Source organism: Pteronotus mesoamericanus, unplaced genomic scaffold, assembly GCF_021234165.1.
Source record: "Pteronotus mesoamericanus isolate MK-2021 breed Mesoamerican mustached bat unplaced genomic scaffold, CSHL_Meso_final contig_56, whole genome shotgun sequence".
NCBI lineage: Eukaryota > Metazoa > Chordata > Mammalia > Chiroptera > Mormoopidae > Pteronotus > Pteronotus mesoamericanus.
Window position 1 is genome coordinate 18,343,071 of NW_026555201.1, and position 1,153,433 is coordinate 19,496,503.

At 35.9% G+C, this 1,153,433-nt stretch overlaps 4 protein-coding genes, 1 long non-coding RNA gene and 2 pseudogenes across 12 annotated transcripts; 4 read left to right on the plus strand and 3 right to left on the minus strand.

The window, feature by feature from the left end:
* The first annotated feature begins 85,099 nt into the window (after positions 1–85,099).
* LOC129076006 (mitochondrial import inner membrane translocase subunit TIM14-like) lies at positions 85,100–85,385 on the plus strand (annotated as a pseudogene).
* Positions 85,386–109,093: 23,708 nt separating this feature from the next.
* On the plus strand, positions 109,094–110,379 carry LOC129076007 (spermine synthase-like). Its single transcript, XM_054580239.1, is given in 3 exon segments — positions 109,094–109,489; positions 109,491–109,550; positions 109,552–110,379. Coding segments are annotated over 3 exon segments (1,272 nt in total). The 3' UTR covers positions 110,368–110,379.
* A 122,417-nt stretch (positions 110,380–232,796) lies between these two features.
* SYT1 (synaptotagmin 1) lies at positions 232,797–762,019 on the plus strand. Of its 2 annotated transcripts, none has more exons than XM_054580146.1 (11): positions 232,797–233,173; positions 340,523–340,645; positions 407,336–407,396; positions 567,140–567,322; positions 615,114–615,298; positions 621,219–621,341; positions 625,085–625,252; positions 628,607–628,774; positions 663,890–664,007; positions 754,106–754,239; positions 758,935–762,019. In XM_054580146.1, exons 4-11 carry the CDS (start codon positions 567,157–567,159, stop codon positions 759,139–759,141), a joined length of 1,269 nt encoding a protein of 422 aa, XP_054436121.1. In that variant the 5' UTR covers positions 232,797–233,173; positions 340,523–340,645; positions 407,336–407,396; positions 567,140–567,156; the 3' UTR covers positions 759,142–762,019. The 2 variants fall into 2 exon arrangements, with proteins under 2 accessions (XP_054436121.1, XP_054436122.1); XM_054580147.1 differs by having other exon boundaries at positions 621,228–621,341.
* LOC129075910 (60S ribosomal protein L35a-like) lies at positions 757,816–758,438 on the plus strand (annotated as a pseudogene).
* Positions 762,020–776,749: 14,730 nt separating the features above from the next.
* On the minus strand, positions 776,750–798,945 carry LOC129075702 (uncharacterized). Its single transcript, XR_008529676.1, has 3 exons — positions 798,787–798,945; positions 778,642–778,757; positions 776,750–777,326 (listed from the first exon to the last, which is right to left on the minus strand). It is a non-coding gene; the product is annotated as an uncharacterized LOC129075702 (long non-coding RNA).
* A 36,267-nt stretch (positions 798,946–835,212) lies between these two features.
* On the minus strand, positions 835,213–951,978 carry PAWR (pro-apoptotic WT1 regulator). The gene is made up of 7 exons (XM_054580148.1): positions 951,883–951,978; positions 950,745–951,418; positions 872,869–873,000; positions 862,761–862,795; positions 842,056–842,203; positions 840,181–840,285; positions 835,213–838,089 (listed from the first exon to the last, which is right to left on the minus strand). The coding sequence occupies exons 2-7, from the start codon at positions 951,270–951,272 to the stop codon at positions 838,003–838,005; spliced, it is 1,035 nt and encodes a 344-aa protein (XP_054436123.1). The 5' UTR covers positions 951,273–951,418; positions 951,883–951,978; the 3' UTR covers positions 835,213–838,002.
* A 57,339-nt stretch (positions 951,979–1,009,317) lies between these two features.
* On the minus strand, positions 1,009,318–1,145,539 carry PPP1R12A (protein phosphatase 1 regulatory subunit 12A). Of its 7 annotated transcripts, none has more exons than XM_054580150.1 (27): positions 1,145,056–1,145,539; positions 1,103,409–1,103,539; positions 1,084,076–1,084,194; positions 1,068,492–1,068,651; positions 1,064,491–1,064,635; positions 1,057,636–1,057,710; positions 1,056,503–1,056,591; positions 1,056,191–1,056,348; positions 1,050,483–1,050,607; positions 1,044,334–1,044,450; positions 1,043,732–1,043,947; positions 1,042,428–1,042,522; positions 1,041,543–1,041,647; positions 1,040,309–1,040,440; positions 1,039,735–1,039,911; positions 1,035,325–1,035,415; positions 1,034,163–1,034,363; positions 1,033,756–1,033,924; positions 1,031,828–1,031,949; positions 1,029,047–1,029,112; positions 1,024,076–1,024,092; positions 1,022,882–1,023,017; positions 1,020,725–1,020,829; positions 1,016,965–1,017,012; positions 1,014,029–1,014,079; positions 1,013,035–1,013,204; positions 1,011,424–1,011,473 (listed from the first exon to the last, which is right to left on the minus strand). In XM_054580150.1, exons 1-26 carry the CDS (start codon positions 1,145,290–1,145,292, stop codon positions 1,013,070–1,013,072), a joined length of 3,222 nt encoding a protein of 1,073 aa, XP_054436125.1. In that variant the 5' UTR covers positions 1,145,293–1,145,539; the 3' UTR covers positions 1,011,424–1,011,473; positions 1,013,035–1,013,069. The 7 variants fall into 7 exon arrangements, with proteins under 7 accessions (XP_054436126.1, XP_054436128.1, XP_054436130.1 ...); XM_054580149.1 differs by having other exon boundaries at positions 1,040,309–1,040,476; XM_054580151.1 differs by lacking the exon at positions 1,013,035–1,013,204 and having other exon boundaries at positions 1,009,318–1,011,473; positions 1,040,309–1,040,476.
* Between the last annotated feature and the right edge of the window lie 7,894 nt (positions 1,145,540–1,153,433).

The following is a 1,153,433-nucleotide window of genomic DNA, read 5'->3' on the forward strand; positions in this document are numbered from 1 at the left end:
GAGGCCTGTTAGGATAGCAAAGTGTAATGTTTTGGTGAGTATGGTAGCTGTAGAAATGTTCCCCTTTATAGTATTAGGCTATCGACCCCCTGCTGCCAGCATAATCTTTTTCAAGCACCATTTTCATTACGTTCTCCCTGCTCAGGGACCCTTAGGCGGGAGCACCCTGGTGTCTGCCATGTTAAATCCAGGCCCTTCAGCCTGGCATGCCCAGTGGTCCTTTCCAGCGGGTCCTTGCCTCTATTGTACCAGCAAACAGGCTCTCTTCAGTCCATTTAAATAGCCTGACTTGCTTTTCTCTGTGTAATTTTGATAGAAACTGGATTTAAGGTTTTGCTCCTCGTTCTCCCCCAGCCTCAAATGTTTTTCGCATCCCCAAAGCTAGACATTCTCAGGTCTACTTCTGTTCCATGCCTGCTGAATTCTTTAAGAAGAGCTTTGAAACTGGCTTCCCTCAGGAAGTCTCCCCTGACTGCCCGTACTCCTATTGTATTAATTTTGATCCAGTATCCCCATGTTCAATGCATACTTTGTACTATTTTTAAATAAATATTCTACGCTGTGACTTTCACTTCTGTAAGTTTGGTACCCCAAACTAGAGTCAAAATATAACAATGCTAGTATGGTATATTTTGTTTGTTTTTCCCACTGATTTGATTATCATTCATTCTTTTTATTTTTTCAATAAATGTTTATTACTTAATTATACAGTAAATGTTTATTACTGTATATCAGGAACATTGCTAAATTCTGAGCCCAAGAATGGACAATAAAGTATTCCAGTTTAGAGGAGTCCTTAAATTCTAGTTGTTTAAAGATCAAAGTGTTATGTGAGTACAGAAGTTCAGCTGGTTTTCCAAAAGAAGCAGCTTCATCTCAATCTGTTGTACATGTGATTACAGTAGGAATAAACTTGGGATTTCTGGGAAGGAGGAAGTAAGATTGATAATCTCATTGATATAAAGTAATAATAAAAATTATGGGAAGTTAGAATATAAATATGGTTCTTAAAAACCTCAACTTTAACTTCATGTTAGCACGTTTTTTCTCTGTTAATGGGCAGATATATGGAGTGTAGGTTTATTTCAAAAATTTGATGCCTCTAAATAAATGCCATGCTAAGGATTACATGTTACAGAATTATTTATAATTTACCAGGTAGTCTCCAAAACTAAATAAGTATTATGACCCTCCATAGGTAATTAAATTTAGACACATAATCACCCACGATGACCTTTATTTATTATCCTCAACCTTTCAACATCATTTGTGACTATTAATCACTTCTTCATTAAATTCTCTCTTGCTCCAATGCACAATGTTTCTGGTCCGTCTCTTTCCTCTCTGGGAACTTAATGTCTTCTCCCAACCCCCATCATTTCTTGTGAATATGATGAATTTTCATGTTTTAGTACTTGCTCATTGCTTTCCTCTTTATATTCTCACCCATGTATGTTCCATAGAAGAAGATACTTTTTCCTCTCCTAGCTCATCCTCAAGAGAGGAGAAACTGTTTTGTGTAACTAGCAAGAATTTGAGGCATTGAGTGGGTCACCCCACATACTGCTTTCTCTTTTGTGCTGCTGACTGCCAGCCTGTGTGGGCTGAGGAGCACTGGGAGGTTTGGACCTTGAAGGCAGATATCCATCCTTGCACATTGTTACCTCTCCCTCCTCTGTGAATGGAAGAGGGTGAATAGATTAATCCAACATCCGCTGTTCAGATTCAGCCATCTTGCTTCCCAGTGCTTCTGTGACCTTTATCTTCTTCATTACCTAGATTTCTGCTGATGCTGTCTTCAACTGAAGGAGGTCTTTGCCTCTTTCTTTCTTTTGTTCTTTGTGGCATGCTAACACCACCAGGTTAGGACCAGATTCATAGACCGGGTAGTATATAATACAATCCTGATGTGCAGTTGCTATTAGTACCATATTATTGCAAACATATTTAGGACAAGAAAAGTGTTACCTTGAAAAGTTAGTATATAGTCCTTTTAGTCTATATGGATGGATAGACTTATTTTCATTAAATAGTTTTATTCTTGTATTATTTTTATCCCTTAATTTGTTTTGTCAGCATCAGGCCAACTTTGAAAGTAGTTAAGTCTCATATGAGCTACAGAGTGTAAATATATGAAATTTTTGGCTTAAATGTTAGTTTTGGATATTTAAGTTGATAGCCCCATCTTGGAAACTCTATTTGATACTGGTCAGATTTCTCCAGAGAAGCAGAATCAATAGATCCAATAGATGTGTGTGTCTATGTGTGTGCCCAAAATCTACAGGATGGTCTAGCAGGCTGGAGGCCTAAGGAAGGACCAATATAAAGTTTTAAGTCCAAAGACAGTCTGCTGGAAGAATTCTTCTTATTGGGGGAAGATCAGTCTTTGTTCTGTTACAGTTTTCAGCTGATTGGATGAGCCCCATTTGTACAATGGAGGGCAGTCTGCTTCATTAAGAGTCACCACTTTAAATGTTAATTTCATCAAAAAAAATCTCACAGAAAAATCTAGAAAAAATTTTGATCAAATATCTGGGCACTGTGGCCCACCCAAGAGGACACATAAAATCAATCATCATAGAAGCCAGAAGTTTCTTTGTCTTACTTTAGACCTCGTTAAAAGTTAAGGAGACACCTGTCCAAGGCTCACCTTTTGAAAGCACATGACTTAAACCATGGACTCATAAAAAATAGTCGCCCTATCACTGCCAACCCATCACAACCACCATATACTCTAACATTGGTTCTGTATTCTTCACTAATGTATTCTTAATTCTGATTAATCAACAAACAGAACAATTTGAGTGTCCATTGATGGATGAGTGAGTAAAGAAAATGGTAGGTGAAAAAGAATGAAATCTTGCCATTTGTGACAATGTAACAGACCTTGAAAGTATTATGTTAAGTGAAACAAGTCAGAGAAAGTCAAATACCTTATGATCTCACTCATATATGGAATCTAAAAAAACGAAAAAAAAACAAAAAAACGAGATGAATTCAGAGATATGGAGAACAGATCAGTGGTAGCTAGAGGTGAAGGGAGGTGAAATTGATAAACAATGTCAACAGGTACAAATTTTCAGTTATAAAATAAAAAGACCTGAGGATATAATGTATAACATGCTGAATATGGTTAATAATAATTTATTGTACATTTGAAAGTGGCTAAAAGAGTAGATCTTAAAAGTCTCAATTATAAGAAAAAATTCTAACTGTGTTGTGATGGATATTAACTAGACTTATCGTAGTGGTCATTTTGTAATATATACATACATTAAATCATATACACTTAAAACTAATATGTTATATATCAGTTATATCTCAATAATCAACAACAATAACCAATATAGATATGGATTGCTTATTAGATTTCATGTACTATTCCATGTACTGGCCATAGCCTATTTTTGTGGAGCTTTCATCCTATTGAGGACCACAGACAACAATAAGTAAGTGGACATAAAATAAGATAAAGTAGTAATAGCTACTATGAAGAAAAATAAAGCAGGGTAGCCCTGGCCAGTGTGGCTCAATTGGTTGGAGCATCATCCTATAATCAAAAGGTTGAGGACTCAATTCCCATTTGGGGCACGTACTTCGGTTGAGGGTTTGATTCCCAGTCCAGGTGCATACAATCCCCAGTCTGGGCATGTACAGGAGGCAAACAACCAATGTTTCTCTCTCGCATTGATGTTTCTCTCTCTCCCTCTCTCTCTCTAAAAGCAATGAAAAAAATACCCTTGGGTTAGGATTTTTTTTAAAAAAAGCAGGGTATTGGAATAGATAATACTATAAGAGAACTATTTATTTAAAAATATTACCTTTGTTGCATCAGAGTTACCTTAAGAAAAGTAATTCTATGTTGTACTCCACTACTTATAAATAGATTTAAATGAGAAGTATCACTTTATGATCTTTTGCTTATAAATATAAAAATAAAGACAACAACGTGACAGTCATATTTCTCTTCAAGACAACCCTTCCATCTGTGTTTTTGGCAGTTGGGGGAGGGGCAAGCTTCTCTGTGCCCCCCTGGTGTTTCTCCAGCTCTAGCAAAGATGTTTTCTGTAACTGGTTTTCCACATTTGCCAAGAGCCTGTTTCCTCTTAACATTCAACATGTTTAACAGAAGTCTTGTAATAGTTCCAAAAATAATAAAATTGGTCCAAAGCATAAAAATGATACATATACAAAACATTGGTTTTGCATCATGGCTTTGGTTTCATTAAGTTCTGTTAAATAATTATTATTGTCAAATCATGTGGTAGAAATAAAATGTTTTCTTCACAGTAAGAAAACCCACTGAAGACACGCAGTCAATGACTGTGCAGTGGGTGAGAATGGTCTTCACAGAGGCCAGCCCAGGGGAGCATGGCCATCTCCCTGTCCAAGACTTCCCGTCAGCGCTAAGTGGGACATTGGATTAAAGTGAGTGCTGTATCCACAGAAGGACCAAAGCTTATTCAGGTGTATGCTCCTGATACAGTATCTGTAAGGTTGCTCTTAATCTGATGAAACTCGCTTCCATTTTTTCAAAGAAGAATAATCTTTGTTCCTTGGAAACACATGTGTAAAAACATATCAATAAGATTAAAAGCTTCAGAACACATGTATCTGTACACAGTGCATACAGTGAGCATCAGGACATCTGCTAAAATGTGTTATAACTATAAACACACCTCTGTGGGGAGTATATACGTGATACACTTTCCGCTGCGCAGGGTGGGCAGCTGACTCCCTTCTGGATATATTTTGGGGGGTAACCAAAAAAGGATCAGATTTTAGGAATAGAATATCTCAAGGAATGTCAATACACATGGCCAAATATTAACATGAAAAAGCAGTGCTAGCTGAAACTTTTCTAACTGCCACATTACTCCTAAGACAGTAGTTAAAATGGCCCAACAATCAATTTCTCTGCTTAAATAATTAGATGTTTTACAAGTGAAAACATTTAGACTTCCTTTTAAGTTGGTATTTAATTTAAATATTATTAACATTTTGATATTATAATTATGATGATTAAAACATCTTTTTTCTTTAATTTTGTATTTTCCAATTACAGTTAACATATACTATTATATTAGTTTTAGTTCTACAGCTGTGATTAGAGATTGTATGATTTACTAAATGATCACCCTGATAAATCTAGCACCCATCTGACACTATATATAATTATTACAATATTATTGACCAAATTTCCTATGCTGTACTCTACATCCCCATGACTATTCCATAACTACCAGTTTGTACTCCTTTAATCCCTTCACCTTTTTCACCCTTTCCATCAACCCCACACCATTTTTCAGGAGGGCCTGAATTTAAATTCTGGTTTGGTGATGATGAACTCCTTTAGCTTTGTCTTGTCTGGGAAACCCTTATCTGTCCTTCCATTCTAAATTATAGCTTTGCTGGGTGGATTAACCTTGGCTGTAGGTCCTTGCTTTTCATCACTTTGAATATTTCTTGCCGATTCCTTCTGCTCTGCAAAATTCCTGTTGGAAAATCCGCTTAATATCTTATCAGAACTCCCTTGTAGATGACTAACTGCTTTTCTCTTGCTGCTTTTAATATTCTCTTTGTCTTTAACCTTTGGCATTTTAATTATGATGTGTCTTGTGTGAGCCTTTTTGGGTACATCTTATTTAGAACTCTTTATACTTCCTGGCCTTGTGTATCTATTTTCTTCACCAGGTAAGTTTTTCATCATTATTTTTTTCACATAGGTTTTCAACTCCTTTCCCTCTCCCCTCCCTCTGGCACCCCCATGATGTGAATGGTGGTATGCTTGAAGTTGTCCCAGAGGTTCCTTATACTGTCCTCATTTGGGGGCGGGGGGGACTCTTTTTTCTTTTTGCTGTTCTGACTGGGTGTTTTATGCTTCCTTATCTTCCAAATCTCTAATTTGATCCTCTGCTTCATCTACTCTACTGTTGATTCCCTGTAATTCATTTCAGTTAGTGTATTCTTCATTTTTCACTGGTTCTTTTTTATGTTTTCTGTCTCCATTTTTATGTTTCCTATCTCTTTGTTGAAGTTTTCCTTAAGTTCGCTGAGCATACCTAAAACCATTTTTTTTAACTCTGCATCTAGTAAATTGCCTTACATTTTGTTAGTTCTTTTTCTGGAGTTTTGTTCTCCCCCTTCATTTGGGACATGTTCTTTGTCTCATTTTGGTTGCTTTCCTGTATTTGTTTTTATGTAATTGGTAGAGCTACTACATTTCCCAGTCCTGGTAAAGTGGCTTTATGTATTAGGTGTCCTGTAGAGTCCAGTGGCACAGACTCCTCAGTCACCTAAACTGGGAACTCTAGGTTTACCACCCCTTACCACCCTCTGTGGGTTGTGTGCCCTACTGTTGTAGTTGAACCTTGATTGCTATTGGCATATCAATGGTGAGGATTTACCCCCAAGCAAATCAGCTGTGAGGACTGGCTGGAACCACCTACCCTGGAGGATTAGCTATGCAGGGGCTGACTCCACAGAGCCAAGATGGGGCTGCCGTTGTCTCACTGAGAAGTCAGAATAGGGGGCCTTGGAGACAGGTTCGGGGGGCTATCCCAGGAAGAGCTTCCACTGGCCATTGCTCCTCTGGTTGCAAGTTTCATGGGGGCTGTTAGAGTTTAGGAGATGCATGCCTGTCGGGGAAGAAGAGAGGGAGAGGAAGGAGTAGGCATGTTTCTGAAAGGGAGAACATACCAGAATCACTGATATTCTTTAAAAATCTCATACCTCCACTGAACAAAAACCTAAAAGTGTGATAGATGCTGAAAACAAGTATGATTTTAATATAACATTGCCTTTTTGAACTAGTTTGAGTTCTTTTCACAGGTAACACACAAATTTTGGTTAAACAAATCCATAGATAAATGTACTTCTAAAAATATTAAATGAAGGATCTGAAAAAAAGCTAATTTCATGTTTGTTTCCATGTATTTGGTAGAGCTGCTATATCTCCTGGCCTTGGCAGAGCGGCCTTATGAGTAGATGCCCTGTAGGGTCCAGTGACAAAGCCTCCCCATTATTCGAGCTGGGCACTCCTGATGCTACCCCCATGTGGGCTGTGTATACCCTACTGTTGTAGTTGAAAACTGATTGATATTGGTGCCTAAATGGGAGTGATCACAGACTGATTAAATACAAGGACTGACTGTGACCACTGTGGAGGATTAGTTGTGTAGGGCTGACCCCACGGAGCAGGATTTACTTCAATGGGGCTCTGTTGCCCACTGAGTCCACCCCTTGAGTACGTTCTTCATAGAGGAGGTTGGGTGGTACTTCAACATAGTCTGAAGCTGATCAAATGGGTGTACTTGCTCTGGGATGTCCTAGGAGGTGTAGGCCAAGGTCAGCCACTATCTGTGTCCTGCCCAGGGCTACCTGGCATGAGCTACAAAGTGATCTGTACATGGCTGCTACTTGTGCTAGGCATGTAGGTACCCAGTAGAAGCCAACCTTGAACCAAGGCCAGTTTCCACTAGTGTCAGCCCTGGGGATTCTTAGTGAGATATATGGGGCATGCTGAGGCCAGATGTTGCTTTTTTAGGAATTTTAGGAATGTCCAATGCATGAACCAAGGAAGGCCATTTGTATGGAAAAGCCACTGGAAAAAGCTTGGTTGGGGCCATAATTTGGGTGGAGAATCACCAGGGTAGGGCAAACATAGTGAGCCAGGTTGATGGAATCTCAGATATGGTGTCTGCCTGCCAGTTCTGTGGAGGGATGGCCCAGGAAAGGAATAATGGCCTCTGCCAGCACTTCTGTCTGGGCATAACCTATCCCTACAACTCTTGCCCTGATGCCAGACAACTCAATTTCTCCCTGTAAATCTCTGGTGTCTTTCAAGCTGCTGCCCGCACTGTGGAACTCAGAGTGAGTAAGTCCAAGTAAGTCCATGCAAAGGCCCTTTAAGAAGAATGCCTTTTTCTTAAAGACATTCTTTTTCACTCAGCCACATTCTAAGCTGATTTTTAAAGCCAGAAGTTGGTGGGGGGGAGGCAGAGACAAAAGTATTTAAAAATAAAGAATGAAAGAAAAAAAATAAAGCCAGAAGTTATGAGGACTTCTCTTCCCAGCACCAGAACCCTGGGCTGAGGGGTCTGGAGTGAGGATGGGCACCCCCTGCTCAGGGGGTCCTCCACAACTGACATGTCTCTCCTGATTTTCATCCACTCTATGTGGGTGTGGAACCAGTCCAATTTGAGTCTCCGTCCCTCCTACCAGTCTCAACATTTTTTTTATGTCCTTACATATAGGACTTCTGTTTAGTTTCAAGCAGTTCTAAATGATTGTTGTGCTGTAGTTTTAGTTGTAATTTTGATGCAGTTGTAGGTGGAGGCAAGTATGGCATTTACCTACACTGCCATCTTGACTGGAACCGCTGAGAGAACTATTTTATTTTATTATTTTTAAAGACTTTACTTATTTATTTCCAGAGAAAGGGAGGGAGAAAGAGAGGATGAGAAACATCAATGTGTGGTTGCATCTCACATGCCCTCAACCAGGATCCTGGCCCACAACCCAGGCATGTGCCCTGACTGGGAATCGAACCAGTGACCCTTTGGTTCACAGACTGGCACTCAATCCATTGAGCCACATCAGCCAGGAGAGAACTGTTTTAAATAGTGTGGTTAGAGAATCTTCTCTGTGAAGGTGATGCTTCTGTTTCAGCATGAACCCAAAGATGTGTAGGGGGAAAAAAAGCGTTGGAGCAAACTAGGTATATATTTGAGAGAAATGTGTTCTCTTCAGAGGAGCTAGCAATTGAGATGTCCTGAGATAGTTCTCACATTCTGTGTCCAAGGAATAGTAGAGGCCAATGTGGAAGGAGCTGAGTGAAAGACAGAGGAGAGATAAGAAATAAGCCCAGTTGTAGCCAGGAACAGATTGTGGTTGGGGATTTCAGGAATCCAAGCTATATATTTAAGTACATTGCTATGGTGATCTTATTAGTGAATAGAGATAAAAGTGATTTTGGATCTTACTTTATAGGACCAAGTTTTCAAAGTAAATGCATAGCTGGGCTGGCCTCTCAAGGAAAATGTGTGAGACATGGTGGTGGACCTCGGGTGACCTGGAGGGTAAAGGTCTTGTCAAGGGGGGTTACAGGTTCCAAGCTCTGGCTAGTCACCATCACAAATGGAATTCAGCTTACAAATTATAAATTTGAGACTTCTGATAAAATAGTGTGGTATATCAATCATTATGTGCATTAGGGGGAAGACCGTGCATTTATTACCTCTCTTCTCTATGCTAGGCATTTCAGAAATAGCTTTCACATATATCATTTCATTACATCCTCACAATTATGTCATAGGTACTTTTCCAAGAAGAATATAGCCCTGTCAAAAGGTAGTTTCTGACTTACAAAATCACCAGCAGCCCTGGCAAGAAGTTGGAGGTCTGGATTGATGTATGTCCTGTCACACAGTGAGGTCAGTGAAATGGTGTGTTTAAATGAGACCCATCCAGTTTTGTATGAGCCACCATAGTTTGATAGCTGTCATTTTCCAGAAACAGATCATTAAATATCTTTTAAAATTGTTTCCCAAGAACTTGTTAAATACCCTTAGGTCCTCACATGTACCAAGGTTATAACAAAATTGAGAGTAAGAGAGTTCCTTTTTTGGTGGGGTTGGAGGCGGTGGGGAAATAAAGATTCCCTTCTTGTAAGCTCTGCTTGAGTCCAGCTCCTGGAAGGATAAGGGGTAGGGCTATCGCCCTGTCAACCAAAAGCCGAGGAATAAAGGACAGCTACTATAGGATTAATTCAGGAAACATTTGTTTCCTGAATCCCATTTGGAAAATTCAAAAACCAGTGATAGCTGACGTGATGGTACAAGCTATGTAAAAGTTGCTGCTGCATTATAATCAGGTTGCAGAAAATAATACATAGTTATATAATATATAGTTAAATACATAGTTGTAGTTATATAAGTAAGCACAGCAGCATAGACTATGTTTGCTCCTGGACAAAGAGGAAGAAACATAACTGTGCTAGATATCTACTGACTATAGAAGGACTAAAAAATGAGCTGATAGAATGTCACTTGTATCAAGAGAAATTCAGATAAGATGGCTCCAGCAAAGGGGCGTTTCTGAATCACATACAAAAATATCTCATATGAAAAGTTATTTTACCCTGGCAGGTGTGGCTCAGTGGACTGAGCTCTGGACTGTGAACCAAGGGATCACTGGCTCGATTCCAAGTCTAGGACACATACCTGGGTTGCAGGCCAGGTTCCCAGTAGGAGGCTCATGAGAGTCAACCACACATTGATATTTCTCTCCCTCTCTCCTTTCCTTCCCCTTTCTAAAAATAAATAAATAAAATCTTTAAAAAACAGCTTTAAAAAAAAGGAAAAGTCATTTTAAACGCTGGCCCAGATCATAAAACTTCATACTAACTTATAATATTAGCAGTCAAGTAGTAATTTCACTGACCCTTTATAAGCCCCCCTTTCTATTTCCCAACCTGGAAAAGTGTAAACTTCCTTCATGATCATAATATTGATTGGTAGAACACTAAAAACTGATTTTTGTTTGTTTATTTATTTATTTTTATTGATATGAGAGAGAGAGACTAAAACATCAGTTTGTTGTTCCATTTATTTATGCATTCGCTGGTTGATTCTTGTATATGCCCTGATCAGGAATTGAACTTGCAACCTTGGTGTATCAGGATGACACTCTAACCACCGGAGCTACCCGGCCAGGACAACACTGTGTGTGAGATTTTGGTGGGTTTTTTTTCCCCCAAACAATAATAACATCAAGAAATGTAATGGTTATCTAATCATTCTGAATTCAACCAGTGCAGTTTAACTCCTTCATATATAGCTTATCTTTGCCTAAAGGTAAAAATTCTCCCACACTCTTCTATAGACATTTTTTTAAGCCAGAAGTTGGCAATCCTTTTTCTGTAAAGAGCTAAATAATAACTATTTTATAGTTTGCAAGCCAGATGGTCTCTGTCATAGCTTTTCAACTTTGCCATTTTAGTATAAATGCCTCAAGAGACAATGCCTAAATGAATGGAGGTGGCTATGTTCCAATCAACCTTTATTTACAAAAACAGGCAACAGTTTGAACTTGTCTCATGCCTGTTTGCATTGGCAAACTATGGAAACCATTTTATCCCTCAAGTTTGAGTATTCTCATTATATTATCCTTAAAACAATGAGTAGTCCAATTGCTGAGACAACCAAAAGCCATTACTACTTACTGTAGCAGTAACTAAAGGCTTAATTCTCCTCGTCTCAACTGCATTTTTTGACTCATTATTTCAAGTGCAAGATTTCAAGCTTTCTATAGTCATTTAATTATTTTGCCTTTTCTGTGTAATATTTTGGTGGCTCATGCTGCTTTCTGTGATTTTATTTACTTGACTTTTTTTTACTAATTAAATGATTTTGTTTCCTCCCCCAATAAAATTGATTTCCATTTGAATCAATAACACACCTCTAGATCAATGGACATTTAGATTTATAATATAAACAATCCTAGTGAATCAGTTGATAGTCAAATATAATACCCCTATCCATGTTTATGATCTGGTAAGTAGATGGAATGCTGGAAAATGTCACCGTAAATTTTACTGAAAAAGATTACTTTAAATTTTACTGTCCAGTAAAATCTTTTCATGCCTGAAGTGTAGAAGTTTCACTTCAAGCACTTCATCACATTGAATAAAGTATCTAAAATCAAGGACGTAAACAGTAGTTGTATCAGTGGTCTTTAAAAATATTAGCATAAGAATTAAATTTAATTCATGAATTTGTAACATTGCTTGTCTTAGTTTATTAGTTTATTAGTATTCAGTATAAAAATCTAATGAGGCATTTGATGTATTGATTTTCAAGATGTGACTCAAATCTATGTGTCACATGTCTTGGTGGATGCAAAATTATCCCAGAAATATGACAAGCAGCTTAAAGCAATTAGAAATCAATTATTGATATAATATGTAAGCAAATTATCAGAGAAGGTTATTTCCTTAGAAAGTAAATTTATAATGTGCTAATAGGACAATATAACATGTTCATCATCACTAAGTCCTTATTATATGAAATGTCAAAGGGACTTATCTAAGAAAAAGATGAAGATCAAAAACCATGAACAGTAAAACAGAGGGGAAGGGGAGAAGGAAGGATAGGGGAAAAGGTACAGGAAATAAGCAGCATAAATAGTAGGTACAAAATAGGCAGGGGGAGGTTAAGAATAGTATAGGAAAATGGAGAGGCCAAATAACTTATATGTACAACCCATGGACATGAATTAAGGACAGAGGGGAATGCTGAGAGGTAGGGTGGTATAGGGTGGAAGGGAATGAAAGAGAGAAAAAAATGGGACAACTGTAATAGCATAATCAATAAAATATATATTTAAAAAATAAAGTAAAAATAAAAACTTTAAAATTCACTAATTAATATTTATCATTAATGATAAAAATAATACAATAGTAAAATTATGTAACATTGGGAAAAGATTGTAAATCCTTTACTGTGATAAAGGAAAACATCTTAAAATTGAAGTGTTACTGCCAAACTTTATAAGAATTTCCTTTAAAGTCAAAAGTAGGGCAGTGAGGTTTGTTGTCACTTTAATTCTACCAGGGACTGAAAGCTCTAGTGAACACAAAAATGAAAGTGGATTCAAGAAGGGGAATAAAGATCATAAGAGAAGAAAAATATAATCATTTACAAATTATTTGTTATTCACATGAAAAGTTCAAAGCAATCTAGAAATAATATTAGAAAAACAGTAATAAAGCAAGGTAGCTGGATATAAGGGTGATAATGAAGAATCAATGTCTTTTCTGGACGATCTTTTAGAAAAAATTTTTAAGGATCACTTACAAAGTTAACAAAAATATAAAATAATTATTTACAAATGCAAATGATGCTTGAGGTCTGTATGTAAAAAGTAACACTTTATTTAAAGTCATTAATAATACCTTTTAAAAGTAGAGATATGTCACATTAGTGGGTAGCAGAAACTCATTATCTTAGAAATGACAATTATTTCCTCATTGCATTACATATAATCCTGAGCTGGTTTTTCATGACCTTGGTAGGCTCAATTTTTAAAATATATTTTAATGATTATGCTATTACAGTTGTCCAACTTTCCCCACTTTGCCCCCTCCACCCAGTACCGCCCATTCCCTCAAGCAATCCCCCCCTTAGTTCATGTTCATGGGTCATGTTCATGAACTAATTTAGTTCATGTTCACATATTAATTTTTCAGCTACTCCATTTCCTATGCTGCTCGCAACCTCCCCGTGTCTATTCTGTACCTACCAATTTATACTTCTTAATCCCTGTATCTTTTCCCCCATTCTGCCCCTTCCTCCTCCCAACTGATAACCCTCCAAATGATCTTCCTATCTATGATTCTGTTTTTGTTATGCTTGTTTGCTTAGTTTGTTTTTTAGACTGAGTTGTTGGTAGTTATGAATTTATTTCCATTTTAATGTTCATAATCTTGATCTTCTTCTTTTTCTTAAATAAGTCCCTTTAACATTTCACATAGTAATGGCTTGGTGATGATGAACTCCTTTAGCTTTACTTTGGAAGCACTTTATCTGCCCTTCAATTCTAAATGATAGCTTTACTGGATAGGGTAATCCAGATTGTAGGTCCTTGCTTTGCATCACTTTGAGTATTTCTTGCCGGTCCCTTCTAGTCTGCAAAGTTTCTTTTGAGAAATCAGCTGATAGGCTTATGGGAAATCCTTTGTAGGTAACTCTCTGCTTTTCTCTTGCTACTTTTAAGATTCTCTTTATCTTTAACCATTGGCATTTTAATTATGATGTGTTTTGGTGTGGTCCTCTTTGTATCTATCTTGTTTGGGATTCTCTGTGCTTCCTGGACTTGTATGTTTATTTCCTTCACCAAATAATGGAAGTTTTCTTTCATTATTTTTGCAAATAAATTTTCAATTTCTTGCTCTTTCTCTTTTACTTCCAGCACCCCTATGATTTGACTGTTGGTACATTTCAAATTGTCCCAGAGGCTCCTTAACCTATTGGATTCTTTTTTTCTTCTTGCTATTCTGATTGAATGTTTTTTTCTTCCTTATGTTCCAAATCATTGATTTGATTTTCAGCTTCATCCACTCCACTGTTGATTCCTTGTAAATTTTCTTCATTTCACTTAGTGTAACCTTCATTTCTGCCTGGGTTTTTTTTTTTTTTTTTGTTTGTTTTTTTATGCTGTTGAAATACCCAATGCATTTCTTGAGCATCTTAGTAACCAGTGGTTTGAACTCTGCATCTGATAGATTGCTTATCTCCATTTTGTTTACTTCTCTTTTGGGAGTTCTTTCATTTGAGCCTCCCCGTGTTTGTTTCTGTATATTAGGTAAAGATGCTTTGACTCTCTGTCTTAGTAGTGTGGCCTATTATAGAAAAGTGCAAATTTACCGAAATTGAATGGGGTGGCACCATTGGTAATTATCAGGGTAGGGCAACCCATGTGAACCAGGTTGATGGAATCTCTGATACGCTGTTGCCACTCTGTGGCTCTGTGTGGGAGAGGGCTCAGAAAGGGGACAGTGTTGCTGTCTGGCCTCTGGATTTTTGTCTGAGAGAAAGCTGTCCCCTAGCACTCATCCTGATGCCAGATATTTCAGTTTCTGCCTGTATGCCACTGGTGCCCTTCCAGCTGCTGCCCTGGTGTTAGAGCCCAGAGGTAATGAATCTGGGTAAGTCCTAAGTCCATTGCAGACCTTTTAAGTGGAGACTCCTGAGAATACCACAGTTTCTTCCATTGCCCCAACCCCCACTGGTTTTTACAGTCAGAGGTTACGAGTACTTAACTTCCTGGCACTGGAACCCTGGTCTCTATGGTCTGGTGTGGGATAGTATCCCTTGCTCCTGACGTATCTCTCCTGCTATTTATTCACCACACATGGGTGTGGGACCAACTGTTCCATGTCTCCATGGCTGCAACCCTCCTACACATCTCTATAAATGTGACTTCTTTAATTCCTTGGTCATTAGACTTCTATACAGCTCAATTTTCTGACAAATTTGGGTGACAGTTGTTTTGTATTTTAGTTGTAAATTTTTACTGTGGTTGTGCAAGAAGGTGAGCCATGTTTATCTACACCTCTATTTTGACTGAAGTCTGCTAAGGTAAAAAAATAACACAACTTTTTTTGGAAGAGTAGGTGGCCAAGAATAGACAACTCAGTCTTGGAAAAGAATAAAACATAATGAGATTTTCCAGTTACCAAGATTTGCTATTATATATGTATTATAAGATAAGAAAATTTATTATAAGTATAAATTGTAGTTGGTCAACCTTGACTTAACTAAAGGAATTCCAAGACAATAAACTATAACACTATTTACCTTCAGAAAAAATAAGAAAACAGTTTTTGAAATGTCATTACTCAAATTTTTTTACTATAAAAGTATGCAATATTTTAAATGGTAAATTGTAATTACCTTTTTTCTAGTATAGAGATTTGTTATATGCCAAAAAAAGAAAAAAGATTTGTTATAAGTAAATCATACCCATGTATCTATGAAAATTTGATTGATGTTAGCAGAAGCACTACAAGTTAAAAAGAAAGGTTGAACCCTTAAGGAAAAGGAATGTTTAGTCCATTGGTTAATCAGATGGGAAATAAGAAAGAGTTGCTTCCTACCTTGAAAAATGCTTGCTCTCTCTCTCTCTCTCTCTCTCTCTCTCACACACACACACACACACACACACAAACTGATTAAAAATATATATATGAAAACTAAAATTTTTAGAAATATATTGTAATGACTTTTGTTAGGAAAGGATTTATTATGAAACAAAAGGCAGTAACCAGGAAAGAAAAGACAGTTAAATTTTCTTGCATTAACATAAAAAATTTCTGTTCATGAAATGTGACAAATGCAAGATAAATAGGGAAAAATGTTGCGATGCCTGTAACTGAAAAAGATTAGTACATAAACTATATGAAGACCATTTCCAAATTAATAACAAAAAGATAAAATCTAGTGGCAATGTGGACAAAAGATATGCTTTGATGGAAGAGATAACCCCAATCCCCAAAATATTATGAGAAAATTATTAATTGTACTAACAATAAAGGAATCCAAAATGAAACCACAATCACATATAATTTTACAGCAAATTGGACCCCAAAATACTAGTCTAATGATTCCAAAAGGTAGAAAAATGAATACTCCACTGATAATAGGAATATATTTAGTATAGCTTTCTTTGAGAGACTATATACAACCTGGTAAATAAAAATGAATGTAGACTATGAAATTCCACTTTTAAGTGTATAGTTTAGAGGAACAATTTTCAATTTTGTGTGCCACAAGAATTTTTAAAACATGCAGAATCAGACTAGGTATTGCATGATTATATTTCTTTTCACTTATAATCTTTATTCTCCTTAAACCCACTTTTATTTTTGTGTTAACTAGAGTTTTTTGTCCCAGGTAGAATTAAAGTAGCGACAACAGACCTCACTGCCCTCTTTTCCCTTAGATTGTCAAACAAAAAAATGACAACTACCAACCCAACAATGGCTGTCCAATGAGTGTGAATCAAAATTATATCTATTTTTTGTAAGGTCAGCAAAAACTATGTTTTTTGGTGTGCCACAGAATTTTAGTAATTTGTTCGTGTGTGCCATGAGATGAAAAATGTTGAAAATTGCTGGCTTAGAGCAACTCTTTGCACAAGGGGGCATGCAGAGTAGCAATGTTACAATAACCAAAAGTAAGTGTGGCACATTAATATTACATAATACTATATATCAGTGCCAATACGTGACTTAAAGCCACATATATTAATGTGGATGAATTTCACAAGCTATACTGAATAAAAACATTGTTACTTAAGGATAGTAGGAGAATAAAGAGTGCCCAAGAATTACAAATAAAAGATTTAGGTTGGCTTTCTTTCTGAAGAAGAAAGGAGTATACAGTATACATAAATTGGCTGGTATGTTGACTATATTGCTTATATATTTTCTCTTGTCTAAAATTTTCAGAGTAAAATGTATAAAAAAAGAAAAAACTGCTTAAATATTTTAATCTTCTTTTATTTATTATGATATGGCCTACCAGTCTAAGACACCTTTTTTCTTAATCCTCCCAAAATTTTGATCACTCTTTTGGAGCAGTTACTCTACTACATGGATGTTCATCTGTCTCTATCTTTACTTTCTAATTCTTATGTTGTTGTAGATTCACAATGTGTCTTGAACAAATAGTGTGAAAGAGAAAATGTAGCATTTGCTGTACAATAAAATAAACAACACTATTAAAATCTCTCAATTATGTACTTATGTTTCAAAAAGTGTTTGATATCAAGAAAGGTCTGGGCCTGCAGCTGGGGAAGCAATTTGTCTGTTTAGGGAAATGCTCTAAAGCCCAGCATTCCATGAACACAGAATTAGTGAAGAGCTGTTTAATCTTTCTCTGTTTTTTAAGCAAACTAAAGCATGCGTGTACCACGTTTCCTGCCATATTTAATTGAGGGCAATAAGTATATCCAGTGATGTAAACAAGGAATGAAATTTTGTTAGTGCAGGGGTTTATGAAACATGGTATTATTTCTTTGTAAAATATGTATGTAAAAAATTCAAGCAACCACAAATCATAAAAGTAGGAATAGGACATATATAAGCTAAACTGAGAAATTTGGTGTTGATATTTTTACTAGCAAAAAGGGCAGTAAATGTTGCCACATAAGAAAAGTGATTTATTGTTATTAAAAAAATAGAAAGAAGAAATCTTAAACCAGTGTCTTTGACAGACTAGGCACCAAACTACAGATGTAATGATGAGGAAATTATCTGTAGTGTGTGACTCTTAGGGGACACTGATAAAATTTCTCCTTCGAAACACAACTTTCAAAGGAATTGTAAGGCTTTATTTTTACAATAAAATAGTAAAATAGGGCTCAGCCTGTGATTAAAGAATCAGTGTATAATCACTGCATTGGTACTTGACACAACTCTACTGTGCAGTGTGAGTACAGGGGCTAGATTGTCATAAAATTGTCAAATACTGTGACATACAAGGTCTGTCTGGAAAAAGTCCAGCCATTGTTAGCATAATGAGAAAGGTTTGCCCAACATCGATGTAACCTGGCAGTCAAGGAGAGTGGACTGGAATGCACATGCATGGACAATGACAACTTCACTCTACTAGTCAGTGGTGGTGGTAGAGTGAGCATGTATACTATGTGGCCATCTCTTTCATGACTGAGCAAGTAGGGCAACAAATCTGCATCAAATTTAGTGTTAAGCTTGAGTATTCCTCCAAGGAAATTATTTGGATTCAGAAGGCCGCCAGCTATGGGCAACTGGTGATTGGCAGCTTCTTCACAACAAGGTGCCTGCTCACGCATCATGTATCGTGCAGAATTTTTTGGTGAAACATCCAATAGCCCAGATGACTCAGCCCCCTTACAGCCCAGATTTGGTGCCCTATGGCTTCTGGCTTTTCCTAAGACTAAAATCACCTTTGAGAGGGAAAAGATTTCAGACCGTCAATGAGATTCAGGAAAATACAAAAGGGCAGCTGATGGGTATTGGGAGAACTGTGTGAGGTCCCAAGGTGCCTACTTTGAAGGGGACTGAGACGCCATTGTCCTATGTATAATGTTTCTCGTATCTTCTTTAATACATGTCCCTATTTTTCATACTACATGGCTGGATACCTTTCTGGACAGAGCTTGTATGAAGTGATACATCTTCCTGCTTGAGAGGCAGAAGCAAAGACAGGATAAAGCGTGCTGTTGTGCATGGTAGCAGGATGGGGCAGAGTGGCAGGGTTACTAAGAAGAGCAAACCAACCAGCCTGCTTCTAGTGATACAAAATGAAGTTGGTCACATTATGGGACAAAGAGGCAAAGATAAAAGCAGTGATAGGTTCCATAAACCAGAAGCAGCTGTGACCCATGTCCAATCTTAATGGTAGAACATTCCAAAGGAATATTTTATGGCATTTTAACTCAGGGACAAGAAATCATGCACTACATTAATTCTGAGGGAGGGCTCCAAGGAGGCTACTTAAGCTGGGTCCTGAATGAAGTGAGGGAATGATCTTGAGCAAAAAAACATCCTGGGAAATAATACAAAGGCACTGAGCCAGAAGCATTCCTGGTGTGGAGAGCCACAACCCACAAGAGAATATTAAAAGCTCTGACAAGTCCTGCTTTTAAGAATCTTTATTAAAAAGTTGTTAGTATTTCTCCAATTTTTTCCTATTTCAAAATGTGTTTGTTACTGTTAGGGCTGTTTTTCCTTAATCACTTACTGGTGGGGTATGTTAGATATTTCATGTCAAAGTCCCAATCATTGAGCAGGTTTTATCTTTATTTGTAAGATAATACACGTGAATGCAAGTAAAAATGTCACTGCTTAGCATATTCCCTAGTTCATAATAGCAAATTTGCATTAAGCAAATGAAATGCCAGGTGTTAGGATTAGTCCTTTAGACTCAGTCAGTGATACATATTTTTCAGTTCCACCGACATTGCCGCCACACCATTTCATTCCCAGTCATTCCCAGCTCACCTTGCAACCACCTTCCCACTCAGTCCTACTCTCTTCTGCCACCTTCTGGGTTCACAGCTTTATACCATCCCAGCTGGAATAATCACCTTGAAAAGCAGTTTCATCTAGTTGCATCTCTGATCAATAACTGGTTCTATGTTGGTTACAGAATAAAGTTCAAGCTTACCTGATATTCAAGGCTCTTTCCAATTTCACCCAAATCTGCTTTTGAAATTCTTATCTCCATCATTAGCCCAGCTTGAAATTTCCTACCCATTACCCATGCTCAGTGTTCTGTACTACTTAATATTCCCCTCCCCAAATATAAATCTAATCTGTTACTCATATTTCAAAGTTCATTTCAAAGCTTATTTTTATGGACCTTTTATTACCAATCACATGGCTCACATTTCTCTTTCTTCCTTACCAATTTCAATGACATTCGTTGTCTGTAGTACTAATGCAGTATATACATGTATGAAAATTACATCACAAGTTTCTGAAAGGCAAGAATGAATTTATCTCTTTTATCCTTATTAATACCAGAATGGTTGTCAGCTCATAGCAAATACTCAACATATATGTTGATTAATTAAACACATACATATAAATTACTATAAACAAATGCAATTCATGAATTTTCTAATATAGTTGCTCTTATTCCATCATTAGTCAGTTTGTCTTGTTTCATAATACTTTTCCATTTCTCCCTCTTCCCACACATATTTCATAAATTGTGTTCTGTATATATTCACTTTTTCTTTTTCTCTACATATACATCTATACACATACACATTTGTACATACTTATAAGACATATATATAACACATGCAGATTCTATACGTAACATATGAAATACAGATGATTATACAGTGTCGGCATGATAATATAAGGTCACATTTACTATGATATGAGTTATCATTAACTTTCATTCCTGAAAATTAAATAAACCAAGGGTTGGCAAATCTGACCCATTACTTATTTTTGTAAATGAAGTTCATTGGAACACAGCCATGCCTATTTATTTAGGCATCACCTGTAGTTGCTTTCCCTCTAAAAGGAAAGTTGAGTAGTTTCATCATGGAGCACATGGCCCAGGAAGCCTAAAATATTTACAATGGCCCTTTATAAAAAAATGTTGCTGACACCTGATACAAGATAAAAAGTGTAATGCTTTTTGTTTGCATAGTTCTTGAGACCCAACTGTTGTAGATGGATTGATATTCTTCTTTTGGACTTCTCTCTTTATTCACTTATAATAGGAGTCTGATACCAGTCACATTCACCCAAAGGGACATTATTTGCAAATCATCCTTTTGTTGTTTGAGACATTATGTTTCAGATATGCTGGTCTTAAAAAATGTGGAAAATGTTATAAGGAGATCTCAGAACATGTAGAAGTTGAGCTTAATGGAGAATTATTTTCTTCCAAAGTTTCTTTGATTATGCAAGGCCTGATTAACAACCTATATCATAACATGAAGAATGTGTTTGGTTTACAAAATCAAATCAATTGCCCAATTTATGTTCTCTGCAGCTGCTACTGCTCATTTTTAAAAAAGCAGATCTATTCCAGCTGTGGATATGTGTAGCTCTGCCTCATAGATAATGGAGATGTTTAATACTCATCAATACAGATGCCAACAATCAAAGCTTTTAAACTAATTTCCTCTTTTTTTTTACAGAGGCCAGTGTTCTGGAACTAAAATTTGACTACAATTTAATGTATTATAGGTGTTTAGCAAGCCTGTGGAAATAAAGTGATATATACTATTTCATAATAACGTTAATTTCAAGGTTTATTCTATTAACTTTGATTTGAATGATATTAATATATTTATACATCCCAAACTGACAGATCCAAGCACTAATTTATTACAAATTCTGAAAATATAACATTGAAGAATAGTATTTTTATTCCTTAATAACATAACCTTAAAAAACTTAAAAAGAGGATATACTGCATTTTAAAGAGACAACTGATCTCTTGTTAATGATTAACAAATGAACTCAATTTAATTCAATAAGTGTCATTGACCATATCACATTCATGCATACATCTGTGCAATATCTGAAGTATGGGCTTTGACTCAACCTTTTCTCATCAGTGTCTGTTTTGCTTAATAAATCTCTGGCAATTAGTCATATTCTTATTTTTTTGGTTTTATCAACCATTTCTTTTTATTAGTATGCCATTCATTATGGAATATAGCACAAACAGTGGTATTAAACAACCTCAGAATTGTAAGAATATGACTTCTTGCCAAGCAAAATCATTATACAAAAACTACATGTAGTGAAATGTCAGTGGAATCACACCATAGGTTGGATAATAAGTGTAATATATCTCCGTTCACAGAGGAAGATCGTGAAATCACTCTCATTAACATTTCCTGTGTGTTGAAAAGTTAGAGGAAAGCTGAGATTTTAGCCAAAATTATTTTTCATACATTAGCACAAGAACATTCTGCCTTTTTAATTGTTATAAATTTACTAATTTGTACCTCATATTTTTAAATTTCCACTTTTACTGTGATATGGGTATACTTTAAGGATGTCACACATTGATTCTGAAAAGGACAAAGAAATAAAAGAACATAATTCACTATAATAACAATATTATTTGAAAGTCTAAGATATTTGAATTTGTACATAGCATAAAATTTTTGTTTGTGCACGTGACAATTACTTTTGAGCCCACATATTCATTTAAAACTTAATTTAAGAACATATTCATGTGGTATGTCTTACCATACCATTAGTACCAGTTGAGAAAATGTTCCTGAGCATCTCTCAGTATCGGAGTCTTGCAGGAAGAGTTGTATATATGAACAAGAGAAACATTTGATAAAGATATCTTGGAGTAGGGAAAATTCAATGGTATTGATTCATATTTTATAAAGTGCATTTCTACAGGGGGCATGGAGAGAATATACTCTGTGGAAGAAAGGGAGAAGGTGGCCCAAATTTCACATCCTAAGTGACATTTGCTCTCAAATAATTTAATAACAAATTATGAAAATAATTTAATAATAAATAAAATAATTTAACAGAAATGTTTCACTCCATCAACAATGGATTAGGAAAGCTCTTGGCCTAGCACACAGCCAAACCATCAAGGCAGATCACAAACCACCAGGAAGAGCTCTGTCAGATCACTGTAATGTCTATGTTTAGCTATTGCCATGAGCAGTAATGGCTCCTAGTTTGGTCATTCAGCAAACTTTTGGAGAATTTACTATGTCCAAGGCATATTTGTTAAGTACTAAGCATATAATTGTGAATAAGACACAAATGTAAGGTTGTTAATATTCTAACAGTATAATGCAAAAAAATGTAAATAGGCTATTTAAGTAAGCATTTTAAAAATGAAGGTAGGCAAAACGCTGCCTGATTTGAGAAGTCAGTTTATTGTGTTTACGAAGAGTTTACTGTGCTTAATAGTGGTGAACAAAACATTCTGGTCATTGCCCTCTGGAATTTACAGTCACAGATAGACTTAAAATTTTCTTTTAATCATCACTCGAGGACATTTTTTCATTGCTTTTGGAGAGAGAGAGAATCATCAATGTGAGAGAGAAACATTGATTGGTTGCCACCCATATGTGTCCGGGTCAATGATCATATACTCCAGGGCCAGGGCTTGAACCCACAACCTAGGTTTGTGCCCTGATCGGGAATTGAACCATGCAACCTTTCACCTACAGGATGGTGCTCCAACCAGCTGAGCCACACTAACCAGGGCATGGAGAGACTTTGGTGAGGCTCTGATTCCAGTTGTATGTGTGTGCATGTATAGGTATATACATGTGTCTGTATGTGTATAAATATATGTATAAAATAGAATTACCTCTTTTGTAAAATAATCTCACAGTGAGTCTCAGTTGCTATATTGGGAGTAGTTCAGCTTCCAGACTGAAAGATGAATTATTGTAAATGAACAATGCACGTTATTCACATGAATCCAGACACTCATGCATTACAAGCTCTCTGGCTAATATCTCTAGTTTGTTCACTCTTGGAGAGTTTTTTTCAATGTGCCATTTATGTTTTGGATATTTTTGGTATTACTAAATCCTTTTATTAGGCATAAAAATGCCATAGGTAGACAGACAGAATTGCTGTATGTTATTGTCTCCTTTTTCTTTAAAATGTGGCATGTAGGACTTGTGATTCAATTTTTAATAACACATTTTACTTTTCTCTACTTTTCTCTACTTTTCTCTACTTTTTTCATAAGTAAAATCTAGATACCTATCATGAGGTAAATGCAGCCTCTGCTGGTAAGCTGCATAGTTAAGTAAGGTAATATTTTAAATGGCATATTTGTCTTTATATATATGAAGCATTTGTCAGTACTACATATGATATCTATTTATACTTGTATATCTCAGTAATATACATATGGAAAAGTCTGGAAAAAATTTAAATACAGCACATAAACACATACATAAACACATAATATTTCTTAGGATGAAACACTATTTCCTCTGGAAGCAGAGACAGTTCAGAATGAATCTATTAAGATTGAGTACATGCTTGTAAAAATTTGTCTTATAAACTATGACTCATTTATTTCTTGATTCTTAACATGATGAAACTTCTCTGGGAGTTTCATTGCTGCTGCATAATTACATGCTATCTCAGTTGTGGGGAACCTCACTCTTAAAGGTTACAGAAACATCTTGCCACATGGTGCAATGCATGCTCTCAGATAGCAGAGGCATCCTGCGTAGGTGTTAACAAGGGCAGAAGGTCACGCATCGTCCCATGTGAAGTTCTTAGCAGCAAATGTGGCTGGTTAGTCTGCCCTCCCTTCCCCCACTTCCACGTACACACTGCCGTTGAAGCAGAAATCAGAAATCCTGTCTTACCTTTTTGCATTTATTTAAAGAAAAATAAATGAGAATTTATTTTTTTTAATTTTAAAATGTTTTAAAATTACAGTTTACATTCAATATTATTTTGTATTAGTTTCAGCAGTACAGCATAGTGCTTAGACAATCATATACTTTGCAAATTGTTCCCCCTCATCTTTCCAGTACCCACCTGGCACCATACATAGTTATTATAATCATTATTGAATATGCATATATTTCTTATGCTGTACTTTACATCCCCATGACTATTTCAGAACTGCCAGTCTGTACTTCTCAATCCCTTTACCTCTCTCATCCAGATGATAATTTCTTAATAATCAACTGCTAATTAACAAAAGAGCCCAAGCCCTGGCCCACATGTCTCAGTTGCTTGGGCATCATCCTGCAAACCAAAGGGCTGCTGGTTTGAATCTGGGTAGGGCACATGCCTGGCTTGTGGGTTCAGTCCCCAGTTGGGGCACATGCAAGAGGCAACTGATCGATGATTCTCTCCCACATCGGTGTTTCTCTCCCTCTATTTTCCCTCCCTTCCTCTCTCTCTAGAATCAATAAAAGAAAAACAATTAAAGAAATAAAACAGCTCAATATAGCAATGGCATTCAAATGTTACTATTCCACTAATAGGAGTTTATCTGATACATCTTGAGTTATTTTACTACTTTATATTTTAGTGGAAACAAGGAAAGCAATTTCTACAATAAATCTAAATGGGAATCTTGGGAGGAAGTAATTTATCACAAGGTGGAATCATTGAAAATAAAGGAAGGAAATTTGATAAATTTTTTTTGTGACACTGTATACTTTCAAGTGTTTAGAGCTTTCAGTACTCCATATACATATTCCACATTACATGCATGGGAAATGTAAAGCTGAAAATGCCTGAGCAGTTGGAGACAGCTTTGCCACACTACAAACTTAATCTTCTCAAAAAGTCTGCTTCTTTATCTTTGTGCTTTTTTTTTATATTAAGATACTTTTGTTACTTGCTTCACAAAGTGGAGACCATCCTCTCAAGCTCCTTTCATCACATTCCTGCAGACAGTTTTCTTACAAGATGCAAGGATTCGTCCTGAACACCTGAGACATAGCTCCAGAGCAGCTGTTTCTTGTTAAATCTCTTGTTTTCTGATGATTAAATTTCAAAGTTAAAAAATGCCTGTTGCATCTATAAGCAATATTCTGGTAACACATTCACAAGCACATACACAGAATTGTAGACTTCAGTTTCCATCAGGCTTTAACTGATCTATTTTAGTACTCACTGTGATCTCAACCAGGGTCGCTGAAGAATGGTTCGTAACACTTAGCTGTATGCTACTGGGTCCCTCAGAGGAAATGGCTACATCATTTTGAAACTTATAATAGCAAAAAGATAGCTAGAAATGTGCCTTAAACTTTAGCAATAAAATGTTTTGACAAAAGTTTTCATAATTCTTCTGCCTGGATAATCCTAAAAGAAGCATCGTTCAAGAGGTATCAGATGATCAATGAAATTTTGGCTCTACAATTACAAATATTTTCAATGAGGAAGAACTGGGCAGTTAGCCCAACAAACTAAAATGAAATTCACAGATAAATTAAAATTTTCAAATAGATGTGTACAAACAAGTTAGTGTATATAGAATAGTAGTTAAGACCTGCAGTAGTTAAATCTTTTGAATTTTGGTTTGAAATTTTTTCTCTCACCATGTCTGTAACATGGGGCAAGTTACTTAAGTAATCTAACATCTGCTTCCTCATCTGTAAATGGGAAGAATAACAGTTACCTATCTCAAAGGGCTTTGATGATTAAATTAGGTGATATTTATAAAATAATTACCTTTATGCCTACTTAATAAGTATTCGGTATTTATTTTTTAAGAGCCTGCTTCCTTATTTTTGTGAGAGGCCACATGATTCAACCGAAAGAAACTTCTACCTAAAGAAGATAAATATAAAATTTAACACGAATAAAATGAGGAAAATTAAAGCACCCAAATGGTGAAATGTAGAAAAATATTTTGAAGAAAATAAAAGGTCTATAACCTTATTACACTCTACAGGTCATTGTTCAAGTTTCACCTTCTTAGGGCGGCCTTCCCTCTCTACCGGGTTTAAGCTGTTGAGTTCCCACCCCGATCCCTACACCCCCTATCTCACCACCCCTCTTTTTTTCTTTTCCCATCAAGTACCTAGACCAGTTCTTGCCCCATAGTAGGTGCTTGCAGTTGTTGAAAAAATGAGTGAATTATAGATTAAGTAGAATAAAGAAGTAAATGAATTACTTAGGGAACATGATATAAATGTAACAGATAACAGAATAAAAGCACACCACTCATCTTCACATTCATCTTCTTCCATAATGCGAAACTTTTCAAAATAAAAGAGAAAAAGCACATATTAAAAAAGAAATAAGTTTTCACGTCAGGATAGTCCAATCTATGCTGAAGTCAAAACAAGCCCCCAGTTGTATAGTCTACCATAGGTCCAGTGCTCTTCTTGGAAGGGGTCACTTTTACAGGCTCTTTCTGCCTTGTGCTGTTGATATTTAACTACATGGTGCCTAAGTTCACTGCAGAAAGGAAGAGAGGGAAATTATACAAGGGTTTTATGGCCAGAGTTGTAAGATACAGGTAGGTGGATAGGCAGATACGATAGATAGGTGATAGATTGATAGATCGATAGATAGATAGATAGATATCCCTTCATATCTTGCTGGTCAAAACTCAGTCACGTGGTTCAACCATAATTGCAAGGGAGGTTGGGAAATGTCCTCCAGTGCAAGAGGAATTGGTTTGGGGAGAACATTAGACAGTCTTTGACACAACACTTGAAGTAGATAGCCACTGTAAGTGAATTCAAGTCCCCTCCCCAAATTAATTGATTACCATATGTAAGGAATTTACACGTTTAATTGTAGAATCAGTAAGAATAATTATAGTTTTGAAAAAAAAGAAGTGATGCAAAAAGAATTGAGGTGGATAATGGTTTTTTCTAATTTTGTTTTTAACATGCTGAAAAAGACAAATTCTAAAAGAATTAAACAGGCAAATATATAAATTATCTGTAAAACACTAGAAGAGATGATTAAACAGATGGTTTATGAGCCCCCAAAAGCAAGTGGTGATAGCTAGGAGCGAACATGAGTTCATTAGTAAGTCAGCGTAGTTGGCATAATTATCAAATAAGTTCATGACCCAAGAAGGCTGAGGTAGGCAGAAATGTAGTGGATAAAATTATTAAGCTTGAAGAATCTTTTAATAAGCTGGGACAAGAAGACAAAATTATTATCCAAGATGCATATGAAAAGAAAATGGGGATGTTAGTAGATTCTATACTCAATGTAAGTCAACAATGTAAAAAATATGATGAAGAACTTAATCTATTCTTAGACTACACAGTGATAATAGGTCAAATTCAGGAGTAGTTAGTTGTGTACAAGGCCTGTACTGTCAAAGTCTGATTCTACTCATTTTTTTGACACTCAACAAAATTCAAACAAACTGAATTTATTTTCCTCCTCTTATAACCAATTTCTTCTGTAATTTCTAGCCTGAGTAATGACTCCACTAGCTGTCTAGTTACACAGCTTGAAATATGGAGTTGTTCTTGATTCATGCCTCTGTTTCACCTTCTATATTTTATGAGAGATTTATGTAGAACATATCTTTTATATTTTATCCTCCATGTTTTATATTTTTATTTATTCTATATTTTGTCACTGTGTTTTTTGATCACTATATTTCCTGTTTCCTGCTCCCCAGGCTTTATCTTCTTCTACGGCACTACAATAGTCCCTTAAGTAGGTTGTTACTTCCCGTGCCAGCTCTCTCCAATTTAACCTCCACACTGTTGGGATGGTGTTTCTAAAACATAAAATCTGATTAGGTTATTACATTATTAAAAGCCCTTCCTTTATTGCAATGTTTTTTAGCTCCATCTATGACTGGCAGTGTCTAGTACTTTTGGGGGCATTGCTTTCCTCTGTCACTCATCTTTTACTGCACAACAAGCAATAATCTCAGTGACATACAACCAAAGCACTTGTTTCTCACTCATGCATTACATGCTAACTGGGACTCAGCCAGACTTGGCTTGAGGCCATGTGTCACGTTTAGGTCTTTTCCACATGGCTCACATTTTTCTGGGACAACGGGATACCTGGTACATACACATTCTAGGCAGGTTCCAAGCCTTTGCTATATGATGTCCTCTAACATCCCACTGGCCACAGCAAGTCACATGGCCAAGTCCAAAGTCAAGAGTCTAAGAAATACACTTTTTCTTTTTAACCAAGAGACTAGGGCAAGGGTGTGAATGTCCAACGTAATTATAAGGGAATGGAGGAGCGAGAGTGTAATACAGTCTGTCACATAACCTAAGCACACATTTCATTATTTAAAAAAATTTGTAATTGTATTTTTTCCATTACCATTTAGACTCCTTATACCCTCTCACCCCCCACAATCACCACGCTGAGCACACATTTCTATGGCTGAACCTTGGCTGAGCCTTAACTCGTTTTGTTACTGATGGAGAGTGCTTCTTCAGTCTTCCTATTGATTTGGTGGACCTGCATGAACATTTCATCAGTGATACTTCCATTTACATGACATCATATGGGCACTTGGGAGAGCATTTGGGTGCGACATCCCATGACATCAGGAGGCAACGGCCTACCCTATACTTCATAAATCCAAATCCTGATTCATAAATCTTTTTCATGATACACTCTCCTGTCAAATATTTTGTTATAGGAAACATTGGTCATTATATAGGATATGATTTTTTGAGATGTATAATTTAAAAATAATATATATCATCTTTATTAGGATATGCTATATCAGTTATTTTCATTCCAAATTCCTGGTTTATAATATACTTTAAACCGAGATTTTCACCAAAATATTCACTTTCAGAAATATGAATTGAAAGTAATGACATCTATTATTTCTAATTGCTTTTTTTTCCTATCTGAAACCAAATTTTACGTGGGGGGGCCAGATGTCTCCAAATACATAAGAATGAAATAATTGAAATTCAATCAGCAGTGATTATTTTTTCCACAAATGTAATATTTATCTGTATTACTAAATATGTAATTGGCACTTAATTAATATCACTGTTAATCAGTATTAAGGCTTAATATTTAAAAGAGTATTTCTTTACTTGAGGGCAGACAACATATATTAGACAGCAAAAGATTGCTAGTTAACAATGAAATTTGGAAACCAAAGCCAGAAATGGAGAAAATTTCCATTATATAAGGGAAAAACAAGTAAGCCTGATGATCAGTCGGTGTGAATTATCCTCAGTGCTCTCCCTTATGGTTAGAAATGTGAGCATGCAGAGTAATGCACCTGCACATCTGTGACTGCTAGAGGGAATTGAGTGAAAGCACTAAGGTCTATCCAAAAAGAAAATAGTGTTTTAAAATACCTTGTAATGCAAGATAATGAGCTGATATGATTACAAGCTAATACTCCATTACGTACATAGTACCACTCTGGCGTCAGTTCGATAGTTCTCTTCTCTTATTCCAGATTCCACTCTGCTACTATTTTCTCTCCTCTTTCCTGTCAGTGTGCAGGCTTACTGCTACTTTGTATGTTTAATTTGTTCTAAAAAGAAAAGAACTTGGTAACTGCTCATCTAAGTTGATATCAGGTATCTGAAAAGTAAATAAAAAATCAATGCTTTGTAAACTCCAGCAAAGAATATCAACTAATTAGGACAGAGATGCCTCATTGTGAGACATAGTCAGTGGACTACACTCGTCACCAGTTGCAACAAGACAGAATTATAGCTTCTTTAAACTGTAATTCTTTTTCCTTAAAGAAGTAATGCCCTGTGGCAGATTAGATGAGCCACTGAAGCTGTGTCAGTTAATCAGTTGAGTTTAGCTGAATATAACAGAAAATCTAAATATAGCGGATTTTTAAAAGATGGGGTTTATTTTTATTTTTTATTTATTTCTGTCAGGAAAGACAGGTTGGGGAGTAGACCCTCTAAACTTTCCCTATCATTATCCAGAATTCTCATTGTCCAGAATTTGGCCACCTGGCCAATGCTACTGCAATGCGTTTTGTTTTGTTTTTAAATTGGAAATACTCCCACACTCAACTTCATGGTAACGAAGAAAAGATGAAGGAGCTATATATATGATATTAGCACACTTAATCACAAATCTAATCCAAATACAAGAGTCCTGAAAACTAATGGTAAAAGAATACCTTATGTTAAGAAAGGCAAACACAACCAGGAATTAGAATATAATTTCATTTAATAAGAACAGTACAGTACTCCAGGTGACTGTGGGAGTAGAGCATTTTGAACTTTCAAGGAATAATTATACCATACAGAGTTACACAGAGAAGAAAGACTATTGAAGAGAATTGCAGTAGGAGGAAGAAATAGAACTAAACTCGGCTGAAACAAAAGGTGGACCAGGTTTTAAGCACTGCATGAGCTAATGGAAAAGTACAGGAAGGCATTAGTTGAGGGGAGGTTGGTCAATGTGAGTGTGCCATCTGTGCTTGCCAATTGGCATTCAGCGAGATTAGGCTCCAACCTTCCTACAGAGACTGGGAGATACAAGCCCTGTCTTTCTTGACTATTATGTTTCAAAGTCATGACTCCTAAGTTCTTGCGAAAGACATTTCTGGGTTGCAAAAATGACAAGAGGCTAAGAGAAGATTTATATCTCAAAGAGGAGAAACTCCAAAAAAAGAGAGTTCAGGGGCCTGTAGCCAGGAGGAAACTTGTCTAAAATTCAGTCAAGCTGAGGGGAACATTAAGAGCCTCTTGGTCATTCTCAGTGATGTTGTTCAGAAACACTATTTTATCTCTGCTGATGATAAAATGGTTACTTTTAAGTTCGTTTTGAAAAATGGGTTTTAAATTCTCTGGAGTCAATATACTCCCTTATTGCAGGCACTTCAGGGCAGACGACTCTCACTACCAACTATGTCCTATTGCAGGTGAGATTGATTTAATGGACTAGTCAATAGCAGTTTTAAGTGTGTGTTTAATATTCTGAAAGACACATATGAAGCCATGGTGGTCACTAAAATGAACAAGAAATTACAAAGCAAAAGCGCATAGAAATGAAACAAGAATAAGTGTATATGAAGAAGCAGTAAGACATATTGGAAATAAAAATTATATTCATTGATATAAATTTTCCATCAGACTCAATACTAGAGAATTAGTGAAGAGTTATAGTACCAGACACTTACCACAAAGGGACAGAAAACTTAAGTGGTTTGAGAAATTGCTTGAAAAGCTCAAACAAATAGCTAACAGGAATTCCTGAATAAAAGAATGGAGGACAGTAGAGAAGCAATATTTAAGTGGCTAAATCCTGCAAATTTTACCAAATGAAAAATACAGATTTCCAGATATAAAGATTGACTGTATCTAAGTACCAAGCAGGATTAGTAAAGATAAAGATAAAGCCACATCTAAACCTGTTGTACTGAAGCCTGTAAACATCAGCGAAAGAGAAACAAATCTTATAAAAGTAACAAAGTTCATTTTTCCAACAAACAGAAAGTACTAGACCTTAAACAGATAGCTCATTGGAGGTAAAAATGAAACATTACCTTAAAGGAGTAAAAGGTGATAATTGTTGGAAAAAATATGGTAGCATTAAACTTATTTATTAAAATTAATATTCAGCTGTACTTAGATTGTGTTCATAACAAAGTCCAGGAGTATTTTTATAAATATTAAAAGTAAAAGTTCAGCAAGATATTTTTAAGATGGAAAAATTGTAACAGAACATAAGAATGAATGATCTTTTCTATATGCTTACAAGAGCAAAATTGGAAAATATAATTGAAAAATACTGTTTACAGAATAAGTTATGTAGAAATAAATCTCATAATATATGCAATATCATAATGGTAAACATTTTTAAACATTAGAAACTAAAAGAAACTTACTGGATACAGTAAGTGGAAATTATAAAGTGTTTATAAATAGAAAGACTCAGTACCTTGAATATGTCAGATTGTCCTCAATTAATCTATAAATTCTTAGCAATTCTAATCAAAATTGCAAGAAGACTTCTCATGGAGCAAGACGAGCTGGCATAATAAAAGCATAGATATGTACAAAAAATAGCTAAGTTTATTTTGAAAAATGACAATATTTTCTGCAAAATAGCAAATAATACTATCACAATGTCACAGTAATTAAGACACTTTGGTTTAGAGAAACATAATGAAGGAGCACAAAAGTGAGCCCTGAAACAGAGTCTCAAGTACCATATATGAAAAGTTGAAGTATGAATAAAATACAGTTCAGTTTGGAAAGAAGGGATCACTCAAAAACAGCACCACGTTAATTGATTATCCAGATAGGAAAAACATTAAAATAGATTCAGACCTTGTAACACACATACCATACACACTTTCTAATTGTATTAAAAACTTTGAAAAACTTGAACATTTTAGGAAAAAAGAACACAATTACGATTTCAATATAAAGTTTTCATTTTTTAGAAAATGCTCCAACAGTATACAAACATTTAAATCTGTACATGCTACTTCATTAAAATGACTTTTGTAGCACACACGCACATACACACAAACAGGAATAAAGAGTTTAAAAAAGCTATAAAAGTGGGAAGATATTTGAAATACAAAAAATAAAAATAAAACTATAATATCCAGAGTGAATATAGAACACAAATTATAACCACATGAATAAATTTAAAAAACATAACATTGAACAAAAGACACAATGTGATTAGTATAATGTAACGTCTATATGAAAATTGAGAATATATCCTGTTTATGGATCCATTCATATATAAAATAATATAAAATACTGTAAAAGATTTTAAAAATTCAGGTGGAAGGGGTAAACATCATTCAAGAAAGATTAAAAGGTTTCAAGGATATTTGTCACTGTTATGTGTTTCACTTTGTTCCCCCCAAATTTATATGTTGAAGTCCTAACCCCCTAGTACTCCAGAATGTGACTTTATTTGGAAGCAGGGTTGCTGGAAAGGCAATTAGTTAAGTTAAAATGAGGTTGTACTGAATGGGTGGTCCTTTATGCAATATAACTAGAGTTTATAAGGGAAGCAAAAGGGAAGAATTGGGGACACACACACACACACACACACACACACACACACACACCCCACCCTGTGAAGACTACAGTTACGCTGCTACGAGCCAAGAAAATATCAGGAGGTATCAGGAGGTAGGAGGCTGGGAACAGCTGCTTCCCTAGCATCTTCAGAGAGACTGTGGCTCTGTTGACACCTTAGTTCCCAGCTTCTGGCTCCCAGAACTGTGAGATGACAAATTTCTATTGTTTAAGGCACTCAGTTTGTGGTATCTTGTGAGTCAACCCTTGCAAACTAATTCAGTAATTTTTTTTAGTTAAAAATTATCTACAGCAATTACTGCAAAAAATTTAAAATTGATAAAACTGAATGATAATCACATGTAGGCTGCCATGTTATTCTCTTTGCTATCTCCAAACTTGAAAATGACATTAGTTTAAAAAATAAAAGAGAATTCCAATCATCAAAGACATAATAAAATAGAAAAGATATTCAACGAAGAAAGCTAGAGTGTGAGTATTAAAAAAAAAAATGAGCCTCATGAACAGGAAGAAGAAAGTCCTAAACAATAGTTAAACATTAATTAGTACACTAATACTCAATACAATTCATAAAATTATTCTTTAAACTTAAAACACAAAACTGAAAAATCAATTCAGTATAAAGATTTATGAGCAGAAAGTATGTAAAGATATGGATTATGTCAACATATACGGAGACTTTTTTAAAAGACTGATACAATTAACATACATGGAGATCATTTTTAAAAGACTGATACAATTAACAAAGCTATATACTAATCTATTTAAATATCTTAGAAGAAGAATGACTTTTTAAAAAACCATAAATCACCAGATACCCATGTAGGAGAAAATTCTAAAGTCTCATTCTATAAACGTGGAAAGTATATCTCTATTTATAAAAGAGCAAATATATAATTTAAAAAACAATCACAGTTATACATCACATAAATTAAAGGTAAATGATGAAATATATTGTCATCTACCACTCTCTGCTTCAAAGAAATCCAAACGTATGTAGGCATGGAGAGTTATCCGTAGTCAGGTGCACCACTACACGGAAATGAGAGATGACAGAGGATTTTGATGCTCAAAAAATAGAAATATCACTGAAAAAGCCCTCTGTACCTTGTACTTTGTTTTGTATGTATCTCTTTACCTATCTCTCCCACTTGACTGAAAGCATCTTGAAGGCAAGGAATTGGGAGTTTTATGCTTTTATATTCTTTGGCACTTTAGAAAAAAGTAAACTCACATATGAGAGAATGCATAGTGCTTACAAAGTTGAAGGTAAAAGTAAATTTGTTACACATTTGGGGAAAATGGGCATTGGAAAAACTCTGAGGAAAATGATTTTGCAATATTTATCAACAATCTTTACTTTCTTATTGCAATCAATCCATTTCTTAAAATCCAGTCTAAAGGAATAATCAGAAATTCAAACAAAGATTTTTGTCAAATATTGTCATTGTCTCTAATTGTAAAAACCTAGGAACCTAAATATCCAACAACTGTGAAATTACTATGTAAATTATAGTGCAGCATATTATATAATCTTTTAAATAAACTTATTTTTATTTATTTTTAATTTTTAACTTTTTAATTGTTCCAGTACAGTTGTCTCCATTTTCCCATCACCACTTTCCCCCACCTGACCCACCCCCACCTCCCACCTTCTATTCCTCCCCCCTGTGGCTTTGTCCATGGGTCTTCTATACTGTTCCTGATGACCCTTCCCCTTCTTTCCCCTATTATGTCCCTCCCCCCCCGCTCTGGTTACTGTCAGTTTGTTCTTTATTTCATTAACTTTGGTTATGTTTTTCATGCTTGTTTCTTTTGTGGATTAGGTTCCCCTTATAAGTGAGATCATATGGTATTTGCCTTTCACTGCCTGGCTTATTTCACTTAGCATAATGCTCACCATTTCCATCCATGCTGTTGCAAAGATTAGGAGCCTTCGTTGTTTCTTCTGTGTAGTATCCCATTGTGTACATGTACCATAGTTTTTTGATCCACTCATTTATTGACGGGCACTTAGGTTGTTTGCAGCATTTGGCTATTGTAAATTGTGCTGCTATAAACATTGGGGTGCATAGGTTGTTTTGAGTTGATGTTTTGAAGCTCTTAGGGTATAATCCCAACAGTGGAATTGATGGGTCAAAAGGCAGTTCTATTTTTTACTTTTTGAGGAAATTCCATACTGTTTTCCACAGTGGCTGCACCAGTCTACATTCCCACCAACAGTGCACTAGGGTTCCCTTTTTTCCACAGCCTTGACAGCGCTTGTTTGTTGATTTGTTTATGATGGCCATTCTGACTGGTGTTAAGTGATACCTCATTGTGGTTTTAATTGGCATCCCTCTGATGGCTAGTGAAGCCGAGCATCCTTTCATATGTCTCTGGGCCCTCTGTATGTCCTCCTTGGAGGAGTGTCTGTTAAGGTCCTTTGCCCATTTTTTAGTTGGATTGTTTGTCTTCCTGGAGTGGAGTCATGTGAGTTCTTTATATATTTTGGAGATAAAACTCTTATCTGAGGTGTCATTGGCAAATATATTTTCCCATATGATTGTTTCCCTTTCATTTTGCTGATATTTTCTTTAGCTATTCAGAAGCTTATTATTTTGATGAAGTCCCATTTGTTTATTCTTTTCTTTATGTCCTTTGCTCTAGAGGACATATCGATGAAAATATTGCTGCATGGCATATCTGAGATTTTCCTGCCTATGTTCTCCTCTAGGGTTTTTATGGTGTTGCAACTTATATTTAAGTCTTTTATCCATCTTGAGTTTATTTTTGTGTATGTTGTAAATTGGTAGTCGAGTTTCATTTTTTTGCATGTAGCTGTCCAGCTCTCCCAACACTATTTGTTGAAGAGGCTATTTTTACTCTGTTTTATGCTTCTGCAACTTTTTTGAATATTAATTGACCATAGAGACATGGGTTTATTTCTGGGCTCTCTATTCTGTTCCATTGATCTATGTGTCTGTTCTTATGCCAGTACCAGAATGTTTTGATTACAGTGGCCATGTAATATAGTTTGATGTCAGGTATTGTGATCCCTCCTACTTTGTTCTTCTTTCTCAAAATTGCTGTGGCTATTCAGGGTCATTTGTGGTTCCATATACATTTTTGAAGTGTTTGTTCTATATCTGTGAAATATGTCGTTGGTATTTTAATAGAGATTGCATTGAATCTATAAATTGCTTTGGGTATTATGAATATTTTGATGATTTTAATTCTTCCAATCCATGAACACAGTATATGTTTCCATTTATTTGTGTCTTCCTTAACTGCTTTACAAGCCAGAATGGAATGGCAAGAAATAGTTTAAGTATATAAACTTTCTTTTAAATAAACTTATGAATAAGGCTGCTATGAACAGTCACATACAAATATTTTCTGTGCACATGTGTGTTTATTTCTCTTATCTATATACCTAAAAATGGAATGACCATTTTCCATTCCTATCAGCAATGTTTGAGGGCTTGAATTCTTCCACCTCCTCACCAAAACTTTGCTTTTTGATTATAGCCATCCTAGAGGGCATCTCACTGTGGTTTTGATAGCCATTTCCTTAATGACTAATGATGTTGAACATCTTTTTCATGTGCTTATTGGCCATTTGCTTATCTTTGAGGTAATGTCTATTTCAAATCCTTTGTCCATTTTAAAATTGAGTTTTTATTTTAATTGTTGAACTGTAATAGTTCTTTATATAGTCTTCATTCTAGACCCTTCCTTCCTCTCTCAGTTGTTTTTTCACATTCTTAATAGTGTCTTTGTGAAGCCCAAAGTTTTTAACTTAAGTATAGTTTATCCATTTTATCTTTGATTGCTTACAGATTTGGTGTCATATTTAAGAAATTGTCTAATTCAAAGTTATGAATATTTGCACCTAAGCTTCCATCTAAGAGTGTTATATATTTAGTTTTTATATGTAGGCAGATGTACTTATGCATTCGAAGTGGACTTGGCATTCTGGATGTAGGTACTCAACTCACTTCACTTCTTGTCAGTACAGTACTCCTACCCTTAACTGTGCCTGACTGTCCCTCCTCTGAAGAATACTTGTTTTACTCTGTTTCGAAAACAAATCCTGCCTCCTCTGCCAGGATTGGAGATGGAAAGGCATCAGGCTGCATGAAGTAAGGGGTGGGATTGAGACACTAACAGCTTCCTGAGCAATTTTTAATGAGTGATCCTCTTTGTAGCCCCACCTCCACTGCGTCCTCTGAGGTACCAGGTGCTACTAATGCTTGATTATGATTATCAGGTGTCAATGTCTCTGTTATGAATTGGGCTATTTCTGAGTTTTCCCCGCAACTGCTTTGGGACCCAGCACCTTAAGGTCTGGTAAGCTGGTTTTTTCCTATGTATGTTTCAGTTTTTTAAAAATTATGCTGCTGTTTTATTCTTTTCTTCCTTTTGGTCTTCTTTATTTGGTCTTAAATAAAACCCATCCTTGTAGTTTCAGTAAGAATTCAGGAAGGAACAAAAGTAAATGCCTGTTTGTATTCTGCCATCTTTATCCAGAAATTGGGAGAAGCGTCTTTTTTCAAGTTATCTAGATCTTGTGTCAAAAAATCCAGAAATGGCAACATTTAAGCCACCAAATTAATAAATAATATTTATTTAGGGTTTATTGTGCATATAAGAACAGTTTGTGAACTGAGAGTCTAGGAAAATAAAAACTGACATGATCCTCAAGGGCATGAAGTTATAAAATGGATTGCAAAGTGAAAATGGAGAAGCTGTTTAATCTTGAAAGTGTTTGGTTACTACAATGGCAATTTTGAGACAGTAGAGGATTGGTTAAAAATGATGGTTATGTTTATAGAACAAGGTAGATTTAATTTTGCTTATATGGCTTAAAAGGTTCTATCTGCACAGAAAATTCTCAAGTGTGGTGTGCATTTTGTATTTAATTTTAATCTTGGAAGCAAAGTCAAGCCTGTGTTGTATGAGTTTTTTCTACTTTAGTTCTATCTACTTAATAATTAATGTTACTTCCTTTCATATACTGTAATGTTTTCTGACAAACTTGGTTTTCAAAATTATGAATTTTTTAAAAAATTCTCTTTATGCATATCTTAGTAATAGATTGAGAGAAATTGTATTAGAATCTTCTTGTCAGAGACCATTTTGAATTAGAAACTTAATTTTTTTAGAAAATTGTGTGACATGATTGGAAAAAAAACTAGAATCGGTAATGCTGACTTTTGATATTTTATTTAAGAGGAAAAAAAATCCTTTTACCACATTTTCGAAAATGGCTTTTCTCATCACCTGAGGCCCATTTTGTTATATCCAGGCCATCATGCATCACAGGCCTTCAGTGGGTATGGTTAGGCCACTGCTCTTCTGAGAGCTTCTCTTGCAGTAAAACTCTTTAAAAGAGTCACCTTGTACCCATGTTGTCATGCTCACTCACTGGGTAATATCATTCAATTTCATGCCTCTAACATGCCACCAATAAGATGATGGGTTCAAACTTACAGCTGTTTCTGACCAGCATCTTGAATTTGAACTCATTTAACTCACTGCCACTTAGATGCCTAATGACATCTTAGACAAGGCCTAATTACGTCCTCCTGCCTCTTTCTTCCCAGGTTGTTTCTGTCTCAGCAAATGACTCTACCACTTACCTTGTTGCTCAAAACCAAATCCTAAGAGGAGTTTTTTTAAAGTTGAGGTATTGACCTATTTTATTAGTTTTAGGTATATAACATCATAATTGAATGTTTGTACATGTTGTGAACTGATCAGCATAGTAAATCTAGGTAACATCCATCACCATACATAGGAAATGAGCCTCTTTCACATAAAATCTGGATACTTTTCACATGGCTATTTCAGCCCTGGGCCCTGGGCCAAGTGAGTCTACCAGTAAGGTTTTGAGAGGCTTTTCTCAGTTCCCCACAGCCCCGTGGGCCTGTCTCTTGGGCATGATCCCGTTGGTTTTCAAGCCAGATGCTTTAGGGACCCATCTCTCAAGAGCAGGTCTTAAAAGCTGGGGTGCTTAATGTGCGTGGGATATGGATTCTTAGCTTCTCAGGGAGAAGCTGTGGATGTTGACTTTTCTCTCGACGTAGATCACCACACTGGTGTGGAGAGGGCTCTTAATGGCATGACTGTGTCTCAGCCTTTTCTAGCTACTTGGATGTAGTTTTATTTTCATTTGCCTAGTACAAACGAGTTGCTTTACTAGTTTGGGTTCCTCCCACCCCAGAGGAAATTGTTCCTTATGTTGCTGTAGAGTCAGTGTTTTCTTTGGAGGAGGTGAGTTTGGGATCTTTCTATGTCACCATCTTGACCTGGAACCCAAGGCAATCATTTTAAAAAGAAAATTTGATAATTTCCTATCATGTGTGTTTGCTGCTTGAGAATGAGACTCTCCCACGATTATCCATGATCTACTTACAAAACTGCATCCTAATTTTGTGTATTTCTGTGGGTAAAAGTTAACAATGATGTTCCTAATTCTCATCTCTTCCTATGTAATTTTATTGACCATTGTCATCCCAATAAATTTAATTAAAAAATGTTTCTCTTGTAAAATGGTTACAATTACATACAAATGTTGTCAAATAATTTACAAATATTATTTGCTAAATTTCATTTTTGCATAAATGAAATTATTAAATGGCAGCAGTGTTATTTTAATCTGAAAAAATTCTGATTATTCAAAAAGTATCATTTTCGCCATTCTTCCATCTGTGCCTTTGATCCAGATGAACTGATGAGTATTTTATCCTCTATAAATTAATCTCCAGTTGAAAGCTGCTCCTGGGAATGTGCTGATAATTTTAATCAGGGACATGAAATAGCTGATTTCACTTAGTACTTAAATGTGGTAGAATTTCATAAACTCTCAAATATGTCTTTTAAAAATAAAACTTAACAAAAAACAACGGGGTGTTACTTTCAAGGTAACTCAAGCAGGAATATCTTCTCTATGCACATTTTCATGCCATCCTTGAAAATTAAATGCTTAGATCTCTTGTAGTGGAATAGACACTCTAGTCTATTTTTTTCTTATTTTTTTATAGAAGAACTGTATCATTTTAAAAAGGAAATACACTGAAAAACTAGTATTAGTGTTTAAAAAAACAAAAAATGCAATGGAAAACCTAATTCTACACATATAGACTACACAACTCGTAATTTGTGCCAAAGTTTCTAAAATAATAAATATATAAAAAGAGAAAGGTAGAAAGAGAGAATTTCCTTCTGAATTGTGCAGTATATGTATTCCCAGTTACATGGAAAATTGTCTTAGAGTGGAAGCTACTTCTACAAGCACAAAGACTCCTGCTTAAACGCCAAAAGGCTCTGCCAATCTCCCCACAGTGGTGGGGTGAGCTGACAAACAGATGTTAAACAAAGCTCTCTCATTCTGTGACTTCCTGTTGATGTGCTTCATAAACACCTTTCTTCCTAAAACAAAAGGCAGAGAATAACCTGGAAGACTGCAATTCAAATATGATAATGATGCCAGTCCTAATGCAGCTCCTTCAGGGCATTTGTCTTTCAACTATCAAACTATACAATACCCTGTTTAATTATAGTTCTTTTGCTTCCACACATGCAAGTCACTGGTGATTCGGTAGATTAGATAATTCCCTATATTTTGAGAAAAATTGTAGAAACATAAACTGAAGATTTCTATAGCAAGATCACATTTGAAAAATGAGACCTAAGGCAAAACAATCCTCATTCATGATTTTGATTAAACCTCTAATCATCTATTTTCTTTTATATTTTAAAAATTTAGTTTTTTATTATTTCAATTTATTGGGGTGGCATTGCTTAATAAAATTATATATGTTTTTAGTATGCAATTCTATGATATATAATCTGTATACCAATTGCATTGTGTGCCCACCTAAGTTGTCTTCTAACATCAACACATTTTTTACCTCCTTTACCCTTTACTACTCTCCAGCCCCCTTCCCTTTGCTAACCACCGTACTGTTGTATACATGTCTGAGTTTTTGTTTGCAACAACATGGTTGGACCTTAAGAATATCATGCTAAGTGATGTAAGTCTGAAAAAGACAAGAACCATATGATTTCACTTGTATGTGGGATATAAAACTGAAAGCAACAAAAGAACAAACGAGAAACAAGAACAAAAATCCATCTATTAATTCTCATTGTGAAGTGAAGAGATAGATGTCCAGAAGTGGAAACTTTTCTTTTTTTTTTTTTTTTAATATATCATTTAATTTTTAGAGAGAGGGTAAAGAAGGGAGAAAGAGAAGAGGAGAAATATCAGTGTGTGAGAGAAAAATGGATTGGTTGCTTCCTATATGCACCCAACCTGGGACCTGGCCCATAACCTAGGCATATGCCCTGACTGGAAATTGAACCAGAGACCTCTCAGTTTGCAGGCCAGTGCTCAACCCACAGAGCCACACCAGCCAGGGAAAAAACTATTTTTTTTTAATTGAGGTATAATTGGCATAAAATATTATATTATTTTCAGGGATACAACATGGTTATATGTTTGTATATACTGAGAAATGATCACCATAATAAATCTAGTTAATACCCATAAACATAGTTAAAATTCTTTTTCTTATAAAAAGAACTTTTAAGATTTATTCTCTTAGCAGCTTTCAAATATGCAACACAGCATTAGGAACCATTACATCTCCATGAGTTAATTTGTTTTATAACTAGAAGTTTGTATCTTTGATCCCCTATATCCATTTTACCCACCCCCTTCCCTATGCCTCTGGCAACAACCAATCTGTTCTCTGTATCCGTGAGCTCAGATTGTTTGTGTTTTAAATTCCACGTGCAAGTGAGATCATGTGGTATTGTGTCTTTTCCTGTCTGACTTACTATACTTAGCATAATGCCCTCAAGCTCTGTCATGGTGTCACATATGGCAAGTGGATACACTGTTTAATTCTTTTTTATCACTAAAATAATATCCCACTGTACACATATACAAGATTTTCTTTATCCATTCATCTGAACACCTAGGTTGCTTCCATATCTTGGCTATTGTAAACAACGCTACAATAAGCAGACAGGTGCATATATTTTTTTTTTCCCCACATGTGAGCCCATTTATCATAACTAATTTTCTTTTTTTGCATTTTCTTTTTTTATTTTTTTCAATTATAATTTATATTCAATATTACTTTGTATTAGTTCCAGGTGTACAGCATACTGCATATATCTTTTTAAATTACTGGCTTTTATTTTCTTTTATTAAATACCCAGAAATGGAGTTACTGGATCGTATATAGTTCTATCTTTAATTTTTGAGCAACCTCCATACTGTTTTCCATAATGGTTGCACCAATTTACATTTAAACCAAGAGTGTGCGAGGGTTCCCCTTTCTCCATATCCTCGCCAGAACCTGTTATTTCTTGTCTTGTTGATAATAGTCATTCTAATAGGTGTGCAGTCATATCTCATTGGCATTTTGATTCACATTTCCCTGATGATTAGTGCTGTTGAGCATGTTTTCATGTATTTGTTGACCTTGTGGGTGTTTTCTTTGGAGAAATGTTTTTTCAGATCCTCTGCCCATTATTTTAATTGGATTTTCTCCCATTGTTGTATGAGTTCTTCATATATCAAAAACTGTTCTTCTAAGTACTGTGGCACTGACATTTATGAGAGATTTCTGTGAGCTCTAGTCTATACTGATACCTTCAGTTTCCCATCACAAATGGTCCTCTCAGGAATATCCAATAGACTCAGTGTTCAATGGGCCTCTGCTTTGAAAGTGATGTCACAGGACAGCCAAGGGACTATCTCCCTCCTACCTTACCCGGAGAGGTAACGCTCTATAACGTATCCTACGTTTAGACAAGTGCAAAGGATAAATGATTTCTCTCTACATCACAAGGAAGCCATCTGGATGGCAGAAGTGAAGAGGGAAGCTGCACTGGCTTCCTTATAGGGTTTGGGGCCCGGTGCCCTGAGGCTTCTAAGAAGGTTCCTGATGTTTCACTCACCTCACACACATCCCCAAATGTTTGTCTTATTTTTTTAATTTATATAGCAGATATTTTTCATTTTAATTTTCAAGAAGTGAAGTTTTAAAGGTCAACTATGTTGGAGAGAATATAAAGGTTCTTGGGTAGCTGCTTTTTGCTAGAAGATAAATAGTCTAGTATTTTTGTCATTGAAAATATATTTCATTAATTTCTCTTAAATCTTTTACTTATACATCTCAAAGCTGCTTGTCTTCTCAGCAAACTTAAAACTAATAGGGGCCAAACAAATTAAACATTAGAATGTGTAAAGTAATTTTGCTTTCATTATTTTGTATTGCTGATTTTATTAGCAAATGCCCTAAATTTCTAATAGAGAAAAATAACAATAGAAGAAAGTTTCCACAGTAAATTTTCTGCAACTAATCCTATAAAATTCCCTATATGGTGAAAGACTTGTTGGTACGATTTCTATTTGAAAAATTGGGGATGGGGGGGTCTTAGAACTGGAAAAATAAATAAAATATTTTAGTAAAGTCAGAGGTATTGTATTTCATAACTATGGGAAGCAGGATTTAAAAGACTGGAGTTGCAGCACTATATACAATAGCCAAGTGCTGGGAACATCCTGAGTGTCCATCAGCAGATGAATGGATTAAAAAACTGTGATACATTTATGCAATGGAAAATACTACACAGCAGAAAGAAAGAAGGAAATCCTACCTTTTGTGACAGCATAGTTGGAACTGAAGAGCATTATGCTAAGTTCCATAAACTAGTCAGTGAAAGACAAATACCATATCTCACTTAGAAGAGGAATCTAATGAACAAAATAAACTAAACAAGCAAGCAAAACAGAACCAGAGACCTGGAAACATGGAACAGAATGAAAGCTGCCAGAGGGGAAAGGGAGGAGGGAATGGTGGAAAGAAGGGGAAGGAGTTAGTCAAAGAAAATGTATAAATGACACATGGACATTGATAACAGGGTTGGGAAAGACTGTATAAGTGGGGGATGGGCTAGGCAGAGGAGGTCAAAGGGGTAAAATTGGGACAACTGTAATAGAAAAAACAAGAATTTAAAAAAAAGGACTGGAATTGAGGGTGAAATAATCCATATTTTTGAGATACCACTATGAATATTTACCAAATGTCTTAATGTTCCAAAAGACTACACTGACTCTTTTCCTCAGAAAATTTCAGATTGTCTCATTACCAAGAAGACTGAAATGACAAGCTCACAGTAATGCAAAGACCAGACTATTCTTCTCCCTTCATAAACTGCCCCAAATCTTAAGTGAATGCCTACTCTTACTGCAGTCACTCTCTGCTTAGCCACAAGCTCTCCTTATAATTTTATAACCTGAACTTCTCTGTCGCCGTGAGGGCTCTAAGGACACTGCTTTCTGCAGGTTAGCAGTGCCTTCCTAAATTGTCCACTCAGAGTCTTATCCTAGAAAAAACAAAACTTCCAGAATCAGAGCAGGTTTGCAGTCCCCCCACATGGTTCAAGGGGAGTGGAGAATCTAAGTCAGTTAAGGCAAGTTGAGAGAAGCAGCCCTTTCCATCCCATCCTTTTCATAGAACCTCAAAGAAAAGTGGTCATCACTAGGAACCAAGAACTTGACATTTTATTAGCAGTTATGCTAATTGGTTGAGCTGTGTGAGCAATGGGGTAAAAAGTCCTGTGCATATGAGGGTGCTCTCTCCTCTGTCTTCTCTGATAAAATTGCTAAGTAGGTGGTGAAGAAATAAAATGAGGATAGAGGGTGTTGATTTTCCTTTGATAAGTCTAGCTTTTTTGTTGTTTACCTCTTCTCTCCTCCTTAACTCCCATACTGCTTCCAAAATAGAATGGCTCTTGGAAGTTCTCTCTAGGTTTTGGAAAGGAATATTCTATCTAATTAACAAGTTCACTTGGGCAAGTCTGTTTCATTAGGGAATTGCCTTGAAACTTGAACAGAGAGCCTCAGTTTGGAATAAACACCATTCTGTGCGTACTTTCTCATGAGTGGTTTTCCTTGGGAACCTCATGTAGATGTGTGGTTGATCCAGAACAAGTATAAATAATATAACTTAATTTTAATTTTAGCTTTCACAGGATGATATTTGTACTTGACACTTATTTTGAGCTACTTTTAATTTGCTATTGTTTATAAGCATTATTCCAATACATCAACATTATTTGACTATAGGAACAAAATACTGAATTAGGGTCTGAGAGAAAATAAACTAATCTTTCCCATAATGAAATTATAATCTCTTTGGGCAGCCTAAACATACAGACAAGTAAATTAAAATAAAATAGTATTAATAAGTAGCACAGGACTAGAAAACAAAACCTAAAAGTCAATCTGAGGAGACTTTTTTCTCTTTTTGAGTTATTAAGGAACTTTTCCTAGAAAACTCTAAGCAGGATCTTGATGAATTATTACTGGTTATTCTTTGTGCTAAGAATGTCAGAAGAAAGGCAGGAAGAATTGAAAATGATGGATATACTCAAACACTGGAGTCTTTTAAGTTTGTCTGAGAATACTTAATACAATGGTAGGAATTATAACTCAAAACTTGAAATGGGATCAGATCATGAAGAACTTGAGTACTAACCTGAGGTCTTTGCAATTTAATATGAAGGAAATGAGGGTCTACTCATGGTTTTAGAACAGAGTACCAATTAAAGAGACAGAATGGTTCATCTGATGATGATAAGGTTGCTACTTCTTCCCAGACCAATCCTGTGTCTTCTCTGTCCATGAAAAGAGCTGCCTTGCTTGCCCTTCAATCTGTTTATTTAACATCCAGAGTGGTTGCAGCATGACATACAATGAGCCATGATTGTCCTTACCCTTCAATGGCTCTTCAGTGGTTGTGGGATAAAGGAGACGTGATTTCCTGTGACTTCCCAGACCCTCCATGCCTGGGAGTCTGCCTCCTCTTCAGTGTAATGTTCTATCATTCTCCACATGAAAAGTGAATGATATATTTCCATGAGAATCTGAAAAGAATTTTAAAATGTGAGAATTGGTTTAAGTAACTGTAATATAAAGAAGGGATATTGCAGTTGGCTTTATCCTCATATCCTTAGTAACTTATAAACTTGTGCTAATCATTTAAAAAGCTAAACAAGAGGAAAGACAAGTAGATTAGTTAGAGAAGTAAGAGAATGGTTTTGCATTTCTTCTTGTTGAATATGAGGAGCTTTCACAATTATCTGGTAAAAACTTCCCATATGCAGTTGGTAGATGGGGCCCAGAACTGAGCTGTAAGTAAAAGTAGATCTAGAAATTCAACTCTGACACTTTTAGCCATAATGGTGAGAGTGGAAGCCATATACACTATTGAAACTGACAAGGAAACTATGTGGAAAGAAACATAGCAAAGATCCAGTGAACATTTTATAATGTGCACAATTAGTAGATGGGTGTAAGGGGCACCCGGGACAAGACACCTTACCAGAGAGTACCGTTCATGACAGCAGAGACTTTGTTTCATTTTTACTGCGTTTCTGCTCCAAGAATAGTGTTTAGCACATGGAAGGATTTTAATAGGTCTTTGTTAAAATAGCTGAATAAAAATGAAGGTGTAAACCCACTTGATACTGAGACATTTTCTAGCAAAACTGAGCACTTCAGTATTTAGGAATAAAGAAAACAAGTGATTCACTTAGGGTCACTTATCAGGGTTCTGGATAAAGGAATTCTTATGAGCTATCAGAATTGTTGTTAAAAAGAAAGGCCAAGAAGTCCAACTAAGAGGCAAGTAAGTCTAGAGGGGATTATAGGCTTAGGAAAAAAAAAAAGGAGAGTATACATTAATGATTTGCAAGCATAAAGAAATAAAAGAGGAGACTGTGAAAGTTGTAGTAAGAGGCAAGAAATGTTAAATTCATAATCCTTCATTAGCTCATTTTTCTCTCTCTTTCAATAATTTATTTTTTATCCACTCCTAGGACTTCAGTTGTCATCTGAAAGAAACACATTGAGTGTTTGGCTCTAAAGAATTCAATCAAAGTTAGCTATCATCCTTTTTGTATTATTATTTGCTTATATGCAAAGGCCTCCCACACAAGTTTCTGACTTCACTACATTATCCTAGATTCGCTCTTCTAATGCTGGCTTCAAGCATCTCAGATTTAACCCATTCCCAATAGAATTTATCAATTCTTTATAAGAAAAAGCTTTTTCCTTTTCCTGTGCCACAGTAAATTACATCATATACTTAGTCTTGCAAGTTAAAACGTTAGAGTCATCAATTACCATTCCCTTTCGGTCACAGTCACATTCAGTCACCATATCCTGCCAATTTCCACTTAGAAATGTCTTTAAAACATGATCTTCAATTATCCCAGTTGCAGCCTCTCCAGTTTAGGCGCCCACCATTACTCTCCTTACCTATTAGTGCAGCCTTCAGTGCCACTCATCAGCTGTTTAGTCATCTAAGCCATTCTCCACATTTTTGTCACAGCTCTTTTTCTAAAACTATAATCATGTCACCAACATTCAAGATATCTGATGGCTCCTAATTAATCACAGGGTAAAACCATTCATTTATTCATTATGCACTGCTCATTGTGCCAGATTCCTGGGGTACAATGCTGAACAAGGCGGTTGTGATCCCCTTCCTATCTGGGCTCTCCCTTACTTCTTCGTGCTCATCTATAGGCATTTCCTTGCCGAGCTCTCTCTTTTCTCCACATTGGGTTATTAGCATCCAGGAGTGGTCTGGCCCTTTTCGCAATGTATTTTCTTTGTACACGCTGACCCCACTATGTAGAACATATTACCTACCAACACCCAAACCAGAAACTTCTCAAATGCCAGTCCCTCTGTGAAATGTGTGTATGTCCATGGTCAGAATATATCCTCTTACCTGTCCTAGGACTCTGCTTGTGTTTCTATTATGATACATATCATTTTTATCTTTCTCTTTTCCCTTTATTGTGACTTCCTGTAAAAATTTGCATACCTAAAGCATAATACACTGCCTGACATTTCGTATACACTGAATGAATGGGAAACAGTGCTGGGAAATACTTGAGTACTCTGGAGGCTGGATAAAGTCAACAGAAGGTTACGAGCACAAATTTTGGAAGGAAACACGCCTAATTTGAATTAAATTACTGGTTTTTTGTGGGCAGAACTTAAACAAGTCATTTAATATTTTTTTATTATAAATTTTCAAGTATATATAAAATCAAAGAGAATGGAATCATGAACACCCCCCCTGCACGGAGTTATCACCCATTGCCAGTTACTCTCAACATATGTCTGATCTCGCTTAATCTTTGTCCTGTGTACTTTTCCTCTCTCCTTCTGAACTATTTTGAAGCAAATCCCGAACTTTATCACTTAAATTCATAAATACATTATCAGGTATCATTAAAGACAAGGACTCTATTTTTATAAGACCTTATAACATCTCAAAAATTAATAACTGCTTAATATCAAATATCCAGTTCAAATTTTCCCAATTATCTGCAGCTGAATAAGCATCAGTATTGTCTGAGCAGCTAGTTTGTGCAAATCACTACCCCAATAATTTCCACATATCATGTGTTGATAGTTATTTTAAGTATATTTTAATGTTTCCTCTTTCTCTTTTTATCTCTTCCCTGCTTTTTCGCTGTTGAAGAAACCAATTTTCTGTTGCTTGTAGAGCAGTGTTTCTGAAATATTAATGAACCTATGAATCACCTGAAAATCTTGTTTAAGTTGCAGATTCTCGGTTAGTTGGTATTGGCTGAGGCCTGAGAGTCTGCATTTCTAATAAATTGCCACCTGCTGTCGAAGCTGCTGGTCCATGGGTCACACTAGAAACAAGAGCGGCGTTCCTTACATTCCGGGTTTGCTAATTTCATCTGCCATGTTCCTCTGCATTTGATGATATTCTGTAAACTGATAGTTATATTAATATCTAGAATTATGCTTCCCAGCCTCGCCTACACCATAGCATCACAGAGGACCTTCCTAAAGTCTTCAGGTCCAAGCCATACTCCAGACAAGATTTTCAGGATAAACTCCTTGATTCTTTACCTTTACGATTGTTTAGAAAAATGAATTATTTCTCTAACATCTTCTGATTTTATTTAAATGCATTTACTTAAATATATTAATACATTATTATCTATTTTTCTATTTGTCCTCACATATAAAATAACCAGAATTATTAATAGAAAAGGAATTATATATTTTGCAACATATGTATTGATGAGCCAGCTAAATGTCCAAGAGCAGTAAGTTCACCTTGACACTTGGCACTGCCGTCTCTGCCAAGGCCTGGCCTTCTGCCTTTCCAGCTGCAAGTATGAGCCAGTCCCCTCTGCACCCTGGGGGCTCCAGGGCAGTGTCACAGCAGGAGTGAGGGGCGAGGAAATTCTGTTCTATGTTCCTATAGCTCCCCACGTGCCTCTCCCTCGACTGAGTGTAGGATTTTTGCGGAGACAGGAAGATTCTTTGTCTTCTAAAACAGGGCTGATCTCAGCTCTGCAAAATTCCTCAAGGCAAGGAAATAATGGGCCTCCTTCGCTGGCTAGGGATAGAGAGCAGGGAAAGATATGGAGAACAAAAACTAAAATAAATAAATAAGTAAATAAATAAAAAATAAAACCACTTTCCTTTTGCTTATAGTTGTCATTGAGAGGACTCCCTAGTCTACTTGCTCATTTTCATATGTAACTTCAAAGAGAACATTTACACTAAAAATCCAGGATTAAATTTACCTTATAGGAACATAACTGGAGATTTTATGGATGTGGATGGTTAAAAATACATGTAGGCCACTGAAAACTTACAGTTAATCTGAAAATTTTCAGAAAATATCTTCTTGCATTTGCCTATAGAAGGGTTAAAGATTTCATTCTGCATTCTGTCTAGTAATCAGGTAATATTTAAGCAGTGAACTTCAAATAAAAATAAACCCTTTGAATATAATAAATTTCTAGCATGTTTTCTTTTTTTGTAGCTTATAGTGGGATTTTAAAAATAAAACATATACAGGATCAGAGTACTTTTGGAACATTTGTGTAAAGTAGCTCTGATTTTTCAAACCCAGAGGCTTAAAATATGATGAAAACTAAAAATATTGCCAGAAAAATAAACCAAACTATATAGTTGGATAGAGGCTAATTTTTTTCAAAGGCTCCTGTTGCTTTATATCTGTTATTCTTTCACTGTAATATCATATAATATGTTGAGGAGTGGGTTCTTTCAAAGTTTAAGTGGTAATATAGTTATTATGATTAGCATAGCACTTCATAAATTATAAAATATAGTGAATATATATATATGCTTATATACCAACTCAAAAGTCATTCAATCCTTAAAATACCCCCATGAGACAGGTACTATTATGATATTTTAGTGAGGTGGGAATTGAAGCTCAGAAGAATAAGGGCTCATAGACAGAAATCAATCTATTGGAAACTAGAACTCAGTTTTTCTGATTACAGATCCTGGTGGGTTTTTGTTTGTTTGTTTGTTTGTTTATTTTGCATGGACTAGATTCAGATATAATTTGGAATAAGAGACGTAATTATGTTTAGGACTAGTCATATCTCTGATTAAATAGTCAAGGAAAATGATTTGTTAACAAACTGTGCATTTGTATATCACATAAAAAATTTAAGGTACTGTTACTGCTTTATTCTCATTTTAGCTTTCTAAGAAGAGTGTGAGTTTATATTTCAACACCTAACTGACAAGTGAGTAAACAGAGGCCTAGTAAAGTTATAGCACTCATCCAAAATTACTGACTTGCATTGTGACAAAGCTAGAAAATATTCCATCTTTCTGACTCACCAAAGTGACCCTTACCACTAGAACTAATTCACTTATAAATATGTGCCTAGCCTAAAACTTACCAACAAAATCAGATTTAGTGACCTCTACCCATTTTAGGACTACAAAGCTATTTAAACTTCTGTGGGGAAAAGTGAATTTTTTTTTTAAATAAAAGCAAAATCCCAGCTATGTTAGTGATTTGTAATTATACAAACCTACTAGGCTGTTTTATATATCACACTACTACCCTTTACCCTACTCATTGGTTTAATCTTTTAGCCCAATATTTATCCATAAAGTGAATTATAAAGTAAACATTTGGTACAAATGAGGACAGACATAATTTGTTTTCAAAGGTAAAGATATTGACCTGCTTACAAATTACCCTTAGAGAAACATCCTACATCATTAAGACTTTGACTCTTATAAACATTATACTTTCAGAATTTTCAGTTTCTAGGATGAACTTGGTTACAGAGAAACTGAACATATTGTACAGTTGAGTCCCCGGGGCCTCCCAAGCCTGCACAGTGGTGAAAAGTGCTCATCTTAATATGAGTTGGGCTGAAGTAGAAAGGTTTATTTAAGCTGGGATATGAGATGATCCAGGAGGGAAGCGGTTTTCAGGCTGATTGCCGCCAGATGAGCTGGGAAATCTGTCTTGATACTTCTATCTAAAGGAAGAATATTTGGATATCTGTACTGTATGGAAATTGGAGAGGTGGGCTCTGATAGTTAAAAAGCAAAATATTCAACTCAGTTTCACACTAAAATTTTAGGTTTTCCTGGTGGAAGAAGAAAGTGGCTCCAGAGTAACACCAAAGATTCAATGTGAATCAAGTGTATTTTGATGATTTTGCAAGTCTACTGGGAGTTTCAGGCAGCCCACCAGCAAGCTAGCCATCTGACTATACAGAGGCGACTTCAGAACTGCCGGTTTCCCAACCAGGGAAGCTTTCCAAAGAGCCACGTGCTACCGGAAATATGCCTGCCACAATTTAGCATTTGAGCCTAATGCTTGCTTTCCAGCTTAAAGAAATGGTGAAACGGTTCAGTTTCCTACTGTAATTCATTCTTGCATTCAATTACATTATGTTATTTAGTGGCCAAAGAGTACAATGACTAGCTACAGATATAAAAAATTACAAGTCACTAGGAACCAGATCCTAAATTTCAGATGCAAACAACATTGTGAAAATATAACAGTGTTATGGTACTAAACACTTCCCTGTCCCTTCAGGGTCTTGATTCCTGAATAAGGAAAGCCAGGCAAAGGAAAAGTTACTGAAAATATCACGCATACAGTTATGATATAAGTACATCTATGCTCCCAGGGCTTTTGCATGTTAATAGAGACCAAGAAACCTTAAATAAAAATAATGACACTCTGGGGAATTACCTTCAGGCACCAGTGAGCGGGAGAAGTGTTTTTCAGGTCACTGGTCCCTGTTCAACATCTAAAAAATAATCATCAACATGAACAGAAGATGTACTCCAGCTATGTGTAAGTTTGGTCCCAAAACTGAGACTATATTGGTCTGGTTGCCTATAAAGCAACAATTTACTTCATCCCAGTAATAAAAAATAACAGCAATGAAAAATATTATTAACATTGTATATTACTTACTAATACATTAGTTTACTCTTGACAACCTTGAATTAGGCAAAGCACTTATTTTTCTACCTTTTTCAGAATAGGCAAGACAGACTCGGGGGATTCGGGTTCCTGAATGGAGAGTGAGGATAGTAGCCATAGCGACACGGGGCGGCGCTAGGAGCATGACATGGAGGAAGAAGCAGGTACGGAGACTGGGGGGAAATGACCACAGGAAAGGAATTAATAAAACTAAAGGAAGTGACAAAAGGACTGAAAAACAAAAGGAAATAATAAAAATATCCCCAGTAATTCTAATATGCTTTTATTGTTATAAAGTAGAGAAATTAATTGATTTTTGTATTTAAAAATGTTTTCTGACCTCCTCTCAATGAGATATAGACTTTATATTGGGAATATGATGAGTCATCCAAAAATAAACACATTCTTCACCAAAACACCTTGTAAGCTATTGCCGAATAATGAGATGAGATAGAGACACAGGAGAGACAGGCAGAGAGTCACCCACAAAGCAGTTTCTCCATGGATGCACTTATTTTCTGCTCAAGGATCAAGCCTGTCTATTTGATTACCTCCATTTTACAATATATTCTGATATTGCCCATCATTGAGATATCCACCTATTCAAACAACTTTGGGGGAAGAGAGGAATACTCAAGAGAGTGAGACAAAGCACTTGAAGCAAGGATTAAAAATAAAATATTGAGCAGGGTAAATAAAGAGTTGAAGTACTTCAAAAGTCTGTATTTTTTGATATCCCACTTCCTAACTAATAATATACTATATTCCTAATATTTATATCCTGTATCTCTTCCATATTTAAATGTAAAATGTTAAAATAAGTCATATTTTAAGTCTTAATAATAATATAATATTGTAGAGGAGAAATTAAAACAAGGGAGGTTCCTATTCCATTTTTTCAATGTGGTTTTACAAGAGCTCAAGTATGGAAAATAATTAGGGTTTATAGCAATATGCTTCATGAAGACTAAACAAATTCATCTAGACATGAGTAAAAAGATACATTAGGAAACTGTATCATATTAAGATGAAATCCTTCAGTATTACCTCCACACACATGTAAGAGTTTGGGTAAACTTCAGGCCTCCATTAAATGATAACCAAATTGGTTAACACAGTTATTGATATTGCTCATGCTCTGTTGCTCATGCCAGACTCTTAAGGGAATAAGATTAGTTTAAGACAGAAAAATAAAAGGAGTTCTGAAGGTTAATGAAACCAAGGATAGCAAAGAAGGAAGACGTTAGTTCTGGTGCACCATCTGCGTATTTCAAGTACAAGAGCATCTGTCTCCTGTCTGAAGGCCTATTACTATTAAATTTGTCAAAGCAGCAACCCCTAATGGTGCTTAATTTTTTTCTCCAGTGGAAGGGCATTTCTTTGACAAAGTTGAAAGAGGATTCTTCAGTTCACAGAAAATTCCTACTTCAAAAAAACTAGTTTCCTTTATACATTCTGACCTTAGACTTTATTGCCTTTATCAAATCTGGCCAGACAATCCTGAAAAAAATCTGAGTATAGGTGTCCAGGGCAAACCCATTGAGAATAGCACCTGTAAGGGGCTGCTCAAATAGAGAAGCAGCAGGAGCCCAATATAAACAGACTGTAAGATAACTGAGGGTTGATGAAAGATGGCAGAGCCAGAGGGAGAATCTCAATCACAGGCAGTGAGGAAGCCAAATATGCTGGCCACAGAGGAAAAGCTGAACATCAGGACCCAGTACCCGAGTAGCCTTCGCAATATAGAAACAAGCCTCCATCGACACGGGAACACAATCCTGTGCCCTTCAGCACTGGCAATGCTATGCTAGGACAGGCTAGCTGCCTTGGCAATTATTCCCCTCCATTACTGACTTGCTGATTAAAATCCCAGTGCATACACTGTATACTGCTTAAATTTAGCACTACTTAGGAAAGAAATAAATCCTGTTGTATTAGAGGCTTACCCTGATAGCCATGGTGGAAGTTGTTATCTGTAAATGAAGTGCTAGTCTCCTTCCTTGGAGCAGAGTAGTTGCTGAGAAGCAATTCTCTAGGCAAGAGCTTTATTTTAAGCCGTGTGGAATCAAGGCAGAAGGTGTATGAGTTCTGACCTATGGAATATTGGAGAAGAGATCTATCACACTACTGGGCCTGCCCCCTAAAAAACAACCAACCTACCTCATGTGCGCAATGTGCTCTCCATCTTCTCTCCTCAACAACTTGGCAAGGTCCAGGGAAAATGGAAACCATCTATAGAAGATGGGAAACTGTTTTCAGCTGAACTTCTGATTAAGTGGAGTAGAAATCCCCACCTTAGCCACTTGCAACATTTGAAATTCATGAAGTTTATAAACTGGCCAATTCTCGATGTACTGTTTTTGTCTAATGTTTGCTAAATTCAGCATATGGCAGTTTCTAAGATTCTACTTCCATTCTCTTTTCGAAGAGTTACAGACAGGGGGTAGTCTTCCTTCGAGTCTGCGTGTGACAATTTAACCCAGTGAGTTTCCATTACATAACAGGGATCATCAGCTTTCCAAATACCAATATCAATTATCTTGTAACCTGCTACCCAACTACAAAGCTAATGCATACATTTTAGTTTAGTATTTTCTAATGACACCGCACTACTTCTGATGTCATTTTCTCTATTAGTATAAATAAACCCTAGAAGAGTAACAGATAAATCCTGGAGTCTGAAGGTTAAGATAGTAATATGGTTTCTTATCCAAGTAAAAGCCAAGTGGCAGCAGAGAAGGAAAGAGTTATAAACAAAATAAATTAGCCTTCCTGTATTGTTAGGAAAAATGCTGTCTCATTTTACTGACACAAATTTAAATGAAAATATTTTAGAAAGTAATTATTTTCACCTGATTATTTTTAGGAAGTTTTTAAAAGCTATAAAATTTAAGGAAAGAAAAAGCACTAAGTACATGATGTTTTCTAGCTTTATTTATACAAATGAAAGATAAAAGGAAACAAATGTTTAGCAATACCAAATGGATAAACATCCTCAGTATAATCACACAAACTGTAAAAATTGATGTTCATAGTCATTCAAAATACTGTAATACAATATAATTTAACCTAATTTGTCCTGCTTATGTTGCTATGACAAAATAGTATACTGTATTTTGTACAATATAAATATAACTCTTTATATAACAAATTAAAAAAAAGTATAGAAAACTATGCTATGCATCAATTATTAATCATGGTTATTATATGTGATTGGAAATTGTTGCTTTTGTATTTATTTCTTTAATTGGGTTGTTTCTTTTCCTCACAATCTCTTGCATGGATGGAGTTTATGATAAAAAAAAAACAAACCCTGACCTTTTATTTTAATGAGTGCAGGAGAGAATTATATTTGTAAAAGTAAGAGTGATTAATGCAATTATCATCTGCAATCAGCACTCTGGGTATAACACTTTCCATGACCTACTCAATAAATGCACAATCATGAATGTCTATGACATGTTAAGTAGCACCTTAGTGTAGCTCTGTGCGTTTAATCTAAAACTAGTTCTGCTACTTTTTCCTATAGAGAAAAGTTCTGAGCTTTTAAATTATAGTAAGACATTATCATTACCATCATCATCATCCTTGTTGTTATTATCTCATTTTAAATATTTAACGTACCCCCAAAACCTATATATGTTGTTCCAGGCTAGCCTCCTGAAAAATTCAAAGACTTCTGATATGCTTTTCTATGTGATGAACTATCATTGATAATTTTTCCTGAGCAGTCTTATCCAGATCTTTGACCAGCTTATTTTAAAGGAAGGGCAGAATATTTTGTTCAAAGCAAAGTATGTGCCTATTCAAAGGACTGCAACACCATTACTCATTTTAATAATCCTTATCCCATGAGCCACGATGCATTAACATCTGCTTTTGTTATTTTATAACTATTAACTACCACGTCCATCCTGGAAAAGCCTTGATAAGAGGCTAATTTCAAAGTATGCTATGGGATCCTAACCATTTGGCCCCAATATTTTCCATTTCCACCATCTCTTAAATAAATTATTATAGATCATGTTCCTAATTCTTGTTTTAGTCAAACCCTTTTTTGTTCAGCCCTCTTATCAAGAGAAGAGCAAGACAGATTCTCTCTAATAATGGAATTATATTGTTATTCGGCATAACAAAAGTTGAACTATGATCTTTTCTACTGTTAACAGAGGTTAATTTCACCTATCTACCAAAAATGCACATTTATTTAATTGCATTTTTCCACAAAAGAAATGTCTCAAGTACTACCTCTTTATAGAAGTCTTCCCTGAACCTGCAGGCTGGGTGAGCTGCCCCTTGCCTGTGTTCTTGCGACCCCCCACTGCTTCTCCCAGTCAGGGAGAAACTCCACCAAAAGATAAATTAACACATGATTAAAATGCTGGCCACTCTTCCCTGGCTGGTGTGACTCAGTGGATTGAGTACTGGCCTGCAAACCAAAGGGTCACTTGTTCAAGTCCCAGTCGGGGCACATGGCTGGGTTGCAGGCCAGGTCCCCAGTAGGGGGTGTGCAAGGGACAATCACACATTGATATTTCTCTCCCTCTATTTCTCCCTCCCTTCCTCTCTCTAAAATAAACAAACTCTTTAAAGAAAAAAAAATGCTGGCCACCCAACATGGCTTCTACCTAAACTATTATTGACTAACACTTAAGTGACATACACAGGAAAGTGGCCATTACGTTAGATTCATGAAAGCCTCAGCATCGAAGGTCATGTCTAGCTATATGATCTTCTGAAAAATGGCTAAAACCACATAACCAATTTCTCATGCCTGTCCTCATTGAGCAAACAATCAATCCCAAGGCCTTTAAGCTTTAAATGTCTGGTGCTCAATAGGATATTTCCCTTATTTCCTTATTAAGTTTATCAAACATGACTAATCACTTTTATACACGGAAACCGTATAGTCTTAATCTCAGGCCATATAAATTATACATATAAAACATACAAACCGTAGGATCATGGAACATGAGACAATAGATGGAATGAAAAAGGTTAAGATGCAAAAACAACCTTGGTTGATTCCTTTGGCCTTTGTTGAGTTTAACTATTATTAGGTTTCTAGTCCACACCCTTTCCTGTTCAAAGAAGATGATCCGGAAGAGGAGGAAGGTCCTAAGGCTAAATTCTGGCTTCAGTTCCCTGAAAGAATGGTCCTCTGGGGGATGCAATGTCCAGTGAGGAAAGGATGGCTAAATATCAGCTATTTAGACTTTTGCATCTCTATAAATTTTAACAATATAAGAACCACAATCAAGGGCTGCATTCTCTGGGTTTGTTTACCGTAATTATTAAGGAACTAACCCTGAAAATATTCTGTCTGGCACAAATAGTGGTAAAATTCCTTTGCCGTGAAGTATATCACAGAGAAGAGGGGCCACTGAGTCATCCAGACACTCTGAGGAGTCTTTCAATGTTCCCTAATACTCCTCTCAGGGAGCTAGCCAGAACATTGCATTTTCTGTCAGAATCTCTAACCCACTTAGCACTCTGTGTCCAGGCCTGGCCTTTTGTTTGTTTGCCTTAAGCCTGGACCTGATTTAGTTAGACAAGCAGCCCCAGCCAGATTCTTGTCATTCAAAATAACTTCCTGACTCTTTATTTTATTAATACCAGTAGTCTGTTTGTGACACCCTGGAAAGACTGTCAATTATCATGTTCTTCATACATAAACACTTAAATTTCAAAATAAATTTAAATAAGGCACTTCAAATTGGATTTTATAATATTCAAATACATTAAAAGGTCACGTGACAAGCTTGCAATTTAAAAGAAATGCACGGAGAGAGTCCTTGTATAAGACAAAGAAGCCCGAAAGAAAAGAGGGAGGAATAGGGGTTGGAATAAGCATTGGGCAGGGAGTTAGAGAGTCTGGGCCCCAGCTCTCACAAAAGCTTGTTGTGTGATCTCAGGCAAATAAATCATCTAACCTTTCCATTTTGATTTCTTGTCCTTCCCAGGAGGACAACTAATCTCCATGTTTTCATTAGCTTTAAAATTTTACTGAATCATGTTTTAAACCACCACGTGAATTATGAGCACCAAGCCTCTACATAATTGTCAACACCAATGACCCATTACATACAGAAGTCTCCAATTCCCCTTGTGAACTCTGCCTCTCCCCATCCATGCCCCCTTCTCAAAAGTTGTAGGCTCTTACTCTGAATGGAGACAATTGTAGCTCATGTTTAATTAGACATTGGTTAGTTTTCCAGACTTCTGCTTTACACACATTCCTTATCTTTAAAAGGTAGAATAATTGTGCCTTTTTCCCCCCACAGAATTGTTAATGATTCAGTAAGATAATACATATTCTGGTGCTAGTATTTCTGAGGAGAAAAAAATAAGTGTGCTGCTGACATTTAGATAGAATTGCCTACAAGCCATTAGCTGTTCTGGTCTAAAACATGAGCAACATTTAACTAGATATCAAATTGTTGTTAGTCAAACAATTTCTGTCTTCTTCATTTCCCTCCACTCTCCACTATCCCTAACTAGGCCGTAAATTAATCTGTAGCAGAGCCCTTGCTAATAATTGCATTTGTGTAGTATCTATGTGCTTGGCATGGTATTTAGCACATTGTAGTCCTCATATTTGGTGGAAGTCATGGGATTTGGGGCCTACCCAAGAAAGAATAAGTTCAGAAAAATTCAGGGCAGCCAGTTAGAAGACTATCATAGAAATATAATGGAAGTGTTTATAACTTAGAAAATATTATTAGCAGGGAATGTAGAATGATGTGGATGCACTTGAGATACATTTACAAGGTAGAATCAGCAATACTAGTGTATGTGACAGGAAGGGAAAGACAGGAGTCTGCCAGATTTTTAGCTTGAATTAGGTAGAAGATGGTGTCATTTACAGAGTGAGTAGAGGTTTTGTACATATTAAATCTGTGAGCTATCCAAATGTCAAACAGATGGTTGGATATAAGAACCTTAAAATCTGAAGCTATGTGAGAACTCTAGAAAGACAGCATTCAGATTATAAGGAAAGTCATGGAAGTGCATGACATTTCTTAGATAAAAGAATACAGAATGAGAAGAGAATCTAGAAAAGGATCCTGACATTTTCTAACATATCATGGTATGCTTCAGAAGGAAGAACCAATAATAAGGCCAATGAATAGATGACAGAGGTGCTGAAACAAAATCAGGGGAGGTGTCATCATGAGAGCCAATGGTAGAAAGTAGCATTTCTAGTAAAAGGGAGTTATCTACTGTATCAAATGCAACTAAGCTATGAAAATGACAAGTCCTTAGAAACATCCATTTGATTTAGTAACAGGGAGCTAGGTCATTGGTGTACTCAGTAAGAACAGTTCCTGTGCAATGGGAGGGAAAACAGAATTAGCCCCTAATGAGAAGTGAAGATGCTGACAAGCTAGGCAGGAACTTTTTTTTTTTTGGATTATTGCCAAGTTTGACTCTTCATGAGAAGATGGAGCAGTGAATGAAAAGACCATGGTGATAAATAAGGATTATTCTTTTTTGGCCTGCTTCTTTGTTTTCAAATACAGGTGAAATGTGATAGGATTGGAAGGAGCTTATAGAAAAATCAGGTTTGAAAATATAAGAAAGAGGTGAGGGACACAACAAAGTTTTTGAAAAGACAAAACAATGGCATTCCAAATAAAGGTAGAAGAGTTCTTATTTCTCCCATTTTAAATAGAAAGAGGTAGAAAAATTATAACTATAGTGCAAGAAAGGTTTAATAATCACAAGTTGAGGTGTAATTCCCATTTAGTGGCATCAGCTGAGAGTAAGGGTGAGAGGGGGGAAGGAAGGGAGAATTCAGAAATTTGAGGAGAGCAGAGAAGTGTAGAACAACCATGGGACAGAATAAGAATATTGCAGAAGAAAAAAAATAGTAAAAACAGGAACAACAAAAAATTAAGAGTGGAAAGCAAAGCAAGGAAGTCATTGAAGAAAATAGATCTGGTTGGCGGGCAGAAACAAAGTGCAGATCACTCTAACCATTTCCCCAAATGCTGTGCCATTAACAGGTCATTGAATTCCTGCAGGAGTTTTCCACAGCTCCCCCTCCCCCGCCTTTTCTAACTTCTCCAGTTACTGCCAGGAAATACTTTACTCTTTCTTTGTTCCATTCCTCAGCCTAAATTGTACTTTAGTTATGATTTGTGAGCAGTGTATCATGCTAGTAAAAGTACCTACTTCAAGGAAGACTACAAGTATATATGTTGAAATGAAATAGGCATAATATGAAGATATGAGATATTAAAGATATGAAAACCTTAAAAAAAGAAAAAGAAATAGGCATAATAAATCATGACTGTCCACCAGTTCCAAGTAGATTATAGCCTCAACCTCCCAGCTATCTCATTATGTTTTTACTTGAGTCTGCTTTATTTTAGGCTCCAGTGAGTCAGAATTTTAAAATTTTTAACATATTGATAACATTTTCTTACATATTTTGAGATCAGCCCCTTTTTATATATATGGCTTATTAATATTTTTTTCATTCTGTACATATTAGTACCCTCATGTTCACTGAAGTACTGTTCACTGTAGCCAAGATGTAGAAACAACCTAAATGTCCATCGTCAAGAGAATGGATAAAAACACATGGTATATGCATGCAATGGAATACTGTTCAGCCTTTATAAATAATGAAATGTTGCAACATGTGACAATATGGATGAACCTTGAGGACATCATGCTAAGTAAAATAAGCCAGTCATAGAAAGAGAAATTCTATATGATTCCACTTATATGAGATATCTAAAATAGTCAAATTCACAGAACCAAGAAGTAGAATGGTGATTGCTAGGAGTAGGGGGAAATGGGAAATTATCAATGGGCATAAAGTTTCAGTTTAGTAAAATGCATAACCGTTTGAGATCTTTTGAGATCTCCTGTTCAGCATTGTACTACAGTTAACAATAATGTATTGAACACAAAAGAATTTAAGAGGGTACATGCCATGTGAAGTATTTTTAAGAAGAATAAATTCCAAAAGTCAAGTAAAATTTAAAATATTCAACTTTCATATTAATAGCATTACAAATAGTTTGCAAACTACTGAAAATAAAAAAATAAATAAAAATCACTCGTGGTCCCATCATTCTGAGATTATCCTAGATAACTTGCTACCTAGCCTACTGGTGTTTGTTTGGCAGCACATCCTGATATTTTAAATATCACAATCAGAGCAATATAGTTTGATTTATTTTTCTTAAAAATAACATTACTACAGCTATATTTGGCATAAAATTACATCATTGTAAATTTGTTTTAGACACCATAGATACAAAGGTATATATGTATGTGTGTGTGTATATATATAAACAAATTGGTATAGTATGATTAAAAAAATAAGAGGTATGAATAAAATAATGGAAAAACAAATGATTAATTCAGAAGAAACATCATAGAGAGGAAAGTATCCTTCTGAGGTCTTCATAGGGATTGACAATCCTGTGAAAGAAGCCTAATTATTTCCCTAATTTTATAGATAATTAAACTGAGACAGAGATGATTAATAACTTGTCTGAAGTCACACAGCTAATATGTGATGTGACCAGGATTTAAAGCCTAGCAGCCTGACAGCAAAGCCTATGCTCTTTTAATCATCAGGGGATGCTATTTCCTTTCACCAGCAGGTTTTTATTTAACAAAAGGTATGAACAAAGGCAGGGCAGTAAAAGTTGTGATATACGCAAGGAAGAGTCAGTTATTTTCTCTAGTTGTGGTAGAGGACTGATGTCAGGCAATGAAAGTGATGACACTGGAAGAGTAGTTTGCATATAGAGTAAACAACATTTAATGCCACGTGAAGGAATTTGAACCTCATTCCATAGGCAAAGGGATTTATGCAGGAGGCAGACATGGTTTCTATGCAGACTTCCAACTGGTAGAATTGGCATCTCCAATTTGAAAATTAGAAATCTCACTGGTTAATTGTTTTTTTTTCACATCATTATATTTTTAACTTGTTTTTAGAGTGACAAAGATATCAAAAACAGTCACATTAGATGAAGCATGAAAACCTGGGTTTAATTCTACAGGGAAGTTAGGAAAATGTTAGGATAGGTACCATGCGTCTTTATGTAGGTATAATGGCTTCAGAGATTTTGCCATCAGTTGGAAGGGCCTTCTTCTTCCTGTCTCTTGTGTTTCCCAGGTAGCGTTAGTCATACTGTAGAAACTGAAGAAGGCACACAAGGAGACACTAGCTTTAAAGATTAAGTGGATATGGCTGATTAAGTGTAGGAGTGTAAATTTACTATTGGAGATAATACCTCTGATGAAGGACTTTCTTTTGTGGTTACTGTGCTATAGTCATTTTTTACCCCTTCATGACTACAAGTAGAATGCATTCTTTGACTTCATCTTAGCTCCCTGAGGAATACACAATGATTTTACTATAAAATATAATAGAATTGCAATTCAAGGATATAATTTATCATTTCCCAATCCTGAAAAATGCTGTATATCTACTTGGAAAACTGTCTTTCAGTTTTTCATCATATTAACTATCATATAGAACAAGCATTTTTGGAGATGTATCACAGTCTTATTTTAAAGTGTTATTGTACTTTCTCCCTTAAAAAAAAAAACAAACAGAAAAACAAAACCCTTTTCCTAGATCTATGAAGTGAGAAAAAGAGTTGGTTGAAACTTCAGACCTTGATTTTTTTCCCTTAGTTCCACTTAGGAGTGCCAGAGTAAACCAAAATGACTAAAAGATGTGAAGGAAAAAGGCACAAAGGATAAAGCTGAGTCATTTCAGAACACTGGTGTTAATAGGATTTGTTCATGCTCTATTTTAGCAGATACACACTAAAGGGACAGATCGTGTTTTCTTATTTAGCAAGTTAGACGATTTTCTTTCTTAGTTAACTATTAACAACCAGCCAAACTTTATAAGCTTCCTTTTATTTGCAGATGAAATTTGTAGATCTATGGACTCTGCTCTTCTGCTTCCTAGAGACCAAAGATAATTAGTCACAGTTTGCCGAAATCCAGTCTCCAAAGCAGAATATTGAATTACAGTGAATAAATATGTCCACCCCCTCTCCCCCTAGTAAGGAAACCTAAGCAGCAGAACAGATCTTTTTTTTATTATTTATTTTTTTATTGTTCAAGCACAGTTGTCTCCATTTTCCTGGCACCATTTTCCCTGGCCGCGCCCACCCCCGCCCCCCACCCTCCACCCTCAATCCTTCCCCTCTTTGGCTTTAAAAGGGGAAAGAAGTAGTGCTCTATTGGGTAGACTAGATTAAGAGCTACAATTGAGGATTGAATTCTAGGGCAGAGCTCTGCCACTCCCTTCTAATTTGTTTTTGAGAACCTCTGTTTAGGCCAGAAATGCCCTAGGCCAACATCTCACCTTATTTATCTCTTCATTTTATCCCTCTCTTTCTTGTGTTTGTTCTACACACCACCCACTCCATCACCAGCTGCCTCTTTTTAATCTAATTCCCATAAAGGTAAAGTGAATTGATATTGCTAGATGATGTCTGGAACAAGCACAGCTTATCCTAAAGGAGCAAGTCTCCAATGATGAACTTCAGGCAGTGTAACATCTCAATCACTATACTTTATTTATTTATTTTTTTTAACTTTTAAATGATAGTTAGCATACTATATTAGTTTCAGGTGTACAACATAGTGAGTCAACATTTATGTTCCTCACAATATATCTGTCACAGTACATAGTTATTATAGTATAGTCCATAAACTATTTTGAGTCCAGTGAGGGCAGTTGATTCTCTTAGGTCTCACTGAATCTTAATTCTGCAGCATGATTTTTGCTCTTCAGAGTATAGTCACTGGAACTAGACTGTCTGAACTCAAATCCCAGGTTCACTGCATATTGGATGGGCCAAAAAATTCATTTGGTTTTGTCCGTAAGATGGCTCTAGTAGCACTTAGTTGTCTTGAACTTCATTTGAGATAATTTTGTCAGATTGTATTGTGACAGCTGTCATATCAGTGTGCATTTAAAAAAAAACATCAAAATTGGTGAATTTTTGTGCATCCATTTTAATATTGAAGATGGATGAAGATACACAACATTTTTGGTGAATTATGCTTATTATTTCAAGAAAGGTAAAAACACAACTGAAACCCAAGAAAAGATTTGTGCAGTATATGGAGAAGGTGCTGTGACTGACTGAACGTGTCAAAAGTGGTTTGTGAAGTTTCTTGGTACTATTGACATTTTGGTCAAATAATTCTTTGCCTGTGGGGCTGTCTTATGCATTGGAAGATGTTTAACGGCACCCCTGGCCTCTACCCACTAGAAGCCAATAGCAGGAGATGGCTGACATAATCAAATATCCAAATCAATGAAGTTATTGGTGAAAATGAAAAATGTGTCTTTTATTTTACAGAAAAAAATGTAACAGACCTTTTGGCCAACCAAGTACTGGAGCACAGTACTTCATTACTGGTTTTATTCCCCTCATCTCTACAGCTAAAATGATAGTGACGATGTCTACCTTATAGCATCATTGGGGGATTATAGGACTTAAGCACGTAAAGTACTTAAAACTATTTTGACCACAACAAGTATTCAGTAATTTTTAGCTGTTACTTATTTATATGTTATCTTGGTTTTTTTAAAGAAAAAAGAGGGATGCTTGGCATTAATTTTGGTATCAGTTCCCAAGGCTCATTATTAAATTATGAAGAAAAATATATGTTGGTTTTTACTTATGATTTGTGGGTTCAATTATTTGCAATTTCATCTGCTTTGCTGGTGGTAGAGGCAGGAGAGATGCTATGTCAGGATATAATAGAAAAAAGCTTGGACTTACAAGACTTATTTTAAATCCTTGCCTGGCCACTTAAATTTCTCTGAGTGTAACTTAGTCCTCTGTGAAATAGAGGTAAGAATTGCCTATTTTGTCAGATCATGGTTGGTTATGGAGGATAACACTTATCCATACTTAACAAAAGGGAATATTAAAGACTGAGAAAGAAGGTGGCTTGCAGTGGGATAAGGGTCAGCATGGTAAGAATTATGTATATCTCCATTTCTGCTTCCTACCAAATAGCAGTTCCTACCAAGCGATCCATTAATGTTGGTCACTGCTTTCCTAATGCCCCTTGCTAAAGACAATCAGCCAGTGTGCTGCAATTAACATTCTCTGCATGCTGTCTCTTAAACGGATTTTATAACATTTCTGATTTTCCTCCTACTTTATTGGCTGTGTTTTCTAGGATGGCTATTGTGGGCCTATCTCTTTTTAACTCCTCCATTTAAAAGTTCACATTATGTAGCGTTCTTTCCATGTCCCACTGCTGTCCATACCTATATTCCTCTTGAATGATCTCAGTAGCATCAGTTACCATTTATAAGCTGATTACCCCAGAGCACACCTGTCTCCAAGGCAGCCCTTTCTGCTGTACTTTGGACTAAGTACTTGTGTAAACCTCCAGGGGATATCCTATAATCATCTGAAACTCAATAGTTCAATACTGAACACTGACCCCAGGTAAGAAATGTTTTCATACATTCTTAAAAAAATATCACTGGTACCCACCCAGTCTTTCAAACTGGAAACCTGAGAAACAACTTAGAAAATTGCTTTGTATGTAACCTCCATTCTGACCTCATATATAATATATATTCTTCTTCCTTAGTATTTCTCATTTCTCCATACTTCTCTCTTGTTTTAAACTGTGGCTTCTTGATTAAGCAGAATTGTTTTAAAGTGGTCTCCCTATGTATAATGTTTTATCCTCCAGTCTTTTCTCAAATTGTGATCATAGTGATTTCTCTTAAGGCAAAACTGAACTTGTCTTTCTTCTGCTTAAAAACGACAATTGATAATGGCCTTATTCCCTCTCCCGACCATCCAGGTTATAATGACTTCCCCTAGTTTTTAGGGTAAAACTTAAAATATATAGACTAGTTCATGGGCATTTCACACTCTGTCTTTGCCTCTTTGTCTCATCATTGGGATGTGCATGCAGTATTCATATTTATCACCCTGAGGTTACTTACTGGACAGCTTCTGGCAGGGATTTCAAGAACTGCAGAGGGATTCAGGCAGTACAAAGAATTACCTTTGAGACACTTCCTCCATCACACAAAATTACTTTCCGAAACAAAGGAACAAAGTAGAACTGGTTTCCCATTGTTTGGGAGTTGTTGATTGTGGATCCAGGAGATCTGGTGACACCCTGTTTAAATAATGTTAGGTGGGAATCTGCAAGCTGGTGTGTGCTGGGTGGAGTAGAGGATATCTTGGTTAATTAATGGTGTGTTTTTTAAACTTTATAATCTGGTATAGATATCACATAATGGACTTTCTATATCTTGTGTTTAATATAATATCCAGCACATATTAAGCACTAATTAAATGATCATTTAGGGAATACAAAGAAAAGCAAGGGGGAGGACTCTATGAGCATGTATGTATTTGACCCTACATTCACTTATCCTTTATGATAGTATTCAGTGTAGGGGAAGATGAAAAGAAAAGAGATTAACCAGAAATTTAAAATATTTTTATTGAGGTAGAATTTACATACAGTCAATTAACACTTCTTAATCGTATAGTCTGTGTTTTGACAAATATAGACACCAGTAAAAACGTTGTCCCAATCAAGATACAGAAAATTTCCATCTTCCTAGTTTTTCATACTCCCTTGCAGACAATCCCTCGCTCCCATCTAAACAGCCACTTGCTTATTTCCAACATCATGAATTAGGTTGCCCGTTCTTGAGCTTCATGTAATTGGAATCATGTGATGTACAAATTTTTGTGTTTGGCTTCTTTTGCTCATCATGTTTTTAAGATTCATGGAGTAGCTTTTCATTGGATGAATATAAACACAGCAACTTGCATTTATGTATTTACGTGTCAATGGACAGTTCCCCTCTCCCATTCTTACGTTTTTGGCTGTTACAAATAAACATGCTGTGAAAATTCTTTTACATATCTCTCCATGGACATGTCTTTTATTTCTCATGGGTAGAAACAGGTGCATGGCTTGCTCATAAATAGTAAGTATATGTTTGAGTTTATAAGAAATTGCCAAAATGTTTTCCAAAATAGTCGTAAGATTTTATACCTCTAACAGCAGCATGTACGAGTTACAGTTGTTCCACATTTTCATAACACTTGGAATTGAAAATGTTGTAATTTTAGCCATCTTAGTGAGTTTTAATTTATGGTTTTAATTTGATTTTCACTGATTACTAGTGATGATGAGCAGCTTCTTAGGTGCTTATTTCCATTATGTAATTTTTTTTTTGTGGAGTGTCTGTTCAAATATTTTGCCCGTTTCTTTGAGTTGTTTGTAACTTTATGAGTTATAAGTCAGGCAACTATTCTTATATAATTCTATAGTAAATATATATTATATATTTTTTTCTGAGTCTGTGGCTTATGTTTTTATTTCTTTAATATTGTCTTTTAAAGAGTAGAAGTTTTTAAATTTGATGAAATCCAATTTATCATTATTTTATACTTTTTTTCTTCTAAGAAATCTTTGCCTAGCCAAGATCTTAAATGCATTCTTCCCTTCTATCCTATTGATTTTGAAATTTCTTGCATATATGAGATATGAGGTAGGATTCATCAATTTCCATGTGGATATCCAGTTTACCAGATAATTTGTTGAAAATTTCCTTTCCCCATTGAATTGATTTATCATTTTGTAAAAAACCCATTAACAGGGGTTGTCTATTTCTAACCCTTTCTTTCATTGATACACTTATTCATTCCTACACATATGTTACCTTTTTGATTGCTCTGGCTTAATAGTAATTTGTAAAATTAATGAGTTTGCTCTTTGAAGACTATTTTGGTTATTTGATATCCTTTGCATTTAATAATTTCATATATGTTTTAGAATCAGCTTATTTTATTTTTACTAGAGGAAGAAAAGAGGGAAAAGAGAAAAAGGAGGAGGGAGGAAACTTGCTGAGATTTTGACTTGAATTGATTTATTTTAGTAGAATTAACATCTTAATAAGGTTGAACCATCCAATTAATACACTGGCATGTTTCTCAGTTTAATTTTTCTTTAGTTTCTCTCAGCACCATTTTATCATTTTTCAGTGTAGTGATCTTAAGTAAATTTTACTAAATATATCCTCTTTTTTATGGCATTATAAATGATCTTGGTTTCTAATTTTCATGATCCAACTGTGCCTAGTTTATAAAAATGCAATAAATGTTTGGGTATTGTCCTTGTGAACTACAGCCTGGAGAAGTTACTTAGTAATTCTACTATTTTGCTTCTTTTCAGAGGGAAGTAGATTTTTAAAATTTACTATGAGCAAAGTTATGTTGTCCATGAAAAAAACATATTTCACATTTCCTTTCAATCTTTACTATTTTTATTTCTTTTACTTACCTTATGGCATGGATGGAAACTCTGTTATAGCATTGTTAGAAGTGGTGGGGACTGAGAAGCCTGCCTGGCTGTCTTAGAAAGCATTTGGTCATTAAGTATGAAGCTAACTGTAGATATTTTTTCATAGATGTCCTTTATCAGGTTGAAGAATTCCCTCATAGTCCTATTTTGTTGAGAATTTTTGTTTTTATCATAAATGAGTCTAGAACTTGATCAAATGCTATTTTTGTACCTATTGAAAGGTCTATACAAATCTTTACCTGTTTCATGGAATTCACCAGTGAAGTCATTTGGGCCAAATGTTTTATTTATAGAAAAGTTTTAAATTGTGAATTTAAATTATTTAATTGGTATAAGGCTATTCAAGATCTCTATTTGTTATTAGATTCATTTTGATAACGTGTTTTAAAAGGAATTTGTTTATATTTTCTGAGTTGTCAAATTTATTAGCATAAAATTATTCCTAATATTTGCTAATAACTCAAAGAATGCCTGTAGTAATTCTTCCTTTTTATTTCTGATATTGACTATTGGCATTTTCTTTCTTTTGTTGTTGCTGCTCTTTATCATAGCTAGAGTTTTATCACTTTTGTTTCTCTTTTCCAAAGATCGGCTTTTAGTTTCCTTGATTTTTTCTATTTTCTATTTTCTCCTTAATAATTTTCTATTCTCATTTAAAAATTTTATCTCTTCTTACTTTGGGTTTAATTTGTTTTTTGTTTTTTGGGGGTTTTTTTTGTTTGTTTTTTGGGTTTTTTTTTTGTTTTTGTTTTTTTTTTTAGCTTCTAAAGGTGGGAACTTGGAGTAAAGATTTTAGACTTTTTTTCTGACCCTATACATTTTCTCTAGGGATCATGTAGAAGCCGTCACTATTCTGCTCAATTATGAAAGCTGCTTTCTCTTTGGGAAGCTGTTCATCAAGTTTGTTTTTTGTTTTTCACAAATGCTACTTTTTCCTAATCCAGCAAAGAAGTGTGATTTTCATTTTGTTTTGATTTCATGGGAGGAAAAGTCTTTGAAACCCTCTGCACCTTTTCTGGTAGTGGAAATCTGTTTAATGGCTTTTTAGAGTAGATATCCTGAACATACTGAGGTTCTACTAATGTGCAGTACAAAAACATTCATATGTTTTTCGCATCTTTCTCCATTATCCTAAATTACCCCTAAGGAAAGTCCTGGCATACTAAATCTGAAAACTTTCAGAAAAAAATTACTTTAAAAAGCAAACTGGTAAATATAAGATATTTAGCATTTAAAGGCAAGAAAACAACTAACCATTTTAATTCTTTTCTTTAAATGAGTTGCTAAGTCATTAAATTCCAAGGAAGGTTATACTATGTCTCTTTCACATTTAAAAAATTTCTGTTTAGAGAAGTTTTTAAATTTTTCTTTAAAAAGTTGAAGAATGAAGGAACATTTTATTCTATCCTTACACTTATTTATCAGATATTACACCTTTTAGTTAAAAAAAAAAATCTTTTCATGAATAACAGCTATTACTTCTAGAACATGTATATTTCAACACATAAAAATTGCCATGGACTACCAAAGGACCACCTTTATTACTGCAGATTAATCATGTCAGATCATCCTGCTGAGAGAAGCTAAAGTCATGCCTGCTTGATGATTTTATTTCAACAGATTTCATTTTCTCTTTCTGACTGCCACTTTACTCCCTGGCAGCATTAGAAAAGGCATGGTAAAGCAGTCCCATTGTGAAGAGAACCAGGTAAAAGCTTTGCTTTGAGGCAAGGCAAGAGCTAATTCACTATTCTGTAGGGACTGATATTCATCTCTCCTTCAATAAAAGATAATGGCTCAATAGGCCCAATGCACTCAGCTATTCAAGAAAGAAGTTGATACTTGGGAACTAGGATTCCATCAAGGATCAATCATAAGTGCTATTACTGCATAGAAAAATATACTTACACCTGCTTGATATAAAATATGACTAAATTTAAAAAACTAATCAATTGGCTTTAGCTTTGTTAATATCACACAGATATTTGAAAATGTGATGGTTTTTGGATGAGGTGCCACTGAATATCACTTTGGGCATTACAGCACATGATATCTGCTGAAAAGAAGATAAATAAATCTCTGGCCTGGAAATCAGCCTTGTATCCCCAAGCTTCTATGGAGAATTAGAAACATTTAAGTGATGTCATTTAAGTAACTCAATGAGTGCTCTTGACTATTTAGTATTCAGACATCCTAATTACACAAAATAAACTTTACCATGTAAGGTGCTTTTCCCAAACACTCCCAAGAGTAAGAGGAATTTCTTTTTTATATGAGTTGTGTGTTAGCTAAAGGCACTGCCATCCTATGTACATCAAGCCGTGCAAACAGAGAGAAAATCATGAGTAGAAAGCAAATGAAATAGCATAAAATTAGGGATAATTAAAGTTCTTGTTAGAGGTAAAGAGCATAGTGGCTTTTGTAAGATTCAATGTGTCAGTTGGGGGTAGTATGCTGTCAGTATGAGTAATGAGTGATCAGTGCAAAAAAGCCCCTAAAATACCTCTCTTCATGTAATTACATACTATTTCTTTAGATGATTCATTTTAGTTAGTTAAAACAGAAATCATAATGTTAAATTGCTTGCAATTTCATGAAGATATAGAAGTTTGAAAATAATTTTGATTTACCAAATACTCTTAATATAAAAATCATATGCTACTGTTTTTATCATTTCAACCCAACAGTATCCACTTTCAGTGGGATGATGTTCTGAATCTAAATGCAAAAAGTTAATTTGTAAAACTGATGAACTGTCTTTATGATGTGATAAATGTAACCATGTTTATAAGGAAGCATGTGGGGTTTTATGTAAAGCTCGTGCATTCAGTAGATACGTATTCATTTAACATCCTATTCCCAAATATTTGACTACTATCTACCATTTAAGTGTTGTAATATATGTTGAATTTTTAAGACTCTACTTGCCCTGAAACAATTTTAGCTTTGGACTAAGCAAATTGAAAGTGCACCATTATGTTTTTCTTCTTTTAAGTCATATGAGTTGTATTACATCTTAAACATCCTTTATGAAAGGTCTCTACCAGGGCTTCAATTGATCAAGAGAAAAATGAGGAGCTTAACCTACATGGTCTCTTATACACCTAGTAGAGTTAATATCCTACGATTGTGTGATAGTAGTCATTGCTCATTACATAGGGTAGAATTAGACATAGTTTCTTTATCTAAGAAAGGTCTCTCCAAAAGTTCTCAGTTTTGCTAGTTTTGTCTCTAGGCATTTATAATCTTTGAGGGATTTAGGAGAATCAGGGACAATTTTATTTTGAAAGATTAAAAATACATTACTCATTCCTTGTAAAGAATGAATTTTGACATTCTGTATAGGATTATTCATTTGAAAAGAGAATCTAAAACCAAGTGGTTTGAAAATGGTAGCTATCAGGCTTCGAGACACATCTTTACTTGTTTGTGAATCCAAGAATAAAGCTAAGCAACTTCACAATTGATTAACAATATCTAATATTTGCCAAGCACAAAATATGTGCCAAGAATTCTAAATGTTTTAATATATGAATTTATGTAATCCTCACAACAATTCTTTGAGGCAGGTATTATAATTATTTTATATCCATTTTACAGATGATTCACAAGAGGTTAAATAACTTGTACAAGCAACTAGTGAGAGATTAAGCTGAAGATTCAGCCCATGGGTTATGGCTCCACAACCTGCATTTATAAACACTATAGTGTTTTTATGGAATTGAACATGTTGAATTGAATACATTGTCAACAATAGTTCAAGGTCATTGACTTTATTTTTTATCACCAAATTCGGTAACATGGACCATACTAGTGGTCTGTGGCAGCTGAGTTCTCTGCTTTAGAAGGTCCTGAGGTAAAATTACCAGGGTATTTCTTTTCCAGGCTCTGATTTATTTATGTACTCATTCAACTATTGACTTTCTGTAATGGGCCACTGGCTGAGTGGACTTGGGCTGCTGTAACAAAAAAACATTGACTTGATGGCTTAAACAATAGATATTTATTGTTCCACAGTTCTGGAGGTTAGAAGTTTAAAATCAAGGTGCCAGGATGGCTGTGTCTGGTGAGAGTCCTCTTCTGACTTGTAGATGGCTGCCTTTTCTCTGTATGCTCATGTGGCAAAGAGATGAAGTTCTGGCACATCTTCCCTCCTTATAAGAGCACTAATCCCATACAAGGGCTCCAACCTCATGTCCTCTTCTAAACTTAATTACTTCCCAAAGGCCTCAACTCCTAATACGATCACATTGAGGTTAAGGGCCTCAACATATGAATTTGGAGGGATTCAGACATTTCATCCATAACAGCCAGACAGTGCTCTAGTCACTGGGGATACAGTAGTGAACCAAGCAGACAAAAAGCCTTGTGCACGTGTAATTTATAGTCTCATGGGGAAGATAGATAATAAGCAAGATTTTAAAAAGTAAAATAAATAGTAAATGCTAAGGGAGCTAAAACACAGGAAAGCTAGAATGTATAGGGTGTTAAAATTTCAAATAGGATGGTTGAGAAAGTCTTCTGAGAAGTTGACTCTATCTTAACAGCCCAAGCTGGGGGTGGGGGGTGGGTGGGGAAGCCCATCCAAAGGGATTGAAGTGGAGCATAGCTGGCCTGTGCAAGACAACAAAGCAGAGAGCCTCAGCTTGGGTGAATTTGAAAGTGCGAGAGGTGAGGTTAGAGAAGTAAAGGAGGCCCAGTTCATGAACATCCTTGTAATTTATCATATTGACCTCAGATTTTATTTGGAATGAAATGAAAGCTATTGGAGGGTTTTGGTGTGGAAAAGTGCCATGATCTCACTTTCATTTTAACAGAATAATTCTGGTTGCTCTGCTGAAAATAAACTGAAGAGGGGAACAAGAGCTAAAGCAGAGAGACCAGTAAGGAGGCTATTACCTGTCAAATTATTAAAAGAGATTAGGCAAATGGGTGCTAATCATGTCTCATCTGAATTGATCAAATGTTTTGTTTACTGCACAGAGAAAAACTGAATGTGATTTTAATGCCAATTTGGGAAGACTTCCAAGAATGTCGGCAAAATGCACAATGCATTAATCTCTTTCAAACTCTTTCAAAGTAGAAAAACAACCCAAATTAGATATAAACTATAAATATACCTAAACTAAACAGTGGCAACAAGGCCATACTTCAAATTCTAAAAGTTATTTGTTCAATAATATACAATTTATGCCTAGCTGAATCACTCCTCAACTCAAACAATATTACCTAATATCCTAATATGACCAAGTTTGGAAGACAGTTGGGAACATCCTGAAGAGTACTAATAAATTCTCTAGCTTTGGGGTCAGTAGTGGGTGATGTTTGTGGACTCAGTCTCATTGCATAGAATAGGAAAGGATCTTATCAACACACAAGGTAAGCATGATCTGTAGTTTAACAAGAAAGGGGGCATGTTGTAGCTATAGGTAGGTCAAAGAAACAAGGGAACCATAGTGTAGAAACATTTGGGATCAAAAAAGGCATCTTTGTCTAGGCTCAATAGCAAAATCCTATGAGCCATAGAGAGTCACATGGGATGAAACTTTTTTAAAGGGGGTATTTGCTTCTGGAAGCCTAGAAATAAAGATCTCATTATGACCTCATATCTATTTACCTAGACCTGCCAAGAGGGAAAGGAAATCAATAAATCTGTAGGAAAAGCTGACAAGAAATTGGCTGCCTAATGCCCTGTTTCCCTTTGTAACCACCCCTTCAAACAGCTGAATGAGCTGAACAATTGGACAAAGGATAAAATCATTAATAACATTGAGCTTTCCAATTTAATATATTGAAGCAATGCCATTTTAAGAGGTAGGAAAGTCAAAGAGAATCTCTGCACAATATTTAGGGGCACATATTGGCCTCAGTAAGCTATTTATATTGAAGGCAAAATTAAAAATACATGCAGCACTAAGCTGATATGCAAGCACTCCATCAAAATGAAAGATGATAATATTCTGCGCAAACCCAGATAGATAAGTATGGGTTTTGGAATTTTCAAAAAGAATTGCTTTACACTCTCAGGAAAAGACATCATAGGTAAGATACAAAATATGAAGTAAATTATCATTTGGAAAAAGAGCTACCAGAATTAATAAAATAGATAATTTCAAAAAACATATTGAAAAAATACAAAATTATACTATTAGAATTCATTCCATGGCATGCCAGACAGACTTCAGGAATATGAGTAAGTACTGAGAAAAAGAGAAAAGAAATGAAGAATATCATCAAAGCAAAAATTGTATTAGACAAACAGGACTTTATTAAAAGCTGTTACCATAGGGAAGAAAGATCAAAATAAAGTCTGAACTGAACTCTGCTGAAAAAACGGATCAGGAGAGTTTTTAAGTGTTTGAAAATGAGGATCAGGAGAGTTGAAGTGTGGAGGGATCATAAAACTCCTTTTTTCATATCTTCATGACAAAAGATAGTTTTACATCTAGGAGTGAGGCAAATAAGGCCCTTCCCTTCCCACAGAAACTAAGAGATACAGTAGTTGCTCCCTTGATGGTTACATTGCAAAGGGATGGCTCTCCAGGTTCTGGGGAAAAATAGTCCTAGCTTATAAACCAGCAAAAAGATTTAAATCTCAAAAGAAAAGAGAAACAACTTATGTTGATAACTTTTCTAAATTAAGTGCTCTCAGGAAAAGGAGGGGAGGGACCTTTGGGGTTAGGTCATTTGGATTTTGTAAGGCAGGTGAGAGGGAGGTCAGAAGAAGGGAAAAGCCTGCCTAAAGTTTAGTCAGACTGAGGAAAAGGTTAAAGTTGTCTTGGTCAATGGAGATTATAATATGGTTGATAGAGAAGGCCAGGCAATGAAGAGCCAATCCACAGGTAAGTACAGGGTGCGGCAAGAGAAGGTTTACTGTTGTTGGTACAGAAAATCATACAAATAAATAACAAATAATAATGTGAGAATAAACTGTATTTTTCATCCTCACAACTGTAAAGCTTCTTTTGTCTTACCATACATAGAAAATACTTTCAAAGATATAGGAAAGGAAAAAAAGGTTTATTTCTGAAATAAATCAACACCTGGATCAATACATATTCAGATCATTTTCTAGAACAATTTAATACCTAGGCTTATCTTGATGAAATAAATCAACTATGAGGATAAAAAAAAAATCTCCTAAGTTCCAGGGGGGTAAAACCATAACACAATTTCAAAGGGGGAGAGGTATTTAGCCAGACTACCTTTAGACTTCAGGGATGAACAAGTTTGATCCAATGTCATTTGAGTATTTTCAGAGACTGGTCAGATTGCAGAGAGCAATAAATTTTAAGCTAAGAAACTTTGTCTTTATTTTAGTTGATCTTTTGCAGCTTATTGAGGTAAAATGATATCCAAAGGACTGCACGTATTGTTATGTGATCAATTTATATATATATAATCTCCACGAAACGATCACCATAGTTAAAATAACAAACATTTCTGCAAATTCCTAGGGTTCCCTAGTGCTCTTCTTTAATATGGCACTTCCACCACCCCAGCCCCAAACAACCACTGACCTACCTTCTGTCATTATATGTTAATTTGAATTTTCTATAATTTTACATAAATGGAATTATACTTTATACACATTTGTATGGGGGAAGAGAATGTGGCTTTTTTTTCACTTAACATATTTGCTTTGAAATCTTATATGAATCAATTTTTTTAAAAAAATTACTGAGGAATATCCTATTGTGTGATTCTACCACTGTTTGATTTATCTATTCATTGTCATTTGGGTTGTTTCTAGTTTTTAGTTAAAAGCTTTGAACTTTTAATAAAGAGTTCCAAACAAATAAGTCTCCTATGAACATTTAGGTACAAGCAAGTCTTCGTATGGAAAGACTTTAATTTCTTTACAGTAAATACCTAGAAGTGGAAATGCATTGTCATAAGGTAGTTTTAAGTTTAAATTTGAAAGACTGTTCGCAACAGCAGTCTCTGAGAGTTCCAGTTGCTCTATATCCACAAATACAAACACCTGTGACACTATTCTTTTTAATTCTAGCAATACACGAGGGTGTTCAATGGTATCACATTGTGCTGGAAATTGCACTTCACTGATGACTAATGGTCTTAAACATTTTTCTTGTGCTTTCTTGCCATTTGTAAATTTTCTTTGACGAAGTGTCCAAATCTTCTGTCTATTTATTTTTAAAATTGGAATGTGTGTCTATTTATTGAGTTGTAGGAGTTCTTTTAATATTCTGAATTCAAATTCTTCACCAGTTATATGCTTGTCACTATCTTCTCATTGTCTGAATTATTGCCTTTTATTTGTCTTAACAATGGGTAGTGAAGAGTTAGGAGTTTGTAATTTTGAAAAAGTCCCATTTTTCAGTCGCTTATGACTTATTTTAATGTTTTCTTTTAAGAAAACTTTTCTTAATATAAAACTACAAAATTTTTCTCCAGTGTTTTCCAACAGAAGCATTATAGTGTTAACATTTATATTTAGATCTATGTATGACCCATTTCAAATAAATTATTACATATGGTATAAGGTAAAGGCCCAAGTTTATTATTTTGTATATAGATGATCAGTTGTTCCAGTTCTGTTTTTTGAAAAGATTATTCTTTATTGAAGATTGTCTTTGCACTTTGTCAAAATCAATTGGCAATGTATAGAAGGATCTTTTTCTAGACTCTCCATTCTGTTTTGTTGTTTTCTTATCAATTTTTATGTACCAGTTCTATGTTGTCTAGATTACTGTGGCTTAATAGTGAATCTTGAGAACTGGTAATATAACTCCTCAAACTCTGTTCTTCTCTTTGAAAACTGTTTGTTCCAGGACATTTGCATTGCCACAAAAATGTTAGAATCAGCATTCTATTGACTTCTATCCAAAATAACCTTCTGATATTCTGATGGGGATTGTGTTCAAATGTACATTAAATGGTGGAGAATCAACCTCACAAAAATAATGGGTCTTTCTTTCTGGGGTAATGGTATGTGCCTGCAATTTTAGTATTTTAAATTCTCTCAGTAATGTTTTATATTTTTATTATAAGAGAAATACAAAATTTTATCAAACTTATCCATTAGTATTTGATTTTAATGCTATTAGTTATATATTTTTTTAAGATTTTATTCATTTATCTTTAGGGAGAGGGAAAGGAAGAGAGAAAGAGAGGGAGAAAAACATCAACGTGTGGTTGCCTCTTGCATGTCGCTGACCCACAACCCAAGTATGTGCCCTGACTGGGAATCAAACCAGTGACCCTTTGGTTCACAGGCCGTCACTCAATCCACTGAGTTACACTAGCCAGGGCACTATTAGTTATATTTTAATTACATTAGTTGTAAAATTTAAATTATCAATTTTTTGTTATTAATACATATAAAGAAAACAAATGTTTTATATTGACTTATACCTCATAACTTTGTTTTTTAATAAATTTCTTATACATTCCTTTTTCTAGCTTTATTGAAGTATAGTTGACACTTAAAAATTGTATGTATTTAAGTTGTATAACTTGATGATTTGATTTATGTGTACATTTTGAAATGTTCACCACAATCTGTCTTTATTTTATGTCAGCTTGTCCCAAACAGATATTCCAAACTCAATGCTACATACTCTCTCACCCCCACTTTGAAGATTCATTTTACATATTAGCACATGAAAGTATTAAGAAGTTTCACACAAACATGTAGCTTTTTAAAACATTTCCTATACATATTTGACTGCAAAAACTTATTTAAGGAACAACTTTTAATGTTGCCCAAACTATAGTAATAGTCCCTAAAATTGCCGCCTTAAGTCATTTGATCAAAAGATTGGCATCAATAAACAGGTGCTTGGGGGAGATGAACACAGTTGCTGTGAATAGAATGGTTTGGAAGCCAGGAGAGCTTACCAACTAGAAGGCCATTGAAACAGTGATTGCAGTGAGCCCGACAGGAGGCGATGAGAGCCCAGAGAGTTGTAAAGAAAGAATTGATGAAATGCCATGCTGACTTTCCTTGGCCTGAAATGCCCTGTTATCTCCTTCTAACATGGATTCTAAAGAATTGCTTTTGTTTGAATAACTACAATAGCAAGGAGAATACGGTGTTTATATTTATTTACTACTTGATAAATTATAATCATTGTTTTCCCCTTGTTTCTGAAATCTTCTCACCTTCCTTACTTGGGTTGATACGCAACTTATTACCAATAGATTACCTACTTAAAATGGGTATAATTTATGAATGAAAATCAGTGTTGTAAGCTTCACTTCTATATACCATCCCTAAAAAAAAATTAGTTTGTTTTATAACCTGGGCAAATCCCACTCCTCACAAAAAATTCATAAACCATGCCCTCCTATATTAACTCTCTAATCTCTCAATTAATTTGGAATTTTTTTAATTATAGTTCTCTAATATATCCTATCTTAATTTGTCATATATATGTGACAAATTAATGATAAAAGAATGAATATATATATATATATATATATATTCATCTTCCTACTCATCTTTATTGTAACTGTATTCCATGGAAGGAATCTTCTCTTAGATGATGGCTTGGCACCCCCTTAGTACCACCTGTGGACCTATTGCACTAGGTACAAGATAAGTAGTAATTGATTAGTTTTTAATATTCTACTTTCCTTGATTTTCTATTTGATAATGAAGCTATAAATTTCTAATAAAATGTTTTGTGTATAAGGAAAGAAATGGAATGGAATAGAATACTTTCTTATGGAAAGGTAAACTTTTTAGTGTCTAAAAATGTAAACTTTAAAGGGAATATATGCGTACAGTTAAATTAGTAGGAAATTATATTTGTGAACTTCTTTTAAATTCATTATATCTTAATGTCAAATAAGATAACAGAGAATAGCCCTGGCTTGGTAGCTCAGTTAATTGGAGCATCATCTTGTACACCAAAAAGGTGTGGATTTGATTCTGGTCAGGGCACATGCCTAGGTTGTGGGTTCAGTCCCCAGTTGGGGCATATACAGGAGGCAAATGATAAATGTTTATCTCTTAAATCAATAATGTTTCTCTCTTTCTCTGTCTCTCTTTAAAATCAATAAACATATCCTTGGGTGAAACTTAAAAAAAAAAAAGATAACTGAGAAAATAGACAAAGCTATTCAGCAATAGAGCTTGTTTAGAGGTGAAAGGTTTATATACTTCATTTTCTTCAAGCAGGCAGAAGTCAATTCAAACCAAGAATTTAAGTTGCCTGCCTACACTTTAAAAAAATCAGTTGCTATGGGAAAGGTACAGGTTCTAATAGCATTTTATTAGATTTTTACTTATAAAGAGTAGATTGAAATGAAAATATCTCATTGGTTTAGTGATGGGATATTAGCTCCGGAGTCAATGGAGTCAGTGAAACTTGGTTTGAATCACAGCTTTTGTTTTGCTAATGATCTTAGGAAAATCATTCTATAACTGTCTATGAATGTCTTCATTTTTTATAATAATAACGTTTTCCCAGAAGGATTGCTCTGAGGCCTATGAGAAAACAGTTGTAAGTCATTATAAACTGTAAAGCCAATAGATTTCTTTCTTTTTTTTTTTTTTTTTTGTATAATTCATTGTAAGGTATTGGGGGATGTTGAAGCAAAATTACTTTTGGTAAGCAGAAATAGAACATCTAAATTAATTTCAGGACCATTAGTTTTAGATATATTTAAGACAATAAAATTTCAACTTCGCTGAATTGTTTACTTCATGTTGAGAGGAAATATCATAGGCCCCATAATGACTTTAATTGAATTTTCGGGGGGGGGGGAGGGGAAGTGTTTTGCATAGTCCAAAGCCACAAAATTTCCTCCCTATGTTTTTTTTGGAAATTTTAAAGATCTAGGTTTTACATTTAGGTCTCTATTCCATCTTGAGGAATATAGATGCAAGATGTGGATTGAAATTCATTCTATTGCATATAAATAATCAGCTGTTCCAATGTGATTTATTGAAACAGCCATCTCATCTCCACTGAATTGATTTTGTACCTTTATTGACAACTGATGGCCCATATATATGAGGGACTATTCCTGACCTTCCATTTTGTTTCATGAATCTATTTATCTTTACCCAAATATCACATTGTCTTTTTTATTGTATTTTTACAAAAAGGTCAGGTTAGTACTCCAATTATTTCAAACTTGCTTGCTATTTATTTTATGAATTTCTTTCTTTGTTCTTTGAATTTCTATATAATTTTTAAAATTATATAACTTTAAAATGAATCCAAATATTACCTCTTCAGTTTTTATTAGTGTTGAGATCAGTTTAGGGAGAAGTGGCATCTTTAAAGTACTGAATCATTTTTTCAAAATTAAATTTATTGGGGTGACACTGGTTAATAAAATTACATAGGTTTCAAGTGTACACTTCTGTGATACATGATCTGTATACTGCATTGTGTGCCCCCCAAATAAAGCCAAATCATCTTTCGTCACCATATATTTGTCCCCCTTTACCATTTACTAAGCCCCTCAGCCCCCTTCCCTCTGGTAACCACTATACCATTGTCTGTGTCTATGAATTTCAGTTTTATGTCCCAATATGAGTGAAATCATATAGTTCTTAGCATTTTCGCACTAACTTACTCGTTTTAGCATGATATTCTTAAGGTTCATCCATGTTGTCACAACTGACACTGTTTCATCTCTTCTTATGGCTGAGTAGTATTCCATAGTATATATGTACTATATATTCTTTATCCTGTCCTTTAGCGAAGGACACTTTGGTTATTTCCATATCTTGGCCACTGTGAATAATGCTGATGGACACAGGGATGCATATATCTTTGTGAATAAATCTTTTCAAGTTTTTCTAATAGATACTCAAGAGAGCTGTTTTTGGGTTATATGGTAACTGTAGTCTTATTTTTTGAGGAACCTCCATGCTGTTTTCTGTAGTGGCTATACTAGTTTATATTCCCATCACCAGTGAATGAGAGTTCCTTTTTCTCCACACCCTCTCCAACACTTGTTATTATTGTCTTGTTTATAATAGACATTCTTACAGGTATGAGGTGGTATCTCATTGTAGTTTTGATTTGCATTTCCCTTATAGCTAGTGAAGTTGAACATCTTTTCATATACCTGTTGGCCATTTGTATGTCTTGGGAGAAGTGTCTGTTCAGGTCACCTGCCCATTTTTTTTTTTTTATTGTTTGATGTTGAGTTGAATGAGATCTTTATATATTTTGGATAGTAATCCCTTGTTGGAGCTGTTCGCAAATATCCCACCTCTTCTCCTGGGGTTCTGCTGAGATGACTGATTAAATCCTTAAGTAGCATCCATGATTTCTTTATCAAATGATTTTCCAGCCACATCCTAGTTTTTCTCTCCAGAACACACTTCCCCCTGGGAAATATTTCAATCTTCAAGTTCTTATTCCTTTTTCCTTAATAATTCCTTCCATTTATTTCTCGCCTCTCACATTTTACTATGTTCAGGAAAGAAATCAGGCTGCAGTTTAACACTGTACTTAGAAATATCCTCAGCTACATATCCAAGAAGTTAAAAGTATATCATGTGTATCATTTTAACTCCTTTTCACAAAACACTGAACATTTCAGCCAAGTACTTTCCTACTTTTAAACAAGGATTGGTTTTCCTTCAGTATCTGATAATTTGTTCTTCATTTTCATCTGAGTCATCACATATTCCTACCAATATTCTTTAAAGCGATCTAGGCTTTTTTCAACATGCACTTCAAAACTCTTCCAACCTCTGCCCATTACCCAGTTCCAAAGACCCATTCACATTTTTAGATATTTTTTCCAGAAGTGCCCAACTGTTTGTTACTCAAATCTGTATTAGTCAGGGTTCTCATGTGTGCACGCAAAAAAAGAGATTTAGTACAAGGAATCATAGAGGCTGGCAAGTCAAAATTCTGCATTTAAGCTGATAGATTCACTCAAGCCCCAAGAAAACTAATGGTGGAGATGGAGTCTGAAGGCCGTCTGCTGAATTCAGTCTTGCTCAGAGAGCTTAGTCTTTTGTTCTCATCAAGGCCTTCAAGTGATTGAACAAGACCCACCCACATTATAGAGAGCAATCTGCTTTACCTAAGATTCATCAATTTAAATGTTAACCTCATCCAAAATTCCCTCAGTCTGACACACAAAGTTACCATCTCAAGGTGAGATTAGTTCGGTATCTTGATTGTAGTTATACTGCCACGGGTATATACAAATGTCATAACTTACCAAATGGTATACTTTAAATATTTGCAGTGTATGTTATGTCAAATATACTCAATAAAGCTATTAAAATGTTACTGAGAAAAAAAAAGATAAGACTACTTTTATATGCATATGTAACAATCATATAATGTATTGATCAAGGTCTATCTCAGGTGATTCTTGTTTTTGGGAAAGCAATCAAATACTCTGATGGCAAGCAAAATTAATCAGAAACAGGTGTATAATAAGTTTCCATATCATCAACAAACAGAGCCACCTAACGAGCAGGAGCATAATACAAGAGAAGGTCAGCATGTTTGCATCTAGCTTTGTATTCACTTTTTGTCAAATGGCATTATTATCAAAAGAAACATCTGAAATCCAACCAACAAAATTAAGAAATGGTAAACTATTAGCTCATAGTGGTAGGTCTTTAATTAAACCTGTGAGTTCATTTACTATGCTAATCCAAAGTCTTGCAAAATTGTGTTTTGTGTCTGGATAGTTTTTATTTAGTTTGCACAACTGGTGATTTTATATAATAACTTTCTAACAAGAGGTAGCAAAATAAATATGGAGAGAAGGTAACATCAAGTACCACAGATCAAAATACAATGCAAAATAGAGTCAGTGAATATCTTTGAGAATGTAGTTGTCATTTTCTGTGATATTTTAAAAATTCACAAATGGCATTTTTTCCCAAGCTGTTTTACATAGGAGCTCCTCCTGTGGTTTATTACTCAACTTAGCCATATACTTCCCAACTGTTAGGAAGCCTTTGATTTTCCTCAAATGGCAGATCAGAATTATATAGTGCAATAAATAGTCAGGACGCACTGATATATTCTTAAGGATTCAATTAATAAATGAAATAAATTTAGAAAATAATTCATAATTTGGGGAGCTCTCTGCATCTGACTCCAAACAATAAATGTGATTTCCTATACATGCTCTAATCTTTTCTTTCAACAGTCTATTTTTAGATCTAAGGTAAGACTGTAAACGTGTTAGTATTTAAGTCACACACCTTCCTGGTAAGGGAAATAAGGGATTATACTGTTCTTTATAAACAGAAGCTGTCATTCGTATAGAAAAGCAAAAAATAATGTGAAGGAGATATAATGCATTTTATTAATAAAGAAGCACAAAACACTTAGCCTCCTCTTCTTTTGTAGACTCTACCTACTTTGCTTTTAAAATGTCATCTGTATTTATCAGAACACATGGTTCTTGACATTTAAGCTTTTCTTAAAAAATCGAATTGTAATTGAAGCTTTGACAACAGGAACTAATTATCGAGGAACTGAAGAGTAACTTTTTTTTTCCAAGCAGCAGGCTATAGTAAAAGTGAGAATTATTGGTTATTCGTAATATTCTGTAGCTAAGAACTTTTATCATGATGTAGTTAAGTCTTTCTTAAAGCACTTATTAGTTCTTAGAAGTTTCCAAGGAAAGTTTCAGGAATTAAGCTAAACTTATTAGACAAGTTATTCTGTTTTTCTGTCTTTCCAAGTCATCTATTTACATCGTACTGAGAAATCATTTAAAAAATCTTTTATAAAATAAAAAGCCTCTAGGGTGCCTGTGTCTTTCATCCCTGACAGTGGTAGCAGCCTTGCTTTCTGGAGGAGGCGTGGAGCTGGTTGCCGGGCCCTGGGCTGGGATGAGCTGTGTTCTCAGCAGAGGCAGGGGAGCTGAGCCGGAGTAATGGCAGTTATGTGTTGCAAGCCATGAAGCATATGTAGCCTCAAGTCAAACAAGCTTTTCAAAGTCTACCAAAATCTGCCTTTAGTGTTGGTTATGACAGAGGTAGGTTTGAACCCAAAATGACAAAATGGGAAGCAGCATTAATACTAGGTCCCTACTGACAATAAAGGAAAAATATGAGATTCTCATTGATGAATTATGCTTTTAAATCACCCAGACAAGAGAGGACCTCCTCATATAGCAGCCAAAACCAATGAAGCTAAAGATTTACTAGAGGGTCAAGCTAAAAAAAATGAAGTAAGTGTATGATGAATTTCAAGTTCTTATTAGTTATGTATACAAGTACCAGCTTTTTATAAAATGTCCCAAAGCTACAAATTTTAAAAATGATTTAGCACAAACTAAGTAAAAGCCTTGATGTATTTGTTTAAATTGGAGGATTTTAAGTCAGATTATAGAATGTTTAGTGATAACTGCTCAATAGTTACAGATAAATACATATCATTTGAATAGGAATATTATTCATTACTTGTTTAGCACATAACTTGGTACCTTCTTCATAGCAAAGTAAACAGGAAAGTCTCTGCACTCAAGGAACCCCAGTCTGATGGTACACGGATAAACTAGGAATGACAATACACTATGATATCCCTAACTGGTGTGCTGCGGTTGGGCGTCATCCAGCAAACTGAAAAGTCACCGGTTGGATTCCCAGTCAGAGCACGTGCCTGGGTGGTGGGACAGGTTCCCAGATGGGTGTGTGGGAGAAGCAACCCATCAATGTTTCTCTTACACATCGAGGTTTTGCTCCCTCTCTTTCTCCCTCCCCCCTCCAAAAATAAATTAAAAAATATTTAAAAAAAATACTATGTGATAAAAAATATTATGATGGAATTAGCGTATGTTGTTATAGCAGACCCACTTTTATTAAAAGCAAACTTTTAATAAAAAATAATGGATTTATCAAGAATCATGAAGACTCTGAGATTTTATCCTCCTTCAAGGTAACAAGGTAGCCTACCAGTTTTATAAACATGTATGTATAAGACAGAAGACAATTTACTTCTCATAACAATAGCAGGAGATGGTATAATTTTTTAACATTATATTTCATTGACTACGCCATTACAGTTGTCCTGATTTTCCCCGCTTTGCCCTCTTCCACCCGGTGCCCCCCACTCCCTCAGGCAGTCCCCTCACAATTTTTCATGTCCATGGGTCATGAATATAAGTTCTTGGGCTATTCCATTTCCTGTACTGTACTTTACATCCCCATGGCTATTCTGTAACTACTTATTTATACTTCTTAATCCTCTTACCTCTTCTCCCATTCTCCCCCTACCCCCTCTTTCTGGCAACCTTAGGAAACTAACTTCTTTTCTCTTGCTTATGAGATTCTCTCTTTATCTTTAACCTTTGGCCTTTTAATAATGATGTGTCTTGGAGGGGGCCTCTTTGCATCCGTCATGATATCATTATTTTTTCAGATAGATTTCCAATTTATTTCTCTTTCTCTTCTCCTTCTGGCATCCCTATGAGGCGAATGTTGGACCTCTTAAAGTTGTCCCAGAGGCTACTTACACGATGCTCATTTCTTTGGATTCTTTTTTCATCTTGTTGTTCTGATTGCTTGTTTTTTCCTTCCATATATTCCAAATCATAGATTTGATTCTCAGCTTCATCCATTCTACTGTTGTTTCCTTGTAAACTGTTCTTTATTTTACTTAGTTTTTCCTTTGTTTCTGACTGGGTCTTTTTTATGCTCTTGAGGTCCTCACTAAGTTCCTTGAGCATCCTTATCACAGTGTTTTGAACTCTGCAGCAGATGAATTGCTTATCTCCATTTTTTTAGTTCTTTTTCTGGAGTTTTGATCTGTTCTTTCATTTGGGCCATGTTTCTTTATCTGCTCATTTTGGTAGTTGCCCTGTGTTTGTTTCTATGTATATTAGGTAGGGCTTCCACAGCTCTCTGTCTTGGTAGTGTGACCTAATGCAGTAAGTGTCCTATATGGTCCAGTGGCACAGCCTCCCCTATCACCCAAGCTGGGTACTTGAGGTGAGCCCTTTGTGTGGGCTGCGTACACCCTCCTCTTGAAGTTGAGCCTTGGTTGCTGTTAGCAGATCAATGGGAGGGATTTACCCAGGTCAGTCAGCTATAAGGACCGGCTGTGACCAGTGACCACCAACCTCTGCCCTCCATGGAGGATCAGCTGTGCAGGGTCAGGGTGGATGGAGGTGCTCTGATATGGTCTGTAGCTGTCCACTGGGTGAGCAGGCCTAGGGTTTTCCCCAGATGGTGCAGGCCAAGGTCAGCACCCCTGTGTTTTACATGGGGCCACCCTGCATGGGCTATGCAGCCATCTGAGGTGGCTGCTACTTGGACTGGGCTTGAAGTTTCCCAGATGAAGCCAAGCTGTAATTCTAATCTGGCTCCTGCTAGGGCTCCCTGAAGCCAGCTGTTGCTTGTTTGATAGGATTTAGGAGCAAAGACCAGCCATTCTTATGGAAAAAGCAGCTTGGGTTGGTCTGTAAATTGGATTGGGTAGAGCTTCTGTAGATCTCCAAGGTGGGTCATGTTAGCCAGGTTGATGGAGTCTCAGATGTGGCAGTAGCCTACAGGCTCTGTGAGGGGAGAGTTCAACAAAGGTACAATGGCCTCTGCTTGCCCAGATGACACTTCATTTCTTCCCTGTGCACTACCGGTGACCCCCAAGCTGCCACCCTGGCACTGGAGCTCAGAGGGAGCAAGTCTGTGTACGTGAGTCCATGTGTGGTTTCCCCATGAGAAACTGCTTAGGGCTCCAGCAGCCTCCTCCACCAACTCAATCTCCATTGGTTTTTATAGCCAGGAGTTGTGGGGACTTATCTTCCCATGACTGGAATCCTAGGCTGGGGGGCCTGGTGTGGGTCTGGGGTTCAGCGCTCTCAGGATATCCCTCCTGAATTTTTATCCATGTGGGTGTGGGGCCACCCCATTCTGCATCTGTGCCTCCCCTACCAGTCTGGATGGATGCAGTTGCTTCAACTCCGTAGTTGTTAGACTTCCGCTGTACTTGATTTCACAGTTGTCAGACTTCCATTCAACTTAGTTTCTGATGTTCCTAAGTAATGGTGGTTCTATATTTTAGCTGTAATTTTGATGTGGTTGTGCAAAAAGGCGAGCCATGTCTGCTTGTGTCACCATTTGACTGGAAACCCCAGAGTATAATTTTCACTTTGGTTACCTAAGCCTTGGTTTTCACTGGGTAACATGAAGAGGGTTGTTGCCTGCATACATAATGGGTTGAATGACAGAAAAGGACCTGTGAGCTTGGGGAACTCAAATACTTTGTGATGGGCAGTAAGTGTGCCTGACCTTTGCTCTGCAAGGAGAAACTATTTTATCTTTTAAGGTTGTTTGTTACTCTGGAAAAGATAGTGCAAAAAAAGGGTGGGGTCAGTGCCTTTGATCTCAAGACATGCAAAAACATGAAAAAACCATGGGCAGTTGTCTTCCGGTACTATTTCTTATGCAGGTATCTTTCCTCTAAACAGTAAACTCCTCTAATGGGTATTGATCATATGACTGACATGAACTTTTTTTTAAAAGGCTCAGTTTATAGCGGCCTATGAAGTTAAACTAATTTATTTACCATTATTTAAGCATTTTATATAAAAACCTTCTTATTCCTACCGCAAGGAAAATTCTATTGGCCTGAACAGTACATAATCTGGTAATCTATCTTTGGTTTAATAATTCTGGTTTCTATTACAAAGTTTATTTCTTAAGAAATCCAGTTAATTTCTTTCTCATTGAAATTCTTATTAATGCTCATTTTTGTGTTGGAATGCTGAGATTCTAAGATTAAAAGTGGTTAGCTGTAGTTACAACATCGTATGGAAAAGGATCCATTAAAATAATCTACAATCATTTATCCCTCTGTTGATGAACTGCACTTCTTAAAGGATCTGCTAAAATACTTTAAGCTGATTAAGGTATCTTAAAATTAGACCTTCAGGAGAATATTTTATTATTTTTACAATAAAGCTGAGCAGCAGCTATACACTGAGAAAATACGTAATGAAAAAAGGATATAGTAAAACCAAGCACCTTTTAATGTACAGTAACCACCCCTGCTTATCTGCAGGGTTTATGTTCCAAGACCCCCAGTGAATGCCTGAAACTGTGGATAGTACAAATCCTGTATATATTACATTTTTCTCCTGTACATACATACCTATGATAAAGTTTAACTGATAAATTAGGAAAGGTAAGAGATTAATAATAGAAACTAATAACAAACTAGAACAATTATAACAGTATACTGTAATAAAAGTTATGTGAATGGCTTTGAGTCCAAAGATGACATGAACACAAGCACTGCAGTACCAGGACCGTCATTCCCATAACTGAGACAGCTGCTAACTGACTGACGAGTGCATAACATAATAGCGCAGAAATGCTAGGCAAAGGGATGAGTCACTTCCCCAGGTGGAAGAGATCGGGACAGCATGATGGTTCATCACACTACTCTAGAATGGCAAGCAATTTAAAACTTATCAATTGTTTATTTCTGCATTTTTTCACTTACTATTTTTGGACTGCTATTGACTGTATGTAACAGAAACTATGGAAAGCAAAAGCATGAATAAGGACGGACTAGTGTAAATACAAATAAAAAGGTGTGAGTAAAAGCTAAACTAGTCCTGGCTGGTGTGGCTCAGTGGATTGAAGGCCAGACTGCTAAACCAAAGGGTCAGCTGTTCAATTCCCAGTCAGGGCACATGCCTCGGTTGCAGGACAGGTCCCCAGTAGGGGGCGCGCAAGAGGCAACCGCACACTGATGTTTCTCTCCCTCTTTTTCTCCCTCCCTTCCCCTCTCTAAAAATAAATAAATAAAGTCTTTTTTTTTTTTTAATCTAAACTAGACAAAAGGTGAAAACAAGCAGCCAATATTTGGTATTTTGGGACACTCACATAGTATGATTTAACACCATGCTAAGGATGAGGCAGTTAGCCTTTGTTTTAGATAGCTACATGATATCTTGCTTCTAAACTATGGATAGATGTCATTCTTTTCCTAAGTTTTGTGGTCTAATACTCAGTGTTCTCCTGCCTTAGTCTTTTCCATGGAAAATGGGATCAGTCACTAAGAATCATCAGGAATTTTAGCCCTAAGATATAACGTTATCATTAGGGAGTGGTTCCAAGCCAAGCACTCCAATGGGCAGGTGAGTATCAGGGGAACAACTTCCTATGGGATGCTTGTTCAGATCCTCTGCCCAGTTAGTACGGTCTTTATTGGATGGACTTAAAATGACTCAGTTGCATATGCTGTTGTGATTTTCAAATGAGATACACACAAAGATTTAAATAGCAGATATGTGACTCTGAGGGGAATGAACATGATTTGGTCATTTGAGTTGTTATTTACCTTGAATCAGAGCAAAGACATTTTATTTCTTTTCTTCTGAGGCTAGTACACATGTAAGTCATGGAAACTGCAATGGGATCCTGTGACCATATATACATCTGCTGAGGCGGCTTCCCACGCTTGCTTACTTCTCCTTGCATTGATGGAATGAATACTTGTTACCTAAAATGAAATGAGTACATATCTTCCCTCCAAGAGAAAAGTTTCCCTGGTAAACAAAGGATTGATTACACCTGAAGTATGTAGTTTAATAGATGGTTAGCTTAATGACAATTATACACAAAATTGCATATGCTATGCAATGTAAATCTATTGTAATTTCCAACCCCTTCTTTGTAGGATTACTGAAATTTTATGTGCGTATGACTAAGATAAATTGTGTCCCTATTGGTCATTACTTTTAGCATCCAGGTTTCCTTCTGTATTTACATCATTTCTCTAGAAAAATATTTAACATCTATTTGAAGGGATTTGATCTGAAGTTACTCAAAGTCTAATTTTATTGAGAGAACCCTTATAGATTCAATTTTTGTAAGTCTGGGTAACTCTGTTTTTAATTATGTTTTAATTGCCCAAAAGATAAAAATAGCTTTTCCCCGATTTACATTGTTTTCAAATGTCAATGCCAATTTGCCCTGCCTACACCCCAAAAAAGTTTTGTGGGACATTTCACAGGTCAGTATACCCTTCTATTCTTATTCTCTCTAGGAATACTTTGCTTATATTTGCAAAATCATTGCAGCACATGTTTTTTTTCAGATTTGTGAATATATTTGTAATAAAAAGCATTGTTTAAAAAAGTTAAACCACCAATAGATATATCCATGGTAGATTATATTGAGGGTATCCTAGAATGTTACAAATGTGTAGTCATTTGACTCTGAAGCACAGCCTGCTTTCTGACATGTTGATTTTTTGAATAGTTCACTATTTTGTTGTATATTTCCTTCTACCATTTATGCCCCCATACTCTCTTCTACCTCCAACCACACCCTTCACCCGCAGTCACCACAGTCGTCCATATCCATGAGTTTTTTCTTTTTTTCTTGATCCTTCCACCTCTGTCCCTCAGAGCTGTCCACCTGCTCTCTCTCAATGAGTCTGTCCCTATTTTGCTTGTTAGTTCAGTTTGTTCATAGATGCCACATATGAAGGAGATCATGTGGTATTTGTCTGTCTCTGACTGGCTTGTTTCACTTAGCATAATGTTCTCCAGGTCTATCCATGCTGTTGCAAATGCTAAAATTTTATTCTTTTTATGGCCAAGTAGTATTCTATTGTGTAAATGTACCAGGCTGTTTTATCCACTCATCTACTGTTGGACACTTGGGCTGCTTCCATATCTTGGTTATTGTAAATAACACTGCAATGAACACAAGGGTGCATATACTTTTTCAAATTAGTGTTTTGGGTTTCTTTGGATAAGTTTCCAGAAGTATCCAGATATCAGTTGCATTTTTTATATGCCAATAATGAAGTATCAGAAACGGAAATTAAGAAAACAATGCTGTTCACAATTGCTTCACAAAGAATAAAATACCTAGGAATAAATTTGACCAAGAATGTAAAAAGATCTGTACTTGTAAAATTGTAAGACACTGAAAGAAGAAATTGAACAAGACACAAATAAGTAAAAGCATACGCCATGTTCATGGATAGGCAGAATTAATGTTATTAAAATGTCCATACTACCCAAAGCAATCTGTACATTCAACATAATTCCTATCAAGATACTAATGACTTATTTCATAGAACTACAACAAATATTCCAAAAATTTATAGAGAACCACAAAAGACCCTGAATAGCAACAGCAATCTTGAGAAAGAAGAACAATGTTGGAGGAATCATGCTTTCTAATATCAATTTATACTACAAAGCCAAAGTAATCAAAACAGCATGGTACTGGCAAAAATACAGAAATATAGGGCAATGGGACAGAGAAGTGAGCCCTGAAATAAACCCATGCCCTTATAGTCAATTAATATTGACAGAGGAGGCCAAATAAAACCACATACCAATAAAGATAGTTTATTCAATAAATGCTATTGGGAAAATTGGACAAATATGTGCAAAAAGAAAAAAAAAACAAAAGAAACTAGACCACTGTCTTACACCACACACAAGAATAAACTCAAAAATGGATTAAAGACATAAATATTAGACTCAAACCCATAAAAATCCTAGAAGAACACATAGGCAATAAAATCTCAGACATTTCTCTTAGCAATATTTTTTCTAATAGATCTATTCAGGCAAGGGAAACAAAAGAATAAAACAAATGGGACATCAAACTAAAAGGTTTTTGCACAGCAAAGGAAACCATGAACAAAACGAAAAGACAGCCCACTGAATGAGAGAGTATATTTGTTGATACATCTGATAAGGGGTTAATATCCCAAACTGATAAAAAACTTTTAAACTTCAACAGCAAAAAAGCCCAAACAATGCAATTACAAAATGGGCAAAGGACCTGAATAGACACTTCTCCAAAGAAGACAAAGAGATGGCCAATAGACATATGAAAATATGTTCAACATCACTAATCAGAGAAATGCAAATTAAAACAATGAGATATCATCTCATACCTGTCCAAATGGCTACCATCAATAAATCAACAAACAAGTGTTAACATGGTATGGAGAAAGGGGAACCCTTGTACACTGTTGGTGGGAATGTAGATTGGTGCAGCCACTATTGAGAGCAGTATGAAATTGACGGGGGTACCCTATTTCCTGCAGAGTCCCCCCCACAAGCCGCCACAGATGGGGAAATAAGTTGTTCCAGAACTCTCGATCTGCCAGGAAAAGGGGGTGGCCATTCCCTTTAGCGGAGAAGGCCCCAAGCCCTTCTCTTGAAGTGGCTTTTATTAAGAACAAAATGCGTGCAGGGGTATACAGCATGCATGCAAAGCCTATCACTTTACTTCAGAGGGCTATAGACAATGAATTGAGGAAATACAGAGGTTTGTATTAAATCAAGGTCTGTTAGACAAGTTGGCGCCAGATGCTCATTAAGGCACAGTTTTCAGGGCTCAGAAATTATCTCCTTGTGGTGAAGTAAAACAGTAGGTGCGAGGCAGAGCAAGCTTCAGCGGATACAATGCATTCTTTTGCGGGCTACAGTCCCCGATACACAAAGTGGTCCTCAAGATAAAGTTACCTAAAAAAATTAAAAATGGAGGAGCAAATCTGTCCCTCTAAATCTGTAATCCAGCAATTCACACAAGATGGGGGAGGGGTGTAAAGATGGGAGGGTGGATTTTTCTTCTCTAGATATTTTTAAGGAGGAGAGATAATCTCATACAGGCCCAGCTTGAAAATTCTCATTATGTGCACAGAACTTTGATTTCCTGTGTATCACCATATTTTACATTTCTTCTAATTTTAGCAACGTCTCCTCACCTTCATAGCACTGGTTTTATTGTTTAATTATTTCAAGATGTCTGATGTGTAGGCTATAATTTCTTTTTTTTTTTTGAGTTAGCTCATTCAGGTAAAATTTTAGCTATAAAACTGCTCTGTAGATTTGATACAAAAAGGAGAAATAAGCACAAATTTGCCAGTGACAGAAATTACTTTGCTATATTTAAGATGAAAGTGAAGGTGTGATTTTAATGTTAGCACTCTATGTACTTGATACTTCTCAGCTGAAGATTACCTAATGCAAATTTCGTACATGTTTTTACCCTTGACCTAATTTGTTAATTTTTAATATTTTTCTAATCATTTCTTTTAAAATTAGAAGGGAAGTGGTAATATTTTAATGAAGACAGTATGGGCTTAGGAATTAGACAATTTGAAACTCAAAATATGGTTCTCTTCTTGTTATGTATATAAACTTGAGAAATTAATCATGCACACTCCAAGCCTCAGTTTTATCATCAGTAATTTAAGATTAATTATACATAGTTTGTAGGGGCTTTTGAGATTCTGCTATTATGTGTGAAAAATACTAGGTCATTATTTGCTCTCAATAAATAGTTTAAAAATTAAGTTTGATATAAGAATGGAATATTTGCCAGTTTCATGCATATTGTACATTTTTTCCTTTTAATATCTGCTAATCAGGCTCAATAACTCAAGTTAACTTTAGTATAAATAAAGGAATAATATCACTATTTGCACCCAGATTTTGTTTTTTTTTTCTCTCGAACATGTTAATTTTATTCATGCTCCCATTAAGTTTCCACAATAATTTGCTTGGATAACTCTGTCTGTGCACACATACACAATATCTGGATAAAAGACCCAGCAGGTGATAAAAGTTGCTTTCTCTAGGGACTAGCACAGCAGCAGGAAGAAGGGATGCAGGTATCTTAACTGTAGACTCTTTTGTGTACAGTATGTGTTTTTTATAATATGACATACCAACGGAATATATCATACTGTATTATTAAAATGATATTTAAGCTAACAGAAATACTAGTTTTACTTGTCTTTTACTTCTTGACTTTGAAAACATTAAATTTCTTAATTCCAACCGTCTTTAAATTCATGCAATGATCTCCTTTGCTGTCCTCTAAAACCTCTACACTATCTTTTAACTCAGGACACCAAATCACGTGACATTACTTTAAGTTACTATGTTATGCCTCTTTATGTTTCCATTGAAGTATTGATTTTATACCTCTCACCAGGAAGACTGTTATTAAAAAAAGAAAAAGAAAACATGATATTCAGTCTATAGTGGATAATGAAGTTTATCATAGTAGTAGCCAGTGTTACACTGCAATGATTTTTCTTTATTTAGATTGCATGTTAGTCATAAACAAATAATCGATCCCTAGCCTGCTTGTAGTTCCTATGATACCAAAGAGACATTGTAAACTAGCTACTATGGAAAAAAAAATTTAAGGTGCAATGTGTGTCTCATAACATATTGCAGTTTTGTGATCTCCAGGAGCCTTTAAAAATAGATTTTTTCATAGAAGCTTACCTATGCAATATATTTTTATTGTTTCCTTCTTCCTCTTTTTCAAAGCTTTCAAAAGCAGCAACACTTGAGTTTACAAAACAGTGTATTGTTACTCTTTATTATATAAATTATTTTATAAATAAGCTTTTTATTCCCATATTTTATGACTAAATAATATGTGCTCAAAATAAGACTGCTATTCAGCCCATATGCACATTTTTTCAACATTCAAACATGCCAGAGTTCCAGATATTTAAATATATGGATGTTTCTGATCTGGTTAAAAAAAAAAAAAACAAAAAGCAACACCCCCAAGTAAAAGTTACTCTTCAATCTACTAAAATAAAAAAATCTTTCTGCAAAAAATAAAATATTAATTACCAAATGACCTTTTTTAAAAAAATAAAATGTACTAATAGGATAGTGTTGCAAAACTTCATTACAATTCAGTCTTCAAAATTGCCCTCCTTCTCTGCTGTTCCTTAAAAGAAGTGAAAGTATTTGGTGAATTGTTTGCATTGCACATAGTCAGACATAGCAACAATCAAAATTACTATTTACTTAATGCCATACAAGAAAATATAATTCCTTGATTCCCTACAGCACTCCTTAACAGTAGCTATCATTACTCCTGTTTTATAGATAAGGGCACAGGTTAACAGAAAGGCTAAATAACTTTTCTGAGATTACAGGACTAATAAATTATTGTAGATACATCCCAAAATCCATGCTCAGATTATAGAGCCATTGGTAAAATTGTTCAGTGAATAAATACCCACTACGAGGTTTGACTGGAAAGACCTATGGTGATTCCTCTTCAGTATATTTTCATAACCTTAGGCTGCATTTTTTATATGATTATTTTAAAACCTGAAGCTCCTTTTATGCCCCCAAATTAACTCTTCTGTTGCAACTATATATTTAGTAGCTATAGAAGGTGTTTATTAACATGATCATATTTTGTACTTTCAGTAATATATTTTTAGACTTAATTAGCTGAGGGGTTATAGGCACCAGTTACACTCATCAGCCTTAGCACCAAATCATTTTTTCTTAAGTTGTCTTGCATTCACAAGAAAAAAACCTCGTAGCACCTTTTTAAGTTTTGACTGTGAGAATGATTTAAAGTAGATTTTGTAATCTCAAGATAGCCTTTCATTAAACTGATCTAAAACCTTGAAAGAGGAACAGAATATTTTAATTTCAAAGTACAAAAACTAATCACATCTAATATAGATAACATTCCTGTTTTGATAGGTTTAAAATAAGAAACACCCACAAATACAAACTACTTTAAATTAACATTACTAATAGGTTAAATATATTCAATATTGAACAACTCATTGATAAAGTTGTGACAATTCATCTAATGCTCACCTGTCTCTAACATCTATAGTTATTTATCTATCTTGCTTTGCTTTATTTTCCGTACTATCCTTACTCATTTCTGCAATTCTTCTTTGCCTCCACGTTTCTGAGTGCCTAATGGTGCTCTATGCTAACTAATGCTCTGTTCTATCTTTGGAATAATCTTGACAACTGAGGGATTTCTGATGATGCTGAAAATAATTCATCTCTCTGTGATAAATATAAGATTTAATTAGAAGCAAGAGAATACATCTAAAGGGAAAAGATTTGAATGTCAAGGTGAAAATTATTTTTTTTTCTGATTCTGAGGCTTAGGTTTTTAAAAATCCAAGAAACAGTAAAAGGAGAGATGCAGTGTGTTATACAAATTAATTTACCATTTGATTTGAGTTTGATTTCCAGACAAAAAGAGAATTAAATCAAGTAATTAAATCAAATGTAAATCCAATGTTTGAGCTGATCTGTTAATGCTGCATATTCTTTACAAATAACCAGCATATTATACCTATTTTTGTTATGAGGGGTAAAATTATATGATTTCTTCTCTAGTTTAATGTGAATATTTAGTACATCATTCATGAATGATAACTATTCATGGAAACAGTCCACCTTGTGAAACAGAGCAGCTTCCCAAATTGAGACTATTAATTGTCGCTTCAGAAAAACTCATCTCCAAAAAAATGTTTATTGGTTTGCAACTGTATAATTTTCCCAATAAATTTTGGTGCTGCAATCACTTAAATATCTGGAATATTTTGCTTTTTGAAGATAAAACATTATCTCAATTTTCAAAGTGCAGCTTTATGCCAAGACAGTAAAATGCTAAACTTAAATACCATTCTCATATTAAACAAGTTAAACAAAACACTCTGACCTCAGGGATCACTGAGAAAAGTGCCTGAACAAAAGTATGTGCCATGTTAATCAGTAAATCCTTGAAAAGCCGTGACCAAAGACCAATCATCTTGTAGTATTTTAATACATGGTGGGATTTTTTCCACATTACCTAAACTGGATTAAAAAGGGTTTGAAGTATAGGTGTCTTTATTCACTAGTTTATCTATGACAACCACCAGTGGAAGGCTTATACATCTTTGTAAAACTTACCTCTTTACAGACCTTCAAGATGGTACAAATTTAGGCTACCTACACAGATTATAAGGCGCAGAAATCTCTGATTTGGCTTGGCTGCACTATGGAGGGGTCACTCCTGTAGCTCCTCAGACAGTCCTCCTTGGCTCGACTAGCAACAGTGTGTCCACGGCAATGCAATCAGCACAGAGCTCTTTGAGATTAGGGGCCAAGAAACAGGCTATGTTGCTTTAATGTTCTTTGTACTAGGCAGTCTCTCTCTCTGTAATCTCATGTTTGAGAATCAATGGGTAGAACTAAGTTATCAAATAGCCTCAAATAATTTACAATCATGCCAGTTTCATTAGTCTGTCCTGACAGGGGCTTAATCTCAAACTGAGTGGTACTCAACTTCAGGTCAATTGAATGGAATTTGGGAGAAACAGGCTAAGAAGTATGCTATCATTTGTTCTGAAATTCTCAAAATTTATTCTCATGATAAATAAATGAGACAGTAATTTGTTTTATTTTGGTCTATGAAAGATATAAAAATGACCCATTATATAAAATTTTTATTTCTGGCATCCTTTATAAATCATCTTTTTTATTTTTTGAGAGCATTGTTCAGTAATTTGGTCACTGTTCTTAGAGGCAGGATTGAATAGCAGAAATTTTAGTAAAATGTAGAATAAGAAAATTTAGATTCCCATCTTGGCTTTGATACATACAAGTGCTGTAACTTTGTATAAGGCACTTAATCCCATTGGGCCTCAGTTATCTCATTTGAAAAATAGCAGGTTGGATTAGGTGGTTCCAATCACCCTTCCTAGCTCCAAATCTTTGTAGATTTCAAATTTCATTTCCTCAGATATAAGGTGATAGTGTATGTCTGTCATTTATCTATTTTCTCTCAGCTCCAAAATCACCTCTCTGTACCCTTGCTTTGTTTTGCTCAGAACCAGGACTTCAAACCACCTTTCTCTTTTGCTACCTGATTACCTGTTAGATTCTGACTATAGCAAAGGCACGCAAGGGGTGTCCAACCTGTAGCCTGTGGACTGCATGCAGCTCAGGATGACTAAGAATATGGCCCAACACAAAATCATAAATTTACTTAAAACAGTATGAGTTTTTTGGCAATTATGTGTCTCAATGTATTTAACACGTGGTGTGTAGCTCAAGACAACTCTTCTTCCAGTGTAACCCACAGACACCAAAAGGTTGGACAGACCTGTTTGACTAGAGGGAGATTCAAAGGCTGAAGGAGCAATGTAGGACTGACCCTTTCCAGGTGATTGTTTGTTGTTTGTTGTTGTTGTTGTTGTTCCATGAACAATGTCTAGCAATCACACTTCGACCTGGCAGTTGGTTCCAGATTGTTTCAAACTCCCTCTTGTTCAGCCCTCTATGTTTAGCTCTTTCTCTATATTAAATTCCTTACTATAGTTTCCAATGTTTTGTCTGGACCTAGACTAGCATTTAGACCATGGTGCAACAGATAGAGCCATTCAGTATCAAGGTGACAGGAGCCATATCTATCTTTTTTACTTTATTCACTGCTGCACTCACGGCCTGAGACAGAGGAAATTCTCAATATACATAGTGGCAGAGGGAATATGAACTTTTAGAAACAGTTGAACTTGATGCCTTACCACTTAAAGATTCTGTGATCCTGGGAAAATTTTCTAACACTCCTGAACCTCAACTAATTAAAGAAAAAAACAGAAAAGTAGACATTGTTTTTAGTCATTACTGGTTACTTGCAAAAAACAGGCTCACAGGACTAGTTTTTCTTGTATACGTTAGTGTACCCAACATCCAGCAGATTGTCTGGCTTAATGAATGATGAGTAAAGGATAATTCATTAATTAAATGAAAAACAATGAAAAAAAGGAACTTTTGTAATTAGCCAGACATGGTAGGCATTTGAAAATTTTGACTATACTATCTTACTATTTTTTTAACAGCCAATTACCCCATAGAATAGGAAGTATGTGGCTAAGTACCATATTTTTCATAGCTCTCTCCACGTGTAGCATAGCACCAGGCATATTGATATTTTGAATAGCTGAATGAAGCATATTGCTAATAGAGTTCACTACAGTAAGTGCCCCATCTTGCTCCTGGTTACAGTCATCTCTAGTATTTATTACCCTCCCTGACCTCTGTAAGGACATGGTAAACGTGCACTTAAGAGATTAGGCTGCTGAGGTTCAAAACCTACTTCCACAAATTACTAGCAGTTAACCTCTCTGTTCCACAGCTTTTTCATATGCAAATTGAGATCATAAGAGTACCTATTTCATAGAGCTGCTTTGAGGATTAAATAAGTTACTATATTAAAAGCCACTATGGTCCTTCAGAGCTCTCTCACTGAGAGACTTTACCACCGTGTTGCTGGGCGACTTTACCTAGACACATAAGCCCCCTATCTGATTACCCTCTTCCCACAGAGTTTGCTTGTTCCCTCTGCTAGGTGGTGGCCCCCTGAGGTTCACGAGATTCTGGACGGTCTCTTGTAGTGAGGGGCTTTTTGCCTCCTGCGACTCTGTCCAAGTGCCTTTCAATAAACCTTGCCATGTTACTGTATCTCACAATTATATTTTTCTTGATTAGCACCTGAATCTCTCTTTTTTCTTGTCTTTTTTTTAACAACTCTGGGATCCACTATGCATTTTGCACCCTGGCCACAATTGCTGTGGTTCAAGACTCATCATCTTTAGCCTCAGCTTTTAAAATTGGCTTGTGGCTGGTCACTCCACTTTCAGTTTTCCCTTCCACACAATTGTCAGAATGACCTTCTCAAACATAAACCTGATCATGTTATGTGCTGCTCAATAGTTTTCATGGGTTCAATTATAATGCTGTGGCTTTGTTGAATTTAAGTGGGCAATGTGAATGCCTGATTCTAAAATTTTAAAGTAAGTAACCTCTATGTATAAATATGAATAATTTAAAAAAACATAGTAAGTTATAAATTATGTGAAAAAGACAGGACTATGCTAAAGGGAGGCAAATTATTAATTACTAGACTGGGACATGTAAAAACTTCCAAAGAAATCTTCAAAGATGCTTTTAAACATTTCATTAGATTTAAAATTATTTAAAGTATATTACAGTGATTCCCAAATGGGTCTGTGTTATTCTCATGTTCATAAAGAATACTGTCACTTATACAAAAGAGCTCAAAAGGCACAGGATTTTAAAGGTAGTAGAAAAGAACAAAAACAGCAATCAATCTTCCAATTGTGCAAATTTACATGCCCATTCTAGTGAAATTTGTTTGAGTCAGGTTGGATTCATTTGTCATTTAAGAATTCATAAATCAATCCCAGAAAAAAAAATCTAGAAAAGTCCTTTCATGAAATTCTTAATCCTTTTTTTTTCACCGCACTGCTTTTTAATATCTGGAATGTTTTATATCTTATAAAGGTCAAATTCCAAAGCTATCCTCCAATATTTGTTGAGTTATTTAACATCAAATGTTTGAGTCCATGTTATCTATCAAAGTTTGTGCTTGGTGCTCATATAAAAACAAATAGAAAATATCCCTGATCTATTACATTGTTAATATTTTTGTACAGGAAAAAATATAAACAATTCTATGAGTTAAACTGACTATAAGAGTTTTGTTTATACAAGATACAGGTATGGTTTAAAGGAGTCATAATTAATCCCCTTTAGGTGAGTAGAGCAAATGTTTGCAAAAAATAAATCTTAGGTCGAAATTTTCAAACAAAGAGAAGTTTTATTTTATTTTATTTTATTACTTTATTTTATTAATTGAATTTATTGGAGTGACACTGGTTAATAAAATTATATTGGTTTCAGGTGTGCAATTCTATAATACGCCATCTCTATATTGTATTGTGTTTACCACCCCACATCTCCCTCCATCACCATTTATCGCTTCTTTTCCTTCTTCTGCCTTCCCCCACCCTCCTTTCCTTCCTGTAATCACCATATTATTGTCTGTGTCTATGAAGTTTTCTGTTTGTTTAATCTCTTTACTTCAAACACGCCCCCCCCCCCAACCTTGCCCCTCTGACAGCTGTCAGTCTGTTCAAAGACAAGTTCCTTAAAAGACAAGGAGACTGACTGGCTGATCACTGCAAACTAGGGACTAGCCTTTTCCAGGATTCTAAATCTTGATAGCCTGATATATAGTATAAATGTTATTATAAAGCAATATATTCTATGTAATAACATTTCTCTGGCATGAGCTTTCAAGTTTAGCTAAGTCTATCACTAGAAACATAGAGATTTTTAAAAAAAATACAAATATATCTAGTCATTTTACCTATATATTGATCTTTGGGGTAGTGTTCTTAAAATTACCTCAGATAGGTTTTTGCCATTGTAATTCACCACTAAATAACATGTAAAATTCTCACAGTTTGCAGTGTAAAGTAGAAAATGTATGCACTTTACAGGTTAAATATAATAGAAAACAAACCATCTATGCCTCAGTTTTTTCATCTATAAAATAGGAGTATAAAAACCACATACCCACATACAACATAGGATTATGGAAAAGATTATAATCTATGTGGAGTACTTACAAGAATGCCTGTCACACAGTAAATCTAGATAATGTTATTTATCATAATCATGTTCATTATTATCACAATATACTGAACACTAATATGTATTTTTTTCAATGACTCTTTAAGTGAGACAGAATGGACAGTATGTTTCATGTTATGTTACTTTTATTATATTTCTTGTATTCTTAAGATAGAAGTAATGCTTATTTACCATAAATAGCCGATAAGTTGATTTGTAACATATTACTTATGGGTTAATATAAGGTGGCCTGAGATGCTTTAAAACCAACCTGTTACATCCTGTGTGAAAAGCCAAAGGTGTCAGAATAAAAATGGCTCCTGTGACTTTTAGCCCTGGTAGTGTGTGGAGCGTAGAGAAATATGGATTGAAAGATGCTAGTCTGTGAAAGGTCCTAATCTTCCCGTTCATGCAGGAAAGAAACTTGACAAATGTTTCCCAAATTAGAAGGTGATTCTAAATATTTATATGATACTGCCAGTTATGGATTATAAATCTAAAACAATCATTTCTAGACTATCAATAAAAAGATTGAATCTATTCTTATAGAAGAACTAGTTTTGTTTATTCTCTCTATGGAAAATGATTTACAAAGTTACTATTATAGGAAATGCAATTAAGAACTTTGTAGCCAACATTAGTAGGAAAGAAGCATTATAAAAGGACATGGCAGTTAATGAATACAAATATGCTTTATTTCCTCATTTTTGTGATAGCTGTGATCTCAATAGGCTTTTAATAAGTTATACTTTATTTCAATTCTCATTCTCCATAGATAACCGTTCTACACCAATTTTTATTCTCAATTTTGTATTTTTTTAAACAGTGCCCCGCGAATCATCTTAAGTTAGGGTCTTTCCTTGCATTCTGTTGTTATATTAGATTTATAGTAGAGAAAACTGAGTCACAAGGCCAAAGCCACACAGCTAGCTCATGAGAGCAGAATCAATGTGGTAGAGGTGATGAGAAAAGCAAGGGTTACAATTATGTATAAGGAATCTACGGAAGACAGATCAATGTCAAATATGATAGAGAAAAATAAAAGAAAAATAAGTTATACATATTTGCAGCCCAAAGAGTCATGTCTTTGTGTATTCAGGAGCTTGAGGAGTAGGAGGAGACCGGCAGAAGGGGAGAGATTAGTGAGGAGATGCTCTGAGAACAGTTTGGGAAGAGGCGGGTGGAAGTGAATCAAAGAAAGAGAGAAGAGAATAGGGATAAAGGGAGAGAAAGAGTGAGAAAAAAAATAAAGATTGTGGTTTGACAGAGTAAGCTGTTTGGGTTCTGCCTGCAAAGAATAGACGCCTACCTGAAAGTTTGTTTTTGAGTAATATTGTATGAGGAACATATGTGAAGTATCTAGTGAAAATTTATTATTTGGCTCCCATAGTGTTAGCTTACAGTTAAAAAAAAAAAAGGAGAAAAACTTGAATACAAAGAAGGATGAAATAAAAATAACAGTTATTCCAGGTCTCAGTAAAAATTATGTATAATTACTTAAAACAGTGAAATAACATCATGATAACCGAATAGAAATTTAAATTAAAACTCACAAGTCTTGTAGAAACTACATTAAGATGACTAAAAATAGATTTAAATAATGAAAAGTATTCTAATCAATTATATTGCTACATGGCACCACCGAAACAAAGATAATCTGATGACATAAAGTATATTATCTAGATTGTTTAAATATATGTTCAAGTATTTCTTTTCTTTTTTTCACCCTAAATGAATTAATATAAAATATCTGTTTTAGTCAAAGGCTGAGCCATGAGCCATAAAGCTGTTTATAATATTGACAATTATTTCTTTATTTAGTCGCTCATTCATTCAAAAAATATTCAACACCAACTTCCAATCAAGATGGAGGAGGCATTAGGTAGACACACTTGACCTCCTCACAAGACCATAGAAGGGATTACAACCAGATCTCAAAAACAAATAACACTGAGAACCATAAGAAAATTAAGCTGTATGGAAGTCTGATAATCAAGGATTTAAAGAAGTCACATTCATCTAGACAGGTAGGAGGGGTGGAGTCATGCAGCTGGGGTAGAGAGGACACAGTGCAGCATAGAGAGGTGGCAATGGCAGCAGCAGCAGAAAGGATGTCCCATATTCATGTGTGGTGGATAAAAATGAGGAGGGATACTTTGGGAGCTAGTGATACCAATCTCAGGTCAGACTGCACAGCCCTGGGTTCTACCACCAGCAAGATAAACTTTACCTCTGGCTGTAAAAATCAGTGGTGATTGGGGCAGCAGAAAAAACTGCTGGATTGTCAATGCTTAAAGGGCCTGCATGGGCTTAGAATGTACACAAACCCCATGGCAACTAGAAGGGCGCCGATCACATATGGGAGGTGGGTGAAGTGACTGGAAGCAAAATGAGTGCCTGGCAGGCCTCTAGAAGCCAGACAGCGGCAATGAACCCTCTCCAGGACCTCCCAGCTCCACACACACAGCTACAAAGCAGTGAAGCGGGTTGCCCCACCCTGGCAGTTACCTAAGGCAACATTCCACACAATTTACAGGTGCGTTTTCTACATAGGCCATGCTACTAAGAGAGGGAGTAAAAGCAGCCTTACCTAATACACAGAACCAAATATAGGGAGGCTGCCAAATTGAGGAGGCAAAGAAATAAGGCTCAAATGAAAGAACAGAAGAAAACCCCAGAAGAAGAACTAAGTAAATGGAGACAGACCACCAATCAGATGCAGAGTTCAAAATGCTGATGATCAGGGTGCTCAGAGAAATCATTGAGTATGGCCACAAAAGAAAGTAAGAAATGAAGGATACACAAAGTGAAATAAAGAAAATTATAAAGGGAACCAACAGTGAAGGGAAGGAAGCTGGGATTCAAATCAATGATTTAGAACAAAAGGAAGAAATAAACACGCAACCAGAACAGAAAGAAGAAATGAGAATTCAAAAAAAAAAAAAACCCCAAAAATAAAACAAGGAGAGGCTTAGGAACCTATGAAACAACTTTAAATGTAGCAACATCTAAATCATAGGGGTACCAGAAAGAGAAGAGCAAAAGCAAGAAATTGAAAACTCTTTTGGAGAAAATAATGAAAGAAAACTTCCCAATCTAGTAAAGGAAATAGACATACAAGTCCAGGAAGCACAGAGAGTCCTAAAGATGTTGGACCCAAAAAGGACAAACCAAGGTACATCATAGTTAAAATGCCAAAGATTAAAGATAAGGAGAGAATCTTAAAAGCAGCAAGAGAAAAGCAGAGGGTTACCTACAAAGGAGTTCCCATAAGACTATCAGCTGATTTCTCAAAAGAAACTTTGCAGGCAAGAAGGGACTGGCAAGAAATATTCAAAGTGATGAAAATCAAAGGCCTACAATAAAGATTATTCTGTCCAGCAAAGCTATCATTTAGAATGGAAGGGCAGATACACTGCTTCTCAGACAAGGTAAAGCTAAAGGAGTTCATCATCACTGAGCCATTATTACATGAAATGTTAGAGCCTTATTTAAGAAGAAGATCAAAATATGAACATTAAAATGTTAATAAATTCACAACTATCAACAACTAAATCTAAAAAACAAAAACAAATTAAGCAAGCAACAAGAACAGGAACAGAATCATAGATATGGAGATCATTTGGAAACATATCAGCTGGGATGGGGAAGGAAGAGAGTGGGGGGAAAAGTTCAGTGATTAAGAAGCATAATTGGTAGGTACAAAAAGGACAGAGGGATGTTAAGGATTGTATAGGAAATGGAAAAGCCAAAGAACTTATATGCACGACCCATGAACATGAACTAAGCGGGAGGATAGCTGAAGGGAAAGGGGGTACTGGGCAGAAAAGGGGCAAAGGGGGAAAAATTGGGGCAGCAGTAGTAGCCTAATCAGTAAAATATACTAAAAAAATATTCAATACCTGTTGTGCTCCAAGCACTGTGCTTTATGCTGGAGAAGCAGTAGCTAGCAAAATCAGGGACCATGACTGCTGTCAGGAGAAATGGGCATTAACCAAATATTATAATTACATATAAGGATGAGTGAACACATACATTGTAAGATAAATACTATAAAAGGAAATTATAGAATAAAAAGACATTCCTGGAAAGGTATTTATGTGGAGCATAAGTGGTAGAAAGAATATTTTAGTAGAGGGAATCAGTCAGTTAAGGTCACTGTAGCTTTGCCTAAGAACAAAGAAAGTAATTTAAAGATGGAAAATGGTTTAAAGAGGGGAAAGTGTGAATGAAGAAAAAGTTATAGGTGATGAGTAAAGTAGGGCGGAAGACAGTTTGGATTAGGTAGTAATACTGGAGATTGGTAGAAAGGGAAGTATTCAAGAAGTAGTTAAGAGATGAAATATAAAAGATTAGACATAAGTTGGATATGGAAGGGATGGTGAAAGGAAAAGCAGTGTCAGTAATAATTTAGATTTTTGTTTAATTAGTAAATGTTTCCATTTACCAGATAGGAAACACCAGAATGGTGGGGGAGAAAGATGGTGAAGATGAGAGAGGTTATCTTATCAGGATTACCCTGGCCTCTTCCAAAGAGTCACTGCTAATGCAACTTTACTCTGGGACTCAAATCTCTACACTAATCCACAATTATGTCTAATGATAAATGGCCATATAACCATAAATCACTTAATAATGAGCAATATTTCATCATCTTCACAGATAATTCTATAATAAACTGAAGAAGTATAACAGCACAGGTTACATTCTGTTCTCTAATTAGATAGTTTCTTCTGGCTCATATAATTATTAATTTGGTACCAGAATGGAAACAGGATATGTAAACATGTATGCAAGAACAGAGTTGGCCTTTTAAAAATTTATGCTAAATGTGTTTTTCTTTACATTCTTCCCAAGTAGCCTTCCTGGAAATTGTGTCAGCTGACTAATCAGCTTCTTGATATCATCTCCCATCATAATTTTAACCAGAGTAAGACATTTCCACTTAAAAAAAACTAAAATCTAACCAGTCCTCATACTTTGCTACAAAGTTCTTTCTTTCTAAAGAGAGCCATGATAGTCCTGGTCAATTGGTTCAATTGGTTGGAGCATCCAAACCAGATGCTCCAAAAGGTTGAGGGTCCAGTCCCCAGTCAGGGCGTGTACAAGAGGCAACTGATCCATGTTTCTCTCTCACATTAATGTCTCTCTCTCTCTCTCCCTCTCTCTTTCTCTTTCCTCCACTGCTCCCCCTTCCTTCCTCTCTCTTAAATTAGTGAACATATCCTCAGGTAAAGATAAACAAACAAAAAAGGACCATGATAAGGAAAATATCCTTGCATATTCCAAACTGCATTTTTGTACAATTTTCATTTTTCTTCTTTTTTGATGATTAATGGTATCTAAAACAGATGAGAATTATTTTTTCTATTCAATATTCAATAGACTTCAGCTTCTGTCAGAAGATAATGTGTTTGTTAATATGTTCTGAATATAACGCTATTATAGCCCCATGTCTTTCCACATTTATTTTAGTTCTTTAAGTGTGGATTCTAAGAACAGATGTTGAAAACATGTCAGATTTTGATTCAATCATCTTATCCCCCACAGTGTTAAAAATGCATTAGCTCATGAAATTTTCAAAATTAGAGCTAATTTAGATGAGAAAATCCAGGCCCAGGGAGCTGAAGGCAGACTCTCACAGTTACAGAGGAAGTTTCGGCGCAGAGTGGGGCGGGCAGCCCCTGCGTGGGTCCTGCACTCCACTCCACTCCTCTACTCATGTGGCTCCTAAAGCCTTTTTATTCAGCACGTATTATATGCTACATAAATTCCCTGATAGTGTTTCCCCGTGTTCGGTCACCTCCTATCATCTCACTTTTACAGATGAAGAACCTGAGGCATAGTTAATACTTTGCCCCAGTAAAGGGTAGACCTGTATACCAACCCATGAAGTTTGACTTCTGCCTCAGTGCAATTAACCAATGCACTATGCTGCCTTTTTAGAAAAGCGCTCAAAACAGCTGAACCTGAAAATGCTGTCCTCTTTCTAATTATTTATATTTGTGTGCATTAATTTTATTTCATATAAAAATATGCATACTTTATTTCATTCATGAAAATCATTTACTTTAAACATTTTCAAGGCTATTTTTATTGTTAGAATGTGAGAAATTATCAAGAAACTTTAGTCACAACATCCCCAAGCTTAACATATTTATCTCCAAATAGGCTAACATTTTTTATGTTCTTCAGAGGAATTCTCATTGCTATGACTATTAAGCCAAGTATAAAGTCAGCAAAGAATTCCCTAAAAGGCTTTAGAACTTTAGAAGTAAAATAATTTAATAACAGGTCCAGTCTGGTTATTTTCCTTCTTTTTAATAGTGAGGAAGTGCTAAAGTAATATAGTCCAAAATGGCCTCATTGCAAGTTTATCATTATATATATTTTTTCCAACCACATTCTGCCCTGGGCTTTTTTTCAGCCTTTCATTTAAACATATTTTTATTGTTGCAGATGTGCATGGAAAAGAATATTGAATGAACTGAATTAAAAACAGTTGATGTTTTGAGTTTTCCTACATGATATTCTCTACACACATTGAAGTTCTATTAGAAGTATGGAGGGGTGGGGTAAAGGAGGAGAAATACCTAAGTGCTAGGTATTCGCACATAAATTATCTTTTTTTTTTTTTTTTAATCAAAGCTCTAAGATATGTATATATTTTCTTTACTTTACAAATGAGGAAGCTAGCGGCCTCCACGCCACGTCGCAGTCCCCGCCGGCCACTCGGTCCCCCATTTCCCGCCTCCCCCTCCCGCAGGCGCGGCCCAGGGCCTCGGCCCCGCGCGGCGGCAGCACGGCGCAGCACGCTCCGCTCCACGCTCCGCACCAAGGCTGACGGCGAAACCGTCCTAAAAGGCCTCCAGTCCATCTTCCAGGAGCAGGCAATGACCGAGTCGGTGCGCACCTGGCAGGACCGTGGCTGTTTAGCGCCCTACACAAACAAAAACGGCAGCTTTGCCAATGTGAGAATTTACCCACATGGATTGGTGTTGCTGGACCTTCAGAGTTACGACGGTGATGCGGAAGGCAAAGAAGTTGAAAGTCTTTTGAACAAAGTAGAAGAAAGAGTTGAAAGCATTGAGTCAGGGCAGTACGGGACGGGTGAAGCGGTTACCACCCGTAGTTCCAGGAGGGGGCCATGGATAGGTACTGGCCCACTGCTGACGGCCGCCTGGTTGAATATGATATAGATGAAGTGGTGTGTGATGAAGATTCACCTTGTCAGAACATTAAAATTCTGCACTCGAAGCAGTTTGGAAATATTCTCATCCTTAGTGGGGATGTTAATCTGGCGGAGAGTGATTTGGCATACACCTGGGCCATCGTGGGCAGTGGCAAAGAAGATTACACTGGCAAAGACGTGCTGATTCGGGGAGGCGGAGATGGGGGCCTTTTATGTGAAATAGTCAAACTGAAACCAAAGATGGTCACTATGGTCAAGATTGACCGAATGGTGATTGATGGATGTAAGAAGTACATGCGGAAAAGGTGTGGTGACGTCTTAGACAATCTTAAAGAAGGCTGCTATCAGGTTCTTGTGGAGGACTGTACTCCAGTACTGAAGAGGTACGCCAAAGAAGGGGGAGAGTTTGATTATGGGATTAATGATTTGACAACCGTTCCAATCTCTACATCTCCGGAAGAAGATTCCGCATGGGAGGTCCTCAGACTGATTCTTGACCTCTCCATGAAAGTACTGAAACAGGACGGGAACTATTTTACACAGAGGGACTGTGTCAATTTGACAGAGGCCCTGTCCCTCTGTGAAGAACAGCTCGGGCACCTGTATTGTTCTGTGGAATTCTCAAAGGAGATCGTCTGTGTCCCTTCATACTTGGAATTGTGGGTATTTTACACTGTTTGGAAGAAAGCTAACCCTTGGAGATCAGTACCCCCTAACCATGTGTGCTTACAAATAGCCTTCCTGACCATCATATGCTGTACATGACAACAAAACAAGTCAGGCAATTGATTGAGAATTCCTCCCAAGTCTTCTTTTTTAATTATTATTTTTAATTTAAAAAAGCAAATGGAAAATGTATATTTTGATCAACTAGGGTGTTTTTTTGAAAGTCAGCTGAAGGATGATTAGATAGCATAGCAAAGGCTGCTAAATGCACTGAACCCCTAGAATGTGATTTTCATTACTTTTTTCCTCCCCCGTGTGGGCTGTTCTTATTTTTATTTTGGTAGACTTGGAATTTGATTGTTTGGAAGAATGAACATCGTTGTTTTTTTCTGGAGGGGAGTTCTTGATGGTGTTTCTTTCCCCCAAAATTCATTGACTTAGATGGTTAAAATTTGGTGCTTACATGAAAGTTAAAAAAATAATTAGGAATGCATTGATTAAAATTACTAGTGAGGAAAAAAATTGAGGAAACTAAGGCACAAAGAGGGAAAATTTTATGCCCTGCTAATGACAGGCAAATACCAGACCCCTATCCAGGAATGTTTGATAGCTGAAACTTTCACCACTGCTTTGTGCTAAGTGTTGTGCAAGAGCCTACATAGCATCTAATAATTTCGAAGGAGAGAGAGGCAAGGGAGAATTTTTTAAAGGAATCAGTAGCGTTTTGCAGGGGTATGTGTAGAAGGGTAACAGGTAATGTGGAGAATAATATGGGTGGAAGAGAAGAACAGAGGAGAAGAGAAGAAGGTGATAAAGAAAGAGAGACCTTACAGTGGGGAAGATGGGGAATGTGAAGAAGATAGATTGAGATGCCAGAAGGACAGGAGAGGAAAAAAATGTTTTCCTGGAGTTATTGAATGGGATAGGTAAGAGATACGAATAGAGAGAGAGTATCAAATGATGACATGTTAAAAAAAATGTCATCACAATTGACTTCTGAATATTTTTAAAGCCTGAGTAGTTTTAATTTTTTTGTGTGTCAATTTTGTGATGGAAGGTTATTTTAAATGTAATTTTATATAATCTCTGGACCATGTGGGACCTCAATTTTATTAGTGTTACACTTTAACAATCAATAAATTTATTCATGGATATTCCTTCATATTACTCCCTGTGTTTTCTCTTTGTTTCTTCTTACTATGAGGGAAAGGCAGAGAAGAAAATGAAAGACTATCCTAGACTTATATATGTGTATAAGTACTTTTTTACACTATAAGAATCAATGCAAATACAACATATTAGCATTTTGGCTGAATTAAAGACAGTTGAGTTTTGGACATTTGAAATGTATAATTTAAACAATTATAACCAAAAATGTATTAGCTACTACTGTGCACCTGGATGGACAGGGAAAATATGAGGTCTGTCCAGATAAAGTCCAACCACTTTTAATATAAGAACTGTTTGCTTAACATCCATGCAATCTGGCAGCCAAGGAGAATGGACTGGAATACACATGCACAAAAAATGTCAACTTCACTTTACTAGTCAGTGGGGGCAGTAGATGCCATTAAGTGAGCATTTGTACTGGGTGGTCATCACATTCAAAATGACAGAGCAAGTAGAGCAATGAATCTGCATCCAATTTTATGTTAAACTTGAACGTTCCTCTGTAGAAATTATTCAGATGATTCAGAAGGCCACAGGTATGGACAACTGGTAGCTTCATCATGGCAACACACTCCCTCATATATCACATCTTGTGTAGAGTTTTTGGCAAAACATCAAATCACCCAGGTGACTCAGCCCCACTCCAGCCCAGATTTGACACCCTGCAACTTCTGGCTTTTCCCAAAACTAAAGTCACTTTTGAAAGGGAAGAGATTTCAGACCATTAGTGAAATTCAGGAACACAGGACTGGGCAGCTGATGGTGACTGCGAGAACTGTGTGAGGTCCCAAGGTGTGTACTTTGAAGGGGACTGAGGCATCATTGTCTATGTACAATGTCTCTTGTATCTTGTATCTTCTTGAAGAAATGTCTCTATTTTTCATAGTACCTGTCTGGATACTTTCAAGACAGAGCTTGTACGCTTCTCTAATTCCCCCAGCTTTCTTTTCAAACACCCTAGACTACTATTTCTTTTTCTTAACGTTCAGATAGTCTTCATTTATTTACTTGTATATCTATTGTTGGTCCAAAAATTCCCTGATTTTATTCATCTATCACTTACCAAAAGGGATAGACACCTACTATCTGCCAAATTCCCCATGAAGCATTGCTCTTACTCCTATCCATTACCTATGCTGCTATATTGGCAGGTTTTCCTGGAATTGCCAACAGAGTAAATATAATTACAATGGATCTTAGAGTCCCTTTCCTCTCCTAATGCAGAACTACCTACTATGTTATCATAGAGAGATGGTCAAATAGCTTTAGTCCAGGAAGATATGTTCTGTCTTTAAGCAGAAAATATGAAATAGCTTTTAGAAACATTTCCTTAGAAACCTATAGCTTTTAGAAACAGCATCTCTAGCCTAAGGCTTAAGATTGGCTTAGAAATTTGAGAAGAGCTTTTAGTATAAAAAAAAATGTAGAAGATCGAGCTACCCTTCTCAAATTGCGGATTATATGGGGGATTAGAACTATTTGGGTAATGAGTTCTGTAAATGATTGTAGTTTGCCATTGGCCACTTCTTATTAGTGTGCCAGGGAACAAAATACAAATCCTCCCCACTCTCCTTGGAAGATGACTCAGGATACTAAGAGCCATTTGTTAGAAAGTGGGATTTTTTTTTAATAATAGCTGCTGACAATTGTAGACACCCTCAGGAAAAATCTGAAAGAATAATAGCACCTTTTAAATGAGATAATTTAAAATGAGTATTTTGATATACTACTATAATTTTGAAAATATATCAATAAAATATTTAACATTGCAGTTACAGAGATTAAATATAATCTTTTCAAATGTTCATAGAGCTTTTTTTTAAAGGTTGATGCAACCATTAAAAACAAGATCTCATACTAAGCTAGAAATAACAGTTTAGAAAATTCCCCAAAGTAGAAATTTGACAAGCTGCATTGTCTGACCATAGTAACATAACAGTTGGGTACAATTTTTAAATTTAACTAAACTGTAATTACAAAAACTTTAAAAAAAAGACTTAATTTTTGGTTGCTGAAAAAAATTCAAATTACACTGACAGACTATTCATAATTTAGTTTTAAAACACTGCATATGAAAATTTATGAGATGTGATTATGATTATCTATTGGGACAATGGTAGACATGAAGTGTAATAGTGAAATTTTAAAATATATGATTCTATTCAGTTGAACTTTCTGCAATAATGGACCATTCTCTTCATTGTTCAAGGTGGTAGCCAGTAGCCACATGTTGCTATTAAGGATTTGAAATATGACTAATGTACCTAAAAATTTTGAATTTAATGAGGAAAGTTCATAGTAAAAAATACTTACATTATTAAACATGAAAGACTAGAAACAAATAAACTAAGCACTCAGCTCCAAAACCTGAAAAAAGACATGAGTGTTCTCTACACCATCCAATACGGTAGCCAGATATGACAATTGATCAGTTGAAATAAAACTAATGAAATTGCAGAACTCAATTTTTAATTTTATTTAATTTTTACCAATTTAAATATAAATTTAAATACTACATGTAGTTGGTGGCAACTATAATAGAAATTGCAATCCCAGACACAAATCTCTTAAATTCATAAATGTATTTCTGAAGTTTCAACTAAATACCATAAACTGTGCTATGTTCTGAGGACACAGGAGTGGTTAAACATACTTCACCTCTTCCAATATGACACAAACATTCAGTCTATCTCAACATTATTATTAAGAATACTCATAAATCTTGTTTTGCCATGTTGATCTTCTGAAAAAATATGTGAAATTTAAATAGAAAAAAATCTAAATATAAATTTACTAACTTTTATATAAATAAAATTTTACTAGAATGAAAGCTGCTTGTACTTGGGACTGTTTTTGTTTACCACTATATGACCTTGCTTAAAAAGGGGTATGACATACAGTAGACATTCATTATATCTTTGATGAGAGAGAGAAAAAAAAGAATAGGATGAGAAGGAGGAAGGAAAGAGGGCAGAGAGATGGAGAATTATATGGTTTTTCTTTCATACCACATGATGTTGGATTATGGTATTGATATTAAATTATATGATTATACTGATAAGATAATAAGGTAAGAACAAATATAGTAAGATTTCCTTTCCCCTGATTTACATATAAGGCTATATCTGTTAGGCCCACACAAGATTGCTCCAGACATTTAATAAGGTATGCTGGAGATGTTAAAAAATCTTTTAACTTTTTTACAAAAGCAAATGTATTTCAGGACTATATATTTTTGTTAATTATCAATTTTACGTTATTCTAGGTAATGTGACTTGCAAGTCAGAGGGAATTATAAGATGTTAAATATTATTATTGTTAGAATTGAGAGAGTTTTATGTTCCTCAATGTCACTAAATACTGAATTGGAAAAGAAAAGAATGAAGGGAAGGCAAAATTGACAAGTTAGTTGAAGGAGTTGATCATCCCTGGAGACACCATGAAGGTCAAAGTGAGTGCAGGTCCATGATCCTTAAGACATAGGATAAGTTCTTTACATATTTTGGAGATTAAACCCTTGTCCAAGGTGTCATCGGCAAATATGTTCTCCCATACAGCTGGTTCCCTTTTCATTTTGATGGCTTTTTAGCCATGCAGAAGCTTTTTAATTTGGTGTAGTCCCATTTGTTTATTTTTCCTTTATTTCTCTTGCCCTAGGAAATATATTGGCAAAGATATTGCTACGTGGGATATCTGAAATTTCCCTGCCTATGTTTTCCTCTAGGACTTCTATGGTGTCACGGCTTATATTTAAGTCTTTTATACATTTTGAGTTTATTCTGGTGTATGGTATAGTTTCATTTTTTTGCATGTACCAGTATGGTTTTCCCAGCACCATTTATTAAAGAGGTGCCTTCATTCCATTGTATGCTTCTGCCCCCTTTGTCAAATATTAATTTACCGTACAGAAATGGGTTTACTTCTGGCCTCTCTTTTCTCTTCCATTAATCTATGTGCCTGTTCTTATATCATTACCAGACTGTTTTGATTACAGTGTTCTTGTAGCAGAGTTTGATATCAGATACTATGAGCCCTCCTACTTTGTTCTTCTTTCTCAAGATTGCTGAGGCTATTCAGGGTCCTTTTTTTGGTTCCATATAAATTTTTGAAATATTTGTTCTGCATCTGTGAAATGTGCCATTGGTATTTTAATAGGAATTGCATTGAACCTATAGATTGCTTTGGGTACTATGGACATTTTAATGATGTTAATTCTTCCAATCCATGAACATGGTATATACTTCTACACCAGGAAGTCAAACAATCCAATTAAAAAGGGGCAAAGGACCTAAATAAATACTTCTCCAAGGATTACATAGAGATGGCTCATAGATATATGAAAGGATGCACAACATCACTACCTATCAGAGAGTTCCAAATTAAAATCACAATGAGATATCATCTCATACCTGTCAGAATGCCATCATTAATAAATCCGCAAACAACAAGTGCTGACAAGGATGCAGAGGAAAGGGAACTCCAGTGCACTGTTAGTGGGAATGCAGACTGGTGCAGCTCCTGTGGAAAAAAGTATGGAATTTCCTCAAAAAACTAAAAATGAAAATGCCTTTTGACCTGGCAATTCCACTGCTGGGATTATACTCAAACAACCCCGAAACACCAATTCAAAAGAACTTATGCACACATGTGTTTCATAGAAGTGCCATTTACAATAGTCAAATGTTGGAAACAGCATAAGTGCTCGTCAGTAAATGAGTGGGTGAAAAAACTGTGGTGCATTTACACAACAGAATACTACACAGCAGAAAGAAAGAAGAAACTCCTACCTTTTGTGACAACATTGATGAAACTGGAGAATATTATGTTAAGTGAAGTAAGCCAGGCAGTGAAAGACAACTACTATATGATCCCACCTATAAGAGGAAACTAATGAAAAAAATAAACTAATAAGCAAAGTAGAACCGGTGGCATGGAAACAAGGAACAGGCTGACCGTGACCAGAGGGGAGGAGGGAGGGAAATAAGGATGGAAAGAAGGGGAAAAGCCTAGTCAAGTAACATGTATGAATGACCCACGGACATGGACAACATGGTGAAGAATTACTGTGGGAGCAGGGGTGGGCTGGGTGGAGAAGGGCAAAGGGGGAATAATTGGGAAAACTGTAATAGAATAAAAATAAAATATTTTTTAAAAAGCCATAGTATAAGGAAAGAGGATATGCTTTAGAGTTAGGTTAATCTGGATTCTAATTATTTTTATGACCCTTAGATTCATCATATGTAACTTTTCATGATGATAATACTTTACCATAATTGTAGGCTGTTAAATAAAATATCAATGTAAAACACTGGCATTGAGTCTAACACATTGTCAGCACTTAATAAATACAAATTATAACATAGATACCATCTTTGCCTGACTAGTATCTCCCTACAGTTTTCAAAAAATGACTTATCCCATGTTCATATATGATTTTGCATTACTGCACCGGGACAATTTCTTTTTCACATATACCCCAGCTTTCACCATTCATTGAAAACAGTGTAAATTATCACAGGAACATCATTTTTGCTAACATATGTGTTTGTCTTTTCAGTACCATAGAATCTTTTGTTATAAAAAGTTCTTTTCTTGAAACTCTAGCCAATGAAAGTGGGAATGTTTCTTGCCCTCCAAAGACGTTGTGGATAAATTACAAACAAAATCATATGTAGTTTGATAGAAATTTTTCAGCCTAATCAAAGGAAGTCTTTCCATGTAACCCACATCTTCTGACCTTCCATGAAATAAAGGAACTATATCCATTCCTAAATGTTATTTATTGGCAACGTTCTATTTATACTGAATCCTTTTGAAGAATTTTCATTTTGACCTTGACTGACTTGGGTATTATTCCTACACAGACCTTGATTGATCACAGAGAAAAGTAGGTTGGGGACGGAAAAATGAAAGATGAAGTAGTACTAGGAGAACATTTCAACCCAATCATTATTTACACTCCTGCCTTTCATAAGTGGAGTGAAAAATGTGAAATTCGAGTGATTCATTTTCAATAGATTTTAATGGAATAAGGAAATCATTGTATGGTAACTTTTTACTAAGATGTAAAGAAAGTAAACTTGAATATTAAGAGTGATATGGGGTGGTCCCTTATAAACTCTTTTAGTGGTCTCTTTCTCTCTGAGATTTTCAGGAGAGGAAAAATATAGGATATTTTCTATATTTGATGCTGAGATGCTCTGTTTCATTCTAGACTCAGTTTTATTTTAAAATTGAAAATACAGCTTAGCTTCCCTGTGTATTTCTTCCCAAAGCATTATACTGAAACAACATTGCAGTATTGATTCATTCTACATGGTTGATAGTGTGATTGTATAATTAGAAGAACTGTGAAGAAAGCTTTCACACCTCTGCCCTGGTTGAAGAAATAAACAGCTCCATTCATGCAGCCCCTGATAACTTGGGTCACATTTATCATTCCCTTATGCAGAATAATACTTGTATGAACAATCCTTTTCTTGGAGAAAGGTAGATTTATGTATTTCTTGACTTGCTATAGCTGATAGGAAAAATTGATGAATATTAAAAACAATAGTTCTTAAAATGTAGTATATATGTAAATCATGTGAAGATCTTACATAATTTGTATTCCCAGGCCCTACTCCCTATGTTCAGTTTTAACACGCAAGATTTGGACCAAGGCACGTGTATTCTGAATAAATCCCCACCTTATTTTGTTACAGATGGTCTTAGGACTGCATTTTGAGAAACACTGGCTGGAGTATAACAGTCTTCCTATTAACCCATTCAGGGAAGAGATGTACATCTGTAACTCGTCTATAATGGGCATAAATCTTTGTCTTTACATCATAAGAGACAACTTATAAATCCACCTAGATTTAAATGATACCTCCAATGACATATAGTAAACAGCTCCTCAAATAATGGGCCTTTTGCTTGTTTATTTGTTTTTTGTTGTTCTTTTCAGTACTGGGAAACCACCTAACGACAGACCATTGAGTCCACAAAATTATTTCATGAACAGAAACATGAAAATTGAGAGTTTAATCAGAAACCCAGGGAAGATGAAATAAGGAGCTAACAAGAGAAAAGAAGATACAGCATCTGTTATTTCTATCTCTAGAAATTTCCAGGATGAATTAGACATATTTCTGTTTTTTAAACAGGTCAGTATAATGGGGGAGAAAGAATAAAAAATTAAATACATTTGGACAGAATGCACAAATCATTTCAGAACTATAGGGTAAATCATCCAGCCTAAAGGCCAAAGAATGTTCTTGTTACATGCCTTTTCTGACCTGAAAAACAAGTTTGAGCATGTATTTAGGCTCCAGAAGCAGGCAAGAAGACTGTGAGAGGTAAGGACAAACACTGTAGAAAGAATATGAGAAATGAGAAAAGAAACAAAATGGAATATGTGAGGGGCTATGTGTGTTTACTTCAGGAGAAGCAGGAATGTTAGGAGATAAAACAGGATAGCCATGTTACGGAACTTTTAATTTTTTTACAATGAGGATATTGCATGGGTTTTAAGGTGGAAAAAGATGCAATCAGATTTAAAAGTGAGAAATCTAGCCTTCTCCTTGAGAATCGCAAGGCCTCAGAAATCAAGATTTTCTTCACCAGACATGCATTGCCTTTAGTCCTTGAAGAAATCCAGAGTTTAGGGATAAAGAAATAAATTCTTGACATCCCAGCAATGCCAAGGAGAGATACCAAGGGCTCAGGGAAAAATAAATACGGTGAGAGTTTTTTCTTCCTCTTTTATAGAAGTTGGGACTGTGAATTCTGAGTTCTGAGGCTGGTTTTAGAAATACCTATTTTAACTACTGGAACATTGAGAGAGCAAGAGAATCTCTTTAACAGGTTGGCATGTATGGGAAGAGCTATTTTGTGTACTCTGCCTAATCTGGCCCCAATCACTTACGTGGTCACAAGGAAAGAATAAGCATAATTGAAATTAACCTTTTGGTTTCTTCTTGTTAAAATGTGCCTTTTATTTGGCATTATAAAATGGCACTTGAAATAATACGTGAAAGCATTTTCTTTTGATGTTGCTACAGTGATCACAGGAAAATATAACTTTCCTCATCGTGAACTAAATGAAGCAAGTTACAGCAAGGGCTGCAAAGAAGGAAATTACATGTTGTCATCAATTTAGGCAGTAGAATAATAATTTTAATAAAAACTTTCCCTATTAATTTTGTCAGTCACTTACCTCCTGTGTGTTACTGTTGGATGACTAACTATCCCAACAATCTAGACAGGCTAAGTTTAAAAGTTTTGTTCCTGGACAAAAGTTTTCTAAGAGCTTGCATAGTCCTTAATGTTCTCACTCATTTGCCAAACACCTATAATGAAAGTGACACATAATAAACTCAAAGTTGTTGAGAAGAGACATAATTTGACAAAATCTGACAGTGCACTGGATCTCAGATTTGATGTGCCACAGAATCACCTATTAAAGTAGTTTAACATAAAAATGTTCCAGGCTCCAGCTCTGTGGGTCTCAAGAGGCAAAGAAGCATCTACACTTCTAACAACCGCCCCAGACATTTCTGGTGTATGCAAAGTCTGAGAATCAGGGTTAGCACATAACAAAAACCTGCACCCATATGGAAAACTGACTTGAAAATTATGTAGGAAGACCAAGAATGCCTCTTTCTTGCATGCTTAAACATATAAATTTCTAAAATGTTAAATTCTCTGTTCAAGTATGCATATCATCTAGAACATAGGTATTTACAAAGATAAACAGAGAGCAACTAAGATATTTAAAAGACTCACTACAATAAGAGCGAAGTTAATGAAAAGTGAAAATTACCATTGTCTTATATGAGAATGCCAAGTACAAATCAAAGTATGCTTGTTGTGAGGAAAATGAGATAATAGCTATGCAAATGCTCTGAAAATAGTTAAGTGTATATTAAAAAAGAAGTATGTATATATTTAAGTAATATATTCAGCCAGTATCTAAAAAGAAAAGGTATCAAAAATCATGTGAATGGAAAAAGAAAGAAAACCCTGAAAACTGCCTCTAAAACCAGACTTCGATTTTCTGGAACCAGTGGTAATTTCTCTTTTTCTTTACATTTGTAAAACATAAAAGAAACAAATCTATCTAAATCAAGCACATAATTCAAGCTTTGGATGTTGGTCAAAAAAGGAAAAACATCAGTGTCTGTGCAATATAGACATTTAACTTTGATTATATATGTAATCCAGTGTTTATGGAGAAAGGGTTCTGTCTCCTTATTTAACATTTTCTTGATCATGCTATGAAATTCCCACCTGTCTCCTCAGTAATAGTCCACAAAATTAAAAAAGGAAAGTGTGCAGTAATTTGTGGCAGCTGGTTTGCTTGAAGGCCCCAGAAATGCCATGAGCCTATCACTTTAAACTGATGAGGTTTATATGATCCTAGGTGAACCTCCAGGGCATTGCAGAATAAAAGGGGGATGAGGGAATAGAAACCAAGTGTTCCACAGCTAACTACTGCTCAGCTTCAAAAGTCAGTCTCCTGTCAAACTTTTGTAGAGATGGACCTCCCTGGGGCTATTGCAAACTGCTAGCCTCTGCTCTTAGATTCAGTTGTGCAATTCTCAAACAAATACAGTGGATAACTTTTTTGAGGGCATGGAAACAAAATATGGAGTCTGAAACTTGACAAAAATCTAAAAATGTCAGAATGATTTACCCCAGGCCTGCAAATTCTATCACTCTTTGCTTTAGTGAAATGCAACCAGCAGTATGTTCACGTGGGAGGGACCAGTAGAAAAATTCACTGGACGGTGTGTTTGAGACGGCTAAGACAGGGAGCCCGTGGGTCAAGCATCAGTTCCATGTTAGAAAGGGTTCAGTTTCTGACTCTAATATTCATTCTCTATGTGACCTTAGTTACTCTCTATAAGCCTTTTTCCTCACCTGAAATGACAATATGTGTCTTGATGGATTCTTGTGATGGCTGTGGTAATTTATACAACATACCTGAAAATTGTAGAGGAACAGTATCTATGAGAAAACAATAATGTAGCCAGAATTAGTCATTGCAGATATGTTCACTGATCTCCTTTGTGTAGCAGGGATGGGAAAGTATATCAAAATTGTTTGTGAGCACCTGTAAACATTTGAGAAATGTTTTAGAGGGGCATAGAGATCCTGTAATTTGTATTTAGGTATAATTGAATAGTAAGTGATCAGATAGGGAGCCTAACTGTTTCATATACAAAGATTTCCAAGTAATTTTGAGGGACTTTACATTTACAGTAGCAAAAGATGATGTAATTAAGTCACTTTTTCAACTGTAATGAGAATCCCAAAGAAAATTAGTATGATAGAATGTTAGAATTGTTCAGAATTAGAGTATTGTTTGACTTGTTTTTCCAGTCAGGTATAAAATATCAAAATAAGCAAAATCAGTGATGGTGTTGCAAGAGTGTAGTTGAAGTCACACACACACACACACACACACACACACACACACACACCTTAAGAGAGTGAAATATCAGAGTTTACAATTTGAAGGTATAACTGTTGAGGAAAATGAGTAATTGCCAATATTTGACCATGGGTGTGGATGACTCCAGTAAAGAAAATTTTCAAGGTAACGGAAGACTTGGTATTTATCCATATAGATGTCCAAGTCACTCAAGACTGGGCTGAGGCTGGAGGTGCAAGGACACACTGTGGACCAGCCTGCTACAACCTACTATATAAATAGCCATAGATTTAACCAGGTTGGTAAATAATGGTGTCAAACAGAGATGACAAGGTTACAATGGATGTATATTATTAACAGACAAGAAAAGATACTCTATTAAGTAAACTGTGAAATAGTTATGTAGGGAAGTTTGTTCATCATGAGAGGGCCACTCCAGAAGGAAGAGTTCGGAGGAAAGGGAACAGTGAAAAAATGGAATTAGAGAGAAGCTACACAGAAAAGAATGGGGAAAAGATCAAAAGAGAAGATAGGCATTAGGAAAGGAGGCATTTGACATCCAGTGATGAGGTATATGGCTATGGCTGGCTGCATCGATCTCCAGTATCCCAAAAGAATTCAGGTTTAATTTTTTAATTTTCGGTGTTTCTGAAGTTCTAGTGGTTCAAGTGCCTTGCTTTTTGGAAGGAAGCACAGTGTATTAGATGTGAGGATTGGGGAGTCAAATCACGTAGTTACAGATCTTACTGCAGTGTTTGCTGTCTATGCAACTTTAATAACCTACTTAATCTTCCTAAGACTTGATTTCATTATCTATGAAACAATCGATGTAATACATCCATCAGGAAGTTGTAGGATTGAATGAGACAATGTGTAAAGTATGGAGATTTGAACATGGCACAAAATAAACACTCACTAAATGTGTATTGCTTTCACTATTATTTAGTATGTACAAGAAGATGACAGCTTTTATTTAAAATTTAAAACAGAACATTTAGTAAAAAGTTCTAATTTCTCACTCAAAGACTGATTTTAATTAGTTTTTAGAACTCTCACTTCAAAGTAGAAGAATGAGGAGATTGCACAGAGTGAGAGGCGTCAGACCCTTTGTGGAGCCCATCTTGGTGCGGACCAGCCTCGCTTGCCTAGGAAAGCAACTTGGTGAGGGAGAGGGAGGGGGTACAAAGGAGAATTATGAGTTTCCAAGATTGTCCCCTCTATCTATTGCTGCAAAACAAACCACCCTAAATGTGGCATTAAAAACAACATTAAAAAAAATAGCCTCTATCATAGTTCTGTCTCAGGCTTCTCTCCCTAGGGTCCCCCAAGGAACTGAGGTCAGACAGTGACTGGAACTGGTGTCATCTGAAAGGCTATTTTTTTAAAGTCATTTTTTGTTTCATAACTGTTTTATATGTACAAAAGATAGTAGAAAATTTCCATATGCCTCATACTCAGTTTCTATAGTTATTAATATCATATATTAGTATGGTGCATTTGTCACAATAAATGAACTAATAATGATATAAATTATTAACTATAATGCATAATTTATTTAAATGTTCTCATTTTTACCCTAATATCTTTTTTTTCTTTTGTTCCAAGATTTTATCCTGGATAACGTTATACTGTCTATATGGTCATGTCTCTTAAACTCTTCTTGGCTGCAAGTTTCTCAAACTTTCTGTGCTTTTGATGACCTGGTCAGTTTTAAGGATTGTTGGTCAGGTGTTTTCTATAATGTACCTCATTTGGGATTTGTTTGATGTCTTTCTCATGATTATAATCAGGATGATGAAGTTATTAATTTTTTTCCCTTTCCATAATATACTCTCTGGAACAAAATTACTATGCAAAGTCCACACTTAAGGAGTGGGAATTGATACTACAACTTTATAGGGCATAGTATCTACATAGGTTATTTGGAAGTTTTTCTTTATTTTCTCCCATGTATTATTCATAATTGTTTATCACTGTGGACTTTTAGATGTTTATTTTATATTTTGGATCATAATTATACTACTTAGTTTACTTTGTTTCTCAAGTGTTTCCAACTTGGCTATTGGGAGATTTTCCAGGTGACTCCTGTATCCTTTTGACAATCCTTTTGACATATCCTCATAACTATGTGCCTTTATTTGCTTATATATGTATGTATGTATTTATAGCACTTTCTTATTTTTGGCAATACAGGATGCGCCAGGCTTTTATATACACAGATGGGCAAAAGTGGTTCATATGGAAAATAATATAATAATCAATAAATATCAATACAAGAATAAAGAATAAGAGTGCTCATGTACTCACAACTGTAAACTTACTTTTGCCAACCCCATATGCTTCCTGCTCCATTCCAAGAATCAGCCATTTCTTGAAGGAGCTCTCGTTTCTTCTATTCTAGTTCAAAATCTGGGTGCTAAGTGTGCTTGTTGTTATTAGGGTGTCATTGCTTCTCGGGTCTCCCAGGTGACAAGGCATGAAGGGATAGATGTGTACACTAACCTATGCATGTGCAGGTATTTACAAATATTTTTATATTTAGCCACCTATATCTATATTAAGCTGAGTTGATACTGATGTCTCCAAGACTAATCAGTTACTACATGGTTTGATCATTCTAGTTTCCTAACTTTGCTTCCCACTTCAACCTTGAGAAACACTCATACCCACCCCTTCCATTCCCTTAATTGTTTCAGTCCGGTAATACATATAAATAGGTTCAAAAATGTTAACCCATATGACATGGAAAATAACTTCATCAACTATAGTTCAGAACTTGTATACAGGTCCTACTGCTTTTAGTCCTATTGCTTTTACACTCCATTCACTTCCAAACTTACTTAGGTCAGCAACTTGTTCTCCCACCCCATCCAGTGAGGTGGTTTTATATATTTGTAACACAGTTAGACTTTTTGGTCACATTTAACATTTTATCCTGTGATTACCCTGAACCCTTGCATAATTTCACAAACATTTGTGTTGAGGTTTGCTGTTTGTGCTGTAAAGTTCTATGTGTATTGACAAATGTTTAATGTCCTGTATTCACATTAGAGAGTCAGACACAATGCTTACAGACCCTTAAAAATTTCCTGTACTTCACCTATTTTAACCCCTACCCTTGAACTCCTAACAATCAATGATATGTTGACTCTCTCTAGTTTTGCCTTTTCATAATGTTATATAATTTATATAATACAGTATGTAGTTTTCTCAGGCTGGTTTATTTAATTAGCAATATACAACAAAGATTCATCTATATTTTTGTATGGTTTGACAGCTCATTTATTTTTATTGCTAAATAATATTATGTTGTGTAGATATACCACAGCTTGTTTATCCATTAACTTATTGTAGGACATCTTGGCTGCTTCCAGTTTTGGAAATTATGAATAAATTTACTATAAACATTAATCTTCAGGTTTTTGTGTTGGCATAGGTCTTCAGAGCAATTGGGTAAATACACAGCAGTATACTGCAAGATTGAATAAGTGTGCTATGACTATGTTCACCTTTGTGAGAAACTGTCAAATCATCGTCTGAATTCATTATATCATTTTGTAACCCCACCAGTAATAAGTGAGAGTTCCTGTTCTATGTCTTTGAAAGTATTGGTGTTGTCAATAGTTTTAGATTTTAGCCATTCTAATATATGTGTAGCATTACCTCACTGCTGTTTTAATTTGTGGTTCCCTAATGGCAAGCGATGTTAAGCCTTTTTTTAATATATTTACACTGCCATTTTAATATCTTCTTTTATGAGGTGTCTGTTCAGCCTTTTGCCCATTTTTAAATTGAGTCATCTGTTTTCTTATTGTTAAGTTTTTATAGCTCTTTTTATATTTTGGATACAAGTCCTTTGCCATATATATGTTTTGCAAATATTTTCCATTCTGTGGCTTGTCTTTTCATTCTGTTAAAAGTGTCATTTGCAGAGGAGTAGTTTGTTTGCTTTTTTATTTTAATGAAGTACAATTTTTAATGTTTATTTCATGGCTCATGCTATTGATATTTATTTATTTATAATATATAATCTTTATTATATTTTTACCATTACCATTTCGTCCCCTTATACCTCCCTTCCCTCAGCAATTACAACCCTGTTGTCCATGTCCATGAGTCCTTTTTCTTTTTTGTCAACTCAAGATTATGTAGATTTTGTTTTATATTTCCATCAGAAATTTCATTGCTTATAATTTCACATTAATGTCTGTGATCCACTTTGAATTTGTGTGAGGTGTAAGGTCTGTGTTTAGGTAAAATTTTTTGCATATGGACGTTCATTTGCTCCAGCATCATTTGTTCAATAAGACCTTTATAATTCCAGTGAATTGCACTTGCACCTTTATCAAAGATCAGTTGACTATATTTCTGTATATCTATTTCAGGATCCTCTACCTGGTCCATTGACCATGCCATCTTGATTACCATAGCTTTATAATAGGTCTTGAAGCTGAGTAGTATCAGTCCTTCAACTTTGTTCTTCTTTGGTATTGTGTAAGTTAACACAGGTCCTTTTCCTTTCCATATATACTTTAGAATAAGTGTGCTGCTATCTAAGATATTGCTTGCTGGGAATTTAACTGTGATTGCATTGAATCTACAGATAATGTTGTGAATAAATGATGTCTTAACCACCTGTATTATCTAGTAATTCCAGCAATCCAGGGGTAATAGAAAACGTCCTTGCATTGTTCCAGCCCTAGGGGACAATGTTCAGGCTCTTAGCAATAAGTGTGATATTAGCTATATGGTTTTTCTATGTATTCATTTTGTAAGGAATATAAATGAGGAAGTTGTCTTCTATTGTATTTATAGTTTGTCATGGGCTTTTTTTTTTTTAACATGTCTGCAGGTTGATAATTGTTGACTGAGATCTCAGCCAGGGATTGTCAAAGGAGCATCTATGTGTGACCTCTTCTTGTGGCTTGGACTTTCTCACATTTCGGTAGCTGGTTTATGAGAACAAGCTCTCTAAACAAGAGAGCCTTGTGGAAGCCGTCTCAACCTTTATGGCTTAGCCTCAGAGGGCATGCACTGTTACTTCCACTGTGTTCAGTTTATTAGAAGCAAGTGACTAACATCAGTTTATAACCCAGGGAAAGGGATTGAATTTCATCCGTTGATATAAAAGCTTCAAAGATTCTGTGAAAATGTTTTTAAAATGTCCACAATGATTCACACCTACTCATACTCTACCCACTCACTTATTTTCATTGTGATCAACTTAAATATGTGAAAAGAGAAATCTTAAAAGTACAATCCTATGAATTTGGACTGATGTATATAGAACCACACAACTAATACCCCAAACAGGGTATATAATATTTCCATCATCTTGATTGGTTCACTGTTACTACCTTTCCAGTATATGTCTCTCTATATCCTGAGTTTTACCACCAGAGATAATATTGCCTATTCTTAAATTTGATATAAATCATATATAGTATATATATTTTCACATCTCATTTATTTTACCCAAATATTGTTTCTGAGATGCATTTATTTATTATTATGCATTAGGTCATATTTTTTATTATTGAAAAATATTTCATGAATATAAATATTTTTATCTATTATTCTGATAAAGCATTTTTTAGTTATTTCCAAGTTTTGGCTATTAACACTTTTTGTTGTTATATGATTTTACCATTTTACTTGCAATATATGAGTGTTCCCTTGTTCCACATCCATGCCAACTTTTGGGATGGGCAGTCATTTTATTTTAATGATGGTATAAAACATATAACAAAATTTACCGTAAGTGGCGTTTAGTACATTCACAGTGTTATGCGGCCATCACTACTATAGCTCCAGAATATTTTCATCATTTCTGAAGGAAACCCTAAACACACTGAGCAGCCACTTCCCATTCTTTGCCTCCCCACAAAATGCCTTTTTCTGTTCCAATATCTCTCTGTTCTCTTTCTTGGACTCCAAGCACATAGTGATAGACTATCTGGCCTTTTCTTAAAAAAGCCAATGAGGCTGCATTCCTGTTTTTCAATCTTTATTTTCTTTTTTTGGATCTTCTGATATAATTATTTTTAATAATTTGTATAAGACCCTTTATTATTTAATCTCTAATCTGCTGTTGAGCTTATTTAGTACTTAAAATTTTTTCATATATTATAATGATCAGTACTAGGATTTTCACTTGATTCTTATTTATATTATTCCTCAGCTGAGATTTCCTATTAATTTACTAATTATACTTATCTTTTAATGTTTAAGTTCTTGAATATTTATTATAGTTATATTAGAGACTTAGCCTGCTAATTCCCATATCTAGGTCACCTTGAAAATCTTTCTGTTAACTGCTTTTATCTTTATTTTTTAGTTCTTTACCATTCTATATTTTTTAGGTTTTTTTTAAATTTAATTTTCTTTATTTTTTCAAATAAAGGTTTTTATTTGAAAGGTCTCTGCCTTCCCCCCACCACTTTCCCCTGCCTCCTCCCCCATTCCCTCCCTCAATCCTTCCCCTTTGGTTTTGTCCATGAGACCTTGCTACACATTCCCCAGCCCTCCCCTTCCCTTCCTTTTCCCCCATACCCCCCTCCCTCCATCCCTCTTGTCTCTGTTGATTTCTTTTCCTTTCAGTGTTGCTGGTCTTATTTTCCTTGCATCTTTGTATTGTTGGTTAGGTTCCGCTTATAGGTGAGATCATATGGTATTTGTCTTTCACCGCCTGGCTTATTTCACTTAGCAAATTGCTCTCTAGTTCATCCATGCTGTCGTGAAGTGCAGTAGTTCTTTTTTTCTTTCTGCTGCGTAGTATTCCATTGTGTAAATGTACCATCGTTTTTTGATCCAATCATCTACTGATGGACATTCAGATTGCTTCCAACACTTGGCTGTTGTAAATTTTGCTGCTATGAACATTGGAGTGCATAGGATCTTTTGAATTGGTGTTTTGGGATTCTTAGGGTACAGTCCCAGCAGGGGAATCACTGGATCAAAAGGCAGTTCCATTTTCAGCTTTTTGAGGAAATTCCACACTGCTTTCCACAGTGGCTGCACCAGTCTGCATTCCCACCAACAGTGTACTAGTGTTCCCTTTTCTCCACAGCCTCACCAGCACCTGTTGTTTGTGGATCTGTTTACGATGGCCATTCTGACCAGTGTGAGGTGGTACCCATTGTAGTTTTGATCTGCATTTCTCTGATGGCTAGTGGTGCCGAGCATCCTTTCAAATATCTCTGGGCCTTCTGCATCTCTTCCTTGGAAAAGCGTCTGCCCAGGTCCTTTGCCCATTTTTTGATTCTTTATCATTCTAAAATTATATTGGGACATTATGGTTGAAGCTTAGGAATTCTGAATGTTGTTTCTCTTGAAGGGTATCAGATTTTATTTAGTCAGGCAAATCAATTACTCCCAGATAATTAATTTTAACTCAACAGAGCATGTGTGTTTATGTGTGCAAGTTGTTTTTACACATCTGTACATAGGTTCTACAGCTGTCAGCCAGGGATGCTTGGGGAACCGCGATAGTGAGTTCTGTGTGTGCCCTCTCTGTGCAGCTTTGTCCTGTCGGTGGACTGCAGCATCTCTGGACTCTGCCTAATGAGCTTAGCAAGACTTGTGTGCTCTGCTGGGACTCCATCTTTCTGTAGCGTAGTCCAGAAGGAGACCACAGGCAGAAGACAAGGGTGAATGCACAGTTCACTTGGCCTGTCTCCCTTCTCTTAGAAATCAGTTAAGTCCTGCCTGTGTCTGATACTGTAGTAGTATTCTCAAATAGTCTGTTGAGTTTAATAGCTGTTTGCAGAGGAAGGGCAATTCTAGTATGAATTACAGATAATGAGTAAGAGAGGTCTTGATTAGGAGTCTTTTATCATTTAATAATTGCACTGTATTATAAAATGATAATTGATATATAAAAATACTGTTTTCTCTATCCTTGCAATATTTTTGTTCAAGTGTGATACATACACATTTTAAGCTTTGTTGTATAATTTTCATATTTTTCTATGCAGCATGTTGCTGGTTAAAAATCAATTTAGAAAGTAACTTAGAAACCCCTTGAAGGGTAGTAATTATATTCAGTAGCAATAAAATCATAACAAGGTATTAAATATTGGAGTGATAAGTTAAAAAATGGATGATCACAGTGGAAATAATGTCAATGGAAATGATACAAAGCAAACCCACTGAGGAGGACACTAAAGTATGGAGGCTACTGCAAGGTCTAAATAACATAATGATGTGGGAATAGTGAAAATTAAAGGGTAAGAGACAGGAAAGCTCTGCTGGCTCAATGCGTTTATTTGTTTACTTACTACACTTCATTTCAAAAACCTCTTTTACATAAAGGTTATGGACATGTGAACACTGGCATAGAATAAAAATAGACTACTATATCAAGACTAAGGAAAAATAAAAGTGAAGTCAAAATGCTGAAAATCCAAGAACATGTTAAAGGATCCACAGATTTGACTGTGAGATTCCTAGTAAACAAGGGAAGAAAGAAACTTGAACATAGTATTTGTTATACTGAAAGAATATATAGAATTTTAGGAAAACATTGTTAGTTAACCAGTTAGTTAATAGTTTGGTCCCAACTGTGAAGAGACTTCTCTGATGGATTCTTACAGAGGCAGCACATGTTCTCTGATAGCACCATGATGTTAAAAACAAGGATACAGTTTCAAGTAACATAATTACATCTCTTGATGTTTAGGCAGTGTTTCCTTTTCTTTATACTGCTCATTCATTCTAGCAAATATGTTGATAGATATATTTATTAAAATATTCAGTATTTTGTCTTAACATTATCTGTTAATACCCTTCAGATTTTTTTTTTTTTGCATATTCAGCCATATTCACTTTTGTTTCTATGTTTGCATATTCAGTCATGAGGATATTTGACTGGTTGACTGAGTGGAAGGATGAATAGTTTAGGAGGAAGAAAAACACCCAAATCTTAAAAAATAACTTCCTATGTTGGATAAAAATCTATTTCTTACAATGACAAATATTCACTTACCAGTATTCCAATTGGCCAAATGGGAGATTTAAGAGCAGTTATCTTCCAGAAAAATACTGTCTCAAGGCTTATAATTGACCTTTTTGATATTTATTATAGTTCAGTCTTCTCACTTCCTAGCTTTCTTTACACTCTGAAATGTTGGGACTATGCTAATCTCAACAGGAACTTTATAGCTTTAGCCTTCCTAGGTATGAGAGCATATTTGCATAGCATGAACTTTATGGTGAATCCTATAATTCCTCAGGTGTGTTTGATATATTTAAAAATGAATAAAATCCATCTCAAAAAACTGAGATGGAAAATAAAAGAAAAATTTGATTTTCACTAATTCTACACTTAAAAATCATTGCCTTGGTAGAGCAAGAAAAGTTTTAAAACTTCTCACTCACTTATTTCTTGATCATGCTCCCTAAGTGGGTAATTTTACATTTGGAAATAGTAATGAATATTGATTTTAATTATTTTATTTGTCCATGCATATCCCTATTTCTTCTATCTATCACATATGATTATAAACTAGTGTAGATTATGAGGGAAAATTAAATGACAAACTGAGTTAGAAACACTATAATCAGGTGAAAAGGAAATGGAAAATTTTTTTTTCATTTTATCCTCACCCAAGGACATGCTTATTGATTTTAGAGACAGGGGGAGGGAGGGAGAAAGAGATGGAGAGAAACATCAATGTGGGAGAGAAACATCAATTGGTTGCCTTTTGTATATGTCCCTACTAGGGACCACAACTCAGGTGTGTGCCCTGACCAGGAATCAAACCTGTGACCTGGACTGAAGGACAATGTCCAACCAACTGAGCCACGCTGGCCTGGGCAGAGATGGAGAATTTCAGTAACTGAAGAAAAGTTTTAATTAACGTTTTCATATACAACTTTCTATCTGAATGTGCTCCAAATGATCTCATGCTTATAATTCTAGAAACTAGATATAAACTTTATCAAAGAAAACTATTGGGTTGGCCAAAACGTTCATTTGCTTTTTTTCATAAGATGGCTCTAGTAGTGCTTGGTTGTTTTTAACTTCATTTGAAACAATTTTGTTAGATTGTATAGTGACAGCTGACACACCAGTGTGCATTTAAAAAAAATCAAAATTGGTAAATTTTTGTGTAACCATTTTAGTGTTCAAGATATTTAATATTGAAATATCAACTGAATTGTATATTGTTAGGTATATACATTTGTCTCTAGAATGCTCATTATATTTCATTGATCTACTTGATTATTTCTGTGCTGGTGTCATGTTGGTTTAATTGCTGAGACTTTATAATTGGTTTTAAAAGTTTTTAATATTTTATAATTAACTTTGACATTTAAAAAAAGAAATAAAATCAATCTGCATTTAAGAAAGAAGGAAAGAACGAAAGAAAGAGAGAGAGAGAGAATGAACTCCTACCTTATACAATAACATGGATGGAACTGGAGAATATTAAGCTAAGTGAAATAAGCCAGTTGATGAAAAACAAATACCATATGATCTCATCTCTAAGTGGACTCTATTCAACAAAATAAACTAAGAACAAAATAAACCACAGGCACGGAAACATGGAGCAGACTGAAAGCGACCAGAGGGGATGGGGAAAGAGGACAGTGGTGGAAAGGGGAAGGGACTAGACAAAGAACATGTATGAATGACCCATGGACATGGACAGCAGAGTGGGAATTGGCTGTGGGAGCCAGGGATGAGGGTGGGATGGGTGGAAGAGGGTTAAGGGGTAAACATTGAGACGTCTGTGATAAAATAAACATGACTTATAAATTAAAAAAATAAAAATGTTAAAAAACAAAAAAGTAATTAAAAAACATCAAAATTGGTAAATTTTTGTGTAGCCATTTTAATATTGAAGATGGAAGAAAATATGCAACATTTTCAGCATAGTATGTTTTATTTTTTTATTTTTTTTAAATTTTTCAATTACAGTTAACATATAATAGTGTATTAGTTTCAGGTATACAACATAGTGATTAGAAATTTATACAACTTAGGAAGTGATCACTCCAATAAACCTAGTACCCATCTGACATCATACATGGTTCATGCATTATTATTGACTATTTTACTTGTGAATTACTTTACATCCCTGTGACTATTCTCTAACTTTCCTTGCACTTCTTAATCCTTTTCCCCTTTTCATTCATCCCCTAGCCCCACTCCTATCTGGCAAAAGTCAAAATGTTCTTCATATCCATGACTTTGTTTATTTGTTTGTTCATATATTTTGTTTTCCAGATTCCACATATAAGTGAAATCATATGGTATCTGTCCTTCCAGTATGACTTATTTCACTTAGCATAGCTCCCTCTAGGCCTATCCATGTTGTTGCAGATGGCAAGATTCCATTCTTTTAATGGCTAAGTAATATTCCATTATATACATGCATCACATCTTTATCCATTCATTTATTTTTTTTCTTTTTTTTATTTCTTTCTTTATTTATTTTTAAATACATTTGTCTCTGACTCCCCCCCACCACTTTCCCTTGCCCCCTCCCTCATTCCCTCCCTCAGCTCTTCCCCTTTGGTTTTGTCCATGAGTCCTTGCTATATGTTCCTTGACTTTCCCCTTTCCTTCCCTTTCCCTGCCCGCCCCTCCCTCCTTCCCTTTTGTCTCTGTTGATTTCTTTTCCTTTCAGTGTTGCTGGTCATATTTTCCTTGCATCTTTGTATTGTTGGTTAGGTTCCGCTTATAGGTGAGATCATATGGTATTTGTCTTTCACCGCCTGGCTTATTTCACTTAGCAAAATGCTCTCCAGTTCCATCCATGCTGTTGCGAAGTTTAGTAGTTCTTTTTTCCTTTCTGCTGCGTAGTATTCCATTGTGTATATGTACCATGGTTTTTTGATCCAATCATCTACTGATGGACACTTAGGTTGCTTCCAACACTTGGCTATTGTAAATTGTGCTGCTATGAACATTGGGGTGCATAGGTTCTTTTGTATTGGCATTTTGGTGTTCTTAGGGTATAGTCCCAGCAGGGGAATCACTGGATCAAAAGGCAGTTCCATTTTCAGCTTTTTGAGGAAACTCCACACCGCCTTCCACAGTGGCTGCACCAGTCTGCATTCCCACCAACAGTGGACTAGGGTTCCCTTTTCTCCACAGCCTCGCCAGCACCTGTTGTTTGTGGATCTGTTTATGATGGCCATTCTGACCGGTGTGAGGTGGTACCTCATGGTGGTTTTGATCTGCATTTCTCTGATGGCTAGTGATGCCGAGCATCCTTTCAAATGCCTCTGGGCCCTCTGTATCTCCTCCTTGGAAAAGCGTCTGACCAGCTCCTTTGCCCATTTTTTGATTGGATCATTTGCCTTCTTGGAGTGGAAGCAAGTGAGTTCTTTATGTATCTTGGAGATCAAACCTCTATCTGATGTATCATTAGCGAATATATTTTCCCATATGATTGGCTCCCTTTTCATTTTGCTGATGTTTTCTTTAGCCGTGCAGAAGCTTCTTATTTTGATGAGGTCCCACTTGTTTATTCTTTCCTTTATGTCCCTTGCTTTAGGAGACGTATCGGTGAAAAAATTGCTGTGGGATATCTGAGCGTTTCCTGCCAATATTCTCCTCTAGGACTTTGATGGTGTTGCGGCTTATATTTAAGCCTTTTATCCATCTTGACTTTATTTTTGTGTATGGTGTCAGCTGATGATCCAATTTCCATTTTTTGCATGTAGCCGTCCAGCTCTCCCAACACCATTTGTTGAAGAGGCTATTATGGCTCCATTTTATGCTTCTGCCCCCTTTGTCAAATATTAGATGCCCATAGAGACCTGAGCTGATTTCTGGGCTTTCTATTCATATGTTCCACTGGTCTATGGGTCTGTTCTTGTGCCAGTACCAAATTGTTTTGAATATAGTGGCTTTGTAGTAGAGTTTGATGTCTGGTATTGTGATCCCTCCTACTTTGTGTTTCTTTCTCAAAATTGCTGAGGCTATTCGGGGTCGTTTATGGTTCCATATAAATTTTTGAAATGTCTGTTCTATTTCTGTGAAATACGTCATTGGTATCTTAATAGGGATTGCGTTGAATCTATAAATTGCTTTGGGTAGTATGGACATTTTGATGCTATTAATTCTTCCAATCCATGAGCATGGTATATGCTTCCATTTACTTGTGTCTTCCTTAATTTCTTTTTTCAATGTTGTATAGTTCTCTGTGTACAGGTCTTTTACGTCTTTGGTTAAATTTATGCCTAGGTACTTTATTTTTCTTCTTGCTATATCGAGTGGTATTTTTTCTCTGATTTCTTCTTCTTCTATTGCATTGCTGGTGTACAAAAATGCCTTTGATTTCTGAATATTGACTTTGTATCCTGCTGTTTTGCCAAATTCACTTATAAGGTTGAGTAGTTTTTTGGTAGAGTCTACAGGGTTCTCTATGTACACTATCATGTCATCGGCAAACAATGATAGCTTTACTTTCTCCTTTCCTATTTGGATGCCTTTTATCTCTTTCTCTTGTCTGACCGCTGTGGCTAGGACTTCCAATACGATGTTGAAAAGAAGCGGTGAGAGCGGACATCCTTGTTGTGTTCCCGATCTTAGTGGGAAAGCTTTCAGTTTTTGCCCGTTGAGTATGATATTGGCTGTAGGTTTTTCATATATGGCCTTTATTACGTTGAGGAATGCCCCATTGATTCCCATTTTGCTGAGTGTTTTGATCCTAAATGGGTGCTGTACCTTGTCAAATGCTTTTTCTGCATCTATCGAGATGGTCATGTGGTTTTTGTCTTTTCTTGTATTTATGTGATGTATCACGTTTACTGATTTCTGTATATTGAACCATCCCTGCATCCCTGGGATGAATCCCACTTGATCGTGGTGGATAATCTTTTGAATGTATTGCTGGATGTGGTTTGCCAATATTTTGTTGAGGCTTTTAGCATCTCTGTTCATCAGCGAAATTGGCCTGTAGTTTTCTTTCTTTGTAGGGTTTTTATCTGGTTTTGGGATCAGGGTGATGCTGGCCTCATAGAAAGAGTCTGGGAGTCTTCCCTCCTCTTGGATTTTTTGGAATAGTCTGAGAAGGACAGGGGTTAGCTCTTCCTTAAATGTTTTGTAAAATTCTCCTGTGAAACCGTCCCGCCCTGGCTTTTGTGTGCTGGGAGTTTCTTGATTACTGCTTCAATTTCCCCAGCTGTTATCGGTCTGTTCAAGCTTTCTGTTTCTTCCTCCTTCAGTGTTGGAGGATTATACTTTTCTAAAAATTTGTCCATTTCATCAAGATTTTCAAATTTCTTGACATATAATTGTTCATAATAGTTTCTGATGATCATTGTATTTCTGTGGTATCAGTTGTTATTTCTCCTCTTTCATTTCTGATATTATTGATTTGGGTCCTCTCCCTTTTTGTCTTGATGAGTCTGCTTAAAGGCTTGTCAATTTTGTTTATCTTTTCAAAGAACCAGCTTCTGGATTGGTTGATCCTCTGAATTGTTCTTTTTGTCTCTATGTCATTCAGTTCTGCTCTAATCTTGACTATTTCCTTCCTTCCACTTGCTCTGGGATTTATTTGTTGTTGTTTCTCCAGTTCTTGAAGTTGTAGTGTTAGGTCTTTTATTTGAAATGTTTCTATCTTTTTTAGGTAGGCCTGTATTGCTATGAACTTCCCTCTCAGGACCATCTTGGCTGTGTCCCATAGGTTTTGGACAGTTGTCTGTTCATTTTCATTTGTTTCCAGAAATTTTTTGATTTCTTCTCTTATCTCATTATTGACCCATTCATTGTTTAATAGTCTACTGTTCAGTCTCCATGAGTTTGCAAGTTTTTGAAGTTTCTCTTGGAGGTTGATTTCCAGTTTCAAGGCCTTGTGGTCCGAGAAAAAGTTTGGTATTATTTCAATTTTCCTGAATTTGCTGAGGCTTGCTTTGTGTCCGATCAGGTGGTCTATCTTTGAAAAACTGCCATGAGCACTTGAAAAGAATGTGTATTTTTCTTCTTTGGGATGTAAGGTTCTATATATGTCAGTTAAGTCTCTTTGATTCAGTGTGTCATTCAGCGCCACAATATCTTTATTAATATTTTGTTTGGAAGATCTGTCCATTTTTGACAGTGGGGTGTTGAAATCCCCTACTATCAGTGTGTTGCTATCTATATCTTTTTTGAAGTCATCCCACAATTTCATTACAAACTTGGGGCCCCTATATTGGGAGCATATAAGTTTACAATGTTGATGTCTTCTTGATAGTTTCTTCCTTTAAGTATTATAAAGTGCCCCTCTGGGTCTCTTTTTATGGTCTTTGTTTTGAAATCTACTTTGTCTGATACAAGTATGGCAACCCCGGCCTTTTTCTCTTGCCCATTTGCTTGGAATATTTTTTTCCATCCCTTTACTTTCAATATGTGTAGGTCTCTTGCTCTGAGGTGGGTCTCTTGTAGGCAGCATATGTGTGGGTCATGTTTTCTTATCCATTCAGCTACCCTGTGTCTTTTGATTGGGGCATTTAGTCCATTCACATTGAGAGATATTACTGATAGAAACTTACTCATCTTTTCTCTTTGTACCTGTGTTCCTCTCTATCTCATTCTTTTCCTTCATCTGCTTAAACCAGTCCCCTTAGCATATCTTGGAGTGCTGGTTTGGTAGAGATGTATTCTTTTAGTCTTCTCTTGTCTGGAAAACTCCATATTTCCCTGTCTATTTTAATGGAGAGCCTAGCTGGGTAGAGCAGCCTTGGTTGTAGGCCCTTGCTTTTCATGGCTTGGAGTATTTGTTGCCATTCTCTTCTGGCTTATAGTGTTTCTGTTGAGACGTCAGCTCCTAGGCGTATCGGGGCCCCCTTGTATGTTACTTTCTCCTTCTCCCTTGCTGCCTTGAGGATTCTCTCTTTGCCTTTGACATTTGCCATTTTAATGATGATGTGTCTTGGAGTGGACCTCTTTGAGTCCCTCTTGAGTGGGGTCCTCTGTGCCTCCTGGATCCATGAGAGCCTTTCTCTCCTCAAATTAGCGAAATTTTCCATCTTTACTTTTTCGAGGAGGTTCTCTATCCCTTGCTCCTCTTCTTCTCCTTCTGGGATCCCTATAATACGGATATTATTGCATTTCAGGTTGTCCTGCATTTCCCTAAATACCTCTTCATTCTGTTTGAGCCATTTTTCCATTTCTTGTTCTTTCTGGGAGCTTCTTTCTACCTTGTCCTTCATCTCACTGATTCGATCCTCAGCTTCATCCAGCCTGCTTTGGATTCCTTCTACTGTGTTCTTCAATTCAGAAATGGTATTCTTCATATCCTCTTGTGTCTTCTTGATAGTTTCTATGTCCTTTTCCAGGCTGATATAGTTTGCTGTAAGATCCTGATAGTTTCTCTGCAGTTTCTCCTAGTTATCTTTGAGCTGGCTGAGCTCATTGAGCTTCCTTAGAACCATTGTTTTGAATTCCATATCTGATAGTTCCCTTGCCTCTATTTCATTTAGCTCTCTCTGTGGGGAGTCCCCTTTTCCACTCATTTGGGGGTAACTTCTTTTTCTTCCCTTTTTAGTGAGAGTCAGTTGAGTATTTTTTCCTTTACTTTTCTTTCTGGGCCTGCCTCTGATGATGTCAGTTGTGGACCCTATAGGATCTTGGGTTGTTTGTTTGAGCCTTCCAGGAGTGTTTTTGGGGGTGTCTATAGTATGTTTTATTATTTCAAGAAGGGTAAAGACACAACTGAAACATAAAAAAGTGATTTGTGCAGTGTATGGAGAAGGTGTTGTGATTGATCAAATGTGTCAAAAGTGGGGAAGTTCTGTGTTAGAAATTTCTTGCTGGATGATGCTCTATGGTCAGGTAGGCCAGTTGAAGTTGATAGCGATCAAATCAAGACATTAATTGAGAACAGTTAATGTTATATCATGAGGGAGGCAGCTGACATACTCAAAATATCCAAATCAATAAAGTTATTGGTGAAAATGAAGATGTTCCTTTTAATTTACGGGAAAAAACATGGAATTTTTGGCCAACCCAGTACAAAGCAGCCATGATAAAGTGACTACACAAGAAACATGGGGGAGAGAGAGGAGTTATAATCTGACATTGCAGTTGATATTTTTCCTGGTTGGATTAAATCAATGTGATTGTTGAACATTTTTTCCTCTGACTCATTGACAGGATGACTTATTTGATTACATTTCATAAGACATAAGCAATATTTGACTATATGATAAATAACCATTGTCAATTATTTTTTTTTACTGTTCTCTTGGATGTTTAATTAGTATTGAATATCTCTAAAGAGATAAATAGATTTTGGTCTTTTGATAGATTTTTATATCACTGATAAGCAAGAGTCCTAAAATTAACTGGGAAACAGCCTATATTTTCTATTTCCTGGGATATTGTATGGACTTAATATCATTTAAAAAAGTTATTCATTAAATGATATGTGGACATTGCCTACTTTGTAATTCTTTAACATGCTTTTAATTTATTCTATTATTATTGGTTAATTTTATTTTGTTTCTTATTCAAGTTTGATCATGTATGTTTTTCTAGAAAATTACCAATTCAATACATTTTTAAAATGTGTATCAGCATAAATAGTATTCCTAAAAGTGAGTTTTTAAAGATACTGGATTCATGAATTAACTGATAGGATAAGAAATAAATGTCTACTTTAATAAAGCAAATTGGCATATTATAACAGGTAAATTAAAAGTCAGCAATAGGCATTAATCTATCTTATGAAAAATTCCAGAGTCAAAATATCTCCTTATTTTTGTATAACCTGATATTTCCCAAAACACATTGACACTTCTGCCACCACATAAAAACTGGCCTATAAATATACCATAAAACAACACTTTGTAGCACAATGGTTTGGAAACACTAGCATACAGACATGAAAAGTGATCCCCTTAATTCATCTCTGTATTTCTTTATATAATATATGCTTTTGTAATTACAAAACAATGAGTAAACATTGCAAAATATATATAAACATGAAAGTGAATAAATTTTGTGAGAGTCTTCATTTCTCTCTCTCCATTTGTGCTTCTTTTTGATGGAAGTTATTCACTTATTTTTTATCTTAACTATTAAGTAATACATTAATTCAAACATACCAATTAGCTCCTAACTGCAGAATTTACTGCATCATTTGTATTTTTTATTTAAAATTTTTTCAAATTCTTTATTTAAAAAAATAATAATTTGTGACATTTCTTAATTTGATAGTGAATGAAGATTTCTTATTTCGACTCTTTTCATTAATATCCAATCTGGTGCACTATAACTGGAGGTTATACCTGTATCAGTCTGACTTTTGAAGCTTACTGAAGTATTCTATGTAGCCTAGTATATAATCAGGTTTATAAATGTTTGCGAAAATATTAACCTTTCCTTGGAAAGTAAAATATTCCATATGAATCATTTTATTATATGAATAAATTATTCATTACACAACATTCATCCAAAAAAAGCACATGAAAATGCCAAGGTTGTAGTTGTTCCAAGTTACTATGTTAGAAGAGAGAGGCATGCAAGAATTAAAGAACTTGCAAAGGAATATCATCATTGTTAATAATTACATTATTTTAAACTTTCATTGACTTATGTATTTTGCCTGATTAGTCTGCCTAAAGTTTGACTGTTTATTTTAAGTAATTCAGCTACAGTCACTTCTTCTTCAATTTTTGTTGAAAATAACTATTTTCACTTTAGATTGAGTAATTCATTCAACAAATATTTCCTATCATATACCTTGCATTTTTATGGGTACTCTGGATATATTAGTTAATTATAAAAAAAAAAACAACAAAAAAAACCCCGCAGCGCTGACTGGTATGGCTTAGTTGGTTGGGCATGGTCTCACAAGGCGGAAGGTTACCAGCTCGGTTCCTGATCAGCACACATGCCTCAATTGCTGATTCTGTCCCCAGTCCAGGATCATATGAAAGAGGCAACTGATTGATGTTCCTTTCCCTCTTTTTCTCCCTCCCTGCTGCTCCCTCTAAAAATCAATAAAATCTCTCTCTCTCTCTCTCTCTCTCTCTCTCTCTCTCTCTCTCTCCCCCCCCCACCCCCGAAAGTCCCTGTCCTTATTGAGTTCATTTTTAGTATCCTGGTACCATCTTTGAGACTCTGATATTTCACACTAAAAGATAGTGAAAGATATGCATTCATTGTTAGCTTGTCCTTTTATTAGTATACTTATTAAGTATAAGTTGTGAATTGTTAATTTTTGCACTTCTGCTTCCTTAAGGTGTACTGCCTGGCAAAATTTTACTTATACATTGATTGCTTACTTCTTTCTTTCATTCCTTTGTCATTTATCTCATTTATAGAGAATATGCCATTATTTTATACCCCTGAATGTTATTATTTGTTTTATTTTTCTCTGTTTATTGTTCAGTTACTGTTTACTAGTGCAGAGCCTAGAGCAGGAAGTTTTCTAATTTCTGGGTATGGAGCCTTGGGAAATACATCCAAGGTTCCCAATTCCCTGGAATTTTCCTTCAAGTGTGGAGAGGCAGATCCCATTTTAGTTATTAGTAAGTGCTAAGACAATAAAGCAATTGCATGAGATAAAGGGGGTGTAAGATATTCTAGATAAGTAAGCAGTGAAGATTTCTCTCAGTAGGTGGTATTTGCTGATTTCCAAATGAAGATCCAGTCATGGAAGGATTTAAGAGAATAGTGTTCTGGGGAGAAGAAAGAAGATGTGCATAAAGTGTAGGGATTGAAAGATAATGTAGCTGTACTGCATGGAGCAAGCAGGAATCAGATTAGTGGGCATCCAGTAGCCAGGCTTTTGGTTTTGTACGGTGAGTAGGTAATGATGTTAAAATAAGACTGCTCCCATTGTCACGTCTGCCCTTAAATCCAGGAACAACCAGTGCAACGTAACTTGTCATTTTAGGTAATAGAACTTTCATGCAGGATATGCAAAGGTAACCAGAACTAGTTCTACCATGGTTTACCCATCTCCCACCACAGTGTTAGCTGAACCAAAGCTAAGAATTTCTTAGGGCAATTTGTATGAAAAGAATAAGGGATTTTATGAAGAGAGCCTGGGTTTCCTCTTTCCTCTTCAGAGGCATGGACCTCACCCCCTCCCAAGCCCTGAGAAAAAGCTTACAACCTCCTGTTCAGAAAGACTGACAAGGATGCTGGGATTGGAAAGGTACTGCAGCTGGTGCCTGGGTCAAGCCTGAAAGGCACCTGAAGGTCAGAGGCTGGCTGGAGGGGCCAGCATGGCAGAGGTGAGCGAGAGAGGTTCTGGAAACAGGCAAGGTTCAGACTTGGGCACGTAAGGATCCTGCGGGGGCTTCCCTGTGGAACACATCTGAGGAAGTTAGCTCGGTGAGAGTCAGCTTGATGGGGAAGACAGCTCAGGGGATTGGGTCTGGGTGGCAAGGGCCTTCTGAAGGCAGGACAGAGGGAGGGCCAATATGGCCACAAGAGGAATGACTGCCAGCACCAGGGAAATGCAGGTGAGAGACTCCAGTGACAGGCCACCCCCAGGAGCCTACACAGGCACCTCACAGGCGGAAACGACAAAGGGACATTTACATATTTGAAGCAGAGATGATCCTGGTTGCTGGACTACAATAGCACCTGCCACCTGAGGTTGAGCACTCTGGTAATTTTTGACTCCTGCTGCGGCTGCCGTGGTTTGAAGGAGGGAGCAGAGCTTGGAACCCATCCCTTTTCCTCTTGGTAGGTTGTACCAGGCAGCAGGGATGGAGGAAGGAAAGAAGCTTTGAAAGGAGAGAGAAAGTCAACTTGTTTATAAATTTGGATTTGATACATTAGAAAATGAGGCATTTCATCAATATCTGAGAGGGACCAAAAGTCTATGAGTTCTAGATTCTGTGAAAAAAGTCTATTGCATTCCAACAAGTTTATTTTGTTCAATAAACTGACTGCCAGAACTTTAATATACATGCATATGTTTTTAAATCTAGGTCTATTTATTTTAATAAATGACAGGTTTGATGTTATTTTCTGCATATATTTTGTCTCTGTATTTGTTGATGTTACCTGAAAAGTAAGTACATCATATTCCTATTTGTAAATTATTTATCTTCCTAGTAGGGATAATGTTTAATGTTTAAATTCTTTGTAGCCACAGGAATTAATTTTTAAACTGAATGGTTCTATGTCTCAAATCCTTTTAAAATCATGATCTCTTTGTTCTTCCTTTCTTCATGTCATATATCTCTTAGTCACCTTTGATTGGAGTATCCCTTTGATTAATATTTTAAAGAAAGCATATTGGCCTCCAAGTCTGAGAATGACTTTGCATTAATTTTGTTTAGGATGACAACTGGGTTAGATAAATATTTTCTGATTGTTCAGTTGTTTTACCTTTAAATCTTTTCTTTTTTCTCATACTCAGTATTGCACAGATGTCTACTGAAAATCTAATTTTGGTTCTAAGGGTATTTGTACAGTTTTACTTTGTTTACCTTCATCTTTTTTATTACCAGACTTTGTCTGGAATTAGGTCTCTTTTCTTTAGTTAAAATTGCTTTACAAAGTTCAGGAACTTTTTTTTCATGGTAAAATATTTTCCGCTTGCATTTATTTGATCACTGCTTCTAATTCATCCATTCTGTTTATCTTTCCGAGAGCTGTATTATACTCGTTTGAAGTCCTTATATCTTCCATGAGCTGGTCCAAAGAACCAGGGCCCCCGGCCTCAAGTTTGTCATGGTGATGTTACCAATGTCTTTCCTACTTGCATTTCACTCTTGTGTAAAAGGCTCCTTCTGCCTGAAACACAAGGCTAACAGATTCATCAAAGCTTCAGAAAGCTGGTGACTCTTTTCCTAGTTTATAGCGCTCATACAGGTTTTTCCTCCACTATTTCTTCTCTTTGGCCATTTGTGTGAAAATCTGGGAGGGAGTTATGTCCATCTGTATTCTAATAACAAGCTTATCCAGACACCCAAAGAATTTAATTCTAAGCAATACTCATGTTGATGAATGTGATGTCTAAGATAAGTTTATATAAGTAGAATTATTGGCTCAAAATTATGACCAATGAAATCCATTGATGCATATTATTGAAATATTTTCCAAAAATGTACTGTCAAATGATAAGTTCTCTATTAATAGATAGTATTTTGAATTATCTATTCATATGTATGAAGTGTCTATTCATACATATTCCCAGAAATGTATTGTCAAATGAAAGTTCCTTGTCATTCCCTGGACATGACTTTTTAAGTCAGCACGTTTCTTTCCTTGAGAGAATACATTTCTGAATAACATGCATAAATGTCTTTTTTTATCTCAAAGATATTATTGTAGTAAAACTTCAATTATAATTGTAAAAGCCTAAAGAATTAGAATTTAATAATTAAAGGTTACAATTTTAATAAAATAATATTTAGAAATTTACAAATAAAAAAAATAGAAAGTTCGCTTTCCTTTTTCATTGTAATAGGCCACAAAGCATATCTCAATATTTGAGTAAACTTGAGTTTTCTTCCAATGAAGTTAAAGATGATTTGATAAAATACCTGGTGTTATTTGTCTTTTATTTTTTAAAAAGTGGTTTTCAATAGGTCACATAACTTTAAATAGTTCTTTGCATATTAAGTATTCTCATGTCAGATTATATTACAGTAACTAATAGAGTTGCTGTATTAATAACACACATTAACTAATATTTATCACAAGGGCCTATAGTGAATAGGCCCTTAAAGGAATACTCTTTTATTCCTATGCCAGTTTGTAGTTTACACGACTGAAATTATTTCATATATATGATATTAACAACTGTCAACAGGAATATTTACAGGTTTTATCTTTGTAAAAGATTCCCTTTTTGGAGAGGACAAATAATATAAATTTTGTTTAGTGTTTTTTTCAGCACAATACTTTTAAGTAGTTTTATAAAATATGAAAGAAATTTCATGTAAATTGTAGGACTAAGGATGTGGTTCAAAAATCAAATTTTCCCTTAGAATAAAAATTCAGTACCAAAGTTTATCCAATCCACATGAGAAAATCTTAACAAATCACATGAATTTCCAAAGTCATAAATGATATTCTGTTAAAACTTAAAAAGTTTTTTTTTTAGTATGCAAGTTCTTTAAAAGTTATTTTCTTTTAGTGTGAAAGTTGTATGTATTAGGTTATGATTTTCCTTGCATTTTTTCCTCTATGAAACTCCATGAAGACAGGGTATACTTCTTTTTTAACTATCAACTTACCCCAATATTTGGCAGAATATCTGACTCATAATATTAAAATATTTGTTAACTATACCACAAAAATATTAAATTTTATGTGAGTATATGCTGTATGTTTATATTTGTACAAATATAAAAATATAAAGTGGGAAAATTAAAATATTAGTGAAACAGTGTAAATCATGTCAGCTAACTTTGTATAGTTATTTGTAGGTAAATTTAAAAACATGGATGAAATATATAACTTTATTAAAAGTTATAATTATCAAAATAACACATGTAGGGACAAAAATTGAAACAGTAATATCATAGGAAACATTGAGAAAGCAACCAAAGAACTCCTTTGCAAAACAAACAAAACAGCATTAGCAATTAAACAGGAAAAAAATAAGACTGGAAAAAAATAATCATGTCACAGGGTATGTCTGCGAGAACTTTAAAATATCTATTCATCTAAATGTTACTTATACATTATAAAAAATAGAGAAGGGATATTATTAAAATCTAAACCTATATTGATTGCACAAGTTGAAAAGAAGAAAGTAATCTTATTTCTAAAAACTGGTGGTAAAATCTTAAAATATCAATAAATAAAATTCAGCAGCACATTGATAAAATAGTAAGTCCTGACAAAATGTGGTTCATTTCAAGAATGCATGAATTGTTCTACAGCAAAGATTAATATAATTATATTATTCATATGTTAATATTTAAAAAATTGTTTTCTATATATATGCCCCAAAATGTGTTGTACAAAATTCAACATTCATTATAATTAATTTTTTTCAATAAAACAGGAGTTGATGGATATACTTTTAGCATAGCTATGGTACACTTTTATTTAAACAATTTCTTTTTCCCCCCAGAGCAAGATTTGCCTATAGGATGAATATGATTCCCTTTTCCATTTATTTGAGACTTGACCATACAACTTGATTTGACCACTGAAATAAAGTTAAAAAAACATTTTTCAGTTCTAAACAGATGCTTCAAAAAAGACATTACATGCTCACACTCTTCCTTCTTGAGCTCCTAACCTTTATGATGAAAACAATATGTTTCCAATTAGTGGTTGTTTCTTTAACCTGGATTCTGACATGAGAAGAGACATGAACAGACCTGAACTCAACCTACTGCCGAGAGCTAAGCCAACCTACTGCCTAGAGCTAAACCAGCAGAGTGACAGTCAATCCTTCAATCTGAGAAGAAAAAAATGTTTATTATGAAGGCCATTTAATTTTGTGGTTATATGTAGAAAAACTTGACTGATATATTGAAAAACTAGTGCATTGTGAGTATATTAAGACATTTATTCAAAGTCTGAGACAAGTATGCCACTATATCATTATTTAACATAATACTGAGCTGTTAGACAATAAAATCATATAAAAGAATTCAATTAGAGAAATAAAAACAAAAATTGAAAATAGTTTTACAGATAAAGTGATTTTATATCTGGCAAACCCAAAAGAATTAGTGGAAAAACTACTACAAACAATAAAAGGCTATGTACAGAAATAAACATACGGAAATCAATACAATGGGTAACCAGTTGCATGATCTATCAGAGAAAATCCTGTTTTCCATAGTGACAATAATAACAACAACAGCAACAACAATAAAAAACAAACAAGAAAAATACCTAGGTAATATTTACTTGTTAAAGTGCAAAAGCTATATGAAGGAAAGTTTAAAATCCCAAAAGGACACATAAACAAATGAAAGACACATGTAAGCAAATGAAAAACAAAAACATACTGCTCTTGAATATAAAAACTCAATATCATAAAAATACAACCACTTCTCTTCAAGTTGTAAATCTGCATTTTTATACAAATATCAACACATTCATTATAAAATCCATCTAGAAAAAAATAAATGAGAATTAACATGAAGCCCCACTAAATAAAATGATTATTGGGAGATATAACCCTACCAGATATTTTAAAGTATTTTTAAAGCTTTACAATTACAACTCTTCATTATTGGTACAGAACTGCCAGTCGAAGAGGTTCTGGAATCCATGAGTAGATACAAACACATGTGAAAATGCAGCCCATAAGGAATGAGACATCTCAAATAGTGAAGAGAGAACTTTTGCTAAAAATCGTTGTGACGTCACTTGAAAGCAATAAAATTGGATCCATATCTTACACTATACTGCCCAATAAATTTATGCAGTACTTAAAGAAAGCATAGGTCAGTTGTTTTATTCTGGAGAAAGTGAAAAACTTAATTATAACTTCTTAAATTAAGCCCTTCTTAACTATAACTCAGAATATCACTAGATTTGAATAAACTAAACATTGCATTTGTGAAACACTATAGAAAATAAAATTATAATTACATATTGACTGAGAAATAACATTCAAGACATATGATACACACAAAAGACTAATTGTTCTAAGAACAGACTGTTCAAGAAGAAGTGAAATGGCCCTTCAACAGGTGAAGAGACAGTCAACCTACCTAACTCATAATAATGAGTATAGAAATAGATAATAAATATTTTAATATGTAATAATATATACTTTTAATAATAAAATAGATACCTTTAGGATAGAGGGCTTGGTGAGAAAAAAAATCACATAATATATTTACTATTCAAAACTTACTTTTGTTACAAATCTTACATTTCTGGAGTAAGCATAAGGTCACTAGAGAAAATAAGCAAGAAGCACCTACACTATCTTCAAGGTGAAAATGTTCCCATCCTTTTTAGGTCACAGTATCAATTTATTTGTATTGAATTTTTATTGACTTTGTAATTATTGGTAATTCTTCACATACTCTGATAGTAGATTAACTATGAGTCTTACTTTTTTAATATGATTAATTTTACTTTTAGTCCTTCGAGGCCATTTTAAAGAAAACAAAATGGAACTTAACATTATATGGCTCACAAAAATCTATATACTAATTAAATGATAAAAATCTTAATTATTTTATCTTTATGATGTATTTCTAAGTTCTGACAAGATAAATATTACTATTTCCATTTGTAAATAGTTAGGCCAACCCCGTTTATCTATTTCATTTAGTTAATATTCCAAGTCACAATGCAAAAATAGAAATCCTTTTCATTTGAGGTTTTATTTAAAATTGCTTAAACCTATAATTATTAGAGAATATGTTGGAAACTTATATTTTAATCTCATGTAGAGTTTCATGGTATTCCTCTTCATTTACTGAGATTTATATCATATAGTTTAATATTTTTTTCATAATTTTAAAATAGTTTCTTCATATTTATGGTTAAACTTTTCTGAATATTTGTATTTTTGTACCCATTGTTATATAGGAGAGCTATTTATTTGGCTATACTTATTTTATACCCAAGCACTTTGCTTTCTTGTTAGTTCTAATAGATACAAAAGCATGTTGTCTGCAAATACTTATAACTATGATTTCAGGTTTCCAAAAGTCCTAATCAATATATCTGATTTGTGGATTACTGATTTAATATAATATCAGACTGGTAATTCTGCTTTTCTTAAACCAAATTATGATGAGAATACTTTCCGATTTGCATTTAAATATAAACCCAACTCTTCTTCAGAGTAATCTATCTATTCTTAGTTTACTATTGGGGATTTACTCTGGTATCCTATTATTAGTACCCACTTTAAAAAGTGGGAATTCTGACAGATCTCTTAGGAACTCATTCCAATAATTAATAACCATCATTATCAGGAAATATCTTTATACCTCACTTGAATCCCTAGTGCTTCATTTCCAATGAACTACTTATACTATCCCTCATGAACTGTGGTAGTTCATTATCAACATTTTCTTATAGCTCTGTGTTCATTTTTGTTCTGTGAAAAGTATTATTCTTGTTTCAATTATTCTCATATATGCTTCAAAATATTCAATGACTTTATGATCTCAACAAATATATCAGGAGATAAATTTCAATTACTGTTATTACTTCCAATTCCCTTTTATGACTATATTTATCAAGCCTGAATAGGTTTCAAGTGGCCCTTGGCCTGATGCTTTCAATTATTTAGTCATAATTTTTAACTTTATTACCCAGAAAAAAAGTCAATCAAGAGATTATTCTCATTCTATTCTAAACAATTATTAGGTAAAAAGAAGTTCTTAGGAAATTAGATTTTTGATAAAAGTAAATATCCTTAGAAAACTGGTTTAACTATAGAGAATTATTTTTTTTAAGCATTCTGCATTGAAGATTATATTTTCCAACCATCAGTTTTTATGGAAGTTAGATAATTGACTAGTAAATGCTATTAGGTGACTAGTCAAAGGTAAATACGAATACTGGAAACTACATACGAATATGAAGGCACTTTGTCAAATACATAATGTCAATCATTAAATTCATAGCAAGGCAATGAAAATACCAGTAATATAAAAGACTTTTCAACTTATATCCAACACTATATGGTTTGAAAATTTGACTTTGGATAATAAAAGGAAAAGTTTTTGTTTAAATTTTTAAAAAACATTATTTTTCTAGACAAAAATTAGATAGCCCAAGGGACAATAAAAATAAGAAATACATTGATATTATTATATATACATATGTGGGAAATTGCTTTTAGAAATAATCCTTGATACTTGAGATAACAATGTACTTTTGTTTTAATTGATTCCTAGCTTTACTGTGGTATAATAGATTATATGTAAAAGTTTGTTCAGTTAAAGAAGAAATATATCCCTTACTAAAATCAGCTCAGTATTTTTATGAGAGACATTTCTGAAGCAAAGTATCAGTGGAAGATTTAGTTTCATATTAATTCATTGTTTATTTCAAAATTGATTGATTTGTTTCTTGAAGAACTACAAATTATGAATACCTGGATTATATAATCTAACTATAATTTTCAGTTACATTCAATGGAAATGAAACTGAGTTTTTCTCTTTATAGTGCTCCAGCTATGTCCATTTTGTTTCAAGAACTATCTTTATCGGTGGAAATATATACTCTCATCCGATACTAACATAACTCTTCCCTGGGTGTTGGTCTGTAGAGGACAACTATTTCTTCTTCACAGATTGCCAATTACCTAAGGTTTTGAATTTCTAAACATTGAGTCTGTGATTACCCATCATGATTAAAATAAAAAATCTTTCACTAATTTAAATAGGGCTTTTGTTATTTTATAAAACCTAACAGACCATTCAGAATGACTGCGTTAACTTTTTTCCCTTACCATTGCAGCAGTGGTTATTATAAAATAATTCTCCCTATGTTCCTGTGGCCTAACCAAAACTGAGCTGATATATAAAGGGTGATATGGATATTGTTGGTAGAAACCAGAAAGAGATATTTTATTCATTACTTTTTCTTTTTCTTTTTCTAATTAGCTTGGGCTTTTCAATGAAAATGGGTTGTAGCACCATCGTTAGTGAGTTTGGTATGCAATGTTATTGGAAAATTCAATACAACTGATGGTTGACTGTGCTTTGAGATTCAAAAGCATCTTCACAAATACTGTGCCATTTCATTTTTGGAACAAGCAAGTCAGTAAATATATTTATAAGTAGTGAAATCTGATCATCAGAGAGGAGAAATGTATGGTTTTTCTGATTCTCAAAACAAAGAGCTTATTCTCCAAGCCTTACCTACTTCTGGCAATAGAAAGGAAGAAAGAGGTAAATGGCTTTTATCTGGTACATACATATTTTATTCAGGCTCTGTATATTCATTTGTTCAATACAAAGTTCTTGAGTTCCTATTATGTAATAACTCCTGATGACAGGTTTAGGATACAGAAATGACCGACAAAGATAAACTCCTTGATCCCATTGGGGCTTATACCCTAGAAAAAGAAAGAACATTAACAAACATTTAAACTAGAAAAAGTGCTATGTAAACAGATTTCTAAATTTGGCTTAAAATTTGATTTAAAAATGGGGTAGCTTGTAACATATAAATTATCCACCAGAAAATAAACAGAGAAGCCTTTTTTAAAAAATGTTTAAAAAAATTATAGGCATTGGAGAACTACCGAGAACTTGGACATATCCCTGTGAAAAAGTAGTTGTAAGGTTAAGGAAGCCAACATTTTAGAACTACTTTTTTCCCCCTCAGAATTCTAAACACAGGGAAGGAGACTAATGAACATAGATAGCATGGACCCAGAGAAAAGACCCCTACTAATAGAAAAACAGGATAGATTTTGGCAGCCATGGGGATAGAAAGACAAAATATAAAAACATAAGGGGCGAGAATTCCAGTAAGATAGGTTGTACAGAGAACTGATACCAATATTATGTCAGTTTTATTCAAGATATTTGCCACATTTTAAGTGTGCACAGGGTACAAGATTAATAAAATAGGCACTAACTCTGAAAAAAAGTCAAACTTTTTTAGTTGTCTTCTTGTGTTGAGACCAGGACTACGGTTTGTCATTACCAGTGAACGCCCCAGATGTAGCTGGAGGGCTATGGCCAAAAACTGTGGATAAATCAAAAGTAGACAAAGCCTCAATAATCCTGACATCCAGCCTTAAACAGACTTCTGACTGAATCATCGTAACAGTCCATACTCTCAATGTCTAGCAATAGAAAGTGTAAATACTTTTTGGAGGACCTTCAGATATACCATATTTTTTCATTATGCTTTAAAAAGACAAATTCAGCCAATCCAAAGAGAAAAGTTAGATAACAGAAACAGACCAATGAAACACATTGATTTTGGAATTAGCTTACTGTACATAAAATAGAAGAAAATAGAGGAAATGTTTGAAAAAGTTCTCTTGAGATTTTTGGAATTTATAAAGGTAAATTAAAGTGACATTCTAGAACTGAAATATAGTCAAGAATTGATACTTCCAAAGTAGTCATTAATTGAATTCTTTGTGCTTTTCAAAAATGACTGGTAACTCCATTGGGAACTGTTTAAGTTGGCGACTCGTTTTGTTTTGTTTTGCTTCTGCTATACACACATGAGGTCAAAAAAATCACACTTTGTGACATTTTATTAGTTCTGCATCAAACAGAGATGCATGTGGATGTACCTGGATTGATATCCAAAGAAGGAAAAATAGGGAAAAGGAAACAAGCAGAAGATGAAAGGAAATGAACTCCATATAGGCCCCTGCAACTAAAGAATAAGGAATCAAGATAACGAAGGCTACAGGGCACTGGGCTCCTATCTTTGTATTTCAGAAATGTGAAGTTTTTTTGCAAAATTTCTTCTGGTCACTCATTTATTATTTTTAATTAAAATATAATGACATATTAGTTTCAGGTACATAAGGTAATGATTTAATATTTGTATAGACTGTGAAATGATTGCCATACGTCTACTTAATATCCTTCATTGTAGAGTTACAAAATTTTCTTCTGATAAGAACTTTCAAGAATGACTGTCTTAGCAACTTTCAAATATACAATGAGTATTTTTTAACCATAGTCACCATGATGTGTATTATATCCCCATGACTTATTTTAATGGGGGTTGTAGCTTTTGACCCCTTCACCCATTTTGTCCCTCCAACTCCACCTTGCTGTCTCTGGTGGCCACTAACCTGTTCTGTGCATACATATTCTTGTGGGAGGGGTGTTTAGTTTTGCTTTAGACTCCATGTCTAAATGAGATTAAACAGTATTTGTCTTTTTGACTTATTTTAGTCAGCACAGTGTCATCAAGGACTATCCAAATTTCTGTAAAGGTCAAGATTTTATTCTTTATTTATAGCTAAATATTTCAGAGTACATGTGTACATAGTATGTGTGTCTCACATTTTCTTAATCCATTCATCCATCAGTGGACATTTAGGCTTTTTCTATGTCTTGGCTATGATAAATAAAGCTGCAATGACCATGAGGGTGCAAATATCATACTAAGTTAGTGTTTGTGTTTTTGTTTTTTTTTAACACTCAACTTGATTTTTGTTATTACCATACACTAGCAAATCTAAATAATGTCAATAATAAAATACTCCTCCCCCAAAACGCTGGTCTAAACAATTGCTGGGTTTACTATTGAGTTATGTTTTGTTCTTCTGTTTTGTTTTGTTTTGTTTTTTTGATGTATAGCAGGATTTTAACAAAAATTTTGAGGATAACAGAGGAGGACTAAAGAGGAATAAAGCAAAGGCTAAAAACTAAAGTTAAAAAGAGATGCCAATTTTTTAAAAAATGTGTTTGTTATTTTTTGCCACATTATCAAAGACAGGTTTGTTTTTTTTTCAGTTTATATTTATTTTTTATTATTTTTTTTCAAATACATTTGTCTCTGCTTTCCCCCCACCACTTTCCCCTGCCCCCTCTCCCCACCCTCCCTCATGCTTCACCTTTGGTTTTGTCCATGAAACCTTGCTACACGTTCCCCGACCCTCCCCTACCCTTCCTTTTCCCCGTCCCCCCTCCCTCCATCCCTCTTGTCTCTGTTGATTTCTTTTCCTTCCAGTGTTGCTGATCTTATTTTTCTTGCATCTTTGTATTGTTGGTTAGGTTCCGCTTATAGGTGAGGTCATATGGTATTTCTCTTTCACCGCCTAGCTTATTTCGCTTACCATAATGCTCTCTAGTTCCATCCATGCTGTCGCGAAGTGCAGTAGTTCTTCTCTTCTTTCTGCTGCATAGTATTCCATTGTGTAAATGTACCATGGTTTTTTGATGCAATCATCTACTGATGGACATTTAGGTTGCTTCCAACATTTGGCTATTGTAAATTGTGCTGCTATGAACATTGGGGTGCATAGGTTCTTTTGAATTGGCGTTTTGGGATTCTTAGGGTATAGTCCCAGCAGGGGAATCACTGGATCAAAAGGCAGTTCCATTTTCAGCTTTTTGAGGAAATTCCACACTGCTTTCCACAGTGGCTGCACCAGTCTGCATTCCCACCAACAGTGGACTAGGGTTCCCTTTTCTCCACAGCCTCGCCAGCACCTGTTGTTTGTGGATCTGTTTATGATGGCCATTCTGACCGGTGTGAGGTGGTACCTCATGGTGGTTTTGATCTGCGTTTCTCTGATGGCTAGTGATGCCAAGCATCCTTTCAAATGTCTCTGGACCCTCTGTACTTCTTCCTTGGAAAAGTGTCTGCCCAGCTCCTTTGCCCATTTTTTGATTGGATCGTTTGTCTTCTTGGAGTGGAGTCGAGTGAGTTCTTTATATATCTTGGAGATCAAACCTCTATCTGATGTATCATTAGCGAATATATTTTCCCATATGATTGGCTCCCTTTTCATTTTGCTGATGTTTTCTTTAGCCGTGCAGAACCTTCTTATTTTGATGAGGTCCCACTTGTTTATTCTTTCCTTTATGTCCCTTGCTTTAGGAGACGTATCGGTGAAAAAATTGCTGCGTGGGATATCTGAGAGTTTCCTGCCAATGTTCTCCTCTAGGACTCTGATGGTGTTGTGACTTATATTTAAGTCTTTTATCCATCTTGACTTTATTTTTGTGTATGGTGTCAGCTGATGATCCAATTTCAATTTTTTGCATGTAGCCGTCCAGCTCTCCCAACACCATTTGTTGAAGAGGCTATTATGGCTCCATTTTATGCTTCTGCCCCCTTTGTCAAATATTATTTGTCCATATAGACTTGGGCTTATTTCTGGGCTTTCTATTCTGTTCCACTGGTCTATGGGTCTGTTCTTGTGCCAGTACCAGATTGTTTTGAGTATAGTGGCTTTGTAGTAGAGTTTGTTGTCTGGTATTGTGATCCCTCCTACTTTGTGTTTCTTTCTCAATATTGCTGTGGTGATTCGGGGTCATTTATACTTCCATATAAATTTTTGAAATGTCTGTTCTATTTCTGTGAAATACGTCATTGGTATCTTAATAGGGATTGCATTGAATCTATAAATTGCTTTGGGTAGTATGGACATTTTGATGATATTAATTCTTCCAATCCATGAGCACGGTATATGCTTCCATTTATTTGTGTCTTCCTTAATTTCTTTCTTCAATGTTGTATAGTTTTCTGCTTACAGGTCTTTTACCTCCTTGGTTAAATTTTTCCTAGGTACTTTATTTTTCTTGTTGCTATATTGAATGGTATTTTTTTTTCTGATTTCTTCTTCTTCTACTTCATTCCTGGTGTACAAAAATGCCTTTGCTTTCTGAGTATTGACTTTGTATCCTGCTGTTTTGCCAAATTCACTTATTAGTTGAGTAGTTTTTTGGTGGAGTCTACAGGGTTTTCTATGTACACTATCATGTCATCTGCAAACAATGATAGTTATACTTCCTCCTTTCCTATTTGGATGCCTTTTATTTCTTTTTCTTGTCTGACTGCTGTGGCTAGGACTTCCAATACAATGTTGAAAAGAAGCAGTGAGAACGGACATCTTTGTCATGTTCCCGATCTTAGTGGGAAAGCTTTTAGTTTTTGCCAATTGAGTATGATATTGGCTGTGGGTTTTTCATATATGGCCTTTATTACGTTGAGGAATGCCCCATTTATTCCCATTTTGCTGAGTGTTTTGATCCTAAATGGGTGCTGTACCTTGTCAAATGCTTTTTCTGCATCTATCGAGATGATCATGTGGTTTTTGTCTTTTCTTTTATTTATGTGATGTATTACGTTTATTGACTTGCGTATATTGAACCATCCCTGCATCCCTGGGAGGAATCCCACTTGTCAGGGTGGATAATCCTTTTAATGTATTGCTGGATGCAGTTTGCCAATATTCTGTTGAGGATTTTAGCATCTATGTTCATCAGCGAAATTGGCCTTTAGTTTTCTTTCTTTGTAGGGTCTTTATCTGGTTTTGGGATTAGGGTGATGCTGGCCTCATAAAAAGAGTCTGGGAGTCTTCCCTCCCCTTGGATTTTTTGGAATAGTCTGAGAAGGACAGGGGTTAGCTCTTCCTTAAATGTTTTGTAAAATTCTCCTGTGAAACTGTCCAGCCCTGGGCTTTTGTGTGCTGGCAGTTTCTTGATTACTGCTTCAATTTCCCCAGCTGTTATCGGTCTGTTCAAACTTTCTGTTTCTTCCTCCTACAGTGTTGGAAGATTATACTTTTCTAGAAATTTGTCCATTTCATCAGGGTTTTCAAATTTCTTGGCATATAATTGTTCATAGTAGTTTCTTACATCCTTTGTATTTCTGTGGTATCAGTTGTTATTTCTCCTCTTTCATTTCTGATATTATTAATTTGGGTCCTCTCCCTTTTTTTCTTGATGAGTCTGCCTAAAGACTTGTCAATTTTATTAATCTTTTCAAAAAACCAACTCCTGGATTGGTTGATCCGTTGAATTGTTCTTTTTGTCTCTATGTCATTCAGTTCTGCTCTAATCTTGACTATTTCCTTCCTTCCATTTGCTCTGGAATTTATTTGTTCTTGTTTCTCCAGTTCTTGAAGTTGTAGGTTAGGTCTTTTATTTGAAATGTTTCTATCTTTTTTAGGTAAGCCTGTATTGCTATGAACTTCCCTCTCAGGACCGCCTTTGCTGTGTCCCATAGGTTTTGGACAGTTGTCTGCTCATTTTCATTTGTTTCCAGAAGTTTTTTTATTTCTTCTCTTATCTCATTATTGACCCATTCATTGTTTAATAGTCTACTGTTCAGTCTCCATGAGTTTGCAAGTTTTTGAAGTTTCTCTTGGAGGTTGATTTCGAGTTTCAAGGCCTTGTGGTCTGAGAAAAAGTTTGGTATTATTTCAATTTTCCTGAATTTGCTGAGGCTTGCTTTGTGTCCTATCAGGTGGTCTATCTTTGAAAAACTGCCATGAGCATTCGAAAAGAATGTGTATTTTTCTTCTTTGGGATGTAAGGTTCTATATATGTCAGTTAAGTCTCTTTGATTCAGTGTGTCATTCAGCACCACAATATCTTTATTAATATTTTGTTTGGAAGATCTGTCCATTTTTGACAGTGGGGTGTTGAAATCCCCTACTATCAGTGTGTTGCTATCTATATCTTTTTTGAAGTCATCCAACAATTTCCTTATATACTTTGGGGCTCCTATATTGGGAGCATATAAGTTTACAATGTTTATGTCTCCTTGATAGATACTTCCTTTAAGTATTATAAAGTGCCACTCTGGGTCTCTTTTTATGGCCTTTGTTTTGAAATTTATTTTGTCTGATATAAGTATTGCAACTCCTGCCTTCTTCTCTTGCCCATTTGCTTGGAATATTTTTTCCAACCTTTTACTTTCAATCTGTGTAAGTCTTTTGCTCTGAGGTGGGTCTCTTGTAGGCAGCATATGTGTGGGCCATGTTTTCTTATCCATTCAGCTATCCTGTGTCTTTTGATTGGGGCATTTAGCGTATTTACATTGAGGGTTATTACTGATAGAAACCTATTCATTTTTTCTCTTCGTACCTGTGTTTTTCTCTTTCTCACTCTTTTCTTTCATCTTCATAAACCAGTCCCTTGAGAATATCTTGGAGTGCTGGTTTGGTAGAGATGTATTCTTTTAGCCTTCTTTTGTCTGGGAAACTTCTTATTTCCCCTTCTATTTTAATGGAGAGCCTTGCTGGGTAGAGCAGCCTTGGTTGTAGGCCCTTGCTTTTCATGGCTTGGAATATTTGTTGCCATTCCCTTCTGACTTGTAGTGTTTCTGTTGAGAAGTCAGCTCCTAGGCGTATCGGGGCCCCCTTGTATGTTACTTTCTCCTTCTCCCTTGCTGCCTTGAGGATTCTCTCTTTGCCTTTGACATTTGCCATTTTAATGATGATGTGTCTTGGAGTGGACCTCCTTGGGTCCCTCTTGAGTGAGGCCCTCTGTGCCTCCTGGATCCATGAGACCTTTTCTCTCCTCAAATTGGCGAAATTTTCCATCAGTACTTTTTCAAAGAGGTTCTCTATTCCTTGCTCTTCTTCTTCTCCTTCTGGTATCCCTATTATGCGGATATTATTGCGTTTTAGGTTGTCTTGCATTTCCCTAAATGCCTCTTCGTTCTTTTTGAATCTTCTTTCCATTTCTAGTTCTTTCTGGGAGCTTTTTTCTACCTTATCCTCCATCTCACTGATTTGATCCTCAGCTTCATCCAGCCTGCTTTTGATTCCTTCTACTGTGTTCTTCAATTCAGAAATGGTATTCTTCATATCCTCTTGTGTCTTCTTGATAGTTTCTATGTCCTTTTCCAGGCTGATATAGTTTGCTATAAGATCCTGATAGTTTCTCTGTAGTTTCTCATAGTTATCCTTGAACTGGCTGAGCTCATTGAGCTTCCTTAGAACCATTGTTTTGAATTCAATATCTGGTAGTTCCCTTGCCTCTATTTAATTTAGCTCTCTCTGTGGGGATTCCCCTTTTCCACTCATTTGGGGGGGGGGGACTTCTTTTTCTTCCCATTTTTGTGAGAGTCTATGAAGTAATTATTTATTTATTTATTTATTTTTGCTTCTGCTTCAATTGATCCGTCTAGATTTCCTGACTTTGTGGATTAAACTTCTATGGTAGTAGGCGGGTCTTTTTATTTATTTACTCTTTTTTTTTTCTTTGCTTTTCTTTCTGTGCCTGCCTCTGATGATGTCAGTTGTTGACCCCATATGACCTTGCGTCATCTGTTCGAGCCTTCCAGGAGTCTACTGTCTGTGTCTGACTCCCTCTTTGAGCAGCTCTGTGACCCCTTCGGCCAGGGATCCACTATTTCTGTGGATCGCTCTGCACTCTCATGCTGGCTCCTTAAGCACACTCCCCACCCCAGCAGAATCCCAGCTGAGGGCCTTATTCGTGACCTCACGCACTCATCTGCACCGCCCCCAGCCCAGTGGGCACCCTGGCACTGATCAGTTTAGGGTCTTCCATTGTGTGCTTTCCCTGTTTTGGGCTCTTTGGGTGCGTTGCTTGCCCTCGCCAAATGGAGACTACGGAAATGGGAGGAAGTCAGCTCCAGGACTCTCAGGTTAATCCTGTCTCCAGTCTCTCCTCCAGGGACTCAGGGGCTCTGTGACCCCTTCGGCCCGGGATCCACTATTTCTGTGGACCGCTCTGCACTTGCGGACCCTTGTGGGCTGGTTTACACCTGCCCTAGCCGATCTGTGCACTCCCTCGCAGGCCCCGATGGCACCAACCTGTGGGAGCCCTTGCCAGCCCACGTGGGTCCACACACGCTTGCCAACCCTTGCCGGCCACTGGGCGCAAGTGTGAGCACCTGCACTGGGTGGTTTGGGGCTGTCTATTGTGGGCTTTTCAGCTTTTGGCTCTTTGGGGGTTTGGCCTCTTCCCGCACAATGGAGACTATGGAAAGGAGGAGTTGGAACTCCCCGGTTGCTCCTCCCATTCTTTCCCCAACACCTCTGTCTCTAGTCTCTCCTCACGGGTCTCTGGGCAGTTATGTAACCCCTTCGGTCAGGGATCCACTATTTCTGCAGAGCACGATGTAATCGCTGGCCGTCTGGCTCACCTGCGCCCTGCTTCTGCCTCTTTGGGGGCGCTTCCTCCCAGCTCAAAATGGAGACTACCGAATGGGGAGGGAGTCAGGACCCCCCGGTTCCTCTTCCCGTTCTTTCCCCAATGCCTCCATCTCTAGTCTCTCCTCAAGGCTCTCTGTGTATGACCCCTTCAGCCAGGGATCCTCTGTTTCTTCCAGCCAGTCTGCACTCAGTCCCCCAGCTCACAGGCGCACAAGCTGTGTGCGGAGTGCACAAAAGGCACGTTAACTGATTACCTTATACCTGAGTGAGATGGTAGCTGCAGAGTGGGAGGTGCGTTATGACCCAGGCTCCACCGGCCTCCATCTCAGTTATCTTCACAAAGTCTTCCTCACCAGTGCTGCCGACTCTACCCAGAGATCAAGGAGGGTGGCTGCCACTGCAATGTTTGCGTTAGCCCTTTAAATGTCTCTTTGCATCCTCACCACCTGCCTCTGACAGAGAGTGCCCCTGAGCTTTTCGGGGTTGCGTTTTGTCTGTGCATTTTCCTAGTTTCAGCTGCTGTAGTCTAGGGGTCCCTGTTTATGGTTCAGACCCTGTTCTTCTCAGGGGGATTCAACTGGCCGTTTCAATGTCCCTCTGGTGCTGGTGCCCGTGGGCACCCAGCCCACCCTCTCGAGCCTCCACCGCACTTCTCACCCATTGGGATGTGTGAGAGTTGAATCCACTGTCTGTTCGCAGCTCCAAGGCTCCTCTCCCTCTATCGTTCCATTGTTTTCCAAGTGATTTCTCCACTATTTAGTCGCAATTCCAGTTTGGTCTTGGGAGGAGGTCAGTGTGACTCCCATTCACTCCTCTGCCATCTTCCAGGTTTTTCTCTTACTATTCAGTTTTAATAGTGACCTGTAAACTTCAAATTAGCTATTTTTGAAAGATTTTATTTATTTATTTTTAGAGAGAGGGAAAGGGAAGGAGAAAGAGAGAGAGAGAAACATCAATGTGTGGTTGCCTCTCATGCATCCCTCACCAGGGATTTCGCCTGCAACCCATGCCTGTCCCCTGACTAAAATCAAACTGCTGACCTTTTGGTTCTCAGGACAGCACTCGAACCACTGAGCCATACCAACCAGGGCAAATTAGTAATTTTTATTATTTATCTTTTAGTAAACATTGTATTCTACATAGAAGGTAATTCACAGAACTTCCACTTATGCAATGAGGCCCCACATACTCAACCTTAGCTGTATGCTTTCATTTTTAAAGTTAGTTAGTTCTTTTTGTGTTTTTTGTTTGTTTTGTTGGTTTTTTTCTTTTTTTTCCACTTTATTCCCCTCTTCCACCATCCCCAGTTCCACCAGCATTCCCCCCACCTTTAATTCATGTCCATGGGCCATACATATATGTTCTTTGGTTTCTCCATTTCCTATATTATTCTTAACCTCCCCCTGTCTATTTTGTACTTGTCATTTATGCTTCTTATTCCCTCTAACTTTTCCTCCCTTCTCTCCTCCCCCTCCCACTGATAACCCTCATGTGATCTTCATTTCTGTGATTCTGTTCCTGTTCTAGTTGTTTGCTTAGTTTGTTTTTGTTTTTGTTTTAGGTTCAGTTGTTGATAGTTGTGAGTTTGTTGTCATTTTACTGTTCATAGTTTTGCTCTCCTTCTTTTTTCTTCAATAAGTCCCTTTAACATTTCATATAATAAGGGCTTGGCAATGATGAACTTCTTTAACTTGACCTTATCTGAGAAGCATTTTATCTGCCTTTCCATTCTAAATGATAGCTTTGCTGGATAGAGTAATCTTGGATGTAGGTCCTTGCCTTTCCTGACCTTGAATACTTCTTTCCAACCCCTTCTTTCCTGGAATGTTTCTTTTGAAAAGTCAGCTGATAATCTTATGGGAATTCCTTTGTAGGTAACTCCCTCCTTTTCTCTTGCTGCTTTTAAGATCCTCTCCTTATCATTAACTTTGCATAACTGAATTTGATGTGCCTTGGTGTGTGCTTCCTCGGGTCCAACTTCTTTGGGACTCTCTGAGCTTCCTGGATCTCCTGGAAGTCTATTTCCTTGGCCAGATTGGGGAAGTTCTCCTTCATTATTTTTTCAATTAGGTTTTCAATTTCTTGCTCTTCCTCTTCTTCTGGCACCCCTATGATTAGGATGTTGGAATGTTTAAAGTTGTCATAGAGGTTCCTAATCCTCTCCTCACTTTTTTGAATTCTTGTTTCTTCATTCTGTTCTAGTAGAATGTTTATTTCTTCCTTCTGCTCCAAATCATTGATTTGAGTCCTGGTTTTCTTCCCTTCACTGTTAGTTCCCTGTATATTTTTCTTTATTTCACTTTGCATAGCCTTCACTTTTTCCTCTATTTTGTGACCATACTTAACTATTTCTATGAGCATCCTGATTATCAGTGTTTTGAACTGTGCATCTGATAGGTTGGCTATCTCTTTGTCACTTAGTTCATTTTTTAGAGTTTTGATTTGTTCTTTCATTTGAACCATATTTCTTTTGTCTTGGTGCAACTGTTATGTTGTAAGGGGTAGAGCCTTAGGAATTGCCAGTGCAGGTAAACTCACATTGCTGCGTTGTGATGCTGTATGTGGGGGAGGTGTCAGAGAGGGAACAATGGCTCTTGCTTGGCTTTCAGCCAGATTTCAATCAGTTCCCCTGCTACCCACAAGCAAATTGGGCCCTTCTGGTGCTGATTCCTGGCTGAGTGGGTTTGTATACATTTTAGGATCCTGCTGGTCTCTCCAATGAACACTCCTGTGAGGCTGGAAGTTTCTCCTGTCACCCCAACTCCAACAGGTTTTTACAGCCAGAGGTTTTGAGGCTTCGTTTCCCACACTGGAACCCTGGATTATGGGGTCTGTCTCACTCCCCTGTTGCTCCTCCCAGTTTATTCACATGCAGAGTGGGACCACCAGTCACTGTCTCACCTGCCCAGTCCAGCTACCACCTTGCCACGCCTCCTCTCTACCCCAGCTGCCTGTTTCCACCCTTCCTGCCAGTCCAGATTAATGTTTTTTCTTTAACTCCTTGGTTTTTGGACTTCCATAGAGTTTGATTTTCTGGCAGTTCTGGTTGTTTTTTGTTTTTAAATTTGTTGTTGTTCTCTTGGTTGTATGATGATGCAAAGTGTATCTACCTACGCCTTCATCTTGGCTGGAAATCTCAAGTTAGTGTTTTGTTTTCTTTGAATAAATACACAGAAGTGGAGTTGCTGGAACATATGGTGATTTTATTTTTCATTTTTTGGGGAACCTCCATACTATTTTTCATAGTGGATACACCAATTAATTCCTACCAGCAATGCACAAGGGTTTGTTTTTCTGCATATCCTTGCCAACATTTATTTGTCTTTTTGGATGATAGCCATGCTAACAGGCATAAGTGATATCTCATTGTGATTTTGATTTTCATTTCCCTGGTGATTAGTGCTGTCAAGCATATTATTATGTAGTTGTTGGCCATCTTTATGTCATCTTTTTATTAGTCTTCACTGGAGGGTATGTTCACTGATTTTAAAGAGAAAAAAGAGGAGGGGGGAGGGGAAGACACTCAAGGGAAAGGGGAAAGGTGAGGGGAAAATCGGGGGAGAGAGAGAGAGATGGATATAAGAGAAACATCCTCAGGAGGCAACTGGATCAGGGGTTAAACCTGCATCCTATGTTTGTGCCCGGACTAGGGATTGAACCCACAACCTTTTTGTATATGGGATGATGTTCCATCCTACAGAGCCACCTGGCCAGGGCTTTTTGTCTTCTGAAAAAATGTCTATTCAGATCCCCTGTGGCCTTTTCCTTAATTGATTATTTGGTTTTTCTCACTATTGAGTTATAGGTGTTTTTTTTTTAAATCTTTGTTGTTATTTTTTCTATTACCATTTAATCCCCTTCTATCCCCTGCCCCCAGCAATCAACACATTGGTGTCCGTGTCCATGACTCCCTTTTACTTTTTGCTCAATCCCTACACCCACTAACATCCCCCACCACTAGCCATCATCTGTTCTCCATCTATGAGTCTGTCTCTGTTTAGCCTGTTAGTTGAGTTTATTCATTAGATTCCACATATGAGTTGTGTTTCTTTGACTGGCTTATTTCACTTAGCATAATGTTCTCCAGGTCCATCCATACTGTCACAAAGGGTAAAATTTTTTTCTTTTTTATGGCCAAGTAGTATTCCATTGCATAAATGTCCCATAGTTGTTTTTTCCACTCATCTATTGAGGGATATTTGGGCTGCTACCATATCTTAGTGATTGTAAATAATGCTTCAATGAACATAAGGGTGCTTATGTTTTTTTGACTTAGTGTTTTGGGTTCCTTCAGATAAATTTTCCAGAAATGGGATTGCTGGTTCAAAAGGCAGTTCCATTTTAAATTTTTTGAGGTATCTCCAAACTGCTTTCCACAGTGACTGCACCAATCTACATTCCCACCAACAGTACCAAATGGTTCCCCTATATCCATGTCCTCTTTAGCACTTGCTATTTGTTGATTTATTGATGATAGCCATTCTGACAGGTATGAGATGGCATCTCATTGTGGTTTTAATTTGCATTTCTCTGATGATTAGTGACATTGAGCATATTTTCATATGTATATTGGCTACCTGTATGTCCTCTTTGGAGAAGTGTCTTGCTGTCTTTTGAAAAAATGTCTATTCAGATGGTCTGCTCTTTTTTTAATCAGTTGTTTTTTCTCGCTATTGGGATATATATGTTTTTAATATATTTTTGATGGCTTTGTAGTTTGATGTAGTTTCACTTCTTTATTTTTGCTTCTTATTGCCTTTTCTTTTGGTTTCAAATACAAAAAATCATCACCGAGACTGATGTCAAGGAGCTTACCATCTAAGATTTTCTTCTAGTATTTTTATGGTTTCAGATCCTACATTCAAGTCTTTAATCCATTGTGATTTCATTTTTGTGTACAGTGTAAGATAGTGGTCCAGTTTTATTTTTTTTAACGTGGCTGTCTACTTTTCCCATACTATTTTTTAAAGAGACTCTACTTCCCATTATATAGTCTTGGCTTCTTTGTTATAAATTAATTGACTGTATATGTATGGCTTTATTTGTGGGCTCTTTGTTCTGTTGCATTGATATATGTGTCTGTTCTTATGCCAATACCATATGGTTTGGATTACTATAGCTTTTTAATACAGTTTGAGATGAGGAAGTGTGATGCCTTCAGTTTTGTTCTGTTTTTCTCAAGATTGCTTTGTTTATTTCTAGGTCTTTTGTAGTTCCATACAAATTTTAGGAATTTTTTTCTGTTTTTATGAATAGTACTATTGGAATTTCAAAAGGGATTGTGTTGAATCTGTAGACCGCCTTGAATTGGTTCTTAGAACCAGACTGCACTGGTTTTAGACAAAACAATGACATTCATTTTACTTGACTATTATAGAACAAATTCATATTCATTAGAAAGACATTGAATTATTATGTGTTCCATCATTTTACTTATGTCTTTTAATTTTCATGAAAATCTTCTAAGAAGCATCAACAGGGTTAAAATTCAGGTCTGCTTGCCTATAGAGCACAGGGAGTTTTGTCAGATAAAATATGAAGTATTGTGTAGGTGGTTACCCCAATAGGATATAAGGTAGATCCCCATAAAACATTAAGTTCTGTTTTGTTTGCCTAAGAGAAAAGGTGGAAGAAACCTTGTTAAATGCCAAAATGTATGCATAAAAAATTTACAAACATACTATTCCCATTTTGTGGAGGATAAATATGATAGCAAGTGTGCCAAGGTCACAAAGTATTTAAGAGGTAGATTCAAAATCCATACCTAGATTTTTGTTTCCCAGTGCAAACATTAGGTGTAGAAGATAAACTTGCTATATTAATATTCAGGTTTTGGGCTCTGAGGGTGACTGGGATTGTTTCTGAAGTCTCAGGTGATGCAATTGCTGCTAATTATGTTCCACACTTTGAGTAGCAGAATCCAAAATTCTGAATCTGAGGTATTGAAAGGGTGATAAATGCAAGATTAGCCTATTTGAACACTTGAAATCATTAAAAAGGGAGAATTAAGTGCTGTTTGTTTTTTTCTACTATAAAATGTCAAGTATTATATGCAGCAAATACCTTTATTATGCTTTTCCTAATACTAACAATCACTGGTCAAAAGGGAGAAAAACAATGAACTATACTATATTGTATGCCCATGAGGGCATCAGAAGAGTGGGTTGCCAAAGGCTTTTGCATGTGGTTACTATGATGATTCAAGTAGAGGTTGACTACGTCTTTTCCCCATCAAGATGCCATACTAGTTACTGAGCAGAAAGATACAACCCAAAGAAATAATCCATTTTCTTATTTCCTGGAAAAAAAAAACTGACCATGATTGAGAGTCATGTTGATCCTGATGTTGAGCTAAGTGAATGCTTTTGATATTCACCTAGATCATACTCCCTTGGCCACACATACCTGCTTAGTAAGTGTCAACTGGGTGCTTATGAGAAAAGACAGATCAGATACAAAAAAAATAAATAATTTACTTTTCCCCTACATATCTGAGATATTCTGTGAGTTAAATTTTTGTAACTTTAGTGTATAAACATTAGGAATATAACCCATTCATGACTTACTACTTGTGCTTTAAAATTTTTGTCAAATTATTTTTGCCTACTTTGAAGGCTATTCATGTGATAATAGTAGTGATACAGTAGTTTAGCATGTTCTTTAGAACAAGTCACTACTAATTTTTATGAGACATTACATATTATATTGGTACTTCAGTAAACATGGCTTCTAAAAATTGTGTTCAGTTGCCTTCAATGATTAGTTAATAATAAACATAATTAAGGTTTTTAAGAAGCATATATAAATTTGAAAAAATTTGTAAGGAAAGAAACTAAACAACTAATGTTTGGAATTTTTAAAAAATGAAGGACCTTACTTATAACTGTTCTGATTGAATTATTCACATACAATTGAAAAATAAAATTTTATTTTCCTTTACTGATTATTATAGTCAAAATCACAAAGCCATTATTTTGTTTTTAATCATAGTCTTTTCAGTTCTCTGCATTCTATTTCTTATGAAATATAAACAGTCCACTATGTCAGTTTTCACCCCAGGGTGACAGTTTCATTTTCTGAAACTTCTCAAAAGTCATGAACTATACTTCCTCATGAGTTTTTGAAACATAATTTTCTTTTGACCTGTCATGTGAAAATATTGGAAGTTAGTAATAATAATAAGCCCATTTCTATGGAAATGGTCTAGATATTATTTAATCAGTCTTGCTAGATGCTGAACAATTCATGAACTGCTTGTTGAATTTCAATAAGCAGTTCATGAATACTTGAATTGAGAGATTCTGTTTTTAAAAAGAAATCAGAAACTGTTAAGTTCCATCAGTGACAAATGCTATCCCATCAAATTCAAACTGGTTCTGAAACATCTCAGTTTCAAAACTCATCCTGAATAGACAAGTTGTGACCACAAGGTAACACAATTCATTTTCTTGAGTGGTTTGTCAAATGTGTTCTCTGAATCCAATTCCAGAAGAATTCCAAAAATGTTTCAAGCCCTGAGAGCATAACTGCGGTCAACCTGAGGTCTCCCAGAGCGATTTCTTAGAAGGTCAACATTCGTTGTGGTATTTGTTAGTAATTGTCCTTGTTGTTTTGTCACAAGTTTGTCAGTGTGAGGTACTTTACAACTGAAAGAATGCCCTTCTTTTTTAAATTTCTATTGAATTTATTGGGGCGACATTGGTTAATAAAGTGATATAGGTTTCAGGCATACAATTCTATAATACATCATTCGAAGGCCCTTGGAGAGAGAGCAAGGAGCTTCTTTCCTATCTGAAAAGTGCTGGAAAAGAATATAAATCACATCTGTTGTTCTATCAGGGTACATCCTTATCCTACCGCAGATACATTTTTAATAGCTCTCCTTAAAAGCTTGATCCAGAGACTTAGATGTAAACAGCTCTTTACCATTATCCTGTTCCGAGTGAACAGCCTCTCAATCCTGCCCTGATTTTCAGAAAGGAAAAAAGAAAGCATTTAGAAATTGTTCTGAAAAACAGTTTCTACAAAGGTTTTCCTAAGGGTGATCTTACTACCCATTAAACATTTGTAATCACACAGAGCTTAAAATATGGAACTGCAAACATGTTAGCACAGTGTGTAATCTCAGCGCTCAGAATGTATCCAGCACTCACAGTGAGCTGATTTCCAGAACTGTGGCTCCACCAGCCCTCCAGGGAGCTGAAGCTGCCAGCCTACCGCTGATCTCCTACCGCTTATCTATATTCTCTTGGAGGAGAATAGGTGGCAGCAACAATCCATGTGGGCGGAAACTGAGGAAATGGAAGACTGAAGTAGAGGAGGAGGGGAAGGGGGCACACACAAGGCAGTGATGGGATAAATGACACAGCTTGAATTCTACGGTGCTTCTGTTTCTGTTTTTACACTGATGATGTGTATAGCTTTTTGCCCCTCCTTTTTTAAATTAGCAAACATAATCCTTACTAAGCACCCGGCTGCCTTGCTCCTAGACCACATCAGTGTCTGTCTCCTTTCATCTGCCATTTCAATGCAAAATGTGAATGCAGTTTCACTGCTTTAAGAGATTCACTGGGAGCCTACTGATACTCTTCCAAGGACAAGAACACTTAAAAATACATCTTTTCATTAGAATTTTAAGCACTGGAATAAGAAAAGAGTGATGACAAGAATAAGCACAAGTTTTAGGGAAAATCAATCTACTTTCTCAAAGTAACAGTTTTAATAATTGTATTGTTAGCACAGGTCATGATTAAATTGTTAAATAATTAAAATGAAACAACAGATTATCATAACTAAAAGTTATGCTTTCAGTTTTTCTCTTTTTTTTCTCCAAAGGCAGGGAAAGATACTGGTTACAGCATGATTTGAGATCACATGAATAGCCCAATTACACATATATTTTTCTGTTGGTTTGGGTCAGTCTTGAAACTTTTGTCATATAATATATCAGCATGCCTACCCACCCCCCAACAATACAGATGTTTAAATTTTCTTTGGCTTCTCATGTGAATTCATCCCCCACACAGTTCTGTATCTAGTTGCAGTTAGCCGTAAACACACAAATCCCAAGGTAGACGAAGGCTGAGTGGAAAGGCTGTCCTTATTTCTTAGAAACAATCAGATAGGTTATTGCTTATATCAAGGACTATGTGCCCTCCCACACAGGAATGCATACAGCAGCACCAATTTCTGACTCTAACTATATTCCTCGTAGGGTAGTCCATTATTCTTAGTCATTGCTTTTGTAGAGTCTATACATGAAGTAAGATGAAAAGATGTGAAAACTTGAAAGGTTCCAGTTCTTTTGGGACCTGAAGACAGTGTCAGAGCAGCAGCTCAACGAGGGCTGTCTGTCACCCATACCATGAATCAGAACCACCATTTCATATACCTACTTCCACTTCGTTATATGTGAAGGCATATATACACACACATATGTGTGTAAATACATATATGTGTGTATACACACATATGACTTCACATGTATATATTTATATAGGTAAAGTATATGTAAAATATATATACATACATACATGTTTTTGCTGTGTATAATGCACACTTTTTGCCAAAATTTTTGAGGGAAAAATAAGGATGCACATTATACATGGGAATTAGCACTAAAACATGGGTGTGCGTTATATATGGGAGAGTATTATACGTGGCAAAATAAGGTGTGTGTGTGTACATATATAGGCAATAACTACAGAGAAAAGAGGTCATGCAAATATAAACATAAAAAATTGTTAAGTATAGACCTCATTCTTCTAGGATACTTTGCTATGGAAAAAAACAGAGTGTGAAATTGATGGAATTAAAAAATAATTACGCATGGGAGAAAATGTCCAACTATGTAGACATTTCAAAATGCTTTTGGGAATTCTCCATTACCAGTATGGGTGTAGACAATACTCTATTTTATTTTTGCTAAGTCTTTTTACACGTTCCACATCTGAAGTGTGGTCCAAAGTCTTTGCCATAGACCTAATGTGAAAATAGCCTAATTCTAAAATTATACTCCTGTTGCGATTACTACATATATCTACTTTTGAAAATAATTAGACTGCTTATTATCTTGAAAACTTATGTTGAGAAATATCATGAATAAAACATTCACCAGGATTTCCATTTGACAACGTGTGAATTAATGGATCACAGGACCATATTTATGTTATAAAATTGTAGTTTCACACTTGACAAAGAATTTTTTTAAGTACAACTAAAGAACTTTGGCATACCTCATTATTTTAACTGTATTGACCATCACAAAATTATCATAGATTCTGAAATAAGTTGACTTAGTTTAAGATCTGGCCCTTAAAGATTGTAGTTGATCTAAATTCTCAAAAACTCTTGATGGATTACCTCTAAAAATATATTTCAGTTTTCAGAGAAGTTTGCTATTTCAAAGACAATCTAAAAATTTCACAGATTTCGTTCAGTAGGAATTTCTGTGAAGTAAGCAGCACATACTGTTGGTTAGTATCCTGGGATATGGATTAAAGCTGACCTGAATTTCATACTAGTGCCTATCATTTAACTTGCTTTTTGTGCCTGGACAAGCCTTATAAAGTCAAAAAGTCTTGTTTTTTAAAATTTATTAAATGAAGACTATAAAAATTTATTTATAGGAATTTTGTGAAGATTTAGATAATATCAATAGTTTTTGACAGTGTCAGGTACATGTGAAATGCTGCTATCATTAAAAATCAAAAATAAAGTTAAAGTTACAAAGGATTAAATTGCAATATAAGTAGAGAACATCAGATTATTTTCAAACTAAGTATAGAATATCATTGTACTATGTTGGGAAATTAGTATATGCCTCTTAATAACCTGTGGCCAAATTTTTAGAGTGGCCAGGTATCGTCATTATTAAACCTTGAAGGCACAGATTTAGCTGACAATTACATGACTTGAACTACCATATTTTGCTGTGTATAATGTGCTCCCATGTAAAATGAACACTCATGTTTTTAACCTAAACTATCAGGAAAAAAATATTTCCTGAAATAGTTTAAGTTTTTAATTCCTTTTTTATTATTTTTAGAAACAAAAATGATTATCATATTTGGGGTATTATTTTGTATATAGATATCATTATTGCTTTCTAGAGTTACACTTTTAATGCATAAGCATAAATAATAGAATTTAAAACATTCATATAAATATGGAATTAGTACTACCAATGGATAACACGCATCCTTGTTTTTCCCTCAAAAATGTGGGCAAAAACGTAAGCGTTATACATGACAAAATACAGTAATTGTTCTCTAGTTTAACTGTGGTATTGACATAAAATCAGGAAGTTTAGACAGTTTATATTCAAAGTAGAAATTAAGGCCATCTAAAATATAAGAAAAAACAAGTGAGAAAAAATAATCTTATTTTCATGAATGAAAATAATGTCACAGGTATTTGAGATGTCTTACTTTCACCAATAAAGAAAGAGATAAAGAGAAAAGGAGAGACTAAGTATTAACATGATTCGGCAATTCATACTGGGAGTTTTCATTCGTCAGTAGGTCAACTATGATCTCAGGGAGTACAAAAGACTCTAAATATACTGGTTGTTTCTGCTGTGGAAATGAGTATAATTAAGGCTCCATCCCGCCCAGGTTCACACCAGACTCCAACGGCTCACCCAGGAGTGAATGAGTCCCAGCCTGGAGGCGATGATTGCCCTGGGCAGAGCTAAAGCAATGATTAAATAGCTCAAAGCTTTGGAGTTGGAGGGAACCTCTGCATTAATTCTCCTTCGTGCTTAAATTAAGGCTGATTCTGGAGGATATCCAGTGATTGCTGGGGATTTAGGCGGATGGTCTTCTGCAAACCCCCCACCGGAACTGCAGCCAACAGGCTCTCCACTGAGCAGATGAAGTGCAGGCTGGGGAGCTCTTGAGCTAATCATTTGTTTTTCCTATACGATATATGTTTTCAGATATAAATCATTAATTGTACTTTAAAAGTTGACTCGATAAAATTAATTTTCAGTTAACTTACACTCTAAATGGTTTGCAACAAATGAGCAACTAAAGATACAAAAACATTTCTTTATTCAAATGACTAAGTTACTCCTTTGAATAAAACACTACTTTTTTCCCCTGGAATCTATATTATAATACTTAACTCTTATTTTGCCACAAGAGTTAAATACTTAATTCTTATTTAAATTGCTTTATTATATGATCCCAAAGAATCATTTCTAACTGCTCAAAACAGTGTTATGTGAATTGTCCCAGAAAACATAGTAGATGCTGGTTAGTGTCACTGATTGACCATGATGATGCTGTCAGAGTAACTAGCTTAAGTTTTGTGTATAATGTCATCATAGATTATCCATGCGTTGTGTTTCCAGGTTATCCATACCTGTCCCTGTATTGCATATACAACTGTGCATTGAGAAATACTCAGTTTCATACTCAAAGTTTTTATACAGTTTCACAACTGATATTAATTTAAAGTATCTACCATACTGTATGTCTGTGGAGGATTTCATGAAACCCCTCACCACTGTTCATTGCTCAGGGAAAATATGTTTGGAGGAGTTCACCTCCAAACAAAATGAATTTCTGTACAAAGTGACTCAGATGCATAGATTTGATTGTGCTTAAAACTAAGGATAGAATGAACTGACAGATGTGCAGAGTATATATTACAATTATTTTTGGTAAATTCATTAAAATGTGTTTGAAGAAGTTGGGATTTATTTTCAGTTATAAGGTAACTGGAAATGCTTTTCTAGGATAAAGATGAGCACAATAAGAAAAAGAGTTTATCATACTTAAAACCTCCCAGTCTGAGGCTCTACTTCTCCCTTACATTCATGGTTTCTCTTTTTTCTGGTTTGATTCAAGGGACCTTAAACAGTGAACTCAGTAATGAGAGCTATGGATTTGAATTCAGATTTGATTCATACTCTGGAATTTACATTTTAATTGTCTCATTTGGGGCAAATGTTTAACTCCTCTGAGACTTCTTTTTTTCATTTAGTAAATCAGCTTGTAAAAATAAGTTTATAAAGTATTTCAAGATAGAAATTAAAAGTATTTCCTGAGTTCCTTCATCAAGCATAGCAAAGTCAAACACCAAGTGAGTACTCTTTGGAAAACCACATTATTATTTTTTCTTTTTCTACTGAGGTATAATTGACTTGTAATATTGTTAGTTTCAAGTGTACAAAATTATAACTCAATGTTTGCATATATTGCAAAGTGATCACAATAATGTCTAGTGAACATCTGTCACTTTTCATAGTTACAAAAAATATTTCGGTATTTATTCTCTTGGCAACTTTTAAATATACAATAGAGTATTATCAGCTATACTCCTCATGCTGTATATTACATTACCATGACTTATTTGTAGTTAGAAACTTGTACCCTTTGACCTTTTTCACCTATTTTGGCCTATCCCATACATCCTGCCTCAGACAACCACTAATCTGTTCTCTGTATCTGTGAATTTGAATTTGTCTGTTTAGATTTCACATATAATGAGATTGTAAGATATTTGTCTTTCTATGTCTGACTTATTTCACTTAGCATAATGCCCTCATGGTCCATCCATGTTGTCACAAATAGTGAGATCTTATTCTTTTTTTTGGCTGAATAATATTTAATTGTATATATACACACCATATTTTCTTTATCCTTTCATCCTTTAAGAGATCTTAAAGTTGTTTGTCTTACCTTGGCTATTGTAAAAAGTGTTGCAGTGAGCATGGGGTACATATATCTTTTCAAGTTGTGTTTCATATTCTTCAAATAAATACCAAGAAGTTGAATTGCCAGATGATATGATAGTCCTATTTTTAATATTTTTGAGGAAGCTCCACTCTTTTTCTCATTCTTACTGTATGTATATCCCCACTAACAGTGTACAATGTTTTCCCTTTTCTCCACATCTTTTGGCAGCACCTGTTATTTCTTGTCTTTTTGATAATAGCCATTCTAACATGTGTAAAGTGATATCTCATTGTCATTTTGATTTATATTTCCCTGATGATTAGTGATATTGAGCCATTTTAATATAGACTTCTTGGCCATCTGTATGTGTTTTTTGAAAAGATGTCTATTCATATCTTCTGCTTATTTTTTAATTGGATTTTTTTGTTGTTATTGAACTGTATGAGTTTTTATCTATTTTTGGATATTAACTCCCAATCAGATATATGATTTGTAGATATTTTCTCTCATCTCCTTTGTTGTACAGAAGCTTTTTAGTTTGATGTAGTTTTACTTCATTACTTTTGCTTTTTGTAGCCTTTGCTTTTGGTGTCAAATACAAATTATATATATATTCCCAAGACAAGATGTCAAGGATCTTATCACCTATGATTTCTTCTAGGGGTTTTATGGTTTCAGCTCTTACATTCAAGTTTTTAATCCATTTTGATTTGCCTTTTGTGTATGGTGTAAAATAGTGGTCCAGTTTCACTCTGCATGTAGCTGTCCAATTTTCCAATGCTATTTATTGAAGAGACTGTGTTTCCTATTGTATATTCTTGGCTGCTTTGTTATAAATTCATTGCCCATATATGCATGGCTTTATTTCTGTATTCTCTATTTTGTTGCATTGATCCAGAAGGCCTGTGGAAAAAGTCCAGCCACTGTTAATATAATGAGAACAGTTTGTGTGATATTGATGCAACCTGTCAGCCAAGGAGAGTCAACTGGAATGTGCATGTATGAAAAATGATGACTTCACTATACTAGTCAGTGGGGGCAGTAAATGTAATTGTGTGAGCATGTATATTGTGTGGCGATTGCATTCAAATGACTGAGTGACTAGAGCAAAAAATCTGCATCAAATTTTGCATTAAGTTTGAACATTCTTCTGCAGATACTATGTCAATGATTCAGAAGAAGACAGCTCTGGTCAACTGGTGATTGGCAGCTTCATCCTGAGAACATGCCCACTCATGTACATGTCTTGTGCAGAGTTTTTTGGTGAAATATCAAATCACCTGTGTAATTCATCCCCCTGCAGCCCAGATTTGGCACCCTGCAACTTCTGGCTTTCCCCAAAATTTAAATAACTTTGAAAAAGAGAAATTTCAGATTGTTGATGAGGTTCAGAAAAATACAACAGGGAGCTGATGGCAATTGGGAGAACTGTATGAAGTCCCAAGGTGCCTACTTTGAAGGGGACTGGGGCATCATTGTCCAATGTACAATGTTTCTTGTGTCTTGTATCTTCTTCAATACATGTTTCTATTTTTCATATTACATGGCTGGATATCTTCTGGATAGACTTTGTGTATGTCTGTGTTTATGCCAATGCCATACTGTTTTGATTCCTATTGTTTTGTAATATAGTTGAAACCAGGGACCATGATTTTCAGCTTTGTTCTTCTTTCTTTAGATTACTTTGAGGTATTTTGTGCTTCCTTACAAATTTCAGGATTCTTTATTCTATTTCTGTGAAAAGTGCCATTGAAATTTTACAGAGATTTCACTGAACCTTTATATTGCTTTGGATAAAATGGACATTTTAACAATATTAAACCTCCTACTCATAAGCACAAAATATCTTTTCATTTATTTTTATCTTATTGAATTTCTTTCATCAATGTCTTATACTTTTCAATGTATAGGCCTTTGACCTTCTTGATTAAATTTATTTCTGATACAATTACAAATGGGATACTTTTCTTAATTCATGTTTCCAATAGTTTTGAAAATTTGTTATTAGCATATAGAAATATAACAGATTTTTAAAATTGATTTTGTATTCTGCAGTCTTACAGAATTTGTTGATTACCAGGGCTTTATTTTTTTGTGAAGTCTTTAGGATTTTCTATATCTGGTATCATCACATATGCAAAAAGTGACAGTTTTACTTCTTCATTTCCAATTTGTATGCCTTTTATTTCTTTTTCTTGCCTAATTGCTCTGGCCAGGACTTCCATAGTCTTTACTGAAGTATATTGAGGTATGTTCCCTCAATACCCACTTTGTCGAGACCTTTTATCATAAATGTGTGTTGAATTTTGTCATATGCTTTTTTCTACATCTATTCAGGTGATCATATGATTTTATTCTCCATTTTGTTAATATGCTATATCACATTTATTGATTTGGCATCATGAACCATTTATTTTATTCCTGTGATAATTTCTACTTCATCATGGTGAATGGTCTTTTAAATGTATTGTCAAATGCAGTTTGCTAATATTTTGTTTAGGGTTTTTTCATCTATGTTAATCAGAGATATTGACCTGTAGTTTTCTTTTTTTGGTAGTGTACTTGTCTGGTATTTGTATCAGGGTAATGATGACCTAATAAAATGAATTTGCAAGTGCTTCCTCCTTTTTTTCTTTTTTTTGGAAGAGTTTGAAAAGTGTTGGTATTAAGAGTTTTCTTAGATTTTTTGGTATAATTCACCAATTAAATCATCTGGTCCAGTACTTTCATTTGTAGGGAGTTTTTTGATTACTTATTCAATCTCATTACTAGTATGTCTATTTGAATTTTCTCTTCCTTTATGATCAATCTTGGTAGGTTGTATGTTTCTATGTATTTATCCATTTCTTCTAGGTTGTCCTATTTTTGTGTATAATTGTTCATAGTACTCTCTTATGATCCTTTGTATTTCTGTGTTATCAGCTGAAATTTCTCCTCTTTCATTTCTGATTTTATCTACTTGAGCCTCTTTTCTTTTTGTTGGTGAGTCTAGCTAATGGTTGCTAAATTTTATTTACCTTTTCACCATCTGTTTCATGATCTTATCTACTGTCTTTTTAGTCTTTATTTATTTCTACTCTGGTCTTTATTATTTTTTTACTAACTTTTGGCTTTCTTTGTTCTTCTCTATTTAGTTTTTTGAGGTATAAACTTTGAGATTTTTCTTGGCTCTTGAGGTAGGCATTTACTGTGGTGAATTTCCTTCTTGGACTTGCTTTGCTGCATCCCCTAAATTGTGTCATGTTGCAGTTCCCTTTTCATTTGTCTCAAGATACTTTAATGTTTTTCTTTAATTTTTCCTTTTTTGTTGACCCATTGGTTGTTCATTAGCATGAAGTTTAATGACATATTTGTGAATTCTCCAGTCTTCTTCTTGTAATTGATTTCTTGTTTCAGTCTATTGTTTGGAACAGGTGCTTGCCATGATTCCAATCTTCTTAAATATATTAAGATCTCTTTTGTGGTCTTACATATGATCTATCCTGGAAAATGCACTTGTGAGTTATGTGTGCTGTGCTGCTTTTAGATGAAATATTTGGTATATATCTGTTAAAACTATCAGATATGTGTCACTTAAAGCCAATGTTCCATTTTGACTTTGTTAGATTGTTTATCTATAGATATAAGTGGGGTTATTTATTTTTACTATATTCAGCTACATATTTAAATTTTAAAAGTAACTCTATTACTTGTGGTTACCTTTAAAAAATAAAAAATGTATGTTAACTAGTTAACATGAAGTTTACAGGATATAATAATATCAGTAAAAAAGCTTAAAGGAACACCAAGGGTTAATGGAAATTATGGAAATTTTTCATCTGGTGTATTTATACGAAGCTTTAAAAATTTTGTAAATACTATTGTACTTTTGTGACTGGTACATTTACAACTCCAAACCATAAAAATTAAGAATTAGGGTGCAAGGAAATTGTCCATAAAATTCACAAACAGGTTTTCTTCTCTACTCTTTATGTCATTCAGTACCAGATTAATTTCTCTTCCATCACATGCAGCTATATTGCAAATCAACTTTATAAGTGCATTCGCATGTTTTAGATCAAATACTATTTCTGTCTCCTTATTTAACTGAAAAGGCAATGTTAATTGGTAGAAATTTATTTAATAAAAGGATTTTTAATTTTTTTCCTAAAATTTTTTACTCTTTTATAAGAGCTACAAATTTGGAAAGAGAACTTTTCTATTTATGTCTAGTCAGATAGTATAATGTGTAAATAATGTTATTTTGCACATCACATCTGGACTATAATATAAATTATATACTCAAATGTAAGATTTATCATTTAAATTAAAATATACTATTAACTAAAATATTGCAGGTATGTATCTATGGCTTACATAGTAAATCATTTATTTTGGGACATAAAAAGAATACAAAAAGTGAATTTAAACTCAGTTCAGTAAAATAACATGATATTAATGCATTAATATCACAAATTTGGTATTTCTATATTTATCTTTGTAGTCACTATTCATTTGTATTTCTTGCTTTTATCTCTTATATTATTTGTTCATATGTATGACTCTTCAACAAAATCCATGTCTTCCTCAACTGGTATTCCCATCTAGCACACTATTCTGCGATTTACATAGTAGAGGAGAATCATGTTTATAAAAATAAATTGAGTTAAAATAAATAATGACACAGATATATCATAGACTATTATCTAAATATTAAATAACATAATGAAATATATTTTAAATAATCCAAAAAGACCACAATCAGGATATACAATTTATTTAATCACAATTTCAATTTTATAAAGGAATACACACACACACACACACACACACACACACTCTGGGAGTTAATACAACAAAAAAAGAAATTTCAATATGCTGAGGGTTTTGGGAGCTAGAACGTAAGATTAGAGATAATATTGCTTTACTTCCTTGTATAGTTATTTATTTTCTAAAATCTCTACAGTGAATATGTATTTTATAATTAATATGTATTTAAGCAGTTTTAAAATACATTTTTAATAATAGATTTTTCAGAAAAAAACTAAGTTTTAGGGTACAAATTGGAAGGTCATTGTTTTACTTTAATTCATTCCCAGCCTGATTTTCTTTCCAGAGACAATAATGTGCTTTAATTATTCTACCAAAGAGGGAAAGTTCAGCTAAGTTCCTTGTTTAGTACTACAAATTGAGGGACAATTAATTACTCTATCCTTTTTTGATTAATATCCAATTTAAAAATAATGTAAATATTTTTATAACACATAGAAAAAATATATATGAAAAAAGGACCAGCCTGTCAACTTTAGAGTATTTCAATATGAAAGGAATGTCAATAAAATTTTATCTTAGAGTTACTGGTTTCATTTCTCTAGCCAAAAAAAAATTGTTTTTGTTGTTGTTTTAAACAAGGTTGAGAGAGTACAGGGTAGAATAGCATTTTGCTATTGTCTTTTGAACTTTAGTGGGGGATTTAATTCAGTGCACAGAACTTTTTCAATTTTTTTATATATTTTTTTCCTTTTTTAAAGTAATACATGTTGAAAGGTTCTGTAAAATACAAGTGCCGCTTGAGAACGTTGATAACACAAAGCCACAAAGAGCATATTGCACAGACAAGACCCAATTGAGCATGAGCTTTAACTGCAATCTTAGCTGACATTTATCTAAAATTTTCTCTTACTTTGTCATTACGCTATTACAGGTACAAGTTTGAGTGGCCCATAAATCAGAGGTTCTCTAATTCTGTCTCAAAAATCAAAACTGATTTATTCAAATTTATCTGAAATCCCAAGGCCGTTAGAAAATGGATTATTAAAGAGAGATGTATGGCTCTGTGCAAGGTAGCTGGCATTGCTCTATGGTCTATAAAAGCTCTATATTTTCTCTAATCTTTTAACATATCATGGTTCTCTATTTCAGGATAGAAGTAGAAAAAAATTATCTTGACTTTATTGAAAAGCTTCAACCATCTTGTTTTACTCCTGTAAAATTTCTCATGAACTGGCCTTGAAGAGATTTCTTGGAGAATGGTAATTATTTGTTTAATGAAGTCTGTCATTCAAAAATTCTACCCTGGAGGTTTAGAGACAGTTTTATCTTTGTAGCGTACATGGAAATTCTAAATATTTAGGGACATTTTCTAGTCCATTTTATGGATTAGTGCCAGATCCCTGTCTTCCAATTTACCACCATAATAGTATTTTCTCATTCACTATGCATGGATGTAAGAGGAAAATGACATATATTTACATATATTAAATTACTGCCATCCTTTATTATATTTATACCTCTAAGTGTTTGATTTTCAAAACAAAAGACTTAAACCCTCTAAATAGCATCAGAAGCAAACCAATGATCACAGAACACTAATTTTTTCTTAAGAATTCAAAAGCAAATCTGAGATTAAAGAATGATATGATTTTATGACTAATATACTCTTATTTTAAATTTTGATCCAAATTTAAAATTGTTTGTTATACAAACTTTTTTTTAATTCTTACCTGATAATATGTTTATTGATTTTTTAGAGAGAGAAACATTGATGTGAGAGAAACCTTGATTGGTTATTCTCATACACACCCTCCAACTATGTGTTGAACCAGAAACCTAGGTATGTGCCCTGACCAGGAACCCAACCCATAACCTTTTGGTGTAGGGACAATATTCCAACCAACTGGGCCACTTGGCCAGGGCTTGTTACACAAACTTTTATATGAAGAGTAAATGCAGTTGCCTTGCAGTTGATTTAGTGCCTTGGTAAAATAAAATTTGACTTTAGAGTCTCCAGAAAGCATTGTTTTTTTCGTACCTCTAATTGTACTTTAAAAAATTCAGTCCATAAAGTATTCTTTTGAGAGAAAATTCAATTTAAAACTTACTGGGAAAAGGAAGAGAAGGGTCAAGGAATATGTATAAACGACCCATGGACAAAGCCAAAGTGGGGAAGGATTGAGGGAGGGAGGTGGGGGAGGGGGACAGGGGAAAGTGGTGGTAGGAAGGTAGAGACAAATGTGTTTGAATAATAAAAAAATAAAACAATTTAAAAAAGCTTATTTACCAAGATTCCTGACTAAAGCATATATGTTGGTGAAATAAACACTTTTTAAAATTTGAAATCATCTGAAAGGTGATATTTCCAAAACTTATAAGATTTACCTCTATAATGAATTTCTATTATTAAACTAAATCCTATTAAGTTGTTCTATACAAGTTTCAAAATTTTGTTAGTTGCTGGAATCCTTCATAAATGTTACCGGGACTTAATGTCTTCACTTTGTAAGAGCACTATTTTAGTGCTTACACTTTGGCTGGCTCTTTCCTGAAAGATTAATGTGGTGTAGTTAATGGAAAACAACCACAAGGGTGAAAATTTAAGATTTTTAAAAGCCTCTAGGGTTCTGTTTTGAACTAATTTGTTCATTTTGTGTTGAGGTGTTGAATGGGAGAGCAGGAAATAGAATTTTTGGCTTGGGACAAGGCAATGCTGCAGAATGATAAAACTGAAAAACAAAACAACAACAAAACCCTTGGGATTGTGTTCTTGCTTCTTCCTGGCACCACTTTGGGGCAAACGGTGCCTGCAGGACCCTGGAAGTGATTTAGAGCACTGGTCAGGAATTTGTCAGAAATAAAATCTGAAATCCTATTCTTTTAAGAATCCAATTAAAATAGGTGAAAATCACTTAATTTTAGGCAGTCTTCCCCATCCATTTTTTTCCAAATTTACTGGCTTGATACATTTTAATCTAAAGAAGTTCTCCTCCTAATGCTGTTTTATTAGTGGGGAGGGTGAGCATAAAGACTTTGCTGAGTCTTTGTAATAAAGAATGAACTGTCCATGACTTTCTGGCGATTCTGTAATTTCATCCTAGGGCTCCCTCACTCTCTGTTCCCTCAGCTCTTGGGATCTGTCATGGTCTCCCTACATTGTCTGATGAATAACTCATGTAGTAAGAGCAAATGAGTTTACTGGGTTATATAAAATAAAAAATAAACCTCCCTCAACACACCATTTATTAAATGAACTTTCCTTCATTCTGGAAAAGGTAATTTTGAACTAAATAGACTAAATCACCCAAACTCTTATATCTTCCATCCAGAGCATAATCTATTATTGCTGGTCCAGAAAATTAATATAACATTTATCAACAACAGTAAAAGGAGTTCATCATTCATAAAAAAGCTACTCTGAGAACAAAAGATAAAGTAAAATCATAACTTTCCAGACAAAGAAATACTTTAAGTCATGAAACAAAGACAAATTAGTATATAACATCAGTATAAATTAAACTAATTAAATAATTGTTGCAGATAAATTAGACAACAATGAATTAGAAACTTAAAAACTGAAAGTAGTACTGGAAAACGTCATGATTCAGAAATTTATTTAAAAAATAGAAAATCAACTCAGAAATAAATATTAAGATCAGAATGCCAAAGGTAGAATAAATACAACTGAAGGTACAGTAATAGATACAGAGAATTTTAAAAAGTAAAAGAAAAAAATTTTTAAATAGATTAAATATAAAAATAGAAAAAACAGGCACACGAGATCCAACATACATACAACTGGGATTGGAAGGCCTAAAACAAAACAAAGCAATACAACAAAGCTAAATATTTTAAATTTCCTGAAATAAAAGCAGATCTGATTTTTCTGCTGAAAGTGTCTATCTTTGCATCTAGAAAAATTAACCTGGATGGGTCAAGGAAAAAATATATCAAAGTAAAATTATTAGAAAATCGGTGATTCCAGTACAAAACAACAACAATAACAAAAAAATAACTAAGTCATGTATAAAAGGAAGATATTGGTTTGAATAAAACATCTATGAGTTTTCTTTTCAAAACTTTTTCTATTGTTTAAAGTAAGGTGGTTCTCTTCTTATTGAGTTATGAGTTCTTTGTACATTCTATATTATTTTATCACATACATGTTTTCAAATATTTTCTTCTGTATCATAGCCCCCATTTTCGCATGTGACTATTAATCACTTAAAATGTTGCAATTATAACTAAGGAATTGAATTTTAAAATATTATTTAAGTTTAAATTTAAATGCAAATAAATAAAAGATATATAATTGCCCGATCAGTACATAAAAATGTGTTCAGCACTGTCAATCATTTGAGAAATGCAAATTAAACTACATTTAGATCCTACTACTATAAACACACTAGTATGGCTAAAATGAAAGAAATTGGCAATATCAAGTGTCTGTGAGAACATAAAATAACAAAATTTCATATATTGTTGGTATGAATTTCACATGAGAATATACTTTGTCAGTTCTCATGAACCAGTGATTCCACTTCTGGGTATATACCCAAAGAAACCCAAAACACTAATTTAAAAGAATAAATGTACCCGTATGTTCATTGCAGTGTTATTCAGAATGGCCAAGATATGGAAGCAGCCCATCAACAGACAAATGGATAAAAAAGCTGTGGTGCGTATAGACAATGAAATATTACTTGCATATAAAAATTAACAAAATATAATCATTTGTGATAGCATGGAGAGACTTAAATGATATTACACTAAATGAAATCAGTCAGTCAGAGAACAACAAATGCCATATTATTTTACTTATATGTAGACTTTAAAGAACAATATAAATGGATAAATAAAACAGAAACATACTCTTAGATACAGAGCAAGACTGATGGCTGCCAGAGAGGAGAGGGGTTGAGAGACTGGGTGAAAAGGTAAAGGGACTGAGAAGTACAGGTTGGTAGTTATAAAATAGTCTTGAGGATGTAAATAAAGTACAGCATAGCAAACACAGTCAATAATATTATAATAACTATATACAGTGCCAAGTGGTACTGGAAATATCAGGGGGAACACTTTGAATATGATTCTCTAACCATGATACTATACACCTGAAATAAATACAAAATAATATTAAATGTAAACTGTAATTGAAATAAATTTTTAAAATAAAATGTTTAGAAGTAGAATATACTTTGGCAGCTTCTTATAAAGGAAAATGCCACTTACCATACAACTCAGCCATCTTACTTTCAAATATTTTCCCTAAAGAAAACTTATGTCTACTTAATGACTTGTACATGAATAATTAAGTTTTATTCACATCTATAAACTGTAAAGCCAAATGTTCATCAACTGGCAAATGGATAAACAAGTGTGGCAAATCTAAAAAAAGGGAACAAATTGTTTCTTCACAACAATAAGGATGAATGTTAAAAGTGTTACACTATATAAAAGAAGCCTAAAACTGAAATAATACACTACATAATTTCACTTACATAAAGTTCCACAAAGGGGATTTTAATAATAATCATCAGTGTTGTACTGGGTATGTAGCAGGGATTTACTGCAAAAGGTCATGATATAACTTTTGGGGATGATGGAAGTAATCTTAATCTTGGTTGTGATGGGACATTATATAAATAAATAGATTCAGGACATATCTTGCAGTTTACTTAAAATTAATCAGTTTCACTGTATGTATAGTACACCTCAATTAAGCTGATTATAATATTTCTGGAAAAGAATGATTATGAAAATAGTACTTACAAAACCTGTAGTATTCAGGAAAACCCATGTCTTGTTTTTGTTAATATCTTAAAGCCTTTAATATTTATATGAGAAAGGTAGGTACTATCAAAATGAGTAAGTTCAATGTGCATATAAAAATGTTAAAAATTACTATAGAATGTACCCAAAAGAAGTGGAACAAAAGAGATAATAAAAGAAAAACAAAAATCATGATATAAAAACAAATAAAATATGACATTAAAACAGCTAAAACCTTGGCAATACAAATCAGGTTTTCAGTGGTGAATTTGTTAGTGTTTACTATGTTATTAAATTTACTAAAATTATCTAATAAGTAAACAAAAGTTTGTCAAGTACTGACAATGATGAATAAGTCCAGTGATCAGGACTTATTATTTGTCTAATTCTGGGCACCAGCCTTGATGCTTTTCCTTAACAAACTCAAATAATAATAACAATTACCTAATATTATTCTTTACATAGGTATGTATTTCAAGATGATATTACATATTTGAATTTTCTGTTTTAAACTTTCCAAAATTTTACATTTTTAAGAGAATATATTTTTAGGGGAATATTAAAATTAATAATAATATTTAATTTTTAACACCTTGAATTTTTGAAATATGAAGATGAAACAACATGATATATTAGTTTGTCCAAAAAGTCCATTTAGTTTTTTTCCTATAAAATAGAAGACACGTTTTTAATTTTCACCAATAACCTTATTGATTTGGATATTTTGAGTATGTCAGCTATCTCACTTACAGTATAACATTGAGTGTTCTCAATTAATGTCTCTATTTGACCATTATCAACTTCAACTGGTCTACTCAACAGTAGAGCACCATCCAGCGATAAAGCTCAAGCACAAAACTTTGCAAACTACTTTTGACATGTTCCATCTGTCACAGCACCTTCTCCGTACACTGTAAAAACTTTTGTTTCAGTTGTGTTTTTACCGTTCTTGAAATATAAATCATAATATGCCAAAAATGTTGCCAATTTTCTTCCATCCTCAATATTAAAATGGTTACACAAAAATTCACCAATTTTTGTAAGTTTTTTTTAGTGCATGCTGATAGGACAGCTGTCATGATACAATCTGACAAAATTGTTTCTAATGAAATTAATGACAACCAAGCACTACTAGAGCCATCTTATGGGAAAAAACAAACTTTTTGGTCACCCCAATGTATTTTTGTATGAATACAAATAAGTACTGTGAAGTATTTCTGCCCACAGAAGTGTCTTGTAGCATATAAACATATTTACATACATCTATATGTGTTATATTTTACAGTATATACAATATTGCATATAAATGTACATATATTTTATACATTCAGTGCTCAGTGTAATAGTAGAAAATAAATTTTAAAAATGACTAATATGAGTATTCATCTCTACCACTGTCAGAAAAATATGGCATATACAGACCTGGTACAGTTTATGAAGAAACATAGACTAAAATATTTATAAGGTAAAATCATTGAAGAACGTTAGTGTTAACCCATTTGTTTTTTCAATCATATAATTACAAAACCAGAAACATAATCTTATTGCATCCTTTATTCTTTAAGAAATGAAATTAAAGCTCTTTTTTTATTGGCAGACATTTATCAACAGTTTCATGAGAGTTGACAAGAGCCAAACAAAACAACAGCAAAAAGTAAACCTTAAAGTCCTATACTGGCTGGCACTTATTGCATAGAAATTATGCTTTGAAACTTCTTGGTTATCAATTAGTCACAGAGTAGCAAATCTGACGAGTAACTATTTTCATACTTAAAATTACATTTTTGCCCTCATTTTTTAAATGAAAATCAGTTTTCTCTCTCATCTAGCCTCTTCCTAAAAATGCACCTGCATGAATTTCCATTGGAATAGTCACTTTGGGTACTTAAATATTCAGATTCCAGGAATAAGAATACCAAATGAGATGTAATGCAACACTGTGGAAACAAATCCATCAACAGTATTTTAGTGACTCAAGGTTAAGGGAAGTTTATTTCTTGTTCACTTATCAGATCAAGAGGTAGATCCTGATATTGGGGCTGCTCTTCTTGAAGTCCTAATTAGGAGACCCAACATCATCTATCAGTGGCCCTGCTATACTGTAAATTCTCATTATCATTTGCATTCAGCCATTGAAAAAGAAAAACAGCAACAACAAAGGCTGGAAATGGCCTGTCCATCTTTTTAACCCATGTTCTGATATGGCACATAGCAAGCACTTCCACTTTACCCCTGTTGGCTAGAACTCAACTATATATTCACACCTAACTGCAAGAAAGGCTAAGGCATGTAGTCAATGTGTGCACCCAGGAAGAAGAGCACATAGATTTCATGAAGTAACAGTCTCTGATAGAGAAATTAATTCTATGCTGTATATGTATTATCATCTGAATGCTGATATGTAAGAAAGTGGATTTCAAATGGTTGAAAATATATAGCATGGTGTCATAAAGAGGAAATGAACGAAGATTGTTATATTTGTGCCACGTGGCACATAGGGGAGCGCTGCAGGTTGCTGCTCCTCCCAGTCAGGTCAACGACTGCCGATTGGGGGGACGGCAGGGCTCCTGAATCTGAGGGTTACTGTCCGGGGCCAGCTGAGATGGGACCGGGGACTCTAAATCCCGCAGAGCCCATTCTGGAGGTGTCACGGATGGGGAGAATAAACACATGTCACAGCAAACACTTCTCTGTTTGCCAGGAGAGGGGACATGGCTCTTCCCTCTAGTGGGGAAGGCCCAGAGCCCCTTATTGAAAAGTTATCAGTGGGGCTAGGTAACAGGAATGCACAGGTTATCTCCTTACATCAGTATGTTAATGTTTACAGAGAACATATGATGTTTTGAAGAAAACAAATGGCAAGAACACACCTATTTACATGGGTTTACATGGATCCGAGAGGAGACTAGTACCAGAGAGATGACTAAACATGAGAGCATAGTAAACACAAGAGTGCCCAAGGGTATAGAGTTAGTGTCTGTGAATAATGTAAATTTCCTTCCCAGCATGAGCTGGCTATAGCTTCTGAGGGAAAAACAAAGCACGCTTTAAAGAATTTATTTTTAGGCCTGATTTCCCTGGGAACTGCCAGATCCAGTTTAGGACTGTCTCTGGTATTGTTTCAAGCCTGAGCCAGGTGTGGGGAGGGAGCCGCCAAGAGACAAGGAGACTTCTTTCAGGTGGAATGAGGACTCTGGCCAAGTCCAAGCCAAGCCGAGGGGTGCGGGCCTTTTTGCCCTTTCTCCGTGTCCCCCATGCCCATGTCTGCTGCTCACACCAGCCAATGTCTGTCTTAGGTCATTTTTCCTTCCTGAGAAAAACTTACCCGTCATCAACAAGCGACCATCACAGAGCCACGCAAGGTGATGCAAGGGAGGTAGGGACTGCACCTCAGCCAGGGGGGAGACAGGTTACATCTCCTCAGGGGCCTGTTTTTCCAAGCCCTCCCTGATTATTTCCAGCTGTGGGGCACTCCCGCCTTTAGGTGGGGTTACGGTTCCTGAAACCAGACAGGGAATTTCCCAACATACTTGGGCACAATGCTGTCTCACCTTTAACTACTGAGCAAATCAAATCACTAAGCCTCAGTGAAATTCCATTTTGAGTTTTGTGACTGGATTATCTCTAAGATTAGCTACAGCTCCAAAATGCTATAATTATACTTTGACAGTTTCTGATAAGTTGAGTGCAAATTAAATGTATGAAATTCTAGAAGATTAAAAGAAGGCGAAGAATACGTTCGGAAATGAATATTAAGGTTCATATGGATTTGAGTTAAGCTGTTTTTCTAAAAATTAAGGTGGAACTCAATAACTATATTCCATACCAATTGATTTTAGTCATATTTTTAAGTTACATATTTTTTCACTATTGTGTGCTGACACCATTATTTCTGATACATTGTAGGTTCTCAATAAATATCTGCTGAATGAATAAATGTGTGACTAAGTGAATGACATAAATTAAAATGAAATTTGACTCTGATAGCCTGAATTGGTGTCAAAATATTTCTTAATCTATAGATCATTTCCATGGGTTATTGAAAAAAAATGCATAAATAAAACATGCATAAGAAAAGGCTCCTGTAACACTTAATATTATACTTAAATGCAATGCTGTTTTTCTTCAGCTCATGTTGTAAATGAAATTTGGATTGGTCTAATAATTAAAACTAACTCTAGAAAAAATATAAAAAATGTAATCCCACAACAGGGACTGATAAGTACATAGATATTATATAGTTCAAATGAAAAAAACTGCATTTTCCATAACGTTTTATACCGGAGTTGGTATTTTGGAAGGAATTTCCACAGGGAAAGAACTAGGGAAGGAGTGTAACGAAGGAAATGTGAAAGGATTTAGGTTCTGGAGCTGGCAGAAAACCCCCAAACACTGGGGTAATCGACACATTCAGTCCTTTCATGTTCTTGAATACAACTCTCATCCCACTCCCCCACCAACTTAGAGGAAAATTTTCCTTTCTCCAGTGCTTATGAGAGAGAAAATTTTATTTATATTCAGATAAATGCCACATTTTCTTTATGCATTCATCTGTTGGTGGATATAGGTTGTTTCTAGATTTTTCTTATTGTAAATAATGCTGCAGTGAATGCAAGAGTACAGATATTTTTTCAAATTAGTATTTTTGTTTTCTTCAAAGAAATATCCATAAGTGGGACTGCTGGATCATATGGTAGTTCTATTTTTAGTTTTTTGAAAAAAACTCTATACTGTTTTCCATAGTGGTTGCACCACTTTGCATTCCCACCAGCAGTGCTTAAGCATTCCCCTTTCTCCTCATCTTCTCCAATTATTTATATCTTTTTGATGAATTGTATGAGTTTTTTTTTTCTTTTTGGATACTAGTCTCTGGCTATATGTATGATTTGCAAATATCTTCTGTCATTCAGTAGGTTGACATTTTATATGTTAAGGATTTTCTTTGCTATGCAAAACCTTTTTTGTTTGATGAAGTCCCACTTGTTTATTTTTATTTCTGTTGCTTTTACTTTGGTGTCAAATGCAAAAAATCATTGCCAAGACCTATGTCAAGGAGATTACCATCTATATGTGTTCTTTTAGCAGTTTTATCGTTTTGGGTCTTACATTCAAGTCTTTTTTTTTAAACTATATTTTATTGATTATGCTATTACAGTTGTCCCAATTTTCAAGCCTTTAATCCATTTTGAGTTAATTTTTTGTGCATGGCGTAAGATAGTGGTTCAGTTTCATTCTCTTGCATGTGGCTTTCCATTTTCTCTCACAAAACTGGTTTATGAAACTATCTTTTCCCCATTGTATATTATTGGCTGCTTTGTCATAAGTTAACTGACCATATACATGGATTTATTTCTGCACTCTCTAGTCTGTGTGTTTTTATGCCAATACCATACAGTTTTGATTACTATGGCTTTGTAATAGTTTGAAATGCGGAACTGTGATGACTCCAGCACTGTTCTTCTTTCTTTAGATTACCCTGGATATTTGGGTTTTTCATGGTTCCATCTTCAACTAATATTTATCAAGCATTTTCGTGGGTAAAGCATTGGTGTAATGCTCTATAGTCTCAGTGTGTACTAGTGAGATAAAAACAGATAGGGTCTCCCCTCATGCAGTGTATAATCTCTCAAAATAAATCCCACATTTACAGTATTGGATTGGGTAGAAGGAGTAAATACTTTGTCATTCATTAATTACAGAAAGGCAAAACAGTAGAAAATTTAAATTACTGTAAAGAGGAGATTAGTTTCATGTAAAAAATAAGTGAAGTAATGGAAGTTTAAACCATATTTTCTCTGCCTTTTATTGTCCAAAATGCTGTGGATATGCTCAAAAACAATATGACAGATATAAAAACAGAAATAAAGCTAATTTGGAAAGGAGATATTGTGAACTCCATTCATTTATTTATTCTGCAAATATTTATTGAGTTCTTACTATAAGCCCAACATACAAAGATGATAAGATTCTCTAGGTAAGGAATAAATAATTACAATACAATGTAATAGAACTATAAAAAGTATCACAATGCTATAAGGAATATATAAGGGCCACTTAATACAGGTGAGCATATGTCCTCGTTGGAGAGAACCTGTACATGTAAGAGGAAGTTTCCGGGAGTTCATTGTTTAAAACAGAATGGAACAGAAAAGCGTTATATTTTAACTGAAGATTCAAACCTGGCAGCTCACTGTGTGAACTTGGCCGCATGACATCAACTCTCTCATCCTCAATTGCCTCATACATGTCAAGGATTGTTCTAAAGATTTAAAATATGGGCAAAGGATCTAGTGCATAGAAGATCTTCTATAAATGGAAGGTGGTGATAGGATTATTTATGGAGTCTTAAATTCAATAAGAGTAGTCAAGGATGTTCCAGAGAAATAAAAACACAAGTAGCATAGGCTAGGATAGTAGAATGACTTTATATTAGGTCTCCAGATAACAGTTGAGAAGCTGTTAGGAAGTGGACTGAATAGAGAAAGATTAGTAGAGAATGAGTCCAGAGAGGTAAAGTGGTAGAAGTTAGATAATGAAGTAGTTGCATGATATAGTAAGAAATGATATATAATCAGATTTTTGTTACAGAAAAATATTCTGGTGGCAACAGGAGGGTAAATTGGAGCAATACTGCAGTAAGAGAGATCATGCACAAAGCAGGTAGAGGCATGCATCCATTCTTCCTATGCGCCAAACACAATGATAGGTAACAGTGATTTATAAATGAAGAGATACCTACTTTTAAATCCAGGAGAGAAATCATGAGGCTTGACATAGTGGAAGCAGAGGGAATGAGTGAACAATAGGTTTGGGAGGACTTTGAAGGTATAACTGACAAGAATATGTGACCAAATGGAGGTAGGATATGAGAGGCAGATAAGGGTCTGGATGACGCTCAGGTTTCCGACTGAAGCTCCTGGGTAGGCTGGAGGCAGGACAGCACTGGCTGGAGAGCCTGGTCTCTGGAGAAAAGTCTGCCTGTGTCCAAATCCAAGCTTCATTTTGTAGCTGACAAAGCACGTGAGTAGTAATGTCACTTACTTAAGCAATATGCCTAGGGTAGAACAGGGGGGACTTGAAGCTCATTGAAGTGGAGAAATATTCCTAGAGTAAAGCTTTCTATGACATATTAAAAGCTTGAGGTTGAAATACAAACAAGGTATGTGATTAATGGTTTGGCTGCTGCACTGCCCAGTGCAGTAGCCACAAACTACTGTACCTGTGGCTATTTCTACATAAAGGAAAGTTTAAAAATTTAGCTCTTTAGTCATGTTTATTTTAAGTGCTCAGAAGTTCCTTGTGTCCAGTGGCCACCACATCAGACAGTAATTGTAAACAACATTTTCATTATCACAGAAAGATCAATTGGACAGTGCTGAACTCCTCCATCCCTTAAGAGAGTCTTCAGGGAAGAAGGACGCTTCCGGACTTTTTAGATTAGGCCTAGAATGAAGTAATACTTAGTCCTATGTGAGTGCTTAATAAAAGCCCCTCTTTGCTGAAGAGAAACTTAATCAAGGACACCAATTCACTTGGTATTTGCATATCTTTCAGGCTCATTCTAGTTACTAAACCAAAGTGGTCATTTGATAGGAACACTCTTCATCAGTTCAATGCCACACACAGTTCTCCACTCAGTCAGTGCTGACCTTGCTTTACCACACACAAGAAACCAAATATTCCAGTAACAAGCACCGTCCCTGAGTCCCCGGTTCAATAAAACAGCACAAAGGGTGCATCTCATTAGATATCTCACCTGGTATTATGCTGATGGCATTGGACGTTATTATGGAAGACAATTTTGAGACTCAGATTTATTTTTTCTGCTCTTAATTTTATAGTAGCGCAAACATTCATGGACTTGCTAAAAGCCTTGTCCACCTTCCTGAGATGATATCATTGCTCCAAAGAAAATGTGTCATGGAAAAAGTAAAATTTAAGATTATGATTCATTGGTCTTATCAGTTAACTGAGTATTAAAAAGAAAGCTGGTATTATAGAATGGTTAAATTTCTATTAGAAATTAATTTATCCAGCACAAGGAGTCAAGTAACTTCTAGGTTCGGGCACTTTGATACTTTTTTACACCTACAGGATGTGGTAATTGGTCTCTATATGTAGCCTTTCTCTCATAGGTAAATCTTATGTGTCAGGTCTCCTAGTGTAGAGTTTTACATGATGCCTGCTTTCAGGAACCAAATGATTCAATTTTTAAAAATGTAACTGAAACAATATCTACACCAATTAAAAGCTGATACTGCTATTTGGACGCTTCTGGTTCTTCATGGATAAGAAGAGTTAGTGAACAATCTCAAACTGAAAATTACAGGGTTACCATGTCCCATGGACCTGTTTTAAGGAATCCTTGGTTATAATGTCCCCACTCCACGAATTCCAACCATCCTTATGCTACTCTACATATTCTCTCTTTCACACTTATTACATTTTATAATTATATAAAATATACTTATGTTTAATGTTTACTATATATTACATCATGCTTGAATATAAGTGACTCAAGGACAGAGATATCTGTTTTGTTCACCAATGTATCCCAGTGTATAGAAGAGCACCTAGAATACAGGATCCAGCACAAATAACACCCCTTTTTATTACAAAATCATAAGCATGTAATTCTATAACATAACAATACTTCACTCAAGCACATCATATGGCATTTTAGGTAAAATGTTCAAATTAAAACTATGACTTATTACACCAATATTATTACCCTACCAACCACACTCAAGCAGGCATTACTTCTGCCAGACTCTGTATATCTGTTATTTACAAATATATATTGAGTGAATTGAAGCACAAAGGGAACCAGAGACTCCCCTAATACTACCTGGTCAGTAATCATAGATAGTAGAAGACTGTTACAGTAAAATGACCATATGGCTCTGATTCCACAAGAATATTCTGAGACATCCTTCCAAGTTGAAACAAACAAAGCAAACATAGTCAAGGTTCTGGTTAAAAACAAAAGTAATAATGAATCGACAATACAGTTCAAAGTCATAAATATCAACTATGGCTTCATGACAAAAGGGGACTATGCCTGAAGAAAAAGAGGACAATTGTTTGTGCTTATATTTTTCCCCTCTTTCTTCCACTATCATTTATAGATTATTTATTAATAGTAGACTTAAGGAAATAAAAGATTTCACCTAGAAGTTTTAGGCTTAAACACCTAGACTCTTGCAGCTATCTGCAATAACCAATATGATTTTGGGTTGTTTGTCTTTGTTAAGTAAATTAGATATGTTTGCAGTTTTAAGGTTGGTTATGTTATTATGGTGGAATGTAATTTTTAGAAATGTAGTATAGATGTAGAATGATATGAGGAAATCATAGGCATCCAAAGGAGTAATTGTGTAAACATTTTATGGTCTGGGGTACTATTAACCTTGAACCCTCCTTCTACAGGCAAAAGAGGAAACAACATGCATAATATTTGTTCCATTTCTCACTATAGAAACTGAGAGAAATGGTACCTTGCTGCCTAATTAAATGGCAGCAAGGGTACACCAAGTATCAAAAGCTCAGCCTTGAGTGCTGTATCTGAAAATGAATGGTGTAAAGGCAATGAAACTGTTGATATTTATTAAAGTTAGCTCTGTGTCCAGACAATGAAATATCCTGGCTATTTATTTTATTATTTAAGAAGAGCACATATAGGTCTTACTATGTGTGAAGTCCAGCCCCAAGTGTTTTACAAATATTAAAACTCATTTTGAAACTTCCATTAGTCATTGATGCTCTTTGCCAAATGTTCTGGACTGATAGTAGGGTTGGACTCCTTGATGTCCTTCTGGTTGGTGTACTCAAGTGATCAGTTTTGACCAGTGAATCATAAATAGAAATCATTTGTGTCACTTTTAGTCCTACTAACTAGTCGCCAGGATGATACCCTTTGGCCCTCTTTCACCTTTGTTATTGCCATTGGCAATATTCCAGAGAATGGCTCCTCCTTCAGCCTGGACATAGGAGTGAGCATGACAACAACGTAGAGCTGTTATTCAGCCAGCCCATACCGATCATGTACCATGAACATAAAATGAACCTACATTTTAAAAGTAGTGAGATTTGGGGAATTGTTCATTACCAAATCATAGATACCCCTAATCTGTAATATAAAACCCTATGAAGTAGGTATGTTATTTCCATGTACAAAGGAATCTGACCCACAGAGATGTCAAGTAACTTACACAAGGTTATGCAGTAGAAGTGACAAACCCAGGATTCAAAAACCACTTAATTTGGCTTCACAGGTCATACTTATCACTGATTGACTATGCTGCCTCTATAGACTGTCACTAATAAAGGATCACTTCTGTCCTTTCTGATTTTTGTACCTCCAGACTTACTTTGTTCCTATGTATTTTCCAAGATTCTCCATTAACTACCCATTGTTAGTATAGGTTGTCCAATAAAATAGCCAGAGCTGTTTTGGTATTTATAACTAAGAACCCTGAAAGAAACATATATAAATGCATACATAATTTTTTTATCTTAAAAGCAATAAGTATTCACTAAAGTAATTCAGGCAAAAAGGAATTATGTGATCCAATTGTGTTAAAATTTCAAATAGCTTTTTTTCTCATAAAATTGGACATATATTTTATAAATTATAAATATATTAAAACAAAATGATTAAAATAGGTATATTCATAGAATATCATTAAATGACTTGAGTCATAAATCTCAGGAAAATTTTAAATATTAAAAATGCAATACAGTGATATTGTATTCTCATTATGATGCTAACCTCAAATAAATCCCAACACAGATATAATACGCTCTTCTCAGTCTTTAGAAATAACCTCTGTAATGGTATGACTAAGGAAATATATTCTGAAAGTCCCACAGAGTTACTTTGCTACTCTATTGATTTTAAGGTGTTTGTAAAAATTCTGGTTAAACATTTCAAACTTTATTTTAAAGGTAACAAAAGAAGTTCTGAAAAACTAAGCCTGGATTTAATGTTTAATAAAACTTCCAATTGCTTTTCAATTTCGTAGTTGAAAAATATTTAGACAATAAATTGAAAATTTTTATACCTATCATTGAAAAATGATATTTGCCTCCAGAATGCCTAAGATGGTAATATGTGGTCATTCAGAGGCCAAAGAACATTTTTATTTACAATGGCTCAAATTCAATACCTATTTCCTAGAAGTGAGACAATACATATTGCCAATTTTGTCCTTCATTCTTTCTATAGTTTCCAGACTCAACTCAAATTTTTAAAATCTGAAAATAATCAAAGAAAAATAACAGCTTCACACATTGCATTTGAAAATTACAGAGGAATTTTCTTACTATTTGTATACATTGAGCCCTTCCTCGAGAATATTGGACTACAGGTTATCACACAAAACCAACTATAATATTTAGTTTTTTTAGGCTTCACAAGATAAAAAAAGAAAGACTGATAGAATACAAAAAAATTACAAGTAAGGTAATTTTATTAGAACATATCAAAGACAAAGCTTATTTCATCTTTTTGTCCCCCTTTTTTATAGAAGAGTGGGTGTATTCATTTATGTGTGTGTGTTTGTTGTGATTGACTATTATAGATTTTTAAAAATAATCCCAATTGCAATGATTCTCCTTTCCATGTGAACACAGAATATTAATAAATGTAGGGCCATTGTTTTTAAGTAAGATTTGCCAGAAGGTCAATGCATTCTTTTCTGTAAAAATACCTAATGCAAATCCCATGACTTAAAAAAAAATTAGATCTTGAGGCATGACCCTATCATCTTAATCTTCTTAAAGTGAAGTGTGTTCCTTTGCTTAAGGTCTAATAAGATTGCTAAGCAAGAACCTTAGCCTATCAAGTACTGTTAGGAATAAAATCCAGGGATGCTGTGAATAAATTTTTGTCTTTAACTTTGACTTGTCATGCTCTATATTTTTATCATAATCTCTCTCCAGTGATGATGAAGAATGGTCTGAAATTTGCCTGTTGGCTAGAGGCTATCTCAGTTTGTCCCAGTATAAAACAGACTGGACAGCCTAGATGCCCAGGATCATGTAAACCTTGAAGGTATCAGCTCTCAGATAGGCACAAAAGTCATCGTGGAAGAGTTAGGTATTGTCTGGATATTACTTTTAGCAGAAAATGAAATGGACTTGGCCTGACTTAAAGAGCAGAGTCTCATAGAATTTGGAGGCTCCAAAACAATAAATTGAAAGCGTCCATTGAGAACCCAGGGAAAAGCACCTGAAATATGACAAATTAGGATGATTTTAATACTTGTGCACAATATTTTTCCAATAATGAATATGAAAGCACTGGGCTTTTCTTGTTCATTTTCTGAATCTGACTCATTAATCTCATTATCTGTCTAAATACTTGTGATTACTATCTGGACAAGAATGTAACAATGAAAATAGTAAGCATTAATCCTAAAGGAAGGTCATCTATGAAGTCTGTCAGTTGAACATTTTATTAGTCAATACATGAAGAGAGAATTTGACTTATAACTATACTACTTATTCACTTGAAAGAACAGGAAGATCTAAACATATGGTTGAAAATCACAATTAGATGGTTCCTTGCAGAGAGCTCAGTAATCCGAGATAATTTGACACAAACTGACATTTGGCTAAGCCTGTGACAAGGAAAAAAGCAAATGTCCTTTGGAAAATAAGTGAATAATCTCCTAGGATCCTGAGACTGGGAAAAATAGGAAATGCAGGCTAAAATTTAAGTCTTTCTGCCTGAATATGAGCTCATAGGTATTGTAGCACTTTCTCCACCTTTTCAGCAAGCCCAAAATTCACAGCAGCCCCTTAGGTCGCTTTCTTTGTGCCCTGTGCACTTGTTTATTTTTCTTGAAAACTCCCCAGTGACTGCAGACATTTTTCTTAAAAGGTAATTTTTCAATGAAATGTCATTTTGGCTTTGTGAGTATCCTTAGTGGCATGTACCAAATGACTCATTTCATTTGTGACCAGTGCCAAATTCGAATTTAATTTTCCAGAGGAGACAAGTTAATGTTTAACCTATTGTGCCACCTGGCATCCTAAATTAAATTTCCTGAACTGTTTTCACTGAAGACAGAATCAGGTATATTGTTTAGTAAAGACATTTTCAACTGTCAGCTGTGACTTCAATCATTTTTATAGTTATATAATTAACCCATTTATTATAATTCATAACTAATAAATATTCAGGATTCTCAATTTTGAAAGTGACAATTGGGTTATTTAGTTCTATGGCACTGCGATAGCTTATATTCTAAACATTAAGGAACTATTAAAACCTCTTACTTGAACTTCCATTATGTATCATATATTGGTTATTGTGCTCCATGAGTACTACCACAGAGTGAAATGTTGATTTGCAATTCAAACCCAAACCAATTCAACGTTGAAGCACATGTTCTCTCTACCACATAGTGGTAGAGTTATAGATGTTCCATAAATTTTTATGGAAAGCATGAATATTATAAACTTAAAGATAGGAAGAACTGTCAGCCACTTTAAAATGGTATCTAGACACAATGCCCTAATACTCTATATAAACATATCTCTATAAAAAGTAAGAATTGATAAGGGTTCTGTATATACAAATTTCTGAGTTATTAAGGTCAATTTCTGTCCAGAGTATCCTGGCATGTCACCCAAAATTTATAATACATGTTCCTGTAACTCACCGATTTATATTTAGCAGAAACTTGCCCATTTATGTCCAAATATTCAGGATTGCTCTATATATTTGGCTAATCCTAAAATGAGCCACATTAAATAGTAAACAACACATTTTACACTACTTTGTTTCAAAAATCTGAATTTATGGATGGAACTATATTTTCTCCTTTATTATTATTTCAGAAACAGTTATTCCCTTTCTTATTTTTAAATCAGAAGTTAAGAGTACAAACCCTGAATCAGACAAGACTTCAAATATCATTCCACTACTTCTTAGCTGGCTAACTTTGGAAAGTAGTATAACCTCTCTGGGCTATATCTGTACAATGGGAATAATAAAAAAATAATAATGACCTCATTCAGTAATTTGGAGAATTATGTAATTTAATTTATGTAAAGTATCTCAAACAATATCTGAACAGTTGAGTACTCAAAAACATCATGTACTATATTAGTTACTAAATTCTTCATATTTACAGTATATTATCAGCATGATAGCTGATCTCTCTATAATAATCACTACTGCATTTCATTCTTCCTTTACTTCCTTGTAGCATCATTTCTTCTGAACACAGATATTAGATAATAATTGCAAAATATTTAGGAACAAATTAAATACATGATGTCTCCATCCAAGCACCTCATGGACTAAAGATATTTGGGGGTATTTTCTTACTTTTTTTCCTTAGGTATATATATGTGTGCATATGTATACACACACATATATATATATACACACACACACATATTTTATACATATATAGGTTATATATAGGTATATATGCATATATATAGTATATATAACTATATACTCTTATGGTCATATTGCATATATATATATATATAATTCTAGGTCTTGCTTAATTCACATGTCACAACAAAAAAGTCTCTTTACTGTGAAATAGGCATTATTTTAATGGTTTAAGTTACTAGGTTATTCCACAACTTTTCTGTTACAGATCATTGAGTTTACTTTCATCTCTCTCTGTTTTAATCGTTATAGCAAATGCTATGATTTATTCATTCACCAAGTAAAAGTCATGTCTGGCCAGAGGATACAGTAGGGAACAAAAGCGGCAGAATCCCTACCTTTGTGGAGCTAACATCTAGTTGGGAAGGAGCAATAAACAGATAACCTCTACATACATATAAAGAAATGATGTGCTATAAAGAACACTAAAGCAAGATATGGGATTAAAAGGTGAGAGGGAAGCTCTTTTAGACAAGCTGGATTTGGGAAGACTGTCTGAGGAAGAGACTTTTGAACACGACACATGAATAAAATGATAAAATCACAAAATTTTATTGCATTGAGCTTATTACAAATCTTTTTTAATATTTGTATGTCTAGACATGGGTGAAAATTAATCAAATGCAAAAAGCCTAAACAATTTTATGTCATATTCCAATGTGACTCCCCAGCAAACATTTAGTATTTAAAAATAACATTATACCTTATTAACAGTAGCAAAATAATCATATGTGAGGAGCTTAAAATATGGCTGACATGATTACTCAGGCTAATTTTTGTGTCTGGTAGGTTGGAGGTCATGGTTTCTGAAAACCAACTGTGGCTTTATATGTACCATAAAAATCCTCATCCTCTGTAGAAGAAAATAAAATCAACATCTATGGGTATGATTTGAACAGGCTCATCTCTTTGGATTCAAATTACTGACATCAGCATACCTATGTATTTTATACTTTTTAAAACAATTCAAAGTATCCTGTGTAATCACAATAAACAGAAAACTGTTATATTTAGCCATATGTAACCTGCAAAGGATTTCTGATAGTTACAGTGCATGACAGAGGTTGCCTTTGCTTAGAAGTTTATGTAATCATTTACAGTCAGCCTTCCTGGAGAAGTTCCCGCATTCAGCATTACAGCCCTTTGATCATAATGTAGTAGGACAAATGTCAGGAAATACTTTCCCATAAAGTGAAATAGTCCTAAAGAATCTTTAACTCAGAAATGACTATAAACATTACCATCATGTCAATTTCACTCATATGCATATTTTCAGCTTCCGTAAGAGGAACAGTGAATGACAATTAGGTAGCAGTGGTGCTTTTAATTGAGGACAAGAACAAACCTTACCTATTAGATTCTCATGTACGCAAGGGGATCACTTTGGTCTGTTTGCTACAGTAAAGTCATGACACTATGACCTCAAAGCATTTGAGAGTTGTTTAATTTTCTCTGACTAAGAGAAAAAATAGAATGGAATTTGGTGAGTTGTCTTGATAAGAAAAAATTATATAATAATTATATCTGTTCTTTTATTGTATATTTAAATATTTAGAGATAAAAGAGTATTTTTCTTTCATTTTCTTTTTTTATAATATAACAATATAGGTTCCTATTTCACATAGATTGGAAATTGCAGAATTTTAAAAACCTAAACAAAGAATTAGGTGCATGTACATGAGTGAAATTGGAGACACATTAAATTTAAGAGTGGAAATGATGAGTAAGTAAAAGAAGAGCAAAATGAAAACAGATCTAGAAATTATAGGAGAGAATTACAATAAGAATGGGAAGGTACAGGTCAAACCTAGCATGAGAAAGAAAAGGCAGATAGAGGAATAGAAAAAGAGCCATAAAGCCTGGATAAAAATAAAGATACAAAAGAGAGAGGAAGATAAAATGTGAGAGAGGATTATGTCAGGACTCCAAAGCGGGGGGAGTGCGGTGGGGGGAGACCAGAAATGGCAGAGGAGTAGTAAAGAAAATATAGAGAAAGTGTCAAAAGAAAGAAATTCCAAGTCAAGATTCTTTTGACTGGAAGTTAAACAACCCCACTACAACTAGATTGCAATTAATTAATTAAGAAGAAAATATCTCATGAGAATACACAAGTATCTCAGAGAATCAGCCATGAAAGTTCAACTGCCCTCCCAAGGACTAGCACTAGGACTGGAAAGCTGACAATGTCAAAGACTTGTTTCTAATCTTAATGTATTTAGTGTTCCCTTTTGCAGACTGGCTTCTGGTTGGAAGTTTGGTTTTCTTACAGTTGCCAGTTTTTCATCTACTTGGTACAGTCAATATGAGAGACTGACTAGGATTTCTGAATTTTTTAAACTTTTTTCTTTCTCCTGCCCCACCCACCCCCAACTCCCACCCTCAATCCTTCCCCACTTTTGATTTGTCCATGGGTCCTTTATACATGTTCCTTGATTTGACCCTCCCCCTTCTTTTCCCCGTTACCCCTTCCCTCCTTCCCTTTTGTTACTGTTGGTTTGTTTTTTTCTTTCAATGTTGTTGGTTATATTTTTCTTGCTTGTTTGTTTTGTTGATTAGGTTCCACTTATAGGTGAGACCATATGGTATTTGTCTTTCAACCCCTGGCTTATTTTGTTTAGCATAATGTTCTCCAGTTCCATCCATGCTTTCACAAAGGATAGTAGCTCGCTCTTTCTGTTGCATAGTATATATTGTGTACCATAGTTTTTTGATCCATTCATTTATTAACGGGCACTTAGGTTGCTTCTAGCACTTGGCTATTGTAAATTGTGCTGCTATGAACATTGCAGTGCATAGGTTCCTTTGAATTGGTTTTTCGAGATTCTTGGGGTATAATCCCAGCGGTAGAATTGCTAGGTCAAAAGGCAGTTCCATTTTTAGCTTTTTGAGGAAATTCCAAAATGTTTCCCACAGTGGCTGGCACCAGTCTTCATTCCCACCAGCAGTGCACTAGTGTTCCCTCTACTCCAGAACCTCACCAGCGCTTGTTGTTTGTTGATTTGTTTATGATGGCCATTCTGACTGGTGAGAAGTGGTATCTCATTGTGATTTTAATTTGCATTTCTCTGATGGCTAGTAATGCTGAGCATCCTTTCATATGTCTCTGGGCCCTCTGTATGTCCTCCTTGGAGAAGTGTCTGTTCAGGTCCTTTGCCTATTTTTCAGTTGGATTGTTTGGCTTCCTGGAGAGGAGTCATGTGAGTTGTTTTTATATTTTGGAGATCAAACCCCTGTAGGAGGTATCATTGACAAATATATTTTCACATGTGGTTGGTTCCCTTTTCGTTTTGCTGATGTTTTCTTTAGCCATGTAGAAGCTTCTTATTTTGATGACGTCCCATTTGTTTATTCTTTTCTTTATGTCCCTTGCTCTAGGGGACATATCTGTGAAAATATTGCTGTGTGGAATATCTGAGAGTTACATGCCTATGTTCTCTTCTAGGACTTTTATGGTGTCACAACTTATATTTAAGTCTTTTATCCACCCTGAGTTTATTTTTGTGTATGGTGTAAGCTGGTGGTCGAATTTAATTTTTTTGCATGTAGTTGTCCAGCTCTCCCAACACCATTTGTTGAAGAGGCTATTTTTACTCCATTTTATGCTTCTGCCCCCGTTGGCAAATATTAATTGACCATAGAGACATAGGTTTATTTCTGGGCTCTCTATTCTGTTCCATTGATCTGTGTCTGTTCTTATGCCGGTACCAGACTGCTTTGATTATAGTGGACTTGTAGTATAGCTTTATATCAGGTATTGTGATCCTTCCTACTTTGTTCTTCTTTCTCAAAATTGCCGCAGCTTTAGGGGTCATTTATGGTTCCATATAAGTTTTTGAAATGTTTGTTCTATATCTATGAAATATCTCATTTGGTATGTTAACAGGGATTGCATTGAACCATAAATTGCTTTGAGTAGTATGGACATTTTGATGATGTTAATTTTTCCAATCCATGAACACAGTATCTGCTTCCACTTATTTGTGTCTTCCTTAATTTCTTTCTTCAGTGTGGTGTAGTTTTCTGAGTACAGACTTTTACCTCCTTGGTTAAGTTTATTCCTAGGTACTTTATTTTTCTTGTTGCTATAGCAAATGGAATTTTTTTTCCTGATTTTTGATTCTGATATTTCATTGTTCGTGTACAAAAATGCCTTTGATTTCTGAATATTGATTTTGTATCCCGCTGTTTTGCTGAATTCACTTCTTAGGTCGACTAGTGTTTTGATGGAGTCTATGTGGTTTTCTATGTACACTATCGTGTCATCTGCAAACAATGATAGTTTTACTTCCTCCTTTCCAATTTGGATGCCTTTTATTACTTTTTCTTCTCTGATCACTGTGGTCAGGACTTCCAACAGTATGCTGATAAAGTGGTGAAAGCAGACAACCTTGTTTAGTTCCTGACCTTGGTGGGAAAGCTTTTAGTTTTTGCCTGTTGAGCATGATGGTGGGTGTAGGTTTTTCATATATGGCCTTTATTATGTTGAGGGATGCCCCCTTTATTCTGACTTTGCTGAGTGCTTTTATCATAAATGGATGCTGTACCTTATCAAATGCTTTTTCCACATCTATGATATGATCATGTGGTTTTTGTCTTTCCTTTTCTTTATGTCATGTAGCACGTTTATTGACTTTTGATATTGAACCATCCTTGCATCCTTGGGATGATTCCCACTTGATTATGGTGGGTGATCCTTTTAATGTATTGCTGGATGCAGTTTGCCAATATTTTGTTGAGGATTTTAATGTCTATGTTCATCAGCTATATTGGCTTGTAGTTTTCTTTTTGTTGTGTCTTTATCTGATTTTGGGATTAGGATGAGGCTGGCCTCATAAAACGAGTTTTGGGATTTTCTCTTCTTGGAATTTTTGGAATAGTCTGAGAAGGACAGGGGTTAGCTCTTCCTTAAATGTTTCATAAAATTCGCCTGTCTGGTGAAACTGTCTGGTCCAGGGCTTTTGTGTGCTAGGAGTTCTTTGATTACTGCTTCAATTTCACCAGCTGTTATCAGTCTATTCAGGCTTTCTGATTTTCTTTGTTCAGTGTTCAAAGGTTATATTTTTCTGGATATTTGTCTATTTCACCCAGGTTTTCAAATTTCTTGGCATGTAATTGTTCATAGTAACATATAATCCTTTGTATTTCTGTGGTATCAGTTACTTCTCCTCTTTCATTTCTGATATTATTTATTTGGGTCCTCCCTTTTTTCCTTGATGAGTCAGCTTAAAGGCTTGTTGTTTTGTTTTTCTTTCCAAAGAACCAACTCCTGGATTGGTTGATCCTTTGAATTGTTATTTTAGTCCCTATATCATTCAATTGTGCTCTAATATTATTTCCTTCCTTCTCCTCACTCTGGGGTTTTGTTGTTGTTGTTTCTCCAGTTCTTGAAGCTGTAGGGTTAGGTCATTTATTTGAAATGTTTCTATCTTTTTTAGGTAGGCCTGTATTGCTATGAACTTCTCTCTCAGAACTGCCTTTACTATGTCCCATAGGTTTTGAACTGTTGTGTGTTCATTTTCATTTCTTTCCAGAAAGTTTTTGATTTCTTCTCTTATCTCATTGTTGACCCATTCATTGTTTAAAAGCGTGCTGTTCAATCTCCATGAGTTTGAATGTTTTTGAGTTTTTTCTTTGAGGTGGCTTTCAAGTTTCAAGCCCTTGTGGTTTGAGAAATGCTTGTGATGATTTCAATTTTCTTGAATTTGTTGAGGCTTGTTTTGTGTCTTATGATGTGGTCTATCTTTGAAACTGTTCCATGTGCATTTGAAAAGAATGTGTATTTTGCTTCTTTGGGATAAAAGGTTCTATATATGTCAGTTAAGTCCATTTGATCTAATGCCTCGTTCAGTCCCACAATATCCTTGTTGATGTGTTTTTTTTTGGAAGATCTATCCATTGTTGACAGTGGGGTATTAAAATCCCCTACTACCCATGTGTTGCTATCTATATCTTTCTTGAAGTCCTCCAAGATTTTTCTTACATATTTGGGTGCTCCTATGTTGGGCACATATAGGTTTACAATGTTTATTTCTTCTTGATGGATTCTTTGAGTATTATGACTTGTCCTACTGGGTCTCTTTTTATGGCTTTCATTTTAAAATCTATTTTGTCTGATATAAGTATTGCTACTCTTGCTTTTTTTCCTGTCCATTTGCTTGGAATATTTTTTCCCATCCCTTTACTTTCAGTCTGTGTAGGTCCTTTGTTCTGAGGTGGGTCTCTTGTAGGCAGCATATGTGTGGGTCATGTTTCCTTCTCCATTCAGCTACCCTATGTCTTTTGATTGAAGCATTTAATCCATTTACATTTAAGGTTATTATCAATAGGTACTTATGCATTTTTTCCCTTTGTACTTCTGTTCCTCTCTGGATTTCTGAATTTTAATCACTAATTATCAAAGGAGTTTGTTTGATCTGGTTGGATAAAGGATTCACCCATGGTAGTAGGTTTAATCAGACTTCACCAGGAAGTGATAATTAAGATTAGTCTTTAACTTATGAATTGTGGGACATTTCTCAGGAAAGGAAGTCATGGAATAGATGGAAAGTAAACAAGTAAAGAAGATTAATTAATGAGAGTAATGAGAGAAGTAAAGCCTGTAGGTAAGTAAAATAAAAAGATTGTTGGGTGGTGGGGAACAAGAGAGAACACAGTAGAACAAATGGTATGTTAATGAGGAATGTACCCACTTTCAACATCATGCTTCATATTGACATCTGTGCTTGTAAAAACTCCATAGCACCACAAAAATTGGTTTCTAGCTCTACATTTTTAGAGAGAATAAGATATCTGCTCATGAATTCATATAAACTTAATCCTCTACAACTGACATCTCATAGGCCAAAGACTGAGTGAATGTGTGTGAAGGATAATTAATATGAGATCTACCCTCTTAACTGATTTTTATAAGTACGATACAGTACTAGTAACTGTAGACACAGTGTTGTACAGTGGTTCTTTGGAACTTATTTATCTTGAATAACTGAAACTGTATTCTGCTTGATTAGCAACTCCCAGTTCTTCCTCCCATAAGCCCCTGGAAGCCACCATTCTACTCTCTGTTTTTATAAGTTTGACTATTTTAGATACCTCATACAAATGGAATCATGCAGTATTTGTCCTTCTGTGACTGGTTAATTTCACTTACCATGATATCTTTAAGGATTATCTATGGTGTTACATATTGCAGGAATTTAAGGCTAAATCATATTACATTATATGTATTCATACCATACTTTCTTACCTATTTATACATGGTGGACATTTGGGTTGTTTCCACATGATTGCTCTTATAAACAGTACTTCAATAAACATGGGATTGTTCATATCTCTTCAGGATTCTGATCTCAATAATTTTACAGTAATACCCAGAGGTATAATTGCTGTATCATATAGTAGTTTTATTTTTAAGTTCCTGAGGAACTCCCATGCTTTCTTCTATAGAGGCTACACCAATTGAATTCCTATCAACAGTGTAGAAGTGTTCTAATTTCTCCCCATCCTCATCAACATTTGTTCATTTGTCTTTTTTTTTATAATAGCCATTCCAATAGATGTGAGGTAGTATCTCATCATGATTTTTACATTTTCCTGATAATTAGTGATGTTGAAAATCTTTTTGATATACCTATTGGATATTTGCATGTCTTCTATGGAGAAGTATCTATTCAAGTCCTTAGTCTATTTTTTAGATCAGGTTATTGGAGGTTATTTTGCTATTGAGTTGTAGGAAGCCATTACATTTTGGAACTTAATCCCTTACTAAATTCATGGTTTGCATATATATTTTCTCCTATTCTATAGGTGGCCTTTCTTTCTTTTTGTTAATTGTTTCATTTGCTCTGCAAATACTTTTAATTTGATGTAATCCTAATAGTTTATTTTGCTTTTGTTGCCTATACTTTTGGTGTCATATCAAAGAAATCATTGCCAAGACCAATGTCATGAAGGTTTTCTTCTGTGGCTTCTTCTAGGAATTTCATAGTTTCAAGTCATATATGTAAGTCTTTGAGTTCATTCTCATGTATGGTATAAGATATAGGTACAATTTCATTCTTTTGCATGTAGCTGTTCAGTTTTCCTAATAACATTTATTGAAGACTGTCCTTTTCCATTTTGTATTTTCAGTACTTTTGTCAAAAATCAGTTTATTGTAACCACATGGATTTATTTCTGGGATCTATATTCTGTTCTATTAATCTTTATATTTGCCTTTATGCCAGTACTTTACCAATTAGTTGCTGTAGTGTTGTATTACAATTTGAAATCAGTAAGTGAGAAGCCCCCAGATTTTTTCTTCATTCTCAAGGATGTTTTGGCCATTAGGTTTCTTTGTGATTGCATATGAACTTAATATACTTTTTTCTATTTATATTTTTAAAAAGTCATTAGGATTTTGATGGTTGCATTGGATCTGCAGATCCCTTTGAGTAGTATGGACCTTTTAAAAAGATTAAGTCTTCCAATCCATTAACACAAGATGTATTTCCACTTGTTTTTATCTTCTTTAAGTTCTTTAATCAATATTTTATAGTTTTCAGTATTTAAGTCATTCACCTCCTTAGTTGATTTCTAAGTATTTTATTATTCTTGGTGCTATTGTAAATGATATTGTTTTTCTAATTTTATTTTCAAATAGTTCCTTTTTAATGTGTGGAAACACAACTGATTTTTTATGTTGATTTTGTATCCTGCAACTGTAAATGAATACTTTTATTATTTCTAAGAAATTTGCTGTGAAGTCCAGGATTTTATTGTATAAGATCATGTCTTCTGCAAATAGAAACAATTTTACTTTTTCCTATCCACTTGTGATGTCTTTTATTTCCTCTTCTTGCCTAATTGCTCTGGATAGGACTTCTAGTACCATATTCCATAGAAGTGTCTAGAGTGGCACACTTGCCTTCTGCCTGATTTTGGAGGAAAACCACTGAGTATAATACTAAATGTGAGCCACTTTTTTTTTTTTTTAAGAGAGAGGGGAAAGAAGGTGGAAAGATAGAGAGAGAAACACTGATGTGAGAGAGAAACCCATTGGTTGCTTCTCGCATGCCCCTAAAGAGCCACAACTCTGGCATGTGCTGTAAATGGAAATCAAACTGGCAACATTTTTTGTTTGCAGAATGATGGCCAACCCACTGAGCCACATCAGTCAGGGCAATGTGGGCTTTTTATATATGACCTTTATTATATTGAGGTAATATCATTATAGCTCCAGTTTGTTGATATTTTTATGATTAAAGAGAGTTGAATTTTATCAAATCCTTTTCTGCATCTATGAGGATGACCTTGTAATTTTAATGCTTTAAATTATTATGATATATAGTATTAATCAATATTTATATGTAGAACCACCCATGAAGTTTACATGCAGTATGATTGCATCTCTTGCTTCTTAGCATTTTGTATATAGTCATGGTATCCCTTGGTCATGGCGTATGAAACTTTCAATGTTCTGTTACTTTGGATTGCCACAATTTTGTTGAGGATTTTTGCATGTGTGTTCATCAGGGATATTAGCCTGTAGTTTTCTTGTGGTGTCCTTATCTGGCTTTTGATATCAGTGTAATGCTGGCCTCAGAATATGGGTTTGGAAGTGTTCTCGCTTCTTTGATTTTTTGGAAAAGTTTGAGAAGTATTAGCATTAATTCTGTCTTAAATGATTGAATTCCCCAGTGAAGTTATCTAGACTTGGACTTTTTTTGTTGGGATGTTTCTGATAGCTGATTGGATCTTCTTCCTATTTGTAGGTCTGTTCATACTTTCTATTTCTTCATGGTAAGTTTTCATACATTGCATTTTTCTAGGAATTTACACATTTCTTCTAAATTATCCAATTTATTGGTGTTTTATTATTCATAGTAGTTTATAACCCTTTTTATTTCTGTAAATTTGTTACATTTCTCCTGTTTAATTTCTGGTTTTATTTTTCAAATCTTCTTTCTCTTTTCTTGGATAGTCCGGCGAAATTTTGTCAGTTTTTTTATCTTTTTTAAAAATAAATTGTTTCTTTGATTCTTTTCTACGTGTGTTTAGTCTCTATTTTTTTTTATTCCTGCTCTAATCTTTATTATTTCCTTCCTTCTGCTAATTTTGGGCTTAGTTTGTTTTTACTTTGCTAGTTCCTTGAGATATAAAGTTCGAATGTTTATTTAAAATATTTTTTTCATTTTTGTGCTTTCTTTTTTTAATGTTTATTACTAAAACCTTCTCTCTAGAACTCTTTTGCTACATCCCATACATTTTAATATGTTATGATTTCACTTCTGTTTCTTCAAGATATTTTCCAATATACCTTTTGATTTATTCGTTGACCCTTTGGTTGTTCAGAATGTGTTGTTTAATTTTAACATATATTTGAACTTATTTTTTCCAGTATTAATTTCTAGTTTTATTCTATTTTGTTTCAAAAAAGTACTTGGTATTATTTTGATCTCCTTAAATTTGATAAGACTTGTGACATAATGTGTGATCTATCCTGAAAAATGTGCCCTGTGTGCCCAAGATTGTCATTCTGTGGCTTTTAGTGGAATGTCATGTATATGACTGTTAAGTTAATTTGATCTATAGTGCTGTCAAGGCTTCTATTTTTGTTATTCGGGTCTGCTATTTCTCTTACATATTTCATTTTATTTATTTTATTTTTAATTGTATTTTTTCCATTACCATTTATTCTCCTTATTCCCTCATCCCTTCCCTCCTGCATTCACCACACTGTAGCCAATGTCCATGATTCCTTTTCCCTTATTATTCAATCCTTCCACACCCAACCTAACTCCAAAGCTGTCATCCTACTATCTGTGAGTCTATCTCTATTTTGCTTGTTAGTTCAGCTTGTTCATTAGATTCTACATATGAGTTAAATCACATTGTATTTATCTTTCTCTGACTGGCTTATTTCACTTACCATAATGTTCTGTAGGTCCATTCATGCCTTCGCAAACTGTAACATTTTCTTCTCTTTTATGGCCTACTAGTATTTCACTGTAAATGTCCCATAGTTGTTTTATCCACTCATCTACTGATAGATACTTGGACTGCTTCCATATCTTGGAGATCATAAATAGTGGTTCAATGAACATAGCAATGCGTATCTTCTTTTGAATTAATGTTTTGGGTTCCTTTGGATATATTTCCAGAAGTGAGATGGCTGGATTGAAAGACAGATCCATTAGTAATTTTTTGAGATACCTCCATACTGCTTTCCCAACAGTATCTGGACCAATCTGCATTCCCAAGAACAGTGCAAAAGGGAAACCCTTTCTCCACATTCTTGTTGTTTGTTGTTTTATTGATGGTAGCCATTTTGACCTGTGTGAAGTGATATCTCACTGTGGGTTTAATTTGCATTCCTCTGATGATTAGTGATATTGAACATCTTTTCATACATCTATTGGCCATCCGTATGTCCTCTTTGGAAATGTGTCTATTCAGGTCCTTTGCCCATTTTTTAATTGGATTGTTGTGTTTTTTTGCTGTTGAGTCTTCTAAGTTCTTTATAAATTTTGGATATTAACCCCTTATCAGGTATATTGGTGAATATGTTCTTTCACCCCATGGGTTGTCTTTTTATTTTGTTGATGGTTTCCTCAAGTCTCCTACTTCTCTGTTGATTTTCTTTATAGCCGTTCTACCCATTCTTGAGAGTACAATATTTAATTTTACTATTTCTTTATTATACTGTAGGTCTTCCTTTAATTCTGTCAGGGTTTGCTTTACATACAGGGTTAGCAAAAGTAGGTTTACAATTGTTCATATGGAAAAGAACACAATAATTAATAAATAATAATACAAGAATAAACTGTGTTTCATATACTCACAACTGTAAACCTACTTTTGCCCCACCCTGTATTTAGGTGCTCTGATGTTGGGTGAATTATATTTATACTTGTTATATCATTCTGTTGAATTGCCCTTTTTACTATTATTTAATATACTTTGTCTCTTATGATGGTTTTTGACTAAAGTCTCTTTTGTGTGATATTAGGGTAGTCACTCCTGCTCTCTTTTAGGTACAATTTACATGGAATACTTTTTCTACTCTTTCACTTTCAGTCTATATGTGTTCATAAACCTGGAGAGAGTCTCTTGTAGCCAGTATATTGTTGCATGCTCAGCTACTCTATGTTTTTTGATGGGAGAGTTTAATTCATTCACATTTAAGTAATCTGTAGTAAGAACATAAAGCAATTTAAAAATGCTATTTTTAATTGTATTCTGTTTTATCATATAGTTCTTTTGTCATTACTTTCTTCTCTTACTATCTTTCTTTGTGTTTCATTGCTATATTTATATTAATATCTTTTCTCTTGGGTAAATTCTATAGGTATTTTATTTGCGTTAACCATGGGACTCACATAAAATATCCTATAACAGTATATTTTACTGAGAACAACTTCAATCTTATACAAAAACTCTACACCTGTATTTTCCCCATGTAAACCTTTTTATTGATATTATAGTTTACATATATTTTTATTGTATACCAGTTATATTTTAGTTATAGATATTTAATATTTTGTTTTTAACATTTATACTAGGATTCAAAATATTGTACTTATTTCCATTAAAATAGTTTAGTATTCTATATTTGTCTACATGGCTGTCTTTACCAATGAGTTTTATACTTTATGTTATTGTGTTGCTGTTTAGCTTTTTTATTTGTTTCAATATGAAGAAGTCCTTATAGCATTTTCATGTAAGGTAGACCAGGTGGAAATAAACTCTTTTAGCTTTTGTTTATCTGATAAAGTTTTTATCTCTTCTTTATTTTTGATGGAGTGTTTTTTGCCAGTATAGTATTTTGGGTTGTCAATCTTTTTTTTTTTTTCAGCACTTTGAAAAAATCATTCCATTCCCTTCTGCCCTACAAGATTTCTGCATAAAAATCTGATAATCTTATGTATAAGACAAGTCACTTTTCTCTTGCTGCTTTAAAAATTCTCTGTCTTTGACTTTTAATAATTCAATTATAGAGGTCACCTCAGCTTATATTGCTGGCTATATTTTCATAAACCCATCATAGTTGAATATAAGTCAAAATGTATTTAATATACTTTAATAAATATACTTTATTAATATACTTTATTAAAGTGTAAAATACACTTTATTTAACACAGTATATTATAGAATATCAGTTGTCTATTCTTGTGTTTGCATGTTTGATTTGAAGCTGTGACTCACTGCTACTGTCCAGCATCATGAAAGAATATTATACAACATTTTGCTACCCCAGGGAAGGCCAAAAATTCAAAATACAGTTTGTAAAAAAAGGCATATCACATTTTCACTATCATAAAGTAGAAAACTATGAGTTATAACTTGAACCAAAATAAGTCAGAGACCATCTGTAGTGTGTCTCTATGGAATTCTCTGGGTTCATCTTATTTGAGATCCTTTGGGTATCCTGAATCTAGATGTCCATTTCCTTTTCTAGATTTGGGTACTTTTAGTCGTTGTTTCTTTGAATATTCTTTTGGTCCTTTTTCTATTTATTGTTCCTCCAGGATTATTTTATATATATATATGTCTATTTATATATATATGTTTATATTTATATTTATATATATTTATTGTTGTTGTTGATATCCTGTTAAGTCCCTTAAGCTTTTTGTAATTCTTTCATTCTATCATTGTTTTCCTTTTGTCTTCTGACTGGATAATTTCAAATTTGTCTTTTGTTTTTGCTAATTTTATTCCTGCTTGCTGTAATCTTCTGTTGAACTCCTTTTTGAATTATTTAGTTCAGTTATTTTATCCTTCAACTCCAATATCAGTATTTGTTTCTTTTTGAAGAATTTATGTTTCTGTTGAAATTCTCACTTTGTTCATGCATTACCTCCTAAGCATAACTAGCACTTTTATAAGTTACTTTTAATTTTACTATTCTTTTTTATTTTTATTTATTTTTAATTTTATTGTATATTTTCAATTACCATTTATCCCCATATACCTCCTTTCCCCCCTGCAACCACCACATTCTTGTCCACGTCCATGATAATTTTTTAAGGTAATTTATTTATCTCTATTTTATTAGGGTCCATTTCTGGAGTGTTATTTCTTTGTTTAGATCACGTTTCCATGATTCTTCATTTCCCCTGACTCTTGTTTTAGTATCTACACATTTTAAAAAATGCCACCACTCAGTCTTCAAAGGTTGGTCTTAAATAGGAGATGAAATTCATCAATCGAGCTAGCCAAACTCCTTTAGGCCTTTCAAACATTTTTGCTAGTCTAGACCACTATTTTTATTCTTAGTAGCCCCTATTATGAAAGACAGAAGCAAATCTTTTAAGTAACAACATTAATGTGCAGTCCAAATCTTTTCCTCCCTAGGGAAATGTTTGGAGCTGAAGTTTTTCTCTGGCTTACTTTTTGCTAGACTGGAAAGAAGAGATGTAGTGGGTGTGTGATAGCTCAAACTACTGTCTTCATTCTCAGTAGCCCCAGGTATCCAAAATATGCCAGGTCCTTCCAGTGCTCTGATTCAGGCAAGATAAACTAATATGGGGCAATCCCCAGAAGTTGAAACTTTTGATACACAATTCAATTAATTCCCTCCCCCAACAAAAGCTGCGAGCAGGATTTTTTGCTTGCTTGTTCCACGTTGAGCCAAAGGGATGAGCTGTAACAAGTAGCCACGCACTAGTTTGATCCATTGTCTTTGTTTTCTGCACTTCCCTGGGGTCGAGCATACACTCAGTACTCTGAGACAAGATAAAAGCCAGTCTCTCAGGTTGCTCTCAGAGAATTTATAGTAATTCCAATTTATTATATATTCCTTTCATTTTTTTCTTCAACTTCCTGTAGTATTTGTATTCATTTAGAAAGTATGAAATTAATGCACATAAAATATTCTTAATATATTAGTGAACATATACATAAATATCTGAAGGAAAAGAAAACACACTCATATAAATGTATCTGAATGGTTATTAGTTAAAATATTAATAGTGTTAATATTTAAGTTCTAGCTTACAAGAACAATCTTCCTAAATTCCTTTTTATCTTTATATGTATATTCAATTTTTAATGGCAATTTATATAAGCAATGAAAATAAAAAATATGATACAATTTGCTTTGCTTGCACTGAATACCCAGTGTTTATGGTCAATGACAGCAGGATGGAAACATAATGTAAGCCTTCCTGCCACTACAGCAATGTAAACTGTTTAAGTAGTGCCCAGTTAATTTAAAGATGATTTAGTCAGTGTTCCCAGAGTAAGCACTTTTTCATTCTGTTACCACAGCTGCAAGAAGAACAACTCTCGCAGACGTTCATTTACAATATACCTAGTAGAATCTCAGCATTCAGCATAGTAGCTTTCTTTAAAGATGATTCTAGGAGTCTTGATGTGTGTTTCCACAAATCAAATAGAAAAAGCCACCCACTGAAAATACAGGTTTAAAGAATTCTGAAAAAGTGCCATTTGGAAATTAGATTAAGTTAAACTTATTATTTACCTTTGTAGGTGATCTGAGACATTACATTCATAATATAGATAGATGTCCCATCTATTACTCTTTTAATTACAAATGAAATCCCATGTCTTTGATCAGTATTTTATTTTACTATAAGAAATCATAGAGCTGGAGAATCACAATGAAATAAAATAAAATTTTAGATTAGCTAATTAAATAGTTTATTTTTAATGCATTAAATCTAATGTAGTATATATTCACTTTGCCACATTTTTTGCTAGCAGTAGAGAAATACAAAGTCTGTCCCGAAAGTATCAGCCAAATACTATGAAAAATAAAGATACTTATTGAACCTAAGATATAAAAAACATTGTACCTAGAGACATTGTCCTCTTCAAAGTAGGCACCTTGGGACCTCATATAGTTCTCCCAACTGCTATCAGCTCCCCATGATATTTTCCTGAATCTCATCGATGGTCTGAAATCTCTTCCCTTTCAAAGGTGATTTCTGTTTTGTGAAAAGCCAGAAGTCCCAGGGTGCCAAATCTGGGCTGTAGGGAGCTGAGTCACCTGGGCGATTTGATGTTTCACCAAAAAACTCTGCATGAGATGTCATGCATGAGCAGGCACGTGGCAGCGATGAAGCTGCCTATAGCAGTGGACTTCTAATCCTCATCCACACAGTTCCCATGGAGGAATGTTCAAACTTGATGCAAAATTTGATGCAGATTTTTTGCTCTACTTGCTCAGTCATATTGAATGTGATGGCCACAGAGTAAACATGCTCATTCAATGGCATCTACCACGCCCACCGACTAGTACAGTGAGGTTATCATTGTTCATGTATGTCCATGCCAGTCTACTCTCCTTCGCTGCCAGGTTACATCGATATCATGAAACTATTCTCATTATATTAACAATGGCTGGATTTTTCTGGACAGACCTCATAGATATTTTTCAATTTAAAAACTTTTAAATTACATTTATTATGATTGTAAAGAAAACTATGAACAAACACAAAAGAGAGTCAGAACTCCTTGGCATCAAGAGATGCTATTACTTAAACTTGCAATGAAGAAAAAAAAAGGAGTTGTCCAATTTGTCACATTTTTGTTTACATTTTATTATTCATTGTAGTCTCTTGTGACTTTGCATTTCTGTAATAACCGTTGTAATGTATCCTCTTTCATTTCTGGTTTTATTTATGTGGGTACTCTCTTTTTTGTAGGTGAGTGTGGTTAAAGGTTTTCCTATTTTGTTTATATCATTAAAATAAAACATATTAAGTTTCATTGATCTTTTCTATTTACAAGTTCAAGACTTGTTTGTTTCACTTCTTTCCACTGATATTTATGTCCTCCCTATTACTAACTTTGGATTTTGTTCTTCTTATTCTAGTTCCTTGAGGTGTGAACCTATGCAGTTTATTTGAGATCATTTTTTTAATATAGGTATATATTGCTATGACTGTCCCTCTTAGAACTGCTTTAGTGGCCTCCAATAAGTTTTGGTATATTTTATTTCCCATTTCTTTACTCTCAAGGTATTTCTTTTAATATCTTCATGGATCCATTGATTATTTAGCAGCATGTTGTTTAATCTCCACATATTTGTAGATTTTCCAGTTTAAATTTTGTGGCATTTCTAGTTTCATACTGTTGTGTTTGAAAAAGATGTTTAACATAATTTTAGTCTTATTTTATGTTATGAACTAACATTTTATTTAGCTCCTTGCTTATTTTAATTCCAGATAATTTTAGAAAATTACTTGCAGTTGTGACTTTTTTCTGAACTACCTCATGAAGAATTATTAAACTTAATAAAAATCACAATATTGAGTACAGAATTATATTCCTGAAAAATTAACATCTTATTTTGTTAATACAGCCTGAAAACTTTGTTGACATGCAAGAGTCTTAATTTTAGTTTCTTTTAGGATTGCTTTTATGACCACAGGAGTGGTTTTTATCATCTACAAGTGAATTCCTCATTTTAAACTTAGAGAAAAACAAGCCTTGATTTCATGAGGAATTATCTTGTTTGATGATTTATACAATTCCTAAATGATTAAACAGCCTAAATAGCTTTTTCATAAAAGTTTTAAAATAACAAATATTACATGAGGAAAAATTAGTTATTCCAATTGCTATATGCAGTTATTAATTTTTTGTTTCCCCACAATGAGTCCATTTATCTTTTATTGAAATGCTAAGACTATAGTACCCTAAAAACCTACTATTCAACTGAAATGTTTCTGCTGGTACTCTTTTTCTTGAAAATGCTTTTTTTCCCATTTGAATACTTCACTGCTTTGCCCATTTTGCATACAACTTAACCAGTATCTCTTCTCTTAAATAGAATAACATGTGAATCAAGGGTTTTTTATGCTGTCACAATGCAGATTTCTCCAATTAATATCAATTCCTTAAATTTATATATATTTTAAATATAAGGGAATAGTTTTCCTTTTCAAGTAAAAGCATGTATTCAAAGACCATGGCTTTATTACTCTATTTTTATAATTATTAAGAAATTAGGTATATCAATCTATTCCACTTTAGGTCATACTGATATTTAATTTTGTAAGATACCACTATAAAATAATTTTATAATTTTATAATTTTAATTTTTGGTATCTTACAAAATTAAATATCAGTATGACCTAAAGTGGAATAGTAAATTATTTTATAGTGATATTTTATTAAGTAAAATAAAGTATTAAATGTGCATAGTATTATCACTTAAGATGCTCATTAAGTCATAATTTGGCTCTTGCATCTAGATGATCAAATAGTGGAGGTTTGTTTATTTGGGAGCCTAAATAAAAAATGCACAGTTTAAAGTACTATAATCATGCCTAATTTTATATTTTTTGAATGAGAGGGATATATAAGTTAATCATATCATTTATACCACTTTTAAACTCTGAAAAATATGACATTTTTATGATATGTACAATAAAGAAATGAAATGAAATCAATCAATGTTTTTAACAACTGAAGGCTTTCTAATGTATAAAACTAAACTTGTTAAAGAACATGCCTGAAGATCTTACAGTAGAAAATGCTTTCATATTCATTTTTAGTCAATAAAAAAACCACTCCCCACAATCCATTGAATTATAAGCAAAAGAACTGAACTCCTGCAGTGTTTTATGTTTGAGAGCAATGAAATCTCTTCAGTACAAGCAGTAATATACATTCCGAAAGACTATATAAGGGCACAGTATTAGCATGCTTTAAAAATGAGCTTGTTACACAGTGAAATTGGCATATGTGTGTTGCTCCATCTTTTCCTGTATCTCACCTAATATAAAATACCCCATCTGTATAATCCTGGAAAGCTGGAACATGTAAACCCAGAGTGTGGTAATTGTTTGAGTTAAAAATAACATTTAAATTGCCCAGAAGTGAATGTTCTAAACTCTGACTTGGATTTAAGCTACTTAGCTATAGTCAGAGCTTGCACAGTTGATAGACATTACAATTTTTAAAGCACTTAGAAAATTTAGAGGTCTTATGATGATTAAAGGATTATAAGAGAGGCTAAAGGAACAGGGTTATAATGTTCAGAAAGAAGGAAGGGAAGAAGGAAGGAAAAAGAAAAGAATGCAAGTATAAAGAAAAAACCCAGATTAAAAATGGTCTTGAAGTTCTCCCTCAGACTTGATTTTTCTAATGTTGTAGGAACTGAGGGAATAAAGAGATATGTTATAGAGTAGGTGCATTTGTATTGTGGTGTTCTGAAAACATCTCAGATTTAACTAGAAGGTCAGAAAAGTTAGATTCAGCATAAAAATGGTTCAACTATTTCACGTGCAGACGCTAGACTGTAAACAGCTCCCTTAAAGAAGAAATTTCAGTCCTGCACCTCATCCACATTCAATTAGAGTACATATTCCAATAGTCTCATAACTATTCTTTTGATTCCTCTTAACCATACTACATATGGCCATCAACATTGATATTCTTAACATATAAAACATATAATGCTATTCCATTGTCCCACTCTCGCCTACTGAGCACATTGTTTTCTAAATTTCCTTTTGGGATTGTTTATTGATAATGTATAAACATACAAGGAATATTTGGGCCTTGATCTTGTATTTTATAGCTATTTTTGATTTTTTTTTCCCTCTAATAGTCATATTGTGAATGCTTTAGGATTTTACATGTATAATATCCTGTCATCTAGAAATAAATATTGTTTTAGTTTTTCCATTATAATTAGGCAACCTTTTGTGTGTTTTCCTTTTCTTGTTGAATATTTTTTTATCATGACATGGTATTTATTTTGTGAAATGTTTTACTGCATCTAGTAAAATGATCATTTTTTTGGTACCTTCCTTCCATAGCGTGGCAAATTATATTGATTTTTATGTTTAACCACTCTTACATTCCTGGAATAAATCCTACTTGGTCATGGTGTATAATTCTTCTTTGTTTTTTATTGTTTAGTTGCAGTTGTCCCAATCCCCCCGCCTTGCTCTCCCCTGCCTGCCCACCCTCCACAGTCAATCCCTGCCCGTTGTCCACATCCATGGATCCTTTATACGTATTCCTTAACTTGCCCCTTCCCCTTCTTTCTCTGTTACCTCCTTTCCCCCACCCCTCTGGTCACTATCAGTTTGTTCCTTGTTTCCCTGTATCTGGTTCTATTTTGCTTGTTCCTTTGTTTTGTTAATTAGGCTCCACTCCTAGGTGAGGTCATGTGGTATTCATCTTTCACCCCCTGGCTTATTTCACTTAGCATAATGCTCTCCAGTTCCCTCTATGCTGTTGTGAAGGGTAGGAGTTCCTCCTTTCCTTCTGCTGCGCAGTATTCCATTGTGTAAATGTACCACAGGTTTTTGTATAATTTTTTAAATACATTACTACATTCAGTTTCCATCTATGTTTTTAAGGATATTGGTGCATAGTTTTCTTGTGATACCTTTGGCTTACCAGGGGACTCTCACAGAATGTGTGAAGAAAGTGTTTTTTCTTCTCCTAGTTTTCAAAAGAATTTGAGGAGGATTTGAGTTAACTGTTTTGCAAAAGTTTGGTAGAATTAATCAGTAAAGGGATCTGCTCTTTCGTTTCTCTTTCTTGAGAGGTTTTGCAGGGGTATTTCATGTGGTTTTCATTCACAATTTTCTAAACACTGATGGTTTAAGCACTTCTTTATGCACTTATTAGCCATTCATACATTTTCTTACCTGAAGTGTCTTTTGGAACTCTCCCCGATTTTTAATTGTTTAGCTGTCTATTATTGTGTTACAGGAGTTGTTAATCTATCCTGGATATTGTTCTCTCTAACCTTGACCTAATTTCCAGACCTAAGTATAACTTACCAAAGTGTCATCACCACACCTCCTTTCATAGGCAACTTAAGCTCTAACTCCCACATTGAACTCAAATACTTTTAACAAATATACTTTTTCTATATTTGCTCCCTTAGTCAATGACTTTAATAATTATTCCATTAACCAACTGTGAAATCTGGTATTCTGCCTAGAGTTCTCCTTCTCCATTACCTCTGACCTCAAACCTGGAAAAATTTCAAATATGTCTTTTAAACATCTCCCAAATGTGTTATCTTAAGCATTTTATTATTACTGACTTCATTCAGGCCCACATACTTGCCCTAAGCCAGGAGTCAGTAAACTCACTTTGTAGAGACTCCTTAGCAAATATTTTAGGCTATGTAGGTCACACAACCTGGATAAGTACCAACTGCTTATGCCTGCTATTGTAGTGTGAAATCAGCATGGACAAAGGAAAAACAAGGGTGTGGCTGGATTCCAGTAACATTTATTTACAAAAACAAGCCATCAGACCTTAGTTTGTGGATAAAGATAAACCTTAAAAAGAACGAATTGGATCTAGAAGAACTGCATCTTCATGCCAAAATAAAATTCAGCTCGCTTTAAAAGAAGACAATATTCAGACATTTGTCAATGTAATGTTAACAAAAGAACATACCAGATAGAAGCAAGGGATTAAGCTAAAACAAACAAAAACAAAACAAAACAAAACTTCATAGACAAAGACAATAGTATGGTGATTACCAGAGGGAAAGGGGGGCTGAGGGAGGTAGAACCAGGTAAAGGGGAATAAATGGTGATGGAAAGACACTTGACTTGGGGTGGTGAAGACACAGTACAATATACAGATAATGTATTATAGAACTGTACAACTGAAACCTGTATGATTGTATTAATCAATGTCACTCCAATAAATTCAATAAAAAAAGCAGGAAATTTTGACACATAATCAGGAAGAAAATCAATCCTTTGAACAAAAAATAATAGATAATAGAATTGACAGATTTTTAAAAAGCTATTATAAATTCAAGTGTTTAAAGGGAACTATAAACATAACAGAGGAAGAAATAGATGATATAAAACAAATAAACATTCTGAAGGTGAAAGCACAATATTTGAAATGAAAATAGATAGGGTAAATAACAGATGAGATGCCAAGAAGAAAGAGCAGTGTATCAGTATAGAAGTAGACAGAGTAAAAGTGAGGGGAAAGCCCCATGTTTTGAATACCTGTGGAACAATAGTGAGCAGTCTAACATCTGTAAAAGTGAAATCCTGGAAAAAAACGGAGGGAAGATAGAATAAACAGAAGAAATATTTTAAAGACTAATGGCCCGAATATTTCCAAATTTGATCAGAACTCTAAATCTACAGATTAAGTAAGCTCAATGATCCTAAGCAATATAAACAAAAAGAAAATTACACCTAAACAAATCAGTGAAATTGTTAAAAAACAAACAATAAATAGAAATCCTAAAAACAGTAAGAGAAAATGAACACATTTTACATAGGCTGAGAGAGAAAAGAAGTATCACTCAATTCTCAATCCAATCCAAACGAGAAGCCAATCCAAACAAGAAGATACTGAGATGGAGTTTCTAAGTCCTAGAAAAAACACACATATTATCAGCCTAAAATTCTGTGTTCATTGAAAGCAGCCTTCAAAACTTAAAGACATTTTTAAACAGGCTAAAGCTCAGATAATTTGTGACTAGCCAACATATACTACAGCAAATATGTTTTTTTAGGCTAAAGGAAAATAAACCAAGATAAAAACATAGAACTGCAAGAAACAATGAAGAACAAAACTTTGTGGGTAAACATAGAAGAATACTGTACCAAACTCAAGATTATAATGTAGAGTTAAAATATTTGGGTAATTAAAATGAATGGACAGAATTATGCTAATGATAGCATGGGAATAGGAGGATTTAAGTGTTCCTAACTTAGAGCATTACTGACATACTGGTGAATATAACAATGTGTACTTGATTTTTTTAATATATATTTTATTGATTATGGATTACAGTTGCCCAATTTTTTTCTTCCCTTTTTCCCCTCCACCCAATACAACCCCACTGCCCAGTATTCCCCCACCCCACCCCCTGCCTTAGTTCATGTCCATGGGTTGTACATAAAGTTCTTTGGCTTCTCCATTTCCTATACCATTCTTAATCTCCTCCTTCCTATTTTTTACCTACTATTTATTCTGCTTATGCCCTTATGCCCTGTACCTTTTCCCCCACAGTGTCCCCCTCCCTTCTTCCCTCTATTTTACTGTTCATAGTTTTTGATCTTCTTTTTCTTAATTAAGTCCCTTTAACATTTCATATAATAAGGGCTTGGTGATGGTGAACTCCTTTAACTTGATCTTATCTGGGAAGCACTTTATCTGCCCTTCTATTTTATTTTTTTAAATTTTCTTTTAAAATCATGTTTATTCTATTACAGTTGTCTCAATTTTTCCCCCTTTGCCTTCCTCCACCCATCCTGCGCCACCTCCCTCTCCCACAGTCAATTCCCACTCTATTGTCCATGTCCATGGGTCATTCATAAATGTCCTTTATTTAGTTCCGTCTCCTTTTTTCCACCATTGTCTTCCTTTCCTATCCCCTCTGGTCACTTTCAGTCTGCTCCACATTTCCTTGCCAGTGGTTTATTTTGTTCATTAGTTTATTTTGTTGAATAGATTCCACTAATAGGTGAGATCATATGGTATTTGTCTTTCACCAACTGGCTTATTTCACTTAGCATCATATTCTCCAGTTCCATTCACATTTTTGCAAAAGGCAGAAGTTCCTTTCTTCTTTCTTTTTTTCACCTAAATGCAGATTGATTTTATTTATATATTTTTTAAATGTCAAAATCCATTATAAAATATTAAAAATTTTAAATGCATTATAAAGTCTCAGCAATCATGACACCTGCACAGAAATAATCAAGTAGATCAATGAAATAAAATGAGTATTCTAGAAACAAACATATATATCTTTCTAACAATGTAATATATAATTAAATTGATATTTCAAATCAATGGGGTAAATAAGGCTTATTCAACAGATAAGGTGTGTGAATCACTATTACTTGAAATAAAACAAATATAGAGCACTATTTCACATGTCATACAACAAATATTTAGGTGAGTTAAAAATGAATATGTAAAATCTAAGGAGTTTTAGGAGGTAATACAAAATAATATTTTTCTTACCCTAACATAACATATTCAAACCCAGGTACTATAAAGTAAGATATTGACAATATGACTATATTAAACATTTAAGACTATATAGTAATATTCATGTAAAAAAAGTTAATGGACAAATAATGGAATAGGAAAGTACAACACATCTATAAAAGGGTTAATAGTTTTGTTTTGTTTTTTCTAGGGAAAAAATTCTACAAACATTTAATCAAAAAAATGGAAAAAGAATAACAGAAAGTCATTTAAAGCTTTTTTAAAAAATGATAGAAATAGGCAAGAAATACACAAAAACAGGTTTAGTTTCAACAAATAATGAACAACTAAAATAACACATCATTGTCACAATCAGATTAATAAGTATTAAAAATATTGGTAATATCAAGTATTGGTGTCCGTGAAAGGAACTGGGTATTCATAGGCTCTTTTTCTTCATCTTCTTAAAGCAGTCCCTTTAGCATATTTTGCAATGCTGGTTTGGTGGAGATGTATTCATTTAGTCTTCTTTTGTCTGGGAAACTCCTTATGTTGCCTTCCATTTTAATTGAGAGCCTTGCTGGGTAGAGCAGTCTTGGTTGCAAGCCTTTGCTTTTCATTACTTGGAATATTTCTTGCCATTCCCTTCTGGCTTTCAGTGTTTCTGTTGAGAAGTCAGCTGCTAGCCGTATCTCGGCTCCCTTATATGTTACTACCTCTTTCTTCCTTGCTTTCTTTAGGATTCTCTGTTTGTCTTTGATATTTGCCATTTTAATGATGATGTGTCTTGGAGTGGGCCTCATTGGGTTCCTCTTGAATGGGACCTCTGTGCTTCCTGGACTTGCATGGTTTTTTCTCTCCTCAAATTAGGGAAGTTTTTCATCATTACTTTTTCAAACAGGTTCTCTATCCCTTGCTTCTTTTCTTCTCCTTCTGGTATCCCTATTATACGGATATTATTACATTTCAGGTTGTCCTAAATTGCCCTCAATGCCTCTTCATTCTTTTTGAGTCCTTTTCCATTTTCTTGCTCTTTCTGGGAGCTTTTTTTACTTTATCCTCCAACTTGCTTATACGTTCCTCTGCTTCATCTAGCCTGCTTTTGATTCCTTCTACTGTGTTCTTCAACTCAGAAAGTGTATTCTTCATTTCCTCTTGCTTCTTGTTGATAGTTTCTAAGTCCTTTTTCATGCTGATATAGTTTGCAGTGAGTTCCTCATAGTTTCCCTATAGTTTTTGGTAATTCTCTCTGAGCTCAATGAGCTTCCTTAGAACCATTGTTTGGAACTTAATATCTGATTGTTTACTTGCCTCTATTTCATTTATTTCTCTTCTGGGGATTCCTCCTTTCCCTTCGACTGGGGAGTGTTTCTTTGTCTTCCCATTATTTGTGAGACTTTTTTTGTTTGTTTGTTTTTTGCTTCTGCTTCTTAAATTGATCTGTCTTGATTTCCTGACTTTGTGGTGTGAACTTCTGTGGTAGGAGACCACTGTTTTTTTCTTTCTGGATCTACCTGATGATGTCAGATGTTGACCCTGTCTGACCTCAGGCAGTCTCTTCAAGACTTCCAGGAATCTACTGTCTGTGGCTGTCTCCTTCAGCTATTAATCTAGTCACTCTGCACTCAGCAGTTAGGCTTAGAGATACCACAGGGCAGGGCAGAGTCCCTCCTGGGGGTGGGGTTATTGGGTCCCCTCACTTTGCTTCCGCTCAGGGAAGTGGTCTGCCTGAGCAAGATGGCTGCTGCTGCATGGGGGATGAGTCAGCACTAGGATCCTACCAGCTACTCTCTCATTCTCTCCTCAGGCGTCTCTAGCCCACTCTGCCCCCACATTTGCCAGAGCCCAGGGTAAGTGGCTGCAAATAAAAATTTATGCGTTGGCCCTTTAAACGGCTTTTTGCTTCACTAGCCGCCTGTCTGTGGCAGAGAGCAACCCTGCCGCTTTTCACAGCGGGCTGTTATCTGTGTATTTTTTGGTCTCTGGTGCTGTAGGCTGGGGAGCCCCACTTTATGGTTTAGACCCCGCTCTTATCAGGGGGATCCAACTAGCTGTTTCAATATCCTTCTAGGGCTGCCTCCCGTGGGCCCCCCACCTGCCTTCTCGAGTCTCTACCACACTCCTTACTAGTTAGGTTGTGCTAAAACTGATTCTTCTGCCTGTCCAATGTTAAAGGCTCCTCTCTTGTTCAGTTGCTCATCCCCGGTGATTTCTCCACAATTTAGTTGTAATTCCAGGTTTGTTCCCGGGAGGAGGTCAGTGTGACTTCCACTCATGCTTCTGCCATCTTGATTCTCTCCTGCCCTTCCATTCTAAATGGGAACTTTGCTGGATAGAGTAATCTTGGATGTAGGTCCTTGCTTTTCATGGCTTTGAAAACTTGCCAGCCCTTTCTTGCTTGCAAGGTTTCTTTTGAGAAATCAGCTGATAGTCTTATGGGAACTCCTTTGTAGGTAACTGTCTCCTTTTCTCCTGCTGCTTTTAAGATCCTCACCTTATCTTTAAACTTGCGTAACTTAACTATGATGTGCCCTGGTGTGTGCTTCCTTGGATCCAATTTCTTTGGGACTCTCTGAGCTTCCTGGAATTCCTGGAAGTCTATTACCTTGGCCAGATTGGGGAAGTTCTCCTTCATTATTTTTTCAAATAAGTTTTCAATATCTTGCTCTTCCTCTTCTCCTTCTGATTCGGATGTTGTAATGCTTAGTTTTCCCCCAAAAGGTTATTTTTTTGTTTTAAAATTTATTGTTGTCCTTCTTTTGGTTGTATAAGGAGGCAAAGTGTATCTACCTATGCCTCCATCTTGGCTGGAAGTCTAATGTGTATTTGATTGCAGTAAGTAAAGGATGCATGTTTTGTAAAGCAATCACTAAGAGAATAGTAAAAATAATGCATTTAATTAACTAGATATCCATATGGAAAAAAATGAATCTTGACCCCCGACTTCACATCATACATAAAAATCAATTCCAGATAGATTGCCTATTTAAATGTTAAAAGTAACAAGCAAAACTTTTAGACTAAAACATAAGAAATTTTCATTATAACTTTGGAGTACCCAAAGATTTCTTATGCAGGACATAAACCTAGTTATCCATAAGGGAAAGATGTAAAAAGTTGTGCTACACAGAAAAAGAAACACAGGACCAATATATATTATTTGATGGTACAGTAACCTTGATCTCAAAATGATCAAGTAAAGCTCAAGAGGAAAATTTTGGTAGTTACTCAACAATAGGAATGCATTGACCTGAATCCAGCAATGTATTTTTAAAGTATATTATGTTAGAGTTAATTTATATGAAAAGTACAAGGTTAATTTAATATTGAAATATGTATTAATATAAATCACCGCATTAACAAATTAAGAGAAAACTGCTCTCAGTAGATGCAAAAAAATAAATAAAAGCCATAGAAAAAATTTAACCTCCATACCTAATTAAAAAATATAATTAAAAAATAAAAAAATGAACCAGAAATAAGAGATAACTTCCTTGCCCTAATAAAAGTCTTCATCGCGAACTCTATAGTAAACAGTATACTTATTGGTGACATATTAAAAGTGTTTTTTAAAGTAAAAATAATAAAGATTTTTACTTTACATAGACATTCTACCCAATGTAACAATGAAGCAAAAAAAAAAAAAAAATAGGATGATAGCTTTTGGGAAAAGTAAAAGTCATTATTCATAGTTTGTATGTTTGTCTCCAGAGAAAACATAAAGAATCTGCAAGTTATCATTATTAATCAAATAGTTTAGCAGGATTGCTACAAAAGTTAATTTCATTTTTATGAAGAAATGTGAATTTTAAAATGGTAAAACTTACCTCAACAATAAAAACTGGTACTTAAATCTAAAGAATAATCTACGATGCCTTTGAGAGAGTCAAAATCATAATGATGCCAATTTTTAAATCCCAAAATTAAATTTAAAAATATAATAAATATCAATAATAATATTAACAGAGTTTTTGCAGGAAATATACAAGGGAATTCTAAATTATACGTGAGCATGCAAAAGATGAAAAGCAGATATATGGGGAGTTCAAAAAGGAAGAAGCAGTGCAGGAGGAGTTGGGAATACTTTTTCACATATCAAAATCTATTATAAAGTTACATAATTAAAACAGTGTACTGTTGATGCAGGGATAGATAAAGAGGCCAGTGGAATAAAATGGAGATTTCTGAAAAAGTACCTGGATATATGAAAAATGACCTGGACAGACCTAGCTTTGCAGATTGATTGGGGGAAGGACAGGCTCTCAGTAACTATGCTAAAACAACTGGTTATTTGTGTAGGAAAAAAAGGAACTAAATTCTATCTGAAAGCATACACAAACACAAAAACTAATTTTAGATACATTAAGAGCTCAAACATAAAAGGATGAATTTTATTAATTTTATAAATATCTGAAATGCAAAGTAAAAGATGATAAGTTTGAATTATACTAAAATTAATAAGTTTTTTTCATAAAAACAATAAATTTAAAACATAAGCCACAAGCTGAGGAAAGAAATCTGCAATACATATAGCCAACAAAGTACTAAGATAATGAATATAGAGAGAACTCCAATGAATCAAAAGACCAAAAATAAATAACATAGAGGCAAAAGACTTGTGAACATATGATATTACTCTAAACTTTTTCAGTTATCAGAAAAATACAAATTAACAACAAAAATATATCACTGATACCCAGCAAACTAAGAAAAAATATTAAATTTTATTATTACAATTTTGGGGGAAGTCTTTTCTTATTCTAAAAATATCCATACTTACATTCCTAATTTGGGCTGCGTTTTAAAAATAAAATTCTTAAATTGTTAAAAATTTAGATCTACAAAACTCAGATATATGTCTTACCCTGTGGGTACACTCAAGGAAAACTTAGGCACATGCAGAACAAAAGCCATATATGAGAATGATCATAGCAGTACTATATGTAATAGCTGATAATCAAAAACAGTGCAAATATCTACAGACAGAAGAATGGGTAAAACCAATGATATATTTATACAGTTGAATATAAGTTTTAATGAATAAACTTCAGCCACATGGATAAATCATAGAACTTCTTAAACTAAGAAAGTGAGTTGGAGATATACCTATATCTATATCTATATCTATATCTATATCTATATCTATATAACAGCACAATTATATTTATAAAAATTTCAAAACCAGGAAAAGCTGAAAATAACATTTTAAGAGACATATACATATGTGGTAAAACTATGAAGAACATCAAGATATTGGTAAACACAAAAACCAGAATAATGTTTACCTTGGTGGTACAGGTAGGAAGGTACATCAGATTGGGGAAAGTGAATGGGTGATGACAAAGGTAATTTTTCATATTTAATCTTTAAACTGCATGGTGGCTATTTTTGTGGCTTTATTAATGGCCTTTAAACCAGTCATACTATTTCATAATGAATATTTCTAAGAGGTCTAAATCCAACAACTAAAATTCAGTAATTTCATTCATTAAGAAAAGTGTCTGGCAAAATAACCCTGTTCTGGTTCCATGCGTTTCCCTTGGTGATGATGAGACAGTTATATTAATATTAAGATTGTCAAGTCTTACGAGTTCAAGAAAGGTGAAGTACTCACCTGCTGTATGAAATGGAAGTTTTTTAACATTTCTTCTGTTTCTCAAAAATGTTTGTTTTTACTTATATACCATTTACTTCCTGAAACCCAATCTATTCTATCTCTGCTTACGATAGATAACGGGACACACATAAAGGACAACCCTGCCCTAGAAGATGTCATTATTAATTTATCCACAATCTGCTACAACTAGCTGGAGCAGAAGCATGCTCACAGACCAAGAGACCAATCATTCAGACCGCTGCCACCTTTGTCTGAAGTCTTGAATATCCAAAAGAGAAACATGAGATCCAAGAGAGGCTTCTATGCTAGGGCTAGATGTAGAGAACTTGATGTCCTTGTCTTTCCTTTTGGTTCAGTATCCAATCAGGGAATTTCTTTCTTTTAAAAGTCTAATTTCTGATGTTTGATATAATATTAAGTGAATTAGGGACAAGTGGACCAGGATCCATATAAATTATTGAGGCAAATGCATATAATCCATTCTGCAAAAAGCCTTCCATGAATGCCCTAGAATGAATCAGACCTAGCTGTCCTGTTCTTGCCCACAATCAGAACACTAAGGACTATTCCAGAATCGAATTTTGAGGTGGTAGTCTCTAGTGTCTGCCATGCCTTTCTCCCAAATGATATTATTAGAACATTTTAGCTCCTTGAAAACAGAGAATACTCTTCCTCCCCATTCCATTCTAGCTTAACTATCTCTCTGCCTTTCAGTAAGTGAATTAATCTCTCTGGAAACACTGTTTTCCACCTATGTTGAGTAAAGCAGTTGAACTATGATTCTCTCTATGTTCAGCTAAAAAGAAATCCTCCCTCTGATTTCATAGGGAATTAACATAAAATTTAATGTTGTTCTTGCTTTATTAGCAGTCTTGTTTCACCATGGTATATTCCTTGTACAATAGAGTATTTGAAAGATACATCATTTGTTTTCTTCCTAAGACCTTTGGCCAACATTAGCTCAAACTACTTTTATTTTGCCCTTGAGATAGATTCACCTAAATAATATTTTCCTTGCTAACCTCAACTGCCTGACACAGTATATTACTTTTTGAGTCACTGCCCTCCTTTTCATTTCCAATATTTTCTTAGCCATAACTTTAAGGAAAGGCTTTTTGTAAAGCCGCATTGAATACTGCTGGCTCTTTATTTTCTTTTCTTTGAAAATGGTAAAGTATTATAGTTCAATTATGGGGCTCTTACTCTCTGCCCCAGAGACTTGACTCCCATATGTATTTATTGTCTTTTTTCTTCCTCTCTCAATTCTAGATTCTCTTCAGTTTATAGTGTGGTTGTTCAGTTTAAAAGTTCATGTGTTTAATTTCTCTTTATCTGATACCAAGAGCCCTGGTTTTTTTCCTTATCAGTTGGCTATAAAATGATTAGCACTTCCAGACAAAGGATCTTGAGAGAAAGAAGTGTAAGGGAAACCAAATGGATAGCTCCACTGTCTTTAAATGTCTTTAAAACAAGTGGAGGGCTCCACTTGTTTGTTAGAAAACAAAAATATCAGTGTTCATGAGTTTTCGGCAGTGTAATTAGATTTTTCTTAATGTTAAAAAGTAATAGAAGCTAAATTTTACTGGAAAAAATATTTAAGTACAAATTCTCTAAAATATCAAATTATTCATCCCCTAGAAGATCACAGTCTAAGACCAACACACATGCAAGATAGATGACTATTGGCATTTTATGTATGAGTTCTTACAACATGGGTTAATGCTCTTCTAACTTCAATGCTCATAGGTTAAGAATACATTGTGAGTACACCTCAATATTAGCTTAAATGAATTAGATCAAAGGAAGAAATCTAATCTCCTAGAAACATGAAAAAAAAATATTAGTAGCAGCAGTAGTTATAATCATAAAATAATAATGGATAATATTCCTTGTTATGTGCTTAGAACCAGCGCTTCTGTACAGCTTAATCCTCACCAAAAACAAACAAACAAACAAAAAACACCCTAAGGATATACATTGTGTCCGTATGTATTCAGTACAGATGGAAAAAGCTGAAGGGGTACTGCATACTTTTTAAAATCACATAGACAATTAGTGGTGAAGCTAGAGTTTTATCCAGATTTTTACCCCAGAGAACAATCAATCCTCTGTCTAAAGGCTGTATCTTGAAAAGCAATGGCAAAAAAACCTAGATTTTTTTTTTAAAAGACATGAATCTATACGAATAAGAAAAATTTAGAAAAGTTCATTATTGTTTTTATGTTTTCACAGCCCTGGCAAGGATACTTATGAGTAGTTTTTACTGGACTAGAGAGGTTATTAAAGATGTAAAGTTTAATGATGTATGACAGTCTTGATTAAATGGAACTCTTTAGTACCATTGATCAACTAGAATATGCAAACTTTTTCACCAACACACAGAATTTTCTTGGTACCACTCTCATGAACTCTTTCTGTGGTCTACAGAAAACCTTGGCTAAATTTGCACTTAATGAATTTCTTGATTTTAAAGTCTCTAATTCCCACTCTTGCCATAAGACACACTTTTCTCCTCAGTGTCCCAATCCAATTTAGTTTCTATTCTAATCCTGTAGCCTAAAATAGATGGCAAAGGGAACATTAAAATTGTAAATAGATGATTCCATTGAAAAAGGAATAAAGAAAATGATGACAATGGGACCTCAATCAGACCAAAAATGTGACTGAAAAACATAACACATGTGTTTTTTGAAGCAAAAGATGAGGAAGCAAAACATTAAACAAACAAAAAAAAAGATGAAAATGGTTCTGGAAATGCTAAGTAATCTTTTAAAAATACCATGCAACCAAGGAATGAGTTAAATCTCCATAGCATGAGACATAGAGATTATAGATTAAAAGTATTTGAGAAATGAGATAAAGGGAGAGAAAGGACAATTGATCTGATCTTTCTTTTAATTGAGATAAGTCTGCTATCAAGGGCAGAGAGGTGATATCCATTCTCTAAAATATAACAGTATGATATATTAACTCAGTAGGACTAGGTGGAGATATTGAGCCCATTCCTTGAACTTGGGGAGCACACCGCATATGGGAGAGAATAACAATCTTAGGTCTGCAAAAACTAGAGTATTTCTACATCCGGTATATAAGTAGAGTCTTCTTAATATTCATGAAATGAAATGTAAATACATTTCTTGTGTTAGCCAGATGTCTGTCTCACTCAAGTAACTTTGGGATATGACCATCTAACACCATTTATGTTGCCTAGGATTTTGACTGAGAGAGAATGATTGTTGGGTAGGAGGTGAGGTAGATAGGAAAAGAAATTGGCTAAAATATTGATGATAGGATCACAGTCTGGAACAGAGATAACTAATCTGGGATTCATATTTTACTTATTTCTTCTAAAATAAATTTGTTTCTACATGCAGCCACTGGATGTAGCTCTTAAAAACATACAATTTTTAACTTTTGGAATTTAGAGAGTGTACTAGAAGTATATTTAGAATAAAGATGTCTATTAGGTGGACATTATAATAATCCTCTCATACAAAAACATTTATTGGAAAACAATATTAGAGAAGTAATTGATTCTCCTCCTTCAACTCCTTTCTTCCTTTTTCTTCATCACATACTTAAAGCTGATTCTAAACTAACATCTCTTATCTCTTTTCTCCAACTATGAAACTATTCTAAGATAAGATTTGTGGAATATGTTCGGAAATGAAAGATAAATATTTACAGAAGGTTACATTTTTGGTGAATACACAATTATTTGTCATTAAAAGGATTAATTTACAGTTAGGGTTGTCGCCTTTTTCCCCTATACTTAGTATAAGGATCTTAATCTTAAACATTACGTAAATAGGAGAGATTTAATTAAAACTTGAAGAAATGTGTTACTGTTAATTGAATTCTTGCCACAGTTACCTTTGCAAACCAGTGTTAATGAAACTCCAGTTCAAAGTGGATGGGTTCGGGGAATTGAGATAGCTATTTATTTCCTTACCTGAGATGCCATGATAATCTTCTCAGTAAAATAAAGAACCCAATTAAGAGACTTCTCATTTGTAGCGATTGGTCAAGTTTACATAAACTGCTAGGATTTCTAAGCAAAACAAATCAGAGTTTCAAAGGCTATTAAACAAGGCCAGTGAGTGAGAAAGGGAAACACTTCGTTGCAGTTCGAAAGCCTTTCACCTGTGGAGCAGGGACTGGACTTGCTGCTCCCGGAGCTAGGTTCCGCTCCGCCCCTGCCTAGCTCGCAGTCCCTGCCCCCACCCGTCGAACCTCCCAGCTTTGTATGGCTCCCTATTACCAAGCTATAAATTGCCCTAGAGCTTAGAGACAATCAGGTCAGCACCGCTCTCACAAGGGAAAAGCTTCTTACTTCCCAGCAGAACGTTCAGGGGAAAGAGGGGAAGGAGGAGGGAACCCACGCTTTAGTCGTCACTGTGCAGGCAGTGCTTGGAGAGAGATGGGGCGGGGGGGGGGGGGCTGGGGTGGAGGAGGAGGGGAGGCTGTCAGAAACTGCATCCCCAGCGACGTCGCACTTGACCCAAGTCTACAAACTTATTAGTCGCTGCAGTGGAAACTCCCAGGGCACTCTCTGCTGCCTGGCAGCCTCCGCGGCTGGGTGGAGTCGCGCTCCTCGGCCCCACCTATGGGACGCAGCTTCCCCTGCATCTCTGGACAACAGCAACCTCCACGAAAAGTCTCCAGGCACCTAGCAAGGCTCAGATGAATCTACCCTCTCCCCCATCCCCGGACCCCGGCAGAATTCTATTATTAACCTCCGATAGCCCAGAGGGCCACTCCCTGTGGCTCAGTTTGTAGACACTCGTGTGGAATCCTTTCACATCCCCGCCCTGCTCTGCTTTCACAACTCCGTTGGGTCAAACGGCCAAAGACAAACTTCTGTCTCTTCTTTCCTGATCTCACCGTTTCAAAACCCCACAGCCTGAGAACCCACACACGTCGGAACTCCTAGGGCGCTGTTGCAGTCTGGGCATGCTCAGTATCAGGGCAGGTTTTGATTGAAAGTAAAGAAAAAAAGAAAAGAAAGAAAAATAGCTTTTTATTATGCTGTCTCCTATGCTTAGGGCTTGCTGAACAGGTTGCGGGTCATCCCTGCGCGTACCCAAAGGGTTTATCAGATGCCCTTGATTGCATCTCCTTGGGATCTGTCCCCCTCCTAGTTACCGCCCTCCCGCCACCCTCCTCAACCCCCCTCTTCAGGTCCCTGTCCGCTATGGGGATGGAGAGACACTAACAGAACTGGGATGGGCGATGTTGGCTGAGCGGATCCACCTATTATTAGGGCTCCCGGATTGGCTCCCTGGCGTAGCGTACCGGAGGTGGAACCAATCAGGTGGCCGGGGCTGGGAGATGATGGGCGGCCGCCTCCTCACTGGAGGGATTCCTGGAGAAGCTGCAGTGTTGGGGATGCTCTAGACCGAGTGCTGCCCCCAGTGTCTTTCCACCTCCTCCTTCTGCAGCGGCAGCAGCCAGCAGTACTTAGCAGTGGCAACTTGAGGCTGCAGCCGGGCAAGCCCCCCAGGGTGGTGCTCAGCTGAGAAGGGGGCTCAGCGCCCCGAAGGGGTGTGTGTAGGGTGGGGGCGGCCAGCTGGGACCAGCTGGTGGCCCTGGAAAACCTCCCACACACCCACACCTACACACCCCTTTTGTGTTGCAGGCTGCCCCTCCAACAACAGCGGCAGCGAGAGGACGCGTGAGCCTTCGAACCGGTCCACCCAGGGAGAGCAGTGGGGACGGAAACCGGCACCACCTTCTGGTCTAACCTGCAGGTAGGGCAGAGGGACTGGCGGTGCAGCCACCTCGGTGGTGCCTATTTGCTTGAATCTCTCTCCAAGATTTTGTTCTTAGTACCTTTGGGTGTTGATGGTGGGCGATGAGACCTGGGGAGGGAGCCCGGGTGGCCTATTGTGAGAAATGTAATGAGACCACATGTGCATCTGCTGGAAAAGCACTTTGCACAGCGCCCGTGATTTAGAGCCTGGAGTTGATGTTGGGCATCCCCCATCTTCTTGTTCCCTCTTTCCTCATCTCATTCTCTCCCCTTCATCCCCCGCCCCAATCTCCATCTCTCACCTCCACCCGCCCCTCTCTCATTCTCTTTTTCATCTTCACCCTCCTGCCATCCTGAGCACGCACAGGGTTTCTTTCTCCTCCTGGAGAGGACTGCCTGTTCTCAGAGGAAAGAAGGGGATAGTGAAGAAAGGAGAAAGATTTCTTTTTGCAGGGGCAAAAGAGCAAGATAGAATACAACCTCTGTGAAAATTAAAGTACAGAAAGCAATTAAACTGAATAAAACGAGTAGACAAGCCATCCGGCCCGGCTGTCAGAGAGAGGAAGCATCAAGTTTGACTCGATCTCCTCTTTGCAAGAGGCTATGTCTCTCACTTGATTCGTTCCAATGGAACAAAAATAGAGCACTGATCCAACCCACATTCAACTGCCTATTTTGTTTTTAAGTGCTACCCATCTGACTTTTCCTGTTTCCATCTGTCCCGTAGGGCTATTTGGTATTTGCCCATCAGTGGTAATGTCTGAACTTTGAGGTGTTTCTTGTGTAAAGAAAAATAATTAAAAACAGATTATTACTTTGCTGAGGTTCTCTGGTTATGGCCTTTATGGGGGGGGCAAAAAATGTAAAGTTTCAAACATTCATGACACCAGTGTTATCAGGAGGCTTGGGTTTCTGCTTTGAGAAAGCTAATCTAGTTAGCTTTACATAAATGCTCATTTTCACTTTTTTGAATATTAACCCTTTGTGAAATAAAGCAACCATTTAACTTTTCTGTTAAAGCTACATTTGTGTATCAATTGCCGTTTCATTCTACCTTTCTATAATCTGTTTCCATTTTATTGCCTGAATATCAAATTCATGCATTGCTTTATTTTCTTATAATAAGAGTATTTAATAGATGTAAACATGTTTATAAAATTTCTTTGCTCCAGTTAAAAGGCATATGGAAGCCCCGTTGGCCAAGAAGTCTCTTGTACTGGAACAAAGTTTAGAAAGTAATGGTAGGAAGGTAGCTTCAAATTGTAAAAATTTTAAAGGGGAAATGTCTTGCTCTCAAGAAAGAAAAAGGTATCAAAACAGCTATGTGACCTGGCTGCCTGCATAATAGGTCAAGTAAAAGGTACTTGTTGAACAAGACATTGGCGGCAGCTTCAGCAATTTCTAATTCCATCATCGATGATATAAGCTTTCCTTTCCTGTTATAGATCAGAGACAGCTAAGTGATTTCTGTCAGATGGGAGGAGGTAGAATTGCCTAGCTGACTGTAATAGGAAAGCATTCCAAGTGGGTCCTACACGAGTGCAGAGGAGCCAGCAGATGCTAGTGTCCAGATAAATCCTTTCCTTTGATTTATCAGGGGACATGCCTAGTCTTACATTTTTTTCCTACATGTCCACTTGGGATAAAAAAAAGGAATCTTCTTTCTCAACTCTGGCTGATCTTCCACACTAATCTGTGCACCCCAGAAAGTGTTTTTGTCACCACATATCTTAGTGTATAAGTTCATACTCCAACTTAGTTCATTTTCCATCAATGTAATGAATATTATTTTCTAGAAAATTTTTCATTTGAGACACCTCTTCTATCTAAGTAGAATTACCTCCAGTCACAAGAACATTTTCTTTCTAGGGTTTTGACACAAATACCTTTTTTTCTTTCTAAGGTAGTATTTCTGTTGAAAGCTAATTTTTAGAGGTGCCACCTTTTGGTTACAAGGACACAAGGACAATCGCTTAGTTGCCTCATGTATATACAATTGAATTAACAAGTTTAGACTTGAAAAGATGTATAAAAAAGAAACCAACTGTTTTCCATGTGAGCAAAATGAGATTTTCTTTGCTTATTTCTCCACTGAGGAAAGGTGAAAGTTTAGGCTTCTAGGTTTGTGACAAGTTGACTTTTATGACTCTTTACAAATGTTAATTATAGCAATAACATGTAAAAGTGGTGCATCTGAGTATTTAGTTTTTAACATACTTCTGAAAAACTAAGTCTTCATAGATACTGGAAGTCAGAACTAATTCCAATATGTAGCAAGTGGATTGAGGAGGGACTTCAGATTATTACCTGTCATCCCACAAAATGTTCTAATGTAACAATTTCATACAGTCTTCATCTTTTTTTCAGTTTAAAATAATATTTTTAAATCTTATTAATATTTCAGAGAAAATATGCTAATTAGATTTTTAAGATATTTTTATCAAAAAATATTACTTATAAGGAGAAATCCTAAAATACTGATTCCAGAAAATGCCACACAATAAAGAGTTGTTCCAGACTAGTTTTGAATTTCACTTTGTGATGAAGAATATTTGTTATTCTCTCAGGTCAAATTATCAGATAGTTCTAATTAAGAAATATGAAAATGATAACATGGTATTTACATTATAAGATATGCATATGAGATGGTGCTAACTTAAAACTAGGATATAGTAGCTTGTATTAGTTATATTTGCAAAACAAACTGGAAGGTTAATAGATGCAGAATGTGTTAGAAATGTAATTTGAACTTCCTGTTAACCTGATGACACCATGGACATAATATCACTTATCCCTTTTGAGGTCAGTATTTTAAATCAATTTAGAGTGAATCCTCCAAACAGGTTTTTGGAGCCATCTGATCTGAAGGCGTGCACACTTAAGACAGACATTTATATGCGTCTGCAGTACTTGTAGCTCTTATGATTTCCAGTTTGTGGAAGAGCCAGGAAGACATATCATTAATTCCAAATTGAAACACAATATTTCTTTTCTTCATGGTAGTGATTAAATAATTTTGGGGTGGGAAAGTAAATATAAAACAGTTTGATTACATAACAGAGCAACTTCTGTCCAGTATTACAGAAAACCAAGGCCAAAGTTAGACTTTCTGCCATTGAGTAATGTTGGTGTGGGTCTTGCAAACATTTTGCTAAACACACAATGCTTTTTAAAACTAAATACCTATTCACCTGTGATAGAAAAAAAATAGTGATTTGCTTGTCATAAATAGATCTGTATCAAAAGTTTAAGTTATGAGATGCTTTCTAGCTGAATTTGTTTTGCGTAGAAATTCACCAAAGCTATTTAAACAGGGATTAAGTATGTGGCAGTCTGAATAAAGTAATTATTTTTCAACTAACATTTAAGGATATATACATATGTGGGTATATATATATATGTGTGTGTATATATTAAAATTATGAAAATTTTCTAAAAGGATAATAGACTAATGGACAGTAGTATATAATCGGCTGAAACTAAGGGGTTCTCCTCTAAAAAAAATGCCATTCAAAGAAAGATGACAGTGTCTTGTGGTTGCTTTTAATAGTTTTTGGTTGAAAGGCTAGGAATACCCAGAGGCAAAATTGATGGGTGTCTGAAGAACACTTCTGTGGCTTTAGGAAGAAGTAATTTTTATTTGAATCATGGATGAAGAAAACCTCTCAGTAACAGAAAATGCACTTTTATATACAACAAATAAGATGAAATTATATGTTGACATGATTTGGACATAATGGGATGATAAAGTTTGTGTTCCTAAAGCTTTTATCAGGTGTTTCTTTCAGTGTTTGCATAAAGGTAAAGTTGATTTTAATCTTTTACATAATTGAATGATATGATTATCATTGCTTTTTTAGGTAAGAGGGTGTGGATTGGTGTCTTTAATAATTCAAATTTAATCTTTCCAATTTGAAGAAAACAAGTTTTCCTTCAACTGTCATTTTAAGAGAGTTCATGAAGAGCTACTTTTATATTGACTATAAGATAAACTGTGGTAGCAGGGTATATGAACATTATTCTAGTCATGTGATAATAATAGAAAAATAAGTTTATTTTGAAATATATTGTCAATATATTCATGCTCTCTATTGCAAGTAAGGTGCATGTTGTCCTTTCTTATATATGTGAATAAAAATGTAAACTTTTTTGTTTTATTTTAAAACAAAAACTTTTAAAGTGTACAGTGAGGAATATTGCTATATTGTAGAAAGAACAAGCAACCAGAGGAGCTATTCCTATTGTTTTAAATATGACTTTAGAAGTCCTATTGCAAAAGAAATCTCCTTTTAAAAAACCTGTTTCCTTAATTTAAAAACAATATTTAAGAGAGTTTTAAATTAGATTTAAAATAAATTGAAACCTAATTTAGAATAAAATAACACATTTTTGATAGTGTTAGAAATAATTTTTTGCCATGTCTTCAAAAAAGGCAAAGCAGATTTTAAAAATGTTCTGTGATTTTTATCATTTTAATATTTGTTAAACTACAGGTTCTAATTGTTGAGAACCAGTTCTGAGTCTGAGTTTGTTTCATCTCTACAAGCACACTCAGTGCTTGGTATGTATGTAGTACATTGGCTTCCGTTATTTTGCCAGTAATGTAAATGAGGAGAGGTCAAGATTTATCTTTCTTGGTTGCTGCTATTGTGGAGATACAAAGAAAAAAATCTGGTAATTTCTATATCTGTCTCACATATAGTATGTTGAAAAAGAAGTCATTTTGTTGAAGAGGAGCTTTGGAAAATAGTAAAGCAGATGAAGATAATAAACACTTCTATTTCTTAGTTATTTGTCCAAAATAGGAGCTGGAAAATTTTCGTGTAGAATGAGAATGGCTTTTTTCAGCTAGTATAAAAATTGGGTGAAACTATTTGGTTAAGATATAATTTCCTCACAGCCCAGTCAAATATTTCTTCACACATACCAGATGGCAACCCTGCCACAGCAACCCCAAACACTGTGCCTAGGACAGTTAGCTAAGTGTCTCCATCAGGAATTCATTTTTGGTTAAAATACCTAATTAATCAAATTTAGATATGGTCCTGGAATTTGGTCTTACCTTAGCCCAGTGAACCTGCTTCTCCATTTGTGGAATGTAGTTTTGCTTACAATTCTAATGTGCTTAGAGTTTATATAATTTTTTTTTTTTTGCCAAAGGGTATTATATAAGTAAAAGGAGTTGTGTGTTGTTTTCTGTAATAGATAAATGTGGTTTTTCTTTTTTTTCTCTAAATAATTCAAAGATAAAGATAAACTGCACATAGGCACTTAAACACAAATAGAATCAGAGGGCTATTTGAACGTGAAACATTCTTGCACTGCAATTGTGTAAATGAGATATATTATCTCTTGTCATCTTCTCACATCCTCCCAGATTTCAACCATCTTTTCAGTCACATAGCAACAGAGGGGAAATCAGGCAATCCCACCTCACACCTCTGCTGAGAGTTGCCTGGGTGTGGCCTCCAGGGGACAGCCTTCTGTTTTTTGTCAGGTCCATTTCCTTTTTGGGTCAGCCTCCTTGTTTATCACCCTAGGCCTCACTCCAGCTTGGAAGCAGATAATTGGGTTTACTAATTGCTACAGTTGAGACTCATTGGCATATTTTCATCACCAAGAAGGCAAAAAGCACATGAAAATACTCAAATGTAAATACTAATGTACTCATGTAAGTACTAATACTTACAAAATGGGATGTTGAATCTTCCATAAGTTTTAGGATAATGACAAAATAACTTCCCTTTCATGAAAAATTTTTTTGATTACTCATAAGTGATCCAAGAAAGCTTGAAGTTGTTCAGCCATGAATCAGTCTAACTTTTTTTTTTTTTTTTTACTAATTTACACTAAGGAAAAAACTGAAATAATTGTTAAAGAGAATTTCAAATCCTTGGTTTGGCTTTAGTACCTTCCCAAAACCACCTGTGTCTTGTTATGAAGACCCTTAAACATTGCTATTTCTCATCCCCGTCATCACAGATCACTGAGAACTGGATTGGATGGAATCTTTGGATATCATTGTGAAACATCACATAAGGTTACTTTGAGGATGGATTACTAACAGTCTATTTTCAAACATAATTTTATGTGAGAGTTACTGTACATGTAAAGAACAAGGTAGCATCACAGCAGTAGGCTACACTCACTAAAATGTCAATTTAGAATTATTTGCTCTTAAGAATGAGAAATAGCCAACTGAGCATATATTTTTCCTCATGATATCCTGCACCTCAGTATTCTATGCAATCTAACCAGTGGATAGGTCCTTGTTCACCACCTATTAAATATTGAAACTGCTTACTTATGAGGAAAAAATCATCAACACATTTTTTTTAAAACAAATAACTCAATAGCCTTTGAAACAAGGACATGGGTATAACAGGTTACTGTGGCCTAGCTGAGCATCTCTAGCAATCACACTTTGAGTTAGGAAGATTATTAAGAAAAGTTGACACAATTTCTCAGGAAAAAGACAAGGTAGCAAAACATTGACTCTGTTCTGACTTGGAGTATGTGCCAGACTCTGGTTTACAAACTGGCTTTCTGCCTAATCCATGGCATTTTCATCAGATTTGAGGAATGAACAAAGTGTGAACTATTGAGCATTTGAGACTATTTCTAGAGTACCAGGATCTCTTCTATAAACATAATAACATCACCATCCTATTGCCACCAATGTCCAAAATCAAGGCCATAGGTTTTATATTAAAATATATTAATATATAAACCAGAACATCATATGCCTAAAAGTGCTTAAGATTTTTCTGCTTGTGTTTAGGAAACTTTTATGTTAAAAGCTTAGATAACAATGTGATGTTACAAGTAACACATCTATTTTTAATATTTTTGTTGTTATAATGTTAAATTTAAAAAGCCACGCAATCACCTTGAGATACATCTGAGTTTAATCATTCAAGGAAGTGACATTTCAACAAAAAGCTAACCTATTCCTAAATTAACCAAAACGGCTTTACTTTTAAATTGCTGAGGAAAAAACAAAAAAGTACTTGATACACAAATTTTCAATTATTTTTTTTCCAAGGGAATCATAGATACTTTCTGAAACACTCCTAGAAACCACAAAATAAATATTGATGATGGGAAAGAGCCAACTCCTTCAGGAAGAAGTGGAACAGACAAGTTCTGTTAAGCCTCTGAGAATCAGTTTCATCATTTATATATCAAATACAAAACAACGGTGTTATTTCTCTTGACTTCTGGACTTTCAGATGTGTATGCACTGAAGCATATTACTACTCACTGCCAGAGCAGAGTTGTTCAGCTCTCCTGCTAAAAGAGTAATATAGTAATTTTCTTGCATTCCTTTCTTTTCTTGCATTTTCTTCCTTTCCAACCCTCTCCTATTCTTCCTTTTATTCTTTCCCTATTTTAAAAAAAAAATCTTAATAAGTTATCTTCCTCTAATCACTAACTGGGTGCTTAGTATTCCAGGCCCTCTACTAATCTCTACTGGCTGGATTATTACTTTTGTTTTTTCATCAACAACCAAGAAATTTCATTCTTAGTTTTTATACATTTTAGGTTAGCTTTACAAAACACACGTATAGATAAACAAGGAAGCAGCTTCTTAATATGTTTATATAATTGGTCCACTTAAAGGGAATGTGGCATGATTTAAATGTTTTTGAGTTTTTAAATATAAGGACTGGCCTACTTGTCATTTCTAAAACAAAATTGATTGCAGTGAGATAGTGCAATAAAGTTTAAAAGTCCAAGTATATGGCATGTACTGTTAGGTACCTTTTATTTTCTATTTTGCTCTTCCAATGATTTTTAACTCATTTTCATGGCAGTTGTATAGCAATATATTTTTTAAATTAAATTCCTTTATTTGATTTTGAAAATGAAGAGATACTACATTTTACAGATGCAATAAAGGAGACAGCAGTTAAGTTACCTGCCTACAATTATGCACTTAGGAAGCCATTTATAATTTTCACGTGCAGAATCATAGTGCCTCAGCATTTAGTAATTGGTAAAAAAAAAAAAAAGTATGTCTTTCAATTCTCTCAATATATAAAAACTGGCTTGCTATTTCTTATCAAAATAAAAATAAAAATCTAACATTACTGAATATTGAGTCTATAGTCTTTATTCTCATTGAAAAAATTAGAAAATTTTAGTATACTGTCATTACTTCTGTTACTCTGACTTTGAAATAAATTATATTTTTATTTTAAAATTATTCAAGAAACAGTGTTCCAATCTATAAAATAAGTCACTAAGCCTGAGTCACTAGGCTTAGTTGCCTTCAGCTGTTGCTATATCACTGTGATCTTAGATGACATCTCATTGGTTTCCTTATTTATAAACTACTTGATCCTAAGCCACTTCCTTGAGTACACAAAGCCATGATTAGGATAATGTGTTGTAGCTTTACCACATTATTTTTCTCATTGGTACTCACATACATAATTTCTCACTGTTTCCTAAACCTAATATTTCTAGAATTTGTCAAATCTACTGATGCTTTTTCTCTTCTATTCCAAGGTAGAAGGGATAAGCAGGGAATATATCCAAGCTCCAGATATTATTCAGCCTTAATGTATGAAGTCCATCCATTGACAGTTCTTTGTGTTAAGACTCAAACACAATCGGGAGTGACTGCCAATAGCCATATACATTGCAATGTGGATTAACATAATTGACTTTCTAACTCATCTGATATAAGGAAATAGGAGTTTTAAATGGGCAAGTGTTATAGAAAGAATGCAAGAGTAATCAGAGCATAAACTAGGTATTTATGGTGATTTCTGGACAAACACAGGGTACATTGTATTCTTGCATTCTTAATACATGCCAGGCACCTTTCTGTGTACTTTCCATGTTTCACTTCATTAATATTTTCAATGGCCTTATCAGATCAATACTAATTTACCTATAACTTTTAAGTGAGAAAATCATTGCAAAAAAGTAACTTGCCAGCGTTACACAAGTATTATGTAGTTGGACGTGGTTTCAAACCCAAGCAGTCCATATTTATAAAACCAATACCCAACCAAACATAATCATGTTAAGCTCGTCACCAGCAAGAGAAGAGGAAGAGGTGGTGTTAAAGAGGTAGAGGCGACCTAAAGAGATTGTAGAGTCATAGGCAACCTTAATCTACTTCATACTCTGAGTCAATATGACCATCATGGAAATATGATCAAAACATTAAACTTGGAATCTTAGAGACCTGAATATAAATACCTACTCTGTTATCGTAGGCTTCAGTAAGATAGTTCGCTACTAAAAGTTTTGTTTCATCAGTAAGAGAAATGTAGTAATGTTGGCAAATCGGTTCTGTGTTATTAAATGGCAGATCTTACTATTCTTGTCTTCCCCATTCCCTTTTTTTATTGGTCAGGAACTCTTTCATTTGTAAAAATGTCACCTAATTCAAAATTGTTGAAGCAAAAAAGAGAGATTTTAGAAGTCAGTTTATCATAAAGTTCAGGAATATTTGTATTTGGTCATTCCTGGAAATGAGAAATCAAACTGTTTGATTTGAACCTGGCCTATTGTTTTCTATGTCGCCTCATTCCCACCTCCCGTCGGCTCCTACCCTTCTGTCAGCAATGAGCTTAATGGTTATATGAATACTTATGGTTGAATATTTGTAAATATAGACCGTTTGGGTTTGAACCCATAGTCTATTACAATTTAGTTCTACTTTTCTCTGCCATTGCTTTCTTTAGAGCCATGTTCTTTACAGTGGTGAAAGTTTCCAGCGACTATAGACTTATATATAAGAAATCATGTACAGTGAGCATCTTTTTTCCCCTGAAAATTTCCAGGATAAGTTTGATTGGAACAATTTAGATCACTTGCCATGGACCCATCACTATGGTGATGGCAATGAAATTATATTCTTCTAAGCCCGGCCTTGTGTAGTCTCTGGATTTGAAAGCTGGACATGGTATTATTAGACTACATAGAAAGAGAGTTTGCTGTTACATGAAGGAAAATGATTACATTTAGGACAGGCAAAAACAACAAATGCCTACTAATTCATAAGGAACGAGGACTTACCCATCAGAAAGGATGCTGGGTAGCATTAATGCTAGAGCAGGATGGCTCAGGGAGTTTCAGGGAATTCTGGGGAAATGTCCATAATAGTTGAGGATGTGGAGAAAAGTGACACTAAGAGAGTTTGAAGCAGTGGCTGTTTACAAACAGGTGTAGAAGCATTCAATAATTTAACAACTGATATGACTATTCCAATGTGAAAAGGCTGAGTATCAGCATGAGGGCCAAGTTGAGTGCTATTTCATTCTAGGTCAGTCCTTACCTGATTCCTTTGGCCTTTTTTTTTTTTAATACAGAGGGAAGATACTTATAGGGCTTGAGGACTTTCAGATTCTCAGCTCAGTAGAGCTGAGAGCAACAAACTGAAGATATGTATAGGGACACCTGTATATATGTCAGTACTTCAAATTCTCATTAGTTTTGTGTAGAAAGTGTTATTTCAAAGAGTTTATAAAGTTTTACTTTATAATTGTCCTAACTACATATACATTGCTATAGATGCAACAGAATACATTTACACAAAAATGCCATTTATTGTCTCTTTGCTATGTCCCAACCTGAAAAAGAATACGTAGGAACAATGTATTTCCTCAGTAACTGTCATGATGTGCCTATTATATGATAGGCACTGTTTCTAATGCTGGGAATACAGAAGCAAACATAGCAGAAAAGTTTATTGCTTTTATGGAGCTTGTGTTCTAGGACTGGAAACATAATTAAAAACAACAACAAAACCTGACTAAGGCAGAGTCAAAGATTGAGATATCCTATAAAATAACAAAACAGGCGCCCCGGCTGGTGTGGCTCAGTAGATTGAGTACCGGCCTGAGAAAGCAAAGGGCCTCCAGTTTGATTCCCAATCAGGTCCTCAATATGGGATATGTGAGAGGCAAACACACATTGATGTTTCTCCCACTCTTTCTCCCTCCCTTCCCCTCTCTCTAAAAATAAACAAAATCTTTTAAAAAAATAACAAAACTGGCTAATAAATGAAACAAAGAAATCCTAGGGACTCTGGTCAACCAATAATATATAAGTTGAGACATAAAAGGAAAAGAAGCCAGCTCTGTGAATAGCAGGGGGAATATCAGAAGCAGAGGAACCCTCCCGTGTGGAAACTCTGCGGAGGGAGTGAGTTTGGTCTACAGTGATCCCCCTCCCAATCCATAGTCTTGGTTTGTGTGGTTTCAGTTACTCAAGATCAATTGCAGTCCTAAAATGCTAACTGTTAAAATTCCAGAAATAAACAATTCATAAATTTTAAATTGCATGCCATCCTGTGTAACATAATGAGATCTCATGCTGTCCTGCTTCCTCTCGCCCAGGACGTGAATCCTCCCACTGTCCAGCGTATCCACACTGGGTACGATTTCCGCCTCTGCCTTACGTAGGAGCCGTCTAGGTTACCAGATCTACTGCTGAGGTATCACAATGCTTGCATTCAAGTAACAATTATTTTATTTAATGATGGCCCCAAAGCACAAGAGCAGTGATGCTGGCAGTTCAGATATGTCAAAGAGAAGCCGAGAAGTGCTTCCTTTAAATAAAAATGTGTGTATGTGTAGGAAAAAAAAACATAGTATATATTGGATTTGGTGCTATCCTTGGTTTTAGGTATCCACTGGGTGGTCTGGAAATGTACCCCCACATTGATGAGAGAGGACTACTGTTCTTAGAGAAGAGACAAAGGCCAACTATAGCTGAGTGTAAAGATACTGGTTTCATGAGTTTAACCCTGTTTGAATATATTAATTATAAACAATCTACAATCATTATTAAGGAAAATTTCAAAACAATGTGATCTTATATAACCTCAACATTATTTAAATATATCTGGTGTCTCATTTCTGCATAATGCATTTTCAGTTTGTTCATAGGCTTACTTTTTTTTTTATGGTTGCAATCACGGAACACATACTATTTCTACCCTGACTTTCAAAATGTATCCTCAGGTGTCTTAAATGTGTAATTTTTCATCTTCCATTTTCATCTTTAGAAGAGAAATTCCTTTTCTTTTATGGTATATATTCCATAGACTTTTATTGTTTACTTTTTGTTAAATCTTAATAACCTTTCTCCTTTTACCCTCATTCCTAAAGGAGTAGAACACACAGCCTACCCCCAATTTTATTATTCCTCTGAATTAAGTGAGGTCCTTGGCTTTTTATCACAGTAGTGTTTTTTTTCCAGTGTAATTTCCTTTTGAGTATATATTTGATAATATCCTACAGAACTCTAATTTAGATTTCGAAACAAAAGTAAATAAACACTGAAAACATAATGAAACAAATCATTTTGTGTCGATTATCATTTAGACAACACAGGTCTTAGAGCATTAACCGGAAATTATTTTTCCTCTATCTAGTTTCATATCCTGGTTTCAAGAACTTAATAACCCAAGTCTACCTAGGTCACTCTGTGATAGTAAACTAGGTGCTGACAGAGGCGTATTCACTTTTGTGAGGCTGCAGTACCACTCAGTACGCTGCAGCAGTAATGAAGCGGTAATTAAAGCATCAACCCTGAATGGCCCTCTTTTTTATACCCTAAGAATCCCATAGGCATCATATGCTGATGATAATGTATTTTGAAAATGGAGTTTTCTTTGCTGAGTTCACACAAAACCACCTATACGTGAACATACCAAGAATATAATGCTGGACTATTCTGGTCAATAGTGGTAGGCTCTATGTTTTCCTTATCTGTGGAAACTTTTCTATCCTAAATAGCTTATGGTTTAGGACATATATACATATATCTGCATATATAGCATATTTGAATTTTTAATGTATCTGATTACTTCATTAAATGCAAGCTTAATGGATTTCGCAATGTTATTTTTTATCATCTCTGACTCTCTAGTGCCAGACAGGTAGTAGGAAGAGAGCATTCTTTAGGATGTTTATTGAATGAGCAAATGAATACACTAAGTCTATATTTTCTAATGTTTTTTAATGACATCCAAATGCATTACACAGTCAAACACACATAGATGCAAAATGAACCAAAGTTCTATAAAATATTTCTTACTACTGTTGTATCTTGATATTATTTTTCCCTTTTTTATGTAATTCGTCAAAACATATTGGTCAAGACCAACCAAGTTAATGTAACAACCTATTAATAGATAACAATCTGTAGTTTTAAAAATACTTCCTAAAGAGTATTACCAGTTTTTAAAGAATTGCAGTACATTTAAAATCCCATGTAAGTATAACTCAGTGGATGCACAGGAACTTGCAGGGGCTTGTTTTGAATATGTGGTGTTATCTTACTGTAAATGCATGAAATTTAATAGAATTTTTTTACCAAAATTATAATTTGCTTGCTATATTTACATATAATTGGTTTTGTGTGAATTTGCAGTGGATATTTTCTTTAAAGCCCACAATGAATCTGGCACCAGTACTGTTACTGGCCATTCTCAGCCAAGTAGATTCATGCTGGTCTGCTACCTTCTGAGGAATTCAGTTAAAAGCTATCAGTTATTATAACTATCAGTTAAAAGATATTACACTTTCTTTTTGTTGAAATGATGTCAATACATTGTAGTTCTTTTTTGGTTATGGGTAAGCTTTCTTGTAGAGCAGAGAAATATACACAGATATGATAGATTATCTTTCTAACCTTTAAAATAGTGACTGAGTCTATGGAACCAATAAACATTGAAAACTGAGCATAAGTATTTAGGGTTTTGTGTTCAAATTAAAAAACAAATAATACAAAACCCCTCAACCTGTCACTAACTTCATGATGTAGAGATTTTACTAGATGATATCTCTAATACTGTTCTGTGCTAACATGTAAAGATCTGTAACTGACCGTGGCATTTTCCTGAAAGGTAATTGGACATACAAGAGACCCAGCACAAAAACACTGTTGACTTCCCTACTGTCCATGTGAGTTTTCTTACAATGGTGGATAAAGTTGGAGATTTTGTCTTCAGTCTTTCTGTCCTCATTAACCTGCTCAAAAATATTTAAAGTGTAAAACTCCCAGACATTATCAACCACCTATAAAAGAATAAAGTATAATTCAGTTAAAAGAGACACCGTAAGCAAGTAATGACAATACACTCAGATGTGAGCAGTGAGATAGTCAGGACAGGGTAGGATATGCTGTGGTAACAAACAGTACTACAACCCCAGTGGATTCAACACTTAAGCCTTACTTCTTTCTCATAGAACGTAGCCATTGTGGATTATTGTGTGTGCATGCGGAGGTAGGGAGAGGTCTTCTGATTCACACAGTCATTCAGGGACCCAGACTGATGAAGGCTTCAAGGACTTATAACATTGTCATCTCAACATAATGTTTGAGGATTCATTGCAGTAGGAAGGAAAGCACTGGAAGTTTTCTTATCAGCAATGAACTGCTTTGACCCTGATCACAGACCATTAATCAGACCTTGTTTACATGGCCTGTGACTACAAGGGCATAGGAAGCATAACACTCTTCACCCAACCCCAGCCTTGGAAAGACAGGATATTACCAAGTTCTTGAAGCCTCTTCTGTAAATCGCAAGAGGAAAGTGCAAAGCTTTTTGAAAGTACATGCAAGTGAATGATCAATTAGTCAAGACAGTGACGGCTTCTCAGAGGAGGTGATTCATGAGCTGCACTCTGAAGGACCTTTGTCTTATTATAAGTAATGCTTAGTTCAGTTTCTAATGAAAACCTCTCTTTTCCTTACCTGAATCTCAAACAATGTATATGTATTTGATTAGGAATGCTAGCACTCCTGGGAAATTTAGATGGTGAACTAAATCATTTGTGTTTTACTAGGAATTCTAACATGCAATACAACTGCCAGTTTAATAGATTTGTTTGGATATCTTAAAGATACCTCAAATCTATCACATCCAAAACTGAATTCATTCTCTTCACCAGCAAATCTAGTCCTTCCCCATTATCTTTGATACTGATGAGTGATTCTGCCATTCGTCAAGCTGTGTAACTTAGAAACCTAGGAGTCATTTTTGTTTTCACATTTCTATCCTTAACCCCAAATTCAAAATATATAATGTCATAATCATTTTCTGCTCATAAATATCTTTTAAATGTCTAATTTTGTCTACCTCCATTACCACACCATAATCAAACCAACTTGCCTTCTTAATTCTGCTTTTCTTAATTCGACACTCAAGTCCATGCAATATTGGCTCCTCCTAGTCATTGGCCTAATTTCTCATTGGTGCTCTCATTCATATGTTCTGGCCACATTGACCTTCTTTCAAGTTTTTAATATTCCAAACGTCTTCCTGCCCCAGGGCTCTAGCACAATGTGCTCCCTGTGCTTGGAGTGCCATGGAATATATACCCTACTGGCTGACACTAACATTGTAAATTCAGTAATGTAATATGGCTGGCTATTTTAAAAGAAATTTTTATTATTTATGTCTTAGAGTAGATGTTCAGTTTCTCCATACAATAGGAGTATGAATATGTCACTTTTGAATTTCGCCAGAACTGTCAAGAATTAGCAAACTGTTTGTACTAGGGAGAGATTTGAATAGTAATTGAGACATTTTTTATATTTTTGGAAACCCTAAGCAGAGTTTAAATTTGAAGATGTTGAATACTTAACTGTTTTTTAAGAAGAAATTTATGTATATATTCATAACTTAGTGTTGAGAATAATGATGAGGCTAAATTGAAGGAAATCTTATGAAGGATGTAGAGAAGTGCTTTAACTGTATATTGCTGGATTTTTAACCTTAGGATTTTTTTCCAATTATTTTGGCAATGCGTTTCCTCAGAATCATGGCATCATAGATTTTAGTTGTTGTTTCTTTTCCTTGTAATGGGAACACTCTGTGATCTTGCATCCTCTGGGTGTGAAAACACATTTTCAAAAAATGTCTGAAAAAAAGGCAGTGAAAAATAAATCTTCTAGCTAAAGCTAAAATAGTGAGATTGTAATAGAAATACAGGCTGATGTTTTTAAAAATCTGATGACTGATTGCTAATTTGAGAATTACCTGTGTCGAAAAAATCTCTGAGATTGATGTTTTTATACTCAAACAACATGCATTAAATTATAAAATTATAGCAATGGAGAATTAATGTTTGTCTTTATGTTGTGAAAAATCAGATTAAACTTAAGTGCTCCATGAGTGCAGGAATCATTTCTGTATTGTTTCCAATTACGTCCACAGTGTCAACGGACCTGGTAATGCTAAGCACTTACTAAGCAAGCACTTAAAAATATTTGGTGGATATTGCTGGATGAATCATCCTTAGTTTTGGTTTCGTTTTTTTTTTTTTCACTCATTTCTCTCTCATTTCTATTTTTCTTCAAACAAATATAGTAACTTAGTGTGTGGCCTTGATAATGAGACTTCATGAACTGGAAATTAGTCATGATTGACTCGCATTTTCATACAAGGTAAAATACAAAATCCTTTTATTAGTCTTCAGTTCTCTAGAATAAATTGGTCAGGTAGCTCACTATTAACTTCCAAATGAATGTGTGCTAATTTAAATGTTCATTTTGTGATAATTAAAAGTAAAAGCATGTTATGTAACAATATATTCCAATTCCACTTTAGTAAGACCACTGTTTTGTTTTATTTGGGTTATTTCTCTCTAGCTTTAAAACAGATAATCATTCTATTACATTACCCTTTCCCTTTTATCTACTCTCTACCTTTTTTACTTTCTTCCCTGTTTTTAACTTTTTCCTCAATTATGTCATAAATCTCTATTACATTCAAAGCACAGAAGTGTTCCATTACTGAAGAATAAAGATAATATCTCTGTATAGATTTGATTTTCAGTATATGTTTAATATTCTACATTGGAAACTGGTAGTTTTAATAAAAATATGGTTTATTGCTATAAAGAACAGTATTTTAAAGAAGTGTTTTAACTTGATTTTTGAATGAAAATGTATTTCATAAAAATATTTAAAATATTCAGATAATCGAAATAAGTGTGCATTGAAAAGTAAGTCTTCTTTCAGATCCCTTATTGTCTTCCTAGAGGCAACTACTCTTAATAGCCTCTAATACCCTCAAACAGAAATATTATAAGCATATGCAAAGATGCATCACATGTAAAATTACTGCTCCATTATATACACAATGTTCTGCATATTTCAAGTTATTAGATGATTTGATTTATATTGGATAACTTATTATATAAAAGGTAATTATTTTATAGTGTATATATACTATATATTAGGATGAATTATATTACTTTTAGTTAATGGTAAAATAATTTTATAAAATATATTAGTTGTAAGCAATTGTTTACTTTAAATTTTAACTAATTTAGTTTTATGATTTTCAGTATTTTCCTGTGTTGCTTGTGATGATTGGGACAATATACACATTAAAATATTAATATTAATATATATTAAATTAGTTTATTGACTTGAACATGTATGAGGATTTTTATAAAGTTTCATTTTAATTGCAATCTCATGTTAACAGAGGTTATTATAGTATCTTATTTAAAATAATATTTTCATCAATAATTATTATTAGAGATCATAATAGTTTATAGTATTTTTAAATTTTGAGTTTCTATGTAAGTTCAGACACAGTTATAAATAAAAAATTATAATCATATTTAATATGTATTTGGTTTGGAGCAGCAATATGCTAATTTTAAGGATTTTAAAATATTTCAAAATGTAAAATTGTTAAGAATACTCTTGCACATTTAAGCTACATAATTTTCTTTTTACCTTCTCCGAGGGTCATGATTATTGATTTTGGAGAGAGGGGGGAAGGGGAGAGAGAGAGAGAGGGAGAGAAACATCGAGGAGAGAGAAACATTGATAGGTTACCTCTTGTACACACCCGGGCTGGGACAGAACCTGCAATGCAGGCATGTGCCCTGACCAGAAATCAAACCCTTGATTTTTGGGTTTACAGGATGATACTCCGGCCACTGAGCCACACTGGCCAGGGCTACATAACAAATATTTTAGAAGCAAAATAAAGGATATGAACGCTGTGTGAAGAATGTGAAGACTTAGGGTCTTTACAAAGTTTGTTAATAACAGCTAACATGTAGGGAGCTTTAATTATATGTCAGATACTATTCTAAGTATTTTCGTGCATTACTCATTTAACTCTACTTCAGGTGGAAGGTTTGTAATCATGTTCATTTTTGGAAAAAAAACTACCAGTCAGAGAAATGGTGCTATTTGCTTACACTCCTATAGTTATTAAGTGTTACAACTGGGTCTCAATGAAGAGGCTGGAGAGAGTGAGTGGGGGTTGATTGGTTTTAGAGCTAATAGAATCTAGATCATTTATTGTTTCTCAATTCAAAAACTGAGCATTAGTTCAAAATGACTCACTAGCACTAATTTCCAGACCTCAAAGAACTTACCTTTTAGTGGGGACAGTAAAGGAGTAGAGAAAAGGAGAAAAGGAAGGAGAGAGAGAAGAGAGGAAGGAAGGAAGGGGAAGACACTTTGCTGATGGTATGTTTTATCTTGGTAAATACTATCAAAAAAGTCAAAATTTAAAAAAAAAACAAGGAGAGAACGTATAAAGTTCTAGGTTGGAGGGGGGCAGGAATGGATGTAGAATACATCTTTAAATAAGGCAGTTTAATGAAGATCGCATTTGAATACAGATTTGAAGGCAGTGAGAAATTGAGCTTTGGTGAGAGGTGGGACTATGCCTGGTGATTTGAGGAAAGCAAAGAAGCCCTTGTGACCCGGTGGAGGGATTGAGAGAGCACCAAAAGCTTTTCTGGAGCAGTAACACAAGAAGAAATGGTGCAGGGCACTGAGAGGACTTTGGCTTTTATTTTGAATGAGATGGGAAACCATTGGAGTGTTTTGAGCAAGAGGATAACATGTTCCACCTTAGAGTTTCTGAAGGGTCATTTAAAATAGAACGTTCTTGTTGGAATAGACTGAATGGGGCTAGGGTGGAAATAAGAAAAATGTTGTTCTTTGTAGGTTTAAATTAAACAAACCTCTCTCTGTATTTCCTAAATTTTTGTGGCCTCTCTGTAAATTAAGAGAGCAGTGGAAATCTCAGGAATATGTTACCATAGAAAGTTTATAAAAAAATGGATTTGACTTCCACCATACATGCTAGAGCTTATCATAACACTGATTTTATTTTATATTTTTAGCAGTTTACACATACATTTATTTCCCAGCCACCTTGCCAGGTAATGCATTGTCTTGGAGCAAACAGATAAAAGTTGGGCTGACTTCAAGGCATTCGGGAAAGTAGCAGAGAAAATTTTTCTTTTTTTCTTTCTATGCTTGAAAGACTTACTAATGCACCTCCAAATGTCAGAGGGAAAGAAGCATTAAGGTTCATGAATATAGAGTGAGTACAATTGGTTCTAACAGCCATCCTCCATAAAATACCTGGGTTGGCATTGCTTTTCAAGAAACTTGTTTTTGGACAAAATTCTTTTACTTTTCAGTATTTTACACTTAGTTTCATTTTAAACAAAAATATATCAGTGTCAACATTCCAAATGATACGCACTCAGTTGAAGGCTCATTTTGAGTTATAAAACATTTGTTGTAATTCTTAAAATTAACCATTACCTAAATGTTGTTTGTCGTGGTCAAATGCATAGCAATAATTTAAGAATTAAGATATTTATAGCTCTTATGGCTATGATAATCAATATTTTAGTCAGTACATACACCTGATGTTTTAGGTACCCAGTCAGCAAATACTTTTTTTATTACTTATCTGAGATGAGCATTCAGATAGCCTAGATTTTTTTTAAAGGCTTTGTTTTTCCAAAAAGAATATAGTTAAAAAGCTAAGAAAGGCCCACAAAATACTTTCAATGAAAAGTATAAGAGTGTATTATTTGTTACTAAAGTAAAGTAAATAGATTATTTAAATAAAAGGCTGGTTGGATAAATAGATAAAAGCTGTTTAAGATTAAGTTTTCCGATAAGATTTTATGTCCTATAAGTGCTATTCAATTATGTGATCTGGGGGCCTCACAAGTCAGGAGGATGGAATGCCAGTAGGTGGAATTAAAATGATTTCCTGTGACACTTGCACTTTCTACCTTATAATATGGCTGTTTGTGTTTATTTTTACCTTCCCTATTACAACGTGACCTCCTTGAGAGTAGGGAGGTTGCCTCAATTGTCTTCATATCCCTTATAGTTGATATTCAATGAATATGTATTGATTGAATGAAGTATGTGCTTTCTGCTATAATGGAAAAAAATTTCATCATCTAGAACTTTTGTTAGGAGAAATAGGTTGTTATTATTACTTGTTTGAGGGTACTGGTTATATTTCTTAAATGTGATATTCTTATATTTATTGAAAGAATGATCAACTTATCAGGTAGAGATATTTAAAACTAACTAAACTTTATTTCCAAAGAGGATTGCTCAAGTTTTGTACCTGAAACTATTATTAATGCCTTTAAACTATGTTGAGACTATAGTTAGCAGACTTAATACATAATAAAAGTGAAATGTTAATTAGCATCAGTAGTAGTAATAATGAAAAAAGTAAATTAGTAGAACCTCACATATAAAAGTATGTGTTCAATCATTTTTAAAATAGTTTTTATTTTCAACTTTTGTGATTTGGGAAGATTAAATATTGCCCTTGCATCTAGAAGACTACACATTTGACTGTTTAGCAGGTGTAAATAAATGGTTCATTTCATGTTTTAGTTCCCCTTCCTGGATATACTGTGTACAATACCCTGGGTAGATGGGTAGAATCATCTCCATTTTTTAAACTTTTATATAATATATTTAAGCTGCTGAGATTAAAAAAACCATATTCAACCTACTGAGAGATAATGCATGTAAGTACAATGATTAGTATAAGCTTGACATAGAAGTGTTCAATAAATGATAATTATGTCTGTTATTATTCTTGCTAATTTTGTTGGAGTTGTTGATTTTTTTTGAAATGCATCAGAGATTCCTTTTCCCAGCTACCTTCTGAGCTCTGCTTTACATGGTTCAGCACACCTCTCCCCGTGATTGGTTAATGTCTTTGGTGGCTTCTGAGTCATGCTTCATCAGGAAACCAAGGGTGTGATTTGCATTCCAGCATATCCTCCTCCTCCCTTCTGCTCACTGTCACCTTCTATTTTTACTTTGGAGACCAAGGTTCTTTAAGGTATCTTGTATTCTGAGGCTTCCAGCATCCACAGATTTACTACCTACTTTTCAGTAAGAAATGCGTACTTGGCAACAAATCTTTACTAGAAAAAGGCAGCTATAGCTAGATTAATACCTAAGGCCAAAGCTTTAATTTTCTCCTAAATCCCCTACTTTTTGTCCTCCTTGGACTCTTACCAATTTTCTGTTCTAGTTCTCTCAGAGTACTTGATCCAGTGTATTTTGTTAAACAGTTCAAAAATAATTTGAGTACCTATTATTAATCTATTAACAAGCAGGTACTGAATCTCTACTTTATCCAGAGATGTTTGTTAAACACTAATGAAGAGCATTTTATCCTGGCATCCATATTGCTTCAAGGATATGAGAATATTTTATCAGAAATTATATACAAAATGGGGTATGTATGTTTGCATACCCATTTTCTGGGGAATGAGCTCATAGCTACCATTACATTGTCAAAGGGTGAAGACTCCAAAGAGATCATCACCCACTTGGGAGGCAAAAATTCATACAACATATTCCTCTGGCTGAGGAGCTTGGAATAGAAGTAAGATACATACAGTAAATGGCAGTATAAAAATAAGGGTCAAGTGGTGTACTATACAATAGGTAAGAAGAACAGAATCACTTAGTAACAAATTGAAGGGAAAAACTTGGACTTGATCTGGGTTTAAAAAAAGTTACTTATTAAGGTTTCATGGGACTTACATCAATTGGTGAAGAGAGCATGAGAAAGTCCTTGGGATTAGAATTGGTTAAAGTGCTTGGGAAGATAATGAAGAGGCTGTGTCTTGAACAAAATTGGTTTATTAAAAAAAAGTTATTGAGTACATGATATATTAATGAAGTTCATGGTTTACAATGTTGAATAGTAAAAAGATGCACGGTAGAGTATCTTTTAGCTAATCTTCTCTAAGTTTAAAGAGTTTTCAATTCTGAAAACCTTAATTATTCTTTAAGAATTTTTTAGTAAAATAACTCAATAGCAATGATCAACATGCTATATCATTAAGAAAGATACCGTGGTTCATTTCATGAAGACACCAAGTATAGCTCTTCAATAGTTAATTACATTATAGCAACTTATGCTGACCCAGACTGAATATTTATATTTCAGTTTTCTTAGATGTATCAGAACATTTTGTCGCTAAGCTTCTGTCCAATTATGCAGAAAAAATGTTCAAATTTCATGGCTTAGAGAGTAGGCATCTCCACTTAATATCACAGTGTATTCATAAAGTTACTATATCTTAAATTGGACTGTTTATGACCATCTCCTTTTTTCTACTTACATTATTGTCCTTTTCCTTCTTTTCCAAGCTTCATAGTTTCTATCAATTTACTATCAGTTGTTCTTTCTCCAATTCATTCTTCATAAAATTGATACCTTCTTCCTGGAAATCTTTCTTCATCTTCTGCTTATACCGTAATTTTTAGTCTTTACTTCCCACTCAACTTGCATTTCCATTACTTTGATGTCCTATCCTGAGCCAGGCTCCCCTTCCTTTCCATCAATTTAAATACTGCCCTACCTTCAAGCTTAGCTGAAAAATCATTAGCTACAGCAATATCTAAACAAGAACTAAACAGTAGTAATCATGCTGTAAACATGAATACCTCTAGGTTTTCAGAAATGTAGGTAGTACCCTATATTATACTCTCTTTTTCTTATGGATTTCTTTAGAATTGATCCTACTTATTTTTTCATGTATAAATACATATGTTACTTATCTTCCCCCTGAACTCTAATCTTTCTACAGTCAGGATCAAGCCTCTTACAGTTGATTTTTGTTTGCTGTGTTTCGTTTTTATCTATCAGATTAAGCACAAAATGGGCTCTTGCTATGTAGTTGTATGGTAAAACATTGGCAAGCTGTCAGGAGGCGAATGACACAAAATCAATACCAACATACATTTTAATTTACAGTGTACAAAGCATTTTAACATGCTGCTTCTCATTCACTATTGATAACAGTGTTATTATACATCTTTCCTTTTATTTTGTATGTAAGGTAACAGACTTGGTCACATACAGAAAAGTAGGAAATGGCTAACCTTAACATTGATCTCTTACTTTCCCCCCATACCCAGCTTTCCATGTCGTCCCTGCCTTCTGATGTTGCATTTTATATGAGAAAGCTAAAGACTGGATAATTTTTAATATCTGTTTGATCAAAGGGAAGTGAATCTGGAACAAATTTGTCAAGATAGCTAGCAGAAGTTCTAGATGTTACTGAATTTTAAAGTACCTACCATGAAATGACAGTTAATTGGTACTTATTTAAGGAAGAAGGCCTTTTCAGTAGTGTTTTAAAGTGCAAAACTTAAAGGTACAGTAGACCTCCCTTATCTACAGTTTTATGGTCTTCAGTTACAAATGGTCAGCCACAGTCTGAAAATATTAAGTGGAAAGTTCCAGAAATAAAATCTTCAATAAACAATTCATAAAATTTTTTAAAAGAGTTTATTTATGTATTTTTAGAGAGGGGAAGGGAGGGAGAAAGACAGGGAGAGAAGCATCAATGTGTGGTTGCATCTCACGCGCCCCCTACTGGGGACCAGGCCTGCAACCCAGGCATGTGCCCTCCACTGGGAATCTAGCCGGCAACCCTTCGGTTCACAGGCCAGCGCTCAATCTGTTCTGAGTGGCGTGATGAAATACACAATATTATATACACATGATGTATTGTTGAATTGTATACGTTGAAACCTATATAATTTTATTAACAAATGTCACCCCAATAAATTCAATTACAATTAAATAAATAAGAAATCTCACCCAGTCCCATTCCGTCCCTGTATACTGTCCTCGCCCATTAGTCACTTAGTAGCCATCTGGATTGTCAGATCCACTGTCACTGTACCAGAGTGCTTATGTTCAAGTAACTTTTATTTTACTTATTGATCGCCCCAAAGCCCAAGAGCAATGATGCTGGCAATTCAGATATGCCAAAGAGAAGCCTTTAAAGTTCCTCCTTTGACTGAAAAGGTGAAATTTCTAGGTTTAATCAGGAAAGACAAAAATTGTATGCTGAGGTTACTAAGATCTATATAGTAAGAATGAATCTTTGATCCATGAAATTGTGAAGAAAAAGAAATTGTGTTGTTTTGCTATTATACTTCAAACCACAAAAGTTATGGCCCCAGTGCATAGTAAGTGTTTAGATAGGATAGAGAAGGCATTGAATTTGTGGGTGGAAGACATGAACAGAAAATGTGTTCCGATTGTTGGCAACATGTTGTGCCAGAAAGTATTGAGCCTTTAGGAAGACTTCAGCAAGTGATACCCTGAAACTTGTGACCACATTCACATAACTTTTATTTATTATAGTATATTGTTATAATTGTTCTTAGTTATTGTTAACCTCTTATTCTGACTAATTATAAATTAAACTTAATATATAGAGGGAAAAACAGAGTATATGCAGGATTCAGTACTATCCGTAGGTTTATTTTTTTTAAGATACAAATGTACTTTATTTTTTTATTCTTTTTATTGTTCAAAGACTTTTTTTTACATTCTTTTTCTTTCTTTTTTCTTTCATTTAATTTATTTTCTTTTTTTTCAAGTACATTTGTCTCTGCCTTTCCGCCACCACCTTCCCCTGCCCTGCTCCCCTCAATTCTTCCCCTTTGGTTTTGTCCATTAGGTTTAGTCATCCACTGGGGGTCTTGGAACATATCCCACATGGATAAGGAGGGACTACCGTGCCTCAGAACATGTAGAACGAAAGGAAACGTGATCAAAAATATCCCTAGAAACCTATGACAATTTGAGTTGTGCTCAGGAGGAAAGTCACAAATCACTGCTTTAGTGATATCCGTTAAGGATCTTTCCTCTCTTTAAAGGCTAACTATTATGTACCAAAATAAACAAACCTCAAGATGACATGCATCCCCTGTCATGGATGTCTTAGATCCACAAAGCCAGTGCTGTTAAGCTTAAGTGCTGAGAATTATTCACATCTTCTATGTGTGACCAATTTTTAAGAGATAATAGTTCTAATACAAATATAAACAAGTTGATATCATAACTTTATACATTAGTTTTTTATTCTATTCCTCATGATGTATACTACTTTTGTCTTAGTGCTTATAAATGAAGGGTTGAGGTCTGTCAGGTATTTTTCCTTGCCCTGTATGATGAGCTCTAGAGCTGGTGAATCTTTACTGAGCTTGAACTATGCTAAGTGGTTTAAATAGAGCAGTACTTCGCATGGTTTGATTAAAAACCAGATGGATTCCTTAACTTCTTGAATTTGCTAATATGGGAAACACCACCTTTCAGTTTTATTTAACAGGAAAACTACCTACCTACTGCCTAAAACTAATTTTAAAAATAATAACTATCATTTCTCAAATTATATTACATTTTGTGTTCCACACATATTCCTCAGACATTTTCTTAGTCACATACAAACAAGGGATCAGTAACTGCGATTAAAAGTGTTGAAAAAAGGTATTAAACTGTTCTTCAATAATATAAAAATCGGGAAAATATTTTAGCAATACAAAAACCTCACCAGCATGAAACCTTCTCACTACCTCCCAGCACACACACTTTAAGTGCCAAAAAAACTTTTTAGATTTTAATAGAAAACATAGATCTGCCATAGAAAATAATGTTTATTTCATTATTCTGGAGGCCTGATTTAGAATTCAATATTGGAATAAATGAATACTAAGAAAATAGGCAAAAGAAAATCAATGTCAACTTGATATTTATAGTATATGTAATTATGATTTTTTTAATTGTTAAATTTATTTTTTAATTAAAGTTGACATACAGTAATACATGAATTTCAGGTATGCTATATAGTGATTAGAAATTTATATACTTTACAAAGTGTCACCCTGATAAGCCCAGTAGCCATCATCATATGTAGTTATTATAATGTTATTGACTATATTCTCAATTCTGTATTTATGTCCCCCTCATTGTTTTAATAATGAGCAAATGTTCATTATAGCATTATGTACAATAGCCAAGATATGGAAGCAACCTAAGTTTCCATTGATAGATGAATGGATAAAGAAGATCTGGTAACATATATACAATGGAACACTACTTATGAATCTAGAAAACAAAATAAATGAACAGATATGTATTTGATTTAGCAATATATTTTATCTCCCAAAAATATGACCCCCAAAAAGTTTGATGACAAACAATAAGGAGAAGAGTTATTTTTGAGAATTCTATAATATTTTAGCGATAAGTAGATATAAATCCTAGTTTGAGAAGAGTTACTTTAGCAGAGGAAATAAAGACAAGCCAGTCAGATTCTACAACTGAAAAATAGCATACATAAGTTTTATTGTAATTATCTTATCATTATTTGTGTTTACTCATGACTAAATGTCCCAACTAAGTTGATCTGCTGGTGTGTTTCCCCAGCTCTCCTTAGGATTGTGTAAATGGATAACTGCCATTATTGAAATCAGTATAAATGCACTGAGCAAGACCATGCAAATGAAAAATGATTCCTGATTATTTGTAGGAAATTGCAACAGGAAAAGCAAGAGTGATTAATGATGACAAGTTACTTTTTCAAATCTACTAATAATGATTCTTGCCTTCAGTTCTTTTGGGAGAGCTATTAGCTGTTTTATTAGCATATAGGGTTGGACAACAGTAGGTTTGCAATTGTGAGTATGCAAAATACAGAATTTATTCTTATGTTATTATTTATTAATTATTATGTCATTTTCCATACACATCTGTAAACCTACTTTTGCCATTCTTTGTTTATAGATTTTAACATAGTATTGTGCATCTAGACCAATAATATTATTTTTGAATATAATATACATATTTCTAAAGTAAACTTTTGTGGAGTCTGCAAGATTTTGCAAGATTTGATTTCAATGTTAAGCACAATTTTCAAACCAGCTCATCCATTTCTTTTCATCTTTACTGAAGGAGAAGGAATTCTAAGTAGCAACATTTACTGAATACTCAAAAAGTAAAATACCTAAAAACTCAGATATTCGTGAAATCTAAGCTGTAAGAGAGTATTATGAAAAAGTCGAATCAAAGATATTAAGCCTACTACTTGAATAAAATTTAATATACTATGAGTTCTGCTAAAACCAGGCCTGAGTATGAGGATATGTTACTGAAAACAAAGCTTAAGTGAAATTAAAACCTAAGCCTAAAGGTACATTAAAGACTAGATTTATCTCCTGCTATAGATATAACTAAATGAATAAATAAAAACCATGATGCATTAAGTTAATAAATATGAGTATAATGCATACAGTTTATATATATATTCTTGATATAACAACAGCAAAGATAACAAATCTTAATAAATTGTCTTCTGTGTTTCCCCTGAAGATTTTTATTTTCGTGTCCCTTTATGCACACAGGCCCTTTCAAGGTCCTGGTGGAATAGGGGGGCTAGTGTAGATATGGGTGGTGGTTTTTTTGGAAGGGGAGCTAAAATTTTAAAAAATAAGATATCTTAATCATAATTAGTGAGATAACTGTATTCATATTATTATTTTTTCTTCAAAAAGGCCTTCGCAATTGTACAAGTGTCAGGAAACCTAACGCCTTAGAAATGATCTTATATATTTTCCCTCTGCCTAGATCTCTCCCCCTCCATCCTTGTGTGTTAAAGTGCTACCTAATGTTCAAGGTATATCCCAAATACCACTTCTTCTATGCAAGTGTTCTAATTTGTTTATAGCACTTTGATCATATCTATTTTCAGTGTTAATCTTATCCAGTGATAATTTATGGTATATAGTTTTTCTTGTTCCTTGCCACCAGCATGACCTACTAACAGTTGGCTCCAGCCTAGTAATTAGACTCACAGAGAATCCCTCCCAAGCCTCATAACTTCCTCCTTGTGTGACATCAGGCAAGTCACTTACTCTCTTATTCCCTCTGAGCCACATCCCCTCACTATCAAATGGACATTAAAATAACAGTACTCCCTCCATAGACTTGTTGTAAGGAATGAGATGATGTATTGTTATGAAGTGGTTATGAGAAAGTTTGGACAATAGTAAAAACTCATGAGTTCTGAAAATTATGACGATCTAAGTCAGAATTTATGATGTACCTTCCTTTTAGGTTTCAATAATATCCTGTAAAATATGTTGAAAATAAATATGTACTCAAATGAATTAGTCATGAAGGAATTGATTATTTCAAGACATAAGATTTTTTTTATAAATAATGTAATTTACTATACAGGAATGGGCAAGAGTAGGTTTATTTTTTTTTAATTTATTTTTTCAAATACATTTGTCTCTGCCTCCCCCCACCACTTTCCCCTGCCTCCTCCCTCCTTCCCTCCCTCAGCTCGATTATTTTGAAATGCAAAATGAGACATGAAAAAAATACTTCCTCATAAAACTAATGTATGACATTTAGGATTATAGGATTAAGTAACACTTTAAATAAAATAATAAAACAATTTAGTATAATTTATTCTGTTAAATTCTTAATGTAAAATAATATTTGTTTTAGCTATTATGAAAGAGTTGGCATTTATGTGCTTCCCACATAATAGACTCTAAAAAAACACATTTGGTGGTTTGAGCTATATGGCATTTTCATCTGAAAAACAAAATATGTTATCATAGAAATCTCATTTCTCTGTGACTAAGATTTATTTAAAAATATTTTTGAAGGTGTTATATAAAAACACTCCTTTTGCTGTTGGTCCATTTTTTTTCTAAATCCAAATAGTTTAAGTAAGTACATATATTTGAGGTCAAAGGACATAATAATGAATGATTGTAATATGTGCAAAATATTTGAATAATAAAAACTAATTCTAGACTACTAAGGACAATAAAAGATGCAAAAGTAATAGTAACTGTGGCAAATACTTTCTTAAGTTTGTTCATTTGGATCTATGGACAACATTACAGTTTATAGCCTTTCTAACTATTCAGAGTTCCAGCCTAGAGAAATCTGGCCTCCCACTATACCAGGGACCTTATGAAAAATATAATGGTGTGGGAGAAAGAAAATGCACAAAGTAACTTAAGGACAGGAGGCAAGTGCAACAACTTAGTTACCATGCATTGGGCAGTTACTTTACCTTTGAGTCTTTTCCTCATATGTAAAATGGGAGTAGTTATGCATATACCAACGTGAAAGGTGGTGCATTCAGCACCTAGGTCTATTTCTGACATGTAGTTTGTGACTTTGCTATATGAGTAAATAGATAAAAGAATTTGTTTCTGGAAATCCAGTTCTACGTATCATAAAATCCCTTTATTCTCTTTTTCTAAGCATTTAGTTTAATTTGGAACTGCATTTATTCTTTCCTACTAACAAATTGCTATGCCATGTTTGAATAAAGAACTGGTTACTTCTACAGTTGTGCTAAATAATGAGTAGTATCTTCACAGAAATTATAGGAAAATGTACTTGATAGAAAGCAGATATGGAAATGTATGATAAAGAAATAGCTAGGAAAATGCCTTAGGGTTAATTATGAAGGAGAACATTTCAGCTACCATTTTCTGTTGAACAAATAAGAAAATTTGGTTACTGGAACAAGTATAAATCTCCTAGAAAAAGAAATTTATCTGAGAAACCCAAAATTTTATCTGAAAGTTGTTCTTAATATGAGAGAGAACAAACATTCTGAACATAAAGTGAGCTTAATTTGAAATGAAAAGCACCGTCCCTCACCCAGGGGGAAACATCCCTAAGCTATACATCCTCGTGTGAACAGGCTTTGCAGTATTTAGGTCAGTGGCATTTTTCTATTAATTGTTTATAATCCAAATACCGAAGCCATTTAATTCTGTTTTTTAAAACAGTAAAATGTATAATATACATTCAGATGCTAAAAATTATGTGAAAAGAAGCTATGTTTGAATTAGCTTTAGTTCTCCTTGAGGAATACAAAAAGATAAAAATAAGTAATTTTATGTACTTATTTTTAAGTATACAAAGAATGACATGAATTTTAAAGTTCAACACCTAAAAAAATTATTTTCTACAGAAAAATTGGATTAGTTTCAACTGACAAATAAGAATAATTAGAAAATTTACCTTCTTAAAATCTGAGAGCCCCACAATATTGAACTTAAATTCTTTTGACCTATCTGAAGTATCCAAGTAGATTTATGACAATGTCTGCAGTCAACTAAAAGACATGTTTAAAGTCTTATTTTATATTTTTATGTACTTTCTTAGATTTTTACACGTAGACTATAGAAGCAATGAACCATGTATTTTAATACATATGCCTTCATATTAGTTAAAATAAAATGAACAATGGAGTAGCTTTTATACTTTGTTTTTTTGAAATATCATCTAAACAGTATTCGAGCTAATTTTATGATATGTAAAATATACAATTATATGTTACATGAAATTATATAAGTAATCATATGCCCAATATTAGGATATTATTTGTGATTTCTGAGTTTAACATGAAAGCTACCTTTCTTTCTCTGTAATTCAATGGTATCAACATAGAAATATTACCTAATAATGTATCCTTAGAATGCTTTGGGTAGGACTGAATGTTTGCTGACCGGAAGTTAACTGTTTTGTTGCTGTTGTTTTTGTTTTGTTTTGGTTTGGTTTTAATTAGACCAGGGCTTGGAGGCGGGCCAGATCCTGGAGGTGAATAATCGTTATTGCATAAAATTCTGTAACCTGAACCATGGCAGTCCCAGGCTGTTGTGAAGGGACGTGTGCAGCAGTTTGTCCTGATCCTTCAAAAGGGTGGACAGATGAGGCTTTGGCGCTGACTCAAATTAGATCCATCTATTAACATGCTCTATACAGCTAATAAGGGTTTATATAATTTATTAAGTGCTATGGGGCAGACCCTATGCTAGGGCTCTCACAAAGATCATACTTGACCTGTTGATACAGGTGTACTAAAAATGTTTTAATTTAGCAGGAGTGAGAGTAATTTTCTCACTGGTTTTGGACTATTATCTTGATCAGGCACTACTGTGCCAAGGCTCTGGCATTCTCAATGGTTTTTATTTTATGGAGTTAGTCTACATATGACTTCTGCCTGGGCAAAGCTGAAATTCCCAAGAGAGGAAATAAACCAAATATAAAGGCCTATTTGGAGATTGTGTGGAGGCGTCCTTCCATAAGTTCCCAAAGGTATAGAACAGCTTAGATCAGCAATTTTCAATCTTTTTCATCTCATGGCACATATAAACTGATTACCAAAATTCTGTGGCACACCAAAAAATATATTTTTTGCCAATCTGACCAAAAAAACATAATTTTGACTCATTCACACTGGATGGCTAGTGTTGTGTTGGCTGCTGCTGTTGTTTAATTTGCAATCCAAAGGAAAGAAGGTGACTATTTATGGTCAGGTGTTGCATGTTTTGGAAATTCTTGCCACACACCTGTGTGTCATGGCACACAGTTGAAAATTGCTGCCTTAGGCCAAAAAACATTACTAACCAAAACTTCTAACCTTTCTAACCAAAAATTTCTTAAGACATTCATGAATGCTTGAATGTCAGTGATTACAGTTTCTAAATCTTTTACCTTTATCTATGCGGTTGGATTATCTGGAGTCAGATTCTTACACTAATAGTGCACTTAATAACTGGACAACCCTGAGCAAATTACTTCATCTTGCTGTCTCATATTTACATATTTCTTTATGTAAAATTGGAATAAGAATAGTACTACCTCATAGACTTGTTTGGATGATTCAAGTGACTTAATAAAAGGCAATGGTCTTGGAACAATACCTGAGAAAAACTAACAATAAATGGGTAATTATCATCATTGTTATTGAGGGGTATTTTTGGTATGTTTCTCATATATAGGTTTCCTACACCAAGCTCAGTCAACTTGAGAAAGGAAATAATCAGTCAAAATAATGAGTTGGTGCCAGAACATTTACTTCTCTATTAGGTTGTTTTATCATTGTGTTAAAGACTAACAAAGAGCATAACCTCTGTTCTCAAATTTTCCTCAGTCCTGTAATCTTCCCAGAGTCCAAGAAAGTAGGATTTCAATGGCTTTCATCTAGTTTGTCTTGGTAATATACCCACAGTCCATCAAGAAACAAATGCCATTCTACGGCCCTAGTTAAACAGAATTCATGATTGTGTTTTCCCCCAGGACTGCATTGCAACCACAGATGACAATGGCACACAGCCAGCAGGCCCTGCCAGCTGGCTCACCGCTGCACTCTGGGTTTTAGAGAACAGAAGCACAGATATTTTTGATCCTGTAGGCCAACTCAAGCACAATTTACAATGAGGAAGAAAGTCTTCACCAGAAATTTCACGTATAGTGAAATTATGTCCTTAACATTTATAAAAAATGCAATTTTTGGATATATACATATGCAAAATGGATACCGGTAAATTATCAGCTAAAATGGACATTGATTAAAAAGCATATTTTCTAACAGTTAATTACCTGTCCAGTAATGACACAAAATGATGTAATGTAACTGTTGATAATATGTTTCATTCATCTGTTCTTTCACTCATCTCTTCAATATATTGTGCCTACTATGTGCCCAGCACTTAGCATGAGATTGTGCTCATTTCATATCAATAAACAGCTATGAGTTGGCAAATTCTGCTGTGATATTGTTACTTATCCTAGACAAACAACTAGAAAATAATGCTCACTAAATATCACAATTTTTAAATAAAATTTGAGATAGGTTCTCATTTAGCTTTCTTAATATTTGAGGTTATTGAATTCTTCATGAGTATCTCTAGTACAAGACTTTACCTTGACCTCCAGTGTATTTCTGGAGTTAGAACAGCCTGGCACAAATAAAAAAGTACAATGCAATAAATAAATGAATGAATAAATATGGAAATCTAAGTAATATAGAACATCAATTAGGGTAATTAAGCAATGAGGAAAAGCAGTAAAGCCTGGAAAAATGTTTTTATTTTAAAAGCCATGTGATATTCTCCAGATATAATTTTATGGTTATAATATATTTTATTCATTATACATATATAAATGTACATATGGCAAAAATGTGTCTATAAGTGTGGATAGATACAATACACCATTTAAATTTTTTAAAATATACTTGTGAAATATTAACATTATCCCCAAAGATGGATTTTTTATTTTGTTTCTTATCCAAGATTTTTCTCTTTGAAATTCAATTTAGCTTCTAAAAATGTTCTGTTTTCTGTTTAATCTGCAAACTTAGAATGATTGGATTTTTTGAAATTGGCTCTTAAAATTCTATGAACACTTTTTTCCTAATATATTTAATTCAATATCCTTTATAATTTTTATCAATGCTTTTTAATGAAACTCTAGAATAATTTTATGGCTAGATTATTTTATAGGTAAAACAGAATATTCTTCCAATTTGAAGACTTTTTTTTGAAGGAAGCCATTAATTTTGTTATATAATTGAATTTAGCTCCTAGTTTTTTTATCTAACATACCTTTAAGAAACACAAATTATGAAACTCATATGAATAGATAAAATCCTTATCTAAACTAAAAATATCATTATCTTGTAATTGTAATATAGTAAGACCAAACACAAATGTGACAAAGCAAGTTAATTGACTACATGGTCATTGCAAGTTGCTGGAAGACCCATTTATGGTGATTAAGAGAGGCAGTAGATAAAGATAGCTATATTTCTGTAGTTTTCTAGTAAAATAACTGTTTTTGATGGAAAGAGAATTACTGAAAAGATGTTTATTTACTTATTTTATTCTTTCATTCAACGAATATTAATTTGGACATTTTGTCTGCCATGCTTGTATTTATTATTAGGGCTAGATTGGTGAACAAGCTATAAAACTTACTGTTTTCATGGAACTGACATTCAGAAATAGAAGCCAGATTAATAAGTACATAAGCAAATAAGTATGATGAAATCAGATGGATGTAATTGTAAGAAGAAAATAAAACAGGCTGGAGAGTAACTGTGGAGTATCTAATTTTGATTGAATAGTCAGGGAAGTTGAGTTTGAACTGAGACTTAAACAACAAAACTATACCAGCCATTGGAAGATCTATGTCAGGTACTCATCTAGACAAAGAAAGAGCTAAAGGCCCCAAGGGAGACGCTTGAGCTTGGCATGTTTGAGAGATGGCAAAAAGGCGCATTTGACTGGAGCATGTAGAACTAGGGAAAGGAGGGGAGAGGAGGCTAGAGATAGTATAAATAACACCTGTAGAATCTAGTGGTCCATGGAAACAGTTGGACTGTATTCCAAGTGCAATGAAGGATTATAAAAAGCATAGTGTCAGTCTCTTATTTATAATTTAAGAAGTCTCTTATGTGACAGAATATTGTTTTCTATACATGGGCTAGGGTCCCTTTGGGGGATACATTCTTGTTTCTTAGTTTAAATACTCAACACTGTCAAAATGCATGTAATTTTTAATGTAATGTGGTTTGTCAGAACCCTGGAAGACAATTAAAACCATTTAGCATATTTTCCTTTTCATGTATTTGCACAAATGTGTTTTTAAGTTCTTTACAATAACATATTTCAAGCAAACTATATTCAATCCATTTATTTAGTAATATTTCCCCTACATAAAATCTTCACACATTATTTTTAAATGTGTGTGTGTGTGTGTGTGTGTGTGTATCTGGCTGGCTTCATACTAATCCATTGCTTCTCTAACTAGCAAGAACAGTGATGAAAAACGTTTTTCAGTTCAGCCACTTAATCATCAGCATTTTTTAATGAAGATGAAATTACATATTTTCCAGAAACATAAACTTTGAATTGATTTTGGGCATCTTAAAATAATTTATTCTAAAAAGAAAAATTTTTTTTCTTCCTTGATTAATGAAGATTAGAACTGGTTAGGAGTGTTTGCAATTTTATTTTGGTGTGGTGTTTTTCCTTTTTTTCTTTTTTTTTAATTTCCTAGACATGAATATCTGCCAAGCAGTAAGTGCTATATTTAAACCCCTGATAAGTTCAAAAGGTTTTGGAGACAACAAAAGGAGTTCTTTTATATTTCATTATCCACCGTAATTAACATTTCTGTGTCAGTATTAAAGCTTTCGCCTGCTTCAGGTTTTCATTTTAGTGGTTGGGGCCATTATTATTGTGCTAAAGGACAATCTAGCTGTTAAAAGTAACATAAGTGAAAATTATAGAGTAATTGGAAGAGATAATTTTCTGTTATTAACCATGTCCAAATATTTGTTCTTATAGTTGTCTACAAAAGGTGATCATCAGGCCAAACCAATGTTTCTTTGCAGGCACCATTGGATGTTGTTGAGTGTTTGGTCTTCACGATCTGCAAATGATTGCATACCTTCATACATGCTTGAGACAGAATCTTTAAAAGAGAATATTCTTAATAAATGTGGATGCCGTTTCTTTTCCTCTGCATCTTAAAAAGTATTCTAGCTATATGCTTTAACTGATTAACTCTGCTCACATAAAGACACTTAATCTTAACATTCAATGCATATCTGTGCCCATTGTCTCTTGGAAAAAGAAATTTATTTTCTTATATAGATTTTTTTAAGGCCCTAACTTAAGGCACACTTGACCTGTAACAGTAATCATAACATAGGGGGTACTTTAGAGACATCTCTGTACCCTCTTTATCAGGCAGATAGTTTATGACTTTATGTAAAGCCATCTTCCAGAGTGTTACTTATTTATAAACTATGAAGCAAAATGGCATAGGTAATATAAGCTGGCAGACAAACAAGTTATGGAATGGTAAAAAAATTATCCGTTATAATACTGGTTACTTATTGAAATTTAGCCATTTTATTAATGAATATTGATATTATTTTTTTCCTAGGAATATTCTGGTTTTTCAGAAGGCAGAAGATTGTGAGCTTGTTAACAATCAAATAAACATCATTGGACATATATAGTGAATAAAGTTAAATATAAAATTAAATTTTTTTCATTTATGTAGGTGCATATACCTTAACCATAAAGAAAAAGTGATAGTTGATTGTTTCCATTGTAATTATTTGTTTTGCTTGATCTTGACTCTTCAGAAAAATACTATTTTTTTCTCTAATGGTCATGAATATCATAGCCTGCTCTGAAAAACTCTTATCATAAGAAACTATTGCCAATTTGAAGTCTCAAATAAACACTAGATGTAACCACATACAATATTTGGTATATCCAGTTTCCTAGAAGTAATTTGTGGTATTATGCTATAAAACAAGGACCTTGAAATTTAGATTTTACTATTTAAACACTAGTAACATTTTCTGGGAGGCAAATTGATGTTAAAATAATCAATCAACTGAATTTAACCACAATGGTACAGAAATCCACTGTAAACTCAGAGAACTTACAATAGTCATTTATATTATACCTACTATTATAGTAGTATGGTAGTTCAAAACTAGAAGTAATATATAAAATTGTTAAATCTCAAATTTATCTTTTAAGACAAACATGGATATATTTTTTGATTTTATATAAAAAAGAGGAAAATTTCAAATGTTTAATATGTTATAATATTTTATGTAATAATATAACAATGTATATAAATAATATATGTATATAATAATGTATACATATAATAATGTATATAATAATAATGTATATAAAATATAGTAGATTTTTAATTCTTTCTACACACATTAAATTTTTATATTGGTTAAAGACATACACATATGTAACAATTTCAGAAATTGCTGAGGGAAAATGATATTTTGACATATTCTGAACACTTAGATTACAGATATGTAATTATGTATACATATCTATATATAAATTTTTCATAATCTTGAGTGATAAATAGCCCCTCATTTCATATGTTTTTCATTTAATTAAAAATACATAACAAATAAAACTTAAATTTGTATATAAATATGTCAAAAAAATTTTAGTCTCCTAAACATATTCTATAGAACTAATTCTTTGCACTTTTTAAGACAGGAGGCAATAATGATACCCCCTTTATCTTTTTTCCCATAAAAGAATCACAAAATGTGTTATATCTTCTAAATCTATATGACATAAAACTTGATCTATCTGAATAATAGAACCAAATACCTATTGTAGTCAGTAAAAATTAATTTAAAGAGCTATGTCTGAGTATCAGAATTCCAATTAATTAAAATTTTGTTTTAAATCAAATTTATATTTATTTTCATAAAATTACAATTTGAAAAGCAAACTGTAAATACTAGCATGTATTAAATCTTAGTTAATCTGAGAGAACTTTGCCTATAAATATTGTAAGATTTTATATATGTGACTGAGTTCTTAAGGTAATTGTGTATTAATTCACATTTGTGATTCATCCTCTAGAAAGTAAATGCAAAATTGAAATGCACTGTAGCACTGGACAGTGTGGCTCAGTTGTTTGGAACTTCATCCAGTAGACCAAAAGGTCACAGGTTAAATTCCTGGTCAGGGCATGTGCCTAGGCTATGGGTCTGGTCCCCGGTCAGGCCACATGTGGGAGGTAACCTATCAATGTTTCTCTCTCAGATTGATGTTTCTCTCCTTCTCTCTCCCTCCCTTCCCCTTCTCTTCTCTCTAAAATCAATAGGCATGTCCTTGGATGAGAATTAAAAAAAATGCATTGTAGAGAGCCACCATTAATTCCATAAAAATACATTTTACTTGTTTATTAAGTATTTCATGCACATCTGTTCAGGGCACATCAATGTATTGCATCTATGGTAAAGAGAATAATGAATCATTGGTGTGCTACAGTTATTTAGCTGTATGCATTGTTCTACAGATATGTGATGAAAAGAGGCAGTGTGAAATCTTATAAGCAACTAGAAATACTCAATTTTAATTCTCATATTAAAAGCTTACAGATATATATAAATATTTCAGGGATGAGAACAGAAGAAAGGAGTTCTGACTGTAATAAAACTATAGTTTAATTATTTTCTATTTAATGTAAACAAGATAATATCAGTATTTAAAAATTTACATTCTTAAACTTGGAAAGGTTAATAAATCATTTTTTTCATCTTTCTGTAAGTTCTCTGAACACTAATGAAATCTTGCAAAGTATGGTATATGAGGTCTGTCCAGAAAAAGTCCAACCATTGTTAACATAAGAAAAACAGTTGGCATCTCATCCATGTAACCTGGCAGCCAAGGAGAGTGGATAGGAATGTGCACATGTGAACAATGATGACTTCACTGTACTAGTCAGTGGGAGCAGTAGATGCCCGTTGAGTGAGCATGTGTACTGTATGACCGTCACATTCAAAATGACCAAGAGAGTAGAGCAATGAACCTGTATCCAGTTTTGAGTTAAGATTGAACATTCCTGCACAGAAGCTATTCGGATGATCCAGAAGGCCACAGCTATGGGTAAATGGTGAATGGCAGCTTTGTCACAGCAATGTACTGGCATGTACATCACATCTCATGCAGAGATTTTTGGCAAAACATCAAATCACCCAGGTGACTCAGTCCCCCTACAGACCAGATTTGGTGCCCTGCAACTTCTGGCTTTTCCCAAAACTATAATCACCTTCAAAAGGGAAGAGATTTCAGATTGTTAATGAGATTCAGAAAAATACAATGCGCAGCTAGTGGCAATTGGGACAACTGTGTGAGGTCGCATGGTGCCTACTTTGAAGGGGACTGAGGTGTCATTGTCTATGTACAATGTTTCTTGTATCTTGTATCTTCTTCAATAAATGTCTCTTTTTACATGGATAGATACTTTCTGGACAGACCTCACTCATATAGTTTGTCAAGAGGAGATGACAGGCTATTCAGATTTTTTATATTATTAAAATTAATAATTAAAGGATCAATTTTTAAAATATGTATTATTGATTATGGTATTTGTTGTCCCAGTTTTTCCCCTTTTGCACCCTTCTGTCCAGTACCTCCATTCCCTCCAGCAGTACCCCCCAACCTGAGCTCATGTCCATGGGTCATGCATGCTATTCCACTTCCTATACTGTTCTTAACATCCCCTTATTTTGTACCTACCAATTTGTACTTCTTAACCCTCCATCTTTCCCCCATTATTTTCCTTCCCCCTCCCAGCTCATAACCCTCCAAATGATCTCCTTATCTGTGATTCTCTTCCTGTGTTTCTTATTTGCTTAGTTTGTTTTCTAGATTCAGTTGTTGATGGTTGTGAATTTGTTGCCATTTTAATGTTCATAGTTTTGATCTTCTTTTTCTTATTATTTCCCTTTAACATTTCATATAATAATGACTTGGTGCTGATGAATTCCTTTAGTTGTACCTTGTCTAGGAAGCAGTTTATCTGCCCTTCCACTCTAAATGATAACTTTTCCAGATAGAATAACCTAGGTTGTAGGTTCTTGCTTTTCATCACTTTAAATATTTTTTGCAGTCCCTTCTAGCCTGCAAAGTTTCTTTTGAGAAATCAGCTGACAGTCTTATGGGAACACCTTTGTAGACAACTATCTGCTTTTTTCTTGCTGCTTTTAAGATTCTCTCTTTATCTTCAACCTTTGGTATTTTAATTATGATGTGTCTTGTTGTGGTCCTCATTGCGTCCAATTTATTTGGGATTCTCTATGCTTCCTTGGCTTGTATATCTATTTCCTTTACCATATTAGGGGAGTTTTCTTTCATTATTTTTTTCAAATAACTTTTCAATTTCTTACTCTTCCTCGTTTCTTATGGCACCCCTATGATTCAGATGTTGCTATATTTGGAGATGTCCCAGAGGCTTCTTATTCTATCCTCGGGTTTGTTTTTTTTTAAATTCTTTTTTCTTCTTGCTGTTCTGATTGAAAGTATTTTTCTTCCTTATGTTCCAAATTGTTAATTTGATTCTAGGCTTCATCCCCTCCACTATTGGTTCCCTGTATATTTTTCTTTATTTCACTTCATTTCTGCCTGTGTCTTTTTTATGTTGTTGCAGTACCCAATGAGTTCCTTTAGCACCTTAATAACCAGTGTTTTGAACTCTGCATCTGATAGGTTGCTTATCTCCATTTCATTTAGTTCTTTTTCTGGAGTTTTATTCTGTTCTTTTATTTGGGCCCTATTTCTTTGTCTCCTCAGTTTGGCAGCCCCCATGTGTTTGTTTCTGTGTATTAGGCAGAGTTGCTTTGACTCCTGGTCTTAGTAGTGAGGCCTGTTGTAGAAAAGGCACCTGTAAATTGTGTGAGGCAAAGCCTTAGGTAATTGCCAGGGCGGGATAATCTGTTTCTCTGCTTTGTGGTTCTTTGTGGGTGAGGACTCAGAGGGGGGCCAATGCCACTGCTTGGCATCTGGAGATTTCCCTGGGAGGAAGCTGTTTCCTGGCACTTGCCCTGTTGCCAGTCACATCACTTTCTTCCCATATGCCACTTGTGCCCTTTCAACTGTTGCCCTGGTGCCGAATCCTAGGGGGGTTGTGTCTGTATAAGTCCTGAGACCTTTGCAGGCCTTTCAAGCAAGTTCTCCTGTGAATCCTGCAGTTTCTTCCACCACTCCATCCCCCACTGGTTTTTACAGCTAGAAGTTATGGGGACTCATCTTCTGGTGCTGGAACCCCGGGGCTTGGTTGTCTGGTCTGGGGCTAGGGTCTCTCACTCCTGAGGTGTCCCACAATTTCTATCCACCACAGATAAATGTAGGACCACCCATTCTGCCGCCTCTCTGTGCCACTCGTTCCTTGCCCCTTTTACCATCTGGGTGAATGTGGCTTCTTTAAATCCTTGGTTGCTAGGCTTCCATGCTGCTTGATTTTCTGATGAATCTAAGTAATATTTGTTTTGTAGTTGTAAATTTTTCTGTAGTTGTGCAAGGAGGCGAAGTGGGTTTACCTATACCTCCATCTTGACCAGAAGTCAATCAATTTTTGTTTTATTTTTCTAAAACCCCTTGGATCTTAATGAGACATTGTATAATATAATACAGTAAGTAACATAGCAAAATGAGGTTAAAAATCATAGAAAGGCAATGGTAGTTTTCTTATTTCTTTTCCAAGTGATTATTTTAAGAACTATAATACAGGAAGAAACTGTCTATTTTCAATTGTAAAACAGACTAAACAGTGTTAATTATAGTAATAATATAATAATTGAAAGTGTTTTGAGTTCTTAAAGATATAATATAATGGAGGTTTTCAAAAAAAATTTTATATTACTCACTTGTAGTAATTTAGGATTAGCATGACCTTAAATCTATTAGCTAGATATTAAATTTTTTTCTGTCTTTTGAACTCCATGAGAACTTTAAGCTTTAGTGCATGTAAAATATGAACTATAGTTTTATCAAAGACAATTACTTTTTAAGTATCCCAAAGTGTTGCTTATCTTCTCTTGGGGAACTGGAGTCATCATTCAGGGTTCCCTACTTCTCAAAATTTCAAAAAAAGTCAAATTTTAGCTGATAAAGTTGAAAGTGTTAGGTGCATTGTGTTTTAACATAAAATATTGTACAAGCAACTTTTTTTATGAGGTAATAAATTCTGTAACCATTATATGGCCTCTGGAAAACTGCTCAGCTTTTAGCCTCAAGTGTTTTGAAAGTTATAATTGACACAAAATAAATTATATCTGTGTCATGAATTTTACTAATATAGAAAGCACATGCCCTGGCCGAGAGGCTCAGTTGGTTGGAGTGTCATTCTGTACCTCAAAGATTGTTGCTTCAATCCCTGATCAGGGCACACACCTAGGTTGCAAGTTTGATTGTAGATCAGGACACATACAAGAGGCAGCTGATTGATATTTCTCTCTCTCTCTCTTTCTCTCTCCTTCTTCTTCCTTCCTTTCCTCTCTCCTCCCTTCCTCTCTCCCTAAAATCAATAAACATATTCTCATGTGAGGATTAAAAAAATACAAGATCTATTATGTTTGCTTAAAACATGCTTTTTGAGTAGCACAGGATAAACCTCATATATAATTAGTTTTTTTCTATTTTTTTAAATTTACTGGGGTGACATTGGTTAATAAAATTATATAGGTTTCAGGTGTACAATTCTATAATACATATACTGTATATTGTATTATATGTTAACCACCCTAAGTCAAGTCTCCTTCCATCGTCATTTGTCCCCCATTTTTTACCTCCCCTCAACTCCCTTTCCCTCTGGTAATCAGCAGGCTATTGTCTGTGTCTATGAGTTTTTTGTTTTTTGTTTTGATTTTGTTGTTTGTTTTTTGCTTGATCCTTTCACCTTTGCCACCCAGCCCTGTAACTCCCCTTCCCTCTGACAATTGTCAGTCTGTTCTCTATCTATGAGTTTTCTATATTGTTTGTTAGTTATTTTATTCATTAGGTTCCACATATGAGTGAAATCATATGATACTTGTCTTTCTCTGACTGGCTTATTTCACTTAGCATAATGTTTTTCAGGTCCATCCATGCCATCACAAAGGGTAAGATTTCCTTCTTTTTTACAGAGAAGTAGTATTCCACTGTGTAAATGTACCACAGATTTTTTGTCCACTCATCTACTGATGGGCACTTGGGCTGCTTCCAAATCTTGGCTATTGTAAATAATGCTGCAATGAACATAGGGGTCCTTATTTTCTTTTGAATTAGTGTTTTGGGTTTCTTCGATTAAATTCCCAGAAGTGGAGTCACTGGGTCATAAGGCAGTTTCATTTTCAATTTTTTGAGTATCTCCATACTACTTTCCACAGTGGCTGCATCAATCTGCATTCCCACCAACAGTGCACAAGGGTTCCCTTTTCTCCACATCCTCACCACCACCTGTTGTTTGTCGATTTATTGATGATAGCCATTCCTACATGTATGAGATGATATCTATCTCATTGTGGTTTTAATTTGCATTTATTTCTCTGATGATTACTGACATTGAACATCTTCATATGGCTACTGACCATCTGTATGTCCTTTTTGGAGAAGTGTCTATTCAGGTCCTTCGCCCATTTTTTAAATTGGATTGTTTTTGGTTCTTTTATGATGAGTTTTGTAAGTTCTCTATAAATTTTGGATGTCAACCCATGATCAGTTGTGTCATTGGCAAATATCTTCTCCCATTTAGTAGGTTGGCGTTTTGCTTTGATGATGATTTCCTTTGCTGTGCAAAGACTTTAGTTTGGTATAGTCCCTTTGGTATTTTTTTTCTTTTGTTTTCCTTGCCTGAGGAGATATATCAGAAAAAATATTGCTACAAGAAATGTCTGAGATTTTACTGCCCATGCTTTCCTCTAGGATTTTTATGGTTTGAGGCCTGAAATTTAAGTCTTTAATCCATTTTCAGTTTATTCTTATGTGTGGTATAAGAAAGTGGTTAGTTTCATTCTTTTTACTTTGCATATGTCTGTGCAATTTTCCCAACACAATTTATTAAATAGACTATCTGTACCTCCTTGCATGTTTTTGCCTTCTTTGTCAAATATTAATTGACTCTAAAGGTATAGATTTATTTCTACCCTCTCTATTCTGTTCCATTGATCTATGTGTCTCTACCATGCTGTTTCGATTGCTAAGACCTTTTAGTATAGTTTGGTTCAGGTAGTGTGGTTCCTCCTACTCTATTTTTCTTTCTCAAGATTGCTGTGGCTATTCAGGGTCTTTTGTAGTTCCATACAAATTTTTGTTAACTTTGTTCTAGTTTTGTGAAATACATCAGTTGTTTCTTATAGTTTTATTATTTATATGTATTTCCTCAGGTGGCATTTTTATCTAGAATGAAATCTAAAGTAACTTAACTTTTACTAAGCCTACAATATGGTTTACAAAGAATTTGTTTAATTCAGAAAATAAAGCCTGAGCTGCCATTGTACTGTAGTAGATGCTTTGCTCCAGAAGAGCTGCCTTGATAACAATAGGCTAGCGTTAGGAAGCGGAACGTCTCTGATGGAAGATCAGTTGTGGGTTCCCAAAGTGAACCTGTTGTGCTCACAGAAAATATATATTTCTAAGTGAACATAAAATTCTTTAAAAGAAAAAGAACAACTTCTCCAGTGCAGGGAATTTAGTTAGACTGATGGCATCTCTAAAATATCAGCTGAGAACACTATAAAATTAGATACCCATCCTGGAGACATAAAAGTTGAAGAAACATAATAAATATTTAGAAAAGATTTAAGATCATGAGGAGTGGCTAGACATGTTATTCACTTCCATCCCATAATTTATAGGCAAATGGAGAAATTATATTTTCTATAAGTAAATGGTTAAGCTATAATGTTGTCCCAACACACAAAAAGACTGAAAGTGTACATTGGACTTCAAAGTTTGTATTTCAAATGAGCTATTAAACTATAGTCACTGTGCTATACATTCCATTTTCAGGACTCATTTATCTTATATCTGGAAATTTCTACTTTTTTGGTCTCTTTAATCCATTTCACCTGCCCCCAGCCTATGGCAACAACCAAACTGTTCTCTGTATCCATGAGTTCAATAGTTTTATATTGTACATATAAGTGGGATTATATGCTATTTCTCTTTCTCTGTATAATTTCATTTACTATAATCCCCTCAAGGTCCAGCCATGTTGTCACAATGTTAGTAATTCCTTCACTTTTATGACTGAATAGTAGTCCATCATGTTTGTGTGTGTGAGTGTGTATGTATACATTCTTTTTTTATCCATTCACTCATCAATGGACACCTAGGTTGTTTCCATGTCTTGGCAATTGTCAATAATGCTGCAGTGATCGTGGGGATACAGATACCTTTTCTTTTTTTTATTGAGGTACAATTGACATCAACATTCTATTAGTTCCAGATGTAAAACATAATGATTCAATATTTTTACATATTATGAAATGATCACCACAGTAAGTATTCCTTTTTATGAGAAGTGACCTTGGAAAAGGAAAACTAGAATTCTTCACCTATTTATTTTATTTAAAAATTTTTTTTTATTGTTCAAATACATTTTTCTCCATTTTCCTGCCAACACTTTCACCTGTCCTACCCACCCCACCTCCCACCCTCAATCCTTCTTCTCCACTTTGGCTTTGTCCATGGGTCCTATATACATGTTCCTTGATTTGACCCTTCCCTTTCCTTTCTCCATTAATCCCCTCCCTCCTTCCCTCATACCACTGCTGGTTTCTTTTTTCTTTCAATGTTGTTGGTTATATTTCCCTTGCTTGTCTTTTTTGTTGATTAGGTTCCACTTATAGGTGAGATCATAAGGTATTTGTCTTTTGCCCCCTGGCTTATTTCACTTAACATAATGCTTTCCAGTTCCATCCATGCTGTCTCAAAGGGTAGTAGCTCTTTCTTTCTCTCTGCTGTGTAGTATTCCATTGTGTAAATGAACCACGGTTTTTTGATCCACTCATTTACTGCTGAGCACTTAGGTTGCTTCCAGCACTTGGCTATTGTAAATTGTGCTGCTATGAACATTGCTGTGCATAGGTTTATCTGAATTGGTGTTTTGGAATTCTTAGGATATAATCCCAGCAGTGGAATCACTGGGTCAAAAGACAGTTCCATTTTTTAGCTTTTTGAGGAAATTCCAAACTGTTTTCCACAGTGACTGCACCAGTCTGCATTCCCACCAACAGTGGACTAGGGTTTCCTTTTCTCCACAACCTCACCAGCACCCATTTGCTGATTTGTTTATGATGGCCATTCTGACTGGTGTGAAGTGGTATCTCATTGTGGTTTTAATTTGCATTTCTCTGATGGCTAGTGATGCTGAGCATCCTTTTATATGTTTCTGGGCCCTCTGTATCTTCTCCTTGGAGAAGTGTCTGTTCAGGTTCTTTGTCCATTTTTCAGTTGGATTGTTAGTCTTCCTGGAGTGGATTCATGTGAGTTTTCTATATATTTTGGAGATCAAACCCCTGTCCGAAGTATCACTGGAAAATATATTTTCTCATGTGGTTGGTTCTCTTTTCATTTTGCTGATGTTTTCTTTAGCCGTGCAGAAGCTTTTTATTTTGATGGAGTCCTGTTTGTTTATTCTTTTCTTTATGTCCCATGGTCTAGGGGACGTATAGGTAAAAATATTACTGCGTGGGATATCTGAGAGTTTCCTGCTTATGTTCTCCTCTAGGACTTTCATGGTGTCGTAACTTATACTTAAGTCTTTTTTCCATCTTGAATTTATTTTTGTGTATGGCATAAGTTGGTGGTTGAATTTCAATTTTTTGCATGTAGCTGTCCAGATTTCCCAACACCATTTGTTGAAGAGGCTATTTTTACTCCATTTTATGCTTCTGCCCCCTTTGGCAAATATTAATTGACCATAGAAACATGGATTTATTTCTGGGCTCTCTATTCTGTTCCATCAATATCTGTGTCTGTTCTTATGCCAGTACCAGACTGTTTTGATTACAGTGGCCTTATAATATAGTTTGACACCAAGTATTGTGATCCTTCCTACTTTGTTCTTCTTTTTCAAAATTGCTGCAGCTTTCGGAGTAGTTCATGGTTCTGTATAAATTTTTGAAATGTTTGTTCTATATCCGTGAAATATGTCATTAGTATGTTAACAAAGATTGTATTGAATCTATAAATTGCTTTGGGTAGTATGGACATTTTGATGATGATAATTCCTCCAATCCATGAACACAGTATATGCTTCCATTTATTTGTGTCTTCCTAAATTTCTTTCTTCAGTGTTGTATAGTTTTCTGTGTAGAGGTCTTTTACCTCCTTGGTTAAGTTTATTTCTAGGTACTTTATTTTTCTTGTTTCTATAGCAGATATGTTTTTGTTTTTTGTTTTTTTTTTGCTGATTTCTGATTGTGATATTTCATTGTCTGATCTTCACCTATTTAAACAATATAAAATTTACAGCTATTAAAATGTTGAAAATAATGTAAAGCCTAGTTAAATCTCTAATATGGAGAAAAATAGTTCAAATTATATGTGCTGTAGCATCACAAAAGTATTTTTTCAGAGATAGTTCTCATATTTTATAAACACTGATGAATTCTTTTTCCCTGAAATAAGATAAAAAGCATTTGCAATTTAAGAGGATTCTTCCTACCCTCGTTGGTGTGGCTCAGGGGATTGAGTGCCAGCTTGCAAACTAAAGGGTCACTGGTTTGATTCCCAGTCAGGGCACATGCCTGGGTTGTGGGCCATGTCCCCAGGATGGGGCACTCAAGAGACAATGACACATTTATATTTCTCTCCCTCTCTTTCTTCTTCCCTTCCCCTTCCTAAAAATAAATAAATAAAATCTTTAAAAATAAAAAAGAGAACTCTTCCTTGTTATGCATTTCAAAAAATCTGAAGAAATCAAAAGATTATTTTTAGCATACTTCCAATCAAGTCAGTGAATAAAAATATGAATTAAAGGAATTTGTATTTTTAATAAGTGCAGTTATAGATATTTCTTTTAATAAAAGAGGATAATTAAATTATTTTCAATAACATTAATAAAGTCATTTAAAATCTAGAGAACAAACAAAAAATTATCATATCAAGTGCTGATTGATTTTATTCTAGGCATTTATGCATATATCCAAAAATGGCAATAAATTATAATGTAAAAATGTGTTTCTTGATGATAGGTAAAGTTCTTTCAAACATTCAACAAATAGCTGAGTACTTACCAAGTGCCAGACTGCTAGAAGTGCTAAAGATATAGCAGTGAACAAAACAGATAAAAAGATCTACCCTCATGAAGTTTATATTTTAATGGGGGGAGGCAGATAGATAGAGCAAAAAGTAAAATATTTAGCATTTCAGATGGTAAAAGCACAATGGAGAAAGGAAAAGGGCAAAGGGCGTGCTACCAGCAGGAGTGTGAGTTGTCCCTGGCCACTCATCCGCAGTGATTAGCATCTAAGAGGGATGACTTAGAAGAAGTGAAACGAGAGCAGAGACTCAGCTCTGCCTGTCTTGATGCAGGTAATGATCAGACTGGGAGTGTCCTGGCTGAAGAACTGATACGAGTCCTGCCGGGACAAAGCAGTGTTCTGGACTCCACCTTCACTCTGCCGAAGCACACAATTTCCCTAGGCTATATTTTATTTTATCCCCTCACTAAAACACCAGTGTTAGAGTTACTACTATGCCAGGCATTATGCTAGATCTTCTGGATACAAAGATGATTAAGACTTTATAGCTGCACATGAAAAGCTTAAGTTCTGGCATTTTAATAATACCTACTGGGATAATTATTTGATGAAACTATTTAATGATTAGATTTTCGTGTTTTGATTCATTAAAGCATACATTATGATGAAGCGCTATCAGAAAGGGATTTTACATTTATTGAGGGCCTTCTCTTATTCAGGTTCAGGGTAGGGCTTCATATACATTACTTCATAAAAATCGAGAAAATATTCCCAGGACTTGGGTATTATGGTCCTTATTTTATGATAAGAGGAAAAGAAGTATCCAGTTTTATGGAGTAGGTAAGTAACAGAGCAGAGAGTTGTATCCAAGTCTTCGTTTTTTTTGTTTTGTCAAAACATGATGTATACAAAAAAACACCACATAAAAGAGATTTGTTATGTAGCTCGATGATGTAATCACTATTGCAAGGACAATATGGAACAATTATTAAATTACATGCAAATGTGTTATATAAAAATAGTAAATATATATACACACACAAAATTATGCGTCTCTGTGTCAACAAGGAGATGAGAGAAACAAAAATTCAAATAAGATTGTAATGTTGACTATGCACACATTCAGAGCAACACTTCTCTAATGAAGGACCAAGAGCTCAAGCTCCTCCAAGCAAACTAATCAAGTTATAGGCGTAGAGATTTACAGTCCTATAGGTGTAGAGATTTACAGTCCTTGAAGCAGTTCTTCTTTTCAGGAGTTTCCTACTTATTAGAGCATTAACTACTAAATTCTCCTTTTATGTACTGATGGAAGTCTTGAGAGATGAGCTGTCTGAAGCCAAAATATAAAATGTAATGTGCAGTTAGGTCGGACAGTCTGATCTGCATCCCAGTTATTACTGTCACAAAGCTACTTTTTATTTTGTCAAATAAAAATGTGAGTTTATGCCTTACACCCAGAAAAACACCATCAAAACCACAAATTCTTGGGACTTAACAGTAGCAAAATGATCAAGATGGCTGCTTATATGAAACATTGGTCCAAACCTTGCTTTCTGGTTTAAAGGGAAGGAGTAATTTAAATTACCTGTTAGGTATAGAGGGAAGAAAGTGTTTCCCTAGCCATTTTTAGAGTCCATGCTATCAGAAATGGCTTAGTCAGCAGCCAGGTTCCTGCATGGAAAAAATGCAAATCACACTTTATATGCAAAAGGTATAAACAATTGGGTTTATTAGAAACAGAAAATTTCAGACAACACTGTAGTCTATTAGTTGTTGTTGTCGTTGTTTTATCTCCTCGATTATTCAAACACATGCTTTTTTATGTCACTCTTTCTCATACATATATGAAGTCATTATACCCTGGCAAGTGACAGAAAGAAGGAATTTTCAGAAACTGAAAGGAAAGGAAAAGAATCCATCAGAGATTCTCTGAACTTAACAAATAAGCTGGAGCAAATCACTTCAGCTCAGCCTCCATCTCCTTATATTCACAGTCTCCAAAGCTCTGTAAAAATTCTATTTACTCATTCAACTAATATTCATGGAATTTATAATTTCCAGACCCATGAGATCTTTCTTATTCCATTATTCTAGCTGAAATACTATATTTAAATTTGTAGAATCTGACAATTGATGAAGTAGTGTTTTGTTTATTTTTTCACTACTGGTAAATATAATTTCTAAATATAATGCTACCTTAAGGGCACGTGGTACAAGTTCAGATACCACAGACTTGGACAGTTTTGATAATTAAGTAACTCAACAATATATAACTGAGCAGAACTCAACAATTCACTCTTAGACCAGAATCTTTGCCAATTATTCTGTTCTACTGATCAGAAGCCATGATATTTTCCCCTAATCACTAAAGCACAATTGTAACATGTCCCTGTAGTTCTTTAATAATGTTTCTAGTTTACCCTGTGTTGTAACACTCCTTATTTCTGTAAATAAAATAGGCTCAAGAAAATGTTGCAATTAAAATGGGTAAAGAAGGATGCATGGACAGGTTGAGAGCTAAGACCACGATCTTGGCCCTTTGAAGAATTTTTACTTGTCTAGGTTGAACCTCCTACCTGGAATTTCCAAAAAATCAATATCTTTACTTCATTTAGGATGATCAGGTTCTGAGACACTTATCTATATTATACATTTTCACAAACAATTGATTTAAAAATGAGAACACAATGTATTAATGTATAACTAGGCCATTTCAGTCAACCAAAAGATTTATGATCTCTGCAGAACAAAGAGGACTTTTTTATGGCACACTCCATGTTCCTCCTCCATGTGGGTACAGAATGATTGTTTCCATTTAGAAAGGCTATATTATTGTTATCATACTCAATAAATACATATATACTTCATTTATTTAGCTTTTATGCATATTCCATGATCTCATTCTCATTTTCATTAACTCGTAAATATTTCCAAAGTGAGTGACTATTTTATGTAAATATGTGATTGGTTTCGTGACTTTCTAGGATTAGAATATGCCATTATTTCTTATCAGCTACTCATTTACAAAATACCTCTCAGTGTGAGTTACCTCTAAATTGTTTTGTTTCATCTATTTGTTTCCTCATTTTTCAAGTAGAAAAGTTTTTGGGTTTTTTTTTTTTTTACATTGTCTTCAAATTTTTCCAGGATATGTAATTGCTTTCTACTCTTATGGTTCTATTTAAACTCTGACTGAGACAAAAATCACAAATACAAGAGCTTAGGTTTTACACATAGGAAAAAACATTCTGGGTTATACATACATATTTCATTCTTTTATCCCCAGAGAATTGTTACAAAAACCATCTAACCAGATTTGTTTGCTGCCATATTTTCTTTATAGTTAAACCTTGGCCCTTTTGAAATTTAAGCCAATTAGAAGTAGTTATACAGAGAGATGATATAGATAGATTAGATATAGACATATAGATATAGATGATATAGATATAGATAGAGATAGGTATAGAAGTAGATATAGATGTAGATGTAGATATAGATATGTAGGTATAGATAGATTTGCTCTTCATTGTCCTCCATGGGGGAAAAATAGAGATAATGACTGTAATGAATATAATACTTATTTGTTTTCTTAAATATTGTTATCAACAAATTGGCAATTAAATAATTAACACCTACCTCAGTAGAATTCCTTTTACTTTCGATTTTCCTATAATCTGATCTTATGTCATTCAAATTTACTAGTATTTAAAGTGTTGAATATCACATACAATAGGTTGCTATTTTAGTTTTTAATAAGTATTTATTAACATTTTAATAAATATTATTAACTCTTGCCCTTGCTGGTGTGGCTCAGTGGATTGAGCACCGACCTGGGAATCAAAGGGTAGCTGGTTCGATCCCCAGTGCAGGGTGCATGCCTGGGTTGCGGGCCAGGTCCCCAGTAGGGGGCACTCAAGAGGCAACCACACATTGATGTTCCTCTCTCTCTCCCTCCTTTCCCCTCTCTAAAAATAAATAAATAAAATCTTTAAAAAAATAAAAAGTAAATTTGTTGTCTCTTCAAATCATAGTCATTCATAAAGTCATCAAGTACTACTGAAACTAGGACTGTCTCCAGTGTCGTTTGGTTGGCCCCTCTTTTTTCTGCTAGCGATTATCAGCCTTTAGTCTGTTACTTTCTGCTTTTGTCATGTGCATCTGAGATCATTGCAGTTCTGATCTAGAAATAGATTATAAGCTCCGTTTTCACCATTAGGCTGTCCTCAGAGCTGTTTATTTACTAGACTGAATGCTTCCTAAGGACAAGCTTCGTATTATTATCTTAGCCTTAATGCTTAATGTAGTCCACAGCACATAGTGGGTATTTAATCAATGTTTTTTTAAAGTAAATAGATGAACAACTTATTGAATAAACAAAACATTGACCTCCCTTTCTAGTGCTTGCTAGTTCCTTTAGAGTATCAATTCCCGAACATCCAATCTCTGCCCAAAGCCTTACATTAGCCCTGGATAAATTTTCTTAGACTCTAGATGTCAAATAGTGGCTAAGTCCTCATGGATTTTTTTTCTGCTCCTCTTATTCATTCCCTATCCCAACTTAAATCCCTGAATATTTATTCCTGTGTAGTTCAGGCCACAAACATTCATTTGTTCATTCAATTGGTGTTTATTGATTCCTCCTATGTGCTGGGCATTTTAGATACAAAAAGGAGGAAACAAATGCAGTCTTTGCCTTCATGAAACCTAGAGTCTAGAGAAACAGAAAGCGGGTAGTGATCATGACGGCAAAAAATGTAGTTACAATTCTGTAAAATGCTATGAAAGAGAGTAAGATGTTCTGAGAGCTAATAATAAGGAAATTTTACCTTATTGGGCAAGTGAGGCTTTCCTCAATAAAATACACATGAGCTGATATCTGAAGGACAAATTAGAATTACATGATGAATATGGAAGAGAGAATCCAGGCAAATTCTTGAGCAGACAAAAGACTGAAAAAGCCACTATGCTAAAGTATAGGGAAGCCAGAAAAGTGTACTATAAGGAAAAGTTTTAACAGTAGGGACAGTCAGATCATGTACAATTTTTAGGTCATGTCGAGATTTATCTAAGGGTGATGAGAGGTCGCTAAAAAGTATTGAACAAGGGAGGGAAGTGATTGGATTTTCATAAATGATCATCAAAGCTTCAGTGTGATGAGTGAACTAAAGAGGCATTGAGGTGGATGTGGATAGATTAGTTTGTCATCAAGATGAGTTTTCTAGCTTGTACAACTAGATGGATGTGGGTGTTATTCATCGAGATAGAAAACATGCTGAGCATGTGGGAAGATCATGAATTTGATTTTGGACATGAATGTGTGTTTGGAAATAAATCCTAGGAGAGATGTCTTATAGGAAATTGAATATATTGGCTTAGCGCTCAGAAGAAATCATTTGTGTTTGGATAGTAATTCAAGCTGTGGATGTGGAAAAGAATACCAAATAAAAAGAGAGAAAGCCTAAGTATGAACTTTGAGTGACTCCACTGTTCTGTGTCTATGTACATAAGAATGATCCTGCCAGTGACAACGAGCTGGTACAGAGGAAGGAGAATATAATACAGCAGATGTGTGACAGATGACAGGGAAGAATATGTTTTGAGCAGAGAGAAGACATTGTCTGTGTCCAAAAAAAAAAAAAAAACCCTACTGGGATATCCCCTGAAATCTGAAAAATGTTTATTAGATTTAGCCACATAGAAATCGTTAGGAATCTCAACAAGAACGGTTTCAATGCACTCATGAGACCAGAAACCAGAATACTAAGGGAGGAGTGAGTGAAAGTTAAAATGGAGATGAATATAGACAGCTGTAGCCTCTGGAAGGCTCTGGCATTAATGATGGCGACTCCCTGAGAAAGTGAAGTGACTTAATTCCTGGGAAACCCTCTTGCAATCACCTTATTTCTTGTTCTTTATTTATTCTGAACAACCTAGTAATGGAATCATAGAGTGTCTCCTCACTGGGACAGGGCACTTTGTTAGATTATTGAACATAATGAATATTTGCTCACTATACTGCCCTATTGTATTAATAGAATCAGAAAGTCTTCAATAAGGCTCCAAGTACAAGGTAATTGATGATATCTGTCTGACTTCCTATTTCCATGACATCCTGAGTGGGTTTCTGTGATATTTCTATGTTTCCTCTGTAGCATTTATGAAATGGAATTCAGAATTGGGGTACATAAGAAAGGTAGTATCAGGGAGGGAATATTAGGTACGGGGCAGTTGTGAGAGCTCAGAAAATGAAAATGGATTTATTATTATACCTTCAGTCAATTTCTTTCCTCCCTCTCAACCTTCTCTCCCACCCTTCCATTTTCACTACTTTCCTTCCTTCCTTCTTCCCTTTAAAAAATGAACACCTAATGATTATGCTATACAAGTCACTAGCTGATTAATAAAAAAGATAAATGAAAAGATAATGATAAACTTATACTGCTAAAACAAGGTCTATGTCAATATAAACAAAGATTAATAAAAAAGATTGATGAGAATGAATGTGATAGGTACTTTTGATGTAAAGCTACATGCAATGTGGTGATGAATAGGGCACTGTTAAGAAAATATAATTTAACAGAGATTATCCTGGAAGTTCTGCACAGGCCTAAAAACAGGGACATTGGTTATTGTAATAATCTAGAATTCAATTTGGAGGATTGAGTATAAATAAGAGGCATTCAGTAATAGGAGTATTCTCAAGACTCAGTAATTATTGGGAACATGTCAAAACAAAAGGCAGTCAGTTTGGGGTGAAAAGAAGTTTATATGCAAGATACAAGATACTTTTATAAAAGAGATAATTTAATGAGTTATAGTAATATTTTTGGTTTTTAAGCCTTGTGTTGGTAGAACATCCATGAGTACATATACAAAGGCAATAGAAAATTAAAAAACATTTAGATTACTGGACAGCTATTTACACATTTTCTGAAATTCTTCCTGGGAGGTCCCACTCAGTAACCCACATTTTCTAACATATGCCCTAGACTGATAAAGACAAGTGAGAAAATCCATTGACTGAAAATATGTTACAAATTTAATTAATTGTATTTACTTACATCAGACTAGAGAGTTAATTTTACTATTAATTGTAAGTAAAGTCATTTAAAGTTCATTATTTCTAGTATTTGTTATAGAGTCTGTTGTTCTTAGATAACGTAAGTGAAATGTCTCATCTTTGTCTTAAGAAAATGTACACAATACTCTTTACTTCTCATATAAAGCTCTTCTGAGGAAGGCCAATTTTTAAGGAACCAAATTTTATTTTTTATATTTTAAAGATGTTTGAGATCTTTATCATTTTTCTTTTTAAAAAATACTTTTAAGGATATGGATCAATCTACCCTTACTAAAAGATCTAACAGTGACCAAAAATTATTATGTAATATTAATATGAGCCAAATACATTCTTTTTTTCCATGTTGCATAAATACTTGAGTAGAAACTTAAAGATAGAAGAACAATATTTCTTCAAAAAATTATTAAATTTCTATTTAACATAATATTAGATCCTACACTGATATTTAAAGAACTTTACATAATTTTCTCTAGATCTCATAATGGCTTAAAATTCATACATGCTTGAAAAATGTGTTATAATGATCATTTTCTGGATTGTTTATCTGAAAAATATCCTGTTATGATAGCAGTTAAGATGTTCATAAAATTCAGAATTTCTTCTTCATTCCTTGCTCTGAACAATTCTTTAAGTAGATTTTCTTAAAATGCGAGTTGTTAGGTTTCTTTTGTTGTTGTTTGGTTATTGTTTTGTTTAGTTTTTTTTCTTTTTAGTTTGCTTAATCTAGTAAAATGTATGATTCACTTGACTCACAATGATGTATACAGGAAATGATTAAACTCAATAATTGAAGTGTAATTATTAACCAGTGGCCTAGAAGATGAGCAAATTAGCCTTATGCATCACTAGTCACATATATGAAAAGATTGAAAAGGTATAATGGTATTTTCCTACCTAAAATATTGATTGTGTCTGTAAGAGTCCCCTCCAAAAATATCTTCAGTTAAATCATGTGCTTTGGAAAGGGCACTGAAATACACTTGCCTTGGGAAAATCAATTAATCTTACTTAGCTTTTTCATTTGCAAAATACATGTAATTTTTACTTATCACACAGATGTTCTGACTCTTTTTTTTAACCCCTCCTGCCTGCAATCACAACACTATTGTCTACGTCCACGAGTCCTTTTTCCTTTATGCTCAATCCCTCTAGTCCCTCGCCTCCCCACCCACTGGCTGCCATCCTGCTCTCCACCTATGAGTCTGTCTCTCTTTTGCTTGTTAGTTCAGTTGTTCATTAGATTCCACATATAAATGAAATCATATGGTACTTGTCTTTCTCTGACTGGCTTATTTCATTTAGCATAGTGTTATCCAGGTCCATCCATACTCTCATAAAGGGTAAATATTCTTTTTAACAGTCGAGTAATATTCCACTATGTAAATGTCCATAGTTGTTTTATCCACTCATCATCTACTGATGGATGCTTGGGCTGCTTCCATACCTTGGCAATTATAAATAACGCTGCAATGAACATATGGGTGCTTATGTTCATTCAAATTGGTGTTTTGGATTTCTTCAGATATAGTCCCAAGAAGTAAGATAATATATGTGACTTTTTTGAACTAGTAAGATGGCATTCACCTTTATTTAATTATTCTTTAGATCACCTATCAAATTGATTTCAGTAAAATTCGGAGAAAATAGCTATACAAAATTAAGTTTTCAAAGGGTTTTCAGGAAAATAATGGTGGGACTTTGATGCTGGAAAAACAGAGATTGTGGTAAAGATGCCCTGAAAAGCATGTCTGTGGGTGAAAGAAGGGGAGCGTTGTGCTAATACTAAAGAGTGAGTTGCATAACCGGGGACTAGAAAAGCAATGAAAAGAAACTTCTGTTTCCTGGTTTTGCCCCTAGAATCTTTTCTCATAATAGCCTATGACCTTTGGCAGCAGATGTTTTCATGTCTTAACCATCAAGTACTTTAATGAGTTTTGCCTACTTTAACAGCAACAAATTATAGAGTAATTTGTTTTCTTTTATTGATGCACATGCTATATATATGTTTCCACTTTAATGTTCTCATTTACATAAGTTTAAATAGGCATACGGATTACAGCTCTGAGGCTGGTGTGCAATAGTTTATGGGTCTCTACACATTGTGATGTCTGCTTAAAGACACGCAAAGCTCAAACGCTATATGAGAAACATTTCTTATTTTTCTCCTTATAAAAATCTCTGAATTTAATATCAAATCAAGAATGCTATTTTGTTTTCTATGTCTTTTTATATTAATTCATACAAATGAATATCTACTTTTATGACCTATGATGTAGTATGCAGTTTGATTTGTACCTCTCCTCAATTTACATGCAAACTAATGCAAAAAATAAAACATGTACACATACTTAAATACACATTGAAGGTTTTTAAGTACCATGTGGGTAATGCAGAGCATATGGGGGTCCAATTTAAGGAGTGATGACTGTTATCACAGGGAGTGAAAGTGAGCATCTTGGAGGAAGTGTCTTTTGAGCTCTACCCTTAAAGATGACTAACATTTTTTTAATTTAAAAAATATTTTTTAAATTACAGTTTACATTCAATATTATGTTGCATTAGTTCCAGGTATAAACATAGTAGTTAGCCATATACTTTACAAAGTGTTCCCCCTGATAATTCCAGTACCCAACTGGCACCATACATAGTTATTATAATATTGAGTGGAGATAAATTATGCACTACTGAAAATTTTAGAGTTGGAAGGCAATATCATTAGAGAGAGGCTTTAAAAAGATTGAAGTGGTGGCTTGAGCTAGATTGATTAGAAAGCAAGGGATGATTCTGCAGATAAAATGTTAGGGTATTATTTTCGTAATAGGTCAATGGTTCCTAAGCACCAGGCCCCCCGCAACAGAAGCAACAGAAGCGTCTGCAGAGGTATTTTTAAACAACAAATGTCCAAGTTCTTCCTGAGCCTCTGACTCAGGGGGTCTACGGGACACAGAAACCACATTGAAAACCTTCCAAGTGATTTAGATTTTTAGGCAAGGTTACAAAACACAGGTTGCAATAATAAAGCTTCTGGACTCATTAGTAGAAATTGGAATTAGGATAAGATAATGGGGTAATAAAGAAAGAATTGTAGGAATGACATAGAAGGTATTATAGTTGCTGTTTATCGCCCAAAAGGCAAAATGACAATTTTTCCTATTTTCATTCTGTAAAAGGCACTTATGAAGAGTTTTCTGTCGTGTTTAAATGCTGTATTTGTAGTGTGTCTAAAATCTATTTCCCTGCCACTTTTTATAATTTGACATCACAACAAATTTTGTCAAAATAAGTTCCCAAAGTGTGTTTCTCTTCTATTGATTCTACTCTATCTACCCACACAGGTTACTGATTATAATTCTGAAGTCATTTTAAGATGCTAAGACCTTTCACAATTATATTGAATATTTAAAATTACATATTGTCATAGTTTTCTTAAGGAAGAAGCTGATTTTGAAAGAAAACCATTATGTGTGAAACAGGTTCAGGACTTTCGTTATCAACTTTGCACCCCGAATTCAATGTATTTTTATTAAAATTCCAAAAGACATAAAAATAGAAACTGTGATTTAGTTTTCTTTATTTTTATTGTTGACACTATTACAGATGCCCCCATCCCCACCTGTGGCCCTCCTCGACCCCCTTGCCTCTGGCTGTCAGCTCGTCATTGCCTGTGTCTATGGGTTATGCATACATGTTCTTTGGCTAATCCCTTCCCTTCTTTCATCCAACCTCCCTCCCCCTCCCCCTCCCCCTTCCCCTCCCCCTTACCCTGGACAGCTGTTAGTCTGTTCCATGTATCCGTGCCTCTGTTTCAGGATAGAAACTATGATTTATTTTTAAATGTACATTTAACATATTGGTATTTAATTATGCTATGTTTATAGGGATGCTTCATTCTAGAGTTTAATCAGATGTTTCTGGGTCTAAATAAAATCCAGTATTATTTTAATGAAATGATAAACCATGCCAAAAATTATGAGCAAAGAAAACAAAAAAGGAACCCTGATGGAAGAGTCAGTTTTCAGTTTTTGATTTTGTAAGTGTAAAGTTACTCAGCTTTCTATGAGCTAGCCAGACAAGATTTGAAATCGTGTATAGGACACATCTTTTCAGCCAGAATTTTCTCTTAACTTTATTGAAATGTCTGAAGAAATCACTTAGTCAAAAGTATGTTTTTGTATTCAATATTATTAGAATTGTGGCAAAACCCAAATTTTTATGTGATATAAATGATAATAAAGGAAATGGTAAATAAGATTTTTCAAACCTTTTTTTGAAAAAATAAAGAATCTTGAGGAGAGCTCAGATTTGGTTATTGAAATCAACACTCCCTTTATGACATTTTTTCTTTTTTTATTCTGAAGTTCAGCCTAGTAAAATCCATTTATTTCTCTTTTATCTTAACATTTTGTTTACTGGCAACTAAATATATTTAGTTTATTTCTTATTATTTGTCTGTTCTCTTGAACTATTTTTATTTATCTATTGATGTACATAGAAAATGAGTTTATTTTTTATAATGACCTGGGTTAATTGTACCAATGAAACTATGAAAATCCTCTTTTAATTACATTTAGAATTCGTTTCTCTGTCCAGGTCTCTAGGCTTAATATTTATGTAACCATCACTTTCAATTAATGTTTTGCTACCCCATTTCTTTTCAAGAAATATGAACTTAAAAATCTTTCTTTTCACAATCTCAGTATAAGTTCTGAAAGCAGTTACAACGGACCCTGTGCTTTATTAGAAAGTTCTTTCCTGTGTTGAGTTGAAATGTTATCCTATATTTCCTCATATAGCTCAATCCCTTGTGCCTATACAAAAGAAATCTTATTCCCCACAACAGTCTTTTAGGTATTTGAAGATGGTTGTATTCATATTTGTGCATCATCTCTGCTCTGGGCAGTTTTCCATGAGTCATGGCTTGGATTTCTTTACTGTCCTCTCTTCTGGGTATAATTCCAATTAGTCTACATACCCAGAATTTGCTGCAGGACCATCTGAACAGCACAGAATAGAGTAGGACCCACACAAATCTTGTTCGTAAGCATATATTTCCAATAATACCCCCTCGCCACCCAGCCACACATATGCCATCCTGATTAGATTAGCTTTTAAGATGATTGCTTCATAATGTTGGCTTATATTACATTCAAAGTTAACTAGAATTTTAGTCTGAGATAGAAGTCAGGCATCAGTAATTGGATAGACAAAAAAAAAAGAGTTAATTCTTAAGGACACGTGTTTATGGTAAACAAATCTTTTAGGAATTTTTAAAGCTATATATTGTTAGAGTTTTAGGTTTTTTGTAAGGTGTTTAAGTACACATTTCCTAGCCTATGTAAAATAATTGAGCCCAGAACCATACAAGTAATAATAACACAGACTTTTTTTTCTAAATAAGACAGTGTACCCATACATGCTGTGATTGGCTTTGATTCCTGCAGAGAAGAGACCAGGAAAGCATTGATGTGAGCAGAGCCTTTCCCTTGCTTTTTTCTCCTTTCCAAGTAGGTGGCCTGCCAGAGTCCCATCCCTGCCTTTAAATCTGCCAGCACCGGTTCAGCAGTATGCATGTGTAATTTGCTTTGCTGGGAGCTATATTAGGGAAGGGTGGACTGATTGAAAGTTGAAAGCTACAGGCTCTGGGACAAAAGGGCTGCCCTGTGGGCATATGAGCTAGTTACATTTTGGTCCCTTTTCAAGCCAGGGAGATGGAACTCCGGGTGCGCACAGGAAAGGCTGTGCGGCTGCACGGCTGGGGCTGTCCCGACCCGGCAAATGACCCTCCTCACAGGCGCATCATTCACTGGGCGGCTTCCATCAGGGCACCGCCTAGACAAAACAGACAAACAATATACAGAGAGGAGCTGGAGTCAAATTTTATAGAAAGGATAATCTTCATAGAATTATTTATAAAAGGAAGAAAAAAAGCATATAGTCTTAATGACCTGCAATTACAGTATTAATTATAGTACAACGATACAAGGAAACATGCGTCCATGTGTGATGTTGCTAACGATAAGTTTTCAATATTTCCATAGACTAGCGATGAAATACTAAATAAATCAAATTTCAGTGTAGTATGTCTAGTGGCATCTCATTGTTAATACATGTAAGTAATACATTTAGAGAAAGAAAGATAGCAATTGAGGCTGAGATGTGGAGACAGGAGAAATGAAATGTTAAAAACAAAATTTTAAAAGATGTATTAATAGATGGTAGAGTTACTATTGATGACTTACTATTTTAATTTCTGCATTTATGCTTATATGTGTGATGCAAACATTATACAGGCAATAAAGTTACTACTTCTGTAATAAAAGCATATATAATTAAAATATTTAAAATGATTATGGTAAGTTCAAAAGTAATGTTTCCAGGTCATAAACAACAGAAACCAGCTCTAGGGAACCTGAGCAAAAAAAGGAATATGGCGGAAGACTATTAACAGTTCCCCAAATCTGCTGCATCCAAGCTTGTGAAACAAGTCAAGGGAAGCTGGATACCAAGGAAGTCGGGATAGCCAAACACAGAGTTGGATCAGACAGAACAAGAGAATGGTCTGCTTAAAATATCCACTGTTATCTGTGTCACTGGACAGTCAACCTGTGCCACAGCCACTTGGCACATCTAGTCCCATGCCCAGAATAATCACTTGCCCTCCTTAATCTGCTTCACTTTGAGATACAAAAGTCCAAGGGGACGGTGTATATTATTGGCCCATAACCCATAGCACATGTCTATGCCCACACTTCCAGGGCCCTGAACAACTAGTCTCTGCTTCCCCTGGCTTCAGATGGAGGCACACCTATTTTGAGATTCCTATCATCTCTCTTCAACAGAGGGGATTTGGGATGCTAAATCATGGCACATATCTGTATAGCAAAGATTGGAATGGGATAGTAAAATATTGTGTTAATACCTCTCTAAAGATCCTTAAATGGGATCCTTAAAATATTTTTTTTTCTGTACAAGAAAGTTTATTTGCATATGCCACAATTTCTAAAACTCTGGAATATTTTAATAATGTGTATTATGTAGCTCAGACAATAGAAATTCACTCTCCTGGAGACCAACACCTGAACTGATTTATGCACGCGCGCCAGCCTCAGAACCATATATTAGGGTTACTGTATTCTACAGCAGGAATTTTCAACCTTTTTCATCTCACAGCACACTTAAACTAATTACTGAAGTTCTGTGGCCCACCCAAAAATATATATGTCTTTGCCGTTCCGACAAAAAAATAGGTATAATTTTGATTTATTCACACCAGACGGCTGCTGTCGTATAAGCTGTTGTCCTTTTTTCATTTAACACCCTAAGACAAAAGAGGTCAGTGCCCCTGACTAGTCAGGTATTGTATGTTTTTTAAATTCTTGTGGCACACTGCTTAAAAATTGTAGTTCTGGTTAGCAATTATGAGGATGAATTGCTAAACTAACTGCCAAAATTCAAATTAGAAAATATTTTTATTTTTTGAGTGATATGTAGGAAGCTGTCTTTTTATTAATAGATTTGAAAGAAAAATGTAAGCTAAAGTCATGGAAAGCCAAGATTAGGTTCATAACCTAGTGGCAAATCCTTCCTATCGAAATAACATTTAATATGGGTGTTCCCTGCACTTTCATAAGATGGTTTATAAGATCACATAGAAAGTTATTGATGTAGTTACTGCCACTGCCTTGTTTTAAGAGTTAATAGATGACATTCAACGAATGAAAGTGAAAAGACATGGTACACATTATAGATAAGTATATATCTATATTATTTATAGATGTGTGCTAAGAGATACTGGAATGGCTTTAACACACTGAGGTTCATCTTATACAAATTAAAGAAGCAATTGAGTTTTCAGTTCACATGTTTTCATTTCTTGATTTTATCCATTCAGGTGCATTTTAGTAAATTTTGTAACCAAAAGATCTCTAAATAAGCATATTTTATTAAAAATCTTACATATATACATTGAGTATATTTTCATCAAGAAAGAGGGGAAAGACCTTTAAATATTATTTCACTTTTTATGAATTAAGTCTCAAAAGGCATTTCAAAGTCTTCTATAATTTGTTCAGTTGAAATTAATTCCCTTTCTTTCCCTTCGTGTTTCCCTTGAACTTTACTTTTCCCTGTATTACCTCACTCAAGTTCATATCATATAATGATATTAATGATGATAATAATGAACATTTAGTAATTAGGATATCAGAGTTTAGACAGATTAGCTGATTTATCTAAGGTCATGTAGCTTATAAATAAAGTACTAAGATTTCATCTTGAGCAGTTTGACTATAAAGCCCATATTTTTAACCCCTAAACTATTAATAGATTATATCTTTTCTGTATCATTAATTTTTAGAGGTAAAGGTGTCCATCTTATTTAGCAATATAACCTCCATAATCCTTAAGATCATGAGGACCTCAAAATAAATAAAATTAAAAGGTAAACCACAATGATCAATATAGTGTCTCTATAGTATGATTATAGGTAACTAATTTCATCATCTTACTATTTTAATATGTTTCCTTAATATTCTTATAGTGAATAGAAGTCAAAATAAGGGATAGTTGAGAATATGAGATATGGTTAAACATACCTATTTTCAAATTAATTCTCCCTTACTTTATGACTATAATAGGTTATTTAAAGCTTCAGCTCTCAAATCCATAAAATAAGAATATTATAAAAGAAATTACATTTAGGATTGTTGTAACAATTAAAAGTACACTTTTATTCTATCTGGTAGAAATTAATCAATAGATGTTAGCTAATATTTTTAACCTAATATTTAAGGAGAGAATGCTAATAGCATATAATTAATAAAAAGAGCATCCTTTTTAATTTTATAACTGTCTAGAGTCATATCAGCACAGTCCAATAGGTTTCCTGAGATGAAGGAAATGGTCTGTATCTATCCAGTCCAATATGATAGCTAATAGCCACATTTAGCTTTTGAGCACATGATATGTGGCTAGTGTGATTAAGGAACCAACTTTTTAATGTTCATCCTTTAAATTTAAATGGGTGCATGTGGTAGTGGATACATAGTCACCACTTATTGAACAACTCAGTTTTAGGTTCCAGATCAGTGCTTCTCAATTTTTTCCCTAGGTATATTGACAGTTAGCATTTCTATGTGGGACACTCTTCCATAGGTGGAGACTGACAGGACAGAACAAAGTAGTGACTGAGAGTTTAGAGGCTGAAATTAAGCAGACTTAAGCTCAAATCTTGGCTGTAGTGCTTAGTGTATGACTCCGAGTGTAAAGCTGCCTTACCCATATATTGGGATAGTAATTGAATTACGTTACAGAGCTTTTACAACACTTTTTATTTTACATAATTTCAGAGTCAAAGAAAACATGCAATAGTACAAAGAACTCTTGTATACTCTTCATTTGGAATCCCTATAGGTTAATTTTCTTCTCTTTGCTCTCTCTCTGTATTTCTGTGTGTTGTGATAATTTCCTTGAACCATTTGAGCGTAAGTTATGATTCCCCTTCCCTTTACTAAACACTTAAGTATATATATTTTTTAAAATAAAGACATCATCTAACACAAATCAGGAAATTAATATTTACTAGTCGTAATTCTATTATCTTGTCTACAGACCTTATTCAGAAGCCAGCATTCATCCCAATAATGTCTTTTATACCAAAATGCTTTGCATTTGATTTTCATATCTCTTTAGTGTCCTTTATTCTGAAACAGTTCCTCAATCTTGATTTTGTTTCATGACATAGACATTTTTTAAATGCTGTAGGCCAGTTAGTTTGCAGACTATTTCTCAATTGTTTACACATAATTGTTTACTTTGTGCACTTTCAGTAGGAATAACAAAGTGATGATGTGTCTTCGTTTCCTCATAATTAGATTTACTTTTTGTACTTTTATTTGGAATAACAAAGTATTGATGTCTCCTTTGCAGTGTGTCATATCAGGAGGCACATGGTGTCCATTTGTCCCATTATGATGATGTTATCTTTGATCACTTTATTATTTTAAGTTGCTGTCTACCAGTAGGAGTTTGCTAGTTAAGCTTATATAATTATTTATTGTGATGCCCGAATTGTCCCAAATCTGAGCAGAGGGAACCCCCTCAAACTGGCCCCTATATCCTTTTAATGTGATTCCATCATTATATGAGTATCTCCCTAATTTCTGGCACAAGAAGTGGTTTCAAACTCATTTATTACTTTCCCTGACTAGCTCTGGTATCAGTAATTTCATCAAAATGCCTAGATTTCATTTAGCAAAAGAAAGGTATTTTGAAAGCAAGATCTTAGAGCCAGTTATATGTCTTATTGTTTACTGCAAGTCAGCATTTCTAGGCCCTCTCAGCATACGGAATTGAAATTTATACATACATATACACACACAGGCATACAAGTATGTATAGAAAGATATAAGTGTATATACTACCATATATAATACATACATGCATCTATAGCTTAGAAATCACAAATTCAAACTGAACCTCCAATTCCAACTAACCCCCTTTCTTATTTTGTAACACCCTTCTCGGACAATACCAAACCTCACTCCCATTATCTACAATATATATATTTTGTTGTTCAATCCTAGGATTCATAGAAAATAGTTTCAAAATTAACTCACGAATCTTAAAAAAAGAATGCATAATTTGTAGAATTTGGTATTTGTTTAGAGTTCTTTGAGTCTTCAGATAGAGAATACATAGTCCAAATATTCAAAGTCCAAGTAGTTTCAAACTTACCTGAATTCTTCTCCTTACCCCTCACCCCGTGTGGCTATGTTATTCATTTGAACTGTGACTTCATTGATGTTTCTATTTAGATTTTTAAACCCCCCCCCCAATTCATCTATTTTCACGTTTAAATGTGTACAACATTAAAATTTTCAAAAAATCAGAAATCCCTTGCTTCACAGAACTATTTTCAGGAGTAAATAAGATGATAAGTCTTTAGATTTTACACATTACATGACACTTATATAAGTTCAAGGAAGACTCATCTAGCTATTCATTTAATAGTGTTGCTTTATCTATATTCAATTACACACTCCCTTAACAGTTCATACCTTTTCCTCGCATCTGTGAAACCAGGTTGGAATACAAATGTGTGAATAAAATTCATCTTTGACTTTTATATTTTAAGTCATATTTGTACTCTTGTCACAAAACAGTATTGCATTGAGTTTCCAGTTAAGACTCACTGACCTATTTCATTCCTTAAAGGTAGGAATGTGGTTCCTGTGTGTGGGATCAGCATAATTTTACTTCAGGAGGAATACAGAAGACACATCAGAGTTAGACCTCATTTTAATAGTGCTTTGAATGGGAAAAAATAGTTGTGATTCTGTATGAAGGTTTTAACTATTAGGTTGAAGTGAAACAGAATCTTGAGGCCTGTCTGAGGAAAGGAGTGGATTATGTGCTTAACTAATTCAGAGAGACAAGGTTTAGAGACTAAGTCATGCTCCACAAAGCGACGGGGAAGGAAGCTTACATCATTAGAATTGCTTTTATTTTAATGTATTCTTTTAAGGAAAAGCTTTGTTACTGGAAACATCTAATATTGCTGCATATTCCTCATGAATGTTTCTGTGCATACTTAACTAGTAACTGTAATGTGTATACTTTACCAGTGATAGTCAATGAATAAGTCAGAGAACAGATATCTTCTCACGGTTAAATGTTTGCAATAACATTTATGGATCAAATTTAGGAATTTCTTTTATTGGGAGAAACATATATATGTAATAAAACCCTTTTACTTATTTTTATGATCATGTATAAAAGTTATTGAATTTCATTAAAAAATTTTAAAACATTTAACTTTACTATCACATCATAACTAAGCAATGGAAGAAACAAAAAAGAAAAGTATGTTTATAGAGGGCTCAAAATGACAAAATAACTATAAATCTTAATCTTAAATATTTATTAGAAGCAAACAGAGATGACATATTAGGATCAAAATGTAATAACCATGTGGGTGTCAGCAATGTAACAATCTGCCTGCGATGGTTACTTTTAAATATACCTTCTATATTCATGAGAGTATATAGAAATACATGTTCTTGTCCACAACGTAATAGCGGTAGGAACTTAGAGTTGTTAAAAGTGCAAGCTTACACCTTCACAATGTTAGTTGTAACACAATTTTAGTAAATATCGTAGCTCAGCTTGACAGAAAAATTTAACATATGATCCCTATTGCACAAATATGTTAGAAAATGCTTACTCATACGTTGAGAAACTTTAATATATTGCCAGTTTCACCAGGAATTTTTAAAAGTAATACACAGATACTTCCTGCTTGTGTAGCACTCACCTTCCGGACAGGTGAGCACGCAGCCGTCCCCCAGCCGCCCTCAGAACCCGAGTCTTCTCCACACCGTGGCGGGGGCTTCAGAACCTCACCGCCCCTCCGGAAGATTTCTGACCTCTCACGCATCCTTTTATGTCCACCTCTGTCCTTGCTGCTAGTGAGGTAAGGAGACTTTCCAACTCTCAGCAGCAGGAAATATTGGGGTTCTAGCTGCATATTGAACCCCACCCCGAATTTGGGATGCTTTGGAAATGCAATTTTTATTGTAAGTTTATTTTTATGAGATATTGAGTTGTATTCAAAGCAGTACAACTAAAAACTTTACTGTAAGCCTACTGAGGGTCATGATTTTTTAAAATTTGTTATCTCCCATATATTGTGTGATATCTCCCATTTTATAATTCTGACCCTGGGGATTATGCCTTAATTTTCGTGGCCCTTTTGAAATGGTCTTCCCAAATGTTTAGAGTATGTTTCTAACTTGTTACTATTTTTCTCCTAGTTATTGGTCTGAACTAAGCATTTATGTGAAATTACCCTAATAACTTTGTTTTATTTCTCAGGTGAAATTGTCAGCATGACAAGGAATAATATTTGTCAACATTTCCACTTATATTACATTTATATTTGTAGATATCATTAAAAATCAAGGCCACCATTGCTACAGAAGTTTGCCTTTCTCTCACTTGATGTTATAATTATCATTAGGAACAGAGCCTCTACAGCCTTCAACCTACCTGGCATCTATAGCACAAAACATCCCCTTTAACAGGATGCTTCTGTCTGCATTTCTGTTTGTTTATTCTAATACTGTTCTGTATGATTCCACTCAAAATCTATGGATCCTTCAATACCTTCTTTTTTCAGTATTTCAACCCAATTTCCCCTGCTGGAATTTGAAAGTATGCATTTAAACTTGAATAAAATAATACTCATTCACACAAAATTTAAAAAAAATATTCTAAGATGTGGGCAAAATGATACCTTAGAAAGAAGTTACTTATACTAGCAATAAAGAGTTTTTGGACATTTTCTTTTCTCAGCTGATCTCCTTAGTAAGTACTGGAGTCATTTGACACTCCATTTTAAAGGATAAATACTTGACTCATGTTCAAATGGAAATAATTTATGTAAGATATATCATGTAGTATTTTACCTCTGGGCATAAATCATGACCTCTACATTTAATCATTTTTAAAAGATGATATAAGATAAGAATATAAATGATTTGCATTTATTTCTAGGCTTATTTTACCCTTCGATAAATTAAATAATTTAATGTACTTACCACTTAATACAGCTTTTTAAAAAGTAAAATAAAAGTCACAAAGAAAAACTATGGCCGTAGAAAAGTTAGTGACTTCAAAACAAAACCTAATAATTATTATTAATAAGAATAATAATAATACAGAAAACATAAGTTTCAACCACTTCTGAATTTTTGAGACAGCAGTGATACAACAAATAGGGCAATCTCAGGAAATCTCAGAATGTCCAAAGACATGTCATGTTATTGTTGATAGTTATGCTAAATTATCAATGTGTATAGTGAATTCTAACACATTCTGAACCATGAACCCAATCACATAGGGTTATCTAATAAAAATTATCTTAATCTAGCACACATTTCCAATTTGAAAACATTGACTATATAAAATCCAGTGTTTATTTTCTCTTATGATGATCTGGAAATATTGTGAATAGTTTTCATATTGTGAATAGCAAAATCCAAAATTTCCTATTTAAGAAAGAATAATAATGAAGCTGAAGACCAAATACTATCAGCATGAACCAGGGACCTACATAAAACAGATGATGTCCTTCAGAACCCCAGAGTTATTAAGTCCTGCCCTTTAGGGAGAAGAATAAAACAAAATGTTACCATGTGGGCTCTGTCCAATAATCTGGTGTTATTTTAGCATAATAGTTCTAACTGAATTTTCCATAATCTGAACACTGTAGCTTCACTGTCACACCGCCTTTTATGCCCACATAAGGGGCCAACCGAGATTGACCATTCACGCTTTTACCCCAATCTATCTCTAATTCAGTTCTATTCTGAACACAATTTAAGTGAATATCTACTAGTTACAGGGTTGCTTTAAGGTGGAAATTAAATTGTTAACTAAAAAAAAAAAGTTGGAGAAATTATATAGTTTTATCCTATGTCTGAAATAATTATAGTAATAAATCAGGGGATTTATTATTAGCAATTATGGGAAAGTTATATAACAATTATTTGGGGGAAGATAAGAATATTCAGTAATTTTGGTTTCTTATTTAACAACATTATGGTGTTTGAATGATCATTAATTAGCACTTATTACCTATCTGATTCAGAAATGATAGTTTTTCAAAAGATAGATTTTAGATAAAAATGTAATGCTGTAAGGTAAAATCATAGAACTTAATGTCTGAAAACACAGCAACTACCTAGTCGTGTGACTTAGGACATGTCATGCATTCTTTCTGAACCTCAATATTTTCTGTAAAAGATGATTGATAATAAAATTACCAAGCTAAGAGGTTTTTGAGATCAATATGCAGTATATGAGAAATACTTTATAAGCTGAAAATAGCAAAATGCATTTGTTAGTAATATATGTACAATTTTATACTACCATATAGGTACATTTTGACAATTCAGAAAGAGAAAAGAGAGATTGGGTAAACCTATTTTTTTAAAGTAAAATCCTTTAAAGAAAGCTGATCCTGACAAACCAAAGCAGAGGTGGAATGAAAAATAAATTGGAAATGTATCAGAATACATTTTCAAACAAAACATAATAGCTATGCAATACTGGGAGTAGGGAGGAGAGAAATTAAAGAAAAATTAACATAGTAAACAAAAAAGTCAGAAATTAGGGGGAGAGTAGAGCTAATGACAAGAGACTTAGGAATAGCCCTGAGTTGTGAAACCTAAAAACGGTTATTGGATTTGGGAAGGATGACTGTGGCATTACTAGCTGATAATGACTAAATAAGAAAAGGAAAATGTTTTCTATGACTGTCAATATATGAGCTCTATAGCTATAGGTTGGAGAGTCATCAGACCTTAAACATGATTAAATTATTTAACCAATATTTGATCTACCGAACACAATTTATCTTTTCAATGGCTGTAGGCTAAAATGAGCAACAGCTAAAGCCAAGGCATACATTCAAAGTGAGGTAGACTGAAGCCTGCATTCCAGTTCTACCACTTCCACAGCTATGTGACCTTGCGAGAATTACTTACCTTTTTTCAGTCTCATGTCTCCCATCTGTTAAATGAGGATAAAAATAATATCTGTCTTATAAGGCTGTCAGAGGGAAAAATGGGTTGCAATATTTCAGACCGAATAGAAGCTTACTAAATGGTTAGGAAGTTAAGTATTCAGAGAGCTTGCTTCTGTCCATAGAACTGAGACACTCAATTCACATCCTAAGAATTCAAATTAGGTACTTAGAAATGAGAGAGCACGTGTGTGGGCATGATGTAGATCTATTTTTCTCTTAGGGTTTACTTTCACAATTTTCTGTTAAGAATTCTAACAGGCTTTCTGTAGCTTTCCTACCAGTCTCAATTTTCCTGTGTCTCTAGCAGGCAACTTCTTTCTGTCAATAGAGATGGGACCGTTTATTTGATGTTGCCTTTGTAAGAGAGAGAGGCCTCTAGGGTGTAGGGTGTGCCTGTCATGCAGATTACTTCCCTAATCTAATAAGGGAAAGGACTGAGCAGTCAGGAGAACAAGTAGCGTTGGTAAAAGCAGAGTCTGTTTTCTGTCCACACCTCTCTCATTCCTGTAGGAATTGCTAGCACCCGAGCCACACTCCACAAGAATTCCCAATATTTGAGCTGAGTTGCGAAGGATGCCTCTCACACACGTTATTATGTCTGCGTCTATGCATAGCTAAGTTGTCAGTGTATTTGGAGAACCACTTTCTCTCACTGTGAAGTGTGTTTCCTTTTGTTCTAGGTGGTAGTTTGGTTTATGACATCTACCCTTGTTTGTGAAATTGTGAGAGGTTAAATTTGGTTCTTCTTCCAAATACATATCTTCGGAATATAGTCTGGATATACAGATTTAGGTTTTGGTTGGGTCTTGTTTCATCAATCATTCATTACCATAATGGGTTCCCTAAAGAGAAAGTACTTGCAGCTTACACACTACTGGCCTGGTAGTGGCAAGTAGAAGAATGCGTACCTGCGGCCTTAATGTGTTCCCTATCTCCGCTCCCTCATATATGTGTGTCAGTAGGAGGTATGTTAGTATTTTTCACTTGTCTCATAGGATTCTATTGAATGTCAGTTATATTATCTTTAAAGTGTCTACAAAGCTATTTGTTTCTCTAAAATTATCTCATTTTGCAAAAATACTAATTTTAAAAGAATCTCTATGGTAATAAGACTTCATTAGATTTAGTCCGTTTAAAATATTTTGATTTTAATTTTTTTAAAAAAGTAAAGCTCACTTCAGTTTGTTTATTTTGTGAAATTTTTAAAATTTGTGTAAATATTACCATCACATAGAAATCACATTTTGTTCCATTTTATGGCCGTCGTTTATTTTTTATCCGACTGTCCTTGTAATTTTCATTTCAGTTGCCTTTAGGGAACAATATGAGAACTCTTCTAGAGCTAATTTAACTCCTATCAATTCTTACCAATAAAAGTCAAAGATTATAAAAATTTATATAAACATTTTATTCACTCGGATACGAGGCAGTCCGTTCAATTGCTAAATCGGTTCTTATATTAAAACGATTATTCATTTTATTTCATCACTTCAATTATAGGCTAATAAACTCTTACAGCCTTACAGATAAGCTAAAAACTCAAAAAGTCTTATTCATCTAAGACTTACTTTCTCAGTATAAGAAACATTTAAAAAGTTCTCCTTGAAGCAAATCTCTGTCACATCAAGATGTCCAAAATTATAACAGTTGTCAGGCATCACTTCTGGTATCCTTAGAAATTATTTGTTTGATTTTGAGAAAAGCCTGTAAGCAGTCAAGCTGAGTAATATTTTTAACTTCATTTCCTCTGCTTTAAAGGGGTGCACCTATGAAGAAATATCTAGGTCACAGATAATATACTCATCTCTCATCTTGTTTTTTACTCTGTGGGTTGGGATGCATGTGGTTAGATGAATTTGTGTGACTAATATTAGAGCAGTCTTGGCCCCAGTATATCAGCTTCTATGAGCCTGGCTATTTGCGAAACAAATTTATTGGCTGAAGTATTGAGTCTCTAAGAAACCCTAACCTGAAGAAGAAAGATTAAATTGAAGAGGTAAAATGAAAATACCTATAACTTGCTAAATAAAAGTTTGTCGTGTATTATCAAGAGTAGTTGAGGAAAATCATTCTTGTGACATCTAAGTCCTTGACAAGCGATATAAAAATTTTAAATTTTGATATAAATTTAAATGTCTTGGTTCTTACATTTCTTTCTAACCACAACTACTTGTCAAGTTCAGACCATGAGAAATAATACTAGCATTTTTGTAATGTTTTAGATTTCTGCGGAGACAATCCATCTTAGGAATAGTTTAATATTTTCTGAACACTTGTAATAAACTTCTATGACAGATGTTAACAAAAAAAATCTACAGGGAAAATTTTCTTTATATATCCTTGTTTTGCCTCTTCAAGAGAGAAAAGGAAAGAGAGAGAGAGAGAAGAGAGATGGAGTAGAATCCCATAACATTTAGATTTAATGAAACATGCCTGGTCTGTGTATTTGGTTGTTCCCAGACATATAGAACATTTATTAGATGTTTAAGTGAAAATCTAAAGAGCTAAATATGTAGATTAAAATTCAGAAATGAGCTGTTTTCAGAAAAAACACAGTGAGACTCACTGCAGAAAGAAGCTGGTATATAACCCCTGTCTTTAGAGAGTAGTGTGAGCACAGGGTGCAGCTGCAGGGCCCTCAGATTCTCTGGCAGTACATGGTTTCTCCAGTCTGTGGATTCAGCAAGTCATGCCAGCATCCTACATGCTGGTAGTTGAAGTGTGGTAAACCAAAGGACCATACTCCAGCTTGTACTCCACAGAGATCATGCCTTGCCTAGGAAGTTTAAATTTGGTTGGATTCATTTCCAATGAATGAAGGTCAAAAGCCTAAAAAAAACGAAAATTGAATCTCAGATCATTTAAAAAATTTAAGTTTCAAAATGGTACTTTCTAGGCCTAGATAATTTGGAATCTGCCTTTGACAGAAGGGCAACCAGGGGGAACAATAGGCCTCTTGTAATGACATCAAAGATATCTCATCCCCTGGGGGGGCACTGATCACATTTCTCTAAAGCCTACTCTGCTAATAAGGTTCGGGAAAGCAAGTTTTGGATGACATAGATTTACTGAATTATTTATTCAATTAACATATTTCTGAGCTCTTGCCATGAACCAGTCAGCATGCTAGGCCATGTAGCTACAACATAAGCGTGTCTCAGGTTTTGTGCAACCTAAATTTTATTGTTCTGGTAAAGATAACATTACTCATAGGATGGAATGCTAAATATTATAGAAAAGAACAGTACAGAAATAGGACCTATCCATACAAGGAAGAAAGTACACAAGAATGGAAATTGAAATGTGGTTTCAGGTTGGATAAATTAAAATATGAGATTAATTACTCCCATGTTAAGATTTAAGGTGGAAGGTCACCTCCACCATGTTAATCCTTTCTAATACTAACATGCCTGTATACTGTTTTAAGTTTGTAATTTGCCAGTGAGTACTTTTAGATAGCAGTTAAGAGAAATCTGTATAAACCATAAAAAAGAGGCGATCCTTCCTAGTATACGAAATTATTAGAGCTAAGAACTAAGAAATTTACTCTAAAGTCATTTGAAAGTGGTGTACTCATCTGTATCCATTTTGATCTTATCATCTAGAAAACAGTATTTTAGTAGCCTCATAAAATATTTCGAAGTATAAAGACTCAAATTTCCTTTGAAGTGAATAAAGAAAGATATAGGAAACAGTTAAAAAAAAAAGTTGGAAGAAAAAAAGTTATAAAAAAATCATTTCATTATATCAAAATCAATTATTGAGTTCTGTATTTATGTCACTTTTTTAAAAATTCTGTAGTTAGGAGAAAATTTAATCTTTGTCTTCAAAGAATGTACAAATTATAATAAAAGGAAAGTTTCAACAAAGAAAAATCATGAATAAAACATGTTCTATTCTGAAATATTTACTTAGATAATGATACAGTATTCATGCTTCTTTTTCTGTAATGATAGTCGAGTCAGCATTATCTCTAAGTTTGCTGGTAACTTGAACACTATGAGTTGAACTTGAACCCTAAGGAATCAAGTTCAAATCGTGACTTGTGTGCTTGCTGTTACGTATTTGAAAAATTAGACCTTGGCTATTTCTGGCTTCTTAAATCATTACATATATGTTACACCTTTTGAACAGCTTTCAGTACAGTTCTTATGAATTGGCTTTGCAGGTATGCCTGCTTTTTATTTTTCTCTCTATTTAAATATAGTATTTATAGCTATCTTTAGAAGATGTTTAATTATGTATATTTTTTCTTATAAAGAAGCCAAACTTTCATGGTCATTAGTTTATGTAGAATAATAATTTTCTCTGACTGTAACTTAGTCTGGCAACTATACATAAACAAGCAAGGAGGCCTCGATTTACGGCTTCTGCAAGAGGAGAAAGAGGCCAGAACTCAATCTAAGCTCAACTCCCCTGAAACTGAGGACAGGAGAATTTTAAGAGGTGGAGAGGAGCCCTTTCATGCCTTCTGTTTGCCAATTGGCTTTACTCAGAGGATAATGGAAACTTCCTCATATCTTCAAGACTAGAAAAAGTTTCACAACTTGGAGCAAGCAACTTTGATGTACCCATCAACGTTAGGCATACACGGACATTGAAAAATAGGGGTGCTATCTTCCATGATGTTTGTATGTCAAAGGGATGGCTCCCAGGTCCTTGAGAAAGACATTTTGGGGTTGTAACATTGGCAAGAAGCTTTTTCAGAGATTTACATTTCAAAGGAGCAAAGAAAGATTTCACAATTAACAAGTTTAACAAGTTTTCTAAAGTCAATGCTATAAGAAAAGAGAAATCAAGGGCCTGGGGTTGGGAAGAAGACTGTCGGAAGCTTAGCCAAGCTGGGGAGCGTGGTCTTGATAAATCTATCATGCTGTAATTACATTATAATTTGGACATTTTCTCCAACGTTCTTTGACTATGGATCTCTGTGGGGGATGACTCATTTGGACCTTTAAAAAGAGGGACATAGGAATAATGCTTTTGGTGTTCTTTATTCTCTGTTACCTACTATGTATTTATTGGGAAGTTGCCTTTGTGAACTTTAAATCATTTAAGTTGAAAAGAAATTAGATATTTATCCTAGTAACAAACAAACATGAAATTTTCTCTTAGGTTATTAGAATTGCACAGAGGAGGATTACTGTAGAAACACAATTAGTACTAGTATTTTTAGTATTTTTATTGAGCATATCATGATGTATAAAAAGGGGTGTGGTAATATAATAAAGATAAATTAAGTCATGCTGAACAATTATTCACATAGATGCCCATATTTTTATACTAGCAGCTTTCTATATTCAAACTTCAATTTTAAAAAGTGTTTATATGTCATCTTGTTAAGATGACAGCAATAATTATAAATTTTCTTCCCTCTTTAGGAATCTTTTAAACAAAAGGGCCTTACTTTCTGGAAAATTGTGTAGTGCTATAATGCTGAAACATTATTCAGAATAAAATACGTAATAAAAATGTTGATGATATATACCCAGATAATTCTTAATCTCTGAAAGCCTCTATTATCTTTTTTTTTTTTAATGCTGTTGAGGGTAATTAAGCATTGTTTTCCAGTTACTTGGAGAAGAGCAGATATGACTGGTGTTTCTGAGATCACAGTTTCATGTGCTAATATGATGCTGATTGTACAAGGGAATGTGATAACAGTTGATGTAAAGATTTGGTACTGGGAACCTTTAAAGTATATTGGAGAGATTTATGACAAGGGCTGAAATTAATTTTATTTTTGCATTCCTCTTTCTCTTCTTCTTTGTTTCTTTCCACTGTTCCTATACATGTGAATTCTTGGGTTCTCTTTCCAACCTTTCCTTCTGTTTCTTCTTTAACACTGCTCTTCTCTAGGAAAATAGGACACTGAAAAAAATATGTAATTTCAGTCAGCCATTGGGGAGTAAGTCCTAATCATTCTAGTACTCAGTAAGCCATGTCTGAAGACTCAACCTTTCCTCTGGGTTTAATAGGATAAAGTGAGTGTTGGAATAGGAATTGAGAAATGAGGCTGTACTGATAAGGAAAGTTTCCCAAAAAGTTCAAATTAGCAGAAGTTCACCAGATTTACTTCCAGAGTGTTTCATTGCTCTTATAGTGCCTTTTTTATCCTTTGGCTTCGATGGACGTAGCACCTAGGACAATGACCCTCCATCTATTTGCACAGGTGCAAGAAAAAAAGGCCCGAAAATGTACACACAGACTCACACATACACATAAGCATGCCAAAAGAATCATTCATCAATAAAGTAAATGTTATGAAGTCCTGTGACTCATCATTCACGATTTACTCACTGCACAAATTAAAAGGTAATTTTGAAGTAAGTTGACAGATTGGACCAGAAGCATAAATTGGAGCCTTCCCGGAAGTGTAACTCTACACAGTAACATTATGGGAACAGCTGCTCTCTTGGTGTCGCTCCCACATAGGTTGTCTTATAGACACTAATGATGACAAAACCAATTAGCAGGTTAGAAATTGCCAGAAATCAGGGGTGCCTTGCTTAAGAATCAATAAAAAGGAATAGTATTTTGGATAATGATATTCTTTGTTCACTGAAGGTTTATAGACAAAGAGTCCTTTGCATGTGAACGTCTGCTGTTTCAGGAGGGCGCCCATCACTCAGCTGCCAAGTGGCATAGGCACTGGGGCACTTGGTGCGTCTGGGAGGATGGCGAGGTCTGTGGAGCTGCTGAGTTTCCACCTGTGGGCCAAAACTTTTAATCAGGTTTTTCTTTTCTTTTAAATAAAATAAACCTTGTTTCATAAAATGAATTGTCAAATACTTTAATGTAAAAGAAAGCCTTTCAAGTGATATTTCTTTAAATGTAAATGTGGACTATGAGTTATGAAAGAGAATGTGGCTTTTTATATTCTTGTTTTGCTAACACCTCAGATCAAAGTCACCTCTGAACTTGCAAAGTAAGCTTCTAAACTTAAATCTTACTTTGGGATTTAATTTCTTTATTTTCACTGCTAGAAGTCAAATGCCACCTAGAGCTTTATCTGCAGCATAATTGCCCTGTAAAGACAGGTGCGCTGAATTAAAAGACGAAAGAGGAGGACTCTGGAACATTTAGGTCATGGCTTTGGAACACGAACTCTCAGCAGTTTCATGCTTTGTGGGTAATTAAAATCGATACAAAATAATTACACCGAAGGATCTCCAGATACTTAATCCAGTCCCTTGTCTCGAAGAGAAACTAGCTCTACTCTAAACTAACCTCCTCGTGGGCACCCAGGTTATATAAAAGAAATGGGAACCCTAGATTCACTTTCCACACTAAGAACTTTGGTGCAAATGTGTCTTGGTAACTAACAGTTATTCATAAAGAGATTATTGTTTTCATAAACATGATGTAAACATCATACAATGGTCTTCTACATTCCCAAGATTAGCAATGGGAGAAGTGAGGGCCAAAATGGCACTTATTTTTCATATTACGCTGACAGAGATTTTAGGATTTCTGACAATGTCCCACCTGCTAAGTGGTTTTGTTATTTTTAGTGTTTCTTATGAGATCATATCTTAAAAGACCATATCAAATGAAACATCATTACTTTCAGTACCCATTAATTATTTTATTTTGGTTCCTTTATTTAGTAAAGCTTTAGGATATATACATAACTCTATAATAATAGATATAAATTACATATAAAGTAACATTTGCCATCTTTCCACCTTGAAAAGTCCCCTAGAGCCCATCACAGCATTTCTACTTAGTCATTAATCAGCAAATATCAGTTCATACTATTTTTTTTCTAAATATGGTTGAAACTAATTTTCTTTATTGTTCTGTCCAAAAGAGAGATGAGGACTATTATGAGAAGTGTTGAGTCTCCTGGCTGATTTCAATTCTCTATTCCAACATTATATATTATTTTGATCTATTCTATTTTTAAGCTCCTTTTTATTTTGCAGAAGTCAAATGTTATAAGAAAAAAGTGAAACAAATATTTCTAAGGTCCATTAATTTTCCACTTTCTTCCAGTAAAATTTAATATGGCAAAATTAGTGTACAACAAAAGATTTTGGATGGTCCTTTGGAATTCAATTTTACTTTTTAGAAATACTTTTCCTAAAGAAAAGGGCAATGATTCTTTAAGTTTTTGTAAAGCAGGAGAACTCAAAAACCCTGAAGTAATGTGTTAAGTTAGATTGGTGGATTAATCCAAGGATATTTAAAAGTATTAGGCAAACTTTCTTTGGGAAAAAAAAGAGAGTGAGAACTTTTAGTTAATATTCAACATTGGACTACCATACATAACTGCATCCTATTCAGACCCATAATATTTTCTTTAATCCTGTCATCTGTGACTACTAGTCAAAATATAAGATTTCTATTAGAGGGAATATTTTCAGTTAAATGTTATCTACCATTGACTGCCTTCACAATCTCTTTTCTATATTCTGTAACTTGCATCCTATGTTTCTTTCAAAATGATTCCTTCTTTCTCCTTGAGCTAATAAACACCCAGTTGCTTCACTTGACTAGAAAGAGAGGCACCCTAAGTGGATGCTGTTCACTCCATTACACCTGGAGGGGAGGGGAGCAATGGAAGGGGATGGCTGCCAGCGGGGATGACACTCTACGTTTCCATGGCCACTTGAAGTCTATCTCTTTCCTCTCATGAAAAACTCTTCCTCAGCACACACATCTGTTCACTGTCTGTTAATCATTGAAGACACTGGAATCTGGCTTATTATGTTACTTTTGATCCCATTTTCAAGCTTCCATTTGTACCACTTCAGCATCTTTATAGAGGACCCGCCATTTATCCCAACACTCTTCACCGACACTCCACGCAACAGATATCATCAAAGCTTAGGTCCAAAGAGAAGAATTTCCATTTGAGTCCTTATTAGAATCTTTCTCTCCTTTCAGTATTCGTTCCATTCAATCCTACACTTATTAATTTGATCTTTGCAAAACACTACATGAATTTGTACAGTCATGATTCCCACTGTTACATATCCAGCCTTCTTATCCTTGTATTCTAAGACCATCAAAATTGGTTCTTAATCTATGTCCCTAGACATTTTGTATTACTTGTACAGATATAATTAATCTAACAGTTCTCCAAATATGCCTAGTTTTCCAGATACTTTCATGGTCTCCCTTCTCCCCGCCTTGCCCAACACTCTCCTTTAGGAGTCACATTATGAGATATTCTATGACCTCTAAATGTGAAAGTTTCCGTGTTCATCTAAGAAGTTACACAGAATTATAAGTATTTGAAACCATCTCTTTGTTTTGTGGTTAACTGTATACTTTATCTAAGTCACCTTAACTAAGTAGTAGTTGGAACCAGCTTACTCTGTTAATAAATTAGAATATTATTTGTTCAGTGACTGCCTCTAATTAACTCTAAATTTTATTTTGCTGAAATACAGTTGTATAATATGTGATATGGGAATGCTGGTTAAAGTGTTGTCTTAAATTTTGTATGCATTCTATGAAATTTTCAGAAAATATGACCAGGGTTATCTATGTTTATTTTTCCACATTATTCTTTGTATAGTGGACTAAAAATAGTAGATATTCAGTAAGTATTCATTGAGTAAAAAAGAGGTGAAAACTTACTAAATATTTTAGAGAGGGTTTACTCTCTTTTGTACAGAGCACAATGATTTTTAAGGAGTTAATAATCCACATCAGGATATAGTTCTCAGTCATCTTCCACTTTTTTTCCTCGTATCTGTGATTGGATTTCCCAATGAGCTCTATCTTCAGGTCACGTTTTTAGCCTGTGGCAAATATTAAAACTAGTATAAAAAGCATGCCATGCCAGGTTTGGAAAAACACACTTTTTAACCTTTAGAGACAAGTTATACAGTGTTACAACGCAACAGTTTCTTTGAAAGGATTTCGCAAAACCTTTCCATTACACCTCATCATCATGGTTCTTACCTTCTTGGATTCTCTTTAATGTAACTGTGTAAAATTACCCTTGTATTCACCAATAACAAAAGCCCATCACATGGTTTATCTTGTTTGAACCTCATAGTAAATCAGACATTATGACTTCTTCCTATTGAATTGGTTGCCTATGCGATTTTGAATAATTACATAAACTTTTCTTCACATGATGGTATCTTGTAAACATGGTAAGTTACATCTTGCAGAACCCCATATCTTTTTGGGTTTCTACATCAATAAGAAACATATAAAAACATAGTTTTTTTATTTTTACAGAATTGATTTTTACAGAGAGTTCATAATTTTAAGAACTTCTGAAAAACAATGTCTGTCAATAGATGGCTAATTTTGAGCATAGCCCAAATATATTCTATACCCAGATAACATTTTTTAACAAATATTTAAATGTTATCTTACCAAATGCCATCTCCCCACCCCCAGCCTCCACCCGCAAGGTATGTAGTGCAGGAATGCTTTTGTTTGGGATAAAAGGGATTCATTTCATTTGTCTTTAAAGAATAAGTAAAATTAATATTTATAATAAATAAGTTATTACAAACAGTATAGTTTCTATTTAAAAAGTTAAAGTTAGCTACTAAGTCAGCCTCGGGACTTTAATTTTATTTGTGTACCATGTATTGTTTGTAAGTAAACTTCACTTCAGGCTTTTTTATCTTGGGAGGTCAGAATGCAAATATAACAACAAAATTCCTGAAAACATTTTACCTGATCCAAACCCCCTTAACGAATTTTCTTAAAGATAAGTTGTTTTCTTTACTGCAATAAATGAAATAAAAGATTATTGTTGATTTAAATATGAGGGAAATGAAGTTAATTTGTACTCAATACACAAAGAAAATAAAATTAACTTGTAATAAATGTCAAAACAGAAATCTTCCTTATTTATAATGAGCTTACTTTATTTATCCCAGTATTTGTGTTTTTTAACTATAATTTTGGATAAATTGTGATTTTAGCTAAAATTTTATTTTAATAAATACACACATACGTTGGTGACAGTGTAGCCCCCATCATAACTGAGATTAATGTCCAGTGTGCAGCGTTTGAGATTAAAATCGAATAATTTTGAAGCAAAGTGGGATTTTTTTCCCCCCTTAGATTTGGGACATGATTCAGCATTTGAAACTTAAAATTTCTCACAAGACATTGCAAAGTCAAGTTATACTCAAATTTAAAATACAATTTTCAGAGCAGTTTCTGTGTGTAGATGCAAAGTCCGGAAACGAGGGCGGAAAGCGACTTCACTCACCTCACCTCACGTTACTTCTCATCCCTTGATAATTTCTCAGTAAAGCAAGTTAAAACGAATGTTAGCTACAGATATGTGTGGAACAGAAATAATTTGGAAATGACACTGTTTAGCTGTTGGGGTTGTTTCAGAATAAGGGACTATTTCGTATATATGCCTATATTATCTATATTGATATGTATAGATAATATACATATGTATTTATACATACCTAACATCTATATTATCTGTACGTTCTCCTTCTTTGCAGGATTGCACAATTTCTGGTAATTCAATGACATACTTAGGTAAATGCTACCAAGCCAAACCTCTCTGCTCCGCTCGGGAAATGAGATCAGCAGTGCTGATGGGAAGCACTCTCCGAATCATAAGTCTTTGGTGCTAATACAGTCACATTAGCGTTGTGCTTCACTAATACTGTGCGTTTGGGCAGTGTAAGTCAAATAACACAGCTCTAACAATATTAATGGCAAATCGCTTCTGTTTAGTATAGAGACAGTGAAGGGTGGATAATCGTGCTCTTCCTGCTCTTACTCAGCCCTCTGTGCACCCTGTCACAGCCAGAATGCCTCCCATGTGCTACCTAAAACTGAAGGCAGCACTGCTTGGCTTTACTATTGCACTGTTCTTAACGTTCCTTAGCCTTGTAGAAAAAGACCAGAGGAGGAATAAAAGAAGTTCAAACTATGCAGTTTCCTCTTTAACATCACTATCTTCTTAACATTGTTCAGAGAAAAAACTCAGATCCTTTTTTTCTAAATAGTAATATCCATTAGAAAGCTTACACTATAACTGAAGTAGATAATTGTGTTACAGAAGATTTACATGTATATAGTAAAGAATTCTATATATTTATATGTTAAAGAATGCTAATATTAAAACCCTTTCATTTTTATTTCAGGAAAATGTTCTTTTAAAAATATTTAAAATCTGAAAAAAATTTTTTTCCAAGATCATCTCTCTTACAAGGAGAAAAAAAATTTATTCATTCTATAAGAACTTTCTGGGTATCTGGTATATGCCAAGCCATCTCTTAACTGGAGATACAGCAGGAAACAAGAGAGGCACAGTTTCTGCTCTCAGGAGTTTATAATCCAGTAATTCCTGATGGATTAAAGCATGTATTTATCAACCAGGAACTACCGAGAACCATTAGACTCACACTCTATAGTGCCCATAACATCTTACATTGAATACATAATAAATACTTGTCTGGTGATATATTTTGTCACCAAATGGGAAGGCCAATGAAGGTAAATTTTACCTAAAATATCTCAGCTTTGGAGTGAACAAAAGTAAACAAAAGCACTGAACTTAATCATAATGCAGCATGGAAATATTTGTTATGAGCCTGCCTCTCAGTATAAAGGACTTACAAATTATTTTACATCTACATTAAAAAAAAAACAAGTTTACAAGTTTTGTTTTCCAAGATTTTTAATGACATTTAAAATAAGAATGACATTATTAAATAAGAATGGTTTGTTAATGCATTTGATGGAGTCTCACCTAAAGCCTTTTGGATTTTATTTTACTCTTCCCAAAAGACTTGCAGCCACTCCCCCTGCCCCCCCCCCCCCTTCTTTTCCTTCCCTGGAGCCTGTGTATCCTGGCAAACAGGCAGACTGCTGTGGATTTAGGAATTAACCTGCATGACGGTGCTGTAGATGGTAGTGTCCTTGTGTACTAATGACTTCTTTAGCCTCTTGTTGGGCACAGCTGGGCCAAGTGAAAACAGACCAGAAGATAAAAACAGGGAGGGTATATTTGCATCGGAAACTTTTCACTGGTGAAGCCCTCTTCTTGAAAGAACCATCACTCACATTTAGGCCAGATTATACCTCATCACCTGGAATTGGAAACCCAATGGCTGGTGAATTGGGGCTTTTCTGAAAGAGAAGCCCAACAACTGAAGTTCGGAGTCATGGACTCTTCACAGAGACAGGTATCAGATTCAACCCAATGAAACAGTGTCTGATAACAGTTTGAATCTAGAAAAGAAAAGTAGATTCCCTTAGGAGAAATGGCTGATAAGAGATTTTAAACAATAAATATGTATTAAAACTGCTGCTTTCATGCTAATATTCTCAGTGTGACACACCACATAAAGGCTGGAAGTGTGTGGCTTTGGAAGATGACAAGGATTTTATTTGTTTGGCTCTGATTCTATGGTTTATTCAAACTATTGATGTTCTTTATAGAACCGCTTGGGTTGTTTTTATTGGTTAAAAAAACTTGGGCCTGCTCCAAAGGGTACTAATATAAAGAAATGATAGAATTTAAAGAAATTGAGTCTCTGTAATATCTAAGTTTGGGTGAGTCTTTTATATAAACCAGTCTCTTAAAAATATTAATACTTTATTTTAATCAAATAAGATGTCCCCATTGTCCAGTAATGTTTTAAAATATCAGCTCTGAATTTTCAAGTTTATTTTTTTCAGATTAAAGAACCATAAAAATAGTGTATGTAAAAACTTGGATAAATTTAACTGTGGTGATAGAAAATGACACAAATAAAATATCTAAAGTATACAGCAGATTATTTTAACCGTTTAATTAAAAATACAGAGAGTGCCATTTCTGAAATGACTTTCTAAAGTCAATATTAGTATAACTCATGATATTAAAAGCTCTCAGAATGATAGATTTAGTCATGGAGTAACATTTTTGACAATTAATGACATTTAGTTTTCTTATTTAGTCATATATCTATCTTTACTCCTAATCAAAATATAATTTAGAGAAGGTATTATTTCATCTAGAAATTAACAGCTGGTTTGTAAGAAACACTTGTGTCAAGTTAATTATTGCCTTTTTAAATTTTATAATATACAGTGACAGCAAGTTAATGATGCTCATGGTATTTAGTATAGTTCATAACCTATATTTTAATGAAAATATACTGTTATGAATGATACATATTCTACAGAGATACACCAATTTCTGGCCATTTTATGTCTGTTTATATAAGTCTGTAAAATAAAGCCAGATTCATTCTGTTTATTAATTTAGGCATCAAGGAGTAATATGTGCATTCACTATATTCATGTGTATATAGGATTACATGAATTTAATCAACCCAAGGTATGACAAGTGGTGTTTGACTTCCAGTTTCTCAAGATTCTAATCTGGTCAAGACTTCATTTTCCTTTCATCTTATCACAGGTATATGAGCATCTTTAATTAGATTGAACATGTTTGCATTTTAAGTAGTATCCATTCCCTTCATGCTCACTGTGCCAGAAGTGAAATAAATACTTGCATGTCGTCCATGGAACGATGCTACCAGAGCATGCACTGATAGTAAATGCGTGATATCTGCAGCTCTTGTGTCTCAAATGTAAGTTTGCTTAAAATCCCTTCTTACTGTAGTAAAAAGCAAGTTCTCTTACATTATATTACCTCAGTTGTAAAATCTTAAATTCTCAAATAGTGCTACCTCTTTCTTTCCTCAGTCCCATTGAATTCAGTGGTTATCTTTATACCAGTGGCTAGTGATGGGCTATAGGACTTCTCCAAACCAAGGACTGCAGTAATAGGAAAGACATGGTATATCCCTGACCTAACAATGAAACAGTTATTTTTGGAACCATAGATATAAAATACTAAAAAGATTGTCATAATAGTTTTATTGTAGAAGATACTTTTAGAAATATGAACGTTCTATAGAATATTTGCAGAAATATTGAAAAAATACTAGATAAATATTGATAAATATTATTCATATAACAATATGAATAGTCAAGATGTCTGCATTAATAACTAACGTGAATGAAGTTCATTATTTTTATAAAGTAATACCAACTAATATCTGCAGAGCTCTGATAATGAGTAAAATGTGTCCACTGGTTTCAAGATAATTCTGAGTTTAGGAGGTATAAGGTGTCACAAATTAATATAGCTGAGTTTTACAAACCTTAAATAATATCCAGTTTGAGAAACTTCAATCACAGCACCATTTCATTTGTAAAACACTTTTAAGTGTCTGTGTTCTAGAAACTGATTGACAGTGGTGGGTGTTTCTGGGTCATGGCTAGAGAAAATATCTAAGATAGTATATAGCCCGAAGAGTTTCTCTAAAAGAAGAGAATTAATAGAAGCCAGCTTTGGAAAGTCATTTCTGAGTGAGAAAATAAAACAGACTTTCAAATCTCACTTTTTGGCATATACCTCACATTGAAAAGGAAGCACGTGATAAAAACAGAAGAGCTAGAGAGAATAGTAAGGTAGTTTGCTCTGATTAGCCCAAGAGGACAAAGGTGAAACTAGGCAACTTAAATTACATTGAATTAAGTGAACTATAAAAACCCTTGGGATATGAATTTGGATGTAATTTAATAGGAACAGAGTAGATGTAAACTAATATTATAATCAACGTTTGTACATAGCAGCAAAATATTTTTCTTCAAAAGTTATAAATATTTTAGCATTTTTCTGTAGCAGCATAATTCTCAAAAAAAAAATTCAAAAATGAAGAAAATTAGAGCCTTCCTGGAATTGTACCTCCTAAAAGTAACTATAATTTCAGTTTGTTGTGACTCCTTTAAGACTGTTGATAGTATATAAATATATACCTTTACATTAGTGGATTTTCCTGTAATATCATTATAAAGATTACTTTTTTTACTCAATCATATAAAATGTAAAATAATATATCAATATATATGAACCTAGTTTATATTTTTGTCACTACATTGTTTCATTAAATGGATATATCATAACTGTTTTAAGCAATTCCTTCCTGAAGTATAGTCTTAATGTGATAATATAAACAATCATGTAATACACATACTTCTAGTAGAACTTACATTTTGACAGTTTCTGATAAGCTCCAGTGATGAGAAGGGACTAAACTCACTGGCGTACACCCATATATATACAAGGTACCAGACACTTTTTAACACAGTAATCACAATCCCATTTGGAAGTAGAAATTGTGGACATCCTTTTACAGCACAGGCTAATGTGTTTCAGAGAGGTTAAAGTGTTCATGGAAAGACACATAGCTAGTAAATGACAAAGCTCATTCAAAAACGGTGATGTTTGAATGATTCCTTGTCCTTGTCATGCCAACAAACTGTGAGAAAGGTACTTCAGGTGTTTCCATGGTTTAATTAGATCCACCCTTTTAATCATATGGTTTGACTCTCAAATTGTTCTCTTTAACTACAAACTCCTGATTTCATTTTTAAGAGAAGTGTTGAGTAAAAGTTTGCCATTCATTATTTCCCCTGACTTCCATAATAGGAAACTTGGTTGCTCAGACCAAAATGGAGTGGCCATTGCACTATCACCAAAGTACCAACTTACAGATGGTTTCGGGAGGAATGAGGGTTTCTATATCTTTACATTTTAAATACGAACCAACATCATACCACATGGATACCAACAGATAACATTTTTATGTCCAATAAAACTATATTATTTCAGAGGTGTTTGGTTTACATGGAAAATGAGGTAATTCTCTATGTAAATGGACAACATACTTCCTCTGGTATAATAGTTAAGTCCAGGCTCTCAGTATATGAATGAACTCTTTCCCCTAGTTTAGTATAATCCCACTGTTTTCATAGTAAAGCCACACATCTACCTTTTCAAAAACCAGAGATTTTTATTTTGAATAAAAAGTTTCACTCTCCTATTAACGTACATGTCAGTCTATATGGGACCAGGAGCTTCATTCATTTATTTATTAAGCAAAAATTTATTAAACAATTATTATTTACTGGATTTATGCTGAAATCAAAAAATATAAAAACAAATTTTAAAAAAATAGGACCTATGTCTTCCAGGAGCTACCAATGTAGCAGATAAGAAAGGTACATGAGCAGGGAATTAATAGAAAATATAATACAAGGTTAAAATGACAGCCTAGTGAAAATTTTGTGTTTTAATAAGGAAGACATGAGAAATGCTGTTATTTATGTTTTCAGGACAACAATAATATGGAATTTAATAATATAAAGATTTTAGAGTAACTACAATACTACAAAGGAGGGAAACGCTAGTTTAAAATGTATTAATAGGTGACAACAGTTTATAACTCTATAAGCAAATAAAATGTACGGTTAACATTAAAAAAAAGACTCAGTCTGTACAAATCAGTGCAATGATCAAGTTAGTCAACCCACCAATTAGCGTCATGGTTTAAAAGGCAGATGAATTAACAGATTTTTGTTCACCTGAGTGGATGCTCTGCTGTAGCCTAGTCACAACCGCCATGCAGCTCCTAGTGATTTGGCTATGAGAGTGCTTTGCTGAAGCTTATGTGTCATTCAGCATGTCTCTAGCCTCTGCACTTCTGTCTGTTCTAATGACCGCACTCAGCAAGCCCCGGCTTTCGAAGGAGACTCCACTAATTAGCTTAGTCGATAGAGCATCTGGTAACTGGTTGGTGGGATAAACAAAAAAGACTCCTGAAGTGAAGGATGGAAAAATGAATTCTCCAGGCCGCAGAGACCAAAATGAAATTACCAGCATACAACCCAAAGCCATGAGAAGCCTCATCACTTACATTAGCCGTGTCTTTAACATTGCCTGGCACCGAATCCTGGGCCCAAATGCAGATAATTGGAATTACATAATGCTCAGTGCTTCAGTTTGGCATGAGTTTCATAATATAATAAAACTTATGATTTGTAAGCCTGTCCGATTTTTTTTTTAAAGACCAAGAACAATTTGATCTGTCTTGCTACAGCAGGCTTGGATGCAGGTGGTTTAAAAACAAAGCATTTAATCAGGCAGGGTTTTACTTACACTACTTGATGATTCATCATCCAGCCTCTGCTCATTGTCACTTGTGCCTCTCTGAGCTATTCTTTATAGAATATTTAAAGAGCTTGGGCTACATGTGCCTCTGTCTTGGGTTCTATTGTACTATAAATTATAGCTGCAATTTGTTTTAAATTTGGCATGGATTGTCAGCATGCCGTGACTCATGCTCTGTTCGGATGAATACTGTATAGTAATTATACCAAAAAGCACTGTTGTCACTACTAGTTTATTGGTAATTCTGGAATATTCCTAGACTACAATTTTGTCAGGTTTTAGTACCATGAAATCATACTCCTACGTTTTCTTATGTTCTTTTTTTCTTTTCTTTTTTAATCAGGGTAAATTCAGTCAATGGCTTAATAACATTGTAGTTTCCAGAGAATTACATAAGGGGTCTCTTTCATAAGGGACTGAATCCCATGGCGTGGGTTCCATTTTTCATGATTAAATCACCCACCCAAAGTAGCCTTCGCTGTCTGAGGTTGCTCAGGATGACACAACATTTTCTCCATCATGAAAAGAGGCCAATACTCATGGTATTCCCTAAGTAGAGACTGCATGTATTTCTTATATCACATTCTATATTCTGAGGTATTCTTTTCTTAATCCGACTATTAAAAAGCAAAGTAAATCATATTAGATTAAAGAAGGAAAAGTTAACCTCAAATGCCAAAACCATGAGAACAGAACTTTTTACTTGTTATACTTAGCACCTAATAATTATAATTAAATAGATATTTAATTTAATACATAGGCTTCCTGAAAGCAAAATAGTCTGTCCTCATCACTGTACCCTTAGCATTTCACTATGCGGTAGTAGAGACATCTTTAGATTGCAGGAGGAATTGATGCATATACATGAATGAATGGCTCTGGAAGACAGATTATGTGGCTAGGTGGTCTGGAGGCTGGACATAGTCAGAAGAACTAGTAAAGTATGGGAATAGGGCTGACTAATACAGGGACAAGCTGAAGAGGTTATAGATATATTCAGCTTAAAATTCTACCTCTATCTTAGTCTATTTGAGCCATTAAAAAAAATCAATAACAAATCACCAAATGGCCAGCTTTCTCACTCTGTTCTCACATCTTGGATAGGCCAGGGAACTCTCTGGGGTCCCTTTCATAAGGGAACGAATCCCGTTGGTGTAGATTCCACTTTCATGACCTAATCACCTATCCAAAATCCCCGCCTCCTAATACCATCATATTGGTGTTCATGTACTCAGAATATGAATTCGGGGGGGCAGAGACATTCACTCTATAGCAACTTTAAAATGAACATCCCTTAAAGCACATATTGCTCATGTACTCCTGTTGCACCCAGTACATTTATTTGTTAATAGCTCCTTGGAGTACTTCGATGGAATTTGTTCTTTTCATTTTGAGCACAGAGTGTGGTACATTAATAAGTACCCAGAGAGCATTTATGGATGGACTGAACCAGTACATACACAGTATCATCATCATTAAATCCTAAAGTCTTGTCTGGTTTAAAGACTGTTGAGGTGTTGTGCTGAGAATTTATGCAAGTTGTATAATCCACCAGAAGAAATGTCTCAGGGAATTTAGACACCCAGCAAATGTTAATAAAGTTGAAAATTCAAACCACAGTATGAGGTTAAGAAAATACAAATATACTTTGCCACAGGGAAAAGATTTTGAATTTTTTCATAAAAAAAATTTAGACTACAGCGGGGCATAGAGAAGGCGAGTAAGAAGTAACGACATGGGGGAGGGACTGGGAAGAGTGAAGACAGTATATCAGAGTTTACACTAGCTTAGCCTGGTTGCTTTAGGCTGCTAGCTAGGGATGGTTTTTTTTAACTCTTCAAATTTCAAAAACAATCCTTAAAGACATTTTAATGTCCATTAATATTTTAGACAGTTATATTTTAGGGTCAGTAATATGCAGGAGAATTTTTCATATGTGTATGGCAAACTAAGGCATTTAAGAGAATTTTTCAACTTTGTAGAGAATCAGAGAGCGATTTCCTCTAGCTACTTCCTTTGTGGCTTTAGAGAAATAATGCATTCATCTGCAATTAGATCATGTCATCTTTCAAGATGTTTAGTTAAGGTGAAACATATAATTAGACATTTTAAATTGCATGTCACCTCCACCCACAGGGTTGACACATGTTGTTTTCTCTTTGGTACAGTTCTGTATAAGGATTCACTCAGTAAATCTAGAAGTCACCTTGACCATGAAAATAAGGCTGTTGCAAATGACAGCTTCAGAATGAACTCAAACACTATCTTCCATTATTTGTATACTCTAATGTGAATGCATTTGATGAAGTTTTTCCTTTTACTTAACATAAATTTTATATTTAAAGACACCATCATAATTAAATTTTTGAAATAATTAGCAGATAATGAATGCTATATGTACCCTGTCCATCCTTCATTATGGTAGGACTATACATGGAAATAGATAACAGGCAGGCAGACAGAGAGATGTATGTTTAAAACAAAAAACAAACCTTCTTAATATTGAGCTCAATTTGCTTTAATCAGTTTGTTGTACATGTAAATTTTGCCCTAGAATATTTTTTCAATAATGGCATGTTTGTTATTGTAAATACTTTTAAATATGTATTTTTCATTGGGCATTTTGTTAAATATTAGCATGTGAGGGAAAAATAAAGTATGCAGTTCACCTATGTGTATGTAATAATAAACACTATATATTAAAGATGTATTGGCTAAAATGCACTAAAACAAATGCAAAATTACCTGTATTATAGTTCTCCACTCTTCACTGCAATGTCAATCAGGAACATAAAGTCTATTTTGGGCATGGTATCCTGAGCACTATATGAAAAAGAAGTGATGATGGAATTTTTATTTTAGCATTAACAGTTTTCAAGGGAGTTAATTAAAATCTTTATCTGAACCTTGAAGATGGGAAAATGGTGTGAATGCATGTGCCAAGTTCATATGCCTTTTGTGATTTTTCTTTTCAATTTTATAATTTCACATTTCTAGTTTTTTATCCATTCTCCTATAAAAGCAGTACTTCTTGATAACTTTAAATGCTGCTTCAATTTAAAGTGACACTTAAACAGTTTCTAAGACATTTTGTAATAGATCAAGAGGCAAAAACATTTTTTGAGGATTTAACAAAAATTTAAATGTTCTGTTTAGCCTTGTCAGGCTGCTATATGACATGTGATTTTAAGGTGGTATCTGATTATTAGCAGAATAAGAATTCAAAAGATGAGAAAAATGTTGCTTGATTAATTCCCAAATATACTATTTAGGTTTTGTCAGTATATCTTGCGCGGGAAAACTGGTGGGATAGCAGAAAATATTAAGTGCTTATTTGTCATACAGGTGTTTAAGCTGGCCTCATTGATAGCCTTATTGTCCTTGAACTACACCTTTATAATGTCCTGGAAGAAATTAATCTTTCTTTACCCTTTACCTAACAATTTTATGGGACTATACATTTTATTTTCTGTGAAGATATTATGCTGTTATGTGTGTATACATAGATAAAATAGGGAACATGTGTGTGTGTGTGTGTGTGTGTGTGTGTGAGAGAGAGAGAGAGAGAGACAGACAGACAGAGACAGAGACAGAGTCTCAAATGTAGTGTCTATTTGCTAGAGTCATCTAGCTGATCAATTGCATTTTCTTGTGTTTCAAAACTTCAAGGTCAAACTTATATTTTCTTTGGCTGAAAATAAATGAATTTTTCAGTGTAGAATGGGGTGATGTAAGGTCAAGGTGCGTGGGTAAGGATAGAGACTCCTGTATATTAGAAATTACAATAAAATAAGGTTATTTTTCTCTATATTGAGCTGAGCTGTTATTTTTCTAAATGAAATCATGGTGTGTAGTGACTTGGGAGGGCATACCTTAGTAATTGTGGAGTACTAACATTGCTAAAATGAGAGGTTTTGTATTTATGTGTGTTTATTAAATTTATCACACAAGTGAAATAACATTCTAAGAAATATCTGGAACAATTTAACATTTTATATGTATATATACAAAGTCCACAAAGAAAGTGGAGGCACACCACCTGAGTCTGAATTCTGACTCCTCTACCTATTATATCTTTGATGGGCAATTTATTTAATCTCCTCATGTCTTAGTTTTCTTGTCTGTATAATTTGGGATAATATCATCTCCATCATTAGATTGTTTTGAGGATTAAGTGAGTTAATATCCCTCTCCCGTCCTTTGTTAGAAAAGAAACTTCAGGAAGTTTTTATGTTGTTTTAGAGTATGTATCCTAAATCCCTGAAACAATGGTGGCAATCACTTAAAATACTCATCTAAATTGAGAAAATTATTTCTTATCATAATTAACTACTGAAAAGAACATTATGTATGGGCTCTGTGTTTTAGTAACAGTTTACCCCAAGATTGCTCTGTTATTTACTGGGATTTGACCTTCTATAGAGTTGAAAAATTAATCAGTAAAGAATAATTACAGAATTATCATCCTAATTAAAGTTTGCCTATTATGGTGAATTCCCTTTTGCTTTCATAGAGAAAATATTAATTTTTGAAAATGGAGTTGGAACTCTATCTTAGCATCACAGTTTACTGGTTAAGAAAGTTGGAGAGTTTGACTTTGTTTTGCTTTGTTTTTTAATGACAGACAAAAGATTTTGTTGTTTGGGACCATGAAGTCCATTATAGTACACATTTAATCATTTCTTGAATAATGTTTTGCTAAATACTACTGATTGTGTAAGTAAGCTTAATAGGCAAACTTTTCACCTGTGTAACATTTGAATCATTACTCTCCTACTAGTAGTAAATTATTTTGTACTTTGTATCTCTTATCAAATTTTCCTAATCAAATTCTATCTTTGTTCTCTTGTCACGTGCTTATAGACCAGCAGATCTTTCTTCATAGCTGTACCTTTAAAACTAGCACAGTGCCTGACATATACTAGCTCTCAATAAATGGTAGGTGGATGAACATGGTAATGAATTAAAATGTTAGTACATTTTAACTTATTTATACTATATTATGCTTAGTTAATTTTAAGGAGTAATAAAGTTAATATTAAGACTTTCATTAAAGGTAAATGGTGGGAAACATAGGAGCTACAGTATGGTTGAAGAGTTAAAAAGCAATGGAGGACAGTCATCACTTAGACATGGTTCAGCTCTGTGGAAATGGGCAGCTATTGCAGAGAATTATGCATTATTGTCATTTAGTTACAAATGGCAGATACGATATCAAATTAATCATCAATCAGGTTTCTACCCTGCTCAAAATCACTGCTGACTGACAACTTCATTTACAGTTAAATTAGGAAACTAAAAGAATAGGTAAAAAAACAGCTAAAATAAAGTTAGGAAATCAAAAGTATAAATGAAATAAAATAAGTGACAAGTGAGAAAAAAACACATTTTGCAGTAGACTGTGTATGAGATAACTATATATTTGAAGATATATTGAATTTCTACTTAAGAGTGTACCACCTTTCATAGATGACTTGGTATTCAAATATAAGAATCCTAGAATTATGGCGTTATTCTGAAATCCATTCTGCATATCCAATTTTACTCTTGACAAGTGTGTCCCTGTTCCTGTCTGCCTGGCCTACCTCTATTCCCAGTCTATTCTATGGCTTTTTATTCAACTGTGTTAGCAGGCCTCCTTTCTCTTGGACACATTTAGTCCATTTTAAAAAGCATGTCTGAAAACCCATCTGAGCCCCAAAGCCTTTCCGAGCTAGAAAGAGAAAAATCAAATAAGAGACCCAGATCAGTGATTTTCAATGAAAATGTCCATTAGAGTGAAAATGAATTCTGCCCCCGGGCCACTATCTCAGAGGACTGGGGAGAAAATAGTAATGTCAGGAAAAACTTGCTCCTGAAAACTTCCTATGCTCAATTCCACCAGGTAGCCACTGACCAAGGGAAACCAGTGGATGAACATTTACTTTATCTATTGCTTGTTAATTTAATGGAGAATGTGTTTAATTGGGAAGAATACCTAATAAGTATTTGTGGGGTTTTTTTTTCTATTTTACTTTTTTTAAGCATCACCCAAGGACATTTTTTCATTGCTTTTAGAGAGAGAGGAAGTTAAGAGGGGGTGAGGGTGGTGGGAGAGGGAGAGAGGGAGAAACATCAAAGTGAGAGAGAAACATCGATTGGTTGCCTCTCAAGGGTCCAGCTCCCAACCTAGGTATGTACTTGGACCGGGGTCACCAGCAACCTTTTGATTTAGGGAAGGATGGGATGCTCCAACAGGGCACCCAGCCTGGGCTCTTTTCCATTTAAATGAAAATGTTTTCTAACTGTCCTAGAACAAATTCTCGCTTGCTAAAGCATTTACTATATTCAAGTATTGAGCTTTACTCTTATTTCAGTGAATACAAAAACTCTGTGGGGATAATTTTATGGATTGTATTTTGCAACTAAAGGGATTCACAAAGACTAAATACTTTGCTCGTGTTCATATAGCCAGTAGGTACGTAGAAATATACCAGAATTGGGTATATTTCTAAATGAAAAGCCTGTATTTTTTGCTTTTCTTTGGGAGTCCAAATACTGGACTTAAGGCACTACACTTTTTATTCGACTAAAATGAACTTGCAGGGTCACATGTACATTTAAAAAAATAACAAAACACGAAATATCTTAATCTCATAAGCGATCTTCAAATAATATCTCCCAAATAAATACAAAAACCCTGCAAAATGTGGAAGAGCAGTGACATTATAGCATATTATGTGCTTAAGAAATCATTTATGATTCTAAAATCAATTTACTTAGCCTGAATTTTTATTTACATTCTAACATTCAGATCATTTTTAAATATCATTAGAAATTTTATTTCCCTCAATTTCCTCACTTATCCCCTAAATCCTAAATCATTACATAGCTTCATTAGAAATCATAGCCTCTATCGTTCTGTTTAAATTGTAATTTTTAAGGAGAATAAGGCCATTTTAAGTGTACTTTTCATCTTTCCTTGTGAGGAAAGTTTTAGCTAGAGATAAAGGTTTATTTGCCTTCTTCAAGTGTCCTCTAATAAGTGCATTATGCTTCTCAGACCCAGTTGGTTCCAAACCACAACAAAAATACTGCACATAAGAGCTATCACTTAGAAGCTGAGGAATTGATAGATACTTCAAATTTTTCTTTTTAATTTATATCACAAATCCAAACACAGAAGTTTGTTGATCACCTCCTTGCCATATTTTTTTTCCTGATTATATATTCCAATTTTATAATTCTTACCTAGTCTCTGCCAGGCAAGTTTAGGCACACACCAAAGATCATTCAGAAGAGTATGTATTATTATTTCTAGTGATTGATTTTTATTACTTGAAGCTATAATTTAAGTAAAGGAAAGTGCACTATGCCTTAATCTCATTCGATATTTATTGTGCAAGGGTTAAAAATATTCAAGATCAATTTAATATCAATTTAGAAGAATATTTATAGGACATAAGGGGTAGCTGTATACAATATATATGAAACTAATTTGTATGTAAATACTTATTTTTATAATATGCCAATTTTAAACTTTGTCTCAATTTTTTTTCAGCAAAATTTAGTTTATTTAGTTACCTTTTTAATAAACTGATAGGAAGCTATATGTATTAACTAGTATGAGCTCTATTTTGTGGAACTTAGGCATTGTTCCAGAGTATTAAATCAGCTGGAAGAAAGATTTCTTATTAAATATATAGACTATAAACTTATTTAGAATAAACTTATATGTAACTTCAAATGCAATATTTTAAGATATTTGCTTAGAGTTATTGGAATTATAATCTTATTTAAGAGTACTTATAATCAAAAAGCTTTCTTTCATAAAATATTGGTTTTATTTTTTTATTGTGTTTCAAATGACCTCTAATCGTCTGCACCCAGCTGTTATTACAGACATATTCTTTATGAATTGAAGCTGCTACCTTAAAATGAAAATGAGGGTGTATTCCACTAGAGAGTTTTTCTATATAAACCCAAAAGAGTTGCAATAATTCTGATAGATGATTCCTACAAGAGGCACCTAAAAAGAAATACTCCATCAAGTATATAGGTTTAATTCCTACTACAGAACAATAAATGTCAGGGCTTCTTAAAAAAAATATGTGCCCATCACAAAATGCTGCTGAGTTCTACCCTGTTTTAAACTAATAAAAACGCGGTTGCACTGCCAGCTATATAAACTAGGGAGGAGCTCAGTGGAAAAGTGAGAGAACAGTTGGAAATCTTTTCATGTCCTTTGGAACATTAAGTGTATTTGAATATTATGCTGTGATCAGGGGGGCCACTTGGAGTGATTTTATTTTTGAGGAATGGAGTTCTAAAGAGTTTGAACTACAAGATTTTAAACAAAGAAATACTACTGGTGATTCTGAAAAACAATCTAAAGCCCAAGTTGGGAAGAACGGCATTCCAGAGCAGTTTTTAAAAGGTCACATGACTTCAAAGTAATTTAATTTAAGGATAAAACTCTTTTATACACTTTATTTTACAGTCTTAATAGTCAGTATGTTAGTAAAGTAACAATACCACTTGCATACATTGTTGGAAATTTTTCTTAAAAGGTGAAAAAAGGAAATCTTGTTGATTCGTGTTTTAACCCAGTTCAAATCCATTCCTTTAGATTTCTTTCTAACCTTTAGCCTTTCTAGATTTTCTCTTTTAGGTAATGACATTTTGAGTAATGGCATGAATTTTAGGAATATAAAATAGATTTTCTGTTATAATTTAAATATATACAGAGCCTGGCAGTACAATGTTTTGCAAAGTCAATGTTCATTTCTCGAATGTTAATATATTTAATAGTATGGAAAATATTATAGAAACACTTTTCTGAATCAATTTTTCTCACTTAGTTTTTCATCAGAAAAAGAAGAGGAGAGACCTATGGCAAGAAATGTAACCATTTGATGAGCTAGGAATAATAGACACGTGTCCCCTGCCTCAGGGACATCAGAGCCCATTGGAAAATAACAGCAAGCGGAGACGCCAGTGGTGCTAGAGTCACATTAACAGAGGAAATGGGATGCTCTGTGGTACAAAGCAATGGTCCTCACTCTCATGAATAGGGTTAGGGATGGCTTCTGGGAGATGTGAACTGCAACAAGGAACACTTTTGAAGAATTTCAATTGGTGAGAAGCAGTCTAACTAAAAGTTTTAGAGAAGGACCTGCCACAGAACTGAAAATATTAGTTTATAATCGAACTAGGGAACACAAAATACAAAAAAACTCTGAGGGAGGTGTGCTACATTTTATTTAAAGTTTGTGAATTTAATATGCCAGCAGGTAATCTATAAGTAGATAGCCATCAGGAGGAAATTGGGGTCTAGAGTATCGTAAAGAGGCCAGTGTTAAAGATGTAGTGTTAGGAATAATCTGTATGGCAGTCATATTGATACTATTAGAGGACACGGAAGAATACAGAAACAGAGAGCTGAGGCTAAAACCTTGGGGGTTCAAATGCAGATATGATAAAGGAAGAATAATCAGAAAAAGATACTAAAATAAAATACAGAACTACAAAAACCATGAAGCATAAATATTGAAACACAACCAAAGTTTTGAGACAGTGGAGGGGTGCTTAACAATCACATGAATATAGAGAAGTTGCAAATTGTGTTTTAGGTGTTGGGTTTGACAGCCCCGAGGTCCATGATGATTTTAGTAGAATGATTTAATACCTACATTGAAGTAAATGCAAAAAAGTTTACTATGAAACTTTCATAGTAAGAAGGAGAAAGGTCAGTATAGATTTAAAGGGTAGGTAATGTGGAATGAATATTTTGGCTTAGTATGGAGAAAATTGAACTTGTTTCTAAACTGTTAGAGAACAGAAATAGGTAAGGAAAAGAGTAAGGATTCTTTTTTGTGTGTATGTAGTTTATAAAAGGTGTACTTTATTTTTTTTTAACCCTTTTTGTTTTATTTTATTTTTTTTGCTGGTTATTGCATTTTTTCTTCTTTTTTTTAATTTATTTTTTCAAATACATTTGTCTCTGCCTCCCCTCTACCACTTTCCCTTGCCCCTTCCCTCCTTCCCTCCCTCAGCTCTTCCCCTTTGGTTTTGTCCATGAGTCCTTGCTATATGTTCCTTGACTTGCCCCTTCCCTTCCTTTCCCCCGACCCCCTCCCTCCTTCCCTCTTGTCTCTGTTGATTTCTTTTCCTTTCAGTGTTGCTGGTCTTATTTTCCTTGCATCTTTGTATTGTTGCTTAGGTTCCACTTATAGGTGAGATCATATGGTATTTGTCTTTTGCCCGCTGGCTTATTTCGCTTAGCATAAAGCTCTTGAGTTCCATCCATGCTGCCGCGAAGTTTAGTAGTTCTTTTTTTCTTTCTGCTGCATAGTATTCCATTGTGTATATGTACCATAATTTTTTGATCCAGTCATCTACTGATGGTCATTTAGGTTGCTCCCAACACTTGGCTATTGTAAATTGTGCTGCTATGAACATTGGGGTGCATAGGTTCTTTTGTATTGGCGTTTTAACCAAAGTCCATAGTGTAGGAGTCCATTTTGAGTTTCAGGTTATTTTTGATTTCTTAAAAGCATAAACAATATATTTAATATATGTGAATTTTGACTGAGTCATGAGATTCTCATAAGAATTCATACTCTTCACTGAGACCCCCCCAAAAAAGAAAGTTTAGGCTCTCTGAAATATACAAATGGAACATTTTATGAGCAATGACCCAGGAAACAGAATGAAATTAATTTGAGAAGACATATATTTTATACCATTTCATTGAAAAGTTCATCTGTGAATCTTAACGTGTTCCATGTATATTAATAAGCAAGCTGAAAAGAACAACTCATACCATCTCTTAATTTACTCTGAAGAAAAATAGACCTAAAAGGATCTTTACTGCATGCATAATTCAATACACGATTACTGAATGCTTTGACCGGTCTGTGCCTGCATAGTGCAGGGTCCTCAGACAATTAGGCAGGACACCTAATCCAGGCTTTAAAGGAATTATGTCAATATGATTCTAATAATGGAACTTGTTATATACTTAAGTATTTTAGGAAAATTAATCTGATATTAGTGTATAGGATGGATTAGAGGCAGAAGATTTCTCCAGAGATTGTTGCTTTAATTTAGGTATAACGTAATAAAGATCTGAGTCAGTGGTCTTAATGCATTAATGGTGGAAATGGAGAAAAAGAGGCAAGTTCCTCTTAGATACATTAAAAAGAAAGAATTGATAGGATTGTTTCTGATTACACAAAGAGGCAAGGAAGATGACTTCGTATGATGTTCATGACCAACGTAACTATCATTTGTGTTTGTTTTTAGTCCATTGTAAACCTCCAAAAAAACCTAATTAAACGAATAAATAAATGAACACATGACCAAATGAGAAAGAGAGGAAACAATGTGGGGATGGTGGCAGGGGAGCGAGGAGGTAGTTTTAGGTATTTTGAGCTTAAAAAGAAAATGCAAAGATCTTTGCCTAAATTAAAACAAATCATCAGCACACTATGTCTGCATCCTATACTACTGTAGCAGTATTACAAAAGTAAAACAGTTTTGTTAGGTTCACCGGTCTTGTAGCCACCCACTAAGAAATACAACAGAATGTTACCTAAATGAGTGTGAGTGAGCCTGAAAGACTGATAGTTAAGGTTCAAATCTCAGCTTAATTTGCACCACTAGTGGGAACTTGAGATTCCTAATCTGTAAAATGGGGACAATAGTATCATCCTCCTTGTAGGGTAGTCAGGATTTGATAAATTATCTACAAAACACTAACCTTGAAAAATACACTAGAAATATGAGGTTTGCAAATTGAAGACATCAGTAGATAAGTTAATTATCCAACATTCTCTGCCAGGAGATACTGATTGTTTATCTCTTTGTACAAGACAGTTTGTTGAGTACAATGTCTTCAGTCTGAAATAAGTATAATTCTAATATAGTAGGTTTAGAAAAATACATTTTCTTGCCTTGAAGTGCCTAATATTCCAAGAGTTTTCAAAGTAAACGTATTTTAATCATTTATATGTACATATTTTTTAAATGTGAAAATAATTAAAGTGGCTTGATTTTTAAAAGTTTTACAAATTCTAAAATTTCTTCTCTATATCATAAATAAATCAGTCATCAACTGGGCTTTGTTTTAAACTTTATAAAATTTCTAACTTATTTTTTTAGTTCACTATTCTTTTATAAATATAAAATAATCCTAGGGGAAAAAAAATATCCTAGTCTCCCGTTCTCCAGTTAAATTAATGAACTCAAGATGTTAGTGATTCTTCAGTAGTTTTAATCATTGTAAATCATGTGTTTTACATCTGATTTGAGAAACTGGTAAATGTTGAATTGCTCAACTGAGATCGATAGTGTTGTCTTCTACTTATATTTTTATTGTCCAAATAATTCATAGAAGAGATGTCATTTTAAAAAATAGATAATTTATGTAGTTTAAGACAAAAGTTTGTGGTTACTATCACATGAAAAGCTATTTCAATAGAGGATTTCTTTTTATATTGGGTTGTACCTGCTATGTCTGAATTTTCTCATATATGGGTTTTTCTGACATGGGCAGTGTGACATAAAAATGTAGGATATGCTAAATATTTTTTCAAGATAAGCTTATTCCATAAAGTGAAGATTAAAAAGATTTATAATTTACTACATTTATTTGTTTATTGATATATTCTTTTCTCATCAAAATGTATAATCCCTTCCTGTAAAGTATAAGAATTTTTATTGTGCCTTACCTGTAATCTTGTTTATTTGTTATTTACATGAAAAAAGCATGACTTTATTTGTTTGATAATAATACATTGCCGTTCAACCAATGTCAGTACACTCTGACTTTATTATCGTAGTTAGTTTTTCATTATTTTGTTGTCTTTTTATGAGAGTCTTTATCTTTTACAGTTTCTAGCATTTTAAATATATTTTCTGAAATATTTACTATGTATATATTTGTTCGTGTCTTTATTTTTCTATTTGGTACTTCAGCAGTGGTATCAGTATTGAATTTAGCAAATAGAGAGTTTTCACTGAACTTCACAAAAACTTAAGCAACATGACGACAAAGAGTTTGTCTTGTTTGCCCCTCTAACTTCAGACCTACAAAAGTACTTGCCATGTAGTTACTCAATAAAAATATATTGCTATAGAATATATATTCTCTCCTATAGAAGGAGAGAAGAAAGAAGTCAAGAAAAAGTGAAAGACAAATTAGTTTGGAATTTCTGGCTCTCAAGAATCTAGAAGCAAGATAAGGAAATGCAAAATGTGCATGAAAAACTATGAATAACAATTAGTTCAGTGATGTGATGTACACTCCATTATACCATAATTATATCTGCTTTCAGCATCTGAGAATGGGAACCTCTAGGCTATAGTATTTTTTAATTTAAATTGGTGTTAGCTTTATATTAAAAATAATTATATCAATAATAGTAGCACTAACAATAGCCAACACAATTGGGTTATTATGTATTATGTTGTAATTTAATCAATTTATCCAATGTTCATAACAGCACTATTGAAGAATGATTACATTCAGGTTTTGTTTTTTTTTAATTTATTATTTTTATTGGGTTTTTTTTTTTAGATGAGGAGATTGAGGATTCTAGCTAGGAAGTGCTGGAGCCTGGATTTGAATTCAGACTATCTGAAGACAGAACGCACTGACAACGAGAACTTAAGTCTTTGAAAGATCAATTCAATTCTTTACTGTAAATGTCACTCAGCAATATTTTTATACTAGATTCTATTCTGCAGTTAAATAGTAATAGCTACATATAATCATAATATGAACATTATTTCAAACTATTTAAAAGTAAATTTATTAAACACTATAAATATTAATAAATTTGCTTTACTGAAAAATTTATTAAAAGAGTATATTTTGAAACAACTAAAAAAAATAGTGCCATCAAATTACTTACTTTGGCTTTAGTCTCCCCAAATGCAATATATATGCTTATGTGCTTTGCCTAAACCTGTGCTCCCAAGAATTTTCACCTGCACTTCAGATCACAGTTCATGTAAATTCCCACAGTGGTCGCTCTTGCTAGAGCTGCTTTTATCTGTTATCTAGGAATTAATATAGCAATAACAATGGTTAATAGGTAATGTGCACATAATAGATTATGTGCATAGTAATGGTCAAAAAGTTATGTGTATGATAGCTAGTTTTAACAAATCTCTAGACTAGATGTCTTTTCTAACTAAATTTATCTCATAAAGAAGTCTAAGCCTCTTTTGAATAATTTAAAGCTAAACTTGAAAATAAATTTATAAAAGAAAACAGAAATATATTCTTTTGTCCTAACAAAGGAATAGAGAAACTGAAGACAATCAGTTGAACAAAAGCAGACTGTTAAAATTCACAGTGTATTCTACGCTGAGATTTGAGAAATAAAACAAAAGAGATGAAAGTAGATGCTTTGTTTGTGGATTAAATCAGACAAGGGAGTCAAGCTTTTCAAACTCACTTTTTCTGATCACTTCACAAAGAGAAATTATATGAAATTCCTATGGCTTTCATCTCACATTGACTAACTATGGTAAAGGATTTCTCCCTGGCATTTTCTTTTTAAATCCAAACTAATCTTATTCAAATAACAATGGAAAAACTTGATCTTTCTGAGCATTTTATATTTTATTATTGTGTACTTAGAAGTAAAGGGCTATGTTGGTTCGACTTGGACCACGCACTACAGCAAGGAGCTAGGAAGTCTATGATGAAAATGGCACATTTCACTCAGTGGAGTGAGAATCAAGATATGAATGTTGGAACTTGGGCAAGTGAATTATTTTTGAATATTTAATGAAGGAAGGAATTATTGGTTCCTTTTGAGAATCTGGTGAAGATGCGTAAGTACAATTCCAGATAACATTGTAGACTTCTTGGAGCTACAGTTTCCACCAATAGGTAATGAAACCAAAAACTAGATAATTCCTAAAGGACTTCTGCATTCATTGCTTCTAATACCATTTGGAAGCATTTTGTCCTAAATTATTCTTTTAATTGTGAAAACAATCACAATTGCTTACAACATTAAAACAATGTTGTAAGTAAAAGCCTAGTCCTACTACTTGCTCCCCCACTTTTTGCCTTTGCCCCTTGCAAGCAAGATTCTTCTTATGCAGACATCCTTCAGGGCTTCTTGGCACAAGGACTGTTCTAATGTAATTACTCTTTAAATATTCATGTCCTGGTTAATTTGCTGTTATATCATCTGATATGCTTATACATAAGGTCAAAAACCTGAGGTAATTCATCATAAACTAATCATTTACATTTTCTTTATGAAGGTTCACTGAATCTTTTAACCTACATTGATTACTATGAAGTTAGTTTTCCATATTTGAGCAATACTCAAATGAGCCTCTTAAAAATCACACAAAAAATGAAGATATATAAGAAAAAATGCATAAAGCATTGTAAGTAAATAACCCTTGGGAGTTTTTTCTTGGAAAACTGCATCTTAAGCACATTCTTCTAGATTACTTAAGCTGTTTGATATATTAAAACAATTTATATGTAACCCAATAAAATTTATAATACATATGTTCAATGGAAGAAAAAAATGATGAATTAGAAACATCTCACTCTGAGGAGACAGTACAATAAAGATTCTTACACATTTTTTTTTGGCTATAAGCTTTTATGAATTTAAATATGTGCCATAAAATATCATCATTTAATATTACAATATTTGAAATACATACATTTGGTTTTGATATATTCCTTTAAGTTCCCTGTCAAAGGGTTCCGAGAGTCCTGTGCCTGTATCCAACTCTATATTGATAATAACAAAAGGATCAAGAATTTATGAAAACCATCAAGAATATTTGCTGAAAAATGATTGAATCTTATTCTATAATGATTGAGCCCAAATTCTGAAAGAACTATGTTAGTTAGGACAAAATGTATTTTGCTTTCCTCTTTTGTTTATTGTACATTTGCTTTGCCCAAATTGGTTTAGGTATGCCTTCTCCATAAGCTGCAATTCTAACTACTGTTTTTCATGACAAATCAGCAGGAACACATTTTATTAGTCTAGTTTGCTATATTTTACCATGCAAAGTTGACCTCTCATGAAAGTAACTGGGGGAAGCAGAATAACATGAAGTGATTGCTAGCATTCAGGAGACCATATTTTAAATTATCCATTTACTTATACTTTAAAGATGTATTTGTTGTGCTACTACTATTCTGTGCCAAATAATGTTCTAGGCCCTACTTATGCATCACTGAATCAAATTTAAAAACCTTAGCTTTTAGAGGTCTTTGAAGAGATGGTGCTAGAGAGAAGAGGAAACAAACAAACATAAATGTAGCACAATGAAAAGTACTATGAAGAAAAGTTCAACGTATTTATAAGTTAAATCAACTGACTAAACATCAGGTGCCACAAAATTGATTTATAAATCAATATGATAATTTTTACTCCCCAGAAATAAGTAAAAGATTTTTTTTTTGAATCATGGTAAATGTCCCCACCCACCTCCAAACCCAATCCATCATTCCAAAAGTACCTGAAGGGACTAGATCCTTCAGTGTCTTCCCATGGTTCTCTCGCCTAGAGCCCTCAGCAGAGGCCAGCGCTGCGTCCACCCTTGACATGCGACTTGTTTCTCCATATTCACTGTATTACAACCACAGTGACCATTTCTGTTGTTGTCTCTCATACACACAAACCTTCTTTCTGCCTCATGACTTCACACACATATTGTTCCATATTGAATCTATCCCTTTACCCACCCCCAGCACCCAATACACCCTCAAACCCAACTAATTTGTAAATGCGATTTCTACATGGAAGCCAATTCTGGATGAGGGTCCTGCTCTTGCTTTCCTAGTGTCTTTACCTGTCTTTTTTGGAACTTAGTACAATTTAAATTATACAATCACATATGCTCTTTGTGTGTGTATTTATTACCTATCTCTATCTGTCATTAGCCTGCAGGCTCCTTGGGGTAAAAGGAGGGGGTGCTGAGGTAGCTGTTGCTTTCCTTTGCAAATGAACTTTCAGTGGCTTGCACCCTGCCTGACACAAAATAAGCATTTAGAAAATTGTTTCTGAGAGAAAGAATGAATTTGCGTCAAAAAAAAGTCTTCAGTTTACAACACGTGCTTTTATGTAACTCATGGCAAAGTGGGTTCTGGTGGGAGCTGGTAATAGCCTTTAAACCATGTGACTAAGCAAATGAGTCTAGTTGAAGCTTGTGTTTTTAAATCTGTGTTACACACTGTTCCTGCCCCAGACTCTGCTGGAAGTCTGCTGCTTGCTTGTGGGCTCATAGTCCCAATGACAGATGGTTTTTAATCTTCGCTATTTGGCTTCCAGAATGGGAGTATATTTCTCACTCATGTATTCTTTCCAAATGTAGAAAATGACTCTGGTTGGCTGTGCTTCCTCAGTAATCAAATACTTTTTGGGACCTGTAGCCATGGGAAAAGGTTTTAAATGTTTTCTGGCGGGAAAAGCCACTTTATACTTGGAATTGTTGAAAAAAATCCGATTGTGAAAAGCCACAACTGTGTAAACCATTAAATAATTTCAGGGCTTTATTTAATCACATCATGCCCAATACTCTGAAGGACATACATACACATATGCACATAGGCACATAGTGTCAATGATGTTTTCTACTTTCAAAATGAGAAATCACAATTCTTCTTGAGAAGAGGAAGAATCCTTCTTCAATGCCTAGCATATCCTAAATCTCCTCTATGGTACTTACCAATTTGTAGTAATATTCTATTTTTATTTCTATATCTCTCTCCCCAATTCATATTTTCGGAAGCAAGATATTATCTTTCTCTTTTTTACCCCCAAGCACTAGCCAAAAAGAAAAGGAAAGGAAAGAAAAACGTCCATAGACATTCAATATTCATTCACTGGATCACAGATAATAAATAAGTACTCATAATGGCAACAGGCTGAGTGGAAGTCAGCCATTCCTTGCCTATATCAGCCAGGCAAAGTGGCGCTCAGAAGCCACTTTGGGAACAATGCTCTCTTATGCTGCACCTATTTCTTTAAACCAACAAGTAAGGATTTTTTTGAAAACTAGTAAACCCTCAGATTTTCCTATGTGGATTTATGCCATAATGATTCTGGTCCATTAGTTGGCAAATAGGACTCCTTAATAACGGCAGAAAAACTATAAAATTCTACTCAAAATATAATGAAAGCTGCAGCGGATTGTGTGTGCATTTATCTTATAGCAGGAACACTTGAATCCTCAGATAGGGTGTTGCTATGTCAGCTCCCTCTGGAGATTTGAAACCGAAACTGTAAAAGGGCAGAATGGTCTGATTAGTGTAAGAGCCACTGGAAGATGCAGAGCCTCCATTCTTAATTGGGGCTAAAAGATTCAGCTGTTAACATAAATCTCCCTGCCTATGTGTCTACATTGGTAAAGGAATCATGCCACACTGTACTTAGAGTTTTGGGAATATATGTTCTAAAATCATTATTCAGAACTGCAAATCTGAGAAAGTAGTTTGCTCTATATCAAAAAGTAGGTAAATGGAATAAGGACTGCATTAAAGAAAATGGAATGAAAGGAAGAAGGAAAGAAAAAAATGGAAAAAAGAGGAAAGAGGGACAAAGGGAGAAAGGACAGAAGAAGCAAGCAAGGAAGGAAGCTATTAAAATATTCGATAGAGCTCCTCCACCCCTCCGGTGCTTTTGTGTGTGCCATATTTCCATGTCCTTCTCAGGTAAATATTTAGCAATACCTTTCCTTTAATTGGCACTACGGTACCTGCCGTTGCTTACAAAGAGACTCACAAGTCAAAGTACACTCAGTCAGCTTTTCAATAACTAAAAGGTGGGAGAATATTGCCAGAGAAGGATAGCATTTCAGTATCCTAACAAGGAGTCTTGTTAGCAAAACAAAGTGTGAATTGCTTAGAGATAATTCCCTACGGTGGGTAATTCCACCGGGTACCTTCTGTGGCAGCACATGCTATTTCTTCTTTGTAGCCCAATGCCATTGAGCAGGATATGTCAGAAGAAATGTAAAAAACTCGCTTTTTGGAAATGTTTTTTCTTCTAGGTTTTTCTTTAAGTCAGCATGATTGCACATATTGATTATTAGCCTGGAGCACCTAGCACACCAGGAATTAAGGAGGCTAGAGCAGAATCTGCATAATGAATGAGCTGCATAAGCAGAACTCTTTATGCCCAGTTAGTAGTAAAGGAAAGTGCAGACAGTAGCAGACCAGCGTTGTGATGGCTTATTTTGTTTTTATTCTCTCTCAGGGGAAAACAGGAAAACAAGAACTAACAAGATCTTGAGTGACAAAAGCCTGGATTCAGATCAGAAGACTGTTCATTTGCCTATCACTTCATTTCTGGAAATTGTACTGCGACTCTTTGATTAAGGTATTTGGAAAAAAACAGAAACTTTGATAGGTTTTCTTGATGATCATCCCCCCCCATCCATATACATATTTTGTGATATGTGAAGTGGGGGAAGCATTTGTACAGAAGATTAGAGGTTTGTATCTCTTACTTTAAAAGTGGTTTTATGATATTAAATATCTTTTGTAATTATTACTAGTATTAATGCCCTTGAAGTGTTAGTTTAGGTGAGGGGCACTGGGCATTTATATAACATTTTTGCTTTCTCCTACTTTCATTTTATACTTCATCACATCCAAAGTTGTCATGGTTCATTATCTGTAGATGACCTTGAGCAGCCTTGCATTCTAAAAGAATATGCCATGACATCTGCCTCTGTGCTTTTGTGCCCTGTTGTACAGAGGATATTTGGGTAAGGGGGTGGGAGAGCAGGCAGAATTTGTCTCAGGCTGATGTTTCTTTGCACCATATTATGTCTTATTCTCGTATATGCCTAATTCAACAATGAAGTACATGTATCACATTGTGACGATTACATGTTAGAGTCCATAATTGGGGTTGTAAAGTATCTGCTTCAATGTCTTAACTAATGAATTTCATCAAATTCGGTTATCATTTTTAGACTCTTCATTAACCAATCAAATTGCTTCTTTGGTCTAAGTCGTTTCTAACATACTTTCACTAGACATAAACACTATTCTGTCAAGTAAATTGGAGGTTATTAAATTATCTCACTGATCATTATTTGAAGTCAAGTGGTATTGAGATTTTGGATTTCTAAAGAATTGCCTTTCACATTATGCTCATTGTACACAAGAGAAACAACATTACAGTAGGAGACTATGTCTCAAAGACTTTATTTCATTATTTGAATCTTAGGCCTTTTACTTTTTCCTGAGGAAGTCAGCTACAATTGGTCTCTAATACTAAAATCATTTAGAACAAAACCAACTATACACCTGTAAATTCACCAACTTATTAAATAAATCTGTCCAGTAGGCCTGTGTTATATTACAAGCTCTTCACCCTTTGGGAGTAGGCTCTAGAACCAGCATTTTAAAATGCATATCAGGTAATTCCAATGTACTTCAAGTTTAAGAACCACTACACTGTGAGAGCAAGGAAACAGCTAAGAGGAGAACATTGTAAAATTATAGACACATAACTGATATTAAACATAAAAATATTGAAATTAAATTTGGATTTGGATTTTTTCCTATATATTTCTCAGAACTGTACAAACAATTTAAGATCATTTATTTTATTTCTTCTTTCACGTTAAATATTTTGAAATTAAAAATTCAATATAAGGATACCAAGGATATGAATGTCTATTAAATTGTTTCCCAGAGTTACCAAATAATATAAATGATCTCTAGCATAGTAGAAGGTATTAAATTCATAGTTTGTATAATTATTATTTTCACATTTGAATCTTTAGTTTTACAAAGTTTTCTAAGTAATAAGCCACTCTTTCCACATTAGATATATCTAAAAAGCACCACTTCTTTAAGAATTCCAAGCTGTATTTTGGTTATGGTTTTCACTGAGACAACTCCAATGGGTATTGAGTTTTTAAAAGATATTTTCTTGATACAAATAAGTTAACTCTTTGGGGCTTATGGTTTTCCATTATTCATAAATGAATAATTCCATGCTGTCTAATTTAATAAAATATTTTCTCATAGCTTTATTTTTAGTGCAAACAAGTTATACATCATTTGCTAACTTTATTATGGCACATTCTAAACTAAGTATACATTTAAACGAGAGTTAGGGAACAAAGAACTGCCTTCTGAACTTTGAAAAGACAGTGTTGTGATTACCTTTGGCACTAGATGAAAGCAAAAAGCAACATTAGATCTAGTAGGAAAACTGCAGAGAATGTTTGTAGAACTAAGAGAATCTGTAAATTTAATTCTTGCTTCGTACAAGGTATACCCCACTGAGACAGGGGTCTAAAAAGGAAAAAAGGTAAAAAGTTTTTGGTTTTCAGGTATACTTACTTTATGAAATAACTGAAATGTCCTGAAATGATTGGAGAAATTTAAATTGTTTTTTAAATCCATAAAAATTCTTTTAGAAACTAAAAAATCCTTGATTTTCAGCTGGTTTTAAAGATCATATTTATAATATTGTATTGCAAGGAACAAATACATACACATTTAAACCCACTACAATATTGGTCATCCCGTAACTCTAATCCTATTCTTCACTAACTTTTTTTCCTCCAAGTTTTATTTAGTCGCCAGTGAACCTACTCTTCATTTTAATCTCATTGATTATTACTGTTGTCAACCTTGCACTAAAGTCAATTCGATCCATTTATTTTAACTTTTTTTTAGGCTTTCATCTTCTTAAAGGGGAAGGACAAGGTATGCATAGATTTACATATTAGATAAGGCTGAACTGCCTGTGAAATCTAATACATGTAGCCAGGCCGAAGTAATGGAGTGAGGGGGGCGCGGGGGGTGGGGCTGGGGAGGCTACACTATGGCCATTGCAGAATCAATGCCCGCAACCCAGGGCTCAAAAGACGTCTCTTCTGATCATGAGAGTTTTCTTAATTACATTTTCCAGTGACTGAGAGTCCTATTCTGGGACACATCAGAATAAATCTTTTGTTCTTTTGCTTTGCCTGTCTGGCAAAGTAACTTTGGTATGGATTAGTCAGATTAGCTACTCCTAAATTCAATAAGGCAGGTATCTAGTCAAGATAAAGAAAACAATCATTGTAGTGACAGGGAGGAAATTATATCATTGAAGATACTGGCTATAAAGCAGAAAATAGACGAAACTAAAAGTTAGCAGAAAAATATATAGCAACTTAAAGTTTATTTAGTATTGAATGATTTTTTTATTTTATTTTTTGCCAATTGTTAGGCACTTAAAAGATTCTTCATTTCCATACACCTAACCCATTAAGTTGTATGTAGCTAACCATATATATATATATACCCTTGAACATATACCCAGGAGAGAAAATAAGGTTCACATGAACAAGGAGGAAAAGTTGATATAATCCTATAGAGAAACAGAGACAAAGTTGAAAAATAGATATAATAAATGAAAGAATGTTTTTTAAAAAACCAGTAAGAATGTGAGGCAACAAAGGAATATGTTGAAGGACAGAACATTATTTTCAGTACTGTAGTAATGAATTCTGGAAAGCCATCCCTTTTCCTAACATTCTAAAGTTCACACTGAGCCACTTGAAATATAGTCTAAACTCACTGACTGCATCTAGTTTAATCACTAATTACTAATTTGTTTCATGTCAGCAATTCTGGTGGACTGAGAAGGGGCACTCAACCATCTCCCATTTGTGTGTGTATGTATATATATATATTTATATCTATAGCTACACATACATATTTATAATAATATTACTATACCTGTATACATGTATAGTTCAGCAATGAATATATAGATCAGCAACAAATAAAAATTGAAAATACTCAAGGTTCATGCCCTTCCTTTTGGTATTCATTTGTTTATGATAATTACTTACATGAATTCTACTAGGTTTTTTTCTAGACCCTGGAAATCTCTCTTCAGGGACATGTCATTGTTCTTGTCTCTCCTGACTGCAAGTCATGTGAGGAGGCTTGAAGACCAAGGCTAACTGTCCACCTTGCTTATCTTACTGAAGTCACACACAGCCGGGCAACTGCAGGTGTGCCATGAAACAGGTGATTGGGAGTCCCCCAGGCCTCACATTTGTACCCACTTCATAGTAACAGAGATTTCATACCTGACATTTCATTTAAGCCTCACAGAGTAGACTAGGGATAAGTCACTGCCCTTATTTTGTACAGAAGATAAAGGCATAGAAAATTTAGGCAACTTGTTCAAAGTTTCATGACTAGTAGAGATTTAAAATGAGGACTTGGACCTATCCAAGGAGATATCTATGGTATCAGGCCGCTTGGTCCCCTGTGGGGAATAGGAATTCAGTCTATTTCATCAATGAATCTCTTCCTTCTCCCTTAGATAGATGAGTGACTATAAATCAATTGCAAGCAGAATATCTTCCTGGGTTGAAGGGAAGAGAGGAGGCTTTGGGTGCTTTGCACTTGATTTTGCCTTATCTCTAGATTATCAGATGTCATGTGGTCTTGGGAATCTGCTTTATACCCTAAACCACCCCAAAAGACAACCAAAAGTAATATATTAATGTAGCCCAGTGGGGAGTTTACAAACTGAGTCTGGTCACCAGCCAGGAATTTTAGGGATATTCAGGGGAACCTCAGAAACCACTGTCTTCATCTGACAAATAAGGAAACTGTGGCCCAGGGATGGGACATGCCTTGTTAAAGCCCTTGCACTTAGTGACCAAGCCCAACTGGAAGGCAGGCACCATGGCTCCGAGGCTGGCGTTCTTTGTAGTGCACCAAAGGCTAGACTACATAGAGTTGTTCACTGAGTACCTACTGTGCGCCAAAGATAGTGTATATGCATGTAGTTCCAAATCTCCCAACACCTTGTAGTGAAGAGGACTTAAAGAGCAAAGGTCATTAATTATCTAGGTGATTGAACTACTGTCATTTTTAATTTCTCCATATTTTTCAACTGCCTAAGGCTGTGTCTGTATTATTGGTGAGATAAACCATTTATGTAAGCAAGTTCTACTCAGACTGTGTCTGCCGTGGCTAATGGCAGTCACGACCATTGAGGAGAACTATTTGCTCTGTTAAAATGATGCCTTGCGATGGAGATTTCTACAAAGACTTCAATAAATATTAATGTAAAATGGTAGTTTAAACACACACACACACACACACACACACACACACACACACACACACACAAAAGAAAATACTCAAGGTTCAGAAAAGAACTCAAAAGCAGAGGAGAAAGACTCAGAGCTAATGTCATAACGACACAGGAGAAGCCAATCTCTAACAAGTCTCTCATAGGACTAAGGGACTTGAGTCGTATCAAGTTAGAGATCTGGAACTGAAAATCTCAGACAAATTCATGACCCTGGAAAAGCTGCTTCCTCCTTGATGAAGGAGCAAGATAATGGTTCCCGCATATCCAGGGAAGTTACTCGAGCTTTCTAGGAATCCAGATGAAATGGAAAAATATAGCTCTATGGTAACAATTCAAAACTCTAGACCTTGGCAAATACCAGTGTGGGGCTTAAATTTATACTATTCCCAGTACCTGAAGCCCCCAAAATATAATTTATGTAAAATCATGAAAACCTACCATTCTTACAGAAATCGGTCTTAGCCAGGGCACTCAGGACCATTGAAGAAAAAAAAAGAAAAGTCTGAAAATGATTTTTCAATTAAATAATGATAAACTCCTACATGAGAATTATCCAAAATGATAAAGAATAAGCAAGCAGGATTATTAATCCTCAAAATTTGAGATAATGTAACAATATGGAAAAAGCGTAAACTAATCACATTTAAACTAATCACTAAGAACAAAAATGAATACAGACTAACAGTAGGATACTATGAAAACAGATTAGCATATTTGAAAAAGAATCAAATAATAATCTCAGAAAAGAAAAATATAGTATACAAATTTAAGAATTCAATAAAAACTTTTAGGAAGAAAAGAGAAATGGCCTTAAAGATTATTAATAGAGTATTAATTATATCTGTAGAAACTTTACAGAATGAGCACAGAGTGTTAAGGGATGGAAAATGTAAGAGACATGGAAGAATAAAATGAGAAATTATACCAAATGTCTACTAAGAATTCCAGATGGTTAGCGTTAAAAGATAATAGCTGGAAATTTTCCATACATGAAGGAAGATGTGAGGACCATAGAGAGAATCATTCCTAGCCACAAACCAGCCAAATAAAACAAACTGGGGTACGTAGACATTGTAACAAAGCCATAAAACTCCAACTACAATGCAAAGATCTTAATTAAGCAGATACAACAGACAACATGTTATATAAAGAAACAAGTAAGATGTTTATCACCCAAAATTGACAAGATTAACAAATGGAAAAAATAATTTCAGGTGTTGAAGGAAAGTAACTAGCAAACTCAAGTTCCATACTTACATCAACTACTTTTCAAGAATGAGAGTAAAGTAAGTGTGGTTTCTTTTTCAGAAAATGACTAAAGTTCAGACTCCTAAATAATTTTGAGCAACAAAATATATATTCTCAGTGGTTTCATGAAACCCTGGTTGTAAATGTTTTTCAGCCTTGAAAACTTGGTGTTTCTAGAATTCACTAAATTAAAAATACATTATCGTCAATAGAGTATTGTTAAAGACCAAATTTATGGCTGACATATCTTTACATATCAAATGTTTGAAATTTTAAAGGCATCAGAGAGGTGCCCTTTTGACAGCTAGTAAGGTGGCCTGAAGGAGAAATTGTGCACTGTCCTGATCATTTACTTACTCAGTTTTGGAGTTTTGTAAGTTACAACATTGCCATTCTTCTTAACAACAGCTTCAAATATGAAATCTTTATTTTCTCCCAAGATTATCCTCCCGGTTCTTCAACTGTCAGTGAGAAGATGTAGCCTATTGCATTTCAGAATGCATGTCCAGATGTCTAGATGTGTGGAACATGTAAATGCCTATCTTGTTCAAATACTCTGGAATGGTGTGAAAAAATGTGTAAATAATTCAGTGACCAAACCTTCATACTATTTTTCTGACATGCACACTTAGGAAATAGAGAATAACTAAAGATACAGGAAAAGGTTGTTGGGGTGATTGGAGTAAGTTCTTGACAGACAGCTCCTGATCATTAACAACTGCTCCATACTGAAAAGTGATTCTGTGCAAAGCAGAAGGGCACTAGAAAATGCTAATATAGGGACAGAACTACGGATGGCTGAGTGGCTTATCAAGAGTGTGCCTTTACACAGAACAGAAACTTAAGAGCTGCTAGAGACAGGCAAATTATTAAGGAAATGACTTCCTGTCAAGATGGCAGTTGAGCACAGAGAATGACCAGATACATCCTTTGGGTGTAGTTGTTGTTTAATGTTATATAGAAGAATTATCATAAAAGGCATTCGAGAAAGCACTCCTCTTGGGATAGAATAAAATTCCTGCTTCCTACCTCTCACAGATTCCCTCCATATGAACCGGCACATTCTAGGTACATAACATGATACTGAACTCTTTATGTTTTGTAGGGCTTTTAATTATAAACATATTGGAGGTTTTTAAATCTATGTTTTTCATTTCTGAGTATAAATGTAAGGGGATTCTGTTTTATAATTGAGACTCTTTAATAAGATTTTATAAAATCATGCTTCAAGTTTATTTTGGATACAAAAAGATCTCCTTATAGAATCTACTGAAATCAACAAAGGGGATAATTTCAGAAAGTATTCACCAGTAAAAATTCTCGGCAGCTAGAAAGTTTATATTAAGCTATTTTTACTCACCAACATCCTTGTCCTTTTCTTTATAAAAGCACTTTGGAGGATGGAGGAAAATTAAAGGAAAACTAAAGGGAGAAAAATTATATAGAACTTTAAGAATTATATTTAATTTACCTGCTTTTCAGGTAGCATAGTGTCCAATACGTACCTGGTCTTCTCTGATTCCTTATGTTGTGAACAGGCAGGGTAGTGTTTTCCTACCAGTATCTTCTATATGGGCAAGAGCTTTCAAACCAAACATCTAAATTTGTGGGAGTTTTAATTGAAAGACATATCTCTGATGACTAGCAAAGATGATTTGTGCAAATACGTACCTGATCTTATAAAAATAATCTTTGTGTTCATCATAAAGTTGAATTTATATTACTTGCAATCATTATTTAGTTTCTTTTTGTATAGTGAGTGTTGAGTGTTATAGAGATTGAAAACTAAATGATATATCTCTAACCCTAATACCTTAGAACGTATAACAGTTTAAATAAATCTATTGTTTTCCAAAAAAAAGTTTTTAGTAGTTTTCTTCTTTGTTTAATGAAACATAAACAATTTCTTCCATGGTTATGATAATTTTTGCAAAGTTTTAGCTAACATAATGTAATGACTGAAAATTGCTTTTGCCTATTTATTATTCAGAAAGTAGAAGCTATATTTTAACAATAATATCTGTAGAGTAAAGGTTATTTGGTTTCTTATACTAACAATTCCTGTTTATATGTAATAAAATACAGATTGCTTCTAACGGGGAAATAATTATTCTTCCACATTAAAAAAGCCTTTTCATTCATGCCCTGAAACTACATTTATTTTTTTTAGCTTCTGGAATATAAAGTAACCATTCATTCCACATGGACAGTGAAATTTAGTTCGTGAAACAGAATACATATCTGTTTATATGTGTCTCTATAAATAGGAATTTGGACTGAGATGAGTGGTTTTCCATATATACACGAAGGATTAGATACATATTTTTTCTTTCAAAAAATGCTATCAGTACTGTCAGTCTCTGAATATAGGTGGAAAACTACCTCAGTGTATCTGATACTTTTTATTAAAACATAGTTACAATGTAGAATGAAGAAATAATAAAATTTTATGAAGCATGACCAAGAAATAACAACACTCCCTTAAAAAATAAAGCTCATATACTGGAAACTTATGTCCAATCAGTGTTGCCCTTCACTGTGCTCACCTTGGATTTTCAGAAATGCTGCCATTGTTCAAAATATTTTAACACATTTTTTGGACCTGTCTTTAGAGCCAGTTTATATACCAGAAAACATTTCTCAACAAACACCAGAAAGATATTGCATGGTTATGACCAGTCAAAATGTGAAGGTGGCCTTTTTAAAACATTTCTTTTAGTGATTAATGTTTTCAAATGATATATGTACCAACTAAATATATTTTTATTTTACACAGTACTTTCCTAGACAGAAAGATACATCTGTCATGAAAAAGGAGGGCTTTTAGGCTAATGGGCTCCTGAGGTCACATGTTGAGTAAATGACTTTATAGATTATGCCCAAAATTGTACATTAGGCTCTTTCAAAATCTTAAAAACAAAACAGGAAACACAAAGTTTCAGGCAGGATCAATGACTGTTGGTTTACTGTTTTACTCGCCTTACTAGAACCCACAAAACTATATATGACCTGCCCCTGCTATCCTTTACAATCTCATCCCGAAGATAGAAGCAGAGGAAATATTCTCTAATTGACTTTATAAGGCCAGAATTACCCTAATAAAAAAACTTCAACTAAGACTTTTTCAAGAAATTTGTAGATTGATAGGTCTCAGTAACACAGATGCAAAAACCCTCAACAAGGGGCAGACCGTAAGCTATCATGCCAAGTGAAAAAGGTGATGGTGCTGTGGAGGGATGCTCTGCCTTCGATCAGCTGCTCATTTTTTTTCAACCAACATTCATTGTTTTGAGCAGTATTCTATGTCAAGAGGTTAGGCCCTCACTTATCCAGTCACCTATTAATTAAGTCATCCAACAAATATTCCTTGAACATGAATAATGTGTCAGACATTATACCTGGTACCTGCGAATATAGCAGTGAGCAAAATAGGCCAAATACCTGCCCTTGTGGATATTATTTTTTACTGGGTAAACAGACAACAAAGAAGATATACATGTAAAATATATAATGTCTTAGTGATACTCTAAGAAGGAAATAAGAATTTAATGTGTACATGGGAGTGAAAGTTACATAGGTTGTCCAGAGGCGGCTTCCTTGAGAAGGTAACTTTATGTAACATCCTAAAGACTATGGAGGATAGGATCTTGACAGTGCCTCCTGGAAAAGAGGAGGGAGAAAGAACAAGCAGACACCGTAACTAAGAGGCCGGTGATGAGTGAGAAAAGGGGAGTGCTCAGAGATAGAGCTGACTAGTGACGTGGCAAACAAATCATGCAGAGCCTTGAGGAAAATGGTTAGGAGTTTAGATTTTGTACTAGTGTAATAGAAAGCCACTGAAGGGTTTTCAATAGGGGAAATGCCATATAAATGATTGATTTACAAAAATTTATTCTAGTTTCTGTGGAGGAGATGTATTTCAGTGTCAAAAGTACAGGCAGAGAGACCAGTAGGAAGTTGTTGCGGCAGTGAGGGAAGGTTAATAGCTTTGATGAGGCTCAAGGTGGTATATGGGTGAAAAGTAAAGAGACTTGAGATATGGAAGTAGAACCTGTATGATCTATTGATGGATTAGTCATGGGGAATAAGGAAGAAAAAAATAATCAAGAATTATCCTAGGTTTAGCCCTAAACAATTTGGTGAAGCCATGTACTGTGTTATGGAAGATTCAAGCAGGAAGAGGTAAAGGAGGAAAAACCAACTTTTGTTTTTTACATAGTAGGTTTGAGATTTTCTTTGGACTTCCAAGAGATGTCAAATAGGCAGATATAGGAGGCTGGACCCCACCTTACTAAAAGTTGCTTAAATATTAATGACATTTTTTATGTTATTTTATAATGTGTATATTTAATAAGTCTAACTTTACAGAGTACCAAGGTTAATTTGACAGATAATTGATATGAAAAACCTAAGTCTGCCTCTATGAGATTCTCTTGGCCTACTGTAGGTTGGCGGTATTGCTACAGTTGTCCAAGCACCGTGTCCTCATGTCCCTACATGGCAACAGAAAGCAAGGCAGCTGAGAGGAGAGTGTGTAACAGAAAGAGGGTTTTTATTTTTTTAAAGTTAGCTCTCTCTTTTGATCAGGGAGCAAAACCTTTTCCAGAAAATTACTAACAGATTTCTCCAGTGAGTTTTTGTCCAAAGCATATCAAATGTTTATCCCAATGTTTTCCTTTGCAAAAGGAAAGAGTATTATGTAAGTTTATTAAGACAAGTATGAGTCATTTCTTATGGTTGAGATTCTATCATTTATGAAAAGGCCAGGATGTATTGGGAAGGTGGCCATCCATGTCTGCTACAGGAGGCATTGGCTTATAGGTGGCGTTTAAAATCAGGACAGGAAGATGATTCTCAAAATATAGCCACTGTATACTCAAAGTATCTTCAGTGTCTCTCTATAATACCCATTTTATATGGCTACTGGAGAACAAAAATTTATTTTCACCTAGTTCAGAGTATCACCTACAAGTAAGTTACTTGCTTCTAGAAGTGAAAGAAAACCACAACCCAACATCTTAAGCTTCCAATAAAGAGGAATCTCTCTCTCCTTCTGTGTCTCTTTCTCACCTTGATTTCTAGTAACTTCATGTTTTTAAGGCAGCTGAAGGAAAAGCCCAACCTAGAATATCATAATCTGAAATAAATATATTGTGAACTTAACTTCAGCAGATCTGCACAATTGTCATTCTATCTTTCCTAGCCACAGTTTTTTCACTTTCAAAATGCCTCAGGGCTTTTACCCTTGCTGTGCGTTCTGCCTGGAATTTCCTTCCCTTAGATATTCACATGGTCAACCAGATCTCTTTACTCAGATCTCACCTTAAATGTCATTTTCTTAGAGCTCCTTACCTTGACCACTTTACTTGGAGCAGCCACACCTGTATCAAGTCACCCTATATTTTATACTTATTTAAAGTATTGCTTTTGAGGCATAGAAGTTATCACTGACTAAAAAAATGTGTGTATTTTTGCCTAGACCTACACATTGTGTCCTTCCCACTCTCACTTAGTTCATGGACTTCTATTTTCTTCTCCGTGGGCTCCCAGCACCTATGACACCCTGTGCTATGCAGTAGATAGTCAATACTTATTTATTCTTCTGTAAATAAGGAGGCTTTGAAAGATCTGGTCTGTATGATCTATCAGAATATTTACAGCACTTAAATTATGTGATTACTGGTAAGCATCATTTTTTCATGATGTTCATTGGAATTTTTTGATTGGGGCAATAATTTACATGTAGAAATCATTCCTAGATCACTATTTTAGACTTAGCTGTCCTCTTTTACTTTAGGGAATTTTTTTCTTTTTAATCCATACTTTTTACTACAAAATATAAAATGAATAATGAAACCACATGACTATGCTTTTCTGGCCATACTTGTTGGTCTAAGGATGCACACTAAATGCAAGCCAACTCTGTTATGAAACTTTTTTCATGTGGTTGTTATGATTTCATGTGCACATATATTTTTATATTTGTGGGCTCTTAACCTATGTCTTCCACTGTCCTTTAATTTAGAAATGGAATGATATGACAATGGCCTGCAGTTTTATACCATGTTTTTATAACTGAAACTAATCATTTGCCTGTGAACCAAAATATAAATAAAAATCTGTCTTGTGAAAAATATATTTTTGAGCTTAAGGGTCTAAAGGATATAAGTTGAAGTCTGGACAGGAAGTATAGCTAATATCACAAGGATTATTTTAATTGGTTTCTCAACTTGCCTGCCTACAAAACATTCTTTTTATATTTACTAATACCAATACCCTTATTCAAAACAATTACAATTATGGAATATATACATCATTTGCCTATTGACCATATTAAGGAAAGAATAAATTTGAGATGCATTTGCTAAGTGACAGGAACTGAATTAAACATTAGAGTTTTTCAGAGGAATAAAACGGGATGACTACATTTGAGTGTTCCAAAGTCTAACTGCAGACTGTAGGTAGTGTGTGGGATGAAATAAACAGAAAAGAGGAACGAGAAGTACGTAGGATAAATGCAACCCACAGAGAGAAAGATTTTTGAGAAAGAAAAAAGAAAGTTCAGAAGTAAACACATCTGATCTGGGGACAGTGCTGGGAAGTTTATGAAATCATTAAGAAACAGTAAGAAACAGAGATTAAATCAGCCTGAAAGGTGGGGGTGGGGGCAGTATGTGTGGATAGACAGGCCTGTTAAAGAATCAGAAGTGGGCCAATAAGAAATAATAGAAGAAGGACTTAGAAAGTTCACAGGAGAATGGAAGAAACTAAATTCCAGAAAGTAAGTTTCTGAGTTTGTGCATTTTTAGTAGAAGGGTCATAGTATTTGAACATGAACTAGTGTATGGGAATGTGTTAGGTGGCCTGTGAAGGTTGCCATTTATGGGCAATCTCTGTGAGTGGGGTTCATAGGTATTAACTATTTGTTAAATGAAAATCTCCTATATGCCAAATTGTGCAGCAAAAGCAAATGAAAGAGAGAGGCCTCTGTCCTCACAAAGGTCGTAATTTCTGATGGGAAGAGGAGTAAATAAGCAATGTGATAAAATATGTTTGCCACAGCTCTCCTATTTTTGCAATTTTTTCCAGTTTTAAAAATTAAGCTAAGCAACCCACCTGCATTTAAATCATAGTTATCTGGTTTACACTGTCCTTCCATTCAATTACTTCGTTCTCTTTGCTCTATGACAGAGAAAACAATGTGAGTTGATATCTGCATATGTTTTTAAGTACAAATTCTTATCTGTGTCTGCCATATCACACTGTATTGGAAAAGGTCCAGAATTTAGGTTCCTTCTTAAATTTAATTATCTGGTACTTCTCCTACAACAGTCTGTCTTCTATTGACATGTCAGATTTCATTTTGTTCGCCTATCTTTTTTGTGTGTTTCCTTGATAATGATAACAGTGACTGGTGTAAGAGCTTATCTGTTTTTGATTCTGAAAATGTATTAAAGAAGAAAAATACAAAGTAACAGCTACATGTACTAGTTATTCAAGCATCCATTCAGCTTCTGTATCAATATTGGAGGAATAGGATATGCAGCTGCAACTCAGCCTACATGGTACCAAAGGCAAACACCAATGGCAAGAGATAGCACTTCTTGGACAAATACATAAGGAATAAATTGTTGAAGCAAAACAAGCTTTGCTTTATGTTTAAGGTGCAATAATTTCATGAATGTGGCCCTTTGTATTTTATTATGATTTTTTTTATTTTTTACTTTGGAATAGTACCACTCTTTCTTGCCTAACAATTTATAACTAGAAATAATGTGAAAATTAGGAGAGATTTTATCTTTATTTTTGTTTTAGCTCCATTTACTCCATTTGAATAGGGATATTTGGGAGAAACATAATATTAAAGAAATTCTAAGGAATTATGTAGTTCCTGTCTGACCCTGACAGATTTTTAATTTGTAAAGGCCTTCTAAAAATGGAAACTTATAATATATGTTATAGAAACTCTTTCTTATAACTAACACAATTTCTTTGTAGTTTATAATAACCACGTGATTTTTTTCTTACAACCTTTATAATAGACTATTCGGCATATAGTCAATGCCAAAAGCATTACAATGCCAAAAGCAATTGATGAAGACATTTAAAAATGGTAGGCCCCCATCCTGGCTGGTGTGGCTCACTTGGTTGGAGTGTTGTCCTGTAGACCAAATGGTCATGGGTTCAGCTCCTGGTAAGGGCACATACCCAGGTTGTGTATTTAATCCCTAGTCAGGCTGCATAGGAGAAGGAAACCAACCAATTTATCTCTCTCTCTCCCCGCCCCCATCCCCTCTCTAAAAAGCAATGAAAAAACATCATCAGGTAAAGATTAAAAAAAGAGATTGTAGGAGACAAGATGATTTTGTTTTCTTTGGACTTCATAAATAAAAGTAAAATTAGACTTGTCACTAAAAGAAGGGACGAATTAGTCATATGGAATCATTTTATATATAAAAAAAGATTTTTTTCACCATTGATCTAAAACCACAAATCAGACACTTTATCCAAAAAATTCTAGAGGAATTATATTGATTTTCAAATGTGATTAGAAACACTGAGACATTCAGCCTTGCCCTTTCTATGAGCTCTTTCTTAGGTCCACAGGTTTTCTTGATCTTAACATTTTTAATGCGATTTATAAAATTTAGAGTTGTATATAAGTGCAGACTTTATTTATAGATATTTTAAACTGCTGCTGAATTGTTCTGTGGATAAGTATTTTTGTGCTTAGATAATTTGGTACTATATTTGATTTGTGTGGACTACTATTAAAGCTGGTTAATTTTGTAGTGACAGTCATTATATGAAGAACCATTATTCCCTCGAACCTTTATTTTGGGGCCACAGAATGTAGACTGGAGGCACTGGACAAGTTGAGGACCTGGCCATTTACCAAGATCATTGCTCACATCATTACCCTTTCCCCAACTCAGAGTCACCCTAATAAAAAGGAAGATTGATTCATAGGGGAAAAAGAAGAAGGGGAGGATTAGCTCCTTCTTTATCTATTCCCTGAGAGCCACAAACAACAAAAGCCACCTGGAAGTCACCTTGGAAGAATGGAATATTCAAGAGTTTTAGAAATTGTTATAACTGAACTTGAATTCTATCTCTACCAGCAACCTTGGGTTACTCTGGGCAAGGAGACTGACCTATTCAGCATATTGGTTAATTTAAAAGGGTCCTCCCCAAGATAGAAAGAAAAGCTCCCAGAAAGAGGAAGAAAATGAAAAAAACACCAAAAGAATGAAGAGATGTTAAGGGAAGTGCAGGACAATATAAAATGTAATTAATATCTGTATAATAGGAATATCAGAAAATACAGGAGCAAAGGATAGAAACCCTGTTTGAAAAAGTGATGATGGAAAACTTCCCTAATTTGAGGAGAGAAAAAGTCACACAAGTCCAGCAAGCACAGAGAGTCCCATTCAAGAGGAACCCAATGAGGCCCACTCCAAGACACATCATCATTAAAATGGCAAATATCAAAGACAAACAGAGAATCCCATAGGCAGCAAGGGAAAAACGGGTAGTAACTACAAGGGAGCTCTGATATCGCTAGCAGCTGATTTCTCCACAGAAACACTACAAGCCAGAAGGGAATGGCAAGATATATTTCAAGTAATGAAAAACAAAGGCCTGCAATCAAGACTACTCTACCCAGCAAGGCTCTCAATTAAAATGGAAGGCAAAATAAGGAGTTTCCTAGACAAAAGAAGACTAAAAGAATACACCTCCACCAAACCAGCACTGCATGATATGCTAAAAGGACTGCTTTAAGAAGATGACAAAAAAGTGTAAGAAAGAGTGGAACATGGGTACAAAGGGAAAAATGAGTAAGTACCTATCAATAATAACCTTAAATGTAAATGGAATAAATGCTCCAATCAAAAGACATAGGGTAGCTGAATGGGTAAGAAAACATGATGCACATATATGTTGCCAACAGAAGACCCACCTCTGAACAAAGGACCTCTACATACTGAAAGTAAAGGGATGGAAAAAATACTCCATCCATAATGGTTGGAATTCGACCATAAAAAAATGGACAGAGAAAAAAGCAAGGATAGCATACTTATATCAGACAAAATACATTTCAAGACAAAGGCCATAAAAAGAGACCCAATAGGACAAATCATAATACTCAAAGGAAGAATCCATCAGGAAGACATAAACATTGTAAACCTATATACACCCAATATAGGAGCACCCAAATATATAAGGAAAATCTTGGGGGACTTCAAGAAAGATATAGACAGCAACGCACTGATAGTAGGGGATTTTAACACCCCACTATCAAAAATGGATAGATCTTCCAAACAAAATATCAACAAGGACATGTGGAACTGAATGATGCATTAGATCAAATGGACTTAACTGACATACATAGAACCTTTCATCCCAAAGAAGCAAAATACACATTCTTTTCAAATGCACATGAAACTGTTTCAAAGATAGACCACATGGTAAGACACAAAACAAGCCTCACAAATTCAAGAAAATTGAAATCATCACAAGCATTTTCTCAGACTACAAGGGCTTGAAACTAGAAAGCAACCTCAGAGAAAAAACTCAAAAACATTCAAACTCATGGAGACTGAATAGCACACTATTAAACAATGAATGGGTCAATAATGAGATCAAAGAAGAAATCAAAAAGTTTCTGAAAACAAATGAAAATGAATACACAACAGTCCAAAGCCTATGGGACACAGCAAAGGCAGTCCTGAGAGGGAAGTTCATAGCAATACAGGCATTCCTAAAACAGATAGAGACATTTCAAATAAACAAGTTAACCCTACATCTTCAAGAACTGGAGAAACAACAAACAAAGCCCAAAGTGAGTAGAAGGAAGGAAATAGTCAAGATCAGAGCAAAACTGAATAACATTGAGACTAAAAGAACAACTCAAAGGATCAACAAATCCGGGAGCTGGTTCTTTGAAAAGATAAAACTGACAACCTCTAAGCAGACTCATCAAGAAAAAAAGGGAGAGGACCCAAATAAATAATATCAGAAATGAAAGAAGAGAAATTACAACAGATATCACAGAAATACAAAGGATTGTAAGAAATTACTATGAACAATTATATGCCAATAAATTTGAAAACCTCGATGAAATGGACACATTTCTAGATAAGTATTACCTTCCAAAACCAAATGAAGAAGAAGCAGAAAGCCTGAACAGACCATTAACAACTGGTGAAATTGAAGCAGTAATCAAAGAACTTCCAGCACACAAAAGCCCTCACTGGATGGTTTCACAGGATAATTTTACAAAACATTTAAGGAGGAGCTAACCCCTGTCCTTCTCAGACTATTCCAAAAAAATCCAAGAAGAGAAGAGATCTCCAACATCTTTTTTTGAGGCCAGCATCATCTTAATGCCAAGACCAAATAAAGACACAACAAAGAAAGAAAACTACAGGCCAATATTGCTGATGAACATAGATGCTAAAATCCTCAACAAAATATTGGCAAACTGCATCCAGCAATATACTAAAAAGATCATCCACTATGATCAAGTGGGATTCATCCCAGAAATGCAAGGATGGTTCAGTATTTGCAAATCAATAAACATACTACATCACATCAACAAAAAGAAGGGAAAAAAATCACATGATCATATCAATACATGCAGAAAGAGCATTTGATAAGGTATAGCACCGATTTATGATAAAAACACTCAGCAAATTGGGAGTAAAGGAGGCATACCTCAACATAATAAAGGCCATATATGAAAACCTACAACCAACATCATACTCAATAGGCAAAACTAAAACCTTTCCCACTAATATTGGAAACAAAACAAAGATGTCAACTTTTGCCACTTCTATTCTACATGGTATTGGAAGTCCTAGCCACAGTTATCAGACAAGAAATAAAAGAAATATGAGACATTCAAATTGGAAGGGAGGAAGTAAAACTGTCATTGTTTGCAGATGACATGGTAGTGTACATAGAAAACCCTACAGACTCCACCAAAAAACTACTCCACCTAATAATTGAATTTGGTAAAACAGTGGGATACAAAGTCAATATTCAGAAATCAAAGGCATTTTTGTACACCAACAATGAAATATCAGAAGCAGAAATGAGCAAAAAAAAAATCCCATTGCTATAGCAACAAGAAAAACAAAGTACCTAGGAATAAACTTAACCAAGGAGGTAAAAGACCTCTATGCAGAAAACTATACAACACTAAAGAAAGAAATTATAGGAAGACACAAATAAGTGGAAGCATATGCTGTGTTCATGGACTGGAAGAATTAACATCATCAAAATGTCCATACTACCTAAAGCAATTTATAGATTCAACACAATCTCTATTAAAATACCATTGACATATTTCACAGATGTAGGAAAAACATTTCAAAAATGTATATGAAACCACAAATGACCCCAAATAGCTGCAGCACTTTTGAGAAAGAAGAACAAAGCAGGAAGGATCACAATACCTGACATCAAACTATATTAGAAGGACACTGTAATCAAAACAGTCTGGTACTGGCATAAGAACAGACACAGATCAATGGAACAGAATAGAGAGCCCAGAAATAACCCCATGTCTCTATGGTCAACTAATATTTGCCAAAGGGTGCGGAAGCATAAAATGGAGTAAAAATAGCCTCTTCAACAAATGGTGTTGGGAAATCTGGACAGCTACATGCAAAATATTGAAATTTGACCACAAACTTACACCATACACAAAAATACACTCAAGATGGATAAAAGACTTAAGTTGCGACACCATGAAAGTCCTAGAGGAGAACATAGGCAGGAAACTCTCAGATATTCCATGCAGCAATATTTTTACCAATATTTCCCCCCTAGAGCAAGGGACATAAAGGAAGGAATAAATAAATGGGACTTCATCAAAATAAGAAACTTCTGCACAACTAAAGAAAACATCAGCAAAATGAAAAGGGAACCAATCATATGAGAAAATATATTTGCCAATGTTACCTCAGACAAGGGTTTGATCTCCAAAATATATAAAGAACTTACACAACTCCACTCCAGGAAGACCAACAAATCCAATTAAAAAAAATGGGCAAAGGACTTGAACACACACCTCCATAGAGGACATACAGAGGGCCCAGAGACATATGAAAGGATGCTCAGCATGACTAGCCATTAGAGTGATGCAAATTAAAACCACAGTGAGATACCACTTCACATCAGTCAGAATGGTCATCATAAACAAATCAACAAACAGCAAGTGCTGGCGAGGTTGTGGAGAAAAGGGAACCCTAGTCCACTATTGGTGGGAATGCAGACTGGTGCAGCCACTGTGGAAAACAGTAAGGAATTTCCTCAAAAAGCTGAAAATGGAACTGCATATTGACCCAGCAATTACACTGCTGGGATTATACCCTAAGAATCCCAAAATACCAATTCAAAAGAAGTTATGCAACCCAATGTTCATAGCAGCACAGTTTACAATAGTCAAGTATTGCAAGTTACCTAAGTGCCCATCAGTAAATGACTGGACCAAAAAAATATGGTACATTTACAGAATGGAATACTATGTAGCAGAAAGAAGGAAAGAGCTACTACCCTTCACGACAGCATGGATGGAACTGGAGAGCATTATGCTAAGTGAAGTAAGCCAGGCAGTGAAAGAGAAATACCCTATGACCTCACCTATAAGGGAAACCTAATTAACAAGACGGACTAGCATGCAAAATATAACTAGCAACATTGAAAGAAAAAACAAACCAATAGTAACGAGATGGGAGGAAGGAGGAGGGTGATGAGGTAAAGAAGGGGAAGAGTCATGTCAAGGAACATGTATAAAGGACCCATGGACAAAGCCAAGGTGGGGAAGGATTGAGGGTGGGAGGTGGGATGGGTGGGGCAGGGGAAAGTGGTGGTGGGAAAATGGAGACGACTACACTTGAACAATAAAAAAAAAATATTTTAAAGTAAGTAAATAAATAAAGGAATGAATAAATAAAAGGATCTCCCAACATCATCTCAAAGAGAAGACATGAAGGTAGATATGGTTTGCTAATCTATTTTGACTTCTAATTTATCGGTAGCATGAGGTTCTGTTGAGATATAACTTAAAATAGTATTTGCTAAAATATAGTGTGTAGTTGCCTACTAATGGGCATGTAATCAAACTAGTTGTTTGTGATTGGCATTTTTAAATGGAATAAAATAGAATGAAATTTTTTTTAAAAAAATGACAAATTAAATGAGGATTAGAATTGCTTTGTGAAACTTTTGTTTGCATTGTGTGTACCTAATTGTGTTACTGATGTTATTACATTAAGTAATTACTTTATGTTCCTGTATAAGCGTTATATAGAAATTCACAGTGTCCATTCAGTTGGACACATGTGGGGGAAAAAAGCAAATAGTGCATTGTTATTTGGTTTAAGAGCTGCTTTTAGGTATCTTTCTTCAAAATGCATATGCTAAGACTATTGCAGAAAGAATTCTCTCTTCATTTCGTCTACACACTTTGGTGTTTGTTCTCTGATGCTTTTTGTGAGCAACAAGATGGCCACTTTATGCAAATAAAATCCTTGTGCATCCACCCACAACTTACTGATTCTGATAGTTCTATATCTAATGACTTAAGGCCTATATTATATTTCTCTATTTTCTACAACTGATTAGAAAACTGTCAGATTTAAATTATCCCAAATCCCAATCTCTGAAAGCACACATAATCATAGGAAAAGTATATTCCTTATCAGAACAAGCAGATGTGCTCAAAATATTGACTGAGCTGCATACGTTTTTGAGCATAGTGCTGCAAGGCAGTACAGTAATGTTCAAATGCTTGTCTTTTTATTTACTGTGAGTTTGGTATTTTCCCTTCAGAATAATTATTTTCCACATTCTTGTTGAAATCAGGTTGATGCATCAAATCAACCACCCCTGAATATGTGAAGCCTTTGACATTGGGCTCTGTACGGCTGTCTTACATGCTGCTTACTGACAGGGTGCCCAGCCAGAAGCTCGGCCGTTCCGCTGGGACCCGCTTTTCTTTTTCTGAGAGCAGTTGCCCATCTATAACATCCAGCTTGCAAAACAAAAAGATGTCAAACTAAACAGAATGTGCTTATTTGTTGTAAATCACAATTTTTTGAACCATTGCTCTTTGATTCCTTTTGACCTAGAAAGATGGCAATTTCATATAGTTCAATTTATTATTACTTTTGAGAAAGACAGTATCCTATATGCAATATACATTTCCTCTCAAATATCCAGACTACCTGAGTTCAGGCAGGATTAGATGTGATCTAATGCTTTTCTTCATTCTTGTATTTAACAAATATTTCCTTAGTTCCTCCTTTGTTCAGAGGACCAGGCATGAGGTAAAGACAAAAATAAAGCTGAAAGACACTTATGAATCATGTAATATTTATTCTAATTGATAATAGCCTGGTGGATAAACAAAGTTAAATGCTTCTTTTCACTTACAAAGTGAAATTTGATACAAAATGTGATAACCTATTAGTTTTTTTCTTAACTATTGCCTCAGTTTGGTATTACTATCCTCAAATTTCTTCCTCTATTTTCCCTAGATATACTTTCTCCTGAGTAGATACTCTGCAATCAGCCTGTCAGGGGAACTTAGTCCCTCCCAGGTGCTGTTCCCCAATCCTTAATGTTGATGGTCTACTGTAAGAGTGTAACCGCCTGAAGCCTCCCAGTGTCTTGAAGCATTGATGAAGCAGCACATTAAGTTTTTAACATTTTCATTCTACCAGCTACAATCTAAAAGCTAACGTAGTTGTTTACATGGTATTGTTTCTTCAGTTTTGAGGTGAGAACAGAGTAGATGTCTATGTAGTTTGCCACTTCATGAGATCGTGACTGATGGCCTCTCTGCTGCTATTTCTAGGTCTTTCACATTTACTTTAGAAGTCACATCGTTTCTGTTTTGTTTATAGGGAGTCCTTTATTTCTGTGGTTGATATTTTTGAAACTAATATTTCCACCATCCGTATCCAGTGCTGCAGGCTCCCATTTTCTTCAGAGAGGCCCCATTCTGTTCCTTCGGACTGGCTCTCCCTCGTGCAGTTGTGGCCCGGGTGCTGCCCAGGCCGCAGACTAAGCGCAACAGGGCAAGGCAGCAAAGCCAGTGATCCTCAGCCTTGGCCTCACACGGGAATCACCAGCGGAGTAGAAATACTAATGCCTGGGTTTTGCTCTTGAAATTCTGATTTAATGGGTCCAAACTGAAGCCTGGGCATTGAGATTTTCAGCTCCTATAAAGCAACTCTTATGCACAGTGAAGTCTGGGAATGACTGATGGAAGTTTCCACAAGAATTCCCAAGCCTATAGTTGTGTGTTTTTGGTCTTATGGAAGCCAGACCCAACGCTGGTACAGGCTAAGAGCTAATGTCTATATCCACTATAGTAATCCATTATGGTGATTAGCTGGCTACCATTTATAAAGTTCTTGCCATTTGCCCTGAATTCATCAGGGTGGAATTCAGATCTCAACAAGGGTGAGAAACAATAGCCATAATAGCCTGCAAGTCACTCTTTGGTATGCCCTGCAAGATTATTCTACTCACCTGATGATTTGGGTGGCTTTCTCCTGAGAGCAATTAACGTCTGTATGAAGGTGTAGCCACCAGAGCAGCTATGTAAGCAGCGGCCATCTCAGGGGCTTTCATTTCTAGCAGCAAAGAAATTGTATTACAACAGCATTTCCACCCCCCCCCACCCCGCTTATTTTAGAGCATCCGTGCAATCTGTATTAGAATGAAGCTTTGTAAGAGCGAATAAGAGAAAGAGATTAATTTCTATTAAACATCTCTATCTATTGATTTTCCAAAGTAGATTAGGCTGGGAAAGGCTAATGAAGTACATTGCCCAGTCACCTTTGACTCTGGGCACAGTTCCTACAGTTGCTGCTGAGGTTCACCAGGAAGAAGAAAAGAAATTAAGAAGTAGCCCCAAACATGTAACCAATCCCCAAATTAACTGCCGTTTGAATGAACTGTGTTGTTATTTGGGTTCAGTCTTAATTTACGTTGACAATGACATTCTTTGGTCTAAAAAGAAAGATTTCTTTTACTTTGTAACATTATACACTTTTAGAGTCAAACACTTGCCTGAAGTTTCTGAACTGAACTTACTGTTATTTTCTATGTCAGTTTCAGTAATCATCCCGGTTTATCTCCATTCATTATTGTTACAGTAAAGTCTACGAATATAATTATGGGTATAATTTTACCTTTTTCTTTTCACCTTCACGCCATTTAGATTAAGAAAATTAAAAGATCTTTGTCAGCTCTTGCTGTAACTTTTGTCTCAGTGCCTTGGTGCATCCATTAAATTATAAAAATAGGCATTGATAGTAATTTTCAATTAATATAATAACATTTCTGTTTCATATCAAAGTGCAGCTGCTCTCAAGAAATCCCTCCATCACCTATACAGCCATGATTTTGGCTTGGAAAGATGTTAATAAGCACTGATTTTCAACTAAGGGAATGGATGATTACAGGATTTTATAGGAAAATCCTGCAGAAACACCTATCTCTTTAACTAAAAGCTACACTCTATTGATACCAATTAAGAGGAAAGCATGATGTGGGAACTCTTCTAGGTTCTTGAAAGTTATGTTTTACTAGAACTTGGTTAAAGCCCTGGGGAAGGGCTTTAAACTTCCCTTAGTGGTTATTTTTTACACTAATAGTAAAAGGTATTCTTGGAGGTCCTTAGAAGTCAGACAGACCACATTGATCCTCTTAGATGGTCAAGAGATTGGTTTTTAGATACCATGTTATATTAAGCAGCATATGTAAGAATGACCCCAAATTACAGCAAGACTTTAGGATGCTATACAGTCCTATATCATACTACACTGTCATCTACCTGCTTGACTCTACCCACCCCAATCCAGTTTGGCAAAATACAGAAAATGGATAAATTAATCAGAAAGATAAAGAAGAAAGATAAACTCCCAAAAGTGGCCTTAGAAATGCAATGCTTACAAGAAACTCAGAGAAATAAGAAACAGATCATTCACAGCATAAACAAAGGCCTGGTCACAGTGTTAAGTAAGACCCTTAGAGTGGCAAGTCATAGAAACTGTTTCAGTGATATTATCAGAAATTTCACTGATATTATCAGAAATTTCAGTGATATCAGAAAAACAGTGGGGTGCCTACAGAATCCAAGGCAACTTTAAACTTTCACTCCTCAGGGTAAGTGGGATCCAGTGCAGCTGCAGAGGTCTAAGAGATAGGAATACGTTCTTCAGGCTTCTAGAATACTCCTAGAGGGCCAGCAACTTAACTCCCTATATCTCTCAGTTCAGATTCCAAGTAGCAGTAAAGTAATTTGATTTTCCCATTTAGGGTGAAGGGGCCACCTCATATGAGTTAGAAATAGCCAGATTCACAGCTGTCATGGGGAAGGGATTGGGGGACTGGCTGAAAAAGAGAAAGGGATTAAGCAAAAACAAAACAAAACACAGAAACTCCTAGACAGACAACAGCATGGTGATTACCAGAGGCAAAGAGGGTGGGGGAAGGTAGAAGACGGTAAAGGGGGGATAAATGGTGATGGAAGGAGGCTTGACATGAGGTGGTGAACACAGAATGCAATATACAGATGATGTGTTCTAGAACTGTACACCTGAAAACTATACAGTGTTATTAACCAATGTCACACCAATAAATTCAATAAAAATAAATTTAAAAACAAAAAAGAAAGAAAGAACCAGGAACTCTGTTCTTGGAACAAAATCATGACTCTTGGGGGTCACACCTATGGACTGTGGGGCAGTTCTCAACTAGGAAGACCGAGACAGATAGTCTGGTAGGACTCTATTACGGATATTGTCATGGGGTCCAGAAAACAAAAAGGGGACATAATGAAAATACAGGGACATTTATGGGTCATGTTATTCCCAAAGCCTGGGGCTTGTTTTGCCTAAAATGTCTTATATTCTTAACTGCTAGCTGTTAAGTGTGCATTGAAAGGAGGTGGCAACATTTTGCTTCTTAAACAAAGGAGTATGAACAATCTTGAGACTAGTCAGCTGTTCCTTTTCTGAAGAGAGAAGCAAAGGTTTACGGGCTCTCAGATTCTGTTGCTGAGTGAGCGCTGCCGGGGAGTGGGCCCTGCGGTGCCCGCTTCCTTCCCAGAAGCTAACTTTCACCCTAACTCTGTCTCTTCCCAGTTGCCATTCTTCTCTTTCCCTCTTGGGGGAAGGGAAGTGGAGAAGGAAATAAAGCAGAGTTAGCATGTGTGGGAAGAAAGAGAAAGAGAATGAGGACAGAAGAAAGAATGAGGAAGGAATGACTGCGTGGAGGAGAAGAGTGCTTCTCGGGGAACACGGTGTTCAGATAGCGTATTCCCTGACCCAGTAACCGGAGGGCAGTTAGAGAGAGTAACTGCTTCAAGGAATAATTATAGACAATTGAGGCTGGCCCTTACAGTTGCCTCTGTCTTGCCCTCTGTGCCTTTAATTCCTCAGATGACCTTCCAAGAGCTTGAAGCCTTCATAAGGAGGACCCAGTTGATTTAAATTCAAAACAAGCTTCAAAATGACTCCTATGAAATCTTTGCCCAAGACCAAGTTTTTACAGACTTGGACAGAAACGGAACAGAAGAATGGATTATAATAACCCTAAAGGAAAAGGAGAAAAGAACAGTATCTGAGAACCCTCACCCCCCAAACCCTTGCTCTCTTCAGTTTCCCTGGCACTATCCTTCATTAGAAGTCATTTTATTTCATTTGCCTATGAAAAATGAAAATACTTAAATTAAGACCAAGCGTGAAGATAATTACTATGGAATAGACACTGACTTTCAAATCAGCTGATGGGAGAGTTAGGAGGGCAAGAGCACAGGGTCAGGATTTCACTAAGAAATAAATTTCATTCACTCTCCTTGGAAGGTGACCCTAAATGTGTGAATTCAATCCAACCCTTATCCTTTTTCTGAACTCTCATCTTTTCACAGGGAAACGTGCTGTGTGCTTTGTCCATGCCCCTGGACTGTAACGTAAACTCCGCAGGGAAAGCGGCCATGTCTTCTGTGTAAAAACTGAATACACAGCACCTAGCATAGGGTCTGCACTTGAAGGCACTGAGTAACATTTGCTGAAAGGATATTAAATCACGGAGCAGTGTCTAAACAACAATGTGACCTTTAGGAAATGTGAGGAGGCAGTATAGAATTGGCCCAGTGTTTAGGAGAGTAGGCCCTCGGTTAGGCTGAATTGATTGAAATCATGACTGCCATTTTCTAGCTCTGTGATCTCTGAACTTGGTTTTCTTCTCTGCAAAACTGGAGTAATAATATGAGCTTCCTCATGAAGTAGTTCTTAAAAATAAATCAGCATTCGGGGATAAAGCATTTAACATATCTCCTGCCATACAGTGAGCACACAGAAAGAAATATTAAGCATAGCAAGTTGTCATGCAGAGTTATATGCAAAATTTTTAAGTGCCTTGTGTTTTGGTATTGGTAGAAGTTTTCGCTCTATAATATATCAAGAAATTGACAGAGTGAATGAGGTAAAAAGTCCTGTTTTTGTACAATAACATTGCAGTTCCAGAGCAGCGATACTCGGTGACTACGTGACCGAACAAGGCTTTTTAGAGTTCTCTGGTCTGTCAACCAGCCAAAACATAAATTATAAAGTACCTGCAAAGGAAGCTCTTATCTACCAAGTATTTTTGGAAATTCGTATTTGCTGTTTTTCCTCTAACATTAGCATCATTTGAGAACATTAACATGTGAGTATTTGGGGGCCTCCATTTGTAATGCCCTCTCTCTCTCAGAAGGGCAGCAAGTGATTTAAAGGCAACATGATAGTGTGATTGCTAAAGAGCAATTCTTTTGTGTATCTATAGTTTCTTTTTGTGGGGGTTATTTTTTAAAAGTCCAGATCTTTGATTGTTTTTATTTATTTTTTGTCTAAAAATGGGAGATTAATGTTGCTGATCAGAACCAGGATAACCATGGTGTAAACTGAGCCGACAGCCCTTCTAATGACAAGTTCAATTCTGAATTTTAATACCCTTCCTTTTCTAATCCCTTCTGCCTGGCAGGAATAGTTTATCTTGGATTAAATTTATGTCTGTCAGAACATATGTGCTTAATGGCAACTAGAATTAAGATATTCCCCTACTCAAAATATGAACGTGTTACAGAGAGGAAAGATAATGTGCAATGGAGGGTCCAGTGCATTACTTTTGTCCACTGTATTAGATTTAATGCGGGAATCGGTCACTGTCAGTAGTTAATATATTCAGGTTAGTGGGGGGAGATCATCAGTGAAATGTGGAAGCTACAAAGAGTTCATTAACTTCAGCAAGATGTGATTTGAGAGAAAAGGCCCTAATCACCACACACACACATTTTAAATAAGCACTTACACATAATAGGTGCCGGGGTTTTGATTATACAGCTGGGTATTTCATACTGAGAAATGCTGACTATTTTAAATGTACCAGTGAGGTTAGTGGAAACATACAAAGTGTTCGGAATGTGAAATAAATGCATTACTGCTGTTAGATAAGATTGTATTAAATTGGATTAGGATATGTTAAAATATAGGACAGAGTGTATTTCAAAGTAATTCAAATCTAATTCACCATTGCTAAAATATAATTCAGATGCAAGCAAAATGGAATGTAGAGTGCTATTTTTATTTTTCAGGTAAGCAGTAGAAAGATTAAAAATGTAAACTTACTCCTTGGAAACAAAATTCCTTCCTTGCTTTTAAACATAAATGTTAGAAATGATCTCTTTTTAGAACTGCCCTAACCAATTCTTCATTTTGAATATATAAAGGTGTCTATCCTGAAAGGAAAATTATATACTTTGTCTCTACAATTGAAGTTATCAAGGATGACATTGGAGTTATATATCCTGGGGCCAAAAGACTTGAATCGCTATTTGGTTTATTTTGTTTTCCACAAATAACTGTTTTATCATCATCTTTTCATAAACTGAATATTGTTGATGGACCAAGTATTTTACCCATTCCTATCGATCTCCACAGGTCGAATGTCAATATACTGAGACACATCAAGAAACGCCAACTTAAATTCCCAAAGATGTCTTTACATGAAAATAATATGCAAACAGAAAAATCATCTTAACCAAATTGGCAACATGAATTGCTTCAAGTGAATTAAATAAATAACTGTACATTAGTTTTTAAAGAATTCTGGAAGTTCAGACTCCCCAGGTATTTGCCTATGGGATACTTTTTCTCTAGGCAGAGCACCACCATTGTGCACACCTTAATTCATATACTGTTCTAGTGTAAAAATCACAGTAGGTTTAAGAGGCTCTAGAGTAATTCCCATTTAATCTTTGCAATAGCTAAAAACTGCAAGTATGATCATCAGTGCCTCTGTATCACATGTTATATTTGAAAGATTAAATGGTGATATTTTGTAAGTTCTTTGCACATTATAAAGTTCACTTAAGTAAAAAATAACAAAAAAAAAAAAACCCTCCAAAAAACCAGAAGTCCCCAGAGTCACTGAGGAAGCCACTGCTAGAGTGATGCTAAACATTCTGGAGTTTCATTACTTACATATAATTTAGAGGACATCAACTGTACATCCTATGATTAATTGGAATTTAAAAATCAATGTTTAAGGGTTCTTTAAGTAAAAATATTAACTCTAAGCTATTCTACAAGTAAGAAGACTGTCTAAATGCAATATTTACAGGGATAATGTGATTAAGGCTGAGATGACAAAATGTGACATTGCTCTCCCTACAATCCAGTGTAGTGGGTGGAAAGATTGGGTGCTATTAGTGACTACAGAAAGGCTGCGTGAAGTGAGCACAGCACCATTATCTGGCTAATTGCTTTGTGAAATGCTTTTAGAAAAACTGGAACTGAAAGGCACTACCAATTTATGGTCTATTCTTAGTGGTGTTGATGCCCAAGATAACAGCACATTGTAAAGGAGGCTTTCCAGATGAAAATATTTTTATCAAAGTGATGTGGATTTTAACATACTCTCTTACTGAAAGGTGCAAAGTGATCATCTGCTTTTCACAGGAAGTTCATTGCTTGTGTGTTCACTTTCGCTTCACCTTTCTTTCTTTATCCAAATAGACTTACTTTGGGGAGGACACTGACAAATTTAAAAGAAGAAGAAGAGAATATACAGATGAATTTCAGTGATTGGATTGAGAGGTTTCATTTTGGGTAACTTCAAGGTCTTATGATTCTGTTTTAAGTGTGTTCTCTGCTTTAATCATATGCGTGGAAAATGAGTGAAATATTTAAGAGACAAACTGCTGTTGCAGGATGCGAAGAAATGTTTGCATTCCTTTTAAAAAATAGAAATATACCTGCTGTTTCTCAAATACTTTTCAAAAAAATGAAATCAACTGCACTTTAATTTTTACTATAATCTCTTGCCTGGTTAAAAAGAATGGCAGAATTGCGCGGACAAAGTAAATTTAAGGGAGGCGGAAGCACATCAGTGAAGTGTGCTCCCTCACTGGCCAGAATAGATTAAGACTCATCATGTTGCATACTTACTGCTCCTTTATTACAATCTTCGTATATGAACAACTTACTTGCTCTTAGCTTAAATTTCCTTGGTAAGAGGGAACAACAATGCCTTTGTGACTGCAAGATGAAATATTCATTGTTTGGCTTTTCTTCTCATTGTTATGTTGTTTTTAATTATGAGGAGAAATTTCACACACAATAATGTTGTCTCATCATTTCACGGTTTGAAAAGTTTTCTCTAGTAAATGAAATTGGGCTTTTAAGCCACAAGTTCGACATCCAGGTAGCAAAGAAGCTGGAAAGAAAGTGTTTTCGTGCTGTGTTTACTGAGACGCCCTGAACTCTTGCCCTCAGCTTGTTTCATTTATATTCCATATCTGTTCAAACTGTGGGTTTAGTTTAGCATCACTAAACACAATTCATCTGCTTAATGACTGTGTATTCCTTGAATCTCAAATTCACTCACTGAGTCCTTCCTTTGGGATCCTTCTATTGTTAAAGTAGGCAAGAAGGTAAAGTAAGGCAAAATGAGAAGGATGGAAGCAAAGGGGGTGAGAAGCTTGTACTCTTTTCACTTTATTTGGCAAATGATTTTATGAAGCCTATGGTATTGGGCTTTTATATATATATCTCTGTACTCTGATGATCAGTATGTAGCTTTCATTTAAAATGAGTAGCCGGCTCTTACATTTACGCAGCACCTTTTACTTCCTTAAGGAGTGGATTACAAACTATATAAAGAACACAGAAATCACTTTACCCTCCACTGGAGTGGAACACAGCAGTTGTTTAATAGAGCACAATAATGCTGCAAAATCATTTTAAAAGAGGAATTGAATGAGAGTACAGTCTCCAAAAGAAACAACAGGGGGCATTTAAGATGAGCAGACTATAATCTCTCAACTTGGAATTTGGCCAGGACTTTCAGGCCAAATAGTACACTCCATTTCAATTTTTCCCTTAACCATGGTAGCGCCTTTGACCCAATGATCAGTGTCTTCACATTTTAGTGTGCCTATCTCATGACATCTTCTGGACCTAGTCCATTGACAATTACTGGTCTAGAACTGACACAGAAAGAAAAATTCCATTTACTGAGTATTCACTTTTCACTCCTGTGATGCACCTAGGTTCTCGTCTTCATGTCTCCTTGCCAAATGACACCAATTAATATTGCAATGCAGACGTTATTCAAAATCCCAAGGGGCAAAGTGGTAGGTTATAAGATAGATAATTTTGAAAAGACACATGCTTAAGACATCACTGCAAAATTAGAAAGATTTTGAGAAAGTCAGTGAAGTCAAGTGAATAATGCACTAGGGAAATGGATCTGATACATGTCACTGAGGGATTGTTGCTTCTTTGTTTCTGTCTGCTTTAATTTGCATTATACAGTAGATCATTCCAAAGTCCTGAATGACAGTGATTACTCTACAGGCAAATTTACATTAAAAATATGTATGCCTGTTTCATTTTCCTTGTGAAGAAACATACAGTTTCAAAATTTTTACAACCTACTTGTATTTAATTCTTTTGTAATAATAGCCTATCTTCCAATTCACAGGTATGTTGGACAGTTCTCTTTCATTTTTTCATAATTCTATAGTAACTCTTTCTACAAAGAAAAATGTAGGCTTTGAAGTCAGATTAGAGCTTCTTTTTTTTTTCATCTTTTAGGTTTGAATCATCACTCCCTCTAAAAGTATTAATTTCTTTTGTTCCAATTTTAAAGTTACAATTGCCAGCACCTTGAAAAGCTTCATTCATTATGTAGAAAAAAATGGCATGAGCAGAAAACGTAATAAAATAGTTTACCTTCATCTTTAGAGTAACTATGACACTACTAAGAATTCAGTTTTCCCTGTTTTCAAATATCTAATAAGCCTGCCTTTTTTTTTTAACTTAATACTCTGATCAAGAAAAGATAGTCACGTAAAGTTTATGTAGTTAATTATGTAGTACAAGGGGGAACCCCCCAAAATGAAATTTTTTAATTAAAAATTGTGTATTTATTCTTACATGTTTAAACTTAAGTCACCTTCAAAGTATTCTGCATTTGATGCAATACACCCATTGAGACTTTGCCACTGCTCAAAACACTTTTTGAACTCGTTGATTTTGATGCTTTTTAGTGCTCCTGCCATTTTTTGCTTCACCTCTTTCACATCGGCAAATCATTTCCCTTTAAGGACTTTTTTCATCTGGAGAAACAGAAAAAGTTGTTCAGGGCAAGATTAGGTGAATAAGGAGGGTGGGGCACAGGGGTCATGCCATTTCTGGTCAAAAACTCCTAAACACTCAGCACAGTGTGGGCAGGTGCGCTCACTTGTATTATCCATTGTGAAATGGGCAGATGGATGGAAAGAGTCTTAAAAAAATTCACTGAAGTTGAGTGCGGCCTCTCACAACAACGCCAGCTGGTACACTGCCACAGAAGGGTTCCTAGAACACTGACCTAGTGGGGGAAGCCTATACTACAAGGGGCCCACCCTCCAGAAGGGAATTCTGGGGGATTTGGGGGGGTCCTCCCTCATATATACACAAGATGAAGAAAACGTTTATATCCATTAATTTTTTTAATTTACGTTATTAGTGGTAAAAGTTACCAGTTTTCTAAATTTCATAAAGTAATATATTTTGACATTTAAAAATGTTACATTTTTACTGAAAATAAATAAATTGGATCATACATACTAAGTAATGACAATTATCATTTCTCTCAAATAATTATGGCATGTAACTAATTCAGCTAATTCTTACTGACTTATCTTAAGTGCCTAATAAATTCTATGATTTGGATTTAATGTACTTGGAACAGTGCTGGGATATATTGAGCTCCATGTAAGTTTTACCATTACTGTTTTCAGTTAGCTTAAGTAGTTGTATTTCAACACAATTTTAATAATATCTTATGTTTAAACTAGTTCATTTTGTTGGCTTGGGGCTAAAGGTAAGGATACTTGGTATTGCTGTTGGTTTGGGGTATTTCAATAGTGTAGTTTTAATTGTTAATACATATAGGACACAAATGAAAATGCAATTTGGATATGATGTGGGAGTTTTTCAAGTATGCAGTATGTCCCAATTTCCTTTAACTACCTCTTCTCGTTTTATTTCACAACAACATTATGAGGGAAATATTATTATTTCCATGTTTGCATAAAGAAAATGTAGCAGAAAGAGGCTCAGTAATTTAGGCCACATGGTTGTAAGTGATGGATAAATGTAGCTGACCCTAAAACTCTTTCCACTCAACAGTGACACTGGGCTGGTGAATAAAATGTTCATATAACTTCAAACTTTCAAAGGGGAACTTACACATAACATGAAGCTTAACTCCACATGTATAATACCTCCATGAAAAGAAAGGTTCCCTGGCATATAACTTGAAAACCGTGAAAGATGACATCTCAGAGCCTGGGATTCTTACTGTGTGGGCACAATGAAGCTTTTTGGTAGCCCTATGTATCTTAGCAAATACCAAGCCTCCTGTATGACTATTCTTATTTTGCTTGCCTTAGGGATAGTCCCCAGTGAGGCCAGCAGCAACAATACCTTGTTTCTAGGGTACAACCAATACTGTGTGTCATAGGCCAACTACACACTTTTGGAAGGGAGCGTGAATGAGCTCACAATATAGCTGAACCCATTTCATAGTAATGTTCAACATGCCCATATTCTATTCCTATCATAAAATCTATCAAACAAATGATAATAGATAAAATGTACATGGAGATAAAGAACATGGACTTCAAGGTTATACAAACCTAGGTTGCAATCCCAGTTTTCCTTTTACCGGCTCTCTATAGGGCAAGTCATTTCAACTCACTAATGCCCAGTTTCTTTCTAGCAAAAATAGGACTAATAGTAGTGTCTCTCTCATAGGGCTGTTGTACATCAATCATGTATTAAATGAGATCATACATCTAAAACACAGGGTCTCTGACCTATAGAAGCACTTCAGAAATGATTATTTTGTTCCTATACTAGTATTATTATTAATATATCAGAGCATGCAAGATCCCTAAGTTCAAATAGATGTGGCCCCCACACAGTCATAGAGGTTATGAACTGAAAAGGGAGGCAGTAAAACAAGCATGGCCATTCACTTTACTAATTACTGTGTTAGAAGAGGATTAAAATTGTAAGGAGTTCCACAGGGAATATAGTCAATAATATTGTAATAACTATTATGGCATCAGATGGGTACTAGACTTAACAGGGTGATCACTTTGTCAATTACATAAATATCTAAGCACTTTGTTTTACACCTTAAACTAATATAATATTGTATATCAACTGTAATTGAAAATTTAAAAATTATTTTTAAAAGGAGTTCCAAAAGCTTTCACTTAGGCTAAAAAGCCATTTCAGATTGAGAACTGGTTCAACTGAAGGTATGAATTTCATGGTGCTCCTGATCCAATCGCACATTGTCAGGTCATCCTCACCAGCACAGAACGCCTGAGCTCTTGTGGATTAGTGTCAGACACCTAGAGGAGTAACGCGATTTGGATGGGTGCTACCTTTCTTTTTTCTCGTATTGGTTTGTGTTGAAGGGTAATGGTATGCATTTAGGGATGCCGAAAGGCACGTATCTTAGTCATGTGGGTAAAAAAACCTAGAAGCATTTTTTGACATAAAGTTCTCTTTTAGGGAAGACCAAAATCTTGAAATGACTGGAAATACCCATTTCCATTTTAGCTTGGAGAGGAAGTGGTGACATTCACTACTTTTGGATTTTCTATTTGGGGCATGTCTGCTTGTGACCATGTATGAAGATCGCTTATGTAAGGCACGGGAATTAAACTATTAGATTTTGTGTCACCAAGGGAGTACTTGGTTAGGACTGGCCAAGGAAGCAGCCTGCTAGCATCTGGCGCCTGTGTGACCAAAGCTGCCGAGGCCAAAGGGCAGCTATTAGGCAAGGACTGGATTCCGTAATAAATTGTACTACAAGGGAAAAAGGGAAGGCAGTGGCACTACCCATGAAAGAGCCCCAGGCAACAGATGCTCTTTTAAGAAAACTGGTCCTGTTACTAAGAATAATGACATTGCAGGTTTTGATATTTGGCTTTTTTGGTCTTTTTTGCAGTGAGTAAGGATGACTAGTTGGTGCCATCTTCTGAGAGTCCCTGAGATGACCTCTGTCCTACCTGGTTTATTTGTTTCTGTGTTTTTCCCTTTTGTTGTGTTTTTGGTTATCTAAAATGTACAATGTAGGATTATTAGCTATTCACAGAAAGCTATTCTTAGAAAGCGTCAGAGCTTTGCTTAGTTTGCTTATGGTGCAGGGTTGGAGGGGGCTCCTGCAACATGCTTCCCACTTTCTCCGTGATGAGCCATGTTAAAGTCTATGGCAAAACACATTATTATCTTGATTAATTTCTTTGAAGTACAGTTTAGTTGCAAGTGATTAAAATGATTTGTATTGGTTACTGATTTCTTTTTTTTAATGACTAAATGCTTTTTTTAAAGATTTTATTTATTTTTAGAGAGGCAGAAAGAAGAGAGAAAGAGAGAGAAACATCAATGTGTGGGTTGCCTCTCACGCGCCCCCTATTGGGCATCTGGCCCGCAACTCAGGCGCATGTCCTGACTGGGAATTGAACCCACAACCCTTTGGTTTGCAGGCCGGCGCTCAGTCCACTGAGCTACACCAGCCAGGGCTGGTTACTGATTTCAATTAATACATACCTTCTGTTATTTTGTTGTTTTGCACATTTTTAAAGCTGCTAGGAAAAATCTAAAGGAAAATATTTGCATCAGCACAAATATATTCCTGCGGTGCTCTACCCATTAACATTTCAGTCTGTGGAGGTTTTAAGCCTCAAATTTCACAGTTACCTTGCTGGCCATGTTTTTCAGCAAAAGGGCCGCTGCTGTTGACAGCTATGGCAGCTCGCCAGGAGAAGCTGGACAGAGAGAAGATGCAAACTTCCCCTCAGAATTAGGTGAGGGGAAATTATGTGACTAAGTATAGCAGCTATTTAAATCCAACCCTAATTCAAGGCCCATCTCAAGTTCCGGCTCTCCCTACATAATTTTTCTTTTCTCACTCCAGGCCAGGATGACCTTCCTGTCCTCTGGACCTCTACAGCTCCCCGTTTATTCAGGAGATTTTAAAATTAAGGTGTATTTTGTAAGCTTAAGTGTAAGTTAGTCATTTGGCACATGAAACTATTTTCCCGGAGGGGGGGGGAATATGTTTTATGTGATGTTTTATATATGTCATTATTTTAGTCAGCTTTATTACCATTATTGGAGGGAATTATTGCCTGGATCTGTTCCCAGAGCCACTACCCATCACACAGCAGTGACAATAATGTTGGGACTTGATGTCCTAAGGAATACTCTGTTCCAATATCTAAAGTTTTTTTCCTCTTAAATTGATGGATCATCTCAACTAAGAAGGCAAAGGAAGGTCAAGTTGGGAGTGGAGGGGAGGCACTAGATAATACTTACACCACTTTTGTTCATTACCTAGGAGTTTCAGGGAAAAGGCTTTGGGAGCAGAAGGTGAATAGAAGACTTAGGGTGTTGATTCTCATCAGAAAGGCAATGAAAGATTTTCAGTGCCTAATCTCATTAAAGACAATAGAATTCTGAGAGTAGATGGCTTGAGAGATAGGAAAGGTATCTGGATGTGAGATATTGGTAACAGCCCCCTTCCTCCATTCAACATTCCTCTAACAAATGCTTACTACATATCAGGCACTGGTTTTAGGAGGCAATTTAGGATACAGCAATAAATATGTTAACCAGGATCCCTGCCATGAAGAAATTTACACGCTAGTGGAATAAAAAGGAAATAAGCCCACATACATATAGTTACACTGTGGAGAGGGGAAGAAACTGTAAAGACATAAATGGAATAACGAGTAAGGAGTTAAGAGTAGAAGGCCACAGGCCTCTCTAAAACTAACCTTTGAGTTGAATCTAAGGAGTAACAACTATCCTGGAATATCTGGAGGAGATGGATTCCAAGCACGTGTTTCAGCATATGCAAGAGCCCTGACACAGGAATGGCCTTGGTTTGTTCTAGGAGCAGAGAGAATGAGAGCATGAGTTTAGTGCAAGGCAAAGGAAGGTGTTGGATCACGTAGACACGTACAAGACATGCAGGTTGTATAAGCCATGAGAAACGGTTAGATTTCATTCTAATTGTGATGGGGAGCTACTAATATATTTTTTAAGATGTTATTTATTTATTTTTAGAGAGAAAGAAAAGGAGGGAGAAAAAGAGGGAGAGAAACATCAATGTGCAAGAGAAATATTGATTGGTTGCCTCTCGCACTCCTCCAACTGGGGACCTGGCCCACGGCCTTTCAGTTTGCCCTGGCAGGCATTTTAACCCCGAGCCTTTCAGTTTGCAGGCCAGCACTCAACCCACTGAGCCACAGCAGCCAGGCTCACTGATATGTTTTATGCACAGAAATACTATGACCAAATTTATATTTGAGGAGCTCACTGAGACTGTCGGGTAGAACACTGGCTGTAAGTAGGAAAGAATGGAGTTAAGAGAATAAAGCATTTATTTAAGGAAAAGATGGTGTTTTGGACTATAATATTGACTGTAGGAGCAGTGAGTGGTGATCAGAGCTGAATCATTTTGTAGAGGTAGAATATGCAGGTTTCAATAGTATGGAGATTCAGGGAATGAAAGGAATCACAAGATTCCGAGGATCCTGGTCTCAGCAACAGGTTGGATGCTTAAGGTGCTCGAAACTATTCCTGCATCGTCTCTTACTGTTCACTGTTGTTTCGTTTTGTTTTTTTAGCCTTATTTCCGCAACTGATGTCTTCATGGACAAGTGCCCCATTGTCTTCTGTGTCCATAGTGTCTCTAACAGTTCTGAGTATGCAGCAAGGGTTCTATAAAAGTCCATCAACTTATTTTTTTCTACTGTTTAAACAAGAAAATTCATGAACAGTTTTTTCCCAAAGGAAAAGCACTTCAGTGAAATTTTTAGAAACTTCCACTTTTCTGTAAATATATTTATGCTTCCAAGATTACGTAGACCATTATTACTCTATTTAAAAGCCTTGCATGAAATTTTAAATCAGAGTTGTTCGCTTTCTTTAAATGTTATATTGAACAAAGATAACTCTTTTTTGTTACCGTGTCACAACTTCTATTGTAGTTGTGAAATAGCAGGTGATATTTTAAAAGCTCTATAAGTTTTTAGAACTTTCCATAAGAAAAAAAAAAACTATCAACATCTGTGTATTCCTATAGCAATATTTTTCATCTTGGTGGCTTTATCTTTCTCATTTAGATAATGATCACTTGGATTTTCTTTTTCTTTTTTTTTCTTCTGTTTTCTTTTGTTTTGGGCTTCCAAAGTTTTGTGCAAGGTCAGTCACTCTGTGGCGTGTCTAAAACAGCAGGTAACTAACTCTACTTTCAGTCTCCCCCTGACACCCACAATAATCTTTGGTTGTCTTTACACTTTATTATTGATTACTGTTACCAAAAGGCATCAAAGCAAATCATAGCTACTAATACTAAATTACATGTATGAAGTTCTTACTTGCTTCCTGGCACCATGATGAACACTGTTCATTTAATCAATGTAAACATCCTATGAAGTAAATAGCAAATTCATCCCCAGTTTACTGATAAAAACTCAGGCTGAGAAAGGTTAACACAGTGCCTAAGATCACGCAACTGTCAATCAGAAGAACGGAAATAAATACACATCTACAACTCAAACTTAACTGTAAGGTAAATTGTTTATGACTTTAGAAAGTCAACCCAGCTCATACTTTGGTTATTTTAAAATTCGGTTGATGTTAAGTATTTAGATTTTTCAACGTTGTGAATTTCCATAGGTTTAGTCTGTGGTGCTTCTTTGTTTCCCCACCAATAATAATTCTGTCGTCTCGCCAGCCTCTTATCCTTTTTTTCACTCTCATCTTATCTCCCTAATCCAGACTTGGCACTTACTCCATAGGCACTTAACGCTCATCCCAGAGAAGGCATTCTCTGTATTTCATGATATTTTGCTCTCGTTGCTGTTACAATCCTCTCTCCTGGGTTCATAGTACTGAACTCTGTTAATATTTCCAAAATTTTTGAACTTGCTTTTTTTAGTGTCTGTGAATGGAATACTGCTGTTGGGAGCCTGTGGTCTGCATCAGAGGTTTGATGAGTTTCTTTTTATTGCTAGATAAATACTATGGCATTCCTATTACTGTAAGTTAATTTTTTTATCCTATCATTTTAATATTTTTCTAGTACAGTGGAGAAAGAAGTTGAAAAAACAATAGAATTAGGATTGAAAAGAGACCATGACAAGATGAAAATTGGACAGAAACAAACTGAATTATTTTTTCCCCAGTTTAAGTTCAAGATTAGATTATATATCTGTAGCTTTTCTCAGAAGATGAAAGGTAGGGAATATCTCACACATATTAATCTTATGTCCTGTCTTCACTTTGGTTGCCATCCATGGAATCCTCCTTTTGATTCTGAACAAATTTTCTTCTCAAAATGATGTCTCCTTATCTGCTCATAATAGGGACCAAATTGTCTGTAAGAACATATTTTCCATCGCCTTCTTTCATTAACATCATACCTTGTGCTATTCCTCTTGATATGAAAGTGAGGAGGGGAGGCATTCATATTTGAACCCCCATTTACCAAGCCCACTAAATTATTTTTACTACATGAACTTCCTTATTAAATCTGGATTCTTGATTGACAATTTCAGTGTCTCCTACAATGACTCCAGATACTCAGATCCTGATCTTTTTTACTCTCACCCATACTTCCTCCATGCCTGTACTAGAAACTCATGAAGTCCTGTTCTGCTATCAGTTTTTAGGTTACCCCTGTGGATGCTCAGATTTCTTTCTGGATCTCGTCCTAAACATTTTATCTTTTTATCTATATTTTCATTTAAATCTTAAACTTTAATTTTGAAGACGATTTCCTTCTAAAGCTAAATCTTCTAAATGTACTTTTTATTTAATACCCTTCTAATTCCTGAACAATCTTGCTCTGATGAGGTTGCCTTCATTCTCCAAGTCTATTTGGAAAATGAATATTTTCCATCTTTCAAGGGAAGGATAAAGGCATTTTTGGACTAGGGTCAGGGCTGCAGAGATTGTGAGAGGTGTCCAGACTTGAGCCATGATGCCAATCATTGTTGAAAAGTTCTACCAGAATTTGATGTCAATTTCTTAATAGTTGCCTAAAAGTTGCTTTAGGATTTAATAAGAAACCTTAAATGAAATAATACCTTTTCACTAGTGAACAGGAGGTCAAAAGAGATCAGTCTACAAGTAATAGAAATATTTGTTTAATGTTTACTGCATATTTTTTTCATTCAATAAGCATTTATTAAGTGCCAGGTACTCTGCTTGATATTAGCAATTCTACTGAACACAAAATAAATGACATGTCTCAGAATTTAAAACTAACCTACAAGAAAGATAATTTGTTGGTTTATTTCAAAGAATGTGAAGAGTGGTTTGAGAAATTACAGAGAGATATGTGAGTCTGGAGCAGGAGTAGCCCATCTAATCTGAAAAGAAATGACATTTCATCTAACATCCAAAGAATGGCAAGAGTTAACCCTATCCTGGTGCTGAGGAGATAAAAATTGAAAAAAGTTAGTGCCCCTGACTTCAATGAGCTTACAGTGCAGGAGTGTATGTGCTTTCTGAGAGATCTTACTGGAGAGAGTTCAGATACACTAGGATGAACATTTAAACCAATGTCCCTTTGCACTTAGAATTCACCTGAGCTATATAAACAAACAAACAAACAAACAAATAAGTAAATAAATCTTATGTTTAGGTATTTATTAAAAATCTCCTGAATTAAAGTTTGTGGTTGTGGACCCCACTCCCCCCACCCCAGGAGTCCATATTTTATAAGATCCCCAGTGACTTCTATATATTACATATGAGTGCTTGGGAATCATTGCCTAAGGTTTAGACACAGGTTTTCTTGAGAATCACCTGTGGATGCTTTCCTTCTGCAGATTCTCAGGGCAGACCTTGGAACCCAAAAGATCTAGAACTAAGAGACCCAGAATCTTCATCTTTAGGAACCAATCCAGTTGATTCTAGTTCAAGGTTAGGCAGACCACAGATGGATAATCTGTACTCTCAAGTTTTACAACTATGTGTCTGTTAGAGAAGATGACTATAGTCTAGATGTTTATTAAGTTTTAGAGAAAGGTTAGATCCAATCACCTGCATGGTGTCTTAACTTCCTGGCCACATCTAGCCGAAGCTGTCTTCCACTCAAGTATAACTGAGCACGTGATACTCCAATATGCAAATAGCAAATGACATTTCTTTGTTCATAAAACTGCAAGCATATGCAGAGATTTCAATATGAAAGGAAAACACTTGGGCTTTTCCAATTCCCTTATTTTTTTATTACAACACTTCTGAGGTCTATATGATCAGTCACCATCATATAGCTCTTACTTTCAGAAACAGCTGAGAAAAAAATTTAATGATATCCCCTGGTTCTTTGTGAAGTATCTAGGCAAAAACTGACAACTTTCTGTAGACAAGTCTTCTATTCTTCAACACATAGTATAGTGCACCTTGTAGCTGCTCCCGATGGCTTTTCCCAAACTGGAACTACCCTGCAGCCAGAAGGGTAATTTTTCCTTCAGTGGTTCTTCCTCACTCTTTATGATGAAGTCATCTCCTTAATGAGGCCACCATGCTTTATACACAGAATGTGCCCCAGTTCACCTCCAGACCCATCTCCCTCTTTCTTTTCTTCACTAAATAAGTCCCTTTCTATTGCAGGGCCCCTTTTTCTATGCACCCTCCTCTACCTGGTGATCTTTGTCACCTTTGCTTTGCTTCCACGTAAGACCAACTAACACTCACCTTTCACATGTCAGCTCAGAGGTCACTTACTTCAAAGGAGAATCTTGCCTTGATTGCTAGTCAAAGTCAGATCAGTTAACATGATTTCTGTCTTGTATTTTCTGTGTGTTATTATGTACTCTTTTATGAGTTGGTTTGTTTGATGTCTCCCTAAGTAGACTGAAAGCAGACTATGTCTTTTTATTTACCGTATTGTCTACACATAGTAGGTGCTTAATAAATATTGAAGAGGTGAATAAAGACATTAAAATACTCTAAGGGAGTCAGGTCTATGATTTCAATCCACTCGATGGGTTCATCAAATATTTACTCAATATTTTCTATGTGCGGAACCTAGTAGTAATAGGCCCAGGGATACAGAGACGAATTAACTGTTTGTTAGCTGTAAACAACATGCACTCTCAGCTTTAGCCAACTTTCTTGCAAATAGATGTGTTCCTATCATCTGTTTGTATAAGGAGTAACCCTTTCTCACTAATTCACCTTCCCAATTTATCTGCAAGCAATCTGAGCATATTTTTCCCATGCAACCCCTAGCTCAGTTCCAGGAGGTCTAAAAAAAACATGCAATCAAGCCTAATTCTAGAAAACAAACCAAAACCTTAGATCATTTTTTGCTTTAGTATATAAAAAGCTTTTTCCCCCCAGATAATTATAGAACATAAAAGCTGACAAAAAATATTAGATTAAATAGTCAATTTCTTTCTTCTATAATAAGAATAAAATTCCACCATTATATCAATATTCTTAAAAAGTTAATCTAGAGTATTTTTGACAACTTCTGGTGCAAAAACAATTCAAATATTTTTATCAGTAATGATTCTCATAGTAAGTGTAATTTATTTTTTTCTTAAATCTAACTTAAAAATCTGCAATCACATATTACATTGCTTTTTAAATACTTGATACCATTTAGAATAGTGTTTAAAAATCTTCTGCTTTTAAATATTCCTTATTTTTATTTGGTGCAAATATTTCTTCTCCTTGAAAATATATTCCAAATCTTTATAGCAAATTTAAGTTAAAAGCTTCACAGCTGAAGTTATACTTTAATATTACATAGACTTGGCTCCATTTCAAATGTTTGCAATATTGTCCCTTTATTTTAAATAACAATAAGCAATCAACTTTTCATTTGCTTTTCTTATTTTTGGTTTAGCCGTGACCTCAACCTACACCACCAGATATCACCTTTTTTGGCAAATTTTCTATCTGATTATCATTCTTGCTGCCTCTGTCACTTACTACCTGGCTAATGGTTTGGCCTACAACAGACAAAGACTAAAGAGGCAAAAGAATAAAAGTGTATGAATTAAATAACCTTAGCCAAAAAAGATTATGTTATTCTAGTTTTATGCAGCCATCAGATCTAAGTCTAATGAACTGCTAAGTAAATATTGCAGCACCAGTTTGTTTAAATGAATTCAAAGACAGAGTTATCGGAAACAGTGCTATAGGAAAGCAATTTGTTCAGAGACTTGCCAGTGATGATAATAATCTTATTCCACCATGGATTGTATCAATAATTTTCCACATCCATGCCTATCGAATATATGGTACTAGTGTTTATTTTGCCAACCAAGATGGGCCAAGATTAGTGACACTTTACAAATGAAAAGAGATAAAGAGAGGTTAAATGACTTTGCCAAGGTCACACAGTAAGTACACAACAGATCTGAGATGCAAACGAAGTGCAGTGAGCCGTGGTACCTCCCTTCCTGGGAAATCATTTATCAAGCACTTATCCTAAATCAAGATTAATTGGGTCAAATGATAGGTCTTACCTCACTAAAGCACATTCAGCTAATACAGCTGAGATCTGTTATTTGTGTGTTACCATGCTAAAGAGTGTGTAATGAAAAAAAAACTACAAGGTGAAAAACAGCAGTTCTTTTTCTCTAATTAACATCAAAGATTTCATACCCTTTCTGTGAAGTTGGGCATTTATTGTGTATTTTTTCACCTATTATGTCCAGATAAAAGCTAAACAGAATGGTTTATGGCTCTTTGATGCTCTAATCTCATACTTGTTCTTTCTAGAATTAAGGCCACATCACATGTGTTTCCATAGTATTATGTTTTCCTTTCAAGTCACACTGTTCCTGTTTAAACAGCTGTCCTCGGTTCTGCTGCTGTCACATTGGCCATAATTATATTTCAACTAAAAACCATTGTTGCCTTTTTATTTATCATTTGGCAAAGGAGAGGAACCTACACAACATGGTGGTCATTTTTTCAGAACTGGGATCAAGTAAATTATTCAATAAGTGCACTGGTGTCAGAAATATTATCCTGTGGTAGAGTTATAAATTTAAAAGAGAAAATCTTGATTACAAAATCCGTGTGCTTTCAATGGGAAGAAATGCTTTCTGCAACTTAACTTAAAATGGACATTTAAACAGAGGAAAAGTTGTTTTTAATCATGTCATTGGAGGAGGCAGTGATTATGTTAAGTTCCTGTGTATGCTTAGGATTTAAATTTGTATTTGATATTCTATTCAGTTTGTAACAATTTAATAAATAATTCACAACTGGGCATAATTTGAAAAAAAAAATTTGGTTTTATTTAGAAGGATAATATGATGGATAAAGGCCATCACAGATCCAAATTGCACCATATACTAGGTAAAATCACTTTGGACATTTGAAGAGACAAAGCACTAGTCTGTAATTATCTACTCCTAGATATGGACAAAGGGCTTATTGTGTTTATATTAGTTCACTTATTTCCATCACCCACTTTTTAAGTTTCCACTTCTGAAGATTTGTTGACCTACTGGAATCAGGGGAAAGTTTAGTGAGTCTATAATATTTCACAAGATTTCCAAAGGAGCTGTTAAAGAAGACAACCTCAAGAGAGCTAGCTGAGACCTGGGAAGTGTTACGCTTTATATAAGCAGATATTTACATTTAAGGAAAATACAACTTTAGATTGAGAGATAAGAATAATAGAGATAATAGTAGTATGCATATGTTACAGTTGTGTGTGTTAGGCACTTATTTTGTGCCAGGCACTGTGCTAAATGTTAAAAATAGAGAACTAATCATATAGCCCTTGTCTTCAAGGAGCTCACAATCTAATGAAGTAATCAGTCATGTAAGTAAGTAACCACAATGGAGTAGTAAAGTCTCTAACTGAGGCATGTTGGTAAAACAAGAAATATCAAGTAGGATAGTTTGAAAAATATAGTAAAAGTTTTACTAAAGAGATAATGATTTAATGGTTTTTTGAAGTATTTTTTTTTTTTTAATTACAGAACTAATAGTTGAACAGGGGTTGTGAGCAATGTTGTGGGACACAGTTGGGAAATATAAAAGAGCATGAGCCCGGACCTGACCAGTGTGGCTCACTTGGTTGGAGCCTCATCCTGTAAACAAAAGGTTGCAGGTTTGATTCCAGGTCAGGGCACTTGACTGGGTTGTGGGTTTGGTCCCCAGTCTGGACATGTATGGGAGGCAACCAACCGGTGCTTCTTTCTTGCATTGATGTGTCTCTCTCTCTCCTTTCCTCTCTCTCTAAAAAGCAATGAAAAACTGTCCTTCAATGAGGATTTTAAAAAGATGACATGCTTTGGGAAGGGGACTTCAACATGGAACATGTTGTGAGAGTAGGGGGCCAGCATTGGAAGAAGAGGTTGAAAATGTAGAAAGAGATTAGGTTGCTGAAGGCCCTGTAAACTCTGCTAAGGATTTTCAGATTCTTGAAAAATTTTAACCTCAAATTGACATGAGTAGATTGTCCTTTGATAAAATAAACTGTTGGCAAAGTAATAAATGGAGAGAAAAGGTAACCATGAGGCGTTAAAAAGTAGTGGCAGGAGCCTAGTAAGGAAGTCATGGTGATGGTCCAGGCAGAGGTGTGAAGAAGTGTGTGGGAATGGTTAGAAAGGCATTGATTTGAAAGAAGATTGTTTTTATTAGAATGATAGTGTAACATGGGTGGCTACGGTTAATGAGGGAAGGAGAAGTTTAGGGCAAAATATATGGCTTTTCAAAGTTTTATGTATCCATTAAATCCTTTATTTCATATGATAGAAATTTTAAGTGAAAGCCACGTGCTAGAGATGAGAGAAGTTCTAGAAATCGATTTCCCTTGTTGGATAGGGCCAGCCAAAGTCATACAAAGGCCTAGAGAAAAACACGTACTGTTTGGGAGTGGGGAATGTCTAGTGCTGGGCAGGAAGACTTTCGTGAAAGAAAAGGGGCTTCTTATGGGTATTATCGTTTGGTAAATAAGTGAGACCCAACACTGGGTTCTTTGATAATTTAAGATTTTCTTTTGCTTAATTGGGAAAAGATACATGTTAATCCCAGTTCCGTGAATGAGTAGATAGATGACCTTATGCGAGTCTCTTAGACTCTTCTTGATACTTACTCAATTTTATTTTCCTTAAAATGGGAGACTAATACATGCTTCATAAAGTATGTCTAGGATTAAATGAGGTAATATAAATAAGGTGTTTTATGTTTTCATTGGCACATAATAAGCACTTTGTAAATGGTAGCTATTCATCAAATTCTTGTTGAAAGTAGGACATATATCAGTTAAATTAAGGAGTTCCTATATCTCAATTTTATATTTCTTTAAATCTTGTTTCACTTCTTTACTATTAAGAAAGTAGTTTTTGAGCATCTTGTCTGTATCCAAACACATGGATGTACAGAGTTGTTGGTTATGGTCTGACGGTCTAACAGGAAGAGATATTCAGGCAAATGACAGTACAGTGTGATCTCATAGCTTTTAAGTATATAAGCATCATATTCCATTAATGTATATTCTGTTAATGCCCTTCTGAAAATAACTTACCTTGCTGGGAGTGGTTCTTAAAAACTACTGCAGAGGTTTGAAGCTCAAATGAATTATAATAATAATTATTATAATAATTTTTATCAGCAGTCCTAGAATTATATTTCAAAACTTACAAAGGATATAGTTACATAAATCAATTAATACAGTGATGATTAATGGTATAATTATAATAAATGGAAATATTATAACTTGAAATGTCTAACTAACTTAGTTGGTACCTGTATAAATGAAATGATCAAGAATATCATTACATGCCAAGATGAGAGACTTTTTTTCCATGATTCATCTGCCACATTCGTACTACACTTGTTGCTTTTAACTTTGTGAGGCAAAATGCCATTTTGGTTTTTGTTTCTTAGTTTTTAGAAGTGGGGAAAACAACCTACAGCATTTTTTCCTACTAAACTCTTTCAATGTCAAAGAAAAACTGTTAACCAGAGAAACCAGAGCAAAATTTGCAAGTAAAGACAAACAAAATACTGATCAATTCTTGTAATGTGTATTAAAATGCTTTCATTTCTATATTCCACTTAACAAGTAGGTGTTCCTGTGATGCAAAAATACATTAACATTTTTCTTTCAACACGTTTACAAATTGCCTCTGTGTAATATACTGCACCATAGGATGCCTACCCTGAGAGCTGATGCAAAACCTCATTTTGAGAAACAAAAGCGGTGTCAATTTAGATGGCAAGAGAATGACTACTACATTCCAAGTTGATATAGGGTTTAACGCTTTAAATCTAAAATAAATTATTTGGAAAACCCACTATCTCTTTTCCCTGATCTTGTATTAACAGCATTTGTGACCTTGAATGTAAATGAAGTGCAATACTGAGGATGTTCCTCATCAGTATGAATTAGCAGTTTTTTTAATGCATGTTTCTGCAATCATCAGTTTATTTCCCAATGTGTAATTTCTATCTTCCTAAATCAATTTAACCAGTAGCATGTTGCGAATGTGACTCATTTTATCCGTGCCTGTGGTTCACATTATGTTGCTGCAATAAGACCACTGGACAGATTTGGAGCCTCAGAAGATGTCCATTTCAATTAACAGGACACCCAGGACATTTCCCTGTCAGGATAATAAAAGTGTGCTCTGATTTGCCTCCTCTCTGAAAAAGAAGAAAATACTACATACTGCTAATATTGAGTCAAGTTTCTTTTTTCTTTCGGAATATAACAGAGTCTTAGCAGGAGATGAACACCTAAAAACAGAATGTAACACTTATATGCTGGAACTGAGAGAAGTGTGATTTCTTGTGTTTTTTCCAGATTATAGTGTATGTGTCAGGAATGCCTTTATTAATTCTTCTACTCCTGTGCAAACATAGATGGACATATTCATGGCTCTATATTACTGATGTTAACTGCTGTTACCTGTCTGTAACAATAGGCCTGGGTTTCCTGTGCTTTGGAAAGGAAAAGCTCTGAAGAAAATGTATCATTTTTACTATTTTAGAATTGTTTACTCATGAACCTTTTGAAGAAACCAGCAGTGTTTAATTCCTCCTGGGTCAGTGCTAAGCAAGGCTACCCAATAGGTGACAAAGTAAAAACAGTGTGATGAGGACTCCAGGTGGCTTCATGAAGAACTGAGGCAGCTTTTCAGTGATACTTCAAAGAGATGAGAACTCTGACATTGTTTGGCACTTAGTCAACATTGGTGCATGCTGAACTTTCCATATAATTACACATTATATGGAAATACATGGTAAGCCATAGCTTTTGTTGTCCAATTCAATTTCTCTATATTCTGTTCTTGATGTATCTTTTTCTGTTAATAGTTTTTATAAGCCTCCATCAGAAAAGGAAAAAAAAAAAAAGGAAAACCAACAGAAACAAAGTGTCTTTCAACTGAAAGAACATCCCTGCAAATATATGCTGGCAGTCTTTAGATACATCATTTTGTATGGCTAAGCTTCACAAACTCGCCTCTGCAGCAGGCTTCCTACTTAGCTAGGAGACAACTGGGTTATAAAATTGGTTTTGGACTATTGAGAAAAGAAATGGAGCTAAAGGATAGAGATTCTATCATGAACCCATAAAATAGCAACTTTTCTTTTCTGGTAAATTTCTCTTTCTAATACTGATTGATTTTCCTTTATATAGAGAACCGTCCTTGTCCAGATACCTCCTACTTCTTCTCTATGCTCAGTGACTGTTAATTAAAATTGCACATGTGTGTGTCATGCTGATGTGAGCCTAACACCCTGGAAAACAAACAAACAAACAAAATAAACCTCCTTTCCTAAAAAAAAGGAATGATTTTTACATTCCAGTAAAAGAATAATAGCGTTATACAATTTGGGAGCTGAAAAGATGAGTGCCTAACCCCCCCCCCAAAAAAGTCACATTAAACATGAAAACTACTGACCAAAGAGGTTGATTTGCGCCAAATCTGAAAGTCGCCTCGCGATGGAGGTGCAGAGCGCCCTCGTCTGCCCCAGCACGTTTCACCCTTCAATGTTCTGCGTAACCTGACAGTAGAATCAGGGATTTAGAAAATTAATAATGCCTATACCTAGGCTTTTAAGGAAATAATTTACCATAACTCATACTTTAATTTATCTTTCTAAGAGTTGAAATTTGATCTAAGTAGCTAATACTTATGAACATTTTTATTCTGTTGTCAAAATAAGCAGATTTGTTATATATTAATGTCCCTTTTACTTTTTAAAAATATCTTATAATCTATCAATATATTTCACCAGCGCAGCTAACCTATAAGGAAGCTGTCCATATCTGTATTTTATTTTGGGGTTTCCTCCTCACTGAGGACAGTGAGGGTGGGGGTGGGGGGGAAGGAGATAAAATATAACCTTACCTAGTTCACAAAGCAATTCATACGGACTCTGACAAAATTTTAATTACGAGTGCCAATGAATTTGCAAAAGGAAAAAAGGGAAAACTTACTTCTTCCAACTACCAAATGAGTTGTGTTCAACTATTTGGAGGAGCTGTATATAGGTTATTTCATTTAATTCTCTATGAAGAAGCATTACTTTATTTTCCTCAATGATACAATGTGTCTCAGTCAGGGTAACTACTTTAGCAAAGGCCTTAAAACCACTTAGAGGCAACATTGGAATTCAAACCCAGGATTGTCATCCCCAGACAAATGCTAAGCCTTCTTGATCTGTGGTTCTTAAAGTGCGGTCTGGGGACCCTGACGCCCAAAGACCTTTCCAGGAAGTCTGTGAGACCCAAACCATTTTCATAATAATTCATTTTTTTAAAAAAATTACATTGTCTAACGATTGTACAATGGAATTCTCCAGAGGTTACATGATGCATGATAACGCAACAAATTGACTAAATTGCCTAAAGAAGCAGAAATTAGAGTTCAGCTCCCTTCCATTAAATCAGACATTTAAAAAATATTTGCAAATAGGTTAAACAATGACACTCTCCTCACTTATTTCTTTTTGGGGGGGAGATAAAGTTATTTTTATAACATGTTAATTATATTAACATATTATAGGTTCATTGTTATTTTAATAAATTAGTACTATTTTACATGTGTCATTTTAATTTCTAATAGGTTATATATCTGCAGATGAAATCATACCCAGAAGTTCTCTTGAAATCCTCAATTAGAACTGTAAAGGAGCTGTAAGACCAAAAACCTTTAAGAACTACTATGCTAGATAGAGTTTCCTCACTGAGTAAAACTGGAAACTGCAGCACGTAGCAAAACAGCCTAGGATCTATCTTTCATATGACAAGAATATCTATGTGTACATCAGTCTTAGTGCTAGAAATGACCTTTAGATAAAATGTTGCCGCCATGTTGTTTTTTAAATTTAACTTATCCTAGAAAGAAATCAGTAATTATTGTTCTTCTTCTTTTTGAAGGTCATGAGCTATGAATTGTCACTATAACCAAGTATTTTACTCTAAGGCTTTTGGCTTAGTTTCAGCAAAGATCTCACAGACCAAGAAGGAAATGATAAATGATAAAACCCACACAGTCCCACATAGGGGGTTGGAATTACATAGATCTTTCAAAGGCAATTTTTAAAATTGGCTTGACAATACCTCTCTTACTTGGATGAAATGAAATAAAAGGGTAGAAGTAGGAGAAGCCAGGTTGTTGGAAATTGAATAATTGCTTTAAGTATGCTTGTCAGTATGCTCTGAATCTAAGAGGGAGACACGAAGAAAGCTTCCCTCCTCGTTGAAACATAGAGAACTGGCTTTAGAGCGACCCTCTAGAAATTCCCATCTCTGACAGACAGTCTCTGGGGCCCCACAGCTGATGCCTGGCCCAAAGCAGGAAAAACCAAAAAGCAGGACACTGTGACTGGCTCAGCGCTCAGATAGGGGAGCGTGTAAAGGAGGCATGTTGACAGCTCTCTGGACCCCGAGTGTTTGGCAGGGCCAAGTGCTGGGTGAGCATTTCCTCTGGAACCAGATACTGAAGAAACAGCCCAAAGTTGTTGTTCTTTTTGGTAACTCTTAATTTTTCTGTTTTCTATTGTATAATTCCTAATACATTTATTTTTATATAATTATGTTCTTTTGTTCCTACAGAAAATTTACAAGGAGAGTGAAAAGAACTCCCACATACTTTTTGCCAAGATTCACCAATTGTTAATATGTTGTCCCATATGCTCTATCATCCCCCTTCTCTATCTCTATCAGTCTCTCTCTATCTCTCCATGAATACAAGCTTTTTTCCTGAACCGTTTGTCTGTAGACTGGAGTCGTCATGTCTCTTTACCCCTAAATACTTCACTGTGTGTTTCCCAAAAATAAGTGCAGCCATCAATATCAGGAAATTTTTTATTGATAACATAGTATTACCTAATCGAGCTCGGATTATGTCAAATTCTTCCCAAGAAGACTTTCTGGAAGGGCATCCTCACCCCACATAGCAAGGAAACCACCGATTTCCCAGAGGTGGAGAGAGGAAGTATGAATGGTGAGCAGGTGAAAACAGGGACCTCTCTAACCCAGTCTTAGGTTAACGAGCAAGGATTCTAGGACATTGGTGTTGGGCACAGAAAGGACTCATTCACTGAAGAACAATTTGGGAACTTATTTGCTGCAAAATGGGTTTGAAAGGGGTATGCAGCCAGCAAGGCAAATTCAAGGATGCATTGGAAAGCACCTATCTATCCCAGGCTCCTGCTTGTGCCTCTGCCTCATATCAGAATCAATTGCAGAGCCCAAGGCTGTGCTGCTTCAACATGGAGAAACCATTCATGCCAAGATTAGCTGCTATATTATTATCCAAAAGCAGACTTTTGCTTGACAGTATATTAATGTAGTTTGTAAGATATCTTTATCATTCTTGAGCTTAGAGGCATTTATTCATTTAATAATCAAATATTAACTGAATGTCTACATGTAAAGTCCTAGGCTAGGAATAAATTCCTAAAAAGTCTCTTTGTCCACTCATTCATTCATTCACTCAATAAATATTTACTGAGAAAAAATATAATGTACCCTACTTTCTAGATGCTAAGAGAACAGTATTTAACTAAAATGGGCAAGACCCCCGCTCTCCTGAGAGTTGCTTTCTAGGGTACAGTCTCTTGTCCTTGTTGCACTTGGCCATGATCTGTGCAAAGGGGATGCTGCAATGATGTTCTGTTGCCACACACCAGAGCTTTCATATTGCAGTGATTAAGGAAGGACTTGGGTCAGAGAATGAAGCTAAAGGAGAATTTAGTCTAGCTCTGCTCCCTGTAATGATTTGGTGTCTTCTTGAAGTCTTTCTAGTTATCTACATATTTTATTTTTTAGTAGTTCCAGGATATGGAGTACTTAATCCTACATTTATTGTAACTTTTTGGTTATCAATTGCAAAGCAAAACACACTTATTTAAAGTATACTTATAAAATGCTTCTTTAAGCAGGTAGAATTCATACATTCAGAAGCTAAAGCCCATAGATATGTGCACTAATTACTATGGATAGCAAATGTGAGTGTTGATTTTCTGACTAAACTTCTATGCATGGTTTACCATCTCTGTAGTTCTGATTTGTTCAGAAGCATTTTGGCGTGATATATGTATTAAATACTCAAGCCTGAATCAGAGTAATTTTCTCCTGGAGGCCAAAAATATTATCTGAACCATCATTACTTTTACTTCAATGTGAATCATGAGCCTCATCACCATGATTCCATTTCCTCTAAGTTGAATTTGAAAACTCTTAAACTCAAAGCCAAAATATAATGGTATTTGCTTGATAAGCTTTATAGAAGCGTTGGGAAGCCTGGAAATGATACTTAAATTATATTGAAACTTGAAGTTTCTAATATCTATTTTTAAAACCACCAGAAACTAAGTATAATAGCTTGCTTTGGGAATGTCATCCTAGACTCACAAATCTAGAGAGAAAAATCAGAGGTACACTTTGTGTCAGAGTTCCAGCTGTTATTTTACACTGTGGAATAAAATTGTTTGATTCTTGATTCTAAGTCAAAAATATGTGTGTGTGTATATATTTATTTGTGTATACATGCATAGATATGTATTATATACGTGTACATAGACTTGTATTTTATTCACTGTATACACCGTATACATATACATGTGTGTGCAGGTGTGTGTGATAGCTTCTTCGTGATAGAAAGTGATAAAGACTGCCTGTCTGACTCAAGAGCTTTTATCTATCTATTTATCTATCTATCTATCACCACACGCTATATTCATATAAGTGACCTTTGAAAATGTTCACAATTTTGACACACATGTACATGCTGGGAAGTTTATTTTGATTTTGCTAAAGAGAAGTAATTTATGTCTTTATATGAGTATACAACTATTTCAAACCGAATCTTCCCCTTAGTGCTAGATATGAGATACTGAGAAAAGATATTTAAAAAGATCCTTGAAATATAAATGCTTTAACCATAATATAGTCAAGAATTATATTTTACTGCTTCATTGGTTAATTTAATGCATCACTTATTTTAGATTCTCATGATTTTTAAGGAAGTACTGCTATTCAAATGTTTCAGATTGCTGCCTTTTCTAATTCTAAGTTGATATGTTGACTACAGCAGTTTATGCTTATGTTGGAATACTTTCAAGAAAAAAGTAACTTAACCCATTGATGATGAGAATTATGTCTGTTCCATAAATATATTCCAAGTACACAGAATTATTATTGTTTCCTGATTAAAGTTGCTGGTTGTAGAAATAAGTAAGCAAAGACTCAAATAAGTGGTTGTATTCTGTAGGTGTTTAATGTATTTGTGTGTTTATCACTGAAACAAAAATTGCCCATTCTCATCTATTTAATATGTTCTTTCCTAAAAAGAAAATATCATTCTGCAGTTAGGAAAAACAAAAGGCATATTAAATAAATCACAGTGCTTTTATTGAATAGTTTGGTTTATTTACTTGCTTATTTGTTCTTAACTATTAGAATACATTTAGAGCTGTTTGAAAATCCACACAGCATTAAATACTTATTTGTTCCTTTTACATATTTTTATAGACCCCTTGAAATTATTCACAAAATAATTTAACCTTAATATTCAGGAAATGCTTTACTGTGTTAAAGGAACTTACTCATACATTCTTGCTGTTTTGCTCTTTCCTGAGTAAAACCAGCTTTCCCCTGCTTCAGGCCATTGTGCTTCCAGTTCTCTTCGCCTGGGAGGTTCTTACCTGGATCCTCACGCAGCTATCTTCCTCAGTTTCCTCTGATCTCTATTCCAATATAATCCCACCTAAAATAGCCTCTCCTGCCTGCTTCCTGCTTAATTCTTTTATGAAGTACCTGTCCATATTTTTCTTCATAGTATTTGTTACTTACTTCCTGGAGTTTATCATAAATTCCATGAAGATAAGGACCTTGTAGGCTATATTCACCTCTATTAACAGTACCTATCCTATTGAGGAGGCTCAGTTTTTTTTAAGCAAAATAAAAAATATAAGTAGATAATAAGTAGATATAGAGATATACATATGCATATATACAGATAAGCTATGTAGATATATCAAGTTCCTGTTGAATGAGTACAGAAGGCAAGTTGAAAACCAAAAGCTTTAGGCATATGATAACCCCACTCACTTAAAGCCGACTTATGACTAAGTAATATCACACCATGCTTCTGAACAAACAAACTCCTTTTTTGTCAGAAGTGGTCAAACTAAAACATAATATGCTATAGATATTTTAACTTGGAATAATAGAAATCAATTATTTAAAAGCATAAATAATAAGCTTTATTAAGATAAATTTTATTTGCAACACTTAATTTAAGAGCATAGTGTCACATCAGTATTTTGTATTTGCTTTAAATAAATAGAGATCAGGTTGGCAATGGAATTCACATCAACGATTTGCTGCATATTTTTGGTCAGCTGCTCATCAGTGGATGGATAGGTTCTGTCTCCAGACATTTGAACTTGCTCATTTCTTTGTGTAGGCATAGTATGAATTGATAAAAATCTGGGTATTTCATCAGGATAAAAGAATAAAAGAGGCATATTGAATGTCACCAAATCCATAAGATGAAATTGTTGCTTCCTTATTCAAGTACTATTGTAGAAGTACATGGTTACTTTTATCATCTCAAATATGTCTCCATGAAAAAATTTGTCAGAAACCTTCAGAAAAATAACTCACACTTTGTTTACAAGCCACCAAATTTCCTTCTGTATGGTTATTAGTGTTCTGCTAGTCCTGTTGGACCTTATCAGATATTTCTTAACTCCAGTAGAAAAATATACTTTAAACATAATTTTCTCATATTATTGTTCTTCTACAATTTTAAGTGTAAATGCTGTAATGTAATGTATGTTGTTAGCCAACCTAAGGCTTTAGAGTTTTAAAATCCAAATTCACAGAATTAAACTAATATGGACAGAATTAATTGCTATTCAGAGTTTTTCCAGAGAGAAAATTAGAGCATATAAGTTTATTTCAGATATTTTGAGCTCCATGAGAGTAAAATCCATGTGTGTACTGTGAGCATTTCTACACATAACACATAGAAGTGGCACATAATAGACTTAATACATCTTTATGAGATTAAAAATTCATGCTATATTAATGACCTCCTCCCCAAAAATAAAAAGAACTGTAATGCAGTATTAGATATTTAGGTATTATTGATGAATGGTTAATGGGGCAATCTTATTTTTGGTCAAAAATGTGCTTGTTTATCTGAATGTGGTATTGGGAAGCAAGGAAATATATCAGCATGATGATTGCATAGTTGGGTGAAGTTTTTATGCTTTTCCTTAAGTAAAAACTACACTTTACCACTGACCTTCTCTCAAGAGCAATAGAGTAGTTGAAATGGGAATAAGAAATAGAAAATGTATGTAGGAGTTCCTGCCATTCAGCATGAAATAATAACAGTAATAGACTTTTCTAAGAGTGTTATTTCAGAAGACTCATTTATATTAATAATAATCACACAAATATTTCCTTTTCTCTGTTCAGTAGTTGGAATACTACTTTCTTACTCAGGAAGCTGCAAAAGATAAATTTGGCTTTTGAAGTCCTACATGGTAGTAGGAAACTTTCTCATTTCGAGGTAATTTCTATTAATGCAAATATCAATTATGCTTTCAAACTTTTCAATATCTTGCCCTTGTGTGCTATGGATAGTGCAGATTGGTTTGGTTTTATAGCTCTTGTTAATGCATTTGCAGATTGCATTGAAAAAGTCTGAGAAAATTACTCCATACATCAGCATCGACAGTGCAAATTGTTTTTTTCCTTTTCTTTTCTTTTTTAATCTATACACAGTGCTATTATATTACATTGTATAAATCAGTAAGAAAAAAAGTGACCAATGCTGTTTCTGGAAAGTTGTAGTGTTGGAGCAAATATATTTTTTAAATGTTTCTCAAATCTAAGCAAGAGAAAACATAAATAAAATAGAATATGAAACCAAACATAAACTGCCCTCTTCCTATCATCCAAATTCAAGAACATTTGCAACTTCTGTCTTGATTAATTTAGTGTCACTTGTAAAATTAGTGAAATTTCAATACTTTCCATGCATGTAATGCTATTCTCTAGCTAATAGACCTTGAATGAAGTTTTATTTATGTAGATGTGCTAAGTGTAAACAAGTGTAATTGCAGGTTGGTTAATTAATTATAGCTATAACCTATTTCTTTAAGAAGTACTAAGGTAACATTTTGCAAGTAAAAATAATTTTATAGCCAACTGTATTATCAAAATAATGCTCTTCTTCTATACTCAGCTATGGGTAAAACAGTAGACTTAACTGAATATTGCAAGGTTTCCAACCACTGCCTAGTATAAATTCTAACCCATTTAAGGGTCATTGTATTTAGTATTCATGTCAAGCTTGCTTCAATGTCTACATTTACTTTTCTTTTTTTCCCCTTGGGTCTAAATTGTCAGTGCCACATAGAAGAAACTATAGGAAACTTTGTGATTTTACATCACTCAATATCTTTCTCTTCAATGGGTCATACATTTCAGTATTGAAAACACTTTCATGAAAAAAACAAAAATGTTATATATTTAATATACTTTTAAAAATGTGCCTTACAATATTTTGTTATATTTTATTCCAATATTTTGCAGCACAAAGTGGAACAGAACATTATCTAATCTGATGAATACTGCCAAATTCTTTTGCCATATTGATCTCTATTCAATGTGTTGATTGGGTCTTTCATGTTAACTTATTTTCTTGGCACTTACTGCTTTTTAGTAAAGGAACATGAAGGCTATGTGACATAGAAACAGCCTCTTAAGGTCATGGGTAATCTGTTAGAGTTTTCTAGAACATTCAGGAGAATTTTATATTTTTTGCTCTAATACCCCTAATTCACCAAGTCAGTCAGCTCTTACTCCCTGTTAGGTGGAAATTCCTGTTAGTTCCCTGTCATGTACTTTCTTATTAAACACATCACACAATTAATTAACCCTGGCTTCATCTCTTAGAACCTGAAAGTGAATGAGTGCATAATGGGCAAGAGCCTAGGATATCAGGGGTACGAGTTATCTACCTGGGAAAAAGAAAAAGTGGGATAGTATAGAATAAGAATAATATTCTACTATTGTAATTCCTACCCATTGGAAATACTAGAGTCTATGCCCATACATGTTAAGTGTGTCCTGTACTTCTTTCCTTTCTATTTGGGATCACAATATTTTTTAATTAAGTAAGCTTCATATAAAGCTTTATGGAAATAGGTTATAAATCTAAATAAATGTCATGGGAGATAATTGAAAAAAATTATTTCCATGTCCTATATATTAACTAAACACCTTATAGGATTCAAGTAACATTTCATGTGTACATAAAAACAAGGAACATAGCTAGCTAGGATTAAGTCTGTCTACAGGTAATTGTAGCTCTCTCATTTAACTGCACCACAAGGTTAGGAAGGTAGAATTTTAGTGAGACATATACAGAAAGGAGACTGACTGGGTTCTTCAAGAGTTTAGTTCAACAAACATTTATTTAGAATCCCATATACTAGGCAAAGTACTAGGTCCTGTGAATGTCTTGGACAGTTTCCATTTTCATGGGGTTAAACAACAAAAACAGACTTTCACATAATGTACTAAGCGTTGTAATAGAGGTATGAATTGGAATTTTACGGTCAGGAACCTTTTCTCTACTTCTTTTTGTTCCACACAATTTCAAGAATAGTACTGTAGAAACTGAGAAACATTAGTTGAGATTTGCATGATTAGAAAGATGAAACTGCAGTTTTACTTGGGGCCACCCCTAGTGCACTGACAATAAGACTGTGATTTGTATTCAACTAGATAAAAAGTCTGTGCTTTCCAGCAGCCTCTGTCGTCAAGGTTACTATTCTTAACATAATTAGCATTGAAATGATTTCATTATGTTGACATTATAATACATGTTATGATTGTTAGTAAAATTACAAATCCATATGGTAGGTATCACATGGTCTCCATTAAAGTCTGTTAAAATGAATTATTAGATGACTGTTTTCTGATTTTTCCCTATACCATGGACATAGAAGTGACAATAACAAAATCAGTTTCTTTCCAAAGATGACATGCCCTTAAACTATAACTAAAGAGAAAATTACAATGTAGGGGGTTCTATGGCAAATAATCCCATACCACTAAGAAATCATAAAAATTAACTTGCTGTAGTGTGTAATTTCGAAAAAATTTTAATTTCAAATTGAAAGTTGGTCTCATCAGTTGAGGTTTTCTATCAGAGGACCAAAAACTTAAGCCCTTTTTAATCCCTGCCTACAGTTCTACCTCCCAGGAAATTTGTCTGTTTTAAAGTATTAATCCTAAGGAATTAATCCTGATGGTATTCCTTCTGTTGGTGAAAATTAGTTGCCATTCACATTAAACATCTAAAGGATCAAAGAATAGAAGCTGAAAAAAACAACTCACCTCTGTTATTGCCCCACTTGAGCTGCTGATATTCTATTCATTGTATCATTTCATGGGTGAAATGAGAGTCTATTTCAAACACAAGCAAAAAGGTGTCAAATTTTTAAATGAAATTTTATTGAAGTCTGTCCTCAATCTCTAAAGCTGGAGCACCCAACTACTTTCTCTACTGAAAAATTTAGTATGACAACTATACACTCTCATGTAATTTGATAGATATTCTCCATTTCACTCAAATATATTTAAGTTTTTAAAACATCTTTGAATTGTTTGAATAAACTGTTAATTTAGAATTTTATAGGATTATATTTATGGCCATTTTAAGAAAAGTAATTATTTTATCAGAATTAGATGGTTGTTCCTTACTTATGGCAAGTATATTTCAGTATCTTTTCCCCTGTAGTCTTTCCTATTTATGGATTTGCTTTCATCTGTTGATGAGAGAATCTAGAGTCTAGTGTTCTAAAACTATGACTTTGCATGTGTTCACTTTCAGAATGGAAATCACATTCTCTTCTTTGAAATTCTTAACATTTCCAACTCCCACAGATCTAAATCTAAGAACTAGCTTTTAAAATGTGTTTTCTCCAAAGTTGTTTACTTCTAGAGCTTTTAGAATTAAGGAACTGCTATCATTTAAAGAGTTACGAGTTGGCTGTTTGTGTTAACATGGACTTCTGTGTCTTCAACACATAGCATCTTTTAGCTACCCCCCTGATATGACTATCTTAACTTATATTCACTCAAATTTTGTTGACTGTAATTAAGAGAAAATGTATCTCTAGACTTCCGTGGCTATACAGTTTCTCTACTGCCTAATATAATTCTACATGAATTATGTAGATGTTTGGACTTAAAAATAGGACAGATGTTTCATGCTTCTTACAAATATATCCTGAAGGTAATCCCACAATCATAAATCCTCTTATGTAGATGATACTATTATGTTGATTTTGTAACCTTTTCTTAATATAGGAATATTGATATTCATTTAAAAGTTCCAGGAATACTGATGAATTTTTAAAAGGTTGCATGTTGAACATTCCTTGAGAAGGCTTCTATTTTTAAGCCTTTTTGTTCCCCTAAGATTAGATATGTTAAATTACTTTTAGAAACCAAAAATACCTCAATAAATCAGTTCTTTTCCCTTAGGTTAGTATTGTTACCCCATTTACAGATAAAGCAATTAAGATGCACAAAACTTATTTGAATTGCTTTAGGTAATACATATCTAAGAAGTAATAGAAGAATGTCTAGAAAATAGGTTTTCTACCTTATTAAAGTCAGTTCAAATACTACAGAGACTTTGTTACAAGGGAAAAACAGGATTCAAACACAGGCAGAGCTGAGTCTAGATCCTGGTTCCACCATTTACAATACTAACTCTAAAGAACTTGAGAACTGAGTTTCCTTATATGTAAACAGAGTAAACACCTACTTCACCACGTCCTCATGAAGTTGAATGTGATAAGTATATGCAATCTGCCAAATTCAGCTTATTGAATAGCAGTTCTTTTTGTTTTGTTTTGTTTTACATCAGCCTGCCTCTCAAAAACTAGGCATTTAAGCTCTCATAGTGAGCCTTGGAAGTGGGCAGTTTTCATGTGAATGTAAGGTCCAGGATGCCAATGCATCGATCCATACTGATGTTTACATTTGTATATACCTTTTATTTACCAGTAAGACAGAGATAATATCTTGAGAATAAGTATAACATAAGAAATTTCTTAGTTTCTATTTTATCTCTACATTCTTCCCCATTTCTGTTTTATCTCTACATTGTTCCCCAAATAGATGTTAAATAGAGGAAACCGAAAACCCCTTCTTCTAGGCTGTTTTTTTGTCGTGGCTGGCCCTGGACTTCCAGCTTGATACCCTCTCATGGTGCTAAACTAAACTTGAAATATAGCAAAGCACTAAAGTTGAACCAATCAGCGTAGAACTTTAAGGATCTCATGCCATATTCCAACGTCCCACTTATTTGTTCAATGACACTTTGCTGGGCTTGAATTTGCCGCAAACAAGGCATAAATAATTTTCTCTTCTTCTTGCTGCCCCACTCTCTCCACCTGACCAAAAAAAAAATTGGGAAGGCTGGGTCAACTTCTTTTCATTTCTTGTCATTTTACCAATGACCTCTGTCCTGTTAGGAAATGTACAGTTTCTACCGCTACCTTGAAGCCCCTTTAAATGTATTTGTTTGGCTTCTCCTTTTTATAAAACCAGAGATTATGTGAGCATCTGTTATCCAAATATTGTCCACAGTCTCTAATTGTTGGAGTACTAGAATCTATATAGAAATCATAGTCCAGTTATTTCGTGTTCTCTCTCCCTTGTGCATTCCTCTTCTTACCCCTCGCTGCCCACCGAGACACAAACTCTGCCATCACTCCCCCTCCAGTTTTTTCATAGGGATTTTGCCACAGGTGGTCTTGATTTGAACACAGGATTATAAGAAACATTGTGCTCTGTTCTGGCAAAGCTGGAAAAAGTGGTCCCTGATCATGTCTGTAATAAATCAGGCTGAAATGGCAAGCTTACTTCAGGTTATAGCTTCAGATGCCTTTATGGATGCTTGACTAGAATTTCCTAGTTTTAAACAACAACAACAAATAAAAAGTGGTATATGCCTAGGGAAATAGGACAATGAGAAGAAAGCAAAGTAGGGGCTTCACAGGAGTCCCTGGATCAACCAACCATGCTTGATGGCCAGGAAGTCATTTTTGGATAGCTGCCAATCAGCATTCCCACTGTTTTCCTGAGCTCAAAGTATATCTTGTCCATCTCTATGGACAGATGAGCACATTCTAAGTACCACCTATTGTAGGAAAACACAAAGTACAGAGCACAGCCTCCTCTAGTTGTCAATTTAAAATCGTCATAGATCCAGGAAAAATAATGAAGTCATGTTAAGTGAGCGCTAAATTATGTGTTACACAACATAAATGCTCGACCAGCTTGTACGAGGGAAAACATATGAGGAAGTCAGTGTTATAGACTTCATGGAGGTGTCAGCAATTGTGCCTGGTGGGTCTTGAATTAAATTCCATGAATTTAGTTCATGGTGCTAGATATGGATTCCATGAGTTTCTTCAGCTTTTTCTTCTCTAAGATGGGCAGTGCCCATTCTGTGACCTTGTAGTAAAGAACATTTACATAACTCCTGCCATTCTATGACTTCTTTTGAATACTCTTCAGTACTGTTCACTTGGAGAGACTAGATGTGGAAGCAGAGAGTATGTAGAGAGTCACTCAGATAGTAATAAAAAGAACAGATAAAGATTTCTACAACTGAATGCCTATATCAATAGTATATGTAATTGTCACTTTTCATATACCAAAACCATAAATCACCTTTTGCATTCTCTCTTCTATATTAATGTTCCTTTCAATGGGATTTATTTTTCATTACTTGAATCAATACATTGCTCTTTTATTCATCTTCTCTATTTTTCCCCATTTCTCTTCATTTAAAACTCATATCAGGCTATTCTCTTCTATAATAGTGTTCACAGTTGCCCATTTTAATAAACAGAACCATTACAGGAATACTAAGAGCTGGAAGGCACCTTAGAGACTCACCTATTTCCAGTCTCTCATTTCACAGCTGATAAAATTGAGGTCAAAATAGATTAAATGATTTGCCTAAAGTCATACAGTAGATAGAGGCACAGGTCGATTTAGGATTATGTGACACTAAATCTTACTTTTGTCGATATATAATATTATGCACTCAATATTCATTTACATGGCAGGCCCTATTCTAGGGGCTGGAGGCTAGTAGAGGCCTCTCTAGGCATAATACTGCTTCCATCACAGATGTTTCTGCAGGGTTCTTCTCCCTTAGTTGCGCTTACTGTGACTTTCTGTTGTACCTTTTTATTTTAATAGCTTTATTTCTTCATGCTTTGATAGTGTCCTTATCTTCTCTTAGTCTCAATTAACTTCCCCAAGCTTTTCATTTCATTCCCATCAGCCTTTTCAGGGTTCAAACTGGCATTCCTGATTTAGTGGTATTCTGAATCTATATCCGCTGCCCCATTCTAAAATAATTACTTCAAGTATAATGAAAATGTTAAAGATGGTTGAACCCAGTATGTGATTATTGTAACACCAACTGCCAACAAATGTTTTAATATGTTTTGACTTGGATCTTAAAGTGTCAAAACAGAAAAATGAGCACACCCCTCTTTCTGCCCCCCTTTTTTCAATCTTGGTTGGTAAATATTTGCGTCCCTCATAATGAGGGCAGGCTTGTAGACTTAAGCCTCCCAAATGGCTGTCAATGGTTATACACAAAAGAAAAAAATAGAAAAAAAATTCTGCCTTTATTATGAGGCACAATCTTCTGGCCATCTACCTTCCCATCAGGAAATTCTATATTCTGTATCATTGCCTTTCTACCAGCAACACCATAGGTACTTGTAGTGATTGCATTGATTTATGGAACATTTGTTTCTTTATTCTGTTATGTGGTTAATTTTTTCCTTTTACTGTCTGATACTCTCCAATAGTCATCCAGATAAATGTCATTATCTTTTATAGTTATTGACAGGATGAAACAATCTTGTGCTTAATAAACAACAAAAAAAAAATAGCCACAGTTCAGCATAATGTTTTATAGAGATACTGAAAAATGGCTGTTTATTTTTAACTAAAAAAAAATAGTATTATTGTCTCTTTTTGATAATGTTTGTTTTGCTGTTTCAAACTCTCATAAAAAGTTGCAAATTAATATATAAGTTTTCATATGCCCTTTACCTAGATTAACCAATTGTTTACATTTTTTCCTATGTCATTTTCTCTGTCTCTCTCATGAAATACACGCATTGTGTATTATGTAATAAGTATCTTATATATGTATGTTTCTATACACAATTCATATATTTTTCTGAGCCATTTGAGAATAAGTTGGTGAAATGGTGTGCCTTATCCTGAATACTTTACAAAGAACTGATATCAAGCACAGGCAATTTACCATAGATGTAATACCATGATATAATTCAGAGTCCCTATTCAAATTCCATTTACTCTCACAATACTCCCATTAATAGCTAATTGTTTCTTCCTATTGGTCCAGGATCTAATCTAGAATCATGTGATGGATTTAGTTGTCATGCAATGCTTTATTTTTGTTTGTTTGTTTAAAAGCTTACATTCAGGCACTAATGACCTACATAGTGTCTCTTTTCACTATAACCTCTGCTTGCTGACTGCTGTTCGAAGAATAAGAATTTAAGCCAAAATATGTCTAAAAAAATCCCTTAGGATTAGTGATTTCTGTGCTAAAAAAAATGGCATGTCAGTTTTCTAACTATGTTCTAATCACAAGTTTTGGCATTTCAGGAGGAGGCAATGTAGGAAAGAGGAACCTGGAGTTTATCAATACTTTGCAGTTTTGAAATTTAAAACTTGGAAGAGGGATTCTGTTGTCATTTCAGCCTACTGGGGCTAACGGAATACTGTTTGCAAAGGGGCCATGATGCAGTGGTTCTCAGTGCACACTTTAAATCCAACCTTAAATAAATATTTACTTCAGTGTGATGTTAGTCAAAACTCAAAATCAATATATTTTCATTAAAATGAAACACTTGAGATATTTTTTTAAAAAAAGATTAGATGTAAATATTAGTTATTTGTCATTCTTGAAAGTAAGTTCCCTTAAAAAAAAACAGCTGTGCATTTTTAAAAATATTTTTAAATTTATTTTTAGAGAGAGGGGAAAGGAGGGAGAGAAATATTGATGTGAGAGAGAAACATCCATCCGTTGCTTCTTGTATGTGCCCTGACCAGGGACCAAACTCTCAACCTAGGAATGTGCCTTGACCCAGGATCAAATCAGTGACCTTTCACTCTGAGAGAAGACACCCAGCCAACTGAGCCACGCTGGTCAGGGCACAATTATGCATTTTTAAACACCCAACATTAAAATGAATACAAATAATTACTTACCCTCCAAAAAATGACAAGAAAAGTCGGATTTGTAGCATTTATAATGCTTAAAGCTTTTAGTGTTTTGCTTATTCTGTAAATAGAATTATGATCAGGACTATAAAATTTCAGCAGTTTGATTTCTGGGCACTGCTGAGCAGCAGTAAACCTTAAGTCTCAGCTACTTCTCTGTTTTCTCCATGTCAGGCATTCCTCTAAAACTGGATAAAAAGAACAGGAAAGAGTCATCAGCTTTATTAGCTATGAATGCACAGAGTGTTTTGCGAAAAATATATAAACCTACCTAAACAAATTCATTTTTAAAAAAGATTACATAAACACATGAAGTACCAGGTCTCAATACCAAGACTTTGTCTGAGTCAGACCTACTGATACCCATTATGTTACTGAAACGCCGGATAGATGACGGAAGGTGTGAAATCATGCTGTGATATTTTCACTTTTTTCCTCTAAAATAAAGAGATGTTTCCATGTGCAAGAAACAGAAATTAGCTACCAGGAAAATAGGTGACACATCTATATTCAACACATAGATTAAGAATAAAATCATTGTTTGCGCCCTACAGAACAGGCTTGTTCATTCATCCTTGTGATAGATATGCATGCAAAACCAAATTGAAATCAAATCCCTGCAGATGGCTCATAAGTCACAAAAACTGTTTAATCCTTTCACTGCATCCCTTAGGGAAGCCTGCCCCTTGGTAAGTAATAATGTACCATATACAGAATATCAAGTACTTTCTTAGTTTTTTAGTAGAACACCTTCGTTTTCTCCAATGGGTTTTTCCCCCATATTTCTCGTAAAGAGCTCTCTGTCACTGTGTTACCTTAATGTCTACATCTGTAGAATTTTGTGTAGTTTTTCTGTTAATTTTTTAAAAAGTGTCAGAGTGAAACTATATTAAAAAAATCTTAGCTAAAATTGATTGTGTGGCTTCAAAGTCATATTTTAAAAGGCAACCAGATAAATCCAAGTACATTTTTACATTGCACTTTCTAATGGATTTTACTAGAAAACAGTTGAGTTTCAAGCAGAAATTAAAATGTAAGCAGACCTCGGAGGCTTAACCATTTAACAGATGCAGTAAACACAGGGTTGGAACTATAGCTGTCACTTCAGATTTTTCCCACTGAGTTACCAATGTAAGCCACTTGCCAGAGCTGCTGGCATGTAGTACTTTTGTTGTTCTGTTAAAGATAGACATCATTTATAACTCTTAAAACAGAGAACATGCCTATTGTGAACTTATTTTTATGTATTTCATTCTTTCTTGGTTTTCAGTCTTCCTAAAATTTTTGAAGAGTAAAAGTGATGAGAGCTTATATAAAAAGATACTTGTCTCTAGCACTATGAAATTTTTCATTTGTGAATTGCTAACTTGTCAAACCAAATCAGAGATTCTTGACATCTTTATTATATTAAAGCAATTCCTGATATGGACTCTTGAAAAGGACTGAATTTTCTTATTCTATAAACTGAAAGTTGTACTTTTTCTACAATAACATGAGATTACTTTTCTCCTTACCCCTGATGGGCTTATTTAATATACTGTATAATCTACTATCTACCTAGATCAATTGGTGTATCTATCTCCCTATCTATATGCTAACTTAGTATAAGATTATATCAGGACACTGATTTGGCTCTGAAAATAAGCAAACGTGTGCAATATATTGAAGTGATCCTAACACTAGTGAAAATATAAAATTCAAAAGTAACATGATATGTGTAATGGTGATTTACAATCATTATATTGAATCTCAATGTAGCACTAGGCATTACACTAATAATTGTGTAATTCTTCTTCAATGAATATGATAATGCAATATTCTCTAACAATGTCTGTCTAGATTAGTATTATTTGTTTTCAAACTGAAAAACTAGTGTCAAAAGCATAATTAACTTTTCAGAAAATCAGTGTATAAACTACTCACAGAATTTTGATCTCTAGCTCTCCCTAGCTCTTCAAACCAACTTTAAAATCGCTAACCCATCTATCTAATACCATATATATATATATATAGTAGAGAAATAGTATATATATGAGTATATAGTATATGTCTCATTGTATACTATATACTCATATATATGATATTGTATTGTATTTGAATGTATGCATTGCAATATTTTTGAGTAGAAATATTAAATCATAAAATTTATCATATTTATGACAATCTGAAATATTTATGATGCTGAACAATGTGTATTTTCCTTTTTAGGAAATAAGAAGAATCTGAGAGAAAACAGAGACCAAAATACCCCAGAATTTCTAACAGAACAGTAAGTACTTTAATGATATAATAATTATACTAAAGCTTCTGTACAATTTAAAGAGCTTATAAAATTCTTTTACAGAAAAATTCACCATTCTATTTTCTAAGAAATGAAATTAACATACTAGGCAATGGAGCCTTCTGCAACTCAACTTCAATTTACTGGAATAAAATCATTTATCCTATAATCCTTTTAGATAAGATGTTAAAGTAATCCTTGTGATACATTTTATGTGGCAGAAAATGTTTATGTTGATTCCATCATATCTTTTGACTAGCATCATATCATCTTAACTAAAGAAGAAAAAAGTAATAAAATTTCACCAGAGTGCCACAGATTTTTTGCATGTGGTACAAAATTTATTCATTTGGAACAAAATTTTGAAGAGTCAATATGCTTGCTGTGTTTATAGGCACGAAGCTAAAATTATAAAGCAAAGGCAACTATCTACAGCCTTAAAGTTTACAGCATCATCTCATTAGTACAGTTCTTTTTAATCTCACAACCTAACTATGACATCTTTCCTAATATAGTTATTATTTGATAGTAATAATGATTTCCCTAAATATGTTTTTATTGAATAAAATTAAATGCATTCTTGATATTATTTTTATGGTAAAATTGGTAATAGTATAATGATTTCCTAGATGTAAATATTATACGTTTTGAATATGTGATTATCAAAATAATTTTTGAAAAGATGGAAAAGCAAAATTCACATCAATGACCCATTTTATATCACATTTAATGTCATGGTTGTTTGGAAATGAGTTTGAAAATGCAATTCTCCAAAATTTAAAACAAACATTAACATAAAATGTAGTAAAATAACAAAATGATAGATATATATATAAAAGGAAAGGACTGTGATATAAAAAATGTATAATAATTTTTCTAGGATATATACACATTATACTTGCATAATAAAATTTTCTAGCTTCCAAAAAACTTTAATGTATAAATCACAACTTCATTTAAATAATTAACTGAGGTTATGATGATAGGAACTTAGCTCACCGTAAATCCACCGTTTTTATGGTTGAGAGGAGCAGTGAGAGAAGCCGGTTTCCTCACTTCCCTACCTAAGGGTCCCTCACGTCCAGCTTTGCGTTACACAAAGCACTGACCTCACTCTGTGCTGCCGTTATGATGGCCACACACTTTACATTTAAATCCAAGGTTTATGAGATACAAAATTTTCAAAAACTCTCCCTTCATTTGAAAAGTAAACTCCAAGTATGTGAAATGCTGTTTTGAAGTGACAGAGCAGGCTGTGAATGAGTTTACATAGTTCTGGGTATAAGAAAGATAATTTAAGAATCAGGTTTTTTCTATTATTTAAAAAAAAACCCTCTGCCAATTTGAATAAATTGCAAAATATGAAATAAAGGAGCAATTTTTTGAGATTTTTTTCAATATTTTATGACCAGAGAGAGTCAAGTAAGTTATTCTACCAAAACATAATTTCTCAACACCTAGCAATTGTCCCACAAGAAGGTTAGACTCTCTGAAGTTTTGTTTTTCTGTTTATATTCCATGTTTAAGCATAATTTCAATTCTGTACATTACTCATTGTTAAAATGTTGAGTTTTTTTATGACAGAATTTTAAACTCTTTATATAAGAGCCAAGTAATATCTGTACTACTGCCTCACAATTTCTTAGTGTCTTATTATATTTCACTGTGAAAAGCCTCAGTGGCTATTTTTCTGATCCAATTTATCTTAAGTTATTTGGTCTAATTTTCAGATATGACTTATATAAGTTATATGATTTGAATTCTAGTTTTCATAATTATATTGACATTTGATTTAGTATAGCAAACTTTGGAGGGAACTGATTCCAGTAATGACATCTGCTCTTTAGAATAATAGTAGAGAAAATAATGTGCATGTTTTCCAGAAAGAAATCAGACCTTTTCTTGGTACATTTGTGCTTTACGGTAATTTTTCCTTTCAGACTTTTTCTTTCATTTAACAACTACATACTAAATCATGCATAAATAACTGTAAGGAAAAGTGACTCTTAATTCAAGCCCAAATAATAAAAAAGTATAATTTATATTTTAAAACTTCTATAAAATGTTTATGAATAGAAATGTTCTGAATTAAAATGATACTGTCAAACTATGTGTCATAATATATGTCTTAACTTCCAAAGAGTTCATGAGTTAGAGGTGTCAGTATGTGGAATAAAGCATAAAATAATAAGAGCGCATTGGATAATACAGTGACTATTTTTCTTGCCCTTACCTATAGAAAATATTCTTGTGTTTTAAGTCCATAAATAATAAATGAGTTTTTACTATGTGTATTTGAATCAGACTCATAAATGGAAGATTTTTAACATAAAAAGCCAAACAAATATCCTATAATTTTTCCTCAAAGCCCATAGCTTATAAATGATTTGGGTAATTGATTAAAATATTACTAAAGATCTTTAACACACATTGAACTTATATTTCACAAAAAGTTTTGTGCTTAAGAAAGTTAAGAAAAAGAACCATTGGAAATTGTATTTTAAAATAATTTTCTCTCAATTGCTGAACACTCAGTGGTGCTTTCAAGAACTCCACAGGTTGTCTCTCTACAGACTCTGAACACAATAGATAGTAATAACGAAGAGGATGCATTCAAAAAAACATTCAGAAGCTCAGTAATGATTCTTGGAAACTATTCATATCCTAGATTTACTAAACTTCTTTAAATACTGATGGAGGTTGATGTTCTCACTCAAAGCATGATTATTATTAACACTCTTGCTTTCCTGGCACACCAAGTAGAACAAGAAGTAAGTATTCAGTAAGAAAGGTCCTAATGGAAAGCAGATTTTAACTAGGAAAACATTGTGTGGTTCATTAGAGAATAAGTATTATTTGCAAATTCCCCTCAGAAGTTAAATTTAACCAAGTGCTTGTAATTAGTTTTGTGTATGTGTAATAGTAGCATATAGCTAGGAAAAATTTATCTATCTAGTCTAAGAGTCTCATTTTATAGATATTACTTCCTTTAATATACTTTTTTATAGAGGGACACATAAGTCAAGTCATTTCTTCTGGCTCTCAATAGCTCTTAGTAGAATCAAGAAAAATTCTGGCTTAATTTACCACTCTTTTGTTCTATCTGCCATATTAACTGGAAGTGTTTATATAAAAAAACAAGGGTCTTGAATTGGTTCAAGAAATCTCTTAAAATTTAAACTTCCTATATGACTATGGTTTTATCAATGATGATAATGAGAACTGAAAGCTTTGCAAAGTTATCCTAATTAGTAAACAGCAGAGTTACCACTTAAATGCAGGTCTGTTTGATTGTGCCTTCCTTTCCAAGTTATCACTCTTAACTAAACCCATTACACTTGCTGAAGGCAAGGCATATTTCATTTTCCTGTAGGAATGAGGGCATAGAGGGAGAAGATAGAGTAATGAATAAATCACTTTTAAAATATCATTTTTCTATACAAAATACTTGTGATATATGTATAATATTTTCTTTATTGCTTCTCATCAATAAACACTAGGTTGCATCATGTGTATTTGTCCTTCAGAGGCTAAAATTAAACCATGATAGAATTTAATTATTAAAGACAGCTATCTTTAGACAGAAAAAATAGAATGGAAATTGAAATGGATGATAGTCATAAGTATAAAAGATCACGTAAGGGAAAAAAACTATTTTGTTTGTAAAGTAAAGAACAATAAATGGATGCTCACATATGTTCTTAGATATGTATGCTTACTACATTATCTGGACTTGCTCCCTTTAAAATATTTGGCACAACTTTGGAAATTCATTCTTTACTCAATAGGTGCTATTTATCAAGTAAAGTACCTACTGTATACACTCTCCCAGGTGCTAGAGATGTAAGAGATGAGAGGAAGCACAGCTCCTCTCATTGTGGCATATCGTTAAATATTGGAATAAACACTTTATAAAGAAAATAGCACTACTTTGACCTACAGTAATAGATATCTTTTTAAGATACCCATCTGATTTATACTATAGTCAGAATCACTTTATGTTTTTATTTACTAGATGATTGAGAATTTTGTCACTTTCTGTGTGGCATCAGGTAAGATAGGTTTCTCATAATCATTATCATTCATGATAAAGATAAATCTATTTCATTAATTAGGGTATTTTTTCTCTTTTTTTATTATATTTTATTGATCATGCTATTATGGTTCTGATTTTTTTTCCTCCTTTACCCCCTTCCACTCAGCACCTCCCACTCCCTCAAGCAATCCCCCCACCATTGTTCATGTCCATGGGCCATGTGTATAAGTTCTTTGGCTACTCCATTTCCTATGCTGTCCTTTACATCACTATGGCTATTCTGTAACTACTTACTTGTACTTCTTAACATCTATCAACAATTGAATTTAAAAAACAAACTAAGCAAACAAGAACAGAGACAGGATCATGGATATGGAGAGCATTTGCATGCTTACCAGATGGGAGGGGCGTGTGGGAGAAAGGGTGAAGAGGTGAGGGGATTAAGAAGTAGGGTATTTTTTTAGAACGCTAAAGAAGGAGGCTTCTTTAATCTTGGCTCTGGCTTTGGAAACTCACTTTCTGTGTTCAAATTTCAGCTCCACTACTCATCAGAGCTATGGGGTATAGGGCAATTTAGTAGACCTCTATTTGTTTTAATTTCTTCATTAAATAATTGTAATAATCAAATGAGTTAAAGATATGTAGTGATTTTATTTCTTTATATAACAGTATCATGCTGATAGTAGGTGCTATACTGAAGTTAGCTATTATAATTATTCAATAAAATTTAGTCCATTTCCTCTAAAAACATTAATCTTTGATTTGGGTGCTCTCATTGATATTAGTTTTTATTTTATTTTAAAAACTTTATCATCTTTCATAATTCTGAAATATAACTTGTGTGGTTATATAAGAAATGAAGTGGAAATGCTTTAAAACCATTAAGATTGTTTTGAAGATATCATGTAAAGTTTAAAATTAATGACTTTAAAACAAATATTTCAGCATCTGGCCAATTAATGCTAATTTTGATCTATTCTAATGTTCTGATTTATTTACTTATTTGTGTTCACCAGAGCATTATTTCAGGTTGCATTATTTGTTTTATAATTAAGATTATTGGCAGTGGGTGAATGAGTTGTGTTCAGGTCCCTTTTCAGCCATTTACTTGCTGTATGTCCTCAGGGAGACAATTTGACCTCTTTGTCTTAATATGTCACCTATAAAAATGAAGATAATAAATCCTTTGTAAAGGTCTGATATGAGAATTCAAATACAGCTGACCCTTGAAAAACACACATTTGGGTCCACTTATGTATGGATTTTTTTTTCAATAAACATATAGTTGGTCCTTCTTATCCCTAAATTTAATCTTTGTGGATTTAACCAACCTCAGGTCAAAAAGTGTTTTGATTTGCAGTTGGGAATCTGTAGATGCAATGGGATGAATGTATGCATTGTTCACAGCATTTTTCATAAGGAACTTGAGCATTCATGGATTTTGGTATCTGCAGGTACCTGGCCCCTGTGGGTACTGAGGGACAACTGTAGTTAAGTTTTGGGGGACTAAAATGTTATATGTGAATTTTTGACTCTTTGGGGGAGGTTAGTGCTCCTAATCTCAGCATTGTTTAGGGGTCAGCTGTACATGTTTATTGTGTTTATTACAAAAGTTAATAAAATAATGTCAACAAAATAGTAATTATGTTGTTTTATTTGTTTTTTATTTGCCACTAAAGATAACTCCTTTGTAATATTAAAGGGGCATTCTTTTAAAATTTAAAAACAGATATAAGTCTGCAAAAAATAAAGAGAAAGAAAAGGGTGAAGGAAGAAAAAAAGTGAAGGATGATTAGAAACCTTGAATTCAAGGTGAAATTTGATTTTGGCACAAAAGGCTGTAGGCATGCTCCAGGAAGACTCCACCATGTGCTCTCTCCTTGAAGGTCTTCCTCCTTAAAGCAAGTACTGAAGTTAGACAAGGTTAATGGTATGATTACCTTTCACAGAGGTCAAAAGTAAGACTTGCTCAGTCATCTATGGAAGGACACTTCAATAATTTCCATGTCTTGGCACCATTAATAATTCTGCAATAAACATAGGGGTGCATTTATCTTTGAGGAGTCTTTATTATCTTTGCAAATAAATGTTTTCAAATTTTTCAGATAAATACCCATAAGAGGATTGCTGGGTCCTATGGTAACACTATTCTTAATTTTTTGAGGAATCTCCATACTGTTTTCCATAGTGGCTTTACCAGTTTGCATTCTCACCAGCAGTGAATTGAGGGTTCCTTTTCTCCACAACCTCTCCAACACTTGTTATTACTTGTCCTATTGATAATGGTCATACTAACAAGTATGACGTGGTATCTCATTGAAGCTTTGATTTGTGTTTCCTTAATAGCTAGTGAAGTTGAGCATTTTTTCATGTATCCTTTGGCCATTTGTATGTCTTTTTTGGAAAAGTGACTGTTTATTTTTTCTGATGATTGGTTATAGAGGATGTGTGTGTGTGTGTGTGCGTGTGTGTGTGTGTATAAAATGGAAATACTACTGAGTCATAAGGAGAGATGAAATACTGCCATTTGTAATAACATGGATAGATATGGAGAATATCATGCTAAATGAAACAGAAACAGTCAAGAACTATATGATTTCACTCATATGTGGGGTATAAAACAGAAAGTAACAAATGAACAAACAAACAAAAACTCATAGACACAGACAACAGTATGATAGTTACCAGAGGGAAAAGGAGGTAGGGGTTCAGTAAAGGGCAAAGAGGTCAAATATATGGTGACAGAAGGAGATAATACTTTGGGTGGTAAACACACAATGGAATATATAGATGATGTATCATAGAATTGTATACTTGAAACCTATATAATTGTATTAAAAAATTTTACCCCATAAATTAGATTAAAACATTTTTTTAAAGGAAGACTTAACACATTCTGCATCTTGATGGTAAAGGTGCCAAAAAGGCCTTCTACCCTATCAGTAAAATACTTCCTTTGGAGTCAAAAATGGGGTTATTTTCTTAACATAAAATCAACCTAACTACATTGCAAATTTTCAAAAATAAATTACGTCCAATACATGGAATTACATGTACTATTTTAAAGGACAGTTTTATATCAGTGCATAACAAAATTGTATACTTTCCTTTAAAAAGTTAAATAAAATTTGATGTGATATCTGAAATTAAAATTACAAAATTATTTTCTTACCAAGGAAATTTCAAAAAATAAAAATTGCTTATTTTGCTGCTTTTTCCCTCTTGAGAAATGAGGTTTTGATTTTTCTCCTCATTTTAGTACTTTATTTTCTGTTACTAAATTTTATATCCACCATTTTCATTTGGCTTTATTGTTTGAGTTGTTCTTTTGCAAATACTGTAAAAATACCTTTATAATACTGAGGTAGAATATCAATACTAGTGCCATACCCTTTTTAATGTCAATCTTGTTTTGCTTCAAAGTAGCAGAATGTAAAATTAATACCCAAAAATCAGCTGCATTTTTATATGCCAATAACCAACAAACAGAAAGGGAAATTAAGGAAACAATCCCATTCACAATTGCTACAAAAAGAATAAAATACCCAGGTAAACCTAATCAAGGATGTAAAGACCTGTACTTGGAAAGTTATAAGACACTGAAGAAAGAAATAGAGGAAGATACAAATAAGTGGAAGCACATAACTTGTTCATGGATATGAAGAATTACCATCCTAAAATGTCCATACTACCCAAAGCAATCTACAGATTCAACACAATTCCTATCAAGATTCCAATGACACATTTCCCAGAACTAGAACAAATATTTCAAAAATTTATATGGAACTTCAAAATGCCCTGCATAGCAACAACAATCCTGAGAAAGAAAAACAAAGTTGGAGGAATCATGCTACCTAATATGACACTGTACTATAAAGCCATAGTAAGCAAAACAGGATGGTACTGGCATAAAAACAGACACATAGCTCAATGGAATAGAATAGAGATTCCAGAAATAAACCCACACCTTTATAGACAATATTTTACAGAGGAGGCAAGCACATAGAATGGGCTAAAGATTTATTCAATAACTTTGTGTTGGAAAGATTGGACAAATACCTGCCAAAAAATGAAACTAGGCCACTTTCTTCCACCACACACGAGAATAAATTAAAAATGGATCAAGTCTTAAGTGTTAGACCCAAAACCATAAAAATCATAGACGATAACATAGACAGCCAAATCTTGGACATTGCCCATAGCAATATTTAGTTGGATATATCTCCCCAGGCAAGGTAAACAAAACCAAAAATAAACAAATGGGACTATATCAAACTAAAAGTGTTTGAACAGCAAAGCAAATCATCAACAAAATTAAAAATCAACCTGCAGAATGGGAGAACATATTCACCGAATACATCTGGTAAGGGGTTAATATCCAAAATTTAAAGAACTCACAAAACCGAGCGCGCGCACACACACTCACACCCCCACCCCCACCCCCAGTTGGATTAAAAAATGGGCAAAAGACCTGATTAGACACTTCTTCAAAGAGGATATACAGATGGCCAACAGTCATATGAATAAACGCTCAATGTCACTACTCATCAGAGAAATGCAAATTAAAACCACAATGAGGGATCATCTTACACCTGTCAGAATGGCTATCACCAATATATCAACAAACAAGTGCTGGTGAGGATGTAGAGAGAGGGGGACCCTTTGGCACTGTTGGTGGGAATGCAGATTGATGCAGCCACTGTGGAAAGCAGTATGAAGTTACCTCAAGAAATTAAAAATGGATCTGCCTTTTGACCCACTTCTGGAAATATATCCAAAGGAACCCAAAACACTAAATTGAAAGAACATAAGTACCCTATGTTCGTTGCAGTGTTATTTACATTCACCAAGAAACGGAAACAGCCCAAGTGCCCACCAATATATGAGTAGATAAAACAACTATTTAAACAATGGAATTACTACTATGCTATAAAAAAAGAAGAAAATTTTACCCTTTGCAACAGTATGGATTGACTTGGAGAACTTTATGCTAAGAGAAATAAGCTAGTCTGAGAAGACAAATACCATATGATTTCACTTATACGTAGAATCTAATGAATAAAATGAACTAACAAGGAAAATGGAGACAGATCATAGATGGAGAGCAGGTTGAGAGCTAGTTGGTTGGGGCTGATGGGGTGGAGGGATTGAGCAAAAAGGAAAAAGGATTCATGCACATGGACAACAGTGTGGTGATTACTAGGAGAAGGGGGATCTATGGGGATTAAATGATAATGAAAAAATGCAATAAAAAAAAGAACATTATTCTACTTTTGATGAATTAGAAAAAAGATAAGCATATCCCAATCTTAGCAATAACTATTTCTAAATCGGCAAAATATAATTTATAGTATATAGCATTTTACTTCATTTCTCAAAATTTAATCCTTACATAAACTATGATTTTCTTTTCTATTCTAAAATATGAAAAATCTGGCTCAGCATATGCTCCATTGTACATTTAAGCAATTTATGTTCCCTATTCTTATGATTAATATGAATTGCTTCACCCTGCTATTGTTTTTATTTTCCATTTTCAAAAGAATCCCGCCAAAGCCTATATTTATGAACTGGTACAAAATATTTGAGAGTAAGGAAATAATGCCTCTAAATAAATGATCAGACCCCATTGGTTTGCTAATTCAATGACCCACAAACTGATTTTGTATAAATTTTCAATAATATGAAATGTTTTTTAAGAAATAATTTGTAGCAGCAGTTTGGTAAGTTGCTCAGGGTTTTCACTTATCCATTTTTGTTTGAGTTTAGCGTTGGCACAATTTGCTATGATATCTCCTAGGAGCTTATTTATTTTTATTAGGTATACAATATTTGAATTATGAAGGATTTAGCCTTGTGTTTCCTTTCCTTTTGGAGTTTAAAATATATTTTTTCTTTTTCAGAGAGGGGTTTCTTAATGCCACCAAATTGTGTCTCAGAGCATTATATATGTAATAGTATTTATAATACCATTGTATTATGGAATACAACATTTCTTTTCCCTTTATCTGAAGTATACCTATTAGCATAATTCTAAAAGAAGTTATTCACATAATTGATTAATTATTAATATATGCAATGCTTTAAATTATGATGAGATTTAAGCAATTATCAATGTTTCACAAAAGGCAAAGCCAAATTTGTCATTAAGTGAAACAGCTAAAATAATGGAAAAAATACAGTCAGTCTCCAAACTAGGAAAAAGTTATATACAAAGATTCATTTAAGATGTTTTCTTTCCATTTCATAAGCTGGGTATTTACTCAGCATAGTTACACAAACCAAACCCGCAGGCAACACCAAACCACAATATTTGCAGCTTTGGGAACGGGTCCTGGGTGATGAGAGGGAGACAGGAGCAAACCTTTGTCCACTTTCCTGACACTCAAATCAACCAGCCCAGATGCCGAAAAATAAGTAAAGCTGGCTTTCCATACTGCACTCTTTCTCTTTCTAATCTTTTTTTTTTTCCTGATATAATTCTGCCTCCCATCTGATATTCTTGAGCTGCTGCCTCTTCTAAGGGGTTTTGGCTTTACATTTGCTAACTCCACTTTTCTCTTCTTGATCAAAAGGCCTCAGTGCATCTGGTATGAGAAAATGTCTAGGAAAAAAGGACCTGGGTCAAATATTCACACCAGCCTTGCATTCTCTCTGCTTCTCCACCTGCTATACACACAACTGCCTACCCAAATAATCCAATGACAGAAGGGATTTTAGGCAGTATGAGGTCCTGAAGTGATGAGCGGAGGAAGAACGTGTGAAGACACCTGGGGACGGGGGCAAGGGCCCTGGGGGCAGCCTCCCTGCACTGCTTTGGGGGTGTTACATTGTCTTCCAATCATCAACTTAACAGCCCAGAATTTTTTTAACACCTACCAGTTTTCCCACTGGTTCTTGTGAGGCTTGTGAAAGAAGCTATGTCAGTGAGGTGTAGTAGGCTAGAATTTACCAGCTTGTTTCTCATGGACCGTAACTTACTTAAAGTACATGACTAAGTAATACTATTTATTGTCATTTTTTCTTTCTTTTAAATTTCCGAAGTATAAAAGCATTAATTCATGAAGTAAGTATTTGTGCCCCCTCAATCTGAAGAAAATTATTCTCTTTGCACCACTGCCTTAGTTCAGGCTGCTGTGAGAAACTGCCAGAGGCTGGGTGTAGCTTATAAACGACAGAAATTTACTTCCCACACTTCTGGAGACTAGAAGCCTGTGGTCAGAGTGCCAGCAATGCTGTGTCCTGGTGCGAGCCCTCATGCAGGGTACAGACTTCTCATTTCATCCTCACACAGCGGAAAGAGGGCAAGAGAACTCTCTGGGGTCTCGTTTTATAAAGACACTAATCCTAAGGGCTCCACTCCTGTGACCTAATCGTCTCCCAAAAGCCCCACCGCCTAATACCATTACATTGAGTGTTAGGATTTCAATGTGTGAATTGGCATGGGAGGGTGGGGGAACCATCTACTGCCACCACCTATACCACTCTTTCTATTAGACCACTCAGATCAAGGAAATCTTCAAACCTTAGCTTTCAATTTTTAGCGTAACTCTGGACATAAACATAAATTAATACATTTTCAGTAACAACCCTGCTTGTGATAATCTGACAAATGCTCTGCTCCTCCTACGCTGCCATCCCCAGGTGTGGGAGTGGCACAGGGAGACCCAGCCAGCCCACTGCACCTCTGTCCCAATTATTGACTGGGCCCTGGCCAGCCACTGCCTCTGTCCCAAGTCTTAGATCAATGACAGTAGCCACCATTCACTAGAAAATGACTTCCTCCTGAGATCTTCACTTGTAATTTCCCTGGGAATTTTCTGTTTATATTCATACTGCATAAACGAGGAGACAGATTCTGAGAGGCAAAGTAACATTTCTCAATATAACAAAGCTTGTAATTTTTTAGCCTAATGCTGACCCAGGTCAAAATAATGCTCTTAAACATACAAATTTCACAGATTTGCACTGAAATGATATTTGCAGAGTTTCTGTCTGCATGAGAGGGTGAACTCCCTGTGTATGGTTGGCAAATGGTCTTTGTGTCCCAGAATCTGCCATGGAGTTGTTGCTCAGTGCTATACCCGAATGAAGGTGATGTTTTATACCCAGATCTCTCATAGTCATGGCTCCATGAAGTTCTCTTTTCTCTTATTTTTCCTCACTAGAACTAGTTTAATCTATACCCCCAAACATTCCATTACAATAGGCTTTTTTGTCCAGAGCTATATCTTTAGTCTTCTCCAAACCTACAATTTATTTTGACCTTTTTAAAATTGTGGTAAAATATATATAACATAAAATTTACTGTTTTAACCATTTTAAGAGTTATTAGTACATAACATAGTAGTACAACTATCACCACCATCTGCCTCCAGAACCTTTTCATCTTCCCAAACTGAAACTCCATACTCATTAAACAATAAGTCCCCACTTCCTCTCCCCACAGCTCCTGGAAACCGTCATTCTACCTTCAGTCTACTAGAACATTTTGGGTCTTTCTGTGTCTGACTTATTTCACTCAGTATAATGTCTTTGAGGTTTATCTATTTTGCAGCATGTGTCAGAATGTCCATCCTCTTTAAGGCTGAATAATATTCCATGGTATTCCAACATATACTACATTTTATTTATCCATTTATCCTGTAATTGAATGAACAAATTACTATATTTTGCCATGTATAATGTGCACTTTTTTGCCCAAATATTTGAGGGAAAAATAAGGATGCGTCTTGTACATGGGTAGTACTTATTCTGTATCTATATAAATGTTCTTAATTCTTTTATTGATGTGTATATGTTAAGAGTGTAACTCTAGAAATCAATAATGATATCCATATGCAAAATAATACCCTGGAATACAATAATCGATTTTGTTTCTAAATATAAATAAATAACTGAATTAAAAAATTAAAATGAAAGAGTTTTTCCTGAAAGCTTGGGCCGAAAATGTTGGGTGCGCTGTATGCGCAGGAGCACAGTATATGTGGCAAAACACCGTAGTGGTCAGGGGTGGGATCGTTTGCCAGTTCCCTAACTAAAGACGCAAATATAGAAATGCAATATGACTTTGAGGAAGTGTGTCTTTTTATGTCATAAACCCTAAAATTCATCCCAGAAAACTAGTTTTGTGTAGGCAATCAGTAGAAGAAATAAATGAGTTTAACGTAACTTAGGGTTTCTAAGTCATAAATAATGCTACATTTTAATTGCTCAAATTAGAATTAGCCAGTCTTTATTTGATTATCTGATGTTTTCATATACGAACTGTTCCTTAGAAGATTTGCAGTTAGGGGAATTTTAAATTGCCATTTCTCTAAAAATAATAGAATGATAGGAAAGGTGTTATTGATTCAAAATAGGAATGCAGATTTATAATCTTCAACTTTTCTACTGCTACTATTTAACGTCTATGTATTATGAAATATTATTTTTGAAGAATTACCAGATAAATCTTAAATAAGGAAATTATATATTTATTCCATATTTTCAACAAACATTACTTATGTGCTTATTAATAATTTTAGAGCTGGCATTTTTAATGCAAGATACACACACACATGCATATGTATATATCTGTTTATATTTTATCATAGACCAGCTTTATCACTATGTCACAGATGAGGATGCTGAGGATCAAAGAGTGAGTTTCACAGTTAATAAGTGACTGAATTGGAATTTGAGATCAGGACTTATAGAGGCAGGGCTTTTGCCCTCTGCCATCTCACACTACCTTCTACACACCATGCATTGTGTTAGGACACTATCTCTACCTTGGGGTAATTTACAGTGTAGTGAAATGGATGGACATTGTAAAATTAATTATAATTGCATAAAGATAAGAAGTACTTGGAAACCAGCAAATAGACATGACTTAACATTGCCTGAAAAACTTTACAAAGGAAAGGACATTCCACTTAATGTTACATGACTTAACTTCCACATTGGTGTTCTATTTTAATTGTGAATGAATTTAATTAAGTACATAATACAGTTGATTAGGATTGAGGTTATAATGAGATTTTAAAGGCCAAGCTAAAGTATTTGAAGTTTATTTCTATCCAATGGAAAACATTGTTTAATATTTTTGTTGTTATTTTTTTCTGCTTAATGTCACATCTTATATAATCTTTAGTAATAGGAGTAACAATTTAAAATATAGTTTGAGGAATATCCTTAAATCCTTTTGTTAGCTTGTGTTAGTTTTTGTAATGTCCTTGCATTGTAGAAACAGCTGATGATTTCAGTATATGACCTTGCCTCTTATTCAGAACCATCACATCTTCTCAGGTGATCCTCAATAATGTGAATTCATAATAATATTTGTTATTTTCTTGTTGGGAGAGACACTAAAGCCTGCTTCCCAAGATCTATGTAGCTTTAAGTTATTGTAGTGAGGAAAATTCACAGTGCTGTTATGATTTTGGCTAATACAGTTGGGTGTGGGTGTATGTGTGTGTGTGTGTGTGTTTTGCGGGGCCAGCGGGGAGACAATTCTGATAGTGTCCTATTGATTCAGATGCTTTCTGACAGTAGCTGCCTACCAGGTTTGCCTTCATTGACTTTTCAATGTTCTGTTACAAATAAGTTGAATGTACAATTTGATATTGAAGGACACAGAAAGTTCCCCACTGAGCATGAAGTTGGAGCAGCCCTGAGCTATAGGGTGATGAGTGCTTATTATCATTCTGAAAATCACCTTCTTGTCCTGAGCTGTTTTCTTCATATTTTTTCTCCTTGTTTTAGTCTGCCACACATTCCAATGCACCTTTTATTCTTAGAAATTCCTCATGCTGACTCAAGTTTGAAACATAAAGTCATAGGTGTTTTCTTATTTTTTTTAATATCTGTTATGCCAGGTAGTCTGTGTTTGGTTAGTACAATTTAAAAGAAATCTTATTGGTTTGATTTTTGTAAAATCTTGGATGATTAGAAATGTCTGTTATAATTATAATAAAAACTGTCATTTCTTGAATGCCTACTATTTGCCACATTCAATACATAGCAATTTTCACATGTTATCTATAATTTTGACAGCTCTACAAAGTAGGTATCATACCACACTCTATATATGAGGAAACTCTGAGAGGTCAAGTTACTTGCCCAAGATAATAGTAATTACTTCTATCTTTCTAATCATGTTTGATTTTTAGTTATCTAAACCAATAGTAATATCATTTAGATTTGCAGAGCACTTCACAATTTTCATAGCAATTTCACATATGGTACCTCTTTTAACCTCACAAAACTAGTATCTATATTTCACATCCACCTGACTCTTTGAGAGACCATCTTGAGACTCTAGATTCATAAATAACAGAGTACTCATTTCCCTGTACTGAAATATTACCCTCTGTTAAATTTGCATATTACTAATGGCTTTATTTCTACCATTACTATTTATGTTTATATTTTATGAGGGGAGAGGGCAACTGGAGAACTTGACTATTGATGCTCTTGAACAGTTTGGGGGATTATGCTTACCTAGACAATAGTTGCCTAAAGCAGAAGCATAATAAAATCTTCAGACCAAACTTTTATACTCCAGAAAAACTGTGTAGAAAATACATACATAGCTGTTATTTCCTGCTGTCTCCTACCAGGATCCCAGCCCATAACGTCATTGCCATTTAAAGACTTTCTCATCTGTGTAGCCTATTCCCATATCTCCATGTAAATAAAAGCGTTCTATTCTTCAATATATGTCAATAAACATGAAAGAAGAAGGAGGGAAAAGACAGTGCCAGAGAGACAGGACACCTCACAGTATTTACACAAAGATCAGGTAACATGAAAATGGATAGTAAGTATATTTCTGTCTCATTAACTTATGATTAGCTCCAAAACTCAATGATATTAGATACTCTGAAATAATTTATACCAATTAAGTACCAATTGGTTAATGGAAACAACAAATGAAAAAAGTAGAAGAATAAGTAGAGAAAAAATAAAACAGAGAGTCACATAAATGCTACCCTTCAATGCCCATGGGAAAATAAAACCACCCTACTCACTGTTCCAGAAAGTACCATGTTATTTCAAACACCAGAACTTTGGTTCAAGAGTTTGACACCACTTTTCCTGACCTAGCCTCCTCCTAGGCTGAGTGAGTTTCTTTCTCTCTTCTACATTCCCAGAGCTTCTAGGACACACCTGCTCTGTAGCACCCATCTGATCTGCTGGATATGACCAAATCAGCCACCAGCGGGGTAACCTATCCATCCCCACCACTCCAGAGAGCAACCCAGCATTTTGAGCACAATGCGTAGCACACAGTAGATAGTTCTATTCAGTCATTCAACAGTACCAGACCTTGTGCTAGTGCTGAGGGCTGTACTCAAAGAATGTTTGAAAAAAGGAGGAAAGAAAAAAGGGAAGGAAGAAGGGAAGGAAGAGAGGAATGAAAGAGACATAATGAGACAAGGGAAGGGAAGAGCAAGGAAGAATAGGAAGGAAGGAAGGAAGAGCAAAGACATAAGTAAAAATATGATTTAATCTATGGCATAGTACTTCATATGAGGCATTCGTTGTTTTATTTTAGTAAAGAAATTTATTTGAAAAAATAAATACTTCAGAGTGCTTCAGAACTCACATTAGATTCAAGGGAAATGAGTTTTATATAAGACAACTAAATTATCCAATGAAGGATAAATGGATAAACAAAATGTAGTATATGCATATAATGGAATGTTCTTTAACCTTAAAGAGGATGGAAATTCTGACATGCTTCAAAATAGATAAACCTTGAAGATATCATGCTGAGGGAAATAAGTCAGACACAGAAGGACAAATACTGAGACCGCTTGTATGAGGTACTAAAGTATTCATGTAGACTGAAAGTAGAATGGTGGTTTCCAGGGTCTGTGTGCAGACAATGTATCAAATAGAGCTGCTATTTTATGTTTTTTCCATCTGTTTGCCACTGAAAAAGATATATCTCAGTAACAAAAGCTAGCAGTCACTACAGACAAGAAGATAAACAATCTTGAGAAATGAAATCAAGGATGCTTTTAAAATATTTATTTTACAGTTGACCCTTGAACAATGTGGGAATTACAAGCACTGACCTCCACCCATGCTGTGTAGTCAAAAATTCACATATAATTTTGACTCCACGAAAGCTTAACTACCGATAGCCTATTGTTGACTGGAAACCTTACCAATAACATAAACATCCATTAACTCATATTTTATATGTTATATAGTATAATATACTGAATTATTAACAATAAAGTTAGAGAAAATGTTAAGAAAATCATAAGAGAAAATACATTTATAGTACTGTACTAATATTTATCAATACAGAAAGTTTATATCATGTTTACAAGATAAGTCATCTGTCAGTAACTATATAATTATTGTATTGTAGGCTATAAAACACCACATATATTATACAAATTAGTAACACAAGATATCAAAACAAAAAGATAATGTGAAAAAGAAAATGAGAATACAGGTCTGGCACAAGTAACGCCCCCTTTTTTATTACAAAATCTTTTATTATAAAATCATAAGCATGTAATTCTGTAACATAACAGTATCACACTCAAGCACACCACATGACATTTTAGGTGAAATGTTCAAATTAAAGCTATAAATTATTACACCCATATTACCCTAACAACCACACTCAAGCAGGCCTTACTTTTGCTGGACCCTGTATTATGCTAAGTGAAATCAGTCTAGAAAAGCTAAGAACTCTATGATTTCACTCCTATGTGGGATACAAAACTGAAATTCATAGACACAGACAACATTATGGTGGTTACCAGAGGGAAGGGGGTAGAGGGGTAGTAAAGGGTAAAGGGGGTATAATATATGGTGACAGAAGATGATTTGACTTTGGGTGGTGGACACACAGTGCAATATACAGACCATGTGTCATAGAAATATGCACCTGAAATCTATATGATCTTATTAACCAATGTTATAACAATAAATTTAATAAATCTAATTTAATAAAATAAATTCATATTTGCACATGTAACAAATCATGTATTGATAATGATGAAGCAGCAATATAATTTTTTAATAAGCTACTGTAATCGATACAATTGCCTCAAGGTAGTAAGATCTCCAAAAATTTTCCAATATGTTTATTGAAAAAATATACATATATGTGAACCCTTGCAGTTCAATCCTGTGTTATTCAAGGTTCAATTGTAGTACTTGGAAATTCATTGTAATTACTGCCCAGTTTCTGAATGAAATCTGACCAACTACTATCTGTTGAAGTCTATAGGGCAGTCAAAATTATATGAGAAAGGAACATTTATTAGTCTTTGTGTATTTATATGCATAGAAGGTTCTGTGTTTATTGATTTCAAATTTCCTTTTCATTATCTTACAATTTAACTGACAAGAAGCAGAAAATTGAAAACGATGGAAAAATAAAAGAGAAAAGGAAAAGTTAGTGCTCTGGATAAAGGATTGCAAAACTTACAAATGAGCCAAGTAATTATTCACAAGATAGCAAGAGAGATATTTAGCAAAAATGATTGGATTATGGACTGGAAGAAAAAGACCACACACATATATACCCACATGCATGTACTGATTACACACACATACATAAAAAGATGTGCACAGATTCCACCGCACACATCATATACACACACAAAAGCACAGGCTACTCGCTTGCTCATACACTCACAAACACACACAGACACATCAAAGATATGCACCCAACTTAACCTCAGGATACAAAATTTTCTCAGAAGGAAGATAAACTACGGTAGCTCCTCTTGATCACCAAGGCCCGGAGGGGGCTTGCGGCTGCCTGTGACTAGACCGGCAACCAGACCTATAAAGCTCAGTTATTATTGCAGCACTGCATTTTTATTTATCAGTGTACAGCATCATTCTAGAAAATCCTAAATGTACAATCTATGTACTTCTCATTAGCAGGACATGTCACATCTTATGAGTTCTTAAACCAAACTCAGTGACATCTTGAACTAAACTCGGTGGCATTTAGGCTGCGCATCACCTGGGAAGAGAGAGCAGAGACAGTTCTCAGGAGCCCTGAGTGCTACTGCATTTCCATGTATGAAATATCCTGGGTTATATCTAGCCTAATACTGAATTTATACAATGGGAATAATAACTCTTGCCTGATGAGGAATAAATGAAATAATGTTTTTAATACAATGGTACATATAAGACGCTCAAAAAATGTAGTGGAGAAGGGCAAGGCACATTTTTTACCTCTTTGTTAAAATTGATGATTTCTAGCCCCTCTGGGTTTGGTTGGTTTTCCTCACATAAGCAACTAATGTTGATCTGAAAGAAGCAATTGCACTTTCCAGTGGGATCACCTTTTAATATCTTAGGAAATATTAATAAGGGCTGGGCTACTGAGTTTATATTAATGTCTCTGAAATCATAATAAAACCTTAGAGCTTTCAAAGGTAGATCAGAAATACTCATTACATAGGTTTTACTTATCTGTTTCCTCAATGCAGCTAATAGAATGTGCTTTTAGATGATCTGTTCTTTCATAGAACATTTCCTTCTATGACAAGCCACTTAAGTCATGATTCACCCCAACTTATAAAATAAAAACTTTTTTTTTTAAAGAACAGGGAAAGTGGTGGGGAAAAGGCGGAGACCAATGTATTTGAAAAAAATAAATTATTTTTTTTTAAGTTAAAAAAAATTGTAGTCCTTATGTGAATTGAATTTTTAGATTTGACTTTAATTCTGTTTCCAGTACTAATCAGAAAAATAGATTTATGGAACTGTGGAATTGGAATTTAAAGATATGCACTTCAATCCCATTTAAACATTAAAAGTATTAGGATACTATGTTTATATACAGCCATTTCTTAGAGTCAGTTCTACCTCTTTTTTTTTTTAATTTTAAACTTTAAGCTGCTTTTCTTGGAGTCCTATAGAGTAAAATTTCCTAAAAGCTAAGATTATATAAAAACCATAGCTTTCTAAATGGCTTTATATGAACTTTGATACAAATAACTAAAAAGATAAGAACTCAAGTAAGACTGTGGATGACTCTCTCTAGTAGTTAGTTTGTAAAGAGACCTTGTACTGTAGACTTGCTGGGGTTTCGAGGTAAAACATCAATATCAACTCTACTTTCATGTTCAGTGCATAGAAACGCAGAGGAGAGGAGTCACGATATGGCCCCACATCAGCTTTAAAAATGCATTTATTTATCTTAGAGAGAGAAGAAGGGAGAGAGCAAAAGAGTGAGAGAAACATCGATCAGTTGCCTCTGGAATGCGCCCCGACCAGAGACCGAACCTGGAGCGCAGGCATGTGCCCGGCCAGGGAATCAGACTGCTGATATTTAGCTTTACAGAAGGATGCTCACACACCGACTGAGCCACACCGGTCAGGGCCACCACATCAACTTTAAAAGTTCACTTAAACTTCCCCAATTCTCTATCCTAGCATACAGCCTCTCCTAGGATCAAACTGCCCTGGGCTACAAACAGATACTCAGAGAATGCGTTTGTTCAAGGCCACACACACTAAGCAGGAAGTGATGTAGAATGTTATGTACCTCCGCATTTCAGAGTTGAATATAATCATTTGTCAATACCACTTCTACACTTCATTTTCATTCAGCCTCAAAGAGGAAGGTGGCTGAGTGTCATGCCCAGAGCTCCTGCTGTGCTTCAAATTTTGTTCTTATTAATTTGGGTTGTACTTTCAAAAAGCCAGGCCAGAAATGACCTTTGATTATTTTATGAAACTCAAACACACTTGTCAAACCCAACCATGCAAAGCAGCACAAATTAAGTCAACTTTTACTCTGGTTTGTGCCAGTCAGAGTGAAGCCTCTGGTGGGCTGGACAGCTCTATTTCCTGCTTTCAATTGCAGAGAGTCCAATTAGTAAATCGAACTTTAAAAAGCTGTCTGAAACAATTAATTAGGTCATAATCACTCAGAAGCATATTTTATCGTGTACTCTAATCTAGTATCTGGTCTAAATGCTTAAAAGGGTATCAGTTTCATTATTAAAGAATTAATTCTAATTGGGCCTAATCCTTAGGAGATTGGGGTTGAAAAAAAAAACTCTAGGGATAAACTGTTCACATATGTGAAGTAGATAAATTCTTTCAGAGCTCAAGAGTGTTAGTTGTGCTGTGGAATTTTTTTATGCTTATAATATTATTTCTTTTTTCAAACCATATAAACATCACCTAGCAAGTGCCTCCGAGGATAAAGGGGTCCTCTGTCTGAAGATGTTTATTGCAGGTGGATAACTGTTATTCCCCCTACTCTATCCCCAACATCTTCGATAATCAGTACATTGGTACAAAAGGAGACCAGGAGAATGCACATGTTGTGTCAGCCACAGCATTAAGGAGTGTTACCCACATTGTCCCATTTAGTCTAAAAATATAATACAACATATAACCCAGTGAGAGTTGTACAGAGTGAGGAATAGAGGTAAAGGGAAACTGAATGATTTTTTGAGTCAGTAAAGGTAAGATCTAGGAATTTAATTCAGGTCTGGCTAAGTCCAAATACCACCTTGTTTTTACTGTTTCAGTGATTGTCACATTGGGAGCCCTAGTCACACATTTTCTTGAAAGTATATGAGTACCAAGAGATGGTTTTTAAAAACTCTGTCCTTTCATTTCAATAAAAATCTAAAAGTGTATGTATTTTATCATTTATAAATACAAAACAGCTCCTTGGCAGTGATCATTCAAAAAAAATGATAAACATTACAGTAGAAAAACTTCTCAAACCCTCCCTCAAGACCTCTGAGTGATCCTTCAAAGATTTTTTTTGAAAGATGTGTGTTACTCATGCTTATAAAATCGTGTTCTGTACAGCCCTAGAACATTCCTTATAGACTCCTGAGTATTTTTAACTAACTCTTCAAATTCTAGGTTGTTTTTATTTATATTCACAAGCACTAATGGTCTTCAAGGCCCAAGTGTTACAGTGTTGACAGGTGCAAAGAAGCACCTAGTCACAAACTCTTGAGTTTGAGTCATGTCCTTGATCATTATGGGAAATTTTAGTTGACCAACCGTTAGGAGCAATTAAGGTGTCGGAAACAAGAGCAGTTGTTTGAGCAAATGATTCTTAGAGAAGATAATTCTTGTTTTATGGATTTAATAATATTATTACTTAATTTTAACCAGACCACTGAGTTCTCTTTTATATATTGCTTGCTCCTGGTTTATACATATTTTAATGATTTCCATGGAGCCTGGTGTGATGATATCTTTGTCCCTTTCATATGCTAGTACAGCATGTTTTATTTGACAAACAGCTTTCTTCAATGGGCATTTTAATGCCACATTCACAAAAAATCAAGCAGAAATGCTAAATATAATTTGTTTAGTCAGCAAGATGGGATTTTAAAGAGGTTTTCATCATAAAAGCTATTTGAAAGAGATAATATATGAAAGGTTGGAAAATATAGATAACTAACACATCCTAATATTTATAAAAGATAATATAACTTCTTACCAATCGCAAATAGAAAAATATCTCTTCTTTTAAAGATAACATTATATCATCCTCTAGAGATTAATCCTCAAATTTATTACAACTCAATAATAGAAATCCTCTCTGCAAGTTAACTTAAAATTTCTCATTCAGGGTGACAGCTTTGTGTGTGAATTCAGTTCCTGAATGGTACTGTCTTTAATATAAAGGCTCTCAAGTCACATAAAGACTAATTTCCCAAATTTTCTCTTTCATTGACTATGAAGAAGAATGCCAGATGGAAAATGTTACTTTTTAAAAAGTCCTACTTATTTATTTTGAATGTTTCTTTTAGGATATAGCAAATCAAATAAAAATCCAATGTATCATAAATACTAGTAACACTTAAGATCAATATAGCTTATCCGTACTCATATATGTCAGAGAAAATAGAAAAATGTGGACCATTTCGAAACTTTTCCTGCGTATTTAGGCCAAAATGGACTACAAAACCCTATCTGTAGGATTCAATAAATCGAAGACAGCTAACAATTACAGTTTTATGGGTAAATTGTTATATCGAATTAATGTGTTTCTCAGAGATAGCAGACGTTCATCTGAACATGGCAATGAATGAGTAACATAAAGCCAAGAACACAAGTAATTGGTCTGCTAAGGGTTTATATAGAGATGTATAATCTTAAATGTATAAGTGGACAAGTAATGAAGAACATCTTTCAAGCACTGTTTCTTCTACTACATTTTCGGACTTCACAAAATATATTACATACATAACTGAAACCCATAATGCTGACTGAAGTTCTTATTTGAAATGTAGTTTTGAAAAATCATTAAGAAATTTTTCATTTTCCCACATAATTCTCTTTGTATTTGTTTTTACACATTTCTTTTTTTCCACAATTGTGTTTGATTGTTGAGGCTCTGATTTTTTCTTAATATTTTATTTATGGATATTATAACATTAATTTTATTTTCATTAGAAATTAACATTAAAATATGAAAAGGAATCCAAGAATCCATGCTCTGTAGAATGATAGCTATTAAATTCCACTTGTATATAACTTGACAGAAAAATATACAGGAATGCCTGGCAATGAATACATGATGAATACAAACTGCGGATACAGTCAAATATTAAAATTCTCTTTTGGAAGTCGGTCTTCTTGGAAAAATTAAGTATTGTGTGTGACTCTTCACTTGGGTAAAGAATAATTTTTACTTTCATCTCCTTCCAAAAAGAGATACTGATCTGTTTTGAGATACAAAATGGCAAAATTGAATACAATTAAATATCTCCTTTCCCAAAAGATTCAATAAATAATAAATATGAAAAATAAATATAAAGGGATGCTTAACTATAACCTGGAACATGATGCTTTGCAGGGTTGTGAGAATTTTCAAAATGCCTTGCATTTTCACCTTTTTAAATTTTTCAAAAGCCACTTAAGATGTCATAGAAATTTATGCCTCCATTATAACTACAGCCTATCTTTGGAAAGCTGTTTATCACAAATTCATGCTATTTAGTATAATGGACCTACCAATATGCAGAATGAGTGATACTCAAGCTGACCTGGACAAACTCAGGAACCTAAGTACATATCTGTGTAAGAACAGCAATTTGACTAGTGTTAAGATTTTTGACTACAAATTGTTTTATAGGCCTCAAGAAATCCTAATGACACCCCTGGGAGGTGATTTGCTGTTATTGACAATTTATGATAAAGAAACTGATGGCTGACTGATTTGCCCAAAGCCAGAGAAAGTCAGATTAGAGTTTTTAGCCTCAAGTTTTTAAGTTCAATTTATTATTGGAATTGTGCTAACATTTTTTAACCTGTAATATTTTTTATTTTCGGAATGTGGCCTCATTTGTTATGGCAATACCATACCTGTGGACGTACTTATATTTGAAACTACACTTCTATTTTAAATTCCTATTTCTGTCACTAACAGCTTTTCAAAAGTTTTTATCCACTATTTTTTAAGCTTGATTTTATTCCAGAAAATTAAACTAGGAAGTTGCATTAAAATTTGCCTAGAATTTTTTTTAAATTAGCCAAAATACAAAAATATAACAGCTGCAAATATCAAACCTTAGGTTCCCCTCAAAGCACAATTTGAATACAGGATGAGAGTTTTGCCTTTGAAAACTGATGATGTACAGACAAAGAGAACAAGTTACTGAAATCCTGACCCTCCGTTTTTGAAGAAACTGCATTTAAACTTTAACTATTAAAAAAAAAACACATAAAAATAGTCCCGACTGGTGTGGATCCATTGGTTGGGCATCATTCTGCAAGGCAAAAGGTCGCTGGTTCAATTTCTGGTCAGTGTATGTGCCTGGGTTGCAGGCTTGGTCTCTGGTTGATGCGTGAGCAATCCATATTTCTCTCACACATTGATGTTTCTCTCCCTCTCTTTCTACCCCCTCCCCGTCTCTCTAAAAATAAATAAATAAAATCTTTTTTTAAAAAGTACAGGGAATTCAGTCTATATTCGACTGTGTTGTTTGAAAATAACAGACTCTTCTTATTTGGTATATTATTGGGCAACAGTGTAGAGAAACCTTTGTAAATCAATACCAGTTTATTTTAAAAATCATTTATTGATTCATTCTCAACATTTTACTTATTATCTTCTATGCCAGACAATATTATGAGCACTGAAGTCACAATAATAAATGATGTAGACCTTGCCTCTAAATGCTCAGTCTGAGTGAAAAGAGGAGAGGAGAAAAGAAAAACAAACCTCTACTAAATTTGTCCTAAAAGAATACAAATGAAGAAGTAATTCCTTTTGTGGATGGTAAATATTTTAGATTGGAAAACTGAATCCCAAAGAATAAATGTTTATTAAATGCCTACTGGATTTCTTTTCTAGGACTGCTGTAACAAATTATCACAGACTTGGATGGCTTTAAACAACAGAAACTTACTCTGTCAGTTCTGGAGGCTAGAAATCCCAAATCAAGGTGTCAGCTAGGCCATGCTCCCTCTGAACCCTTAGATAATGACCCTTCCTTGCCCTTTCAGCTTCTGGTAGCCCTGGATGTTCCTTGCTTTATGGCAGCATGACTCCATCTATGCCTCTGCCTGGATTCCCATGGCTGTCTTCTCTCTGTGTCTGTGTCTATTTTCCTCTTATAAGTTACCCAGTCATATTGGATTTAAAGTCTCTCATACTCCAGTATGGCCTCATCAACTCAATTATATCTGTAAAGTTGCTATTCCCAAATAAGCTGACATTCACAGGCACGAAGGGTTAGGACTTCAACATATCTTTCTAGAGGACACAATTCACCACAAACCATTAAAATACAAGATTTCTGACCTCCTTGGTTTAAAAGGTGACAGTGATTTAATTTAAAAATCAGACAATAGCATAATTCATCCTTTTTCTGCAGTTCACAGCACTATCTGTGGGCTTTTATATATACAATTCTCAGTATTTTATTAACTGTAGCATTTATTATTCTGTTTATAACTATGAAAAGAATTATCCTCTCTGAATAAAATAAAAGGTAAACTAGATTTAATTAGCGATTAAAGATAGGGAGAAAATGGAGCAAAGACTGTTTAAAACAGGCTACTCGTGGATATTGAGGAAATACTCTCTGGTGATTTGTTTAAATAGGTAAACTAATGAAATGGATGATAAAATCTTGTCCACAAACGAGGAAGAGTATTAAAATGACCTGCTGGAGTAACTTCAATGGCAGTCATTTGTACATAATAAAATTTGAAATTTTTGAAAATAACATAACACGTAGCAGGAATGTTTATGTAAGACAGACATGTTTTTATCCGTAATAGGTATTTAATTTTATGCCTGTCCCAACTGAAAACATTCTTTTTTTTTTATTTGAGTTTTTACAGTCTTTAGGATTGCATAAATGGTACATAAAAATATTTTCAATTTTTTGTTTTGAATGTTAAAAACTTACTGTATTTAGTGAATTTCAAACTATGTGCTAGATCCTGCAGAGAAACAAGACATTTCCCATGATGTCAGGAATATATTGTGATTGCCAATATTGTATTTGTATAAATATGGGTTATAGGAGATTTCACCAGGAAAATGGAATGACTGCGTTTGTTGAGAGCCTCTGTGTGCCAGACACCAATCAAAACACTTGAAAATCAGCAGGGAACACGGTGTTCTAAGTTCCTGCCCTCAGTGGCTTAAATTCTGTGAGGCTGGAAGATGAGGCTAGCGGGGTGTTGCCAAATAAAATACAGGATGCCCTGTCACATTTGAATCACAGAACAAAACAACGAATACATGTTTAGTGTGTTTAACACAATATTTGGAAGGCTTTGAATATTTATACAGCAAGTAAGTTTTCAGTATACTGAATGACAAGTAATAGTAGTATAATATATCTGATGTGATATTTAGGACACAGTCATACTAGAAAGTGTTTTGTTATTAATCTAAAATTCAAAAACTAGGGGCCCTATATATTTACTGGCTAAATCGGAGAGTTCTAAGGTAGGAAGATAAAAATAGACACACCCCAAAAGTGCTGTATGCATGTGGTGATAATTGCTATGATGAAAAATAAAGTAGGGCTAGAAGAACTGGGGATGCTGGGGGTGGAGGATCACCATTATGTACATCAGAGGGAAGAACTCTCCAAGAGAGAGGCACGTGAGCACAGGCCTGAAGGGTGTGAGCGCGCGGTTCCCACCATCATCTGTGGGAAGAGCTTTCCTGGCTAAGGAGACAAGTGAAAGTCCCCGATGCATGAAAATTGTAGGGTTCTAAGGGAACAAAGAGAGTCCAGTGTGCAAGAGCACAGGGCAGGCAAATTTTTCATTGCCCTTGCAAAATTTGTCATTAGGTAAAAGTAATCTTCGGCATCACTCAAAATATGATCTTTACTTGAATGCCTGTTATCTCTCTGTCTGCCTCTCTTGGCCTTTCTGTCTCCTTATCTCTGCCCCTCATCAAATGCATTTATGTGTGTGTATGTATCTTACTTATAGACTAAATACAAAGTAATATCTGCTATAAGAAATAATAATGAGCAACTTAATTAATCTGGGCTTTATTTACACTTGCGTTGTCAATTTTAATCATTTGCTTATTTAACTGAAATTTTCTGCTTTCATTACAGTCATTAGCTTCCATCTATAAATAATCGTGTATTTGCATTCTGTAAGTATGTTAGAGTTCCACACATTTTGTGTTTTGCAGCAGAGACCAAGACACAGGGAGCATTTTTATTTCACGAAACTGCTAATCAAATCCCGTGGTTTTACTAGCATTTGTTTAACCTTCAAAATAACACCAGATATCAGGACTCCAATGCCCGAATTTGTTAATCTCAGTCCCTGTTTTGGAGATCAGCCACCAATTGACATTGTGTAAGACCCAACTCCTGTCTTTGCAGCCCTTTCCCCCATACAGCTGTGGTCTATGTGGCCCCAACGTGCAAACTCAGCACTGCCTCCTATTTTAAACATTAGGGATTTAAATAGCTCTAGATCCAAATGTGTCTAGGGTCATTAGAACAGCATTTGTGTTCAGATTCTGCCTCCATCCTGGTGCTTAACTCACTGACGTGGTAGCTTCCCAAAACTACAGCCCCTGGAAACTTGGAACTCTACCATTCTCTTATTATTAACTATTATAAAAACCACTCATTCTCTAATCTCTGATCCAGTTGTTGAGATAATTTTACCTACTGATTAAATTTTATGAATTAAATGTTAGAATATTAGTCAGTCCTTATCCATAAGTTTTACTCCTGAGCTGGGACATCCCAAATCAATTTCTCAGACTCCTATTCTTGACTCTTCACTTAGACTTGTGCCCCGTCCCCCAGCCCCGCATGGTCATGCTGCTTGACAGAAGTCATGGCACGTTTCGGAGAATGAACTTTCTTTGAGCATCAGCATGTGGGTCTACCCTTAATGTGCACTCAAGCTCAATTCATGGATAATTCCAGATCCCACTCTCCTCATCTTCCCTCCATGGATTAGGCAGGGCCAGGATACTTGGGCATAAGATAAGGTCCTCCCTTGTTCCCAGCAGAGGGATTGGTTTGCTATTGCTACTCACTTCCTGTTTTCCAAACTGACAAGATAAAACCAACATTACTATGCCCTTTACTCTGAACCTCCAAATCACAAATACCATTATAAATATCCTACATCTCAAGGATCTCTAATTCAAGGCAAGGGTATCCAAACCCTTGCTTCTAAGCCACAGTAATCAAGGCCTCTGAATTTCATAGTGTCTTTCCATTTTTGGTTTATTAACCCACTCTCCAACTTTGTTACATCTCGTTTGAGTTTTTCACCTTATACCCACTAGAGATTCTCCTTCCTGTGCCATTCCAGGCAGGCTTTTCTGTCAGACTCTGGCAGACATTAGCTCTTTCTTCACAAGTGTCTGTCTCTGGAGCCTGATACAAGTTTAGCCAAAGAATCTTTTTGCGATGTAAGTAAACAGATCCATGATTGACTAGGTCTCAAGATAAAACACGTAATTGTCCTTTTTTGCTGTGGGGAAGTGCTTCTGATGCTTTAATATTTATGTTCTAGATCTAAAATTTCTACTATTAGCTGTGTGAACTTAATCCCTAAGTCTTTTTTCATTTGTAGAAGAAGGATATTGGCTATTTGATCTCCAAGGTCACCTGCACCTCTGCAGGCTGTGCTGCAGCTATTCATCACATTTGGCTCCTCTTTATAAAACTCAAGTGCATGGAATCAGAGAGAATGAAAATGATCCCAGGCATAATTATGTTCTATGAGGATTTCTATCTTCCTAGTCATGTACTCATTTAAAGAAACATAAGAGGTAATGATGGAAATTACAGATAAAAACAGATGATTATACATCACAAGTTATATCAGTTTTAAGACTAGACAGAATATTACTAAAATTTCCTAAAAGAAAGTTTTGTGGCATTTTATACATTGTTAACTTTTAGCTTTCTGTTAATTCTTTACTGCCTTATGTGGATGTGAATACATAGTTTTAAATTTTTCAAAATTAAGCAGCTCAAATGAAACATAATTGTGATTCCTGTCTCTCTGTTTTTAGTTTCCATAGTGTATGTTTCAAATGTAAAACATTATGTGTGTTTCTTTATAAGGATATTAAGTGTGAGGAATAGTTGTATCATAAAGCTAACACTCCAGGATTAGCTATAAATTAATAATATTTAAAGAACATATTTCAAAATGACTCAGCCAGTCACATTATCTGGGAGATCCCAAATAATTGGAATGAATTAATTGGGGTGACTTCTTAATTATCTGTATAAAAGTGCATAGATCACCAGTGCACTTGTCTTCCCTAATGCTCTTACTTGCTGAATCCAACATGTCAATCCCTGAGTCAATCCTGACGAAGTTCAGATGCTTTTATTAAAAGACTTTTATATTTTTCATTGTTTTATCTCATACTAATAAATTGCCTTTTAAATATAGAACTCAGAGCCCTGACCAGCATGGCTCAGTTGGTTGGTTGAGCATTGTCGGCAAAGTGAAAGGTCACTGGCTCGAGTCCCAGGTTGGGGCATATGGTGCCTGGGTGCAGGCCAGGTACCCCGTCGGGATGTGTATGAGAGGCTACCAATCGATGTTTCCCTCTCACATCAGCGTTTCTTCCCTCCATTTCTCCCTCTCTTCCCCTCTCTCTGAAAATAAATAAAGTCTTTAAAAACATAAAGTAAATGTAGAACCCATGCCTACTTTCTGAGATACAAATTACCCTGTAAGATTCTATTGAGTGCCAGAATCACTTTTTTCAGAATTATTTATATATGTATCATAACTATTATATATTTATATATTATATAATTATATTAATTATATCTTTTAGAATTGCATAAATTATATATGATATATAAAATAGTTATACACACACAGAGTGGTGCTAATGGATCCTTAACCCACATGATACAACTTCATGGAGAGTCAGTTGGACTCAATAATAAGTGATAAATAAAGTCATCTATATTAAGGGGTAAAATTTTAAAAATCACATGATTTAAAAGGGATGCACAACATCCACCTAAAAATGCTTTTCTAACATGGGTATTAGAGTATAACCCAGGATCCCCAGCACATTTAGCCCTTCTGAGTTAGGACAATTTGGAATATCCTACAAAGTTTGAAAATAAAGAATAAGTAGAAAATATAACCACAATGAAACAAAAATAAGACCAACATAGAAACTATTATCACAAGCTGCGAAGAACATGAGAAGGCTATTCCAACTGATTTTAACATCTCCCTACAGCAGATATTAATAGAGTAATTTTTACTTTAACATATAATCTGTATTAAAGACAATAACTTAAAGGGATTTTCTGATGTATCGAGTAGAAGATTTATCAAAGGTCCCTGAGTCCAGGCTATACAAACCTTAGAACTTTATAAGAAAATTATCATGTATTTGTGGGATTATTCTTTTAATGTAGAATAAGAAGTTTTGTCTAGATAAACTGTAGTTCCCATTAATACACATTATTTAAATTAATATATACATGTTGTTATTTGAGTTGACCACCTATTTTATAGATATAATAAATGAAATTAATATATCAGAATATGATGGTTTAAATGATATTTAAGGTAGTTTAATAATTTTTTTAAAATCATAGCAATGTTATCTATCAGCCACAGAAACTGTGGTATATGTGTTATGTTAGAAACATAAAAATACATAATCTTGTTCCTTTGAAAGGCCACAATAATTTCAAAGAACCATTTGGGGACATACACTAACATAAAATATATTGAAGTGATAAAACAGACTTTGGGTCTTAAGGTTGCAGTGGCCGTTACTAACCTTGAGCAGATCCAAAGACATGAAAAATGGGCCATCTGTCCTTTTTGCTGACTCGATGAGAATATTTTACAAACAAGATCATTACTTTCAGATGGTTGCTGACTGTTATGGATGAAAAGAACCTTAAAATCACAGTACAATATTTTCTATTCCTCTTATGTGTGTCCCTGTTAGAAAGAAAAACCTTCACTTCTTCAAAAATAAATCTCTTTCAATGAGATCATGTATTTCAGCAATACTCATTTTGAATTTAATATTATACTGTTGAGTCCTATAGGAAAACAGGCTGAGGATTTAGTGTGTAGACACTTACATACATTTAGTGTGTAGACATCACAGAGCGCTGCACCCATCTACCACCCACCATTCTCCTGCCAGCAGCTCAGCATCAGTGAGTACAGCAGGTGCTGCAGCGACTGAACTGTTCGGAATCATTTTAATCCTGGATATCTCATATAACATCACTGTGTTTGTGTGTGTGTGTATACATACATATATGTATACACATATATTTACACATATACATACATATATATAAAATCATTGTATTTGGATATCATTGTATATGGACAAAAACATCATTTAGAAAACATCATGTATTTGTACCAAGTAAATGAGAATTATGCAGATTGCTTACTTCTTTTTACATTATACCAAACATCTGGCTATCATGGGACATCTGGATGTTTGACAACCACCAGTCTCAGTATGATTAACTGAGCATTTCATTTTTTATCTAAATGATTTGGCACCAAGAAAAAACAGATTTAATGATTATTAATTAACCTTAAGGTCCAAAGAGAGTTAGAAAATTTTCTATTGTAAAACAGGAAGAGAAGCCATTCACTACACTAAAACTGTGTATCTAAATCTGAATCGAAAAGGAATCACAGTTGATGCTGGTGGATCATGTAAATACTTGTTTTTTTAATCTTTAAGACAAAATAAATCACAAAAAAAATGTCAGGGTTGAATATTTAGGTTATATCACAAGTGAAAATCTGATGGGAAAGATTTACGTATAAATTAGCAGGGAGGACACCAGGCAATATTTAGACTATTATCTTAAAGGCAGTGGGATCTAAATAATGCCATTCAGGCATTCTGCTTGGATGCCACAGCTCAAGGGAGGCCGCCTAGCAGTGACAAGGATGCTGTTAGAGTAATGGAATTGGTCACTCCCACTGTCAATATCTTGTCAAATATTTAAGATGACAGATGGGTCTAGGAATTTAGGAGCCTTGACAATGGACACGAGACTAGAAAGTGTGTACAGACAAGCTGTAGCTTTATAATCAGAGCAGATTGCAGGGAAAGCTATTGTGACTAAATGAGGGGTTTAAAATCATGCTACTAAGTTATTTTTGATGGTATAGAGTTATATACTTGGACAGTGAGGAGATTGAATGTGGTGGGAATGGATCTCTAATGAGCCTGACAAAATTTGGACTGAACAGATTTAAATAATAACAGAGAGATTGGAAAAGCTATGTATTATGTCAAAAGCAACCGTCTATATTGATGTGTGTATATTTGTGCAAATCTGTACACATAACTTATTGGATCCTCCTCAACTCTCTAATTTCTTCTCCCCTCCTACATTTTACCTACATTTTATATTTTATCTATCTCTTGCTACAGTGCAAGATAGACATTATATTTCACAAATTCACTATTTGTCTAAGTTACACTTAAGAACTACTTACCTCTATATAGTAATCGATCTGATTTCTCTCTCTATTCCAGTTTATTTTCCCTACCAAATTGCCTTCTATAATTTGCTTTCCTAATATTCTTTGTTAATACAAGTACTCCTGGCAGTTTTCCTTGGGAGCTCCTAAGACCTCAGTGATGGCTATACCATTAATTCATTCTGCTTTAAAGGAGTATTTCTCATTATAAACTTCTTATTTCCTACACAATAGCTGAACAATTATATGACCTAAAACTTTAGTTTCTTTAAATCTCAATTTTCTCTACAAAATTGAAGTAGCATATACAGTAGCATTAAATTTTTTCCTATTAAAATTATGTGGCCAAAATTAATAGTGTAGTAAGTTGGGCCTCAGTTGTTGATAAATTGGAATACAGGTGCAGATTCAATATAGATTTTGAAGGAAAATTTTTGACCCTTCTGTAGACACCACCTAAGAGAGGAAATCATATGGCCTTTTATCCAGACATGTATTATTTTGGTTAATCTGTTTTCACAAAGGCTTAAACACCCATCTCCATGTCAGTCTGCAAAAAGTAGCCTCAGATAGCATTACAGAATAGCAACTCTCCAGGTATGGCGAGGAGATGCAATCATTCACTTATGAATTATTTAACATAAGTTTTTGTATATATACTATATCCCAGGCAGTGCACTAACCACAGGAGTATAACTATGAACAGAGATGATCCCTTTTCTCAAGGAACTGGCAGAATAGAGCAGAAGTCATACAATAAATGAGTAAGATATAACACACGTACTACAAAGGAAAGCCATTTCTGCAGTGATAGAGATCACTACTAGGGAATTCTGGGAAGACAAGTAAAAAATAATAACCGTATAAACACATACCTCCTAATTAGTTCTATGAAAGAAAATGAGCAGTGATAGTAACAATTAGGGAATTACAGCAAGATGATAGCTTGACTATACCTCTGCTACTGTATCAGACCCAAGCAGCTGCTGAGGCTTCATGTTCGGCAGAGATTTTGAAAGAAAGAGCATGTGCAGGAATTTTTGCTTGAAGAGCTAACAGGCAGGGACCAGTGGGGGAGAGGACAGTAGAGATGCCCTATTCAATGTGGTAGATCCTGGCAAAAGTCTGGCCTGAGGGGTGGATAAATAAAACCTGATGCCGGAGGGGTCCTTTGTTGGGTCTACAGTTTCCCCAGGCAGACCTTACACAGCCTCCTCATGGAGAAAAAAAAAAAAGATACCTAATCAAGAAACGAAAAAACAAAGGCAATAACAGAAATGATCATTACAGATAACTACACTAGGATTAATGGAGGAAAAAAACTTGCATGAAAAAAAACTAAAGAGAAAAAAAGAAGTAAAGGAAAAGTCAACATTAAGAAAATACATTTGTAAAAAAAACAAAATTTATTGCCCAGAATACAAATGGGCAAAACAATACACATATCATGAGGAAAAAATTAAAATGCCAATAAATACAGGGTGGGGTAAAAAGTAGGTTGACGGTTGTTTGCATAGAAAATAACAAAATAATTCATAAATAACAATACAAGAATAAACACTGTTTCACATACAACTGTAAACCTACTTTTGCCCCATTCTGTATATCAAAAGATGGTAAAGCCCACTACATTACTGGCTGAAGTATAGATTAGTACCACGCCAAAGGAAAACACTTTCAGAATACCTGGTAAATTTGAACGTGCTCATGAGCCATGACTCAGCAATTTTACAAGTTGATGAATTCTCTAGTGAAACTCTGACATGTTTCCATAAGGAGCTATGTACAAGGATGCTCAAGTTGCCATCCTTTATAGAAGTGAAACAGCAACACCTAATTATGTTTTATAGGGAAAGGAAAGAAACTGTGTTCACACAGTAGGACAGTGAACCAAAATTAAAACAAATAAACTATATTTACATGTACTGACCTGAATAAATTATAGTAGCATGGTGATTTGGTCAAGAACAATTTGGAAAAAGAAGGTATTAAATGATTTAAAGTTGTAAAACTGTATTAAATGTAAAAAAAATGCATTTATAAAAAATATATTAAAAATTCTAAACGTAGAAAATATTCTGTATATTGTTTACAAAGATATCTGATATAGTCTACAAAATGTAAAATTAAGCACAACTATTTACTGAGTTCAGGAAGTGGTAACCTCTGAGAAGGGTGGGTGGGGGAAGGGGCGGGTGAGGCCTCCGCCATACATGGAGCGTTTGATTCTTGGAGCAGAACAAGAGTGTGTGCCTTGAGATGTCAACATGACAATGTCTCCTTATTCATGGAAGTGGACATCATTTGTAATATTATTTTTGTACTAGACAAAATTAAAATTACAGTGGGGGATTTCACACACATATATCCCCCTTAACAAGAGCAAAAGTCACAGTGTGTCAAGGAGTGAGGTGGGATTATGGAAGTCTAATGTCACAGAGATGTAGACAAGTAATGTCTGTACAGCATGACACTGTACAAAACAACACAAGAAAATTAAACACAAGAGAAAATGATATAATCAAGACACCCACTAAACATCAGACACATGAGGCTGACTGTTGGCATAATGCAACACGCTGTGTTACAGCAAACTTTTTTGTACTCCATCCCCAGTAACTTACTATTCACTTTTAGAGTGAAAGAGCACATTCTAAAATAACTATAAAAAGTATAGTAAATACATGACCCAGTAACATAGTCATTTATTATCATTTTCAATCATTATATACTCTACATAATAGTGTGTGCTGTACTTTAATATGACTGGCAGACAGTAGGTTTGTTACAACATCATCACCACAAACACCTGAGTCATGGTCGCATTGTGCTATGATGTCACTAGCCAATAGGAATTTTACAGCTGTGTTATAATCTTATGGAACCAGTATTGTATATGCAGGCCACTGTTGACCCAATTGTCGTTATGTACTACACGACTGTATATTTATTTATTTAAACCTCTATCATTTTTCTTATGCCAAGATATGTACTGTATCAGGCACTAGAAATGTAAAATACTATTAGGTTAAAAAGTAATGAGGAATTAAGTAGCCACCTCAAAGCACAGTGATGAAAAACTTATTTTCTGCAGTTCAAAATAAACATGGAGCCAATGGTATTTTTGTTAGAAACTTTCCTCTGTCAGTAGTCATTTAGTATCTGCTTTTCTGGATATTTTAGTGGTCAAAACATTCTTAGCTACACAAGAATGCAAAATATTCATTAAAAGAAGCATCCTAGTCACTGCTTTGTAAAGATGATTCTGACAGCCTCGTTCTTCTTTTTTATTGACTATATTGGGGTGACATTGGTTCACAAAACCATACAGGTCTCCAGTGTACCACTCAACAAAGCCTTGTCTGCACACTGCATTGAGCACCCATCACCCCAAGCAAAGTCTCTTTCTACCTCTGTTTATCTCCCCTTTGCCTATCTCCACTATCCCTACTCCCCATTCCTTCTGGCTATTACCACATCGTTGTCTGTGTCTAGGTGTCATACGTACGAAGCCTGTCCAGAAAAGGTCCAGCCATTGTTAATGTAACGAGAACGGTTTGCACAGCATCAATGTAACCTAGCAGCCAAGGAGAGTGGACTGTAATGCACATGCGTAAACAATGATGACCTCACTGTGGTCAGTGGGGGCAGTAGACGCCTTTGAGTGAGCATGTGCACTGTGTGGCTGTCTCATTCAAAATGACTGAGCAAGTAGAGCAATGAATCTGCATCAAATTTTGCATTAAATCTGAACATTCCTCTTTGGAAACTATTCAGAAGATTCACAGGGCTTTCCGGCATAATGCAATGAGTGCAGCACAAATAAAAGTGTGGCACAAATGTTTCAAAGATGGTCAAGAATCTGTTAAAAGTGACCCATGTTCTCAAAGGTCTGCAACAAGCAGAACACCCGAGAATGTTGAATGTGTACGGGCTGCAATCAACAAAGATCAGCAACTGTCCATGCAAGAACTAGAAGCTTATCTGGGGATTCCAAAAACTACTGTGTCTGAGATTTTCACTCAGGATCTTGGCATGAAATGTGTCGTGGCAAAATTTGTTCTGCATCTTCTTCTACAAGAACAGAAGGAACATCGTGCTGCAGTTGCTAACAGCTTTGTTCAAACCACTACCAATGAATCAGGTTTGGTGACCTGCAACTTCTGGCTTTTCCCAAAATTAAAATCACCTTTGAAAGGGAAGAGAATTCAGACCATAGATGAGATTCAGGAAAATACAATAGGGCAGCTGATGGCGATTCCAACAAAGGAATTTGCAGAGCATTTTGAACAGTGGAAGAGATGCTACAGGAACTGTGTGAGGTCCCAAGGTGCCTACTTTGAAGGGGACTGAGGTGTCATTGACCTATGTACAATGTTTCTTGTATCTTCTTCAATAAATGTCTCTATTTTTCATAGTACCTGGATGGATACTTTCAGGACAAACCTTCATATGCTCCAAAAATTCCCTTCCCCTTCTTTTATCTAGTCCCCCAAACTTCCTCCCTTCTGACAGCTGTCAGTGTGTTCCATGTGTCCATGCTTCTGTTTCTATTTTGTTTGTCAGTTTATTTTGTTCACCAGGGTTCATATATGAGTTCATATGGTATTTGTCTTTCTCTGACTGCGACAACCTAGTTCTTTATGAGCTATTTGTGTGCTGGCTTACCCTTTGGACAAGTTTGGCACTTAAACAGAAAATTCACCTCCAGGGTTGTCAAATATCATTGGTGCAATGTACCTTTTATGTGCCTGGCTGAGCAGCTTCCAATGACATTTGATGTGGGGTTTTTCTCCCAAGGCCATGGCATGCTCTGTGCATCAGAATCCAAGCTGAAAGATTAGTGTATGGCTGGTATTCTTGGTAGACGTCGAGGCAGTGCACATTCATTTATAAAATGCCTTCTTTCTACTCCAAATTAATCTTATGTTCTTTCCAATCGCCATTGTGATACTCTTTTGACTTTATATTCTGACAAGTTTGAAAGAGCCTGATAGGATTGAACTGAAGTATAAAAAACCAGAGTTACAACAGTCAGAAATAAATGAAAAACCAATAAACAAGTTTACAGAGTTACCTTCACAGCTGTGTTAGTGCGCAATTCAGGCCTCTTTCTAGTTTTACGCCTCTAAATTATGTCTTTGTTTTGAAGTAAATTGTGGGAATTATGTTTACAAAGCAGTTAATCCATCTCCAAAATTTGTAATGCTCCAGGTCGTTCTCTGACTTTATTGCAAATGGAATTCAGTGCCTGGTTGATGGGAGAGCTGCTAAAACAACAGAAGGAGAGTTATTGTAAGTGTCTTTATGGAAGACATTAGCTTGTGATAATTAATCTGAATAGGATACATTTTAATCCATCTAAGCAAATCAAATTAAACTTTTTCTTCCTGGATATATAGTATAATGCCCATTTAGATTCAAACATTATATTTGTTTAAATCGTTATCCATTCATTTAATAATCATGTATTTGGTACCTCCTATGTGCCTGGGTTTTTGGAATTCAGAGGTGAATGGGACAATATTACTGTAGTCAGGCATTCCTAGTTTGGTGGAGGAGGAAGAGAAGCAGACAAAAAATGTGTAAGGTGTGTGCGGCCCAGGGGTAGTAACATGTCCGGGGCACAGGGTGACAGAGAAGAACATAGGTTCAAGGACAGCTTCCTGGAAAAAGTGCTGTTTGGGCTGGACAAATATGAGATAAAATGATGTTCAGCGATTGGAAGTCAGAGTTTTATCTTGTTAACCAAAAGAATCCAAGTAAGAAAGAATTAAAATTTTCTCTAGCATTGACAATTGAACAATTTGTGTGGGGCCTTATATTTAAGTAGCACTTCATGTATTAACTCACTCATTCCTTTCTTCCTTTTATAAAAACCCCTTTAAATATTCAAACTGATCTCTAACTTTTCAAATTAGGGACCTGTCTCTCAGCAGTCACACTCAGTGACTATTATTTGAATGAGATAACACAATAAACATTGATTGAGTGCAGTCTACCTCTCTGTGCCTCAATTCTTTTTCTGCAAAATTAGCATAACAATCATCTCTCTCTTAGGAATAAACAAGATAATGCATGATATTAACACAGGGTATTGTTGGATTCAAAATCAGTTACATAAGCCAGTTATTATTACTAGCAGTGGTATGCTAGATATTGTTTTAAGCACTGGTTGTGAGCCAAATGAAAGAAAGCTGGCTGCCATGGAGTTTACAGTGTAGCCAGAGTGGGTGACAGAGAGAGAGTAAAAGGAAGCAAAAGCTGAAAGATTTGCTGGAGGAGGGAAAGGCACACATGACATAGGAACTTACAGCCATTCTAAGAATTTAAAATTTGAAGCAAAAAAGAACATGATCTAACTTATGCTTTGAAAGAATTACTCACACATTGACTAGATCGGAGAAAGGCAGAGATAGAGAGAGCAGACCAGGGAGAAGATTGTTCAGGTAATTGTGGCTTTGGGCCAGAATGGAGGGAGGGAGGGAGGGAGGTGGGTGGAGAAAAGTGGTCAAAATCTGGATATGTTTTGAAGGTTTAACAGGCAGAATTCACTGATGGATTGGCTATGTGGCTTTCTAGAAGAGAGGTTCCTGAATTTTGGTTTCAGTAGTCAGATCGAAGCTGCCATTTCATGAGATGGGGTAAGATTTATGTGAAAGAAAATTGGCAGAAGAAATCAATAGGTATGTTTCAGACAAATTAATAGTAAATAAACTGATGAATATTATATGGTGTTACATAAAACCAAGGAATTGACTTGGGTTAGTGAAAATGAATAGAAATGAAAGGAAGGAGATATTATAGCTTGAAGGTAGAAATTGAAAGGAGGAGGAGACAGACAACAAGGCTCATAAAAAAGAAATATTGTTTGGATTTGGATAGGAAGAATCAAATGGAATAATAATGAGAATTAAAACTGGAAATTAGTGATCAGGGTTTGGAAAGCTAGGATGAAAAGCTACATTTCCTTTGGTTGGCAACAGTTAAAATTTTCAAAACAAGTTGATTTGAGCTAAGGATCTTAGCATTTATCACCTTGCATTAAGTTATTTGTTTCTGTGCTTTGCCCTCCCACTAGACTACAAAGTCCCCTTTATTTATTCACTTTTATACTAGCACAGTGCCTGGAACATAGTCTGTATTCAATGATTGTGTAACCAAATTGAAAAGAAATGTCTTGTGCCCAAATAGGAACTCTAATTGAGATTGTAGGCTCCCTGTGTCTGCCCTAGTATAAATTCAAACCACTCAGGCTTTCTTGCTACCACCTCGTTTTGCCTCGTAGTACAGTCCAGACAAACTTTGAATGTTTCTCTTTCTCTTACACTTAATTTGCTAAATATCAAGTCAAACTGAGCCCTGGCCTACTTGAAGAAAGTGCAGAGATGGAGTTTCTCCTTCCCTTTGCATGGTAATTTGTCTCTAATTCAGTCAAAACTCAGAGAAAAACACATCTGTACTGAAATATTTGTGTGGCATTGATTGCTCCCCATGCGATTATTCCAAAAACAACTATGTAACAGTGTTAGGGTGAAAATAATCTCTGTAGCTGGTCTTGTGTGCGCTAACACCCTATTGAGATCGACAAATAACCTATGCTGTGTCTTCACTTGTCTCTGGGACTTGTCTTTTCAATAAGAGTTTATTTACTGTACCTCCTGCTTGCTTTTAGTGAGTGATATATCTCTTGACAATAGAACAAATTCTGACTTTTCACTTGAAAACACAATTTTTATTGCACTAAAGTTACCCCATTAAAAAGTTTTTAAAGACATAAGAATAAACGTCATTTTAAGTTGGTACAAACTGTTCAAATTTTGATAATAAATCAAACTACAGATGTAGGATACCAGTTTTTAGGTTTTTTTCCTTCTAGCTCCACTTACAACCAAGTGCACATCATTCCGAAATACTTGCCTCTGTCTTATTTCTTACTCCTTCTTCTCCCCCCCCAATTGTGTTCTTCCATACTACCTCTCACACATTCTCCTCCCTTACCCATCAGTCTGCTCGATGCCCTCTCATAATTGAATACTTGAGACCACTGGAGCCCCCTAAGCATTACTGGGGCCCCAAAAATCCTATTTTCTAGGTGCCAATGAGTTGGTCAGGTGGAAGGAAGATCCTGCTCACCCGGACCTTCCAAACTGCTGAGAGACAGGGCACACACGCACACTTTGCTGAGTGTAAGTCACGCTTCAGTGGATGTCGTCCAAAGGGGAGGCCTGCAACTCTGGGTCAGTCCAGGAATATTTCACTGCAAAGATGTTGTTTAGGTGAATCTTAAAAAGTAAGTAGGAGTTTGCCAACAAGGGGTGGCATTTTAGGGAAAAAATAAATAATTTTAAAAAGCAGTATGTTAAAGAAACAGGAATCCAATGGTATGACCCAGTAGGAGAAAAGAACATTTGATGTGACTAGAAAGAAGGGGCCAGATGCTGGCTGGGCAGATATTGAAGGATTTTGAGCAGAGGTTCAAAATCACATTGGAAGCAGTATAGAAGATGAATGAACTTGGGGTACTAAGCTCAGGTAAAAGCCTACCGCCATATCTGTAATGAGGTGAGACAGAGTCAATAGGATTAAGAGGCTAGGACAGAATGCAGAGATTTTCAGGGATCGGAATTCACATCAGTTAAGGACAGAATGCAAGAAGGCAAAATGAAGGAGGAGGGGGAAGTGCTGCATAATTCCCAGGTGCCATTAACCAAAGTAGAGAATGAAAGAGAAATTGGCTAGGGCTGATTTGGGGTGGGGAAGATAATGTAGCTGATCTTGGAAGGGTCAAACGTAAAAAACCTGTGATATGAGCTGATCTACATGTTTGGGAGTCTTTACATAGACAGAAAGGTTGAGAAGTCATAGGTGTGGATGCAGTTGTTCAAGGCAGAACACATCGAGTAAAGAGGGACATGGGATGAAGCAAAAACAACATTTGAGTCTGCCTCAAGAGCCCAGGTTTACTCCCTTACTGCTGTAAAGTTCAAGAGACCCTGACTGGGCCTGGGCTCTCTAGATTAGTCTAAGGGACATCAGCCATTCTTCGGGGAATTCTCAAGTATATACTCACTGATTTGCAAAATTAAAATTAGATATTCTCATTCTCTAATGATCATCTAATGGTCAGAGTGATCCATTAGACAGAGGTCATTTGATAACATCTTTCCATGAGGTCTGAACCTCTGAAAACAGTTTTCAGAGGAGCTGTAGAAACAAATTTCTCCCTTTTCTTATGAATACCCATTGGAACTGGTATCACTGAAGATGCTATGTAGCTTTTAAAAGGCCCTCTGGAAAATCCAAACACTCGTAAATCAAGTTAAGATCTTATCAAACAAGACATTACCCAGCCCTATTCAAGGAAGGAAGGAGTGCTTTGATCTTTGAAAAAATGACTTGCTTTTTCCTCTAAGGAATAGTAAAAAAACTATCACAACTATACGCGTATATTTGATAATGATAGAAATTTTTAACTTTCAAGGAGCTTGCTAGGAAATTGATAAAACGGACTTCCAAAGTTACACTACTAGTTACTTACTAGACAAGACACTTCTTCCTTACCTCTTTCAGGGTGACCCCAGAGGCTAGTCACTTAGGTGTGCGTGCACATAGGTGTACAAGTACACACATACACATACTTACCTGACATCCAATAGACATTCCACAATCTTTTGAAATTTGTTTTGATATCTTACCCAGTTTTTTGAGTTATGTTTTTATTTAACCTGTCTAGGTTAACGTTTCATCTTAGCTATCACTAATGAGTTTCTGTGCTGTGGCAAACCAGAGAAATTTCACGTTATTTCATTTCCTCTTCCAGTGCCTATGTGAGTCAGACATTAATATCCAGTTTTCTATATAAATCTGCATTTGCAAAAGTCTAAACAACTCACTAAGGTCATATACCTACAAAGAAGCACAACCAGTGTCTGAAACTAAGTCTGTCGGTCACTAAAGCCCCCACTTCCACTAAATCACTGCCACCTCCAAATGCAGTGTGGCTAGAAGGCAGTCCCTACTAATTCTAAGTTACCTTGAGTCTGATAATTCCAGAATTCAGCATTTAATAGCAAAATGTTGACATTGCAGTAATAAAAAAATAAGAAGAATGGGAAATCCCAAAGTATTGGCAACAAGAACACAATAAACATAAAGCACCCTGCAACAGGGACTCGATTAATATTGTCTGGATCCAAAACTGTCTAGGTCAAACAATGACATGGATGTTAACCCCTCTCAAAGGATATACTAGAATTTCAGGTTATGAAGATATGGTTTCACTTAAGTATTTTAAGATAATCTTCAAAACGAAATTATGTTCTACAGAGTCCCATTTAGCACAAGTAAAAACTTTTGAGGTTCTGGCTAGCGGTGACTCATAGCAGTGCTCCCATCTGGGGGCTCTGGGTCACTGCCGCCTCCGCCCATGGTACCCTGAGGTGGCGCAGGAGGAGAGAATCGCACTCCAGCAGAGCCGCCTGTCAGCACCAGTTAAGAGGCTGAATCTCTTTGTGAAACACTAGGCAGCTCCTAAAACGAATGTGATTTAAGCAGAACATGATCTCCAAATTGTTGCCTCTCCACATGTTATTTCAGAACATGTGAACAGTGCACTAAATAAATTAGTTGAAGAGTAATTTTGACCAGTTCAATGTACGAGTATTGATTTTTTTTGTCCTTCAGAGCTTTACTGTAGCCACTCAAGGACAGGCAAGATAATTTTTTTTTAATGTAGTAAATGGTAACTTTCTACATTGTGAACACAGCAAAGGGGAAATAAAATAAGAGGTGAATGCTGTACCTGAGTGCTACCCTTAGTATCTCTACCCATCTTGGCAATGACAAACTTTATAATACAGAAACTGTTTCAAATAAGGACAATGCAGCCAGGAGGTCAATTTTTTTCCTACTTGATTCATAGTCCATTATGCTACTGCTCATGCGAAACATTTTAATTCCTCTTTGTTACTTAGGCCTTCTCACCAATAAAAAATATTTTAATTCAAAAAGCCATCTTTTTCCTACAAAAGATAAGCTCTAGCACAATAATACTCTTTTTGTCTAAACATTATTTATTCATTGCAACTGGGAGTTTTAAAACAGTGCAATTTGGAATAAGCATATGCCTGGTTAATGTTATCTTTTAGAGAGGAACAAAAATTAATAATTTAAAGCCATATAGTTGTTAGGCATCTGGCTTGATAGAAATGTGCTCTTGATATAAAAAAGTGAAGAGTTATTCAAAGATCAGAAATATTAAAGGAGTCACAACTCTTAGATGGTTAATGTGATCCTCTGTAAATACAAAATAAGACTTTAAAACTTACACAGATTGTCATTTCTAATAATGTGAAGAAATGTGTTGATAAATATCTTTAAAAGGCTGAGAAATTTTTTGTAAATTGGTACTTCTATGACGAGCATTCAGACACTTTAAAATAGCAGTTTTGTCCCATGTGAACTTAAATGGTATAGATGCTAGTGTCTGATTATGACAGCATATGAACTCTGCTTACTGAGTTCAGTGGGAGATGTAGTTAAGTTTTTTCCTCACTCCAGATCCAGGGAGTACATTTTCATTCAACACCCCGGTGATTCTTAGGCATGCTGAGATTTTAGAATCACAGTAATCCATATAGTACCATACAAATTTCTCAAGTTTTATCAAATGATTAAATAATTTACATGATTTCCCAACAGTAAGATAATAATATATTATCTATATGTGATAGAGAACAGAATTGAAAAAATAGATTTGTGTTAAATAATAATAACCAACCCTTGAAGTACTTTTTTTGGTGCCAGTTATCGTTTTAAGTAGTAATTCACTAATATTAATTTATGAGTATTCACAGCCACTGCATGAAGAAGTATGTTTATCTCCCTTTTAGGATAAGCAAAAGAGACACAGAGAGTTTGAATAATTTGCCTAAGGTCACACAGCTAGCAAGTGGCAGAGCTAACTTTGACCTCATGCAATGTGCCTCCCAAAGCTGCATCTTAACTGTTTGTCATTGAAAACTGGACTGCTTAGAAAGTCATAATAATGGGGGGAAATGCTCTCAGCAAATTGTTGTGGAAGAACAAGAAGGAGGAGGTGGTGTTAGAAATATCTTGCAACCATTTGTGAAAATATGCTTGGGGAAAAAAAGACTGAAAAGGTAGAAACCAAAACCTGTTATCTGGTGATGGGTTTGCAGGGATTTATTGTGTTTGCTCTATTTTCTGAATTCCCTATAATAAGGTAATGAAAGAAAATAAATCATTCATAATTAGAAAACAAAAACTGAGTTACTTTACAGGATGATTACATATAATAATGATTGGCCTACTTCATAAATATAATAATTGATTTAGATTTTTAATTATACTATTTTAATATTTAACTTAGCTTATTTTAGAATTATACAAATATATATTCATACTGTAGCTGGGTATGTTTTTCATTTGAAAAATAGCTTCATTCTTATACACAAATCTCACATTTTTATAGTATTTTCAGTTGCTTTTCAAAAAATGCAAAACACATTGTGGCACTGAAAATAAATAAGCTTCCTCTGTATCACTGCAATGTAAAACTTAATCATATCTTTTTTTGTTCTCCAATTTATTATGTTCATCAAGGAATAAAATAAGGTTATTTGTCAATAGGTATGTTTTTATTGCCAACAGTATTTAATATTAGAATCTAGAAGAATAAATTACATTTTAATATAAAAGGAAAAAGATATATGTACACCCATGTTCAATAGCAGTGTTATTCACAATAATCAAAAGGGAAAGCATCCCAAGTGTCCATCAGTGGATAAATGGATATCAAAATATGGTATGTACATATAATGGAATATTTTTCAGCCTTAAAGCACAAGAAATTCAGACACAGGCTGCAACATGGATGAACCTTGAAGACATTATGCAAAGTGAAATTAGTCGGTTGTAAAGTGACAAATAGGATATGATTACACTTTTTTGAGGTATCTAGAGTAATCAAATTCACAGAGAAAGAAAATAGAATGATGGTTGCCAGAAGCTGGAGGAAGGGAGGAACTGAAGGTTAGTGTTTTATGGGCACATAGTTTCAACTGAGAAAGGTGAAAAAGTTCAGGAAATGGGCAGTGGTTTGCACAGTGGTGTAAATGCACTTAATACCATAGAACTGCACACTTAGAGATGAATAAAACGAGAAAGTTTATATTATGTCTAATTTACCACAATAAAAAAAGAAATGGGAAGATGTTAAATATCATATCTTCCATTTGTTATTGTCTTCAAGAAAGATCACATTCTGAAAATCTTGAAATGACCTGTTCGTAACAGTTGTAAGTCATAAAGTTCTCTGATGTTGACATCTTTTTAGAAATAGTTGTCTTGAATTTATCTCTTCTGAATCAGTCTTTGATCATAATATATCTCTGCTTTCTTGAACATATAGCTTTTGTTCTTGTTATGAATAAAATTCAAATTCTATAAAAGATTGTTCATAATATAAGTCCCTGTGCATACAAATACAGGGTGGGGCAAAAGTAGGTTTACAATTATGAGTACACAAAACAGTTTATTCTTATTATTTATTAGTTATTGTATTATTTTCCAAATTAACAATTGTAAATCTTCTTTTGCCCCACCCTCTATACATACACACATGTTTGTTCCTCCTCTCTCCTCTCTCCACTCTCTCTCCCTCCATCTGTTTCTCTTTCCTTCTTTCTCACTTTATCTCTCTCCCTCTCCCTTTCCCAAGAGTTTGTATAAACACATTCAAAACATCACATTGGCAGTTACTTGTATTTTTGATAGAGGTAAAATGTGAATATGACTTGCAATAGTAAGATGAGCCATTTCTGAATCACTGCACTTTTGAGTTGGTGATCCTTGTTCCCTGAGCTCAATATTTATCCCCAGTGGAGATAATTCAATGTGGACATTTGTCGTGTATATTCTTAAGTGCTTTATATTGGTAGCCTTTCATCTCACAACACTTTGGAGTACCTTTTATTATTACTTTTCCCATTTTATGGATGTAAAAACCAAGGTACAGAGAGCAATTTACCTGAAGTAAAGTAAGTATCTGATTGGCATTCCAATATCAGCAACGAATCTAGAGCTGACGCTTTTAAGCAGCATTAAATATGACTTCCCCTAGACATAAACACCTATTTTATTTGCCATGGCATTTATTGTTTCTAATTTCTGATTGCATAAAAATATGTGGTCACCCAAAAAAAAGTAGAATAAAATTTCAAATGAAATTAAAATCATTCTTAATCCTCTATCTAGAGACTACCCTTTTAAAATAAATTGTTTTTTCTTTGCATAGGCAATTTAAAATACTCAAAAGTGAAGGGAATAAAAACTGTAAAATTCCAGAGTAAGAAAATTTCTAAAACATATTTTGTTCTCTTGCAAGAGATATATATGTAGTTTTTTTTTATTTTATTCATCAATTCCTTTCTTTACAGAGATAATTTGAAGTTAGGAATGGAAAGTTGTCTGTTGAAAGACTTCATTTAAAAACTGACCTGATAGACAGTAGGTATATATTTTTTATAGAAGTACATATAAAGTTATTTAAGAGTTATTCCAAGTTTTCAAATGATATAGCATAATATTCATTTCATCTAAAATTTTTAAAAGATATATAAAGTAGCTATTAATGTTAGAGTATAAAGTCTTCTATTATCTTTAGGGAAATAAGAATGATGTGCCTATTAGTATTGAACTTAGCTTTCTGGTTTAAATGTATCCGTGATCACTGATTATATTTAGAAAGAGTCTACTCCATTCAGGAAAGTTTCCATATATGTGAACATGAGTTACAATCTTTAACAGATAGTACCATAGGATGGAAATATCTGAAAAACACTGTGCTTACCCACACTAGCAGTGTATTCTTATTCCTGGATCTGTAAATTTAATTTGACAGATATTTCAAATATATATTCTAAGAACTTGAGGTAGGAAATAGAAAAGAATTAATGTAAGAATGCTTCCACAATGAAAAATAGTTCAATAATATTAAAAATAGCTAGCCAGAAATTGTTGAAGTCTTATTATGAGCTGTTGTCATAATAAGTATTGAAAATACTTATACAATAAGTATAAAATAGTTTTTATATACTTTCATACGATAAGTATGAAAATAGTTTTTGTTTTATAATATAATATTATACAATAGGTTATTAAAAATATTATGTTGACATCATTCAATGGAATCAAAATAAAATTTTTTAGTGTGGTCTACTTCACTAGCCAACATTCATGTCCAAATATGCTTTGAAATCGTAAAGGTTATTTTTTCAAGTTTAATAGAGTTTTATTAAGAAACTATTTAACAGAAAGCACATAAATAAGTTGTTTATGGCACTGACAAAATTAAATAGGAGGGTATACTCGCTCTCAAGGAACTTTCAAACCAGCAGTGAGTGGGATTTTAAAAGACACAGTATACAATAGTTACAATACCTAAATGGCATGGTCCCCCATTATTACAAAAAGCAAAAGCAATTCAGACAAAAGAGTGATCATAACCAATATGATTGGGAAATGAGCGATATGTAGCAAGAACTGTTTTCTAAGTGGTAGATTAAATTTAGATCCTGAAGGACTGGTATTCTTTTAATAGCTAAAGATCTCTTTATTCATTAACAAATATTAATTGAACATTCTGTTATGTACTTTTGTACATATTCTAAGGCTAGGCAGTGGGGTTGACTAGACCCCGGCTCTCATTCATTCTAATAAATAAATAAACGAATGAGGTAAATTTAGATATTAAGTTTTTTACAACACTAAAATAGGACAATATCACAGTGAGTGACTTGGCTAACAGAGGAAAGAATGGGCTTTTTCAGAAGGTAGGACTTTCTGAAAATATGGTATTTAAATAAATGTCAAATAATTAAACTGAAGAAATATTCAAACAAATTTTAACAAATATTGAACATTTAAATGTGAGTGCATAAGAAAATACAAAGGAAGTATAATACATATAGGTTTAAAATACATATTAAAAGCCAGTCTTTCAAAAAGGCAGGGCCTAGAGCATTCCGGAAAAAGGAAGTAGCAGGTTTGAAGATCCTCAGGTTGGAACAATGTCCTGAGTTTAAGAAACAGGCCAATGTGGCTGGAGTAGAGCACACCAGGTGGTGCAACACGAGATCAGATCAGAGAGGCAGACAGAGGACAGACCATGAAGGGTCAGAAAGAACAGTTGTTCCAGCAAGAATAGCAGGAACCCAGAAAGAATTTGGAAGCACAGTGACATAATGGTTGAACACACATGGGCACTGGAAGCAAATGGCTCGGCCTCAAGTTCTAGCTCTTCTGCTTCCTAATTGTTAGCATTTGCCAAAGTTACCTATTTCTTCAAGCTTCAGTTTCAACATACTTATGCAAAAATAGCAATGATGCCTATTCTGCAGTTTGTGATGAGTACTTATTCACATAATGCATGTAAAGGGGCTGAGCCAAGTGTCTAACACTAATGAAGGTAACCATTTTAGAGCATTTGAAGAAATACAATGTAATTCAGTTTGACTGTTACATATGGTGAAGAATAATGGAAGGTGAGTTTACAAACTGGAACCAAAATAAGAAGAATATTGAACACCAGACTATTCCATGAGCAGGAGAGAATCACAAAAATTTTCTTTCAAGGAAGTGATATATTTGTGCTAGGCTTTGGAAAGATTAATATAGCAGTTGTTTACAAAATATTTTGGTTACTGGAGATACAGAAGCAGAAAAATGAATTAAGAAGCAATTAAATTTGTCCTACAATAGGGACCAAAAGAGGAAACGGATTGCAGCCATTATGGAGGTTAAATTGACAGGACTTTGTGACTAAGTGAATAAAGGCATCAGAGCAGGGGGCCTGAGACAATAACTGAAATAGACACGGGGATTGAAGAACCTGGTTTGAGTCAGAAGAAAACAACTCAACTGTGGACATGCTGGTTTGAGATTCCATCAGCTATCCAGCCAGCAGTAGAAAATATAGAACTAAAGTAGGAGAAAAGTACTGGTTGGAAATGTAGGTGGAGTATGATCAACATTCAGGTTATAGCCAAAGCCCTGACTTTTGGTGGGATATTGTAACCAAGAGGATGGAGATAAAAGAAAAGAATGCTAAGGGCATAGTCTCACCATCAAAATTTACTTCAATGACAAGATCAGAAGAATGAGTCTGGGAAGGGAGTAGTTCTAATGATCAAAAGACAGCCAGAAGAACATAATGAATAGAGCCTGTATGTCAATTGCTGTATGAAGAAAATCAGTAAGTATAAGTAAAAATGGTATATGTTGTTTCATTTTACTACTTGTTTGGCCCCATATCTCACTTTTTTGTTAATCCAAATTCTGATCTATACAGGCACAAAAAAGTTTTTCAGGTTAACAGAACAAAAAAGGTTTTTCTTCTTCAAACAACCAGATTTATATGTGTGTGTGTATGTGTGTATATATATATATATCTTCATAAAATTATGAAGAAAATTATGAAGATTTATATACAAATAAGTAGACTTATTTATATATAAAACTATGAAGTACAACTTATTTAAAATATTAAAATACCGTGACAAAGTATATGTTAATCAGCTTAAAAATAACTATCTCGAAAACTATCAATGATCAGAAACAACAGAGTCCTACACAAGAAATAGGGATGTAGATCAATTTTGTTTTCAATTGAAAAAAATAAGTGGGCTCACCTCCAATATTTTCTCTTGGGTTTTCTCTGTAATAACATACAGTGAGGAATAAAAATTAATTTGAGAAAAAGAGTCAGCTTCCTTCAGTTCCATAATTATTGGCATCAGAAGTTTGCATCATTGAATAATAAAACATTTTTAATTTTTTATGTTTATTGAGTTTATTAGAGTGACATTAGTTAGTAAATTATATAGTTTTCAGGTATACAATTCTACAACACATCATCTGTACATGATATTGTGTTCACCACTCCAAGTCAAATCTCCTTCCAACACCATTTATTCCCCCTTTACCCTCCCCTGCACGCCCCACTCCCGCGTCCTCCTGGTAATCACCATACTGTTGTCTGTGTCTAAGTATTTTTTTTCTTTGCATAATCCCTTTGTCTCTTCCACCAGCCCCCAACCTCACCCCTCTGACAGCTCTCAGCCTATTCTCTGTATCTCTGAGTCTGTTTTTATTTTGTTAGCTTATTTTGCTCATTAGATTCCACATACACAGTATTTTGCCATGTATAATACACACTTTTCTGCCCAAATTTTTGAGGGAAAAATAAATGTGAGCATTATACATGGGTAGTACTAATTCATTGTCTATGTCAATGTTTTTAATTCTTTTATTTATGTTTATATGTTAAAAGTAACTCTAGAAAGCAATAATGATATCCATGTGTTCAAAAACACATGCTAAAATTCCTTTATAATACAAAAAACAGGTATCTAAATATAAATAATAAATAATTGAATTAAAAACTAAAGCAAAAGATTTTTTTCCTGAAAAAAAAAATTGGGGCCAAAAACATGGGTACACATTATACACGACAAAATATGGTAAGTGAAATAACATGGTACCTGTCTTTCTCTGACTGGCTTCTTGCACTTAGCATCCAGGTCCATCCATGTTGTCATAAAAGGTAAGAGTTTCTTCTTTTTTATGGCTGAGTAGTATTCCACTGTGTATAAATGTACCACACCAAAAAAAAAAATTAGCTTGTCCAATCAGAGTTCTAATTAAATGTGTATAGTCCTGAAATTAAAGCATAAATAAAAGTGCGCAGAAAAAATTGCTTCTTACTGGTTCTTACATAAGAAAGTTTAGCGATTATTGAACTCAACTGCCAGATGATGTACTTAGTTATCACCTGTATTACTTTAATGTTCACAATAATTTTATAATTAAGTACCATTGTTATTTTAAAGTCAACTGATTATGTGATTGCCCAAAGACACGCAACAATAAAATAATGAAGTTGAATGGTGCACCCATAGGTTTAACTCTGCAAACAGTGCTCCTCATAATTCACATTGGGTAACTTCAACTTACTTATTTTTCAAAATATTCACTATTCATAGTATAGCAATAAAATATGAAGAATGTTCTACCTCTAAATCAGCCTCACTTACAATGTAAAAAAAATCTAGTGTCACTGGAAAAATAAAACCATATCTGTATTCATGATCTAGAGTAGTATTCCTAGCAGTTGGGGATAGAAGGCAGTAGAACAAATACTGGAAAACCCTTAGAGGGTTTTCAGCATCAAAGAGGGGTATTTTTGTATTACACTTACCCTACTTCCCAATTCTAGAATTTCTCACCATTCTTTCTCTTGCTTTACATACCATTTCAAATCCATCCCCTTCCTGGAATACCCTTTCTGCCTTTACCCAACTTGGGGACTAAGGTTATTCTACAGGCCTCTACTCTCATGCTTGTTTCCCCAGAAAGTCTTCCTATCCCCCGCTTCATTGTCAGGCGCCTTTCTTCATTTTGCAGTTAACGTTCTGCCCCACCTTCCTATCAAAGCATGTCTCACACACACACACACACACACACACACACACACACACACACAGTTTTCCAATTGTCTATTTATAGTTTGGTCTCTCCTAGACTATCAGATCTTTCCAAACAGAGATAATGAGTTTTTCATTCTTATTAATGTAGTAAAAGTTATAAAAGTAAAAGATGACTGCTATATTTTATCCCCAGTGACCACAGTAATGTTGCCATAGTCTCAACACTCAAAAATTACTTGTTGAGTGAATGTATTTCAATGTATCTCATGGTTGCAATGTGTTTTCTCCTATGTTACATTATCTCATTTTTCATATTAAGCTTGTGTGTTTACATAATGAGAAACACAGAAAAGTTAAGAAACTTATCCAAAGTCACAAATGCCGCAATGACCCCCCCTCAAAAAAAAAACAACAACAATGAGACTCAAACTCATGTCCTTGGACCCTTTCAGTGTTATAACTCAAAAGACAAATTCATTTAGCAAACTGCAAGACATTCCTCCAGTATACCAGATTTCATGCTCTGAAAGTTTTAACTGCATTGAAGTGGTAGCATGCCACAGAAATTTTTTAACATTCCATTTCAAGTTAAATGGACAAAAAAAAGAGAGTGTTTTTCAATTCAGTAACTATTTATTGCAGAGCATACTGGTAGTAAATAATATATACAGTCTTTGCCCTTGAGAGAATAAAGTTTAGTAGAAAGGATCAGAGAAAAACACAAATAACTTTAACTCAAGGCAAGAAAGAGAGGCTACACAGAATCAATAGTTTATTGGACAAATCTTCACTAAATAATTAATTCTATGTGCCAAGCTTATTAGTGTGATGTGCTAGGTTTATGAGGATTAGAAACAGGGGCTCTGGGTTCCCAACAGAAATGTCATCCAGAGGGCTGATCCATGACCCAGGAAGTGGCAGAATCAGAGAGGAAGCTTAAAGAGCTGGTTGACTTTGAAAGGACAGAGCAAGGGTGATCATTCTGGGAAGATAGTGAGACATAAAAGCTATAAGGTAGAAATGGGTGGGGCATGTTTGGGAAGGAACCAGGTTAACTAGAGTGGTAAGGAAAAAAATGGATGAGAATGAAATGTCAGGACCTTAAATGTCAGCCTAAGGAATTAATTAATAATTTGAAAAGCAATGGGAAGCCATTGGGAGTTGTGAGAAGCAGAATGACATATGGTAGCTAGATTCTGTAAATGCGTATCTGTCAGGTGCATGCAGGATACAGTAAAAAACTCAAGTTTTCAACGCTAACTATGATAAAGTAGCATCGTTTAATTATGCCATTTTATTACAGAAAATATTTAGGTGATCTAAAGTAAACACACTTTTTATTTTTTTCTCCTAAAATAGATCAGACAATTTTAAGAGAGTCCCCACTGATGAGTTTTCGTACTAAACAAAATGCCTTTTAGGGCGAGAGATTGCAACTCAATACAGTTAAATTAGATTTGCTACTTCTTGGAACTGAACTCCCTTTGGTAGTTGTAGAGAATTTCTGTTGCAGATTAAAAAAGAAAAAGAAGAACATGAAGTACAGAGTAGCTTTTCATAGTTATTTTAAGTGACATCGAAACTGTCAGAGTGCAGTCAAAGGCAAGGCATATAAATTAGACAAATAAGAGAATTTCTTTAGACTCATCCTCAAAGACCAACAGAAGTATGTAAAGAGATAATGAACTTGTCTAGGGCAGCTGCTGCTGAATGAGCAAGGCCAGATATGTTTCAATTCCAAAACATTCCACAGGAAAAGTCATGTTGGATTGCTGTTTTCGAAAGGAGTCATTTTTAGGATACCATAGTTTGCCATGTATAATGTGCACTTTTTTTGCTCAATATTTTTAGGGAAAAATAAGAATGCATATCATATATGGGCAGTACCAATTTCATATCTATATAAATGTTTTCAATTCTTTTATTTATGCTTATGCATTAAAAGTGTAACTCTAGACAGCAATAATGATATCCATATGCAAAATAATACCCTGGAATATGATAATCTGTTTTGTTTCTAAATATAAATAAATGAAAAATTGAATTAAAAAATTAAAATGAAAGATTTTTTTCCCTAAAAGCTTGGTCCGAAAACATGGGTGCACACTATTCACGGCAAAATATGGTAATTGTGTTCCACATATGAGTGAGCCAAAATACTTTATGTGTGTGTCAGTTTTAATTGTGTCGATACTAACTATATTCTGCTAAATATGATTTTTAACAATTGACATCCCTACATATCTTAGAGATCAACCTCAGTGATTTAAGTTGATTTTTTTTAATCAAATGAAGTAAGAAGATCATATTGTTATGGTGCTGTACAATCAAATCTGGCACTTACGGGCATTGAATAAATAGTTCTTTAATGACAGATGTTATACAAAAGAAATATGGCTTTCAAACTATTCTGCATTAGGTGGCCAAAAACTCTCTCTGGATTATAAATTCCATGAGATGATCCAAAAAAGAAAATTTCTACTGTCAATTAAATCTCGGAAATTTGCATATCTCTTTTTTTTGGAACTACATATGGCACATTAGCATAATAAGTCTGATATATTTTGCCTTCAAAAAATTATTTAACTTTATTCAACCCAGTGCTTTTCAAATATATTAGATCACATAATCTGTTTAGTTTCTTTTAATATCTATTCATATTCCATACTGACTTTAGGAAATATTACCAGAGAACAAGGAGGTGAGCCTTATATACCAGGGAAATGTTAATTTTTAAAAAAAGATCTGCTCACCACTAACCCCACTTCCCAATAAAACTGCTACTGACTCAACCCATAGGGTGTTCACATTTGACATAGATGTTCATGGGATTCCCAGTCTTGCTTAGTTCTGCCTGAGAAATGAAAAAAATATCTCTGATTATTTGTCTCCCCATCTCTGCTGCCTCTGTCCATTCATTCAGTTAATGTTTTCTGTGTCCTTACTCTGTGAGTAACCATGATATATTCTGGAGATAAATGGTGAGCAGAGTCCCATGGTCCTCACTTTTGCTTAACAAGTAGTGCAGTGGTGGACAAAAGAGTTGAGGACAAAGCCTGATATTTTTTGCTAAGGAAGATACCTCACACTGTGGAAACACAGATTGGGAGCATCCATACTGCCTTCATGGATTAAGGTCATCCTGTGATTTACTGAAATCTGAAGAATGACTAGGTGAGATTAAAAAAAAAATTTCAGGCCAGACCTTGGTGTGGCTTTTAGGGGAAAAGTAAGTGCAGTAATTCATTCCATCCATACAAGATGAACCCAAAAGGAAAAAAATGTCATTACTGTTGTGTTTCCCTTCTCAAGAAAGCCTGAGAACCCTTTCCAAACCCTCGAATCTGTAGGATAAACCAAAGGGGAGGGAAGGTGGCTGTGACTTTTAGAAGCTTGACTCTGCTCCTTGATTAGGGAGCTATTATTATTTCAAGGTCAGGGGCTGAGGCCTCACTCTCCCCTCTTCCCCATGATTTAAGTCCAGAGCTGCAAAGGGCAACAGCTAACTTACAGCTCCTCCAGTGCTTCCTCTGTAGTTCTAGCCAACCTAGAGAAGTTCCTTTCTGTAGCATCGGACTCTATGATTACAACCATAAGTCAAAGCCAGAAACACTACTTCACTGAGACAGAGTATAGCTATCTGAAGTATATTCACAAAAATATGAGATATGTTAGGATACTGATGGCCAGGCGTATTTGGATCCCGTTAACTTCTTGTCAAAGATTGATTTGTCCTTGTGGAGACGGTCCACTGGACTGTTAAATCAATGTATATGTCACATATAAGCAAAAATAAAGAGTTTCTAAAATTGAAAACGTCAGCATTACTCACACAAACTCAAAAACACTAAATTGGCAACGTTCTAATAAAATGAAGATTAAAATGTTTTAAAAATGAAAAACTGGAATATACTATTGCATGCAATATTTCTATGTTTTTTTAAAAAGGAAACATTCACAGGTGAATGCGAATAATTTATCATCCTGACCAGACCACTCCCACTCTTTTCTCTTTAAAGTCAGAAACAGTGCAATTATGTTATGCTTCATAAAAGAGTAAATTATCTCCAATTTTTGTAAATTCATAGTAGTAGTAAAATGATTAAGTAGAACAACACACTCCCTATGGTCATCTTGAAAGGTATCACAATATTATAAAATTATAACTCTGAAAATAGTTTCAAAAACATGTCTAAGCTCATTTTTCTAGCCTCTATGCATGACTGAGTTGCAAATAATTCCACAAAAATAACTATCTAAAGAGAAGACACAACAATTATTCTTGTTAGCTACAGGATTCAATTACAGTTATATAGAGACAAATATTTTTCCCATATGGCGCATTTCTTTTTTTTTATTAACATTTAATTTTTATCTGTGCTTATAATAAATGTTTAACTAATTTTAAATGTTAATATCTTATAAACATTATTTTTTTAATTTATTTTTTCAAATACATTTGTCTCTGCCTCCCCCCACCACTTTCCCTTGCCCCCCTCCCTCCTTCCCTCCCTCAGCTCTTCACCTTTGGTTTTGTCCATAAATCCTTGCTATATGTTCCTTGACTTTCCCCTTCCCTTCCATTTCCCCCGCCCACCTCCCTCCCCTCTTGTCTCTGTTGATTTCCTTTCAGTGTTGCTGGTCTTATTTTCCTTGCATCTTTGTATTGTTGGTTAGGTTCCGCTTATAGGTGAGATCATATGGTATTTATCTTTCGCCCCCTGGCTTATTTTGCTTAGCATAATGCTCTCGAGTTTCATCCATGCTGTCGCGAAGTTTAGTAGTTCTGTTTTTCTTTCTGCTGCATAGTATTCCATTGTGTATATGTACCATTACTTTTTGATCCAATCATCTACTGATGGGCATTTAGGTTGCTTCCAACACTTGGCTATTGTAAATTGTGCTGCTATGAACATTGGGGTGCATAGGTTCTTTTGTATTGGCGTTTTGGTGTTCTTAGGGTATAGTCCCAGCAGGGGAATCACTGGATCAAAAGGCAGTTCCATTTTCAGCTTTTGGAGGAAATTCCACACTGCTTTCCACAGTGGCTGCACCAGTCTGCATTCCCACCAACAGTGGACTAGGGTTCCCTTGTCTCCACAGCCTCGCCAGCACCTGTTGTTTGCTGATCTGTTTATGATGGCTATTCTGACCGGTGTGAGGTGGTACCTCATGGTGGTTTTGATCTGCATTTCTCTGATGGCTAGTGATACAGAGCATCCTTTCAAATGCCTCTGTGCCCTCTGTATCTCCTCCTTGGAAAAGTGTCTGCCCAGGTCCTTTGCCCATTTTTTGATTGGATCGTTTGTCTTCTTGGAGTGGAGTCGAGTGAGTTCTGTATATATCTTGGAGATCAAACCTCTATCTGATGTATCATTAGCAAATATATTTTCCCATATGGTTGGCTCCCTTTTCATTTTGCTGATGTTTTCTTTCACCGTGCAGAAGCTTCTTATTTTGATGAGGTCCCACTTGTTTATTTTTTCCTTTATGTCCCTTGCTTTAGGAGACATATCAGTGAAAAAAATGCTGCGTGGGATATCTGAGAGTTTCCTGCCAATGTTCTCCTCTAGGACTTTGATGGTGTTGCAACTTATATTTAAGTCTTTTATCCGTCTTGACTTTATTTTTGTGTATGGTGTCAGCTGATGATCCAATTTCCATTTTTTGCATGTAGCCGTCCAGCTCTCCCAACACCATTTGTTGAAGAGGCTATTATTGCTCCATTTTATGCTTCTGCCCCCTTTGTCAAATATTAGATGCCCATATAGACCTGGGCTTATTTCTGGGCTTTCTATTCTGTTCCACTGGTCTATGGGTCTGTTCTTGTGCCAGTACCAGATTGTTTTGAGTATAGTGGCTTTGTAGTAGAGTTTGATGTCCGGTATTGTGATCCCTCCTACTTTGTGTTTCTTTCTTAAAATTGCTACGGCTATTCGGGGTCGTTTATGGTTCCATATAAATTTTTGAAATGTCTGTTCTATTTCTGTGAAATACATCATTGGTATCTTAATAGGGATTGTGTTGAATCTATAAATTGCTTTGGGTAGTATGGACATTTTGATGCTATTAATTCTTCCAATCCATGAGCATGGTATATGCTTCCATTTATTTGTGTCTTCCTTAATTTCTTTTTTCAATGTTGTATAGTTTTCTGCGTACAGGTCTTTTACGTCTTTGGTTAAATTTATGCCTAGGTACTTTATTTTTCTTCTTGCTATATCGAATGGTATTTTTTCTCTGATTTCTTCTCCTTCTATTGCATTGCTTGTGTACAAAAATGCCTTTGATTTCTGAATGTTGACTTTGTATCCTGCTGTTTTGCCAAATTCACTTATTAGGTTGAGGAGTTTTTTGGTAGAGTCTACAGGGTTCTCTATGTACACTATCATGTCATCTGCAAACAATGATAGCTTTACTTCCTCCTTTCCTATTTGGATGCCTTTTATCTCTTTCTCTTGTCTGACCGCTGTGGCTAGGACTTCCAATACAAAATTGAAAAGAAGCAGTGAGAGCGGACATCCTTGTCGTGTTCCCGATCTTAGTGGGAAAGCTTTCAGTTTTTGCCCGTTGTGTATGATATTGGCTGTAGGTTTTTCATAAATGGCCTTTATTACATCGAGGAATGCCCCATTTATTCCCATTTTTCTGAGTGTTTGGATCCTAAATTGGTGCTGTACCTTATTGAATGCTTTTTCTGCATCTATCGAGATGATCATCTGGTTTTTGTCTTGTCTTTTCTTTATGTGATGTATCACATTTACTGATTTACGTATATTGAACCATCCCTGCATCCCTGGGATGAATCCCACTTGATCGTGGTGGATAATCTTTTGAATGTATTGCTGGATGCAGTTTGCGAATATTTTGTTGAGGATTTTAGCATCTATGTTCATCAACAAAAATGGCCTGTAGTTTCCTTTCTTTGTCGGGTCTTTATCTGGTTTTGGGATCAGGGTGATGCTGGCCTCATAGAAAGAGTCTGGGAGTCTTCCCTCCTCTTGGATTTTTTGGAATAGTCTGAGAAGGACAGGGATTAGCTCTTCCTTAAATGTTTTGTAAAATTCTCCTGTGAAACCGCCCAGCCCTGGGCTTTTGTGTGCCGGGAGTTTCTTGATTACTGCTTCAATTTCCCCAGCTGATATTGGTCTGTTCAAGCTTTCTGTTTCTTCCTCCTTCAGTGTTGGAAGATTATACTTTTCTAAAAATTTGTCCATTTCATCAAGATTTTCAAATTTCTTGGCATATAATTGTTCATAGTAGTTTCTGATGATCCTTTGTATTTCTGTGGTGTCAGTTGTTTTCTCCTCTTTCATTTCTGATATTATGAATTTGGGTACTCTCCCTTTTTTTCTTGATGAGTCTGCTTAAAGGCTTGTCCACTTTATGAATCTTTTCAAAGAACCAGCTTCTGGATTGGTTGATCCTCTGAATTGTTCTTTTTGTCTCTATGTCATTCAGTTCTGCTCTAATCTTGACTATTTCCTTCCTTCTACTTGTTCTGGGATTTATTTGTTGTTGTTTCTCCAGTTCTTGAAGTTGTAGTGTTAGGTCTTTTATTTGAAATGTTTCTATCTTTTTTTAGGTAAGCCTGTATTGCTATGAACTTCCCTCTCAGGACCGCCTTTGCTGTGTCCCATAGGTTTTGGACAGTTGTCTGTTCATTTTCATTTGTTTCCAGACATTTTTTTATTTCTTCTCTTATCTCATTATTGACCCATTCATTGTTTAATAGTCTACTGTTCAGTCTCCATGAGTTTGCAAGTTTTTGAAGTTTCTCTTGGAGGTTGATTTCCAGTTTCAAGCCCTGTAGTCCGAGAAAAAGTTTGGTATTATTTCCATTTTCCTGAATTTGCTGAGGTTTGCTTTGTGTCCTATCATGTGGTCTATCTTTGAAAAACTGACATGAGCATTTGAAAAGAATGTGTATTTTTCTTCTTTGGGATGTAAGGTTCTATATATGTCAGTTAAGTCTCTTTGACTCAGTGTGTCATTCAGCGCCACGATATGTCTATTAATGTTTTGTTTGGAAGATCTGTCCATTTTTGACAGTGGGATGTTTAAATCCCCTACTATCAATGTGTTGCTGTCTATATCTTTTTTGAAGTCATCCAACAATTTCCTTATAAACTTGGAGGCTCCTATATTGGGAGCATATAAGTTTACAATGTTGATGTCTTCTTGATAGATTCTTCCTTTAAGTATTATAAAGTGCCCCTCTGGGTCTCTTTTTATGGCCTTTGTCTGGAAATCTACTTTGTCTGATACAAGTATGGCAACCCTGGCCTTTTTCTTATGTCCATTTGCTTGGAATATTGTTTTCCATCCCTTTACTTTCAATCTGTGTAGGTCTCTTGCTCTGAGGTGGGTCTCTTGTAGGCAGCATATGTGTGGGTCATGTTTTCTTATCCATTCAGCTACCCTGTGTCTTTTGATTGGGGCATTTAGTCCATTCACATTGAGAGATATTACTGATAGAAACTTACTCATCTTTTCTCTTTGTACCTGTGTTCCTCTCTGTCTCATTCTTTTCCTTCATCTGCTTAAACCAGTCCCCTTAGCATACCTTGGAGTGCTGGTTTGGTAGAGATGTATTCTTTTAGTCTTCTCTTGTCTGGGAAACTCCGTATTTCCCCTTGTATTTTAATGGAGAGCCTAGCTGGGTAGAGCAGCCTTGGCTGTAGGCCCTTGCTTTTCATGGCTTGGAATATTTGTTGCCATTCCCTTCTGGCTTGTAGTGTTTCTGTTGAGAAGTCAACTCCTAAGCGTATGGGGGCCCCCTTGTATGTTACTTTCTCCTTCTCCCTTGCTGCCTTGAGGATTCTCTCTTTGCCTTTGACATTTGCCATTTTAATGATGATGTGTCTTGGAGTGGACCTCTTTGAGTCCCTCTTGAGTGGGGTCCTCTGTGCCTCCTGGATCCATGAGAGCCTTTCTCTCCTCAAATTAGGGAAATTTTCCATCATTACTTTTTCGAGAAGGTTCTCTATTCCTTGCTCCTCTTCTTCTCCTTCTGGTATCCCTATTATACGGATATTATTGCGTTTCAGGTTGTCCTGCATTTCCCTATGCCTCTTCATTCTTTTTGAGCCATTTTTCCATTTCTTGCTCTTTTTGGGAGCTTCTTTCTACCTTATTCTCCATTTCACTGATTCGATGCTCGGCTTCATCCAGCCTGCTTTGGATTCCTTCTACGGTGTTCTTCAATTCAGAAATGGTATTCTTCATATCCTCTTGTGTCTTCTTGATAGTTTATATGTCCTTTTCCAGGCTGATATAGTTTGCTGTAAGATCCTGATAGTTTCTCTGCAGTTTCTCCTAGTTATCTTTGAGCTGGCTGAGCTCATTGAGCTTCCTTAGAACCATTGTTTTGAGTTCAGTATCTGATAGTTCCCTTGCCTCTATTTCATTTAGTTCTCTCTGTGGAGAGTCCCCTTTTCCACTCATTTGAGGGGAACTTCTTTTTCTTCCCATTTTTGTGAGAGTCTGTTAAGTATTTTTGTCCTTTACTTTTCTTTCTGGGCCTGCCTCTGATGATGTCAGTTGTTGACCCTATAGGACCTTGGGTTGTTTGTTTGAGCCTTTCAGGAGTCTAATGCCTGTGTCTGACTCCTGCTTGGAGCAGCTCTGTGACCCTTTCGGTCAGGGCTGGGCTATTTTTTGGGATCTCTCTGCCCTCTCAGGCAGGCTCCGTGAGCACGCTCCCAGCGTGGTAGGATCCCCCGCCTGCCTGGGCTCTCATGTGCTTGCCCCAGACCAGGGGGCTTATTCATGACCTCCCGTACTCATCTAGCCCTCCTGACCGGCGAGCTCCGCTGCACTGGTCAGTTTAGGGTCTTCTATTGTGTGTTTTCCCCGCTTTTGGCTCTTTGGGTGCGTTGCTTGCCCTCGCCAAATGGGGACTACGGAAATGGGAGGAAGTCAGCTCCAGGACTCTCCGGTTAATCCTGTCTCTGGTCTCTCCTCCAGGGACTCTGGGCAGCTCTACTAATTTTGTGGGCCGCTCCACAATCGCGGGTGGGCGGGTCAGTTAACGCCTGCCCTTGCCGCTCTGTGCACTCCCTCACAGGCCGTATCGGGCACATTTCTTAATGTTTTCTTATGTTCATATTCAACTAAATTCCCCCCAAAAATTATATTATGACTTTACGCCATGAACTTTTACAAAACCCTTTCATTTATTTGCCTTGATTTATTTGCCATTTTTGTCTAAGGGACTGAACTGCCTAGACAAAATTTTATCTACCTCCAGGTGAAATATCAAAAAAAATTTTTAAGAGTGGTAGGGTAATCTTAATCTAGCTCTGCACTAAAACATTCTGCTCTTTCCACAGAAATCCAGAAAAAAAAGCAAGCGTGGCTTCTTCCATTGACGTAAAAGTACTATTTTTAAATTATAATGACAAATTTTTGTTGGGAATTTGGCAGACACCAGATATCCTCTACAAAGTTTTCACACAGGCTATGTCTTTCCTTTTATCACCATGTCTACCATCCAGTCTCCTTTCCAAATCCTGCCCTTCCACAACTAAGGGCTGCGTTGACAGATTCTAGAACAGTTCTGACATCACACACTAGTTTGTCAACCAAACATGTATTAAGTTCCTCATAGTTTCTCTCTTCCCCATACTCTGAAAGCTCCAAGAGAGAGGCCTAGAGTCTAATGACACAAAGAGGATAGCGTACAGCCTTTGAAGTTAAAAAAGTTCTGTGTTTGACCCATAGTTCTGTCACTAACTAGCACAAAGACCTTGGAAATGTCATTCATCTTCTCTGTGTTCAGGTCCCTTGTCATTTAAATAGAACAATGATGCCTACCTCATAGGACACAATGAGAGTTAAGTGAGATTATTTATAGAAAACATATACAAGACGGCCAGATTGTTCTTCAGTCTGTGTTTGAAGTTACTGTTAATATTATTGTTGGTGTTCTCGTTGTTAGCAGTATTGCTGTTTCTATTGGGAATGCCAAGCATAGAAGCCCCAAAAGTCCAATGAAGAAGTTTAGGATTAGTATTAGTATTCCCTGGGGAAAATGTTGGAATTTTATGCTGGCAGGGACAATGTTCAATTGAGTCAAAGTACATGACTATTAAGACAAAGTATTTCTTTTATGGAGAGGAGAGGTATTTTATATCCACATAAAATCTCTGATAAAACAAATAAATCTCTTATTAGTATTCCACTTCATAGATGAGGAACAGAAGGCTTCCATTATTATTGCTATATTCCCAACATGACTGAGCTAGGATATCTGAGTCCAAAGTCAATGCTTTCCCCATTTACACCATTCTGTGCCCTCTTCTTTTAGGACAGCATTCCTTCCCATGTTCTTCTCCAACCAGTCAACCTCTTATGCAATTCCTATATTGAATTCCCATTGTACATCATACTCAGTTTACTATAGTATAGTTATATATTATGTTCAATCTCTACTAAATTGTGAGTGCTAGGAAATCAAAGAGCATTTCTTATTCATTTTGTATCTCCAGGCCTTACTCATTCTGAGTGCCACCTCTAAAGGGTTGAGTGGTCCAGTGAGGAGGACAATCGGGGTTCTAGCTGGACTTCTCTGGAATCCACAAACACCTCTGAAAATGGGGAAGCTTCTCTCTAGAGAATGGTGAATAATAAAGATTAATGAGGAAGACAGGGTACAAAATTTAAAGCCTTTCAGATCTAGACTAAGGATAAATTCTTGAGCTTAGGAGTTGCTCCTTGAAAGTTCTGTTACTGGAGAGATTAATCTACTACAGCAATTTGCAACCAGTGTGCTGCAAAAGGCACACTGTTGTGCTGCAAGGATTTTTAAAACAGGCCATACCTGACAAATTAGTCAGGGGCAATGACTTCTTTACCTTAGAATGTCAAATAAAACAATGACAACAGCCACAGAACAATGGTTGTCCAGTGCGGATGAATCAAAATTATATCTATTTTTTGTCAGAGCAGCAAAACATATATTTTTTGGTGTGCCACAAAATTTTAGTGGTTAGTTTATGTGTGCCATGAGAGGAAAAAGGTTGAAAATCACTGCTCTACCAGCAGTACCTAAGGACAGATTAGCAAGAGATGGAGATTCCAGTAAAATCATTCATTGGCTAATTAAATTCCCTCTTCACTCGGTTTTACTATAATTAAAATACAAAAGGACTGTTTAGATTTTGGATGCCTTGATATATATTGAGAAATACAATTTTTGAGTGGGTTTTCCCTTCGCTTTTTTCTCCTTTAATATCATGCAGTCATTACCCGTGTGGGCCCACAGTGCTCCATGTTAAATTCACCAACTGCTGTTCTGCACATTCCCTCAGCCAATTTATTTCAATTTCAGAAGGAGCGACCCGCTCCACAGTGGATGACTGCTGACTGCAGTTCCACACCATCACTCTCCAGGACTAAACTCGCATCAAGCAAAAAGCTCCCACATGTGAGCGTGGATGTGCTCAGTCCCCTGGCGGCAGCGGCTTCAGGCCCAGTGTCTAGCACAAGACTGGGTTTTTATCTTTAAAACAAAAAACAAAAACAACTAGAGAAACTATAACGGAAACAAAATAGATTACACAGAGATTTTTCAAATTAGTCCATATCTCATGTAAGAGTTAAGTCTTACAACATAGTGGATGGTGGCCCCATGTCATAAATGCTTATGTTTACTTTTGGAAAAATGTTATAAAATTGTTAAGGTAACAGCTTAAAACTCATAATTTTTATGGTTCGGAAGCCTAAATGTTCAAGAAATTTCCCTCAAATGGCTACCATGAATTTAAAATAGCTAGTGCATATTAACTACATAAATTTTTACTGAGCTAGACACGTGGGGTAGGAAATCCCTCGCACAGAGCCGGTAAAGGCGCCCTTTGTCCACCGGACCTCCCCGACCTTGTCTGTGATTTTCTCTATGTGCTGATTGCATCAAGTAAACGGACCTTTCATAGAAGTGATCTAGCCTGTTATTTGACAAGATCCTTTATTCTCCAATGACATTATCATTTATCCTGTTACCTTGCACTTATGAATAGCATAGCAGAATAAGGCACTGCTATTTAAAATGTGTCCCCATGAATTATTGGTTATGTATTGTCACACTTCAGCTAAAATAATGACTTTATTCTAAGTATTTCTAGAAATATATGCAAAACAGTCTATTGGAGTAGGTTTTCCAAATTTGAGTTGTATATTATCAGTATAATTATCATAAGACTAAACATTTTTCGAGTGTAATGTTACACAAAACTTTTTCATGCAATTTGAATAGAGGAGTAAGTCATTCCATTCAGGTCAACATGTAATTTTCATGGGCTACTATTGGTGCAAAAACAAATGGCATCCTGCCTTTCTTTTCTCATTTAAAATGATAATCAAGCTTATCATTTTCACTAGGCAACAAAGCAAATAGCACTTGTATAGAATTTAGGAAGAAAGAAGAGTAGCTAGTGCACTTCAAAGGTGTGTCAAACACTGTACATGTGTTATCTCCTCTAAGTTTCACAACACAGAAATAAATTAGTTATTATATGAGTTTCAGGGGTATTAAGTAATTTACCAAATGCATCCTGCTGACTCTTTAAATGGTGACACTCAACAGGCATCTGTCCTGAGCACTCTGTTTTTCTATGGTACATAATTTCCCTGGGTACTCTCACCTCTTTATATGGTTTCAGTTGCTATGTAAGATACTTTGGTCACTCCTAAATCCACTATTTCTCACTATAACATTTCTCCTAAACCTCAGACCCATATCCCCAACTGCCTACTACATATCTCCCCTTCCTTGTCCCTAGTCACTCCCTCCTCCAAATATCCATTATTGGTTTCCTGGTTCTCTCTAGTCTGTCTTCTTTATTCTTTAGCGTTTGCTGGTACCACCATCAGCCAGGGTAGGTGAGGACTGGTCATCTTACTTTTCCCAATTGCCCCTGACATCCTCTTATAAACTTTACCTCTTCATCATCATGTCAGCTCAACCAGAGAAGCTACATCTGTCCTCTGTTCTCACTAACCTCTCCTTATCATGTCTATTATCGTCTCTTGCCTGGACTCCTAACTTGTTCTCCTGCCTTCAGTTTTCACGCTCTCAACACTGCTTGAGAAATCTATATAAATAATACAAATGCGCCATTTCCCCTTTTTCAGAACCCTCAGTGTCTCTCCGTTTCTTGTAAGACACAGGCTGAACCCCCTAAGACGACCTTCCTTGCTGTGGTTCATACTTTTTTCCTGAAAGCTTCATCCTTTTCATCCTTAACCCTCACTTCACTCCCCAGAAACACAAACTCCTCACATTTTTTTCTCACATAACATGATTTTTATTTGGTTATAATATTCCTTTGGCCTAGAAGTTCCTTCTTTTATACACCCTGTTTTTCTAGCTGACTCCTCTTTACCTTTCAAGATTCTGTAAATGCCACTATCCCCAGAAATCCTCCTCTGACCCAGCCTAATGGAAATCAGGATGATGGGTTCATATTTGACAGTTGTTGAGTGCATGTCTACAGAGCTGAATTGTCATCACTGGTGTTTGAGCTTAGAGAGCAGCAATGGATGCTTGCAAATGAACTTGAAAAACCTAAAACTTGCTGAAACAAATGAAGACAAACACTTTAAATAAATTTAGAAGATTCCTTTACTTCCTGAATTAACTTGTAAGATCCTTTTTCTAAGCTAAATTACTTAAATAATTTTACTCTCCCCTTGAGTAAGGATAGAAACTAATTAGCCATCCTCCGAGGCACAGATGGGGAAAATATCATCTTCCCTCCTCTTCTCTTAACCCCTAGTACAACCAGATGTAGTGAAAATCCCAGCTGCCTCTTCAAGGCCTGCTGGGGAGCAGCAGTAGGATCCAAGAGACTGGACCAGCCAACCAAGCTTAACATTTACATCCAAGGGCCCCCCGAGAAGCAATGAATTCAGCTCCCCATTCTACTGCTTATAGGAAATATTACCACACAAAGAAGCAGGCCTGTGCTCAGGGGAGAAAGACATTCACCCAGTCAGAACGTCCTTGTTTCTAACTTGGTGATGCAAACCCAGGCAATTCAGGAGAACAGAACAATTAATTTACATATTTTTTAAAATGGGAATTGCAAAATTTGAGAGAAAGAGCTGCTTACAGTAGCTTCACGGTGCCTGTGTTTCTTGGATTTCAGTTGAGCAGTCAAGAGTTTTATAGTCACAGTACCTAACTTGTCTAAAATAACCTATCAGTATCATATGTTACATGATATATGCTTAGGCACAGTATCTTCTAAGACACTTTGTCCCTCCACATACATCAGCTGTGTGGAAAAAAATGGACTCTGTATGAAAAATGTGTATCTATCAAAAAGTTACATTTCATACAATTAAATATGTGATTAAATTCTAAAAGAATTTATTTTTTTAATTTTATTTTTAAATCATGTTTATTCTATTACAATTGTTTCAATTTTTTTCCTCTTTGCCCTCCTTGACCCATCCCACCCTGCCCTCCACTCCCACAGTCAATTCCCACTCTGTTGTCCATGTCCATGGGTCATTCACACATGCTCTTGTTTAGTTCCTTCTCCTCCTTTCCATCATTGTCCTCCTTCCCCATCCCCTCTGGTCACTTTCAGTCTGCTCCATGTTTCCTTGCCTGTGGTTTATTTTGTTGAATAGATTCCACTTATAGGTGAGATCATATGGTATTTGTCTTTCCCCAGCTGGCTTATTTCACTTATCATAATAAATTCTAAGAGAATGGCTGAAATGGTTCATTCTTACAGCTCGGATGTAGGCAGTATGGTCTTCACCTGAGCTAGGCTCCTTGCTTTGCAGCTGAGAATCAAATGCCTGCAGCAGGTCAGTGATTCACTGATGACTGCATGGACGATGTCAGCCTTGACTCCAAGTCCCCTGACCTGGGAGGAAGTTCTACAACACCTTGAAAACCCCTACTTTTTTCAAAAAGTAATTATTTACAAAAAATGAGCCAGTATTCAGAGTAGTGAGCTGAAATGTTTCAAACCAGCGAAGTCATCTATGTGTCGTCACAAATTATCCTTTATAGAATCGTCACCTTGGTTCATAATGTCACATTGTCTTCCGCATATGCCCCATGGCTGGGCTCTGCTTCTCTTCTCTGACGTTACTCCTAGCCTGTCTTTTTCCTTTCCTCCTCCTCTGGCAAACCTGTTTCCCAATCACAAGGACCCGATAGTTCACACTCACGTTGCCCTTTGCCCTGCCTGAATCCTAGAGCATGGGGTCTGAGCTGATGGAACTTTAGAGCCATCTTTTCCCAGGCACTTCTGGCCTTGTCCCATGAACTTTTACAGTCTGTAGTCTCAGGCAGCCTCATAGGCTAATTGAAGGTGAAAGCTTTCCTTGTCTTTTGGGTTTATCTTAACATCCTAGAACAATCTGGAATGAAATACAGAGTGCACTTTCAAGTGGCATCAAGTAGACCTAAAAGGAAAGCCAGACTGCTATGCAATAGTGGTAACCTCTCGCTGATTGCAGAAGCAGGGTCTCTATAATGACACATTCAATTTTACCCTTTCATCCTTTCCCCACTTGGGGCTCATTAACTAGAGTCACCACCCCCCCCCATTTCTGCCAACACCCACAAGCTACTCCAGAGTCTGCCTGGCTATGGATGTTTTGGGTTAGGTGTAAGGTCAGGCTAGTGACTGCTAACAAGCAGTGAGCCTGCTTACCTTGTGTAGTGAGTGACCTGAAGTGCAACTAGAAAGAATTTCTTTTTAATTGGCTGCTTAAAAAAAAAAATTCTGCCCACGTACTGTTGATAATGCCCCAAGGACAGACTTTACAGACAGGAAAACCTTGCTTTTGCTTGATTATCAATAACTTGTCGAGGTACGGAAAACTATGCAACATAGTTGGTGCCATTTGAGTCAAGGGGCATTTATCAAATTCTTAATACATGATAACCAGACATATATAAAAATGAAAAGTCCCACTCCCCCTGCTAAAAGGGAACTAAAAATCTGCATTTAAGCACATATTTTAATGAAATGGCTCCCCTTCTTCATCACTTTCTAGAATAGGTATCTTCTGTCCTGTTTCCTGGGAAGATTTATAAGAGCCTTCAAATTACAGAAGTATAGTACATGTCTTAAGCACACTCTCTTTTTTTGAAATTCATCATCACTCATATAATTAGAGATAAAAGACTGTAGAAATCACATGAAGTTCCTCTGAAAAAGGTGAAACAGATTCACACTCCAAATAAGTGTGTGAATTTTTAACTAGTTATTAAAAGTGTTCTATAAATTGAGCCCTTATTGAACTTGAGTATATCTAATTCAGATTCCAAAATGTGATGAAAAAAGCACATTTTTCTGGTCATATATAAGTTCCATTCATTTTATTGCCTATAAATTAAGTCTGGTAAGCTTGAGTGAGAGATATGAAAATATTTGAAGCATGATGATACTTAAGGTGATAGTTTATTTCGATCATATTGCTTAGGTCTTGAAGTTACAATTCTAACTATTAATCTAGCTTGCTTTATATTTTTAATAAATGATACCTTCTAAATAAGATGATCGTTAACATCTATCATTTTTAAAAGCATTTCGAGTGAAAATGAAGAATTATGCCGAGAGGAGAGCCTGGTTTTACAAAAGAGATTTTACCCTTCCTTGTGGAGACAAGCTCCGCAGCCAGCCACGGAAATGTGTGTTTAATTCAGTTATGACAGAAAGAATGAAATATCTTTCAAAAGCTTCAAATTACTTTACCATTTAATCCACGTTTCTAATAGGCTGTAAAACTGAGTAAGATGGAAGCTGTGGATTCCTAGGCAGAGCTTACCTTAGGTTTCCATCCATCAAAATGTGCCTCTTACGTTGGCTGCCTCAGCATTGCAATTCTGATCATCAGGTTCAACCGTCTGGGTCACTCATTGTTTCTAAAGGCCTCTATCTCAAAGCACTGTGAGCATGCGTGTGTGTGTGTGTGTGTGTGTGTGTGTGTGTGTGTGTGTGTAGGGTAGAGTTACAGAAAAAATAGGACAAGTGTCCCAATAACAAATATGTAGAATTGATTTTCAGGGGTTTTTTTTAAAATTTATTTATTTTTTAATTAATTAATTTTTTCAAATACATTTGTCTCCGCCTTTCCCCCACTACTTTCCCCTGCCCCCCCTCCCCCCTCTCCCTCCCTCAGTCCTTCCCCTTTGGTTTTGTCCATAAGTCCTTGCTATATGTTCCTTGACTTGCCCCTTCCCTTCCTTTTCCCCCACCCACCCCCCCTCCTTCCCTCTTGTCTCTGTTGGTTTCTTTTTTCTTTCAGTGTTGCTGGTCTTATTTTCCTTGCATCTTTGTTTTGTTGGTTAGGTTCCGCTTATAGGTGAGATCATATGATATTTGTCTTTCGCCCCCTGGTTTATTTCACTTAGCATAATGCTCTCTAGTTTCATCCATGCTGTTGCAAAGGGTAGTAGTTCTTTTTTTCTTTCTGCTGCATAGTATTCCATTGTGTAAATGTACCATAATTTTTTGATCCAATCACATAAAGCTGAAAATGGAACTGCCTCTTGATCCAGTGATTTTCAGGTTCTTTAGCTGTGACTTCAAAAATCATGAAGGAAGAGAACCTTAGTGAAAACAAAATAGGTAATTACATTACAAATAATAACACCTAATGTTTATTTCATTTGATTCTCTAGATCAGTGATTTTTCAACTGGTGTGCCACAAGAATTTTTAAAATGTACAATTTAAAAATTTAGTCAGGGGCACTGACCTCCTTTTGCTCAGATTGTCAAATTGAAAAAATGACAACAACCAACACAACAATAGCCATCTGGTGTGAATGAATCAAAATTATACTCATATTTGGTCGGGAGGGCAAAAAGTGTATTTTTTGGTGTGCTGCAGAATGTCAGTAATTAGTTTATGTGTGTCGTAGGATGAAAAAGGCTGGCAATTGCTGCTCTACATACAGGCATACCTTGAAGATGTTGAGGGCTCAGGCCCAGACCACCACGGTAAAGTGAGCATCACAATAAAGCAAGTCGTAAATGGAGTATCTTGACTTCAACTTGTAAGAAATGCAACACCTGTAAAATGCACTAAAGTGCAGCACAATTAAATGAGGAATGCTTGTCCTAACACCATTCCCCTTCTACAGATAAGAAAACTGAGGCCCATAGGGATTCAGTGACTTGTTCAAGCCTGTGCTTATAACTACAGCACTGCATTATTATATAACAAACATTTTATTTACTGACATTTTAAAAACTCATATACTGCATAAATTCAGCTCTTTTGCGCATGTACTTTCTTCTCACTGACTAAAATAAAATTAAAGCACTTTACATTTCCTTAATTGCCAGCAGGTGTCTGAAGGTTTAGCTTTCCATTTATGATGTCAGAACTCAATGAGCTCAAATTAGTGAGTCCTGGTATACCTGAAACAAACATGAATGCTTCTTAAACGTTAACAAATTAAAGTTTTTAAAAAAATTTTTTGATCCATAAATTAACAAAAATGGAGGGAAAACCCCAGAATAGCTTTCCTCTTCCCTTTACGTGAAGAGGAGATTAATTAAGCGCTCTTTCAGGCACCAATGGGAGGATTGTCTTTCCCTCCCCTGCTTCTGTTGTATCTCTTGTCATATTTTCACTTACTTTTACCAGGCACATACTGTGTGCCAGACACTGTGACAAGAACTGTGTCTGTGTATCCAATGCTTGCCACAACTCCGTGCAGTTTCCAAGAACTAAGTCAGTGTTAAATTGTCAAGATTCACTCTCCAAAAGCCAATCTCTAATTCACATGTTGACTCTGCCCAAAGCATAGCTGGAAGTATATTGCCTTTCATAGTTATGTCATTTGCCTTAAGAAAGAATTCTGCACCACCATTACATAATAGAAATAGCCTAGACACTCACTGTTGGAATACTCTCTTTTCAATTTTCCTTTTATGTGAACTTGGAGACAATACCCAACCTCTTCTCAGTACTTTCATTCTCTCATCTGAAAAAGAATACCAAACCCAAGAGATTATCATGAAGAATTTATATAACTTATAGAAAATCTGGAAATAAGAGGTGTAATAAAATAATATTGCTTTCATCATCACCATCATTATCATCTTTATTAAATGGTACATTCTCAGATTCTTTGGGAAAAAATGAGTAGGAAATAAATAGAAAATATGAACTCTTGATATAATAGTTGTATACATTTATATATACAACTATGTATTATTGTCATTTTACATTTGGTGACTAGAAAATTATATTCTTATTTTTTTAGATTACCTATCAAATGTTCAGCCTATAAAGGTTTGAAAAATTAAGTATGGAGCAGTCTGAATGAAATTAAAGTTCTTAATTAATTTCAAATGAAGCTGAAGGTAGGGGAAAAAGGATTAGAGATTACTCCAGGAAAGAAAGAACAAAGAAGAGATCAAAGAGAAAAAAGAAAAGAAAACATGTGAGGTGTTTCTTCTCCATTCTCTGCTCTTGTGTGATTTGTTTTTCCAGAGAATATAACATTCACATAGGCATACTTCATCTTGTTATTTCTGGTGAATAATAATTCATCCCTTCATTGATGTGTGTCTTAGGGCTTAGCAGATCTCTTTATGTCAGAAAGTTAAACCACAGAACCCTCAAGAAAAATAGATAGAAACTAGTAAAAACTGCATAAGTATAAACTTAATTTTTCTTCTTAGCTCAGGACTATATTTTTTCTTTGACATTGTAAAGTAACAAAAATATTTAGAGTTCTTGGCTTATTTATGCAATATTTAAAATATGAAAAATTAATATTGGTCTCTCAGCTGCTAAATAGATATGTCACATTCCTGAATGAGGAACATTCACTCTCCCTGCAACAGGAAGCCTCCAGACTCCTTCTGGCCTCTGAACAAAGTCCAATTTATCAAAGATGCCTTTCCTAACTTCTCATAGGCAGGAAATCCCACATTTCAACATGCCTTACCCTCCTTGCCCAGCTTTCCCTATATTTTCTTCTGAGCATCTCTCATCATGTGACATCTATTTATCTATTCAGTGTTATTCTTACCCTATTAGAATGTAAGCTCCAGGAGACCAAAGACTTTTCTTTTGTTCTCTACTGTATCTCATGAAGGAGTCAGTAATTATTTGTTAAATGAGTGTGAGCTGAAGAACCAGATCTTTAGAAGAGCAAAGCCCTGATTAGTTCTCAGAGACTGGCAAAAATTACTATCAACACACTTGAAATGAACAGTTTGCATCTTTTTTTTTTTTTTTTTGGTAATCCTGTGTGTGATTGTGTGTGAGCAGAGAGAGAGAAGGGGAGAGGCTGTGGGAGAGGAAAGATAAAGACTATACCAGTATTAAAAGTGTTCTGTAATATTCCAGAATTGTCACTTAGTAATTCCAGTGAAACACTTACAGGAAATTTGCTGAGATACATTAGGGATCCCTGGGTACCGCAATCATAGCCACCAAAGAAGAATTTTTATGATCATCTAGAAAGGATTCATTTTCAACAATTCAGTTTTTTTGCAGTGAGCTATAATTAGGTGGCCATATAATTTATATACTAAAAAGAGACATTTCTGAGAGTTAGGGGAGATGTGAAAACAAACTAACAGGTTTTAGTCGATCTCAGCTGGGCTTTGTCATGGGCAAATTGGAACACTTGGTTCCTCTGGGGTAACAGCCACTACCTGTATATCATTAGTCATCCCATGCTTTATATTGTCCACCACCCCTAACAGAGACATCGTCACAGTGCTCTGACACCATTCATAAGTGTCACGTTTCTGCACATCTTGTTTGTATGATAAACAGCTTTGGAAGCTACAATCTTCAGCCAAAGGAAGGCTTTTTGCTTGCAATCCATTAAAAAAGATTTGGGTTTTCAAAGCTTAGGATTCCTCAGCTATGACGCAGACCCACCATGTATGTTCACATTATGCAGCCAGGCCATCACATAACCTCCGTGAGACTGGGTGTCAAGAAGGGAGCTAGCCCAGGTATAAGGCTCATGCTTCTTGCTGTGCCATGAATAAAATTCCTTGATCTTTGGGCCAGGAGCCTCATGCCTTCTGTCAGCACCCATGAATTTATAGCAGGCTAACTTGTTAACTTATTAAGTATGGCAAAATACCAGCCTCTTCAGGGCTGTGAACACGCATGCACAGGGCAAGGGTGGAACTAATAACCATAGTGAAAATGATATTTGATCCCACTGAGTCCTAGGAAGGACACTGGACCGGAGGCTAGAGATAAATTGTAATTCCACTGGACAACAACATTTTGAGTGACTCTAAGCAAATTACTTCAAAAAGTACTCTGGTCCTCAATTTTCTCATCCATAAACTAGTCAAGGGAGGCAGATAGACTTCTGGTTCTAAATTCTTTGATTTGTGATTCTTTCAGTATGTCCCATGATTCTCTTTCTGAATGTGGTAACTTAATAATCACAGAGTCCTAAAAATGCAGAAACTCTTTAGAGATGATCTACTTAAAAATTTAGGTAACTAGGTTCTGATAAATCTCAGCATTCTTCAAAGAAGATTTGAGAACTCCAAAATGCTTGATTGATTTAATTTTTGCATAAATCTTAACTAAGATAATGTCTCATAGTTTTAAATCAAAACAATAACGTGGGCATGCAAATGTGTTATAAGCCAAAAATGCTGACACAAAGACCAGCAATGAGCTAACATGTCTTCATTGACCTTACAAAATGCAAATACTATACAATCCAATTTCTAAAACAAGCCTACATTGATAAAATAGTTCTCTCAACTATAATTTATTTGGGGAGTTAAAAACAACAAATTACTTTGAAAAGGCTGATTTTATCAATCAGAGATATGAAAAATTGATGTATTGCAGGAATACTAGTCTGGTGGAAGGGAGTACAATGTATGGGGGTAAAGAAAGAAGAAAACTATAGGAAGGAAGCTAACCATATATGCATGGAGTATTTATAATTTAGTTGAAGGGGTTTTTTTTTCCTTCTGATTTGCGGACCCCATTTTGTTTCTTTTGAAGTCAGGTAGCTGAATGTTGCAATAACTTGGAGCAGCTTTGTTTCTATTAGAAAATAGTTATAATAGGTTTCCCTGAACAGTGTTCTTTTGTTTTTGGCTTGGCATTGCTAACCCCATGAATGAGATGATGGACCTGAACTTGGGAGGAACCAGCCAGAATGGAAAAGAGATATGTAGAAAAGGCAATGTGAGAGAAGAAACACCAAATTCAATGGCTGATTCATGTACAGAAAGATTGCCCTTGCATCTCAGTGATTGGGAAAATGATGGCAACTTTGACAGAAATAGGAAAGTTGCAGTTTTGAACGAGGAAATTATGAGCACAATTTTAGAAAGTTGGAGTTTGAAGAGACAGCGGGCCATCTGGTATAAACCTCCAATGAACTGAGAAGAGAGGCCTAGATGGAATTATGGATTTGGTAGTCATCCGCATCCTTAGATTGCAGGCTTCAGATATCACAAATTATCTGTTATTCTTGAGTCTGGAAATGCCAGTCATACTGGCAATTTTCTGCCACTCTTTCCAAGAAAAAGTTCACATTCTGATTTCACTGTGACTCAGTAAATTGCCTCAAATCTCATACATTTTCCTTGTTGCAAGTGACAAACCCAAATCTATCTCCACTTCAAATGTAAAAGTTTAAAAACAGTGTTATGTATATGTAAACTGAATAATTATATCTTCCTTTACCTGAGTAATATGGAAGTGTGAATTAAAAATAATAAATCATTTCTACCAATCAATGTAAGTAATTTGGGTTGACAAAGGCATATTTGAATTACTATAAAAGAAAAGGGGATCTGAGATTTCTGTTTCATTGTGGGATGTATAGCTTATTTAAAATGACAAGGTGAATGCTGGGGAACATTTTTCTGAATGTTGGGAAAATTGACTGGGTATTCAGTAGAAGCTTAATGAAAATGTCAGGGCAACTGTGAAGGTTTTGCACTTTTGCACACTCTAGTGACTGGATCATAGCAAGATTTGATTATGACTTCATGAAAGTAAGAAATTGAACTTTCAAAGACCACCTATACTAGAATATACTAGAATGCTTCTTTATTTTGCATTCCAGATCCTTAATATTCATTTTTTTAATATTATGTTATTCAGTTAATGTAATATATGGCTCACTCATCATATATCTCCCCTTGAATCAGCAGTTATATAAATTTATTCAAAGCTTTTCTTAGATACTAATAAGTGACAAGGGTTCTATGAGTATCTTGTACTTTCCACAAGCATGAGCATTATGGAAGTTTAAGCTAAAAAAATTTCAGTCCATTGAGGAGGCAAGATGGCACCCTGATAAGATAATATTCAATATTTCATTCTGTGATAAAGAGGAGAAAGAGTCGGATGGAAAAACCCACTTGGCTGGCATGAGTACATTGTTTTTGAATAAAAAAGACACTCATGGGGACATCACCCTGTCCAATACCATGCCTTCCTGTTTAAGGCCACAGGAGAAGGGTTAGTGGTAGTAAGTAGATGCATATCCTCTTGGCAGAGGTAGAAGGTTTGAGGAATTCAGGTGTCCTTTGACATGGGTAAGCTCCTAAATAAGTGAGAATCTAGCAAGAGTAATTAAAATAAGTTGTTAATTAAAAGCTTTTGATATCTGAACTAGGGGGGAACAAATCAAAGTGGCAAGCTTTCACAACAAGTCATGTCATTGCTCGGAAGCCCAGAAGGGTAGCCTGAGACAACATTGCCTAGAAATTTCCTGAATGCTAGAAAGGAGTTGGGACAAGTTTAGCCTAGTCTGGAAAATATGTCTATGTTTAGAATACACTGTGAATCTTTAAGTTTAACATTTAGACACATAATCATTTAATTTTTCATTATTATAAAAATAAATGTTGTGGTGAATATGGGGGTAGGGGGTGTAAGGGGACTAAATGATAATGGGAAAAAATTAAAAATGAAAAAAACAAATGTACCATTCTAGTTAGTAGACATGCTTTCAGCTTTTACCTGTTGAACTCCCACTAGCAGCCAGACATCTGCTAACTGCATAATCTCAGTTAAATGTAATACAGTATTTTGACATTCGTACTTTAATTATCCCATTTTACAAAAAATAACAAAACAAAACAGAAAGATATGGAGAAGTTAAGTAACTTGTCCAAATTTGTCACCTTACAAGAGGGGAGGATGGAATTGAACATGCTGAAAGCAAAGTCACCTTGTTACCCCCCACCCTATATTACAACCTTGACCAGTAGTAAACTTTGTGTATTACATGTGAGTGTGCTGGGTAAATTGGTTCCTGACTGCAAACAGACTTCTAGTTCCCAAATAATTTTTATACCACACATTACTGTATTGTTATTTTCCATAGCTACTAATCATATGTAAAACCCTAATGATGATTATTACTGAATTTGGCCAATGTATCTCTATAATTTTCATTTTTAACATGTTATCAAATGCATATTTTTCTTAGACATTTCTTCTTGGCCAATAATTTATTGCTTTTCATTAAACTAAGAGAAAACTAATCTATTAAACGATGTTATTATAGGTAAATAGTAAATCTCTCATAGTTAGAAAAAAATCGTGTTGTGTGTTTTTCATTAATTATAATGGCAGCTGATCAATTTTAAATATGAGCTTCTTCTGTATATTAAAATTGGTTTCCCGGTCCATTTTTAATTATGCAAATATTATGTATCTCAGAAGCAAGGAAAGTTATCAATTGTTTTCATTATTCCATGTGTGCAAGGTATGAGTAGTCATTTCTGTAGGTCATATCAAATATTTTTCAAAATTATTATTCCTTTGCACCCAAAAACATCAATAACAACAGTTAGGTCTACCGTTTCTTGACCGACTGATATGTTTCAGATACTATACTTGGAACATTTCTGTACTTTGTAGTTTATATTCACTATATCATTGTTATTTATAACCATCCCATAAAGAAACTATCTTTACCCACCATTATATAAGAGCAGTGTGGCTCAGAGAAGTTAAATAACTCTCCCAACTCATAAATCAGAAGTGACAAAAAGCTACTTCCAAAACCCAGATTGCCGGTCTCCGCACACTAAATTTTCTCTCTATCATTATGCTGCCCCAGGTTACCTTGAAAGTATTGGAAATTAAACTATCAGTGTGAAAAATAAGATCTTGTGCTCATTTAATTTTTGGTTTGTACTTCATAAACATTTAACACATTCTTTCAGAAAAAATTAAGTTTAGCTACAGTTTTATAATTTGTTTCTTTGGATATTTAGTATTATATCAACCTTTTGTTAGCATTGCTGACCTTTCCCAGCACTCTATTTTATATATGTTATACTACTTTTGTATTGGCTATGGAAATGTCTTCCTTTATCTCTACACAAATCTCTTCATTGACATGTAGTTAGCAGATATTTATTGTACTCTACAAGCAGTAATGCATGAAAATATAATCTTAGATATTCATGTCCCTTCTCAAGCCCCAACACATACCGATTTAACCATCATGACATTCATAGATATTTATTTCATCACGACCAGAAGAGCAACATAAATAATTAATATTGATTTGCCCAATCTTGTTTCTAAGCCATGCGGCTTTCATGAGTTTTAATTGATGGAGAAATATTGTATTGCTGAAGCTCTCTGACATTTAAATGTTTAGCTTCCATTTCATAGTGCACTAAATATTACTGGGGTACACAAAAAGAACTGCCAAAAAAAAGCAATAATTTAAACTACAAACTTGAGAAATCAACTGAAACCAAAACATCTGTAAGATTTTGAAAAGATATCACTAGAAACTTATATTCTCATTAACTTTGTATTTTCAGTCTCAATGAAAGAGTGTATGATATCTTATTTCCCAAATGCAATAGTACCAATAACTAGTTATCTATTAGTACGTATGACAATCTCTTTATTTACAAGCAGATCACTCTCTCTGACTTCCATTTACCTCCCTCTTTTGACCCTAGGTCTGCAAATTGGGACAAGTTAATGAACCTCTCCAACCTTCTTTCCTTACCTTTAACCTGTAAAATAAAAATCCACAGATTAAGTGAAAATATGTAGCATATTTTTGACATATACATAAATAAATATATATTATGTACTATATAATATATCAGCAAATATATGTATAGAAATATATATAAATCAAATAGTGCCTAATATAAGTATAAGTTCTCTCCTTTTCCTTTTCTCACATATATATATCACATACCTTGTACGCATCTGTTAAATACACTTCATCACATACTATTCAGTATATACATACTATAAAGTACAATGTGTAAGTATACATTGTACTTCATCACATACTTTATCACCTCTATATGATTTGCTATGTGTATATGTGTTAAATAAAATATACTTTGCAAGGTTTTTCCTCAGGAGGTGACCCATATGAGGCAAGTGCACAAAATTTAAGATTTGGGGGCAAGAAAAAAAAAAACTCAGTAATCAAACAAATGTTTTAATGCAATGTTTTAAAAATCATAATTCATCCAAAATTCTATGATGAACAAAATATCAAAATATTTTTAAAAGGCCAGATCTCTATTACTGATCTTTCTTACCCCCCGGCTCTGAGATGGCTCATCCCCACACTGCTTACGGCAGAATTACGTAAGCATGTTTTGCAGCTCGTAGCCTCTGTGCAGAAACAATATTCAACATATTTGCATCCTTAGTCCTGGGCCTCTTGCCTGAGGTGGCTCACAAACTCATACTTTTTTCCCAGTCGGAGGCTCAAAGTTTTAAGGCTTGAAACTGGCCATAGGAATAAAGGCTGAAGTAAGAGCTGAGAACTTGAGAAGGCAAAACTGGCAAGCCCAGGGAGCCACAGAGCCCTCGTGATGAGAGAGTGTCAGTATTAGAACTTGCCAGGGTTGAAAGGCCATAAACACTGGCTTTTCGCCCATTCTACTTCAATTTCCTCATCCAAGAATTATTTCTGACCGTGACAATGAATAAATACCCATGTTTTTGTAATGATTTTGAGGAGTACCAAATAAATTTCTGGTTCATTTTAGGTCTATGAGTATAATGTATACATAAGCAAATATATAAAAGGATATATATGTGTATATTGAATATGCGTGTGTGTGTGTGTGTATAACAAATAATTCCTGACATATAGGCTCTCAATAGTTAATTTTCTTTCCATTACACTTGAAAAAAGGCCCTAATAATTAATAGTTATATTAGCATATAATAATAGTTACTTAGCATATGTAGGTATGGAATTGATTTTAATAGTGCAATTGAGAAATTGGAATAATTACATTCCCTTTTGATAATATTGTCCTATTACTTCATGTTACCTCTATTCCCAAATACTTAAATAAGCCTCTACTAAAAGCAAACTGTATATCAAGTTAGAGTGCTTGGTGTTCCTTGATTTTGATTGGTTCTCTCACTGAGACCAGACGCACTGCCCTCCTGGGCTACCCCAGGAGCAAGAATTGCATCAGCAGCAGGCCAACCCAGTGAACAGAATCAACTAGGCAGTGGGGCAGAAAGAGTAGGTGACAGGGCTTCAGTTCCCAAAGCAGGCACAAAACCTATCTGCAATTAGTTTTGCCATATATACAGCACTTCAGGTGGGCTGCCGATTGGCAGGAAAAGACCCTGTGAACCTACAGAAAGTCCCTGATTTATTTAACAAGTATGTTGAAATTAATGGAAACATGGTGGCTCCCTGCAGCGGGAGCAGAGGGGCAGCACACGGCTTTCCTCTTGCCCCTGGATTCCCTGAGGGGCACACAGAGGCCAGAGACTCACTCCATCTAGGGAAGGCCCTGCTAGCATTGAAAATATAGCCAAGTTTTTGCTATGCCGCAGTCTTTCAAAACATGAGACATACAACACCAGTCCAGAGGCTAACAATCTCTGTGTTTCCATTAAGGGAATATTTACAGACTTTAGACTCTATGGTTTCTTCTACAAATACTCACCATGAAGCCAACATCTTATTCTGGTATAGAAAGCTGAGTTGGGTTTCCCTTTCCAGTATATCTGCCTCTAGAATTCTGGTACCTCCAAAAATCATTTTCTCCTAGCAGAACGCCCCTTGATATAGATTTAGTAAACTGTTGCTAGGTGGTTTCAGTACACAGTTTGGTCTGGAGATGACAACAAATTAGCTTCCCTGAAATACATTTTGTTCTTCCTATATATGAAGTTAAGTGCCTGCTGATTTCTCAGAGCAAAGACAGAGGCTGAAACCCAGGCCCACCTGATTTACAAGACAGTGTGCTTCATTACCATGCATCCCAGTCCTCTGGGATGCTTATCAAAGGCACAGTTTCTGGGCATCTCCCTTGATTTACTACTAAATCATAACCTTAGGGATGGAGCCCAGAAACTGGTTTTTACAAGCTCCAGTTCACTCATGCACACTAAAGTTTGTGCATCACTGATTTGCATCCTGGTTGCATTGACCCCTTTAGGATTTGAAGCTCTGGTTGTCTTAGGGGAAGATGCACACAAGTAAGCACCGTGACAACTTCTCTTCGTCTCCCTCAGAAAAACCACATGGTTGCTTGGCCTCAGCATGTTCTAGTCATTCTCCCAACCCCAGCTCAGCCCGCCCACGTCAGAATGAACTGGCAGGCAGGGCCACACATAGTCAACGGAGTCACCTTCCCAGGTGGTCATCTTGAAAAATATAAGCCAGCTTTTCCCCTTTGTCTTCTATCTTGAACTCTGTTAAAACAAAGCCTATTTTTATCTGTGGAACCAAGCATGTATACCATCTGTTTCCTTTCAGATATCAAAGTTCTAAGTTTTTCATTCAGCAACAAATACTTATTTCACTGCTCCTTATGATGTTTATTCATCCTCATCTTCCCTTCCATCAGCTTTATCTGATCAGATTTAGTCTATACATTCATATATTAATCTATTCCTTATGCTTCATTTTAGTCCCAATTTAGGCCTAAGGATTTTTATATTTTAATATCTTGTGATATTCTATGGATTCTTTATGTCTTTGAAAATGTACAGATAATGTATATTTGTATCTTTGCTATATCTTAAGTTTATTTATTATTTAGAAACATGAAACATTACAAATGATATTAAACAGACATGCTACAATGGATGGTTTAACTAAAATAAGTAATTTGTTTGCTTCCATTAATACTGTTGTGGTTATATAGGTTAACACATGAAAAACTTGAATATATGCTAGTTAAATTATTTGGATTTTATAGCACCAGACAAGTAGAACCACTGTTCTAGTATTGTTAGTGAAAAAATATCATTGTGTAATTGGGGCAAAGATCAAAAATATTCACATTAATCATGATTATTTCGATGTGGAAGGCAAGACATTATCTACTTAAAATAATACATGTTAACCTAAAACTGCTATAAAATAACAGTGTCTTAAAATAAATAAAAATAAACTGTTATTCAGAAATATTTTACTTGATATAATTAAGTTTAGCCCAGGATGTGACATTATTTGCTCCTATTGTTTCATGATATTTTGTAGTTAATTGATCCCATATTTTTAAAGCAGTATCATGGGGACATAAGGACACATCACATTAGGATACATAATTCATTAGGTTAAACAGCATATGTCATTGACTTGGGTTTCTTGAGGGTGCTTCTGAAGTACATCAGAACCCAGCTTAGCTAGCAGCAATTCAAGATGCAGAATTAGCACGTTGTTTCCTCAGGGAAATGCCCTTGAATATGCCTGCATAGCTGCCTTGTGTAAGGGATGAGCAGAATTGCTGAGAGCCAGAGAGGAAGCGTTTCAGTAATCCTGTGCACACCTGCCTAGTTTCGCATGTCAGGAAAGGGCCTTAGGAAATGTCAGGATCATTGCCGAGTGATTATCACACACACAGTGCAGGTCAGTGATGCACCTGGGGACTCAATTTACTCACGTGACAGAACCCCTATGCAGAATTCTAAAGCAGCCCCTATGGCACCAGGTAAGCATCTCACCTTTAATTCTAGTCTGAAGTTACTATGAAAAATAATTGAAAACTGAAGACCCTTCTCTACTATTACTTGAAAATTTACATTACTCATCTTTTTATGAGGGGGCTTAAATATATGCATTTTCTGGAAGTTACTGAAGATGGAAATAAATATATTGCTGTCTGGGAAAAGGAAACTGAAAATGTGGACAGGAAAAAAATCACCCTCATGTAGACCAACCACGAGAGACTGAGCAATAAGACTTTTTATTATCTCACATGCCAGGAAACCGTCACTTACTAAGATAGATAGAATGGAATGTTTTCATTTGGCAAAATGCTTGGAGGTTCAGAAAAATTTAATCAATCAAATGTGAGCATTAGTAAAATGAGGAGAAATAAGACACCATAAGGGTATCACAGTTTTCTGTGAATTACCATTTGTCTTTTGAGCAGCAGAGCAAGATGACTTTCACTGCTTTTAGTAACTTGACAACTGGAATTCTTTTCAGAATTCTAGCACTTATTGTATACACCTGTGCATGAGTCCATGCTCCAGGATTCTGAAGCAGAGAATAGTTTCTTTATTTGATTAGTGTTGGCCACTGAAAGCTTGAGAAATATCACATTTGCTTACAGAAAACTAAAGTACACATAGTATGATATATTCCTATACCTTGAGTCCATTTTAAGACAGGTCAAACTGAAGTTGTCCTTGGACAAGTGAGAAGCAGAAATAACAAAACTTCAAACACTAGATTATTTTCATGTAACCACATAGGTCTATGATTTTGAAAAAATCCTATGTTAAAAAAAAAAAAGATGGATGATTAGGTACAGAGAGTAATATACAGTTTCTCTGATGATTCTCCAAAAGTGGATTCTTAAGAGCAGATTCTGTTAAGATTTTTTTCATGTTGCTAGGAGAATTGTTACCATAGGAACAATGGTACCAGTAAGCACCACTTCCACATACATAGCACATAACCTATAAAGTAATTTAATTAAAATATCTTTAGAATTTTAGACTGTTGTCTTTTGCAGCTTTTGTGTGTATAGTACAACTTATTAAGCCCTCTTAGGCAAATGTGTAAATTTGCCCACAGCTAACTTTTATTGGTTTAAAGCCTCGCTCATTTTGTTACACTGAAGTTTTGTATTTCTTCAGCATATAAGAAAAAAATATTCAGAGATAAATTGTTGGGTTTTTCTGGAACACTGAGTCACAGCAGTGGTGTGCGCTCAGTGCTTGTGGGCTGCCATGACCAAATAAGAGTATCAGAGGAAATGTTGGCACTGGTGCGCATTTAAGTCATGCTTCACCCATAACCTCATCATTTTGACTTGAGTATTATTTGAAAACACAAAATCACAATAAGCAGCCACCCTGAAATTCCTTAAAGCATGCGTTTTCTGATTTTTCACTAAAAATCACAAACTGATCAAATGGTACACAGTTCAACACAAGTCCTCTATTTTTCCCCATAAAAGAATAGTTAATAAAACTACATTACACAAGTACTGATCACAGGCCCATGGAACACTGTTCAAAGAATATGCCAGCTCAGATTGCAGTTCTCTCTAAAACCAAAATCTTCAAGTCTGAATTCACCTTCTTTACACCGGGCTTATTTTCTTTTGAGAATCTTGTCTCCCAAGAAAATAGCCACAGGATAAGCTTGCAATAAGCTTTCATTTTAAACTAACAATAATTCTGTTTTATATTTCCTGGGTGGAAATAGCCTTGTATCTACCTGCACCACCAAAAATCAAAAACTTTTCTATCCCATTTAGTTCTAGCCTGAAGGCCCTTTCTAAATTTTGTATCATGTCAGTGTTCCTCACCATATTCAGGGCTTGGAACCCTCAGTAATCAAGTATATCAGAGTCTGATCTTGTCCTGGACAATTTGCTCTCCCTGCAGTCATCATAGAAAGAGCAAAAATATTGGTATCAGCAATTCTTTAAGCCTGATTCCATATATAGAAATTGAAGAGCATAGTCTTACTTTATAGTATTGGAGTTTTAATGAGGATTAAACTAAATAATGTGTATAGAGATATGCATTCCAGTATTTGGAGTAGCATAACTTGAATGAACAAGAGATTCTACTCTTACATTATCTGCAGAACTAGTTAAGAAGGAAATTGCACTAATATCCCTAATATGATCAGGTTTACTTGGGTTTATTTTGCAATTCACTGCTCTTGTAACTATCATTCATAGATCTTTTACTTTGAAACCTAAAATTAATTCAAGTGCCATGTTGGTGTTTTCAATCTTGATAAAAAGAAATGCCAGTGAGACAGCAAATATGTTGGTAAAAAAAAATACTACTACAAGAGGCAGTGATAACATTTGTTAATTATAATTCAAGTAATTTAATGTAGTAAAATCATAAAGTCACAGAAACCAGAAATTTGAAAAGCCTAATCATTTATCAATTCCATTTGCTCACTGTCTGCCCTTTGGGTTCTCGTCTGATCTTCATTTCTAATGTCCCAAGAGATGAAGCTGCTCCTGTTTCCCTTTAAAAACTCTCTCATAATCAATATTACTGTCAACGGCCTTTGCTGACACACTCACTAAATTTTATATTTTATTCATTCAGCTTTATTTTTAGTTAAAACCCAGGCTTTGTAAATCTGTCTCTCAAACTTCCATATATTGGATGAGGATGACCAACCTAGTCATTTTTTTATCTTTATGATTTCCTGAAGATTTTCTCTCACTTATTTGTCTCTTTGATTAAAGCACCAGTGCTCATTTACATCTTTTGCAATGTATCTTTGCAGTTCCTACTGTTTATTAACATAAGGTTTTGCAAGTCATACTTTTCATTAAATTGTCTCAAAAACAATTTAAGTTAATCTTATCCTTTTCATTGTGATGGTATCTCTTTATTTTACCTATTTTCCGTAATTCTCAGTTGCACTTACACCTCTTTAGATCCTCATAGATGTGTAGCTGACTTGTGGACGCAAATGTACACACACATTACTCCCTGTGTCAAAGCTCCTTTGGAGTAGAAACCGTATCATGTAACTTTATTTTGTGAATGAAACCACAGAGCTGAGTGTTTTGCACATACTAGTTGCTCAATAAATGTTATATTGAATTCTCATACAGCAACATAGCAAGTTAAAATAAAAGCAATAACTTTCTTGTGACTTGAAGGTAAACTTGTAAATTTTACTAAATTAAAAAGAATATAATAAAGACAGACTATTTTAGAGAAACTTCCTAAATCAAAAAATTATCTGAGACACCCCGACCCATGTGGCTTAGTTGTTTGAGCATCATCCCACAAAGCAAAATGTCGCAGGTTTGATTCCCAGTCAGGGCACATGCCTCGGTTGTGGGCCTGGTCCCCAGCTGGGGAATGTGCAAGAGGCGACTGATCAGTGCTTCTCTCACACATCAATGTTTCTCATCCTCTCTTTCTCCCTCCATCCCCCTCTAAGAATAAGTAAAATATTTTTTAAAAATGTATCTCAGACAATGAACAAGTGAGATTCAATTAAACTCTACTTTTAGGTTGATATACAAAAGCTAGCCACAAAATTAAAAGCAATAAAACAACCTAAGTTCCCACAGAATCACCAGAAGTTATTTTAATCATATCTGAAAGAAACATTTCTATAAACCATGCCCCAGAGATTATTCTTTTATTGGTGTTTATTTCTCCATTTCAATTACCCTTCCTTTTTCTTACTCTGTTTCTTATCTTCTTGAAACCATTTGTCACACCAGTCTTGCAAGTACCCTGGCATTGCACTTTAGTGTCACTTTAATATTTCTTCCCATGTAAACTTCCAGATAAATGTTTTAGACCTTTAAATAAACCTACTTAATGATTACTTCTATTAATTATTTTGCATGGATTTCACCCTTTTTAATACTTTACTAAGACCTTGTAGTTTATCTTCCTATAATCTATTACAAAGGTAATTACGCAGTAATTTATTTGTTTGTTTAATGTCTTAAGCTAAATTTCAGGCTCTGTGAAGGGAGTAGCTATATCTGTCTTGTTCACTACTATATCTATCTCAATATACTACAATGTATGTAGCATAATGCCTGGTATTTACTACTTATATAACAAACACATTGAACTAATGAAGAAATGAATAAAGGGATGGATAACAATTTTATTCTGACAAAATATCAATTACCTTAAGCAATTGATCAATCTATATACATCTTTATTATTTAGTACTCATTGGATGGTTATGAATTATCTAGGAATATAAGTGTGAATTTACCTTTAGTTCATCTATGTATAAAGATAACTAGTGATATTTCCCATAATTCCCTTAACAAAGATATTGCTGGAAGAGAATCTATTGTATTTCCTGCTGAGTCATTTTTCACCATTATACTCCATTCTCCTAAAGGAGAAATACCCAGCAGGGAAATAGAGGATGCTGGAGCAAGTTACAATGCACCTCAAGAAGGATAGTCTCAATGGCTTGGCATTGAGAAACGAATAGCCAGACCATTTCTATAATAGTAATTAAACAACCTATCAGTTTACCAAAATATCAGTCATTCTGGTTCAACATCATCACAGCTGTTGATATACAAAGGATAAAAAACTGACTGATGTCATTCCTTACATTTTAAGTTTCATAGGAGATTCCTTAATTAAATTCTAGTCCTAGTCACTATCCAGTAAACACATACAATGTTTGCTGTGTTACTTGTTACATGTCTCTGTTTGGCTTAATAATAGTGCCTATATTGTAATAAATGCAACACTAAAAGCAACTATGCTATTCTTTCTGCCTTTTTCCCAATTCTCAAGTTGTTTGTGGTTTCTCCACTGTAGAAGTTCTTTTCTCAATATTTATTTCATCAGTTTACCAATCACTGATTTCAGACTTTCTAGAACAATCTCCTCATTAAAATATCTCAAGATCTTATCTGCCCATTTTTTTCCTATCTCAAATGTTTTAAATAGTGACAAATTCATTTAGTTTTCTAGAATGTGTACTAGGCATGCCTATGCATGTTTAATAGCATATTACCCAATTTTCTAAATCTATATAGCTTTGACTCATCCTCATTAAAAATGTTTTTCTAACTATATTTAGAATGTTAACATTTTAAAAAATATGATTTAGAATACTTTATAATGTTGTTATAAATTTTAAAGATTACAATCTCACATAACTCATAAAAACAATGTTTATTTTTATCAAATTCATTAATACTTTCAAACAAAATTATTTTGTTTACAGCAAAAACTATTTAGCCATACTGAATATAAATCATTCAAGAATTAGTAAGAGCTAACAGGTATATGTGCTCACAGTGTGCAAGATGCTGTCTTAATTTTTTTATGTATTAAAATTTACTCCTCATCACAAAAACCCAAGGAGATTGGCAGCATAATCAACAAATCTATTTTGCAGATGAATAAAGAGGCACAAAAAGTTTGAGTAACTTCCCCAGCATCATACAGCCAATGATTTATATTCAAATACAGGAAGGGCAAAAGTAGGTTTACAGCTGTGAGTATGCAAAACACAGTTTATTCTTGTATTACTATTAATTATTATATTATTTTACATACAAACAACTGCAAACCTACTTTTGCCCCACCCTGTACCTGGATTCCAGATCAAAAGCTTTAAACAATTATGCTATCTACACTGCTTCTCTCTATATATATAAAGAAGGAAAAATACAAAAAAAAAATTAAAAAGCAAATCACCACCACAACAAAACAGAAACTGCTTCAGGCCTCAAAGAGCTTTTAATCATGAGAGAATTTACAGCCCAATACATTAACCACCTTCCTAGCCCTAAACATATTCCAACTGACAGGGCGCGCATTTGCACACTCATATCCACAACACTTTATACATGTGCCCATATACACACTGTAAAGTAGAAAGCAGGTTACCAGAGAATGCAAACTAAGCTTTGTGTAGGAAACTTCATTAGAAGGAACAGAACTAACATGCTGCATAGAGATTGTAAACTGTATGCCAGGCCTTTTCCCTATACTATCTCATGCAATCCTCATCACTTTATAGAACATAAAACTTAGGCTTGGATAATTTGCTGAGGACCATACAGATGATATGAAAGAACTGGAAGTTAAACCAAGTTCTGAGTCTAAGCCTGTGTCAACACTACACCACAGTACAGAAAAAACAATGCTCTTAGTGGTATAGAATGCTGGCATACTCCAGAGACTCACTACAGCACCGGGTAGGAGACACTAATAACAAAAAACAGTGTCTCCACTTCAGCAACTCTGGAAAGTAGTAAACTTTAAAATATGGTCCTATGGAGTGATGCAGAGAATGAACAGAGACTGTTAAAATTCAGCTGAAAAAATTTTCTGAGAGATTTTAAAGCTGACCTGAGTTTTTTTTTTTAAATAATTGTGATTTATGTCTACAACATAGAGAGACTAAGTAGCATATATCTACTTTAAAAAAACACATAAATCTCCAAGATGTAAATTTTGTTTATAAAATGAATTTTTATAATCACCAAAAAAATAACATTTAAATCACCTACTATTTGGTGCTCTCTTGTACCTCATAGCTAATATCATACTTATTCTAAACAATTATCTTCTTTATTACCCAAGTACATTAAAAAAAAAAAGAAAGGTCTCAGCAAATATACTTTTAATTTTCCCCTTAATTGCAGATTTCCATGAAAATTAAGAGACAAAGAAACGAGCTGATGTGTCTATATTTTAAGTTCTATACCTGCTTTATTCTAGTAAACTGATTTTTCTTATATCATTGTGAGTATTGAGAGTAGGAAAATAACTTATTATAATGTTCACTGCAATGACTATAACTTAGTTTGGGGCAATTTTAAATAGCCTTTGAGAAGATAAACAACATTAAAAGACCCTACATTTAAAGATTTGTCAACTCATAATTATATTTCTTAAAATATGTATTTCAATATCATATTCTAGTAGCTACAGCAGTTAACTTGAATCACCCCATCACAATCATATAAACTTTGCCAACTGATACAAAGGAATGGTTATACCTAATGAGTGCATGAAAATCTATGACACTGGTATAAAATATTAATCCTAGGAAGTTCAAAGTTTTAGTATTCATGAGTTATGATGAGAGTAAAAATCTTTCAAGGGTGCATAAGGAAATCTTTATTTGATGAGGCAGCGATGAATTCTAGCACTAATACATAATTGGCTTGAAACAGGGACTTTTGATGCCACATCTGGAGAATAGAATAATATAAGCCACTACAGGTAGTAATTACTGAAGGTAATTGTAATGCAGCTTGAGTGGTAAACATTAATGAAAAAACAGATTTCTAAGCAAATAAAATCTCAAGCATCAAAAAGACAAAAATTTTGTGACAAATGGTTCATTTAGCATGCAGTGCTGTGTGGGCAAAATTGGATTGCAATCATAGCCATTTCAAAAAATGAAAACGTTAGGAGAAAAGAAAATTGGACAGAAATGGCATAGAAATTACAGCCTTTGATCCATTCTGAAGAATGTTATTTTTTTTGAAGCATCATCATGAGTGGGCAGTAAACTCCTTTCACTCTCCTTTCTGAAAGCCTGAAGACCCTGAGATAGAAATAATCAATTCCAGACTGACAATGGAAATATTTTTCAGTGATAATCTTTTTTTCCCATAAAACTATACAAAATTAATTCTAGTGTTAAATTGCTACCTGATTTTGCCATTGACACTTTTAATTTCAGGAGAAAGCCCTTCCTGAATCATCCTTGACCTGTCCAACTGAAGATCAGATAATAACCACATTTCATAACTAATAGAGATGACAAAATTTCCTGAAAATAAAGAGTATTTTAATGTTCCCAGTGTTATATAATTGAGAATATCATGGAGTCATTCCCTTGAAAATTTTGGCATCTAAGAGTCATTCTATGAATAACAATGCTTACCTTGTAACATCACTCTACCAAAACAGATCTTTGGCTATTGTAAATGATACACTGTAGTTTCCAAAGACATGTGGTGCTAGGTCTGTATTCGTAGAAACTTGTATTAATTCCCACAGCTTTGAAACAATAATGATCATAGACTTGTTCAAGGCATTAATATTGTAATTACTCATTGGCTTTCCTTATTAAATACTGGTAATTACTCGTTTCATAAGGTTTTTTGACCTATTTTGTTAAATCCAGGTTTTTAAATTAGCTACCCAGTAATCATTTAAATTAGTTTTTACATATAAAATCATTTTAGATAATTATCTTTGAGAGAATATTACATCCTGATGGTAAAAAGGAAAATTATCGGTAAATAAGTATAAGATCATTACTCTTCCCATTTTAGTAAATAGCAGCTCTAATCTTCCAAAAAGATGGCTTAAATCAGATTTGCAATGCCTGAAGCAACATCTTGGTTTATTTTCTTACTTTATTTGACTTTGCATTCTGCTTTCATTAACATTATCCATTTGACATTTTTAGTTATAGACCCCTTCTAACCTCAACAGATGTTATTACAAAAGAAAAATACATCTGTTAGTTTTATGTCTTTGAAGGTGAATATTGGTTTTATTGCTGTTGAATGTACTATTTAAAAGGTAGAGGTGCAAAATTCAAATGAAATGACTAAAACATTTTTTTCTGTCAAAGATTTTTAATTCAACTATGAGTGAAGTAGTTTCTTACTAAGATTTGTTAATCACATAATTTATGTGAGCAAAATAGCCCATTTTAATGACACTTTTAAGGCTTTAATAATAATTTTTTCTGAAAATTTCTTTATTAAAGTTAAGTAGCACAAAATAATTTTCTCCATTGACTCCTCTTTAATCACTGCAATGCACAACATGTTCTTTTAACTTGTCAGAGATGCAAATCCTTGTCCTGACCCTTAGAGAGCCCACAATCAAATGAAAAGGGTGGACAAGTAGCAAATTAACAAAGTATGATGAGTGATATAAGGGATGGACTTACACATCCATGCCTCAGAGACTGCTAAACTAGGTTGTATCCCCTTATAATGCAAGGTCTGTCCAGAAGGTATCCAGCCATGTAATATGAAAAATAGAGATATTTATTGAAGAAGATACAAAAAACATTGTACATAGGACAATGATACCTCAGTCCCCTTCAAAGTAGGCACCATGGGACTTCACACAGTTCTCCCAATCGCCATCAGCTGCCCCATCATATTTCCCTGAATCTCATCAATGGTCTGGAATCTCTTCCCTTTCAAAAGTGATTTTAATTTTGGGAAAATCCAGAAGCTTCAGGGCACAGAATCTAGGCTGTAGGGGACTGAGTCACCTGAGTGGTCTGATGTTTCACAGAAAAGTCTGCATGAGATGTGATGCGTGAGCAGGTGCATTGTCATGATAAAGCTGCCAATCAGCAGTTGCCCATAGCTGTGGCCTCTGAATCATCTTAATAGCTTCCATGGAGGAATGTTCAAGCTTAATGCAAAATCTGATGCAGACTCATTGCTCTATTCAATCAGTCATTTTTAATGCAACGGCCACACAGTACACATGCTAACTTACCAGCGTCTACCACCTCTACTGACTAGTACTGTGAAGTCATCATTGTTCACTCATGTGCATCCCAGTCCACTCTCTTTGGCTGCCTTGTTACATCTGTGTCACACAAACCATTTTCATTATATTAACAATGACTTTTTCTGGACAGATCTTGTATGCTTAGCACACTGAACAGCCCCTGTTAAAATACTCCACATCCTGTATGACAATCACCTTTTCAAATCTGTCTTTCCAATAAACCATAAACTTTATAATGACCCTTATTTACCATAGCAACTTCTCCCTTGTTCTCCACAGTATCTTCAGTGACAGAACAGTTTCTGGCATGGTTGCTTTATGCATTTTTGTTGAGTAAGTGAGTGAATGAATGAATGAATGAATGGTATTAATGGGATATCCTGTTATATAACCCAGACTGGACTGTTTTTAAGTAAGAACTCAGGTAAATCATAAAGGAAATTCCAGTGAATGTGTTGAGGAAGGGTATAAAAGACAAGATACAGCACATGCAAAAGTTCAGACATGAAAAAGAGCAGAGAACAAGTAAAATCAACAGCAAGTAACCTAGAATGGCTAGAACATACATAGAAGTTGTGAAACATCAGTGATGCAGAGTATTTTATTTTCATCCTAACGCTTTCCTCAATGTAAGCAAATAACTCATTCCTTGCCTAGAGGGATTTTCTCTCCAGGGAAGAAAAGGGAAATAGCCAGAAGTCAATGGCACTTACTGATTTTGGTAAGATGAAAACCTTGAGGACAAATGCTTAGTGTCCAGGAAAAGTAGCACAAAGGCTTTTTAGGACAAAGAGAGAGTAAGAAGAGGGACTCCTTGACACAGAAAAAGAGAGCTGGTTTGTCAGAACCTTAGGAAACTTCCATAGATCCAGAAGCCACCAGCTTCATCAAAGACTTCTGTGTCCCAAGCACAGAATCAAGAAAAGAGAGCCACTGGGATCAGAGACATATTGAGAGACCATGTTGGGACACTGGACATCTCAGGGGTCACTAAGTTAAGCAGATGAGTTATGACCAGAGGAACTTCCATGATTCTGACATTCAAAAAATTCCTACACCTTGGAAACAGTCTTGAGATGATAAAACCTATATTTACTAAGATTGACATTGATACCTGCCAGGAAGAATGGAAGCTTAAAGCCAGTTTTAAAGTAATTAATAAAATTAAGAAATGCAGATGATTCCAGAGGAATATCAGAATGACAGATCCTCTTTAAGTTTGAACAGTTTGAACAGCTGAAATGCAACAAAGGAGTCCCTGCTCAATGCACAAATACATCTGAGAGATCCCCACTCTGAAACATCTAAAGGTGGGCAAGTAGGAGTGAACCAGGAAGGCAAGAAGGGAGAAAAGCAGAGACAAGCCAGAATGAAGCTCTGAAACTCAGCGCTCATTGTGGAGTTCAGCCCAGAGAGCAGAGGAATCCGGTTGGTAGCTGGTACTCTGTTCAGTTGGAAGGAGCAAAAAGATTCAGCGAGCATTCCTGCAGGAGTGAGCAGTACTGGATGCAGCTGAGCCCAGTGACCTGGGCAGGGACAAAGCACCAAGGTGAGGTCAAAGGTGACTGGCAACCAGCAATCTAGTCAGAGAAACAAAGCCATGGAGCTTGGCCACCTTCCTGAACCTCCCAGAGCTTAACTCCCTTCACACTTCTTGTTGGGTTGCAGAATGCATTTTCTGCAAACCCAAGAACTGGTACCACAGAAGTATGTGTTTCCTGAGTGAAGAGAGCACTCTGAAACTAACTCAAGGGTCAGGTGGAAGCACAGGGGGCACTCAGGAGGCCCAAGGTCACCATTGCTGGAAGGGCAAAAAAACAAAGGAGGTGGCCGGGTCCCCCCAGATTACCCCACTCCCATATAGTGCAGCTGCACTGCTGGTGACATTTGGCAGCAGGACACAGCACTGGGATTTCATGAATTTGGAGCCCAATGGTCCACCACATTTGCTGGTGGGGTTAGTGTCCTGGGACCAGGGCAACCAGATCACAGGGAATGTGCCCACCTTCCCAGGGAACACAGGCCATTTTCCACTACCCCACAGAGACCTGAGAAGCCAGAGAAACATAAGCTAGCTAAAACAAATAAATGAATGAATGAATGAATGAATGAATAAAAATTTTTTTAAAAACTTGTGATTCAGTGTCACCCATCGTAAAACAACAAAAAGACTTCTTATCAATCTGCTAGAGAAGTGTCCCTTGTACGAAAATACCTAGACAGAGAAGAAATCCATCAAGTACCATGAATAACCAAGGTAAGAAGGCAGCTCAGAAAGAAAAGAAAAAGTCTTCAGAAAATAAACTTAAGGACTTGGAAACGTGATTTAAATGATAGAGAATTTGAGATTGCAGTTCCGAAAAAACTCAGCAAGTTGCAAAAACACACTGATAGGCAGTTTAATGAACTCAGAAACCAAATCAATGAACAGAAAGAGTGCTTTACCGAAGGGATTGAAACTTTAAAAAAGAACTAAGTAGAAATTCTGGAGATGAAGAACTCTGGGGAAAGAAGAGAGAGAGTTGAGCATAAAAAATAATGAAAGAACTCTGAGAATTATCTGACTGCATCAGAAAGAGCACTATAGAAGAGTAGACATATCAGAGGAAGAGAGGGAGAAAGGAACAGAGAATCTATACAAACAGTTGATGAGAACTTCCCAACCCTATGGAAGGAGTTAGATCCTCAAATCCAAGATAGAAAGAGCACCTAATTACTTCAATCCAAAAAGGCCTTCTCCAAGACATATTGTATTAAAACTGTCAAAGATTAATGACAAAGAAAGAATTCTCAAGGCAGCCAAGGAAAAGAAAAAGGTAACCTATAAAGGAAAGCCTATTAGGTTATCATCAGACTTCTCAGCAGAAACTCTAAAATCAAATAGTCAAATTACTGAAAGAAAGAAATTACTAGCCAAGAATAATATATCCTGTAAAATGACCCTCTAGATATGAAAAAGAAATACTTTTCCAGACATACAGAAGCTGGGGGAATTTATTACCAGAAGACCTCCATTGCAAGAAATATTCGAGGGGGTTATTCTACCTGAAACAAAGAACAAATGGTCATAAAACTATGAGTAATATCACCAACTAACTCACAGTGTAAATAGGGATAATTTGCAACAGCAAAAACACAAAAGGGAAAGGGATAAAGTTCTGAATTTGCAAAGGGCAATGGAGATTAGATGCTTCCAAAAGAAAAAGAACTATTGTATACATGAAAGTTTTTCATAAACCTAATTGTAACTCTTCCCCCCTGCCACATATGGACACTTATACAAACCTCCAAAACTGAAACACATAACTCAGAAAAAAGGAAACAGGGAAAAAGTATGGAATACCACCAAACAAAAACAGCAGACAGAAACACAGAGGAAAAGACCAATGGAGACACAGAGATACCAGAAAACAAAAGATAAAATGGCTATAGGAAATCTCCATACACAAATAATTACCCTAAATATAAATGGACTGAATTTACCAATAAAAAGACACAGAATAGCAGATTGGATCAAAAAACAAAACCCAGTCTGTCCTGCTTCCAGGAGATACATCTAATCTGCAAATACAAAAATATACTCAAAGTGAAAAACAATTCCCCAAGCAAATAACATCCACAGAAAAGCAGGTGTAGCCTTACATATATCTGACAAAATAGCTTTCATAATAACAAAGGTGACAAAAGACAAAGATGGATGTTTTGTAATGACAAAGGATACACTACGTCAAGAAGACAGACATTTCTTAATATATATGCACTCAATCAGGGAGCACCAAAATGCATAACACAACTAACAGAACTAAAGGGAGAAACTGATGAAAATACAATCATAATAGAGAATCTAAGTACTCTATTGACAGCTTTAGATAGATCATCCAAGCAGAAAATCAGTAAAGAAATATTGATGTTAAATGACACATTAGACCAAATAGACATGATTGATGTTTACAGAGCCTTCCATACCAGAACACCAGATTATACATTTTTCTACAGTGCTCATGGAACAGTCTCAAGAATAGACTATGTTGGTCACAAAACTAGACTTAGCAATTTCAAGAAGATTGAAATTATATCAAACATATTCTCTGACCACAATGCTTTAAATTGGAAATCAGCTGCAAAAAGGAAGTAAAGACATCCACAAATATGTGGTAATTAAATAATATACTACTACAAAATAACTGGGTCAAAGAAGAAATAAAAAGTGAGATCAAAAGAAATATAGCCACAAATGAGAATGACAATATGACATATCAAGACTTCTGTGATGCAGCAAAAGCAGTAATGAGAGGGAAGTTTGTGTCATTATAGGCCTATCACAGGAAACAAGAAAAATATCAAGTAAACAACCTAACATTACATCTTAAAGAACTAGGAAAAAAAAGAACAAAAGCAGCCCAAATTCCACAGAAAATATAATAAAACTTGGAGCAGAATTGAATGAAATATAGAACAAAAAATAATAAACACAACAAAGAGCTGGTCTTTGAAAAGGTTAATTAAATTTACAAACCTGTGGCTAGACTCATGAAAGAAAAAAAGAAAACTTATGTAAACAAAATCAGAAATGAAAGAGGAGAAATTACCACAGACATCACAGATAAACAAGGAATTATATTAGAATACTATGAAAGACTATATGCCATCAAATTCAATAACCTAGAAGAAATGGATAAGTTCCTAGAAATATATAACCTTTCTAGACTGAATCATGAAAAATGGGAAAATCTAAATAGACCAATCAATGTTGAGGCAATGGAAACAACCATCAAAAACCTCCCCAAAACTAAAAATCCAGGACCAGATGGCTTCAGTAGTGAATTCTACCAACATCCAAGGAAAATCTGATACCTATCCTTCTCAAACTCTCCAAAAAATTGTGGAATAAGCAATACTTCCTAACACCTTTTATGAGGCCAACACAACCCTGATACCAAAACCTGGCAAAGATAACACTAAAAAAGAAAACTATCAACCATTATCTCTGATGAATACACATGCAAAAATCCCAAAGAAACTACTAGCAAATAGTATACAACAATACATTTAAAAATAATACATCATTATCAAGTGGGGTTTATTTCAGGGCCAAAAGGATGGTTCAATATACACATATCAATGTAATATATCACATTAACAAAGTAAAGGATAACAGTTATATGATTTTATTCATAGATGCAGAAAAAGCATTTTACAAAATATATCCATGTATAATTAAAATAAAATAGATAAAGAAGGAAAGTAAATCAAGATAATAAAGGCCATATATGACAACCTCAGCTAATATCACTCAATGGTAGAACACTGAAAGCGTTTCCTCTAAAGTCAGGAACAAGGCAAGGATGTCCATTCTCACCACTCTTATTCAACATAGTATTAGAAATCCTAACCAGAGTAGTCAGGCAAGAGAAAGAAATAAAAGGCATCCAAATTGGGAAGGAAGAAGTAAAAGTGTCACTTTTTGCAGATGACATCTTTCTTTTTCTATGGAAAACCCTTCCACCAAAAAACTATTGCAAACAATAAACAAATACAGTAAAGTTGCAGGATATAAAATCAATGTACAAATTTCCACTGCATTCCTATATACTAACAATGAAATTTTAGAAAAAGAAATTTAAAAAACTGTTGCAATTGCAACAAAAAATAAAATACCTCAGAATAAACTTAACAAAGCATGTGAAGGACCTCTATCATAAAAACTACAAAACATCATTAAAAGAGATTGAAAAAGACACAATGAAATCAAAAGATATTCTTTGTTCATGGACTGGAAGAACCAACATAGTTAAAATGTCCATATTACCCAAAGTTACATACAAATTTAATGCAATCCCCATCAAAACCTAAATGATAATTTTTAAAGAAATAAACAAAAAAATCATCAGATTCTTAAGGAACCAGAAAAGATGCCAAATAGCAAAAGCAATCCTGAGGGGAAAAAATGAAGCCAATGGTGTGATTCTACCTGACTTCAAATTATATTACAGAGAGATGGTAATCAAAACAGCATAGTACTGGCAGAAAAACAAACACACAGACCAATGGAACAGAATTGAGAGTCCAGAAATAAAATGACATGTATATGGGCATATAATTTTTGACAAAGAAACCAAAAACAAACAGAGAAAAGAAAGCCTCTTCAATAAATGGTGTTGGGATATTGGAAGGCAACATGCAAAAGAATAAAACTAGATTACAGTTTGTCCCATGTAAAAAATTAATTCAAAATGAGTCAAAGACCTATATGTCTTTGATCTGAAACAATAAATTACATATAAGAAAACATAGGTACTAAGCTTTTGGAACTTGATTTTAGAGAACATTTTATGAATTTAACCCCAAAGGCAAGGGAAGTAAAGGCAAAAATAAATGAATGGGAATATATCAAACTAAAAATCTCTGCACAGCAAAAGAAACTGCCCAAAGAAAAGAAAAAAGAAAAGATTAACTAACTGAATGGTAGAAGATATTTGCAACCAACACCTCCAACAAAGGGTTAATATCTAAAATATATAAAGAACTCATACAACTCAACACCAAACAATCTAATTAAAAAATGAACAGAGGGCTTGAACAGAAACTTCTCCCAAACAGACATACAAATGGCCAACACATACATGTAAATGTGATCAACTTTCATAGCTGTTAGGAAAATGCAATCAAAACAACAATGAAATTTTAGAAAAAGAAAATTTTCTAAAAAATTTTCTAATAATTTTCTATCACCTCACACCTATTAGAATGGCTATTATAAGATGAATAATAACAAGTGCTGGAAAGGTTGTAGAGAAAAAGAAACCTTCATTCACTGTTGGTGGGAATGTAAACTGGTACGACCACTATGGGAAACAGTATGGAGATTCCACGAAAAATTAAGAATGGTGTTACCATATGACCCAGCAATACTCTTATGGGTATTCATCTGAAAAAATTGGAAACCATTTATTTGCAAAGATGTATGCACCCCCATGTTCATTGCAGTATTATTCATGGAGACCAAGACATGGAAACAACCAAAGAGTCCTTCAATATAAAACTGGATAAAGAAGATGTCATAACATATATTACAATGGAATACTACTCAGCCATAAGAAAAGATGAAATACTGCCATTTGCAACAACATGGATAGACCTTAAGAATAACATGCTAGGTGAGCCCTGGCTGGTTTGTCTCAGTGGATTGAGCACGGGACTGCGAAACAGAGTCGCCAGCTCGATTCCCAGTGCAGGACACATGCCTGGGTTGCAGGCCTGGTCCCCAGAAGGGGGCACATGAAATGCAAACACACATTCATTTCTCTCCCTCTCTTTCTCCCTTCCTTCCCCTCTCTAAAAATAGATAAAAATCTTTTAAAAAGAATATTATGCTAAGTGAAATAACTCAGTCAGAAAAAGCTAAGAACCATATTATTTTACTCATGTGTGGGATATAAAATGGAACCTCACAGACACAAACCACAGTATGTTGGTTACCAGAAGGAAGGGGGGTGGGGCGGTGGTAAAAGGGGCCAAATATATGGTGATGGAACATGATTTGACTTTGGGTGGTGGGCACACAATGCAAAATAACAGATTATTTTGCGACAATAATTTATTTTTCCCCTCCCCCCTCCCTCCCTCAATCCTTCCCCTTTGGCTTTGTCCATGAGACCTTGCTACACATTCCCCGACCCTCCCCTTCCCTTCCTTTTCCCCACCCCCCTCCCTCCATCCCTCTTGTCTCTGTTCATTTCTTTTCCTTTCAGTGTTGCTTGTCTTATTTTCCTTGCATCTTTATTTTGTTGGTTAGGTTCCACTTATAGGTGAGATCATATGGTATTTGTCTTTTGCCCCTGGCTTATTTCGCTTAGCATAATGCTCCCTTGATACCTATAATCTTATTAACCAATGTCACCCATTGTACATTATTTTTTTTTTTTAAACCTGCAACCCAGGTATGTGTCCTGACCAGAAATCAAACCTTTGTGGTACAGTGCTCAAACAACTAAGCCACATCCATCAGGGCCTTGATAAATTTAATTTTTCAAAAGATACTAAGAAAAAAAAAGTATTGTTCATTGGCAGTAAAACCAAAGGCCTTTGCCTTTTAAAAATGAAACTTTGCTTCATAAAAATAAAAAAAGAAATGCAATATTTCTTTTCATTTGCATTTCTAACTTTAGAACCATGTGTTCTACCTAATCAAGGTTAGGTCGGAGCCACTTTATTGAAGGGCATCATTTATGCCAAGTTAGTAAGTTCAAACTTGATTCTGAGGCCACTCAGCCATTTGTGGTTTTCCATAGGGGAAATACAGATTTAGATAGAAATTTTATAAACAAAACCCTAATGGCAATAGAAATTTGGAATGGATGGCAAAAAAAGACTAGTGGGAAGTCAAACAGCTATGGGCAGCAATGCCGTGAAGAGAGAGATGATGAGTTAACCCTAAGATTATATGAGTAGAAAGGAACTAATGAGTTGAGAGATGTTTAGGATTTAAAATCATCCTGACTAGATGTCCATAGAAAAAGGATGTGAAAGAAAAAGGAGTCTCAGATGACTCACAGGTGTCTGGTTAGCCTGGGGGCAGTGAGGAGGGAAGCTGCTTGGAGGATGTGTAACGTTTCCATTTGCACAAAAAGGGCTTCGGCAGGGTGTGGTGCTGAGAGAAGGGAGAAAATCTGAAGTTCAGGACAGAGGAATGTGGGGACTCACAATAAAGCTGAAGACTGAGCCATATACATGGGACAGGGACCAGGAAATGCACAGAGTAAAGAGGCTGAGAAAGAGTGAGCAGAAAACTACAATAGTAGAGCCTGATGTCACAGAAGAAATTAGAGGGAAGAAATTCAGGGAGAAACACTAACGATTTTAGGTGTTATAAAAAGCCAAGCAAATAAAATAAATTTGAGAAATTTGAAGCAAAAAAAAAAAATTACTTGGCAAGGAAAATAGAATGTGGAAAACACTGAATATGAGATCTTAGATGACCTATGAGGAAAGAATGTCATGATGTGGGAAAGAGTGCTGAACCAGGCTTCAATGAATCAAAAAGCAAATTCTAGGTGATAAAATACATACATAATGAAGTTTGCCCAGAGAAGAGATAGATATGCAGGACTCTACATGGGTTTTATAATAGTTCGAGGAAGTTGGGTAATCTTGTTTTGTTGCTGCTTCATGGCTGGGGGACTTGTGCAGTTTGTATGTTGAAGGGCGGGGAGGGAAAGCAGAGGAAAAGAGTTTGAAGAGAAAATAAAGAAAAGATATAGGAATGGTCTCCTGTGCAGTAAAGAAGCAGAAAGGGACAAAATGCAGATAGATACAGAAGGGAAGGAAGTTAGAATCCTTATGAAATCAGAATCCTTTGATGTCTTTACAGGAAGAAGTGGATGATGGGAAGTGCAAAATGTCAATGAAATTATTGTCTGCTTGCCTCTATTTTTCTCAGAGAAAATAGATGAGAGAAATTGTCTATTATGTGAAGACTATTATGGGAGCAATTGTCTATTTTCATATAATCTTATATTATCTAAATATCTATTATATCTATTCTATGGGGAATTATGTAGAGAAATCTCTGTTACATGAGCGAGGAACTGTCTGCTGAGAGTGAGGACAGAGTTCGGAAGACTGAGAGTTTCTAAGTGAGTATAGTAAATATTTGAAGAACAGGATTGGAGGGGAAGCTGACTGGGGATAACTGGAATGATTACAGTAATTTCTGCTTAGAGTAAAAAGCTTTCCTTTGGACCTAAACTGTGAAAGTTAATTTACTGATGGTGGTTTATTCAAAAAAAAAAGAAAAAAGAAAAAAGGAAAAATGCAAAAAATAAATAAATAAATAAAAATAATAATAATAATAAGGCCAATTTAAGGTGTAGCAGACACCGTAGATTTCATGCAGCCATGTTACTCTCCTCATCTCCAGGAAAGGCAGCTGGAGACATGGCAGGTAACGCAAGCTAGCTAAAGCTCGGGAGGGGCACGGTGCAGTGCTCCAGCCCCCCACTGCCGTACCTGGGACAGTCGCTCCTGAAGCTGCCTCCTGATACACAGCCCTCACCTACTCCTGGGAATGATTTACCAGAGGGCCTATTCTGCAAGATCAGCAGAGCACACAGAGCCTGGCAGGCCTGTGTACAAACTTTTAAATCCATTGTTTTCTCTAAATCTTTACCTCCTGTTCAGTTTCCAGAAACGGGAAGCTGCTGGTGGCTACAAGCACCCTAGTTATGAAGGATGTAGACGCAGGTATACAGGCACTGAAATTCTACTGCTGAAATCTCATGTCTTAATCCTTAAAAAGAAAAAGACAAGATATTCCTCAGTAAACACACCCTGGGGAGATTTTTTTACTCCAATAATTATTTTGTTTTTAACAAATACATGAGTCATTCCATGAACAGCTTATTTAGCTCCTGAGCTAAGACATCACTGCCTTCAGAAGACTCTTAGATTATATTTTCTCAGGGACAATTTTGCCTGAACAACAGCTTCCTCATTTAATTTCTGCCATGAGATTAATGTCTGAAATTGAGTTACAGGTTTGTTTGTGTTTTTATTTTTTCTAGTGATTATAAAATGTCTTTCCCTATCCTTAGCCTTTCCTATAAGTATTCTTGGTGCACCCTATTTTTAAAACCTTTTAAAAGAAAAAAGTGTTCCTGATTTTAGGCAAAATTTATAAAACATCACATTTTTATATATGAAGTTTAAGAGGGCATCAGTGTGTTTTTGCAGCTTAGGTCCAAAGGAAAAACCCAGGATTTTAGAAATACTGAGGAAGCTCCAATGATTCAAAACTGGGAAACCCATAAAAAGTTTACATGTAGGGAAAAGAAGTGGATCAATTTCATGGGATTGCTAATTACAAAAGAAAAATCAGGTGTTTTTTAATGATTAAAGAAGCACTTAGTTCCATTCAGACTTACTACTTTCTTTATATATATATGGAAATTCAAGACATAAAACGTTAAACTTCATTTATTTGGATAATGAACCACAAGCACCTATATCCCCAGTCTTGATCAATAGTTCAACACAAAACATGAATTACCATGCATCAAATGCAAAAGTAAGCCTTACTGGGGAAGGTTGAAGAGGTGGGGCTAGGTTCTAGCACAGCGTGGGGGTGGGGAAGAGGGAGGATTAGCCACACTACTTAATTTCCCAGGTTTCTTGGTTTTTGTCATCTGAACAAATGGAAAATTTAAACTAGAGAGTCTTTATGATCCCTGCCATCAACAAGATGCTAATCTGCTTAAATTTTCCTGGACTCAAATTTAATAAACCTATGCCTTTGGTTAACTTTCTACAGAAAGTATGGGTGGGGAAAAATCTGTTTTACTGTCTAGAAGAAAAATTGAGCTATAATTTTTAATGGTTTATAGGTTACCCTAATGCATCTATGTTATAGAATGGCTATGATTAAAAACTCAATTTATGAACAATAGAGACACATTAATTTTGGCTAGGAAAACAAACATAAGCAAAGAAAAGATCATGCATTTTATATATAAATTATCCTGCCATAAGAGAAGGTTGATTTAAAATGTGTAACACTGGTAATTCTTCTTTTACCAAAATGATGTTATTTTCAAATGCCTTTACTTCATTGGGTGGACTTCAAAGATGATAAGCTCTCTGGCATGAAAAAAATATTTCATGGTTATCACAGTTTCTTAGGAATTTGACAATACAAGAGTCTTTATTTAAAACAAGTGAGTATGATGGTGCTATTTGATTCTACCTATGTATTCAATTAGATATTAGAAGTTCCAAAACTAAGCTGAATGCGTATCAATTGAATGTAAAAGATGTACCACCTATAAATCACTGTTGCTAAAAATATTTTCTGCATTTTAGCATCAGTAAAGGAAACTAATGTTGAGAAAAATTGAAGAATTTAGAAAGCCAAGCAGATTTTAAATGGCAAAGCTCGGAATTGAGCCCCTGACAGTGTAACTTCAAGTCCAGTAATGTTCTGTATTATATATAACCTTCTGTTAACCATTTAGAGGAAGCTTAACTGAGATTTATGAGCTTGTGTTACTACTAATCTGATTCATGGTTAAATTTCTATGGTATTAGTCAGTTAAAATATTTAGAAGCATGTTAAGGAGTCACTGAAGAGCTATGATTTGAGAAATTACTCCCCAAAAACTTTTATTTTAGATTACTTCAATATTACCTTAAATAACAATTAATACTTCTTGAGTGCTTATCACATTATTCTGAGAATTTTATAAGTAGGAATTTATTTAATCCTCAGAATAACTCTCTGGCACGGGTACATTTTTTCTCAGCTTTTATATAATCGAGAAATCCGCAGACTGGAGACGGGAAATACAAAATCACACAGCCAGTACGTTTAGGCTATGGCGCTAAGAGGTCAGACTCCAGAGGCTATGCCCTACACCACTCTCAGGTCGGGGAAAAGAGGGAAAGAGCATAACATTTTATACAATGAGTACCGATATAGCTCACTTTGATAGAAGACAGGGAAAATTCTGGAGAGTGAAGCATTGAGCAAGTACTGCTGTTGGAGCATCGTGACCCCATAGTGACAATGGGGGGAGGGCCTGAAACACTGACACCATAGGGAGAAAATTACTGCTCCTGTGCCACTGAAAGTACCCTGTGTCCTCAGAGGTGCCCATTACTGCATCCACCTACCAAGAAAGTTACAAAGGAGCCAGGAAGTTCTCTCCACTCCCACATAAAACAGCCATATGGCCCTGGCACTACCCTTCCACTCCTCAGTGCTTACGCTCAGGATTGGATGAGCAAAAAAAAGTAAAGATAAATATTTGACTAAATTCATGAGCCAAGTTTAGAAATCCAAAGTATGCAAACATTAAGTTCATGGAAAAATGAGACTGCCCTACTGAAAATGTGTGGTATCTTGCTGAGGGACATACTGAAAACCTATATCCATTGCCATGGAGGACTAAAGAAATACAGGAGAGGTGAAAATAAAGATTGTAAATTTCCACAGGAAGAATTATTTTATCAAAAAGATAATAAAATATTAGAATGGGTTGTCAAGAGGAATTATATAGCCTCTGTTTCTGAATATTAGAAGTGAGGCTGTTCATCCTTGTTAATTAAAAATTCAGATGTCTAAAAGTAGGGACTCCCTAGAATATCTCTATTTAATATAGAAATTTATATTCAGATATAATAATTGTCTCGGAGGCATCAACAAACCAAATAAGCTTGAATTTCTATGTTGACCCTATATTCTTTTACATTAGAATAAAGCTTTGTTTTCATCTAGGCACCAAATCAATGATACATTTTGTTTAAAAATCTGTGAGTAATTCAGTAGTATTCTAGATTCACAGTGTGCTGGCTCTAAAAATACAAATTATGTTTTAAATGTACTTTATCAGAAAAGAGCCCATCTGAGTTATAATTCCTTAATGCACTCTTTTGAAAAATTAGAATAGCCAGTTTGACTTTTAAAATGGGTATTAATATGGAATAAACTTTTCTCTGTCAAACTTTCAGTGGTGAATCCATTTCAGAAGAGGAAAAAGGGAATTTATATGTTGTTTACAGGCCACTTTTGAGTACTCCCCCTTTACAGAGCAGAACTTGATGAGTAGTTTTACTAACATTCTATGGGAATTTGATAAAAATCATATAACTTCAGTATATGATCTGGTTGCCTAATCACCATTGTTATATATATGAAGCAGATTGCTAAATCATATATTCAGTCTCTAACCAATATTCCTAGAGGACCAACATTTTAAAATTCATTAGAGTCTAACATTTGGTCTTTATATACCTACATCGAGTACTAGTTGCCAAGTGTGTTACATATCCGACCTTGTACTAAGAACAACCTTGGGCAAGATGAGTACTATTATTACTCCTTTTATAAATGACAAAAAACAAGAGCCAGTAGCATCTTACAAAAGAAATAGCAGAAATTTCAGGCTAATTCAAGTAGGTCCATCTGACTATGAAGCCCATGATCAGTACACAAGGCCATGCAGCCTCATTTTTACGAGGCAAAATCACTAGGTCCTCATCTGACCGTTTGCTTTTACAAGGATAATTATTTGGATGTGTGTTTAATACTTTGAGGTAGCTGGTCTTCATGGGCTATGCTTATCCCAAACTGCATAAAAAATATAGGCTGTTCAGATTTTTAATTTTATTTGTACACCTGATTAGATGCAGCCAATGACATCACTCAGAAAACGATTCTCCTTGACAAGCATTACTGCCTATTGCACAAGCAAACACTCCCTGGCCACCTCCCCCTCGCTAACGCAGGCAGGAGGTATCCAAAGTGTCACCTTCTGGATGGGTTCAGGCAGGGGAGGCAGAGGAATGGAGAGGAAGAAAAGGGAGTGGTGTGAGAGAAAAGAGCTGACAAAAGGAAGAAACAGGATTCAAGTAGGATCACTAGTCCAAACATGGGGCTTAGTTGTTCTTCTCTTGCCATCTCTGCACCCCGGTGTGCTTAGGGCCCTGTCATTTCCACTGTCTGGCAAGCTTGTTCTAGAAAATAAAGTGGACTCCTTGCAGCTTATTGCGAGGGAACATTTTAGCTGTGACCTTTAAAAGCACAACATTCTATAGGCATAACTATCATTCACCCTTTGCATTGATGTGGCATATTGGAGTTATGACACCAAGTTATGTTCCCTGGGCAATTAAAAACTCAAAAGACAGACTGGTATGCACTGAAAAAAACTGAAATAGCTACTTCACACATGGCCTTAGTCCCACCACTATTTTGAGACTTCCTGTTCAAAGTAGTAGATGACAAAAAAAAAAAAAAAAAAAAAAACCACAACAACTTAAACCCTCTACTTCCTCTACTTAAAATGAAGTCTTAAACATGTTTATCGTTCTGTGTATAGAGAATATAACAAAAATACCTTATCCATTGGACCATATGTGATAGATTTGCACTTCTGTTCAATGTTCATCTAATGCATCATTCAGTAAGTACAGTTATGGAGCATGGACATTTGTCAGAAACCAGATTGGGATTTGTATTGTCTGTCAGGGAAAGACTTGCTCTTTAATTGGGGAGACAAGCAATTTTAGGACATTAATACTAAAAACTGCACCTTTATTATGCACTCAGAATTCTCCTAAGTGATTGAAATGTATTTGCTGATATAAATCTTTCAACAATCTTTCAGGTAATTACGATTACTATCCTTACCTTACTGTTGGAGAAAATGGGGCAAAGAGAGTTGAAGTGACTGATTTATTGAGTTAGTAAGTGCTGGTGCTGGGACTCAGACTCATGTAGTCTGGATCCGGAGTCCCTTATTTTAGCCATGTTGCTATAAAACAAAAAATAGAGAGTGTCTCTTAAGAGGATCCAGGATATACTTCTGAGAGATGATGTTAGAACTGAACTATATAAGGTAGATTGAATTTAGTCGAAGAAAAGTCTTTCAAGGCAGAACATATAGCATGTATTGGGGCATAACAGTTTGTTTAAGGAACGATGATAAAGTATGTGAAAATTGTATTTAAAATGAGTGGGGAAAATGAAGAAAGGCATAGGAATGAGATTAGGAATAGATGGGGAAAGGCCTTTTATGTTATGCTGAGAAAGTTTGGATTTTTATTCTGCAAACAAAAGAGTAACAACAAAGATTTCCCAAGCAGGTAAGGAGAGATAAACATTAAGTTAGACTGTAAGCTGGTGGATTTTGATTTTTTTTAAAAATGGAAAAAGTAAAATGTGGACATTAGGCTGGCTTAGGGATTATGAAAACATCACATTCAGCATTTTGTTTTCTAAGACTTATTCTGGCTACTAACAAAATAAAATCACTGGGGAGTGATGATACATTGAGGAAACAGAAGGCATGGAGGCTCAAAAAGTATTCAGAAAACCATTTGCACGTTTCTTCAAATTCAGGGTAGCATCTATTGTAAAGTTCGTGATGTTAAGAAATATTAAGAAATAAAAATGCTCCAAATTAAACACCATTTATCATAAAATGCATTGCAATTTCATAGATGTAAAAATGTAGGAGTGAGTACATCTTAAAATTTGATATATAGTATAATAACTCAAGCAAAAGTAGATTTAATTACTGGTTCCAGTCAGTGAGTAAATTAGAACATAGGTTAATTGAAGATATTGAATGCTGGTATATAGAAAAATAATAGATGTTGAGAATAAATGGCATCAGTGACTGAGAGGTAAGAAATGATAATGAAAATAAAATATTTAGAAAGCAAAAATTGTTGATTTCTGTTTTTCTATTGAATGCAGATGGCAAGGGAGAGACCTTTAAGGATAAACTTTAAATGTCTGAGATGACTGCCAAGGTAACGTCTTTGAGACCAAAAGCAAAAAAAGAAAAGTATATTGGGCTGTGACATCATGAGCTTGGATTTGGAAATGTTGAGGATAAAATAAAGGTAGGACTTAGAGGGGGAGATGTCAGCAGGGAGTTGGAATAAGGACCAGGCCCATGATCAGAAAAGGGGACAGGCTAGATGTAATTAATTCAGGAAGCTTCCAGGTGATGTGGTCAATGAAACCATGAGAGTGGATTAAGCAATCTACAATGAGAAGTCTGGCCAAGAGGACGTGTTGACTTGAATCAGGGGAAAACATTAGGAATAAATGAAAGGAGAGGGATTCAAGACACACAATAAAGATAAAATTTCTCAGTCTTGATATCGATGGAGGAGGGAAAATGTCAATTCTAGATGTGCTGTGCTAAAAGTGCTGCCAGGATATGCAAGTATATCCTGCATATAGTGCAGGATATGCGAGTCATTCATTAATTAATATTTCTAGTTCCTTCTAGTATTGCTTGAATTATAAAACTTCGCTCTCCTTTCAACAGAATCCATTTTATCACCGTTCCTCTTAAATTATGAAAACAAGAGGTAAACAGTTATACAACTTTTCCCTGACCCCTTCACAATTCAGTGGTTTTATTACTGTATTTGTCTTAGAAGTGCAGACTAATGTAATCTAATCTTTTTTATCTCAACGTTTACATCACTTTATTGTTGTCTAATGAGTTTCAGTTAATAAAATCCTGTAGTTGTTTTTTGCATTAGGTTTCAAGATAAATTTTACACATCCAATACTTGCAGTAATTTTGCTTTGAAATTAAGTGCAAGACTTTATACTTTCCCTAATAAATTTTATTTTATTTTGGGGAGTCCATTATTCTAGATTTTAAAAAGAGTTTTCAACATCTATCTCTTTTCACAGCTTCCACAGTTTATACTTTCCACAGTATAAAGACCTCCATGGACTATTCTCAGACACAGTGAATGTTCATAAGAAATCTTGTCCTTCAAGGTGTACACCTTTTCAAAATGTCCAAAGCATAATTGATCCATAATTAGAATAGTACCTTAAAGGCCCCATCCGTACAATTTCCCACAAATAACCATAGCATTATTTGTATTTGTCTAAATTACTCCTATGCACCAAGAGATAGCACACACATTGACACACCTGCTTACACATACGGTAAGATTTTAGGGATTTTAGTTATTTAATTTTTTGTGCCATCATCCAGACTTCTACCTTGTAAGTTATCTCCTGTTATTTGTCATGATTAAAAAATTCCTTGATGATAACTGCAAATATACCATTGATTATACATTAAAAAACATTCTCTTCTTAGTTCCAGGATTTCCGTGATACCAAAATTCACAGATGCTCAAGTCCTTTATATAAAATGGTGTAGAGCAATACGTACAGTCAGCCCTCCACATCCATGGATTTCCAACCACAAATCACAGTACTGTTTTCAATTAGCAGTTGGTTGTGTCTGTGGATGTGAAACCTACACACATGGAAATCCAACTCTTTTCATGTGCCAAGACACTGCTGTGAAGAACCACTTAGCTTTATACTTTCCACAGAGAATTTAGTGTGTCTGAATTTTCAACCTCCTCCATAAGTTATAAAAATATATATTAAATATACATAATAGATGAGCACAAAAGCACATTTTCTTTTAAATAATCATATAATAGGAAACTTTCCTTTGCTGCTTCAGGATAAAATCTAATAACTGACTAAAAGTTCACCCACTGAATTCATTAAGTTTTACTTATTTTTTCTCATTTTGACTACATGACTTATTACACAAAAATATATTAGTGTTTATAATAAGTCATTATCCTTTCTTTTCAAATGTAAATTAAAACCATTAGCAAATAATTATAATTAAATATTATGCTACTACATATTTATCAGCTACAGGGTTCCAAGATTTTATTATACAAAACAAGGAACAGTACCTGTAGGAAAAAATTTTACCTCTTCTGTCACCTGGAACTTAGGTGCCATGAGACCTGCCTTTGCAAAGCATTTTGATTTTTCAGAAGGCAACATAGAATTTTGAAATATGTACCAGTTGTCAGAGTCTGTAAAAAGTTCTGCTGGTAATTAATTTTTTTAAAATTCAATTCTGGTCAATTCTACCATAATGATTGCAATACAATACCTAAGTACTGAACATAAAAGTTTAATTCAATGCATAGAATAGAATTCAATAGCTGATTTCGATAGTGGTCACTTCATATTCTATGTAGGAAAGACCAAACTCTATCCTGATGTATAAACTGCAAAGAGTAATTAGGAGACAAAGATGATATCCTAAAAAAGAATATTTTAGGAAAAAATAAGGTATTGAATACCTATCTTAGTCATCTCTTTAGTCCAAATATAATTTATTTTTGTGGGGCCCTTGTAATGTTCAATAGATGAACAAACAGTCCCAAACCCTGGTTGAAAAACTGTTTCCCTCCCTCAGTCTTGTGATCAAATGAGATAACATAAAAGAAAACACTACAGATGCTATATAAGTGTTAATTTGATTCAGGAGGAAGGTTTTTTTCAATACAGCTTTGGCCCACTGGCAGTACATTGGACTTAGTGTGTGAAAAATCTTAGTTTTAATATTTATGTGTTCTCTTGAGCAAACCATTTAATTTCTCTGAGTCTTACTTTTCTATATGTAAAACAAGTATCATAATTTCTACCACAGTGCTGTTTTATAAATTACCTCAAACAAAATGAGATCTATAATAAGTGATTTGTAAATGATGAAACACAATATTAATATAACATTTTTATTAGAGTAATTACTTATAAAATGTAGTATAGTTAAAGGAATGGCATTCATAACAAGATAAATACAATTGCTTAATTAAAATGTCTATTTATAAAGGCTAGGAAGTTGAAGTGAGTTCTTAACATTGAGTCCTTATGCACTAACCATCTCAGTCTCCCTGTGGTAAGGGCAGAGAAATGGTGGATGAGTTCTGGCACTAAATAACTTACAATTTCAAGAAAAGGTATGTCATACTCTAGGTCCCTAAAGGGTATAAAGAAAATAAATAAAAACAAAAATATATTCCTGTTATAAGCCACTCCAATGGCTAAATTTGTCACCCAGCATCAATAATGCTTGTTTGAGAATTAACTGTGTACAAAACACTGGCTTATGCCCCGAATTGTGTATGTGTGGGTGTATGTGTGAGTGTGCATGAGGGGGTGGGAATAAGGTGAAATACAGGGTTTGGCACAAATAATGCCCCTATTTTATTACAAAATCTTTTATTACAAAATCATAAGCATGCAATTCTGTAACATAACAACATGACACTCAGGCACACCATACGACATTTGAGGTGAAATGTTCAAATTACTGTCCATCTCATGTGAGACATTCACGTACCCTACCAACCACTCTCAAGGAGGCATGACTTCTGCCAGACTCTGTATATACTACAACAGAGTATAAATATGTTTCCTTTCCCTCTCTCAATCAGCTTATAAACTTACAAAATTTTATGACATGAATAAGCATAAAATGTATGTCAAATGACTTGTACAAGGATGTATAATTGAAACCTATTGAACCTTCTTTGTAAAAGCTTGTCTTTATTTTTACAAAAAAAATAAATAAATATTGAAAGACTAAAATGTCAGGAGCCAAATATTTGTACCAATACTTTCCCCAAAGCCCAGTAAGTTAGAATTAAAACAAAGAATTAAGAACAGTTTATGTTAAGGTCTAACACACATGTATACACAACTTCTTAGTCTTCTAGCGATTTGCTTAGACATGTGGAGAAACAGGGAGCTTAGCAGAGTCAACCAAAGCTGGTGTAAAGTTTTATTTGAGTGACAGTTGTCAAATTATCTCATTGAGTCTCAGTTTCCTTTTCTGTAAATAAGAAAAGTTGTGGGTTCAGCATTATAATGAACAAAAGTTGCCAAAACTGTGCCAGGTTAATGCGTGGCTCAGTAACTAAGAAATTATATTCATTCCGTAAGTCAAGACTCTTTATTTTTAATAAGACCACTAAGGGATATTTTTGATCTGGCAAAGATAGGACACCCTGCCCTAAATTTAATACTTTTTCTCTTTCCCACAGAGTACTGCTAGTTCTTACTGGTGAATCACTAATATCTACAGAATAAAAATACCTCTGTTTTACATTTTAAATTTACATTTAAAAAATTTTCATATAGTCACTAGGAAGGAAAGGGGCAGTATTTACTATGGTTATAAAATAACTCAATGCCCTAAATTCTTTTCCATTGAAAAAATTGTTTCAAACTAGAGGTTTGTCCTCAAAACCATTATAGCTTGAGTATAGCATCACATTATTTGAGCTTAAGAATGTGAATTTTGAAGTCACAACTAGCCATTGTTTACAAAATGTGTATAAGATAAAATAAGAGGTTAATTATCTCTCATGTTGTCTCAATTAGCAGATAACGTTTTCTAATATAACTAAGCCCCAGTGATGGTCATCAACAGTCAAGTTTCTAAACAGCTTCCTCGTTTTCTTTTGAGCCACTGATTCCCTCATCTTAAAGTTTTTAATATTCTTTTCAAGGCATCTTGAATACTTGAGCAGCAATTTTCCCTGTTTGCAGCAATCACCAGCTGAATGCTTTTGTGAATGGGAAATTAAATGGATTTTCAACAATGTAGATACTTTTAAATGAGAGTCCCAATGAAATTATGGATGAATCAAAGGACAGCAGGAAGTCTGTGATTTTCTGCATTTGCAAATGTCTTTCTAAAAAAAAAAAAATTCCATCCTTAAAACTACAAATATTAACTCCCTCATTTTTTTAGATAATTCTTATTCTCTTTTATTTTTAAGGCTCCAAAAATTCATACAAGAACAGTTTACAAAAGTAGCCAACTACATTTATAAAGTTGTATAAAGAGCACTAAATATACAACTGATCAATAGAGAACTCCTGCAAAATATTATTTTCCCTAACTTCGAGATAGTCTAAGTATAAATGATATTTTTAAAAAATGTTTTAAAATCTCACAGAATATAAGAACTTATGTAGGTAAAAGTATAAATACAAGGGTGGGCAAAAGTAGATTACTATAATAAATAATAAAATAATAGATAAAGAATAAAGAAGAAACTCCTATGTACTCGAAACTGTAAACCTACATTTGCCCATTCCTGTATATAATCTTATTTTTTAAATCTTTTTATTGTATTTTTTCATTACCTTTTAGTTCCCTTTTACCTCCCTCCCCTCAGCAATCACCATGAGTCCTTTCTCTTCCTCGCTCAATCCCTCCACCCCCTTATTCCCCACACCCCACTAGCCGTCCTCCTGCTCTCCATCTATGAGTCTGTCTCTATTTTTCTTGTTAGTTCAGTTTGTTCATTAGATTCCACATTTGAGTGAAATCATATGGTATTTGTCTTTCTCAGACTGGCTTATTTCACTTAGCATAATGTTCTCCAGGTCAATCCATACTGTTGCAAAAGGTAAAATTTTCTTCTTTTTATGGCTGAGTAGTATTCCATTGTGCAAATGTTCCAAGTTGTTTTATCCACTCATATGTTGATGGACACTGGGCTGCTTCCTTCTCTTGGCAACTATAAATAACACTGCAATGAACATAAGGGTGCTTATGTTCTTTCAAATTAGTGTTTTGGTTTCCTTCCGATATATTCCCAGAAGTGGGATCACTGGGTCAAAAGGCAGATCCATTTGTAATTTGTTGAGGTATCTCCATACTGCTTTCCACAGTGGCTGCACCAGCCTGCATTCCCAGCAACAATGCCAAAGGGTTCCCCTTTCTCCACAACCTCACCAGCACATGTTGTTTACTGATGCATTGATTATAGCCATTCTGACAGGCGTGAGATTATATCTCATTGTGGTTTTAATTTGCATTTCTCTGATGATTAGTAATGTGGAGCATCTTTTCATATGTCTATCGGCCATCTGCATGTCCTCTTTGGAGAAGTGTCTATTCAGGTCCTTTGCCCATTTTTTAATTGGGTTACTTGTATATAATCTTATTTAGCTACCTGTCTATTATTAGCAAAGAAATCTGCAGGCAGAATGATTTAAAGGTTTGCTGGATATGAAGAGAGAAACAATTTTAAAGCCCTGTCTGGAAGAAGATGAAATCAGTTAAAGTTCAAAAGTGAGGGAAATTCACCTGCAAAGGCTGCAACAACTTTGGCCTATTGGTGGTTTGAGATAAAACAGGTGTCTTTGAAAGGAGACTATTGGAATTTGCCATATATGCTTCTGAGAAGGAGTGTGGCACAAGTAGAAAAGTGTTTAAAGAAGATGACTCTCTCTGTTACTAGATAACCATGGAGAGGAAGAAGCATTTGACATCCATATTAGTCACACTGTCATCACTGTCATATATAAAGTAGATCTTTCAAATTACTTCTCACTCACTATTTTCATATATTCCCTCCAGAATGCAATTATCCATTCATACATGGTAAATGTCAAAACTACTGTATAATTCTCCAGAAGAGGGTTAAGGTAGCAGAATGATTAGAAACACAGGCTCTGGAGCTGCACCACCTGGGTTTAGAGCTTAGCTCTCCTTGCCAGCTGTGTGACTTGGATAAACTACATAGTCTATCCTAACCCCAGTCTTCTGACGTGTGAGATAAGAATGATAATGTCTCCTGTCTTGTTTTTATGAGAGAATTCAACGACAGAGCTGAAAAAGTACTCTAAATCCTCACTGAACATTGATGATACATTCCTGGAAACCAACTTTAAGCAAAAGGAAATCATTTTTACCATAGTCTAAATGATATAAACAAAAGTTAAGTTTCTATGGCATATTTCTGGTCACAAAAACATCATCAAACATCTACATAAAGACCCCTAACACTTTTAATATTAAAGATTAAAAAAACGTGAGCTAGGCATACATTTAAGAAAGATTAATAAAAACAAGGTAATACTTTTCTAATGCATTTATTCCAATTCAGGGTCTGCGGTGGCTGGAGCCTCTTCTGACAACTCAGGGCGCAAGGTGGTCAGCCACCCTGAACATGACACCCGTACCTCACAGGGAACACTCACATACACAACACTTGCTCAGATGGGGACAAATTAGATACGCAAATTCACCTCAAGTGCACACCTTTGGAATGTGGGAGGAAACCAAGGACTCAGAGAAAACCCACCCAGACAGGAAGAGAACTAGCCAACTCCACACTGAGAATGGTCCCAGCTGGGAACTGATTTACAAAATGACATTATTCAAGGACTTGCTGTACTTATACAGTATTTAGCATATTATAAATGATCAAAAAATGCTAATCATTGTCAAGATTTATAGATTTAGAGATCACTCATTGTAAGGTATCTTTACTTCCACATCATGGAAATCTGTATTTCCTTTCTTGATTTCTGTAATAGAGAAAAATACTGTCAAAACAAAAATTCAAAATGAAATTACCCAAGTGTCTAATTAATAAATGGAGATGTAGAGATTTTAAAATTTACAACATTTTCATTTACTGGAGTTTTAGAACTATTGCTTGTAAAATGGCCCTAGATGTTCTGATTTAAATATATCAACTTTATATTAAATTTTCTTTCAAGAATAAAACGTATATATTGGATAATCTAACTTTAGATATATTGGCACTTTCTTAAATATTTTTAAGTCATAAGAACACAATAAAATTATTGTGAAAAAATATGAAGACAATATCTAGATGATTAAGTTAAGACAACTTCAATGTCTATTCGAAAATAGACCCTGGTTATTGGAAAAGATTAGTTAGATCTTTTTTGTGAGTTTTTTCTGCTGTGTTGCTTTTACTTCATTTGTTTTCCCTTCTCTAGAATTTTTTTCTAGAGAGTGGGGTTAGCTATGTATGGAAAATCTAATAGAATGGTATTTATAATGCTGTGAATTAAATTTTTGAGCTAAAAAATACTATTTATACCATTTAGGATTTGCTAATTTTCTAGTGAATTACAGTTCTTCATTTTAATTGGTTTTTATTCTGGAATGTCAATGATTTATTTTGCAACTTCACATATTTTTACAGAGTAAGACACTCTCTTAAGCTTACAGCAGAGGCATCTTCCTTTGAAAACACTGTAATCATTTGACAACAACACAGGATTTCAAACTCTGGATTGCTTTCTCACATTGGCAGCAGGGTTCAAGTCTATAAATGTGCTAAGATTCTACTACATACAATACAGATCAGTAAAAGTTCCTGACTTCAAAAGGAGTTTTGCATCTAATAAAAGACATACTCAAGGAATAAAATGGTGTGGCATTAAAGTCATACAACTCTTCGGATTTTAGTAGACTGATGAATAGCATTCTCACCTTTTTCTTCCAAAGTACAGAACCATATGAAAGTGACTGAGGAATCAAGCTGCTGCAGATCAAAATAGCTTCATGGCGCATTTACAGCTATTGCCCCTTATCTTCAGGAGATGCTTTCCAAAACTCTCCAGTGAATGCCTGAAAACATGGATTGTACTGAACCCTCTATAGACTATGGTTTTTTCTATATATACATACCAATGATAAAGTTTAATGTATAAATTAGGTAGAGTAGAAGATTAACAATAATAACTAATAAAAAGTAGCCATTAATATTCTAGAATAAAAGTTCTGTGAGTGTGCTCTCTCTCTCTGAAAATATTTGATTGTACTGCACTTACCGTTTTTACTTAAAAGAAGAACTTTATGGCTTCTCTTTGGCATATCCAAAATGCCAACATCACTACTATTGCACTTTGGGTATTAAGTAAAATAATGGTTACCTGAACACAAGCACTGTGATACCACAACAGTTGACCTCATAACCGGGACACTACGAATTGACTAATGGGTGGGAGTGTACATAGCCTGGAAGCGAATACAAAGATTTGATTCACATGCTGGGTGGGGAAAAGTGGCATGGCGTGAGATTTTTAACATGCTATTCAGAACAGTGCCCAATTTAAAACTTACAAATTGTTTATTCCTCAATTCTCCATTTAACTTTTTTGGACCATGGCTGACCATGGGTAAGGGGGACTAAAGTAATTGTGTTATGGAGCTTAAGCGGTGGCCTCAGTTTTGTTCCTTGACTTGAGCTTACAACTCAAGTCTGTAGTTCACCCTGAAAAATGCAGAGCGTAGCCCTGTAAGTTTGCTGCACATCTAATAGCATGCACCCTCTCTGTGGGCAGGCTGATGGACAGTAAGAATCTCAGATGCCCTGGGCCAAACATACACAATTCCTTTTCCCAGATTCTCCAGTCAGACTAGGTATTCCTCCCCTGGGGCGGTAAATGGAGGAAGGGAACCGAGAGATGCAATTGTCACTACCTATTCCTTATTTTCCCCTTTAGGAAATGCAGTGGAAATTTCCCCTGCTTGGTGGGAACATGAAAAGTAAAAATAAATGTTCTTGTCCAAAAGGAGAGATAACACACATGGAGTCCAAAGAAGAAAGAGTCCAGATGGTTGGAATGATGAGGAAATATTTCAAAAAGGCAACAGCATCTGAGATAGGCTTAAAAGTAGAATATAAATCAGACAAGAGAAAAGGACAGGTCTACCGTGGCAGGGGTGTCCAACCTGCAGCCTGCAGGCCGCATGCAGCCCAGGATGGCTATGAATATGGCCCAACACAAAATCGTAAATTTATTTAAAACCTTTTTTTTGCTCATCAGTTTTCATTAGTGTTTGTGTATTTAATGTGCGGCCCAAGACTACTTTTCTTCTTCCAGTGTGGCCCAAAGACACCAAAAGGTTGGACACCCCTGGGCCTGATAGAAAGTCCAGAAAAAATAACGAGAGGAATTTCCAAGCATCAAGGGGAACTCATTTAACACTAAGGTGAATTTTCAATGGTTATAGAGTGAATTGAGACCTTCTTTATTAATATTTGGGAGGCAAGGAATAGTCAGTTTTTGTAAGGTGTTTAAGATTAGCAAGCACATGTGGTATAGATTTAAATGGATATGACATTCTATGAAAATAGTGTATTATTAAATAGACGTTGTGGGGGTCACACTCATTAGCTGGACAAATAAATCTGGCATCTGTGTTCACAGGCTAGAAGAGGTAGAGAATGAGGAAAATAATGAACAGATATATAGGGAAAAGAAAAAGACAAAAGGCTATAGTGAAAGAGAGAATTGTGCAATATATGATACAGAAAATAGAGCAACAGCCAGAGATGATACCCAAACTATAATTATGAAAATTATTAGAATCAAAGAAAGAAAGGAATTTTGAGGGCTAAATGGCAGAGGGTCATCAATAGATGTTGAAATCACTAAGGATGCTTCTAAGAATGTTGGCAGAATATAGTCCAAACCAGTGAGGGAAGATGGACACCCATCCTGTAAGTTGTTGGTTGACACTGATGAAAAATTAAATAGAATACGTACAGAAAATGTAAGTGGTTTAAGCACTTGCTTGCTGGTGGTTAGTCATCCAGAAGTAGCACTGAGAAACAAATACTGACCTGTTGTCCGGACCTTATAGGAAAATAAGAAGCTAGGAGAATCAGGGCAATATTGGGTTTTAGTTAATAAAAGGTAAAAAGAGTTTATAAGAAATATTTGAGGATTTATTACAAGATGCAATAAAATGCAGGCAGTCAACACATGCTAGACAAGATACACATAAAAGAATGGGCCAGAGTATAAGTGACCTGGGAAAGAAAGGCCATCAATATAGGAAAAGGGATGTGAGAATTACCAATAGCAAGGATTAAGGAAACAATGATTTGAGAGAGAAGCTCCAAGGGACTGTTGACAATACAGAAGGTGGCATAATTTAATCTTTTTCAGTCCTTTGGAATGGTTTGCCAAGTCACTTTGGTATGTGGAAAAGTTATATTCCTTCAACACTTTATGACTATGAACAGGAATTGGTGTCATCCTAATGGAGCTTGCTGCTAATGATGCAGAGTTTTTTGAGACAAATACTGATCTTGCCAACACATTATTATGTAGTCAGCATGCCATCCAGTGGTTAGTTTTGTTGTTTTTACAGGTACTTTCTATTGCTCTTTAAGAATATATTGTGTTTTATAATGTCTATTCATCTAGGTTTCAGCCAGCTTCCATGATAACCGTTTTATCGTATCTTTAAAAATCACATAGAAGGGATTGGATTTGCTATTCACTTCTGAGCTAATGGAGTTATTACATCCAGCTTGTTTTCTATGTGTGTTATGCTCTAGGAAACATGATTTAGCCTGTCTTCTATTGAAATTAATACAATAAGGAACCATGAAATAATGGGCTTTACACTGTATTTAATTTTAGTTCTAATAAAAACACAATGGAAAACAACATCTGCGACATAGGCCTGGTTGATCACAGGAAAGTAATGGATATTTTCTGCCATGATTTTATTGGTGCTATGGGCTTCACCGTTCACGGTGTGCTCGTCAAGATAGTAGTATCATATATACTTTGACTTGTATTTAGTGTCAGTTTGTAAGGTCATATGGGTACATTTAGCTGGGATACTTAAATTTGGCTTCTGACAAAGTAGGATAAATCAAGATGCCATTAGAAGGAACCCTTCTCAAAATTTTATAAAAGCACAGCTTTCAAATTTATGGCAGATCTCTTTAAAAATATATTTAATAGTAATTTTTAGAGGCATCACACTTGAACATTCAAATCTTTGGCCATGAAATTCTTCATTTCCAGGAAAATTCATTCTTTGATTCTCCATGGTAAACTAACAAGAGCAGAGACAATTTCATCACCTTTACTACTGATTGTATGTAGGATCATCAAACAGTTCACCCATGGAGAACCGATGAAGGCCTTTTGGTTTAGTCCTTTATCATCAGGCATACATATAAGTAAACATCCCTAGAAAAATATACTTTAAAGTCTAATATTTTCTGAAGACCTACAGGAATAGTGTCACCGCAGTCAACTATATTAAACTGATGCAGCTTTCTTTTTTATTGAATGTATTGGGGTGACAGTTAATAAAATTATATAGGTTTCATATGTACAATTCTATAATACATCATCTGCATATTATATTGTGTGTTTACCACCCCTAGCCAAGCCTCCTTCCATCGCCATTTATCCCCGCTTCATCCTCTCCTACCTCGCCCTACCCGCCTTCGCTCTTGTAATCACCATACTATTGTCTCCGTCTAAACACATGCTTAGTTCCCTCACATTCTAAAGACAGCTTCTTGCATCGTGTGCCTTATCACATTTTTACTGCAAAATTCTGAAAGCCACTATTTTGAAGTCACAGCTTCTGTTTACTCTCATGTCAAGTCCTTGTAATCTGGCTTCCACTTCATAAAATCTGCTCTCATAAATGTTCCCAGCAACCTCTGAACTCCAGCACCACTAGTCTCTTCCTGGTCTCCATTTTCCTTAAGCGAACGGTGATGTTTGGCACTGTTGACTAGTTTCTTCTCTGAACTCCCTTTCTGTGATTAACTCTGCTGCCACAATTTTTCTCTTGAATATTCCTGCTCTCTCGTTCACTAGTTTGTTCCAACTCACACTTCCTGAAAGTTCATTCATAAGCCCTATCTGAGTAGTTCACTGGGTGAACACGTTGGAAGACCTAAAATGAGGACATTTGTCCTGGATCGTGCAAAGAGCATAGTGCATATTGGGGAGCTCATTGCATCAATGCCTAAGAATAATAGGTGCATATATATGTTTGGATTACCTGGTGACATGTAATAGACAAGTAACACATATAGATAGGTTTATATTATATAACATGTTTTTCTAGGAATCCATTTCTTAGGCCAATACATATCACAATATTTATAGGCCAGTATTGATTTGGCCAATACATATTACAGCAATAGTTTTTAACTGACTGAAAGCAGAGGTCTGAACTACAGTTAAAGTAAATGTTAAATTTTTTTAACTTTCCTGCCAAAAGAATTTTCGTTTAATTTAATACCCAAAAGAAAATTGCATCATATTACAAAATTTTAACTTAGTTGTGGCATTAATAATCACCTAGTACTTGTGTTAGAAGTCAGTTCTATTTGTCCATTTGTAATAGCCTAAAATTTTTGAATATTTAACTATTTTTATAATAATATTGTTATGGCTTCAAGTGATGTAGGTCAATTTCTGATGTGACCTGGTCTTTATAGAAATCATTCAGAATAGGAAGCAAACATACTATGTTTGTTCAGTCAGGAATTTAGTTAATAGTTAGTCACATATCCTTTGCCTAAATTACAGCAAGTAGTTATCTTGCATCAGTTATCTGTAAGTCACTATCCTGGGCATTAGGGATTCAGGCTAGACAAAATTGCAGAGCATACACGTTTCATCTGAATGAATTAGACTGGCTTACATGATACGATATATGTAGCCTATACCTGTCTCTTTCTCCAGTGAATGGTGCTGTATAGGGTATACCAGCTATTAGTGAACATACTGGATTAGACAAACAGGAAGGTATTTATCTTCTAGAAAGAGGAACTGTTCAACTCATAGATACAGAAAACAAATTAAAGCTTGCCAGGGGAGAGGGGGGTTAGGAGGCTGGGTGAAAAAGGTGAAGGAATTAAGAAGTACAAGTTGAAGTTGGCAGTTACAGAATAGTCAAAGGAATATAGTACAGCACAGCAAATATAGCCAATAACATTTTAATAACAAGGCATGGTGCCAGGTAGGTACTAGAATTATCGTAGGGGAGGCCACTTTATAAATTATGGAATTGTCTGACTGCTATGCTATATACCTGAAACTAATATAAAAGAATACTGAATGTCAACTCTAAGGGAAAAATAAAAATATATAAAAATTAAAAATAAAAATGAGCAAACATGAGAATACACATAAAGGGTCAACAGATATACACAGGTACTCAACATTATTAAGGGGAAATACAAATCAAAACCACAATGAGAACTCAGATCATGCCTGTTAGGATGATTATTATAAATGATAACAATACTAATAAAAAGTGTTAGTCAAAAAAAAAAAAAAAAACACCTTATCTTGGCTAGTGATTAAAAACTAAGAGTGATCCTGCCCCAGGGAGCTTTTGGCAATATGTAGAAACATTTTCCATGGCCACAGCTTGCAGGAAGTGGTTCCATTTTCTGTCATCTAGCGATGCTGCTAAACATCCTACAACACACAGGACGGCCTCCCAAATGAAGAATTATTTGATCTACAGTGTCAACAGTGCCAAGGCTAAGAAACCCTGCTACAGGCTAATGGGCCCATGTAGCTTGTGTTCTCTTTTAGAAAAAGAACGTAAACCATGTTCTCCCACAGTCCCTCTTCTCCTCTGACCATATAGGTCTCCCTTCAAGTTCACTTCTCTAATCTTTTTTGTTCCATGTGTAAGTATATAATGTTCAGCTGAGATCTGTGCCTTCTCTTTGCTTTCTGGGCTGTTCTCAAGGGTCAATCAATGCTTACTAAAGTTTTCGAGCAAGAACTAAAGTAGTGAGTTCTGTGCCTGCTGGGCATAATTATAGGAAACAACTTCATTTTTAAAATCTCATAACAAGAAGCACAAGCACAACCCACAAATTACAATTCCATTCGAGTGTGTTTGTACTCTCAGCAGCTCACAGCAGGCCCAAATAGCAGTCTCCGCCAGCCACCATTTTTCTAGCCACCTTCCGAAAATATCAAAAGCAACAAACCTCCCAGGGTGACGAGGCATTCTGCAGTTTTGCCTACATAGAGCAGTATTTTTCCCATATAGTGCTTAGTTGTTATAAAATAGTCAATAAGTTATTATTTAATCCATTAATAGGAGAAAGTTAGCCATGTTAATCATTATTATTATTATATTCAAATGGTAGAAAATTCACAAGAGTCTTGATTGTTAGTCCAAAATTCACTTGTGTTTTCCCTTTCTTTTAAAAGCTATCTAAACTTTTTAGGCTACAATATCATCATTTACCTCTATAACTAACTTTATGGAGGGATATGAAGTAAGTCACTTAAAGACAGTCAAGTTACAGATGGAATTTATATCTTTACTACTTATGTAGCATTAGTTAACTCATTTAACCTTTCAAGAGCTGAATTTAGTAATGCCTTATGTAAATGGGCGAGTATCTGGCAGGAAAGTTCTGGATTTGAATTCCACATCACCACTTTCTGGCCATGTGACCATCAGCAAGCCAGCCCACTATCCAAAGAGATTACAGTGTGACGAGATTAATTTGAGCACTACATTGCTGTTGTCACCACGAGATGATTATCTTTCTAGTTCTACAGACCAACTCATTCCCTAAACTGTATCTAAGAGATAATATTCATGATATTTAAATTGGCTGAAATTAACTAGATTTTTAAACTCTATCTTTCCCCAGTAAAATAATTATACTCTGTATCTAGAAATAGAAGTATAGGAGTAGAAATTTAGCATGCACTGCGATGTTCCCAAAAGTCAACTACTAATAATCTACTGCTAATAATCAACTATTAATAATAAACTACTCTAAGGAAACTACTAATAATCTAGAAATTGAATACTTCTCATTAGATTCAAAAGGTAAACATGTTCTCTGAAAATTCTCCTCAGAATTTCTATTCTTCCTGACATAAAATTGCAAGAGTTCTTACAGCAAGAACACCTTCATTAACAAATCAAAATGTCCCCTAGCAGAACAGAGGTATCGAGAGTCAGATCCTCTTCACTATGAAGTGACATTTTGGTCAGTAGCTACTGATCTTCAGGAGCACTAGTTACACTCAGGAGCAGGCCTCAGACACCATTTCCAGATTCTGTGAATATCTAATTACCTGTGCTCCCAAGTGTCAATCACCAATACTTAAAAGAGTCACCTATTAGAATGAAAAGTAACTAGGTGCTGAAGAATATTAAAATGAAATTAAATGCCATTTCATTTACACTTTATCTATCCACTTGCATTTCAATTTATCCCAACCATTTCAATTTATCCCCACCATTTCTAGGCTCTCTTGTAGGGCATCAGGCACTCTTGAGGTTGGGTCATCAGAGTGATTATAGTGTGATACGTTACAGAATGACCATCCCACCTTTCAAATATCCCTTCTGTACTAAATTTCTCCAGAGTAACCAGGAAATAAGTGTGCACGCTACCTCTTGTTTTATAGTTTTGCAAGGCCCCAATGCCTGTATTGGAGCTAAAAGACAAAAATATATTTTTTTTAAAAACCCATCCTAAAAAATAAAAACTATGATGATTTACAGCCAATCATCATAGTACCAGCTATTTTCTTTCTTTTTTAATTTATTTTTTCAAATACATTTGTCTCTGCCTTCCCCCCACCACTTTCCCTTGCCCTTTCCCCTCACCCTCCCTCAACCTTTCCCCTTTGGTTTTGTCCATGAGTCCTTGCTATATGTTCCTTGACTTTCCCCTTCCCTTCCTTTTCCCACGCCCCTCCCCTTCCCTCTTGTCTCTGTTGGTTTCTTTTCCTTTCAGTGTTGCTGATCTTATTTTCCTTGCATCTTTGTATTGTTGGTTAGGGTCCACTTACAGGTAAGATCCTATGGTATTTGTCTTTTGCCCCCTGGCTTATTTCGCTTAACATAATGCTCTCGAGTTCATCCATGCTGTCGTGAAGTGCAGTAGGTCTTTTTTTCTTTCTGCTGTGTAGTATTCCATTGTGTAAATGTACCATAATTTTTTGATCCAGTCATCTACTGATGGGCATTTAGGTTGCTTCCAACACTTGGCTATTGTAAATTGTGCTGCTATGAACATTGGGGTGCATAGGTTCTTTTGAATTGGCATTTTGGGATTCTTAGGGTATGGTCCGAGCAGGGGAATCACTGGATCAAAAGGCAGTTCCATTTTCAGCTTTTTGAGGAAATTCTACACTGCTTTCCACAGTGACTGCACCAGTCTGCATTCCCACCAACAATGGACTAGGGTTCCCTTTTCTCCACAGCCTCGCCAGCACCTGTTGTTTGTTGATCTGTTTATGATGGCCATTCTGACTGGTGTGAGGTGGTACCTCATTGCGGTTTTGATCTGCATTTCTCTATTTTCAAACGGTATGGACTAATGATTTTTTTTTAAGTTGTATATAGAAGAAATGGTGTGAAAATCCAGTTCTACCTCATCAAGTTATTTATTACTTCATGATTAAATATAGTATAGATAAGCTATTCATGCTTTTTCTTTAAAGTACATCTTATGTTTTCATTAATTTCCATCAGAAAATCTAAGAGATGTTATTTTTTTTAATCTTCAAAATTTTTGGTTGAAAATTTTGAATACCCTATAACCTGTCAGTAAGTAAAGTGCTATATCTAGCATTTTAGTCCTCAAAAAGAGTTCATTTGGCAATCATACCATTTTGTGTATCATCTTTGTTTAATAAACTCCTTCCATCTCCTTTTCCTTGAAAACAATAGAATTTTCTTGGGGCTTAGGGATTCACACATATTCACATCTCCTAAAACTTTTCATTTCTTTCTTTTCTGTAATTTCCTAGTATCCCCTGGTTTTTACACATTAAATATAAACTAATCATAAATGACATGACATAACATAGTTACTTTATCAATTATACACATTCAAACTTCCTGTTACTGATTCCATATTCCATGCATGATATCTATAGCTTGCATTTTATTTATATTTGTTGCACATAATCCATTACTTTGTAAAAACTATCTTTACAGTATAGTGGAGAGACTGTAGGAGACTTTGGTTTTAGTCCAGCAGATCTTGGCACTTTCTTTTCTCAAGTGCAAAATGGTTGTTTTGGGATTACTTGCATTCCTTTCCCATAACTTATTATGATGTGTGTGTTTGTGTTTTCATGTGCCCACCATTTTCTTACTCTTCTTGGGTCTAGAAAGGAAATTGAACTTTTAGAATTTTTTCTTTGGGAAAAAGGAAGTAATTTTATTCATGAAGTCTATTTCAGTTAGCAAAACTTCCCTGAGAGAGAGAGATTCCCATAAAATTAAATGCTCAATAAGTGAAATCAGAAGTAGACTCCCAGCCTCCAGATCCCCTACATTGTACATTATCTGCGGGATACACTTCCTCCTACCAGATTGCTCCCAAAATTGTAATTGTTATTCTCTAAGTAGTAAGTGATTAAGGCCTGAGATTCACTTTGATTGAAAATGAATCATTAGTGAATGTCTTCCGCATTCTTTCAGTCCATGCAAAAGACAAAAACAGTCATGTTAAATTCTTAACAGGCTCTTTACCTGTGATTATAGGCCAATTCTTGGAAGTGATGAACTTAAATATTATCATTGTTTTCCTTCTTATAAGATCATCTAATCTGGTCTTATTAAAAGTTTACTTAACATTTGTCTTCTTCATACATAACTTTAGGAGTGTTTTGCTAATTAGATACAAGAAATACAGTCACCACTTCTAAACATTATTTTATTTACACTTGGTTTTAGAATTTTTATTGTTTCCTTTTTTCCTACACCCCCTTGTAGCACAAGGTATCTCAAACCACAAGCAGCTGCCATCTGGCTTGTTTTACATAACTCTCTAAGCCCAGTCAAGTGGCAATGATACCAGTGAAGAATAAAAAAAATATATGTTGGATGGATCTCAGGAGCTGCACCCAAAATAACTTTTTAAAAGTCATTGAGCATAACAGTGGGGATAATAAGGAGGTCACAGCAGCTGCTACTTGGGGAGTGCTGGAATAATTCTCACATCATAATGCTGCAGGTAGAGTCCAGAAAACAATGCTCTTAGCACCTCCACTTCCTCCCTTAGTTTTTATGCCTGTCTGTTGCTCACAGCTCTACACTGACAAGCACCTGGAATTCAGTTCATGCTGGATTTCATAAATTCACATTAATTTCAGTAATTTCCCAATTGTAACAATGAGAACCTTCCCCTACATAGGATGAGCAGCTTTAGTATTTCATCACATATGCATGTATCACCCCATGTTATTTTTATTTTTTTCTCCTGTTGCTTTTATTTTTTTAATTTTTATTGAATTTATTGGGGTGACACTGGTTTATAAAGTTATATAGGTTTCAAGTGTACACGTCTATAACACATCATTTGTATGTTGCATTGTGTGTTCACACCCAAAGTTAAGTCGTCTTCTGTCACCATTCAGCCTCCCTTTGCTCTCTTCTACCTTCCTCTATTCCCCTTTCACTCTGATAATTATCACACTGTTGCCTGTGTCTCTGAGGTGGGTTTTTTTTTTGTTTTTGCTTAATCCCTTTACATTTTTCACCCAGCTCCACAACCCACGCCCTTGTAACAGCTGTCAGTCCATTCTCTGTATCTGAGTCTGTTTCATTTTGTCCCTTAGCTTACTTTGTTTAGTTTCCACATAAGTGCAATCATACAGTACTTGTCTTTGTCTCTAACCTGCTTATGTCACTTAGCATAATACTCTCCAAATCAATCCATGCTGTCACAAGAGATAAGATTTCCTTTTTTATGGCAGAGTAGTATTTAATTGTGTAAATATACCACAGCTTTTTTTATCCACTCATCTATTTATGGGCATGCAAGCTGCTTCCAAATCTTGGTATTAGGAACAACGCTGCAACACACACAGGGATGCATATATTCTTTCAATTTAGCATTTTCGGTTTCTTCTGATCTATTTCCAGAAGCAGAATCACTGGGTCATAAGGTAATTCCATTCTGAATTTTTTGAGGTAACTCCCTACTGCTTTCCACAGTGGCTGCACCAGTCTGCATTCCCACCAACAGAGCACTAGGCTTCCCTCTTCCCCACATCCTTGCCAACACCTGTTGTTTGTTGATTTATTGATGATAGCTCTTCTGACAGGTATGAGGTAATACTGTGGTTTAATTTGCATGTCTCTGATGATTAGTGACATTGAGCATCTTTTCATATATCTATTGGCCATCTGCATGTCCTCCTTGGAGAAGTGTCTATTTAGGTCCTTTGCCTATGTTTAATTGGATTGCTTGATTTTTTTGGTGTTGAGTTGTACAAGTTCTTTATAAATTTTGGGATATTAGCCCCTTATTAGAAGTATCATTGGCAAATATGTTCTCCCATATTGGGTTGTCACTTCATTTTGTTGATGGTTTCCTTTGCTGTGCAAAAAAAGATCAGGCAGGGCTTCCTAGAAAATTGATAGGAGCCCTGCAAATAGCTTTCCCACTGTTCTTGTAGATTGTTTGGCCTTTTCTTGATAGGGCAGACAATTCTCTTCAAAGAAGTTATATTTGTGGTGAACAACAGAGAAACTTCCCACAACCACTAAGAATCTCCTTGATATGTGAGAATATCTCATTTTATTCCCCCCCAATACAGCATTTCACAATGTGTTTGTTCAGCTATTATAAGGCACCAGCTAATCTTCACATTTTGTCTCTTACCCCCAATTCCTCTCATTTGAATTATTTAAAGAATATGTCATTTTCATCATTTCCTCATTTCTTTCAGCGAGATATCAAGACCCCATTGGGAAAGAGAGGGATTTTTTAAAAGAAATGCCCTACATACACAATAACATTTTACTCCTTTTCAATTGTAAATAATTTTCTCATACCATATTGTTGTCTTGTAACTTTTATATTTTATTATGCTATCTTTAAAATAATCTTGTATTCCATTTTCATTATTCATCCAGAGATTTTTATAAAATTGTGTAGCATGCAATATAGTGAAAAACCCAAAATACCAGAAAATATTTTTAGAATGGAGACATTCTACAAATGACAGACTTCTTTCCATTTTTGCCCTTATGAAAAATGGATTTGAAACTTATAAAAAATGTATCTGGAACATCTGAGTGCAAGATTTTTTTTTTATTGGATTTTAGAATTCAGGTCTATGATTTAAAGCAATTTTTTCTTTCCTGAAAGTGGCCATGCTGAATTGATTTTTAAGGAGAAAGAAAGGGTGTAATTTGGATTGTAAACCCTTTTCTAAGGATTTATATTCTTTTCACTTATGTTGGCTTTCTTTTTCCAGTTGCAACCTCATAGAGCAGGGAAGGTGTTATCATGACTCTTTTACAAGGGTTGACCTTAGGCGAAGCTGTAATTAAGGCTTCATATTCCTTTGTTTTATTCTACCTTATTAGTTTCACATCTCCTGTTACAAATGCAGTGTGGCTTTCTAGCTAACACTCTTTTCTATATCTTACAGGAAGGGCCTTATTATCTTATGTCATCACTCAGAGAGAGAATGTTTTTTTCACAAAGAGTAAAGAGAGAAAATAGTCAACCCAAATGAATGAATCATTAATGAATGACCTCCAAGTAAAAAACTCAGTGAATGGGAGAGAGATGTGTAGAAGATAAAAATGAAAAGTTTTCAAGTATATGAAAATGCATAGAGAACTAGGTGAATCCCATTTCATTGTTCTTACAAAATCCAAAAATCTGAGTATTAAATCACTAACCCAGCTTTTAAAATCTTGATTTTCAAACCCTAAGAGTAGTTATCTCTCAGACTTCTTATTTCTATAATGGTTACATCAACTTCCACTAATTTTTAGTATAGATAATGGAGTAAAAATCTAATAGAATAAAAAGATAACTAGATTGGAATAAAAATTCCAAGTCTAATCTGATTATCTGCTATCTAGCTTTCTGACTTTGGAAGCAACTGTGTCTTTCTGAATGTTATTTTCCTCCTCTAAAATTAGTAAGCTAAAGTGTATTTTTAAAAAATAATTCTGTAGCTATCCTCTTTAGATAATATTCTCTTTTTAAATTGGGACTGTACCACTCCACTAGCTGTGTGGTCTTACACAAGCTATTTAATGTGTCCACACTTTAATTTTCTCATCTATAAAATGAGGATCATTGTAGTACCTACCTTGGAAAAAATCATTATATCAAATGAGGTAAGTGCTTAATTAGGTTCTAATAATTTTTTGGAAATATTTGATTCAAGAGCTATGTTCAGGTTATCAAAGATACATTAAACAGCTGGCATAACTGAAAAACTGTAAACAATATAATTTTAAGTATTTGCATACAGGCTTATTATGTGCCAAACATTGCGTAGGTCCTTCATTTGAAAATCGCATTTAATCCTCTCAATAACACAGTGTAGAAGATACAATTATCTTTTGCCTACCCATGAGAAAACTAAAGCTTAGTTAATCACACAGTCACACAAGTAAAAAAGTGCGAAAGTTGTGGTAAGCAGTTCTTTCCCCAGAATGTGCTCTTTTAATCACTGTGCTATATATGCTGCCTTCCATCCTAGAGTCTTCTGCCTTCAGTCTAGATAACTAATTTCTAATTAAACACAGTACTAAATCCTAATAAAAATTAGACTTTCCATCTCAAATCATTTTTATGAACCATGTCAGAATTACATTATTGTCCAAACTTGTCAGTGAGCTTTGAATATGATAGCTACATATTTTTTTAGCATGCAAACCCATAAAATCAGAGTGTGTTTTCATACCACCACTTTTCATTCACTCTTTCCTTTCCTTTCAAAATCGCATATGAAGGATCAAGTTTCCTGGGAAGCTCAGAGATTTGTTTAGAGTTAGCCTTAAATTCACCTAAAATTAGATAAAATTAGTGTTGAAAGTCCTGTAAGAGCCCCATAGAAGAAATTATTGCGTTATGTACATGCATATGCCTCTTCATTTCAAATAGAAAGAGTCAGGGTTTTAACACCATTGTTTTTCACATATGGTAGGAATTAGGACATTTGAAATTAATATATTTCAATCACCCAGTTCTCAAAGAACAATGCTTCACTGCACTGGTAAAAAAAAAAAAAAAAAATCTATGTTTCATTCTGCAGGTTAATTCTCTTCTTTCAGAGAAATGAGTTTCAGCTATTTTATAGTATACATCCTTCATTCGGGAAGCAATTTATGTTCATGCACTCACAGCCATCATTTACTAATATCATGGATTAATGGACTTAAAAAGCCTAGATTTTCATTAGTGCTGTTTGTAAGGCTAATTTTTATAGTATTTGATCATCTCACTTCCAGTTGCTACTTTTTCCAGGACATTGCATCCAATCATTCTTTTGATAATCTATTATATGTTTCTATCTACAAGATGTCTGTATGTCCCTACGAATGTATTTACAAAAGCAAAAGGATTCATGCATCTTGTGCTAATTATGCCCAGAAAATTCTCCATTGAGATCATTAGAATTTGTGTCTTGGAACAAGAAGATCAGGAGCTAGTTGCTTGTAAGCATGCATATTATTGGCTCCTAATTTAAACTGAATGTATGTAGATGTTTTATTTCACAAATATCCTATTATTTCTTTTTTAATAAGGAGTTTGAATTTTATTTTAAGGCTAATGGAAATCATCAAAAAGTTTTTTTAAAGGGAGTGACGTGATCTCTATTATATTTGAGAATAACTTCAACAGCTCTATGTCTAGTACCTTGCAAATCCTGAGGTTTCTTAGTATAGTAAAATATTTGTTAAAGTTATTAAAAGTATTTCCCTTTCTAGAATTCATATTACTCCCTATGTTATATCAAAATCCAAAATCAGGAATTTTTGAACCATATATTTTCTTGGCAATGTTATCAGCCTAGCTGAATTAGATTAATAGCCAAAAACTTTCTACAACTTAGCTGATAATGTCAAAAGGTGGTTGAGCAGAAAGATGTAAACAGGTCTCTGAACAATCCAACATACACAGTGTAAAAGCTCATATTTTTAACTCACAGGAATTTTAGTTGGACTCTCATTCAATCCTCTATACACAATTTTAGAGATCCCATAATGTTATTTGCTCATTTAGTCCACACATTAGAAAGAGAAAATCAGAATGGAGAGAAGATGTTTGCAAAGAAAACAGGCAAACAGTCCAAAAGTCAGAATATCTTACAATCATCCAGAACAACTTGTTCTTTAAGAATTCTATCTAACTGTATTGTTTCTTTCCAAACTAAAATTTTCTTTTTAAAATGTATAAATTATAAATGTAGTCTGTGTTCATCATTTCATAAATATGATAGTAAATCTAGGTTTGGCCAGAGCAAGTATTCTTTTGCTGTTATCATTGCTAAATTCAAATCAGCCATAGTGTCTGTGAACATAAAATCACTATTTCTTCACCAAAAGCCAACAATGAAAATAAGGAATGACCTGAGGATAGATATGGCTGTAGAATGTAGATATATCTGATCTCTAAGTCTACATACATAACACATTTTTCTCTTATTAAATTTTGCTTATCAAGAACATGTGTAAAAAATTTATTTCACTCTTCAAATTGCAAAATTTCTGCATGAAATAGTCTTTGAACCAGTTAATTCTAGTACATGAGAAGCCTTGAAAATAAAGACTCCCTTGATTAAAGATTTCTACTAATTGACTACAGAGGTTTTCCCTGAGGAGTGAGGGGTTCCAGCTTCCCATCAGGCACCCCCATCCCATGTTTCCAGTATCAGGCAGAGAAGTCCCCTAACTTCTGGCTGTGAAAATCAGCAGGGATTGTGGCTAAGTGAGACAGAGGCTGCTGAAATCCTAGGCATTCCTCTTAAAGGACCCATGCACAGCCTTAATTGGACTCACAGAACCTAGCCGACAACATATCTGAGTCTCCATCAAACTGGCTAACGCAGTTTGCCCTGTCCTGGTGATTCCCTGAGATCCCACCCCACACAGCTTGGGAGCCCACTGCAGCCCTTTCCATTGGCTTTTCTATATAAATGGCCTGTCATGGCTCATACTACAGACTTTCCTGAAATGTCTCAAAAGTTCACAAACCCCAAACAAGCAGAATCTGACCTCAGCATTCCCTGTACCTCTTGCTAAGTGGGCCCAGACCTGGCACTAGTGGGCAGGCAACCTTGGCTTACAACTTGGCCCCTCTAGGCACCTCCAAGCCCAGCACAAGGAGCAGCCATCTGCAGATTGCTTTGTAGTTCATTGCTGGATAGCCCGAGGCAGGGCACAGGCAGCTGACATCCGTCTGCCCCCTTCTGAGAGGCCTCAGAGCCAGCACACCTGGTGGTCAGCTTCAGTCGGTGCAGAAACACCACCCAGAAACCTCTGAGATTGATACACCCAAGAGGCAGACTCAGCAGGCACCAAAGCCCTGCTGAAGTAAGTCCTGCTCTGTGGGGTCAGTGCCTGCACCGCAGATCTTCTGCTGTGGTCACTGCCAGTACCAACAGACTATTGGCCTGGGGGAAAATTCCTACTACTGCCAACAATCAAGGCTCAACTACAACAAGAAGCTATACACAGCCCCCCGTGGGGTGGAGCAGCACACCCAGGTTGTGTGACCAAAGAGGCTGTGCCACTGGACACTTACTACATAAGGCCATTCTTCCAAAACCAGAAGATGTTGCAGCTCTACCTAATACATACAAAAAAAAAGAGAAGCAGCCAAAATTAGGAGACAAACATGTCCCAAATGAAAGAACAGAACAAAACTTCAGAAAAATAACTAAACAAAATAGATCCCTGGCTGGTATAATTCACTCAGTTGGCGTGTCACCCTGTAAATCAAAGGGTCACAGGTTCAATTCCCAGTAGGGGCACATGCCTGGGTTGCGGGTTTTGTCCCTGGTTGGGGTGCATACAAGAGGTCTCTTGTCAGGGTGTGTATGAGACAATTGATGTTTCTCACATTGATGTTTCTCTCCCTCCTTTCCCCTCTCTCTAAAATCAGTGAGTATGTCCTCAGATGAAGATTTAAAAAATGGAGATAAGCAATATACCTGATGCCAAGTTCAAAACACTGGTCATAACGATGCTCAATGAACTGAGGGGAATGGTAGATGAACTTAGTGAAAAGTTCAACAAAGAGATAGGAAACAAAAATGGAGTTAGAAAGGATAAAAAAAAACTACTCAGAAATGAAGAATATACTAACTGAAATGAAGAATACATAACAGAGAATCAACAGTAGCATAGATGAAGCAGAGGATCAAACCAGCAAGTTGGAAGATAAAAAAGCAGAAAACACCCCATCAGAACAGCAGAGAAAAAAAGAATCCAAAAAATTGAGGCTATGAGAAGGAGCCTCTGGGATACCTTCAAGCATACCAACACTTGCATTATGGGGATACCAGAAGAAGGAGAGAGAGAGTAAGGAATTGAAAATCTAGCTGAAGAAATATGACTGAAAACTTCCCTAACCTGGTAAGGAGAATAAACATACAAGTTCAGGAAGCACAAAGAGTCCCAAACAAGGGGAACCCAAAAGTGCCCACACCAAGACACATCACAATTAAAATGCCAAAGTTTAAAGACAAAGAGAAAATCTTAAAAGCAGCAAGAAAAAGCAGTTAGTTGCTCACAAGGGAGCTCCCATAAGACTGGCAGCTGATTTCTCAGAAGAAACAAGGCAGAAGTGATTGGGAAGAAATATTCAAAGATGAACAGCAAGTACCTAAAAACAAGATTACTCTATCCAGCAAAGCTGTCATTTACAATAGAATCAAAGGACAGGTAAAGAGCTTCCCAGGTAAGAAAAAGCTAACAGAGTTCATTACCACTAAACCAGTGTTGCAAGAAATGTTAAAGGATCTTCTTTAAGAAGAAGAAGGAAAAAAAAGATTAAAATTATAAATAATAAAATGTTCATTGCAGCATTATTTACAATAGTCAAGATATGGAAGAATCTAAGTATCCATTAATAGATGAATGGATAAATAAGTAGTGCATATATACAATGGAATATGACTCAGCCATAAAAAAAAGAATGAAATCTTTCCATCTGCAACAATATTGATGAACCTAGAGGGTACTGCACTGAGTGAAATAAGTCAGAGAGAGAAAGACAAATGCCATGTGATTTCAATTAAATAGGAATCTAAGAAACAAAACAAACAAACAAGCAAAACAGAAATAGACTCATAAATACAGAGAACATTTTGACTATTGCCAGATGGGAGAGGGTTTGGGGAATGTGTGAAAAAGGTGAAGGGATTAAGAAGTACAAATTCATAGTTACAGAATAGTCACAGGGGATATAAAGTACAGCACAGGGAATATTCTAATAATTATGTATGGTGTCAGATGGGTACTAGATTTATTACGGGAGTGATCACTGCTTAAGTTATATAAATGTCTAATTACTAGATTGTACACCTGAAACTAATACAATATTGTACATCAACTGTAATTGAAAAAGTAAGAAAAATAAAAAGTATAAACAACAATATGAGAAACATCTCTGAAGAAATGAGTGATTAGTGATTTGTTTCTTGTTGTCAACAAGCTTACATCATGCATTACTATGTCCCAGGAACTTTATACCTACATAAGATCTCATTTAATTCTCGCAACAACTTATGGGATACTTGCTGATCCAGTATGGAAGATGGGACATATATTGGGTGACCACACTTAAGACATAAACTGATGACAGTCATGAGCAAGGTACAGAGATATATAACAACTATACAGAAGAAAAAATCCTTTCTACCTAAAAAAAATTTATCAAAAAGTTCCAATAATAAGTAACATTAGGGTCAGATCTGAGGTGGGGGGAGAAGATATTTGTAATTCCACTTCAAATCCTATGACTCTCTCTTTCTGTATATTACTAGCATTATTCCTGAGTTAAATAAACAAGAAAAGGAGGATACCTTGGCAAATGTAATATGAAGTTAAGGTTGCAAGAAAAACAGGAAGAGATAAAAGGACAGAGAATATGTTAAATACCTAGCAAGGACTATGAGTAAAGAAGAAGAATGGTGTAATGCTGTGTTTTTTGGTGAAAAAGAGATTATGGAAAGTGAAAAGAACAAAGATCTTATTCCTAATGAGTGAAAAAAATAAAGAGTAGGGGCATAGGAAAGTTATTGTCGAATGCTCCCTTGATACAACCACCAACTGATACTATCAAGGTAGTGGAGTTTATTTGTTGCCTGAGTTGACCTAACTAGTGTCAGAGGGTAATCAGTCTTCTGAGCACATGGATGGGACATTTGAGGCTCAGATGCCTATTACTTAAGAAATAATTATGAGGATAAAGTAAGAAGCACTTCGTCTATGGATAGTCTGGACAAGGCAGCTGCTTTGAGGGCGGCAAGATGATAGTTACCCCACAGCCACACTAAGTGATCTTGCTTGTAAGTGAAGTATTTTGTGAAATCATTCTGGCTTGCACAGGGGCCAGCCTATTGACTTCTTTCACCATTCCTAGAGAGACAATGTAAATTTCCCCATCAACCCCTAGTATGCAAGAGTTCATTAATGTGAATATATTCACTATTTATTACTTATTCAAATAATAAGACTGACCTCTAATAGAATCAAAGTAAACATATTTTTCTCCTTTCTTTCCAAAAACTTGATATCAATATCTCTGCTTCTTATAAATGAATTCTCTAGAATTAGATGATTCCTTTCAAAACTGTGTCCTCTCAAACTGGCAAGTCATGTCTGAACTAAGGTCAGCTCAATATATTAAAGTGACCTTACCTTCCTTTCTTCACAAAGCTGTAACCAGTCAACAGGTTTTTTTGTTTGTTTGTTTTTGTTTTTATCCTCACTGGAGCACATATTTTTTTAGAGAGGGAAGAAGGGAAAAAGGAAGAGAGAGAAACACCAGTTGGCTGCCTCCTGTCCGTGCCTGGACCAGGGATCGAACCCACAACCTAAGTACATGCCCTGACTGGGAATTGGACCTTCAACCTTTCTGTAATGAGACAAGGCTCCAACCAACTGAGGCACACCAGCCAGGGAAGTTGACAATTTTTTAATAGCCTGAAAGAGTTCCTATAACTCTTCAACAAACTTCAGGAAAAACATAATAGGATAATGAAATAAGTTCCAAAAATGACTTTTTAAACATTCTCTTTATACCAGAGATTGTTCTAGACCTAAGGGGATGTTATGATACCACTAACAGACACTCAAGAAGTTTACAATCTAGCATACGAAATATATGTGTAAAAAATAAATGTCATTCTAGACAGTAGGACATAGAGGCATATTAGGAAACTAAATTCTGACTGGGCTGGCTCAGAGAAGAAAGAAACAGTTGGCAAAGAACTAGAAGCATTAAAAAAAATTAGAATAGTAAAGAATTAGGTGGGGGCAGAGTTTGGATAGAAAGTTTGCCAGAACTGGGGGAAATTGAACTCTATTGATACAGTGAATTACTTAATAAAGTAGAAATTCAGGGGTAAATTTATATTAACAATTTACTTTAAACTCTCTTTAAAGTTTTTACTTTAAAAAATTCACTTTAAATGACTTATTTCCATATTTTTATTTTTTACTATTAAGATCCATCAAGACATCATGACCAAAATATGTCTTTTGAAAAATGGGTGAAGCTAACTTTAGTTTTCATGTTCATTTCTTCATCAAATTTTATAATTTTGTTCTTCATTTCATTTTTATTTTTCCCTACATCTTATATATTTTTAAATCCCAATATGCTCTAATTAATAATTATCATAGACCATATTGAATTTATCAGATCCCTCAGATTAGTTTTAAAATGGAAAATTAAGTAAAAATATAATTGGCTTTAAAATTCATGCTCTTATTATGGTAATCATCTAACTTCTGTTTAACTGAAAACTTCAACTTTCTGCTATGCACTGAGCCTTGTTTAAATTCATTCAGAATAGTAGTATTTTATGCATGGTGAGCATCTGAAGCAAAATATAATACTATAGTCCAGAGATTTCCTGTCTCTCAGTAAATCTAAGCACAGCATTGAAAGTGGTAATGATTCTTAGTGTGAGATCTAAATGAAATAATCCCCTTGAGTTAGAAGCCATGTTGTATAAAAAAAAATTAGCTGTCATTGTTATTTTTATTGTTTTCTTGAGTGGGAATATTTGATGTTCCCTATGTGTAAATAAGAATAACTGCAGTGGGTCTCAAAGATAAGCATGCAATCCGAATCACTTGGAAGTCTTGTTAAAGCAGACAACCGAATTCCAGCCTCGAGTCTGCAGTGGGGCTTGAGCATTTCCAACAAGCTCCCATAATGCTGATGCTGCTCGTCCAGGGACCTCACTTAGAAAATGACAGTATGTATATATGGATCTACATATATAGATATATATACACACATATATATACATAAATATATACACACATATACATACATATAAATATCTACTTTTTAAAAGAGATGGCTGGTCATGAAGAGTGTTTTTATAAAGATTCCTGTGTGCATGTGCACCATTCATCCATCTTGAATCTGCAGTCCTTTTTCAGGTTTTTTTTTTTGTGTTTATAATCTCTTCTGTCCCGTAGTGCTGTTTTGATGTGCAAAGCTGGCAAAACCAATTCTCAGCTACTGGAAGGTTTAAATGCTGAAGTCAAACTGTCAATAGAACACTGCCTGGGTGGATTTAATGCCAGGAAGGTAGCTATACAATTGGCATTTCAATAAGCTACTTTGCTAAGCTTTAATAACACACGTTCTATTAATCTTGGGAGTCCTGATTAAAACACAAATAAGTGAGGAAATTGCTAATGTTAACTAAGCCCATTTTGCATATTTATTGCTATCCCTTTTAATTTGTAAGGGCATGTCAGACTGTGTAATGAAATCTATTCCCTACTTGCTAGGTCTTTGATGTTGTCTTTTCCACATGTTACATTCGATGTGGGTGCTTGACGTGACTTTCATAGAGGCTTACCATCATTTGCAGAAAATGTAAACTATTTTAAAAAGAAGTGCAGCCTTTCTGTCATTTCTTATCTTTCTAATGTTTTCCTATGTTGTTTTTAACCTGTTTTCAGAGTACAAAAATTGTAACTTGCTTTTTTACTCCACCAAAATGAAAATCATACCTACATTTACGTAACTATTTATTTTAGAAAGAAATACTCTGCTTTGTGGGGTTAAGTGGTACATTCCAGCTTCTAACTATTTTAATTCAAAATTATCCATCACACAGTTATTTACCTAAATTAAAAAGATAACCCTGAAAAAAATAACACAATATAAACAAGCTAGGAATAGGGAGTGGGAGAATATAGAACTTCAGAAACATGGGGACTATTTAACAACCAAGAAAATGATCAGACTTTGAGAATGATTATGGGGAGGGAAGAAGGTGCCTAAAGTAGGAAAGAGAAAGACTGAAGTAAAGATAGGTGGTATAACAGATTAAAATTCCCAATCTCATCACGTGGTCTACTTCTTTTTTTAGTCTAACTTAAGATGAACTAGGGTAGCTAATAGATAAATATAAAAATTAAAAATCAAATTATCTACTTTTTCCCCTTTTATAAGATTATGTAAAGTTGTAGAAGACAAGGTTAAAACTCCCTATTTCACTTAATTGCTGTAACTATGGAATTCTTGTACAGAACTGCCTCCTGTGGCATGCATAATCTAAAACTGCTTGCAGCGTTTGTATTTGAGGGCTATAAATTCTATTCATTCATTCAGCAGTACTTATTAAGCGACTTCCATGTGCCAAGCATTAGGTGAAGGAAATAATAGTTGCAAACACATATCCCTTGCTCATCCTGGTAGTTAAAACATATTAATAAACAACTCATAGCAATGGCATATGTTGCCTATGGAAAAAGAAGAAGCACTATGGAACTATGATACAATGATGTATCAAAGAGTCCTAGTCACAATCATATTGTGCTCCTGCAAAATTTAAGGAACCCTAATTTAGAATTTAATTTAAATTACATCAGTCTCATCTATGTATCTTTTCCTTTAGCAACACTTACAGAGAAGAAATGTGTTCCTTTAACCTTTGAAGAGGTTATTTTTCCTTTCAACAGAAGAGGGGAAAGCTTTAGATCAGAACTAATTGTTCTGTGATTGATTAATACTTTCCCTCCTGTTGCTACATACAGCCGGGATGACATGCATTGTACACACAACAGGAGGTAAGAGAATCAATCAATTAAGGGAACAATTAGTTCCAGTTTCTATAATTTACTTGAGCTTGTAGATGAAATTGCCTGAAAATATTAAGAACATTAAAGATCAGTGATGAAACCTAAAGAAATAAATTTATATTCAAATTTTAGAGACAGATGCTTAGTTGACACTGCTCTTCTGCAGATGGGCAATGCTAATGCAATAACGATTACAGTTTGGCAGCAATTAATAAATAGACTGTCAAAACCAGTCAAGCTGTGTTCATGGTTTCAGAAGGCTGCTGATTTTAACTTTGACATGATGTGGCTGAGTGTTCCTGAAAAGCTCAAATTATTAATTAATTTAGAGGAAGCCATTCTGTGAGTCTTAGGTCAGAAAGAGTGAGTGCTATCTGGTGTCTTCTTAAATTACCTTAGCTCCATATTTATTTATAATTTTATTTAGAAAAATGCAATCTGTAGGTATATTCAAAGATTTATAAGATTGATAAACCTACAACCAAGTAAAAATGAGTCAATTTGAAGTAATAGAATTTGATGAGATCCTCAGGTCACATGAAATTCTAGATTTAGTTTGTGTTGCAATATCACAGTAAAATTCAGGTAGGGTTAGAAATTAGGGTAACCTAAGGGTAATGGCCTAGGTGAACTCAAAGTCATATCTCATAGAGAATAAGCATGACAAGACATCGAGGTCCTTGGGATCAAGGAAATGAGGAAGCAGAAAGAAATAAAAATAGTCAAGAACATTTCATTTAAAACACTGAGAAAAGCAGCATGTTCAAAAACTGTAATACAAATTCTATTTCTTTTAAAGCAAGATATAAGAAGGAGTTTTAAACTTGGAGATTAGTCTATCCTTACTTAATAATGATCGAAGTTACTTGAGCCCAGAATATAAATCCCCAGTCTTTAAATATCTACCAGTTTGTCCAGATTTCAGCAAAGAAATAAATAAAATGCCACTATTAATATATCTGTATAATAATTAAAATCTCAACACATTCTGGGAATAATTGCTCTAGGGTTACTCAAATTTAATCCTTCAGAGAAAATTTATATTTTTTTAAAAATAACATTGTTACTTTTTTTGTAATCCTCACCCAAGGATATGTTTATTGATTTTAGAGAGAGTGGAAGAGGGAGGAACAAAACATCAATGTGAGAGGAAAAACATTGATTGATGGCCTCTCTTGCACCCTAACTCTAGATCAAACCCACAACCGAGGTATGTGCCTTGACCGGAAATTAAACACTGCAACATTTTGGTATACGGAGTGATGCTCCAACCAACTAAGCCACCCTCCCAGATCTGCCCTACTTATTTTTATTGCTTAAAACAATACCTGGTATATAACAGAAGTCAATAAAAATTTGGCTGAAACAATGAATGAGGAGGAGATTATCCTGAGAGAAGAGTGGGAGGAGGCTTGAGGGGAAAAAAATCCTTCATTCAGTGTAAATTATGTATTAATCTTAGGTAATAGTCTCAGGGACTTATGATTTAGTTGAGGAGATAGTAAGGCTTGTACACCAATGGAAGGGGACAATGGATGTGCTATAAGAAAGGGGAAGGCAGAGAGTGCCTTACTGGATGTAAGATTTGCAAAAATTTTCTCCCATTTAGTAGGTTGCTGCCTTTTCATTTTATTGATAGTTTCCTTCACTGTGCAAAAGCTTTTTTAGTATCTGATATAGTCACATTTATTTATTTTTGCTTTTGTTATCCTTGCCTGAGGAAGCTGATCCCCCAAAAATACTGCTAAGACTGATATCAAAGAGCTTACTGCCTGTTTTCTTCTAGGAGCTTTATGGTTTCAGGTCTTATATTCAAATATTTAATCTGTTTTGAATTTATTTTTGCATATGGTTTAAGATAGTGGTCCAGTTTCATTCTTTTACATGTAGCTGTCCATTTTTCCCAACATAACTTCTTTTTTATTTTTAAAAAATTATGTATATTGATTTTAGAGAGAGAGGAAGGGGGGAGAGAGAAAGAGAAACATCAATGTGAGAGAGAAGCATCGATTTGATGCCTCCTGTACACTCCTCAACTGGGAATCAAATCTGCATCATAGGTACGTGTCCTGACCAGGTATCAAACCCACAGCCTTTTTGGTGCACATGATTATGCTCCAACCAACCAAGCCATCAGGCCAGGGCTGTTACTTTGATGAATAAATAATTTCCTGCTAAAAATAAAATAAAATAAAATAAATCTCTGATGGAAACAAATAAGGCAGCTAAGGAATAAGGAAGGAAAATAAAAACATCACTATCACCCAGAAAAACAAGATAATACTAACAGAGGAAATTATTTCTAAATATTAAATTTACTTATAGACTAAAACTGAAAGAATTTATCTCATCTCACACAAGCTTTCCTAATCTTTAAATAAAAATCTTGTAGAAATTTGTTACAAAATTCCATTTTATAGTTTAATTCTAGGAATTAACTATGAGGAAAAGCAAATTGATATTCCCAGCTCTTGTCTATAGTGTTTTAGCACTTGTATGAACTTTCAAGTTCTACTTAATTTTACTAATCCCTTTAGTTAATGAATAAGTAAATGAGAACAGGGTGGGGGGTGGAGGAATCTATCAATTGCGCAGGAACAGTGGTATAAAAGTGTTATTTCAGAAGTGACCCAATGCTATCAAAGTGATCTGGTTGGCACTGCTTTGCTATCTTGTTAATATTGTAATTTCTGTTTTATTGTTCTTCATAGAGTAAAATGTCTCACAGTTAATCTCTATAGGACTTTTTCTTCCAAACTCTCTAAAAGACATTGACTTGGCAGTAGCCTAATATTTGAATATAAATTGATTTTATGCAATACACAGAAAACAAGTATTTTATTTATATAAATGGTTTCTTTGTGGAATTACACTAAAATTATTTTGAAACAGCATGATCCCTCTCTGGAAAGTATTAGAATTTCATGCTTAATTCAGTTGAACATTAATTTTTTATATGATTTTTATGGCTTAAGCAGTAGCGTAAATATCTACCTTTGAAAGTGTCAGGGAGTAGGGATGTAGATAAAAGCCACGGAAACAAGATGTAAGTGTGAAGGATGACAGAATGATCATGAGGGAAAGAATTGCTATAGCTTTTCTCTCTTTCATAAAGAAAATACTTAAATCTAAGGACCATCATTTTCTTTTAATCTGGTTGATAACAACAGAAGCCTTAGACCTAAATTATATGTGTAGCACCATAAACACCCAGATGTCATGAAGACAGGCTCTTTAAGAAGGGGAAGCTTGTGTGAATTTTTAGAACTGCAAACCTTGGATAGTGACATTCTGAAATCCATTGACATTCTGATACTGATTTCCAGGCTTCCTTCACCGAGGCAGCGTTTGAAATCTTTAACCAGCATGACCAAGAGAAGAGGTTCAGGGGCAGGAGAGAGTCCAGAGGTTGTTGGCTAGGTTCTTTTGATCCACTTCAATGCCTCACCATTCTTACATCATCTGAAATGCTGTTTTCTCATTCAGAACCATATTCAGTCTCTGGTGACGGACTCTTTCAAAGTGCCATCTTAATGAGCTGATTTCTAAGAGGCTTTTCTTTTAACACCCTCTGCAAAATGCTGGCTGGATTCTTTACTTGGTATGAATAATAGCATAATTTTGCAGCTACATGTTTCCCTCTTTCGACACTGAATGCTCTGTATTCGTTCTCTCTCTGGCAGCTGCCTCTCTCTCTTCACTGTCAGCATTTTGGGATGAAAAAGATTTATTAACAATGTGTGCCCAATGTTGTGTAGGCTTTAGGTTCACTCGGGATTTGAAGCAAGTGTGCATTTTACACTCAAAACACCCTGTCACTTTTCCAAATACTAATTGTCTCCAAAATTGAACTTAATCTGATGTAACATGCAAAACTTGGAAATGCATCCAGAACCTACTCACGACACCAAAGAAAATGAATAATCATGGGCAAATTCACCTAAGTTTACCTGAGTTTATATGTTTCACTTTGTCATACAGAGAAATGCAATATTTATTTATGCAAATGTTATGAATGTATTCTCTTAAAATATCAAATTCCTAGCATGTTATGGTAGGGATTGAGACATTGTATTGAGAATTGCAAATACAAATATGAATAAGACATTATTCCAAAACTCAAGGAGCTAAGAGTCTGGTGGGCAAAATAGATATATAAGCAGATAATCATGATATAGTTCTAGAAATGCAGTAAAAATTCATAAAGTCCTCATCTTTTCCTTTCTCCAAAGAGACAGAAAGGAAAGGAGTCTTTTTGCATATGAAAGAAAAGAGGGCATGACATGTTTTCATTAGAAGTACGTATAGATGGACTTTTGTTCTTGGTGGCTTATTAACCACAGAGATTATTTATGCTTCCTTCCAAAAGCTATTTGAAGCCATAGAAAAGATATGAGAAGAAATATTCAGCACATAAAACTCTGGGCAATGTGAAGGTACCTTAACAAATGATAAATTTCCAAAGGACAGAAAGCATTTTAGAATAATTGATAAAGATACCAGAACTGAGAAAACTGAAATCCAGATGCTCTTGGCAAACGTACTCCCAGGGGAGGAAACATTTTCCAAAGCCATACCTAGATTTTCTAACAAATTGATCAGGTATTTTGTTTGCCTGGAAAGTAATTGCATTGCAGTAATGTGTTAATGGAGAACTTCCTACTCACAGCTGGGCAACCGGCTCTGAATTTACATGGAGATACTAAGAACCACTCTGAGAGCCCTCTGTGTAATGTGGGGAGGATTCTGGGAAGCGTTTTGGACCAAAAGAGAAGCAAAACAGGGTATTCTGAAACCTAAAGGAGTAAGATAAAGAGGAAGAGTAGCCCCTCTGCCAGAAAGAAAATACAGTCCATTGCCAGAGAGACATCTCTCTATTTTGATAATCGAGATAATTCCTAACCTACCCATTGCTACCTGCCCAGGCACCCAAAAGGCACATTAGCTCATCAATACACTCTAACCAGGTGCACCAAGTTCCCAGTTGACCCCTCCATTCATAGAAGAGACTAATGGAGAAAAGAGACTTTTTTCAGTTTAGAGGCGATTCATACCAGTCGTTAACATTTATCAACATGAGATTCAAACACAGATGGCTTCAGAGCCCATGCTTTTATCTAGTGTGTAAATGTTCTAAACATGTGTTGGCCGAGTCCACATAACTTAGCAAACCAGCCGCCCAACCTATATTATATTTGCATTATTGAAGATTCTTTTTGTAAGTCAAAAAAATATCCAACTGGTGAACCATCTGCCTGTGCAAACAGTGAAAAGTTAAAAAATCAAGGAAATGTGATTTGGAACCAAGGCGTTAACCACATGGGTCAGCCAGACATTCCATGGAGTCATTCTTAGATCCATCACTGGCTCTTTCTGATTCTCAGAACTGGTTCTTTTCTGAAGCCATAGGGCCTCTAGAAACCTAATGGATTTGGGGCTGATGTTCTTCCAGCTTCAGTGGAACCACCAGTGCTAGGAAAGGGGGAGTCCCACGTAGGTATGACCTGGAAGTTGGGCTCCTGAATGGCTGACTACCTCTGAGCGTCCTGCAGAGCCTGGCCAGAGCCAAAGAGCTACAGAAAGTCTAGCCTGTTTCACACAGAATCCTGAAAAATGTCTTTGGTAACAGCTGTCATCTTATTTAAAATTTGATAAATCTGAAAATATACTTATATCCTATTCCACAGAGAAAATGAACAACTTCCGCCAAGAAACAGAAATTTTCTTTTTCATTTCTTTGAATCTAATTGATGTTGCCATGAGACCAGGAGATGGTGAGGTAGAGAGGCAGACAGGAAAAGCTGGCCATATTCCAGGGCCTGGCCTTCAAAGTGTAAGCTCAGAAAATTGTTTTGAAAGTCATTGTTTGGTATGACTTATTCTAACCAATTTGCAAGAGACTAATGTGTAAACCACAGTGTTAATAGTTGTTTAGCGACTGGACATGGCATCTCTCACCTGGACATTCTCTCTTAGTAGAGAAATCTACATTTTAAATAATACATTATTAATCTGCACAAATCAAAGTAGGAAAAACCCCTTGCATCTAGCTCTGTAATAGAGATATATTTACTACAGAACAAGACTGTTTATTATTATTATTATTAACAACATTGCATTAAAAAATTATCAACGACCATTGAGCACCTGCTACGTGCTTATTAACATATTATCTAATTTCATGATAGATGTATAAGCTGAATGTCATTATATATCTTTAAAAATGAGAAAACACTAGCCCAGAATGTAAATAATGTGCTCTTCTTGTCATAGCTAAGACCGGAGTCAGAGCTGAGATCTCTCTCAAGCCAGCAATACCAGAGCTCATCCGTGCTCAGCAAGGGCCTCAATTCCCTGTAACCCACTCACACGTGAAAGTCTCCTCGCCCCTTGATGGGTGTGATCTGTTTTGGACCCTAATTCCTATATTTTATTATGAATTATTCTTCTTTTAAGTATGTTATTATTTTCACCTTTGCAGCTCTAAACTTTCTAATAGAGCTATATTTTGTCCCTTCTAAAAATTCTAGCCTTCAAAATTGGGTAATTTAAGTAATCTTTCATACTTCAGGGTGATTTATAATTTTACTTCATTAATTTTAGTGGTTCTTTGCTAGTATTTCTGCTTTTTTCTTTCTTTTCTTCTTTTTTTCTTTTTACACAAAACTTTGACACAGTCTTTTGGTTTGGGCTTTTTTTCCCTTTTGATTTAGTCTTTGGTTGCAAATGCCCCTGAGTGGTTTCTAAAAACAAAATCTCCAGTAAGCAAGTAGGACTATATTCAGTCATATCTCCTATTTCATTCTGTATTCCATCTTCTATAATCAGGATGATTTTTTTAGTTGATTGAAATCATCATATTTTATGTTAGTCATATTTTATTCCTGCTATCAGTATACTTTTAGGAAAAAATGTTAGTTTATCTATAATATAATATTCAGCTATGAAGTTGTAATAGTGTACCCCTCACTCTGAGATGTCTCCTTAGCCAGTTGGATATTAATTGAAATTTATTTATTGATATTACCTGTTTTAAGAAAAAGCAGTTGCCTACTAAAGGAGCAGGGAATAAAAAAAAAATGTAGCTAACCCAACCAACACTTCAGTTTATAACAAGACTGTTGAAACAAACTTGAGGTCCTAATGACCCTGGACCTACACAACAGGGAACACTGCAAATATTCCCTGTGTATATTGGTTTACAATAGAGTAGAGGTATTAAGCCCAACTGTTGACCAAAAGGAAAGTTTTAAAAGGGCTATAAAAAAGCAGAAAGGACTCATGCACATGGACAACAGTGTAGTTATTGCTGCAGGGAGGGGAGTACAAGGGAACTAAATGGTAATGGAAAAAAAATACAATAAAGATTAAAGCAAAAAAATAAAAAGGCTATACATAATATTTTTTATCAAAGTCATATTTTTTGTAATAATGCTTAAATGTGAGAGGGTGACTCAATATTTTATAAGAAATTTGTTAAGTTCAGTTTTTTTAAAGTGGTATGAACTGGGTTTATCAAAAGTAAAGGCACAAAAATTCTTCATGGATATACCCCTGGCTTTATCAAAGGTCAACTTGTTGGAGAGGGAGAAAATAAACTTTCTTATTAAGAGACAAAAGCAAAGGAGGAGGAGAAGTAAAAGGAACCCTTGGAGATTATAAAACATAACAAGTTCTTTCCAATCCTGGACTCCTGATTTACTTCTAAAGTGCTTCAAATAGATTAAGGCATAGTTGTACACTGTCCCCTCGTTCAACACTTGGATTAATCATAGGCATGTCAGAAGGTAGGGCATTCAACTTGAAAATTAGGTACAAAACTGACACCTTCCCTAATCTTTCAAATCTTTCAGATTACACGAAATCAATCACAAAACTAATTTAATTTCAAATTATATTTATCTAACATTGTAGGATGCAAGGCAATAAACTTCATCATAATTTATGGATGTAAAGAAGCTGCAGTGCTGTCCTAAATAGGAGAAAATGTAGTGAGTGTCTCATACTTACTAAGAATTAAAAACTAGGGATTCAAGGCACACACGGAGAAAGGGTATTAACAAGAAGCCAGGTTAGCATAGCATAGAAAATAATCCCATAAATAAAGTAAAAATGTTTCTGTTACTGTGGAAATCAGGTTATGAAGTATTTGCATATGTTTAGCCTGGGATGCAAACGATAGCAAATGTACACAAAATGGATTAAACCATAAGAAAAATGTATTATTTCCCACTGCAAGAAGTTCCAAAATGTAGTATTCATAGAATTGTTTAATACAGCAGTTTAATGTCACCATGAGAGCCCTGTAACTTCAAACTTTGAGTTTTGTCATCCATGAAGTATCAGCCTTCTGCTTCACTGGCTTCTCTCATTACCTCACCGTGACCACAAGCAATTGCAAGCACCACACGCAAACACCACCACCGCAGAAGAGACATTACTTCCTGTACATACGTTTTTAAGGGTTAGGAAAACTTTCCCAGAAGTTCCCCAATAGACTTCCTCCTATACCACAAAAGGCCCACATTTGGTCATACGCTTTTGCTTGAACCAACCATTGGCAAAAAGAGTAGGGTTGCCACGACCGATATATAGACTGATGAAATTTACCTACATGTAGGGGAAAAGAGCTGTAGCTGCCCGGGGGGCGGGGGGAAAGTAGGCTTTCTCTGAAAAGGAAGGAACAGCTGTTTGGTAAGCCATTTATGATTTTGTTTTTTATTTCGTAAGTTGTGGACATTGTTCCTTCATGTCTCATGGCCCCAAATTCATTAACACACAATATAAGGCAGAATTCAAGAAGAAGAAGCCAAATCATCACTCTTTATATCTCATATCTGATTATATTTAGCATATAAATTTAGGCTTCAGGTGCTAAATATATTCAGGTATTTTAAATCTGAATGATTTTCTAGGCCTGGCTGGTATGGCTCAGTGGTTCAAGTGTCATCCCTTAACCAAAAGATTGTGGGTTCGATTCCTGGTCAGGGCACATACCTCGATTGCCAGAGCAGTCTCCAGTCCCAGCATGTATGATCCACAGTCTGGGCACGTACGATCCTGGTCCCAGCTTGAACGGGAGGGAACGGATCAACGCTTCTCTCGCATTGATATTTCTCTCTCTCCCTTCTCTCTCTAAAAAGCAATGAAAAAATGTCCTCAAGTGAGGAAATAAATAAATACATAAATACATACATACATACATACATACATACATATATATATATATCAATGGTTTTCTACGTGGTGTATTATCTCAGAACAACCTGCAATAATCGTTTATACTGGCTCATATATCCCCATGCATACAGTGAATAAACTACTTCAGATATACCCAAAGCACCAAGTAACATGTTGGACACATTGTAGGCACACAATTTATTCATTCATTCAACATTTATTCATTTCTTAGCAAGGCAGAATTCCATGGGCCCTAGAGCTATCCTATTTCAGCTCAACCCCTCCTTCTGGCACTTGCTAGCTGTGTAACCTTTGGCAAGTTTTCTCATCTATTGTAGAGACATAATAGTATTGCCTGACTCATGGGGCTTATTTTGTGAACATTTAATGATCTTGTATGGGCTGCCTGATAGTAAGGGCTTATTAAATGTTAACTTTTTATTTATTAATACACTCTTTTTAACTGTACACTGCAAAAATTTTCCATCATATTTACCACAATTTGAACCATGTAAGGATTGATTTAAAAGCCTTCCTTCTCTATGTGAAAGAAAAACAATAACAGTTTGAATAGTTTGATAAAAAGGGGATTTTGAATCACAAGGTTAGATTTTTATCTCAGGTGCCTATAGCTCAGAAACAGCAAGAGTTCAGGGCTGAGTTTCTGCAGAGCAATGGAGAATGAAAATCCTAAAGTATTTGTCTGTTGCTTCTATAGAAAACATTTTGAGAGCCAGTTGGCTTGATTCAGCTAATCTGTATCTCTTTAGTAACTGCCAAAAGCATCTAGTTTCATCTTGCTATACAAAAGTTAAAGAGAAGTAACTTAAATTGGTATGTACACAATGAGCATCGTTACAAAAACTTGTTAAATTGATCCATGCCAGATTTTGATTCCATCTCTAGTTTCTGTGTCTACCTTTTCTATCAAAAAAAAAGAAAAAGAAGAAGAAGTGACTGACTCTTACTGTACCATTTCTAAAACACTACAGAATGTATTTGAAGTCCTTATAATAAATTTGAAAAGGCTATTTTTTATATCTTTTCTCGATCGTGACCCTGCTATTCTTACTAAAACCTTGGAAAGCCAAGGTTTAAAGCCAAGGAAGTTCTTTGTTGAGTGGTGCTTTTAAAATAGGTGACAGTTTTGAAGTGATAAAATAGTTCATTAATAGAAAAATGGGTGCATGATAAATGAGTTAGAAAAACAATTAAAATTGTGAATTCATTATTAAATGCTTTTAGAAACAGCTCTCATATCATAATGTTCAAGATTTGTTTCCCTATTGTAGGTGGAAATTTTTCAATTTTGTATAAGACCGCTTGTTTTTTCTGCATCATTATTATAATAAATAATCACTTGGGTTTTGACTTGGATATGGTTTATTTGTCTCCATTTTTTATTCTCTGTAATATAGGTTTGACGGAGAAAATAAGGTAGCAAAGCATATTTTTCATTTGGCTCATAGATTTATTTTTATTTTAGTTATTTTTTCTGAAATTTATATTGACTACAATTGTTAAATATAATTGTGATTGACTGGGAATGAAAAACTTTAAAATTTTGCAACATTTATTACTTTATGATAAATTATTCATAAACAATTTAAACAGTGCAAGTTAGTATGAGATGGGAAAATAAACTCTTACTAGAAGAGTGTCCTACGTTTAAGGAGCTAAATCTTGAGAAACTGTTTTGGCTTGTCCTGGGGATACAGAAATGGAAGGGGATGAACACTGGAGAATCAGAAAGAGATAAGAAATAATTCACATTAAAAATATGAAAATTGGACGTTGGTAACCGAAACTTTTCCTACTCTAGGAGGAGTAGCTGGCCAATTTAAAAGTTAGATCTCTGGTTTTTAATACAAATGTTTGCCTTTTAAGCTATTCTGCTGTTTTACTTCATATCTGTACGTCTCTTTGCTTATTCCCTTTGGACTCAAATTCCCTACATCCTGGTTGGATCTGCTACTTCTTATTCATGCTTTCCCATCTGCTCCTTGGTGATCAGAGTTCGTTCCCAGTTGTCTGACCATGTCAAGAAGATAACTGTGAGTTGTAACTTACTACCATGCATGTCAACAGATGCTGTCCTGGGGTGTATCTGAGTTCCCACAACGGCAGGAAGGGGCAGCCAGGAGAAGGCCACGGGCTGCCTTGGTGATGTGACTCTGTCTCCACACAAAGCACAGGGCTCAGTGAACACACATAACATGCATGAGGTACCCAGCACACAAGAAAGGAGAGCTAACAGCAAATGAGTATTACCTACTCCGCTGGAGGAAATTTAAGTTTTAAAAAACTATGAAGAAAGAAAAGATAAGAAGAACAAGAGGATTTTGATCAGAGAGAAAGAAAAAGAGGGGAAAAACATAGGGGAAGGAAATTCAACATGGTTATAAGAGACTTGCAGAGAGACAGGATTAAAAGAGTAACCACATATAGCACCTTCTAAAGAGGCAGGAACTGGAGATTGTGGTGATAGTTTCATGGGTGTACGCTTATTTCAAAATTCATCAAGCTGTATAGATGAAATATGTACCACTTTTGGTATATCAGTCATACCTACATGCATACATAAATAAGGGATTCTTAGAAACATTGGAAACCACCGGGGAGTATCCATTATTTCCGCCCTTATCACATTCTTCCAAAGACACATCAACATAATAATCTGTACATCTCTTGAATATTTATAGTGAGGCATTTGTAGGATTGGGGAGGAATGTTGATACTTTACTCAAAGTAAGTTAAGCAGGCTTTTTCGTATTCAGTTTACGCAGGCATTGATGAGAGATACTGAGTAAGTAAAAGCCTCCCTGAACCTCTTAGGAGACTTTTGTGACTAGATAAATGGGTAAAATCTAGTGGTACCTGGATCTATTTTTAAAAGGAAAAAGAAGAAGAAACCCAGAGGGCTGTGCATTGTGTGGTTTTACGAACAGGGTGCATGCTTTGCTTCCAGTTGCTTCAAGGTCTGAAAAAGCACATTTCATCTCTTGCCATTTTATTGGCTCTATCCCCCAGAAGTCAGCTCTTTTCCGCCATCACCATATAATCTCTGGCATTCCTTTTATGGCTTTCAAGAAGGAAGTACCTAAACTGAGGAGAAGATAAAGCTCGAGCCTGCCATTCGAACATCTGCCAACTTATGAAAGATTTTGATAATGCTGCTACACTTTACTTACTGCATGAGCAGCCTTTAGTTTGGAAAGAATTTGAATGAAACTTCTGATTGTGGCTCATTTTTTCTCAAAAGTCTTTCAGAGTGGATGTCATACATCGGATTCCCTGGGAATGCTCAGAGTGAGAGGTAGCTTATTGGGGAGCACTTCCATGTAAGGGAGTGGAGGGCGGAGGGAGCAGATCTGGGAAAGGGAGAAGCGAACTGAGATGCACTTAGCCGATTCAACAAGGACCTTCAGAAATGAACCATATTGAGGGAGGGGGCCTGGCCTTTATACCAGCATTCCCCAGTCACTGAATGTGGGCTGTCCTTGGAGACCTGGGTTTAACCTTATCGAGGCAGTTCCCTTCAGCCAAGGGCGATTCTTTAGGAGAGACTCCTCAGCTATGAGAAGAGAGCACTCCCTAAACCTAAGGGCCTCATTAGGGATGCTCGTGGCTTCTTAGGGTTTTCACCTACACCCACAGAAGATCAAGGGAAATTCTGATGCAATAAAGTCGCTACGTCCTGCCTTTCACCTCAAAAATGCATTCTAGTCCCTAGCCTGAGTGGCTCAGTTGGTTGGGCGTGTCCCACAAACTGAAAGGTGGCCAACTGGATTCCCAGTCAGGATAGATGCCAAAGTGGCAGATTCTGTCCAAGGTCGAGGTGTGTATGAAAGGCACCCTATCGACATTTCTCTCTCACATTGATATTTCTCTCCCTCCCTCTCTCTCCCCGTTCCCCTCTCTGTCAAAAAAAAAAAAAAATGCATTCTAACACAATCTGTGATATCTCCCAGCCTCTATAATAATTATTCCAAGAGTTAGGTATAGTTTGGGGCATTTCTGCATTAGAGTATTTTATTTTTGTAGTAATAATATTTTCAATATTTTTGACCTTCTTCTGTTTGCTCTTTAGTTTTGTAAGCTATTATTACAAAATGCAATATTTAAATAGAGATGGAAATAGTGCTTTCTCCAGAAATCATTATGTTTATGCAGTATGGTAGGCATCTCACTTTATAATCTGGAAAATCTTTGTCAATTTGTAGACCTCAAGATAGACATAATTAAAGTCCTACTAAGCAGAATAAATATAAGAGGCAGAGGGAAGTTGTCACGGCAACCAAAAATCCCAATGGTCTTCATTTTATACCATAAAAGCATTACCTTTTAAAATGCCTTAACATTTTTTATATATTTTATTTTAATCAGTGGTGATTTTGCATATTATGTCCACTAAATACGTAGCCGAATCATTCTTTCTTGCACTTCAGCTTTTCATACATTATATACATTTTAATTATTGAATTTATTGGGGTGGCATTGGTTTATTCTATATGTTTCAGGTGTACAATTCTATAATACATCATCTGTATATTCTATGTTCACCGGCCCAGGTCAAGTCTCCTTCCATCACCATTTATCCCCTCGTTACCCTCTTCTACCTCCCCCAGCCCCCTTTCCCTCTGGTAATCACCGGACTGTTGTCTGTGTCTGTGTTTGTTTCCCTTTATTTAATCCCTAACCTTTTTCACCCAGCCCTCCAATTCCCTCCCCGCTGATAGCTGTCAGTCTGTTCTCTGTATCTGAGTCTGTTTTTATTTTTTTTTTGTTAGTTCTTATTAAAGTATTTTTTAATCTAGCATTCGGATATTAAACTCTTCTGTAAGATCTAGTTTTCTCAGGAGCAAAACAGTTTTAACATTTTTTTCTTTATGTAATTTAAAATAATTCAGGTTTATAATATATTGACAATGTAAACATATAGGAAGGAAAAGTAAATATTCTACTACAAAGTTAACATTTTTAAATGTATCTTTCCAACCTTTTTATACAAAATATTTTATTTAGACAATTTGGACAGACTTTATATAATATTTCATAACTTGTATTATTCACCTAACACTCCACTATATTTCCAGGCTTGTAAACATTCACCTTTAAGAAAATTTCAATAACATTATTTTATGGATTACCATTACTTAAAAAGACTGTGATGTAGTTTCTGGTCTTCTAATATTACAAATAAGTTATTACAAACACTTTATATTAAATAGTCTATACACCTAAGTTTAATGTTTTATTGTGAATTCCTAGACAAAGAACGAGTACTTCTGTAGCTTTTGATTTGTTCTCTTACTTTGGCCTCCATAAAGTATTTTTCTAATCGATTGTCTTTCCCAGTTGCCCAGTCTTTTCACCCTCACCTTCATATCTATATTTAGCCCCATTTACAAATTAATACATATTATATAATTGTTATTTTAACTTTGAGTTCTTTGAGTAATTGTGAAATGAAACACTTTTTTTTGGGGGGGGGGTCAGGAGGGTTTTGCATTTTTGGTATTTCTTTCATTGAGCATCGCTTGCTTATGTTGTTGTACTGAACTTTCTTCTAAAAGGAAATTTACTTTTCTATTCAATAATAATCTTGGCATATTCCTGGATGATAAATTCCACTTCAACAAATAAAATGACTACACTTCTAAAATTAAGTAATCTGTTTCCTATTGGTAAGATGATTTGTGTTTTTCATTTACTGGTAAACCAATTCAAAGAGAATCATAAATACCTTCCCTGCACTGATTAAACTGTTTAATAATCCTTAAATGTTATTACTAGAGTAGACTAGTGGGAAGAACCTTGGCTCAGGGTAGTTCTGTGTGGGACGGATCACTTAGCCTCTCCACATCCCAATTTATTCCATAAAACAAGACGGAGCTACTTTTCAGGGTTGTAATAAGAACTTAGGATATTATAAATATCCTAAGCATTTTGGTACATAGTATGGCTTCCTAATAAATGGCATCTTTAGTTTTTTATTTAGTGTTACTGTATCTTAACCTGTCTCACATCATAGTGTCTTTCCAAACTGTAGGTATCAGGCCACTAGTGGGTTGTCAAATTTATGTACACAATTTTTCAGGCACGACTAGAACTTTAGTGAAAAAGAACAGAAAAAAATTGAATATATCGGAATATTTCACACATTGTAAAAGCAAGAGTTTTTATGCGAAACTTTTATGCAGTATATAACATAGGTAAAAGGAATATTGGAGAACAATGTAAAATATACTTCTTACTATGGGCTTTAGTCAAAACTCTTTAAAAAACACAGTTTTATTAGATACTGATCACATAGTGTACAAGTCCCTTATACTGTTGTGGTTAAGTATAGATTTAAATCCCAACTGCACTAATTACTACAACATGGCTTTGAACCAATTGCATAACCTCTGTGTGCCTTAGTTTCTTCACCTGTAAAATGGATGATAATTATTCTTGTCTCATGGGAGTAGTATAAGAACTATATGATTTCATACATCTAAGCCATTTAGAAAGTATTCAATAACTGTTGGCTGTTATTTTATTAAGACGAGCAAAATACAATTTTTTTCCCTGAATAAGCAATTTTTTCCCTGAATGCCACATGCTCTAACGTGCATAAGAGAATATAAACTCATCACACCAGTCAGGATTGAATAATTAGCAAGTTTTTTCACCTACAAACTGATACTTCTTAATAAGCATTTTATATCCACAAATATGAACTTTCAAGAGCCATGCAACTATTCTTAATTTTGCTATTGAAAAACCAATATTATCTCTAAAATATGAAGGAATATAAATAAAATAGTAAGTAATCAATTAGTATTTCTTTATCAGTACATTAGATCCTTAGTTGCCGATTACATTTTTGTATTTTATAAAAGATTTTTTAAAAATTTCACAGTAGTACAAAGTAAAAGAAACATGTCTATATTATTTACAGTCTTCTCTTAATAAAAAAAAAGTTAAAAATGATAGGGATAATAACATTGGCTAGTAAGAATTGAAAGTTTATAACTTTTATCTTTTTTGATGTATACATGGAAGTTTATAACTTCCATGTATACATTATGTCTAAAAGGATTGTTTTTGGAAGTTATAGAAACATTCTTTCTTCCTTAAAAAAATACTGAGTAAACTTCAAGGGCATTTACTAAATGTTGACTCTAATTAACAAAAGTCTTATTTTTCCTATAGTCTTCTAGAACATTGAACTTATATATAGAAATGTTTTATAACAGGCTGGGGTAATAGGAAAATATTTAACAACCCAGGAGGCAAAGGACCCAAACATATACACAAAATCTATAAACAATTGCATAGTCACTTAGAGGTAGCAACTGGACATCAGTCTGGATGACCAGCAGTAATGTCCCACTTCGAGAACATGACAAAAATTGAGCTGATAAAGAATTAGACAATATGCCTTTAATTAAAGGATGGCACTGTTGTATTTAACTATTTGTCTCTAATACATCATTTCCTTTCAATCCTACATTAAACCATAATTCCTTAAATATCCTCAACTATCCTGTGGAATTAAGTGATAATCATATCTGGTGATTCTTACAACAGAGGAACAAATTCATTTTTTGAAAACATACATACTAATATTTCATACATATGTATGGGTTTGTGTGTATAGTTCTAGCCTTGCTGACTCACATGAAATATAAAAGGTAAGGTACCATCGTTATCAATAGTTTCACATAAGTTATGCCAACAGTGCAACCAGCACTGCCCGTTTTTGCGAGGAGAGAAGAGCCCAAGCAAAACAGAATCAGAAAATCAGGGAACGTTTCTGGAAAGTGACTTTAAGCTGGAAAAAATAAAAATTTGTCCACAGTCCAGAAAATTTGGGGCTACCAAATGCTGTTAGGGAGGGAGGAAAGGAGTATTCGATTGATCAATTGAACAGATGCCATAAACTTACATAGTGGATGTTGTACTAAGTTATTTGCATAGATTACCTCATTTCAACTCATTAAACCTTATGTATTTAGTATGATTATTCTCATTTACAAATGAAGAAACTGAAGAAAGAAAAGACCTGAACCTGTATCCATCTAATTCTACCCTTTAGGGTTATATTAGTAGCTACAGTGGAAAATTAAAAGCTTAAAAGAGAGAACTGATCTATTATAAAATAAAAATTGATTTTCTATGCATCTGTGTTAGCCACAGCCATCATGTCCTTCCAGGAGATCTAAAATCTCTGGACTGCGTTTAAGATTTTAATAACCTTATACATTTGAAATAATTCTTCTTTCTATTGTACTTTCACTAAGTACATAAGTATGCACAATTAATTCACAAAAGCTTGAATTCTATTAAAAAACCCTTTATCTATTTGCTGGTTATCTCCATTTCCTTGCAAATCAAAAAAGAGCTTCATGGTTTCACAAACTATCCCGCTGAGCCTCTAGAATTACTCAAGCCCAGGCCTGTTTGTATTTCTCTATTTCTGCCCAAAGTCATGTCCACTCCCTCACCACACACAGTCTGAAATTTTAAGTCACATAGCAAAATTATTAATGTCCAGAATATGTTTACACTGGAGAATATGTCTTCAATTCAACCCTTTTAGTATACCCTCCTCATTTAGGAACATAAATATATATTTATATTGTGTGTACTAAGAAAAATCTAGGCAGAACAGATGTTACTTCTTCATATTTCAAAAGGCAAACTAAATGAGGTCAAATGCCTTGTTAAAATTCATTTAGCCAGTGAAGAGGACGAGAGGTGATGTCTTTGTATTCAAAGCTAAGATTTTTTTTTCATTGGTCACCTTAGGGATTAACTTTTTAATATTTTGGAGATAAAGAAACATGTAAAAAATTGAATTAATATAATAAAATAAGTCAATAATATGTTCAAACTAAATAAACTGAAATAGACAAGTCATGCTTCATCATCAGTGCCTTGGTATATATAGTCAATCGCAACACATGTACAGTGGCTTCAAATATACACCCAGCAAGACCAGTAAATTATTGATAAGAACATTGTTTACAGTAAACATCAAAAGGTGAGTGGGAGGAAAATACACCATCAATAAATGAGATTCAAGAACTAATTTCTGTATAATGTCCATGACATCTTAGAGTATCAATGTTACAATAGTATTTTTCATAAACATTTTTAAATTCACTAACATTTTGAATGTATGCTATATTTATCAACATTTCCACTGTAAATATTTGTTCTCTTTTTTCCTTTTAGAAAATATAAGATGTTTTCAGTACAGACCATGTATGTTGTCAGCGATTGTTTCATACACCTTTCAGTGAGATATGGGTTACAAAGTTAAAAGCCACACAGCAAACAATTGCCTATATAAATAACTAATAGATTGAGAGATTACATAGTATTGTTGGGAGAGAATGCTTTCAGTAACTATGTCTGGCCTTACCTTCTGGGGGAGAATATCCACTGTGGTTCTATAAATATTTCATGAACCAACATAAAGTAATATGCTAATGCTAGACCATTAACCCAGTGAGCAGGTGCACCCTCTGATGTTTTCCATCTCTGGTATACCTTTGATGTGGGATCAGTTAAGCCATTTTGAATTATTCTTTTCTGCTTCCCTCCCCTCACAGTTACACCTGAACCTACCATGGTGAGCGAGAGTCATCATGAGGCCCTGGCAGCCCCGCCTGTCACCGCCGTTGCGACTGTTATACCAAATAACGCCACCGAGCCAGCAAGTCCTGGAGAAGGAAAGGAAGATGCCTTTTCTAAGCTGAAGGAGAAGTTCATGAATGAGTTACATAAAATTCCACGTGAGTATTATACGTTGTTACTTCTGTAAGAACAAATGGTTGAAAATCACCTTTCTCATTGGATAGAAAGCAGAATTCCTTGGAACATTCTATAAACATACATTTGATTTTTTCTTATTGGAACAGGAGTATTCTTAAAAACCTGTGTCTGTACTTAATGTAAGCACATTTCTTTTTTTCTTCTTTAATATCTGTTTTTCTCAAGAATATGTTTATGGATTGGCTGTATTTTAGATTTGTATTTATAAAATTATTCCAATGTAAAGATTCCTAAATAGCTAAAATGCACTTTCCCAATTGCAAGTTTGCTTTCAGTTTATACATTTGCTAATATTTCAAAATTTTTTGTACAGGTTTTAAAATGTTTCATTGTTGTCTTTAGGAAATAAATAATTTGTACACATTTATTTGTATGAGTAAATCACCAAGTCCAATCAGTGGCATTTAATTTAAATTTTAAACTACAGGTTTATTTTTTCTTCTGTTTTAAACACTAATTATGTATTAAACACTTTTCCAGGCCCAGGGAAAACAAGTTTTAGCCCTCACAAAGCTCATATTCTAGTAAGGAAAAGAAGTAATAAATCAGTAAATCAATATATAATGCATCATTTAGGAATAAATAATGTAAGGAAAACTAAAGAATAGTAAGTGGGATACGAAAGGGAATAGGGAGGAAAAGGTTGTTATTATTTAGGATGATGAGAGCTGGTTTGTAAGGAAACCTGGAGGAACTGGGGGAGAAAGTTATAATAACCTGGGAAATAGAGACAAAGGCCCTTAGGCAAGAATCTGCCTGGAGCAGCAAGGAGCTCTGCGTGCCTTATGTACAAGGTGCAAAGGGGCAGATGGTGAAGCTGGATTGTAGCAGAGACCATATCATATGGGGCCTTGTAAATTGTTCTAAGGAGCTTGGATTTTACTCTGAGTGAAATAAAATGCCTTTGGATGGTTTTGAGCAAAGGTGTCCTGGGATCTGACTTAGGTTTTTCTTAAAAATCACTCTTGCTATTGTGTTGAGAATGTGTTCCAAGGGGCAAGGGCAGAAGATAAAGCAGGCTGTTGCAATAATCCAGATGAGAGATGTATAAAATTTCTAAGAGAAGTATTTTATAAGGACATTGAGAAACTAAATGGGAAAACAAACAAACAAACAAGGAATCAACTTCTTATCCGTCAAGTAATTAACAACTTGATCTGTCTGTCTGTCCTCTTTTAACAAATTCAAGTTTATCTGAGAGACACTGTTAGCACAGTTGTTAGTGATTATTATTCTTGGTAAGAAGGCCCAAAACCCAGTGAGGACAGAAACGGTCCAGTAGATAGAGCCTACAATGGGAAATGCAGGCTCCAGTCTCCCTTCCTTGCTCTGCCGCTGAGCTGATGAACTGACCCAGATACTTTTGATAAAACTTGGAGCTCATAACTACGTAGCAGAAGCCAAATACGTATACCACGGAAGCAGAGTCTCTCTTGAATATTTTATTGAAATGATGGCTTTCAAAGAAATGTGTCATAGAGCAGCAGAGAAAATAATGAATAACCAAATCAAATATCTATTCTGCCTTGTCTTCAATACTGTCTCTTTCTCTGGAAGAGTAAACACTATGAGAGGCATGGCAATGTTGATAACTATGGGAATGAATGTTTCCCATGTATCCACATAACTCATTCCCTCATCTCCTTTAGGCCTTTCCCCAAATGTCATCTTAGTGAGAACCTCCCCAAACATGTTATTTAAAATTATGACCCATTTATCCCACCTGTCTTTGCCAGCATTCCCTGTTCTTCCCCTTGCTTTTTCATTTCTCACCATATTACTTAGCACCATTTGCAAAGCTATGTATTTTCTTATTTGTTTTTAAATCATTTTGGCTCTCTCCAAAATAATGTAAGCTCTATGAGGGCAAAAAGTTGGGTCTGTTCTGTGGACAGTTAGATCTCTAGTGGTGCCTGCCATATATGAGGCACTCAATGTCTATTTATTGAATGAATTTCAATTTAACTTATATCCTGAATATGCCTCTTAGACTTTGAGGTCTCAAGATTCTGAAAACCTAAAACATTAAAATTTTTTAATTTATAATACTAAGAAAAACATCATTTCAATCCTTGACTTTGTCATTCACATTTGAAAAGCAAACTGTTTCCCTATTTATAATGACAATCATTTTTAGCCTTTTCCACTTTGAGTCAGTTTATTATTTTATATTTTCCTCCCTATTCATTGGTAGGAAAACAATCAGCCAGAAAATAATTATCTATGAATCTCTCCCTTTTTTCTTTTCTTTCCCTTGGCGAACCTCATTTCAGTCCTCTCCAAACCATTGTCCCTTTCCTGTGTCCCTTTCGTGTGTACTGGAAATCATACCAAGTAATTAGTCTTCCCCTCCATGGGGATTTGCCTTTGACCAGGAACTTAAAATAACAGGCTGTCAGAGGATCTGAGTAACGCCCACAGAAATATTATGTTGCTGGTCTTCTCCTTGATTTAATAGGAAAAAGCAAATACCTAAAATTTTAAAATGTCATGGTAAATAAGTGTTAGAAAACCAATATCACAAATGGAGCAGTTTTATTAAAAATATGTAACTGCTTATTTCACACTTTCCTTTTAATCCATTACAATGGATTCAAAGGCGATGCAATTGAAATTTATAATGGGATTCATACACAGCAAACACAACACTAAAGAAAAATAAAATATATCCCTAAAATCAAATTCCTTTAGGAGCATATGTTCTATAAAGGTTATCGCTTCTGACTTGGCATAATACAGTGTGACACTAATGACAGGTAACAAATTAGAATATTAATCGATTTCAGTCTCTGAACTAAATCTTGGCTATCCGGCAGATGTGTTTTTTGCAAAATTGATAGCAAACAGCTTTGGTCTGTCACTCGAAATTCCCACTTGTGAGAAGAGCAGTGTCACAATGGCAAGGAGTGTACATGTCATTAGTTGGGTAATCTGCACAGTCCAGCGTGGAACATATTCAAACCAAATGGCCTGATGATATCATCCATAACACCATGGGGCTTAATTTTTTTTTTTAAAGGAAAAGGAAATCGTAAATGCTGAGCATTTTTATCTTTCAATTCATTCTGCACACTGTTATCTAAATGAAGCAGACAGGTTTCTCTGAATGTTTCTTATTTTGCAACTTTAATTTTAATATGACTAGGGCCATGGTTGGTTTGTAAAGCATGAACTCATATCATCCAAAGAGCTATGATTAAGGTTTTGATATTCATGAGCTTCTTGAAGTACAGTGAACCTTTCCTTAAGCACAGCAAAAAACCAGACGACCGGAACCTGACTCTTAGTCCAGAGTAAGAGCAAGCGGACTGAGGTAGTTATGTAATTCATGCAGAAATACTACTGGAGAGACAGTTTAACACAGGGATTAAAGCCACAAACTTAGTCACAGGCTGCATGTGTTCAAATCTTAGCTCCACCACATACTAGTTCTGCGACCTCAGGAATGTTACTTAATTTTTCTGTGTATCAGTTTCTTCCTGTATGAAATGGGGGCAAAAATATCTCCATATTAGACTTGCTGTGTAAAGACATCCATGCATATCAAGTACTTAGCAGAATGTCTGACACAGAATAAACATTTTATAAATGTTAGCTATTATTAAACTCAAGCTGTCATTTTTAACAAGTCTGTTTCTATTTTATAAAAGCTCTCTATTCAGTTCAGACACCCAAACTGAGAAAATTCCAGAAACTTTGCTGCTAAATATATAAGCATTGCATCCTTTAAACCCACTCCAACAATATCCGTTCCCTCCTGGTGTTTTTGCTCCCCGTCATCTCCTTTATTTTCCCTTTAAAAACAAAAAACTCCTGTAATTTCATTGTATTATTCATGCCTTTTAGCCCATACACATGATCAGTGTTCACATATCTGAAAGTGCCAAAGAGGCTAAGAAAATTTCATACACACTAAGTGCTTAAGAAGTCTCACTTTTCCTCTTTCATTCTCTAAACTTTCTTTTTATCTTACCTCCTCGGTCAGCTACCATTCTCTCTTCCTCCTTCATATCTGTACCTAACTGATTAAAAACATAACCCAGATCCTGACGTTTCTTCAATTCCCATTAGCAAGTCAGCTCCTTCCATTCTGATTTCCATCCGCAGGTACTATTAAATCTGTTTTAACTATATCACCAGGTACTTCTGGATGCACAGTTCTGGGAGTTATTGTCAACCTCTATTCAGAGATTTCTGCATCATTATCACTGTCAGCTACCATCATCGGAAAATTCTTGATTTCCAGGACTCTACTCTCATTTTCTCTTCTCCTTTCCTCCTTACTCTCTTTTATTGTCTGGTCCTCCTTTTTCATTGCCTTTCTTTCCATTAAGTGGTTGAGGTCCTTGTTTACAAGGTTCTACTTTTAATTCTTTCCCATTTATATTCTACATGCTCTCCCTGGAAGCTCTCATTCCCCAGTCATACAAATGAGAACGCTCACTATTATCCTTGTCTCCCTCATATATTTCATCTCCAATTCTACACCTGCATTCAAGTCCTGTTAACTTTCCTCCTGGAAAACTTTTCAAAACCAGCTGGCACTTTTACATTCCCGTGTCTTCTCTCATGCTTCTCTCTCTTCCTGGACTCCCTTTCCCATTAACCCTGACACATTGTTTTAGAAATTTAAGAAATAGCCCTGACTGGTGTGGCTCAGTAGGTTGGGCCACATCTACAAACCCAATGTTGCTGGTTCAATTCCCAGTCAGGGTATATGCCTGGGTTACGGGTTCAGTACCCAGTTGAGGGCATAAGATAAGGATCCAATTGATGTTTCTCTCACACATTGATGTTTCTTTCCCTCTCTTTCTCCCTCCCTTCCCCTCTCTCTAAAAATAAACAAATAAAATCTTTAAACAGAAAAAATTAAGAAACTGTTCAAATGTTCACACAGCTGAGAAGTTCTATCATTTCCCAAAGCAGAACTATTTGAGTCTTCCTCCAACCTTTCAAAGGTCTTCATTAAATATGCTAGTTATCTGGTTTTGGTTTGTTTTGTCTCATTTTTCCCATCTTTCTCACTGAAATACAAATCCCTCAGAGGCAGAACAATTCCTTATACATATTTGTATCCTTCATATTAGAAAGCGTCTAACACCATGCTAGAGACAACTGTATAGATATTACCATATTACAAATATTAACATTATGCCAAATGCTGTATTTCTTGTGCCATGCTTGGAGAAACTGATCTACAAAGCCATAGTCTTGAAACCTTTTTAGCCAAGGATCCCTTTATCCAAATGTAATATATATATTTGTAGTGTGTGTATGAGTGTGTATATATAAACAGAACAGCTGCTGTGATGAGGTAAAGGTGTCTTTAGCACCCACTCTTCCAAGATATTCCCATCAGCAACTCAAAAGACACCTGCCTGTATGCAACACAACTTGAAAGCAGTGGCCTGAAGAAGTAGTAGGTATATCACTGTTCTCTCTCACAGAAACCGCCAATGAAACTCAACAAGCAGTAGTAATATAGTTGGTTAAATATAACACAAGCAATATCCACTGATGAGGAAAAATGCAGTCCAGTAATTTTGTCTCACGTGGCTGCAGAATGAACATAAAGTCATTGTCAAATGTCAAGAAACATATGAAGAGAACCCTTAGGAACATACAGTAACCCATAGCATGTATGTAACAATAATTATTATAATGATGGTCAATGTTTGTTGAGCATTTAGCATGGAAGTATGCACCATGCAATTCTGTAAAATCAACCTCAATTCTGCCTTATGAAAGCTCTATTAGATGAGAACAACTATTATTCCCGCTTTACAGATAAGAAGGCTGAGGCTTAGTAAAGTAAGTGTCTTGTCCTAGGAAGTTATACATGGTTCAGGTTATAGGTACAGGAGTATGTCAGGAAAAAAAAATTCCAGTTTTTTTTTTTATTATGCCTTGGCAGAATATCACAGAGACTGCAAATGACCTCCACTGTTCCTTATCACACCTCAGTTGAAAATATTAGAGTTTTGTGTGTCTGTTCTGAATATTGGTTATTTGATATTTGTTTTAAGTGACTGAATACTCAGAACACAAGTTTAGTACTAATTCAGAGTTTGTTGTTGCATTATCTGGCTTTAAAGACAAGTACACATTTATTCACTTTATGTTTCTGCATTTCTTTTGTTGCACTCTGTTAGATTGGCATGTGAACAAACAATCCATTACTGCTTTAGCACTAATAACATTTTGTTTCATTATATAAACTCTGTATATGACTCAGCTTCAGCTATCACCTGGTGACTTAATTCTTCTCACTTCATAGAAGCACTGACTAAAATGTTAAGTGACATTATTCATTGTTAACCTCTAGTAAGTTGAAATATCTTTAAGAAAAAGTTGCAGTAAGGGTAAGCGTTATTTTCAGAGCAAGTGCTTTGCAGATAGGAGTGAATTCATCAATGCAATGCTGAAGGAACCTATTTGGGACAAGGATGCTTCAAAATAAGGGTATAATTCATCACAGCACTATGTAGTGATTCATGCTTACATTTAATAGACATAGTTTAGTTTATTTATTTCATCTCCTTTTCAAGTTTAATTCTGATAGGAAATACATATGTTTGTGTATGTGAATATTGTACATGTGTGTTTGTGTTAAGAATTATCATTAAAAACTTAATTCTACAGCAGGAAGTTGGTTTGTTTCTTCATAGAGTTGACACTGCCCCCTACAGTATGTTGTGAATATTGGGCTATTTTTCGTGTGCAGAAATAATGGCATGAGAGGCAGCTACTGGCATTTAGAAGTCACAGGCCCAGAGACCTACCCATCTTGCAGCATGTGAGACAGTTTCACACTATGAAAAATTGCCCCATGTTCAGCATGAATTTCAAAATCTCCATAAAATGTACATATAGAAAGAAACCCTATTCGTAGTTATTTGAACCTAAAACTAGCTGTCATATAAACAAAAGTATTTTTGCATGGCTCTAATATAAACCGAAAATTCTAGCTTTGACTTTAATGTTTAGCTAACCTCTGATCTTTCATTTTCTCCTTACTTTTCTGAAAATCTTCCTATTGTCTTTAAATCCAGACATCCCTTTATGCAGTTGCAAGCATTTGGGTACTTCATTGTCTTCTAGTATAGTTGTGCCTCAAGACTTTTATACTGAAGTACAAGTAATTTCATTATAAATCACTTCCTCATTTCTTTTATATAACAGCACATTTTATTGATTGTAAAACTTATATAAGGAGATATGTTGTATTACCTATTATTTATACTCTGAGAGAATAAAGGAATATTATAACATATTTGTTATAAATGGGGCATTGTGGATAATGCTGATTTTAAAGAACAAGTGTGCAAAGACCCTATACCATCCTATATAAAATGTGAAAAACTAACAAAAAGTATATGCTACTGATATTGGATTTCAAGAAGGTTGTTTAAATGTGTCCTTGAATTTTATTTCCATCTTGGAACCCTGTTATGCAGAAAATTCTCCCGAGAAATTCATGCCTGTAAAATGAACTAGTGTTGAGAGATTTTGTAAACTTCTAAAGCACTGATAATACAGAGTAATGGTAAACACATAAAGCCACCAAGTGAATTAAGATCTCAGAGAAGTTTCTAAACCTTATTTAGCTGCATTCCATTAGCATTTCAAAGATATTAAGTAAACACACCTGAGAAAAATATAGAAGTGAACCATATTTTGGACATATATTTAAGGAATTACCTTGCTGAAATACTACACAGATATACAAATATATTTTAAAGTAGTTTTAAACCTCTATCCTTTGCCACATAACAGTTGTAGGTCAAAATACAGGCTACATTTTCACTAAAGGAAGACTGACTACAAATGCAAATCTATAAAGAAAACAGAATGAGAGAAGCTGAAAGACTGCTGTTTTCTCCTCGCTCTAATGACCTTGTAGGTCCTTTATTGCATTGCTGCCTTGTCAGGTTTGTGCCAGTTTCTATTAAATCAGATAAAGGATTCAGAAGCAGAAACCAGAGGGAAATTATGTGAGGTACTATTATATTTTTAGCACTTGGCTTTATTTTTCTTTGTTTTGATTTTCATTTATGAGAATACTATAACAAAGGGACTGAACTTGATACCTTCTGAATCCGCACGCCTCCTCAGTCTGCCTTTTAAGTGAATTTAGACAGTTTTGGAATAAAGATTAAGAAGATAGTGGCCCATTTAAAGGTTTCCTCACCAAGTAACGCTTTTTGAAATTGCTCTTCTGGAGGAATTTCAAAACTGCTTGAACTCTTTCCCTTTTCTTTTCTCTTTAAAGCTTTTTAAACATACAAGTTAAAACAAAAAAAGGGGGGGGCAATGGTACTACAAATAATAGAAATATATTTGACTGTTAAATATGCCATTGACTGCAAGTAGTAGTGCATACGTGTTCACAGAAATTAAAAAATCCAAGATCTCCAGGTAATAAACCTTATAATTTTTTCATAAGGACTTGGATAGGATTCTTTAAGATCAGTAAACTACCCTGGTGGATGAAAAACATTACTGCTATAATGGTGTAAATAGTGCTCTCAAACTCTTCGGTACACTCCAATAGTCCTGTACTTCATCCAGAATGCTGTATTAATCACTCTTGCCATCAATATTCTATGACCTGGGGCAACTCATTCAATCTCTCTGTAAAACAAGGTTCATGTAGCACTCCACCTCTGGAAAGGTAGAGGCAGTGAAGTATTAACATCCATAGAGTCCTTAAAATAATGTCTGGAATGTAATGTTGGCTGTATTCAAAGTTTAAGCTTTCAATGCCTATGTGTATAGCACCTACTATGTGCTAGGCTGTGAGTGCTATGCTTAGGAACTAAACCAAAGCCCATAATTTTAACTTGTTTCTGGGCCTGAATAGCATTACAGATTCAGGATTTTTCTGCCAGAAGAACCTTTCAATTAAAATTTCTTAGCAAAGCACTAATGGCTAGTTAAGAGATTACTTGTGTAAGTTTCAGCCTCACCTGCAACGGTGTGCCCTCCCACAGTTTGCTTCAGCAGGACAGAAACTCCAGAAGTTACTGAATTTATCATCCAAAGTGCTTCCAGGTCTTTGTACAAATTCTCTCTTCTGCCCAAAATGTCTCGCGTGCCACTGCTGGTCTAGCTGGACTCTCTCTGGTTCTCCTTTGGAACTCCCCCCTCACTCAGTGTTCCTGTCCTCCTGCTACCAACCTCCTAGTCTATTAATCGGCAATCTCGCTCTCCAGTAAGCCTGTACTTTACACGTTTATAATGTTTTACTTTTTATTTTACTTATCTGTTTCTGTTTTCTCTCTTAATACCAACCAATCTACAGGAGATCAGAACACGGAGATCAGACATCGCCATGTCTCCAGCTCTAGCACAAAATTTGGCTCATAGTAGGCAGAATAATAATTCTGCTTTTGCTCAGAAAATCTTAATAATCATATTACCAAGAAAAGGTTCATAGATTCAGAGAACAGATTGGTGGCTGCCAGCAGCAGGGGGTCGGGGAGGTGAAATGTGTGAAGGGGATCATAAGGTGCAAACTTCTGGTTATCAGTCAGTCCAGGGGATATGAGGTACAGCATGGTGACTATCATTAATACTGTATTGTATATCTGAAAGTTGCTAAGAGAGTAAATCTTGCAAGTTCCCATCATAAGAAAAAAATATTTTAACAATGTGAGGTGATGGATGCTAACTGGACTTACTGTGGTGGCCATTTTGCAATATATACAAATATCAAATCATTGTTATATACCTGAAACTAATACACAGGGGATGGCAAAAGTAGGTTTACATTTGTGACTGCACAAAACACATAGTTTATTCTTGTATTATTTATTATTACATTATTTTCTATAAGAACTGTAAACCTACTTTTGCTCACCCCTGTAGTTATATGTCAATTATATCTCATAAAAAAAAGAAAGGGCTCCCAGAAGAGTCTTCCTGGAAATAGGTGATAGTAACGATCAAAGGCAAAATTCAACATCACACTGGACTCAGAGTGGGCGCCGTCCATACCTATTCTCCTCTCCCTCAACCATGCAGGGTTTTACAGCCAACCTTTTCTCTTTCTCCCTTGCCTTTCATTTTTCTCTCCAAGTCCTTGACCTTTTTTTACCTTTTCATCTTCTGTTTCCTTCCTTGTTGCCTGTGCTGAATAAAAGTTTTCCTTGTTAGTTTTATCCTCTTTGGCCTGGCACTGAGATACAAGCAGCCGCCAAACCAGTCCTCAGGGTAAACAGTTCTCCCCACAAGCATTTTATTCAAGTGGAGAGCTGGGACTTAGAATTAGTTTCATTGTTTAGTTTAAAAAATAACGACTTGTGTTGGAATGCCCAGGAAAAAAGATAAACTCATTTTTTATGACACTTGCTATATAACACAGTCCAGTTTCCTGTGCTGTCACTGAGAGAGTTCAAGGACACCTGAACATGCTGTGTCACAGCAGCTTGTCCCCGATGGGCACTTTTGTGAGGTTTTCTTTAGTGAGTATCTGTGTATAGGACACTTGTATGAATTTCTCTGCTTTACTTTATCAGCCACACAAAGCACAATGGTTTGGCCTTTCAGATACTGTTGTTGCTGAGAATGCCCCGACTGTGACTATCACTTGCAGTGGTGCTCAAACTAGCCCGGTCAGCCATCTTCTGCCCACACTAAATGGAACTGTGTCCACGCTGCCCTCACCCATGTGTCTTTCTTTCCCATAACTGCTAATGTGGCTCTCATGGGATTTACCTGGCTGCCTTCCAATTCTTCATCAGTGGAAATCTGTTCTGCTATTTCGCATTAAGTAGTCTTCAGCTGGAACAGCAATGCTACTGCTGTGGAAGCCCAGTTATTTTCATAAGAGCTTGAGTTTAGCAATCTTTCTGAAAGTTGACCATGGCCATGATTTTACCAGAGTTCAGATATAGGAAACATGTACAGGCGTATCCAACCTGCAGCCCATGGGCCACACGCAGCCCAGATGGCTATGAATGCGGCCCAACGCAAAATTGTAAATTTACTTAAAACATTATGAGATTTTTGCATGTCATTATGTGTCTCAATGTATTTAATGTGTGGTCCAAGAAAACTCTTCTTCTTCCAGTGTGGCCCAGAGGCACCAAAACACTGGACACCCCTTGTTGTAGATAGTTTCCCGAAGTCTGTTCTACTGCTTTTATCTTCCATGGGAGCTTATGCACCTTTACTTCTATCTGAATTACTTGGCTTGGCCATTCGTTCAGACAGGGACGCTTGGACTATGTGTGCAGGGTACCCAATGCCATGTACCCGACCCTAATGAACACTCTCTTCTCTCTTGGTTTCTGATACTTGGAACTCTCATTATCTTCCTTTCTTTCTGAGTGTTCTATCTCTTTCTCTCCACCTCTTTCAGTCACTTATAGGTAGGTATTTCCTAAAGATGTGCATCTGGCATTCTTCTACCTCCATGGTTTCTTTATAATTTCAGGGCTTTCCATACTATCTTTATGTAAAACATACTCAAAACTCAGTCTCTGGTTTTGATGTCTCTATTAAGCACCCCATTTTGTTAAATTAACTTTATCGAAAACTGGTGTGCATACAGTAAGATGCACCAATTGTAAATGTATAGTTTTGTGCATTTTGACAAATATATACAATGTAATAATCACTCTAAAATATTGTATTTCATTCTTTCTTTCAATTCCTGTACAGTTCTAGGCAATGATTGATTTGTTTTCTGTCACTATAAATTACTTTTGACTGTCCTAGCATTTCATAAACATGGAATCATGCATGTGTCAACTTTGGTGTCTGGTTTCTTTCACTTAGCATAATATCTTTGAAATCATCCATCTTCTTTTGTGTATCAATAGTCCATTTCTTTTTATAGCTAAATAATATTCCATTGTATGGATATTCACTACTTGCTTATCTGTTGAACAGTTGGTTTGTTAATTTGAGGCTCTTAAGAATAAAGCTGCTATATATTTTTATGCAAGTTTTTAAGTGGATATATGTTTATGTTTTTATTTCTCTTGGGAAGTACCACAGTGTAGAATTTCTAGGTAGAATTTTTTTTTAATTTTATTGTTAAAAACTGTCAAACTGTTTTTCTAAAGCATTCATATTATTTACATCCCACCAGCAATGTGTGAGACTTCTTTCTACTTGTTCCATATTCCTACCAAGTTGAAAGTATAAACCTTCTAGAAGAAAACATGGGAGATCATTTCATGAACTTAATGTAGGCAAAGGTTTTCTTAAAAGGACACCAAAAGAATTAACTATAAAGGGAAAAGTTGGTATGTTAGACTTATTCAAAAGTAAAGATTTATGTTTTCAAAATGCTACAGAGGGACAGGGGGAGAGGGATAATGAGGGAAAGAAGAGGAGGGGTCAAGTAAAGGAACATGTACAAAGGACCCATGGATGAGGACAATGGGGTGGGGATTGTCTTTGGGAGCAGAGGTTTGGACAGGGCAGGGGAGAGAAATGGGGGAAAAGGGGGGCACCTGTAACCAAACAACAATAAAAAAGAAGGAAATAAAAATATAACTCACAGACTGGGAGAAAATAGATGCAATGCATATATCCAACAAGTTATTTCCAGAATATGCATATATAAAACACCTTAAAGATACAAAAATGAGCAAAAGATTTGAACAGACTCTTAATAAAAGAATATATACAAGTCTGATAAGTTCATGTAAAGATACTCAACATTCTTAGTCATTAAGGAAATGCAAATTTCCCTACAATGAATTCCATTTTTAAAGTTGTCTTTAGGATCCCTTCATCTGTATATGTCATTTGTGTTTGAAATTCCACATATCCAAACTAAACTCACCTTCCCCCCACTCAACACACACACATACACATGTACACAGCTCTACCCTTAAGCTCAACACCCTAGCGTAATCTTTGATTCTTCCCTATTTTTGTCCCCATTATCCAACTAGTTCACAAGTACTAGTACTTCACTCTGGATCCGCTCTCTCCTTTTCACTCCCCCTGCCACTGCTCTGTTTGGGCCCTTGCCCATATCACAATTACCAGAGCCTTCTGAGAGACCTTCCACAACCATTTTCCACTGCTGGCCACTCCATTGTAAATAAATCTTCCAGATGACTCTTCCTGGACTCCAGGTGTGAACACACAAGTCCCTTACTCAAAAATCTTCAGTACTACCCCTTAGCTGACTTTTTAACTCCCTTATTTGTTACCCTACACCATCTATAATCTAGCCCCAATCTACCTTTCCTACCTCATTTCCACTACTCTGAAGTGAACTATTTACTGTTCCATGGAGACATCTCTCTATTTCCTGCCTTTATACTTTAGGCTATGGTTTTCCTACATCTGAAATGTCATTCCCCGATCTCTCATATCCAAGCCTTTTTATCCTAAATGATAAACAGTTCAAATGATAGCTCTTCTATAATGCTCCTCCTCAATATCCACGTTACTCTTTCAATTATATTTATCTTCTACCATGTCGTATTGTGATGCTCATATCTTATTTTCCTCACTAGATTCTAAAAGATAGCCTTGGAACATGCTACTATACTATATTTTCATACTATAGGCACATGCTACATGCCTTACAAAGAGTGGCAGTCAATAAATGTGTGTGGCATGGATTAATGGCTTAGTGGAAGAATACAAAATAGAATGTTATCATTCTTATAATCTAATAGGAGAGATCAGATATTCAGAGAAAGAATAATAATATAAGACAGTGGTGCATGCTGAAACTTAGATATATAGAAGAATCATCAAGGATGAGACTGGAAATGTAATTTGGAATTAGGTTAGAGAGGGCCATCAATATCAAGCTAAGGAGTCTAGACTTTATTTAATAGTTAACAAGGAGCCAGGAACCATTCAAAATATTTAAACACGGAAGTAACATAATTACAGTTTTGTTTTAGGAACATCAGTCTGGCAGCAGCATGTCAGTAGGATAGATTGCAAGGGGAGAGCCAAGAGTAAAGGACAAAGCATGAAAGAGGTAATTGAAAGAACTCTAGAGGTAATGAAAGCCTAAATTTCTGTGGAAAGCAAGGCACAGATGTGACAGACTCTGTGAACAGAGAGTTGACAGCACTCAACTGGATCTAAGAGTCTGTAGGAAAAAGAAAAAAAAAATTCCAGAGAAGCTGGGTAACCATTTCAGTGTTATGCCTTGTGGGGTACAGGGAATGCAAAAGAAAGTTCACCTTTGCAAATTGAGGTTTGGGAATTGATCACATATAAATTTAGGTTGTGAAAGTGGATAATTGTCATTAGTAAGAACATATGGAAGTGGAAGGAGAGACCATCAATGATAAATTCTTAAACTATAACTCATGAATGAGTAGAGAAACAGATGAAAGAAAAATGAGCTGTCAGAGAACAGTAGGTAAAGCAGAAGGACAGTGTCACCGAAGCTAAGTAAAAAAGTTTCTGAGAAACAGTGGTCAATTTAAATCAAAAGAAATATTGAATGTACTGCCTAAAGTTTGGGACAAACAAAAATAACTAAAATATACAATCTGTCCTAAGGGTATTTTCTGTCTAGAGAGAGAGAGGGGGAGATAATTGTCATCATCATCACCATTACCAATATTTTCTCAGTGATTAGTACTATATATTGAATTATGATTTGACTAATTACTCCTCATAACAACCCTTTTGGTTATGCATTTATGATCCAAATTTTATAGGGAGTAAAGCATCTCAAAGATGTTAAGCAAAACATACTTTAGTATAAGATATAATGAAGTAAGTATTAAAAAGAGGTACAAGCAAAGCACAAAGGAAGCAAAAATGAATTTCAGAACAAGTTAAAGAGGTGGCCTTGAATTATGCTTTGAACCAGAGAAGTATATGCCTAACCAAAGAATTAATAGGAAGGCCTTCCATACTGAATAACCTGAGTTGTTCAACATGAATTTTGAATACCATTCCAGAGTTTTATGGTTAACAATTTGGTTGGTGTGATTGGATTGTAGTTTACATGAAATGATATTGTTGGGAGAGAAAGCATGTGACCCCATTTTGGGGAACATTTAATGCTTTGCTAAGCAGGTCATACTTCATTCGGCAAAACATAATAAGCCTTTATGGGATGTAAGAAACAGAGAGTGATCCAGCTAATTTTTTCTTCTTTTTTTGACCCATGAGAAGAAATAATTAGAGATATAAGCGTCCAGGCATGGCTGGTGCTGCAAGCAGATCATGGAATTTTATGCCTGAGAAAAGGCCAGTGAATTTAGAGCTCTTTATTGACCTTGGAAAGCCTTGCTTCATTAAAGAGCTAGAATCAGAAGCCAGCTTACAGGGTGTGAGGTGAGGACTTAAATGAGAAAGTGAAAGCAGGGAGTGTTAACTGTTCTCTCCCATGAGAATGCAAACAGAATTATAGCTCATGCACTTCACAGGATGAAGGGAAATTGGATAAGTGTTGAGGTAGTTACCAAATGAGATGAAAGGGAAATAGGTTGTCATTACCATAGGCAAAGCTAACTCTTTCCTGGCTACTTCTGAATGCCCCTCATAGCCACACCCCTGGTGTTATCACAAATCTCATATACTTTACAGCAGAACTTACATGTGAACCTGGGACAGAGAAGTTTGTGACAGTCCACTGATAGACAGCTTGAACATTTGAAACTCTTTCAGATACATTCAAAGGACTAATTCACTTTGACTGTAACTGTTGCTGAGACCACATCCCAACATATTTGACCTATTTTTCCCGCTTCCATGATCAGTCTCCCTGTCCTTCGACTTTGTTTCCATGGCACTGGCCCATTTTATGTTAAAGATATTTGTTTCATTCTTCCAGAGTAGCCTAAATTATTTGGGAACAGAGATGGACATTCTCATATATAGTGCTCCTATAGAGTAGACACTAAAGAAATTACGTATTGAATTAATTTTGGAGACTATGTTTCACTATTATAAATATATGCCAAAAATTGGTTTGTGGGGCGATACTAGTTTTCTGCCGCTGCACAGAAGCTTACAACAAACCTGTTTTAGTGGCTTAAAACAATACCCATTTGTCATCTCAGTTTATGTGTATCAAGAATCTAGGCACAGCTTAACTAAGTCCCCTGGTTAGGTACTCAAATGACTGCAATCAGCATGTCAACTGAAATATGGAAGAGGGACTCAGGACCCTCTTTCAAGTTCCCTCAGATTTTTGGCAGACATTCAGTTCCTCGCAGTTGTAGGACTGAGATCCTCAGTTTCTAACAGCACCCCACTCTTCAGGAGTTTTCAACAGCATGGCATTTTGCTCCTTCAGGGCAAATGGGAGAAACTTTTGTAATCTCAGAAAAAGCTTCTCCTTGGAGAGCTTTCACCTGATTAAGTGAGACACACCCAGAATAACCTCCTTTTTGATTAATTCAAAATCAACTGATTTGGGAATCTTTCCTACATTGTCAAGGTCCCTTCACCTTTGCCAAATAAAGTAACTATATCACAGGATTTGCCCACACTGAAGGACAGGGGTTTATACAGGATGTGTCCACGAGGGGGGCTGAAGAGGCTGGGGAAATCTCAGGGGCCATCTAGAACTCTGCCAACCCCAGACATGGAAAGGGAGAGAGGGCTTGTGGGAGAGGGCCGAAGAATTCTTACATAAAAGGCAACAGAGATTTTCTTTTCCCTAACTAATACCAATTTGTATTATGTACAATTAAATTTTAAACAAAATTTAGGGCATTTTTACTGGAAAGCACTCATTCTCACTTTGTTCTTTTCCCATTTTTGGTGGCATTTCATGATAACCACTAATAGTATATTTTCAAGGGGTTAGTAGCAATGCCATTTCAGTGGTGAGATATTACAGTGCAAATTCTTTGATGTCTGAGCAAAGTCAAAGAGAGTATGAAAGCTAAAGCCATTTGTTATGCATAACTGTCAGTCTAGCAAACCCTTCAAAGGTTATGGTAATTAATTCAAATCAACAGGTTTCAGGATGTCTATGAAAACACCATAGATCCTAGGTTGGAGATACTGTTCCAATTTCAAACTTCTACTTAAAAAAAAAAAGATTAAGAAGTAGAGTTTCTGTTCTTAGTGTAAACTCACATATAGCAGTTGGAATTGTGAGCTACTATAAGCTATACTCAAGATGATTAGAAATCGTGTTCCCTGCCAAGATGGAGGCATAAGTAGAAACACTTCATTCCTCACACAACCAAAAGAAGGATAACAACCAATACAAAAATAAAAAACAATGAAAACTGCCAGAAAGTCAAACTTCATAGAAGTCTGACAACCAAGGGGTTAAAGCAGAAACATTCATCCAGACCGGTAGGAGGGGTGGAGACAGGCAGTGGGGGGCACAGAAGGACACCAGGCAAGGTGGGGGGTGGGGCAGGGGGGCTGATGGACAGAGGCGGGGGAGGCGGGCAGGGCCACAGCTTGCAGACGGGATTTCCAACATTTGCATGTGGAGAAGCCGGGAGGAACAACTGGGGAGCGACCCAGGGTTCCAGCATGGGGAAGTAAAACCTCAAAACCTCTGGCTGTAAAAATCTGTGGGGGTTGTGGCAGCAGGAGAAACCCCCAGCCTCACAGGGGAGTCTGTTGGAGAGACCCACGGAGTCCTAGAACATACACAAGCCAATCCACCCAAGAATCAGCACCTGAAAGGGCACAATCTGCTTGAGGGAAGTGACAGAAAGTGGGGTGAGAACCAAGCAAGCAGCATTGTTCCCTCTTGGACCCCTAACTCCCATACAGCTTCACAACACAATGAAGTAGGCTGCCCCGCCCTGGTGAATACCTAAGGCTCCACCCCTTCCAACATAACAGGCACACTGAGACAAAAAAGTATGGCCCAAATGAAAGAACAGATCAAAGCTGGAAAAATACAACTAAGGGATGAAGAGATCATCAACCTATCAGATGCAGAGCTCAGAACACTGGAAATCAGGATGCTCACAGAAATGGTTAAGTATGGTTGCAAAATGGAGGAAAAAGTGAAGGCTATGCAAAGTGAAATAAAGAAAAATACACAGGGAACCAACAGTAAAGGGAAGGAAACTGGGACTCAAATCAATGATTTGGAGCAGAAGAAAGAGATAAACATTCAACCAGAACAGAATAAAGAAACAAGAATTCAGAAAGATGAGGAGAAGTTTAGGAACCTCTGGGACAATTTTAAATGTTCCAACATCCGAATCATAGGGGTGCCAGAAGGAGAAGAAGAAGAGCAAGAAATTGAAAACTTATTTGAACAAATAATGGAGAACTTCCCTAATCTGGCAAAGGAACTAGACTTCCAGGAGATCCAGGAAGCTCAGAGAGTCCCAAAGAAGTTGGACCCAAGGAAGCACACACCGAGGCACATCATAATTAAGTTACTGAAGATTAAAGATAAGGAGAGAATCTTAAAAGCACCAAGAGAAAAGGAGAGAGTTACCTACAAAGGAGTTCCCATAAGACTATCAGCTGATTTCTCAAAAGAAACTTTGCAGGCCAGAAGGGGCTGGCAAGAAGTATTCAAAGTCATGAAAGGCAAGGACCTACATCCAAGATTACTTGATCCAGCAAAGCTATCATTTAGAATCAAGGGCAGATAAAGTGCTTCCCAGATAAGGTCAAGTTAAAGGAGTTCAACTTCTCCAAGCCCTTATTATATGAAATATTAAAGGGACTTATCTAACAAAACTATAAATAGTAAAATGACAACAAACTCGCAACTATCAACAACTGAACCTAAAAACAAAAACAAACTAAGCAAACAACTAAAACAGGAGCAGAATCACAGAAATGGAGATCACATGGAGGGTTATCAGTGGGAAGGGGAGCAGGGAGAATGGAGGAAAAGATTCAGGGAATAAGAAACATACTTGGTAGGTACAAAATAGACAGGGGGCGGTTTAAGAATAGTATAGGAAATGGACAAGCCAAAGGACTTATATGTACAACCCATGGACATGAACTAAGGAGGGGAGCGCCGGAGGGAAGTGAGGTACAGGGCAGAAGGAGAGAAAGGGGAGAAAAAATGGGACAAGTGCAATAGCATAATCAATAAAATATACTTTTTTAAAAAACTGTGGTACATTTACACAATGGAATAGTACACAGCAGAAAGAAAGAAGGAACTCCTCTCCTACCTTTTGTGACAGCATGGATGAAACTGGAGAACATTAATGCTAGGAGAAGTAAGCCAGCTCATGAAAGACAAAACCGTACGATCTCACCTATAAGTTGAATCTAATAAACAAAATAAACTAACAAAATAGAACCACAGGCATGAAAGCATGGAACAGACTAAAAGTGACCAGACGGGTGGGGAAGGGGAGAATGCTGGAAAGAAGGGGAAGGGACTAGTCGAAGGGACATGCATGAATCACCCACGGACACGGACAGCAGTGTGGGGACTGGCTGTGGGAGCAGGGGGTGGGATGGGTGGAGGAGGGCATAGGGGAGAAAATTGAGACAACTATAATAGGGTTACAGGGAAAAAAATGGTTTTAAAAAAGACATCCAGGGGAATATTAAGCCACCAAAAAAATAACCTATCAAAATGGGTGAATTTTGTGTAGCCATTTTAAAAATGAATTGTGCAGCCCATGGAGAAGGTGCTGTGACTGATCAAATATGTCAAAAGTGGTTTGCAAAGTTTCATGCTGGAGATTTCTCACTGGATTATACTCCATGGTCGGTTAGACCAGTTGAAGTTGATAGCAATGACATCAAGACATTAATTATGAAAAATCAACATTCTACCATGCAGAAGATAGCCAGTATAATCAAGATATCCAAATCAATAAAGTTATTGGTGAAAATGAAAAAGGTGTCTTTTATTTTGTGGAAAAAACTGAACAGACTCTTTGGCTAACCCAGAAGTTACCCATTTTACCCAGTTTCACAGTGGACTTATACTACTTTTTCAAACATGTTAGAACAATTGATCAATTCATCTAAATTCCATCCTGGGTACTTTAAAGAAATACAGTGAAGGATTTCATACCGATAATTACCAGTGTTCTCTGGTCTTTTTCTGGCCTAAAATTAAGTGCCTTTGTTAATACCTTCATTACTATCATCTGCTTTGCACATTGCCGCACCTTCATTATCTTCACAGTTTGCTAAAGCTTTTTTTTCTGTTTGATAACCTTGCTCCTCAAGAACCTTCCATATGATTTCCATCACAGTCATTTAGCATGTTTTTCTCTCAGAAAAACTTCCAATTCCTATACACTTATGCAGAAAATGTTAATATTTGATCATAAAACTAGAGCTCTATCCTGTATTAACCTTTCCCCCTAAGTTTTCACTCACATCACTTTAGTACTTGAGCTCGTAAAACTGGGCTTCTCATTTCACTTTGAACAGACTTTTTTCTAAACTGAGCTTTCTCTTTTCAGTTTCTTCAGTAACAAAAAAGGAAAGAGCACATTAAAAGTCATTCTACAACTTGGTCTGATGAAATAGGTGGCAGTCTGAGCAAGTGAACACAATTCCTAGAAATTATTTCCACTGAGTGACAGCTATTGTGACTTCAAATCTAGTATAAGCAATGAGTTTTTTCACAAAAGGAATGACTCTGAAATTGTTATGTTTGTGTGGAAGCCATGCTTTAAAATATATCACCTTGCTCATTACTTGAAAACTCAAATATAAATAAATAACTTTTAATCTCTCTTTGACTTCTTAAGCAGGATATTTTATTTTTGTGCATAGTTTTATGAGAGGTAATGTTGATGGGAAGGAAAATATAACTTCAAGGAATTGTGGCAAAAGAAGAAAAGAATTCTGAAAATGATAATAATCTTTTGCAATTTAGTTAATTCTTACCAAGACTAAGACAAGCTTTTCTGAGGAGCAATTCAGGAGAAAATCTTCAACTGCTCTCCAGCTTCACTAGAAATAAGGTTTTATAGAAATTATGCAAGACTTAATAGAGCATTGATTCTGAAGATCAGGAGCCATATTAGTAGTCAGTTCCTAAAGATGAGCATCCTCTGAGCGTACTGGGTACAAAAGATATTTTAGGACGTGGGGACTGTTTTGAGCATGAAAATTAAAGGTGAAATGAGAATCAAATATGATTACAAAGTTAAGCCCAGGGAAAGCTGAGAGAAGGGGAGCACTATGATAAACACTGGAAAGGTAAGTGTGTAAAAATGAGTGGAGCCCAATCGCACAGCGTCTGGAATGCCAGGCCTCACTGGGGACCACTGACGTATTTTGAGCAGGGAAGCATCTTGACCAGAGCTTATGAGAATTACTCTGGGCATGTATTTCAAAATGAATTAGGGAATGGAGAAGCTAGAGAATGGGAATCAGTAGATACAATACAAATATTCTAAGCAAGAGGTACTAAGAGACTGACTTGGTAGTGGAAATAGGAATTCAAACAGGGAAAGTTATTCTTCCCTCTTCCAGTCTGGTTCATATTTTTGCCTTCGTTCTTTTGTCCACATTGCCTCTCATTCCTCCATCAGGTCTACATGGATTAATCCTGTACATCTTTTATAATATTACTTTCATGAGGCCATTTCCAATTATTCTGTTCTTTGAATTTCACTTCTTTTTTTACCTTTGCCTCTGAGGCAATTATTATTAATTGTATCTTGTATCATAGTCATTTTTGTTCATCTCTTACCTCATGTATTGTGAGTTTCTAAAAGATTAAGATGATACTTTAGTTTCTATCACTTTTTCCCAGCCCACTGCTAGAACATACACGTTCAGTATAAGGATGATGTAATATTCATTTGTTGAGGGTGTTATGTGGATAAAGTGACAGAGCTAGCAATGTACTGTAGCTTCAGAGTCAAAGAATAACAGCAAGAGTGTCAAAGAAGGGATTTTATTTAATTAAAAATCTAAAATCTCTAATTCCAAGTGTCATCAGGGGTCAGGGAAAGTAAAGAAAACTGAATTGAGTGATTATTTTATCACCTGTGACCTTCCAATGTATGCAGGTTTTTTTTTGCGGGGGGGGGGGGGGGTTTCTTCTATTTTTTTGTTTATTTTTTTTAATTGTTCAAATACAGTTGTCTCCATTTTCCCGCCACCACTTTCCACCGCTCCACCCTCAATCCTTCCCCACTTTGGCTTTGTCCATGGGTCATTAATACAAGTTCCTGGATTTGACCCTTCCCCTTCTTTTCTCCCTAACCCTCACCTTTCTCCTCTCTGATTACTATCGGTTTGTATTCTCTTTCAATGTTGCTGCTTATATTTTTCTTGCTTGTTTTGTTTTGTTGATTAGGTTCCACTTATAGGTGAGATTGTATGAAACTTGTCTTTCGTCCCCTGGCTTATTTCGCTTAGCATCATGCTCTCCAGTTCCCCCCATGCTGTTGCGAAGGATAGGAACTCCTTCTTTCTTTCTGCTGCATAGTACTCCAGTATGTAAATGTACCTCAGTATATGGCTTTTATAGAATAACTTTTGAGACTTCATGGAAGGTATTTCAAAGTCAAGTGCAATCAGGCATCTTTGTGTAGCTACATAACAAATGCATTCCCATTTCTTCCACTGACAAGTGGTTATTACCATTAACCTAGTAATTAAGTACTTTATCAGAATCATCTTACTTAATTCTCACACAATTCTGTTAGATAGCTGTAACCATTATTTACATTTTAGAGATACTAAATTGTCTAAAGTTATGCAGCTAGAATGTAGCCATGAGAATATAAAATCCCTAAGTGTGTGACTAAAAGATACAAATTGTATGGATAAAAGGACTATTCAGGACAAGAGCTGACCTTGTTATAACAACACTCCTTCTAACAATCCTTTCAGGGAAGAGAAGAGAAGGCCACAGCTGAGCATTCCTGTCTTTCAGGATAATTTACCTTCCAGTGTAATAGAGCTTTTAACTCCTGTTCTCACAATACTTTTATTAATAAATAAAGTCCCAGTATGTATTCCTACTGCTCCCTTCAAGGGCTTCTCTGGAATACTCACAGGCTGAAGCACCCTCAGATATGCCAACCCCTTTAAGTCATTTAACATACTTTAAATTTGAATGTAATTCTCATACATAACTGTGGTATATCTCTGGAGATGTTTTATTGGTGCAATATAGTCTCTAGTAAAATATTTATGAAAGAAATGTTCAAGTCAGTGACTTGAGGTAGTACAATTTTGGTCATTCTGTTATAAAAACCCAGAGCTGGAAGAGTCTTCACACAATAAAATGGCTGACATATTCATCAGTATCCTTTTGGTGAACCCCAACTCCAACTTACGTAACTAAGTGAATTTTTTAGTTCTTGTAAGTAACAAATACCTACCTACCCTGGCTCCCGCAGATCTATGTCCTAGAACTCAAAAATTATGTCATCAGAATTCAGTTTTTTTCCTCTTTTCAACCATTAGCTTAGATTTCTTCTTTTCACTTCTCTGTCAGGCAGGTGTTCTCCACCTGGTGGTTGCGTGGAAGTTCAAGGATAACATTCAGCCATCACAGCAACTCATTCAACAAATACATGTTGAGTGCCACTATGTACAGCATTGCTCTAAATGTAGAGATACAACAGCCCTGGCTGGTGTGGCTCAATGGATTGAGCTCCAGAGTGTGAAGCAAGGGGTCATCGGTTCAATTCCCAGTCAGGGCACAGGTCTGGGTTGTGGGCCAGGTCTCCTGTGGGGGGGGCACAAGAGGCAAACAAACATTGATGTTTCTCTCCCTCCCTTTCTCCCTCTCTTCCCCTCTCTCTAAAACTAAATAAAATCTTTTTTTTTAAAGTAACTAAAAAAATAATAATAAATAAATGTAGGGATGCATCAGTGAAAAAGATAAGAATATCTCTGCCCTTCTGGTGCCTTTTCTAGATCTAACATTTGTCACAGTAGTCTCAACTCTGACTGCTATTACACTGGCTTGAATCATGAGCCCTTCGATGGACCAATCACTCTGCCCTGAGGGGATGGAATGTTCTCACCAGACTGAGACTTGTGCCCATGCTTAAAGAAGGAAAGACAGGATCGATAACACAAAATCACCTTGATTAAGAAAGGCAAAGCAGTAGTTTTCCAAAGAGAAATTACGGTGTTTTTACCAAATGAAAGATGTGAACCTAGGGAAAATTTTTTCAGTTAAAACTCCAAAATCCAAATCCAAACTCAGAGGGTTTAGATGAGGAAATTTCTACAGCAAACAGATAGAACTTGCTCAGGTAAGAGGAAATGAACATGTGAGTTAAATAAGCTTTCAGAATCACCAAGTCTAGATTCTATCACTTAGTCAATGAACACTGGCAGGAAAATAGTCTTCCAATGCAGATATTTTGGGTATAGCCGTACTTCTGTGGATAATGGCTATCTGCAGCCAATGTTTGAATATATGGTTTATTTATGTATAGAATTTAACATTTACCAATTGAATAGCTCTAGGCTATATGTACTTCCTTCTTTCCATGGATAGTGAAAGGTAAATTCAATCTTTTCTCACACCAGGTGGGTAGAGCTCAAACTATTAGTGACTGAGACCTCAGCCTGGTAATTTATAAAATGTACTTTGCTATCCTGTGACATAGATGAAAAACTCCCCTTCGTGCTTTGAAAAAAATTATTCAAAATTTGTTTGTGGAAGATGCTGGCTCCAGCTTACTAGTTAGTAACAGACAACTTATTTTCTAAAGAAGTTTTATCTTATTTTTTTTCCAGCAACCATGTTATAGTAACTGTGTGTATTTTTTCTTAACTTGATAGACCAACCAACAGATACACAGACAGATAAACAGTAGACAGACCAAAGACAGATAATATATAGATAATAAATAGGTGTGTTTGTGTATGTTATATAGTTAAAAAACAAAATTATTAGACATTAATGATAGGGTAGTTCAGAATGTAGATTTTGGAGCTAAACTGACTAAGTTAACATCATGAGTCTGACATTAGTCTAAATCTACTAGGTGATCTTCAGCAAGAAACTTGTCTGAGACACAGTTTTTCATCCAAAAATAATAATAGTACTCACATTGTAAGATTTTTTTGCACATATGAAATACATTAACATATATCAAAACTTAGAAAAATGGCTGACGTATATATAATTAACATTTAATAATTTTAGTTATCTTCATTATACTTCTGCAGCATATAACATCGTAAGCTGATACAATGATCATTAGTAGTGCTCAAGTACTTCTGATCATTTTTTCTTAGGGGCACATGGCATAATTGTACTTCCTTACCCTCTTGTGGGTGTTGCTGTGTGACCAGTTCTGGGAATAAGTTGTGAGTAGACGTGGTATGTGTCATTTTTGGACTCCAGCATTTGCTTGCAGATAAGAGACTATCCAGAACACACTCTTCTTTCTGGAACCAAAACCAGCAGTTTTGGAGCTGTGCCTACTCCATCAACTCACATATTTGAGTGACTATGATAAGCAGATGCCCTGCTGACCCACAGAGACCTGTAGCATGAATGAAAATAAGCCTATGTTGGATTGCTTGTTACTGCTGCATAACCTAACTTATCCTGCCTGATACAGGCGATTTACACAATAAGGCACTTAATTGTTTCACATAAAATTAAATTTTAGCTAGGCAGTTCCACAGCTAGTTTACAGTTCCAAGCCAATAAATGAGCTTCCTTTGGCCTTCTCTGCATGAGTGAAAGATAATAGCAGCTTTGGTCTTTCTAAGCATTATATACAGGGTGGGAAAAAAGTAGGTTTATAATTGTTTGAATGGAAAAATAATAAAATAATTAATAAATAACAATACAAGAATAAACTCTGTGTCTTGGGTACTCACAACTGTAAACTTACTTTTGTTACACCCTGTATATAACTATCCAATCAGGTAGTGGGGTGGTGGGAAGAAAAGACAAAAGGACCTTCCCCTCACTGCTCTTTAATCGGGGGGTGGGGGGAATATATATATTTTCCCGACCTATAACCAATCAGTGACAAAAAGAAAAGAATTACAAAACAGATTTAATTTGGTCATTCATCTCATAAATATGGCGAAGGTACCTCTTACTTTTTTAGTATACCAGCCCCTGTGTGATACCTGAACAACAGTCCTCTCTTAGCAAAGAATAAGGAAGAAGAATGGTTGTTTGTCTAAGTAATCAAGGGTCTCTTTCATGAGAATAATGGCCTTCTATAGAGTTCTTATAGAATTGAAAGAGGGCTTTTAAAAATCAGATTCCTATGTAATTATAGTATATGCAATTGTCCCAGGAGAGGATTTTAGGTCCACTGAGAAGACACTGAGATATACTAGTAATTCTCTCTGCCTGCATTGTACAGTCAATAATGTGGATTTCTAAATAGATTTGCTCGGCCTCATTGCTAAACAGACATCTAATAATTTAGTATACACTTAAGTATGTTAATAGGAAGAATGTGTTATGTGAATTAATTGCCTAGATTATAATTAGCTAAACTTTAAGCAGTTCTTGAATTAAAATATCTGTCTAGAATACAAAATGAATAGTGCCTTACTCTGTTTCAAAGTGAGAGATGTGGGAATAGCTTACTGGAGAATGATCATTATCTACTTTGCAATGCCCGTATGGCTGGGAAAGATGACAGAATTTGTAGTTTGAAAGCATGGATTCCAGTTAAAAGGTAAAAGAAGATGGCTGTCATGTCTTCCCATAACATGGAGAATGGCAAGAGAAACAGCAAAACAAATTCTACCTTGTGGTACACATTTTCCTTACTAATATTTGCAATGCCCACTTTTAACAGCACAGGTATATTCAATTGCCACTGAATATTAGAACGTAAACCATTCAGTGTTGAAAATAGGAACCCAAAAAGGATTCTCAGGCTTCGTTAGCCTGCAAATCCTGTAGCTGCAGATTGATTTTGAATTATACAGGGAATTGTTGATTTTAAATTCTTTGCCATTGTGCTTGCTTTAGACTGGCACTTAAATTATAAAACCATTACCCTCTCAAACCCGCACTTGTGATTTCTGAGCTATGTGTGCTAAAATTACAAGCATTCAACTGAATATTTTGATGAAGTCTAGTGACAGAAATATATTTTTTTCTTATGTTATATGGTTCCAAGATCTTGTAAAGGCATTGATCAATCAGCCCAAACCATTTTTTTTTTTTAGCCAAGAGATTTACGCTATTATCAACAGCAGGTATTCTTTCAAAAGGTTACTAATAGTAAGAATCCTTCCAAAAATTTAATGCTGATGCAGAAGAAAAAATGACACCCACCCATGTCTATTGGTTCATGTTTCTCATTTATCCTGCACTTGAATTTTTATCTCAGAGTAGCAATATTACTAAATTTATTTGTACAATATGAAGACAGTGTATTTTCCCTGGGTATATTCTGTGTATCTTTCTTTAAATTAAGCAATCTCAAATCAAACCTTGCTAATATAAACTTTAATGTCCTTTCCAGTGGAGACCATTTTACCAACAAAAATAGCTCTAGCAACTTGCTAAGGGAGCCTCTCCATGTCCACGGACAAGACAAATGACCCTGAAGATTTAGAGCAACAAAGACATTCTGTTGAATTTCACCTTAACAGATTACTTAGCAGCATGTATCAAAGTTCAATTTTATCTGAAACTGAAGAAAATGTATTAGAATAAGATAATAATTCACTTTTAACCTTGTAGTCAAAGGTATATTAATTAAGATGTGGAAAAACAGTCAACCCGTATTCTTCTAAAACTGTAGATCAGCATTTTTGATAGCTAGAAGCTTGATTTTGATGATTAGCAGTCATATGTCGAGGTTAAATGATGTGTTTATCTCATGGCTGATACTAACTAAATCTATTTGTCATCTTGGCAGTGGTTACTGCAACGGGGTCACATTTTTGGTGCTAAACAACCAGAGGCCAGGAATCTATCCTAATCATCCCACTGGAACATTACTGTTAGTGAACCAAGAAAGAAAAGCATCTCATTCTTAACGCCAAATACTTTTGGAAATGGTTGTTGGCATCCACGTCCCCTCTGATACAGCACTAGGTTATGTATGGCCTTGGAAGTGAAAATCTCTTGCTGTACATAGTGAGTAAAAGAGTAAGAAAAAAAACTAACTCAACTCTAAGATACATCACAATGACATCTCAGTCTTTTCCTCTGATGTTAACACTTTATTTCCCTAAGGGCAAGGTACTAAAAGGAGAAAAAGATCAACTTCTTAAATGGGGGGAGCAAATTAGGCAGTTAATGTAGAAAGAGATTAGCTTGTTTTTCTCTGAAAATAAACAAGATATCTCTTCTCAAAAGAAGGGCTGATTTAAAGAACACCTTTATTTTACGTATCCTTGTGGATTCCACATCTAAGAACACTAAGGAATGATGATCCTGATTTATTCGGTTTCAAAATGATCGTGACAGTGTTGGAAGTCAGGGTTTTATGTGCCTTTTCTTTTGTCTCTCTGACTTTGCACCTTTCTGATTTTCAAACATTCCAAATGAGATGAGAATGCCAAGTAGACAAGGCATGAAGGTGGGAGGCCGCCTGACAGTCCTTCCGTGGACAAGTATGACTGCTGAACTGCACGGAGCACATGGAGCAAGATTTCTGGGCATGCAGGATATCTTTGGGTAATTTGAGAGACAAATCATGTATAGTGCATTTACTACGCTGCTGTGGTTTTTGAAGTTAGGCTATTTTGATCCCAACACATAAAAATTCAAAGAGCTGTTAAGATTTTGCTGTGATGTGTGTTGCAGTTCTCTTAGGAATAAAAAGTTAGGTCTAAAAAGATGCTAAGAAGACAGTTATGTAAAAGCATAAAGAACTGTGCAGGAATAAAAACACTTGACTTCGTGTAGTGGTTACCTCCTGGAAAGAGGGAGTGGAATGAAATCGTAAGTGACCTCAGCAGTACCCAGAACCTTCCAGTTCTTCAGTTTAGTGTGCAGTAAATGGACCACACTTTATTCCTTTTTTCTTGACTTACATTTTAATAATAATGTTTGAAAGAATTAAAGCTGTCCATATAGTAACATGTAAAAATTCATAATCAAAATAGCTAAATGCAAAATCATATGTGCTGTGAGGACAACTCTATCTCTGGATAGATGAGGACAAGAAGTGAAAATGTTAAGATGTGAATGTTAAAGTGGTAGAATTATAAGATATTTGGACAGAAATTATCAAGCGAGGTGATTTGAAGTTTGGTGATCAAAAAGGGGAAAGTATACCCTGAGGAAAATTGAAGCTTCTTTCACAAAAAACAAAGGAAATGTTCAGTCTACATCAATTTAAATATTCAGTAGATAACCAATTTGAACCTTTGTTTTTTCTGCCTCATTTTCTCTGTACTCACCAAATCACTCTTCTAATTAAAGAAAAACACTTCCTTTTTATGAATATCTAGAGTTAATATTCATAGTCCTATACGCAAATATAATTCAGACCCCTAAATTTAAAACAAGGTCAAAGTACATTCACAGTTTTTGAACATTACCAATAATAACTGGCATGAAATTGAGTTTCCTACTTACTGCATATTCTGAATTTAGAGCTTAAATTAGACATGTAAAATAAGACAATGATTAAAGAAGGAGAATTTTTTATTTCTGTTATAACTATGCTATTAAAAAACAAAGCTTTTCCTAAAAGGACTTGATTATGGGGAGACATATGAGGCAAAGGGCAAATGCACCTCAGAAAAATTTAGAAAACCTGCGTTTCCTACAGACAGTCATGATCAGAAGGAGCAAAACATGCTGAGTCTAATTCACAAAACAATTTAATTTCACTGTTCTTTATTTCCCATGACCTTGGATAAATTCGAATACAGCACTTTTTTGATAAAACTCAAAGTAGAAGCTCTAACTTATCTACAGTTTTTTGGTTGGATTCACTTTATTTTGATCAATTTCAGTCAAATTCTCTTGGTTGCTTTGAAATTGAAAAGTTCTTTGAATGACTGTCTTGTCAAGATTGGTTGAAGTAAATACACAGTGAAAAATCTATTTTATTGAACTTCAAAGAAAAAAATTTTAAGACTTTGTTTTTGTGCTCTGGTCCTTAATAATTCAGACAGCTATAATATTATAGAAATATTTTATCTGAGAAGAAAAATTTTTCCATGGCTTACTTTATGTACACGCATACCAAAATACCTTCAGAAACTGATATATAAGGAGCTTCCTAAGAGAACCACAAATACCATAAAACTTTCATTTTGATGTATTGCTACCTGCACAAGAAATTCAGATTTATATAATCAAAATGACTATAATAAGTATTTTTCAAATCGTCCCTAATACCCAGAAAGTAACAGCAACTCCACAGGCTTCATTAACTCTGGGCCAGTTAAAAGGAGCTGTAAGATCAAATTTTGTCTTGTTCCAGTAATCCTATCACTTTGAACTAAGACTGCATCTTGTTCCTAAGATGGTGATAAGCAATGAGGATCTCATCTTTCCCACCTTTGAACTCTCATGTGGCTGAGAGCCTTCTCGTAGCTCCTATATCTAATTTTATTTTTCTCAAGACCACTGTTCTCATGATCAAATCTATTTTAAAATTTCAATTAAGAATCCTTTAGTTTATATCAGTGTTGGATTATTTTCCTAAGAGAAAATTTACAATTCTGTCTTTATAGAAATATCTCATACTTTTCTCCAGATACCTGGGTCCAACTCAAGCCATTCTGTTAAAGGGAGGGGTAATTTTATTGTATTACAATATCAGACCATGTTATAAGATCCAAGGATAGACTCACCTTGCAGATCATATAGTGACTCTCTTTGCCTGTAGAAACTCTGTATACCTAAATCATTGTGAACTTCCAAGGACAATCTAGGGGTCACCCCATGTTGGGACCTAAGCCATCTCAAGTCCAATTTCTCCCCAACTTGTCATTGTTCTTTTAGTGCTTAGTAGTCTCATACTAAGGTGCAGTTTTCTCAAACAGGAGTTATTAATAGTTTACTTTAGAGCCATGGACTTAAAACCCAGTAAGACACTATGAATGACTGACAAGTACTAAAATCAAAACTGCTTGCCAGTTTTAATTGCCTGTAAGACTTAATGATCTATGCCAGATCTACTCTTTTTAAAACCTAAGTGTCCATTAGTAAATGAGTGGATCAAAAAACTGTGGTACATTTACACAATGGAATACTACGCAGCAGAAAGGAAGAAGGAGCTATACCCTTCACAGCAGCATGGATGGAAGTGGAGAACATTATGCTAAGCAAAATAAGCCAGGCAAGGAAAGACAAATACCATATGACCTCACCTATAAGAAGAATCTAACAATCAAAACAAACAAGCAAGCAAAATGTAAACAAAGACATTGAAATAAAGAACAAACTGACAATAACTAGAGGGGAGGCTAGAAGGGGATAACAGGGGAAAGAAGGGGAAGGATCATCAAAGAACATGTATAAAGGACCTGTGGACAAAGCCAAAGAGGGAAAGATTGAAGGTGGGAGGTGGGGGTGGGTAGGGCAGGAGAAAGTGGTGGCGGGAAAATGGAGACAACTGTACTTGAACAACAATAAAAAAAATTCTTCACTATGCATCAATTCTTAAAATTAAGAGATTTTGCTTCTCTGTCCCCAATATTTTCATTCTTTTCTGCTACAGTATGCTCATTTTCTCTCACTCTCCCTTCTCAGAAAATGAAGAATAACCTTTAACTCCCTTATAAATCTAGAAGATCCCAGTGCCTAAGACATAAATATCTTTATAACTTTATGCTGGGCTAACTCCAAAATGTCCATATTCCTTCAAGTTGTAGAAATTACATTGGACCAATTTTTTCTTCCTTTAATTTTTAAGAGATGCAAATAAATGGAGCCAGATCTTCGAAAGAAACCCTGCAGGTTTCATATCATTTTACAGTTTAAGGAACTATATGTGAGAAAGTATTTCTTTCTAACATAATCATTTTAAAAAGAAATACTTTTAGAGTAAAAATATTAAATTTTAGAGAATAAATTTTAAAAGATAACTTGATGTATATTTCTTATTACTTAAAATGAGAAAGAGAATTACCATTTTATTAAATTCCATCTATGGGTCAGTTGTTCAGATGTATCAGCTCATTTAATTCTTGTAACTATCACCACAGTATTGTTATTCTCACTTTTCATGTAGAGAAATAAAGGCTCACTGAAGACAAAGATTCATGAACTTAGAAAATCAAGGTTCTTTGACTCCAAACCTCTAGTACGTTCAAGTATGGCATGATGAATTTAAGTAGTCTGTAATATTATGACCGATTTTTTATTATTTTACTGTTTTCATTATTAAGTTCCACATTTATTAAAATTCATAAACATTCATTTTAAAATCAAATTATAAATCAAATATAAAACTCAAATTATATTAACATCATGACAAAATACCTGCTCCATGAGGCCAATTAATCTAAATCTACTCTGATCTACATAGGCAAAACCCCTGTGTGTTGCTTTATAACAATAACAAAATAATCATTAAGATTATGAAATGGCTGAAACATATTTTCCACATGGTATGTTGATTATGAGTCTGGTCATTTGTGCTAATGAGATTTTTTTTTCCTTATACTTTGCTTTCTTCCAAGAAGCCTATTTTGTTTTACAGCATACTTAGAACTTTGCTTGACAATTACAAAATCATTCAAACAATATTTATCCCAAGTTTCTGAAGGAAAAAAAAATAGCTTCTCCTGTCAATCCCAACTTCATAACTCTTCTCTGATATTTTCCCAACCATAGGTGTTAGCATCTGCTGTTATAATAAAATCTTTGGTTTTGATTGGGAAGACTGGGGTGAGGACTATAGCCAAGATAGCTTTTTACATTAAATATTATATAATTATGCCGCATGTCCAACTTTACAGATTGCTGAAATTTTCTGAAGGGATGTACATCTTTAAGCTCATTAAATCATTTTTACATTTGTAGTTTTTGAAGTTGTACCAGAGATTCTCACCCATATAACCCTTAGAATTAAAAAATAAATTAAATTAAAATTAAAATTAAGAAAAGAAAAAACTGACACCCTTCTCACAATATAAGGAGAGGGAGGTGCCAACTGCCTTCTCAGCCACCCCCTGAGCACTGCTGAAGCTGAGATAGTTCTTCAGGTCTTCCCCTGGCAATGTACTGCAACTCTCCTACCATTTGCCACCTCTCCTCCCCATTTCACAGATTAGATGGTTGTTCAGAAACAATTTAAAAAAAGTGCCAAAGAACAAAATAGCTCCAAATAGTTTCTCCCAATTCCACACTCTATTCTCCCCTCTCTTCACTCCCTCACATACTAAATAGGCATGAAGCAGCCCACAGAGGCAGTAGAGTAAATGGAAGACCGAAAACCAAGGCCTGAGGCAGCATTGTGTGCTTCAGGAGGGACCAAGAGTGAAGTTTGGAATGAAGGATTCGAGGAGAGAGCTGACCCAGGGTCACAGATGCATAGGGTCACTTACTGCCCCTTTTGCAATGCCCATAGAATGCATTCCTCTGTTTCCTTCCATTTGTCTCAAATGCATGCTAAGACTTCAAAGAGCACTGATTGAAGAAATGATTTAGTACAATCAATCACCATTTACAAGTCAATGAGCTTTCCTCCTGAGGTCAGAGATATGCTTTTATTTCCTCTCTCCTACCCACTCTACCGCCCGCTATGCTTTTCAATAGGAGCTAGCACTCTCCATTTAGCTCTTTATTGTTTTTTCTCAAGATCATTCTCATAATTTGTTTTGCCAAATGTTCTGCTAAACTTTCTTTCTGTCCATCAATACTTAAAGTAAACATCTTTTTCGGAGAGAGTAATTTGACCCTTAGTCAAAAAGATTTACCCACTTCCATCTAATGAATTCTCCATTTTTAATTCTTTCACTTAAAAGCATTAAGATGAACTTTAAATATAAAATTTTACATTGCTTGAAAAGCATGTGCTTAAATGCTTAAGAGAAATGTTACTTAATAATGTAGATTTTCAAAGAATCTTAAGAGACTACTAGTATAATAAGATAACTATATTTGTTCCAGGCAATATTTGGATTTAGTGATCCTAAAGAAATGTACTAAGCATTACAATATTTGTACAGTGACCAGGTTCTTGACTTTGACAGTTACATATAAGTAAAATCCTGAAGAAAAACAAAACAAAAAAATCACAGCTATTTTTCCATTTTTTTATAACTTTTAATTGTTAAAGAAAAAACTTTAAATGTTTCACTATTTTACTAAATCATTAAAATGTAAATTTTGGCTAGCATTACAATTCTAGTCAAAACCGCCAAAAGAAAACTATAGGCTCCTAACCTTATTTTCTTGAAAATTATTAGCAGAGACAGCAAAAAATAAATGAAAAAGACATGTTAAACGAATGGCACTGGAATAATTTAAATAGTAAAGGACCAAAAATTGTGGTCTTAGGTAAGTTGAAATCCTATCATCATTGCTTGATTTACAATAGGAATTATCGAGATTGGATTAACAGAGTTTGACGGTTCAACAGACTGAGCTAGAGATTGGGCCATGATTTTTCCCTAAGATTTTTGGACAGTAATATTTTTGGTACCTTAAAATACCATCTATGAATGAAGATAATATTATCTAAATGAAATAAAAACCCAACTATTTTATAAATTATTCAGTGGAAACATATAGAATAAAGTCAAAGTTGGTTCTTAATTTAAAAATGATCATTATAACTTAAATGTGTATACAAATAATTATTGAATAATATAAATCCTGGATTCAAGGTAGCTTTCTTTAGTCACTTTAAAAACTTGACCAATTTTGAAAGGCCAAAAAAAGAGCAACATTCAAGAGCATATTGTTGTTAATGCATAAGCACTGCAGAGTTGAATTCGTGTTACGAAAAAGCTACCATTTTGCCAAATGCAAAGAGAGTAAAAATCTTAACACTAATATCTTTACTGCTGTGTTACATTTACCTCAGGTAGTGTTAACTAGGTTAATTATTGAAAATAAAAAATAGTGCATATTATGTTTATTTCTATAAGAACAAATTTAATATTATTCTAAAGCTACTTGCATGATTTGAATAACAATGTTTGGTTGTTGTGATCTTGAAGGACTATTATTTATTCTCCCCAAAAGTTTGATTTATTCATTCTATTTTTTACCCATGAATAGCTTGAGCACCACCATAAGCTTTGCCTTTCAGTTTTCCGACAGCAATCTATTTTAGAATGTTACCGTGACATTCTGATGCATTGTTAAGGCAGAACATGTTGAGTATATTGGGAGCTGTATAATACATACAAAATTGCATGCATTTTATCTTTTATCTACATGACTTCTAGAGTTTGCTTTTTCAGTCAAGTTTTAAGTATTTTCAAGTTATGAAATTTAACAGGAGTTTCTGGCAAATGGTAATAACTGGCATTTAAAACACTCCTTCATTGTTATTCACCATACTAAATACTTTGCCTAGTACAAATTTACATATCACAAATCACTTAGAGAGTTTATATCATTATCTACTCTCTTCACCCACCTCCTTTGTTACAGAAGGAGAAACTGAGATCCCAAATATTTAAATAACTTGTTCAAATTTTCTTAAGTGGCAGAACTTGGAGGCAAGATCCATGATCTATCTTATATCTGATAGTGCCCTGTGATTATGGTTTTTATCAATCTTCTTTTGAGAAATAATTTTTATTGATTTGGTATAAATAATTAAAAATTATTTCAGTTAAAAGAAGCCTGATAGGAATATACAAATATGTTCACAACACTAAACCCTTTTTAGCAGTAATACAATTGGTGAATATTTGCTCAAATTCAGTGTAGACACAGAAGAAAGCCAGGATATATTAAAACAAGGAACATGAAAATTGAACCCCAAAGACGTAACTCTGATCCCACCTCCAATGGGAATCACATTACAGAAAGGACATTCAGATCCTCAGTGTTCTAGTCTATCAAGTGGAAACTATAATCTCCACCTTTGTTACTCTACAATTTGGTTTTTGGGGTTGAATCAGAATGTGAAGGGGTATCAAAGTCAAAGAAATATATAAATCAGAAACTGAATTAATAAATACAGTAGTCTCCTTATCTGTGGTTTTACCTTCTGCAGTTTCAGTTTTCCATGGTCAAAAGCAGGCCAAAAATATTAAATGGAAAATTCCAGAAATCAATGATTCATAAGTTTTAAATTGTGCAACGTTCAGAGGAACATCCGTCCCACTCTGTCCTGCCTGGAATATGAATCATCCCTTTGTCCAGTAAGGCCACCCTGCTAGTCACTATCGTATCGCAGAGCTTGTGTTAAAGTCACTCTTACTTTACTTACAAATGGCCCCAAGGCACAAGAGTAATGATGCTGGCAATTTGGATATGCCAAATAGAAGCCGTAGAGTGTTTCTTTTAAGTGAAAAGGTGAAAGTTGTCAATTTTGTAACAAAAAAAAAAAAAATATGTGCCAATGTAGCTAAGATCTATAGTAAGAACACATCTTCTATTTATGAAATTGTGAAGAAGGAAAAAGAAATTCTTGGTAGTTTTGCTGTCATGCCTCAAACAGCAAGAGTTAGGCCACAGTGCATGCTATGTGCTTAGTTAAGATGGAAAAAAAAACATTAAATTTGTGGGTAGAAAACACAAACAGAAAACATGTTCTGATTGACAACAAAATGTCGCCCCAGAAAGCATTGAGCCTGTAGGCAGACTTCCACAAGGGATCCCCCGAAACGAGTGACGCCAAGACATTTACTGCAAGTAAGGGATGGTTCCACAGACTCAGGAATAGGTTTGGACTGAAAAATATAAAAATGATTGGAAAGAAAGAGAGATATCACATGCACATAGCTTTTATTACAATATATTGTGATAATTGTTCTATTATTAGTTACTGTTGTTAATTTCTTACTGGGACTAATTTATGGATTTATTATAAATTATGTATGTATAAGAAAATCATAGTATATATCGGGTTCCGAGCTATTCGTGGTTTTGGGTGACCGTTGAGGGTCTTGGGAACATATCCCCCCAGGAATAAGGGCAACTACTGTATTGAAGGTGCTGGATATAAGAAGGGGAAAACCATGTCCCCATTACTAATACAATTTTAAGAGAATTTTTTCAAGGGAATATATAACAAGAAAAATTTAGGAAAAATAATTGATAGGAAAAAATAATGAGCCAACTGCTTCTTCAATAGTCTACCTAGAATGAAAAATAAGGAATACTTGCACAGATTTTTCTAAATGATCTGGCAAGCTGATGTATTCCTGAAGTTTTATCAGAATTTGATCAGTAAGCGTTACCAAAAAGTGTATCATTTAGTTTTAACAAGGTATTCAATGGGGTCATGTGTTCACTATGTATGAACAATATTTGAAGAAGGCTTTCTCTGCCTCCACTTATAATTTCATTTACTCGATAAGCATTTGCTTAAGACTTACTATTTACCCAACCCAACTGAGACTTCATGGGAAAGAAGCAAAGGAAAAGAAGATAACAGTATTCCCCTTCAGGTAGCTTCCCCATGTTGAAGAGACAAATCACAAATCTACTAGAAAGCAAGGACCTATATGATTATACAAGTGAGGAAGCTTAACTAAATGTGGATGACAGGCAAAGTGAAAGGCTCATGTGTGTCATTCCTCGGGCAGACATTTAGAGGAAGTCTACTGGAATTTTTTAAAGGAAGAAATGACTAAGTTTGACAAACAAATGAGAATAAAGGGAATTCTACATTCTAAGTGCAGATGTGTGACAATCCACAAAAACAAATCAACAATCATACAGGACCTTTAGGTGATATATCCACAGTAGCAGTGCTCAGAAGTACAAGCTCTAAACAGAGAGGAATAGGTTTTTAAAAGAAAAAACAAAAAAAGAAAGAAATGGACACTATACTCAAGATTGACTGACATAGGGAAGCCCCTTCAAACACAGGAATAGAACATGAATCAAGGATCATGGGAACTGTGGAAGTATACAGATGAAAGTTCAAATCCAAGAACCAGGATACAGAAAGGAGAAATGATGCTACAGATTGAGAATTGGACAAATAAAAGTGCCATTGAGAGAACTACATTGAGAGAAACAGAGAAAACAACAGAGAAGAAAATTAACATTGGGTCTATAGCCGCAGGAATCCACTGTATAATCACGGAAAAACACCCTGTGGATAGCTAGACAAGCAAGGGCCTTTGTTTTGGCTGTTGTCTACCTGTCACTTTGTATAGTAATGAAATTGATGAGCCTGACTCTTTCCTTTTATGACTGGAAAGACTCAGACATCCTGTTCTCTTTTGCTCATGCATAGCAACCGCCCAGTTCTGTCAGTACAATCAAATCTCTCCAAGTTACAGGGAATTCTAAAAATGTGTCGCCTGCTTCTAGAATAATGAAGAGAAAGCACGTAGGAAAAATATCTTTCAAAAAGCAGGTAATGAAGCTAAGCAACATTTTTGTGGGGGTTTTTTTTTATAATTGTTGGCCTAAGGCTGTAAAATAGCATAGGGGAACAAGGAATATATCTGCCCCTTTTACTGATATTCTTTCATCATAATTTGATTTAATCATCATAGCATTAAATTGCTTAGCAAAGAAACAAGTAGATTCTCAAATATTAAATTATCCAAGTCACCAACAGGTGATTCGTTTAAATCTTAGAACAGATTTTTTCCCTTGGACATCTTCAATAGAAAATAGATGAAAGAAATTGCTAACCAAATTCAAAGCATCATAATAAAACCAAATACTAATTGTCTCAGAATCCAAGAGATGATTTTGAAGGTTTCTAACATAGACATTGACTATCAGGTATAACTTTTTTTTAAATTTGAACTTTGAAATCAGAACTCAAGAGAGGCATCCTGCAAATTTTATAGGATAAATGGATTTCCCTTTACCCACAAAATTGTGTTGTCCGCAGCATGATTGAACACTGTTACTAACTTCCGAAGGCTTCAGAAGTGATTAGCCTGTGAATAGCCTTCACCTCTGCCAACTTACCTGGCATCCCTTTCTGTTTACCAATGCACTTTCCTGAGCCTGCAGACAGCAAGCCTCGGGGCCTACTGCGGAGCCTTATCTAAATCCTGGGGAAGTTGTGCTGGTGCTTATCTCTGCCTGGAGACCCAACATCATTTTCCATTTCAAATTTCAGACATTCTATTATTGTGGAGAAATGGATGATTTTGCCTTATCATTGAAAGCAGGCTATTATAGACATTTTATAAAGTTAATTATTTGACTAATACCTATGCAAATAAAATGTCCTTCAGTCAACTAAGTTTTGTTATCAAGACTAATCATTGCATTCAGCAAGATACATCAATAACCACTGAGTTATTCAGCAGGGGTTACGGATTTATTCAATAGAACAATACGTATTAAAATCAAATCAACAGATAGAGGTTCTGGTAAAAATTTATCAATTTATAGGTTGTGACTGTGTGTGTATCAAAGCAATATAATATATTTTATTAAAGTTTAATATGTATTAACAGTTCAGGGGTTTATGGGCACAGAGAGATAGATTTCCCATTTTACTAAATTTTAAAGTTTTTAAAAATAATTCTAAACAAAGATTCATTTGACATATAAAAGAAGAATTATGAATACATAGTAGAATCAGAATCTAGCAAAAGACCCCATTTAATTTGACATTTAACATGCTTTCTGTTATGGTTCACAATTTCTCCATGTATGTTAATTAAATCTGCCCAGCTGGACTATAAACTGTTTAAGTTAAGTAAATTATTTCAAACTTGTTCACTGCTCCTCCAGTGCGCTGAGCATTAATGTATTAAATAGATACTCAAATGAATGGCTAAATAAGGAAATGAATGAGCCTCTCTCCTACATTGTTGTTTATACAATCCATCTGTCTTACTAACCCACAGGTAGCTGACTCAAGTCAATAGCTTGGATTATTTTTATAGCATATTCATACAGAAACATTTCCCAGTTTGTTTTTTTCCATAGGCACATACTGAAAAGCTAAACAGAACTATGTAAGAGGAAAATGTTAAATGCATTCTTAAGAGGGTAATTTTGAAGGTTATTTAGAGAAGGTTGCATATGTTTACTACAAGGAAATGTCTTTTCATTAAATATGATAAAAATCTAAAGTAGATTTTTTAAATCGGTGTCTTATTGAGAGCTTTGTTTAACAAGGTAGTTACTGGTTGATAAATTTGATTAAAAGAAGTCTATAAACCAAAGGAAATATGGGAAGAAAGGAGAAACAAAGAAAGAGAAGAACGGAGGAAAGAAAGGAGACAGACAGACAGACAGACAGACAGGAGGTGGGTAGTAGTCAGGAGGAAAAGGAGGGAGGAAAAGAGCTGGAGTCCCCAAAATGCTATCTTCATTGTTAACAAGCAAGGCTTTGAAGCTCACCTCTTCCACAAAGCCTTCCTGGAACTCTAGGACCCTTTGTTTTGTCCTTCTCTAACCTGCTACCTGCACAGTCCACCTACTCCACTGAATTTTGTGCTTAATTCTGTGTTGCCTCCTATCTTTCTACTTTTTATCCTGGGAGTTAGTCTTCATAAGCTTTTAGAGAAAGACCCATCTTCTCTGTACTGTTTCCCCACTACCTCCAGCACAATATGAGCACACAGCAGATTGCCAAGAAGAAATAAATGAAAGATTAAATGACCAAATGTAGGAGTAAGTTTTCCCTAATTAAGTAATCTTGGTGAACTTTACCTTGATGCTCTGGGAAAGGAGTTTTCAGTTTGGAATCCAATGGTGTCCTAGACCTAGGGAACTGTAATCTCTGCAAGGGTAATACACACCTGACTGTATGGAAATTTAAACACTCATACATACACGCTGTACACAAACATACAGATTTCCCATAACAGCTCATAGCATGTCCTGTTTTAAAGGGGGAATATAAGTGAAAGGAGACTTAGAGCTACCCTTCTAAAGAGTGAGGAAAAAGTAAGTGTGTTTAATACTCAGGAGCCAGGAATGCAGCCTTTGAAGCCATTTCAGTCTATAGTGAGAAATTCTTTAACCTGACCTTGAACTGGTTAGTTTAATCTTAAATCATATTCTGTATGACTCTGCATTGTTCCCGATCTTGTCTTTCATGTTGTCTCCAATAGGGGTTAATGAGTATATTAATCCACATATTTCCAAAGTTTTTTTTTCCTATTTGCATTCTGTAATTTAGAAAAACCTTTCAAATACAAGGCTTATTTTTTAATCAACTTTTAAAAAATGATTATCCTCGTGTTTTTAAAAATTATTTTAAACAGTCTAAAAGCAAAACTTTGGAATGCAGATTATTTTCCCTCCTGGTTAACAGAAAAATTATTTTCATATTGCATTTGGCATCTTGCATCAATATATGATGATCTAGAAAGCTGATGGATTATTTTGGTTAAAACTAGAAGTTGGCAGAAAGCTTCAGTAAATATAAGAATGCAGAATATGTAGATTATTCACAAAACAAAGAGCAAACATCAGTGCAGTGGCGAGGCACTCCTATGACAATACAGAGATATGTCAAAGGTAGAAAATGCTTGATGTTTTTGCTGAACTTTTGTAGTGGCCATAGCAACAGTTTATTACCTGTGTCATCTTGAGGCTCTTGGCTGAAATATCTAGGACAGATGTAAATGAACAAGCTTATATTTTTCAGAATGGAAATTACAGCTTGTCTTATGTAAGAGGCACAGATTTAAGGTTGTTTCATAATATGATGAATGGTAATGGAACAGACAGATAATGTAGAGCTGCCCTTGAAGGTGAAATCGAGGCAGGAAATACTAGGCCAGTGAGTTCTGCCATGGATTAAACCTTGAACCCAATGAATAAATCCACATGAATGTTCCAGCCTAGGGGGCTGCAGTAGGGAACCGTGCATGGGAATGAGGCGGGAGAGGCTGGGAGCCACGGGAGGGAGACTGAGAGCAGGCCTAAGGGAAGCACACTGGACGGTGGTGTACCTCAGGGGCTGCCCACTCACCTTCCACTTGACCTAGAGAACGTAGCAATGTGGGTTTCTTTTGAGCTGCCTAACATTCACTGAGCACTGTTAAGCTGATAGTATTCAGTCAGCCATTTTAGAAAACAGGAGAGCCCAGAAACAGAAGAATTAGAGCAGGGCTCCCCTCAGCCATAACGCACTTTGTGTAAATTTTTAAAACTCCTCTCCCCAACTGCTCACTCTGTAGATGTGGGTACAATGCCTGTTGGATGAGTAGACTTTGGATTTGAGAACATAACTGGACACACAGGGCTACTATTTAGTAATATGAACACTTCCCCTTTATGAATGAGCAAATATCCTTGTTCTTTGTGACCCTTTTATCTTGGATTTCACAATGCTCTATTAAAGAGAAAGGTATTTGAAGTATCTATTTTTTAAAAAAATATGTCAGATCCCATAAAGTCAATAATTTTTTAAAATTTGCTTAGTGCTAAAACTCCTTGAGGGAAAAAAATAATGACATTTTTCAATCTGAGCCTTACATTTTTATTATAGAGAGGATATTTGCTAGTTGATTTTATCAGTAACTGTATCCCTGGAGCACTACACTGGTACACAAGAGCATATTAAGCCCTGTCGTTTCCACTTGAAAATGGACCATATTTTGTTCTGAGCACTGAATTTGGCAAATACAAGAAATTTGCTTCTTTCAAAAGAGGCAAAAGAGTAATTAAGACCTAGATTTTAACACATGGGAAGTAAACAGTAAGCTTCATGGCCACACAAACCGTGCTTAGCACCGTATCCCAGCACTGTATTCCAACCCTGCTGGCACACAGATGTTCCATAAATGTATTTGATTAAATAATTACTTTTTTAACTGTTCAATTTATGCCTACTTCCCATGGAAAAATCTCTTGATGACGGGAATAGTTGTCTGTCTGGGGTTTTTATCCCCCAACAGAAGACCTGATAATGCAAATTTATTTCTAAATGGTTCCTAATTATTTTATTGTGTCCTTAAATATAAGTGCTTCGTTTCATGAATAATCTAAAGAAGCTGAGTTTTGAGTTAGTAAGAAGTGAATTTTATATGTAGGAAAAGAGTATATTAATATATCTATTATACATTTGTATAGATTTGTCTTTTTATTTTAAAATAATGCATCACTTTATACCCAGTGTATTGTGTCACATAATCAATATTTTACATTGGCTGGAAGAGGGAAATTTTAACAAATCTATGTAATATTTTTATTTCTTTTTTAAATATTTTATCGGTTATGCTATTACAGTTGTCCCGCCTCTCCCCCCTCCCCTCAGCGCACCTCCCACTTCCATAATCAGTCCCCTTTAAAAATCTGCGCGCACTAAGTGCGACCTGTGTTGAGCCTCAACAAGGAAATCATTTTAATGACTGAAGAAGAGGAAGAATACCATTTTAAAAAAAGGAATACACTTGAGAAAAACAGGGGGTAGAATTGAGCAAAGATCAGGCTACTTGGTCTGATGAGACTAGAGGTGGAGAGAAGGCAGCAGCGAGGGAAACAGAGATGGGCAAGTAGAATGCGACAAATCACAGACTCTAAAAGCTGTGTACAAAGTAATTAAGTTATGTATTAGAAAGTTGTGCCTGATGACCATGGATGGGTAAAATGGAGAGAAAAGGTAATTGATGGGAAGGGAGATCAGGTACGATGTAATGTTAGGCTGACCCCTTACAATGGAAATAGATGTAAAAGAAATATAAAATGCATCAAAGAAGAAACAGTATGATGGGACAGACAGATTCGGAAACAACAAGTTTTCACATGATTTCAATATCCAAGAGGCAGAAAATGATGGAAGCACAAGGAAAAGGCATATCGTTGGTTTGGAGAACTGGTTTGAGAAGATAAAGGACTCATAGAAAACATTCTATAGGCCATGGGGAGTACACTTCAAGCTAATAGAAGAAGGGATAAAATAGAAGAGCTGAGCTAAAAGGTTAAGATGCAGGAAAGGGGTACCCAACAATAAATGAGTGCCAAGATGAGCTGGGGACTAAGAACTTTAGCTCCATTTAAGACTTGGGAATTGGAAGAAAAGAGAAAAAAAGCCAGAGGCTTAGAAGGAGATACTGATAAGGGCAATAGAAACAAAAGCAGAAGAAAATAAGAAGGAAGATATAATCAAGATTTTCTCACGTCACAGACAACGTTGTTTAGGTTTTTCCATAAGAAAACCATTGGTTATTCTTGAGAGAGTCTTTGGTACAAAGTTAGAATAATGAGAATGTTTGCAGAAAGGACAGGTAAAAGGACAAATAAGGAGGACAATCATAGAACATATAGGAATAGCCCACATTTATATTACATTACAGATGATTGTATAATCATCTACATGCAGCATATATTACAAACCTCCCTAGCTCTGCTTTGTACGTCTTAAGTTTCCTATTGCTGCTATAATGAATTACTATAAATTTACAGGCATTTAATAACAAATTTATTATCATCTAGTTCTGGAAGTCAAAATGGGTTTTACTGAGGAAAATCATCATCAGCAGGACTGATTGCTTTTTTTTTTTAACATTGAGATGTAATAAATAACATCGTATAAAGTTAAGGAATATAATGTGGTGATTTAAAATATGTACTTGAAATTTACTAAGACAGTATTTCTTAAGTGTTCTCACCACACACACACGCCCCCCCCCACATATCCGTCACCTCACACACCTCTGTACCAGCCCCTAGTAACCATTCTACCCTTTGTTTCTTGGGTCCATCTGGCAAATCTTCCTATCTCAAGATTCTTAGTCACATTTGCAAAGCCCTTAATCATATTTGTAAGGTAACATATTAACAGTTTTCAAGGGATAAAGTTTGGACATTTTTGAGATGTCATTATTCTGCCTACCACCAAGTCTAAGTCAAAGTATCAGACGCAGTTTTGATTTGACTTTGCCTTAACTTTTATGCATTGGTTTACCTTTGGGTTAAATTATACGTGAAATTAATTCATTAACTAGAAAATAAAAGTAACATCTTTAACAAAGAATTTTTACACTAGTCTATTATTTTCTGCTGAAAGTTTTTAAGTTAAATGCCAAAATTCTTGTCACAAAACTCTATTTAATAATAGTTGGTATCAGTAACAATGAGCTGATAGATTTCTTCCAGTAGCAATATTTCGATTAGCCTATTTCTATTAAAGCTATATTCTATATTTTAGCAATCATTCTTGGCTGATTCTTGTGCTATTATTTGCTTTACTGTTTTTTTTTAATATAAAATGTTCTATTAAAGAGGCTTCAAGGATCAATAAGGACTTTTTCCTTTGTATACATTTAAAATACATACATTTTAACCTAATAATGTAAAGACACATTTGAATTCCTAAAACTATTCAATTCATAGTTTTCCCTCTGTATATAGGTTTTTTCTGTGCAGAATTAAAGCGATGATGGACAAAATTGCTGTGAAGATTAAGTAAGATAATGTATGTAAAGGAGTAGCACAGTTGCTGGCCCATAATAAATAGGTCTTCAATAAAATTTTAGCCTAATCCAAAATATACTCCATGAGATTTAATCACTAATATTCAAACATATTTCTGTAATAACTACAAATGAATAATTATGTAGATGGTGTTTCATTTTAAACACATTAAGTTTTAAATACTTGGTTGCTTTACACAATAGAATAAATTTTTTAACATGAGAAATCAATATAAATAACTTCATTCAACTAAAAATGGTAATTTAAATTTTAATTATTCAGTCAGATTTTCATATAAGTATACAAAATAACATCATTTTTTAAATTGTGAGGAACTTTTTGTTAATTTTGTATACTCAATATAGTATATTCAGAGTTAAAATTATTCAGAAGATCAACTGAAAGGAAATCTAGAAGACAGCAACAATTTAAGAAATAAGTCACAAAATAAGTTTTTCAGTGGTTGTAACTTACCTTCAAGTGGCACTATTTCAGATTTCTTACTATAATCCTAAGCTTCTATTTCTTTAACTTCTTTTGATTAAATGTGTCTGTTTTTTCACTATTCTATTTTTGCAAAGTTGTCAAATGATCTTCATCTTGTCCTGTGTAATTTAAGAAATTTTATATCACTCTGTGAGAGACTATCATGAAAGTCCAACTAGGAGAATAATTAACAAGCTTCAAAATGAACAGTCATTATTAAAATACTGTCTCATCTGCAATGAATACATAGGTTCTCTCTGGTTCGTGCTTGGTAGGGTTTTAACCAGATCAAAAAAGGAAAGAAGCCTTTAACTGAAGAACTCTGAATGATATCATTGTTTACATAAGCTTATTTTAATTTATACTTTTTAAAAAATATATATATATTACTTTAATGAGGTTAAATGCTACGAAAACATCTTTGGATGTAAACTTATCTATAACTTTCACACAAATATTTACTTGGCTTAAAACCAATTTTGGAAGTTGTGATTTTGTATGTTTTTATGTTGACATCCAGTAGTCAATCATAAACTGGAATATATGCAAGTACATATTCTACTCTATGAAGCTAAATACAGAGACAGCAAAGAGAGTGGGTTTTCTCAGTTTTGAAAAGAAGCTAATATTGTTGTTATTATTTTGTCAAAGCACTCCTGACTTGTCTCCTGCAGTCATTGGATCTAATAATGTTTATGTAGCTAGAAAATAGAACCTGTTTTACCATTTCAGTGCACAATTGCTTTTCTGATTACAACAGGCAAATATAATTACTTCTTCTGATTAATCTCAATAGTTGAATAATTACTTTTCAGGCAAAGTAAAATTCTAAATATTTCCACAAGAAATAATTTTTGATAAGCATATGTGTAGGGGGTGCCAAATAAGAAAATATATTGATTTTTAGTAGATGGACAACTTGTAGTTTAAAAAAGTGTATTTGAGTATACGTATTTATATATGCTTTATTATTTTAAACAGAGCCTGTAAATCTGAAGCTCTCCTCATCTAAAAATCATCTCTTCCCCCTCTTAATCCCACTTGCATATCCACTGAACTCTTCTCAGTGTATTCATCTCTTTCTTTTTCTGTATTTATTGGCATGCATGCTATATGTCACCACATATACCCTGAGCTCCACCCACAATACTTAGCTGCATGTCTTGAATATAAAGAAATAGCTAACATTGAGTTCTTGTTGTGTGCTGGATGTCATTCTACAATTTTAGTTTATTAACTCCTTTCGTTTTCAAAAGAAACGAAGTAGGTACCACTATTCTCTTCAGAAACTCAGAACAGTTAAACAATCTGGCCAGAGTTACACAGCCTGTAAACATCCAAGCCTGTATGCACCCTGGGTTAGAGCCACTGGACATGTAACCACTGCCCTGCCTCTGGAGAGCCTGAGTGGGTCTCCAGACCCACCAAGCGCGTCCTCCTAACCTTCACTACTACTCTGATACTACATTTGTTTTTACATTTGATTAATGTCTGCCCTTCCCATCATGCCCAAACATAACTGAGTCCCTAGTATTTAACAGATGTGTAATAACAGTTAATACTTATTAAACTTTTAGCATATGCCAGGCACTACATCTTATTTTAAACTTCAAAGACTGAAATACCTACCAATTTACCACCACTTTAAAGATGAAGAAACTGAGGCAGAAAGAAATCAAATACTTGCTCAAGGTCACACTGCGCCTGGATTTAATCTCAAAGGTCAAACTCCAGAGCTATGCCCTGAATGAATGAAGGAACTGATTGTTGAAAATATAGCTTGGAGGAGCAGGGAAAGCAATAGGGTGGAAATGACATTTGACATATCTGGAAGGGCAAAATCAAAAAAATATGAACACTCTAGACAGGAGAGAGAACTTGGATAAAGTAATGCAGAATAGAGCACCCGGAGCTTAAAAGAAGCTCAGTGAATGGGAATGAAAGCATGGCTATCTTAACAGTTTTACCTATGTAAGTGTTTTACTACTAATGTTCTCTGCATTTTTTTTTTCTTTCAGTGCCACCATGGGCCTTAATTGCCATAGCCATAGTCGCGGTCCTTTTAGTCCTGACCTGCTGCTTTTGTATCTGTAAGAAATGTTTGTTCAAAAAGAAAAACAAGAAGAAGGGGAAGGAAAAGGGAGGGAAGAATGCCATTAACATGAAAGATGTGAAAGACTTGGGGAAGACCATGAAAGATCAGGTAATGTATTCATTCCATATTTCTTCTTAGATTTTATTGACAATTAACACATGGCTTATGATTTTATGCCAGTTAAGTATAGCACTAAACAACTTCTGGACACATGTCATTGTTGTAGAGAGGCTTTGCAATCCTTTCAGTCATTATGCAATATCCCAAAGTGCAGTGGAAACACTTGGTAGGGTTTTCAAGTCTCCTAAGCACATAAACCAGAAAAGGGCATCCAGGGCTCTCTCGATGGGTCCAGCATTTTGAAAGGTGCCTGAATATTCTGAGTACATCTGTTAGCCAGTCTTCACTGTGTTTAGAGTTTGAGAAGTGTATTAAAGGATATCTGAGTGTTTTCCCTCTTGGGCAGGTCACCTTTCTAGCATTGTCACTGTTCTTATTCACTGTTAAACAACGGAGTCTAAAAGGTATTTATCACACTTAATGAAAGCTATTCATCGTATGTATTGATCTGGCACAATAATGAGTGCTCCGGAATAATGAGTTATACAGGGAAAGGGAGAAAAATATGAGTGTGCCCTAAAGAATGGGGCAGAATTTAAAGGCAAAATTCTTTATCCTTACATAAGAACAATTAAAACCATAATGCAGATTATAAAATCTATCTGGCTGGATTATTTTCCGAAGCCTAAGGAAGCTGTTTGGATGGTCTTTATATTGTCTATTTTTGCTAAATTAACTGAATGATTTTGTTCAGAATAGTTTACTATTAATTATAATAATTAAATGCCTCCAGTTTTTTGGGATCATATTCATATTGGATATTTCTAAATAACATTTAACATATTTAAAACTGTAAAACAATTTGTCAAAAAATAACATTATTATCAATGTCTTCCTTCATATAATTCAAGAGCTCTATTTATTCCCTAATAGCAATCTATACAGTCAGTTTTATAAATTCCTCTGAGAATATTAATTACTATTAGGTCAACTCTTAAATATGTGAATCTTAGGAACAATTTAATCAACAGAGACATTTTAGTACATTTGCATGGTTTCCTACTTAACCACCCATCCAGGAAATAGCCCCTCTTCCCAGCTTGAGTTTTAAACACTTTTCCTCAAAGATACAGTAATGACTGTTAAAAACAGTTTCACAAAGGCTCATTTTTGCACTCGCTGGGCTTTTGTTAGGTTTCAGAGCTAGAAAAGGGATTTAAGGTTAGTGCTCACCCTCAGAGAGCGCTGTCCTGAGCTCAGGGTGAGAAGGGCCACATTTTTCTGTAGGTTTCTAATCACATCCACAAAAGCCAAGGCACTAACATCCAGCCACATGTGTCTAATAAGGACTGTTCTCCTTGGTTAATTGGTTACTTAGAAATTGAAATTTTAAATCATGCCTTGCTTTATTTCAACATTTCCATAGCAAGCAGGACTTGATACAGATTTCTTTAAACAACTTATTGGAGTAAGTATAGAAACGATCTTCTAGATGGACAAGAAATGAACAATTTTTACATGAGAATTCAGCTATATACGTGAAACAAAAGGTTGAAAATACAATACTATTGTTTTCATAACTACAATAAAATTTAAATTCCAGTATTCTATAATTAAAAACTAAAAGCATCAAAGAATATTAAATAACTATAGTGTTCCTTTCTAAGAAAATAAATATGTATTTTTCATTACAAGATTTGTTCTGTATTATGTAAAGACTTATAGTTTATAGAATAGTAGTGGTGCTTATTACCCCTGGTATGGCCTGGGCAAATGACCAAGATTTCAAAAGTAATAAACACAAAGAATTGATTGTGGTAAATTTTTCATTGATCACCTATTCCTTTAAGTGGGAGGGGAAGAGAAAATGAGTCAAATAAGGAAATACTAAAGAAGTCAGTGACAATTTATAGTAATCTACTGTCACAGCATAGCATTTAGGATTTCAACCCCCAAAACATGTTTTTAATTCTTTTAAGTAGACCAATTTATGTAGGATTTTATAGGTCTTATTTTGATTTATAAACAAAATATTAAATGACTTACAAACAATTAAATGTTTGGACAAGTGAAAGTAGGTCCCCTGAGTGAACAATTATGTGGCAGTAACTTATGACACTTTTTAAGACTGACAAAGTAGCTAATAATGGGTTCTAATATTTTACGAAGAGGAAGGATGAAAAAGTAAAATGTAATTCAAAGATTTTAAGATGCTATACCACAGTTGATCATCAAAATTCAGATATCACTTAATTCATACAAATTCAAAACAGCCTTACCACAAGTAAAACTATTTTTTAAATATTTATATTTTAAGACTATTTTAAGCAGAATATTAATATGAACATGGGGAAGACAATGTGCCTCTCATTTAAAAACAGATGTGAGAGGCATTTTATATATTTCTTATAATATCTAGGCTTTAGGAAAATCAATAAGTTTTTACTGTTTCAATCCATATAAAAACTCACAGAAATTAAATTTCAGTATTCATGACTACATGTCTCTATGGTAACATTTTATAACCAAGGAGGAATTTTTAAATATTCTGCAATGACAACAAAATAATTAAGTATAAATGCTGTATTTGTACAGCAAAAGATATATATTAAAGGGTTTTTGTAATGCCTTAAAAACTTGGGAACACTAAAAATACAGAAGCAAAACACCAACTTAGAAAGCCATAGGTCTGGAAAGGTCATTTCTCCATCGTTTTTACTAATGTGTGTAGATACTTTAATTTTTATTTCTTCCTTCTATGTCCTCCTTATCTGTGTTGTGTCTCATGACTGTTCTGGATTGTCCCTTGCGGTAGGTTTCGTCTGCTACTTAGATACCCCTAAGTCGGCGCTCGGATACATTGGGTGGCCTGGCAGCTGGCACTCCACATCTGAGGGGGTACCATTCTGACACACATCAAGAGGCTGAACTACATTGATTTGTTTAAAGATGAAGGGTTCTTATATTAGAAAGCTCAAGTTTTTAATTGATGGGCACAGAAAGAAAATTCAGTCCTTTGTTGCCACCTATTACTGTGCCTTATCAAATCCAAACCTGAACAATTTAACTTAGAATGAACAAGTGCTCCTTTTGATGGTTGTGAACTAAGCACCTTTTGAATGTTGAGGCAACCCAGAAGCATGTGCACTAAATCTTTGAAATTTAAAACAAGGTCGATGTTCCCAACACAGCTTTTTCTACAGCAGTTTTTCAGATTCTCAGAACTGCTGGGTTTACAAGCTTTTTCCTCTGCATTTTTTTCCTTTGTGGGGACAAAGTATTGCTCTCGAGATATTATAATGGCTACTGATTTAATAGGCCTGAGTTTAATGTGATAGTACAGAAAATGTCTTGGTTAAACTCAGCCTTTGGGACAAGAATAGACTTAATCACTTCAGTGATGAACAGTGGCACTGAGAAATTATCAAAAATTTAGACCTATTTCATGCAGAATAATTGCAGAGATGGTCCTGCACCTTTTATTAGGGCAAAACCACTTAGGGAGAAGGAGATTTAATATCTCAGCTATTTCAAGTTGCACTGGGCTGAAACATGATATGTAAATTGTCAGTTCTGAGAGTTTTGAAAAAGTATTTTAATCCATGAATTTTTTTTTATTATGGTAGAGTAACGTGCAGATTTTTCAGACAGAACTATGCATTAGTTTGCTATTACTTTTAAAAAATTAAAATGTTACAGAGAGGCAAATTACCTAAATTACAATTTTCTCAGCACAGCTTCATTGACAGAGTTAAAGTCTTACACAGAACTAAGGTGTTGAAAGCGCAATGTGATTTCACAGCCTCAAGCCCTCTAATTAAACTCAGTTGTCTTTTCTTGTTACTTTACTACCATATTCCCTTTAGTGACCCCTCCCCCAAGTTAAAAGATTAATATAAGTTTTAAAATAATTATGTTGTTTCCTGCCTTTGGCTATCAGTAAATCAACATTTTACTATTCAAGGAAACATACAAGTATAAGTTAAAATTTCCAAATTAAATGATATATGGCTAACCAGATTTTTTAAGTTTCTACACTGATATATTAATGGCAATTTTTAATTTTCCCTACTCTTTGTAGGCTCCTGAAATTTTTCAAGTACCACAAAAGGGGAACATCTCTGACTACAGTTCACTTCACTGTTTATCTGATCTTTCCCACCCATAAGTTCTATTAATATGATAGAACTTGATCATATTATAATGATTAATAATCATAATATGATAGAGACTTGATCCACCAAGTCTCAGTTTTGGGAGATCAAATTGGAGTTTCCAGGGCAGAGCCAAATTGAAAAATGTTGTCAATTGAGGGGCTGAGGGTGTCATTTTTGAAGCACCATTGAGGGTCTTTGTGTTAATGGATAAGTAAACAGAAAAGTCTTCTCTCAGCAGAGAAAAAAATACCATGTAGTCTCAGAGGTGGAGGTGGTAGAAGAGGTTGGGTAGGCTGATGATTCTGATGCCTTTCTGAAGCCTAGTTATGCTTCTTGCATTTAAGTTCTACAAGAATGCTTAGATTTGATTTGATTGCTGACAAGAGTTAAGGTTCTCTTTGTCAGAGATATAAAGCAGTCTACCACCTATATGTCTTAACTCGATTCCTGTAAAGTTCTGCAGTAACATACATGGCAATGGAAATGCCATAACCAAAAACTAAGAGAGAATATTTCCTGTATATAATAACAACAGAAAGGCTGAAACCACTAAAATACAGAGCCTCTACGAACCAGTAAGAAACAAACAACACTATAGAAAATTTAGCAGTGGCTATATACCGGCAGTCTCCAGAAGGAAAAAAAAAGTAAAAATGGTTAACATAAAGATTTAAAATATTTGTCAATCTCACTAGTAGTTATGGATATGTGACACTATCATTTTTAACTTTAAATAATAATTATGAATTTATTTCTAATTCTTTTTTAATTCTTTAAGGAATAAGAATGCACATCTCCAGAAACAAAGCTTTTAATTTTTATAATCTTTATAACCTTTGGTTATTTAGCAAAATTTTTGCACTTATTGGGAAAGTATATTCTACAATATTATCTTTTTTTAAAGAGGAGCATTTGAATGAATTTTATGAAATAATGGGCTTTCTAGTATTTCAATTTATATTACACTTAAGCTTTAGGTTATAAAAAATATTCAACTGATACAACCTGAGCTTTGTGAGTTCAACCCCATGATTTTTGTTCATTAACACAAAATAAACTTTTATACCAATTTAAGTTTGACAAAAATTGCAAATAGAACTCCTTTTATCTTTTGCTATCAAATGGACTCATAAATCAATTTAATTCAGCCTAGCTTTTTGTGGAGCTGTTATGAAAATCAAATGGTAAACTGAAACTGGAAATGGAGTAGATTTTTCTCTAAACATGCATTTGCTGGTAGCATGTTTTTTCTCTTCTTCCATAACCATTATAAATGTATGTATGAAACATAGGAAATTAAAAATTTTTGAGAATCACTTACTCAGCTATTTTTTCATAGGGAACAAAGCAAGGGAAGGCCACACATTTCATATGAATTACTCCGCTGCATGTAACAATGGTGTTTTACATGATGGTTAGCTTAAATCGCTTTAACCTACGTGAATGTGAAACCTGGCCTGGTTAATAGCATGTTTATCATACCTCTGAAATAAGCAATTTTGGCAGAGCCGAATATAATACCAAGTTGATATCTCCCTTGCAACAACTTTACATTTTTTGCTTGCAATATTCTTAGGGGCTTCTTCCATTGCTTCCATGTTGCTTGTGGATTGGGGGAAAAATTCCGTGCATAAATGGAATTTTAAAAAATATGTAAGCAGCAAATGTGAATGTGTGTCAGACAAACTGAGATTTCCAGCATCTTAGTGCTTGCTTCTGGCAGCTTGGAAGTATAACCACAGGCCCAGTTTAATTTGGATTTTGATGCCAATTCACTTGAATTCACATGTGATTTATTTCCCCAATCATAGGCCCTTAAGGATGATGATGCTGAAACTGGATTGACTGACGGGGAAGAAAAAGAAGAACCCAAAGAAGAGGAGAAATTGGGAAAACTTCAATATTCACTGGATTATGATTTCCAGAACAACCAGGTCTGAGGGGGGAAATGTTTTCTAATTCCATTACGTTTTCTGAAATGACCAAGTAGAAATTGAAGCATGATACTTCTTAAAACATTTTGTTGGCTGCAAGGGGAAAATGCAATTATCAAAGCTATTGATGAAATAATTTCTAAGTACAGGCAGTCTCCTACTTGCTAATTTAACTTCTGGTAATTGGAATTCACAGTATTCAACTGATTACATCTAACTTATAGCACTTACAATAGGCAGGCAGAATACAAATTAACTTGAAGCAGTCAGGCTGATTCTGAGAGCTCCCAACCACAGCCTGGCCTCTACAGGTCCCTCAGCCTGTGCTAGAATAATCTTCCTTGCACTTGATAGATTTAGATCCAAACAGGGTGGGGAGCCTTTGAGCTATGTCATCATTCAAGCGCAAGTTCTGAAACATAACGGAACAGTTTGATAAAGAATCAAAGATGGAAAATTGTAGTCCATGAATTTTACAGGTAGAAATGCTTTATAATATCATGATACCTAGGTCAAATTCTTGATGCTAATGAAATAGTAGTTCTAGAAGAGCAGAAAGACCAGAAATTTGATTTCTAGTGCCTATGACTTCTGCAAAAAAAAGTGACAAAAAACTAAAGGAGATAACAAAACAGGTGTTTCTGCTTCAGTTTCTCCAGACCCATGAAACGCCAACTAGACTAACGATAATATTAGCTCCCCTTTATTGACTGCCATTATAGAGGTAGCACAAAGATAGCTGTTAGAAATCTCTCTTCATAAAAAGATTCTGTGACATTGGTGAATATAGTCCTTTGCCTTCTGAATTGTTCAAGAAATTTAAAAGGTAGACAAGAATCAGTGGAACTGACTGAGTTAGAAATCTGACTCTAAAGAACCCTTAGGACATGGCCCTTCTCTAAAGAGGGGAGTTGTAAAACTCTCCAGTTTGTTTTGCTTCACTCATCCTTTTGGGTGCAGAAGAACTGATAAATGTGAAGTAAATAAAATACTGCTAATGCAGCATGTGTTAATTATTTCCAGTTTGATGAGGAATGGAAAACATAAACCAAACGCCAATGTTCAGCTTTGACAATTAATGTCCAAACACGGCAATGCCATGAGAACTCTGAACAGTTGCACAAGCTCTGGGCTTTGTTTAGAAATTGACGGTTCAGCCTTGGCTGGTGTCACTCAATGGACTGGGGCACAGGTTCAATTCCCAGTCAGGGCACATGCCTGGATTGTGGGCCAGGTCCCCAGTAGGGGGTGCATGAGAGGCAACCACACATTGATGTTTCTCTCACTCTCTTTCTCCCTCCCTTCCCCTCTGTCTAAAAATAGATAAATTAATTTTTTTTAAAAAAAAGAGAGAAAGAGAAAAAGAAATTAACAGTTCAGGTCGTGTCTCCACTTTCTGAAGTTTCCAGAGGATTTCTCATGAAGAAAGTGTTGATTTGTTCTATTATATTATTACTTGATCAACTTCATTACAGTCCTGGATAATTATTTCATCATATATTTTAGAAAGCTGTATATTGGTTACAAATACAGGTTTATAGGTATGAATTTACACAGATTTATCAGTGTACCTTTTATAGTTAATTACCTGGGGCACTTGAGGTCATTTCTATCACTTATGCCAAAATTTGATCATAAGGACTTAGTTGAAAGCAAAACTATTTTATTTAATATTCTAGAGAATGTCAAGGTCAACTTATCTTAACATATACCATGTTTTCCAGAAACTTGACCTGCCTTTTATGTGTATCCAATATTTTTATAACAATTTATTTTGCTTTTTTATTTCCTGGTAAAATCTGGTGGTATGTCATCCTCATTGGTCATAATTTTGAAAGTTCTAAGTTGGCTTTGACTACTATAAATATCATTTTATAAAATAGTATTTTTAAGAAAATAATAGCACTGATTTTTTTCACTCAAACACATGAGTGTATTTACTGTCCCCTTTCTAGTAAACATCAAATTTAAAAAGATGTTTCATTCTGAGGATCTAGAAGAGTCTACCTGATGAAACTTTTAATATTATGCACTGATTTTCCAAATGTTCTCAACTCATCTGATTTAGAAAATGATTCCTTTGAGTCATGGAAGATAAAGTCTGAAGAACTTCCCAGATAAGGCTGTAATCAAATATACACATTTGTTACCAAAATTAAAAGATAACCCTAAAGCACTCGGAGACACTTTCATGAGGGGAAATGTGATGCTTATCTCTCAAACAGAAGTCAGAGGGGGCTTTGAAGAAGGAATTACACCCCTTATCAACAATATATCCAAAAACCTTTAAAATATAGATTATCTGATTTTTAAGAGTTTAGTTATATTTCTAGAGCTTTCCCTCCCCAAAAGAAAATGTTTTTGCAAAGTGAAGAGAAAATAAAATCTTGCTTATTCAAATGCAATCTAAAGGCAGATACTAAAAACTGATTTGGCAAACCAAAAGCCAAACTGTTTGATTTACTAAATGTGTCTTTATTATCTGATGCCTATTTAGCTATATTTTGATAATCTCTCTGTGTTTTGTATGCCTACAGTCCAGCATTTTCATTGTTTTTATTGTATGATGATATCACAAAGATATTGAAACATTACAATGAAAACATAATCACGTGGGGTATTGATCCAGCTTAAAAACTGAGTCAACTAATCAAACTACATACTAACATGGTGGGTCCGTTTTGCAGAAAACAGCTGTGACCCTTTTTTTTGGAGGGGGCAGCAAATTGCTTTTCCACTGTGTTGGCTGAAACGTCTCAAACCCAGGTTAGCAGGATCTAATGTAAAAAGCTATGGTGTGACTGCATTTATTGAATAGTATATACCTTGAGCAACAATAAGAGAGTCTGCTTTTGTTTCTCATATGGATCTAGAGCAGTGTGTTTACGCAATTGTCTGGTAGCAGAGCACCTAAAATAGTCCACTCACAGCTTTTGTTTTCTTTGCAAAAATAATTAAAAATGCCAGCCTATGCTCTCATTCACAGCAAGACACAGCAATATGTTACCAAGAAAACAGACTTAAAACTGCATGTATTTCTGCTGTATTGGAAAAATAAACCAGAAACTTCATCACACTTAACAGTAAAAAACCTATATCTAATATTTTCTTCTTTTATATGAAGTTGAAATTATACTTCTTTGATTCTATGTCTTAAACACAGAATTTAATGTGTAATAATCCTTTTACTGTCAATTAAAACAAAAGTAGTCAGCACACAAGTAAAAGTCAAATATGATAAAAACTTGAAGATCATATTATCTCAAAATGGTAACTAATTTCTAAGAATCTCTGTTTAGTTGGTCTGAGGCTTTGGTTCAGAATAAAAATTCCTTACTTTATAATTATACACTTGTGATCGTTCAACAATTTATTTCCACTTACAAATCATGCCCTAGCAAGGAAAATAATGCACAAGGGCTTTTAGCAACTGGAAAGTTATTTGATTGCTGCTCTTTTGCAAATATGAATTCTATAGTTAACTGTAATCAGCAACCTTTTGAAAGCCTCTTATGTGCTTAAAATCAGGCTTTCTAGAGTCTACATCTGTTATAATTGGGTTTCTGAAGTCTGTATAGCTCACTTCATTTGCCTTCTGTGTTCAGATTCACCAGAGAAAAATAGTGTTTATTAAAAGCAAAGAGGAAGAGGGAGAAATCACAAATGTAGCAATGTGAACAAATAAATCCTTTCCAAAATGCCCACCATTGTTTGTGTTTGCTCTGTTCTGTTGTTTATTCCAGCTGCTGGTAGGGATCATCCAGGCTGCTGAGCTGCCCGCCTTGGACATGGGGGGCACGTCTGATCCCTACGTGAAGGTGTTTCTGTTGCCCGATAAAAAGAAGAAATTTGAGACAAAAGTCCACAGAAAAACCCTTAATCCTGTTTTCAATGAGCAATTTACTTTCAAGGTATTGTTTTACGCTTACGAATAATTTTTCCTCTGTTGTTTCAGGTAAAAGACTGATCCCATCCTGACACATGCATATACACCACATGACTGCTTGTTTAGAGATCAAAGTGATTCTATTCAGAATATTTAAAATTCTTATTTTCCATCCAGTGAGGATTTTACATTGCATTTAGATTTAGCCAAAGTTAGGATTCAGCTCGGCCATTGGAGAATAGAATACAGACTGGAATATGACTAAGATGTCATATTTACATCTAAAAAATAAGGTCAGCTTCAAGCGTGTGCCAATAGGCTTGAGTATTTTTCCCTCTATAAAGTCAAAGAAATAGTGAAATGACTTTAAGTGTTGAAGTTCCTGTTGCAGTCACAGGATAAAGTAAGCTATGTCCATTGTTTATATATGCGAATCAATATTATTCTCATTGCAAGCTTCCACGTAAACAGGGGCTAACTGAACACTCTAAAACCCTTCTTCTTAATCTATCAATAAAAAGAAGGTGAGTGTAGTGTTTTTATGCATTTATAGCATTTTTCCTTTACTCCAGGCTCTTCCCTGGTGTTCTTCATCTTGTTGAGACAACCTCAGTTGACAAACAATAACAGAGGGATTCTAGCCATATAATTACTCAGCAGGAAAACGTGCTCTGCAGGGACATCTCTACATTCACCAGCTCTGCAGCTGTGGTCAAGAAGTCATGCATAAAAATAGTTCTTTGGTTGATACATTTAATAAGTGAAAAATTTTTTAATGCATTACTTAAAACAATACATTTCTGAGAAATGAAATGTGACTATGCCAGCGGGCTGATTCAAAGTCACCTGTCTGTCAGCTAGCTGTAGAAAAAGCATGGGCCTCATGGTAGCAACGTTCTGGAATGAAAGAAATGGATGAAACTAAGGCTATGAGTCATTTTTTAGAACTCTTTTTCCAGTTTTATAAAACACCAGTGTCTTATCACTTTGAAACTTTTGAGTTTTTAAGACAAAAGTCCCTAATGTAGATAATCCGATTAAAAATCTACAGTTTTTGTCCTGGCTGGTGTGGCTCAGTCAGGGCCCGTGCCTGGGTTGTGGGCCAGGTCCCCAGTGGGGGGCACTCAAGAGGCAAACACACCTCAGTGTTTCTCTCCCTCTCTTTCTTCCTCCCTTCCCCTCTCTAAATATAAATAAAATCTTTTTTAAAAAATCTACAGTTTCTATATGGAGGATAGTTAATTTGTAGTAGCAGTAAAAACATTTTGGAAATATTCAACTTATGAAGAGCAAATCATTATGTTCAATATACCACAGGACATAAAATGAAAATAAAACAAAAAAATATTGCAAATGATATAATACAATCATTTTGTTTTGATTATGTATAAATTTTAATGTAGCTCAGTCATTTCTCACCACAATTTAGTAAGCAGATTCCTACATTATTTGAAATAATATTGTGGGGGCTTTGTTGTTATTTTGAGTGACCCACATGTTATTTCTTTAAAAATGTGCATTGCTAATAATTTTATTAGTAATTCCTCTGACATCAAGAAGTATAATTATTGAAATTTTTAAATTGCCTATAAAATTTCATCAGCTTCCATTTTATTTCAGGAAGGTTGACCAAATCAAAATCCATCCAAAGTATAATATATTTTGATACATTTAATAAATATGCCATTGTTTCTGGAGAATTGGTTACTTTACCCATCAGGCATCATAGATTATGGACCTTGGAATGCCAATAGGTGAAGTGATACAGAAATAGAAGCATAATGGAATTCAAAGAGGGGTGGCTTTAAAAAGTGAGTTCACATCCACTTGACAGGAACTCTACATGCCCCAAATTAATGCTGGTCTTTTCCCCCAAACTCCCACCTGAAGGAGCTACTAATCACTCCAGCAACAAATATTAGGCGCCTGTTGTGTGCCAACAGTGTGCTAAATACCTTACATTATTCATTCAGCCACAAACAGCCCTGTGACTTAGGCACTATTATTATCACTATTTGATAGATGAAAAAGCTGATGTCTATTTACTGCCTCAGTCCCTTCAGCTGAAAAGTGGGAAAACCCAGGCCCAGACCCCTCTGACCAGTTTGCCCAGGTTGCTGACCAGTGCTCCATCAGTACAATCACAAAACAAATCAGAAATAAATTTCTGATCACAAATGAAACCATACAATCACAAATGATGAAAAATAAATTTCAGAAATATGGTGAAGTTTTCAGGAGTTTAACCCTGCTATAAAATTTATTTCTTCCTTTGAAATTCAGCTCTTTGAAAGGGGTTTTTTTTTCCTTCTAAAATGGAAAAAGCATCATGCCTAGGTCTTAATTGTAGTATTTTAATCAGATTCCAAATAGATAATGAATGACAGAAAATGAAAAATCTTTGGAGAAACTAAAATATCTTACACATATATGATCAAATATTCTTCCTTCTCCTTTCCTTCTTAATATATAAAGTTAATTGTGAGATGTTTTCTAGAGCATAAGAGAACTATTTATACTGATAAAATAATAGAAAGTGTATGAAAATTGATCAAACATTTTATACAAGTCTAAACAATTTCTTAATTAGGCATTTCTATCCTGTTGCTGAAGTGTAGCTCACTTGGATTTCACTGCTTTCCCTGAATATTAAAAATGTCACTAATAAACCTCTCAACCCATAGCATCTGTCCCAGATATATCTGAACAGCTGGAGAATTCATCAGTTCTTGGCCTTTTGCCACCACTCATCCTAAGGAGTGTCATACCTAAGAATGAACTTCCAGATCTATATTATAATGCGTCCCTGATATTCAAAACAACAATTTTCTAGTCAGCTCTTGTCAATCAGTAAATTATTTTAGGGAGTTGGTGAGGCACCTTGTGAATTTAATTTAAATCCTTTCAGGCTCCTAGAATAGCTTTTAATAGTCATTGCTGCATTAAAATATGGCATCCAAGTGGCTTGAAAGTTATTTACCCCTGAGTAAGATATATCCTGAGAATATAACTTAACAGTAATAATGACATAGTCTACAAGAAAAACTTTATATACTCAAATTGGCTTGGTTTATTCTTGTATGAATCTTAAAGTGTTATAGCATAACCAATAGTAGGATCTATTTCTAATAATGCTAACTAACAGCTTCCAGAACTTTGGGATCAAGTGGTAAATTACTATGGGAAGTCCCCATTTTCTCCCAAGTAATTTAAGCCTCAAGCAGTTAGTCAAATGATCCAATTTGAGAAAATATCAAAAGCATAATTATCTCCCTGATCTGTTTGCCCAGCATAAATATTAAAATTAAATACTGTAAACAAGTAACATGTTCTAAGCATTTTTGTGACCAGACTTTTATCCTCATCTCTTTCCATTCAGGTGCCATACTCAGAATTGGGGGGCAAAACCCTGGTGATGGCGGTGTATGATTTTGATCGTTTCTCCAAGCATGACATCATCGGGGAATTTAAAGTCCCCATGAATACAGTGGATTTCGGTCACGTAACTGAGGAGTGGCGTGATCTGCAAAGTGCTGAGAAGGAAGAGGTAAGAAAAACAATGAAATTTCTAACGTGACACACTGTACTCGCCAGTTCTACTCGCGTAATAACCTATCGAGAGACGCTCTTTCCAAAGAGTGATGTGGGTGTCCAGCTGCTGACAGCTGGCAAAATAGGATCAGGGGACTGCAGAACCTCATTATAAAGTATACAGATCTTCTGGGTGTGATTTGAGAGAAAGGAGAGAAGTTTGTGTACCAGGTCTACGGACAACTCCCTGAAGAGACACAAACGGAGACAGACACACAAACACACATTTCTAAAAGCTTACCAAATGCCATTCACACACCTACTTCTTTAAATAGACAGTAAAAATATCATCCTATTCCTTGTATTTTGCCACAATCATTCTGCATTTCTACATAGATTATGCTATTATTAACTAGAAATAGAATAGCACTTTTTCCTTGGTTATTTCTGTACATACAGACAGTTAGTTCATTGTTTCTCCTGAGGATATCAGAGCATGATGGGTAAAACATCAAATACAATTCACAAAGGCTGATATTAAATCCATTTTTTAAATAACTAACATTTTTATAGTGGTCTTCACATTGTTTTCTCCCAGTTTGAATAATTGAACCCAGGATTTTTCTGAGATTTAAAAAGGGAAGTTCAATATCCTTAGTACATTTAAACTGCATAATAATCACTTCTATTTGATTATGCTGTGCCTGCCTGGCACTAGCATTTTTCTGTGAGAATGTCTCAATAGGTCAATGCCAGAAAAGCAGACAGCTCTTAGAACTCTTAAAAGCATTGCCTTTTGCAGCCTTTTGAGATTCTTAGGACTCCATAGGTGTGGTCACTTTTGGGCTAGCAGGGAGACTAGAGAGTACCCCAAGGCTTTGGAAACCCAGCCAAGCCCATCACCTGGGAATCCTCTCAGCCTAAGGTTTTCAGTGACCAGTATAATGACATGAGGTTTAGAACAGACTTGTGATTGCTGCACTGAAATTGAATTTTATTACTGCTCTAAAATTACTTGGTTGTACAAAAGGGGTCAAAATTATTGGAGTTAACCTCTGCTTTCTTTTTGGGAGAAAATACATATAACTTAACCAAATAAGTTAGCCAAAATTAGATTCTGGGATATTGAATAGATTTAGCCCACTGTGGACTTTGTAGAACAACCCAAGGATAATATCGAGTCTTTAAATTTTATGACTTTGATAAGTTGTTCTTCCCTATGAGTAAACTAATATCAACTTTATCAAACATCTCTGAAAAGAAAAATATGCAATCATTCGATCATGTTTCTAATTGTTTAACAAACAATGAGCCCTTTCATTGAGTTTTTATATTTTACGGAAATGTTTGGCTCTGTGTAAATTCCTTGAAATTTGGCAGAGGTGAAGAGCAGGAAAAGTTGGTGCAAAGTGGGACCACAATAAATATTTATTAACTAATAGACATTTATTAATTGACTGGTTTTTGGTTGGCTTGTTGTGTGAATATCAGAATACAACCTACTTGTGCTTCGCCCTACCCATCTGGCCAGCCTGCATGGCCCCCACTCCTGACCTCCACCGAGCAACTATCAAGTGGCCTAGAATTCTAGCATCTTACCTCCCTGGGTTCCTGAGTGAAGGGCATGTATGCCATCAAAGAGTTTTCTTTCAAAAATTATTTGAATATGGGCAGAGTTTGAGACTTCACACTAGCTGACAGGTTTGGTTGGATTCTAGAATCTAGAAGTTTAGGCTGGCTGCCAAAAGAATCACATTTTATTCTCATCCCTTTAGATGCCTTCTTTCTCTTTCTTCTATTTCTTTCTCTTTCCTCCATGCCTTATATTTCCCTAAGATTTTTGTAATCCAACTCATTCAAAAATATTCATTATGTAAATATCTACTATACCTGCTATATTCCTAGAACTGTACTAGATTTTTTTTAAGAGGAAAAAAAAGGGTAAAGGGCCAACATTGCTTCTATTTTGTGGAATTTAGTGTTGTCTCATTTTTCTCCCTCACTCCAATCTTTGCTTTGCTTATTGCCAGCTAGACTGATTTCTAGAAAAATTTCTGTCTTTAAAAACAAACACTCGTGTGTTTAAAAGCAAACTGGCCAGTGTGGCTCAGTTTGTTGGATTGTCATCCACAGACCAAAGGGTTGTGGGTTTGACTCCTGGTCAGAGCACATACACAAATTGCAGTTTCAATCCCCAGTCAGGGTGTGTACAAGAAGGCAAGTACTCAATGTTTCTCTTTTTCTCCCCACCCTCCTTTCTCTCTCTTCCTCTGTCTCTAAAAAGCAATGAAAAAATGTCCTCCAGTAAGGATTAAAAATAATAATTTTAAAAATAAAAACAAACACTCCTGACTTTCAATCATGATCAATACATTTACTAGCTCAGAGACATTGGATAAGTCACTTAAGCTCTCTAAAATTCAGTTTTTTAATCTAGAAAGTGGCCTAACATTTTCTTTCTCTTATTTTAGAGATTAGGAAGATTAGAACATTAAATTCTAGTATGTAATAAGTACTCAGTAAACAAGAGATCTCCTATTTGTTCTTCTTGACCAGTCTTATTGTTCTCTTTGTCTTGTTTTTCATCTCTCTATTCATTCTCCCATTTTCATTCTACATATCTGTATCTACTTCTCTATTCTTTTTCTTACCACCCTTGTACTTATTGAATGTCTAAGTTTTTGAGTTTACAATCACATTTTTAAACCCTGGAGCTTTTCCTCTTTGCTATCTACTTGGAAATAGTAATTTTCGGTTTTCAGTCAAGTGCCTATTTCCTTTTATGATGATTTGGAAAACTTCATGAAATAGATGTCTAGGTTACAAAGTATCATTGGATGACTAGGGCCAGGTATAAATTTTCTGATAATAAATGAAGTAGGATTCCAATTATATTTTGGGGGGATCTTTAACTGAGAACATGCTGATTGATTTTAGAGAGAGGGGAAGGAGGAGAGAGGGAGAGAAACACTGATATGAGAGAGAAATATCAATCAGTTGCTTCTCATACACACACCACAACAATCTACTGAACCCACAACCGAGGCATGTGCCCTGGCTGGGTTTCAAATCCATGACCTCTGAGTTTACAGGTCGATTCTCCAAACAATGGAGTCACAATTATATTTTATAACTGAAGAATACTTACTCTCACTGATACGTGCTCTATCTTTCCATACCATTAATTGCAGAAAATCATAGTTGTATGAATAAATTAAAGTCCTAGGTCAACTTTATTTTTCATGATTTTAAAGAAATTCCTTTTCCATTTTACGTGTGTAGTTCTGTTCATGATTTTAGTTTGCTTCTATCTAACAGTGCTAAATTTTATTTTTAATATCAAGAATTCAAGAAACAGCTTTGGAATCTATAAACTGAACCACTAACCATGGTCATCTACTCAGATAGAAACTTGGACTTAAACTGATCGAATCCGATGCACTGAGCTCTACCCCTGTGATTTTAAAAGAATGGGGTAGGGTTCTGTTGCCAGAAAGCTGAAAAATATAAAAGTCATATGATGATGAAGCAACTATGCAGGTGAAGGAACTGTGTATTATTTTAATGATCAAGTAAATGTGCAAGCAATTTAGAAAAAGACGGGAGGGAGCCTTCTCTGAAAGTTACCGAGCATATGTTTAAAACAGGGTTCGAAGAGATAAGCTACGCCAGGAAGAATCCTAACAAGCCACAGCTCTTGATGTTAGATTCCAGCCCCTGGTGAAAACACCTCTGCTGGGGTTTCCATTCAGACTTGATAACCTTTATCTCTGCAACATAATCAAAGCCACTTTACCTCCTTAGGTTCACTTACCATTTTTATGTTGCTTGATTGACCACTTTCTCTCCTCCTACCTCCCCCAACTCTCAACAGACCAGTCATGGAATTTGACCTTACAGGTAGCTGAGAGATAGTTACATATAAAAATTGTTTTCTTAATATTTCCCTTCTCAGTTTAGGGCCTCAGAAATCATTCTTTATAATCAGTATATACAGTTCTTCCATTGTGCAACATACAAGTTGAACCTGAAACCAACCTTCAGACTTCTAGTATAATTCATTCATTTAATATGTTCATATAATTACCTCAAATGCTATAGTCAGTAGCTATGCCTACATTTTCTTTATTTGTAAATTGTCTTTGTCCTCTACCCCAGTGTCAAGTACCTCTTCAAAGCAATGAGTATCCTGTCCCTATTTTTATTCCCCTGCCGTCCAATACAACTTCTTATCTAGTATTTTTATTTTAGTGTTCTTTTTTTTTTAGTATTTTGTTCCTATTTTTATATTTTTTTATTTTAGTATTTTGTTCCTATCTTTGTAGTTTGTTCCTATTTTTTATCCCCATGCCTCTCAGTACTACATCCTATTTAAGAAATAAAATTTTTTTTAAAAAAGGCATAAGAAATAGATACCACCAGAATATAACGAGTCCCTTTTTTTCTAATGTTCTTAGCAAGTCTATCTCATAACTTGACCAGTACTGTTTTGTCTCCATGAGAGAATGTCTATCACTTCTGCTTTGTGTAGAATTCATTAAAGACTGTTTTTAAATGAGATTCTCTAATCCAGTGCAAATGGAACAAAAAATTGATTGCCGAATTAAAACCAGTTGGGACATATTTAATTAGTATCCAAGCAGAAGGGAAGAGAAGCTACTTTAGCGCCTTAATAGAAAATCAATTTTGCAAGAAAATTTCACATGTTTAAGCCTAATTAGAAAAACATTAACTTCACAGAAAAACATTTGGAGAATACATATTCAATCAAATGACAAAAGTTTTTTAGCTTCCAATGATCAATTACTTGATACTTCTTTGGGGTAAGTTAAACTCATTATTCCTCATAGCATTATTTTGTCCAAAAATCATGAAGGAGTTGATGCTACTTCTAAGTATATTCAGCAGATGGTAACTCATGTCCTCCAAGAATCTGCATACAACAAATCAATGCCCTAAATGGAAATACTTATAAAAGGTTAATTGCTGAAACTTTAAACATGGATGCAAGTACCTTGTCATTCACTATCTACATATTAGAGAAATGCAGCAAAGACACTGATCCCCAACGTTCCAGGAAGGCTCTATCTCTGCAGGGACTGGGGTCTATTGCTTCTCACTGGGAAACCAAGCTCATCCCAGAGGCAAGCACACAGTAGCCATGCAAAAATACATTTGAATGAATGAATGCGGAAAGGTGATTATGACCCTGTGAGAGATATTTCAAAACGTCCTTTTTAAAATTCATGTTAATAATAGTAATTGTGTTGTTTTGTCAATGAAGTCTAAAGTATTCTGAAAGCTTGTCAATAAAAATATCTTAGCACCAAATAATGAAAATGGTTTAGTACCTTTTTGGTTTGTTTCTTTAAAAAAAGAAGCAGTACAGATGCTTAGCAAAATCATTTTTATTGTTTTGGTTGATAGTCACGAAAATGATGGTAGTTTTTCTTTTTTTTTTTTTTTTTTTGTTATAAAGACTTACTCAGTATCTCCACTCTGTAACCCTTCTTCCACCCTATTTCCATGATGCACAGAAAGCTTGGGACTTAGCTTAATTTAACTTTTATTTAAAGTTAAAATATAGTTAAAGCTATGATGTAAGTCTCTGCTTACATCATGGAAATGTACCCAGAGGGAAATAAGAAAGAATCAATTACAAGGACATTATGAAGATTCTGAACAAAATCTAAGTTTAGCATACTTAGTCAGGTTAATAATAGAGTAGATAAGATATAGTAGTATTAAATTGTTCTAAAATATATTAAGACCGTGACATATTTTTGTGTACTTAGGATTTATATGTCCATTTTGTGAAACTGGAACTTAATGATTTTCCTTTCAATTATTACAGAAGTTGTATTTGATTTTTTTGATATCTTTGGCCATAACTATGACTTACTTGATTCTGAGTGTTTGGTTGGAATTTTAATCATCAATTATAACTATTGTTATGCATAATAAGTATTGTCTGCTTCATGATGTGGTTTCTAAGAACATCACTGGAAAAAGGAATATTTTAAATTATTTTAAAAATATCCCTCTAGGGGTGTCCCCCCTCAGCACATGCAGCCCAGGATGGCTATGAATGCGGCCCAGCACAAAATTGTAAATTTATTTAAAACCTTTTTTTCCCCATCAGTTTTTGTAAGTGTTTGTGTATTTAATGTGTGGCCCAAGACAACTCTTCTTTTCCCAGTGTGGCCCGGGGACGGCACAAGGTTGGACACCCCTGCCTAGAGCACAGGGGCAATTTGATTGCCTTTCTAGTTAAAAAGGTTTCTCAGGCACAAATGGATGAAACCAAATTCTTACTTCAATGAGTTTCTAAATGAAAATTTGATATCATTTTATTTTTTATTGTGAATTCCCTAAAAAGTAATATAAAGTTGGACTCTAAAGAATTAAGTGAGAGGAGAGACCCTGGGCCTCTCAAAACGCCCTTTGAGGAACACGACCTTGTCCGCCATCGCCGTCCCTTACCTGCCGTCCTGCCTCTCCCTTCACAGCTGGACCCACCCAAAGGCCTGCCGTTCCAGCCCTGCTTCCTTGTTTCCAAATTTCATTTTCATTAAAGTTTCCCTTCGCTTCTCTACCTCAGTTACAAACACAGATAAAAGCCACCATTTACTGAGAGTCCACTGAGTGCCAAACAAAAGTAATCCTCATGACATTCTCTAAAACTGTCATGATTAAATCTGTTTTACAGAATGAGGGGAAACAGACCTGAGGCCCAGGAATGTCCAAGTAATTTGTCCAAGTTTATGCAACCATTGCCAGAGCTGAAATTCGAATACAGGTCTGAAGCCCACACTCTATTTCATCATACCACCTTCTTTAAAAACAGCCATTCTCAGTCTTTTCAGCCAAAGAAAAAGAAAGGAAAAAAGAATGAAAGGAAGGAAAGAAGGAAATGCTCATGTAAACTGGTCTTAGTTTTTGGCTTGTTTTTGTTTTTGTTTTTTGGTTGGGGCTGAGAAACTTAACATTTGGTCAGTTTGCTTTGACAACCTGCAACTGGTTAACATCTACATACATGTTTTCCCTTTCAAGTATTATAACACACAGCAAATATATGCAACATAGCAAATGAAAGCAATACTAGCTATGGCATTTTTGTTTCTTTTTAATAATATTTCATAAATACTCAGCATGAATTCCTGCCCAGGATTCAAAGCCCTAAAATTCAAAGACACTCATTAACACAAACATGTTGTTCACTCATGAGCGCTGAGGAATTTAATGAAGGTAGAGGAATTTTGCTTTCCATTAAAAAAAAACTTCATTAAATAGAATATAAATGTCTCTTCATTTATTCAAAGCATATATTGAATATCTGTGAAATTAGCACTGTAAAGTATATAAAATGAAAGATTAGGATTCACATGTGGGAAATGGTTATTAAGAATAGCACAATTTTACAATGGCAAACATTATATTTGAAACATAGGTTTGTCTGAGACCAAATGGATTCCTCTTTTAAGGGAGGGGCCGGGGGTTTAGGGAGCCAGTACCATTTAATAGCTTCAGGGGTGTTTTTCCTCTCACTGTAGGGCCAGTGATGGTCTTGGTACATAGGTACATGTCTTTCACTCACTACCGTCCACCCTTTCCAGATTTCAAGTGCCTGAAGGCAAAGTGGAATAGCACCTAAGCTTTTAGGAAAACTGAGGGAATCCTCTGTCAGTCTATTTCAACCAAAACAACTCCTGGCACTGCCGTCTCCTGCTGACCTTGTCTCCTCACTTCTTTATCTCTTCAGAATGAGAGCTAGGGAACAAATAAATATTTTAGCTTACTTTTTTGCTCCACATTAAATGTCCCCCCAAGGGGCTAATAACATGCAATTATTTTCTCCCTGAGATAGACCACAGGGCGATTGTGAGCCAGGGAAGTACGTCCGGGTGCTCACTGGGGTGTCCTCTGGGCTCCCAGAGCTGGCAGACTTCTAACTTGGAAAACACAAGAGAGCACTGGGCAGTAGGAAACCCCGAGCACAGCAAACCCAACCATCCGCTTAGTGGGCTTAGTGGGCAGACCATCCGCTCAGACCTTTCAAATGCTTGGAGGGCAGTGCTCTTAAAGGTAATGGATTTCATCCCAGAGTGAGCCGCACTTCTCAACAGCCTGTCTGAAAGTACTACTAAATCAGTGTTTTTCTTTTCATGTGGAACGTAATTAGTTTATGTGCAAGAACAATTTGTGGACTTCAGATAAAACTAGAGTGTAGAGATGAGCAATTCTGAGTGAAATGGAAGGCCCCACAGACAATTGCTTAAAAAGGGGAAAAAAATTTTTTAAATACTTCAGGTCTTCTCACTCTCTAAGCTGCAAAATACTCTGGAATGTGGCGAGAGGTCGTTGTTTACCAAAGTTAACCAACTGCTCTTCAGTTTAAGATGTTATTTCTACATGAATAAATCAATATTCTGAAAAGGTCCTCCCCTGAACTATCGCTTTCTGCTAGTGTTTAAGGAGAAGGGTTGGGGGACATGCCTTTCCAGGAACCGGCACAATGTCAGGAATACTTTGTTCTTAATCGTATCTTAGTGTCAAAAAATAAAAATAGAGTGAGGTTAGAATATTAAAATAGGTCAAGAGCCTGGAGTTTTTGTTTTTATTTTAGAACATATTTTTGGATAGCCTAGGTCATAAAGAGGGAATGCAGATAGGCTTTGAAATGCTTGCCCGATGGAAAATCAACATCAATGTTTAACTTAGAATCTGAGGGGAGATGTTTGCTTCTTTTCGAGGTCACTGACTTCCAAGCACTATCATACGGATACTTTGTTTATATTGAGGCCAAGTTTAAAAATGACAAAGACCATGGAACCTGACTGTCACAGTCGGATTGCCTAATTTTAGGGTAAAATGACACTTTTGTTTCTGTTTGCTAGATAATTTCAAAAGAAATGTTAACTGGAAAAATCAAGTTGAGGACAAACTTGCTTTTAACCTTGTTTTAACGCATGTCTACTGAGTATCTGTGTGAAGCAGGCACAGTGCTAAGGGTGGTATCCCATTTACTCCTCACAATAACACTCCAGGAAGATGGAAGAAACCCAAGGCCACACAGCCAATGGGAGCGCTAAAATTCAGACTTTGGTCTGACTCCAAAGACACAACCATCACCCTAGATTCCTTAAAAAAGAGGTCACAGGGCCTGTGCTAGGAATGGTATTTTAGTCTTCAAAGATGCACTTTGCAAGCAGCCTATAGTCTGTTTCCTTTACTCCTAATTCTTCTAACTCCAAGGCCACTATCACACGGTACAAAGCGAGGGCTGCAACAGCCTGCCTTGATTTGATACCTCTCCCTAACCCCAAGTCTCTTGGCTGCTCCCAAGCTTTTTGGGTCAGTCTCTTTGCAACATAGATATATCTAAGAAAAATCTTAAATAGGGTTCACATGTTTCTGTTTCCAATTCTCTGTATTTACCATCCTCTGATTTGTTCCATTCACTATATTGCAAATTCCTGGAAGGAGGAAATAATTGTTTCCATCTCTCTCATCACCTTATATCAGGTATGATGAAGAACATGGAGTAGGACAGCTTACCTAGTAATTACACCTAAAACACCAAAGATCCATAAGACATTTTAATGTACTCCAGACAATGTTTAATTGAGTATACTTGAACATAAGAGAAATTTCTTTGCAAAACAAAATATCTTTGTATGCTTACAGTTTTCTAAGCACCTATGTTTCATAAAACCTAGAAGCAGCTCCTTATTAGCACCCTACAGGGAAGCTAAGATATTGAGCTATGTAGAATTGTTCGATTTTTGTCATTACTAAAATAATTTTTAAAGAGTAAATCTGCCAAAAATGGATGACTCCCTTATAAAGTGCTACAGTTTGAAATACAGCAATGGCCATCCTCCTAGACTTCCATTCCAAAACCCTACCTCTTACAAGAAAGAAAGAGAAAGGAGGAGAGAAAAAGCATGAGCTACATCTTACAAAACCAGGTGGTAACTAAATGCACATCGCCTCGTCCTCAGCTTATCTTTTCTTCAAATCCAAACATTTAATATTTTGAATAAATTATAGCATTCCTGCATGGTGATTTTTATTTCATCTTTATATGAATTATTTCAACCAATTCCACATACGACTTAGCCAAATTTTTTAACACTTTTTATGTCAGTTCTGAATTTTGACAAATAACTAGCCTTTATTAAACAAGCAGTTGTTGTAATTGTTAATTATGACTTTGAAAGCCTCAGATGAGTGGGTGCTAGACCTGGTTTCCTGCACCGGCAACATCTCTATCAGGAGATTCCCAGAGACCTTCTTCCTCACCATGCCTACCACACAGCCACCTTCTTTGACCTGCTGGTTATGTTCTCTCTTCAAAAATTCCCTAATTTTGTTATTCTTATTGTTGGTCAATTCTCTTGGGAGGAGGAAAAATGTATAAATTTTATTTAAATCTGAAATAATTAAATACACTAGCTCAAATAAACTTCACAAGCTGTGTTATAGATGTTATTAGCCAGATTTGCAAATGAGGAAACTGAGGTACGCAGAGGCTAAGAAACCTCTCTGAAATTACATAACTAGGAACTAATAACCAGACATTTACATCAATGGTTGGCTTCATTCCAAAGGCCACGTTAATTACTATTTCATCTTTAAATTCCTTTACAGCAGCGATTTGACATCAAATTCCTAGCAATCGTTAGGAATTGTTCAAGAAACATATAGGAGACCCTCATAATTTATTTAAGAAAAAAGTGTAGCATGGGACTACGGTGACCTTTTAACAAATGGATTGGGTTTTTCCTGAAGAAGTAATCAGGATCAGAAGGGTGTCTGTTTTAATAGCATTCATGCAGCCTGAATTCTCGCGCTTCCTCTCTTGGTGTGGTGGGAGGGAAGGAGTCGTTTATCCCACTGACTGTTACTCCACATACAGCAGCGCTGAATGTGAGGACAGAAAAGAGGCGGACATAGCTCAATTTTAACAGCCGTGGTTTAGGCCAGCGCTGCTGTTTAGAGGCATCTGGTTTTGGTCTGAGACCACTATTTACCAGGATGTGTTGTACAAGTCACCAGGGAATGATTTCATGGAAAAACCCAGTACACAATAGCAAGGATCAAACCTTATTTCAGATGCCCTTCTTCAGAACATGATGACTTCAGTGCCCTAGGCTAGAACCTAAGTAACTGGGAGCCAAAACCAGATGATCATGTGTAATTGCTAGGGGAGGATAATGCTTGAGACACCATGTGATCTCCTCTAAGTGGAGCTCAGAGCCACTTGGCCAGCCATTAGTTCGAGCACTGGAATGAAAGGTGGGAAGCAGAGGTGGGGAGCATAGCAGGGAGAGTGTAGTGGACTGTTTCTGTCCTGGCCCCGGTGCGGCGACCGGCCTCTCCCCACCGCCTCGCCCGTCCTCCGTCCATGAGCCCTGCCAGTGTTCTCTGAGAAAATGCCTCAGGACGCCTCCTTTCCTGACAAAATCACATGCGCTTGACTTCAGAACGGAGAAGGAAAACGATTCATTTCCTAAATGCCAGTTCTGGTGTACCTAAACAAAGATTTGTAAATAGTAAGCTAAAATGTCCTGAAGAGTTTAAGACATCAGTTATTCAAACATATTCTGAGATTGTGAAAACTAAGGACCCACGTATCCTCACAAACTGCTAACTGACATCATCTTCTAGGCCTCATCCTTCCTATTAAAAATCTCTGAGATTACTTTCTTCTTAAAAGGCTCAATCAGTTTGGATTATCTTTCATGTTCTATTCATTTCAACTTTCATTAGTTCATATTTATCCCCCAAAATGTAGATCATTAACCAAGGGATGAGTTCAATATTTACAATACTGTTCTTATGGGTGTAACAGTGAATATTATTAACATTGCCTCGTATGCACGTGACACTTTCATGTGCCCCAGGGGACCCCGGCTCCTACAGCCACCTTCTCTCTTCCCTCAAGCCTCAGGCTGTGGCATCTGTGGTAGCTGCCGATCTGATTTGGGTTCTCATGATAGAAAAACCAAAATACCTTTCTCTGAATGAGAAAACTGAGTGATGAATTTCCTTAATTGGGAGCAAAGTATCCATTTGAGTCAGCTTAGAATGACCCTCTGAAGCCACTGAGGTTCAAACAAATAGAAAGGTGTCCAAATTGGGCATGGAAACCAAAGATGACCTTCCTGTCAGCGTTAAATGTTGAAACAGCTATCTGAAAGAGCCTACCTCTCTAGAGGGTTTTTAAAAATAAGAATTGGGGCATGGATTTGTAGTCCTGCTTCAAAGGAAGGGAATAGACAAGGTGATCTCTCCTAGGATCTAGCAGCCCTGTGATTTATCAAAGGTGTTTAAGAAGCAAAGCCATGGAAGAAAAAGAGCTATAGCATCAATCTTAATCAGGCTTACATGTACCTTCTCATTTTTTTAACTTCCAATCTCTCCCTGCATTTTCATAGAACCTATCACAGTAGGGTATACCTTCTACAATTACTTTGACAAACAACGATATCAGTACTTTGGTTTTTAGTCTCTTTCAAAGTAATCAATTTTTGACAATGAAAAATAGCAGAAACAGATTCCTAAAGCCCTGGACTACAGTGATAGATTCAGGGAGTTCATTTAGCTGAGGGGGTTTCCATATATCAGCCCCTGGTGAACTCCTAAGCAGGTGCCCATGGGCAGCAAACTCTCAGTGGAAACTTAGACAAATGTAATAAACCAATAGTCATACCATGCTGACTTTCCTGCCAGGTAGCTCGTAAAAAAAGATACCAGGTTTAAAAGCAAAATCTCTTCTTTTTTTTTTATTTTTAATGAGGGTTACTTACAGCAAAATAATTCCATCCAGACATGTGAAATTTCACATTGTGAAGAGTTTTTGCAAACAGAAGCATAACAAGTCGAGCCTCTGGTCTTCATATCTAAATGACATAGATATTCATATTCATGGACACCAACTTGTCCTAACATATTTTCACACATTAAAATGGGCTCCACTAATGAGAAAATGATTCCTATATTACCACTTAAGGTAATATTAGACAGCCATTAGACATAATTATATGGAAAATTCTTCAGTATGTAAAGCATAAAAGAGCAAAATGTAATATTTTATACGCATTTTTATTTTAGGTTTAAAATATCTGCATATAGATAAAGATAACTTTGGGATCTATGAAAATTAGAATGCTGTCTTAAGACGCTAAGATGATATTTTGGTCCCATTTTCAATATATATGTATAAATATAAATATACACACATACACATTTAATATAACAAATGACCACTTTTCCAAAATTCAGTCTAGTGTTGCCTGATTTCAGAACAGGTTTGCTTTTTTAAGTTCTCTACCATGAGTTTAAGAAAATGCGGATAAACCCACATGATCCCTTCCTCATTCCCTCCTCCATTCCTAAGATCTCTGCCAGGTACAAATATACATATAGTGAATGGGTTTCCACTTTAACTTATATTCGGCTGGGTTTTTCATTTCCTTTTCCCAGGACGGTTTGCCCTAGAAACTTTCCCATATATTATTCCAGAAAGTTATTTAGTATTTCTCTTTCAGAAATTAGAAAATAGGAAGGTCAAAATAGATTAATGTTCAAAAGTAAGACTCATAGCAGCCAGGCCGTGCTTGTGTGGGGTTTGAGACACGCAGCTTCACACATGTCTCACGTCCCTGGAAAAGTGAAATACCTAGAGAGCTAAGAAATGCTATGTGGCTGAATTAACATCTTGACTGGCAAAGAGAAGTTTCTGTGCTGAATGGTTTTATGCCTTGCAAAGACGTGGGGCAATATAAAAATAAATAAATAAAGACTTACACCTTGGATTAATGCAGCAGAAAATACATTGTTGAAAGGTTTTCAACGCCTTTGAGATACCATCACACAATCATATTGATTCAAGTACTTCCTTGAAGCACAGATTTGAAAACACTTGCACTTTTAATGCCAGCTGAGCTCTGTTAGAAGTAGCCTCCAAATTTGTCCCCTTCTCCGGGCCACCGCTGGAAACTCTTCGGTGGTTGGCTGCTTTGCTCCACTGGATAAAACCTAGTAACCTCTGGCTATTCTGCTGGAATATCCGAATCCCACTTAAGTGACAGTCTTCCAAAGGGGATCACGAGGCCTCGGGGAAACCAAACTATCCATTCATTTCTACTAGACCTTCGGCCTGCTTCTGACAACCAAGGAGATGACTTCATGGCTGGCTTACCAGAAGCTCAGGGACCGAGACCTGACAGTATTTCTTGTGTTCACTTTCTAAATCACAGTTTCTGTGTGTGACAGTATGGCTACATGGTGCGGAAATGCCGTGTTATGGCTGAAAAGAAAAAAGCATATAACCCCCTTCTTGGTAAACGTGGAAAAACAAACCATCGGATGCCAAACAAAAAAAGCAAATACTGCTATGCACCTAATTTCATACCCAAAAATATAGAACTCTTATGAGCTTACTATTGCCTTTTCAGTGCCAAGTTCAGGTCTATTTGTAAATGTCAGCTTTGCATAATTAAAAAATGTATGTAAAATCATTTTCATGAAGCTTAGAGCTTACGGAAAGCAGACAAAGGGTTGCTGACCTTTTCATGGAAGGCCTGTGTTTCCTCTTTCCATACTGACTCAGTGTGGCCGCAGAGAGGACCCACGGAACAAAGAGGGTCTCTGTAGGCAGACGGGTCTGGTTCAAACCACCTCTGACACTCATGAATTGTGCGAACTTGGAAAAGTCAGTTATCCTCTCGTTATTTTAATTTCCCTACACAGAAGATGGAGACTACAAAGCCTTATCATATTGTTAATTACACCTCAATTAAATAAATATCCTTATTTTGTTATCATACCATGCAGTACATGAAAACATCCAGAACTAGTAAGCAAGCAATGAATATGAGCTTCCTTTTCTCTTTTTCATTCTTCTACACACAGTAACTAATTAATTGCATTAAATTTCCTACTACCTCTTTAAAATACAGAGACCGTATTTATCCATAAAGAAAGAAAGTACAGAAAGCTTAAATCATGTACCATGAAATATTTTCTTACAGGGTAGCCCAACAAAGTGGGACAGAGATTCCTTGCCATTCACAGACAGTTCATTTTATCATAATCGTTGAAAAACTCAATGACTTTGACTTCTTACAATGTCTGGCAGTCCCTGGAACCTTCAGATCCTGCTGCTGGAGTTGGGCTATTTAGTCTGTGAGGCCTGTGACAAGCTATAGTTAATAAGTTTTCTGTGGTGTCAAAAGTAATAATATTAACATGCTGTTGTGAGTTAAATCAATTTTGTTTTGTGCACTGGCCTGCGTAAACGTGAATGACATTTTGAAATAGGATGAGGCAGCAGCTGAGAAAGAGCCAAATGACCAGGCGGAACAAGACGCACTCACTAGAGCAGGGCCAGCATTTGGGGGTGCAGGAAACAGAGGAGAGGATGTTGTTTTTGTTCGTTTTGCCCTTTTAAAAAATTCTGAAGAGAGATCCTGCCTTTAGAGAACGAGAGATGTTTGACATCCTGGCTCCCTGTTTGGAAATGAAAGAGCATCTCCCTGCTAATCTCTGATTTCAAGTGTCTTCAACCCACAGATTTTTTTTCTCTGCCTCCAAGAGGCAGCTGATTGGTAATAGCTTTTAAGTGGATAACTGTCAAGTGGCATTTTAAAGTCCTAATGGTTGTGGGGGTTTTTTTCCCCAGAAACTGCTTCAGAATCCCCCACATACCCTGCCAATGGCACAGATAAATGTATTGTCTGTATGCAACTAAAAGATGCAGGTTGGACCTAGAAGAAAATATCTTAAGATATACCAGCCACTTCCGTGGCTGGTATATCTTGTCTTTTTCCATTGGAGCTCTAATATTTCAACTGTTACAACCAGAAATCAAATTATGAGGAAAATAAAGATTTCCCTATTAAGGAGGTCACTATAGACAGGAAACATACAATAGTTTATATTATAAAGAACTATTATACTCCAGTGTACTATATAGACAGGAACTATATAATAGTTTAACGAGGCTGTGTATGTCCTCACACTAAAAGCTTGACAATTTAGTCCAAGCCACATCCTATAGTAATAAGCCCCTACATTTCTTTCACGTATCTGTTAGTTTTCTTCCTCCCCTCCCCCATTCAGGAGTACTATTGATATACTGCCCAATTTTTAAACTTGTATATAAAAGTATCTCTATTTTAATAAAGTTAAAAGCACTGTATTCTGGGCCGTGCATGTTGTTGCATACCCACAGCCATCCCACACCACATGTAAGTATTGTTATCCTCATTTGACAAAGACATATGAATGTTAAGTTACAGAGTCTACAAGTATTTTAACTCAGGTCGATCTGACCTCAAAGCCTATGCTCCGAGTGACATGACCACAAGGCCGTTGCCCTCTTCCTTCCCAGCACTCAGTCTGCTGTATGTACTCATTGCTCATGTAAGTTGCTTTCAGTTCTGAACATTCTACATTTAACTATCTAAAATTAAAACATGCCAGCAAAGGAAATGGCTCTTTTGTGGGAATTTTTTTGTTAATCTGACGATTTGATTCCACAAACATACATCTACAGATGGTTCTATGTTGGGCCCTGGTGCTATAAAGGGGAATCAGACATTTTTTTCTCCATTTAAGGAGTTCAGAGCTGAGGAGGAAGGGATAATGCTGCCTGGAGATAGGACATTTAAAAGGGATGATCAGAATGTGAATTAGGAGCCGATTTGTAAACGATGGTTAGAAATTCAACAGGTTGGTCATAAGAACTTCCAGCAGAGGGTAAGGATTTGGAATCTTTAGGGAAGAGCAAGGTATCCAGACCTGGCTCGGGTCTGATACGTGTCAGAGGAACATGACTCGGAGGCAGTGGCGGGGCAGGGGTCGGGGGGTGGCACAGAAAAACAAATAAGCGTCATATTTAGGGCCTTGAATATGGGTACATAGTTGAGAGCCAGAAGGACATGCACGCTGCCCAGGGCAGCATCAGTTGTGTGGTTTAGAAAGCTGGTGCTTCTGCCATAGGAAGATGAATTGCAGCCTTTCACCTCGATTTCGGAAGGTGTTACAGAGTCTGTGAAACTACAGGGCAGTGAAAATAAGAACTCAAATTTGGGAAAAATTTCAGAAAATAGAGACACAGAATTTTGTTATTAATTAGATAGAGGGGTAAGACACAGAGAACCACTGGAAATTATTCCAACTCTAGCTTGGTTGGCTGAGAAGTGAGCATACAGGGCAATACATGAAATTACAGCAAGATCCATTAATTTTAAGAAAAAAAGAATAAGCTCTATTTTGAACATGATGAGTAAAACAGAGTTCATTTTCATTTAAGATCATATTTACATCCTCTTTTTTCCCCCACAACTTGTTTAATTTAAATGCTTTATATGTAGGATTTAATGTTCTCCTAAATAGTACCATACCCACAATCAACTAGCATGGTTTCATTTTTTTTATTCTATTATTGCCTTAGTAGCCTAGTATTTTCCTAAATTTCTCATAAATAAAGCCAAAATCCATATACTTTTTAAAAAGCCTTCAAAGGAAAAATGTCCTGCTTCAAAGGGGGAAAAAAAAAACAGAAAAATAGCCTTTATTTTTGCAGTTTAGGCTGGTATATTTTCTGGCTTCCTCATAAACTTCCTGATTTTCATTTCAACTTATCCCAGTTAGCAGCCAGGTATAGTAAACCACTACAACCCCGACCCAAGGTCAAGGACATGCGCAGTGGAGTGGGGGACAAGATCCAAACTATGTTTCACAAGGGTAGGATTCAGTGGACCTCAAATCCAAGAGACCCCTGTAGGAGGGTACCCCAGATCTGCCTGCAGGAGAACTGAGAGCAGGGTCTGTGTGTGCGGCGAGACAAACACCTCCACACACACATTTCACCAGGTCCGCTGCTGGCTCTCCACGGGCTCTTGTGTGTGTCCAAGAACAAACTACTAAGAAGACTAACTTCGAGTGATGTGATGATACAAACATTCACAAGGCAGCATCCTTCCATTAACTAATACAACAAAAATATGAGTGTTATGTGCCAGACACTGTACCTGGCACTAGCTGAGTAGGGAACACACAAAGATGGATAAGGTATTACTTTGTAAAAGAATCATTCCTAGTTGTTTATAGACAGAAATACTACTATACTTAGAATAATAAAATAAGTAGCATGCACTGTGCACTTACCATATTCTAGGCACCGTTCTAAGCACATCATATAGCTCGCCTCATTTAATTAATTCTCACAACCAGTTGAGATCGGTATTATCATTAACCCCATTTTAAACTGAGGTTTAGGGAGATGAAACATTCTGCTCAAGGTCACCTAGCTAGTAGGTGGCAAACCAGGATTTGCAGTCAAGCTCTCTCTGACTTTCTTGCATTTATCCCCTCATGTGCAGAAGGCTTATCATTCTGTTTTTCCTTATTTAACCTCCCTCAAACCCTAAGAGGAGAGAGGAATACATTTTATTATCCCTTTTGATTCAAAGCGATGTAATACATCTCCTTTTAGTCCATGTATTTAACTCAGGCAATCTCAGGAACATTAAAAAAAAAAAAATTGGGAGCTTGTGGTTGGAAATGCTCTGCCCCTCTGAGAAACCCTTTTCAACTCAACAGTCTGCAGATACCCGTGGAAGACCTTGAGACAGTTATTCAGGGATTGTAGCTTGCTGATTCCTGCGCATTCAGGAAGACATGAAAGCAATTACAAATTGCTTCACAGATGATGCATAATATTAGAGATGAAGAGTCTGGCTGTGAACTCTCACTCCAGGGAAGTCCTGCTGCATGATTTTTTTTCCAGTTCAGCACCTTGTGCTAAGATCTTACTGACATAGTGCTAAATACTACTGAGTAATGATTCAATATAAAAAGAAGTTAAAATTTCAGAAGTTTCACCATGTAGAAGGAAGAGCATGAGCTTTGATACTTAACAGACCTATATTCTGGGTTTGAATAACCATGATACCTTAAGAGAGTTATTTCACAAGACAGAGCCTCAATATTTCCTTTGACGAAATGAAGATAATGATAACCTATGCTACATGGCTGGGAACATATCAAATAAATTATATGAAGTATCCATAAACGATAGCCTGTTATTAACAACTAATATTTATTGAGCACTTACTATTTTCCAGGTTCTGTTGTATATACTTCACATATATTAACTTTGTAATCCTCACAATAGTCTTTTGATTTAGGTTTATTGATTATCATTCCAATTTTACTGATAAGGATACAAAGTCCCACAAAGGTTAAGAACATTCCCAGATCGAATATAGTCAAGAACATTTTCATAACTATGTATGGTGCCAGATGGATACTTGAAATATCAGGGGAATACATTGTAAAGTATATGATTGTCTAACCACTATGCCATACACCTGAAACTAATACAAAATAATGTTGAATGCAAACTATAACTGAAAAATGTAAGGGAAAAATTATACAAAAAGAGTATTCCCAGATCATACTGCTAGAAAGTAGTGAGCCAAGACTGGAATACAGCAGTCTAGTTGCAGCCTTAACCGTGGCATTAACTTTCCCTAAAGTCATTTTTGAAAGTCTGACATCTTTTAGGAATACAAACGTTAACACACAGTTCATTTTTTTTCTTTCCCGATGTACCTCATCTGTGAGCATAGGAAACTTTCTCAGTAACTCCAGGGAAAAAATTGCCCCAACCTGCTTCTGTTCAATTTTCACCTCACACACAACCGAGGAATATTCTTAATTTATAATAAAACAGCTTCTTTCAGAAAGCTATCCCACCTAATTCTGTACCATTTTCAACTGTAAGCGATATCACTGGCTCATTTCTCAACCTTTAATTCACTCCAGTAAAATGGGAACTGATCTTTTCCAATAGTACACATTTTCTTTACATCTTTTTATATCTTTTCCCATAAACTTAAACCTACAAGATTCCTCTATCTTAGCACCTCACAAAAGTAATCATATGTATGTATGATTCATCTGTCCGTCAGCCAAATGCTTCTAAGTATTCAAGGACCCCACTGCCTAATTGTTTCATTAACAACTTATACTTATTCCTTTCAGCTTCAAATTCAAAATGTCACTCATCGTTCACATGTTCTTTTTCCTAGTTGGAAGATTTTGGGGGGGTTCATCTGAAATTCATGTGGTATTTTTAAGTTTATTTTTTCAATTTATTTGCCAAGAATTAATATGCATTTCAAAGCAATGAAAATAAGGATTACTTCAGGCGCTTAAATTGTCCCCTTGCAGAATTTATTGAACAACAACAGTTACTAGTTTTCTGAAGTAGGTTTCCATGGAAATCTGCACCCTACTTTAAGGTACATTGTTGGTAAACATGCTTTTATGGGATTTCACATGTGAAAACATCTCTTTTAAAACATTTTTAGTATTGATCTCCATTACTAGGATATCACATAGTAAAATCATAGACAATAATGATGATAAAGGCCATCATGTTACCAAACAAAAGTGGGGTTTGGCTGCCCGTGGCCAACCATAGGCACGGTTCTGGCAAATTCTGCAAATTCTGGAGGCAGAGGTCTGGTAAAGGAAGGAAGGAGGTCTTTTATTCAAAAGCTGCACAGTCTGGGAGGATGACAGTCTCTCGCCTCAAAGCCCACCTTCTCCCCTGGAAAACCCAGAGGAAAACTGTGCCACCCTCTGCCAGGCCAGTCCAAGGCTGCACCCGGAATTCCTTCTCCCGTGTAAAAATACCATCCCTCGGCAACTGCAGGAGGCCTCTACATGATCATCCAGGTGGCTTAGCTTGTTCCAAGTTGCAGTCCAGCTTTAGGCTTCGTCTTGGGGTCCACAGGTGGGGCTGGCATCCATTGGCTATGTGGCTTCCTGGGGCCAGAAAAGGTCCTGTAAAGTCCCAGCCAACACATCCATGCCCAAGGTCCAAGAGGAAGAGCCCACTTCTCCCTTCTCTCAGTTTAAATATTCCAGCCGAAACTTAAAATCGCTCCAGGGGTGTCCAGCCCTACCCCAGCCAATCCCATCTCCCCCCCACCTCGCCCCGCTAGACTTAGAGGACAGCAACACCGCCCCAACCCTGCCATGGTGACCTGCTGGAGTCACAGGCATTTATGTCCTCAGGCCTCACCCTCACCCAGGACCCAGAAGGGAGTAGGAGGGCTTTTCCCTTAGCCAATCACCACACTAGCTTTCCAAGTACTCAGCACAAACACCTCCTCCGGGGCCGCATCTTTGCTGCCGGAGGGGTTGGGGTGGGGAAACCACTCTCGGCGCCAGCCTGGTCATCCGGGAAAGCGGCGGCCTAACGCCGCCGCTGCAGGGCGGTTCCCTGTGTCCTCTCCCTCGGCCTGCAGGCCTGTCTTTATCAATCTGGTGACATTGACTAGAAATGTATGGATCAGTTCTCATTTACATTTTCTAGAAACTAAATTTTCTTCATAAAAATATAATGCTCAAAAGTCGAAAGCCAGAATGTCACTACCAAGAAGGAGGGAAATGATCTTAGTTTAAAATACTTTGAGTTATACTTACACAACACGTGTTTGTTTGTTTTTTTAAATTATTTTAGTAGTTATTTCTCATAAAAATCTGTGCTGAGCTTTATGTAACTAAAAATTCTCTGCCATCTCAGCATGGGCAGTCCAGCTGTCAAGGGCAAACACACAACATGAAGCAAATAGGATTTACCTGTGTGCTTGCTTTGTCTGAAGAGAATGGCTTCCATTCGAATTCACTAGCATCATACTCAGTTTTGCACCATGTGATTTGGTGACAGCCACATTTCCTTGCAAAGGACCATTAAATTCCTAACGATATTATGATTTTCTTAACAATGAACACCAGTGAACTCTCCCCTCGGCAAACCAGATGGAAACTAAATTGTTTCTGTGAAATGAACAATTTGTGAAATCTTGGCAAACTGAATTCCCAATATATTTAGAGATGATCTTAACTTCCTCTGTAACTGTGCCACGACATGTAATATGTTTAAGGCCTACATGAGAAATGCACTGATTAGTTGTATAACCTCTATGCAGACATGAATGAGAGCAGAAGATTGCCATGAAAGAGATAAGTCAAAAACTCTGAAAAAGAAACTAATATGCAAATGGGACAGCTTCACTAAGAAATGGAGAGTAATGTAGGTGTTGTTAGAGGTGTTCCATCATCACCTTTGAAATGGTGATGTATTTTGTGCAAGAACTAACTATAAAGCTAAGTAAATTTCTTCATATTGCTTCAAGTCAGTTATATAATGATGAAAACCTAAATTCAAATTCCTAATCCAGATGCCTATAGTTTGCTGCTCTGTATTCTCTACTCTATATCAGAAAACTAATTAAGTGGACTGTGCATGAGAAAGATTCTGTTTGTAATACCACAATCTGATGATATTATTTTCACAGTGACTCTGTGAAATTATCAAATCAATGCGACATGTTTGTGGCACAAAAGATGGACTGTACTTTGTTTATTTCAAGCAGAGAATTCTTACAATCCTCCTCGCATTCCATCTATAGAAGGTTATAATTCCCCTGGAAATTACTAAAATGTCCATGGTCATAATCGGGATTTATACCTATTCAGAAATTCAAATTCCACCTCAGCTTATATCATCAAGTAACGAGGGTTCTTTTGCTACTTTACAAGATCCAGCAATATCTAAATCTAAATTTAAAGCGGGCTTGTTTGCATCTTTACAAAATCCAGCCGCTCAGATGTCTAAAGGAGAAATAATGAAGCAGAGGAAGTAAGGGAAACTCTGTTTTAAAATGGCTATTCTACTGATATTAAACTAGCAGGAAAGATATTAGTACCTTTCATTCACAGCACTGGTTTAATACTTCAAAGTTTTTTCCTATCTTTGATTTCATGTTTTTCTTACCAGTTCATTATAAAAGGCAGTTGCATTATTATACATAAATCTAGTTTCAGTTTCTCTCTGACCATAAAACTAGCCAAATTCCCCATGTTACTCAAATCATTTTTAAAATCTTCTCAGTCCTCCAAAATTGTGTTTGTTTTCCCTTTGCCTCTTTCATATTTTTATCCTGTCTAGTTATTCTCCCAATGATCTTTACACACTATCTTTGCCATACCTACTCTCCCAGAATGCATGATTCCCAAAATTCTACTTCCATTTTTGTTTGCTTTTAATAAGAAACTCAAATGATACTTCCAAATAACTATTTAAATAACTCTTTTTAAAAATTATCAACTCTATACAAGACACAGTTCAATTTTTTTATATCACTATTCCATATAACATACTTTTCATCATTTTTCCTCATAGGCTTTTTTCCCCTCTGCCTTGTAGGGGTGCTTTTTTGGCATAAGAGGCAGGTGCTATCAAAGAACAAGGGGCTCCCTCCTTTACTTGGCTGTGAGCCTCTTAGAAGGCAGAACTTTTGATTTGTTATGTAATCCACATTCCCTATCACAGCAAATGACTTCTCCTCATAGTTTTAACCGATTCCAACTCTTATCATAGCACAAAAACTAAGAGTTGCCATTTTCTCTAGTCGTATGCCTTTCATGCAGTAAGATACAAGTCCCTCTCGATCTGTAACTTTATTTTGTCCTTCAGCTATATAGAGACACAGGGTTAGGCAAAACTTGTTAAAATACAGTCCCTGCTTAATGAAAGAGTCAGGTAGGTGAACAGACATCTAGACTACAACATTGCAAATGCTATGGTAAGAGTTTGGAAAGGTGTCATGGGAACAAAGAAGGAAGAAGGACCAAACTCTTGAGAATGGTCAGGGAAAAACTCGGCTGAGGATTGAAGCCACAATAGAACATGGGACAATCAAGAACCATACAAGTAGTACAAGTAGTAGTTCTTGTTCTATCTCTTGCAACCCCAAACACATTTGTGTTCATGTAATAATGTTTCTGCTGTGTAAATATATATATATATATATCTCCTTTGATAGTTCTTCGTATAATCCTTTCCCCATTTTCCTGTTCATGTGCATGGCCTTTATCCTCTACTCTGGCACCATCTTCATAGGTCGTCCTTTTTATGTTCAAACATCTTTTCAAGTGAGACCACCCTTCCCAATCCATCCAAAGGGCAGTTGTGTTTAACCTGGATCCTTCCATTTCTTCTGTCTTAATTCTTTTTGCTCATTAGGATTAGATGAGCCAGGAACATTTACCAGGATGGTCTTTTGTCTTCCCCACTCACAACCTGACCCAGATCTCCCCTCTCCAACAACCCATTCCCCTACTCTGTGAGTTCTTGCTCCCCTGTTGATGAGTATCAAGAACCCCCAAGTCAATTTCTTCAGGAGCAAATTCACTCTTACTTTATTGTAAAGCTCTGGTAATCTATTGTAAAATTTCATTGTGCTTCTAAACTTTGGCACTCTGTCTATACTACACAGTCCTACTGCAAGAAATGCTTTCTTTGTACCTGTGTGGGACTTTTTAGGCCTCCAAATCTCTTTAGCCACTTTTGTTTTCCAATTTTATTGAGACGTAACTGACTATCTGATTTCTTTCTGTGCTTTAATCCCTACTCTTGCCTCAGACTCTCTTGTATTCTTTTTCTGGAACTTGGATCGCATCACAGAAAACCTGTTATTTTTGTCTTTTTTAAAAACCTTTCCTTGAATCAGGTTCCCTGGGGGCTCTTCTATACTACCAATCCTTTCTTTAGTCCTCTGTGGACCTCACACAGGCCCCTTATCTTGGGTAGTGGTTTTCTTTCTTCTGCAAGAGCCATCTTCTCCAGCTGTTTTTATCTTAGCTCTTCCACTTTCTGACAAGCTTACCTAAATTTCTGCTGCACCTTCAAATCCATTTGAAAGAACTATACATAATATGTGAAGCTGATAATAATTTCTTTCCTCAATCAATAATCGTGTTCCCCATCTCCCCCAAGAGTACTACCCCATGGCAATCCTTTTAAGGGGCCATCTACCCAAAAAACACATACTGTCTTTCCTTGCTAAACTCCTCATGTTACCTTGCCCCTATGTAAGACTTTTCTTCAGGCTCTTTTGCTCATGTGTTTTGTTGACATGTGCAAAGGACATCCCTGGTTGTTTCCACAACAGCCAGAAGTCATCACTTTTCTGGATTAAAAGCAGGCAGAACGTACACTGCCCATGTTCCTCTCGACAGCTTTTTCGTTCATCCTTGTCTATTTCCCTATTCTAATACCAATGTCTCTGCTGCTGGTAATGGAACTTCAACACACTATGTTATCTGTTTCAGCGAAATTTCCATATGACTTATAGCCCCTGTTTCAATCCTGAAGTGAACAAAGTGTTAAGCTTTAGCTGGGAGAAATCACCACAATGCCTCATACTTTTCCTTCAGACACAGTCTACAAAATGTACAATTTTCTCTGTCATCTGAGGTTCATGTCAACTCTTTATTTCTGTGGATTTGAATTGCTGTACATATGTCTCCTGGGTTCTTCCCAATTGAACTAACAGTTAGGGTCCCCTTGTCAGGCAATAGCTCTCATCCCCTATGAAGTGAATTTACATAAAATCCTCTTTCAAAATCCTCCCACTGCTGTCCTCACCGTTTCAAGTTGTTTGACTTTCCCTGTCATCTCTCTTCCTTCTGCCCTCTTTCTAATGGAAGATAAAAGAGACAAACTGGCACTTCCTTTACTCTCCTCATTTGTTTCCTCCCTTCTATTCTTTTTCCTATGTTTTCCCACTGCCTTGCCTTTCCAACCCCAATTCAAGCCTTCAGGGATGTTGTTGTTGTTATTGTTGTTATTGTTGTTGTTCTGTCTTTTCCCTTTTTTAAAGGTTCCTGTTTGCAATGGACATACCCCATGGCCAACTGAAGCTGGAAGTAGAGAAGCTGGGTTCAGCCCCTCTTGACATCTCTAATCTTGTTTTCCAGTAGCTTTTCTCTCCTCACCAGTTTCTGTGTAACTTGACCAAGTCTATACCATACTCTCTTTATTGACTTCTTTTGGCTTTTCTCTCCATGATCTTGAGCTCCCGTTGGCTCACAGATGGATCACCTAAAGATAAAATAGGTATTATTTATCTACAATAGTCTACTGGTACAGGAAGAACTTTCTCAGAGCACGCCCTGAGCTCTGGTTAGTGGCAGAGCTCAGATCTGCTGTGCATTCACCCTGCCCTCTTCTACCCAGCCCTGCCTGAGAGGAAGGAAAACCTTCCTGGGCCAATGACATGTTCTAATTGCATGGCACTGCCATTCTTTCTGGATTCCCTCTTAATTACCAGCCTCCCAGAACTAAAAAAAGGAAGTGTTCTGAGCTTTCTCTGTCAAGAACCTACTCCCACATAGCTTCCTCTCAAGTTAGGGAGCAGAGAGTCAAGTCAGGATATAAAATCTGCAGCTGTTGATCATGATAAGAAAAATCTTTAATTCTGTTCTATCAGTAAACCTATGGGTAAATCATTCAAATGCACATCTGCCACTAAAGGCAACATGTCTAAGGGTTAAAAGTGCCAAACAGTGCCTTCCAAGGATTACTTGGCATTGTTAGTCATGAACGCTCTAGGATCGATCACCCACGTCTGGCATACTATTTCTTTACCATGCTTCCTTTATTACTGTAGAGGTCAAATCCACATTTTTATTTAGAAATATATGTAACCCATATTTCAAAATTACTTTGTACCCATGATTCCATTTTAAAAGAAGATAACACTGGTGCTTCCTAACCCAAATAACTGTTTGGAAGAGGCCACTTGACCTCAGAGCTTCCAAGTCGCATGAGGACAAGAAAATGGAATATTTAAAATTGGATCTCATCACTTCTTGGCCTTTTGGCTAAGATCAAGTATAAAATTTGATCTGACCAGGAATAATCAAGGACGTATAGTTAACAGAGGGAGAATGTTAAAGGAACAAGGAAACTTGGTAAAAGCTTGTCTTTGGATATCTTCCACAAACTGTTTTCCATTATTTCCCTTCCCCTTCACATGTCTTCATAAAATTGGTCACTTCCCAGGGTCCCACTTAGGCCCTCTATTAACTGAAGCAGCATCCCACGCTGCGGGGGCATACCCATTATCTTCCCATTTATGCCAGTCTCCACTCATTTAGATGAATCTTTCATAACCCACGAAACTGTCAGCTAAAACTGAATACCACGATCAATTGCCATGCTGTCCACAAGGGGGCAAAACAGTATTTTCTATTAGTTTAGAGGCCTCCTAGAGGTCTAGAGCTTTAGAGAAAGGGAATGGACGGTGCAATTGCAGGCCCCAAAGCACATGACAGCAGGAGGAGTCTTGCCAAGAGCACTTTTCTGGGACTCACTTTCCAGTTCACATTCTGTTCACATTCCTCTACCCTCCACTCAAAATTTACATTATGAAATTATCCACAATGAATTTCTCTACCTTCTCTATAGCGGTTATTCATAAAACATGACACCTAACCATTTTATTTTGAACATTTTATGTTTTTATGTCTGTTATTCTCAGCACAGAATAAATTTCTTAAGGGCAAGAATAAGTTTTAAACATCCTTTGTTCCCAGTACCTTGCACCATGACTGACACATTGAAAATACAAAATACGGGTTTGGTAAACTGAAGTGATGAAGTATAAGACGAAGCAGTGCTCATTTTCTACAAACTCTGCAACAAAAATGGATCACTAATCATACTTTTGACAACACCATTTAAAACTTATTCACTTATTTGTGTTAATTATGTCAGGCTATGCTACAGTAACAAATAGATCCAGTGGTGAATAGTTCAGTAAGACAGAAATTTATTTCTTGCTCACTCAGTAGTATAAGGTAGTTCCACATTTGTAGGTTGGGCTCTGCTTTTCTTCAGGAACCATTCAAAAGTCCTTAAATCTCTGTCACCTCCAGCATGTGGCTTCCAAGGTCACTCCAAGGTCATTGTCACAGTCATAGGAGAGAGAAAAGATCATAGGTAGAAGCTTAGGGGATTGAGTCTAGAAGTGGTATACATCACTTCTCTGCTAGTCTCTGCCAGAGTTGAGCATTCATTCTTTGGCTCAATAAAAGTGTACTAATCATCTCTTTTGTGCCAGGTACTATACAAAGGGGACTATATACAGATAACCAAATTCACAGAAGTGAGATACAATCCAATAACCACAAAAATCAATACATGCTTACTGTACATGATTAATCATTGTACATGACTATAATACATTATTACTACAATCAACATTTCAAAAGGGTACAGGGACAACTAAAGAATACACAGGAAGGACTTTATTTAGTGTGGTGATTCATATAAGGCTTTTCTACATAAGTGACCTTTGAGGTGAGGCATTAAAGATGAATATAGTTAACATGATGTATTTAATGATATGAAGAAAACTGATGTGGCTAGAGCACAGAGAGGGGACATGACATGAGATGAGGCTGAGAAGTAAGCTGGAAGCATACCTTGAAGAATATTATAATTGATGGTTAATGACATTGGTCTTTATCCCAAGAGAGAGAGAAGACCTACTTGAGAATTGTAAGTAGATTTGTTATTTAAAAGGTGACTGCCCGCTGTATTTCAAGAATAAATTTAAGGAGACCAACTAAGAATTCTTGAAATAATCAGAAGACAAGTGATTGAATTAGTGTGGTGAATATTCTAATATTGGAATATTAGAGATTTATTGAATAGGGATAGAAACAAGTAAATCCATTCAAGAAATTTTAGTAAGTTAAATCAGAACTTTAAAGAAGTCAAAGGTAAATAATTCCCAATTTCCTGGCTTGAGCACTAGTTGGAGGCTGATGCCAATCACTGAAATAGAATGAATTAGGATTCTGAGAAAGATAGTGTATTCAGCTTTTGGCATTTGAGTCTAAGATATGTATGAAATATTCTAATGTGAAAGTGACAAGTAGGCAGTTAGATCTACAAGACTGGATCACAGATAAAAGATCTAAACTGAACATATAAACTTGGGAATCCCTTCTAGATTGTAATTAAGGCCATAGACTGGGATAATATGTTTATGAAGAAAAGAAGTGGGTTAGGACTAAGCCTTGAGAGAGGAGATCAAGAGACAGTACCCAGAGGCAGATAAATCAAGAAAGCATTGTATTACAGAATCCAGCAAAGAGCAGGAAAGAGTGAGAAGTCAACAAATTCTGCTAAGAGTTCAGGTCAATGAGACCTGGAAAATATTTGGCTTACTAATATGGATGTTATTGGAAACTTTAATAGGAACCACTTCAATAAAATGATGCAGAGGGAAATCAGTGGAACATACATAAGAGGCACAATGACTAAAGCCAGTTCATTCAAGAAGTTTGGCTATGAAAAAGAGCAGGGGAATTTGGACTTGTCTAGAGAAAAGTGTGGTCTAAATAGGATTTTTTAAATAATAATAGCAAACACTCATAAGTGAATTATATGTGCCAGGCACTCTTCTAACTACTTTACTTTGCCTTATAGTTTACTATGCTTATTTTGTTCATTGATTTGGGCATGATTTGTTGTATTCCAGTGCCTAGAACAGTGCCTGACACATAAGAATGCCCCATAAATACCCGTTTAATGAACAAGTAGTGAGTTAATGGCCATGTCTCACTCCAGAACTTTTCCTACTAGTCTGGTCTGCACTTGGCTGTTCCTTTTAATAGGCGTTTTAACTTTCGATTTTCATCATTCTTTTTTGACCATTTCAGAATGTTCACTTTTCTTATGTTAACTATTACTTATATTATGCATAGAATGTATCTTTTAATAAAAATAGAAGTTAGAGATACCATCAAGAAATATTGAAGATCTAAATCATAAATAGAAATTCATATTTAATTTAATTACATGAATGTTATGTTTATCAAAGACTAACTTGGTTTAAGCTCTTAAGAACTTTGAATATGCATTACTGTTCCTGGAACAATGATGCTGTCTTCTTCACCAGGCTCACATTGATTCTTGCTGCTGAACCTTCACATCTCAGCTGAGGTGTTGGTTCTTCCAGGACCAATATTATGTCACCAATACCCCATACATGCTAGTTCTGGTTGAAGGAGGCAAGCTAGAGACTTGCCTTAAAGGTATATCTGCATGGCAAGCACATTGGTTCTACAAAGAAACATGTATTTGAGGTGGATGGAGAAATTGATAATGATTTTTGGGAGTATAAATCTCCAATTAAAGTCCCTCTCTTTTTAGTTTGATTACCAGGCCCCGCAAAGTTTTAACCTTCTCCTCTGAGCCCATAGCATTTGTGCCTCCTATACAGTTCAGTTAACACGTTATATTGGTATTTTCTACTTACATCCATCCCTCCACTATTTTCTGAAAATTTTAAAGTCATCTTATACATCTAGGTAAAATGGATTCTAGAACCTCGAAGAGTCCATGGGGGGACTCAATAGTTGTTTAATAAGAAATGAATGAATAATTGAATGACTACAAAGTTCATAGATTATACAGTAAAAATAAGTATTCAAAGACATAATTCACTGCCTTGTTCACCTGAACAATTTACTGTACATTTGTACACTCGGCCAGATTCGGTCTTTTTAGCCTGGGTATATCCACAGCAAGGTTTCCCACTGTGACCATCTGGACCATTAGATGTAAATACCAATTTGGCAGATACTTCAGGGCTGTGAGAGTAGTTGTGGGAATAAAATAAATTTGAAAGATACCGCCACACAAAGGGCGTACTTGAAGCCACCCATTTTGTTATTAAAATTAAAAACCTGACATTGTCCTTCTTATAAATAAATAACATCTTAGTATGTTTGCAAATGGAGAATATGCATAGTCTCAATTTTCATTTTGAGAGATTATGGGACTGCCATTTAGTATTTGTCCTCTCTAAATAGATTCCCAACTAATCCTCTACTCAGAGAATCTACCACCAATTTAACACATAGAAAAATCCCAATAGTAATATAAACAGAACATGTCTTTTTAAAATGTCACAGCATTAAGTCAATTCAGATACTTTTTTAAAACTCATTCAAAAGCACAGCATTTCCAACAAACATGTGAAATTAGCCCCATTTGCAAAGGTCAGTAAGTGAACCCCTCTTTTTGCATATAAAATGATGCATGGTGTTATAGAAGCCATCAAATAAATATTCATTTTAAATCAAACTTTATATTTATCCATTAGATATGACCTCTGTCCTAATATCTATAATTCTTTTTGGAAAAGGAAAAGTATTGCTGTGGTTGTCTATTAAATCATTAATTTGTGTCTACTCTATTAAGTGGCTGCTCTAAAAAAATATAATGGAATTGTCAAGCCGCTCAGAATAAAGGTGCTCTGACTGTCAGCTCCACATTCTAAAAGAGCAGGTTAATTTCTCTAAATCTCACAGTTGGATCTTTCTAACACTAACTGGCAGTTTCCACCTAGTGATCAAGGCAATTGACTGAAATAAATTATACATAAAGCTGAAATTCCTAATAGTAATAAGGCCCCTTCATGAGATAATCACAGCAGCAAAAGCACTCATCTGTTGGCTGCAACTCCACAGGGTCTTGAAATTATCTTATAAAAACTATACTTTCAGAAATGTTATTTCTAGTTTTAGGATAGGGCTAAAATGGCAGTGAGAATGAAATATTCAATGGGTGGTCAGTTGGAATAGTGGCTTGTCATTCCAGATGGTGATCTGAAAGTAAAGCCAACTCATGATTTTGAGTTAAATGACCTTGCTTCAGCTCTACACTGAGACATCTATGTAACCTCTGAGTCTCAAAGTTTTCATTTATAAAATGGATATAAGAATACCTACCTCTCAGGGATTTTGTGGAGAAAACTAGACAGAATTGTCAAGGAGCAGTAACGATCTGAGATGGAGTTTTGGGTATCATCTCTCTACATACATTTTCCAAGAACTACGGTCGTTGGTGGTGGTGGTGTTTTAATCCTCACCTGAGGATATGCTCATTGATTTGAGAGAGGAAGAGAGAGGGAAGGAAGGGAGAGAGAGGAAGAGAGAGAGAAACATTGATGTGAAAAGGGAACATTGATCAGTAGCCTCCTATACATGCCCTGATAGGAGATCAAACCCCCCAACCTAGCTATGTGCCTTGACCAGGAATCAAACCTGCAACATTTTGGTGTACCAAGCATGGGGTTAGGAGGGGTTGATGCTCCAACCAACTGAGCCACCCAGACAGGGTAAGAATCACTTTTATTTCCCATCACCAATACCCCACTGAAGAAAACATTTTTAAAATTTAGAAAATTTTAGTTTCTAGAACTTTAGAGTAATAGATAAAATGTTTAGTATTAAATCTTTATATATTCATACCCAATCATCTTTCTTCCAAAGTGACATGTGAAAACTATGATATAAGAGTTTGGTGTGAAAATGTCTACTGAAAAAGCTATCAGATAGGCCTGGCTGGTATGCTTCAGTTGACTGGAGCATGGTCCCATAACCCAAGGGTTGCAAGTTCAATTCCAGGTCAGGGCACATACCTACACAATGGGTTCTGTCCCTGGTCCAGTCATGCAAGGTCCTGGTCCCAGCGCCTGAGATCCCCAGCCAGAGTGTGTATGGGAGGCAAATGATCAATGTTTCTCTCTTGCATTGATGTTTCTGTCTCTCCCTTCCTCTCTGTCTAAAAGCAACAAAAAAAAAATGTCCTTGGGTGAAGATTAAAAAAAAAAAACAAAAAACTGTCAGATCATTCCAATCCTTTCGTGTAGATGACAAAATACAGTAAAACCTTCACATGCTAGAAACAGACTCTAGGGACAGGAGTTCATCACCATCTAATTAAATGTCCTAAATCAATTAAGCAAGAGTAAAACCAGAATGTAAGAGAAGAAAGTTGCCCCCATTCTCAAACTTTTCATTTTAGAAAATTATTAAAGGTAATTTTAAGCATTTAGAAAAAGCATATACTTATGCCTTAGATAGTTACAACTCAGGAAATTTAATGAACAAGATAAAGTTTCCTACAAATTGGGTATTTTCCTCACCTTTCTCTAGAGAACAAGCTTTTCCTCTATCTCTTTGCTTGGTGCCCTAACGGACACAACTTCCAGAATAAACAGTGACTCTTTCAAATGGCTCATAGAACCAAAAGTAATAAGATTTTAAATACTGTGAAGTGATTTCAATTGATTAATATAAAAATACATTTAATTTGGCATACCAAGTATGATAATTTTGACCAAATGGAAATTCTACGTGTTTATGTCAGTCCATAAATTAGTTAAATGTAGATCTGTAAAGGGTGCTAAAATAAGTACTTTACCATATTTCTCTTTCTTCCAAAGTTTCCATTTTGATATTTTCTTTCTTTTAAATACTCGTTCTTTCTCCATCCTATAGCTTTAAAATTACAGAAAACTTCATATACTTCTCCTACATAAGGAGGGGTTTTTCAAATTTTATAACTCCTCTCTTCAAAAGCTAAATGTTATGTAAAATCTTTAAAGCTCCCTATACATCATAAGACTGAAAATAAAAAGATACTGGAAGGTAGGTAAGTTGTGATATTTCTTTGTTTGAAACAATTGAGATGTCCATAAATTAAATTATGGACCATAGAGAGAGGCGTCTCTTAAGAGAGAACAGTCATGTCTAAAGTGCCTAATTACAGCTGTTCCAGTGACCGGGTTCTGCCACAAACTGAGTTCCCCAGGGAGGGTAGAGTGGCAAAAAGACAGAATCTGGCAAAAAAAGAACCCTCCTCCTAATGAGCATTTTTAAACAGAAATTTTGTTCATTTACATTTCTCTTCTCTCATAAGGTTCGATGATTTTGTCTACACTTTGTATTGATTTCTGTGATATTGACTCTCATTCTCTCATTCTTTATTTTCAGACTACAAAAAAGTAATTCATTCCACTAGATTCTCCTGATATGTAAATTAATTTGTAGAGGTGACTTGGCACTTAGGGTGAATTTAGCACATTAAAAGTAACTATTACGTACACTAATGGAAGTGAGCTATGACCTAGGTAACTCAAAATGGGGGTATTATCTAAAATTGCCATTTATTGCCTTTTGGATATGTGTGGGAAGCAACAATTCAGGTGAGGACCCTGTCTTCCAGGAGTTTACAATCTTGTGGGAAAACTAAGATGCATGCAAAATAAGACAAAAAAAAAATTGTTCCTTAGTAACAGGAGAGATGTACAAGTAAGATGCTATGAGAACTCAGGGAATGAACGAATTGGGGCTATAAACACATATGTTGATATTTTTAATAAAAGCATTACTTAAGCAGAAGGAGTACCACGTCTCATACACACGTGTACACACTGAATATATTACTTCTACAGATAAATTATGGAAGAGGGAGATACACTTTTATCTTTTAAAGGTGGATATTATGAGTACCCTATAAAGGAACTGCATTTCCTTAAATTGTTAACTTACATCTAGGCAGTTATTTCCACACTAGAGACTCTGGCTGATTTAATATTCATGAAGTTACAGATAAAGCCAAATAGACAGTCATAAAAAGAGTATAACATGAGAGGGCCTGGGAATATGGCCTTCTGCACGGCATCCTTTTGTTAAAGAACATGTGCAGATGTCTGACACAACCATTACCTTCTTTGGAATCAGAATTCACTTTCTTGGTGGGAAGGGGCAACAAAGAAATAAACCTTCATTTGCCATATGCATAATTCTCCACATCAGAAAGCAGCCTAGAGCCTATAGCATCTCCCACCCCATCGTTCTCATACTTATAAATATGAATGCAAAATTTCTAATACTAAGGTTCTTAATCAGGTACACCAAAGAACAAGACACTTAAGGTGGGAGAACCCATAGCAGCACTTTCTAGAAAGAAAAATTATATATACCATCATCTTAAACTCTAACTCATTTGTTCAGAAATACCTGGGTACAGGATTGTTGAATGTGCTTTGGGTGTAAAATATGGTATCAATGAAATAACAAGAACGACTATGGGATGCTTTGTTTTGTGGTACTATATAATTGTTTTCCAACCTACCACTTAGATTTTTACAAATATTAGGATAAGGAAAAAGAAAGACCTCACTTGAAATGAATAAAACTGAAAGTGCAGAAACTTACTTTATTGCCTTTCAGCTAATAGAAAGTCAGAATTTCTCACCAAGAGATAAAATTTAGTGGAACACAAAACAAAATTCTTTTCCAATTCTAATTGTCATAATCCTCCTCCAGAGGAATTTCCAATGTATATGTACAAACTAAGTTCATCTTTATCTGGTTTTTGTAGCAAGAGAAATTGGGTGATATCTGCTTCTCCCTTCGCTATGTACCTACTGCTGGCAAACTGACTGTTGTCATTCTGGAGGCAAAGAACCTGAAGAAGATGGATGTGGGTGGCTTATCTGGTAAGTCTGTGACTTTTTTTTTTTTTAAATGTTGCTTCATCCTGGTTACCGAGTGCAGAGCACACACGCTGTGACTCCTCAGTCCTTAATAGACCAGTGTTCTTCCTCCAGCGAGGCTGGAAACAGCCTCAGAATGCATCCCTGAGCAGTACCCCAAGAAGCCTCTCTCAATTTACTAGAATTGGCACAGAAGATGAAATCTGTTTTCCTGCTTCATAGCAAAAGTATCAATTGTCAGTTCTAAACCATTTAAAGCTGAAAATGTTTGCTGCTTCTAAAAGGCAATGCCTATGACCAATTATAGTTGTGTTGAGTTTGGGGGCTTTGGATGCTTTTTATGATCAAAATTCACACATCATATGAAAATGGTCTTTTATCTGAGACTTATTAGGGTATTTGATGGCCTAGCATAGTTTTTAAAGATGCTGTTTTATTAGAGATTCTGCATTTCAAATGGATGTGAACAAAAAACCTGTTCGAGGGTGACTCCCATGGTAATACATTTATTTTCTATAGTTTACATTGGGTATGAGAAAGTCTTTTGGATTTAAAGTCCTATAAACACCTAAAACCTTAGGAGTTTTTTTGAAGCCGAATAAAATAGTATGCTCTTGATCAAAAGCAAAGTCAACTCAAGGACTTGTCATTTTCAAAGTTGAATGTAATTTTTTTCTTCTCTGTGCGATTAAATCAATTATATTTAATTTTCCAGTAAATTATTATAGTGTGAGAAATGTTCTTGATACGCCACAAGGTCATCATAAATAGACTATAGTTGTCATTGTTTGTGGCTGTGACACTAGAACTAACATTACCAGTTATTCAGTATTTTCTCTAATAAATACGCTGCATATTTCAAGAGGTCACCTTAATGCAGCCTGGTGATTTTGTATTCTAAAGCAGGGATCCTCAACCAGTGTGCCAGAAGATTTTTTTAAAACATGCAATACCTGACTATTTAGTCAGGGGCACTGACCTCTTTTCCCTTAGATTGTCAAATTAAAAAATGATAACAGCCAACACAATAGCTGCCTCATGTGCATGAATCAAAATTATGCCTCTGTGTGGGTCAGAACAGCAAAAAATATATTTTTTGGTGTGCTGCAGAATTTTAGTAATTAGTTTATGTGTGTCATGAGATGAAAATGGTTGAAAATTGCTGTTCTAAAGTATAACAGCTTTAAAAAAAATGATAAAGCTGAGTTTCAACTTACTGAACCACTAATTTGTTAATGAAATTCTCTTGGTGCTTCTTTATAAGTAAGTCGCCTGAGGAAGCTGCACTAATTCTTTCATGTCACTAAGACCTCATTTAATAACTTACTGCTTTCATTGCCTAATAGCATAACAGAGCAGACTGAAAGCAATGAGAACAGTTTCCTCTAAAAATGTGGAGTAATGTGCATAATGATGAAAAATATATGCATATATATGTAGGTATCTGTACACATATACCTTTCCTAGCTCTGCTCACTGAAAAGGCCTAGAAACAAAGTGATCTAGTAGCCATGAGCATCCCTAGCAACAGATATTGTTTGAAAATATAATCTCTCACTAAAAGAACGTGGTGCATACTAAAGAAATGGGAGATTCCAGGTGTGACACACGAAGCAGTCAAGACAAGCCTGGACCACCTCGCCATACCAGAAAGCTAGGAAGCTAACGAAGACTAGTGGGGTCATGTCAAAGACTAAGGAGCCAAGTTGAAGAGGCCTCCAATGACAAAGAAGTGATCATTTGAGCTTTGTAATGATAACAAATGTGATGTCTTTAAACAAAAACAAATAAGGAGATTTAGTGTGTCTATAAGAGAAAATAATTTAGAGAAATTTTTTAACAAGAACAATTCACTACCTGATCACTGCCTAGTATCCCGAGGTATAATTTCAAACACCTTTGACCTTTACCTTTCCATTGGTTCAATAGCCAGATATTATTACGTGGCCCCTTGTTCCCTCTCTCTCAGGCTTCATTTCATACTCCCACGCCAATATCATCATCGCCTTTGTCTAGTACTCCCCTAGTGTGAGTACTAGACACTAGAACATCCAGTTCTGCTTATACCCTTCAATACTGCCTCTATCCTTTACTTAAGTCATTTCTTCACGTGGAATGCTCTTCCTTCCAACAATGATGGCTAAAGCCTAGCTAAAGCCTATCCATTCTTCAGGCCCAGCTTAAGTCTTACTTTCTCCATCCATTAAACAAATGTGTATTGTGTCCCTACTTTATGTTAGGTGTTTCTGAAATTAGATTTGCATCAGTGGACAAAACAGCCCAAAAAACCCTACCCTCATTCGGCTTACATTTTATTGTGGGGAGACGGAGAGGAAACCAGTAAATAAGAAAAGCACATAATATGCCAACAGGTGAGACGTGCTCCTGAGAAAACAAAGCGGGAAGTAGGATTAGGAATGTTGGGGAGCAGTTCTCAGGGGGGTTAGTCAGAGAAAGCATCCTGGGTAGGTAACATTTCAGCAACAACCTGGAAAGAGATAAGGGAGTGAGCCACAGGCTGTCTGGGAGAGAGAACATTTTAGGTGGAGGGACTCCATGAAGCCTTTTCTGATTCATCCCAATAGAACAAATCTTTTCCTTTATTCAAATGCCAATAGCAGTTTGTTTATACCCTTCAACCATCATGCTTCTCTCTCACTACAATGTGCTCTGTATTTATATCTCCCATGATGCCGTCACTGACTGGTAGCACTGAGCAAAGCTGCTGAATGAGTAATGAATTATTTACAAAGGAACTGTGGCCTGAAAAAACAAGTTTTGCATTTCAAATTTGTTTAACCTACTTACCATTAAACTAACTTTACACTTGGATGGTCTGTCTCCAAGTAAGTTGTCCTATGAAACCAAAATTATATAATGAGATCGTTCCAGGTAACTCAAATGCCGAACTACATTTGCTAGAAATGGCTCATTAATTGGAACCAAAGTGGGTTGTTTTGCCAGGGTTTAAATCCCACTCTGCCACTACTAGCAACCCAACATTGGATAAGTTATTTTAAGCTCTCTAAGCCTCAGTTGCTTTATCTGTAATGTGGAAGTAATAAAAGAACCTTGTTTATAAGGTTCTTGAGAGAAATAAATAAAAGCACTGCATCTGTCACACCTAACAGCTCACTAAATATTACTGTAATTTTTTCTATGAGTAACTTTATCAAATCATATGCAAAATGTGAAAGCAGTTTAGCCAATTATTTGACTCAATGGGAAAAGAAAGTATATCAGTTTGTTTGATGGGATTGACTAATCAATTCAGGCAAAATGATATCAGTAGACCAGGTTTTGCATAGACCCAATAGTGAATTAAGACAAGGTCTGGAATTAATCAACAAACAAAACTAAAGAAAATAAGAAATGAAAAATATTTTTTTAATTTCTATTAGTAAGAAAAAGTATTTTGTTCTTCATACTCTCAAACAGGGTCTTTTTCTTTCTTTCCTACTATGTTAATTCAAGACGTACTGCACAGATTTTGTTTCTATCATATATCCATGCTGCATACCCTGCAAATTCCAACCCTTCTTACTTAAGTTAGAAGTCCTTTTCTAACTTGGTTTTTTCATGGGGTTCTCATTATAGAACTGTGAGGTAGTTTTTAAAGGTAATAGCCTCAGAGAATTGCCGTTTAGAGACATTAAATAATGCACATAAATCATCTTGCTCCACATCTGGCACATGGGAGGTGTTCAGCACTGGCCATTTCTTTTGTCACTGGTATTAACAGCCAAAGTAACCTGATTGGTAGGTGCTACAGCTGAGACTGAAGCCCAGGACAGAACACTTTCCAATAAACCATTCGGCCTTCCCCTACCCACACCACCTTCCAGGTGAGAGAACAGGGATTCCTCAGCTCTAACATACTAAAGGTGCCTCCACTGCCTGGAGCTGAAACACCAAGATGAGGTCCTCGATGTCAATAAGGCTAGAAATGGAGGCTTCAGGGTTTCTTGAAGACAGCAGAAGTTTCCATATGTGTAAATCCCTATGAATACTCCAAGAATCACAAAATTAGTACTTCACATGCAGCTTCTGGCAGAATTCTCTTTTTGCATGACCCAGTGTGAAAGAGAATGCAGTATCATAAGCCATTCCATTTCCTTCTTTCCCTGAAGCTAGCACAAACTCCTTTTGAAATGTTCCTAAGTGTTCGTATTGCTAGGAACCACGGCAAGTCAACAAGGGTAAAAAGTTTGTAGCCCTGCTGCCAAAACTGTAAAGAAAATAACAAAAGAGTTTTCAAGCATGGTGATAAAAGAGTGCTGGAAAAACACATGTAAGAAACTGAAATTATAAGGTCCTGGCCAGGTAGCTCAGTTTGTTGGAGTGCTGCCCAGTATGCCAAGATTGCAGGTTCAATCCCTCCTCAGGGCACATACAAAAATCAACCAGTGAATTCAGGAGTGGTTGGAGCAACAAATTCCCTCTCCCTCTCCCCCTCTCCCCCTCCTTCTCTCTCCCCCTCTCCCCCTCCTCCTCTCTCCCCCTCTCCCTCAAGAGGTGGCCATCAGGTGGGATCCAGTCAGTCACGGCCACAGGGCTCGTTGGAAAAGTGTGGTTAAGAGTTCTCCCTCATCATCTCTTTTTCCCTTTTACTTCCCACCCCAAGCCCCACCCTCAGTCTCCTCCTTGGCCATCCCCAGCCCTGTCTTATCTCTGTGGAACCTGTACTATAGAGAACAAAGGGTAGGGCTGTAAGAAAGGTCCCCCAAAGCATCTAAGTGTCAAAAGGTCGGTGCGGGGGGGGGGGGGGGGCAATGAAATTCAGAAACAGCAGCAACAGCTTGAAGGAGATGATGGGTGAAGCAAAAAGGTGAGTCACTATGGTAAAGGAGTCACCACCATCTGAATATGCCAGACTGCTAGTGTGAGGATTGGCCACTGAGACCTAGATCAGTAAGACTGGCTTTGCCCAACCACCCAACCCTACCACCCCACACACATATGATCTCTCCCTTCTATGAGATGCAATTTTTAAAAATTGTTCATGAGTTTGTCTTTTCTTGACTCTACTGTCATGGAAATATAAGTTGGGAAATACAGCCAATTTAAATATCCGAAGCCACCTAGGAAAGGCAACATAGCCAACCTTAGGGAACCACTAGATTCCACATAGAAACCATCAATCAGCAGAGACAGTGCATTCTTTAGGACAGTATTTATCAATGTGATATCCTACTACATCGGAGTCACCCTGGGTCCATGCTGAAATTTAACATTTCAGGGACTACCTCAGACTAAGTTGAAATTGAATATCTCAGAGTGGGTTCCTAGATACTACAATTTTAAAATCCTCCCATGTTATCCTTACGCATCTTGAGTTTGAAAACTATACCCTTTAAAGCATATAAAGAGTGTTACCTTAAGCTACAGTGGTAATCATATCATAATATATAAATTTATCAAATCACACTTTATACCTTAATCTTATACAATGTTATATGTCAATTATATATTTTTTGTTTTTATTCTTCTAAATTTTATATTTTTTATTTTTAAATTGTATTTTATTGATTATGCTATCACAGTTGTTCCAATTTTTCCCCCTTTGTCCCCCTCCACCCAGCACCCGCACTCCCTCAGGCAATCCCCGAACCATTGTTCATGTCCCCATGTCATGCATATAAGTTCTTTGCCTACTCCATTTCCTATATTGTACTTTACATCCCCCTGGATATTCTTTAACTACTTACTTGTACTTCTTAATCCCCTCATCTATTCATCTTTTCCCCCACACCCCCTCCCATTTGGCAACCATCAAGACCTTCTACGTATCCATGACTATGTTTCTGTCCTTGTTTGCTTTTTAGACTCAATTGTTGATAAATATGAATTTATTTCCATAAATTTATTCATAGCTTTGACCTTCTTTTTCTTAAATAAGTCCCTTTAACACTTCATATAATAATGGTTTGGTCATGATGAATTCCTTTAGTTTTTTCTTGTCTGGGAAGCTCTTTATCTGCCCTTGGATTCTAAATGATAGCTTTGCTTGGTAGAGCAATCTTGTCTATAGGCCCCTGTTTTTCATGACTGAATATTTCCTGCCATTGCCTCCTACCCTGCAAAGTTTCTTTTGAGAAATTAGCTGACAGTCTTATGGCAGCTCCCCTGTAGGTAACTAACTGCTTTTCTCTTGCTGCTTTTAAGATTTTTCTCTTTATCTTTAACCTTTGGCATTTTAATTATGATGTGTTTTGGTGTGGTCCTCTTTGTGCTCACCTTGTTTTGGACTCTGTTTCCTGGACGTGCATGTCTATTTCCTTCACCAAATTTTGGAAGTTTTCTTTCATTATTTTTTCAAAAAGACATCCAATTTCTTGCTCTTCATTTCTCCTTCTGGCACCCTTTTGATGCGAATGTTGGACTGCTTAAAGTTATCCCAGAGGCTGCTTACACTATCTTCATTTTTTTTATTCTTCATTCTTCTTGTTCTGACTGGTTGTTTTTTGCTTATTTTCCAAATCATTGATTTGATTCTCAGCTTCATCCATTCTATCAATTCCCTTGTGCATTGTTCTTTATTTCATTTAGTGTATCTTTCATTTCTTACTAGATCTTTCTTATGCTGTTGAGGTCCTCACTAAGTTCCTGGAGCATCCTTATAACCAGTATCTTGAACTCTGAATCTTATAGAGTGCTTATCTCTTTTTTTGTTTAGTTCTTTTTCTGGAGTTTTGATCTATTCTTTCATTTGGGACATGTTTATTTATCTCATTTTGGCAGCATCCCCTGTGTTTGCTTCTATGTATTAGGCAGACCTGCTATAACTCCCTGTCTTAGTAGCATGGCTTAATGTAGTCGGTGTCCTGTAGGGTCCAATAGCACAGTCTCACCTATCACCCAAGTTGGGTACTCAAAGTGCACCCTTCATGTGGGATGAGTACACCCTCTTCTTGTAGTTAAGCCTTGACTGCTGTTGGCAGATCAATGGGAGGGATTTACCCAGGCCAGTCACGTGCAAGGATTGGCTATAACCACTAACCACTACCTCCACCCCTGGTGGAAGATCAGCTGTGCAGGGGCAGGGTGGTGGTGCTCCAACATGGTCTGTAGCTGTCCATTGGGTGTGCAGGCGCTGGAATTTCTCAGGTGGTGCAGGTCAAAGTTAGTCACCCCCTGTGTTTTACCTGGGGCCACTCTGCCTGGGCTATAAAGCAATCTGAGATGGTAGCTACTTGTGCTGGGCTTGGAGACTCCCAGGTAAAGCCCAACTGTAAATGTAGGCTGCCTGCTGCTAGTGCCAGGCCTGGGGCCACTTAGCAAGTGGTACCGGGGGCTGGGGGCTTACTGATGCCAGCTGTTGCTTGTTTGAGAGGATTTAGGAAGTTGTGAAGCATGAGCCAAGACAAGCCATTCATATGGAAAAGTCTCTGTTAACAGCTTGGGTGGGCCCATAGGTTGGGTGGGATGGAGTCTCAGGGGATCTCCAGGGCAGGGCAAACAGTGTTAGCCAGGTTGATGGAGTCTCAGATATTACCCCCACCTGCTGGCTCTGTGGCTCTGTGGCCCTGTGGCTCTGTGGCTGTTGGGGGAGAGCTCAGAAAATGGACAATGGCCTCCACCCGCTTTTCTGTCTGGGAAAAACCTGTCCCCCAGCTCTTGCCTTGGTGGCAGGCACTTCAGTTCCTCCCTGTATGCCACTGGTACCTTTCGAGCTGCTACCCTGATGCTGGAGCTCAGAGAGCGTGTCAAAGTAAGTCCATGTGTGGGTTCTTTAAGAGGAACTGCTTGGGACTCCAGATGTTTCTTCCTCCAGCTCAAATCATGCTGGGCTTTGCCACCAGAATTACAGGGATTTATTTTCCTGGCACGGGAACCCTGGGCTGGAGGGCCTGGTGTAGGTCTGGGACTGCTCACTCCTGAGGTATCCCTCCCTCACTTTTTATCCACCACACATGATGTGGGACTAGCCTGCTCCACATCTCTGCCCCTCTTACCAGACTGGATGGATGTGGTTTCTTTAATTCCATAGTTGTCAGATTTCCATTCAACTCAACTTCTGATGGTTTGAGTGATGATTGCTCTATAATTTAGTTGTAATTTTGATGTGGTTGTGCAAGTAAGCAAGCCATGTTTACCTATGTCACCATCTAGATCGGGATTCAATTTTATGCTAATTTAAAAATAAAAAAGAACTATACTCAGATTCTTAAATGCTATCTCATAATTTTAGCTCAGGTCCTTCCTGGTCAACCAAATACCAAGTTAGAACTTTTTTTTGGTCAGTGACATAGAATACATCCTTTGCCTTATATACTGGAATTTTCTTAAACAAGTTCTATTTCTTTCATCAGCCCAGTGTCCTCCTTCCTGAAAACTACCTTTCCCACATGTCTAAGTTATTGTCTTTTTTTCTTCAGTCAATTCCACTGAGAGAGAAGATAAAAGCAATAGATGGTTCCTTTATACATTCATGACCACCAACCACTCTTATCTGTCCTTCAACTGGTGCTGAAATCATGACAAAGAAAACCACTCCAAATTCAATTGATCTGAGCTAAAAGCCCCTAGTCTGGGAGCTGGGCCAATAAATAAAGTGGCAAAAAAAACTTATATGAGTCGATTAGGTATGGATATGCAAATTAATTGGCCATGATATCAGGGTCAAGCAATAATATGCAAATAAACTGGCATCTTATTCAGCTAACAGGATAGGAATATGCACATAATTTGGCTGTGATGTCAGAAGGCTTCATCATGATTTTAGGCTTGAATGTTAGAATATATAATTCCATGACACTTTAAAGTGTTTAATTACAATATTGATAAAATAATCTGAATCCCTTCTATGTGAATAAATTGATCTAAAAATTAAATGACAAATATTTTAACTAGATCATCCGAGAAAGTTAAGTCATTAGGAAGGGTTATAGCCAAGCCCCATGCAAGTTGCGACCCCGGCACAGTTACCACAGAATGAATAGAATGCTACGCCTGAAGGACTAATAGTGGTTTTAAGAAAATGAAAAGAACAGGTGTGGGGTGTGGGCTATATTTGAAATCAAAAGAAATGAGTGATAAGCTGAAACATATTAGGTAGAACAGTTAACACAAAAGCTCCTAAGTAAGCCCAATAGCTGGCAGGTACCTGTCCAATCATTCAGCAAACACCATTTGAATGCACACTCTGAGCCAGGCACTATGCCAGTCCTTGGGTATTCAGGTAAAAGTCACAGCAGACACTTGCACAGCACAGCATGAGCCAGAACACCCATCCAAATGCTTTACATATGTTAAATGATTTAATCCCTATTACAGACCTATGAGGTAAGTACTATTTTAAATGCTATTTTATTAATGGAACTAAAGCACATAGAGGTAAATTACTTTCCCAAGGTCACAGAATTAGTATGGACAGAGTTAGGATGTCAACCCAGTCTGTCTTTAGACTCCATGAATAAAACATGACTTCTAAGTTCTTATCCCTTCTCAGCAGGTTCAGCCTGGAGAGCAGATGGCTAGCTACATGTTACAGTTTGAGAGAGAGCCAAAAATTCTGCCCTATTCCTCTATTCCTTTATACCCAAACTAAAATTCCATCATGGAAGCCACTAATATAAATTAGTTTGTTGATTGTTACTTAGTTTTTGGCTACTTAGACAGCAAAGACAGGATCAATGAGCCCATAAGGTCAGATATCAAATGTTATAAGATTTCTAGGCTTAAAGGACCATCTCAGTTTCTCCCTTGTGCCTAGAATGGTATGTTATTTTAGTGATTGATTCTTTGTATACTAAAGAGGCTGAGACACAGTATAGTGATGCCAGTGATAAAGGTGAAGAGGTGTTGCCAGAACATTTTGGAAGAAAGTCCAAGTCCAAGGGATTTGAGTGCCTACTATGTGGTGGAGAAAGAACAAGAGAAAAAGTTATCTACAACACAATTTCATCTAGGGCCAACTCTGGAAGACAGAGTTTGCTATTGCCAGGGTGGGGGCGGGAGAGAGGGTGGGTAGGCAGTCGCCGTCAAAGCACAAAGGCTTACTACCCCCGTAAAGGGCTATGGGACTCTGTGGTCAAAGTAAATATTTAAGTATTGAAATTGAAGGAATTGGAACTGCAATAGACAACTTACCATGAGGATAACAATGTTAACCAGAGAAATCCACAGAAGAAGTGGAATGGCAAAGAGGTCTGCGCTAAGGCATTTTTACTGGTCACTATGAAGTTCCCATTTTGAAGGTGACAAATGCTTTCAGCCATTGCAATGCCAAATTCAGTAGATAAATAAAAAAATTTTGCTAGGCTGGGTAAGCCAAAATGTGGTAGATGAGCTCTAGTGTGGGCAAGCTTAGAAATAATACATTAAAAGAGAAAAAAAATAGAGTATTAAATAACTGAGACAATTATAAACCAAGAAAAAGGTCACAGAGAACCATTCGCCAAGGACATTTACCAAGTGTGCTGCTACAACCAAAGAGACTTGGGGTTGTCATAGAAGATTTTATAAATAGGCACAAGAGCAGGGAAATGCCCTACCTTTGTCCTTGACTTAGGCTCATCCATGTGTGTGGAGTACACATAGCTCTGGTCACACACCTCATGAAAAATATGGTAAGGTTAGGTGACCAGAGGAGTGTGGCTAACGTAGAGCTGAAGGTGCTGTGTGTGAGGACAGGCTGAGATCGGGACTTTGTAGTCTGGAAAAAGGAAGCTGGGCAGACCGATGGTTAAAGTTTGAAAATCATGAAAGGCAGAGCTAGAGTAATACCTACCTGTTTATCACATCCCCCAATATTAGAATTGGGAAGCAACCTTGATGTTTGAAAGAGCATAGATAAAAGGGAGGGTCATTCAGATTGATCTCAAAGGCACCTTTCTACTCAAAAATTCTTTTTCAACTTTTCTTTGCTACTGTACAGTTGGGTAAGTAAAAAACTTGTTACCCAAGGAGATAGAACATGTAGAGATAAGTATATGGGGTCTGTTTCGAGTTATAGGATTAAAAGGGGACATACCTCTAAACCTTTACTTTGTGTTGTATTATGGGACCCCCACGCCTTTCCATGGGTAACTATCAGAACAGACCGCACAGCTGCCTCTCTCACAGCTCCAACGCAGAAGAGCTCCATTCCCATCCTTGAGGTGACCGTTGCAGCCTCTGCTCTCCATTCCATTTAAGGAAAAGGATAGGGAGAGTCCAATTTTCTAAGAGGTAATTGTGTTGGCAGAATTAAAGCCCCAAAATATTCCTGTTTTAAAAACTGAATTTGATAAATACATTTTTTTCTAATAAACCTATTATAAATAGCCCTGGCCAGGTAGTTCAGTTGGTTGAAGTGCTATCCTAATAAGCCGAGGTTGCAGGTTTGATTGCTGGGCAGGGCCCACACAAAAATCAACCAAAGAATTCATGAGTGGGTGGAGCAACAAACAGATGTCTGTCTCTCTCTCTAAATATATAAATAAATATTTTTTAATTTAAAACTGTTAAAAATATATAGCAAATGTATACGCCATCTTCTCTTTCTTTTATGAAACGACAAGATTCCTGTTAGGCCTAGCACAGATGACAACAATGGAAAATACTATTGAGTCTCAAACAATATGAAGATGCTCAGAAAAAAATGGAAATATCAAAAATGATTTTATAATATTTCCCCAGATTTTTAGTTTGAACATTTAGAAAAGCTTAAGAAAAAAGTTGAACTATAACTTCATCATTTGCTTTAATATGTAAAGTAAAAATTCAGTCCCCAAACTAGTTCATCTAATCACTTCCCACTTAAAGGTAGTGAATTGTCTCGAGGAAATAATTTTGAAATTTCATATCCAGATTTTCTGTTCTGCTTTATATGAATTATACAAATATATACATATATATGCACTTTATAAAAATGCAATCATATCAAACACATTATCCTGTAATATTTTTTCACCCAGCAATTAAAAATAGAGATCCTTCCAGGACAGTATATATTGATATGCCATTACTTTTATACTCATTGCATAACATCCCTTTGTTTTCATGTATCATAATATTCTTAGTAAGTCCCTTATAAATATATAACTGAGGAAAACTAACGGCACCAAAAAACATAAAGCAAGACCTAAACAAATGGAATAATGTGCTCCTGGATAGGAAAATAAATAGTAAAGATGTCAGTTCCTCCCAAATTAATAGTAAATATTATAAATGAAGTTAAAAGACACATAACAGATTGGAAGAAAGCAGATAAGGCATTAATTCCCCTATAATATGAAGAGTTCCTACATATTAATAACAGAAAGAAAAACAATTGGGAAAAGTTCCCAGTTTTTAATGTTCCTAAAATTTTCTTGCTGTTGTCTCTACTGTTGGCTTCTGTCGATGAGACAATTTATACAGTCACATCATGCCTCTAAATAAGAAAGGATTTTAAAGTAAGATGCAATTACCCTAAGTTCAAAACCTAAAAATGTGTTGCTTTAAAAAGACAACTGCAATTGATTGCAAAGAGCACACAAAAAAAAGATCAGGTCATTAGTTTGTAGATTTTCATCAGCTATATTTGCAGGAGTTTGAATCCATTAAAACACTCAAGGCAGAAGCCTGGATTTGATGGCAAGTTGAAGATATCTGTGACAGTCACTAAGAGTCCATGGGAAAACATATACCTTTACAAAAGTAAAAACATTTTAAAGAGAATTTCTCAATATCTACACTTTACAAAACTACTTAACCATTTGAAAGCTACTTATACTAAAAGTTGTCAATTCAATTTGTTTATCTAAAAAATATTTTTGAGTGTCATAGTACCTTCTTTACATGCAGGAAAAACGAAGCAGTTAAAAATGAAGCTAGCCTAAAGACCTATAGTACAGTGAAACTTCAGTTTACTATAATTGGAAGCCTATTTTAATTTTAACTGAGAAGATGTGCTCATGTTTTATATAAGAATTTTACTGAAAAACTTTTAAAATAGTTTAGTAGCAGGGATTTTAAAAGAGGCAGTGAATGCTTATGAATTATGTAAGTGTGAACTTTCATTTTAATAACTTCATTAAAATATAAAAACCTTAAAAGCCTCTCCACAGGAATTTAACTTTATAGAAATGTTTTATATGTGCCCTGACCTTGCCAAAAGGTATGCCAAAGCATGATTTAACCATTATTACAGGGCAAGGACTAATAATAAATACCTATCTGAAAATGCCAGCATTTGTCCTTGCCTCCTTGGCCTCCACTGGAGCTGCAGCTCAGCCATAAACAGACCCTCTCCTGGGAGACAGCAGGATGTCTCGGAAAAGAAACAGCAACTGGCCTTGGAAAACCTGGATCTGATGCCTCTAACCTCTCTGATCCTCAGTCTGTTCACCTATATAATGGAGGTGTTAATGAAAGCATTGCTGTTGGGTTCGCAAACGAAGTACGGCAGGTCCTCAAATAATGCCATTTCCATTGTAAGGTTGATAAGACACTGGGTACTTAACTGGTTTATAAGAATTAGCCTATAGTGAAATTGGTTTCATTATACTTTGTTTCACTTAAAGTCACAGAACCCATCGACAACATTAAGTGAGGACTTACCTGTAACGTCAAATGGAAACTCTTAAGATTAACAGCACTATGTAAATGTTGGTTGTTTCTAAGCAAAGGATAGCTCTTGGTTAACTCTATTTTTCTCACCATATCCTAGTTCCCAGAAAATATGTCCTGACATGGCTAATATAAATATTGCACACATATGTGTATCTGCTTAAAGAATGCGATTCCATTATGTGAAGGGCAGCCATCTGCTTAGATTAACCTATCCTAGGAGAACATGCTAAAGTTCACCAGAAAATTCTGCTCTCCTCCTCTGTTGCTATTTGGCCACAACACTCAGTGTATTTTATAAAGAATAAGACCAACTGTCTATTTCTCAAGTACTATACTTATACCGTTACCGAACAAAAGGACCCGTGGTGGGGTGCCCAGATGCTATTACCGAAACACCACCACCCTCCTTCCCCAGGACCTCTAGGTTGTGGGTCCTTTGCCCACCGCCCTTGGAATTATGGCTCTGAATGGCAGAGTTTGGTGAAAAGGAAAGGAACTATTTATTCAAAAGTTTTACAGGTTTGATTAATGGCTAAATGTCACCCTTAAACCTCAAAATCCCTTCAAAACAATCACCAGCACACACACCGTCCTGCCTTCCTTCCTTTGCCCAGTTAGGCCAGTCAGGCCAGTCAGGGTACTGTCCTTCAGAAGAAAAAGAACAGAAGTCCGGGGCTCGGGCAGGCAGGCCTCTCATGGTTCTCAGCACCATCCACTGCGTCGCGTTAATCTCCAGCTCTTAATCCATAACCATGTGGCACCTTCTCATGGCCCACTAGCAAGAGTCCTTCCTCCCCTCCTTCTTCCCACGTGGTCTTCACACTGTTCCCCAGAGTCTGTATCCCTCTGTCTCTCCTGCAGGCCCCCGTTTCTCCTCTCTCTCTCTCTCAGTTATATTCTGTATTAAGTCTTTGAAACCTTCCTGATTAGCTTTGGTGATATGCAAAATAACCCTCTTTGCATATGAGGAACAAGCTATCCTGTTATGACAGACAAAATGACTCTCAATGGCCCTGCTCAAGGCTCCCATCCCCCATGGCGGCCTGCCCTGGGGTGGGGAGAATATATTTTTCTTGGACACCCCCATCTCTGGACCCCGTTACAAATACCCTTTGAGGGGGGCCCTGGCTGTGCCCCGTTACAATACCACCTTCAACTCTGTTTATTTGAACTTTCTAAGATATCATATAACAGGCCCAAGACAAAAGCAGTTCATTAGACCAACAAATAGGGATAAAGAGGAATAGAGCCTCTGCCATCCTAATTATCAAGTCAGTGCCTGATGGCTAGACAAACTGTCCCTCTCTCTAAAATGAAACACCATGAGATGGAGCCTGCTGTTGCTGTGTTCATTTGCCTGGAAGTGGCAAGGCCCGATCCCAAAATAGCCACCATTTGTCCCTCCAAGTAACGGGGCCCAGAAAAGGAATACCTAATTGGATACAATACCAGTTGACATTCACTGCCCATTGTAGGTGCATAATTGAGTGATCGAGATCCCAACTTTCATTTAGCTCTGCAAATTCTAAAGTCTTTACTAATAATAACACCAAAACAAGAGAGGTACCCATGTAAATGCTCACATTCTTGCAGAACTTAGACTCTCTTCAGGTTGTTTTTCTCTTTGGTTTCCTTTTCTATATCAAGCTCATTCCCAAGCTGTCCCCATCCTGGAAGGTTTTTTTTGTTCTTTGTTTTTAATTATGTATTCACTCTGCAGCCTTCATCTTAAATCAGATGGATTGCTCCATTTGCCATCAGGAAAAGCAGCTCAGTTAAAACACTTACTAAGAAACTAGGTAAGAAATGTGAAAAAATTGTATGTATTAGTTCTACAACACAGATGATTCCTCTGTGCCACTTTGACTTGTTACTTAACTAATTCTAAGTTTTCCCACATCAATAATGTTGAACTGAGCCTCTCCCAAATAACTAGCCAGCCTACCCAAGGTTAAACCAACTGCTTAGGAATCATTTTCTGTGAAGCTATGAACCTGAAGACTATCTATATTCCAGACTCCAGGGATAAAAGTGCCAGAGCTTCACAGGATGCTAAGGGAGATATAAACACGAAATCTGTAGGTACATTCCAGTCCGATCCTCAAATTTTAGCAAAACTCTTCACAAACATAGTCGTATATTACAGTCAGGACTGCTTTCATTTTTTTTAATAAAATATCTTTAGTATTACTGCACTAGAATTCAAGGAAATAGAATTAAAGTACTATGTAAGTTTAGCTCAAAGCTAAAGAGAAAGATATCTCCAAGCCAAAGTATATAGATAGATAAATGTACTTTTAAAATCAACTTGCCCACACAGTTATAATATAGATGTTGATTCTTATAACTGACACTTGAAATGTTTTTTAAAAGTCTAAATTAGTCCAGCCATCCTTAATGCTATAAAACATATTAGTTAGTAAGGCTACTAGAACATAATATTTGCTTGTAAACAAGGTACAGGAGTGGGATTTTTTTTCCATCTTGGGTGGATCAATGAACAAAAAGATGTTGCTTTTTTGTATGTTAGACTGCTATCGGTATGGGTGGCTCCTGTCATTGCCTCTCTAACTTCTCATTTAAATTTTAAAATGATTTAATATGAAATGGAAAACAGCAGTGTAATCTTATTAACCAACTGAGATTATTTATTTCAAAGATGAGACTGTCAACAGAGCTTCTATACTCAATGCTGAGAAATCTGGAAAATACATTCATTTCTGGAAACACACATAAGAGAGGCATTAACTTTTCTAAAGCAAATCCAGAAGGAAATCAGGGTCATGCGGAGGGCAGACAAAGTCTCAGTTGAGTAACTGTTCAAGGAAATGGAGATGTTAAAGCTGCAAAAGAAGAGACAATGAGAGGACATGATAAACGCCTGCAAATATGTAAGAAAAAGAATTGAGCTTACTCTTGTTAACTATAAAGACCTGAACGGGGATCAATGGATATAAGCAATGAAGATCTATACTTGGTTCTTTCCGTTTCAGTACCGAAGGGAAGGCTAGAGGTGAGCTTGGCAGAAATACTGTGTAGGGATGGTGTCCTACCCACTTCCATGGATTAGGGTGTTAATTTGTTAAATCCCTCCTGTCTCCCAAAGCTGCCTCATTCTAAGTGAGAACTAAAATCTCTAAAACATTATAACCAACCTGAAGATAGCATTAGCACATGAAAAAACACACCTATTAAAGACAAATTTACCCCCACCAGGAGCCAGTCTTTTTCCTTGAGAAAATAAGAAAGGCTACTAATGATGATAATAATTAAAGATACCTATAATCTAGTCAATGCTTTTGGTCTTGTTTAATTCTAATCATAATCCCATGAGGTTGATATTATCCCCATATGCAAATGAGGAAACTAAGGCTTGGTAAAGTGCAGTGACTTGCTCAAGGTCACAGAGTGAATAAATGGCACGTCCCAGCTCTTCATTCCAGCTGTGTCTGTTACTTCAGCCTCTCTGCTTACCCACTACATTCCACCGTCTAGACCGTGGACACTAATTTCAATTGGCCATAATCCCCAAACTGTAGAAACGTCAACCCTAGAAGATAATAAGTGCCTTTGAGCTGCAAAATGATCATCAGCTGACTCACAATTAATACCCTCTATAGACTATTTTGACAAAGTAACAATATCCAACTGTGCCTGCAAATGCCAACACATGCAAATCTCTGACTTCATAGCTAAACAGCAAATGCCCTAATGAGTACCAAAAAAAAAAATTTTTTTTAATTAAAAAGAACCCCTGCTCTTTATTCATTTTTTTTTCCTGTTTCTCATTTCTGCTGGAAAATAATGCCCAGAAGGAATCTGTGTTCTTTTCAACAACTATAAAAAAAAAAAAAGAGGAAGTTAGTGTTTACAGGTTTACATAATGCCACGAAGAGCAGGCTTGGAACAGTGAGCTGTGGCTGCAGGTGGGAAGGCAATCCTATGCAGCCGGTGTGTTCCTGGGCAGTTTTTATTTACTTTTAATCATTTCAGAAGTCATGCCTCAGAGGTATGAGCTAAAAAGCTCTATAGAATCGTGCCTTTTTTTTTTCTTTCTTGATCCTCCTTTTTTAGTTTGGCAAAAAGTGCTAAAACAAAATAGAACAAAAAAAAAATGGGTGCAAGCATTATAAGTATTTGCTTTTCCTGGAAACTTTAGATGTTCTAGCCCCATCTTCATTATTCTTTATCTTCTACTGTCCACATACTTCACTTGATCACAGACTTGTCTTTCTTTGATTGTGTCTTATAAATGCCTTTTCTCATTCATGAGACTGTGAAGTCCTTTAATCATCTGGTTGCCAAGCACCGTGAATAATACTGTTTCTGTGTTTCCATGGCACACTGGAGCTATTCCTTCCTGTGACCTATCACACATTACAGGTATCGGTAGCTCTTTCTCTGTGAATTTCTTTTCCTAGAGACCTAACTGAGTTCATTTCTACATGGCCATCATCTAGCATTACCTGGCATATAGTTAGACCCATAAGGATTGAAATTTAAATGAAAGTGAGAACATTTTATCCCCCACATTGGGCTTATACTATGAACTGAATTGAATCAGAACAAATCAAATTGAACTGAATTGAATGTACTAAAATATTATTATGTCACAATAAAATTATCCAGATTATATTTATATACAAATTGATTAGCACAGTCTAGCTATGATGTGATTCTAATGACTAATACTTCTAGATGTGGTGATATACTTCCATAATGTCACCATAGAAAAGACAGTAACCTTTAGGCATAATATTGTAGTTAGTTCTTAAATGGAGGCCATGGTAGACACAGTCTAAATGACTGTGTATTTAAAGAGTAGTTAGGAAATGTGGAACAAATCTCTGGAAGGTTGACAGTATTTCAGAAAAGTCAAATGATATATAAAGTAACATGAATGGACACTGTGGTTTATTTGAGAGGACCCCTAAAAAAAGTAGGTCTTAAATTTCATTTCCCAGGCTAAGGCACCTTCTTGGCCCAAGGTCTGCTGTGATCACAGACAGAGAGGACTCCAATCACCATCCACCCCTCAGTCTTCTTCCTCTCTTCCAATATATTAGCTCTGGCCTCTGAAAACCAGTCAATCAGTGAGTCAATCACCATCTGGGCTAAGCCCTGCGTTAGGCACTAAAGATTCAGTTGATAAGACAGACATTGGCCCTGGCCAGCTGGTTCAGTTGGTTGGAGTATAGTCCCATACACCAAAAGGTTGTGGGTTTGATCCCAGGTCAGAGCACATACCTAGGTTGAGGGTTTGATCCTCAGTTGGGGCATATACTAGAGGCAACCAATTGATGTTTCTGTCTCTCTCTCTCTCTCCCCCCTCACCTTCCTTTCTCTCTCACTAAAAATCAATAAGCATATCCTCAGGTGGGGATTAAAAAAAAAAGGAATGAGTAAGATGGACATTGTCCCTCTACTTATGGAGCCTACAGTCTCAAAAAGCCTACATCCAGCAATGCACAAGTACAAAAATAATTACAAACCCTATGTTTAAAAAATCAGAATGTGAAATGAAGAAATGAAAAGAGGTTTCCCTCACCCAATGGATGTAGTAAACTGATTTAGGAGTTATAGGCAATTCTGTTCTCAAAATTATGTCCCTTTTCATCAAGAAATTATCTATAAACCAGATAAAGAAACACTTCATAAAAATCAAAATGATGGTCACTGGGTGGGGGTGGGGGGAGATGTCCCTTCTTTACAACCTCTACTTAAAGTAATAGAATTGGCTCATGGCAAGATCAGATGTCTTCAATTTTGATGATGTTCACCTGTCAGTAAAGATTTTGGAGCACATTCCTCCATATATATTTACTGGAGGTTTATAAATTTTGTACATTTACTATTGTAGTAGTATAAAATGGGCATTTCAAAGTTATTTAAAAGTAGAAAATATAATGGCTCAACAAATATAAAATACTTATTTTAAAATTATTTTATAATTAAAAATATTATTCTCCCTTTAAAGTTATTAACATTTCTATTGTTAGCTAATATGCCTCACATTTTAAGACATAGTTCTGACTTTCTGATGTAAGAATTCACAAATATTTGATTCTGCTTTTCATTTAGCTTTAGAATGTTGCATCTGCAAAAATGCCTCATAAAGGCATTATGTTAATATTTAGTAGGGACTTAGTTTGAGATTCATAGTTAGTATAAATCAGTATGTCATACTGACTAAAGTTTTTGATGTTTTAAAAAGAAAATTCTAGCCAACCTCTCACCTGAAATAGATCTTTTTCCTTTTTTCCTCTAAGCATGTCCAACACAGCCCACTCCAGAAGTCAAAGAAGTGTCTGCTCTGTTATTCTTACTTTTCACTCATGAGAAATACATTTGCATTATTAAATTTTCAAGCTACCATTGTTGTTTTTTTTCAGGAATCACTTTAAGCAACACTCATTTTGTGAGGATTCATTTGTTACAATTAAGCAATATAACCCATAAATTAGTATAACTTGGCTCACGTACATAGCAAAACACCAAAAGCAAATAAACAAGCGAAGGTCCCTGCATTGCACACCCCTACTGCCTCCCTCAGGACCCCTGAGTGCTGCGTGTGAGTCATGCCGAACAAGGGCACCTCTGTGGTTCTGTACCTCAAATCTTAGTAAATCTGTTATCCTTTATTATTTTCAAGACAAAAACAATATATAAAGTAGAAATTCTAACATTTTCCATCCCCGTGGGGAACAACTAATTCCTCACTAGAGACTACAAAAGACTAAAGGTTTCTAGTTTATAAACTAAAAATCTATCAGAAATCTGCCAAAAATACTACATTTTTCTTTTTCTTTCCTCACTGCAGGAAGAAAAACATCATGTTGTTTCAATTTTTCTCCCTTTAAAAATCAGTTACTCATTAACCAGGAAGAGCAATGCATTGTAATTTATCAGTGCAATATATAATTTTTACGTAAAAATGGTACACATTCTGATAAATGGTAAGCTCTTCACCAATTTCAGAGATAACAACATAATCTAAAACACAGACACACATATAAAGAGGCACTAAAGCCAAATTAGTTTCAGGACTTGCAGTGTCGCACAAGGAACAGGAACGGCTGGATGTTTAGCCTGTAAAAGGGAAGGCTAGGTAGCAGGATGGCTGACCATAAGTACTTGAAGAATCGTGCTAGAGACAAAAGTATGAAATCTTGTGTTCAAATATGTATTAAACACCTACCTGCTAAGTATCACAATGGACTAGGAGCTAGAGACACAGAAGTGAATAAAATGTGATACCTACCTTCAAGCTCAGAGCTGCCTCAGAAAAAGCCACTTAGAAATATTGTAAGAAATTTAGATTAGGAGTCCACAAACTTTTCCTGTAAATGACCAGATAGTAAATATGTTAGGTTTTGCAGGCCATGTGGTCTCTTGCAACTGTTCGACTCTACCCTTATAATACAAAAACAGCCATGGAGCCCTGACTGATGTGGCGCAGTGGGCTGGGGGTCATCTCACAAACCGGAAGGTCACCGGCTGGATTCCCAGTCAGTTGGGCACGTGCCTGATTTGCAGGCCAGGTCCCCAGCGGGGGGCGTGGGAGAGGCAACTGATCAATGTTTTTCTCCCCCGCCTCCCTCCTTGCCCTCTCTCTAAATATAAATTTAAAAATTTTAAAACACACACACACAGCCACAGACAAAGGTAAAGAACAGATATGGCTGTGTCCTAATAAAATTTTATCTGTGGACGCTGATATTTTAATTTCATGTAAGTTTACATCTCATAAAATATCATTCTTTTGGTTATTCTTTCAACCTTGAAAAAAGGAAAAACCGGCCTAGCTCAGCCTACAAAAACTGGCCGCAGCCACCTTTAGTCTATGGCAGTAATTCAGTGAGCCCTGAAAAAGCCTAAGAGGACTTGACAGAAGCTCAGAGGAAGGGTGGGTAACCCCAGCTGGGGATGTCTTGAAGGCTTCCTGGAGAAAGAGCTGAGTGGACGGAGTATGCAGCTGAAGGGGACAGGCCCAAAGGACAATGTGAGCACAGGCATCGCTATGTGAAACAGGCTGGGAGTGAAGATGAACCGCACGCAATGTTGCTCAGCAGAGAACAGTGAGGAATTAAGATGGACAGAGAGGCAGGGCCCACCAAGGAAATTAAACAACACGCAGTGGAGGTGGTTAGCAGCCACTGAGGGGTTTAAGCGGGGAGTTTGTGTTGGAACAGTGGGCAGTGGCGGACAGAGCGGCAATTCCAGCTCAGCGTGTGTGAGGTCAGCCTGGCTTGGATAAGGATCCCAGTTCTGCCTCTGACTAAGTGTATGACCTCAAATCAGTGTACCTTCTCTAAATCTCAAGTCCCTCATTTGAAAATCAAGATACTACCTCTCTTAGTGTTTGTTCTTTATTATTGCACTCTTTGCTTCCCTTATTGCACATCGTGTCACAGCTGATAACATGAAGGTTTTATTGCTAACTTGGTTGACTGATGTCCCTTCTAGATTGCAGGAACATGTCATAATCAATGTGCACCAAGTGCCTAGGATGGTGTCTGGTACTCAAAAGTAATTAATGGGTAAATGGAAAATATCGACTAATTATGAAGCCAACATTCTCCCACCTTCTCATTCTGTTAGTGAATATGCTGGCTCCTTGTTTTGCAAACATAAATATGTTGCATCATTTAAAACTTGGAACAAAGATAAAGAGAAAAATGATTAATCACTCTTTATACAACTCTCTTATTCCTAATAAGCTTATTTTCCTGAGAGTTCTAATTGCATTATATTTCAGTACATATTTTGGGGGCATTTTTTGTTTTTACCTTTAGAAGATTATTTAATATGGAGATTGTTTAATACACTAGTTTCCCCCTTACCCATCAGGGACAGTTTTAGAACTATTCCCCAGTGGATGCCTGAGACTGCAGGTAGTGCGAAATCCTATGCAGTAGGGAATAATGACAGGCAAAAGATTTGTACGTGTCCAATACAGACACAATCCTGCAACCATTGTAGGCCTAACTACATAGTACATGTCAACAAAATTGTAGCTTTTTTCCCGCTGAATATTTTTTTAACGCATTTCATTGATGGTGCTATTACAGTTGTCCCAATTTTCCCCTTGGTGTCCTCCACCTGGTACCCCCTTCAGCATTCCCCCTTTTAGTTCATGTCCATGGGTCTTGCATGTAAGTTCTTAGGCTGCTCCATTTCCTATACTGTCCTTAACCTCCCCCTTTCTATGTTATACCTACCAGTTTGTACCTCTTAATCCCTGCACCTTTTCCCCATTCTCTCCCTTTCCCCTCCCAGCTGATAACTCTCCAAATGATCTCCATACCTATGATTCTGTTCCTGTTCTGGTTGTTTGCTCAGTTCTTTTTTTAGATTCCATTGTTGATAGTTGTGAATTTATTGCCATTTTAATGTTCATAGTTTTGATCTTATTTTTCTTATATAATTCCCTTTAACATTTCATATAATAATGATTTGGGGGTGATGAACTCCTTTAGTTTCATGTTGTCTTAGAAGCACTTTATCTGCCCTTTCATTCTAAATGATAGCTTTGCTGGGTAGAGTAATCTAGGTTGTAGGTCCTTTCTTTTCATCACTTTGAATACTTCTTGCCAGTCCTTTCTAGCCTGCAAAGTTTCTTTGGAGAAATCAGCTGACAGTTTTATGGGAAAAGAAGTAGGTAACTCTCTTCCTCTTGCTGCTTTTAAGAGTCTCTCTTTATTTGTAACCTTTGGCATTTTAATTATGATGAGTCTTGGTGTGATCCTGTTTGGGTATAACTTGTTTGGGACTCCCTGCGCTTCCTGGAATTACAGGTCTATTTCCTTCACTAAATTAGGGAAGTTTTTCTTTCATTATTTTTTCAAATAAGTTTTCAATTTCTTGCTCCTCTTCTTCTTCTTCTGGCTCCCCTATGTTCGGATGTTGGTAACTTTGGAGATGTCCTAGAGGCTCCTTAACCTATTCTCATTGTTGTTTTGTTTTGTTTTTTAATTATTTTTCTTCTTGCTGTTTTGACTGAATGCTTTTTTCTTATGTTCCAAATCGATTCAGTTCTCAGCTTCATCCCCTCCAATGTTGGTTCCCTTAGATTTTTCTTTATTTCACTTAATGTAACTTTCATTTCTGCCTGGGTCTTTTTCATGCTGTTGCAGTACCCAATGAGTTCTTCGAGCATCGTGATAACCAGTATTTTGAACTCTGCATCTGATAGGTTGTTTATCTCCATTTTGTTTAGTTCTGTTTCTGGATTTTTGTTCTGTTCTTTCATTTGGGCCGTATTTCTTTGTCTCCTCAATTCGGCAGCCTCCCTGTGTTTGTTTCTGTGTATTAGGTAGCGCTGCTTTGACTCCCTGTCTGAGTGGCGTGGCCTACTATAGAAAAATACACCTGCAAGTTGTATGAGGCAGACCCGTAGGTAGTCACCCAGGTGGGGAAACCCATGTCACCACTCAGTGGCTGTGTGTGGGAGAGGGTCTCAGAGAGAGGACAATGCCACTGCCTGGCCTCTGGAGATTTGCCTGGGAGAAAGCTGTCTTGCAGCACTCACCCCGTTGCCAGTCACTTCACTTTCTCCCCATATGCCATTTGTGCCCTTCCAGCTATTACCCTGGTACTGAATCCCAAAGCGGGTGGGTGTGCATCAGTCCCAAGACTCTCGTGAGCCCTTTAAGGAGTCTCCTGAGAATCTTACAGTTTCTTCCGCCACCCCAACCACCACTGGTTTGTACAACCAAAAGTTATGGGGACTTATCTTCCTGGCACTGGAACCCTGGGCTGTGTGGTCTGGCCCAAGGCTGGGATCCCTTGCTCCTGAGGTATCCCTTCCAATTTTTATCCACCACACTGCATGTGGGACTGCCTGTTCCAAGACTGCACCTCTCTGTGCGTCTCCACGTGTCTCCATGTCTCTGCTCCTCCTACCCATCTAGATGATTGTGACTTAATTCCTTAGTTGTCAGACTTCCATACAGCTTGATTTTCTGATGATTCTGGGTGACTTTTTTGTGTGTAGTCTAGTTGTGATTTTTGCTGCGGTTTTGCGAGGAGGCAAAGCGTGTTTACCTATGCCTCTATCTTGACCAGAAGTCGGTACATAATTGTTTTCCCCACCTCTTCCACTGACATGTATTTTTCTTCAAGAAATTCTTTTATTCTAAATAGGCAGTTTTCTAGTTTGTATTGCACTAGACTTGAAGTAAAAAAAATTTCAATGCACAATTCATCAGATTTTTAAACTTAGAGATAGGCTGACAAGTGGTCCATTTCATGAATGATGCACAAATGTCTGTTATTCCTCCTTGTGTAAATTGCCAAAGACCCTCATATTTTACTACCCAGTATCTCTCATCACATTAAAAGTTGTGCATATTTGACTTATCTAATCACAAGATTTCTAGGACTCTTGTTCTAAGGCAAGCCAAAAAGTGACAGTTGATTTTTATGTGAAATTACTCCATATTACTCAAGTTTATTGATTCATTCAATAAATGTCTATTGAGCAACTACTACATGCCATGCACTGTTAAGTCATTTCTTTTAGAGATATTCATGGCACATGTTAACATGTTTACTTTTAAACAGCTTAACTCTTAACCAATTTATTTTTCCTTTTATATGTATGGGTGATACTAGCCTATTTGGAAAAATCCTAACAATTCTAGTGACAAAGGAAAATATGAAAATTCATAAGACTGTTTAAATCATACAGATTTTTAAAAGCACTGTCTTCAGTTTCTGTGATCCTTCTATTTTCCAAGAAATTATGTCTGCATTCTGAAAACTAACCTTGTTTACATATGAAAAGGGTTGGTTTTGAAAATTCAGACATTGACCATATTGCCACTGTATAAACAACTTAATTCTTTTTCTCCCTTTTAGTTCTACAGTCCTTTAGGAGTGATTTGAAATTGAGAATATCCTGGATGCTCAAGTGATACACAATTTATTCAAAATACCAAATCTGTAATATAGAAGATGCTTATCATTTTCTACAGCAGGTTTTATGATTCTATCCTAACACATATTTGTCATCCTGCCAGTCTTGAATAAAATTAAATAGGAGACAGTGTCCATGAGAAAACAGCTTAATTATATTTCTGAAAATGAGGTCTTTTGAAGAAAACTCTGTCTAGGTGTGGTGAGATACCTGGGATGTTTTTAAATTTTAAATCTTTATCTCTTTATTAAATGTATTAGGATGATGCTGGTTAACAAAATTATACAGATTTCAGATGTACAATTCTACAACACATCACCTGTACACTGTACTGTGTGTTCAACACCCCAAGTCTCCATTCATCACCATTTAAATAAATTAGTTTTAATATTCATTTATTAATTTGTTAACCGAAATAGGTGAGGAGATGCATACTCATTGTGTCATATATATATATATTCATTCTATGAATGCATGTATTTACAGATGTATTATATAAAGATAGATACATAGATATATCTGGCATTATTATTTTATCAAAAATCCTAAGGACAATTTAACATTAGTGAAATATATGCAATATACACACGATTTAAAGGCTTAATATTCAAATAGGCACATAGTTAGTACCCAAAAATAGCCATTGAATCCATTAAGACTAGATCTAATTTAGTGTTTGTTTCCTCTTCCTCTTCTCACGTAATAGTCCTATTTACTCATTAATTCAAAAAAATGTACCACACCTACTATGTGTACCACACCTACTAAATAAAGATCGGAATCCAGATCAAATGTGATTATTAAACCAAGGAACATGCTGGAATGCCCATACACACGGATCCAACCTAAGACCCCACTTAGATGGATTTACAGCCCAAATTGGGAAAGCTCTTCTATTACTTACTTGCATACAGAGCGTAGAAAATTTGTGGAACTCATGGCTGTGACCTCCTAAGTCATTACAAAATGAGTGTAAGCTTGAAAGCAGGGCTTGGGTCAAAGTGTTTCTTTTCAAAATGGGTGTAGGAATCAGGATTCTATTACCTTCTACTTCCACGGAAATCTCCTGAGAGAAGAAATGCATTTAATTCTAGTGTCCCTGTCATGTTTTGACAATTTACACCCTCATTTTCAGTTCTGAGATTGCAGTTTAGTAAATGGTTCTCAGACCCAATAACCATATCAGCAGAGAATTTTTTAGCAAGTTAATCAAAACGCAGGCAAGACAAAGGGATTTGCTTGAAATAACAAATCACTTGATTGCTTAATTAGGTTAGCAAGATCATTACACAATGAAGCCCTGTCATTTTTAAAACCTCAGTTAAAAGTATTTCCAGGTAATGGCATATATGTTTTCAAGAAATAAAGAAAATTGGCCTATTGAAGGTTACCAAAAGGTACCAGCTGTGCACCATTCTAAGTAGTCTTCTGAGGACCCTGAAACACAGAAAGGTTTTGTTAATTATCTTAAAATCTCAAAGAGCAGTCTAAGCTACACAATACAGTAGCTCCCCCCTTAACCAAGGTTTCGCTTGCCAAGATTTCAGGTCCCTGTGGTCAACGGTCTAAAAATATTAAGTAGAAAATTCCAGAAATAATTCATAAATTTTAAATCGCAACCTTCAGAGTAGCCTGAAATCTCCCACCATCCCACTCTGTCCTGCCCAAGCCGTGAATCACCCCTTTCTGTCCAGAGTCTCCACATTGTATATGCTACCTGCACATTAGTCACTTAGTAGCCATCTAGGTTAACAGATCACCTGTCCAGGTACTGTAGTGCTTGTGGTCAAGAAATTCTTATTTTACTTAATGGCACTAAAGAGGAAGAGTAATGATGCTGGCAATTCAGGTATGCCAAAGAGAAGCTGAAAAGTGCTTTCTTTAAGTGAAAAGGTATGTATGTATGGGGGGGAAAAAAAACAATATATATAGGGTTTGGTTCTGTCTAGGGTTTCAGGCATCCACTGGGGGTCTTGGAACATATCCTCTTAGATAAGGGAGATTACTGTAATACACTAAGTCCACGTAAAGCTTCCTGACATTGCAAAGTCCTGATTAGCCCAAACTTTTGGATTGTTTGAACTCTTTATGTCCAAGCTCAGTAGCAAACCCGTGGAAAATTGTGATTTCTAATAAGCCTCTCTGCTGTGTCTTTTGCCTCTTCATGTAGTAATCATAGATGTTTGTATACTGAAACATCGTCTACCAGAACTCTGACTTTGATAAACATGTTTACTAAGAAGATAATAAAATTACCCAAAAAGAAATATAACAAAAATAGCAGTAGCTATTATTGAGGGTTTCTATCTTCCACTCATTGTGCTTAATAATTTACATGCACTATGGCATTTTATTGTCACAAAAACCCGAGTCATGTATCATTTGCCCCATTGAATGGATGGGGAAACAGACCTGAAGAAGCTAAAAAACTTGCCAAGTTCACGCCAGAGTAAATGATCGCGCCAATAATCCACATCATGTCTTCCGACCCCACTGGGGCCATGGTTTCTGATTTGGGAATCTAAAAGCCCTTTCCAGAAACATTGTGACCACTTTGGAAAACTTCTTTAAGAATTGACCTATTTTACTTAAAGAGATTCCATTTGCTCTGAAGGTTAATCTAAGATTTTAACTCAAATCTTGGCCTTCAACACTCCTTCAACTCCCCCTAAAAAAGAGAAAATAACACACCTGTCCTTTAGATCTTTTGAGAAAATATTAACAGCAGGAACTAATTAGCATACTCTGAAAGACAGATAGGGGTGGGAGTTCAGGGAGACTCTTTGGCAAAGATCCAGTTTGAAGTGTGTTCCTGGAACATATTTATTCACATTTACACCTTATTCAGTCAGCCAATCAGCAAAAATCTGCGAGTATCATCTCTCCTCTGCCTGTGCTGGGGTGCGGTAACTGTTTCCCTAACAAAGGGGGCTTGGGAGCAGATCAGAAGAAGGGCTGCTTGCAATTCCCCAGGGGGTTTGTAAAAGGCTCTCCCCTCAATTTCATTATCTCCTAGAAATATCCACTAGTGCCTTCTTCTTGAAACCCCAAATTTCCTGGTCCTGCTTAAGCAACTCTATATGTAGGATCCCCAAAATAGAGGAGTGTCACATGTATCCCAGGATGCCAAACCCACAGAAGAGGATCAGCACCGGTGTGTAATATTATACAGTAGAAGTTAAGTGCTACCTTATTCAGAAATGATTATGTGCTGGGCTCTATGATAAATACTTGACAAGTTTTACCTCAGTTAATTGTTATGACATGGCTAGGAAATATATATCAATATCAACATTTTTCCGTTGCAATAACAATGGCTTACGGACCTAAGGAATCTAAAGTCCATGCCCTTAGCTACTATAGTTTCTCTCAGGATTTAATAGTTTTCACTTCTTGTAAAATTAAAGATCTGTGGCCTACAATAAACTACAATACTGCTACTCTGAATTCCCAAATTTCTACTTTAAAATACAGCGGTTTCGATCTTTTGAAGGATTATACTTGCATTTCCTCTGCTCTCCCCAAAGGAAACTATTCTTTGTTCAAAGGTAAATCAATATACCTAAACTTTGTAAAACTCTGTAGTTGAGACTGTCTCAAGTTCCTGCAGAATCAGATAATTCTTATCAAATCTCCTTGAAGATAAAGGGACCACCATGGCTACAAAGCGAGGTAACAGCGCTGCATTGAAATGCAGGAGTATTTCTGTGTACTTACTCCCCCGTCTTAGCACTCAGCACAGCAGGGGGTTGGAAGGATTTGAATTCTGAATTTCTGTTAGAATAACATCTACCGAGAACAAACCCTGATTGTACTGCTTGTTCCTGTAGAGAAAAATGAGGAGCTTATCATGCAGGTCTTTGTCAAGATAATACCTACACCTGTTGTCAGGCTAAAGATTTAGACACTCCTGGATGAAATGCGGTCTGCTGTGTGCGGGTTAGGGAGCAAGGTTGAGCTACAAATTGCTTGGAAGCAAGCTGATTTAAGGTTGCCATGGCAAAGCAAAGCCGACAATGAGAAGCTTTTACATTAATATTTTCTAAGTCCTGTTATGATAGGACTGTCCAGCCAAGGGACACCTTTTTGTACTTCCACTGACATGCCCAGGTAAAATAATAAACACTAATTACACAGTATTATAATGATTTCTGGGCTTTGCCTCAGAGGGGTATATATCTGGCGAGGTAATTACTTCTCTGACAGATAGGTGTTTACAGGAGAATTGAGGATGATGAGTCTAGTTTATTGCCTGCTGATGAGACCACAGGGGAGGAAGGTCACAAGGCATGCTTATTAAGACTATTTTAGTCAACTGTTTTTCAATCAAAGTCAAGGTACCCACCCCCGGTTTTGGTTTTAAGTTCTTCGAATGGAAATGACACAGTAATTCTCAGTGGTGGGAGGCTGTTACTTCAGGGAAGTGACTAAGTAATAAGATTCTGTTCGCAGGATGAAATGGAAGTTCGCATTTCTTAAAAATATGATTTTGCCTACAGTGCTCTAAAGTTTATTCCCAGTACAAAAGGGAGGGCCGGATTTTTTATAACACTTACATTCCTTTAGAGATTATTTTCCCCCTACTAATTCAGATTCAAGTCCCTACACACTTCTGGATAATAGAAGTTACTCTGACCCCAGGGAATTTATTTTCAGTAGCATTTAAAATTTTTTTTTATTTTTAAATTACAGTTGATGTACCTTAGTTTCAGATGTACAAACCCATGATTAGACATTCTTATGACTTACAAAGTGATCACCTCAATAAATCTAATACCCATCTGACACCATATACAGTTATTACAATATTATTGACTATATTTCCTATGCTGTACTTTACATCCCTGTGACTATTCTGTAACTACCAATTTGTACATTTTTTAAACAACTTTTTAATTGTATTTCCCCATTGCCATTTAGCCCCCTTATACCCTCCTTCCCCCTGCAATCGCCACACTGTTGTCCCCCGTTTTTGCCTGGGGAATTTATTCCCAAAAGTGACAAGCACATGTGCCACATCCCCTAGAGGAACTCTTCCCTTTCCCCACTTCCTAACTGACTTTGCCAGGAAAAGGGGGTGGTAATTCTCTCCCCTTGTTGTTTATTCATATAGTGAAGAATCTATCGAAGGAAAAATAAAACACAAATTAGAGACTTCAGAGTGGGGGGGTGGGGGTAAAAGATAGCTAAATAAAGGTTTATCAAAAATGTTGAAAGGTAAATGTATACTGCCCTTCTAGAAATGTTCTGTCTTATTAAAATGATATGGTTTCAATGTCACCCCCAATAAATTCAATTTTTAAAAAATGGCATGGTGTCCCTTCCCTCTTAGCCCCATTACAAGTATAAAGGTTCAGAGAAAAAAAAATTAAACTGTGGCAAATTATTGTATTCCAAACACTGAGTAGAGATTCCTGGGTTTTGATGAAATATAAATGTCACAGTATAGTTCCCTCTTCAGATAACTAAACAAATTCAGATACTGTTCATAAAATAAGATTCTCTCCAAGGCGTCTGTGTAGTGTTTGGGACTATGTATAATCTAGGCTCACTTGCCATGTCTTCTAAAAATGCTCTAAGGGAAATTTATCCACACCAAATATAGTTAGTGGAACATTTATTTCTGGCATGATGATAGGGATCCTTACATGCTTCGTAGAACAGACTATATTTCCATTCCCCCGCCCCGAACTATAGATACTTTCATCCTGTTAAATATGGTATAATAGCAAAATAAAATCATATAGTATTTATGGCCTTTTAGGATACAGGGTCTTTTTTCCCATTGTTTTCCACACCCTCACCCCTTCCCCTCATAAAAAGTTTGCTTTTCCACCTTTTAAATATGGTTTGCTCCTGTCCCTTGTAAAATTTACTGAGTTAGACAAAACACACAGTGGAATGATCAGAATTTAATTAGGTTTATTTGTTGTTCAATTTCTTTCCTCTTATGAAGGCGTGAATCCCTAGATTACTCACAGACACATGAAAATTAAAAAAAGCAAGTACAGAGAGGAATTTTTGTTTGCACTCCTGAGTTAATCATGTAAAGCACCTGTGCTTTTCCAAAAGCCACAAATCATTCTTTGTCTTTATTATTATGATGAGCTAACAAGATGAATTCATCTCTAGAACTCTATAAAAACTAAAGTGTGATAAATGGCCCCAAGAATATAACCTCTCCTGGATCATACTTATTATTTAGAAATTCTCTGAGGAAACTAGAATCTGATAGAGGTATTATTTGTGCCCTGGTTATTCAACTAGAGGATTTAGCCTCCTCAGGAGAACTTAACATTGAGGGTAGGCTGAGAGCTGATCATTTTAACCTGGGACATTTTTCATACGTAAAGTTGAGTTTTAGTAATTGAACCAAATTCTCCATATGCATCATGTTTTTGTATTTCAGTAAGTGCTAACTATACAGTAAACACAGCAATCTGAGTTCCTAATTTTGAAAATATCCAGCAGATTTAAGTATTGTTATTTACCCTAATGACCTCTTAAGCATATGCTCATTGAGATTAATATAAAAGCTTCTGTGTAAACATCTCTAAAACACATTTTTTTAAGTTGAAGTTTTTATTTATTTATTTATCCTTAGAGAGAGCAGAAGGGAGGGAGAAAGAGGGGAAGAGAAACATCAGTGTGTGGTTGCCTCTCTTGTGCCCCCAGCTGGGGACCTGGCCCACAACCCAGGCTTGTGTCCTGACTAGGAATCTAATCAACAACCCTTTGGTTTGCAGGCTGGCTCTCAATCCACTGAGCCACACCAGCCAGGGCTCATAACACACGTATTTTATACAAAAAATATAAAAAATTTTTTATGATTATGTCTTTTAATTTGTCAGCTACAGCTGACATACAATATTGGTTTCAGATGTACAACATAATGATTAGATATTTGCATACCTTATGAAGTAATTCTAACAGTACCCATCTGACACCATACATAGTTATTACAATATTATTGACCATATTTCTTACACTATACTTTACAATCTCCTATTATTACAACTGGCAATTTGCATGTTTTAATCATTTTCACCTTATTCATCCTTCCCCCAATCCAAAATAATCCTCAGACAACATCTTCTATAATTCTCTAACACGTGGGTATCAAACAAGACTTATTTAGCACTTTGGTATTAAAATAAGTATAAGTTTTTCATCTACAGGTATCTTTAATGGAAGAAACCTATATCTGAACTAGGTATAAAAATGTGTAATATTCAGCTTAGCATTGGCATGTAAAATTTGTGAGTTCAACAGAAAAATTTTTAAGTGGCTTTACACTTCCTGACCATAAGGGCTATAGACAAAAATTAAAAATGCTGTGGCATTGAGGTGAATGACTATTTTGACAAACACTTTTGACACTATCTTGGGAGTTCTGAAGCACTGTATATTTAGAGCCACGGTGATGATTTTAATTTATAGTTCCATCATTTCAAGTTTCAAATAGAAGCATATCAGGAAACAAGAATAAAGTTGATTCAGTGTTGTTGGCAGATGTGAGAAAACATCATCACTTATTACATGAAAGCCTTAATTGGCTTTCTCCTGAATCACATAGACATTATGTTCCTAATCTGTTTAAAAATGGATGTTTAATACCCAAATCTTTGAGTTATTGTTGATTGTTTACTCTTTTCCGGTAACAGTTATTACCACCAAGCAACTTGTAATAAAGAACTAATGCAATGGGGGTCGTGGGGAGGTGTTGGGTTTCAGTGTGGAACGAACTACAAGCTACTGTCAGTAAAAAGGGTTTTCTGAACTCCACAGAGACAAGGGCAATATAATCAGTTGTTACAAATGAATTCTCAAGATTGTGTATCTCGTGTATTTTTTTGGTTTCTATTTGTGGATGTTCAGTTAAGGTTTATATATATTCACTGATTTTTCAAGTCTGATTAGTTTTAAAAACACTTGTATCTTTATGCTTATCCCCCCAAAAATGTTACCGACAATTAAAATTAAAGTCATGATACCAAAATTACTGTAGCAGAGCCAGGATTTACAATTCAAATGGTATCAGGGCAAAATTACAAACTCGACTACATAGGCAGTTTATTAAGGGTTTTAGAATAAATTGGTGTATAAGGCCAAAGTTAACCATTTGAGGGGGATATCAGTGAACTGCAGGTATAAATTTGATTGCCTGCTTTTCAATTCAGGAAAGTGTGTTGTTATGTGAACATACTAAACGAAGTCATGAACAGAATGTGCCACCAGTATCAGGTGAAAACAGACACAGTGATACATAATGCTCCAAATGTCCCTTCTTTTTCCTGCTTTAGACAGCTGGATAAAGAGGTCTACTTTTAAGTGAACAAGCTAGAAAAATCCTTCCATCAAAAGGAAAACAAACTTTGTTCTGGGAAACTCAGGTTAGCTCAAGGTTAAGGTAGTACAGGGCACGACATTACCTGTGATCTCTAACACTGTTCTCCCGGAGTCAAACTCCGGGCCTTGAACGAACCCCTGTGGGTTGTGTAGTCCATCACCTTGCTATGAGATAAAATTGCTTTAAACCGTTCCCCAAGGAAGGTACCACATTCCTCTGCAGAAAAGAAATCTGATTCTTGACAAACAAAAATAAGTATTTATATTTGTTACACATATATAATGTTATTATAGATATTTGATAGATGTATAACGCATAACAGATACATTTGGAAATAAATTTCCAACCAGAAGAAGTTCACAAATATAAGATCAAGTATGTCTTTGGTGGGGCGGTGGCGGGGGGTTCCTTCCCATTTTACTCTTTTGTTTTATATTGTATGAGCTATCTTCCATACCCATCGTGCTTTTATTAAAAATGTTGATACTCTCCATTCCTGAAATTCCCTCGTGTTTGGGTCTTTAAATATCTACTACAAGCATAATTTCTGTAACCTACTAATGATTCACAAAAATTCTCAAGTTAGCAGTTTCCCAACATCCATGCCAAGAGCCTCACACAGCCCTGGGTCTGCAGCAGCTCCTGCATGCCTCACTTCTCCTGCTGCCTGGTACACAATGTTTCCAGAGTTCTGCGCTCTTGTTATCCTTCTTGCTTTCTCTCCCAACACTAAACTCCCAGGTGTGAAAGACATTCTCCTGGGAAAATAATCTATTGCAGCATTTTATAAAGTCATTTTAAACATATCTGACATAAAGATGTCTGCCTAGTCACCTGCCTGTAGGAGATAAAGGAAATAGGTTTGAGATCAAAAACATACATATTATTGCAAGTCACAATCATGGCTAATTTCTTAACCTGTCTTTATCTTATGTCCATTTACAGCACTTCTGCTATCTCTACTCTCCTATTCTTCTTATAATTATTTGAATATCTTATCTAACTGGTATCACTCATAAAAGGAATAGTTTTGCACATATTATACATTTTTGTTTGAAGAGATAGTAATTTTCAGGGACAGTGGGGTTCTGGGGAAGCCACCGGGAATCTAGTGTAATTCATAAGTAAAGATCTGCCTCTTTCTCCTACGTTGGATGGGTTTGATGGAGAGGGCCCTGAACTGGGTTCTAGTTGCACTTGCACCATAATTAGAACCCTAACCATGGGCAAGTCACATAATTTGTCCAGGCATCAATCTGATAAAACAAATTAAACTATTTGACATCTAAGGCCTCTTCCTTCTTTAAAGATCAATGACTATTACTTTTCTTTTTTAATTAAAAAAGGCTTATAAGGCTGGGCTATCAAAGGAAGTCACTGAAAAAATTAAAAATTATAGCGAAATATTTCAAATATGAAGCTACTTAAATGTCAGAAATATGGGTATTTTGGGACTATTTCTAGCCAGTCATAATCACTACTTTCCCATTTCTTTACATGTGCATTTGATTAAAGATGATACATAGGTAAAATTCTCTTTTTATATGCATTCTATTGGCAATGCCAGTTAAAATTTAAATTGTTTATTTTAAAAGTTGTTTATAATGTCGATGCATTTTTAACAAATGCCCAAATGGCAGTTGCTAGGAGAGAGGTTAAAATGCCAATAAACAGTTTTAGAAACTTCTGTAATATCTAATTATGTATAGATCCAGACTATTCATGCTTCGCATACAAATAACTGCTGAAAATTAAAATAGTCTGACCAATATATGCAATTAACCAGACAACATTTAACCCTTTTCTTAGGAAATGGTTTTTTATTATGAGCATTTTTAAGTGATATATTTAATCCAAAATCTTTGACACTTCCTCAAGACCATTAAGTTCTCCAACACTTAATTTCATTGTTACAGTAACACAAAAGAACATCTACATTCGTCACTTAATTTTTCTTGTACTACATTGTACAAGAATTGAAACGTGTGCGCTCACATGCGCAGAACTGTGGGGGCTGTTGATGGAGCTGCGTTAGAAAATGCCTGCAGTGACCGTGTGTCATTTCTCCAGCTCCTCGGTCACTGTCCCTCAATACCAGTGCCTTGACCCGTGTCCTTGCTCTCTTCGGCACATACGCATACACTTTAGTTTTGTTTCTTTCAAAACAAAAGAAAACCTGATGATTTCAGGGAAGGATTATATGCTTGAAACAGCATGAATTTTCTAGTAGTGTTTCCATGTTCTAGTCACAGGGAAATTTATGGAAGAAGCAGATATTTTAAATCCCAAATACAGGGACTAAATATATATTAAATATTTTTATACAAGGATGTGATCCACACATACTTGATCTCAGCCCTCTTTTGCTAAGCCTGTGATGTATCTAAGTGCTATTGCTTAACAAACTCCAGGGGAACTCATCTTTGAATGCCATTAAGGATGTATATCTATAATGCTAGAAACCTGATTATCCTAGAATGTTCAGAAAAATATTCTTTGTAAGCCAATTTATCCTATTTCTTCATTACTCTCCATGACTATCTACTTCCAACAGAATTGTATGTAATCAAGTTATTCTCATTCACATTTATAAACCCTGATAATAAAAATGTGGAAATATTAGTTTTCTGACTCAAAGCACATTTTGAATAGACTGTAGAATATCTTACTAATCAAATCTTTTAGCAACACAAATGTCAGCCATAGTTTTTGTATAAAGACATTGAATTCATCACATTGTTAAATTCTAATGCAAGCTTCCTGTATTTTTTCCCAATATTGTGTCCTACAATAGACTCAATAAGCTCTAAATTAAATAAGACAGCCAATGAAAACTCAGAACATTTTTTGTTAACTTAAAGTAATCTAAGACACTGCCTTTAGCTAAGTACTTGAAATACCAGGCACTAAGCGTTTCACAGAGAAGAGCTCATCTCACCCTATGAGGTAGACATTGTATTGTAATTATCATCATTTTGCAGATAAGGAAACTGCGACTTTAGGAACGCAAATAACTGTCCATAAATTCTCGTTCCACCTCTATCATTAAGTCGTTTGTCTGGCTCCTGAAACACTGCACTGTCCTGCACTCTAGCAGTATACTTATACTCAGGTTTTCTTTGCTGTGTTACCATAAAAATGCGGCCAGCCATCTTAATCATCGAAAAGATTTGACTCTAAGTTCTAGCGCATGTAACAGCACTCCATTTTAAATGTAACTCTGGAAGTATCCAAGAATATTTTGCTCAATTTCCAGGCTCTTCAAGTTGAATTCAAACTCTTTAATGTGCTTCACTCTAGCCACTCAGTGCAAATTGTGTCACTGAGGAGCAAGGCAATAATCGTTACTTTCAAAATCAGTCACAGTCGCTAGGCCCAGTGGCTGAAAAGTAGTTCTCAGTCACTAGAGTGCATTAGAATTTCCTGGGATACTTGTTAAAAATGCAGGTGCCTGGCCTGCCCCAGTGATTTGATTGGGCATCTCTGGCATAGCGACTCAGGTGTCTGCATATTAACAATCCCCGGTTATTCTGATGCAAAGTCCTTGGGAAACCACCCTTTGAGCGACACTAACCAAAAGATGCACAAGAAAACAAAGGGCAGTGGTGGTTTCTGAACACACACAGTAAAACATTTTCAAAATTCCTTCCCAGTTCTGAACTGCGTATATCTGGGGATTCCAGAACCACACTTAAAATTTTTCAAGAGCCCCCTGGGAATGAAAAACTCTAGTGTTATAAAGGATGACACAGTCCATAGATCATTAACTCCAAAGCATGTGTTCAGGAGATGGCCAACAGCTAAAGCGGCCCATTTTTATTGTTTTATGAATGTGGAAAAGATGCTGCCAAGAGCGGAGAGGACATTATCTTTTGTATCGAGTGAACAGAATCTACAGTTGATTCCCCAACAGTTACAAGTAGATGGTAAGAATTACACATGATTACACCACTTAGGAAAGTGAGAGAAGGAAACAGATGAATTTTTATTCGGGATGGTTGATTTGTTGTGATCAGAAACCAGAGAATTTTAAAATACCAGAGAGTACAAACCTGCATGTGAGGTTTGGGAGACAGTGGGCGGAACACTAGATGTCCCGACTAAAACTGAGGCCATCAATACAGCCAGGTTTGCAAGTGATTTAGAAAATATCAATCTACTGTTGAAAGTTTTCCAATTTGTATGCATTTTAAACTCTTACTCAAAATGTGCCACATCCACACTGCATGACCAGCGCGCGCGCGCACACACACACACACACACACACACACACACCCCCACACCCCACACCCCCTCCACCACTCTGTGGAGAGTGGGTACCAATAGATGCATGGAATACAACAACGTGCTATGGATCATTATTTCTCTAAAGAAGAACCTGGTTAAGATTGTTTTATAAGAGTGTCTCTGTGGCTGCCACATTTTCAATCTTTTAAAATATATGTTTAAAATACCCTAAATAGTCACATTTCCATGGGAATACTTTGGACTATTTGAAAACAGTCACGAACCGTTTTCTGAAAAAATGCTTTCATTTCCTAGCATACCTACAAAAACCACATCCACTTTTTGCATCATGAAAACTACATGTAATAGGAAAAACAAGCAATGTACACAGATTTCATAACTTATAATAAAACTCTTAGCTGTACAAAGATTATATAAGAATATGACAAATAAGACAGATTGCTGATACATAAGCGAGAATATACACTGGTTCACAGCAAATGAGAAACAGGAAGATGGAGGAGAAGTCTTCACTCCCACTTGACCCCACCTAGGGCATACAATTTACTTGGAGTATAAGAGACAATACAGAAAGAATATTGAGAGGCAAACCAATTTAAGCTGATGCAAAAATTTTAAAAGAAATATATGTCTGATACACATAAAATAGGGATGCTTCAGGAAGTTTAATCAAGATTCATGTGGTCCAGCTAATAAAAAAATCTGAGTAAATCTGTTCTAACCACGTCTAGGTAGACAATCCTGAAAGCATATTTTTAGGCACCTCTGTCAGCCCCCTTCCAACTTCCCCCTCCCGATCCCTATCCGATCTCCTCTGACCTTTGGAGCAGGAACAGGCTGAGATAATTCACCAATATCCACCACTCTGCCAAACCCAGGTATCCCTCTGTTGTTCCATTCTGGGAGAAGCAGGACCAAAACAGCTGCCATGTCAACGTTCACCTCGATTCTGACTAACCTGAAAGCTATAGCCGGAATTGCACTGAAGAGGCATTCTGTTATTTGGCTGCAACCTGCTCTAATGCTTTAGCATCTGGTCACATATATTATTTAAAATCAGACAAATACATAAATTGATCATGTAACTCAGATAGCTGGGTGATAAGCACCTGGTAAACACTAGGGGAATATAGCTAGGTATTAATCTGAATTGCAACAGACCAGCAGATATGAATATGATTTGGGATATCAGAGAAGCAGTTGTCAAAATGGAAATAATATTGCTTTTACTGGGAAGGAAAAATTGAAAACACACCCAGAAAAAATTGCAGGGAGAAACTCAAACAGTGTGTCAGCTTTAACCTATGTAGGCAATTGATACACACGGATAAAGATAAATTCCTGTGACAGTATATAAAACAGAGTCTGCAGGATGATTCACTATCAAATATGAGCCCATTTGAACTCTTAATGATCAACACCAGTCAAAAGCTGATGACACACAATCCACCCTTTATCTACCCTTAATTCTCACGTCTCATCTGAGAGGTTGACGTTTATTTCAGAACTCATACATTTAGTTTTAAAGATACTCGACTATTGGGATAAGAATTGATATATTTGGCTTATTTTATTAACTATATTTAATTTGGCATTAAATATAGTTGCCAAATAGGCAGCAAGGAAGGAAAAGGAGGTAGAAAGGAAGACTGATTCGTTATAGAAGAAACATTAATCAGTTATGTCTACCTTACAAAAATTCCTGATTTAATTGTAAATTCATTAGCAAAATAGAGAGCTCAACATTTATTATAGCCTTTAGTAGTAAGCTTTGATTTGTGAAGTAAAGATGTTTCTTCTCCTGGTATATGTGTAGTATATACTTTATTAAAAGTGTGTAATGAAAGGAGGAAAAGAATGCAGGAAGAATAGCAAGGGGGAGAAAAAACAATTTAAGGGGATGCGTTATCAAAGCAAAAATAAAATAACTTATAGTAAACTTAAAATGTCATCATTCCACACTCAATAAAGAAAACAAATATTCAAAGTTTCCTCAATCCTCAGCAATAAATTTAGCAAGACTTATTTGTATAATTCACAAGACAGCCATGAACTATTTTTGTTATAGTATGACTGCAAAATACTCAATACTTTATACACAGTTATTGCACAGAATATAAATCTTAATTAATGTTCATATATGAAGTTATCTATAATCACTAATAAGCCAAATGTTTTAATACTTTAGAAACTGAGGTATTTATTAGGTTGACCTTCTTGTAGGGTTCAGAGTATAACAGATTTCAAGTTAACTCTAAGTGAGCTCTATAATGATGGCTGGTTTTCCTCTGAGATCACCTCACTGCAGAAAGATTGAGGTGGTTTCTGCCCTAAAATGACACTTTGTATTTCACTTGAATACATATTAGCAGAATATGATTGATAATTTTGCAGCATAATTAAAGTAAATATTGTGTCAGAGTCACCTTATGAGATTTAAAAAATATAGCTGCCCAGCCTCTAGCCCAAGAGAGACAGGGGGAACAATTATTCTTAAAAATTTCCTCAGGTGAGAGTCTCACACTTGAAAACGCAGAGCCGCAGCACAGTCGTGACGCTGCATGGAAGCCAAAGCCACACCTCCCTCTGGCCCCTGTAGCTAGCCGGGTACTTCAGATGAGGGCTGCGCCCAGGCCAGCAGCTCAGCCACCAGCGCCAGCTCCATCCCTTGCTCTTGGCTCACCTGCTGCTGGTGCGGCTGTGGGCTCTGCTGTCGGCTACGGCCACACGCTAGGTCATGCCTCCCTGGGGGCCTCAGTGAAGGAAGTCTTACTGAGACCTCAAGGCCTGACGTCACTTACCAAGAGTCTCAGGACACTCAGCCTGCCTACCAGCAGCAGCAGCAGCAGTTTGGCCTTTGCCACTAGGAGATGAAACAGTTTTGGGGTGTGCACAGAAGCAGTGTGACCTTAAGCTCTGTGAGGGTGAAGCTCTGTGAAACAGTGCAGATTTGCAAGTGGGTTAGCCTAGCAAGAAGTTCAAATTGAAGAAATGGAAAATCATCTCTCATGACCAAGTTAATTTCATATAAAGGTGTAACTGGTAGTGAAAGTATGAAACTACCAGTTAAACCTCTCGTCATCATTGATTCCTTGCCTCAGAATCGCAATGGAATAGAGTGTTCTTACTGCACAGATGTTCATTGAGGTGGGATTGAGTTTGGGGCTGGGCAAATGTTTGTGTGGCCTCCTTAAACCACCTTTTGTGATATTACTGTTTGTGAATCAGTTAGAAGAGTGATTTTCTTCCAAAAAATAAAATAAAAATTTTCTCAGGTGATACTAATCTAGCACAAAACTAGATTTAATGAAGTCGTCATTCTTTTTATGATTGAAAAAGAAAAAATACAGCTCAAAGAAGTTTCATAAATTATATATCCAGGCTAAGGGACATAATCACAGGTTAAATGGGGATAATTGTAGCTCAAATACTCGGTGTCACTATCTGAGGGTGAGATTTTTCAGTCTCAACAAATATTGGAGCAGTTATTTAGTGCCAGGCACTATTATACAGACACTGGCAATAGAGAGTTTAACATAATCTTAAGGAACTTAAAGTATGGTAGGGAGTGAGATCGTAAGAATTTTATTTCTTAAAAACATCCGAAAAACGAGAAAAGTTGGCCATTACCTTGGTACTGACAAACACTATGAAGAAGACAAACAGAATAAATAACGTAGAGGATGAACCCAAAGGCGTGACTAAGCTCTGAGGAATGAGAGAGATTTGAAAACCTGGAGGAAAGTGTTTCAAGCAACAAGAAGCGAATGCCAATGTCCTGAGATGGGGAGAAACTGTGTATGTTGGAGGAGCATCTAAAAGGGTGACACGGAGTCCTTGGGGCACCGCTGGGAGAGCGTGGGCCATCCGGCCGAGAGACAGGCAGGCCGGTGTCATTCCTGCAGGGCTGGGCGGCCCTGGGAAGGAGTGTACATCCCGACTGCACTGCAGAGCTAGCCAGAAGATGGTTTTAAACGAGGAGGAGGAGGTCTGCCCACCCTTGAAAGCGTTGCTCTGGTTACTGGGGAGAAAGTGCCCTGGGGAAGGGGTCAAAACCAGGGTCAGGACCCTCACAGCAGCAAGACAACAGTGGTTTGGTGCTGGCATTCTAACTGACCCTCTACATGGCACAAGTAAGGATTTTTGTTCATCATTCTTCTAGGACAAAAACTCCATACTATGGGTCTTCAAGGCGAGGTGGAGTGGGACAATGTGATTAATAGATAGTTCCTTTTTATAAGTGTACCTGATGTTCTAATCCCAGCAGCTTCCAATCTAGAGAAAACGTATACAATGTTTTCTGTTAGCACCTGTAAATTCTATACACTATGTAAAATTGAAATCTCTGAACTTTTTGAGTCTTAGAAATTTGGGTGAATTTTTAGCCTTATAACTGAATGAGGTAAGGTTTTGTTAGCACTACCAACATTAGATTCCGAATTGCTGTTTGAAGCTGAAAGTTGGCCTTCTAAATTGAATTAATTTCTAAATACAAAGTATTTCTCCTGTACTACCAATTACATTCTGTTTGTCATTTATTCGGAAAGCAATCAGTATGCACTGCCAGCCTGACCCACAGAACAAAGAGAACATGGCGATATGAGGGCCCTTGTTGCAACTAGGCTGAGCTTCTCTGAACTACCTGGGGAAACCTGTTCAAACGCTACTGAAGGAATTTTACCCCTTAGGTAGATAGAATACCAAGGACTAAGCTCTTGAGTTCATGGTGGTTGTTCTATGGTATTTAATAGCTGATTTCGGTTTTAAGTGAATACTGTCAAAAAAAAAATTCTTTTGAATTATTGTGTTCAATTCTTTACTTCTGGCTATGTATTGTCAGCTAACTTAATTTTCCTGATGAACAGGGACCAGGTGTTACATATGGCACATGTGTCTTAATACCTATTATGCTGGGAAATGTGTCATAGGAAGTCAGTAAATATCTTCTGAACAAAATAAACAGTTAATAGAATACAGCCCCTCGACTCCAGAGGCAAAGAATAAAATAAAATAGGCTAAAATATTGAATTAATGTTAACTTATATAAATCAAGATATACAATATTTTGTCAACAGACATGTATCAAAACATTTGCAAACCAGGTTTATTGATAAGGAAAATTTTCTGGGAGAACTCAGATGAATTACTATTTCAAAAAGAAAAGGTTTAAGTATGTGAAATGGGTACATTATATAAACAATGAAGTTTGAAAAGAAGGAAGAACTTGATTTAAGGAAACAAACCAAAAAAACCACACACACACACACACACACACACAATTTTTTCGTTTAACAGTGATTAACAATATTTTTGTCACAGCCCTTCTGGCTAGTCTTTCTCCAGGCCCCCACTCCAAGTCACTGACTAGCTCAAGATGGCCATACAAAGAACCAGCACAGTAGATTAAATCATGAAATTTCAGAAAGTCTCTGTATCTCTATTTAGTCAATGTTGGCAACATTAATACAAAGTCCAGTATTGCTGTTCTTGGTCTCTTTTGAAATTCTGTAATCTTAGAATCCTATTATTTCAAAGAGAGAGAATTAGAAAAAGCCATGAACGAGAGGAAATGTTGAACCTTTCCTTGGTCTTTTCAAGTTTTAGAAGGGTTTCTGATATCGTTATATTTAAATGCAGATGGCTACATGGCATTGTAACAGGTCATCTGCGGTCATTTGCATGGGTTTTTCTTGTGGGGGTTGCCTTTGAAAATGTTAATTATTGTCTTCAGCAGATTATTTTACAAATATTATAAATGATAAAGTAAAAATTCATGTGCTGTTATTTAGAAGTTATATTTAATTTTCTCTAGAGGTCAATTAAAGTGTTAAATATATTGCCAAGAAGAAAAAGTAAAACCTCTACTGGCTTTATACCAGGAAGAATCTACATTATTACATTTATCTCATCTTATACACAGTACCCAAAGGGAAAGCAGATTAATTCTATGAAGTACATTTGATGATTGCTGATGGATTTGGTTTCCATTTTCATACATAAATGAGTAAAGAGATTAAAATTCTCATGTACTAGATATGCAGAGTAAAAGAGTGGCTCTCAAACCTTGGCATGTCTCAGAATCATCTGTAGTTCTGATCAAAATGCAGACACTGGCCCACCAGGGGTGGTGCCCAAGAATCTGCATTCCTCACAAGTCCCCAGGGGATGCTGGAGTTGATGGTACTGAGAACCATAGAAATAAAGGATGCTTAGCCATCCCCTGCTTTTCCTGAGGGATAAATTTTTTTAATTTGTTATATGCACATGAACAATGTCTCAAGTTTTTAATCGACCTTTAACCACATTCTCATGCAGCTCTGCCAGGCAAACCAAACTGAGTTGAATGAAAGCAAAGCATTTATCTGAGCATCTTTCTGTCTAAAGCCAAGAAGACTAGAACATACCTAATCCCACCTTTTCTTCTCTTCTTGGAATCCCCACTTTTCCTCCAAGTATACTAGCCATACTCTCACTCCTCCATGCCTTACTTATCCTTCATCTATTTACAGACAAAGTGTAACGATATAGAAAGAAGTGGGCACAGGGGCCTAAGGTGAGTTATTGAGATGAGCCACAATATCTCTACCAAAACAAAGACAGTAGTTCTTCTCCAATTACTGTAATTGATTAGATGAAATGCTATGTGTATAGAATCAAGCATATTGCCCAGCACACAGGAGGCCTTCTCTCCCACTGCCTGCAAAATGAATTTCCATCTTTTTAGAACTTCCAGCCTCTACATGTCATTAAATTAATCTCCCAGTCAACTGCACGTAGTGACCCTCTCCCCAAACACCCCAGGGTGTCCCTGCAGAAAGTGAGAGAATGAAGATGCCAGGCAGGGCTGTCGGGTGTTCCAAGGGCAGAGGGACACAAACAGGAGGGATGGGTGCCTGCATGGCAGTGGAGGACCAGACATCAGAGCTAAAGAACTGTGTGGCCACCGTAGTCACCTCAGGCTGCACAGCTTTTGCTGCAGGTAGTGGTACCATCTGACAGAACACATCAGATGGGACCAAGGATACGTTGCTAAAAAGGCAGGCATTAGTTTGTTCACCTATTTCTAACTCACTGTTGTCTGTGCAAGGGGAATAAATATCCTTCCTAGATTTTCATTTGCCCCTTTCGACAGTATCACAATCATCTATGGATTCAAGTAATCAACCCAGCAAGTCTGACAAGCACTACAGTAGCAGTTAGGGACATGTCACCCAGGTGCCATCTCTAATAAACAAGGCGGCCTTGAATAGACCTCAGCAGTTTCTTGTGTCTATTACTCTCATCTGTGAGGTGAATACAATGCCACATGGCTCATCTACATTTCCTTGTTACGATGATATATGACAAATGCTTCAAAAAGTCGAACAAGGGCAAATGTAATGCTGATGGTAAAGTTGAACTAAGTATTATTACCCAGAATGGAGTCGATTCTCAGCTTTCACATATACCATATGCCACAAGTGTGCTATTACATTCCCATAGTACTTTCATGTAGCATTTGTGAAGCTAGGAACATAAATCCCCATGCTGATACAGCCAGTGACAAAAATCCAGGTTTGCCACTTCTTCCACTTCGGTATAAATGTTTTTTTTCTGAGTACTTTCGTTACTAGCTTATTTCTGTAAAAATAATTTTACTTTTCAACTTATTCCATATGTCAATAGGAGATTACCACATGGAAGGTAGATATGAAAATAATTAAATATCAAACTTTTTAGGAAAAAAAAATAAGAAGGTCGATTTTGCTGGGATTTGGTCCGAGCTCTCCGCAGAATCAGTATATCTGCACTTTCAGAACTGTGGAGTCCTTCACAGAAACTTCTGACATTGGGGTTGACCCTCCAGCATGAGTCAATCTACACTCCACCCCTCGCAGGCTCACATAAGAATTCTCCCCACAAAAAGTTTCCATAACGCTACACACAAACCCCCAGGAATAGCTCCTCCCTTGCCTGGAACTGTAGATGCCTCTGTGGAGCTGCAATATCGAACTTGACCAGTAGGGGCTGCCATCCAAACGTGGGTGACTTTCCTTCCAGTCTGAAAACCAAGGTCAAGGTTTCAAGCTTTGGGAGATAAAATCTGGGTTTCAAGCTTGATAAAGTCTTTCACAGTTGTTATCTAGGGCTGTTCAGTTCCAAAGGCTCTAATTTCTGTTCATGTTAACTTAAAACAAAAAGGCAGCCTGAGAAACACCCCTCTTGGATAGGCCGCTTACGAAGCAGATTTTCACAGGTGTTTCCTCTGTGTTGCAAATCTAAACAGCCCCCTAAGTGTAATCACATCCATGCCGCAGGCAGAAAAAAACTGCAACCAAAGACGAAAAGAGAGAGCAAGCTCAGTGAAGCTCATGGCTCCCCCAGGGCTGTTTTGATATAGAGATCTCTGTGAATGCTCATTAAATCCTCAGTGTGTGAGGTAGGACTCTGGATAAAGTCAAAAATGAAGATAATAAGACACCATATCTATCCATACTGACATATTTGTAAAGCATTCAAAACACTCCCAGGAAATTCCATGTGACTCCCCAGCATATTAAGGGCCTGAAATAGCTCTTCTAGATAAACTACAGTCCAAATAAACAGTTACATACTTGGGCAATACAGTTAGTTTTGTTATAATTAAAAAAGCAACTCAAAGAATGGCCCCCATGATGGAGAGCCACTTAGGTTCTTTTCATGAGCATTACACCATGAATATTCAACACATCAGAATAAATTATAAAAGGCCATAATTGATGGGTGTATAAGAGGAAAGCCAATAAGGTTTGGATCCCAAGTACTTTATTTACTGGAAAATAATCATAAGGTTCATCCTCGGGCTTCATCCAGTAACTGAATGGAAATGAGACCTGGTATGATTAGGGTTCTCCACAGAAACAGAACCAATAGAATGTTTATGTTTGTCTAGAGAGAGAGAGATTTTAAGCCATTGACTCACAAATTTGTAGAGGTTGGCAAGTCCAAAAGAGGTGGACGGGCAGGAGGCTGGAGACCCAGGACAGAGCTGATACTGCCAGTTGAGCCCAAAGGCAGTCTTCAGGCAGCATTCCTTCTGGCTCAAGGGAGGTCAGTCTTTTTATATTAAGGCCTTCAGTTGGCTGAGACCCACCTCATTTTAACTTAATTGCCTATTTAAGGATGTGTCTCCAAATACAGCCACATTCCTATATACTGGGGCTTAGGACTTCAACATATGAATCAGGGGTAGGGGGACACAATCCAGCCCATTACAGGCCTGAATGGGTATTATGATAATCGAGATTTAAAAAGAGAAAGAAAGAGATGGGAGATGTTGGTAAAAAACATGTGTTCCTTGGTGCAGTGATTCTCTAAGTGTGGTCTCTGGCCCAAAGGCATCAACAACACCCAGGAAGCTGTTAGAAATGCAAATGTTCAAACTCCACACAATACCTACTGCATCTGTGAGCCAGCTCAGCTACATATTTAACAAGTCCTCCAGGTGATCCCAATGAAGGCTGAAGTTTGCAAACAACTCTCTTAGAATTTGGTTGATTATAAGAACAAGACCACCTGAGAAATTTCCCAACAGACGTAGATCTAAATATCGTTTCTGTATTTTCCTTAAAGATATAAACTGAATCATATTTTATAAATGGGCCTTGGAGTCCATTTTACTCTTATAAATTGAAACAGAAGCCAGAGCTCCAAGGATAAGCATGGCAACACTGCCAAGGAGTTTGGCCTCTGAGTACAGATTTCCAACAGGGTAAAAGTAAAACAGTGGGTACCAAATAAAACTAATTTATCAAATACCAGGGCAGTTTAATTGCTGTGTCTAGTTGGAGGCCTCAATTACCTTATGCAATTCCCATGAATGGCAGACTAAATTATAATGATTGAACTTAGTAAAACACACTCTATTCGCCATCTTAAAAATGAAAAACTAGATATAGAACTGTTAAGTGGTCACTTTGAGCACGAATCAGATTTATGCTACAGTTGGCCCCAAACACTTTCTACAGCCTCCCAGCATACAGCCTCATAGCATTAGCAAATATACTGGCCCATAAAACTCTGGCCATGCCTCCCACTATACCCTTGGAGAATCTACACTGAGCATCAGGAGCAAAATGATTCTCTTCACCTGTGAGTTATTTCCAAGCCTCAATGAATGGTAAGATATACAAATAAGGATACCCACAACCTGAAGAAGGCAACTTTATCTGAGGCATATATGCTATGTGGAGGTCAGATCCATGCCTCTAAAGGTAGAGTTTTTGTCCTGGAAGTTTTCCTGCACTATCTAGCACAGTTCTCAGGACAAGTATTAAGATGATGCATCACATTGCAAAATGCAACCAGATCCAATACTCATAATTATTTATGTAATTTATGGGGCAAGAATTTCCCAGGTCTTCAGGAAAAAAGGTTATTGGTGGAGCCTAACTTTTTATATCGGCTATCAAGAAAAAGGTGTAGAATGGTCTTTTTGATTGGACTTAGAACTAGGTATGCTCTCTTTGTGACATTCTGCTACAGAATGACAACTGTGATCTTAATATATTTGGGCAGAGCCAATGGGAGTAAGTTTCAGGACTACTTACAAGTCATAGTATTCTACTGTATCCAGATGGAATAGAGAGCATTTTCATACTGAACAATTATATAAACAGTTTATTGATGGAGAAGTTGATGGTTGTTTGGTGCCACAAGAATAAGAACAGCCCCTCAGCTGGAAGCTCATGTTCTACACAAACAGTCAGGAAATCCATATTCTTTTTTCACTCCTCCATGACTCACTCTTCTCTGGGTTTATTACTAGAACTCCCCCTGGGGTGATTTGTTACCTGTGACTAATCATACTGTGTGGGCCTCTCCCATTAATAATAAGTGAAATCAACTTAAATTTAGCATCAGGAACTATCTTGAAAGGAAAACAGATTTACAAGAGGAGCCTTAAAAAAAAAAAACCTCATAGGCACAAACAACAGTACAGTGATTACCAGAGGCAAAGGGTGTTAGGGGGAGGTGGGAGAGGTAATGGGGGAATAAAAAGTGACTTAAGGAGATTTGAGTTGAGGTGGTCAATACACAATTCAACATACAGATTATGTGTTATAGAATTGTACACCTGAAATCTATATAATTTTATTAACCAATGTTACCCCAATAAATTCAATAATAAAAAAATAATAATAATAAAAAAGAGTAGCCCCTGATGTTTTTGAGGAGAGGCCATGCCACAATATGGTAAGGAATGGTGATGAGGGAGGTAGGACACTGTCACCTGTCTTTAGCATGAGGTAGTAGCATAGTCACCTTACAGCCACGAGGGGCTCTGCTGCTAGCTCCCAATAAACTCCAGAGGCAGAGGTTTGGTAGAAAAGGAAAGGAGTTGTTTATTTAAGGCTATACAATTTTGGAAGAATAATGGGCTTCTCCCTCAAAGCTTATTTCCTTTAAAACACCCAAAGGCAAATAACCCCTCCACCCTCTGCCAGCTCAGTTCAAAGGGGTGCCTGGAATCCCTTCCCTCATTTAAAAATAAACCGTCTTTTGCAACATGCAGGTGGCTTAGTGGGTTCCCAGTCATGGTCCGGCTCCAGGCATCTTTTGGAGTCTGTGCGCGCTGGCACCCTCGTGGCGCACTCCCCTCTCCTCCAGTCGCTGCCTGCCAGCCCAGCACTCGCATTCTGCCCCTCTGACCATAGGCTCACAAGTGCGTCTGTGCACCGGGTTGAGCAGGGCCAGGCGGCACAGCGCGCTGCTGCCGTTTTCTGTGTGAGAGGCATGGAGTTTAGTGCCTGGCCACACGGTCTCCGGGGGCTCCCCGGCCCAGAAGAGCTCTGGGCCCCGATCCCTGACCAAGCTCATGAGGAGAAAGAAAGAGCCCGAGCCTCCACATACGCTACATTTTTAAAGTCCTAGCTTGAAATCCTCTCCGCGCAAAAGCCTGTACGAGGGCCTTTTCAACTCTGTCCAAACATTTTATTAGGCGCACGCGCCATTCATCCAGGTCAGCGTCCACCGCCCATCAGTCCGCATCTCTGCCCCTCCTCGGCCGCCTAGACTCGGCAGGCGGGTAGTTTCTAGTTGCGCGCCGGAAGACCGCCTCTCTGCCCCTATCGGGGCGTCACCCTGTTACACGCGTTGTGACCCTTTTGGCCTCACACAGACTGTGCAAGCTGCCTCAGCTGTGTCGCACTGTGCTGCTTGGTTGCTGGGGCAATGCAGAGGGGCACAGGGCTGGCTTGTTTACTGTTGCCTGGGGAGCCTCCTCTAAAGGCCCCTCCCACCTCCGGGGAAGGCAGGTTTCGCAGCACTTCTGGGATTCCCCTCCCTGCAACCCAGCAATCTGGCCAGAATCCCCTGTTACTGTACTACCACCTCTCTGTTCCACTCCCCCCCCCCATAGCCCAGTCACCTAGCTTCTCCCTCGAGTTGCTTGCCAACCATTAGTTGGGAAATCATGAGGAAAAAAAGCTTGTACCCTGGAATAGTTATCTCTTACTTGCTGTGCCACTGGATGGCTCTGATTACCACTCTCTCAGAAATGTAAATACTAAGCTCTGAGAAGAACCAGAGTCTCTCTGTGTACACGGCCATCCCGGTTCTTGGCCCAACTTGTAGGTGGGATGTATCTACAGCACAGTCTGTGATTGTGAGGTACATCAGAGCTCCTTTGATGGCCCCTCCTTAAGTCAGAAGAGGATCAGATTTTCTGTGTTCCTTTGACTCTTCCTGTACATAGCCCAAGTACAGGTTTTAGTTACAGGGTAGAAGAGTCTGTCCTTCATCCAGTTTACTTGGAGTACATTGCTATCTTCTTATCCATCTTTGATCACGTCTCTACCTGCTAGAGGCCTCTTCTTCCCAGCTCCCTCCTCCTACAAACAGTAGCCTTTACGTTCTTAATCCTGTTCATACTGTCTCCTAACACTGACCACTGCCCAAAGATGTTGCTTCCAAAACAGGTTGAATGGGGAGCCTCTAATACATGGGGATTATTCCTGACTCACCTGGAATCAGTCTGGCCTAGGCATTACACTTGAAAGCAAATGTAAAGGCAGTTCTGGGTCAGCCACTCTGAACAGGAGGTGGCAGTAGCGACCAAGGCATTTGGGCAGCCTTTTCCAGTTCTTCTAACAAAGGGCATTTCCTATCTGCTGTTTGGCAATTCTGGGCATAATTTTGCCTCACCAAAGCCGAAGTGGCTAAATAATGTACCCAAAGCTCCAGAGTTTGTGGAGTGCCACAGCTATTGAAAAAAAAAAACTAAAAATTGCTCAAACTGAAGACTGAACAACCAAATGAACACAACAGGGGAGCCATTGCTAAGCCTCACTGCAAAAGAAAGGAGGAGTCCTCCAGAAAGCACAAACACTCCACTTAGATTGGCATTAGCGGGGTTTTTGGAAAACACAGGCTTTGAGATCTGATGCACATTCTTACAAAGACTTTGAGCACGCTTTTTTTTTTTTTTTTTTTTTAACAGAGGTGACTCAGCCCATGTCCAGATGTGGATTAAAGGGGTAGGGAAGTCTCCATAAAAGGTCAAATAATGTAACAGCCAGGAAAACTTTGTAAACAATAAACAAGAAAGGCATTTGGGGGGGTTGTCCCTGCACCTCCAAATGTCCTAAACATTTTTTTTTCATTTTTCTCCTGCCCTGCACCCCCCACCCCCCCCGCCCCCTCCGCGCCCCCCCCCCCCCCCCCGCCCAGGTAATGGCCAGAAGCAGTTTGGCCATGCGAGGGTCTATTATTTCTCTGATGATTATAATTTCCCAGAAAGTTATGGCACACAAATTACTCTGTAATTGCTCTAAATTCTTTGCTTCATCCTGAGTCTACAATTAGGCTCTCACGCAGGCTCCTGTCATCCGCTGTCTTGATTTATGAAAACTTCTGTTCTCTGATCTCCTCATTTCTTACCTCTGCCTCCTTAAAAACTTACGCAATGTGGCTGCAAGGTCAAATTTCTCATCTCTACAGCATTACATTTTCAGGTGTAATCATTATTGTCTTAATAAAGCTGGCAGTTCCACAATAGTCAGTTTAATCCACTGGAGAATTGCTCAGCCTTCACTATGTAATCCCCCTCCTGTCCCTTGCTAGGACTCCAGAACCACAGTATTGTAGTTGAAAACACCTATTAATTTGGCTCACGTATTAATTAAAATATTATTTCTAGTCAAGTATATGATGGATCAAGTGCTGCATATAAATAAGAAAACTGTAACCAATCTCCCAGAAAGTTTTCTGGTAACTGCCATGTACTTACAGGCTCTTTGTAAAACTTAGAAAAAATATCTAAAATTTAGAGTATTGGAGGTCAGTCTGGTATTATGGTAGAAGATTTATGAGGCATGCAACCACGCAAAATTATTGATGTAGTTAATAAGGGAGAGACATATTTCACTCTGCCCCACTTGGATCCAGAGTGAATTATATCCACGGTAAAATTAGACCTAACTAGGCTTTGGGACCGGAATGGCCAACAGGTATAGAAATTTCCAGCACAGCTTTATTAGTGAGTGGGATATAAGTAGCCCATAATCTAAAGCCAGTCCTTGGTTTCATTATTTACTTTGCACTCTTGATCATTTTTCTGCACTCATTTGGCTTGAAGGCACAGACATTCCCTGTTGATTATCTTGACTTGGCAGAGGGTTTCTGCTACACATTTTGATTCCTAATATGGTAGCAGGAGAGGGTTTTGTAAGAGTTCCAGCGAGTTTCTCCAGGCTTGTGGAATGCAGTGAGGAAAGAATCCTACAGAGATGAAAACACGAACATTTGCATTGATGAGGAGGAAAACAAATGAAAGAAAGGGGAAAGGGGGGTGTCTCTCCAAAAAAATGTTTTTCCCCTTTTTTTCTTGTAGCCACTTTTGTTTCTAATAATGTCTTCCAGTTGGGGGTGGGGGTGGGAGAGGAATTAATGTTGTGTTCTTTAATCTCCTATTTTCATAACCATTTCAAATATCATTTTGAAATGCCTAAGTGTTTTTTGCAAAAGCAACACTAACAAAATACACTTTTCATCATCATCAAGGTTTAAATCCTTGAGGCTCCCACTCACACCACTCTGTAAATTAGCCACGGAATGATGACATCTGAGAAAATAAGTTTTGTGTCCCCAGAAGAGAGTAATAGATCATGCTGTCTACTCAGGATACAAATTGTACTGTTCCTCTTCATTTCTGTTACAGTATGAATTAATGCTAAAGAATCCATGTATCGATTGTTTCAGAGTTCAATACCATTTTTCTCTCAAAGTCATGAGTTAGTTCACAGCAATATTTATTTGGTAAAAAGTCTTTAAACAATATACATCCCAGATGGCAAACTTTCTTTTAATAATTGGCTCAATTTCCCATAAATGTATTTATAAAAGGCCTCTATACTTTAATAAGCCACGTTTTCACTGGTGTAAAAATGTCATAATATTCATCATTAACATCCATGTATTGCTTCTTTTACGTCCTTTACATAATTAAGAATTACATTTGCCAGCTATTGCCTCCAAATTGGCTATATTAGCATTTGAGGCCGTGCCTATATAAGCTTAACTGCTGCATCAAAAAAAACAAACAAACAAAAAATCATTAATGACAGTCACCTGGAAAGCCAATAAATTCAACATGATAGTGGAGATACATGTGAAAGTTTGGTTTTTCTGTTGCTTCACATATTTTCTTTGTTTGGACAACTAATTGTAAGAAGACCTTCAGTAAATGGTTCTGATCAGTTAGCAACACCCACAAAATAAACATAATTAGTCCCAATGTTTAAGCCCAGGAGCAGCTATAAATACCTGAAACCCCCAATAGCAAGGGTTTAAATGAAATAGAAATTTCTATTTCTATAATATGAAATAGTATGAAGGTAAGCATTCGAAAGCTGGCACGGGGTCTCCATCTATCACCAGGAACCTGGTCTCTCAGTCTCTTCTGCCACTTCCTGCATGTGGCTTCCATGCCGTGGACCAGGATGGCAGCCAATACATCCACGTGAGAAGAAAAGAGGGGAAAGTGAGGGTCAATAAATCCTTTCATGAAAAGTTCTTAAAGTCCCACACAGTACTTCTACTTAACATCTCAACAGAAAGAATCTACTCTTGACCACCTTACCTGTGAGAAAAGCTGGGACATGGAGTCTTTAATTCGAGGTGGCGATGTGCCCAGTTAACAATCGGGCTGCTAAAACTAAGGGAAAGGGGTGAGGTAGGTACTGAAGTAGGCGACACACAGTCTCCACCACAGTGAGGTTCACAGGCTTCTTGACTTGCGGTCACTCTAAGGGTCATATAATGATTCAGCTTCCCCACATATAGTTAAATTGACTTAATTAAGTTAGAAGTAGCTTTTTTTTTTTTGTTTCACTACCATATATATTATAGAAAATTTGAAAATTGAGGCAATTAGAAAAAAATTATAAACCACCATAAATGTTACCACTCAGAAATAACTGGAGTTAATTTTTCCTGATACATACTTCTAGGACTATCTTTATGCACACATGTGTATTTATATACTTTCCATAATAAAGTTGGAATATAAAAAGCATTCTAATTTTTAACCTTTTTTAACAACACAATATTATGAACAGCTTTCTGCACCAAGAATTTTTCAATATTATTTTAAATAGCTATAGATTATCTCCTATGATCATATTGTAATTTATTTAATGTCTAGCTGTTGAACACTTTAGCTCTTTCAAGTTTTTCTATATTATAAACCCATGAAATTAACATCTTTGTCACTAAATCTTTGCTCATATCCTCAATTACCTTCCTTAAATGTAGATTTTCTGATCAAAGAACATGCATATCTTATAGCCAAATTCATGCTAAATTCCCCTCTAGAAAGACTGTTAACATTTTCCATTATGACCCTCCCATCTGAGTATATGACAGTGCCCTTTGACCGAGTGTTATATACTTTAAGTCTTTGCCAATTTGGAGTCTCAATTTTTTTGTATTGCTTTGAAGTTGAAGAAATTCTTTTTGTATTACTATTGAAGTTGAACATTACTCCCTGCCTTTGACTTAGCCTTCTTTATTGTTTTGAAAAGATATGACAAGAGAGAAAGAGGTTCATGAGCTCATATTTGGAAATACTGACTTCAGACAGGAAGGAACCAACAATCTCTGTCATGGATGCTGACTCATGAATCGTAACATAAAAGAACTGGTTATCTTTTCAGTTCACGTGGCACTCAATGAAGATGCCACCTAATCACTTCAAGTAAAGTATCCCAATTTGCTCCTTCATTGTTTAAAAAAGAAGCTTCTGTAGTCTTGTTTCGAGTTGTGTTGAGCTTGAAGGACAATGCTTCACATGTGATTTATGGGTCTTCTCCCAGCCCATTTATTCTGCCAAGTTGACTGTCAAGCCCTTGTCTCATTAGATGGCAAAATATTTAGAGGGGCTCAAATTTAGCTCAGGTGGTCTGTGAACCACAACATCCATCTACTCAACTACTTTCATATTAAATAGGGTAACTTCTATCTAAATTTGAAAATGAGCTGAAAACAACTTTGTGCCTTTAAATATCTAATGATGGGTTGTATTTCACTTGACCGGAAGCCTGTGTGATATAGAGAAAGTGGCCGGATGACAATTTTCCATAACAGCTGTTTGTATCATTTCCTGACGTTGGCTTAGTAGAGAACTTCAAATACCTTAGGCACATGCTATCTGTAAATGAGATTGATATATTTTCTTGCTTGTGTATTGAATAAATTACTCCGAAGTGGTTTACCTCTGTAGCTTTTTAATCCTTCCCTTGTACTTGAAAGCCAATTAGTAAATCAAGAGTTAATATAAGAGATAGTTTGAACACGATAGGATAATTTCCAATTAGACTATAAGGACAAAACTCCAGATAACTAAATGCCTAAATACTGAGGTACAACTAAAAACAGGAAGAATAAAAACAAAGTTCATCCTCTACCAGCAAAACCAAAAATCAAACACTGAACCACAACTATCTCTTTTTTCTCTGTAGGCCTAAAAATTATTTTCCATATATCTAAAAAAGGCAAATATGCAGTGTTTAAAATTTAGGTTGAGCCTTGTACAGTGACTCTCATGGAATACACCCCAGTGAAAATTTATTGGGCAATAACATGGAATAATATAAGCCCTAAGGAATGTAAGACACTATTGGGGTTTGCCCCTCCTCCAACAGTCTTGCTGTAGTCTTGTTTTTCCCCTCTGTGGGAGAAGCTATTTAGAGTCAAGCATCATTAAATCAGAGTGCAAAGAAAGGAGAAAATGAATATGGGTTAATTGCATTCTGGATGCTACTGAACCACACACAGTTGGTACAAATTGTTATTGTGGTATAAAAATTCATTGTGCATTCCAGGAAGACAAATAATTTGGTGAAGCTGGAATACGGGTAAATACCAAGAAGTGGCCTCAAATGAGAACTGCGTGTGCAGTGTGTGTGTGCATATGTGTGTGTGTTGGCAGGGTGAGGACATATGTAGATTCTTGTAGTTTATGCCAAGAAGTTCGGATTTTGTCCTGAAGCAGAATTTCCCAGAAGATTTGCAGCTACTGTCTCATTATATGCAATTTGGCTTATTCTGCGTGATATGCCACTGTATAAAGAAGCTCTACACCTTGGTAGAGAGCTAAAGCCCTTTTTCCTACTCAGCAGATCTACAGGGTAAGCAAAGGGAACACAATGATGGGAGCAGCTTGAATTGAGCTGAAAACCCCTTCCTGCCATCAACAGCTGGGAGATAAAGAAAATACAATCGATACAGGGCAGAGAGGCACCAACTTCTACAGCAATTATTTTTTGTAATAACAGTGGAAAGAAGGCAGAGAACAATGAAGGTTGCAGGAATCACAAAAGGCTTCTTGGAGGAGGTGATGTTTCCTACCCCTGTCAGACTTGAGGCATAACCTTTAGGGTCCTGAAGAATCCAATGACAGTAAGACTCCAGGGAACCATTTCTTTGGTAGGAATGTACAAACTGGATGTCGCTGGTCTCGTGGACCCCACAGAACACACAGGGCCTTGTATTTTTGGCAGGGCCTTGTACTGGCTGCCTACACCCAAAGAACTTAGATAACTGCCCCTTTTCATTGGCCTTAATTATTTTTTATTTTATTTACTTGTTTATATAAAATTATTTGTTTAAAATTTATTTTTTTTAATTATAAAAGTTTGTGTGTTTATGGCAAAGCAGTAAGAACAGACACATAAAGCCTCTTCCTCCACCCCCATACTGAGCCCTTCCATCCAGAGATAGCCCGTTTCAGGTATATCCTTCCAAAAGTGTTCCATATACACATATGCATAAATTGTATATTATTGTATAAATATTATCATACCATTTTACCTTTTTAAATGCAACTATCCTATGGTGATAGATCTATAAGTTTGATATAGGAGGCACTTGGCAACAACAATTTGGCTGGTAAAAGGGTTCTGAAGCTCTGTTGTAATACACTTTACAAAAACAGAGTATCAGCTGTCTATATCAAAAAATGATATAGTGTTCTGGGAAGCAGGGAACACTAATGCCCCACCAAGTAATTCCTTGGCTTTACCACTTAGGTATCTTTAAAAAGGGGCATAAATGGTTGCCTACCATTCCCCTGTGTGAATGGACCATAATTTTTTAATCATTCCCCAGCGATAGATATATGGATTACATGTAGGGTTTTCCTTCATGAACAATACTCTTCTGAATCACCCTGTACATTTATCTTTGGATACTTGGACGTAAATGTCTCCAAGTAGAATCCCTGAGGGGAAGAGAATGTGCATTTTAAGTGTTAAAATGTTGCCAAATCTTGGTTGTGACTTCTGGAAAAGATGGACATGCAGGTAGATACAATTTGCCTTCTCATACAACCAAAAGAAACACAGCAACAAATTTTTCAAAAATCAGAATTGTCAGAAAATTGAACTATATGGAAGTCCAACAACCAAGCGGCTAAAGAAGAAACATTCACCCAGACCAGTAGGAAAGGCAGAGTTGCCCAGCCAGAGTGGAGAGGATGTGTGGCAAGCCAGCGGCTGGTGGACCCAGCAGTCCCACATTTGCATGTGTATAAACCAGGAGGAACGCCTGGGGAGTGAGATGGACCACGCAACCCGGGGTTCCAGGGTAGGAAAAGAAAGTCTCAAAACCTCTGGCTGGAAAAGTCTGTGGGGGTTGTGGCAGTGAGAGAAACTCCCAGCCTCACAGGAGAGTTCATTGAAGAGACCCATGGGGTCCTAGAACATACACAAACCCACCCACCTGGGAATCAGCACGAGGAGGGCTCAGTTTTGCTTGCGGGTAGAAGGGGAAGTGACTAAAAGCCTGCCAAGAGCTGAGCAAGCACAGTGTTCCCTCTCTGACCCCTCCCTCTCTGACCCCTCCCCTTCCCTCTGGCACCCTTCCCCCAAGCACAGTGTTCCCTCTCTGACAGTGGCACAACGCAGCAATGTGGGTTGCCCTGCCCTGGTGAATACCTAAGGCTCTACCCCTTCCAACATAACAGGAGCACCAAGATTAAAAAATATGGCCCAAATGAAAGAACAGATCAAAACTCCAGAAAAAATACAACAAAGCAATGAAGAGATAACCAACCTATCAATTGCAGAGTTCAAAACACTGGTAATCAGGATGCTCACAGAAATGGTTGAGTATGGTCACAAAATAGAGGAGAAAGTAAAGGCTATGCAAAGTGAAATAAAGAAAAATACACAGGGAACCAACAGTGAAGGGAAGGAAACCCAGGCTCAAGTCAACAACTTGGAACAAAAGGAAGAAATAAACATTCAACCAGAAGAGAATGAAGAAACAATTATTCAAAAAAAATGAGGAGAGGCTTAGGAACCTCTGGGACAACTTTAAAAATTCCAACATCCAAATCACAGGGGTGCCAGAAGGAGAAGAGGAAGAACAAGAAATAGAAAACTTACTTGAAAAAATAATGGAGAACTTCCCCAATCTAACAAAGGAAATAGACTTCCAGGAAGTCCAGGAAGCACAGAGTCCCAAAGAAGTTGGACCCAAGGAAGCACACACCAGGGCCCATCATAATTAAGTCACTGAAGATTAAAGATAAGGAGAGAATCTTAAAAGCTGCAAGAGAAAAGGGGAGAGTTACCTACAAAGGAGTTCCCATAAGACTATCAGCTGATTTCTCAAAAGAAACCTTCCAGGAAAGAAGTGGGTAAAAAGAAGTATTCGAAGTCCTGAAAGACAAGGACCTACATCCAAGATTACTCTATCCAGCAAAGCTCTCATTTAGAATGGAAGGGCAGATAAAGTGCTTCCCAGATGAGGTCAAGTTAAAGGAGTTCACCATCAGCAAGGCCTTATTACATGAAATGTTAAAGGGACTTACCTAAGAAAAAGAAGATCAAAACTACGAAAGGTAAAATGACGACAAACTCACAACTATCAACAACTGAACCTAAAAGCAAAAACAAACTAAGCAAACAGCTAGAACAGGAACAGAATGACAGAAATGGAGATCACAGGGAGGGTTATCAGCAGAGTGGGGAAGGGGGGAGAATGGGAGAAAAGGTACAGGGAATGAGAAGCATAAAGTGTAGGTACAAAACAGATAGCGGGAGATTAAGAATAGTATAGGAAATGGAGAAGCCAAAGAACTTACATGTACAACGCATGGACATGAACTAAGAGGGGGATAATGCTGGTGCGAGGGGTGTGAAGGGCAGACGAGATAAAGGGGAGAAAAAATGGGACAACTGTAATAGCATAATCAAGAAAATATACTTTTTAAAAAAATAAATAAATAAAATGTTGCCCAATTTTTACAAGGCCTCTCCCATGACCTTGTTTCAAGTGACAGTCAGTGGGAGAGACATATCAATATTTCAGGTTTTCCCTGTAGAAGGTGTGGGCTATGTTGCCGCAGAACTAGTTCTGCAAGCTTAAGACTCAAAACCAACCTACCTATTTGCACCTAGGATCCCAGCCATGTATGTCAGTTCAGCTTCCTTGAGCCTGTAATGCCTCAAAGCAGTTTGCATTAGTAGTGCAGCTGAACTATGAAGTGGCATAGTCCCATCCATGTTAAAAATCATTTATCATATTTTAGCTTTCTAGAGTATACACAGCTATTAGAGTGTTTCTTTCCAAACCCAGGAAAACTTCTATTGAGAAAGCAAACAGAAGAGTGAGGAAGTCGTGAAGGCCAAGTCTGAGCGACCGTGGTCACGAAGGCAGACAGAAAGAAATAGGGCAGAGAGATAAATTCAGGAACTTGAATAAGGGGCTATATGGCAGTCCCATAGCCACTTTGGTTTTACGAAAGAAAAGGTACAGTAGATATTGCCTGAAAGCCCCTTCAAGAGGGGATGGCAGCAGGCCGAATGGCAAAGGCGGAGTTCATCTCCTTGGCTACCTTCATCTCCTGCTCAAATGCTTTTCAGAAACATATGACTTCGTCTTCCTTACCATTTTGATGTTTAGATATATGGAAATCCTCTTCTAAATAGAGTTTGGGTTTTTATTCATGCTTTTGTGGTAAAATAACAGATGATCACTATGTTTTTCAAAGATACAAAAATATGACAGAAAAATGACAACATTGGTAATTCAATTTCAGGTTTTTGTCAAATATCTTTTTTAAATGCAGTTAATAATATACTAAGCCCTCTCATACATAATTTATGTTATTAAAATCTAAAAGTGGAATGGAAAAGATGGGATTCCTTTTTTTTTTTTTTTTGCTAAGAGAATGAGCAAAAAATAATCAGCCATGTTAATATTTCAAACAGCAAACCATTGGAAATTAATTTCTACTCTTAAAAAACTGTTGGATTAATAAGTTCTATTATATATATGCTATTGATAAATAAAAGAGGTATAAAAGATACAACATGCTCTAGGAAATGATTTACACCTTTAATGAAATACTAAAAGAATATTTCCTTTTTTGGTAAGAAAACCATGTTTGAAACCTCCTATGACAAATGGCAAAAGTACAAAAAAAATTCTCATATGCCTACATAGTCTTTCCATTCTTCAAACTTCCTATATTATATGACAGCAATATGATAGTTTTAACTTTATCTAAATTATAAATCATGCATCAATTGTCAGTCACCAAGAGTGTCCATTTAGTACAACTTGAGGCAACACAAAAACAATGGAACCATGACTGTTTTCATTCAGTCTTTCCTGCTTCTACAGTTTGTCAATGATACCTACCTGTGATTTCCTCATAGTCATGTTTTCTTACATTTTACTTTTATTAGGGATTAAGTATTTGAACATTTGGTGGGTTTTTCTGTTTATTTATGTGTTGGTTTTCTTCTTTCAACATATTACTAAAAGAATTTTCTAGGAAATGAGAATGTCATGTAATAATAAGTCCTATTGCTCAGACCCCCTGACTAATTCCCTGTCTCCATCTCTGCCTCTTTTTTAAAAATTTTTTAAAAGATTTTATTTCTTTATTTTTAGAGAGAGGGGAAGGGAGCGAGAAAAAGAGGGACAGAAACAGAGATGTGAGACAGAAACATTGATCAGTTTCCTCTAATACATGCCTGACCCAGGACTGAACCCACAACCTAGACATGTGCCTGACCAGGAATCGAACCCACAACCTTGCTTTGCAGGGTGACACCCAACCAACTGAGCCACACCAGTCACGTAGTCTCTCTGCCTCTTTTCCCAGGCTGGCCTGGGGTTGACCAGTTCTCCAGTGAGAGCAACCACCTCCCAAAGCCGAGCCCCGGGGCTCCTGCTCTGAGCTTCCACCCTCCACACCCATGGTGTCTTCCTAAAGCAAAAATCTCCTTGTGCCACCCTCCTGATGAAAATCTTTAATTGGATTTAATTAGCTTCTCACCTCCTTCATGATGAATCCAAATTCCTTAGAATGCTCTACAAGCCCCTTCATGACAAGGCCCAGACCTGCATCTCCAAATGGCATCACCGGTCCTTATTCACCCTGTGCCCCAGCCACTGTAATACCGCACCCTCTCACACATGGCAGCTTTGGCGGGTGTTGTCGCTCCGCTTGGATGCTCACCCCCAGCCTTCAACTTGGTGCTTCTCAGACCTTCATGTCCATATGAATCTACTGGAGATCTTGTTCAAATGAAGGTTCTGCTTCTGTAGTGCTAGGATATGCCTGAGGTTCTGTATGTCTAACAAGTTCGCAGGTTATGCTGAGGCAGCCCAAAACACATGTTAGCAAGAAGGCTCTAAAACATCACTCTGTCATCCCTGGCTCGGTGAAAAACTCCTCCCATACAAAGCTGATCTGCACAAAGCTTCCTCTCTCTTGATTCTATAATGTGTTATACAAAACATTCACCTATTGTCTTCTATGTCACCTATTGTCTTCTATTATTGTTACCTGGTTATAAGCCGCCCCCCCCCCACCTGCACATCATCTCACAGGGGTGTCCCACCTTTTGGCATCTCTGGGCCACACTGGAAAAAGAAGAGTTGTCTTGGACCACACATTAAATACATTGCAACACATAATCACAAAAAAATCTCATACTGTTCTAAGTAATTTATGATTTTGTGTTGGGCCACATTTATAGCCATCCTGGGCTGCATATAGCCCGCAGACCGCACGTTGGACAGCCCTGAAGGGCTTCTTCCTTGTATTCCCAATATTAACATCAAGCCAAATGTATAGACAATTCAAAAAAGTATTTTAAACAGAAATAAGCAAAGATATAGATTTATTTTAAAGATTTATTTATTTATAGAGAGAGGGGAGTAGAGGAAGGGAAACATCAATGTGAGAAAGAAACATTGATCACTTGCTTTCCCAACCAGGGACTGAACCCACAACCCAGGCATGTGCCCTGACCTAGAATCCAACTGGTGACCTTTCACTCTGTGCGAGGATGCCCAACCAACTGGGCCACACCAGTCAGGACTTGCACAGATATAAGCAAAGATTTATAAAGCAGTGCCTGAATGACCGTCTGACGGGGTGTTGTTAAAGATAACTATGCAGGATTAAAAGGTTCAACTAAATTCTTAACTTTCATATTATATAACATATTTTTTTTATGTTACTACCAATATCTCCAATGGAGTAAAGGTGTGGGAGAAGGGGAGGTCTAGAAGTATAAGTAAGTCCTCACCTAATGTTGTCAATAGGTTCTTGGAAACTGCAACTTTAAGTGAAATGACGTATAACAAAACCAGTTTTACTATGGGCTGATTGCTACAAACAAGAGTTCAGTTCCTACAACATATTTCTGGTCACAAAAACACCACCAGGCTTCTAAATAAAGGCCACAAACACTTCTAATACTAAACATAGAAATAAATTGTTGAATACATACATTTATTATATATATATATATATATATATATATATATATATATATATATGTAAGAAAGATGAATAAAAAAACAAGAGAATTATTTTCCAACCTGCTCATTGCAGTTCAGGGTGGAGGGTGGGCAGAGTCTCTCCGGGAAGCTGAAGGCACAAAGCGGGGCCCAGCCGGCACAGGACACCCTTCCGTCGCAGGGCGCACCACGCACACCCACTCATGCTGGAACAATGCAGACACGCCAGTCCATCTCACATGCACAGCTTTGGGGTGTGGGAGGGAATGCACCCAGACATGCGGGAAAGGCACCTACTCCACATAGACAGTGGCCCTGACCAGAAACAAGATTTTCTTTTTTTTCCCATCAATGTTAGTACAAAAAGACATTGGACAAATAGACATTATTTGAGGATTTGCTGTGCTTGATTCTCTTCTTTGAACTAGCATGTTAAGTCTAGAGGCTGGTTAAGGGTCTGAAGAGCCCAGACCTGCCAGACAGCAGAACAAATTGTTATCTTTGTGGCCTTGCGGGTGACTGCATCGTTCCCACCCCTGACCTCTTCTGTGTCACACAGCCCCGACTGTTTTCGAACCCTTGGCCTTGTCCAAAAGTGCGAAGGAAAGCCCGGGCACGATGCAGAATCTCCAGCAGAGCGTCTGGGCAGGAAGTGGCACTTCAAAGACCTTTGCAGGTCTGAGTAGAGAGTTAGTGGAAACAAACATCTTTCCAAGATTTCTTTCTTCATGTCACAAACATAACAGGATACGCCAGCAGTAACTGTGCCTAGCATGGTAGACAGCAGTTTGTTGGGGCTGCAAAAGTAGCATTTGCAACACTGTGGTTCTCAGTGTCAAGTGTATATTCGAATCACCTGGGAAGTGATAGTTCTCAACTATGAACACCTGAGGCCCTTCACCAGCCCATCTAAGTCCGAATCTCTGAGGGTGAGGCCAAGGGGTCCGTAGCTTACAATTCTCCAGGTGATTATCATGTGAAACCAGCACTGACAACCACTGACAGAAAGTATCACCTTACTGATAACTGAAGTCCCCTATAGCTGGCCTCCAAAGTCAGTATCTAGCCTCAACTCAGCACCCCAACTAACTGGCCTAGCAGCCCTCTCCATTATAGGCCAAATAAAATCAGTCCAGAGCATTTCACCCTTTTCCTCGTGCAGCACACACTGGGGCACTCTACCTGAGGATTTCTTTATTTGCACCCACATCTCCCATGACAGTTTCGGTTAAGAAATTGGTAAGCTGATAGAGAATGTGAACCATAGGAAAAAGGAAGCTGAATTCATTTGGAAACTAAAACGGGAAGTCAGTTTGACTCCCCTCCTTCTAAATCTTAATCTACCTTTCATTCTCATTGTCCCTCCACCTGCACCGACTCCACGGATCCATGAGCCGCTGTGGGGCGCTCACAGCCTCCAGCAGGAAATCAGGCGGGAGTCTGATTGTCTGGCACATCAGGTGGGGTCACACTGGCTGGATCTGAAGTTCCCAGACAATGGGATTCAGTTGCATATATAAGCACAGACCCCGCTCCAGAGTTGGCTACCGTACTGCCAAATGGGAAAGGACATTTGTCAGATACATGGCAGAAAATTTACTTTTATTGTTGTTGTTGAGTCTGACTCAGAACTCCTCATTCGGATGCAGAACTCCTCGTTTTTCAAATGAATTATTTCAGGCCTTGCAATACTAAGTTTAATATAATGAATACTCTTGTACTCAGTACATAAAATAAATAAAATGTTATATATGTATATATAAACAAAACTCCTTATGTATGCTTTCCTATCCCTTTTCTCTTGTTCTCTCCTCAGAGGTAACCGTTATATTGAATTTGAATTTTTGATTCTCAGGACAATTTCATGTTTTATGTTCATCATTCCTATGCATGCTTTTACCACATAGACACAGAGTTTTGTTTTTGCACACTTTCACTTATATAAATGACATTATACTCTATGTATTTGATGTTTTCAAACTTTATATAAATATAAGGGGGAACCCAAAAAACTGGAATTATCTTCTGGAGTGTGGGCCCTTGTAGTACAGGCTTCCCCCACTAGATGAGTGTTCTAGGAATCTGCCCGTATCAGCATACCCGCTGGTGTTGTGAGAAGCTACATTTGGCTGCAGAGCATTTTTTTTTAAGACTATTTCAATGCATTTGCCCATTTCATTATGGGTGATTTACAAGTGCACTTGCCCACATTGAGCTGTTTAGCAGGTTTTGACTAAAAATGGCAGGATACCCCCATGCCTCACCCTCCCTATGCAGCTGATGTTGCCCCAAGTAACATTTTTTTGTTTCCCTGGATGAAAAAAGTCCTCAAAGGGAAACGTTCTGGTAATGTGAAAGTGAAACAAACAAACAAACAAACAAAACAGCAGAAGCACTAATAGGCATCAAAATCAATGAGTTCAAAAACTGTTTTGAGCAATGGAAAAAAGTATCTTAATAGGTGCATTGCATCAAATGGAGAGTACTTTGAAGGTGACTTTAAAGTTTAAACATGGAAGAATAGATACACTATTTTTTATAAATAAATTCCTTATTTTGGTGGGGTCTCCCCTCATAGTATCATATGACGTAACCTTATGTAGCTTCTCTGTCCATATTATATTGAGATGTACTCATGTTGATTAACATAAACTTGTTACTTTTTAATGGCTGTATAGCATTCCATTGTTGGAATACAACCCAACTGATGTTTATGTTTTTCTGTTGATGGGTATTTGGGTTGTTTTCAATCTCTTGCCATCATGAACAATGCAACATTCCTATCCATGTCTCTATATGCAAATATGGGAGAGTATCCCTCGGATGTTCGCGTAAGAGTGGGCTTTCTGGGTTATAGTGAATGCACATTTTCATCTTTTCTAGACATTACTGAACCCCCAACCAGAAGAATATGAGCATTTCGATCACTCACACCCTTCAACATTGATGTTAACTTTTAAATGTTCAGCAAATTTTAACTAGTGAATTTTTCCCTAAAAATCCTGCAGAGGGCAGCATATCCTGGTGATTACAGTTCCTTAGGATGCACTCCATTTTATGGGCCCCTTCCTTCTTTGCTCCTTGAAACCCTTTGACCTTCTGTAAGTCAATTACTCCTCAACCCACTCTCTTATCCCAGTCAGCTCCCTCGCAGTATCTTACAAGGACAGACAAATATAACACTATCTGATAGCTGAAAGCTCCCTCCCACTTTCACTCCACATTTCTGGCACATTTCTGGCATATTTCTTCCGACAGGAGAAGAATAGAGACAAGTCAGTATGGAATTAAAATACTTTTTCCAGTTCATAGTAGCATAAGAGAGGATGTGAGTAGACAGCAAAGCCTTCCACTGTTCTGAAGCACTGGTGTGTAACCTAATTAGAAAGCATTGCTCACTGTCAGAAACTGCTTATGTAAATGGAGACGTGGGGAAAGGTATTGCTAAGCTGTGGTGGCTTTGTTTTCCTTCTGGAATAGAAGATATTCATTCCTTTGCCTTCTTAGTTACATTGTTCCTGGTTCCTTAAAGAAGAAAAATAGTGTTCAGTTTCAATACACCTCCTCGGATTTCTCTCATTCTGTACTGAGCTGAAGTCCTGTCACGTCCAGACCTCCATGGTGGAAAGGCAGCGTTCAAAGTGGCTTTCCTTTCAACAAAGCAGATGTGAAACTGAGATTTGCTTAAAGATTTAAAATGGCTGCTTTAGCCCTGACTGGTGTGGTTCAGTGGTTTGGGTGTCTTCCGGCAGCCGGGTTCAATTCCCGGGCAGGGCACATGCGGGCCAGGTCCCCGGTTGGGAATGTGCCATACATACAATGTTTCTCTCCTTCACTTTCTCCCTCCCTTCCACTCTCCCTAAAAATAAAAATAAATAAAAATCTTTAAAATAGCTGCTTTAAAAATAGAGACAGACTCACAGAAAGCAGGGTGACAACTATGCGGGGATGGGGGTTAGGAGATGGAGGGATCAAGCGAACAAAAAGAAAAGGGCTCACGGACATGGACAACTGTGTGGTGATTGTGGCAGGGGTGGCGGATATAAGGGGAATAAATGGTAATAGAAAAATACAATAAAAAAGAAATAAAAATTAAAAAAATGGCTGCTTTAGGAGCAAGTTTATTGTTAGGACTTTCGAAGTGGTCCTACAACCACCACTACTAGGCTAGGAGTACATTTTTCCTAGCTAACCTGGATTTTAAGATTCTAATACTTAAAAAATAAATGAATGAATGAATGTTAAAATTATATTGTTGTTCTTGAGGGGAAATTAGATAAATAAATTTGATTAGCTTTTGGATTGATTGCTGTGATGAGTTATTAAATCTTTTCTCCCCTCTTATCATAGATAAAACTTTCTCCAGATGAACCTGTCAAACATTCTTTCAGCAAGATGGTAATAGGTGTTCTACGGAGTAAAATTCATTTCAATGAAAATGTTGGGTTAATGAATGCTTCTTAAAAGAAAATTGGGTTTCTCTATTGTAAAATGTCTTAAAGGCATTTATATGCTGATATGTATTATAAATCTCTAAGGTGGAGACTTCTAGAGATTCTGTGCTTCTAAATGGTTGACCACAGTTCCATTTTTCATGAATCATCTAACAGGACTACAGTTCAAAAGACACATGTTGGAAAATACTGGGATAAATATCTTATTTTTTGGTTATACCATCATCCCTAATCATTGGGACCAGAAATTCATAAGACCCAATTATATGTCACCTGTTGGCTCTAATTCTTTCATGATAGGATGTCTGTCTTGACATGTTTGTTGGTGGACACATTGCTCTCGTGTTGGATGTTATTATGGAGATATCTGAGGCCAGCCTAATTTTTGCTTCCTTTGTCAGTGACTTTTTTCCCACTTCAGTGCCAGATAATTGAATTTCAATGATTCTATCAGGGATATATTTGTAGTGTTGAGCATTCTGTTATCCATATTCCCTAGAACATGGAATACTCTTTCAACCTGTAGATGTGGCTATTCTTTGCCTTTAGTGAGTTTCCTTGTATGATATTTGTGAATGCTTTTCCTGTTCTATTTATTGGATCCCCTTCTTCAGAAACATTAATTTTGCTTATGTTAAGTGCTTTGGAACTCCAATCTACCATAATCCAACTCCTTCACTTCTCTTGTATTTATAAGCCTTTCTTTTAGGTCAATCATTTTATTTGCAGCCATGCTTATTTTATTCCTTGCTATGTCACCTTTATTTATTTGTTCTATAATACTGCTCTTGCCCTCAGCCTCTAATAGATTAAATCTGTAATCTTCCTGTTGTTCTGTCATCTTATCTTTGAGCTCATATTTTTCTAAGTTCATGTTCTCATTAATTTGATTCATAGTTCAAGGCACTTCTGAGGAATTTTATTTTGTTCTTTGGATTATGTTTTCTTTAAGAGTGGAGGTTTTATCATTCTTCTGCATGCTATGTTCCTATCTTTTAAGGGTTGAGTGCTTTTGTCTGTTTTTATTTGAGAACACTGCCTTAGCACGTTTAGATAGTTGTCAGTGTTTTCTCCCCCGCATCTCGTTCATCCCCTGAATGAACTGTATCCAGACCTTTATTTGCTCTGATCTAACCTAGATGACTTAGCCTTGACTCCTTTCCCATTGACTCTAACTTCTTTTCCCCAGTATGGTTGGAGAATTAGTAATGAATACCATCCACTTTCCTGTAGAGTGGTGGAGGGGTAGAGAAGGAAAAGGGGAGCTCTTTAGAAGCTGTGTGACATCTGTGTGAATTAGGACTCCTGATTCTGCTCTCTCCTCCAGGATTTATTGGTGTTTTGAGGTAAGTTTTAAGCCCTTCTTTCAATCAAGACTCACATATACCATGAAGGGAAACGCCCTGAAATTTTTTTCCCCAATCATTCAACAAATTTTTATTGTGTACTTATTCTCTGCTAAGCACTATTCTAATCAAGGAATACAGCTGTGTGAAAAAATGAGACAAAAATCCATTTTCTCATGAATTTGTAGTCATTATGTTTGGTATCTTTACTTATACAATGTGGTATTAGAAAGAAGTAGCCGACTTCTGCCTGATAGCAATTCCACTACCCCTCAGTTAAAAGGGTCGGGGTGGGGAATAAGGATAGTCATTCAGTTTGATTATCTCTAGAACTGAAGGCAATAGTGAAGTCTTAAGATTCATCAGTTCACCACAATGCTTCATAGGGGCAGGGATGAAGTTCAGAGTGAGGAGCTGTACTGTGTCCTTTCAGAATCTTCTCTGGGCTAGCAGTTTGCATGCATGTGTGTAGGTGTGCTTGTTTTGGGCATGTTTTGCTGTCATGTCCATATTATTAGGCCGTACTCCTTGCCTTATTTGGTGGTTGATTTATTTTAGGGGAGGAGGAAGCTTGTGTTTCTTATTGTTGCCATTCACTTCTTTAAGTTGTGTGAGAGAGAAAGTAAGATTCTATGATCTGTTGTTACTCTATCACCTTGAACCGCAGTCCTCAACTAGTACTCTTAGCTAGTTCTTTTTAACAACACCCTACCTATGGTCTCAAATAAATGATCACCACAAAATAGCTCTTTTCTTGGAATTATTCAAGTATGTTAAGACACAGATTACCAAAAACAAAACAAAAAAACAAAAAAAACATAAATCTGAAGTGGTTTGGTTGGGTTATAGACCAGCTTCTCTTGATTAAAAAACATTTCAAGGACTTGAACTTTCCAGTACTTCCAACAAATTGATTAGCCTTATCCCTGGACACTGAAAAATGCATTTCCTCATATCTACAGAATACATTTGTCAGAAGAGTTCTTCAATTTCATGATACCTTATGCTCAAGATTATCCTTGTACGGTCTCTCTGGAATATGTCAAACCTAAACAGATTGTAGCAGACAGAGACTGGAGCTGAGAATAAATACCTATCCCTAGATTTCTACCAAGATATGAGCTCTGTGTTAGCACTAGAAACCCCAAACACCTAGATTTATTTGCTTAACTGAAAAGGTAAAAGGACTAATCAAACCCTTGTGCCTTTTATTGCAAACCATAAGAGAATTAGCATTACCTACAAATGTCTCCCAAATAAATCACACTTAATGCAGATTATGAAGAGAATATTTGATAAATGCTCTACTAATAAGGGAATTTGAATGGCACTAGATTGCACCTTCTTGTGTCCCTATCGTGCCTCTAATGTAATTTCCCTCATCCAGAAATGTAATCCTCAGCCAGTTGCTTTGAAAGCTGGTTACCGTGGAGATGATTATCAGTATTATGATGACCTATTTAGAGGAATTTCTGTATTGCCAGAAAACAAATAGCCATAGAGACAGCCTTGCAAATGAATGATGCTCTTTCCCTGAAAGTGGCTTTGCAAACAAATGTCATAAATGTAATGTGTGTGTGTGCGTAGATTTGTTCATAATTAGGATTTGCACATGTTTCTGTGAAATGACAATTGCCCTCATATACTCCAAGAGTAAAGAAGGTAGTACAGACAATAGTAGGTATAAGCATATAGAAATCTCTCCTCTTTCTACAATTTGAAATGCACAGCCATGGTTGCATTGATTTCTCAGCAGTGTTAACATAGAACAGTTACTTTTTCTTGCTCAGCCTCTGTTTTCTGAAGATATTCTAGGCATGCCGGAGTGTGGTTGACAGGTAGTTGGTTAGGATTGATTTTTACAAACTAATTAATTGGCCATTAATAGTTCCTATACAAAACTGTGAATATTTGGATGACTGTTTTGATTTCCTCAGAATTACACCACAAAGTCTATACTCTAACCTCTATTTGTCTCCCATTCTTCTGTGAAACTTGTGTGTGTGACCATATGCAGATCTGTCTTAAGTTTTTAAGTTTAAATGTTTTTCATTAATCACTGTGTTATCTCCATTGGTACTTCAGCTGCTGTCTTATTCTTTCTTTTTCTTAAGAAAATTTTGGTACTAATCTAATATGCACCTGTAAAAATTCCAGTGATAATTTTTAAACCTTTATTATGACCGAAGAAACAGTAACAACATAAGCCAAGCATTACCCCAAATAGTAGACTTAATATCCTTCTTCTAACTCAACCAGCTCATGTTTTATGTCATTTTTATATGTGTTCTAAAGTTTTCAGGTGAACTCCTTTTTCTACTCTCATCTCTCATTTTAAAATCCTCCAAGGTAATAATAAGGGGTCCATATTTTCTACCATCTCCTCATATCATCTTACAAAGTGCTGACATTTAACGAATGTTCAATAAATCTGACTCGACACATAGTTTATCCTCCAATAACTTTTAAAATCTCTTTAGCCATATTTTCCAACTCAACTTTCATCTTTTCAGGATCACAGTGCCCTTCCAGCACAGATTATGTAGGAATTACCCTTTTAAAAACCATGTACAGGATTCTGCCCAAAATGGAGGCATAGGTAGATATGCTTCATTTCCTTGCACAACCAAAAGAAGGATAAAAACCAATTTCAAAACAAAAACAACCAGAACTGCCAGAAAACTGAACTGTATAGAAGTTTGACAACCAAGGAGTTAAAGAAGAAACAGTCATCTAGACCAGTAGGAGGGGCACAGAGGACATGGTAAGGTGGCAGCTGGAGGACCAGGTGGGCAAGGCAGCAGCTGGCAGATCCCGTGGTCCCACATTCGTGTGCGTTTAAACTGGGAGGAACAACTGGGGAGCAAGACAGACCATGCAGCCCAGGGTTCCAGCACAGGGAAAGAAAGCTCCATAACCTCTGGCTGTAAAAATCTGTGGGGGTTGCAGCAGTGGGAGAAACTGCCAGTCTCAAAGGATAGTCCATTGGAGGGACCCAGAGGATCCTATAATGTACACAAGCCCACCCACCTAGGAATCAGCACCAGCGCAGCACCTGAAAGGACAAATTCACTTGTGGGTAGAGGGGGAAGTGACTGAAAGTGGGAGAGAGCCAAGCAAGTGGCATTGTTCCCTCTCTGACCCCTCCCACATACAGCACCACGATACAGCAACCTGGGTTGCCCTGCCCTAGCAAATACCTATGACTCCGCTCCTTCCAACATAACAGGTATGCTGAGACAAAGAAATATGTCCAAATGAAAGAACAGATCAAAACTCCAGAAAAAATACGACTAAGCAATGAAGAGATAGCCAACCTATCAGATGTAGAGTTTAAAACACTGGTAATCAGGATGCTCAGAGAAATGATTGAGTACGGCCACAAAAATAAAGGAAGAAGTGAAGGCTATACAAAGTGAAATAAAGATATACAGGGAACCAACAGTGAAGGGAAGGAAACCAGGACTCAAATCAACAATTTGGAGCAGAAGGAAGAGACAAACATTCACCTGGAACAGAATGAAGAAAAAAGCATTCAAAAACATGAGGAGAGGCTTAGGAGCCTCTGGGACAACTTTAAACATTCCAGCATCTGAATCATAGGGGTGCCAGAAAGAGAAGAGGAAGAGCAAGTAATTGAAAACTTATTTGAAAAAATAATGAAAGAAAACTTCCCCAATCTGGTAAAGGAAATAGACATATAAGTTCAGGAGGCTCAGAGAGTCCCAAACAAGTTGGACCCAAAGAGGAACACACCAAGGCACATCATAATTACATTGCCAAAGATTAAAGATAAGGAGAGAGTTACCTACAAAGGAGTTCCCATAAGACTATCAGCTGATTTCTCAAAAGAAACCTTCCAGGCAAGAAGGGGCTAGAAAGAAGTATTCAAAGTCCTGAAAGACAAGGACCTATATCCAAGATTACTCTATCCAGCAAAGCTCTCATTTAGAATGGAAGGGCAGGTAAAGTGCTTCCCAGTTAAGGTCAAGTTAAAAGAGGTCATCATCAACAAGCCTTTATTACATGAAATGTTAAAGGGACTTACCTAAGAAAAAGAAGATCAAAGATAAGTAAAATGACAACAAACTCACAACTATCAACAACTGAACCTAAAAACAAAAACAAAAGGAAACTAAGCAAACAACTAGAACAGGAACAGAATCACAGAAATGGAGATCACATGGAGGGTTATCAGTAGGGTAGGGGAGGGGGGAGAATAGGGGAAAAGGTACAGGGAATAAGAAGCATAATTGGTAGGTACAAAATAGAGGGAGGTTGCGAATTGTATAGGAGATGGAGAAGCCAAAGAACTTATATGTAGGACACATGGACGTGAACTAAGTGGGGAGAAATGCTGGAGGGAACAGGGGTACCAGGAAGAAGGGGATAGAGAGGAGAAAAATGGGGCAACTATAATAGCATAATCGATAAAATATACTTAAAAAGTAAAATATTTTAAAAAATAAAAGAATTAAAACCATATATAGTGAGTTTTCCACAGAGCATCTTGAATCAAGGTCAGTTAACTCATTTGGGCTCTATTTTCAGTTTCTATACTACAGACCTGTCCTTATGCTTGAAGTCACAGTGCTCTGAACTGAGGGCAAATAATCACGTTCACATCAGTTACCTCACTAACTTCTTTAGTCTTGCTGCCATGGTCTTTCTGCCATGAGAAAGTGCTGTTGTAAGAAAATTTTCTTTCCCTTGACTAAATATAACTCTTTCTCTTTCAATAGTTTTGGGAGGGAACCACTGAAATTTTAATTAACAATTTAGTAGCTAAATTTTAATTCTAGAATTCTAGCACAAATTGATCTAGTAAAATGTTGATTCTCTCCATCTAACAGAGTTGTATAGGAACAGTTTTAGCTAAAAAGCATTGATACTGCTTACTTGTGTATGGCCTTTCACTCATTTAGACCATTTCCTAAAAGAGGCATTAAAAACACAGGGAGCTTTTCATTTAATTCAGAGCCCATAAAAGGTTGCTTCTCTTAGAACATAATGTCTGCCCTCTGATTCATTTGTTCAATAAAGACATTTAACTGTCTCTTTTAAATGGCCTCCAGATTAAGTAACAAGTCGTGAGGCTTTCAAAGTATATTCACATCTAGACTGCTGGTTAAGAATTAACCCTTTTGAAACTAGAATTGGAATCCTAATCATCCAGAATATTTCTAGCAAGATTCAAAACCAGACCTCTGACTCTGCCCAATAATTCCACTAAATCAATTCACTGTGCATTCTCTTGGGTGGATTTTCATGGCAATTATGAACTTGCTTTAGAATGTTCCTCCTTGTCTAAATTCCACTCCTAGAGATGACAGTGCTTAGCACTTAGCATTAACAACCCTTCCCACCCTGGAGCTAAACTGGGAAGAATGAGAACAGAATGTTCTAACCTCATCCATACCACAGGCAGTTATTCAAGGGAAAACACCTATTTCAGGGCCTTTGCTAGATAACCTTGCTTTACAAATAGGGCACAATTTTCTGAATAAAGATGTGGAATAGCTTTCTTCCAGAAAGATCCCATGGCTTGATTCCCTCTGCTCTAAGCAAACTCCTGTCCTTAACTGCTAGGCATCCAATGCAAATTATTATTATATTAACTCACTACAATTATTCCAGCTGGTAATTTCTGTTGAGTTCTATTCATTCTGGAGCAGCACCTGTTGAAGGAAGGGTTGTTGGGCAAATCAGCTGTTTTCACTGAGTCCCATTTACCCTCCTTTTCATGGAGTATAGTCGTCCGTTATGAGGATTGTCAAAGGAGAAACTGCCTTAAAATGGAGAGTCAGAGTTTCCATGAAGACGGGGTATTAGAGCTGAGCTTAAAGAGATGTGAAGTCGGGGCAGGAAGAGGAGGCATTCCAGGCATGAGACCCCAAAATGGGATGAGCACAGTGCATTAAATGTGCTGAAGGGACAGGTGGCCAGAGCCGAGACAGCTGAGGGGAGTGTCCTCAGAGGAGAACCCGAGAGGCTGGTCTGGGCCAGATCATTCAGGGTCTCGTAGTCTAATTAAGAAATGTGAACATTTGTATGGTAATTGCCAGAGGGGAAGACTGGTTGGGGGAGGTAACAGAGAGTATAGGGGGATAAACGGGGATGGAAGGAGACTTGACTTGGGGTGAACACACAACACAGTATATAGATGAACACAGTATAGAGAACTGTACACCTAAAACCTATATAATTTTATTAACCAATGTCACCCCAATAAATTTGATTCTTTAAAAAAAAGGAGTTGACAATAAAAAGATAGTAAAAATTTTTTTAAAAAAATTAAAAAGAAATGTGGACATTACAGTTATTGGATTGAAAATAAGTAGTTCTATCACGTTTTAATCATCCCTTCTTATATAATATATATAGACTAAAATTGACAAAGTTTATAAATGCTGAATTGGGATAAATGTTTCAAGTCACAGGACCTCTATTATAAGAAATATTAACTGTATGACTATGGACCGATTAATCTCAGGTTCCTCAGTAGTAAGATGGAGGTAATAGTAACTACCTCCCAGGTGGTCATAGAAATAAATGAGATGAACTATAGAAAGTGAGTGGTACAGTGCCTGCTAAGAGCTTTTTACAAATTGTAACAAATATGCAGTTGCAGCCCTTCTATGTGGGCAAGAAGAGACCCCACCCTGGAACCCACTCTGGTCCTCCCCGAGCTACACGTCCGGGGCCTGAATGGCCCACAAGACTGAGAGAACATCTCATCTGGAGGCTGAGCCCAACTCCACTCTGGAGCCCCAGGCTCTGGGCACCAGACACCCAAGGTTCCCTGCCAAAACGGCCCCAAGGTGACCCCCAAGGAATCTGACGATCTTTCCCCTACGTAGGACCACCTGAGGGTAGGTGCATACCCCATGGCTGAGGGGTGGTTAAGAAGGAGATTTTGGGGACCGGTGAATGAAGCTCAGATATGCAAGCTGGGGCACCACCTTATGTGTATGTGTAGCTTCTTACCGTGCACATTGGCATCAATAGCGAGAAGGAAAGGGGAACAAGGGAGGCTGGGAGAAAACTCTCCCCCAGCCAGCTTCCACCGCAAAACTTCAAGGAGTCGAGGAATTCTCAGTTTAAAACTGAATTTCCTGGACATTATGAACGTCTGCTTGTCAAAGTATGAGACTAAATGAAATTCTATTCCATTTAAACCATCTTAAGATGCTTGGATCACCTATATATGAAAGTCACATTAGGGTGGCCATGAAATTCCTTTATGCACAGGAAAACTGGAAAGGCCAAAGGAAGAAACAAGTTCAAAGACAATCCATCTAGGGGACTCTTTCCCTCTCTATGTAAGCCTAAACACTATCCAAATATCATTGCATTTATGTTTTATAAAATTGTACATCTATATGTGAAGATGGAGAGAGAATAAGGCACTTGTTTGGACTCTCTAAATGTAGAGCCTTGAATTCAAACCGAGCATTTCCAACCGAGTGAAGGGTATCTGTCTGCTTGGAATTCTCCTCACAGTCGTTGCCGTACAAATCATTTAGCAAGAAAACATACGCTGCCTTATGCTGTCTTTCTTACTACAAAAATATGTGGTTTGGTTTAAACTTAACTTCTCAAGAATTTATGTCTTCTCTTCCCAGCGGAACTGTAAGCTCTTTGAAGAATAAACTGATTTCTACAGTTTTCTGTATCTCCTCACTTGTTTCCCTAAGAGTTGCCCAGTAGATATTTATATATCACTGATTCATTCAGTCATTTAGCAAATATTTACTGGATGCCTACTGTGTGCCAGGCTCTGTGTCAGGCATGGGGAGACAGGACACTGGCTGAGAGATAAATATCTCACACATAATAGGCACTCAGTAAATGCATGATTGAGTGGATGGGTGGGTGGATGGATGAACGGGTGAATACATTCTGTACCACAGAACCAAGGATTAATATAAAAAAATGGAATAACCATATGTTATTTGGACTAAAAGTCATCAAGGTGAAAGACATCAGCCTATAGAATGTGTTATTCAAGAAACTGGAAAATGTGGAAAAAATACAACTAGCCCTAATTTGTACCTCTGGGTCATTTAATGTGTGGCTATGGAATCCTACGAAGAATTAAGCCATTTCATAGAAACCACATTTCCTCGATAAAGAATTTGTCTAACTCTAACACCCCAACTCTCACTTCTCCCAAATTTAGGGAGGACATATATTGGGCGATGTCAATTCCAAAAAAATCAGTGTATACAATAATATTACTGGGAGTTTTTACTGAGATCTGAAGTACCGATATGCACTGATTGACTTTAATCCTAAATTTGCTTTATAAAGAGTCATGAAATCACTAGAGTATTATTCCATGTCATTTTCCTATATGCAGTATAATATTGAAGCCATTGTTTATTTTTATCTTCTCCTTACAATACTGTAAGAAAACCAAATTACCAAGGTAGATGTTGATCTCTCCTCCAAAGCTACTTATATTCTTGACATGCAGACCACTGACTGATTTCAAACAGTTTCACAGCTTTATGAAAGAGGACCGTATTTGGCCATCAATGAATTAAAATGAACTATCTCCCTGGCAGGATAAGGAAAATCAACATTCAAATAAAGAAACTTAATAACAAGCCACCCAGAGTGTTCAAAGTTTTGTGGGGGTTTTTTTTTAACAGGACATACATTATTCATACTGTAAAATCTCAAGCCAAAGGTGGAGAGTACGGGTTATCCACAATATTATTACATTTAATATCACTATTTTTTTTCCAAAGGGGAAATGAAAGCCACATTATTCATCCAGGTCTACAGACAACAGTGTCACATACAGGCAGGAAAAGAGACAGCCAAGAGAAAGAAACTGTCCTGAAAACATTAAAGAATTTTCTTTTTCAAGCAGAAGAAGAATCACAGAGACATTTCCAGCTAAGAAAACTAGGGGCCATTCCCTCACCCACTAGGAGATATGTCCAGACCCTTCTAGAAACAATTCAAAATGAGGACATGGAGAGGAATTCCTCCAGTCCATATGGAAATATTTCCAATCTCTTTCACTTATTCTGAGACAGTTTCATTCCACAAACTTTCTAATGCTTAGCTGGCAGGTTGTTTAAAAGACACATAGACATTTTAAAGGAAGTGCCTGCTAGGAATAGGGAGTTAATGAGAGTAAAATGGATTCTGGCAAAACCAGCAAGAGAACTGGGTGAGTTTGAGGTAACCCCACTACAGAGCACTAAATATTCATATTCTGTGTAAGAGCATCTCTACTCATACATTGTTGTCATTTTGTTGAATTACCTGGAAACTATCTCCACATGATAAAGAATAGCACCCATTTGTTATATTACATGTGCTTAAAAATCCTAACAATGTTACCAAGTACCAGTGCTACTTCATCTAGTAGAAATGTCTCATATTATTGTGGAGGAAAAAAAAGAAAGAAGTATCTTACTAGTGACCTTTCATGTGGTGTAAATAGAAGACTAATCCCAAATCTCCAGGGGAAAAAAAAAGTCAAAATTTTCTGTTTGCAATTTTGTTTGCTTTACTGAATCCTTTGACTGTTTTTGTTTTTGTTAACAAGCTCATACAAACAGTGTATGCTTGGTTGTTCCAGCAAACTCTTTATAGTCATCAGGAAAGAATCAAACTTAATAACTACCGCTTTCTGCCCTCACGTGTTTGCCTTTCCTGAAAGATATTCCAAAGTACAGGAAACAGGGCTGAATTATAGACAAAGAATGTCATCTTGAAAACTGAGCAGAAAAAAATTTGGATTTTACAAACCTAATGTACTCCTTCCTCTACTAAGCATGGAGCTCAACCCTCACTCTCCTCTTTTACCTGCCTGGAAACGTGCCACATCTGTGAAATCTTTCTCTGCTGTCTCCCTGTTCCCAAGTTTTGTACATCCATTCCTTCATTTCCAGTCAGGATGCCAGCAGACAGGCCCAGTCCCTTTGGCAACATTAGAAATGAGTGCTGGGATTCAGTGGCTTCCTCCACCACAACCAAAACTGCTTCCCATTTAATTCATAATAATAGCATTTTACATTTATGTTTTTGTCTCCTCAAAGCACTCCACCACCATTAATGAACTAATTCAGCCTTTGCTATTTTATGATCTGTCTCATTAAAATGAGGTTGATTTTCTCTGTGGCAGTCACTTATGTAATGTTGTTTTCTTTTAGCAAACACTGCACTTAACTAATGTAAATTCACTTTGAAATTGTGTGCTCACACAGAAAATTTTCCCAGAATATATTTTTAATGCTGCATCCTTACTATTACATTATGGGAAGCATTTTAAACAATAAAGACACATATGCTCTGCAATGTAGTCTTCTCTAAGTACTTGTAAATTACTACTTATTTAAAAAAAAAAAAAAAAACCTCAAGTAAATATGTTGTGACTGCCAGTGATGGAAATGGAAATTGTTTGCTCTGTGAACTCTATTACTATTTAATTGTTTGTGTAGTTTTAAATGATTGGCTTTCTGATGAAATACTTACTCACTAAATGCACAAGAAAATGCTGCTGTGGGCAAAGAAACTCGGAACCCTAAACCTGCCGTGTTTTAACTCCGCTGTCTCTGTTACTGCTGGACCACCTTATACAAGTGTTTGGTGGTCCACTACAAGAAATCTGATCTCAAGTGGGAAGGCATGTCTCTCCACAAATAAGTGTATGCATGCACCTTCCAGGTTTAGACAGAGATGGTATCCTAGAGAGTCTAGGTTGAGAAACTCAATAAATGTTGGTTGGTTGTCTCCAACTTCTGTTCCCCACTCTCGGATTGCTGTTTAAGGAACCACCATATTCTATTCTTAGCCTTGTGCACTGGATAGAGTTGAGTCCACCCCTCCAAAGGTAGGAGCCCTGGCCCTCCTGGTTGGTTTAGGGGTGGACACGTGACACAGGAATAAGCCAACCTAGCTCATCACATTCTCTTCACCACAGGGATTAATATAGAGTGCATGTTTCATCTATGTTAGTCCAATCAGACTGCATGTGGGAATTCTTATGTAGAATCTCTTTTCCCTTGGACGGTACGGGGTGACAATATGAGACTTGTAGCTCTACAGTCATTTACAACGTTAAGAGGAAAGCTTAGGATGTCCCGGGGGGGCCACCGCTGAGATTTGAGGAGGACCCCATAGAGAACAGAGCAGAAACACAGGTAAACCTGGGAATTTGCTGCAATTGTTGAATCTATACCAGATAAGGCACAGACTGAATGGCTGTAATAAACAGACTCCAAATTACAGTGGCTCAGAAAGATAGAGTGTCTGTTTGAAATGCTTTATCACCCACATGTTTGTGAGAAGACAGCTGGGTGAGCAACACTGGTAGGCAGTTGGGGCTGGGAGGTCATCAGGGACCCAGGATCTTCCTATTTTGTTGTTCTGTCCCCCTAAAGCAGCGATTTTCAGCCTTTTCTTTCATCTCATGGCACACATAAACTAAGTACTAATATTCTGTGGCACATGAAAATATATACTATATTTTTTTGCAGATCTGACAAAAACACAGGTATAACTTGGATTCATTTGCACCAGACGGCTACTGTTGTGTTGGCTGTTGTCATTTTTTTATTTGACAACCTAAGGGAAAGCGGTCAGTGCCCTTGACTAAGTAGTCAGGTATTGCATGCTTTAAAAATGTGTGTGGCGCACTGGTTGAAAATCACTGCCCTAGAGTATTATCTTCGTGTTGCAAGGTAAAGGCTGGGTCATCCATGTTTCAGCTGCAAGAGAAAAGATAGGAAGAGTGGAAGACATAAAGCTTATTTTAAGGCAGAGTTTATCAATTTCAGTTCTACTGACATTTTGGGCCTGGAAATTCTTTACTGTTGAGGGCTGTACTATACAGTGTGGGATGTTTAGCAGAATCCCTGGCTGTTACCCACTAAATGCCCGTATCACTTCCCTCCAAGTTATGCCAATTGAAAATGTTTCCAGACATTGCCAAATGTCTTGGGGGTGGGGGGTATACAAAATAGCACTCCGTGAAACCACTGCTTTAAGGATATTCTGCGGAGTTTACACACATCACTTCCTTTCCCTTCCAAAAGCCAGAACTTAGTCAGTTTGCCATACTGAGTCATAAGAGAATCTGGGAAAAATACTTCCAGCTGGTACCTACGTAAAAATCCAGGAATTTCATTGCTAAAAAAAAAAAAAAAAAAAAAAAAAAAAAAGAAGGGAAAAGTAAATTTTAAAAGGACAATTAATAATCTTTTCCACACAGCCCTTATTGTGTGGAAAAGATTATTAATTGTCCTTTAAAAAAAAATTGTTCTTTAAAAGCCCGGGCTTTTCCATCATTTAAATCAATAAATTACCTTTACAACTTACACCATTTTGAAATGTGTTTTCAGTCATTTGGGATTCAGAACCCTTATTGATACAACTATTACTTTCCTCATCCGACACTGTAAGCTGGAATTTAGTGAACATTATACAGAGGAAAAAGGATGAAAGGAATAATACCTGGAGTTACTCGGAGGCTGAATACCAGCTCAGCAGAACCGAACAAAATAGCTGAAATGCGGCTCTTTTGTATCAAGGGAAGTCTTTGGTTGAAATGGAAAGGCCATGGTTACAAGGGCCCCCGGTCACTGTGCTAGTTAAGAAAGAAGATAGTATAATTACACAAAATTGTCAAAATGAAAACTGCGGGCATCTTGCATTATCTGGCTTTGAACTGCTGCTTTTTAGTTCTCACAGTAAATACAAAAAGTCTTTAGTGGCTCTTTTATATCTCACACAAAAGGATCATTGCATATAGCCAGCTGTTTTACAATTATATTTCTGTGAAGTTAGCATAATTTGACATTAGAGCGGCCTGAGGGAAGAAGGGGGTGACCATGTGCTAGGGTATTAGCGTATGGAATAGGAATGGAAGAAGCTCCCATGTTACAAGTGGAGTGTCTTCCCAAAATTCATTTTGAAGCCAATAGTTCTGAATTAAAACGTTTTCCCTTATGCATACTGTTTTTATATTATTAGATCAACACAAAAGTCCTCCAATACCAAAAAAATAAAGGCGTGTACTTTGCAGTGGTACAAAAGAAAACGCGGCAGGCCAGAGAGAGGTTTGTCCTGCCTCCACCCCGCCCCACCCTCATCCCCCTAAAGAGAAAGTTTCTGACTGAGAAAATCATCAGTAAAATCTTTAGGGAATAAGTGATTTTTAAACCGAACTTAAGATGAGAAAAGAAAAAAATATATGGTATTTCAGGCTAAAGGACATGGCATTTTAAGTTCTCTGTGAGGAGCAGACTGTGGGAGGAGCGTCTCAGGTGTGGGCCTGGTTGTTCTAGCGACACATTCCCACTGGTCAAATATTCACGCATCTCTGCATGCGCCTACTTACTCCGCTTCCCCTTTAAAAGGGCCGGTAATGTCCCAAACCCCTATTTCCTTTAGAGAGACATGAATCAGTATAGGTGCTGGATAATTCAATGGTTATGTTCCTTTTTTAAAAAAGTAAATAAAATTAAAAAGTAAATTTTTTTGGTGAGGAACAGTGAGTATCAACTGTGGCTGGAAAATAGGGTTTGTGGAAAATGAGATCAATAAGCTAGGGTGGGGCTGTGAATGCCACAGTATGGTTTGGCTTTTCATAGTTGGAATACCCACACTAGCTTTTAAGGAGGGGAATGGTGTAGTCAGTATAGTTTTAACAATTATATGAAGAGTAGTTTGAGGGCATAGTCACAAGAGAGATGAAATTTATGCTCTTGGGATGTGACCACGAGTTAGAAAGAGGGAGCCAACCAAAGACAACAAAAAGGTAAATTAGAAGAACGTGGTGGCCATATATTTGTAGGAGGTAGAGAAGAAGAAATCAGAGATGGTTCCAGATTTTCTAATTTTTTGGTCCAGGAGTCTGGGATCAGGAGGAGGCACAAGACCAGGCTTCAACGGGAGCAGGGGTAATGAGCACAGTCGGTTTCTTGTCCATGGGAGAAGCAAAGAGCTGAGGTGGTTGTGACCGCATAGGACAGCATATGGGTCATACTTACGCTTGTGCAAAGCTTGCCCATTGCGTTTCTATAATTGAAGGAAAATTACTTATTGAATTAGTTCCAAAGTCTTCCTCCAAGTCTACTCTGCATGTCTGAAGGCAGAACATATCTCTCCATGTGAAAGCCGTGCTGGTGACATCAGCCTCAGTGAAGACATTGCCTGCCAGTGCCAGACCCTGTGGCCACAGACTATGCTGAACAGAAGTAGCCATGATGTAGGAAGCATAAGGTTGCATTGTAGGATGTCTAAGAAAAGTACTCCTATTAAATGTGTTTTAAAATAATATGAAATGTGATTAAGCTCATAAAATATGTCTTTGGGCATCTTGAGGCAAAAGCAGGGAAAGAAGAAAGGAGAGAAAAAGAGGAAACAAGGGGCAGTTTAGCAGGAACAGTGCTGTCTTACTCTGCTCAGGCTGCTGGAAGAGATCACCAGAGACCAGTGGCTTAAACAGCAAACACTTGTTTCTCACCGTTCTGGAGGCTGGAAGTGTGAGATCAGATCAGGGTGCCAGCCTGGTCAGGTTCTTGGTGAAGGCTCTCTTGCTGGTTTACAACTGTCTTCTCATTGTCGCCTTACACGGTGTCCTGACTAAAAGACCCCTGACTTCCCAAAGACCCCACCTACTTTCTAGTACCTTCACATTGGGGTTTAGGATTTTAACATATATGTTTGGGAGGACACAAACATTCACTCTATAACAAACGGACAATGCCAGCTAAGGTAGTGTCAACAATTATCCAGAAGAGAGAGAAATTCTGGATTTTTCTTTGCCTGCCCTACCTCATCTGCCCATAGACAAAGTCATCAAATCAACTAAGCTCTAGTACAGCATGGGTGATGGCAGAGAAGGAGGCTAACTGGAAGAGCAGAAAAGTAGGGCCACATGTATGTCGTCGCCATTTCTTACTCCCTGACCAAAAGAGGACGAAAGATTCAGTATGTGCAAGGAATATCAGACACAGGTGAGTGGGATAAGAAGTGATGTCTGAAGCATCATGTGTAGGTGATAGCTCTCTCCACCTAGAGCTAGACAGTGGAGCACCAGGGCCAGGCCAGCATGCCAGGAACTGGCCATTGGAAGAAACGCTTCGTGATTAATATGGGAGAGTTACATGAGAGGCCTTCTGCTTAAAATTAATGCCTGAACAGGGGACAAAAGAAACAAAAACACTGGCACCAGATCATAGGGTGTTCACTCCATGAATGATATTCAGAAGGCGCTGCCCAGCTGGCAGAACTATGGAATTGCCCTTCCGTCTTCAAAGCTGCACCTAAGCTGGAGCTGACCGAGGAATCATTCTCACCATTTTGAGTTGTTGGAACTACGACACAAAGAGGTTAAATAACTTGCTCAGGACCACACAACTAGTAGCACAGCCAAGAGTCAAGCAGTCTGGCTCCAGTGTCTATACTTGTAAACAGTATACTAAATAACTTCTCCAACATATCATAAAGAACAAGAGTCGGAGTCAGAAGCCCTCGATCAGACTGCCTGGGGAAGAAACAGCCTTTCTGAGGCCACTGCCTCACTAGGTTTGCCATAAAGGTTAAAGGAGATGGTATAATTTTTTAAAATACATATATATAAGTTTCAGGTACTCTACAAATATAAAGGAACATTATTATATTAAACCTTGTAATGTGTCTCACTTTGAAAATTATTCTCAGCTAACATTTCATCTTGTTTTACTGATTTTACCGTGGATCCTGAAACATCTGTATTTAACCATTATCTTCTGTTTGTATGCTCTAGTTAACTTTTTTTATTTAAAAAAAAAAGACAAACTTTTTGAAGGTTTTTACTTAAGAGAACAGAGTAACCTTTTTTAAAAGATTAAAAAGAATATAAATTATTTCCAAAATCATTGCCTACACCTATTTAAATTTAACTCTCAAACTTCGCTACATAAGAGAATCTTCTTACAACTTGATACAACTTGAGTTGTTGTATTAGTTTTCTGGTGCTCCCATGGTAAACTACCACAAACTTACAGTTTTTAAAACAGCACATGTTTACCTTCTTCTATATACTTCTGTGGGTCAGAGGTTTGACAGAGGTCGCACTGGGCTAACTTCAAGGTGTCAGCAGGGTTGTATTTTTTTCTGGAGGCCCCCAGTGAGAACGTATTTCCTTGCCTTTTCCCATTTCTAGAGGCCGCCTGCACTCTGTGGCGCCCTCCTCCATCCTCCCAGCCAGCGATGTCCTGTGTCTCTGACCATTCTCCTATTGTCACAACTCTTTTTAACCACAGCCAGGATCGGTTCTCTGTTTTTAAGGACTCATGTGATTAGACCAGCCCCTCTTTGATGATCTAAGATAATCTTCTCATCTCAAGATCCTTAACCTTAGTTACATTTATAGTCGTTTTTGCCATATAAGGTAACATTCACAGGTTCTGAGGATGAGAAAGTGGGTATCTTTTAGGAGAGCTATTATTCTCCCTACCATATTTGTGAACATTAGAAATGAAACCCCCAATTTTGTATATTAAAACGACTTGTCAGTATATAAAGGTTTAAGAGGGCTTTTATTACAACGTCCTGAGAAACCTCTAAGTCACAACAGCGGTTGTGACAGAAAGGAGATAAAGTCGAGTACGCTCCTTTCAGATACAAAGAAAGCCTGACAAACAGTGAGTGAAGGGTAGCAGTGTCACCTGATAGTAAAACCAAATGACAGACCTGAAAATCATCGAAACTGAGGCAAGGCATACGTCCCTATTGCACCTGCAGTTTATTATTGGGAATGAAGAACCTTCTTTCTGAATCTAGCCCATCATTTTCCAGAAGTGAAGCGTTAATCACACTCTACTGGAGACTACGTGGACATCAGAAAAGAGACCTTGCTTTTTACAAAGTTAGAAAAATAAGAAAGGTCCTACTCTTTTTAAAAGACAAATTAAATAAAAGAAGCAAAGTGTCCCAAGTCTTGCACCTGTTTCAGGGGCAACAGGAATTTTCTAAATGGTATGAACAGAGTTGTCAGTATGTTGATGATGAAGAGTGATTCAGCCATAGGGATAAATCCTAGAGGACAGTAGCCCAGTTTTATTAGTTTGAAACTTTCCTCATGCTATTTACATGTTTACAAAACCTAAAGGAAGTTTAGATACCACACATCGTGTCCAGCAGTTGTACTCAGGAAAAGCAAAAGCAACATCAATGAGTCTCATTACAGCCTGTTCTGTCATGTCCATTAAATTATGCCCTGTGTTAAACAACCAGGACTCCTATGCCACCAAGATACTCTGAACTGACAAAAATTTGGTTTGTGGAATAGCCCCTAAAACAGAACAAATTTAGTTATACAGATGCCAGCTTTGCAGAAGAGGTGATCCTTATAATGAAATGTGTGTTGTTAAATCATGGGCATGACACATAGTCAGAGGGTATATTTCCATTTAGAAGACTCTGCCGTAGTTGGGGAGACAGGAGCCAGGTCTAAATACCAGAAGAAGTCACTAAGGAACTAACCAAAAGATTAGGGCCATCTCCAAAGGGACCAGAATTCAGGACAAGACATCAGAGCAATGAAGGAACCAGAGAACACTTAGGAAATCAGGGCAATCAAGGAGTGAATCAAAATACAAGACTGGAGGAGGTGGAGAAGCAATCAAATAAGTCAGACACCTAGACCAAGAAAATACATAAATATACCCACTTCAGGTAGACTTATCTAGGCACAAAAGTTGACAAAGAATAAGATCTCTAACAACCATGAAATGGGAGAAAATATTTGCAAACCATATATCAGATAAGAAGTTCATATCCAAAATCTATAAATAAGTCATACATCTCAAGAGCAAAAAAAGAAAAAGAAAAGAAAAGAAAGGGGGAAAAACCAAAACTAAATAATCCAATTTTAAAAAATAGGCAGGGGATCTGAACAGATATTTTTCCATAGAAGACATACAAATGGCCAACAAGCACATGAAAAGATGCTCAAAATCAGTAATCATCAGGGAAATGCAAATCAAAGCTATATGAGGTATCACCTCATACCTATGAGAATGACTATCTTCAACAAGACAAGAGATAATGAGTACTTGCAAGGATGTGGAGAAAACGGAACCCTTGTGCACTGTTGGTAGGAATGTAAATTGGTACAGCCACTAGGGAAAACAGTATGGAGGTTCCCCAAAAATTAAAAAAAGAACTGCCATGTGACCCAGCAATTCCATTTCTGGGCATATGAGGTCTGTCCAGAAGGTATCCAGCCATGTAGTATGAAAAATAGAGACATTTATTGAAGAAAATTCAATATACAAGAAACATTGGACATAGGACAATGATGCTCAGCCCCCTTCAAAGTAGGCCCCCTGGAACCTCACATAGTTCTCCCAGTCACCATCAGCTGCCCTGTCTTATTTTCCTGAATCTCAACAATGGCCTGAAATCTCTTCTGTTTCAAATGCCATTTTAGTTTTGGGAAAAGCCAGAGGTCATAGGGCATCAAATCTAGGCTGTAGGAGTCAGAGTTACCTGGGTGATTTGATATTTCACAAAAATTTCTCTGCATAAGACATGATAGATGAGCAGGCGCATTGTTGTGATGAAGCTGCCAATCACCAGTTGCCCGTAGCTGTGGCCTTCTGAATCATCCGCATAGTTTCTGCTAAATCATGTTCAAGCTTAATGCAAAATTCGATGAAGATTCATTGCTTTACTTGCTCAGTTGTTTTGAATGCGATGGCCACACAGAGCATGTGCTCACTCAATGTACTGCCCCCACTGACTAGTACAGTGAAATCATCATTGTTTACACGCGCATTCCAGTCCACTCTCTTTGGCTGCCAGGTTACATTGATGTCGCGCAAACTGTTCTCATTATATTAACAATGCCTGGACTTTTTCTGAACAGACCTTGTATACCTGAAAGAAATGAAATCCCTATCTTAAAAGATATCTGTATCTCCATATCTACTGCAGCATTATTCACAATAGCCAACCTTAGTATCCATCAGCAACTAAATGAATAATGAAAATGTGGTATATATACATACGTATACAATAGAATATTATTCAGCCACAAAAAATAAGGAAATCCTGCTAATTGCCAACAACATGTATAATCATTGAGCGCTTTATGTTGAATCAAAGTCAGAGAAACAAATATTGCATTATCTCACTTATATGCACCATCTATGAAAAAGCGAAATTCACAGAGTAGAATAGTAGTTGCTAAAAGCTGGGGGCGGGGGTTGAGGAAAATGACATGTTGGTCAAAAAGTGGAATTTCCAGTTACAAGATGAATAAGGTCTGGGGGTCTAATGTACAGTATGGTAACTACAGTTGACAATGCTATATTTTATATTTGAAAGCTACTAAGAGTAGATTTTGATGAAAACCTTCCTCTTGACTGGATGTAGTATTAAAAACAAAAACAAAAGAAAACCCAAGTAATGTCAGCTTTGGGACGATGGGAAGAAGATAAGAACGAGAGTAAGGAGACCTAGATTATGAGGTTCCTAAGAAGTTCTACTTATTCAACAAAGAATTAGTTGTGCCAGGTACTGTTTAGTAATTCAGTTAGTAACTATGGCAGACCAAGTGTCTGTCCTTCGGGAGTTATGTTCTACTGCAACTAGGAAGAGGAAGATAAGGACATTTTTTGGTCTGCAGTTTTATCTTCTAAAAATATGTGGGTAGACTAGATTATCTGTAAAGTTCCTCCCACCTGTACTTGTCTTGAAAGAGAGGAAAGGAATTTTGGAAGGCTTAGCAGAGATTACTTAAGGGGAATAAAATCATGGGTGATTTAAGTTTCTTTTCTTTTTTATCATTGCTTTCTGATATTGTTTCTATAATGAACATGTGTGACATACAAAGTAAAAACAAATTAAGAGTAGATTTTCTTATCAAACATGGGATTGGTTCTTGGTGATTTGAAAGTATGTCATTTATCCATTAATAATGAGAACTGTAAATGGAAATTGTCTTAGCCCTTCAGTGACTTACTTTTTACTTTACCTAATGAGGTCTTTGGGGAACTGCTAAGGGACTCTTTCTGTTCCTTTTCTCATTACTTCTGTGTGTACTGGCTTATTTTCCCTGAACCCTTGAAGCTCTTCTCTCTCTCTCTCTCTCTCTCTCTCTCTCTCTCTCTCTCTCTCACACACACACACACACACACACACACACACAGCCTCTTTTCACACTTCAAGTTTCATATCTCAGTTTAAATGTTATCTCCCAGAGGGGCCTTCCTGGAGTGATCTAAGAATTTCATTCCTACCTTAGACGCGCCATACTAACTAACCTTGGTAGTTCCTATCATATCTTTATTCTGTTTTTTTCCCCCAGAGCACTCTTCTCAACTTGTAATTTCATAAGCACTTCTTTTCTTTACAAGCCTATTGTCTATTTCCCCTACAAGTCTGAAGTTCTATCATGAAAACAGGGATGGTCTGTTTTGTTCACTACTCTGTCTCTAAGGCCTCACTAACATTGGTTGAGTAAATAAATCATTGAATAAATGAAATGGCTCCTTTATCCTCTCTCTGTCAAAAGCTGTTCCCATAGAGCAGCATACTGCAGTGAGTCCTTTGGCAGCTTGCAAGAATCAATTGTTAAATATTCAGAAATTTAGTTGTTAAACTGTTCATGGTTTGAAATTGGCTATGCTGAGAGTATTATACCATGGACATTGGCAAATGCTACATGTCTTTTTTTTCCCCCCAAAGAGCTGGTTTACCAGCACACCACTGCTCTCATCTCCTCAATTCAACTATAAATATTCATGACACCATGGCAAAAAAACAACATGGCCCACAGGTTACTTAAAAGCTTTCAATAAAAAATGAAATTTTAAAAAACACTAAACAAATGCAGTACAATTATTTTCCTATTGGGAATACTTGGTATTTTTATAAGCTAAATTGTAATCTAAAATATGTGTCTCTGATCTCCTAAACTTTTTGTTTCTATTTTTCAGATCCTTATGTGAAGATTCATCTGATGCAAAATGGCAAGAGGCTGAAGAAGAAAAAGACAACAATTAAAAAGAATACACTCAACCCCTACTACAATGAGTCATTCAGCTTTGAAGTACCCTTTGAGCAAATCCAGGTAATGTCAAACATAATTTTGTCTTTCCATTCAATTTCACTGCTTCAGACCACACCAGTTAAACACACAGACGTTCTAAATTATCAGTGCACATTCCTTCATTAGAACTGCTATTCTTATTCCCATACACATTTGATACTCAAAGCTACATCAAGAGGGGAGGGTCAAAATATACAGCTATCATTCTGTTGAGCCATAATAAAGTGGGAACAAGAACACCAACAGGACAATTCTACTAACCCAAAAAGTACCTCCAGAAAGATTAGAAGACCAAGGACAAATGAGCTTTCACTATTTACTCCCAGGCCATAATATGTGATTCTTCTCATCACATCTTTTTAGCAAAAAAATAAGAGTTAAGAGAAGTAAGTATATTGGTAATGCTAACATGCAGATCTTTAAGCTTTATTATTAAAAGACATTTAACAACAGAAAAAGTAGGCTAAGTTGTATTTTTAATTGTTTAAATTTAGCTTCTTGTGTCTGAGTTGGAATGGATGGGTATTTTTGTAAAAATGGAACCTTAATTTGCTAGCTAGAAATTGTTAAGATAGGAAGTACTCTAGTAGAAAACTTCGTGGTTAACAGAGTCAAAATAGGATGCTACAGGTAGCCAAAATGATAGTGCATGATCTTATTAATTAGCAATTTTTAAATGAGATTTAACCCTTAATTTTCATTTTAGGTTTTCTCACTTCATATCCATAGTTAGACTTTTATAATCCAAACTTCACATCCAGTAATTATGGGTTACTTCTTGCTAATTCGTAATGGGTATCAGAGAGCCGAAAGGCTTAAAGCAACCCTACTTTTTATTAAATAATTGACATGGGTCCATCTGTTCATAATATAAAAATTTGCCCATAATTTGAAAGAGAAGTGAAAGGTGGGCATCCAAACAGCTTGGAACCCTCTACCAGTGCAGAATAACACAATGCAGCAAATATTCTTCAAATGCATATTTATACTTTTAATCTATTCTTAAAATGCCAAATCTTACAAATGAGTCACAATTCTACTCTATGAAGATAACCAATAGCTACATTTATTGTACATTTATTTAGTGCCTAGGCCCAAATTAAGCACTTTATATGTATAATCTCATTTAATCCTTACAACAACCTTATAAGAGAGAGTCCATTATTATCCCAATTTTATATATAGGGAAATTTAGGCTTAGAATGTCCTCATATGTTAAAATAGGAGCAATAACAGAACCCACGTGAAAGGAAGATTATGCATATAAAAGTACTTGGAATAGTGCCAACAGATACGCAGACTCAATAAATGGTTTCCATCATCATTGTTATTCACAATGCTAACGTTGTCTCTTTTTTGAATTAACATTGTATTAGAAAATGGATCTAACAATAAGGTTAAAGAAATATATAAATCGGTACTGTCCAGTAAAACTCTCTGTGAGGATGGAAATATTTTATCATCTGTGCTGTTCAATATGGCGGCCACCAGCTGCAGGTGCACAGTGCACACCTCTGCCACTACTCTACCAGGGAACTTTATTGAATTTTAATTTATTTAAATTTAAACAGCTACACATAGCTAATACCTAATGTATTATGTAGGGCAGTTTTTTTAAAAAACCAGTAATCCCACTGTCCTCACACTGGTTCATCTTTTTTTTATGATCTTTCTCATATACACTTTCACATGGCAGCAAATGGTACATACTTATTTAATCTCAACAGCTGTTATATTAAGTAAATGACATTGCAGAAGACACTGATTCTCTGCCCCAGTTCCCAGTTCACTAGTCCGAACCAGTGAGCTCTCTGCTTTGGACCCACTGGCAAACCCCCAAGACATCCAATTTTCTCCAACAATTTATTTTGCAATATTTGTTCAGTGAACTCTTCTGAGTTTTAAGACCTTCTTCCTATGGAAACTCACACGCCTGGCATTTTCCTTTTTAATTCTGTAAAACAACAATAGGCAGGGCATTGAGATGAAAAATCTTACTGTAAACCTTCCCCTTAGAGATACAATTCTATACCTGTTGAAAAATAAATAGATGTCCTTTTTCAACTATAAACTTGCAGCAAATGCAGATATATTGAAAATGAAGTGCATGAAAAAACATCTGCTGGGTTTCTGGGGCAGCATTTTGGCGGAAATAACATTGTGTTAGGACAGAGAGCGCCGGAGCCCGGAGCCCGTAGAGAGGACATCAGGCATGGAAATAATGAGCGCGCCTTTGACTGCCTCCCTCCCTCTCCCCCTCCGCTCCTTAAGTCAATTTATTCTTTTCTTTTCTTTTTGCCTCCTAGGAGGCTGCTTTCCCAGTCTTTGCATTTCCCTAGAGAAAGTAATTGAGCATTTCACATGCAATAATAGGGCTTTAGGTTTCCTTTATCCTGAAATTATAAGGTTATCTTTTTGTCTTTATCCCTATGAAAATATATTATGAGAGAAGGGAATATGCAGATTTTCAAACGCACATGAAAATGTTGCATTCCTCTCCTCACCTCCCCCCCTCCTCAAAAATGTGTGGAGTATATATGCAGCTGGAAAAATTAGCCTAAGGCCTTCATAAGGATATTTTTGTTTTGAGTGTTACTTATCAATATATTCCTAGGTGAAAAATCAAACTCCAACCTCTCACTCCAACCTCCAAAACCCTTGTTACCTTAGTGTGCAATGTCCCCAGTGCCGTGCCCCTCTTTTCTCTGCAATACGACTGCATCCTGGTGAATTTGGACGGGGAAAGTTCTCAGAACCAAGCTCAGTTCCAAACACTGTCCAGTGGGTAGGTAATTCCCTTGACAAAGGAAACAATCCAAGGCTGCACAAGGGAAGACAGCAGTTTGTTTCCTTTATGGCCAGGGTGTTTCATTTCACATTCTAACTCTCCCTTTGAGAAGCCCATTTTCTGGGATCTGAAGCTGCACCTGGGCACCTCCTCCCACACACGGGTGCAAGAACGCAGTTCTTGGAGTGCGAAGTCTACTGAAGGGCCAGAAATTCGCTGGAGCGCTGTGTGTCTCAGGCTTCTGTCACTACCTTTCCTGCTCTTTTTAACTCCAGCCACCAAATGTTACGCGTTCTACTTTACAGTCTCCCTTTATCTTTGCAATCAGTTTCTAGATTAGAGCCATTACATATTTTGACTAAACAAACTCATTCCTCAGGAAGCAGAACTAAAATTTCCTTTAAAAAGTAGTTCTTTCATATGATAATAGTATGCATTTGCTTTCATTAGTTCCGTTAGTTCAAAAAGTAGGTTATTAAAGAAACCCTCAAAATCTAATGAAATCACCGAAATAAATGATATGTGGCCTAAAGAGGTTATTTCCATTTGATGTCAGTGCCGGATGCATAGTAGTAGTTACTCAACAAATGTTTACTAAGAGCACATATGAATGAAAAAAAATTATCTTGACTTGGTTTCTACTTTTTAAAGACTTACTCCACGGTCACATTTTATATTCACAACAATTTTGTGATTAGCTGAAATTCTATACTGGTTTTATGTAAAATGTTGTCTCTTCCCCGTCCCCCAAAGTGGGATTGTGGTACGTGGTTGCTCCAGGAATTGTAGCCCAAAAAAGAGACCTCGCTTTCCTTTTTCCGCCATCTTGAAGCCTGTAGAGCCTGCTGGGAACAGGACTTCTACAACGACAAGTATGTCTGGAAGGCTGTGGTCCAAGGCCATTTTTGCTGGCTTTTAACGGGGTCTCTGGAACCAGAGGGAACACACAGCTCTTCTTAAAATTGAAGGTGTTTATGCTCGAGATGAAACTGAATTCTATCTGGGCAAGAGATGTGCCTATGTGTACAAAGCAAAGAACAACACAGTGACTCCTGGTGGTAAACCAAACAAAACCAGAGTCATCTGGGGAAAGGTAACTTGTGCTCATGGCAACAGTGGCATGGTCCGTGCTAAATTCCGAAGCAACCTTCCTGCTAAGGCCATTGGACACAGAATCCGTGTAATGCTGTACCCCTCAAGGATTTAAACTTAACTGAAAAGCAAATAACAGCCCTGACTGGTGTGGCTCAGTTGGGTTGGGGCACATGGTTGGGTTGCAGGTTGATTTAGTTCCTGGTCAAGAAGCAAACGGGAGCCAACTGGTGAATGTTTCTCTAACATGTCAATGGTTCTCATCCTCTTTCCCCCTCCCTTCCCTCTCTAAAATAATAAATAAAATCTATTTTAAAGAGTAAAAAAAAAAAAAAAAGAATGGTCTGAGTACCAGTGTCAGAAATTTCCACAAGAGACTATCGACCAAATGGATTTAAAGAGGAAGACACGTTGACACAGGCAGCAGAGCACGTGATTTACAGACTGGGCTCTGGAAACCAAAAGATTGACTCCTTATATTAATTTCTTTGAGTTTCATTGTCTTATCTATACAATGGCAATATTAATAGTATCTATTGTGAGAACTGAGTAGTTTATGTAAAAGACTTAGGATAGTGCCAAATACATAATAAAAATTAACAATTTGCTGAGTATTTTGAAGGAGATGATGACAGCAATGATAATAGCGGTGATGAGGATGTAAGAATGGCAAAATAGGGATGACATGTTTTCACGTTCAAGTCTTTTTCACACTTGTCCCGGTGTTTGGAAATGGACTCTTCTTGTTTCCAATTCCTTAGATCTCAAGGAATTTTTGTAATAGGAAGGGATCCCTAGAGCTGAATGATTCCTGTTTATTTTGTGTCCTCTTTCAGAAAGTGCAAGTGGTGGTAACTGTTTTGGACTATGACAAGATCGGCAAGAACGATGCCATCGGCAAAGTCTTTGTGGGCTACAATAGTACCGGGGCGGAGCTGCGACACTGGTCAGACATGCTGGCCAACCCCAGGCGGCCCATTGCCCAGTGGCACACCCTACAGGTCGAGGAGGAAGTTGATGCCATGCTGGCGGTCAAGAAGTAAAGGAAAGAAGCCTTTCTGCATTTGCCCACATAGTGCTCTTTAGCCAGTATCTGTAAATACCTCAGTAATATGGGTCCTTTCATTTTTCCAGCCATGCGTTCCTAACAGAATTCAGTGGTACTTCAAATCCTGTTTTAATTTGCACACAAATTTAAACGTAGAGAGCCCCTGAGTCCTTCATCATGCCACTGCCCTCCAAATCTACTCTTCTTTTAAGCAATATGATGTGTAGATAGAGCATGACTGAAATTATTTATTGTATCACACAGTTGTATATACCAGTATGCTGAAGATTTATTTCTAGTTTGTGTATTTGTATGTTGTAAGCATTTCCTAATCTGTGTATATCTAGATGTTTTTAATAAGATGTTCTATTTTAAACTATGTAAATTGACTGAGATATAGGAGAGCTGATAATATATTATATGGTAAATATAGTATCGTCTGCATTCCAGCAAAAATATCAACTTGTAAGGCACTAGTACAGTGAAACTGACATCTTAAAGGACAACTTAAACCTGAGCTTTCTATTGAATCACTTGAGTACCAAGATACACTTACACCACATATTTGGTGGGTGAATCCAATTTTGTAGAATTTCTTCACAGGCAAATCAGCATGATCTGAGCAGCATCCAGGCTGATCTCCAGGAAGCATAGCCACAAAACAGAATAGCATCTGTCTGTACATATCTACAAAGCTAAAATCAGGGCTTCACTCTTACATTTGAAGGAGCAACTGAACAGGAATCAACCACTTCATATTACTGCATATGGAGTAACAACTCGCTGGTGTTCCATGTGCGTCTGTGTGCACGTGTGCGTGCGCGTGTGCATGCATGTGTGTGTGCATTTGTTTAGGGATGGGGTGGGGCGGGAAGATGCTGAGGGGTAAGTCAGCATTTCTGAAATATTGCCTGACTATTTAAAAAGAAAAAAGTAGCTCTCCATTATCACCTTTATACAAAATGTGCATCCTGTGAATTCTGGTCCAGATTTCACACCTCTAATAATTCTGAAACATTTGCACACTAGACTTTGTAACAAAATATTTTATTATACAAAACCAGATTAGAAGGAATGCAGAAGACTATTTTTAACACAGTAATCTGTGCTTATTACACAAAATTACTTTGTGGTAAACAGACAGTATTGTAATCCCATCAAAAGATGAAAAGTAAACAATTAGCCATAGTTCTGAATGCACTTCAATTAAGCCAAAACAGACAGCTAGTGATCTTTTTATATGCTGTTTTTACTTCGATAAGTTTTAATTTGTCCTTTAACTAAAGGTGAAACAAAACCAAGAACAAGTTCTAGAAAACTGAAGCAACCTCTTATGTATTCTAGATGCTTGATTTAGGAGGAGTTTTTAATGTTTTCAATGTTATTATGTAGTAAGTGGCACTATTATGAAGCTACTAGTCATTCCATAAGAGTCTTCAAGGACTGCTCTGTGTAACACTGTGACTGCCGTGTGTGCTTAGACACGTAGTTTCCTCAGTGGATAGCACTCAATTTATTCCGTAGTGATATTGTAACAATACTGCCATTCCCTTCTAATGCACTGCCCAAGGTGTGTGTAGCACAAACAGTTCTCATTACAAAGGACCAATTCAGAACTGAAAAGCTATGCATAGGACAAGGAAGATACATAGGATGGGGTGGAACACACAGCATTTTGTCAAGCACTGTGCAATATTCCATATTTTTCCCCACTATGGCAGACAACCACCCTGTGGAAGGGCAACCTGTTATCACACTGCATTGAGTCTTTTCTCCCAGTCCCGTCTGTGGCCCATTTTAACTCCCAGGCCACAGAGAGTAGTGAAGCTCTGAAGTGGAAGCTGATCTTCACAAATACCAAAACCAAATGGAGGAAAACTAAGTACTAGCCTCATGTTCAGACTTCAGGGTATCACGTCACATTTTTTTTTTTTTAACAACTCAAAGAGAATTCAAAAAGGGCTGGTGGGAGGCTTTGAACATGGGGTTAGCTATTGCCTGATAAAACTAGAATTCCTGTCATCATTCTTTCCTCATCAAACAAGAGGCATGCCCTTTGACCTTTCAGCCCCAGATTGCAAACCCTAGAACTGCGACAGACAAAAAGAGCAAAAGAATAACATTTCCCTCTTCTGTGGATGGTCCATACTTAAAAAAAAAAAAAAAAAAAAGATACTAGAAAAGGTACAAGTCATGACATAAGGTTAGGTATCAGTTTGAACAGAAGAGTCAAATGAGAATCCTTCCATTGTAAAGGACCAAGCCATACCAAAGAGAGGGAGTTGATTGATTGTAAAAATTCCTGAAATACCAGAAACTGACATTTAATTTTACTGTAGTCAGCTTTAAGTTTACACTGAAACAACACTTTAAACAAGCAGGTTTGAGCTGTGGAAGACACATTATTTCTCGCATTAAAGTACTACTAATGCATTCTCTTGCAACACTGCCAGACATGGGATATTGTCACCATAGAATTAGTTGGTACTACACCATCTCTCACGTCAGTGACTGAACCTGCTTTAAGACCAAGACTCATCCTCAGATAAGCCACATGTACCTTTCTGACAAAGCTGTGTAAAGTATTAGCATCTGATGCTCTAGAAAGATCCTAGTTGCCTTTGTGTATATTTACTGCCTGCTTGAGTGTTTCTATGTGTGGGTTTTCTCTGTATCTTGTAGAAATGTTGGGGTGTTTCCTTCTGCCATATGACTCGTGACCCGCGAGCCAACTACTTTAGCTGTATCTTACCTTCATTTTTGATGAGGTGGTTTAAATTTTGTTTCACTTCGTGTAGTGAATTCCACAGTAGTTTTGATTGTTGTTAAAAATAACTTAACATATTACACGGATATTCAATAAAAATGTTTTATTTCCTGTTGATGTTGCCACCTCTCAGCTCTTTTTCTAACGTGACTCTGGTGGTAAGTCAGCGGCCTGCCAGCGTTCGAAACCTGCTGGAAGCAGAGGCAGCTAAGCAGAAGCCTGAACGAATGCCGACCCCTGATTCCTGTCCGTGAACACACGGTGGCTGAGGGGCGGGCAACCCTAGGGCCTGTGTGGCCGTTGGTACCATGTTCCTGGGCAGAGCCTTTCTCAACCTGTTTCTCTGTTCCTGTTTACGATCAATTCATCTGGCACAATTTCAGGCCTTCTGCTTTGCCCAAAATGCATCCGCTGGGGTTTTCACTCTAGAGCCCAAGTCACACCACCTCTCCAGAATGGGGCTTAAGATAAGTTTCTTAAACCCCAGTTTTGGAGGGCAGCATGACATTAGATTTCCTATCTACTGCAATTACGCGACAAACAAACTTCTTTCCTCCACTAAATTCAACATTTATCAGGTGCCTACCATGTACCGTGCTTTCACTGGATGCTGGAGTTACAAAGGAGGATGTAAAAAGGTGCCCCTGGCCCCTGAGCCCACAGTCTCGGACAGACGTGTAAATGCAGTATCACAACGCACTAGCATACACACCCTGGATCCCGGAGAACTTGCCCTGGACCGACCATAGTGGCCATGATGGTATGCCACCCCGCGCCCCGCTCTGCACTGAGGCACTCGGCCTGCAGCTGCCGCAAGCCTTGCCTGCTGACCGCTCACAGCCATGCCCTCCTGACCTTTCCTAAGGAAGGTGCTACGTCAGTTTTGCAGCCCCAGGGTCACCTGGGGATGCTTTTGCAACTGCACTGCAGTTCGAATTCTTCCTCTGCCCTAACAGTTTTCCTTGCTCCTTCTCTGGTGTTATTCCCAAGAACACCCCCAGAAAAACCCCCTTATCTTAGAGTCTGCATCTTGGGGAACCCAGCCCATGAAACATTCTTTGAGACAAGGAAGAGAGATCAAGAAAAGTTTTCTAGAGAAGACACCACCAGCGGGGTGTCTTAAAGGAAGTGGTAGGAGTCATCCTAGTGAGTGGGCAAGGCTGACAAAATCTCCCTCATTTAACAAGGCTTAGAGCTTCCCCAGAATAAGGTCTGTGACAGCTGGCTACATCACGCTCCCTTCAGCCAGCTTTTAGAAGGCACTGGCGAATAAAGTCAGGGACTAAGCCAAGACTGCTTAGCCAGCCAGGGCGGGGACCGCCTCCGTGCTGTGACCCGGAGGAGACTGGCAGGGCTCTCAACACACGCTGAGAAAAGGAGCCTTGAGGCCAACCAGGGTTGGCTGCCAAAAACAAAAAACAAAAATTCACATTACAAATACATGTGTTTGGTTTTCAAGAGTGAGCCTTTTGTTTTTCTTAAATAGCTCTTGGCATTATGTACAAAACTAGAATATTTCTTAATGAATCATCAAATATATATGTACGCGCGCGCGCACATACATGCATATATGCACATTGTCCCGTCCTTTTGTCGATGCTGTTTTCCCAAAAGGCTTTTACATCTAAGACACTTAGGATAGGCATTCGGTCTGTTAGTCAGGAAAACAAAACCACTCCAGGTGTTTCAAAGAGGGAATTTTATAGGAAATCGGCCACAAAGGGAGGGCTGAAGAAGCACGGTGGAGAGAGTGGGTTAACCCAGAGATTAATAGATACCTGAAACTGTATGCGAGGGCTACCCAAACAAAATACCATGCACTGGGTGGCTTAAACAACAAGAACACATTTTCTTACTGTTCTGGAGGTTAGATATCTGAGATCAAGGTGTCGGCCGGCAGGGCTGCTTTCTTCTGAGGCCTCTCCTGGTTGGCGGATGGTGTTCCCTCCACGCCTGTGCCTTAGCCTCCTCTCTTTACATTAAGGACATGAGTCACATGGGATGGGATGAGGATCATTTTAACTTAATTGCCTCTTTAAGGACTCTCTCTAAATACAGTCACATTCTGAGGCATCTGGGGTTAGGACTTCAACATGTGAAAGGGCGGGAGGGTGAGGAGCTCAGTTCAGCCCGTAAGACCACAGCTAGGTCTGGGAAAACAAAATGGAGTCGCGTCAATGAAATTTAGCCCAGAAATTTAGAGGAGGGGCTCACGCCTGTGGGGGCTCTCTTTTTCTGGGACCATTCAGGGCCTCTGGTTCTGGGAGGGGGACCAACAGACGAGCTCCACCTTAAAGGCTTGGTAACTGCCAGAAGACCCTGACCCAGCAGCAGCCCATCATGGCTAGAGGAAATCTGGCAGAAGGGGGAAACAGGAGGAGGCTCCCTTCTCCTCTTAACCCAACTCGAGCCTCAGTTCGGCAGAACCTAAGCAGAGTCAGCTGGCACGGAGTCCGGGAAACAGCCTGCTGGGTCCTAGAGCCCACCCCAGGCACACAGCAGAATGCAGACTGGGGGAATGAGGGCAGCAAACAGGTGGGCAATGAGCAATGCATTAGGTGTCTTAGTCCTTTCAGGCTGCTCTAACAAAAATACGGTAGACAGGATGGCTTCAACACATACATGTATTTATTTCTCACAGTTCTGGTGGCTGGCAAGTCCAAGATCAAGGCACCAGCAGATTCACTCTCTGGTCAGGGGTGGAGGGATCACCTTCTTGCTGTGTCTTCACAAGGTGAAAGGGGCAAGAGAGCTCCCTGGAGTGTCTTTTATCAGGGCATTAATCCCATTCATGAGGGCTTCACCCTCATTACCTAATCACCTCCCAAAGGCCCCATCTTTTAATAAGAGTGTTAGGATTCCAACACTCTTATTAAAAAATGTGGGCATCGTGAACCTTTCAGCAGCTGCACAGACTTTCTGAATACCCGTGTTTTTCCCGCGGAGGGGTCAGGTATCCCTGAGCCCCGCCAGGCATCATACACCTGATGAAACAGATGGAAATCACATTCTCATTCTGTTTATGCACAGGGTTTACTGTTAGAGATTTGAAAATTCCAACCACGATTGTAGTTATCCCCTCACCGCAACCTGTCTTTGTTACGTATGCACTGGCCTGCTCCACGTTTAGCAACTGATTGGAGCTGCACACAAATCTTTACCGTTAAACAGTCGGAAGGCAACTTTGGAATAAAAAGGTAAAGAATCGGAAAAATAAAAATGAGAAATAGCCTAATATTAAATGTAAAAAATTTTCCAAAGCCAACAGAGTAATAATTATTCAGGAGAAGCCATCAATAAGTAACAGCAATAAAAACACCATGCAAGCCTGCTGATGATTTGTGTGATCTAACTTCTGAGGCTGGCTGAAAGTTACCTGCATTTTAAAATCTGCATTTCAGCAATACTGATTACTCCACCAGTACACATGCCCAAACTTTCCACACTCATCCTTCTTCTCTGACAGTAACCCTGCTGCCAGCAAAACTTTCCCCCTGTGCAAAATGTACTTGTTCCTGCCAGGGCACATACAAGGTTCAACAGAATCTTGTACTGACCAAGTCGGGACTCACTCCCTTCTCTGCTGTCCACTTTCCTCTGTCACTTACCTGCCTCCTCTGGACTGGGAGCACAGCACAGTATTGTCCTTCATAGGAGGGATTGTTTGAGTTGCCTTTGAGGAGAAACCAATTCAAGCAGAATTAGGAAAGGAGAGAGAAGAGGGAAAAGGAAGTGGGGGGTAAAGAAGAGAGAGAAAGACAGAGAGAGGAACAAACTATTGGCTCATCTAAGCAGGAAGATCAAGGTATGATTACGTTTACAAACAACTGGATCAGGGACCTCAAACAATGCACAATTCCCATTCATCGTTTCTCTCTCTCTCTCCCATCCCGCCAGTGTCTCTACCTGACAGCACAGATGGGCCCTAGAATCTCCGAACTTGTATTCTTCTGGCTTAGCACACTCACAGAGAACACTACTTTTACAATTATGTCACCAAAATTCCCAGACCTCATACATACGCTCTCCTTAAAATAATCACTATGGCCGGATGACGCAATGTTCACTTTGGCCAAGCCTAGGTCATGACCCCAGCCCTGGAGCCACAGACAGGAGGCAAAAATAGCTCCTCAGAGGAAAATAGAAATGTTATTACCAAGGAAGAAAAGTGCATACCAGGGAAACAAAAACAACACATGTCTAGCCCCGGCCAGGCAGCTCAGTCGGTGGAAGTATCATCTCAACAGGCCCGAGTTTTGGGTTTGATCCTTGGTTGGGACACATGCAGGAATCAGCCAATGAATGCATAAATGAATGGAACAACAAATCAATCAGCCTCTCTCTCCCTCCCTCCCTCCCCTTCTCTCTCCCATCCTTTCTCTCTAACATCATTTGGAAAAAAAAAACAAACAGGTGTCAACTATTCTTCCCCCGTACATCTCTGCCCTAATAGGAGGACCATTGAAGGCATAAATTCGCACCAAAAGAGTAGCCTGATCATTCTTCTCCTTGACCAAAAACGCTATTGGAAAACAGTATTAAAAGTATGCACCGCCTTTCAATTACCCAATGCATCCATTCACCTTCTTACTTATTTCCAGGAAAACCAATTCATCTGCTGTATATTTTAAATAACCTTTATTCAAAAGCACTGAGACATTAACACAATTTTAGTTTCCTGAATTCATAAAAATTAACATTATCCAAACCTAAAAGGAAGAAATGAAAAAAGAAAGGAAAAAAATCACTTTACCTGGCTTTTTTGTTTTGCCATATGGACTTACACTCTTGGTTCATATATAATCACCCTTTCTGTGGGTCTTTTAACCATTTTCAAAAATTACAATTAATGTACAACATTATCTTAGTGTCAGGTGTACAACCCCGTGATGAGACATTTATATAACTTAAAAAAGAAACAAGCATTTTTTTTGGGTTGCCACATAGCCTTTATAATTTTTATTTTTAACAGCCATCTGACTTTTCATCAGGTAAATAAAAACTTATTCAACCACTACCCTAGTATCAAATGTTTAAGTTATCACTAACTTATTTCTTACATAAATAACATTGCTTATGGATACTTTAGTGGAATTTTTATTTATTATTTTATTACTCTATTATTAAATAGATTTTATCTATTTATTTTTCTTAAGTTTCCAAAATTTTCCAATTTTGTTTCTTGGAAGGTTTCACCAAAAGCACTGCCGTTGCTGTGTGTGTTCTGGTTTTCTCTCAGTCTCCCCAGCTACAGGCATCGCATTTTCAGTGTCTGCCAGCTGTAGGGGCCATGGGCCCTGGTCAGGACAGGCCCAGACCTGGAATATGAGTCTCTCCATCCTACTGTCCTCTTCACTACACCAGGCAGCTTCACTAAAAAGTAAGTGACATGAGGAAAGCATTGGCAGGGAGCCTGAGAAGAGAGGGCAGCAGGGGAGAACCTCAAGGAGGAGAATGTCCAGGAAGAGCGTCCAGATGATGCAATTTGCTCTCCCTCACCTTCACGTCAAGACTCGTAGACTGAATGAGGAGTTGCTCGGGTCCCTACCTGCTCTCTAGCACTGACACCTTTAGTGTCACAGAAGCCTCACAACCACCGTCCAATACCCAGCCTCATCATTCTGGCTCTCACCTTAGAGCAAAAAGAGCTGTAACTTGAGAGCTGGCAGCCTGTGTTCAAATTCGGGTTCATTCACTTCACTGCATAGCCTTGGGCAAGTGCCTTAATTTTGTGCATTAAGATAATAGGTATTAAAATCTAGTATAAAATAAATGTTCAATAAGTGGTAGTTATTGTCTTCTAAATCTAACCCAAGGCCAGCAAACTTTATCTATAAAGTAAAATATTTGGGGCTTTGTTGACAGTACATTTTCACTTGCATCTTCTCTTCTTCCTACTATCTGACAACCATCCATCCTTCCTTTCTTTTTAACCCTTTAAAAATATAAAAACTGCCAGGGCTGGTGTGGCTCATTTGGTTGGAGCATCATCTTGTGAACCAAAAATTGCAGGTTCCATTCCTTGTCAGGGTGCCTGCCTGGGTTGCAGGTTCGATCCCCAGTCAGGGCACATGCAGGAGGCAACTGATCAATGTTTCCCTCTCCACATTGATGTTTTTCTCCATCTCTCTCTCTCCCTCCTTTCCCCTTTCTCTCTAAAATCCATAAGCATGTTCTCGGCTGAGGATTAAAATATAAAATAAAAATAAAACTAGAAAAAACCTTTGTGCTCACTTCAGCAGAACATTCACTAAAGAAAACCCTTTTATAGCCCACGAGCCATACAAACACAGGCAGCTACAGTTTGCAGACTAGATTCAAATCATGTCACTCTGCTTCTTCAAAACCTCCCCTGCTTCCTCCTCCTCACAGATTAACACTGAAATTCTTTAGCATCACATCCAAGGCTCTCCCCAGATATTAGCCACTTGCCCTGCTCTCCTTGCGTGTTCACATTTCTATGCCTTCACAAATGCTGTCCCTTCCCCCTGAAATTTCCTGACTAAATCTCACAGGTAGGTGAGTGAAGGTAGAAGGGGAGGAAGGGTGTAGAGATGCTCAGGCAATTCGGGGACAGAGAGAGATGTGACATTTATTTCCAAAAGCACTTTCTCTCTCTCTCTCTTTCTCTCTCCCTACCCCCCCCCCCCCGCCGCAGTACAGTCTAAATTCTCTGGCTTGGCTCATAATTGCTGTGTCCTTCTATCTCCAAATGCCTCTGACCCTCAGGCAAACAACAATGCTCTTTACAGTAAGAATGCCTGACTCGCCACTTTCCTTGAACATAGTGAAGAATTATTTAATCCATGGGAAAATGAACATATTTTGGAATATTTAAGCAATGCTTCCTCCAGCAAATGTGAGATAGTCAGGTGATTTATAAATTATAAAAAGGAATTGGAAGATAGGTCCCTGACTAATTTCCTGTCAGTATCACAGTTGCCCCATCTTTTCACATTTCCCTAAAATATGTGCTGCTGGGCTTCTCACAGCAAGGATTTAGACCCAGGTGACTTAAATTAGGCAGGCTCGGGACAGTAATTTATGGGCTGAGTGACTCATTAACTTTTGCTTTGCCTCTAGCCAAGATGATCACTGCTGGTATCTACTGGCCTAGGAAGGAACCAGGGGGTCTCTGTGGCCTCCCGCTCCCTGGAACCCACTGTGATTTCAGACCCTCCCCGGCTTGCATTTCTACCCTGGAAATATGTCCTACTTTATCGAGAGTCTTTCAAAACACCATCTCCACATATTTATTCAGTGCTTACGGTGAACTAAGTATTATACTAATTCTTCAGTTAGGAGCCTGTGAAGCAGACTGAGGGGGCCTCACATTGTGAACTGAATTATGTCCCCCCAAAATTCCTATGTGGAGGCCCTAACTCCTAGGACCTCAGAATGTGACTCTGTCTGGTGATAAAACCTTTAAGTTAAGTTAAAATGAGCTCCCCAGGGCAGTGGGCCCTCATCCAATCTAAGAAGAGGAGATTGGGACAAGCGGAGAGACGCCAGGGTGCACACTCAGAGGAAAGATGTGAAGAGGCAGCAAGGGGGGACCATTTCAAAACAAAGAGCGAGGCCTCAGAGGAAACCTACCCTGTTAGCAGCTTGATCTTGGGCTCCCAGGTCCCTCAAAATGTGAGAAAATAAATTTCTACTGTTTAAGACACCCAGTCTGCAGTAGGCATTTTACCGTGGCAGCCCTGCCAGACTGATGATACAGGGCCCAGTCCTTTCGCCCTCGACAGAACTCAGCTTGCTTCAACCCAAGCGAAGCCAGCCTTCCCAAGACCGCAGATCAGACCCCTCTGGTTCTCTCTCTGACTTGAAAAAGAATATGCCCTCTCTTCCCAAATTCCGTCCCAACACAGACCCTTCCCCTCAGACTCCCTTTTGCTCACCTTCTTTGACAACATGGCACCTCTCCTCCTGCCCCATCTACTCACTCCCTGTTTACATCTCTCTCTCCCCAGAGTGACTACTATTCTACAAAATTGTGGACTCTGGACACAGGGAGAGGAGGAGGTTTAGGCATGATGTGCGTCTCTCCTTTGTCTCAGATGTGCACTGCATTAGGCTTCTCCAGAGAAACGGAACCACCACAATGTGTAAATAGAGAGATTTATTTTAAGGAATTGGCTCACATGATTGCGGAAATTCAGAGAAGAGTTGCAGTTTGAGTCCAAAGGCAGTCTGCTGGCAGAATTCCTTCTTGTTCAGGGGAAGTCTGTTTTTGTGCCATTAAGACCTTCAGCTGATTGGTTAAGGCCCACCTGCATTATGGAGGGCAATCTTTTTTTATTCAAAGGCCACAGATTTAAATATTAATCTCATTCAAAGAAACACTTTTACAAAAACAGAAAATGATGGAATAAAGCTTGACAAAATATTTGAGAACTGTGACCCAGCCATGGTGACACATAAAAATCAACCATCAGTCATTTCTTCCTAGTACTAAACTGCTTTGCCTTGTCCTCACTGCACTAGTTAGAAGAGCAAGGTCCAAAATAATAGCCACTAGTCGCATAAGGCTAGTCCAAGTTGAGATGTGCTGTGCCTGTAAAAATACATATCAAGTTTAAAAGACTAAGTATAATAAAAAGAATGTAAAATATCTTACTAGTTCTTACGTTAACTTCACCTGGAAATACTCATTCTGAGTGTGTAACGTGTATATTCCTTTCCTATAGCTGCCATACAAACTGTTACAAACTTAGTGGCTTAAAACAACACATTTATTTTCTTACATCTCTGTAGTTCAAAAGCTGCACCCTGGTCTCAATTGGCTAAAATCAAGTTTGTGACAGAGCTGCGTTCCTTCTGGAGGTTCCAGGTGAGGGTCTGGGTCCTCACCTTCTCCAGCTTCTGGAGGTTGCCCACATTCCTTGGTTAGTGGCCTCCTTGCTCCACCTTCAAAGCCAGCAGTACCTTCTCTCTCATTCTTTGTTCTTCCTCACATCTCTCTGACCACAGCCTGAGCAAGAATCTCCATTTTTTAAGGACTCATGAGATTAGATTGGGCCTACCTGAGCAATTCAGCACAATCTGATCTCAAGGTCCCTGACTTTAATCACACCTACAAAATCCCTGTTATGTGTAAGAAACATACTCACATTTTAGGGATCTTGGACATCTTTCAGCCTGATATTCTGCCTATCACACTGTGTTAAATAAATATCATTAAAATTAATTCTACTTTTTTTTTCTTTTACTTTCCTTAATGTGCTTACTGAAAAATTTAAACCACATATATGGCTTTCATTTGTGGTTCACATAGTTTTATTGTTCAACACTGTATTAGAAATTGAGAAACGGAGATCAGGGACTTGTCAAAAGTTATAGATCAAGCCAATAATGATGCCAAGAACTGCCAGTCTCAGACCTCTTCTCTTTCCACACTCACCCCGGGTGATCTCATCCTGCCTAATGACTTTAATGCTATTTACGTGCTGATGACTCCAAACTTTTTTATCGTCAGCCCAGACCTCACCCTTGAACTCATATATCCACCTGCCTACTTGGTATTTCCATTTGGATGTTTAACAGGCATCTCAGATGTTATATGTGTCAAAAGGAACCCTTGCTTTCCTCCAGCTCCAGACCCATTCTTCATCCCAACCTATTGCTCATGTGGTTTTCCCCATCTCAGTAAGGGCCGAAACCTCCAAGGTCACCTTGCCTACTCTTTCATTTCTGACATACGTCCAATATATCAGCAAAGTTCTGTCATTTCTACCTTTGAAATACATCCGGTATCTAATTATTCTCCACATCCTATTGATACAACCTGGTCCAAGACACCATTGCCTTTCACCTTCGTTAACCCTGCAGCCCATAACTGGCCTCCATGCTTTAATCCTTCTCCCTCCCAGACTATTTTCAGTAGAGCAGTCCAAGTTATAATGCTACAACATGTAGGTTATATCATTTCTCATCTTAAAATTCTCCAAAGGTTTTCCATCTCACTCAGAAGGAAAGCTGAATTCCTTACCATGTTCTCTAAGACCCTCCATGGCCTTGCCTCTAGCTATTGCTTGGCCTCATCCCCAGCACTCTCCCTGTGGCCTCCTCCACTCATCTCCACTTGCCACCTTGATGTCCCTGAGATATGCCAAACGTGCTCCCACCTCAGGGCCTTTGCACATGCTCTTATCTCTCCTTCAACAGTCATTCTCCAGGGAGCTCACTCTCTTATTTCTTCATTTTCTTTTGGTCCTTAATTAAACATCAACTTTCAGTATCCCCATGCCATTTCTCTATTCCCCCTACACTGACTTATTCTTCTTCATAAAATATCACCATCTGACATGCTGTTTTCTTGTTTATTTGTGTATTGGCTATTTCTCCTCAATAAAATATATCCATAAGGACTGAGCTTTTCATCTGCTTTGTTCAGTCCTATACCTCCAGCATCTAGAACAGTGCCTGGCACACAGTAGCCACTCAATAAATGCTAATCAATAAATACATAAACTAAGTGACCCAGGAAGGATTAGCAATGTTTTGTTGAATAATTAAGAGTAAGCTGGAAAACTGTATATTCAATATTATTTTTTCAAATCTGTATTATTTAGTTCTACCAGATCTTTAAAGGCATCTTTCAAGACTTAATCACATTAGTCAATTTTCAGATGAGAATCTTATTGTTCAAAGAGCAAGTGGTTGCAAATCCTAGTGCCTTTCTACCATTCAAAATTAGTTTTTCTTACACAGATAATTGTTCAAATTTAGCCTTTAGAACAGGCAGAAGAAAAAGTATAGATACTTGCTATTACAATACATGAAAAAGCAGCAAAAATTACCAATATTTTCAGTCTACTTAACCCTTAATCAACTGTCAAGCAAAACATCCTCCCCACTGACATCTTCAGTTAGCAAACTAAAGGGACTGCTTTTCTCAGTTCCTGTCACATCACAAGTCTCAGGAAGCAAACAAATTGCTTATCACTTAAGCAGAAAGAGAACAAGGGCATTATACTTTCTTACTACTGCATGACCAATTTCCCTATTTGTTAATGCTTTTGGTGTTGTTGAGCTCAACTTTCAAATCACATTTTTTTCCAACCCATAAAGAAAGCAGCTAATTATGACTTTGAAGTAAATTTTTCCTTTGCTTTGTTTTTCTTAAAATTGCACTGTACTTGAAATTGTCTACATACAACATTGTTGCATTTTAAAGAAACTTCCAAAATGCCAACAGCTTTCATCTTCTTCCCAGAAAACCTTGAGGTAATGTCTACATTGCCCCCAATCTTTACCGAACTCATGACCCTTAAAGAGTAGAAAAAGCTGTTCTGCTAAATCATTTTACAAATTACTAGAAAATTGGACTTAAGAAGAGTATTATAAAGTTGAAAAGATATATCATAATGCATAAGTTAAGGGCAGTAGGAATGCTTGCCCTACACAGATACACCAATGGAATAGAATAGAAAGTCCACAAAGAGACCAAAATGTGTATAAGAATTTTGTATATGAGAAAGTAGTTGTTTTAATAGCTTTTAAAAATAGAATGTCTTGTAACTGCCCAACCATTTGGAATACAGATTTAAATTCTGTATCACTTAGGAGTAGTCTGGCTCTAAGTAACAAGACAACAAAACTAACAGAAACTTAAAACACAAGGACGTTGAGTTCTACATACTATGAAGCCCCAAGGGAGACAGTCTCAGGACTGGTTCAGTACCTTACAGACGTTTTTAAGTACTCAGACTCTTTTTTATTTTTCCTCTTCACCATCCTCAGTGGGTTGGCGTTTCGTCCTTGGACATGTTACCTCGTGATCTGAGATGGCCATCAGCAAGTGCGCACATACCAAACACTAGAGGTAATGCAGGCCAGGCTAATGAGAGAGCGCTCTCCTTTAGCGTTTCTCTCCTTTTTATCAGGGTTCAAATGTCTGCTGAAATCTCGAAAGAATCGCTCTTCTGTATCCTTGGCTAGGCCAGGTCCACAACCATTCCAAGTTGTACAGGATGTAGGTTAAACCAATATTTGACTTTTTTAGTCTCCACAATTGGGAGGCAGACAAGGGAAAATTGGATTGGAAATGGATATGGGGCAGCCAATCAGACCCTCCATAATGCCTATCAAATACATGCTTTTGGCCATCATGAGAGTAAGTGCTACTGGACTAGTCCTTCCCTAATATATGACTATGAAGTAACTGTTTTCAGATATTGGGCAATGGGATAAAGAGAACTAAGTTCGCTGAGGAAGGGAAACGAATGAGGTGAACTACATGCCCACCCCAGCTTTCTTCCTGGTGAAACTTTCAGACTGAAGAACGAAGCGTAGCTCACACAAGGCATGGTGGTCTTGCTGAGTGAGGAAGCAGATCGAAGCACTCAGATACGCAGGTGGCTGGGCAAGTATCCACAGGACAAGGTACCAGGGAAAAGGGAGACATGCAGAAAAGGAGCTCCAAAATCTGCATAGGAATCCCCTTGAATCTTGGGCCAAATACTCACCTATGTGTGTACAAAATGAGACTCCATGAGGATGGGCCATAAAGAACTATCAGGGAAGGAAGAACTATCAGGAAAGGAACAACTACCAGGATGCTGAGAACTGAAAAACAACCAAAGCCTGCATGGGCCTGGGAGACATTTGAGTTCCAACCTGTCATGGTAAAAAGACCTTGTTGAATACCCTGGGCATTTGGTAGAGACTTCCAGAAAGTCTATACTCAATGTATGGCTAACGTAGCCCTAGAGTAACTACTAGTCTAGACCTGCCCTAACAAAGCTGAAAAACAAACCTGGGAAAAATCATGCTGATTCACTAAAATATTAACTATCTGCTTAACAGAACTCAGTCTTAAGGAAGAAAAAAAATCTGGACAACCATTGCATTCATATACAAGCAGAAATTACTACAATATGAGAAAGAAAATGTGAGCCATTACTAAGAGGAAAATCAGTTATTTAGAAACAAAGTTAAATTGCCATGGTTAAAATATTTAAAGACAAAATGGAAAATATAAACGTGGCAGAAGAGAATGCAGGTGGAAATTTGTAAGCGTTACACTGAAAGTAAAAGTATAAATAAAATGATTGCTAAACTTAATTACCTATGAATTTAAAACACCTGTGAATCAACAGCAAAACACTTCATAAACTGAGTTAAAATAAGCAGAAAACTGTGGGAATGAAACTTCTGTGGAAAAATGGCTTAAATTATTAATATATAAAAGCTTTTCAGAGTAATAAAAAAAATGATGGAAAATTTTTAAAAAGCAGTAGTTATAAAATACTACTATTGGTCAATAGATATAAAAATGTTTATCTTCATTAATAATAAAATAAAATGCATTTAAGTACTAAAAACTTGTTTCACAAGAGAGTGGTGATGATCAAACAGTATAATATCTTGATAACAAAAGTAAAGGAAAACTTTTATATACCACTACTGGGAAAGAGGGTGTGGATCCATAACAAAAGGTTTATTTGGCAGCCTTTGTCAACAGCTGAAAAATTTTTATAATGTCCAACCTTGCAATTCTACTTCTAGGAATATAGTCTAAGAATACTCATAGGCTATATAACCAGATAAGTGCCCAAGAAATTTATATGAAGTTGTGCATTATAGTATACTTTATAGCAAGCAGTGGCTTCGGAGGACAAAATAGCAGCAGACATTTGAACACTCAGTGACCCTGCTACCCCAGAAGGACCCATGAGCATCTTTCATGTGACAAAAATCACATGCTGGCTTCTGCTGCTCTGAAGCTGACCTTTCTGTCTGGCACTGTTCTCGACCTTCATGGTTCTGCATAGGAGCAGCAAGCTCCTTCCTCCAAATGCTGCTTTCAGTTAGGGACAGTCAAGAAGGGTTTCTTGGACTCTTAAGTATGGCAGAATTAAGTGAGAGTGTCATTTATGTTTTTTTTTTTTTAAACTTATTTCTTCTTAAAGAGAGGGGAAGGGAGGGAGAAAGAGGAGAGAAACATCAATTTGAGAAACATCCATCAGTTGCCTCCTGTCCATGCCCTAACTGGGACCCAAACCTGAAACCCAGGCATGTGCCCTGACCCGGGAAACGAGCCCACAAAATTTTGCTTTGTGGGACGATGCCCAACAAACGGAGCCACCCAGTCAGGGCAGAGTGTTTCCACAGAAGACATAAATAGCCAACAGGTACATGAAAAGGTGCTCAACATCACTAATCATCGGGGAAATGCAAATCAAAACAACAATAAGATATCACCTCACACCTGTCAGAATGACTATTATCTTGGGTCATTTTAAATATTTTTCTAAAAACACTTACTTGGACATACAGATTTTAGATGTGCCTGCCTTTAAAATCAGTTACTGTGGCAAACATTAGTTATATTTTTATATTCTTTTTTCCCTTCTATCTTTACAAAACAAACCTCTTTTATTCAATCTTCCAATGTGCTCAGCTAAAAAACATTCACCTAACATACATCCCTTTTGGCCTTGCGACCAAATTTTAGCAAATGAGATCTACGCAGAAGGAAAGGTATTGAAGAGGCATGAATTCTGCTGGTGTGCCCATCAGCCTTTGCCTCTGACCTTCACCCCGCCTTCAGCACAGGCAAGACAGCTGAGGTGCAGACAGCGTCTTGCAGTCATGACAGCAAAGCCACACTCCAAGGAGAATAGGGCAGGGGCATGCAAGCAATCTGGGTCACTGGTGGACTTAATGGGCCACCCTGGGCTCCATACCTTCTCTTTGCTTCAGAAAAATTAACTTCTTACTTGTTTAAACTGTTGTCTGTCACATTTTCTTTGAATTTTAGCCAGACACATTCCTAACCAAGATGCACATTTATGGTCACAATTCATATAATTATCTTGCAATGAGTTGTGTTTCAGGTTATTACTCTTGTACCTTTATTGTAAATCACCTCAGACCCTTCCTGACAGTAGGTGTAGTGTATATGAATCAATAAAATTATATGTATTTATAACTAGTGCAAGCTCTGCATCGCAAACTTCTGTAGGTCAGCAATAAAGATGTAAGTAGTCTGCAAAGATTTTTCTAAACCTGAATATTGATTAAAGAATCTAAAACCATTAGTTTTGTTTAATTTCATAACAATCACCTCCTCTAAATTGTTTATAATTCTATTCATAAGTAAATGAAAATAAATTTTGTGATGAGAATTTTATTTCATTCTTTGTGAAAATTATAAATGCCCTTAAGTGCTATTATCTCAGGTTGGGATGCCAGGATCCAGATCTATATCTTTAACTTCATTTTGTTCTCTTTGCAAGAAGAAAATCTGACTGCATCTCAGCTTCCAGCACAACTGGACTTCAGAATGCTGGGAAATGAATAATTCTAAAATATGTGGAGAAAATGAATGGAATATAAATTGCTGAGGATTATCATCATCTTGATGGCACCGGAGGTTTTTCCTCTTCTTTAGACAGATTCAATGGCTGGAGAGAGAGACACAATTGAACTCAGTAACTCTGCCCAAGAATGGAAGGGCAGTAACCTAAACCACTGTCACAGTTCTATTGAAGATGGGCTGCTTTGCCCTTATTGCAAATTCCTGCAATTTTCAAAGGTATCTATAGAGACTTGAAATTCTTATCTGTGAAAAAGTGATGAGACAGAATCAAGGCTCATTTAGGAAGTTTTACCTGATTACAAAAGGGCCAAAGAAATTAAGCCTACTTCTAGAAATTTCCATGTATATTAGTTCTTCATAATTACAAATGGAATTCTATGGAGCACTGAGGCTATGACTTAAACCTTCTAAATAACCTGTCATAAAAGAGAGAGATCAAGGAGGGACAATGCTTAATCTGTGGCAGGAGCTGAGCTATATTACAAAGAAAAATGCCTCTTGGTTTTGCATGCCAAAAAAAAAAAAAATTCTATCAGGGAAGCAATTAACTAACATAAAAAAGATCCAAAGCAATTGATACATTTAACAAACTTTATCTAGGGCCTATCATTTGTTAGCACTGAGATTTATACTGGGGATACAAAAAGCATTTATATGGCAAAAGTATGTAACCTTAAAAGGTTTACAGCTGAATAGGAAACATAAGACATATATAATAGCAAAAAAATAATGATACAGAGACTAAGTATGCTCCACACAATGGACTCAGCCAAAGGGACCACAGGACTTCCAAGGAATAAAGAGAATGTCATGGTTTGAGGGGCTTTGTAAACTGGCAGAATGGGCTTGAACCCCTGTTTCATCGCACCTCAACTGTGTGATTCTGGGCGTGTCATGGAACCTCATCTATAACCCTCAGTCTCCTCATTTGTAAAATGGATGTTATACTACACCCACTGCACAAGGATGTTTTAAGGATTAAATATAACATGTAAAATGCTAAGAATAAAGTCTAGCAAAAATAAATATTAGCCATTATAAATAAATATTGGAGGAACAATAACTGAAGACTGGGTTTGTAGCTGAACTAAGTCTTTCTAAAAATTTCATGAAAGACCCAATTTAAACAAATATAGGACAGAGGAGAGGGAATGTCTCAGAGCCTGGGCCAACATGACTAAAGACCAGGAAACAGGCATGCACAGGGCATGTTTTGGAATCAATAAACTTGAGTGCAGCGTAACACTAGTTCTTAACTTTTAAAAAATAAATATTGCAATAAATAAAGAAGCAAAGGACATGAGCAGTGAATTCACAAATTAGGAAATGATTAGTAAACAAACATATGGGAAAATATTCAGTCTCACTAGGAATCAAAAAAATGCAAATTACAGTCATACCTTGGTACTTGTCAGCTTCAGAACTCGTCAAACCCTGTACTCATCAAGGAAAAAATGTTTCAGGACTCGGCGCTCGCTTGCTTGGGGCTCTTTGGTTTCAGCACTCATCGTGAGCTCTGGAATGAATTAAGGAGGAGTACCGAGGTACCATGTAAAACAATGAGAGGAAGATTGACCCAAGATGGTGGATTAAGCACACAAGCCTAATTATTCACCTCACCCTAAATCCCATGACAGGAATGATATAAAGAAAAGAGAACAACATGCCATCAGCAGACTAGAAATGTTGTGAAATTCTTGAACTATAAAAATCACACTGTGCTAAACTGATGGAACCAACCCAAAAGAGTGCAAAAACAGGACCGCCACAGCCATGCTAGCCATTCTGGAGGTTATCCAAGTTCACAAGTGATTAAAACATGGAGGAGATGGAATGATTAATCAGGGAAATAATCAGGTAGCTGCTGTAACAGATACATCCTGAAATCTCACTGACAGAACACAAGAGAAGCTTATCTCCCTCTCTCACCCTGTGCCATCAGCAGCAGAGTGGGAGTGGGAGCCTTGGGGGAGGGGCCGCTGCGCTCTGTCCTTCACGCTGATGGAAGCTTTCCCATTTTCCACCTACAACTTTAGATATTTCCCTGGGATAAGAAAGAGGGTGGATGCAATCATACCCTGAGACTGGAGGTGAGTGCAGCCTCTGTCCTGCATCATGTCCCCCCAGGACCCCTATGCTTTAGAGCATCTATCTTCAAATTTTCTGCCTGGTGGTGCCTGGAATTGCTCCGAGACAGCTGTGCCATCCCCCTAGATCACAAGTCTGGCAGGTGCAACATGGGTCATGGTCACCAAAAGCCCCTTGGAAGTTCTCCAAGCTTCCTCCAATGACTGTGAATGGATGGGCTCTGTGAACATTTTTTACTCCTCTTCTCCTCTTTCTCTGGGAGTCCATCTACTTGTAGATAAGGTGCTTGATACTGTCCCACAGAGTATGGTACTCTACTTAAGGTTTTTTTTAGGCTTCTTGCTCTCTGTTCTTTCTTTGGATCGTTTCTGTTACTGCCTTGAATTACACTGATCTTCTCTTCTCCAGTGCTTAATCTGCTGTAACCCCACCCAGTATATTTTTCATCACACATGTTTGCATGTTTCCTCTTTAAAACTTACTCTGGAATATATGAGGTCTGTCCCAAAAAAGTCCAGCCATTGTTAATATAATGAGAACAGTTTGCGTGACCTCAATGTAACCTGGCAGCGAAAGAGAGTGGACTGGAATGTGCATGCATAAACAAGACAACTCCACTGTACTAGTCAGTGGGAGTGGTAGACGCTGTTGAGTGAGCATGTGTACTGTGTGGCCGTCACATTCAAAATGACTGAGCAAGTAGAGCAATGAACCTGCATCCAATTTTGCATTAAGCTTGAACGTTCCTCTGAGGAAACTATTAGGATGATTCCGAAGGCTTTCAGGGATGATACAATGAGTGCAGTGCAAAAAAAGTGTGGCAAAAACACTCTAAAGATGGTTGAGAACCTGGTGAAAGTGATCCACATTCTGGAAGGCTGGCAACAAGCAGAACACATGAGAACGTTCAATGTGTATGGGTCGCAATCAACAAAGATCAGCAACAGACAGTGTGAGAACTAGAAGCTGATCTACAGATTCCAAAAACTACTGTGTCCAAGATTCTGATACAGGATCTTGGCATGAAATGTGTTGTGGCGAAATTCGTTCCTTGGCTTCTGCTACCAGAGCAGAAGGAACACCATGTTGCAGTTGCTAATGACTTGATTCAAATCACTACCAATGAAACAGATTTCCTCAAGAAGGTCATAACTGTAGATGAATGGTGGGTAGAGTAACAATGATCTGGAAACAAAGGCCCAGTTAGTTGTCCCAATAGAAGATGCCTGGTTTTCCACACCTGAAGAAGTTGTGGCAAATTTGCAGCAAGATCAAGACCATGTTAACTGTGTTTTTTGATTGGGAAGATGTTGTTCATCCTAAGTACACCCCTCCAGACCAAACAGTTAATAAGGAGTTCTACCTCCGTGTTCCTTGTAGGTTGAGAGATGCAATATGACAAAAACAGCTGCAGCTATGGGTACCTGGTGATTGGCAACTTCATCAGGACAGTGCACCCACTCATGCATCACATCTCGTGCAGAGTTTTTTGGTGAAACATCAAATCACTCAGGTGACTCAGCCCCCCAGCAGCTCAGATTTGTCACCCTCAGACTTCTGGCTTTTCCTAAAACTAAAATCACCTTTGCAAGGGAAGAGATTTCAGATCATAGATCAAATTCAGAAAAATACAATGGGGCAGCTGACGATGACTGGGAGAAATATGTGAGGTCCCAAGGTACCAACTTTGAGGAGGACTGAGGCATCATTGTCCTATGTACAATGTTTCTTACATCTTGTATCTTCTTCAATAAATGTCTCTATTCTTCATATTACATGGCTGGGTACCTTTTCTTACCATGCTTATATTTTCTTCTAGACCTTCATGAATATATGGAGTATATTTATAGTAGATGCTTTTATTTTTGCTAGTTCTATCATCTCTGGAGTTTGTTGTATTCCTTTAAATGTGATTAGTTTTTTGGCACACAGGTAAGTTACTTGAAGTTAGTTAAATGCTTTCAACACTTACTTTAAAGCTTTTTCATAGTACTTTCAGAGGAGTCATGAGTCAAGAGTTAAATTAGTCCCAGTCTAAGTCTTATACTAGGACAACATTCTTTGGAGGTTTCTATCTATTGTGTTTTCTATAATGAGGTCTTTTCACTATGTCTGGTGAGACCATGAACTATTGCCAGGCTTGTTTGAATTTCAGTAGTTGTTCACCCTACGACTTTCTGATGGTTCTTCTGTTCTCAGAGTTTTCCTCTCACACATGCACACATCAGTACTGGGCCAGGAACTCAGGCATACACTTGACAGCTTGCTCACCCACTCTCTCTCCCTCCTCTCAAAATTTTCAGAAATACTACTTGCTCTACAAAAATGGTGTTATAGATTTACATTCCATCAAGATTTTTTAGAGTGCCTATTTTCCTGAGTTCATGCAAATTCTAATGATTGCCAATCCCAAAGCACTGACTAGGGATTGACAGTAATCAGAATAGGAAACACAAGTGCCTCTAAACATACAAAAATATGCTCAATCCTGTATAGAACACAAGATCCAAAGCAAAAAGAAAAAGAAAAAAAAAGTTTAGTAGAACAGAGACCATGCAAAAAGAGAAAGCATTAAACAATGTTATTAGAGAAGATATTGCATTCATTTTAAAACATTCTATTTTTAAAGGGATTTTCAGAAAATTGGAAAATGTTCACATACGTTAAAAATGTGTTCTGGAAGGTTAAAAAGAATAATAGGAGGGTTGAGGAAATTTCCCAAAGTGTCACACTCACACATAAAAAAAGACAAAAATATTGGAAATGAAAGAAAAATATAAAAAAAAGAACCAATCCAGGAAATCCAATGCCTAAGTAGTGTAGGCTCCAGAAACGGAGAAACAAAGAGGAGGGAATAATCAACAAAATAATTGAGGAACATTCCCTCAAACTGACATGCTAGATTGAAAGGGTCCCCTGAGTAGCCAGTACAGTAGATTAAAATAAACCTAGAATGGGGCACATAATTATGAAATTTTAAAACAGTGGAACAAAGAAAAAATTCTACAAATTTTGAGAGAGAGAGAGATGACAATGGAGAAACAGCTTCAAGTGATATCAATCTAGAATTCTACACTCAACCCAACTGTCAATCACGAGTGAAAATTGAAAAACATTTTAAGACATTTATGATCTCAAAAAGTCTATTTCCTATTAACTCATGATGAACTAAAACTGAGTAATGTATTCCGTCAAAATAAATCAAGGAAGAGAATAACAGAGAGAAATCAAGATGGTGGAGGAGAGAGCGGAAGTCACCCTGACCTCCTCCCAGGACAAATCTGAAAATAAATTAAATTGTGGAGAAATCACCTGGAACAAACAACTGAACAATAGTGAGAGAGAAGCCTTATAACCTCAGAGAGACAGAAGAATAAGCTTTAGCACAACCTAACTACATACTTGAGAAGGCAGGCCAGGGATCCATTGGCAGCAGCACCAGGAGGATATTGAAATGGTCAGCTGGATCCCCCTGAGAAGAGTGGGATCTCCAGCCTATAGGACCAGAGCCCAAAAAGTACACAGATAACAGCCAGTTGCAAAAAGAGGCAGGGTTGCTCTCTGCCAGAGACAGGTGGTTGGAGATGCAAAGAGCCTTTTAAAGGGCCAGTGCATAAATTTTTATTTGTAGCCACTTACCCTGGGCTCTGCCAAAGGTGGGGGCAGAGTGGGCTAGAGACACCTGAGGAGAGACTGGGGAAGGAGGCTTTGGGGAGAGAACTGAGAGAGTAGCTGGCGGGATCCAGTGCTGACTCATCCCCCATACAGCAGCAGCCATCTGGTGGCAGCAGCGCCTGAGTGGCAGCAGCGTGAGAGGGCACAATAGCCCAGCCCCCAGGAGGGGCTTGACCCTGGCCCAGTGGTGCTAAAGCCTGACAGCTGAGTATAGATTGGTAGCCACAGATAGTAGATCCTTGGCTAAAGGGGGCACAGAGTGGTCTAGAGGCACTTGAGGAGAGACAGGAGATGGAGGAGAGAACAGAGAGAGTAGGCAGGATCCTGGAGCTGACTCGTCCCCCATACAGCAGTAGACATCTGGCTCAGGCAGACCACTCCCCTGAACGGCAGCAGTGTGAGAGGATCCAATAACCCCGCCCCCAGGAGAGACTCTGTCCCACCCTGTGGTGTCTCTAAGCCTGCCTGCTGAGTGCAGAATGAAGAGATTAACAACTGAAGGAGACAGCCACAGACTGTAGATTCCTGGAAGTCTTGAATAGACTGCCTAAGATCAGACAGGGGCAATATTTGACATCATCAGAGGCAGATCCAGAAAGGAAAAACCAGCGGTCACCTGCCATAGAAGTTCACATCACAAAGTCAGAAAATCAAGGCAGATCAATTTAAGAAACAGAAGCAAAAAAGAAGAGTCTCACGAATAATGGGAAGACAAAGAAACACCCCCCAGTCAAAGGGAAGGGAGGAATCCCCAGAAAGAGAACTATATGAAATAGAGGCAAGTAAACTATCAGATACTGAGTTCAAAACAATGGTTCTAAGGAAGCTCAATGAGCTCAGTGAGCTCAGAGAGAATTACAAAAAACTACAGGGAAACTACAAAGAATTTGCTGCAAACTATATCAGCATAAAAAAGGACATAGAAACTATCAACAAAAGGCAAGAGGAAATGAAGACTACAATTTCTGAATTGAAAAACACAGTAGGATTCCAAAACAGGCTAGATGAAGCCAAAGAACAAATCAGCGAGCTGGGGGCTAAGGTAGAAAAAAGCTTAGAAAGAACAAGAAAATGAAAAAAGACTCAAAGAGAATGAAGAGGTGTTCAGGGAAATGCAGAATACCCTGAAATGTAGTAATATCCATATAATAGGGATACCAGAAGGAGAAGAAGAGGAGGAAGAGATAAAAAACCTGGTTGAAAAAGTAATGATGGAAAACTTCCCTAATTTGAGGAGAGAAACAGTCACACAAGCCCAGGAAGCACAGAGGGTCCCATTCAAGAGGAACCCAAAGAGGCCCACTTCAAGACACATCATCATTAAAACGGTAAATATCAAAGACGGATAGAGAATCCCAAAGGAAGCAAGGGAGAAAGAGGTAGTAACATATAAGGGAGCCCTGGTATGGCTAGCGGCTGACTTCTCAACAGAAACACTACAAGCCAGAAGGGAATAGCAAGAAATATTCCAAGGAATGAAAAGCAAAGACCTGCAGCCAAGACTGTGCTACCCAGCTAAGCTCTCAATTCAAATGGAAGGTGAAATAAGGAGTTTCCCAGACAAAAGAAAGCTAAAAGAATACACCTCCACCAAACCAGCATTGCAAAATATGCTAAAGGGACTGCTTTAAGAAGATGAAGAAAGAGTCTATGAATACCCAGTCCCTTTCACACTCACCAATACTTGATATTACCAATATTTTTAATACTTATTAATCTGAATGTAACAATGATGTGTTATTTTAATTATTACTTTATTACTGGTTGAGACTAAACCTGTTTTGTATATTATTTGCCTATTTCTATTATTTTTAAAAAGCTTTAAATGAATTTTTGGTATTCTTTATCCATTTTTTGACTGAAAGTTAATAGAATTTTTTCCCTAAAAAAAATATTAACCCTTTTTTAGATGTGTGGCAAATAGTTTCCTATTCTATTACTGGTCCTTTAACTTTTTTTATATGTATATTACTATATAGTCTTAAATGTTCAATATAGTCTAATTGTCAATATTTACTTTATAGCTTCTGGGCTTGAATGCTTTACCTCAGGATAAGAAAAATATTATTTTGTATTTCTTCTAAAACTCCTTAGATTTTACATATTGATTTTTAACTCACCTGAATATTTCTTGTATAATGTGTGAAATAGGGCTCTATATTTGTTTCATTTCAAGTAGTAGTGGTTCATGCACCTTACTTGTTGAATAAGCCTCATTTTACCCATTGATTTGAAATATCAACTTAATCATTTATTACATTGTTAGACAGATATATATGTTTGTTTCTAGAATGCTCATTTTATTGCATTGATCTGCTTGATTCTTTCTGTGCAGGTGTCATGTTGGTTTAATTGCTGAGACTTTATAATGGATTTAAATTTTTTAATATTTTATAATGGATTTTGACATTTGGAAAAGAAAATAGGTAAAATCAATCTGCATTAAAAAAAAAGAAGGTAAAAATGTGGGAACTCCTATCTTTTGCAACAACATGGATGGAACTGGAGAATATAAGTGAAATAAGTCAGTTGGTGAGAGAGCTACCATGTGGTCTCACCTATAAGTGGACCCTATTCAACAAAATAAACTAACGAACAAAATCAACCACAGGCATGGGAACATGGAGCAGACTGAGAGTGACCAGAGGGGATGGGGAAGGAGGACAATGGTGGAGAGAAGGAGAAGGGACTAGACAAAGAACATGTATGAGTGACCCATGGACATGGACAACCGAGTGGGAATTGACTGTGGGAGCGGGGAGTGGGGTGGGATGGGTGGAGGAGGGCAAAGGGGGAAAAACTGAGACAACTCTAATAGAATAAACAATGACTTAAAAATTTAAAGAAAAGAAAGAGAAAAACACAAGATTTAGGAAAACAGGAGGCCCAATACAAAGGAAAGCAAGTGGAACATCCAAGAGAAAAGTGAAAAAAAAGATCACAAGATGGTAGTTACATAACAAGTATAAAGAGGAACCAGAGCAGTGCTATTCAAAAGGCAGACACACTGAGGACCATCATTAGCCTTTTTGTCATCATTTTAATCTGAGGATAAAACATTCAAATGAAGCCTGGCCCAGAGTTTTAGATGCACTTGGCCTGTTTGAAGCATACAATGATGATGAACCTGGTGCTTCCCTTTCCCACTTTGTAGCCTGACTCTTGAATCACCTGAGAAGATTCTAGACTTCCTCAAAAGGGGCTTCTGAAAACTTTCAGGAAAGCCGAGTCCAAACCATGACCCAGTGGCTCTGAGGGTATGTTTTCTGTTTCCTCCAACTGTGGCAATGTTGCTTCTTCTGTACACAGCTAAGCTTGTGCTTGCTACTGGGTTTCTCAAAATTAAACAATATATTATTGCAGGATATGTACATAGGTACTAAAGCTGTAAAGAGAAACAGCACAATGAACACAGAACTAGTACAACGCTTCCTCTAGATGGGTAAAAGGAGGGTACATTCATGTAGGAACACACAGCCGTTCTCAAATGCTGGTAATGTTCTGATCTAGTTGGTATAGTCACAACTTTTCATTTTATGATTATTCTTTCAAATGTATATATACATTCTTCTATGTAGGTGATATACTTACAATAAAAAGAAAAGATACAGCAACATAATAATGTTCATAACTGGAAAAGTAGGTCATAGAATCAAACACATGCTATAATCACAATCATGTGCATTGCATGATGGTGGGGGCGGTGGAGGGCAGCTATAACCAAACGAGAACACTAAATTATATTTAAAAGATTACGCATGATTTTCTCACAAACCCAAGAGTTTTCAAGTGACTTCAAGAGCAGCATTTCATTTGGTGCTCCCCGTGCTGTGAAGCACAGGTTTTCACCGTCTGACACTGCAAATGGAGAAGCAGAGGCTTGCATCGTTTAACAAAGCTCGCCCACCATCTCACCATCAAGGAACAATGGGCCTGGGACTCAAACCTCTGTGTCAAACGACCTCTCTGTACCACCCTCTTCTCTTACCTCAGGCAAGTGACCATCTCACTAAACTTCCACTTCTTCATTTGTAATATAATAATATTGATGATGGGGCTTTACTTAAAGAGTTCTCAGGATTAAGTGAAATAAAGCGCAGAAAGCATTTTACTATACAACCTAGCACATAATAAGTACTCAATAGCTGTTATGTATCAATAATAGTAATGTTAATATTCAGGTTCAATTTGATAGTCAAGTGCGATTACTATTCAACTAGGCATTAGGCATATAAGAGTGAATATGAGCTCACTGTCCAGTGGGAACAAACAATTAAACAAATTCAAGAACCCATGGAAATGATGGAGGTATGATGCTATGAGAACAGAAGGGAAGAATACTTGGATTGGGCCTTGCAAGGTGAGGGCAGCTGGGGAAGGTTTCCTCAAGGAAATGTTACTCAGAGATACACAGTTGAATTGGAAAGGAATCTACGAGACTATGTCCAGACTATGTCCTTAACCCTCACCTAAGAAAAGAAAAAATGATGAATGTGAAGCTAAGGCAAGGATGTCACTATACCCTGAGTCTAATACTACCCTACTAAAGAGTTCAACAGTGACTGTTAAATCAAAGGAATAAGGGCAAAAGGCCAGTGATTTTGATAATTAATAGATAACTAGTTTCAGGAAAACTTAAACAAGTACAGAGTGGATGGTATCAAGGAATTGTTTATTTTGTGAGGTATGATATGGTGGTTATGTATATTTTCAATGTTTTTCTTTCCTGTTAGAGATACAGAGTTCCATTTCCATAGTGCCTTTGCTTACACGATTGACCCACAATAGGAACGGGATGGGCGGCAGGCGACTGGTGATGACAATTATAAAAGAAAGTGTCAAAAGAAAGAAATCACCAGGAATTCACTAGGAATAATCTTTTCTCAACTTTTATGTATGTTTGATGTTTTCCATAATGCCTTTTTTAATATTTAAGTTAGATGGAATTTATTTTTCTTTTATTTTTTTAATTTATAAATCATGTTTATTCTATTACAGTTGTCTCAGTTTTTACTCCTTTACCCCCTCTACCCATCCCACCCCTGACCCCCACTCCCACAGTCAATTCCCACTCGGTTGTCCATGTCCATGGGTCACTCATACATGTTCTTTGTCTAGTCCCTTCTCCTTCTCTCCACCATTGTCCTCCTTCCCCATCCCCTCTGGTCACTCTCAGTCTGCTCCATGTTCCCATGCCTGTGGTTGATTTTGTTCGTTAGTTTATTTTGTTGAATAGGGTCCACTTATAGGTGAGACCACATGGTAGCTCTCTCACCGACTGACTTATTTCACTTATATTCTCCAGTTCCATCCATGTTGTTGCAAAAGATAGGAGTTCCCACATTTTTACCTTCTTTTTTTTTAATGCAGATTGATTTTACCTATTTTCTTTTCCAAATGTCAAAATCCATTATAAAATATTAAAAAATTTAAATCCATTATAAAGTCTCAGCAATTAAACCAACATGACACCTGCACAGAAAGAATCAAGCAGATCAATGCAATAAAATGAGCATTCTAGAAACAAACATATATATCTGTCTAACAATGTAATAAATGATTAAGTTGATATTTCAAATCAATGGGTAAAATGAGGCTTATTCAACAAGTAAGGTGCATGAACCACTACTACTTGAAATGAAACAAATATAGAGCCCTATTTCACACATTATACAAGAAATATTCAGGTGAGTTAAAAATCAGTATGTAGAATCTAAGGAGTTTTAGAAGAAAATAGAACATAATAACATTTTTAAATTTAAAAAAAGGCACTAGTGACTTGAAGAAAGCCACTTCAGATAAATGTTGTGTGGAGAAGCAGGTGGGAAAGGACCAAAGGCGACGCGGGTGATGAAACATGACGGCAACGCGCAGAGCTTGACTCAGGGACTTTGGCCAAGCTGGCAGAGCGCCAGGCAGAGAAAAGGGGGATGCGATAGAGACTGGTGCATAGATATCAATGTGGTTTGGTTAAGTGCAAGGGAAATCTAAACACGTTTGTGGGTCTAAATGAAGAAGCCACTGGAGGAAGAAAAACTGAAAAGGTAAAAGCGGTGATAGATTAAAATTCCAGGTAGCAGGCTTGAGTCCTAGGAGGAGAGGTGATTCAACCATCCACAAGAGCAAAAGAAACTACTTTCACATCCATGTCAGCTGGGGCAAAACCTCCAGCTCTGCCACAAGCCTGGATTTCCTTTGTGTCAGGAACACAGTAGCCATCACCTTTATAGGTAGGATGGTGCTATTCTGATGCAAAATAACATCAAAATATGACACTGGAGGGCACAAGCTACTAATAAAAAAGAAGCAAAGGCACCTTTGACTCAGTGTGGCTTAGGTGTTTGGGCTTTGTCCCACAAAGACAAATGTCACTGGTTCAGTCCCTGGTCAGAGCACATGCCAGCGTCGTGGTTCGGTCCCCAGTTGGGGCAGCGTGGAGGAGAGGCAACCGATTAATATTTCTCTCTGGCATCAATGTTTCTCTCCCTCTTTCCTCCCTCCCTCTAAAGGTAAATAAATAAAATCTTTTAAAAAGAAAGAAAAAAGGAAGGCAAAGGCAGGTGAATAAATAGGTACAAAGAACAAGCAAGACAAGCCCTAGCTTGTAGGGCTCAGTGGATTGAATGCTGGCTTGTGAACCAAAGCAGCACAGGTTTGATTCCCAGCCAGAGCACATGCCTGGGCTGTGGGCCCCCGTGGGGGGGCATGCAAGAGGCAACCAATCGATAGATGTGTTTCTTGCACATTGCTGTTTCTATCTCTCTCTTTTTTCCCTCCCTTCCCCCTCTCTAAAAAATATAAATATTTTTAGAAAACAAAAAACAAGCAAGGCAAACTTGGTATGGAAAAGAATCTGGTAGGGAATATAGTAGCCAAAGAATGTATATGCGTGGCCCATGGTCATGGACAACAGTGTGGGCATTGCCTGGGGAGTGGAGGTAAGTCTGGGCGGAGGGGGCAAAGTGGGGAAATTGGGGCAATTGTAATAGTATAAATAATATAATATAATTTTTAAAAATGACAATAAAAATATAGTAATCAACAAGAAAACAAATTAAACGATGTTTTTCTTTAAAATAAATCTGGAATGGGATGAATCGTACCATTCACCACGGCTCTCCCTCTCTACCATTAACTCCTATCAGATTCCAGCGAACATCCCAGCCACAGTCTGAGGTCTCCGGTGTAGATGCGGCCTACATTGGGGTTAGTAACCTGAGGGTCTCAGTCTGAAGTAAAGGGGGGAAATATGTGTGTGGGGGCGGGGAGCGATAGGAGATGGGGAAGAGCTGTGTCCAAGTTACAAGACCGAGACTCAGTAGGCCCTGAACCTCAAGGCTCAGTTCAATCCTGAGCCAACCTTTCTGGCTTGAACAGCAGCAGGCTGCTTAAATGGCTACCCATGAACAGAACCCATGCTATTATTATGCAACACTAAATTTAATGATGAGGAATTTTGACTCACCACTTCTCTGCAATTTTGATTTCTACAGTTATTCTCTAGTTGGCCCATGGTAGGAGAAAACTATTCCAAAATAATTATCATTTAAAAAACAAAAAACAGTGAGAGGAGTAAAATTATTCCTCTCCTTCCATGCAAAGAAAAGAAATATTTCCTACCTTTTCCCCTATATCCATCCAAAAAGGTACCTAAATCAGTGGACCTTTGAAAACAATAATCGCCAATTGTAATAAGGAACTAGAATTCCACCAGAACAAGTCTTTTCCTTAACAAAGCCAGCTCAGGAACTGTGAACTCTTTGCTGCACTGTTTAGCTGCCTTAATAGGGCATCGTTAAAATTCCTTCTTCCACTCACTACTTGAGATGCAAAGCCAGGGAAATGGTCCACTAGGTGCAAGTACAGATATTCTAATTAGAGACATTGTAACCAGGGTTTCTGCCCATCCATATGCTAAATCATGTGAATTGCATGAATAGTGAAACAGAGTGGCAAGTCTTTCAGATCTGCCTTCTGAACTGAATCCATATTCTGCTTCTAATTAGAACTATAAAGATTTCCTATATAAAAGCTCACATTTCTAACTCTCCATCCATTACTGACTCTTTCGCAGCGCCACTCACCCACAGACCTCGCAGCAATACCCACTCCTGTGTGTTTTTTCCTCCCTGGGACACAATCCATTTCCCCTCACCAGGAATTCTCACTGACAAAACCTGGAGAGCAGAGTTATTCTCAGAGAACAGCTTGCCTAGTGCCAGGCTTCATTTGTCTTTCCCCATGGGTCATTTATCACAGGGAGGTGGCCTGTTGAGGCAAATCCTAATTGAAAGCCTGTGCGTTCTCTTGTGTGCAACCTGGATGCCAGCACCAACCAAAATGAATTACTTCGCACCCTGCACACAGGTGCGCCATTACAGAACTGGGCAAAGTCCCACAAGCCAGCAATAACATACCCTATCACTGTCTTTGGGAGAAAGATTCTTCCAGTTCTCAGAGGAGAGTAGTCATATAGTACTGCAGTTTACACATGCAATCCAAGCTCTCTCCCATGCCAAAGGCTTTGTTTCTACCTTATGTTTAACTACCTTATTGACAGAACTCAACAGGAGAAGGTTGGTTCTACATTTGGGTGGGTTCCCACATCCATTTCCTTACCCACCCCCACATTACAGGTAGAATTCACTTATAAAAACCTCAGGCGCATTCGTTCATTCAGCAAACGCGAGTTCCCATCATCCACCAGGCACAGAGGTAGGCATGGGCATATCACTGGAGGAAGATAGAACTTCGATTTCGAGAAAGAATTCTATACCATGATAATATAAACATTGATTGTTGACTTTCAATATTTAGAGTTAACTTATGCCTAAAACTTAGAATACTTAAAAAATGGTCACAGCAGAGCGTGAACGGTAGCGAAAGCGATGATGTAAAAGCGCTGATGACAAAGGCCGGGGAGTGAAAGGGAAGGACGCTTGCTGAGCAGAAGGGTTGGGGACGCAAACGCTTAACAGAGTCTATGGAAGAATAAATAAAAGTACAAATGAACGAAGGCTCCTGAGCTGGTGACGGTGAACATTCCTGGGCCCTCACCTACAGCCACCCCCCTTTCGCTGCCCTTCCCCTTGCCTTTACTTGTTGGCAGAGGCCAGATTGCATCTCCTTGTCCACATTACTCCCCGGAATCCTGTGCTCAGGAATGATGGGGGTACAGCATGATCAATCTAAATTGTGGTAACTCCATACCCCCTGTCAGGCGTTCGTAGTAGGTTTGTGGTTGCTTTTAGCCAAAGAGACATGGGGAGGAATCTGCACCGGGCTCCTGGCAGACATACGAAGGAAGAACGGCCTCCTGTATTTTTAAGACATTCTCTCAATGAACTAACCTTATAGCTGACCTATCGTGGGACATCTTATTGTGGGAAAATACATTTTCCTTACTGCTTAACTATTTGGAATTAATTGTTTTTCTTACTAGAAGTGAAAGCAACCTAACACACAATTATCCATTAAGGAATTAAGTGTGATGACTAACTGTACTGGATGGAAGGAAAAAAGAAGGGAGGAGGAAATATAAGTGAACTTAAGTTCTCACATATAATAGCAGATCAATAGATAATATACATACAAATAATTTTTTAAAAAGGAAAGAAGAGGCAGCATAAGAATTCTGTTTGGAGGGCTGGAGGCAGTCATCTGAAGAAACAAGGTAAACATGGGAGCAGAGCTGAGGAGGGGGAAGGGGGGAAAATATTATTTTCCATTATAAGTCCATTTGCACTATTTTATTTTACAATATGTGTGTGTAAAAAAATATGTGCATGTATTATCTTTGATAAAAGTTTTAAAATTTACATAAGAAGAAAATGAATTTGAAACTAGAAATTAATTTCCTCTTCTGGAGGCACTAAGAAAAAATAAGACTTTTTCTTGGAGACAAATCAGCAGTTAATAGAAGCACTTTTAACCCAGGAAGTGTCCCGAGGGCCCTACTGCGTTTCCTTCTGCGAACAGCACAGGAGCGTTCTCTCTCCGCAGAGGTGAATTAGCTCTTGGCAGTGGAAGTGTTTGAAATAGGAGGGGACGAGAGAGCAAGGAGGGCAAAGAAAGAGAAAAATCCTCTGGCTACAGTGCAGCCAGCTTTCCTCTCCCCTAGGCAGCGTAGATGATGCAGATGTGCAGATTCCACCCTGTGAAAATAGGTGGCAGCTGTAGGAGTTGGATGACTAAGCCGAATTTCTCCCGGAAAGCGAGGCAAGTTTTCTTCAAGCTGATTTCACTCTTAAAAGCACATGAGAAAATTGCCCTGGTTATCTTGACAGTCCCCTCAGGGACATGAACAAAGACCATGCTTCCAACTGCCACCTCCCACACCTCTTTGACACTGTTGACTAAAAGGTACTAATGACCTAACTTGAGCCACCAGCAGAGCTTTAAATCAGCTATGGGCATTTCCTTTTCAACAAACCCCAAACCTTCATCGCTGCAATTTTGTTCCCAGGGGATAAGAGCTACTGAAACAAACTGTGAAGACGACAATCCTCTAACTTCCAGAGTCCAAGAGAAATAAACATTTATTTCCAACTTTATTCACTTAATGTCTCACCGAACTGAGAGTCAGTAGGCCGTTTTAACACCATTTTTCAGTATTGCAAGACATACATATTGGTTTGAAGTCAGTTAAAATAAATCCTAACTTGAGTCTAATAGAGTCTTCTCAAATTAACCTATTACAATATTAAACATGCATTCACCCAGCCATGCTTATTTCTAGGACTATATCCTGCAGAAATAAAACACATAAGGTTGTGCATTGCAGCATCATTTGTTATGGCCAAAGAAAAATAAAAGGAAACAGTGGGGAGGAGGGCAGGGGAAAGCGGTGGCGGGAAAACGGAGACAAATGTATTTGAACAATAAAAAAATAAAATTAAAAAAAAAAGGAAAATTAAGTATGCTCAGACTAATCTCTAACATTTGAAGGAGACCTCCCAAAGGGATTTCTTTTTCTTTACAAATAAATAAATAAATAGAAACAACCTAAAACTTAAACAGCAGGAGACGGATTAAACAAATAATACCATATTCATGCTATGGAATTTCATCTAGCTATTAAAGCAAAAATAAAATAAAAACTAAATAGAACTCTGAATTTTCACAGAAAAATGTCTATGACACATTGTTATGTGAAAAACCAAGTTTCAGAACGATATGCATAATATAATGCCATATTTACAAAAACAGCTATGTGTGTAGATGGATATGTGTGTTTTTTCCATGTACCTAGGGAAAGATATGAAAGGGTGTACATCAAACTCTTCATGGGAATCCCTTTGGGGCATGGAATTAGAGAAGAGGAGAGTTTTACTTCATGTATCAGTGAATATTTTGAATTACTTTATCAACCATACATTCTTTTGTATTGAGGAAAAAAAATGTATTTGTTGGGAGTATGGGAAAGGTTATCAAATTCTCTTTTCCAGGACCACACCTAACATCACAATTTAACAAAAATTTCTCCAGGTTTGCAACCTTCTTTATAACTTTGTCATAATAATAGTTTTCATTTAGTGAAAATCAAAATGTACCTGATATAGTAGAAAGTGCTTCACATACAGTTACTTAATCCCTCAGGGAACAATACAAGCTTTATTAGACCCACTATGCAAATGAGAAAATGAAATGACGAAACAAGAGCACATTAAGGCCAACAAGCAGCCTAGTTTGGACTCCAAGACAGGTCCAACGGGAAAGCTTGTGTTCTCCCTACGACTAGACCTCGTGTATTAAGCACAGGCATCTAAGCAGCCGCCCTTTATCCACAGTTTTGCTTTCTGCAGTTTCAGTCCCATGCAGTTAATCATGGTCTGAAAATAGCAAATGGAAAATTCCAGGAATAAACAATTCATATGTTTTAAATTACATACCATTCTGAATAGCATGATGAAATCTCATGAGTCCTGCTCTTACTTGACCAGGACGCAAATCGTCCCCTTGCCTGGCTCTATGGTGTGTGTGTCACCCGCCCCCTAGGCACCAGGCAGGCATGTGCGTCATCAGATTAACAAGGTATTGATCACAGTGCTTGTGGTCAAGTCAGCCTTACCTTACTAAACGACCCCAAAACACAAGGGTAGTGGTGCTGGCAATGCAGATATGCCAAAGCTGCAAAATGCTTCATTGAAGTGAAACAGTAGAAGTCCTCAATAAAGAAAGGAAAAAAAAAAACATCCTCTGAGGCTGCTAAGATCTACAAGAAGAACGAATCTGTTCGTGGAATTGCCTAATTTATAAATTTCACTTTTATCATAGGTTTGTATGTAAGGAAAAAAAAAGCCACTGTGCACAGGCGATGGCAAAAGTAGGTTTCCAGGCGTGAGTGTGCAAAACGCAGTTTACTCTTGTATTATTATCTATTAATTATTGTATTATTTTTCCATATAACTGTAAACCTACTTGTGCCCGACCTCGTATACAGGGTTTGGTATTATCCACAGTTGCAGGCATCCAGTGGGGGTCTTGAAATGTGCCCCCCAAGAATAAGAGGGACTACGGTATAGTACAAGAGTCTTAAAAACCTACCTCTCAGAACTGTTACAAAAGAATCAAAGGAGAGAGGCCCCAACAGTTCCCCCCCAAAGAAAACGCTCACAAGCCACCTCGTCTTCTGGGAGTCTAAGCCGTACTCTCCCAGCCGTTTTCTCTATCTTTAACCTATTTTTCAAAAATTCTCTTTAGTGAGGTCTCTCCAAATTCCCTAGCTTTCTCTGGAACTGAAATCCAAACAGATATCTTCAATGTTGAAGATGATCCCGCAGTTTCTAAAAGCTAAGATTTTATTCATCAATCGCCATAACCTGCAGGCTTGGTGTTGTGTTTTGTACATTCACAAAAATGAAAATATTGCAAACTCATAATCATTTGACTCTTACACCTTTTTCAGCTCTACTTGCACATGGTTCATTGTTCCTGGCCTTGAATTTGTAATATTTGTTAGCAGCTCTGTGGGAGGGACAGTGGTCAACAATTTTTAGAAGGAAATGTTCATCAGAGCCAAAGAGAAAAACTCAGTGGGGTTTAAATAATGCAAGGCATAGTAAATAAATGGAAAAATACAATGGATGTTGGAGAGGCAGTAGATCTATTTCCTATCGTGCACCCTGAGATGTGACTGATTTATTAGTGATTCTGTGTTCTCACCCCGTTTCAGTGACCAGAAAGTCCTTTCATCCCATCACTGGCTGGTCCAAAGATCATACTCCCCAGGGACCTAGCACTTCATAATAATGACTCATTATTTATTCTAGCCCCAGGACATTTCAAATGAGTGTTTCAAACCACTGCTGTTTAGTATATTGGATTTAACTCTACTGATGCATTTATTGACACCACAGGAACCACCAAAATGTGGTGGTCTCCGCAGCGCTTCAAAAGCTGCATCTTTGTTTGATTTTTTTCACAAATCCTGAAACCTAGCACAGTCTTTTCTACAATAATTAATCAAAATAAATGCATTTGCCGAATGAATTAATAAGTAAATATTTAAACAAACTGTCGGAGTAAGAAACTAATGCTTTTAAAGTGTGAAGGAATCAAATTTTTCTTAATGAGCACACCAAACCTTTTCCAAACCTGTGCCAAAATAACCATGAGGCTAGGAGCTGTATCTGGCATTGCCAGGCGTACTGAAGCACTCAGTAAAAATGTGCTGAGGAAATGAATAGCAAACTAGATTACCACAAGTTATTCTCATTCATTTTCCTGATATCTCATTCTTTTTCCTGATGATATTATATGAGTTCTGTGGAGCACAAATTGGATATTTATATCTGCTCCCTCCTTTATCAACTTTTGATTTCTCTGCCTGGGCCTCCTGCTACCTGAGCCGCGGTGTCTATATGTCCTACAAATAGAAAGATACATAACCCGTTGGAGAGAAAATTAAGTAAGCTGCTTCTAAGACATTTCCAAAAAAAAAAAAAAAAAATCCAAAACTCTTCAGAATCAACACCAGAATAAAAGCAAAATAAACAAACAAAAAGGGCGTCCCCAAACAATATAGTTAATTTTCAAAGAATTCTTTAACTCATTTTCTTACTCTGATCTAAAGGCATTTGCTTATGAAATTTCAAGAAGGCACATATTATGAATCTGTCCTTCCTAGAGTCACTGAATACATTAATGGTGGCTAAGTGACATGCCTATGTGTATGGAGTGGCCTGGGAGGGAGGGCATAGGTCTGAGGGACAAGTGAAGGGTACCCTTATTCACTTAATTTTCATTTCCAAACTGCTGCTTTCTATATGCAAAGCTAAGTCAAGGCACTCCCACTTACAGAATAAACACATCAGTGACTCCCATTGTCCTCAAGGTAACTCCCTTCACATGGTGTGTGTCCCCTTTTGGGATCTGGCGCAAAATTCTCCACTCAGGATCTAATTAAACTAAACTTGCTGTTATTACTCATTTTAATTATAAAAAAGGTTAATAATAATTGCCAGTAAATAAAAAGTATTTATATACACAGAGTCCAGGATAAAGCTTAGAACACAGTAGATGCTGGTTGACTAATAGATGACTTAATAAATGAAAGAAGGAACAAATGAACAAAAGAGACATATTCTTATAAGATTCTATCCACTTGTTTAGATTGTGAATGTTCTTGCTATCTCTTATTCACCGGGTGGGAGGCAGGTGAGATGGGGGTGGCAGGGGTAGCTAGACGGATGTCTTTTTCTGTAAATATTGGCATACATATGTATATGCATGTTACATATACAGTCAAGCCTCAGTTCTTGAACATCTTGGTTCTTGATTTGGTTCTCAACCAAGCTGTTGATGGAAAAAATGTCTCCGTTTCTCTAATAAAACTTCAGGTCTTGATTCTCAACCCAACAATACTTTCATGCTAATACCTATATGATCAGTCACGTGTCTCTCAGGCAACAAACAAAAGAGACTCAGTTTTCAAATTGCTATTCAAATTGCTTCTCAAACAGTCTCCTGGAACATATTAAGTTTGAGAACCGAGGTTCCAGTGTATGTGTGTGCTGTATGTATGCCAATATTCACAGAAAAAGTCTCTCTTGCTCTAGATATACGTACATACACATACATACATAAAAGTAGGTTTACAAGTTGTGAGTATGGAAAATAATACAATAATAAATAATAACACAAGAATAAACTCTGTGTTTCACATATAACTGTAAACCTACTTTTGCCACACCCTGTATATGTACATATATATGTACGTATATATATGTACATATATATGTACGTATATCTGTACGTATATCTGTACATATATATGTACAGATATACGTACATATATATACAGATACAAAATATATGTGATAGCTCAACAAAATCAGGCATTTTGGGTAATTATAATTGCTCTCTTCAGCGGGGGTTCTTGAGCCCAAGAAAGTGAGGGATTTATTTGTGTTTACTTTCTTATCCTCAAGGCTAATTGTTATCACTCAGTTAACATCCCAAAAGTTTATGAAAATAAGCAAACCATTTGACTGAAAATAAAAGTATAACCTGGTTCTCTATTGCCTGGAGAATTCATTAAAACCCCAACTCACTTCCTTAGTACCATTTTAGTCCTGAGGAAAAGCCTAAATAATGAAATCACGTGTTACTGGTATTAGCGCTTGACCCCGGCCACAGATTATAGGCCACTGAGTATTGGGAAACACACTGTCACCTGAAAGCGACCTCTACAGATGTCACTAGCGAAAAGTATTATTGCAGCTTCCTAGCTACATCCACAGAGCAAGGTGGCACAGAATGACTGATTCCTTTGCACAAACCTGAAAGGACCCCGACAGAGACCTCATTTGCTCTGTCCAAGCCCGCTCGCCCCAACACCAGAGGCCTTAGCCAACAGCGCCAATGTTCACCCGTTGCTCAGGTAAAAATGCAGTATCCACGCCTAATTCTTCCGTTCCATATTCTACATCCAGTCCTGATAGCTCTGACAACAGTAAAGAGCTCTAAAGTGACCTTTGGCTCCTTACTGGCACCACCCTAGTCTCCACCCACTAGCAGGTCCCATTTGTCCACCCTCCACAGCAGCCAAGTTAATTTTCCCAATTAGATCAGGACACGTCCCTTTCCTGCATGAAACATTAAGTGACCTGTCAGTACAGCGTGAGTGAACTCCAAACTCCTGACAATGGCCCAGGGAGCCTCCAGAGACCCAGTCCCTCCCTTTGGCTTGCTCACCACATCCCAGTCCCCAGGCTGAGCTCAGTCCCTGCTCCCTCAAAATTGTCACAAGGATGCTTTCTTCCCCATGTTCAGACCTCAATTCAGATGTCATTCCTCAGAAAGATCTTTCCTGACCAATTTAGGTTGATCTCTAACCTTTCACCCTCATATTTCACTCGTGGTTAGACTTTCATTATGTCTCCTTCCACTCAAGCAGAAGCTCCTTAAGGACAGAAGCTCGTCTGTTCTGTTCTCTGCTCTACCCTCAAGGACTAGAACAATTCCTGGCACAAAATGTGCATTAATCAATATTTGCCAATTGACTGAGTGCCACAAAAAAAGATAGTTTTTCCACATACCAGATGCCAGTGTTTGTCAGAATTAGCACACCTGGAAAGCACTGCAATTTGAAAAACAAACAACTTTGAAAGGACGATTTCAGACCACTGTGAGATAAGAGTCATATCTCAGAGTAAAGAAATGACTTGTCATGAGTACACGCTGGAGGTAAGTTCATCTTTCATTCCCATTGGATTAAGATCTTAAAGTCCGATTTCAACAGCCTGAGATCTCTAAACAAAACCTGATGAATTATTTCTCCTCACCTGTCAATTGATAAACAGAAACTTCTAGCCATTCTCACCGACATGTACTCAATCTTTGATCTTTGGGATTCTGTTTGCTTCCTCTTAGTGCAGTTACAGCTCCTCTCTGTGGAAACAGAGGGAAGACGAGCAGTGCAGCACAGGTGTGGGACCCACGTGACCCGTAGCAGACCTAGGGCGCTGTGAAGAGATACTTCAGGATGTAAAAGCAGGCGCAAAATATCAGAATGGTGACGTGTATTTAATTCTTATTTAGATTGGATATAATCTCTAGAAATTAAATATGCGCCACGGGGCTATTGATGTCTGATCATTTACTTGCTCTCTTTCCTATCTCCCCCCCTTTTTATTTCCATCGCAGGCTTGAAATTGCTCACAATTTTCTCTTTGAAATAATGCGTCTCTGTCAGTAGACACTGGTACATGTGAAAAAACACAGCTACAAAACACAAAGTTTATTCTGGTCAGAAGGAGCAATTAGACGATTAAAAGCAAATGATTTCCTATACGTAGATGCAGAGAGATGCAGCTGTGGAAACTAGCAGACGCAGAACTGCCTGCTGTTAAAAATGAAGTGTTCAAACAACAAGTGCAGTGAGGATGTGGAGAAAGGGGAACCCTTTTGCACTGTTGGTGAAAATGCAGACTGGTGCAGCCACTGTGGAAAGCAGTATGGAGATAATCTCAAAAAGTTAAAAATGGATCTGCCTTTTGTCCCAGCAATCCCATTTCTGGGAGTATAGCCGAAGGAACACAAAACACTAATTTGAAAAAACATAAGCACCCCTATGTTCATTGCAGCAGTATTTACAATCGCCAAGATTTGGAAGCAGCCCAAGTCTCCAACATTAGATGAGTGGATAAAACAACTACAGGTCATTTACACAATGGAATTCTACTCACCATAAAAAAGAAAATTTTACCCTTTGTAACAGTATGGATGGACCTGGAAAACATTGTGTTAAAGGAAATAAGCCAGTCAGAGAAAGATAAATACCGTATGATCTCATTAATATATAGAATTTAATGAACAAACTGAACTAACAAGCAAAACAAAGACACTCGTAGATGGAGAGCAGATGACAACTAGTGAAGGGGGAGGAGGTTAGGGGGTGGAGGGATTGAGCAAAAAGGAGAAAGGGCTCACGGACATGGACAACAGTGTACTGCTTGCTGGAGGAAGCGGGGTATAAGGCAGGTAAATGGTAATGGAAAAAATACAATAAAGGTTAAATTAAAAAAATAAAATAAAACCGTGTACATTGACTCTGCTACTGCAATAGTAGAATATACCTCCCTGGCTGGATAGCTGAGCTGGTTAAAGCATTGTCCTGATACACCAAGGTTGTGGGTTCAATCCCTAATCAGGGCACATACAAGAATCAACCACTGAATGCATAAATAAGAGGAACAACAAATAGATGTCTCCATCTCTCTCTCTCTCTCCCCCTTTCTCGAATAAATAAATAAAAATTTTAAAAAAGAAAAAAAGGAAAGTGTTAATCATTAACTAGTATCCCTTGATCCTTGCCTAGGAAAAAGATCTTTCACAAAGCAGCCAATAGCTATGGGCAACATAGAATCAAGACCAAATCAGGGTCCCACTGGCTCAGCTTTTAGGAGATCAGGTGCAGAATTGAGTTAATGATATCTCCCAGAAAAAAAACACAACCAAGGATATTTTAATATTTCTTAGTATTTAAGACATTGCAATTTGGGATCTCTCATCAAAGCACAGCCTGATTTCTAGCCACAAAGCAACACTCAACACAAGAGCTACACCCAATCCACCACTTTACCACCTAAAAGTTTAAAACCATTTCAGACCCAGTTTCAACCTATGATCGATGAGTGTAGAATTAATCTTCTCTAGCTTCAGCGAGTTGAATTTAAGCTTCATTATACATTGGGTTATTGGGTTTTTCACTGGGCTAACTCATTAAAGGCTTGGAGCCTCAGTAAAATTAGAAACTAGGCAAACTTTATCTTTGGTGACTCAAGAGAAACACTCCATCTCCACTTTCCCCCAAGCTCCTGTTCCTCTTTAGTCCTTTCCCTATTAAAACGGTCTCTAAGGAGGAGATCTGAATTCCTTAGCACTAAAATAAACCTCTGCTAGAAGCTTCAAGGGTGACCTTTCTCAAGGTATTAAGGGAATAAACAGGAATCAAAGGTTTGAATTACACTATGTTTTCATGGCTAAGAGAGCAGGTGGGTAGTTTAGAGAGTTTTCCCTGAACCTGTGACATTGTACCACACAGCAGCCGCCTGCTTTGCAAATCTGGGGAGCTCTGAAGAGAGAATATAGTATGTAGTTAAGTCCATTTCAGTTAAAAAATTCAAAAATAGGCCCTTCCTTCAATTAGTTCATAGCTAACAAACATGCAAATAATTCCTTTTAATCCATAAAATAATTATAAGAAATAACTAATGGAAAGAATTATACACAAAATAGAGTTTCACAGTGACTGAGCTTGGTCCTCGAGGAAGAATAAGAATTTGTCGGCAAAGTTCAAGGACAGTTTAAGCAATGACATCAAAATGAGCAAGGTAAGGTGGAGCGAAAGCATTGTAATAGTAGTGTGGTTTCTAATTTAGCTCTGTCCCACCTCTAGAAAATCTGACTTTGGGGATTATGAACTCTGCTTACAAGTATCAGTGTTCAGTTTTAGAAAAAGATATGTACTGAGAATGTCACTGATGAATGTTCACTGTGTGGAATACAATGATGAGCAAGACATTGACCAACAGTCAAGCAATTCGCAATATCATGGGTTTTGATAAAAATGTATGCATGTAACATAAGAGAATAAAAATTGACCAGGCGAAAGAAAGAATGAAGTGTGAACTGGATATAAAGTCAGGTAGCCCTAAAGAGTTCATCAGCCACAGGATTAATGGTGCACAGATCATTCAAGTCCTATCACGTGGTGAGGTCAATGTTACAAACTTCTGCCTGAGTTAGAGAGAGCAGGTAGGTGGAAATGGCTGCTGTCTGCCCCACCCTCATGTTTCCAGTTTGTTGGATAAACCCAGCCCCCAAAGGTCAAGTTATTCCAGCTTGGGACAGAGATTCAGGGTTTTGCATATGCCACATCTACTAATCATGGAAGTTTTTCTGATCATGGGAGAAATCGCCTGCAGCTTGTATCATGTGGGAGAGTTCTCAGTGCCAAGGGTGACCACTTCCTCATTTGCTCTAACCACAAAAAGTCATTTACTTGAGGAAAGGGAAAAAAACCCTCAACATCCTGCTGATCCCTCAAAACTCTGCCTCCGCCGCTAAGGGCTGCACATTCCTGTCACCTGCTGACCTTGGACACATCACCTCTCTGCCTCATCTCCTTGATGTGGGACTAAATCGAAGATCATCTAAAATGAAATTCAGGAAATCCCTCAGTCCCAGTACAGTTTTCTATTTGGCGGCAGACACCGTCTCTGCTGACGTAGTCTTCACGCCGCCAACCGTACGCAGGCCAATGGGAGCAAGGAGAGATTGCTGATGCTGCAGATGCTGACCAGTTCCCCTGCCCGTGGCTTGGTCGGCCTGCCCTGGTCCTCTGCGTTGAGAGTCTGAGGTCGCCAGGAAGCCTCTGATCCCTTTGGTAGACAGCCAGCTGATTGTTTTAGACAATTGGGAATTGGGTAAATACTTTCTTAAGGCTGAACATCTTTCACAGATCAAGTGAATGCTCTGCGAAGCTTCAGGTACTGGGTCGACAGCCCTTTTGCTTTAGAGAAAAAGTCTCATCCCTTTTTACTTTTAATGTAGGTGGGCAATATTTGAATTAGTTGCCGTTTTTTGTTCTTTTCTTGAGTGTGGAAGGACCGTGTCAAGAGGGTCTTTCCTCCTGAAAAAGCTTCTCGAGTCCAATCACATGCCTTCAGATTCCCACCTAATGTTTTGAGCCCTTGAAGTAAAATGAATGCATTGACAGGGAATAAAAGCAATGTCAGTAAACGCTGAGGTTTCCGTTACATGAAAAAACATGAGTAGTCTATCTAGTAGTTCAGAGTCGCAGAAGGATAGACTCAAAAAGACCTCAGAGACCATCTCACTTCTCATTTTATGATTCAGGGAATTCATTCTCATTCATCCAAAACTGGACAGGACAGATCCCAGGCCAGCATCTATTCCAGTGACTGTCTAAGTGTCATCCCAAGACCAGCAGGGGCAGCATTGGCTGGGACCTACTAAAAATAAAATTATTGCCCTGGCTGGGTGGCTCAGTTGGTTAGCAAGTCATCCTGTACACCAAATGCTTGCAGGTTCAACTCTCGGTCAGGCCACATACCTAGGTTGTGGGTTCAGGAGGTAACTGATCAATGCTTCTCTCCCAAATCGATGTTTCTCTCTTTTTCTTCCTCTCCCTCCCTTCCATCCTCTCTCTCTAAATCAATAAGCATATCCTCAAGTGAGGATTAATAGTAAATAAATAAAACTAAAATAAAAATGAAATTCTCGAGCCCCATCTCAGGTCTACTGCATCAGCAATTGCAGGGTAGGGCCCAGCAATCTGCATTTTACCAAGTCTTCCAGGTTGTTCTAATGCACACAGAGGTTTGAAGTTCATTTCCCTATTCCTGGTAAGTGGAATGTATGAGTCAGAGCTATTTATTTTAACTGGATTCAACAAAAAAGGGAATCTGTTGGTCCATGCAACTGAAAAGTTCAGGAAGTAATACTTCCTCTAAAATAATCTGTAAAAACATGTTTTGCTTTTCTTCAATGGCTACAAATTTCCTTCTCTGGCAACTACATACTCCTCTGTTATGGTTGGCCAAATGGTGATCCCAAACCACCTGTCTAACCTGACTTTCCACTGCTCTTCAACAGGCACCTAACTAGTCGGTATGGCCTTCTCCTTGTGTCCTGGCCATACATGTGACCATTCCCCCACTCTTAGTACATTCCCTCAAGTTCCCCTTGATTGAGACACTTCCATTCCTTCTGCCAGTCAAAAACTCTGCCCAGCCCTGGCTGGTGTGGCTCAGTGGATTGGGTGCCAACCTGCAAACCAAGGGGTCACCGGCTTGATTCCCAGTCAGGGCACATACCTGGGTTGTGGGCCAGGTCCCCAGTTGGGGATGCATGAGAGGCAACCACACATTGATGTTTCTCTCTTTATCTCCCTTTGTTTCTCCCTCCCTTCACCTTTCTCTAAAAATAAAATCTTTTAAAAAATCCTGCCCAGACCTTTAGAGCAAGCTCAAATTCTACCATTTCCACAAAAACTCCTTTGTCTCCTCCAACCCTCATTGAAACTTTCCTGTGAATGCCTACAGCATTCATTGTCTGACCCATACAGTACAGCCCTAGATGACAGGTCTACATCAGAGACCATTTTGTTGCAGCAGAAGCCATCTGTGCCCATTTAAATAAATGGAGAGCTCTGAGGATTCACGGGGACAGCACACAACCCAACTGCAGCATGATTAGCTAAACCTCAACAGGTTTGAAAGGTCATAGTACTAGAACATTCATTGTTCATGTTTCAATATGGATGCACATTTCCTGGCCCCTCCTACTATGCCTCAACCAATTTTGATTAATTATCTTATTAGTGAATTTGGAAGAAGAAAATTCACCAGTTTCCTTTTCTAGGGAACATTCAAGGGCAGGTGCCCCTGGCAGGGAAAACAGGGGTGGGGAGGTGGGCAACTCCGCAGCTTTCTAATCCTGCCTTTGACTAGGTGGGTAAGTTTATTTTAGGAGTGAAGTTAGTGAGACCCTTGATACTTAGTGCAGGGTTGAAGTTTTCCACCAAATACTTGAATCAGCAATAAAGTTGACATTTTTACCTCCACCTCCCTGATTTGTTTATCTGTCCCTCAGTTAGTTCCAACTCAGGAGAGAATGAAGGAGTATTATCATTAGTCACCCAAAATTTAATTAGTTGGCAGCTGGCCTCTCTTTCTCTACTGAAGCTGCATATTTATCATCCCTGCTGCAAACCCACTCCAAGTGTTCTCACTCTGCAAACTAACTTCTTTTTAATTTTGGCTTCTGCCTCCTCATCAACTTGGGCGTTTATGTGGAACTGGGTCTTACCTTTAGTTATAGAAACTGTTAATTTCTTTGCAAATGCATTTCTCTTCTTTTTTAGTAACAGAACACCCAAATCTTAGTTGGGTACATGGAAGCCCAGAATAAAAAATATATTTCCCAAGTAGATGTGGTCATGTGATTCAGTTCTGTCCAATGGGATTTAAGTGGTTGTATACAACTTTTAGAAGACATCTTAAAAGGGGAGAAGTTTGCTGTCTTCTTTCCATTTCTTTCTTCTGATTAGCTGAAATTCAGTTCTACTGCCTGGAGCTGGGGCAGCCCTTTTGGGCCATGAGGTAGAAGAGTAGTATGCTAGCTAGTCCTGGTTCATAAAGGTTCAGAAGAGCACATTGTTAAACATTCTGGAATTTTGCAAGCTGGTTATTAAACTATTGGCTGCTTAAAATTGGCCATAATAGGAATGTTTCCACCACAGGAATCAGGCAAATGCTACAAACCAAGCCTTTATTCTCCCCAGGTCAGTTTACCAATACAGCACTGAATAGAAGCACGTGTTGGGATGGCAGAGCAGTAAGATATGGGGTCCAACCTTCTGAGCCCATGACACAGCCTGCTGTGCAAACCCTGCACTCCTAGGTTTATATGAGAGAAAAATGTGTTTCTGGTTTGTTTAGGCATCATGCTTTTGACTTTATACTTCTCAAAGCGAAATCCGACCCTCACTAACACCCAGTTGGGGTGCTGGGCCTAACCCAACTTCACAGGACCATAGTTTGGGGGTCTTTAGGAAACTAAGAGAGAAAGTCCATCTCAGCTTGGGTTTCCATGTCCCTGGCACAATCTATAGGGGACAGGGTTACTTATGTGGGTTGCATGGTATAAACGTCTAAACCTGGCCACCTAAGCCCATCCTTTCAGCAGGGGCTGCAGGTTTACATCTGAAAAAAGAAATATGAGCAGAGCAGCACCCTAAGCTACCTCACCATACTACCACTCCATATATTAGCACACAGAGACCTTTCAAAATGTCATTCCATGGAGCATCTATTCCTTTTAAGAGTTTTTGTCCAAATCATTTTCCAAAAACATTTTATAATTGTTTATATGTATTTTCCCCCCTGCCTGAGTGCATAAGAGTACCCTCTGCTCTCACAGCCCCTGAGAGCGCTTCCATGCTACCCTGAGAGAAGTGTCTTGTTTATTCCAATGTGGTCTCTCTCCATTTATTTTGTGTTCTGGTAAACAGCTCTGATCGATGATGCCTGACAAAAGCTGTTCAAATGATGGTGCTGTACCTGCCAAAAGGAACAAGAGAGAGTATCACAGGAAACCTTCAAATGTCTGTTTTATTGCAGCTCTAGGCACCTTCAAGAAAACAGAGAATAAAGTTCCTTAGGCAGTAAGAGACTCAGCAGTCCTTTGGCTTTATAAAAAGCCTCATAAGCACTGCTGCATCTGGAGCAGCTTGACCAACAGTCTAAGATATAGCTGGACTTCAGGGATCTAAAGGGACTGAAAAAAAGCTATTGATAATCTACTAGCTGGAAATGCATTTCCAGTGGACTCTGCTATAATGCTGATTCATTCAAGTAGGGTACCCAAGTCCAAGAATATAGCCATAGCACTAAGTGTAGAATGCATCTACTTAAAGGTGTATGTGTGTGTATGTTTCATTTGTGGGTTAATATCATATCTCTAAACAGATTTTAAACTCCCAGAGGATGCAGAGAAAAAAGATAAATAAGACAAGATCCTTGACCTATTAGACAAAAAATAAAAACAGACAAGTGAAGAGAATACTAGAGAATGTGAGAAAAGTTCTATGAGATATCTGAGTGTAGTGCTTTTGGTGATTGACTCTCTAGCATTCATTCTACTCCATACAAATAATCTAATCCACCAATGAGAACCACTCACCTCACCGGTCATTTGTTTTAAATGGATAGATGATCAATAGGCATTAGACACTATTTTAACAGGTGAAAAAGAAGGCCTCAAAAGAAGAAACAGGTAGACATTTGAGTAAAGAACCCTTCATTGTTATTTAGTTCCCCGCATACCATCTCTGTGTACTGAGTAGGAGAACATAGTAGTCATTGCTCTCATAGACAAGAGCTAAGCCTCTTAAAAGTGATCAGCTGCTTTGCATGAAAACTATTTGCAGAAATCTTATTCCATCCCAACTCGCTACTATGTTATGGGACACAGACCATATCTTAAACAAGGCCTCGTACACAGTGCCTTGTGCAGCCCAACCAGAAATGTTAAGAAAAAATTCAAGAAAAAAAAAAATCTCCAATAAATCTTTTTTCAGGAGAATGGGTATTTGATGGTGAGAAAAACAAAATGATTAAAAAGAAAAATTGGTGGGGTGGGAAAGAACTATTTCAGAATCCCCTTCCCAAATTCTTCATCCTTCAAACCATTCATAGAGAAGCCCACTTTCTTCGGTTGCATCTCAAGCATGACGTTTTTCTTATACTAATCTGTCTCTCACTTTCGAATTACTTCTAAATGCTGTCCCTTTAGGAGTGCATTCTGCTCTCCATTAGTCATATAAGGTTCTTAACCCTCATTGTGTACCCAAATCACTGGGAGATTTTTTTCCTTTTAACTACCAAGACCAAGGTCCCACTTCCAGGCTGATTGAAGCTAAGAAGAAGTCAAGGCCGAAAACCATGACATCACCGTATAATACACTTCTGTCGGGGGCCGAATGTCAAGAATTGTTGAGGAAGGCCTACAGCTAAAAACAAAACTCCACATTCCACGTCTGGACAAATTATAGAGATAGGAGACAGACACCTTCATGCAGGACTTGGAGATAGTTACCATTTAAGTGGACTCACTTCTTTCACACAAGAGGAAGGATGGGAGAAAGGGCTTCCTCTTGGGGGCAAAGCGTTCTGGAGAGCGGTTACTATCCCTTCCACTGCCCCGCGCTGTTTAGGTTAGAATTTGAGCAGAGCCCTACACATGATACTAAAACTAGAGGGGATAAATGCTGATGGAAGGAGACTTGACTTGAGGTGGTGAACACAATACAGTGCACAGGTGACATGTTGTGCAGCTGTGCCCCTAAAATCTGTATGATTTTGTTAACCAGTATCACCCCAAAACATTCAATAAAAAGGAAAAAAAAACCCTAAAACTGAAATGTTGCTTCCCACCACTGTGCTGTATTGAGGATTAGGGATTAGCTCTGGCGGGAAAGTCAGCAAATCACCCGTCTGGCACAGCTCCTGACTCTGGGAGAGTGAGAGGAGGGGCAAGAGGGGCACCGGCGCTGATAGAAGTGCTGGCAGGCAGGCCGCACTGCCCTCTTCGGAGCAGAGCACGGGGCTTTCCCGTGGCTCTGACAGACGCCCAGGAAGGCAGCCGGGCCTAAACCATCACACCTTCCCACCAGGCGCTGTGTACCATGGTGTAGAGAATATTGCACCCAAGAGATGTCCACCTGGAGCCCAGCCCGTGGAGCCCACTGACATACCAGCTCACAGGCCCCAAGAAAGAAACTGCATTGAGATTCCTTCCACATAGAATTAACCAAAGGATCATGTTGGCCACATACGCAGCCACAGACAAAAGAGTTGAGTATAAGACACCCTCATTGGAAACAGGCAAGTAAGAGAAGTCAGTGTTGGCTCAGGTCCTGTGTCAGAGGGTCAGCACAGGACAGGGAGCTGGAATGTGAGGGAAACGTCAAGACTCCTAAGGCTGCTCCTCTCTCTGGGGGTGTGCAAGAGAAGAAAGAAGACATTTGAATAGAAAATGATTTTTAAACTAAAACTAACAATGCTGTGGGCAAACAGGAGGCTGCATACTGAACCCAACAAGCTCCGGGGAGGCCTGCATGACAAGCCTTACAAACAAAGAGGTAAAGTAACCACATAGCATGGTCTGAACATAAACATTCCTGGCTAAAAGTGGGTCATGGCCGGGAATCATGTCTTAGGTCAGTAGCTTCCTTGGCAAAGGTCGGTCTTAAAGCTAACTTGCCTGTTGTCTTTTTGCATCTAAGATAACATACCTTTAGAATGTCAAAGTAATCCACTTTTAGCCAGACTCCTCAGAGTACAATCTCCCAAAAGAGCAGGAGACCACAGGACCTTTCATTGTTATCTTGTTCCCTGCATACCATCTCTATGTGTTGTAAATGTTAACTATCCTGTACCCACCAATGTAAAAGAAGTATTTGTCTCTGCATTTTACCTTTCACCCAATCTGAGATTTCCCCGCTTGCTTTCTCCCACCTCCCTATTCTACCACCAACGGATTTTGTGTAAAGCTCCCTCATGTCTTCTCTTTTGATTCTAGTGCATACAAGAAGCTATAATTCTGCTTACCAGCAATTGTCATCAGTTTGGCTCAAATAAACTCTTACAATACTTCTTCTTAGTCTGCGTGTTCTTTCATCGACACTACTGAGTCTCAAGGTTTTAGTGACACTGTTTTAATAAACTATAAGTGACACATTTATGGTACTGGGCTGAGACACCATTAAGGGAGCTTACTACCCAGCAGGCAAAGAGAGGTTTGACAGAACACAATTAGTAGCAATTATGGGAAAAGTAAAACCCTTTCATGTTTATACTCTTAACACAAGGATAATCTCATAAAACTGATTATGCATGTTAAGGCTTGCTCTCCTCCTGTGCAAGTAGGAGTGTCTCCTGTCCTAAGTAACGCTTTTATGTTTCCAAGGAGGTGATTATGGAGACAAAGGTGGAGCTTGGTGGTGGCATGAGATGGCTGCTGTGTTTGAGGGTAACATTAAAGCTCCATCAAGGGCCAGACATTCCTCAGGATAACAGATAGATAAACAGTTTAAAACAGGAGACTCACATTAACTGAACCAATCAAATCATGTTCGCCTTGTGAGATTCCTCTAATTGTCCCGAAGTTTGATGGGGGTGGGATGGGAATGAGGGAGGAGGGTGATTTGGTGATCTTTACAATCATGTGAATTAAATGTAAAAATTTAAAAATAACCAAATGAAAACGTTAAGATGGATCAAAAGCCAGAGAGACTGTGCTGACAGTTCTGAGTAAAGCTCTCGCCATTTTCCCCTCCTTTCCTGTAATGAAATGACTCCTCAAGCTCTAGGATGTAGCAAAGCCAGCAAATCTGGGAACGGTCCGGCACAATGCAACCCTGTGTCAACATCACAAATGTTCAGTCCTGTGGAGAATGTTTATGAGTTTATTTGAGCCAAGCTGACAACTATCAGGAAGCAATCTCAACAGATTTGAGAAAATGCACCGCTTACTTTGCCACTTCTTTTGTTCATCAGAATCAAGGGGGAATACGTAAGGAGGATACCTGAAATCACTGGTGATAGATTATGGGGGTGGGAGAAGCAAAAGGGAGAAATCTCTGGGATTGGATAAAAAGTAAAGCAGAGAGACACGTAAAACTAGCCTGGTAACAATAACAGTGGGGGCATTTGTGGTCCCCGCTCTTTGCAGTGGTTGTATGTACCCTAACAGCGAGCAGGGGGAAGGAAATCACCCTGACATTCCACAGGTGTGTTACCCTAGATGCAAGAAGACGACAGACAGGGTCAGTGAAGGTAAAGATTGCCCCTGGTCAGGGAAGTTACCAGCCTAGGAAATGGCCATCTGCCATGACCTGCTTTTAGTTAGAAAGTTTTAATTTCAGACCACCCTATGTGGTTACTTTCTATCTGAGTTTGTGAGGCCAACATGCAGGCCTCCTCTGAGCTTGTCCCGTTTAGTGTGTGGCCCCCTTTTCTTCCACACCTGAAAGGACTGACAGCTACAGAAGTATCTCACCTTGTTTGCCAATTATGTTTGAATACAACTAAACATTACAGCAGATAATTCACACTTTGGGTATCTACAGTTTGTAGCACAGCAACCATCTTTCCCAGAGGCCTCTGTACCCAGGTCAGCAGACCTGGAAAGACTCCCAGTGAGACTCCAGCTTCAGGGCCAGCTCCCTGAGGTGACTGTGATCTGAGGTGTTTGAAGGCCCCTCCCCCTCCCCTGGGCCAAAACTTACTTTCCCAGGGGTCTGCAAAGTAGTGCCTGAAATTCTTAGCATTCCTGTCATTCCCTAAGGGCTCACACAATTCTCTAAACATTCTTGCCCACAGTCACCTGAGGAATTAGGCCAAAAGTTCTGAATAGGAAGGCTGCAGAAAGTAAAGTGCAAAGGGCAGCAAGAATATTTGGGAAGATAACAGCAAGGTCTCAAGGGAACACAGAAAACCGTGGAGGTGCAGGAAAAGCTTGCAACAGATGGTTTCACTACTCAGCCCTGTTAGTGACTTACCTCGAAATGGAATGTGGGCCAGGGGAAGCTGGTACAAAGCTTTGTATAAATCCTGCATAAAGATTTTTAGCTAGTATCACTTGCTGGAACCCCGGGTGGGGGCAGGGGGATCTTTTCACTGAGGCCCTCCCTGGATCGCAGAAGCCCTGTCCAGAAAGCCCCGTCCCTATTGCCTCACGATGAACTGTATTAGCAAGAATTCTCTTCTCCTTCCTCTTTCTCTCCCACTCCCTCCCGCTTCCCACCCTCCTCCTCCCTTTCTCTTCCCCACAATCTGGGAATTGGTAAGTATTTTGGAGAACGAGGACCCACCTGCTATTCAGTCAAGTCTCAGACACACCACTAGAGGGCAGTGTCATCACTAGTCACGTAAACTCTTTTCCTCCGGCTTCCGTGTTCAGGCGGTCCCACCAGCACGTTCTGTGACAGGATGTTTCGGAATTTTTCCTTTAATTCTCATTGTAAATAAAACCCAGGGCGGACACATCCACATGCACATCTCCGTGCTGCATCATTCGCCCAGGCCAAAGCTTCTGGTATAACAATCTTGCTCAATTTTGGAGAACAGTTCAGGATCCGGTTTAAACTTGCATTTTTGTCCTTTTAAATTTCTGCTCGAATTTTAGAACTTTTCTCATGTTATGCCGAAGAGCTAAAGGAACTTTTAAAAGAGTTAAATAACCCTGCACAGCCATTTGTACAAGATTCTGTTTTGATTCCATATTCAAGTTACAAGTGTTTGGCTTGCTCAAAAGCAGAGTGGCCCAGCTGGTCAAAAGCTATCAAGAGATTAGTCATGTATGCAAACACGGGGGCCAGGGCCACGTGTTTCTCTCTGCTAGAGGCAGGAAGAGTGTAAACTGGGACCCTGTAATTTGGTTCTTGTCAGTGTGCCAAAGAAAGCAGTTACCAGAAGCTTTGGGCTTTTTGGGCAGAATTCCCCTTCCTGCGAGTTTAACTAGAGCTTGTAGGTTTCAACCTTGCACTCTTGCACAGAACCAGGCTGCTCTGTGATTTCTCTGAGATTAGCATTTCAAGAAGCCATGCAAACTCTCCACTGACTAAAGTCCTGGCTGAAATTATAAATTAGGGAGTATTAAAAAATTCAGGTAAGGGACAACGTGGGCATGGATGTTGCTGCACAAACAACACTGGTGCTGCGCTTCTTCAAACTGACACCTGCTGAAACCGGGCTCATCCTCAGTTTATCAGCAGAAGCAGATAAGGAGAGGGAAACATTTGCAGCCAGAGATTTCTGGAATTTTCCTACAGGAATGAAATACCATCCAGAGTTCAAGGTGGCCATATTTGGACAAAGATTGCTGTTATTTTTCCCCCTATCTTTTGTATTTTCACTGCTATATAATAACATTAACATACTTTACACAAGGTCAATACTATTTACCTAAGACTTTCCCAAAGGTCTCTTTTTCTTTCCCTATCCTCTCCCCACAAAGGATCAGAGTACATACTGGTTATGAGGGGAAAGATACACTAGAGGAAAAGTTTATTGAAACTACTCAGGTGGTGATTGTAATTCAGTAAACTCACATTTACTAAGGGGAAGATGGAGCTGAAAATCAGCCCCAAGGTTTAAAGATTCCATTTCAACAGAAGGCTCCCAGGGTTGGCCCAACACTGTGTTTCACAGCAGGTGAAGAGAGAAAAAAGGACAAAAAAACAAAAGACAGAAAACATATACTCCTGACTGAGCAAAACCTGGCTGGGTGGAATGTTGACAAAGGGTGGAGATGGACTCAGGAGCTTTGCAGGTGGCACGCGCGGCCCTCCCCCTCAGCCCGGCCTCGGAGCACCGCCAAGGATGCATCTGGGCCTCCTCTCCCGCCGAAGCTTTCTCTCCGGGACTGTGGCCCCAGGTAATCAGGGAACAAGCACCTCTTTGCTTCCAGCTCACCTTTACAAATCCCAAGCTTTTGGCACGCTGGGACAGATAAAAACAGAGCTAGGAAAGGATAAACAGCATTGAATAGATGAGATAGATCCCAGCTGTAACTTGGCTAAACAGAGTTGTTTCAGAACATGACAACTTGGCTTCGATCCGTATTATTCTGAATGTATAATCTATGTGGCCCGTCTGTTTCCAGTAAAGGAACTTTCATTTTGCCTTTTTTCCTTCTCCACTTTCACCCAGAATGAATGGCTTTCTCATTAGGCAATGTTCACATGCCCTGAGAAAATGTGTTTGGAACAGAAAGACTCCCCAGAATCACAGATTAAAATGTCAGCAGAGTTGAGTACAGTCTTCCCCATTCTGGGCTGGTTAACTGAGAGCTCGTGCCACTCTCCACACAGGGAACTTCTCAGGTAAGACTATTAAAGCCTTGGGGCCCTGCACTTAGCGTGGCTGTTAAAATCCCGCAGCACTCCCATCCGGCAGCCCAGTGAACGGTGCGCGCAGGCAGCCAGGCCGCCTTTTCACATTCCAGCCCCTACGCTTCCTGGATTTACGGAGGCAAAGCAAATAGGAAAAATGAGGTCCTCTCACCCAGTTTACAGATGTTACTTAAGCACCTACCCCACGTATAAGGCACTGGAGTACACTAATAAACAAGATCTAGCAAAGTCTTTGTCTTCACAGAGCTTAGTGCCACAAGGGAAACAAGCCAGTTCTAAGACAATTATGACTTCACTCCCACTAGATGGTTATCATAAAAACTCCGGAAAGTAACAAGTGATGGCAAGGATATGAAGAAATTAGAATCCTCATACATTGTTGGTGGGAATGTAAATGGTATAGCTGCTGTGGAAAATACTTACCATATGACCCAGTAATTCCACTCATAGGTATATATCCAAGAGAATTGAAAAGACCTATTTATACTAAAACTTGTACACAAATGTTCATAGAAACATTACTCATAGTAGCCAAAAAACAACTAGTAACTCAAATGTCCACCAACTGATGGACATTTTGCTGGATAAGCAAAATGCAGTATATTCATACAATGCACTATCATCACCCAGCCGTAAAGAGTGGGGGTACTGATACATGTTACAACATCGATAAACCAGCACTATGTGTAAAGAAGCCAGACACAAAAGCAATAGTGTATGATCCCACTTTTTAATTTTAGTCCCCTTACACCCCTTCCCCTCCAGCAGTCACTGTGCCATTGTCTGTGAATTTTTCTTTTGCTCAATCCCTCCATCCCTTAAACCTACCTCCCCCCTTAGCTGTCATCCTGCTACCTCGGAGTCTGTCCTTTTTTCTTGTTAGTTCAGTTTGTTCATTAGATCCCCCATGAGTGAAATCATATGGTGTTTGTATGATTCCATTTATATGAAATGTCTAGAATAGGCAAATCCATAGAGGTAGAAATTAAATTAGCCATTGTTAGTAGATGGGGGAAAAGGGGAACGGGCTATCAATGGGTGTGTGGTTTTTGGGGGGAGGGTGATAGAAATAGTCTGAAATTACATAGTGATGATGGCTGCATAACCTTGCAAATTTACTAAAAACCACTGAACTGTACACTTTAAACTGGTGGATTTTATGGTATGTGAATTGTATCTTGATAAGATGAGGAATTATAATACAGAGGGACAAGTGCCACTTTAGAACTGAGGGCTGTTTGGCCAGTTGGAGTGGAGCTGGATGGAGAGGTTTAGAAAGGCTTTCTGAAAGAAGTGACTTGTAAGCAGAGACCACAAAATACAAGTTAAGAGTAAGAGGGATAGAGGAGGAAGAATGATCCGTGCTTACAGCAGAGCATGGCTGGTGCTGAGGGGAGAGCACAAACGACACAGCTTGGGGGAAACAGTGCCGAGTCCCGCTGAGCTGAAGCACCACGTCAGCTGCGGGGGCAGCAGACATACCTGAGACTGGGGGCATAAGGGGCTAAAAAGCCATGCTAAAGAATTTGGACTTCACTCCAATTATAATAGGAAACCCTTGTGAGAGTTAACACCCAGGAGCAAGATATGATTTGTTCTTCAGAAAGGTGGTTCCAAATGCAGCATGAAGATAGACTGGAGGGTGGATCAAGGACTGCACTAATATGTCCTGGCCACCAGTGTGGCTCAGCTGGTTGGGTGTCGTCCCACAAAACAAAAGGCCACAGGTTCAATTCCTGGTCAGGGCACATGCCTGGGTTGCAGGTTCAGTTCCCAGTCAGGTTTCTCTCTCACCATCAATGTTTCTATCCCTCTCTTTTTACCTCCTCTTCCCCCCTTCACCCCTCTCAAAATTTAAAATTGAAAAAAAAGAAAAAAAAGAACTGACAAATACAACTCAGAACTGTCCAGGTAGGGAGGATTCAGCACTAAAAAGGGCTTCCAAACTCCTTGTAATGCTCTGTCAACCCTATTGGACTCTGCCCTGAAGTGGGTGCTCACTTTATGTGACCTCTGTACCATTCAATCCTCGGATGTTGTAAGTCTGTGGTTAAAAGTCATAGTCATAGTTCTTCAATGAAAGCACACCACCAAAGCGTAAGTAAGCACGTCAACATTGTAGCAAGCTGGGAAAGATGGTCCACCATCATCCTGGAAAATGGCTCCTCAAAAACCATTTCAAAATCCAATGTATTTAAATTAATTCCTAAAAAGAAAGAAGCAAGGGCTGCTCAGATAAGTTGTCAAATCAAGCCTGCTTCTGCTCAGGCAGAAAGGCCAAAGTTCCAAGTAAAGGCTCTCCTTGCCACAGCTTTCATAGCTCCAGGGCAGCAGACCAGAGAAATAGTTGGAGGCACTGAACAAGCGGAATGTTGTCTGGAATGATAATGTGGAAAGAGAAAAACAGTTCATGAAAACACAGCAGGCAATTTAATTTAAAGAAACACATTTAACAAGCCACCTACAGCTAGCTTTCTAGGCACAAGTGTCTGGTTGAGGTTTTTAATGCAGAAAAGAACACATTTAAAGAATAGGCAAAGAGAGAAAGTATCAAAATGTTTTAAAACCTTACCTTCAGGAGCTTGTTACTATCAGCACTAAATCCAAGATCTTTCTCTCCCTTCCCTTTTACCAGGCTGCAAGTCCTAATAAAAATGTAATTTTAATATCCATGTAATCTAGTAATGTTATCCTCCAAACCTTTGGAAAGATTCCCTCTCTATCTTCTCTCTCTCTCACACATACACGTATGTTCCATGTATTTGAAATATATCTCCCTCTCATCCTCCTCCTCTTACACTACGAAAATTTCTCTTCAAAGGAAATGAACCTAAGGAGTTTCCTTCTTCATTGCTCACTGCTATGGGTTTCAGAAAGCACAAGGTGGCAGGAGCACACTAGAGATAAAACTGAAACAAGCTATGGGACATGTGGAAACTGCATGGACAATCTATTTTTGTAAGAATAAGGGAGACTTTGCCATTATGAGAACAGTATGCTTAATGAAGTTAAGAAAATATGACAGTAAAAACAGGAAAGAGAATTCTATTTCTTGTAAGAATAAAAGAGACTTTTCTATTATAAGAACAGATACACTTAATGAAGTTAAGAAAATATTCCCCATAGACATGAGAAATGTTTAATTTTCTTCCTTCCATGATTACTGGTTATGATTATACTAGATTGCAACTTTGTATCTTCCCTTTTAAATCTTAACAAGTTGAGAGCTCTTTCAAACCATTTTCTCCTCCCAAATTATACATTATTTATACAAACATCTCCTTGTTTTAAAAGATTTAAGGCACCAGTATGTATGTGTCCATAGTTTTATAAACCCTTTAAAAATATCATTTATTGGAATGTGGCTTATTTCATCTAGAAATTTTCCTTTGATCAACAATTACTTTAGCTAAAACATCATCAATAGTGCCTGAAGCAGTAAATTTACATTTTTAAAATACTATTTCAAAAAAACAAAACAAAAAAGCCAGTTATCAAAGAGAATCAGAACTGAATAAATGAAATGGTGACCATTTTTTTCCCCCTAAAACAGAATAAAATGAAGACATCCTTCTGTTCAAACAGCATTCACTTTAAGACCTTTGAAACTCCAGTGAAAAAAATAGATTATTCCTTGAGCTGCCCTGTATGTACTTGGATCTTCATTTTCTTAGTTTTCAAACCTATACCTACAGTATATAATATGTATTATATGTGTTTGTATGTAAAATTATATACATGTGTATAATTTTATATGTAGAAAATATTGTATGACAAGTAATTTTTAAATACTTAAGTATTGCTGAAGCAGGCAAAAGTCGTTTATATTTTTAGAAGACTGTCCCTAACTAGATTTGCCCCGGAAAATTAACCAAAGCCAAAATTTATTTGCTGCTTTGGAATCATTAATCTGAATGCTAAAAAGAACTGTATAAAAATATGTGGTCCGGTCATCTGCTTTAAAGAGATGAAAAACTTTTTCTGTTCAGGCAAGTGAGGTCAGTCACCATCAGAGGGGAAGAAAGGGTACTTAGACCCCTGCAAGAAGTGCTGGAAAAATTCCATGTATCTCCCCATGGTTCAGTACCTTAGTTCATACCTTGTATCCATAGGTCAAATGTGAGAAATCGGAAATGATGATTACTGTTCCCCTTTTCTGAAATGAAAATTTATTTTGCTCTGTAATGGAAAAATACAATAAAGATTGAATTTAAAAATAAAAAGATAGATATGAAAAAATATATATAAAAAATTAGCCCTGGCTGGTGTGGCTCAGTGGATTGAGCACCAGTCTGTGAACCAAGAGGTCGCAGGTTTGATTACCGGTCAAGGCACATGCCAGGGCTGCAGGCCAGGTCCTCAGTTGGGGGCATGTGAAAGGGAACCAATTAATGTAGTTCTCACACACTGATGTTTCTCTTCCTTTCTTTCTCCCTCCTTTCCCCTCTCTCTAAAGAGTAAATAAAATCTTTAAAAAATAAAAAAATAAAAAAATAAAGAGAATGTAGACTCACGAAGAAAGAACATGTGTGCACAGAGGAAAGAATACATGAGGGCAGTGAGAAGGTGGCCATCGGCAAGCAAGCAGTAGCCTCAAAATGAAAGCAAACCTGCCAATACCTTGATCTTGGACATCTAGCTTCCAGATTTGTGAGAAAATAAATGCCTATATTGTTTAAGAAAAAATAAAAAATAAAAAGACCAAATTACTCACTTCATGGGAGGGGAAATTCAATTGTCACAAACAAATCGTATTAGATTCCAGAAACTCTTAAATGGTACGTCTTGCTTCTCTCCTTACAAGAACTTACTGGCAATCACGTGAAATTCTCTTCAAGGAACAATCCCATTCACAACTCCCAATGCCCCAGTCAAAACTCCAAATGGAAGGGCTCCTATTCTGATGGTTTCCCTGGATCCTTCTTGGCTTCCCCCTCCCAAGGCAGCTTTCAAGAAATTTCCCATTTTATCCCAATGCTCTCAGCCAATTCAAAGAGGGTTTCCTGAACTCTGAATACCAAGGTTAAGTCTTCAGTGGTCCTATACATTGCAAATCAAAAATAATTGAAGGGGGGGGGGGGAATCAACTTAAATGACTAGTGTGCAAACTTACTCCACTTTCTCAACATTTCCTTTCCTTAGGACTTACTAAGAAACTCAGAACTGGGTCTAGACAACTCAATGTTGGAAACTTGTTTCACCTCCCTAGTTGCTGAGGTTTCCCAAAGATGGGGTTTCTCCATTTCCAGAGCCCTGGAGACTAAAAGGCATGGTCTCTGTGAAGTAACGTGTTTGTCCGTGGAGCATCACCATTTTAGAAGCTGAGAGATTCTGCCTTGGCAGAGCTAGAAAAGTAAAGAGCAACCGTGACTAGGGAAGTTCATCTTTCCTTTGCTGAGTTTTGTCTACAAACTTCTATAAAAATAACTTAGGGTTTGGCCCTTAAAACTATTTTTTACAGAAAATGCTTATCATTATAAAAGAATAGTTTCCCCTATTTTTTGCTTATTTGTTTTTCCTCTATTTCTATTCTTTCCCACATAGATTAAACCAAAATAAGATTAACCAGACCTAATTTGATTCCACTCCAAGCCACCCACCCTATGTATTCCATTCCAAATCAAGTTTAATTTACTGACTTCCTTGGGTCCCAACTGAATGACCTACTGGAATTCATGAAAGAGGTCACAGAATAACACTGCAGGTCAAAAAAAGAATGTGAAAAACACAAACAAGCTCAGAAACAGATTGGCCCAAAGACATGACTCGGTTAAGATGTTTCTGGTGGAATTCAAATGATAAAAGATCAAGTCTTCCAACTGGAAAAGCAGCCAGCAGAGAAGCAGGCGCATTTGCGTTTACTCATCATTTGTTCACTCGTTTATTCAACAAGTTATTTACTGCGCTGCTGTGACACAGTCAGACCTGGCAAACTTGGAACCTTACAAGAGGAATGGACTTCAGGAGAGGATTTGCTTTCCTGGTCCCCAGTTCTGCAGGAAACCCTGTCTCCCTTCTGCCTCCAATATTTTTTCCTGTATATTGTGAAATCTGTGAACGGCAAGCTTTACTACCATATTTTGCCGTATATAATGTGCACCCATGTTTTTGGCCCAAACTTTCAGGAAAAAATCTTTTTAGTTCATTTATTCATTCATTCATTTATTCATTCATTTATAGATACTTGCTTTTTTGTCGTATAAAGGAATTTTAGCATTTATTTTTGAACATATTATGGTACAAAAAATTTTATGTAACAAGTAATTACAAAACACAAGAACAGATACAAGGTATTTCAGGGTCTACCCATGTATAATGCATATCTTTATTTTTCCCTCAAAAATTTGGGCCAAAAAAAAGTGCACATTATACACAACAAAATATGGTATTTCTCTACTTCTATCTTGTGGTAATTTAGATGCTGAAATAATCCCCTCCCCCTTTGATTCTGACTACAAACAGCTTTTAAATTCTTTTAATTCAAAATATTTTAGATCTTTTTAAAAACCTTCTTTTAAAGTCAAGATTTCTAATGGGACAACTGTAATAGCATAATCAATAAAATATACTTAAAAAATAAAAATAATAAAGTCAAGGTTTATTTCTAAAGGATAAATTCAATTTCATTTAACAATATAAGAACTAATACTAATAGCTAATACATATGGTTTTGTACTAGTGATGAGCCACTAATATTGTTTTGGCTAATGTTACAAACTTCCACAATATTTTGATCCTCAAAATCATCTTAATGCTATAGAAAGACAGGTATCACTACTATCTAATCAGTGTTCTCTTCTACGTTTCCTCAATTTCAGTCTAGCTTAAAATTTAAGCTTTTGTCCCCTTTATGTCAGGGAACAGTGCTCTGTGATGCTACAAACACACTGAGAAATCCTCCTTATTTTTCAAAAGATTCTTGCTTAGTCCTAAATCTTTGGTTCTGCTTGGGTAACATTGCCGCGTGTGGTTTAAAAGCAAAACTTAAAACATATAACAGCAGACTACAGATATATCAGACTTCCATAAAAAGAATAGAAATGTTCACTACTTAGAGCACATTATTTTGGTGAACAGAAAAATCAGAACAACTATTTTAGCACTCATTTCAGCATTATTTATCTAGTTTACCTTGGACAAATCCCTCATATTCTGTGCCACAGTTTTACACAGTTAAATGGGTATAAAAATGGTCTTAAATTGTACAATCATTAGGACAACATTAATGAGTAGAAAATCATTAATTCTAAAGTATTTTGTGTAGCACTTAATGCTACTGATATACAGATTCTGAAAAGAAAGAAAACAAAACCATTTCCACTTTCATCCCATGCAGCCTTTTAAGAGACAAGGTACATATTTTTGAGGTTTCTGGTTTAGTATCTAGAATATTGTGTTCACATTCAGTGAATTTTTTAAATTCCTTCACTGACATCCCTTTGGGCAATGAATAGCAAATTATGTAGGCATTTTCCCTATTACATGAGTAGACAGATTGGTTTGTACAAGTACACGAAAAGTTAGTGGCAGGATTAAAGATCAAAACCTCTGATTGATATCCTCACCATGCCAGAATCATTAGGTTACACCTCTGCTAACAAGACAAAATCGTGACACTCTCCCTAATATTAACAGAATTCTCTAAGATGAGACTTACTTCAGCCATCAGTTTCTTTCAGTTCCCATGCTAAATCTTTTTACCAGATTTGCTTCTTTGTTTCTCTTTCTCTATTCATGCCTAACAAGGAAAGAAGCAGATAAAAGCAAGCAGCAAGTGCAAAGAATCTGAATAATCCATAAGCCAGAAAAACCTGAGAGTCCACTAAATGGATTTGTTTTCCACGGTTTGTAGAGTGGATTTTCTAAATCACATAATGAATCTTAGGATATACAGGGTACAATGTAAGTTTGCAATGAAGTTTCACTTTCATGAAGATATTTTCGTAAGAGTCACAAAATGGAAATGAGAAAATGCGTAATTTACAAAAAGAGAAAGAAAAATCACACTGTTGGAACTCTGTCATCAGAACAAAACAGTAAAAATCACAAAAGTCCAAAAAGATAGTCCAGTCACCCAAAGACATTTATAAATTGACTGGAGAAACCTATGAAAAATGTAGACACAGTCCTTACAGATTAGAAAGAAATGTCTGGAGTGGGTAAAGAACATGTGAAAGTAACAATACCAACATTTACCATGTCACACATACTGATCTAGGCATTTAAAAAATCTTAATCCTTCCAAATGCGAGATCCTTAAGGAGTTTCACCAGTCCTTTAAGGGAATTAATCTCTTCCTCCTCTGTGCTTACTCACATTTTGTCTATCCTTTAAAGATATGTAAACTTACTCAAGATAGAGACAGTATGATTTATTTTATTACTGTCTTGGGCATCTACCGTAACATCCTGCCCAATAAGTAAGTTTATTTTTAAAAAATTTTATTGTTGTTCAACTACAGTTGTCCCTGTTTTAACCCCACTGCTCTCTCCTGCCCTGCTCACCGCTCCCCCGCAACCAGTCAATCCCTGCCCTGCCACTGTCCTTGTCCATGGGTCCTTTATATACATGTTCTTTGACTTGAGAGTTTAAGGGAGTGGTTTTCAAACTTTGGGTGAGTATGATTCGGAAGCAGATTTTGCAAAAGGACAATCCAAGGCCCCAGAAAATTGGACTCAGTATATCTGAATTGGAACCAGTGAGTAATTCAGATATTCAATAAATATGTATTAAATACTTTAGGTGGTAGTGATTATCAAATCCACTTTATAGACAAGGAAACAGCCTAAATAAGGGTGAGAGTTAGGCCAAAGGAGTAACCAATGTCTCTCATTCGCTTATCCATTCATTCTTACATTCAACATGTATTTAAAAACCTCCTATGGGCTTTCAAAAGGAAATGCACAGAGACACCAAATGCCAATTGCCCTGTATCATTCCCAACCAATGTAGTCCTGAAGTGGGCATCACAAAGGTGCAAATCTAGCAAAGGGATGCCCCAGTTCCATTTCTAGAGATAGCATTTCACTACTTTGGGAATAGCTCTTTTCTTTGTACACTAGACATTTTTAAATGGGGAATACATTTTAAAAGGTACTATTTTAATCTTTCTGTTTTGTGGCTCAGTTTGCCATCTTTTAGACCTTCAGAAAATCCATCTATTGCCTAAATCCATATTACTTTTGATAACCCCGACCAATTTAAATTGACATCCCAGATACTTTTAATTGAAAAGGGTCTATTACCTACTTGAATTTTTCTCATCAATCTCACTCATGGGAGAAAAGAAAAAGTTGCTACCACTTCTGAACTTACTTAAAATAAAGATTAAACTTTCTTATATTTTACATAATGACAAGTAAATCACCCATGTTTAAGCTGATATGTAAGGTCTAAAAATGGACAAGTATAGTACCCATTACAATAACTGAGAACATACAAAAAGGAATTAGACTGTGTATATAATTTCAATTAATACATATAATTGATCAAATAAAATGTCCACATTCCACTTCAATGTCCTAGGATGTAAGACAAACATACTTTCAAACCTGTGCAATTTGGGAGGAAAAATGTTTAGTTCTAGCCTTTCCAAGTACCACTGTCCCCAGAACTAACACCAATAATTGCCATCCTCCGTTTTGCTGCCTTACAGTATCCAAATCAACAAAAACCGCTTCTTGTTACACAGGAGCAGGTCAGTAGACAAACAACCTCTTGCTTTGATATGCTTCCTGTTCTCGGCTATCAGGACTTACAGGTCACTAGTAATCAGGTACACTGAAAAAACAAACGGAGAAGCAGAGAAAGAAATTGACTTGTTGCCAGCCTTCATGAATTCAAGCTGATTCACCCTGTTTGTTTAGTTCCCGTATCACCTTGGTCAAAGATACTGCCATGGAATATATTTGTTCAGGCATCCGGGCACAGACATTTCTTAGTAGGAAAACAGGCCCAGGTTGAGCCTAGGAATTTGAGAGGAAGGGAGACCTACCCAGAAGTATTTTGAGCTTCTCGAGTAGACTAGCTCAAACTCTTTCTTTGTAAAAGGTGTTTTCCTTTACCCAAAACTTTGCTCCTTTACCCAAAACTTTGTTCAATGTTTCTTGGGTAGCCACAATTTACCAGGGCCTACAGAGATTACATGACATTTGTATCAACACATAACTGCATTCTCTTTTAGAACAGAGTTCTGACTCGCTTCAGCTGGACTTCTAAAGACAGAGTGTCCCTAGAAAAGCAGAATTGTAAGATGAGGTGGCAGTTTTATTACTTATACAGTTTCCTGATAATCTTTTTTTCTGGGTGGGGGGGATGTCAAGGAAGAAAGACAACCATTATAATCTCAACTGCTTCATTGGTACAAATCACACCATAAAAGGTGCATTGTTTTTATTTTTTTTTTAAGATTTTATTTACTTTTACAGAGAGAGGAAAGGAGGGAGAAAGGGAGAGAAACAGCAATGTGCGAGAGACACACTGATCAATCAGTTGCCTCTTGCATGCCGCCCCCCCTTCCCCCCCACTGGGGACATGGCCCACAACCCAGGCATGTGCCCTAACTGGGAATCGAACCAGTGATCTTTGGGTTTGCAGGCTGGCACTCAATCCACTGAGCCACACCAGCTAGGGCTAAAAGGTGCTTCTTTTTAATTCTTCTCCCACTACAGCTATAAACCAGCATTGTGTCACACATTTTACATGTATCATTCTCCACAATAACCAAGTTAAGCACTATTTTGTCCTTGTTAGAGATGAGGAAATTATAAAGCAACATGTCCAAGGTCACACAGCTTACAATGAGTGGTACAGCAAGGATATGAATTCAAGTAGGTCTAACTTGGAAATCAGTGTTCACATGGGTCTAATGAGGAAACCACCACTTGTCAGGCTATGGTGCCCATGTTTAATACCATGGTTTATCAGATGTTGAATATATTTTTTCTAAATATTCCTATGACTGATACCAACCCTTTCCCCCCAGTTCCTTCAAAGCTTGCTTAAAAGGCTAGGTCATAAAGAGTCTCCCTCTGCTCTTTAAGAAATTAATCTCTCCCTCCTCTTTGCTCGTGCACATTGTCTATTCTTTAACTGTATGTAAGCTTTTTGGGGACAGAGAGTGCTTGACTCCTCTGAGCATGCCTACGGGCTGCAGGTGATTCTGAGGTAGGGGTGGAGGGACTATTACCCTTAAAGAAACACTGACGTCAACTCTAACACTGAATTGAAATCATGTTCTGAAGAGACAACAATAAAAGTTAATTTCTACTCTCCATTCAAAAAATAATTTTATATCTTCCTATATCTCATAGTTTTTATAGCACTTTGTAATCTCTAACCTTCCCTCTAATTAGACCTGTTGAACACCAATCTTACTGGGGGTCGGCACCTCAATTTTCAGATACTGGCAAGATACCTGATTCCATTTATATCACCACATGACCTCAGTAAATAAATAAATGACCAGAGTAAATAAAACACTGCTCTCAGTCTTATTTCCCAATCTATACAGTCAGCTTTTTAAAAGTTAGTCAGGAAGATGTTATAAACCCGCTTGAGACCAAGTAAGAGAAAATTCTCAAGTATCCTAGGGAAGAGAAATAGTTCTTAGCAATTTATCTTTAAGAGCATTTTTTTTTTATTTATAATGCATTTCATTTTATTGTACAAATTATCCGAACTGAAAGTGGCAAAATAACATTAAATCTTGGGGGGTAGTTTACAGATAACTATTATTTTATTTTTGTATTTAAGTGTTTTTAAAAAAATAAGTATAAAGGACTAAATGCTACTCTAAGTTTATAAGGGGTAAGTTCTCAAAACTGGATCTAATTCCTACATATATGTCCTTCCCAAACAAAATAAACCTTCAGACAAGAATCACAGGGAAAGAATAAAGTGTGCTGACCACTCAATTACCAAAAAAAAAAAAAAAAAAAAAAAAAAGTAAATGGGTGATGATTTCACCATAGGAGGAGTGTTGCTCAAGTAACTAGATACCAAAAGCTTAAGGCACGCTGTACTTAGTTCCACCTCAATTGCAGACTCAGAAAGAAAGAAAAACACAGGAAGAAATAGTTTTATTTAACCACGGGTGATTGGGAATTTTATGAGCAATAGAAACACAGATATTTGGAAATGTACTATAAAATTAATAAGCATAGAAGCTATGGATAATCACAAATGCTTCAAATGATCAGAGTGTACTAGAACATGCGGGGCCCAGATACCCTGAGGACTTAATTAGCATTGGCCATTAATGTATTTTGGGGCAAAAATAAAATTCACGTAACAAATTAATGAAAATATAAATTTATGCTCTAAATCCCCAGTCACTTCCAATTTCTAAAGATTAGGAAAATAAATCTGTCTTTTCCAAAACATTAGGTGTATCAGCATAATTTTTAATAACACGAACTATTTCCTATGACATGTATTGAGGCTACTGTGTCTTTCAAAACCCAAGAGGATTTCAGTTCTCATCTTTCGGAAAGGTCCAAAGGATAGTCTAGGCGGCTACCAGTCATCAACCCAATGTCAACACTCTTTTATTGAGCAACCAAGAATGAAATGGTGTAGTACAGGATCTGTCTTTTTTGTTCACTGCCATGTCCCTAGTACCTAGAACAGAGCCTAGCACACAGCAGTACATAATACGTATTTGTGAACCAATATAGGATACAAAACACATGAATTCTAAGCTAAAGCTGGTTTTCATATTCTGGAAGAAAAGAGCTGGTCCTCTTCCTGCATGGAGGGATTGGCAGGAGAAGAGGAAAGGTTTTGCCAGCACTTGGGCTTAATTCTAACCACTGCCAAGAACTCTTGGTTCCATCAATCACAGGGCAACTTCACAACGTGCCTCGAGCTATCATCCAACGCTCCTCCTCCTCCCCGCCCCCCCCCAACCAGAACGGTGAAGAGTCCTGGACTGCTTTCACAATCAGCTGTGAGAACCCAGCAATGGCGGGCACTCCTGCAGACCCTCATTCCAATGTGACTAGGGATGGAAGTGTCTGATCTTTATTAAAACCCATACTGTGACTTTGGGTCAAATTTTAATGGGTGGGGCAGAAACCATAATTTGGGCATCTCTTTTTTATTATGAGTTTAGCTTAATTAACTTCTTACATGAGCTCTGATGTCTTTTCACATCCAACTCAATAAGTTATGCATTTTTACATAGTTGTGTGTCTCCATTCTAATTTCAACACCACTTTAAAGCAATTTAACTACTCAAAAAAAAAAAAATCCTGACTTTTATAACCAACCCCTGAGTTTCTCAACAGGCATAAATAGATTTAAATTAAAAAAAAAAATTGAAGATATATCTAAGCTTTACCATTTGCACAGAAAACGAGGAAGAAAATAAATGAGAAATGGCATAGAAACAAGCAAATTGCTGTCATCTTCTTAAAATTTTTCAGTAAAGGCAGTAGCTGGAAAATGTTGGCTTTTTAGTTATGAAGAGATCTATAAATGCCCTCTGGTTTTTTATAGCATCTGATAATTTAGATGGTTGTCAAGACTTTAATTTTCTACAAAGAGAGGTAGCTCTTGATTCTAGGTCCTGAAAAGGAAATGCACAAAATGAGACTAGAACACCTTATGCCAGGCAACAAGCAAGCAAGCAATGACCAAAAGGACACAGAGGCGAACCGGGAATGGCCTTCCACTGGCCAAACCTGGGACAATTCAGACGTAAAAAATTTTGACTGCAATAGATGAAAACAAATTAAACACATAAAACAATCATGACTCACCTTTGGAGGTTGCTTGGGCTCTGGTCCATTACTGCAAAATTAGTAAATAATGGGAAAGAATCAACACGATCTTCTTTTTTGTATCTTAGGGAAACTAAGCAATTGATGGAGACAAGTTTCTCTTTAAAGAATTTCCACTACTAATGTAAATAGAATGATATAATTAGAAACCCATCACTTTCTATATCTGATTATATATTGGATCTGGCAATTATCAATGTTTGCCATTACATAAATGGTTGATAGGGAACTTGAAAATAAGAGTCATCAAGCTAATAGCACCCAAATCTGCTCATAAATTTGAACATCATTAAAAGCAAGACAACCAGACATTATGTACTTTCTGATGTGATTCAACTGGAAGCACTGGGTTGGCCAAAAGTTAACTTTTTTCCCCCCCAGTAAGATGGCTCTGGTAGCACTTCCTTGTCTTTTAACTTCATTTGAAACAATTTTGTTAGATTGTATCATGACAGCTGTCATATCAGCATGCATAAAAAACTTATCGAAGTTGGTGAATATCTGTGTACCTATTTTAATATTGAAAATGGAAGAAAATATATGACATTTTTGGCATATTATGCTTTATTATTTCAAGAAAGGTAAAAATGCAGCTGAAACACAAAAAAAAGATTTGTGCAGTGTATAGAGAAGGTACTGTGACTGATGGAACATGTCAGAAATGGTTTGCAAAGTTTCGTGCTGGAGATTTCTTGCTAGATGATGCTCCATGGTCTAGTGGACTCATTGAAGTTGAGAGCGGTTAAATTGAGTCATTAATTGAGAACAATCAATGGTATGTTATGTGGGAGGAGAGCCGACATACTAAAAATATCCAAATCAATAAAGTTATTGGTGAAAATGAAAAATGTGCCTTTATTTTATGGAAAAAACTAAACAGACTTTTTGGCCAATCCAATATAAACCACCTATGAAATATGGAATCTAATCAAGCCTCCATATCTAATTAACAATTTACAAAAAATGGGGGGGAGGGGAATAAGTGAAACCATAAAGATATAGTCAGTCAAATGCAGACTGTAGAAAATTCTACAGAGCAAATAATCTAATTTCTTTGATTTGAACAAATGGCAGGAAAACTAGGGTGTGTATCATTTATAGGTTAAAAAAGACTGAGAGCTATATTAACCAAATATAATGAGTAGCTCACATTTGGATCTTCACTCAAATAAACTAAGAGTAAGAACTCATTTTGGGGGTATCTTGGGGAAATTTGAACACAAAGTTTTACATGATGTGGAAGCCATGAAAACGAGCCTATCTAGTCTCCTACAATGTTTATTTAACAAAGGAGCAGAGCAGGGATACAAAGGCAAGCCCATTCCTGCAAGATGTGGGTCTTTTGAGAAACAGCACTTTTGTCTTGAGGACTTTGACAGCCTTGTGAAAACTTCCTTTGAAATGTTCTGTGAATGAAGACTTCCTCTCTCTGTCCCATCAGTCAGACCTGTACTGAGGTCTCCCAACCTCCCCTAGCTCCTGCCCCATTTTCTTCACAGGTGTGTCAATAAATCTCTTGCATTCCTGCCTCTCAGGATAAACTGAACTAAACAGATATTAAGAAATTAAATTTGTTAGGTATAATAATATTGTGGTTATTTTTAAGTCTTTACCCACTAAAGATGCATACTCTAATATTTACAAGTTAAATGGTAGAATTCTTGGAATTTAACTTTAAAATATCCCAGCCAAAACAAAGATAGATAAAATCAAGATTGGCAAGATAGGGGTATTTTCTCTACTTTTTTGTGTATCTGAAAATGTTCACAGTAAGAAGTGGAAAATACGTGACTAGTAATCTTTAAAGCTGTCAAGGCCATCAAAAATGAGGAAAAGTCTAAGATGCTGTCAGAGCTAAGAGGAGCGTAAGGAGACAGGATCACTAACTGTAATATGGTATCTGTGGACCCTGGAACAAAGGATAGTAGGAAAAAACTGAGGAATCTGAATCAAGTACAGACTCCAGTAAACAATAATGTATCAATATTAGTCATTAATTGTAACAAATGCACCATTCTAAGACTTTAATAACGGTACACTGGTTGTGGGGCTATTTAAGTACTCTGAACTATCTTCATAATAATTCTGTAATCTAAAACTGCTCTAAAGTTTTTAAAGACTAAAAAGTAGCTAATTTAACTATCTCATTACATTTTTAAATGATTTTTAAAACTATATATTTTTCTGTGCTCACTGGGATACATTATTGTAACTTCTCCCCACTTATCAATTAGCTAGAAAATATTGATTTTCTGAATTTACAGAGAGTAAACTTTGAAAATTCAGTCCCCCCACGGACCACCCCACAGTGTCCACACGTGAAAAACAAACACACTCAACTACAACTCTAGTGACATACACATTTATTTGTTTCAATAAAGTTTTAAAATTTAACAAAAATGCATTATTGTTACCAAAAACCTTCATGCAATAAGAGAAATCAACCTTAAAAAAAAACCCCACAAAGATTTCATTCCACAGTCTCTTGGACTTAAGAATTCACTTGAGTTCCAGAGATAACACTAAACTAATGGGTTATGTCAAACTGCCAACATCCAAGCTGAAGTTTTTCCTGATACAGTCTTCTGCAATGTAAGTAACAATATAAAGGTGACTTATTTTTTACAAGTTCATGTTATTGTATTATTTATATGACATCAAAAAAGAAACCCCAAAATCGTCGCTTAAAAATAAAAATGCATAATGCAAATTTGCAAGCTTTGACCTGCATCAGAATCACTTAAAGGGCTTGTTTGAACATGGAATGCTAGGCCTCACACCTCATTCAGGTGTTGGGTGGGGCCCAAGAATTTGTATTTCTAACAGGTTTCTAAGCCAAGCCAAAGCTGCTTGTATGGGAACCACACTTTAAGAACCACTGCCAAAATATTTAGTAAAACTGAGTATGTCATAAAAATGAGTATGTCATAGCATAAGGGCACAACTCTGCATTGCTCTGTGACCTTGCACAAATTACCCTTCCCAATCTGTATCTTGCATAAGTTCTAAAGAATCAAATGAAAACATATTCACAGCACTTAACACAACACCTGGCACTATTGAATGTTTTTATGCTATTTCAAAGCAGGGTCACAGTTATACTCAAATTGTTAACTGAATTACTAAGTTTTAGCTGTCCCTCTTAAGGCATATTGATCTTAAAGTGTTACAAGAGATAGAGGCACTTTTCAGCCTCCCATGATCATCAGTTAGCGTTTTTGAAGTGTCCATTTATCCATACCACTACAATCTTCACTGATTCACTGGTTTACTTTAAATAGTAAATAATACAGCCAATAAAAATCACTGGCACAATTTTACTCTAAATTAGTGATGTTGTTCACTGTCCTGAATTATTTGAACATGAAACATTCAATGTGCTCTAGAAGGCCAATAACTGTCCAACTTTTTCTTTAACACTTTATCAAATGAATGTATTCTTACTAAAAGTGATTTGAAGGTTCTTCAAATGTAATTTCCTGGGCCTCTGACTGATAGCTTTGTTTATATTTTTGCACTAAAAATAATGAAAAGAAATCAAATACTTTTCTGTTAATTTTTCTTAACTTGGTTCCATAAAACAAAAATGTCCACTGATGATATCATCAACCTTTGTTTAACCACTGTAAATAGTTCACATTTTAAAGGAATACAAATATTTCTCAGGATAAAAGCCTATAACGTAATACAAAGATTGTGAATTTCGTGGTCCATGGTGTATCTAAAGACAGACAACAACTGATCATAAGAATTAAGACTATAGTTTATACTTAATAATGTTGCACACTTTAATGTGAAAAACATACATAGCAGTTAAGTCTTATTTTGTTTTTCTTTCACATACATAAAGCCAACCTACCATTCCTACTTGGCTCATCTTAATTTATTCCATATTGCTCAAATATCTTCCACAAAATAGAGAGCTTTTTCCTTTTAAAATCATCTTTACTCAGCAAAAGATTTGAAAGTGAGTGAAATTGTACATTTGGTCCAGTATTAAGAGGAAAGTTTCATTTTCTAGCTTCCTTTCTAAACTTACCTGGTTAGACAACAAAATTAAATGAATGGATTGTATAAGATGTATCTTTTTATCTATCTCTTTATCATGAAGGTCCAACATTACATAAATTCTTTCCAAGAAGTTGACCAGGAATAAAACATAACCTTTTGTAGAAGTGAAGAGAAACTAAAAGCATGAAATTGAGAATACATGTGGGTATTTTACAGCTACTGATAGAATTGTGTGCACACACACAGTGAATCTAGAATTTTAAAAAGATTATTTGATGAATTCTAAGATAAATGACTCCAGATTCAATTAAGACTCAAGATACCTTACAAGTTTTACAACAGGCTTGCTCCAGTAATGGAGTATGTTCTTATAAAAGGACTTGAGACATTATCTAAACATTCTGACTAAATGATGCTTGTTCACTTGTTAGACATGTACATCATTTTGGAAAATATTAATTTAGAGTTCAAGAAGTAAAGAAGACTGATTAGCTTGTGCAGGTGTATGAAGAATGACACATTAGCAAAAAGTTATGTAAACCATTTACTAAAAAAACAAAGTCTGAATTTTTACATTCTCAGACCTCTACTTACCTTTTTCAAACTACGAAGGACCTGAAATTCTTTGAACACCATCAGATTTAGTTGACAACAGTTCTAATTTTGAATTAAACTACTCGTGTAGTTTTAAAACACAAAGATAATTAAAATTTTCAGTCAGGCTAAACATATGTACACTTTCTTACTTATTCAAGAAGCCTCACCATTAATGTATTCAGATCTTATCCACACTATATTTTTGTTTTTTAAACATTATTCCTTCAATAATATACTAAATATTTTAATGTATTGCATACGACTTCAACAAGAGGCACTTAAGTTAATTGGAATATTAGCATTTAATTTCAAAAGCATAACTCATGGTTGGGGTTTTACTGACAGTGCAGAAATAATTAACCAATGTTAAAAATAAATGAAAATTTACTTTTTTATTGAGTATTTATTATTTTACACGCAAAGTATACTAAAATGAATCACGCTGACTACTCCACAATGAAAACCTATGCAAAGGGAATTATTAAAGGTGTCTACACAATACTAATGTGATCAATAAATTATCCAGATGTTTTCTACAAATATTTGTATTACCTAAATTAGCTGATTTTTCAACAGTAAAGTTTAGTTTTCATATGGTTCTTGCTGGTGGCAGCAGCCATTTGATATTTAAACTTAAAAGAAAAACATAATAATAAAAAACCCTGAATAGCATAACCAAATCATTCAAGAAGAAAGTTCACACACACACACACACACACACACACACACACACACACACACTAAAAATAAAGATAATAATATACACATATAAGGTATCCAGAGGGGGAAAGAAAACAGGCATGTAATAAATGTCCATCAAGTGATCATCACTAACATTCTATTATTACCAAAGTGGCCGCCCAGATGTAAACTGTTTATCAGACTTAAATACCTAAGACGAAACAGTAATCAATAATACATAAAGAAAAACTAACATAAAGTCATGTTTGAATACATCAACAGTTTGGTGTATCTGATATGCATTGAAGTCTTTTTACTTCATTACTGCCATAAAATCCTTTAAACTGTTCTTTTCATAATACATACTTATGTAAAATAAATATAGTACAGTACTTCCCGATATGCACCAGGCCCTTCACTCCAACATTCAGTAAATGCTGCAGCACATCAAATGTTACCTATCAACTAGAACTAAAAGACAATGGCTGAATAACACACACAAAACTACTTTTGAATGAACTATTCAGGTTAGACTAGTTAATGCTGCTTAAAATGGCACTTTGTGTTACTGACTCTTGCTATATAGATTGTATGTTGCCAGATGGAAGGACTGGTCCCTATCCTTTAAAAAAACTTCTGTAGTATCTCTAACTGTATGCTCAGTTGATTAATAAGTACTTGCTGCAAGAATGGGTATAAAAATTTAATATGACTCTCTCATCCAAACTCTTCTTACATACTCACATGTAATTATTTTGGGGATGAGGATATGACTTTAACATGATATGAGATTCTAGCAAAATAAAATAAAAAAAACAATGGGCTTAGTTTTTCTTGGGTAATGTTTCAAGTCTTTACAATGAGAACAACTAACTTCTGTTATATCACTAAGAAACTTATTAGCACAGGGGAAAGTACCTTTGTTGAGGCACCTGATGAGCAAAATGTTCATTGTTTATTAGTACTATGCTTTCAATTTAATGAAACCAAAAATAAAGTGTCACTAAGTTCTAAGTAATATAAATTTACAATCCTAGTTGATGGGATGACCTTTATTTATGAGAGCAAGCATAATTCTAATACAAAAGAAGTTTATTGTTACATATTAGGAATGGTTCAGATACAATAAGAGAACGTTTAGCAGTGCCTCTAACATATTATTTTTAAGTTCAGATATTTGAATGCTAGATCTTTCTCACATAACATATTCCCCACAATGAAAAGCCCTGGTGCATTTGGTTTCTTATATTACAAGATGAAAATATATGCCTGAATCTTGTAGCAGATTATTAACAAAAGCATATTAAGTGCCAACACTGCATGGAACTTACTAGGCATAGACTCAAGATCAAAAAAACCACAAAGAAGATGAAAGATGACTCTCACTGTACATGTGAGTATTGTCTAGGACATCAGATCAATTATCAAATGCAAGGTCTTTCCTATTTTGTCTCATGGCGTTGAACATATGGACATGACTAATACACTGACTTATATTACGTTCAATGAAGTATTAAGTGAATGCAAAATCCTGCATTTTAATTTCTAATTATAAAAATCCAGAGTAACCCAGAAAAAATAAAACACATGTAATTGAGGTAGGTTTTTGACCTTAAGAATACATTGTTTCCACCACAATTTAAGTTATTTTAAAAAAGAAAACATTGCTTCATGTTTCTGCCCCTGATACTTAATTTGTTTTAAACTACTTGATCAAATGTGACAGTGCTAATTACTGAATTTAGTAAATTCCCTTAGAAATACAAACCTTATTACCTTCCTTTTCCTTTCTAAAGGTAAACTGTAGTGCAATAAAATAATAACAAGTCTAGAAAAATGAAATGGGTTACTTCATCAATTCTCAAGTTAATGCATTTCAAAAATAAGGGAGGCAAGTCACATTCATTTGAAAGTTAATAACCTTATTGTTTTGAAAATAATATCATAAACACATAACAACTTTGGATATGCTTTATTATGCCACAAATTCCCAGGAAATATAAGAAATATTATTTCTGAATGGGACTAATAATTTCACAAATACTAGCGCTCTATTGATAACAGCCAAGTTTTCTAAGGTGGTACACATGTATTTAAGCTATGCTTTCAAAAATCTAAGTATTTTTTATAAATTTAAAGGGATACTGTAGCAGATCCTACTTCACTTTTTAATATTCAGTGTAAAAATCAATAGGTGAACAAATTCGTACTTTAAGGAAGAACTGCATGTGAAAGCTTCGCCTAAGTTCTCAGGTGCTGCATCTGTACTAGGTACCAGTATATAAATATAAGATCATTGTGAGAAATGTTCCCAAGGAACTGAAGAAAAGGAAAAAAACTAAACTAGCTTAGTCTTTAAAAGTATTAATACCTGTATAATTTTAAAAAGAGAAATTGAGTATTCATTTACTTACATACGGATTAAATAGAAAATTCAAAATACTTTTTTTTCCTGAAAAACCAAAGCACTGATATATTTTAAGGCTAGGTACTGACAACATTTTCACAATGTCCAAGGTGTGGATGGGAAACTAGGCAATACAGGTATTCATACCTAACGGCAACTAAAGCGAGATGAGTACCTCACAGCGAGCAACCACTTGACATGTGGGTAGCAAATCACTGTTCCCATGCTGGTTAGTACTCTCCAAAAAGGATGTCCTTATGCAGTACTTCTGCAACTGTATCAAGTTTGGTAATCTAACATTGAACTTGTTGGTAAATATATATGGACATATGAAAACTTCCCCAGATACTGGTTGTTAAATGACCTAAAGGGTGGAAAATGCTGGTAGCTAACATTTTGTTAATTCCAGAGTCTCCAATGGAAGGTAGAGAAGGAAAGGTAATGGCAGCTGTTTCCAAACTTATGCAATGATCAGAATCATCAGATGGTGAGCTTTAACAATTCTGTCCAGGGTCTCAATCTAAGCCTATCTGGAAACTACAGTCAGGAAATTCTTTTTAAGCAACCTAAGTGATTTTGATGATCAGCCAAGACTGAAACTTCTAAAGTGGAAGGTGGTGAGGGTATTTGGGGGATGGGGAGCTGGCAATCTAGACCACTACTGAGAGTTTTAGAATTCAATATATGATCACTTACTCTACATTTTTCCCAATTGTCTCACCTTTCCTATTTTTCTAACAGTGAATAATGAAGGGGCTTGGCAAGTAAAGGAAAAAGAATCAGTGGGGGGCATCCAAAATGCATTTACTATGTTCAAGACACTTATGTATATTAACTGGATAAACAGGTATCATTATACTGTTTGAGATCCAACTATCAGGCAGACATTTCTTAATATTAATGTTATTTTAAAGGAGTGAGTTTCCTTACTCAATAAGACAATATAATATAAAACAACTCTAAACACTAATGGTAATTAATATAAAAGAAAATGTGTACAATTCTTCAAAAACAATTTTTTAAAAAATCCAATGTTAGGAAGAAAATCCCTTAAATTTGAGGTAGGGCAATTCTTTCACAAGAACAACTATGTCAGTGTTACTCTCAAAATTAGAAATTAAGCAAAGTATTTCAGTACTAGTTCTGTTTATATACTTTTTTGTAATGTAAGTAAAAACGTTTTTAAGTGTGGATAAATATTGTGGTTTTGATTTTATTGCATAAAATTAAAAATGTGAATTTTTTTCCTTATACACTAAAATCATTCTTTTTCTCTGGGCTTGATGAATAAAACAACTTTTTAAATATCCCATGTTCACTTATAAACCTAAAAAAGGCAGTACCTACATAAGAAATTTTATATTAAAATTACAAATGTACGTTCTTCAAAAGTTAAAGTGATTTCAATTTTTTCAATATTCAAATACAAAATAGTACATTTTAATTTACTATAGCACAATTCAAGTATTCTCTTAAATTTTGTATTTAGCCAACTAGTACATGATATTAAGTGACTTTTTATAATAGCTTTCCTTTTTAAAGATGGCTGTTTTACAAAATAGTGCAACTCTTATGATTCTAAATTGCTTAGATTAAGTTGAAAGAACAAATGACAGCAGACAAAAACTTTTATGAGTAAATCATAACTATTCATAAAAGGTTGCACATTTTAGTAATAAGGCATTTGCAGGTAACTCCCAAAAGTATTTGAATTCATGTAAACAAAGACTATGTATATTCCTTTAGGAAGAAAATGCACTACCATAGGTAAAATATATTCAAATGGTTGTGACTTTAAACCATATATTATTTGAATACCACACAAAACCAAAGAGGCATAACCTATCATTTTAAAAACTGAAAGATATTACTTATTTGTGAAATAAAAAGTAGATACTTTTGAAACTAATAATGAAAAAGAAATGTTTTCAAAATAAACATCCACTGTTTTCTAGAAATAAATATACATACTTAATGTATTGCAGCACAGGAATATTGCCCTAGCATTAATCATAACATTCAATCAGTAGTTTTAAAATTTTTTTTCCCATACTGAACCTTGAATCTTCTACCTTGTTAGCTGCCCAACTACTTTCAAAAGAGTTTTATTCTCTTGCTTTAGTTGTTCGTTTTCATCTTCTATGTCATCTAGGTCCTTAAGGAAACAAAAAGAAAAGTAGTATGTGAGTTTTTAAAATACTTTAAACTTTATTAACACACTTCAAAAAATACACATTCAGAGTTAATTCATGCAAGCAATTAATTTAGAAATGAGGGCACGTTCTGAAAACAAGTTTAGATAGAATATATCCTCCTAAAGTGAGCGAGCATCCACTACTCACCTCCTTCTCATTGTTACCATGGTTACATGAGCCAATTCTTGCCAGATCTTTCAGTTTCTCAAGAGAAGCCAGAAATCAGAATTCTTTGTGAATCTTCTAATTTTTAATCATTATGACTTAATATTTTATTTAGAAAGAAATTTCCCCTTTCCCAAAACTATAGATATGGGGGCTATAAGATGGTGAGGGACACAGATTGTAACCTTCTGCCAAATTAGAAATCAAAAAGATTCTGGTACAGGTTCTGGATAAACTCCTACCATCTTGTGTAATCTTCCATAAGTGTGTATACTGTGGGGTAAGAATCTGAGGAGCTGATAAAAAATTGAGGTGTACCGAAAAGGAGATCTGGAGCATATAGAATTGATCTAGTTCAATTTATATGTTAGGCTTCTCTGTGACATTTTAAGTAAAAGGCTTTAGAGCTTTAAAAAAATTGAAAGCCACTAAACTAGATAATCACTCTCCAACTTTAAAGTTACGCGATTCTAGCTCTATAGTCCCTCTTTAATCCTAGTGCCTTATATACAATTATTTGGTAAGTATGAAGACCAGCTACTCTAAGTTTTAGAAGAAACACCATTTCAAGGAAGACTATTTACTGATAGTTGAAAAGCAGACATTTATGGATTTATCCTTGCCATTCAAAATACTAAAAACCAGAGCAATCAATATAGTATGTGTGTTATTGGATACCAGCATTCTGATATTTAGTGTACTGTCTTTGGACAATTAGGTACATGATTTAAAAATGTACAAAAACAGAATTTGCATTTACTCACAAATTACATGAATGATGTTGAAAAACTAATCTGTTGAAAACAATCAAGACGCATGATTCCTAAAATTACTACAACTAAGATTTACCTAAGTTTTGGAATTAAATAGAAGAATACATTATGTATCATTACTGTATTATAAGTTCTGTAGGCACAGGTGTTTTATTATTCTCTTTAATGGACACAGTGCCAAAGCAATGCCAATACTTTATCTATACCATAAATATTTGTAGATTTTATTAAATCATAGTCAAGAACCAAAAGATAATGTCTGTGTTCTGAACGAAGATGAAAGAATTTATTTCGATTAGGATTCTCAAATACCTGAGGTCAAATACACGCTCAGCTGATGACTATGTGATTACTATGTATGACCTTGAGCAAGTTAAACTCTGAGTTTCAGTGTCCTCATCTCTAACCTGTAGTTAATGCCCTACATCTTTCTTATTCTACACATAATGAAAACTCTATTTTCTATTCTTTCACAGAGTTGATATTGAGTTAGAAATCTGTTCGTTTTTTCCCTGAAGCAAACATTTCCTTCCTCTGTCTTATCTAAAGTCAAGTCTTCTAAAAAGCAAAGCTGTGGAATCTCTTCTCATCACCATTACTTAAATATGGTCTAGCATTATTAGGATCTGCTTAAGGAGGCAGTAAATTCAAGGACTATAAGCAGAAAAAAAAGAAAAGGCTACAAATAATTAGAGAGACCTTGGAAGAGGTTAAGGATGCATATGTACAACTGAAGAAAAATAAGTGATTAAAAAACACACACAAAGAAATGTGGAATTTCTTATGGCAGAAAGTAGTTCTTTCACTGAGGAAACTTGGTGCCTTTTGTGTGTAGTGATGACCAAGCTGCCTCTCACCTCCAGAGTAAGGTGCAAAGTAAATCCATTCCTCAGTCTATCTCCATAAGAATAATATTAAGTGAAGACAACTGATAACTGGATGAAAGAAATCAATATACAAAATGAAATGATAGTTCTTACTACCACAAATTACTAACTCATTAACAAAAAAAATGAACTAAATAATGAACTTAAATAATTTCTTCATGTTTGTATTTTCATTCGATCAGGAAAAAAAAAGGAAACCATGAAATTGAAATGTGTAAATACTCACTCTATTTAACAAGTCAATTTCTTCTTTGAGTTTTCCGATCATTTCCTCTTTATCTTGCATCAGCCTCACAAGTCTTAAGTTTTCTTGCCTTTCCCTTAATACTTCCTGGTAAATATAATTACAAAGTTTATTAAGTGGGAAGTAATTGGTGGTCTTATAATCTTTAGTGGCATATATCTGCCAAATTTGGTGAAATATCTTAGATATATGAAGGTTTCCAATGAATTTTCTTATGTCACTTGATAAGGGAAGGAAAAATCCATCCCAGAAAAGAACCAGAGTTTGAGAGGAATATGGGAGTTCTAAGGTATGTTTCTGATCAACTCTATGTTTATACAAGTGTTTAACAAATACTAATATTCCATGGAGTCCCCTCCTTAGCTTATCACCACCATTAATCATAAAATATTTTTAATGGATAATCTAAGGATACTCTAACTTATTAAAAACACAAAGTTTAAGAATGTACTTTGGTGCACACCTGAAATATAATACTGTATGTCAACTGTAATTGAAAAATAAATTAATTTTTAAAATAAATAAACAAATAAATAATTTTTTTTACAAAAAAGGAGATAGCTCTATGGAAAAATCTAAGCAGAAAAATAATGGCTCTCAGTTTTATTTCCAGCTCTGCTAATTAAATGACAGTGGATAAAACAAAGGAAATGAAATAGATTGCTGGTTTTCTAGGTTTTTTGTTTTTTTAAATGATGCAATACTTTTTTCAAAGAAATCTTATTTTGAATCCAGAGATTTGGCCTGGGTCAGCCACCTCAGGGGCAAAAAGAGAAGCAGAACTGAAAGGGTCTTGTCCAGAACTAGGCTTCTTTCTGGCCAACCCTCAGAGAAAGCAGCCAGCTGGCTTCATTAATCAACTGCTGCCAACTAGCAAGTCAATCCAAACCCATGTGGAACTTCAAAAAGTTTTTCTGGAGAATCCCCTTGAAACCTACTGAACTATGTATTCCTTAAAGTTTTTAATTTAGAACTATAGAAACTAGTTTGAAAGCTCAGATCAGAGCTAAAAGTAATGATGTTATAAAAAGAAACAACTTTAAAAATTAAATCTCTACTAAAAACAATCTTTATATCAAGGTAATAATTTCAATTAAACAAAACAAAACATACTTTCAACAATCAGCAAGTAATTCAGTACCATTATCAATTTTAGAGGCTGAATGTCTACAGAACAAACCTGAGGAATTTATGCCAATATCCATTCGAGCTGTTCTAAAAGATGCTACTAAATAGGTTTATTCTTAAAATGGTTTTCAAACATGATCTGTATATTGCACTGTGTTTATTAACCAATGGCACCCCAATAAATTTAATTTAAAAATTAAAATTGTTTCAAACACCAAAGATGGCTCTGGGCTCTAACTCAGAACCCAGAAGAAAGTCTACAAATGACAATTTGTACAGATAAAACACACAGTAGTACATACTGCCAGGACAGACTTCACCCATTTCAAAAGTAAAGACTATTTTCAATATATTAAAGACAGCACATGAAGAATGGAAGTAGCCATTAAATGTTAAAGAATACAGAGAATTGGCTCTACTTCTAAAGGTTTTAACATCAACAGAACTGGATACAGAAAAACATTAAGGAAATCAGAAAATGCCTAGCCACTATGCCTCCAGTCAACAGACTTAAGAAAGTGATTCAAAGCTGCTATTTGAATATATATAGAAATACCAATTAACACTAATGATCTCTTCCATTAGTGCCCTCATTCATTTCCCTTTTTTTGGCACTGTCTCTCCCCTACAAATTTCAATTTATTTTCTCTCTCAGCTTCTATGTAAGTAAAAAAAGGAATCCAAACAGTATATTAATTCTATCAATCATAAATAATTTATAATTCATACCTTTTCAAGATCTTCAATTTTCTTTTCCAATGTGCTACTTGAGACCAAATTACCTGAAGTATTTGCATCCCTATTGTATCTGCTGAACCCACTTCTATCTGTTCGGGGATATCTACTTGAGATTTCTTCTTCAGAGGCAGTAGTTGTGCTATGGAAATAATGCATATATACTTAAGATACTCAGCAAAAAGAACACCAAAAATATTTTCTATTAGTCGTAAACAATTACCGTTCCCCTGAGGACACACGATTTTAGTAATCAACTTACTCGTAACTATAGAAGTTAATTATTCCAACACAATAAAAAATATTTCATTCAACACAATGAAAAACACTTGTTAATTCTTTGACCAATATCTACTGGGTAGCTGCTAAGTACCAGACACTGTTCTGGGTACTAAAAATGTAAAAGCAAACATAAACATGGACTCTGCCCTTCAACTTAACAGAGGCTATAACCGATGATAACAAAGTAACACAATCACAATAAGGTAAGTGTAGAGTAATATGACAGGGACCTAATATAGGTCCCTTCCCTTTTCTTTTTCTTTTTTTAAAAAAAAATTCCAACCCATCATGGACGAATACTTTTGTAAGATCATATAAAAATGAGTTATTAAAAAATAAAAAAAGGCTAAACAAAATACAAGTCCAAATGTTTTATTAGATTCAGACCCATAAAATACTATTTCAATACTATAATTAGAATAAACAGAAAAAAAGAATTACATAAAATTGCATAATTTTCACTGAAAGTATGCACATAGGCCATAACAGGCTATCACACTAAAGTCATCTCTGAAGGCTTGACTGGACTGGAGAATTGCCTCTAAGATAACTCACACATCTGAAGGTAAAAAGCCTCAGTCTCTCACTGGCTGCTGGCCAGAAGCCTCACTCACTCCCTCAGTATATGGGCCTCTGCACTGGGCTGTTCACCATATGGGAGCTGTTTTCCAGAAACAAAGTTGCATAGCAACCAAGACAGAAGCTGCAGTATCTGTTTTGCCCTGATCTCAGAAATGGCATACTATCACATCAACCTGTGTTGCAATGTGAAAGGGGATTACATACAAGGTATAAATACCAGGAGGTAGGACTTCTTGAGGGATCTCGTTAATTTACCTATACTAGGTTGGACCAATGATTATACTGCTCACAAGGGATAAGATATATCTAAACTAGAATGTTTTGTTTAAATAGCACTCATAACAGGAAAACTAGTTTCACAGATGTATGTTGACAGGAATAGATTTTAAAGCAATTTCAGCAAGGTCAGGATATTCATTTTCAACTTTTATCGCAAATAAAGAACATGATGATTTTCAAAATGTCTTTAATCCTTCACTGGTAGTCAGTTACAATCATTTATCCATCAAAATTATAGTTAAATCTAAAATAGCTTTTGATTTTCAGAAAATGGATTACTGCTCTATTAATTCCTTATACATTGGTTTTCTTTTGATAGAAAATAAAATTCAAAGTGTATCTTAGCAAATTTTCAAGGTATTTGATTATAACATCATGCAAGTGTGCAATACTAAAATCACTACTAACTTTCATGATAACTGTTACTGCATTGTGAGATTCACCATAATTTGTAAAACTTTCCCCCCAAATTTCTACATGTTTTTGTCCTCTGGTTTTATATAACATTGAAAACATTTTACATTCCTCCCTTGCATGGTAGAACACCACCATTAAAAAAAAACTATCAGAGAAATAAGTCTAACTCACATATTTAAAAAGCTGGAGACCAAACTGGTTTCTTAGCTTGCAGAAATACCGAGTTCATCCCGAAGTTCAAATACTTTTGTCTGAAAATTTCCCTTGGGAAATTACTGTTTACTTCAGCATACAGTTAACAGCTCATTGGTTCAGCTTCCAAATTATCTTTTTTTTTTTTTTTTTTTGGGAAAATGGGTTGACTTTATTATTTAGTTGTGCATTTTTTAGTAGTTCACTTTTTTTTTTGTATTTTTTCTGTTCCCACTGTCTCCCTTATATCCTCTTCCACTTACCCCTTCCCCACTCCACCCCCTGCCTACTAGCAATCATCACATTGCTGTCCTTGTCCATGAATTTTTTTCCTGTTTGCTCAGTCCCTCCACCCCCTAACCCCGTCCCTCAGAGCTGTCAGCCTGATCTCTATCTATGAGTCTGTCTCTGTTTTGCTTGTTAGTTCAGTATGTTCATTAGATTCCACATGAGTGAAATCACAATTTTTTTTCTGACTGGCTTATTTCACTTAGCATAATGTTCTCCAGGTCCACAAATACTGCTGCAAAGGTAAAATATTCTTTTTTTTTTTATGGCTGAGTAGCATTCCATTGTGTAAATGTCCCATAGTTGTTTTATCCACTCATCTACCTACCGGTGGACACGTGGGTTGCTTCCAAACCTTGGCAATTGTATATTATGCTGCAATGAACAAGGGGGTGCATATATCCTTTTGAATTAGTATCTTGGGTTTCTTCGGATAAATCCTCAGAAGTGGAACTGCTGGGTTGTAGGGCAGTCCCATTTTTAATTTTTTAAGGTTATATCCATACTGCTTTCCACAGTGGCTGCACTAGTCTGCCTTCCCACCAACACTGCAGATGGATTCCCTTTTCTCCACATCCTCACCAGCCGTGTTGTTTGCTTATTTACTAATGATAACCATTCTGACTGGTATGAGGTAATGTCTTACTGTGGTTTTAATTTTCATTTTTCTGATAAATAGTGATGTTGAGCATCTTTTCATGTTTATTGGTCACCTGTATGTCCTTTTTGGAGAACTGTCTATTCAGGTCCTTTGTCCATTTTTAAATTGGATTTTGTGTGTGTGTGTGTGTGTGTCTTGAGTTTTATAAGTTCTTTATAAATTTTGGGTATTAACCCCTTATCAAGATGTGTTGGCGAATATGTTCTCCCATTCTGCGGGTTGTCTTTTCATTTTGTTGATGGTTTCCTTTGCTGTGCAAAACCTTTTTATTTTGACCTAGTTCCATTTGTTTATTTTTTCAAATTATCATTTACTTTTTATTAACCTCAAATTTAATGCATTATGTTTAAGTAATTCACACTTTCAGTGAACCACTGTTAATTAGCTGATATAACAAGCACAATGTTTAGTTCGGCTGAGATATCAAGACTTTATCAAAGGAAGAAGCAGGACATTAATTTTCATCATGGCACAAGTTAGTGTGTTCTCCCTAGCACTGTCTCTATACAATCAGAACATACATCTACAAAAGCAAGCAAAAGTCCAAACCATATTTGACTTGTTAACTCTTTGAAGTTTTATACTTTTTAAGGGCATGTATACTTGCTAGCAAGGAAGTTAAAAAATAAATTTTCTCCGTATCACTGTCATGTTAGCAAAAATCATTGTGTTCATCAAATTTTAACAAAAATCCCTTTGCTATCTTATTTGTCAAAGAATTGGTTTTCTGTATCTCTAAACTACCCCTAAATATATCAAGCTATGGTGTTGCTGGAAAGTATTACATGAACTACCTTCTTCGCTATAGATTCACCCAACATCTCCAACTTAGTCTTGTCATTTGTTTGTAGTTTCTAAATGTTAGCAACTTGAAGTTAGACTTTGAAAGAAATTCACATTATCATTTAGTCACCTTATGCCCTCTCCCTGCCAGCAATCACCACACTGCTGTCCATGTCCATGAGTCCTTTCTCCTTCTTGCTCAATCTCTCTATAGGAATTTGTTTCTAATAAAATTTTTTTAAAAAGAAATTCACAAAGCACTAATGATCACATGAAATCCTGAGGATCTGCTTCTGTCAGCTTTTTAACTGTAATATTCTTTCTTTCAGATAATGTATTTGTGCCCGTGAATGTCATGCCTATTATAAAAGCAACTTAAATTTTGATGGTTTTATTGTTTAAGTACGTAACTGCCAATAACCCACATAGTTTTAGCATTGCCCCATCAACTATGGCTAAAAATTGAACTCAAAATAGGAGGGATAATGCTTCTCAACAAAACCAGTACAAACTTTTGTTCAATATTTCTTTGAAATTACTTCCATCATCATCAATCACTTGGTTCACTATTACTGTCATATTAAAAAAAGGGATACTTTTACTTAACAAAAAAAGTCTGTTAAAGCTTGTTTGTTTTATCTTAAATAAATTAGGATAAAAAAATATAAATTTACTCCCTGTGTTTAGGAAATAATACTAACAAAAGCAGAAATTGAAAATAAAATATTTTTACTTTTTTTTGCTTGTATTATTTATTTTAAAATTATTTTAATCATGGAACAAGAGTAAGTCTAATTAAATTCAACACAAGATTTTTAAAGTGAATAAATCTTTACATTTTCTTCAATTCCTAATCATTTTGGGTTACAAATGACTAATACAAAAATAACATATGTACAGCAGAATACACATTCTTCTCAATCTCACATGGTACATTTACCAAGAGCGACCATCTTCTGGGCCATAAAACACATCTTCACAAATTTAAAAGAATATAAATCATACAATGTCTGCTCGGAGGCCATAATAAGATTAAACCAGAAATCAGTAACAGAAAGATAACTGCAAAATGTTAAGACAACATGAAGAATAAACAACACTTCTAAAGTACATGTAGATCAAAGAAGAATCTCAAGAGAAATTTTAAAATATTTTGAACTAAATGAAAATAAACACACAAATTAACATTTGTGAGATGCAGTGAAAGCAGTAGTTAGAGGAAAATTCACAGCACAGAATGCATGTATTAGAAAAGAAGAAGAAAGATATAAAATCAATACTTAGTTTCTACCTTTGGAAACTAGAAAAGGAAGAGCAAATTAAATCCAAATTAAGCAGAAAAAAAATGAAATAATAATTAGAGCATAAATCAATGAAATTGAAAATAGGAAACCAATATACAGAAAAATCAATGAAATCCAAAGGTATTTCTTTGTAAAGATGAAGAAAATCAATAGGTCCCCACCCAGGCTAAATAAGAAAAAGAGAGGACACGGATTTCAACTACATGGCACAGTAGAGCAGCAAAACTATGGAGATAGTAAAAAGATCAATAGTTGCCAGGGGCTGGAGGATAAGTAATTGATGGGTGGACGTGAGGGGGGAGGAATAAATAGGTGGAGCACAGAGGATTTTTAAGGCAGTGAAACTACTCTGTATGATGCTAAAATGATGGATACATGTCATTATACATTTGTCTAATTGTATAGACTGTACAATACCAAGAGTGAACCGTAATGTAATCTATGGACTCTGGGTGATGATATAGCAAAGTAAGACCATCAATTGTAAAACACATGCCTCTCTGTTGAGGAATGTTGATAATGGCAGAGGCTATGCATGTGTGGGGGCAAGGGGTATGTGGGAAATCTTTATACCTTCCCCTCAATTTTGCTGTGAACCTTAAACTGCTCTAAAAATTAAATCTTAAAAACTGCACATGCGCCATAGCAAGTGGACTAGTCAATATCTCGTCCAGAAAGAATCCACTGATCATCCAGTTGGATGTGATGATGGCAATATCAAAATACAATTCAAGCTTCTAAATGTTTACTTTTGAGTTTTTATCTAGTTATGGATTGGTAATAACTAATAGTTCAAGGACCACACATAGAGAAGTGATGCTAGAGAATGTTTAAACTCAGAAGAGAAATAAGAATGTACAAATATCTAGAAACAAAGATATTTGTTTGAGAATATCTTTGAGATATGTGGCCCATTTAAGAAACAGAAGTTATATGATATGACACTGGAAAATTAAGCAGGAAACCTGAAACATTTTATTAAACCAACTGAGCTAACCAGCCACCCGCAAAAGGCATTTTATTAAAGAATTTAAACTGACGGTCTCGAAAATTTATTCATTACATATCCATGTTGTGCATGTTTATCTATTCTTACAATATGATTTACAATATAACCATATTACATATAGCTATGTTATATAATATATACATTATTATACAAATATATGTAATAGACACATAAATCAATGATTTATACTATATTATTATTAAAATAATAAATATCTGCATCACAAAATAGAACATAAAAAGATGAAAAGAATTTAAGATTCGTTCTAATTATTTGTGGCACAAAATTTCTGTTTTCACAAAAAGTTGACTATAACATTTTGGTTTTAATTTTTATTGATTTTAGAGAGAAAAGAAGGAAAAGAGATAGAAGGGAGCTGGGTGGGGGGGAGAACAAGCATGCACATATCAATTTTGTTCTTGCACTTATTCATGCACTCATTAATTAATTCTTGCATGTGTCCTGTCTGGGGAATGCAACATGCAACATGCAACTTTGAAGTATCAGGTCAACAATCTAACCAACTCAACTACCCAGCCAGGACTTGACTATAACATTTCTAATGAAAGTATAACTGAATCTGTTTCATCATTTTTTTAGGATCTTATTTGAATACTTCGTCACAGAGATTCAGAGCTAGTTCTAAGATGAATTTGTTTTTTGGTTTTTTTTTTAATCCTCACCCAAGGACATTTTTCCACTGCTTTTAGAAAAAGAACTAGGGAGAAAGGAAGGCAGAGAGAGAAACAATACGAGAGAGAAGCATCGACTGGTTGCCTTCCCATATGCCCCCGGACTGAGGACCAAACCCCAACCCAGGAATATGTCCTGACCAGGCAGAGAACCCACACCTTTAGGTTATGAGATAACATTCCAACCAACTGAAACCACACTGGCCAGGGCTACATATTTGATTTTTATGGCTATGCTAGCACAAAGTGATGCCTTACAATAAAAATTTAATTTTTTTCAAGTTTCACTAAGAATTCCAACACAAGCATAAAGATTTTTTGGTAATTTTTAATAACAGATCTGATTTTGTGTATTTTGCCAGCTGCACAACCACATGTTCATCTTTGCCCTTATAATACTTAGAAACTCAAAATTCTCCTTAAATTCCCACCCCCCCACCAGCTTTCTAATTTTCTGAGTATTAAATTAGATAATTCATAAATCCATTTAAACATTCAAATGACAGTACTGTGCAACATTCAGAAAGTGAACAAAGCATGCTTCCTTCAGGATACCTCCTGGACCAAAAAACCATTTTACACATACAGCAAGGGTAATGAGTAAATAATTGGTACACAGTACTGGCTATTGAGTATACATGTCTTAGTATTTTTTAGATTACATGGTAAATATAAATAGAAATTTTACACATTATAAATGTGTTTATAAATAGAAGTTTTATACATTATCTTGTACATCATCCTACCTTGAAGACTAGTGCAGATACTATTTAAAGGTCAGAGAAAGCCATTAAAGCAAGAAAAATGACAATCATTTTAACCAAATGCACTGGAGATGCACCAACTGGAGACAGGGAGGCCAATTTGGAGGCTACCATATCATCTGCGTAAGAGATGATGGTGTCCAAGGTTGGCGTGTTGGCACTGGAGATACACAGGAGATAAACTCAACAGATCTTGGTAAATGACTAGGTGTTATGTGAAGTAGTGAAAAAAGGGGGGTCATAACCCATGTCCATATTTCTGGCTTGAGCAAGAGTGGATTTGGATACCAACTAATGAAATCCACCAAGTTTCACAAGTTTACTTTTGCACATGCTGAGTTTAGGATACCTCTATGATATCTAAAAGTAGGTATTTAAAAGTTGTTGGTTATACAGGAATAGAGTTAATGATTTTAAACTATCAGCATATTTATAGGTAGCAACTGAAGTCACTGTAGTGAAGGACATTTCTGGCAGAAATACACAAAACAAGAGAACAAATTCATTTTACTTGTTTCCAACAACGTAACTGGCCAACAGTGAACGTATCCTAAATAAATAGTCAAGACTGTATAGAGTTACTTAGCTATAAAAATAGTAAAGTACTTCTAATTAAAAACTGGGAAAAATCTACATGTGTAATACAAGTGGACTCTTCAATAAATTTTGGTACATACATTCAATGGTATGCTCTTGTTATTAAATATAATAATGTAAAAATATAATGAAAATATAATGTATAAAGCTATAAAAAAAAGAATAAGGTCTAAGAGAGTGAGCTAGCACCAACACATAAAAAATGAGTATAGGAAAGGAACAACTACAAATAAGACTGGGAAATGCCAACAAAATGGTAGGAAGAAAATAAGGAGTGTAAAGTATCACTGAAACCACATCATATAAGAGCATTAAAATCATTTTAAATGATCTCTTTTCACTTAAAAAAATAAAGAACCCCATTATATGCATCAACCACAAGATTATTCAAGTAGAAAATAACCATGCTGATAACTGCAGACAAAAACCTACAAATAAGAATATCCCTTAAGAGCACTGTACCTGCTTGACGTACAAGTTTAACACAGTATTTTAAAAAGTTTAACCTATTAACAATTTTTAAAATACTTCATATTAGGCTTGCTGATACATTAGTGATACTATTACACAAATTAAAAACAAGGAATAATTATTATTGAAAAACAAAATTGGTGCTTTACTTCCATTCAGATTAGGTTTGTAAGGAATACTGTCAGACTTGTGATTGTGTCACTTGATTTTATTGCCAAATTTAGCTTTGTTTATTCTAGAAACAGAAATGTTTTTAACCTATTTTGAGGGCCAGATATGTACTGTATAAAATACTGAGAATAAAAGATTGTTTCACTAACTCTGAAAAGTTTGTAACATTCTACCCAGGAACGTTAACACAAACATCTAATATGATCTCAAAGAGAATCCTCGTCTGCCTTTAGCTACAAAAATATTAACTATAACGTTCAGAAAAGGGAAAAGAATAAACAGTAACATTAAAGATAAATACTATCATTCACTGAAAGTACTCCCCTCTGGGAATTTTCACAACTTCTGTAGAAAGACTAGGAGGTGTTGTGGGGGAATGAAACACTGTTCTAAAACTATCATGAGAACAAGACTGGCAGCATTATGAGATTACAGCTTGAGGAATTTTCCACCAAAATAGATATCTGAAAGCTTAGCAATTAGAAGAAATACAAGATTCATGAGTAAAATCCTACTTTTAGAATGAATATCAAATATTTAGAAGTGTTGGAAGAAGCATGAAATTCCTAAATTACAAGTCCATGATTGGCCTTCATATCTTTAATATTTCACTGCCTTCCTCCCCACTATTACTCCTCAAGACAGCCCCTTACTTGGTGCAGGTCTTCTCTCTGTTCTTCTTATAAATGTATGCACAACCCCCGACCCCCCAGCAGACACAGACACAGACACAGACACCCCCGCCCCCCCCGCCCACCGCCTCCAACTAAACATCACAATCAACCCTCGGGATCTTTATTAAAATTGTGATAACATTTACTGTAGGAAACAAAAAATATACATCAGTATCACCAGTAATCCCACCAACTTAGCGATAACTTCCAGTATATTTTACTATTAACATATTAGAAGTTCTTAACATTTGGATCACAGATCTCTTTGAAAATCTGATAAAAAAAAATACACCTCTTCTCCCAGATAAACATTATATTATTTGACATAAAATTTTCAGAGCTCACCAACAGATTTCAAGTTAAGAACACTTTATATATGTTATGTTAGCCTTCGTTTTAATATCATTTTTTTGGTAACATGCTTTCCCTCTCCCAATTTAGCATACAGAGTTAATAATTTTCCTATACACAATTAATGATTTTCTACACCATCAGTTTTATGTCTGCATTGGAAATGTTTATACTAATATTATAGCTTTAAACATATCTCATTAAAAATTTAAGTTTTCCAATTATGATCTATCATACAGGTTCATTACTAGCATATTAAATACACTGAATTACCCTAAAGAGATCAAATATGACAGTTATCTCATCAAATATACCTACTTGGTCAAATTTCACTACTGGAGACCTGGACAAAACAAAGTCAGAAAGAAAACAAAACCTTCTTCCAGATTTAATTCATTGTATTTGTTAAGAAGAGCTAAAATTATACCCTCCTTATTATTGTCTTAACATGCAACTTCAAGACAGCCAAACACAGTACCCTCCACCTCAGAACTATTCAATAAATATTTAACATGAAACATCCATTTTGTTTCTTCGGAAAAATCTAAGCAATATGAAAAATAGGGATCACAAAAATTTACACATGAATGCTCATAACATATTGTTATATATTCTAATATAATAATTCATATTAGCCAAAAGGTAGAAACACCCCAATCCCCAAAAACTGATGAATGATCAAACAAAATGTAGTATGCCCAGGCATACTACAATATGGATAAATCGTAAAAACTATGCTAAATGAAAGAAACCAGATCAAAGGCCAAATATTGTATGATTTAATTTATATAAATTATCCAACACAGGCAAATCAATAGAAGAGAGAAATCAGAGTAATAGTTGCTAAGAGCTGAGAAGGGAGGGGGAAAAGGGGGTTACTGTTAATAGACATGTAGTTTCCCCTTTTGTTGTTAGGGGAGAGGGTAGTTATGGAACCACATGGTAGTGGTGAAGGCTGTACAACACTGTCAATGTACTACATAAACTGGTGAATTGTATATTTTTAAAGGGTTAATTTTCTGATATTTGAATTGCATCTCAGTAAAGTTCTTTTAAAAAAGAATAAATATAGAATAGCATGTTCAGATAAATCGTTGATTTCCAAGGAAATATAATACATAAAATGCACTTACAATAATTATGCCAAATATTAACATAAATTCTTTCATGATTATAAAGATTCTTAGATCCTGTCAAACTTCAAGATCACAAAAACAAAACTTACTGTCTAACACTACAGTGTAACTAAAACGAAGTAAATAGCTGAATAGACTCTGTGAAATCTATGGCCACATATGTAAAAGTTATTTAAAAAAAACACCATGTTAAACAAACAAATTAAAAAAAATCCAGTTACTGGTATCTTACAGTTACTTGAAGTCAAAATAAGCTAAATAAAACTGTAAACCAAATAATCTACATTCTACCCATACCAGGCAAATAAATATTACTATGAGGTAAAGCAACATATGCTGACAAAATAAACCAATTAATAATGTCTGTCTGATCTCACACAAGTCATTAAACTCCACTGTGCCTTGGTTTTCTCATCTGTAAAACGGAGATAATAAAACATTTCCCCCCTGAGATTACTGGAGAACTAACTGAATTAACATACATGGCAAGTACTTCAAATAGTGCCTGGTATATAATAAATACTATAAATCTTAGCTATTCTTTCCAACATATAAAAAAGTTCACAATATACCAGAGAAAAATTCAGTCCACAAAATGTACCATCTCAATTACTTATATATCATTTTGTGACTTTCATGTCCATTTGCAAAATCCATTAATCAGAAGAGCCACAGCTATAAGTATGCATTTGGTAAAATACAGAATATGCTAATATAGACATAAAAGATCTTAAGAAATAGACTTCTTTAAAAAAGGTCATATACAACCCTTAAGGCTGGGAGATACATTTGGTCTTTAGTCTGAAACTTCTTAACCTTTCAAGGATTTGGATGACTTTTTTCGGTTGACCCTGACCTACAAACCAAGAAAGTTTCCTGTGCATAAGTGACTCTCTCAACACATGTGCGAACAAGAACTACTGGTTTTTAAATGGTGGTTATAAAAAAAAACTTCCATTTAGGAAAAAATTAACTTCTGTTACATCTTATATCTTTGTATGAATATTATGTTTCTAAATAAATTATTCACTTTCCAAACTTAAATAGGATCTATTCAATTTCCTATGAATGCACATAAAGAATCAAATGACAAAGGTCTGAAATTTCTCCATATTAGCTCAAAAACAAGAGATCTGACATAATTTAAGATATACAGCATCTTTTAAAAGTGACACTTCTCTTATTTTTAAACACGAAGTATGAAAAGGAAGATTATCTGAAATTAGACGGGAAGTTCTTCTAACACCACATGTGGATAGCTGTGGTTCGCAATGAGGTAAGCTGTGAGATGTTTGAAGTGTGTGTTTTGTGTATTTCTTTGTGGCTCAGTTGAGCTAGATGCCATTTTCTGGGTGGCCCTACTGTTTCTCATGAACAAAACAGTGCATTAGCAAACTCAAAATCTGTGTTACGGTCAAACTGTTTCCTAATATATCAACTGGGACAAATTCAAGTTACCAAAACAAACATTTTAGCAGAACTGACTTTGAAAGAGAATGCTGGCCCTTATGGAAAAGTCATGGTCACAGTTTATTCAAATGAAGAACTGAAAAATTAAGGGAAAACAAAAACAAAAATTACGGGAACCCAAAAGAGTTATAGTGAGGGTCTCTGGTATTTATGCTATTCCACTGAAAAGGAGAAAAGCCAAGATTGCTCAGTTGATACTAGACATTCACTATACAACTTAAAAGTTGAAGATACTTACTTGTCTTACATTAAGGAGCAAAACAGAATGCACAATTGTATTTCCATTACACAGTTATATGAATAAGAAGCCTATAAAAATAAACTGGAAGTAAGAAGTAAAAATAGTATTATAGTGACTGATTTGGGTAAAGGGTTCTGAGTGGGTTTTTCTTTTAAAGATTTTTTTAATCCTCACATGAGGATATGTCCACTGGGGGGAGAAGGGGGAGGGAGAGAGAGAGAGAGAGAGACAGACACACACATTGATGTAAGAAAGAAACATTGATAGGCTGCCTCCCATCCACACACTGACCAGGGATCAAATCCGCAACCTAGGTATGTGCCCTGACTGGCAATCAAACCTGCAGCCTTTTGGTGTACGGGACAGTACTCCAATCAACTGAGCCACAGAGCCAGGGCATGAGTGGGTTTTTCTATTCTGTAGTAAGAATTGCTTTTAAAATGAACAACTTTTAAGTTCTATAAAAATTCTACCCTGGACATTTTCAGTTACTGCAAAATAATTTTAAGAAAAGAAAAGCCCCAATAAAGCTACCTGAATTACAGGTAAAGAGCCACAATAACAACAAAAAACATTACAGGTATGAAACAATTCTGCACCTACATTTTAGCTAAGATAATGTTAATACCTTCTAACATTCATATCCTGATGTGTCCAATGGTATTTATACAAACAAAAATTTCCCTCTCTTGATAACTTAAAAATCTTAAATATTTCCTCTCCTGTAACTTAACTAATTTTTGCTCACAGGGAATGTGATATAATAAAGGATTAAAACCCTCTTCCTCATTTTGGGAAGAAGGTGCCTGTCCACTGCCTGATGAGGCTACTGCTGGGTTAAGTTACCAGAAAGTGCTTGCTCTGCGTATCATTAAAAGCTGCATAAATGTAACCTATTAATGTTACTGGAGGGGAAACCAACTTAGAAGCACCATTATGACTTTGCATAAATGTTACTTAATAAAATAATACTGTACTAAAAACATTTGTGAAAACAAAAGGACCAGTTAATTACTATGTGAGAATGATAAAACTTATTATCTGTCTTAACTTGTTTCTTCTGTTTTTTAATCAGTACTATTCCTAACAGTTCAATTACATGCTTAAATAAGAATGGTAAATTATACACCCTGGTTAATTCTGCCCATTCCGAGTCCTTCCAACGTTTTGCCTTTTTTTTTTTTTTAAACGTATGAAGTTTTTACCTAGATATCACTCAAGGAGGGACTCCGGAGACACATATTGAACAATCTGCCTTGGCCTTTAAAAAAAAATATTTTAACCAATGCACTATAAATTTAATCAAGTAAACATTCTATTTAGAAAATTACACATTGGAAAAAACCTACAAATACATGACACTAATCCATCTTTCCTAAATCTTGAGTTTCAGAAATTTCATCACCCCTACATTTCCAAATACAGGTGGCCTCCCATCTTCAAGGGTTCTACATCCACAAATTCAACCAACCTTGGAGGGCAAATACCCAGGGGAAAAAAAGTTATGATGTTGCTGATGTGTACTACGTAGTTTGGCCCATGATGGCTGCATCTATACTGAATATGTACAGACTTCCTTGTCATTATTCCCTAAACAATACAGCATAACAACTCTTTACACAGCATGTACATTTTATTAGATGTTATAAATAATCTACAGATGATTTAAAGTATTCAGGAGAATGTGCATAGGTTTGTATAGGGAACTTGAGGATCCTCAAATTTTGGTATCTTAGTAAGATCCAGTAACCAATCCCCCGAGAATACCAAGTGATGACTGTGCTTTCTCAAAGTTATTTTAAAAAGAGAGTCTGGTATATGTTGGAGATGTTCTAGATAAGAGCTGATTCAATAAAATACAGGACCCACCCCCCATCCACCATTTCACTTTCCAACTTTAGTTACCCATAGTCAACCATGTTCTAAAATGTTAAATGGAAAATTCCAGAAATAAACATTTCATACGTTTTAAATTTTGAGCCATTCTAAGTAGTGTGATGAAATCTTGCACCATCCATGATGTGATTCATCCCCTTGTCCAGTGTATCCACTCTATATACACTACCTGCCCCAGTCACGTAGTAGCCGTCTCCGCTGTTAGATTGACTGTTAAGGTATCACAGTGCTTGTGTTTAAGGAACTCTTATGTAACCTAATAATGGCCCTAAAGCGTCACGTGAGTGTTACAAATCATCTGAAGGTCAACGGCAACCTCATGCTCTGTCACAATACCTACATCATTCACCTCATGTCATCTCATCACGTGGACACTGCATAATCTCACATTACCACAGGAGGATGAGTATAGTACTAGAAGGTATTTTGAGAGACTATATTCACATAGCTTTTATTATAGTATACAAATTGTTCTATTTTATTACTATTTATTCTTGTTCATCTTTTATTGTGCCTAATTCATAAACTCTGTCAGGGGTATGTTAAGTATAGGAGGAAACACAGTGTATATAAAATTAGGTATCCATGCTTTAAAGTATCCACTAGGGGTCTTGGAATATAAGGCCTGCAGATAAGGGAGGACAACTACATAGCATAACCAGAGTCAGTGCTTAACAGAATCAATTCTCAGAAAGCACATTCTTGATATTTGTAAAATAAAATTAAATATTTAACCATAATTTATAGGAGCACACATAAAAACTAGTCTTGTGGGTACCTGTATCCTCTAATGACTTTTTAAGAGTTTGTTTATGTAAGTTATTTGGTTTACTAAAAACATTTTCTAACATATGGTGTCAAATTTCTATCCTTTAACGCATTCTTTGTTCTAATTTTTTTAAATCCTCATCCGAGGATATATACTCATTGATTACAGAGAGAAAGAAAGAGGGAGAGAGGGAAAAGAGAATGAGAGAGAGAGAGAGAGAGAGAAAGAGAGAAAATATCAGCTGCCACCCACATGCACCCAACTGGGAATCAAACCTAGGACTCTCCAGTTTAAGGGGAAATGCTCCAACCAAGAAACGTCCACGCCTTAGCTGTTAGCAACATGCTGACATATTAATAAAAATAATATACTGTTGATGTACAATATAACAAATTCCTCTAGAGAAGGAATTGATCGTTTCAGATATAGATTCTAGGTTTTATGTTTAAGTATCTCTGTTTCTTTTTGGATAGTGATCCAACTACAAGTTGCTGTGAGTCATGTGGATAATGACTAGAAATTTTTAAAAAATTATTTTATGTTTTATTATAGTATTAAACATGGTTAAACCTTTGAAAGCTGAAAAGTAACAAACCACATGTTCTAGGCTATGAAAATAAAGTACAAATATATGAAGAGGTCACAAGTAAAGTAATGGTCTTTTTTAAAGAGCTTAAAAATGAAAACACACACCACTGGAAACCAATTTTCTTCCTCATTTAACACTGTAATATGTAGTTTCTGATGAGTGTTTACAAGAAAACTATTCCCACATTAATTCTAATTGAACATAAATCTGGTGTATAGTGTTAGATGGTTTATAAATGTCTAATCACTATGCTGTACACTGAAACTAATATTGTATGTTAACTGTAATTGAAAAATAAAACTTTTATAAAAATAACACATATCTGAAAAGTACCAATCATGAATTAAGAGTTACTATTAAATGAGAACTAAATATGCATACAATTCATATAACAAATTTGACAAGTTACTTAAGTTTATCTTTATTCCCCAAATCAAAACTGATCAAAACTTTCTGGTTTGAGATTGCAGCTGCAAATCAAAGCTATGTGATTGGCAATGATTGCTTGCAAAAAAAAAAAAAAAAAAAGAAAAGAAAGAAAAAAAGAAAAGAAAAAGATTCTTTCCAGTTTAAAACTATTAATGTTATTTAAAAATGACAAAGCAATGCATAAACATTAGAGGTTTAAAAGCATTTCAGGATTCATTACACCTAAATCAAAATTATATAGAAATTAAAATAAAAGCAGTAGCAGTAGCAAACATATTAAGAGTTCAATGGAAAAGGTTTCAGACCTACTTATTTAACTATTGATTATCTTGGCCTTCTTATCTCTTTCTACCACTAACAGATATTATGGCCCATTGTAAAAATTCGAAGTTAAATTTTATTTACATATAACTTAGTATTAAAATTAGAGCTCCTCTTAATCAATGTTTTATTTTAGATGGGATAGAATAACTAAAACTTTTAACCAAATATTTTAAACTGTAACATACAAGTAGAGGAAAAACAAAGGTTCTATATGTATAAATCTAGGGAAATGGTCTTGTGTAAGCATGTGGGTTCTGAAGTCAGGTTGCCTGAGTTAAAATCTAGATTCTGCTGTTGACTAGCTTTGTAACCCAGTGAAATTATTTCACCTCTTTAACCTCCCGTCTATGAAATGAAAGTAAATACTGTACATTGTAACTATGAGACTTGAATGAGACCTCTATGTAAAGCACACTGGGCATTATAAGCACTTGATAAGATTTACAATTATTCTTTAACTATTAGCACAAGTATGATCATATCTTCTACAACTTTTATGGCTTCAACAGGGAAGAAGGAAGTGTATGTCCCAGGCATCTAACTCTGATTGTCTTTTACACATGTGCACACACACTCAAATACATTTTCTAGTAAATGCATTACTCATTATGCAGAACGGATGCTATGGACTTGCTATGGTCTAGGTGTCTGTGTCCTGCCCCCCCCCCCAAACTCATATGTTAAATCCTAATGTCCAATGTGATGGTATTAAGAGGTAGGGTTTTTGAGAGGTGCCTAGGTCACAAATGTGTAATCCTCAGGAATGGAATTAGGGCTCTTATAAAAGAGGTACTACAGAGCTCCCTCGCCCTTTCCACCATATGAGGACAGAGAAAGAAGTTGTCAGTCAGCAACACAAAGAGGGCCTTGACCAGACCCTGACCAAAACGGCATTCTGATCTCTGATTCTAGCCTCTAGAACTCTGAGAAATAAATTTCTGTTGTCTATAAGCTACCCAGTCTATGCTACTTTGTTGTGGCAACCTGAAAAAAATTCATATGCTGAGGCCCTACCACCCTATGTAATGGTATGAAAGCAGAGCCTTCGGAAGGTAATTAGGTTCAAGTGAAGTTATGAGGGCAGGGCTGTAACAATGGGATTAGCGTCTTTATAAAAAGAGACGTGTGAGAAGCCAACTTCTCTCTCTCCAACACTTGAGGACATAACAAGAAGGCAGTCATCTGAAAGTCAGAAAGAGAACCCTCATCGGAATCTGACCATGCTGGCAAACTGATCTTGGATATTAAAGCTCTCCAGAACTGTGAGAAAATAAATTTCTATTTAAGCAATCCTGTCTATGGTATGGTATTTTTGTTCTGGTAGCCGAAGCTGACTAACACAGGTGGTATTTTGAATGTTTAAATGCATTCAGGGGACTTCCAGTCAGTATGACAGCACAGGTAAACATCGTGTGCCACCTCATACAACCATATCAAAATTACAACTAAATTATAGAACAATCATCACTCAGAACCGTCAGAAATCAAGCTGCATGGAAGCCTGACAATTACAGAATTAAAAAAAAAATACATCCTTCCAGGCTGGTAAGAAAGGCAGAGACGCAGAATGGGCCAGTCTCACATCCATGTGTGGTAGATAAAAATTTGGGAGGAATATCTCAGGAGCAAGGAGTCACAGCCCCACACCAGGCCCCCAGCCCAGGGTTCCAGAGCCAGGAAGATTAAGTCCCCATAATTTCTGGCTGCAAAAACCAGCAGGGACTCAGTTGGTGGAAGAAACTTCTGGAGTCCCAAGCAGTTCCTCTTAAAGAACCCATATACCGACTTATGCACACTCCCTCCCTCTGAGCGCCAGCACCAGGGTAGCAACTTTAAAGACACCAGTGGCATACAGAGAGGAAACAAAGTGTCTGGCATCAAGGTAAATGCTGGGGGACAGTTTTCTCCCAGAAAGAAAGGTGGACAGAGGCTAATGTCCCTATTCTAAACCCTCCCCACACAGAGCCACAGAGCCAGCAGGCAGGTGCCATAACCCTCAACCTGGCTGACACCATTTGCCCTGCCCTGGGGATCACTTGAAGCTCTGTCCCACCCAACTTTCAGCTGTTAACAGTGGCTTTTCCATATGGAAAATGGCTGGTTTGGGCTCATGCTTCATAACTTCCTAAATCTTTTCAAACAAGCATAAGCTAGCCTCAGTGAGCCCCCAGCCTCTGTACCTCTTGCTAAGTTGTCCCAGGCCCTGTACTAGCAGCAGCCAGCCTAGATTCACAGCTTGGCTTCACCTAGGAATCTCCCAGCCCAGCACAAGTACCAGCCACCTTGGATTGCTTTATAGCCCATGCAGGGTGGCCCCAGGTAAAACACAGGGGGTGCTGACCTTGGCCTGCACCATCTGGGAAACCCCTGGGCCTACTCACCCAGTGGACAGCTACAGACCGCCTTGGAGCACTACCACCCTGACCCTGCACATAGCTGATTTTCCATGGAGGGTGGAGGTTGGTGGTCAGTGGTCACAGCCAGTCCTTGCGGCTTACTGGCCTGAGTAAATCCCTCCCATTGACCTATCAGTAGCAACCAAGGCTCAACTACAAGAGGAAGATGTAATCAGGCCACATGAACGGTGCACCTTGAGTACCCAGCTTGAGTGGTAAGGGAGGCTGTGCCACTGGATTCTACATGACACCTACTACATCAGGCCATGCTATAAAGACAGGGAGTCATAGCTGGTCTACCTAATAAACAGAAACACACACAGGTGGGCTGCCAAAACAAGGAGACAAAGAAACCTGGCCAAATGAAAGAATAGATCAAAATCCAGAAAAAGAACTAAACAAAATGGAGATAAGCAATCTATCTGATGCAGAATTCAAAACACTGGTTATAAGGATGCTCAAGGAGCTTAGTGAGGACCTCACTAAAAGCATAAAAAAGATCCAATCATAAATGAAGGATTCACTAACTGAAATAGAGAACAATTTACAGGAAAACAACAGCAGAATGGATAAAGCCAAGAATCAAATCAATGTGAAAAAACACGCAATCAGAAAAAGAAGAAGAAAAAATAACCCCCCCAAATAAGGCTAGTGTAAGCAGCCTATGGGACAACTTCAAACATTTCCACATATATAACAAAGGGGTGCCAGAAGGAAAAGAGAAAGAGCAAGATATTAGAAATCTATTTGAAGAAATAATGAAAGAAAACTTCCCTAATTTGACGGAAGGAAATAGACATGCAAGTCCAGGAAGCACCGAGAGTCCCAATTACGATGGATGCAAAGCAGCCCACTACAAGACACAGCATAATTAAAATGCCAAAGGTTAAAGATAATAGAGAGTCTCAAGGGTAGCAAGAGAAAAGCAGTTAGTTACCTACAGGGGAGTTCCCATAACACTGTCAGCTCATTTCTCAAAAGAAACTTTGCAGGCCAGAAGGGATTGGCAAGAAATATTCAAAGTCATGAGAAGCAGGGATCTACAGCCAAGATTGCTCTACTCAGCAAATATACCATTTAGAATCGAAGGATAGATAAAAAGCTTCCCAGACAAGAAAAAACAAAGGGAGTACATCATCACCAAACCATTTTTATATGAAGTGTTAAAGGGGGGGGGCCAAGGAGGAGAGGGGGATGGAGGGGGGAAAGGGAGGGGGGGAGGGAGAGATGGAGAGGGAGAGAGGGAGAGGGAGGGAGGGAACATTAGGAAAATAAAATGGCAATAAAGACATATCTATCAACAATTGAATCTAAAAAAACAAACTAAGCAAACAAAAAGAGACAGAATCATGGATACAAAGAGTATTCTGATGGTGGCCAGATGGGAGGGGTTTATGGGGGAACAGGTGAAGAGGTAAGGCAATTGAAAAGTACAAATAAGTAGTTAAATACCACCCATGGGGAAGTACTGTACAGTATAGGAAATGGAGTAGCCAAAGAACCTTTACACATGACCCATGGGCATGAACAATGGTGGGGGGATTGCCTGATGGACTGTGGGGTACTAGGTGGAGGGGGGCAAAGGAGGGAAAATTGGGACAACTATAATAGCGTAATCAATAAAATATAATTAAAAATAAGTAAATACATAACGGAAAATAATTCTAAGTTTTTATTTTGCTAAGTTCATCAGGCCCATACAAACTCACTGCGTACACTATTTCAAAGACTGCAAGGTATGCCAGAATATGCCTTGTTTAGACAGATATTACACCCCTGCCTACAGTGTAATTTCTTTTTAAGAACAGAATATAAAGGTTCCTTATTTTTCAAAAAGCCCCTTGAAACAGTTGTAGTTAGTTAGGCCACGGTGAGATAGACATTACACTCATGTCTACAATATGCAGTAAGTTGTAACTTAAGGATTCTTACCTTTTATATCTTCCTGAAGCTGTTCTAGAAGGCTCCTGTGAAGTAAAAATAAAAATATTAGTTTGGGTGTGTGTATAAGCACATAACTCCAGATCATGTAAAAGAGCTGATAGACAATATCTAATTTTGAAAGAAAGTAATTTGAAGCAATTACCATTACTTTTAAAAACGTGCACTGATTGTCAAACAAGACTCTACATCTGGTACTTCAAACAAAACCAATCGCTTTTTTTAAATTGTATTTTTAAAGTATTTTAAAAGCTAAGAAGATAGACAAGGGAAGCATCATTTAGCAACCACCAGCTTTTAGTATTTTTGGAAAGTCAATGAACATTAAAATAGGCAACAATTATAATCCCTTCTATTCTGTTTTATGCCCTCAATTTCTTAAAAAGCTACAATTCGCCACATATATAATCATTGCTTATTTTTAAAGACAGCTAAAAATGAAGTATTTTTTTATGCTGATTCTAAAGTATCAACAAAAACTGCTATAAGTAAATATTAACCACTGAGGCAGGAAAATTACCTTATAGCTAAACTGGAGAGTAATCTCTCTATTCAGTCTTTTAATAGCTCAGGCTCTCCCAATATTTTTACAGTATCATTTTAATAAAACCAGTTAAAATTAAATGGTGCGTCTTTTTAAACACTGGTAACACTTTTTTCTAGTTAATCATTACAAGTCTCCAAGAGAAGCCCTACAATTAAAGAGTTTCTGATATGAGCGAAGTCAGAGAATAATCTTCCTTTATAAAATGAGTAGGTTCCAGATTGAAACAGCAAATACTGACTTGACTACATGGTGCAATGAAAGACATAACCTGGGGAAAAAGAGTACAGCAAACCATATGGTTAAGAGTAGGATTCAGCCATGTCCCAGTACTACGGGTAAGTTATTGAACTTCTATCAGTCTGTTTCCTCCTTTTCAGAAAGGAAAAACAACAATGTCTATATTTACAGGACGGTGGAATGACTTGAGTAAAACAAACTGGCACAACCCCTTTGTAATTAACCAATTACCGCAAGTAACCAGGTGACAGGGTACTGGAAGCCCCCTTGTGTGTGGGCTTGACAACTTAACAGGATTACCTCTGGGACAGCAATACTTTGAGAGCTGGTTCAAAGACACTTTATCCTCCCCTGGGTATCAACTGTTCTTACAGCAGGGACAGTAACAAAAACCTAGCGAGTAAACTTTCTACCAGCAATTTTGAACTGGTATGCTGCAATAATTATTAAAACATTCAATACCTACTTATTCAGGGGCACTGACTTCTTTTCCCTTAGGTTGTCAAATTAAAAAATGACAACCACCAACACAACAAGAGCCGTCAGCTGTGAATGAACTGAAATTATACCTATTTTTTGTCAGATAGCAAAGAATACATTTTTTTGGAGTGCACCAGAATTTTAGTAATTAGTGTGTGTGCACCATGAGATGAAAAAGGTTGAAAAGCACTGGTTTAAGAGGTTCTTTATCTACCTGTCATTAATGGGGCAGCCCCTAAAGATAAGGCCTATGTACTTTGTACACCAAACATGTAAAACAGATGTTCTATTTATAAAAATATGTAATCTCTAGTGAATACTAACTAATATACTTTATAAAATTTAGTTTTTAAATTATTTTTGAAACTATAATGACTAGATTAAATGTTTAATCACTGGTTAGTCAAATAAAGCAGAAAGAAATATTAAGCCTGTGTGTATCCACTCAAAATACATTTTACTGAAATTTCATGATAATGGTTTCATATGGAACTCAATCCCCTAATGTTACACAAAAGTGGTTCAACTAACATTTTATAAAGTTTTTCTTTTATAAAATTCCCTAATCTTATTTGATATGAACCAAAACTAAAGCCTATACCTTAAATGATACCTGTCTAAATATGCATTAGAAAAAAATGCTAATACTGTCCTAAGTTCTAAAATATATCTCTCATTTTCATTATAACTGAGATATTTCAAAACATGACATCAACTTGATTATGCAAACTATGTTTTACTGAAATGGAGTAAGCAGAATTGCTGATGAAAATAGCCCTTACTGGATTTACTGATTTGTGGGTTACTGATGTACAGATTGAAATAGTATAAAAAACCCAAGGCTTAAAATGGGCATTTTCCTTAAAGTGGTAAAACTTCAACAAAAACAGCTTTAGAGTAGAATTTTTAAAAATAAATGTGAAATGGAGGACAACTTCAGCAACACTAAATGACAGTGACATTCTAATTTTATACTTTGGCTCAACTGTAAATGAAAGTCAGTATCAGATAAGTTCCCAGTTAAGTATACTAATAGAAAGCTAAATAATACCAGTTTTCTACCTCTTTCAGCTTTTTAAAACTAGTCCCTTAAAACTTATCTCAACTAAGTTTTATACAGTATTTTCTACAGAGCCAGAAGTTAGAGAACTCTAACATACTTGATCAAATCACTCCATGCTTATGTCCAAGATGTGTAAAACAATTAGAATTTAAACTTATTTCTGTATAGCTAATACTTAAGTGGTAGTTAAAATTCTGACACAGGCAGACAACATTTAGCTTTATTCTTTTTGGTATATTTGAATATGGTCTTTTATTAAATTATCCATTTTGCAGCTAAATGTTATTTCACAGTGATTCTGGTAATCAAATTACATTTTTTTAACAACGAAATGTTCCCCAAGTTAGATAGATTACATTAGTGATTTAAAGGGATGGTAGTTTGCTTATCATGTGTTTTTAAAATCAAGAATTAGAGGTAGATTTCAAAGTAATCTCTATAACCTTTCCAAGAAGAGAAAATTGGGCATATCTTGAATAAGTAATGTTAGATAGAAAAGACAAAATCAACCCAGACAGTGGAGCAAAAGAAAGAGTCCCGTATAATTCTGAGGAGGAAAATGTTTTAAGTTTCTAAACATTGAAATAAAATTCTATACAAATATAAACTCCACCTTACGATTTTTTAACTAGAAGTCTCTGTATTTCTGTGGCCACAAAAATTTCCAAGCAAAAGGTGAAAACTCAGTAATTACTGTTAATTAAATTCTAAATGTGGGGATGGGGTAGGAAAAATATCAGTATCGCTGAAATTCCTTGTAAAAAATACAACTAAGACTGATAACTGGTCTTAAGAATTTGTTTCAAAGACTAATTAGACCTTCAAATAACCCCAAAGCCTGTTATACAACTGACTTAAAATTATACTTTTCCTGAAATAATCTTCCTTGCATTGTGATGGGTTATATTACTAAAGGGAGGGAGGAAAGACCTATGTAGAGCTTAGAAAATGTTGGCAACACGCAAAATGTTTTGTGTAAGTTTAAACAAAACATTCCACTATATTCATGTTGAGAATACGGAAATCCCATAAACACTGTCTTTACAGGTGCAGTGTCTAATCAGAACTAGTCAAGTATAAACAAATAGAAAAGCACATGTGACATAAGATCAGACAAATAAATGCAGGCCCAAGAAAATGTAACAAAATAATACTTGTTATTAAAGTCAACTAATTACCAAAAAAGCCACAGCCCTCAGTAAAATTATGGCACAGCATGCTAACTGGTTCTCAGGACTAACTTAAAATATCTACACTGGTATACATAACATAACAAGACAGATTGTTGGGAGATGAATACAGAACAAAATATCTGTATTCACAGTTATAATTGATAAAAACAAAAAATAAAAAGTAAAACAAGAACTTTATCAAATTAACAAAGATTATAAAATTAAAAACTCAGAAATCCCCCTTCCTTTCCTGAACAATTCAGTCCTACAGCCATTAGGTGAAGCAGAGCAAAGTGGGGAATAAACATAGTGATCCAAGCCTGGGTGTTGGAATACTGAAACCCCTACGTGAAGAAGGGCTATAACCCATCAGATAAACTAGGTAATAAGGACTTCATAAAGATATATAGATAGCAACAGATATATAATAGGTAAATGAAGAGATACATGAAGATTAATAGATAAATGAAAAGATAATCTGATGAGGATTAAGATATCTACATGGTTCTAGAAATTTAGTCACAAAATTTCTTAGCTTTTTTTTTCCTTTCAATTTTATTTTGTATTGGTTTCAAGCGTACAGTTTAGTGGTTAAACAATCATATACTTTACATAGTATTATTCCCTTTGACATTTCCAGTACCCCAACTGGCACCATACATAGTTATCACAATATAATTGACCATATTCCCTATGTTTTCCTTACATTCCCCTTGACTATTTTGTAAGTACTAATTTGTACTTTTCAATACCTTCACCTTTTTTACCTAGTCCTCCAATCCCCTCCCTAAACTCTGGCAACCACGGGTTCACTCTCTGTGTCTATGAGTCTGTTTCAATTTAGTTTGTTCATTTAGTTTGTTCTTTAGTGAAATCATATGGTATTTGTCTTTCCCTGTTTATTTCACTGAGCATCATACCTTTTAGGTCCATCCATGCATGGCAAATGGTAAAAATCTCATTCTTTTTTATGACCAAGTAATATTCCATTGTATTCATATACATGTACCACAACTTTTTTATCCAGTCTTCTATTGCTGGGCCCTGGGGTTGCTTCCACATCTTGACTATTGTAAATAATGCTGCAATGAACACTAGCATGCATATATTCTTTCAAATCAGTGTTTTGGGTTTCTTTGGATAAATCCCCAGAAGTGGAATAACTAGGTCATAAGGAAGATCCTTTTTTTTTTATCTTGACCCAAGGACATTTTTTCATTGCTTTTAGACAGAAAGAAGACAGTGAAAGAAACAATGACTGGCTGTCTCCCATACACACTCAGATCAGGAATCAAATGCACGCCACCCAGGGATGGAACCACAACACAGGCATTTATGTGCCCTGGCCAACAACTGAACCCAAAACCTTTTGGTTACAGGACTACAACCCAACCAGCCGAGCCACACCAGCCACCGCAAGGAAGATTCATTTTTAATTTCACAAAATAATTATTAAGAAGGGGAAGTAAAGCCTGGTAAATACCATCTTAATCACATGACCAAGGTGATCATCATTATCAATGGGACAAATTAAAATCAAGCGCCACCTGATAGAACAATGAGAAAAACACAGCATCAATTCTCTGACTTTCCTGACAAATACTATAACCTGAATCTAATTATTAGTAAACTTTAGATAACCCAAATAGAAGGATATATCACAAAATAACTGACCTGTAATCTTTACAAGCGTTAAGATTAAGAAAGTTAAGGAAAGACTATGCAACGGTTTCAGATCGAAAGAAACCATTATGGCAACTAAATGCAACACATGATCCTGAACTAGATCCTTTTGCTATAATTTAGGACATGACTGGAAAAATTGGCAAAACTTGAATAAGGTCTGAATATTAAATGGTAAGAATGTATCGATTTTAATTTCCCAATTTTAAGAGCTGTGTTGTGGTTACATAGGAGATCTTGTTTGTAGAAAACACGCAGCAAAGTACAGGGTAACAAGGCGTCAGGTTAGCAAGTTTTCTCAAAATTCTAGGGGGAAAAAGTTCTCTGTATAGTACTTGTAACTTTTCAGTAAATTTGAGACTGTTTGAGAAGGAACATAAAACTCATAAATGCTCTCTCAGAAAATGACATTTATTATATAAACTGACAAAATTTTTTTCATAAGTGATTTAAGCAATATGGATCAGAAATTTTTAGAATCTTTACAATACTTTGTTTTTGGCCCAGTAAGTGTATCTCTGGAAATCTGGCCCAAGAAAATAATTCAAACACAAAATGTTTAATCTATAAATATGTTAATTCCAGTATTATTTACAATAGTAAAAAACCTTAACCACTAAGAATGTCCATTAATTGGAAATCTGCCTTAAACGTTAATTCACATTAAAAATAAAATTCTATGCCATTGAAAATAATACAAAAAGAATTTTGAACATAAAAAAAGTTTGTGCTGCAACACTCACATAGGACATTCTGGAAACAACAAAATAGCAAATGACATTCCTTTGCACTCAGAAATTTCAGTGCTTGGATTTTATTCTACTGATTTACATACATATATGCAAAATAATATACTGAAAGTTTTTCACCACCACATTGTAATAGTGAAAGACTTTATGACCATCAACAGAAATTAGAAATTTATGGTGCGTTTATAAAAAAGAACATTGCACACTGGCAAAAAAATAATAGAAGAGCCTTTTGTATACTATTATGGAGTTCACTATACAATGTTAAAAGAAAAGAGCAAGATGCATAACAATGTGCTTAAAATCAGAAATATATATAGACATACAGATACCTCTGGAAGGATATACAAGAAAAGGAAGCACTAGTTGCCTCCAGGGAAGATAGCTAGGTTGCTACAGGAGACTTTTTACCATATACTCTTTCACAGTTTTTACTTTTTTTTTTACTCTGTATTTTTTAAGATAAATTAACCTGTAAAAAGTTTAAGCTTTAATAAATAGTTCATTAAAATGCAAAGTAAAGAAAAAGTTAATAATTTAATAAATATTTCATTAAAATACAAAATAAACAGACCAAACTAAGTAATTTCCCCTTTATTTACATTTTTATTATTTTTCAAATTTCCCATTGACCATGTATTAGTTAATCAAAGAATATATTACTTTATAAACTGGCATGATTATCTAGAAGAAAACATGGTAAAGTATGTATAAAATCAGTTAAAACTGTAAGAAACTTTTACAATTATTTTTTAACACTACACACTATCTGAAAACTGTGAAATATAATCTCAAAATACTCTAACCTTTCCTGAGGCATACTGTTAAGCCAAATTTACATTCCTATTTTATTCTTCATGAGTGAAGATTTGTTTCAGTAAATGGCTCAGACTCACAGATAATGCTAAGAAACAGTCTCTCTGTCCTCTTCACTCAGTAATATTTTCGCTGATACATCCTCCAGGGCAAGGGAAATAAAGGGAACACTAATCAAATAGGACTGTATCCAATTAAAAAGTTTCTGCACAGCTAAAGAAAACATCATCAAAATGAAAAGGGAACCAACTGTAGGGGAAAACATATTTGCCAATGATGCCTCAGAAAAGGGTTTGGTCTCCAAAATGCCTAAAGAACTTATACAACTCCACACCAGGAAGACAGACAATCCAACTAAAAAATAGGCAAAGGACCTGAACAGAGCCACTTCTCCAGGGAGGACATACACAGGGCCCAGAGACATATGAAAGGATGCTCAGCATCACTGGTTATCAGAGAGATGAAAATTAAAAACACAGTGAGAATGGCCATCATGAGCAAATCAGCAAACAAGTGCTGGCGTGGTTGTGGAGAAAAGGGAACCCTAGTCCACTGTTGGTGGGAATGCAGACTGGTGCAGCCTCTGTGGAAAATACTATGGAATTTCCTCACAAAACTAAAAATGCCTTTTGACCTGACAATTCCACTGCTGGGTTTATACCCTAAGAATCCTGAAACACAAATTCAAAAGAAGATATTCACCCCAATGTTCACAGCAGCGCTATTTACAATAGCCAAGTGCTGGAAACAGCCTAAGTGTCCATCAGTAAATGAGTGAATCAAAAAAACTATGGTATATTTAAACAATGGAACACTAGGCATCAGAAAGACAGAACTCCTGCCCTTTGCGACAGCATGGATGGAAATGGACAGCCATACACTAAGCGAAGTAAGCCAGGGGGTGAAAGACAAATACCATATGATCTCTCCTATAAAAGAAGCCTAATGAACAAAACAAACAAGAACCAGAGACATGGAAACAAGGAACAGAATGACAATGACCAGAGGGGAAGGAGGTGGAGGATAAGCGGGGGAAAGAAGTGGAAGGGTCTAATCAATGAACAGGTATAAATGACTCATGCACATGGACAACAGAGTGGGGATGACAGTGGAAGCAGGGGAGAGGGGTGGGGGGGCGGGGCAGAGGAGAGTATTGGGAGAAAATCTGCACAACTGTAATAGAACAACAATTTTTTAAAAAGCCTTAAATCAACCAATGATGCCAAAATTTTCCGGTTTTCACTTTCTGAAGTTGGAGTTGCAAATTAATATCTATCCTCTGTGAGCAGTAAAATACGTTAAGTTTAGGTAGTAACTCAGAGAGAGGTCAACTATGTAGACAGAGCGAGGAGTGTCTGTTCCCACTCCAACTTGAATGAGGCAATTTGACATCAATGGAAGAGAGCCCCACTTTCATCTCAGGCACATAACCTGGCCAAGCAGACACTTGGAACCAAGGTAAAAAAAACTTGAGTCACATCCTAACTGCTAATGAAACAAAGAAAAATGAAACCAGTAAGAGTGGGCCTGGGAAGAGATTAGAAAAGTTAAGAAGAAAAGATAAACTGTATGAGGCAGAGAGCTCCTCAGAGAGTCCAAATCAGCTGAGACTGTTCCATATCTGGGTACTTATTTGGGAATAACTATGTATTCTAACACAAGTCACCCCAGCATTGACTGGTTAAGAGCTTTTTTTCCACAGAAAAAAATCAACCCTCTTTCTACAAGTTACTGCCTGGTATTACTGAGTATGCAAGAATAAGTGGCATGATCAAGAATTGAAACTAGGTCTTGAAACCAGGTCTCTATCCCAATAAGTCAAGCCTATATCTTCACCTGGAATAGGCCCAGATTTTTTTTTTCCATATTAGGATTCTCATCGTGTTTAATGTATTTTGTAATCACTGCTCCATCCTAAAAAGGGGAGGAGTAGGGGAAGACCTTTGAGAAAAAGGAAAAAAAAAAAAAAACCTCAGGAGAGATTAAGCACTGCTTACGTATTTTGCATCCAGACACCAAGGCTCACAGAAAAATGCTTTCTCTGCACCCCCCTTTTTTCTCAGCTTTTTTTAAAAATTGAACTCATTGGGGTACTACTGGGTAATAAAATTATATAGATTTCAAGTGTACAATTATATAATACATCATCTGTATATTGTATTCTGTGTTTACCATCCAAAGTCACGTGTCTTTCCTTCACAATGTATGCCAACTTTACCCTCCCCTACCGCCCCCCCATGCCCCTTTCCCTCTGGCCATCACCATACTGTTGTCTGTGTCTATGAGGTGTTTTTTTGTTGTTGCTGTTGTTTTTGCTTAATCCTTTCACCTTTCTCACTCAGCTCCCCATCTCCCCTCCCCTCTGACAGCTGCCACTCTGTTTTCTGTATCTATGCGTCTGTTTCTACTTTGTTAGTTTATTTTGTTCATTAGATACACATATAAGTGAGATCACATGGCAATTGTCTTTCTCCGACTGGTTTATTTCACCAGGCACTGGTTAATTTGCATTCCAGACCACTTCAAAATTCTTTGACCCTCTCTCTGCTAAATGTCTATTTATCATTACCTTGCAAATTAACAGACCAATTTATTTCCTTTTCTTCACCAATAAAATGGGAAGATTGTATTGAAAACTCCTTTTAAAGTGGTATTTTAATAAAATTTAAAAAGTCAAAATTGGAACTCTGAAAAGACAACACAATAGCTTAAGATCTCAAAACACCATCAAGCAGTTTAAGATTAGATTATGTCAAGAGCATGCCCAAATTAGCTTGTATTAAATAATTTTGCAAAGTGATTTACTTTATACTGAGGCATCTTAATACAACCAACTCCTAATTTTCTGTGCCATAAGAATTAAAAATAATAGTTCATTTAAACCGGAGTTGAATTTTATGATTATACAGAAATATAGGTGTTTCTAGCAATTCCCAATTTTGTCTCTTATTATGTTTAAATGTTTGACTTTATAGAAATTTGCTGTTCAACTGTTCATTTGCTATGCAATTCTAAAACAAATTATCAAGCTAAAACAGAACTGTAAACACACTTAAACTTGCTAATTTTTACCTCTTTAAGAGCAAAGAGATAATTATTATTCTTGGTTATTTTTACCATTGACACTGTTTATACCTGCTTATTAGTCAGCAAATATTCACTGATTGTGAAATAAAGACCCAAGACTGCTTAAGTCAAAAGTATTTTTATATAAAGAAACCCAGTGGTAAAATCCCTTGAAAATATTTTAATGGCGCTGATGCATCCAAGATGAAACCAGAAAAATTATTAATAGTAACTTTTAAATTATTGTCGAAATAACTAGTGACACCCTAGTATTTTAAATACTTACTTGTAGCAGATAGGAACTGCCTGGATCTAATAAGCTAACAGCTTCATTCTGCATCGTGTTCTGTTGTGTAACTGCATCTTCTCTTTTTCTCTCTTTCTGCCCCGCTTCATCATCTTCATATTCATCTAAGCACTGAAAGAAAAAAATAGTTTCCATTTTATTTTACATAGTATTACTAGAACGTTTTGGTAATATGTGAAGATACACTTGATGGTATTAAAATATTTGTGCATTCAAAAACTGATTTACATAATAAAAGTGTTCCTTTCAATAATATATACATTTAATGCCTATAAATTAAATTACTTGCTTAAAACCCAAACCTCCATATTCACACCCAATATCTTTTCTCAAGGTTTGCTTAAAGGTAGGATTCACTCATCCTGTATCATCAATTCGACAAGTAAACAAACTGTATCAACCTTAAGCAAGGCATTTTTCAGAGAGCAACAAAATATACACCACAGGCATGGAATTTAGAGTCTACAGGGAAGATAAGACAGATATATAAAACCTAATGATAAAGGCCATTTTCTAGCTTATTAGTACCTGTGAGTACATACAATAAGAGTTTTGTTGTTTTTTTCCTCTAAACCTGGGGAGAAAGTATTATAGAAAGACTCTGTGAAAGAGCTTATAATTTAAAGGAAGGGTATAACTGGGAACTGCAGATATATTACAGAACAAGAAAATTTCAGATGTGGAAAGAGCACATCGAAAATCTTACAGAAAAGAGTATTGCTAAAAAGCTGAATCAACACCAGTATGATCTAGCTCCAGACGTTTTAAATGTTAAAAAAAAAAAAAAAAAAAAAAAAAAAAAAACCCATTATCAGAAACAAAACTCTATCCATTAAAGTGGGTTATCTGTTCCTTACAACTGAACACATCCTAACCCATACACTGCCCTAAAGAGTTCTGTGAGAGACAAAAAATAAATATCCCTGCAGGCACTCTCCAAACACTAAGACAGACCAAAGCAGAGAATGGCAGGAAAAACGAGAGAGCATACAAATTCTCCAAAGAGAAAAAAAAGATGGAGGCCACTGTGCAAACCAAGAATAATCACTGGAGTGTGTGGAATAGGAGGAACCTAATATGCACAAGCAGCACATTCAAAGACACAAGGTCCACTACGGGGATATGGAAGTTGAGATGGAGTCTTAAATCAAGATGATGTGGGGACAAAATTGTGAAGAACAAAAGGGGTGAATTAAAGAAACAAGCAGGCTGAGATTCCAGAGAATGTTCAGGGTCCTCTCCTGTAATGAAACTGTGTATACTGGCATCACCTGGCCCCAGTCAAGTAACCCTATGGAAACTGGGGCTTGGATAATTGGTACAAGGAAAAATGATGATACAGTCACTAATGTGATTGCTGTGAGTAATAAACCATCCTTGACTCTGACCCAAGGGACTCATATCTTCTACCAGAATCCATAAAACTATGGTAGGCTAACATGTGAACCTGCAAGCAGGGTAAGAGAGCAGAGCTACCATTGTTCTTGACAAACGTAAAGACTAGAAAGGGATATGCTCTGACCAAAAAGAAACATAATATAAATTGCCTGAGAAGTCTGAACTTTTTTTCACTACATAACATGGAAAGTGCAATAATTCCCTGGAATATAAGTAAAACATGATCAAACTGATTTTGAGAAAAGAACCTGTATACAGCAATTCACAGTACAAATTAACAGAGAGAGGATCCAAAGTGGAGAGACTTGTGAAACAACATTGTTTCCTAGGTGAAAACAGAATCAGTGTAAGAAATTTAGTAAAGGCTATCGACGGTTTAAAAAATTAGCCCTGTTTAGAAAAAGAAACTCTCAGGACTTTAGAAAAAACTTTCTCAAACCAAGAAAGCATCATGTTTAATGCTAAAATATTGACAATATTTAAAAGCAAAATGAGACTTAAGGTATTAATGCCCACTGTCAACAGAGTTGTTAACATCACTCTGGAAGGACTATCTGATATAGCTGGGTAAGAAAAATAAGAGATTTCAGCATTAGAAGAAGGCAAAATTCCATCTCTTCAGATGATACAATTCTGTCAAGAACAGAACTTAAAAATAGTTTAGAATTATTAGAGTTTCTTAAGATGATTTCTCAATAAGTAACAAAAATAGCTTCCCAAAGTAAAATCAATAGCCAATTAGATTATGTAATTTAAAAAATAACCATGAAACACTTTATGAAAAAAACTATAAAATTTTACTGAGAAATATAAATTAAAAACTTAAACTGAGAAAACAATATTGTGAAGGTTTCAAAAGTCTGTAAATCAATGTATAAATTGAATAAAAATGTCATCAAAATATTGAGGGAATTTATTTGGAGAGTAGGGTGATTCATCTCAATGCACAAGTATATGATACAGAAAAATTACTTTAAGGAAAATAGTTATGACAGGACATTTACTCTGGTTAACATTAAAATGTGTAAAACCACAAATGAAAACTGTATGACAGGAGTCCTAGAACAGCAGAGGAAATTAAGAAATTCTTCAGCATATAGTACTGAAAAAAGAATCAACTATTTACCATACTGTGTGTGTCGGGCGGGGGTGCGGGGTGAGGGGGGTGGGTTTGCTGAGAAACAAAAGAGTACAGACCTGGAAAGTATAAAGAGTGGTTCTCATCTCTAATCTTCTACTCTGTGAAAGCAATCACCCCTTTTTCTCCAGTACCTGGACTGCAAAAATCCCTGACTAGAGGATTGAATGTCAGTAGCATATGATACAAAGCTTGAATTCTTAAATTATAGAATAGTTCAGATAAAAAGTAAAAGTTAAGGCAGGTAGCTGTGAAATCCGTGAGCACTCGGATGTTATTTATCTTTATTTAAATTTCTGAGGTCCAGCCCTTCAACATTAACTTTTCCTTCTCTCACTCCCTCAATAAAAGTAAATTCCCTTACCAGCACCTTAAAAGAAAAAAAGAAGCTCCTCAGTAAATGTTTGATAAATGAATGAATGAGTTACCAAAAGGAGACAAATCAGGGAGATGGACTGTGGCAGCCTAGGTTAAAATTCTGAATGTCTTTTTCCACGGCATTGCTCACTGACCTGGGAACGTATTCATCACACGTACTATCTCTGTGGACAGTGTGCATCTTACATTCCAGGCCGCTTTTAGAATAGGGATTACTTGATGAATAACAACTTCCCTCTAAAGTTCTTCTAGCAACCTGCACCATTCTTTTAGTAACAAGTATCCTAAAATTCTTTAAGCTATCTTATATAACTAGAATAAATATACCTAGATAAATGACTTGGTAGAAATGGTGAGAAATAAAAAAGAATAAAAGCAAAAAAGAAGGGAGTTAATGTACAAAGGTGAACAAAGACACTTTATACATCTGTATCTTACAAAGATAATAATTCTCTAAATACATAGCAGACTGGTATCCTTAAGGGAGAAAGAGTTGTTTTTAAGTAAGTACTAGTTGTCCTGACTGGTGTGGCCCAGTTGGTTGGGTGTCACCCTGCAAAGAAAAGGGTCCCTGGTGCTCAGGGCACATGCCTAGGTTATGGGTTTTGTCCCGGGTCAGACCTTAAGCAAGAGTCAACCAATCTCGATGTTTCTTTCTCACATCAGTGTTTCTCTCCCTCTCTCTAAAAACAATAAATTTTAAATAAGAACCAGCAAAACAGAACCAAAAAGAAACCTGTTTTTTTAACTTTCTTTCTATAAATTATAAACTTTATATATCTAAAGGGAATAAATGAAAAGATATTGGTTTTATGTTATACTTATCTGAAGAATGTGGAACTGAATTCCCTCTCTTCCCAGCTCTCATTTCCAAATAAATGTAAACATGTGAAAGTTACTCTCTCCTTTTACATGGATTAGGGAGAAAACAGCATGAGAACTGGGTTAACAAGTATTTAAAATAAAGTCAGATTTTATGAAATAACATCTTTTAAACCCAGATAATAATAAGCATCACTGATTTCATTGAGCTCTGCTTTGCCCAAAATTGCAATTTACAGTGCCAATATTTTAACAAATAAAACCCCTGAACCATAACAAAAAAAAAGTATGATTTTCATTGCTAATAATGAGATGTTGAAAAGAGAGAAGTTGTAACATGTTCTGAAAACATTACTCAGATAAATAAGAGATTAGGATATCTTTAAAGTCCCTTTAGGACTCAAAAAACTGTAATTCATAGGAATGGGATAAAAATATTTAGAAATAGATCCGAATAATTATTGACAAATTGAGTTTATGATAAAAGTAGAAACTCACACCATGGGAAAAGATGGACTTTTTAATATGTGGTTTGGGGAGAACTGAATAGCTGTATTAAAAAGACACGGAATTTATTCCACACACCACATATACCAGGATAAAGTTCAGTGCACCATTAAAAATAAGCAAAAATATGATGATACCCCACCAAAGAAAATACAGGGATGGCAAAATAACACAAGAAAAGAGGCCCAATATCATTACTTAGGGAAATGCATATTAAAACCATAATGGGCTATTCACTACACATGTAACAGAATACGAAGTGATAATGAGGATTTGACGTGCTTGAGTATCTCCTACACTGCTGGCAGGAGCTAGAAATGGCATAGCTGTGTAGGTAAACAGTCTGGCTGCCCTGTCTGGTGTGACTCGGTGGATTATGCACAGGCCTGTGAACCAAATGGTCACCCATTCAATATCCTGCCGGGGCACGAGCCTGGGTTGCAGGCTAGGTCCCCAGCTAGGGGAATGTGAAAGGCAACCGATCAATGTTTCTCACACTGATGTTTCTCTTCATCTCTTTCTCCTTCCCTACTCCTCTCTCGAAAAATAAAAATAAATAATATCTCTGGAAAAAACTTTGGTAGTTTCTTATAAATTTAAATATGTACATACTTACCATATGACCCAGCAATTCCACTTCTAGTTATTAACAAAAAAAAATGTAAACACATTCACAGAAAATTTGTTTTTAAAAAATCAGCCTTTTTCAAGCTCCCAGAAAGAGCAAGGAAATGAAAAAAGACTCAAAAAGAATGAAGAGGTGTTTAGGGAAATGCAGTACAACCTGAAACGTAACAATATCCATATCATAGGAGTACCAGAAGAAGAGGAGGAGCAAGGGATAGAAAACCTGTTTGAAAAAGTAATGATGGAAAACTTCCCTAACTGGAGGAGAGAAAAAGTCACACAAGTCGAGGAAGCACAGACAGTCTCATTCAAGAGGAACCCAATGAGGCCCACTCCAAGACACATCATTAAAACTGCAGATATCAAAGACAAAGAGAATCTTAAAAGCAGCAAGGGAAAAACAGGTAGTAATATAAAAGAGAGCCCCAAAAAGGCTAGCAGCTAACTTCTCAACAGAAACACTACAAGCCAGAAGAGAATGGCAAGAAATATTCCAAGTCTTGAAAAGCAAAGGTCTGCAACCAAGATTGCTCTACCCAGCAAGGCTCTCAATTCAAATGGAAGGCGAAATAAGGACTTTCCCAGACAAAAGAAGGCTAAGAGAATACACCTCCGCCAAACCAGCATTGCAAAATATGCTAAAGGCACTGCTTTAAAAAGATAAAGAAAAAGAGTCTATGAATATCCAGTTCCTTTCACAGTCACCAATACTTGACATTACCAATATTTTTAATATTTATTATTAATCTGATTGTGACGATGATGTGCTATTTTAATTATTACTTCATTATTTGTTGAAACTAAACCTGTTTTTGTATATTTCTTGCCTATTGCTATTACTTTTAAAAAGCTCTAAATGACTTTTTGGTATTCTTTATCCATTTTTTGATTAAATGTTTGTAGAATTCTTTCCCTAAAAATGTTTTTTAGATGTGTTGCATATACTTTCCTATTCTATTACTTGTCCTTTAACTTTTTTGATATGTGTATTACTATATAGTTTTAAATGTTTATTATAGTCATATTGTCAATATTTTACTTTATAGCTTCTGGGTTTGAATATTTTACTTCAGAGTAAGAAAAATATTATTTTGTATTTTCTTCTAAAACTCCTTATATTTTACAAATTCATTTTTAACTCACCTGAATATTGTTTGTATAATATGTGAAATAAGGCTGTATATTTGTTTTACTTCAAGTAACAGTGGTCCATGCACCTTATTTGTTGAATAACCCTTATTTTCCCCATTAGTATGAAATATCAACTTAATCATATATTACATTGATAGACAGATATATATATTTGTTTCTAGAATGCTCATTTTATTTCACTGATCTACTTGATTATTTCTCTGCTGGTGTCATGTTGTTTTGATTGCTCAGACTTCATATTTTTTAATATTTTATAATGAATTTTGACATTTAAGTAAAATAAAATCAATCTGCATTTAAAAAAAAAAAAAGAAGGAACCCCTACCTTTTGCAACAACACAGATGGAACTGGAGAATGTTATGCTAAATGAAATAAGCCAGTCAGGGAAAGACAAATACCATATGATCTCACCTATAGGTGGAATCTGTTCAACAAAATAAACTAACAAACATAATAAACCACAGGCATGGAAACATGGAGCAGACTGAAAGTGATCAGAGGGGATGGGGAAGGAGGAAAATGGTGGAAAGGAGGAGAAAAGACTAAACAAAGAAATGTATGAATGATCTATGGACATGGACAACAGAGTGGGAATTGACTGTGGGAGAGGGGAGTGGGGTGGGATGGATGGAGGAGGGCAAAGGGGAAAATACTGAAACAACTGTAATAGAATAAACATGATTTTAAAACAAATTAATTTTTAAACAGAAATGAAAGAGGAGAAATTAAAACTGATACCACACAAATACAAATGATTGTAAGAAATTGCTATGAACAATTATATGCCAAGAAATTTGAAAACCTGGAGAAATGGACAAATTTCTAGAAAAAGATAACCTTCTAACACTGAATGAAGAAGAAGCAGAAAGCCCAAAGACACTGATAACAGCTGGTGAAATTTAAGCAGTAATCAAAAAATTCCCAGGCACAAAAGTCCTGGACCAGATAGTCTCACGGGAGAATTTTACAAAACATTTAAGGAAGAGCTAACCCTTGTCTTTCTCAGACTATTCCAAAAAATCCAAGAAGAGGGAAGACTCCCAAACTCTTTTTATGAGGCCAGCATCACCCTAATCCCAAAACCAGATGATGACACAACAAAGAAAGGAAACTACAGGTCAATATCGCTGATGAGCATAGACACTAAAATCCTCAATAAAACATTGATAAACCACATCCAGCAATACATTAAAAAGATCATCCACCACGATCAGGTGGGATTCATCCCAGGGATGCAAGGATGGTTCACTATTCGCAAATCAATAAACATAATACGTCACATAAACAAAAGGAAAGAAAAAAACCACATGAGCATATCAATAGATGCGGAAAAAGCATTTGATAAGGTACAGAATCCATTTATGGTAACACTCAGCAAAGTGGGAATAAAAGGGGGCATACCTCAACATAATAAAGGCCATATATGAAAAACCTACAGCCAACATTATACTCAATGGGCAAAAAAACTAAAAGCTTTCCCACTAAGATCAGGAACAAGACAAGGCTGTCTGCTTTCACCACTTCTATTCAACATAGTATTGGAAATCCTAACCAGAGTGATAAGACAAGACAAAGAAGTAGAAGATATCCAAATTGGAAAGGAGGAAGTAAAACTGTCATTGTTTGGAGATGACATGAGAGTGTACATAGAAAACCCCAAAGATTCCACCAAAAAACCACTCGACTTAATTAGTGAATTTGTCAAAACAGTGGGATACAAAGTCAATATTCAGAAATTGAAGGCATTTTTGTACACCAATAATGAAATATCAGAAGCAGAAATCAGGAAAAAAATTCCCTTTGCTATAACAACAAGAAAAATAAAGTACCTAGGAATAAACTTAACCAAGGAGGTAAAAGACCTGTATGCAGAAAACTATACAACACTGAAGAAAGAAATTAAGGAAGACACAAATAAATGGAAGCCTATACCGTGCTCATGGATTGGAAGAATTAACATCATCAAAATGTCCGTAACACCCAAAGCAATTTATATATTCAATGCAATCCCTATTAAAATACCAATGATGTATTTCACAGACATAGAAAAACTTTTCAAAAATTTGTAAGGAACCATAAACCCCAAATAGCTGCAGCAATTTTGAGAAAGAAGAACAAAGTAAGAGAGATTACAATTCCTGACATTAAACTATATTAGAAGGCCACTGTAATCAAAACAGTCTGGTACTGGCATAAGGAGGGACACATACATCAATGGAACAGAATAGAGAGCCCAGAAATAAACCCAGGTCTCTATGGTCAATTAATATTCAACAAAGGGCGCAAAAGCATAAAATGGAGTAAAAATAGCCTTTTCAACAAATGGTGTTGGGAGAGCTGGACACCTATATGCAAAAAATTGAAATTCGACCACCAATTTACACCATACACAAAAATAAACTCGAGATGGATAAAAGACTTAAATAAAAGTTGCGACACCATAAAAGTCCTAGAGGGGAACACAGGCAAAAAACTCAAATATTCCACGCAGCAATATTTTCACCAATATGTCCCTGAGAATAAGGGACATGAAGGAAAGAATAAACAAATGGGACTTCATCAAAATAAGAAGCTCTGCATGGCTAAAGAAAACATCAGCAAAATGAAAAGGGAACCATACTTATGGGAAAACATAGTTGCCAATGATACCTCAGACAAGGGTTTGATCTCCAAAATATATATGAAGAACTCAACACAACTCCACTCCAGAAAGACAAACAGCCCTATTAAAAAACAGGCAAAGAACCTGAACAGACAATTTTCCAGGGAGGACATACAGAGGGCCCAGAGATCTATGAAAGGATGCGCAACATCACTAGCCATCAGAGAAATGCAAATTAAAACCACAATGAGATACCACTTCACACAGGTTGGAATGGCCATCATAAACAAATCAACAAACAAGAAGTGCTGGCAAGGTTGTGGAGAAAAGGGAACCCTACTACACTGTTGGTGGGAATGCAGGCTGGTGCAGCCACTGTGGAAAACACTATGGAATTTCCTCAAAAAGCTAAAAATGGAACTGCCTTTTGACCCAGCAATTCTACTACTGGGATTAAACCGTAAGAATCTTGAAACACAAATTCAGAAGAACCTATGCACCCGAATGTTCATAGCAGAAGAATTTATAATAGCCAAGTACTGGAAGCGACCTAGGTGGCCATCAATAAATTAGTGGATCAAAAACTATGGTACATTTACACAATGGAACACGATGCAGCAGAAATAAAGAAGGAACTCCTCCCCTTTGCAACAGCATGGATGGAACTGGAGAGCATAATGCTAAGCGAAATAAGCCAGGGGGTGAAAGACAAGTATTATATAATCTCAGCTGTAAGTGGAACCTAATCAACAAAACAAACAAGCATGAAAAATATAACCAACAACACTGAAAGAAAAAACAAACTTGACAGTAAACCAGAGGGAGGTGGGAGGCGGGGGAAAGGGGAAAAGAAAGGGAAGGGTCAAGTCAAGGAACATATATAAAGAACCCATGGACAAAGCCAAAGTGGGGAAGGACTGAGGGTGTGGGTGGGTGGGGCAGGGGAAAGCAGTAGCAGGAAAAAGGAGACAATTGTATTTGAACAATACAAGAATAAATTTTTTAAAAATCATCTTTTTTTCCTCAATAGCCCCAACCTAGAAACAGTCCAAATGTCCATCAGCTGATGAACAGATTAACACACCCTAGTATACATGGCCATGTGGTAGAATACCACTCAGAAACAAAATCAATGAATCTCAAAAGTATTATGCTATAAGAAAAACACCAGAAAATGAAGAGTATCTACAGTATGAGTCCACTTATATAAAATTTTACAAGAAAAGGGAAATCATAGTGACAGAAAGCAGATCGGTGGTTCTCAGGAGCTCAGTGTGACGGGGGCTGCCTGGAAAGGGGCCAAATGAGTGACGGAAATGTTCTACATCCTGATTCTCATGGTGGCTTACCCAGTTGTGTACATTTGCCAAAATTCATCAAATTACCTTCTGAAAAAAGTTGCTAAGCAGTCAAACTACAAACCCCAAATTCAATTTTCCAACTGCCTGGTATAACCTACTCATAAATCATGAAATCCATTTAGTGAACTGAAATTTTTTTTCAACCAGAGTTTACATTCAATACCATTCCACACCAGTTTAAGACATACAGCTAATTGGCCAGAAAACCATGCACTCCACAGAGTGGTTCCCTCCCGCCCCAGCAACTGCCCCAAGCACCCACACGGCCCCATACCCTATCATCTCAACATTATTGACTATATTCTCCATGCTGCAATCTGCATCCCTGGTGGCTATTCTGTACCTACCAATTTGTACTGCAAATCCCTTTACCTCCTACACCCAGCCCTTCAACCCCTCTCCCCTGACAGCTGTCAGTCTGTTCTCTGTGTCTATGGGTCCATTTCTATCTTGTTTGTTTTGTTCATTAGAGTCCACATGTAAGTGAAATCATATGTTATTTGTTTTTCTCTAACTGCCTTATTCACTTAGCATGGTCCATAGGTCCAGCCATGCTGTTGCAAAAGGTAAGATCTCCTGTTTTACAGCCAAATAGTATTTCATTGTGTAAAAGTACCACCACTTTTTTTATCCTCTCATCTAGTGATGAGTACTAGGATGGCTTCCAAATCTTGGCTATTGTAAATAACACCGCAATGAACAGAGGGGTGCATATATTGTTTTGAATTGGTATTTCAGGTTTCTTCTGATACATTCCCAGAAGTGGAACTGCTGGATCATAAGGCAACTACCCTGTAAATCCAGGTACAATATTTTAGTTGTTAGTAATTGCTAAAAAAAAAGGTTGCTCAACATTTGTAAGATGTCACTCATAGTAAAATTATTCATGGTATTTGAGCACTCTTTATCAGTCCAAAAAAAAAAAAAAAATTGAAAGCCACTATCCATGTTTTTATAGCTCTAGGACCTTGCTTGAGGCAATAGACTGCACATTACCATAGCAATATTACTACAGTGCAACATACTTTTATTATAAAACATGGCCTCTATAGTACATATTCAATAAATGTTTGCTGAACTAAATTTGGGGGGCGGGATGGGGGCGGCATGCGCACACATACAACGGAGACACAAGACTGACTGGGCCAGACCACAAAGGGACACTGAGGCTAAGGAAGAGTAGGGGGCTTGAAGTCTTAAAAACAAAAATCATAATTTATTGAACAAATGAGATACAACATACTGCTTTTGGAAGACAAGGCTTAGGGTGCTAAGTATGAAAAATATGCAAATAAACTTGATTTGGAAATCATATGGTACTAGTTTTCTACTACTAAAATTTCTATTATTACAGCTCAGGTTTTTACTATATCAAAAATGTAGTAAGTTTATAGACTGTAAACTAGTTAATAACTAGTAACTAAAAAGGATCCTTTCAATGACTGCTTTTCCCTATCAATTTTATAAAGAATTCCACAAAACTCAGTTCAGTAAAAGCAATCAATATATCATTTGTCTACTTTCAACAAATTTGTATTAACATTTTTAAACGCTTCTAAGATATGTTACTAGAAGTCATTATAAGAATTCTTAAACAGTAGGAGCATACCCAATAAAAAGACAATTGCAACTATTATTTATCTAAAAAGGTGCATACTGAACTAAACAAGAAAATACAATTTAAAAATATTTCAACACATTAAAAATTGTTAAATTAATTTTTAATACCATAAATGCATAAGCCAGGTTTCGCTTCTTTGCTGTTTTGACAAAATCAATTCTGTAGTGGTATACCAGCAGTCCCCAACCCTTTTGGCACCAGGGACCACTGGTTTTGTGGAAGATGGGGGAGAGGGAGGCACAGGGCATGGGTGATAGGACGCTGAGCTCAGGTGAGCTTTGCTCTTTTCTCGAAGCCCAGTTCCTAACAGGCCAATGGCCAGTAGCAGTCAGTGGCCTGGGGATTGGGGACCCCTGTGGTATACTATCTAGTTTTTGGAAGAGTTCAGCTAGATATTGCTTCACATTCCTTTCCTTTTTTTGCATTTGTTCTCCTTCATAAGCAATGAGTCTTAAAAATGAACAATTCATTGCCAAATATTGACACTAGCTTTAAAAAATCCATTAGAAAGTGCTAGTTCCTTTAATTTTCAGAATCCCCCCAAATTCTAATATCATTCTCTTCTATCGAAATGCCTCAGTCTATGTAACATATACACATCTGATCTTAATATAAATAAGCCACACAAATTCCTCAGGTGTTTCAGGTTTTCAGTAAATTTTTGCAAAGTATAAATAATTCTCTACAAAGCTCTAACACAAAGAATAGCCCAGCATTTTCTTTATGTGAATCAAAATGAGGAAAAGAACTATAAAAGAACTAAAATGAAATGAAAATTCTGAATATCCAAGTAAGTTTAACTGAATCTACATAGAGTTAATCATATAACTGTAGCTCTAAAAGCATTCTGATTGCTCTTTCCATTTAAAAGAAAATCAAGTAAGCAATCTTAGCAAAGCTTTTAGGGAAAGGAAGGAAACTATACAGTTCCATGGGAGAGAGGGATCTGTACTTGGGATCACATAATTACAAACCATGAATATGGATAAGTAGTGATGCTTTCCAAAATGAAGGTTACTATATCCATGAAAGGTATTAGGAGAGTTAAGATAGATTCTGCCCATTTTTCTTCAATGATACCATGTCAATCCTACCAGTACTACTGCTTCTTTATCTGCCTCTCTCTCTGATAATACCCTTTTTTCATCCTCCATTAGTCATTTATCTAGCCTACAGCACTCTGTCATTACTTTAACTCTTTCTAGATTGTCCTTACCTTCCCTCCCTGCCCCTAAGCTAAGAAGTTTATTTTAAAATGGTTAAACAAAAGGAATTTTCCAACATATAAAAAGAAAACTGAAATAAGATCAAATTAATAAGCATCTGTACATGAAAACTAGGCAAAATAAACAAACAACCTCTTTCCTCTCACTAGGTAGCTGAAAAAACCTGTCTATAATACAGATTTTAAAATGTTAACACACCCAAGCACATCCACACACACACAAAGGGCACTAAGCTAGAAAGGTTGGAAACTAAGTGGAGTAAATCAAAATGTATGAATTTTCAAGACTACTTATAAAACACCCTAAATTACTTTGTACATTAGCAACCAATTTCATCTATCATCCTGGATTAGTTATGCTTTATAACAACCTGGTAACATACTAGTAGGTACTTTGATTTCATGGATTCAAAAGCTGAATCTGTAATAAAAGTTAGCATTTAAGTAAAAAAAAAAAAATCTTATATGCAAAGAATCTGAAAATACAACCCTCCAAAGACAGGAAATAAAAACAGAATTTCATTTTTCCACTATTTTAAAGCACCTTCCCCACCATTAAAATTCTATACCTATACTATTAGATATGGTTCAACCATGGTCAGATCGAACCATACTACCTTGCAAAGGGATCCCAACAGATCTCAGGGCCAAGCAGTGCCAAATTCTCTATAGGGCAACATTCAAGCACTCTCACATTCAGCCATTTCAACAAATACAATAATAATTTTAAAACTATAGTTTGGAACTTTTTATTTAAATCAAGATAGCAATTTTTTCCTAATTATAAAATTAATGTACAGTATAAAACCTTTTAAGATACAGAAGAAAGAAGAAGTAAAAAAATCATCGTTAATCTTAAACAAGTGTTATCACTTTGGTACAAATATTTCTGCTGGAACTACTTCTTTTCTTTAATCCAGAGAATTGTAGGCATCCAGTTTTGAGTTCAACTTGTATCATGTTTGTTTTCAACAATTTTAGTACCTGCATAGTATATCAGATTAGGAATACAACATAATTTGTTTAACCCTATCTGTGTGGAGGACACATACAAGCTAAATAGTCTTTCATATACATTTCTGTATCCATCTTTATTTTTTAACGCTCTTTAAACACACTGCCAAATTTTTCTCCAAAAAGGCTGCTCTGCCCTTATTATTTTTTTAGCTCTTGAAAATATTTTTCTTTATTGATTTGAGAGAGAAAAAGTTATTTTATTAAATTTATTGGGGTAACATTGGTTAATAAAAATATAAAGGTTTCAGGTGCACAATTCTACAACACATCACCTCTACACTGTATTATGGGTTCACCACCCCAAGTCAAGCCTCCTTCCATTACCATCTATTCCCCCTTGTACTCTCTTATACCTCTTATACCTCCTTCAATTCCACTATCCCTCTGGCATTCACTATACTGCTGTCTGTGTCCATGAGTCTTTTTTTTTTCCTTTGCTTAACACTTTCACTTCTCACCCAGCCCCCAACTCCCTCCCTTCTGAGAGCTGACAGTCTGCTCTATATCCATGAGTCTGTTTCCACTTTACTTTGCTCATTAGATTCCACAAATAAGTAAAATCATATGGCTTTTATGTTTCACTGACTGGCTTATATCATCTTAGCATAATACTCTCCAAGTCCATCTGTGCTATCGCAAAAGGTAAGATTTCTTTCTTTTTTACATCTAAGTAGTATTCCATTGTGTAAATGTACCACATCTTTTTTATCCACTCATTTTCCTGATGGACAATTGGGCAGCTTCCATAGCTTGGCTATTGTAAATAGTGCTGCAATGAAAATAGGGTGCATATTATTCTTTCCAATTAGTGCTTTGGGTTTCTTTGGATACATTCCCAGAAGTGAAGTTGCTGGGTCATAATAGCAGTACCATTTTTAACTTTTTGAGGTAACTCCATACACACTGCTTTCCACAGTGGCTGCACCACCAGTGCACAAGGGTTCCCCCTTTACTCCACATCCTCGCCAACACTTGTTGTTTGTTGATTTACTGATGATAGACAACCTGACAGGTCAGAAACAGATTTGTTGTTCTACATGTTTATACATTCATTGGTTGATTCTTCTATGTGCCTTGACTGGATAGCGAACCTGCAACCTTAGCACGTTGGGACGATGCTCTAACCAACTGAGCTACCCAACCAGGGCTTTTAGCTCTCTTTAAATAGACAAAAAAAAAAACCCCGTAATAGACAAATACAGTTTCTCTGAATCTTAGTATCAGAATAAACTTGTGTCATCTTTTTATTGGCTTTAAGTACTTATGTATCTTCACTGTTTTCACTGACATGCACTCTCAGTATTTACATCAGTTTATTCATTTCCTTAGTATTTCTAAAAGCTCTTCATACAATACAATGGTAACTTCTGTTATCATATATTGCCAACTTTTTTTCTAGTTCTTTTTTAATTCTGTTTAAGTTTTCCTTTTGAGATTTTCTCCCTGTGGTTTTATGTTAAGAAAATGTGTTTTCCACTTTAAGATCTAATAAACACAGAGATCTTTCTAATTTTTATTATCCAATTTTTAACTTTTTAACTAATTTCATATTTAATTTGCTGAATATTTATTTTTTTATAATAAGCCACACATTCTAGTAATATACATAGAAAAATTCCAATTGCAACAATGGCATTGGGTTGTATGATTAACAGCTCCTGGAGGAGTTTATCATCCCTCTCTAGGTTTCATATCAAAGGGTTCTGGGCAACCCATTTCCTCATCACCAATTTAAAATGATGTCTTTACTATGTATGTTTATATATGGCCATGTTCTTAGCTTCCCGTTCCATTCATCTATATTAACAGCCAAATCATATTATCTACAGTTTCCTTCATTATTATTCTCTTGGTAGAATAATTATTTCAAAACTTTAAATTAATGTGTAAATTATTTGAAGAAAACTACTGATATTTATTAGTTGTATGATCTTGCAAACTGGGACAATAACAGTATCCACATAATAGTCTCGTTGCTATAAAGGTTAGCAGTGAGTTAGTCAGAACTAAGGAAATGAAGGCAGCAAATAGGTGGAAACTGACTGGATTGAGCAAAGCCAAGCTCAGCAGTAACTAGCAGCAGTTAGAAGATAATTCCTAGTTTTCTAGCTCATGGTGTAATTCACATACACAGACAACTTAAAAAAAGGGGAGCCCTGGCTGGTGTTGCTCAGTGGACCGAGCACCTGCCTGCAAACTGAAGAGTAAGCCAGTTCAATTCCTGGCCAGGGCAAATGCCTGGGTGGCGGGCCAGGTCTCCAGTTGGGTGGTGTCCACGAGGTGACAAATCTGTGTTTTTCCCTTTCTCCCTCCCTGTCCCTCTCTCTAGAAATTAATAAATTAAATCTAGAAAAAATTGAAAAAGAGGGGAAATGATGAGGAAGTTGGTGTTAAGCATTTGAAATATTTGTGAGATATACAAGAAGAAAGAAAGGACCAAGGTAGAGATCAAAGGTTACATCTCTTTTCCTAACACTGTAGGAAGGCTCTTAAGATGTATCTAGAAGAACTCAAGACTTTAGGCCAAGATGGAGGCGTATGCAGAGACACTTTGCCTCCTCGCACAACCAAAATACAGATAACAACCAATTTAAAAACAAAAAAACAACAACCAGAACTGCCAGAAAATCGAACTGTATGGAAGCCCGACAACCAAAAAGTTAAATAAGAAACATTCATCAAGACTGGTAGGAGGGGCAGTCAAGGAAACTGTAGATAATATGATTTGGCTGTTAATATAGATGAATGGAATGGTAGAGTTGGGCAGTTGGGGCAGAGAGGACGCTCTGCAAGGTGGCAGACCAGGTGGGTGAGGCTGCGGCTGGCACACTGGGACATCCCCACATCAGCTGATTTCTCAAAAGAAACATTGCAGGAAAGAAGTATTCAAAGTCAGGAAAGGCAGGGACCTATATCCAAGATTACTCTATTCAGCAAAGCTATCATTTAGAATGGAAGGTCAGATAAAGTGCTTCCCAGATAAGGTAAAGTTAAAGGAGTTCAGCCTCTCAAAGCCCTTATTATATGAAATAAGAAAAAGATGATGATCAAAACTATGAACAGTAAAATGACAGCAAACTGACAACTATCAACAACTGAACCTAAAAAAACAAAAACAAACTGAGCAAACAACCAGAACAGGAACAGAATCACAGAAATGGAGATCACAAGGAGGGTTATCAGTGGGGAAGGGGGGCGAGGGAAGGTGGGGGAAAGGTACAGACGATAAGAAGCATAAATGGTAGGTACATAAGAGACAGGGGGAGGTTAAGAACAGCATAGGAAATGGAGAAGCCAAAGAACTTATAGGTACGACCCTTGGACATGAACTGGGGGTGGGGGGAATACTGGTGGGAGAGGGAGTACAGGGTGGAAGAGGATAAAAGGGAGAAAAAAATGGGACAACTATAATAGCATAATCAATTAAATATGCTTTAAAAAAAGATGGACCTAAATGCAGAGAAGTTAGATAAATGGTGGGGTAAAGGTAGGTTTACAGTTGTTCATATGGCAAATAACACAATAATGAATAATACAATAATAAACTGTGCTTCACATACTCATTGTAAACCTACTTTTGCCCTACCCTGTACAGGCCAACAGAAATTGAGAGTTCTAACTGAGGGTTCTGTAGTTTCCCTGAGAAATAACTGTTCTCGTCTGCTAATAATCATGGGTAGAAATTTAGGATGAGGTAATGGGTGTGAGGCTGATTAAGAGTTTAAAATACATATTGTAGGAAATATGAATATGAGTGAAATGTAAAGGATTTCCAGGCAAGTACTAAGCATCTTGCTAAGAATGAAGACCCTAAGACTTCAAAATAACACCAATCTGCAATATCAGCTGTTACTAATTTAAAGCTCATTACTGCTGAGTACTATTCTACCACAAAAACTAATTTGTTAATATTTTCAGCAAGTTTTCTGATTATTTTTGGAATGAGTGTAGAGGGAGGTCGTCCCATATCCCTTAATCGTTCAAACAGGTAACTCAGAAGCAAGAGTGACCAAAAGGATATTAATTGCGCAATTATTCTTGAATATAATAATTTTGTTAATGTTATTTTCCATCTGGATTTTTTTAAGTTACTAAACTTAGTAAGAAAGACTCCAGGATCATACTAGTTTTACATGAATATTACAGAATATACTCTATAATGTACAACTCAGATTTCAACTAAGCAGACTTGTTTTTATGCTTAGCAATTGGGAATAGCAGGCCTGGGTGTTTAGAACATAAAATTTCCTCTATATCAGTCACACAAATAATATGAGGGAAACAAACTAAGCACTGGTATACAGGAAGAGGCCATCTTCAGGAAGAACTATCAAAATAGACAAATAAGTAAAATATATTCTATCTTCAATGTATCAATGATGGCTCTTAAACATAAGTGCTGAGGTTAGGAAAATAAACATTATACCCTTCAGCTCGATACTTTACAAATTATTGATTATACTCCTAGAGAAGCAAAGATATAATCAATCAATGAAAACAACACCAAGTATCTATATTTAATAGCTTTCAACTATTATCAGATTTAAACAACCCAGTATTTACAGCCTTTCTTTAGCTACACGTAATGATACAATCTAATCCCACGATAGTTATTCTTTAAATTCCTAGATGTTTGGGCAATATATCTAACCACTCTATACTTCAGTTTTTCTCTTTTGTATAATGGGGATAAGAACCATAGTTATGCCCCATAAAATTCTAAGTGTTAAATGTGTGCAAAAAGCTATGAATAGTGATGCACACAGCACTTAGTAAATGGTACAGTATCATTATTATAACTCCCATCAAAGAATATCCAAATGTACATACTAATAACATACTAATTAGTACTAAACATACTAATAACTTTACTAGACACTGTGTATTAGGCATTATTCTAATATTTTGTTTGGATTATTTTATTTAATCTTCACACATAGGTACTACTACAGATTGTTTGGTCAATGCTGTTTCAACTGCAATCACCTTCTCCGTACTTCTCTTATGCTAATCCAAACACAAATATCCAATTATTTCATAGTAGGCACTTTGTATTTACTGAATATTTATTAAATGAAACTTTATTTCAAATGTAAAACTCAGATTATAAATTCTCAATTTCTTAATTTTTAACTCATTCTAGCTTTTACATAATACATAGCATTGTTTCCTTCCCTCATGTTTGCCAATTCCATCTACTTAATTAGATTTTAAGGTTCCCAAAGACAGAAACCTCATCCAGTAGTTTAAGTATCATCCTCTTTTTTTATTAGTGATACTTACCCAATGCAAACTTAATAAATATAAATGCATGCTCCCTAATTTAATATTTCCTAAAACTAAAAATTTCAAACTTTAACATCATATTTATTTACTTATTCAAAAACATTCCTTCTGCTTAAAAATACAACTTGAAAAATCCTCATGTATACAGAAATAACTTCTGGTACCTCCCACTTCTATTTTATCCCAGTCAATTTCATTACAGATTCTAAATGAGAAACATAGATCTATAAGAACTCTCATATGCATCTTGTTTTCAGAAACACTATACAAATGCAGTAAAGCCTTTTTCATCACAGAAGAAGCAAAACTGTCCTATGTCTTAAGTATTATGGATCACCCTCAATTTCAAATCCTTCCACCCAAATAATGAAAAGGAGTGATTAACAAATTCAGAAAATAAGAAATTAGGTCTACAAAGATTGCAGACAGAGGCCCTGAAACTCTTCAAATAAGTTATGTCTTACCAGTTTTTGTGAGAATGTTTATAAAAACACAGAATTTCCTGTTGTCAAACTACCTACTGAATTTTGAGGCAGGGACAGAGAAGACTACAGAACTTAAAGGCAATCTACTGCATAGGGAAATTCCTCCAATGCTATTTTTTTTCCTGAGAATTCAGAAACATTTGGATAAACACGGTGACAGAAGACTTTGTATTCATACTTGAACAAAAGTAATGATACCACTAATCCTATGGAACTGAGAAATTATTCTGGAATCTCTTTTGTGCGTGGAGAAACAAAACCACTGAACATTTTCTGTCTCCTCTGGCCAGAATTTTCAATAGAGAACATCACCATTTGGTCACTGATACTAAAAAGAAAGTACTAAATAAGGGAGGGTAACAGGAAACGGGGTCCTAGAGCAGAGCAGGCTGAGGGTCACAGTTCTGATAAGCAAAGCACAAAGGTCTGTAGAGGCTCTACAGAGGCCCTACCTTTTTTGGTTTAGTGTCTTTAAAGTTCACCTTCAGGCCCCCTCCCCCTTAAGAACATTCATCTAGCCTCTCTTAAGAAGCTTTACATTTCTGTTTAAATTTCTTATCACCTATGCACATCCTTCCCCTTCAACCTTATACAATATTCTGAAAATAATTTGAACATATCATAAAAATCATTCATACTAATATATGCTTTCATATTTTTCAAGTAATTTATTTACATTATATTTCATTGTTTATGCTATTACAGTTGTCCCAGATTTTCCCCCTTTGCTCCCCTCCACCTAGATCCCATTCACTCAGGCAATCCCCAACTGTTGTCTATGTCCATGGGTCATATGCATATATGTTATTTAGCTACTCTATTCCCTATGCTGTACTTTACATCCCCATGACTATTCTGTAACTACCAATTTGTATTTCTTAATCCCAAAAACTTTTTCATCTGTCCCTCCGACCCCCTCTCATCTCGCAATCATCAAAATGTTCTCTGTATCTATGATTCTGTTTGTTCTGACTGAATCTAAGAAACAAAATAACAAACAAGCATCCTTTCATTTTTAAGAACAGTCCCTCTAACAAAAAATAAATAGTTTATATCTACATCATACAAAGTAAAACTGACCTTGAATGTAAGCTAGCATTTAGCAGAGGCTGACATGCTAAAGGTAGTTAAATATTAAGAAAATGAACGAACAACTTAACAAGTAAACAAATCAATCTACTTTAGACTAGCATGCTCCCCACTCACCAAGTGCCTTTCCTTAACACTCCGTTAGTCCTAAATCCTCCACTTCTCAGCCCCAAAACTGCATGACCCATTCCTATACACTGTACCTCTTCCCACTGTCCAAAGCCTATTTCATAGTGTGACCCAAGTAGGCAATCCAACCTGTATGACCAAGAGACAGTCTGCCTTCTCAAGCTCTCTAATACTTTAGATACACAATCTCAGGTATGAAAAAGAGGAAGAATCTAGGAAAAGACTTCTTAGTTGAGAGCACAGGGATACAGCATAAAGGAACTCAATGCTAAATAGTTTGATGGGAAGGGATCTTGGATAAGAGCTTATGAGTATGTATATGTGTATCTGAGGTTAAGAGGAATAAGTAAATTGGATTGGCAGTGGCTAGACAGCAAAAAAAGTCAAAAGAGAACTAAAAATTTAATCTCCATCTGTCTACTATATAACAACCATCATTAAATGGTACATTCATTTTACTTGAACTTTCATTAGATAACATTAAATGGTATTTGTGCCACTAATTCTCAGGGTTCTTCTGATTATACAAAGGCACCGTCTTCTGCTGTGTATAATGCATTCCCCTGTATAATGTGCACCTACGTTTTTGGCCCAAACTTTCAGGAAAAATCTTTTATTTTAACTTTTTAATTCAATTTTTTCTTTATTTATATTTAGGAACAAAACCAATTATCACATTCCAGGGTATTATTTTGCATACAGATATCATCACTGTTTTCTAGAGTTATACTTTTAATGCATAATAATTAAAAACATTTATACAGATACGGAATCAGTACTACCCACGTATAACGCATATTCTTTTCTCCCTCAGAAATTTGGGCAAAAAGATTCGCATTACACACAGCAAAATATGAGGAGTTAACTGATACTTTAAAAATAATTTAGAGCAAACACTACTCATGTTAGTTTAAATATAGTAACAATAACAGCTAACAATTTTATAGTTTTTATGTCCCAAGCACTATGACTCTTAATCTTCATAGCAGCCGTATGAGATAGATGCCATTATTATCCCTACTTCACAAATTTGGAAACAATTAAGTAATGTGCCTACTGTCACAGAGTTTACACATGATGGACTATGATTTGAATTCACACAATCTGTTTGCAAAACCAATAGCTAAGAGGCCATATTTACCATTCTACGGTGACTAGTTTGTTCTCTACTTTTGCTGATACTAAAAAAAAAAGTCTCAAATGGAGTAAACATTTTATACAATGTTTAGTAACAGGCTTAAGAAAGTCTAATGATTTAACTAGGGAAAATGCATATTAACTCCTTTCCTGAGCATTTTGAAAAATCGTAAATACTTATCCAAGATGGTAAAAAACAAATGGGGCGGGGGGCACTGTGAGAAAATATATCTCACCGAATCTAAGATTCCACTGATGGAAAACAGCATTATTCTATGTGTCACTGAGAGAGAAAATATTGCCAAACTATAATACACTATAATTTTAAAACATACCTTAGGTAAAAAATGAACAAATGTACAACTAAGTCAATGAACTACAGTCATTTATCAAGGACTCCTTCAATATACAGTGGCTTAATAGATGAAACCAAGTAAAAGAAAATTATTCTTTCTTGAAATTTGCTACATAATTCTGGGAATCTACATATTTGGAAGAAATTAAAGACTTGAGAACAACCTAAGACTGGGGTTTAAAATTGTGGTTGTAGAGAACTGCACTACATGAGAAACTGGTTTATCCAACATATGCCTAGGTGAGAGCACACACATTTGTTTACTGGGTCTGCTATAACAAAACACCATAGACTGGGTGGCTTAAACTACAGAAATTTATTTTTTCACAGTCTGAAGGCTAGAAGTCCAAGACCAAGGTGTCAGCAGGCTTGGTTTTCACTGAGGACTCTCCCCTTGATTTGCAGGCAGCTGCCTTCTCACTGTATCTTCACATGGCCTCTTCAGGTGTGCACATCCCTGGTGTCTTTCTCTTCTTATGAGGTCACCGGGCATACTGGATTAGCACCCCACTCTTAGGATATCATTTAACTTTACCTATCTCCTTTCATTAACTAAAAAATAGTATTTTTATTTCACTATTAAATAACAAGTTACTTACTAATGGAAGGTATGTTTCTTCTGGGCACTGTACAACTTCTCAGATAGGACATTGCCCCATCATTTCCTTTTTCACATTGATTTTTGCACTGTACTTGCTTTTTTTTCTTCTTTTATTAAAGTTATTGAGGTGACATCAATTAAGAAAATTATATAGGTTTCAGGGGTATGATTCTGTAATACATCATCTGTATACTGTTTTATGTGTTCATCAAGTCTCCTTCCACCACCATTTTTCTCCCCATACCCTCTTCTACCTCCCGATCCCCCTTTCCCTCTAGAAATCACCTCACTGTTGTCTGTGTCTATGAATATTTTTTTTTCTTTTTTGCTTAATCCCTTCCCCTTTTTCACCCAGTCCCCAAACCCCCGCCACTCTAATAGCTATCCGTCTGTTTCTATTCTATTTGTCAGTTTACTTGGTTCATTATGTTCCACATATGACTGAAATCATATGATACTTGTCTTTCTCTGACTGGCTTATTTCATTTAGCATAATGCTCTTAAATATCTCCTTAAAGGTCTTATTTCCAAACACAGTCATATGAATGGGGGTGGGGGGCAAAATTCAGCTCATAACATATAAATAGCTGATCTTAGTAGAACCCATTCCTAGAATACAAAACATTATATCTATTACAGTAAGCTACTATTGAGTTAATGGTAGTCAATACAAAGTCATTTCTATATTAGGATCAGTAACAAAAAAAAAAGCATAGGTCTTCATTTGACCCTAAAATGAAATTACTCTATGGAATTTTTCAAAGTTGTTTAAGGCTTAAGAAAGTCCTTATTTTTGGTTCTTGCTTAATTCTTAAACTAGAATCAATTGACATTTTATATTACAAAGGCAAATCTTGATTTCAGGCAGTTTTTGCATATTATTTTCTTTCTTCCTTAAGAATGAGAACCACTAGCACCTCTCAAGTGGCTTGCACATAGTAGCTGCTCAATAAATGTAAGGAGGAGACAGAGTGGAGAGAGAGTAGAAAATAAGTTATTTATTTATCAATTTAGGAAATAACACTCTTTAGTCTTACCTGCTTTTAGTTTGATACCCTGTAGATTACCTGAATCAAAGAAGGTATAAAGATACACACAGCAAGTTTAAGAACTAACACAGCCTTTGGCTAATTCTTAGCTTCATGTCACAGCTCATAAAAGAAGAAAGCCAGAAGATCTTATGAACAATATATCCAGCTCCCCTGAATAAGCATTTAAATGCTATCTGAAAGCAGAAAACAGACATAGTTTTAAAAACTCTTCCAAGCTTATGGGGCCTATATAATTTCCAGGAAGTCTAGTAATGCAAAAGCTGGTTTTTAAAGCCAGCTGATTCTGCTGTTTAAACAACAAATTTCTACAAAATTTTATCTCCTTCCTTGCCAAAAAAGAGCCTTCATTAAAAAAAAAAACAATATTAACATAAGATACCTACTCTAAACCCTAGATATTAAAAAACCATCTGACTAGTCAGCTCATTCAGGGTTTATCATCTTTGTGGCTCCAATCTACAAAGAGAAAAGTGGAAGCACAGAGTAAGCTAGAGTTACATGAAAAAAAAATTCTTAAATGGTTACTTGCTTTTTTCAGTTGTCAAGCAATATCAGAATGTACACAGCAAAATGAAAGCAACAGTTAAATGGTTGGGATCTTAACCATACGAAAAGTATTTCAATGCCACTGTACTAACAGTACATGAACAAAAAGGAAACATTTTTGGTCTACTATTTGACTTGTGTTCATGCTTTTCTATAAATGGAGACAATTTAGTATGAGAGCAAATGATAGGATAAGAACACTATTTTGATTTGATACATCTGAATCAATGAACATTAACACAAAATAGTTATTTAGAAACAAAAACATTTCTTCAGTACACATGTGTTTATTATGTGGTTTCTTTTCTTTGTGATTGAAATTTAAGATTTGTTAAAATGTCCACAATCACATATCATTGAGTTTTAGTTTATTTTAAAATCCAAAGTTCTTGATCTCATGTGTTATTAAGAACTAAACAAGACTTTTAAAATGAAGAAAACAAAATATCTACAGAAAATCATAAGTTAATTTTGTCTTAATTCTGATGTTTACTAAAAAATGCTCTTGTGTAGCATATTTCAAAGCTATTTATTTTTAAAAGATTTTATTTATTTACTTTTAGAGAAAGGGAGGGAGAAAGAGAAGGAGAAAAACATCAATGTGCGGTTGCCTCTCATGTGCCCCCTACTGGGGACCTGGCCTGCAACCCAGGCGTGTGCCCTGAAGGGAAATTGAACCAGCAACCCTTTGGTTCACAGACCAGCACTCAATCCACTGAGCCACATCAGCCAGGACTTTGAAGCTTTTTAAAAAATGATAATAATATGCCTTTCCGATTACATGGTTCAGATCAAAATATATGCCTAACAATTACAATCATGAGGTATTCATTTACACACCTTCCTTCAGTGTTCAGAACGCATTTACTTTTGACCAATTCACTTAGGTGAAAGATTTAAATAGGACACTAGGTAACAAAAATTCCATTTTCCATACCTTAGTTATTATTCTATTCCCTTCATCAAACAACTGGCATTTCAACAGTGCCTTTCCTCAGAAAAGTTAAAAACAAAAACAAAAACAAAAAACTTCTACTTATACCAATGATTCAGGCTTTTTTTAAAGTCTGTAAGCTTCATATACCAAGAAAGGAAGCTTTGTATTTCTGTTTATGTATAAAAATACTGTCACTTTAAAGATTAAAAATACAAGTAAAGAAAAAACAATTTACTTGAGGTCTAAACTAAAACTAAGATTAAAATTCTCTTAAACTGCAAATAGAGTTGAGTGTACACATTCTATACCTCGTAATTCTAAAATAAGGATAATGGTTCCCAAACAATGCATCAAGGTGCAGTGAACTCAGAGGTCCCACTCCAAGGGAAACATGTAACTTTTCACATCTGTGGAACACTACTAGCTCTAAGAACAATAGTTGAGTTTCAAAATTAGATTCTGTTGTATTCTTTCTTACGCCATCATATCTTTGCAAAACTAAGTCTCTATAATTTTTTTAAAGGCCAAAAAAATCCGTGTGGTATATGAAGTAACAGTAGACATTCCAAACTGATTGCAAGGCTTAAGAAGTTGTGTAGTCCAAGAGATGCACTTATCCCATTAGAAAGGAAAAATTTAGTTACTTAAGAACAAAATAAAAATATTTGTTCCAAGGAAAAGAGTTAAAGAATTCATATACATTATTTATTCAAGTTATTACAGCATAAATCTTGAATTATTTGGCCCTAACTACTAAGAAAATGGAATTATTAGGCTTCTTTGGATTGAAGGGTATCATGAAAAAGGTACTGGCACACTAAGGGTCTGGTGAATTGAGAAATTTTGGGAATCTTCTGATAAGAGTATAAACTGAAATGCCAAAGGGGCTGTCACTAAACTTAGTAAAATATTAACTGACCACTTAAGTTTACATTATCATCAAAAGACCGTATAAAAGTTACTGTGTAAGTTCTAATATATTCTACATACAAACGTCAAAATCCTCACATTTGCAAAGAACATTCTCCACCACTCTCTCTTTTGCCTTAATTGAAGTCCAGCTCTTGTCTAAAGAGTCCAGTTCCTCTGCAGCTCTCTCCAGGGGAAAATGCTCCTCTGTCCTTATTTGGCCTTGGAGTTATTCATCTTTTGGTACGTCATAGTATCCTTTTGATAAAGATCAGAATTCTTCAACAAATTAACGTAGATCTTGGTAATAACATCAATATTAATTACACAGAACTTCTCCAAAATATCTTCAGAGCTATATCCTGAAATATCAATATCCTCATTATCTCAGCTAAAGTATTTCTTTGCATAGTTTGACGGTCCACAGAGCCAGATCAATGTTGATCTTGTTACAGCAATTCAAAGAGGACACAGCTTTCAGTATGAAGCCCAGGATCTCAATAAGAAAGTGTGGGTTGCAGTCAGGTTCTGCTGCCTAGTTACCTTAAGCAAGTTCCCCTACCACCTAAATACCAATAAGCTCAACCATAAAAAGGGTCATTTTTATATAATTACATTTAGAGATGTTCAAATGAATTATGTTACTTCTTACACAAACAACTTAATGGATATGTTATTCCTTCAAGTATTTATACTCAAGACATTGTGTTAGCAAATGGAGATAAAAAAACAAGACAGACATAATCTCTCCCCTCATGGAACTTTGGTTCTACATGGGGAAATAATATATTTACTTCCCGTTCCCGTCCACTAAAATAAAAATTAAGAAATGGTAAAAAGAAAATAGCACATAATGAAAAAAATAACTGAGGTGACATAACAGGAAATGACAGCTAAATTTTGGAATATAGAAAGCAGGTGAACAATTGCTGATTTAGTAGAGAGTTGAAATCTGCAAGTTAACAAAAAAAGGGAGGGGAAAAAAGTATACCAAGGAACTGGAGGAAAGGCTTAGAATTGGAAGTATTAGAAGCCCCTAAAGGAAAGGGGCAAAAACAAGAGGAATGGTGAAAAGTCCATATAAGAGGAAGTTGTAACACCTGACTCAATACCCTCCTAAGTCCGTCAACTATTTTATACATTTAGACGAGGTTTATTCTCTACAAATAATGAACCAAAGAGGTAGGTGCCCGAATGTGAGGCATCAGTAGTAGTCAAGGGTGGAAATAAAGAATGAATCACACTGAAACAAGGAGTAGAAGTCTGCATAAAATAGTTGTATTTTTGGTCTCCTTACTCCACATGATCTCAAACATTAAAATGAATAAAGCATAATAAGTAACTATTCTTCATATCTCAGTACATCAGATTTGCTACATACATATAATCGTTCCTATTCACCAAGAAGCTACATTTCACTATTTAAAAAAAAAACTTATTATGTTCAAGTTTACACAGAAAGAGAGAGGAGAAAGAAGGGGAATTATATTTGGAGGCTAGATGATCATCCTGTCAGGGGTGCTTTAGACATCTCTGTAATTCCATGCAATTTTAAATAGTACACAAAATGGTTATGTAGTTAACTTTAATATATATGTAAAAAATAGAGATAGTCTATTACACATGTAATTTCAGATATTATTGCTTACCCAAAGCTAAGTTAAAAAAGTATTAAGCAAGCATTAACACAGGCACTTTGCAGAAATGGCAGCAGTATACGAAAGTGTAAACTTTAAGGCACACTACTGCAGAGACAATGACTAAATTGAGTGATCCAGTTACAGTCAAATAAACTAAAATTCCTTCAAACTCTAAGGATTCCTTCAAATCTGATTCTAGAAATATTTTGATATACTATAGAAAGCAATGTTTTCTAGATGTATACTGACATAATGTAGGTTGACCAAAGAGATTTTTAGAAACATCTTTCCAAGATAGGTGATAATATTACGTAAAATTTATTCTTTGAGCTACAGCAATTTAAAGTTCTAAAAACAAAGTAATAGATTAAACGAAGAAATAAGAAAGTATTTAGACAAGGTAGAGAAGAAGAGAATTAGAAGTTATATTAATAAAAACTACCACACATCAAGCTTCTACTCTGTACTATGCACTGAGTTAAACAATCAAAGTTATGTAAAGGCAGGCTTTACATAACTCCATTTTACAGATTAAAAATCTAATACTGTAAAGGTAAGCGATTGACTTGTGGTGCCAGCTGCAGGGAGGGAGAAGCTAAAGGGAGAAAAAAGTGTGACATAATGGAAAAAGTATCTGATAACTAAGTATTCCAAATTATTAATACAGGTTTTCAACATTCCTAACATTTGAAAACCTTATAAAAATCCATAAAATAAATGACTAAAGACTAATACGTAGACAAATAGCCAATAAATCAAATTTACTCCACTCAGCATTCCAAGGAGGTACCATACCCAGAAAAACCTTCAATTTGATGGAATATATTTATCATGTTTATCTTAGCCTAGCTGAGGACTTAATTACATTGCTGGTTCAGCCAATAAAGAATAGCAAAAAGAATGCGTAAAACTTCCTAGTCACATTTCCACATTTCTTTTGAACAAAGTCAGAAGTTATTAAGCAGCTCAATAAAACAACAAAAAACTTATCATATACTTTCTATTTCTATGATTTGTGTCCTTAAAATACCGAAGGACGTTTAGCAGTTAAGTTTAAATTTTCTATGTTTCAGAACTCCTCTGTATTTACATGATCATAAAAAGTAGTAATTTTGTGCAACTGAAGGAAGATTGCTATTCATTCTTTTAAAATGTGCTTTTAATTTTTCTGACTACTAAAGGCTATAATAATGTCACTTGGAAAACAGAAGGCTGAGTGAGCATCTGAGGGTAAAAAGGAATGTTTTCACAGGCGCAGTTGGTAAATACCACTGGCTCTAGATGAACATTCTTCCTTAACTGGAAGCCAATCACAATTTAACTTTAAAAATCCCTTGTTACTAGAGCAATGGGAGATTGTTATCTCAATTATCCCTTCACATAAAATTCAAGGGTTGAACTGATACTTTAAACATTATCAACATCAGTTCCTTTTTACTGTGTTCCCAACTGAGTCCATACCCAGATTTAAGATTTAGCTGAACTAGTCAAAGGTTTAAATGTTAGTTTTCTAGTTTGAGTACTACAAAAAACTGATTTTTATACTTGAGGGAAAGAACAACATTTGAGACCTCATCCCAAACTTTAATCTCATAGCATCTTTCATTGTATTACAGCACAGCAGTGTGAATAAGGCCCTCACGATGGAAAGGAGTAATTCTACACAAACACATTATATAATAATATATCTGCAATCAGTCAATCAATTTGGATGCTAGACTAAATGATCTTGAGCAAAAAGAACTAGGTGACTGAGAAATGCATAAAGGGTAATTAGATGAAATAAATACAAATTTTTAAATAAAACAAAACATTACATTTCTGAAATTTAACATATTATTTCTTCGGGTACTTGATAGGTTTTTATGTTATGTACACTTTATCACAAGAATAAATTTTTACTCTAAGTGACTGACTAGAATATATACCATAAACATAAACAGGCAATTCAGAAAAGAAATAAAAACACCCAGTAAATGTAAACATGTACAATCTCTAATAAAAGCATATTACAACCAAAAGAAAGAATTGGTTAAAAGCTTTATGGCACATAATTTGCATCTGAAGCTTTCCCTTACAAGCCTGAATCCTGGACCCCAAATTATTGTCTTCCAAAACTCGACTCAATCTCTCAATATAGTTGTCTCATGTAACATCTCAGTTTAGATCTGACCAGAGGCTCAGGCTATCTCATAACCAGGCTGGACTAGCAAAACAAAGACTCAGGTAACAATGAAAAACTCGAAAAGGAAAGGAATAGTCCCAAGGCTCAAATCCCTTCGTCCCTTCTATAGTGGATTTCTGAACTATTTGTAAAACATTACAAGGTACCAATAGTATCCGTATTTAAAATTTATGCTAGAAAAGGAAGCAACCAAGTGTCATTTGACCAATGAATGGATAAACAACAAGTAGTGTGTGTGTGTGTACACACAATGTAATATTAATCAGTCCTGTTAAGAAAATTCTGACACGCTACCAACGTGGATGAACCTTTGAAGACCTTATGCTAAATTAAGTAAGACAATAACGAAAGGACAAATAATAGTACTATTCCACTTCTATGAAGTACCTGAGGTAGTTATTGAAAGAGACAGAAACTAGAATAATGGTAGCTTGGAGTGGGTGGCAGGGAGTTACTCTTTAATGGAGTTTCAGTTTGTAAGATGAAAAAGTGGCTACACAACAATGTAAATGTACTTAACGCCACTCAAGATAATGCCACTTAATGCCACTTTAAGATAATTAAAATGGTAAACTTTATGTTACGTACACTTTATCACAATGAAATGGAAGGGAACGGAAAAGATTAAAAACAAGCTAACAACTTTAAAGACCCTAAAAGATTTTCAACAGCATTCGTGGAATTTAAATGTTAACTTACTAAGTAATACAAAAATATTTTTGGCTAAATATACCTCATAATATAGACCACAATCTGAGGAATGTGATGAGGAGTTCAGCTGATTAAAGAAAGGCTTCCAATACAAGTCATTTTAAATCCTTTATATGAAAAAGTTTCAGATTTGTGATGCTGTAGAGAATGTCTTTTTGAAAGCTCTTTGGAAAGATCTCAATCATAAAATCAGATAAAAATATGAACAATCATGCACTTTATTTCCAACTTCTACATTAACCCATTCCTAACATATATTTACAAAGAATGCACATTCTGCAGCAAATCTTTTCATCAATCACCATATGAAAACCTTTGGCAAGGACACTGTGCATTCTTGGGAGGATTTAAATTAGTTTGTGAGGAACTGAAACTTGGCTTAAAAGCAAAGCATTGGATTTAGATTTTGACAAAAGAGTTCTTTTCTGAAGAACTTAAATTGTTCTATCATGAATTTTCATATTTATGTTCTCTGTCATTAATAAGGAAATAAAATTTAAATTATCTTTTGATAGTTTTCTACACATTATTTATTGTGCTAGTTTTTTCTGTCTATACCACTGCAATATTTGAAACAACATTTTCATTTTAAGGAAAAAAAAACACCTAAATTAAACATTCCCACTGCAGGAAATCCTGTTATAATCGCATCATTTAAAAACTCTTAACTGAACTACTTTTGAAGAACAGAAGTATTCTACTGGAAAACAGGATTTTTTTTAATGAAATTTCAATCTCCTTAAACACTTTTCACTTGACTATATCAGTGCTTATTAAATTCACACTCCAAATTTCAAATCCTTGTTTCTTAAGGAAAAAAAGTTATTTTGACAAGCTATTTTAATTATAGACAACAGCTAGCCATTTAATTCTGCAAATTTTAGTTTAGACCTAAAAACTCATATTGCTCAAAATGGTCATTATTTGTAGTGTGGTAAATTATGGAAAATCAAGTGCTACTAAAAGTACTATCTGAATGATCTGAAATCTTCCTTTAAAAGCCAAATTGTCAGATCAGCTTAATTTAAGTAGCCAAATATGTTAAAACAGCTGCTGTAAACCTGAGAAAATGAGATGAAAAGATTAACAAAATTAAATTGACAGTTCTTAAAGGATAGGGGGAAAACCAAAAGATCCTTATGATAATACTGGAAGGATATTCCAGTCCTATGACTCAGGAAAATAGCATCCTTACTGGCACAACAAAATTGATTAGAATAATGGATAAAAGTCTACTCACAATAACAGCACCCACAATTTGCATACAATAGTTGGTTAAATACGACTGTTATCTTAATTACTAATACTGTTCCACTAAAGCACCAGCAAAGTATGTGTGTATAGGGGCAAAGGCATGGAATAATCAATTCAATGGTTATAATATAACATACAATATCATTATAATGTAGTACCCTCTGTTCAATACATTGAAAAAAAGGGATATATACCCATATAAAAAAGTTTTGCATCAATTCTAAGACAGTGGCTCAAAAGATAGACCTCTTGTCCCTCTGTGCAACAGCAATGTGTTTCTCCTTCCCATAAACCAACCCACCAAGGAAGGTTCTGGGAGAGTTTGCTACCCCTCCTATCTTGGAAAGCTGCACAAAAAGCCTAATTCTGGTGGTGGTTTACTACCTCTTGGGAGAGCAGTTACCACATGGGAATGAGAGACTGCCAGCACTTAAATGCCCTTTCTTTTGTTCAGTAACAATCAAGGAATCTTTCAGTTTGTAAAGTCTTGCTACTGTATGCACCCTGAGAAAAATATTAAGGAAGCAGAAGTACAATATTGTTTTTATTAAAGTCACTTAACACCTCTATTAGTTTTCTAATGTATTTAAGCTTGCTAAAATGCAGAATCTCAAGCCACTCCCTAATTCTTTCAACAACATCTGCATTTTACAAAACCCCCAGGTGATTTGTATGCACGTTAAAGTCTGTTAAAGTCTAAGATGCACAGGCTGTGGCCACACCTGCCAACCTGACAGCCATAATTAGCTCCAGGCCTAATTACCTATCACCAATCTCCAGACATTTTTAAGCTTTACAATGGAATTGTGAAAGCAGCTCAAAATCTGACTGTGAACTGACACTTGCTCCAATATCAGACTAAAGTGAGAGAGGACTTGAACGCAAAGTGTAGGTTCTTATTCCTGGCTGTCCTTGGATTCTCTAGGGAGTGTCACAAAACTATTAATGCCCAGGACCGACACCAGAGGACAAAATACTGAGCATCAGGTTCCTATGTCACTTTAACATGCAGTTAATAAAAATAACCAATAAACTAGAGCTTGGCTTCATGCACTTTAATACAGCTATATATCCATCAGTAGATCTTTGAAAATGCAGATTATGATTAGTTCGTCTGAACTGAGGCCTGAGGTACTGTGTTTCTTAGACGTTCCTGAGAAGGAACAGCTCTGACTCTGTCCATGTGACCTAACAACTCAGGAACAAGTTGTCAAAAGCAGATTTCAAGTTTTTTGCTCTTGACTTTTTTTTCCTCAATAGTCAACTGAATATAGTCTACAATTCAGAATATTCACATGTACCAGACATTTTTTGAGACAAAGCCAATTCAAATATTAACAAAATACATAAAACTCCTACCCTCATGGAGCATACCATCTAATACGTGAAAGACACAAGTAATTAAAATAGAACACCAATGGCGGTATCTTACACAGATCACGGAAGGAAGCAGATTTCTTAAGTAACATAAAAAAAGAGATGAATGAGCACATTTGGGATGGGATTCTTTCAGGGTCAGAGGGCAGTACATATGAAGGTCTGAAGGTAAAAAAGAGCATGTCACATTTGAGGAACCCAGTATTCACTAGAGATGTTCCTCAACTTAGGATGGAATAATGAACCAATAAATCCATTGTAAACTGAAACTATCATAAACTGACAATGCATTTAATACATCTAACCTACCAAACATCATAGCTTAACCTAGCCTACTTTAAAACATGCTCAGAACACAATATCCAAAAACGCTGGCAACACAGTACACTGCAGAGTACAGGGTGTTCACCCTGTGATGGCTCGCTACCGCTGCCCAGCATCACAAGAGAGTATCATACTGCACGCACATCACTAGCTGGGGAAAAGAGCCAAATTCAAAATTCAAAGTACAGTTTCTACTCAATGTATATCCTTTTCCACCACCGTACAGTCAAAAAATTGTACACTGGGAAATGTTTGTATTTCTGAAGTCCAGCAGATCTGAGAGATGAGATTGAAGAAGGGCAGAGTGAGCAAAGGCCAAAAAATAAAGGTTCTTATAAACTACTTTAAAGAGTTTGGACTTTTCCTCTTTTTTCCAAGAGGAAAATTATATGACTAGATATCTGTTTTGAAATCTAGCTGTGACTATTAGATGGAAGACATATTGAAAACAGATAAATGAATTAGGAGCCCAAGTGGGCATTACTGGGGGCCTGAACTAGTGTAGTAATAATGAGGGTGGGAGAGAAGTAGATGAATCTGAGTAACATGTAGGAACTAAAGCTGATAACGTGGTGAATGAACAGATGTAATATGGAGGCAGGGCAGGGAAACACAGAAGATACTCATGTTAATTCAGAACATTCCTATCAATAACTTGGAAAAACCAGGTCATACTACTCACAGAGAACACAAGAACAATAGAGTTTAGCAGCAAAAGATTATAATTCTTAGGGGAGAAAAGCAGAAATGATCAGCAGGCAGTCTGGCAGACAAGATCTCAAGCTCAAGAGGAAAATAGGCACTGGAAACACAGATTCATTGGATAACAGTAATGACATCCACTTCAGGCCAATTGGAGTAATAGGGACCAGATTTATCTTCTTGCCTGAAACAAGAAGGAAAAAAATAGACCAAATATATGAAGTAAATGGTTTTCAGAAAATGAACATAAAGCAGCACACAATAATGACCCAATAGACAAAACTAAAGGTAAGCTCTATGATTACTGCCTAGAGAGAGTTTTCAGACTGCAGAAAATTAAGGAAGAACCTCAACAGAGCCCAGCAATCTCCCTGAATTGAAAAAAAATGGACGTGGAAGTCGAGGAAGGCCATCGTAGCTCAAGTGTGCAGGGCAGAATTCTGAAGGGAGAACTGAACAGAGTTAACGGCTGTGAAAGGAGCCCTTCTGTAGATTTAAACTAAGTATCACCAGTGCATGTACATGAGGAAGCACTCCAAAGTTGGGGAGAGAACCATTTGAAAGGATTACAGGAAACAAATCTAAACAAAACTGATTTACACACAGGACTGTGTGGAATGAAGTCAGATTTTAAAGAGTCCATACTATACGATTACATTTATATGAAATTTTAGAAAATGCCAAATCATCTATTGTGATAGAAAGCAGACCAGTGGCTGTCTTGAAAGGTGGTGAAATTACAAAGGAATATAGGTAAACTTTTTGGGGTGATGAATATGTTCAAGATCGTGATTGTAGTGATGGTTTCATGGGAGTATACATGTCAAATTGTACTCTTCAAATTTATGTAGTTTATTATGTGTGAATTATATCTCAATAAAATAAACTATCAGCATACACAGGGAAACAAACTATGGGAGTGGTTGAGACTGCTAAACAATCACATATAGATTCAGAAAAGGCCTAGGACAAGACCATAAAGAGTATCAATATCTAAAGAAGTTATAAAGCAAAGATATTTTGAAGAAGTGTCCAAAGGATTAGAGGAGAAACCTGGAGAGTATGGCATCACTGCTACAAAGGAAAAGTTTTCTTTCAAAGAGTCTCTCAAGGAAAGAGCAATCTACATTGTCAAACGTAAGGCCTAAAAAATGTTCAATGTGCAAACAAGGAAGATTATGAGGCAGGCAATATGTTATAGGAGAAAGAGCACAAAAACAGTCATTCTTCAACCATAAAGACTAAAATACAGTGAAATTTTTATTTTAGGTTTGACAGTTGAGAAAAACCATTAATCCTACCTACATGCCAACATATTCTTGCATCTGACATTGGCACTCTAACTAATAAGCTATATTCAACATAAATGACAATAATTAAGTGTCCTAAATTGAGTCTTTAAAGGAAATTAAATCAAAATAAAGGTAAGAAGTATTAACATACATACTCAATAAACATGAGGAAAACTCCAATTTGAAGGTTTATCTTCCCATCTAAATTTAATAGGAAACTTAATACTTGAAGTTCTTCCAGTTTCCCTTTTTTAATGAGTAATGGGGTTCCATTCTTTCTACCAGCCAACCAAACAGGATAAATTAATTATTTCTACCTCAGGTTGGAATAAAAGTTTGTTTACATACAGATGCACATCATCAATAATATAAAAATTTAATTTAGCAAATTAAATTTACTGAACAATCTTCAAAACCAATGCAGATTTATCTGTTACATAACACTAAAATTCCAAAAGAATAAACTAGTCATCTTTCAAAGCAAATACTAAAATACCAAAAGCAGTTATGTTTAATTGCTTACAGAGATTGAGTTACTTAAACGTATCAATTTCCTTTTAAGTTATGAAATAGAGCCTATTTAATTCTCTTGACTCAACACACATCACATTTTAAAAAACATATCTAAACTTAAGCTAAAAATCTTGTAGTATTTTACAGCAGCATCATTTTAGATAATGGATAAGTAAGCCAATGTAGAAGGCCAAATACAGCCATATACATTCACAAACACAGACAGGCTTTATTTGTTGTTGTCATTAAAAACACAGCCCTTACTTGCAGTCAAGATGGAGGCATAAGTAAACATGGCTCCCCTCTTGCACAACCACAGCAAAATTACAACTAGACTACAAAATAAGTATCACCCAGAATCATCAGAAAATAGAGCTGTATGGAAGTCCAACAACCAAGGAATTAAAGAAGTCACGCTGATCCAAAATGGACAAGAGGGGCAGAGATACAGACACAAAATGGGCAGTCTCACACCCGCGTGTGGTGGATAAAAATCAAGAGGGATACCCCAGGAGCAAGGGAGCCCAGCCCTACGCCAGACAACCGAAGCCCAGGGGTCCAGTGCCAGGAAGATAAGTCCCCACAACTCCTGGCTATAAAAACCAGTGGGGGTTGAGGCAGCAGAGGAAACTGGGATTCTCAGGAGTCTCCTTTTACAGGGCTCACAATGGACTTAGGACTTATGCAGACTCACTCCCTCTAGGTTTCAGCATGAGAGCAACAGCTGAAAGGGCACCACTGGCGTACGGGGAGAATTTGAAGTGTCTGCCATCAGGGTGGGTGCCAGGGCACAGCTTCCTCCCAAACAAAACTCCAGAGGAAAGGCAGTGGCCAATGTCCCATTACTGAGCCCTCCCTCCACACAGAGCCACAAAGCAACGACACCATATCTGAGATTCAAACGGCCTAGTTCACACAGGTAGCCCTGCCCTGGCAATTACCTAAGGCTCTGTCCCATCCAACTTACTGGTGAGCTTTTCTAAAACAGGCCACACTACTAAGGCAGGGAGTCAAAGCACCTCTACATAATACATAGAAACAAACACAGGGAGGCTGCCAAATTGAGGAGACAAAGAAATATGGCCCAAAGGAAAAAAACAAAACTCCAAAAAAAAAAAAAAAAAAAAACCCAAACAAAATGGAGATAAGCAATCTATCATAAGCAGAGTTCAAAACACTGGTTATTAGGGTACTCAAAGAACTCACTGTGTACTGCAACAGCATAAAAGACCCAGGCAGAAATTAAGGTTATATTAAGTGAAATAAAGAAAAATCTACAGGGAACCAACAGTGGAGGGGATGAAGCCAAGAATCAAATCAATGACTTAGAAACATAAAGAAGAAAACAACGTTCGATCAGAACATCAAGAAGAAAAAAGGAGTCCAAAAAAACAAGGATAGGCCAAAGAGAATCTGGGACAACTTCAAACTACCAACATTTGAATGACAGGGGTGCCTAAAGGAGAAGAGCAAGGAACTGAAAACTTATTTTAAAGAATAATGAAAGGAAACTTCACTAATTTGGTGAAGGAAATAGACATACAAGTCTATTGGAAGCACCGAGAGTCCTAACCAAGATGAAAGCAAAGAGGCCCACACCAAGACATATCATAATTAAAATGCCAAAGGTTAAAGACAGAAAGAGAATCTTAAAAGCAGCAAAAGAAAAGCAGAGTTACCTACAAAGAAGTTCTCATAAGACTGTCAGCTGATTTCTCAAAAGAAACTTTGCAGGCTAGAAGGGACTTACAGGAAGTACTCAAAGTGATGAAAAGCAAAGACCTACAACCTAAGGTTACTCTATCCACCAAAGCTATCATTTAGAATTGAAGGCATATAAAGTGCTTTCCAGATAAGGTAAACTAAAGGAGTTCATCATCCCCAAGCCCTTATTATATGATCTTTTAAAGGGAACTATATAAGAAAAAGAAGATCAAAACTATGAACATTAAAATGGCAATAAATGTACAACTATCAACAATAGACTCTAAATAACAAACTAAACAAACAAGTGAACAGGAACAGAATCACAGATATGAAGATCATTTGGAGGGTTAGCAGCTGGGAGAGTGAAGGAGGAGAACGGGGGAAAAAATACAAGGATTAAGAAGTACAAATTGGTAGGTACAGAATAGACAGGGGGATGTTAAGAACAGTATAGGAAATGGAGTAGCCAAAGAACTTTTATGCATGACCCATGGACATGAACTAAGGAGAGGACTGCCGGAGGGAATGCGGGGTGCCAGGTGGAGAGGGGCAAAAGGGGAAAAACTGGGACAAGGGTAATAGCATAATCAATAAAATATATTAAAAATAAATAAAAATTTTTTAAAAAACCCATACTGCCCTCAGCTTATTAGCCTCATCTCCATTACATTTTTATACTACAGTAGTAATACATAACTGGAGAAAGCCCACCAGTTCACATATTGTCCAGCCCAAAAAATTCCTAAATAAGACTAAAGCAAATCCCATTTTACAATTCTTCACATTTTCTATCTGCAAACTCTCAAAATATTCATTGCATTTTTTTTTAATTTGATCACCACCCCACTTTTTTTAAATGATTTTATTTATTTATTTTTAAAGAGAGGGGAAGAGAGGGAGAGAAAGGTCAATGTGTGGTTGCCTCTCATGCACCCTAGTGGGGACCTGGCCCACAACCCAAGCATTTGCTCTGACTGGGAATCAAACTGGCGACCCTTTGCTTTGCAGTCCGGTGCTTATTCCACTGAGCCACACCAGCCAGGGCTCATTGCATTCTTACATACCTCAAGAGGAAAATAAGGTATCACAGGATGAGATAAGACATTAATTGAAACTTACCAATGATAAAAACAGAACACCGAAAGTTTTTACAAATCATTTTCTGTGATAGTTGAAAAGGATTTAGTGGCCCATCCTGTTTCCATTTAGTCTTTTCTCCCATTTATTAAATGAAAGCATTTGGGTTTAAAAAGCTACATACTCCCTAATAGCAGTTTTACAAATTGTTCATAAGAAGAAACATTAAAGTTGGGGGAGGGTGGATGTGGGTGTGACAGGGAAAGAAAAGATCCATTCGTCTTAACGAACTAGTTTATGAGACAAACCTGCAAGAAATAAAAGTAAAAAATGCTGAGAACAATATAGTCCTCATTAAGTTTAGTGCTAAGCCCATGTTAACAGTTTGGGAGAGATAACTAGGCATTAAAAGGCATCAAAAGCAAATCTATCACAGACAAAGTGGATTTAAATGCAAGTACAGTACTTGCAACTCTGCAATCAGCTACAGTTGGCAGCCCAAAGCCTCTAATGAATTTACCCATGTCCAGTAGTAGCCAGCAGAAATGAAGTGAGGTAAATGGAACAACACAGATAAAATCGTTATTCCTAGGGTAAACATCAAACTAGCTTTGACAGGAATCTGCTTCTTTACTGATCAACTGAATATGTTAGGAGACAGAGAATGAAAGTATTTACTATCACAGGACAGGTCAAGATGAAAGAGGTAGAAACAAGCTGTAGAAGTGCTAAAAGGAGGCACTGAGAAAAGGAAAAGAGAGAGAATGAAAGAAAGCAGAGTTTAAAAAACACTTTCCAGGGATAACCTTCATACCACTACCACCATCATCTTACAAGACAAAAATACTTGCCTCTGTTACATACTTTTATAATAGCCTATACCAAAAGTTCTCAAGCTCTAACACGCATCCAACGTTACCTGGAGAACTTGCTGAAACAGTAGGTCAGGGTTGAAGCTCAAGAGTCTGCACTTCTCACAAGGTCCTAGGTGACAGCACTGCTAAACCCAGAACCTCACTTTGAGAAGCACTGCTCAATGCTTGCCCCTCCTGTAACACTCATCCCACTCGTGACCACATACATTAATATCTGTCGTCTGGGAGGGGAGAGAACTCTGTAAAGCCCATTCTTTTATGCCTATCACCTACCACAATTCCTAACACATTATAGTCTCCAAGTACTTACTGAAAAAAGACCACTGAAAAATATGCCATGTACATAGAACACAAGTGAATGTGGGGAAGGAAGGGAAGCAAGGGCCCTAAAAAGAGAAATAGAAGTACAAAGACATAAAACAAGAGCACAATATAAATTTAGGAGTTTTACAAAAACTGCCCAGGACTTAATAAGAATGACAGTCATTGGACATTAATTTCATAGGGTTGTCATAAGCCAGGGAAATGTGTGTGATGATGAAGTAGGAAAAGAATAAAGGTTATAAGTAAAAGAAAAAAAAATTGTATCATTGAAAAAGATATTGTAAAAATAGAAAAGCGTGGTACATTCAAGTGGAGAAGAGACTTTGTTATGAATATACCAACATTAGATACTATGCTAATCATCATCATCAGTAAACTTCATGAAATATGAGACAGACACTACATTAAGCAGTTACATTTAATCAACCACTCCAACGAGCTATTCTCTATATTTTACAGATAAGTAAACTAAGCTGTAAGTGTTGAAATCATCTGCCTTTAGAATCAGATGAACCTAGACTTGAATCCTAGTTTTTCCTACCTCATCTCCTGGTAGAATGACCTTGAACAAATATTTTAGCCTTTTAACCTCTTGCTTAACTATTACTCTTTCTATTAAGTCATTTTTTTTGTTATAGTTGTTTTGTTTTGTGTTTATTTTTAACCTACCATTTAATGAGTACCCTGTGTGCTAAATAACATTAATGTCAAGGGCATTTAAGGTGTAAACTCAATGAACACAATAGTGCACAGGTCTGAATTCCAGATAATGTCAATTTATTCATTTAGAAAATGGGATTAATAATAATACCAACCACACAGGGCTTAGAAGAGTGTCTACAGAATGAAACCTAGTTTCTGTTATCATTATCGTCAGTATTACTAACCCATATATCAACATAGAGGGGAATATTAGTGTCATTTGAAAAGTGAGGAAATTGAGGATACATGAGATTAGCACCTGGAACATATAATTAACTTATCTATTCAATTTAAGTATCTGTTGAATAGGTTATTTTACCTATACCCAAAGTTCTGTTAATTAAAATTTTGTCTTTAAAAGTGGCAATCTATAAACCTTAAAGTATTGAGTTTTCTCATTTAGAAGAGAAGACTGTGTGTACATGATGGGGGCGAGGAGAGACACTGTGTAACAGAACGTCCAAATAAGAATAGTTAGAGAAGTAGTGCAAAAGAGAAAAGCAAGCAGAGGGCAACACCTTCTCCTATGTTATGTTCAGAACTCATTAAATAGGTTCTCACGATATACGTTCTTTAGTCCCGTTTGTTACATTTTTTTCTTTTTTCTCTTGCTATGAGAAATGCCCAAGATTTTACTGCCTAAATTTTCTTCTAGGATTTTTATGGTTTCAAGTCTTATATTTAACTCTTTGGGCCATTTTGAGTTCACTCTTGTTTATGGTATAAGAAGGTTGCTAGTTTCACTTTTTTTTTTTTTTTTTTGCACACATCTGTCCAATTTTCCTAAAACCATTTATCAAACAGACTGTCATTACGACATTGTATGTTCTTGCCTCCTTTGTCAAATATTAATTGGCCATGAAGGAATGGGTAACGAAAAAATTTTTGCAAAGCAAAGGAAATCATCAACAAATTGAAAAGACAACCTACTGAATGGGAGAACATATTCACCAGTGATATATCCAATAAGGGGTTAATATCCAAAATTTATAAAGAAGTTATACAACTCAACACCAAAAAAACAATTTAATTTAAAGATGGGCAAAGGACCTGAAAAGATACTTCTTCAAAGAGTACATACAGATGGCCAATGGACATGTGAAAACATGCTCAATGTCATTCACTATCAGAGAAATGTAAATTAAAACTACAATGAGATATTGCTTCATACCTGTCAGAATGACTCTCATTAATAAATCAACAAACAAGTGCTGGCAAGGTTGTGAAGAAAAGGAAATCCTAATGGACTGCTGGTGGGAATGCAGATTGGTGCAACCACTGTAAAAAACAGTATGCTGAGCTTCCTCAAAAAATTAAAAGTGAAACTATCTTCTAACCCAGTGATTCCACTGCTGGGAATATATCTGAAGAAACCTGAAACACTAATTTGAAAGAATATATGCACTCAATGTTCACTGCAGCATTATCTAAAATAACCAAGATTTGGAAGCAGCTCAAGTGCCCATCGGTAAATAAGTGGATAAAAAAAGTTGTGGTACATTTACACAATGGAATACTCATTGGCCATAAAAAAGAAGGAAATCTTATATTTTGCAACAGTATGGATGGATCTGGAGAGTATTACGCTAAGTGAAATAAGCCAGTCAGAGAAAGACAAATACCATTTGATTGCACCCATGTGGAAACTAGTGAACTGAACTAACAAGCAAAACAGAAACAGACTCATAGATACAGAGAAGAGACTAACAGCTGTTAGAGGGGAGGCAGTTGTGGGGCTGTGTGAAAATGGTGAAGGGATTAAGAAAAAAGACACAGAAAACAGTATGGTGATTACCAGACGGAAAGCGGGGTAGGGAGAGGTAGAAGGTGGTAAAAGGGGGATAAAGGGTGACAGAAGGAGGCTTGACTTTGGGTAGTAAACACACAATACAATATACAGATGATATATCAGAAAATTATACAGCTCAAACCTATATATTTTTATCATCCAATGTCACCCCAATAAATTCAATTAAAAAAATTTTAAAAAGATATACTTGATCTGATACATTTCTACTTTCTTTAAAGCTGTACTTCTCAGTTTAGCATACATATTCCCTTCATGGAAATACAATACGACACATGGCAGGCGGAGGCATAGTACACATATGACCTATTTCTAGAGCTCAAAATGTATTCAAAGATAGGCAGGAGGGTAGTGGTAATGGGAGACTTCAAAGAAGGAAGAGGCTGGAGTAGAGACTGTTCCATTTCCAGGCTGGCCAGGGGAGGTGGGTGACGTCTCTACTGCAACCCCTTCCTTCTTGCACTCATGGCATAGACACAGAACTTTTCTTTAAAACACACAATCCTTTTTCTCAGTAATTTCCTATATCCTTTACCATATTTGTGTAGGTTCTGAAACTTCCAAGGAAGCGATATAAAATAAAAGTTTTTTCCAAATTTATCTGACTATACGAGCTTTTTTCCTCCTTCTGGCGAGGACTTCACCCTACTCGACACCTCCATTAACTAAATGTGCTCATCCCTCAGAACTCTGCTCTTTTAGATCTATGCTATCTCCCTGGGTGATATACCAACTTTCACATGCTTTTAGTAGCACAGATCATTAGTTCTCAAAATGTGACCCCCAGAGCAGCATCAGCATCCATTGGGAACATGTTAGAAATGCAAATTCTTGGACACCAACCCAGACCTAGTGAATCAGAAACTGGGTGAACCCCAGCAATGTGTGCTGTAACAAGCACTCCAAGTGATGGTGCTGTGTGCTAAAGTCTGAGAACCACTGTTATACAAGCTGACTAGCTCTAAGTTGTTATGTGTAGGCCAGACCCTCTTCTTAAAATCCAGACTCAGCCAGTCTAGTAAGATGGCTACAAAAGCATTTTATTGTACTTTAAAAAAAAAGTAAAATCGAACAACAAAACAATTAATGTAAATAGTAAATACGTACTTACACTTAACATTTAAGAACTTATATTTTTAAACTCTTAATCACAGTATTTCAAACTAGAAACCTCACTAACAAAAGATTTCAAATTCATTATAGTGCCATAGTGCTCATTATCAGCCTTGAAAGAAAGACTCTTGAGGGATATCTATACATATGTGTTGGTAAAAGTAGAAAATATCTCTGGAAGACACACAAAATATATAATACACTGGTTGTCTTCACCAATTTTATCATGGACACGTTACTCATTAATATATTATATTTAATGTAATATTAGATTTCAAATAATATTTCACTTTTATAAGGTAATTTTATTTACTGTCTAAAACTTTTTTTATTTTAGTAACACTAACTTCAAGCCCTACTAAAACTGGAAAATTTATCAACTTCAAAGCTTGATTCTGCCTTTGCATAATTATGTAAGTTAACCCAATGCCTCCTCTCCCACCACCATGTTCCCCTTATCCCTATAAACACTTATTATCATAAGTATCTATGAAAAGCTCATGTGTCACAGTAAAAGTTAGTATGATCAATGAGGACATACCTTAAGAAGGGTTCAGAGGCTGTAAGGTTCAGGGAATTAGAATATAGGAGGGTTAAAGCCTGGTGGAAACAGCAATAAAAGTAAAAATACAAGCACCTCAAACAACCCAATGTTGCCACCTGAAGTAACACAAGACAGATTCTCAAAACAGCCCTATTGAAATGCAGGATGTGTTACCCGAATTACAGAAAAATCTCAGTAAGTAAAGTTTAAAAGATGCAGACATTCAGGACAGGAAATAGTGATAAAAATCATTTGTTGGGATACTAATTTACATCTGACAACATAGTTTAACTTTTAAGATTTTATTTATTTATTTTCAGAGAGAGGGAAAGGGAGGGAGAAAGAGAGGGAGAGAAATATCAATGGGTGGGAGAAATGTCAATCGGTTGCCTCTAGCATGCCCACCACTAGGGACCTGGCCCACAACCCAGGCATGTGCTTTGACTGGGAATCGAACTGGTGACCTTTCAATTTGCAGGCTGGCACTCAATCCACTGAGCCATACCAACCAGGGTGACAACAGAGTTTTTAGAGATAACTTCTCATTTGATTCTCACAACAACCCTGTAAATATTAGAATAAGTAGGTTATCATATATTCTAACAAATAAATAAATCAAAGATCAAAAAAGTCCTTAGCCTGTGACTTTCTACAGTGTCTTGGTATGAGGAAATACAAACAGCTTGTTAAAGATTCTATACCACCGGTATGAGGAAATCTAGACAGCCTGTTAAAGATTTTGCTTAAGCTGATTCAGTCATCAATTCTGATGAAGATAAACTAAGAAACCCACAAAAGTTTAAAGCAAGTCACATAAAGACCATTTATATATCTGCAGACTCTAAGTCATAAAATGGCACCCATTTCCATCAAGTCTTTTTCTAGCAGACAAGAACATAGGAGAAATATATAAATAGTTCTAACATGCGTAAATCAACACTTAAAACCATAAGAAAGATAAGAAAAATGGGCAGGGCACCAACAAGGATCTCAGAAGACCTCTATACCCCATGTACAAAATATAATAAATACAGAGTAAGTGACTGGGGTTCCATGGCAACACCAAGGGGGCAAGCCTCACATTATTAAACACCTGTCCACTCCTCATTTGCCATTACACAAATTATTGTTAATTTAATGTTAATTACTAAGAATTCTTAATTCCCATTTTTATCCTTTAGTCATTAATAATTACTGAATATTGTTCATTATTAATGACATGAATTATGACGAAGGATGAATTTGGGAGAGAGATAAATAGGGATTTCAATCTCAGCATCATTAGTTGTATAAAATTGAGTAGGTGCACCTTGTTTGTTTCTTATTAATAAAATGGAGATTCACTCACCTAACTTTAGATTCATTATTAAATAAATTACTTATTCAAATTATCTGCCTCATAAGAATTCTCAGAAAAGTGTAACTGTTTTTACAATGACGACATAGTATCATTTCCATTAGTTCCTGATAAATAGTTATCAGCATTTTTTAAATACCATTTTCTAATGCTTCCTTATTCCACCCTTCACATGCCACATACCAAGTGTTTAATAACTCTTAAGAAATATAAGAGAAAGTAAAATTTTAAAAATGAAAGTCAAGAAAAATAAACCAGGTGTAAATTTTTTAGGTAATATGAAGCTATTAATAAATTCTGTAAATCAGTGCTTCTCAAAGGTATTGTTTGTTAATGGTCCATTTTTATCAGAATCATCTACTGATATCTTTAAAATACAGATTCATGGGTCCTACTCTAGACTCAATGTCCATTAGAAATTCTTTGGCAATTAAAGTTTAGTAACATTTGTCTTAAGTAGTCTACAGTGAACTTCTGACACAACAACTTTAAAAGAAATTAAAAGTTGTACTATATGTAGTGATTTACTAATGTTCTAATTAATCTATGAATATTATAACTAACTAGGATTTGTATTTATAATGTAATAAACTGACAAAAAGAAGTTCAGCTACAAAGCATATGCAAAACACACATTCTAGGAAAAGTACTATGCATTGGCAAATATGAAATTGTTAACTTGCACAATAGTTCATATCTTAGTCTCTCTGGGCTGCTGTGGTAAGCAACAAGAACATTATTTCTCTCAGTTCAGGAGACTAGAAGTTCAAGATCAAGGCACCGACAGATTGGGTATCTGGTGAGAGCCTCCTTCCTGGTTCACTGATCAAAGTCTCTCTCTCCTGTCCTCATTATAAGGGCACTAATCGCATTCCTTAAGGCTCCACCTTCACCATCTAATTACATCCCAAAGACCCCCTCCCTCCACTTTTCCAAATACCATCACACTGAGGATCAGATTTCAACATACACTCTATAGCAGCTTATAATAAATTTATTTTATGTTCTAAACAAAAAAATCACCCATTAAACAGACTGAGTAAACAATTTAGAACTATTTACCTACTTTTCATAAATAATAATTTTCTTAAGAACTGTACAAAGCAAATCTTCTTAAAAAAGTTACCAGAGACCACCACTTCAAGGGTTGGAGGACTGCAGCTAGTGGCCCTTTTTTTTTTCCTTTTGAGTTTTCATTACTCAAAAGGATTTGGTGACTTTAAAAAAAAAACAAGAGGAGGATCAGAATGATCCTCTTCTTTCACTATACGTCTGCAAAATCCTCCCTCCATTTAAAAAAAAAAAAAGTATGTGATAAACTAAGCAATTTAAAAAAAAGGTTTCTTTACTATATTAGAATTTTCTCTTCAATTTAGGCCCTTTAGGATCATATCGTGCTTTTACATTACCATAAACTACAATTACCAAGTTTTTATACTAAATCTATATTTACAGGAACATGTCCTGAAAGTATATTTTTGTTTGTTTTTAAATCAATGGTATCGGCTTGGTCACATATTGTTTTTTTGAAAGTGACTGTTTTTAAATGAAACATTAAAAAGGAAGTCCTAAATGTGATACCAAATTATATCAAGGTCAAATAACTTTTTCTTAAATCTCCAAAACGTATACTTAAAAAAAAATGGGAACAGAAAACATTGATAATTGTGTAAGCATAGTCAATATGATACTTAAATAAACCAAAAAATTTAACTTTGTAGTGAATATTCAGTCATTGCATTGTCATTTCCAAGTAGACAACTCCTCCTCAGTTCAAGGAAGAAGGGGCAGTTCACCAAATCTTCCCCAAAAAACAATACTTATCTTTTAGGGCTCAACTGTGAAGGCTTGATATATACCCTAAATAAATAGGGGATGAAAACAACACATTAAAACAATAAAAGATTTAATTTGCTTTCAAAACTCAGGTATGTCTCCAGGAAGTGATAGTGGTTAGTCATAAGATTCCCCCCAAAATATAATTATTTTTAAAAGAAATTTTACAAGTGCAAAAATTATTTAAGTTTTTATTGTTCTTACAGTCTATAAATACAAAACTAAAACAGATGCCTTCAAACCATAACTATGCTATTAAATTCTAATCTTCAAAATGATTTTCATCAGGTCCAAAAACAATAAGAGATTAAGTCTAATGGGACAAGACTTATTTTGCTGACAGATAATTCTATTTGGTCCAGCTTCCTTCCATCCTTTTATCATACCCTTCTCTCACTTCTAACCCACATTAAATAACTACTTAAACTGTCAAATATTTTAAGATCTATAGATAGCTGGCTCAATAAACTTGTCTCAACATATTTCTATTGTGTCATAAAAATTCCAAAAGTCAATTAAAATAAAAATTGTTATGCAGAGCAAAACTGCACATTTCATCGCAAGTATACACAAGTAAGGAATTAAGACAATCTCCCCCCTTCCATTTGTGTTTAAGAATAAGATTTGAAATTTTATTATGCCTAATTAATCTATTGCTTACACTACTCTGACACACTTCTCCTCTCTCCAGACTTCATTCCATTCCAAGTTTTAGTCTCTGGGTTTTATCATTTATGACAGCTTACAACTCCCCAGTCTTGCTTCAAGAGTACTCAAATTTGGAAGCAATTCTGGAAGCAGATTAGACAGTTGAGTTTTCTAAAATCAAACTGCAACAAAACTTAAAAACCCGTAACAGAGCCTATACTTTTCCTTCTATGGAGTTAACAAAAATGTATCTCACAATATAAAAGAACTTTAAACTATTCAGACATTATCTTGTTAATCTTCACAAAACTGCTATAAGGAAACAGATAATAAAAGCATCCCATGGGAAGCTTCCAATTCTTTTTAAACTCCTCAACAGTTTCTTAAAGAGATTGTAATGTTATTTGATATACTAAAATAAGCAACCTGTAAGATACAAACTACATCTTAATAATTTAAGAAGCCAACTCAAATGTATTAGCAGAGAGCTTCCTTTCTGTTGTAGGAGTCTCTAACAGGAAGTGGTTTCAGTTAGTAGTACAAAGGAGGCTTCCTGGTCCTCTCTCACAAGTTAAAACAAATGTCATAAAGCTTTTATCTCCCTGAAAAGGAAGAATCAAGAATTTAGCCTATAAACCATATCTCAGGGTTACCTCAATAGTTGATAAAAAGAAACGTTCTCTTTATAAAATACTCTAGTTAATAAATTACAGGGGAATGACAGAATTAGAATATCACTATTTTGCAAACTAATAAAATGGCAGTTTTACCATTTTATTACCAAAGAATGGCCCAGGCACTTCTGTGAGTCCCCAGAAACCCTGTCAAAGAATCTGCAAAGTCAAAACTATTTCACAATAATACTAAAATGTTACCTGCTTTTTATTCCCCCTCATTCTTTCATGAGGGTACACAAAGTTTACAGAGGCTGCATGATATGCAACATACTGAATGATATTGCAGGTACCAGAATCCAGCTACTCCTCTTAAGCTGGACAATAAGGAAATTTAAAAAACACAAAACAGCCTTGACCGACATGGCTCAGTTGTTTGGGCAGTGTTCTGCAAAGCAGGTTCAATTCTCAGTCAGGGCTTGTGCCCGGGGTTGCAGGCCAGGTCCCCAGTTGGGGGTGTACATGGGGCAACCGATAGATGTGTCTCTTGCACATCAATGTTTCTCTCTTTCTCTCTCCTTCCCCTATGTCTAAAATAAATAAAATCTTTAAAAAACAAAAATTTTAAAAAACAGAAAACAATGCAAACTTATCATTAAGTTTCTGTTTTGGAAAATACTTTTCACAAAAATATCATTTATGTAAATATGCAATGGGTTTATTGTTACTTTTAAATAAATAACACTTCTAAAATGGGTTAGTTTTAATTTTTAATAAAGTAAACACCAATACATATAGTAATACTAAAAAATTTGGGGATAGTTGATCTAAGCAATTCATCAGAAACATCATAGAAAGAGAGCCTTCTAGATATTTCTTTCTCCTGATGGGAGTATTCCTTCCTATTAAGTATTCTTGACCCCTCCTCCATAATATTAATCTAACCAAACTTCTAATTTAAACCAAATTCTATCAATTTATAGGAAATGCAGGATTCAGAGGATTATATTGACCACAGCTAGGATGGAGTCAGCAAAATCTAGACTATAGGAAACATTGGAGGACAAATGATGAGCTTTATTCCAGAAATAAACTGCGAAAGAATGAAAGCAAAAAAGAATGTAAAGATTAAAAGAAAGTTAAGAGACACAGCAATCAATTGCAATGACTAGAACTTATTTGGGCTAAAGAGAAAAAAACACGTATGAGACAATCATGGAAATCTGAATACTGGATATTTGACATTAAGGAATTATTATTTACATGTAATAGTGGTATTGTGGTTATCATTAAAAGATTCTTTATCTTTTGTAAATGTATACTGTATACTATTTACAAATAAAATCATATGATTCTAGGACTTCCTCAAAATAATGGGGGTTCGGGGAAACAAATAAGATTGGTCACAGATGATAATTACTGAACACGGGTAATACACAGGGTTCATTATACTATTTTGTTTACCTTTGTTCTTTTGACTTTTCTATAATAAAAGTTGTTTTCAATGTTTCAAATTAGGAGAAAATTTATTTCCATATAATGCCAAAGGGCATTATAACCATGCCTCCTTCGATTAAGCTGCCTCATGATGTGTTGTTTCTGCTTCACAGGGTAGCCGTGAGCAGTCTGTCTTTGCTTAGTCCAGCATTTTTCTTCTGATTCTTCACTACCAAGAATATTAAAACAAAAAAAAAAAAGGCAAAAAATAAATGATAAGAAAGGAAGATTATATTAAAGGCATGGATACATGGAACAGACACAGAGCTGTCAGAGGGGAGGAGCTGGGGGAGACTGACTGAAGGTGAAGGGATTAGTCAAAGAATAAATACATAACCAATAGACACAGACAACAGTGTCATGAAGGCCAGAGGGAAGGGAGAGAAGGGACTGGATGGAGGTGGGAAAGGAAGGGAAAATGGGATCTGTAATGGTGTCAATAATAAAAATAAAGTTGAAAAAAAAAGGGAAGGTTTTACAGAAGTCAAATATAAAGGGACAAATCAGGACAAGTTGGGGACTTCACACTAGAAGGAAATAGTCCCATCCCAATAGAAAAAAATACCAGCATGCTTACACATACATGCACTTCTGATTGAGCTCTGGCCCAATCAGAATGAAATAAAGGAAAAGTTCAAAACAGAGTCAAGAGAACGGAGGAATGAGTACATTTTAAAATTTCACTCATCTTTCTCTAGTTCAGATACAGCAAAGACTTTGATCTTCACTTTGCAGCTTGAAAGTCTTAAGCCCTGAAGATGTTAAAAGACTTGCCCTAAAAGTTACCTGGCTAGTGTGGCTCAGTGGACTGAGTGCTGGCCTGCAGACCAAAGGGTTGTTGGTTCAATTCCCAGCGTAGGGCACATGCCTGGGCTGCAGGCCAGGTTCCCAGTAGGAGGCGTGCAAGATGCAACCACACATTGATGTTTCTCTCCCTCTCTCCTCCTCTTTCCCTTTTTAAAAATAAATAAATAAATAAAGTAGTTTTTAAAAAAAAGTTACTGGCTTGGGCTTTATTTATTGTAGAATTCCCCATTCAGTGAAGGCTAGGGAAAGATTAAGGATATAAAACTAATAATCTTAAATTGAAAATTTCTTGCACAATGACCTTAATAGAATTTTAAAATAATCTGCATAATAGATTTATGAATCACAGAGGCCTCAGAACTTTCCCTGCATGAGGAGGAAAGGGTAAGCCATACAGCAAAGTAGGGCCATGATTATTCTCCCAGGATCATCTATATTTTAAATATCCTATTACTGGTTTGGGAAATATAGTGATCATATCCATAGAACTTAGGTAACTAAGAAATATATTTAAAAATATATTCCCATTCAACAGTCATCTTAAATTATGCTGCATTTTCCGGTCCTCCAAAAGGAGCAATGCTAACAAATAAATATCTTGATAATCTATCCTTAGTTGAATAACTCTCAAGTGTCCCTTTTTAAAAAAAAATCAAATAATAAATAGAAAAATATACTGAAGTTACTACATTATTCTGTGTAGATAGTAGTTATTCTTTGTTTTTAATGAATTACTTTTCTAAGGAAAAAAAGTATTTTTTTAACCTATAAAAAACTATAAAAACAAAAAAACCAAAGATGAGCATTTGTTCACAACGGGAAAGAAATAAGATTGTTAATCATACCTTTTCATTCCCTGCACCAGAGCAAATTTTTATTATTTTTTTCCCCATTTAACAATGTACACAGTTTTAATAACAAAATATTTTAAAGAACTACTAAGCAAGAACAAAAAGAAAAATACAGGGAAAGTTTCTAAATTAGAAAGTGGTCTTTGTTTTTAAAACTATATTCTCAAAGATTACCATGGAATCAGGTAATGTGAACTTAAACCAAACTAATGTCCTAATTAATACAATAACAAAAGTAAATAAAATGCACACAGATTGGGAAGGAAGAAATAAAACTGTCTTTATTCACACATAACATGGTCTACATAAAAAATCTAAAAGAATCAACAATGACAAAAAATGAAAACTCCTGGAACTAATAAGTGATTATAGCAAAGTTGAAGCATATATGATCAATACAAAAATAAATAAATAAATAAAATCATTTTCCTATATACCAACAACAAACAAGTGGAATATGAAATTAAAAATGAAATATATTTACATTACTACCCCCAAAATTAAATACTTATAAATCTAACAAAACATGTAAAACATCAATATGAGGAATAAATATAAAATCTGAAGAATTGTTGATACCAACAATTCTATCAAAGAAGAATTAAATAAATAGAAAGATATTCCCTGTTCATAGCTAAGAAGACTCTGTCAAGATGTCAGCTCCCAACTTGATCTATGGATTCAATGAAAGCCCAATGAAAAAAAAATCCTAGCAACTTACTTGGTGGATATTGACAAACTGATTCTAAAATTTATATGGAGAGGAAAGAGACCTGGAATAGCCAATGATACACTAAAGAAGAACAAAGCTTGAAGACTGATTACCCAAGTTCAAGGCTTACCATAAAGCTACAGTAATCAAGACAAAGAACACCAGCCTGCAAGCCCTACCACTGGTCACTGACCTATCACGAGATTGCCAGAACCTTCGTAAAGCTATTAGGAGAACTCTTGAAGATCTGTCCATTAACATAAAGGTAGATTATCAGATGATGAGTAGAAATTTGTTGAATCATATGATATGAAAAATCAAATATTTGAAAAATACTTTTAAATTATCTTATTTACTACTTGCATAGTATTTTTATTCTCATTGCAATAATTGTACATATTTACTTCAGAAAAGAACAAGGTTTCAAACCTTAGTTTCTCTAAATTAATTTATTTTCAAATGTATAACCATTATTAAGTCACAGGTTTTTGAAGAGTCTCAGAACAAACTAAGAAATGGCACTGTTACAACACAGAGAGTGAATCCTAATGTAAACTATGTACTTGTGTGATAATGATGTAAACACACAAATGTTATTTATTAATAATGGCTTGCTTATCCTGAAAGACAAATACTTTTTTTCACCCATCATCAAAATAATAAAATACTCTAAAAGCCATCTTGTTGTATAAATGATTACTGGTCTATGAAATTATCATGTCACTCAGATAATAGAATCAATCCCTTAAGCATTCCAACTGAGGACACTAATAGTCAATTACACAAGACATAAAACTGAACACATGCTAATAAACTACATTCTACTACACTGTTCTAACGACTTCACATATAATGTCTCCCCAGCTGGTATATGACAACCTCCTAACTCATCTCTTCGCCTCTCTTCTCTCCTTCCTCTAACCTATTCTGCACACCACTAACCAAAAGCTGATCTTGCTATAATCCTGATTTCACAAATATGAACGTATCCTGTTCAAGTTTTCCTATATATAGGCTGAGACATCAAGCCTACCATCAAGCCTGGTTTTTAAGGTCCTTCACAATATTGCTCCTCAATTTCACCTATTATAATTATTTCCTAATACAAACCCTCTATCCCAATCAGGTTGCCAACTCTCACCTTTGTATCACTGCCCACTGCTCTCTCAGTCTGAAATACAACTCTCCTCTTCATTTGTCCATTTCTTATCAGTCCTTTGAGGTCAGCTCAACTCTCACACTCCCTTCATGAAACTTTCTGGACCACTGAGTACTCCAGGGATCTCTCATTTCTTTGTACTTACAGTATAACATAATGTTTAACACGTTATAATACATTTATTGACACTTTTAAACTGTCTTATATAATCTTATTTCTCCAAACTAGATTATAAATTGCTCAAAGACAAAAACATGAATTAGACTTTGTCCAAATGCTGACGGTGCTGGTAACAGAACTGATACAGCAACTCAAATACCCAAAAGGCGTCTAACATCTAACATGTACTAAGAAGCTAGCAAATGTAACATTATTGGAAACTCCAAATTATGAATATTCTGTAGCCATTAAAAACAATAACACAATTATATATTTACTGACATGTAAAGAAAAATGTTCATAAGATACTGACAGCAAAAAGTTTATACTATTTGTAAGATGATTAAATTTCTGCATGTATAAATATATTTATTTTATGTGTCTGTGTAAAATATCCCCAAGAATTGTATATCAAAACTATAAAGTAACAGTTATCATTGGATAGTGGTAATTATGTTCATGAAATAAAAATATGCAGCCAATAACAGCTCTGCTTTCAAAAAAAGTTTAGAAGGAAATATTTATGATAAAATGTCAACTTTAGAGGTAGGTTATAAAAATTTGCACAGAATATAATTCCAATGAATAAATATAAATACAGAAGATTGTATTCCAACTGACAAAAATCTATAGCTGATCTTTGCACAATCCTGTTTTTTCTGTTTCAAATTTTCTACAATAAGAATGCATTACCTTTATATCATCACATACAAACAAATAGTATTTCTAAAACATGATTTGGAGAAGCACTTGACTTCCTTTAAGATAACAGAAGCTAGAGGGAAGGAACATTAGAAGTTAATCAGATATATGGAAAATGATTCAAAGACAACACCCATCCTTTAGCACTTGTATTCTAAAGTGAGTAGAAGAATGTGGGAATGGAATTAAGCACCTGCTTTTCTATCAAGTACAGGAAAAAGTCTAAGCCCAGGTATAATATTAAGCTATAGACTTCTCAGGGTTACATTCTGAACAGAATCTGGCAATTTAACTTCACCAGAGCTGCCATATCCATTCCATCCTGCTCCTCCAAAAAAAAAGTCATTTCCAAATTTATCTTCAGTACAGAATTATTTCTGTAATAAAAAGAATCATTTGGTAAGACTTCACTTAGTCTATTCTCTCATTTTGTTTTAACCCATATGTAAGTTTGGATTTACTTATTTGGTTACATGCATTTTATTTTTATAGGATCTTGTGTTATTTACTATTCTTAAATAGGTATTTGTCTCCGAACAAGAAAATCCTCTTAATGATTTCAGGTTAGGCAGGCAAAACTTTTTCCATTCTAGAAGTTGTCAAGAGTTATTGTATAAACAGGTATGGACAGAGGAAGGAAATTCACAACCAACAATACTAATAAAGAACAGCAGAATAAAGTCTGAATTCTTTGGCATAACATTTAGATCCATCACAAGTGATCTGTACTATTTCTCTTTAGCTGTCCTCCATTCATTCTCCACTATAAAGTCTCTACACATCAAAGTTTCCTTTGCTACAATATATCCCTCCCTCTTTCCAACAATGATAACTAACGTGTAGACACCAATTGGCAACCACACAAATGTAGAGTAATATACAAGATCTGCCAGTATAGCTTCTGGGCAAGTAACACACATTCTTTGAGGCTCAACTTCCTCATCCTGTAAAACAAGAAATAAAAAATAAAATATCTACCTTTTGAGTTAATGTGAAGATTAGAAATAAGGCATGGAAAGCCCCCAACACAATGCTCAGCATACAGTTGGCTTGCAATAGAATGCTACTACTTCCTGGCTCTGAGCTTTCTCACATGCTATTTGCTCTGTCTAGGATATTAATATGTCCCTTCCCTCACCACTTGGGAAATACTCATTAGTCTCATAAGTCAGGACTCAGACTTAATACTTCATCTAATGTAAAGCCTTCCTCGACTCTCTTATGTAATTGGTGGCTTCCTTTTCGGAGTTAGTTCAGCATTTTGTTATTTTCTCCATCATAGTTCTTATTAACCAAATTCTAATTATTTCTTATATATTATTGACTGAATATTTGTGTCTCCCCAAGTTCCTCTGTGATAGTATTGGAAGGCTGGGCCTTTGGGAGTAGATCAGGTCATAAAGGTGGAACCCTCATGAGTGGGATCCTGGTAAGCGAGACCCAAAGGATCTCTCTCACCTCCTCCACCATTTGAGGACACAGTGAACCAGGAAGCAAACTCTCACCAGACACCAATTCTTCTCCCACCTTGATCTTCAACTTTTTAGCTTCTAGGACTGTGAGAAATAAATTTGTTATTTATAAACCATCCAGTCTATGGTGTTCTGTCATAGCAACCTGAACTAAGACTGGAAGTTCCTTAAAAACTAATCTGTTTGGTCCCTGGCTGGTGTGGCCCAGCTGGTTGGAGCACTGTCCCATAACCAAAAGGTTGAGGGTCCAGTTCCTGGTCAGGGCACATGCCTGAGATGCGAGGAGGATTTCTGGTTCAGGTATATAGAGGAGGTGACCAATCGATGCTACTATTTCTCATCAATGTTTCTTTCTCCCTTCCTCTCTCTAAAATCAATAGAAGAAAAAAAAAGTCATAGGGTGAGGGCTAAAAACCAAAAAAACTGGTGGGTTTGTATTTCATCAGTTTTGTAAGATAAAAATGATTAAGATTTTCTGTTATGTTATTTTACCACACACAAACAAAACCCTTTCCTATTTTTGAAGTTTTGTAAGACAAAAATGATTAAGATTTTCTGTTATGTTATTTTACGACACACAAATAAAACCCTTTCCTATTTTTGAAGTAAGACTAACATCATAAAAGCAATCATGATGAATAACTAAATACATAAATCTATGTAATGTTCCACTTTTATGTAGATATACAGAAAAAGAATTAGAATAGACATTACTACATATAAGATAAAAGGTGATATTTATCTTTTCTGGTATTTTCACAAGGGAATTACAACGAACACATTACTTTTTTAAAAAATACATTATTTTTACATGCAGAATAAAATTAACATTATAAAAATTGTTTTACATCAAACTTTTGTTTACATTATGAAATATCAAAAAGTCTTGTCAAGAATTTAAAACCTAATTTGTTTCACCTAATATCATCTTACGTTTATTTCATATTCCTCAAGTACCATCTTCTGAATGTTAATTTTACTACTCAAAACTGAAATTTCCATTCTTTCTGAATAGTACAAAAAAATTCTACAAAAATATTCCAAAGTAGAAAACTATTCCACACTCTATATAAACTGTAAATTTTTTTAAAAAAAATTAAAATTAGGTAGTTCATTCATATGACCACAGGACAGTGATTTTCAACCTTTTTCATCTCATGGCACATGAAAACGAATTCTACTAAATTCTACTAAAATTCTTCATCACACCAAAAAAAAAATTACATTTTTTTGTCGATCTGACAAAAAAAAATAGGTATAATTTTGATTCATTCACACCAGATGGCTACTGTTGTACTGGCTGTTGTCACTGTTTTACTAGACAATCAAATGAAAAGAGGTCAGTGCCCCTGACTAAATAGTTAAGTACTGCGTGTTTTGAAAATTCTTACAGCACACTGGTTAAGAATCACTACTACAGATAAAGGACAATAAAAGGTATCTTTTGAAGTTTTATTACAAAAGATGTTTTCATTATGTTTCAAACTGTATTTTAATATTTTTGTCTTGAATTGGTCTCGAGTTTATATAAAGAGCTGGTAAACAAATTTTTTGCTGTCACAGAGTTGCAATCTATAACAAATCCCCTGTTTTGTTCATTTCAGCAAAACCCCAACAAAATATTTGCTTTCATAATACAACAACCTTTTCCTTTAAATTCAACAGTAGTTGAAACAAATGAGACTATTATTGAAAACTGTATTACATACAACAAACTGAAGACTTCAGCAAAGCTGACAGAGTAGGTAAACTCTGCACTCACCTCCTCCCACAAGCACTTCAAAATTACAACTAAATTATAGAACAACCATCACTGAGAGACAGCTGAAGACTAGACGAACAATTCCTATCACTGAGGATAAAAAAAAAGAAGCCACGTGGAGACTGTCAAGAGAAGCAGAGACACAGAACCAGCAGGTCCCACACCCAGAAATGGCAATTAAGAATTGGGAGGGTGGCCCTGGTTAGTGTGGCTCAGTGGATGGAACACCAGCCTGTGAACCGAAAGGTCACTGGTTTGATTCCCACTCACGGCACAAGCCTGGGTTGCGAGCCAGGTCCTCAGGTGGGGACCAAATGATATCTCTCCTACATATGTTTCACTCCCTCTCTTTCTCCCTCCCTTACTCTCTCGAAGTAAATAAATAGACTCTTTTAAGAAAAAAAAGAATCAGGAGGATGGCCCAGTTGGTTGGAGCACTGTCCCATGCACTGAAAGGTCCTAGGTTAAATTTCCCATCAGGGATCACTTATTTAGTTTGGGGGTTTGGTCCCTGCTGGGGAGCATACAGGAGGTAACCAATAAATGTTTCTCTCTCTGTCCCCCCATCTCTAAAGTCAATAAACATATCCTCGGGTGAGGATTTAAAAAAAAAAAAAAAAAAAGAATCAGGAGGGATATCTCAGCGGCAGAGGTCCCCACTGAGGAGTAAGGGGTCCCAGCCATGCACCAGACTCCCCAACCCAGGAATCAGCGCAGAGAAGACGAGTCACCATAAGATCTGGCTGTAAAAAACAGCAAGGTCTGTGTCCCAGAGATCCAAAGGACTGCAGGAGACTCAGGCACTGCAGGTCTTAAAGGGACCAGGTACAGACTCACTCACTCACAAATTCATTCACTGTAAGCTCCAGTGCAGGGGCAGAAGCTCAAAGATTTGCCAAGGATATAACGGCAGAAACTAAACTGACCAACTTCAGGAGTGCTGGATGGGAAGAGGTCAGAGCAACTTTCTCCAGGGATGGAAGTGGTAGTATGTATCATTACTCCTTTGTTGAACTCTCCTCCTACCAAGCCAGCCCTGCCAGGCAGGCACCAAATCCATGCTCTCCATTAACCTGGCTAACACTATTCCCCCTGTCCTGGTGATTCCGAGACCACTCATCCCCTCCACACAAGCAGCCTGCTTCAGCTCAGGCGGAGGACTCTCCCAAAAACCTCTCAAAGGTCCTCAAACCCCGAACAAGCAGAGGCTGGCCTTGGCATACCTTGTAGCTCTTACTAAGTGGCCCCAAGTCTGGCATAAGCAGCAGCCAGTCTTGACCTGGAATGTAGCTTCCACTAAGCAGCCATACACCCAGCAAAAGGGATGGAGATGGTGTCAGCTCACAGTGTGGCACCCACCAAGGGACTCAAGCCCAGCACAAGTGACAACCACAGATCACGCTGCAGTTACTACTAAGACACCTTAAGCCCAGCATTAGCATGGAGGACTATGGCCTGCAACAAGCCCTTTCCAAGGGGCCCCTGATGCAACACACCAAATGGCTGGCTTCAGAACACACTGGAGTACCACCTAACCAACTAACTACACTAACAATACACCCAAAGGGCAGACCCAGCTTGCACCACAGCCCCACTAGAGCAACTCCTGCTCCATGCAGTCAACTCAGGCAAAATAATATCCACCTGTAGTCACAGCCAACCCTCTCAAGTCAGCCTGAGAGTCAACCCCATCCACTGACATACCAACAGCAATCAGCACCCAACCACAAGAAGAAGGCACAACAACCCACGCAGGGGACACCCCTTTAGCACCTAGCCTAGGAGCTGCAGGAGACTGCACCACTGAGTCCCACAGAACACCATCTATACAATGTCATTCTATCAAAACCAGATGTTAACAGATCCCACCTAATATATAGAAACAAAGAGAGTCAGCAAAAGTGAAAAGACAAAGACATGTCCCAAATGAAAGAATGGGACAAAACTCCAGAAAAAGAACTAAACAAAATGAGGACAAGGTATCTACCAGATACAGAGTTCAAAAAAACTGGTTATAAGGATACTCAACAAACTTAGAAGAAGAATAGAGGGACTCAGTGAGAACTTCAACAAGGAGATAGAAAATATAAAAAAGAATCAGTCAGAAATGAAAAATACAATAACTGAAATGAAAAATAAATTAGAAAGAATAAACATCAAATTAGATAAAACAGAGGACTGAATCAGAGAACTGGAAGATATGGTACTAGAAAACACCCTTACTAGAACAACAAAAGAAAAAAAAAATGTTTAAAACAAGGATAGGTCAAGGGACCTCTGGGACCGTATCAAGGGTAATGACATTTGCATCACAGGGGTACCAGAAGGAGAATAAAGAGAGCAAGGGATTAAAACCTATTTGAGGAAATAATCACTGAAAAGTCCCCTACCCTGATGACTAATACAGATATACAAGTCCAGGAAATGCAGAGAATACTGAACAAATGGCCCACACCAAGACACACCATAATTAAAATGCCAAAGGTTAAAGACAAAGACAGAATTTTAAAAGCAGCAAGAAATAGTAGTTAGTTACATACAAAAGAGCTCCCATAAGACTGTCAGCAGACTTCTCAACAGGACCTTTGCAGGCCTGAAAGGATTAGCAGGAAATATTCAAAGTGATGAAACGCAAAGGACTACAACCAAGACTGCTCTACCAAGCAAGGTTATAATGTAGAATCAAAGGAGAGATAAGTTTCCCAGACAAGGAAAAGGAGCTAAAGGAGTTCATCACCTCTAAACCACTACTACAAGAAATGTTAAAGAGACTTTTTTAAGAAGACAAGATTAAAGATATAAATAAGAATATATAGTAAAGCAAAAAATCCTCATCTGACAAAGGCAAACAGTAAAAACACTGGATCAACCAACTATAAAGCTAGTACAAAGCTTCAAAGACAAAACAGGAAGATGATGTGCAAATACAACAATAAATTAAGGGATACACATACACAGAGTAAACAATAAAAACAAAATTATAAATGTGGGAGGAGTGATTAAAATTGTAGTGATTTTAGAATATGTTCAAACTTAAGCAACCATCAACTTAAAACTGACAGAAATGCAATTTAGTATATATGAAGTACATATATAAAAAATAAAAAATCTATAGGAGATATACAAGAAATAGAGAGAAAGGAATCCAAATATAACGCTATAGAAAATCATCAACATACAAAAGAAGAGAATAAGGAACAGGAAAGAACTAAAAAATCAATCAGAAGACAATAAAATGGCAATAACTACAAACTTATCATAATTACTTTAAAAGTAAAATGGACTAAATGCTCCAATCAAAAGACAAGGTGTGGCTAAATTAATTTACAAGAGAGGGAAAAAAACAAAAAACAAGACCTACATAAATGCTTCCTACTAGAGGCCTACTTCAGATCTGAAGACACGAGAACCCTAAAAGTAAAGGAATGGAAAAAGACATTTCATGCAAATGAAAACGAACAAAAAGCTGGAGTAGCAATATTTACATCAGAAAAAATAGTTAAAATAAAGACTAACAAGAAACAAAGATGGGTATTTCATGATAAAGGGATTATTACAACAAGAGGATATAACTCTTGCAAACATCTACATACACAATGTAGGAATACGAAACTTTATTAAAAAAATATTGACAAGCATAACTGAAGACAGTGATAGTAAGACATTAATACTAGTGAAGGACTTTAACACTCAATTGACATAAATGAACAGATCATCCAGACAGAAAATCAGTAAAAAAATCAATGGCTATACATGACACATTAGACCCGATGAACTTAATTCGCGTTTTTAGGACATCTCACCCAAAAACAGCAGAATATACATTCTTTTCAAGTGCACAGGGAAAATTTTCCAGGATAGACCCCATTAGACCACAAAACAAATCTCAATAAATTTTAAAAGACTGAAACATAACAAATCACATCTTCTCCAATCACCATGGCATAAAACTAGAAGTCAATTCCAAGAAGAAACCTGAAAAACACAAATAAGTGGAGGCTAAATAATGTGCTATTAAACAATGAATGAGTTAACAAACAGATCATGGAAGAAATCAAAAGAGCCCTGGCTGGTTGGAATGTCATCCTACAGACCGAAAGGACACAGGTTCGATTCCTGTTCAGGGCACATGCCTGGGTTGCAAGTTCAGTCCCCAGTTGGGGCACATACATGAGGCGACTGATAGATGCTCCTTTCCCTCCCTTCTCCTCTCTCTAAGATCAATGAGTGCGTCCTCAGATGAGGGCTGGAGATGTTTCTCTCCCTCTCCCTCTCTCCCTTCATTCCCCTCTAAGATCAATGAGTGTGTCCACAGAGGAGCATTTTAAAAAAAAGAAAGAAAATCAGAAGATCACTTGAGACAAATGAAAACAAAATGACCCAAAATCTATGGGACAGAGCCAAAGCAGTTCTAAGAGGTAAATTAATTGCAATACAGGTCTATCTCAAGAAACAAGAAAAATCTCAAATAAAAAAACTAACTTTAGACCTAAAGGAGCTAGAAAAAGAACAAAGCCCCAAATGAGTAGAAAAAAGAAAACAGTAAAAAGCAGAGCAGAAGTAAATGAAAGAGTCTAAAAAATACAAGAGCAATAAATCAAGCGCTGAATCTTTGAAGGGAAACAAAATTGATAAACTGTAAACCAAACTCATCACCCCCCAAAAAAGGGAGAGGGGGACAGAGAGAAAAGATTAAACAAAATCAGAAATGAAAGAGGAGAGGTAAACCACCACAGTAATACAAAGGATTATAAGAAAATACTATGAACAATTATAGGCCAACAAACTGGACAACCTGGAAGAAATGGGAAAATTCCTAGAAACATACAAGCCTCAAGGACTAAATCAGGAAGAAACAAAACCTGAGCAAACTGCTAACTACTAACAAAATTGAATAGGCTATAAAAATTCTCCCAACAAACATCCTGGATGAGACACCTTCAAAGGCAAATTCTACCAAACATTCAACCAAACATTCAAAGAAGAATACATATTTTTCTCATTCTATTTCAAAAATTGAATCACTTCCAAAATCATTTTACAAGGTCAGCATTACCTTGATACAAAAACCAGAAAAAGATACTACCAAAAAAAAAAAAAAAAAAAAAAAAAGAGCATTATAGACCAGTATTTCTGATGAACATTCATGCAAAAATCCTCAAAGTATTAGCAAATTGAAGTCAGCAAAACATTTAAAAGGTCATAACATCACAATCAAATGGAACCTATTCCTGGGACATAAGATTGGTTCAATACCCACAAATCAGAGAAATCAAGATGGCGTAGGAGTGATGGAAGTCACACTAACCTCCTCCTAGGACCAACCTAGAATTACAACTAAATTGTGGAGAAACCACCTGGAACAAACAACTGAAAATAGCGAGAGAGGAGTCTTATAACCTCAGAGACAGAAGAATTGGCTTTAGCACAATCTAACTGGGGAGTGTGGCAGAGACTCAAGAAGGCAGGTGGGCACCCACAGGCAGCAGCACCAGAAGGATACTGAAAGGGCCAGTTGGATCCCCCTGAGAAGAGCAAAGTCTAAACCAAAAGCAGGGATCTCCAGCCCACAGCAGCAGAGCCCAAAAAGTACACAGAAAACGGCCAGCTGAGAAAAGCGGCAGGGCTGCTGTCTGCCAGACACAGGCAGCTGGAGATGCAAAGAGGCTTTTAAATGGCCAAAGCATAAATTTTTATTGGCAGCCACTTACCCTGGTCTCCGGCAAAGGCGGGGCAGAGTAGGCTGGAGACGCCTGAGGAGAGACTGAGGAAGGCGGCTTTCAGAAAAGAACTCAGAGTGGCCAGTGGGATCTCGGTACTGACTCATCCCCCATGCAGTAGCAGCCATCTTGCTCAGGCAGAGACCACTCACCCTGAGCGGCAGCAGTGTCAGAGGACGCAACAGCCCCGCCTCCAGGTGGGATTCTACCCCGACCTGTGCTGTCTAAGTTGCCTGCTGAGTGCAGAGTGGCAGCCACAGATCGTAGATCCCTGGCTAAAGGGGGCACAGAGTGGTCTGGACTACTAACTACTTGAGGAGAGCCTGGAGGATGGAGGCCTTGGGGAAAGAACAGTGAGAGTAGCCGGGGAGATCCCGGTGCTGACTCCTCCCCCATATGGCAGCAGCCATCTTGCTCAGGCAGAGACCACTCCCCTGAGAAGCAGCAGTGTCACAGGACCCAATAATCCCACCCCCAAAAGCGACTCTCGCCTACCCTGTGCTGTCTTAAGCTGGCCTGCTGAGTGCAGAGTGACTTGATTAACAGCTGAAAAAGACAGCCACAGATAGTAGATTCCTGGAAGTCTCAAACAGACTGCCTAAGGTCACACAGGTTGAACATCTGACATCATCAGAGGCAGATCCAGAAAGTAAAAACAGCAGTCTCCTACCATATTAGTTCACACCACAAACTCAGGAAATCAAGACAGATCAATTTAAGAAACAGAAGCAAAAAAGAAGAGTCTCAAAAATAATGGGAAGACAAAGAAATACCCCCACTCAAAGGAAAAGGAGGAATTCCCAGAAAGAGAAATAAATGAAATAGAGGAAAGTAAATTATCAGATACTGAGTTCAAAACAACGATTCTAAGGAAGCTCAATGAGCTCCGTGAGAATTACCAAAAACTACAGGGAAACTACGAGGAACTCACTGCAAACTATCTCAGCATGAAAAAGGACATAGAAACTATCAATAACAGACAAGAGGAAATAAAGAATACAATTTCTGAATTGAAAAACACCATAGAAGGAATCAAAAGCAGGCTAGATGAAGCTGAGGATCAAATGAGCGAGCTGGAGAATAATGTAGAAAAAAGCTCAAAGAGAGAGCAAAAAAATGAAAAAAGACTCAAAGAGGATGAAGAGGCATTTAGGGAAATGCAGGACGACATGAAATGTAATAATATCCGTATAATAGGGATACCAGAAGGAGAAGAGAAGCAAGGAACAGAGAACCTGTTGGAAAAAGTAATGATGGAAAACCTCCCTAATTTGAGGAGAGAAAAAGTCACACAAGTGCAGGAAGCACAGAGGGTCCCATTCAAGAGGAACCCAATGAGGTCCACTTCAAGACACATCATCATTAAAATGGCAAATATCAAAGACAAACAGAGAATCCTAAAGGAAGCAAGGGAGAAACAGGGAGTAACATATAAGGGAGCCCCGATACGGCTAGCAGCTGACTTCTCAACAGAAACACTGCAAACCAGAAGGGAGTGGCAAGAAATATTCCAAGTGATGAAAAGCAAAGGCCTGCAACCAAGACTGCTCTACCCAGCAAGGCTCTCAATTCAAATGGAAGGTGAAATAAGGAGTTTCCCAGACAAAAGAAGGCTAAGAGAATATACCTCCACCAAACCGGCCCTGCAAGATATGCTAAAGGTACTGCTTTAAGGTGAACAAAGAGTCTATGAATACCCAGTTCCTTTCACAGTGACCAATACTTGATATTACCAATATTTTTAATAGTTATTAATCGGATTGTGACAATGATGTGTTATTTTATTTGTTCCTTTATTATTTGTTGAAACTAAACCTGTTTTTGTATATTTCTTGCCTATTTCTATTATTTTTAAAAAGCTTTAAATGACTTCTTGGTATTCTTTATCCATTTATCGATTAAAGGTTTGTAGAATTTCTTTCACTTAAAAAAAAATAAAAGAAAAACCTATTAACCCTTTTTCAGATGTGTGGCAAATACTTTCCCATTCTATTACTTGTCCTTTAATTTTTTTATGTGTATATTACTATAGAGTCTTAAATGTTTAATACAGTCATAATGTCAATATTTTACTTTATAGCTTCAGGGTTTGAGTATTTTACTTCAGGGTAAGAAAAACATTAGTTTGTATTTCCTCCTAAAACTCCTTAGATTCTACATATTGATTTTTAACTTACTTGAATATTTCTTGTATAATGTGTAAAATAGGCTCTACATTTGTTTTATTTCAAGTAACAGTGGTCCATGTGCCTTGTTTGTTGAATAAGCCTTATTTTCCCCATTGATATGGAATATCAATTAAATCATATATTACATCGTTAAATATACATGTTTATTTCTAGAATGTTCACTATATTTCACTGATCTACTTGAATATTTCCGTGCTGGTGTCATGTTGGTTTAATTGCTGAGACTTTATAATGGTTTTAAATTTTTTAATATTTTATAATTGACTTTAACTTTCAAAAAAAGCATAAATAAATAAAACCAATTTGCATTTAAAAAAGAAAGGAGGAAAGGAAAGGAAAGGAAAGGAGAGGAGAGGAGAGGAGAGGGGAGGGGAGGGGAGGGGAGGGGAGGGAGAGGGAGGGGAGGGGAGGGGAGGGGAGGGGAGGGGAGGGAGGGGAGGGGAGGGGAGGGGAGAAGGAAGGGAGGAAGGAAAGAAAGACAACTCCTACCTTACCTTTTGCAACAACACAGATGGAACTGGAGAATGTTATGCTAAGTGAAATAAACCAGTCAGGGAAAGGCAAATACCATATGATCTCACCTGTAAGTGGAATCTATTCAACAAAATAAACTAACAAACAAAATAAACCACAGGCATGGGAACATGGAGCAGACCGAGAGTAACTAGAGGGGATGAGGGAAGGAGGACAATGGTGGAAAGAAGGGGAAGGGACTTCACAAAGAACATTGTATGAATGACCCATGGACACGGACAGCAGAGTGGGAATTGACTGTGGGAGAAGGGGATGGGGTGGGATGGGTGGAGGGGGGCATGGGGGAAAAATTGAGACAACGGTAATAGAATAAACATGATTTTAAATTTTTTTAAAAATCCACAAATCAATTAATGTGACACACCACATAAACAAAATGAGGGATAAAAATAATTTGATGGGTTTTTTTAGATTTTAATTATCTTTGGGGGTGGGGAGGAGAAAGAGAGAGAGAGAAACATTGATGTGCAAGAGAAACAGCATTCAACTGCCTTCCGCATGCCCCCAACTGGGAACCTGGCCCACAACCCAGGCATGTGGCCTAAGAATCAAACCAGCAACTGTTTTTGTTTGCAGGCTGGCACTCGCTCCACTGAGCCACACCAGCCAGGGCTGATGAATTATTTTTGAAGATGAAGAAAAAGCACTTGACAAAATCCAGCATCCATTTATGATAAAACTCTCAGCAAAGTGGGGATAATAGTATACTCAAAGTGGAAAGCTGAAAGCTTTGTCTTTAACATAAGAAACTTTAACATGATGTCTATTTTCATCACTTTTATTCAACATAGTATTGGAAGTCCTGCTCTAAGGAAGGAAGGAAGAGAGGGAGGGACGGAAGGAAAGACATCCAAAGTGGAAAGGGAAAACACAGTCATTTTTTTTGCAGATGACATGATACTACATATACAGAACACTAAAGATTCCACCAAAAAACTATTCAAATTAAAACACAAATTCAGTAAAGTAGTAAGATACAAGATTAATATTCAAAAATCAGTTGCACTTTTATACACCTATAATCAACTATCAGAAAGGAAAGCTAAAAAAAATCCCATTGACAGTTTCATCAAAAAGAATAAAATACCTATGAATAAATTTAACCAAGGAGGTAATAAACCTGGTGTGAGGAAACTAAAGACACTGAAAAAAGAAACCGAAGAAAATACAAGTAAATGGAAGGCTAGAGCATGCTCATGGATAGTAAGAATTAGTATCCTTACAACATGACTGGTGTGGCTCAGGTGGTTGAGTGTTGTCCTGCAAAGCAAAAGGTCGCTGGTCGCCAATTTGATGCCCAGTCAGGGTACATGCCTGGGTTGCAGGCTGTCCTGGCTGGGGACATGTGAAAAGCAATCAATCAATGTTTCTCTCACACACTGATGTTTCTTTCCTCTCCCTCCCTTCCCCTCTCTCCAAAAATAATCTTTATTAAAGAAAGAACATTACTAAAATGTCTATATTATACAATGCAATATACAGATTAAATGTAATCCTTATCAAAATATCAGTGGCATTTTTCACAGAACTAAACAATCTTAAAATTTAAGTTGAACCACAAGAGACTTCGAATAGCCAGAGCAATCTTGAGAAAGAACCAAGTTGGAAACATCACACTACCTGATATCAATCTATTCTACCAACTATACTACAAACTATAATACAGTAAACAAAGCATGTTATTGACATAAAAACAGACACACAGACCAATAGGACACAATAGAGAGCCCAGAAATAACCCACACCTATATGGCCAATTAATCTATGACAAAAGAGGCAAGAATATACAATAGGTTAAAGACAGTCTTCAATAATGGTGTTGGGAAAGCTGGACAGATACATGAAATAAAAATCACTTTCTTACACTGTATACAAAAATAAACTCAAAGTGAATTAAAGTGTTAAATGTAAGACCCAAAACCACAGAACTCCTATAAGAAAACATAGGCAATAATCTTGGACATCTCCCTTAACAGTATTTTTTTTTTTGGATATATGTCCTTGGGCAAGGGAATCAAAAGAAAAACAAATGTGACTACATCAAAAAAGGTTTCACACAGCAAAGGAAATCATCAACAAAACAAAAAGACAATCCACTGAATGGGAGTAGATATTCCTCAATGACACATCTGATAAGGGGTTAATATCCAAAATATATAAGGAACTTAACACCGAAACAGAAAACAAAAAACAAATCCAATTAAAAAAATGGGCAAACAACCTTAGCCATTTCTCCCATGAGGACACAGAGATGGCCAATAGACATGAAAAGATTCTCAACCTCACTAATTATTAAGGCAGTGCAAATTAAAACACAAGGAGCCCTGATAGGGTGGTCATTTGCTTGGAGTGTCATCTGTAACCAAAAGGCTGCAGGTCAGATCCCCAGTCAGGGCACACACCTAAATGGTAGGTTTGATTCCTGGCCAGGACATATAGGAGAGGCAACCGATGGATATTTCTCTTTCTCCCCCGACCCCAGAGTCCTCTCCTTCCCTTCCTCTCGCTGTAACATCAACAAACATATCCACTGTGAGGATTTTTTTAAAAACCCACAATGAGGTATCACCTCACAACTGTCAAAATGGGTAGGGTCAATAAATCAACAAACAAGTTTTGGCAAGATGTGGACATAAAGAGCACCCTCGTGCATTGTTGGTGAAACTGCAGACTGGTACAGTCATTGTGGAAAACAGCATGGAGTTTCCTCAAAAAACTAAATATGGAACTGCCTTAGGACCCAGTGATTCCATTTCTGGGTATATGCCTGAAGAAACTTAAACACTAATTCAAAAGAATATATGCACCCCTATGTTCATTACAGCATTATTTAAAATAGCCAAGATATGGAAGCAACCTAAGTGTCCATCAATAGACAAATGGATACAGAAGACGTGATGCATATACACAATGAAATATTATTCAGCCATTAAAAAAAGAATGAAATATTGCCATTAGCATCAACATGAATGGACCCAGAGGAAATTATGCTAAGTTAAGTAGTCAGAGAAAAACAAATACCACATGATTTCACATATATGTGGAATCTGAGAAACAAATGAATAAAAAGAGAAACAAACTCACAGATACTGAAAACATTTTAATGGTTGCCAGGTGGGAGGAGGTTGGGAAGAGGGGTGAAAGGGGGGAAGAGTTAAGATGTATAAACTGCCAGTTATAAAAATAGTCACAGGAATGCAGGGTACAGCATAGAAAATATAGTCAATAATACTGTAATAACTATGTATGGTGTCAGATAAGTACTAGACTTATATAAAAGTCAAATCACTATGTTGTACACCTGAAACTAATATTGTATGTCAACTATAATTGAAACATTTAAAAAATAATTTTTTAGAGTACATTGTGACCAATAAAAATGTGGTAAAGAAAGTTTCTAAAAACTATCACAGAATAAATATTTAGTAGCCAACTCACATGCTCAGTTTTGAATTTATTGGAGCTGTTTCTATTATGGAAGTAAATATTCTTACTGCTTTTAGAAATTAAATATTCTTATAATTTCATTAAGACATGTTGCCTAGGGAATTTTTAAGTAACCTATAGTGAATATAATCGATGCCTGGGACTTTATTCTATAACAGTCAGTATATGGCTATAAACACAAATGTCTAGGATTCAACCTGAAAGTTGCCTCAGGAATAACCAAACTGTTTTTTCAGTTGCGTGAGCGTGTGGGGGCGGGGGCGGGGGGGGCCGGAGAGAGAAATACTGACTTGTTTCAACCTTTCAAGCACTCACTGACTGTTTCTTACATGTGCCCTGACTGGAGACTGAACCTGCAACCTTGGCATATCAGCACAATGCTCTAACCAACTGAACTACCCAGCCAGAGCCTAAACATGTTAAGAATCAATTGGCTAGTCAAGGACACCTTGTAGACCTAATATGTGGAAGTAGTAAACAAAAGAAAAAAACTCTTGCACTTCAAAATACATATTCTGGTAAGATACGCAAAACCTGTCTGAAGAGTTGAAATGGTTAATTAGTAAATATATTTATAAATATACTTTCCCTTAAAGATATGTAAAAATGAAAATGAGTGAAAATAAAGTTCAAATTTTACATTAAGTGTCAGAGACTTTATTCAGTAGTCTAAGCTTCTAACAAATTCTGGACAAGAAGCAAGGCAGACATAACAATTCACCCTAAATACATGACATTATATAAATGTTTATATGGTACTTCGAATTTCCAAGTAGCTCATGCTGTCTGTTAAAATTATCTATAAAGTTTAACTAGAAGGAAAAAATAAGAATGCTTAACATCACAATAAGAAATTTCCATTAGACATGAACAAACAGCTATCAATGTAACCTATACGGTAACTATAATTTACCACTTGGTCATTTTTTTAAATCCTCACCCAAGGATGTATTTATTGATTTTACAGAGAGTGTAAGGGGGAGAAAAAGATAGCGACAAAAACATCAATGTGAGAGAGAAGCACCAAGTGGATGCCTCCTATATTCACTGAATGGGACTCAAACTAGCAACCTAGGTACGTGCCCTGACCGGGGATAAAATCCACAACCTTTTGGTGCAGGAGACACTCCAACCAACTGAGTCTCCCAGCCAGGGCTATCATTTTGTCATTTTTAGAACATTCTACAAATGTTTTATTTGATTCATGTAACAATCCTGTTGGATAATCAGCATCAATTTCATTTGAGGTATCAGTAAACCAGTACAAGGAAGGCAGTTAAGTCAGTTCTTCCCAAAATTTAGTGTACAAGAATTACTCAAGAACATGTTTAAATGCAGTCTCAGGTAACCTTTACCCACCCCCAGACTGAGATGAATCTCAGAACTCAGCATTTTAAGTAAACAACCAGTATTTAAGTAAATATTAGTACAGGTGGTACCCCACCCCCCACTCAGACACAGCTTTTAGGACACTGATCTAAGTAACGCAGACATTGTAAGTGGTCTTAAACTCCACTGGTACCCTGAATCAGTTCCTAAATGTTTAGACCAGCAATTTTCAACCAGAGTGCCGCAAGAATTTTTAAAACATGTAACACCTGACTATTTAGTCCGGGGCACTGACTTCTTTTCCCTTATATCGTCAAATAAAAGTATTATAACAGCCAACACAACAGCAGTCCAGTGTGAATACCCTGTCTTGATCCATATATAGAGGTCATATAAAAGAGTTGCATCTTATTAGTCACCTCACATAATAAGGTTGCATCTGATTGGTTAATTCCTGGTACCAAAAATCCTTATATACAAGTATAGGCATCTGTTTTTTTAAAAAGTCACTTTAGAGCAAAAAGGGTAGGTAATTACTGCCATTATTATTTTTGGTAACTCAATCAAAATTTTACCTATTTTTTGTTAGATCAGCAAAATAATCTATTTTCTGGTGCATCACAGAATTTTAATAATTAGCTAATGTCTGCCATGAGATGAAAAAGGTTGAAAATCGCTGGTTTGGACAGTAGAGCTTTGTGCATCTCCATGAAAGATATGTACAATTTTAAATAAATTAAAATATTACATTCAGTTAAATACCTTATACTAAACTCCAGTACAAACCAGTAGATGACCAAGTTTTAAGAAACTTAAAACTAAGTAGTTTCTACCATTAATTTCATTTTCTCTGTGAAATAAATGAATAACTGATTAAATTATTTTAATGTAATAGCTTCTCATGGTTTGAAAACTGTTGACTTTATTGAGTTGGGAACTAAAACTTGGGCACCTCAGGTTCTAGGAACATTGCAAAAAATTAAGATGAAACTATAAAAGCATTTAGAACACACCTTTGTAAACATACTAAAAACCATCAAACACGTTAAGAGGGTGAATTTTATGATACATGAGTTTTATCTCATGTTTTAAAATGAAAAAAAAACAAACCCAAAACACCCTAGCTGGTGTGGCTCAGTGGACTGAGTGCTGGCCTAAGAACCAAAGGGCCACCGGTTGGATTCCCAGTGTAGGGCACACGCCTGGGCTGCAAGCCAGGTCCCCCAGCCGGGGGCAGTGCAAAATGCAACCACATTTTGATGTTTCTCTACCTCTCTTTCTCCCTCTAAAAATAAATAAAATCTTTAAAAAAAGGAAAAGAAAAGAACAAAACAAAATCCCAAACTCCAATATTTGTCAATAATTTTAAACTTCTAAGACATTATATCAGCATTACCATTAAAAAGCATATTTTCTGGCCTACATCATAGATGCTAAAAGCCAATGTAGAAAATATAAAGAGCATAAATTAGGCCACTAGCTTAATACTGATTTTAAATGTGAATTTTAATACCAATGTTTATATGTTTATTTACTCAAATATTTCCAATATATCTCACTTCATCTGCCTTTTATAACAGGGCTATTTTCAAATTCTGTAACAATATATTAGTATCTTTCATTTTACTTAAATAGTCTTTGTCTTACTTAAATTGGGTATACAGTATATATAATACACTAATATATAATAAACGGTTATTAAGATCCAGGCTCTGAAAGCACATTATCTCTTCTCCGCTTCTTACCACATTACATGATGACCTCAGTCAAGTCAACTAACCCTCTCTGCCCCATTTTCCCCACAGGGGTGTTGCACCAATGTATGTAAAGTGCTTAGAACAGTGCCTAACACTTAATAAGCACACCATAAATGTCATATACTTTAATTACATAATTACTATTTTTATGGAAAAAAGCACCTCACCTTAGACAACTCATTACAAATCACGATAATATTAAAAATTCAATTTACTTCATCAATGAACTCAAACATTCAGGAAAGTATAGCTTAATATCTTATTAAGCAGCCTCAGTGTTTATCTATTCTATTCACAAGTCCAATTTTTCCAACTCTGAGTCACTTATTAGTCCCTCCTCTGACTCATCACATAGAAAAGTAGACAATCTATAATATAATAGGCATACAAAAAGGCATTTCTTAATCTACCTAGCTTTATAAGGTTTACTAAGTAGAACTTGTCCTATAAAACGCTCAGCAAATATGCTGAATAACTATGACAGTTTGTTCACCTAAAAATGCTTTCTATGTATCAAATGCTCCTTCAAACTATGGAGTCAGTGAAAACTCCACCTTGACAGCCCTGGCCTGTGTGGCTTGGGGGTCATCCTGTGAACTGAACAGTCGCTAGGGTTCAATTCCTGGTCAGGATGCATGCAAGAAGCAACCAATCGATGTTTTCTCTCTCTCTCTTTCTCTAAATTCAACAAAATTCATCTCTGGCAGAGAATTTAAAAATAAATTAAAAACTCCACCTTGACAGAAAAGCAACACATTACTTAAGTACAAATCAAAGAGCCACATTTTCTGACTGCTAGCCAAAAAATAGGTTTATATTTTTGCTGATAGCCTGGTATTCAAAATTTTGCCAAGCAAACTGTGTATCAGAGAGTCAGAGGCAATTACTGAGCCTACAAATTTGACCCAAAGTTCTAATCTGATTCCTTACTTGCACTGCTTTCCCCATTTAGATGTTTAAATTATTTAACATAACCTCTTTTAAAAAGTTATTAAAAAGTCTAGGAAAATAAGCTAAATAATATAAAGTAGGTTAATTCTTTAAAACTCCCCATTCCCTAGACACACACATACACAAACACTGCTCTATCCCTATTCACTTTCCATGTGATCTTGAGTCATTTTAAATTCTCTAGGCCTCCATTTTCTCCTCTGGAAATGGGGATAAAAAGAGTAAATGTAACTACCACATGGGATTATTGTGAACATTCATTAAGACAACACATAAAATACTTTAGTCAACCACTATGAAATCAATGAGTTTCAATGTTAACTTTTCTAGTTAAATCAAAACCTCGGTGTCACTTAAGTTCGACCTATTGACTTTATTTTCTACGGTAACCATCTCTGCTAACCCATTCATGCAAATCTACTCGAGGCAGTAACTTTACAAGCACTCTAAAAACTGGGTTATGAAACTACCTAGGAAGCCCACCTCAACTATCACCCTCCTCCTTGTGTTAGGTACCCTGCTCAGAAAATAGGCTGGACTTTACACTCTACTTACCATAACTGCCTATAGTACTTGAGAGCCCCCTGTGGGCAAGGCCTGCCTGTGTCCTATTCATTCATTTCTGTACCCCAGACTGCAGCCCAATAGTTCTTAACCCTGACTCACATTAGAATCACATGGTGAGCTCCTCAAACTACTATTGCCTGGGAGCCATCCCAGACCCACTAAATGATAGGGGGTCAGGAAGGAAGAGGGGAGTATTTTTTTAAGATCCTCACATGATATTAACATGCAGCAACAGTTAAGAATCACTGACCTGTGACATTTAAAATACTACATTAGGACAGTTATGTGTGTATACATAGGTATAGAAACATCAGCCTGAGCTTCAGACACTCATCTTCAGTAGCCTCCCTAAATCATCTTTTCCCTTTAAACACAATTATTTCTAATAAACAATTACTTATAAGCTATTAAGATGGCTTTTAGACTGTTAACTTTAGCCTTCTTCCTAGATGACACTCTTGCTCATTATTCTTCGTTTTCTCCACACTGCTTACAATAGCACCTTGAACACAAACATGGAGTAAATATGACTGATTTAATAAACATATAATAATTATTGGCAGGAATTATGTCATATCCAATATCAACTTTAGGTTATTGCCTCAAAAAACTAAAAATTTAGAAAAAAGCTTTAAAAAATGTCTAACTTTGGAAATGAGAACTTAAGTTTATCTTACTAATAAGCATTTGTATATTTGCATTTTTTATTATAGTCATCACATGCAGTATCCACCCAGTATTTTACCCTCATCCGCCACTTTCTCATGCGCCAATTTTTGACCTGAGTCCTTCCTAAAATTACCTTCTAGTTGCTTCTGGTATCTTTAGCTGTTGTCAGGTACCTTTGTAATAATTTCATAATAGTAATTAGTAAAGTAAGTTAAAGTCACAATGAATGTGCCACACACATTTAATAAATACTTTTAGAAGGAATTTACTGTTTATTAACCACTAAAATAAGCTTTTTGCATACAATTTATATGCTAATCTACTATAAACTTGGTTGGGAATAGGGTCTGGAAAATAAGTCTTACTCAACATTACATATAATACAAGCCTACTTTTGAAAATTGACAGATTGGTAGTTTTCTGCTTTTATAGTATTTTCATACCTCAAAATTTTGTAAATATTATATGACTTTATAAAACAAGAGTGCTACTTGTATTACACAAGAAGCTCCACAGCAAGAGGCCTTGTGAATGTTGAAACTACTAATAGAAATGAATGGCACACAATTTAAAAAAAAAAATACATATATATGGCAAAAGGTTCACTTTCAAAATCCTGAATCATCTATTTTACCACTAAAATAATCTGACAAGGCATTTTTTTAAAAAAAACTGAAAATATGGGGAGGAAGCACTCAAAAAGCATGCCTGCTAATTGGATACTAGGGTAAAACATTACCATGTTTTGTTGGGTCCTACAGCATGAAACAGAGCCATAGTAACCACAAAAAGCAAGCAGTCCTCAATTCCCTATTCAATAAAAAAGGTTCAAATTCCACAGACAAAAAAATGGTAACCTGGGTTGTTTGTTTTTAAGGAAGATTAAATTTAGGAGTTGCCAACACCCAAATGAAAAACATTCCAGAGTATTAGACTCAATTGTAGTGGGGAGTCATCTACATTCTCAGCACCATGTTTCTTACCCAAAGCAGGAGCATTAACAAAGGATGTTTCTTAGCATCTCACAAAATACACCATACTTATTTCCCCCAGTAAACATTCCCCTTGTCAAAAAACAGAAACAAAAAGGTATTTGAGAAATAACAATGATAGCACGAATAGACAAATACTGAAGTTTAACATCTGCCAATATATTTCCCAAAATAAGACTCCTGTCAGATGAATAATGAGCAAAAGATTGAAAATGACAAATTCCTTTATTTGGACCCTCAGCTACTTTTAAAAATAAAGTTGAGGAATGTAGTTTTTCCAAAGCCTTGTCTTCGGTTTCCCCTTAATCTTCATATTTTTAACTAAACAAACAAAAATAACCTTAGAAATTTGATTACCACTCTTATGAATTCCTTCTAAAGCAATTTAATGAATAACAGATCTTTTGTGCAAGTAGCAAAACCACAGCGGACAGTTTTGCTGGCTGATAAAAATCTCTCTCAAACACTCAAAAAATATGTTCTTCAAAGAAAAACTGATTTTTCCAGGTACAGAAATTGTATTAAGACTTAAAAATCTGGGTATGTCTGCCAATGCTTTTACTTGAACCACAATTAAAGTTAGTAAATTCTTATTATTTTCTTGGTGTCAACATTGAATCAATTGAGGACCAGAAGTAAAAAAAAGGAAAGGTAGTAAAACAATGAGCCAATGAGAATAAGATGGAACTACTCCTTTTGATGAAACAAGGTTGTTGAATCCCTTCCCAAAACCGGTGAGCTACTATTAATGAAACCAAAACTTGTTTAGTATTGTTTCGTTGCGGGTAAAGTGCTGCAGCTATAAACTAGGTAAAAATGTTGCACCAGTCACTGTAATAGGAAGATGCTATTGCCTGCAGAATTGTTTTGAGAGTGCTCAAAAACAAACAAAGAAAAACCCACCCCTACCACAAACGTTTTCTAGAATACATACTTAAATACAAGGAGAGATCATCTCAGCAAAAACTGTGAGTTCCTACAGTGTTCCTACTGTCCTAAATACCGAGAGAGAGAAAGAGAGAGAGAGAGAGAGGAAGCGTTATTTACAAAGGCTGGCTTAATACATAAAATAGGGCATCTATTTATTTGGATATACTCATCTTGGGTTCATTAAAAAATAAAGCTGCCTCAGATAGTGCTAAGGCCACGTTTCCTTTACCGGTGCTATTAAACACTGTTAAGAGAGAAGAGATACACAGTCTGATAACTTGAGACAGACACGTGGGAAACTAGAGTACGTCGTCGTGACCACTAATCAGTTTTTCTAACTTATCAAGCATTAAAAAAAAAAAAGTCTGAGTGAGCAAGTTCTGGAGCCAGGACTTGTCTTTCCACCACGGTAAAAACGCATCCTGGGTCTGAGACCTTAGCCAGGAAGCCTGAAAAGCACGTGTTCTGCGTTGGGTTTGGCGAACGTCCCAAGAAGCATTTGTTCAGAGTAAAACTCCATCACCCTCTCTGCCTGCCTTAAAGGTTAAGTGGTACGAGCTACAGAGGGAAAACTCTGGGCCCGGGAGACCCGAGAGCTCCCAGAAGGAAACACAGGGAGGCAGCAGCCCCCACCCCACCCCCAGGTGAGGCCGCAGCCCCCGCCCGGCTCACCTCTGCCGCCGGGATGTTGACCACACCGGTGGAGCGCCGCTTCTCCCGCAGCTTCCTCTTCTCGATCTGCCCCTTGCCTTTCCTGGCACTGGGGCCCGAGCTCTTGCCCTTCTCCAGGGCGCCGTCCCGCTCCTCGTCGTTGCCCCGGGCCGGCTGTGCCCCCGAGGAAGTGGAGGCGGCGCCAGAGGGGGTCTCGTCTTCTGGCCGCCGCGGGCCTGGGGCCGCCCGGGCCAGCGCCGCGGGGGCCACCGCGTAGTTCACGCCCCCGGGGGTGGCAGGTGCGGCCGCGCCGCCTGGGAGATTGTTGTTGAGCTCGTTGGCCGCGGCAGTCCCCGCAGTGCCCAGAGACCCGGGTGGGGGCTTTCCGGCGGCTTCGCAACTGCCCACGCCCGGGGCGGCCGGGCCCGGGGGGTTCTGCTTGGCGCGCAGCTTCTCGCGCTTAGCCTTCCACTCCTCCAGGAAGTCTGTGGTGCTGCCGCCGCCGCCGCCGCCGCTGCTGCCGCTGGTTCGGTAGCCACCGGTCGCCATATTCCCAGCGGGGCCGGCCGGGCTCACACCTCAGGCCGCCCACCGTGGCTCCGGCCGCCGCCGCCTCTTTCTTCTTGCGGCCCCGAGGACAGGAGCGAACGACCCCGAGGCGAGGAGCAGCCGCGGCTCCCCAAGCCGCTCGCAGTCTGAATGGAAACACAAAAGGGGGCGGGGAAGGGAAGCGTAAGGTCCTCACGCGGCCCTAGGGACTGCCCCGCGGATGCGCCCCTCGGAGTCCCCCGATCCAAAGTAAGCCCACTCTTCCGCGCCGGCAAGTTCCCGACCTGCAAAGTTTCGCCGACGAACCTACACGGCGGGCCCGGACGCTAGCCAGCCCTCGAGGGGAGGAGAAAGAGACTGCCCCCACCCCCGACCCCCGCCCCGTCCGCACCGGGGTCCACGCCTGCGGCTGTCTGGGGACCAGGGCCAGACCCCGCCACCTGTTGGGCCGCCCCATCTCCAGCCCATCGCTCCGGACATTGCCAGTCCGGGGTCTCCGCCGCCGACACTCCCATTTCTTGGGAACGGCTCGCAGAGGAAGGGCGACGCGCAGCCTACAGCTGTCCAGCCGAGTCGGAAAGGGACCGGTGCGCGTGTGGCAACCCCTTACCTGGGAAAAGTTTGAGGGACGCAGAGAGGGGCTGGAACCGGGCGCCCAGGTGAGCCGAACCGGCCGCGCTTAGTGAACTGCAGCCAACTCGCCGCCCGGAGGTCCCGGCTCTACCCGGCTAGCTGGGAGAGAGGCAGCGAGGGGCGGGAGGGGAGACGAGCGACGCCGAAGCGCGGGCGGAAAGGGCCGAGACGGCGCGGAGGGGCGCGGCGCTAGGTCGGGGAGGGGGGTGGTCTTGCCCGTCGCCGCCCCGCCCCCGGCGCTCAGGTGTGCGGCGCCGGGGCCAGCCCGCTGCTCAGATGGCACATTCCTGGGCTCGCAGCCTTGCGGCGTCCGGCCTTTCGGCGCCTCCGACTGGGGCGGGAACGGCCCTCCGCGCCCTTCACCCCGCTCGTCTTCTCCGCCTCTCCCTTCTCCCACCACTCTTCCTTTTAAGTACAAGACAAATTCTTCGAGGGAAAGTCTCGAATTCTGCTGGCTGAGGGGGAAAGCGCAATCAACTTGGGATGATTCAGGGCCTGACTAGCCAGGATGGGAAAACATGCTCGCGTCCCGGTTCCTCCTCGCTGCCCCTTTTCAGATGTACTAGAATGGCAGGTAGAGAACAGAAAGAACTGAAACAAACCCAGCACCCTCCTTGTAAAAAAAGTTTGTGGTCTTCTGGTGAAAGGGTTACCTAAAAGGAAGGGCTTAAAATGACAGTGAGTTATCAAGGGTTTACTATTAGGCTTACTAGAGAAAATTAAAAACATTTTGACCGTGTTGGCTGTCTTAATCCTTTTTGGAGTTTCCTCTTAGCCCTGTCTCTACACCCCTCTTTGCAGATAGTGATTTAGCAGCCAAAGCTCCCTACCAAAGTACTAAAGCTGCACTGATGTTCATTTGATATGAGGTGGGGCCGTGGTTGCCTTTATTTTTCTAAACGCGCCCTAGTGTAAATCTTATCCTCAGGTACAAGCCATCTTAGATTTCTGGATCAGAGCTGATGGGCTGCAGCTAACAGGGACCTGAGGAGACTGAGCTCACTCTATGCAAGGAGTGCCAGGGCACATCACAGTCATGGTACAAATGTCAGGTCACCATTTTGTGAAAAGCAGGTGAGCCTGAGTCACACTCTTACCTAACATCAATCTTTCTTCCTATTTAGTATTCCTATTTTGCCCAGGTGACACATGGTGGGTGGGCAGTCAGCGTGTGCCTGCCACAGGAATGAGAACAGGAGAAGGTGATTCACTTGCTATTTACTTCTCACAGGGAAAGTCACACAGTTCTCGTCTTTGATCTGGCTGTTGGGGTGAACATATGAGTAAAAAAGAGGGAGCTCTGGAAAAATCCTTAGAAAGCTAATGGCCTTCCTTGGGAATGGGTTTAAAAGGCTGAGCCTAGCTGGTACCAACCTGGGTGCACCCCCAGAAATTCTTCATTACATATTCATTAATTTGTTTTCTGAATTTCAAGAGAGGAGAAAAAAGGTTGGGCATTAATCAGACTCACACTGATATGCTTGGAGGGTCTGCAGGATACAGTGGAAAGAGTATAGTCTGCCTGGATATAAACATAAGTAGCTGAGAGGTCTGAGTCATGTTTTTTAAATTCTCTGAAACTTCCTTTACTATAAAAATCAGCGATAACAGCATATATTTTTAAAACTGTTGTAAGAATGGACAAGGTGTGTTAAGTGCGCTTAGTTAACAAAAGGCACTCGGTAAATATAGTCCCTTTTATTAATAAGGTATCAAGCAATTAGAGTCCTGGGTCTTTAAGATTTGGGGGGTTGGGGGGAGTTAGGCAAAAAGATAAAGTACTGAATATGAAATATAAACTTGAAAACAATTGGGTGAATGAACTAGGATAATATTTATGCTACATAAATTTGTCACGGCATCCCTTAGACCAGTTCACTTAATAGGCTCTGTGTCAGGAATGCTGGCTGTTACTAACTTGTGTGTCTTTGAGTAAGTTGCTTAACTTTTGTTCCTCTGTTTATTTACATATAAAATGGGGATAATAATACTTCCTACATTGTGAGAGTGTTGTGAAAGTGCCTGAGCTCCTTAGATAAAAGGTAGTATGTTAGTACCAAAGTAGTTATTACTAGTCTATAAAGTGTCCTAGGAACCATGGATGAAAGAGATTATTGAGGTACAAAGCACTATATATTATTATTGTTATCATGTAGTATACCTTTGTCTTTACCTTACCATTCTCAACATTCTCAAACATTTATTTCACAGCCAGACTGCTTCCAACATTGCACCAAGATTTATTAGAGTCAGTCCTAAATTGCAAAATGTTTGCATATCATCAATCTTTATGTATATAGTGTTCTGATGAAATAATCTTCAGAGACTCAGAGCTTGATTTCTCAACCACTTCACGATTGACATTTGGGACTAGATAATTCTTTGTTTGGGGAGTTGTCCATTGTAAGATGTTTAGCAGCATCCTTGGCTTCTATCAGATGCCAGTATCTGCCCCCCAGCCCCAGCTGTAACTTTGCCAAATGTTGGGGGGTCAAAATATTTCTGCGTTGAGAAGCTCTGAGCTGGCCTAAAATAACTAATTTTGATGACTCACTTGTTTTAATAATAAAGGGAAATATGATGATGCTAACAAAACAAATATATTCATTTTAATATGTCACAGTGAAATTTATTCTAGATGTTAAATCTTACTTAATATTTTCCAGGCCATGGATTAGCTATGATGTGAAATAGCCTATTTGTATGTGTTGAAATAATAGGATATTGGGAAATAGCTATTTTGCCTTCAATGCAAATATTTCTGGAACACATGCAATTCACCCTCTAAAATAAAAAGAATACTTGTACACAGCTTTAAAAGTTAAATGCTTTAGTTCTACCAGGATTATAGCAAAAGACAACAGCCAACCCTTTCCACTCCTAAACCCTTTCCAGAACTTTGAACTCTTAATTATTTCAACTAATATAGATCTTCATATTTATTTTTAATGGCCTTATCTAGTATTCTACTTCTTGATTTTAATATTTTTAGACATCTTTGCTGAACTCCTAATACAAAAAAAAGTTTAGCTCTTTTACACTAACCACACATAAACTTTTCTTACTCCTAAATCCAACTGTATATCATGACTTTTATTGAATAAACAGTAAATGTTTATAGTGTTATGACTGTTCAAATATTGTATGCAGCTGAGCCATGCAATGTACTATAATTGCATTTCTTTTGTTTTTTTAACATCTATTTTCTTGGTACACAACTATTTTTTCCACAATTAAAACTTGTACTTTTTTTTTATTGTTGGCTTATTTTTCTATATACCAGTCACAAATTTACACTCAAACTTTTCTCCTCTCAACAGCCTCCTTGCTACTGAGCCTTGGACAGCAAATTCAAGAATCTAATTTTTACTTAGGTTGATTTTCAACTAGTCCTTCAGTTTTTACCCCCATCCTTTGCTCTCTTCCAAAGGTATGTGCTACTGCCTCCAATATCTGGGCTCTCTTTTTAGGGTTCTTCATGGTAAAAAGGATTACCTCTTTTCGTTTTGTCTCCTTCAGGTGGTTAGAATCCACCTTTCTCTGCTCTGCTAAAATCTACTTGTTTTCCGTCTTTCATCTTCCAGAATTTTCTTCTCCCATCCTCTTTGTTGTTACTGGTTTATCACTTTACTTTTGATTTAGTGAAGTTACTTGAGGAAGTAGAGATAAAATGTGTAGTTAGTCTGTTAGGTTTCACAGGAAGCCCAATACATCGATTTTGCAGATTTCCAGATCCTTTGAAATCTAATCCATGGTGAAGCCAGATCAGTAGAGACCACTACATCTTATTTCCCTCCTCACTGAATGAAATCATAAGCCCCTTATTACTCAGCACTATTGGAAAGAGCTCTATGAAATGTATTGTGTTTTCTATAGGCTCTTTTGAAGGTGCGGACCATTATATTACATAATGTTCCTATTATTAAAAACCTAGGAACATTAATATTGAAAATAGCTCTGCTCTATTTCTCGTTACTGTTGGGTTTTTTTTTAAGATTTTCCTTATTTATTTTAGAGAGGAAGGGAGAGAGAAAGAGGAGGATAGAAACATCGATGTGAGAGAGAAATATTAATTGGTTGCCTCTCCTACACATCCCAACAGGGCACCCAACCGCAACCCACGTATGTGCCCTGACTGAGAATTGAACCAGTGACATTTTGCTGTGTGAGACAACACCCAACCAACTGAACCACACCAGTCAAGACCTTTCTTTTAAAAAAAAAGAAAAACCACAGTAAAACTATGTGTTATTTAGCTAGTGATTTCATTTGATTTCTGGTAATCTTTGCTGGATCAAGGAAAGGATGTAGACTTTGTGATGCCTGATCTTTATACAGTCTTCCTTAAGAAAAAGAATAAGTAAGAAAATAAATATTTACAATAATTTTTTTTAATTTTATTTATTTATTTTTAGAGAAAGGAGAAGGAAGGGAGGCAGAGACAGAGAGAAACATCGATCGGTTGCCTCTCACACAACCCCAACTGGGGCCCTGGCCCACAACCCAGGCATGTGCCCTGAATGGCAATCAAACTGATGACCTTTTGGTTCACACGCCAGTGCTCAACCCACTGAGCCATACCAGCCAGGGCTAATAAAAAAATTTTTTTTCAATTATAAATTTTAACAAATTGAAAAATGCCATAAGCACTATACGAATTCCTAAGACAACGCTATCCACTTTCCTATACCTGGATCTACCCTCTGCCTTCTTTTGAAGTTCTCTACTCCTCTCACAAGGCAGTCCTGCCATTTGTATCTTTCCTCTTTAAAGTGCTTTGCTCTCTTCTCGTTCATAATCAATTTCTTCTCTATGAAACCATTCCCTTCGACATACAAGTGAGCTCTTGTAATCCCCTCTGTATTAGTTTTCTATTTATTACTGTAACAAATTTCCACAGACTTAGCATCTTAAACAAAACCACTTGATCAACATGGGTCACCCTGGGCTAAAATCAAGGGGCCAGCAGGGCTGCAACATTCCTTCCTAGAAGCCCTCAGGAGGAATCCATTTCTTTGCCTTTTCCCCGCCTCTAGAAGCCACCCACACTTCTCAGCCCATGATCCTCTTCCCTCATTTTCAAAGGGAGCAATTGTCACATCTGTTTGTCTTCACTGTGCCTTTCTCCCAGAATCACAAATCCCTATGATTCTTCTGCCTTTTCCACTTTTAAGTATCCTTGTGATTACTGTTAAATTAAAGTGAGTACATGTAATTGGCTCTATTAAGCGATTCATAAATCAGGTAGTATCCCATCTGGCAACTAAAAGGGTGTTTTGAGGCTTTGTACAAAATTTAAGGCTTTTATAGAAAAGGAGGGTGGGGCAAGGAAGGTATTAGCAAAAGAAAGGATTATTTTTCAGGCCAGGATATTTTCTTTTCTCCAAGAGAACAGGAAGGATTTTATCTTGCAGTTCACCTCTTGTTTTGGGGAATGTAGATGGCCCTTGTGACAGGTAACGTCATCCTATGCTGACCAGAGAATTCCAGACATTAAGATTACATTCTGGAAAAGGTCAAAACTGTAATTAGGGTAAGTGTTAAATCCAGGTTTGGGATCATGGGCTTTCTGTACAAACAATGCCATTTTGGGCCTGTGGTTTTTCTTTTGAACATTACATTGGGACCACCTGGATAATCTAGGATAATCTATTTAAAAGTAAACTGATTAGTAACCTTAATTCCATCTTCAGCCTTAATTCTCCTTTGTCATGTAACTTAATATATTCACAGTTTCTAGGGATTAGGGCCTGGAACTCTTTGGAGGCCATTATTCTGATGGCCACACCCTCTTAGGAAAACAAAACAACTTTCCTAGTCTCTGAATCCAGTTTGGTCAATGTCCTATTTCTCTATTCATGTTCACAGTCAAAATTCTTCAAAGTTATTTTTTTATTCACTGTTGCAGCCTTGTGGGACTAAGCCTTGCATCTCTGGGGTCCATTCTAACTCCAGGTGCTTAGTGTCATAATTGAATTGTAGGATATCCAGTGGGTGTCCTGACAGTGGGAAAATTGGTTGGTTAGGAACTGCCCGCCTCTCAACATTTAGTGTCACAGTGTTGGGAGCAGGGGAAGCACAGTGTTTCTCTTTTTACCTGGTTAAATTGAAGGTGTGATTTCCTGATAAGTCAGCAACTGCAGTCTTAGGTATCTACCCTACTAGAACTCTGACATGTACACAGGAACACCTGGAAATAAATGTTTATTGCAGCACTGATTAATTTTTAATAATTTTTTATCTTTTTTAATTCTAGTTGATGTACATCACTGTATTAGTTTCACATGTACAACCAAATGAGTAGACATTTATATAATTTATGAAATGGTCACCCTGATAAATCTAGCACCCATCTGACACCATACATAGTTATTTCAATATTATTGACTATATTCCCCAAGCTGTGCTTTGCTTCCCTATGACAATTCTGGAACTACCAATTTGTACCTCTTAATTCCTTAATCTATTTCACCCATCCTTCCAACTCCCCTCCCATCTGGCAACAGTCAAAATATTCTCTGCATCTTTGAGTCTCTTTCTATTCTGTTTGTTCATTTACTTTGTTTTTTAGATTCTATCAGTAAGTGAAATTATATGGCATTTGTCTTTATCTGACTTATTTCCTTCAGCATAATTCCCTGTAGTTCCATCCGTGCAGCATTGATTTTAATAGTGAAATAATGAAAAAAACTACCTATAGTTAGCAGCAGAGTAGATATGTAAATTATAGTTTATTAGTACAATGGAACATTTATAGCATCTCAGAAACATAATAAACATATGTAAGATGTGAAATTCATATAATTTTCTAAAATATATATTTTTCACATCTACTTTTCTATATAAACACAAACATAAACATGCCAAATTCATCTTATTAGTTACTTTTGAGGACAAATGGAGAAAGAAGATATAGGAGCTGTAATGTTGTAGTTATTTATGTTTTATTTCTTTAACAAGAAAGAGATCTAAAATAAATGTTGCAAAATATTTAACATTTGTTAAATCTCAGGCCTGGGGGATACCTATGCTATTTGCTATATTATTTTCTGGACTTTTGTATGTTTAAAACATGCTAGAATTTAAAAATTATTTTTAAGGAAAGTGCTGGACTTGTATGAATTATTTCATAAGAAAAGATTTGATTTTAAAAGGCTGCAACTTTAACAGAAGGGGACATGGCCAACACATCTTGGGGCAACCTTAAAATGTAGCTGTCTTTTTTTCTTTAGTCAAGCCAAAAAGGACACAAAATTGTAGAAAAAGTAATGAACCCATGTACCTTAGAAATACTTGAATTGGTTTATGGCTTGGAGCAAAAGAAGAAAACTGAAGCCATGCAAATTTCAAAAGACACCATTCCCTTTACTATCACTGATCTGTCTTCTAATGTCTGGGAACAGGTCCCTAAACTGGCTGCTAAACCACTTTCCTTCAACAGGCAAAGAATTGGGCAAAACACATGATGCTTGTCATTATAACCAGCTCTTCATTATCATTCTTTATTTACACCATGGTGCCATTAAAAAAAAATTCCAATTTTTCTTGACCCCCTCCTGGAAACCTGACGAGCCATTGTCACTTTCCAAATAGTGAAAAAATGTCTTTGTCAAGGAAAATTTCATGTGGACAGAAAGTTATGGTTCTCTGGGCACAGATGGAGCACCTTAAAAGTTTAATAACATGTTTGGTTGGATTGCTTTCCTGAAAAATCACACATTGCCATGACTTGTTGCTCTCAGCATCAACAGGAACTGGTCTGTGCCAGAAATGTTGAAAGGAGTCTTGTCTACCATTGTGAAATCATTAACTTTGTCAGAGCCTAGTCCTGACCTCAAACTTTTCAAGAAATTTTGACTAGAACAGCTCTTGTCAGTTGGTAGAAAGCTCTAGTCTGTTAACACAGAGTCCACTGACTTTCCAAAGAACAAATCTTTTAAAAAATTTTTATTGTTTGGTTACAGTTGGCATTCAATATTACATTAGTTTCAGGTGTACAGCATAGTGATTAGACCTTTGTATAATTTACAAAGTGATCCCCCAATAAGTATTGCACCTCCCTGACACCATGTATAGTTATTACAATATTGTCGACTATATTTCTTAAGTTGTATTTTACATCCCCGTGACTATTTTGTACCTACCAATTTGTACTTCCTGATCTCTTCCCCTTTTTAACCCATTGCCCCAACCACCCACCCATCTCACAGCTATCAGTTTGTTCTCTGTATCTATGAGTGTCTTTGTTTTTTAGTTAGTTTATTTTGTTCTTTATATTCCACATAAACATGAAATCATATGGTATTTGCCTTTCTCTGTCTAACTTATTTCACTTAGCGTAATACCCTGTAGGTCCACCCTTGTTGTTACAAATGGTAACATTTCAATCTTTTTTATGGCTGAGTAAAAGTCCATTGCATATATGTACCACAGCTTCTTTATTCATTTGTCTTCTGATTGGAACATTTCATCCATTTATATTTAAAGTAATTATTGATAAGTATATAGTTATTACCATTTTATTATTTGTTTTCTGATTGTTTTTATAGTTCCTCTCTGTTCCTTTTTTTTTAATCTCTTGCTCTCTTTTGTATGTTGAGGATTTTCTGTAGTGTTGTCTTTGGATTTCTTTTTCTTTATTTCTTTTGTTGTCTCATAGATTTTTGGTTTGTGGTTACCATGTGCTTCATATATATAAAACTATGCGCATAGCAGTCTAATTTAAGTTGATGGTAACTTAAGTCAAACACATTCTAAAATCACTACAACTGTTACCTAACCCTCCCTGTTTATGTTTTTGCCATTTTTTAATTTCTTTTGTGTGTATGTGTGTGTGTATCCCTTAATTTACTCTTGTAATTACACACAATCTTTTTACATTTTCCTTTTAACCTTTGTACTAGTTTTAGTGTTAGTTGATTCACTGCTTTGATTATATGTTGATCTTTTGCAGTGATTTTTTTTCTTTGCAATATTTTCTTATTCATATTTTTTTAATTTTTTCCTTCTCCTTAAAGAAATCCCTTTAACATTTCTTGTAATACTGGTTTGGTGGTGATGAACTCTTCAGCTTTCTTTTTTTTTTTCTGGAAACCAAAAAACAAATCTTAAATTATATTTTTGAACTTCATGCATAAGTTGTATATGTGCTCAAAAGGGAGAGAGACAGAGACAGAGAGTGAGGGAGAGAGAAAAAGAAGTTTTCTCAGATCAGTTTAACTGGAAGGAATTCATTTTCAGTTTTGTGACATCATAGATATTTTTGACAATGAGACTAAAGTAAATCTCTTATGGTTGCTGCTAAAAGAAACCCACCAACTCTTATAGCTCAGCCACCATTGCAGGAAGTGAAGATGAAATGCAAGTGACATTGTAAACTTTCCAATGAGGAGGAAGAACTTTCTGTGGTCAGAGGCCCATTGAGAAAGTTTTATTAGTTTCTCTGCAAGCAGAAATCTTCAATACCCCCCAAAACAGCATAGAATTCTTTTGAGTATTTCTTCTCAGATGAGTTTAAAATTAAAACATGACACTTCTGGTCAAGATGGAGGCATAGATAAACACACTTCACCTCCTCGCACAATACAATAAAAATTACAACTACACTACAAAACAGTGGCCAGATTCATCAGAAAACCAAACTGTATGGAAGACCTACAACTAAGGATTTAAAGAAGCCACATTCATCTAGATAAGTAGGAAGAGTGGAGATGCGGAGACACACAGAGAGGCGTAGAGAGATGGAAAGGTACAGAAATGCACGGAGATAAGGAGAGGTGATGGACTGGGTGGTCCCACATTCACATGCAGTGGATAAAAATTGAGAGGGATACCTTGGGAGTGAGGGATCCCAGCCCGAGACCAAAACACCCAGCCCAGGGTTCCAGCACCAGGAAGATATGTCCCCTTAACTTTTGGTTGTAAAAAACAGTGGTAGCCCTAGATGGGTGGCTCAGTGGATGAGTGCCAGCATGCAAACTGAAATGTCGCCAATTCAATTCCCAGTTACAGCAAATGCAGGGGTTGCATACCAGGTCCCCAGCAGGGGGTGTGCGAGAGGCAACCTATCAAGGTATCTATCGCACACCAATGTTTCTCTCTCTCTCTTTCTCCCTCACTTCCTCTCTCTAAAAATAAATAATAAAAATCTTTAAAAGGTGAAAAAAAACAGTGGGGGTTGGAACAGCAGAAGAAACTGCAGGATTATCAGGAGACTCCTCTTAAAGGGCCCACAAACATCTTAGGACTTACACAGAACCCCTCTGGGATTCAGCATCAGGGCAACAGCTGGAAGAGCAGACGTGGGGAGAAAGTGAAGTGACTAGCAATGGGGCAAGTACCAAGGAACAGGTTCTTCCCAAACAAATCTCCAGAGGCCAGGCAGTGGCATTGTCCCTGCTCTGAGCCCTTCCCCACACAGAGCCACAGAGCTGTGAAACGGGTTGCCCCACCCTGGCGATTACCTAAAGCTCCACCCCATATAATTTACAGGTGTGCTTTTCTACAATAGGCCACACTACTAAGACAGGGAGTCAAAGCAGCTCTACCTAATACACAGAAACAAACACAGGGAGTTTGCCAAATTGAGGAGACAAAGAAATATGGCCCAAATGAAAGAACAAAACAAAAATCCAGAAAAAGAACTAAACAAAGTGGAGATAAGCAACCTATCAGATGCGGAGTTCAAAACACTGATTATTAAGATGCTCAAAGGACTCATTGGGTACTGTAACAGCATAAAAAAGACCTAGGCAAAAATGAAGGTTACATTAAGTGAAATAAAGAAAAGTCTACAAGGAACCAACAGTGTAGGGGATGAAGACAAGAATCAAATCAATGATTGGAATGTAAGAAAGAAAACTTTCAATCAGAACAGCAAGAAGAAAAAAGAATTAGGAAAGAATGAGGATAGGCTAGGGAGCCTCTGGGACATCTCTAAAAGTACCAACATCCAAACATAGGGGAGCCAGAAGGAGAAGAGGAAGAGCAAGAAATTGAAAACTTATTTGAAAAAATAATGAAAGAAAACTTCCCTAATTTGGCAAAGGAAATAGACATACAAGTGCAGGAAGAACAGAGAATCCCAAAAAAGTTGGACCCAAAGAGGACCACACCAAGACACATGATAATTAAAATGCCAAAGGTTAAAAATAAAGAGAGAATCTTAAAAGCAGCAAGAGAAAAGCAGACAGTTACCTACAAAAGAGTTTGCATAGAACTATCAGCTGATTTCTCAAAAGAAGCTTTGCAGGCTAGAAGGGACTGGCAAGAAGTATTCAAAGTCAAACAAGTACTGGCAAGGTTGAGGAGAAAAGGGAACCCTAGTACACTGTTGGTGTGAATGCAGACTGCTGCGGTCACTATGGAAAACAGTATGGAATTTCCTCAGAAAGCTAAAAATGGAACTGCCTTTTGACCCAGCAATTCCACTGCTGGGATTATACGCTAAGAATCCAGAAACAACAATTCAAAAGAACCTGTGTACCCCAATGTTAATAGCAACGTTATTCACAATAACCAAATGCTAGAAACAGCCTAAGTGCCCATCAGTAAATGAGTGGATCAAAAAACTGTGGTACATTTACACAATAGAATACTATGCAGCAGAAAGAAAGAAGGAACTCCTACCCTTTGCGACAGCATGGATGGAACTGGAGAGTATTGTGCTAAGCGAAATAAGCCAGGTGGTGAAAGACAAATACCATATGATGTCCCCTGTAAGTGGAACCTAATCAACAAAACAAACAAACAAGCAAAACAGAACCAGAGACATGGAAATAAAGAACAAACTGACAGTAACTGGAGGGGGAGGGGGTAACAAAGGAAAGAAGAGGAAGGGTCAAGGAACATGTATAAAAGACCCAAGGACAAAGATAACAGCAGGAGCAGAGGGAGGATTGAATGTGGGAGGTGGGGGTGGGTAGAGCAGGGAAGAATAATGGGGGACAAATGGGGACAACTGTAATTGAACAACAATATAAAAACAACACACACACACATACACACACACACAAAGAAGTATTCAAGTGATAAAAAGGAAGGACCTATAACCTAGGTTACTCTATCCAGCAAAACTATCATTTAGGATTGAAAGGCAGATAAAGTGCTTCCCAGATAAGGTAAAACTAAAGGAGTTCATCATCACCAAGCCATTATTATATGAAATGTTAAAGGGAACTATATAAGAAAAAGAAGATCAAAACTATGAACATTAACATGGCAACAAGTTCACATCAACTATAGAATCTAAAAAACAAACTAAGCAAACAAGCAGAACAGGAACAGAATCATAGATAGGGAGATCACTTGGAGGGTTATTAGCTGGGAAGTGGAAGGGGGAGAACGGGGGAAAAGGTGCAGGGATTAAGAAGTACAAATTGGTATGTGCAGAAATAGGCAGGAGGAAGTTAAGAACAGTGCAGGAATTGGAGTAGCCAAAGTACTTATATGCATGACCCATGGACATGAATGAAGGTGGGGGATATTGCTGGAGAGAATGGGAGTGCCAGACAGAGGGGGGCAAAAGGGGGAAAAGTGGGACAACTGTAATATAATCAATAAAATATATTCTTAAAAATTTAAAATATGAATTCATTATCTTTTTGGGCCTCAGAAAGCTTCAATGATATATATACCTCACCAAAGATGGTTCCATTGATTTATAGTGATAATGACACATGAATTCAATTCAATCTTGGAGTATGTTCTTTGACCTATATGAACCAATATTTTCAGCACTTCCTGACTTTTAAAAAATATTGAAACCAAATGGATGACATAAACAAATTTCTTATGCAAATCAAGAGTAGCTTTTCACTGGTATTTACTATTGAATAATGTTAAGATTGCCTTTTATTGACATTTGGATTTAACTCTAATGAAGTTAATATTTTGCATAGTAATATTTAGAGCAGTAATTTATTGCTTCCTGTAAGTGAGGAACTGGTGTACTATCACTTCATATACAATGTCTGACTATACAATCTGTTAAGGATAGCAGTAATATTACCTCCCTTTTAGAGATCAGAAAATTGGGGCATAGACCAGGACTAGTAACTCAGTGGGTTAGAACATCATCCTAATATGCAAAGGTTGCAGGTTCAATCCTTGGTCAGGGCATGTACTAGAATAAATCAATGAATACGTGAATAAGTTGAAGTAAATCAACATGTTTCTCCCCCCCCCCCCCGCTTTTTCTGTCTCTTCACCCCTTCCTCTCTCTCTAAAAATCAATTAATAAAAAAAATTTTTAAAGAAAATTGAGGCATAGAGACAGATTAACTTGTCCAATGTGACATAGCTAGGAAATGATGAAGCCAATAGTTATGTCAAAGAATTTTCAATGTAATAAAATGAGTGAAGGTAGACAGCTCAGTTTCTGTGCATTTTTCTGTGAAAGATTTTTTTGTACTTCATTAAAATTTTAGAGCTTCATAATCAGTGATTCTTAGGACGAAAAACCACTGAACAAGACAAGCCACATAACTTGGACTCCCTGAGGAGCCCCTTCACTCTCTGGCTTTGCATCACAGTTTCAGGCATACAGCAGGTGCTCTATGGATAAATATTTGTCAGATCGCACATAGGCAGGATGGGTGTCCTAAGATTGCTCAGGAAGTAAACTGTCTCACAAGGCTTTACTTGGGTAGTGGGCGCAGTGCAGCATGGGGAAGTGTTCCTTGGTGTTTGTACCATAGCCAGCTTTTGATCCTCAGCTTTGAAGATTAAGAACTCTGATTTTATCAACAATTGAAGAGCATATTAATATCTGAGGGACACAGTCACATTAATGTAGCCCACTTACCTGAGGTTTACGAGCCCAAATCTCACTGATTTATAATGAAAAATGTCAAGGTCAGAAACACAGGAACATTGAAGTCCTGAACAATGTGTATTCTCCAAGAAGGCAGACCTACATAGGAGAGAAAGCATAACTGGAAATTTACTTGGTAAGTATAGTGAACAAGGGGGGGTTAATTGGAGGAATCCAGTGCTTATTGGTGCCTGCTAGGAGAGACTGAGACACTCCTCTCCACAAATAAGGATAGTCCTACCAAACTGAACAGAATGGAATGGCTCTCCGCAGGACCTTTGCATTCTGGCTCTTGTTTGCTGAGGAGGCCGCTAAGTCTGCTACTGATGGGCATTCTTTCTTTGTATATGCCAATTATTTTAATCTGGATATGTTCATGTTTTATTGGTCAGGCTACTATCTGGTGAATTTGGATACCTCTGCAAATTTCGTTCATTGAACTTTTTAAAAGTCTAATTCTCCAAGGCAATTTTAGTGGTGGGAGCTCTATAATAACTGCAGTGTACTAATGTCTAGAATTTTCTAAGGCCATTGATAGAGGTCCAGTCCCTTGATCTTCCAATAGAAATTCTAGTTTGAAAAATTTTTTTAAAAGATTTTATTTATTTACTTTTAGAGAGAGGGGAAGGAAGGGAGAAAGAAAGGGAGAGAAACATCAATGTGAGAGAGATACATCGATTGGTTGCTTCTCTCATGCCTCTCATGACCTGGCCCACAACTAAGGCATATGCCCTGACTGAGAATCAAATAAGCAACCTTTAGGTTTGCAGGCCAGCGCTCCATCCACTGAGCCACACCAGCATAAAGTATGCTGGAGCCACACCAGCATAAAGTATGTATGCATGCATGCATGCATGTATGTATGTATTTATAAAGATTGTATTTAATTTATTTTTGGAGAGAGGGGAAGGAAGGGAGAAAGAGAGTGAGAGAAACATCGATGTGAAAGGGAAACATCGATGTGAAAGAGAAACATCAATTGGTTGCCTCTCAAATGTGCGTGACCAAGGACTGAACTCGCAACCCAGGCGTGTGCCCTGACTGGGAATCAAACCAGCGACCAATCACTTCACGGGGTAATGCCCAACCAACTGGGCCACACTGGTCAGGGCAAAATATATTTTTTTCAATTTATCGATTTGAGAGAGAAAGAGGAGGGCAGGGAGACATCGATTTGCTGTTCCACTTATTTGTGCATTTATTGGTTACCTCTTGTACAGCATGTGCCCTGACGAGGGACACAACCTATAACTTTGGCATATCAAGAGGATGTTCTAACCATGTGAGCTACCCAGCCAGGGTGCTCCTAATTTTAAAGTCAACATATAAAGTACATGCAGAAAAGGATTACAGTATTTACTCAATGAACATTTGGGCACTCACTATGTGCCAGGCTGCTTCCATGCAACTTACTGCTTAAGCAATGTAGTGCAAAGATAAATGATATCTCCTGCCCTCAAGGGGCTTGCAGAGGTGTAAACACACCGGGATGATGCTACCAAGCTCTTCAGGGCCAAAGACACAGTTGACCTTTCCCACCTCTCTGAAGCCCCTTCCCTCGTCTCCATGGAACATTCGACCCTCCATGTTTGCCTCTTGAGCCTCTGGCTATTTCTATGCCTCTTTCAGGAGTTTCTGCTTTTCTCATTCTTTAAATCAGCAACTTTTTAAAAAAGTTTTTGAGTACATAATGTATGCTTATGGAACAGCATTTAAGAACTCTAAGGGCCAAGTGTGAAAAATCAGGTTTCCCTCCCATCCATGGTAGCCAGCTATACAATTCTCTTCTCCCACTCTCAGGAAAGCCATTCATACCAGCTCACTGCAGATCCTTCAGGGAAGTCTCTGCATCAGCAAGTGTATGTGCACATGCGCACACATGTGTATGTGTGTGTGTGAGTGCATGTGTCTGTGTATGTAAGTATATAATTTTTTACACAAAGACCAGAATATTGCATCTTGCTTTCTTCACTTAAAAAAGGTTTTGGAGATCTCTCAATATTCATTCTTTCATTCATTCACGTGACAAGTACTTCTTAGTATCTACCATGTGCCAGGTGCTCTTAGGTGATGAAAATAGTGGACAAAATAGGCAAAACCTCTGCCTTCATAGGACTTGCATTCTAGCTGAAGGGGACAGGAAAGACACACAAAAATCAAATAAGCACTGAAATATATATATATATTATGCCAGATGGTCACAAATGCTATGGAGAAGAATAAAGTGGACTGCTGGGAAGGTAAAAGCTGAGGAGTGGCTGCAGGGGTCTAAAGGAGGGCGAGCAGGGTAGAGAGACGGGCAGACATTGAGGCCTCTCCTTACTGGCCTAGGAGCATCCTGTCAGATGAATATACCATAATTTCTTTAATCAGTCCCCTACCAATAGATATTTATGTTGTTTCTAATATGTTACTGTCACAGTGATGCAACTCTTGCACATGTCATTTGACACACCTAAGAGTACATTTATAGGTTAAATTGCTAGAAGTGAAATTGCCACTTCAAAGGATATGTGTGGTTTTAATTTAATTAATTCTTTTTAGAGAGAGGAAGAGATGGAGAGAGAGAGAATCATAGATGTGAGAGAGAAACATCACTCAGTTGCCTCCTGCACGTGCCCTGACTGGAGATGGAACCTGCAACATTTTGGTGCACAGGACAATGCTCTAACCAACTAAGCACACCAGCCAGGGCTGTGGGGTTTATTTTAAACAGAGATTACCAAATTACTCTCTGAAGAGTACCAGTTTACAGACTTTCAACAGTGAATGAGAGGGCCACATCATCAGCGCAGTATGTTGTCAAAATTTGTGATGTTTGTCTATCTGATGAGTAAACGATGAAATCTTACTACAAGTATCGTTTGCATTTCACTTTTTATGCTTGGAGTGTCTCCTCACATGTTTAAAGGCTATTTTTTAAATTTCCTTTGCCAAATTTACTATTATATGTATGTGGGGTGTGGTTTTGTTTCATCTCTGATTTTTAGAAATTCTTCTAAATAGAAGATTTACTTAGCAAAGAATTCACATCCTCTTTGGGATGTGGGTAACGAATATTTTATCCGTTTTGTCAGTTCTCTTTTGACTGTTTATAATGAATGGCTTTGTGATGCAGAAAGTTTTTATTTTTAATTTTTTAAAGATTATATTTATTTATTTTTAGAGAGAGGGGAAGGGAGAGAGAAGGAGAGGGAGAGAAACATCAGTGTATGAGAGAAACATCAATCGGTTGCCTCTTGCACACTCCCGACTGGGGACCTGGCCAGAAACCCAGGCACATACCCTGAACAGGGATGGAACCAATGACCTTTTAGTTTGCAGGACTACGTCCAACTCACTGAGCCACCCGAGTGAGGGCAAAATTTTTTATTTTTATATCATCCAATGAAACCATCTTTTTATGATTTCAGAAATTACCTTTAAAAACTCCCTGTGTTTTCTTCTAATACATGCTTTTCAAACATTTAAGCATTTAAATGTTTTACTTATCTGGAATTTATTCTATAATATGCGAGGCATCACTCCAATTTTTTTTCCGATTAGTTACCCAGTTATCCCAACACTATTTATTGAATAATTCTTCTTTTCTCCATGATTTTTTATAAAATATTTTATTTTTTAAAAAAGATTGTATTTATTTATTTATTTATTTATTTATTTATTTATAGAGAGAAAGAGAGGGAGAGAAACATCAACGTGTCGTTGCCTCTCACATACCCCCTTCTGGGGACCTGGCCTGCAACCCAGGCATGTGCACTAACTGGGAATCTAACTAGTGACTCTGGTTCACAGGCTGGTACGTAATCAACTGAGCCACACCAACCAGGGCTATTTATTTATGTTTAGAGAGAGGAGAAGGGAGGAAGAAAGAGAGAGAGAGAAACATTGATCAGTTGCATCTTGCCTAGGAATTGAATCTGCAACCTTTTGGTTTGCAGGACAACGCTCAACCAACTGAGCCACACCAGGCATGGCTCTCTGTGATTTTTAAACACCATGTGTGTTTAAACACATGCCATGTGTGTGCAGTTTGGTTTTTCTATCAATTCCATTGATTTATTCTACAAATGTGCATTATATGTGCTAAGTCCTGTTCTACATATACATCAGTACCACATTTTAAAATGTTTTAGCTTATGTTTTACTATCTCAAACAAAAAAAAATGCTTGTCATTTTTCTTATTTTTAAGACTTCCTCTGACTCTTTTTATTTGCTCATTTTCCATTTGAACTTTAGAATCTGTTTGTCGAGTTCCAAAATAAATCATCTTGGTGTTTTTAGTGGGATTACACTAAATTTATAGGTTAATTTATGGAGAATCAAAATCTTTTTCATGTTGAAATTCCTGAACAAGAGTATGGTGTCATTTGATATGTCTTTTTTTTTTTTGTAACTCTCAGAAGTGTTTTTTTTTCTATTTTCACACATTCTATGTATCTTACTTCTTTTCAGTTTTTTCTTTCTAAGAAGTTATATAAAAGCCTTTAGTTTCCATGTATGAATTTTGAAATTTTACAGTTCCTAATAGTTTTTCATTTGATTCTCTCACATTTTCTGCCTAAAAAATCATACCATCAGTAAATAATGATAATTTCGCTTACTTTTCCAATTTTTATTTGTTTCTGTTATTTAATTATTTTGGCTAAATAATAGTGGTGATAAAGAAGCCCCTTTATTCATGATGTTAATGGAAATGCTACTCTACTACAAGCTTCTTAGTCATAACTAGAAGCAGAAGTCTCTATTCAGAAGTTGTTAATCATAAAAATTTGGGGTGTTCACCAGAGAGCAAAGTATTTGAAAGTGAAGATGTTTATGCATAGGTTCTTTCTAGTAATGTGGATCTATCATAAGGATATCTGAAAAAGTGACGGAGACAAGGACAGCAGTGGTGTTGTTAAGTACTCTGTCTCATTATTTTTCCTATCCTACCACTGTGCTAACCTTTTTTTACACAGAATGGGGCAAGAGGAGGTTTGCAGTTGTTTTTGTGGAAAATAATACAACAATTAATAAACAATAATACAAGAATAAATTCCATCTTTTGTATACTTACAACTATAAACCTACTTTGCTCTGCCGGTATATGAGGTAGTCTGAAATCAAACTCTTCAAGAGTTACAACACAGAGGTAAAATGCCCCAAAAGGAAACTTAATTGCAGTGTCTTGCTCTGAAATTGCTTATTCTTTAACGGATGTACCAGAGGAGAATAAAATTGTCAAACAAAAAGAATAGAAAGGGAGTATGAGATCCAAATAACCTAGTAGTATGTCTCTAATTAGCCAAAACTTGGCCTTAATTTAAGGACTATTTATTTTCTCAAACATACAAAAATTTGGCCCCTGCTTGCCTAATCTACAATACCAATACTCAAGTTTTCCCGTCTATAAATTGCTTTGAGATTATGCAAAAGTTTACATCTTTATCCTCCACAGTGCCTTAAATATACCCGGTATTTAAAACAACAACAACAACAAACCTGTTGAATGAGTATGGTAGGTAATTAGTGCGCCCTGTGTGGTTTTATATTAGCGATGTGTTGCAATGTCTGTTGAACAAAGGAGAGGCTTTAGTTACCCTGACATATGCACCAGCTTTTAAAAAGATGATGAATGTAGCTTTCAAATGTCATATTACTATAAAAATATGTTTATGGATTGCTAATAATTGGATTTGTACTGAGACTTTATCAATCATTATAGTTAAATTTTACTCAATCTTCTACTATTTTACTTTTAATTTTCCTTTTAAAATGCCCCAAAGGCACTTGTAACCCTGTAAAGCTGTTACTCATTAACAGTTTGTATGTTGAGGTAAGGACATCCAAAGTCCCAAACTGCTGACTTTTAGAGATTTTAGTCTCTGAGTTTTTTCAAGTTGCAATGCTGAAAGTATAGAGTTGAGTAATTTATGTACTACTTTATATGTGTTAAAGACAAAACTAGGGAAAAAATTTTAAACTAGGAAAAATTTTAATAATCTGGAACAGGTTTGTCAAAATAACCCCTTTGGTTTAATTCTCTGAACTCTATTTAGAAGATCTGATTGATGCAGTTTTCACAGTGGAGTATCACTTTCCTCCCTCAGTTGATTCTGACTTCAAGTTCCTGGCTATCCTGCGGATGAGCAGCTTCCAAACATTTTGACCATAATCTACAGTAATAAATCTATTTTCACATTGTGATCTTATGCATACATGCATGTATGCAGAGTTTCTTAAAATAAAACTTAAGCAATCTACATGTTTCACACTCTAATATTTTGTTCTTCACCTATTTCATCTGCTCTATTCACTTAAAAAATTGCTAGTTGTGACTTGCTAAACTGACTTCGTAAGTCTGCCATTAGAAAAACGATGCTATAGATCAATGCTTCTCAAGTGTTAATGCTCATACAGATCACTCAGGGATGTTAAAATGCAAATTCTGACGCAGTATGTCTGAGACCATGCGTCAGGCTTGCTGGAATGTTGATGCTGCTGGTCTGTAGAGCACACTGAAGAAGTAAGCCTGAAGATATTTGCCTTTAGTTCTTGTGGCCCAATTCCTGGTTTAATCAGCTGAGATAAAGGTCTTAGAATCTTCATATGAAGCACAGAGATCTCTGCACAGAGATCTTTGGTAACTTTTCTGAGAAAGAGTCGTGGGCACTGTGAGCACTGAGAGCAGCACAGCTCCTTCCCTAGCACAGCTCCGTTGAGTCCACACATGGAAGACTAAGCGTCTGGCTGGTGAGCATTTATTTCTTTTAAATTCCTAGGTGCCAGGCCCAATTCCAGGGGAAGATGAAGTCCTTTTTTCTATATTTCACATATTATTGGGGTGAACAATTAAATCTGTACTTTCGGGTCGTCGGAAGTGCAATGAAGCAGGCTAAAGGCAAAGATGCTGGCAGTGCAGGGCACTCGATGTTTTAGGTTAGGTGTGCAGGCAATGCCTACCTGGGTCAGTGACATTTGACAGGACCTGAATGAAGGGAGAAAACTACGGGAAGATCTAGAGGAAGGACAGTTCAGTCAGAGAGAACAAGGACACAGGTTTTGAGGTACGAAAAAAGTGGTGGAGTTGCAGGGTTCAGCATGAAGACAGGTCTGACTAGAGGGGTGTGAGGGAGAGAGTAAAAGGTCAGGTCAAATCCGATCATATGGGATCTTATAGGCTGACGTACGTTTGGATTTTATTCTAAGGGTGGTGGGAAACACTGGAGAGTTTTGAGCAGGGAAGTGACATGAGATTTCAGTTTTAAATGAGCACACTGGTGACTATGCGGTGAATATACCGTAGGAGGACACGAGTAGAAATATGGAGGCTGGTTAGGGCATTACAGCAGTGGACCCTGTTGACTGTTGTTTCCATTGACAGGAGTGTGCCTGTTTGTTTAGATCACATGATAAATTAAAATATTTTGCACTGCCGAAGTACTATAAGATTGAAAATACGAAGTGTTCATTTCTGGGAGAGCTTTTGTTGATAATTGATATCTAACAATGCAGGATGCCCAATTTAACAAAAGATAAGTCTGTGACAAAATGTATTAGATTGCCGCCCCATCCTTCCAGAAATCCAGCTTTCCAGCACCAGCCAACCTCCTCCCCACAAGGTCCAGATTCCAGAATGGAACATTTCATTTGCCTGGATTAATCAAGCATCCCATGTGCAGCAGGATAGGAGGAAAGGACTGTGGTTTTTGCTTTAAATAATAAAGTAAATTATGATGGTTAAAAGCAGTATTCCCCTCACCTGTCAAATGTGATGACTCTCTCCCTCTCAGCCCTCCTGACCAAGTCTGATCTCTCTCTTGTATTCCTGGCCTTATTTTCTATATTATAAGAAATCTAAGATGCCATCATGTGGTGATGCATCATTATTTATTATAGCACTGAGAAAAAAGAAACTACTTATAATATTTAGTAGACATACTATCAAATATAAGATGGGTATCGCTTTCAGTGATGTTTAAAAGTGAAAAAAATGTGCTTATCAAAAATGAATGAAATATGTCCTGTTGTCACCATCCACCTAGTAAGAAGCCTGGAGGTCATATAGGTTACCCTCTTTCAACTCCTGCAGTAACCAGCCCCTGGAGTTTCTACCTCCAAAATCTCTTAAATTCCTGCTCTATCTCCCATTTTGGAAAATCCCAGTCTATTCTAACCTGGATGGCTTCCTTTAACCACTAAGTGATTCTCTGCAATAAAAGCAAAATGGTATTCCAAAAATATAATCTGATGATTACACCATTTGATTAGATTAAAATCCTTCCCTCCCCCCCCTCTAGTTTGCTTCAGGATGAAGTCTAATCTCCTTAGCATAATGTAAGCATACTTTGGAACCTTGTCTCTATCACGTTTTCAAGGAGGTTCAAGTACATAGAAATGAACCAATGTATAAAAACTTCATTCTTTCCATCTGTAGTGGCTTCCCCTGCTCCCTTTTCTGACTTGAAAACACCTACTTATTTTTCATGATTCAGCTCAAATGTCACCTTCTCAGTGAACTCCCTTCGATACCCTCTGTGCCCACTCTCAAAGGAGCTAAGTGCTATTCTCTGTAGCCATTGACTCACAGGTCCCTACTTTATCCTTCGTCATATTTTATAATTGTTTGTGCTTCTGGATTGTAAGCACTTCAAAGTTAAAAACTATTCTACCCATTCTCCTGTCCTCAACACATAACATTGGTCCTGGCATACAAAAAGGTCCTTAGTAAATGTTTGCCAAATGATTAAGTAAATAATGTGAAACTGCAAAAGAACAACCCTTAATAAATAATATGAGATATAAAAGTTGTGAAATATCCATCACTCCACCTTTGAAGAGGGAGTCAAGGCCAAAAGAAAGGCGTGGCCTCTCTTACTCTCCTCAAGCCCCAGGGTAGAGTCCACTGGTGTGGCCTGGGGCTCTGAGGTGTCATGAAACCCTGATCTTGGGACCCTCTGTGCCTCCAGGGTTCCCTGAACACATGTTTGTGAAGCCAATCAACCTGGGTGTCCACAGAACTTAGAGTGCCTCTTTGCCAGCCACCTCCATCTTAAAGAAAAGGAATGTAGATTTCTAATCAGTTGATACATATAGCTCATCATTAGAATTTTATTCTGTGAACTATCAGTCACATTTCAAAAAATTATAATTGGTAGTTTGCAAAGTTAGTCAACAATAAAGTGAGAGAGTAATAGCCCCTGGGAGATTTTTCTCTGTAACTTCCCTTTAGGGACATATCTCAGAAATCAGAAAATGGCCAAAAATATATACATACATACATACATAAATACATACAGCTTAATAGTTAAGTAGATAAGCTGTCCTTTAAACACTCCTAGTGCCCAGATTAAAAAAAATTTCCCCCCCATTTTATATCTTTCTACCCTAGCACCTCATAGAGTGTCAGTACCTTGTGGAGACTTAATACATGTTGACTAAAAAATGTTGAAAGGAGAAACCTACTTTGAAAAGATTTGCCAATTCTATTTTTGCCTTGGGCTTCTTTCTTTCAAACTTAGATAAATAACAGGAAAAAACATACTCATTAGTCTCTAAATCACTAATATCATGACTGGTATCCCTGTTGTCCTATGTTATTACAACATAAATGCACAATAAATGTACAAAGCAGTGTTCACAAGGTGACCATCAGTAGGCTGTAGGCCTGTATTACAAGGAAGGTGAGGCCCACATTTCTTATTCTTATATGGTGTTCTAGTTGTGTGGTCTACAGAGTTGTAAAAGGATTGAACAATAAGAGAGAAAATAATGGTATTCAAGAAGTCAAGGAAGGAAAAATAATTATATTGAGACTGACAAGATTTTTTGTTTTAAACCCATGTTTATATGAGATTGCCATTTTGTAAATGGTAGAATATCATCAATTTCATATGGTTTAACCTAGTAGGAAAATGAAGGAAAAGCATTTCTAAAAGTAAAAGATATGTTCATTACTTGCTAATGCTTTGAAGGACTCTACAAAAATGAAGGTGCCCTGCCGTATCAGAATCAGCCAAGGCTGTAGCATATTGGTTAAGATACGTATTTCAAAGTCAGACTTCCTTTTATTGAATCCTGCTTATACAACATACTGTATAATCTTGGTCAAGTCACTTAACCTCTTCTGCCTCAGTTTCTTTGCCTGTAAAAGGGACAAATACGTAGATCAGTCTTTCAGATAAAAAAAATCTAGGTTATCTTTGGGGGAATTTATTTACCTTTTCAAAGCATCATCTTTTTCATCGATAAAATGGATAAAAGATTATATTTAATTCAGGTGACTTTTGGTCAAGGTGGAGGCATAGGTAGGCACGTTTTGCCTCCTCACACAACCACAGAGAGAATTACAAATATTTCTCAAAATAAATAACAACCAGAACCATTAGAAAATCGAGCTGTATGGAAGTCCGATAACCAAGGATTTAAAGAAGTTGCATTCATCTAGACAGGTAGGAGGAGTAGAACTGTGGAGATGGGTGGAAACGCATGGAAACACAGTGTGGCGTGGAGGGGTGGCAACGATGTCTGTGGCAGCAGCAGCAGAATGGGTGGTCCCATGCTCACCTTTGATGGATAAAAATCAGGAGGGATACCTTAGGAATGAGCAGATCCCAGCCCTAGGCCAGACTACACAGCCCAGGGTTCCAGCATTGGGAAGAGAGATCTCCAAAACTTCTGGCTATAAAAAGCAGTGGGGTCGGGGCAGCGGAGAAACTGCCAGATTTTCAGGAGAGTTCATTTAAATGGCTTGCATGGACTTAGAACACATGCAAACCCACCACTCTGGGATTTACCACCAGGGCAACAGCTAGAAGGGCGCCAGTTGCATACAGGAAGTGGGGCGACTGACTGGAAACATGGTAAGTGCCAAGCAAACCTCCAGAAGCCAGGCAGTGGCATTGTCCCCTCTCCGAGCCCTCCCCCCACACACAGAGCCACAAAGTGGTGAAAAGAATTGCTCCGCCCTGGAGATTACCTAAGGCTCTGCCCCACACAATTTACAGGTACCTTTTCAAAGACAGGGAGAAAGCAGCTCTACTTAATACACAGAAGCAAACACAGGGAGGCTGCTGAATTGAGGAGACAAAGAAATATGGCCCAAATGAAAGAACAGAACAAAAACCCACAAAAAGAACTAAACAAAACAGAGATAGTCAACCTATCAGATACAGAATTCAAAACACTGGTCATCAGGATGCTTGAAGAGCTCACTGAATACAGCAAAAACATAAGGAAAGAAATGAAGATTGCACTAAGAAAAATAAAGAAAAATCTATAGGAAACCAACAGTGAAGAGGATGAAGCCAAGAATCAAATCAACGATTTGGAACATAAGGAAGGAAAAAGCATTCAATCAGAACAGCAGGAAGAAAAAAGAATTTAAAAAAAATGAGGAGAGGCTTAGGAACATCGGGGACAACTTTAAATGTATCAACATCTGAATCATAGGGGTGCCAGAAAGAGAAGAGGAAGAGCAAGAAATTGAAAACTAAATTGGAAAAAAATGGAAGAAAATTTCCTTAATTTGGCAAAGGAAATAGACATACAAGTCCAGGAAGCACAGAGTCCCAAACAAGTTGGACCCAAAGAAGACCACACCAAGACACACCATAATTAAAATGCCAAAGGTTAAAAATAAAGAGAGAATCCTGAAAGCAGCAAGAGAAAAGCAGAAAGTTACCTACAAAAGAATTCCCATAAGACTATCAGCTGATTTCTCAAAGAAACTTCACAGGCTAGAAGGGACTGGCAAGAAGTTCTGAAAGTGATGAAATGCAAGGACCTACAATCTAGATTACTCTATTCAGCAAAGTTATCATTTAGAATTAGAGGGCAGATAAAGTGCTTCCCAGGCAAGGTAAAGCTAAAGGAGTTCATCATCACCAAGCCATTATTACATGAAATGTGAAAGAGATTTATTTAAGAGAAAGAAGATCAAATCTATGGACATTAAAAGGGCAACATATTCACAACTATCAACAACTGAATCTAAAAAGAAAAGAAACCTAAGCAAACAAGTCAACAGGAACAGAATCATAGATATAGAGATGATTTGGAGGGTTATCAGCTGAGAGGTAGAATAGGGAAAATGGGGGAAAAGGTACAGGGAATAAGAAGCATAAATAGTAGGTACAAATAGACAGGGGGCAGTTTAAGAATAATATAGGAAATGGAGAGCCGAAGAACTTATATGCATGACCCATAGACATGAACCTTGGAGAGAAGGGGGCTACCGGGTGGAGGGGGGCAAAGAGGGAAAAAATTGGGACAAGTGTAATAGCATAACCAATAAAATATATTTAAAAAGATTATACATAATTTATATGGTGGTTTGGAAAGTAAATAAAATTATTTATATAAAATCCTCAATAAAGATGTTGTTAAGTGCTTAGTAAGTTGTAGCTATTACTATTAAAAATTAACTACATTGATTTGCATGTTACAAAATATACCTTCTTCAGTTTCCTAAAAATTAACCAATTCAATGAAGAGTTTAAAATAGTTACTTCAAAACTTACCCTTGAATATTCTGTAATAGTCATTGCCTAATTAATTTAAGAAATGAATTTTGAATTTTTTAAAAAAATCCATACATACACTCAGTTTATATAATTTAAATGTATGAACAATGTACTTTCAAGATGAGTATTATGTAAAAAAATTAAAAGTGTTACTGTAGCAAAAATTTCATAGTTTTAAAGTTCTATGTAACAAAGATGTTAAAAAAAAGAAAACATACTGTTTGGTCTTTTGGTGAACAAAAACATATTTTGTTGATCTCTGCACTGAAGGAAAAGCAATAGAAAGCTGACAGAAGCCTGGTCAAGAGGGCGCCATCCATCTGCAGAGACAGCTCACGATCCATTTCCAGTTCCTGAATCTCTATAGAGCTCTGGCACGGTGCTGTTATGATTCATAGCCTTCAACTCAAAGGAGATATTCTTCCAACTAGAATGTCCTTATAAGTCATATCATTCAAAAAATAAAGAAGAAAGACCAGGAATATTTATTGAAGTAGACTCAGAAAATTTGGAAGGTATGCAGAATACAAACAAGAAAAGATCAGCTCAGATTAAATCTTCAAATAATTATGAGAAGTGTTTGTTTAGAAAGATACTGCTAGGGATCCATATGTTCAAAGAGAAAAAGAATGAATTCAAAGATGGTATCATTGCGATGCATTTGATTAATGAAAAGGACAACATTAATGGTTGTAGGAAAAGTGCTTTTATATAACCTGAAAAGGTAGAATTAATACACAACTTCATAATACTTCATTGACCAGGAATGTATTTTGCCCTGAGGCTGAAGAGCTTTAAAGCCACATTAAATATTTCATTGTCTTGTGATTCATAATGCTGGCACATCTTACATCACATTCACTTGAAGAACAGTGCTTGTTTCCCTACATCATCTTCTCAGAGAAACTGAGGAACACAAAGGCAAGCAACATTGCCAGAAGTAAAATCTTCACCTCTATGTGAAATATTTATGTTCACTTCTTGTTTAGAATCCCCATACCTCACTTTTAAAGTGTCTGCTTCCTATATTACTGTGTGCTCATATACTTTTGATATTTATCATCCTGCAACAGTTTAGTTTTGGTTTCAACTAGGCAGATAGTGTCTAGAGGTCCTTTCTACATGCATTTGTTTTGACTTTGAAAGGAATGAGTCAATCTGGCAGAGCAGTTAAAGTTTAGTATTTGGTTTCACATAGATCTAGTTCAAAGCCAAGACCTGTCTTACTTACTTCAAGTTTCTAAGCCTCACTTTCCTCAGTTGTGGAATAGAGACTTGTAACAATGCTTACTGCATTTGGTTGTTGAGCATTAATTGCATGTAAGACAACCAACAGTGTCTGGCACGTGGTAAAAGCTAAAGGTACTATAATTATTTTTGAGCTTTTTACTAGATGATGTTTGAAGAATTACAGGACTTATATGATGGCATTTACTTAGTAGGATGGGAACTCAAGTCAAGTCTTTCTTGCTTCATGAAGTGTCCTTAAGCTGTAACAATCTCTTCTGCATTTGACACTAATTGCACACTTTAAGCTGTCTTTCTATGGCAGGGTAGAGATTATTGCCTCAAAGTGTGAGATGAAAAGTTCATAAATGAGACTTCTATAATACTTTGAGAAGAGGGAGTAAATATACTTTTTCCTACTTTTCCCATTAAATATAACTTAAAACTGTGCCCATTATCCATAAAACAAACATAAATAGACTCTGATGGGGAGATGAAGACTCAGGTCACCTGTGGGCCTAGGGATCCAAGGAAGGCCGTGGGTTTTTCTTTTTGCTTCACATACCCTGGAACGGGAGCTGGAGAAGCCTTCGACCTACAAACACCTACAGGCACATACAAAAACAAACAAACGGCCTGGCTTTATCTAACCAGAGGACCAAGAAAGGGCAACCTAGCAGGAGAGAAAACTTTGAGACAACCCTCTATCCAGCGAAAAAACCACAGGCAAAAACTCTTCCCACCTCAGGTGAGGCCAAATGGGGGGCCTAGACTTCCGTCCCGTCCAGGCTTAAATGAAGAGTGTCAACTGCCCCGCAGTGCGGTGTTGGAGAAGGCCAAGGAGGGAATTTTTATCCCCGTTAGGCAGTGATAGCTCTCACCCTCACAGTCCACAATGACTGTATAAACCATCTGAGGAGCCTGGACTTCCCCTCCCACCTGGCAGTCACACAGATTCCTTCCTCCTCCCCACTGCGGCGGTGTCAGGCCAGACCATCTGGAAAGACAGGACTTTCACCACCGCCCAGTGATAATGGTCACAAGGCCATTCCCCCCACCACCTTGGTGTGACCAGAAGTCACATGGAGAGCAGTACTGAGGCACTCCTACCGATCCCAGCCAAGGCGATAGCAGTGGAGGTCTAGCGGAAAGCTAAAACCCCACCCCACCCAGCAGTATCAAGGAGCCCCCACCTGCGCTGCCAAGAAAGGACTGGACTGCTACTTTGCCTGGAAATAGTAAGGCAGCTTTCCCACTCACCTCTTCCCCTGCAAGAGTGGTATCAGAGGAAGCAAGCTAAAACAGGTTTAAATAAGTTTGAGTGTCATAGCATAACACCTAAAATGTCCCCATTTCAAATGAAATTCAGCCAGCATACAAAGAACCAGGGAAATCTCAAACTGAATGGAAACGAAATCGGTACCAACTACTAGAAGAACCAGCACCAATTACACATAAGCTCTTATCTCCTACAGAAAATGGGACTACTTCCTAATTCATTTTATGAAACTACTCTTACACTGATGCCCACTAGACAAAGGCAGTGCAAAAAAAAGCAAACCATAAATCCTTCATGAATATTGATGCAAAGGTCCTTAACAAAATGTTACCAAATAAAGTTCAGACATCCATACACATACATACATATATACACACATACACAACATATATACATGAAGAATTATACACCATACCAGTGGAGTTTATTTCAGGGATGCACTCTTGGTATAGTATTTGAAAATTATGCCCTGCCTGGTGTAGCTCAGTGGACTGAGTGCTGGCCTGAGAACCCAAAGTTCACCAGTTCAACTCCCAGTCAGGGCACATGCCTAGGTTGTGGGCCAGGTCCCCAGTTCAGAGCGTGAGAGAGGCAACTGATTGATGTATCTCTTGCACATCAATGTTTCTCTCCCTCTTTCTCCCTCTCTTCCCCTCTCTCTAAAAATATATAAATAAAATCCTTAAAAAGAAAATCAATCAATGTATTCACCATTAAAAATTTAAATATCACATGATTATATCAATTGATGCGCAAAAAGTATTTGACAAAATTCGACACATGATAAAAATGTTCAGAAAAATAGGAATAGAGAACTTCTTCAATTTGATCAAGAGCCTCTATAAAAAACACACACAGGTAACATATTTAATGCTTAATAATAATGCTTTTCCTCTAATATCAGGAACAAGGAAAGAATGCCTATTCTCACAACTCTTAATCACCATAGTGCTGAAAGTTCTAGCCAAGCAATAAAGCAAGAAGAAGTAATATTGATAGAATGGCATACGGATCAAGAAGGAAGAAACAAAAGCTGTCCTTATTTACAGATGACATATTGGTCCACAAAGAAAAATCCTGAGAGATGTACAAAAATCTTCTACAACTAATAAATAAGTTCATCAAGGCCACAGGATAAAAAAAAATAAGTATATTAAAATTATGTTTCTATATACTAGTAATTAATATGTCAATACCAATGTTAAAAACTATACCACTTACAATCACTCAAAACAATGAAATGCTTAGTTGTAAATGCCACAAAAACAGGTACAGGACTTCTATACTAAAAATTGTGAAACACTGGTAAAATAAATACAAAGAGATCTAAATAAATGGACAGACATACCATGTTCATTATTGGGAAACTCAACATATTATAGTAAAGATGTCCATTTTCCCTGACTTGATATGCAATTCCTATCAAAAGCCCAGAATGATTTTTGTAGATATAAACAAGATCATTCTAAAATTTATATGAAAAAGCAAAGAAAGTAGAATAGTTAAAACAATTTTGAAAACGAAGAATGAGGTGGGAGGAATCACTCTACCCAATTTCAAGATTTTTAATATATTTCATTAATTAATCAAGACAGTGTCTTAAGGGGGCTGGGTGGAGGGGACAAAGGGGGACAAATGGGGAACATCTATAATATTGTAAACAGTAAACAATAAAAAAGACTGTGTTATTGGTGGAGAGATAGACACATTAAACAGTGGAATAGAATAGATAGCCCAGAAATACACCTAAATAAATATTCCTATCAGATTTTTGACAAATTTACAAATGCAATGCAGTGAAAGAAAAATAGCCTTTTTAAAAGTGGTGCTGAAGCAATCAGAGCAAATTTATTTTAAAAAATGGAATTTCAACCTAAAACTAACTCAAAGTAGAACCAAAATTTTATCCAAATATTAACTCAAAATAGATCATCTACATAAACATAGATTAAGGGATTATAGAATTTATATAAAAACACAGTAAAAAAAAAATCCTTGAAACCTAGAGATAGACAGAGTTCCTAGACTTAACACCAAAAACATGATCCATAAAAAGAAAAATTGATAATGTGGATCTCATTAAAATTAAAAACTTATGCTTTGGGAAAGATCCAGTTAAGAGGATGAAAAGACAAAGACTGATGTTTAAATACATAAAGAACTCTCAAAACTCAACAGCACAAAAAAATTCAGTTAAAAAAATGAACAAAATAAATGAGACATTTCACTAAAAAGAACATTCAGAAGGCAAATAGCACATGAAGAGTTGTTTAACATCTTTAGCCATTAGGCGAATACAAATTAAAACTACAATGACACACCTGTCAGGATGGCTAAAATAAAAAAAAAAAAAGTAGCGAAAGCATGAAATTCTGTTTCACTCCTGCATTGTTGTTGAGAATGAAAAATAGTATACCTGTTCTGGAAAACAGTTTAGCAGTGTCTTTAAAAACTAAACGTGCAACTACATAATCACTCAACAATAGTGCTTCAGGGCATTTATCCTGGAGAAATGAAAACTCATGTTCACAGAAAAAAATATACAAGTTTTGTAGCAGCTTTACTCATAAGAGCCAAAAACTGAAAATAACCCAGATAGTCTCCAGTGGGCGAATGGTTAAAAATCTGTGGTACATCCATATCATGGAATACTCTTCAGCAATAAAATAGAATGAATGTTTGTCACATGGAACAATCTGGATAAATCTACAGAGAATTATGATGAGTGAGAATGTAAATCCTAAAGGGTTACATACTGTATGATTCCATTTATATCATATTCTTGAAGTGATAAAAATCAAAGAGCCAGAGAACAAATGAGTGGTTCCGAGCACAGGGTTGCTAAGGAGGGAGTAGGGGCAGGAGGGGAGCACGTGTAGCTATAAAAGCACAGAACAGGGACTCCTGTGGTGGTGTAATTGTTTTGTACCATCTTAATGTCAATATTCTGGTTGTGATATGGTACTATAATTTTGTAAATGTTACCATTGGGGGAAACTGGGTAAATGGTACATGGGATTTTTCTGTGTTGTTTTTTTGCAACTGCATGTGAATCTATACTTTTCTCAAAATAAAAAGTTTAAATCCCTGCCTGTACCAAAATACATTCTGATTTCTGCATTCTGATCCTATGTTCTTTAGAAAGATAGTAAATTATTCAGCCTCAGTTGACTCATTTATAAAATGGAGGAAATAACATGAGTACTATATCCTGGAATTAGGCAAATAAAGAGAAAATGTTTAAGAATTTGCACATAGCTACATACATGGAATCAGACTTCTGGAACAAAAGGGACTGTATTTCATGGATCTCCTAATTACTTTTTTCTGGATGATGGAGACCATGGGTTGGACACTGTGTTGAGTAATGGGAAGTAGAGCAGAAAGTGGCCCCATACATCTTTCTCCTTCTAACTTTCCACCCCCATCCTCTCTCACCTCCTCAGCCTTGCTTTCATTTATTTTCCGTACTAGAATTCTGAGGGATTTTGTAGGAGAAAAGCTGGGGGGGGGGGGGTTGTTTGTTTGTTTTTGCTGTTCTGTTTCACTGCCTAGGAATCTGGTAACCAGACAGGTTTAGTGACTTACTCAAGAGTTGAAGATTGTTGGGGTAAAGCTGAAAACAGAACCAAGACTACTGACCTTAAGTCTACTGTTTTTTTATAAAAATTTTTTCACTAAATTTATCATAATACCTTGTATTTTGATTGAATTTTCAATATTTTTGTCAACAATGCAAATAGCTTCTTAAACAGCTAGTGATTTGCTAAAGTAATAACATTTATTGTTGTCTAGAATGATAACTATATAGTCTCCCTTAAACAGATTGATTGAATTTGTTGACATGTTGGTAGTGGTGCTGGATACTGTTTATAGGAGGACGGAATTCAAGGAGTCTTACATACCGTTTAGAGTACATATTTGGAAAAAGCTTGCTGGCGCCACCTAGTGGTTCAAGTGGTAGATATAGCAGTAATTCAAAAGACATTTTAGATTCCCCCATTTGTTAAGGCTGTTTCAATTAGTATACTAAAAGTCATTGCCAACTACCTCAGCCACTTTATTTCTATGATGTTTACAGTGAAAATGCTTTTAGAAATGCAAAGGAAAAGGCTCACTTTTAGTTTAGCTATTAAGTTTATCTCTGCTAAATAAAACTTTCTTTTTTGATAGAGCAAATTACTTAGATGAATTGTTTTCAAGCCTGAATTACTGATATTACAACTAATTTTTAAATCAGAATAGTGAATACTTACTTATTCCAGATCCTTGGATTTCCATAAAGCTAATAGGCAAGTTACTTTAGGTACTTAAACGTCCTAATACATTCTTTAAACACACACACACACACACACACACACACACACACAAACTGCAATCTAGACTTTGTATTAAATTAAGTATTACTCTGTATAAAAAAAATCTCGTGATTATGTTAAAAATTCATGTCATAGGACTGCACTTAGAATTAAGTGTACAATTTAACCCTTAAGAGGGTTTTATTAGGATTTATTCAACTCAGTTAAAAATATTATACATATAATAGGAAAATGATTGATTGAGTTTAAATCTTCAGGTCATCTCTATTTGAAATATAATAAACTTCTACAATTTATGTAAAAAGGGAGAGTTTTGACTTCCTGAAGTTTTCTAATGAACATACATTTCTTTCAATGAAAACTTATACTTAACAGATATAATCCTTCTCCTAATATCAAAGCAATTGTTTGAGCAGACCAAACCCATCTCAACAACTACTGAATCTTACAATGCTTAATGACTTCTATATATTCTTACCACATAACAATTTTCTTTCTTTCATGAGGGGTCATGAAAGGAGTGAATCATAAAATAATTTGTTTGCTGAACGTGTTATTAACTTTAGAAATTGCTGGTCTTCTGGGATGGTCCTTTTATCAAAGCTCTTTTCAGAACAATTATGATAATGATGACTAGATACTTAAGTACACAAAAAATATTTGATAGACAAGGGTAAGGAAAGCTGTTAATAAGTCTGTGGAGGAAACTTGAATAAATCCAAGAACATAGGTTATAAAAATAGCCATTGAGAGAAATGCAACCAGTGACAAGAAGAGAAGAGAAAAAGGTTTCAGGAACAGAAGTGAGATACCACCTTGGGAAAAGCAAAAAAGATCTGAGATAATGCTTGAGAGAGCTGAAAAAATTTAACAGGAGAAATTTGGAAAACAAATTTAAGTGCCTATTTAAAAGTTTCAACCTGTGCAAATTATGCTTTACATTGTTTCAGATTTGTTTTGATAATTGAATATTTCTTCACCATTGACTAGAGGTATATTTTCACCCTGCCAGTTCAAAAAAGTTATTAAGAAAATATGAAGCAGCCTTGGCCAAGTAGCTCAGTTGGTTAGAGTGTTGTCCCAATACACCAAGGTTTCAGGTTCAATCCCTAGTCAAGGCACACACAAGAAACAACCAATGAAAGCATAAACAAGTAGAAACAATTCGATGTTTCTCTCTTTCTCTCTCTACTAGAAGTCAATTTTAAAAAAAGAAAAAGTAAAAAGAAAAAGAAAATGTGAAACAAATGTAGGCCATTTCCAAATGCTAGGCTCAGTTATGAAGTTTCTGGGTAGCACTCACTAGTTATTTCAGGCAAAATTAAATTCTGTATGTAAATTACCAACTGACAAATTCAAGTCATTTCCTGCTGTAAAAAAAACCTGAACACTCTTGGAATACCCTCATATTTTTCCATTTAAACAGTTCAGATTGAATGTTGAAAACAGGTATGAACAAGATGAGTTTTGAAGGAAAAGTACATGAAGGCTTTCATGTTGATTTCTTGAAGTTATATGAAATAGAATGGGCATTGAGTCAGATATGGTTTAGATCCTGGCTTTATTGCTTACGTATGATCTGAACTCATGACTTCGTTTTCTCCTCTGTAAACTGGGAATTACTCTGCTTCTTAAGGTCATTGTGATGATTAAATTGTATAAATATATTGTGTGTAAGGTGCTTATGAATGCTTGGCACATAGTAGGTGATCAAGAAATTTCTTTTTTCCTTTGAGAGTAAACATATCAGACAATATTAGTAAAGCAATCAGCAAAGCATTCAAAGTTGTTTCCCATGATCTTTTGGTTTCGCTGGCAGCACAGACCAGCACTGGCAAGTAAGTCATAAGCTGTTTTTAATGTTTCACATAAAATTATTAATGCCCTAAGAATATATTATTACTCCTAATTATAACAAGTAGATTTTTTTTGTCTCTAGGATCTATATTTTTTTAATCTAATAACTACAAGATAGTGAACTTCACTTGTTCTATTTTAACTTGAGGTCACAAATTTCTTAGTTTAGAGTTGACATGGAACTTTTTAAAGAATAAGGGAGGGCAGGAGTCAAGATAGTGGAGGAGTAAGTGGAAGCTACACTAACTTCCTCCCAGGACCCATCTGGAATTACAACTAAATTGTAAAGAAATCATCCAGAATAACCAACTGAACACTATATGGAGAGAAGCCACAGAAAGACAGAAGAAACCACTTCACCACGTGACTGGTAAGGAGTGCAAAGGAGACATGAGAGGGCTGGCAGGGCTCCCATGGGTCGTAGCTGAAGTGCCAGAGGGATATTTCAGCAGCTGGGGGCGGTCCCCCTCAGAAGTGTGGGGTCTAAACTCCAAGTTGGCCTCTCCAGCTTACAACACCAGAGGTGGAAAGGAATCCAGAAAACATCCAGCCTGAAAAGCAGCAGGGTTTCTGTCTGTGAGGGAGAGATGGCTGGAGACAAAGAGAGCCTCTTAAAGGGCCAACACACAAAATTGCATTTGCAGCCACTCACCCTGGGCGCCAGTAAGGGGAGGGCAGAGTGGACTAGAGACACTCGAGGAGAGTTTGGGGTTGGTGGCTTTGGGGAGAGAACTGAAGGGACAGCCTCCAGGATATCTGTGCTGAGTCACCCCCCACACTGCAGGAGCCATCTCTCTCAGGCAGAGCATTCCTCTCTGAATGGCATCAGCCTGAGGGGAAGCAATACCTGCCCCCCACAGGAATTACTCTGCCCCATCTTGTGATGCTTAAGCCAGCTGTTGATCACACCTTGATCAGATTAGCAAGAGATCAGCTCAGCAGCTGATTAGTTTAAAAATTAAAGTGGAAAACACAAAGAATCAGTCAAAATGGGAAGACAAAGAAACAGACCCCAAATTAAAGAACTGAATTATCCAGAAAAACTAGATGAAGTAGAAGCAAGCAATTTATCAGATAGATGTTGGGAAACACCCTATCTTGTTTCAGGAACTGTAACGCTGCAGACAGGCGAGAGGGCCCCAAGGCTGAAAATAATCAAGTAGGCCTTGGGAAAACAGGCCACTGAGGAGATGAAACCTGTTCCCCTGGCAGGGGTGAAACCCCTGCCTCCCTCACATCATCCTGGTTGGCCCTGTGATGGTTGGTTGTTGATGATGGGTAAGATTTCTCATGAGGAGACAGAACCTAAGACAGACATTGGCTGGTACGGGCAGCAGGAGAAGGACCCGGGGGACACAGAGAAAGGGCAAAAAGTCCCACACCCCTTGGCTCGGCTTGGACATGGCCGGAGTCTTCATTCTATCTGAAAGAAGTCTCCTTGTCTCTTGGCAGCTCCCTCCCCCAACTTGGCTCAGGTTCGAAACAATACTGGAGATATTCCTAAACTAGATCTGGCAGGTCCCTAGGGGAAATCAGGCCTAAAAGTAAATTCTTTAATGTATGCCTTGTTTCTCCCTCAAAAGCTATAACCAGCTCAGACTGGGGAGGAAATTTACATTATTCACAGAGGCTAACCCTAAAACCTTTGGCGCTCTTATGTTTACTCATCTCTCTTGTTTACTAGTCTCCTCTCAGACCCATGTAAATCAATGTGTTCCTGACATTTGTTTTCATCAAAACATCATCTATTCTATGTAAACATCAACATACTGATGTAATGAGACAACCTGCGCATTCCTGTTACCTAGCCCCATTGATAACCCTTTCAATAAAAGCCTTTGGACAAAGAGGCTCGGGGCTTTCTCCACTAGAGGGAAGAGTCATGTCCCCTCTCCTGACAAACAGAGAAGTGTTTGCGACGACTCATGTTTATTCCCACCATCCAAGACAACCCCATGATGTGCTCCGTCCCTGTGACAGAGAGTTTAGAGTAATGATTATAAGGATACTCAACACCTTGAAAAGAGACACAGAAACCATAAAAAATGACCAGTCAGAAATAAAGAATGCAATTCTGAAATAAATAGACACTGAAATATCTGAAATAAATAATACACTGGAGGAAATAAACAGTAGGTTAGATGAATAGAGGATCAAATCAGTTTTTTTGGAAGACAAGGTAGAAAAAAACACCCAGGCAGAGCAACAAAAGAAAAAAGGAATTTTAAAAAATGAGGAGAACTTAAGAAACATTTTGGACAACATGAAGCATACCAACATCTGCATCATGGGAATACTAGAAGGAGAAGAGAGTGAGCAAGGGATTGGGAACCTATTTGAAGAAATAATGACTGAAATACTTTCCTAATATGGTGAATGAGAAAGTTTCTGTTGAGAAGTCAGCTGCTAGCCATACCAGGGCTCCCTTATATGTTACTACCTTTTTCTTCCTTGCTTCCTTTAGGATTCTCTGTTTGTCTTTGATATTTTCCGTTTTAATTATGATGTGTCTTGGAGTGGGCCTCATTGGGTTCCTCTTGAATGGGACCCTCTGTGTTTCCTGAACTTGTGTGACTGTTTCTCTCCTCCAATTAGGGAAGTTTTCTATCATTACTTTTTCAAAGAGGTTCTCTATCCCTTCCTCCTCTTCTCCTTCTGGTATCCCTATTATACAGGTATTATTGTATTTCATGTTGTCCTGCATTTCCCTAAATGCCTCTTCATCCTCTTTGAGTCTTTTTTCATTTTCTTGCTCTCTCTTGGAGCTTTCTTCTGCCTTATCATCCAGCTTGCTGATTCATTCCTCTGCTTCATCTAGCCTGCTTTTGATTCCTTCTACTGTGTTCAATTCAGAAATTGTATTCTTCATTTCCTCTTGTCTCTTACTGATAGTTTCTATGTCCTTTTTCATGCTGAGATAGTTTGCAGTGAGTTCCTCGTAGTTTCCCTGTAGTTTTTGGTAATTCTCTCTGAGCTCACTGAGCTCATTGAGCTTCCTTAGAACTGTTGTTTTGAACTCAATATCTGATAGTTTACTTTCCTCTATTTCATTCATTTCTCTTTCTGGGGATTCCTCCTTTCCCTTCGAGTCAGGGGTATTTCTTTGTCTTCCCATTATTTGTGAAACTCTTCTTTTTTGTTTCTGTTTCTTAAATTGATCTGTCTTGATTTCCTGAATTTGTGGTGTGAACCTCTATGGTAGGAGACTGCTGTTTTCCCTTTCTGGATCTGCCTCTGATGCCAGATGTTCAACCTGTGTGACCTTAGGCAATCTGTTTGAGACTTCCAGGAATCTATTATCTGTGGCTGTCTCCTTCAGCTGTCAAACTAAAAATGTTTTTGCATAGCAAAGGAAGTCATCAACAAAATAAAAAGACAACCCACAGAATGGTCGAACGCAGAGAATATTCTCTGATACATCTAATAAGGGGTTAATATCCCAAATTTATAAAGTCCTTACAAAACTCAACACCAAATAAACAAACAACCCAATTTAACTATGAGCAAAGGACCTGAATATACACTTCTCCAAAGAGGTCATACAGAGGGCCAATAGACATATGAAAAGATTCTCAACATCACTAATCATCAGAGAAATACAAATTAAAACCACAGTGAGATATCATCTCACACATATCAGAATGGCTATCATCAATAAATCAACAAACAAGTACTGGCAAGTATGTGGAGAAAGGGGAATCCTTTGATACTGTTGGTGGGAATAAAGATTGGTTCAGCCACTGTAGACAGTAGTATGGAGATACATCAAAAAATTAAAAATTGATCTGCCTTTTGACTCAGAGATCCCAATTCTGTGAATATATCTGAAGGAACCCAAAATACTAATTTGAAAGAAGATAAGCACCCCTGTGTTCATTACAGCATTATTTACAACCACCAAGATACAGAAGCAGCCCAAGTGTCCATCAATAGAGGAATGGATAAAACAACTATGAGATATTCTACTCCGGTGTTAAAAAGGAGAAAATTTTACCCTTTGCAACAGTACGGATGGATCTGGAGAACATTATGCTAAGTGTAATAAGCTAGAGAAAAACAAATACCATATGATTTCACTCATATGTAGAATCTAATGAACAAACTAAACAAGCAAAACAGAGACAGACTCATAGAGAGCAGATGACATCCAGTGGGTGAGAGGCGGTGAGGGGGTGGAGGGATTGAGCAAAAAGGAAAAAGGACTTATCAACATGGACAATAGTGTGATGTTTGCTGTGGTGAGAAAATTATAATGGGATTAATTGGTAATGAAAAAATACAATAAAGATTAAATTTAAAAAAATGAAGAATAAGGGAATAATAAATATGGAGGCTACAAAGAGTACTTTTATTTTTAGAATCAGTATCAACCAAATGTAAAATGGTGGTGGTGTCTAAAGAGATTTTTGTACCAAGGTTTGAGAAAAAACTCTTGCTCCTATTAACATTTGCAAAGATGTATAAATGAACATAGCTTATGATTTTTAAAATTTTATTTGACTCACTACCCTTTATAATGTTATTACTGTCCCAATACAGAACACAAACATGCTATAACTGATTAAATATCACTTTTGAGAAATTATGTCTCTATCAGGGATCCTCAATGACTGTTGAAATACTCACTCTCATATTAAGTTGTGCTATAGACATACCCATTCTTCTCTCAGTGGTTTACTGATGAACTTAGCAAAAGAAAAAAAATGGTTGGCATATTGATGAAGGGCAAATTCAGCCCTTTTAAAAAGAATCTGGCAATATTTAAAGTAAAATTATACTAGAAATTTTAACTAAACTTTAAAAAAGACTTATTCATTTTTAGAGAGAGAGGAAGGTAGAGAGAGAAACATCAATGTGATATGAGCCCTGTCAGGACCCGGAACTGAACCTGGGAACCAAACCTGCAACCTAGGCCTGGGCCCTGACTGGGAATTAAACTGGCGACCTTTTGTTTGGGGGGCAATACAAGTCTTGTGGGTCAGGGCTTAACTAAACTATTAAAACTTTGAGTAATGATTACACATAAGAAATAGTCCTCTAGTATGTCTATTTATATAGTGTGCCATTTGAAATTTTGCTTAAAATTCCCTTATTAAGCCACTAAATGTATTTTGTCACTTTTATTTTTCCAACTGCATTATTTTAAGAATGAAAACTCTTCAATATTCTTAATTTTTTTTGAATTTATATTATTCTCTTTATTTACATCTAATATTATTCTACTTATTCAATCATTTATTTACTCACTCCATTTTGGGTGTGACTCACACTATAGGGGTTTGAATTTGTCTGTGCTGCTTATGCATAACCCCAGCCACGGATGCATAACCCAGCCACGGCAGCAGGAAAAACACTTAGAAGTGCATTTCTTTAGCTGTTCTGAGCAATCATCAGAACCTTCCCTGAACATAGCCTTACACTCCTCTCTCTCTTCCTACCTCAGGGGAAGAAGTGTGGAAGTGAGCACAAAAGCTTCCAAGTGTTGCTCAAGTCCCCCAGATCCAGGCGTCCAGGAAAGGGGACATGCATAGGGGTGAGCTCCACAGTCACAGCCACGGGCATGTGCAAGGAGGCTCCGAAGGTATGAGAATGGAAAGAGCCTTTCTGTAATTGTACATTACTAGCACTCATTCTCCTCCACTCTTGCACTTCACTCTTCATTTATGCCTCTATGACATCCTAGCCTACTTGCCCTAGAATTCTCTGGCCTGAGAATGAGAGGTAGACGAACAGGCTACAAGATCACTTCCAACCCTGCAATTCTATGATGTTCACTAAATCTTTTAATTAATTTTGATGAATGGCAGCAGGCTTCATTAAACATAGATATAACTATAATATTTTGGTTAGATTCAATGAGTATCTTTTTTTTTTCTGTTATTGAACTAGTTTTATCTCCTAGTGTATCAAAGACATGTTTTTTTGTGATGCTTAAAATAGCCTGCATTAAGTGTAAAGGGAAGAAATGACTCATTTCAGGACCTTAGACAAAAATAAGATGTGCTGCTGACATGGTCTGGTAGGAGGAACTGATGACATTCATGGTTCATTATAACCCCTGTGGCACAGGCAGAAAGTGGTGCAGTGGGAGCCCAAAGAAAACCAGGCTTCACAAAAGGAACGCTATTTCAGCCTAGTCTTGACAGCTGTATAGGAAACAAGGTAATCTGTGGGCAAAAGCATGGAAAGTCTGAGGCCTGTTCTGAGTGCAAATATGTTAGTGTGGATGGGCCTTAATTATTACGTCCTCAGGGCAATGAGGTTCTGGTCAGCATCAAACAGTCATAGGAACAAAAGCCTCTGGTCTGTTGACCACAGAAACAGAGTTTCGGTCCAACTGAAGATGACCTCCAGACCTCAGCTGTGTTTCAGCCTCAGACCCAGTAAGGCAGGAGAACCGCACCACCCACATCCTGGTCAAACTAGGGAAAATAACACCATGGCTGGCGTCAGGACCAGGTGCAAGGGTCACCGACCCTCTGCTCTGGCCCCACCCAATTGACTCCCTTGGTCACCATGATGAATGATTTTCCCCGATATAACCCATCCCCTAGACACCTTTGGGAAATTGAGATCAACTGCTTGGAAAATCTTCCCAAATCACTCTACAAATAAGTTGTTTGTGTTTTTCCATTTCTCTTTCTGATTTGCATCCAAAGATATACATATTAGTTGTATATGTATTTTATTCAATATTTTGTGTAATATTAAGTTGGAAATTTTAAATAAAATATAGAAGGCTCATTATAGCAGATTTAGTTGTTCTTCTGCTATATAAGGTAATTGAACAAGCATTTGACGATGACTTAACAATAATTACCCTTGTATAATGCTGGAGTTTCCTTATTTCTTTATACTTCTCCAACACTTCTCTGCCCTTAAAAACCATCCTGCCTCCACCAAACAGCTGGCACAAAGATGACTCATATTCTTCATACAAACACATCTTTAATTTACATACTTCCTACATCTGAAATGCTTCTTATTCCATTCAAGTGCTTTCCATAAAAAGGATTATTAAAAAATAAATGCCAGATTACAGAAAATCTTATACCAGGATGCCTCTCACTCCATGCAAATTTTATCCTTTAAAAATAGTTTAATTTTAAAAATATCATATTATAAAAAACTTGCAAAATAGAAGAGAAAATAGTATCAGAAAAGCTACTTCCTAGTATAAAATGCTATATTTTGGTCCAATTGGTCTAGCTTTCTTTAAAGTTAGTTTTTTTAAATTGTGGAAGTAATACAGAGATTTTGTTTCCAGTAATGGCAGAGCAGCTTATATTGTACTAAGCCTCCCAAAAATAGCAATCATGGACTCTGGACAAAATATAAAAAGTAACTAGAGTGACCAAAAGCAGGTACAAACTGGAGAGAACTCAACTCTGGAAAAAAGAGAACTATACTTGGTGAGATCCATATTTAAACAGATTTACCCCAGTGAGTACAGTAGAGGGCTGCTAGAACTTAAGCTGAATCCTAAAGTCTGAAATGTCAGAGGACAGAATAATTTAAAACTGAGGAAAGTTTCTGGAAATAAGAGTCATAGATATGACAGTCCCAAATATCTGTGTATAAACTTCCTTCAGATTCTTGGATGACTTCCTAATTGCACATGCATTGTCTCAAAAAAAAAAAAAAAAAAGGAAAGGAAAGCAACAATTAGAAAATGATGATGAGGAAAATTTTGGATGTTGCCCACCAGAAAAGAGACAGAGTATGGATTTACATTTCTAGTCCATTGGGCAGTTATAACAAATATCACAGTCTGGCTCATAAACGATCATTTGTTTCTCACAGTTCTCGAGGCTGAAAGTCCAAGAGAAGGGTTCCAGCACCATCAGGTGAGGGCCCTCTTCCAGCTCACAGACTTCCCACTGTGTCTGCACATGGTAGAAGGGTTTCAGGTGCTCTGTAGGATCTCTGTTACAAAAGCACTAATCCCATTCATGAGGGCATCACCTCATGACCTAAACACCTCCCAAAGGCCCCATTGTCTAACACCATAACACTGGATGTTGGGATTAAATCAAATGAATTTCAGGGGGACATATTCAGACCATAGTACCTACCAAGTCAGAGAGGCTTGGTAGACACTTCAAGCTTTCAATCAAAACTACAGCGGGGCTACCTTTGGAGTAAAAACAACTTCCTAGGATTAAAGTTTTGCTCTGATGCTAAAAATAAATTGGAAATAGATCCATCTTAAAAACCTAAAACGTATGCATAGAGAAGTTCAAAGCCATCAACCAGTAACTTAGCTGCCTGCTAGAATAGAAATCAGAACTCTTCAGAGGAAGATAAATTCATATTCATGGACATTATTATTTATAATGTCCAGGATAAAAAAAATTAAACATTTAAAGGAACAGGACAATGTGACTCAAGATCAAGACAAAAAGTAATTAATAGTAACAGAGTCGTATGTTAGAATTAGCAGACAAGGATCTTAAAGAAGTTATAATTTTTTTCAAAGAGTTACAGGAAAAAAACAGTCACAGTAAGTGAAGAGAGGAATTTCCGAAGAAAGATGAAAGCTATTTTTATAATATTTTAAATTTATTATTTTAATTAATTAATTTTCAGAAATGATTGGTTCCAGAGAGAAGGGAAGGGAGGGAGGAAGAGAGGGGGAAAAAACATCGATGTGTAAGAGAAACATCAATCAGTTGCCTCCTGCATGTGCCCCAATAGGGGACTGAACCCACAATGTAGGCACGCGCCCTGACCAGGAATTGACCCACAACCTTCTGGTTTGCAGGACAGTATCCAACCAACTGAGCCACACTGGCCAGGGCAATGAATTTTTAAAAAGTTAAAAAATAAAATTCTAGAACTAAAAAGTGCAACATCTGAAATGAAAAATGCTCTGGATAGGCTTAACACCAGAATGGAGATGGAAAAATGTCAGTAGACTCAAATATCAACAGAAAAAATCAATCCAAATAGCAGAGAGAAAAAGGATGAAGAAAAATGAACAAAGTCTTAGTAAGTTGTTAGACTTATTTCAAGCAGCCTAAAACACATGCAGTTGGATCCATAAGGAGAAGAGAAAAATAATGTAATGAGGAAGGAGAAGTATTTAGAAGTAAAAAGCTGAAAATTTCTCAAATTTGGTGAAAATATCAACTTAGCTTCAAAAATTTCAGTGAACTCCTTGCAGCAAAACTACAAAAAAATAAAATAAAATAAAAAATAAATTATGAATTATCATCAGAAAAAAATGTAGACTGGAAGATAATGATATGATCATCATAAGTGGCTGAAAGAACAAAGAAAATAAATCAAGTAAGAATTCTATATCCAGAGAAAATAACCTCCAACAATGAAAGGTAAAGACATAAAGATAAATGAAAGCTGAGAGAATTTATCATCAGAGGCCTTCACTACAAAGAATACAAAAAGACTTTCTTCAAGTTGAAAGTAAATGGCATGATATAACAATTTGAATCTATAGGAAGAAATAAAGAGCACCTGGCTCTGAAAAAATAAATACAAAAGGTTATACAAGTTTCATTTTGCTGCTGCAACAAATTACCACAAAGTTAGTGTCTTAAACAAAGGCAAATGTATTATTAAGGTAGTTAAGTCTGGAGGTCAACAATCTGAAGTGGGTTTTACTGGGTTAAAATTAAGGTGTCAGGATGGCTATGTTCCTTCTGGAAGCTTTAGAGTCTAATATATTCCTTCTGGAAGCTTCAGAGTCAAACCTGTCTCCTTACTTTTTCAGCCTGTAGAGCCCACATGCATTCTTTGGCTTGTGGTTCCATTTTTCCACCTTCAAAGCCAGCATTTTAAGGTTGTGTCCTAATGTTGCCATTTCTGTTCTGCCTCCCTTTCTCCATTTCAGGGATCCTTGTAATTACATTAGGCCAGTTGGAAAACCCAAGATAATATCCCTGTCTAAAGTCAATCAATTAATATTCTTAATTCCATCCGCTGGAATTCCCCTTTGCCATATAACCTAATATATTCACAGATTCTAGGGATTGGGACCTAGACATGTTTTGGGGACCATCATTCTGCCTACCACACTTTTATTGCCTCTTAATTTATTTAATGAATAACTGATTATTATTGTAAAAATTACAACAGTCTTGTAGTATTTACAAATAAGTAGATACAAAATGTAGGATAGCAAAAGCACAAGGAATGAAGGGTGGTACATGAAATAAATTATTGCAATGTTTTTCCATTTTATATGAAGTGCTATAATATTACAGTGATATATGATAAATTAAAGATGCATATTGCAATTCTAGATAAAATTTCCTCTACTGGGGTTCCATGGAACCTATATTTCTGCAAAATGTTGCTAGTTTTGTTAGAGATAAGGATTTCGCGAGATGCCTAAAACAAGCAAAAGCCAAGATATTTTAAAGCTTTGTCTCAAATTTCCAGTCAAGATGGAGGCATAGGCAAACATGGCTCACCTAACACAACCTCATAAAAATTAAACTAAATTATAGAACAACTGTCACTCAGAACTGTCAGAAATTGAGTTGAATCGAGGTAACTACAGAATTAAAGAAACCACATCCATCCAGACTGGTAGGAGGGGCAGAGATGTGAAACATGCTGGTCACACACCCACACGTGGTTGATAAAAATTCAGGAGGGATATCTTGGGAGCAAGCTGTCTGAGTGCCCCCACACCTGGACCCCCAGCCGAGGGTTACAGTGACAGGAAGTCAATCCCCATAATTTCTGGCTGCAGAAACCAGCAGGGACTCAGTTGGTAAAAGAAACTTCTGGAGTCCCAGGCAACTCCTCTTATAGAACCCACACATGGACTCATCTACTCAGACACACTGTCTCTGAGCTCCAGTATCAGGGTAGCATCTTGAAAGGTACCAGTGGTATACAGCGAGGAACTGAAGTATCTGGCTGGCATCAAGACAAGAGCAGGGGGACAACTTTCTCCCAGACAGAAAGGCAGACAGAGGCCACTCTCTCTTCTCTGAACCCTCCCCTCTTTTCTAGACCCTCCCCAAACAGAGCCACAGGGCTGGCAGGCAGGTGCCATATCTGAGACTCCATCAACCTGGCTAACATTATTTTCCCTGTCCTGGAGATTCCCTGAGACTCCATTCTACCCAACTTATGGGCCCACCCAAACTGTTAACAGGGACTTTTCCACATGAATGGCTGGTTTTGGCTCATGCTTCACAACATCCTAAATACTCTCAAATAAGCAACAGCTGATGTAGTGAAGCCTATAGCTCCGGTACCTCTTGCTAAGTGGCCCCAGCCATGGCAAAAGGAGCAGCCAACCTAGATTCACAGTTTGGCTTTGTCTGGGAATCTCCAAGCCCAGCACAAGTTAACAGCTATCTAAGATTGCTTTATGGCTCAGCAGGGAGGCCTTTGGCAAAACACAGGTGGGGGCTGACCTTCGCCTGCACCTATGAAACTGCAGAACCTGCATACCCAGAGGACAGTTACAGACCATATCAGAGCACCACGAACCTGCCTCTGAAGAGCTGACCCTCCCTGGAGGGTGGAGGTTGGTGGTCAGTGGTCACAGCCAATTCTTGCAGCTGACTGGCCAGGATAAATCCCTCCCATTGACCTGCCAACAGCAATTAAGGCTCAGTTACAAGCAGGATGTACTCAGCCCCCACAAAGGGTGTTTCTGAGGTATCCAACTTGGGTGATGGGGAAGTCTGTGCTATTGGACCCTACAGGATACCTACTACCTTAGGCCATGCTACCAAGGCATAGAGTCATAGAAGCTTTACATAGTACATAGAAAAAAACACAAGGAGGCTGACAAAATGAGGAGACAAAGAAACATGGCCCAAATGAAAGAGTAGATCAAAACTCCAGAAAAAGAACTAAACAAAATGGAGATAAGCAGTCTATCAGATGCAGAGTTCAAACAATGGTTATAAGAATGCTCAAGAAACTTAGTGAAAACCTAAACAGTATAAAAAAGTTCTAGTCATAAATGAGAGATTCACTAATTGAAATAAAGAACAATTTACAGGAAAACAACAATAAAATGGAAAAAGCTGAGAATCAAATCAATGATTTGGAACACAAGGAAGCAAAAAGCAAGCAATCAGAAAAAAAAAGAAGAAAAAATAACCCCCCAAAATTGGTAGCGTATGGGACAACTTCAAGCATTTCAACATTCACATCATAGGGTGCCAAAATGAAAAGAGAAAGAGCAAACTATTGGAAACCTATTTGGAAAAATAATGAAGGAAAACTTCCCTAATTTGGTGAAGGAAATAGACATGTAAGTCCAGGAAGCACAGAGTCCCAAACAAGATGAATGCAAAGAGGACCATACAAAGACACATCATAATTAAAATGCCAAAGATTAAAGAGAAACAGAAAATCTTAAAAGTAGCAAGAGAAAAGCAGTTACTTACTGACAGGGGAGTTCTCATAAGACTGTCAGCTGATTTCTCAACAGAAACTTTGCAGGCGAGAAGGGATTGGCAAGAAATATGCAGTCATGAAAAGCAGGGTCTACAGCCAAGATTGCTTTACCCAGCAAAGCGATCATTTAGAATCGAAGGGCAGGTAAAGAACTTCTCAGAGAAGAAAACACTAAAGAGTTCATCATCCTCTAACCATTATTATACAAAATGTTAAAGGGACTTAAGACAAAGAAGATCAAAACTATTAACAAAGTAATAGAAATACATACCTGTCAAGAATTGAATCTAAAAACAAACTAACCAAAGAAGAAGAACAGAGGAAGAATCATGGATACGGAGAGTGTTTTGATGGTTGTTAGATGAGATAGTGGTGTGGAGACATGGATGAAGAGGTGAGGGGATTGAAACGTACAAATAGGTAGTTACAGAATAGCCATGGGGATATAAAGTACAGTATAGGAAATGGAGTAGCCACAGAACTTATACGCATAATCCATGGACATGAACAATGGTGTGGGGATTGCCTGAGGGAGTTCAGGGTGTCAGGTGGAGGAGGGCCATGGGGGGAAAATTAGGACAACTGTAATTATAATCAATAGAATGTAATTAATAAAAAAATTTTTGTCTTCATATCTGGTAACCAAAATCTGTCTTAAAGGAACTGTGTTGATAGCTGGAGTGGTGATGACCTACCAATGGTTGGCTATAGCCTCTTGTTAGAAAGAGAGAATAAAGAAAATACAGATATTGATGTTATAATACACTGCTTTCTTTATCGAGAGATGCTTGCATCAAAAACTCTTAGTGATGCACTTTAGAAATGTGGAATGGCTGGCCAATATGCAGGCATAAGTAGATACACTTTGCCTCCTCAGGCAAGCAAAAGAAGGACAACAAATTAAAAAACAAAACAAAACCAGACTGTCAGAAAATTGAACTGTATGGGAGTCCAACACCAAGGAGTTAAAGAAGAAACACTCATCCAGACTGGTAGGAGGGGTGGAGACAAGCAGCCAGGGTGGAGAGGACACATGGCAAGGTGGGCGAGGTAGCGACTGGCAGACCGGGCGGTCCCACATTTGTGTGCAGATAAACCTTGAGGAACAGCTGGGGAGCAAGACAAACTGCACAACCCAGGGTTCCAGCACAGGAAAAGAAAGCTGCAAAACCTCTGGCTGTAAAAACCTGTAGGGGTTGTGGTGGTAGGAGAAACTCCCAGCCTCATAGGAGAGCCCGTTGGAGAGGGCCACAGAGTCCTAGAATGTACACAAACACACCCACCTGGGAATCAGCACCAGAAAGGCCCAGTTTGCTTGTGAGTAGCGGGGTAAGTGACTGAAAGCTGGCAAGAGCCTAGGAAGTGTCCTTGTTCCCTTTTACACCTCTCCCCCACATATAGCGTCACAATGCAGTGCACAGTTCAAAATACTGGTAATAAGGATGCTCACAGAAATGGTTGAGTATGGTCGCAAAATAGAGGGAAAAGTGAAGGCTATGCAAAGTGAAATAAAGAAAAATTTACAGGGAACCTTTGGAGAAGGAAAAGAGAAATACCCAACCAGAACAGAATGAAGAAACAAGAATTCAAAAAAAATGAGGAGAGGCTTAGGAACCTCTGGGACAACTTTAAACGTTCCAACATCCGAATCATAGGGGTGCCAGAAGGAGAAGAGGAAGAACAAGAAATTGAAAACATATTTGAAAAAGTAATGGAGAACTTCCCAAATCTGGTGAAAGAAATAGACTTCCAGGAGATCCAGGATGCTCAGAGAGCCCCAAAGAATTTGGACCTAAGGAAGCACACACTAAGACACATCATAATTACACTATCCAAGATTAAAGATAAGGAGAGAATCTTAAAAGCAGCAAGAGAAAAGGAGACAATTACCTACAAAGGAGTTTGCATAAGGCTATCAGCTGATTTCTCAAAGGAAACCTTGCAGGTGAGAAGGGGTTGGAAAGAAGCATTCAAAGTCATGAAAAGCAAAGACCTACATCCAAGGTTACTCTATCCAGCAAAGCTATCATTTAGAATGGAAGGGCAGATAGAGTGCTTCCCAGATAAGGTCAAGTTAAAGGAGTTCATCACCACCAAGTCCATATTATATGAAATGTTAAAGTGACTTATCTAAGAAAAAGATGAAGATCAGAAACTATGAACAGTAAAATGATAACTCACTCACAACTATCAACAACTGAACCTAAAAACAAAAACAAAAACAAACTAAGCAAACAGCTAGAACAGGAACAGAATCACAGAAATGGAGATCAGAGGGGAGGGGAAGGGGGGAAAGCGGGGAGAATGGGGAAAAGGTGTAGGGAATAAGCATAAATAGTAGGTACAAAATAGGCAGGGGGAGGTTAAGAATAGTATAGGAAATGGAGAAGCCAAAGAACTTATATGTGTAACCCATGAACATGAACCAACGGGTGGGCGGAATGCTGGTGCGACAGGGGAATGCAGGGTGGAGGGAATAACAGGGAGAAAAGAAATGAGACAACTGTAATAGCAAAATCAATTAAAAAATGTGGAATGATGTTACAAAAAAAAATGGTTAATTATGTTAAAGAAAGACTCATTTACTCAAGAAAACCTGAAAGAAAAGTGCATCTATTTGCCAAATGCAGAAACCCCAGCGGCTTATCAGATGAAGAGTTCTCAATAGGTTGTTTGAGCTTAAAAAAGACTTGCTGGAGTACTCGCATGAAAATAGAGAGCTAGAGTTTGCTCAGTGCTTAAAAAATGAAGGGTTTCAGAAATGGACCGACTTAACAGACTTTCTTCTTTAACCACATAACCAGTAGAATAAATCTCTGCAAGACCTTGTAGGAAAGGTTTTGATATCAAGTGCAAGATTTTTGGATTTTAAGGGAAATTGAATCTTTGGAAAAATCATGGTACAAAAGGAAATTTTGAAATGTTCCCACTGCTGCTTGAGTCTAACAGTGAAGAAGAATATTTCCAAGTGTTCAGTTTTACTGAAATCACCTAGAGGAATTGTAGGACAAAGCTAAACAGTATTTTTCCCTCCCTTCCAATACAGTATGATTTGGGGAGGGTCCCTTTCTCTAAATCTTCTCAGTTTTTGAATTTGTGAGCTGTACACTCCATACACTGACATGAAATTTACTGATATGCCCATAGGCAAGTTCTGGATTTCTGTAAAAACCAGCAGAAAAGTAACAAAAAACCCCCTGTAATTCATAGGAAAACAACAAACATTTTGTGGCAGTTTTCAACTGCTTTCATATGTGAACAAGCTTATTTATTTCAGGTAAAAATAAAATCTTTTTTATGCTAAGTTCACCCCAGAATTGAGAGCATATTGAAGTACATTATACCCAATACATGTAGACTAAGAGTCTTATATTGATGTGCTCTCAATTCTTCCATCTGTTGTGCTATTGCTGTAATACCCTTTACTTTTACATATTATAAAGCCTGAATATATCGTTTCTATTTTTGATTTAGTCAATTAAGGCCATTAAATATGACAAAAATGCCTTTTATACTTACTTACAGTTTAAGCACTTTCTCGAATCTTCACTTCCTTGTGGAGATCCAAATTACTGATATCCTCCTATTCCTTCTGCCTTACGAACTTTCTTTAAACATTTTTTTTGTACTGTAGATCTGATACTGAATTTCCCTAGTTATTGTCTGAAAAAGCATTTTTCCTTCATTTTTCAAAGATAGTTGCACTGTGCATAGAAATCAGAGCCACCAGTTTTTTTCCAGCATTTTAAAGACGTCACTCCCGTTGTTTGGCTCGCAGTTTCTGAGGAGTCTACCAGTCTCATCTTTGTTATGTATATAGTGTAACCCCCCGCCCCCACTTTAATTGTTTACAAGACTTTGTCTTTATCTTTGGTTTGCAGCAGTTTTAATATAATGTATTCAGTGTTTAAAAAAATTCATCTTGGCATTCTCTTGAGCTTTTTGCAACTGTGGTTTGATGTGTTTCTTCATTTTCTGGAAAATTCTCAACTACTATCTTTTCAAACATTTCTTCTCTTTCATTTTAATTCTTCTTCTGGGATTCAAATTACACATATATTAGACCATATGATATTGTCCCACAGCTCTTGTATCTTTTTTCTTTTCCTTTTTGAGCTTTTGTTTGGATAATCTCTATTTATTTATCTTCAACTTCACTTTATGTTTCCTTGGCTGTGATAAATCTGATGTGTTTTAAGAAGGCATTCTTTAGCTCTGGCCGGTGTGGCTCAGTGGATTGAGCGTCAGCCTGCGAACTGAATGGTTGCTGGTTTGATTCCCAGTCAGGGCACATTCCTAGGCTGCAGACCAGGTCCTCTCCCCCAACCTCGCACCCCCATTAGGGGTGCGTTAGAGGAAACACATTGATGTTTCCCTCTCTCCCTCCCTTCCCCTATCTCTAAAAATAAATACATAAATAAAATCTAAAAAAAAAAAAGGCTTTCTTTATAGTATTGTGTTTTCCATTCTACCCTTTCCTTTGGACTCTTTCTTATAAGCTTCTGTATCTACTGAATTTCCTTGTCTGTTCTCTACCCTTTCTACTGTAGGTTAACATGTTACTCATAATGATTTTATATTATTATTGTTTTAAAAATGGGATATACTTTCATGACTTTAGACTCCCTATTGGATAGTTCCAATATACATACCATCTCTAAGTCTGGTTCTTCTGTTGATTGCTTTGTCTCTTGACAATGGTTTTAAGTGTTTTTTTAAATTTCTTCTATTTTTTACAGCTTATGTGTAGAAGAGTAGACTAAGGTAAATAGTATTAATTGTAATTGATACTCTTCTACTACATATGTAGAGTGTTGAGTCAATATAGTTAGGAACTGAGCTGCGTTTGTCTTTTTATTGCTGTTTACCTTCTATATACCACTGGTTTTAAATTTCACTGGACTTCTGGTTAGGGTGAGAGTTAGTTTATCAGAAATCTTTTTTCAATGTTCTGCTTCTTCCCTGAGAGAGGGTCTCCATGTTCTTGACCCTTCCCTGGCCATATGCTTCTGTTGCTTACTTGGTACTCATCATTTGGTGCTTGCTGGGTGTGGAATGGGCAGAGGCAAGAAGAGCTTTCTGTGGTCGTGCTTTTGCCTGTTTAGCTAGACGCTGTACCTCTTGTCTTAGGGATTACCCTTTTTCAGTGATCCTGTATTTCAGAGGTAGGAGACCTCCAAGGTACTGGGACTTCACTTGTAGCTTGATAAGCACTGAATAATAAACTCATTTTGCAGTATAAACTTATCCCCCTGTCCCACCAAACATCTTATTCTGTTCCTTTTGTAGAGATCCATTAAAAGTGATGCCCCTATACATTAACGTGAATTTGCTCCACTTCAGATTAATTCATCAGATTATGAACCTCCCCAATCCAATTCAAAGAGTAAAATCTTTCCTAGTATTTTTCAGATTGAGCGGAAACAGCAGTGCTTTCCTGATACAGCTAAGAGGTTTCTCACACACTCTCTTCCCTCTCCATTAGTATAGTCTTCAAGGAAAAAAAATTAGAAATGTTTATATATAAATGTTTATGTTCCATTTCAGCCTAGGAGATCTAGGTTTAAAATTTATAGGCCAGCAGCTCTCAGATTTTATCTTGCAGCAAAACCCATTGGAGGATTTACTAAGAAAGGCTTCTGGGCTCCCTTTGCAGTTTCTGACTCAGTAGGTCTGGGGTGGAGCCCAAAAATTTGATGTTGATATTGTTGGTCTCAGGACAATTCAAAACTTTGTACAAACGAACTGGTTAAATTCATCTTCCTTTAATCCAAGGGAGTTGAGCTGAAGTAGCAGCCTTGGTATATTTAGCCACTTAAAAGCACAATGAAATGGTTGCATTGATGTAGTAGAGTCCCTACAGCATGCTGTGTAATAATTTTTTACAATTTTAATTTACTAGAGAGAGGAACGACAGAAACAACTATCTATTGTCATACTTACTGGTGCATTCATTGGTTTATTCTTGTATGGCTCCGACCAGGGATCAAACCTGCAACCTTGGTGTATTGGGATGATGCTCTAGCCAACTGAGCTACCCAGGCATGGCACTGTGCAGCATTTTTAATGTACTGCATGGAATGCAGGCAGCTTGAGCCTTAAATGTAAGAAGGCAGTTATCTTGGCTTTCTTAAGTTGCAAAACACCTAGATTTTTAGGATACTAGCCTTCCTACACTTGTAGTTTTAGGCTTTTAAAAATTTATTTTTATTGCCTTTTTTCCATTACCATTTATCCCGCTTTTATGCTGTTCCACCTCCACCCACCAGCCATCCCCCTTCAATCACTACATGTTCATGTACAAGAGTCCTTTTTGTCTCTCCAGCAAGGAAAAGGTGATGTAAGGGGGCTGGCTATTCCCCCCCCCCCCCCCCCATGAAGTGTACACAACTGTTGTCAAGTTGCTGATCTTCTACCCAAAGAAAATCCTTTTGATTTCCTGGTAAATTGGATTCAACTTGTCAGCATGTGTTCTTTCCCCAAGCCACAGTAAGATGGCACCCATGATCTTTTGTTTCTAAACTATAATTGGTGTTCACTCAAAGTTTGATGTCTATATAATCTTTTTAACTATTAATGTAGAATACAGTACTTATATTTTAGGTTATCACAAGGGATTTTACTTTTGTATTCTCTAGTTGTTTTCAGAAGATGAACAGCTGATATTAGAATGCAGTTGTTTCAAAACATGGCCCCTGCACCAGCAGTCTCAGCATCACCTGGGAACTCGATAGAAATGCAAATTCAGGGGTCCCACCCCAAACCCTAAATACTGAATTAGAAACTGCAGTAGGGCCCAAACCGTCTGAACAAACTCTCCAGGTGATTCAAGGTTGAGAACCACTGCTGTAGAGGAATGATTAAGCTAACCATTCCTGGGATGCTGCTAAAACAAGAAAAACAGTGAATATTACACTCTTGGGATTATAGTGCTCTTATCCCTCTTGGAACTGCATCAGAACACTTACAGAAGCACACCTTATATTCCAGATATTGCTTCTGAAAGCAGAAATAAGGAATCAGCCTCTGAAAAGAAATACTACAAAAAGTAGAGACAAATGAAGGCAATGTATATTACATGTATAACCAGCGGTAAAGTCAATGAGGAAAATGTCTTTTCTGAGAACTGATCCGAAATGTTTGTCCAATGAAATGGCATACTTCTTTTATATAGTAATGATGTTTCTAATAACCCATTTTCCCATTTTTTTTCCTTTCAAGGAGCTCACAGTAAAACAAACGGCTTATAAAATTAAAAGCAGAAAACCAAACTATGTGGTTTTCTAATCACATAGAAAAACCAAACTAATCCTAACTACAAGCGTAAAACTAAAAGGTAGCTCCCTTTCCCTCTGGTTTTCCTTAGTACTGGTGCAGTAAAGCAAGCAAAGCCACCAGAGGTGGTCTAGCACGGAGTGGGAATGAGACGGGCAGGACTAATCTCAGACAAAGGAACACATGAAATCATAAAACTCTTATGCAGGCAATCATTATGTAACAGGGTGAGTATGATGTGAAGGCTGATAAACTACCCAGATGGCTGAAGAAAGAACTCTGAAATCTACCTCATATCTTTTCCCCTTACTGGTCTATTAAAAAAAAAAAAAAAAAAAAGGACAAAAAAAGGTATTTATGGTAACTGTGTAAATTATTTCAAAATTTTGCTTTCATTTTTTAACACTATAAGATTGTTTGGAATAACCAGTTATCAACAGTTATCAAATGATCCTAGTAAAGCTACACCACATTCCAAATTAGTACTTTAAAAGGTCAATTAATGTAATTTCTTTAAAGCAATAATTGCATTTGTTCAGCATCTATCCAACAAGCTCCAAGAACTATTCAAAACCCTGTATACAAATATGCCATTTATCAGAAGAAACTGTGCTCGAATGGTTGAGAAAGCAGTATCACACAATCATAAAGTGAAGCTGAGATTCACATTTAAATCTGACTCAGTCCAAAGCTCTTTCCACCATGTCAAGTGTTTATAAAAATCAGTGCCCTATTGATTTTGCAAAGGTACTCTATGTATCCACAAAAGTTTGGTTCAATTGTTTGCTAAAAGGCTTTTTTAATTTTGTTAAAAAAGACCTATTTTTAGAGAGAGGGGAAGGGAAGGAGAGAGGGAAACATCAATGTGCGGTTGCGTCTCATGTGCCCCCTACTGGGGACCTGGCTTGCAACCCAGGCATGTGCCCTTGACTGGGAATTGAACTGGCGACCCTTAGGTTTGCAGGCCAGTGCTCAATCCACTGAGCCACACCAGCAAGGGCTAAAATGCTCCTAAAACTTATAAAAACAAGTCTGTAAGAAAAATTGAGTGTGAGGAAGGGGAAAGTAAATTTTTCGTTTCCATTACCACTATCTCAGACCTACAAGGACAAATATAGACCCTACTGTTTATATTATTCAGGGCAGACTCTACTGATACTGTTCATCAAACTTTTGCACCCCCCTTCTCTCTCTTCAGCCTTTTAAAATAAAAATCTAGTAAATTTTTATGACCTAGATGTTTACTGGAATTTAAGCAGTGAAAAGCTGGAGTGCTTAGCTCTAAAAGGCTTAGATCCAATAAACTTCAGAAAATTTGTACTAAAATTACAGTAGGAGTTACTTGCTACATTATAGAATCTTCAATTTCTTACTCCTTTGTTTAATTTTGAATTTACTACTTTGTAATCCAGTCATTTTGTAGGTATGGACAATATGACTCTCTCTACACTACTTGCCTAAGAGAAAGAGCATTGTGTTGTTTACATAACGCTTAACTCAAGAGTACCTTTCCTAAATAAAAGTTAAGAAACGTGTTCAGCAGCCCTTATCTCTCTTGAGTGTGCACACTCAAGACAGAGGCCACACACACGCAGCATAAAACATGGAATGGCACAGAAAAGATGGCTTATCAGCCAGCTTTCATCTTTGCAACCAAAGACTTTCATTAGCAAGATATGGCTAATGGATAGTTAACTGTTAATGGAGTTTGCTCTATAGTCTGCTTATAATAACAAGGTGAAAGACAACCTACAAGGCTATTATGTCCTATGGGAAACCCACAATCCTAGTTTGAAGAAAATGTGGCACTCTGTATATATTCTCAAGACTCAATGAGTGTTGACACCTGAGTCATGACTGTTTCAAATTAGCCAGGAAAAACTAAGTGGTAATAAATCTTTAAGCAAGAGAAAAAAGTAGCCTAATGGATTAATATGAATATCTACTTTACTTTTTATCTGAATATGCCCCTTGATAGTTCTATAGCTGCTTTTCATTTGGCTTTGAAGTATGTAGATTTCATACTTCATTTGCATGTGAAATCTTTTATGGAGGACAAACAATAGTAGCAATCTATCATTCTGTGAGTGTGCACAGAGAAAGTACTACGAAGTAGAAAGAGGAGAATCCCATTCTTATGTTAATTTAAGCACAAGTCCACTACAAATCCTCTACCAAAGCTCCCAAATGAAGGCTGTCTCTTATCTAGTTACAAGTGTTAGTAGATGGGGGTTGAACAAAATCTAGGTTGGAATACAATCTTCTACATTTGGATGGAGTATTATCTTTAGATGTATTCTCAAGCCTACGTTTGCAGCTAAGAAAACGCACAGGTTTAATTTAGAAACCACCAAAAGTTTATGTGAACAAAATCTTGTGCTACAAAGCTACTATCTTGAAACTCACTGTTATCATCATTTTTTTTACCGAATAACCATAAAAAAACTAGTTCTCAGATTCTGCATACAGCTTTATGTAAAATGTACAAACATTGGTCCAAATTGGTACACAGATTGCATAAATATGGCAATTAAGATTGCATTTACAGATGTGCATGTACAATGTTATGCAAATTATCACAATATTACAACTTCAAAAATTATGCAAATTGGAATCAAAGTAAAGCAGTTAGTGAAAAAATACCCATGCAGAATTTAAATATCTCAGAACAAAATTTAATGTCTCAGTAAAAGTTCACACATTTAAAATAGTTTTATTCATTTTATTTGTATATGTCAAAATACATTTTTATTTCCAAAATAGTGGGTTTTGCAACTAGTTTCATGCAGAAACAAGGTCTGCTCAATACTACCAATAAAATCAATATAGCACAGTAGCTGTTCAGTTTTAGATACAAAGAATAAATAACCTAAATACAAAACACTAAAATATTAGAAACATGTATTTAATCATTCTTCACAGGCATCCAAACTTCACAAATAATAATCCTTAGCATGCCTAACTGTTGTGCAACCAGAACATGTTGCAGTCACTCAAACTGATCAATTATCTGTATATTTTACGTTCATATAAGACCATGGAAATTCTCTATATTCAGACCCACCATTCATACAGTTCAAATATAACCAAAAATAAAATTCCCACAACTATCCTTGTACCTTTAATAATCAAGAATCCTGAGCTTGGTAGTAAGAGCATAACCTTATATCTTCATAAAACCAATCGAAAGAGAGAGAGAGAGGACTTAAATCCTGCTTACCAAAACACCTTTTCCCAACCCCACAGTAATCTAAAATAGGCAGTAGAACACAATGACCTTTTAAAATGAAGGGGTACAAATTCACATTTAATATAGTATACAATACAATCAATAATACAATCAGCTACTATAAGCTTTACAATGTACAATTTATTCAAATGGCTGAACTGTTCAGTGGTTAAGGAGACAGTTATGTGCCAGAAAGATGTAATAATTTTTGCATGGTTTAATGAAAATATAAAAGCTATTTGTCCAAACAAAAGCCATCTCCACTATGTACTCGGTTTTACTTTTTTTTTTTTTAAAGGCCACTGAAATGTATAAAATGGTCTGAACATGATGGTGGTATCAAAGTCAATGCCTCTTCACATGGCAATAACAGTGCACTTAACAGGAACTCACTGGTAAGTCTGTAAATGATTTCATAGCATCACTTTGGCTAGCACAACAGTTTTAGACAGCACTCAGATAAATATCAGTATGTGAAATGTGAAGTAACTATCTTATACAACTTTAATTATGGTTGAATACTATCAAATAAAAACTGAAAATAAAAGTAAAAGCACTTTACAGTAGAAAACTTTTGTAAAGACAGGGCTCCACATAATGTGTTACTTTTAAAGTCTTTATATCACATTGTTAGCAAATTTTGTTTTTAACACTATTATGGAGTAGCCTACTCTGCATTAACAGACATTTGAAATAACAAAATAGTCAAGCATGCCATGTGGTGGTCTAAAAATCAAAACAATACAGTTATTTATATATACAGCATCACTCAGTACCTGCTAAAATGAATGTGAAGATTATAGAATCTAACATCTTGTACTACAATAGTAAAAAACAAACAAAAACAAAAAAGTGACCAATGAAGGCAGAAAATAGGACTTCAAAGAATCTAATCTCAACTGACGTTAAAGCATTCATATAAGAAATAAATGCATATTGCACAAACAGTGAAAGCAAATGTTCCACCAAGCAATTCAGTTCCAGGTGGGAGACAACACAGCGTTAGCCTAATGCATGACAATGACCTCAGAAGAGCAGTGTTCTTTTCTGTAAATAAAAAAGCTGTGAAAACATAGAAGAGTCTGCCACATGAAGAGTCAAAGGAAAAAACATACAAACCCAAACTCAGATGTAAAGCAAAAAAATTTAAATATCGAAAAACTGGAAACCGTGGCACATCAAAAAATGTTGAATAACTGTCTTCTGTGAGAGCTGAAAGTTTCTGTTGACACAAAAGTATTTATGTACAACTAAGGCTTACTGGTTAAATATCTGAGGCAAATCTGGCCTTGAACACTTTCCTTATATGCTGGAGCTGTAAACAAGTTTTCTCAGTCTTTAAAAAAAAAAATCTTCTCAGCAGCTGCATTAACATGAAACAATGGTCTTGATACAAGGGAAAAAAACAAAACAAAACCAGAAAATTAAACAGAACAAAACTCCAAGATAAGAGGGCATTTGGCAGGATATCTGAAAATGACAGTCTCCAAGGATTCTTCCCAGGCTTCCAGTGACTGTCAATTATGGTCCACTGGCTTACTAATATGTGCAATTCCATTATTTGCTGCTTTTAAAAAAAATTTTATTTGGAAAGTTTGCTTATAACTCTGATCAAGGCCCCATTTTCATCCTTTAGCCTCTGGTTGTCTGCTTTAAGATCTGGTAACATCTATGAGGGGAAAAATAAAGAAAAAGTTTTGCTTCAATAAAAAGATAAAATATTACTCTTAATAGATGTTATATTTTTATCACAAGACACATGAATGAGCTTTGTAAGTTATATATTTTTCTAGTGGCTAAAACATATGTAAGAAAGGAAAGAAAGAAAGAAAGAGAGAAAGAAAGAAAAAGGAAGGAAAAGAAAAGAGGAAGGAAGGGAGGGAAGGAGGGAGGGAATGAGAGAGGGAGGAAAGAAAGAAAAAAGGAGAAAGAAAGAAAGAAAAGAAAGAAAGAAAGAAAAAAAAAAAAAGAAAAAGAAAGAAAAGAAAGAACCCCCAATTTGTGAAACATAAATGATGGAATGAAAGGTTTATTCTCCCAAAGTTATCAATTGAAATGTACTAAATCACTTTATGTTATGACTCACAAGCACACCATATTAGAGCAGCCAAGAAAATGAAGCTTGTTTTTGTTAGGATAAAAGGGAGCTTAAAGGGAGCTCCTTTAAGAGTTCCTGTCAGTACCTAAACCTTTTGCTTAACTTACTTCAAGACTCAAGCAATACACTTACATATTTCACAAGAAAACCAATATATTTGGGAAAGTTTTGAGGGTATTAGGCTTGTTCTAAACTATTACAATTCTTTAAAGGGTTAACTTATGGTACTAAGTTTAAGTGACTAACACCACGTCTGATCCAAAATTAGGTGCTCATTAAGTGGTAACAAAGTAATTATTACTATTCTGAGAACAGAATAAAATAATTTATAAGCCAAAGTACTGAGCCCGTATTTATGAAAATATCAAGCACAGAAAAAATAAAGTTATTTGGAGCAAACAGAAAAACACACCCTCACATCTTCAAAATAAAGCAAATCAATTTTCTGTTTTACAGACAAACTGAGGGATGGGGTGAAAATGTTATGTTACCTGAACTTTCCAGTAAGAATGATTTAAATTACATGTGCTCTGCCAGATTTATTAGGAAATGAAACAGCTTGTATTTTGGACATTAAAACATAGCTTCTAAGATATTTAGCAAAATATAAGCAAAATCTATATGAAGAAGTTTAATTTTATGTGGACCCAATCAATTCTTACCTCAAAATGTATGGATATAAAATATACAGTAATCTCAAGTTTATGTATTAAGATACCTCTGTAATAGAGAACTAAGTGAATATTAAGATGGCTCTGAAAGTGACATTTTGAAAAACAGATAATACATGCTTAATTTTCAGCTTCAACATGTGTAAAGTACATGTTACATTGTTTACATTCCATTTTGTATTTAAGAGTTTTAATTATAACAGCCATATTTTAAGCCCTAAAATATCTGTAGAGCCAAAATGCTCACGAGCTTAACCAAAGTGCAGACAATTCTTTTATTTTAAATTCCAAAGTAATTCCCTAAGCTTATTGTAGTTTATCAGTTTAATATACAATTAGTGACACTTTCTAACATTCTGAGAAGCCATGCATAATTAAAGTTATATGATAAGCTCCAGACAAAATGGCATTAATTTGTGAAAGTGAACTCAAGACACGCTTACTAATACAAAAACACCTGCCTGGCTCTACCAAGAAGAAATGATGAAACTATAAATTATAGGTTCACAGACTGCAGTTTCCTACAGAACCCTGAGCGCTTGGCTATCACTCTTGTCAAGGCCCTATTCTCAGTCAGCAGTCGTTCATTTAACTCTCTCAGAGTTTGAATTTGCTTTATTTGGTGCAGGTTCTGCAGGAATCAGAACACAGAGAAATAAAAAATAAAAAATAAGAAAATGGAAAAGAGTACAATAAAAATATAAAAATACACACAAGGAATATAAGAAAACACTTAATTCTTAAAAAAAATTCCATGAGATTTACAAAGATAGACAGTGTAGCCCTAAAATTCTGTATCAAACAAAATATATAAGCCAACCAAATCCAATCTGTCTCCAAAGGCACTCAATAATAATGTTCTACTAAGTAACCAAGTAACTTATAAAACACTTAAGTCTTGAAATTCTAATTCTATGGGCACAATATCCGATGCATTAGTTCCATAATTCATAATGCGATAGAGATATTTTGTGCAAGAAATGTGGTAAGAGTTAATGAATTAACCATGCTATTTTTCTTCTTCTGCAAAGAGTGTTCCTTCCAACAATCAAAAGTTATTTCCACAAGTATGCAGAGTTTGATAAAATATAGCTTTATTTTCAAAGATGAACATTTTTACATTGAAACCCCTCTTCCATTTCTTTCCAAGAAAGAGAGCATGTGACTGTTAAGAATAAATAATAAATCCTAAATCTAATAGTCATTATTGTTTAGTTTGTTCTGCATCTGAACATCAAGTGTCGTAAAAATTAAGAGAAAGATACACATTTCAAATACTGTACTTTCCTAGGCCACCTAAAACCTGGATTTAGGAAGAAAGAGAAGCAGATATAGATAAATCATAAATTGCATAAGCAGCTTTGAGAAATATGGTAAACATAGCATCTATAATAGTACTGTAAAATTTGAGATTATAAACAGCACGCTCTCTCATAAATAGCATGATTTACTTACTTTGAGCTCTTCTTCCATTTCAGATATTCTTCTTTCTAGAGCTCTTCGCTCCTAGATCAATTTAAGGTATCAATATTAATTATGTAATTATTGTATTCTTACATCCTCTTCTAAATTGTGAAACAGTGCCACTTTAGAATCAAAAATCACATCAGGAGCAGTGTAGAAAAAGATGTGATGCCAGTGATGTGATGCCAGCTTTCCAAAATTCGAGAGAAATAAATATAAAGGTCATTATTTCCATTACTTTCTATAAGCTCTTTCTTTAAAGCTTTGACTTTCTGGTAAGGTGCTACATTACATGTTCAAACTACTTTTTTTTTTTTTTAGCTCACATTAAACTCAAGGATAAAATAAACCAATAATGAAGACTGAGGATTGTATAGAAAAGGAGGAAAAAAAAAAAAAACCTCACACAAAGATGCAATTTATTCTACAGTGATAGAAGCAGAAAAGCAAGAAGCAAACGTGCCTAAAATATCTGTACTTTAAAATTTCAATAGGATCTAAGAGAAGTTCATCTCTTCCACCCACATTATTTACTGGCCATTATTTACCCAACTGACTTCATAGCTTTATATTTAGGTTGATACTGTGTAGCATTAATGCAGTGAATCTAACGAAGAAGCAACTGCAGCATTTTTATTTTATTTTAAACTATCTTATTTCAAACAGTGACAGGCAAATGCAACATACATTATTGCAGTGTACTGTTTTTCTAGGGTGTTATGCAAAAAGCAAGCAGCAATAATTAATGTGCTATAAAACTTTGGTTAGGTCATACCGCCCAGAAGATACTGACTCTTGCCGGTCACCTTTCAGATACAAACCATTTAAGTTTAGTTTAATCACACTGAAATTATTTCCAAGACATTCCTTGCCAGATTAATAATGTTCATATTTAGTGAAGCAGTACATTTACTGTGTTAATGTTTTTAAGGGTATGTAATTTTTAACAATGGATGGAATCCTACTAACAGTCTTACAAGTACCATGTTAATCTATTATCAGCATGTTTAAGCATTATTACATGGACAAAAATGTTTCTATAACAGACCTACCTCCTAGTTAACAATACAGCCATGACAAATTCATCAAAACCATTGTGCTTCTTAAAATACTAGGACCTGTTGTGTCACATTTAATCCTCATAACTTTGTGAAATATCAGAAGTAAATGCCCCATCATCCTCAATTTTACTAGGTGACTTCAAGGTTTTACCTACTTAGTGGTAAAGACAAGAATGCCATACCAAATTGCCCTGTTGCCAAATTGACAACTGTAAAGTTACAGGCAATTCCTTATGTCTGACAAATAAACTTATTAACATTAAAAAATATGGTTAAGAGTGAGTGCACATAAAGTGCTTAGCCCAGAACGTGACTAGCACATAAGGGAGTGCTGAATAAATGTTAGCAATTATTAATACTATGATTATCAATATTTGTTAAATTGAGAATGAATTAGCTACTTCATAAATTCATCTGCATTTGACAGGCAGAAAAAGGTCACATGAGAATGTCAGAATATGAAACCGTGTATCATCTGCCTGAGCCTAGGTAACACAAGGGACAGATATCAAAATATTGATTATATCTCTGGACAAGATTGTAGATAACTTATTTTTATCTTTTGCTAAAGTTTTTGTGATAAACATTATTGTTATCACAAGAAAAATTAAATTTTCTTAAAAAATGTGACTGCCTCAAAAATAATTTTTAAGTTCTATATATTGTTATTTCTGTCTTTTCATCTCAGCCATCAGTATGCGTAACAGGAGTGAGTGGTTTTTATGATTTTTACATATCTTAGATATAAAATTCAATAATAGTTATTGTGAAAGAATATAACGATAATAAATTTAATAAAAATAAGTGACTAAACTTTTAGCAATTATTAGTTACAGCAATAGTTTTTAAAATGGTCTAGAACAATAATTTCTAAAACTGCTTAAATCATAGTAAAACAAGTAGTTATTTCAAGGCATAATTTAGTAAATGGCACAGACATTAACAGACTTTATTTATATATTCTGTATTTTAATATCATTTCCTCTCTCTTGCTCGCTCGCTCGCTCAAAAGAGTAAACTGGCTATTTTTCAAATGGAATGGAAGAAAATGTTTTTATATCAACTGCTCCTGATTATTTTTATTCTTTGATCTAGGTCACAGATACTTAGGATGTAATTTCTTCTTGAGTTGAAACCTTGCAAGTCTAACCACTGCTCATTTGCATTATATATACTCTTAGAGCACTGTCCTTTAATTTTCGATCATTTATACATTCTCAACTGTTTAGACTAAACCTGTAGAGTTATTCCTATGGCCCTGAGCTACAGTAATAATAAATGGGGAGAAATACAAGTGAATACACCATAACCAGATGAAAAATTATAGAAATACTTAACATGGCAAAAGCATTTTCTTATAATTGTTTCTGTTTAAAATATTTTACTTAAATATTTAAACTCAAAATAAATATTATTAAATTAACTTTAAAAAGGATTTGAAAATTTGATAATCCCTGAAGCTTTAAAAAATTTATTTCAAGAATGGAAATTAATTTTAATTTTGCAAAGAACTAAATGAAAAGTATACATGATTACAATGTTTCCAGTATATTACTACAGAAAATCAAAGAGATAAATGGCATCTCAAAAATACCAGATTTACTATCACAATGTGTACATTTTAGAATTGGGGCAAGGTGTTTTTTAATCCATTAAAAGAATATGGTAAAAAAAGTCTTATTTAACCAGGCAATGACACACCAGAGAGAACTCACAGACCTCTATAAAAAGATAAGCTAGAAAACATTCTAACTAAATTAATGAGTATGCATTTAAACTCATTAATACTACCATCTACAAAAACTAAAGGAAAAAAAACCTACCATTGCTTACACAAAACAATAAAGTGGGAAAATGGACACTTACCCTTTTTTCCATTTCCAATAGTGACCTATCAGCAAATCTTTCTTGTCTCTGCAAGAAAAGTAAGAAATATATGGAGAACATTAGGCTAAGTGAAATAAGTTGGTCAGAAAAAGACAAATACCATATGATTTCACTCATATGTGGAATCTAATGAACAAACTGAACTAACAGGGAGAATGGGGACAGACTCCTAGATGGAGAGCAGGGTGGCAGCTGGGAGGTGGGTGGGGAGACCAAGGGGTAGAGGGATCGAGCAACAAGGAAAAGGACTCATGGACATGGACAATGGTGTCGTGATTGTGGGGTGGGAGGAATGGGGTATATAAGGGGACTAAATGGTAATGGAAAAAATACAATAAAAAACCTAAAACAAAAAAGACAAAAAAGAAATATATAAGTGATGTAAGTGTAACGAAAATGAAGCAGGCAGTCATTTAAGTTGCTTATTGTTATAAATCAAGTTCAGAATTTCTATTATGAGGAGACTGTTTCAGCTAATTCTGATTTCTTTTTGACATTTTAAAATTTAGATTAATATTTTAATTGCTATAAATGTTCATTCGCATTTCAAGACATGCAAATGAATCCTAAAAAACACTTAAAATGTTGAAGAATTTAAAAATTACATTCAAAACCACCTGAAAGAAATCAGAAATAGATGGGACAATATCATCAAATAGAAGTTAAATAAATTTAGATAAAAATTACTATTTTACTGGGATTTTTTCATATACAAACATTTTTTATTTTTTAAATTACATTTTATTGATTATCCTAGGACAGTTGTCCTGATTTTTCCCCCTCTGCCTCCTCCACCCAGCACCCCCCACTCCCTCAGGCAATCGCCCCACCATTTAGTGATTTTATGACTTATTTATCAATTTCTTAGGTAAAAAAAATCAACTTTAATATTTTTAGTAAATATTCTAGTTAAAGGCTATGTTAAAATTGCAATTAGAGTATCTGGTGAAGTGACATTTGATAAAATTCATCAAACCATTTTCTGGTACCTCAGCCTAGTTCCCTCCCTAGAGACTATACATGGAGGAGGGAGGCTGGGATAAGGCAGGAGGTAAGGTTCTAGAGTCCACTGACTAAATACTATCAAAGATACCTAAGCTTCAAGATTAATTCTTAGAAGACTTATAATTCCCTTGGAAAATTCCATGCAACTATCAACACTGCCACCTATATTTATAAATAGTTGCAGAAGTAATATTAAAACACCAGGTGGAAGGGTTCACAGTAGGCTTACATGCTCAGGATAAATACTCCAGAGTTTACTGTTTATCATTTTTACTCTTACATATAGTCCTAAATTCTCTCTCTCTCTCTCTCTCTCTCCCCCCCCCTCCCTCCCTTCCTTCCCACCCACCCATCCACTACCTATCTACCTTTCATCATCTATCTTCCTACCTACCTCCTCAACCAAGGGTATTTTTTCATTGCTTTTTAGAGAGAGGAAGGGAGAGAGGAACATCAAAAGTTGCCTCCAGTACACTCCCAGACCTGGGATTGTACATGTCTGTACCAGGGACTGAACCCTCAATCTAAGTACATGCCCTGACTGAGATTCAAAACTGCAACCCTTTGGTTATGGGTCGATGCTCCAACCAACTCAGCCACACAGGTCAGGGCTATTCCTAAATTTTAAAGAAAACATTTACATAGTTTTTTCAACTAAGGTATTAACTTTGAATATTTACTCTATTATATTATACTTTGAATTGTCCATCACATCATTAATTCAATATACTGGGCATGATAATGCCTGTAAAGGCAGAACTATCATATTTTCCCAATACATTAACTTGTTTCTCTGGCCAGTCGATAGGATCAGAAATTGGTTTATGACCCAAAGACAATTTGTTGTTAAGTTATCCAGTAACCCATGAAATGGTCACTAATAGGGCCATGAACACCAAGACTGCCCCATACTGATAATAACTGGCTAATTCTATCAGTTCCCCTGTCTTGTAGCTTATGAATGAGACACACATAGGACAAATTAGACAACAACAGAGAGGCAGAGGAGCAGAGAAAAACAAAGAAGGCAGTAAGCAGTGGAAACACAGATTAGCTGAGTCACTATGACAGAATACTAAATTAGGCAGCAGCAAACATTTTTATTTGGAAAACATTATCAAATCTCTAGAGCTAAAGCTATTTTCAGAAAACCAGCTACGATATTTTTATGTATGGAGGCTCACTAAGCTACTAATGCAACCTGAAGAATGATGACATTCCAGTCTACCATGAAGCCTAAGTATAAGCCAGCAAGTTTTAACTTGTATAACATTCCAAGTTTTTGACATGTCACTATGAAACGTGTTCTTGTTCTGCCTTATTTCTCTGTGTATCTTTTTTTCCCACTTTTAAAATTAAATTTATTGGGGTGACATTGGTTAATAACATTCTATGAGTTTCAAGTGTACAATTCTGTAATACAGCATCTCTATGTTGCACTGTGTGTTCACCACCTAAAATCTTGTCTCCTTCTGTTACCATTTATTTGACCCCTTTTACCTTCTTCCTCTTACCCCAATCCCTTTCCCCTGTGCTGAGGACCATACTGATCTTTGTCTGTGAGTTTGTTTGTTCTGTGTATCTTTATAGTAAACCCTCATTAATTAATGAAATCTGAAGAGCCTTCATAACCTCATAAAATTAGTTTGAGCCCTGGAATTTTCAGGTGTTTCTTATTCTGCATGGACAATTGCTTCCCAAGATAATAGTGGTTAACAACGACAGAAAGGGGACCTGGCAACAAGTGTAAGTTCAACATAGAAAATTAATTTTAAAAAATTATGAAAAAGATGAGTGCAAAAAAATTGCCACAGTATGCAGTGTCTGTAGTATCATTTATAGAACTGGAGATGACATTTCAGAGCAGTGCTTTCAAACTGGATTCCAAGAGTTGCACTACAGAAATGTGTTTATGTTAAAAAGTCCCATGTTAAATTTAAATGAGTTTGTCTTCTTAACAATTAGAGGACCCTTTAGAACTTTTAACATATAAATAGACCCTGTGAAATCTCTGAGCTGTAGAATATATATTATTTCCCAAGTCTCTCGAATCACCAAACCTTTTTTTTTTTTTTTTGAAGTGGAGGCAGGAGGAGCAGGAGGAGGGAATTGTGCCTACTACTGTCTCCCAAGAACTAGTGTTCCATGGAAAAAGAGCTTGGGAAACAATCCCTAGATCATGCACATCCCAGATCAAATGAACAAGGCTGTGAGTTCTACCTGGCTACCCCAATTTCCTTGTCTAAAATACTCTCCTCTAAGGCTACTGCAGGGAAAGAAGACAAAATGAGTTACAATTAAAATTATCTTCTTCTATCATTACTATATTGAATCACTTAAAAAAAAAAAGGAAATACTCATAATGAATAAAAATTATCATAAAGAGATTTTATAACTTTAAGGAGATTCTGTATAGATGTTTTTAATGCCTTGCTATACTTGACATGCTAGAAATAAGCACTTAAATCCTTCATGGATCACAGCATAGGTATTAAAAGGCTTCAAATACTTAGGCTTTCCATTAAGAGGCTATACTTCTATATTTTTAATTCACTTGAGAGAAAAGAAGATGAAATTATCAGTAAACTGTATTATGTTGTTTCTTCTGACTAATAAATAAGCTATTATCAGTAACCAAACTTACGTTAAGAACACTTAAGAACATTTCAATGCAATCTTAGAGAATAAATCACAACCACTGCCTTTAGAGTAACAAAGAGAAAAAGGTTCAAACCTGGGTAGCCTTTTCCAATTGCAATTTAAGATCTGTCAGTTCCATATTTGTATCATGTAGCTGTGCTTTCAGCTTTTCATTTTCAGCTAGAATTTGTTCATAAAGCTATAAAAATGAGAAGAACAAATTATTTTTCTGCTCTCCAAATATTTTAATAAGATTACCTATTAATACTTTGCAATATTAAAACTTGTGTGAAAGATTAATGTTAACATGAGCTATTAAAAGATATATTAAAATATATTTTAATGCTTTGTGGTTACAATGCAGAGATTTCATTTCACAGGTATGTTTGTCCTGCATAAACTCTTAAAAACAAGTTCCAGTATTTAAAATTTAAGACTTTGCTGAAAAATCTTACTTTTCAGTTTCCATGAAAAAATTCAGTTTTCTGATAAAGAGGGACCACATATCTATCTACACAGTAATGACAGCTGGAGCTAAGGAGACACTGTGATATTTATTTGTGGGCTCTGAGGTTCTCTGCCTATCATGCCCTCTTAAATTCCTGAAAGTGAGTGGGAGTATAATTTCCATTTATCATTACACTTGTATTATTTTTATTCAAGTTAAAAGGAAAGTGAAATATTTCTTGAACATTTTCTTTACACCTGAATTTACTACCTCTTTTTCCCTATCTCTACTACAACCATGATAAATGGCTATAATAATCTCTTACCTAAACTATTCTGATGCTAGAATTATTTTCCTGACTTCCAACTCATCTGTTTTATATAGAGCAGCAAGAACTAACTTTTCAAAATGACAATTTCAATTTTCATACACCAACTATTCTATTAATACCTTCGTCTCATACATTAAAAACCCGTGACTAGCTTCCCCATGTTGTCAGTATAAGGATATCCTTAAAATAGCCTGTAAGGCACCATGTAGCCTTGGTCCCAACCTACACATCTAGTTGCAATCTCATACCACCTCCGGCCATCTTCTGTTTACTAGCCATAATGAAAATTTAACAAATTCAAGGCATCATGTACCCTTCCACCATCAGGTCTGTGTGCTTGAAGTTCACCCCATCTGGAACACTTTTCTTCTCCCGTTTTTGCCAGTTAAGTTCTAATCATCCTTCTGTCTCTGGCTGAAGTCTCATTTCCTTAGAAGGAAATCTACACTCAGGCCCTGTCACTTTCTTTTTTACATACATTTATAAAACTGTTTCCTTACTGTATAAAATTTTATATCTTTGTTACACACTTCATTAAACTGTTTCAGAATAACTGTTTAATTTTTAAAGTATACATAAGTACAATTATATGAAAATGCCTGTCTCTCCCAATACATGGAAGATGCCCATAAAGGCAGGGACATAGCTCCATCCCCACTGCCTGTAGCACAGTTCAGTGTTCACTTCTTGAAGAAATAAATGACCGAATCTTATTTATAATGTAAACTGATCCCCTACCTTCCTTCTCTTGCTTCTCCTGATTTTGCTTGTAACAAAGAGGGCAATTCAAATAGTTGTCAAATACCCGGGAACATACATAAATTCCGTAAGCCTTCTTTTTCTCCAACAAACTTCATTAGGTTTATTCAAAGCTCATAGTGACAGAAGCCTAGATTGTTGAGTTTACATTCATTTTTAAATTGCTTCCACCCTTAATCATTAACAGCAACTGAGCTACCACAAGTTTTTCAGTTATCTAGGAAAAACTATTCAATATCTTCTCCTAGGAAAAGCTGTATTTATTATTATTGTTGTTTATGCTATTACAGTTGTTTCTGCCCTCATCCTCCTTTTCCATCTCCACCCAGACCCACCCCTTACCCTCCCAAAGCTGTATTCTTTAGCTGATTCCCAGTAACAAATATAGAAGTGTGTGTGTGTTTGTGTATGTATACACACAAACACACAAGCACACACCCTGCCCCGATGTCTCTTTGCAGCTCTACTACCATATCAGAGTACCAGTCTGACAGACTTAAATGTGAAAAAAAGCCCTGGGTATTTTCCCCTTTCCTTTAAAAAACAAACAAATGAACAGCTATTTATATTCTACTTACTATTAACTGCTCTGAATTAAAAATCTGAGTAAGATATTTCAAGATACTGATTTCATTGTAAGTTTCTAGGAGTATCTTAAAATATACATCTCAACAGATTATTTTAAATTAAACATTACTAAATAACCCAAGTACCTTTTTAAAGTCAGTTGAGTCATCCTTTTCTAGCCTGCTACTGTAAGGTTTTCTTTCTTCTAAGTAACTGTATGATCCAGAGCGACCCAGCAAGGAATCATACCGATCACTAGTTGACGTGGAACTGGTTTCATACCTTCAAAAGATTAATTTAAGTCAAAATCTTTATTAGAGGCTTTCACAACTTACATTAACATGCATCCTAATATATATTAACTTGATATTCTAAATAGCAGGTAACATTCTCCCTTATCTATTCAACTTTTATAATTAATAAATGAGAAATTATTTTTAATACTACTAATTTCCATTATTTGAGGAAAGGATTGAATATTTAGGTATCTAAGGGTCAAAACTGGTTTTACATCATGATAAATTTTTTCGAAAACTTTAATTGGTTTTTTTTTTTTCACATTTTAACATCTCTGAAATCAGAATATGGCTTACAACTGAGGGTGTATTAGAGTTTAATTGGTAGCACTTTTCTTTTGTTTAAAGTCGTATATAATTGTGCATTGAAATTAGTAAAATTTTTGATTTGACGAATTAACTGCAGTCTATAGGAAGTGATTGATAATAGCTTTGTCCTAAACAAGAAAAACATATCTCATTTGTAAATGAGAATTCTCTTAACTGGTTCTGAATTCAGGTTACATTTTTCTAAGAAATGCTATTGCCTTTCCATTTCAACTCAACACAATCAACAGCACATAGATATTTGTTCTTGGTTTTACAAGGCTTTGGATAAAAATTATGAGTAAGAGAAATGAAATGGAGATTAGATTCAAGAAAGTTCTCTAAAAAGATCAACCATTTTGACCTACATGACACTTCTTAGTGTTTTCATTGGTTTACTTTTATTAAGTAGATAAGAGAGAAGATTCTGAATACCTAATGAAATAAATTTCTGGTGGGTTACATCAGCCTCTGATATTAATAATGACACAGAAGCTTAGGAAAACACAAATTCTGTTCTAAGCATTTAAGAAAAATCATTACATACTGTGATTATTGAACTAGAAGTAAAACCAACAGCAAAGAAAACTAGTTAACAGTCACTAGGTCATCTAAATATTGATAGACTTTTACTCAAAATATTTCATCAACTTACAAGATCCATAAACATCTAGTAGCCACATATTTTTAGAAAGAATAAAAAGGAGAGAATAGTACAAGAAAAGAGGAAAAACATACCTAGAAATGGAATCCGTCTAGAAAAAAACAAAAACAAATGTAGGCATACTAAATTTTAACACTTCATGAAAGTAACATTGATTACTCAAGTAAATTTAACATCAATACCATCTTCACACTATTAAACTAAGATCTTATATTTACTTATAATATGTTTTAATTTTAACATGGGTGTTCTTAGAAATTCTAGAACACAGAGTCACTGTATTTTTACATGCACAATACCATACAAATACTTTTGGCAATTTGTGGTCATTTTTTGTGAATTCCTATAAATGCCACCATATGTTATTTTTTTAATTAGAAAAAAATAGAGACTAAAACACATATCCATTACTTATACCAACTCAGCAAGAGAAAGTAATATGTTTATATTTAAAAATGTCAAGTTTACTATGTGCCATCTCAAAGCAACTACTTTTCTCATTTTTCTATTTTTGAGGCAATAACATGAGACACAAACAAATGAACACTTAAGGTATTTTATATATAACAGTACACATATTTCACTTAAAAATTTACTTTATTGAAAACTCAGCTACATATCTTTCAAAGTTTAGAAATTAGGGGATAGAAAATTATGATTACTTTAAATTTTCCAAAGCTAGTGGTATGTTCCAGTAACTTCTTATCTAAGTCGTGAAATAATTACTAGGGCTCTCACTGAATCAGTAATTATCAGGGCAACTCTTCAGAAATCGTATGTTAAATTTCTGAATATAGGTATTTTTAATTTCCTGTTATATTTATCTTCATATGCACTGTAACATTATTGCGTGCCTTTGGAACTGTTTGAAGTCTAATTCAGACTAAAAATGTCTTACTAAAATCTATTTAAATTTCTCATGCAAAACTAATTTTGCACTTGTGTTCTATTTTTGGATGTAATATTTATTTTATTGATTTATTTTTTAGTTTTATAGTAATTAACAATTTTGAAGTTACAATTTAATTTTCAAACTACTCAAATTCCTAAGAGGGTAGATCTTTAAAGTTCCCACTACACACACACACTCTCTCTCTGTGTAACTATGCATGGTGATGGATGTTAACTAGACTTATTGTGGTGATCATTTCTCAATATACACAGATACCGAATCATATTCTGTATACCTGAAGCTAGTAACATTATGTCAATTATATCCCAATTAAAAAAAAAGTGCAGAGACAAAAGATATTCAAGTTCAGGAAAATATTCACACATAAGATGTGTACATATTAAACAAAAACATCACGTCTCACTTCAGTCTGTACTCTCGTTCACTGATTTAAACTTTAAGAATAAAAACTCTAAGCAGTCACTGCAATCAATCAAATTTTATGTCTTTGTCTTTAAAAATCACAGTATTATGTTTTTCTAAAAATATTTAAATTATGGTGAAAAAACACAGAAAATGTACTATCTAAATCACGTTTTAAGAGTATAGATCAGCAGCATTAACTATATTCCCAATGTTATACAACAGATCTCTAGAACTCTCTCATCTAGAAAAACTCTATACCTACTGAATAACTCAGTATATCCTCCTATCCCCAACCCCCAGCAACCACCATTCTACTTTCTGCTTCTATGAGTTTGAATACTTTAGATACCTTACATAAGTGGTTTCAAACAATATGTATGCCTTTTTTGCATCTGGCTTATTTCACTTAGCACAATGTCCTTGCTCCGTGTGTTTCAAAACTCTTTTCCAAAGTAAAAATACCCTTTTAATTTTTCTAACAGTTATCATAAGCTCATATAAAAGCACCACAATATAAAGAGTTGTATAATTCCCCATCCCTCAGATCCTCTAGAGTGAATCACTTTTAAACACATATCCATTGAACACAAAATATCTATCTATGTATATACATTTTATTTCATTTATTACCTACCATTAGATGTTTGGGGGTGTTTTCAATATTTTGCTTTAAGAGCCATGTTGCTATGAATACTGTGTAGATATATTTTTACATACTCTTGTCATTTCCTTGGAAATGAATTTCTAGAAGTGGAATTGCTCAGTTAAGAGGCATGAACTTTTTGGCAAGGCTTCTGATCTGTATTGTAATGTTACACTGATCTCCAGAACGGATGAATTTATGACAGTCCCAAAATTTTATATGAAAATGCCTGTTTCAAAACTAATCATGCCAAATACAGACATTATTAACCTTTGTCAATTTTACTTTTTTTGGGTATTATATCTTTCATTATTAATGAGATTAAATGCATTTTCAAGTTTATTGGCTATGTGCATTTCTTCTTTTGTAAATTTATAAATTTAATGTATTATGCCCCCATTTCTTTTTCACTGTCTTTTATATAGTATAAATATCAATCTTTTAAGTGTTAGAAAAAAGGCTAAGACTCTTTTTAACAGAGCAAAAAAAGTGTCTCAATGTGAATAAGGGTGTCTTTTCTCCCATCTTACAGCTTTATATGTTTAAATAATCAAATTTGTTAATCTTTTATTCATGGTTTCTTGCCTTAGTGTTATATTTAAATTCATAACTACTAATGTCTTTTGCATGGTAAAAGTTTTACCATCCAATATCTTAATGAAAGCAAATCATATTAAGCCAAGCAACAGAAGCCCCGTTTTTGAAATAACAATATTACAATAAAGTAATTTCTGTGATTTATCAAATTTTCTGTGATAAAATTTATTAATTTTCTTTGAACTTATATCTTGAAAGCAGACAGCCTGAGCTTCATATGCAGTTCAGAATTTTCAAGAACTCTGTCATCTGACATAATACTTACCTTAGAAGAAAAAAGTATATGCCAGAAAACCATTTTTCAAATTGGTTAACTAGATTCTATAAACTCAATTTTGTTATCAAACACATTTTTGAGGTGACGGTAACACTTCAGAAAACGCACAGAAGAATTTTGCTGCTCATACTTTTTCACAGGAACATAAAGGCTAATCCTACAAATTTTCAAAGAGAGTAGCACACTTGTTGGGTAGAAGTACTTTCCTAATCGATTGCAAAAGACACTGTGGGTGTGTCTTCCTTCCTCCTTTTCCTCATGGTGAGCAGTCAGTCATTGGGTTTAGATGAGATGGTATGTAGCCACATTAGGCCTTGTCTGGCCTGACTCTATTATTATAACCCCAGCGCTGTGAGATAAACCAGCTTGAGGATGAAGCTGACATAGAGGTTATGTAACTGAAGTGCAATAAATTCTCTTTGCTTAATCCAGTTTGAGTTGTGTTTTCTGTTACTCGTTAACAAAAAGAATGCTAGTACAAAGCAAGATCTAAACAATCCTCTATTTAAAATGAGTAAAAACTGTTCAAATCATCTGGAATTAAGAAATTTTCTTTTTGAGACAATATTCTATTCAACCTTACTGTTATCTCATGTATAATTTTAACAGTAAAACTTAAATACAACATATATCAATGTGTTTAAAAGTCACAACTCTGAAAGCCAGAATATCTTTTCCCTCTTATCCCCGTCTGGTGGGACATGAGATCTGTGTGTGATAAGGCAGTGAGAAGTGTCAGATGGGGATGGTTTACTAAATTCTTCTCTCTTGTCTACCTGTCCACTGTTTCTCCTTGGAAGATGGGATTCATAGGGAACAACTGGTAAAGAAATATGATGGACAAGTTTACAGAATATAATAAAGAGACATAGGTAAACTGGGTGAGTAGTGACAATTGATAGGCAAAGGGTTTAAAAGTGACCAAACATTAGCCCTGAAAATAATTTACCTTTAGAAATAATAAATTTCTTACTGCCTGTCAGGCCACATAAAGATCAACATATCATTTGGGTCAAAATAGGCAAACGTGGTGCTAAAAGTAGTATCTACAGTCACCACAAGTAACCAACTTCTGGTCACTTCACATTATTATAGATCTTTGCTGACTAAAAGAAAATTTAACAACTCTATTTGGAAACTCAAAGTAAAAAATGAGGAAGAATGTCATTTCATGCTAGGAAGGGCTGAGTTTCTAAGATTAGAACTAACTCATGTTGTATAGTTCTTCCCCTATGTGAATAGAGCTCTTTAAAGTATGCCAGCTTTCTGCACAGCCAAACAATAGGGAATTTAGGGGGAGGGAACCAGTTGGAAAACTTTCACCATCAGCTAGCTATGCAACCTCAAGTCTTTCGAACTTGCCTTAATTTCTTCATTTGTACTGAGGAAAAGAACTGCCCTTTTCAGAATATTATTGGAAAGATCAGTTGTGATAATGAATGTAAAAGTCCTTTAGAGATACTAATTTTCTAAGCAAATGTTTAGAAGGAAATTAAAAAGGCCTATGGTCTTTTCCAGAACATAACTCTGCTACTTATGAAACTAAAATCTGGGTCTAGTAAGGGATCCACCACTTCCGGATATTCTTTAGATACTCTTCTTTAGTCAAGGGTATTATTTTTTGGTTTGTTTTACTTTTCAACTTTGAGGGCTAACTTACATATATACAGTTTGATGAGTTTTGACAGTTGTGTACATCCATAAATCCATCACTACAATCAAAATTCAGAACATGTTCAGCGACTCTAAAATATTCTTTGTGTCCTTTCTAGTCCTTCCACCTCTGATCCCAGCAAACCATTGATTATTACCTTTAGAAATAATTAATTTCTTACTGTCTGTCAGGCCACATAAAGATCAAAGTATCATTTGGGTCAAAACAGGCAAGCCTGGTCCTATTATCCTGAGCATGAAGATACAGTGAGCAGTAACTATCTTGCATGAATAAATATAAACACAAGTAAAAATTACTCCTTCAAATACAAGCATACTTTGCCCTGGCCAGGTAGCTCAGTTCATTAGAGCATCATCCTGATATGCTAAGGTTGTGGGTTCAATCCCCGGATAGGGCACATACAAGAAGCAACCAATGAATACATCACTAAGTGGAACAAACTCATGTTTCTCCCCTTCTCCCCCATCCCAAAAATCAATAAATAAAAGAAGAAAAAAAAAGCATACTTCTAAATACAAAAAATAAAGGTTTTTACCTGAGTTTCTTTCTTATTGGATCCCTCTTCTGTATCTGATTGTTGTTCTTGTTCATTTTCGTCACTCTAAAATAGATTGTCAATTTATTTTACAAAAGTTAAGATAGATTTCAAATAATTGATATTTAAATACTTTCGAGTTTTTCTCATTTAAAATGACCCCTGAGAAAAATCTACCAGGGAAATGGATCAAAAGGAACACTGATTTTTAAGTGGGAATTTTGCTGCCCTATGTAGAGGAACACTATTTGCACGGCACAATCTATGTACTTTAGTACATACGGTGAAGAAAGACCATCTGCCTAGCAAACGGATTTAGGATATACACTTATATTGGGGGCGAGGAAGCTTGGCATGAGAAAGAAGATATTCCATTTTACAATGTAATAATACTTTATGTGCTTTAACAGTTGATATAAGTACTATTTGTTATTCAACTACCATGAGACAGCAAAAATAGGAAATTCATTACTTAAAGCAAGAAAAGCTGGATTCCATAAGCCTGGCAAAATTTATGCAACAGTTGTATTGTGTTAAGGTAATTTATCCACCTGGAAATTCCTTGGGAGTTTATAGCACACCAAATAGAAAATTAGCCCCAGCAGTTTAAAAGCCTAGAATCCCAGAATATGGGAATATTCTATTAGAAGGTCTTCAACATCTCAGCAAACCTTAAAGGGTTGAAAGAAAAGAGAAATTTGCAAACATATCTGTCTTAACTCACTATATAAACACCACAGGCTTTCAAACTAGATCATCCAAGTTTAACATTGGTATAGCTATTTTTAGCTATGTGACTTATTACAAATTTATTTTAAATTTCTCTGAGCCATAGTTAAAACTTTACAGAATTGTTCTAAGAGCTAGAGAGAATCTGTCAAGCTATCATTTTGGTGCCTAGTAAAAATGATACGTGAACATCAGTCTGGGAACAGGAGAAATCAATGCTGCTGCTATTATTATTTATTAATTATATCTTAATTCCATATCATGAACCGATTATCTTTATGCATTGTAGTTTCATGGGAAAACAGAACTGGAAATAAAATTAGGGTGGGGACAGGGGAAGCTCAGAGGTCCTGAAAAGCTGCCTCACTTCACGCCACCACCATTTCTCTGACACAGCCGTTGGTTCTTTTTTGTATGTTGTATGATACAGGTGTGGCTACGAAGGGGAAAAGAGAGCTGTGTTTCGGTGGCTGATAAGAACATAATTCAATGCAGGCTCAAATTAAAAAGATAAGTATTGCCAATACGGATCTCAGGAAGGCTCCTTATAATGCCAGAAACTGGAGTTGAAGGGAGAGCTGGTCTGAATAAAACTGGGGAAAAATAAATACTATACTGTAATAGATACAGTTTTGACTACTAAACTCCTCACTTGTGTTAGTTATTAAGAAGATAAAATAATTTTAAATTATAAGTACTTATTTTAAGTAATAAGTACTATGTCAGGGTGTTAAGACTGTGAGGTTTTAATTTACTGTTATTAAAATGTTACTGGACAGTCAGTTGAAATCAACCACACATCATGTACTTGTTGATGGAGGAACAAAAATATCTTGCCAAAAGAATACTGAACCAGAATCTGATCAATTCTCTCCTTGCAACTACCAATTAATAGGAAACAGAAAAAATTACACCTCAGGAAGTTGAAAACCCAGTTCATTACAAAACAATTTTAAGGAAAAAAAAAGAGATGGATGGAAAAACTTACAGATTAAAAGAGACTTTAAAGAGATAATTCATCATTATGTATGGTCCTTATTTGAATGCTAACCAAACCAGCAAAGCATAGAACAATAACAAACCACTTACGGCATACATGAACTAACTGGACATGAAAAGAGACTGGATATTTAATATTAAGGACTTAGTGTTAATTTATTTAACAGTACGTGGGATCATCATATTGTGATCATTATGCAGTAACACTGTTTATTATTTTTAATTTTTATAAACACATCCTTATCTCTTAAAAATACATACTGAAATTTTACAGATGAAATGATATATCTAAGATTCCTTCAAAATAACATGGGAGTTGGGGAAGTGGTGGGGAATTAGCTTGAATAATGGATACATGGGGTAGGTCATTATGTTTTCCTGTTACTTTTGTATGTTTGAACTTTTCTATATTAAAAATTAAAAGAAAAAATGAAAAAAATCAAGAGGTAAAACAAATGAACAAAAAAAGACAAAACAAATTACGTTTGCCCACTATACTTATTGTATGCTATACTAAAACAGTCTAAATTTCTTACTAATAGAGCTACCCCATAGTTCTTTTTTCCCCTGCATATGAATAGTACTGCCAGGCATTCAATCAGGAATCAGGGGAAGAAATTTAAATTCTATAGGATTAATTGTTACAATTTGGCAAGTAAAGAATTGCTTCTATCCAGTATCACTGGAGATGGAAATAACTGTTATGTATATATCATATTCATAGTCATAAAAATGGGATTCTTTCAAGAATCTCTAAGGTAAGAAGGAGCTTAGTCATCACACACACCCCCCTCCCCCACACACCAATATACATATGTTGACCTTCAGCCATTATTATTTTTATTCCAAAAGAGGTCCTGCTTTTAAGTAATACCAAAAATCTAAGTAGTTATTAACTATCCTTTATAAAAGAACTTTTCCTATCTCATAACTTAGCTCAAAAACAGATGGTAATGATCTACAGAGTATAATCTAAGGCATGTAAGAAATTATTAGTATGTATTTTTGAAAAGAAGCATACTATCAAGGAGTTGTATTTTAATAGGTTCTCACATCTTGGGTCCAAAATGAAACTCCGGTAGATCTTCTTTTCTCTCTTGGTCGCCGACGTTCTCTGATCGATTTAGGCTGTGATTTGTCTTCTCCTTCTTTTTCCTCTTCTCTCTTTTCTCCCTCTGTTAAGGATTACAATTCACCACATGGTAGCAATGTATCTTGACAGTATTTTGCAAGGCAAATGTAAAAATAATTCTAAGTCAGCCTACGTCGTGAAGCCTTCTAAAATTCCCTAATCACTATCAAATTTTGCTTCTCAGTGCTCCTATTACACTTGGTTTACATTTGTATTTGTGTCTCTCATCAGATATATTCTTGAGGATCAAGACAACAATTTTAATTACTTCATTTTCCTAGTGCCTGAAACAAAAATTTTGCTCAAAAGATACACTTAATAATATCTGAATAGAAAATAATTAAATCCTAAGAAGAGAATGAGGCTCTATTTATTAATATCTGATACAGAGATAGTTACTATATCTAAAGGTAATAGTTCAAGGAAACAAACTTACAAACAGCTCTTAATGATGCAACAGCGAGTAGGCATTATTTCACTTTATTGATTTCTGCTGCTACTATTCCCATTCCTTATTCAGCAGAATAGAGTATTCACTTCATTTCTATGCCATGTAAGGGCAAATCCTTTTTTTCTTGAAAAAATACTGATCTTTCATTTTAAAAAAAAATCAATGTAAAAAATATTCGTCTTAAAATTTGTTTCCTTCCTGAAGTAGTTAAAATGGTTTCAGACATATATAGAAGATTAGGGCCGTTGAATATGCTTTAAGAGGTATACATACATGGAAAAAAGTAATGATTTTTAAAAGGCTCCTTGTTTTATTAGCAAAGAGTCACAGCAAAAGACAACCCGAAATTATAATATTTATTAAGAGGGGTTCTGAAAGTTATTTTTGGAATAACTTTAGAGCAAAGACCTCAAACACCAATGCCTGTAAGTGGCAACAGAGGTAATAAAAATGTATAAAATAGGCCAGGAGGGTATAAAATGGATCGGAGGGCACTATTCCAAGGGGATGGAGGGCTGCTACTACTAGGCTCCAGCCAACTGATGACATGTGAGAATTCAGACCCAGTGATGCCAAGTCTTCCAATTATTTAATAGAAGATGGAAATCTGATCTATTATGCAAATATCCATCCTTTTAAATATTGGCTCAAAATTTTTATAAATGTTATGTGGACCTCTCAATGTAGTGAATTAAAGAACTAAAACACCTCAATGATGAACAAAAGAAAAGCAGCTGGAAACTAGGAAAAACTTATTTTCTGAAGTCTATCTTACATTATTGCTATTATCATGACTAAAACTATGAGATTTTGCTTTTAAAACATAAAATGTCTATAACTAGAAATAATTTTATTTAGTACCCATCTCTGATTTGAAATAAAAATTAATTAGAATTTAAATAGAAAGTTTATATGAAATAATAGGAAATGTTAATAGTGAGCACCAGTATGCCAGTATGGCTGAAAGAAATACCTATTTTTCAAGAAATAAGCATAAGTATAATTCTGTTTCAGCAAGGACATTATATGTGTTAAGTGATTTTAATTTAAAACAATTTCACCAAACAAAAAAAGTAAAAGAAACAAGCATAACAGGCAAAAATAACTTAAAGCACTATAAATTGCTCTACCAGTTCTTCTACATTAACTTTTCTATATTGGTAGACATAAAGATTTTTATGACACCTTAGGTTATAAAGATACATGTATCAATGCCAGTTCATCTAATTTTCTTTTTTCACTTTCTACTTTTCTCATTCTCAACTATCGTATCATTTTAGGTGGAATGACTCCCAGTTTAGAATGCTGTTTCTTTTCTGTTGAAATGTTAATTAGGAAAAACCAATTCAAAGGATTATTTGAAGGAAGCAAAGTGTTTTCAAAATTTGGTCTTCTTACCTCTTTCATTTTCTTTTGTTAATCCTCTTGAGTAAGCAGAAGTTATACCTACAAGGCTATTTGGCCGGTTTAATTGACTGGAAGCATAGAGTGAACTGCTCATGGTAGAAAGTGAAGAGGATGGAGTGGTTGAACTTGAAGTTGATACTGATCTGTAACGCTGATAAGTCTGTAAAATATTAAATTTAAAATACATTTGAAATATTATATACTTAAAAACATACAGAACACTTAAATTCACTTCAATGGAAAAGTAATGTTCTACTCATGTCAAAATAATTCAGATTCCTAATTAAAACCCTTGTGAGTATTTTGCTTATAGCTTGTTGGTATACAAATCTCAGATTTTGAAAATCACAATAATTATTCCTACCATTTGACTGAATAGTGTCATTGTATACTATTACCTCATCATATGTTCTGGAGTACTTTTGCTTATATTCATCTTCTCTAGATGTTTCTGACTCTTTTCTTTCCTCTTGTTTCTCTTTATCCTGTTTTTCTTTTTCCTCTTTTTCTTTTTCTTCATTTTCTTGTTCTCTGGTTCGGGTAGAACGACTTCTTCCTATCGTTTTTTCAGCTTCCTGAAGATCGGTCAATGTCACCCCCTGCACACAAAAGATAAATTTAATTGTGAAAGGCATTAAAGCTTGTTTTGAAGGAATACTTTATAAGCAGGTGAAGCAAATGCATAGGCATTGAAAGTCAAATTGGTCTTCAAACTGAAACAATTTCTACTTAGTAAGATACATTCGATCTATGAAGAGAATGTGTAGGAAACTGTCTCTATATTCAAGTAATTAATGAAATAGCATAGGAGATGACAGAAATACAGTATGACCATAAATATTCCCAAAAGGTTCAGCAAAAGAAAAGCCAAAAATGCATTATGTTTATATTTATATGTATTTATGTTTTTATATATGTATATGACACAGAGATTTCAGCAAGGAAATAATTTTGAAGGTTAAAGCCTTGAAGAACAAGTTGGATTTCAAGAAGGTACAAAGACGGAAAAAAATATGTTAAGATTCTAGCAAATAGTTTTATTTAGCTTGATATGTGAGTAATGCTAAGGATCAAACAGCTGAACCTGGACTTTGGTGCTTATTTGGAAGAAAAGAAAAACACAAAGGGATGTATGGGATGTGATTACAATGGCAAGGAGGAGGTAATGAGATGACGACCACTGAGTGACATTTTCCTCATAATTGCACAGCAACTATTTGATATACCTAATAGACCTCCCAGCTCCAAACATTCATGGAATTCTTTATAAAAACTATTAGACATTATACACAATTAATTCATTTTAAGACTGATCAAATATACTGTGCCAGATACCATATTTGGAATAAAATATGCTCAAAGAGGTACAAGGCATATGCTAATTAGATCGAATATAATAGTAATAGTGCACATTTAAAAAAGGCTATGAGGAGCACTAAAGCAATTTTTATCATTAAATATTTACTCACATTAGATAATGACATCAATATAGTCACAGAAAAGTGAAAAGAAAAAGGTAATTTATTTTGAAGTTTCATATATTATATATATTAATTATACCTGTGTTGATCTTCTAGACTGTCTTGCTTGTCTAGATCTTGCTTTCCTTTGGGACTCAGACTCTTCATCTCTAACAGGAGTGAGGTATGACCTAGAGTGATATATAATAATTTTTACTTGGAAATACAATATCTGTGAATGTTATTACATACGAATGTGAGCAAAACATACAAGTTTAGAATTTTAATGGATTTTAAGAGTCTTCAAAAAATGGTTACATCTACTCTGAAATTCAACAATGCAATCTGATAAATATTTTTAGATTAAATAGAACTAATCATATTAACCTAGCATTTTTCAAATTCTTCCCAACTATAATTAAAAACGAACAAACAAAACTATATAATGTCACTCCACTCTGCTTCCTTTTTGATTCCCTGTTACGCCTTCCTAGATCTTATGTGAAGTTATCTGGCTAAACTGTAGATGGTCTATGTCTTTATGGTAAAATGGTTAGGACTGAATGCAACATTCAGGATATGGGATGACTAGTGAATAAGCAGCACTCCCTGCATTTGTGTCATTGTGCATTTATTAATGCTATTTTTGGTAGATATATTCTTGTTCACATTATGAGTTCTCTAAAAATTCAAGTGGTTTTATCCATGAACTGCTTTAAAAGCAGCATTATTCTTGGGTAACTGATTTTCTGATATAAATAAGAACTTGGAATTATCTTCACTAAATGTCATCTTATAAATCTAAGCCTATGTTCCATCCTGGACAGGATTTCAAAAGCATGAAATCTATGTCAAGAGTTAAATAATTAAAGGGTTGAATAAGCAAAGGTGGAGCTTTGTAGTACACAAAGAAAACTTCCCTCAAATGATCAGAATTACTTGAGAAGTTTTTTATGTATTGCAGCGCTCTGTCTTAAAATTTCCGTTCTGTCTATACATCAACTCTCTCGAGTTTTAAGTTTTTTATTGAAATATAATAGACACTTCCTATTTTTATAACAATGCTAATGACTTTTCAAGTAATTACAAGCAATACAAAAGAATAAAGAATAACCAATAAACTTGTTATTAGTTTAAGAAACATTAATTCTGGAATATGATGAGAAGCTTGTTTGTTGATGCTGGTGTTTTAGTTTAGAAAATTCTGTACATTCTAATTTGTCTCCAGGAAAATCACAATATATTCAAGGGTCTGAGAAGTACAGAGGGAAAAAACTAGTTTAACTGTGTTTAATCCAGCGTTTGTCAAAATCATTTAAGTAGGGAACACATCTTTCATCCTTTGGTGGTACACCTATTAAATGTGGAAAAGTGCTCTGTGTGACAACAGCTTGGAAAATATGGTCCAATGGCTATTCTTTTCATTCTTTCACTTAACACTTATTTATGCACCAATGCAATTGGCCCTACGCAATTTATTGCTTTTTCGGACTTCTACCAGGTAAGAAGAAAAGAGTAAAATGAGATGAAACCTAGATGTCATAGCAAACCTGGTTAAACAAAAGTTACAGCAGCCCGTATGGCTGCATATCACTTCAGCATTTCATGAGCTGCTATAAAAGCAAGAACATGAGCTACTGAATTCTAATTCCCACTATTTATATGGTCAGAGTTTTCATATTTAATGTAGAACAAGGAAATCTGCATTGCCACTTGCCCTTTCAACCCCATGGCAAATCACTAATCAACCATCACATTCTCTTCTTTTTCAAAGTTTCAAGTTGACATAAAAGTTGAAAAATCTATTTATCATATTTGGTTTAACATATGCAGGTTAGGGGGATAAAAATCAATAGAAGACTTATAAAATCTGTTCACTTAAATTTCCCATACATTTGCCCCAAATGAGCAAATATATACGTATTTTTTTAATCTACTTGCATTTACTGGCTGACATATTTATATTTATTCATAATGTTTATATTTTGGTTAGTCAACCAAATTACATCTTTAAATGTCTGAATACCAACCCTTGCTTCTCACTTAGCTTTTTTTCCTTTCGTAGAGAAGATAAATAGGCAAATGGGAGCTGGCTAAGTGAAGGGAGAATGGTAGAAAAGAGTAGTTATATTACGGGAAGAGTTCCACGTGAGTCCGTGCTACAAATAAAAGTAATTAGTAAGGTACTGTCCTGCAGTTTGAAAAGGTTATGGTGAATTAGCAAACTGTTTCATTGTTAAAGTATTTCTATCATCTACTTAAACCTAGTTTTTCCTCCCTACTCCACCTCCTCTTAAACTCAATACACTGGAAATCTTAACTAAAAAACAGAACTCATCATCCAATCCTGGTCAATAAAAACAGGAAAATTCTAAAGTATGGTGCAATTTAATAGCATCTATGGTAATTTATGATAAGCACTCCAAAAGTGCTTACGTAATAGTACTATAATGACATAAATGTGTTGACCTAGTTTTTTCAGCCAAAATATATTCTTAAATTATCATATATACATTTTGGAGGTAACCCTTCAGTCATATACATTTTGAAAAAATTAATACATTTTAATTAAAAAACGAACAAAAGAGACCAACAATGTATTCAAAATTGCAAACAAATATTTAACATGAAACAAAACACAAACATTAATATTACTGAAAACATAACTGAAACAAAGACAGACAAATTTTCTGTAAGAGACCAGGAAAAATGTCAATAGGCACATCTTGTTTCTAATGCTATTAGAACCTGCTCTGTCCTTACAGTAACTCCAAATATTTAATTCTCAATCTTGAATGTCTTCTAGGATTAATTCTATAAAGCTGAAACTTAACTTTCTATAACAACATAAAAAATTTAAAAATCTGAGGTTAAGAATCATAATTTGTTTTGAAACAACATATGATTCTGGGGAGACATTCATTAGACATTAATTATCACTGAAAAAATATTAAAAGCATAGAGTACTGGAGTTAAAAGAATTCTGGGAGTTAAGAAATTATACAAATCAAACACCTCACTTTACAGAAAAAAAAAATCCTGATCTGGAGAGAATTCTAACTTTAGGATTAAGGCAGAGGAAGGAAAAAAAAAGCAAGAATTCCTGACCCTTTTCCCACTTTACACTCCCACCTAACCACCCCATAAAAGCAAAACTCTCAAATTTATTTCACTAGAAGAGAATGACGGATGTCTATGCTTCTCTAATTTCTGTTGGCTGTGTGGCCTTCTTAAGAACACTTCAAAAACCTAAAACTGACTTAAATTTATAGAAAAATAAAGAAAGATAATTCAAATATGATACAACCTTTACTGGAACTCAAATCACAATTTCTGAACCACTTGGGATGTTATAGAAGTATTATCAAATTTCACCACAAAAATAAAAATGAAATGTTAATATATTGACAGAAACTAAAGATGCAATGATAGAAAAGGAACTGACAGTTACAAATTTAACATTTTGTTACTTTTCATATAATCACTACAAATGTTACTTAAGGATCCTACTGTAAGGAGGTAGTCTGTGAGGCACCAGAGACAAAGGATGTGTAAGACTGCCTATTCATGAACACTATATGCCAGAAATAAAACAAGTTAACCTGGTCAGTATTTTAGGAAGAAAAATATCAGTTATGTAGCTAATTTAGTTTGCAAGAATAAAATATAAGTAGGGTTACATTTAGCTTCCTAAGATATTCTTTTTTCTCAAAACAAAATTCAAAGCTAGGGACTATGAATGGTACAGCAGAAAGAAAACTGGACTGATTCCTCTGTAATCCTGGGCATGGCCTTAGCCTCTCACACTAACTATATCAGAGTGGAAAAGTCACTTAATATCTCTGGGCCTCAGTTTCCTTCTGTAAAGTGAGGATATCACAAAAGATAATAGGTAAGCTCTTTTCTACATCTATATTTCCATACCACTGACAGTAGCATACAAAATAAATTCATAGACCCTTAAAAAGATTTAATTAATGAGTGCCTTCTATATACCAGAATTAAAACGAAGTGACTGTGTTCAACAGTTATAATTATTTGGATTATAATATGCACAAGAAGCCTTTTTTTCACCAGGAGAATCTTAAAATGAAATTCTCAAAAATAACAAAAACAGTTTAACATCCATCAGATTTAATAATAAAGAGAAACAATGAGAAGAATGAAAAAACCTGTTTTTGTCACGTTGCACCTAGTTTTCCATGAGTGTGACCATGTGTGTTTAGATCTTCATAAAAATGTTTTGAATTAAACCAATCATTAAAAAACGATGGCTTAAGAAAGACAACTGTCTGGGCTTACTGCCTTTAAACAAAAACATTAATAATGTTCGAAATGGGTTATCAAGTCTGAATGCTAACAATGGCTAATTATGTACACTTATATTTTATTTATTAACCTACTGGAGGGATGGTCACCAACTTCACAAAATTTAAAAAAACAAAACAAAACAAACAACTTTCATCACTGGGTAAGATACAGCACCAGTCCTATTAGGACCTTTACACACCTGCGTCTCTCCCTGACCTCTGATGTGGAGGAGACAGTGCCAGCAGTAGTTGTAGTCAGGGTTGTGGTAGAGGCTGCAGCATTTACAACAGTTGGAGCAACAGGAATGGTCACTGCCGTGGGAACACTGTCCTTTTCTTTTTCAGTACTATCCTCAGCCCACAAACGATTTGAGGTACTATAGCATCACAAGAAGCAACACAAAAAGAGAAAAGGAAAACAGCTAAACAATGAAAGCACTTTCTAGCAGCTGAAAACGTGTGATTACAGGGATGGATTTTTTAAAAACACAAGGCAAGACATGTTCGACTATGAACCAAAAAGGTCAAACAGATCTGTCAAAGAGAGAAATGTATATTTTAAGCAGCCTAATTTCAAGGAAAGTTTGTAATTCAGTAATCTAATTTTTCCCCCAGACATGCGGAACAGCCTCTTTTTGGAACCAATTTTTGTTTATAAATCATTTTAACAAGGTAAATGAAAAAAATCCAGAGCCCCACAATCTTCTAAACAAAAATGCATGCACATACATAAGCACACAGTAGGCCTGAACACAAAATGTATCTGTGACTCACCTGCTTTGTGTGCCTGCTGAGGAAGAACCCGTTGTAATCTTTGTAGTAGTGCTTGTGCTGGAAAGCAGGCTTTTCTGAAGCCCAGCTGCAGAGGTAACTGTTGGTGTTGATGTGGTGCTTGGAACACTAGAACTAATCAAATCATCTTGTCTTCTACCAAAGGAACAACTAAAGGAAAGAGTCATATCTATATAGGATGTGTTTGTATGTGTATTCTATAGTTAATGTCTATACATTACACAGATTCACAAGGCTAGGGTAAATCTAAAAAAACTGTGTTCCTAAATACACCACCAGCTCCAGCACCAAGAGTTGCACCTACAACTTGCTAGAGTCTAGATGATTACACTAATTTGGTAGTGTATCATTTTACTGCCTCCCACCTTCCTCAACAAGACTCAAAGATGATCTGATCTGATATTTTACATTTCTGGAACTGTTCCAGGCTATCTGGCCATGCCAAGATGGGTCTGGAAAAAAAACACTCTGGTTTGGATTTGGGGAAGTTAAGACTGACATTTCGAAGAAAATTCGTTCAGCAATAGGTCACATCCTTAGGAGTGATCCATGCCTACATTACACACGTTTGTCTTTTACTCTTCTTTTTGGTTTCTTTTAGCCATGAAATAATTTATAGTCCTCACTCCCCTAACGCTCGATACTACCAACATTCTAATTCAAGGTATTTCCATAGTTCTGTGTTCTAAGACAAGTGAAAACTTTCTGGGTCACCAAATGACGACCAGATCTATTAAGACACTTATCTATTTCAACTCTTTCAGTCAATTATATAAGGAGTTACTTTTCAATATGCTACAGTTGAAAAAATACATGATAATATATCCAGTTTAATTAAAATATATACAGCAGGTCCTCGAATAACATTGTTTTACTCAACACCATTCCATTAAAACATTGGTGAGATGCCACAGGAATTTAACTCCTGTTTATATCAATTAACGTAAGGTAAAATTGGTTTTGTCATACATCATTTCTCTTTAAGTAGCAGAACCTACTGACAACGTTGTATGAGGACTCACTGTAATATTATAGAAAGGCATTAATAGCAAAGTTTCACTCATTTTTCAGTATATATTGTGTCTTCAAATAAAGTCTTAAACAATAAATAATATATTTAAGACATTTATTATATGATATTAAATTGAGGGGTCAAAACTAATTGCCTCATATTTTCATAAAATACAAAAAAGTTACTTAAGAATTATATTACTACCTTTTATGATAAGTTGATACTTCATTAATTGAGCTATTCCTTTTGAGATCATCTTCCCATTTTCTTCTTGTATAGGAACTACTTGTTCGCAAACTTGAAGAGTCTCTGTGAAAAGAATATCCTTCAGATTCTGGTAGATAATTTATAAATAGGGTTAACGAAGCTCTACATTAATAAACATCCTTGGGAAAATAAATATTTGGAATACTTATTAAGTGGAATTAATTCCAGTTTTAAAGATTCCATCCCTAATGTATAATCTTAAGATGCTTACAGAAGTTTAATTTATGATCACAATATTAGACAATTTAAATGTCCACAGCATGAGCAGGGGAAGTGCTGACTTTAACCTCAACAGATCTACTCTATGGAACGTTATGTACTGATGAAAAACAAAGCTTATTGAAAATATATATTAGCATATATACTTAGCATATGAGATGCTAAATAGAAAATAAGTCCAGATACAAAATTGGATATTATAACATAATTACAAGTATATTAAGAAGCTCTCATTCTCTATGTGAGGAAAAATAGGAGGAAACAAACTAAATTAAGAGCATTTTCCCACCCTTTTTTCTCTCCATGTTCCACATATTTAGAGAGTGTGTACTAATTTGTGACCTCATCTGCCACCACTATCCCCTTACTCTGTTCCAAGCACGATGTTTTTTTTTTTTTTGTTTTTGTGTTTGTTTTTGGCTATTTCATGAACACACCCAGCCAGAACTTCATCAGGAGTCCTTGGTGTTCTCTTAGGAATACCCTCCATTTCTTCCCACAATCTGTATCCAACATAATTACAATAATGCTCATACTTTAACACTCATGTTAGACGATAAAGATTTTATAGTAAAAACATAAAGCAAATCATAATTAATCCACCTGTTTTCTTTCTCTTCAATGTCAGATGTACTGGCTAGTCGTCTTGGTATTGTAGGTGCAACATATGCAAGCCTAGTTCCTTTACTATCTTTCTCCTATACAACAGGAAAAAAACATGAGTGAAAATAAATCTGTGTGATAATTGTAGACTCTGCCAAGAGCACTTTAAGAGTATTCAACAATATATAATTAAACAGCCATTGTAGTTTACTTTATAGCATTTCCATAGTTCGTAGCCAAACTCCAAAACTGATGTCTAGCAATAGTTAAGTACTATAAGCACTAAAGGGCAGCCTGTTCAAACTAATTGTCTTTTCTTTCTCCTTTTATCTACAATTAGATAATATTTTAACATAAGAAAAACTCCGCCACATATTATATGACTTTTTCTAAAACTTCTGTAACAGATTACTTAAAGTAATGTGGTACTGGAAAGTAAAATATCCTTATTTCTTCCAGGGAAATATGGTTCACTCTTAAGCACCAATCATTTATAACACTTGTGTTATAAAAGGGATTTACCATCTTGATATTCTACCCTTTAAAAGTATAACATTACAATATTCAAAACAAAATTATTTAAATCATATATATCCAAGTCTGATTGACAGTACATCAACAATGGCACCTGATACATTAGCATCTGTATGTTGGGACAAACTGGACACTAAATTTATACAAAATAAAAAATATTAAAATTACTTGATGAGAAATTCCATTTTTGAGTTTCCGATACAAGAGAGCACTCCTAAATAGAGGGAAGAAACTATATGAAAAAAGTCAAAGCACTAAAAATGCAGTGGGAAATAAATAATCTAACTGTATGAAGTAACACTGAATGAACTGTGGTACATTCTGTATGATGCAATTTAATGCTGCTTTTCAAAATATAGTAAAACTACTCATTAAGATGAAGCTGCTTGTGATGAAAAAGCAAGTAAAAAATTGCAGATATTAGATAAATGTAACTTATGAGTATAATCACATTCTAGAATAAATGTGTTCCTACACTTAGGAAAACGTTCCTATAAGTAAAATAAACTTACTCCTTGATACATTTTGTTGTAAATTCTCAAGTAAGATAAAGGGTTCCTTTAATTGAGTACAGTCTCATCATATCTAATGATCCATAAGGATATTTGTCTAAGATAGGTACACTTGTATGAACACGTAATTCATTAAGTTAAGTGAATTAAATTAATACATAGATCTAATGATACATAGTAAAAAATCCAAGAGATCTGATGTTCCTGGAAAACAAATCATTAACGTTTTTGTAGAAACCAGATTGTGAAATAGATTACCTTTTCTTTATTATCCAAAGAGGAGGAAAGTCTGGGACTTGAAGCTGAACGCATAACACCTGCAGTGTCTTTTTCTTTTTGAGCCTCTTTAGATGCTGTGATTTCTGCAAGTGCACCATAACTGCCAGTCTTTCTGAGTCCTAACCTCCAGGATGCAGGAGACTCATCTTTTCTCTCTTCTTCTTTGGAAGAAATTTTTGTAGCTGAGGTTGGAAACTGTTTTCATTTTATTTTTAAAGAAAAGAAAAAAAGAATTATCAAGACATCAGTCCATGAGCTGGAAATGTAATTTGACAGAAACAAAAATGTTTAAAACTAGAGTTAATAGTTTCAGGAGCAACACTTTTACTAAGTAGGTTAATGTCTTAGTCAAAAGTGTAAAGATCTAAAACTGAAAAAGGAATGAACTGCCTTTTCAGAAGTTAGATTTAAGAAAGCACACTCCACACTTTATATCACACAGAAAAATTATGATGCAAATACAGAACACAGGAATGAGCACACCATAAGGACTTAAAACCATGCATCTTTGGAACCAATATTCATATTAAACTTGTTATATTGTAACCTAATATAAATCCTTGCACATAGAAATGCCTCACCATAGATTTTTCACCCTTACTGGGCACAAGAACAATGCCAGTTTTGCGCAAGCCCTGCCTCCATGATGCAGGATCTACTGATTCCACCACAGGCATGATAGGAGCAATGAAATCATACTAAAGCCAATTAAAATAAGACAGGTAAAGAGATAAAGATTGAAAGTATAAAAACAGAAAAGGAGGTTATGAACAAAACACACTTTTTTTTCCTATAAAAGAATTTTATAATAAATTAAAACCCAATAACTGGGTAATAATCCAATCTTTAAAAGTCACTGGGAACAAGTTCCCTTTCACCATGACAGAATTAGAGAGAATCTAATAAGAGAAACTTCTAAAGTAGTTAAAGCTTATAGAGCATGTAATATTATGGAATGTTGAGTGAACAAACTACTGCACTTAAATTTTGTTTTTATTAATTTATATATTTAGGTTAAAATTTTAAATCCAGCATAACCAACAAGAAAATAAATGACAAATTTTTGAATTATATTTTTTCAGTGATATTTTAAATACTATAACCTTATACTTACTGTTTGATTTTTTTCCACTAAATATTGTATTGAATATCTTAGCTAAAAACTTTTTTTTGTACAAATAGTTCATTCTCAGGGCTTTCCTCCCAACAGCCCTAAAAATGAAACATCTGTTATCTTTAACCAGTTCTTGTCATCAACTTCACTTACAGATTTTAGATATTCAATCACAGTTAAATATAGATGGGTGAATATAGCAACTAACTAGTTGCTACAAGTATAAGATATAGATATTTTGTAAAAAACCCTTTCTTTCATATTTATTGCCAAATTTTTGCTACAATTAGCAGTTGAACAGAGTCTGTTAACGCACCCATAATGTCAGAGGACTACTTCATAGACAAAACTTTTGTAAGATACCTCCGGTACCGCCAGTAGTTAAGTCCTATCAATAGAGTTGAAAATAAACACATGCAGCATTTCCCACTTCCCAAAGTGTGTACTGAGGCATTCCAGGGCGCCAGAACAAAATCACAGGGGCTCTATAGGATATTTTGAAGTTTTGAAAGAAGCACAGTGACATTTGTTGGACACTGTAAAAACTCATTATTAACTTATTTGCACTTAACTACTTAATAAATAAAATAAATAGGTGTTTCTTTTGGCCAAGTGGCCCTGTGGAAAAAAAAATCAGTAAAACACTAAGGGCTCCGCTAACTGAAAAAGTTCAGGAAACTGAAATATTTTATGCCGCATGATTGGCACTGAGGTGACTATTAATTTCTGAAAATTACAGTCACAGTGCTCTAGAACAGGGATTGGCAAACTCTTTTTTTTGTAAAGGGCCAAATTGTAAGTTTTAGGCTTTGAGACCACAGAATCTCAGTTGTAGCTACTCATGGTATGCTGCTATAGCACAAAGCAGCCATAGGTAATGCATAAGTAAAAAATATGTCTGTGTTCCAATAAAACTTTTTATTAAAACACTGGAATTTCAATTTATGTCATAAAATATTCTTCTTTTGATTCCCTCCCCCACAACCATTAAAAAAAATTTTAAAACCATTCTAACTTGTAAGCTATACAAAGGCAAGCAGTGTAGGTGACCTTTGCCCACAGACCATGGTTACCAATCCCTGCCCTGGTACCTCCCCCAAAGTGGGAACCAATGTTATTTCTTCATGATAACATAGTCATATAGCAGATAACATTTACTGAATGTTGTAACAGAAACTGTAACAAATGTTTATTGGTGTCAGACCCTAAGCTAAAAGCTTCACATGGGTTATCTCATTTAATTCTTATTACTACTCAATAAAATACTATTACTACTATTTTAGAGTTGAGAAAAATGAGGCAGGAGTATCAATTTTGAAACAAACATTTGTTGCACTATAGTAATTGACACACTTCCATTCTGCCTAACGTAACTTGCATTTAAGTCCTGGTGCGTGCATTAAAAAGCACCTTTCAATTTTATTTGGTGTGTAAGTGAACCTCTCTGAAATACTCAACTATATCCACTCCCTGAAATTCTTATCTTGGCTTTCCTAATAGGACTTTATTTTGACTTTCCTACTCTTCTGATCACTCCTCTTTTCTGGTCTTTTTGTTGTTCTTGTTAGCAATTTTCCTTGTCACAGCCCTGCAACATAAATACTCCAAGAGTCTGTTCTCAGAGCTCCCATCTTCTCTTTCCAGCTTCTTCTCCTGGGGTTCGGGAGTAGGCAAAATATTAATTGCATTCAGTTTATTTTCCAATTTGTTACTCTTCAGCTCTGACTCCTAAAATCGCATTCCTCATCATTCCTGAGTTTCTATTTATCTTTAGAATGGGCGACCTAGAACAATAACGGGAGCCTGACACTCAATATGCTTAAAGTCAAACATCTTTGTTTCCAAACCAACTCTTAGTTCCCTATTTTTGTTAACCACTGATCTCTTCAACTGAAATTTCTTAGTCATGTTAGACTTTTTGGTCACCTTCCTCCATTTAAATTAGATGCCAAGTCTCTAAATCTCCTCCTCTTCTTTATAAGACCACTGTCTCTTCTCTAATTTATATTTTTATACTGGGCAACTTCAACGATTTTCTAATAAACCTTCTCTTAACCAGCCTCTCATGTTCAAATGTACCTGTACGTTGCTATCAAAATATATTCTATAAAGAGTAATTCTCTCATGGCCTTGTTCAAACATTTATAATTATTATCAAATGGTAAAAAAAAAAAAAAAAAAAAAGAAAAGGTCCCATAGAAATGAAGACAGTTCACAATTTGGCTTCACTCTTCCTGTTTTATTTTGTATATGTACCCTGTAAGTCAATCAAACTAGAGAACTCATTTTTTCATGCAAGATTCTCCGTATTAGCCCTACTTGACTCACATTGTTTCTTTTCTCCCTTTCAACAAACTGTACAAATCTTCCTTCTCTGTTTAGTTGAAATACTATCTACTCATTTTTCAAGATCTATCTCAATGTCCTAATTTCATTACATCAAATCAGGTACGATTCCTTCCATTTTAAAACTGTAATTTTACATTTGTACACTTTCATTGGCAAACTTCATATACCTGTAGCACACAGTCATCTTTTATTAAGTTATTATTATGCTTAGTGATTAGATCCAATTAACTAAAACATTTAATTGCAAAAATTCTAATTTTTATCACCTAGTAAGAAAAAGTTTATACTTGAAATCCATGTGCATACGGCAAAGTAAGTAATCTTTTTCAGAGATCCCAACAATATTTGTTTTGCCTGGAAAGCTATATAAACTTGTTAGTTAAAACTTTAAATCATAAAATTAAACTGATGGTTTTATACTTAACATTTCCACACATCATAGGCCTGATATCTCACTGTTACAGAAATAGTTCTTTATTTTTAGCTGAAGAAGTTGAGAGCTTAAGGGAAGATCATTTAACTTAAATACAACCATATTTCTCTGTAGTTACCTCAAGTTATTATAAAATATAAATGATATTTAATACTGTTTTAGAGCTTCCTGGTTTGTGATCTATTTCTTGGTTAAACACGTATGAAAGGCTCATGTGTACTTTATGGACTGGTGGAGAAAACTAGACAACTTATGTTAACTATGTCTAAGTATCAGAATCATAGTAGTGAGTGGGAATCTGAAAATAGAACTCTTAATTGCAAAATCTTGGAAGATGCATTTACAAATTAACAATTCACTTAAGGAAATACATATCTCCTAGGTCTTTAAATTACAGGAAAAATGTTGAAACAAACAAAAAAAAACTATAATGCTAAATTAAAGTCCTTAATGTATTATTGAACATAAGAGGCTTTAAAAATTATACAACACTGTTAAGAAGATGGCTCTAACATTAAAATAATACTTCAGATTTTGGTACACCATAAATTTATTGTTTTGAATAAAATCTGGCTACAAAACCTTAAAAAACAAATACTGCAGCAATAAAATCTTCAAATTAAGTTATGACGCTTGAAATTGAGAATTGGAATTTCTAAATATGTAAATTATAAAAATAAATAGTTGTCATTAGATCAATTCAATTACAAACAGAAGTAATTCTGAATCACGATTTTATAAGCAAACAGGTTATTAGCTCACTAATCTAACAAAGTTATTAAGAATGTGCTTTCAATTAAGGTAGTTGGCGTAAATTGAGAAATAAACTGCCATAAATCTGGGGCTATTCTTGAGAAAAATGTAGTTGATCACAAGAAGTCTATTGTAACTGACTGGTAAGACATGACTTAGCTAAATACTCAAAAGAATGACTGCCAGTTTATTGGCCAACAATTCCAAGAGAATGGAGCTTTTGGGAACTTTTTAAAATCTAAGTTTTAACAGGTAATAAATCAGAAAAGCTAAAGTTTAGTATTCACTGAAGAAGTCTGTAGGGGTTCTAGGAGTAAATAAAACTTTAGTTAAAGCAACTCATGGTGACACCAGTTATGTATGGCATGAAAATCATCTTAAAAATTCTGCAGACAGAGACAGGCTGCTTCTGGAGAATTCTATTTTAAAGCATAATTATGATCATATGAACATGGGATCTAGCTGAATTCAAGAAACCCTTAGTTCTAGAATATAGAAGGTAAAGACAACTACTCATTAATATTGTTTCCTGATATTCAAACTGTACAGTGAAATCCATACATTTCTACCACCTGGAATTCACATTATTGCTTTCCTTAGGAAAAGTTTTAGAAGATTATTACTAACAGTATAGATTTTTAGAATATTCTCTACTTTATGATTTTAAAAATTTCACATTTGACCACTTGGAGCCAGGTCCAAAGATCAGCAAGATTGACGCTGAGGTAGAAACACCACAGGGATTTAAAATCAGTCCTCAAAGTCATGCAAACCAAATAATGTCAGACAAGCAACAAAATAAGGAATCCAAAGGTAGGGACATGACAGCTACAGAAAAGGTACAATCCTTGAGTGTACCCTTGATTTGAAAAAACAAACAGAAAGACATAAATATAACTAGGAGGGAAACTGAGAAAATTTTGAGTATGATCTGTACATTAGTAAACATAGATAATAGTATTATATCAATGTTAAATTTCCTAGATACGATTATTTTACTGTGAAAGTGAAAGATAATGGCTTTGTACCTAGGAGACACATACTCAAGAATTTAGAGGTCAAGTGTTATATCAACTGCAACCTTTCTTAAATGGTCTTGCAAAAACTTAAAAAAGTATGTGTACAAGTGTGTGCACATGAGCGTGTGTTTGTGTGTACACACGGAGACGGACAACATGAGTATGCTCACTGAGGTTAAGCAAGGGCTGGTGGAAAGAAGCCTTTAAAAATAAGTAAGTAGGTAGTAAAAAACCCTAAAACTTTCAATCTTTGAGTTTAAAGAAGTACAGGTTCCGGAGTAGCAGAGAAAAAGGAAGTCTTTAAAAAATATTAACACAATAGTGAAAAAACACAATTTGGTGGAGAAAAGTAAGCAAGAAGGACAGGGAACACATGGAGAACAGAATAAAGGAGAAGAAGGAGAAATGAAATTAACATTATGGGAGCTTCAGTCACTAGCCAGTTCTCTCAACCAAGGCTTAACAATATTGACTTTCTTTGTTTATTGTTTTCATCTTTTTTTCTTTTTGATAGATAAGGAAGATAGTAACTCACTCAAGGCATAAACTTACAACAGGTGGGGTCAGGAGCTAATCTCTGGTTTGTCATCAAAGTTCATGCTCTTCTTACCAGTATGCCATACATGCATGCTTGGTGCTTTGTACTGAGTTAGAAAAATCTAGATTCAAGTTTTCTCTTTGACTTGTGGGAGCACTTTTTGCGCTCATGTAAAATGATCAAAATGCATCTTTACTTTACAGAGATAAAAGATTTTTTAAAAACCTGTGTTTCTCAATGTTTCAACTGAAATAAAAACGACCATGATTATTAATTTTCATATGAAAATTTTAATCTTTCTACCATTTACTTCTGATAACTTTCAACTCTAATATAAATTGCAAAAGCATTAAAAAAGAATATAATACGGTCCAGAGGAAATCTCAGTCGAATTTTAGAAAAAATATTCTAAAACCTTAAGTCTTTTTGGAATAAACTGAAAAATTTGGAACTGCCTTAATGCTTTAGCCCAAATGATACTTCAACAGAATATATACATTTTAGCAAACACAGTTTAGGTTTACCTTCTTTATGGGTGATGTAGGTGTTGCTTGACCAGATGACACAGTAGGTGTTGTAACAGCCACAGGAGCTGCTTGTGTACTAGAAGTACTGGCATTAGTTACAGAAGCCATGGGTTTTGTCTTATCTATTTTAATAAAAAAGAAGGAAAGAAGAACATTAAGACTCAGGTTTCAATGACTGGGAAAATGCCATTTTATATTCTATTTTTGTTTAAGGTTTTGTTAATTCGAAGACTTCTCCCACTGTTATTATCCCTTTTAACAAGTGAATTTTTAAAGGAGTTTCTAGAAATGTCTTGGTATGTATGCTAAAGTATTTAAGATAATATGAAGAAACACTGCAAAGCTTCAAACAATAAAAAGCACAAACAGAATCTGACTTTTGTACTTTTAACACTATGGAAATTTAAAAAATCTTTTAAATTGATATTTAAAACTTGTATGCATAAATACAATGTACTAAAAACATAAAAACTGTGCAATTTTCTAGTGGATCAACAACATGTATCTACAACTTATGGCTCCTCTTTATTTCAGGAAATCTGAAAATGCTCGTCAACAATCATCTTAGATTACTGACAAAAAGTATGCTTCAATGTCACAAAACACATGCCTTTTCAGACCTAAAATGTCTACAGTTAAATGGGCATAATATCAAGTTGAATCTCTTTTCACAATGTATCAAGGCAATTTCTAACTGGTAATCCCTGAGAAAAAGATTTTTGAAAATACTAGAAATACTAATCTGACTCCAGAAAAAACAATTCGAAGACTATGTTTGAACATATTATTAGTCAGACTGGCTTTTACCAAATGGTCACATACAATTTAAACCTTTAACTACATTTTATAAAGGAACTAGAAAAGCTTATTTTCCAAATAGTCAAAGGTCATTTTATCTAGTTTTAAACATTCCTTTGGTTTCAAGATGGGGTAGGACAGATATCCTTCTATACTTTGGTGAGTTTAAGTACAATGCTTTCAAGCACAATGAGATACTCACTTTCATTATACTACTTTTCTCCCTTCTTTAGGACATGGGTTTTCCAAAGAAATCTTCCATCTTAAGTTATCATTACTGTATGCTGTTATACTTTAATAGCAGACAATATTTAAAAAGCCTTATCTTTAGGGCAAGTATAAACATCTCTACCAATAATCTGAATTTGCAATGATTCAGTTCTATTTGTGACTATGAAAACATCTGTAAGCTGTTAATAAGGTGAAAAGCATATCTCAAACTATACTAAAGGACATCACCAAGCTGTCACATTTAAAAAATCCCTGTAACCTTAGGTTTCCAAATAATCTGAATCAGCTAGATTCAGTGTAATGAACTTTATTCTCATTGTTAAATAATACCTCTTTTTCTTCAACAGAAGCTAAGCCTATTAGCACAGTTAAATACAAATCATGTATAACCTGATTAGACCAACTTCCTGAAAAACAATCCACTTAAATAGAGGGAGTAATTAATGAAATATTTATTGTCTCCACACTTTAAGTGCTGTTCTAGATACTGGGAATGTATTAGTCAATGAAAAGACAAAATATCTTAACTGCACACAGCTTACAGTCTAGTAGGAGAAATAAACAATAAAGATAAAAGTCAACCGATTTTCTCTCATTTTATTTTTCTCCCTATTTTTCTTTTGGCTTAAAAATTTGTTTTATATCAGTGAAATCTGCACACTGAAAAAGGTATATGTATGTATGTAAACATTTATGTTTGGTTTAATAATAATAATGAAACAAATCCCAGATATCCACTATCCAACTTAAGCAAACATTATTAATATTGCTGAAGGCCTTTTATCCATTTGATTTTAATGAAGAATGAAAATTTCCCAGTCCAAGAGGAAACACACCTAAAAGCAAATATATATCTCCCTTTCTCATTCCCTCAACTAATCCCTCAAATTTATAAGTTATTTGAAAGGAAATTAAACTTTTGGTTAAGTACCTATTTTCATCCTATTTATGGAAAGAACATGGATTAAAAACTGGTTTGGTCAAAAAACCCCCACAAAACTGCTCTAGTAAATACTTTATAAAAGAAAGTTCAGTAAAATAGTTGTTTTAAGTCAAAGAGTTTCCCAAGGAAATAACCATATAAAAAATAGAAAAAAGAACAGTTTAGAGATTGTCAAATCAAGCTGTAGCTCTACAGGGAAATGGCTGCCTTCTTAAGCTTGCCAAATAAAGTATGATAAAGCCTTGTTGATATTAAAAGAGTGAGAGAGAAGAAACCAAACAGCATTTACATGGATTAATTCTTGAGACAGAGTCAAATTTTCCTGGCACAACTGACTATTAGCAACAGGAAGAACAAAATTATCATAGTACAATGCTTCAGAGGAACATTTAAAGTTAGCTCAGTGAGAAACTAAGCAGAGAGTAACTGGTATGCCTAAGTCCCAAACAGGGAACTAATACAACACAATTTGATGGTAATTAGTTCTATTTATATTTACAGAGTAATAGTTTAGAGAACTATCCAGATTATCTAGTCCAATTCTTCTCATTTAACAAGCACAGAAATTATAATCAAAAGAAGTCAGGAAAATTGCTAGTCTAAAACAAGTCTAAATCTGAAGTCTTTTTTCTTTTGTTTTAAATAGCTCCCCAGTGCCTACCACTGAACAGTGAATTAATTACATAGAAGGGCCCTTAAAAGAAAACAAACTAGTATCTCAGAAATCTCTGTGAGGTGCCTGGACTTCCAGTTCTTGAACTCTTAATACATAAGTAGTAAAAGACTTGACACATATGCATTAGGAGACCTGGGTGCTAGTCCTAGCTTTCTTGTGCGCATGTGCATATAGCTTAATTCATAATTATATTATTTTACTAGAGATCAGAGGTCAAGGCATGTTGTACAAGGAGATTAACTACACGGAAATAACTATTTTTTTAAAAAAAGGTTTTATTTATTTTTAGACAGAGGGGAAGGGAGGCAGAAAGAGAGGGAGAGAAGTATCAATGTGTGGTTGCCTCCCATGTGCCCCCCACCAGGGATCTGGCCCACAACCCAGGCACGTGCCCTGACTAGGAATAGAACCAGCGATCTTTCGGTTCACAGGCCAGCATTCAATCCACTGAGCCACACAAGCCAGGGTAAGAAATCTGAAATTAAGTAAGTTACATCTACAATTACCTGCATCAATCAGTCTGTGTTCTTAAACACTGTATGCTGATTCTCATATAACTGGCTTTTATAATTAAAAATATTTTAATTAGCACATTATAGGAATAAATTATATATCCAATGGCTACCTGTTGCTTTAGCTTCCAAATTTACCCACATTACTGTCACCATGGCGAAAGATATACTGAATCACCTGACCAGTAATGTGACAGCAATAAATTAAAAAATTAAAGCCCTAAGTGACTAGAATCTAGCCATCTAGATATATAAATATATATATAAAATGTGTGTGTGTGTGTGTGTGTCTGTGTGTATCAAAAACCCTGTGTGTTACTGAAAAATAATTTACTTGTATTAGCAAGCTTCAAAACAATAAAGGAGTCCCAAACATACCACCTGGCAATAAAGCTAACCTGTATCTGTTAGCAACATCTTGTTTTTAATGGGAAACAGTTATGAGTATGTTACTCTATATTTGTTTATTTGGCAAAATTTAGCTTCTCACATTTTCTTATATGAAATATTTTGCTGAGTAAAAGTAAAATGATTCAAAACTGTTATTGTTCCTAGAGGACATACAGGTAGTCCAAGAAATTCTAGGGCTCCATTTGTGTTTAACAACAGCCAACAAAACTGGTTTTGATAATCACAACAAGTTTTTCATTAAATAAAAATCTTAATGGAAATGGTGTACTTTTTTTCTGGTAGTTATGTTAAAACATCATATGCAACTCAGAAAAGGCAATACTGGAATCTCCTGCTGTTTGGAAGCTTTGAGTGATTAATTGGTACAGAACAAGAAAAATATTAATTAAAAAAAACAATTTGGTAAAATCTATGAACATATGGATGAGAGGGAAAAAATGCAGAAACAATATCCTTGAAAACAAAAAGGAAAAGAATAAAGCAGTATACCTGAAAATTGAAAATGTGACTGATAATTCAATTTTAAAGTATATTTACTAGAGAACCTCTTGGCACTTATATACAAGAAAGTAATTACACAAATGATCACTGCAGCATTACTTGCATCAATAAAAACTGGGAAAAAGGTAATATTTATTGGAAGGGAAATGGATATATCTAATGAATATTACCACATTTTGCTGTGTATAGTGTGCACTTTTTGCTCAAATTTTTGAGGTAAAAATAAGAATGCATATTATACAGTGGTAGTACTAATTCCTTATCTATATAAATGGTTTTAATTCTTTTATTTATGCTTATACATTAAAAGTGTAACTCTAGAAAGCAATTGATGATATCTTATGCAAAATACCTTTTATTAATACAAAAGACAAGCATCTAAATATACATAAATAAAAAATTGAATTAAAAAATTAAAAATGAAAGATTCCCCCCCCGAAAGTTTGGGCCAAAAAACGTGGGTGTGCATTGTACATGGCAAAATATGGTATACAACACCTAAAGGGATGAGTTACATAAAGATATAGATAAGAACAAATCTAAAAAAATACAGCTTTTGAGAAAAAACAAAAAAGGAAAAAAAATCAGGTTCCAATAACAACTCCTAGGGTATAAAAATAAACACACAAAACAAGCCCTGGCTGGCATGGCTCAGTTGTACTGCAAAGCAAAAGGTCACCAGTTTGATTCTGTTAGGGCACTTGCTTGCATCGTGGGCCAGATCCCAGATTGGGGCCATGTGAGAGGCAACCTCTCAATGTTTCTCTCCCTGTCTTTCCCTCCCACCCCCTTCCCCCCCTCTCTAAAAATAAATAAAATAAATAAAATCTTAAAAAAAGAGAAAAGAGAAAGAAAACCAACCAAAAACACACACAAACTGCCTCATAATTACTATGTATTTCTGAATGTACACGTAAGATGAGTAAAAAAATAAAAATGGACTAGAAGGTTGCAGAAAGAACTCATGATAATGATTGTCTTTGGGAGGAAAGGTAAAGGGAAGTAGACTACAGTACATAAAGAAAACTATAATGTTTAATTTTATTAAAAGAAAAACTTAAAGCAAATACAGTTAAATGTCAACAGTTAAGTCTCGGTAGTTGGAATATGAGTAATTATTATATTACACTTTTCTATGTCATTAAAATTTCTCAAACAAAGTAAATTTTCCTATACCCCCAAAGGAAAGTATCTTGATTCATCCCCAACTTTCTAAAATTTTACTATTTCTTAGGTAATATTTGGGATGCTGCTGGGACCTACTTCTGGACTTTTGGGTCTCAGAAAACATTCTAGAGGAACATTCTTGAATTACTGTAAACCCATTTACATCCTATCTATACCATCCTAAGGGTGACTTGGAAGTCTCTTCACCTTCAAACCTAAAAAGGTCAGGAAAAAAATGGTGAACAAGAGCCTCTAATTAATTAGAGAACAATAAAATCACTATAGTATAAAAACTATACTATCTGAAAGGTAATTTCCTGGCTCAGTAGGTATCCAAACAAGTAGCAAATCAGTCTGAAAAGTTTCAAAATTAAAGACTGATCTCATGTTACGTTACACTGAATCAAAAAAAAAAAAAAAAAAAAAAAAAAAATCACTGAAAATTCTTTTATCCTTCAAACTGTACCTGTTTCAGCTTCTGATTCTGAGTCATCTTCCTCATCTTCTTCACTAGAGCAGCTGGATTCATCTTTCTTTCCTTCTTCTTCATCATCAACCTTTTCTTGTTCCAGAGATTCAATACGGGATGCGTTTTTCTCTGGCTCAATAATTAATGTCTCTTTGCTGTGAAAAGAAAATAGTTTCCAAATGATTATAAACACAAGAGGTCAAAATACATTAATTTTTTCCAGATCTACAAAATCTATTAATCATGCCTGTGACCATCATGCCAACTCATTCATAACAATAACAAAACCTACTTTAATATTTTACTTACTTTTTAAAGGTCTTCTGTGACTGATTATTGTCCATATTGGCTGTTGATTCAATCAGTGGAGATTTCTTCTCCCGTTTTTCACTATGGAGCTTTATAAAAGTTATGCAAAGGAAAATAAGAATACTATTAAAATATTAATTAGTAAAATACAAAATTTAAAGTAATAACAAACACTAAACAAAATAAAGCAAAGAAAATATTTAAGTTGTACCTGAAAAGAAAGGGGCTTAGATAAAGAATAAAAAAGTTAAGAGTTAAAATACTCCATGAAGGACTAAGTTGGATTCTTTAGGATCCCTCTCAACCTTTGTTCACTAAAAACTCAGGGTCCAATCTATTTTGCTTAAAAATCTGTTTCCTAGTTACATCACTCCTTGCTTATCCAGGGCCTGCTATTTGAGGAATCTAAAATTTTACAGCCTCCATCTTTTAAGAAAACTTTTTTTTAAATGACTCTGGAGAGAGGGGAAGGGAGGGCGAAAGAGAGGGAGAGAAACATCGACTGGTTGTCTCTTGCATGAGGCCTGAATGGGGACCAAGTCCACAACCCAGGCATATGCCCTGACCCAGAAGTGAAATGGCCATCTTTAGGTTTGCAAGATGACACCCAACTAACTGAGTCACACCCACCAGGGCCTAAGTAAACTTTCTTATAAACTTAGAACAACATGTTATTCTTCAGGGCATATACATTACAAGGTTCATTTTGTGAAGGGAGGTTAAAAAAATGGGGATAAGCCCTGGATGGTGTGGCTCAGTGGACTGAGTGCTGGCCTGTGAACCAAAGGGTCACCAGTTTGATTGCCAGTCAGGGAACATGCCTGGGTTGCAGACCAGGTCCCCCAGTTGGGGGAGTGCAAGAGGTAACCACACATCGATGGTTCTTTTCCTCTCTTTCTTCCTTCCTCCCTCTCCGCCCTCCAGAATAAATAAAATCTTAAAAAAAAAAAAAGGAGAAATGCAACACAGGTAAAATACCACCACTACGTCATCATTCTCTTTCACTGTCATTTTAGTTTTATGGTCAGAAAGTACAAAACATCACAAGAATACTTTTTTTTACCTGTCTGAAATTCAAAGCTATTAAGAGAATTCACTAATGTAGATAATTTTTAGACAGTCATCAAACATACCAGATTTTGTTTCTTTTGCAACTCTTCTAAATATCCTAAAATGTCTTCATCTGCTACATCAAAGGCTGTCTGGCCCTAGGTAAGAAACAAGGGGGTGGTGATAGTAAAATCTCAATGAATTATATAATGCCTTTGGTGATTCTGTATATTTATACAGAAAAAAGTTAGATAGCATTTTTATAGTAGTTAGAAAACATAGTACACATAACTTGAAGGAGATGTATGAGAAGTCATTGTGAGAGAAAAGCAGTTGATAGACTTTTCCTTACTTTTTTGGTAACAATTTTATTTAGATAAAATTCACATACCATACAAATCACCCATTTAAAGTACACAATTCAGTGGGTTTTTTTTTTTAGTATACTCACAAAGTTTTACAATTATCAACACAAACAACTTCAGAATATTTTGATAACCGTCCCCCCAAACAACATGTCTATTAGCAGACACCTCCCCACTTGTCCATCCCCGCTAGTCCAAGGCAACCACTAATCTACTTTCTGTAACTATGGATTTGCCTATTCCGGGCATTTCATATAAATGGAATCATACAACATGTGATCCTTTGTGACTAGCTTTTGCCATTTTGCATAATGTTTTCAAAGCTCATCTGTGTTGTACCATGTATCATTAATTCATTCCTTTTTATTGAATAATATTCCATTACATGACACTACATTTGCTAATCTATTTAGGAATTGATGAACATTTACTTTTGCCTTTGGTATATATAATGAATAATACTGCTATGAACATTTGTGTATAAGTTTTTGGTTGGGTATCTGTTTTCATTTTCTTGTAAGTATAGATAGTAAGTGTAATTACTGGGTTATATGGTAACTCCATGTTGAACTTTTGGAGGCCTTATTACTTTTTGATACTTCTATAAAAATTAACTAAACTCTTAGAGTAATAAAATAAAAATATGTATTTCTAAAATTATTAAAGTTTAGTTTGCCACAGGTATGTTTAAGTTTCAAAAATTAATACAGATGAACACCTGTTAATCTATTTTTATTCAGTGTGGAAAAGAATATTTAAAAGAGCTGCTGACTTAAATGTTAAGACCTAAAACCATAAAAATCCTAGAAGAAAACAAAGGCAGCAAAATCTTGGACATAGCTTATAGCAATATTTTATCAGATATATCTCCCCAGGCAAGGGAAACAAAAGAAAAGATAAACAAATGGGACTACATTAAACTAAAAAGTTTCTCACAGGAAAGAAAACTTCAACAAAATGAAAAAGACAAACTACAGAATGGGAGAACATGTTCGCCAATACATCTGATATGGGGTGAATATCTAAAATTTACAAAAAACTTGCAAAACTTAACACTAAAAAAAAAACCAAAACAAAAACCCACTTAAACAATGTACAAAGGACCCAATTAGACAATTTTCCAAAAAGGACATACAGATGGTCAGTAGACATGGTTAGATAAGATGCTCAATTAATCATCAGAGAAGTGCAAATTAAAACCACTTTGAGATATAATCTCACGCCTGTCAGAATGGCTATCACCAGTAAGTCAACAAACAGCAAGGAGGATGCGGCGGAAGGGGAATTGCACTGTTGGTGGGGCTTCAGACTGGTGCAGCCACTGTGGAAAAACAGTACGGAGACACCTCAAAAAATTAAAAATGGATCTGCCTTTTGACCCAGCAATCCCACTTCCGGGACTATATCCAAAGGAACCCAAAACACTAATTTGAAAGAATATAGCAGCCCTTTGTTCACTGCAGCATTATTTACAATCACCAAGATATAGAAGCAGCCCAAGTGTCCATCAGTAGATGAGCGGATAAAAACAACTATGGGATGTTCACATGGCCATAAAGGAGAAAGTTTTACCCTTGCGACTGTATGGATGGACCTGGAGAATAATACTGTAAATGAAATAAGCCAGCCAGAGAAGAACAAATAGTGTATGATTTCACTCATATGTGGAATCTAATGAACAAACTGAACTAACAAGCAAAACAGACTCATAGATGGAGAGCAGGATGACAGCTAAGGAGGGGGGCAGTGTGGGGGGACAGAGTGGGCAAAAAGGGAAAAGGACACATAAGCAACAGTGTGGTGATTGCAGGGGGGCAAGGGAGTATAAGGGGACTAAATGGTAATTAAAAAATACAATAAAAATTATTTAAAAAAATAAAAGATCTGCTGATCAAATACAGGAAGGATTTTTCCTGTTGCCTGCATTAGTTCTTATAATAACTCTACTGGTACAAGTTTCCAAAATGCCAAAATATTTAAATTTTTCAACCAGAAATCACTCTGAAAGGAAATTCAAATTTCTTTCGTAACAGGTATACCATTACGACAGCAAAGCCAGGTTGGTAGGTAATGACGACTTCTGAAATCATACAAATTCTTCCATTTAAAAACAAATAAAACGTTGTACAACTCTCAATTCTATACCAATATCAGGATATTGACATCTCCTTAGATAGGAGTTACATATCCCAACACAATATAATGAAATACAAGCTACTCAATATTTGAGCTGGTTTTTCCCTTGTCTATAAAATAAAAGATATGGTCTACGACATTTATCTTAAAAGTACATAAAATGCTGCTTTATCAAGATAGGGAATGTATGTATTTAAAATTTACAAGATTCAAAGATACTTTCGTATCTGCCTTTTCTTGTTAGAAGGTCTTCCCAGTAGGAAATTAAGAGACAATGTATACTTCCCAACCCAGACCAAAGTTTTAGCTTTAATAAATCCTTTCCCCTCATTTCTACCTTGAATATTATATGTTAAGAATTTCTTAGCATACAAGAATAATGGGCTTTGAGATGAAAAGATAGCTCAAAATTAGGAAGTGACTTTTAGATTAGCAATACATGTTAATCCCAGTGTTGCTCTATCATACTCTCTTTGTATGATTAATTCTATAATGTTACACATACTATACTTGTTAAGCAAACTGTGTTCAAGACCATGTTATTATGTGGAAATATCCTTTGGCTTCTATTTATTATTTTAAGAATTTATCAACCCTTCTCATAAATGAAATACTGCACCTTGAACATTTTTAAAAATTTTAATAAAATTTTAGCAGCAATTAAATCCAATGCAGTTATAAAAGAAAATTCCTTTATAAGAGTAAGAGAGGATCACCTTACTTATCTTTCTTTTTACTCTCCCCCTTAACAAATGAGGCTACTGTGCAAACAAAAGCTGACAGATAATAAAAACTAGAATAAGACATAGGCTATAATCACAGAAGAATTTCTAATTTCAAAAAAAGCACATCCATTACCTTAACCATTCTCTTTAAACAATGGCAAGGACAGTTATGAAGCCAACCAAGTGTAACTACTATAAAGTTACTATGCTTCATTAATGGGGTACTAATGAAGTAGGGCATATAAGCAGTCACTCAATGCAACCAGAAAACTATGGAGGAGGGCACAATGCTGAGGTATAAGAAAAATAAAAACTCATATCAATCACGAAAACTATCTTAAAAAAATTACTGCTTAAAAAAATCAGTTCACTGTTATCTGTAAATTACTAGGGCCATCCCAGTGCCACTGTATAACCACACAGTTCCTTCATCCTTCCTTCCTCACTTATTCTAACTGAACTGCTTTTGCAGTATGATCTCTCTTCACCTGTACAACAACCAGTGAAGTAGTCAGGACAAGTACTATGATGATTCCCATTGTACAGATAAGGAAACCTAGCCTCGAGTATCTGATATTTGCCCAAGGTCATTCAGGTAATGAAGGGAAAGTGGGAATAGAACCTATGTCTCTTTTGTTCTGTTGTTTTTATAGAAAATATGAAAAGGCTCAGATAGAGTAACAGCAGCAATTTTGTTATTCACTCAAATCTTTTAAATGACAGATATGAAGACAAAAAATTGTCTACTAGAGATTGTAACACTGCATTTAGAGACAATTCCAACACCAAAGGCACCTTGGTTGATATTTTTTAAAAAGCTAATCTTTGGGTACATTCTAGTAAAACAGCTCTTTTAATTAGTTAAGGGAAATAAACTAAAAATCTATTTAAAACATGTATCACATATTTTATAAGTTAAAATGACAGCAAATATGTTTTAAAAAGATTTTAATTTTTGAGAAGGTGAAACATAGATGACTTTCACTTGCGCTCTGACTGGGGACCCAATCCGCAACCTAGGCATGTGCCTTGATGGGGAATCGAACCATCCACCCATGAGCTTTCAGTTTGCAGAATAAAGCCCAATCAACTGAGCCACACTGGTCAGAGGGGGAAGGGAGGAGAGTCTTTTCTCTAGGGAGTGGTCTCCCTTTTTAGGGCCGGGGTAGGGAGGCTCTCTTTCCCCCTCAGTGGGGAGCTAGTCCCTCTCTAGCATGAGAGCTCCTGGCGGGCGGGGGAGCACGGGCTTTGAGCGATGCTTCTCTAGGGAGGAAAATCCAGTTTACAGAGGAAGGCCCCCTCTAGCTTGGGACGGTACCCTATCACTAGAGAGGGAGTCCTCTTGCTAGGAAGGGAGGCCCTCTCCCCTTTGCTTGGAGGGAGCCCCACCCTCCCTAAAAGAGGGAGTCCCTTTTCAGGACAGAGGCTCTCCTCTACGGAGAGAGCCCCTCTCCAAGGGGCCCCTATTGGGGTGGGCAGGAGACTCCCTTCCCCCTCTCTGGGGAGGGAGGAGTTCCTGTCTAGGGAGAGGCTGGAACTCCTTTGTAGAGATTGCGCCCCTCTACAGGTAGAGAGCCTGCCTCTCAAAATTGTGCCTCCGAGGAACGGTGGGCAAATAAATGTGTTTTAGAGTTTGCAAATAAGTTAAAAAATGAGGCTAAAACTTCTAAATACTGTAACTTTAGAACATTCTCCCCGATTTCATATAGAAAAATTTTCAAGCTTTCTATGATATGATTTACTGCATTTCCTATATTATACATTTCCCCAAATTATGTTTTCTATTAGTAAAGAATTTACCTAAACTTTGAAAATATCTTAACTACATTCTTAATATTATTTTAATAAGAAATTTAGCAAAAAACTTCAATTTACAAGTACTGAAGAAAGTATCAAATGACAAGGTAAATTTATATAGGCAGGCTTACATAATTAAGACTAATTTGTTCTGACTGAGCATGAAGTATGACACGTTATTTTAAAATGTAGCCAATGAAAAGACTAAGTCACACAGGCAAAATTATAAAATTAAAAGTCTTATAAAATGATCTTCCAATACTGTAGAATATAATTCTACAAAAAAAAAAAAAAAAAAGAAGCTGTATTTGGGTATATTCACATCATAAGAGCCTTTGGATTCCTATGTATATTATGTAGCGCCTTGCTATTAAAAGATGTCTGGAAAATTTTGATACTTTCTAAGAAAAATCATATTTTGATAAAAATTTAAAAATTATAGTTTTACAATGTATGAGTTAGTATCAGGAAAAAATAAAACATGAGAACACAAAAACTAAGGAAAGTTGCAAAAGACCTTAGCAGACTAAATGGAAACAATTATTAAGGCTTTATGAGAATTACTTGACTTTCTGATCATGTTCCTGAATTTGCAAAACTCAGATAACTTTATATGGTTGTAAAAAGGATAGCATTGTCCTAAAACAAGTGGAAAACCAAAAATTACTAAGGAATTAAGAGGCACAATTCTCTTAAGATCACATAAAGATGCACTAAAGTGATAAAATGAGGAGGGCAGGGGAGAGTAATGGGGGAAAAATGGGGACAACCATAACTGAACAATAATAAAAAATTTTTTTTAAAAACCCCAAATTAAAAATTAAATTAAAAAAATAAAATAAATAAAATAAGGTCTGTGCAGAAAAAAAAGTGACCCAAGGAACTGCTAATATAGTAATATAGAAAAAGAAAATAAAGCAAAATGATTTTATATGTACTTTTTTCCTAGAGCACAATTATGAATTGCATGACATAGGAGTTGGACCATGAGAGAACAGGTGCAAGATAAAATAATTTCTTCTCAGGCATACTACATATTGTGTATGTTTCACTAGCAAAGCAACATGTTTCAAGTAGGAAGTGATATAATCTTTTTGGAAAGCCATTTCAAGTAAATAAGCTTCTCTCTTCTGGCCCTTACCCGGAGGCCACTATCACTGAATGAACTGGTATCAGCACTGCCCATGCCAGTGGACAAGTGGCCTATAGGGGTATAATTTGGGAGACAGGAAGGCAGAACAGAGATCAGAAGGTACACAGATAATGCACTTACTAATTTCTTAAGGGAAAAAAAAAAAAAAATCCCAGCTGCTGGGGGAAATTTCTACAGAGAAGGAGAGGAATATGAATTGCCAAGCTAAAATGAGCTGGCCTTTAACTCAAAATTAAATACTATCAACATTTACCTATCTTCTAATGCTGATTACAAAACATTCTCACCTGATATAAATCCCCCAGGTTAAGTGGCTATCCATGTCACTTAAAAAGCTACTATGAGCAAGCTAAGAGGACTATCAGGTACAAAGAATTAGAAACACACTTCTACATGTATTCCAATTCAAATATAATGAAGGAAGAAAACAGTCACATAAAGATGTAAAATTTTCTTAAAGTTAGGAATTTTTAGAAATATATTGTAATATCAATTGAAATACCCAAATCTATTCTATACATATGATAATAATGGTTACTGAAAGAGTAATAATTCTTCCTATGCTGAAAAGGCCAAAACTACCTCATAGGTAGCTAAAAGACATAAACAATTAAAAATAAAAATCAATAAATAATTGAAAGAATATTGTTTTACATAGTAAAACTTAATACAATTATATAATTTACATTCTTTTAATATTTTTGAGACTAAAATTGTATTTCTAAAAGTTAAAATATTTAAAACACATATAAAAAGCCTTACCACTTTATTGACCATCTCCATATCACACAGATTGTCCACTAATATTCGACATGCTTCTTCTTTACCCCAGTGAGCTGCAGCATGAAGAGGTGTCCAGCCATCATAATCTTTAATATTAACATCATAGCCTGCCTGTATTAAAAGTCTAAAGAAATTATAGTTAGATAAATAATCATCAAAAACTAGAAATGAATAAATGTAATCAACAGCTTTATACCATGCGAGTTAACAAAAATTTGCAATATATTTCTCTTTTCATAGTTCAAATCTCCCCCTCTCATCAATGAAAGAGGGCAAAAGAAAGTAATTCTCAGAAAACACTGGCAAAGAGCATCTTCAATTACTGCTATAATAATGCATTAAGCTTTAATTAACTCCTAATGACTCTAAGTCTTATGGTTTGGTGTAACACTACTTAATTCTTGTTAATATGACCTGCAATTAAAATTTTCGTAGGAAAACCTGTAATTTTTCAATGTGAGATCAAAAATTACTGGATCAATTTGTATGTTAAACTGATTGTAGGGAAGTCTTTAGGTGCCCATATGATAAATCATTTCAGGCTACATGTATTCTAAAAATATACTCGTACCAAACAAATGTACTTGTAGCATTTCTGTTGCCTTACATTTGAAGAACTGGTTTGTGAAAACTTTCACAAACCTTTATGATCTACCATGGTAAATTTTCATAGGAAAATGACAATCTGACTGTTAGGAACAAAACAAAGCAAAACAAATATTCCAAGAGGTAGGGTCTACTTTTCTGTAGCAGTAGAAAGCAAATATTCTAATTATCAACAAAGCTAGAAAACAGAAATACATTTTAATACAATGCAAAGAGTTGCACAAATTATGTTAGTATGCCCTTCTAACTGTGTACTGACATAAACCTTTACTTTATTTAGAAATTAAGCTCACAGAGAGCAAAGAATGGGTCTAAAAACTGCACATAGCACAGCCCCACACGCACAGGCCAAACACTAAATACTTTACAGCTCAGGAAATCTGGTGACCTTTACCTTACTTTTCCAAGATGTAGAGCTTGAGAAGGGCTTCTTTTTACCTACAGGAGGTGGTAGTGATAGCTAATACATAACCCTTCATTTATTTATGTTTTAAGAACTGATTTCCTATTTCCTAACAATATCTAAAGCAGCTATTTCCAATCCTGGCTCCATACCAAAACTATCTGAAGAGTTTGTTAAAAAAAAAAAAAATTCCCCAGCTCCATCCCAGACCTACTGGATTAAACAGCTTATTAGGAGATTGGCCCTGTAAATCTACATTTTTAGTAAGTCCCCCATATGATTCTCATACCATTCACTGCCTATCACCTGCCTGTAGACCAACTTTTAAGAGCCACCAATCTTGTAAAGGGCAGGCTAACACATACAAATCCAGAGATTTAAACAAAAATATATCCATTAAAATAGAGACAGAAATAATACTCGAATATAAGATAATAAACAATATCCCCTGTTAGAAAATATAAACTAAATTAGTATTAAATATCCTGAACAACATAAAATTGTAAGTACCTGGGAGCCTGTGTGGAGAGGAAAGACTCAGGAAGGTAATACATTATCCCCCACCATGGCCCCCAAATATACGGTTATCTGCATATGCCGGGCCATACAAAAAATGTAAAACAGTACTTATTATATTCAAAGAGCTTGTAATGGAGGACAAAAGTCAAGTAAAAAAAAAAAAAACAATCAACCTCCACAGACAAGTTTTATGATGAAGATGCAATGAGAATACTGAACTGAAAAGCATCAAAAATCAATTGAAAGGGGTTTGCATATTTGGGGGCGAAGGGGTAAGCGGGGAGAATACATTTGAACAAAATACCCTCTATTTTTCCTTTCACATATATTTTTATTTATGTATTTTCATAAATAACATTCATAAAGTTCAAAAATAAAAAATAAATGCAGTATAGGGAAGCCACTCTCCTGATGCTGACCTTGAACCAGGTTCCCCTCCCTATAGATAACCAAGCTACTAATTTTGACTGAATCTTTAGAGAAGTTTTATGCATTGATAAGCAAATACAAGTAAAAGATTTTAAACACAAATTATGTATACTTCTCTCTCTGGTTCTGACACTTAACAATGCGTCCTGGTGCTCTTTCCATATCTTTATGTAGCATTTAATTGCTACGGAGTATTCAAATGAAAGGATGTATCACAATTTATTCCACCATTCTCCTGCTCCTATTACAAACAATGCTGCTAGCACATACCTTACTTCCTATGTGAGTGAGAATATCTGTTAAAAAATTCCCTGAGGTAGATCTGTTAAGCCAAAGAATAACCGTTACTTTGACAGAATCTGCTCAACTGTTACTTATTTTTCTACCAGTAATGTAGGAGTCCTTTTCTCCAACCTTGTCAACACAGGATGTCAAACATTTTAATCTCTGTAAATATGATAGATGAAAAATGATAATTCATTATAGCTTTATCTGCACTTATTATGAATGAAGTTGAGTATTTTATTTTTCATAGGCTTAAGAGCCTTGAACTGAGTCAAAGGATCGAAAAAAATGTGCCTCCAACTTGAAGAGATGGTGATCATTCATAGGTATCTAGACCTTCATAGATATCTAGACAGAAACAAGAGTAGGCATTAAGACATCATGACAGAATTTCAAGTATACATAGATGGAACAATGCATGCTTAAGGAGCAATGATAGCAGCTTAGTTTAAAAGAGGAGACAGTGGTCAGGTGACAAATGGTCTTTATGTGCTAAGTTGAGAAGTTTAACGTGTATACTGATCCCCACTGACAATCTTAATGATTTTTAAGAACCTGCGTAACCTAATTACAAAGACCACTTGAAAGCAGTCCAGAATCTATTTTACAGTGTAATCATCCAGTCCTCATATGTGTTTATATAAAGAAGTTTTAACAAATCATATTTACCTTTACCATATGTAATACTCTTTGATATTTTCAATTCTTTCTTTTAAAAAATTGCTGTTGGCAACCCACTAAACTCATTTCATGACCATTTTCAATGGGGTAAAAAGTTTGAAAAGTTTTGGAGTAGAGAGAAACAGATGCGAGACAAGGAAACTAATTAGAAGTTAACTGTACTACTCTAAGAGAAGGCTTAAGTTATTGAAATGAGTAGGAACTGAAAAAAGGAGGAAATCTGGGAATCGCTGATACACTTAAACTGCTTCATTATTTTTAATGAGGAGAGAGAATAAGAAAAACATGACATTACAAACCCAACAACAAAAGCAATAATAAAGGGTACAGCAGATTTTGCTAAGATCTTAAGGAAGTCTTACTTCCTTTCATATACACATAAAGTAAGTTACACTCTGAATTATTTTTTTTCACATAGTTGCCAACACCTTTGCATTGCATAAGTAAAAAAAGAAAAAAAAATTATTGCAACGTAAAGAAGCTTTGTTCCAAGGAACTTTATAACATATAGTCTAAGTTGCTTACAGCTTGATATTTACTCTTATGCAAATATAATAGCATTTGAGTCCCGGTGTTCATGTAGTAAAAAGATACTGTATTTTACATAAATTACATGTGAATATATATTCAATATGAACCAGGCTCTCAGAATTCTGAGAATTAAGCTCTCAAAATATATAAACAGAAATATGTTAATATATGACATTGTTCTTAGTCTCAGAAACCAGAGTTCACTTATCTGGGAACCTCAAAATATGACTCTGTGATAATTTATTAGCCCAGCAGGTAACAAATAATGGTTGTCTAACATTTATTAACTTATTGGAAATTGCAACTAAAGAATACACCTGTAAAATAACAAAAATTTGAGAGTGAAAAAAAGAGTTTTAGAAACAAATCAATAATTAACATTCAAGGTAGTTTTTCTTTCTGTAAATGAACATTAAGTAACTTTTATAAGCTGTTTTGAAATGTTTGCAGGTATCTTAAGAAAAGAAATACTGAAATAAAGAAAACAAACCAATGTAGGAAAATAACTGTGAAAAACAATACTTACTTTAAAACTTCTGTATAGCCTTTAGCAGCTGCAACATGAAGTGCTGTACCTCCAGATTTTGCATGCCGGACATCATTTATATGACCACTATTTAGCCATTGTCTTGCATCTCTTAGCATTATCCGTTCTTCTTCCTTTCGAGCTGCTTCAATATCAACCCCTGATAAAATTAAAATTGTTTTTATTTTTCTTCATAGAAAATGTCCTTTTAATGTCAGAAAATAAAGTGATCTAAAACATTTCAAGTTTAAATAAAAATTAAAAGTGAAAGTATTTTATTTTTTAAAAATGGGCTGCTTATTAACAAACTGGTAAATGAAAAATGTGGGAATACTGTAGATATTTTATTATCTACTGAAGATTTAGTTTTTTACCTCACCATATTATTTTGGCTCTTTTTCTTTTGTAACCTTTTCTGATTATTCTTTCTGTTCTTAAAAATGTGAACTTTTCCCTGGGTATATTATTTCTTGATAAAAATGTCTTTAAAAAATCAATCATATGTAATTAACTCTCAAATTTCTATCTACTGCTTTGACCAGTTCTCTGAACTCTAACCTATTAGGCACAAATGTACACTGAACACTTCAACCTGAAGGTGCAATCTTCATCTAAAATTTATCAGACCTTAAAACAGATTCTTCTCTACTCAATTCTCTTTCTTTTTCCAACGTAACTACATTGTCCATACTATTAATATTAGTTTTAAAATTTAATAAGTAGATGTTCATTAATTTAGAAGAATTTATTAAGCACTGTGCTAGGTTGAGATAAGAGTGGAGAAAATTCAAAAAGGAACAGGATACTCTAGTTCTTACCTTCAAAGAGATCAACATCCTGGAAAAAAAAAAAAAAAAGCGAAATAGAAAAGATAATCCTGAAATTCATGAATGATCTCATTTTGTCTTATGGCTTCACTGGCTGGCTATTTAATAAACAGTACATACCACAAGGCATTTACAGTCTTACTAGAGAAGAATATGAATTTATTAAAGGTAAAGATACTGGTTTTTTAATCTTAATCCCTACTGTGGGGATGATTACCTGATACAAAGAGGGATCAATAAGTAAATGTTTACTAAATAAATAATAAATAAATGAGTAAAAAAAAAAAATCAGACACGCACACATACACTCACATCTCAGTTAAGATCCGTTATAAATCATATATCCATGTACCCAACTGCCTGTTCAGGAATTTTTTTAAAAAAGATTTTATTTATTTATTTTTAGACAGATGATAAGGGAGTGAGAGAGGGAGAGAAACATCGATGTGTGGTTGCCTCTCAAGCGTCCCCGCTAGGGACCTAGTCTGCAACCCAGGCATGTGCCCTGACTGGGAATCCAACCGGCAACCATTTGGTTCGCAGGCCGGTGCTCAATCTACTGGGCCACACCAGCCAGGGCTGTTCAGGATTTTTTTATTGATCCATCCATCCAATATGTACTGAGTGTCTACTATATGTTAGGTACTTTATAATGTGCTTTATTAAATTCACTTTATAAAGTGAACTCATGTTGCAGATGTACATCTCTGTGAAGAAAAAGCCGGGTAAAGGACACAGAATAATGACAAAGAGGTGTTATTTCGTATGAAATGATAAAGAACAGTCTCTTTGATAAGGTGACATTTACAGCAAGAAATGAAGCGACAGTCATACTATATTATAGGAGGACATTCTAAGTAGAGGGAAGCAGTAGTAGGCTCTGAGGCAGAAGCCTGCTTGTAATGATCTTTTGATTAGGAAAAACAGGGTATTTACAGTGAACAGAGTGACAGAATCTCCAACTAAAAAGTTAAAAACAGAAACTGAAGTATTAATTTGAAGGCTACAGTAATAATTCAGGGAAGAGATGATGGTTACTAAAACCCAGGTGGTAGTAATGAAGTTATTAAAGAGGTTAGATTCTGTGTTCTCCAAGGAACACCAATGGAACTTGCTAGTAGTTTGGTTGTAGGAGAAAAAGAGAAGTCAAGGATGAATCAGGGGTTTTTAGCTTGGGCAACTGAAGTTTGTTCTTGTTTTGTTTTTTAAGTGTGTGTGTGTGTGTGTGTGTGTGTGTGTGTGTGTGTGTGTGTGTGTGTGTGTATTTTAAAGATTTTATTTATTTATTTTTAGAGAGAGGGGAAAGGAGGGAGAAAGAGATGGAGAGAAACATCAGAGTGTGGTTGCCTCTTGCACACCTCCAACTGGACACCTGGCCTAGAACCCAGGCATGTGCCCTGACTGGGAATCGAACCAGCAACCCTTTGGTTTGCAGGCTGGCACTCAATCCACTGAGCCACACCAGCCAGGGCTGAATTAGTTTTTAATATGAAAAATGTGAAGTCTGAGAAGCCTTAATAGACATCTAATCAAAGATATCAAGTAGTCAGTTGGACATTTGAAGTCTGGAGAACAGAAAAGAGGTCAAGACTAGGCAAATAGTTTAATATAATAAATTAATATGACATGGGTACCCCAACTCAATGCTAAAATCTTAACTCAATTTTCCCTACACAAACTTCTTGCTGCCTGTCTTGTGTTTTCTATACTAGGTACCGATACTTACCCAACAACATGGAAGACCCTTAATCCATCCCTTTAATTACCAGATTTTGAGTAGACCGTCTTCTTGATGGCCCCTATTTCTTAGTTCCTATCTTGTATCTCACATTTTCCCTACTACTACTGGCTTGTAACTCATTCAGTGTCAGTCCCTTCGAATTTATTGCACACACAAATGTCACACTAGTGTTTCTGTATCAAAATGTAATTTCCCTGGCTGGGTGGTTCAGTTGATTGCAGTATTGTTCTGTACGCCAAAAGGCGGCAGGTTCAATCCCCTGTTGGGGCATGTGGAGGAGGCAACTGATTGATGTTTCTCTCTCACATCAATGTCTCCCCCTCTCTTCTCTCTCTCTAAAAATCAATAAATATATGCTTGGGTAAGGATTTTTTAAAAATTTAAAAAATATATATTATTATCTGATTTTTTTGACATTAAGTTGCTCATCTCGTGTAAGAGAAAGCTCAAGCTCTTTAGTGCAGCACACAAAGCCTCTTATACTCTAAATGCTTTTTCAGTCTCTAGTCTTCCTCCTCTATCATAACTCATTGTTCTAACCATCTAGATCTTTGCCTAGGTCCCCAACCAAGTACATCATGCTTGTGTGTTGTTGTACAAGCTTTATCCTCTACCTGGATTTGTATCCTTGATTGGTTAACAAATTACCATTTATTCAAGATAGATAAACTGTTGAACTCAAACTCAATTTTTAAAAAGTGACGATCATTAAAATTTTTTTTAATCCCAAGATTATACAAGTATAGATACGTCATCTTCAAAGTAAAGATTGAAATATCTCATTACCACATTTGAAAGAAATGTGTTTTTCCAAATAGACTTTCTAAAAACAATCAATTATATACACTATATATGTGTAATGAACAAAACCTATTATAGTCTTTATTTTATAAGTATCACTTCTTTGGCCCTGGCCGGGTAGTTCAGTTGGTTAGAGTGTTATGCTACAATGCCAACGTTGCAGGTTTGATCTCTGGTCAGGACACATACAAGAATCAATCAATGAATGCAAAAATAAGTGGAACAACAAATCAATATTTCTCTCTCCCCTCCCTCCATCTCCAAAATCAATAAATTAAAAAAAAAAATCACCATTTCCATAATAAAGCACTTTTATATATTAAAAATTTACTACCAAAAGATATTTGGTCCATCTTATTTAAGATGCCTTCTACTGTTACTCAGAAAAAAATTATAAAGCTGCATTATAATACATTAAGAACCTTTCTTACTAAATGATTTTTCTGTTTTACTTATGCTTTATTCTTTTACTATGTCTTTTTAAAACATGAGCCTCTTTATTATCTTTATCCTTTTTTGCTTTTATTATCTTCAAAATTCTGAGTTGCACTGCCTTTTATTATTCATTTTAAATGTCCTCTGAACTTGAAATAAAAAACAACTACTTTTATTTACATACATACATACATATTTATTTTTAGAGAGAGTGGAAGAGAAGGATAAAGAGATGGAGAGAAACATCAATTGGCTGCCTCTCGTCCGTGCCCTGACCAGGGACTGAACCTGTAACCTAGGTATGTGCCTTGACCGGGAATCAAACTGGCAACCTTTTGCTTTAGGGAACTGAGCCACACAGGTCAGGCTCAAAAATACCTATTTATTACTTCTAGATTTATCTATTTTCATGCTATATTTATCTAATTACAAAACAATTACAATTAAAGGTGGGGTGGAGCTTAGGTACAGTTGTGTGTGTCACTGTGACACTGCTTAAATCTTGCTTACAGTCTTCATATTCCGCATGTTTGAATGCCTCTATCAACCATGGATGTCCTGTCAAACTTGAACCTTGGGACATTTCTGGATTCCCAGTAAGCATCAGAGAAGCAGGCCCAAGGCTGGGATGATGAGTCAGTGGTCTATGGAGGTGGGAAGAGCACCAGACTTTTTTGAGTCAAAAACCCACATATGATAATCATATGAGCCTCAGTTTTGTTATCTACAAAATAGGAATGCAGATAATTGGCTGTGAGAACCAATGTGGAGTATAAAATGATTTATAACCCTCAAATTATGCCACAATTTATGCCATAATATGCCACAAATTATGCCATAATATGGTAGGTGGTGTAGACTTGGTTCAAAGTCTCATCAAGACTGCTAGGCCTCGTACGTGGTCACTGGCACCCGAGTTGTGCCACACTAGGGTGGAGGTGATGGCTTCTCCCACCATCCTTCTGCTCTGGGTTTTTCAAACTTTGGAATGCATCCCAACAGGGCTAGAAAATAAATGTGGTGGGTTGTAACCTATGCTAAAAAAACCAAACAAACCAAAACAAAAAATCCCCCACAAAAACAAGAACAAAAACACAAAACAAAACAAACACCACAAAATAGAAAATATCAGAGTGCATTGCACACAGTAAGGATAAGTTTAGTTTCATGAACAATGCTTCATGGAAGCATTTCTTTTGCTTCCATGCATTTTTTACATGGGTCATGATTCCCAAAGTCTTAACGCCAGTGCTATGGATAGAGAAAGCTGTGGAGAAGAGGCACACCCCTTAGGCCTAACCATAACAATTGCACAAAACAGTGAAGCTCCAAGTATGTGCCAGAAACTATGCTAATTGTTTTTCTAAATATTATTTGATTATTACAGGTATTGACATTCCCATTAAATGTATGAAAAGAGTGAGGCTCAGTGAGATTAAGTGATTTGCCCAATGTTTTACAGTCTGTTCAGTATGCCGTAATAAAATAACATAGCTGGGTGGCTTAAACAACAGAAATTTTCTTCTAATTCTCATGGTTCTGGAGGCTGGAAGTCCCAAGACCGGCTGATTCAGTTTTGCTGAGGACCCTCTTCCTTGCTGAGAGATGGCTGCCTGCTCACTGTGTTCTCATGTGGCCTTTCCTCTGTGCATGTTTATAGAGAGATCGCTCTCTTCCTCCACTTGTGAGGCCACAGTCCTACTGGACTAGGACCCTACCCTAATGACCTCATTTACCCTCAACTATCTGCTAAGGCCCCATCTCCAAATACAGTCACACTGGGAGTTAAGATTTGAACATATGAATTCTGAGGAATCACAATGAAGTCAGTAGCACATAATGTCCCACGGCAAATAATAATAGGACCCGAATTTGAACCCAAACTGGAGCCCCAGTGTTCCCCAAATGCTCTGCTGCTTCACTAATCCATGTTTGTTCCCCGAAACACTGCAGGAAAGTGTAGGACTTAGAGCTGGAAGCAGCAGAGCCTGGTAGCCAAGCACACAGGCTTAAAGGGTCATAGAGAGCTGGGACCAAGCTCTGGGACTTTGGGCAAACTGCTTTGCACTCTGTAAAATGGGGCTCTAAGAGAGCTGTTCATAGCGTCGGCACGCTGCGAAGATTAAACAGGAAGATGCAGGTGGAAGGACAAACACAGATGAAGCCTACCACAGTAGTCTGTGAAAGCCGGGGACTCTGTATTCCAAGTGCCCCAGAACAGTGGTGGGAACTTAGTATGTCCTTTTAGCAAACACTGCAAATGGATTTTTCAATTGTCACTGTTAGTGACCAAAATACCGAGTTTGTCAGTACTAGCTTTGCTTATTACCATTATAACACCCTGGGCAAGATGCTGAACTGGGTGAGACTGTTCCCTGTCTGTAAAATGAGGATCATAGTGACCCCAACCATCAGAATTGATGTGAGGATCACTGGATAGCTGTGGACAGTATCCAGCAGTGCCTCACAAATGCTGGGCATCAGGACCACTGAAGGAAGAGTTGGGCACCCTAGCCTCTCTGTGCTGGATTTTCATAGTTTGGCAGGTGATACTTGACACAGGATCACTGTTCTGGAGGATAAAGGAAGCTGGAGGGTTCATTCCAATAATGAGCTGGGAGAATCAGCCTCCGCCGTCCAGGTTCACTTACTGCAACCTGCACAGATGTGGTGGGTGAGCGGGCGTGAACAACTGACTGGCTGGCACTATCTATGGGCCCTGGTGATTGTGATGCATTATGATTCTATGAAGAAAGCAGAAAGGTGGGAACCATGTGGCAAGGGCAGCATCCATCAATACAGATGCTAGCACCGCCATGTGTCATAGGGCTGCTCAATGGAGGACCAGCAGCTGGACTCTGGGGCCTATTGCAGGGAGGGAGTCTTCTCCTGCAGAATGGAGGGATCCTTAGGGACAAGGCCCGTCTTGGAGAATTCTGGTAAATTCCCAGGGACTTGGTGCACTGCAGAATGTGTTGTTGTGGGAGAGATGGGTCAACAGTCTGCCCAAAACTAGGTATGGAACCCACAACCTAGGTATGTGCCCTGACCAAGAATCAAACTGGCCACTTTTTGCCTTGTGGAATGATGCCCGACCAACTGAGCCACACAGGTCAAGACAAAAATACCTACTTCTTACTTCTAGATTTATCTAATTTGATGCTATGTTTATCTAATTATAAAGCAATTATCCTTTTTGGCTTCCAAATCATGGTCTTCGATGAATTACATAAAAATAAAACAATGTTAAAATTAAAGTATACATACAGAGAGAGCAGGGTAACAGTTAAGGGGGGTGAGGAGGTTGGGGGTGGAAGAATTGAGCAAAAAGGATTGATGGACATGGACAACAGTGTGGTTACTGCTGGGTGTGGGAAGGAAGTGGGCATAAGGGGACTAAATGATAATAGAGAAAATACAATTAAAAAAAGTCTATGTAAGGGAAATTTTTTATTCTTAAGAAAACCCAGTTAAAAAAGAAAAAAATCTTCTCTCATTCTTAAAGTTAAAAAAAGGTTTACTGGACTTCTGGCCATGATGGAGGCATAGGGAGACACACTTTGCCTCCTCACACAACCAAAAGAAGGACAAGAACAAAATAATAAGCAGAACTGCCAGAAAATCAAACTGTGTGGAAGTCTGACATCCAAGGATTGAAAGAAGAAACATTCATGCAGACTGGGAGGAGGGGTGGAGTCGAACAGCTGGAGCAGAGAGGACCCAGGGCAGGGCAGCCACTGGAGGACTGGGACAGGCAAGGCGGCGGCTGGCAGACAGGGTGGCCCCACATTTGCTTGTGGATGAACCAAGAGGAACAACTGGGGAGTGAGACAGATGGTGCAACCTGGGGTTCCGGCGCAGGGAAGTGAAGCCCCAAAGCCTCTGGCTGTAAAAACCTGTGGGGGTTGTGGCAGCAGGAGAAACTCCCAGCCTCACAGGAGAGCTTGCTGGAGAGACCAACAGGGTCTGAGAATGTATACAAACACACCCACCCAGGAATCAGCACCAGAAGGGCCCAGTTTGCTTGTGGGGAGTGGGGGAAGTGGAAGTGACTGAAAGCCAGCCCAGGGCCGAGCAAGCAGCACTGTTCCCTCCCTGACCAGCCCCCCCCCCCGCCCCCACATACAGCATCACAACGCAGTGACCTGGGTGGCCCTGCCCTGACGAATACCCATGACTCCGCCCCTTACAAAGTTACAGGCTCACTGAGACAAATAAAAGTACGGCTCAAGCGAAAGAACAGATCAAAACTCCAAAAACACAATTAAGGGATGAAGAGATAGCCAACCTATCCGACGCACATGGAAATCAAAACACTGGTAATCAGGATGCTCACAGAAATGGTCGAGTATCGTTGCAAAATGGAGGAAAGAGTGAAGGCTACACAGAGTGAAATAAAGAAAAATTTACAGGGAACCAACAGTAAAGGGAAGGAAACCGGGACTCAAATCGACAATTTGGAGTTGAGGGAAGAGAGAAACATTCAACCAGAACAGAATGAAGAAACAAGAATTCAAAAAACTGAGGAGAAACTCAGGAACCTCTGGGACGACTTTATACGTTCCAACATGTGAATCATAGGGGTGCCAGAAGGAGAAGAGGAAGAGCAAGAAATCAAAAACTTACTTGGAAGAATAATGAAGGAGAACTCCCTCGATCTGGCGAAGGAAACAGACTTCCAGGAAATCCAGGAAGCTCAAGAGAATCCCAAAGAGGTTTGGACCAAAGGAAGCACACACCATGGCACATCATAATTAAGTTACTGAAGATTAAAAATAAGGAGAGAATCTTAAAAGCAGCAAGAGAGAAGGAGAGAATTGCCTACCAAGGAGTTCCCATAAGACTGTCAGCTGATTTCTCAGAGGAAACCTTGCAGGCCAGAAGAGGCTGGAAAGGAGTATTCAAAACCATGGAAGGCAAGGACCTGCATCCAAGATTACTCTATCCAACAAAGCTATCACTTGGAACGGAAGGGCAGATAAAGTGCTTCTCAGATAAGGGAAAGCTAAAGGAGTTCATCAGTCACCAAGCCCTTATTATATGAAATGTTAAAAGGACTTAACCTAAGAAAAATAAGATGATCAAAAACTATGAGCAGTAAAATGACAAAAGACTTACAACTATCAACAACTGAACCTGAAAAATAAACTAAGCAAACAACTAGATGAGGAACAGAATCACAGCAACAGAGGTTACATGGAAGGTTGTCAGCAGGGAGGGGGTGGGGAGAGAATGGGTGAAAAGGTACAGGGAATAAGCAGCCCAACTTGTAGGTACAAATTAGACAGGGCGAGGTTACGAATTGTATAGGAAATGGAGAAGCCAAAGAGCTTATATGTACAACCATGGACATGAACTAAGGCAGGTGGAGGGAAATAAAGGAGACAGAAAATAATGGGACAACTGTAATGGCATAATCAATAAAATATATATTAAAGAAATAAAAATTGCTTTGAAAATGAAAAAGGTTTACCGATTAGAGTTGTATTCTGCTTACTTCATTAAATTTTTTTTAAAAAACCCTTCATTGTACTATATATTACAATACTTGTTTTCTAACCCCAGTGCTTTAACTAGTTAGTGACCTTGAGAAAGCCTTAAATTCTCAGAATATAAGTATAGTGGGTTTAGAACTGATACTCAAATGAGACTACTGAGTTTCAATCCCTGATCTGCCATTTATTATCCTGGGCAAGATATTTAATCTATGCTAATATTCAGTTTCTTTATTTGTAAGATAGGGGTAATGAAAGTATCTATCCCACTGGGTTGTTGTTAGGATTAAATTATTTGATATAGTCAGGAGTGCAAGGTGTTAACTGCCATTATAAGACCTAAAAGTCTGTGATTTTGTCTCTCTTTTCTTGCCTTATGGTCTAATAGAAAGTAAAGCTTATAATGCATTTAACTGGTCTTTAATCTACCTACTATAATGAAGGTTAAACAATGAAAACAATAGGTAATAAAACTAAATGGAATATAATAAAGTGATTAGACTATTTAACATTTGTCATTACTACTGAAAAACAATAAATATTAGGTTGAAATGTAGCCAAAATCTCTTAGGTAAGAAACAACATAATTAAACTGAAATCTGGTCCACTAAGAAATACAAAAATTGATTTGTGTCCTGAGTGAAATAAAGAAAATTACATTAAAATATAAACCAGAAATTGGTTTAGCTACTGTTCAATCATTACTACTTTCAAAGGAAATTTAGACATTAATTTGTTATTAATCAAATATATTAGAATAAGAAATAAGAGCCAAAAATGATTAAAGAACTTAAAAATATTAAATAACTTTCATATCAGGATAAACAAGGATGTGCTCTTTTTAAAAATTAGTAAAATCAATTAGCAATATTCCTATCTTTTCATTTCTCTGGTATATTGTAATGCTATATAAATGTATTTTTCCCATTTTATAAATAGTGATCATTAAGTTTTCTAGGAAAAATCCTTAATAAATGCACTCTGGCCCTGGCCAGTTGGTTGGAGCATCATCCCATACACCAAATGATTGTGGGTTTGATCCTCAGCTAGGGCACATACTTAGGCTGTGAGTTCGACCCCCTACTGGGGGGGGCATGTATGGGAGGCAACCAAATTATGTTTCTTGCATTGGTGTTTCTTTCTCCCCCCATTTCCTCCTTCTCAAAAATCAAAATAAACGTATCAAGTGAGGATTTAAAAATAATAATAAAATGCAGTCTGGTACATTGATGAATGTGGGCTTAAGATATCTATCACACTATATGGGACTGAACTACAGCACCACTTCCTACCCGTATGACCTTGGGCAAATCATTAAGCCCCAATTTCAGATCTGTAAAGTGGGGATAATAGTAGTATTAACCTCTTAAATTGCTGTGAGGATGAAATAAAATAATGCACATAAAGCTCTTTGTTCAATGCCTGGTATATAACCAGCATTTAACAAGAGTGAGCTCCTATTATTAGTATTAGCTCTTCACTTTTCAGTTCCAGGGTAATCTCACCCACCCTTTCCCAGAATTCCCCCGTCACGTATTATTCTCCCAGATTTACATATTCCATCCTGACATCTCCTAAGTTCCAACAGTGTACCAGACACTGTCATGCAGAAATGCTTTAGCCCCCACAAACTCAATATATCCCAAAACAAACTCATGTACTTCCTAAATCTTTTCTGGCTTTGCCCCACATTTTCCCATATAAATTCATCCAGATATCACTTCTAAAACTGTAAACTTCAGGAAGTATATAATTTTTTTCCTTCATCTCTATATTCAATTCTTCACTGAACTGTTTTAATTTTACCTTAATATTTCCTCAAGACAGCCCTACTTTCCTATCTTAAATGTTAATAGTTTTGGTCCTTACTACCTTTCTCCTGGACTTTAAGGGCCTTCTTCAAAGAAGGCATAACACCAGGAACCCCTCCCATTATAATTCATCCTCCAAAATGCTACAAGCTTTATTACTGAAAACCAAATCCAATTTAATTGAATTAATTTCCTGCTGAGATCTTTGTTGCATCTGTCTAATGCTTACAAAATACATGTCCTTCACCATTTGGCTCCAGCCCAACCTTTTCAGGCCTCACCTCCAACTCCTACTAATTCCATCCTGACTTTCTACTCCCATTACAGTTGTAATGAACTCTCCGCATATCCAATGTCTCCAATTCCTTTCTTGCACATGTTAATAGCCTTGCCTGACATGCCTCTTCTGTCCATTGCCTCCCTTCCCGCCAAGCAAATTCCTCAAATCTTCACTTCGAAACCTTTCCTGACTACTGTAGTTATAGCCTTTTCTCTTCTCCCACAACATTCAGTTCATATCTATATTTTAGCACATAATACATGACACTGTGAAGCTGTTAATATGTGTCACTGTGAAATTCTTAAGAACACAGATTGACTTCTTTTTTTTTCTTTAATACCTAGCACTCAAAACATTTGCTGACATATTAATCAATACTGAATGATCATTTCAATTAAAATCAGCACTGCTGTTGGTTTCCTTTATATAAAGGAAAACCAAAGGCAAGAAGTTTTCAGTAGTTCCCCACGCCTCTCTTAGTTTGTAATAATTGCTACTAGTAGACAGTATAAGAAGATTTATTTTAACCACCGGTTTACAGGAAATTGTTAGCTATCTATCTGGGCACTCATTAGGACAAGATGGCAGATAAGGTACTCTTTCTAGCTCGTGACACCTTATTCAGGGGTGTTCAACCTGCGGCCTGTGGGCCATGTGAGGCCCAGGATGGCTATAAATACAGCCCAACACAAAACTGTAAGTTTACTTAAAACATTATGAGATTTTTTTTTTTGTGATTATGTATTGAAATGTATTTAATGTATTGCCCAAGACATTTCTTCTCCAGTGTGGCCCAGAGAAACCAAAAGGTTAGATACCCTTGCTTATATATTCTAGTTTCCTCAAGTCTTAAAGATCCCATTACTCCAAAATGCCTGCCTAGAACATAGTTGTTAAAAGGTCTTGTGTGTACTTACCCAAGCTTCAGTTTAAAACAACTTTTCTAATGTGTATACAATTTCTCCCAGGCTCCAGGTATCTTAAACTACTTGTTATAAGGCCTCAACTTTATTTAGGCATTTAAATATTTTCTCAGTTTTAGTGCCTATGACTTTTCTTTTTAAACAACTGAGTAGTCATTATGAATTTCCCTAATCCAAAGGAATAAAAGTCTCTTTTCAAGGGACCAACTTAGCTTCTATTCCTTTGCTTCTATCTCCTGACAGACTTCAGGAGGAGTCAACCCTCTTAAAATAAAATTCATACCTTTCCTTTCTCCTTAGCAAAACACATTTCTCTTCTGGTAATATCCATTTAATCACTGCCACAATGAAATACAATGGAAGTCACACACAGTAATTTTATTTATATACATTTTAAAATTTTAATTGTAGTAAAATACGCAGGATAAAATTTGCGACCTTAATAACTATTTTTAAGTATATAGTTCAATAGTGTTAAGCACTTACACTGTGGTATAAACCAATCTCCAAAACACTTTTCATCATACAAAACTGAAATTCTACACCTATTAACTAAGTCCCCATTTCCAGCTCCTGACAATCATCATTTTACTTTTTCTACGAATTTGGCTACTTGAGGTATGCCTCATGTAAGTGAAATCATACAGTATTTGTCATTTTGTGAGTGACTTATTTCACTTAATATAATGCCCTCGAGGTTCATCCATGCTGCAGCATGTGTCAGATTTTCTTTCTTAATAATGAACAATATCCCATTGTACGCATAAAACACATTTCATTTATCCATTTATCTGTTGGTGGACAATGGACACTTGATTTTACCTTCTGATTACTGTGAATAATGCCTTTATAAATATTGGCGTACAAACATCTGTTTGAAACCTTCCTTTTAGTTCTTTGGATATATACCCCGGAGAGGAATTGCTGAATTATATATATGAGGTCTGTCCAGAAGGAATCCAGCTATACAATATGAAAAAAAGACATTAATTGAAGAAGATACAAGATATGAGACAGTGTACAGAGGACAATGACACTTCCGTCCCCTTCAAAGTGGGCACTTTGGGATTTCACACAGTTCTCCCAATTGACATCAGCTACCCTGTTGGATTTTCCTGAATCTCACCGATGGTCTGAAAGCTCTTCCCTTGCAAAATTGATTTTAATTTTGGGAAAAGCCAGAAGTTGCAGGACACTAAATCTGGGCTGTAGGGGGGCTGAGTCACCTGGGTAATTTGATGTTTTGCCAAAAAACTGCACAAGATGGGATGCATAAGTGGGCACATTGTTGTGATGAAGCTGCCAATTACCAGTGGCCCATAGCTGTGGCTGTGAATCAGAAATTATTCTGATTCATCTGAATAGTTTCCACAGAGGGATGTTCAAGTTTAATGCAAAATCTGATGCAGATTTGTTGCTCTAGTTGCTCAGTCATTTTGAATGCAATGGCCACACAAGTACATACACTCAACTCAGTGGCATCTACTGCTCCCACTGACTAGTACAGTGAAGTTGTCATTGTTCATGCGTGCACTTTACAGTCCACTCTCCTTGGCTCCCAGGGTACCATGTTGTCATTCAAACTGTTCTCATGTACTAATAATGGCTGGATGTTTTCCAGACAGACCTCAGATGTGTATGTGTATATATATTTTATATATAAAGTAACTGCTTTATCAAGACATACCATAAAATATATAATTCAACAGTTTCTATTTAGTAAATTCAGAGTTGTGCTATGATTATCAGAGTGTGAGAATACCCATCAGTCCTAAAAGAAACTCTATAAGTAGGTATTCACTTCTTGTCTAATAAATGACAACTCCCAAATCTGTATCTCCAGCCTGTACCTCTCTTTACTAACATATTCAACTGTCTGAATATCTAATAGGTTAAAAAAACTTAACATGTCTTAAAATGAACCCCTGAACTTCCCCTACAAATCTACTTTTCCCATAGTAATTACCTCTCACACTGAAACTTTGTCTAGTCACTCAAGCCAAAAATCTTAAGACTCTTTCCAGCTCTATTTTTTCTAAGATACCCTTCATTTAATCACCAATAATCCTCTTGGCCAAACCTTCAAAATGTATCTAAAATCCAACCTCTCCCATGAGTTGTTTACCACTACTCTACTTCTGCCATTGTCGTTCTCCTACTTCTGTCCTTACTTCCCTACAATCTATTCTCAGCACAACAGCCCTTAGAGATCCTTCCTGCAGTCAATCAGTTCATGCCATTTCTCTACTTCAAACCCTTGGGTCCTTATTCCACTTAAAAGTCAAAGTCCTTCCAATGACCCATTAAGGCCTTATACTATGCGGTTCACTGCTACTTCTGTGACCTCATCGCCTTCTAGCCTCTTCCTTGTTCTGCCTGTTCCAGTCACACTAGTCTACTTGCCCCTTCTCTAAATACACCAGGAAGCCTCCATCTCTGCACTCATGATTGCCTCTGTCCAGAAAGTTCTTTCCCCATATCCACATGATTTATTCCCTCACCTCATTCGGTTATTGGCTTAAATAGCATCTTATCAGTGAAAAAATTTTTTTTTAATTAAATTTATTGGGGTGACACTGATTAATAAAATTATACAGGTTTCAAGGGTACAATTCTATAATACATCATCAGTATACTGTATTGTGTGTTCAGCATTCCAAGTCAACTCTTGTCCTATTACCATTTATTCCCCCTTTACCATCTCCTACCTCCCCCTAATATGGTGATTACCAGAGGGAAACTTTCTATGTTTAAGCTAATAAACATATGAATCATATTGTTGTCTGTTTCTGAGTTTTTTGTTTGTTTTGCTTAATCACTTCACCTTTTTCACCCAACTCCCCAAACCCTATAAGAGCTGTCAATCTGTTCTCTGTATCTATGAGTGGGTTCTGTTTTGTTAGTTTATTTTGTTCATTAGGTTCCTCAGTAAGAACTTCTTGACTGCTTAAATTTATGATTTATAAAATTCATCCTATGTCTTACTCTTTTTTACCTGTTTTATTTCTCTCAAAAGCTCTTTTTAATACATATATTTTATGCCTGATCCCACCACTAATTAAACTTTTTCAACTTAAAAAATTTTAAGATATAGAATTGAAAATCATATAGCTTTCAAATGGAACAATACTGCACGTGTTAGCTAAGATGATTTTTTCCCCTCAAATTATAATTGTCTCTCAATGTTCACAATTATTTTCCTGAAAAAGTATTATGTTCTTTCTAAAACAGTTGTAAACATTTTTTTTCCATTTAGGTTGCTTTACATTACCTTGCCGATTAACTTCATTTTGAAGTAGCTCTTCCATTGCCTCCTCCTCAGCAATATCTAAAGGTGTGTCTCCTTCACTGTTGACAGCTCCTACATGTGCTCCCTGACCAATCAAAAACCTGTAACATCGAAAGGAATACATTTAAGTAATGATGGTATCATTGGAATAAGACTAGATGTATAGCCAATGAGGAAAACTATGTTAAGAGCAGCAATAAAAACCTAGGATAGAGTATGTATTAAATAAGTTTTAAAAAACTACCATAGAGCATGTTTTCTTTTTTAAAAAACATTTATATTTCCAAATTTTTCTATAATGTATACATATTGTCTTCCTAATAAAAAAATGCTGATTTTCGATAACATTAGAAAGTCATAGGATCATGTCAGACTGTCTCCACTAAGATTTTTCATTATCTTCACATTGACTAGTTTCCTAACTGATCTCCATGCTTCTAGTCTCATGCCATAAGTAATAGTTCTGACTTGGGGTCCATGGACAGAATTTACAAGACCATTCCATTGATGCCGATATCTTAAAATATTATTTATGCTTACCACTATTTTGAAATTAGTTACCAGACCAACCATTAGGCCTTTTTATTTAATGGGTTGCTAAAAAAGCACATATATAACTATACCACAATAGTGTTTTTCTAATACTTTGATAAATGAAATCCAATATAATTAGTTTTTCTTGTACTTTGTATTTTACACAAAACCACAACCCTGAGAAAGTATCCACAGGCTGCATCAAGCTGGCCAAAGGGACCCAGATACAAAAGGTTATCAATCACTTTCATGTGTCAGCTACACAAGTCCTTGCAACATCTATTTAACATGACTTGTCAATTCCCAACTAAAAATTTTTTGGATGGTTGTACCAGAGGAAGAGAAAACATACATGGCCCTCAATAATCTGGTTTTGTATTCTCTTTCAGCCTCATTCCTCTTCCTTCCTGTATCACACTTTGAGCTCCAAGAATATTAAACTGATTGTAGTTTCATATTAAACTGTTCTTTTGTTCTAATATCCCTTTCCTATATGTAAAGAATGGGCTGCTTTCCTCTATGTCGCTAAACAACTTATTTGTATTTTTTCAGATCACATAATATTCTCATTATAAAAACAATAAAAAAAAAAAAAAGAAAGTCCACAGAGTTAAAAAGAAAAAGGAAAGACCTCCTTTAAACCTCTTTTTCTACTGTCATGATCTATTCCCAGAGATGAACACTGGCAACACTATGACAAGTATCTTTCTAGTACTGTTGCTATGACTTTATGTGTATATATAAACGTACATTCATAGTCTCTTTTGAGTTTCTTTTTGTAAAACAAAAATTAATGGGATTATTTTAAATGCACTGGAATGAAACACCTCCCTTTTAACAGCTGAAAATATTCCACAGAATGGCTTGATGATATGATTATTTAACAACACACTCCTAATGGACATGTTCTGGAATGAACAGTTGACATTATCAATCTTTAAAAATGTCCTCAATATGATGGGGATGAAACCTCTTATCACTGTTTTAACTTACTTCCTATTACACCTGCGGTTGAAAATATTTCAATATGTTTACTGGCATTTTTAAGTTTCTTTTTGTAACTTATTTACATCTTTTGCTTGAATTTTGATTCAATGTGTGTCCCCCAAATTCATGTTGAAATTCCAACCTTCAATATGCTATTAGAAGGTGGGGCTTTGGTGGGGCTTTATAAGAGGTCATGAAGGTGGAACACTCATAATGGGATTACTGATTTTAGGGAAGAGGAAGAGACTAGAGCTGATTATCTCCCCTCCAGAGGACACAGTGAGACAGCCATCTACAAAAAGGAAAGGGCCCTCATCCAATATAGAAGTGGACTTCCTAGTCTCCAGACCTTCATTTGGTGTTTTCCATAAGATGGCTCTAGTAGGGCTTACCTGTTTAACTGTGAGTAACAAATGTCTGCTGTTTAAGCCACCGGCTATGGTATTTTGTTATAGCAGCCAAAGCTGACTAAAACAGGTGTCTAGTATAAATCTAGCACTATCTTACATGGCAGGAGTACAATGGTAAGCAAAAATATGGACCGTCCCCTCAAAGAATTTACAGTCTAATAATAAAGTTAGATAAATCACCCAAATAACTGTAAAATTACAGTAAGTGTTACGACAGAGAATTTTGTTGTATCTAGCAGTGAATAGAATAATTTGATTTGGTGAGATCAGGAAAGGATTCTGAAGAATGTGTAGGTACTAAAAGTATGTTCCAGGAAGAGAGAACAAAAGGCACCAAAATCCTGCAACAGGAAGTATGTATGGCTAGACAGGGGTCTCGTTAATTTCCGTGAGAGTAACTGACATAACCGATCATCCTTATATTGAATTGAGCTGGCCAAAAATTTCATTTGGTGTTTTCCATAAGATGGCTCTAGTAGGGCTTACCTGTGTTTAACTTCAAAATAATTTTATTAGATTGTATTGTGACAACTGTCATTATCAGCATGCATTTAAAAACACCAAAATTAGTGAATTTTTGTGTAACCATTTTAACATTGAAGATGGAAGAAAACAGACATTTTTAGTGTATTATGCTTTATTATTTCAAGAAAGATAAGACCTGAAATGCAAAAAAAGATTTGTGCAGTGTATGGAGAAGGTGCTGTGACCGATCGAATGTGTCCAAAGTGGTTTGTGAAGTTTCGTGCTGGAGATTTCTTGCTGGACGATGCTCCAGTCAGGTAGACCAGCTGAAGCTGATAGCAATCAAATTGAGACATTGAGGACAATCAATGTTCTACCATGTGGGAGAGAGCTGACATAATATATCCAACCCAATAAAGTTATTGGTGAAAATGAAATGTGTCTTTCATTTTATGGAAAAAACTAAATGGACCTTTTGGTCAGTCCAATACATTTCTCTCTCTCTCTCTCACCCCCCACCCCCAGACACACACACCCCCACCCCCGGAATCAGTGAATGTTTATTTTTGTAAGATACTTACAAAATCAGGTTTGTGTTTGAAAAAGATCACTTGGGGCAGTATGAAAAATATTAATAAATTACTGTGGAGAAAAATGAGAGTAGTAGACCAGTTAGGTAACTATGGCAGTCGTATAGAACAATTAAGTTGGAGGCTTGAATTTAATAGAGGAAATGGATGAATTCCAGAGATGTCTGGAGTTACTGGGAGATCAGCTGGATATGAGCAATGAGGGTAAAAAAAGGAATCTAAGATAAAATAAAGTTCTTATTTTTTTCTTGTTCCCTCCCTCACTTTTTTCTCCTATTGATTCCCTTACACTCTGTACCCCTCCTCCCACCAGCATTCCACTCCCCTTAGTTCATGTCCATGGTTGTACATATAAGCTCTTTGGCTTCTCCATTTCCTATACAATTCGTAACCTCGCCCTGTCTAATTTGTACCTACAAGTTGGGCTGCTTATTCCCTGTACCTTTTCACCCATTCTCTCCCCACCCCCTCCCTGCTGACAACCTTCCATGTAACCTGTTGCTGTGATTCTGTTCCTCATCTAGTTGTTTGCTTAGTTTATTTTTCAGGTTCAGTTGTTGATAGTTGTAAGTTTTTTGTCATTTTACTGCTCATAGTTTTTGATCATCTTATTTTTCTTAGGTTAAGTCCTTTTAACATTTCATATAATAAGGGCTTGGTGACTGATGAACTCCTTTAGCTTTCCCTTATCTGAGAAGCACTTTATCTGCCCTTCCGTTCCAAGTGATAGCTTTGTTGGATAGAGTAATCTTGGATGCAGGTCCTTGCCTTCCATGGTTTTGAATACTCCTTTCCAGCCTCTTCTGGCCTGCAAGGTTTCCTCTGAGAAATCAGCTGACAGTCTTATGGGAACTCCTTGGTAGGCAATTCTCTCCTTCTCTCTTGCTGCTTTTAAGATTCTCTCCTTATTTTTAATCTTCAGTAACTTAATTATGATGTGCCATGGTGTGTGCTTCCTTTGGTCCAAACCTCTTTGGGATTCTCTTGAGCTTCCTGGATTTCCTGGAAGTCTGTTTCCTTCGCCAGATCGAGGGAGTTCTCCTTCATTATTCTTCCAAGTAAGTTTTTGATTTCTTGCTCTTCCTCTTCTCCTTCTGGCACCCCTATGATTCACATGTTGGAACGTATAAAGTCGTCCCAGAGGTTCCTGAGTTTCTCCTCAGTTTTTTGAATTCTTGTTTCTTCATTCTGTTCTGGTTGAATGTTTCTCTCTTCCCTCAACTCCAAATTGTCGATTTGAGTCCCGGTTTCCTTCCCTTTACTGTTGGTTCCCTGTAAATTTTTCTTTATTTCACTCTGTGTAGCCTTCACTCTTTCCTCCATTTTGCAACGATACTCGACCATTTCTGTGAGCATCCTGATTACCAGTGTTTTGATTTCCATGTGCGTCGGATAGGTTGGCTATCTCTTCATCCCTTAATTGTGTTTTTGGAGTTTTGATCTGTTCTTTCGCTTGAGCCGTACTTTTATTTGTCTCAGTGAGCCTGTAACTTTGTAAGGGGCGGAGTCATGGGTATTCGTCAGGGCAGGGCCACCCAGGTCACTGCGTTGTGATGCTGTATGTGGGGGGGGGGGGGGGGGGGGGGCTGGTCAGGGAGGGAACAGTGCTGCTTGCTCGGCCCTGGGCTGGCTTTCAGTCACTTCCACTTCCCCCACTCCCCACAAGCAAACTGGGCCCTTCTGGTGCTGATTCCTGGGTGGGTGTGTTTGTATACATTCTCAGACCCTGTTGGTCTCTCCAGCAAGCTCTCCTGTGAGGCTGGGAGTTTCTCCTGCTGCCACAACCCCCACAGGTTTTTACAGCCAGAGGCTTTGGGGCTTCACTTCCCTGCGCCGGAACCCCAGGTTGCACCATCTGTCTCACTCCCCAGTTGTTCCTCTTGGTTCATCCACAAGCAAATGTGGGGCCACCCTGTCTGCCAGCCGCCGCCTTGCCTGTCCCAGTCCTCCAGTGGCTGCCCTGCCCTGGGTCCTCTCTGCTCCAGCTGTTCGACTCCACCCCTCCTCCCAGTCTGCATGAATGTTTCTTCTTTCAATCCTTGGATGTCAGACTTCCACACAGTTTGATTTTCTGGCAGTTCTGCTTATTATTTTGTTTTTTAAATTTGTTCTTGTCCTTCTTTTGGTTGTGTGAGGAGGCAAAGTGTGTCTCCCTATGCCTCCATCATGGCCAGAAGTCCAGATAAATTAAAGTTCTTGCATGATGTGACAGATGGATAATGGTACTAATTAATGATACACAAAAATATTTGCTGTTCTCTGTATCTGACTAATAGATGTGTTGCAAATATTTTTTTCATATTTTCACTGCATTAAAAAACTTTTCTTACAGCATTTTCTATTTCACTAAATCTTAAAAGTTTTTATGAAGTCAGTTAGTCAATCTTTTGCTTTAAGAAGGTCTTTACCCATCTAGCTATGAGTATCTATGTAGAGATGTAACTTTTACAGACACATTCACATACGCAGAAAGACAAAGAAAAACGAAAGAATATACTCTATAAAGTTAACAGAGATCATCTGTAAGAGGTAGGCTCAGGAGGAATTTGTGTTAGTTGTATTTTTTTTGTGAGAAGAAATTTTTTGTTATCCAAGTTTCTTGTGGCAAGTTTATTTTGTATATGTATATCAGACTACAAAATAGCAACCATATCATTTTGTAGCCTGGTATTTTAAAACTTAATAATATGTTGTAAACATTTCTGCCAGTACCAAGTAATATTTCATTTTTTATGATTTCCATGAGAATTTTACAGAAGTCATAATTAATTGAGGTAATGTTTTCTTATTACAGTTTTGAAAAATGTAATATAAAATTAAACAAGAATATTTGTATACTACAAATAAATATATGAATCTACAACAAAAAAAGATGTAAGTGGAATAAAACATTGTACTATGTTCTAAGAGAATATGAATCTAGGCAAAATCTCAATAATTAGGGATATATACACATAAAATCACTTCTGTTTTACTTAGGTACAGTATTAGAAATCATTCACAGGATATAAAGACTATGAAGAAAAGAATACCTCAATGTAGCTACGCTACTTGCAGAAAAGGGAACTATACGGGAAGCATGGCCTCAAGGAAATACCAGGTCAAAGCCAAATATAGACAATCCAAAATTTATAAAAACAGGAAGGATGTTAAAAGAAAATAAGAGTAAAGTTCCAAAACTCCTGGCAGGAAGCAGGGCCTGCAGCAATCCTGAGCTAAACGTTTATATATATATATATATAATATATATATAAAATATAAATATATATAATGTAAATACAATCCACAAACCTCTCCTATACTCCAGAACTATTGTTTTACAAATGTTAATACATAAAAAACAGGTATATTAAAATACATAAAATCCCAGTATATTAATTCTTATCTACCATGAATAATCTCAAAAAGCTATTCAAATGCTGGTTGGATGAAAAAGAGAAGCATAAACATTTAAGTTCTGCAGACTTTGAGTTACACTCCCATCTCTGCCTGGACTGCTGTGTGACATTCATTAACTTAAAACATTTAAAGCTTCATTTACAAGTGACTTACCAAGCAAGCTGTGTGAGGTTTAAATGAGTTATTTCATGTAATGTTTAAGTTAATGTGAAACAAAATACATGTTATCTAGAATAATAGAAATTCAGTTTGAGGGACCCTGGAGGAACTGAAAACAGATGGCTAGATTTTCTTTAGAACAAACATACTGAGGTATTATAAGCAGCTCATATGATATTAATTAGAAAAAAATATAGTATATCTATTTTAAGATTTCTTGGGAAAACCCGCCCCCAAAGATTTCTCATAGGAGTTCATAACTGAATGTCAGATCATTGGGCTGTTTCTCAGATGGGCAACTTTTTTGATGCTTCAAGGTAAATGGTTAATGATTCATTCAAGCAATGCAAAAAAGGACAAAATAGGATATGCCACTTAGCAAATGATGACATTCTTTATGAACTGTGTAAGTGAAAAATGGTAAACGACTGGCTTTATTGAGATTTATAATAATCCAGTAGCCTTGAGTCAAAAAAATAATTTTGGATAAATTAATAGATCTCAAAATGAAGACATGATCCAAATGGGTTTTTACAAAATTATTTAAAAATCTAACAAAAGGTGTTAGTATAAAATTGTTAACCAAGTCATAGGATGCAATTTGGATATGATATACTACACAAGCAGGTAGGATTCTATCTGCATTAGAATTACTCAGTGACCAGAGTGGGGTTCAGGGAGAGGGTGAAAGGTAAAGGGATTAGGAAGTACAAATTGGTGGTTACAGAATAGTCATGGGGATGCAAAGTACAGCATAAGGAATATAGCCAATAATATTGTAATACCTATATATGATGCCAAGTAGGTATTAGACTTATTGGGGGGATCACTTTTTATGTTATATAAGTTCTATAAACACTGTGCTGTACACCTGAGGCTAATATTCAATGTCAACTGTAATTTCTAAAAATTTTTAAAAAAGATTTACTCAATGTTAACTTGCAAGACAAACTGAGTCTTTATTAATTATGCTGGATTCTGAGTTTTGTCAAAAATCAAACCACAGTTGAAACTGTCTGAGAAAGAGAAATAGTTCATTTAAAAATACGGACATTTTAATAAAATATTTGTCTTTAAATAAGAAACTGAGAACACAGTAATCAAAAAGACAAGGAGAAAGTAACTTCATCAGCAAGAACTGAATATATTTAATGTCCAAATTTAACGAATACTGAGTTTCTTATGTACTATGAGAAAACTAATATCAAGAAGTCATTTAAACAATATATGAATGTTTCATGCCTTCAATACATGAATTTTTAAAACTCAGAAAGTGAGTATGGCCTTAAAAAAGGAAATTGTTACAGAGATGAACCTCAAGATAAATATGCTTAGCAAAAAAAACCCCCAAAAAACAAAAGCGCCAGTCACAAGAGGACAAATGCTTTTATGATTCCACTTATATGAAGTATCTAAAGTTGTCAAAATAATAAAAACAGAAAATAGGTTGTTATAAAGGACTGAGGGAAGAAGAGAGCACAGGGTAGTATTTAATGAGTAGTATTTCAGTATTACTAGATGAAAAATTCTAGAGATTTGTTGTACAATCAATAAACATTACTGAACTGTACCCTTAAAATGGTTAAGATGGAAGTTAACATTACGTGTTTTTAGTCATGATAAAAATTTTCAAAATATCAGAAAGTCAGCAGAATACCACTGAAACAGTTGTTTTTTGACAATACAAATGAATTACTCAAACTCACCCAATGAGACTGAAATTATGAAAACTAAGCTAGCTGAACTTTTCAAAGTGGGTAAGCAGAAAATTACTTTCTTTTGGAATTCTCTGAGAATCAAAAATTATAAAATAAGTATAAATAACCTTATGCATCTTCAGTGGGAATGCACTTTGCTATTTTATTTTTGAAGTTTTCTACCACAATGAAAAATAGCGGAAAACAGCTGTAATAGACTGCAAGCAAAAGTTGACTTCAAAAGTCTTCTTAGTATCTTTTCTTTCAGCACTTGACAAATTGTTATGCCACTTCCTCCTGGCCTACACAGTTCCTGATGAGAAATTTCTCCTTTGACTCCACCCTCCTCCCCATAGTGTAGTTTCTTTCTCACTGCCTTCAAGGTTTTAAATTTGTCTTTAGTTTTTCAGAGGTTTGCATATAGCACATCTTGCTGGGGACTGCTATGGTTTATACTCTTTAGAATTTGCTAAGCTTTTTGCATTTGTAAGTTTGTTTCTTTTGCCCAGTCTGGTAAGTTTTGGGCCATCTTTTATTACTTCTTTATTCTTGGCATGCCTTCTTTCTCCTTTTCTTCTCAGACTCCAATAGTACAAATATTAGCTCTTCATTACCATCCCACGGGCCCCTGATGCTCTGTTCTTTTTATTGCAGTCTATTTTCTGTGTTGCTCTGATTTGGTGATTTCTGTTCTATTTTTCAGGTCACCAATTTTTTCTTCTATCCCCTCCATTTTCTTGTTGATGATATCCATTGAACATTTATTTTGTTTATTGATTTTTAAGTTCTAAAATTTCCATTTACTTCTTCCTAATATCTTCCATTTCTTTGCAAACTCTTTTTTGCTGAGACTTATTTTTTTATTTAATTTAGGCATGTTAGTAATTGCTTGTTGAAGCATTCTCATGATACCTGCTCTATAGTCTTTGTCAGATAATTTTAAGATTAATACTGCTGTCATAGCAATGTTAGTTTCTATTGATTATCTTCTATTTAAAATTTTCCTTCATATGACAATTGATTTTCAATTGAAATCTGAACACTGGGTGTGTGACAACTCTAGATCTTGCTTAAATCTTCTATGTCAGCTTGATTAGTCTGGCCCTGATTTAGCAGAGTAAGATAGTGAGTCCAGGTTCCTCACTTGGCCTACAATGACACCAGAGATGGGGCAGCTCCTTGTTACTCTGGCTCCCGGCCAAATCCTACAATGATACCTCCCAGGCTGAGAAGGGTTATCAACGTCCCACTACTATTCCCCATATAGCCTCCACTAACACCATGAGGGGAGGGAAGCAGGATTCTACTGCTTGATGGTGGTGAAAAGTATTCACTGTCCACTAGGTTTCTTTAGACATCACCCCAGCAGGAAGGAGTAAGAGGTCCTCCTTAATGCCAGGCAGGGGTGGGGGGGCGGGGTGTGGAAGTCCAGGCTTTCCACAGGGAAAGGGAGGATAAATGGTGATGGAAACAGATACGGCATCAATAGTGGTCTCTATTGCAAGCAGGGGGAGGGCTACTTAACCATCTAATAGGGATAAAAGTTTTGTCTGGCTCTGTATCTAGCCTAATCTGACATCACTAGGGTATGGGTGTTGGAGTACCTTATTAAACCATGCAATGGTGGAAGCCTACACTTCCTGGTTGGCCTTTACTGGTCAATGTGTGTGTGGGTGGGACTAAGACTTTTTTCCATGGTGTATGGCTGGAGTAGAGTGGTTATTATTATTTTTAAGTTTTCTGCCTTGCAATGGTGTTCTTCTCCCAGCATTTGGTTAAAGGGATTAGGCTTTTGTTGGGGCTTTTTTTGGCCTGTATCCATTGGTACTTTCGGTTACCAGTGTCTGTGGTTCCAGGTATGGGATGGGGGGGGTGATGGGAGAGGGGAGGGGGGAAGAGACGGGAGAGGGGAGGGGGGAAGAGACGGGAGCAGGGAGGGGAGGGGAGGAGAGGAGAGGGAAGAGAGAAAAGAGGAAAGAAAAGAGAAGAAAAAGTGAAAGCCAGAAAACTCACTCCTGTGTCATTCTTTGAATCTTGAGATTCCTAGCTGCTCTGCTTTCTTCCCTCCCTCCATATTTTTAGAGTTATCTATATTTATAGATAATGTTTAGGGTTTTTAGATGTACTTAGCATGAAGAATAGGGAAACATATCTATTCTATCTGCCTAAAGGGAGAAATTCTCTCTACCATTTTTAATTGTTAAGAAATTGCTTAATCCCTTCACTTTTTTCACCCAACCTTCCTACCACCTCTCTCCTCTTGACAGCTATAAGTCTGTTTCTATTTTGTTTGTTTGTTGAGTTTGTTCATTAAATTCCACATGAGTGAAATCATATAGTATTTGTCTTTCTCTGACTGACTTATTTCACTTAGCATAATCTCCAGGATTAAGCAAAAAAGAAAAAAGAAAGAAAGGAACAACAACAGCAGCAGCAGCAACAAAAAACTCCTCATAGGCAGACAACGGTATAGCCATTACCAGAGGGAAATGGGGGTGGGATGGGGCAGGAGAGGTTACAGGGAGGATAAATGGTGATGGAAACAGATATGGCATGGGGTGATGGACACACAGTACAATATACAGATGGCATATTGCAGAATTGTATGCTTTTAGACCTATATAATTTTATTAACCAATGTAATCCCAATAAATTCAATAAAAAGTAAAGTTTATAACATTACTAATTTTTAACCTTTTTAAACAATTTCAATTTGCAAAAACCCACAGGTGGAAGTATTATTCCTGTATATAAATCATATTAGTAGTACAATTGTTAGTAGTCCTGACACTGGCCAAATTTAAATTTCTGACATCATGATTCTACAATTATGCTACAGATATAGTTAATTATATCAAAAGGCCAGATTAATACTTGTGAGAGAAATGAGTCTATTTGTGAAACTTAACTCTATTTCTAGCTGTCTAGGCACCTGAGTTGCCATTTATAAACAAATTCAAAATGTGAGGAAGAATTTTAATTCCTCTCTTCTCTTTGCAAAGCCATCTTTAACTATGAAAAATCCTGAATGCTCTGTCTTCAGCATTTCCAATTTCTCTCAAATATGCCTCAGAACAATGACTCAATACTTTTTTGATCATGTACTCTCCTGATAACACATATTTATTAAAATCAATTACTTTATTACTTTAGTACTGTAGCTCCCAATTCCCAGAGGCAAACAACCTTATTGTGCAATGATTCTAAGATGTACATTTCCCTTACATTTTAAATCACTGAAATCTTCTACAGTCAATGGATCTTACAGCCAATAAGGTCTTAAAATGGGGATACTGGCCAGCTAGCAGACAAGACATAGTTGTCACTATCTGTCCTCATGTGACTGTGGTCACAGATAGTCATATTATTTTTCATTTTGGTTCATGTGCATTGTTAGACCTTATTTGTTGAACTTAACTGCTGCTTAAAATGTTTTCTTAGATGTTGTCTGAAACTTTGTGTTGCTACTTTCTAGTAGTATCAAGAAAGCACCAATATCAAAGCTTGTATAATGGCCCTGGCCAATTTGTTGTAGTGTCATCCTGCACACCAATAAGGCTGTGGGTTTGATCCCTGGTTGAGAACCAATCAATGTTTCTCTCTCCCTACCCCTCTTTCTAAAATCAATAAAAATATCCTAGGGTGAGGATTTAAAAAAAAAAAACAACACAAAAAAACCTTGTAGAATGCATATCAGTGGCTTAGAAAAAAATGCCAACGGTAATATTCTTAAGCAATGCGACATCAGTGACACTAAATTGCCCGGAGAAAAACGTGTGGGGAAGAAAAACACAAACAACCCTAGATGGGTAAGAAGTTAAAAGAACAACACTATCATAGTTTGATTTTTTTAAACTTAAGTTGGTTATAAAATATTGGCACTGTGTTACAATGATGGCATCTTAGATTTGATGAAATCCAGTATATACATTATAAACATATCCAAAATATTCCTGGTTTACTACTGCGCTTTTACCACTGGCATCTCAAATTAGGCCTCTTCTACATCCACATTCCACTACACTCTCTCCTCTGCTTCCCTCTATCTTGCTCCTTAGATCCCTTAGTAAGTTTAATGGCATCATGTCCCCAACTACAAAGGCTACAAAAAAAGACAGAATAGTGCAGTGCATGTAGTACAGACACGAAAAGTTCGACTGTGTAGGTACAAATCCTAGCTCTGCCATTTATTGTGTGATTTCTCTCTATGACTTAGTTTTCTCATCTATAAGAATTGTAATATAGGCCTAAAATCACTCATCCAAAAGATATAAAATCTTTTAGAAAGATAACATTATAAATTATTTAACAACTTCACAAAGTTTGAGGCAATACTCTAAACCAAACACATTAATACCATATTTTAGTGTATAATACGCACCCATGTTTTTGTGTGCATCATATATGGGATTATTATACCCATGGTATGTAATCACTATACTCATGTATTGTGTGCATTCTTATTTTTCCCTCAAAAAATTGTGCAAAAAGTGTGCATTATATATGGCAAAATATATGGTATTTTTGCAAAAAATAAATTTCCAGTAAGTCGGATAAACAGACTTCCCAGTCTTATCTGTTATTCTCTTCTTATTCCACTAATGCTTTTCTCCCTGGGGGGAAAAAAAAAGAAAAAAAAAGGCAGCTCCAAAGAATCCTATTTATCTAATACAATCAGGCCCAGTATTTGCTTGGTTAAGCAGAAAAGCTGATTAAAACAGGGAATTGTAAAATGTAATACATATATAATAAATAAATATAAATAAGACATTTATTTCAACATAAAAGACACTGGAGATTGTCCCCAATGACTTAAATCCATGTTGCCGCCTTTCTGCATAAACCATACTCATAACGTGTTGTCTAGGACTTCCAAGTGTCTTTAAAGTAAAAGAAAAACTTGAAGTAAACAGAGAAGCAAATCTAGGTATTCTTTCTTTTAGTATTTCAGTTGTTGTACCCACATTTAATAAACAGCCATTTTATTTTTAGGGCCTTGCCTTTATTGAGTCTTTCCCAAGTGTTTAATATAGCTGTTGTAACAATTTTCTTTTTTTGTACCCATTTTATCAGTTTGAGGCTATCTGATTAAATTATATAACCACTAATAAGTTCAACAGGCATTAACAGGCTAAAGCACAAACAACTAACTTTTGGTAGTCTTGCAATTCAACTGGTGGAAATGAAAGTGAGTGAGTTTAGTAGAAGTAGCTTATTAACTTAAGTGTTCAGTTTTAACAACTTTATGGGAATCGGTTAATATGTTTTAACAAAGAAATGACAAGTGTTAATCAATACGCTAGGAGCCAGCTAAGAGCTTTATATGTATTATTTCTCATTCATGAATAATATGACTTTCCTCAAGCAGCTCTCGACACCCAGAGGCAAAACTGTACTCAGTTTAATACAGTTGTTTTCTTTAGAATCATTCTCTGATTAGCCTAAATAGAATTAATTCTTCCTCAGTGTTTTTTATTCATTTATCTTTTGGTCCTTTTATTCTATCTAGTATTAGTTAACTGACTTCACATGTATGTGTAAACTTGAAGATTTAGAGATTTTTTTGTGGCCACTTTTAATGTCACAATGCCTGACACTACTCTAAGAGACAGCTGTGCTAAAATGGAAAAAACATAAAAATCTGAGTCTTGAGAATGAGGATCCAGTTCTGACTATGAAATGGAAATAATAGTAAATATTCCCACAAAGTTGTTTAAAAAATGGAGTAAGAATGTGTATGAGAATATTATAGTTTTAGACAAATATACCTAATTGTCATTATAGCAAGATAAAAGTTTCTCTCAAATAAAATTTAACCATTTTCAAAGGAGCTTTGATTTAGTTTTAGTTCCTGCGACTTTCAATTAAAATAAATCCTCTGTTTTATACTAACAAAGCATCCTTCTTCACATGTATCCTTTAGAAAGTATCCTTTTGCTAAATAATAGCAAAATTCATGGATCTGCCAACTCTTCTTGGGGCTCAAATGCCTACATATCAAAGTATAATTATGACAAGTGACTACATTTCTCCTCTGCCCTTCTCATCTGAGACAAGAATTATAATAATCCAGGTTAAACAAGAGCTTATCGTTTTGTACTAAAAATAGTAACCAAAAATTACATTATGAAGAATAAGTAATTTAGCTAACGTTTACTGAATACTAAATATGTGCTCCACATTCTGCCAAGTGTCTTACACATATCATCTCATTTAATCTTCAAAATAATCTTATAAAGTAGGGACAAGTATTAGACACTTCCATTTTATAGACAAGGAAGCAGAGGTTCAGAGAAGCTGGTAATTTGTTCAAAGTTAATAGCAATTATTTGGAAGAGTTAAAATTTAAATAGAGTTGCCTGATTCCTGAGCTTGAACTCAGTATTATAATGTTTCTCACTGTCGTGGTGAAGTTTATATAGTTCTTAAACTGATAAGAATTTTTAATTTTTTTACCAAAAAATAACAATAGTAATTAATTCCAGACAGAGGAAATCAGCAGGTTCAGACTATGAAGTAGGTGTCTAGTTTGTTTAAAGGCCAAGCAAGACCAGACCAAAGTGACTAAAAGAAGAGAACCTGGGAGAGTGAAGGAAATGAAGTCAGAAAGGTGACAAGGGCCCCAACAATAGCCTTGTAGGCCACTACAACCTTGGTTTCCACTCTGAAATGAACTATGAATGTATAGGAGAGCTTTGAGTAAAAATATGATGTTATCCTGCCTAAAATATCTTAAAAGGATCATTCTGGCTGCTATACGGAATACATGGAGTGAAGAGGCTGGTTAGGGTTAGAATTATTGCAGTTACAATAATTCCAGTGCAAAACAACAGTGTCCAGGATCAGGGAGAAATGAAAGAGGTGATGAAAAGTAGTTACATAGTGGATATATTCTGAAGGACAAGCCAAGAAAAATCTTGAGGATACTGTTGGATGTTTATGGAATAAAGGTTAAAATAAAGCAAAGCCAAGCTATAAATAAGCCATCACAAATATTTTAAAGTTTTCATGTCCTTAAATAGCTGGTTCTTCAATGATCAAGTGACAAAGCTAATAAAACTTTCCCAAGCAGTAAATAAAACCATGAAAATATGTCACTGAATGTATCCTACCAGCACTTTATAATAATACGAAATACTCAACAGCAGTGTTTTTAAAACTACTTCAAACAAGAAAATTATATTAAATATACTAATTAATCAATATTCCATTCTATATACTATAAAGCCACATAATGTTAGCCTAATACAGGGCTAATTTTTGCCACTATTGGAAAATTTTATGGTAAGCACTAAAGCAACTCAAGATTAAAGCATTCCTTAAACATCTGTAGTGGAGGCCTAAAAAAGAAATGTGGTGATGAAATTAAAATATGAAAAGATTGTATCAGAAAAACAATCACATCAAAAACCAAAATGTTAATAAAACAAGTCATTTAAGTTTTATTATTTAAATACAAAATATTTTCACATAAACATAAAACTTCCTATGATTTACAAGAATACAAAAAAAAAGTTCCAAGGCATTCCAATAAATAACATTCATTGGTTAATCAAGAGGGACAGGCTGAATAAACTACACATTGGAGTACTGAACCTAAAAAGAACAATGAGAAATATCTCTATATTCCACTATATAGTATTCTTCATAATAAACTGTTAAGTTAATAAAGCAAAGTGGAGAAATATATGTATAATGTTCTACCATTTACCTACAGAGGAGTAATATTTTAAATAATATATTGAAAACACACTGGGATAAAATATAAAACTTAAAAACTATAGGATATGGGAGGAAATAGGGCGGTAGAACAGGTATTGCCCCCAGAAACCTGGTATTTTATATAAACGATAAAACTATTTTTTAAAAAAGCAATCTCTAAAAAAATAAATAAAATTAAACAATGAATCTATAGTATATCTAGTTGGTGGCCTAACCACACAAAAAAGAACTATATTTCAAGTGCCTTCAACACACAATAATTTGATGTTATATTTCAAGTGGCGTGTCTTAAGGACAGATATCTTAAGGATATCTTAAGAAATGTACCCTTTATCCCCCCTGCCCAAAACCCAACCAACCTACAAAACTTCGAACTGCTTTTAGTAATCATATTGTTGCTGTTGGTGGTGGTGTTATTATTGTTATAAGCAGTATAATGTATGTGTAATATATGATGAAACAAATAGTAATTATGTGCTATTTTATTCTTATTGTTCCCGGCAATGAAGTGAGGGGGAAAAAAGAAATATTGATACAAGATAAAGAGATTAAAGAAAAATATCTTGATGCTGAATTTGAATGGGAAACAATGAGCAGTAACGATGAGCACTTCTGGCACCTGTTATTAGGAAGGGGCTCCTTAGGAAGGGGCTCCGTGGTAAAAGTGCAAATCTAGACGAGGGTAGGAAATGTAAAAGATGTCTGGAACATACTGTAATACTAAGTACAAGGAAGCTGTTAAAGTTCACTTTATTTAATCATGTCCCAAGGACACAGAAGCCATATGAAGAGTCTTAATGACCAAAGATGGTACAATGTGCTAATTAGTAAGGATAATATAACTGCAGTGGATTGAAACACATCAAGTGTATTTAAATGCAAAAATTCCTAAAGTTTCTTAGACCTCAAAAGACTAATCACTTCTTTTTGAAGGTAACTAGTGAGCCAACTCATTATTTTAAAAAGTCATTATACAGAAGGAAAGAATAATATATCCTGTCTTTCCTATAAAAGTTGTACCTGGGGGGTAACTGAAATAGCAGATACAAAAAAGTTCCTTCTACAAAATATTCCAGGTAATAAGTACGAAACGACAAAATCAAAACACTGCCATTATTCTTCAGTTTGAGGACTTGGTTTTCAATGCCCTGCATATAATAATAATAATTTAGTTATCATTTATAGTTAGAGAGCTATAACTAACTGTTTTAAATCAAAACAGTACATTGAATACATAGTTTCTTCGGGTCCCCAATCATTTGTCTTTCCTAGTTATGTTCAAAAGTCATACTATTCAATTTTACTTCTATTCCACAACCCAATGACATCGACACTGTAATTTTTAGGGAAGAATAGTTTGATGTGACAGTGAGAATTTTATACTGCCTATATTAGCTTGCTACTGCTACCAAAACAAAATAGCACAGATTAAACACTTAAACAATTATTTTCCCATAGTTCCAGAAACTAGAAGTCCAATAAAGTGTTAACAGGTTTAGTTTCTTCTGAGACTTCTCTCCTTGGCTTACAGATGGCTTCCTTCTCACAGTGTCCTCTGGTGGTCTTTTCTTTGTGTGCACTTCCCTGGTGTCTGTTTTGGTACCTAAATTTCTTCTTCTTATAAAAATACTACTAAGACTGGATTACGGCCCACCCTAGAGGTCTCATTTTAACTTATCTGTGTCTTTAAAAGCTCCATTTCTACGGTCATCTTCTAAAGTTCTGGGGATTAAATATTTCAACACCTAACTTTCATAGAGACACAATTCAGTCCATAACACTGCCGATTCAGCACACCAAAGGAAGATAATAATGTTAATGCACACATTTCAATACCCAATCCATCATTATTTAGTAAAACAATGAATATGCTGAACATTAACATCATACTTCCAAAGTTACTTTGTTTATACTTCTTCTAATCCACTCTGGAGAAGGGGCATTATAAGGGTCTAGTCAAGGAACATGTATGAATGGCCCATGGACATGGGCTACAGGGTAGGGACTGACTGTGGGAGTGGGGCAGGGGGAAAAATTGGGACAACTGTAACAGATCAACAGTAAAATTAAATTAAAAAAAAAAGAAACCTCTATTTTTAGTTTTCCCTAAGCCTTCTATCTTATTCAAAGCAGGGAAAGGTTGAGGGTAATTATTCTGGTGAAAAGGTGAGATAACTGAGCCAGAATATGAAGAACTATCATTCATCTCTGTTCACTTGCCTTCTGCTAGGCTATAGACCAGATATGAAATTGTTAAATGTCTAGAAACTAAACAGTAATCTCATATTCTTTGTTCTACAATCTCCAATGGAGGTCAAAAATTCAGAATTCACTGCATCCTAATCAGCCTCCAATTCTCAGAGTAAACTATCTGTTTTGTTGCTTGTTTCGGCTCTCATTTCAACAGGGATGAATTAGCACTATTCTGTGCATAACACAGTTAGTAAAGAAGCGTGTAAACAACAGAGAGGTTAAAGATGATGGTGAATCAGTCAGGAACATCAGAAAGGTTTCTGGAAGAAGTGACCCTTACACATAAACTACATCTAAAGAGTTTGGTAGGAACTGATCAAGTAAAGAAATAAGGCAAATGAACCACTATGTGCAAAGACGCTATGATGTGAACCAGCAGGGAATGTTAGGGAACTACAAGTAGCCCAGTATTGACATGATGAAAAATGTGGAAAGCAATTTGAGAAATAAGAGCTAGGAAGGTGCCAGATTGTTACCAAATAATCATATTATTTTGAAAACAGTATTAGTCATAGAGGCTAAGTAGCTTGGCCAAGAGCACAAAGCTAGTGAATGCAGAACCAAGATTTGCAACAAATTTAACTCCAAATACCTTACTTAGCAGAGTGACCCAATTTTCCTAGGTTATTCATCGCTTATAACTGTTGTCTCTGCACTATTAGTAACAGGGCATTTTACCCTACAGATGATCTGATTTGGAGGATATCTTCACCCTATCTCTTAAGCCACCAATTTTTTTAGGCCCAAGAAAATTACGGTTTCATTAACTCCTCACACTCATTAGTGAAATTAACTGCTGAAAGAGATAATGCTAATAAAAATAATCATGCATTTGTAAAAGTCTGGGGATATCATCACCTTAACAAATAACATCTATTGGCTTCTTTCTCGTATGTACCCAACTGGGTACCAAACCAGCAACCTATGCCATGTGCCCTGACCAGGAATCAAATCTGTGACCTTTTAGTTTATGGGAGGAAGCTCTAATTAACGCAGCCACACTGGTCAGGGCTCACTCATTTACCTTTAATGACAATTTCTGTAAAATCTCTGTCTCTATAATGGTATTTGGATAAAAGTAAACAGAGAACTGGCTTACTCTGCAATATCGAGATATCCACAGGAAGCAGCTGCATGTAGTGGTATCCAGCCTTCATTATCAGGTTGATTAATATTTGCTCCATTTTCTACCAGAAACTTCACCATATCAACATTGTCATCAATGCAAGCCTAAAAACACAAAAGATTACAAAAGATTTGAATCAACACTCCCAATAATATACCAAAGGAATAAAATTCTTATTTTGCAGTGCTTATAACAAATATTCTCTGTAAATTAGTCTGCTGCTATTTTGACTGTACTACCATCAAACAGGCCAATGTATTAAAAATTTAAATTGCAGGAGTCCTTGCTTAGAATGCATGTACAATAGTAGTGTAAGTGACTAAACTATGCCAACAGCATGAGGAAAACAAGTCCATTTCATTAAAATGAAAACAATCAAAACTTTGTAATTAAGCACCAAAAATATCCTCTATAGCAACGGTTCCAAAATGTGGTCTGCTGAGAGGGGGAAGATCCTATTGGGAAGCTGACGTGGTCAAAACTATTTTCAAAGTAATATTGAGATGGTATGTCCTCTTTTCACTGTGCTGACTGACATGTGCACTTGGGGTACAAAAACACAAATGGTAAAACTGCTGGCACCTCAACAAAATTTAAGGCTGTGGCACGTGTGCACGCACACACATACCACAATCAAACAGCAATGGAAAAAACCTAGACTCTCTGTCACTGTCTTCACTATGCAATTTTTTTAAAAAGCTATTTTTATTTACGAATGTCCTTAGAAAGCAGTAAAAATCATGAATTTTATTAAATTTTTGCCCTTAAATACACATCTTTTTAATATTCTGTGGAACAAGAATTATGCATAAAACACTTATGAGTATAATGATTACCCTGACTAAAAGTATTTGTTTGGAAGAGTTGCAAGCTGAACCTGCCACGTTTTCCATGCAGTATCATTTTTACTCAAATGATAAACTACAGTTAGTCTAACTTGAATTTTTGGCAGAAGTTTTTTTTAATCTTCATACGAGGATATATATTTTTTAAATTTAGGGATAGATGAAGGGAAGGAGGGGGAATAGAGAAAGAGAGAGAGAAACATCGATCAGTTGCCTCTCATATGGGCCCCGATCAGGGATTGGACCTGCAACCTAGGTATGTGCCCTGACTGGGACTGAACCTGCAACGCTTTGTTGTACGGAGGAACAACACTCCAATCAATTGAGCCACCAGCCAGGGCAGAAATTTTCTTGAAAATGAACAAAGGAGGCTTGTCATTTCAAGAAAAACAATTAACAGTATTTGTTGACAATGATAAATTCAAGTTTTCAAAAACAGCAAAATAATTAATTTTTATTACAATTATGTAACATGGGTAAAGTACTATCATTTTTGAAAAGAACTGATAAATATTTAAGATCCTGTTTTAACATACAGTATTGTAAAAAATTAATACATACAATCCACAGAAACAAAAGTTCTTTTCAATAATTTTTAAGAGTATAAAGGGGTCCTTAGAAGAAAAATGTGAGAGTGTCATTCTATAGTAGTAAATAAGGGAACTTTTATCAATGCTCATTATGTACCAAGTAGTATGACAGGTCCTTTTTATACTTCACTGATTTTTATGCATTATGCTCACCAAAACCCTCATAAGAACAAGAATTCTGCTGCATTCCCACAGCAATGTATATAATTCTTGGCACATAGGAGGGGCTCAATAAAATGAATGAATGAACAAGAATGTGAAGATTCAAAGAGATTACTTAGTTTGAATAAATATACATGTGGGAAATGACAGAGCTGAGATGCTAACATACATGTCAGATTCCAAAAAATAAGCTCTTTCCACACTCTGCTTTCTACAGCTGTTCCTTGTTAACAATGTATTTCTCACCTATTTGTAGTCTCTGCAACAGGCCATCATACACTGCAGGCACTTAAGTATTTGTCATATAAATAAAACCAATTTTCCTTTATCACCAAAGCAATTAATATTTTCTTAGTTGGTGTCAAAGGAAGCACTAATGACAAAGTATTTTATATCTAAAGTCAAAAAGCACTGACTGGGAATCAGAACTTCTGTCTCTAGGCTTTAATTCTGACTCTGCCACAAATTTTGTGGCTGTGGACCAGTAATATTTGGGCTTTGGTGTCTATCTTCAGGTGGAGGGAAAAACTTTAAATTCCCTAACAAGTTTAACATTATATATTCACGATTCTTCCTCCTGAAACAAGTTATAAGCGACCTTTAAGTATAAACTGCTTGGGAAAATAAGGGTGTTTTTAGAGGAATAGTGGTTAAAAAATGAGCAGGAGAGATTTGCGAACCATAGCTATCTAATAATGAAAGAAGAAATCAAAATCCTATTGTATTAGAAATTAGTTTATGTTATTTGGGATAGCTAATCACTCACAGTGGCTTGAAATAACAGATCTATTTATAAGCTAATCATTAATTGTATTGAGAAAAGATATTAAATTCTAGTCTCCTTTTCTCTCAACCTCTTTTAATACCTGTAGTCTGGCTCCAAAGCAGTACTCTGATTTTTATCATCAATATAAAAACATAAAAATCTATTCAATACATGTATCTAATACAAAAATGATTATTGGTTTTTTTAAAAATGGGGAATATCACGCAAACAAGGAATGATTCTTTATAAAGAGAAATGGGAAAATGTTCACAATATATTGTTTTTAATAGGATACAAAACCAGTTGCCTAATGAGTCCAATTTTACTAAAAATATGTACACAAATCAACCAGAAGAATACATACTAAAGGTTAATAGTCATTACCATTGGTTGTGAGACTAAATAATTTTTATTTTCTTCTTTACATTTTTTTGTAATATGAAGAAACAACCAAACTGTTAACTGAAAGCATAAAATTCATTTAACCCCTTCAGAAAAGCATTCAACAGCACCTACTAAAGTTTATATAATTGATAAATAAATAATATGGAGTGTACGTGTGAGCATCCGCACGGGGGCAGGAGAGATTCTATTGGTATGTAATAGAATCCTATGCATCAAGGAAAAAAAGAACACAAAACATACAGAACAAACTACTGCTACCTATCTTCAACAATATGGATGACCTTCACAGACATATGGATCAGTGGAAAAGGGTAGAGACAAAGGATACATACTGTAGATTTTTTTTACTTAGATATATTTAAAAATTTATAGGATTTTACACTTAAAAACTTAGTGTTTTATTTTATGTAAATTATACACTTTAAAAAGTAGAAAAGAAAAAGGCTATCATTTATTGAAAGCCTACTATGTATTACCTCCAATATAAGACACTTATCTTTTTTGTAAATTGTACACGCTAAAACGTCTTCCTTTAATTTCTATCCCCTGACTCCTGAAGCTCCATGTATCAAATGGAATTCTTTCAACTGATAACCATTAAATACCATAAAAACTTTTCCCCACTAATAATTCTCACATATTTTTAGGGCTAAATATCCCTAATTTCTTTAGCTACTTTCATATTACACAGTATATGCTAAAAACTATATACACCAAGGTCCTAGGAATGCATGGGGTGGAAAAGATCACATTATAGTATAGGAGACTACTCCATAAATAACAATGATCATACATATAAGGGCATAATGGCAGACGGTAGAAAGTCCTAAAATATCAATGGGTACATTAAGAGACTTTCTTGTAACTACAATGGTCCACACAGGTTTCATTAAAAAGTACATATCTGAGCAACGTTTTGAAGATTACTAAAGAGCTGTTCACTAAGGAAGTCAATTTGAGCTATAACCTAATTCAATAAATTAAAGTATCCTAAACATGTTTTTTTATTTTAGGAGGCTTATTATTTTTCGTAAGAAGTTAAAGGTCAAGTACAAACTTTCTTCCCCACACATTTTTAAGGAAGAAGTTAAGAAACGTAATAGTAAGTTGAATAAGGAGGTGGCAATGTTGGCTCAAAGTAGACAGAGTCCCTGGTTTAAAAGACAGATTTTGTATGGGGCGTGTGTATCTTAAAAAAATCATTAAATTTCATTCTTAGAAAAGATAAGAACAAATGTGTTCAGCAACTATGGAATTCAATTAAGTAAAAAATCACAATTACAAATTTAGCAGCATTTGACTATATTCTAATACTGTTATATTCCTTCTCATAAAAGTTGTTTTGTTAAAACTAGATGGTAGAGCCACACTGGGATTAATCCAGTTCTGCAACTTACTGGCTGGGTGTTTCTGGGTAAACCGCTTAGAATTCTGTGTTCCACAGTGTGCTCTGGAAAAGAGTAACAGTACCCACTTCAAAAGTTTATTGTGAAAAACATATGAATACATAGAGCACTTAAAGGGTAGTACCTGTCAAACAGTGTTACTATGTTCGAATCAATACATAAACCTCATGCTCCATCATCCATTTATATTTTTCTTTTTTATATTCTTATATATCTATACATTTCAGAACAAAATTAAATGGTAGAGAGTTGTCAGATATTCGTTTTAGTACCACTACTTTTGGTGAAAGTCCCATCTACCAATAATTTCTAAGAGGATAATTACATTTTAATCTTAAAAAACCGCAGGGATTCCAAACCTCCTTCAAACACTTTTATATAAGCTCATTCATACAAATTATATACAATGCAAAAGAATATGCAAAAGAAAAGATTTGGTTGTATAAATGTAATTGTATCAACAAGTGAAAATGTGATTTTAGTGCAATAGTTGAAATGCTTATAGTCTGTGTCTAATCATTAGTAATGTAGTTAAATACTGGTAAACAAATTAATTTGATTACAAAGTTCTCTAAATCATTTTCTACTTTCTTGAAACAACTCTTTACAACTTCCTAGGAAGAAAAATTAAATTCTGTTCAACTGGTGGGAACAGAAATTTGTAGATATACTAAAAATTGCCCATACCATAATATGCATTCTGAACTGAACTGAAGATATCCAAGCAAGTTTTTGTTTTATTTTAAATAAAACTGAATTTGGACACATCAACGGAGGGATTATAAGTACAGTTTATATAAGAAAAACAATAAAAAAAATCCTAACAATACTCCCATGCTAAATAATAAAAAATAAACACTTTGGTCTTGTATTAAAACTGGCAAATAAAAGAGCATGTATAATCTTAAGAGGCCATCTGTCAATCATATTTAGTTATAAAAACAGCTAACAAGTTCAGCATTGCATTTAAGTTTAATGTTTTCGCCTTTCTACTCTTATCATATAAACAAGTAGGAAGTCTAGATGTAAAAATAAAAACCTGTCCTAATAAATTTATATTCAAATGATAAAATTATGGAATAAATTCAAAACAGATTATACGGAATGGCTAGACCATGGGGAATTATCCATCTGGATTAAGAAAAACTCAGGCTTATTATGTACAGTACCCTAGGAAAAAATATAGGAGACACAATATATATTTGTGGATTGAATGAACTAAATATGGCAAATAGACAATACAAGAAAATCTGAAAAAACATGAGATTTAAAAAAGAATGAAAGTTTCCAGGGTAAAAGTAATCTAAGTATTGTTTAAACTTTCATACTTCACCCACTAAGTAGTGAGAATGCCAAATGCTGAAAATCACATTCAAAGATTAAAGTTCACCCTTTATCTACTCTTACTATAGGGCCTTGTTATTTCCTTTATTGATAAATATATAAATATAGTACTAAGTTAAACCTAGACCTTTAGAGGCCATATATACTAATAAGAAAATAATTTAGTTTCATTTATCAATGAAACTTATTAGTTTATTTCATTAAATTAAAAAAAAACAGGTCACAGGAGAATATATTAGATAATTCTTCCCACTGATATGCCTAATCAAGAGTCTGGAAGAATATGCCAAAATATAAATCAAGAGAAGTCTAAGTCACTGAATTATTTTTCCAAAAGCTTATCTATAGTGAGGACATAAAACTGTTATGGCTTTCCAAAACAAATCAAAAGATTCATATAGTTGTTAGCTATCTAATTGTTTCTTGATGAACTTATTCAGTGCTCAGCAAAATATGTGGACAGTAAAGATCACAGTTTATTCATAAATTCCACAAGTATTTATTGAGTGTCCATTATAGCCAGACACTACGCTAATTCCTAGGAATATACTGGTAAAAGATATAGACCAGATTTCTGCACTCACATAGCTTAGAATCTAGCAGGCAAGACAGATAAGTAAACAAACAATAACAAAAACAGGTAGAGTAAATGGTATGCACTTAGGTAGAGTATTGAACCTAGCTAGATTTGGGAGAAATAGGACGGAAATCAGAATCTCTGAGGGTGGCCCCCAGAAATCTCCTCTTTAAAAAAGTTCCCTATCTAATTTATAAAAACAAACTAGATTGAGAATCACTGATAACCACAGATCTCAAAGCTAAAAAAATTACAAGGCATAAGCAGCATATGTAAAATGTAATAAGAAAAAGAATGTATCAAACCTGAGGGACCATGACTATTTGAGAAAGGGGAGGAGACAAAACAAAATGAAAACAAAGTATGTAAGTATGCAAAAATCCAGATAGAGAAAACAATGCGGAAGAAAATACAATGTGACAAACCAAAGGAAATGAACCACATCTTGGTGCTACTTAACAATATACTGAATAAAACACAAGATTAAAAGATGATAACACCTATTTAAGAATAATATCTAGCCAATAAAAAGAACAAAATAAATTCAGAAATCAAGACAGGATGGTCAAAAGAATCATAGTAAGTGAATCAAAAAGAATGTAAACATTATAAATTCTAGCAAGGGAGAAATACTAATATGGCTAACAAAACGAGATGAGGGGAAAAAAGAGCAAAACTGTATGTGCTGATTTCCTAGAATCTTTCTAAAATTGGAGCATGGTTTAAAAACCCTGTTGCAATGTATTCACAGCCTATTTTCTTAATCTTAAAAAAATATTTAGGGAAATACTCTCTAGTTGTAAAACAAAACAAAACGAAACAAAACCAACAAAAAAACCCCCCTAAAATTAACCATTACTCTACTCTTCTTTTTTTCCCCTTCTGGCAAATTAAACTTAACACATTCTAATTAAAAGTTATCTAATGTGTGTCCTTTTAAATAAATATCAAAGGGTTTGCATAAAGAGATTCTGAAATGATGCTCCCTAAATGAACGATGGTTAGTTATGGATAGTCAACATCCATGAAGCAACTGTTACTAATATTCTTTTAGCATACTGCACAGTGCTTAGCTCAAAGTTTAAAAAGAGCCAAACTCTGCCTGCAATAAGCTCACAGTCTAATCAGAAATAAATCTATACATAGATAAAATTACAAAAATGACATAATCTTTCTAATCTCTATATCTCCTCACTCTAGAATATGTGAATTATTTCATGAAACCTCATGAATTAATGTTAAATTTTAAGGAAACTTAGATGTGTGTGTATAACTTGAAACTAAAGAAGAAGGAGAGGGATTTGGGAAGAGAAGGACAATTTTTTTTTGTCATGCCATGATATGAATAGGAGGAATAAAAGCAGGGAATATATATTCCTGCATCCTTTTCAGAAAGAGAAGAACAGACATGTTTAATGGAGGCTGAGAACCTGGCAGCTGTTCTGCTATATTCAGATATGCTTCTGGGAAATATATCAGGATGAAGTTAAAAGTATATAATCTTGGGTCCTGGGGAAGGAAACTGAAAAAATAATCTCATTTGGCTATTTTAACCAAATGCTATTTTCCATTTTAGGCTCCTAAGCTATTCTGCATTTCAGGGACAACTGATGGAGAAATTAAGCATGAGTTAATACCTCAACTCACAGAATAAGAGTTGCATGAAACATTTGGATGAAGAGCGGGGGGGGGGGGGGGGGACGACGACCAAACAAGCTAAGATATAATTCATTTTCAAGTGTTTTGTTGAACAATAAGAAAAGGAGAAATAAACGGTTTCTAGTAAGCAGGGCACAGTAAATAGGAACCGACTGTTAAGTTTTAATAATGTGAACTGAGGTATGTAAAATGCCATAAAAATTGTGGCAGCCTCTAAGGCAATGATCCCTGCCTCATGGTAGTCACACCCTTGCGCAAACTCCTCCCCTCGAGTGTGGGAGTTTACACATGAGTTTACCAAGTAACTTGCTTCTACAGATTAAATAAGGTATAGAAATAATGGGGTTAGATTAGATTTTGAGATTAGATTATAAAAAGACTGTAGCTTTCATCTTGGCATGTATTTTCTCTTGCCCTCTCTTGGATCACTCACAACCTGGGTGAACTCAACTGCCATATTCAGAGGCAGTCATGTTGAGAGGCCCATGTGGTGAGGAAGCAAGCAAGGCCCACCAACAACCACCACACAAGTGAGCTTTGAAGCTTCCTTAGTTAAACCTTCAGATGCCACCACAGTCCAATAGCTTGAGGGCAATCTCATGTGAGACAATTTCATGTAAACCAGAAACACCTCGCTAAGCCACATCCAAATTCCTGAATCAGAGAAAAATGTGAGATAATAAATGATGAGTATTTTAAGTTTAGGGTTAATTTTTTATACTGCAATAAACAATGGCTACATTGCTAGATTTTGAATATGGAAGGCATTTATTTATACCAGTTTTCATTGCTTTAGCCTGCTTGTATCCAAACATCCTGTTCCCTTCCTTACTTTATGTCTGTCTTTTCGCCAGTATTTCAACTCCCCTTAAATGTCACTGGTTATTCCTTTATGCTAAAGAGTTATCTAAGTTTAAACCTATCTCTCCACTTTCAAAAAGTTAAAGTTGTAACACTGAGCAATCCTCCTTTTCTTGAAATTCCAAAACAATCTGAAATTATAACTTCAGAATAAATACTTGATAACATGCCAGTACTTGTGCTTGATGAGTAAAAAGGAATTAAAAAGTAACCATTTAACTAATATGTAATAAAAATTATTATTCCTTCAGTATTTACTTTTAGAAGGGAGGGCATAATGAATAGCAATTATACAATCCTTTGCATCAAGGGAAAGGGAAATGCGTAATTTTGTATCTCGTAAGACATTCAGTTAGTCCAAACTGTTACAAAAAAAAAAATCAATACTTTTTTATTTACAAATAATTTACCACAAAAAATTACTGCAATATTTCCCACTGTTTCCAAGAAATTACTGATCAAGAAAAGTTAATAAAAGGTCTTTGACATGAAGGTTTTCAAAAACAATTAAATTTACGAAGTACTGGAATAAAAGTTTTACTTGCAGAACTTGTCAACAAATCCCGTTTTCTACTAACATCTATTTTTATTACCGAAATTGATTTTTATGTTCAAGCTGAGGCACACAGTCTAGCAACCATCGCTCTATACGTACAATGTATCTATATTATATGTGTGTACCAATGCATGATAAATTGTGAGTCTGTCTCAGATACAGATAATTGATAATGAATTAATTTCAAAATCTTATACTGTCTTTCACCTTTGGGGGAAAACTGTATGCAGATTTTATGTAACAATAAACTCTATGGATCCAAGAGACTTCTTTTGCGATGGTTCACCAGCTATCTAAAAGACTTTGGAAAATGGGGGACATCTGTAACAGCGTCAACAGGTTTAAAAAAAAAAAAAAAAAAGGACAATAATAAACTTGACCAAGTAGCTTAAAAGAAAAAAAATCAATGGATCACCTTGATGAGAAAGGAGACTCTAAATTATATCTCCAGGCTTCTTCTGGTCCTGATCTCATAACAATGTTTGAGATTTCATTAATCAAGCAAGAAAAATAATTAAGGCAAGCTTTTATGTCGCTGAAACCAACCTCCAACACAACTTCATTCCATTGAAGACTGAGCCCCCAGTCCTCTCCAAAATTGGAGACATAGAACTTGACTTGAGGTGGTGAACTCACAATACAGTGTACAGATGATGTGTTGGGAAATTGTGCACCTGAAGCCTGTAAAATTTTGTTAATCAGTGCTTCCCCAGTAAGTACAATAAAAAGGAAAAAAGATGGAGACACAGCTGAAAGCTGAAAAAACAAACAAATGAATGAATTAATTAGAAAATAAAAGACTTTGACACACATAGATATTTCTGCCAGAAAGGGAGGGGCTACAAAATTCTCCTGAGGCAGACATGACAAATAAATGGTCTTCAGATAAAACCAAACCCAGTGCTAAAAGCCATACAAAAAGGACATTCTTAGCTCTATCGCAAAAAAGCAGGTTGGCAGGAGAGGGTTGAGTCCAATTGCCAAGAAAAAGTAAGCTGATAATAAAGTTTCAATTCTTTCTGATCATAAGAATTAATTAAGTTATTTTGGGATTTTATAACTTCTCTGGGAGAAGAAAAAAAAGAGTACCTCTGAATAATAGCTGAAGCATTGCTGGACCCTACAGGTTGTTCCTCAATTTAGTCTTCTTTTAACGTTCTTACTAGAGTTAAATCATTCTCCTTCCATTTTCTGTAATACTGTGAATATACTTAACCTAATACACTTAAAACACTGTATTATAATTATCTACCAATATGCACTGTCTCTGCATTCATATCCTTTTCCTTTTGCCTCCACTATTCTATGAGCTCTCAAAGGCAAGGGCCCCATTATGTATTCACAACAATATCCAGAATAAAAATGACAGTAATCAAATGATGAATGGAGGAACCTAAAAGTATGATTTTATCTTCACTGGTAGGACTCAAAAATAGGCAGAAATCAATTTTTTCCATATCATATCTGACTACTACAGGAGGATGGATAAACTACAGAGCATTATGTAATCTTATTATGTTAGGGAGAATAATGCTTTCTTTTTCTACATGAAAAATGTGTAATTTATACTAAGAAATTTAATATCTACAAAATATTACACTATCTTAGAGTTAAATGTACAAATGAGTGATACTCATGATCACTCAAAATACCACATTCTTGCCCTGGCTGATCTGGCTCAGATGGTTGGAGTGCTGTCCATAAACTGATAGGTTGTGGGTTCGACTCTCAGTCAGGGCACATACCTAGGTTACAAGTTTGGTCCCCTGTCGGGGCTGCTTGTAAGGAAGGCAATCAATCAGTATTTCTCTCTCACATCCATGTTTCTTTCCCTCTCTCTCTCCTTCTCTTCCCCTCCCTCTAAAATCAGTAAGCATGTCCTCAGGTAAGGATCTTAAAAAAAGGTTAAAAAAAAAATCACATTCTTCAAAGCAGAAAGATAACCAGGGTCTAAAAGATCATACCAGTGTGGAAATATGTTTTTGTTTTAGCAGCCCTTTTTTGGCTATCACTGCTATTCTTGAATGTTCACCTTTTTCACCTGGGCCCCCCTCACAAGGCAGCAGGAGTTCCAAGGTAGGGAAGACTGCAAGCAAATCATTTCACTTTCACTTTCTCTAGTATCTGCCATTAATGAAACCTACAATTCCCACTGCACCACATGCAGATTTTATCTCCTTCTTTCCTGCATAAAACAGAACTGCCTCTAAGTTTCCTTTTTAAAGACCCAAATTATATAACCAACAGCATTAGCAATCTAGCATAAAACTACTGCCACAAAAGGAATTCCTTCCACAAGTAAGACCGACTCCCAATGCACATGAAGTTCTTAGTAATTTAGCTACTGTGGTAATAAAGGCAGCCAAGAAAACACTGAAGACGAAGTGAAAGCCAGCTACCCGGTTTCTCTCTTTTTTTGGAGTGGTGCCTTGCATTTCACTGAAAGTCTAAAAGCTAAGTCTTGACCATATAAGGCCTTGGGATTCCCATGGATGGAAACGCCTAGACAGCAGTCAAATCTATTAATTTTAAAATACATGAAACACGCGTACTAAACCACCAGGAGAGGTTCTTTAAAAAACATTATAGTTTCACTTAAACATATTCTTGCAAACAATCTCAGTGTTCCAAAATATTATGATCAAATCCACAAAGTTAAAATATAAGAGTGTATATGAATCATTGAAATTTCCTTAAAAAACAAACAAATTACTTTTGATGGAAATCTTCCTCAAGTCTGTTACACATTCCTTTGTCATTTTAAACAAGTACAAAAAGGTAATTTAACTTTTCTCTAGTAACTCACTATGGTATCAACTACTAAACTCTGATGTCCTTGTCACCAGTAGTTTATGCAGCTGAAATAATACCTAAAATGGTTTTCTGGGAATATTTGCTTTTAATACCTTTTCAGTCCTGTAATCTTGCTTTCATCGATCACATATTTCAACTATCTGACAGCTTCCTTCTTCAATGAAAGTTAAACTCTTCATTTTAATTTGTAGCTCTTCATTTTGCCAAACATTAAAAAAAAATTGAGACTAAAATAAAAATACATAAAAACTGTGTGAGGACTTTTCTCGAATAAATGAAAGCACCTGGGCTTAAGTGTGAGGATTCTGCAATGTATGTTTCAGTCCTATGTGTAATGCTTATTTTCCAGTTATTTTTTTAGGTCATAAAGTTTCCAATGTGAGAAAATATTATTAGAGAAATTATGCCCTGTAAAATGTACAGGGCTGACCTATACCCAAGTAACATCAAAACTGACAACTGCTAAAAAAAAAAAAAAAGGAAACAAATATTGGCAATGTTTTCTTTGCATGGCGGTGATTAAGAACCATGTGACACAACTAATGATGATTATTTCAGAGAACCTAGGAAAAAATAGTGGTGATCCTGGGAAAATAAGCAAAGATACTGCAATAACAATTCACTTTTATATTATTTATATTTTACACACAGTTTTACATGCTCATGTCTTTAGAATAAAAAAAGTACTAATAACTTACTTTGTGATTTAATTTTCAAATATTAAATAACAGTAAAAAGGAAAGCAGAAGTTCATTTTATAGAATTTAGCAATACGTAAAGCTCAAGGGAATTCTGATACAAATGGAGGTCTTTTCTGTTACAACTGTTTCTTATTAGTAAGAGAATAGACTAAATGACATGGAGGTAAACCTCAAAGCTCTGTTTTATGACAAAATAAACTTCCTCAGAAAACATCTTCAAAAGAACAAAAACTGTTTCTGAACTTTAATGCCTCTCACCAGCACTGTTACATTGTTCAGATCTTTTTAACAATTACTTAATGTCTATCATTTATGAGGTATAATAGGTTGGGCATATAAAGATGAATCATGATTGATACAGATCCTTATGAAACCTATGATTTTAATTGGGAACTAAACAGGAAATAAGATGATCTTCATTTAATATGGCAACTGCTATATTTTGTAGGAGGTCAAAGGATAGGAATAGCCTAGGAAGGAGTCAGGGCTTCTGGGAGAAACCTTATCTTTGTCTTTAAAGATTTAAAAAAAAAAAAAAAAGGTGAACACTAAGATAATTTCTCTATAAGGGTGGGGAGAGTAGCAGTGTATCAGATAGACAGCACTGGTATTGCTGAAGGATCATATAAGTACAAGAAGAGGTGGTAGGTGATTAGGGAGAATTAAGAGATGGGGGGCGGGGTGGGTGGAAGGACTGTGGCCGGCCTTATAAACCAGGCCAAGGAGACTGACTACTCTTGTGTAACAGTATTTGTCAAATATGAATGATATAAGGGATGCCTCTAAAAAGAGAAAAAAATCCCCACAGATTTCCCTAAAATTGACTGAAATTTTGTCATGCTATTTAGTTACCAATAAAAACCTAGGCCTTTACACATGCTTTAGTATATGTATAAATCAAAACAAATTTATAAATTTTCTTACCATTTTTTCTTTAGTGTGTATCAAAAAAGGAGTCTGTGGTTCTCATTTGTTTGGGAATTGACCCTCACCCACTGAAACCATGACATTTTCATTAAATTCATCTTGGTCTCTCCTCATCTGTCTATGACAGTTAAATTTATTACACTTGGTACTGACTCCAACATAAATGCAAATGTAAGCAACTGAAACTAAGAAGCGGGATGCAGCTGTAAGCCTGTCATTCACTCACCTCTCTGTCTATCTATGTAGCTACTCATGCCTATATATTTTACATTATCTTCATAATGAAAACTAAAGAATTAAAACATTCTTGCCGAAATGGAAATTCAAGTTTTAAGACTCCTATAATTTTCTAGTTTATGTGATTAGGTGGAGGATAATTCCACCACTCCCAAATGTGTTACCTCTAAGATCTCAAGACCGACATTCTCAGAGGAAAGCATAGTATCCCATCCTCCACCTCTTTCTTCCTCTTTAGACCAAATCTTTTTTTGTTGTTGTTCTGATTTTGAATTCCTGATTCTTGGCCCCTTCCAATTCTTCCCAGTCCAACATTCACAGGTTTTATTTGCCTACTCTCTACTTCAACTATCCATTCACCACCGCAGAATCCTTTATACTTTTGCCAACCTGTAGGGCTTAGTAATACCATCCATTTGCTCTCTGTGCTGTTACATAGATGCTGTCAAGCAATGCTAGAAAAATCATGAAACCAGGCTGGTTTGATCCACTATAATTTCACCCTAACCTCACTGGAGTATTTCACTAACACAGTATTCTTAAATGTCTCTTGCCTGAATTTCTATAATATTGTATTTACCACTCTAAATCTCCTGTCTCTTTAAGATCCCATTAAGTCCTACTGCTCCACAGTGCCACTCAGGATAAATACCAAATACCTATATACTCTTATGGCATCAAGAAAACTGAAATGATCAATGGTTATTTTCTAAGAATCTCATTCTTTCCACATTGAAGTTCTTATATGTTCACACCCCACACCTCTTCTTTTCTTTTGCTTTAGCAGAAGAAACCTACAGTTCTAAAAAAAAATTCCTAATGACTTCTTACACAAATGCCTATTTTTCTATGTTCGTGTTTCAACATTTTACCCTATGCCTCAGCTAAAGTGAGCTATTTACTAGCCTAATTCTTATCCTGGTATTTCTTCTAATGCTGCTCCTTCCTCCTGTAATGCTTTCCCTACACCTATCCCTAAACTCCAACCCCACCTTCAAAAAATCCTTTACATCCTAAAAACTACATAAAACATAAAAATACTTCCTTATACTACCATCCACATGGAATATTCCCTTCTTTTCCTCCACATTTTATTTAAAAAATGTTCAAACATACAGCAAAGATAAAAGAGTTTTACTGTAAATACCTAGGTATCTGCCATCTAGATTCTATGACACTATTAACACATTGCTCCTTGCTTTGGCAGATATCTACCTACCTCGTCATTTTTTTTAAAGATTTTATTTATTTATTTTTAGAGAGGAAAAGGGAAGGAGAAAGAGAGGGAGAGAAACATCAATGTGTGGTTGCCTCTTGCTCACCCCTTACTGGGGACCTGGCCCTCAACCCAGGCACATGCACTACACTGGGAATTGAATTGGCGACCCTTTGATTCTCAGGCCAGCGCTCAATCCATTGAGCCACACCAGCCAGGGCTACCTTGTCATTCTTTATGTATTTATCTAGCTACTTTAAAATGTATCAAAGATATAAAACTACAGAAATCGTATTAGTAAACTATCTCCCTATATACTTTAGCAAGTGTGTCATGAGTTCAACATTTGTTTCGTTTGCTTTTTATATAATGACCCACCACCCACCCATCCAGAAGCAACCACTATTCTGTTCTTTCCACCATAAAAATAAGATGTGGCCATTCTAAAATTCATGTAAGTGGAATCTAGAGCAGATCCTTATTTTGGGAGGGGCTTCTTTAAGCAAAATATTTATGAGATTCATTCATGTAGCTGAAGCTATCAGTAGTTTGTCTCCCTTTTTATTTTTTTGCCTAGTAATTTATTCACTTCTCTATTAATAAACACCTGGGCTGTTTCCAGTTTTCAACCATTAAAAATAAAGTTGCTATGAACATTCTGGTACAAGTCTTTTTAGGGTGTATGTTTTCCTTTCTCTTGGGTAAACATTAGGAATGGAATTTCTGGGAAGATATACATTTACTTTTATAAGAAAATGATAAACATTTTCCCAAAGTAATTGTGGAAAAATTTACATCTCCACCAAAAATGAGAGTTCCAATTACTCCACATGCTTGCCAACATTTGATGATTTGAATTTTCTTACATTTACCCACTGACTGGTGTAAGTAACATTCCCCTTTGTGAATATAATTGGCATTGGGATGCACCTTTCATTTTGTTCTGTATGGTATTACTTATGTGTGCACTTGACTTAGCTTTATTAAACTATATACTTCTTTCAGTTACAAATTATATTTGCCCTTTTTCTCCTACAACGTTATAGCAGAGTTGCTACACACTGGAACAATAAATATCAGCTTACTGTATTTTGCTGTGCATAATGCACGCCCATGTTTCCGTGTGCATTATACACAGGACTATTATGCCCATGGTACATAATCATTATACCCATGTATAATGCACATTCCTATTTTTTCCTCAAAGATTTGGACAAAAAGTACTCATTATACATGGCCAAATACAGTAAAGTGCTTATCAAAATTTACCTGTCCTTCCTGTTCTGGTTAAGCCATTAAAAAAAAAATCCAAAAGACACATCTGTGAAATGAGGCTACAGACAATCAAGGGTTGGTAAATACCCTCCAATTTATTCCTTCCAGGTATGGATTTAGGTTCCTTTCTGGGACTTAAAATATTTTCCAAAATGTATCTTCACCCAATCTGGAACGCTAATTCCCTTTAACTTAAGTACAGAATATGACTTCAAGAAGTATACTCACTGAATTTCAAAGAAAAGACAAGGCTTCTGTATAGTCACAGCAAATGTATCAATCAAGCCAGCATTCACTGAGATGTCTGTCCTGTGCCATGTTTTAGAAAAACTGTCCACCTATTATTAATCTTAATTTAACTCATTTGTGTATCTATGCATCAAACAAATTAGGAATAGCAATTTCCACATGTCCACTTCTAGTCAAAGCCCTAAGACTGAAGTCTTTGAAATGCATGACGGTGAAGAAAATTCTTCATATTATTAACCATTTCCTGAATGTCTAGCAATCAGTATCCTAGGAAATGTGTTAGGTGCTAGGGCTACAAAAACAAAATGAAAGAACTTATATTTTAGTGGAAGAAACAGTTAAGTAAATAAACAATTATAGAACTGCTACAGTAGCATGCAAGAGTTCCAGGACAACACAAAAGAGAGCTCTAGATCAGGAACAAGTCAGGATAAGTTTCTTGGCAAAAGCGACTACATGAAATACCTAATCACATGAGCCAGAAGAAAAGGGCTATCCCTGAAGGAAAAACTCAGTAGTAATCATGCTGAAGATCCAGCTTCTTCTCTAGATCAACTGATCCTTTTCAGAGGGGTTCCTATTGGTCTGAAGGATAACTGAAGGACATTTGGGTTCTTAATAGCTAAGGAGCATTTGACTTCTTCTCAGTTCTTGATGATTATAAATAAAACCACTATAAAATTTGTGTGTGTGTGTGTGTGTGTGTGTGTGTGTGTGACTGTATGTTTTCATTTCTCTTGAAAAGGCAAAAAAGTAAGCTTTTTTAAACTTGTTCACTTTTTGCAGTCTTTACAAAAAAAACTGTAAAAGATAACTGCATAGCTTTCCTAAAAGTAAATATTACCATGCAGTAAATAATAACAGCTATTTACTAAGTGAATGTGCCAAAAAAAGAGTAAGAGAAAAAGCAAGAAGTAAAAATTGGATTAAGATCCAAGGAGAAGCTACTGAATTCTTTTTTAAAAATTGAAGTTATTGGGGTGACACTGATTAATAACATCACATAAGTTTCAAGTGTATAATTCTATTATACATCTTTTATATATTGCATTGCATGCTCACCACCCAAGGTCTAGTCTCCCTCCTTCGCCATGTATTTGACCCCATTCACCTTACTCTTCCATCCTACTCTCACACCCTCCTTCCCTCTGGTAACCTTAACACTGCTGTCTGAGTCAATGAGTTTCTCTTGTTTGTTCATTTGCTGCTTTCTGTTTTAAATCCCATATATCAGCGAAATCATTTAGTTCTTGTCCTTTTCCATCTGACTTATTTCACTTAGCATGATACTCTCAAGATCCATCCCTATGGTCAGAAAAGGCACTAGTTCATCTTTATGGCTGAGTAGTATTCCATTGTATAAATGTACACATCTTCTTCATCTAATCATCCACTGAAGAACACTTATGGTGTTTCCATATCTTGGCCACCATGAATAATGCTGCAATGAACCTAGGGGTAGATACATCTTTACAAATATGTTTTCAAATTTTTTGGGTAGATACCCAGAAGAGGGTTTGCTAGATCATATAATAGCTCTATTCTTAATTCTTTGTAGAACTCCATACTGTTTGTCATAGTGGCTACACCAGTTTACATTCCTACTAGGCAGTGAATGAGAGTTCCTTTTTCTCCACATCCTTTCCAACACTTATTTCTTGTTCTATTGATAACAGCCATTCTAATAGGCATGAGGTGGTATTTTACTGTGGTTTTAATTTGCATTTCCCTTACAACTAATGAAACTGAGAAACTTTTATATATCTGTTGGCCATTTGTATGTCTTTTTGGGGAAAGGGTCTGTTCAGAGCCTCTGCCCATTTTTTAACATGACTGAATTTTCAAACTTAAATTATTCAACAATCAGTGACTGTTCGTTCACTGTGAGCCTGACACTGTGATAAATGCTTGAACTTCACTGGTACACAAGTAAACAATAAATGTTTAATTGCACCCTAAAAGATGAGATATGAAAGAACATGGTGCTAACAGGGAAAGATCAGTTTAGGGAGACTAAGAAATGGAGTTAGAAAAGGCTTCCTTTAGGAAGTCACAAAGCTTAATGAATAGGAGTTGGCCAAGAGTTGGAGAGGTTGTTCCTGGCAAAGGGAACACATACGGGGCAGGAGGTAGTGATGATCTTAGTATATTTAAGGGTCTGAAGGAAGTGTAGCTAGAAGACAGGTGAATGAACAAGGGGAAGAGACCACAAAAACATTAGCAGGATCCTGATAAGTCTTGCTAAGGATTTGGGATCTTATTCCCTAACAACTTTGTTCAACTTGGATAGAGCTGAGCTACTTTATATACCTCATTAAATACTTTATATACCTTACAATTCATTTAAGAGAGACACAAAAATTCAAAGTGGATTTCAATTTCAAGTCTACAATTACATGTTCTCTAACAAAGAATATAATTTCCTCTAAGCTTCAAGTGTTTCAGATAATATCAGCACTAATGTTTAAGGTGAAAATGTGACCTTTCCTCTTAAGCTCTTTTACTAGTATTGTTTTAAAAAAATTGTTTTAAATCCTTACCCAAGGATATATAAATTTTAAAGAGGGGGGTGGAGAGAGACAGCCATCAGTTGCCTCCTATACATGTCCTGTACGCACCCCAACAACCCGGGATCGAACACGCAACCCAGGTATGTGCCCTGACTGGGAATCAAACCTGCAGCTTTTTAGTGTAAGTGATGACACTCCAACCAATGTATTGCTTTTTATACATTTAGTATCTCATCTAATCCTTATAATTGGTCCACATTTTCTAGCAAATGCTATATTTTTTAAATCTTTGATTATCAAATTAAAAAAAAAAGTTCGAGGCTCTTAAAGTTATAAAGTACAGTCAACAAACATTTATCTGATAAATAACAGTTTTCAAGGAGGTAAACACAAACAATGAATGTTGGGCTTTGAAAGTAATTTACCTTTTGGGGGGAAAGTATTGCTTCCATGATGTTTACCTCATTATTCTTAGCTGATACTACCTAAAATAGCAATCAAGCAGAACATAAATTTTTGTATTATTCTAAATACCACAACATTGATCTTAATAAAAGTTTGTTCTAGTATCATGCACATATGCTTTCTTTTCTCTATTATTTTGCTTATTACAATTAATTCATTGGGAAACTAAAGGTAAATATAAATATAATCATGAATGCACAGCTTTAAAAAAAATTTAAAAAGAATGTAAAACCACATGACACAACTATTACTGTCTAGCTAATATTTGCCCCTCTACTCAGTAACTCTGCCTTCCCCTCCACATCACACCTGTATTCCCCCCCCAAAAAATTTGCTTGTGCGTATCATCTACAAATAGGAAAAAGCACGTTTATGAAAACCCTTTTCCCTTTTCTTCCTAATTCTGATGGACTGAACCATTTGGCATCATAAAATAATACCATTTTTATGGTTTCAAATGGTAGCACATGTGGTCTTAAACAGAGAGAATGTTCCAAAATCATTTCAGATATATTTGTCATTTTGGATCCCCAAACAGAGTAAAAGCTCAAAGGCAGATACTTTCTGTTTGTGTCACAACACCTAAAAAAGGTCTGAAACAGAGGAGGTATTTAAATATTAACTCCCTCTCCCCTTGGTGGGGAAGGCTATGCTAGGGACTTTCACATATACCATCTCATTTCATCCTCTGAGAACCCTACTGCAGAATATTATTATACTTACTTTAGAGACTCTCAAGGGGAAAAGACTCAGAGAGGTGAAGTAGCTCACTGCAGTAGTAGAAGTTCTTCCCTGTATATCTTGCACTAATCCTCTATTTTTTAAACACCCATACTACCCTACAATATATAATTTTATTAAGCAACTGGCTGTTTTAGTAAACTTGAAAATACAAGATTTCACTTGCTCCATATTCAACTTTTTGAAAGGCAACAGCTCTAGATGCTTATAAGGGCCAAACAAAAGTGTGTGGAGTAGAACAAAAAGCAAGCTGAGAAAATAACTACTGTAATTCTCCAACACACACTGAAGCATCTTCACTTTGCTTATTAACCAAATACCAAGATCATGCAAAAGTTCAAATACAAATACAAAAATATTTCCAAAAACTAAAATAGCAAAATTCATGTTTGAAAATCCACTTTAACACATTATATTGTAATTCAATTCACAGATGGCTTGGCTTAATCTTTCCTCCAGCTGCCATGTTACTAAAATAATCTTTCTACACTAATTCAATTCATGTTTTACTATAGTTATTATTTTACTGCTTGATATATTTAAAAGCCTTCAAATAACTTTTACAGGCCATTCTGCAAAATTCTGAGTAAGCATTCTAGCAAAATAAAATAGAAAAATCTCACTAGTCTAACAATAGTACCAGAACATAATACACTAAAAGCGTAACAATAACTGAGAGCTGGAGCTATACAAAAAAAGTTATTCAAATATTCTATTCTAGAATTTTTCTTCTTCTTTTTTCCTAAAGAGCAGGCATACAGTATCTGTACATTCTAAATCTTCTTCCCCACTTTTCCTGGCAATTATTTTCCAGGCTTTCACCATCCACATTTTACAGAATGGGAAACAAGCTCACAGGGGTTTTTTAAGAACAGAGAGCTAATAAATGGCACAGGAAAGATTTAAATCTAAGACAGAACTAGCATTCTTTCCAGCTACTTTCCATCTGTAAGTGTGAAATTTGACTCATTTGTTATTCAATATTTTAACTTTCTTTCCAATTAAACACATTTTTGTTGTACATTTGTTTATGTTTTTTGCTTTTTTCTTAACTCTTGTTTATGTATCTTAATTGTGATTCTGAATCAATCATTTTCTGCAAGAGAAACCACAGAAATAATTTATGAAATGGATTTCATTTACATATACTTTTTAAAGTTTATATAATCTACCTGTAATATATTTAGATGCTAAAAATTAACCATATCTCTACAATCATCTGCAAAGGGCTGAGATGTGTACAGTATAAGTGAAGCTACAGTAACAGAGACTCCCACTGCAAAAGGTCAATTAAATTGGTGCAACCCTTTGGGAACAGTCTGGGAACAGCTTATAAGTGATTTAAAATATTTCTTCATTTTGAACCAGAAGATTCAGTTCTGAGAATCTATGCTCAACAGGCTGGGTGTCATCCTGTAGACTGAAAGGTCGCCAGTTCAATTCCCAGTCGGGGCATATGCCTGGGACACGGGTCAGACCCCCATTGAGGGTATGTGAGAGGCAACTGACAGATGTTCCTCTTGTTTTTTCTCTCTCCCTTTCCATCTCTCCAAAAATAAAGAAAGAAAAGAGAGTAATGAATCAAAGCATTTATTTCAGATCTTCAAAGAGTATACTGCTTACAGTACTCTATGATAACTACCATACCTAAAGCAGGCTCTAGTTTTACTTTTATTCCAAAATAGGAAGAGAAAGTTAATAATAGGGGGAAAAAAAAAAGAGCACCACAGATGCCTTTGAATTTTCTGCTGAAACTAAGAACTGCTTTTCTTGTAGTCTTTTCATTTTTTAATCTCCCTGTCATCCACAGTCCTGTAAAATGTAGAAGTTCTAAACTTGGAATCAGATTATCCAATAAAAACAAACAAGCTTTTAGTAATGGAAAAAATTACTTAATACAGGAGCAGAAGCTAACAGAATAGCAGGTATGAGATCCCATATACATAAATTAAAAACAAAACAGAAGCATTTAATAAGGATTTTTGCACAATGTATTCTGACAAAAAGAACATTTTAAAGAACTTAATGGAAAACATAAAATACATAAGATCTGTGATCTGCTAGTTGTTATATTTTAGTCATTATATGTTCAGTTAACATTTCTTAAGTGAAAGTATTTAGAACCAAGGACTGATAATATAACCATACTTAAGAGAGTCCTAAATTGATCATAAACAGTGAGCCCTAGGAGAGCAGAGCATGCTAGGTGGCAAAACCTAAACCTTGATGTTTAGAAGATAACTTTCCTACCAGATCACTGATAGTCCTATAATTTAGCCCCAGGGTTTCCTGAAAGTACTACAGAGATAGGATCTGATGATTCAAGTAGTTCAGAGGGGATAAACATAGTGTTTCAGAGAACATGTTGACTCAAAATGCCCAGGTTAAACTCCTAGCTCTGCAATTTGAAAGCTTTGTTGTGACCTTGGAGTCACAACTCTACCTCAGTTGCTTCATTTGTATCATGGAATAATAAGGATACAAATATTTACTACATATTGTTGTGAGACAATATAACTGCCTAAACCAGTGTCTATTATATAAACATTATTATAAAAGTGTTTACCATTTATTATTCCAATGAAATAGGTCCTTCTGAAGATGCAGAGATAAGAACCTGTTATAAACTTTAGGTTCTATGCCTTAACGATAGAATCCTATGAACCAAAGCATCCTCTTTAAGAATAACCTTGTGTTATCAAGTATCTCTTAAACATATTGACCAAAGAATTCTTCATCCTTACCCCCTTTAGCATGCTTAATATTTTTTTATTGTTATCCTATTATAGTTGTCCCATTTTTTCCCCCTCTGCCCTTCTCTGCCCAGTCCACCCTTCTCCCCAACTCCAACAGTCAATACACCGTTGTCCATGTCCATGGGTCATTCATACATGTTCTTTGACTAGTCTCTTCCCCGTCCTTCCACCTTTATTCCCCTCCCCGCTTCTCTCTCACCTCTATCAGTCTGTTCCATGTTTCCATGTCTCTGGTTCTACTTTGCTTGTTAGTTTGTTTTGTTCATTAGATTTCTCTTGTAAGTGAGATCATATGGTATTTGTCTTTCACTGCCTGGCTTATTTCACTTAGCATGATATTCTCCAGTTCCATCCATGCTGTCGCAAAAGGTAGGAGTTGCTTCTTTCTGCTGCCTAGAATTCTATCGGGTAAATGTACCACAGTTTTTTGATCCACTCATCTACAGATAGGCACTTAGGATCAACACCAGGAAGACAATCCAATTAAAAAACGGGGAACGGATCTGAACAGGCACTTCTCTAAGGAGGGTATACAGAGGGCCCAGAGACACACGAAAAGATGCTCAACATCAGTAGCCGTCAGAGAGATGCAAATTAAACCCACAATGAGAAACCATCTCACTTGTCAGAATGTTTATCAATAAAACAACAAAGAACAACAAGTTCTGACAAGGATGTGGAGAAAAGGGAACCCTAGCACACTGTTGGTAGGAATGCACACTGGTGCAGCTACTGTGGAAAACAGTATGGAATTTCCTCAAAAAATTAAAAATGGAACTGCCTTTTGACCCAGAGATTCCAATGCTGGGAATATACTAAGAATCCCAAAACACCAATTTAAAAGAACTTATGCACCCTTATGTTCAGCACTATCCACAATAGCCAAGTGCAAACAGCCTAAGTGCCTTTTAACATTTTGTAAAATACAAGTGTTCAATTGAAAAGCCATCTGAGAACAAATCTCTAGTCTAAATCACTGCAGTAGTCCCAGGAATTGATCTCCTCATAGAACTCTGTCTCTACTCCTATCTTAGTCTTTTTTATAGACAGCAGTTATCTCTTAAAAATGAACATGTGATTGCATTAAGGCAATTACAAGTCTCAGGTGCATTTCTAGAGCTTTTTGTATGAAATGGGTTTAACAGAGTTTGCTGGGTCCTACTAGATCTGATGCCTATCTAACCTTGTCCAAATCTATTGACACACCATTCTTCCCCTCACCCACTATGCTCCAATCACATGTCTAGTTTTACCATTGAGCCTTGGCTCCTCTTCCTCTTCTATGAAGGGCATTTAGATATTATTTCCCTTGGCCAGAAACTATTTCTCCACCTTCTATCACCAAGAATCTACCTTTCCACCAACTCATTAGCATGTTACACCATTCATCTTTCATTTCTCAGTTCAGTCATCACTTCCACAGAGAGCTCATCCAATGTCTCAAAATCCTTTGCTCCCTTATAATATCTGTATTACTTATGTACTGAAATACATTTGACATATACTGGGTGGGGCAAAAGCAGGTTTAATGTTATGAGTATGTGAAAGTTTATTCTTGTTATTATTTGTTATTGTATTACTTTCCATATAAACTGTAAAACTAATATTTTATACTTTTCCTTCAAAATACTTAACACAACTCACATTGATTATTTGATTAATGCTAATCTCTGTATTCTCTAGCTCCTAGCCAGAAGTCTGGCACATACATGGCACTCAAAAATCATTTGTAAAGTTCCTGAACAGTGACAGTTCAATCACCAAACTAATCAATGTAAGAGAATATCTATAAGAGAATTTATATAATGAATCAGTTTAACAAAGTGCCTCAGCACATTCCTGTGAAATTTTAGCTTTAAAATGTGCATTCAGAAAGTAAATGTTTCCTTTGATATTATGTATAATTGTCCAACTCAGCAAGAGAACTATACTTATCTCACAGTATGTAGGATTAAATTTTTTTTCAAAATCTATGCTAAAGGCTAATTTAATTTTAGCTTTACACGGAAATAGTGTATTTTAAAATTATTATACTGTTGTCAGAAAGTGAGCTTACTGTTCAACTTTCAGTAACTTTATTCTCACATTTGCCAAAGATGATCTCTACTGAGATATACTCATCAATGTTTTAAAACAGAATTTTACATTAATTATCTTTTTGAATTTCTCAGACATGTAGTTTCATCTGCTGAAATGTGGAATAGGATAAGGCCAAGATTAAGAACACAAGGACCACTACTTCAGTCTTCCCTCTAGGTTGACAATGAATAACTTAATCAGTAGGCTGGCATGTATAAAGTGGCTCATCCAGCAGTTAATCCATCTTATCCTGCTAATATTTATGCCTGATTTTTGTTACTTTAGCCACATAGATCTAACAAAAGGCTGTCCAAGTGTTCTGCTAAAAATCAATCTATACGCAGTTTGCAACATTTCCCTCATTTAAATGTACCAATTTTGTAAAAAAAAAAAAAAGGATCAATATAACTTCGTTTCAGAAACTTCAAATATCCATCTAGTGATCAAGACATCATCTTCTAAAACTATCTGTTTAATAATGGATATTAAACTTTTGCCATTTAGAGTAGACCATTTTTAAACAACTGTACAGGTAATTAAATACCTTGCCACCAGTAACTTCCTTTTCTTGCTCAACTTTAAAACTCTTAAAAGCCCCCTTTTCACTATCTCCCAAAATATTTTCACCAAGTTCATGTAACTCTGAGCTTCAACATTCCTGAACCTATTCTTGAAGACTTGTGGCCATGTCTTTCAATTCATTATTAAAACACACATTCATCATTAAATGCTTTTTATATTCATAAAAAAAAAAAAAAACAGAGCAAGAGAGCTCACTGTATTTAAAAAAATTTGCTTTTCTAGATCTTTCCTCTACCTGTCTCCCACTGGAATTGTTCAAAATTCTAAAATCCAAAGTTTACCTTTTAAAAATCCCTTTATCCTTCAAAAACGATTTACCATTTGGGAAATTATGCTTATCTTTTCCCTGAATATTCTTTAGTTTACTTGCCAAAAGCTACAAAATACATCTAACCTCTAATTAAACCTCTAATTCATTTTCTTACTTGTTTTAAAGACTCTCCGAGAATGTCCATCGCATTGCCAATCAGTCTTTCCTTATGATATAAAAGGCTGAGAGAAAAGGCAGGCATTATACAGAAATACTTAATCATCAGCACTAGCTTCTTTGAGCAGCCAAAGACTAAAATTCATTAATTATGTTAATGTTTCTATATTTAATCCTTAATACATTAATGGAAGTGGACTTTTAGGCATTATTCTCCATTTCAGAGTCATCTTCAATCTTTTTTTGTTTGTTGTAAAAGAATCAAGGATGGCATAATTCAAAATCTGCTTTATCTCCCTCCCAGAGATAATCACTGCCAATTGTTGGGGTAATTTCTCCAGGTTTTTTTTCCCCTATAAATAGCTTTTGCCTCCAAATGGAATCATACCATACATGTTGTCTTGCATCTAACTTTTTGACACTTAAGTGGTTTCTGAAGAACAATTTATATACTATCAGTCCATTTCACACATAAAACAAGCAAACACATTGCTCAACCCAACCCCTACCCCAAGATTGGTTTTAGATGTCAAGGGTAGGTTGAAAAGGGAAGAAGATATCCTGTTAATTTTGAGTTATAGTTTAATATATAATAACCACTTCTTGTTTCATTTGAGCTGAAATAAGACTAATTACACTTCTTCAAAGTCTTAAATAACCCACACGTTTTTTGTACAAGTGCTACTTTTCCCATTCACTGTGCAACTTTAAAAAACTTTAAATTTTCAATGCAGTTGCAAATATTCAAAGCAACTCTAGTAGTATTTCAAGCAAAAAAGAAAAAATGTTGTCCTGGCCTGTGTGGCTCAGTTAGTTGGAGCGGCATCCCATAAACCGTAAGGTTTGACTCCCAGTCAGGGTACGTATCTAGGTTGTGCGTTTAGTCTCCTCAGGTCGTGTAGGATGTTTCTCTTTCACATCAGTTTCTCCCTCTTTCTCTCTCCTTCTCTTCCCCTCTAATAATTAAAATATATGAAGTAAAAGAAAAAATAGATCAAGGTTTAAGTTTCTTCATTATAACTAATGTTTTATCTTTATTTCCCCCTAAAACACCATTTAGTAAATTTAGAAACCAAGGAAATTTAGAGATTATTGAATAAATTCTTTATCTGTTCAATTTTTAGCAAAATCCAACATGCTCTAAGACTCTCACCTCTCATTTTAACCTATGACCTATTTCCACAGTGCATTATTTCAAGCAATAAAAGTCACTTAGATTGTGACTACCACCACTCCTTTATTCCTCTTCAATGGGTCTGTGCTCCACTCCTCCCCGTACCTCTAAAAACACATATTCTGCCCTCTCCCACAATATCATAAAAGTAAATTTTGCCATATTTAGGAGCTCTTAATTAATTTTTCGAAACTGAAAGGTACAGAAAAACAAACACAAAATTTTGCACTTATTTTTTAGATATTTCACCAATCCCTCGAAATATAACCATCTTTTATCCTTTGGTTTTTCTGTAGCCTCATAAATTGTTATGCATTCAATATTCATACTTCCAGATAACCACAAGACCTAAGAAAACAGGCTAAGTCCCAAGACCAAACAGAACAAACAAACAAACAAACACGTACCCTCCAAACAAGAATTTGATACACTATTTATAGTTAGGCCACCCCTTCTCCATGCTAGTTCAATATCCTTTATATCTTTTAGCAAACAATTCACACTTGATTGTAATTTCTTGTTTACTGCCTGATTCTGCCGATATCATTCACATATACTCCGCTTCTTCTGACCTATAGAATAAGCACACTAAGAATTTACTGAATGAATTCATGTTGTACAAAGTACCTCCACTCACCTAGCTGTCCAAACCTGAAACCAAGTGCACACATATCTTTGACTTCTGTTCTCTCAGTTCCATCTCCAATTCCTACCAATTCTATACCTTAAATATGTTTTGAGTCCATCTACTATTTTCCAACTTCACAGTCACTAAGCCAGTTCATCTCTCAAACTCATCAACTTCCTAAACTACTCTCCCTGCCTCCAGTCTTGTCCTCTTCTCTGCATTATCCACACAGCATTCAAAGTGACTTTTCTTAAAGAGAAAATTTGCTTGTTTCATTTAACCTGATTAAAATCCTTCAACAATTCTGTTCACCTCCAGCTCTCTGCATCTGCTATTCCCTCTTTCTGAAAGTTTCCCATACCCTTCTCTCCCTCACAACCTGGGCTAACTTTTACTGATCACTCCAGGCAGTATTTCCCCTCACCCCCTGCTCCAAATCTAGGTGAGATGCACCTTCACGAGCTCCCATAGCACTCTGTACTACTACCACTAAATATCATTACACATAACTGACATAAATGTATACTTGCCTGTGTATATATCTATATACCCAAGTGTACTGCAAGCTGTGTTACGGTAGCAATAATGTCTTCTTTGCCATCATAAGTACAGTGGTGAACACCAAGCCTATGCTAGGTTGGGGGACAGGCAGAATATAATTACAGCCTCTGCCAGTGCCTCAATTTTTAATGATGAACACTCTTCAATACATAAGTAATTTCATTCTTTAAAGATATATTAACAACTTATTGCCATATAATTCACACATCATACAATAACTGATTTCAAGTGTACAATTAAAAGAGTTTTAGTATATTCAGAGTTGTACAATCAGTACAATCAACTTAGAACATTTTTATCACCCTATAAAAGAATGTTATACTCATCAACAGTCCCTCCCCACCTCCCCTCAACACCTCCACCCTTTGGCATCCATTAATCTACCTTCTGTTTCTACTGATTTGCCTATTCAGAACATTTCATATAAATTAGAATCATACAATGTGTGTGGCCTTTTGTGACCAGTATCCTGTTAGCGTAATGTTTTTAAGATTCCCCCATGTTACAGCAAGTATCAGTACTTTGTTTTTTTGTTACTGATTCCAGTAACAAAATATGCCACATTTTATTTATCCATTCATCAGCTGGTAAGACGTGTTGTTTTCAATTTCTGGCTATTATGAACAATGCTGCAATAAATGTTAATATACATGTTTTCGTGTAGACATGTATTTTCAATTCTCATAGGTATATTTTCTACCCACCTAGGAGGAGAATTGCTGGGGTAACTCTATGTTTAACCTTTTGAGGAACTGTCAAGACTGTTTTGAAAGTGGGTGCACCATTTTACATTAATTACCACAAGCCGTGTACGAAGGTTTAATTTCCCTATACCCTAGTCAATACTTGGTATTATGTTACTTTTATTATAGCCATTCTAGCAGCTGTAGGGTGGTAACTCATTATGATGACTGGCACTTAATAGTGTATGGCACAGAATAGGTCTTTAATTCTGTTAATGAAGATCTTGGGGGTGGTGAGCACCTACTGCAGTATACAGGCCATATATTATAGAATTGTACACCTGAAACCCATAATCTTATTAACCAATATAACCTCAATAAATTCAATAAAAATAAAAATTTTAAAAAGTAAATATCTAAAAGCTAGTATAAATTTGGGAGTATTTCTTCTGCTTTGCACTTAAAAGAGTTATTGACTATATGGAAGAAATGAAGGAGAAAACAGAAAATAACCCTAAGATTTTAGTTTAGTAAAAGGAAGAATCAGTGATATAAAAAATAAGATGCAGATTATAAAAAAAAGAGAATAGGTCACATTAAAAAAAACAGATGAAACTATACGAATGAATGATATGGAAAAGAAAAAACAGACATGTAACAACCTTGAAACAATCTTCTTTAAGAAAGAAACAGATCAAAAAAAGAAACTGAACAGAGGCATTGGGGGGACAAACGGAGCAGGGCTCAAGATATTTGTTAAATTACCTATAACTTAAACATAACTTTCTCAGGGAATGTCTTTTCTGACATTCTAGGTTAAATCCTCCTAATATAAAACTTTCATCTCACCCTATATCTCTATTCTACATTTACTAAAATTTTTATTATTTGTTCACACTGCCATTTCCACTAGATTGTATACCACACACAGGCCCGGACCACTATTTTTCGAGACTAGTACAATGCCAGGCACACTGTAAACAATGATTTATCTATTTGTTCCATGAATGAATTAATAACTAATTTTAATAAATGATACCATCATATACCTGTAAAATACAAACACTTCTAATACATTACAACTTATACAACACAAATTTTAATTTATATATACAGACTAACAAAATAATAGAACAAATTTTCCCATGGGTGACTCGAAAGATGACGTCATCACTTCATAAACATATCAGATATGTGTCAGCACGACTACCTTTAAGGTTAGTCTTCCACAGTAGATATATTAGACTTTACTGAAAATGTATTTTGCATAAACAAACATTAAAACAGCATGTTATTTTGAGCAAAACACAAAACTGCAGGCAAAACTTTTAAGAATCCTAGCAATAAATGTCATAAGTGAGCAAAGATGTAGTATAATATCCATCATATAAAGAAAAATTGAAAATATACTAAATACTCATCATCAGTAAAAAAATAAACTTTGGGATGTTCATGTGTACTCACACACATATACACAGAAGAATCAATATTCAAAAACAGAAATATTTCTATAAACGTATAATATAAAAAGCAGTTTATAAACCAGAAAATTAAGTATAATTATAGAAAATTTTATTAGATAGAGATGGATAAGTTCACCAAAGTCTGAATGGGGCTACCTCCAGGCCTAAAAATTTGGATAGCATTTAATTTCTTTTTTTATATTTCTCTTTGATGCTTTAATTACTTAAATAATTATTTTTTTTTTAATTCTGAGTTAAAATACACATGAAACAGTAAATGAACCTGAAAATAAGCCATGTTTAAAAATAAATTAAAGACAGGAAAGGTAAAAGAGTAAAAGGCATTGAAGGCTTAATAATAACGTAGGGCATTTTCAAGTACAACCTAAGATACATGGAAACACTGAGATCAGAAATTTAAAGATATTTTACTGTAAAAAATTATGATTAGAGTAGTTAAATAGCAACAGATATTTCGAAAGAAAAAAATATCCTGAATACGGGGCAAAGTTTTTATGCAGATTATTCCATGTACTTGGAAAGGATATGGAAATTGCTGAACAAGCAATCTGTTCTAATCTTCTTAAGAAAAACTGTAAAAATGAACATATCTCTGAGAAAACAACAGCTATTAATACAGTGTAATGATCTGGCAAAAGCAACATTGAACTCTTTTGTGGAAAACACAAACATCAACCCAAAAAGACTACGTTCAAATCACAAGCTATAACCTTGAGCTGTTTCATGCAAAATCTAGAAAACAAAAGAGCACCGTAGGTTAATCATAAAAAAAAACTCTAAACAATACTCAAGCCCAACACTGTGAAAAGAGTTAACTAAATTCCAAGATGGCCTTTTTTATGGTCATGCTCCAATTAGGAACAAGCTTTTTAGAAAATATCTCATCATGGACAGTATTTATTAACCATGATCTACCTATCCACCAGACTGGTCTCCAAATGACTATCATGTTCAATATTAAAAAACTCTCCTGAAAGAATTTTAAAACAAAACAAACAAAAGACACCTCAGCACTGAAAATATTCAAAAGAATGTTCTAAAGCTGAAGCTTGAATAGAAGACTTCCAGAAATATTTCAAGCAAAAGGATAACTACTGAAATAAGCTTATAACCATCTAAAATAATTTTGAAGGCAAATAAAATGTATAAACTTTAGTATGTTTAATAAAAAGCAAAGATAATTGGGGGGTGTTTGTGTGTTTTAGTAGTTAACTCAGGAAAATATACTTTCCCACATGTTTAACTTCTAAGAGGGAACCAATTCTCATCTTATAAACTTTCTCCTTGCCCTATACAAGTATTCAATAAAATGATACAAATATCTACAGCCTTATGATTTTTTTCCTGTTAAAGAACATGTTGAACAAAAAAATATATAATTTTATCTCAAGTATGAGTTGATAATCAAGTTACAGTAATGGTTTTTTATTCTGTGAAGCTCTTCCTACAGAATATCTCACTCAATGCACGTAACCATTTAAATAGATTACTAAAAAGGTGACAGCTGAGGAATGCCTTCATTTCTTTCCATGGTTTCTACTGAATGTCATTTCAGAAATGCCTATATGACACATGACAATGTGGAATGTCTCCACCCATGAAAGAACATTCATGTCAAGCAAGCACACTTCGGACATTAACACAGAGCTCAAATTTGTCTTTTTATGGTTAGTCAGCCCAACAATGAAAAGATAAACAACCAAAACAACTAATAAGGTCAGAAAATACTAACGTTTTCAGAGATCCATAGTGAAAGTGTTATTTAGAATAAAAGTATGATGAAAATATTTAGAAAATATGAATTAGTTTCTAAAGCCGGTATTCTAAGGATTCCTTTTCTAAACACCCAATGATTTGTTTAAAGAAATTAGTTTTAAAATGTTACATAAATTGAGCAAAATTGTACTTGTACTGGTAATCAGGAATATATTCCATTTCAAAAATAAATTTAAAGTCTTTCCAAATTTTGATTGTACGAAGAGGTATTATCTTTGCATTGTAAGTATTCTAAAAGGAAATTACTGGTATATATTTTTATTAAAATATTATTTATGTTTGTTAGCTGTTATATTTACCCACACAAACTGTCATTATTTTGTTGTACACAGTATTAACTCAGCTCTTCACAAGATTAGTCTACATTGTGTTCAATTTTTATAATCAACAAACGTCTACTGTGCACCTGCTTTAAAAAAATGCAGTTATCAAAGGAATTTAAAGAAAAATGAACCAAAGCCCCTATTTGAAGGACTTCACTGTTTTGTCAGGAGATAAGATATACTAACGATAGCAGATAGTGTATAAATGTCAAACTTAGGGTTTAAACAGTAAGTTAGAAAATCATTGTGTGCCCCAATGGTCAAGCAAGTCCACATTTTGTGCTTTGAGCTTTGCCCTAATACAATTAAGCCAGGAAGTACATTCCAGAGGAAGATTAAATGTGCAAAGGCATATGGAAATATATGTATGAAACCAGTGGTTCCTAAAGAAAGCTTTCACCAATCTCTGAATCTGTTCAGACAAATTCTTTTTTACTCATTATTGGGTGATCAGGGGCCAAAATGTCTGCACCCTGATGAGGTGGCCTGACACAGCACCTGTACTCTATCATATCCTACCTAAAAGGAGGACATAAGGAATAAAGCTATGGAATCTGTTCACCCTCAATTATTCTCTCTACTTGCATAAAAGAGCATCAAGAACATCTGTTGTCAATATCACAAGATTGATATATGTAGCCCACTGTCCTCTATTTGAACATATTCATACCCTATATCCTATCGTTGTCGTTAAAATATTCTTTCTCTTTATGAAAGGATGAGGATAGCAGATGAGCAGGTTTTTTTTTTTAATCCCTATACATGGTAAAATGAAAATTAAGCTCTCTTAGTCAAAAAATTTTAAAACACATTATTGGTCCATGAAATGCAAAATTCTGGGAATCAATGACAAAAGCAAATCATATTTAAAATGGTACTCTCACTTATCAGATATAAAGAAAAAAATTCTACTGCCTTTTCCAAGTTAAAATCTGAAATATAATTTGGCTAAAAGTTTGCAAAATGATTTAAGGAATGGAATAGTCTTATACTTGGATATTCCTACTAAAAAAGGCTTCCAATTAAAATCGAACATAATTAATATAAAAAATTTGTTTTACTAATTCAGGAGTTAATTCAAGTAACTTTATTAGCATGTCATGTAATGTCTCAAGTTCTAGGTATAAATACCAATAATCACTGCACATAAGGTAAAGTACAGGAGATTTAGCTAAATGGTAGTGACACTGGAGGTTATTTTTCTCTCTCTCTTTTTTTTACTATCAGTGATATGAATTTACCTAAAATTTATCTCATCATTAAGAGTTAAGAGTGTGTATAAAGCATTTACTCTAAGTGAATATATAAAAACACTTAAACCAATAACATAAATTGTTATTATGATAAAGGAAAATGAAGATAAAGATTAAACTCTATGTCCTAAAAAATAAAAATAGTTCTTCTTGCTACTGTTACTTCTCTTGAAACTTCCCAAAGCACCTGGACAAATATTCTGCATATAATGGCTAGTTAAACACAATATTGGCAGTCTTTAAAATTTAGAACAAATTCTGAGATTAATTTAGATACAGTATTACTGTATTTCACTTATCATAGAAAGTTCTTAAAAGTGTTGGTAAGCTAAAACAAAAATAGATGAAAAAATTACATATACGTGTGTGTTTTGTTTTATTTTCTGCTAATGGGCAAACCTTCAAGTACCAAACATCAACCATAATGGCTGGAAGATTTAAGAATATAATATGTACTTTCTTCTTCAGGCTTAAAAGATGACATCTATAGCATAGTGTGAAGTTTGGGCTTTTGGAACCAGATAGTCTTGAGTTGAACCCAGCTCTGCTATTTATTATTTTAGTAACGCTGATCAAGAGAAAGGGGGCACTCTGAGAATTAAATGAGATATTGGTTGCAAATGCATCTACCATAGTGTTTCACATATAACAAATCCTCAGCAAGTGCTCACCAGCCAAATCTATTCCTCAGTAAAACACTGTGATAAGTCATGACTAGTACATATTTAAACTCAACTTAGAATAAACACAAAATGACTGTTGGAACTTTTCAACTTTTCAAAGATGTGTATGAAAATGCCAATACTTTATCTTTTCAACATAACTGTTGAACCTCACAAACTTTCTAAAGAAAGTTGGGTAAAAACGGCGATTTTTTTTTGCAGGCAGAGACGCAATGAAAATAGCAACTTTTTCGGGAAGTGTCAAAAAGCTAACATGTTACAACCAGAAGAAAAACAATGTTTTATATCCCCTTCCTAAATAGTTATATATAAAAAATCATCTAATTAGCCCTGGCTGGTATGGTTCAGTTAGTTGGGGAACGTCCTGCAGGTTCAATTCCTGGTCAGAACACATGCCTGGCTTTTGGTTTGGTCCCCAGTCAGGGTGTGTGCAGGAGGTAACCAGTCGACACTTGGCTCCCTTTCTCCCTTCCCCTTTCTAGAATCACTAAAAGAAAAAAGAAGAAATCATCTAACTAATTTTTTTTAAAAGCACAAGTACTCATCTTATGAACAATATTTTGTAAAATATGGTAACAAATGCATGATGAAAAAAAATTTCTCTATTGCACCTAGTGCTTCTACCTGGCTATACTAGAAAATGCTCAGTCACAGCTTGCAATCACACTGTAGCTGAAGCGTGTGAAAGACAGTCCTGGTTGTGACACTTCAAAGTCAGACCACAAAAGTGTTGCCAGGAAGCACAAAGGCAGCAACTGCAGAGAAGGCAATATAACAGCAAGAGTGTGGGCACTGATGCCCTACCAGCACAACCCCATATATGGCTAGTGCTGTCCAATTATTTGCAGGAAGTGAGGGGCCAGTATGGAGTTACATATTTTGTTAGCTTGTTTAGATGGGGTTTTTTAAAAAATGGATTTAGGATGATTTCAATAAAAAATTTTAAGAGCCAATTTCTTAAAGCTTTCTAACAAGAAAATTACGTAGAGAAAATAATTTAAACTGCACATTCTTTTAATCACAGATTTTTAAACATTATTTATAAGTGATCCAATAAATTCTTCCAAGATCTTAAATTAACATCCCTCACCAAAAAAACAAAAAAAGGGTAAACAATTCTAAACTCTATATTCGGTTTTAAATAGATGTCTCATGTATACTAATTACACCACTGCCTAAGAAGAGACTCAAAATCAGCTGTCTAGTCTCTTTTCCTTCTGGCTGGAAAACACTTTAAGTGGACCTATTAGAATACTTTTAAAAAGAGAGTTACATTTCAGATTGCAATTCAGTGAAAATGGATTGGCTGAAAAGATGAAGCACTTCAGAAAAGACTGCACAAAAGTATTCCTTTTACTGACAAGACAGGAACCACGTATTTTTACACAAAAGCTTCAAATGGCTCCCTTAGAAATTGATAAAATTTGTATTTTTAAGTGCAAAAGGATTTAATACTAAACTTTTCTTCCAGTTTGTATTGAAAAGTATAACTTTTGTAATTTTAAAATTATAATCGCATTCAACATGGCTCTAATTCTACTTTGTATTCCTCTATAGGGCCTAATTCAGATCCTTATAGAGAAGGCAGCAAATCAATGACTCAGCTGAATATTTTTCTATCACTTAAACAAGATTTAAACAGGTTTAGGATTTTTTTAATAGGAAGGAGGTTAATGTTAAGAATTTTTCAATCTCAAGATAATAAAAAAATCTGAACAAAAGTTCCACAACAAAGTTTTTCATTTCCTTATAAACATTCAAGTTCCATTATGTACAAGAAAAATGCTCTAAGTATCTGGGTGTGAAGGTTTTAAAGATTTATCTCATAACATAGAAATAACTATTATCTATGATGCAAGGCAAAGTATACAATTCAATAAATTTTTTTATGATTTTTTTAAATGTTCAAATACATTTGTCTCTATTTTCCTGCCACCTCTTTCCCCTGCCCCACCACTTTAATAAATCTTTCGTGAACACCTACTATGTGTCAGGCTCTGGAAATACAAGATGTGGAAGACTGGGTCTGTAGAGTCATCCAGGAAAGACAAACTTACAAATACTATTCAGTACTTTAATAGCAACAGAGAGGCAAAATGTAAGGTGTAGTGAGCACCCCGGAGGAGTGTCTCTCCAGTGCCATAGTATTACATGAATTCAAAAGACAGAAAGATCCCTCTGGCTGACAATTAAGTTGAACACTGAATAATGACGAGGACTTTGGCAAAGGAGGAGGAGGAGGACATGCTAATGGCAGAAAAAGCATGATTATTCCATAGGCATGGAAATAAAAAAGTAAAAGATGTAACACAATGGAGATGTATCAGGTATAAGGTAAATAATAAAATGTGAATTTAAGGAGAGGAGTGACACAAAGTGGTATTGTTAAAAGATTAATCAGGGCTGCCCTGACTGGTGTGGCTCAGATGGTTGAGCATTTTCTCACAAACCAAAAGGTCACCGGTTCGATTCTTGTCAGGGCACATGCCTGGGTTGTGGGCCACATCCCCAGTTGGGGGCATGCAAGAGTCAACCTATCGATGTTTCTCTCCCTTCCTTCCCCTCTCTCAAAAAAAAAAAAAAAAAAAAAAAATTCTTAAAAAAAAAAAAAAAGATTAATCAGGGCCCTAAGCAGGTAGCTCAGTTGCTTAGAGCACTGACCCAACATATCAAGGCCGCAGGTCAGATCCCCAGTCAGGGTACATGCAAGAATCAGCCAATGAATGAATGCATAAACAAGTGGAACAACAAATACACGTCTGTCTGTCAGTCGGTGTCTGTCTGTCTGTCTGTCTGTCTGTCTCTCTCTCTCTCTTCCTTCCTCTCTCATTCTGAAATCAATACATAAAAAAATAACTAAGAAGATTCAAATGGAAATTACTGAACTAAATATATATATATGAAGATTAATCAGATAGTAATATGAATGCTGGAAATATGAATGCTGGATTGGACCAGGGAGAGAAGAGGTGGGGAAAGCAATTAGATATTACTATACTCTAGGGATGAAAATAATAAAGGTATGAACTGAGTTGATAGTGAGGGTGGCAAAGAAAAGAACTGATGCAAAGGCAAGTGTGACGAAGACTCATTGAATATATGTAAATAAGGGGATGAGGAAACAATTAAAATGTAAATGATCTAGAGATTAACAATATCATTAACAGAAACAGAGGCATGAATGAGAAGAGTGGACTTGCTGAAAATAAGTTTCATTTCAGGTTGAAGTGACAAAGGTAGGTTGTAAATTGAATTATAATTATGAAAATCCATGTATCCATGTTTGAATAAGGTCCTTTGAAGAAACGACTAAGGTAAATATAAATACAGTACAGTAGTTGCTATTGTACAGCAAAAAAGATGGACCTCTACTTACTATATTACAACTTAAAGGCTGGCTGGCTGATTGACTGACTGATTGATTGATTTAGCAGAGGGGAAGAGAGGGAGAAAGAAGAAACATCAATGTGCGGTTGACTCTCCCATGGCTTGCTTGCTTATTTATTTGTTTGTTTGTTTGTTTATTTAGCAGAGGGGAAGGGAGGGAGAAAGAGAAGGAAAGAAACATCAATGTGTGGTTGCCTCTCACATGGCCCCTACTGAGGATCTGGCCCGCAACCCAGAAATGTGCCCTGACTGGGAATCAAACGGGGGACCTTTTAGTTTCCAGGCTGGCGCTCAATCCACTGAGCCACAACAGCTAGGGCTTAAAGGTATATTTTTAAACATAAAATCACAATATATTTGAATAATAAATATCTCATTTTAAATCAATACTTCATCATTAGTATAAAAATGGAAATGAGGGATTAGAGGTCTGCAGAAACATGAGAACTGGAAATAGACTTAGAAGTCACTGGCACAGAGGAAGCAGGTAAGATTTTAAGGTAGAAAACAAAAGGCTAAACTAAACACTAGTGGAAGAAATCTCAGCCCTGCATTTTATGTCCACCAGTATTAGAATCAGCAGTAAAACATTCTACAGAAAACTCTATTATTATTCTCCTAGAGTCCTTATAAAGTAAACTGAAATAAAGATCACGTAAGTGTAAAACTCTACCAGGGAGCTATAAAATCAGAGAAGATTGTAGAAACAAAGATCTACTCTTTACTTCAGTTCTAGAAAATCAGATGGTTATAGCATAATTTCCATACGATTTTTTAGCTATGTGGGAGTGGTGGAAGGTGCCAGTCTACAGCCCAAGGTAGAAAATTTAACAAGAAACACTGCCTTTTTCCCTACATGCATAACTAGCTGAAAATTGATTACTTTTGTAACTTCTAATGAGAGCACATTTAACCAATAAAAAAACTTTAAAAAGTATTAGCTGCTTATATTAAAAAATGGAAGTATAATACTAGATTAAGAAGTGTATTTGTGTGTTGTGACGTCCCTAATACTTTTCTCCTGACAGTGAAATTTAGGATACTTGATCAGAAGCAAAAAAGTACATGAACATTCCAAAAGACTAACCAATACTTAATTAATCTAGTAAAAACATTTTAAGTATTTTTCAAGAGGCTAAATAAAAAATAAGAAAAACTATTCAAGGACTATGAAACAAATCAGTGGGTCAATTTTAGGTTTTATAATTTAAGTATTTAAACCAAGCAGCATTCAAGAGATTCCCTAAAAGCTTAACATTTTCTTGCAATTCTTTTTTAAAAGTTTATTTATCACCTTTCACTATCTGTTGTCCTGAATTTGACCCAGGCAAACTACTTGTGCTCATGATCACAATGGGAAAAAAATACAAGAGTTAATAAAGGAGACATGAGAGTGGAGAAAACATTATAAAAATTTCAGTGCTTGAATTTTAAAGACACTGGCTTCACTGATTTAAAGATTATGTGGATAAATTACAAAGAAAATGTTATGCAAATAATTATGTATAAACTTGGAAACTTCTGCTTAAGCACTTGTCAGCTAATATAAAATACCCAATAAAGACAACACCTATATAATGCCAAACTAACCAATGAATTCAGTTATTCAGGAAGACACTGGTAAGTCTGGTAATTCTTGTAACATGTCCAAATTGAGAGGAAATTAAAAAAAAAAACTTTAAGAAGCCTGATACATGTTTTTTTCTCTGCAAACATGTATTTGCTTTTTCTCAAATAATATTAAGTATTAGAAATTTTCCTCCACAAATTGGATTTCCCCATAATTGTAATAGTTTTACATTTCTATTTGACAATTTTAATAAAATATATTGATGTAAACCCTCATCCATTTGTATCCTGACCTCAGGCACACAATAACTATCAGAATCAATTCCATATTAAAATGTATAAATCACACTTAAAAGAAATTTGAAAAGATTCCTCATGTAATTACAATACCATTTTTAATGCCAAACATATTTTCACTCTTAACACTGTTGTTAGAATTCAGAGTTACCCAATGCCTTTAAATAAACCTCAGCCAAATTAAAAGCTTCATATACATTACAGACTCTGAATCAATGAAACAGAGAAAAGATCTAAAAGCCATGGTATATTTTTACTGGGTGCCACATTATGATTTCCAGATTTGTCCTGCAATTTGTCAGTCATTTCAGTCCATCCAGTCAACTTTATAAACAAAGGCCATAAGCCAAGTTTGATATGAGAATTCAATTAAAACTTAAAGTGATCGTCATTCATTAAACAGGAAAAAGTAAACAAAAAAATGCCACCACTCACCTCTCTTACAAAGACAGCAAGGTAATAGGCATAAAATACAGTCTTAACCTCCCAAACAAGTTTTTGTTACACTATTACATATAATCAAGGCAACTTTGAGATATTGTACGATTCTTTTCAATGTAAGGGGAAACTTTGCTGTAAAGTCGTTTTCTAGTAATTCCAAGTTGCCCACTAAGAAAATGGAAAGAGTCTGTCTTGTTACCTATTACCATCACTAAAAATTACTTTTTATGCACAACTCTACGTGGTTGTGTTGCTTTTGGCCTGTTAAAGGCAAAGGAACATTATCTCTGGATTGCCAATAGTTTCTCCTTATTTGGCTAACATTGAGAGATCCCAATCAGACTACTATAAAACTTTAACATGCACAAAGCATCCATTTTGAGAAAAGTTTGTGACCAGCTTTCTTTTATCCCACCCCTAAAAGAAAAATCAGAGCCTGGTAACTAACTGCCTTTGAAAAGCGTGCCCAGTGTTTGTTCTACTCTTTCTAACCCCAATGCATACCCCAGGACCTGGGGCTCAGGGATCTCTGACACTGCGGCAAACTCTTCATTCAATACGTTCGATTCCGGCGGTGGGCAAACCCTTGTAAAAGCTTCCTTACCCCATCGCCTCCCTTTCAGCCGGTGCAGATCAGCTAATTGCACCCCATTTTCCCCTACCCAGTGACCAAGAGTAATAAAAGAGAAAACAGGAAATCGTTCGCTGAGAGGACTAGGCTACGGCTCTTCATTATTATCATCATCATTATCATCATTTGTAATCAAGTCCTACAACAAATCCAATGCCCTTATAAGCCAAACACGTCCAACTGCCCAAATGTCCCTAATGCCCCTTGTCGGTCGTTTGAAGCATCTCCCGTCCTCCAAGTATATCACTGACACCGGGACCGCCCAGGCACAATCACACTACATCACCCCGGTCTCGACCCCAAATCCCAGACAAACGTCCACATATGGCCCTGGGGCCCCAAGCCGACCACAGTCCCTTTTCCCCTCTGCCCCGGAAATCGGCCAGTTCCCAACTCCACCACCAACTGGTCTGAAGGGGGCCTCAAACGGAGCGTTCTCCCTCCCTCCACCCCTTCTCCCCCTCCCTCCCTCAACGGGAAGCCGCCCCCAGCCTCAGGAGGCCCAGATCCGAGAGGAGGCCCGGGCGGGAAGCCGAGGAGGACCCGCAGGGTCAGAGAGCAGGCGGCGGGGCGCACAGACCTGGTGCAGGGCAGTGAGTCCGTCCACATTGGCGTAATTGATGTCCGCGCCGCGATGCAGCAGCTTGAGGACCTCGTCCGTGTCGCCGCTGGAACAAGCAGCCAGGAAGACGGCGCCATCGTCAAACTTCACCTTGGTCTTCTGGCGCTTCACCACGGGAGGCTCGAGGTCGGTCTCGGAGCCGATCCAGCGCTTCAGCTGCTCGTTCCGCTTCTGCTTCGCGTCCGCCATCTTCATCCCCTCTCCTGCCGCCGGGTCTTCTTATCGCGAGGGGGGAAGGGGGGAGGCGGAGAGGGAAGAGAGGGGAGGCAGGGGGTGTGTGCCTGTTTCTATGAGTGCGGGCCAGAGGAGGGCTGGGAACCGGGAGGAGACGCTGGAGACTTCCAGTATCCCACAGAGCACTGGGGCGGCGCGCCCGGCCGAGCGGACCTCCCTTTCTACCACAGAAGCCCTCCCGCCCCCGTCCAGACCCGTCACCGGCGGCCAATCTAACGTAACTTCGCGAGATCCGGGCAGGGAGGCGCCCTTTGGGGTGCGCATGCGCCCTAAGCCCGCGCCCGCCCCAGGAAGAGCGTTCCCGCGAACTGTGGCGGGGGCGGATAAGCGACCGGAGGGAAGCGGGTGTGGTCCAGGCCGCCCGGGCTGCGGGGGCTGGGACCAACCTGGAAGGGCGGAGACTGGGAAGGAAGGTTGTCCTGCCGGGCTGAGGGTTCCAGAGGTTCCGGAGGCCAACAGTCGGGCTGTACGGCGCCTCTACAGGGCAGTCCTGCTTCCAAGGTTGTCACAGCTCTGCCCGGTCGTTGGCTCAGGGTGGATTTTCCTGTTGGCTGCGTTATTTGAATGGAATGGAGAATAGGTTGTGAATTAAGAGCTTATCGTTTCTCTTTTTAAGGAACTGGGATGAACTTGGGCATGTCAGTATTGATATTGTTTTAAAAGTGGCGCGCCGTAGCCAAGGTCTTCGGTGGTAGCCGGATCTCAGCTGAGGTGACTGCCTGGTGACAAGGGTTGACCTGCGGTAAATGCCAACGTCCGCTATAGAAACCTCTTTCCTGTTACCCTTGTTTTTTTACTTTGGTTTGTTTGTTTTTTTTTTTTTTCTCACTTGTATTTTGAGTCCTCCTTTCTTTCCCTTCAGTGTTTTTAAGCCTGTCTGGTACTACCCATGAGCTTAGCTCAGCCCTGTTACTAGTCCTGACCTTTTAAGGGATTTCTGTTACAGCTCCATTGCTTTCTAAGGATGGGTAAAGACCCAACGGCTTCTAGAGTTGAAATTGAATGTTAATATTACCCAATTAATTCGAACAGTATTTACTGAACACTTACCATGAGCCAGACATTGTTCTAGGCACTATTGATACAATCACGGTAATGACATTTAAACCATCTTTTGAGGTCCTGAGTTCAAAAAAAAGACATAATTTATCATCATCCAAAAGAGGCTTTTTAACTTTGTCTTTATGATATGACACCACACATAATTTGTAACATACTATTTTTAATTTAAAAAAATTTTTCTATTAGAGTTGACATTCAATATTATATTAGTTTAAGGTGTACAGTATAGTGGTTAGACATTTTCATATGAAGTAGTCCCTTTCCGTAAGTCTAGTACCCACCTGGCCCAATACGTATCTATTATTTATCAATATTATTTATTGACTGTATTCCCTATGCTATACTTTATACCCAAGGGACTATTTTATAGCTGCCAATTTATACTAAATCCCTTCATCTCCCCTCCCCTCCACTCCCAACCCCAAATACTAATGTCTTTTGAGCTCTATATACAATCTCCACCAACTGATACTGTTCTAAACACCTCACTGTTTTCATCCCCTATTTTTCAGAGCATTTAGAGGCAAAATTAGGACTACTTTACTACTTTACCATTGACTGGAACTTTAGGGATCACCTAGTCTGGGTCTCCAAAGAACTAATTGACTTAAACCTTTTACTCAGCAGGAGGATCTGGATTTATTCAACAAATATTAAACATCTGGACTGGGTTAAGCATTGTTGTAGATGCTGCAGATACAGCAGTGAACAGTAAAGCTTTTCTTACTCTCCAGTAGACTGTCACAGCCTATTCTGTTGAGAAATAAAGTAATTGAGTCAAATGTGACAAGGAAACCACCTTCCTGCCTGTACGACTGAATTTTCCAAACAGCAATTACTACGATAGTAATAGAAGCAGTTAGGATAAAAGTATTTCCTCTGAAAATATTGTAGAAATAGAGAGTGAGTGTAATGTGTATAAAATGCATCAATGGTAATATCAGACCTTTCAATATGATGGTGTTCGGTGATGAAGAATTCTGTTAGCACTAAAATACAAATTCCTATTCACTAAAAAAAAAACTCTAAACTTAAAAGATAGAAATTTGAGGATTGCCTTGTCAGCTACTCCTCCCTAGAAAAACTGACAGCTTTTCCATACCTTCCCAAGAATGTTATGGTCTATTCGTTAGCTCTTGAAAGTGCTCTGGAATATATATGGGTATCTCAAGTCTTCATGTGAGTGAGAGTTTTGTAGGAAGTATACTATTTTTATTCAAGCATTTCAGGATATAAAATTAATAAAACAAAAACAACTGTTCATTAACAAAACATAGTTAAGTATCAGTTCCCAAAGGCTATCAGTCAAAAACAACAAAAACCCACCTGAGCTATTGATGAACGCAAATTTCACTGAATTTAGCTTTCCTCCCCCAGCTCTACTTCCTAGTTCTATGTTCATCTCATCGGACATACTCTTCCCCCAGCCTCATCTCCCTTTGGAAGTACTCTTAAACTGCCACTTTTTGGGGATTTTAGGGAAGACTTTTTTAAAAAATGGTATATTGAATTAATGATACTGAAGACTTACAGCTAATTCCAGAACAGGCAAAACATTTTAAAAAACAGCACAAGGAAGTTGTTCACACTGCTTTAATAGTTGAGTTAACTTAAAACTTTAAGCAGAAGAATTGAGAAATGCAAGTATTTTCCTTTACTAAGTATGGCCTCTAAGTAGATTGGAGAGTGAGGATACTTTTTTAGCACCTTTAAAGCAACTTAAACCTTAAAATAGAAGTGCAAATTAAACTATATTAATTTGCTAATTGTTTTTCTTTGTTGCAGCAAATCATTACTCATGTTGGGATATTTAGTTATTACATGCAGGAGGTTGTCAAAAGACAATCCACACATATCTTTTTCAAAGCTTAATTACATTACAGATATCCCCTACTGACCATTAATTTTCTTGTTAATTATGATCAATTTGAAGAATTTTTTAATTGAATTTATTGGGGTGACATTGGTTCACAAAAGCCATACAGGTTTCAAGTGTACAACTCAACAAAACATCACACTGCATAGTGTACCCAATGCCCCAAGCAAAGTCTCATTGCATCTCCTTTCTCCTCTTTGCCTGCCTCCACCTACCCTCCACCCACATTCCCTCTGGCTGTCACCACACTTGTCTGTATCAGTGTGTTATATATATGGTTAAGATTTTATTTATTTATTTTTAGAGAGTGGAGAAGGGAGGGGGAGAGGGCGTTGGTACACAAGTTGCTTTTTGCATACCCCCAGCCAGGACCTGGCCTGCAACCCAGGCTTGTGCTCTGACCAGAACTGAACCAATGACCTTTTGGTTGGTGGGGTAACTGAGCCCCACCAGCCAGGGCTATATGTGTATATTTTTTAAATACGTACAAAGCTTGGACTTTTTTTCTGTCCTTTCTCTCTGATGTACCATAACCTAAATAGTCCAACATGATATGATACTATACTTACAGTCAAGTTTATTATTAGCAAAACAACTAGAGAATGTAATACAAAAGCTTGTGTGTGTATGGCCTTGGCTTAGTACCAACTTAAGTAATGTGGAGGTTTATTTATTCATATATTACTGAACCTAAACTTGAAAATGTATGATTTGATTATGTTGCAATATATGAACACAGACAAGAAAAGGAAAATTTTAAAGTCAACCCAAGCAAAAAAAATAAAAATTTTGGAATTAGTCTCTTGTTCCATAAAAGATTAGTGAGTTGCCATTTGATAAAAAACTTTTTTACATGTAAAAAGTAGTTTCTGTTATAAAGAAAATGCTTATGAACTCTTGGGATCTAAGTTGTTTCTTTGCTTGTTGAATTGATAGCTCACCGCTTTGTTGACCATTATTCCTTATAAAATAAAAATGAAGGTCTACAAGTATATAATTAAGTTTCTACAAACCAACTTTTCTGTTCAGTGAATCGTTTTCCTATTTACTTTTATTATACTATTGGAAATGTAGTTGGTACAAAAATGTGCCTAATATATTGATAAGTACTTTAAAAATTTTTTTAAATATATTTTATTGATTATGCTGTTGTAGTTGTCCCAGTTTTTCCCCCTTTTACCCCCTCTGCTCGGTACCCTCTTCCCTCCAGCAATCCCCCCCCCCCCCGACCTTAGTTCATGTCCATGGGTCATGCATATAAGTTCTTTGGCATCTCCATTTCCTATACTTTTCTTGACATCCCCTTGTCTATTCCATACCTACCAATTATGCTTCTTAATCTCCACACCTTCTCCCCCATTCACCTCCTTCCCCCTCCCAGCTGATAATCCTCAAATGATCTCCATATCTATGATTCTGTTCCTGTTCTGCTTGTTTGCTTAGTTTGTTTTTTTAGATTTAGTTGTTGATAGCTGTGAATTTGTTACCCTTTTAATATTTCATGGTTTTGCTCTTCTTGTTTTTCTTAAATAAGACCCTTTCACATTTCATGTATTAATGGCTTGGTTATGATGAACTCCTTTAGCTTTACCTTGTTTGGATAGCACTTTATCTGCTCTTCTATTCTAAATGATAGCTTTTCTGGATAAAGCAATCTAGGTTGTAGGTCCTTGATTTTTCATCACTTTGAATACTTCTTGCCAGTCCCGTCTTGCCTGCAAAGTTTCTTTTGAGAAATCAGCTGACAGTCTTATGGGAACTCCTTAGTAGGTAACTCTCTGCTTTTCTCTTGCTACTTTTAAGATTTTTTCTTTTATCTTTAACCCTTGGCATTTTAATTATGATGTGTCTTGGTGTGGTCCTCTTTGGGTCCAGCTTGCTTGGGACTCTCTGTGCTGCCTGGACTTATGTCTATTTCCTTTGCCAAATTAAGGAAGTCTTTCAGTATTTTTTCAAATTTCTCGCTCTTCCTCTTATCCTTCTGGCACCCCTATGATTTGGATGTTGGTACGTTTAAAGTTGTCCCAGAGGTTCCTAAGCATATCCTTGTTTGTTTGTTTGTTTAAATTCTTTTTTCTTCCTGCTCTTCTGATTGAATGCTTTTTCCTTCCTCGTGTTCCAAATCATTTTTTTTTTAGTAGTTTGTAGAAATTTCTTTATATTACTTCTCAATCATCATATTACATTCCTGAAGTTACTTGATTAAAATTTCACAAGAACCCAGATTCAACCACAAGGTTGTGTAGATTGCACAACAGATTGGCAGTTTTGTTTTTTTTTTTTAATTTTTTTTTTAATTTACTTTTTAAATACATTTGTCTCTGCCTCCCCCCCCACCTCTTTCCCTTGCCCCCTCCCACCTTCCCTCCCTCCGCTCTTCCCCTTTGGTTTTGTCCATGAGTCCTTGCTATATGTTCCTTGACTTTCCCCTTCCCTTCCCCTTCCCTGCCCTCCCCCCTTCCCTCTTGTCTCTGTTGATTTCTTTTCCTTTCAGTGTTGCTGGTCATATTTGCCTTGCTTCTTTGCATTGTTGGTTAGGTTCCGCTTATAGGTGAGATCATATGGTATTTGTCTTTCGCCCCCTGGCTTATTTCGCTTAGCATGATGCTCTCCAGTTCCATCCATGCTGTTGCAAAGTTTAGTACTTCTTTTTTTCTTTCTGCTGCGTAGTACTCCATTGTGTGTATGTACCATAATTTTTTGATCCAATCATCTACTAATGGGCATTTAGGTTGCTTCCAAGACTTGGTTCTCTCCACTTCATCCTCTCTACTGTTGGTTCCCTATAAATTTTTCTTTATTTCACCTAGTGAAATTTCTTCCCTTATGTTTTTGCCTTACTCAGTGAGTTCTTCAAGCATCCTGATGACCAGTGTTTTTAGCTGTGCATCTGATAGGTTGGTTATCTCCATTTTGCTTAGCTTTTTTTCTGGGGTCTTGTTCTTTCCTTTCATTTGGGCCATATTTCTTTGTTTCCTCAATTCAGCAGCCTTCCTGTTTTTGTTTCTGTGTATTAGGTACAGCTGCTTTGACTCCCTGTCTTAGAAAAGGCACCCATAAATAGTGTGAGGCAGAGCCTTAGGTAATCTGCAGAGGGGGGGCAACCACTTCATTGCTTTGTAGCTATGTGTGTGGGAGGGGGGTTAAAAAGGGGACAGTGCTGCTGCCTGGCTTCCGGAGGGTTGCCTGGCACTCTCCCCATTTCCAGTCACTTCCCCCACTTTCTGGATGCGACTGATGCCCTTCCAGCTGTTTCCCTAGTGGTGAGTCCTAGAGTGGGTGGGTTTGTGTATGTTCTAAGTCCCTGTGGGCCTTTTAAACAGAATCTCCTGAAAATCTGGCAATTTCTTCTGCTGCCCCAACACCTACTGGTTTTTACAGCCAGAAGTTATGGGGATCTGTCTTTCTGGTGCTGGAACCCTGGGCTGTGCTGTCTGGCCTTGGGCTAGGAATGCTCATTCCCAAGGTATCCCTCCTGATTTTTTTTTACCACATGTGAGTGTGGGACCCACTGTGCGGCTGCTGCCACCTCCATTCCACACCACTTCTCCGCACCTCTCCGTGCCTCTCTGCCCATCTCTGCAACTCTGTCCCTCTTATTGGCCTGGATGACTATGACTTCTTTAAGTCCTTGATTGTTGGACTTCCATACAGCTTGATTTTCTAACAGTTCTGATTGTTATTTGTTTTGAGATATAGTTGTATTGATCAGTATTTTTAAGTCATATATTTTTCTCTTCATCCCTAGTCCAAATATATCATTTACATTTATATATTTGAGAAAAGAATAGATAACAAGGGAGTTTGGTCTCTTTTTTTGTAATCTTCACCCGAGAATTTGTATTGATTTTAGAGAGAGAGGACAGGAGATAGAGAAACATCAATCAGTTGCCTCCTGTACGTGCCCTGACTGAGGATCGAACCCGCAACCTAGTTATGTGCTCTGATGGGGAATTGAACCCACATCCTTTTGGTGTATGGGACCACGTTTCATCAAACTAAACCACTTTGCGAGGGCAAGGCAGTGTGGTCTTATCTCCTGTATTCTACATGTGGGCTAAGCTCTCTTCCATTGTATAATAATTTCTTTCCAATGTTGTTTTTAGAAACCTGAAGAAAAGTTTGTAGTTTTTCTAGCATTATAAAATAGTCCCATCCAAGCTTGTTGACTAGAACCAACACTGAAACACCCTAAATTGCTTCAAACTTCGCTTTTAGACCAATCCTGACTTCTGGATCACAGCATCTAACCCTTTGCCTTACCTCTGGCTTACAAAGTCAGCCTCACTCCCCATACTCAATAGTTCATTCCCCTATTCTGAAAGTGAGCTTGCTATTAACTATTCAAGGTATATTCTTTGCCCATCTTGCTTCATCCCCAACACCTAGCCCTAGCACAATTACTTGTGGCTGATATACCCATGAAGCTCCTCTGGTCCCCACAAATAGGAAGTCTTGATGAGTGTCTGGCCATAATCCAAAGTACAGGCGTAATGCTAAAGAGATAACTTTCCTCTAGTGCTCACGCATGCAACCTGTATCATTGTCAGTGTCAAAAACATCACATGGCCATTCATCTGAATTGCTTAATTTAGTGTTTCCCAAAATTTGTCATGATTTTTGCTCAATCCAGGAAGCATAAATATTAATTAACAAATACTATTAGTAATGAGTATTAATTAACAGTTTAAAAATCACATAGCTTTCTTTTAAATAGATTTATTTTAAAAGGAAATATTATATCCTTTATAAGTAGGAAACATTTCCCATTGACATAAGCAAAAAAAGACCTTAAAAGCAAATACAATGAAAACAAAACAATGTTATTCTACTAAGGTAGCCTGTCAAAGATCTGAGCCCAATACTGGCTCTCAATTTGTTAAAAAAGGAAGATTGGTAAGGGTTGGACATATTAGCTTTAACATAATATTTTTCTACTTAATATAATCAAGAAGATTAAAGAATATTGAAAAAATAGCTTTTCTGCTGAGTGGCTTCACTGGTATTTTAATGTCCCATTCATTTAAAATTACCTCATGTAGGCCAGGATGAGGAGGAGGCAAAATGGCAAAGAGGAAGAATATGTCTTTTGGACTGGTGGAGTGTCTAGTTTTCCAGTCAGATAACAAAACAAATGAACACCTAAAAAAAAAAAATTACTTCA

Excerpts from the sequence above, each read along its gene's own strand:
- SYT1 (XM_054580146.1), top strand. The coding sequence starts at position 567,157 with ATGGTGAGCGAGAGTCATCATGAGGCCCTGGCAGCCCCGCCTGTCACC. Across the intron at positions 625,253-628,606 it reads ATGAGCAATTTACTTTCAAG|GTGCCATACTCAGAATTGGG; the intron begins GTATTGTTTTAC and ends CTTTCCATTCAG. Across the intron at positions 664,008-754,105 it reads GGATGTGGGTGGCTTATCTG|ATCCTTATGTGAAGATTCAT; the intron begins GTAAGTCTGTGA and ends TCTATTTTTCAG.
- PAWR (XM_054580148.1), bottom strand. The coding sequence starts at position 951,272 with ATGGCGACCGGTGGCTACCGAACCAGCGGCAGCAGCGGCGGCGGCGGC. Across the intron at positions 862,796-872,868 it reads GCAGTTCCTATCTGCTACAA|GAGCCTTCTAGAACAGCTTC; the intron begins GTAAGTATTTAA and ends TTTACTTCACAG. Across the intron at positions 838,090-840,180 it reads AAATTGACTTGTTAAATAGA|GACCTAGATGACATAGAAGA; the intron begins GTGAGTATTTAC and ends TGTTTCCTTAAG.
- PPP1R12A (XM_054580149.1), bottom strand. The coding sequence starts at position 1,145,292 with ATGAAGATGGCGGACGCGAAGCAGAAGCGGAACGAGCAGCTGAAGCGC. Across the intron at positions 1,057,711-1,064,490 it reads TGGAGATGGTCAATAAAGTG|GGCCAGACAGCCTTTGATGT; the intron begins GTAAGGCTTTTT and ends TTTCTTACCTAG. Across the intron at positions 1,014,080-1,016,964 it reads TATTGGAAATGGAAAAAAGG|GAGCGAAGAGCTCTAGAAAG; the intron begins GTAAGTGTCCAT and ends AAATTGATCTAG.